Here is a 1,153,433-nt window from a genome sequence, read left to right on the forward strand (position 1 = left end):
CTCTCAGAGCATAATTATTCTTCATATTGAAGTTAAGTCAGTAACTATGGACCATGACATTTTTTCACAGACATAACCTTAGAACAGGTATTTTACTACAGCTGCCCATGTATAATTATACTTCTGTATAGTAATTAATTTTATCTACAATTTATTATAAAGGGCCTGATTTACTTTAGAATGTTAATTTTGTTAGGTATTTATCTTTGGGATTATTTAATCAGTTTGAAATTTCTGGAAGTGTATTTGAAGATTTCCATGAAGCTGCCTAATTTCAGAAATTAAACCGATTCACAATTCATAATGCTGCAAAAAAAAAAAAAAAAAAAAAGTCTTAATTAATAGAATTCCATTTTTCTTAAGTATTTTATATGATATAGAAATAATAAAACAAAAAGTAATTATTATTAAAAGTACTTTTTTAAAAAAAATGGTTTTCTTTTATGGAAAAAAAAGGTTTTTAGTAAGTGGTTCTCAATCTTTTTAATACTTGTACCAATAACTGTTATTAAAGTATGTACAATACAACTATAAAATACTGTATTGAAGTAGTGATTTAACTGTAATCAGTAACAAATAAATGTAATAAATCAGGAAAACCTGAACAAATATTTAACAAAAATAGATTTAACAAATGTGACATTTGAGCTTGTTTGACAGTAATTAATTTTTTTTTATTTTACTTAATTTCAAATGTAAATTTCGCTCCAAAGTGATCTTGTTCTACATTTGTTTTTTAAATACAGCATAAAAGAAAAGTCTATTTCACATAAATATGTCTAACAAAATGGTATTAAACATTTTATTCCTCTTTCTAAAATTTCTTTAAAATCGTTCTTATGCTTAATCCAAATCAACATTTGGATTAAGCATAAGAAAGATTTTAAAAAAAATTTAGAACATAATTATTCTGGAATATAATCTGAAGAAAATGGATTCTTGATCCAGTTTTCTTTTTTATAATCTTCTGGTAAATACTATTTGAAATTATGTATTAATGGAAACAATGACTTATATTTGATACCAGTTCATGCCTTAATTTTAAATTATTTTCTCCAAAAAATAGTAGAATCTCAAAACTTTTTTATCCAAGTCCTTTGTTTACTCAAGTTCTTTTATTGTTGTATTTACTTAGTCACTATCAGTGAAAGTGTCGCATTTGGTCCTTGTAAAGTTAAATTCAGATCATTGAGTCTTCTAAAAATATCAGCTAAATATGCTAATCTAGCCAACCATAATTCATCCAAGAAATAATCTTTTAATTCACATTTTGAATTGCAAAAGATAACTCACTCGCACTTCCAAACGAAGTTCAAGAAGTTGATAAATGTTGCCTCTTGACAACCATCTAACTTTGCTATGCAGTAGTAGCAAATTTAGATAGTATTCGTGATCACTACCTATCTTTTGGCATAAAATTTTTAATATTTGTAAATTTAATGCACAGAATTTAATAAAATTAACAATCTCAACCAACTGATCTAAAACAGTTTTCAGTTCTTTGGGTATTGCTTTTGCAACCAAGGCTTCACAATGAATACTGCAGTGAGTGAACTTGGCTTCAGGAGCAAATTTCTTGATTGTAGCTATAACACCTATGCTTTCATTTTAAAGCCTGAGCTCCATTAGTGCACAAGCCAATTCAGTTCTTCCAAAGCATATTGTATTCTGTCATAAGATTGTACAATTTTTAAACTATTTCATTTGTAGTTTTGCCAGAAAGAGGTTCACAGAATGGAAATTCTTCATTAGGTGTAACTTTTGATTCATATTGAATATATACCAGTAATTGAGGAAAGCTTATGTCTATACTTTCATCTAATTATAGTGAAAAATAATAACTTCTTTTACTTTGAATTCACTTCAACCTTTATCTCACAGATATAATGTTTCTGCACTGACTATTCCATGGTCACTTTCTGTTGCACCTGTTAATACAAGAGCAACAGCTGTCCAGCATCCTTTTACTGTGCAACTGCAAACACACCAAACCTGCTTCTCCTCTTCCTCTTTTATTCTGTCCTCTGGAACAGCTTTCCTTATGAAGTATTCCAAAGCAACTACAATTACCTGCAGCTCTTCAAAAAAAAAAAAAAAAAAAACCATCAGCATACTTCTATCTCAGTTTTCATCTGCACCCATCACACATGGCACTGATGTGCTTATAGGTCTCTCATATGGAATCAGTCTGCCATTTCATGAACATGTCTGTGTGCATTGTCATTTGACGATGGAATAGAATCAAGTTTGGCAATGCTTTCTCATCATATAGTGATAAAAGAATATCTTTAGCTACTGGTAATATAAGATTTTCTCCAATAGTGTGTAGCTTACCAGTTTTAGCAATTCTTACAAGATGATCTTTCAAAATGTTTTCAAGAACTGCTATTTTTCAGTTTAGTTAATTTCTGTATAAAGTAATCAATCGATTTTTTTTTAAAAGTTCATGCTTTAATTGAAGATACTTTTAAGAAGAGAAGGCTTTGTGCAGTGGTTGAATTAAAATTCAGAACAAATTAGGCATTGAGGTTTAGGTTCACGTTCATCTCCATATCATAGGTGAATTGCTACTAGTACTATGTACTTGTGCCTCCCTTTGTGATTCATTTTCCTGTGTGAGGAATGCTTATGTCTATACTTTCATCTAATTTAATCTAATATAGTGAAAAATACTACCTTCTTTTACTTTTTTAATTCACTTCTGTCAGTTTTGTGCTTAAAAGAAATATTTATTCCTATGATAACCCATGCCTAGAATAACACAGATAATTGGGATAGCAGAAATAACAATTTTATCATCTCTGATTCTGGGAATGTTTTTTGCAACAAAATGACTAAATTTTCACCAGAAAACATAATTGCGGTATTATAGCAACAGAAATTTGAAGGAGCCAAATGAAATGAAATGAAATGTTGATGTGACATATGTAAGCAAATGTGAAGATGCAGATTACATCAATTGACCCAGATCTTTACTAAATCCTGAATGCTTACTAAAGCAGCAGTATATGCTGACATCAGTACTGCCATGTAAGAAAGTTTTTCTGGGAGATTAGAACAGGTTGAACAGACAAAATATTTGAAAGTCAACTCCTGCTAGATCATTATAAAGATAGGTTAAAAAACAACAACAACATAATTACCGTATTTTTTGCCTAGTAAGATGTGCTTTTTTTGTACCTAAAATTTATCTGAAAATTAGGATGCATCCTATAAGCCAAATACATCTTGTATGCTGATGTGTTTATGTATGTGCAGTTATGGTGCATCGTTGCTTGTCGGTAATACGTCATTAATTTGAATAGTTGCACAGTTGTTAACAGCCATCATTTGAACTAGTAATCAATACGTTATTATATTTAAATTTTTTATAACTCGTAGATCTCTATAAAGGACAAACATAGCTATACGATTATGTTTAAGCATACTGTGATTGAATACACAAAAAATAATGGCAGCAGAGTGGTACTTTTGGGCCTCCATCTACAGAAAAAATAGTATGAACTTGGAGGAAATGAACAGCAATTAATAGAAGCAAATTCTAAAAAACACAATCTCTGCAGAAAACCAGCAAAATGGCCAGAAATTGAAAATGAATTAAAAACTTGGATGATGGATCAAAGAAGATTGGGTTGCTGCATATCTATAAAAGTGATTATTCAATGAGCAAAATTATTGATAACAGAAAGAAATATCGATTTTATAGGGTTGCCATAATGGTGCTTTCAATTTATGAAGAGACATGATTTAATCATGCAAAAACGAAAATATCACAAAAAATTCCAGACTAATTTGAAAATAAAATTATTCAGTTTTATAGATTCATCATCAATGCTAAAAAACAAGACAAATTGAAACTTTCACAGATAGCTCATGTGGATGAAGTGCCTCTGACGTTTGATGTGCCCTTGAACAAGACTATTGACTCCAAAGGTAAAAAAAAAATGTTATCGTTAAAACTTCATGCATCTTATACTACAAAGATTTTTTTTTTTTTAGATTCAACATGAGAAATGCAACGGTGCATCTTATAAGGTGAAAAAAACAGTAATTATTTTTTAGAGGAGGGAATTTTTGATTTTCTAGTTTTCATAATTTCATAAATGTAAAAAATTCAGCCATCTATCATTCATATAATCATTGGTTAAGAAACTGCTAGCTCATAGTATTTTCTGTGGACCAAAAATAATCCATATTTGATGTTGCAATATTGGAATAAATGCAACTTTGGTATTGGTTTGATAAGTCTTTGGATTACAAAATGTGCATTTGACAAAAGAAGAAATTAAATTTCTGTTATATAGATCAGAAATTTTGATCAATTTGCCTGTTTTGAGGAATAAAAAATAAATTAGTTTCTGGGAGAAACACCCTCCACCTCCATATGAGACAAGCTAGAAAACTGCATAGGATGTGCTATGTATAGTTTCAAAATACTTATGTAATCTTCTTTCTACATTTACTGGAAATTCTTCTTCCTTCATAAAAAATTCAATAGATTTTAAGAATAAAATTTCAGGATTATCTTTACAACTCACAGATCTTCTAGTAATTTTTGATGTACTCTCACTCTTTACAAATATTCCTTTGACAGATATGATTGAATTGCTTTATAATGACTTTCCTCCTGATATCATAAAAGTATATGATTTTGTCATTAATGCAGGATACTTTAGATGTCAGAACAAACTGTATAAACAGATAGGGGGGGAATAGCTATATCTCCTCCCAACTCTAGCTAATTACTTTATGGAACATTTCAAACAACATATTCTGGACATTTTTTTTATTCAAATCATTAGTTTGGTACAGATTGTTGATGATGTGTTTGCAGTATGGAACTCCTCCTTGTCTGATCTTCATGACTTTCTTGAAAATATTAATTCAATAAACTCCAAAAAACAACAATTGTCTTTCTTTTCTGAATGTTCTCATTCTACATCAACCAAATGGTAGTTTACAGTTCTCAGTATATAGAAAACCAACTCATACTGGTAAATACATTGATTCTAACTCTCATCTTGTCAGAAATATGGTGTAATCAAATCCTTGTTGGCAGAACTCAACCTTGTTCTAATTCTCTTCTAAACAAAGAACTGTTTATTATCAGAACTACCTTTATCACTAATGGATATAATGAAAAAAAACTATCAAAAAAATAATAATTGTGGCTGTCATCCTAACCCTCCTCATGAAGAAATTACCAGAATTTGTATTCTATATGTTAAGGGACTTTCAGAAAAAATAGCAATATTACTTGGACAGATTAATGTACAAGTCGCTTTCCATCCAGTTTACAAACTTAATACATTTTTTTTCTCACCAAAAGACAAATATCCTCCTCTTATATCTTATTCTGGAGTTCACAGAATTCCCTGCCTTGCTTATATTATTATTGACAAATTAGTTGATCTGCACAAGTTCATCTTGAAGAACATCAAGAATACATTTCTTTAAAGAATCCAGCAAATCAGGTTCAGCAAGCCATGCTTTATCTACGAAACACAGAATTCAGTGGAACAAAACCAAAATGTTACACAAAAGTTACTCTCTTCAGGAAATACTCTACAAAGAAAGCTGTGAAGCACACATTCACAACCAGAACCTGAACAAAAGCAGTTGACTAAAACTTTCTCAATTTTGGGAAGTTATATTAACTAATACTCACCATTCATGTGTTCCTTAATTATCATTTATTTCATATATTTCTTAATGTAGATGGAGATATTCTTCTGCAGCCTAGTGCACATAATATCACATGCTTTCAATTAAATTGTTGTTCTTTTTTAGAGTTTTCCCATAACTGCATTGACAATGGCTATGAAACTTAGCGGAAAATTTTACAAATAAAAATATTAAGCATAAGTGATTCTGGTATTAATATTTTATGATGAAAAATATTCATCTTGAATAGTACAGCTTTCTTCTGCCATCTGCTTATACAGTCATCCCTCGACTTAGGTCCATTCGAATTACATCCCATTGAAGATACATCCGTAATCCCATAAGGGAATAAATAACATTTCAACTATACTTTCAAACAAGATGCAAGGGAGCTTAATGTAAAAAAAAAAAAAAAAAAAGGTTTCTATTTAACAACAATGCATCATGTGCAGTGGTAACAGCACATTCAGCAGCAAACTCCCTTGGCACTCAATGCATGCCTTCAACAATTCCTTTGTTGATTCTGTGTTTGAGAAATAGGTTATTTATGTAGTTTATCATTAAATATTTTGTGATATTTTGTGTAACATGGCCCTACACGCCTAATCAAAAAACCTAGTGAAGGATCCATAAAAAGAGGCGAGCGATTGATCTTGAAATGAAGTTGCAAGTTATAGAGCAACATGAAACATGAAGTCGTGTGATCATGCTGATGATCGCACATGACTTCAGGTGATCTTATTCTACAGGAATGATCATTTTGAAAAAGGATAAAATCACAGAGGCTGTTGAAAGGATCTGCTTCCATTAAATCAATGATAGTGAGTAAGCAACTACAAAGTCCTATCGTGATATGGAAAAGCTTCTTGCATCATGGATAAGAGGATCTGAACCAAAAAGTGCATACTCCTTAGCTCTAGGACCATAATCGCTAAGGCATTAAGTCTCTTCAACATGTTGAAGGAGAAAGCAGGGCCTGATTATGACTATGAATTCAACCTTTCTTCCAGTTGGTTCATAGGAGTCAAGCAGTATTTTGTGCTTCATAATGTGAAAATGTATGGTGAATCTGCAAGTGCCAATGAGAAGGCTGCCATGGAGTTTGTGGAGAAATTGGATAAAATTATTACGAAGGAAAATTATTTGCCACAACAAATATTTAACGTGGATGAGACCACCTTGTTTTGGAGAGAAAAAAATGCCTGAGTGGACATTCATCCACAAAAAGCTAAAATCTATGACAGGTTTTGAAGCTCTTAAACACAGTATTACAATTCTGGTAGGGGTTAATGTGGCTGGATATAAACTGAAACCATTTGTGATATGGAACAGTGAGAATCCACGAGCCTTTAAAACATTAGGAAGCATACTCTTCCAATTCATTAGCAGAGATATAAGAAGTCGCGGATGACTCAAAGATTGTTTACGGATGCCTTAATCGACTGTTATGCAAGTGAAATGGAAAGCTATTGTCTGAAAGAAAATGTAGAATTTAAAATTTTATTAATTCCAGATAAAACTCAAAGTCATCTACCTTACATCGGTGATCTTCACCACAAGATCAAGGTCATGTTTTTCCCTCCAAACTCTAATTCATTGATCCAACCGATGGATCAGGGAGTTCTTGCAGTGTTTAAGGCTTATTATCTATGGAGAAGTTTTTTCACAAGCCATTTCTGCCACTGAAGGAAATGATCAGACTTTCATGCAATTCTGGAAAGTATTCAATTTATCATGCTATTAAAAACTATTGTTGTGCCTTGGGACGAAGTGACCTTTCAATGCATGAGTGGCATATGGAAAAAAGACATTAAAAAGATTTGTGCACGATTTTGGAAGTTTTGAAAAAAATGAAGACCTTTGTAAATTAAGTGAAGAAATAGTGGGCCTAGCAAACAATCTGAATCTCAAAGTGAATGATGACGACATAATTCAACTCATAGAAAGTGCTCCTGTAGAGTTGAACAACGAAGAATTGGTCGAATAGGAGGAACAACATGTTGCAGAAGAGGAAGAATGGGAAAAGGTAGTTAAACAATTGACAGTGAAGGGTCTTGCAGAAATTAAATTATATATTGAGTTTAATCCTTTATCCAAGTGTGAGCAAGCAAAGTTTGTCCCTGAAGTATCTTCAGGACTGGGGCAACTCGTGGCAAAGGTGGACTAAGTTCTCATCACTTTCCATAGTATCCCATAATGCAGAGCACATCTCCTTGCAGACATGTATAATGCTATGCATTATGGGAAGGGTCACTACCCTGACGGGTTTCGATCTTTTGAGTTCTCTTCAGTGGGAGTTAGACCCAGAGGTGATACCAAGGTTAAAGAAATGCTTAACTCATATTTCCATATGCCAGTTGCCAAAAGGTGTCACACCTTATTATTCTGGCTCTCACTGAAGAGACCTCAATAAAGGTTGAAACCGGGAAGGGTCACTACCCAGAATGCATAATATTATACATGTCTGCAAGAAAATGTGCTTTGCATTATGGGATACTAAGGAAAGTGATGAGAACTTAGTCCACCTTTGCCATGAGTTGCCCCAGTCCTGAAGATACTTGAGGTGCAAACTTTGTTTGCCTACACTTGGATAAAGGATTAAACTAAATATATAATTTATAGTCTAACCAATTTCTGCAAGATGTAGGGAAAAATCTTCCAACGATCTTTCAGAAATGTTTTCTTGAGTTAGCGATGTTCTCAAAATGGCTGAAGACATGGACCCCCAATGTTGAATGCTATGTATTAGTATAGCAAACATAAATTTGTTTGCTATAAACAAATTTATGGTGAAAAGAAGAGGAATAAGCAAAACACATTGGACATTTTCATCAAAAATACAATGGTTACACCAGAAGTGCTGCAGCCTGGTCCTTCACATAGGGAAGGTAATGAAGATCTGATTGTTGAGGAAGATTTGGGTCATTATTCTCCTGTTTTTTAGTGGAAGTAATATTTAAAAGGTTTTATAAGGTTTAAAAATTAAAGTGACTGTATGATTAAGTCCCTAACCCTTATAACTCTTGATTTAATGTTTCAACTTACATCCTGCTGGATGGAACAGAACCCTGACATAAGGGATGACTGTATTGATAAGTTAGAAATGAGAAACTTTTGCTTGAGTGACCTATTGCTGTTCTTAAATTCTTCACTGAACTGACACAGGTCAGGCTGATAGCAAATTTATGACAAACCATTACTCGATATGTGTATTTGCATTTTGTAGGGCGGGAGAGAGAGAGGGGACATAATCTTTTATTCACTTGTCTAGTATTAGCTTCATGACTGCAGGCCTTATTGTTACTTGTGACTAATCCAAATAACTAGTTTAGTTTTGATATTAGTGGGATTTGTTTCTGTATTTTTTTTTTAGAAAGGAAAGAGCTTGGGTTAATATAAGCCATCACAGTCTTTAAAAAGATTGCATTTCGCAATGCAATGGTATTAAATTTAGGGTTCACACATAGTGAATGGCAGGTATTCTAATCTTAGTTTCTTCTTCATCAGAAGAACCCAAAAATAGTATATTTTTTACATATTATGAATTAAATATTTTGTGTTATTTTAGCCAATTAGCATTCATTGAGCAAAAGAAACGTCTCCAAAATATGACAAATATTGAGACACGATAACCTAATAACAGTGTTAAAGGGAAGGAGGTTGAATTGGTTAATTTTAAAATCTGCACCAGCTTTTCAAATTAAATAGAATCAGCTTCATGGAATAATACTTCCAGAAATAAAGTTGTTTAGCTGCTGAGAGTTCTATAAATTTGTTTTAAAGTTTTTATTCTTAAGAATGGAGCACATAATATATTGCTCAAAATGTTATTTTTCAGTTTTGTGATAATTTTATAACTACTGTAACCTGAAATTCCTAGTGTCATTTCTGTGTTTTAATTTATTGTTGAAATCCAGTAGAGCAGATATATTTATTATGTTATATAATAAATATTACTGTATTATAGTTAGGAGTTTGTTTGTATTTTACTATTTTAAATCAGTTGTCAGTTTCTTTTTATTGCTTATAAACTAGAAATTTTTCTCTAATGTGATAGATCTAATCTTTCTATTAAAAAAATGTGTGGAATTTGATAAATCACGTATGTTGTGTTTTCACTTTACATGATTTATTTTATTTGTTTTGATATTTGTTTTGATTTATTTTGTTTTTTGAAGATCAGAATGCTATCAGAGCAGAAGATTTGTTATATGAATAGCAGCAGTCATATAAGATAAATCCACATCCAATACAAGTATATGACATCCGGGAAAGTGTCATGGTTTGCAAACCAAGCTGTTTTGTTTCCATCAATAGATGCATGCACAAACTTAAATACACAATTCAAATATAAAGTTGACTAGGTTGCACATGAGATTGTTTCTTTTAATATCATAATCACTAATTTTTTAGCATTAATTAAAAATATTTCTCTATATTTTAAAAAAATCCTAAAAATAGGAATTCCAGAAATTTTGATGCATTTAGAATACATTTCCTAACATATAAACAAAATTATTTAAAATAATTAAATTAATTTCCATATGTAAACTTGATATTGTACATAAATTATGCAAATTATGAAATTTTAATTAACATCAGAATGCTAGCAAATGAGCAGTCTGGAAGGAGCAAAAAAAAAAAAAAGGTTCATATACACACAAAAATGTTATATGAATTAGTGCATATGTGTTTGCTTGCATTGGTATATGATACATAGAAGTCAGCAATATACTTAACTGCAACTAAGTGCCTCAGTTATTAATTGAGGCACTCAGCTGTAGTTAAGTGTTTTAATGGTGAGTGATCTTAATGGAATAAGTTAAAGATGAGTTCCCAACAGACAAGATAACAGAATACATTTTGTAAACTGCATTGATTCAAAAAAATAACCTTTTTATTTTCTTAGACTAAATTTTTTTACTACACTTCAAATGACATGGAGCTTTAATTACCTGTATGGACTGTTATATCTATACCCTTTGCTGTATTTGTGTGAAATGCACATATTTCACACAAATTTGCCTGATAAAGGCTTAATACAATTTACCAGACATGAATTGAAGTATAATTCTATTTTATTATTCATTCTATTCGTAAAATTACTCAGTAAGAGATTTCAAGTTTGGTAATACCACATGCAAGTTCTTCCTTTCTTTGCTGCTCTCTGTCACTTCTTTCTACCATTCTGTCTATTCAATAATAATAATAAATTATTGTTCATAAAATAAGAAATTTATTTAGTAATTTCATCTAATTAAATGAACAAGTAAGAAAAATTTCTTTGTGGGGTTTTCAGTAGTTCACTCATAATGAGTGAATTTACTGTAATAGGTTTATTATATAGAGAATTAATTGTGTTGGTTGATTATTTACTTCATTCTCCCTTTCTTCCAAAATCCATTACTGCAGTTTTTAATGTGCTTTTTGTTATATCTTTTATTCCAGCATTTTTACTGATTTTTCAACATGAAAGAAAGGTGAAAATGAATAATTGCTAATCGCTTCTAGTCCCTCAGCTGTTGGGTATGATTTTTATCTGTACTTCACCTCTCTTTCTTATCTAGCACCTCTCTTTCTTATCTAGATGGTAATAGTATTGCAGTGGCATCTTCTCATCCAGAGATGAGAAGAATGCAGGGATACATCCCTCCTGTGGCCTTCTGCTGGAAAGATATCAAAAGAATCTTGAACAATCTGGATATCAAAAAAGGCTTCTAGTCTAGATGCTATCCCACTAATTGTGCTCAAGAGATGTGGTCATATGCATAAACTATAATCTCTATATACTATCAAGATTATATCCAGCTGACATTGACATTACTGCATGGGAGCAAGACCATATACAATCAATTTAAAAAAAGTGATAAGTATCTACCATCAAACTATCAGTCTTTGTAATCTCACCTCAGTTATTGCCTAAAGTAATATCAAAGGTCAACAGTCAACTTCTTCAGCACCTGGAGAAGTCGACTAATCAGTGACCAGTAATATGAATTTCACAATCAAGATCCACAACAGATCTCACTTATGTATTCACCCACTTCTAGACATATGCATGGAAAAGATTTTGTAACCTCTGCTGTTGCACTTAACATTTTTAAGGCATTTGATAGGGTTTGGCATCAAGGGCTTCTCAGCAAAGTGCTATCTTATGACCTGCATTTCTCCCTTTGTAATCGTATTGCCAATTTACTTTCAGGTTGCTCACTGCATGTGATTGTGGAGGATGCTCTCTTCAGATTTTTCCAATTAATGCAGATATTCTCAGTCCTGTGTTATTTCACCTACCCTCTTTCTCATATACATAAACAATCTTTTTGCATCCTTAACATTGATCTCCATACCATTCTTACCTTGGATAATGCTCAACTTAACAATCAAGACCAGATTTCTCTTCTCAGACTGATTCTCCCCTAGATTTCCTAGCATAATCACATTGCTTAAATCAAGCTTGGCTTCCAAAAAAAAAAAAACTTGGTTTTTTTTTTTTTTTTTTGTTCAAACCATCTTTTAATCTGTCCAGCTGCTTTATACAAATCCAAAATCAAATCTCATTTGGAAATACTACTGGGCTATTATCTGGTATGATGTGACATTTGGTATGATTATCTGGTATGAACTGCTTCACAAGTGAGCAGTTCAGTTAATAAACAACCCTTCTCTCAGATTCACTTCAGCCACTGTCTCATTGTGTGTCTTCTACAGATATTTCCAATGATGCTGTTCACAAAACTAGTATCCATCACTTCTTTCATTTCTGTTAAATTATCAAAAACATAAATGACGCTGCCCAACATCCCTTTACAGTTGAACTCACTGACCCTGCTAATCTTTTATAAATTAAAGATGCCAAGAAATTATATTCTTGGTTTAATCATTTATCCAAGTGTAAGCAAACAAAATATACTTCATCTTGATTTTGCCTTGTATACCAATCATGTATGTTCTTTGTATTACTTTTGTGTCACATACTGCATTTCCTTGCATTGTTACTTGCTTTACATTTTTACCCATTCACCACCCTCCAAGTAAAAAAATAGAGTTCTAACACATATGCTAACCACACTCTTATGCAATTTCCATGGGTGACCACTTGTTCTATCCATGCTATGTTACTGAAAAAAAAAGCTTCAGTAGAAATCCTATAAAACTCCTTTAATAACTTATATGCTTCTGTCATATCTCCCCTTTTTTTCTTTTTTTTTTTTTTTTGAAGCCCACAGACCATCGATCTATTCTTGTAGGGAGCATGCCCTCTACACTTCAACCTCCTGTCCACAGTCACTCCCAAGTGCCTGGCCTCATCAGTTTCCTACAGTTTAGTTCTATTGATATAGTACACAGGTTAGGATCTTTTCTTTCCAATGTGCATAATCTTACACTTGGTCCCATTAAACTGGAGCCATTTACCTTTACCTACTGCTAGTTGAGAGAACTGAGACACTTTAATGTCCTAAACCAATTAATTATTTATGACTTGTTGTGACTCTTTTAACAAACCCATGCAAAAAAAGGTTGGAAAAAATACCATTATCAAATCTTCATAGTCATCTGAATCAGTCTCCTAATCGCCATCATTTTCACTTAAACTGATCCCCAAAGGTTCGCAGAATTCTTCGATAATTCCGTCTCTGTCCCAATACATATTTTCCAATGAGGTGACATGAACAATATTTTCCCCAGTTTTGAACTGTAATACTTTCATCGCCTGTTCTGAAAGCTTAAAAAGTTTCGACATGTCAATATCTCCAGTTACGTTGCGATGGCGAATGAAACTTTTCACTTCTGCCCGTACATACTCAATAGCATTAATATCACAATGATATGGTGGTAGTCTCAAAGCTAGAAATCCATGCTCTTTGAGCATCTTGTCGAATTTAAATAGTTTAATTGAGGGTGAGTTTCTTTTGACCAAATTAAGCAATTCAATTTTTCACATATCTGGGGAATGAGAAATGTTATTTGCAGAGAGCCAATCCATAAGAACTTGCTTCTTATTAGACCAATTTGGAACTTTGTTTAATCGAATAGAGTGATATGACGCATTATCAATTATAACAACAGCATTTTTAGGAAGGTTTGGAATCAGTTTTTTTCTGCCACTTTTCGAAGATCGTAGAATTCATTTGCCTAAGGTAATTGGCTTTGTATAGTAAGTTTGAATTCGGTAAAAAACCCATTTCTCCACCTGCACACAAAATTATTATGCGTTACGAGGCATTTCCGGTTTGTAGCACTCCACATTCTTCTTTAGACTGCCAACATTTTCCTTAAGTTAAATTACTATCAATCCAAGTTTCATCTAGATACACAATCGGTCTTTTCTCCTCCCTGAAACGTCCTCTTGCTCTCAAATACTGCGTTCTAGATAAAACAATGTCACTTCGCTCCATGATGAGTTTCCTTTTATTCTGGGACTTTTTAAAACAAAATCCAATTTCATGAAGTATTTTCCTTAAAGTTTCTCTTTTCCAAGGAAAATTAATTTTTTCTTTAAGCACAGGAATCAATTTCGGAACAGTTGGCACTCATTTCTTGACCACGTAAAATTCGTGAATAGTTCTTATAATGTTTACATCAAAATCATTCAAAGCTACGGTTTCGATGGTTTTCTTTACTCTGGCGCTTTTTTTTTTTTAAGAGATTTAAATTTTGGCTTACCTTCACCTTTTGATTCCCTACGAATTCTTTTAACTGTTAACCCCGTTACGCCCGCACTTGCACATTTTATGACTTGAGAAAGGGGAACAAGGAGAAGATTCTTTTTTTGCAGAATGTCAGCATATTATTCAATATTCTTTTGCAAGATGTGCACAAATTCACATGGAGAGAAGAGGCAAGGAATAAGAAAAGTCTCATTGCTATGTTTTCTCCCTGGTGCAGTACACCAGAGTGTACAGAGGATTTGAAATTGGAAGTGATCACTATTTAGTCTTGAGCAGGGTAAAATTGATTTTCATATTGAAAAGAATAACATGTAAGAAAGTTTCAAAGCAAATAAAAGTTGAGCAGCTCTCAGATGTGAACTGTAGACTAAAATACACAAAGATTATTGAAGAAAAAATGAAAGAGTTTGAGAACAGGAATCAAACCTTGGAGATTCAGTGGCAAACTCTGAAGAAAACATTGATTGATTCTGCTAGAGAGGCATGTGGTGAGGTTGTCTGCAAGAATATAAAAATCAGAACTCCCTGGTGGACACAGGAAGTTAAAGAGGCAGTGAAGGAAAAGTAGAATGCATATCAAAAGTTCCTGTCAAATAAGTCAGCTTGTGCTCTTAGGGAATACAGAGACAAATGCAAGAATGCTAAACACTGTGTAAAACTAGTTAAACAAAAGTCATGGGAGGACTTTGGCAAGAATATAGAAAATAAATATCAAGAAGGTGACAAAATATTCTGGAGGTTGTTGAAGAAGCTTAGGAATGGGGGAAAGAGTGCTGTAAAATGAGTTAGAGATGATAAAGGTTACATGAAAACGGGAGGAAAAGATATCCTTGAAGTATGGAGTAATTACTTTGAAAGACTGCTAAATGAAATAAGCAGTAATGACAGCACAGTAGTAAAAAACACTGACCAGGCATGCAGTCAGGAATACTTATCCATACTTGAAGTAGAAAAAGTCAAATGGCTTGAAATGTGGAAAGGCAGCAGGAGTAGATGATATTCGACCAGAAATGCTGAAGTATGGTGGTATAAGAGTCTTACAGTGGCTGCACTGCATAGTTCAGAAAGCCTGGACAGAGGGACAAATTCCCAATGATTGGAGTAGAGCTCTCATAATACCCATATATAAAAAGGGAAATAAAACTGAATGACAAAGAATTACAGAGGTATTTCCCTACTGAGTGTTCCAGGCAAGATCTATGCGAGTATACTTGAGAAATGGTTGAGAAGAATTATGGAAGAAAAGCTTGGTGAAGAACAAGCTGGATTCAGGCCAAATAGAGGCTGTCAGGATCAGATCTTCGCTTTACGACAAATAGTCGAGAAAGCATGGGAATATAACAAAGATCTGTATTTAAGTTTTGTCGATTTGGAAAAGGCATATGACAAGGTGCCAAGAGAGAAGCTATTCAATATGCTAGTTATATGGTGTCAATGGGGCATTATATCAAGCAATACTTTGTCTTTATTTGAGTTGTAAGTCAGTAGTTAGAATTGAAGGAAGTACAGGAAGATGGTCTAATGTTAAATCTGGTGTGAGACAACAATGTACATTATCCCCTCTGTTATTCATTATCTATATGGATCACATTATGAAGGAAAGTGGTATTAAACCTGATATCAAAATTGGAGATATTAATGTCAGCTCTTTGCTTTATGCGGATGATGTTATACTTCTAAATAAATCCACTACAAGTCTGCAAGATTCTCTGACTAAATTGAATAACTGCTGTAATAGATATGGTATGAAGGTCAACAATAAAAAGACAAAGAGAATGAAAATAGGCAGAATCATTGAAAATATCAACTGTGTTGTGAATGGAGAAACTGTGGGGCAAGTAAAATATTTCAGCTACTTAGGCACAATTTTTAGTGAAGATGGTAAATTAAATATAGAAATAGACAACAGAATCAGCAAAGCTGGTATGGTGGGAAGTCAATTGAATAAATTCATATGGAATAAGAGAGAAATTAGTCGGAACACTAAATTAGCTGTGAACAAGACGGTGTTCAAACCAGTTTTAACTTATGGATCTGAGAGCTGGGTTAGAAGTAAAACACTTGAACAAAGACTAGAGACCACAGATATGAGAGTCCTGAGAAAGATTATAGGCGTGAGCAGATGGCATCAATGGCAATATCATATTAAAGACGAGGATATTAGGAAACAACTAGACATTGTCAGCATCCAGGAATACGTTAGCAGAGCTAATCTCAGGTAGTTACTTAAACAGAATGGGCGAGGAAAGATTAGCAAATTAAGTGTTCTCTGCCAGGTTGGCAGGAAAACGACCCGGAGGGAGACCAAGATATAGGTGGATTGATACAGTACAAAGTGGCTTAGACGATAGAAATATAAGATCTGATAATGTTGGAGTCTTGACAAGTAACAGACTGATTTGGAGGAAAATTGTAGATAGGAAGTTAGTAATGATGTAAATTTTCATGTAGTACTATCATATCCTGTACACCCCTTGAGGGTACATGTCAGGAATTTGATGATGATGATGGTGATGAGTTCCATAAAAGAAACATAGATCTTGGCCATGAATAAACCTTGAAGTATAGTAAAACCACTCATGCTACAGGATCCATTCCTGAATGATCTGTGCTTTATTACAACACATTTTGGCTGAATGAACTGTGCATAAGAAGGGATGTATCTGGTTAGTAACAACTTTAAAGTAGATTATAATATTTAAATGTCACTCCATTTGCATTATGAATCTAATATTTGCCACAAAATACCCATAAACCACACCAAATGTATCTATTTTATAAATAAAAAAAAAAGTTTATTAATTGACATATTTCACTGGATTTTGATTCTGCATCTTCAGAGCACGAAGCATGCTATAGTTTGAAATCGAGTGAAATATAAACCATTTAATAAACATCGTTTTTTATAAAATAGTTTGTTTGGCATTGTTAATACCGTGAAAATAAGTTATGAATAACATTCAAAACCTGAGCTTGTCTATTAGATTTCCAGAAAATACTTTCCAACGTCATCTCCACCAACTTGTGATGATGTTAAGTATATGTGTTGGATTTGCTTATTTATGCTGTTACATACCCTTGCCATCAAATGAAATGTTGGAATCGATATTCACCCAACCAAACAACTGTATCCTCTTCTGTGTTCTCATGCATGCCGCACTTTTAGCTGCTTATTTTTAGTTGACAGAAATGAAACTTGATGACATAATCTGCTACTACACACCATCTGCGACTTGGGGTGGTGTGTATCTTTGCAAATCATATTTTATGGTGTTGCCATTTGAATGACTGGCTGTTAAGCTTGCAGTTCTTGTGACTTTTTTTTATCGGCCTTGCACATCCACAAGTTCTCTCCAGCCATAAGACTGCTATTGGATGATAGTTTTCTAATAATTGGACCACCTCTAGTATTCTCCATATGCTGCTGTGTGTTTATGAACACTTAAGCAATTCATAAATTACCATGGTACTTACAACTGTAAATCTGGCATCAGTACCTTATGATTTGATACAGACTAACATCATGGCTACAGTCACTCAGGTTGTGCTGACTTTAGCCATGGTGGCCTGTCTTCTTTCTTTATGACCTGAAATAGATATGCTACATTGTCTCTAATGAAATTGCGGATAATAGGGAGAGAACTTAATAAGTTGGTCATCATTAATGAATGTTTGTGCACACACCTTTTTTAGCCAGCATTTTTATCACCCCTCACTTATTAATATACATTTGTGTTCTGATTTTGAAAGTAGCTTGTTTATATCGGTCTTCTTTACACCTTCCCCTGATTTGTGTGTTTGTGTGAAGCTTTGTCCTTTTTTTTTAAAAAAAAAAAAAAACAGACACAAAATGTTATTCTGTTGAAGACTGCAGTGTCATGCTAATAAATAAGCATAATATATTAACATGTTAGATCCACTGATCTAAGAATATATAAAACATATATTTGAATGTGAAAAATTTAATATAACAGCATTTGTTGTCAGGCAGTAATGCAATTACAAAGCATATATTTGGTCTTTGACATTGCACTGCTTTCTATCATGACTTGAAAGACAGTGTCCTATGGGTACGTACATATAATTTGCCTTTTATTAGTGTTCCAACAGCTTTTCAGCATTGTTCTGAATTTGTGTACAAGCCAACACTGTGTCAAAGATCCTAAACATTGTCATTGCCAAACAGACAATGATTTCTGAGTAAGCATTTCCATTCAAAGTAAAAGCTTTATTATATTCTTAGGCACATCCTTAGATCTAAACTGGAATACAGTATAGTAAATTTATTTATTTGTTAGCCTAAAACAGTATAAACTACATATTTTAAAACATCTTCACAGAGAAAATCCCAATGTTATAAAACTCAATATGAGCTTGGCAACTTCTTGACCTTGATTTCCATCTGAAGACTAAGTTGAACTACTTCATTTGAACAAGTGCAGTCATGTTACTGGAATATGAATTAAGAGTGTAATATGCAGTATCAAATGAATATGCAAATGAACAAATAGACACAGCTTCATATAAAGGTTACATAAGTTTATCAAATTTAATAATATTTACTGCAGTTCTACACACTTCCCAATTACATAGATCCCTGGTTTGACAGGGCATGACAAAGCCTAGGGTTTTATTCCTCAGAAGTGGCTATTTCAGACCACTGAAGGTGATATAAACACAACATTTGAAGTACTGCCTCACTGAATGTTATATGTATTCTTTCGATTACATAAATGATTTGTGGATATTTGGTAAGGATGGAAAGAGGGTGTGTGTGTGCGCGAAGTGTGATCTGAACGAGGAATCGATGAATGCAAACATGAAATTGATGACAGAAAGTGTTAGTAGCGAGAATGTTGCGAGATTCGGAAGTTGAATTGGATTGGATGAGGCAAGTAATGAAATGGATGTGGATTGAAATTAAGAAAATTCGGGTAAAAACTATTAAAATAAATAACGATGGCATGAAAGAGTTAACGAAAGATGAGCGAGTGGCGTTGTATGGCGACTCCATTATAAAGGTGTGCTGGAGGATAGAATGCACAAGGTATGTTTTCCAGGTGCTAAAATGAGTAGTGTGATTGAGGCATTGGATATATGAAGCAGGAGCGAGCAAAAGACTTAATATTTGAGAGAGGACAAAGAGTGTGTCAGAATGGATATCAGGAGGTTGCTTAGAAGGATAAAAGAGAATAGTGTGACAGGAAAGGTAGGTAGCGTGTTGCCTAGGTATGACTGGTGAAATTAGGCAGAGAGCAAGGATTATGAATGATATGCTGGCTGAAATGTGTGAGGAGACGGGAGTACAGTTTGTTAATGTGTGGAATGAGTTTGAGGGATGAAGTGAGCTGTATGGGAGCGATGGACTGCATTTGAGTGGTTATGGTATGATTCGCTTGGAGGGACTGCTGCTCGAAAGTAGAGAAGTGAATAGAGAGAATGAATCAGATTGAGTGGGAAATGATGTGGGAGAGTAAGACGGGAGAGATTGAAGAGGTGGTTAAGAATGGGGAAGTGAGTGGTATGAGTACAGAAAATGAGAGAATGGGTGTGCAAGAGGATCAGGGTGGACAGGGGTACACAGCATGAGAAAGGTGGATGCTCCAAGAGGAGGTGAGCATGTGGAAAGGAATGGGGTGACCAGGGATCAAGAGGAAACAGTTGGAATTGAAAAGGGTTTTAAAATGATGAAGTAGAAAGGGAAATTGCCCCAGTCGAGCATGGAGAGATCACATCGAGTGAGTAGTATCAGTGAAACCTAGCTCTAGATCCAGAAATGAACTGTTGTGTTTGTATACAAATGCTAGACGTATAAGAAACAAGGCAGATGAAATGGTTGCACTAATTGCGTCTGTTCACCCAGATTGTCGGAACGAGTGAGACATGGTTGGAAGAAGATGAATTCCTGACAGGAATAGAGATGGAAGGGTATGATGTGTTTTGTGAGGACAGAAGGGGTAAAAAGGGAGGGGGAGTGCTATTGATGATAGAGAAAGAGTAATATCCATATAAGGTAGAGATGCAAGAGGGAAATAGTCCCAGTGGTTTTGAGGCAGTATGGTGTGAGAGTGAGATAGAGGTGAATGGAATCAAATACTTAGTGGGATGTTCTTATAACCCAGGTAATGTGGATGGTGGTGATAATGAAATGTACAATCAAATTAGCCAAGTAAATAAAAGGGTGATCATTATGGGTGATTTTAATTATGGAAACATAGACTGGTATGATGAGATAGCAGCTGGAAGTAAAGAAAATGAGTTTTTGAGAGATAACTACCTCAGATTATGTGACAGGATGGAGGGTCTTGGATTTGGTCATCTCATTAGAGGATGTAATTATGAGGTGTCAAATCATCCACCAATTGGTGAGAGTGACCATGAGGTGATTACCTGGGTGGTTGCCAGCAGTGTGAGGACCTCTGTTAGAAAAGGGTATATGTGGAATTACAAGGGGGGTGATTATGAAGAGCTCAGGAGACAGCTTACAGGTGTAGCATGGAATGAGGTGTTAGCTGAAAAAGAGATCAATGCAGGTTGGGGGATTTTCAAAAACTGTTTAGTAGATGCAATGTCTAAATGTATTCCAAGGGTGAGAAGGTTAAATAAGGTGGGTGTGAGATGGATGAAGAAAGAGATTAAGCATGCAATACAGAGAAAAAGGGCATTGTGGAGGCAGCATAAGAGAAGTGGAATTAACCAATTACATGAAGTCTACAAGGACCAAGCAAGGAGGGTGACTTGGTTGGTGAGGATAGCTAAAGAGGTATGAACAGCAGTTGGCTAATGAAGCCAAAAGAATCCTAAGGGGTTCTTTTGATATCTAGCTAGCAAAAGAAAGAATAATTATGGAAGGATGACATTGATTGGAGAAAATGGTGTAAAGATAGCTGATGCAGAATGTGTGGTGGAGATACTTAATGAGCAGTTCATAAAGATCTTTCAATCTTGTGAGTGTGACTTCATGGAGGGATTGAGCAGTTGATGATGGGGAGGAGAGACTGACTGTAGGTAAGCAAGAGGTGTATGGGGAGTTGAGTAAACTAGATGTTAATAAGGCTGTGGGACTTGATAATATATCACCATGTATTCTGAAAGAATGTGCCAGGGAGTTCACACCTGCCTTGACATATTTTTTAATGAGTCTTGCACTCGGTCATGTTCCTAAGGAGTGGAAGGAAGGCAAGATGGTGCCACTTCATAAAGGAGGTGATCGAACTCAAGCATCAAACTATAGGCCTATTTGTTTTAGGTGTTGTTACCATTGTTGTTGGAGAAGCTTGTGAGAACTAGGATCCGGAGTTGGGTTGATAGCAATGGTATTATCTTTGATGGACAGCATGGATTTGCTAAAGGAAGGTCATGTTTTAGTAATCTACTTACTTATTACAATAAAGTGACTGCTTCCTTGGACAGAAGAAAAGGATACACAGTAATATACTTGGATTTTGCAATGGCTTTTGATAGAGTACCTCATGATAGGTTGACAGTCAAACTAGAGCAGATGAGGTTGGATATTAGATTGGTGCATTGGATTGGAGACTGGCTATCTGATAGGTATCAACAAGTTGTGTATGGGGGAGCGATATCCAGGAAAAGGAAAGTCACTAGTGGAGTGCCTCAGGGGTCTGTTTTAGGTCCATTACTGTTTAACTTGTATATTAATGATATTGGTGAAGATTTGCATGGAGATATTCAGTTGTTTGCAGATGATGAAAATTTGGGACAAACCATGAAGTGTAGTGAAGATGTTGTGGCCTTACAGGAAGATTTGAATAGATTGAGTGATTGGGCATGGAAATGGGGATGTGAATTCAATATTGCAAAATGTAAGGTTTTAAAATTTGGAAAACAAAGATTGGATGTAGAATTTATGCTTGGTGAGAATATATTATTGGAAGTAGAGGAAATAAGAGATCTGGGAGTGATAATGGATAAGGAAATAAAATTTGGGAAACACATTGCCAAAATTATGAAGACAACACAAAATCTTCTGGGAATGATGCGGAGGACACTGACATGTAGAAGTAGGGAGATTCTTGTTCCGTTGTATAAGACTTTGATTAGGCCACACATGGACTATTGTGCCCAGATTTGGTCACTGGGTTTTCAGAAGGATGAAGAGATGTTGGAAATGGTCCAAAGGAGACTGACTAAGGTAGTTTTGGACCTCAGGAATGTCGAGTATGAGGAAAGATTGAGAAGATGCAATTTGCAGAGTCTGGTGGACAGGAGGAAGAGAGGAGATATGATAGAGACCTACAAGTTATTAAGGGGTTGTTATAGGATCAATGTTGGAGAGGTTCTACAGAAAATAGTTGAAGATCAGGGGAGAACCAGAGGTCATCCTTGGAAACTGTATAAAGAGGAAGTGAGAGAAGTTTTTTGTGCAGAGTTGTGAATGATTGGAATGCCTTGCCTGAGAATATGTCTGCAAAGAGTTTGAATGTGTTTAAAACATGGTATGATGAGCTGTGTGTGTGTGATAAAAGGACCTCCCAGATGAGTCTTTGACTCCATGAGGTTTTGGGATGGTAATAATAATAATAATAATAATAGAATGTTAATGGTATTATATTAATGCTGCAGGGTTTAAAAAAATGTATATAGATAATGAAATATCAGATTAAAATGAATAATGAATTGCAATTTGATGTAGCATGTCTCCTGCAGGCCTCACAAATCCATGAAGCCCTTGTTTTTACATCACAGTGATGAGCTCTTCACTTTAGAACTCCCAATGTTTCATTATTTGTACTTTTATTTTGTATACTGAAATGATTGGCATTTTCTACTATTCATTAAGAATGGAGATATTATTGTTCTGGTGCTTATATTCCCACAATAGTATTATGATGGTGAAAGGAGGTATAAAGTTAAGAAGTAACCTGAATTAAGAACGATCTCCAGGTTTGATATCTCTTTCCTTCATAATGTGGTCCATATAGATGATAAATGAGATGGGAGATAGTATCTCCCTGTCTTATACCTGATTTTACATCAACCCATCTTCCTGTATCTCTTTTAATTCTATAAGCATAGTGTTTTGAAAATCTTGTGTACTTGCAAGCTTTTTCCAGATCCTCAAAACTTAAGTACAGATCCATGTTATATTTCTATGATTTCTCAACCATCTTTCTTAAAGTTCAAAATCTCATCTTGTAATTTCTATTTGGTCTGTAATCATATGTAATCTCAAGGGTTATAATATGATGCAAAACCATCATTATAATATGACGATGGTTTTGCATGATTAACTTTACATTATTAATTGTTTTCTTTCAAATTGATGTTATTTGACAAGATGTCTATGTTGTCTCACCTTACATTTTGTTCTTCATATTTTTAATATGATTCTACCACTGATGTCATTTGTCCACTTCCTTAATTTTCTCCATGTTCACATTTGTAATCTGCAGTCTTTGATCAGGTCTTATATTTCTAATTCGCATCCATAAGTTATGACTGTTTTGCATACTTCTAGTTTAGTGTTTTAGCTATTTTCTGTTTTTATTCCATATAAATTCATCCCACTGACTCTCCCGCTTACCTGCTTTGCTTATTTTGTTATATATTTCCAAATTTAATTTGCCATCTTCATTGAAAATGGTGAAATAGCTGAAATAATTTACACAAGTAAAATATTTCAGCTAAATTTATATGGAAATAAAAAGAATAAGCAAAGCAGGTATGTTCCCAGTTGAGAATGGGGTTGATCTTTTCCTTTTCTGCCTATTTTTGGTGCTGATTTTCATACAAAATTTGTATGAAAATCAGCACCAAATTTGTTTTTCATTCCTGTTCGTTTTATTTACACTTTATTCAAAAAAAAAAAAAAACTTTTTTGGAAAGGCGCCGAACATTAATTGCATACACAAGAAAAATACTAGCCGCCGGCGCTGATTATAGATAATGAGTAATAGTTAAAATGGTATATACCCTTGTCTTGCATTTGATCGTACATTAAACCGTCTTCCTTAACTCCTACAATTCTAACTGCTGATTTACATCTTAGGTATAGTAAATACCCCATTTATATAAACCTATATAATTGTAGTTTTCTAACAATTATGTGCCTTTTCTGAATCTGAAGAATTTAAATATAGATCCATGTTATAAATATATACAGAGAAATACTCATTTGGCTTGAACCCGCCTTGTTTTTTCTTCAAGTTTCTCTTCCACACTTTTTATCAATTTTCAAGTATGCGTGCATAAATGTTACCTGGGATACTCGATATAAATCAATATAAAACTGTAACCACTGTAAAACCTTTCATGCCTGCATCTGATAATTATTAAATATAGGTATCCCTTGCTTAACGCTGCGAAATTAATTGAGGCAAGAGTTTTGATTAACGCGCCTTTAACCCTGCGGAGATCGCAGCTGATCTGACAGATACATGCAAAATGTTTAATATAAATATTCTTACACTATTCAGTGTATAGCTTGGAGGTCATAAGTAGCTGTACATTCATATCTTACGAGTGATATTCCGCACTGTTTTTTGCCGTGAGTTTGGTTTAACACGTTATATAATGATTTTTGATATATGACAGTAAATTCCGCGACCTCCGATGTCGATATAGTATGGTTTAGTTGTTGCTTTCTTTCTTATTCTTTGTTCAGTAATTTTTTTATTGTAACTGAAAATAAATAAACCATCGTGTATTACTGAAATAGAAAGCCAAAGTCTTATTTACATACATATTCTCTAGGAGATGTGCTTTACATTATGGAAAATACTAAGGAAATTGATCTGGAGCTTACTCCACCTTTACTACGAGTTGCCCATAAGGCTGCTTATGCTTGCATTCGTCGAAACGTTTCTTATCCGCCGATAAGAAAAAAACTAAAACTGTTCAAACGATTCTTGATTAAAAAAAAAAAAAAATTGCAGTAAATAATGTAGGTAAAAGTATTTATTAAACATTTTCTTTGCATTCATTTTTTATCCCTCCTAAAAGCTTCCCTTATAAAACGAATTATTAATACAATAATCGATCGTGGACGAATTGCAATTTTTACAATTGATTACTAGATTTGAATAACGCGATTTTGATATACGCGGTAACATCGATGGATTAATTACCCGCGTTAATTGAGGGATACCTGTATTGTGTTCTTTAACCATCTAACATTTCAGATTTTTTTTGATATCTTTTTTCCTACCTCAAGAATTGATATGTACTCCTGATTGTATTTCTCTTGAATATTTTCTACCACCATATTGCTCCCTGCTTTTCTCATTTAACAGTCTTTTAAAGTAATTACTCCAGATATTCAGAATATATTTATCTTCAATTTTTATTTTATGACCTTTATCATCTGATTCCTTTTACAGTAATCCATTTCTAAGATTTTTTTTATAGTCTCCAAAATATCTTGTCACTTTTGTGATATTTATTATTGTTATTTTATTATTTTTTTTTTATGTTGGGCGCGTACATGAGAGGTTGGTTGGTCAATCATCTGTAGTACATTAATATCATGTATGGACAATGTATAATGTTCACATTGGATTTGGAGGGCTGCATTGTGTTCCTTGGAAAACTCATGAGAAGGAAGGCTTTTCCACCACAATACAGTATGAGTGAAGGAAGAAAAGAAACTTGTTCTAAGAGTGTGGAGTTTGAAAGGATGTTGGGTGATAGCTGCATGTGTTTCAATGGATTTAATTTGATTTGAGAGGGGGAAATTATTGAGCATAGTTCTGATGAACATTTACCATGGAAATATAGAAGATGCATGCACTAGATACCAGACACCTGTGCAACAGTGGTCAGAGTGAGTTGGTAAGAGATGAGTCATTAATCACTCTGACTGCTCTTTTCTGTATTGTCGAGTATTCTTAGAACATCTCCCCAGATGTGCGAGCAGGGACAGGTGAATTTGTGATTTGCACAGGATAAATAGCACGTCAAGCATGGTGTAGAGGGACAACAAAAATTATAATGATCTAAAACAAAGAGGGACAACTAATTGAAAGTAAAACAAAAAGAATGGCCAGATGGGAAGTATACTTCAAAGATTTATGTAATAAAAACAGCTCCCAGGATATTACGATTCCAGCCACTGAAATGGAAGAGGAAACAAATATCTTTACCAAAGAAATAATAGCACACAGCATAGAAAAACTGAAATCTAGGAAAGCACCTGGCATTGATGAAATACATGCAGAATTCTTAAAAGCAGGAAAGGAACAACTTTTGGAACCGTTAAAAACATTATTTGAAAGGATCTACAAAAACGAAGCAGTGCGTACTGATTGGACCAAATCAGTCATAACTCCTATATACAAAAAAGGAGATAAAACAGAATGCAATAATTACAGAGGCATTATCCTCCTCAGTATTCCAAGGTAAGATTTTTACGAAAGCACTCCAAAAACAAATTAAGCCATATATAGAACTGGCACTAGGAGAAGAACAAGCAGGTTTCAGACCAGGGCACCTTAAGACAGATAGTAGAAAAGACACTGGAGTACAATCAAAGTTGCGACAAATTTCAGACTTTCGTCATGTTTCGGCATTTTATTCAATCCGTAGAAGAGAACTATAGAAGAATTTGGAATTCACAACAAAACCATAAGAATAATAAAGAATCTGTATGAGAAATCTGAAAGTGCAGTACGAATGGAGGACACCTTAACCAACTGTTTCCACACAGAGAGCAGAGTAAGACACGGATGCAATCTGTCACCAGACTATTCAATCTTACACTGGAAGAAGCAACCAATAAGGCCTTAAACAATGAAGATTCCGGAATCAAAATATATTGGAAAAATGTGACAAATTTAAAATTTGCAGACGACATTGCATTACTTGCAAGCACAGAAGAAAATCTAAAGCGAATTTCTGATAAAATAAAGGAGTGTATAAAATCTGGATTAAACATAGATATAGAGAAAACAAAAATTATGCAAATAGTAAAAAGAAGGACCAATCTGAAAATTGAAATTGATAATAAGAATCTATAGCAGGTAGAAAACGTCACCTATCTTGGAGGAGTTATTTTGAGTACAATGGTGAAATTATAAAAGATATAAACAGACGAATCAGGCAAGCATCCCAAACTTTTGGTCGATTTAATAAAATATGGAAGGCAAAAGACATCAAACAAGTAACAAAAGTAAGAATCTATGAAACAATGGGCCTCCCAATACTCCTCTATGGAAGGGAATGCTGGAATCTCAAAAAGGCTGAAGAGAAAAAATTATTAGTTACTGAAATAGGTTGGCTAAGAAGATTACTTGGAATATCTCTGCTGGATCGACTAAGAAACGAAGACTGTGATGGTTTGGTCATAGGAACAGAAAGACTGTCATCTAAAGCCCTGAATACAACGACGGAAGGTAAAAGATCCAAAGGACGGTCCAGAATTAGATGGATAGACAAAATAAAAGTGTACCTGAAAACCAAATCACAACAAGCGACACCAAACTGGACAGAATTGTTCGGACTTTCCTTGGACAGACGGTAGTGGAAAGAGTTCATTCGGCCTCATTATCATCCACATAGATGATGGAAGAGAGAAGAAGAAGACAGGGTAAATAGTTGTTGGGGTAAAATAATGCCTTCAATGAAAGAGAAATCCTAATTTTTTGAATGATGAGGAGACAGTGGTTGTAATTGGTTTATGCCAAGAAAGTCTTTATGTCAAGGTAATCTCATGGAGAAAGAAAGATCCCATGTTGCCTACAGATTTGAGTGTTGTCAAAGGTAAGGCTGAGATAATATGGTTCTTTTTTGTTGGAAATAAGGTAGAACTGTGTTTTGTAGGCATTGAAATTGACAAGGTTACCAACTCCAACCTCATCAGAATTTAGGCTTGCAGAGGTGGTTTCTCTGTGAGTTGTGGTGGTGTGATGCAAGGTTTTTCATGTGTAAAGCAGGAATGTAGTGTACTGTTGTTGGCAAAACTATATTGGATTGGTGGTCAACTGGAGCAGGTCATTGATGTATAGAAGAAACAGAATAGGTGACAGAACAGAACCTTGTGGGACCCTAGCATTAGTTGCATAGTGAGAAAACTGGCAACCCAGCTGCAGAAGTTATGGCATGGACCAAACGTTGGAAGCTTACTTAATAGGCCCTTGTGTCAGGCCCAGTTGAAAGTCTTGGAGATATCTAATGCAACCACTTTGGGATTTGCCAATTTTTTTGATGGTGCTTATTCAGACGTGTGGAGCGGATCTCCTGTTGAGCATCATTGGTAGACTTCGTACTGGCATTCATTCATTTATTATTTGAGTGCTTTCAAGATAGCATAGAAATTGACTGTCAATGGTTCTCTCCATTACTTGACCAAGGTGAGAGAGAGAGATTGAGCAATAGTTTGATGGCAAGAATCTATCACCTTTCTTGGGAATGGGTTGGACATTGGCTAATTTCCAGGGCGTAGGGTAGATGTATGTGGAGTAAGAACATAGAGGCAACATAGGAATCAACTCTGGTGCATAAATCTTCAGGGCAATAGAAGGAATGACATCAGGGTCATAAGAGTTTTTGAAATCTAATTTCAGTAGAATTTTTCTGATTACTTTCTAGTGAAAAGTCAGAGGAGGCATTTGAGTGTTGGGTGTTTGGGTGGACATTTACCAAAATCATCTGTGCAGGCATTTGAAGAAAAGTATAATGCCAGGAGATTGGTTTTCTCTGTGAGTTATGATGCAATAGACCATTTGAGTGCAGGAGTGGGTGGTGCAGTGTTGGATAAACGTGGCCAACTACTTTGGCTAGAGACTAAAATTTGGGCATGATCAAGTTTCCTGCTTTTGGCTCCTTGGAAATTGGTTTTAGATGCATTGATTTTCTTGAAGCTGTTTTGGTGCAAGTGCTAAGATAAAGCAGAAATCTTGATGATAGCCAGTTGTGGTATACTTAGTTCTTCATTACAGCCCTGGTGCATATTTTGGAGAACCAGGGCTTATTTAGAGAATAAGAATTTAGCGTGGAATGAGACATATGCGCTTTCATTTCAGGGGAGATTATTTCATTGATGTGTTCAGTGCATATGCATTGGTTGGAAGACCGAAAGCAATAATCAGACATTGGAATGAAGCGCAGAAATCTCGGAGGTCATCCTAATTAACATTCTTATAATGCCAGATGACACTTGGTTAAGAATATCTGTGTGAATGTTGCTCAGTGCGGAAGAGATAAGCTCAAGGTTATGGTCTGAATTACCTAAGGGAGATACAACCTTCACAGTGGAGAAATGACTACTCAGGAAGGGGTCCAGAATGGCTGAGATGATCTGGTGCTCTGGAAGCATGTGAGCAAATTATGTAAGATCATTTGCACTGCAAATATCTCTGTTTGCTTGATCTGTGCAGTTGTAGAAGAAAAACCACTTAGTATTGTGTACATTGAAATCCCTGAGGAAGATAATAACCTCACTGCAGAGAATGTTGAATTGAAAAATATTGAGTTTCAAAGGTAGGAAAGAGGTCCAAGTAAGACAGCATAGGAATTTGACAGAGTGGAGTAGAATGCTTTACAGCCAAAGTAAATCGTAATCAGGTGGCTCTCTGCCATAGTATCGTAGAGTAAATGTATGCACAAATACCACCCTTGAGTTGAGTATGTATTTGGTGAAGTTCAGATGAGCAGTGCTTGGAGAGCGAAGTTTGGGTTTCTGTTGGTTAAAGCAAGTTGGGTCTCTTAGACTGGAGGTGGAAGTGGACATTGTTGAGGTTAGAACAGAAAACTTGTATATTTGTGAAGTGGATCTGAAAGTCTCTGTGGGGTTTGTTGTTGATCAAGTGGGTCAGACATTCTTTGTGTAGTACTTGTACTTTGGTTCTCAAATTGGCTATTAACACTGCTCATTTTTCACACTAGAATTCCTCTTTTGTAGTCGATGCACCATGTTTCATTGCCATTTTGTTGTTTTTCTTCCAGTTTGCAAAGTTGTTGACCTTGTTCACAGCTGCCATTAATTCTGATTCACTCACAAGTGTGTCATAGGTTACTTTCGCCTGTTAAAGGAAAGTCATTCCATCCTTTTTTGTTTGTAAGTCCGCTTTCTCTAAAGCCTCAAAAAATTCCTCCACTTCTACCTTAGTAGCACCTTCTGTTTGACTATAGGCACAAATAAGTCTCATTGTCAAGTTCCTCATTCTGTCCACATCACTCTACTGAATATTGCCTGCCATTCAAGATGATCAGCCTCGTATTTATTTTTCAATAATATAGCTACTCCTTCTTTTACTTGATTGTCATTGCATGAATATTACATTTTGTATTTATTACTCAGAAAGATCTCATCAGTTTTTGTCGTTTTTGTTTCAGTAACCCCTATTATGTCGATTTCGTACATATCCAATTCTTAAGATGTCAGTTGCTTTTTCTAAAGCCTCAAAAAACTCCTCCACTTCCTTAGCAGAACCTTCTGTGGGACCATAGGCACAAATAAGTCTCATTGTCCAGTTCCCCATTCTGATATTTGCCCACATCACTCTACTTGAGACTGCCTGAGATTCAAGAAGATTAGCCTCGTATTTTGTGTTAAATACTATGCCTACTCCTTTTCCTTGATTGTCATTGTCTGAATATAACATTTTGTATTACTACACCTATGTAATATTACACCTATCTCCATTTCTCTGCCGTTCAGGCTTCCTACGTCGTTAGTACCGATCGTAAACTCTAGTGATGCTGAGTTGAGGTTAAAAGGGAGAAACCTCTCTTTTGATGAAAAAAGGAAGGTCGAAATCTTTTTGAAAGGTCGAAAGGAAACACGGTGTCTAGAGGCAACAGAACTTTAACAGTACGTTGAGATATTCCTTTAAAATAAGGAGAATAATGTGAGAAATTTCTTTCTGAGACAGAGACTGAAAATGTGAAATGCTTTGTGATGAGGGACTCAATAAATCCATTTTTAAAGACTGATTTAGTGTAATTCATTTCTTTGAGCAATATGTGTTCTGTATTAGCAAGCTACAACCAAGTCTTGATGGTTCTTTTTCGATTCGGATAATGGTATGTGCAGAATGCATATAACGGTCAGTATGGATTTGTTTTTGAAATACGGAGAAATGCAAACTACCGTCACGCTGAAGTTGAATCAATACATTTAGAAAGGACAGTGATTGTTTTTGTCATTTAGACTAAATGGAATTCTATCATTGAATGAATCTCATTTATATTTCAAGAAAAACGTTTTAAATTTGATGGAGTACGTAGCTAGATATTGTCCTGCACGAGCACTGAACATGGAGGGATCTGGCATGAAACAGCTATATCATAAATTTTTCATCGATTTGAATAATACATAGGTTTGGAGAAGTTAAATGAATTAGAAATCTTCTTTCTCCTATACTTGATTACGTTATGCAGCACTTTCAAATTTGGCTCGTCAGCCTGCTAATATGCGATAATTTATTTTGAACACTAAGATAACCAAAACAGATAAAAAATTCAAAACGTTTGGTAGTGTCAACAGCAAAATCTTTTGTAAATAAATTTAAAACTATCTGTCAAAATATTAGTTAAAAGAGTTACTATGTCTAGGCATATGATATCTAATAAATCGTGCTGCTAATGATATCGGATGACTAGAATCCAATTAGAGTTAAGACCTATGATTGTAGTGGTAGTACTACTTCTACTACTAACAATATTTCATGCGGCAGTGAGTTTGAAGCCATCTGGTGTGGGGTGGATTCTAACAAGATCAGTTACTTAGTGGGGTGTTGTTACAGACCTGGTAGATCAGTTGCTAGCGATGAAGAAATGCATCACCAAATAGAAAAGATGAGACGAAAAAGCAATCATAATGGGAGACTTTCAATATCCAAACATTGATTGGGTAGCAGTAGAATCTCATGAGAAGAATGAAAATGCATTTATTGAGATGTTGTGGGACAAGTTGCTCAAGCTGCATGTGACAGAAGGAACTCGAGGTCAAAGAGTGTTAGATTTGATTATAGTGTCAGAGGGCGTTTCAGTTAAAGGTGTAACCCTTCTGCCACCAGCTGGTGACAATATTCATGCGATACTCACTTGGGAAGTTACTAAGTTTATGAATGTTCCATTCAGAAAAAAGTTAGATTCTGAACTACAAAGCAGGAAATAAAGAAAAACTGAAGAGTATACTAAGTTCAGTGGAATGAGTTCGGTTGCTTGATAAAAAGAATATCAACAGTGCATGAGAAACATTTAAAGAATACTTGACTGATGCGATATCAGAATGTGTTCCGAGAGTTCGAATAATAAACAGAGTAGGAGTCAAATGGATGTCTAATCATATTAAGGAAGAGATTCGTAAGAAAAGGATGATGTGGAAGGAATACCGTTTACATAAGGATGAAGTTTGTTATGAACATTATAAGCAGCACGCTAGAATAGTCACAACTGTTGTATTGTACGGAAAGCAAAGTCTGATTTTCGAAAGAAACAGGCTATGCGTGCTAAAGACAACCTACAAGTATTCTATCGATATCCTGCAAGTAAAAGAAAAATGAATATGAAAGACTAACTTTTCTAAATCCAGATGGCATGAGGGGTTACACATACAGAAAAGGTTGTTCAGTTAATGAGTGCCCATTTCATAAAGCGCTATCAACCTGTTGAATGCAACATTCAGCTCACAGTTAGCTCTTGACTAGATAAAGAAACACAGGTGCGCGAGGCCGAGGTATTAGAGCTGTTGCACAAATTGAATAAGAATTCAGCAATAGGGACTGATGGAATATCACACGTGTGCTAAAAGAGTGTTCAGCTGAACTGTCCATTCCTTTGATGAGGATATTTAATATGAGTCTCGGAACAGGGATGATTCCACAGGAATGGAAGAAATGTTTAGTAATTCCATTGCACAAGGGTGGTGCAAAGACCGATGTATCCAACTATCAACCAATTAGTATCTCAGGAGTGGTGGTGAAGATTTTGGAAAAATTGGTTAGTGCTCGCATTCAGAAATGAGTTGACAGTGAACCTCTGCTTTGCAATGAACAACATGGGTTTACTAAGGGAAGGTCATGTTTTAGCAACTTTCTCACATTCTATAACAATGTTACCATTGAACTAGACAAGGGGAACGGATACACCATGATACGTTTGAATTTTGCTAAGGCTGTTGACAGAATACAGCATATCACACTGCTGCATAAATTGGAGAAAATGGGTTTGGGTTATACAATATTAGCATAGATAAGAGGATAAGATAAGAAGATAAGATAAGAGGATGGCTAACTGGCAGATATTAGAAAGTGGAATATGATGTATCTGAGTCTCCAAGGTTTAAGGTAATAAGTGGTGTACCACAAGAATAAGTGCTTAATCCACTGTTATTCAATCTGTACATTAATGATATTGGAAAGGATTTGACAAGCGACATACAGTTATTTGCTGTGATATAAAGATAGGTAGGTTCATCAGGAATATTGCTGATATGCAATCTTTGCAGAATGATTTGAATAGGCTTGAATTGTAGGTATGGGAATATGGGTGTCAGATCAATGTCAGTAAATGTAAAGTCATTCACTTCGGCATGATTAGATATTCAATGTTGTATTATATTGGTGGGATTAGGCTAGAATAAAATGATAAGGCTAGATCTTAGAGTGTTAATAGAGAGGAAGTTGAAGTTCAGGGGCCATGTGGCAAAGATTGAAAATACAACTCGAAAGACAATTGCAATGCTGAAACGAACGTTAAGATGTACAAACCAGGATGTTTTTTTGCCTCTTTACAAGGCCTTGATAAAACCTCACTTTGACTATTGTGCGTAGGTCTGGTCTTCTGGTTTCCGTTGTGATTCTGATATATTGGAGAAAGTACAAAGGACAGTGATAAAATGATATCAGGGTTGTGGAATACTGATTATGAAGACAGATTGAGAATTCTTAGGCTGCAGACACTATCAAACAGGAGAAAGAGGGGTGATATGATTGAGACTTACAAACTTCTGAAGGGGTCATACAGGATTTCAATTGATGTAATTTTTCAATATATGGAGAGTGGGGAAAGGACGAGAGGGTATCTTTGGAAGCTGAGAATAAAGTCTGTCAACAAGGGGGTGACAACTAGATTTTTCTCTCAGAGGTTGGTACATGATTGGAATGGATTTCCTTTGTATGTTTTGAGTACAAGCAGTTTGAATGTATTCAACAGTAAGTATGATAGATGGTGTGTGTGGGTTCCCTCGATGAGTCTCTGCCTCCCTGGAGGCTCTCTTAATAATAATAATAATAATAATAATAATAATAATAATAATAATAATAATAATAATAATAATAATAATAATCTGGTTAGAACGAAAGGTTAACATACTTCGAGCTGATCTAAGCAACTTAAAGAGTTTTAAAGAAGGACGGTTAAAAAATAATAACTCAAAAACAAACTGATTAACACATAATTTGGCTAACAAAATAATTGCGGAAGTTTCTGAAGAGCTAAAACAAAGAATAACAGCGACTGTACATAAAATTAAAAGATATGAAGCAAGAATAAACGTCAGTTCTTCCAGTCTCTCCAGAGAAATACAAATGCAAACCATCATTCACCCGGAAAAGAAGAAACACTCAAATTTTGCATGTCAATCTGGGATAATCCTATTGACCACAATAAAGATGCTTCATGGATTAAGGAAATAGAATCATAAATGAAACAAAAACAAATACAAAATGTCATTATCACTAAAGAAATGGTCAGTTCTCAAGCTAGAAAATTAAAACACTGGAGTGCACCTGGCAAAGACGAACTACATGGATTTTGGTTAAAACATCTAACCAGTCTACATGATCGAATGGCAAAACAATTTAATTATTTGTTGCAGTCTGGCTCAGTGGAAGACTGAATGATATCTGGGCGCACTTTTCTCTTCATGAAAGATAAGGATAAGAATGCAGACCCAAGTAACTATCGTCCAATGATATACCTACCAACTATGCTTAAGCTGTTCACTGCAATCATAGCAAATTCCATATACCGTTACTTATCGGATAATCAGATTTAACTGATTGAACAAAAAGGCAATTTTCAAAAATCTAGAGGAACAAAAGACCAGATCCTTATTAATAAAATGATTCTCAGAAACTCAAAGAGACGAAAAACTAATTTAAACATGGCAAGGATAGATTACAAGCAAGCATTCGGTTCCCTTCCACACTCCTGGATCCTAAAATCACTAAAAATATTTGGAATTAGCAAAAACATATGTTCGTTGTTTCTGGCTACTGCTATGAAATCATGGAAAACAACATTAATAATGAATAATGAATAATGAATAATGATTTGGAGAGATCAGCATGAAACATGAAATTTTCCAAGGTGATTCCTTGTCACCATTGATCTTCAACATTTCTTTGATGCCTTTGTCTATGATTCTGAAGAACACAAAACTTGGATATGAAATTCCTAAATGTAATATTAAACTTTCCCATCTGTTGTATATGGATGACTTGAAGCTATATGGAAAATCGGCCCAGCGAATAGACTCTTTATTGAACATAGTTCATATTTTCAGTCAGGACATCAAAATGGAATTTGGTTTAGATAAATGCGCAATTTTATCTATTAAACGAGGAAAAATTAATGACACTAGCAATTTTAATTTTGATCAAGAGAAATATATAAAAGCAATTTCAGCTAACGAACACTATAAATACCTAGGAATATTAGAAGCCAATGATATTCTCCACTCGAAAGTTAAACAACAGGCAGCATCAGAATACATCAAAAGAGTTAGAAATATTATGAAAACAAAACTAAATGGATTAAACACAATTAGAGCAATGAATTCTTGGGCTATACCAGTGATCCGATACACAGCTGGCATAATAAATTGGACAAAAGAAGACCTGGACAAACTACACCGCAAAACTAGAAAACTAAGGACTATGCATCATGCATTACATCCACGAAGTGATGTTGACCGTTCGTACCTACCGAGGAGAATAGGTGGACGGGGTTTGCTGCAAGTGAGATAGACTGTGGAAGAAGAAGAAATTGGTTTAAGAAATTACATCGACAATAGCTCTCAGCCAATGCTTCAAGCAATTACACAAGAGGGCCTTCTAAAAGCAACAGGAAACAAATCCGATTACAAAAAGGAACAACAAAATGTCCGATATGTGCACTGGAAAAATAACCCCTTGCATGGCCAATTTCTTCCAGATACTGAGGAAAAAATTGACATGAACAAGACATGGCGATGGCTACAACACGGATACATTAAAAAAGAAACAGAAGGATTTATTCGATCAGCTGAAGAACAGGCATTACAAACTAATGCAATCAAAGCAAAAATTTTGAACATCAATAATAACAGCAAATGCAGATTATGCGATCAGAAAGATGAGACTGTAGAACATCTAATCAGTGCCTGCAGCAAAATAGCACAAACTGACTATGAATACCGCCATGATCAAGTGGCCAAAATAGTTCATTGGCATGTATGCGACAAATATGGCTTTCCTACTTCTGATAACTGGTGGCAGCATAAAATTGAGACTGCATTGGAAAACGAAACAGCAAAAGTTCTCTGGGACTTTAGAATACAAACTGATTGGCATTTGGAACACAATAGACCTGACATCACAATTATCGAACATCGACAGTTTTGGATTATCGATATTGCATTACCCAGTGATAACAACATCAACAACAAAGAACTGGGAAAAATTACTAAATATCGAGATCTGGCAATCGAAGTTGGCCGACTGTGGCTTAAACACACCAAAGTCATTCCAATAGTTATCGGTGCACTTGGTGCAACTTCAAAGACTGTCCAACTATTTACAGCAATTAAAAATCAATGAAATGACCCCATATGACCTACGAAAAACAGCATTACTTGGAACAGTCCATATTTTACGATGCTACCTGACGGACTATTCTTAGATTCTTGGGTAGAATCTAAATTGTTCTGAATCACCAGTCAAATTTTTATTTATATGATATCTTGTTTTGACTGTGTATCAATTATGTGAATAAAATAATAATAATAATATCTCAAGAGCCTAACAGAATATTTTATTTTTATACATGGGACATGGGAAACTTTATACATGGGACATTTCTTTAATTCTTCATATCAAATAACTAGTGTTGTTATCACTCAATTTATTTACTTCATTAATTTGGCTAATAGCATAATCCTACGAGAAATGCAGATCACTAGACAAATGTAGAACTATTGAGAAACACTTCCGAAAGTATACTTTCCTATCTTTTATGGCTACTACTTTGCTTTTGTCAAATCTGGTAACCATAGGATTGCTATTCTTTTATGGATATTTAAGCGCTTTCAATTCCGGAAGTGAAAGCTTTTTAGGAGGTAGTTTTTCTTTGAAGAGAATCATGGCACTTTGAAAGAGGTTCTGGAGGAACTGAACGGGCCTCTGTTTATAAGATGAAAAAAAAAAAATCTATAGCAGGCCATTTTCTTACTGTGCATAATCATGAAGTTTAGGTAACACGAAAATTTCACCCTGAGTGAGAGAAGGTCCATATATTAGCAACTAATTTATCAAATTAATTCTACATCAGATGATTCCTACCTGTTGCAGAATGAAAGTTTTCCGGTGACCTAAGGTTCATTTTATCTATATCAGGGCAAGTAAATCTCTATATATCACAACTCAATAAAGCAGAAATCATTGGCCCTTTTAAACATGGAAATTAATTTCCTTAATGACTCAATTATAGAATTCCTAATTATGAACATTTTATAATAACTGAGCATATTTTGCTGCTTACAGTCTCATTTTGCTAATTTGCGGCTTATTTTGTGGATTTATCTTATATTGAATAAGGTAAACTGTAATATTATTCCTCTATAACAATGGCGCTGAAGTAGTATTTTATATTTATTATCTCGAACGATCTGGTACTGGTTTGTGGTTCCATCTGTGTTGAGGGGTGACAGAAGGGATTGGCTGTAGTCTTTTATACAAAAATATTTGGGTAAATTATCAAAATTTTTATTTTGTAAGTTTTCGATAACAATAAAAAAAAATAGTTTAAACTTGAATCCCAGAATTTAGAACTTTCATTTCCCCCTATTTCATGCCTGGTTTGTGTGGCCGTTGTCATCTTAAAGTCTTTTTCAGGGAAGAGAAACTAGCTTGTGGAAAATCATGGCATGTAGAATGTTTTTGCTGTGCCAATAAGAAATGTAATCGTATTCTGGACAGCCTTAATCAGACCGAATATCAAGGAGAAATATATTGTCGCGCTTGTTACAAAAAGCTATTCGGATCAAGTCGAAATCCAAAGGAATTGATTAAGAGCATTCTGAAGGTTGAGTCAGAATATGAAATTCTATCCATTCCAACAGAATCTTCTGGTATGAGGCTTAAGGCTAGCTCTCACTGGAGTGATTTTAAATTAAAACAAGGAATTTCAGCTATCTGCCCTCGTTGTAAAAAAGTAGTATATTTAGCCGAATCTAGACGAGGTGCAGGTTTTTACTGGCACAAAGATAGTTGCTTTATTTGTAGCATTTGTAATAAAAGACTGGATTCGTCAACCATGTGTGAGACAGAAGGAGAACTATTCTGCAAAGCTTGTTATGGAAAACTCTTCGCACTTTTGAGCAAATTTTCTGAGCCATTAAAAAAAAGGGATGAATGATTTTCACACAGGAGGTCTACGAACATGGTAAGTTACTCCAAAAGTATTATTTAAAAATGCTAATACAGTGTCTTTATTGTTTACATGCATCAGTTTTCAAGTATTAGCGCCCATCTGAAACCCCAATCGTTGAAAAAAAAAATATATAGAAATAGGATTTGAGGTATGGGTTTACTTTCAATAATTATATTATTGAAGGTAGCGCCTCAACTAATATTTTACGCAGAAAGTGAAATGCTAATTATTTAATCCATTTCAAATTTTTGTAACTTAGAGAAATCATTGTGCATTTCCTCCAATTAAAAATGTTTGTAGTTTTTGCATATTATTTAGAAATCGCGTTAATGTTATATGTGTATACCGGGTTCTTCAAAATACATTCAGTCCATGACTTACGACGAGGTTCTGTTCTGATGGTCAGTGCCGTGAGTCCAAAAGGTTTTAAGTCGGAAATCATTATATGAACCATAAGGGTACGTTAACAATTAACGTATCGCGTTAGTGTTAACGCGATACGTTAATTGTTAACGTACCCTTATGGGTATAATAACTTAAAACTGATTAGTTATTATTTGTGCTTATGTACAAGCCCCCACTGGGGGCTTGTACATAAGCACTGCGACATTGCAGCACCCCCAAGGAAAAAACGAAAAAAAAAAATATTTGCGTTTATAAATAGCAATGCATTTATATGATGTTGTAAGCATTGTTGAAAACAATGCTTGCAACATCATATAAATGCAATACAACATGTTACAGGTTACAACTTATGTTTCGACATTGATTGCTTCATTAATAATTGGAATTATTCGATTAACGCTTTAGATTACGAAAGAAATGCAGTGCAATCTAACGCAGTGGCAGAATTATCACCTTGGTCACTTGCGGCTAGAATTTGCACTTGTCGCTGCACGTAACAAGTGAATTCGACACTGCTCGTTAAGCAGTGTCGCTACAGATAAGTTGAATGCTTGCCAGCATTATTTCTGTGAGATATGAAACTTTTATTATTGGTGTGTGTTCGTGGTGAGAGTGAAATATTTTTGATAAATCTTATTTTTTTCTGTTAAAATAACATATAATTATTTATATATTATAGATACAAGGCTGAATTATGACGAGTGTCACTGTTGAAAATATGAAAACAAGTATATATTCTCAATTATCATTACATGAAATATTATCGTTGCACGAAACAAATACACTGCGATCTAACGCAGTGTCCGAATTTCGGTGAATTGCAGCTAGACTCGACGATATTCGTTTGCACTTGTCACTGCATGTAATAAGTAAATCGGACACTGCTCGTTGAGCAGTGTCGCTAGATAAATTGCATGCTTGCTCCCGTTATTTCTGTGTACGAAACTTTTTTTACTGGTTTGTGTTCGTAGTGACGGTGAAATAATTTTAACTAAGCAATGTTTAATATTTAAATTTACTTATCAATAAACTGTTTACTGATTAGAAAAAAATGAATTATTTTTCTTATTTTGTATACGCAGCACCCCCACATAAAATTTTCACCTGCCGCCACTGTGCATTACTGTATTATATCGTAATACATAAAAATGAGAATACAGTGCTTCTTTGCACTTAACTAGTAACTAGTAAACTAATCAGCTGGAAATACACGGAGCAAGAGTAGTTCTTCAAACTGCTGCTTTTTTTTACATGTAATTGGAAGAATCGTTGCAGGAGGTTAGATTATCAACAACAGATTTTCTAGGCTTATCTTCAGAAGGTGAGATGAAGTTAAGCCTAGAAAATGAGCAGGAGCGGACATATTTAAATATTTATTCACCTTTCAGTGGTGTGTACAGTCTACCTTTTCTTTTCAGCAATAATTTCTCTGTAGCAAGGAGTTACAGCTTGCATTATTCTGCATAGTTTGCTAAAGCTCTTGATGTTGTACATTTCCTCACAGCTGAATTGCTTTCTCCAACTGTTTCACTATAATTTTTTTTTGGGGATCAACTTCTGCATTTTTTCTCTTTTTCTTCTGTTTTTTTTTTTGTTTGTTTTTTCTGTTTTTTCCTCTTCTTTTTCTTCTTTTGCCACCCTTCATTGTCATTCTCCAAACCCCAACCCTTTGCTAGCAGCATTATTCTTTTCTTTGTTTCTCTGAAGTTTCATTTTCTTCTTTCCTCTGTAATTTGAATAGATTCTTCTGACAAACATTTATAATCTTTCTTTCTTGTTGCTTTACCTAGAATCTTTTCTGCAGCTTTTGTGACTGTACATTTTATATCTTGGCAGAGTTTTTTTTAAATTCTCTTCCTGTGTTCTCCAAACTTTTTAATTTCTTTGACTTCTACTTTTTTTATATGATTTAAATCAAGTCTGATACTGTTTTTTTGTTTCTTCTTTGCACTTAATTTCAATTTAACTTCTGGTATTAATAATTCATGATCTGTTCCACAGTCTACACCAGGTAGGGTGTTTGCTGCTTGGATAGTACTTCTCAACCTTCTGCTGGCAACAATATAATCTATCTGATTTCTGTATTCACCATTATGTGAAATGCGCAGTTCATGTGTACAATCTTCTTTATGTTGTTGAAAGCAAGTGTACATTTTGCATTACAACCCAGTGTCAGATAGAATAATTCTAATCAGAATAAAGGTATATCCAGTGGATGTTACTTTCTTACAGTTGTATGCACCCACGACATATTCAAGTGAAGATGAGGTTGAATAATTTCACAGCAGCATCAAACAAGTAGTATTCAATATTGATAAAAAACAGATTTTCTCTTGACATTAGGTGATTGAATGCAAAAGTCGAAGAAAAAGAAGAACGAGGCATCCCTGAAAATTTGATTTAGGACTGAGGAATGAAGCAGGAGAAAGGACGTTGGAATTTTGCATCAAGAATAGTTGCAATAAAGCAACTATTCTTGATGCAAAATTCCAACGTCCTTTCTCCTGCTTCATTCCTCAGTCCTAAATCAAATTTTCAGGGATGCCTCGTTCTTCTTTTTCTTCGACTTTTGCATTCAATCACCTAATGTCAAGAGAAAATCTGTTTTTTATCAATATTGAATACTACTTGTTTGATGCTGCTGTGAAATTATTCAACCTCATCTTCACTTGAATATGTCGTGGGTGCATACAACTGTAAGAAAGTAACATCCACTGGATATACCTTTATTCTGATTAGAATTATTCTATCTGACACTGGGTTGTAATGCAAAATGTATTTTCTGTATTCGCTTCTAACAACGAATGCTACTTCATTTCTTCGAAGGTTTCCATGTCCAGAATAATACAACATGAAATCATCGGTAAGAAATTAACCAATTCCTATCCATCTCAGTTCCTGATTCCTAAAATCTTAACTAGAGTTTTTCTCATTTCTTTCTTTAGCAGTTCCAGTTTTCAGTGCTGCATGCGTCTTACGTTCCATGTTCCTATTTTATGTAATTCAGTAAAGCGGAGGCGTCTTCTTCTGAGATTAACTCTATCAGAAGTTGAACTTCCAGAATTCCTCTCTGCTCTTCCCTAGTAGACATTTCAACGCCTTTCAATCTGGGTGTTCCATCTACCAGCACTATGTCATAATAACGTAAGCCCCTGTTCATAAGATTTTCTTGGCACAAAATGTATAGAAGAGATTTACCATTGCCTTCTTCTGTGTTCATTTAGCCTACTAGATAAGGCAAATATCTGGGAGAAAGGGAAGACTCCTACTGCAATAGATGAGGAAAATTAAAACAGGAAAGATTGGGAGGAAGGAGCAAGAAGGAGAGAAAGAAAGAAGGGTAGGGACAACTCTACTGATATATAACTGACGTATATTATATGAAATAAGGTATGATGCAGCATCAGGTTCCTCGGGTTCGCCATTCCTGTGCTCACTAAAGTGAGCCTTTGAGGTGGAATTTAAAATATTCCCAATAATATTGGAAGAACCTAGGAAGATCTTGCATGGATAATATATTTTCCTTATGACAAATATCCCAAAAATGGTTGCTAAGAATAAAGAACTCCATTAGATTTTTGCAAATATATAGAAAGCTTGTTATACTGTCCCAAGGAGGGCAACATGAAGGAACAGTAGAAATAGTGCAGAGGATGTACCAGAGATCTAGGTATGCTATAAAGACTGGTAACCTTCAGAGGAATTTATTGCTAGCAAGGGCAAAAGTAGGGATGTTTTATGTCACCAACATTGTTTAAGATCTATTTGGACGTGGCCTTGGAGGATTGGAACTGACAGTACAGGGAATGGGTATCCATAGGAGAACAAGTCCTGCATTTTCTTATTTTCTCTGATGATCAGATGATTCTTTCACAGGACAAGAAGGATGTGGAATACTGGATGGGAAAACCCATTGTATACTTATAAATTGGGGCCAGAAAGTAAATAATTTGAAAACAAAGCACCTAGCAGTTGGAGGTGATAATGCAACAGATCTTGAGTTACAGGTGAAAATAAACTTGGTGAATGCCTTCAAGTATTTGGGCTCTGTCCGAACAATGTGAGGTGGATATGGTATTTTGAACAGGACAGGCACAAGCTATTAGAATGATTATTGATATTTTAAGGAGTCATAAAGTCTCAAAGAAAACTAAGAAGCTACAGCACGAGCAAGTACTGTATCTTCTTAAGTACGGTTGTAAGCGTTGTTCTCTCACTAGCAGCAAAAATAAACAAGTAGCAGTAGTGGAAATGGATTACGTAAGACGAAGTATTACGTAATATTAAGCCACTCCTATTATCATCTAATGAATGCTTATATACGCGCGGAGATGGAAATTGAACAGATTATTATGGAGAGTATGGAGGCACGTACTTTGAAATGGTATGGGCACGTCCAGGAATGAGAGAACGATGGCCAAACTAGCCACCTCCTGGGATGAGAAAAAAGAGAGCCCACTGTGAGAGCGATGGAGAAAAGAGACTTACAAGAGGTAGACTATGAAAATTGTCCAGAATGGAATGAACAGGCAACTGCTGACAAGTGGAAAAGCCTGCAAAACGCAATGCAACAAACAAAGTGACATACATATATACATGCACGGTATCTATCGAAGGCTGGATTTCAAATTCTTATGGCTGCTAAGTTCTAACTTTTAAGAAGCTACCCTGTAGACAAAAAACTGAGAAAATTTTAGGTTATCTATATTGAGGCAGAGGCCGTCCCTTGTAATGTGAAGTGCTAAGCTGTTGTCTGTTTAGCTTATGCGTAAGTCCGGCTCTATATCTATCACTCACTCTGTTGATAGAAAGGCTTAGTAAACAGACATATGTAATGGCGGCAAGGAATCCCCACCCAACTGCTTCTAGGTCCATGAACCAAAACATTTTTTCTTCACATGGACAAATAACTTTCCTGTGTGTGTGTGTGTGTGTGTGTGTGTGTGTGTGTGTGTGTGTGTGTGTGTGTGTGTGTGTGTGTGTGTGTGTGTGTGCGTGCGTGCGCGCATACCAGAGCCTACTCTCTGCATATCTGCACCAGATATAAGTTTTAAAATTTTATTGTGTACCGATATGCACCAGATATGAAACCACATTCAGGACTGGTGAAAGATTTCCTCGGCAGGACAATTTCATCAGACCTAAATTTAAAACGAATTGGTTTACAAAAATAAATTTTAAAAGGTGCTAAATTATTTATTATCATATCTAAAAAAGGAGATATTATTTCTTATTTTGTTATTATTACTTTTTTACAATTTTCTTTATTATTATTTATTTTTTATTATTTATTTTTTCTTTTGTTGCTATTATTATTTATTAATTTTTTCTAGATGCCACATGCATAAGTTAGGGGATGAAAGAAAAAGGAGTGACTGATTTTTATGCAAGGACTGCAACACTATACTTTTTGATTCTATTTTTGTGATTCGTGAATAAATATATCATTATTATCAGCAGTTTTTTTGTCTTTTTAATGAAGTGCCAGTGCTTATTGTCACACCACCTTTTCTGCCTTTGCATTATTTGTCAAGTAAAAAACGCCAAGATACACACTTTATTATTATTATTATTATTATTTTGTTTTAAAATCATCTGGATTAGGCCTTTGCTTTTAACCATACTGATTCTAAATTTGTGTATATCCTCACCTACTCCCTATAAGTGAATAAAAAGCTAGATCTTTTTATTCACTTATAGGGAGTAGGTGAGGCCTCTAAGCTCTATCTAGCTTTCGAAGATTGAGTGGGCGGTTCAATCTCCCCCAGTAGCCAATCAGAGATAGCTGTCCTGTGCTTACCACTAATTCTAGGTAATTATAGGCAGCTACCGATGAAGGAACCGGCAAACAAGTGTTGCCATCTCTTGGTATCTAATCCTAACAGGATATGTTACTGTCTGATATAATGTGAGTTCTACGGTCGATTTTCTTGAGTTTAAGGATGAAAAATCCGAGTTTCTGGGAGAAGAAATCCACTTGCCAATGCCAGAGGTCGACTAACGTGGGAACTGGTTGAAGAAAGGCTTAGAAAAAGTTCCTCCACTCGGTGACTAGATTCGAACTATAAGTCTATCTTCGTGCAGCTTAGCAGAGAGGATGCATGCGCCACTTCCACTGACACGGGCCTCCATACGGGCTCTTTTTCGGTGCGTTCCATTTTTACACTGCAGAAAATGACCAATGCCCTGTAATAGGTATTTCATCAAAATTTAATAAATTAAAACATCTTAGGTCAAGATTTTATGTATCTTCATAAAACTTTGGTCATAAAAATAGTCTGTTGCTGTTCACTATTTTTTACACTACTTACTACTCACATTTATAATTAATATAATTTAAAATATGACTGAATTGCTCACTCAGTGTCCAAAGTTGGGCTACATTAGCCTCGCCTACTCCCTATAAGGAAATAAATGCGTTAGTCGATTTTTTATATGTAAATTTACATTTAATAATAATAATAATAATATTATTATTATTATTATTATTATTTTACATATTTAATATTTACGTTTAAGTATGGTTATTTAATCGAGGATGTTCTTCAAAGTTTTCAGAATTTCATAGTATTCTTGCAGTTTATTCACATACTGGAAAAAACTTGGGAACTGTTATTAAAGTTACCCTATAAATAAGAAATAATAATAAAAAATATTTCATTCTAACACTATTAGCACTGTACATTTGGATCTAAATGTTATGTACTAATTTGTGATATAGAGATTGTGACAGATATATTGTGTTTGCAACTGATTTTTGCCACACCTGATTTTATTACACTTATACTTTGGATAATTAAGATCTGAATCCTGCTTGGATTATCTTGCTAAAGAAAACTGTAAACTAAGCATTTATTTAGTTTGAGTACTATGCCAGAGAGAGACAAGTATATTTGTATATTTCTCCTCACTGCATTAAGACTGGAAATTATTTCAGTTACTTTGCCTTTTCCCACATCCCTTTAAGTGGGAAGTGGGAGAAGGCGATGATTAATAATATCATTATATTATGTATGCAAGCATTTTTGGCATATATTATGGTGTACACGAGATTTTGATGAAGTGCATTTCATGGAGCCTGTTTTACTAAAGAGGAAAATTTGTCCTCTGATTTTCTTAACAGAGTATCAAGTTTTAATATTTACTTTTTTGTACTATTACATACCAAGAATTGGATACGAGATCCAATTACTATTAAAAATTGGGATGGAGACCAGATCGTTCTCGGACTCATCCCATTATATTTTGAATGCAATATGTAGCAGAAATATTGCTAGATGTATAAATATAAGCCGAAAAAGTGCATACTTAAAAATAATACTTATGATACAATACACGTAATCTCATATTATGTATTTTTGCTCTATAATGTTCTCTTATTTTGCTATTTTATTGAACACGAATATTAATATGTTTGCTTTTACTTTTGCATTTTTCATCTTAATAAGCAAATAAATTTTATATTACTATAAACTGCATTTAATGTCTTCTATTTATGAATTAACTTAATTGTTTGGAAATAGTATTCTTTACGGAAAAGCAATAAAAAGGTGTTTTATTGTAATTACTCTCGTGTTATGCAGAGAAGGGACGTATATATGATCACGGAGAGAGGCAGAAAGAGCGAGAATTCGCGAGACGTCCCATCTCTCACATCTTGCTGATACAATATGGCTATCCCAGTACCTTGTACGCGATTTAGTGATAACTATGAATTAAAAGAAGAGCTAGGAAAGTAAGTAATATATGTTTTATAACTAAGCAGTTTTATGAAACAGCCGATATCACTGCGCAAGTGATTCTTTCACGGATGTGAGTATTTTGCTTTTACATTTAGAGATCTGCATCAGATGAGCGCATGATGATGCTCCCACTGCAGTAAACATATCGGTGCTTAGGCTTAAATGCAGTATGGTCGTGCGGTGTTAAAATGCCACAGTAGCATGTTTTATTTTAAATTTATGAGACGATAAATTTGTCCAAGGAATTCAAAGTAAAATTGTAATAATGGAGATGTCAAGGTTTTTATTAATAACATGCGATGTAGGAGACGTTGATGCTTTGCTAAGGAAACCAACATTCGAAAACAGTATTAAAATTATGCTGAAAATGACATTTTTCTTGAAATAAGATGGTAAATGAAATTGAAAACGTCTTTTCAATTTCTTTGAAACGTCTTTGTTAAGATAATAACATGCAATTTAACATAAATTGTATGTTAATGTATGATGTATACTTTTGCATTTTAAATATAATGCAAAAGGGTAATATCACTTTCCGTATAAATGTCTGTTAATAGGAAATATTAATTAAACATCACTGGAACGTTAAAAGACATTTTGAGGGTAAATGATTATATATCAAGACCATTATATAATATACTGGAATGAAGTATTGGGAAGCATTTAATTTATAATTAACAATAATTCAAAAGATGTAATGAGTATGATTCCATCAGAATGCCCTGACAGTTATTATGTCATTTTACCAGTAATGATACTGGATGGTTAAGAGTGAGGTTACTAATTGTGTTCTAAATGGACATTCTTATTTTCTCTCTACAGCCAGCTGTCACTTTCAGTATATAGTTGAATTGACTATCAAGTAAAAACAGGAACTAATGCATTTCATCTTATCCCTTTTCACATAATCCGAGTACCCTAAAAAGAGTGCAAGTTTTGTTTGCTATTCATGTTTTGGACACCCTTAGTGTCAATAGAAAATTATATTATATAGTAAATACTTAAGGTTGAAAAAGCCATGGATAAGTAGAAATAGGGAAGGACAGCAGGTGTAGAATGACATTTCACTTGGAATGCTGAAATCTGACAGTTTAATAGTTCTACGCTGCCTAACTCCTAAGGTTTTGGTCATGAGATTGAGTTCCTATTTGATTGGAATAGTTATAATTGTGTCAATTATTTTCATTATTATGTGACACCTCCAAGGAGTCCAAGGACTCATCTCAGAAGGACACTCTACTTCACTGCACTACACGTATATCCTCTACACTACACCATCTCCCTTACTGTTTAACTCTCCCACTACACACACAACATCAATGCCATCTACCCCTGATCACCACCACTAACAACAACAGTATTTTTTGTCTGTAACATTGTTACATTCCATTTTCTATAGAAAAGGGAAATAAAATTGAATGGGAGAGTTATAAAGGAATTTCTGTGCCTGAGGAAAGCTTTACGTGAGCACACTTTACTGACTGTGTTTAGGCCAAATAGTTTTTTCCAAGGCCAGATTTGACAAATAGTCAAAAAATCATGGGTATACAATATGGATTTCTAACATTTTGTTCAAAGAAGTGGATAATACGATGCCAAAGGGGAGACTGCATAAACTGCTAAATATGTATAGATGTAAAGAGAACCTTATGCAAATCTCCACATAACTTATATTTAAGGTATAAATTAGTAATTAGAATTAAAGTACAATATATAGATAGATAGTTAGATTTAAATTTTTAATATATCATTATTTAAATCATGCAGAGTTATACTATTCCAATGTTATTAATAATCTATACTATTTAGAAAAATGACATTAAACTTAACACATAGGAAATATTCAGCTTTTCTTTACTCTGTGCACTGACAATTTGTGATAAGTGAATAAATCTCTTACAAATCTTTAGTCGAATTAAATAATTGCTGTGATAAATTTGTATAAAAATCAGCAATAAAAAAAAATGAAAATTGCCAGAAAAATGGAAAATCTGCTTCATTCTTGGCATTGACTCTGAACACAATTTTTAGTCTGAATGGCAAATTTATGTTCAGAAGCAGTTGAATAAATATAGACGAATAGTTGAATAAATAAGAGAAAATTCAGTCAAAGACGAAATATACAAGGCAATGTCAAATCAGTATTTATTCATGGGTTGGAAAGTTGTATTCGAAATAACAGTTGATCAAGGATTATAGACCACAGATATCAGAGTTCTGCAGACAAATTAGATGAGTCAAAAGATAGCATTAGTCATCAAACCATATTAAAAATGAAGATAATTAGAAAAAATATTGTATGTTGTGAATATTTCAGAATGAAACTGTTTGCAAGAGGGTGAGGGGTGGTTTCTTTGCATGGAGGGTGGTTGAACCATGGAATGCATTGCCTGATGGAGTGGTGAGAGTGAGAACAAACAATGAGTTTAAGGAGTGGTATGATATACTTTGTGTTTTTCAGGGGGGGGGGACCTCCCCTTGATGAGTCTTGATAGACTTTGTGTTTCTTAGGAAGGACCTCCCACGATGAGTCTTTTGACTCCATGGAGGCCTGAATAATAATAATAATAATAATAATAATAAAATCTGATCTTAGATGATATGGGCACTCAAAACCAAATGAAAAATTATTAGCAAAACAAGTGTTCGAAGTAAAAATGTCAGAAAAAAGACCCATAGGAAGACAAATTAGAGAACTGAAAAATAGTACTTTATTCGATGTGGAATAAAGTCAATGATAGGAAATTAGTTAGGACATATAAAGTGTATTGTATACACCAGAAAATGATGACAACTATATATTAGATATGATTAAAAAGTGAGATATTCTTCGTTTTAAAAAAACTGTTATTTACACACACACACACACACACACACACACATATATACAGGGTGTTCAAAATTCCACATACAAACTTTGAGGGGAGGTAGAGAACACCAAAATCAAGCATATTCAAATAGTAAGCATGACCGGAAACGCCACTCTAAAGTGATAGGTGGCGCTATTCGGCAGCGCTCCATTTGAGCAGTTGGGGCTTCCTCGTTCAAGCTTTCGACATCGTACAAAGAACATGCGTCGTTTTACGAATGCTGAGGTGGCAGACATGCACCTCGTTTACTGATGTGAAACCATATTATGTATCCAACTACTATTGAACTGTTCAGTTATGCCTAATAAAGTTTTTTACATTATTTACGGCCTTGTGTTATTTCTGTATCTTTGTGTCCCTGTTAGTACCTTCCGGTGGCGTTTCCGGTCATGTTTTCCTATGTGAGTATAGTTGATTTTGATGTTCTTTACCTCTCCTCAAAGTTTGTACATGGAATTTTGAACTACCTTGTATATTTATGGACGTGCTAGAGTGTGCAAGTAGAGCATTTGCCTAGTAGATTAAAAAATATTCACAAAAATTTTAACCAAAAAAAAAGAAAAATCATTTACAGTGATTTATTGTGCTGTTTATCTATATTGCAGTGTAATTTATTGTGCTGTGTATTTATATTGCAGTATGATTTATTGTACTATTATCTATTAATATAATATCAGTTAGTAACAAAAAAAAAAAGAAAAAAAAAAGCTAAAATGTTGTTCTTTGGTGTATTTTTCTTTCAGTTGAATTACACCGAAATATGTTCCCACCACTTGATGTTAGAATTAGATCAAAATAAATTAAATGAAGTATAATTCTAGATTCTCTTCTGGCTTTTTGTTTATTTCGGTGAGCTTTCGTGCATTTTTTGTTCATACTGTTGAAGCACAGTAGCGAACAAATTAATCCGAACAAGCCAAATTTTCTTCAAGGTTTTGGTTTGGTTTGGTTTTTGTTTCAGTTCACAATAATTTTTGTCTTGGTTTACTATTTTCATTTTAGTTCACTATTTTAGCTGGGTGCTGCATGTTTTAACTGTCTCTACAATGTTTATCAATAGTGTCGTGCATTTTTAATAGCATAAGCAAGTTGATATTTGTAGTGTTTTATTCATTTTATGTAGCTGTAAAATGGATACTTCTTCAAGAAAGTTTTAAAAAATATGTACTCTTTCTCATCACACATCCATGACATAAAGACAAATTGCCAATGAGTGTGGTGTTGGTTTAGGTACTGTTAATGCAATTTTAAAGAGGTTTAGGGAGACAAGTACCTTTTTCTCCTGAGAGAAAAGGAAAATGTGGGTGAAAAAGGAAAGCTACACTTACTCAAGATTGTTTAGTTAGGGAAAAGCAAAATTAATCCAAGATTGTCTGCTATAGATTTAAATAGAGCCTTGGCTGCTAGTGGAATTATTGTTTCTGACATGACAGTCCATCGAAGACTGTTGGAAGGCAGGGAAGACTGCTTACATACCAAAAAAGAAACAACTATTAATGAAAACTATCTAGAAAAGAGGCTCCTGTGGGCAAAAGTGTACAAAGATTGAACTAATGAGAAGTGGAAGAAGGTCATATTCTCAGATGAGAGCCATTTCTTTGTCCAAGGAGAGTGCCCTATGTTCGCAAATCTGAGAAGACTTCTCCTACCCACCTTCAACAACCTAAACACCTGGCTAAAAGATGTTTTGAGGTTGTTTTACACATGACAGTCCATGATCACTTGTTTCCATTGACAGTATGATGAAAAGTGACCAATACATAAAAATATTGGAGAAAAGAGTGTTCCCACAGATTCAGAAAGACAAAACACATCTTCCAACAGGATCTCACTCCATGCCACACTTCAAAAAAAACGAAAGAGTTCCTCAAAAATCACAATATCCAATTGCTTCAATGGTCCAGGCCTGACATTAATACAATAGAAATTTTGTTGGCTGTAGTCAAAAAGAGACTTAGAAAATTAAATTGCAATACAAAAGATAATTTAATACAATCCATTATAAAAGTATGGTTTTGAGATGCAGAAATAAGAGAAATGTGTTCTACGTTGATAGAGTCCTTGCCTAAACGAATTAATGAATTTATTGGGAACAGAGAAGCACATAGATTATTAGATGAAGTTGGAGTTTAATTTTTCTATTTAATTTCTTGCAAAATTAAAATATTTCTTTAAAATGCGAGTGTTTAGATTAATTTGTTCGCTACTGCAGGTTAAGTTAGTTTACGTTAGGTTAGTAGAGTCAACTTGAAGGTTCAGTATAGCTTGCACTGTTATTTTGATAGAGAGGTATCATGAGAGTAGGCCATCAGATTTACATACTCTCTTATCATGACATGTTTATAAATACATCTAAGGTTGTTATCCAGACCTATGTAATTAGAAGTAGAACCTGCTTTAGTCCTAACAGCTACTTTGCATTGGGGCATGGACTATATAAAAGGCTGAAAAACATTTTGCAGGATTCTGTCCATGCATATTCAGTTGTACATTTATACTACAGGTTTGGCAATGGTGGATCTGTAACAAATAGCTCAATTCATTTCATCCCACAGTTGCTTAATTTGGTGTTGGTCTACTGATTGAGCAGGCTAATGATGGTATAGTATGTCACTATACCATACCATACCATACTATTGAACAAGGGGTACATCTGATTAGCAACATTGTTAAAATAGGCATTCATTTGGTATTCATATATTGCTTCACTGGTATCAGGGAAACATAACATGCTGACACTCCCTTACAGTACCACCACCTTGCAGAATTTATGCCCAGTGATGGATCCATTGATGTTTTGCCAATCAGTTTGGAATAACCGAAACAGAGATTTGATGGGACATGCACCCTTTTCCACTCTTTAAGTATCCAGTTTTAGTGTTCTGTGCTCAGCTTACTTCTAATTGCTTGTTTGCAAGCAGCAATAGTGGAATATCATGAGATCACCAGCTATTATACTCCATCTCTCACAGGGTTTATGATACGCACATTTTGATATGCACTTTCATAGACTGCTTTTTATTGTACTACCAGTTGGCAGATTATTACTCATTTGTTGGATTATATGTATCTTTTGTCTGTTGGCTTCTCACACTGACAAGCTGTCTCTAAGCCAGAACTGTTGTTGACTGGATATTTTCTGGTTGTTGAGCCATTGTTAGTATATTCTAGATAAGTGTTTCCAAACTCTGGAGTGTGTCACTGCATTAGCATAGATAAAAGTAGTATCCAAGTGACAAGAGTTTAATTTTTTAAATAATTTTATTTAGCTGTGAATTTTATTTAATAATTTTATTTAGCTGTTAATTGCTGTATTATATACTAGAATTGACACTAACAATTTCTTAATTTAATACAGTTTTAATAAATAATTTTAATTGAAAAAAAAATCCTTAGCCCACTCATTAGTAAACCTATACTACAAATGTACTATAGGTTTACTAATGACCTTCCGTGGGTGGCAACATAAAAAATTAAAAAAAATAAATAAATAAAAATCTGCATTGTAACTAATAAAGCACTTATTATTTACACACTGATATATTTACACTTTATATTATATATACAGTGTAAATATATCAGTTTATATATCAGTAAATATAGCAGCTTATATAACTTGGCAGTCTCATTACTCACAATCTCGACAACACAGAAGCAGTAAAATACAGATTTAACAAAGGATGGTCTATGAATAAATTAAACAAAATAATGAACAATAACAGCATTTAAAAAAACCTCAAATTAAACTCTATAAAACCATTATTGTACCTTCAGCAACATATGGAGTTGAGACATGGTCTCAATCAGAGAGAAATATAGAAAATCAGAGTATTGGAAAGGAAATGCTTAAGAAAAATAGTCTCACTGGTCAGAATACAATACAAATGAGCAAGTCAAACACAAATTAAAGTACAGAGAAGATATCATAGCTTTAATTCTTAAACAGCAATTAAGATAATTTGGGCACCTCAGGAGAATGTCCTTTCAGATATTATCAAATATAGTCTTGAATGGAATCATTGGAGGAAGACATTCAAGAAGCAGACCAAAAAGAACTTGGCTACAGTCTTTGAAGGAAAGGTCACAATTATTGACTTCAAAGTGATGACAGAAATGGCCAGAGATAGAGCCAGATGTCAAAGATGTGTTCAGAGGGGACTCAACTCATCATCTGACAGATGAGAAAGAAGAAAAAATAATACGTTTCCTCAGTTATACCTTTGCATTGTTTCATATATAACATCATGCAGCTCTTACTGTTTCAAATCAATCCATTGCTTGTATTCTACCATGTAATTAACTATTGCTGCCACTGATAATGGCCTGTAATATTCAGGCTGAAATATATAGCTTTAAATAAATATTATTTATTTTCTTGTGTTTTTTTGTGTGAATTAAAGAAACCTCATGGCACAAATATCTTTTAAAGAACAGTTACAAATTCTTACCATCATCTGCACTCATTAAAATTATCCTTCTGTGGTCATTCTTCCTTTTACTTGCCATGTAACAAAAGAATTCTTTGGAATTTTTTTAGGCTGCTTACCTAGATTCTACTTATAATCTGCTTTCTGTCTTCCTTACCATTGATCATGAGCTTGCTTCCTCTTTGTATATACTCTATAACATTTTATTTTTCTACAACTCCTGTTTCATGATGCTACTCATCCCTCTAACCCCATGATTTATCCTCCCAATCCTGCTGTACAGTATGATACTGCTTCCTTTATTACCCCCCCCCCCCTGCAACCATCTTCAATGCACTGCTTTTCTAGATTCTAGTGCTACAGCAGCAACATTGGTTTAAGTGACCCCCCCCACACACACACAACCTGTCATAATCACCTCCTCTGTAGTTCTACCTATGCTGCTTATTAATTGAAAATTTGACATGTTTAGCAATGTTCAGGGCAAAAAAAAATGCATAATCACTCTCCCCATTCAGATGCATTATGGTTATTGTATTATTACATTATGATTATCGTATTATCAATAACTTTAGTTATTGATAAATTATATAATGCTGTCACCAGAGCTAGCACTCTTAAACCCAGAATTTCCTTCTTGAAATGGTTTCTCAGGTAATTATCCTGTAGCAACTGTATATAAATTCTATCTTCTTCCCTTCATGTGACTGTTCTTCCTTTCATTTCATGTTCCGATAGTTGAAGTCTCCTATAATAATTGCTTACCTTGCATTCATTATGCTAATTTATTATTACTATTATTGTTACCATTTGACCTCCATGGAGTCAGATACTCATTGTAGGAGGTACACACTATTGCACACAATGCCTCATCCAACAGTGCTTTAAACTGATTCAGTGTGTCTACACCAACACAACACGCCCAGGCAATGCATTCCACTCAGCAGCCACTCTCCATGCAAAGAACCTACTCCTCGCTCCTTTGTTCACACCCTCCTTATACAGTTTCCAGCAATGGCCTCTTGTTCTACTCCTCTCCTATTCTATGAAAAATATCTTCCATGTCGACCTGATAACAACCCCTTACTAGCTTTTTTGTGTCAATCATATTGTTCCCCCCCCCCCCCTTCCTCCTATTCACAAGGCTCTGCAACTTACATTCTCTTAATCTGTCCTCATACTTCACATTCCAAAGACCACTGACCAACTTTGTGAATCTCCTCTGGACCCCTTCCATCATATCCTCATCACCACGGAAACCCAGCGACCAAATCTGCACAATAATCCATATGAGGCCTGATCAAGGCCTTATACAGTGGCATCATAACATCTCTATTTCTACATGTTAGGGTCCTCCACATCATTGCCATTATCTGATGTGATGTCTTTTCAACTTGTGCAATGTGGTCCCTGAATTTCAGGTCCTTGTCCACCATCACTCCTAGAACTCTCATCTCTTCTACTTCTGTTAAAGTTTCCTCACCAAGTGTATACTTTGCATCTCTATTGTTGCTTACCAAATTTCAAAACCTTACACTTTGCAACATTGAACTGAAAGTTCCACTTACCTGCCCATTCATGCAATCTATTCAAGTCCTCTTGTAAGGCCATAAACATCTGCTTGATGCTGCATTGCTCTCTCCCCAGTTTTACATCATCTGGAAATAGCTGCATATCACTAGTTAAATCACTAGTTATTACATGTCATCCAACTTCTTCCTTGTATACTCTGGCCTATTGCAGCAACCAGTTATATATTTTATCCTTTTTGGCTGTCTCATACCAGATAGTCTCAAATTTACTGGCTTCCACATCTCTGTCTTCCTACTATTCTTCAGCTTTTCTTCTGCTATTATTAGTATACCCATTTCTTCTATCCTGTTCCTTCTATTCTCCCTGAAAATATTCTGTCCTTATATCATCCTCTGTCAACCAAGTTTCACTAATGCCGATAACTTTTGACCAAGTTGAACCAACCAATGCTGAAAATTCTTTTCCCCTAATTTTGGATGAGTTTTGTCATTGCAGACTCTCACAAATGGCATGGATGCTTGCCATAAGGCAATTGAAATCCATAGCCTGTGGCTGGAGAGTAGAGACAAGATCTACTTATCCAACTACACCAACAGTGCAACAATAATAATAATAAAAAAAAAATGCTTTACTTTACAAAATGCATAATTACTAATTGATAATTGTAAAATTTTAACTGTTTTTTAACAAAAAAGTAGCCCTTTAAAGTAGTAACTCTGTAGTGCAAATTTTTAATTAACTGTGCAAATCTTTTAACATATTTAGTAAAACAATTTATGGTTTATCATGTAAGCTCCAACTCATCATTTAGAAGAAGAAGAAGAATAATAAACCCAAAATCAGAAGAACTGAAGATATGAACCATCAATATAAGGAGTATTAATGGAAAGGAAATCAAACTTGCAGAAGAATACCATATGGACATAATTGGCATTACTGAGACAAAGAAGACAAAATAGATTGCATTATTTTCAAACAATAATGATCAAGGAAAGAAAGCATTCAACACCAAACACAAATATAAATTTCTTGATTATTATTATTATTATTTTTTTTATTATTATTATTCAGACCTCCAAGGAGTCAAAAGACTCATCGAGGGAGATTTATTCTTCCAGTCATTGCTTAAAATTATTGCAAAGAACAGAGTATCTGGTTATACTTTGTCTTGTATTATGAAACCAGTCAGTTTCAAGTAGAGTTATGTGGGCAAACTTCTAAATGAAGAAATGAATCATGAAACTTATTTGCCTATAGCCCCACTGAAAGTTCTTCTAAGAAAGAAGAGGAATTTTTCAGGTCATTAGAACAGGCAGCTGACAAAGAAAAAGTGGTTTTTGTTGGAGATCTGAATAGCAGAGTTGGTTGAAATCAGAGTAGAAAATGAATCCCACCATGTTTATACGAACATTTGGGGAAAATTTGGAGAGAAGGGCAAAGCTAATAATAATAATGGTAAGTATTTACTGGACCTCTGCACAGGACATAAGCTAGTCATTACTAACACCATGTTTCAACATAAAGATGTGACAAGTTCACATGGAGAAGACACAAGAAATAAGACTGTCATTGGTGATAGTGATATCATCATGCAGGTTCAGGATACAAGAGTGTACAGAGGATTTGAAATTAGAAGTGACCATTACTTAGTACTAAGCAGGGTAAACATGGATATCATATTGAAAAGAATGGTATGCAAAAAAGTTTTAAAAAGAATTAAAGTTGAGCAGCTTTTACAGGTAAATTATACAATCAACTATACAAACATTATTGAATTAAAAATGATATAAGTTGAAAACTAGAACCAAACCTTAGAGTCTCAGTGACAAACTCTGAAGAAGATATTGATTGATTCGTTCTTTTAGGGTTACATGGTGATCAGCATTCATTTTAAAAATTTTTTATGGAATTTACAACCGTGTTAAAAAAACTTTTTTATTATCCCGACGTTTCGATCTTCACATCAAGATCATCATCTGGAGTGTACATAGGTATACAGAACAAGCTGAGTTACATCATTAACTATAAGCTAGAGACACAATGATTTGATCACATGTTATTCTAATGGCGTGACCTCTGGTGAAAAAAAAAAAAATAAATAAAATAAAATAAAAAAATAAAAATAAATAAAAAAATTAATAAATAACATAAAAAAATAAAATTAATAAATTTTTACATCAAGCTAAATTCTATTTTTTACAATGACAGGAATAAACATTCTTTTAGATGGTTTTCTTTCAGAAACAACTGGTGTCCTATTTTTAGTATTACAATTCTTATTTTTGATTTATAATACTGGATTTGTCTACAGTCTTGTTTATAGTTGTTCTTGGTGAGGAAGGTCGAATATATACCTTCCATATGTTTGGGATTTTTAAACCATCATTGTTGTTCAGATTGGGGTGGTTGCTGATAATCTCACAGGCTTCCTTGAATTTTCGTTCATACCATGTTCTAGTGTGATGTAGACAGCTGGTGATTTTCCAGTCAATTCTGTGTAAGGTATTCAGGGCATGATCAGAAAAACCAGCTTCACCATAATTATTATATTTAATGTGTCGTTTATGTTCTTTTTGTCTAATAGGAATAGTGCGTCCTGTTTCTCCTATATACGGTATGTTGCAAGTACAATAAATCCGGTATACTCCAGGGTGAGCTAGTGGATGGAGTGGGTCTTTGGATGAGTTGAGTAGGTTTTTTAATTTTGCAGGAGGTTTAAAGGTGGCTTTGAGGTTGTACTTTTATAGTATTCTGTTGTACAAAAGTACAACTGGAGTATACCGGATTGATTGTACTTGCAACATACCATATATAGGAGAAACAGGACGCACTATTCCTATTAGACAAAAAGAACATAAACGACACATTAAATATAATAATTATGGTGAAGCTGGTCTTTCTGATCATGCCCTGAATACCTTACACAGAATTGACTGGAAAACCACCAGCTGTCTACATCATACTAGAACATGGTATGAACGAAAATTCAAGGAAGCCTGTGAGATTATCAGCAACCACCCCAATCTGAACAACAATGATGGTTTAAAAATCCCAAACATATGGAAGGTATATATTCGACCTTCCTCACCAAGAACAACTATAAACAGGACTGTAGAAAAATCCAGTATTATAAATCAAAAATAAGAATTGTAATACTAAAAATAGGACACCAATTGTTTCTGAAAGAAAACCACCTAAAAGAATGTTTATTCCTGTCATTGTAAAAAATAGAATTTAGCTTGATGTAAAAATTTATTAATTTTATTTTTTTATGTTATTTATTAATTTTTTTATTTATTTTTATTTTTTTATTTTATTTTATTTATTTATTTATTTTTTCACCAGAGGTCACGCCATTAGAATAACATGTGATCAAATCATTGTGTCTCTAGCTTATAGTTAATGATGTAACTCAGCTTGTTCTGTATACCTATGTACACTCCAGATGATGATCTTGATGTGAAGATCGAAACGTCGGGATAATAAAAAAGTTTTTTTAACACGGTTGTAAATTCCATAAAAAATTTTTAAAATGAATATTGATTGATTCAGCTAGGGAGGTATGTGGTGAAGTTGTCTGCAAGGATAAAAAAATAACATCATGATGCACAAAAAAAAGTTAAAGAAGCAGTCCTAGAAAAGAAGAAAGCATTCCAAAAGTTTTCCTAGTAAATAAGTTAGCAGATGCCCTAAAAGAATCACAGAAAAAATTATTATTGTTATTATACAGGCACCTCCATGGAGTCTGAAGACATTGCAGGAGACCCAAACTATCTACACAATCTATCATACCTCTCATTGAATCCATTAACAGATAAAGCACTCACAGCTGACTCTGGCAACCCATTTCACTCATTCACAACTCTCCAAGCAAAAAATCTAGTCCTCACACTCCTTCTAACCACATCTTTATTCAACTTCCAGAGATGACCCCTCCAGCCAAGTGCTGAAACATTTCCTCCGCATCAATCCTATAAAACTCTTTAAGCAACTTAAATGTTTCTATCATATCCCGTCTTTTTCTCCTATCAGCCAACTTCTGCAATCCACACACTCTCAATCTATCTTCATCAGGAACATTCTGCAGACCTCTCACTATCTTGGTCACTTCCTCTGAATCTTCTCCACCACTTCCTCATCCCAGTGAAACCCAGGAGACCATGCTTGTGCATAGTAATCCAGATGTGGATGTATCAAGGCCTTATAAAGAGGAATAAAAACTTCCTTATCTCTACTAGTTAATGTGTTCTTCAATAGCCAAGTAATCTTATTGACTACATTAGCAACTTTAGCAATATGTCCTCTAAACTTTAACTCTCTGTCTATCACCACTCCTAAATCTCTAGCGTCATCTATTTCCTGGAGTACAGTGCAATCAATGTGATACACAACTTGTAATCTATTTATCCCAAAATGCATAGCTCTACATTTCTCTACATTGAGCACGCTACCGGCCGGGATGTATATATACATCTAAGTTACCATGGATGCGAAGTGCATATTAAAATTGTAATACCATTGGCATTACATTGTAATATATGATGGATACGAAGCATATGAGGATGCGTATTTGATCCATAATGGCTGGTAAGGTGGTTAAACTGGCATCCATTATCTTTTGCCTACTGACAGCCTAAAATCGTCCTGCAAACTCTCCTCTATTGCCTTAACTATTACTCTACTTAATTCACATCATCAGCAAACAACTAGTATTTCCTTTCAGGTTACTTCCTATGTTATTTATGTACATTAAACAGCAATGGTCCCAACATTAAACCTTGCGGTACACCACTAGTCACCTGTTTTTGCCTAGATTCTGTCCCTCCGTACACTGCTTTTTGATATCTACCCAGCAGCCACCCTCTTATTCGCTTAACCAGCATCATATCCATCCCCATTTGTTCTAATTTGCATAACAGTGTTCCATGTGGTATTCTGTCAAATACCTTTGCAAAATCCAGCAGAATCATCATGTAGCCATGCCCTTTATCCAACCCTGCTGTTACCCTATTATAAAAAGACAATAAATTACTGAGGTATGACCGACCTATTCACAAAGCCATGTTCCCCTCATACAGTATCATATTTTTATCCACCCATTCTTGAATTCTCTTTTTGACCAATTTTTCTAGTACTTTATCCACCACGTCTGAGATTCTGATTGGTCTGTAATTTGCTACTGCAGTCTTAGAACCTCCCTAGTGCAAAGGAATTATTTTGCTCTCTTTCCACTCCCTTGGAACTCTACCAGTGCTGAGACTTAAATTAAGCAGCTTAGTTAAAGGCATTGCCAGTTATCTTGCACATTCTTTCAAAATCCTAGCTGATATCCCATCTAATCCCACAGCTGTATTTACATTGAGATTTTGCAATATCGTAAGGACATCCAATTCATTCACCTCTGTTCTCAGATTAGTGTCTCTCACATAGGTTAAAGCAGTAACCTCACTAGGAACATATATGCTTGCAAAGTGGTCACTCAGTAACTCAACTATTTTATCTGTTTCTGTCTCCTCATGACCATCATCACTGATTAAGGTTACTCTTCCATAGTCATTCTTCCTCTTACTTGCCACATAACAAAAGAACTCTTTGGGATTTCCTTCGGCCTGCTTGATTCTTCTCGTAATCTGATTTTGCCTTCCTTGCCATGCTGTTCATCTTTCTTCAATGAGCATTGTACTGTTTGTGGGTTTGCTTGTTACCTTTCTCTTTATATTACCATCCAAAGCATTTTCTTTTTCTGCAGCTCATGCTTAATGATATTAATTACCCATCTAATGCCTACCTGATTAACCCTCCTTACCTTAGATATACAAATTAATGTTGCTTTCCCTAGATTATCCTTAACTATCTACCATGCACAACTAACATCCTTACCCTGCAGTGTTTTATGCCATTGTACAGATTTAAGCTTCTTCCTAAGTTTATCATAATCACCTGCCTTGTGGTTCCCCATATATCCCTTCTTGTCAATATATTCCTCATGTTGTACAATCTCTCAAATCAAGACCACATATCAATTTCACCAATCAGAGGAAATGTGGTCACCTTGGTTATGGATAGCACTTCTGATCCTCTGATCAGGTCCAATACTCTCACACTCCTAATTCCCTCCATCACATTCTGCCTCAAGTAATTATCACTTAGTAGGCATCTAAATTTCATTTCCTTCCTGCCATGTGATCTTTCTTCTTTTCTTTCAGTCTATATCTAATCACTCGACCTGTACTGATTGTATAATTTGCCGATGTATGTCTTCCAAGTTATCTGTGGAACCTCCTGGCCTTTAGCAACAACCAACTGTATATTTTTTCTTACTGGCCTTAATTTCACACCAGACTTGTTCAAATGAACAACTACCCACTGCCTATCTCCTTTTCTTTTTGTCTGTAATTCATCCACTATCATCAGTAGTAACTCTCCTCCCATCCTACCTTCTCTATCTTCCCTGAAAATAATAAACCCTTCACATTTTATCGCTGTAACTACATCATCAGCTGTTAGCGAAGTCTTACTACTGCCTATAACTTTTATTATTATTATTATTATTATTATTCAGGCCTCCAAGGAGTCAAAAGACTCTTCGAGGGAGGTCCTTCCTAAGACATAAAGTCTGTCAAGACTCATCGAGGGGAGGTCCCCCCCCAAGAAACACAAAGTCTATCATACCACTCTTTAAACTCACTGACCGTTCTCGCTCTCACCACTCCATCAGGCAATGCATTCTACGGCTCAACCACCCTCCACACAAAGAAACCACTCCTTACCCTCTTGCTCACAGTTTCCTTTCATAACTTCCAGGGATGGCCTCTTGTCATCACTCCTTCCCGCTGTTCAACCAAGCGAAAGAACTCCCCAGTGTCAACCCTGTAACCACCTCTCAACAGTTTAAAAGTCTCAATCATATCACCTCTCCTTCTTCTATCCACCAAACTCTGCAGCCCACATTCTCTCAGCCGATCCTCATAACTATCCTTGTAGAGTCCTGAAACTATCTTTGTCATCCATCTTTGTATCCTTTCCACAGTTAATTTATCCCCTTCAAATCCTGGGGACCAAATCTGAGAACAATAGTCCAAGTGTGGTCTGATCAGAGACTTATACAACGGAATGATAACTCTTATCTCTGCAGGTCAGTGTCCTTCTCATAATAGCAGCAATCCTCTGTGTTACCTTCACCACCTTTGCAATATGTCCCCTAAACTTCAGGTTTCTATCAATCATCAACCCCAGATCTCTTGTCTCCCCTTCTTCCTCCAGTATAACTCCTCCCATAGAGTATGCAGCATCCCATCGATGTTTCCCAAACCTCAAGACCTTACATTTTGCTGCATTAAACTGACACCCCCATTCATTTGTCCATCTATCTAGCTTATTTAAATCCTCTTGCAGGGCTACCACATCTGCACTATTACTAATAATCCTTCCCAGCTTCGCATCATCCTCAAACAACTGAATATCTCCCTGCAATCCACTGGGTATGTCATTGATATAAAGGTTAAACAATATAGGTCCTAGTACTGAGCCCTGTGGGACCCCACTTGTAACCCTCTGCCTCCTGGAAACTGCTCCACCATACACAACTCTCTGATACCTATCAGACAGCCAATCCTGAATCCAGTTGACCAATCTGACATCCAGACCCATGTGCTGCAACTTAAATATCAGCTTATCATGTGGCACCCTGTCAAATGCCTTCGCCAAGTCTAAGAAAATTGCAGTATATGCCTTTCCCTCATCTAATGTTCTTGTAACTTTATTATAAAAGGCTAGCATATTGCTAAAACAAGAGCTTCCTTTCACAAATCCATGTTGATTCTCACAAATAACATTACCCTCATCTGCCCAATGCTGTATACGTTCCCTCACTACTTTCTCCAAGATCTTAACAACTACTGATGACACACAGACTGGCCTATAATTAGACACTTCCAGTCTGTTACCACCCTTATGCAATGGCACTATCTTACCTTCCTTCCATTCCCTGGGCACCTTTGCCAAAGCCAGACTTTCATAGAAAAGCCACGTTAAAGGCACTCTCAATTCCCTAGCACATTCTCTCAAAACTCGTGGTGAAATACCATCCAGTCCCACAGCTTTACTGACATCCAGAGTACTCAGTATCTGAAACACACTCTCCTCCTGTACCTCCAGACCTCGAACCTGTCCTATCTCTCTAGCATTAAAACTGACTCCTCTAGGATGAAATAATCCAATACAGTGTTCATTGAACAATTCCACTATGTTCTCTGCATCAGTCACTCTATTCCCATTTTTATCCCACAATATCACTCTTCCACAGTCATTTCTCCTCCTACTGGCCACATAGCTAAAAAATTCCCTAGGATTTTCTTTGGATCTTAGGGCCAATCTCCTCTCATATTCCTGTTTCGCTTTCCTTACCACACTAGTCACTCTTCTGGCCTGTGTCTTATATTCCTCATGCATCTCTTCACCTGTCTCCTTATATCTATTCCTCTTTTTCGCATGCAATTCCTGTTTAATATTGTTTGTCATCCACTTTACTCCAAATTGCGTCCTCTTCTTCACTCGTGGTATACAACTTACCATTGCTGATAACAAATATTCTTTCACAATTTCCCACGCACTAGTGATATCCCGGCCTTCCAATTCCTCCCTCCATGAAACTTCCCGAAGTTGACGTCTAAGACTATTATAATCACCTGCCTTATAATTCCACATAAGTTCCCGTCTCTTTGATACTCCTGCATGTCTATTCATTTTCCAAGTCAACACCATATGGTCACTCTCTCCAACTGGTGGGAGAGACGTCAACTCAGTTATTATCAACTCTTCTGATGCTATAACCAAATCCAAAACTTTTGAACCTCTTGTTCCCTCTGTTACATGTTGCCTAAGACATTTGTCCCTCAAGAATTCTAGAAATTCCATTCCCCTATTGCTACATGCATCTTCCTCTCTCCAATTTATACTACTGAAGTTAAAATCTCCCATAACAATCATTCTTCTTGCACTTGCTAAACTTAGCTGTCTAAACATCTCCTGGTCCCCATCCTCTGTGCTCCTGGGTCTGTAGCAACACCCCACTAAATATCTTGTCTTGCCTACCTCTACCTCACTCCGTACGCTCTCAAAATCATTTGTCTCACTTCCTTCCAAATTCTCGACTCTTAGAGGACATAGGTCATCACTTATCATAAGCAGTACCCCACCACCACGCTTTCCCCTCCTATCCAGACAAAAAATGCTATACCCAACGACTTCTATTCCTGTTGTTATATCCCCTTTTGTCAACCACGTCTCAGTGATCGCAATAATTTTTGGCCAGGCCGATGCTATCCGTGCCACCAATTCCTCTCCCTTATTCCGGATACTCCTGGCATTAGTATAAAGCATATAAATGCCATTGTTTCTATACCCATCATTATCCCTTCTAGACTCCACTGGACTCAGTGTTACCTGACATTGTCTCCCTTCTCCCAAGTATCCATTCCCACAAGAGGCCACCCCTGCTATCATCCTCCCTGGGACACACTGACTCGTTCAGAACAGCAATCTCTCCAGATGCCTACGTCCTTCCTCATTCAAATGTAAACGGTCTCTCGCATACAATTCCTCTCTTTCCTCAAACGCACTCCAAGCATCCACATATACCAGTCCTCTCTTGTCACACATTCTCCCTATTATGCCATTCAATATCACCGCTCTTCTGCTCAGCTCATCATTATCATACCTAGGCAACACGTACGCTATTTTTCCTCTCTCTGTCTTCTTCCGTACAGTCTCAAGCAAAAATCTCATATCTCTCGCTGCCCGACTTACATTACCACTCAAGTCATGCGTTCCTACCATCACAATCATCTCATCCACCCTTTCACCTCTCTTAATTGCCATAGCCACCCTTTCTATTGTTCCTCCTGGCAAACACTCCTCACGCATCCTATCTTGAACACCACGGATCATTGAGTCGCCATACATTATACCTCTTACCATTCCCTCGCTCCTATTGTTTCCATTCTCTCCTCTTCTTTCATTTTCATACCTCTCTCTTCTACTGTTTCCATTCTCTCCTCTTCTAGCACTCCCATACATCTCTGTCATTCCCTCTCTCCCACTGTTTCCATTTTCTCCACTTCTAGCACTTCCATATCCCTCTCTCATTCTGTCTCTCCTACTACTGTTTCCATCCTCTCGTCTTCTAGCATTCCCATACCTCTCTCTCATTCCATCTCTCCTACCGTTTCCATTCTCTCCTCTTCTGGCACTTCCATCTCTCTCTCTCATTCCGTCTCTCCTACTGTTTCCATCCTCTCGTCTGCTAGCATTCCCATACCTCTCTCTCATTTCATCTCTCATACCGTTTCCATTCTCTCCTCTTCTGGCACTTCCATACCTCTCTCTCATTCCGTCTCTCCTACTGTTTCCATCCTCTCGTCTGCTATCATTCCCATACCTCTCTCTCATTCCCTCTCTTCTACCGTTTCCATTCTCTCCTCTTCTAGCACCCCCATACCTCTCACTCATACTCCCTAAATTCTCTCTCTCTCCTACTCTGATTCGCTTTGCATTTATCTCTTCCATTCTCCTAATCTTATCTTTCATACTTCTGCTCTCATTCACAAGACATTCCACCTCCTCTTTCAACTCATCTACTCCCTCTGCAAGTCAGTCACTCTTAATCTAAATTCACTCTCCCAAACAAAACCATCTCCTAAACTTTTGCAGTCACTCACACCTTCCACACTATCAACTATTATTTTCTCATTCTCTCCTATCACACTACTTGTCTTCCTACATTCATTCCCCGTTCCTGGAGCAACAAAGTCGGATATCGATATATCTAATGTACTTATTTCCTCCAACTGCCTGCATTTTGTGCACATACGCTCTCCACTCTCTTTAACAAGCCACATACGTAATTCCCGAGACGCATACATGCCGCAAGTACTGCATGCCACAAAGTCCCTTATGATATTGCTAATAATTGAGTTCTTAAATGCTGGAGGACTTGGCATTACGCCACTTGCGACTGCTGCTGAATCCACCATCCTTCCTTACTGCCGAGTAGCGTAATCTTTAATAATTATTCAATTAATAAATAAGAGGAAAAAAAAGTACAAACATCAGAACATTTAAGTACTAAATATAATTAAATAAAATGAAATATAACTAAATACAGTGACTTAGCTTCGTTTTGTCTTCCACCGTTACGCGTTCGATTCCGACGGTACCAAAATATATTATATCGCGACAGCAACTAACTTCCAAAAAACAACCACTGAAGTACACTCGTATTCAGAGAAACAATTTAGCACTCAAAAACATAGAAAAACGGGGAAAAAAGCAGACTATTCACCAATTAAAAATCACTTTCTTCTGCACAGCTCAAATTCACCGCCAAGTGCCAACATTATAAAATGTTATAAATGTAATTAATGTAATTAAAAAATTTTATAACATTATAAAATGTAAGAGCTGAGCTATGTGTAAAAGTAGCTAAACAAAAGTCATGGAAAAATTTGGTAAGAGTATGAAAAATAAATATCAGGAAGGTGCAAAATGTTCTGGAGGCTATTAATGAAGTAAAAGTGGAGGAAAGAGTACCGTAAAACGAATCAAAGATGATAAAGGTGATATGAAAATGGAAGATAAGGATCCTAGATTTATGGAGTAATTACTTTGAAAGACTGTTAGATGAAGCAAGCAGTGACAGAACTCTACTAAATTTTTTCAAGAGGAATGCAAAGAGGAGTACATATCAATACTCGAGGTAGTAAAAGCCATCAAAAACTTGAAATGTGGAAATGCAACTGAAGTAAATGATATTTGACCAGAAATGCTTACATATAGAGATATAAGTTTTTCAATGGCTACGTTGCATAATTCAGAGGACATTGTCAGAAATTTGAATTCCCAGTGATTGGAGTAGAGCTCTCATAGTACCTTTCTATAAAATAGGGAATAAAGCTGAATGTGAGAATTACAGAGGAATTTCTCTATTAAGTGTCTCTGGCAAGATTTATGCAAGCATACTTGAAAAGAGGTTGAGAAAGATTGTGGAAGAGAAACTTGGAGAACAAGCTGAGTTCATGCCAAATAGAGGTTGTCAGGGTCATATTTTCACTTTAAAATGAATAGTTGAGAAATCATGGAAATATGACAAGGATCTGTACTTAATGTTGAGTTTATTTTTCACTTGGTTAGACTATAATAAGTTTAGTTTAATCCTTTATCCAAGTGTGAGCAAACAAAGTTTGCACCTGAAAGTATCTTCAGGCCTGGGGTAAGATAGTACAACACCAGGCAACTTGTTGCAAAGGTGGAGAAAGGTCCCATCACTCCTAATCTCATCCCAGTATCTCCTATAATGCAAAGCACATCTCCTTGTGGATATGTATAACGCTGTGCATTAAGGCAAGGGCCACTACCCATACCGGTTTCGACCTTTATTGAGGTCTCGTCAGTGGGAGCCAGGCCCAGTAGTGGAGACACTAAGGCAGAAGCAATGAGAGGTCATCCCACCTTATAGGAGTTGCCAAAGGGTGTACAATCTTATTATTAAATTACTCCGGATTCAGAGAAAGATGTTGAGAATTTATTTTTCACTTGGTTAGACTATAATAAGTTTAGTTTAATCCTTTATTCAAGTGTGAGCAAACAAAGTTTGCGCCTGAAAGTATATTCAGGACTGGGGTAAGGTAGTACAACACTGGACAACTCGTTGCAAAATAAAGGTCGAAATCGGTATGGGTAGTGGCCCTTGCCTTAATGCATAGCGTTACACATATCCGCAAGGAGATGTGCTTTGCATTATGGGAGATACTGAGATGAGATTGGAGTGATGAGACTTTCTTCACCTTTGCAACGAGTTGTCCGGTGTTGTACTACCTTACCCCAGTCCTGAAGATACTTTCAGGTGCAAACTTTGTTTTCTCACACTTGGATAAAGGATTAAACTAAACTTATTATGATCTGTACTTAAGTTTTGTAGATCTGAAAAGGCACATGACAAGGCGCCCAGAGAAATGCTTTTCAAAACACTACAATTACATTGGGTGAATGGAATATTATGCAGAGCAATACATGGTCTATATTATTATTATTATTATTATTATTATTATTATTATTATTATTATTCAGGCCTCCAAGGAGTCAAAAGACTCTTCGAGGAAGGTCCTTCCTAAGACATAAAGTCTGTCAAGACTCATCGAGGGGAGGCCCCCCCCCTGAGAAACACAAAGTCTATTATACCACTCTTTAAACTCACTGACCGTTCTCGCTCCCACCACTCCATCAGGCAATGCATTCCACGGCTCAACCAACCCTCCACACAAAGAAACCACTCCTTACCCTCTTGCTCACAGTTTCCTTTCGTAACTTCCAGGGATGGCCTCTTGTCATCACTCCTTCCCGCTGTTCAACCAAGCGAAAGAACTCCCCAGTGTCAACCCTGTAACCACCTCTCAACAGTTTAAAAGTCTCAATCATATCACCTCTCCTTCTTCTATCCACCAAACTCTGCAGTCCACATTCTCTCAGCCGATCCTCATAACTATCCTTGTACAGTCCTGAAACCACCTTTGTCATCCGTCTTTGTATCCTTTCCACAGTTAATTTATCCCCTTCAAATCCTGGGGACCAAATCTGAGAACAGTAGTCCAAGTGTGGTCTGATCAGAGACTTATACATCGGAATGATAACCCTCTTATCTCTGCAGGTCAGTGTCCTTCTCATAATAGCAGCAATCCTCTGTGTTACCTTCACCACATTTGCAATATGTCCCCTAAATTCCAGGTTTCTATCAATCATCAACCCCAGATCTCTTGTCTCCCCTACTTCCTCCAGTATAACTCCTCCCATAGAGTATGCAGCATCCCATCGATGTTTCCCAAACCTCAAGACCTTACATTTTGCTGCATTAAACTGACACCCCCATTCATTTGCCCATCTATCTAGCTTATTTAAATCCTCTTGCAGGGCTACCACATCTGCACTATTACTAATAATCCTTTCCAGCTTCGCATCATCCGCAAACAACTGAATATCCCCCTGCAATCCACTGGCTATGTCATTGATATAAAGGTTAAACAATATAGGTCCTAGTACTGAGCCCTGTGGGACCCCACTTGTAACCCTCTGCCTCCTGGAAACTGCTCCACTATACACAACTCTCTGATACCTATCAGACAGCCAATCCTGAATCCAGTTGACCAATCTGACATCCAGACCCATGTGCTGCAACTTAAATATCAGCTTATCATGTGGCACCCTGTCAAATGCCTTCGCCAAGTCTAAGAAAATTGCAGTATATGCCTTTCCTTCATCTAATGTTCTTGTAACTTTATTATAAAAGGCTAGCATATTGCTAAAAGAAGAGCGTCCTTTCACAAATCCATGTTGATTCTCACAGATAACATTACCCTCATCTGCCCAATGCTGTATACGGTCCCTCACTACTTTCTCCAAGATCTTAACAACTACTGATGACACACAGACTGGCCTATAATTAGACACTTCCAGTCTGTTACCACCCTTATGCAATGGCACTATCTTACCAGTATATTTACGTTATCAGTCAGTAGTTCAAATTGAAGGAAATACAGGAAGATGGTTTGATGTAAAATCAGGGGTTAGTCAAGGATGTACATTATCTTCACTCATATTTATCATCTATAAGGATCATATTATGAAACAAATGCCTGATATTAGAACTGGCGATATCGAACTTAGCTCTTTGCTTTATGTAGATGATGTTGTACTCCTAAACACATCCACTGCACTCTAACTAAATTGAATAATGGCTGTAACAAATTTAATTTGGCATTAAAATCAGCAATAAAAAGAACAAAATTATTAAAATGGAAAAAAATTTGTATAGGCACATACAAAACTTCAATTGCATTCTCAATAGAGAATTTATATAACAAGTAAAATATTTCAGCTAATTAAGTACAGTTTTTAGTGATGATGATGATGCCAAATTAAATGTAGAAATTGACAACAGAACAAGCAAAGCTGGTATGGTAGGCAGCCAGCTGAATAAATTTATATGGAATAAGAGAGAAATTAGCCAAAACAGGAAACTAGCAGTATACAAGACAGTGTTCAAACTAATTTTATGTTTTGGATCTGAGAGTTAGGTTAGAAATAAAGCAATTGATCAATGACTAGAGGCCGCAGATATGAAGGTTCTGAGAAAAATTAAGGGAGTAAACATATGGCATCAATGGCAGAATCATATAAAAATGAAGATATTCATTTTTATATGATTAGCTCTGCTGACATAATTAGCTCTGCTGACACATTTTTAATGTGTCAGCAGAGCTAATTCTAAGGTGGTATGGCCACTTTAATAGAATAGGTGAAGAAAGGTTACCAAAACGGGTGTTTGATTCCCAGATGGCAGGAAAGAAACCCAGAGGAAGACCAAGGTGGATTGATTCAGTCAGAAGTGTCTCAGAAGCACAAAATGTTAGATATGATAATATTGGAGTACACACAAGTAACAGATTGATTTGGAGGAAAATTGTTGATAGGAGATTAATAATAACTAACTAATTTAATCATGTAGCACTCTCATAGAAACCTAAACACCCTTGGAGGTACATATCAGGTAGGTATGGAGATGTTAGTTTAATGCAACTAAATGTAAGGTTTTAAAATTTGTGATCCATAGAAAGGATGCTTCAAATTCACTCGTTGGAGTTGTACTGGAAGAAGTGGTGGAATCAAGGGATCTTGGGGTGATTGTGGATAGAGATTTAAAGTTCTGGGAACATATTACAAAGGTTTTGAAGACATCTCAGAGAATTGCAGCAATGCTGAGGAGTACATTGACCATGAGAGATAAAAGTGTGCTGGTGCCATTGTATCAAGTTTTGATCAGACTACATCTAGATTTCTATGCTCAGATCAGGTCACTGGGATTTGAAGGGAATGCAGTAACTTGGAGATGGTGCAGAGACGGATAACAAAAATGATGTCAGGACTGTACAATGTTGATTATGAGGATAGACTGAGGGCATGCGGACTGCAGAGTGGTGGATAGAAGGCAACGGGGGGATATGATTGAGACCTTTATGCCGTTCAGGTCTTTTTGACAAGCTATTCAGGGTTATTATCATATTAACACTGAGGAGATTTTTTATATGGTAGGACAAAGGAAAGGAACAAGGATAAGAGGTTATCCCCAGAAGTTGCAAAAGGAGAGTGGTAGGAGCACTCTCAGTGTAAGTGGGATGCATTGCCTGAGAAGTGGTGAAAGTGCAGACTGTGGATGATTTTAAGGAGTAGTTTGAGAGTCTTTGTGTTCACTAGTGTTGACCTCCTGCAATGCGTCTTGACTCCATGAGGGGTCAGGAAAATAATAAGAAAGAAATTTCTTACACATGTAAGAAATGAATTAAATATTTTAATCCAGTATTTCACATGTAGTAACTGAAATATTTGCATGGTTATTAATAGCAAAGACAAATAAAACATAATTGAATAATAACAAGAAAGTTCAAGCAAGTAATTCAGATCACCTGTCAGGTGACAAATGGCGAGTACTTTAATATTCAAGAAAATATTAAATTGCTGGAACAAGAAAAAAATATTATTATTCGTGACACCTCCAAGGAATCCAAAGACTCATCACGGGAGGACACCTATTGTACAACTCTTTGTCTCCACCACTATACTGAACCTCTACTACCAATCATCAACATCAGTGCCATCTACTGGCCACTACCACCACCACAGCTAGTATTTTTTTGTCTGTAAATTGCGTGTGTTCTGAAGGGCTAATTTGTCTGTATGTGGGATGAAAAACCTGAGTTTCCAGGAGAAAAAACCCTGTCACCTCTGTATGAGATCGGCTAACTCACCTTCGATTGAAAACCATCCATATAAAGATTCCTCCCATCATGACGAGAATCGAACTTAGGCCTTTTCCAATCGAAGGGCGCAATGTACCGTAGTTCTTCCAATTGCGCTCCGGAGGCGCATATAGCAGATTGTGGTGGTCCACAATGAGGATAGGATTAACTTCTCCCATCATTAGTAAAGTTAGGTTTATTAAAAATGGCAACTTACTTAGCCATGACATACTGTAGGATATGTTATATAAAGGAAGATGGGTTGAGACTTAGCTAAGCAGATAAACAAAAAAATATGAGGATAAATTGTTCACATCTGCAGTGTGGCACAAAAATTGTGTTATATCTTGAAGTATAAAAGATCATTACCATCTCTCTTTCTCTCCCTCAGAAAAACTCAGGAAGCATGTGAAAGAGAGAAGGTAATGTATGTCTCTCTTCTAGCCTTTTGCTGGGAAAGGATATCAGAACTGGGAGGTTTACATTTCCTTCATCTGAAAAAAAAAAAAAAAAAAAAACAGTTTTGCTCAAGATTTATGCTCGAAGTTGGTACTCATTTAGACTGTCATACTTGACTGGTATCAGCATGCTCAGTAGCATTGGAGCTGGCAAATATACAGCCCATCACTGAAAGTGGGAGGGATGTGGAGTTAGCCATCAGGCCTTCATTCCTTTGCTGTTGCCTTGGTCAGTCATCTTGAAGGCAGATGAGAGAATCATTAGTGTCCTACCAGTTGATTGATAGTCAATATGGATTTTGCTATTCTTATTCCAGTGAACCAGCACTGTATAGGTCCTGGTTCACTGGATGGACTACCACTGTTCCTCCACTTTTCTAAACTTGTAAAAACATAAGCAGCTGCTGGTTGGAATCTGTGCATAATTCAGCTTGAGACTTATTTGAATTAACTTTTCATTCTGTATCATTCTACCTCTATTCCTTAGGAAAAATGGTATGACCCCCCCCCCCTCCCCAATCATATTCTGTAAGTGGGACTGTAACCTCTGGCTGTTCACAAAGCACATCAGCTAATTTTTTTTTCTATTTTCTTTTTTTCTGACCATTTATCTGCCTTCATATGGCACCGTTTTGTTATAGTTTTGTAACTTCTTGTGTGTAGGATTGATATTAAAAAAAAAAGTCATAATCTTGCTTCCTCATTGTAATGTTAGGAAATTTATTACATACATACGTATATATATTAATAAACATAAATTAACATTTTTTTTGTGTATATACCCAAATATATATGTGTGTATTGATAAATTTCATTATGTATTTTCTTTTAGGGGTGCATTTTCAATTGTTAGGAGATGTGTTCAGAAAACTACGGGTTTAGAATTTGCAGCAAAAATCATCAATACCAAAAAATTATCAGCAAGAGGTAATGTTAAATAATTATTTAAACTGAAATACTTTTAAATAAATAAAAATGTAAATAATTTAAAATAATGTAACTTTAAATGCCATATCTTAAATAATGAAATAATAATTAAAGGGTACATTGAAAGATACATTAAATTTAATCAGAGACATACTGGTATATGTCACTGAATAAAATATAAAATTAATGTATCAGAAGGAGGAATGAAAATTGAGTTTATACAGCTTACTAAGAGATAATTACCTGAGACAACAAGTGGAGGCAATATGAGGTTTTAGTGCTGGACCTGGTTATATTCCTCTGCTTGAGAAAAGTGATCATGAGTCTTGACCTGGAAGATTGCCAGACATGCAGACTTTTCTATTAAGAAGTATTTGTGTCATTACAAAGCAGGTGATTATGACAAAAGAAAATCCACTTGGAGCAGTATCATGTTATAAGAATCTGGTTGGGAAAACATGTTATCAGTTCATGGGAGATAGTCAAGGGATGTTTGAAGATGTTATACCCAGAGTCAGGAAGATAATCAGCAAGGAGTTAGAGTTATGGAAAAAGTTATGGAGATGATATAAAGAAAAATAGCAATATAAGGCACAGGCAAGAAGAGTAATCTATATGGTAAGGAAGACCAAAGCTAATTATGAGAAACAGCTAGCTAAAGAATAATCTGTATGGTAAGGAAGGACAAAGATAATTATGAGCGACAGTTAGCTTATGAGGGCAAAAAAAATTCCAAAGAGTTCTTTTACTGTTTGGTAAGTAAAAGGAAAAAGCACTGTGTAAGGATAACTTTATCGAGTGTTGGTGGTGGGGGAAGAGGAGGTAACAGAAGTAAATGAAATAGGTGAGTTACTGAGTGATCATTTTTCAAGTGGAGATATTTCAGTGACCAAGTTGTTTAATATGAGCCTCAGTTCTTGAAAGATTCCAATTAAGTGGAAAGAAAACAAAATAGTTCCACTGCATACAGAAAGCTTCGAGCAAGAAGTTGCAAATTAAAGGCTAATTAGTATCTCAGGAGTGGTAGTTAAGGTATTGGAGAAGTTGGTAAAAGCATTTAAGATTGGGTGGACAGGGATATGACACGTTATAGAGGACAACGTGGTTTTGTGATTAAGTTTAAGTCTTCCCTTGGTAATTGCTTACTTTTTATAATAAAAGTGACAGTTCACTTGGATAAAGGAAATGAGTACTTACTGATACTTCCGGAATTTGCAAAAGCATTAGACAGACAGTCACATGGAACTGTGTTGCAGAAATTGGAGCAAATGGGGATTGATATAAAACAAGTGATTTGGATAAGGACTAATTGACAGGTGGGTAATGGGGAAGAAGTGAAGTCTGGGAAACAGTAGGCAGCTGACTGACTAGTGGTGTATTGTAGGGTTCATTAATCTTCTGCTGTTTACTTTGTATACATCAAAGAAGGAAATGATTTATATGGAAATATTCAGTGTTGGCTGATGATGCAAAGCTTAACTTAAATAGACTGGCAGCATGGGCAAAGGTAAATGGCTAGCAGTTTAAAATGCAGCCAACTTGTGATCTTTTTATCCCAAAGCAGCGATCACAAGCTGTGTGTGTACTACATTGATGGAACTGATTGATGAATCAAGAGATTTGGTGATTATTGTGGACAGGGAGTTGATGTTTAAAGGATATTTTGTAAAGTGGCCATAACAGCATATCAGGGATGACTGTATCAATCCTATAAAACCTTTTGGTAACATAGAGAACAAGGGGTGATGCCTGGTAATTGTATAAGAATGTGGTTAGCTTTGTTTAGGACTAAACGTTTAGCTGAATGGTTGGAATGGGTTGCCAGAGGTGGGTTGTGTTTGCTTTCCCTCAGTGAATGAGTTCAAGGAGAGGTTTGGTAGGTACTGTGTGGACAATGGTTAATCTCCCATGATGAGTCTTTGACTCCATGAAGATCCAAAGGAAAGAATAATAATAGCTCTGAATAAAGTCAGTTTTTCACTTTTCATTTCAAATCAGCTTATTAAGTTATGAATATATCAATACATTGTCAGTGGATTGCAGGGGGATATTCAGTTGTTTGCAGATGATGTGAAGCTGAGAAGGGTTATTAGTAATAGTCCAGATGTGGAAGTCATGCAAGAGGATTTGAATAAGCTAGACAGATGGGCAAATGAATGGTGGGGGGTGTTGGTTTAATGCAGCAAAATGTAAGGTCTTGAGGTTTGGGACACATTGATGGGACGCTGCATACTCTAAGGGGAGACAAGAGATCTGGGGTTGATGATTGATAGAAACCTGAAATTCAAGGGACATATTGCAAAAGTAGTGAAGGTAACACAGAGGATTGCTGCAATAATGAAAAGGATGCTGACCTGCAGAGATAAAATAGTTATCATTCCATTGTATAAGACCTTGATCAGACCACACTTAGACTATTGTTCTCAGATTTGGTCCCAGGATTTGAAGGGAATAAATTAACTGTGGAAAGGGTACAGAGGAAGATAACAAAGACAGTTTCAGGACTGTACAATGTTAGTTATGAGGATCGGCTGAGAGAATGTGGACTGCAGAGTTTGGTGAATAGAAGAAGGAGAAGTGATATGATTGAGACTTTAAGCTGTTGAGAGGTGGTTACAGGGTTGACACTGGGGAGTTCTTTCACTTGGTTGAACAGCAAGAAGGAGTGATGACAAGGGGCCATCCCTGGAAGTTACGAAAGGAAACTGTCAGCAAGAGGGTGAGGAGTAGTTTCTTTGCATGGAGGGTGGTTGACCCATGGAATGCATTGCCTGATAGAGTGGCGAGAGCAAGAACGGCCAATGAGTTTAAGGAGTGGTATGATAGACTTTGTGTTTCCTAGGAGGGACCTCCCACAATGAGTCTTGATAGACTTGTGTTTCCTAGGAAGGACCTCCTGCGATGAGTCTTTTGACTCCTTGGAGGCTTAAATAATAACAATAATATTTGCTGAATATTTTCTTTTATTTATTCTAAAGTTTAAAACAAAAAAGATTGGTTCACAGTTGGTTCATATGTGATTGTCTGTGAAAATACTAGTGGTGGTGGTGAGTAGTAGATGGCAATGGTGTAGATGATGCAGTTCACTGTAGTTGGTGGATAAGTGGTGGAGACGGAGAGTTGTAAAGTAAGTGTCCTCCCTTGATGAGTCTTTGGACTCCTTGGATGTGTCACGTAATGATGGTGATGATGATAATAATAATAATAATAATAATAATAATAAAGGGAATTAAAAAAATGTCTGAAGTAGACAACTTTGTGCACTGAATGATATAGACAAGAGGTCAACATCCAGTTTGTACTTTGTACTATTCATTAAAAAATGAATTTTTTAATGAGAGTAGTTCCCATGAAGGAAATCTTTATTAATGGTATAAAATTTTGTGTTTATGGGTCCTGAGAAGTTTTGGAATCTTCTTTAAAGATTAGATATCGCAGTCTTCTTTCAAGCAACTTCATGCTTCCACTCTCCAGTGCAGTTGGCTTGCCCTGTGTAACAAAAATTACTTACCATCTCAAAACTTTCATAGACATCTGGGTTGAGGAATATAGACTGGCATTCTCATCAAGCTGTACAACTGGGGTTGAATGACTAGCAAATATACATTAGACATTTATTAAAGAGAGGCAGGGGAGAGAGAGAACAAGTATATTTATAAATTTATTTATGCACAAATATGCATGTTTTTTAGGTATTATTTTGTAAGGTTTTTTAAATCTCAGAACTAAATATTATTAGACAAAGATGTAACAGTTTAGTAATACAGAAAAAATTTTTTTATTAGATATTAAAATTAAGAAACCTCCAACTTTATTAAGAATTTTAAATGCCTGTGGTTAATTTGTATTTATATTAAATTTTAAACTGAATGCAGAAATACTTATGTCCATCTGTAAGCTAGAAACAATCCTTTTTTTTTTTTGAAAGTTCATCAGTGAGAATCCTTGCTTATAGATGTAATTGCTGCCAAAAACTTTGGTCATTTTTAGGTGCATTTTAAAAATATGCAGACACCTGCCAATTAAATTCATTCTCATGTTGAAATTTGTATTTGGAATCTTTACAGAAATTTGTTTGTGCAGTTTATTTTTGGTTTAGAGGAGACCATTTTAAAATTATATAAAGTAATAACTCTTCTCTGTTGAGTTATCATTTTAATGGAAATCTTTAAAGGTACCTGTGGCATAACTATAAATAATAAATTACATGATAACCACAGTAATTAACTTTAATGAAATAAAACTACAAATATTTTGTACTGAAATTAACAGTGGACAACAAACATTTCAAAAGAATGGAATACAAAGTACAGTCAGTGGATAACCAATTATAATATAAACTGTTGCTGCATGCTAGAAATTAATATTAATAAAGAATATTATTAAAATTATTCTTAAAAACTATTTCTTTGATAGTTACATAAGATAAGAATCTCCCAAACTTTTGGGAGAGAGAAAGACTCCTAACTGTGGTTATTGTGTAATTTATTATTTATTTTAATGGAAAGATTTTAATAAAATTTCCTATTTACAATCTTTTCTAAATATTTCACTGTTGTGAAACATTTAGCAAAGATTTGAACTTGATAATTTGCAGGCACTTAAAGGGACTAAACATTTCAGAATGATATTGAATAATAACTGCAGTCTGACTGGATAGAATTTAGTAAAATTTGATATGTAGATTCTCTGGCAGAATTTGTTGTACTTAACAGTTTTGCTTGAAATCAGATCACTTTTAATGATAAGACTATGTAGAACAGTCAGTTTTTTTGTTTTTATTTGTTACAGATGATAACAAATTATGTTACATGACTACAAATAAACAAAAAATGGCTGAAGGTTCTGTTATTGTGATAAGGATATCACAATACAAGAATGTAAAATATACTTTTTTTTTGCGATTTCTTTGGATCATTTACATGCTGTTTTTTGCATAGGTTTTTAGGGTAATGAGGTTTTCATGGATCACAGCATAAAAAGTCATTTTAGATTTCCTACAGTAAAAGCATGTTTTTGTGTGTCACTGTGTTGTTAGTAGAAAAGGCTGTTAGTGTATTGCTCAGGTATGGCAAGATAAGTTAAAGCAGTCAACAAAAATTCTGAATGGTATACTACCAGAATGAGCCTCCATAGCTCAGTCAATATAGACGAAGCCCTTGGTTCGATTCCCATCAGTGATGTGTGGGACCTTTGTGTGATCTCTTTTGATGAAAGGTGAGTTATCCGGTCTCATACGGAGATAGGGGTTTTTCACTCAGAAACTTGGGTTTTTTACCTCCCCCCCCCCCCAGAACAGGCAAGCTAGAACACGCACAATTAACAAACAAGAATACTTGGAGGCATAGGGTAAGTGCCTTATGCTATTTATGGTTAGGAAATCCAAGGATACCTGGAAGACTATGGGTGCTTAAGTGCCTGTTAAAAGCCGCTGATCATGATGATGATGATACTACCGGAATGAAGCGAGAAAAGTATACAGTTTGTTGATGTACAGCATGCATTCAAATGGCAAAAGGAATTGTATAAAAGAGATTAATTACATTTCAATAGAGTTGTTGTGAATCAACCCGAGAAACTGTTGCTAGGAGGAGGAGTAACAAATGATGTGTACAGGAGATCAGAGGAAGCAAGGGGTGATGTGAAAGAGCAGGAGCCAGTGTGGAACAGGTGAATCTGAAATGTTTGTGAATAGAGAGTATGAGTAGCATGAGAAATGAGAATGGAAGAACAGGAATGAGATAGACAAGGAAACAGGTGGAGTTGGGATGGACAGGGAGACAGAGTCTGATTCTGGAAGCAGTAATGAATATATGCATTGGGATTGTCAACATTGAAATGGAAATGCCTTGGATGAAGGGAGTATGTTGAGTCTTGGGACAAATATGGGATATGGGATTGTGAAGGTGAGTGGGCAGAAGCAGGTGTGAAAAAAAAGTCACAGATGAGGAGTGCCATGGGTAGGATTGGTTATAGACCAAGAAATGAATTGCTATGCTTATTTCCAAATGCTAGGAGGATTAGAAATAAGGTAGATGAAATGGTTGCATTGATTGAGTTTATTTGTCCAAAAATAGTTTGTGAGGATAAGAAGTGCAAGAAGGGAGGAAGTTGGAGGTGGGGCAGGGAGTACTATTAATGACAGTAGAGAATTATACCTGCACAAAGTTGAGATTGTTACAAGGGGGAAAAGTGGCAGTAGTTTTGAGGCAGTATTGTGTGAAGTAGAAATATTTAGTCAGATATGAAGTGAGGACAAAGAAATTTAGAGGCAAATTGGCTTAATGAAGGGTGATCATTATGGGTGATTTTATTGTTATTATTACAACAGTTCTCCAGAAAGTTGGATCACCAAGAGAAGCCAGACATCACTCACACCACATGTCATACCTTCTTTTGAATTCATTCAGTATGCACTCACAACCTCTAAAGATAAGCCATTTTAGCAACAAACTGCTCTACGAGAGAAAAATATAGGTCTCGCTTTTTTTTTTTTTTTTTTTTTCACTGCATTCATTCTCATTTTCCATGGATGCCCTTTTGTCCTCTCCTCACCTCCATAAAAAGTAAAATTTCATTTACTGGGCCTGTATGACTTTCAGAAGTTTGTGGGTCTATCATATCACTCCCTCTTCCTTCTTTTCCCTGTTTGTTAGCGTTTGCAGTTCATAAATTCTCAGTCTTTCTGCATAATTTGCATTCCACAGTCCCAATATCATCTTTAACACTCTCCTTTGCACTATTTCAATTGCATTTGCATCCACTGAAACTAGGAGACTAAATCTGTGCACAATAGTCCAATGAGGTCATGTCAAGACCTTGTAAAGATGCAAAATTACTTTCTTACTGTTACATGTCATGGTTTGTTTCACCATTGCAATTATCCTCTGAGTTTTATTTGCAGTCTTAGATGGATGGCCCTTGAACTTCCACTTCCTGTCTACTAAAACTCCAAGACCCTTAGCCTGATCAGTGTCTTATAGCATAATCCCACTAATATAAAATGACATTAGGTGTCTCATTATATTAGTGCATTACTTTACATTTATGAACAAGGAACTGACATCTGCTTTGACATGCCCACAATTTCATCTTACTGAAATCATTCTGCAGGTACTGCATATCAGTGCATCCTGATTACTCTGCCTATCTTTCAGTACGACATTAGAAAATAACTTTGGGAAGGATTTAACAAGAAATAATGTTACTACTATAACAAGCCAAAAGGCATGTTATAAGCCTTTTGGTTTGTTATAGTAGTAATAACAATATATAAGTACACCAGTTTAGCATTTCGTTAGTAGAGGTATATGTAAGTTCAGTTCACTTAAAAAAGTGTTGAAACCGGTCTGGGTAGTGACCTCTTCTCATAATGTAAAACAGTAATACATCTCCTAGGAGCTGCGTTTTACATTATGAGAGAATATTAAGGACAGTGACAGAACTTGCTCCACCTTTGCTCCGAGTTGCCCTGGTGTTGTACTACCCGAGTGATTACTTGGGTAGTACAACACCAGGGCAACTCGGAGCAAAGGTGGAGCAAGTTCTGTCACTGTCCTTAATATTCTCTCATAGTGATTACTTACACTTGGGCTTTCCGATAGTTTTTTTCGGCATGAAACTCTAGGATTTCGATGGATTTTAATCCAAGTTTCGTACTCGGCTGTAGAATAATACAGGATTTACCTCCCTTAAACTTAAAGAAATAATGTTGTTAATGTAAAGTGTAAATAACAGCAGACCAAGTACTGATCCCTGGGATACACCACTGCTCACCTTAAATCTTGTGGACTCATGTCTCGAATACACTTTTTGATATTTGTCAGTTATCCTTATATCCAAGCTAATTACAATCCCACATCCTGCAACTTATGTAACCTTCCATGCTGTATCCTGTCAAAACTCTTAGCAAAGTCCAAAAGTATATCCATTCCCCTTGTTTAACTCATTATAGAATGTGAGTGTTATTCAAACATGACCTTAGTAAACCCATGCTGTTCATTGCAAAGTAAAGATTCTCTTTCAACTCATTTCTGTATACAAGCTCTTAACAAATTTTCAAAATCTTCACCACTACCACCTAGCCATGCTAATAAGCAGCAATTAGACACATCAGTCTTTGAATTAGCCAGCCTGGTTGGCCGAGTGGTTAGCATATCCACTCTCCAGCCAAAAGGCTGTGGGCATGGATGTTTGTGATTGTCTGTGAAAATAGTGGTGGTGGTCGGCGATAGATGGCGCTGGTGTAGATGATGAAGGTAGTTGCGGTTAGTGGAGTGGTGGAGATGGAGGGTCGAAGTTGCTCTACAACTTCGATGAGTCCTTGGACTCCATGGAAGTGTTATGTAATAATAATAATTGCCCTTGTGCAAAGGAATTAACATATCTTCTTTCTGTCCTCGTGGAATCTTCCCTGTGCTGAGACTCAAATCATACAGCCAGGTCAATGGCACAGCCTGTTCAGCTGAACACTTAAATCATCCATGCTGATATTTTATTGAATCATATTTGTTGAATTCCTGTTCTATTTATGTAACAGCTTTAGTACTTCCTCCTCAAATACCCGAGTTTCATCATTCATTGTTGAGGTAGCATCGATTTCTTTTTTCATACACAAGTTTGATAGTTTTTAGTAAAATGGGTACTTATTAGTCAAAACAGTCTCTTCTATATCTCCCCTCCATGTAGGGCACCTGTTAGTGGTGGAGAGGACCTCCCAGTGATGGTACTGGCCTTTTTCATTCTTCCTCTTTTTCTTTGCTTTTCTTCCTGTATTCATTGCTCTACTCTCCTGAGAGTCTTTTTCACTATCCTTTTTCCAGACCACCATCACTGGGATCCAACGGCGTGTTTGCCGTGTGGTGCGACCTGTGGACATCTGGAAAAAGGGGATCCTGGTAGTCTTGCACTACTTTGGTCCCTGCTTCGGCAAGATGGGCGGTTCCTGGATGGCCCAGCCAGGACCTGCTGCAATGCAGGTATAGCATCCAGGGTAGCCCTGGCATTCCACTCCTGAGCACAGTCTTTGCTTGCCAGGTAGTGGGCGTCCAGTGATGAGCTATGAAAATTTTAACAAAGGGCTTTCATCTTCGAGCAAAAAAAAAAAGAAAAAAAAGCCTAACTTAGCCCTTATAATACTTATATTGCGATTTTGTAGAGCTTCTGACAGATATGATAATTCCTTTTTTAAATAAGGAAATTCTTTTACATAGATCTTTATTTAAACATGAATGTTTATACAAAGAAAGTTCTGAAGCCTTACTACACAGACCAAACCTAAACCGCAACGACGTTCTTACTATTCCTAAAGTATGGGAAATTATCATACAAAACTGTGTTAAATAATTAACGTTTTTTTTTTTTTTTTTTTTTTTTGTACTACTTTAGCATGTTATGCACGTTTTCATGAGATTCTATTGTAATCATGCGCCCTAACTGTATGTTATTCCTAATTTTTGTTTAATTACTGTACTGATGATGTCCTAAGATACTTAGGATGAAATATTTACAATTAAATAATTTTCACTGTGGTTTATATGTGTGTTTCTTCTAATTATGATAATTCCTGTAGGATACCAATCATTAATGCTAGATCTTTTAAAAAATTCCAAATTGAGAAGTCGGTTTAAAATGCCCTTATATTTATTATTCGATGCAAAATGCTTGCATAAAGCTTGGTAATTTCACCACAAAGTAAGAGCTGTTTGTAAACTGCAAGCTTCCCATCGTGGTCCAAACACACGACCGATCTTTAAAATTTCGATACCAAGGTCTTTTGCAATCGTATTTAATTCTCGTTGATATTTTTTGGTGATTGATGATAAATAGCATATAATTTATCCATAAATATTTCAAAATGATTTATTTCTTTAATGTTTTTTATCGAATTATCTAATGCTAAGTTTATCATTATTATTATTATTATTATTATTATTATTATTCAGTCCTCCAAGGAGTCAAAAGACTCATCGAGGGAGGTTCCTTCCTAAGACATAAAGTCTGTCAAGACTCATCGAGGGGAGGTCCCCCACCTGAGAAACACAAAGTCTATCATACCACTCTTTAAACTCACTGACCGTTCTCGCTCCCACCACTCCATCAGGCAATGCATTCCATGGCTCAACCACCCTCCACACAAAGAAACCACTCCTTACCCTCTTGCTCACAGTTTCCTTTCGTAACTTCCAGGGATGGCCTCTTGTCATCACTCCTTCCCGCTGTTCAACCAAGCGAAAGAACTCCCCAGTGTCAACCCTGTAGCCACCTCTCAACAGTTTAAAAGTCTCAATCATATCACCTCTCCTTCTTCTATCCACCAAACTCTGCAGTCCACATTCTCTCAGCCGATCCTCATAACTAACATTGTACAGTCCTGAAACTGTCTTTGTTATCTTCCTCTGTACCCTTTCCACAGTTAATTTATTCCCTTCAAATCCTGGGACCAAATCTGAGAACAATAGTCTAAGTGTGGTCTGATCAGAGACTTATACAACGGAATGATAACCCTCTTATCTCTGCAGGTCAGTGTCCTTCTCATAATAGCAGCAATCCTCTGTGTTACCTTCACCACCTTTGCAATATGTCCCCTAAACTTCAGGTTTCTATCAAACATTAACCCCGGATCTCTTGTCTCCCCTACTTCCTCCAGTATAACTCCTCCCATAGAGTATGCAGCATCCCATCGATGTTTCCCAAACCTCAAGACCTTACATTTTGCTGCATTAAACTGACATCCTCATTCATTTGCCCATCTTTCTAGCTTATTTAAATCCTTTTGCAGGGCTACCACATCTGCACTATTACTAATAATCCTTCCCAGTTTCGCATCATCGCAAACAACTGAATATCCCCCTGCAATCCACTGGCTATGTCATTGATATAAAGGTTAAACAACATAGGTCCTAGTACTGAGCCCTGTGGGACCCCACTTGTAACCCTCTGCCTGCTGGAAACTGCTCCACCATACACAACTCTCTGATACCTATCAGACAGCCAATCCTGAATCCAGTCGACCAATCTGACATCCAGACCCATGTGCTGCAACTTAAATATCAGCTTATCATGTGGCACCCTGTCAAATGCCTTCGCCAAGTCTAAGAAAATTGCAGTATATGCCTTTCCCTCATCTAATGTTCTTGTAACTTTATTATAAAAGGCTAGCATATTGCTAAAACAAGAGCGTCCTTTCACAAATCCATGTTGATTCTCACAAATAACATTACCCTCATCTGCCCAATGCTGTATACGTTCCCTCACTACTTTCTCCAAGATCTTAACAACTACTGATGACACACAGACTGGCCTATAATTAGACACTTCCAGTCTGTTACCACCCTTATGCAATGGCACTATCTTACCTTCCTTCCATTCCCTGGGCACCTTTGCCAAAGCCAGACTTTCATTGAAAAGCCACGTTAAAGGCACTGTCAATTCCCTAGCACATTCTCTCAAAACTCGTGGTGAAATACCATCCAGTCCCACAGCTTTACTGACATCCAGAGTACTCAGTATCTGAAACATACTCTCCTCCTGTACCTCCAAACCTCGAACCAGTCCTATCCCTCTAGCATTAAAACTGACTCCTCTAGGATGAAATACTCCAATAAAGTGTTCATTGAACAATTCCACTATGTCCTCTGCATCAGTCACTTTATTCCCATTTTTATCCCACAATATCATTCTTCCACAGTCATTTCTCCTCCTACTGGCCACATAGCTAAAAACTTCCCTAGGATTTTCTTTGGATCTTAGGGCCAATCTCCTCTCATATTCCTGTTTCGCTTTCCTTACCACACTAGTCACTCTTCTGGCCTGTGTCTTATATTCCTCATGCATCTCTTCACCTGTCTCCTTATATCTATTCCTCTTTTTCGCATGCAATTCCTGTTTAATATTGTTTGTCATCCACTTTACTCCAAATTGCGTCCTCTTCTTCACTCGTGGTATACAACTTACCATTGCTGATAACAAATATTCTTTCACAATTTCCCACGCACCTGTGATATCCCGGCCTTCCAATTCCTCCCTCCATGAAACTTCCCGAAGTTGACGTCTAAGACTATTATAATCACCTGCCTTATAATTCCACATAAGTTCCCGTCTCTTTGATACTCCTGCATGTCTATTCATTTTCCAAGTCAACACCATATGGTCACTCTCTCCAACTGGTGGGAGAGACGTCAACTCAGTTATTATCAACTCTTCTGATGCTATAACCAAATCCAAAACTTTTGAACCTCTTGTTCCCTCTGTTACATGTTGCCTAAGACATTTGTCCTTCAAGAATTCTAGAAATTCCATTCCCCTATTGCTACATGCATCTTCCTCTCTCCAATTTATACTACTGAAGTTAAAATCTCCCATAACAATCATTCTTCTTGCACTTGCCAAACTTAGCTGACTAAACATCTCCTGGTCCTCATCCTCTGTGCTCCTGGGTCTGTAGCAACACCCCACTAAATATCCTGTCTTGCCTACCTCTACCTCACACCATACCCTCTCAAATTCATTTGTCTCACTTCCTTCCAAATTCTCGACTCTTAGAGGACATAGGTCATCACTTATCATAAGCAGTACCCCACCACCACGCTTTCCCCTCCTATCCTGACGAAAAATGTAAACCTAGCGACTTCTATTCCTGTTGTTATATCCCCTTCTGTCAACCACGTCTCAGTGATCCCAATAATTTTTGGCCAGGCTGATGCTATCTGCGCCACCAATTCCTCTCCCTTATTCCGGATACTCCTGGCATTAGTATAAAGCATATAAATGCCACTGTTTCTATACCCAGCATTATCCCTTCTAGACTCCACTGGGCTCAGTGTTACCTGACATCGTCTCCCTTCTCCCAAGTATCCATTCCCAGAAAAGGCCACCCCTGCTATCATCCTCTCTGGGACACACTGACTCTTTCAGAACAGCAATCTCTCCAGATGCCTACGTCCTTCCTCATTCAAATGTAAACGGTCTCTCGCATACAATTCCTCTCTTTCCTCAAATGCACTCCAAGCATCCACATTGTTAAACTGTGAATGAAACTATGTTGTGTATTTTTTTTTTTTTTTTTCATTCACATTTAACATTGCTTATTATATATTAATCATGACTTGTATAAAAGTTATTTATTACTCCTTATTTAAGAATTATTATTTAAGTATTTATTCTGAATTTAATCAACTAATTAAATTACTAAATAATAATATGTATATAATTTATTATAATTTATATATATATTGTAACGTGAATATTATTATAGTTATCTGTGTACGAAATGAAAGAGTTGATTAAGTAGCTCTAATATTCTATTTATTGTGTTTTTATTAAATCAATATAGTGGTATAGCCTTATGTAACATTAACGAAAATGTTTACGTTTATTTGTTGTCATGGAAACGCATGAAATAAACGAGTGCGAGTGGAACAGAGCGTGAGCTTGGAGAGAAGAATAAAAAAAAAAAAAATAAAAGGTAACAATGAGGAGTTGAGACGGAATTTTGAAGTGAAAGGAAGCAAGGGTATAAACTACAGAAGTGGAAGTAAATGAAAGGTTCTCAAGGGCAGAAGTTAGAAGGAATAATATTTATAAGCGAGCAAAGAAGAAGTGAATCTTATAGTTAGCTGAAGGTGAAGTCAGCAGTAATAATAAAAAGAAATTATTGCCGTAATCGGAAATATAAAAAGCTGGACGTTCTGTGAAGAATTCTGAATAAACCCAGTTGCTCTAGAATTGCGACTTATTTCTAATTTGCCCTAAGGAGAACTGCACAGTGTTTAATTGGTTAATGAGTGATAACAAGGATAATTCAAGTATCCTACAGTTGATGTCTAGAGTTCTGAAGTGCGATCAATAGTGTTTTAGTTATAACTGTGGATAAGTCTTATAGATGTGTTCTTAAGTGAAATAAATATATTTTAAAAGTATATTCACAACGTAATTGATGTACTAGGAACTAATTCTGGTAAGGACTATCATATTGAATTATTTTCAATGCATGAAGAATTGAGTGTTAATTACGCTATGTTTAACCTAACTTTAACTGTGGAAATTCTTCGAAATTGAGAATTGAAGATAAGAATTGCTTGAGAGATATTTACAGCTATTAGAGTCTGTGATAATTTTGAGCTTATAGCATGGCTGAGAAATGTGTGGAAACTAATTAGATAGGAAGTTCTATTATGTTTAATTAAGTGTAGGAACTTCGTAACTCAGAAACTGAGAATGTGTATGTGAAGGTTTGGAAGATTGAACTAATGTGATTGACTTGACCTAATGTTTAACTTGATTCTATTGTCTAAAATTAGAAGTGAAATTTATGTATGTGTTATATAACTTATATCAAATGTTTCATTTGTTAATCTACTTATTGTGTTTGCCTGAATTCCTTTTTATTGCACCGTTCACAAAAGTTCGAATCTTGTGGGAATCCCATGTAGAAAACATATACTTCGGCCAGAATGAATGAGGAGACTGCTAACTAACTTTGAATTGATCCTGCTATTTTAGGATAGAGTGGCGCAGTATAATAGAAATTTCTCTACCCTTGGATTGGTGATCAATTTACAATTAGCTGTGTTTTATTTTATGAAAGTGACTTAAACAAGATGGCGGATTCGAACATGAAGAAAACAACGTCACGACAACATATACCAGTCCTCTCTTGTTACACATTCTTGCTATTATGCCATTCAATATCACCGCTCTTCTGCTCAGCTCATCATTATCATACCTAGGCAACACGTATGCTATTTTTCCTCTCTCTGTCTTCTTCCGTACAGTCTCAAGTAAAAATCTCATATCTCTCGCTGCCCGACTTACATTACCACTCAAGTCATGCGTTCCTACCATCACAATCATCTCATCCACCCTTTCACCTCTCTTAATTGCCATAGCCACCCTTTCTATTGTTCCTCCTGGCAAACACTCCTCACGCATCCTATCTTGAACACCACGGATCATTGAGTCGCCATACATTATACCTCTTTCCATTCCCTCGCTCCTATTGTTTCCATTCTCTCCTCTTCTTTCATTCCCATACCTCTCTCTTCTACTGTTTCCATTCTCTCCTCTTCTAGCACTCCCATACATCTCTCTCATTCCCTCTCTCCTTCTGTTTCCATTTTCTCCACTTCTAGCACTTCCATATCCCTCTCTCATTCTGTCTCTCCTACTACTGTTTCCATCCTCTCGTCTTCTAGCATTCCCATACCTCTCTCTCATTCCATCTCTCCTACCGTTTCCATTCTCTCCTCTTCTGGCACTTCCATATCTCTCTCTCATTCCGTCTCTCCTACTGTTTCCATCCTCTCGTCTGCTAGCATTCCCATACCTCTCTCTCATTCCCTCTCTTCTACTGTTTCCATTCTCTCCTCTTCTAGCACCCCCATACCTCTCACTCATACTCCCTAAATTCTCTCTCTCTCCTACTCTGATTCGCCTTGCATTTATCTCTTCCATTCTCCTAATCTTATCTTTCATACTTCTGCTCTCATTCACAAGACATTCCACCTCCTCTTTCAACTCATCTACTCCCTCTGCAAGTCAGTTACTCTTAATCTAAATTCACTCTCCCAAACAAAACCATCTCCTAAACTTTCGCAGTCACTCACACCTTCCACACTATCAACTATTATTTTCTCATTCTCTCCTATCACACTACTTGTCTTCCTACATTCATTCCCCGTTCCTGGAGCAACAAAGTCGGATATCGATATATCTAATGTACTTATTTCCTCCAACTGCCTGCATTTTGTGCACATACGCTCTCCACTCTCTTTAACAAGCCACATACGTAATTCCCGAGACGCATACATGCCGCAAGTACTGCATGCCACAAAGTCCCTTATGATATTGCTAATAATTGAGTTCTTAAATGGCGGAGGACTTGGCGTTACGCCACTTGCGACTGCTGCTGAATCCACCATCCTTCCTTACTGCCGAGTAGCGTAATCTTTAATAATTATTCAATTAATAAATAAGAGGAAAAAAAAGTACAAACATCAGAACATTTAAGTACTAAATATAATTAAATAAAATGAAATATAACTAAATACAGTAACTTAGCTATGTTTTGTCTTCCACCATTACGCGTTCGATTCCGGCGGTTTCGATTATACGATGAGCACAATGCCAAATCACAACGTTGGGAAATTTTTGTAGAAGTTTGATTGCAACACTTGATTTGTTTTCTAACATTACACTAGCTCCATCAGAATAAAATGCAATGAAATGATTTTTTATATAGTTATTAGAAAATCCATATGAATTTAAAGTAGCATGTATATATTCCAGTGGTATTTTCTAGTTCTACAACATTATTAAACAAGAAGGGGCTCGCAAATTTGAGAAAAATTTAACAAAGGACTCGCGCGAGCCCCTTATAGCTTACCACTGTGAGCGTCCATGTGTGGCTCTGCGGTGGGTGTGGAGCTCAGGCACCGAACTAAAAACTCCTTAAATATGAATCCTTTCTCCTCAAATGTTTCAGGGACCCTAACAAAGTCCCATCAAGTACTGATACTATAGATACAACATATGGAAACAGAAGCAAGAAACAAAAGATATCGGATACTAACATAAATGTACCACCCTTTTTAATCATTCATGGAACAGGTGAAAAACCAAATTGGGAAAATGTCACCCTTCTTTATCCAAAAAGATTTAGAAGGACTGGCAGGACCTCTCAAAACTGTCAAGAAATTGCGTTCTGGTGATATCCTCGTGGATACAATGTGTAAACAACATTCCAAGAAACTATTCAGAGCAACGACAATGGGTGGAATACAAATTGCAGTAACACCTCACAGAACACTCGATTCCAGTAGAGAAGTGATATCAAAATGGGATCTCCCTGATGTTTCTGATGAGGAGATATGTTCAGAGCTTAAAGTCTGAGGAGCATCCTGATACATAGGGATGGTCGCATGGTCTCAACCAAGAACATCATCCTTACTTTTGATACACCTAGGCCTCGGACAGCTGTACAAGCAGGGTATCTCAGCTGTCCTGTTAGAATGTACATCCCTAACAAACTGAGATGCTTTAAATGTCAAAGATATGGATATGCTGCAACTGCCTGTCGTGGTTCTACTACCTGTGCCCGATGTGGTAGTAAAGAACATGATAATAAATCTTGCTGTGAAAAAAAAAAGCTAAATGTGTTAACTTTCAGGGAGATCATTCAGCTTACTCTTGTGCATGTCAGAAATGGAAAGGTGAAAAAGAGATATAAAAAATTAAAACAGAACAAAACATAATATATCAGGATGCAAAAAGAAAGCTGGCCACCATTACACCTGTTCTAGGATCCTCTTATGCTGAAAAAGTAACAATTAAAAAAGTGCCAACAGCAACTCAGACATGTATGTCTATTCCACCATCTGATAATTTCACCATACCTGAACTTTATGATTGCATGTGCTTCTCTGTTGAGCGTATTAATCACAAGACCTATGGCCTTACTCCGGAGACAACTTCAAAAATGGTCTCATTCGATGAAAACTCACCTGTCAAAAAAATTATGCCGGAGACATCACTCAAAGATAAACCACCAGATGCTCGCACAGAAAAAAATGGATACCTCGATACCCACTGAAAACAAACTAAACATGCCAACTGATCCTAACACATTTGATGTTTTGAACACTCTACTAGAGAAAGAGATAGCCGTCCATACTTCCCTAAAATAGTGGATAAATATAAATTTGACAAAGGTAAGCCCACAACCTCCCAAAAACCAGACAAGTCAATAAAATGAAGACAATAGAAAAATTTTTAAATGGAACTGTCGTGAGATTCGCAAGAATATTGACGATATCAAGATGTTGTTGCAGAAACACAAACCTTTCTGTTTCTGTCTACAGGAAACGTACTTAAAAACCAGTGAGGACCATACTTTTATGAATTTCACTGTTGTACGTAAGGACAGAACTGGAAGTTATGATAGGTGTTTGACTGATGCCATCAGTCAAACACCTATCAATGAAGCAGTAAAATATATAACAGAATGCATTGTCCAGGCAGCAACAGCCTCCATACCAAAAGCATCATCTCAGTTTCCAATCTATCCAAAGCCTTGGTAGATCCCAGAATGTCAGACAGCCAAAAAAGATCAACACAGAGCTTGGGGCATATTTCGTAGATATCCCACCACATTAAACTTAATAGCTTTCAAGCATGCTCGAGCCAAAGCAGAATATGTAAGATTTGAGTCAAAAACAATTATGCGTCCAATTTATTACATCAATTAATCAAATGACCAGTCCAAAAAGTATGGGATAAAATCCGAAAAATAAAAGGCAGATATAAAACACATTGTTTGTCTACCTTAGACCAATGGAAGTGTTATTGCTGATCCCAAAGCTATTGCAGATACTTTGGGAGAAAATTTTGCCAGAATCTCAACAACAGCTTCATATCCTCCTGAATTTTTAATTCTGAAAGAGGAGTAAGAGAAACAGAGACTAAATTTTTCTACCAATATTCTTATGCCATACAATCAGCCATTTGTTAAGAAAGAACTAAAAAGTGCTCTTCTACAATCTCACCCTAGTGCAGTAGGGCCTGATGACATCCATTATGAAATGATGAAACATCTACCATCATCCTCTATGGATCTTCTTCTCTTATTATACAATAGAATACTTGCAGAGGAAGAGTTTCCAAATTCTTGGCATAAGTCAATTGTCATTACTATCCCAAAACCAGGAAAAGCTCCAACACAAGGAAATAATTATCGACCCATTGCTCTGACCAGCTGTCTTTGTAAGATACTAGAGAAAATGGTTAATACCAGACTTCTCTGGTATTTAGAAAGCAACAATCCTCTCTTCAATACACAATTGGGTTCCGTAGACATCGTTCAACTTTAGACCATTTGGTTCATTTAAAAACATGTATAAAAGATTCTTTTATAGTTTACTATATTCGGCATGAAACTCTCTGATTCCAATCTTTGAGTTTCTTATTCAGTTTTAAAACAATGTGGGATTTAATATCCCCTTAATTTAAATAATGTTTATATCGCCGAAATGAAGCCTTTTGGCTCTTTATATTTAAGTAACTTAATGGTTGGTTGCACCCGTTTGGAAACTCATATAGCAGAGTATATAAGTTCTTTTCGCTATACACTTTGGTGTTAATTTGGTCTAGCTACTCACTGATGAAGCCTCTAAAAAGGCTGAAACCGGTCTGGGTAGTGACTTCCCACCATAATGTAATAACAGCATACATTTCCTAGGAAATGTGTTTTTACATTATGGAAAATACCTAAGAATAGCGATCAGAACTTTACCGCCTTTGCTGTGAGTTCTCCGGTATTGTACTACGTACTAGGGTCACTTGCATTAGCTCACGCTAGTGATCGCCGATACTTTTATAGTTTACTATATTCGGCATGAAACTCTCTGGTTCCAATCTTTGAGTTTCTTATTCGGTTTTAAAACAATGTGGGATTTAATATCCCCTTAATTTAAATAATGTATAAAAGATGCATTTCTGAAGCAAGAATGCCTTGTTTCAATTTTTTTTTTTTTTGACATGGAGAAAGCTTATGACACAGCCTGGAGATTTGGCATATTAAAAGACCTCTATAACTTAGGTTTAAAAGGACACCTTCCTGTATTTATTAAAAACTTTCTGTCCAGGCGAACTTTCCAAGTCAGAGTGGGAAGTATGCTATCTAGACCGAATCATCAAGAACAGGTGTTCCCCAAGGCTCTGTCTTAAGTGTGACACTCTTTGCTATTAAAATTAACTCAATCACTGAACAGCTTCCTCCCATTGTAAACAATGCTCTATATGTTGATAACTTCACAATTTACTGTTACTTATGTAACATGAGGGTAATTGAAAGACAACTTCAGCAAGCAATTGATGATGTTTTTTTGTGAGCTCTTGATAATGGGTTTAGGTTTTCAACAGAAATAAAGTGTCTGCTTACACGTCTGTCAAAAACTCCCTCCTCACTCAGATTCTGAATTAATAATGGGATGCATCGTTATTCCAATAGCTACAGAAACCAAGTTCTTTGGACTCAACTTTGACAGAAAACTTACATTTCTAGCACACATTCATCAACTAAGAGAAAAGTGCAAGAGAGCTTCGAACCTCCTTCGCACTCTATATTCTACTAAGTGGGGTGCTGATCGAGCTTCATTGCTCCATCTTTACCATTCACTTATATGTTCAAAGTTGGATTATGGGTTTCAAGTCTATGGTTCTGCAAGACAGAGTAACCTACGATGGTTGAATATCATCCATCATCAGGGTATACGGATAGCTACTGGTGCCTTTTGCACGTCACCTACTCAAAGTCTTTATGTTGAAGCAAATGAACCAGCTCTATCACTTCGATGGAAACAGTTGTCTCTTAATTATGCACTAAAGATAAAGTCACTCCCAAATCATCCTACATGGACTAGTCTCTTTTCTCTACATCGGGAAGCTCAATATCGCACACTTCCAACTGTCATACGTCCTTTTGGTATACGTGTTAAAGATACTGTGCAAGCTGTTGGTATAAATGTTGACAAATTGCTTACACTAAGCATAACAGCATCCCTCCATGGTAGGTTTGCACACAATCCTGCAACCTCTCACTTTGTCAGCTACAGAAATCTTATACCCCATCATTCATTTACCTGCAATTGTTTAATGCACATAGAGCAACACACACACTGATTTCTTACCCATCTATACTGATGGTTCAAGAACTAATACCTCTGTTGGCTGTGCTGCTGTGTTTCCTGACATTATTATCTCAAATCAGATCCCACCAGACTGCAGTAATTATACAGCAGCGTTACATGCCATTCAGCTTGCACTTGTGCAAGCTGAATGGCATGTAGCTCTGCAGTTGTCCTTTTGCATATAAAAGAAAACTGCTACCAAAAGTGTATAATTTATACAGACTCATAGAGTTCTTTACAGACTATCTCCTCTGTATAATTCATATCCAGTACTTTATGAGGTGCTACACCTGTTTCACAAAATGAAAATCCTTAATTTTGATGTTCAGTTCTGCTGGATTCCCTGCCACATCAGAATTAAAGGAAATGAGTGCTGCAGGTGCAGATGCTAAATCAGCTCATACCTGCTTCACATACTGTTTGACAGTTCCATATACAGACAGCTGACAAGATCAAGCTAATTGCTCGGTTGGAGTCAACAGGAAAAGAAGCATTAACAAACAAATTATATAACATTAAAGCTGAAATTGAACACTGGCATTCTAGTCAATGTACAAAGAGATGGGAGGAGGAGGTTGTTCTTGCTAGGCTCTGCATAGGCCATAGTTCCATTATGCATTCTCATTTGCTGAGAGCTGATGACCCTCCCATATGTGAAAAATGCAACACATATATCACTATTCATCATATTCTGGTAGATTGTCAAAAATTTACACGAGAGGGGAGTGAAATTTTCAGATATCTAACCAAGCCATATACACTCAGGGAAATGCTAGCAGACTCAGGCAAATTGCATGATGTTTTTAATTTTTTAGAAAGGCAAACACAGTTTTTGTACAAACACAGTTGACTATAAATTTGTTTATATGTAAATACTGTTTTGCTTAACTTAACTTTTATAAATATATATTATTCATTAGGTTAAATCTGACCAATTATGTATTACTGTAGGCCTTGATCCTGTATATTTGTATCACCCTGCTGCAATTTTGTTAATATGTAAATACCATAATGCTAAACTTAAATTTATACATATATGCTGTATAATAATTCCTTTCTGACTGTAAGTATTAGTATAATAATGTTTGTTGTAATCTTACTATATGTAGATACTGCTTTCCTTGACTTGTTTTGTATATACATATGTTAACCTGTACTGTTATCTATTTATGTACTGCTGAAACCTCTGCAGTAATTTTGTTTATATGTAGATAACGCATTGGTTAACATAAATTTTGTGTATGCATCTTATTTACTACTTTATTTTTTGAATAATCATGTAGTGCTGTAGGATACCTTGTCTATTTGTGTACCTTCTAGTAATTCTGTTTATATGTATTACTAAATAGTTTATACTACAATGTTAAATTTAATTTTCATCCATGCATATTATATTTGAGTAGTGGTGTAAATAGGACAGCAAGAGATATGAGATTCTTGCTTGAGGTGTTACGAAAGAAGACACAGAGAGGAAAGATAGTGTGTGTGTTGCCTAGGTATGAATGACGAACTGAGCAGAAGAGCGGTAATATTGAATAACATAATAGCTAGAATGTGTGACAAGAGAGGACTGGAATATGTGGATGCTTGGAGTGCGTTTAAGGACAGAGAGGAATTGTATGCAAGAGACCACTTACATTTGAATGAGGAAGGACATAGGCATCTGGAGAGATTGCTGTTCTGAAAAAGTCAGTGTGTCCCAGGGAGGATGGTAGCAGGGGTGGCCTCTTGTGGGAATGGGTACTTGGGAGAAGGGGGACAACATCAGGTAACACTGAGTCCAGTGGAGTCTAGAGGGGATAATGCTGGATATAGAAACAATGGCATTTACAGGGTGTTCGGGATAAATTTGACATATTTATAATTAATTATATTTTTCCGTAAGTTACATGTATTAACACACACTTCTCTTCATTTAAAAGTTTGGACCCTTCTTCATTCATATACAAGATGTCAGAAAGGATGGATAGCTGGAACCCACCTGAATCATGGAAGAGAATAACTTGTATCATGATGATTCGTGCCCGCCATCAAAATAAGGATATTACGACTGCTGCCCAATGCTCCCTGAATACAGTAAAAACAATCAGGCATGAACTAGAGACTTGCAATGGTGACTACGAGGATGTAGCAAGAAGAAAGATCCCTAGCAGACGATCTGATTGCGTTCGTACAGCAGAATTCCTCGCAAATCTGCAGGAACAGATGTTGAAGAACCCTGGCATTGGAATTCGGGCTTTGTTCGTGGAGTTGCTAACTGTAGTCAAGCCCTGGATAACAAGGGTAGCCAATGGTAGGCCGTATGTATGGCAGCAGGATTCGGCCCCTTGCCACACCTCTGGGAAAAGTCAAAAATGGTTGTCTGAAAATTTCTACGACTTCACCAGTCCAAATGTTTGGCCTCCAAACTCCCCAGACCTTAACCCCATGGATTATTTTGTATGGGGCGCAGTTGAAAAAGACACCAATCGCACTTCCAGTAATACAAAAGCCCAGTTAATGGATAAAATTAAAACAGTTTTTGCGGCCCTTCCCAGGGAGACTGTAGCATCAGCTTGTTCGAGGTTCCGAAGCAGAATTGAAGCTGTGATCGATGCTAATGGTGGTTATTTTGAGTAAATCTTGTTGATAGTATTGTAATTAACTCTGCCTGTAATGTTTTTTTGTCAATTCATTAAATTTAATAGATACAAAGAAGATTTTCTTTTTCCTTACGAAACTGTCAAATTTATCCCGAACACCCTGTATATGCTATATATTAATGCCAGGAGTATCCGGAATAAGGGAGAGGAATTGGTGCGCAGATAGCATCAGCCTGGCCAAAAATTATTCGGATCACTGAGACGTGGTTGACAGAAGAGGATATAATAGCAGGAATAGAAGTCGGTGGGTACAGCATTTTTCGGCAAGATAGGAAGGGAAAACGTGGTGGTGGAGTACTGCTTATGATAAGTGATGACCTATGCCCTCTAAGTGTGGAGACTTTGGAAGGCAGTGACACTAATGATTTTGAAAGCATATGGTGTGAGGTAGAGGTGAGCAAGACAGGATATTTAGTGGGATGTTGCTATAGACCCAGGAGTACAGAGGGTGGGGACCAGGAAAAGTTTAGACAGTTGAGTTTGGCAAGTGCAAGAAGAATGATTGTTATGGGAGATTTTAACGACAGTAGTATAAACTGGGGAGAGGAAGATGCATGTAGCAATAAGGAAATGGAATATCTAGAATTCTTGAGGGACAAATGTCTTAGGCAACATGTAATAGAGGGAACAAGACGTTCAAGAGGTTTGGATTTGGTTATAGCATCAGAAGAGTTGATAATAACTGAGATGACATCTCTCCCACCTCGGTTCCTTCTTGATGGGGAGGAGGTGGAGAGGATCCAGAGGCAAGTGACTAAGATGATAATAGGTCTATGGAATGAACCATATGAGAACAGGTTGAAGATTTGTGGGTTGCAGAAACTAGTTGATAGGCGGAGGAGGGGAGATATGATTGAGACATTCAAATTGCTAAAAGGATTCTATAGGATTAATTCTGAGGATATTTTTGAGATCAGGACTGGTGGTGGGAGAACTAGGGGACACCTATGGAAGCTGGGCAAGAGTGTGGTTAGCAGGGGTGTTAGAGCTGGGTTCTTTACTTTTAGAGTGGTAAATGAGTGGAATAAGCTGCCCGAGTCTGTTGTGGGTGCTATGACGGTGACCAAATCTGGGCACAGTAGTCGAGATGAGGTCTTATCAAGGCTCGGTACAGAGGTACAATAACTTGCTTTTCTCTGCTCGTCAAGGTATTTTTCAACAACCAAGTGAGTTGATGAGCTGATTTAGCTACTTTTGCAGTGTGCCCCCTAATCTTCATCTCCCTATCCACCAACACTCCCAAGTCCCTGGCCTCATCAATCTCTTGGAGTACGGTTCCACCAATGTGGTATACTGCTGCTAATCTTTTCACCCCAAAATGCATAACCTTACATTTTGTCACATTAAATTGACATCCATTCTCCTTAGCCCAGAACTCCAATCTATCTAAGTCATCCTGCAAGACTTTGACATCTTCTGCATTCACTATTGCCCTACCCAACTTTGCATCATCAGCGAAGAAATGAATTGTTCCACTTAGATCCTTCCCTATATCATTAATGAACAGATTAAACAGCAGTGGTCCAAGAACAGAACCCTGCGGCACACCACTAGTCACAGGCCGTCTTTTGGACTCTACTCCTGAATAAACTACTCTTTGATATCTCTCCATCAACCAACCACCTATCCACCTCACCAACCCTATATCCATTCCCATATGTTGTAGTTTACGGATTAGTATTCCATGTGGTATCCTGTCAAACGCCTTTGCAGGTCCAGCAATATCACTGTAAACCCATTTCCCTTATCCAGTTCAGCCGTCACCTTGTTATAAAACTTGAGCAAGTTACTGAAGCATGATCTACCCTTCACAAAGCCATGCTGTCCCCTGTACAGTATCTTGTTTTCATCAATCCATTCCTGTATTTTTCCCTTGACTACTTTCTCTAAGACCTTGACAACGACTCCTAATATGTTGATCGGTCGGTAATTTGCAACCATAGTCTTGGATCCTCCTTTGTGCAGTGAAACTATTTTCCCCTCTTTCCACACCTTCGGGACTAAGCCAGACCTGAGACTCAGATTAAACAACATGGTCAAGGGCACTGATAATTCTTTAGCCGCTTCACGCAAGACCCGTGCCGGTATACCATCTAATCCCACAGATGTGTTCACATTAAGGTTCTGTAATAGACTAGTCACCTCCACTTCATTCATCACTATTCCCGTATAAACTAATGGTTCCTTCATTTTTTCAATGTCACCACCTGGATGATATGCTTTTGCAAAGTGCGCGCTCAGTAACTCCACTATATCGACTGATTCAGTGACCTCCTTACCATCGTCATTCCTTAAAATCATTTTACCGTGTACAGTTTTTTTTTTGCTTGCAGCATATTGGAAGAACTGTTTTGGATTCTCTTTTGCTTGCAAAGCTAGTTTCCTTTCATAATCCGCTTTTGCATTTTTTACCACACTCATTACCTTTCTGGCCTGCACTTTATGCCGTTCGTGTGCCTGCAGGTCACCCCTTTCTTTAAATTCCCTCCACAGTTGTTTCTTTTTTTGCAGCTCAAGCTTAATAGTGTTATTCATCCATTTAACCCCTACCTGTTTTACTATTCGGACCCTAGGTATACAATTAGCCATCACCTCCTGTAAATGCTCCTTGACCACTTCCCATGCTCTATCGACGTCCAGCCCTTGCAGTTGTACATGCCATGGCACTGATCCAAGCAATCTCCTAAGCTTGTCATACTTGCCTATTTTTGTACTGCTATAAAAGCATCTATTATAATTTTACATATATGTAGATACTGCGTTCCCTGGCTTAGTGTTTCGTATTTTGTGTATTAACTTATATTGTTAATTATTTTTGCACTACTTTAATAACTTCTGACCTTGTGTGTTGCTGTGCCCTCTGCAGCAGTTCCATTTATCTATAGATGCTGCTTTGTGGAACTAGATTCTTGTACAGATATTGTTTACAATTTTCTGTAAATGCTAATGTTGTAACCTTTAGTATGGCACATTATGACCTTTGTAGTTTTTGTGCCAAATAAACTATAAACCAACCAATAAATCTTTTATATCTGCCATCTGCATGCCATCATCATCATTCAGTGAAGTGTTTCTTCCACATTAATTTTTTGTTTACTTGCAACATAACGATAGAATTCTTTTTTGAATTTTATTTGGTTTGTAGAGCTAGTTTCCTTTCATACTCACTTAGTTTTCTATACAATATTTCTAACTCTTCTTGCCTGTGCCCTATAATTTTTAAAATTGATGTCATCTTTTATGCACACAGTATTCCTCCCACATAATCTTTTTCTTAAGAATCTCTTTTTTAATTAGACTGCCTATCCATTTCACTCCTGCCCCATTTATTATTTGAACTGTAGGAACACATTCCTTTATTACACCATCGATGGCTTTTTAAATACTTTCCATGCATTGTCAATATCCTTCCCATTGAGCTTAGTATTCTCTTCAGTTGGTCACAGTTTCCTGTTTTGTAATTCAGTCACTTTTCTGTCAATACAGCATGATCGCTGTCAATAACTGTAGGCTAAATACTCACATCTTTAACTGAACCTGCCACACTATAATCTGATCTAACACTCCTTGATCTTAAGTTGCTTCTGTCACATGCTGCTTAATAAATTTGGTTCATTCTTTACATGAGATTTCACCTTACCAGTCACCAATTTTCATCAATCACTGTTTGGATAATTAAAATTTAAGTCACCCATGATGATTACTTATTTAATCCATCAGGTTGATTTGTTGATTCATTTCATTTCATCATCAGTGTACTATATCTGTAATAACATCCAAATGTATTTGATCTGATAACTCCACATCATACCATATAGTACATGGTGTGATGTGGAGAATTACTACATGGAAAATTGATACTGATATTACAATCAATTCATTCTACTAATGGACTCAAATCACCCAAATATCATTAGCATCACACCTTTCCTATCTTGTCAATGCTTCCTAAATGTGTTGCACTCTTTACATTTGATATCAGTTAATATATCCACATCTGAGAGAATAATCTTACTAATGCCAACAATCTGAGGCCATAAGACGTACACTAAGGCAAGAAACTCAACCCCTTTGTTTCTGATACTCCTGGCATTTGTGTACTGACATAATAAGCTACCTCCTTTCTTTCTTTCTTTCTTTTTTTTTTTTTTTTGTATACTTGCCTCTGTAGTCTGCATGACACATTTGGACAACTTTCAGATCTCTATTCTTATCTAAAGCTTCATTGGTACAGACATCCTTGCACGTAAGTCTGAACAGGATGAACACACAGTCATCCTTTCATCATAATTGCCTCCATGATTAAGTGTATCTGTAACATTAACACAGTTGTATAACTTGCATAGATTCTTACCATTTAGTACCCAAAAGGATGATATAACATATAACACAATTAGTGAAGGCTCATCGTGATGCTCCTCCGTAGTGCAATTGGAAGAATGACAATACATTGCACCCTTCAATTGGAAAAGGCCTAAGTTCAATTCTCATTGCAACAGGAGAATCTTAATGTAGGTTTTTCAATTGAAGGTGAGTCAACTGATCTCATACAGAGGTAGCAGGATTTTTTTTTCCTGGAAACTCAGGTTTTTCATCCTGCATGCAGACAAATTTGTCTTCAGAACACATGCAATTTACAGACAAAAAATACTAGTGGTGGTGGACAGTAGGTGGCATTGGTGTAGATGACGGTAGTGGCGGTTCAGTGTAGGTGGTGGATTAAGTGTTGGACACAGAGTTGTAGAGTAGGTGCCCTCCCTCAATGAGCCATTGGACTCCTTGGAGGTGTCATGAAATAATAACAATAATGATGAGAAACTTTAAGATAGCTTGGAACTACAACAAGGAAATGAGACTGATGCTGCTTGGGCTCTAATCAAGAGGTATTTAACAGCAGGAGTTTCTGAGTGTATACTGAAAGTGAAAAGGCTAAATAAAGTAGCAGTAAAATGGATGAATGAGGAGATTAAACATGTAGTCCAAAAAAGAAGGCCTTATGGAGTCAACACAAGATAAAATGTAATAACTGGTTGCATGAGAAATACAAAGTGCAGGTGGAAGGTGACTCAGTTGGTAAGGACAGGAAAAGCACAGTATAAGGTAAAAATTGGCCAATCAGGCCAAAAAAATCCTTGAGAGTTCTTTCAATATGTGGCAAGTAGACAAAAGAATGATTATGGAATTATGATGTTAGTAGATGAAAGTGGTAACAGCTGCAGAAGATATAATTTAGGTATATTTAACAGCAGGGTATTTCATTCTCATCAAAGCATAAGGCAGTAGGGCTTGACATCATATCACTACATGTCTTAAAAGAATTCTCTAAAGAGTTAATGGCATTCCTGTTTGACAAGTCGTGGAAAAGGACAAGTTCCGAAGAAATGGAAAAAGTAGAATTGTACCACTTCATAAAGGGGTGATAAGACTTTGGCTACAAATTATAGGTAATATGCGTATCATGAGTTGTGGTTAAGTGTTGAAGCGGTTGGCAAGACCTAGGATTCAGAATTGGGCTGATAATAGCAGTATTTTCTGTGATGGCCAGGATTGATTTGCTTATGGAAGTAATGTTTAGCATTCTGCTTGTGTTTTACAAGAAGTAACAAATTAATTGAGTAAGGGAGATGTGCATAGAGCATGATATATTTAGATTTTTCAAAAGCCCTTGATAAATTGCCACATGACAAGCTGGTAGCATCCTTGGAACTGTCCCAAGCTGATTTCTAAGATTATTATAATCACCTGCCTTATAATTTCACATAAATTCTTTTCTCTTCATACTTTTGCATGTCCATTCATCCTCCAAGTCAAAACCACATGATTACTCTCTCCAACCAGGGACAGAGATGCCATGTCTGTTACAGTCAGATCTTTTGATGCTATGACCAAATCCAAAACTCTTGAATCCATTGTGTTCCTTCTACTACATGTTACCAAAGGCATTTGTTCTTCAAATCCAGAAGTTCCATTCCCTTACTACTACTTTTTCCCAATTTATACTGCTGTAATTAAAATCTCACATGACAGGATCATTGTCCTCTGAATCCTCCACTCTGAGAGGACACAACTCATCACTTATCATAAATGATGAGTTGTGTCCACACGCTTCTTATCCTGCTCAAAATTGCTGTACCCTGCTACTTTTATTCCTGTTAGTATATCATCTTCTGTCAATCATGTTTCACTCATCCCAAAATCTTTGGACAGGCAGAGGCTATCAGTGCCACCAATTCTTCTTTATTTTGGATACTCCTGGCATTAGTATAAAGCATCATCAATGCTATACCTTTTATAGTTTATCATGTTTACTAATATTTAATATTTTCTTTCACACTTCTTAACATATTCCTTATACTTTCTGCTTCTTCTTTCAGTGCATCTCTCTCTCACTCTTTCTCTGTCTGTCTCTCCAAGAACCTATTCTCACTTGACATTCATCCCCATGATCGACATCATCTTTCAAACCTACTACATTCCCAAATTTTATATTCTTATTCTTATGCCTCTAATCTTCCTCACCCTCAAAAAAAAGTACTGCTAGGTATGTTTTGGATTTGAACCTGGGACCTCTTGCACCCAAAGCGAGAATCATACTTCTATATCAGGGCTATATTCCATCCATTAACGTGGAGGAGATTTTTCATAGCATAGAAGGAGAGAAAGGTAGAACAAGAGGCCATCCCTGGAAGCATTTAATGAGAGCACATGAACAAGAGAATGAAGAGCAGGTTCTTTGAATTTGGAATGGTTGATGTATGAATGCATGAACGTCAAGCGAATATAGTGAGTGTAGAAACTGTAAATAGGTTTGAAGCATAGTTTGATGATCTTCTTTGTGTGGGAGTGTTGACTTCTGTGATAGCTTTGACTCCTTGGAGGTTTGATGTTAATATTTTTTATCAATATTTTGTAGTCGAATCATTTCCATTGTTATCTATACTAGAACCTCAGCAGTGAACAACAAAAGACTTTCGGAATAGCTGGATTTCATTTGGTCACTTGTGAAAGGCTGCAAACTTTGACCAGAAGTTGTTTTTAGAAATGGCAAATTTATCTCAATTAGGTCAATACTTAAAAAAAAAGTTATTAGCATCTTTTAAAAATTGTAAAAATAATATTACTGATTGGCTGTATTTTATTGCAGGAAAAACATGCCTCTTCTAGTGAAAATTGATAGCGGCTGCATGTTGCCTTCATGTTATTGGTTGGCAATTGCTGATATATGTTGAGGATGTTGAATTCTGCATTTAATACAAGTGTGTATGTATATATATATACACACTAAGGAAAATAAAAACATAATTCTAATGTGCTGAAAATAAGATAAAAAAAAATAATTGTCAAAAATTCATTCCTCTTTTTATTAGAAATAAAAATTTCTAATATCTTTCAGGTAAAAAAAAATAGTTTGGATAAAGTGAGAAAACTCTGATGCATTGGCAAATGAATTTTTCATCTAAGATATGACATTTTGCTTATTTGAATCCTGAAGTGGCTTAAAAAATTTTCTGATCTCTCTAGAGCAAAGTTCCCAAATTACATTACCCTAGCTCATTTCTATCCACAATACTAAATTTACATTAGGTTTTTCAATCTCTTGTAGATAAGATTCATATTAAAAAAATTCTTTGCAGAAATGACATTATGGAATCAACATTTAGATTACAGTTCCACCTCCATGGTATCAAGACTCATTGTCTTAATATCTCTACTTAGCTTCTACTTAACTTTATAGCAGTAGTAGTAATATGATAGATAATTGCTTTAATATAGGTATGTAAGTTGATGTACTTAGAAAAATTAAAGTTGGAAACTTAAAACTTACATGAAATAAATTTATTAGCTGTAAAATTTTCACCTATTTGTTATAAGCATCCTCATTACATTGATAATGGAATATAGCATAAAATTACAATTAAAGAATCATTTTCAGAAAGCACCACTATAGCATTCAAAGGATGACAGACGGTTATACAGTTCCCAGTTATTTAAAAAAAAATTAATTCAAAATTATTACATCATTTTATTCCTGATTATTATATATATTTTTTAAATAATTGGGAATTTTACTGACCATCTCTTGTCCTATTAACACTATAGTGGTGCTTTTTTGAAAATGATTCTTTAATTGTAATTTTATATTGTATTCCATTAGCAATGTGCTGAAGATGCCTATAATACATAGCCAAAAATTTTACAGCTAATAAATTTATTTCACATAAGTTTGTAAGTTTCTATCTTTCATTTTTCTAAATGATGATGATATCCATCATACTACTGCTATAAATTTATGCCAATCCATATGATTGGTCACCCAGTTTCAGTGCATTCCTCCCACTTATTAGCTTCCATGCGAAAAACATACTCCTTAATCCTGTTCTCACCATGTTTCTTTGCGTGGAGGATGGTTGAACCATGGAATGCATTGCCTGATAGAGTGGTGAGAGCGAGAACAGTCAATGAGTTTAAGGAGTGGTACGATAGACTTTGTATTTCCTAGGAGGGACCTCCCACGATGAGTCTTGATAGACTTGTGTTTCCTAGGAAGGACCTCCCGTGTTGAGTCTTTTGACTCCTTTGAGGCCTAAATAATAATAATAATAATAATGTTCTCTCTCATATAACTTCCAGGGATTGCTCTTGGAAAGTTGTGATGGTTCGAGTGAGAAATTCTTGCTCATTCTTCTGCTTTCTGAAGATCCCAACACTGTCTATCCAATAGCTCTTATCAAGAATATGATTTGCCTTTCTTTGTTACCTATCTTCAAATTCCATTCAGGGTCTCATTTCTGAAATCTTGGTGACCAAGTGTGTTTACATTAGTCAAGATGCAGCCTGACCAATATATTATACAATGGGATTATCACTTCCCATTATTTGTATTGTGTTGTGTTCACTAATTTGCAATGTGTGTATGTGCCCTAAACTTCATTTCCTTATCAAATATTAAGCCAAGATTCTCTGCCTTTTTTACTTCCTGCAGTACAGCCATTCTATTATTGCATTCATCCCTTTTTATCTGAAATCCAAATGCAAGGCTCTGCATTTAAATCTTAAATAGTTATCCACTCATCTGTCCACCTTAGTGGCTTATTCAAACCTTCTTCAAATGCCTTTATGAAAATTCTCATATATTTGCTTCACCACTAATAGCTCTTCCCAACTTTGCACTGTGTGAGAAACAAAAACAAATTGAATCTCTCTCTCTCTCTCTCTCTCTCTTCCATAGTCAGTGGCATATGTTGCATACAGACTGCAATTGGACTCCTTTCCCCCCCAAGTTTAGATCTAGCCTTGTGTTTTGTTGCATATTCTTCTAACTCACTGTTTCTCAACCTGTGGTCCGCGACGATGGGACAGGTGGTCTGCGGGCAGACTTAAATTAATTAAATAAATATATATTTTTTAATTATCTAAACAAATTAAAATTGAGTAAATAAGTAAAAATTATTGAAATCAAATGGAGACTTAAAAAAGCAACAACAAATATCGTAAGAATGTTCAAAGGTGGAAGCAATCAAACTATATTGTTTACTTCACCCTTTTTATTATTCGTCATTCTGCTGCTAAATTTGTACCGGCAGAATGACAATAATAAAAGAGGGGTGAAGTGAACAATAATATAGTTTTATTGCTTCTGCCTTCCCTTACTGTTTTGTCAGATTTGAAGTGATGTGTTATCCACATTTCAACCAATGACTGGTTATTATTATTATTATTATTATTATTATTATTCAGGCCTCCATGGAGTCAAAAGACTCATCGTGGGAGGTCCTTGCTAAGAAACACAAAATCTATCAAGACTCATTGAGGGGAGGTCCCCCCCCCCCTAAGAAACACAAAGTCCATCATACTACTCCTTGAAATCATCAAGCGTTCTCGCTCTCACCACTCCATCAGGCAATGCATTCCATGATTCACCCACCCTCCATGCAAAGAAACCACTCCTCATCCTCTTGCTCACAGTTTCCTTTCGTAATTTTCAGGGATGGCCTCTTGTCATCACTCCTTCCTGCTGTTCAACCAAGCAAAAGAACTCCCCAATGTCAACCCTGTAACCACCTCTCAACAGTTTAAAAGTCTCAATCATATCACCTCTCCTTCTTCTATCCACCAAACTTTGCAGTCCACATTCCCTCAGCCAATCCTCATACTATCATTGTACAGTCCTGAAACCATCTTTGTTATCTGCCTTTGTACCCTTTCCACAGTTAATTTATCCCCTTCAAATCCTGGGGACCAAATCTGAGAACAATAGTCCAAGTGTGGTCTGATCAGGGTCTTATACAACGGAATGATAACTGTTTTATCTCTGCAGGTCAGTGTCCTTTTCATTATTGCAGCAGTCCTCTGTGTTACTTCACCACCTTTGCAATATGCCCGCAAAATTTCAGGTTTCTATGAATCATCAACCCCAGATCTCTTGTCTCCCCTACTTCCTCCAGTATAACTCCTCCCATAGAGTATGCAGTGTCCCATCGATGTTTCCCAAACCTCAAGACCTTAGATCTTGCTGCATTAAAGTGACACCCCCCATTCATTTGCCCATCTATCTTGCTTATTCAAATCCTCTTGCAGGGCTGCCACTTCTGCACTATTACTAATAATTCTTCCCAGCTTTGCATCATCTGCAAACAACTGAATATCCCCTTGCAATCCACTGACAATACCATTGATATAAAGGTTAAACAATATAGGTCCCAGTACTGAGCCCTGTGGGACCCCACTTGTAACCCTCTGGTTCGTTTATTGATTTTTATTATTGAAGGTTTCCCTCCTTCAACCAAGGCTCAGTATATCTTGAGAAGTGCTAAGTGATACTTGTACAAAGTGTGTCCTGAGTTAACCCCAGTATTATATATTTATATATTTTTCAGAAACGTTTTTTAATAATGGAATAGTGGCTTAGAACTAGGACTTTGAAAAGAAGGGCAAACAGGCGATGAACCCTAATTGTGATGCAAGTGTTGTAAGACCGAGTAAATCTGATACTCTTAAAGAAGAAGAAACAAGCAGTTCAAAGAAAAATACAGTAGGAAATATAACAGTTCATATTTGGAATTCAAGTTTACTTGGTGTGGAGATGAAAGTGAACAGAAACCTCAATGTGTTTTATGTTATGAAGTGTTGTCGAACGAGTGCATTAAACCTGTGAAACTCCGATGACATTTAGAAACTAAACATTGTGATGTGAAAAATTAGCCAATTGAATTTTTTCAGCGATGCTCAGGGACATTAAATTATGGGAAAGATATAGTTTCGGCCATGGGTTCCATTAATTGCAAGGCATTGAAAGCATCCTATCTCTTTAAGAGCAGTATGTATCATAAGAGATGACAGAATTTTAACAGATGAATTAGATGTTATCTTGAAAACATTAAGAAACAATGGTTTTTACCCCAAAAAATTAATAAACAGGATTCTTTTCTCTCCCCCCCCTCCCAACAGCAAACCCAAGAAACTCATTACATGACCTCTGTTTCCATTCCTTTTGTTGGCACTGTTTCACAAGGAATTGCCAACCTGCTAAGGCCTCACGACATCAGAGTTGCTTTCAATCCAATAAAGACTGTTCACAATATGTTACGGTCACCAAAAGACAAGATTGGAGTTTACAGCATCCTGTGTTCTTGCAGATTGAATTACATAGAACAAACTTCTACAAGTTTAGGAATAAGAAAAAAGGAACATATTGGAACAGATGGATAAGGAACAGAGAAGACATTTCTGGTTTAGCTTCCATTTTTCCAACACAAACCACAATATTGAATGGGATAAAAGTACTATGCCGTACATAGAAGATGATTACACCTCCCGCTCAATAAAAGGAACTGCAGTAGTGATCTGTTCAAAAGGTAGCCTAAACAGAAACCAAGGGATGATCCTTGGTTTCTGTTGTCCTCTAGTTGGCTGCAAAGTTGCACTCTGACATCTGGAAATCACTCATAAGATCGCTTAGCACATCAGAGTTCAACTTTGCAGCCAACTATAGGATGTACCTGCTAAACAATGACTGACCAACTGCTAATATACACGCTCCATGCGTTCGTGTAATGGTTCATATGAATTTAATATTTTTTATCCTTTGGTTATGTATTAGTTGTAATTTAAGCTGATTTTTTGTTCTTTAAGCTTTTTGTATAGAGTTATCTTACCCAGATGAAGCCACCAGTTAGGTGGCGAAACTAGTAGGCTAACATTCTGTATCAAAATCTACAACCCATTAAACCTAGTTTATATAATGGGTGTCAGTGAAACGTAGAGAAATGTCAAGTTATGCATTTTGTGATAAATCGATTACAAGCTGTGTACCACATTGATAGCATTGTACCACAGGAAGTAGATGAAGCTAGAGATTTAAGGGTGGTGATAGACAGAGAGTTAATTAGAGGACATATTGCTAAAGTTGCTAAGGTAGTTCCTAAGATTACTTGGCTATTAAAGAACACATTAACTAGTAGAGATAAGGAAGTTGTTATTCCTCTTTATATGGCCTTGATACGTCCATATCTGGATTACTAAGCTCAAGTCTCATCTTCTTGATTTCTGATGGAGAAGATTCAAAGGCTAGTGATTCAAAGGTGACTGGTCTGGGGAATGTTCCCTATGAAGGTAGATTGAAGGTATGTGGATTTCTGAAGTTGGTTGATAGGAGAAAAAGGGGGGATATAATAGAAACATTTAAGTTACTTAAAGAAGTTTTATAGGATTGATGCAGGGGAAATGCTTCAGCATTTGACTAGACTATGCAGAACAAGAGGTCATTCCTGAAATTGAGTAAAGGCGGGGTTAGTAGGGATGCGAGGACTAAATTTTTCACTTGGAGAATGGTGATGAATGAAGTGGGCACAGGTGTCTGTTGTGAACGCTTTTTTCTGCTAATAGGTTTAAGGAGAGGTATATTAGATTCTGTGAATAGTTTGGTTTTCTGCAATAAGTCTGCAAACTCCATGGAGATGTCTGTGCAATAAGAATAAAATAATAGAACATAGGCTATGTATTCTCTGCCTCATTTGTTTGTTGTGTGTTACAAAAACTCAAAGTTCTGGTAAAAAAATAAAGTCTCTGAATGTTTAACTCCCCTTTAGTTGAAAAACCCATATATAAATGTTTTCTTGACATCTAAATGGAATTCAAACAATATTTTCAACCAAAGGGTATTGGTGATGCCAGCTTAGTTATGAAAACTGTATTCTCATCTTCTAAATATTAAAATATACTTTAACTCAGAGAATTATTGGTGAATTAAATGTTGCTTCAGTGGACAAGTCTTTTACCATGTTAAATAATTTCCCACAGTAGAAATACAGTACTTGTACTTCTGCTTCTGGGGAAACTGTTTGAGAATTTTTATTTGTAAATAAGTCACAACATTCTTTTATATCATAAATGGCTTGTCATTTAATATAATACCCTTGACAAACCAAAGATTTTATATCATAGTCTTATGGTACACAAGTTAGCTTGTTTTTACTGGAGAAACAGTTCATTCTTCACATTAAATATTGATGAACATTAAAATCTTAGCTATTCTAAGAAAAGAAAAAATCACTTTGCTTTTATGTACTGTTCAGTAAGGTAATATTATCTTATTGAATTAAAAATTAAGCACCTCTTCCAGGTAATTTTTTCACCCTTTTTTTTAACCTTAAAGTTTATTTTATAGCTCCTCTTATTTTGTTATTTCATTTTATAGACTTTCAGAAGTTGGAACGTGAAGCAAGGATTTGTCGTAAATTAAATCATCCTAATATAGGTGAGAAACATGATTTTTATCTCTCTCTCTCTCTCTCTCTGTGTGTGTGTGTGTGTGTGTGTGTGTGCGTGCGTGCGCGTGCGTGCGTGTTCGTTCCTACATGCTCCCATACAATGCATATATTACATGTAGCTTCCAAGTACTGATTAACATTTACATTTCTAATTTTGTATCAATATTCATATTTATATTTCCAATTTTGTATTAATATTTATGTTTTTTACATCTATATGTACATATTCCGACTTTTGCATCCATATTTATATATACATATATTTACACTTATAATTCATGCAATATCAGTAATTTATGTTACTTTACAACGACTAGTAGTTAATCTTATTGGCAAATTTAATTAGTTCTGAGTAATACTGTTCAATTAGTCTCTTTTGATAACTAATAATTAAGGAATTGACAGCGTAGACTAGGAATATAAATTAAATAAACTTTAATATATACTTTCCGATATTTCGGCAAACGTCACGTTGCCATCTTCTTGGGAACTTAATACAAAGACACGTGTACGCAAGTACTACATAACAGCAAATGAGAAAAGAAGCGAGGACGTTACCGTTTTCCTAAAGTCCTGATGGTGCCCCCTGGCAGGCTATATTGGTAGTTCTTGGCCTTTGGGCTGAAGTTCTTCTGATAAATGTTTCCCAAATTTCGGGCAGTCTCATGCATCCAAATTTGTTGAGGTTTGGCATGTTCCTAAGGGCTGAGGTTGATTCCATGAATAGTCTTTCATTCAAATATGAAAGACTATTCATGGAATCAACCTCAGCCCTTAGGAACATGCCAAACCTCAACATATTTGAATTTGCTGCTGTGTATTACTGTGGCTTTCTTCCACCTTATTCTATGGCGAGTATCCAGAGCGTGGTCTGCAAGCCCAGAGTGGCTGTACTGGTGAAATCGGATGTAATCCTTATGTTCTGAGATTCTGATATTTGCTGTCCTGCCTGTTTGGCCAAAGTAGGACAATTGACAGCTGCAAGGGACCTGGTATACACCAGGTAGGTCTAGGGGAAGTGGTTGGTCTTTAGTGGAGTGGATAAGGGATGCCAATTTTCTATGTGGTCGTAACAAGTGGTCAAGTCATGTTTTTTTAAGATTTTGTTGATTTTTTCCGAGGTGCCTCGGATGTAGAAAATGGTGATGGATTTAGAGTAATCTTTTGTGAAGGGGGGAGGGGTGGATAACTGGTTTAAGTATTTTTTGGATTCTTTTGGGGAGGGGGTAGCCATCGGCTGAGAAAGTGTCAAGGATGTGATTTAGTTCAGTGGTTAGGGCTTGATCATTTGAACAGATTATTTTTGTCCTGTTGAATAGTGTCTTAATAACTCCATATTGTTGTGAGGGGGGGGGTGATGGGATTGTTGGTGAATGTATCTGCCTGTATGGGTGGGTTTTCTCTATACTGAGAAAACCAAGGTTCCATCAGATTGGCAGGTGACTAGTGTGTCTAGGAAGGGGAGGTGATTGTTTTTCTCTTTTTCCAGGGTGAACTTCATTCTAGGGTGTTGGTTGTTTAAGTGTGTTAGGAAGGAGAGGAGTGAATCCGGGCCATGTGGCCAAATAGCGAACACATCATCAACGTAGCAAAGCCATATGGTAGGTTTTTGTGGGGCTGAGTTTAAGGCTTTCTCTTCAAAAGTCTCCATAAAGAATTTGGCCAAGGGTGGGGAAAGTGGTGAACCCATGGCTGTCTATCTGTTTGTAGAATTTTTCCTGCCAAACGAAATAGCCTGAGTTCATTGTAAACTGAAATAGGGCTGAGATATCGGGAGGAAATTTAGCTTGGAATAGCTCTCAGGTTTCTTTGAGGGGGACATTCGTGAATAAGGAGGAGACGTCAAAACTGACCATTATGTCATTATGTTGGAGTGTAAGGTTTTCTATACTGGCTTTGAAGTGGGCTGAGTTTTTTATGTGTGATGGTGTGTTGCCAGTATAGTGTGAGAGCGCTTTGGCTAAATGCTTAGCTAGTTTGTAAGTGGGGGAATCAGTGCCATCCACTATGGGACGTAATGGCACATTTTCTTTATGTATTTTTGCGAGCCCATATATGCTGGGGGGGGGTCTAGAGTTATATGGTTTTAGTCTGTTGGTAATCTCCACAGGCCAAGAAGTGACCTTCTTAAGGAGCCTATGAAGTTTTCTAATTTGAGAGTTGGTGGGATTGTATTCAGTAGGGAGGTAACATATCCATTAGTGAATACAAGTCACTACAAGAATTGAAGAAAAAAACAAAGAAATAGTTATCACCAAGCAGATAAGGGGAACGCCACTATGGTACTCAATCTGAACGACTACACAGGTAAGCTTATAGATCGAGCTACTTACCTCCCTATTGAATACAATCCCACCAACTCTCAAATTAGAAAACTCCATAGGCTCCTTAAGAAGGTCACTTCTTGGCCTGTGGAGATTACCAACAGACTAAAACCCTACAACTCTAACCCCCCCCCCCAGCATATATGGGCTCCCAAAAATACATAAAGAAAATGTGCCATTACGTCCCATAGTGGATGGCATTGATTCCCCCACTTACAAACTAGCTAAGCATTTAGCCAAAGCGCTCTCACACTATACTCGCAACACACCATCACACATAAAAAACTCAGCCCACTTCAAAGCCAGTATAGAAAACTTCACACTCCAACATAATGACATAATGGTCAGTTTTGACGTCTCCTCCTTATTCACAAATGTCCCCTCAAAGAAACCTTAGAGCTAATCCAAGCTAAATTTCCTCCCGATATCTCAGCCCTATTTCAGTTTACAATGAACTCAGGCTATTTCGTTTGGCAGGAAAAATTCTACAAACAGATAGACAGCCATGGGTTCACCACTTTCCCCACCCTTGGCCAACTTCTTTATGGAGACTTTTGAAGAGAAAGCCTTAAACTCAGCCCCACAAAAACCTACCATATGGCTCCGCTACGTTGATGATGTGTTCGCTATTTGGCCACATGGCCCGGATTCACTCCTCTCCTTCCTAACACACTTAAACAGCCAACACCTTAGAATCAAGTTCATCCTGGAAAAAGAGAAAAACATTAATTTCCCCTTCCTAGACACACTAGTCACCTGCCAACCTGATGGAACCTTGGTTTTCTCAGTTTACAGAAAACCCACCCATACAGGCAGATACATTCATCAACAATCCCATCGCCCCCCCCCTCCCTCACAACAATATGGAGTTATTAAGACACTATTCAACAGGACAAAAATAATCTGTTCAAATGATCAAGCCCTAACCACTGAACTAAATCACATCCTTGACACTTTCTCAGCCGATGGCTACCCCCTCCCCAAAAGAATCCAAAAAATACTTAAACCAGTTATCCACCCCTCCCCCCTTCACAAAAAAGATTACTCTAAATCCATCACCATTTTCTACATCCGAGGCACCTCGGAAAAAATCAACAAAATCTTAAAAAAACATGACTTGACCACTTGTTACGACCACATAGAAAATTGGCATCCCTTATCCACTCCACTAAAGACCAACCACTTCCCCTAGACCTACCTGGTGTATACCAGGTCCCTTGCAGCTGTCAATTGTCCTACTTTGGCCAAACAGGCAGGACAGCAAATATCAGAATCTCAGAACATAAGGATTACATCCGATTTCACCAGTACAGCCACTCTGGGCTTGCAGACCACGCTCTGGATACTCGCCATAGAATAAGGTGGAAGAAAGCCACAGTAATACACAGCAGCAAATTCAAATATGAAAGACTATTCATGGAATCAACCTCAGCCCTTAGGAACATGCCAAACCTCAACAAATTTGGATGCATGAGACTGCCCGAAATTTGGGAAACATTTATCAGAAGAACTTCAGCCCAAAGTCAAGAACTACCAATATAGCCTGCCAGGGGGCACCATCAGGACTTTAGGAAAACGGTAACGTCCTCGCTTCTTTTCTCATTTGCTGTTATGTAGTACTTGCGTGCACGTGTCTTTGTATTAAGTTCCCAAGAAGATGGCAACGTGACGTTTGCCGAAATATCGGAAAGTATATATTAAAGTTTATTTAATTTATATTCCTAGTCTACGCTGTCAATTCCTTAATTATTAGTTATTATGTCTAACCAGCGTATAAGCCTCTCGACAAGAATTAGTCTCTTTTGATACTGGTCACTTGTCTCCAGAAGTAATGACGTGTTGCATTAGGGGCATCCATATGGGGAGTCCAGTAGCTGACAGTCATAAAGTATGTTGTCAATAGTTTGTTGGAGTTGTGAACTACAAATACATGATGGTGATTCCCGGATATGGAATCTGTGTAAGTAGTGTCTTAGTTTTCCATGCCCAGTGTGGTTAAACTTGAAGAAATAGCATGTTTTTTCAGCTGGAGTCTGCTTCTGATGCTAGGAAAGAATTCTTTTGTTGATGTTCCTTTTATTGATGTTTTCCATTCTTCTTCCCACAAGTCTAGGCTTCTTTCTTCTGCAAGTGTTTTTATAGCAGATTTCGAGTACTTTTGGTAACTTGTTTCTAGCCGTTCGTTTCTAGCCGCTTCTTTAGCCAACTGATCCGCTCTCTGGTTTCCTGCAACCTCTGTATGTGTGTTCACCCAGCAGAACTTGATTTCCCATCCCGATAGAGTGAGATTCCAAACCAGCTTTCTTGTCTGTTCTATTAACGCTATGTGGTTGTTCTGTTTTTTATGCCATCTATAGTGCTTCTACTGTCACTGTAAATTGTTGCTGTCTTTTGATGAGAGGTGTTAACTTCTAATTCCTGGAGATATATAAGTGAATAAACTATAGCAAGTTGTTCTTTTTGGTTGTTGGAACAGAGAGGATGCAATCTAGAGCAGCATTCTTGTATAATGGACTGCCTGTTATATGCAACAAAAGAACAGCCGACATTCCCTCCAGTTTTGCTTCCGTCAGTGTATATATGGAATTCATCACTTTCAGAGCTTTCCTTATCCTTAATATTTGTTTTCATTGCTGGGTGAGGCCACTTACTATAGTGAAGCGGACGTTTGTAGCAATTTGGATCTGTGTTAGAATTCTTGTTATATCTTCTGGAAGTGACTTCATATATTAGACATAATTCTTGTATTTTCAGGCAGATCAGTGTAAAAGCTGCAATAGTGCAAGCTGCCTTGAAAGATATTGTCCTGTATCCTCTAATTGTATACGGATGGCTATAAGGCATTGAACTCTATTTAGCTTTTGTCTATTTTTTTTTTATTTTAGTGAATGTTTCCAGGCAGGTGCAGCATAAGATATTAATGGTAGTATAGCTCCGGTATATATTGTTTTCAGTGCTCATTAGCCTAATCCCCACTTAATCCTTGCCGACTTTGCTAGAAGGTTCACAATTTGTAAGCTTTTTTCAGCAACATGTGACTTGTTGAAGGTAAATCTTTTATCTATTATTACCCCTAGGTATTTTAGCTCAATGGCTGCCTCGAGAACTTCTCCGTTTAGGAAGACTGTTACAGATTGTTTTGATTTTTTACGTGAGATATGAAGCACTTTAGACTTGCTACTATGTATGTAACTTTCTTCTCGCGTGCCCACTCTGCAATTTTAAAGAGTTCTTCATTGGCCGTTACTTCTAGTTGTAAGCCATTGCATCGCCGAATCATTATCATTGCATCATCGGCGAAAGCTATGACTTTTGTTTCAGTAGTGAAAGGAAGTCTTAATAGCGAGTCATACTGGATGTTCCAGAAGCCTGGTCCACAGCAGGAGCCTTAAGGGCAGCCTTGTTTGACTTCTTTCTTTCTTTACCGCTGTGGTTTTTAATAGCATGGTTGCTCTTTTGTCTGTAAAATAATGTTTTGTAAGATTGAGTAAGTTTTTTGGACATTTTAAATCTCCTAATTGATTGATTATGGCTGGCCACCATGCAGCATCAAAAGCTCCTTGTACGTTGAGTAAGATCAGTACTACGTCCTTTTTTGCTGTAGACTGTCTTCTGTGAATTCTTTTACCTCCATAATTGTGTCTACTGTGCTGGATTGAGGTCTAAATGCATATTGATTGCTGCTTAATAGGTTTCTTGAGTAGACATAGTGCATTATTCGGTTCATCAGAAGTTTTTCTATCACCTTACCAGCAACGTTTATGAGACTGATTGGCCTGTATTTGCTAATTTCGTCGGATGTTTCTTTTCCTGGTTTTATTATGGGTATAATTTTAGAACGTTTCCATTTTAAAGGAAATCTCCCTCTTTTTAGGCATTTGTTGTAAACTGTTGTTATGAATTTGGGGAATTTGACAAACGCTCTTAGTAGTATATCGCTGGTTATTCCATCCTCTCCAGGAGTTTTACTTGGATCCATTGAGCTTAATACTGACTCGATTTCTTTAGTTGTAAATAAGTAGTCATTAGGAGTATCTATGTTTGTTTTCATTCTTTGTCTGTAGGTTTTGTGGATTTCTTCGTCTGTTGATTCATCATCAATGGGAATAAATTTGTTGATCATAATAGCTGCAGTTTCTGCTAAGCTTTTAGTGTAGGTACCATCTGTTTTCTTGATGGTTGATAATATAGGTGTTGACTTATTCTTGCTTGCTGCTAATTTATATATGCAATTCCAAGGATTCGATACTGTTGAAACAGTACAGAATTTTTTCCATGATTCTGTTTTCACGTTTGTAATTTTGGACTGATAGCTGTATTTGGCTTTATAGTAGTCAGAGGATGAGGCTCAATAGATCGCAGTATGGTGGTTGCTCTTCTAAGCACGACATCCAGACCAGTACCTAGGTCGTCTGTGGACGATTTGGTGCTCGCACGTCATACCTGAATGGTGCGGCGTAGGAAGCAGCTGCCGCATAGTCTAAACGGCTGCCTTGATGCTTCCATTCTAGTGGCCTCATCACCAGAGCGATCGCACCATGATGGTACGAAAGCAACTCTGGCTAGCGCTGCCTTTTAACGTGCAAGGCACGAACGGTATTGTTGCAGTGGCTAGACGGGATTCTGACTTAGAGGCATTCAGTAATAATCCCACGGATGGTAGCTTCGCACCACTGGTCACTCGACCAAGCACCTGCGGTTCCTCTCGTACTGAGCAGGATTACTATTGCAATGACTAGTCATCAGTAAAGTAAACCTCATCTGTAATCTTTATCATCAGGTTATACTCTTGTACAGTTTGCAATTGCAACCTTGAGGTTCATCACCCACACTACTACTCTCTTATAGTATACAATTGCATCAACGTTGAGTTCCATCACTCACAAGTCCTCTCATATAGTATACAATTGCATCAACCTTGAGGTTCATCACCCAAACTAGTACTCTCTTACAGTATACAATTGCATTAATATTGAGTTTCATTACTCACAGTCCTCTCTTATAGTATACAATTGCATCAACCTTGAGGTTCATCACCCCAACTTCGCCTATTATAAGGCAGTTCAGACTCTCTTGGCATTGCGTCCCTGTCTCGCATTAAGGACCTAAAGGTGTTCAGTCCTTATGGTACATGAACCTAAAGTCGTTCAGTTCGTGCAATTTCCACAGTATGACTAATAGCCATACTTGCCACTATTATTAATTCTACAGACCTGTGTTATTCATGCTCTCACTAACGTCAGTACAAGCACCAGCCTGGGCCAGGCCACTAGAATTTCCTCTGAAAAACTCTGATTAATCCTTCTTTCTCCAATTCATTGCAAGTTCCTTTCCTTAACTTAGCTTACATACTAATTTACATACTAACTTAAATTAGTAACTAAATTCCCCTTATCCCTATCTAGGAACTGATATATTTCATTCAAAATATCACCATCTTCATTCTATATACTTATTTAGAGTCTTTCTATATACTCATTTAGAGTCTTTCTATATATTCATTTAGAGCAGGGGTGGCCAACCTATGCCGCATGTGCCAAAAGTGGCGCATCGCATGATTAGAAGTGGTGCACTGAACCCCAGAGAAAAATTAAAAAAAATTTTCTATACGATTGATATATAAACACACAATTAACCTACCACTGAATTCTAGAGTGCACACTTATTAATACTTGTTTGATCTTGAAGCAACAGGCATCGGCAAATGCTGACATGCATCACCAGTTACTCAGTCAGTTTACAGCTGACTCTCGTGTCATAATGTTTGATGAACTTCTGATTCAATGTGACTGTACAATCCCGTGTTTTCGAATTTATATGTTTTTATTAACAGTTCTTTAAGTTTAAGATAAGATTTCTGTTTTCATGAAGGCTTAATATAGTTCTGTAAATTTAAAAATAATTTTTTTTTCATTTTGAACGCATATGTCAAGTTCTTTCCCCGCTCAACTAATTTGCTGATTACTGAAACCTGCAATTATTCAGTGTATTTGTGTGTGTGTGTGTGTGTGTGTGTGTGTGTGTGTGTGTGTGTGTGTGTGTGTGTGTGTGTGTGTGTGTGTGTGTGTGTGTGTGTGTGTGTTTATGTTTTTTTTTTATACAATATCTTTCCTTTTTATTTATGTATAGTAGGTTTATTCCTAAAATTTAACTGAACATCAGCAAAGCTTTCATAATGAGGATGTTTGGGTTGTGTATGTGTGATTGCCAGCTGATCGACTGTTTTATGGCAGGAAGCGATCTCGTATTTCATTGGACATAATATATTACGAGAGAGAGAGAGATGAAAACTCTCTATGAAAAAAAAATATATATATATGATTTTTAAACTTATAGAACTGTATTTGGCCTTCATGAAAACAGGAATCTTATCTTAAACTTGTAGAACTGTTTTTGCATGTTCATAATGTTAAAAACGATAAAATAATTTAAATAAATTATTTAATAATAAGCTTTACTTTTTGGGATAATTTTTTTTTACAGTCAGTTACCCATTACTTTGCAAAAGAAAATGAGCAGAAGAAAAGCAGAAGGTGATAGCAAGTGCCAGTTTAATGAACTGTGGGGAAATGAGTTCATATTTATTGCAGGTCCTTCAGGAAAACCGTTGTGCATTGTTCGTGAAAGCACTCTCTCAGATAATAGAAGACATGATCTTAACAGACACTATAGAAAACATCAAGCTGAATTAGAAGAAAAACTGAAGTTAGTTCCTATGTCTGAGTTGTGGAAAGAATATGTGGTTAAGAAAAAGGAAGAAATAAAAAAAAAAGAGACAAAATATATTTGTGAAACGAAGTTGTGAAATTGTGGCAATGATGGAGGCGTGTTATGAAATTTCCTTTGTGTTGACTAAAAAGCACAAGCTTTTCTCTGATGGAGAGGAAGTTGTTAAGCCCTGTCTCGAAAAATTTGCAAAATGTCTTGGTGATAAGAATGTTGAAAGAAAAGTAAACCAAATTGCTCTGTCCAAGCAAACAATTACAAGATGCATCGAAGAACTTTCCCATGATGTTAATGAGCAATTGAAAGTCCATGTTCATGCTTGTTCTTTCTTTTCTTTAGCCTTGGACGAATCAGCTGACATATGTGATGTAGCCCAATTAAGCATTTTTATAAGAGGAATTGATGGTAATTTTAACATCTTTGAAGAACTTATCGATCTTGAGTCACTTCATGAAAGAACAAGAGGGTCAGACATATTTGACAAAGTAAAGTCATGTCTAGAAAATCAACAACTAGATTCTAGTAAGCTCATTAATGTTTGCACTGATGGAGCACCGTCAATGGTAGGTAGAGTTTCTGGGACTTTAACTTTACTTGAAAGGTTTTTAGGTCATTCTCTACTAAAGCATCACTGTATTATGCATGAAGAATCTCTGTGTGGGAAAACTCTAAATTTGAAGCATGTTATGATACCAGTTGTAAAGTGTATGAATAAAATTAGAGCAGGAAGGTTAAACAGAAGAGAATTCAGAGAATATTGTGAACTGCTAGATATGGAATATGGTGAACTCATCCTTCATTGTGAGGTGCTCTGGCTTTCTAAAGGACAAGTTCTCAGTAGATTTTGGAAGCTGAAAGAAAGTGTTCGTAATTTTCTGGAAGAGAAGGATGAGCTGCATGAGGAAAAAGCCCTGTTGTGTGATGAGAAATGGCTATTTGATTTAGCATTTTTAGTTGATGTTGCCAGCCATCTCAATGATCTAAATTTGAAACTGCAGGGCAAGAACAAATTGTTTCCTAGCTTAGTAAATGACATCAGTGCATTCAAAATAAAATTAAAGCTGTTCATCTCCCAGTTAGAAAACGGGGATTTAAGTCAATTTCCACATTTAAAAGAACATACTGAATCTGTTGAAGATAATGGCAACTTTACACAATATACTGAGAAACTCAAATTATTGCAAGAGTTCTTTAACAGTCGTTTTAGCGATTTTGCCGAAGAAGAAGACCGCATACTTGCATTTATAAATCCCTTTTCACTTACCGACCAAAAAATTTTGACGATGTCTAGTAACATACAAATGGAACTTATTGATCTCAGAACCAATTCTTTATTGAAAATGAAATTTGATGAACTTCCATCACTCCCAGATGCTTCTGATATAATTAATTTCTGGCGATCGTTGCCCTGTGAACATTTTCCAGACCTGAGAAAATTTGCTCAGAGTTATATCTGTTGTTTTGGAACTACATACAGATGCAAACAAGCATTTTCATCAATGAAAATGATTAAGAACAAACTACGGTCACGACTGACTGATTCAAATTTGAAAAACTGTTTGATGCTTTCTGTAACTGATTTAACTCCAAACACTACAAGCTTAGCAAAAGCAAAGCAATTTCAAAAGTCTCAATAAAATAATTAATGTTTATCTTATCTTTATATGAAATCCGTTTATTTGAAACTGCTAAGAGTATCTATATTACCATATATATAATAAATCATTTATGCAAAGCTGTTAAATATATCCATATTACCATATTTTTAAAGGGCTGAAAAGTGGTATAAGTTTGCATGGTGCATCTTAACTTAAAAATGAAAAAATTGACGCATGAACTATAAAAGGTTGGCTATCCCTGATTTAGAGTATTTCATAATTTGATGTGTCTACTCAGCGAGTTTCACAATCCACAATCCATTGAGAAACCCAATGCCACTGAGGTTGGGATAAAAGACAGATTCCCTATGTTATATGCTCATAGGGGAGCAGCGAGAATCTTTAGGGCACTCTCACCTCTTCCCAACCCAAGACAATGGAAGTCAGATAGCCAAATTCCCTACGAAAAGCTCATGTGCGTAGATGCATGGGTGGGATGGCAATTCCCTACGTTAAGAGCAGCACATAGGGCATACTCCTTCAGGGCCTCTCTGTGAGTCCAGCTGGACCTGATATATCGCGTTAGCATCATCGGGAATTATCAAGTGTGCTGTTTGCACTCCCCAGGCTTCCCCTGGTGATTTCAGCAGCTATCAATGGACTCACCCCAATGACTAGTACTACTGAAAAAGAAAAATCAAGATGATGTTTAGCTTCTTGGTTATTCTGAGTGTTTAGTTGCTGGATTTTTTCAGACCTAATGAAAGCACATAAATAAGGAAGTCTATATCGGCTTGTTCTGATGCCCAGATTGCTAGGTTCTTGTCTAAGCTGAGCTGTTGTTTGTTGATCCCATTAAAGTGATGTTCTGAGAATAGGCATGAAAATTTTGTTTTTAATACTTTAGGTGAAGTACTTGACGTTAATGTGATGGTTTGTGTTGTTTATTCCGTTTATATTTTTGTTACTGATATTAAAACTTAATATGTGATGATCAGAACAGCTTTCCTCTTCTTCTCATTTCCATTCAGAAATCCAGGGTAAAATAGCATTGTTTGCCAGTGTCAGATCAATGAAGCTGATTCCTCTGGTATTTTCAAATTACTATTACTATTACTATTATTACGGGCAACTCCAGGGAGTCATTAGACTCATCGAGGGAGGCCCCAAATCATATTCATCACAACTATTTGACATTCATACAGTACCTATCATACCTCGCCTTAAACTCATTCACTGTCACAGCATCCACCACAGACTCAGGGAGCGCATTCCACTCATTCACTACTCTAAAAGTAAAGAACCCAGCTCTAACACCTTTACTAACCACACTTTTGCCCAGTTTCCATGGATGTCCCCTAGTCCTCCCACAACCAGCCCTGTTCTCAAAAATATCTTCTGAATTAATTTTATAGAAACCCTTTAGTAATTTGAATGTCTCAATCATATCTCCCCTCCTCCGCCTATCAACCAATTTTTGCAACCCACAAATCCTCAACCTGTTCTCATACGGTTCATTCCACAGACCTGCTATCATCTTGGTCACTCGCCTCTGGATCCTCTCCACCTCCTCCCCATCAAGAAGAAACCTAGGTGACCAAATCTGAGCACAGTAGTCTAGATGGGGTCTTATCAAGGCTCGATACAGAGGAACAATAACATGCTTGTCTCTGCTTGTCAACGTATTCTTCAGCAACCAAGTGATTTGATGAGCTGATTTGGCCACTTTTGCAATGTGTCCCCTAAATTTCAATTCCTTATCTACCAACACTCCTAAATCTCGTGCCTCATCAATTTCCTGGAGCACGGTTCCACCAATGCAGTAAACTGCCTCCAATCTTTTCATCCCAAAATGCATAACCTTACATTTTGCCACATTAAACTGACATCCATTCTCCTTAGCCCAGACCTCCAATCTATCCAAATCATCCTGCAAAAATTTGACGTCATCTGTATTCACTATTGCCCTACCCAACTTCGCATCATCCGCAAACAAATGAACTGTTCCTCTCAGATCCTTTCCTATATCATTTATGAACAAATTAAACAGCAGTGGTCCAAGAACAGATCCTTGTGGCACACCACTAGTCACAGGCCGTCTTGTGGACTCTACTCCTGAGTAAACCACTCTCTGATATCTCTCCGTCAACCACCCTCCTATCCATCTCACCAACCCTATGTCCATCCCCATATGCCCCAATTTACTGATTAGAATTCCATGTGGTATCCTGTCAAAGGCCTTGGCAAGGTCCAGTAGAATCACCGTAAACCCATTACCCTTATCCAGTTCAGCCGTCACTGTGTTATAATACGTGAGCAAGTTACTGAGGCATGACCTACCCTTCACAAAACCATGCTGTCCCCGATACAGTATCCCATTTTCTTCTATCCAATCTTGTATTTTCCTCTTGACTATTTTCTCTAAGACCTTGATAATGACTCCTGTTATGCTGATTGGCCGGTAATTTTCAACAGCAGCCTTGGAACCACCTTTGTGCAGTGGAACTATTTTCCCCTCTTTCCACCCCCTTGGGACTGACCCAAATGATGGAGTGTTACTGTCGTCATTTAGTATGTGTAGTGTGTGTGTAAAATAATTATTTGTATTATTTCCAGGTCTTCTGTGCAGCCAGAAAACTCATAGGAGGCCGCACTCTTCAATATATATGAATCAAAAGCTTAGGTGCTGTTGATTATTCATATTAGTGCTTCGCAGTATAAACAATATCAATATCAAGAGATGGAAAAATAAATTAATTTATTTAACTTGCTAATGTTTTATATTTACTAATATCTGGTTTTCTACTTGCCATCATTAGAGCACAATTAATAATGTCACAGTCACTACACAAAAATTATAAACCATTCAGTTTGTAACTGACATAAAACTAATATCCTAACAATGTGCCCTCCATGGGCCGGTTAACTGTAAAGTTAATCTGGAGAAGCCTGGTCATCTGGTCTCAAAATGAGCTGTTTCTCAGATCTTTGGCAGATTAATGCATCCATACCTGTCAAAGTTGGGGTAGTGCTTCATAGCAGATGCTGATTTTAAAAATAGTCATTCGTACCTGTGGTCATTTCTGTGCAAAATCAATTCTTTTTCCATTTAATCCTATGTGAAGGAGTATTCAGAGCATAGTCTGATAGTCACAACTTGTCATAAAGATTGTTAAATCTTTGAATGAAAGGTTTAAATTGTCATAAAACATTTCGTTCGGGATTTAACTAGGATACAAATAAATTTTCCTAAAGAAGTACTTGTATATAGGTATAAATGAAATTGTAAATAACATATTAGTCCTTTGTTTTGTGAATTCTTCTGTTTTGCTATATTGTTAACTGTCTTATGTATAACTGAAAGGAATTTGATTTTGTGAGAATTATATTAGAACAAGAAAGGTTAGATCGAAGTTCACATTGAAGTAATCGGCTTAAAGACATAACCCGAGGCATTCACGAGGTCCGAGGTGCATGTAAGACATCCACGTGGAGAACATATCGAGGAGAAGATAGTACCGAGTGCAGGGGACTTAGGTGCCGAGCAGAATCAGTGACATAGGGAGAGAGCAGAAACGTGGAGATATAAGAAGAATAGCGGTGCGAGCTTGAAGCTCTTTTTTCTCTTCATCTCCCTTTGGCTTTCGGGTACCGGTAGAAGTGGCATGAGCGGTCGGGAAGGATGATGGTCAGCAGCGGCTAAGCAACCAGGTGGCAATCCAGTCCAGGCATATCTACAGTACAGCTAGATCAGTGAGAACCGTAGCTTCATGCCGAATCATGAGGATCTGTCCAGTCAGAGCAGTCTTGCCCACATTGGCAAGAGGGTGATTCTTGAATGTAGTCTCTAGAGGGTCATATCCAAAGACAACAGGCCATAGAATGAGGTAACAAGCCACGTGCTCACAAAGGACTGATCGGGAGAAGATACCAGCACGAACCAGATGGTCAGTAATGTAAAATCTTTCTAGTTCCATTGTATTCTGAACTAAGCTGAAGTGCAGAAAGGTGCTGATATATTATGTGATAGGACTTGATAATTAGTAACAGGACTCTAGTACTTAACCTATTGATAAATTACTGTAACTCTAAAAGTGCATAGTAGTAGAGTTTGACATTGAATTGTTGAGGTATGCCATTGTCTGTCAGCCTTAGATGAATGAGATAATCAGTAGCTTAATTGTGTTCATGAGTAGAAGCAGGACAACCTAAATTTGATATTGTTTCATAATGTGATGTATTAATTGTAGTTCTATTTTGTCTAGTTAATAATTGTTACGTGCAAGTGCAATTCAGTTAGTTAAGTGAACTTGATAAATGTACGAGCTAAAGAATGAATAAACATTCATGTTTTCTTTACCTTATAAAATTGCCTGATCTCTAAAATCAATGCACTACTCACTAAAATCAGAATCTGTACGAATTCAAACGTTGGGAGATTGGCTACGACTGCATGTAGAATAAGTTTGTTAAGGATTTGTAATTGGGATTGCTGTATGCTAGATTCTAGAATCATAAAATAGTCTGTGTATTAACTCCATGACAATGAGATTTCTCTTATATAGGAAATAAGATGGCGCAGCATTATCAAACAAATTTTTCTTAATTCTGAAAAGGAGTTAATTCTGGATTTTGCATTCAAAGAGGCTTGACTCTAACCTGAGACAGATTCTTTGTCTGCTGAGCTTTGTACTCATACCCAAACAAAGGAACGACCACCGAAAGGATAGGATTTAGCTAAAGCCGATTATAGTAGCAGAGAGGTCAAGGACAGATAAATTACTGTGTTTTTAGGTACTTCTAACTATTTTCGAATGGAGTTGAGTAAGGAGAAGGGAGAGGATTTCTAGCATACCATGAAACACTAAAAATTAAGGAAACAAACAATAATAGCGAAAACTAACAAGATGATGAGAGACGTAATTTTTGTGCTCCTCAAGGTGGATTTAATTGATCTACCAGTCTGTCCAAAGTAGGCCAAACTTCAGGCACAAGGAACTTTATATACTCTAGGATGTGCAAGCAGACAAAGTTGATCTTTAGTCATCTTCACATATAATATTTTGAAAACCAAGAAAAAGATGAAGGCATATAGTTTCATGAGGTGGTTTAAAAGTGGCATGGAGATCATAATTGTAGAGACCTTTAGCTGTCTTTACTGTGTCCGTAATATATGGGATTGGAATAGTTTTGCTGCGATCCTGTGTACTGGCTAAAAAGTTGTTACGAAGATCCATCAGCTCAGTTTTATTGTCTGTCTCATTTGAACAAATAGCCCTGACTCAGTGAGTAAGTAGTTTGAGAATGCTATGCTGTTAGGATCTTGTGATTGTTTGTGTAAGTACCTTCCTGTATGTGTGGATTTTCTATAAATTGAAAAGGATAACAAGCCATTAGGAAGTCTTGTTACTAGTGTATTTAGAAAGGTGAGACAATTGTTACTTTCTGTTTCAGTAGTGAAGTTTATTTTCGGATGCTGGCTGTTGAGATAGGGGTACTTAAGGCAAAGCTATATAACTCAGAGGAGACCTCCACATAGCCTTTAAAGGAATGTGGAGAACTGATCAGGGCTTCTGACCTAATGTCCAATCCACACCTTCTTGTGGTGCACCCTGTTAGGTATCCACCTGGTTACTGAACAAACAAGGATGGGCTGGCAATTTGGGATTTAGCCCACCAAATTGTATTCTTATTGGCTTAAACCAAAATAAAAAATGATGGTACAACATAGCAGAATTTAATGCCAGCTGGGGCATCACCTGGTTAAGCATGGCCCCAGTTGTTTTCGCCAGGTCAAACAGCGAAAAGTCAGCTACTGGACCAAATCCTAAAACCTACCCCAACTCAACATCACCAGAGTTCAAGATCAGTAGCCTGAATGGCATAAGAAGCCTGAATGGCAAAGAAATGGAGCTAGCTGAGGAATTTTATAAATACCAGATCAATATAACAGGAGTGACTGAAACAAAAAAGGCAAAAACTGGAGATCTTTCTAAGCAATAAATACAAAAAGTTATATTTGGGCAATAAAAATCAAGGAAAAGAATGAGTAGCCATAGTATTCAACACTAAATACGAGGCTAATCTTCTTGAATGGCAAGCAGTCTCAAGTAGGGTAATGTGGGCAATATGAAAATGGGGGAACTGCAAAATGAGACTTATTTGTGCCTATGGTCCTACAGGAGGTTCTACTAAGGTAGAATTGGAGGAATTTTTTGAGCAAGCAATTTACACAATGAAAAATGAAAAATTGGTCTCCTTGTTGGGGATCTAAATAGCAGAGTAGGAAATGATTGTCAGACATACAAAAATATATTTGGAAAATTTGGAGAAAAGAGCAAAGCTAATCATAATGGCAAATACCTGTTGGATTTCTGTTCAGGACATGGACTGGTTATTACTAACACAATATTCCAACATAAAAATGTGCACAAATTCACATGGAGGAAAGGAATAAGAAAAGTCTCATTGACTATGTTATTGTTGATAGTGATATTTTATCCCTGGTGCAGGACACCAGAATGTACAGAGGATTTGAAATTGGAAGTGATCACCATTTAGTCTTGAGCAGGATAAAATTGAATTTCATTTTGAAAAGAAGAACACGTGAGAAAGTTTTATAGCGAATATATGTCGAGCATCTCTCAGATGTGAACTGTAGACTAAAATACACATGATCGAAGAAAAAATGAAAGAGTTTGAGAACTGGAACCAAACCTTGGAGATTCATTGGCAAGCCTTGAAGAAAACACTGATTGATTCAGTCAGGGAGGCATGTGGTGAGGTTGTCTGCAAGGATAAATCAGAATTCCATGGTGGACACAGGAAGTTAAAGAGGCACTGAAGGAAAAGAAGAAAGCATATCAAAAATTCCTGGCAAATAAGGCAGAATGCGTGAGGAGTGTTTGCCAGGAGGATCGATAGAAAGGGTGGCTTTGGCAGTTAAGAGAGGTGAAAGGGTGGATGAGATAATAGTGATGGTAAGAACATATGACTTGAGTGGTGGTGTAAATAGGGCAGTGTGAGATGTGAGATTCTTGCTTGAGGTGGTACGAAAGAAGCACAGAGAGGAAAGATAGTGTGTGTGTTGCCTAGGTATGATAATGATGAACTGAGGAGAAGAGCGGTAATATTGAATGACATAATAGCTAGAATGTGTGACAAGAGAGGACTGGAATATGTGGATGCTTGGAGTGCGTTTGAGGACAGAGAGGAATTGTATGCAAGAGACCACATTTGAATGAGGAAGGACGTAGGCATCTGGAGAGATTGCTGTTCTGAAAAAGTCAGTGTGTCCCAGGGAGGATGGTAGCAGGGGCAGCCTCTTGTGGGAATGGGTACTTGGGAGAAGGGGGACAACATCAGGTAACACTGAGCCCAGTGGAGTCTAGAGGGGATAATGCTGGGTGTAGAAACAATGGCATTTATATGGTATGTACTAATGCCAGAAGTATCCAGAATAGGGGAGAGGAATTGGTGGTGCAGATAGCATCAGCCTGTCCAAAAAGCTATTGGGATCACTGAGACATGGTTGACAGAAGAGGGTATAATAACAGGAATCGAAGTTGCTGGGTATAGCATTTTACGGCAGGATAGGAAGGGAAAGCGTGGTGGTGGAGTACTGCTTATGATAAGTGACGACCTAAATCCTCTAAGAGTGGAGGCTTTGGAAGGCAGTGACACTAATGATTTTGAAAGCAAATGGTGTGAGGTAGAGGTCAGCAAGAGAGGATATTTAGTGGGGGTGTTGCTACATACCCAGGAGTACAGTGGGTGGGCACCAGGAAATGTTTAGACAGTTGAGTTTGGCAAGTGCAAGAAGAATGATTGTTATGGGAGATTTTAACTACAGTAGTATAAACTGGGGAGAGGAAGATGCATGTAGCAATAAGGGAATGGAATTTCTAGAATTTTGAGCGATAAATGTCTTAAGCAACATGTAATAGAGGGAACATGAGGTTCAAGAGTTTTGGATTTGGTTATAGCATCAGAAGAGTTGATAATAACTGAGATGACATCTCTCCCACCAGTTGGAGAGAGTGACCGTATGGTTTTGATTTGGAAAATGAATAGACATGCAGGAGTATCAAAGAGATGGGAACGTATGTGGAATTATAAGGCAGGTGATTATAATAGTCTAAGACGTCAACTTGGGGAAGTTTCATGGAGTGAGCAATTGGAAGGCCTGGATATCATTAGTGCATGGGAAATTGTGAAAGAATATTTGTTAGCAGCAATGGTAAGTTGTATACAACGAGTGAACAAGAGGACACAATTTGGAGTAAAGTGGATGACAAACAATACTAAACAGGAATTGCATGTGAAAAACAAGCTGTGGAAGAGATATAAGGAGACAGGTGAAGAGAAGATGCATGAAGAGTATAAGACACAGGCCAGAAGAGTGACTAGTATGGTAAGGAAGACGAAACTGGAATATGAAAGGAGATTAGCCCTAAGATCCAAAGAAAATCCTAGGGAATTTTTTAGATATGTGGCCAGTGGGAGGAGAAATAATTGTGAGGGAATGATATTGTCGGATAAAAATGGGAATCGAGTGATTGATGCAGAGGACATAGTAGAATTTTCAATGAACACTTTATTGGAGTATTTCATCCTAGAGGAGTCAGTTTTAATGCTAGAGGGATAGGGAAGGTTCAAGGTTTAGAGGTACTGGAGGAGAGTGTGTTTCAAATACTAAGTACTCTGGATGTCAGTAAAGCTGTAGGACTGGATGGTATTTCACCAGTAGTTTTGCGAGAATGTGCTAGGGAACTGATAGTGCCTCTGACCTGGCTTTTCAGTGAAAGTCTGGCTGCTGGAAAGGTGCCCATGGAATGGTAGGAAGGTAAGATAGTGCCATTTCATAAGGGCTGTAGCAGACTGGAAGTGTCTAATTATAGACAACTTTCTGTGTCATCAGTAGTTGTTAAGATCTTGGAGAAAGTAGTGAGGGACTGTATACAGCATTGGGCAGATGAGGGTAATGTTATATGTGAGAGTCAACATGCATTTGTGAAGGGGCGCTCTTGTTTTAGCAATATGCTAGCCTTTTATGATAAAATTAGAAGAGCATTAGATGAGGGAAAGGCATATACTGCCATTTTCTTAGACTTAGCGAAGGCATTTGATAGGGTGCCACATGATAAGCTGATATTTAAGTTGCAGCACATGGGTCTGGATGTCAGATTGGTCAACTGGATTCAGGATTGGCTGTCCGATAGGTATCAGAGAGTAGTGTATGGTGGGGCAGTTTCAAAGAAGCAGAGAGTTACAAGTGGGGTCCCACAGGGCTCAGTAATGGGACCTATATTGTTTAACCTTTATATCATTGTCAGTGGATTGCTAGGGGATATTCCGTTGTTTGCAGATGATGTGAAGGTGGGAAGGATTATTAGTAATAGTGCAGATGCAGCAGCCCTGCAAGAGGATTTGAATAAGCTAGATAGATGGGCAAATGAATGGGGGTGTCAGTTTAATGCAGCAAGATCTAAGGTTTTGAGGTTTGGGAAACATCTATGGGACACTGCATACTCTATGGGAGGAGTTATACTGGAGGAAGTAGGGGAGACAAGAGATCTGGGGTTGATGATTGATAGAAACCTGAAATTTAGGGGATATATTGCAAAGGTGGTGAAGATAACACAGAATATTGCTGCGATAATGAGAAGGGCACTGACCTGCAGATTCCGTTGTATAAGACCATGATCAGACCACACTTGGACCATTGTTCTCAGATTTGGTCCCCAGGATTTGAAGGGGATAAATTAACTGTGGAAAGGGTACAAAGGTGGATAACAAAGATAGTTTCAGGACTGTACAATGATAGTTATGAGGATCGGCTGAGGGAATGTGAACTGTAGAGTTTGGTAGATAGAAGAAAGAGAGGTGATATGATTGAGACTTTTAAGCTGTTCAGAGATGGTTAGAGGGTTGACACTGGGGAGTTCTTTCGCTTTGTTGAACAGCGGGAAGGAGTGATGATAAGAGGCCATACCTGGAAGTTATGAAAGGAAACTGTGAACAAGAGGGTGAGGAGTGGACTCTTTGCATGGAATATGGTTGAATCATGGAATGCATTGCCTGATGGAGTGGTGAGAACGAGAACGGTCAATGAGTTCAAGGAGCGGTATGATAGACTTTGTGTTTCTTGGGTGGGGGGACCTCCCCTCGATGAGTCTTGATAGACTTTGTGTTTCTTAGGAAGGACCTCCCATGATGAGTCTTTTGACTCCATTGAGCTCTGAATAATAATAATAAGTCATATTGTGCAGAGAATTCAGAGACAAATGTAAGAAAGCTAAACACTGTGTAAAACTAGCTGAACAAAAGACATGGGAAAACTTTGGTAAGAACATAGAAAATAAATAGGATGGTGGCAAAATATTTTGGAGGCCATTGAAAAAAGGTTAGAAATGGAATAAAGAGTGCTGTGAAAGGAATTAGAGATGACAAAGTGATATGAAACTGGAGAAAAGGATATCCTTGAAGTATGGAGTATTTACTTCGAAAAATTGCTAAATGAAACAAGCAGTGATAGCACAGTGATAAAAAAAACACTGACCAGGCATGCAGTCAGGAATATATCCGTACTTGAAGTAGAAAAAGCCATCAAAAGGCTGAAATGCAGAAAGGCAGCAAGAGTAGATGATATTCGTCCGGAAATGTTCAATTATGGAGGTACAAAAGTCTTACAGCTGCACTGCATAGTCCAAAAGGCCTATACAGAGGGACGAATTCCAGATAATTGGAATAAAGCTCTCATAGTACCCATATATAAAAAGGGAAATAAAACTGAATGTGAGAATTACAGAGGTATTTCTCTACTGAGTGTTCCTGGTAAGATATATGCAAGTAAACTTGAGAAACGTTTGAGAAGAATTGTGGAAGAAAAGCTTTGTGAAGAACAAGCTGGATTCAGGCCAAATAGAGGCTATCAGGATCAGATCTTAACTTTACCACAAATAGTTGAGAAGTCATGGAAATATAACAGAGATCTGTATTTAAGTTTTGTCGATCTGGAAAAGGCATATGACAAGTGTCCAAGAGAGAAGTTATTCGAAACACTACAGTTATATGTTGTCAATGGGACATTATATCTAGCAATACTTAGTCTTTATTTGAGTTGTAAGTCAGCAATTAGAATTGAAGGAAGTACAGGAAGATGGTTTAATGTTAAATCTGGTATCAGACAAAGATGGACATTATCCCCTCCGTTATTCATTATCTATATGGATCACATTATGAAGGAAAGTGGTATTAAACCTAATATGAAAATTGGAGATGTTAATGTCAGCTCTTTGCTTTATGCAGATTATGTTATACTTCTAAATAAATCCGCTACAAGTTTTCATGATTCCCTGAGTAAATTGAATAACTGTTGTTATAGATATGATATTGAAGGTCAGTGTTAAAAAGACAGACAATGAAAATAGGAAGAAACATTGAAAAGATCAACTATATCATGAATGGAGAACCTATAGAACGAGTAAAACATTTCAGCTACTTAGGCACGATTTTTAGTGAAGATGGTAAATTAAATACGGAAATAGACAACAGAATCAGCAAAGCTGGTATGGTAGGAAGTCATCTGAATAAATTTATATGAAATAAGAGAGAAATAACCAAAACAGTAAATTATCTGTATACAAGACAGTATTCGTGCAAATTTTGACTTATGGATCTGAGAGCCTGGTCAGAAGTAAAACACTTGACCAAAGACTAGAGAGACCATATATATGAGAGTCATGAGAAAGATTAGGAGCATGAACAGATGGCAATATCATATTAAAAAATGAGGATATTAGGAAAGAGCTTGACATTGTCAGCATCCAGGAATGCATTAGCAGAGCTAATCTCAGGTGGTATGGTCACTTAAACAGAATGGGAGAGGAAAGATTAGCAAAACAAGTGTTCTCTGCCTACTTAGTCACGATTTTTAGTGAAGAGGGTAAATTAAATATGGAAATAGACAACAGAATCAACAAAGCTGGTATGGTTGGAAGTCATCTGAATAAATGTATATGAAATATACATTTATTCATATGACTGCACACGGGGCGCTAGTGTGTCAAGCGCTACGAACGTGTTTTGAACAGCTCCTGATTCAGATAAGTTTTACTAGGAATAATTAAGTATATATGCGTAATTGTTTAAGTAAGAGCGGCTGTAAACGTTGTACGCTACCGATATTATTAGTGTGGGGTTTTTTTCTTGCTTAAACTAAATACGAAAACGTTAATATTAGACCTAGTAACCTGCAGAAAAAAAAAAAAAAAAAAATGGCGGCGGCATTGTCATTCCATGATTTTAATTTGGATTTCAGTCGGTTCGTTAAGTGTGAGGTCTGTTATATGTATTCCTTCGACTACATAAATGATTTGTGGATGTTTAGTGCGGATGGAAGAAGGGTGTGTGCGAAATGTGACCTGAACGAGGAATTGATGAATGCGAATATGAAGTTGATGACAGAAAGTGCTAGTACCGATAGTGTCGCGAGTGCACGTTTGAAAGAGAAGGATGGCGGGAAAGACAGGCCAAAAAATGTTAAAAAATCAGGAAAAAAGAAAAAGAGCGATTTGACAACCGTAACGGATGTTAAAAGGGACGAAAGTAAGGCGGAAAGAAACGAAATTGAGAGAACGAAGGAAAGTAGAAATGGCGTGGTGCAGAAATCGCAAGTAAAAAAAATCGAAAGAATGAATGATAGCGAAAAAAGAATGACTGATGGCGAAAGTTGGATGCATGTTGGAACGAAAGTACTGAACCAAAGAAAGATGAATGACAGTAAAAGTGAGAAGAATGATAGCGAAAGTTGGACGCATGTTAGTCCGAAAGTACGGAAACAAAGAAAGATATGTGAGAGTGAGAAGAATGATAGTGAAAGTTGGACGTATGTTGGACCGAAAGTACGGAAACAAAGAAGGATGAATGAGAGGGAAAGTGAGAAGAGGGGGTCGAGAGTTAGAAAGTTAGAAAGATTTAATGATAGAGTGAATGTGTCGCGAGGTTCAGAAGGTGAATTGGATTGGATGAAGCAAGAAATGAAATGGATGCGGAATGAAATTAAGAGAATTCAGGTCAAAACTATTAAAATAAATCATGATGGCATGAAAGAGATAACAAAAGATGAGCGAGTGGCGTTGTATGGCGACTCCATTATTAAAGGTGTGCTAGAGGATAAAATGCACAAGGTATGTTTTTCAGGCGGTAAAATGAGTAGAGTGATTGAGGCATTGAATATGAGGCGGGAACGAGCAAAAGAGTTAATTGTATTAATTGGTACGAATGATTTGAGAGAGAACAAAGTGCATGTCAAAATGAATGTCAGGAGACTGCTTGGAAAGATAAAGGAGAATAGTGTGACAGGAAGGGTGGTCAGTGTGTTGCCTAGGTATGATTGTGGTGAAATGAGGCGGAGAGCAAGGATTATGAATGATATTCTGGCTGAAATGTGTGAGGAGATGGGAGTACAGTTTGTTAATGTGTGGAATGAGTTTGAGGGACGAAGTGAGCTGTATGGGAGCGATGGACTGCATTTGAGTGGTTATGGTGTGAGTCGCTTGGAGAGACTGCTGCTGGAAGGTAGAGAAGTGAATAGAGAGAATGAATCAGATCGAGAGGGGAGTGATGTGGAAGAGCAGGAGAGTAAGACAGGAGAGATTGAAGGAGTGGAAATGAATGTGGAAGTGAGTGGTATGAGTATAGAAAATGAGAGAATGGGTGTGCAAGAGGAGCAGGGAAACGGCGAGGCTTAGGGTGGACAGGGATACACCACGTGAGAAAGGTGGATGCTCCAAGAGGAGGTGAGAGAATGTGTAGGCAGGAAAGTAATGGGATGATCAGGGATCAAAAGGAAACAGATGGAATTGCAAAGGGTTCTAAAATGAAGAAGCAGAAAGGGAAATGGCCCCAGTCCAGCATGGACAGATCACATCGAGTGAGTGGTATCAGTGGAACTAGCTGTAGATCCAGAAATGAGTTGTTGTGTTTGTATACCAATGCTAGAAGTATAAGAAACAAGGCAGATGAAATGGTTGCACTAATTGCGTCTGTGCACCCAGAGATTGTCGGAATAAGTGAGACATGGTTAGATGAGGATGACATCCTGACAGGAATAGAGATGGAAAGGTATGATGTGTTTCGTGAGGATAGAAGGGGTAAAAAGGGAGGGGGAGTGCTATTGATGATAGAGAAAGAGTTATGTCCATACAAGGTAGAGATGCAAGGGGGAAATGGGGCCAGTGGTTTTGAGGCAGTATGGTGTGAGATAGAGGTGAATAGAATCAAATACTTGGTGGGATGTTGTTATAGACCTGGTAATGTGGATGGTGGTGATAGTGAAATGTATAGTCAAATAAGCCAAGCAAATAAGAAAAGGGTGATCATTATGGGTGATTTTAATTATGGCAATATAGACTGGAATGAAGAGATAGCAACTGGAAGTAAAGAAAATGAGTTTCTTGAGTTTTTGAGGGATAACTACCTCAGACAGTATGTAACAGAGGGCACAAGAGGATTAAGGGTCTTGGATTTGGTCATCTCATCGGAGGATGTAATTATCAATGAGGTATCAAATCATCCACCAATTGGTGAAAGTGACCATGAGGTGATTACTTGGGTGGTTGCCAGCAGTGCAAGGACCCCAGTGAAAAAAGGGTATATGTGGAACTACAAGGGGGGTGATTATGAAGAGCTCAGGAGACAGCTTGCAGGTGTAGCATGGAATGAGGAGTTAGCTGGAAAAGAGATCAATGCAGCTTGGGGGATTTTCAAAAAATATTTAGTGGATGCAATGTCTAAATGTATACCACGGGTGAGAAGGTTAAATAAGTTAGGTGTGAGATGGATGAATAAAGAGATTAAGCATGCAATACAGAGAAAAAGGGCATTGTGGAAGCAGCATAAGAGAAGTGGAAGTAACCAATTTCACGAGTTCTACAAAGACCAGGCAAGGAGAGTGACTTGGTTGGTGAGAGTAGCTAAAGAGAGGTATGAACAGCAGTCAGCTAATGAAGCTAAAAAGAATCCTAGGGAGTTCTTTCGATATGTAGCCAGCAAAAGAAAGAATGATTATGGAAGGATGACATTGATTGGAGGAAATGGTATAAAGACAGCTGTTGCAGAATGTGTGGTGGAGATACTTAATGAGCAGTTCATAAAGATCTTTCAATCTTGTGAATGTGACTTCATGGAGAGATTAAGGGCAGTTGATGATGGGGAGGAGAGACTGACTGTAAGTGAGCAAGAGGGTTTGGGGAGTTGAGTAAACTAGATGTAAATAAGGCTGTGGGACTTGATAATATATCACCGCATATTCTGAAGGAATGTGCCAGAGTGTTGACACCTGCCTTGACATATTTTTTTAATACGAGTCTTGCACTTGGTCAAGTCCCTAAAGAGTGGAAGGAGGGCAAGATTGTGCCACTTCATAAAGGAGGTGATCGAACTCAAGCATCAAACTATAGGCCCATCTGTGTGTCAGGTGTTGTGGTTAAGTTGTTGGAGAAGCTTGTGAGAACTAGGATCCAGAGTTGGGTTGACAACAATGGTATAATCTTTGATGGACAGCATGGATTTGCTAAAGGGAGGTCGTGTTTTAGTAATCTACTTACTTATTACAATAAAGTGACTGCTTCCTTGGACAGAGGAGAAGGATACACAGTAATATACTTGGATTTTGCAAAAGCTTTTGATAGAGTACCTCATGATAAGTTGACAGTCAAACTAGAGCAGATGGGGTTGGATATTAGATTAGTGCATTGGATTGGAGACTGGCTATCTGATAGGTATCAACAAGTTGTGTATGGGGGTGCAATATCCAGGAAAAGGAAAGTCACTAGTGGAGTGCCTCAGGGATCTGTTTTAGGGCCATTACTATTTAACTTGTATATTAATGATATTGGCGAAGATTTGGATGGAGATATTCAGTTGTTTGCAGATGATGCAAAGTTGGGACGAACCATAAAGAGTAGTGAAGATGTTGTGGCCTTGCAAGAAGACTTGAATAAATTGAGTGATTGGGCAAGCAAATGGGGATGCGAGTTCAATGTTGCAAAATGTAAGGTTTTAAAATTTGGAAAACAAAGATGGGATGCAGAATTTATGCTTGGTGAGAATATATTGTTGGAAGTAGAGGAAATAAGAGATCTGGGAGTGATAGTGGATAAGGATCTAAAATTTAGGGGACACATCGCCAAAATTGTGAAGACAACACAAAGACTTCTGGGAATGATGAGGAAGACACTGACGTGTAGAAGTAGGGAGATTCTTGTTCCATTGTATAAGGCTTTGATTAGGCCACACATGGACTATTGTGCCCAGATTTGGTCACCTGGTTTTCAGAAGGATGAAGAGATGTTGGAAAGTGTCCAAAGCCGACTGACTAAGGTAGTTTCTGACCTCTGGAATGTCGAGTATGAGGAAAGATTGAAAAGATGTAATTTGCAGAGTCTAGTGGAGAGAAGGAAGAGGGGAGATATGATAGAGACCTACAAGTTGGTGAGGGGTTGTTATAGGATCAATGGTGGAGAAGTTCTACATAGAATAGTGGGAGATCAGGGGAGAACCAGAGGTCATACCTGGAAACTGTATAAAGAGGGTGTGAGTAGGGGAGTGAGAGGCAGGTTTTTTTTCGTGCAGAGCTGTGAATGATTGGAATGCCTTGCCTGAGAGTGTGGTGTCTGCAAGGAGTTTGAATGTGTTTAAGACCCGCTATGATGAGATGTGTGTGAGATAAAAGGACCTCCTAGATGAGTCTTTGACTCCATGAGGTCTTGTTTTAATAATAATAATAATAATAATAATAATGGAATTTTTTATCACTTGTTCCAAAAGCTCCTCCATATCATTCATATCTGTATCTCTCTCAATTACATAGTTCTATCCAGCTGTTTACTTTGTTCTTTTCACTCATGGATGCTCTAGCATGCACGATATATCAGGTTCTGCTTCAGTCATGAAGTAACGGGAACCGCTGCCATTACACATTATCTTCATGCTGCTTTGCTTGAAAGCAGTAAAAATTCACATTTTCAGTCAGCTAAGTAAGTCTTTTTACTTTTGTATTTTAAACAAAGCTAAACATTAAAGTGTAACACTACTTTTTGGATACAGTAAATTACAAGCAAATCTTGTGACTACATTCACTTCATTAAAATATAAACACTACACATAAACATGATATGTAAATAACGCACAACTATACATACATACATATATACAAATGAGTAATTAATCATACAGTTCTCACAACTTAAATGCACTAACAACTGAAAATGGTAATTTGAAATGGCAAATTTAAGTTAACATAAATTTACATAAATAAATTCTGTAAAACGTCTGTATGGATATACTGATGGTCTACACAAAAATAAAAAGAAAGTATTCTGGAGGATGCATTGAGGAGAAAGGTGACCAGCATGGTAAGAAAGGACTAAATCAGATTATGAGAAGAATTGAGCTGAGCAGGCCAAAGGAAATACTAAAGAATTCTTTTTCTTACGTACCAAGTGAAAGGAAGAATGTCTATGGAAGAATAACTATAACAAGTGCTAACAGTAGTGAGACAACAGAAGCAGACAAATCATCCAAATGAGGTTATTGCTGCGACACACATACACATGTATATATGGTAGTTGAGTTCAGTAATTGGGGACTGTGTTACTGGAACCAGTAACCCTTGCTCTGTGTTTCAAAGTTTTAATGATATGAGGCATCATATAATTATAATTATTATTATTATTTGTCACCTCCAGGGAGTCCAAAGACTTATTGAGGGAGGGCATCCACTGTACAACTCTGCTTCCACCACTCACAATTCACCAACTGACCGCAACTACACCAACGCCATCTACCACCACCACCACTAGTATTTCCACAGACAATCACATATTGTTAAATTGAATGATGTCATGGTTGTTTATGTACAGTATTTTTGGTTTTCTCCAAACAGAAAAAGATTGTGAACCATTTGAAAGACATGTTTTCATGTGTATGGGTAAGACAACTATCAGATTATTTTTTGATAGTGTAGTGTTTTTGGATGATGGCTATTTAAATGCAGTTAAAAAATATGTCAAATGTGTTTTGTGTATGATGGGGACCTCCCACCCAATCAAATATTAAATTGAAATACATGAACATCATCTTCAAATTCCTGAGATATACTTTAATGGGCTCTTCCATGTGAGGCACCTGTTCATGGTGGAGGAGATGTCTCAGTGATGGAAATATCAAACACAGTTACTACCCACAAAACTGAACTGTTCCTAAGTAGTAATATTGGAGGCTGATGTCCTCGAAGTTCCATACGAAATCTGCTTCAAATTGAAGGACAAAGGAGTGACAGCCATAGGGAAAATCCTCATTCATTGGGATGGTCACCTGGTTTCCACCAGGAATATCATCCTTACTTTCAACACACCTAAACCACCAACATCTGTGAAGGTAGGATATCTCAACTGCCTGGTTAGGCTCTACATCCTGAACTCTTTGCACTGCTTCACACGTCAGAAGTATGGCCATTCTCAAATTGCCTGTTGTGGCTATGCATTCTTTACTTCCAGTGTAGGAGTAAAGATAATGCAAACAAAGGCTGTAAGAGCATAACACCAAAATGCCTTAATTGTGAGGGAGATTACTTAGCAAATTCCTCATGCTAAAGGTGGAAGGATGAAAAAGAAAAAGAAATTCAAAAAAGTTAAAAACTGAGCAGAGCATCCCATACCAGAAGGCAAAGAAGCAGTATGAGGGAGTCCTCAAAAATAACCACAATTTGAACTTGCCATGTGAGCATTTTCTAGTTACTGATGATGGCACGAGGCATCATGAGTGTGAAGTTTTCTGTGCCATTTCAGAAAGTGGCATCATCCTGTGTCAACTGGTTCATTGTTCTGGCTGCTTTTTGTTAGTACTTCAAACAAATTTGGCAATTTTGTGATGGCTGACCACAAGGAACAGAGAGTATGCATGAAATTTTGTTTTCTCTTGGATAAAACTGCAACTGAAACTATTGTTATGCTTTGGCAAGCCTTTAAGGATAACACTTTAGGATAACACAGGTCTATGAGTGGTTTTCCTGTTTAAAAAAAATGAGGACATGTCAATTGAAGACCAACCACGATCTGGCTGACCTTCAACAAGAAGAAATGATGAACACATCGAAAAGGTTTGCTAGGCAGTCAATGAAGATCATCAAAAGACCATTGAGCGAGTTTCTGCAGAGACGAATTTGTTATGGAGTTTGTGCCAATGAATTTTAACAGAAGATTTGCAAATGACATGTGTGTTAGCTAAATTTATGCCTCTTTTGCTCACAGAGGATTAAAAAAAAAATCATGCTACAATTTGAGGGAACAAGTTCTTATTGACTAGAACTGTCTTTCAAAAGTTGTGACTGGGGACGAGTCTTGGTGTTTCGGTTATGATCCAGAAACAAAACAAGCAACAACAAGTTTTTCTTGATGAAAAACAACAGGACAGTTGTTCCTCACCCTTCCTCCCTACTTTGCCCAGTCTCTATCTCTCTCTCCATGTGACTTTTTTTTTATTCTCACGGATAAAAAAAACAACCATTTGTCTACATCAACAACAGCAATTTATTGATGTAGACAAAGTGAAAGAAAAGTCACTGGAGGCTATAAACAGTATTCAAGATGAACAGTTACAGAACTGTTTCCAGCAGTGGAAAAAACGTTGGGGCAAGTGCATTGACTCACATGGAGAATACTTTGAAGGAGACTAGAATATGGTATTATGAACTTTAATAAAATTTTTAAAAAAATAATTCAGGTCATTTTTGGGTACCCCCTCATATACCACAAATGTAGCAACATCTAGGGTGAATTTTCTTAGGCTGAGATTGCAACTGTTGATGTAGGGACCTTGACATGTACTAATCCTACCTTCTTACAACTACAATATACCTGAACAGTATGAATTGCTTGCTGTGATTATCAATTTTTGTCTCTGATATGTTCTCTAGAGAAAAATTAATATGGCTTCACTCCTGAGGACATGCCAAAACAGTTCTCTTAAACAAAAATCTATTAATTAAAAAAAAAAATGAAACACGTGGCACAGAGAATCAAAGTCATATCTCCTGATCAATTAATAGATAGGATCTGTTAATCTCTGTTCTCCTCTGAGGAGATAAAGCAGTTAATATACCTTGTGCTCCAGAGTTTGATTTTTGAAAAACAGTTTGATTACATCTTGGATATTTTCTTGATGATGAAGAAGAAATGATGGATACTGGCCATCTGCAATTCTCCAAAAAGAAAACAAAACCCAAGGCCAATGAACATCAGAAGCCAGATAAAAAAAGAAGTCAATAATAGAAACCAACCAACAATAAATAATAGACACATTTCCTTAGTGGAATTGTCATGGATTCCATCAAAACATCGATAACATCAAGGCTCTTGCAGAAATATAAACCAATATGCTTTTGCCTGCAGGAAACATACCTGAAGCCCAGTGATAATGTAGTGTTGGATCTTACTTCTATCAATTTATACTTTGAATCCAGTGTAAAGTTATTATGATGTTCTTAACTAGTTGGTAGGTTGCAAGTTGATTTCTAATTCAAACATAAAGAAAATTTATATTTAAAGACTGCACCACTTTATGTCTGAATTAGTTCAAGAATTGAAGATGAACAAACTCTTAACCACCTTTCCCTTATATGTTGTTATTTTATATACTGGCCGAGTATATTTAACTTACTTAATCTTCCTGCTTTGGTTCGAATATTTTATGAATGGTGCAGTAAAAGAGATTCAGGCAAAATACAACTTTAGATATTAACAAAACAAATATTTAATTTTAGAATCACAAATTTTACACTTAAGTTCAAATCAGTAATTAAGATATCACAAACATTTTAGCCTCTCTGATAAGTTCAATCATACAGACTCAGACAAAGGTAAATCTGTTATCTTTATAATACAGTCTTCTCACAGTTCCTTAAGTTCCAAAATACAATAAAAATTGCAGTAACACCTTTTCACAAACAAACACTTTTAATTTTACACTACAGTTAATTCTCCGCAATAGTTACTGTTAGTATCAGGAAATTCTAGGATGAAACTCACACACTTCTCTGTATAGAATACTAAAGGTTGGAATAATCTTACCGATAATCTTCTATCTTCATCAACTTATACACAAACACTCTTTATAACCGTGAACACTTTTAACAGTAACCGGTACTCATTAAAATAAATCTTCTAAGCATTAACTGAATTAAACATCGGTCACAATACACATAAACAAACGTTGTTGCATAAAGTAATACTGATCACTCATGAAATAAGGCAACACAATAATTCCTTAACTTTGGGTTTTATATGCACAGTTGTTCATTCCTCCGGCATTCAATTAATTCTTTAGGCACTGTAATTCAAACACAGCTAATGGTAAATTTCAACTTTACAGCCTCTACTAATCTCCAGTAACTTCGTGCTTTGTTTCAAGGTTCCGTATGTCCTTGAAAGGTTGGCCCTGAAATTAAATCTCAACTCAAGTATTGCTAGTCTATTTAGTAGTCACTCAGCTGTCTTCCGTAGCTATAATTGTTATTCTACAACTTATTAGCTAACCACCTCTGGACTAGTAGACTTTATTTAGCTGCTGGAGTGACTTGCCGACTCGCTATTATCGCACTGTGATTCCTGAATGCCCGATTCCAACCTGATGCCAATCCTCTCCTTTCTCTCTCTCTTAATCTATCTAATTTCTTAATTAATTCATAATTTCAGCGTTCATCACTTTTTATATCCGTTCTTCCTGCCTAAATTGTTCTCGTGTTCTCTCTAACTGAATTTCTTTCCAGCCCTTCAATACCGATCTACCACGCTCTGTTCTAAATGCGTGCAAGCTATCTAACATACGTTTCTATGACAACAAAAAAAAAATATAATAAATTTGAGCTATTGCATAACGTTAAACTTTCACAAACAGGAACAAAATAAGAATATTTACATTTCAATTAATGCGCAGTTAAATTATCAAATACAAATTCTTATAACATTAACATAGTAATAATTAAAATAGCTTAATAATATTTAATACAGTATTTTCATTATTAGTACATATATCTTTGATTAAATAATTAAATATTAGACAAAATTAAGGTAGTTATATGAATATTAAATTGTAAAATAAGTTGTTTACATTAAATAATATTTACAAGTCTAGTCTTTGTGATGGAAGATCATGTTGGATTCTGAAGCAAATAATAATTACTTTAATCTCTACATAATCAGAATCCAACAGTAGCATTAAGAAATGTAACCATCATCTTAAGGACAGGACAGAAGAGGATGGACCCGCTCACAGAGAAGTTGCCATCCTTTTGGCTACCATAGTCTTTCTAGCAAGCTCCATTTGATCCAGATGTAGAGGCAGTTGCAATCCGAACTTTCAGCAGGATCTCTTATAACAGTATGCTGCATCTACCTACCTGCTGCTGCAGTTATCTCTCAGGATGACCTTGATAATGTCATATTGCAGTTACCATTCTCTTTACTTTTAATGGGGGGATTTAAATGGATACAACACTCTGTGGGGTAGTGCCCAAACGAACATCACAGGAAGAATTGTTGACAACAATAATCTCTCTCCCTCTTTAACACAGAATATGATATATTTTTCTATATGACTACCCATTCACTGCCATGGATGTAACTGGGTAGACAGTGGGAAGAGGAAGGGTAGACGACAACTTATTTGGGAATGATCGTTTCCTCATAATATTCACTTTTTTTTTTTGGATTGGCAATCACATACTACATCAAGGATACCAGGAATGGAAATTGAGCAAGTTGATTGGCCCATCTTATCTTCCTTATCAGAATTTGATTCTGTGACAATCAACTCATCTCGTATCAGTGATGTGAATCACATGATGGAATATATTGCACAGGCTTCCACAACTGCACTTCCAAAAATATCTACTCAGTTTCCACTTTCCCTAAACTGCAATGGAACACTAATTGCATAGCAGCCAAGGAATCATAGAAGAAAGCTTGGAGTATCTTTCACAGATCCTCCACAATAACAAACCTCATTGTTTTCAGATATGCCTAAGCCTGAACATGACACATCCATCATCAGCACCAAGAGGAATTCTTGATCCAATAGACATCTTCTATAACAAAAGCAACCAGCAGTAAAGAAATCTGGGATAAAATCTGGAAAATGAAGGGTAAATATACCATCCACCCACCCACCCACCCACTCTCAATCCTTAACATAATGGGTGTACAGTTGCCAACACCCTTGGAGAGATTTTTGGTAAATCATCAACACTTTCTTAATCCCTCCCCTCCCCTGCCAGGTAAATTCTGCTTACTTCAAGCAGTGTAGAAGAATGAAGAATACAACAGGCCACTCACAAAACAAGAAACAAAAGCTGCTTTGCTTAAATACTTCCAACTGCTGTTGGTCCAGATAACATCCATTATGAGATGATCATTTTTTATCATCTGCCAAGGATCAACTTCTGTACCTGTTCAAACAGAAGAATGGCTTTCCAGGTAACTGGCAAAAGGTGATTATTATTGCCTTTCCTAAGCCAGGGAAGGATCTAAAATCTTCAATTAATTATTGATAATTATTCTGACCAGCTGTTTGTACACAATTCTGAGAAAAATGGTTAACTTTCATCTTTTATGGGTTTTGGAGGGAAACAACTTTTTTTTTCAAGAACATAATCTGGTTTCCAGAAACATCGCTCAACAACTAATCATCTAGTTCAACTGGAAGTATCCATTAAAGATTCTTTCCTAAAACATGAGCATTTGGTATTGGTTTATGAAAATATGGAAAAAGAATATGACAATGCTTGGAGGTTCAGAATATTAAAAGACCTACACAGCTTTGGTGTCAGAGGAGACCTCCTTTTTATCAAGAACATTTTATCCAACTGATTTTTCCAAATTCAAGTGGGAACCACTCTCTCTCTCTCTCAGTTGTATGTATACCCAAGAGGAGGAAATCCCACAAGGTTCAGTTTAAAGTGTCATGCTCTTTGCAGTCAAGGTTAACTCAATAACAGAACAATTTCCTCCAATGGAAGTAATGCCCTATATGTGGATGACTATAATATGAGAGTCACAGAAAGGCAGTTACAGTAAGCTACTGATGATCTTTCAAAATGAGCACTTGAAAGTGGGTTCAGATTTTCAAAGTAGAAAACAGTTGATGTGCATGTTTGTCGCAGATGTGGTCTTTATCCCAATTCAGAACTCACACTAGGACAAACTAATCCCATTTGCACCAGAAGCTAAGTTCTTGGGGCACAAGAAACTTAATTTCCTCCCTCATATATGCCAGTTGAGAGATAAGAACCATAAAGCGATAAAAATTCTTCGCAGCCTATCTCACACCTCTTGGGATGCTGACAGAAGTTCTTTGCTCCAATTGTATCATATGCTAATTAGATCAAAACATGATTATGAATTTCAAGTCTGCACTTCTGCCAGAGATAGAGAGAGAGAGAGAGAGAGAGAGTACCCTGTGATGGTTGGACTCTATTCACCATCAAGCCATAAGAATTGCAGCTGGAGCATATTTCTAACTTTACCTGTCATAGTCAGATGAACCACCCTTGTTGCTTTGGTGTCAACAGCTGTCTTGTATACTCCCAAAATAAAATCCCTGCAATCCACATGGCCAACTATTTTTGCCCAGGGTGGGAGAATCTATACAACACTCATCAGACTGCAACAAGATCCTTTTGTTTGCAAATGACAGCTTACCTATAGATATTGGGGTAGACAACATAGCATAGATGTCATTAAATACACTACTGCCATGACATTCATATATACCACCATTTTGCTTTTCTTTCTGTGGACTATTACCTAAACATTTCTCTCCCTCCTTTCATGTTGGTTAATTACTTAATAAATTACTATTACTATGCTAATAGTAATAGTAATTTATCCAAGAATAATTTATCGATAACTCGAGTGAGGAAGAACATGATGCCTCTGAGATCTTACAAGGTAAAGTGGAAATGGCACTGCAGGAAATGAAGAACGGAAAGGCCCCAGGAGAAGATGGAATTATGGTAGACTTCTTAAAACTGCGGGAAGCCCTGTCATCAAACAGTTGAGTAAACTCTTCAATAAATGCCTAAAACAGAGAAAAATTCCGAAAAATTGGAACAATTCACTTCTAATATTAATTTTTAAAAAGGGCAATAAGGAAGAAATTAAAAACTACAGACCTATAAGCCTACTCCCCACCATATATAAAGTTTTCACAAAAAATATAAATAATAGAATAAAATCTAAACTAGAGGGAATGCAATCCTGTGAACAAGCTGGATTTAGGAAGAATTACAATACTTTGGACCATATTCACACATTAAGACAGCTCATTGAAAAATCAATTGAATACAATAAACCCTTATGTCTGGCCTATATAGACTATGAAAAAGCATTTGATTCAGTTAAAACATCTGCAACACTAAAAGCACTTGAAACCCAGGGAACTGAGAAACCATATATTGAAACACTAAAACATATTTACAATAATGCAACTTCTGTAATTAAATTATATAAAAACAGTGAAAAGTTCCCAATACAAAAAGGCATCCGGAAAGGCGACACCATATTTCCCAAATTATTTACAGCTGCACTAGAGGAAGTCTTTAGAAGCCTTGATTGGGAAACAAAAGGAATAAACATAAATGGAGAAAGGCTGCATCATCTGAAATTTGCAGATGATATTGTACTGATAGCAGATAATCGTGAAGATCTGGAAGAAAGGCTAAATCAGCTAAATGAAGCCTCCAGAGTAATTGGATTAAAAATAAATAGAGAAAAAACAAAAATAATGATGAATAAATACATAAACCATAGAGCTATCAAAGTTGAAAACCATGAAATAGAACAAGTTGCTTCATATGTATATTATTATTATTATTATTACGGGTATCTCCATGGAGTCAGTAGACTCATCGCGGGAGACCCAAACTAGCAAAACAATATCTGTCATATCTCTTCTTGAATTCATTTACAGATGAAGAGCTCACAACAAAGTCAGGCAATGAATTCCACTCATTCACCACCCTCCAGGCAAAAAACCTTGTTCTGACACCTTTGTTAACCACACTCTTCTTTAATTTCCAGAGATGACCTCTTGTTCTTCCATCACTATCACACAGCTGAAACATTTCCCCTGCATCAATCCTGAATATTTGGGCTAATTGTTATCCTTTGAGGAGTGCCAAAGAAAAGAGATTGAACGAAGAATTCACCTTGGATGGATGGCTTATGGGAAAATGAGAGACATATTCAGAAGTGACATTCCTATGAGTAAAAAGGAAAGCTTTTGACCAGTGTATACTTCCTGTCCTAACATATGGAGGAGAAACATGGACTTTAACAGAAGCCCTAAACAAAAAGCTGAGAACAACATAACATCGCATGGAAAGAAGTATGCTAAAAATAACATTAAGAGATAGGAAGACAAACATTTGGATAAGATCTCAAACAAGTGTCATGGATATTGTAAAATACATTAAACAGGCTAAGTGGAGATGGGCTGGCCAGATGCAGTGATAGGAGATGGACTAGAAAAACAACAGAGTGGAGACCAATGGATGGAGCAAGACAAAGAAGAAGACCGAGAAGAAGGTGGAGAGATGAACTGGAACAAATTGCAGGAGTGAGATGGATGGGAGAGGCAGAAAACCGAGTGATCTGGAAAATCATGGGGGAGACCTTCATCCAGCAGTGGACTGAACCAGAAGGTTGAAGAAGAAGAAGAAGACTATGCTAATAAATTACCTACGCCTTGCTCACCAAGGCATACAGCTAAGCACGTGCACACTAGCATACTAGTAGGAAAGCAAACACAGATAGATGGGAAAATAGGCATAGTAATTTATTAACTATATAAATTTAGTTGGTAATTATTATCTCTAGATATGTGTTTGTTCCATTAAACTTCAGCACAAGGAATAATCATTGTCTGAGTATTCAGAACAGATTCCACCTGTTGAAAGAGCTCCTGTTTTCTACCAGCAGCTCTTTCAAGCATGTAGAATGGAAGACTCTCATCCTGTGGCCATCTACAGAGATAGTTCAAAATCAGAGGATCTAGTGAGATCTGTAATCTCTGTCACCCAAGATGGCATAATATCTGCTCAATTCCCACTGGAATATAACAACTTCACTGCTGAGCTGTATGCAATAGAGCTTGCCTTAAAACTAAAAATTTAAACTACATAATACTGCAACACTACCAATGGTGCATTATATATACTGACTCATGAAGCTCTCTACTGCAGCTCTAGGCAATAAAACATTTAGAGCTGCAGAAACATTTCGGACACTGCCTTTTTCACCCAAGTCCTTTCTCAGCTTGGAAGCTACATTTGGACATGCTTATGTTGGATTCCAAGCCACTTTTGGATTAAGGAAAACAAGATGCAAATACTGCAGCTAAGTCAGCTTGTTTCTCAAGCCTTCACCATCTACCTATCCCCTACACTGATTACCAACAGCTCATCAGACAGAAATTTTACCCAGTGGCAGTTATCATGGTATAGAGAGACCATCAAATCAAGCTTGAAATCAGATTGTGGCGGTCTGGTCTACATAAAGAGTAAGTTGTTCTTGCTTGGCTCAACATAGGTCATCTTATACACATTCCTTTCTGTTGAGAGGTGGCGACATGTCTATATATGAGTTGTATGGTACTGGACTAATCATTATTCATATTTTAATCGACTGTCTCTGTGCATTCACTATTTTAATCATATTCATGACCCGTCTGAGCATTCAAGCAGATTTTATCAGCTTCATCAAGTGTTATTTCTGTTTTTAAAATTTTACAGAACATCAATATTTATCACCTTGTATAAATTATGTACATATTGTATATATTAGTTTTATTAGTTCAAGTTAGTGTATTTACTATGCAAGTTTTTATGATTTTTTTTTTACGCACCTTTTTGTTTATATACAATGTTTTATACACCTTCTTACATTTGTCTTTATATACTGATTTTTATACCTGTTTATGCTATTTTTTTATGTATTTTATTGTGTTTACCACTTTTTTGTACTGCTGAGACGTGTTCATGCAGTATGACTTTGGCCATACTTGTGCCATTAAAACCAAACTCTTAACGGGTGTATAGGATACTATGACAGTATTACATGATAAACTTAAATTATTACTAACTTCCAGATTAGTCTGTTATTTGTCAGGAGTCCAATGTTGTCAGATCTTCCTAATGAATCTTCCTAAATCTTGATCTTCCTCTGGATGTTTTTCCTTTCATCCAGGCATCAAATACCTGTTTTGCTAATCTTGTCTCTGCCAAGGTTTTTGTTAAAGTGATGATACTACCTTAAATTAGCTATGCTTATACTTACCTTTCTCGAATGGTAATAATGTTGAGTTCTTTCCTGATATCTTCATTTTTAACGTGATTCAGCCATTGATGCCATCTGTTCACTCCTGTAATTTTTCTCAGAATTCTCATATGTGATCTCGAATCGTTGATCAAACCAATATTATTTCTAACCCAACTTTCCAATCCATAAGTTAAATTTTGTTTGAATGTCTTATATACAGTTAGTTTAGTATTTTGACTTATTACCTCTTTTTTCATACAAATTTATTGAATTGGCTTACTGCTATACCAGTTTTGCTTATTCTGTTGTCTGTTTCCATATTTAATTCACCATTTTCAGTAAAAAATAACATCCAAATAGCTGAAATATTTTAGATGTTCCATAGGTTCTTCATTAAGGATACAGCTGATATTTCCCTTGCCCCTATTTTCATAGTTTTTGTTGTCTTATTATTGATGATTTTCATGTTGAATTTGTTACAGGAGTTATTTAATTTAGTTAAGGAATACCGCAAACCTGTAATGAATTTATTTAGGAGCATGCGATCATCTGCATAATGTGCAGAACTGAATTGAATATCTGCAGTTTTCATACCAGGCTTAATGTCACTTTCCTTGATGTGATCCATATAGATGATGAATATATGAGAGAAGATTGCATTCAACCCTGTCTTTCACTTCGAACTGCTGACTTACAACTTAAATGTTAACTGTGCATTGCCATGTATGGAGCTTTTGTAGCTCAGTCGGTTTTGGTGGAGCACTTTGGTTGGAAAGGCCTAGATTCAAATCCTATCTATAATGTGAGGAATTTTTACGAAGCTTTTCATTTTCAGATACTTTGGTTTTTCGTCCCTCAAACAGGCAAAAATTGGCCCTATGAACACGCATATCTACAGGCATTGGATACTATTGAACAAGGGAAAACAATGGTGAACCACCTCCTTATCATTTTTGTCTTTTCCTTCCTATGATATTGCATATGCCTGGTAGCATAGGTGACCTATTAGCTAGCTGTTGACCATTTTATTTCATTGCATTATCATTTATTGTCTTCTATGAATAATTTATAATGAGTGCTGTGCTGTGATAAAAAAAAAAAAAAGTCCTGCCAGTTGCAAGGTTCATGGTGTGATATGATTTTTGTTGACAGAAAACATAGCACTGCAGAAATTCACTGATGACTGTGTAAGGTTTATGGGCCCAACGCAATGAAAAAAGTCACAGTAAAATTAGGTAATGATGTTCTTTGCTTAAAGAAGGGTGCAACAATGTTTATGATAAAGAAATAGTAGCCGGCCAAGTGTGGTGACAGACAATTTGGTGGAAAGAGTGAATACAAAAATTCATGAGATCATTGTCTCAAATTACAAAATTTTTTTGGAATTTCTGGAAGTTTAATGCTCAGTCATTCATGAAATTGTGACAGAAAAGCTGGGGTATAAGAAATTGTGTGCCAGATGGGTCCCTCAAGATCACACTGCACTTGAACTGATCATCAAATTCAGGAGTTTGGGTAGGAACTTTTCAACTGCCCATCCTACAGCTCTGACATCATGCCTAGTGACTACTACTTGTTTCTGTATATAAAGCAGCGGCTCCAGTACCGTCGACAGGGTGTAGCATAGAGGCAGCCTGCCTAACGCATGGCTTAATAAGGGCGTTCAGCCATATTACACTACACTAGCAATTCCTGCTAGCATAGCGAGTGCGGAAAGAAGTTTTTCCAAGCTTAAACTGATTATAAATTATTTGTGAACAGCAATGACCCAAGAAAGATTGGTTGATCTAGCAACTATATTGATAGAGGCAGACATAGCTTATAATTTAAATTTAGAATAGCTTATAAACAATTTTATTGTCCAATATCCCCGTAGAACAAACATTTAATTAATATTATTATGTAATTGTTTTGCATTAATGTTTCTCTTGTAATAAAAACAAAATAGCAATTGGAGATTTTCTTATATTTTTGTCTTATAATCCATCAGGGGTGATATTTAATTGTGCCTCGGGGTGCGATCTAATCTGGTGATAGCCCTGAGTGGCTCCCATCTCAGCGATTTGAAGGAAGAACAATGACAGTGTGACTCAGTGTTCGAACTCACAAACATTTTTGATGCTGGTATGAAGCTGGTACCAGGATATCAGTTTTTTTTTTTTTTTTTTTTTTTAAATTCTTGACCAGACTTTACTTTCTGGACTCACCTCGTAATTCTCTAGTGCAGTAGCATTGCTATCCTATCAACCATTGGGTTGAGGGAAAAACATATACTTTGTCCTGTATTAATGTCCCATTTACTCCATACGACTCTTAGCATTTAGAACAGCATTTTCGTGGCACCATCTTATTCGCGCCTTTTCCAGATTTCCAAAGCTAAATACTGAACCTTATCATATTGCATGACTATTTTTCTTAAAAGTCAAAATCTGATCCTGATACACTCCTATTTGGTCTGAAATCAGCCTGTTCATCAAGTTTCCCCTTCTACATTTTTTTAGCCACTTTTCTGTATCTATGCCTGTATTAATCTTACTTAGAACACTTAGTAGGGAAATTCGTATATTGTTTTATTTCCTTTTTTAATATATATATTTGGTTGCTATGAGAGCTCTTCTCCAGTCATCAAATTCAATCTTTTGATGTCTTTTTGAATTATGCAGTAAAGTTACTGAGAAACTTTTATACCTCCATATTTTCCATGCGTTTTGACATTTCAGGTTTCTGATGGGTTTTTTCTGCATGAAGTACAGATAATGCTACTCCTGATTGCATTCCTCATGAATATTTTCTACCACTGTTGTATCACTTGCCTCATTTCAGTGTTACGTAGTTGCACAAGTAGTTCCTTCAGTCCAGAATATCATTATCTTCAGTTTTTGTCATATTTATCATCCCAATTCATTTTACAGTTTTCTTCATCCATTTCTTAGCTCTGGTAAGAATATCGAAGATATTCTTACCAAAGTTTTTCCATGTTTTTGTTTTGCTACTTTTTAGCTTTCTTATTTTTTTTTTCTGTATTCTCTCAGGCCACATGCTAACTTCTTACTAAGCTCTTTCAGTGTACTTTCTTCTTTTTCAGCACTGCTTCTCTTTAACTTCTTGAGTCCTACATGAAATCCAGATTTTTCTGTCCTTGCAAGGAACTTCACATGCCTCTTTAAAATTTCTCATGATATATTACTGTGTAACTTATCATGTTCGTTTTTACATGTTTTTCTAAGTGAGATTGCACTTAAATGTCAATTTTTGTCTGTAATAATCTTGTATTTGTAATAATTTAACCATGAGCCTTTGTTAAAATAATGTGGTGTATGACATCATTATGTAATACTATCAACTCATGTCCATATATGGCAATTTCAAAAGACGCACGAAATATGATGTCATCATGGTCAGATTGTCAGTCAACACATGACTATATATGGAAGTTTTGAGACACATGTATGCATACAATGGAAGTCCGGGCCTTTATAAGGTGAAATGGTGAGAAGGACTTTGTCTTAGGTTTCTCAGTCTTCTATTACCTGGGTCCATTGCCACGTGAGGTCCGTTGTCGGTAACTGAAAGAGAAGCGTCGCAAGTCTTATGATTCTCAAGCCTCACTTTGCTGGGTTCACTGCCATGGGAAGTATGGTGTCAATCATCGGGATGTCTCACTAGGAAAGCGCTACACACGTTGCCACCATGTTGTTTATTTTTTTAACGGTATATATTAGAACACAGAAACTAAGTAAATAATTAATTTATTAACTTATTGCTGATATTTCGCTGGTGATATAACCAGCATCTTCAGAGCACAAAAACACAGTTTGTCACAATACACGAGACTATAACAACATGGTGTAATTAAACAAAGTTGTAGCAGCAACACAAAGACTAGAGTCCTGATTTTCACACCCTCTATCTGAAAAAAAAAAAAAAAAAAGGTACTAGTTTTTTCTTAATATGACTGCCTCCCAGATCTTCGGCAAGTTAATACAGCCATATTTGTTGAGATTTGGAGTGTGTTTCAGGGCAGGGCTTCTTTCGCCTCTAAGAACAATCTCTCTGATTTATAAGGGTTTCTGTGTAGTACTTTGTGTTTTTCCAGTTGATCCTGTGTGCAGGGGTATCCAGAGCATGGTCTGCTAGGCCCGACTTGCCATAATGATAATTCCAGACGTATCTTTTGTGTTCGTTGATGCAGATGTTCACAGTTCTTCCTGTTTGACCATAGTAGGCTTGATTACATGAGCAGGGTACTTGGTAGACTCCTGGATGTGATAAAGGGGGAATGCTGTCCTTTGGTGAGCGGATGAGGGTAGCTAGTTTGCTACATGGTCTGAATGTAGTGCATAGTTTATGTTTATTGAGAATTCTTGAGATCTTTTCGGATGTGCCTTTAATGTAAGGGATAGTGACTGTTTTGTTGTAGTTCTCTGTGGTGGATGGTGGGAGGGGTTTCTTAGGAGCGTTTAGTATTTTGTTTATTTTATGTGGATTATAGCCGTTGGCCAAGAAGGTGTGGCGTAAGTGAGCCAGTTCAGCAGCAAGAGCATTGTCATTGGAACAGATTGCTCTCGCTCTATGGGTTAGTGTTTTTAATATGTCATATTGTTAAGAAGGGTTCTTAGAGGCGACAGAAGCCTTGAAATACACTCCAAATCTCAACAAATATGGATGTATTAACTTGCCGAAGATCTGGGAGACAGTCATATTAAGAAAAAACTAGTACCTTTTTTTTTTTTTTTTTTTTTCAGATAGAGGGCGCCAAAAATCAGGACTCAAGTCTTTGTGTTGCTGCTACAACTTTGTTTAATTACACCATGTTGTTATAGTCTCGCGTATTGTGACAAACTGTGTTTTTGTGCTCTGAAGATGCTGGTTATATCACCAGCGAAATATCAGCAATAAGCTAATAAATTAATTATTTACTTAGTTTCTGTGTTCTAATATATACCGTTAAAAAATAAACTGGGATCTGGGAGACAGTCATATTAAGAAAAAACTAGTACCTTTTTTTTTTTTTTTTTTTTTCAGATAGAGGGCGCCAAAAATCAGGACTCAAGTCTTTGTGTTGCTGCTACAACTTTGTTTAATTACACCATGTTGTTATAGTCTCGCGTATTGTGACAAACTGTGTTTTTGTGCTCTGAAGATGCTGGTTATATCACCAGCGAAATATCAGCAATAAGTTAATAAATTAATTATTTACTTAGTTTCTGTGTTCTAATATATACCGTTAAAAAATAAACAACATGTTCGACGTTGCCACCATGTTAAGGATCCCAAAGAGCATAGAATAATTGCTGACTCGGACAAAGAAGAAATTTTACAGGGGAATTAAGAATGAGCTGGCAGAAACAAAGAGAACAAAAGGGGCACTTTCGTGTGCACAAAAGATTTGTGTAAATAACAGTGCTGAATGAGAATTGTAAGTACTTATGTATGTGATATTTCCAAGCAAGAAAGTACATCAAGTGTATCTGTGTATAAATAGAATAAGATTGTGTAAGTAATATCAAAAAAACTCACCCTCGGTGTGTCTTAACCTCAGTTGTGTTAAGACACAACTGAAATAGTTAGGTAATTATTGCAAGAGTAAGAAGAGTACTGTACTAGATAATGTAAATTAATATTGATTTAAGCTTACTCAAGGTACGTATTATTTTCATTTGGGTATATATGACTAGCAGGATATTCCAAATTGCGATTTAACTTTAAGGGAAGAAACATAGAACTAATCCTAAATCAGGAAGAATTGAAATTGATAAAGTGTATGCTAATGTGGATCAGACTGTGTAAATATTCCTTTTTGATTTAATTAAATTTGTGAACAACACATTGGACTGATTCTGTCAATGCTCATCCTGAAAATTTCAAACCTGCATAAGATAAAGAAGTGAATGCTGGTGATCAACAATCAAGCCATGAAGAAGTGAAGGTAAAAATTAACATAAGTGGGGAATGCTAAGAATATCTGCCTTGTCTTTAGTTTAAAATCTTATAATCTCGCACTCAGTATATAGTCTAACTGGCACAATCGTAAAACAAATAAATTTGTTACACTGTAGAGCGTGAGAACATAAGATCTAGTAGAAATAAATAAATGGCTGCAGTCGATAGTTGAGGCAGTCAACCATTCATGACAAATTCACAAAGCTTTAAGTGAAGAAAGAACAAACAAAGACAAAGCAGGGTTGAGAAAAGTATAATTGAAAATATATCAAAAAATTGCTGTTCAGAAGAAGTTTAGGAATGGTAAAGCAACACTCAAAGACTTGTCTAAATTCTGGAAGGATGGATCTATCTCCACAGAAACAAATTGAGGATTTTTGATGTAGCTATTTTTCCAACAGTGACTTAAGGATGTGAAACTTGGAACCTAAAGAAATCTGATAAGAAAAAGGATAGCTGCTTTTGAGATATGGTATTAAGAACACTGTTGATGATATCATATATTGAAAGGTGGACATATGGTGGATGCTAGAAAGGATCAGTAAAACTTTAAGGATTCATAAGAAATGGATGAAGTGGAAGGAATACCGTGTGCCTATGGATGATGTCTGTTATGAAAACTATAAGCATTCAGGCTAGAATAGTCACAATCATTGTATGAAAAGCTAAGTCTGAGTATGAAAAGAAACTGGCTCTGCAACTAAAGACAACCCACAGGAATTCTATTGATATGCTGTAAGTAAAAAAAAGAATGAATATGAGAGAATAATACTTCTGAATGCAGATGCAGAAGAGGTTGTCCAACTATCGAGTGCCCATTTTGCTAAAAGCTATCAGCCTGGTGTATGTAACACTGAGTTCGCTGCTACCTCTTCACTGAAGGAAAAAACTCAGGTGTATAAAGAGGAGGTATTAGAGCTGGTCCACAACCTGAATAACAATTCAGCAATAGGGACTAAATTAGCCAAGCATCTCAAATTTTTGGGTGATGACTAAATAAAATATGGAAGTCAAGAGACATCAGACAAGTAACAAAAGTAAGAATCTATGAGACAATGTTCCTCCCAATATTTCTCTGTGGAAGTGAATGCTGGAATCTTAAAAAAGTAAAGAGAAAAAGTTAACTACTGAAATGGGTTGGCTAAGAAGGTTACTTAGAGTATCTCTGCTGGATAGACTAAGAAACAAAGACATAAGGAAACGACTAAAACATGAAATAACAATAATAGACAAAATCCAAGAAAGAAGGCTGCAATGGTTTAGCCATGTGACCAGAATGGGAACAGAAAGATTACCAGTCTAACAGAAAGATTAACTAAAGCCCTTATACAACGATGGGAGGTAAAAGATTCAAAGGGTGGCCCAGAATTAGATGGATAGACAAAATAAAAGAAGACCTGAAAACCAAATCACAACAAGCAACACCAAACTGAACAGAATTGTTCTGACTCCCCAGAGACAGACAGAAGTGGAAAAAGTTCATTCAGCCTCATCATCATCATCCACATAGATGGTGGAAGAGAAAAGAAGAAGAATAGGGACTAATGGAATATCAGCACAGGTGCTAAAAGAGTGTTCAGCTGAATTGACTATTCCTTTGACCAGGCTATATAATTTCAAGTCTCAAAACAGGAAAGATTCTGCAGGAATGGAAAGAATGTATAGTAATCCCATTGCACGAGGGTGGTGCAAAGACCGATGTATCCAACTATTGACCAATCAGTATCTCAGGAGTAGTGGTTAAAATTTTGGAAAAATTGGTCAGGGCTCACATTCAGAATTGAGTTGACAATGAATGTCTACTTTAAAATGAACAGCATGGGTTTACTAAGGGAAGGCCATATTTTAGCATCTTGCTCACATTCTATAATAATGTTACTGTTGAACTAGACAAGGGAAATGGATACACCATGATGCTTTTTGATTTTGCTAAGGCTTTTGACAGAATACAGCATGGAAAACTGTTGCATAAATTTGAGAATGTGGGTTTGGATTATAAAATATTAGCACGGATAAGAGGATGGCTGACTACAGATATCAAAAAGTGGTACTGGGGATGTGATTCTGCAAGATTTAAGGTAACTAGTGGTGTACCACAAGGATCAGTCTTTGGTCCATTGTTATTCAATCTGTACATCAATGATATTGGGAAGGATTTGATGATGCAAAGATAGGTAGGGTGATCAGGAATGCTGCTGATATGCAATACTTGCAGAATGATTTGAATAGGCTGGAAGTGTGGGCATGGGAAAATGGATGTCAGTTCAAGGTTAGATATCCAATGTTGTATTATTATATTGGTAGGGAATATGCTAGAAGAAACTGATGAGGCAAGGGATCTTGGAGTGTTAGTAGAGAGCAAGTTGAAGTTCAGGGGTGATGTAGCAAAGATTGCAATTACAACTCAAAAGATAATTGCAAATATAACTGCTGAAACGAACTTTAACATGTAAAGATAAGGATGTCATTTTGCCTCTTTACAAGGCCTTGATAAGACCTTGTTTGGACTATTGTGCACAAGTCTGGTCTGGTCTGGCCTTGTAAAGAGGCAAATTTACAAGGCCAGACCTGTGGTTTCCATTGTGATTTTAATGATTGAAACTTACAAACTTCTGAAAGAGTCATACAGGATTTCAATTGATGGAATTTTTCATTTTATGAAAGGTATGGAAAGGACAAGAAGTCATCCTTGCTGAGAATGAAGCCGCTAAGAAGGGGGTGAGAGCTACATTTTTCTCTCATTGAGTGGTACATGATTAGAATGGATTGCCATTGGATTTCGTGTGTGCAAGCAGTGTGAATGGGTTCAAGAAAAAGTATGAAGTAAGCTCCTCCGTAGCGCAATTGGAAGAACGACGGTACATTGTACCCTTCGATTGGAAAAGGCCTAAGGCCTTCTCATCATGACGGGAGGAATCTTTACATGGATGTTTTCAATCGAAGGTGAGTTAGCCAATCTCATATGGAGGTAGCAGGGTTTTTTCTCCCAGAAACTCGGGTTTTTCATCCCGCATGCAGACAAATCGGCCCTTCAGAACACACACAATTTACAGACAAAAAAATACTAGCTGTGGTGGTGTTGGGCAGTAGATGGCGCTGATGTTAATGATTGGTAGTAGAGGTTCGGTGTAATGGTGGATACGGAGAGTTGTAGGTGTCCTTCCACGATGAGTCTTCGGACTTCTTGGAGGTGCCATGAATAATAATGATAGCTGGTGCATGTAGTATGGGCCTCCCTCAATGAGTCCCTGACTCCCTGGAGGTCTCTCTTAATAGTAATATTGACAGAAGAAAGTTGAAATACTTTGGACACGTTGAAATGATGGAAGGAAGACTTCTAAAAAGCCTGGTTGGCCGAGTGTTTAGTGTATCCGCTCTCCAGCCAAAAAGCTGTGGGTTTGAATCCCGCCGTGGGCATGGATGTTTGTGATTGTCTGTGGAAATGCTAGTGGTGGTGGTGATGGGCAATAGATGGCATTAATGTAGTTGCGTTTATTAGTAGTTGGTGTTGACATAGAGCTGTAGAGTAAGTGCCCTCCCTCGATGAATCTTTGGACTCCCTGGATGTGTAATGTAATGTAATAATAACAATAAAATAGTAATAGAAGGTAAAGTTCCTGGATGAGTGAGATGAATGGTGTGTCTGGAGTGAGTGATCTTCAGAGAGTTGAAGCCTCCAGAAAAGCATACAAAAAAGGTCCACATGGCAAGAACTAGTGTGGGACATCACCAAGCATCTGAGTGACCATATGGCATTTGTTGATGTCCAGTGAACAAATGGATGGATGTCAATTTGTGCATATCTTTATGTTGGAACATGGTATTGATTTGTCCATATTATGAACAGAAATCCAACAGGTCTTTTGTTCTTTTCTCAAATTTTTTCAAAACCTTTTTATAGTCCTTATCCGATCTGTTGTTTAGATCTCCAACAAGGACCACTTTTGCTTTTTTTTTTTCAACTGCCTTTTCTGATAACTCAAATTTCTGTTCTTCCTTAATAGACCATTTCTTGGGACTCTGGGCACAAATAAATGTCAATTTTCTGATTTCATATTTGTCTAAATGTTTTTGCGATTTGGTCTCATGGCTGCCAGACACTAGACACTTTCCTTAGCCACCTAAACAAACAACACAAACGTATACAGTTCACAATTGAGATTGAAAAACATAACACACTGCCGTTTCTAGATATACTTGTCACATGTCTTCCCTCGGACAATCTTTCCTTCACTGTTTACCGGAAACCGATACATACTGCCCAATATATACACATAAACTCCTACCACCGCCCAACACAAAAATTAGGTGTCATCAATACCCTAAAAAACAGAGCTCTGAAGATTTGCTCCAGTGAACAGGCACTGAAAAATGAATTTAAAGTGATCAGTAATACTTTTCAAAAGAATGAATACAGCCAAAACACTATTAACAAAATTCTCTGCAACACCTCGATAAAAAACAAAGACAAACCAGACTACAGTAAAACTATAACCATTCCCTACATTAAAGGGACATCAGACAAAATAAACAGAGTGCTACAAAAATACAACCTCAAAGCCACCTTTAAACCTCCTGCAAAATTGAAAAGCATACTCATCTCATCCAAAGACCCACTCCTTCTGCTTACCCACCCAGGAGTATACCGTATTTATTGCACCTGCAACATGCCATACATAGGAGAAACAGGACGCACAATTCCGATCAGACAAAAAGAACATAAATGACACATCAAATATAATAATTATGTTGAAGCTGGCCTTTCTGATTATGCTCTGAACACCCTACATAGAATTGACTGGAAAAATACTAGTTGTCTACATCACACCAAAACATGATATGAATGCAAATTTAAGGAAGCTTGTGAGATCATTATCAACCACCCCAATCTAAACAATAATGATGGTTTAAAAATCCCATACATATTATTATTTATTATTATTACCACTCCAAGACCTCATGGAGTCAAAGACTCATCTGGGAGGTTCTTTTATCACACATACAGCTCATCATACCATGTCTTAAACATACTCAAACTCCTTGCAGACACCACATTCTCAGGCAAGGCATTCCAATCATTCACAATCTGCACGAAAAAAACCTGCCTCTCACTCCCCTACTCACACCCTCTTTATACAATTTCCAGGGATGACCTCTGGTTCTCCACTGATCTCCCACTATTCTCTGTAAAACTTCTCCAGCATTGATTCTATAACAACCCCTTACCAACTTGTAGGTCTCTATCATATCTCCCCTCTTCCTCCTGTCCACCAGATTCTGCAAATTACATCTTCTCAATCTTTCCTCATACTCGACATTCCAGAGGTCAGAAACTACCTTAGTCAGTCTCCTTTGGACCATTTCCAACATCTCTTCATCCTTCTGAAAACCTGGTGACCAAATCTGGGCGCAATAGTCCATGTGTGGCCTAATCAAAGCCTTATACAACGGAACAAGAATCTCCCTACTTCTACACGTCAGTTTCCTCCGCATCATTCCCAGAAGCCTTTGTGTTGTATTCATAATTTTGGCTATGTGTTCCCTAAATTTTAGATCCTTATCCATTATCACCCCAGATCTCTTATTTCCTCTACTTCCAACAATATATTCTCACCAAGCATAAATTCTGCATCCCATCTTTGTTTTCCAAATTTTAAAACCTTACATTTTGCAATATTGAATTCACATCCCCATTTCCATGCCCAATCACTCAATCTATTCAAATCTTCCTGTAAGCCCACAACATCTTCACTACACTTCATGGTTTGTCCCAACTTTGCATCATCTGCAAACAACCGAATATCTCCATCCAAATCTTCACCTATATCATTAATATACAAGTTAAACAGTAATGGACCTAAAACAGACCCCTGAGGCACTCCACTAGTGACTTTCCTTTTCCTGGATATCGCTCCCCCATACACAACTTGTTGATATCTATCAGATAGCCAGTCTCCAATCCAATTCACCAATCTAATATCCAACCCCATCTGCTCTAGTTTGACTGTCAACCTATCATGAGGTACTCTATCAAAAGCCTTTGCGAAATCCAAGTATATTACTGTGTATCTTTTTCCTCTGTCAAAGGAAGCAGTCACTTTATTGTAATAAGTAAGCAGATTACTAAAACATGACCTCCCTTTAGCAAATCCATGCTGTCCATCAAAGATAATACCATTTTTATCAACCCAACTCTGGATCCTAGTTCTCACAAGCTTCTCCAACAACTTAACCACAACACCTGACACACAGATAGGCCTGTAGTTTGATGCTTGAGTTTGATCATCTCCTTTATGAAGTGGCACAATCTTGCCCTTCTTCCACTCCTTAGGAACTTGACCGAGTGCAAGACTCATATTAAAAAAATATGTCAAGGCAGGTGTCAAATCCCTGGCACATTCTTTCGGAATACGTGGTGATATATTATCAAGTCCCACAACCTTATTAACATCTAGTTTACTCAACTCCCCATACACCTCTTGCTCACCTACAGTCAGTCTCTCCTCCCCATCATCAACTGCTCTCAATCCCTCCATGAAGTCACATTCACAAGATTGAAAGATCTTTATGAACTGTTCATTAAGTATCTCCACCACACTTTCGGCATCAGCTGTTTTTATACCATTTTCTCCAATCAATATCATCCTTCCATAATTATTCTTTCTTTTGCTGGCTACATATCGAAAGAATTCCTTCGGATTCTTTTTGGCTTCATTAGCCAACTGCTGTTCATATCTCTCTTTAGCTACCCTCACCAACCAAGTCATCCTCCTTGCTTGGTCTTTGTAGATCTCATGGAATTGGTTATTTCTACTTCTCTTATGCTGCCTCCACAATGCCTTTTTCTTTGTATGACATGCTTAATCTCTTTATTCATCCATCTCACACCCACCTTATTTAACCTTCTCACCCTTGGAATACATTTAGACATTAACATCATAAATCTAAAATAACAACTTTAATACCGAAAAATAGGACATCACTGTTAAGAGAAAAAAAAAAAATCTATAAGAAAGTTTATTCATGTTGTGAGAGCAGAAGTATGAAAGATAAGATTAGGAGAATAGAAGAAATAAATGCAAGGCAAATCAGAATAGGAGAGAGAGAGAATTTAGGGAGTATGAGTGAGAGGTATGGGGGTGCTAGAAGAGGAGAGAATGGAAACAGTAGAAGAGAGGGAATGAGAGAGAGAGGTATGGGAATGCTAGCAGACGAGAGGATGGAAACAGTAGGAGAGACGGAATGAGAGAGAGATATGGAAGTGCTAGAAGAGGAGAGAATGGAAACAGTAGGAGAGAGGGAATAAGAGAGATGTATGGGAATGCTAGAAGAGGAGAGAATGGAAACAGTAGAAGAGAGAGGTATGGGAATGAAAGAAGAGGAGAGAATAGAAACAATAGGAGCGAGGGAATGGTAAGAGGTATAATGTATGGCGACTCAATGATCCGTGGTGTTCAAGATAGGATGCGTGAGGAGTGTTTGCCAGGAGGAACAATAGAAAGGGTGGCTATGGCAATTAAGAGAGGTGAAAGGGTGGATGAGATGATTGTGATGGTAGGAATGAATGACTTGAGTGGTAATGTAAGTCGGGCAGCAAGAGATATATGAGATTTTTGCTTGAGACTGTACGGAAGAAGACAGAGAGAGGAAAAATAGTGTGCGTGTTGCCTAGGTATGATAATGATGAGCTGAGCTGAAGAGCAGTGATATTGAATGGCATAATAGCGAGAATATGTGACAAGAGAGGACTGGTATATGTGGATGCTTGGAGTGCGTTTGAGGAAAGAGAGGAATTGTATGCGAGAGACCGTTTACATTTGATTGAGGAAAGACGTAGGCATCTGGAGAGATTGCTGTTCTGAACGAGTCAGTGTGTTCCAGGGAGGATGATAGCAGGGGTGGCCTCTTGTGGGAATGGATACTTGGGAGAAGGGAGACAATGTCAGGTAACACTGAGTCCAGTGGAGTATAGAAGGGATAATGCTGGGTATAGAAACAATGGCATTTATATGCTTTATACTAATGCCAGGAGTATCTGGAATAAGGGAGAGGAATTGGTGGCACGGATAGCATCGGCCTGGCCAAAAATTATTGCGATCACTGAGACGTGGTTGACAGAAGGGGATATAACAACAGGAATAGAAGTCGCTAGGTTTACATTTTTCGTCAGGATAGGAGGGGAAAGCGTGGTGGTGGGGTACTGCTTATGATAAGTGATGACCTATGTCCTCTAAGAGTCGAGAATTTGGAAGGAAGTGAGACAAATGATTTTGAGAGGGTACGGTGTGAGGTAGAGGTAGGCAAGACAGGATATTCAGTGGGATGTTGCTACAGACCCAGGAGCACAGAGGATGGGGACCAGGAGATGTTTAGTCAGCTAAGTTTGGCAAGTGCAAGAAGAATGATTGTTATGGGAGATTTTAACTTCAGTAGTATAAATTGGAGAGAGGAAGATGCATGTAGCAATAGGGGAATGGAATTTCTAGAATTCTTGAGGGACAAATGTCTTAGGCAACATGTAACAGAGGGAACAAGAGGTTCAAAAGTTTTGGATTTGGTTATAGCATCAGAAGAGTTGATAATAACTGAGTTGACGTCTCTCCCACCAGTTGGAGAGAGTGACCATATGGTGTTGACTTGGAAAATGAATAGACATGCAGGAGTATCAAAGAGACGGGAACTTATGTGGAATTATAAGGCAGGTGATTATAATAGTCTTAGACGTCAACTTTGGGAAGTTTCATGGAGGGAGGAATTGGAAGGCCGGGATATCACTAGTGCGTGGGAAATTGTGAAAGAATATTTGTTATCAGCAATGGTAAGTTGTATACCACGAGTGAACAAGAGGATGCAATTTGGAGTAAAGTGGATGACAAACAATATTAAACAGGAATTGCATGCAAAAAAGAGGCTATGGAAGAGATATAAGGAGACAGGTGAAGAGATGCATGAGGAATATAAGACACAGGCCAGAAGAGTGACTAGTGTGGTAAGGAAAGCGAAACTGGAATATGAGAGGAGATTGGCCCTAAGATCCAAAGAAAATCCTATTTAATTTTTTAGCTATGTGGCCAGTAGGAGGAGAAATGACTGTGGAAGAATGATATTGTGGGATAAAAATGGGAATTGAGTGACTGATGCAGAGGACATAGTGGAATTGTTCAATGAACACTTTATTGGAGTTTTTCATCCTAGAGAAGTCAGTTTTAATGCTAGAGGGATAGGACTGGTTCGAAGTCTGGAGGTACAGGAGGAGAGTGTGTTTCAGATACTGAGTACTCTGGATGTCAGTAAAGCTGTGGGACTGGATGGTATTTCACCACGAGTTTTGAGAGAATGTGCTAGGGAATTGACAGTGTCTCTAACGTGGCTTTTCAATGAAAGACTGGCTTTCGCAAAGGTGCCCAGGGAATGGAAGGAAAGGAAGATAGTGCCATTGCATAAGGGTGGTAACAGACTGGAAGTGTCTAATTATAGGCCAGTCTGTGTGTCATCAGTAGTTGTTGAGATCTTGGAGAAAGTAGTGAGGGACCGTATACAGCATTGGACAGATGAGGGTAATGTTATCTGTGAGAATCAACATGGATTTGTGAAAGGACGCTCTTGTTTTAGCAATATGCTAGCCTTTTATAATAAAGTTACAAGAACATTAGATGAGGGAAAGGCATATACTGCAATTTTCTTAGACTTGGCGAAGGCATTTGACAGGGTGCCACATGATAAGCTGATATTTAAGTTGCAGCACATGGGTCTGGATGTCAGATTGGTCAACTGGATTTAGGATTGGCTGTGTGATAGGTATTAGAGTGTTGTATATGGTGGAGCAGTTTCCAGGAGGCAGAGGGTTACAAGTGGGGTCCCACAGGGCTCAGTACTAGGACCTATATTGTTTAACCTTTATATCAATGACATAGCCAGTGGATTGCAGGGAGATATTCAGTTGTTTGCGGATGATGCGAAGCTGGGAAGGATTATTAGTATTAGTGCAGATGTGGTAGCCCTGCAAGAGGATTTAAATAAGCTAGATAGATGGACAAATGAATGGGGGTGTCAGTTTAATGCAGCAAAATGTAATGTCTTGAGGTTTGGGAAACATCGATGGGATGCTGCATACTCTATGGGAGGAGTTATACTGGAGGAAGTAGGGAAGACAAGAGATCTGGGGTTGATGATTGATAGAAACCTGAAGTTTAGGGGACATATTGCAAAGGTGGTGAAGGTAACACAGAGGATTGCTGCTATTATGAGAAGGACACTGACCTGCAGAGATAAGAGGGTTATCATTCCGTTGTATAAGTCTCTGATCAGACAACACTTGGACTATTGTTCTCAGATTTGGTTCCCAGGATTTGAAGGGGATAAATTAACTGTGGAAAGGATACAAAGACGGATGACAGAGATGGTTTCAGGACTGTACAAGGATAGTTATGAGGATCGGCTGAGAGAATGTGGACTGCAGAGTTTGGTGGATAGAAGAAGGAGAGGTGATATGATTGAGACTTTTAATCTGTTGAGAGGTGGTTACAGGGTTGATACTGGGGAGTTCTTTCGCTTGGTTGAACAGCGGGAAGGAGTGATGACAAGAGGCCATCCCTGGAAGTTACGAAAGGAAACTGTGAGCAAGAGGGTAAGGAGTGGTTTCTTTGTGTCGAGGGTGGTTGAGCCGTGGAATGCATTGCCTGATGGAGTGTGGGAGCGAGAACAGTCAGTGAGTTTAAAGAGTGGTATGATAGACTTTGTGTTTCTCAGGGGGGGGGGACCTCCCCTCGATGAGTCTTGACAGACTTTATGTCTTAGGAAGGACCTCCCTCGATGAGTCTTTGACTCCTTGGAGGCCTGAATAATAATAATAATAATAATTATAATTTTTTTTTTTTTTTTTTTTAAATCAAAAATAACAATTGTAATAATAGAAATAGGACATCACTGTTACTGGAAGGAAAACCATCTGTAAGCAAGAATGTTTATTCATATAATCAAAAATTAAATTAGCTTGATGTTTTTTTTTTTTTTTTTTTTTTTTTTTTTTTTTTTTTTTTTTCACTAGAGGTCATGCCAGTGAGTAGCATGTGATCAAATCATTGTTTCTCTAGCTTATGGTTTGAAATGTAATGCAGCTTGTCTTGTATATTTATGTATGCTCCAGATGATGATCTTGATATTAAGAATCGAAATGTCGGGATAATAAAAAGAGTTATTTTAACACGGTTGTAGAATCCATAAATTCAAAAATGAATGCTGATCACTGTGTAACACTAAAAGAAAGGACTTAAAGATATTCATTTGGAGTTCTTTCTTTCTTTTTTTTTTTTTTTTCCTTTTTAAGTATTCGTATAATTTATATTTTTGTAACTAAGTGAATTTTGGCTAAGTAAATGCACATGTAACATATTTTCTACTTTCAGTTCGGTTGCATGATAGCATACAGGAGGAGGGATACCATTATTTAATATTTGACTTGTGAGTAAGAAATTTATTTTATTAATTATATTATTTCAGTATATGATCCTGTTATTTTCTTGTATTGTGATTAGTTACTCATCTAATCCTAAGTGTGACTGAAACTTAAAGTCAGCTTTTTTTCTTTCTTTCGTAATATCTCTTTTCCCACAACTGAAAAGTCAGAGATTGATCTTCTTACTTACAGGTTGTGAATTAATACCACAAAACTAGCATGAATGACTTCTTCCTCTCCGATTGTGTTTTAGTGAAAACAAGGAAGGTAAAGTGTGCTCTGTATCATATGTAGTGCACTTTACTTTTTTCCCTACAGTCTTTTAGAATCTTTTTTTTTTTTTTTTGCTGCAATACTGTGTTTTTATTTAACAGAATTTTATTAAGTTCATTTCAGGATGAAAATATATAACACTACAGTCTCATTAAAAGCATTATGTCTCATTGTATATAGATAATGCAATCTTATATACAATATTTTGTATATATAAATCCTGTTTTCACAGAAAAGATATTTTACATAGATGAAAATTTTTATCCAATACCTCCAGTTGGTCACCATAGCAGATGTCTAATACCAAAGGAGTAGTTTGATATAATTGAAAGCTTGCTATAGTGAATTTTCTGTCACATAGCATTGATGCTGTAGGACTTTGGCTGGGAATTTTCATTGTTTGTTTACAGTAAGAAGTTTACTATAACAGTGTTTACTATAGTGAGAGTTGACTGTAGTCATGAAAAAAACATTTAGCTGTCTTGTTTATTTCACCTTTAGTTATAATATCAACAGAAAGGTAGAATCATAAAGAGTTAACTGAAATTGCATCAAGTGAATAAGTTTTTTCATATTTGAAGGATACAGTTGATATTTTAGGCAATGAAGTAGTCATCTATAATCAGAGATGTAAAATTTAATAAAGTTAAAATTGAAATACATAAATAGGGAAAATAAAATATTGTGTAATACAATTTTGGCTAAGTGCTGGATTCAGATTTTTATTATGATTATTATGTGAAACTGTCAGGGAATACAGTCTCATCATGGAAGACCTAGACTACCCAGACATCTTTATATATATATATATATGTTAATGTTAAAAATACCAAGCAATTTTAAACCTGGTTTTACTCCATTTCCCAAGTAAGCAAACAGACAAACAAGTCAAGTTTGTGCCTGCAAGTGATGCAAGTCTAGCTGATCCTACAGGTAGTACAAGACCAAGGCAACTCGTGATAAAGGTGGCATAAGCTCTGATCACTAATCTTAATATTTACCCTTAATGCCAAAACACATCTCCAAGAAGGTGATGTATGATGTTTTGTATTAAAGGCAAGGGGCCACTACCCAGACCGGTTTCGACTTTTATTGAGGTCTCATCAGCGGGAGCCAGGCTAGAAATACCGAGATTTAGTAATATAGAGCTTATAAGTATTTTACCAGAACAAGTTACCATAAAAACGAGTTGCCTTGGTATTGCACTACCTGTAGGATCAGCTAGACTTGACTTGTTTGTCTGTTTGCTTACTTGGGAAATGGAGTAAAACCAGGTTTAAAATTGCTTGGTATTTTTAACATTTATTATACCCAAGGTAAAATACTTTCTATATATATATGTCAGGGAATCCAGTCTCATCATGGAAGACCTTGACCCAGACATCTTTATATATATATATAAAGATGTCTGGGTCTATATTGGCTACAACCCATAAAAGGTTTCATTGTAAACCTATAATACATTAGTACTGTGAGTAGGCCAATGATTTTTTTTTCTGTTTCTTTATTAATTTTATTTATTTTTTAAATTTTCACTTTAAAGTTACCCTCACTCTAGAGCAGTGCTTCCCTAACTTATTGATGTAAAGGCCCCTTTGAAAAAATTAAAATATTTCACAGCCCCCATCGAAAAAAAAAATTGTAATATATTTATTGTATTTATATGCTACATGTGCTATCAGCGCAGTCACCCTGCACCCCAAGCGTATTTCTTTCACATGCATCGCCCGCACCTCTGTACACTAGCAATGAAAAATGAATTTAAGTGTGAAAAACTTGGCCCTTTTAAATGAGCTCAAGATTTTGTTTTTGCAAGCGTTTTTTTTTGTTCTTCTTATCAATATCTTTGAAATGAAACTTATATGCATAAGCTTATATTTACTAATATTCATTAAGCGCTGAAATACGCAGGAAGCAAAATTTGTGAACCAACACCAATGTGTGATTTTTTTCCATTAAAATATAAAAATTAAAAAAGAAATAATAAATAACAAATATTAAATACGTTTCTTTTAAGATTAAAAATATCTATTTAGTCTTAAAACATTTTAAATTTATTTTCATTATTTTACAGCTCCCTCAACAAAACTAACTGCCCTCAAAGGGGGGCCACGTCCCACAGTTTGGGAAGCACTGCTCTAGAAACCAAACACAAAACTTTTTCAAGGCTCTTTGGGCCTCTAATTAGCAGAATGATGGTCTCACACTGGATGATGAAATTCATCTCTCACCACAGTCACAAATATCTGTGTCCACAACAGGATTCAAACCTATGGCCTGTTTGTTGGAGAGCAGATACAATAAGCACTTGGCCAAACTTAAACTCATTCACTGATAATCCTATTTCGCTTACTTCTCATCTGTTCTCATACTCTTACTTACTATATTCCACTTTGATTTTTCAAACAGGGATGATCTGTTTGTTCTCTCCCTTTCTATTGTATTAAGAAGGATTGCATTACTTCTGTAAAATCCTTTTACCACCTTGTTTATTATCATATCACCTTTACTGTGGTTAGTACCAAGGTTTGCAGTTACATTCCTCTAATCATATGGCAGCTTATTCCACTCATTCACCACTCTCCAAGTAAAAAACCTAGCTCTAACACATTTGCTAACCACACTCTTGCCCAGCTTCCATGTATGGCCCCTAGTCCTCCCACCACCAGTCCTATTCTCAAAAATATCTTCTGAATTAATCTTATAGAAACCCTTCATTAATTTGAATGTCTCAATCATATCACCGCTTTTCCACCTATCAACCAATTTCTGCAACCCACAGATCTTCGACCTGTTCTCATAAGGTTCATTCCATAGACCTGCTATCATCTTGGTCACTCGTCTCTGGATCCTCTCCACTTCCTCCCCATCAGGAAGAAACCCTGGCACCCAAATCTGGGCACAGTAGTCTAGATGGGGTCTTATCAAGGCTTGATACAGGGGAACAATAACCTGTTTGTCTCTGCTTGTTGAAGTATTTTTCAGCAACCAAGTGATTTGATGAGCTGATTTAGCCACTTTTGCATTGTGCCCCCTAAACTTCAACTCCCTATCCACCAACACTCCCAAATCCCTGGCTTCGTCAATCTCCTGGAGTACAGTTCCACCAATGTGATATACTGCTGCTAATCTTTTCACTCCAAAATACATAACCTTACACTTTGCCACATTAAATTGACATCCATTCTCCTTAACCCAGTCCTCCAAACTATCCAAATCATCTTACAAAATTTTGACATCCTGTGCACTCACTATTGCTCTACCCAACTTTGCATCATCAGCAAACAAATGAACACTTCCTCTCAGATCCTTTCCTATATCGTTAATGAACAAATTGAAAAGTAGTGGTCCAAGAGCAGAACCTTGCGGCACACCACTAGTCACTGGCTGTCTTTTGGACTCTACTCCTGAATAAACCACTCTCTGATATCTCTCTATCAACCACCCTCCTATCCATCTCACCAACCCTATATCCATCCCCATATGCTATTAGAATTCCATGTGGTATCCTGTCAAAGGCCTTAGCAAGGTCCAGTAGAATCAGTCTAAATCCATTACCCTTATCCAGTTCAGCCGTCATTGTGTTATAAAACGTGAGCAAATTACTGAGGCATGATCTACCCTTCACAAAACCATGCTGTCCCCCATACAGTATCCCATTTTAATCTATCCATTGCTGTATTTTACTCTTGACTATTTTCTCCAAGACCTTGACAATGATTCCTGATATGCTGATCGGTCGGTAATTTAAAACATCAGTCTTGGAACCTCCTTTATGCAGTGGAACTATTTCTTCCTCTTTCCACCCCCCCCTCTGGAATAACCCAGACCCGAGACTCAAATTAAACAAAATGGTCAAGGGCACTGACAATTCTTTATCCTCTTCACGTACGACACGAGCTGGTATACCATCCAATCCCACAGATGTATTGACATTGAGGTTTTGTAATAGACTATTCACTCTACTTCATTCACCACAATTCCCATATAAGCTATTGGTTCATTCATTCCTGTAATGTCACCACCTGGATGATATATTCTTGCAAAGTGCTCGCTCAGTAGTTCACCTATATCAACTGATTCGGTTACCTCCCTACCATCGACATTCTTTAAAATCATTCTGCATTATACATTTTTTCTTTTACTTCAACATATTTTAAAAAACTGTTTGGGATTCTCTTTAGCCTGCATGGCTAATGTTCTTTCATAATCCGCTTTTGCTTTTCTTACCACACTTGTTACCCTTCTGGCCTGCTCACCTTTCTCCTTAAATTCCCTCCACAGTTGTTTCTTTTTTTTTTTGCAGCCCAAGCTTAATGGTGTTATTCATCCATTTAACCCCTACTTGATTTTTTATTCGGACTCTAAGTATGCAGTCAGCCATTGCCTCATGCAAACACTTCTTAACCGCCTTTGCAGTTTTACATGCCATGGCACTGAACCAATCAAACTCCTAAGCTTGTCATACTTATCAGCCCGATAATTCCATATGTACCCTGTCTTAATTGTAAATTCTACATCTTTAGCCACCTCCCAAGTCTAGACCCTATGATCACTCTCACTAATTGGTGGCAACGTGGTCATATTCGTTACAGCCAAATTCTCAGATGCAGTTACTAGGTCAAGCACTCTGTGACCCCTAGTATTTTCCATTACATGCTGTCGCAGATAATTATCCCTTAATAACCACATAAAATCCAATTCCTTCCTCCCATGTGTCCTCTCCTCCTTCCAATTAATGTTACCATAGTTGAAATCTCCCATAATAATTACCCTCCTTCCACTCATTTCTTCTATTTGCTTATGCATACTATCTCCACCATCTATTCCATCACCTGGTCTGTAGCAGCACATGACTGTATATTTTGTTCTGCTAGCCTCAATCTCACACCAAATAGCCTCATATGTGCTCTTTTCTTTATCCCGCAGTTCCACTTCTATTCTCCTTGGCTGTAGCTCATCAGCTATCATCAATAACACTTCTCTCCCCATTTTATTCTCCCTGTCACTCCTGAACACACCCCTAACATTTAATCCCACTAGCTATATCACATCTGCCAGCCATGTTTCATTAATGCCAATAACCTGTGGCCTGTAAGTGCCAACCGAGGCCAAAAATTCTTCCTTCTTGTTCCTAATGCTTCTGGCATTAGTATACATGAATTGCAGAAGCCCATTTGTCCAATTCATAGTTTGATGCCTTATACTAACTATCCCATTCTGATTTGTTGTCCTTCGTACTCGCTTGGGCATATTTCACACATTCATACACTCAACTGTCTCCCTAAAGTCTGCATATCTACTCCCCCCCCTTCATAACTCCAGTTTCCCTGATTCTGCACATTCACTTCCACTTCATTCAACAACACCTTTTCAAGTGTCCGTACACCAAATCCATTCAAATGTAAACCATCCATCTTATGTAAATCCTTTCGCCCATCAAACTCACTCCACACATCCACAAATTTCACACCACTCCTCCTGCTCATAAAGTTATTAGCAATTTTGGCCCTCCTTCTATACTCTTCACTCTCATACCGCGGCAACAGACTCATCATCCTAACTCTCTCACTCTTCTCTTTTGCTACCTCAAGTAATTCCTTCAAATCCTCTTTCATCATGAATATGATTCTCTCTCTCTCTTTGTTGTTTCCTCTTGAAAATTCTACTGTTTCCATCTTCTTGGAAATTGTGGAGATCAGATCTGAGCACAGTATCATCAGATGCAGTTGTGTAAGGACACAATGTGTTGAACTAAATATAGCAACATAAGCAGATGACATAATAAAAATTAGCAATGGAATGACACTTACGCGAGTTAAAAAATAATATTTATTACTTGCGGAATTCTCAGCTAGGTTTCCTTCACATTGTCAATGCATACAAATGACAAGAAATAAACAAAATAGCATCTTGCTTGAAATGTAAGCAGATGTGACAATATATGCTATACATTGCAGAAGGATAGCTCTATCTACAACTATTAGAATTCAAAGAATATATAAAGAATAGATAATTATTAATTTTAGAAATACAGGAATGAGGAGTGTTACTTAGGATAACTTCCCAAAATTGTGAAATTTAAGGCAGTCATTCTTGTGAGATTTGGTCTGTGGATATGGGCTTCACAACTTTCTTTGTGTAATGTAATCTTTCAAGTAAAAAGTAACATCTGTGTGTGACTTTAGTTTTATTCCAGTGAATTCTATGCCTAGTAGATAAGATGTGACTTGCTACACCAGACGTATCTGACTTGTGACGTAGAATATAATCTTGATGTGTTTCTATCTGAATCTGAACTGAATGTCTATCCATAGCAACAAAGGCCACACGAGCACAGGATTTTATGAGAGAGAGGAGGATGTTTATCTTTTGGAGACTCTAGGAAGGAATTTAATTTTTCAACTGGACAGAAAGCTACATATAGGTCACTTTGGCCTTTGCTGTCCTCTGTGATACTCTCTTTACATATGGAATGAAAATTCTAGACATTTCTGTTAGAGGAGGATTTAAATGAAGGCCATAATTATTAATAATTTTATTAATTCATTTGGAATTATATCCATTAGAGATGAAAGTAGCTCTGATAAAGGACATTTCTTTAAAAGAGAATTAGTGAAACACAGCTTAGGTGTATGGTGAACTAAATTTTTAATCACACCATATGTCTGACAAGGGTGATGATGTGATGCAGCATTAATATATTTTCCAGTAAGCATTGTTTTTCTGTATACTGGGAACTGGAAACTTCCATTAGCTTATCATAAATGAGAACATCAAGAAAGGGAAGGCAATTGTTTTCTTTTACTTCAGAGGTAAATTTAATTGTTGAGTTTACTGAATTCTCAATAAAGAAAAACCATTTATTTCTTCTTTAACCCCCCCCCCTGCTTTTTATGGTTCCTGATTTTCATCCTCTTGAGTTTGAGGTTGTTTGCAACTGACTTTTCACTGATCTTTCTGGTTATCTGATGACTTAAAACAGTGAGCTCTTGTGTAACCAAACAATTCCCTAGATGACATGATATTTAATCAGGTTGTACTTGTCATATGATTGTCTTTTAAGCCAATAAAGAACATACTTTGATTAGCTGAGTATTAAATTGTGAGTCCATCCTTTTTATTCAGTATCTGGATGGATAACTGATAACGGGGCATACCATGAGAAGAAAGGTGATGATTGCACATTGCATCAGTATCCCTCATTGAGTCTTTACATTCCACAGGCTATGTGGAAGTTTTCTCACATGTATCTATCTTTGTCCTTAAGTGATCCTGTGGGTGTATATATAGTATTGTGAGGTTCTCATATGTCCCTCAGTGACAGTTTGTTTATGTGTTCCATAACCTTTCAGTTCATTACCAAGTAAGAAAGCAATACTTGCACATTAAAACTTCAACTAATGAAATTTATTATTCTTCCTTTTAATTAATGAGGTATATAAGTTGAAGCTTTACATTCTAGGCTCTTTTTGGTTTTTTCCATTCAGTAATTATTTATTCACATACTAATTGAGAGTTGAGAAAATACATAACTTTAATGTGCTACTGTTTAGGTATCTTGATGTCTACATGGTCTCTACTGAGACAAATTCCGATTGATTGAAGTAAAGTGCTCATAGTACCCATCTGTAAAAAAAAAAAAAGAAATTAAATCAAATCCGAGAATTACAAAAGAATTTCCCAACTGTCTTTCTATCTAAAATTTATGCAAGCATACTTGAGAAAAAAACCCAAGAAAAATTGTTCAAGATAAACTTGATGAAGAACAAACTTTGATATATACCAAACTGTGATTATCAGGATCAGAGGTTTTTTACTTTAAGACAATTGAGGACCACTGTAGCTCAGTGTAAGTGTTTTTTTCACTCCTCAGTGCTATATCTTCTGAAGAAAGGGTGTTGTGAGTTCACTTCTAGTTGCCAACTAGAGGAACTATTTCTAAGCCTTTTTGATTTTAATGCCTTGCCTGAGAGGATAGTATATTCAGAGAATTTGAATATGTTTAAGGTGCAGTATGATGATCTGTGTATATGACAGAAGGATTTTTATTATTAATATTTATTGTTATTTATTATTATTATTATTATTATTATTATTATTATCTAAAGACCCAATAGAGTCAAAGACTCATCTAGGAATAATGATAATTAAGAGTCAAGAAACTGTGAGAATGTTCACAACTCCTGCTTGCTCTTTTTTTCCAATTCTATTGACCAAATTGGATGAGAAGCTGAAAGTACTTCTTATGAGTAGCAACCAGAAGCCAATGTTCATTTACCTCTATGCTCACCCAACATTTTAGATCCTTTCTTAACTACTTCTCCTTCCAGGCTTGCTGTTGAGGTCACCTCACTTCACCTTATGGTGACTTAGACCATGATCTAAATAACTTCCTTCAGCCATTCTGTGGGAAGACCTATGGAACTTACTTCTATTTTGTGTAATACAATTTTTGTGAATTTTGTATATTACAGTTGCAGTTACTGAAGGCAAAATGGCACTCAGAATTAGAAAAACCACATAGATAGTGTTAAAATTGAATGCGGTGAATAGTATTAATTTTTGTAAGACAGTTCATTTTTGGAGTGCTGAAGTATCTGTTTTGGGGCCATAATTGGTTAACTTTTATGTTAATGATATTGGGACAAGCTGTTAACTTGTGGTATACTAGATCTGTTTGCAGATGATTCAAAGTTGGGAAGAATTATGAGAGCAGATGTTGTGGCCTTGTAGGAGGATCTCAAGAGACTGTGAAAGTGGACAAGTGAGTAGAGCCAATAGTTTAATGTTACAAAGTGTAATTAAGTCTCGAATGGTAGGCAAGTTTGGGATGCAGAACCTCCACAGCTCAGTCAGTTTTGATGATATCCTTTGGTTTGAAAGACCTAGCCTTGAATCTCATTTAGGACATGAAGAATCTTTATTATTATTATTTTTATTATTATTACCCCAAGACCTCATGGAATCAAAGACTCATCTGGGAGGTCCTTTTATCACACACGCAGCTCATCATACCATGTCTTAAACATACTCAAACTCCTTGCAGACACCACATTCTCAGGCAAGGCATTTCAATCATTCACAACTCTGCACGAAAAAAAAACTGCCTCTCACTCCCCTACTCACACCCTCTTTATACAATTTCCAGGGATGACCTCAGGTTCTCCCCCTATCTCCCACTATTTTCTGTAGAACTTCTCCAGCATTAATCCTATAACAACCCCTTACCAACTTGTAGGTCTCTATCATATCTCCCCTCTTTCTCCTGTCCACCAGACTGTAAATTACATCTCAATCTTTCCCCATACTCGACATTCCAGAGGTCAGAAACTATACCTTAGTCAGTCGCCTTTGGACCCATTCCAACATCTCTTCATCCTTCTGAAAACCAGGTGACCAAATCTGGGCACAATAGTCCATGTGTGGCCTAATCAAAGCCTTATACAATTGAACAAGAATCTCCCTACTTCTACACGTCAGTGTCCTCCGCATCATTCTCAGAAGCCTTTGTGTTGTCTTCACAATTTTGGCTATGTGTCCCCTAAATTTCAGATCCTTATCCACTATCACTCCCAGATCTTTTATTTCCTCCACCTCCAACAATATATCCTCACCAAATATAAATTCTGCATCCCATCTTTGTTTTCCAAATTTTAAAACCTTAATTTTGCAGCATTGAACTCGCATCCTTATTTCCATGCAGAATTACTCAATTTATTCAAGTGTTCCTGTAAGGCCACAACATCTTCACTACTCTTCATGGTTCATCCCAACTTCACATCATCTGCAGACAACTGAATATCTCCAGCCAAATCTTCACCAATATCATTAATATACAAGTTAAACAGTAATGGCCCTAAAACAGATCCACTGAGATACTCCACTAGTGACTTTCCTTTTCCTGGATATCGCTACCTCATACACAACTTGTTGATACCTATCAGATAGCCAGTCTCCAATCCAATGCACTAGTCCAGTGATGGTGAACCTTTTTACCCAGGTGTATCAAACATCTTTTTTTTTAAATATTGACATTGTTGATGTGCCACTTGCATACATGCATTATAAATTTAACTACATAATCATTGATGGTGACTTATATATATCATATTAGGCTATTTATATAAATTTAACTGCATAATCATAGATGGTGATTTATACATATCATATTAGGCTATTTATTTAATAGGACATTGATATAAAATCTATGAATTCATATTATATAATTAATTTAAAAAAGTGAAATTACAAACTTACATTACATTTAATGACATTTCTGTTGCTGAGTACTGGAAGAAAATTTCTTTATAGAAGGGCTATAGTGTGTACATTTTAATGCTACACAGGCAGCGCTCATATCATTGCTCAATCTATTTCTCCATTTTGATTTGATAATTTTAAGGCAGAAAATAGAGTTTCACAAGAGTATGTAGAGGAGAAAATTATTAGAAGAGCTTTAGCTCTAACTACAAAATAAAATAGAAATAGGCTAACTATAAAATATAATTCTTTCAATGAACCGAAACCTACCTTCGCCTTAACTCAGAGCAATCTTACACGATTTATCGCATTTTTTTCATCAGAATACCAATATTTTTCAACATCCAAGGTGTGTCACCTGAAAACCTCAAGTGCGTCAGTGCTGACACGCGTGTCATAGGTCCGCCATCATTGCACTAGTCTAATATCCAACCCCATCTGCTCTAGTTTGATCGTCAACTTATCATGAAGTACTCTATCAAAAGCCTTTGCGAAATCCAGGTATATTACTGTGTATCCTTCTCCTCTATCCAAGGAAGCAGTCACTTTATTGTAATAAGTAAGTAGATTACTAAAACATGACCTCCTTTAGCAAATCCATGCTATTCATCAAAGATAATACCATTGTTGTCAACCCAACTCTGGATCCTAATTCTCACAAGCTCTCACTAGTTCTCCAACAACTTAACCACAACACCTGACACACAGATAGGCCTATAGTTTGATGCTTGAGTTCGATCACCCCCTTTATGAAGTAACACAACTTGCCCTCCTTCCACTCCTTAGGAACTTGACCGAGTGCAAGACTCATATTAAAAAAATATGTCAAGGCAGGTGTCAATTCCCTGTCACATTCCTTCAGACTACGTGGTGATATATTATTAAGTCCTACAGCCTTATTAACATCTAGTTTACTCAACTCCCCATAAACCTCTTGCTCACTTACAGTCAGTCTCTCCTCCCCATCGTCAACTGCTCTCAATCTCTCTATGAAGTCACATTCACAAGATTGAAAAACCTTTATGAACTGTTCATTAAGTATCTCCACCACACTTTCGGCATCAGCTGTCTTTATACCATTTTCTCCAATCAATATCATCCTTCCATAATTATTCTTTCTTTTGCTGGCTACATATCGAAAGAATTCCTTAAGATTCTTTTTGGCTTCATTAGCCAACTGCTGTTCATATCTCTCTTTAGCTACCCTCACCAACCAAGTCTTGCCTGGTCTTTGTAGACTTCGTGGAATTGGCTATTTCCATTTCTCTTATGCTGCTTCCACAATGCCCTTTTTCTCTGTATCACATGCTTAATCTCTTTATTCATCCATCTCACACCTACCTTATTTAACCTTTATCCTTATCTTTATTTTAATCTTTATCTTATCTTTATTTTAAAACCCATTATCAGAGCTTTAAAATTGAAGATGAGTTAGCTAGTCTCATGTGGAGGTGACATGGTTTTTTCACTCAAACTTGGATTTTTCATACCACAAATCAGGCACACCACCCAGGATAGCCAAATACACTATACAGATAGGATTAACAATCATATTGGAACATTAATTATGCACCAAGAAGCCAAGTTACATGGCCATGACAGGTCATTATGCCTAACTTGCTTCAGAATGTTAGATGATGATGATGAGATGAGATGTTGGGATGCAGAATATACAATGGGGGCATTTTGAACGAGGTAGATGAGATGAGAGATCTGGGAATGATTGAGACTTGATGCTTAGTGGTCACATTGCTATAAATAATAAGTACATCACTACATATTATGACAATGATGAAGAGGACTTTGACATGCATAAGCAAAAAGGTTATGGTTCCCTTGTATAAGGCCTTGATCAGGCCACATATGATTTGTTCATCTGGTTTTCAAGCAGATGAGAATATCTTAGAGAGGGTTCACAGAAGGTTCACTAAGTCACTGTCAGGTCTGTGGAGTGTGAAATATAAAGATGATCGCAATTTGCATATCCTTGTGAATATGATTGAGACATATAAGTTGGTGAGAGGATGTTTCATAGAGTAGAGAGAGACAAGGTTCAAATAAGAGGCCATTCCTGGAAGCTGTATAAGGAGAATGTGAACAAGGGATTGAGAAGCAGATTCTTTGCATGGAGAATGGGTTTAAAGCACAGCTTGATGATCTGTTTGAATGAGAGTATGGACCTCCAGCAATGATTTTTTACTTCATGGAGGTGTAATGCTAATATTGAGGTAAAATCAGTTTTGTATCATATAATATTTATGAGAGTTTATTAGTATTTTACTTTCATTTTAAGTTTTTTGGGCAAACTTAAAATGGAACTGAAATAGTTCAGTGTTGTTAAGGCTTCATTACTAGTTTCCATCCACAGTTTTCTCCAGACATATGTATTGTTTGAAGATCTCTGATTTGATGAACTCTCACTTTTCTGTTTCTAAAGTAGTCCTAATACACCATACAAATTTATTTAACAGTATTAATTCACAACACAGAGAAATAAGAAAATAATTAATATTTAACTTATTTGCTGATATTTTATTGGTATTATATCCAGCATCTTTAAAGCACAAAAACAATTTGTCACAGTACATGAACAGCAACAATTTGGTATAACAGTAGGACTAGTTTAAAAAATTGTAACATACAATACAAGGAAAGAAAGTCCTAATTGGCACCATCTGTTGGTGGAGAGAGAGAGAGAGAGAACGTATTACTTTAAACTTAAAATGACTGTCTCCCAGATTTTTGGTAAATTGATGCAACCATATTTGCTGAGGATTGGGAAATGTTTTAAAGCTGCTGCTGATTCCAAAAACAATCTCTCTGACTTATAATTTTTGTTTTCCAGGCGGTAAAATGAGTAGAGTGATTGAGGCATTGAATATGAGGCGGGAACGAGCAAAAGAGTTAATTGTATTAATTGGTACGAATGATTTGAGAGAGAACAAAGAGCATGTCAAAATGAATGTCAGGAGACTGCTTGGAAAGATAAAGGAGAATAATGTGACAGGAAGGGTGGTCAGTGTGTTGCCTAGGTATGATTGTGGTGAAATGAGGCGGAGAGCAAGGATTATGAATGATATTCTGGCTGAAATGTGTGAGGAGATGGGAGTACAGTTTGTTAATGTGTGGAATGAGTTTGAGGGACGAAGTGACCTGTATGGGAGCGATGGACTGCATTTGAGTGGTTATGGTGTGAGTCGCTTGGAGAGACTGCTGCTGGAAGGTAGAGAAGTGAATAGAGAGAATGAATCAGATCGAGAGGGGAGTGATGTGGAAGAGCAGGAGAGTAAGACAGGAGAGATTGAAGGAGTGGAAATGAATGTGGAAGTGAGTGGTATGAGTATAGATAATGAGAGAATGGGTGTGCAAGAGGAGCAGGGAAACGGGGAGGCTCAGAGTGGACAGGGATACACAGCGTGAGAAAGGTGGATGCTCTAAGAGGAGGTGAGAGAAAGTGTGGGCAGGAAAGTAATGGGATGATCAGGGATCAAAAGGAAACAGATGGAATTGCAAAGGGTTCTAAAATGAAGAAGCAGAAAGGGAAATGGCCCCAGTCCAGCATGGAGAGATCACATCGAGTGAGTGGTATCAGTGGAACTAGCTGTAGATCCAGAAATGAGTTGTTGTGTTTGTATACCAATGCTAGAAGTATAAGAAACAAGGCGGATGAAATGGTTGCACTAATTGCGTCTGTGCACCCAGAGATTGTCGGAATAAGTGAGACATGGTTAGATGAGGATGACATCCTGACAGGAATAGAGATGGAAAGGTATGATGTGTTTCGTGAGGATAGAAGGGGTAAAAAGGGAGGGGGAGTGCTATTGATGATAGAGAAAGAGTTATGTCCATACAAGGTAGAGATGCAAGGGGGAAATGGGGCCAGTGGTTTTGAGGCAGTATGGTGTGAGATAGAGGTGAATAGAATCAAATACTTGGTGGGATGTTGTTATAGACCTGGTAATGTGGATGGTGGTGATAGTGAAATGTATGGTCAAATAAGCCAAGCAAATAAGAAAAGGGTGATCATTATGGGTGATTTTAATTATGGCAATATAGACTGGAATGAAGAGATAGCAACTGGAAGTAAAGAAAATGAGTTTCTTGAGTTTTTGAGGGATAACTACCTCAGACAGTATGTAACAGAGGGCACAAGAGGATTAAGGGTCTTGGATTTGGTCATCTCATCGGAGGATGTAATTATCAATGAGGTATCAAATCATCCACCAATTGGTGAAAGTGACCATGAGGTGATTACTTGGGTGGTTGCCAGCAGTGCAAGGACCCCTGTGAAAAAAGGGTATATGTGGAACTACAAGGGGGGTGATTATGAAGAGCTCAGGAGACAGCTTGCAGGTGTAGCATGGAATGAGGAGTTAGCTGGAAAAGAGATCAATGCAGCTTGGGGGATTTTCAAAAAATATTTAGTGGATGCAATGTCTAAATGTATACCACGGGTGAGAAGGTTAAATAAGTTAGGTGTGAGATGGATGAATAAAGAGATTAAGCATGCAATACAGAGAAAAAGGGCATTGTGGAGGCAGCATAAGAGAAGTGGAAGTAACCAATTTCATGAGTTCTACAAAGACCAGGCAAGGAGAGTGACTTGGTTGGTGAGAGTAGCTAAAGAGAAGTATGAACAGCAGTTAGCTAATGAAGCTAAAAAGAATCCTAGGGAGTTTTTTCAATATGTAGCCAGCAAAAGAAAGAATGATTATGGAAGGATGACATTGATTGGAGGAAATGGTATAAAGACAGCTGTTGCAGAATGTGTGGTGGAGATACTTAATGAGCAGTTCATAAAGATCTTTCAATCTTGTGAATGTGACTTCATGGAGAGATTAAGAGCAGTTGATGATGGGGAGGAGAGACTGACTGTAAGTGAGCAAGAGGTGTTTGGGGAGTTGAGTAAACTAGATGTAAATAAGGCTGTGGGACTTGATAATATATCACCGCGTATTCTGAAGGAATGTGCCAGAGAGTTGACACCTGCCTTGACATATTTTTTTAATACGAGTCTTGCACTTGGTCAAGTCCCTAAAGAGTGGAAGGAGGGCAAGATTGTGCCACTTCATAAAGGAGGTGATCGAACTCAAGCATCAAACTATAGGCCTATCTGTGTGTCAGGTGTTGTGGTTAAGTTGTTGGAGAAGCTTGTGAGAACTAGGATCCAGAGTTGGGTTGACAACAATGGTATAATCTTTGATGGACAGCATGGATTTGCTAAAGGGAGGTCGTGTTTTAGTAATCTACTTACTTATTACAATAAAGTGACTGCTTCCCTGGACAGAGGAGAAGGATACACAGTAATATACTTGGATTTCGCAAAAGCTTTTGATAGAGTACCTCATGATAAGTTGACAGTCAAACTAGAGCAGATGGGGTTGGATATTAGATTAGTGCATTGGATTGGAGACTGGCTATCTGATAGGTATCAACAAGTTGTGTATGGGGGTGCAATATCCAGGAAAAGGAAAGTCACTAGTGGAGTGCCTCAGGGATCTGTTTTAGGGCCATTACTATTTAACTTGTATATTAATGATATTGGCGAAGATTTGGATGGAGATATTCAGTTGTTTGCAGATGATGCAAAGTTGGGACGAACCATAAAGAGTAGTGAAGATGTTGTGGCCTTGCAAGAAGACTTGAATAAATTGAGTGATTGGGCAAGCAAATGGGGATGCGAGTTCAATGTTGCAAAATGTAAGGTTTTAAAATTTGGAAAACGAAGATGGGATGCAGAATTTATGCTTGGTGAGAATATATTGTTGGAAGTAGAGGAAATAAGAGATCTGGGAGTGATAGTGGATAAGGATCTAAAATTTAGGGGTCACATCGCCAAAATTGTGAAGACAACACAAAGACTTCTGGGAATGATGAGGAGGACACTGACGTGTAGAAGTAGGGAGATTCTTGTTCCATTGTATAAGGCTTTGATTAGGCCACACATGGACTATTGTGCCCAGATTTGGTCACCTGGTTTTCAGAAGGATGAAGAGATGTTGGAAAGGGTCCAAAGGCGACTGACTAAGGTAGTTTCTGACCTCTGGAATGTCGAGTATGAGGAAAGATTGAAAAGATGTAATTTGCAGAGACTAGTGGAGAGAAGGAAGAGGGGAGATATGATAGAGACCTACAAGTTGGTAAGGGGTTGCTATAGGATCAATGGTGGAGAAGTTCTACAGCGAATAGTGGGAGATCAGGGGAGAACCAGAGGTCATCCCTGGAAACTGTATAAAGAGGGTGTGAGTAGGGGAGTGAGAGGGAGGTTTTTTCGTGCAGAGTTGTGAATGATTGGAATGCCTTGCCTGAGAGTGTGGTGTCTGCAAGGAGTTTGAATGTGTTTAAGACCCGGTATGATGAGATGTGTGTGAGATAAAAGGACCTCCTAGATGAGTCTTTGACTCCATGAGGTCTTGTTTAATAATAATAATAATAATAATAATAATAATAATGACTTCTATGTAGCACTCTTGTTTTCTTTCATTTGATCCTGTATCAAGGTGTTTCCAAGACATGGTCTGCTAGTTTTGATTTGTCATAATGATAGTGCCGAATGAATTTTTTATGTTCTCCAAGGCAGATATCAACAGTTCTTCCTGTCTGCCCATAGTAAGCCAGGTCACAAGTACAGGGTCCTTCATATACTCTTGGATGTAATAAAGGAGAGTTGCCAATTCAACATAAAGTTTAAATGTGGTATTTATTAAGCACTCTAGATATAAACTGGTCTTTTGAGCAAAACTTTAGTTTAGTATAAACTAAAATGAACACTACGTTTAGACCTTTATATCAAGGTCATCATTTGGAGCATACACATATATACAGAGAAACAAACTGCACTACAATCTACATGGTTTGCTAAAGTTACTGACCAACCGTTACAACAATTATTGGCCTGACCTGTGGTGAAAAACAAACAAAGAAACAAACAAAAACCCTAAATATTGATATTCTATTGATTTTTTCTGATAACCCTTTAATGTATGGGATGGCTATGGTTTTACTGTAATCTATATTCTTTTTTGATGAAGTTTTATGAAGAACTTTATAATAGTATTTTTGTTATAGCTATTATTTATAAATGTGTTGCTAATAATCTTTAATTCTTGTTTAAGAGCTTGTTGATTAGAGTAAATTGTTATAGCTCTGTTTTTAAGGGTGTTAATGACTCAAAATTTTTGTGATGGGTGGTGATATGAGTTAGCATGTATATATAGGTCAGTATGCGTCGGTTTGCGGTAAACCGTGAACGATAGACGTCTTGAGGGAAGCCGTGTGACCAGTATATCCAGGAACGGTAGCGAGTTCTGATTTTCAATTTCGATAATAAAATTCTACGTGTTCATGTTGTTTGTTCAGGTAGCTGAGGAATGTGTTTAAAGTTTGTTGATGGTGTGGCCAGATAATTTTTTATGTCATATACATCGTCAACATATCTAAGCTACACTGTAGGTTTTATAGTAAAGGAATCAAGAGCACTTTGCTCAAAAGTTTTCATATAAAAAGTTATGGGGGAGGGGATAGTGGTGAGCTCATGGCCGTACCTTCTCTTTGTAGGTAAAATTAATTTTGCCACCCAAAGTAACTGGAACATAGTGGACAAAGAGGGGCCATAATGGCGTGCAAAAAATTTGTTCTATAGGAGAAGAATTGTGTCACTGATTGGGACATCTGTGAAAAGGGCAGAAACATCAAAACTGACTAATAAATCATCTTTGCCGAGTGTTATGTTTTTAATTTTGTTTATAAAGTGTTGTATGCTCTTTATATAGGAAGGGGAATGATCTACCAACTCCTTGAGTGTTGATGCTAATTTCTTGGCTAGGTGATAATTAGGGCTGTCTATTCCTTCATCTATTGGCTGAAGCAGAATGTTTTTTGTGTGTACTTCAGGAACACCATATATTCTGGGAGTTTGTTGACTGTTTTTTTTCATCAGAGGTCAGGCCAATAATTGTTGTAACAGTTGGTCAGTAACTTTAGCAAACCATGTAGATTGTAGTGCAGCTTGTTTCTCTGTATATATATGTGTATGCTCCAGATGATGACCTTGATATGAAGGTCGAAACGTCGAGTGTTCATTTTGTTCAGTTTATATTAAACTGAAGTTTTGCTCTAACATGGTCGTTGTCTCCATAATTTTCCATAATGTATTCTGATCACCATGGAAGCATGAAAGAAATGATATCTCTATCTCTCTTAATGTTAGGTTTAATATCATTTTCATTAATAATAATATTCATATAGATCATAATAAGAGATTAAAAAAAAAAATTTATTATTGTTGTTATCACCAGCTACCATGTATAATTAGTGATAGTCTTGGGCCAGCTATCTCTAATTGGCTACTGGTGTAGATTGAATTGCTACCCTCAGTCTCCAAAAGTCAGACAGGATTAAAACAGCCTTGCCTACTCCCTATATGCGAATAAAAGGTGTTAGCTGATTTTTTAAACATTTTTTATTGTTATTATTATTATTAATACCAGACCTCTGTGGAGTCAAATGACTCATTGCGAGAGGCACACTTATTACAAACAAAGCCCATCAAACATTGCTTTAAACTCATTCAATGTATCTGCATTTTCACTAGAATGTCAGACAATGTATTCCACTCACCAACTACTCTCCATGCAAAGAACCTGCCCCTTATGCACCTGCTCACACCCTCCTTATACAGCTTCCAGGGATGTTCCTGTGTTCTACCCCCCACCCTCCTCCATTCTATGAAAAGTTTCTTCCACATTAACTCGGTAACAACTCATCAACTTAAATGTCTCAATCACATCCACTCTCTTCATCCTATTCACAAAGTTTTGCAAACTGCATTTCTTCAATTTGTCTTCATGTCCCGCATCCCAAAGACCAGTTACCTTTAACCAGTCTTCTCTGGATCCTTTCCAGTATATCCTTATCACCATGAAAAACAAGGGGACCATATCTGTGTAATCCATACAAGGCCTGATCAAGACCTTATACAGTGGAACCAGAATGTCCTTTATTTCTTCGAGTTAAGGTCCTCTGCATCATTGCCATTATCCGATGTGACATTTTCACAACTTGTGCAATGTGGCCCCTGAATTTCAGGTCCTTGTTCGCCACCAATCCCAGATCGCTCATCTCCTCTGCCTGCTTTAAAGTTTCTCCGCCAAGTGTATACTCTGCATCTGATTGTCATGTTTGCCTTGCGGTGCAGCCCTTGGACATCTGGAAAGGGGGGGATCCTGGTAGCCTTGCACTACTTTGACCCCTGTTTGAGCAAGACGGGGTCCTGGATGGCCCAGCCAGGATCAATCGGCTTGTGGGCTTGCCTGCATGGGTTAAGTGTTGCAGCAAGTCTCTCACCTCATGCTATAGGGATTGGGATCTAAGGCTCCGTGGTGGGTGGGGAGTTTTGGCACCGAACCAAAAACTCCTTGAGCATGAATCCTTCCTCCTCAAATGTTTCAGGAGCCCTAACAAAGTCCTAACCAAATACTGATACCGTAGATACAGCATATGGAAACAGAAGTAAGAAACAAAAGGTATATGATATGTATATGATACTAGTATAAATGTACCAACATTTTTGATCATTAATGCTACAAGTGAAAAACCAATAAGGGAAAATTTCACCCTTCTTTATTCAAAAGAGTTTAGAAGGACTGGCACGATCTCCCAAAAATGTTAAGAAATTGTGTTCTGGAGATGTCCTTGTGGAAGCATTGTGTCAGCAACATTCCGAGAAACTATTGAGAGAGCAACAACAATGGATGGGTGGAATAGAAATTACGGTAACACCTCATAAAGCACTCAATTCCTGTAGAGGAGTGATATCAGAATGGGATCTCCTTGATGTTCCTGATGAGGAGATATATTCAGAAGATCAAGGAGTGATAGGTGTTAGGCACATCCTGATACATAGGGATGGTCGCCTGGTTCCAACCAAGAATCATCCTTACTTTTGATACACCTAAACCTCCAACATCTGTAAAAGCAGGGTATCTCAGCTGTCCTGTTAGAATGTGCATCCCTAACCCACTGAGATGCTTTAAATGTCAGATATATGGACATGCCCAAACTGTCTGTCGTGGTTCTACTACCTGTGCCTGATGTGGTAATAAAGAGCATGATAACAAATCTTGCTGTGCAAAAAAAGCTAAATGTGTCAACTGTCAGGGAGATCATCTGGCTTACTCTTGTGCATATCAGAAATGGAAAGATGAAAAAGAAATACAAAGAATGAAAACAGAGCAAAACATAACATATCAGGATGCAAAAAGAAAGCCAGCCACTATCACACCTACTCTGAGATCCTCTTATGCTGAGAAGGTAACAATTAAGAAAGTGCGAACAGCAACTCAAACTTGTATGTCTGATCCACCGTCCGATAATTTCACCATACCTGCACCTTATGATTGCGAGTGCTTTTCTGTTGAGAACAACAATCACATGACCTTACTCCAGAGACAGCTCCAAAAATGGTCCCACTTGATGAAAACTCACTTGTCAAAAAGTTATGATATCACTTAAAGATAAACCACCAGACACTCCCACAAAAAAAAAAACGGATACATCAGTACCCACTGAAAGTAAACTAAACTTACCAACTGACTTTAGCACATCAGACATATTGAATACTCTACCAGAGGAAGAAGACACTGGCTGTCCATACTTCCCCAAAACAATTGATAAATATAAATATGACAAAGGTAAGCCCTCAACCTCCTGAAAACCAGACAAGTCTATAAAATCAAAACAATAGGAAAATTTTTACAATGGAACTGTTGTGGATTTCGGCAGAATATCAATGATATCAAGATTTTGTTGCAGAAACACAAACCTTTCTGTTTCTGTCTACAAGAAACTTACTTAAGACCCATTGAGGATCCTACCTTTAGGAATTTCACTGTTGTACAGAAGGACAGAACTGTAGGTGGTCTTGCTCATGGAGGAGTAGCTGTCCTAGTCTGGAAGCAGTAGCGATTCACTTCCCCATGGGATTTCTTATTACAGTATGTTTATTTTATTTACCACCAAGTGCTGAGTTAAATGAAATTGATCTTAATAACCTTATCTCACAACTGCCCGAACCCATACTCTTGGTGGGTGACTTTAATGGTCACAATACTTTGTGGGGTAGTGCCTACATTAATAGATGAGATCGAATCATTGAAAGAATCCTTGATAATAACCATTCCTTTTAAATAATAAACTCGGTATTTTCTTTCATATGACTACCCATTCATATTCTGCAATTGATCTTACAGTCTGCTCATCTTCCATTCTTCCACTGCTCACGTGGGATGTTGAAGAGAACGTATATGGAAGTGATCACTTTCCTGTTCTTTGCACAATGTCTTCACAGAAACCATGTTCACCCACATGAATACCTATATGGAAAATGGACTAGGCTGACTAGAACACTTTTTCTCAACTTGCAAAATTTAATGCTGATACCATCAGTCAAACATCTGTCAGTGAAGTGGTAAAGTATATAACAGAGTTCATTGTCTAGGCAGCAACAGTCTCCATCCCGAAAACATCATCTCAGTTTACACTCTATCCAGACAACCAAAAAAGATCAACACAGAGCATGGGATATATTTCGTAGATATCTCACCACATCAAACTTTATAGCTTTCAAACATGCTCGAGCCAAAGCACGATATGTAAGATTTGAGTCAAAAACAATCATGCGTCCAATTTTCTACATCAGTTAATCAAATGACCAGTCCAAAAAGTATGGGATAAAATCTGGAAAATAAAAGGCAGATATAAAACACATTGTTTGTCTACCTTAGACCATAATGGAAGTGTTATTGCTGATCCCAAAGCCATTGAAGACACTTTTGGGAGAAAATTTTGCCAGAATCTCAGCAACAGCTTCATATTCTCCTGAATTTTTAATTCTGAAAGAGCAGCATGAGAAACAGAGACTAAATTTTTCTACCAGTGTTCTTATGCCATACAATCAGCCATTTGTTAAGGAGGAACTAAAAAGACTCTACCACTATCTCACCCTAGTGCAGTACTTCCTGATGACATCCATTACGAAATGATAAAACATCTACCATCAACTTCTATGGATCTCCTTCTCATATTATGCAATAGAATACTTGCAGAGAAAGAGTTTCCAAATTCTTGGCATAACTCAATTGTCATTACTATCCCAAAACCAGGAAAAGCTCCAACACAAGGAAATAATTACCGACCCATTGCTCTGACCAGCTGTCTTTGTAAGATACTAGAAAAAATGGTTAATGCCAGACTTCTTTGGTATTTAGAAAGCAACAATCTTCTCTTCAATACACAATTGGGTCCCGTAGACATCGTTCTTTTTTAGACCATTTAGTTCATTTAGAAACTTATATAAAAGATGCATTTCTGAAGCAAGAATGCCTTGTTTCAATTTTTTTTTTTTTTTTGACATGGAGAAAGCTTATGACACAGCCTGGAGATATGGCATATTAAAAGATCTCTATAACTTAAGTCTCAAAGGACACCTTCCTGTATTTATTAAAAAGTTTCTGTCCAGGCGAACTTTCCAAGTCAGAGTGGGAAGTACACTATCTCAACCAAATCATCAAGAACAGGTGATTCCCAAGGCTCTGTCTTAAGTGTGACACTTTTTGCTATTAAAATTAACTCAATCACTGAACAGCTTCCTCCCACTGTAAACAATGCTCTATATGTTGATAACTTCACAATTTACTGTCACTCACGTAACATGAGGGTAATTGAAAGACAACTTCAGCAAGCAATTGATGATGTTTTTTTGTGGGCTCTTGATGATGGGTTTAGGTTTTCAACAGAAAAAAAGTATCTGCTTACACGTCTGTCAAAAACTCCCTCCTCACTCAGATTCTGAATTAAGAATGGGATGCACCATTATTTCAGTAGCTACAGAAGCCAAGTTCTTTGGACTCAACTTTGACAGAAAACTTACATTTCTTGCACACATTCATTAACTAAGAGAAAAGTGCAAGAGAGCTTTGAACCTCCTTCGCACTCTATATTCTACTAAGTGGGGTGCTGATCAAGCTTCATTGCTCCATCTTTACCGTTCACTTATATGTTCAAAGTTGGATTATGGGTTTCAAGTCTATGGTTCTGCAAGACAGAGTAACCTACGATGGTTGGATTCCATCCATCATCAGTGTATACGGATAGCTACTGGTGCCTTTCGCACATCACCCACTCAAAGTCTTTATGTTGAAGCAAATGAACCAGCTCTATCACTTCGACGGAAACAGTTGTCTCTCCCAAATCATCCTACTTGGACTAGTCTCTTTTCTCTACATTGGGAAGCTCAATATCACATACTTCCAACTGCCATATGTCCTTTTGATATGCATGTTAAAGAGACTGTGCAAGCTGTTGGTATAAATATTGACAACATTGCTTACACTAAGCATAACAGCATCCCTCCATGGCAGGTTTGCATACCATCCTGCAATCTTTCACTTTGTCAGCTACAGAAGTCTTATACCCCATAGTCTGTCTACCGCCAATTGTTTAATACACACAGAGCAGCACACTCTGATTTCTTGCCTATCTATACTGATGGTTCAAGAACTAATACTTGTGTTGGTTGTTCCTACTGTGTTTCCTGACATTACTATCTCCAACCAGATCCCACCTGATTGCAGTAATTATACAACAGAGTTACATGCCATTCAGCTTGCACTTGTGCATATAAAAGAAAACTGCTACCAAAAATGCATAATTTATACAGACATACTGAGCTCTTTACACTCTATCTCTTCTCCTATGTATAATCCACATCCAGTACTTTATGTGGTGTTACACCTGTTTCACAAAATGAAAATCCTTAATTTTGATGTTCAGTTGTTTTGGATTCTCAGCCACATTGGAATTAAGGGAAATGAGGCTGCAGATGCAGCTGCTAAATCAGCTCATATTTTCTGCACATACTGTTTGACAGTACCATATATAGACTACAGACAGATTATAAGATCAAAGCTAATTGCTCAATGGCAGTCATGCAGGAAGCATTAACAAACAAAGTATATGACATTAAACCTGAAATTAAATATTGGCATTCAAGTCAACATATAAAGAGAAGAGAGGAAGTTGTTCTTGCATAGGTCAAAGTCATCTTACACATTCTTATTTACTGAGCTGATGACCCTCCCATGTGTGAAAAATTCAATACACATCTCACTATTTGTCATATTCTGGTGGAGTGCCAGCGCTTTGCATGAGAGAGGACTGAAATTTTTGCCTATCTGGCTAGGCCATATACACTCAGGCAGATTGCATGATGTTTTTAATCTTTTACAAAGAATTAATTTATACAAACACATTTGACTGTAATTTTCTTTATATGTAAATACTGTATTGCTTCACTTAACCTTTGTATGTATATATTACAAAATATGTTATATTTTGTGATTTATTTGTGCAGGGGTTGAGTACTAATGTATATATTATTCATTAGTTTAATTTTTGACCAATCATGTATTTCGGTAGCCTTTGACCTTCTATATTTGTGTAATCTTGTTGTAATTTCATTAATATGTGAATACCACATTATCAAACTTCATTTTTATACGCACATCTTGTATAATAATTTGACTCTCTTTGACTCTTTATGTATTATTGTAATAACATTTGTTGTAATCTTATCTATATGTAGATACTGCATTCCTTGACTTGGTTTTGTACATGCATTTTTGTTTATTAACTTGTATTGTTATCTATTTATGTACTGCCATAAATGCTGGAGTAATTTTGTTTATATGTAGATACCGCACTGTTTAACTTAACTTTTGTTCATATATATTATTTACTAGTTTATTTTTCGATTAATTATATATTGCTGTAGGACACTTTGTATATTGGTGTAACCTTATTGTAATTTTGTTATATGTAGCCACATTGCTAAATTTAATTTTATGCATCCATATTGTATAATAATTCCTGTTTACCTATTTATGTACTGCCGTAAAAACATTTGTTATAAATTTATCTATATGTAGATACTGCATCCCTTGGCTTCGTGTCTTGTACATGCATTTTGTTTATTAACTTGTATGAGGGTTGTTTGAGAAGTTTGGTAAATTTCCAATAGATGGTGACACAGTTCGTTCATTCATACCAGTGTTGGCACGTATAATCTTTTTCATGATCCCTGGCAAAATTTTAGCCACGTGTGACATATAGTTCTTGTTTGGCAAACATTTAAAATGACTGTGTTCGCATTTTTCATAAAAATGGGAAAAACGAGTTTTGCGCAGTGATAAAGCACTTTTATTCGAAGAAGTGGATGGCCGTGCAGATCAAAGCTGAGTTAGATGCAGTTCGTGGGGACTCTGCACCAGCATTAAAGACTATTTATTTCTGGATAAATGAGTTTAAACATGTTCGTAAGTCCATCGAAGATGAAGCATGCTCTGGACGCCCAACTGAGGTCACTATGAAGGAAATTATTGACAAAATCCATGGTATCGTTATGGAGGACTGCTAAGTCGAAAGTGAGATCGCTGAGATTGTAGGTATCTCAGTCTTAGCTGAATGGATGTATAATATCCTGCATGAAAAATTGCACATGAAAAAGCTGTGTGCACAATGGATGCCACGATTGTTGACTGTTCGATCAAAAACGCATGCAAAAACACATTTCAATGCAGCGTTTGGCGATGTTTAATTGCAATTTGCAGGATTTTTTTGGGTCAATTCATGACTGTAGATGAAACTTGGATCCACCACTACACACCTGAGTCCAAGCAGCAATCAAAACAGTGGATGGTGACTGGTAAAAGAGCACTGAAAAAAGCAAAGATGTTTGTCAGCTGGGAAGGTGAGGGCCACTGTTTTTTTGGGATTCTCAAGGAATTGTCATGATAGACTATTTGGAAAAGGGTAAGACAATAACAGGAGTCTGTCATGTGTCATAACCGTTTAAAAAAAGAACTGAAGAGAAAACGGCCAAGATTAGTGCACAAAAAGTGCTCTTTCATCAAGCCAAAGCACCGTCCCACACATCGGCCATCGCAATGGCAAAATTGCACGAATTGAGGATTGAATTGGTTCAACATCCACTGTATTCTCTGGACTTGGCCCCGTGTGACTTCTTCTTGTTCCCAAACTTAAAAATTTTGGTCGGTGGGAAAAAATTTCTTAGAATGAGGATGTCATCAAGGCTGTCAATGACTATTTTGCACAATTTGACAAATCCTACTTTTTAGATGGGATGAAAAAAATTGGAAACTCGCTGGACCAAATGTGTAGACTTCGATAGAGACTATGTTGAGAAATAAAGGTGATTTTTTTCCAAAAAAATGTGTTTAACTTTTTTTTAATGAACTTTTCAAATGACCCTCATATTGTTGACAATTTTTGTATTACTATGACCTTTAACCTTGTGTGTGTGTGTTGCTGTGCCCTCTGCAGCAATTCTGTTTATATGTAGATGCTGTTTTGTGGAACCTAATATTTGTACAGTTATATTGTGTACAATTTTCTTTAACTGCTTATGTATAGTTGTAACCTTAGTATGGCACAGTATGATCTTTGTAGTTTTTGTGCCAAATAAACTATAAACCAAACCAAGCATCTGATTGTTGCCTACCAAATTTCAGAACCTTACACTTTGCAACATTGAAATGACAATTCCATACTGTTTCCCATTCAATCTGTTCAAGTCTTCCTGTAAGGCCATAACATCTGCTTGACTCTGCATTACTCTCCCCAATTTTGCATCGTCTGCAAACAGCTGCATATTACTAGTTAAACCCATCCCAACATCATTAATATACAAATTGAACAACAATGGTCCCAAAACTGACCCCTGTGGCACACCACTAGTGACCTTTCTGTTTTGATATACTTCACCCCCATACACAACTTTCTGATAACTATCTGATAGTTAGCCCACCTATCCAAACCACTAGTCTGTTATCCAATCCCTATCTGCTTCATTTTAACAACCAACTTGTGGTGCAGTGCAGCAATCTGTCAAAATCCTTTGCAAAATCTAAATATACCACTTTATATGCATCTCCCTTGTCCAATACATTCTTCACCTTGTTATAGCACATAAGCAAGTTGGTAAAACATGACCTCCCTTTAACAAAGGCATGCTGACAAGCACAAAGAATGTTGCTGTTATCAACGCACTTTTGTATCCTATCTCTCGCCAACCTCTCCAGTACCTTAACTACAACTCCAGATATACAGATCAGTCTAATAATTTTTTGCATTAGCCTTATCAATGTGGAACAATTTTGCTTTTCTTCCTTTCAGACTTGTGCTGCTGCAGGACTATTGTTAAACAATAGTCCTGCAGCAGCACAAGGCTGGCCAAGGTAGGCCAAGGCTGATGCTAACTCCTTGTAACATTCCCTTAGTTACATGTGGTGATATGTCATCAAGGCCTGTTGCCTTATTTACATTTAGCTTACTCAATTCCTCATATTCCTCTTGCTCACTCACCATTAAATCTTCTTGTATTTCATTCTCTACACTTGAGCTTCTGATTTCACACGGAGGATGAAACACTCCAATGCTCACTGAATACCTCAACTATGTCCTCTTCAGCAGTTACCAATCTCTCACTTTCTTACCATAATCGTTCTGCTTGTCACATATCGAAAAAACTCCCTAGGGTTTTTCTTGGCCTGATTTGCTAATTTTTGCTCATAATGCACTTGTGTTGTCCTAACTGGCCTGAGTCGCTCTCCTCCCTGCTCTTTATACTCTTTATGCAAATGATTATTACCATCATTCATCTGTGCTACCTCCCAAGTGCCTTCTTCTTTCAGATTTCATTCTTAATCCCCTCATTCATCCATTTTACACAATCCTGTTCAGCTTTTTGATCTTCAGAATACATTCGCACTTTGATGCTATTTTATATTATTATTATTATTATTATTATTATTTTTGTCAGTTCCCAAGCAGTATTTATTTCCTTACCACTCAACTCATTCCATGTTATAACTATTTTTCTATACATCTTTAAGCAGTACAGTCAAATTGGATAAATATTCATCCTTCAAATTGATATCAGTGAAACATGGTTGACAGATGATGATATACTGATGGGAATAGAATACTGGATAAATGCATTTTTCTTGAATACAGAAAGGATAAAAGAGGGGAGAGCATATTACGGGTTTCAGAAGAGTTTCCTCCTCTCTTTTGAATACTTCAAGGAAGCAATGATAATGACTTTGCAGCCATTTGATGTAAGGATGAGGTAAGCAGAAATTTTAGATATTTAGTAAGGTGTTGCTATAAATCAGATACAGTGGCAGGAGATGATAATAATGGGTAATTTAACTAAGGAAACAGGACATAATGTGTGAATGAGTTCTTTAGCTGCTTGGGGGATAACTGCCTTCTGCAGTATGTGAAAGCTGTTCAATTTAATATCTCATATGCTGATAATAGATAAAATCATCCTCATGCCACCAGTTGGTGAGAGTGCTCATGCACAGATGCAGACTTCGCTGAAAAAAAGAAATGTGTGGAATTACAGGCAGGATACTATAACTAATTAAGGAAACATATTGGTGATCTTCTGTGGCATCGTCAGTTGAAAGATAAAGAAATTACTAGTGCTTGGGATTTTATTTCAGATTGGCTACTGATAGCAGTGTCAGATTACATTCTTTAAAGTTAGGAGGATAAATAAAGTTGAGGCAAAATGGATTTATAGAATTTTGTTGTAACTGTAAAGAAAGAGGCTGTTATGGAAGATGTATAAAGAAAAGAATGTTCCTCGGTAGCATGGGAGTATGAGGTACAGGTTGCAATGATAATGAGTGTAGTACAGGAGGAAAAAATTGACATATGAGAGGAAACTTTCTGAGCCTGAAAAGCAAAAATCTTCTTCATAAAATAATCAACATAAATATTTATTGTAATATTTCAATTCAATTAAATCGAAGAATTTAACGTAATAAAACATTAAAAAATCACATGTGAAACAAATAAAAAAAGCATACATAAATCTTTAAAATTAAAAGAGGAATAAATATATAGATATTTGAAATGAAAAACAAAAATGCATAGGTATTTCAAATAAAAAATACATAAATATTTAAAGTATTTATGTATAAATTTTATTTTGTGATAATCAGAATAAAAATACTTAATGTGATGGATGGTCTTGACAACATGAACATTTCTCATGCAAATTTCTTTCAAAGCATAGTGTTATTAACATCACTTAAAGTGGGAGCCACATAAAAAAAAATTTATGTGGCCCTCACTAACAAAACGTTTTTGTGAAACTATATTACATTTGTGTTGTGGGTGGGCTAAGAATTTCACACTGTTACACACAAAGCCAATCAAACACTGCTTTAAACTAATTAAATGTGTCTGCATTCACCACAGTGTCATGCATTGCATTCCACTCACCAACTACTCTCCATGCAAAGAACCTGCTCCTTATGCCCCTGCTCAAATCTACCTTATGCAAATTCCAGGAATTTTCCTGTGTTTTATCTCCCTTCCCCCATTCTGTGAAAAATTTCTTCCACATTAACTCAGTAACAATCTTTTACCAACTTGAATGTCTCAATCATATCCTCTCTTCCTCCTATTCACAAGGCTTTGCAAACTACATTCTCTCAATCTGTCTTCATACCCATATTCCAAAGACCATTAAGTACCTTAGACAATCTGCTATGAACACTTTCAAATGTCTTGTCATCACAATAAAAAACCAGGGAACCAAATACGAGACCTGATCAAGGCCTTATGCAATGGAAAACCAGAATCTATTTTATTTCTGCAAGTTAAGGTCCTCTGCAATGGGCCTCTGGAATGGCATATTGTTAATTAATCAAAGCAATTGCAACTAGCAAGAATGGAAGTTAAACAAAAAGACAGAGACAGGATGTGCAAGGTACAGGCAAAATATATATAGTTAGTTACCAGTGTAGATTAGGTAGTACAAAGGAAGATGTAGATATATGCATCAGCAAATTAGTACAATGAGTACAAAACAAGTAATTATTATAATTACTCTAAGACCATATGGAGTCCAGTCAAAGAATCATCTAGGAGGTCCTTTTGTCACACAGCTCATTATACTGCACCTTAAACATGCTCAAATTCTCTGAAGATACCATACTCAGGCAAGGCCTTCCAATCATTCACAACTCTGCATGTAAAAAAAACCTGCTTCTCACTCCCCTGCTCACATCCTCCTTATACAGCTTCAAGGGATGACTTCTGGTTCTCCCCTGATCTTCCACTGTTTTCTGTAAAACCTCTTCAACTTTGATCCTATATAGCAACTCCTTAAAAACTTGTGGATTTGGGAGTGAGACTGAAGTTTAGAGGGCATATTGCAAGTGTTGCAAAGACTACACATTTTAGTGCTGCTATGATAAGAAGTACTCTAACATGTAGGGATAAGGAAGTGGTTATGCCACTGTATAAAGCATTGGTCAGACCACACTTGGACTTTTCGATCAAATTTGATCAGTTTTCAGTGTGATGTGGAAACATTGGAGAAGATTCAGAGACAAGTGACTAAGACAATATCAGGACTTTGGAATGCTGGCTGTGGAGAGAGGTTGTAGAAATGTGGATTGCAGAGTTTGGTGGATAGGAGGCAAAGAGGTGGTGATATGATAGAGACATTTAAGTTCGTGAGACGATTTTATTGGATTAATCCAGAGAAGAGAGGGGGAAAAACCAGAAGTCATCCCTGGAAGTTATGTAAGAATGTGGTTAAGAGGGGGGGGGAGGTGAGGAGTAGATTTTATGCATGGAGAATTGTCACTGAATGGAACGCATTACCAGAATGTGTTGTTAAAAAAAAGAGTGTTAAGGAGTTTAAGATTCGATATGGTAAATTTAGTCAGTTGAATGAACCTCCCACAATGAGTCTGCCAGCTCTATGGAGGATAATAATAATCACATCTTATGCACAATCAGAAAATGGCCTCTTATTATAAATACGTACATACATACTCTGTTCCTTTGTTTTGGGGTTTTTGGGTAGGCTTGGGTTTTGATGATCATACTGCAACTTGCTCTGAAGGTGATTGCCGTGGCATTAAGCAATATATATATGCAATATTAAATATGTTTAATATTGCATATATATATACTGGGGGGGGGGGGCTCTGGCGCCTATGGCACCCAACTCCCCGAGTTCCAGGCTGGTGAGCTGGTAAGACAAAAACGTGACATAAAAACGTTTCAAATTTCATCTTATCTTTTGATATATATCATCATCGGTGCATCAGTCTTGGGACTGGTAGCTCAGCAGCAATTTCCTCCATTCTGCTCTGTCATTGGCTTTCTTCTTTACTGGTAACTCCTCAAACCCGTGCTGTCTTTGACTTGGTCAAGAAAGCTTTTCCTTGGTCTGCCTCTTCTTCTTCCTTTCCCCTCTATTTTGCCTTCCATTATTCTTTTCACAAGTCCATCATGTCGAAGTATATGTCCAAACCACCTATCCCTTCTAATTTTGATAGATTTTATTAGAGTTCTTGTTTCGTTTATCTCTCTCAGGACTTGTTGGTTTGATTTTTTTCTGTCCATTTTATTTTGTTCATGCGACGCCAGCACCACATTTCAAAAGCCTCCAATCTTCTTACATCTTCTCTGCCTAGAATCCAGGTTTCACATCCATACAGTGCAATGCTCCACATCAATGTCTTTACTAATTTTTTTTTCAATTGTAGGTTGAAGTTTCCTGTTAAAATGCTTTTCATCTTAGAGAATTGAGCTTTTGCGTTGTTTATTCTTGATCTTATGTCTTCTCTTGTTCTGCCATCTTCTGTTATTAGGCTTCCTAAATATCTAAAGCTTTTCACTTGTTTTATTTGTTCCCCGCTGATGTCTATATGCTCTGTATTGATAGGGATTTTGCCTGTAACAATGATTTTTAGTCTTATCTGTGTTGATTTTCATTTTATATTTTTCAAGGTTATTATTTAGTAATTCTAGCATTGTTTTCAACGTTCTTCTGTTTTCTGCTACAAGGGCTATGTCATCAGCAAATCTTATACACATGACTTGCTCACCATTTATCTTTTTGCCACTATTTATTTTATCTTTAGTTTCCTGAATGGCCTTTTCAATATATAAATTAAATAAAAGTGGTGAAAGTATACATCCTTGTCTTACTCCACTTCTGATATTTATTATTTTCTCTTTATCATTGATTTTAATCCTTCCATTTTGATTTTTGTAAATTTGATAAATTATTTTCCTATCCATCAAATCTATGCCGATATTAGTTAGACAATTTAGGAGTATTTGCTGGTTTACACTATCAAACGCTTTCTCTAAATCAAGGAAGCAAATGTAAGTATTTTGACTAAGGTCTAATCTTCTCTCTATTATTGTTCTTAAACAGAGTATTGCCTCTCTTGTTCCTTTATTCTTTCTGAATCCAAATTGGTCTTCATCCAGTAGACAATCTATTTTTGAATAAATTCTATTTTGAATAATTTTTAGCAGAATTTTGCTAACATGTGGGATTAAAGCTATTGTTCTAAATTGGCTGCATTTGTTTGCATTATTCTTTTTTGGTATTGGTATTATGGTTGATTTCATAAACTCCTTTGGTATTTCTCCTCTATCATAGATTTGGGCTATTAATTGATAGAGTAAGGTTTTTGTCTCATCACCTAGATTTTGTAGCAGTTCTATAGGAATATTATCTACACCTGGACTTTTTCCATTACTCATTTCGGACAGTGCTTTATCAAATTCTTCTCACATTATTGGGGGTCCTAGATTATCTTCATTTTGATTTTCTATGCTGATATCAACATCAAGTTTGTTGCCATTATAGAGATTTGCAAGATAATTCTTCCATTCCATTAATATATCCTCAGATTCTATTAGTAATTTTCCATTTTCATCTTCGATGGCATTGTTTTTGCTGTTCTTATTAAATTTGAAAGTCAGTTTGTTAATTTCTTTTTAGGTTTTCTCTATGTTTTCTTTTTTAAATAATTCATCTACGTTATTACACTGTTCTTCCAGGTATTCTTTTTTGGCTTGTCTACATTTTCTTGTAATTTGATTTTTAAGATATTTGTATTTGGCCACATCTTCTTTAACAGCATTTTTATATTTTCTTCTTTCATCCATAAGGCCAAGTATTTCATCTGTTATCCAATGTTTTCTTTTTTATTTTTCTGCATTTTTCAATAATTGATTTGATGAATTTGTAATTAACTCTTTAATCATATTCCATTGGTTTTCAATATTATTCTATTTATGTTTTCTGGAATGTTATGATCAGTTTCCTCTTGGTATCCTTTCTATACTCTTTAATTTTTCAAGGTTCCATCTTATTGGTTTGTATCTTTGGATTTGTTTCCTATGTTTCAGTTCTGCTTTCATTAAGACAAGGTTATGGTCACTACTAATGTCGGCATCTGGATAGCTTTTGCAATTTTTTATTTGGTTTCTGTATCTTTTCTTGACTAATATATAATCTATTTGAATCCCCAGGTGCTTTCTAGGTGTATCTTGTTCTTTTTGGAGCTTGAAATAGTGTATTTGCTATAACTAACTGTTTTTGTGTACAAAATTCTATTAATTGCTTTCCTCTTTCATTCCTACGTCCAAGACAAAATCTTCCTGAAACATTATCATTGCTCTCTTCTCTCACTATAGCATTCCAATTCCCCGTTATTATTGTATTGTCTCTGTCTTTAAAGCTGCTCCAGATTTCTTCTATTTGTTCATAGATATATATAGAGTAAATATATATTAAATATGTTTAATTTCTTTGTAGTGTGTGTGTGTGTGTGCGCGTGCGTGCGTGTCATTTCTTCTAGTACGGCAATTTTTATGGTAAATGTAGAGTACTTCCTGAACAGTCTGATCCAAGAGAAACGTATTATTATATGTGTGATCATTAAGACTGTCTTCATGAAAAATAAATAAAATATATGAATATATAATAAATTACTGACCTCCTTGTTATAAGAAAGTTAAAGAAATAGCTTAGGTTGTTATATCTGGGACATCATCAGTAAATAATTTTTGTCTTAAACTCTTTCTTTCAGTTCAGACAAGGCTCTAGTTTCAAACAGTGTTAGTTAAAATGGAACATTAATTATGGTATAGTTAAATTTAAGTTTTGTGTATTGAATTATTGTGAATGCTGGTTTTAGCTTTTGAAAAAAATAAAAATAAATAAAGCTGCCAGCATGAATAAAAAGCCATAGCATATAGCATTATATTTGTTTCAGTTATTCATAAGGCATGGTTAGAAAATAATTCCCATGACTTAGACCTGGTGATCACAGAGTGTATTTATTTTAATTATTTATTTATTAATAGTTTAGGTGTAGTGACTGAATTTGTAAAGAATTATATCATATCCTTTTGTATTGTTACAGGTCTTTAAAAATTATAAGGTGTTACCTAGAAAAAGGAGAAGTATTGTGCTGTGATCATCTTCCTTTATTATTTAAGACATGCAGCTGAATAATTGTTGATTTGTATGTTTTATAATGTTCATCATATGATGTGTAGCTTTACTGGAAACAGTTCACGTGGTTGTTTGAATGACTGATAACCCTCGAATTTTGAAAATAGCGAAGCAGTTGATTTTAAGGATCAGCTGGTTGAGATAATATGTATTCTCATCAGGTTGATTGATTCTGTGTGCATGTGCAGTCAGTTTTTGAACAGAACCAAAATGTCAGTAAATTCAATGGATTGTTTATTTTCTGACACTTTTATAGGAAATTCAAAGTAGAAAACAACTGCTTATTCTTGCAATGAAATGCACATCTTTTCTGTTAACCAGACTTGGCTTTGTCTCTGAGTTCTCCTTTACAGCAGTTAAATCTTAATTTAGAGAAAACATTTTTATGATGATCTCATTAAAAAAAGAAAAAGTCTGTACATAACAAAGGGAGGACTTTTATGATAGGTGTATCCAAAAAGATTGTGTCACTATAGAGAGGTAATAAATATACTAAATTATAATCGGGGTGCTTAAGGGTCAAAGCTGTATAACTGAGAGGAGACCTCCACATAGCCTTTAAAGGAATGCGGAGAACCGACCAGGGCTTCTGACCTAATGTCCAATCCTCACCTTCTCGTGGTGCACCCTGTTGGGTATCTACTTTGATACTGAACGAACGAGGATGGGCTGGCAATTTGGGATTTAGCTGACCAAATTGTATTCTTATTGGTTAAACCAAAATAAAAAATGATGGTTCAACATGACAAAATTTCATGCCGGCTGGGGCGTCGCCCGGTTAAACAAGGCCCCCGTTGTTTTTGCCAGGGAACCAGGGCGAACAGCGAAAAGTCAGCTACTGGAACAAATCTGAAAACAAACCCCAACTCAACATCACCAGAGTTAAAGATCAGTACTATCAACGTAAGAAGCCTGAATGGCAAAGAAATGGAGCTAGCTGAGGAATTACATAAGTACCAGATCGACATGATAGGGGTGACCGAAACAAAAAAAGACCAAAACTGGTGAGATCTTTCTGAGCAATAAATACAAAATGTTATATTCAGGCAATGACAATCAAGGAAAAGAAGGAGTAGCCATAGTATTCAACACAAAATACGAGGCTAATCTTCTTGAATGGCATTCAGTCTCAAGTAGAGTAATGTGGGCAAATATCAGAATGGGGAACTGGACAATGAGACTTATTTGTGCCTATGGTCCCACAGACGGTTCTACTAAGGTAGAAGTGGAGGAATTTTTTGAGGCTTTAGAAAAAGCAACTGACACAATGAAAAAGGAAAAGTTGGTCCTTGTTGGGGATCTAAATAGCAGAGTAGGAAATGATTGTGAGACATACAAAAATATTTTGGGAAAATTTGGAGAAAAGAGCAAAGCTAATAATAATGGCAAATATCTGTTGGATTTCTGCTCAGGACATGGACTGGTTATTACTAATACCATGTTCCAACATAAAAATGTGCACAAATTCACATGGAGAGAAGAGGCTAGGAATAAGAAAAGTCTCATTGACTATGTTATTGTTGATAGTGATGTTTTCTCCCTGGTGCAGGACACCAGAGTGTACAGAGGATTTGAAATTGGAAGTGATCACTATTTAGTCTTGAGCAGGATAAAATTGAATTTCATATTGAAAAGAATCACATGTAAGAAAGTTTTAAAGCGAATAAAAGTTGAGCAGCTCTGAGATGTGAACTGTAGACTAAAATACAGAAAGATTATTGAAAAGAAAATGAAAGAGTTTGAGAACAGGAATCAAACCTTGGAGATTCAGTGGCAAACTCTGAAGAAAACATTGATTGATTCTGCCAGAGAGGCATGTGGTGATGTTGTGTGCAAGGATAAAAAAATCAGAACTCCCTGGTGGACACAGGAAGTTAAAGAGGCAGTGAAGGAAAAGAAGAAAGCATATCAAAAGTTCCTGGCAAATAAGTCAGCTTTTACTCTTACAGAATACAGAGACAAATGTAAGAAAGCTAAACAGTGTGTAAAACTAGCTAAACAAAAGTCATGGGAGGACTTTGGCAAGAATATAGAAAATAAATTTCAAGAAGGTGGCAAAATATTCTGGAGGTTGTTGAAGAAGCTTAGGAATGGAGGAAAGAGTGCTGTAAAAGGAATTAGAGATGATAAAGGTGAAATGAAAACAGGAGAAAAAGATATCCTTGAAGTATGGAGTAATTACTTTAAAAAACTGCTAAATGAAACAAGCAGTGATGACAGCACAGTGATAAAAAACACTGACCAGGCATGCAGTCAGGAATACATATCCATACTTGAAGTAGAAAAAGCCATCAAAGGCTTGAAATGCGGAAAGGCAGCAGGAGTAGATGATATTCGACCAGAAATGCTGAAGTATGATGGTATAAAAGTCTTACAGTGGCTGCACTGCATAGTTCAGAAAGCCTGGACAGAGGGACGAATTCCTGATGATTGGAGTAGAGCTCTCATAGTACCCATATATAAAAGGGGAAATAAAACTGAATGTGAGAATTACAGAGGTATTTCGCTACTGAGTGTTCCTGGCAAGATCTATGCAAGTATTCTTGAGAAACGGTTGAGAAGAATTGTGGAAGAAAAGCTTGGTGAAGAACAAGCTGGATTGAGGCCAAATAGAGGCTGTCAGGATCAGATCTTCACTTTACGACAAATAGTCGAGAAAGCATGGGAATATAACAAAGATCTGTATTTAAGTTTTGTCGATTTGGAAAAGGCATATGACAAGGTGCCAAGAGAGAAGCTATTCAATACGCTGCAGTTATATGGTGTCAATGGGGCATTATATCAAGCAATACTTAGTCTTTATTTGAGTTGTAAGTCAGCAGTTAGAATTGAAGGAAGTACAGGAAGATGGTTTAATGTTAAATCTGGTGTGAGACAAGGATGTACATTATCCCCTCTGTTATTCATTATCTATATGGATCACATTATGAAGGAATGTGGTATTAAACCTGATATCAAAATTGGAGATGTTAATGTCAGCTCTTTGCTTTATGCGGATGATGTTATACTTCTAAATAAATCCGCTACAAGTCTGCAAGATTCTCTGACTAAATTGAATAGCTGTTGTAATAGATATGGTATGAAGGTCAGCATTAAAAGACAAAGACAATGAAAATAGGTAGAATCATTGAAAATGTCAACTGTGTTGTGAATGGAGAACCTGTGGAACAAGTAAAACATTTCAGCTACTTAGGCACGATTTTTACTGAAGATGGTAAATTAAATATAGAAATAGACAAGACAACAGAATCAGCAAAGCTGGTATGGTGGGAAGTCAATTGAATAAATTCATATGGAATAAGAAAGAAATTAGTCGGAACACTAAATTAGCTGTATACAAGACAGTGTTCAAACCAGTTTTAACTTATGGATCTGAGAGCTGGGTCAGAAGTAAAACACTTGACCAAAGACTAGAGACCGCAGATATGAGAGTCCTGAGAAAGATTAGAGGCGTGAACAGATGGCAATATCATATTAAAAAATGAGGATATTAGGAAAGAACTTGACATTGTCAGCATCCAGGAATGCGTTAGCAGAGCTAATCTCAGGTGGTATGGTCACTTAAATAGAATGGGAGAGGAAAGATTAGCAAAACAAGTGTTCTCTGCCAGGTTGGCAGGAAAACGACCCAGAGGAAGACCAAGATATAGGTGGATTGATACGGTACAAAGTACCTTAGATGATAGAAATATAAGATCTGATAATGTTGGAGTCTTGACAAGTAACAGACTGATTTGGAGGAAAATTGTAGATTGGAAGTTAGTAATGATGTAATTTTTTCATGTAGTACTGTCATATCCTGTACACCCCTTGAGGGTACATGGCAGGAATTTGATGATGATCATGATGATGATAAATTATAATCATTCTCTTTGATCACTAGATGTGGGTTGGAGAATTCTATTCTGAATACTTTGTCATGCTTTAATTAGATTTCACTAATTTAACTTGTTTCCAATAAGAACATTTCACAATCTAATTCCATATATACATCTGGGATGGGATGCCTTATAAGGGGCATCCTAGAAACAATTTGCAAACTTCAGGAGGCTGTTTCCTTGAGAGATTATTTTTTAAAAAAATGTCAACATGGGTCCTATCTTTAAACTAGCATGAAGATATGACAATTGTGACAACGACAATAGACTACAGTACCACATTAAGCATTTATTTCTTTTAGAATTAGAAGTTAGAAAATGTTTATCATACTAATATTTACTTTTAATATGGAAAATGAACTATTTTTAAAAATGAACACCAATAAAACTTTTATAATTGCTGCTGAAAATGTCTGCTTTGTTTGGTTATACATTTTTGCACATTACAGTAATGCTTACATTATTCTCCCTTAATTACTATTGTTGGTTGTCATTTTGGATGTAGTTCTGCATGGTCCAAAATTTTCCTTGAAGGACTCATCTTTATACCTATACACTGTTTTTGTGTAACCCTATTCAGTACCCTGAAGGGTTAAGATCATCAAGAGATCTTCAACAACTACATCTATACAGGATGCACAAGCAGGAGAAATTTGTCAAATTTTAGGAGTAAGTTCCTGACATTTTTTGATAATACCCAGAGGTAACTCAAGATTTAGCCATTGATAACTGCAGACTGCCTGACTATGCAGATATTATGGTCTGGTTATACAGCCTGCTTCTCACAATTCTAGGAACATGTGAACATTGTCCCACTGTGTGTTAATCAGTTGATTGTGTTTAACTGTGTGCTTTCACTAAAAAGATGCCATTCAGCTTCCTAATAATGAGTATGTTTACATCTATTTCATTTACAGCTTTTGTATGAGGAATACCAATAGTAATTTTCCAACCATGCAGTCCAAAATTTCACAACCAGTCCAGTCCCTATTTCACAATCAAAGCCTTTGGGAAATTGGTTCATTTGGTGTTGTATCTGAACATGATTAATCACAACATTCAAAATAATATACTTCAAGCATAGTGTAGCACTGGACCAAGTGTTCAGCCAAGTCTACATACTTCGGAGTTCCTAAAATGACTGTTTTGAAATTTAAATAAAGAACACTTACATCCACTTCATTTGCAAAAGAATTATAGTACCTTGAAAAAGCAATTATGAGCCATGATTGAAGTTTTATTATTGAGTGCTCGTAAATTATGATGTGTGCAGTTGCACTACATTCACTGATGAAGTGATGTTTTACTGAATAATACTCCTAATGAAAATTTATTAACTAGTAAAAAGTCGCATGCAACAGTTCAAAATTTATTAAATTTTGAATACTGGTTCCTGGGAAATACATTTACCCAAATCTATTCAGATTTATGAACCATTTCTTTGGTCACGTATATTCACCAATTATCTCTATGGAAGGATACATATCTTAATTCTTTTGCAAAATTAGTTACTAGACTTTTTTTGGAAGATGGTCCTTTATTGATAAGATGGTATGTATTTTCTTTATAATGAAACTGCACGTTTTTTTCCTTCTTTTATTTTAAATAATGAAACAGTTTCAGTTTATATGAAACATCACTATCTCAACCACACTAAATGGACAGAACATTAGGGATGCCTAGCTAATAGCATGTCAGTCTACCTCTAGCATGAATAACAGCCTGTACTCTCTGAGGCATTGACTCCACTAGATGCCACAGGGTTGCTGGAGGTAATTCCAGCCATATCCGTTGCAGCATTCTCCACAACTGCACCTTAGACATCAATCCCAGATACATGGATCTGTTGTCTCACTCTACAGCATCCGAGAGAGATTCAATTGGATTTAAATCTGGGGACCTTGGGGGCCACTGGATGGTCCCAGACTCAGAGGTGTTCTTGAGCCATGCCTAGGTGGTTGCAACCTGGTAGGGCAGTGCATTCTAAATAGACCATCGGCTGCAGGATGCACAAAGGCCATGAAAGTGTGTAGGTGATCAGCCAGCACATTTAAGGACTTCTCCAGACACACTAAGGGACACCTAATTGTCACATGACTCCCCAAACCATCACAGAGCCACCACCTCCTTGAACAGAGCCAACCTGGCATGACAGGGCCATGGCCTCATGCTGTCGACATCACACTTGCACTCTCCTATCAGCTTGGTGCAACTGATAACAGTTCATCAGACCACATGACTCTGGTCCACTCTGTAGAAGTTCAGTTTTGATGGTCCTGACACCAGGCGAGCACAATACATGATGATCTGTCAACAATGGTACATGATTAGGGAGTCAGCTCCCATAGCCTATGGTATGCAGGGTACGTTGTGCCGTTCACTTGCTGATGTTGCTTGGACCTCCAAAATTGAAACTGGATGTGATTTGTGCCACTATTGCTCTGCAGTTGGTCTGTATGAGCCTGGAAAAATGTACATCAATCCCGGTCATCAATAGCATGTGGTTGGCCACCACTTGCTTGTTGGGCGCTGGTACATCCGTTTATGGTATACTTGCAGGTCCCTTGATACGGTTGCCCTTGAGATCCTTAGGGTTCTTACCACTTGGGCAATAGAATGACCCAACTGTCTTGCACCGATTATATGTCCACAATCAAAGTCGCTAAGATCGCCACATTTACCCATGTTCGTCGATTGTGATATACTGCTGGAAAGTTCTGATGTCTGCCTATTTAGGGGATGCCATGTCAACTTCCCATCATCTGTATCTCTAATGTTTTGTCCATTGAGTGTATGCAGCAGTCAATTCCTTAGCATTAGTAAAATGCTGTATTTGTGAAATCAGACATTTGCAATATTTTTGATACCTGTGCTTATCTATCAGTCCTTTCAATGTCTTGGTCTCTTATGACTACCTTTTTATTTTGGCACCTCACCCATCCTGCTGCCACCTCTCTCTCTCTCTCTCTCTCTCTCTCTCTCTTTCCTTCTGTGTGTGTGTGTGCACGCATGCACATGCGCACCACTCTGGCAGATTCATTGCAGCCCTCTTATTTTCCTTTATCCTCCTGGGATCCATGGTGAATTATGCATGATGTCTCTATAAATAGTGTTGACAAAATCTGTAAAATTCAGGCATAAATAGTGGAGGAAGGGTTCTGCACTATATATATATTCTTCTCATTGATTATTTATTGTACTTCCAATGGTTCTAAATCAAACTTGTCGACTTCTCATCATTGCTATCATTATCATCTTATTCCTGAGGTGTACAGGATACTGTGACAGTACTATATGATTAAGTTTACAGTATTACTAAGCTGCTATCAACAATTTTCCTCCAAATAAGTATCAGTTGTCAGCACTAGCTAATGTTGACATTATTGTCCAGTCTTATATTTTTATCTTCTAGGGCACTTCTTGACTACATCAGTCCAGTAACATCTTGGTCTTACTCTATGTCTTTTTTTCCTGCAAATCTTAGCATCAAAACTCCATTTTACTAACTTTTCTTCTCCCATTCTGTTTAAATGACTATATAGTCTCCGATAAGCTCTGCTTGCACATCTTTCTAGAATGCTAACAACATCACAATTCTACCAAATGCCTACATTTTTAATATGATTATGCCACAGATGTCATCTATTCACTTCCCTAATATTTCTCAGAAACTCTCATATCTATGATCTGTAGTCTCTGATTAATTGTTTTATTTCTAACTCAACTCTTGGATCCTATTAATATTGGTTTGAGCACATCTTGTATACTGCAAATTTAGTGTGTTGGCTAATTTCTCTCTTATTCCATACAAATTCATTCACCTAGCTCTCTCACCATACTAGCTTTGTTTATTCTGTTATCTATTTCTATATTTAATATGCCATCTTCAAAAAATGTGCCTTAATAGATGAAATGCTTTACATGTTTCATAAATTCTCCATTCAGGATTCAACTATATTTTTTATGTTTCTGGCCCTGCTTTTGAGTGTTTTCATTTGTCCATTTTCATAGCAGTTATTCAATTTCATTAAAGAATTCTAGAGACTTGTATGGGATTTGTTTAAGACTACATCATCATCATCTGCATAAAACAAAGAGCTGAGTTTGACATCTCTGATTCCAGTATCAGGTTTAATGTCTTTTTCTATCATAATGTGAATAAGAATGAAGATAGGCACACCCCCTTGCCTCACATCCGATTTTACATAAAACTACTTTCATATGCTTCCTTCAGTTCTGACTGCTGAGTTACAGTTTAAATATATACTGTATATTGCTAAGTATTGTAATGTTCCATTTACCCCATATATAATTGTAGTATTCTGAACAGTTTTCTCTGCACCTTGACGTATCCTTTTTTTTATCAGATCTACAAAACTTTAGTACAGATACTTGTTAAATCCCATGATTTCTCAACTATTTCTTGTAAAGTGAAAATCCAATCTTAAACTCACTGAATGGCTTGAATTCAATTATTTTTTCTCCAGGTTTCTTTTCCACAATTTTTCTGAGCCTCATCACAAGTGTGATTGTATAAATAATACCTGGCATACTTAGTAGAGAAATTCGTCTGTAACCCTCACATTCAGTTTCTTTTTCCTTTTTTTAAAAAAAAAATAAATAGGAATAAAGAGGAAATAAATCTTATAGTTTCTTTTAATAAATAGGAACTATAAGAGCACATACTCTAATCATCTGGAATTTGACCTTCTGACCAGGCCTTTTGAAATACACAGTATAGCTGTTGTAAAACTTTTATACTTTCATATTTGAGATTTTTAGCTAAATATCTATGCAAGAGTGAAGAAGATGAAAACAAAATTGGAAAGCCAGGATATCATTAGTGCTTGGGAAATTGTGAAGGAATATTTATTAGCAGCAATAGTAAGCTGTATTCCACAAGTGAAGAAGAGGACACAATTTGGTGTAAAGTGAATGAATGACAAACAATATTAAACAGAAACTGCATGTGAAAAAGAGGCTATGGAAGAGATATAAGGAGACAGGTGAAGAGCAGATGCATGAAGAATATAAGACACAGGTCAGGAGAGTGACTAGTACAGTAAGAAGACAAAACTGGAATATGAGAAGAGATTGGAGATTGTCCCTAAGATCCAAAGAAAATCCTATGGAATTTTTTAGGTATGTGGCCAGTAGGAGGAGAAATGACTGTGGAAGAATGACATTGTGAAATAAAATGGGAATAGAGTGACTGATACAAAGGACATAGTGGAATTGTTCAATGAACATTTTATTGGAGTATTTCATCCTCGAGGAGTCAATTTGAATACTAGAGGAATAGGGCAGGTTTGAGGTTTAGAGGTGCAGGATGAGAGTGTGTTCCACATACTGAGTACTCTGGATGTTAGTAAAGCTGTGTTACTGGATGGTATTTTACCTCGAGTTTTGAGAGAATGTGCTCTCAAAACTCATGGTAAAATAGGTGAAAGGGACTGACAGGGTCTTTGACCTGGCTTTTCAATGAAAGTCTGGCTGTGGGAAAGGTGCCCATGGAATGGAAGGAAGGTAATATAGTGCCACTGCATAAGTGCGGTAGCAGACTGGAGGTATCTAATTATAGGTCAGTTTGTGTGTCATCAGTAGTTAGTAAGATCTTGGAGAAAGTAGTGAGGGACCGTATACAGCATTGGGCAGATTAGTTTAATGTTATAAGTGAGAGTCAACATGGATTTATGAAGGGGCACTCTTGTTTTAGCAATATGCTGGCCTTTTATAATAAAGTTACAAGAGCATTAGATGAGGGAAAGGCATATACTGCCATTTTCCTAGACTTAGCAAAGGCATTTGACAGGGTGCCACAAGCTGATATTTAAGTTGCAGCACATAGGTCTGGATGTCAGATTGGTCAATTGGATTCAGGATTGGCTGTCTGATAGGTATCAGAGAGTTGTGTATGGTGGAATAATATCAAAGAGGCAGAAGGTTACAAGTGGGGTTCCATAGGGCTCAGTACTGGGACCTATGTTGTTTACCCTTTATATCAATAACATTGTCCATGGATTGCAGGCAGATATTCAGTTATTGCAGATTATGTGAAGCTGGGAAGAGTTATTAGTAATAATGCAGATGTAGTAGTCCTGCAAGAGGATTTGAATAAGCTAGACAGATGAGCAAATGAATGGGGTGTCAATTTAATGCAGCAAAATTTAAGGTCTTGAGGTTTGGGACACATCGATGGGATGCTGCATACTCTATGGGAGGAGTTAAACTGGAGGAAGTAGGGGAGACGAGATCTGGGGTTGATGATTGATAGAAACCTGGAATTTAGGGGACATATTGCAAAGGTAGTGAAGGTAACACAGAGGATTGCTGCAATAATGAGAAGGACACTGATCTGCAGAGATACAAGGGTTATCATTCCATTGTATAAGACTCTGATCAGACCACACTTAGACTATTGTTCTCAGATCTGGTTCCCAGGATTTGAAGGGGATAAATTAACTGTGGAAAGAGTACAAAGGCAGATAACAAAGATGGTGTCAGGACTGTATAATGTAAGGTTATGAAGATCAGCTGTGGGAATGTGGACTGCATAGTTTGGTGGATAGAAGAAGGAGAGGTGATGTGATTGAGACTTTTAAACGGTTGAGAGGTGGTTACAGGGTTGACACTGGGGAGTTCTTTCGCTTGGTTGAACAGCGGAAAGAAGTCATGACAAGGGGCCATCCCTGGAAGTTACGAAAGGAAACTGTGAGAGAGAGGGTGAGGAGTGGTTTCTTTGTATGGTGGGTGGTTGAACCATGGAATGCATTGCCTGATAGAGTGGTAAGAGCAAGAACTGTCAATGAGTTTAAGGAGTGGTATGATAGACTTTGTGTTTCTTAGAAAGCACCTCCCATGATGAGTCTTTTGACTCCATGGAGGCCTGAATAATAATTCTAATATGTGTGTGTGTGTGTCCCCGTGCGGTTAGCATAGTGGCTTTGCGCTTCTATACCATATGCCTGGGAAGGAGTGTCCTAGGTTTGATTCTCGTCGGAGACGTGAGGAGCTCAAGAATCTTCCTCAGCCATAGCCAAGTTAGTTGGTCTTTGATGTGGGCAGTAGGGTTTTCCCCCAGTTTAGCTGAGGTTTTTCATCCCGCAAGCAGGTAAACCGGCCCTGTGAACACACACGGACTACAGTCATGAATACCTCCAATAGGGATGCAGCAGAGGAGTGCTGTGCCGGCTGCATTATTTTGCCATGACTCCTCATTAGGAGGAGGTCCAACTCATCTGTAGCAGATGGAATGGAGAGAAATATATATATATATATAAATTTTGGTATGGTGCTGTCACTTTTCTCTTCCAAGGCATTCCCATCCTCCCCTTATACAACTCATTAATTTCTAGCATTCAGTCATTCCTGTATCCAGTCTACCAACTGATTATCCATCTCATCTCCATCATTTTCAACAATGGTGTGCCACATACTGTTCTATCAAATGGCTTTTCAAAATTTTAAAAATAAAAAATCATTGGATAAGCATCTATCTGAAACAAAACTCCCTTAACAAACTTATACTGTTCTCAGGAAATATTTCTGTTCACATCAGTGCATTTGTATTCTGTGTATATATCATAGTTTGACATGGATTTACTTAATAAAGAAGATTTCCAATGGTATATTTTGATGCTATGGAAGTCTGGTAGTAGTATTATAGTAATAATAATACATTCAAGATTAAGTGGATATTGACTACCACATTATTTCTTAGCCTAATAAGAAACTCAAAGGATAGAAAATTTAATCTAAGAGTTTCATGCCGAATATAGAAAACTATATAAAGTTCGGCGAGTCCAAGCATAAGCCGACACCTGGCAGTGCAATTCTAGGGCAACTCGCAGTAAAGGTGGAGCAAGTTCTGATCACTGTTCTTAGTATTTTCTCATAATGTAAAACACAGCTCCTGGGAGATGTATTACTGTTCTTGTACTGATATTGAATACCACATTACGTTGTATTCAATATCCACTTAATTTTGAATAATTTAACTTTGCTGAAATGAAGCCTGTTGGCTCTTATTTTCAGTAATAATAATACACTTCAAGTTTCTCTTTCATCATTTATCCATTGTCACTCTGCCGAAAAAAAGTTATGTTTCAATTGTTGGTGTGATTTGAATCTTGGACTTTTACTGAATTAACTACTCAGAACACTATATTAATATTTAGGAAAGTATTAATATTTCATTAATTTATTGTTTTAGAAGAGCTGTTAATAATCATTACAGAAAAATGCAATGATTATTAATAGCTTTTCTAGAAGTGATCAGTTCTACACTAGTATGAATTTAGAGAATGTAGCAGTCCTACTATGGTTTTATCATCTTAATTAAAAAGGTTTACCTGTTTTATAGTAATTTCTGCAGACTGATTCCAAAAACTGTATTAATTTTTTTTTCATTATTTCACAAAATGTCATTTTTTAATTTTACTGAACGAATAACTGTCATATGTAATATCGATCAAGGAAGATATCCAACAGAAATTCTTCATATTGGTGACTTATATAAATCTATTCCCTTTGCTCATTCAGTTCTCATGAAGTTTACTTACAAATATCTCACCTTTTATTAAGTTAGTGAGGTAAAATTTGAAGAATATAGTTAGAAACTTTGTGGAAATCTAAAAGTTCCTCACAAGTTATTGGGTCAAGAACTCGTTGCAAAAAATTCCAAACTGTTCTGGTCAAATCGATACAACTTGCATAACAGTTTATTTATGCAAGTTGTATAATTTATATGCTTGCTAAATTTGCAGTCTGATATTAGGGCCACCATCATCTTTGTAGTGATAGATTACAATAAGTCAAGTAAACAATTGAGTATGTTTTGATTCAAATATAACAATAATGCACATGATATAATCAGTGTGACATTACAGGTACTGAGCATGCTACATGCTGTTAGACTTCAATATATAATAAAAATATATATTAAAATTAAAAGTAATGTGGAATATTTAATGGAATCACTTTCTGAAATTTAAATTAAAGTACAATGAAGTTTCTAACAAGATTAATAAATTATCCAAAATCATTGGACTAATAAATCTGTTCTGAGGCCATTATTGTTTATTAATATCCGGTCCCAATATCATTAAGTTAATGATATTGGGACTGGCTCAACAGCCCATCTTTGCCGATGATGCAAAGTTGGGAAAAACTATGAGAAGTAGAGCAGATGTGGCCTTGCAGGAGGATCTTCTTAATAGACTATGTGAGTAGGCAAATGAGTAGAACTGTCTGTTTAACGTTGCAAACTGCAAGGTCTTGGAATTTGGTAAGGACAGTTCAGATGCAGAGTATACAATTAATGGGAAAATTTTGAAGGAGGTGGAAGAGAGAGAGATCTGGGAGTGATGGTAGACAGACACTTGAAGTTTAGTTATCACACTGCTGAAAGTGTAAGAACATTACAAAGAATTCATGATGAGGTTTAATGGAATATTATCAGCACTGAGAAAGGATTAAAACTAATTTTAATCCTTCCAATATTTCATCTCAGTCACAGAGACTACAAATAACTTTTTGTAACAACACACACAAATACAATACAACGATAAGTAAAACAAGTGCATGAAACTAAAGTCCTATCTAGGTAGTGTGTCCTCTATGGTCATTTGCAGGTGGCCTAGGTGTAAAGAGGAATCTCTGATAATTAATGTTTCCCAAATTTTGGGAAGTTTTATGCAACTGTATTTGTTTAAATTAGTTTGATTCCTGAATGCAGATGCAGATTCAAAAATCAGTCTTTCTTTTTTGAATTTATATGGTGGAGCATGGTGGTTTTTTTTTTCCAGGAGATCCTGTGGGTTGTATTCAAAACATGGTCTGCAAGGCCATATTGATCATAATCGTGATTTCAGATGTATGACTTGTGTTCTTCTAACCGGTTGGTTGCTGATCTGCCTGTCTGTCCAAAGTAAGCCTGCTTACAGGAACAAGGTACTCTATATACTCCAGGCACTGAGAGAGAGAGAGAGAGGAGGGAGCTGATCTTTGGTGGAACGGATAAGGGTAGTAAGTTTTCGGTGGGGCTTAAAAGCTGTATGGAAGTTGTACTTTTTTAACGACCTTTCTATTTTTTCTGATGTGCCATGGATGTAAGATATGGTGGTAGCATTTCTGAAGTCCTTCTGAAGAGATGGTCAGGGAATGCGGAAGGAATTGATTATTTTTTTAATTCTGTAATCACTGTAGCCATTGGAAAGGAAGGTATTCTGTATGTGTTTGAGTTCGGTTGAAAGGGCGGTTTCACTGAAACAAAGATTGTGGGCTCTATTGGTTAGAGTTTTAATAATACCATATTGTTGAGAGGGATGGTAGTGGGAGAGTTTATGAATGTATCTGCCTATGTGAGTAGGTTTCCTATATACAGAGAAAGAAAGGTTACCATTAGGAAGGCATGTCATTAAGGTGTCTAGGAAGGGTAAACTATTATTTTCCTTTTCCATCATAAACTGGATTCTTGGATGTAGGCTATTGAGGTGACTGAGGAAGGAGTCTAATGTGTCTGGACCATGAGACCAAATAGAGCACACATTATCTATATATCTTATCCAGATAGAAGGCTTTAGAGGGGAAGAGTCGATGGCTCGTTTTTCAAAATTTCCATGTAAAAATTGGTGGTGGTGGTGTGGGGGGGGGGAACCCATGTCAGTTCCCTCTATCTGTTTGTAGATTTTGTTCTTCCAAGAAAAATAACCAGAATTGATGGCAGAGGAAAAGAACTCTAAGATATCAGAAGGAAAAACATTTTTTAACAGGGTTAAGGTGTCATTTAGGGGAATATTGGTAAATAATGAGATGATGTCAAAGGTGACCAATATGTTTGTATTATTTAAGGTAAGATTTTCAATTAAGTTTTTAAAGTGGGTATAGTTTTTTACATAAAATGTGGTAAGACCAGTGAGGGGGGGGGGGGATATAATTATAATTTGGTGTCCTTAGATGGGAGATGAATTTCATCACCCGATTTGAAACCAACCACCACCATGCTTATTGCAGGCTTGAAGTGTCTTGAAAGTTCTGTGTTTGGTCTCTAGAGGTGGGTTAAATATACAGATTATTTAACTCTTAGCCAATGCACTGTAGTAATAATGCATGATGGGTATACAGCCATATATGATTTGTTGGATTTACATTTAAAAAATGACTGTGCATCTTAATGTTTTTTCAAAGTAAGAAAGGCTACATGAGCAGGATGCTGGTAAACTTCAACATAGGACAATGGATCCAACTTCTCCTTGCATTCTGTAGGAGAATGCAGGAAGGAAGAGGGCATGCAAGTTTTCAAGAGTAAAGCTTACTATCTTCCCCAGAACACCTGTTATAAAAAGTTGGTAATACTTTGTTCTAAAGGTTATGCAGTAGGAATGATGTGGAGTTTATAAATGTGTGAAGTGAATTTGATGGATGAAAGGACTTACACAAAGTAGATGGTTTGCACTTGAATGGATTTGTTATGGAAGAATAATTTTGATGAATGCTGATGGTAGGGAGGTAATGGAACAAATAACATAGTTGAATTACTAAGTGATCACTTTGCAATGGTATATCATACAGGTGGAGATATTACAGTAACAAAAATGAGACAAGGGTTGATGTGGAAATAGAGATAAATGAGCTGGAGCTACATAGAATATTACAGAACCCTGATGTGAATACAGCTATGGGATTAAATCATATCAGCTTGAGTATTACAAAAAGGTTCTAGGTAATTGGCAGTGCCTTTGAGCACACTGTTTAATTTAAGTCTCAGATATGAGTTGGACACAAGAGGATGGAAAGAGGAGAAAATAGTTCTATTACATAAAGGAGTCATTATTTATTGCTAATACCTGTTTCCAGAAACACCCACGACAGATTTGGACATCTAACATTGATAGACCAAGGCACCAGACTGATTACATTCTGGCTCCAGTGGTTGAAGACAAGCATCTGTAATATGCATACATATCCTATAGCAGACTATCGTACAGACCATAAGCTAGCAAGAGCCAAAATAAGACTTAGACTCCAAAACCCTCCAAGTCAGGCATGTTCCACTAGACTGGATGTCAGAGTAATTCATACTGGGTTCACAGAAGAAACATCAACTCTGTTGGATGATCTTTTGGAGACTAGTGAGGAGAGCTCACCTGAAATGCTTAGGGAAGGAGTGAAGGTTATAATACTGGATATAGCCAAGAAGTAGATTTGTCCAGATTCAGCATGGGATTTAATCAAAAGAAGGTGATTTGAGAAACAAAGAGATACAGGGACTGAAGAATATAAGAGAGCACATAGAGAAGTCAGAAGAGCCATCAGACTGGACAAGGAAAATTTTTATATTAATAAATACAAAGAGATAGAGTTCCAGATGAGGAGGCAAAATTATAAAAGCATGTTTCATTTAGTTTGTGACTTAAAGCAAAGGTTTAAGCCCAAATTGAATGCCATCAAACACAGGAATGGAGCAGTACTAACAGAAGAACTGGAAATCAAAAACAGATGGAAAGGATACTGTGAGGACCTGTACAGGAGAGGATACAGAAAATTAAAATTTCAATTTGGCACCTTCTCTACTTAGGCATAAGATTGAAAGAGCTGTTAAACAACTTAACAGCAGTAAGGCAACAGGGGATGGAGGGATACAAGTATTTCATAGATTGAAGACAGGAATTAGGATAAGTGGTAGTAGATTAATTGATAATCTGAGGTATGTCAATTATGTAGTACTCCTCTGTAATGACAAGGAAGAAATAGGACAAATTCTTGATGAAGTTAATGAGATCAGTAAGAACAGAGGACTTCAGCTCATTCCTAGCAAGACAAAGCTTATGGTTCTCAAAGGAAATACAGACAAGGAAGCTCCTGAGAAACAAGTGTACCTTAATGGAGAAAGAATTGAGGAATTCACCAAGTTTGAGTACTTGGGATCCATTATTAATGTGAAGAATTGCTCTTCGGAAGATTAGGAATGGCAAAAACAACGGTCAAAGACTTGCCTAAAATCTGGAAGGATGATCTATCTCCACAGGAACAAAGTTGAGGATTATGGATGTGAGATTTGAAACCCAAGGAAGTCTGATAGGAAAAGAATAGCTGTTTTTGAGATGTAGTGTTAAAGAAGGCTGTTGAAGATATTATTATTATTATTATTATTATTATTATTATTATTATTATTATTATTATTATTTTGACACCTCCAGGGAGTCGAAAGACTCATCGAGGGAGAGTGTGCCGACAGCATCGAACGATTGGTCCCCTTCCAACTACTAACCGCGCTCAAACATACTTAACTGAGCCATTAGTAGCAGAGGCTCTACCAATCGACCAACCTTCGCCGGCAATCATATACTGAAAGGCAGACAAACAGACTGGTGCTAGAAAGGATCGATAGAACTTTAAGATCCTTAAGGATATTGACAGAAGAAAGTTTAAATACTTGGGATATATTGAAAGAATGTAAGGAGGTATTTTTAAAACTGCATTAGAAGGTAAAGTTCCTGGGAAAGCAGGAAGGGGGTTGACCGTCAATGAGATAGATTTTTATTTTTTATGTCGTTCCCATCCACAGAAGCTTATTAGTAAACCTTTAACACATTTGTACCATGGATGGGCTATGGATTTTTTTCCTTCCCATTTTTATAAATTTTATATATATTTTTTGTACTTTTTTATTTATTTTTACATAGTCCGTAAACCCTGGTCTAGAGATCAAACATGAAACGTTTTCAAGCCATTTCAGGCCTCCAATAAGTGGGGCAGTGGTCTCACACCAGGCAATGAAATTCATCTCCCACGTAATGCTGGAGTGACTGATCTTCAGAGTTAAAGTCTCCAGAAAATCCTACAACAGGACCACCTGGCGAGGACTGGTGTGGCACATCACCAAGCATCCAAGTGACTATATGGCATCTGATAATGTCCAGCAAATAGATGGATGATGGATGGCATTAAGGAGGCTTCAAGACTGAGGTAGCAAATTATCATCTGATCAGCATCTCAGGATTGGTGGTCTCAGATATTGAAGAAGTCGGGTAAGTGAAAAATTCGGGAAGGGGATATTATATGGGGGGTGGGAGGGAACATCAGTTTTGTAAAGGGTAGATCATTCCTCAGAGTCTTACCTTTTATAATGCATTGACAACAGAGTGAGATAAAAGTAATGGCTATATTGTGATACTGCTGAACTTTGCAAAGGCTTTTGACAGAATACTGCATAAAAGTCTGACTGAAAATAGGGATGGATATGAAGTTCGTAGTGAGGATAAGGGGGGTGGCTTTATGGAGAGATGATATACCTAATTTATTCACGAGTAGAGTCCAGTAGAAGGTAACTAATGGCATGCCACAAGACTCTGTACTTAGGCCACTACTATTTAATTTGTACATTATTGATATAGAAATGATCTGAGAAAACATATTCAGTTGTTTGCTGATTATGCAAAATCAGGTGGAGCAATAGTCAGTAAAGATAATGCTAAAATTTAGCAGAATGATTTAAAGAAACTGGCATTATTGGCTAAGGAGAATGTATGTCATTTTAATGTGGCAAAGTTAATGTGGTAAGGTGGTGCATTTTTGAGTGAAAAGATTACTAATTGTGTACCATATTGAAGGAAACATACTCCAGGAAATTGAAGCCAGGGGTTTGTTGGTAGATGAGCAATTGAGGTTTAGTGGGCTGCAAAAGTGGCTAAAACAGCTTATCAGTTTATTTATTTACAGAACACCCTGATGAGTAGAGATAAGCAGGTTATTATACCTCTTTATAAGGCCTTAATAAGGTCCCATCTTGACTATTGTCACAGATCCTATCACTTGAGTTTCTTGGAGATAAGGTGGAAGTAGAAAAGATCAAGAAGCAAGTGACCAAGATGATGGCATGGAATGCACCTTATAATAGGTTGAAGATTTGTGGGTTACAGAAATTGGTTGACAGGCAGAAAAGTGGTGATATGATTGAGACATGCCAAATCATTGAAATGTTTTTAGAGGACAGATATATAGAGGAAATTTCTTAGAACTGGTCTGGTAGTGGGAGAACTGGGGGTTATCTGTGGAATTAAGCAAGGGTATGAGAGATTTTTTCTTGGAGAGTGGTGAATGAGTGGAATAAGTTATCAGTTGTGGGTACCATGACTATGAATGAGTTCCAAGCAAAGTATGATAGATGTTTGCAAATGTTGGATAGTATATGACATAATGTTTAGGGCCTCCACTGATGAGCCTATGGACTCCATGAAGTTGACTGTGTAGTAATAATAATAATAATAATAAAAACATTTTCATTGAAAAGAAAGCGCAGTTATGATGCATTAAGCTTTTGATAGCAACTGAGTTTTTAATAAGATGATATTACTTGTATTTTCCAGTGTGTTCTTTTTCTGTCTTTTTGTATACCAAGAACTAAATATTATCTCCTAATTGTCTAGTTTAAAAACAAAACACGGTTATTGGTTTTCCTTTCTAATGTAAATAAATCCTTTCACAGATGAAGTTGTGTAGTAATGCTGTAAAAATTTCATACTGCAGAAAAATATTGTTAAGTTAACATATCTATGTAAAAGGTTCAGATGTCATGGAATCAAGGATACGTATTCGCATTTTTTTCACATAACAGTTCTGCAAACTGTTACGTGCAGAACTTCATAGTAAATTCAAGTTTTGTAAGTTTCACAAGTAAATTTAAAAAAAAAATCCCAAGTATTGGGGGGGGGGAGAAACACTATCACAAAAAGAAATAAAAGTACAGCAAGAGGCAGGTAAAGATTTTCTATCTTGTTTGTTGTTTCTGGCATTTTTATTATATGGCATTATTATATGGGCATCTCCATGGAGTCTGAAGATTCATTGCCTGAAGGCCACACTAACCATCATTCACATAATACCTATCATCCCTCTCCTTAAAACTCATTCACTGTTAAGCACTCTCAACTGTGTTCTGGCAATCTATTCCACACATTCACCGTTCTGCTAGCAAAACAACTTAGTCCTTCTAAACTTTTGTTAACCACACACACACACACACACATGCATGCACTCTTCCAAGATTGATCCATTGTGCTCTCGCCTCATCATGTATTATTGAAATATTTTTTCTTCATCAATTCTATAAAACATCTTAACTTAGATGGTTCTGTCTATCAGCCAAATTTTATAAACTACAAACCAGAAATATAACTTTTTTTCTAGTCCTGATGCATATCAATAAAGTATTAATCAAATGTATTAATTTCTTGTGATCAATAGATTCACAAGAGATTAATACATATCCTACAGAATAATGGGTTAAAATGAAAAGAACTACGTATAATTACAAATATATACTGGAATCAAATGGCCTCAATAAGATTTAAAAATACATATTCTGACTACTTTGAAATCAAAAAAGGAGTAAGACATGGATGTGTCTTATCACCCTTACTGTATAATATACAGGGTGTTCGGGATAAATTTGACATATTTATAATTAATTATATTTTTCCGTAAGTTACATGTATTAACACACACTTCTCTTCATTTAAAAGTTTGGACCCTTCTTCATTCATATACAAGATGTCAGAAAGGATGGATAGCTGGAACCCACCTGAATCATGGAAGAGAATAACTTGTATCATGATGATTCGTGCCCGCCATCAAAATAAGGATATTACGACTGCTGCCCAATGCTCCCTGAATACAGTAAAAACAATCAGGCATGAACTAGAGACTTGCAATGGTGACTACGAGGATGTAGCAAGAAGAAAGATCCCTAGCAGACGATCTGATTGCGTTCGTACAGCAGAATTCCTCGCAAATCTGCAGGAACAGGTGTTGAAGAACCCTGGCATTGGAATTCGGGCTTTGTTCGTGGAGTTGCTAACTGTAGTCAAGCCCTAGATAACAAGGGTAGCCAATGGTAGGCCGTATGTATGGCAGCAGGATTCGGCCCCTTGCCACACCTCTGGGAAAAGTCAAAAATGGTTGTCTGAAAATTTCTACGACTTCACCAGTCCAAATGTTTGGCCTCCAAACTCCCCAGACCTTAACCCCATGGATTATTTTGTATGGGGCACAGTTGAAAAAGACACCAATCGCACTTCCAGTAATACAAAAGCCCAGTTAATGGATAAAATTAAAACAGTTTTTGCGGCCCTTCCCAGGGAGACTGTAGCATCAGCTTGTTCGAGGTTCCGAAGCAGAATTGAAGCTGTGATCGATGCTAATGGTGGTTATTTTGAGTAAATCTTGTTGATAGTATTGTAATTAACTCTGCCTGTAATGTTTTTTTGTCAATTCATTAAATTTAATAGATACAAAGAAGATTTTCTTTTTCCTTACGAAACTGTCAAATTTATCCCGAACACCCTGTATATAGTGAGCAAGTTTTTAGAGATATTTCAGAATTGAAGGGTGTAGGAGTCGGGGGTAGGAACTTCAACAACTTCAGGTATGCAGATGGCACAGTCCTTATAGCTGAATCTGAAGATGATCTTATTATTATTATTATTATTGCGGGCGACTCCAGGGAGTCCTTAGACTCATCGAGGGAGGCCCTAAACAACATGTCCACACAACTATTTGGCATTCTCACAGTATCTATCATACCTTGCCTTGAACTCATTCACTGTCATAGCACCCACAACAGACTCTGGCAGCTTATTCCACTCATTTACCACTCTAAAAATAAAGAACCCAGCTCTAACACTCTTGCCCAGCTTCCATAGATGTCCCCTAGTTCTCCCACCACCAGTCCTGTTCTCAAAAATATCCTCTGAATTAATCCTATAGAAACCCTTCAGCAATTTGAATGTCTCAATCATATCTCCCCTCTTCTGCCTATCAACCAATTTCTGCAACCCACAAATCTTCAACCTGTTCTCATAAGGTTCATTCCATAGACCTGCTATCATCTTGGTCACTCTCCTCTGGGTCCTCTCCACCTGCTCTCCATCAAGAAGAAACCTAGGTGACCAAATCTGGGCACAGTAGTCAAGATGAGGTCTTATCAAGGCATGGTACAGAAGAACAATAACTTGCTTGTCTCTGCTCGTCAAAGTATTTTTCAACAACCAAGTGATTTGATGAGCTGATTTAGCCACTTTTGCAATGTGTCCCCTAAACTTCGTCTCCCTATCCACCAACACTCCCAAGTCCCTGGCCTCATCAATCTCCTGGAGTACAGTTCCACCAATGTGGTATACTGCTGCTAATCTTTTGACCCCAAAATGCATAACCTTACATTTTGTCACATTAAATTGACATCCATTCTCCTTAGCCCAGAACTCCATTCTATCCAAATCATCCTGCAAGATTTTGACATCTTCTAGCATTCACTATTGCCCTACCCAAAAGGAACTGGGTTTGGTTATGTTGTCCTGGCTATTTCCTTAACACCTATTCATAGACGAGATCCCACTACTGCACGACGCGGAAGCTTTTGCCTGCTGCATTTCTGCCCTGGGTCGATTTGCTTCGCATTAGACAACCTGGTGGCTCTGAGCTCCCTCGAAGTCACCATATTGATGCCATGCCTAGTGCGGACAACCGATCGACATAGGAACATTGGGAAACCGAACTCCAGCTCTCAAACCATCCACTAGCCTAAGCCTCCTAGCAGCAGGATTACAGGAGACAGCCACGACTCCCGGCATGGCTGTCCTGTATCTTCAAAACTTAGTCACAGAAATTACAATAGAATCTTAGGCATGGGATTAATTATTAACCTAAAGAAAACAAAGTGCATGATTATATCAAAAGAACTAATAAATAAGAAATTAAACATAACTGTTAACAAAAAGAAAAATGAACAGGTTCAGTCTTTTATATATTTCGGACAAATGTTTACAGATGGAGGAAATTCCCTTAAAGAAATAAAAACAAGAATAGAGATAGCAAGAAAAGCCTTTATTGATATGAAAACTATTCTAACATCCAGAGACATTAACATAGACACAAGAAAAAGATTAATAAAATGCTATATCTGATCAAGTCTTCTCTATAACAGTGAAACATGGACTCTTAAATAAAGAAGCAGAGAAAAAATTGGAAGCTTTCGAAATGTGGACTATTGGAAGAATGTTGAAAATATCATGGAAATTAATGAAAATAATTAAAGAACAAAAACTTAAATATTTTGGACATCTAACTAGACAGAAGGCATTCAGAAATTAATATTAAAAGGGAAACCTGGATGGAAAAAGAGAGAGAGGTAGACCCAGGAGAATGTGGTTTGCAGACATTAAGGATTGGACTGGCTTGAATTACCATAAATGTTCCAGAGCAGCAAAAGAAAGAAAGAAGTTCTGTGACATAGTTGCCAACTCTAGGGGATGACACTTGAAGAAGAAGATGTAGGACTACACTGATTACTTCTTTTTCTTTTATTAAATTGTTGTATGAAATGTTTTTTTTATGATAATGAATAATATGACAAAAGTTTTTTTACTCGTTTAGAAAGTAAATTCTAAACAAGTAAAAAAACAAAGTAAATTCTATTTACTTTGTTTGTTTTTTTAAAAACAAAGTAAATTCTTATTATAATTACAGCTATTTTGCCTGCTTCAGTTTAGGAGTACCCCTGTTTAAATGTCATTGGCTATTTACTCATGGATTCTTAGGGCATTATGAGTGTAGATGTACTAAAAAGTATATGTAGCCTAAGGAATAGAAAATTGCACATACCTTTTTCTGGGTGTTGTGGCTTTTCCTCAGTCTGCGATGTCGAAAACTGCAGAGTGTTTGTGTGTGTGGGGGGGGGTAGGCAGTTTAGTAGAATAAGTTAGAAAAACCCGGGTTTTTTTCGTAATATATAGAAACATATACTTTTATATAGGGTGGGGAAAAAGTGAAAGGGTTAATTTTTTTAAAATAGGGAGGGGGAAGGGGAAAGGTGGTTGACGGGTGTGGACCGTTTCGACTATTCGTGGTCGTCATCTGAACACATTGGGAAAGTGGAAGCTATGTCAGGTCGGGTGAGTGCCTCTGCTTTAGAGGTGTTTGTGTTGTCTCCTATTGGTCGGGGTTGTGACCTCAATTTTATGTTGTGAAGCTTCCAAACCTCGGAGATTATGTAGGGCCTGTGTACGTTGATAGAGTTCGCGTCACACTTTATAGCTATTGTTTCCGATATTCTGAGCATTGTTTCATTGTCTTGTCTGTCTATTATGATGGCCTTGTCTATCTGCGGGGTGTGTTTTTGTTCAAGGGCGTGAACAGCTATTTCCGTTTTTCCTGTGTTTTGTATACGATTTTTCTTTTTGATGTTGCGTTTTTTAGTGTTTAAATGTTCTGGAATAGGGATGTTACAGTCACGGAAGTGTTCTTGTAGTCTTGCCCATAAAGACCTGATGGTGGAACCTGTGTAGGTGATGTCACAGTCTTTTTGGCAGGGAAATTTATAGACTACATTGTGCTGTTCAAATATTTCTTTTTGTGTGTGAGGTTTGGTGGATTTTAGGAGGTTTGCCAGTTTTTGGCTTGTGGTGAATACCAGTTTGTAGTCAGTATGTTATTCACCACACTGGTATTCACCACAAGCCAAAAACTGGCAAACCTCCTAAAATCCACCAAACCTCACACACAAATAGAAATATTTGAACAGCACAATGTAGTCTATAAATTTCCCTGCCAAAAAGACTGTGACATCACCTACACAGGTTCCACCATCAGGTCTTTATGGGCAAGACTACAAGAACACTTCCGTGACTGTAACATCCCTATTCCAGAACATTTAAACACTAAAAAACGCAACATCAAAAAGAAAAATCGTATACAAAACACAGGAAAAACGGAAATAGCTGTTCACGCCCTTGAACAAAAACACACCCCGCAGATAGACAAGGCCATCATAATAGACAGACAAGACAATGAAACAATGCTCAGAATATCGGAAACAATAGCTATAAAGTGTGACGCGAACTCTATCAACGTACACAGGCCCTACATAATCTCCGAGGTTTGGAAGCTTCACAACATAAAATTGAGGTCACAACCCCGACCAATAGGAGACAACACAAACACCTCTAAAGCAGAGGCACTCACCCGACCTGACATAGCTTCCACTTTCCCAATGTGTTCAGATGACGACCACGAATAGTCGAAACGGTCCACACCCGTCAACCACCTTTCCCCTTCCCCCTCCCTATTTTAAAAAAATTAACCCTTTCACTTTTTCCCCACCCTATATAAAAGTATATGTTTCTATATATTACGAAAAAAACCCGGGTTTTTCTAACTTATTCTACGAAACTGCCTACCCCCCCCCACACACACTCTGCAGTTTTCGACATCGCAGACTGAGGAAAAGCCACAACACCCAGAAAAAGGTATGTGCAATTTTCTATTCCTTAGGCTACATATACGTTTTAGTACATCTACACTCATAATGCCCTAAGAATCCATGAGTAAATAGCCAATGACATTTAAACAGGGGTACTCCTAAACTGAAGCAGGCAAAATAGCTGTAATTATAATAGTTTATAAAGAGGAGTAACATGGGAGTTTTCCCAGAAATAATATACAAAGTAAATTCTATTGCCAAGGAATTATATTGTTGTGTAATCCTTTATCTAAGTGTAAGCAAGCAAAGTTTGTGCATGAGTTATCTTCATGATGACTTCTGTTTTAATTTAACCTTGGTATCTTCCAAATACTGATGTACCAGAATAAAGGTCGAAACCAGTTAGAGTAGTGACTCTCCCTTGATGCATATTATTATACACTTTAGAAAAATAGTGTGCTTTGTATTATGATATTTAACTACTAAGGCAATTGTTGATGATGTCATCAGCCTCCATATGCTAAGTAGTCTAGTTGTGAAGATACTTCATGTACAAACTTTGTTTACACTTCAATAAAGGATTAAACAAGAATATAATTTCTTTGCAAGTAGAATAATATGGCAAGCATCCATATTTGAGCCATTTCTGATGTCCTTTGGATGATAAAACCGTGCATGTTTTTAGATACTCTAATCACATGTCTGCCCAATGGCATCCTTTCTTTTGCAGTTTACAGAAAACCTACCCACACAAGTAGATAGATAGAATAGATACATACAGGGGTTTTGCTATAAACCAGGGAACACAGAAGGTGGGGACCAGGAGATGTTTAGGCAGTTAAGCTTGGCAAGTGCAAGAAGAATGATTGTTATGGGAGATTTTAACTACGGCAGTATAAGCTGGGAAGAGGGAAATGGAAGTAGTAAGAAGGGGATAGAATTTCTGGAATTCTTGAGGGACAAATGTCTTCGGCAGCATGTGATGGAGGGAACAAGAAGTTCAAGAGTTTTGGATTTAGTCATAGCATCAGAAGAGCTGATAATAAGTGAGATGACATCTCTCCCACCAGTTGGAGAGAGTGACCATGTGGTTTTGACTTGGAAGATGAACAGACATACAGGTGATTAAGAAAAGGAAACGTATTTAGAATTATTATTCGGGTGATTATAGTAGTCTTAGGTATCAATTAGGGACAGTTCCATGGAGGGCAGAATTGGAAGGCCAGGATATCATTAGTGCTTGGGAAATTGTGAAAGAATATTTGTTAGCAGCAATAGTAAGCTGTAATCCACAGGTGAGGAAACAGACACAGTTTGGTGTGAAGTGGATAACAAACGATATCAAAAAGGAACTGCAGTTGAAAAAGAGATTATGGAAGATATACAAGGAGAGGGGTGGAGGACAGATACATGAAGAATATAAGACACAGGCCAGAAGAGTGACCAGAATGGTGAGGAAGGCAAAACTGGAATATGAGAAGAGATTGGCCCTAAGATCCAAAGAAAATCCTAGGGAATTTTTTAACTATGTGGCCAGTAGGCAGAGAAACGATTGTGGAAGAATGACATTGCAGGATAAAAATGGGAATAGAGTGACTGATGCAGAGGACATAGTGGAGTTGTTCAATGAGCACTTTCTTTAGTGAGAGTGTGTTCCAAATACTGAGTACTCTGGATACCAATAAAGCTGTTGGACTGGATGGTATTTCACCACGGGTTTTGAGAGAATGTGCTAAAGAACTGACACTCCGTTGACCTGGGTTTCAATAAAATTCTGGCTGAAGGAAAGGTACCCAGCTAATGAAAGGAAGGTAAGATAGTGCCGCTGCATAAGGGTGGGAGCAGACTGGAGGTGTCTAATTATAGGCCTGTTTGTGTGTCATCAGTAGTTGTTAAAGTCTTGGAGAAATTAGTGACGAACTATATATAGATGAGGGTAATGTTATCTGTGAGAATCAACATGGATTTGTTAAGGGATGCTCTTGCTTTAGTAATATGATTATCTTTTATAATAAAGTGACAAGAGCAGTTGATGAGGGAAAGGCATATACTGCAATTTTTTTGGATTTTGCAAAGGCGTTTGACAGGGTGCCACATGATAAGCTGATATTTAAGTTGCAGCACATGGGTTTAAATGTCGGGTTAGTCAAATGGATTCAGGATTGACTGACTGATAGGTATCAGAGAGTTGTGTATGATGGGGCAATATCAAGGAAGCAGAAGGTTACAAGTGGGATTCCACAGGGCTCAGTACTGGGACCTGTATTGCTCAATCTTTATTTCAATGATATTGTCAATTGATTGCAAGGGGACATTCAGTTGTTTGCAGATGATGTGAAGTTGGGAAGGGTTATCAGTAATAGTGCAGATGTGGCAGCCCTGCAAGTGGATTTGAATAAACTAGGCAGATGGGCAAATAAACGGGTTTGTCGGTTCAATGCAGCAAAATGTAGTCTTGAGGTTTGAGATTCATCGATGGGAGAATGCATACTCGATTAGAGGAGGTATGGGGGACAAGAGATCTGGGGTTGATGATTGATAGAAAACCGAAATTCAGGGAGCATATTGCAAAGGTGGTGAGGGTGACTCAGAGGATTGCTGCAATACTGAGAAAGACGCTGACCTGCAGAGATAAAAGAGTTATCATTCCATTGTATAAAGCCCTGATCAGACCACACTTAGACTGTTGTTTTCAGATTTGGTCCCCAGAATTTGAAGGGGATAAATTGACTGTGGAAAGGGTACAGAGGCAGATAACAAAGATGGTTTCAGGACTGTACAATATGAGTTATGCGGATCAGCCGAGGTAATGTGGACTGCAGAGTTAGGTGGATAGAAGAAGGAGAGATGATATGATCGAGACTTTTAAACTGTTGAGAGGCAGCTACAGGGTAGACGTTGGAGAGTTCTTTCACTTGGTGGAATGGTGGGAAGGAGCGATGACAAGGGGTTATCCCTGGAAGTTACGAAAGGAGGCTGTGCGCAAGGGGGTGAGGAGTGGTTTCTTTGCATGGAGTGTGGTTGAACCTTGGAATGCATTGCCTGAGAGAGTGGTTGGAGTGGGAACGGTTAATGGGTTCAAGGAGTGGTATGATAGACTTTGTATTTCCTAAAAACGACCTCCCACAATTAGTCTTTTGACTCCATGGAGGCCTGGATAATAATAATAACAATAAAGCTCTGGACTCATTCTATGGTAAAGTTTGGAGAAACCTGTGCCATTGCACTTAACATTTCTAAGGCTTTTGATAGGGTCTGGCATCAAGGAGCTTCCCAACAAATTGCCATCATATGGACTGCCCTTCATTCTTGTGTAATTTGATTGCCAGTTTTCTCTCAGATTGATCCATACATGTAATTGTGAATGGTGCTCTTTCTTCAGATTTTCCTGTTAATGGCAGTGCTCCTTGGGGCCCTGTCATTTCATTCACCCTCCTGATTTATATAAATGACCTACTCTCATTGACTACAAATCCTATCTATAGTTTTGCTGATGATAGCACATTTCACTTATCCTACTCATATGATAAACCTTGTAGTGCCTGAACATCTCCAGCTTCAAGATCATTTGTAATAACTGCCCTGAACACTAATTCTCCACAGTATTCTTTATTGTAGTGAAAACAGCATAGTCAACTTTCTTTCAAACACAGTTTTGCTTGTTATTATTATTATTATGTGATCCTTCCAGGGAGTCCAAAGACTCATCGAGGGAGGGTACCTACTATACAACTCTCTGTCTTCACCACAATCCATGAACTACAACAAACCATAACATCATCATCATCTACACCAACACCATATACCGCTCACCACCACCATCATCATTAGTATTTTCACAGACGGTCACAAACCATGCCTACAGCAGGATTCGAACCTGCAGCCTTTTGACTGGAGAGTGGATATACTAACCACTCGGCCAACCAGGCCGGCAAAGAAAATCTCAGATCTTTTTACTTACTCTTGATAATGCTCAACTCGACAGTCAAGACTAAACTTCTCAGACTGACTCTTACTCCCAATCTTTCCTAGCATAATCATATCACTTCTATAGCATCATCAGCTTTTAAAAAATTTGTCATCCTTTTCTACTCGAGATACTTCCCTTCTAACCAGTTATTTACTCTATAAATTCCAAATTCAGCCAACCTTGGAATACTGCACTCATTTTTTGGGTGGTATATACTTAAAATCTCCTTAAAAATTCTTGATGCTATTGAGAAAATTGCATTTCTGTTTACTAATGACACTTCTCATACAGATTCTCTTCAGCCACTTAGTCATAGAAGATGTTTCTGAATTGTCTCTTCAGATATTTCCATTGTCTCTTTTTCAGATATTTCCATTGTCACTTCATTAGAACTAGCATCCATTATACATCAGATTTCTGCCAGATCTACAGGAACTCAAGCTCAACATCCCTTCACAGTCCAACTGCATACTCACTGAACCTGCTTCTTCTAGTCATCTTTTATTCTATCCACCTTAATTCTGTGGAAAAGCCTCCCTTGTGAAAGCATTTCCAAAAAATTTCAACCTTCAGCAGTTTAAGAAGAATATCAACAGTTACTCTTCTCCTGACTTCTGCCCATACATGGCATTTATTTGCTATAGGCCTTTCTACCTCTCTCTTTCTCTCTGGGAATAATATATTAAAAAAATCCAGTGAAACCAACATTCACACAATGATTGAATAGTAATGATGCTAGGACTGAGGTCTGTTTTGTAATTTTTTTCACTAATTTAAGAATTTCACAAAATTCTTAACACCACAGAAGAAATTTAAACTGGTCTATAGTTTGATGCTTCCATTTTACTACCATCCTTATTTAAGTGGCACTATCTTACTTTCCTTCTGCTCCTTGAAGCTTTCATTTAATTCCCAAATCAATGACACTGTCAATTTTTAAAACATTTTCTTAACGCATACATTCCAAAATTTGTGGGTTTAACTCCTGTGTAAGATATGGATGTTCGTAAAAGCCTACTCTAGAGAAGTTCCTCCTTGTATAGTTCCTTGAGTTTTAAGGCTTGTCTCTTTCTCTCTTTCCCATCCTGTTCCACTGCCTTGTTGATATTTGGCCAAAGGAAGTGACTGAAAGCACTCGGAATACATCTGAGTGCTTTCAGTCACTTCCTTTGGCCAAAGGAGTGAAAGTGAAATTGTCCATTGCTAGTGTCTGTTTCATCAGGATGAAATATGAGATCATTGATCATGAGTAACTCTGCAGTATTTTCTGCATTGATTACCTAACCATCTGCTTCATCTAGCAAGCTTACTGATCTCCTCCTACTAATTATTTCTCTTTCTACTGTCCATCTTCTTGGGAATTATCTTGGATCACAGTTGTAGTGTCCACCTCTCTCTCTCCTTATATATCTTTACCATAACAACCTTTATTGCTTGATTTTTCAACTCAAAACTATTTATCTTTCTCACTCAAGGTATACAATTTGCCTTTGCTGTTAATTAACAAATATTTCTTAACTAGCCACATATACTGATATGTTTTTCTATTTCTTTTCCTTCAGGTTCTCCATCCATGGTATGGTATCAAGCTTATTTTCAAGTTGTTTATTTTTGCTTGAATTGCTGCATGGTTACTCATCAACTAGAATGCAGTTAGCATCTCAGTCACAGTCATATCCACACACATTACAACCAAGTCTCGAACTCTTAATCTTTTTGTCTTCATCTCATGCTGTCTACAATAATTGTACCTCAGGAATTCTAGAAATTAAATTCCCTTGTTGCCATGTTGTTTTGTTTGTCCAATCTACAGTATATTACCATAGTTGAAGTCTTTCATAATGGCCATCTACTTTGCACACGTTAAGCTGATTTGCTTAAACATTTGTCTTCTAGCATTTAGTAATACTGTTCTAAATATCCTATCCTATTTTCCTATATCTCATGCATGCTCTGAAATCTCTTGTGCCATTTCCTTCTTGATTCTCTATCCTGAGAGAGTGCATAGCTCTCTGCTGTCATTAATAACACTTCTCTATTCTACTTCTCTTGTGCTCCCTTAAGAAATATTCAGCCACTGTTCCTATCAGACCATCATCTTTTAACAGCCATGCTTCTCTAATGAAGTAATCTTTGGATAGACTGGCCTTTAAGCCTATAGACTCATTCCTCTCATTCTTGATTCTTCTGGCATTTGTACATAAAAAAAAACTAAAAAAAAAACAGTGCATTGGCAGTAATTCCAGTAGCCAGTTCAATATTGATTATTGCTTTTCCTAGTCAGCTGTGAAGTACAATATAATCATCCAAGCCATACGAGGCCATTGCTGCTTCCTTCCCCTTGACAACTCTGGTTTTCATGCCTCAATACTCACAGTTGCTCAGAAAGCAGCTTAGTCTCCTGATGCCTGCATTCTTGTAAATGTGACTCATTGGTTTCAGATGCAACCCGTCTCATATATGTAGTTCTTTTCTGTCATAAAATGCACTCTAAAGTCCAAATATTCCAAACCTCTCTTCCCACATATTCTTGTTATCATTTCATTTCATTCACAATCATTATTGCTCTTCTCCTCAATTCTGTAATATTCTAACCTGGCAACACACTCGCTATCCTCCTCACACTCTTCTGTAAAATAACCAGCATTACTCTCAATTTTTTTTTTCTATTTTTATACATACTCCCTCTCAAGTCATAATTATCTGCCCAACCAACTCTGTCTTTTCATCCACATTTTCACTTGTCTCCATTGTAGCTTTATTCTGCAAACCTAAGCTTGAATCTCTTCACAGTATACCCCTTTTTTATTCCTCTTATGCTGGCATTCTTCATGTCGTTCCACATCCACCTATCATCCTCTTATCTATCTTTTCCTTGCTTACCTCACTTTCTTGTCTTTCTGTTTGCTCTCCCACTTTGTTCCCTTTGGTTTAAAAACTTGGATTCAAATCCTTCTAGAATTCAGAGAACATTTATAAAGGCTTTTTCACCCGAAGGTTAGTTAACCTCTCTTATATGGAAATCACAGGGTTCTTTTCTCCTAGACACCCAAGATTTTCATCCCAAAAGTGTACAAACTAACCTGAAGACATACAATTAATAGACACAATACATTAGCCTCATAGCCTTCATTGCTTCAGTCATCTATCAGGCTTGTTAATCTTTCTATTCATTTCCTTCAACTGGGTCCTCCTATCTTATACTGATGTGTTCATCCCTGTTTCTTTCTCCAAGCAGCCTTCTCTTATACAGTATTCATCAGCAGAATCAAAACTATCACTATTGTAATTTGCACATTTTCATGCACCTAGCACACTACCCATTGTTAACTCCTCCTCTGCAATTTCCTCAACCTCAGTCATGCTACTCATTCTCTCTCTTTTTTCTGCTAGCACACCTCCTTTCCAGCATACTATTCTTACTATCACTAAAACCATAAATACCAATATGAATCTCCTATTTTAGACAAATTATTATTTTACATAATAGTAATTATTATTATTATACTTTTCTGAAATTGATTAGAGGTCAGTAGCACAATAATTAGAATTATTGTGCTCCTGCAAGGAATTTCATCAATGTATGTGAAGCCTATTATCACATTTTAGCAGTTAGCCAGAATGTGATAAGATCAATGCATTTGGAATTCTGTACCTCCAAATGATGAGTCTAAGTTAAACAATGTGAAAATACCACACCATCACATGAATGGGTGAAATCCAGCCTGCTACAATGTCTAGCATTTAGGAAAAATTTTATTTGTAATTGTAAATTTAAAATTTTTTGTTTGTTATTTAATACAAATGGATGCCATCACTTTCATTCTTTCCGTGTATTGTAATCATATATGGAATAAGTGTCTTCTCAGTGGTTTGCTGTTCTTTAATTTTTAACTGATTTATATGGCTTACCAAACTACATGACATTAATAGTAGGCATCATGAACAGGTTTCACTGTCATGCTATCCTATCAGTTGAAGTATTTTTCATAGAATGATCAGCAGTTATTCCTCCTTGTTGACTCCATATGGATGTTGCAAAAAACTGCTGTGTGATTTGGCAATTGACAGACTGGTTGTTCATTAACAGTGATCTACCATTTTTTTTAATTTAATTTTTTTTTTTTATGATTGATAGCATCGTCTTTTGTTTTCCAAACCATCTTATAATGTATTTCCATGGTTGTAAAGTACTTCACTTAAATGCAGTCTGAAAAGACCCACTCATGAAAAATATTATATATATATATATATATATATATATATCCACAACATTGCATCCTACTATAATATTTTTCATGAGTATGTCTTTTCCACAATTTATCTTCTTTCAATCCTATGTTGATATGCAATTTATGTATCTTTGTATTCTTTGTCCTGTTGTCTATAGTGGTAAGGTTTCTACTTTGCTTTGGTTGACATATACCAGTGACATATAGTGTATAATGTTGTTATGAATTTGTTTACAATCATATTTAATTTCTTTTACAAAAAATATAAAAACATCATATTTTTTTGCCCTTATAGACATTCATATAAAGCTTGTAATGGGATCAGTAAGTATAAGTGGCTTCTTTATTATATGACTATGTTTACTTCTGATATGGAGTTGAAGTAAACGTGAGTGAAACGAAGACAAATAATATTGTTTTCTGTACTTGTTAGAAAGAAGGCAGCACTTCTCTAACAGATAATTGCTTAAAAAATAAAAATAATGATTATAGATTAGGCTCATGTTTTGTGACTGAGAACCAAATAGTTGTAAACAGTTAAAAGGCATTACTTCCCCCCCCCCATCCTCCTCCTGTTACATAAGATACTGAGATACACAGTAAAATTATTGTCCCAGAAATGTCCCACAGCTCTAATATTGTTGGACATATAGATACATAGTTTTGTTATTTACTTTTGGTACCATATTTTGGAGAAATTGCTCGAATATGGTCGTATTTTGCACTTTTTAGGGTAAAATCAGCAGGTTTGCCTGTATTGTCGATTCTTCAACAGAGTGAGGATAGGAAGTTCCAAGCAGGGCACTTTCTTGGAGTTTTCTGTGCTTCCTTTGTGAAGTTGGTAAGCATAACACTTTAAAAATAAAAAAGTAAAAAAAAACATTTGGGCAGGGAAGATTAAATTTTTTTTGAGGATATATATATTCAGCTTCACAATTCATAATGGCTAAATCATTAAATCATTATTTTATCACTACTATACCACACCAAATAAATATAGCTTTCCTTAGATTTTTATTTTATCTTGGATTCTGATAACAGGATAGGCAGTATTCTTTGGGGATTTTTAAACACTCCTGTCTTTTGTTGTTTCTCTCTTCTTCATGTTTAATCAGAACTTGTGAGAGATTTTAGTCTATCTTGTGTTATTTCTGTGTATAGTACTATTGACATTTTCTTTCAGTTGGGATCACAATAACGTATTGGTTTAGATTTCTATCTGAAATTGAAAGAAGCAAAAAAAAGCAAACATATTTTTTTAAAATATATAAAATATATTGATCCTAGATGTGAAAGATTGTTCATTCTACAGTGATTCTACATTCTACAGTTCATTCTACAGTATCATGGTTGAGCGGAATACTAGAGAGTAACAAGGAACTTGGTAGCAAATTAGACTTAAATACTTACGTATTTTTATTTTTTTTTATTCGTTTTATTTTATTTTGTTTTTGTTTTTATTTATTTTTTTATTTTATTTTATTTTATTTTATTTTATTTTATTTTTTGAGGCATGAAGGAAGATTATTCCAATAAACAGCATTAGAGGTGTGAATGGAGAGGAAGAAAATCTTCTGGAATTGAACGGTGAAGAAATGGTGACTGGTTGTGTTGTCTTTCCATGTCTGGAAGGGAAAAAAAATGGAAAGCAATTTATGAAAGAGTGCATGGATGAATTCTTGAGTTACTAAATTGTTAATTGCTTTCTTGTGCACAAAATCAAAAATTTTAGCTCTGTATACCTGATGACTCTTAAATGGCAAGCTGGTTAGCCAAGTGGTGTGCATGTCCACTCTCCAACCAACACGCTGCAGGTTCAGAACCTACTGTGATCATTTATAATCCATTATAAATGAATATTTATAATGGTCTTTGCCATTATAAATATTTATAAAAGACCATTATAAATGAATATTTATAATGGTCTTTGCTGTCCTGGCTGGCCAAGTGGTTAGCATACCCACTCTCCAAACCAACATACTATGGGTTGGAATCCCACTGTGGGCATGGATGTTTGTGATTGTCTTTAGGTGGGAGATGAATTTCATCATCTGTTGTGAAATCACCTCCTTGCTTATTGGAAACCTGAAGTAGTTGATAAAGTTCCATGTTTGGCCTCTAGAATGGGGTTTCCAGACTATGTACAAAATTAATTAAAAATGCAAAAAAATATATAAAATTGATTAAAAAATAATCTTAGCCCACCCACAGTACAAAATTCGCTATAGATTTGCAAATAACTTTTAGCAGGTGGGAGCAACATTCAAAAAAAAAAAAAAAAAGAAAGAAAGTGGATGATGAATTTTATCACCCAGTGCAAGATTATGCCACCTGGCTTATTGGACATCTGAAGTGGCTTGATAAAGTTCCATGTTCTGTCTCTAGAGTAGGATTTTTGGAATATGTAAAAAATAAATATAAAAATACCAAAAATATATAAAATGAATAAAAATAAGCAAAAAATCACTAGTTCACCAACATTACTAATGTAGTATAGATTTTTACAATATTTTGTGGGTTGGAGTCACATAGAAAAATGGCATACTGTGTGCAGAATTAAGTTCTTTCTTTCTTTATTTTTTTAAAAAGTAAATCCTGAAGATAAGAGGGGAAAAATTTTATTCTGAGTCACATTAAACCTGATATAATACTGAGGGATATTAAACTCAGTTCTTTATTTATGCAGATGTCATGTGCCATCCAGTTGTTTTTGACTTTTAGAGATCTTGTGAACAAAGGCTGTCCACTTGGCCCCCTTGTCTGTTCTTTTCAGCAATTGTAAATTCAAGTTGGTATGTTCCTTTATGTTGTCCAACCAGCTCTTTTGCATTTTCCTCTCCTCATGCCCCTCAATCTTCCTCAACATATTGCCTTTTCCAATGATTCATCTGCTTGCATAATATGTCCAAAGTACATTAACTTCTATTTAGCGATCATCGACTCCAAGGAGCATTCTGTCTTTATTCTCTCTAAATTCTTTTTTAGTTATTCTTACAGTCAATGGGATTCTTAATAGTCTCCTCTACACTTATAATTCAAATGAATCAATTCACTTGCAGTCTTTCTTCTTAATCCAGCTTTCACATGTATACATCACTACTGGAAATACCATTGTGTTGACAATTCTAACTTTCATGACGTTACTCACACCTCTATGTCTCATAATTTTTGTCAGGTTTATCATAGCTTTTTTTTCCTCTATCCTCCTTGGAATTTCATCTTCACATTTACCATCATTTCTTATTCTGGATCCCAGTAAATCATAACTTTCAGTGATCTCTGTTTTATCTCCCTCTATTATAAACTCATCTAAATTGTTAGAAGCTATTACTTTTGTTTTGCTGATGTTTAAATTAAATCCAACTTTGTTGCTTTCCCACTTAACCGATAGAATGAACCACTCCAGATCTTCCTTAGTTTCTGCTTTAAGGATTGTATCTTCTGCATATCTTAAATTATTTATTTTTCTGGCAGCAGTCTTAATTCCATCTGGGTCTTTGTCTGAGTTAGCCATTTTCATAATGTATTCACTATAAATATTAAAAAGACAGAAAGATAGATAATATTATACTCTTAAATAAATCCATTATAAGACATTTCACCTTCAGAACTCATTAAATTGAATGACTATGTTAGCAAATTTGATTTGAAATCAACAATAAAAGACAGCATATCTTTTTATCACTAATGTGAAAATAGGCAAAACTTGTAACACATCAACTACATTTCCAGTGATAAACATAATATATCAATTAAAGGATTTCATCTATATAGACTAAAGTGTAGATGACAAATTAAATATGGAAGTAGATAACAGAACAGAACTCTGAAGGTTAAAAGGCCTCACCTACTCCCTATAAGAGAATAAAATGTGTTAGCTGATTATTGATTATTGATCTGTGAAGCTGGTATGATAAGGAGCCAGAGAATAATTTTTTTATTGGCCAAACTAGTATTACAAAACAATGTTTAAATCATATTAACTTATGGATCCAAGTCAGGTTTGAAATAAAACAGTCAATTAAAGACTGGAGATCACACATTAAGAAAAATTAGGGAAGTGAACAGATGGCATCAATTAATCATATCAGAAATAAGGATACTAGAAAGGAACTTGCCAATTGGCATTCACTAAACTGTGAGCAGAGTTAATCTAAAGTAGTATGGTCACTTAAACAAAATAGAGGAAGAGAGGTTAGAAAAACACAATAACATGAAAAGACCCAAAGGAAGAAAAAGATATAAGTGGAGTAATGTAATTGGCATCTTAGAAAACTGAAATAAGATCTGAAAGAAGAAAAAAGATGGTTAGATGAAGTGAGAGATATGATCTGCAGAATGCAGTTATTAATGTGAAAAGAGAGAGAAAGAGCTGGACTAGATAAATAGCTTCAAAAAGTGAGATTGGTCATATCTGGAGAAGAGCGTGGTGCCTAAGTATTGTTGATATATGCAAACTTGGTTAACTGAGAATGCCATACAGATGAAAATAGAAATGGAGAAATATGTAGAATCTTCAAGGAGGCTGGAAAGAGAGGGGAAGTAATTATAAGCAGAAGAAGCATCCCCTCTAGACGCCATAGAGCCCATTGGAGTCAACAGGGGATAATGCTGGGTATAGAAACAATGGCATTTATATGCTATATACTAATGCCAGGAGTATCTGGAATAAGGGAGAGGAATTGGTGGTGCAGATAGCATCAGCCTGGCCAAAAATTATTGAGATCACTGAGACGTGGGTGACAGAAGAGGATATAATAACAAGAATAGAAGTCACTGGGTACAGCATTTTTCAGAAGGATAGGAAGGGAAAGCGTGGTGGTGGAGTACTGCTTATGATAAGTGACGACCTATGTCCTCTAAGAGTGGAGACTTTGGAAGGCAGTGACATTAATGATTTTGAAAGCATATGGTGTGAAGTAGAAGTGGGCAAGACAGTATATTTAGTGGGGTGTTGCTACAGACCCAGGAGTACAGAGGGTGGGGACCAGGAAATGTTTAGACAGTTGAGCTTGGCAAGTGCAAGAAGAATGATTGTTATGGGAGATTTTAACTACAGTAGTATAAACTGGGGAGAGGAAGATGCATGTAGCAATAAGGGAATGGAATTTCTAGAATTCTTGAGGGACAAATGTCTTTAGGCAACATGTAATAGAGTGAAGAAGAGGTTCAAGAGTTTTGGATTTGGTTATAGCATCAGAAGAGTTGATAATAACTGAGATGACATCTCTTCCACCAGTTGGAGAGAATGACCATATGGTTTTGACTTGGAAAATGAATAGACATGCAGGAGTATCAAAGAGATGGGAACGTATGTGGAATTATAAGGCAGGTGATTATAATAGTCTAAGAGATCAACTTGGGGAGGTTTCATAGAGAAATTGGAAGGCCGGGATATCATTACTGCGTGGGAAATTGTGAAAGAATATTTGTTAGCAGCAATAGTAAATTGTATACCATGAGTGAACAAGAGAACACAATTTGGAGTAAAGTGGATGACAAACAATATTAAACAGGAATTGTATGCGAAAAAGAGGCTGTGGAAGAGATATAAGGAGACAGGAGAAGATAAGATGCATGAAGAGTATAAGACACAGGCCAGAAGAGTGACTAGTATAGAGAAGACGAAACTGGAATATGAGAGGAGATTAGCCCTAAGATCCAAAGAAAATCCTAGGGAATTTTTTAGATATGTGGCCAGTAGGAGGAGAAATGACTGTGGAAGAATGATATTGTGGGATAAAAATGGTAATAGAGTGACTGATGCAGCGGACATAGTAGAATTGTTCAATGAACACTATCGGAGTATTTCATCCTGCAGGAGTCAGTTTTAATGCTAGAGGGATAGGGCAGGTTCGAGGTTTAGAGGTACAGGAGGAGAGTGTGTTTCAAATACTGAGTACTCTGGATATCAGTAAAGCTGTGGGACTGGATGGTATTTCACCACGAGTTTTGAGAGAATGTGCAACTGACTAGGGAACTGACGGCGCCTTTAAACTTGCTTTTCAATGAAAGTCTGGCTGCTGAAAAGGTGCCCATGGAATGGAAGGAAGGTAAGATAGTGCCATTGTATAAGGGCGGTAGCAGACTGGAAGTGTCTAATTATAGACCAATTTGTGTGTCATCAGTAGTTAGTAAGATCTTGGAGAAAGTAGTGAAGGACCGTATACAGCATTGGACAGATGAGGATAATGTTATCTGTGTGAGTCAACATGGATTTGTGAAGGGTGCTCTTGTTTTAGCAATTATGCTAGCCTTTTATGATAAAGTTAGAAGAGCATTAGATGAGGGAAAGGCATATACTGCCATTTTCTTAGACTTAGCAAAGGCATTTGATGGGGTGCCACATGATAAGCTGATATTTAAGTTGCAGCACATAGGTCTGGATGTCAGATTGGTCAACTGGATTCAGGATTGGCTGTCCGATAAGTATCAGAGAATTATGTAAGGTGGAGCAATATCAAAGAGGCAGAAGGTTACAAGTGGGGTGCCATAGGCTCTGTACTGGGACCTATATTGTTTAACCTTTATATTAGTGATTGCAAGGGGATATTCAGTTGTTTGAAGATGATGTGAAGCTGGGAAGGATTATTAGTAATAGTGCAGATGTGGCAGCCCTGCAAGAGGATTTGAATAAGCTAGATAGACGGGAAAATGAATGGGGTGTCGCTTTAATGCAGCAAAATGTAAGGTCTTGAGGTTTTGGAAACATTGATGGGATGCTGCATACTCTATGGGAGGAGTTATACTGGAGGAAGTAGGGGAGACAAGAGATCTGGAGTTGATAATTGATAGAAACCTGGAATTTAGGGGACATATTGCAAATGTGGTGAAGGTAACACAGAGGATTGCTGCTATTATGAGAAGGACACTGACCTGCAGAGATAAGAGGGTTATCATTCCGATGTATAAGTCTCTGATCAGACCACACTTGGACTATTGTTCTCAGATTTGGTCCCCACGATTTGAAGGGAATAAATTAACTGTGGAAAGGGTACAAAAGCAGATAACAAAGATGGTTTCAGGACTGTACAATGATAGTTATGAGGATCGTCTGAGGGAATGTGGACTGCAGAGTTTGGTGGATAGAAGAAGGAGAGGTGATATGATTGAGACTTTTAAACTGTTGAGAGGTGGTTACAGGGTTGACACTGGGGAGGTCTTTCGCTTAGTTGAACAGCAGGAAGGAGTGATGACAAGAGGCCATCCCTGGAAATTACGAAAGGAAACTGTGAGCAAGAGGGTGAGGAGTGGTTTCTTTGCATTGAGGGTGGTTGAACCATGGAATGCATTGCTCGATGGAGTGGTGAGAGTGAGAACGGTCAGTGAGTTTAAGGAGTGCTATGATAGACTTTGTGTTTCTTAGGTGGGGGGGGGGGATCTCCCCTCGATGAGTCTTGATAGACTTTGTGTTTCTTAGGAAGGACCTCCCACGATGAGTCTTTTGACTCCATGGAGGCCTGAATAATAATGATAATAAAAGAATTGCCTGTCAGCTAGAATATGTATAATAGTTTGCAGGCTATTTGGTGTGAAATTTGAGATATATAGGACAGGTTATCCAATCATATTTTATTATAGGCCTGAGTAAGTAGAGGACAATGGCTGTGAAATGTTTAGACAATTTTAATAGGCAAATAAAAGGAGAATAGTCTCCTAATGAGGGCTTTTAATTAGAAAGAGGGGATAGCATTTGAAATGAGATCTGAGGAACCACACTGAGATTTTTATTTTATTTTTTTTCAGAAAAACATCTTAGTATGTAATGGAAGCAATGTAAATTTTATGCATTGCATGAATAATAGCTCAGAAGATGTATCAGGGAATTTTCACAAGGTTAATGAAATACTGATTTTGAAAGCAGCCAAGCAAGTCTTTTAATTAAAATACATCAATACATACATACATATATATATATATATATATAGTTTGTTTATTTACACCTGAAGAAGAAATCCTTTGCAATTGAGATGAAACATAGCATTACTAAATAAATCAATGGTATCAACTTATTCCTGTGTTCTGCCCTATAAACTTTAATCATATATATATATATATATATATATATATGTATACATACAGTAATCCCTCGATTAATGCTCCCCCGATTAGTGTGTTTTCGATTAGTGTGTCATTTTTTTTTTTGATACCCAAATTCGATTAGTGCACCTATACACATCTTAAAAGTAAATGTTACAGATTTTAAAAAATTTCTATCTGTACATTTTTATGGCTAACTATTTTAAAAAATCACTCACTAGAATGAAATAAATTAGTTACCAATTTAAAACATTTTACAAAGTTATTTTTAATGGCATACTACACTACTTCTATGTACACTATGTATACCATGTTCCAAATTTTTACCGCCAAAATTTATGTCGTCTGCTATAGTATCCCCACAGATTCGAGACCCTTCGACACTTCTGCGCATGTCAAAAAGGAGAATCCATTCCTATAATAGGGTAATCAATCTGTCTTCTGGGATGAGTTGTTTATTATTACACGTCAGAAAATTAACTTCTCTTTTATTATCATTGTAGTTTATAAAGTGGTAATTATTTTGCTTGTATAACAGTTGGTAAATTTTATCTATAAAGCATGTGATTTTGCTTGTTGGCGACCAATTCGTACGTTCTTCGTTTCTTTCTCCCCTTCAATGATAACGTCCAAGAGTTAATTAAATCTCATTCTGAAGAATTGAGTGATTCCGACCTGCTAAATTTAGATGCACAGCGGGAAGATCCCGAAGAATATGAAGAAAATTTAACGACGGATAGTCAGCCAAAAGAGATTTCACCGAAACAATTTGAAAATATTTTTCGTACAATCGAAGTTCTTAAGCAGCAATGCTTAGAGGCTGACCCTGATGAAGAGAGAAGCTGTAAAATTTGCAGAAGAGTAGAAGAGGCAATAGGGCCATACCTCGGTTGTATGAAAAAAAGAAATAAAATGCCTGCCAAACTACATTAGCTCAATTCTTTGTTAAGAAGTAGAATAATAAATTTATATTCTGAATATGTTTTATTGTCTTTCAGCTTTATGGTTTTCCTTTAACTAGACCATGAAACATACCCTAATTCTTTTATAAAAAAAATTAAGCGTCAAAAAGGAAATCTGAGGAATGAATTATACATTTTCCCATAGGTTATTATATTCGATTAGTGTGTTTTCGATTAATGCACCTGTTTTAAAGAATGCATTAGGCGCACTAATTGAGGTATTGCTGTGTACACACACACGCACGCACGCACGCACACAGGGTGTTTCAAAAGGGGTATAAAACTTTGAATGACAATAGAAGGTAAATAGCGATAGATGAACAATTTTTATTACATAAATTGACATATTGACTTTCCAGGGCTTTCCCGAACTTCTTCCACAACAGTGTCGGCATCACACGGCCTTTCCATTGACTTTAGATGACGCAAAGAAAAGCCTGTTTCCACAAAATTCTTGTGCCACTTTTAGATCATGTGGCTACTAGGAGGTTCTTTGCCATATTGTATGCAGAAATTACTCTGAACTTGTGTTGCAGACTTCATTTCCTCAATCCAAAACACACAACGTTCTTGCTCTGCACTATCAAAAGTCACCATTTTCAAATGGTGTGATGTATCATGCCATCATCCAAGTTATTCTCTGTTCTCCTGCAAAGTTGTAAACACCCTGTATATATACCAAGTGATTATGGAAAATTTCAGTCAGCTTTCATCAAAAAACACACAAACAAGTAAAGATAGGAATGTTATTATTCCTGTTTATAAGGCCATGATTCATCCACTCTTAACTGCTGTACACAGATTTGGTTATCTGTTTCTTGGGGCCAGAAAGTGGTATAGAAGATTAGAGGCCATGGAAGTTGTGTAAATGTGTGATTAGTTGGGGTGTGTCAACCAGATTTTGTGAAGAGCAGTCAATGAGTGGAATGGATTGCAGAATTAGTTTTGAGTTCCCTGACAGTGAATAGGTTTAAGGAGAGGTATGATAGGTTTAGTGTGTATAATAGTTAGTTTGGGTCTCCCACAGTGAGTCTCTGGACTCCATGGAGATACTGTATTTAATAATATGAAATGATGATATGTTCAAGATTAAGATGCATAAACATCTGATATGAATTTTTTTTTTCAGTCGTTTCCAACCGTTGGTGACTTTGTAGGCATTGCCCACAAAGTATTCCTGGTGAGATTTTTACAGGGTAGTTTACCATTGCTTTCCCCAACTCCCCTATGTTTTCTGGGCTCTGCATAAACATGCCAAGTATAATAGTATAGCCAGAATCAGGTGGATGAATACATAGAAGGATGGAAGAACAGTGCAATTAGATTCTATGGAAAAAGAAAAGTTGTCAAATACATTAAAATGACTAGTGATGAAATTACAAAATGTCTTTGTAAATATAGTATGGGATTGGATGTGATATAACCTGTGTGTTTTACAAGAAAGTGCAAAAAAAAAAAAAAGAAGAGGCATTGAAATTATTGAAATACAAGGTGATCAGTACACCCATGAGCAGTACAAGGCTCAAGCTAGGAAGGTTACCAGCATAGTAAGAAAAGCTAAATCAGATTATGAGAAGACCTTAGCCAAAGAGATCAAGGGTAATCCCAAAGAGTTCTTCCGGTATGTGGCTAGTAAAAGGAAGAATGACTTCAGAAGGATAACTTTAGTGGGTGCTGATGGTATTGAGGTAACAAAATCAGATGTAATAGTCGAGTTACAGAGTGATCACTTTTCAAAAGTCTATCTCTGTACCTGTAGCAATAACTAATGTGAGAATTGAAGCTAAGAAATTAGAGGTATTTAATATATTGCAAAATTTAAATGCAAACACTGATGTAGGCATAGATGGAATATCAGCTCCGGTGTTGTGTGAATGTGCAAATGAATTGTCAAACCCTCTTACTTGGATATTTAGTTTAAGTTTGAACTCTGGTATGGTCCCTAGGGAGCGGAAGTTAGGCAAAGTAGTTCCTTTGCATAAGGGTGGCTCTAAAACTGCGGTAGTTAATTAACCAATCACCATCGCAGGAGTAGTGGTAAAAGTATTGGAAAAGTTGGTTAAAGACAAAATTCAAGAATGGGTGGATCAGGATATGATACTCTCTAGGGGTCAACATGGTTTTGTTAAAGGTAGATCCTGCCTTAGCAATCTATTAACTTTTCATAATAGAATGACATGTGAGTTGGACAAAGGAACTGGCTACACAGTGGTACTTCTGGATTTTGCTAAGGCTTTTGACAGGATACCCCCCATGGAACACTGTTACGCAAATTGGAGCAGATGGGAATGGATACTAAATTGGTGATATGGATAGGAGAATGGCTCAGGGAGAGATACCAGAGGGTGGTTTATGGAGGAGCAGAGTCCAGGATGAGGCAGGTCACCAGTGGTGTGCCTCAGGGCTCTGTGCTTGGGCCATTATTGTTTAATTTGTATATAAATGATATAGGAAATGGCTTACAGGGAGATATTCAGTTGTTTGCTGATGATGCAAAGTTGGGTAGCGCAATAAAAAATCAAGCTGATGTTGAAAGTTTGCAGGATGATTTATATAATTATTATATTTACGGCTATTTGCCTGCTTCTGTTTAGGAGTGCCCCAGTTTAAATGCCATTGGCTCTTTTCTCACGGATTCTGATACTGATTCTGATTCTGATACACTGATACTGACTACAAACTGGTATTCACCACAAACCAAAAATTGGCAAATCTCCTAAAACCCACTAAATCTCAGACACAAAAAGAAATATTTGAACACCACAACGTAGTCTATAAATTTCCCTGCCAAAAAAGACTGTGATGGTGGAACCTGCACAGGTTCCACCATCAGGTCTTGTGCAAGACTACAAGAACACTTCCGCGAATGTAACATCCCTATTCCAGAACATTTAAATACTAAAAAACACAACATCAAAAAGAAAAATCGAATACCAAGCACAGGAAAAACAGAAATAGCTGTCCACGCTCTCGAACAAAAACATATCCCGCAGATCGACAAGGCCATCATAGTAGACAGACAAGACAATGAAGCAATGCTTAGAATATTGGAAACAATAGCCATAAAGTGTGACGTGAACTCTATCAACATACACACGCCCTACATAATCTCCGAGGTTTGGAAGCTGAACAACATAAAATTGACCCTGACCAATAGGCGATAACACAAACACTTCAAAAGCAGAAGCACCTACCCGACCTGACATAGCATCCACTTCCTCCATGTGTTCAGACGATGACCAAGAATAGTCGAAACGAACCGCACCCCGTCAACCCCCTTCCCCCCCTCTAAAAATCAGTTGCTGTTTTCAACCCCTTTCACCCTTTCCCACCTCATATAAATATAAAAAACGCTCAGCCCATCCTTTATAATATATATGTATGTATATGTTATTCGAAAAACCCAGGTTTTTTCCATTTGTTATTTCAATTCTCCCACTTGCTAACCCCCCCCCACGCACACACACACGCACACACACACACACACATAGTAGTTTGGACAACGCGAAAGAAGAAGAGCCACAACACCCAGAAAAAGGTATGCGCAAATTTCTTATCCTCATAGAGGTATTCAACATATATTTGTTGATAAATATACATCTACAATGCCCTATGAATCCGTGAGAAAAGAGCCAATGGCATTTAACCTGGGGCACTCCTAAACAGAATCAGGCAAATAGCCGTAAATATAATAGTTTGTTAAGAGGAGTAACATGGGAGTTTTCCCAGAAATAATATCCATGATTTATATAAGCTGGTAGAATGGGCAAAAGGTAATGGATGTCAGTTCAATGTGAAAAGTGCAAAGTCATGCATTTTGGGATTAAAATATTACCAGCTGTGTACTACATTGATGGAACAGTACTCCAAGAGATTGATGAGGCTAGGGACTTAGGGGTGTTGGTAGATAAGGAGATGAAGTTCAGAGGACACATTGTTAAGGTGTCCAAGATTGCACATAGGATTACTTGGTTGTTGAGGAACACACTGACATCCAGAGATAAAGAGGTTATTATTCCCCTTTATAAAGCGTTGATACTTCCACATTTGGATTACTGTGCTCAGGTCTGGCCACCTAGATTCCTTGGAGATGAGGAGGCTGTGGAGAGGGTTCAGAGAAGAGTGACTAAGTTGGTGAGTGATGTAAAAAAATGCTACCTACATTGATAGATTGAGAGCTTGTGGATTGCAGAGGTTGGTTGATAGGCAGAGAAGAGGAGATATGATAGAAACATTTAAATTACTGAAAGGTTTTTATAGGATTGATGCAGGGGAAATGTTTCAGCTGTGTGATAGTGATGGAAGAACAAGAGGTCATCCCTGGAAATTAAAGAAGCGTGTGGTTAACAAGGGTGTCAGAACAAAGTTTTTTGCCTGGAGGGCGGTGAATGAGTGGAATTCATTGCCTGACTTAGTTGTGAACTCTTCGTCTGTAAGTGAATTCAAGAAGAGATATGACAGATATTGTTTTGCTAGTTTGGGTCTCCTGCGATGAGTCTACTGACTCAATGGAGATATCAGTAATAATAAAAATTGACCAATGTGTTTGTGCCTCAGTTCTGGCAGGGTCTCAAGGGAATGGAAAGAAGGGAACAAAATAAGCAGTCTTATGACTAGTTTAGCAAATTATAGACTGAACAGTGTCTCAGGAATGGTGGTGATTATTGAAAAAGCTGCTTAGGGTCAGAGTTCAGGAATATGATACTTGGTGGGATGCATGTCTTTGTTGAAGGATAAATCTTGCTTTAGTAATTTACTCACATACTATAGTAAAGTGCAATTTGGTTAGATAATGGAAATGGCACACTATGATACTTCTGGACTTTGCAAAAGCAATTAGCAAGATGGTGCTCATATGTAAATTGGATTACATTTGAAGTTGGTGATATGATGAGAGAGGGCATCAAATGATTTGATCAACCGTTATTCTACTGGCCTCACCAGCAAAAGTGATGTCCTAATTTAATTAGGACACCACTTTTGCTGTAATAAAACTCTCTGTATGAATGTGTTCTCTGATGATGTTATAAATAGAATATAGCATTGATGTAGTTTTCTTTTTTTTTCACTAGACAATGATTTGATCACCAAATAATGGTTGATCAAATCATTGTTTCTTTGGCATACTGTTTTAAATGCAATATAGCTTGTCTATATATATATATATATATATATAGCCGGCCTGGTTGGCCGAGTAGTTAGCATAGCTGCTCTCCAGCCAAGAGGCTGTGGGTTCAAATCTTGCAGTGGTATGGATGTTCGTGATTGTCCATTCTCCCAATATGGACTGGATCACCATGGGAGTAGTAGACCCAAACTTCCTGCAATGGGAGAGGCCTTCACCCTGAAATACAGGCTGTTCATTTTTTTTTCATATATATATATATATATATATATTGTGTGTGTACTCCAGATGATGACCTTAATATTAAGGTCAAAACATCGAGAAATTAAAGTAATTAATTCTCACATGGTTGTAGCCTCCATAATTTGTCTGAAATGAATTACTCAAAGTATGATACAAGATATTGAACCTGATCTCTCACATTATTGGAAGGAAATGCAGTTTTGCCTTTTGCAAGGTAGTAGTGGTTCCATGATGCATTGTGACACATCATCATGAAAGCACTACTGCAGCAGAGGTTCCACTGCTATTACAGTAGGTAATCATGAAGTATATGATCAGCAGCTTCAACTACAAGGTCAGAATGTTGCTCAGGAGAAGGTACATGAGTCAGTTCATTATCTTTGGAAATCGTGTCACAACATCAGTATGAGGTCTGCTGCAGATGCTATGCTGCCAGAACCAATCTGAAGCATCATGTGAAACTGCATGAAAATATTAGATGTGAATCTTCATGTTACCATGTATTGGATCTGGACATGAAAGCAGATTTAATGATGAGGCAAGAGATGAAGTTCATACAAAATGAAATGACAAGAATGATGGATATACATGGAAAAGAGAAAAAGAATGGAAAGAAAGATGGCCATGTGGGTAATGAATGATTCTCAAGTTGCTCTTTATTGAAGATTCCATTATTAAGGGTGTGGTGAATGAGAAGAAGCACAAGGTTCATTTTCCTGGTGGTAGAATATGAGGAATAAGAGAGAGCAGAAGAGTTGGTGATAATAGTAGAACCAAATGATTTGGATGAAAAGAAGAAAATGTTAGATTGATATCAGGAGCTTATTGAAGAGAGTAAAACATAACAGTGTGGTAGGATAGGTAGTGTGTCACCCAGGGTTGAATTGAGGAAGCGAACAGTTATTATGAATGGTATGTTAGTGTAGCTATGCAAGGAGAAAGGAGTGCATTTTGTGAACATCTGGAATGAATATGATGAATGGATGGAACTATATAAAGAAGATGGGCTGCATTTTAATGGTTTTGATGAGTCACCTAGAGAGAGAGAAGGAAGAGTAATGACTGTAGTGAATAGGGGAACTGAAGTAGTGTGAGGTCATATGAAAGAGCAAGAAAGCATTGTAAGAAAGCTTGTGAATGGAGGTGAGCAGCATGAATAAAGGAAATGAGAAAGTGGAAACACAATACAGACAGGGAAATGGGGGAAGTCAAAAAGTTTGGATGCTAAATTCAGAAGTGAGTGTATGAGTTGGCAAAAAAGGATTGGGATGATCCAGCATGTAAGGGAGCGTTTGGGTCTGAGGAGAGTTGTAGAATTGGTGGTAATATAGAAGAAGAGATTGGGAAAGATATTGAGGAGTTACATCTGAGACATGATGTCAATAAGGCCTGTAGAACCAAAAATGATTTATGTTTGTTTATTAATGCAAGAAGTATTAATGAGGATGACATCCTGACAGGAATAGAGGTGGACAGATATTTTTTGTGGACATACTGGGAAGGAAGGGAAGATTATCTTTAATGGTAGCAGAGGATTTATGCCCATCTAAGGTGGATTTGCAAAGTGCAAACAGTGGCAGTGATTTTGAGGTAATATGGTGTGAGGTAGAGGTGAACGTGACAAAATTTTAGTTCGGTGTTGCTGTAGACCTGGTAGGGTAGAGAAAAAGAAATATATAGGCAAATTAGCCTGTTAACAAGAAATGAGTGATCATTATGGGTGACTTTAATTATAGTAATATAGATTGGATTGAAGATATTGCATCTGGGGGAATAGAGAATGAATTTCTGGAGGCATCATCTCATCAGATGATGTTGTTATAAATGGGGTATCAAATTTTCTACAGTTGGTGAAAGTGACAATGAGATGATTACTTGGAGGATGATCAGCCATATGAGAACTTCTGTTAGAACATGCTTTATGTGGGTCTATAATGTTGGTGATTATGAGAAGCTCAGGAGATACTTGCAGCAATAACATGGAATGAGGAACTGTATAAAAAGGATATCAGTGTTGTTTGGGCTCTATTTAACAACTATCTGGAGGTCAAAGCAGAATATATTCCAAGGGTCAAGAAGTTAAATCGAATAGGTGTGAAATGGATGAGGGAAGAGGTGCAGTAAGACAGCAGTCTGAAAGAGAAAGGTATTATGGAAGAAGCACAAGATGAGTAATAACAACCAGTTGCATGAGAAGTACAAAGAGCAGGCGAGGAAGGTTACTCGCTTGATAAGGATAGCAAAAGTGTAGTACAAGCAGCAGTGAGCTAATGAGGTTAAAAAAAAATCCCACGGAGTATTTCGATACCTGGCCAGTAGAAGAAAGAAACATGGTTAATTTTGATTAATGAAAATGATGGAAACGATAACCACTGTAGAGGATGTAGTTAAGGTATTTAATGTGCATTTCATAAAGATATTTCATGCTTGCGATTGTGACATCGTGCAGAACTTAAATGCAGTAAGAAGGGAGGAGGAGGAACTATTAGTAAGTGAGCAGGAAGTATATGAGGAATTGAATAAACTTGATGTTAATAAGCTGCAGGACTTGATGACATTTCACCATGGGTATTGAGGGAATGTTCCAGGGAGAAAGCAACAGATTTGACATCTCTTTTTAACATGAGAGTTACATGGCTGAGTTCCAAAGGAGCAGAAAGAGGTCAAAATTGTTCTGCTTCATAAGGAAGGTGATAAAAAAAAACAACTAAAGGAAACTTTGTAATGGAATCAAAGGATTCAAACTAAAGGTTTGAATTATAGGCCAGCCCAGTGAGTCTGAAGGAGTTGTGGTTAGTGCTACAGATGTTAGTCAGGACCAAGATTCAGAATTGGGTTGACAACAGTAAAATACTCTTTGATGGTCAGCATGAGCTTTCACGGTCCCAAAACCGACAATGGAAAACCTCCATTGTCGGTTTTGGGGACTGTTGTTCAGCTTGTATGTTAATGATATTGGGAGAAGTTTGAATGGCGATATGCAGTTGTTTGCAGAGGATGCAAAGTTGGGGAAGACAATGAGAAGTAGAACATTTACTGTGCCTTTACAAGAGAACTCGAATGCATTGGCAAGTTCATTGTTTTGAAATTGTTTTCATAAAGTTTTGAAATTTGGGAAGCAAACATATAGCGTACACAGTTGGTGGAAATATCTTGGAGGGGGGTAGAGGAGATGAGAGATTTGGAAGTGATTATGGACAAGGACCTAAATTTTCAGGACATATTATTAAAGTTGTGAGGACATTACAGCAAATTATGAGAATAATGCAAAGGGTACTGACTTGTAGAATTAAGGATGTTATGGTTCCATTGTATAACGTTTGATCAGGCCACATATGGATTGCTGTGCACAGATTTGATCACCTGGTTTTCATTGAAAACCAGGGAAAGATTTATTGGAAAGGATCCTAAGACAGTTGATTAAGGTGGTTTCTGGTCTTTGGAATGTTTAGTATGATGATAGATTGAGAAAATGCAATTTGCAGAAATTGGTGGATAGAAGGAGGAGGGGAGGATGTGATTGAGACATACAAGTTGATGAGATATTACTACCAGATTAATTTGGAGGAGGTTTTCTATAGAATTGGTGAAGACAGGTGGAGAACAACAAGTAATCACTGGAAGCTGTATAGGGAGGGTGTAATCAAGGGAGTGAGGAGCAGACTTTTCACATGGTAATTGGCAAGTGATTGGAATGCATTGCCTGAGAGTGTAGTGAGCGCAGAGACAGTGAATATATTTAAAGCACAGTGTATGTGCCTTAAATATGTTCTTATTTGTATGTGCCTTAAACGGAGACAGCGAACATATTTTAGGCACAGTATATTGTGCCTTATAAGTGTTTACTGTCTCCACACTAAACACACTCTTGGGCAATGTATTCCAATCACTTGCCAAGTTCCATGTGAAGAGCCTGCTCCTCACTCTGTTGCTCACATCCTCTTTATACAGCTTCTAGGGATTGCCTCTTGTTCTCCACCTGTCTTCTCCAATTCTATGCAAAACCTCTTCTACATTATAAAAATGATAACCGTGCATGCGTGCGTGCATGTGTGTGTGTGTGTGTGTGTGTATGTGTGAGTGAGTGAGTGAGTGAAACCCTTTGCAACGAGTCTTTTGGCTCCATGAAGGTTTAATAATAATAAATTATAACTACATTCTTATATAAGAGTGTTATAAGGGTTCACAGACAATTCAATTCAGGAAAAATCATCACAGAAAAAATTCGCTAAAAACGTTATTCACTAGAAAACTGAAATGATATTGCATTGATATAGTCTGACCACATAAACAAGAGCTGTTGTTGGCAGACTGCCAAGAAGAGTCAATTCATGTTGAAGGGGAGAAAGAAATAAGGTGATGTACGAATTGGTCACCAACATGCGAAATCACGTTCTTTTTTTATATGTAAAATTTTCTAGCTGTTATACAAGCAAAATATTTACCACTTTAAAACTACAATAATCATAAAACGACGTGTAATAATAAACACTCATCCCACAATACGGATTGATTATCCTATTATCGGAATGGATTCTCCTTCTTTTGACAGGCGCAGAAGTATTGAAGGATCTCGTATCTGTGGGTGTACTATACCAATATATAAAAAGTAAATGAAGTGCAAGATAAATATTGCAAAATATAGTTTTTTTATGTATTTATGTATTATTTGTTTAGATTTTAATTAGATTTTCGTAATATTTTTATTCTTATACAATGAAAGTAATATATTTATTGATCGGTGAGTTTCCTAATTTCAGTTTCATTGTAATTTTTATTCATTTTAATCTGGTTCAGAAATCCTGCTCAAATTCCATGACCAAACATGGAAACCACTCAAGCCACTTCAGGCCTCCAATAAGCAGTGCTGTGGTCTCACATCAGAAGACAAAATTCATCTCTCACCTAAAAACAATTACAAACATTGGAGCCAATTGCGAGTTTCAAATATATAGTCGGTTGTTAACGACATGATATTTCTAATTACAGTTTATTTTTTAACAGTTCACAAGAGAAGTAATTAATTACTTATTTCACTTTGGGAGCATGCATCTATACTTTTTTTTTTTTTCCGTAAAGAAGAATAAATATAAAATTTAAAATTTCTTAGTGTTAAAAATACTAGTATTGGAGGAAAAGGTAAAGACAAATATTGCACCTGCAAATGGCAATTTAGCTTATGCTAATTTACATAATGATGATAGGATTTACGTAATTTTATTAACATTTTCTTTAATATAATTACTCATAAGTAAACCTATGATCTTAAACTAGCTCTGTAAACGATATCAGCGTACAACATGTCTTTTGTATACAGGAGAAGTGAAGTCATTTTCAAAATACACATGTATTCAATAAAGGAAACACATCCCCTTCTGAATTAGTTCAGATAAAAAAATATATCACATCCAGATGGATGTCTAAATGCATACAACATAAAGTAGTGAATGGTTAGAAGAATAAATGAATGATATAATCACGTAATCACAAGAAAGATATTTATTTAACCAAATATTTCGGTCTGGAAATAGCAGACCATCGTCGGTGGTATTACAAGAACAGTTTAAAAAATATACAAGCTAGAATACTAACAATAGATCATTGAAATTAGAACATGCCGCGTGATGTTATATCACTAAGTATGAAACGAAATATTTTGAAGTAGAAACATGATTGAATTTGCTATTAAAAAAAAAAAAAAAAAAAAAAAAAAAAAAAAAAAAAAAAATTAATGAGTAATCTTGATTAGGCTTTCCCAGATTTTTGATATAGATATGCAGTCATTACGATTCAGGTTGGGATGATGGAGCAAGGCCTCCACGCTTTCCTTGAACAAACGTTCGAACCTATAACGGGATCTATGTAAGAGGCGCGTTTTGGACCAAAGGATGCTGTGGTCAGTTTCAATCCCGTGTTGAGCCAAACCAGACTTTTCAGGTTTATTGTGAAGAATGGATGATTGATGTTCTTGGATTCTTTTTTCAAGAGAACGTCCAGTCTGTCCAAAGTAAGAGAGATCACAGTTTCACGTAATCACAGAAATATTTAACCAAATATTTCCAGACCGAAATATTTGGTTAAATAAATATCTTTCTTGTGATTACGTGATTATATCATTCAGTCTTATGTCGCAAGTATCCTTAAAACAACAAATAGAAGAATAAATATTGTGTTCTTTCTCCTTAACTATTCTTAAATATTTTATTCTCCCTAATAACTATTCTAACTATTAATATGGTGCTCTTTCTCCCTAGCCATCCTATCCCAGTTCTGTGACTATTAATATTCAATCTACAGAGCCTGTAGTAAGAAAGATTATTATTATTATTATTATTATATGGGCAATTCCATGGAGTCCAAAGACTCATCGCAGGAGACCCAATCTATCCACACAATCTATCATACCTCTCCTTGAACCCATTAACAGAAAAGCACTCACAACTGACTCTGACAACCCATTCTGCTCATTCACCACTCTCCAAGAAAAAAATCTAGTCCTCACACCCCCCTACTGACCACTCCTATATTCTACTTCCAGAGATGACCCCTTGTTCTGGTTCCTTTAGCCAAATGCTGAAACATTTCTCCTGCATCTATCCTATAAAATCCTTTAAGCAACTTAAATGTTTCTATCATATCCCCTCTTTTTCTCCTATCGACCAACTTCTGCAATCCACACACCTTCAATCTATCCTCATAGGGTACTGACCACTCACCATCTTGGTCACTCGCCTCTGAATCCTCTCCACTGCTTCCTCATCCCCAAGAAACCGAGTGGATCAGAGTTGAGCACAAGTATCAAGGCTTTATAAAGAGGAATTACAACTTCCTTATCTCTATATGTTAATGTGTTCTTCACTAGGCAAGTAATCTTATGGGCTACCTTAGCAATAGGTCCTCTAAACTTTAACTCTCTGTCTGTCACCATCACTAAATTTCTAGCTTTATCTATTTCCTGGAGTACAGTGCCATCAATGAGATAAACTGCTTGTAATGTATTCTTCACTAGCCAAGTAATCTTATGGGCTACCTCAACTGCCTAAGGTGCCATTTTCGCGGTGGTGGTGGCCTACAGGACATCCATAAGGTGATGAGGCCTTGGATTGGCTTTCCAGACTGGACATTGACCTGTAATTTTTCTGTATTCCTTTTGCCATAAGAATAAATAAATAAATTACTGCCTTTACTGCTTGTAATCTATTTATCCCAAAGTGCATAACTTTACATTTCTTGCCATTAAACTGATACCCATTACCTTTTGCCCCTACTGACAGCCTAGTTAAATCATCCTGCAAACTCTCCACATCGCCTTGATTAACTATTACTTTACCTTCTTTTCGCATCATCAGCAAACAACTGAATATGTCCTTTCAGGTTATTTCCTATATCATTTATGTATAAATTAAACAACAATGGTCCCAGCACTGAACCTTGTGACACACCACTAGTTACCTGCTTTCGCCGCAATTCTGCTCTTCCATATACCACTTTTTGATATCTGTCCAGCAACCACCTTCTTATCCACTTAACCAGTGTCATTTCCATCCCTATTTGTTCTAATTTGCATAACAGAGTTGCATGTGGTATTCTGTCAAATACCTTTGCAAAATCCAGCAAAATCATCGTGTAGCCATTTACTTTATCCAACTCACCTATTACTCTATTATAAAAAGTTAGTAAATTACTATGGCATGACTGACCCTTCACAAAGCCATGTTGACCCTCATACGAGAGTGGTCTGAAAAGTTCTCGGCCTACAGTGAAAAAACGAATTTATAATTCTAAATTATTTTTATTTTTCAAGATAATGACCCTTAAGACTAATATATTTATTCCAGCAATTCCCCCAGCTCCATTATCCCGTCCCTGTAGTGGTTCTCAGTAAGACCTTTAAAATATCCCTCTACAGCTGCAATCTTCTCTTGATTCAAAGAAAAACGCTAACCAGCGAGGAAGAGTTTTAGTTTTGGGAAGAGATAATAGTCAGAGGATGCCAAATCTGGGGAATTGGGTGGATGTTCCAACAATTCATAGTGCAGATCCATTAATTTTCCCATTGCCAAAACACTTTTGTGGGCAGGTGCATTGTCCTTATGAAATATTATTTTTTTCTTCTGCAAACAGGGTCTAAAATCGGAATAATATTCCTCGGTTATTGTTTTACCCTTTTCAAGATAATTAATAAACAAAATGCCTTTAGCATCCCAAAACACTGATACCATGGCCTTTCTTGCTGATGGAACTGACTTTGTCTTCTTTGGTGCTGAACAACCTGGCTTCTGTGCACAGTTTTGACTGCTGTTTGGAGTCTGGTGTGTAATGGTGAATCCAAGTCTCATCCATAGTAATAAATCGACACACAAAATCAGTTTTATTCTTGTTAAAACGCTCCAAGCACTGTTCAGAGATTTTCATGCGAGTGCGGTTTTGATCTTTTGGGAGCAAGCACTGCACCCATCTTGCACAAAGCTTTTTCATTTGCAAATTCTTCATGCAAAATATATCCTACGCATTCTTTTGAAATGCCTATAGTCTCAGCAGTTTCATACACTTTGACTTGCTGGTCATCCAATACTATATCGTGCACTTGATCAATGATTTCTGGTGTTATTACACTTTTTGGACGTCCTTCACATGGATCATCTTCAAGGTTGGTACGGCCACTTTTAAACTCGGCAGCCCATTTATTAATTGTTGAAATCGAAGGAAAAGAGTACCCATAAACATTTATGAACTTTGAATGAATTTCTTTTGGCGTTAAACCTTCTTTTACAAAGAATTTTATCACTGCACGATACCCTTGAAACAGATAAAACCAGTTTTATCTGTTTCAAGGGATACAGATGACACTTTCACTTTTGCTTCAGACAGCTGTATAAAACAAACTACTTGATAGAATGACTTGCAATTTCACATGGATGCTTATGACAGATGTATCAACTTAGAAAAAAAAATCTTGTCCATAGTGTTGCCATCTATGGTCGAGGCCAAGAACTTTTCAGAGAACCCTCATACAGTATCATCTTTTTATCTACCCATTCTTCACTTCTCTTTTTTATTAATTTTTTCTAGTACTTTTACCACCACATCTGAGATAATGATTGTCTATAATTTGCTACTGTAGTCTTAGAACCTCCCTTATGGAAAGGAATAATTTTGCCTTCTTTTCACTCTCTGAACTCTACCAGAGCTGAAACTTAAATTAAACAGTCTGGTCAAAGGCATTGCCAGTTTTTTTGCACATTCTCGCAAAACCCTATCTGATATCCCATCTAATCCCACAGCTGAATTTACATTGAGATTTTGCAGTATCTGAAGAACCTTCAATTCGTCCACCTCTGTTCTCATATTAGTGTCTGTCACATAGGTTAAACCAGTAACCTCACTAGGAAAACATATGCTTGCAACGTGGTCACTCAGTAACCCACCAGTTTCTCCGCTTACATCTCCTCGTGACCATCATCACTCATTAAGGTTTATTTTCCATAGTCATTCTTCCTCTTATATTAATAATAAGAAGAATGACCTCAACACTAATAACTCTTTATAGAGAATAAAAATTTTCAGAAAGCTAAATGTAATTGAAATATTAAATAATATATAAAATATTTCTTACATTTTTAAAAATGCAGGTAACCTAACGTGGATGTTAGGTTCCACAGAAATGGCGTGTTTTGCGAGACTCAGATCACATAGAAAAAGTAGGGTTATGTTCGACGTTTTTTTTTAAAATTATATAAACAACAATGACATTGCCAGCAAAAAAATATTTTTGTTTAATTCAGGTAATTCATCTAAGTTAAGAAAACATATAAACTATGAAGCAAATACATTGTATAAACTTATAAAAATACAAATTATATGTAAACTTCATTGCACATAATGCATAAATGTTTTAGGCAAGATAAAATAAAGTGCATATTTTAATCACTATCACTATCTTCAAAACGAACATTTCCTAGATGTCATTTATTTACGAGTGGCCGGACATCATCATCACTTGAAATTTCTTGGACATCATTTGTATAATCATTGCATACTTCGGCTAGTTTAGTTATCAAGAATCAGTAATAAGACCGTGCTTACCACTGGGCTGCATTTTTTTCTTAAGTTCATAATATGGAGCTAAACAAATATCCAATTGTCTCGTGAATTTTCCAGAGCTCTCCATTGAGGGATTATTGTCCATAAAATAACTTCCTAACCTTCTTGCCAAGTCCAATCCGTCTGCTAATTTCTTTAAACTGAAATCTTCAGCAAAACTTTCCCTGCTATTTGATTCTACGTCACCCATTAATTGTACCAGTTCCTCCTATTTAAATCTATTTTCCCATCAATTAATTCACTAATTTCATTTTCAACCATATCTCAAAAGCACTCTAAGTGGCCATTACTATAAAAATAAAATGTTTACAGAAAAAAGCATTACATATTGTATGTTACTCACCAGAAAATAAAGTGCTCAGCTTAAATTAACACACTTATGATTTTTAATGCGCTTTCCTGGCAGAAAACGAAGATAATTTTCAAAAATAAACACTTTATACGGTAAACAATTGATGTACATGCGTGCTAAAGTATATCCCCGAATATCAATTCGCTACTTATAACTACATGTGTGATACAGGCAGACGCAAATTTAATGAAGATAAAATTTGATTTTTAAGTCATGCGGTGAAAAATACATGAAACAATAAAGGATTACTACAATTTGTAGACCGCGTTGTATCGAAACCACGTTGTATAAGTAACACATTATACGAGAGCTACCTGTATTTCTTATATGGGAAATATTTCTTTTTTTTTTTCACATATATCCATGAAGAATTTTCGTGTGATTAATTTTCCTGCAATGAATATTTGTGCGATTCATTTTCCCCATGATTGATTTCCTGCAATGAATCGTCTCCATGATGAATATTCCCCAAGATGAATAGTCTCCACGATGAATCTTCCTGTGATGAATTATTATTATTATTATTATTAAACAAGACCTCATGGAGTCAAAGACTCATCTGGGAGGTCCTTTTATCACACAAACATCTCATCATACCGTGTCTTAAACACACTCAAACAACCTGCAGACATCACACTCTCAGGCAAGGCATTCCAATCTTTCACAACTCTGCACGAAAAAAACCTGCCTGTCACTCCCCTACTCACACCCTCTTTATACAGTTTCCAGGGATGACCTCTGGTTCTCCCCTGATCTCCCACTATTCTCTGTAGAACTTCTCCACCATTGATCTTATAACAACCCCTTACCAACTTGTAGGTCTCTATCATATCTCCCCTCTTCCTTCTCTCCACTAGACTCTGCAAATTACATCTTCTCAATCATTCCTTATACTCAACATTCCAGAGGTCAGAAACTATACCTTAGTCAGTCGCCTTTGAACCCTTTCCAACATCTCTTCATCCTTCTGAAAACCCGGTGACCAAATCTGGGCACAATAGTCCATGTGTGGCCTAATCAAAGCCTTATACAATGGAACAAGAATCTCCCTTCTTCTACATGTCAGTGTCCTCCGCATCATTCCCAGAAGTCTTTGTGTTGTCTTCACAATTTTGGCGATGTGTCCACTAAATTTTAGATCCTTATCCAGTATTACCCCCCCCCCAGATCTCTTATTTCCTCTACTTCCAACAATATATTCTCACCAAGCATAAATTCTGCATCCCATCTTTGTTTTCCAAATTTTAAAACCTTACATTTTGCAACATTTAACTGACATCCCCATTTGCTTGCCCAATCACTCAATTTATTCAAGTCTTCTTGCAAGGCCACAGTATCTTCACTACTCTTTATGGTTCGCCCCAACTTTGCATCATCTGCAAACAACTGAATATCTCCATCCAAATCTTCGCCAATATCATTAATATACAAGTTAAACAGTAATGGCCTTAAAACAGACCCCTGAGGCACTCCACTAGTGACTTTCCTTTTCCTGGATATTGCACCCCCCATACACAACTTGTTGATACCTATCAGATAGCCAGTCTCCAATCCAATGCACTAATCTAATATCCAACCCCATCTGCTCTAGTTTGACTGTCAACTTATCATGAGCTACTCTATCAAAAGCTTTTGCGAAATCCAAGTATATTACTGTGTATCCTTTTCCTCTGTCCAAGGAAGCAGTCACTTTATTGTAATAAGTAAGCAGATTACTAAAACATGACCTTCCTTTAGCAAATCCATGCTGTCCATCAAAGATTATACCATTGTTGTCAACCCTACTCTGGATCCTAGTTCTCACAAGCTTCTCCAACAACATAACCACAACACCTGACACAGAGATAGGCCTATAGTTTGATGCTTGAGTTCGATCACCTCCTTTATCAAGTGGCACAATCTTGCCCTCCTTCCACTCCTTGAGAACTTGACCAAGTGCAAGACTCGTATTAAAAAAATATGTCAAGGCAGGTGTCAACTCTCTGGCACATTCCTTCAGAATACGCGGTGATATATTATTAAGTCCCACAGCCTTATTTATATCTAGTTTACTCAACATTCCAAACACGTCTTGCTCACTTACAGTCAGTCTCTCCTCCTCATCATCAACTGCTCTCAATCTCTCCATGAAGTCACATTCACGAGATTGAAAGATCTTTATGAACTGCTCATTAAGTATCTCCACCACACATTCTGCAAAATCTGTCTTTATACCATTTCCTCCAATCAATGTCATCCTTCCATAATCATTCTTTCTTTCGCTGGCTACATATCGAAAGAACTCCCTAGGATTCTTTTTGGCTTCAATTAGCTAACTGCTGTTCATACCTCTCTTTAGCTACTCTTACCAACCAAGTCACCCTCCTTGCCTGGTCCTTGTAGACCTCATGAAATTAGTTACTTCCACTTCTCTTATGCTGCCTCCACAATGCCCTTTTTCTCTGTATCGCATGCTTAATCTCTTTATTCATCCATGTCACACCTACCTTATTTAACCTTCTCACCCATTGTATACATTTAGACATTGCATCTACTAAATAGTTTTTGAAAATCCCCCAAGCTGCATTGATCTCTTTTCCAGCTAACTCCTCATTCCATGCTACACCTGCAGGCTATCTCCCGAGCTCTTCGTAATCACCCCCCCCCCCTAGTAGTTCCACATATACCAATTTTTCACAGGGGTCCTTGCACTGCTGGCAACCACCCAGGTAATCACCTCATGGTCACTTTCACCAATTGGTGGATGATTTGACACCTCATTTATAATTACATCCTCCGATGAGATGACCAAATCCAAGACCCTTAATCCTCGTGTGCCCTCTGTTACATACTGTCTGAGGTAGTTATCCCTCAAAAACTCAAGAAACTCACTTCCAGTTGCTATCTCTTCATTCCAGTCTATATTGCCATAATTAAAATCACTCATAATGATCACCCTTTTCTTATTCGCTTGGCTTATTTGACTATACATTTCACCATCTCCACCATCCACATTACCAGGTCTATAACAACATCCCACCAAGTATTTGATTCTATTCACCTCTATCTCACACCATACTGCCTCAAAACCACTGGCCCTATTTCCCTCTTGCATCTCTACCTTGTATGGACATAACTTTTTCTCTATCATCAATAGCACTCCCCCTCCCTTTTTACCCCTTCTATCCTCACGAAACACATCATACCTTTCCATCTCTATTCCTGTCAGGATGTCTTCCTCATCTAACCATGTCTCGCTTATTCCAACAATCTTTGGGTGCACAGACGCAATTAGTGCAGTCATTTCATCCACCTTGTTTCTTATACTTCTAGCATTGGTATAGAAACACAACAGCTCATTTCTGGATCTACAGCTAGTTCCACTGATACCACTCACTCGATGTGATCTCTCCATGCTGGACTGGGGCCATTTCCCTTTCTGCTTCTTTATTTTAGAGCCCTTTGCAATTCCATCTGTTTCCTCTTGATCCCTGGTTATCCCATTTCTTTCCTGCCTACACATGCTCTCACCTCCTCTTGGAGTATCCACCTTTCTCACGCTGTGTACCCCTCTCCACCCTGAGCCTCCCCGTTTCCCTGCTCCTCTTGCACACCCATTCTCTCATTTTCTATACTCATACCACTCACTTCTCCATTCATTTCCACTTCTTCAATCTCTTCCGTCTTACTCTCCTGCTCTTCCACATCACTCCCCTCTCGATCTGATTCATTCTCTCTATTCACTTCTCTACCTTCTAGCAGCAGTCTCTCCAAGCGACTCACACCATAACCACTCAAATGCAGTCCATTGCTCCCATAGAGCTCACTTTGTCCCTCAAACTCATTCCACATATTAACAAACTGTACTCCCATCTCCTCACACATTTCAGCCAGAATATCATTCATAATCCTTGCTATCCGCCTCATTTCACCAAAATCATACCTAGGCAACACACTGACTACCCTTCCTGTCACACTATTCTCTTTTATCTCTCCAAGCAGTCTCTTGACATTTATTTTGACATGCTCTTTGTTCTCTCTCAAATCATTTGTACCAATTAATACAATTAACTCTTTTGCTCGCTCCCACCTCATATCCAATGCCTCGATCACTGTACTCATTTTACTGCCTGGAAAACATACCTTGTGCATTTTATCCTCTAGCACACCTTTAATAATGGAGTCGCCATACAACGCCAATCGCTCATCTTTCGTTAACCCTTTCATGCCATCATGATTTATTTTAATAGTTTTGACCTGAATTCTCTTAATTTCATTCCGCATCCATTTCATTTCTTTCCTCATCCAATCCAATTCAACTTCCGAATCTCGCGACACATTCTCTCTATCATTAAATCTTTCTAACTCTCGACCCCCTCTTCTCACTTTCCCCTCTCATTCATCCTTCTAACATGCATCCAACTTTCGCTATCATTCTTCTCACTTTTACTGTCATTCATCTTTCTTTGTTTCAGTACTTTCGATCCAACATGCGTCCAACTTTCGCCATCATTCATTCTTTTTTCGCTATCATTTATTCTTTCGATTTTTTTCACTTGCGATTTCTGCATCACGCCATTTCTACTTTCATTCGTTCTCCCAATTTCGTTTCTTTCCGCCTCACTTTCGTCCCTTTTAACATCCATTATGGTTTTCAAATCGCTCTTTTTCTTTTTTTCCTGATTTTTTAACATTTTTTCGCCTTTCTTTCTCACCATCCTTCTCTTTCAAACGTGCATTTGCGACACAATCGGTACTAACACTTTCTGTCATCAATTTCTTATTTGCATTCATCAGCTCCTCGTTCAGGTTACACTTCGCACACACACTCTTCTTCCATCCGCACTAAACATCCAAAATCAATTATGTAATCGAAGGAATACATATAACAGACCTCACACTTAACGAAACAACTGAAATCTAAATTAAAATCATGGAATGACAATGCCACCGCCATTTTTTTTTTCTGTCTGCAGGTTACTAGGTCTAATAATAACGATTTCATAAATTAGTTTAGGCAAGAAAAATCCCCCACACTAATAATAACGGTAGCGTACAACGTTTACAGCCACTCTTACTCAAACAATTACGCATATATACTTAATTATTCCTAGTAAAACTTATCTGAATCAGGAGCTCTTCAAATCGCGTCCACAGCGTTTGGCTCACTAGCGCACTCCTTGAATTGTCCGGACACAGTATATAAGAGTGTGGCTAGAAAGGGCATGTGGAAGTAGATATTTTACTTGGACAGTGGTGAATGAGTAAAATGGATTTCCAAATGCATTTGTGAGTACTTTGTCAGCCGATAAGTTTAAGGAGAGGTATAATATGTATTGTGTAAATTATAATTAGCATTGTAGTCCTCCTGCAACGAGTCGTCAAACTTTATAGAGATGCTCCTTTAATAATAATATATAAATTGCTGAGTGTGACAGATAAACTGAGGAGTGGCAATAGGATAGTTACATTTTAATTTATGAGAAGATTTTACCATATTAATATGGAAGTGGAGATTTTCATAGTGGAGCACTCGAGGGAGAGAGAAAAGAAGAGTGAGGGGAATTTCTCTGAAACATGTATGAGTATGGCAAGTGAGGTGGATGTAAATTTTTTACATGAAGAGTAATGAGTGAGTGAGAGGAATATTTTGTCAGAAAGCGTTAATTAATGGGAAGAGGAAATGAGTTAAATTGGTATGGCAAATAACTTATTTGTTAAGCAAGACCTCCTGTGAAAGTCTTCTAATTCCTAGAGGTATGTTAATATAAATATATAATAGTTTTCTTTACAGTCTTGTTCACCTTTTCTTTTTACAAGTAAACTTCTTTTATTTATTGGTAGTATATTTAAAAAAAATCTAGTATATTTAAAAAAACAAACAAAAAAAAACGTATATTTACTGATTTTAAAAGAGTGTTTTATGGTATTGGAGATTCCAAAAATTAGAAAAAAGGGGAGAAATTGTTCCATTCTGCAAGAGTAGATTTGTTCAGTACTGCCAGCAATGTAGTTTGTATTTAAAGTGCTATAGTGAAAATTTAGAAAAGTAGATAAGAAAGGGAATGCATGACTCTCCATCTTAATAAAGATTGTGTTTGAAGCTGTTCACATTTTTTTCCCCATTTTAAAAAGCAATGAAGTATCGTGTTGTGTGAAGGATATTAGTGGTGGTGGTCGGCGGTAGATGGCATTTGCATAGTTGCGGTCAGTTAGTGGATCGAGTGGTGGAGACAGAGCTGTAGAGTAGGTGCCCTCCCTTGATGAGTCTTTGGACTCCCTGGAGGTATCAAATAATAATAATAATAATATTATTAAGATATTTTTAGAAATGACTGATTATTGAACAGCTCAGTCATCAATTGGGTGGGATTGAAGCAGATATGAAGTTCTTGAAAGATAAATTTTTGTTCACTATTTAATTTCTTGTTTGTTTTCAAAGATGGTGGGAATAGTAACTCTGTATTCTTTGTTGTTGCCTTCATTTAAGAAAATTACAGTTAAAATTTTTATTATATGCTGGATAGAACTGAGTGGATTACCGGTATAATGCTTTTCAACTATGCTGTGTGCTGTGTTCCCAAGCTCTGTTGCTGGTCCTCTTTCGAGTATTCTTCATACTTCATCATTTATTTATTATTGTTATTTTAAGTATTTGAAGCATATTATGACTGGATTACACGAACAGGTTTAGTTGTTCAGATGATGTAATTCTGGAGAGAGTTGTAGAGTGCTAATGTTGTGGCACTTTAGAAAAACTCAAATTAAGTAAAAAAGGTGGACAAATTAGCTGGGATGCCCCAGGTTAGTATAACTAAGTGCAGGGATTTTATCTTTTGGGAATCACCAATGGAAGGATGTGTATCTGTTGGAAAGAGTACAAAGGAGGATAATAAAGATCATATCTGGACTTCAAAATGTTGACTGTTAGGACATATTGAGGGAATGAAATCTGCAGAGTTGGCAAATAGAAAAGGTGGTAATATTGATTATAATAAAATTTATAATACAATAATAATAAAATTTATAATATAATAATAATAATAATAATAATAATAATATTATTATTATTATTATTATTATCTGAGCTCTCCAGGGAGTCAAGGACTCATCAAGGGAGGCTATAAATCACCCAAACCAGCTATTATACCTTCCCTTACATTCGTTCACACTACATGCACTCACTACCCCTAAAGGCGAACAATTCCACTCACTCACTCACTGCTCTCTGAGAGAAAAACCTAGCTCTTACCACTTTCTTGATTGTGAACAAACTTAACTTCTATGGATTACTAACTATTATAATAACGGAATTAACTCACGTAAATTATTCTTTATTCGTAGAATTTTCACCTGAGTATCACAGGCATCATCAGTACAGGTACAAGGCTAATTAAACAATAACTGTTGTATTCACAAAGCGCCACCTAAGTAGCTAAAGTTAAATTTCCTAAATTTATTTAATTATTATTATTATTATTTATTTATTTATTTTATTTATTTTTAATAATTTAAATTTAATTATTTAGTTATTTAATTATTAAATAATAATTATTTAATTATTCAATTATTCAATTATAACAATTAAAATTAAAAAAAAAATTTTTTTTTATAAATATATATATGTGTGTATACAATTATATGTTAGGAAAGATTTGCTGCTTTATAAAGTACTATTTCCCACAAGGGGGAAAAGACGTAGACCATCGGATCTGTTTAGGTTAGGGGAGTGAAGTAATGTTTCACATGTTTCTTTGTATAGTCCGTATTTTTTATAACAAAATTTCTTTTGTTTGCGACAGATGTTTTTATGACAAACAATCTATAATGAATAAATAAATATCTAAACACAATAATATTGAAATATGTTATATTTCTCTTTCGTTTTCATACTTCAAGTGATAATCAAATCAATGGTACAATCAAGAGGCATTATTTTATAGTCCTATTTATTTATATGCAATTACCAAAAGTGAATTCTTATTTGTAAAATGGTGGTAACAGTAACTATAATATTTTATTTAATAAAATCACTTTGTTAGGTTACTGTATGAGTTTGTCGCTTAATATATTTCAAAAAAAAAATTTTTATTTTATTTTTTTTTTGAAAAAATAAAAAATAAAACAAGAAGATCGAGGGGCTCGCAAATTTGATAAAAATTTAACAAAGGGCTCAGTTGAGCCCCCGCAAGCCCCTTATAGCTCACCACTGAGCATAACCCTGCTAATATAATATGCCACTGGAAATCTCTTCAAGCCAAAGTACATAACTTTACACCTACTTACATTAAAGTGATTTTCATTTGCCCAAATTTCCAGCCTATTTATAAATAATTTTGTAAGTGCTGAATATTAGTAGCATTCCTGATTGTCCTACCTATCTTAGCATCATTGGCAAACAGTTGCACATATGATGTTAGTACCTGCCTGATGTCATTAATGTATAGATTGAACAATAATGACCCAAGGACTGAATCCTGTAGTACACCACTAATCACCTTAAATCTGGCAGATTCACATCCACTGTATACCACTTTTTGATATTTATCTATCAACTATCCCCTGTTCCAGGTCAAGAGTTTATATTCCAATCCCACATTCTCCATTTTATGTAACAGCCTTTTGTGTGATCAAATCAAACGCCTTTGAAAAATCCAACATTATCATAGTGTATCCATTCCCTTTATCCAGCGTGGCTGCAACATTGTTATAAAATATGAGCAAATTGCTAAAACATGACCTTCCTTTAGTAAACCCATGCTGCTCCTTTCAAAGTATAGCTCGTTAGTCTACCCATTTCTGTATGTGAGTTCTTACCAACTTCTCTAAAATCTTCACTACCACACCAGAGATACTGATAGGTCAGTAGTTTGACACATCAATTTTTGCACCACCCTTGTACAATAAAAACAATGAAACCATCATACATTCCTTCCATTCCTGTGGTATCATTCCAGAACTGAGACTCAAGTTATACAAGCATGGAAGGCCTAGCCAATTCAGAAGAAAATCTTTTAGAAAACAGGATGATATTCCATCTGTCCCTATTGATAAATTCTTATCCATGTTATTATTATTATTATTATTATTATTATTATTATTCAGGCTTCCATGGAGTCAAAAGACTCATTGTGGGAGGTCCTTCCTAAGAAACACAAAGTCTATCAAGACTCATCGAGGGGATGTCCCCCCGCCCTAAGAAACACAAAGTCTATCATACCACTCCTTGAACTCATTAACCTTTCTCGCTCTCACCACTCCATCAGGCAATGCATTCCATGGTTCAACCACCCTCCATGCAAAGAAACCACTCCTCACCCTCTTGCTCACAGTTTCCTTTCGTAACTTCCAGGGATGGCCTCTTGTCATCACTCGTTCCCGCTGTTCAACCAAGTGAAAGAACTCCCCAGTGTCAACCCTGTAACCACCTCTCAACAGTTTAAAAGTCTCAATCATAGACCTATCAGTATCTCTGGTGTGGTAGTATCAGTATCATCCATGTTATGCAACAGCTCTTCAACCTCATTTTCATGAACCTCTAACTCTTCATCCAATGTAGCAGTTACACTGTGCACCATGTTACATATACTTGGTTGATATATCTCAGCAAAGTGAGCACTCATGAATTGAACAATCTCATTAGCTTCTGATATTAGAGTACCATCTACATTCAATAAAGTTATTCTTTTGCATTCATTCATTCTATGTGCTTGTGGCATAACAAAAAACTTCTTTTGGGTTGCCTTTTGCTGGCATCCACAATTTTTTTCCTACTCTAATTTAGCTTTCCTCACAATACTCATTACTTTTCTGGCTTGAGCTTTATATATTTCATGACACCTCTCACTCTTATTCTCACAATATTCTTTCTACATCCTCCTCCTTATCCTTATATATTATCTTTATTTCTCCTGTTTATATTTTGTATTTGTTATATTTATATCACAATTATAGTATCTTTCCTTCCATGTTCACTTATTGAAAGGACAATGGAAGGTCTCACCAAGAGTTTAATAAATGTATGATTAACCTCCCTACCAGCTAGGACGTCTATAGACGTCGAGCTAAATCTGGATACGATGCATGCTATCTATTGAAAGAACATGGATAAGAAGTGCAATTCGGTCAGCATGTCCATTAGAAGGTGTGATAATCCCTCATGCTGAAGAGAGCACTTAATCAGATTATCTCAGGCTCATAGCTGTGACGTCTCAGTTACATATAACAAGAAATGCAGTTCCTTGTCCTATGCTGGATAACTGAATTTTAGTTATATAAACATAGAAATTATTTTTATTTTCTCTTTTTATTGTACAATACAATTTTAATGCCTCGACAAAATAAAGATCCTTGCCTAATTTCTTCACTTAAATATTGCGTTACATTCCAGAACCAATTTAATTTTTAATTTTTTTGCTAATTTTTTTCTAATCGTTTACTCCACAAACCATTTTCTTTGTTCTCGAAGAAATTATTATTATTATTATTATTATTCAGGCCTCCAAGGAGTTAAAAGACTCATCGAGGGGAGTTCCCCCCCCCTGAGAAACACAAAGTCTATCATACCACTCCTTAAACTCACTGACCGTTCTCGCTCCCACCACTCCATCAGGCAATGCATTCCATGGCTCAACCACCCTCCACACAAAGAAACCACTCCTTACCCTCTTGCTCACAGTTTCCTTTCGTAACTTCCAGGGTTGGCCTCTTGTCATCACTCCTTCCCGCTGTTCAACCAAGCGAAAGAACTCCCCAGTGTCAACCCTGTAACCACCTCTCAACAGTTTAAAAGTCTCAATCATAGCACCTCTCCTTCTTCTATCCACCAAACTCTGCAGTCCACATTCTCTCAGCCGATCCTCATAACTATCCTTGTAGAGTCCTGAAACCATCTTTGTCATCCGTCGTTGTATCCTTTCCACAGTTAATTTATCCCCTTCAAATCCTGGGAACCAAATCTGAGAAAATAGTCCAAGTGTGGTCTGATCAGAGACTTATACAACGGAATGATAACCCTCTTATCTCTGCAGGTCAGTGTCCTTCTCATAATAGCAGCAATCCTCTGTGTTACCTTCACCACCTTTGCAATATGTCCCCTAAACTTCAGGTTTCTATCAATCATCAACCCCAGATCTCTTGTCTCCGCTACTTCCTCCAGTATAACTCCTCCCATAGAGTATGCAGCATCCCATCGATGTTTCCCAAACCTCAAGACCTTACATTTTGCTGCATTAAACTGACACCCCCATTCATTTGTCCATCTATCTAGCTTATTTAAATCCTCTTGCAGGGCTACCACATCTGCACTATTACTAATAATCCTTCCCAGCTTCGCATCATCCGCAAACAACTGAATATCCTCCTGCAATCCACTGGCTATGTCATTGATATAAAGGTTAAATAATATAGGTCCTAGTAATGAGCCCTGTGGGACCCTACTTGTAACCCTCTGCCTCCTGGAAACTGCTCCACCATACACAACTCTCTGATACCTATCAGACAGCCAATCCTGAATCCAGTTGACCAATCTGACATCCAGACCCATGTGCTGCAACTTAAATATCAGCTTATCATGTGGCACCCTGTCAAATGCCTTCGCCAAGTCTAAGAAAATTGCAGTATATGCCTTTCCTTCATCTAATGTTCTTGTAACTTTATTATAAAAGGCTAGCATATTGCTAAAACAAGAGCGTCCTTTCACAAATCCATGTTGATTCTCACAGATAACATTACCCTCATCTGCCCAATGCTGTATACGGTCCCTCACTACTTTCTCCAAAATCTTAACAACTACTGATGACACACAGACTGGCCTATAATTAGACACTTCCAGTCTGTTACCACCCTTGTGCAATGGCACTATCTTCCCTTCCTTCCATTCCCTGGGCACCTTTGCCAAAGCCAGACTTTCATCGAAAAGCCACGTTAAAGGCACTGTCAATTCCCTAGCACATTCTCTCAAAACTCGTGGTGAAATACCATCCAGTCCCACAGCTTTACTGACATCTAGAGTACTCAGTATCTGAAACACACTCTCCTCCTGTACCTCCAGACCTCGAACCAGTCCTATCCCTCTAGCATTAAAACTGACTCCTCTAGGATGAAATACTCCAATAAAGTGTTCATTGAACAATTCCACTATGTCCTCTGCATCAGTCACTCTATTCCCATTTTTATCCCACAATATCATTCTTCTACAGTCATTTCTCCTCCTACTGGCCACATAGCTAAAAAATTCCCTAGGATTTTCTTTTGATCTTAGGGCCAATCTCCTCTCATATTCCAGTTTCGCTTTCCTTACCACACTAGTTACTCTTCTGGCCTGTGTCTTACATTCCTCATGCATCTCTTCACCTGTCTCCTTATATCTCTTCCATAACCTCTTTTTCGCATGCAATTCCTGTTTAATATTGTTTGTCATCCACTTTACTCCAAATTGTGTCCTCTTCTTCACTCGTGGTATACAACTTACCATTGCTGATAACAAATATTTTTTCACAATTTCCCACGCACTAGTGATATCCCGGCCTTCCAATTCCTCCCTCCGTGAAACTTCCCGAAGTTGACGTCTAAGACTATTATAATCACCTGCCTTATAATTCCACATAAGTTTCCGTCTCTTTGATACTCCTGCATGTCTATTCATTTTCCAAGTCAACACCATATGGTCACTCTCTCCAACTGGTGGGAGAGACGTCAACTCAGTTATTATCAACTCTTCTGATGCTATAACCAAATCCAAAACTTTTGAACCTCTTGTTCCCTCTGTTACATGTTGCCTAAGACATTTGTCCCTCAGGAATTCTAGAAATTCCATTCCTCTATTGCTACATGCATCTTCCCCTCTCCAATTTATACTACTGAAGTTAAAATCTCCCATAACAATCATTCTTCTTGCACTTGCCAAACTTAGCTGTCTAAACATCTCCTGGTCCCCATCCTCTGTGCTTCTGGGTCTGTAGCAACACCCCACTAAATATCCTGTCTTGCCTACCTCTACCTCACACCATACGCTCTCAAAATCATTTGTCTCACTTCCTTCCAAATTCTCCACTCTTAGAGGACATAGGTCATCACTTATCATAAGCAGTACCCCACCACCACCACGCTTTCCCCTCCTATCCCGACGAAAAATGCTATACCCAGCGACTTCTATTCCTGTTGTTATATCCCCTTCTGTCAACCACGTCTCAGTGATCGCAATAATTTTTGGCCAGGCTGATGCTATCTGCGCCACCAATTCCTCTCCCTTATTCCGGATACTCCTCGCATTAGTATAAAGCATACTAATGCCAGGAGTATGCAAATTAATTCACAATAATTATTTGAAATATTATTTAAAAAAACCAGCTACCGACGTTCGAGATTATGTTATATTTTTGTTCAAAATCATGATTCGAAGAATACTTCCCAGATTTCCTGAAGGACATGCTTGAGCGATTTTGCTTTATAAAGAATAATGAAATTCTTTAAACATATCACTAATTTTTTATCTTTATATTGTTATCTTTATAATAATAATAATAATAATAATAATAATAATAATAATAATAATATTGTATTCTACTTTTCTTTGCGCTTTCACCTTCTTTGTTTCCCTGTATAATCGGTCATTACAAAATAAAATTAACGGTTATGATTTAAATTGATGTGTATATATTTTCTGCTAGTTCAGATATTATGCTCCAATTTTATAATAAGCAATACTTTTACTTATATATGTATATATTTAAATTAAAGTTTTATATTAAAAATTTCCACTACAAAAGTTCGACAGTATTAACAATATTATTGTCATATTTCTTTTTCTCGTGGATGGAAACGATAAAATGCTACTTTTGTAATTGTATCAGATGTTATAATGGTAAAAATAGTAAGAAAAAAAATCATTTGTACTTTCTTTTCAAAACAAAAAGAGAGAACATTGTAAATTCACCCAATGAAAAAGAAAATATTCCATATTTTTCTTGTGTTATCTGATTTTTTCTAGTACAAAGAAGAGATCACTGCCCATAAGATGGCAGAATACAAGAGGGCAAAAATCTGTAGATTGATTATATTATAGCTAATAGAGAATTCATGCCAGAAAAATTATTTATGTAAGAGTTCTAACATCAGCAGATATAACGATATTTTCTTCTAGTTTAGATAGGTAGCATTATTGAAGTAGCTAAATCTTTGCTGCTATTTACTCTAAAATGAATGGGCATGTTCCCCAAGTGATTTACTTTCATAACAGTTGTCTTGTGAACGATTTATAAAATAAATTCTCTGAAATATATGCAAATTAAATAAGTCTTCAATATAACCTTCCTGCCCTCCCCAAAAAATAAGATTATGTGAAGTATATGCTCCTTTTCTTTTAAAATAATTCAAGTCCTCTTTTTCAAGATAATTATATGAAATAATTTATAATTTTCCGATAATAAAAATGAAACTGATCATTATAAATTAAGAACTTATTTCAGCATAAATACTGTATCAGCCTATAAAAGAAATGTCTGTATTTTTTTCTATGTTAGGATGTCTACTAATCAACAATTGAAAACAAAACACGACATTCTTGATGTATCTCGGACTATAGCTTGAGGCACTTTAGTGTCCTTTCTAGCTAAGCATTCTCAATTTTCTTCCTCAATAGTACTGAGAGTAATCTAAGCCTTTACCTTTCCCACCAGCTAAGAGGATTACTACAAGTATTTCTAAGACATAGATTACTTCAGAAATAGCAACCAGAAGCATAAGTGGAAGTAAAAATATTTAGATTATTTTAAGAAAAAGAAACTAAAATAATACTACTGAACTTTTTTTTGTGTGGTATGCATATAAACAATTTTATGTGGTGAAAATATAGCATAGTATTTCTAAAATTTCAAATCATTTCAGCAGACAGTAGAACAGCTGGTTTTAGATTACAAAGAAATAGTACAGAATTAGAAGCTTCAGGGTACAATAATCTTATTGCCTTATTTCTTTTGTCGAAACGGTAAAATGATAATAGATTTTGAATACTGTCTGGAAAAGTTTTCTAACCTGTAGAAATTTAGAGTGGTTATGTAATTGAATTCCAGGAGAGGATAAGGATGGGGTGGGGGAGTAAGCATTAGCAAATATTCAAAATGAGCATAGATTTTGAATTATTCTGTATATGATATCCTTCATATTATATTTTCAACATATCTACGGTGGTTACGCACTGGATATTATAGTAATGTGCATCCTACATAAAAAAAAAAAAAAAAGGCTAAAAATCCCTGCTAAAACATCACTGGATATAAATTCTCGATACTAAAAAGATTCACAATCGGAAACAGAGTTATGCAATAAAACATCATTTGTTGTTCATAAAACAAAACAAAAAAAATCGTTTCTAGAACTGAAATGTGATAATCCATATAACGGTATTTTGCTAGGAAAGAAAGCAAAAGGTCATATTTATTTCAATAAATATTATTTAAAAATATAAATACATGACATAATATGTTCAATGCAAATATCTGAAAATTCGCGAAAAAAGTTGTTTCTATATTGGAACAACTAGGGCAACTCTTCCGTTGCAGTGATTTGAAGAATAAATTTATAATACAGCAGAATTTGCTACTACTAAATAGATTCATTGCAAAGGCTGATCGATGGTCATTTCAGGATTGATTATTTTCGCACATGTGAAATTCGTTTCAATTTTTGCGAAAAAACAATAAATCATTTTAGAGGCAAAAAAGTCAAATATTTTAGGACAGTAAAGAAAATTCCAAGTAAAACAGCGTGTGTAAAGACAGGTGACACAAACTGTTAGTCAGGCACTAACAGTTAATCCACGAATGGCTCTAAAATAGCCGTAAAGGGATTAACGGCGGAGGGAGATAAGGGCATGATGAAAGGTACAATGCTGATGAAGTTTTGATCCATGCAGAATGCTATGGTGGGCTGGATATTTCATCCACCTCAGCCGGTAGGGAGGTTAAGTATCATCCTCAAAGTCATGCAAGAGAGTGAGAAGCAAGTTTTTTTACATGGAGATTGCTGGGCTCATGAATATATATATATATATATATTGCATGAGAGGATGAGGAGTACAGACAATGAATGACTTAAGGTATGGTGTGATAGAATTTTTTGGCACCTTGTTAGTCTTTCACAGTGAACCTCTTAACTCCATGGAGGTCCTCAATGATAATGAGTAGTGCAAGACATTCATTAAAGTGGTACCATAGGTTTGGCAATGTATGGAGCAATGACTTTGAAATAACTTAATCTGAACTGCAAGAATCTTATTTATAAATTGTGGTTAATAAAACAATTTAATAATGAGCAGTGTGACTGCATGAAGGATATAGATGAAGATTATATAGAATAGACCAGTTTTAGCTATCCTTTAATAGTCTCATAAAGAGAAGTGAACTGAGAAAAATATAAAAATACAGTGTCATTATTTAATTTTTATGTGGTTAACAGACCACTACCCTGTTTATTAGAGACCTGAAGTGGTTCAAAAACATATCATGTTTGGTCTAGAGCATGGGATAACAGATTATCTCACTTTAGCCACAAATGTACTAAAATATATCATAGGCTAACGATGTTATGTGGATAGGATTCACATTATTTTTTACATGACAAAGGTGTTGCATGTTCAGTGCAACAATTTCTCTGAGTTGTCATTAACAATGACTCATTTCAGTTAAGAGTATGAAATGAAGAATCACTTTTTTGGTACAGTTTTTGCATTAGAAAATAGCTTTAGTCATTTTCAATTGGACTTCTAAGTGAAAGAGAACACATACAGAATTAGTCCCTCTTTGGCCACAGCAAGACAAGCATCATATTTGACCCCAACAAAAGTCAAGTAGATATACTGAAGTATACTTTATCTAAAGGGGAATCTGGAAAGGAAGGCAATTTCTGAAAGAAGCAAAAATGCTACTTTGATGGAACTTTTCATCTTGGCAATACATTCAGCGATACCTTGAATATAATGGTTAGAGATCTAAGAGATTTCTTCCTGCACAGTGGAATGGGATCTACAACTGTTCATAGCATTTATAAAAGAAGATGTTACTCTAACCACTAAATAGGAAGGTAATGCTAATAAATATTTATTCTTGTTATAAAAGAGTATCTGTTGAACTTAAGATATGTGCACAGTTCATATGGTAGTGAATTTCTGACATGTATGATGATGATGTGAAGAAATATATATATATATATATATATATATATATATATATATATATATATATATATATATATATATATATATATATATATATATATATATATATATATATATATATAAAAGAATTTTTTTTTTTCTGTAGTGAGATAACTGTAGACTATTGACATAAAATTAATAGGTCAAAGAATAAAAGATGACAATTAGATTCTATTTACTGGCAAATAGGATTCTGTTCTAGGACTTTTTATCCATTTTTCAGGGCTATTTTCAGTGTGTATTGGCATACTGAAGATGACTTTCAAAAGATAAAAGTACGATAATACAGTATTTATTCAACACTATCTTAGCATCCTAAGATGGAGATTATATAGAATAGACCAGTTTTAGCTATCCTATGTCATATGTAATAAAATTAATTGCTTCTCTTGTGTTATATAAATGAACAGGGATTCAAAGGAAAATAAAATAATTAACCAACTTTAAAATAGTACATTGCTGCTGTTATTATAGTTTAGTATGTATTACACATAAAACTCCAACAATCAAAACTAGTTAAAAATTACTCCCTATAAATGTACCAGTTGAAGAGGGACTATACTTCAATTGATAACAGTAAGTTTTCTACAAATAAATATAAGCTTATAATCGTTAAAATATAGAAAAAAAAATTCCTTTACAATTTAAATTGTTATATTAATATTACTATCAGCACTTTTGTTACACCTTCTGTATACTGTTTTAAATAAGCTTTATTATTTTTGATAAACAGGGTGACAGGTGGAGAGTTATTTGAAGATATTGTCGCAAGAGAATATTATAGTGAAGCTGATGCAAGGTGAGAGCATAATTTTGTTTATTCAGTTTAGTTTATAGAGTAATTTTTTTTTTTTCATGTTAAACTTTTAACAATTTTTAGTAAAAACCACACAACACTTCATAAACATCACACTTGATAAAAGTGATTTATTAGTTAGTGTTAATGTATCTGTTCTTTTATAGAACACATTTCTACCCTCTATCACAGCCCTCTTTACCTATATACTGCATTCTAATTATTTTGTGTGGCAAAATACTTTTTGCCTACAAAGATTGTAAGCCACTGTATAGCTTGCCACTGTATCCTCCTGTTGCTAACTTTTATATGGAAGTTTTTTGGCAATGTGATCTAGATTCCTTTAAAACCTGCATACGCATCTAGCTCCATGGTCACCAAACTTTAGACATCTTCCTCAGCTATCTGAACAAACACCATAAATGCATACAATTTATCACTGAAATTGAAAATCAGAACATACTTCCATTTCTGGATACACTTGTCGGATTTTTTCCTTCTGGCAGTCTTCACCATTTATTGGAAGTCTATATATACCAGCCTGTATATGCATATAAACTCTTACCACCACCACCACCACCCAACACAAAAACTAGGTGTCATTAAGGTGTCACTAACACAATAAAAAACAGTTATAAAGATTTGTTCCAGTGGACGAGCACTTAAGCATGAATTAAAAATTATTAGAAGTACTTTCTTAAAAAATGGCTACAGCAAAAATAGTATGAACAAAATACTAGATTACTATAAAAACTGTAGCCATTCCATACATTAAAGATATATCAGATAAAAATAAACAAAATACTACACAGATACAACCTTAGCCACCTTTAAACCTCTTACAAAATTAAAAAACTTCATTTCCTCCAAGGATCCCTTCCCTTCTTCCTCTGGTACACACTAGAGTGTACCATATTCAGTGCACCTGTAACTTGCCCTATATAGGTGAAACTGGATGCATGATTCCTCTCTGGATAAAGGAACATAAACAACACATTAAATTTAATAACTATGGTAAATCTGGCTTTTCTGATAATATTTTGGATGCTGTACACAGAATTGAGGGAAAGGCTCTTGTTCCTTAATTACACCAAAACCTAAATATGTGCACAATGTTTAAAGAAGCTTGTGAAATTTGAATCAACTACCCTAATCTCAATAATAATGATGATCTTAAAATATCAAGAATATCGATGGCACATATTGGACCCACATAGCCTTTTTGTTCTAACAAGTCATAATATGACGGTGGTTCTGAAAAGTTCTCACCCTCAACCATAGATGGCAACACTATCGGCAAGATTTTTTTTTAAAGTTGGTACATCTATCATAAGCATCCACATGAAATTGCAAGTCATTCTATCAAGTAGTTTGTTTTATACAGCTGTCTGAAGCAAAAGTGTTTTCTGTATCCCTCGAAATGGATAAAATTGAATATCGTGTGGTTATAAAATTCTTTGTAAAGGAAGGTTTAACACCAAAAGAAATTCATTTGAAGTTCATGAAAGTTTATGGGCACTCTTCTCCTTCATTTTCGACAATTAAGAAATGGGCTGGCAAGTTTAAACATGGCCGTACCAGCCTTGAAGAAGATCCTCGTGAAGGATGTCCAAAAAGTGTAACAACACCAGAAATCATTAATCAAGTGCACAATATGGTATTGGATGACTGGAGTCAAAGTGCGTGAAATTGCTGAGATCGGCATTTCAAAAGAATGTGTAGGATATATTTTGCATAAAGAATTGTAAATGAAAAAGCTTTGCTGCAAGATGGGTGCCGCACTTGCTTACGGCAGATCAAAAATGCAGTCTCTTAAAAATCTCTGAACAGTGCTTGGAGCATTTTAACAAGAATAAAACTGATTTTGTGCATCGATTTATTACTATGGATGAGACTTGGATTCTCAATTACACACCAGAATCCAAACAGCAGTCAAAACAGTGGACAAAAGCCAGTTGTTCAGCGCCAAACAAGAAAATCGGTTCTATTCAGCAGGAAAGGTCATGGCATCGGTGTTTTTGGATGCTAAAGGCATTTTGTTTATTAATTATCTTGAAAAGGGTAAAGCAATAACCAGGGAATATTATTCTGATCTTTTAACCAGACTACACAAAAAAATTCATGAGAAAAGACCTGGTTTGCAGAAGAAAATCATCTTACATCAGGACAATGCACCTTTCCTCAAAGGTGTTTTGGCAATGGGAAAATTAAGGGTTCTGCACTACAAATTGTTGGAGCATCCACCCTATTCCCCAGATTTGGCTCCCTCTGACTTTTCTTCCCAAAACTAAACTCTCCTTGCTGGTCAGTGTTTTTCTTTGAATCAAGAGGTGATTGCAGCTGTAGAGGGGTATTTTGCAGATCTTACTGAGAACCACTACATGCACAGGATAATGGTTCTGGAGCATCTGGAATAAATGTATTAGTCTTAAGGGAGATTATGTTGAAAAATAAAAATAATTTAGAATTTATAAATTTGTTTTTTCATTGTTAGGTCAAGACCTTTTTAGACCACCCTCATAAGAATCTTAGCCATAATATGTTAATAACAAACCACAACACCTATTTTAAATACTGATTAGGCCACCACTGTTACTGCAAAAAAAAGCTACATCCTGCTATACATGGCCAGAGAGTACAAATTTGTGTTAACCCTTTAATAAGAATTTTTTTCTGTGACCATGTAAAACAGGGTGTAGCTTTTGTTCACACTAGAGAGCAGGCTAGGCCAGTATAACAATAGTTGACCAAATACTGTTTGAATTGTAATGCAGTTTGTCTCTTTTTGTATATATACACGTGTATATTCCAGATAATGACTTTAATATGAAGGTTGAAACGTCGAGAAATTAAACTTATTATTCTTAACATGGTAGTAGTCTCCATAATTTTATCAAAAATGAATGTTGATTACCATTAAAGATCATTAAAGGATTTTAATGATCTTTAATGCTGAAGAGAAAATAACAGCATATACATGAAAATATGTTTTAATAAATGATGATATTTTAATAATATAATACTCTGTAATCTTTTGCTATTCTGTTTTCAGTTAATTTATTTTAAGAATTACTTTATCAAAATATTCTGTATGAAATCAAATCCTGTTGACATCTCTATTCATTATTTTTATTTAATTATAATCACAGTGATTATTCTTATAATCAGTAACCTGATAGTGAAGATACTTCAAGGGCACACCTTTGTTTGCTTACACTTAAGATTAAATGAAGAATATAATTTCTTGTGTATTATAATTAACTGTGGCACATCATATGTCACTTTCACTTTGTGAAACAGTTCTATCATATATATATATATATAAAACTCTGTGACAGTTATCCCATAGCACTGTTTCTATTCCAAATCATTAATCAAGAATCCAGCATATTTCTAACATTGATAATAACTTTACATAATAAATTATCAGATGTTTTTGCAAAACTCATAAATATCATAGCATATGCATTCCTGCTTCTTATCCAGCATAATTATTACTGTATTATAAAGTTTAATTAAACTGCTCAAACAAAATCTCTTTTTCCCTTTCTTTATAACAAATCTAATACTAGCCTTAATAGAGCATCCTGTAATCTAGTCCTATAATCCTATAATAAAGGATTAAAGCAAGAATATAATTTCTTGGCATCTTTAATTTATAGTATAAAATAACCAACTGAAAAAACTTTCAACTTCTATTTCCCATCTACAAGTAGAATATTTTCCATTCTACTTGTAGATGGGAAATATATGCCTTATTCATTATTTCATCTTGGTATTCCTTCTTGGTCTTGCTCCAACTGATTATTATTATTATTCAGGTTTCCATGGAGTCAAGAGACTCATCATGGGAAGTCCTTCTTAGGAAACACAAAGTCCATCATACCACTCCTTGAACTCAATAACCGTTCTTGTTCTCACCACTCTCTCAGGCAATGCATTCCATGGTTCAACCACCCTCCATGCAAAGAAACCACTCCTCACCCTCTTGCTCACGGTTTCCTTTCATAACTTCCATGGATAGCCCCTTGTCATCGCTCCTTCCTGCTGTTCCACCATGTGAAAAAACTCCCCAATGTCCACCCTGTAATTGCCTCTCAACAGTTTAAAAGTCTCAATCATACCACCTCTCTTTCTTCTGTCCACCAAACTCTGCTTTCAACTTCTATCTCTAATCCAGTGTAATTTAATAATAAGGCGATACACCTTTTCACTACTTGTAGATGGGAAATATACGACTTCTTCATTACTTCAACTTGGTATTCCTTCTTGGTCTTGCTCCAACTGATTATTATTATTATTATTATTATTATTATTATTCAGACCTCCATGGAGTCAAGAGACTCATCGTGGGAGGTCCTTCTTAGGAAACACGAAGTCCATCATACCACTCCTTGAACTCAATAACCGTTCTTCTTCTCACCACTCTCTGAGGCAATGCATTTCATGGTTCAACCACCCTCCACATAAAGAAACCACTCCTCACCCTCTTGCTCACAGCTGATACTGTACAGTCCCACCATATTGCCCCAACATACACAACTCTCTGATACCTATCAGACAGCCAATCCTGAATCCAGTTGACTAACCTGACATATAAACCCATGTACTGCAACTTAAATATCAGCTTATCATGTGGCGCCCTGTCAAATGCCCTTGCAAAATCCAAAAAAATGGCAGTATGTGCCTTTTCCTCATCACTGCTCCCATCACTTTATTATAAAAGGCAGTCATATTACTAAAGCAAGAGCGCCCCCAACAAATCCATGCCAGCTCTCACAGACAACACCACCCTCATCTGCCCAATGCTGTACACAGTCTCTCACCAATTTCTCCAAGAATTTAACAACTACTGATGACACACACAAACACTAGCCCATAATTAGACACTTCCAGTCAGCTACTGCCCTTATGCAATGGCACTATCTTTCCTTCCTTCCATTCCTTGGGTACCTTTCTGCAGCGAGAATTTTATTGAAGAATCAGGTCAATGGGGCTGTTCAGTTCTTTAGCACATTCTCTCAAAACCTTTGGTGAAATACCATCCAGTCCCACAGCTTTACTAACATCCAGATTACTCAGTATTTGGAACACTCTCTTCTTGCACCTGTAAACCCTGAACTTGCCCTATTCCCATTTTTATCCTGCAATGTCATTCCTCCACAATCATCTCTCCTCCCACTGGCCACATAGCTAAAAATTTCTCTAGAATTTTCCCTCGATCTCAGTGCCAATCTCCTCTCACACTCCAGTTTTGCCCCCCCCCCTCTACCACACCAGTCACTCTGCTGGCCTGCATCCCATATTCCTTGTGCATCTACTCTCCACCCTTCTCCATATATCTCTTCCATAATCTCTTTATCTACTGCAGTTCCTGTTTGATATCGTCATCCATTTACACCAAATTGTATCTGCTTCTTCACTTGTGTGGAATACAGCTTACTATTGCTGCTAACAAATATTCTTTCACAATTTCCCAAGCACTAATGATATCCTGGCCTTCCAATTCCCCCTCCATGGAAATTCCCCAAGTTGATATCTAAGACTATTATAACCTGCCTTATAATTCCACATACGTTCCCGTCTCTTTGATATTCCTGCATGTGTATTCATTTCAAAGTCAAAAGCACATGGTCACTCTCTCTCTCTCTTTCCAACTGGTGGGAAAGATGTCATCTTAGTTATTATCAGCTCTTCTGGTGTTATCACCAAATCCAAAACTCTTGAATCTCTTGTTCCCCGTATTACATGTTGCCTAAGACATTTGCATTCTAGAAATTCCATTCCCTTATTACTACATGCATTTTCCTCTTCCCAGCTTATACTGCTGCAGTTAACATCTCCTATAACAATCATTCTTCTTGCATTTGGCCAAATTAACTGCCTAAACATCTCCTTCTCCCCACCTTCTGTGCTCCTTGGTTTGTTGCAACACCCTACTAAATATCTTGGCTTGGCCAATTCTACCTGACACCATATGCTTTCAAAACCATTAGTCGCACTGCCTTCCTAAGCCACCTCTCTTAAAGGACATAAGTCATTACTAATCATAAGCAGTACTCCACCACCACGTTTTTCTTTCCTATCCTGCCAAAAAATGCTGTACCCTGCTGTTTCAATTCCTGTTATTATATCAACTTCCATCAACCACATCTCTGAGATCCCAATAATCTTTGGCCAGGCTGATGCTATCCGCGCTACCAATTCATCTCCTTTATTTCAGATACTTCTAGCATTAGTATAAAGCATAAAAATGTCACTGCTTCTATACCTATCATTATCCCCTCTAGACTCCACTGGACTCTGTGTTACCTGATGTCGTCCTCCTTCCCCCAAGCACCCATTCCCACAAGAGGCCACCCCTGCTACTATCCACCTTGGAAATTCTACTTTCCCTGCATTGACACACCGACTTGTTGAGAAAACAGCAATATCTCCAGATGCCTTTATCCTTCCTCATTCAAATGCAAGTGGTCTCTTGCATACAGTTCGCTTCTGTCCTTAAATGCCCTCCAAGCATCCACATATTCCAATCCTCTCTTCTGACACATTCTGGATATTATGCTATTCAGTATTACTGCTCTTCTGCTCAGCTCATCACTATCATACCTGGGCAACACCCACAATCTTTCCTCTCTGTTTTCTTTTGCAACCTCAAGCAAGAATCTCAGATCTCTCACCACCCGATTTACATTGCCCCTCAAGTCATCCGTGCCCACCATCACAACCATTTCATCCATCCTTTCATCCCTCTTAATTGCCATAGCCACACTCTCTATCATCCCTCCAGGTAAACACTCCTCTAGCATCCTATCTTGCACACCACAAATCATTGAATCTCCATACATCACACCTCTTACCATTCTGTTTCTTGATTGCTCACCTGCATCCCTCACTTTCTCTCCTCTATCCCTTTCTCTCCGTGTTCCCCTACTTACCTGCTGTCCTGGCATCACTCTATCCCTAGTTCCAGCACTCCTTCATATTCTTCTCATTTCCTGTCTCTGACTGTTTCCATTCTCCCCTCTTGTATTATTCCCATAACTATGTCTCATTCCCTCTCTTCTACTGCTCCTATTCTCTCCTCTTGTATCATTATCCATACCTCTCTCTCATTCTGTCTCTTCTACTCTTTCTATTCTCTCCTCTTCTATCATTCCCATAACTCTCTCTCTCACTCCTACTCTGATTCACCTTGCATTCATCTCTTCCATCGCCTAATCTCATCTTTCAAACTTCTCATCTTGTTCCCGAGACATTCCACCTCCTCTTTCAGCTCATCTGTCTCTATCTGCAAGTTACTCATTCTTACTCCCCACTCATTCTCCCAATCAAGACCATCTCCGAAAACTTCACAGTTATTCAAGCCTTCTGCACTCCTGACTCTTATTTTTTCATTTATATTTCGCTCATCATTCTCTGTTATCACACTACTCGTCTCCCAACATTCATTTCCCATCCCTGACGCAACTAGGTCGGTTATTGAAATATCTAATTCATTAAATTCATCCCATTGCCTACATTTTGCACATATATGCACTTCCCCTTCTTTCACCTGCCACATTCCACTCCTGGGATGCATACATGCTGCAAGCACTGCATGCCACGAAACCTTTATTATGTTATGCAAAATAGAGTCCTTAAACGGTGGAGGACTTGGTGACACACCACTTGTAATTGAAGCTGTGGCCACCATCATTCACTTACTGCCCAGGAACTACTAAATTAAACGATAATATATATATATATATATATATATATATATATATATAAATGCTAAATGGTAGGGAGATTCTGTTTGGTTTTTCCTGTCACTGAATGGAACTACTGCTGAGTTTCCTGTCCTGGTGTGATTCAGGTCAGGAGTAATGAGTTTACTCTTTGTTTCGATAATGAAATATTGTGAGTTGCATATTGAAAAGAATTATAACGCCAGAGGATAACTCATGTAAAATACTTTATTAGCATAGATTTTTGCTTAAGTATCATTGGCATCATCAGTAGACGATCACAGAATAGCAATTAAACACTAACAGACAATTTCCAAAAAGTGCCATCTAAGTAGCTAACGTAAGAGAACTATAAAAGGTTAGTAATTTGCTGAATTGTTTTTTAAAAATATTATATATATTTAGATGATATAAAGTTAGTACTTTTTAAATCAGCTGATCTTTCCTATCTCCTACAAAGGGGATAGACACAGACCATCAGATCTGTTTAAGTTAGGACAGTGAAGTAAAGTTTTTCAGGTTTCTTTTAAACTGTTCTATGAGGAAATGACTAATGCCTTGTTCCAATGAACTCGTATGTTTAGTATGTTAATAGCATGCTCTGCAAGTCTAGACTGTTCAGGCTCATGGTATTTAATATAAGACTCGTGTTCTTCTAGCCGAATAAAAACAGATCTTACTGTTTGTCCAAAATAAGATAACCCACACGAGCAAGGAATCTGGTAGATACCTATATACTTTAGAGGTGGAAGCTTGTCCTTAGGAGGAGAGAAAAAGGTGAAGATTTTTCTATTGGGACGAAAGGTAACAAAAATATTCAGTGGTTTTAAAACTTTCGCTATGCATTCATTAATGCCTTTCACATAAGGGATAGGAATGCGAGTTATTTCTCCTGTATTTGAAGAGGTAGAGATATCATAACTGTTAAAAGTTCTTTTGATGAAAGAATCCTTAAAACCACTAGATAAAATAGGAATTAATAGGTTGTAATTCTTTCTGTAACGGTTCGTCTGAAGAAAATAAAGAATGGGCACAATGTACTAATGTTTTAATAGTTCCGGCCTTTTGACTGGGATCGTGATGAGATTCAGCATGGATATAATAGCCTGTATGCATCTTCTTCCAAAAAACTGAAAAATATGGGCTACCATCTGGTTGATGTAGAATTAAAAGATCTTAATAAGTTAACTGCTTATTTACTTCATTTTCTAAGGTGAACTGGATCCTGGGATGAAGTTGCATTTAATTTAGAAAGAAACTGCTGTAACTGAGAGGAAGAGCCATTTCAAATTGCAAAAATATTGTCCACATATATGAACCAGTGAGTAGATCTCAGTGAAATATTATCAGAAATAAGTTGTTCAAAGTGTTCCATGAAGAAGTTGGTGATAACAGGAGAAATAGGATTACCAATGGCCGTTGCTTCGGTATGTTGATATAACTTGTTTTTAAAGGAGAAATAACCAGAATGAAATTACAAAATCAAACAGTTTAATAATATCTGAAGGAAATTTTTGTTGAATTAATTCAATGCTGTCAGATAAGGAAACATCAAGGATATAACATCTAAACTAATCATAATATCTGAAGTGTTCAATTAAGATCAGAAATTTAATTTTAAAAATTCAAATTATTTTTTATCTAAGTAGCAGTTTTTCTAGTTGAAGTATCAAGTAAATTAGATAGAAATTTAGAAATTTCATAAGTGGGACATCCTAAAATATTACCGATAAGATAATTAGGTCTGTTTGATTGACTACAAGTAGGATCAGATGTGAGGGGGGGGTCTGTATGTTGAATAGTCTCAAAAATATATGGCAGTATATTACAGACTGAGATATACTGCCATATATTACAGACTGAGATATACTGCCATATATTACAGACTGAGATATACTGCCATATATTTCAGTCTGTAATTAACAGACTATTGTCACTGGCTTAAAAATAGCTTTTACAAGGTAGAATGCAAACAATTGATTTATTCGAAATAGAATGAGCTGCATGACTTTAAATCATCAATAACATTATGCTTTCACTGAAGAAAAGCTTAATCATAAAAGCATAAAATAAATTGTGTGTGTATATATATACACACACTAGGGGGGGGCTCTGGCATCTACGGTGCCCCCCCTCCTCGAGTTCCGCGCTGGTTAGCCGGTTCTCCATTGTTTTGAAATGTCCAACAAATTGTTGTTTCATGAAGGCAAACACATTGTTGGATGTGAAACGTTTCAAATTTCGGCTTAATCCAGCTCAAAACAATGAAGAGACAAAAAACATGACATAAAACGTTTCAAATTTCAACTTAATGGCTTATCGGTTTAACCTGGCTCAAAACAATGAAGAGACAAAAAACGTGACATAGAAACATTTCAAATTTCGGCTTATCTTTTTATATATATAGAGTGGATATATATATAATTTATAATATCATACTAAACAAATCATCAGATAGATGTAGTATCTAGTTGGTTTCTTAAGACCTTATGTCTTTATAAAATATTATTATTGGTCTTAATTAGTAAAAAAAAAAAAAAAGCTTTAATGATATGTTATTCGAATCAAACTTTCCCATATTTTCGATAAGGATAAGCAGCCATTCCAATTCAAGTTAGGGCAGTTAAGTAAGGCCTCAGCACTCTTCTTAAATAGGTGTTCAAATTTGTACCGACATCTATGTAGAAGGCATGTTTTAAACCAAAGAATGTCATGGTCTGCCTCTATTGTATGTTAAGCTAATCCAGACTTATTGCATTTTTTGTGGAAAATATATGATTAATATTCTTGTATTCTTTTTTCTATTGAACGTCCAGTATGTCCAAAGTAGGAAAGATGGCAGTCACATGGAACTTGGTATACCTAGAAGAGACATAGGTGAGCGTTTATCTTTAGAAGAAGGGAAATGCATTGAGAGTTTATCAATAGGAATATAAGTCGCTACTAAATCATATTTCTTCAGAATTCTTGAAATTGGTTCTGAAATGCTGAAGATGTATGGGATTGGAACCTGATGTATTGATTCCTTGTTGCTTGCATTAGGTTTGTAGGAGTCAAACAGATGTTGTGTAGTCCTTTTGGAGAAGCAGCCATTTAATTTCATTTATTGTTTGATAGTTGAATGTTCTTCCTATAAATGATGGGAAGTTGAACAAATAGTCTTAGCTTGTCGAATGAAACAGTTTGATTCTTGTCTTTTGAGAAGGATGATGTGCAAATTGTTGAAGAATGTAACATCCACTGAATGTGGGTTTTCTATAAACTGATGTTGTTAAATTACCTGATGGTGAGCGGATGAGAAGAATATCTAAAAATGATAATTATTATTATTATTATTATTATTCACGCCTCCATGGAGTCAAAAGACTCATTGTGGGAGGTCCTTCCTAAGAAACACAAAGTCTATCAAGACTCATCAAGGGAGGTCCCTCCTAGGAAACACAAAGTCTGTCATACCACTGAAACTCATTGACCATTCTCGCTCTCACCACTCCATCAGGTAATGCATTCCATGGTCAGCTACCCTCCACGCAAAGAAACCACTCCTCACCCTTTTGCTTACAGTTTCCTTTCGTAACTTCCAGGGTTTGTTGTCTCTTTCGATTTCCATAGTGAATTTGATACGATATTGTATAGAATTATGACACAAGTTTCTCTTAAAACTAGAAATTTTCTTTGGTGTTCTTTTCTATCTTTATATTTACTTTAAAAACAAGTTATATGGAGCAACCATCAGTAATCCTATTTCTCCTGTTATTGCCAACTTCTTCATGGAACACTTTGAATAACTCATTTTTGATAATATTTCATCGTGACCTACTCACTGATTCATATATGTGGATGATATTTTTGCAATTTGGAATGACTCTTTCTCTGAATTACAGCAGTTCTTTCTAAATTAAATGCAACTTCATCCCAGGAACCAGTTCACCTTAGAAGAAGAAGAAGTAAATAACTAGTTAGCCTTTTTAGATCTTTTAATTCTTTGTCAAACATATGGTAGCTTACATTTTTCACTGTTAAGGAAGAAGACTCATGCAGGCTGTTATATCCATGCTGAATCTCATCACCATTCCAGTCAAAAGGCTGGGACTATTAAAACATTATTACATTGTGCCCATTCTTTATGTTCATCAGATGAACATAAAGAATGGGCACAACATTCTTTATGTTCATATCATAAAGAATGTTGTGCCCATTCATAAAATATCATTAATTCCACTTTATTATTATTATTATTATATTATATGACACCTCCAGGGAATCCAAGGACTCATCGCAGGATGGCACCCTACTTCACTAAATGCATCTCATCCTCTCCACTACTACTTAATTCTCCTACAACGGCACTATTATCATCATCACCAACAACAGTATTTTTTGTTGATTCCTTGCTCTTGTGGGTTATCTTATTTTGGGCAAACAGGATCTGCTTTTATTCAGCTAGAAGAACATGAATCTTATATTAATACCATGAGCCTGAACAATCTCGACTTTCGAATATAGAGTTCATTGGAAAAAGATAAGAGTTTTTCATAAAAGTTGTTTCCTCACAGAATGACTTTATAAAGAAACATGTGAAACTTTATTTCACTCCTAACTTAACCACGCTACCGGCCAGGACGTGGTTAAGTTAGGAAATACGTCCACATTTCCATGGATGTGAAGTGCATATTAAAATTGTAATACCATTGATATTACATTGAAATGTATGATGGATACGAAGCTTTTGAGGGTGCGTATCTTTAATGGCCGGTAAGGTGGTTAAAAAGATTCGATGGTGTATGTCTGTCGTCTTTGTGGGAGATAGCACTTTTTGAATCAGCTGATCTTTCCTAACTTTATATCATCTAAATATATATAACATTTTTAACTAAGTTAGGAAATTACTGACCTTTCATATTATTATTATTATGATTATTATTGAGGCATCCATGGAATTACAAGACTCATCATGGGAGGTCTGTTCTAGAAAACACAAAATCTATCACAATACTCCTTGAACTCATTGACCATTCTTGCTCTCACCACTCTATCAGGCAATGCATTTCATTGTTCAACCACCTTCCACACAAAGAAACCATTCCTTACCCTCTTGCTGACAACTTCCTTTAATAACCTCTAAGAACAACTCCTTGTCATCATTCCTTCACTCTGTTAGACTAAATGAAAGAACTCCCCAGTGTCAACCCTTTAACTACCTCTCAACAGTTTAAAAATCTTAATCATATCACCTCACCTTCTTCTATCTACCAAACTCTGCAGTTCACATTCCCTCAGCCTATCTTCATAACTAACATTGTACAGTCCTGATACTATCTTTGTTATCTGCCTTTGCACTCTTTTCATGGTTAATTTATTCCCTTCAAATCCTGGGAACCAAATTTTAGGACAGTAGTCCAGCTGTAGTCTGATCAGGGTTTTATACAATAGAATGACAACTCTTTTAACAATCGTATGGGTTATCTTCACTACCTTTGCAATATGCTCCCTGAATTTCAGGTTTTTATCGATCATTACCCACAGATCCCTTGCCTCCTATCACTTTCTCCAGTACAGTTCCTCGAACAGAGTATGCACCCTCCCATCAATGTATCCCAAAGCTCAGTAATTTACATTTAGCTGTATTAAACTGAAACCCCTCCCCCATTCATTTACCCATCTGTCCAGTTTGTTCAAATCCTCTTGCATTGCTACCATATCTACACTATTACTAATAACTCTTCTCAGCTTCACATCTTCTGCAAACAACTGAATATCCCCCTGCAATCTATTGTCAGTGTCATTGGTATAAAGGTTAAACAATACAGGTCCCAGTACTGAGTCCTATGGGACTCCACTTGTAACCTTCTGCCTACTTGATACTGCTCCCCCCTTACACAACTCTCTGATACTTATTAGATAGCTGATCCTGGATCCAGTTCAGTAACCTGACATCTAAATCTATGTGCTGCAACTTAAATATTAGCTTATAATGTGGCACCCTGTCAAATGTCTTTGTAAAATCCAAAAAAATGGCCTATCGTCATTATCTGCTCTTGCCACTTTATTATAAAAAAGCAATCATATTACTAAAACAAGAGTGTCCCTTAACAAATCCATGCTGTCTCTCACAGATAACATTACCCTCATTTGTCCGACACTGTATTGACACTTCCAGTCGGCACCGCCCTTATGCAATGACACTATTTTACCCTCCATCCAATCCTTGGGTACCTTTCCCGTGGGCAGACTTTCCCTGAAAATCCAGATCAACGGAGCTGTCAGTTCTTTAGCACATTCTATTAAAACCCATGGCCACATCCCATTGCTTTATTGACATCCAGTGTACTCTACTATTTCATTATGAACCTGCTCTGTCCCTCTAGTATTAAAACCTACTTCTCCAGGATGAAATACCCCAATAAAGTGTTCATTGAAACTCCACTATATCCTTTTCATCAGTCACTCTATTCCCATTTTTATCCAACAATGTCGTTCTTCTGCAATCATTTCTCCTCCTACTGGCCACATAAAGAAAAAAATTTTTTAGGATTTTTTTTGGATATCAGGGCTAATCTCTTCTCATATTCCAGTTTTGCATGCCTTACTCATGCATCTGCTCTCCACCTTTCTTCTCATATCTCTTCCATAACCTCTTTTTTACTGCCGTTCCTATTTGATGTTTTTTGTCACCCACTTCATACCAAATTGTGTTCTCTTCTTCACTCACAACTTGCTATTGCTGCTATTAAATATTCCTTCAAAGGTTCCAAAGCAGTAATGATATCTCACCCTTTCAATTTCTCCTTCCATTGAACTACTGCAAGTGGATATCTAAGACTATTATAATCACCTGCCTTATAATTATCAGCTTATCATGATATCATACAGGGGTATCAAATATTTTTGATACTCCTGTATGTCTATTCATCTTCCAAGTCAAAACCATATGGTCACTCTCTCCAACTGGGAACAGCGATGCCATCTCAGTTATAATCAACTCTTCTGATGCTATAACCAAATTTGAAACTCTTGAACCTCATGTTTCTTCTACTACATGTTGCCTAAGACATTTGCTCCTCAAGAATTCCAGAAATTCCACTCCCTTATTACTACATGCACTTCTTCCTAATTTATACTGCTGTAGTTAAAATCTCTCATAACAATAACTCTTCTTGCTCTTGCCAAGCTCAACTGCCTAGACATTTTCTGCTCTTCACCCCTGCTCCTTGGCTTGTAGTAATACCGAACTAAATATCCTGTTCTGCCCACCTCTACCTCATACTATATGCTTTCAAAACCATCAGTGCAATTGCTCTCCAAATCCTCCACTCTGAGAGGACTTAATTCAACACTTATCATAAGCAGTACCCCACCGCCATGTTTTCCCTTCCTAACTAGTAGGGTATGGTATACCTTGCTAGTTCTGTTCCTGTCAGTAGATCATCTTTTGTCAACCATGTCTCAGAAATCTCAATAATCTTCGGACAAGCTGATGCTATCAATGACACCAATTCATCTCCTTTATTCTGGATATTCCTGGCATTAATATAAAGCATAAAAATGTCACTGTTTGTATACCTATCATTATCCCCTCCAGACTCCACTGGACTCGGTGTTACCTGATGTATTCTCCCTTCTCCCAAACACCTATTCCGACAAGTGACCACCACCACCCCTACTATTATCCACCTTGATAATTCTAGTTTCCCTGCATTGACACAGTAACGTGTTCGGAGAACAACATCCTCTCCAAATGCCTATTTCCTTCCTCATTCAATTGCAAGCCATTTCATGCATACAGTTCCTTTCTATCCTCAAATGCCTACAAAGCATCCATGTATTCCAAGTCTCTCTTTCGATCCATTCTGACTATTATACTATTCGTTATTAATGCTCTTCTCTGTAGCTCTACATTATAATACCTGGGCAACACATACACAAGCTTCCTTTTCTCAGTCTTCTTCCATACAGCATCATGCATGAAAGAAGACACAGAGAGGAAAGATAGTGTGTGTGTGTGCTGATTAGGTATGATAGTGAAGAGCTGAGCAGAAGAGCAGTAATATTGAACAACATAATAGCTGGAATGTGTCAGAAGAGAGGATTGCAATATGTGGATGCTTGAAGGGTGTTTGAGGACAGAGAGGAATTGTATGCTATAGAGAGAGATCGCTTGCATTTGAACGAGGATGGACATAGGCATCCGGAGAGATTGCTGTTCTGAACGAGTTGGTGCATCCCAGGATGGATGGTAGCAGGGGTGGCCTCTTGTGGGAATGGGTACTTGGGAGAAGTGGGACGACATCAGGTAACGCTGAGCCCAGTAGAGTCTAGAGGGGATAGTGCTGGGTATAGAAACAATGGCATTTTTATGCTTTACACCAATTCCAGGAGTATCCGGAATAAAGGAGAGGGATTGATGAGGCTGATAGCATCAGCCTGGCCAAAGATTATTGGGATCACTGAGATGTGGTTGACAGAAGAGGATATAGTAACAGGAATAGAAGTAGCAGGGTACAGCATTTTTTGGCAGGATAGGAAGGCAGTGACACTAATGATTTTGAAAGCATATGGTGTGAAGTTGAGGTGGGCAGAACAGGATATTTAGTGGGGGTGTTGCTACAGACCAAGGAGCACAGAGGGTGGGGACCAGGAGATGTTTAGACAATTGGGCTTGGCAAGTGCAAGAAGAATGATTGTTATGGGAGATTTTAACTACAGCAGTATAAATTGGGGAGAGGAAGATGCATGTAGCAATAAGGGAATGGAATTTCCAGAATGCTTGAGGGACCAATGTCTTAGGCAACATGTAATAGAGGGAACAAGAAATTCAAGAGTTTTGGATTTGGTCATAGCATCAGAAGAGTTGATAATAACTGAAATGACATCTCTCCCACCAGTTAGAGAGAGAGACCATGTGGTCTTGACTTGGAAGATGAATAGACTTGCAGGAGTATAAAAGAGACTGGAACATATGTGGAATTATAAGGCAGGTGATTATAATAGTCTAAGACATCAACTTGGGGAAGTTTCATAGAGGGAGGAATTGGAAGGCCAGGATATCATTAGCGCGTGGGAAATTGTGAAAGAATATTTGTTAGCAGCGATAGTAAATTGTATACCTCGAGTGAAAAAGAGGACACAATTTGGAGTAACGTGGATGACAAACAATATTAAACAGTAATTGTGTGCGAAACAGAGGCTATGGAAGAGATATAAGGAGACAGGTGAAGAGCAGATGCATGAAGAATATAAGACACAGGCCAGGAGAGTGACTAGTATGGTAAGGAAGGTGAAACTGGAATATGAGAGGAGATTGGCCCTAAGATCCAAAGAAAATCGTAGGGAATTTTTTAGCTATGTGGCCAGTAGGAGGAGAAATGACTGTGAAAGATTGGCATTGTGGGATAAAAACAGGAATAGAGTGACTGATTCAGCGGACATAGTGGAATTGTTCAATGAACATTTTATTGGAGTATTTCATCCTGGAGGAGTAAATTTTAATACTAGAAGGATAGAGCAGGTTTGAGGTTTAGATGTGTGGGAGGAGAGTGTGTTCCAGATTCTGAGTACTCTGGATGTCAGTAAAGCTGTGGGACTGGATGGTATTTCACCACGAGTTTTGAGAGAATGTGCTAGGAAACTGACAGTGCCTTTAACCTGGCTTTTCAATGAAAGTCTGGCTTTGGCAAAGGTGCCCAGGGAATGGAAGGAAGGGAAGATAGTGCCATTGCATAAGGGTGGTAACAGACTGGAAGTGTCTAATTATAGGCCAGTCTGTGTGTCATCAGTAGTTGTTAAGATCTTGGAGAAAGTAGTGAGGGACTGTATACAGCATTGGGCAGATGAGGGTAATGTTATCTGTGAGAATTAACATGGATTTGTGAAAGGACGCTCTTGTTTTAGCAATATGCTAGCCTTTTATAATAAAGTTACAAGAACATTAGATGAGGGAAAGGCATATACTGCAATTTTCTTAGACTTGGCGAAGACATTTGACAGGGTGCCACATGATAAGCTGATATTTAAGTTGCAGCACATGGGTCTGGATGTCAGATTGGTCGACTGGATTCAGGATTGGCTGTCTGATAGGTATCAGAGAGTTGTGTATGGGGGAGCAGTTTCCAGGAGGCAGAGGGTTACAAGTGGGGTCCCACAGGGCTCATTACTAGGACCTATATTATTTAACCTTTATATCAATGACATAGCCAGTGGATTGCAGGAGGATATTCAGTTGTTTGCGGATGATGCGAAGCTGGGAAGGATTATTAGTAATAGTGCAGATGTGGTAGCCCTGCAAGAGGATTTGAATAAGCTAGATAGATGGGCAAATGAATGGGGGTGTCGGTTTAATGCAGCAAAATCTAAGGTCTTGAGGTTTGGGAAACATCGATGGGACGCTGCATACTCTATGGGAGGAGTTATACTTGAGGAAGTAGGGGAGACAAGAGATCTGGGGTTGATGGCTGATAGAAATCTGAAATTTAGGGGACATATTGCAAAGGTGGTGAAGATAACACTGAGTATTGCTGCAATTATGAGAAGGACGATGACCAGCAGAGATAAAAGAGTTATCATTCTGTTGTATAAGTCTCTGATCAGACCACACTTGGACTATTTTCTCAGATTTGGTCCCCAGGATTTGAAAGGGATAAATTAACTTGGAAATGGTACAAAGGCAGATAACAAAGATGGTTTCGGGACTGTATAATGTTAGTTATGAGGATCGGCTGAGGAAACGTGGAATGCAGAGTTTGATGGATAGTAGAAGGAGAGGTGCTATGATTGAGACTTTTAAACTGTTGAGAGGTGGTTACAGGGTTGACACTGGGGAGTTCTTTCGCTTGGTTGAACAGCGGGAAGGAGTGATGACAAGAGGCCAACCCTGGAAGTTACGAAAGGAAACTGTGAGCAAGAGGGTAAGGAGTGGTTTCTTTGTGTGGAGGGTGGTTGAGCCATGGAATGCATTGCCTGATGGAGTGGTGGGAGCGAGAACGGTCAGTGAGTTTAAGGAGTGGTATGATAGACTTTGTGTTTCTCAGGGGGGGGGGAACTCCCCTCGATGAGTCTTTTAACTCCTTGGAGGCCTGAATAATAATAATAATAATAATAATTTCTTCGAGAACAAAGAAAATGGTTTGTGGAGTAAACGATTAGAAAAAAATTAGCAAAAAAATTAAAAATTAAATTGGTTCTGGAATGTAACGCAATATTTAAGTGAAGAAATTAGGCAAGGATCTTTATTTTGTCGAGGCATTAAAACTGTATTGTACAATAAAAAGAGAAAATAAAAATAATTTCTATGTTTATATAACTAAAATTCAGTTATCCAGCATAGGACAAGGAACTGCATTTCTTGTTATATGTAACTGAGTCACGTCACAGCTATGAGCCTGAGATAATCTGATTAAGTGCTCTCTTCAGCATGAGGAGAGGTGATATGATTGATACTTTTAAGCTGTTGAGAGGTGTTACAGGGTTGACACTGGTTAGTTCTTTGACTTGGTTGAATTTTGTGAAAGAGTGATGACAAGAGGCCATCCCTGGAAGTTAAGAAAGGAAACTGTGTGCAAGATGGTGAGGAGTGGTTTCTTTGCATGGAGGGTGGTTGAACCACGGAATGCATTGCCTGATATAGTGGTGAGAGCAAGAATGGTCAATGAGTTTAAGGAGTGGTATGATACGTGTGTAGAGGCTTAAGTGCTGTGAGGACATCATGTTGGAGGCTTAATGGATTTTTTACAACACTCAAAAAGAATTAAAATGGAATTTAATACTTCCTATATTTCGTCCTGGTCACTAGGACATCTACGGGGATTACAAAAACAATTAATGTAACATATACACAAATAACAAATAATACTAAGCCCAACCACGTGGGTGACACTAAAGTCCTATCTAGGTAGAGCGCCCTCTAAGGGCAGTAGTAGGTGACCTGGAATGTAAGGTGGGACGTCTGGTGATGAGTGTTTCCCAAATCTTCGGAAGCTTAATGCAACCGTATTTATTGAGATTTGGTTGGTTTTTGAGAGCTGCTGCTGCTTCTAAGAAAAGTCTCTCTTTCTTGAATTTGCTGTGGTGGAACATGGTGGTTTTCTTCTATGATACCCTGTAAGGGTATCATGGAAGAAAACCACCATGGGTGGTGTCCAAAACATGGTCAGCCAAGCCTGAATGGCCATAGTTGTGTTTGAAGATGTAAGACTTGTGTTCCTCTAGATGGATGGATGCTGATCTGCCTGTCTGTCCAAAGTACGCCAGCTTACAGGAACAGGGTACTTTGTAAACTCCAGGCAGAGAGAGAGGAGGGAGCTGATCTTTTGTAGAACGGATAAGGGTAGCAAGTTTGCAGTGGGGCTTATATGCTGTGTGTAGGTTGTACTGTTTTAGTATCTTGGCTATTTTTTCGGATGTGCCATGGATGTAGGGTATGGTGATGGCATTTTTAAAATCTTGTTGAAGAGAAGGACGGGGAATGGGGGAGGAGTTGATTATTTTTTTGATACTGTGATCGCTGTAGCCATTGGAGAGGAAAGTGCTGTGTATGTGGTTAAGCTCAGTAGTGAGGGCGGTTCCACTGGAACAAAGATTGTGGGCTCTCTTGGTAAGAGTTTTTTAACCAAGAGATTGCAGATGTAAGAACTGTGTTCTTCTAACCAGATGGATGCTGACCTGCCTGTTTGTCTGAAATAGGCAAGTTTACAGGAACAAGGTACTCTATATACACCAGGGACTGAAAGAGGAGGGAGCTGGTCTTTAGTGGAGCAGATAATGGTAGCTCTGTATTGTATTTATATGTGTGTTGTTACAAAAAGTTTTTGTAATCCCTGAAGATGTCTCTGTGATGGAGACGAAATACTGGAAGTATTAAAATTAGTTTTAATCCTTTCTAAGTGCTGTTAATATTCCATTAAACCTCTAACATGAATTCTCCCTGTCAGTGTTCTCACATTTCTGATGTAATGCTGCCAAGATCCATTATACTCAAGTCTAAATCACAAAATTCTTCCCATTTTCTACATTTTCCTAATATATGCACTTCCTGATTTCTCATCTGCCACATATCTAACTGTTAGCATGCATATATGCTGCAAGCATTGCATACCACAAATTCCTGCAGTATTCTGTGTAAAAATGTAGTCCTTAAATGGGATAGGGGGCTTGGTGATAAGCCATTGGCCAACTGAACTGCAGCTGCCACCATTATTCAAATGATGTACAAAGAACTAATACAAACTACAGCAATCCCTCAATTAATGCTCCTCTGATTAGTGCAGCATTTTTTTCTATACCCAAATTCGATTAGTGCACCTATATATATCTTAGAAATAAATGTTACAGATTTTAAAAATTTTCTATCTATACATTTTTATGGCTGACTATTTAATAAAAATCACTCACAAGGATGAAATGATTTAGTTACTGATTTAAAACATTTTACAAAGTCATTGTTTAATGGCATACTACACTATTTCCATGTATACTCTATTTGAAATTTACTGCCAAAATTTATGTCGTCTGCTAATTACATAGCATTTTTGATGATCTTATCTCGCGCCTCTTTTGCAGTTTTTTTTCCTTATTTTTTTATTTTCAAGTATTTTCCCAACCTTTCATCATGAAGTTGGGAAAATACTTAAGAATTAGTCAGCAAAAAAGTGGAAGTTTGAAAATTATTTGAAAAGTAATCTCATTAGAAGAAAAACTTGAAATAATAAAGAAAAATGAACGAGGCGTGTCCAGAGCAAAGATATAGGACAAGAAAACAAAAATGGGTGAATCAACTATAAGAGCAATTTTAAGCAAAGCTGCTGAATATAAAGAGGAAGGTAAGGCTGTTTCAAGTTCATTATGCATACACTCAAAATCAAAGTATTATAACAATTGAATTAGAGAGACTTCTTTCTACATGGATTGAAGATTGTAACCAAAAACGGATCCTGCTAAGCACTGACCTTATTAAATCAAAAGCATTACGTCTCTTTGCAACCTTGAAAGAAAGGGCTATCAATGATGGAAAAGAAGAAGAATGGTATGCTAGTGCTGGGTGGTTTAAGCGTTTCAAAAAGAGAAATAGCCTAGATAATGTTCTAATCACAAGTGAAGCTGCAACTGCAAATTAGGAGGTGGCCACAAATTATCCAGAGATTTTGAAGAAAATTGTGGAAGAAGGGGGCTATTGTGACCAACAAATATTTAATGTCGATGAAACTGGCTTTTTTTGGAGGCGAATACCTTCCAAGACTTTTCTGGCCAGATCAGAAAAATCTCAGCCTGGTTATAAAGTTGCAAATTTGAATGAAATTACTGCTAGCAATATGCGAGCTGCTTGGAAGCACATTCTTCCCCATCGTTCAAATGATTTTAGAGGCTTTTCAAATGAATCTAAGTTAATTAAATCTCATTCTGAGAAATTGTGTGATTCTGACCTGCTAAATCTAGATGCACAGTGGGAAGATCCTTAAGAATTTGAAGAAAATTTAATCACTGACAAGTCCAAAGAGATTTCACAGAAACAATTTGAAAATATTTTTGATACAATCGAAGTTTTTGAACAGCAATGTTTAGAGGCTGACCTTGATGAAGAGAGAAACAGTAAAATTTGTGGAAGTAGTAGAAGAGGCGATAGGGCCATACCGTCAGTTGTATGAAAAAAAGAAACAGAATGCCTGCCAAACTACGTTAGCTGAATTCTTTGTTAAGAAGTAGAATAATGAGAAGTAGAACTATGAGGGCGCTCGTGAGTCAAGTGCAGTGACATGTATAAGAAGAGCTCCTGATTGGGATTAGTTTTCTAGGAATAATTAAATATATATGCATAATTGTTTGAGTAAGAGAAGCTGTAAACGTTCGGCGCTACCAGTTTTATTAGTGTGGGGGATTTTTTTTGCCAAAACTTAATTACAAAATCATTATTATTAGACTTAGTAGCCTGCAAAAAATGGAGGCGGCGACATTGTCATTCCATGACTTTAATTTAGATTTCAGTCGTTTCGTTAAGTGTGAGGTCTGTTATATGTATTCTTTCGATTACATAAATGATTTGTGGATATTTGGTGTGGATGGAAGGAGAGTGTGTGTGTGCGAAGTGTGACCTGAATGAGGAATTGATGAATGCAAATATGAAATTGATGACAGAAAGTGTTAGTAGCAAGATTGTCACGGGGAAAACGATTGCACGTTTGAAAGAGAAGGATGGTGAGAAAGAGAGGTGAATAAATGTTAAAAATCAGTAAAAAAGAAAAAGAGCGATTTGAAAACCATAACGGATGTTAAAAGGACGAAAGTGAGGTGAGAGTGGTGGAAGGAAACGAAATTGAGAGAACGAAACTAGAAATGGCGTGATGCAGAAATCAAAAGTAAATAACATCTAAAGAATGGATGATAGCAAAAGTTTGACGCATGTTGGACCAAAAGTACGGAAACAAAGAAGGATGAACGAGAGTGAAAGTGAGAAGAGAGGGTCGAGAGTGAAAGTGAGAAGAGAGGGTCGAGAGTTAGAAAGATAGAATGATAGAGAGAATGTGTCGCGAGATTCAGAAGTTGAATTGGATTGGATTGGATGAGGCAAGAAATGAAATTAAGAAAATTCGGGTAAAAACTATTAAAATAAATAACGATGGCATGAAAGAGATAACGAAAGATGAGCAAGTGACGTTGTATGGCGACTCCATTATTAAAGGCATGCTGGAGGATAGAATGCACAAGGTATGTTTTTTAGGTGCTAAAATGAGTAGAGTGATTGAGGCTTAGATATGAGGCAGGAACAAGCAAAAGAGTTAATAGGTACGAATGATTTGAGAGAGGACAAAGAGTGTGTCAGAATGGATATCAGGATGCTGCTTAGAAGGATAAAAGAGAATAGTGTGACAGGAAGGGTAGTTAGTGTGTTCCCTAGGTATGACTGTGGTGAAATGAGGCAGAGAGCAAGGATTATGAATGATATGCTGGCTGAATTTGTGAGTAGACGGGAGTACAGTTTCTTAATGTGTGGAATGAGTTTAAGGGATGAAGTGAGCTGTATGGGAGCGATGGACTGCATTTGAGTGTTATGGTGTGAGTCGCTTGGAGACTCTGCTGCTAGAAGGTAGAGAAGTGAATAGAGAGAATGAATCAGATCGAGTAAGGAAGTGATGTGGAAGAGCGGGAGAGTAAGACAGGAGAGATTGAAGAAGTAGTTATGAATGGGGAAGTGAGTGGTATGAGTATAGAAAATGAGAGAATGGGTGTGTAAGAGGAGCAGGGAAACAGGGAGGCTCAGGGTGGACAGGGGTACACAGCATGAGAAAGGTGAATGCTCCAAGAAGAGGTGAGCATGTGTAGGCAGGAAAGGAATGGGATGACCAGGGATCAAGAGGAAGCAGTTGGAATTGAAACGGGTTTTAAAATGAAGAAGCAGAAAGGGAAATGGCCCCAGTCGAGCATGGAGAGATCACATCAAGTGAGTGGTATAAGTGGAACTATCGATACAAAATTAATAACGGAAAAAACTCACGTACAAAGATTATTTAATAGTATAATTTTCGCCTGTGTGTCACAGGCATCTTCAGTACATTAAGCTCAAAATTAAACACTAACTGACAATTCCAAAAAGCACCACCTAAGTAGCTGGTGTAAGATAGCTAAAAAGGTCAATAACTTTCCTATAAAAAAAAAAAAATTAATACAATAAAAAAGTTAAGAAAGATTAGCTGATTTGTAAAGTACTATCTCCCATAAAGGGGACAGATGTAAGCCATCGGATCTGTTTAAGTTGGAAGAATGAAGTAGAGTTTCACATGTTTCTTTATAAAGGCGTTCCATGAGAAACTGACTTTTGTGAAGACCTCTTGTCTTTCTCCAATGTACTCTGTATCTAGTGAAGATGGCATGTTCAGAAAGTCCAGACTTTTCAGGTTTAAAGTATTCAATATAAGATTGGTGTTCTTCTAGCCAAATAGAGGCAGATCTTCCCGTTTTGTCCGAAATAAGATAATCCACGAGAGCACGGAATCTGGTAGACACCTGGATGATTAAGATGTGGAAGCTTTTCCTTAGGAGAAGTGAGAAAGGTGGAGATTTTTCTAAACGGTCGAAAGGCAACAAAAATATTCAGTGGTTTTAAAACTTTTGCTATACGTTCACTGATGCCTTGTACATAAGGGATAGTAATGCGTGTTATTTCCTCTATGTTTGAAGAGGAAGACATATTAAAACTACTCAAAGTTCTTTTAATGAAGCAATTCTTATAACCATTAGATAGAAAGGAAGAAGTTATATATTGTAGTTCTTTCTGTAAAAGATCGTCTGAAGAACAAAAGGAGTGGGCCCGATGAACCAATGTTTTAATAGTTCCTGCCTTTTGACTGGGATGGTGATGAGATTCCGCATGGATATAATGGCCTGTATGAGTCTTCTTTCTATAAACTGAGAAATGTAGGTTACCATCTGGTTGGCGAAGAATTAGAAGATCTAAAAAGGCTAACTGCTTATTTGATTCTACTTCTAGAGTAAACTTGATCCTAGGATGAAATGCGTTTAACTTAGTGATTAATTGTTGAAGTTCATCAGAAGAGCCATTCCATACAGCAAAAATGTCATCGACATATCTGAACCAATGAGTAGGTCTGGGAGAAATGTTGTCAAAGATACGTTGTTCAAAATGTTCCATAAAGAAATTGGAGATAGCAGGAGAAAGAGGATTACCCATTGCTGTTCCTTCGATTTGTTGATACAACTTATTTTTAAAGGAAAAATAACCAGAATTTATTACAAAATCAAATACGTTTACAATGTCTGAAGGAAATTCCTGTTGTAGTAATTCAACACTTTCCGAAATAGGCACATTTGTAAATAAAGAAACATCTAAACTGATCATGATATCAGAAACATCCAAATGAAGATCTGAATTTTTTTATTTATTTTTTATTTTTTTTATGAAAGTTATTGACCTTTTTAGCTATCTTACACCAGCTACTTAGGTGGCACTTTTTGGAATTGTCAGTTAGTGTTTATTTTGAGCTTAATGTACTGAAGATGCCTGTGACACACAGGCGAAAATTATACTATTAAATATTCTTTGTACGTGAGTTTTTTATTAATTCTTCCGTTATTAATTTTGTATCGATATGTCTACTCACGGTATACCTCTTTTAAAACTTATAAGTGGAACTAGCTGTAGATCCAGAAATGAGCTGATTTGTTTGTATACAAATGCTAGAAGTATAAGAAACAAGGCAGATAAAATGGTTGCATTAATTGCGTCTGTTCCCCTAAAGATTGTTGGAATAAGTGAGACATGGTTGGAAGAGGATGACATCCTGACAGGAATAGAGATGGAAGGGTATGATGTGTTTCGTGAGGACAGAAGGGGTAAAAAGGGAGGAGGAGTGCTATTGATGTTAGAGAAAGAGTTATGTCCATATAACGTAGAGATGCAAGAGTGAAATAGTGCCAGTGGTTTTGAGTATGGTGTGAGATAGAGGTGAATAGAATCATATACTTTGTGGGATTTTGTTATAGACTAGGTAATGTGGATGGTGGTGATAATGAAATTTACAATCAAATTAGCCAAATGAATAAGAAAAGAGTGATCATTATGGGTGATTTTAATTATGACAATATAGACTGGAATGATGAGATAGCAACTGGAAGTAAAGAAAATAAGGTTCTTAAGTTTTTGAGGGATAACTATCTCAGGCAGTATGTAACAGAGGGCACATGAGGATTGAGGGTCTTGGATTTGGTCATCTCATCAGAGGATGTAATTATAAATGAGGTGTCAAATCATCCACCAATTGGTGAGAGTGACCATGAGGTGATTACCTGGGTGGTTGCCAGCAGTGTGAGGACCTCTATGAGAAAATGGTATATTTGGCACTACAAGGGGGGGGGTGATTATGAAGAGCTCAGAGGAGACAGCTTGCAGGTGTAGTGTGGAATGAGGAGTTAGCTGGAAAATAGATCAATGCAGCTTGGGGAATTTTCAAAAACAGTTTATAGATGCAATGTTTAAATGTATTCCAAGGGTGAGAAGGTTAAATAAGATGGGTGTGAGATAGATGAATAAAGATATTAAGCATGCGATACAGAGAAAAAGGTGATGGTTATTTGGAAGTTCTTTGTAGACCTCATGGAAATAACCAATTCCATGAGGTCTACAAAGACCAAGCAAGGAGGGTGAGTTGGTTGGTGAGGGTAGCTAAAGAGAGGTATGAACACAGTTGGCTAATGAAGCCAAAAAGAATCCTAAGGAGTTCTTTCGATATGTAGCCAGCAAAAGAAAGAATAATTATGGAAGGATGATATTGATTGGAGAAAATGGTATAAAGACAGCTGATGCAGAATATGTTTTGGAGATACTTAATGAGCAAGTCATAAAGATCTTTCAATCTTGTTAATGTGACTTCATGGAGGGATTGAGAGCAGTTGATGATGGGGAGGAGAGACTGACTGTAGGTGAGCAAGAGGTGTATGGGGAGTTGAGTAAACTAGATGTTAATAAGGCTGTAGGACTTAATAATATATCACCACGTAGTCTGAAGGAATGTGACAGGGAATTGACACCTGCCTTGACATATTTTTTTAATACGAGTCTTGCACTTGGTCAAGTTTCTAAGGAGTGGAAGGAGGTCAAGATTGGGCCACTTCATAAAGGAGGTGATCGGAACTCAAGCATCAAACTATAGGTCTATCTGTGTGTCAGGTGTTCTGGTTAAGTTGTTGGAGCAGCTTGCAAGAACTAGGATCCAGAGTTGGGTTGATAACAATGGTATTATCTTTGATGGACAGCATGGATTTGCTAAAGGGAGGTCATGTTTTAGTAATCTACTTACTCGCAGTGGTCGCTAGAGGGATTCGTAGTCGTTTGTGTTTGTCATGAGCTCCTGATAAGATAAGTGTTATTTTAAGTTATCATTGATAAATTTACTTGAATTTTACATAGTTTTTGTTTGCCTTGCATATCTTAGTGTGTCTGTTTGTGTGTTTTTGGTGTTTCATTTTATAATTTGTTAAAATACGTTAAGTGAGTATAGCTCCCGTACAAAGGAAAATGGCGACCAGTAATGATGGTTCGCCATCTTTATTCAATAATGGTAATATAAAAGAGATGATTCAGTGTACTATCTGCGAAATGTACGCTTTGCGGAGAGTGGTCGGAATATGGTTAGATGATAATAAAGGAGTGAATGTGTAGAAAATGTAAGGAGAATGAGGAATTAAAGTGTATTTTAGATAGTGAATGTGATATTTTTGTCAAACTTCAGAATGAAGAAAACAGTGATATGACAAGAAATGGCGAGAAATGGCCAGAGAACTGTGAGGGCGTGAATATAGAACGTGTGAATGATGGTATTAATTCAGAGCAAATTAATGGTTTTACAGAGAATAAAAAAGATGAGATAGATGCTATGAGTGAGATCGCTTTATTGAGCGGAGCGATACAAAGGGTAAAGTGGCAGCTAGTGCGTCTGAACAAAAGTTGACTGAGTGTACCAGCCAATAATAAAAAGTATGATAGGAAAAATAAGCGTATGAGTGTGAATGTAAACAAAATGAAGGAGAGAGTGCTGCATGGAGACTCCTTAGTACAAGGTGTGTTAGCGGAGGATTTGACAAAATCGTACCAACCTGGTGCGACCATAAAGGATGTAACTGAGTCTATTAGAGAGCAGAAGGAAGGGGTGAAAGAAATGATTGTTGTGGCAGGTATGAATGATTTGAAAGGAGATAAAATGGAGAAATGATAGTGGACCTGAATGAATTGTTTGAGGTAGCAAAAGAAAAGAGTGAGAGAATTAGGATGATTAGTCTTTTGCCAAGGTATGACAGTGAAATGTTTAAAAGGAGGGCCATAATTGCAAATGACTTTATGCGTGGGTTATGTATGACGAGTGGTGTGGAATTTGTGGACATGTGCAGTGAGTTCGATGGGCAAAAGGATCTATATAAGATGGATGGCTTGCATTTGAATGGATACGGTGTAAGGAGACTTGGAAAAAGTGTTGCTGAATGTAGTGGATGTGCAAAATCAGGAAAACTAGATTTATTAAGTGTGGGGGGGGGGAGTAGATATACAGACCTTAGGGAGGCAGTTGAATGTATGAATGAGTATAATATACCCGAGCGAATAAGGACAACAAATCAGAATGGGATAGTTAATATAAGGCATCAAAGTAGCGATGAGGCTAATGGGGGTCTTAAATTCATGTACACTAATGCTAGGAGTATTAGGAACAAGAAGGAAGAGTTTTTAACCATGGTTGGCACTTTCAGATCACAGGTTATTGGCATTAGTGAATCATAGCTAACTGTAGATGATATAGCTAGTGGGATTGAATGTGATGGGTATAGTGTGTTCAGAAATGACAGGGAGAATAAAATGGGGGAGGAGTATTGTTGATGATAGCTGATGAGCTGCAGCCAAGGAGAATAGAAGTTGAATTGCAGGATTGAGAAAAGAGCACATTTGAGGCCATTTAGTGTGAGATTGTGGCTAACAGAACAAAATATACAATTGGGTGCTGCTATAGACCAGGTGATGGAAAAGATGGTGGAGACAGTATGCACAAGCAAATAGAAGAAATGAGTGGAAGGAGGGTAATTATTATGGGAGATTTCAACTATGGTCGTATCGATTGGAGTGAGGAGAGGACACATGGGAGGACGGAATAGGATTTTATGCGGTTATTAAGGGATAACTATCTGCAACAGCATGTAATGGAAAATACTAGGGGTCAGAGAGTGCTTGACCTAGTAGTTACATCTGAGGATTTGGCAGTAACAAATATGACCACATTGCCACCAATCGGTGGCAATGTGGTCATATTTGTAGTGGCTGGAAAGTATGACAAGCTTAGGAGTTTGATTGGTTCAGTGCCATGGCAAGTACAACTGCAAGGACTAGAAGTTGATAGTGCATGGGAGGCAGTTAAGAAGTGTTTGCATGAAGCAATGGCTGACTGTATAGCTAGAGTCCGAATAATAAATCAAGTAGGGGTTAAATGGATGAATAACACCATTAAGCTTGAGCTGCAAAAAAAAGAAACAACTATGGAGGGAATTTAAGGAGAAAGGTGACCGGCAGGCACATGAACGGTATAAAGCGCAGGCCAGAAGGGTAACGAGTGTGGTAAGAAAAGCAAAAAAGGATTACGAAAGAACATTGGCCATGGAGGCTAAAGAGAATCCATTGAGGCTAAAGAGAAACAGTTTTTTCGATATGTTGCAAGTAAAAGGAAAAATGTATATGGCAGAATGATTTTAAAGAATGCCGATGATAGGAAGGTAACTGAATCAGTTAATATAGTTGAGTTACTGAGTGAGCACTTTGCAAGAATATATCATCCAGGTAGTGACATTGCAGAAATGAATGAACCAATAGATTATACGGGAATTGTGGTGAGTGAAGTGGAGGTGAGTAGTCTATTTCATAACCTCAATGTCAATACATCTGTGGGATTGGATGGTATACCAGCTCGTGTCATACGAGAAGCGGCTAAAGAATTGTCAGTAACCTTGACCATTTTGTTTAATTTGAGTCTCGGGTCTGGGTTAATCCCGAGGGGGTGGAAAGAAGGGAAAATAGTTCCACTGCATAAAGTTGGTTCCAAGACTGCTGTTGTAAATTACCGACCGATTAGCATTTCAGGAAACGTTGTCAAGGTCTTAGAGAAATTAGTCAAGAAAAGAATACAGGATTGGATAGATGAAAATGGGATATTGTATAGGGGACAACATGGTTTTGTGAAGGGTAGATCATACCTAGATCATACCTCAGTAACTTGCTCACGTTTTGTAACACAGTGACGGCTGAACTGGATAAGGGTAATGATTTTACAGTGATTCTACTGGACCTTGCCAAGGCCTTTGACAGGATACCACACGGAACCCTAATCAGTAAACTGGAGCAAATGGGGATGGATATAGGGTTGGTGAGATGGATAGGAGGGTGGTTGATGGAGAGATACCAGAGAGTAGTTTATTCAGAAGTTGAGTCTAAAAGATGGCTTGTGACTAGTGGTGTGCCGCACGGCTCTGTTGTTGGACCACTACTTTTCAATTTGTTCATCAATGATATAGGAAAGGATCTGAGAGGAAGTGTTCACTTGTTTGCTGATGATGCAAATTTGGGTAGAGCAATTGTGAGTGCACAGGATGTCAAAATTTTACAGGATGATTTGGAGAGTTTGGAGGACTGGGCTAGGAAAAATGGATGTCAATTTAATGTGGCAAAGTGTAGGTTATGCATTTTGGGGTGAAAAGAATAGCAGCAGTATATCACATTGGTGGAACCGTACTCCAGGAGATTGATGAGGCCAGGGATTTGGGAGTGTTGGTGGATAGGGAATTGAAGTTTAGGGGGCACATTGCAAAAGTGGCTAAATCAGCTCATCAAATCACTTGGCTTCTGAAAAATACTTTAACATGCAGAGACAAACAAGTTATTGTTCCTCTGTATCGAGCCTTGATAAGACCCCATCTGGACTACTGTGCCCAGTTATGGGCGCCATGGTTTCTTCGTGATGGGAAGGAAGTGGAGAGGATCCAGAGACAAGTGACCAAGATGATAGCAGGTCTGTGGAATGAACCTTATGAGAATAGGTTGAAGATTTGTGGGTTGCAAAAATTGGTTGATAGGCGGAAAAGGGGTGATATGATTGAGACATTCAAATTACTGAAGGGTTACTATAAGATTAATCCAATAGATATTTTGGAAAATAGGATTCTGGTTTGGAGGACTAGGGGCCATACATGGAAGCTGGGCAAGAATGTGGTTAGCAGGGGTTTTAGAGCTAGGTTTTTTACTTGGAGAGTGGTGAATGAGCGGAATAAGCTGCCAGAGTCTGTGGTGGGTGCTACGACCGTGAATGAATTCAAGGCAAGGTATGATAGATACTGTGTAAATGTCGAATAGTTGTTCTTGACATGATGTTAGGGCCTCCCTCGATGAGTCTGTCGTTTCCTTGGAGTTGCTCGGAATAATAATAATAATAATAATTACAATAAAGTGACTGCTTCCTTGGACAGAGAAAAAGGATACACAGAATATACTTAGATTTTGCAGAAGCTTGTGATAGAGTACCTAATGATAGGTTGACAGTCAAACTAGAGCAGATGGGAATGGATATTAGATTGGTGCATTGGATTGGAGACTGGCCATCTGATAGGTATCAACAAGTTGTGTATGGGGGAGCGATATCCAGGAATAGGAAAGTCACTGGTGGAGTGCCTCAGGGGTCTGTTTTAGGTCCAGTGATATAGGTGAAGATTTGGATGGAGATATTCAGTTGTTTGCAAATGATGCAAAGTTGGGATGAACCACGAAGTGTAGTGAAGATGTTATGGCGTTACAGGAATATTTGAATATATTGAGTGATTGGGCATGGAAATGGGGATGTGAGTTCAGTGTTGGAAAATGTAAGGTTTTAAAATTTGGAAAACAAAGATGGGATGGAGAATTTATGCTTGGTGAGAATATATTGTGGAGGTAGAGGAAATAAGAGATATGGGAGTGATAGTGGATAAGGATCTAAAATTTAGGGGACACATCGCCTAAATTGTGAAGACAACACAAAGGCTTCTGGGAATGATGCGGAGAACACTCACGTGTAGAAGTAGGGACGTTCTTGTTCCGTTGTGTAAGGCTTTGATTAGGCCACACATGGACTATTGTGCCCAGGTTTGGTCACCGAGTTTTCAGAAGGATGAAGAGATGTTCGAAAGGGTCCAAAGGAGACTGACTAAGGTAGTTTCTGACCTCTGGAATGTCGAGTATGAGGAAAGATTGAAAAGATGCAATTTGCAGAGTCTAGTGGAGAGAAGGAAGAGGGGAGATATGATAGAGACCTACAAGTTGGTAAGGGGTTGTTATAGGATCAATGGTGGAGAAGTTCTACAGAGAATAGTGGGAGATCAGGGGAGAACCAGAGGTCATCCCTGGAAACTGTATAAAGAGGGTGTGAGTAGGGGAGTGAGAGGCAGGTTTTTTTCGTGCAGAGTTGTGAGTGATTGGAATGCCTTGCCTGAGAATGTCATGTCTGCAAAGAGTTTGAATGTGTTTAAAACATGATATGATGAGCTATGTGTGTGATAAAAGGACATCCGAGATGAGTCTTTGACTCCATGAGGTCTTGGGGTGGTAATAATAATAATAATAAATTTATATTCTGAATATGTTTTATTGTCTTTTAGCTTCATGGTTTTCCTTTAACTTGACCCTGAGACATACCCTAATTCTTTTATTAAAAAAAAAAAAAAAATTAAGGATCAAGAAAGAAATTTGAACTATAAATTATACTTTCTCCCATAGGTTATTATATTCGATTACTGCGTTTTCAATTAATGCGTCTGTTTTAAAGAACACATTAGGTGCATTAATCAATGGATTGCTGTATACTTAAATACTTATAGTTAAGAAAAACATTAGCTACTTAGATGTCACTTTTTATAATTATCTGTTGATGTTTAATTACCATATTGTGATCTTGCAATGACAATGTCTGTGATACTAAGGTAAAAATTCTATGCTTTATTTATTTGTTTATTCTTATAGCAAAAGAATATAGAACAACTACAGGTCAATGTGTTTATGCTAATAAAGCATTTTATGTGAGTTTTCCTCTGATGATATAATTCTTTTCAGTGAGTTTAGTAGTGATCATTTATGGTCACTCAGTGAGATTTAAGGTGATCTTGTAGCATGCAGAGTCTTTGGAGAGGTTTAATATATCTCACTTTAATTTACCTCAAGTAGCCCAGTTGTGAATTTACTTACTTCACATGTAGACTTTGTTTGCTTACATTTGGATAGAGGATTAAGCCAAGAATATAATTTTTTGGCATCTTTAATTTATAATATAACCAAGTGAAAAAACGTTCAACAATAAGGTGTGATGCCTTTTGACTACTTGTATATGGAAATATGACTTCTGCATTACTTTAACCTTGCTACCACTTCTTGATCTTGCTCCCACTGATGAGATCTCACTAAAGGTTGAAACCGGTCTGGGTAGTGGCCCTTCCCATAATGCATAGCCTTTATACATATCTGTAAGGATATGTGCTTTGCATTATGTAATAATAAGGCAATTGATGTGAAGTCATTGGTCTCTATATGCAAGTTGCCTAGTCATGAAGTGACTTCGCATGTAAACTTTGTTTGCTTATGCTTGGATAAAGGATGAAACCAAGAATATAATTTCTTGGCATCTTTAATTTATGGGTACTAATGCATCAGCAAACTGAACTGCAGGGCATCCATTATTCAGCCACTTTGTAAAGACTAACAAACTATGTTAAAATATTATGTTGAAGTATAAATTCAAGAACCACAAATTATCCACAACCTATACATGGTTTCTAGATTAAATTCCTCCATAAATTTAAAGTGCAAAAGACATGCTGTAGCTGCATTTATTATGTCAGAAAATATATTGGTAATATATTTGGAATAATACATGGAAATTTATTTTAATTTTCAGTCGTAATTTATAAACACTAAATATTCTAAAGATAATTAATTGAGGAAATTGGAATTTTTATGACCTTATAACTTTTGTTGTTTTCCAGTCATTGCATTCAGCAGATTCTGGAAAGTGTCCATCACTGCCATCAGAGTAATGTGGTACACCGAGATCTTAAAGTAGGCTTGAGTTTTCACACATAATTTTGAAAAGTGTATTAATTTCTTTGGGCTCTTATAGTTGTTTTCTTTTTAGTTGTTTAGTTGATGATTATTATAGATAATAGAATTATATATACAGTTTGCTATTATAAACAAACTTGCTCACTATAACAGACTATTTCTGTGGTCCCTACAAGTTCTCTATACTGAGTTCACTCTATAGCAAAACATTTGTCTCATTGTTTTTTTATATACACATGGTCCTATCTGGAGCTACTGCAATCAAACTTCTTTACTTCTTCATTCCATGGAAAGTTTAGATGTTTAAATCTAAAAATTTTATCCTATGATTTAGTCTTTGCTGTATTGCAAGCATAAATACAGGTAACTTACATTATATACGCAATTTAATTTCAGTACATAAGGACTATTGCTGTTTCTTATCCAAGGTCAAGAAAACTTCCCTGCATACATCTTGTTAACACTGTGCTAAGTGTCCATTTTGTGTCTATAGTGCCTTATTGGTCTATGCAGTATTGTATAGCATCCCACTCTCCAAACAACAGGTTGTGGATTCAAATCCCACCTTGGGCATGGATGTTTGTCAAAGCCTGTTCTAGATGAGCACAATAGCTCGTTGATTTTATAATCCTTGTTTTGATTATTAAAAAAATAAGTAAATGCAAGAAGACTTGAATAAATTGAGTGATTGGGCAAGCAAATGGGGATGTGAGTTCAATGTGTTACAAAATGTAAGGTTTTAAAATTTGGAAAACAAAGATGGGAATGCAGAATTTATGCTTGGTGAGAATATATTGTTGGAAGTAGAGGAAATAAGAGATCTGGGGGTGATAGTGGATAAGGATCTAAAATTTACGGGACACATAGCCAAAATTGTGAAGACAACACAAAGACTTCTGGGAATGATGCAGAGGACAATGACGTGTAGAAGAAGGGAGATTCTTGTTCTATTGTATAAGGCTTTGATTAGGCCACACATGGACTATTGTGCCCAGATTTGGTCACCGGCTTTTCAGAAGGATGAAGAGATGTTGGAAAGGGTCCAAAGGCGACTGACTAAGGTTGTTTCTGACCTCTAGAATGTTGAGTATGAGGAAAGATTGAGAAGATGTAATTTGCAGAGTTTAGTGGAGAGAAGGAAGTGGGGAGATATGATAGAGACTTACAAGTTGGTAAGGGGTTGTTATAAGATCAATGGTGGAGAAGTTCTACAGAGAATAGTGGGAGATCAGGGGAGAACCAGAAGTCATCCCTGGAAACTGTATAAAGAGGGTGTGAGTAGGGGAGTGAGAGGCAGGTTTTTTTCGTGCAGAGTTGTGAATGATTGGAATGCCTTGCCTGAGAGTGTGGTGTCTGCAAGGAGTTTGAGTGTGTTTAAGACACGATATGATGAGATGTGTGTGTGTGATAAAAGGACCTCTCAGATGAGTCTTTGACTCCATGAGGTCTTGTTTAATAATAATAATAATAAATAAATAAACAAATAAATGAAGATCTGAAAAAAAGATGAGAAACAACCAATGCCTTTTGCTGAAAACTGTGGGTAGCTTGATTGCTATGAGTCACTATGCTTTCCACAGTCTCAACATGACTAGTGAGGCTGCAGCTGATGATCGCATTGCTGCTAAAGAATTTCATGATTTCTTCAAATAAATGATAGCAGAAGGAAGTTACACACAGAAGCAGGTGTTTAACTTAGATGACACTGGACTGTGTGGAAAGTTTATATCCAGTTGTACCTACATATCTGTTAAAGAGAAGATGGTGCCTATGTTTAAAGCCAACAAAGATCTCTGCATTGCATTTGGGAGGCATTTCAGGATTACAGAATAAGTCCTCTCATGGTGTATCACTTAGAAAACCAGTGTGTACTAAGGGGTACTGCTAATGATAGAAGATGAATTGCAGACAAGAAGAACAGGAGATAAGCAAGAGGATGGCTGTTCTTTTGGAGCAGTCTAGTGTGAGATCAAGGCCAGTAAGGCAAAATATACAGTTGATTACTGCTGTAGGCCGGGGGGGGGGGGATTCCATGGATGATCTGGAAGACGTGCATTGGCAAATTAGTACAATGAATGCAGATTGAGTTATGGGGGACTTCAACTATGGAGATATAGACTGGAAGGAAGAAAGATCACATGGCAGGATGGAAATGGAATTTATACACTTACTGAGAGATAATTACTTCGGGCAGCATGTGATCCAAGGTGGCCATATTGCCTCTGATTGGTGAAAGTGACCAATGCCTTTTGCTGAAAACTGTGGGCAGCTTGATTGCTATGAGTCACTATGCTTTCTACAGTCTCAACATGACTAGCAAGGCAGCAGCTGAAGATCACATTGCTGTCTTGACTGGAAATTGTAAAACATAAGGAATACTCTGTCAAGAAGGGGTATATGTGGAACTACAAGGCAAGTGATTATGACAAGCTTAGGAGGAAACTAAAATCTGTACCATAGCATAAAACCTACAAAGGAAGAATGTTAGTTGTTCATGGAAGATAGTTAAGGTAATTTTGAGGAAGCAATATTAAATTGTTTACCTAAGGTAAGGAGATTTAATCAGGTAGGAGTTAGATGGATGAATAATTTCATTAAGCATGAGCTTTAGAAGTAGAAAATGCTGTGGAGAGTATATAAGGAGAAAGGTGACCAGCAAACTCATGAGCATGGGAAAGAAGACAAAATCAGATTATGAGAAGAATTTGGTTGAGCAGGCCAAATTAAATCCCATGTGGCAAGTAAGAAGAAGAATGACTGTGGAAGGCTAACTTTAAAGAGTGCTGATTGTGACGAGATAACAGACACAGATAAAATGGTTGAGTTATGAGCAACCACTTTGCAAGGGTATATCATCCAAATGGGGTGATTGCTGTAACATATGTGACAGATTGATGTGGAAACAGAGGCAGATGAATTGGAAGTTCTTAGGATATTGCAGAATCTCAATGTAAATGCATCTTTGGGATTAGATGGGATATCAGCTTGGGTTTTGCAAGAAAGTGCAAGGGAACTTGAAATGACTAAGTCTCATCTGTAGTAGAGTTCCAAGGGAGTGGAAAGAGGGAAATTCCCTTGCATAAGGGAGGTTCTAAGACTTCAGTAGAAAATTATAGACCAATCAGTATCTCAGTAATGGTAGTAAAAGTACGTGGGGAAATTGCTCAAAAAGAGAATTCAAAAACGGGTGGATAAGAATATGATACTGTATGAGGGGTAACATGGGTTTGTGAAGGGTCGGTCATGCCTTAATAATTTACTAAGTTTTTATTATAACAGCTGAGTTGGATAAAGGAAATGGCTATGTGACATTTCTACTGGATTTTGACAGAATATCACATGGAACTCTGATACACAAATTAGAACAAATGGGGATGGATATGACACTGGTTATGTTGATAAGAAGGTGGCTGCTGGATAGATATCAAAAAGTGATATGATATATGGAGGGGTAGAATCCAGGCAAAAACAGGTGACTAGTGGAGTGCCACAAGGTTCAGTTCTCGGATCACTACTGTTTAATTTTTACATGAATGATATAGGAAATAACCTGAAAGGAACTATTCAGTTGTTTGCTGATGATGCAAAATTAGGTAGAATACTAATGATCAAGGTGATGTGGAGAGCTTGCAAGACAATTTAAATAGGCTGTCAGTATCGGGCAAAAGATAATGGGTCAGTTTAATGTGGATAAATGTAAAGTTATGCATTTTGGGATAAATAGATTACAAGCTGTGTACCACATTAATGGAACTATAGTCCAGGAAATAGATGAAACTAGAGATTTAGGGGCAGATAGATGATTAAAGTTTAGAAGACATATTGTTAAGGTTGCTAAAGTAGCCCATAAAATTACTTGGCTATTGAAGAGCACACTAAGAAGTAGAGATAAGGAAATTGTTATTCCACTTTATAACGCTTTGATACATCCACACTTGGATTACTGTGCTCAGGTCTGGTCTCCTATGTTTCTTGAGTATGAGGGAGCAGTGGAGATGATTCAGTGGTGAGCAACCAAGATGGTGAGTGGTGTGTGGAATGTTCCCTTTGAGGATATATTGACATTGTGTGTGGATTGCATAAGTTGGTTGATAGCAGAAAAAGAGAGGATATGATAGAAACATTTAAGTTACTTAAAGGATTTTATAGGATTGATGCAGGAGAAATGTTGTAGCACTTGACTAGAGGGGCCAGAACAAGAGTTCATCCATGAAAGTTGAATGAAGGTGGTTAGTAGGGGTGTGAGGACTAGATTGTTTGTTTGGAGAGTTGTGAATGAGTGGAATCAGTTGTGAGTGTTTTATCTGTTAATGGATTCAAGGAGAGGTAGGATAGATTGTGTGGATAGTTTGGATCTCTTGTGATGAGTTTTTGGACTCCATGGAGGTGCCCATACAGTAATAATAATAATAAAGAAATGCATAAAGGCAAATTTGCCTATTTTTTTGGATAGCAAAAGTATAGTGCTACTGTAAAGGGCATTGGTCAGACCACACTTGAACTTTTGTGCTCAGATCTAGTCACCTGGTTTTCATTGTGATGTGGAGACATTGAAGAGGGTCTAGAGGCAAGTGACAAAGACAATGTCAGGACTTTGGAATGCTGGAAAGAGGATAAAGAAATATGGATTGCAGAGTTTGGTTGATAGGAGAAAGAGAAGCGATATGTTGTTGTCTTGTCCTTTGAATAGTCTTAGACATTTCCATGTGCTCCTTGAACTGCTTTTTCTATGTTGATAATTCTGTTCATATAGAGCTGTTGTTCAGCTGGAAGTTATGATTCTGTATGTTGTCAGTTGAATAAACCTTCCACAATGAGTCTATTGACTCCATTAAGGGTGTAATAATAAGAAGGAGGGCTGGATGGCATTAATCACTGATTTTCAGTGAATATTTTTCTGGAGAGTTGCATGATATACTAAGCTTAGAAATGTAGAATTACTTTATTTATTAATGAAAAACTAATTTTAAGAACATGCAAAATATGTATGAAAAATAGGTGCATTTTCAATTAAATTAATCTTGAAAGATTAGAATCTTGCTCATTTGAGAATGCTATCTCTATTATTCAAATGTTACAATCCGCCTCTCGTTTTACACAGTGATTCTGAGAATGCAATCCTCACATATAACAAGAGTTACCTGTATATACCTCATTTTACTTTATTTTTTTAATTTTTTTATTAATTTTATTTTTATTTGGAGCAGGAGAGAATGACATGATCAGATTTCAAAATTTGGCTTGCTGTTGTCAAGCTTATTATATTTGTTATTTAATAAAGTAAGGGGATGTGGTAGTTCTCGTTCACTGTAAGTAAAAGCCATAACTGTTCTTGAAAGCAAAGAAGCATGAAAATCTGATCCAGTGAACAGAGACATGAAATTATAATTATTGTTCTTAAAATTAGTTTTGCATGGTTGAGTGACATATTAGTTTATGGTTGGTTTCAAACATAAATTCTGTTCAATATCAATATAACTTCTTTTGTGTGGTGTAAATGAGATTGATCACAAGTTCGGTCTGTGAAACATGAAAATTGAAGTTTCATGTTTCATAGCTTACATCAGAAGAATGGGATAACAAACTGCAAAATAAGTTAATTAGTAATGTGCTGAGATTGATAAAATAAAAGAACATATAAAAAAGATACTGTGTACATTTATGTATCAAGAGTTAAACAAATAAATAAGGTCTTAATGAAATGGATAAACAGTGAAAATAAGCAGTTATAATGGAAAAATAAGTTGCTATAGAGGGCATTCATCATGGTAGAGTGTCGACACTGGATGGAACAAGTGAATCACATTGAGAGTATTCATATATGTGCTCCTAGTAGAGTCACCCTAGGCATGAAGGTTTGCTCCACTTTGTCCAGCTAAATGCTTGCAGGCAAAGACAGGAGAGTAGATGGGTACCACCTGTCCTTAATTACCTGCTAGACAGATATGAAGGAAACCTCATACAATGTCATTCTGGCTTGGTTATTGCCTGGTCAAGCAAGGACCATTTCATCTTTTGAGACACCAGGAAAGATGAAAAATGTGCTACTGGTGACAGTGACCTTTCAATGAATATAAAGATATTTAAGCTTGCATTTCATCTGAGAAACAGGTTTATGATTGGAACACGAAATGTTAAATCATTATATCAATGTGATCATGTCAACATTCTGCAATAAGAACGAGCTTGCCATGAACTAACCCCATCATTGGTGAAGGGGTTGGTTTCTTGATCCAAAAGAATATTCATCACTATCATAGACTTTAAACCTGTGAATAATAGACTTGTAGTAGTAAGATTAAAGGATAAACTACTAAATATATCTACACTGTCTTGCCATAAATACTGTTACGACTTCTGCACACCCATGTGCTGCCCACAGAATCACAAACCTGGTTCTGTTAGTGCAGCTGTGTGCAGCCAACCTTCACCTGTTTATCAGTAAAGAGAGAGGTCTAGCTGTTCAGGTTAACATGCAGTGGGGAGATTACGAAAACATGTAACGTAATAGCACTTCACAAGTTTGGAATGCAGTCCTGTTATTTTCAACATGCTAAAAAACACTCGGGGTTAATAGTCCAATATACAAACATCCTACTGACCCCAAGTGGTTTTTTAGCGTGTTGAAATAACAGGGCTGCCAAACTTGTGAGGTGCTGTTATGAAAAATAGGTGCATTTGATAATGATACAGAAGTTCTGACCACCAAAGAACAGGTCTACGATGCTCTACCTCCACCTCCACCAAAGTGTATCAAGACACTGTGGTATGGACCCTGAATAACATCTTGTTTCACATTAGGCAGTGAACTTTCCAGCAGGACAGTGGTCGGAGGCAAATGTGCCTGACCACATATCACCACCATCTGATTGGCTGCCGGAAAGTCCTTATCTGAATCCATTGGACTTCAAATAGTGGTTGGAGCTTGAGAGAGAGAGAGAGTAGCCTGCAAGAAATGATACCCCCACATCGCCTGCTTGAATGTGGATGTGGAGCGAGAATTGGCAGTATTTCCATTGGACATTGTGCGTGCTACCATCAATATGTGGCCTCACAGACTTCAGGCATATGTGAAGGAAAAACAGAGTAAATTTCGAACATTGAGTGTTGCTATATGCACGTTATACATGTGGTTTGTATGTAAATCTAAATGATTTACTGATAGATTAAAGGTTTATGCGCTGTTCATGTTGTAACAGTATTTATGGCTAGACTAGGTATTATACCAGTATATGCACCAACAGCCTCATATGATGATCAGGAAGTGGATCTCTTTTATGACCAAATCAATAACCTGATCATGTAACATCAGAAAGACTTTCTGTACATGGAGAATTGGAATACAAAAAATCAGAAGACTTATAGGAAGGAAGGAATTCTTTTCCCCTTTGTCAACCCTTCTGGATTAGAAGAAACAAATGACATGGGGTATGAAACCGATAGCATTGCTTTGCAGAATGATCTCACCATAACCAACACACTTTTCCCAAATAAAAGATTACGAAAATGAACCCAAATCTCTTCAAATGGAAGAACTCATAACCTAAGTGATTACATACATATTAAAACTAAATCTGAAATCTGTATAAGCTCAGCAAAAACTAGATCCTTCCCATGTGATGATATTGGAAATGACCATAATTTAGTCATAAGAAAAATAAGATGACAAAAGTTTAACCTTACACAACTCAAATTTTAATCTTACTCAAATTAAATATGACTAAAGAACTGTTTAAAAGAAATTTTTCTTCTCCTATTTATGAAATCCATGCTGACTCTTGATCCTGATGCTTCTTACCAACAGTTTTCAAGGATAGTCATTGAAGTAGCTGAAAATATCCTAGGAAAAGAATGCGGTATCAATAAACCTTGGATACCCAAGAAATGTTGGGTATCCAAGGTTTATGATCAGTAGAGAAGATTACAACCACTTTTGCATATTATTATTATTATTATTATTATTATTATTATTATTATTATTACCACCCCAAGACCTCATGGAGTCAAAGACTCATCTGGGAGGTCCTTTTATCACACACATCATACCGTGTTTTAAACACATTCAAACTCTTTGCAGACACAAATATTGGAAATAATAATCAACAGTATAATTATCTGAATAGACAGATTAAAAAGGAGATGAAGCTTGTAAAAAAATAAGTGAGATATAAAGAAATTGAGGATAATCTTCATAAGTAATACAACAGCATATCAGATAATTAAGAAATTAACACCTTTTGTTAATAAGAGCTGGATAATTGAGGATGAGGATGGATCAAGTATTACGGATCATGAAAAAATATTGCAAATATGGTATGATTATTCAAGTAAACAATTCAAGCATGATGATACCTTGGACCAACAAAATTTAGAGGGAACTGTCTCAATGATTACAGAGATTATCCTATTATTAGGGAAGAAGTAGAAAAAGCAGGAATTGACAATATCTGATCAGAACTATTTAAGAAGGGGTTAGAACCTATTGTTAGTGCACTTCACAAAATTTACATCAGGTATGGAACACTGAGATATGGACAAAATATTGAAATATTGGCAAGATTTCAATTATTCTTATACCCAATCCACACGCACGCACGCACACACGCACACACACACACACACACACACACAGTGTAGTAATTTTAGGACAATTAGCCTCATCAGCCATCCAAGCAAAAATGGAATCCAAAGAACAGGAGTACAAATTACCATATTTTTATAACATATTTCATAACAATGTTACAGCGAGTTGGATAAAGGGAATGGATATGCTATGATATGTTGGATTTTGTTAAAGCATTTGATAGGATATCACACAAAAGACTGTTGCATAAACTAGAGAATATGGAATTGGAATATAAACTCTTGATTTGGATCAATGGATGGTTGACATACAGATGTTAAAAAGTGGTGTACAGTGGGTATTAATATACCAGATTTAAGGTGACCAGAGGTGTACTTCAGAGTTCAGTCCTTGGGCCATTGTTGTTCAATCTATATATTAATGATGTTAGGAAGAGTCTGACAGGAGATGTGCAATTGTTTACCAATGATGTAAAGATAGGTAGGGCAATCAGGCATGCTACTGATATCCAGCACTTACAAGATTTGAATAGGCTGGAAATTGTGCAAACAGAAATAGCTATCAGTTCAATGCAAGTAAGTATAAAGTTATGCACTTTGGTGTGATGAGATTTCCATCAGCATATCATATTAGTGGGCTTACGCTACAAGAAACTGATGAGGCTGGGGATCTTTGTGTAATGATGGATGTTGAAGCGAACCTTGACATGCAAGGATAAAGAAGTCATTTATGCCTTTTCATAAAGCCTTGATTAGACCTCACCTGAATTACTGTGCTCAGATTTGGTCTCCCCAGTTCCAAGGTGATAAAGAGGCAGTGGATTTGGTGCAAAGAAGAGTTACAAAGATTATATCCAGATTATGGGATTTAGATTATGAGGACAGATTGTGCCTTACATGTAGATTACAGACTTTGGTTTGGAGAAAGAGGGGTGATGTGATGAAAGGTCTATAAACTTCTGAATAGGTGTTATAGGATATCATCTGATGAAATTTTTCATTATATGGATGGTGAGGAGAGAACACGGAGCACCCATGGAAGTTAAGTTTGTTCACAGTCAAGAAAGGGGTAAGTGCTAGGTTCTTCTCTCACTGAGCAGTGAGTAAGTGGAATAGCTTGTCTTTAGGGGTAGTGAGGGCATCTAATGTGAATGAATTTAAGGGAAGGTATGACAGCTGGTTTGGATGATTTATAGCCTTCCTCAATGAATCCTTGACTTTCTGGAGATCTCAGATAATAATATATTTATGCTCCATATCATTGGAGAAAAATACTTAGAACATAATAAAGTGATGTGCCATAATTTTATTTGCAGAAATATACTTACATAATTTTATCTGCTAATATACTTACAGAAAGTATTTGATTCTATTTAACATGATGCCCTTTGCAAAATTCTGCAACATTATGGAGTAGATAACAAAATAATACAACTGATTGAATCCCCGTACTTTTCTTCTGAAATGATGGTATAATTCCCCTTAATTTCAACCATCATTTCAGAAGAAAAGTACAGGGATTGTTGTTCAATCCCTGTACTCTTCACTCCATGCTCCTTTCCAATGGAGCATGGAGTGAGACATACGTGTGAATTATCACCAATATTATTTAACTGCTTCTTTGAATATGTTGTAAATGAAGCCCTGGAGAACTGTGATATTGGAGTGATGGCAAGAGGAAGAAGAATAAACCATCTGAAGTTCATCATCAAATTCCTGACATATACCCTCAAAGGGTGTACAGGATATGATAGTACTGCATGAAAAATTACACCATTACTAACTTCCTATCTACAATTTTCCTCCAAACCAATCTGTTACCTGTAAAGACTTCAACATGATCAGATCTTAAATTTCTATCTTCTAAGGCACTTTTTACTGTATCAATCCACCTATATCTTGGTCTTCTTCTGGGTCTTTTTCCTGCCAACCTGGCAGAGAACACTTGTTTTGCTAATCTTTCCTCTCCCATTCTGTTTAAGTGACCATACCAACTGAGGTTAGCTAAGCTAATCTCAGGTTGTATGGATGATATTGATCTAGCAGAAAACAAATCAGATCTTTAGGAAATCACCACAAAGTTAGCTCACACTCTTAAAAAAATATGGCTTAACCATAAGTACCCAGAAATCAAAAACAGTCACAAATATCTGTGCTTCTGACTAACTACTAAGCAAACTACTATTCTGTGATCTGGCTTCCACAACTGGATTACGAGCTGGAGAAGTTTTAGATGACTTCCTCTCCTCATATTCTCCACCATTACAGAATTACCCCAGGGCTCTGTACTTGATCCCACTTTCTTCCTCCTATTTATGAATGATTTGCTCTCACTGACTTTAAATCCTATCCATAGTTTTGCTGATGACAGAAAAAATTCTAGATAAAACTTGTAGAGTCTCTGGAATGTTTGAACAACCCAAACCTTACATATTTCCTCATTTTGATTTTTTACCGTTCTTTGAAACTAGGGAGGCCCAACGTATTTTCAGAGGTACTGTCTTTTAGCCTCTATTCATAGTACCCTTCTTCAACAAATATTTTTTCAAGACAAAACTTGTCTCTGTGATTCTGTTGAATGTTTCATCAAATTTAGATTCTGCAAAATCATAGGCCTTCTCAATTTCATTCCATTCTTATGCAGGATATAAATTTATCTAATTAAAAATAGAAGCTCCATCAAAAGATTCTTCTCTCACACAAGTTAAGATATTTTGGACAGATTGAGGCATTCTGCTGAGATTAGAATCAAGGATTAGAATTAAGAGCTAATTGCAATTACCTTTTTTTTCTTTTGCAATGATGAATAAGTTATATAACTTTGTATTTTAATTACAAGAGCTGACCATTGTTCCCTTTGAACTCTGATAGTGTATTCTTCTTAAAATTAAGAACTTTTATTGCTACAAGACCATAAGATATAATGATAAAATATACAAAGAGCCAACAAGTTTCACTAGCCACTGTCTAGCATTTTCAAGGCTATACTGGTGTGAAAACAAATGCATCAAGTTACATGAAAAACATACACTTTAGTAACTGTTAGGCCGTTACATTTGATAATTCGTGTTTGATGGCGTGCATGCGTTCGAATGCTTCAGTCAGAATCCGGTACATGACCACGTGTTGTGTAGTTTTTCGCATATTGTAGTTCTTTTAAACTGAGAGAAATGATGAGATTTTTCCATATGTCTTTAAGAATAATAGCTTGATTTCTATTTAAATTATTGCCTGTGTGTAGCACCACAGCTGCTTCTTTGAAAGTTCTATGTCTGTAGTCATTCTCGATGTAAGGCATAGAACTGTTTTTCCAATCTATAACGTGATTTGATGTTGAGAAATGATGAGCTAAACCAGATGTGATGATTCTATTGTGATTGACGTCCTCCACATGTTCCTTTTGTCTTATTTCAAAACTTCTAGAAGTCTGACCAATGTAAGAAAGGCCACACGTGCATGGAATTTCATATACTCCAGGAAATTTGAAGAAATGTACCTCATCTTTGGGTGATCTTAAGATTTGTCTGATCATGGTAGTTGGTTTAAAAACCACTCTGATGTTATGATCTTGTAATGATGTAAAGTGTAGTAATAGAGCCTTAGGGTCTATTTCGAAAGAAGCAGATGTACAGAGAGAATTGTCACAAATAGCTAACACTCTATCTCTGAATGGATACCCTTCTAGCATGTTAAACAAATTGCTATTTAAAGACAACCTCCAACAACGTGTTACGGTGTCCCAATATGTATCCACAGCTGTCATTCCATATATTAATTCAGTTTCCACAAAATTGGCGAGAATGTTAAAAGCTCATAACATCAGAGTGGTTTTTAAACCAACTACCATGATCAGACAAATCTTAAGATCACCCAAAGATGAGGTACATTTCTTCAAATTTCCTGGAGTATATGAAATTCCATGCACGTGTGGCCTTTCTTACATTGGTCAGACTTCTAGAAGTTTTGAAATAAGACAAAAGTAACATGTGGGGAACGTCAATCACAATAGAATCATCACATCTGGTTTAGCTCATCATTTCTCAACATCATATCACGCTATAGATTGGAAAAACAGTTCTATGCCTTACATCGAGAATGACTACAGACAAAGAACTTTCAAAGAAGCAGCTATGGTGCTACCCACAGGCAATAAATTAAATAGAAATCAAGCTATTATTCTTAAAGACATATGGAAAAATCTCATCATTTCTCTCAGTTTAACAGAACTACAATATGCGAAAAACTACACAACACATGGTCATGTACCGGATTCTGACTGAAGCATTCGAACGCATGCACGCCATCAAACACGAATTATCAAATGTAACGGCCTAACAGTTACTAAAGTGTATGTTTTTCATGTAACTTGATGCATTTCTTTTCACACCAGTACAGCCTTGAAAATGTTAGACAGTGGTTAGTGAAACTTGTTGGCTCTTTGTATATTTTATCATTATATCTTATGGTCTTGTAGCAATAAAAGTTCTTAATTTTAATACATTAGACCAAATATGTACAATTTAAGTGTATTCTTCTGTTTACTCAGTTGTGACTGAGACACAAGCAAGTAAATGCATGATAGGTTGAAATATTAAGTTAATGTTTCAACCTATCCTCTCCACTCCCTGATGATGTTTTTGTAAAAGGATGAAATATATTGGAATTTATAAGTTCTGTTTTTCTAGACTTGTGCCAACCATTATAAAAAACAGAGTATGTCTACTATGTTCCTTTAAAACATAATTTCTTACCAGTCTGTTTTAGCTATTTGTATAAATGTAAACAAATTACAGCATATTAAGATAGCTCACCAGATTTACTATTTAATATTTTAACATTTTCTGATAGGATCGATTAAGAGTCAAAGACAGATAACTGGGAGGAGACTCCTACATTGCCTTTAAGGAATATGGAGAACCATCTGAGTCTTCTGACCAAATGTCCAGTCTTCACTTTCATGTGGTATACCCCATTAAAAGGTATCCACTAGTTACTGAAAATAAACAAGGATGGACTGAAGGTTTGGGGATTTAGCCAACCAAATTGTAATATCCATTGGCTTAAACCAGAAATACATATGATGTGATTTCATGTTAGCTGGGTCATTGCCTGGTTGAACAAGACCCTTGGTGTTTATATCAGGGAACAAAGACAAACAATGAAAAGGCAGCTATTGGAATAAACTACAACTCAACATCTAGAAAAAGAAGAACAAAGCCAATTTTAGAAGAATTGAAGATAGAATTGAAGAATTGAAAAAATGAACAATCAAAATAATTAAAGTAAATCTAACTTGCAGAAGAACTGGAAAAGTGTCACATGGACATAATTGGCATTATTGAGACAAAGAAGACAAAACTAGGTGAAATCTTGGTAAATAATAAGTATGAATGTTATATTCGGTTAGTAACTATCAAGGAAAAGAAGAGTAGCAATTGCATTCAACACTAAACAGGAAGATAAACTTCTTGATTGCAAGGCAGTTTCTTTATACTAATGCCAGGAGTATCCGGAATAAGGGAGAGGAATTGGTGGCGCAGATAGCATCAGCCTGGCCAAAAATTATTGCGATCACTGAGACGTGGTTGACAGAAGGGGATATAACAACAGGAATAGAAGTCGCTGGGTATAGCATTTTTCGTCGGGATAGGAGGGGAAAGCGTGGTGGTGGTGGGGTACTGCTTATGATAAGTGATGACCTATGTCCTCTAAGAGTGGAGAATTTGGAAGGAAGTGAGACAAATGATTTTGAGAGTGTATGGTATGAGGTAGAGGTAGGCAAGACAGGATATTTAGTGGGGTGTTGCTACAGACCCAGAAGCACAGAGGATGGGGACCAGGAGATGTTTAGACAGTTAAGTTTGGCAAGTGCAAGAAGAATGATTGTTATTGGGAGATTTTAACTACAGTAGTATAAATTGGAGAGAGGAAGATGCATATAGCGATAGGGGAATGGAATTTCTAGAATTCTTGAGAGACAAATGTCTTAGGCAACATGTAACAGAAGGAACAAGAGGTTCAAGAGTTTTGGATTTGGTTATAGCATCGGAAGAGTTGATAATAACTGAGATGACATCTCTCCCACCTGTTGGAGAGAGTGACCATATGGTTTTGACTTGGAAAATGAATAGACATGCAGGAGTATCAAAGAGATGGGAACGTATGTGGAATTATAAGGCAGGTGATTATAATAGTCTAAGACGTCAAGGCAGGTGATTATAATAGTCTAAGACGTCAACTTGGGGAAGTTTCATGGAGGGAGGAATTGGAAGGCCCAGATATCATTAGTGCCTGGGAAATTGTGAAAGAATATTTGTTAGCAGCAATAGTAAGTTGTATACCACGAGTGAAGAGGAGGACACAATTTTAACTAAAGTGAATGACAAACAATATTAAACAGGAATTGCATGCGAAAAAGAGGCTATGGAAGAGATATAAGGAGACAGGTGAAGAGAAGATGCATGAAGAATATAAGACGCAGGCCAGAAGAGTGACTATTGTGGTAAGGAAAGCGAAACTGAAATATGAGAGGAGATTGGCCCTAAGATCCAAAGAAAATCCTAGGGAATTTTTTAGCTATGTGGCCAGTAGGAGGAGAAATGACTGTGGAAGAATGATATTGTGGGATAAAAATGGGAATAGAGTGACTGAAGCAGAGAACATAGTGGAATTGTTCAATGAACACTTTATTGGAGTATTTCATCCTAGAGGAGTCAGTTTTAATGCTAGAGGGATAGGGCAGGTTCGAGGTTTAGAGGTACAGGAGGAGAGTGTGTTTCAGATACTGAGCACTCTGGATGTCAGTAAAGCTTTGGGACTGGATGGTATTTCACCACGAGTTTTGAGAGAATGTGCTAGGGAACTGACAGTGCCTTTAACGTGGCTTTTCGATGAAAGTCTGGCTTTGGCAAAGGTGCCCAGGGAATGGAAGGAAGGGAAGATAGTGCCATTGCATAAGGGTGGTAACAGACTGGAAGTGTCTAATTATAGGCCAGTTTATGTGTCATCAGTAGTTGTTAAGATCTTGGAGAAAGTAGTCAGTGACCGTATATAGCATTGGGCAGATGAGGGTAATGTTATCTGTGAGAGTCAACATGGATTTGTGAAGGGGTGCTCTTGTTTTAGCAATATGCTAGCCTTTTATAATAAAGTTACAAGAACGTTGGATGAGGGAAAGGCATATACTGCAATTTTCTTAGACTTAGCGAAGGCATTTGACAGGGTGCCACATGATAAGCTGATATAGCATGGGTCTGGATGTTAGATTGGTCAACTGGATTCAGGATTGGCTGTCTGATAGGTATCAGAGAGTTGTGTATGGTGGAGCAGTTTTAACCTATATTGTTTAACCTTTATATCAATGACATTGCCAGTGGATTGCAAGGGGACATTCAGTTGTTTGCAGATGATGCAAAGCTGGGAAGGATTATTAGTAATAGTGCAGATATGGTAGCCCTGCAAGAGGATTTGAATAAGCTAGATAGATGGGCAAATGAATGGGGGTGTCGGTTTAATGCAGCAAAATCTAAGGTCTTGAGGTTTGGGAAACATCGATGGGACGCTGCATACTCTATGGGAGGAGTTATACTTGAGGAAGTAGTGGAGACAAGAGATCTGGGGTTGATGGCTGATAGAAATCTGAAATTTAGGGGACATATTGCAAAGGTGGTGAAGATAACACTGAGTATTGCTGCAATTATGAGAAGGACACTGACCTGCAGAGATAAAACGGTTATCATTCCGTTGTATAAGTCTCTGATCAGACCACACTTAGACCATTGTTCTCAGATTTGGTCCCCAGGATTTGAAGGGGATAAATTAACTGTGGAAAGGGTACAAAGACGGATGACAAAGATGGTTTCAGGACTGTATAAGGATAGTTATGAGGATCGGCTGAGGGAATGTGGACTGCAGAGTTTGGTGGATAGAAGAAGGAGAGGTGATATGATTGAGACTTTTAAACTGTTGAGAGGTGGTTACAGGGTTGACACTGGGGAGTTCTTTTGCTTGGTTGAACAGCGGGAAGAAGTGATGACAAGAGGCCATTCCTGGAAGTTACGAAAGGAAACTGTGAGCAGGAGAGCGAGGAGTGGTTTCTCTGCATGGAGGGTGGTTGAACCATGGAATGCATTGCCTGATGGAGTGGTGAGAGCGAGAACGGTCAATGAGTTTAAGGAGTGGTATGATAGACTTTGTGTTTCTTAGGGGGGGGGGAGATCTTCCCTTGATGAGTCTTGATAGACTTTATTCTTAGGAAGGACCTCCTACGATGAGTCTTTTGACTCCATGGAATCCTGAATAATAATAATAATAATAATAAAGTTATGTAAGCAAACTTCAAAATGGAGAAACGAATAATGAAACTGATTTGTGTCTATAGTCCCACAGAAGGTTCTCTTAAGAAAGAAGTGGAGGAATTTTTTTGAGTCATTAGAACAGACAGCTGACATAAAGAAAATCAAACCACTTTCCTTGTTAGAGATCTAAATCAGTAGATTTAGGAAATGAATCCCATTAGCTATATAATTTGGAGTAAAGCACAAGGCTAATAATAATGGTAAGTACCTACTGGATTTGTACTCAGGATTCAGACTAGTTATTAGTCTGGGCTAATAACTAGTCTAAAAACTTGAGGTGCACAATTTTACATGGAGAGAAAACATGAAAAAAGAAAGCCTCATTGACTATGTTATTGTTGATAATGATATTTTCATGCTGGTTCAAGATACAAAAGTGTACAGAAGATTTGAAATTGGAAGTGACCATCACTTAATTTTGAGCAGGATAAAAGTGAATGTTACATTGAATAGAACAGTAAGAAAGTTTTACAAAGGACTAAATATGAGCAGCTTTTACAAGTAAACTGTAGACTCAACTATACAAACATTATTCAAGAAAATCTCACCGTGGGCGTGGATGTTTGTGATTGTCTGTAAAAAATACTAGTGGTGGACGGTAGATGGCGTTGGTGTAGTTGTGGTTCATTGTGGGTAGTGGAGATAGAGAGTTGTAAAGTAGATGTCCTCCCCCGATGAGTCTTTGGACTCCCTGGAGGTGTCAAGTAATAATAATAATAATGAAACAGTTTGAAAACAAGAACCAAACCTTAGAGTGTCAGTAGCAAACTCTGAAGAAAACACTGATTGATTCGGCTAGAAAGGCATTAGTGAAGTTGTCTGCAAGCACATAGAAGAAGAAGAAGAACACTATGGTGGACACAAGAAATTAAAGAAGCAGTTCTGGAAAAGAAGAAAGCGTATCTAAAGTTCCTAGGAAATAAGTTGGCAGATGCCCTAAAGGAATACAGAAAAAATATAAGCTAGCTAAGTTATGTGTAAAAGTAGATAAACAAAAGTCGTGGGAATATTTCAGTAAGAAACAGTTGCTGTATGTTCAAGAAAGTGGCAGTATGTTCTAGTAGAGTCTTTTGAAATGCTTAGAAATAGAGGAAAAAGTGCTATAAAAGGAATCATAAAGGTCACATGAAACTGAAGATAAGGATATTCTAGATGTCCTGAGTAATTATTTTGAAAGATTGTTAAATGAAACAAGTAGTGACAGAACAGTAGTAGAAAATTTTCAAGAGGAATGCAAACTGGATTTCAGAGCAATACTGGAGGTAGAAAAAGCCATTAAAAATTTGAAATGTGGAAAGGCAGCTGGAGTAGATGATATTCGACCAGAAATGCTTAAATGGAAATATAAAAGTTTGGTAGTGGCTACACTGCATAGTTCAGAGGGCCTGGTTAGAAGGGTGAATTCAAATGATTGGATTAGAGCTCATAGTCTGAGCTTTCATCTCAGAGTAGAGTTCTCATTTCTCTTAGCAGATAAATGCTGCATAAAGGCATTTCTCTGCTAAGTGTTCCAGTAAGATTTATGCAAGCATACTTGAAAAAGAGGCTGAGAAAAGTTGTGTAAGAGAAACTTGGAGAAGAACAATCTGAGTTCAGGCAAAACAGAGATTGTCAAGATCAGATTTACACTATATCACAAGAAGGCATGAAACAATAACAAGAAGTTCTATAGATCTGGAAAAGGTATATGACAAGGTGTCCAGAATAAAGATTTTCAGAACACAACAATTATATGCTGTAATTGAAACATTATACAGAGCAGTACATACTCTATATTTAGTTGTAAGTCAGCAGTTAGAAAATGAAGGAAATAAAGGAAAATGGTTTGATATAAAATATGGTGTAAGACAAGGAATACATTGAATACATAAGTTTCCGTGGTTTAGCAATTCTTTAGAAAGTTTCATTTATTGAGATCACATGCTTTTAGACAAATAATGAGTTTACTAAAATAAACAAATATAGCCCTACAAGTTTTGTAACAGCATTCAAGAATGTGTTAGCAGAGCTAATTTCAGGTAGTATGGTCACTTAAACAGAATGGGAGAGGAAAGATTAGCAAAACAAGTTTTCTCTGCCAGGTTGGCAGGAAAAAGACCCAGAGGAATAAATTAAAGATACCAAAAAATTACATACTTGGTTTAATCCTTTATCCAAGCCTAAGCAAACAAAGTTTGCCCTGAAGTATTTTCAGGACTGGGGCAACTCGTATATAGAAACTAATGACTTCACATCACTTGCCTTAGTATCCCTTAATGCAAGCACATATCCTTATAGATGTGTATGCTATGCATTATGGGAAGGACCACTACCCAGACCAGTTTGGACCGATATTGAGGTCTCATCAGTGGGAGCCAGACCCAGAGGTGATACTAAGGTATAACGTATAAAACTACTGTCAAGATGGGTGAAGCAAAAATGCTTTTCATATTCCCCCTTGTCTGTAAAGGAAGTTATTTGGGAAAGGAAGTTTTGTGAGCTTTAAGCTTGCCTCTGGGGGCAGTTGTATTAGTTATGATCAGCTGGGAAAAGAATAGCCTTTTGTATTTGTAGTACTCTGTTTCGTTGTAATTGACAGCTTGTATGATCATGGTTTGCATGCGAACTTGACTTGACAAAGAATTTTTCTGCGAAATCACGAAGAAGGGAGAAGATGTATGGAATGCTGGTTTCTTGATGAATATGTGAATTTCTGATAAACCATGGGGCATCTAGAATCATCCTTAGGCACATATTTTGGATTCTTTGTAGTTTTGAAATGTTCGATAGTGAAGTGTGACTCCATGCTAGTGAGGCATAGGTAATAACTGGACGTATAACCATCCAGTAAATTAGTAATTTATTTTGTAAGTTCAGTTTACTGTTGCAGTTGATCATTGGGTAGAATTGGGCTGTTACTTTGGATATCTTGGAGCCAATGAGATTAATATGCTTGTTAAAAAGGAGTTTCTTATCCAGTAGTACTCCAAGATATTTGATCTCTGATTGCCATGGGATCTTTTGACCAGAGAGCAAAATGTCTTCTTAATGCAGACCTTTTTTCTAGAGAATAACATGGCTGAGCTTTTGAGGAGGTTTACTTGAATGTTGGTGAACCATTTTTCCAATGCGTTGATAATTCCTTGGAGTCTATTGATTGCCAGGCGAAGACTGAGAGACCTTGCTAGAATAGCAGTGTCGTCGGCATAAAGGGTCGTAATGGTTGTTCTTGATTTAGAGGGATGTCTGATGCATAAATTGTGAACAGTAGTGGGGCCAGAAGTAACCTTGAGGTACACCAGCTAGAATTTTGCACCTTGATGAAACAATTACGTTAAGCTTTACTTGCATGTATCTTTCACTAAGGTACGAGTTAATAAATTTTACTAGCTTAATTGGGATGTTGTTTTCAATAGGTTTGAAGATAAGGCCTTGATGCCAGACCTTATGAAAGCCCTTGGCAACGTCCAAGAACACAGCAGCAGCACTGTGGAGGTGCCAGTTGAAACCATCATCCATGGTTTCAACTAGCACCTCCACAGTTGAAACCATGGATGATGTTAATCGGTGAATTTCTTGCACTGTGCTGTGAGCTTTGCGAAAACCAAATTGCTCGTTTGGGATTATTTTATGTTTGTCCACTGCTAGTTGTAGCCTTGTTAGGATTGTTACTTTACCGAGGCAGGAAAGAAGACTGATGGGCCTGTAGCTTTGGGGGAGTTGTGGGTTATTACCAGGCCTTTTCAGAGGGATGATGTCAGCAGTTTTCCAAACTGTGGGAAAGTACTGGTGTCTTAATATGGAATTGGTTATATTAACTAGATGAATTATGGCCTTCCTTGGGAGTAATTTTATTATTCTGTTGGTGATGCCGTCAGGACCAGGAGCCTTTTTATTCTTCATTTCGGATATAATGTTGATTATTTCTGTTGGAGTAGTGGGGGTGATGAGATCTGAATTATCCTTAGGCTGTCTTAAGGCTTTTCTGACCTGACGATGAAATTTATAAATGAGATTAATCAGGAATCTGACTGGATGAGTGGAAGACAGTGGTTTGCATGGCTGATGCTATTGCTGTGTTAATTTGTCTTGTTAGGTTGATTACAGCTAAGTCTATGTCTTCTTTTTTGTGAATGACAGGAGGTGGGCCGATGTGCTCTGGGAGAACCTTAGAGAGCTTATCCCATGCTATAAAAGAGTGTTGAGGAGAGAGTTGATCCTGGTTCCCTAGCTTGAGCTGGATGGGATTATGATCTGAAGTAAGCTCTTCTAATGTTTCCAGCTGATATTGATATCTGATGTGTTTGAGGATGACTATGTCTCGTACATCCGAACTTCCTGATGGGCTGTAGTGGGTTGGCTCGGTAGGTCCAACTACTATTGATGAGTTGAGTGATGTGGTTTAATAGAGTATGGCCTTTGGAGTTGATTGACAAACTGAACTAATCTGCTTAAATATAAAGAGCTAATAAGCTTCATTTCGGCGATATAAACAATATTTAAATTAAGGGGATATTAAATCCCACATTGTTTTAAAACCGAATAAGAAACTCAAAGATCGGAATCAGAATCGGAATCGGAATAACAGCATACATTTCCTAGGAAATGTGTTTTTACATTATGGAAAATACCTAAGAATAGCAATCCAAACTTTTGCCACCTTTGCTAAGAGTTGTCCGGTATTGTACTACGTACTAGGGTCACTTGCATTTGCTAATGCTAGTGTCGCTGATACTTTATAGTTTTCTATATCGGCTTGAAACTCTCTGATTTCGATCTTTGAGTTTCTTATTCGGTTTTAAAACAATGTGGGATTTAATATCCCCTTAATTTAAATATTGTTTATATCACCGAAATGAAGCTTATTAGCTCTTTATATTTAAGTAACTTAATGGTTGCACCTGTTTGGAAACTCGTACAGCAAAGTGTATAAGTTCTTTTCGCTATACACTTTGGTATTCGGTCTAGCTACTCACTGATGAAGCCTCAAAAAAGGCTGAAACCGGTCTGGGTAGTGACCTTCCACCATAATGTAATAACAGCATACATTTCCTAGGAAATGTGTTTTTACATTATGGAAAATACCTAAGAATAGCGATCCAAACTTTCGCCACCTTTGCTAAGAGTTGTCCGGTATTGTACTACGTACTAGGGTCACTTGCATTTGCTAATGCTAGTGTCGCTGATACTTTATAGTTTTCTATATCAGCATGAAACTCTCTGATTCCGATCTTTGAGTTTCTTATTCGGTTTTAAAACAATGTGGGATTTAATATCCCCTTAATTTAAATACTGTATGTTTGGAGTTGAGGTCTCCTGCTATAATTATAGAATCCGTGGAGCCGAGGATGGAGTCTAAATCTAATATCAGTAGTGGAATGCTGGGAGGATTGTATGTTGCATAGATTTTACGTCTACCTGCATTGTTGGTGTGCACCTCCACACCTGTCACTTCAAGGTTAAAAGTTTGTGGGTTGGTTAAAACATTGTGGCTTAAATAATTTTTAATAAAAATGGCTGTGCCACCACCATTAGAGTTAAGTCTGTCTGTCCTATATAGTATATATCTTCTTACTTGGGTTATTAGATGGTCTGAGGTGTGATTCACTGATCAAGATTATGTCTGGATTGTATCTGTTTGCGAATTCTTGTAATTCCAGAATTTTATTTGTCAGGCTGTTAGCATTCCATGCTATAATCATGAGGGAGTTTGGTTTGAATTTTTTATACATTGTAAAGAACTGTCAATATGGATTGGGTTTCTAGATAGAATCTCTTTCTGGAGGATGGTGAGGTGCTTGCTTTGCTGAATTCATGCAGCATGGTGGCAAGTGAAGCATTTAAAACTGATATTAAATTGCAGCTTGTTTGCTCTTGAGATGAAGGAATCTGAGTTTGTGCTGCCTCTGCGTATGTTTTGGTCATGGATGAAGGTCAAGTGCCTTCCTGTGCTGCTGAATGTGAGGTATTTCAAACAGGAGGGTGACCTGCTTGGTTGCTTATGGTGTCATTGCATTGGGGAGCAGGGTTCACTCTTGCTGACCCACGATTTTTTGGGGTGGAAAAGGCATTCCTTGTAATTAGTGGGATGTGGTCCTCTACAGTTAGCACAACAGGCAGGTGTAGATCTTGGCTTGGCACAGGTGTTGGTCTGGAGTCCCTCTCCACATTTCAGATATATGTAGGCAGCTCTGCACAACTTTTGGGCATGCCCAAATTTTCGGCATCTATTGCATTGCCCTGCCGATACCTTCTTCCTTAGAGGCTCGGTTGTAATTTTGAGCCTGCAAATATCCGTCACTTCATATATATCCTTTTCTGTGGGTTGTTGATTTTGACCAACACCAGCGGCATTGCCCTTTTGTCAGATCTCAGCATTGCTGATTTTGATTGGGGTCAGTCCTTGACTGATGAGGTCGGCAGTGATCTCATCAGTTGTGATGCCCTCAGCAACCCCTCTAAGCACCACTTTAAGATTTTTCTCACTTGCTAGTGGCGAAGGTATGGAAGGGCAAGAGTTGTCCAGCATCTTCGTCATCTTACGATAATGTGAGACGGTAGCAGGATGAATCTTTACACCCTCATCAGTGTTTCTTGCCCTGGAGAAATTAATCTTTTGTTCTCCTAAGGACCTTGAGACTGAGGTCCACTTCTCTTTGTTTCAGAGGATAACTGGAGAGACCTTTTCTTTTCTGTCTTGGGTATCATGTGTTGCTACACCCTCTTCCATATGATCTTCAGATGTTCTTTGCCTTTTGTTTGATTGTTACTCCTGAGAACAATCATATTGTCGGGGAGTCTTTGGTGGTGAAACAGGTGTGAAGTCCCCTTCAGTGTCCACATCACCTTCTTCCGTGTCATTAACCTGAATGTAGATATTTAGGAAGCTAGGATATTCTGCCTCAAGGTTGAAGTAATGCAGGAGTCATATTTTCATATATGAATAGCCAAAAGGTGTCACAACTTATTATTAAAATACTCTGGATTAGAGATAGTTGTTGGAAGTTTTCCCACTTGGATATACTATAAATTAAAGATACCAAGAAACTATATACTTGATTTAATCCTTTATCCAAGTGTAACCAAACAAAGTTTGTACCTTAAATATTTTCAGAACTGGGGCAACTCCTATATAGAAGCTAATGACTTCACATCACTTGCCTTAGCATTTCATAATGCAGAGCACATATCCTTAATAACTGGTCTGGGTAGTAATCCTTCCCATAATGCATAACATCATACATGTCTGTAAGGATGTGCTTTGCATTATGGAATACTAAGGCAAGCGATGTGAAGTCATTAACTTCTATATACGAGTTGCCCCAGTCCTGAAAATATTTAAGGTACAAACTTTGTTTGGTTACACTTGGATAAAGGATTAAACCAAGTATATAATTTCTTGGTATCTTTAATTTATACTATAACTAAGTGGAAAACTTCCAACAGACCCAGAGGAAGACAAAGATATAGATGGATTGATACAGTAAAAAGTGCCTTAGAAGGCAGTAATATAAGATCTGATAATGTTGTAGTTCTTGGCAGATAACAGATTGATTTGGAGGAAAATTGTTGATAGGAAGTTAGTAATGATATAAGTTTTTCATGTGGTACTATCATACTATCCTGTACACCCTTTGAGGTACATGTCAGGAATTTGATGATGATGGTGAAGTTTTGTAACTTGTCAGACTTACATCATCAGGGATAGTAGCAAAAGTTGTATACAAAAATGACTAGAAATAATTAATTACGTATATTAGATGTTATTCGATTTACCAATTGTGTAGTTGTAATTGGAGGTCTGATAGCTTACAAAACTTGCAGGATTATATTTGTTTATTTTATTACACTTGTTATTTGTCTAAAAACATGTGGTCTCAATATCAGAAAATTTCTAGAAAGGATGTACACTATCTCCACTTTATTCATCATCTACACGGATCACATTATGAAAGAAAGTGGCATTAAATACAATATTAGAATTAAAGATATCCAACTTAGCTCTTCACTTTATGCAGGTGATGTATTCCTAAACACACCCAAGTCTTAGTGCAACACTTGGAGAATCCTAAGACTTGCATTAGCCAAGTGCAAGTCTTAGGATTCTCTAATGAAATTAAATAACAGCTGTAACCAATTTGACATGAAAATCAGCAATAAAAAGACCACAACTATGACACTAGGCAGATATATAGAAAACTTCAGGTGCATTCTCAATGGAGAACAAGTAAAGTATTTCTGCTATTTATAGTCTTTAGTGAAAATGGCAAACTAAATTTGGAAATTGATGGAAGTTTTTTCACTTGGCTATGCTACCAATTATACATTTGGTTTAATCTTTTATTCAAGTGTGAGCAAACAAAGTTTGCACCTGAAGTATTTTCAGGACTGGGGCAACTCATGGCAAAGGTGGTAAAACTTCTCATCACTTCTCATCATTGGCTACAGCATCGCCATCCATTACTCAACCCTAAGGGTTGAGTAATGGATGGCGATGCTGTAGCCAATGAAGTTCTAACTGAGGCTCAGGTGTTGCTGTTACCCAGGTAGAGGGGGTAATGGATGGCAGTGCTGTAGCCCATGAAGTTAACTGAGGCATGGCTGTTGCTGTTACGCCTTAGATGAAAATGAGTGATTCTGCTCGGTGGTGAGGTGAGCCTGCCACTGGGTAGAGCCCAACGCTGAGAGTTTTTCTCAGTGACAGGTTGAGCCAGTTACTAAAGGGACACAACACTAAGTTTTGATCCTTTGGGTCACTCATTGTTGGGTGATCTGGAGGATCTTACGAGTTTTTTGGAGAGGTAACCCTGCACTTAATACAGAGAAACCAGTCTGGGTAGTCTAGATAATAGTAATTATTATTATCATTATCCAGGCCTCCATGAAGTCAAAAGAGTCATCGTGGGAGGTCCTTCCTAAGAAACACAAAGTCCATCAAGACTCATCGAGGGGAGGTCCCACCTAAGAAGAAACACAAAGTCTATCATACCACTCCTTAAGCACATTGACCGTTCTTGCTCTCACCACTCCATCAGGCAATGAATTCCATGGTTCCACCACCCTCCACACAAAGAAACCATTCCTCACCCTCTTGCTCATGGTTTCCTTTCGTATCCTCCATGGATAGCCTCTTGTCATCACTTCTTCCTGCTGTTCAACCAAGCAAAAGAACTCCCCAGTGTCAACCATGTAACTACCTTTCAACAGTTTAAAAGTCTCAATCGTATCACCTCTCCTTCTTCTATCTACCAAACTCTGCAGTCCACATTCTCTCAGCCGATCCTCATAACTAATATTGTACAGTCCTAAAACCATCTTTGTTATCCGCCTTTGTCCCTTTCCATAGTTAATTTATCCCCTTCAAATCCTGGAGACCAAATCTGAGAACAATAGTCTAAGTGTGGTCTGATCAGAGACTTATACAACGGAATGATAACCCTTTTATCTCTGCAGGTCAGTGTCCTTCTCATTGTTGCAGCAATACTCAGTGTTGTCTTCACCACCTTTGCAATATATCCCCTAAATTTCAGGTTTCTATCAATCATCAACCCCAGATCTCTTGTCTCCCCTACTTCCTCAAGTATAACTCCTCCCATAGAGTATGCAGCGTCCCATCGATGTTTCCCAAACCTCAAGACCTTAGATTTTGCTGCATTAAACCGACACCCCCATTCATTTGCCCATCTATCTAACTTATTCAAATCCTCTTGCCCTACATCTGCACTATTACTAATAATCCTTCCCAGCTTCGCATCATCCACAAACAACTGAATATCCTCTTGCAATCCACTGACAATATCACTAATATAAAGGTTAAACAATATAGGTCCTGGTACTGAGTCCTGTGGGATCCCACTTGTAACCCTCTGCCTCCTTGAAACTGCCCCACCATACACAACTCTCTGATACCTATCGGACAGCCAATCCTGAATCCAGTTGACCAATCTGACATCCATGCCCATGTGCTGCAACTTAAATATCAGCTTATCATCTGGCATCCTGTCAAATGCCTTCGCTAAGTCTAAGAAAATAGCAGTATATGCCTTTCCCTCATCTAATGCTCTTGTAACTTTATTATAAAAGGCTAGCATATTGCTGAAATAACAGCACCCCTTCACAAATCCATGTTGACTCTCACAGATAACATTACCCTCATCTGCCCAATGTTGTATACGGTACCTCACTACTTTCTCCAAGATCTTAACAGCTACTAATGACAAACAAACTGGCCTATAATTAGACACTTCCAGTCTGCTACTGCCCTTATGCAATGGCACTATCGTACCCTCCTTCCATTCACTGGGCACCTTTTCAGTAGCCAGACTTTCATTGAAAAGCCAGGTCAAAGACACCGTCAGTTCCCTAGCACATTCTCTCAAAACTCACTCATGGTGAAATACCATCCAGTCCCACAGCTTTACTGATATCCAGAGTACTCAGTATTTGAAACACACTCTCCTCCTGTACCTCTAAATCTCGAACTTGCCCTATCCCTCTAGTATTAAAATTTACTCCTCCAGGATGAAATACTCCAATAAAGTGTTCATTGAACAATTCCACTATGTCCTCTGCATCAGTCACTCTATTCCCATTTTTATCCCACAATATCATTCTTCCACAGTCATTTCTCCTCCTACTGGCCACATAGCTAAAAAATTCCCTAGGATTTTCTTTGGATCTTAGGGCCAATCTCCTCTCATATTCCAGTTTTGCCTTCCTTACCATACTAGTCACTCTTCTGGCCTGTATCTTATATTCTTCATGCATCCTCTCTTCACCTGTCTCCTTATATATTTTCCATAGCCTCTTTTTCACATGCAATTCCTGTTTAATATTGTTTGTCATCCACTTTACTCCAAATTGTGTCCTCTTTTTCACTCGAGGTATACAATTTACTATCGCTGCTAACAAATATTCTTTCACAATTTCCCACGCGCTAATGATATCCTGGCTTTCCAATTCCTTCCTCCATGAAACTACCCCAAGTTGACATCTTAGACCAGGGGTCGCCAAACTTCTTTGACCGTCAACCCTTTCAAGAGTTTCTTGATGTTTTATCGACCGCCCTCTATATTACTATTACGTAATTATAATAGGACAAGTGAAAAAGATGCTTATCTGAATTTTTAGATTGTTTAATTTATAGTTATAGTGTTTATTATACAATAAAGTATGTATAATATAGTATATATTATTATATTACTATTACTGCTACTATTACTATCACCAGTGATATCACTGGTATTACTATAGCCCTGGGCAACTCTTCAAAATAGAGAAGTTTAGTTCGTGAATGAATAACGTTTGAATTATAATATGTATGTTGATGAATTTTAGAACATTAATGCTCACTTGTATGTCGATGCGCAAAAATGAGAACTGGGATCAAATACGTGTAAGTATAAGTAAATAAGCAACCGTGTTGCCATCTCGCTTCCGCCACACGGGCTGCGTGGGAACCACAGACATAATTGGTAGATACGTCATTTTGGCCTACATCATTGGCCTCCGTAACTATTTTCAAGACCTTGCTCCATCTTACAGGTCCTATTCATGTCACTGTTTCCACGATTCACTCTTTATTGTGTTGTCATTCAGGATGGAGGTAATCCAAGTTAACCGAATTAAATATTACCAGTTCAATGATGTCATATTATTCTATCGACCCCTGAGTACGAATTGACCCCTAACAATGTTATATCGATCCCTGGGAGTCGATATCAACCACTTTGGCGACCACTGTCTTAGACTGTTATAATCACCTGCCTTATAATTCCACATACGTTCCCCGTCTCTTTGATACTCCTGCATGTCTATTCATTTTCCAAGTCAAAACCATATGGTCACTCTCTCCAAATGGTGGGAGAGATGTTATCTCAGTTATTATCAACTCTTCCGATGCTATAACCAAATCTAAAACTCTTGAACCTCTTGTTCCCTCTGTTACATGTTGCCTAAGACATTTGTCCCTCAAGAATTCTAGAAATTCTATTCCCTTATTGCTACATGCATCTTTCTCTCCCAATTTATACTACTATAGTTAAAATCTCCCATAACAATCATTCTTCTTGCACTTGCCAAACTCGACTGTCTAAACATCTCCTGGTCCCCCACCCTCTGTGCTCCTGGGTCTATAGCAACACCCCACTAAATATCCTGTCTTGCTCACTTCTACCTCACACCATATGGTTTCAAAATCATTAGTGTGTCACTGCTTTCCAAAGTCTCCTCTCTTAGAGGACATAGGTCGTAACTTATCATAAGCAGTATTCCACCACCACCATGCTTTCCCTTCCTATCCTCCCGAAAAATGCTGTACTCAGCGACTTCTATTCCTGTTATTATAACCTTTTCTGTCAACCATGTCTCAGTGATCCCAATAATTTTTGGCCAGGCTGATGCTATCTGCTCTATCAATTCCTCTCCCTTATTCTGGATACTCCTGGCATTAGTATGAAGCATATAAATGCCGTTATTTCTATACCCAGAATTATCCCCTCTAGACTCCACTGGGCTCAGTGTTACCTGATGTCGTCCCCCCTTCTCCCAAGTAGCTGTTCCCACAAGAGGCCATCCTCCCTGGGACACACTGACTCGTTCAGAACAGCAATCTCTCCAGATGCCTACGTCCTTCCTGATTCAAATGTAAGCGGTCTCTCTCATACAATTCCTCTCTGTCCTCAAATGCACTCCAAGCATCCACATATTCCAGTCCTCTCTTGTCACACATTCTAGCTATTTGTCATTCAATATTACTGCTCTTCTGATCAGCTCTTCATTATCATACCTAGGCAACATGCACACTATCTTTCCTCTCTCTGTCTTCTTCCGTACAGTCTCAAGCAAAAATCTCATATCTATCGCTGCTCGACTTATATTACCACTAAAGTCATTTGTTACTACTATCACAATCATCTCATACACCCTTTCACCTCTCTTAATTGCCATAGCTACACTTTCTATTGTTCCTCCTGGCAAACACTCCTCATGCATCCTATCTTGACCACCACGGATCATTGAGCCCCTCATACATTATGCTTCTACCATTCCCTCTCTCCTGTTGTTTCCATTCTCTCTTCTTCTTTTATTCCCATACGTCTCTCTCATCCTCTTCCTCTACTGCTCCTATTGTCTCTTCTAGCACTACCATATCTCTCTCTCCTACTGTTTCTATTCTCTTCTAGCATTCCCATACCTCTCTCTCATTCCCTCTCTCCTACTGTTTCCATTTTCTCCTCTTCTAGCACTCCCGTACCTCACTCTCATTCCGTCTCTCCTACTGTTTCTTGATGCATAGCATTATACGTGTTCACAAGGAGACGTGCTTTGCATTATGGGATACTAAGGCAAGTGATGAGAAGGTATACCACCTTTGCCACGACTTGCTCCAGTCCTGAAAATACTTCAGGTGCAAACTTTGTTTGCTTACACTTGGATAAAGGATTAAACCAAATATATAATTGGTATATTTGGAAATGGACAACAGAATAGTAAAGCTATTATCGTGGGGAGCCACCTGAATAAATTTTTATATGGAATAAAAGAGAAATTATCAGTATATAAGACAGTGTTTAAACCAATTTTAAGTCATGGATCTGAGTGCTAATTTAGAAATAAACATTTCATCAAAGATTAGAGATCATAGATATGAGAGTTCTGAGAAAAATTTGTGACCTGAATAGATGGTATCAACGATAGAATCATATTAAAATGGAGATATTAGTAAGGATCTGTGAACAGGGCCACTCTAAGGTGGTATGGTTACTTAAATAGAATGGTAGAGGAAAACTTTCCAAAACATGCTTAGATGCTAACATGGTAGTAAAAAGATCCACATTAAGATTAAGATCCAGGTGGATTATTTCAGTCCAAAGTGTCGTATCTAAGAATAAATGTTCTAGATGCGATAATATTGGAGTGTTGACAAGTAATAAGACTAATTTGGAGAAACTGTTGATAAGAGGGAGTAATAACAATGTAAACTTAACCACCATACTATACCATCCGTGACATGTATACACATCAATAATTAGATCAGCATGAAGTGTCCATTGAAATAAATATAACATTGATATGAAGCTTATATTTTTGATATATTTTATCTGTATATCCATTTGTATGGTTAAACACATTGTGCTGTTATGATTAAGTAGAACTTAATCATAGTAGCATGAATACTCTTTGAAGGTACCTATCAGGAATTTGATGATGGCAGTGATGATGAAATTTTCTGATTATGCCTGTAATTATAAATTCCATTTGTTGGTTTATTTACATTTCAGAGTAACATTTAATTAGAAGTTCAAAATATAATTCATTATTGTACTTTATGTATTGCAGTATGCATATGTAATTATCTGTTTTTCTTTTCTTTTTTTGTTTGTTTGTTTTTGTTTTTTTTTTTTGCTAGCCAGAGAATCTTCTTTTAGCAAGTAAAGCAAAAGGTGCTGCTGTTAAGCTTGCAGATTTTGGCTTAGCAATTGAAGTGCAAGGAGAGCAGCAGGCATGGTATGGTATGTGCCTTATACTGAGTAGTTGACAAACTTTTTTTTAACTTTGCTTAGCATTTTTTAAGCAAAGTTTGCTGTTAGATTTTTTATGTGTGATAGTAAAAAAATAGATTTGTCTTCTTTTCTGAAGGCAAGAAAAGCAACAGTAGCAGCAGATGAACTTATACATATTCCTTTTTCTTAAAAATTTCTTGATTCGTACATAATGTTTTAAAATTTTCAATACAGACAGTTTGCCATTATAAGTTACTTCTCTTTACATATTCTGTTGATTATGATCCAGTATTAATGAAGCAGGCCATAAATTCTGTACTCAATTTCTTCTTTATTTGATACAGCTGCATATATTATTATTATTATTATTATTTTCTCACACATCTCCAGCGATGAGTCTTTGGACTCCGTGGAGGCTTGGAAGTAATACTAATATCTCTCTCTCTCTCTCTCTCTCTCTCTACAGAATCAAAGACTCATCACGGGAGGCATATAGTAACCATTGTTCAGAAATATCTCTGGCTCATTCTACCCATTTACCACCCTTCCAGCAGAAAGTCTAGTTCTCTCAATCTTGCTAACCAGTATCGCACAATTTCCAGGGGGGGTGAACTCTTTTTTTTTGCTATCCTGCCATCTGTTGATGAAAATCTTCCATGCTGTGTAGCCTCTTTAATAACTTAAACGTTTCTCTAACATCTCCATGTATCTTTTCTATCAATTTGATTTTGTAGCCCACTGACCTTCACTCTATCTTTATAGGGAACATTCCATAGACCTGTCACAACTTAACACATTCCAAGGAATCAAGGCAACCAGATTTGGATGCAGCGGTGGTCCAGATGCATTATTAAAGCCTTATAAATAAAAAAAAGAAATAATAACCTCCTTATCAGTGCATTCTTCAGCATCCATGCAATTTAATGAGCACTTTCAGCCACCATTGCAATACACCTTCTAAAACTACTTCCTCTTCACAGTTACTGCAAATCGCTCCCTTGGCCTCAACACTTTTCTGCCTTCCATTTCCATGAATGTAGTACACAGATGTATTTGAGCCCTTTTTTGCAATGGAACTGTTTTCCTACTTTTCACCTCTTGGAGCCTAGATTATTATTATTATTATTATTACGGGTATCTCCATGGAGTCAGTAGACTCATCGCGGGAGACCCAAATAGCAAAACAATATCTGTCATATCTCTTCTTGAATTCATTTACAGACGAAGAGCTGACAACTAAGTCAGGCAATGAATTCCACTCATTCACCACCCTCCAGACAAAAAACCTTGTTCTGACATTCTTGTTCTTCCATCACTATCACACAGCTGAAACATTTCCCCTGCATCAATCCTATAAAAACCTTTCAGTAATTTAAATGTTTTTATCATATCCCCTCTTCTCTGCCTATCAACCCCCCTATGCAATCCACGAGCTCTCAATCTATCAATGTAGGGAGCATTTTTTACATCACTCACCAACTTGGTCACTCTTCTCTGAACCTTCTCCACAGCCTCCTCATCTCCAAGGAATCCAGGTGACCAGACCTGAGCACAGTAATCCAAATGTGGAAGTATCAATGTTTTATAAAGGGGAATAATAACTCTTTATCTCTGGATGTCAGTGTGTTCCTCAACAACCAAGTAATCCTATGTGCAATCTTGGACACCTTAGCAATGTGTCATCTGAACTTCATCTCTCTATCTACCAACACCCCTAAGTCCCTAGCCTTATCAATCTCTTGGAGTACTGTTCCATCAATGTAGTACACAGCTGGTAATCTTTTAATCCCAAAATGCATGACTTTACACTTTTCCACATTGAACTGACATCCATTATCTTTTGCCCATTCTACCAGCTTATTTAAATCATCCTGCAAACTTTCAACATCAGCTTGATTTTTTATTGCGCTACCAAACTTTGCATCATCAGCAAACAACTGAATATTTCCTTGTAAGCCATTTCCTATATCATTTATACACAAATCAAACAATAATGGCCCAAGCACAGAGCCCTGAGGCACACTACTGGTCATCTGATTCATTTGCTCATTCTCTTACACATTCTCATAATGCACAGGCTGATATTACATCTAATCCAATGATATTTATGTTAGTTTTGCAATATCTTAAACACCTGAAATTCATATACTTCTATTCTCGCATTATTCATTGTCATATCATGCATTGCAGTATCTTCAATTGATAGTACACCCTTGCAAAAATGATCAATGAGTCAATCAACTATTTCATGTGCTTCTGTTACTTATCTCCCTTCTATCATACTTATTAAAGTTATCCTTCCATTCGTCTTTTTAACATAGCAGAAACTCTTTGAGATTTTCTTTAGCGTTCCTGGCTAACTTCCTCTCATAATCTGCTTTTGCCTTCCTAACCATAAGACCCTTCACACCTGTGCTTTGTACTGCTTATGAGCTTGCTGAAGACTTTTCTCTTTGTATACCATCCACAGCATTTTCATTTTCTACAACACCTGCTTAATGATGTTACTCATTCATCCAACTCCTATATAATTTATCCTCTTTATTCTAGGTATATATCCTAATACTGCTTTCTTCAAATATCCCTGAAGCTTCTCTCCTGCAATACTAACATCTTTCTCCTCCAAATTCTTATACCATGGCACTGCTTCAAGCTACCTCCTAAGCTTCTCATAATTATCTTCTCTGTAGTTCCACATGATATCCCTTCTTAACTGAAAATTTCATGTCTGGGGATCTCCCAGGTCAAGACTGCATGATCACTCTTCCATCAAAGATAATGAGGCTACTTTGGTTATTGACGAGTTATTTGATGTTGTCACGAGATCTAGCACTGTCAAACCTCGAGTCTCCTCCGTTACACTGTCTCAGGTAATTATCTTTTAATTACCTGAGACAGTGTATAAATTCCATTTTCTTTCTTCTCTGAGACTGTTCCTCCTTCTAGTCTTTGTTGTCATGGTTGAAATTCCTATAATAATTTCCCACCCCTGTATTTATGTTAGCTTGCCAGTGCATGTCATACATTCTCTCTTGTATTCCTTGCCTGTAGCAGAAACCAACTCTTCATATGTTATGATATTAGCCTGTAACTCGCATCAGGTAGCTGCAAATGCACTGTACTGCCCTGTCCTATTCTACTCTTACTTTTTTTCTGCTTCAGTTTTTTTTTCATCCATTAGTAAAACCTCGCTCCTTCTGTTCTCTCTGAAAATTGTGTACTCCTTGTTTACTGTACTTGTCATCTAAGTTACACTAATGCCTATAATTTTTGGACAAGTTGAACTAACCACTTCCAAAACTTCCCCTTATTCCATATACTTCTGATATCTTATTATTCCCCTATTCCTCTACTCACTCACATAAAGGATGCCTGCACATGCACTTGCCTATATCCCTCCTAAAAATTCTAATTTCTCTACCTCTGTACATCCAAATTCTCACTGCACAACATTTTATGAAGTACCTAATTCCAGATCTCTTCAAATACAAACCATCAGCTATATACAAGCCCCTTTGCCCTTGAACTCACTCCACACATCTACAAACTCCACACCATTTCTCCTTCTCAATCTGTGCATTGATTGATTTGCATCCTTGGTCCATCTTCTCACCTACTCTGTCATGCTGAAGACATTTGATTCATAATCATCACCGTCTCATTTATATCAGCAACTCTTTCCTGCCTTCTCGCATACTACATTTGTCACCAACCAGATCATTTGTACCTCCCAGTATAATCATCTGTTTCACTTTCCATCTCTGTATCCTTGCTGCATAGCTAAGCACTCAAGCAATTCTCTTATCATGGAGTCTCCTTACCATTTCTCTTTCACTCTTTTATGCTCTTCTTTTTGACTCCTTTTCCCCCCTCTTCCTTCTTTTGCTTCTCTGTTATACCACTTGACAAGTCTTTCTCCAACTGTTGTAACCTTGCATTTTGTTCTGTGAAGGTTTCACATAAGTATCCTCTCTCTCTCTCTCTCTCTCTCTCATTACCATCTCATCATTCTCCTCATCTTCCACCTTTTCTTTCATGCTGTCACTCATACCTTGTTCATCTTGTTTACTTCCACCAATCTAATTTCAACAACAACAACCTCACCAGCAGTCTCATGCACAATTTCCTGCTTTCCATTGCTCATTTCTCCGCTTCTGTTTCTTATTCTGTCTATTCCTCTGACACTTTCAAAATAATTCCTAGACATACACTGGTCTTCCTCTCCATCCATATTCTCATATTCCAGGAATGGGTTGTATTTAAGTAAGAAAGGAAGTATGTGTGTTGAGAGGTTGCTGTTTGTTCAACTGGTGAATATGTTTAATCAGGATAAACAGATAAGATGGATGAGAGAAGTAATGGTCCTGCTTAGGAATTGAAGCCATGAGAAGGAGTCGGATAAAGCTGCACAGAGAATTGAGTGGTAGTAGGTAGATTAATAGGATAGAACTATTTCAAAATATGATAAAGTATTATTTTTATATGAGAAGTATTAAAAACAAGAAGGAATTGTCACTTTTTTTTAATGTTTATTCCCACCCAAAAAAAAACGTTGTGAACCTATATATGTTAATATCATTGGTAAGCCAAGGATTTTTGGAAATTTTAAAATTTTATTTAATTGTTACATAATCCAGAAATCCTGCTCTAGAATGAAACATGGAATGTTTTAAGCCATTTTAGGCCTCAAATAAGTGGCTGATCACACTATTGGAGGCCACTTCCTCCAATAGGTGGAGGAAGCAAGGGATCTGGACATCTTCATAGATAGGAAACTGAAGTTCAGGAGACACATTGCAAAAATTGTAAGGATTACCCAAAAATTATTGCTATAATGTGAAGAATGCTGACATGTAAGGATAAGAAGGTGATAGTTCCACTCTATAAGGTGCAAATTAGACTTGATTTGGATTTCTGTGTGTATGGATCTGATCACCGCTATATTGGTGATAGGGAAATACTGGAGAGAGTGCAGAGGCAAATAACTAAGACTGTCTCAGGACTGGAATATTGAGTATGATGACAGATTGAGGGAATGTGGTCTTCAAAACTTGGCAGATAAGAGCATGAGGGGGGTGATATGATTGAGATGTATAAGCTGGTGAGAGCAGCCTGTCAAATAGACACTGGGGAATTTTTGCATAGAATATCTGGCATAGGGATAATGAAATGATGTAAGAACTAGAGGTCACTCCTGGATGCTGTACAATGGTCATGTGAGGTGAAAAAGAGATTTTTTTTTGTTTGGCAGGTGGCAAACAAGTGGAATGTGTTTACTGGAATGGATGGTGAGTGCTTCAGTATGTTCGAGGTGAGTTGTAATAGTTATTGTGGCCTTCCATGATGAGTCTTTGGGATCAATGGAGGCATGGAAGTAATACTAATACTAAAAAATCTCAAGAAAAAAGTTTGAACTAAAGGACATGAAATTATGGTCAGTTTGGGAGATCTTGTTTAGGGTAGATGATACGAAAACAGGAATTTCTAAAGAAAGAGGTCATAGTTTAGGAGTCAATTTAATTTGAAGGTGGCTTTGGGAGATTGTTCAATAAATATAGGTTATGGATAAATAATAATAAATAGAGATGTATCATCGTTAAATTCCTGATATGTCCAGTGTGTTTAGGAGTGTATGAAAGTACTACACAAGTAAGTTTATGTTATTATTAACCTCCTATCCATAATTTTCCTACAAATTAGTCCAAATTAGGAGTCCAATATTGTAATATCATATATTTTAGTGTTATGTGGTACTTCTAACTACATCAGTCCATTTATATATTAATCTTATAAGGTCTTTTACTTACCATTGTGGCATCATACAACATGTTTTGCTGACTTTCCTCTCCCATTTTGTTTAGATTAGCTCTGTTTACACATACCTGATTGCAAACAATGTCATGTTCCCACACACTGTTTTCATTTTTATTATGATTTTTGTGATTAATGCCATTTGTTCACTCCACCATGTTTTCACAGAGCTCTCATATCTGTGGTGTCTAGGTTGGTTGTTTTACTTATAACCCAGCTCTTGGATCCATTTGTAAATATTAGTTTGAACATTCAGTTGTATTCAACTAGTACATCGCTTTGACTAATTTCTCTTTTATTCCATAAAAATTTATTTGTTGGACTCTCTATTCTGTTGTCTATTTCCATATTTAATTTACCATCTTCAGGAAAAATTGTGCCTAAATAGCTGAAATGTTTTACTTCTACAGAGGGAATAGGACAGGAGGAGGAGGAGAGTTGCTGGTGATAGCTAAAGAAAGTCAACCAAGAAAAATAGAAGTTAAGGACAATATTCAGTCTGAGGGAGGTGGTTCATTTGAAGCTCTCTAGTGCAAGATAGAGAGCAGTAGGACAAAATATATTGTTGGTTCCTGCTATACACCCTCTGTCCAGAAAGAAACTGAACTTTTTGAAAATAGAAGAAACTAGTAGCACCACCTGTTGTATCTTTTTGTTGTCGAAAGCGGAAACCTTCATTAGTGTTGTGTCAACTGTTTATGACATTTGTTTCATTAGAAGCCGAGTTATAGTGCCAAGAGTGACAGTATGCTTTGACGAACGGTCGGAAAATGAGTTTTAAACAGAGAGCAGCGATTGACTTTTGTGTTAAAGTTGGTAAAACTTTTACTGAAATGCATCAAATGCTTCAAAAAGCATACAGTGATGAATGCTTATCCTGTACTCAAGTTTACGAGTGGTTTAAGCGATTTCAAAGTGGTTGTGAGATGCTTGAGAGTGACGAAAAGCCGGGCCATCCAAAAACTGGACTGAACATCCAAAAAGCATGTCATTTCATTAAAGAAAACCTGAAATCGTCTGTGAGATTGATTAAAGATGAATTTGGATTCCAAAATCAACGGTGCACAACATTTTGACTGAGAGTTTGGGCCTTCGTAAATTCAATTCGCGATTTGTTCCCCATAAGTTGACCGATGACCAAAAACTGTATCGAATTGAACACTACAAGGACCTCATTAAAATAGCTCGTAAGGACTCAAACTTCCTTGAAACAATCGTTACTGGTGACGAAATGTGGTGTTTTGAGTATGAGCCCGAAACAAAGTGCTAGAATGCTGAGTGGAGACCACCAGAAGAGGGGTATCCGAAAAAAGTCGCTCGGAGAAGTCAAAAGTAAAGACAATGCTGATTTGTTTCTACGATTCCAAGGGCATTATCCAGAAAGAATTCATTCTGCCTGGACAAACGGTCAATGTTGAGTTTTATCTCAAAGTTTTGAAGCGATTGATAGCGAGAATTCGTTGCATATGGCATGAATATCGTGATGAGGGAAGCTGGTCACTTTTGCACGATAATGCACCATCTCATCTTTCGAACATTGTTAGATAGTTTTTGAGCAAAAACCAAGTTTGTGTGTTGGATCACTCACCATATTCACCTGATTTAGCACCCTGTGACTTCTTTATCTTCCCCCAACTTTTCATTTGCCAATGAAAGGAAAGCGATATGACACCATTGAAAACGTTCAAGCGGCACTAATCAGAACCCTCAACAGTATCCCAAAAACCGATATAAAAAAACTCATTTAATGAATTAATTGACTGTGCCAAATGCTGTATCGAAGCTGAGGGAGAGTATATTGATTGAAATAAATGATTTGAATAATTATAATTGGCCTGTGTTTTATTTTCTATCAAAAGTTCGGTTTCTTTTTGGACAGAGGGTGTAGAACATGGGGTTCACAGGAAGATGTGGATGGCATGCATCAGCTGATTAGCACAGTAGTGTAGGCTGAGCAATTATTATACAGACAAGTTTTTTAATACATATATGGGATACCATCAGGACCAGATGCCTTAATTATTTTCAGGTTATTAAAGATTCTTTATATTTCTTTCTGGCAGAGCCATTCTTGGTGGAGTGGAGTGGAGGGAACTTTGCTTAGATCATCAATGCAGGAATTGAAACAGAAGAGTGAGCCAGTAAGTCAGTCTTGTCTTTAGGTGAGGTAACTACAGTGCTATGAAGATGCGAGAGTGGTGGAAACCTGGGTGGGCAGAAGTTGCACCCAGTAGCTCTGGAAAGAGACAAGAAGTAGCAACAGCCATTTGGGTAGGAGGTGAGTTTGCAGCATTTTGCCCTTTCAGAATGTGATTTGGACTTGGTGATGATTATTTTACAACTGTTACGAGCTGCAGTATAGTCAGAGTGAGCAGCTGGAGTTTTGGTCTTGAGCCATTCGTGGTATGCAGAGGTTTTTTCTTTTACTGTGTTGGCACCCTTTTTTGAGGCTTGGATGGTAGCTGAGAATTTGGAATTCAATAAGCAATGAAAGATTTCATTCCTGTGAGGATAATTGTTGTTATTCAGTCTGAGCAGGTGTTTGGATCAGAATTGAAGCAGTTGTTGGATCATGGAAAGAAGGAATAGAAGTCATGGAGGTCATCCCATTTGGCACCCTTGCAGTGCCTGTGAACTGGTGGGTGAAGGTTATTCTGTAGCAAAGGAGACTTGCATGAGATTGTGATCCAAGTTACCAAGAGAAGAATTGACATCTACAGTATATTTGGAAGGGGAAAATTTGTTAGGAAGAGGTCAATTGGTGGCAAATTGGAGAGGGGTGTCAGGTATTCTGGTAGGGAGATTGATGATCTGTGATAGGTCATTGCTGATGGTAAATACCTCAGCATCCCTGCCTACTTGATTTGTGAAACTAGAGAAGGGAAGCCAATATGAGTTGTGGATGTTGAAGTCCCCCCAATAGGATAAAATATATTGTTGGTTCCTGCTATAGAACATGGGGTTCACTGGTCAGCTGATTAGCACAATTAGTGTAGGCTGAGCAATTATTATAGAGACACGTTTTTAATACAATATGTGGGATACCATCAGGACCAGATGCCTTAATTCACTATTCACTATTAAGTTATTTCGACTTCAGAAAGTCGAGATCAAAGTGGTTAATAGAGTTTGGTGAGCGATAGATGAAAATGGCAGATTGATTTGGGAGTGAAATTTTGAACCATGCAGATCAAATAGTGGGGATTCGAGGTTTTGCAATCTCTAGCATGGTATTTTGGTTCTGATGAATGCTGCCCTTGTTATGGAAAGAACTGTGTAATGTGTAGTTTGGATAATTGAGGTAGACAGTGGTTGTTGAGGTCTGATAGGAATAGTAATTCTGGTTTAGATGACTGTAGACAGTGGTGCTGCACATCGTTTATATTGCTGTTTAGGCCATGGATGTTGATGGAGACTCGGATATGGAACTTTTTTTTTGATAAGAATTAATATTAGTTGTTTGGACTGTATTTTTGTTTTTTATGAAATTTTTAGACTATTTTTTGTGGGAGAATTTTTGCAATCTTCAGTAAAATCTCATTTCTTTGGGTTGTGGTTCATTGGATTTGGTGAGAAAGAAATAAGAAAGGAAGTGGGGCATACAGTGACAGGTGACAGACTTGCAAAACATACTTCTCACATAAAGGGAACTTGATTTCTTGTTCATACTTTCCCCCTCCAGTCATGAACTATTAGAATAAATGGTTGTAGAATTTGACGCTAGCTGATTGGGAAGCCTCCCCATTTGTTGCTAACTGGTTCGTTCCCATATACTAACCAATGACCATCCTGCAGAACTGTTTTACTACTATACCTTCAAATGGGGGTAGGTTTGGAATCCCCTAGAGTGAGATTGGTATGTCATTGAGGGTATCACTCTTACTGCATGTGGGAAGAGTGTGTGTGTGTGGGGGGTACAGAAACCAGAACCCTTGCTGTAGCAACCAAACATAGCTGCAGCCACTTCAGGTCTCTAATAAGCAAGGTAGTGGTGGTGGTGTTTTACTGGGCAATGAAAGATATCTACCACCTAAAGGTATGGTCAGCATTTCCTCCAACTAGTGAAGATATACTTTTGTGACAGCAATGCTCATCAGGTTCACCAGAGCCTTGTTTGTGGAAACAGGCTATACCACAGTAAATGATATAATCACGTAATCACAAGAAAGATATTTATTTAACCAAATATTTCGGTCTGGAAATAGCAGACCATCGTCGGTGGTATTACAAGAACAGTTTAAAAAAAAAAAATATACAAGCTAGAATACTAACAATAGATCGTTGAAATTAGAACATGCCGCGTGATGTTATATCACTAAGTATGAAACGAAATATTTTGAAGTAGAAACATGATTGAATTTGCTATAAAAAAAAAAAAAAAAAAAAAAAAAAAAAAAAATTAATGAGTAATCTTGATTAGGCTTTCCCAGATTTTTGATATAGATATGCAGTCATTACGATTCAGGTTGGGATGATGGAGCAAGGCCTCCACGCTTTCCTTGAACAAACGTTCGAACCTATAACGGGATCTATGTAAGAGGCGAGTTTTGGACCAAAGGATGCTGTGGTCAGTTTCAATCCCGTGTTGAGCCAAACCAGACTTTTCAGGTTTATTGTGAAGAATGGATGATTGATGTTCTTGGATTCTTTTTTCAAGAGAACGTCCAGTCTGTCCAAAGTAAGAGAGATCACAGTTGCAAGGAATTTGATAAACTCCAGGAAGAGATAAAGTTGAGCGTTTGTCTTTAGGAGAAGGAAAATGAGAAGACAATTTGTTAATAGGAGAATACGTAGCTGTTAAATCATATTTCTTCAAAATTCTTGCGATAGGTTCTGAAATACCGGAGATATAAGGAATAGGTACTCGACGTATTGAATCTTTGTTGTTTTGTGGAGGATTATAAGATGTAAGAAGACGTTGAATACTTTTTTCAGAAAAGCCATTGAGTTTCATGTGTTGCTGGATAGTAGAAAGTTCTTTCTGTAGATAATCAAAAGTAGAACAATTAGTTTTGGCTCTTTTGATGAGACATTTTATAATTCCTGTTTTTTGACATGGATGATGGGCTGATTCTTTCAGAATATAACGACCTGTGAATGTTGGTTTCCTGTATACTGTAGTTGTAAGAATATTTGAAGATGATCGGATGAGGAGAACGTCTAAAAAAGATAACTGGTTGTTTTCTTCTAATTCCATAGTAAACTTTATGCGATGATGTAAGGAATTAATACTGTTTAAAAAGGAAGATAAAGTGTTTTTACTGTGAGGCCAAATAGCAAATATGTCATCTATATATCTTACCCAAAAAGATGGTAGAGGGAAACTAGATGTGAAGAGGACTTTTTCTAAATGTTCTAAATAAAAGTTGGCTAAAGCTGGAGAAAGAGGACTTCCCATGGCTGTTCCTTCTACTTGGCTATAAAATTTGTTTTGACATATGAAATAACCAGAATGTATAACGAAATCGAATAGTTTTATAATATCTTGAGGAAAGATGTCAGCAAGTAGTTTTAAAGTTTCCTTAAGAGGTACATTGGTGTATAAAGATTCTATATCAAAACTAACCATAAGATCTGTAGGTTGTAAGGAGACATCTTTTAATTTTTCTAAGAAATCTGAGGAGTTTTTTAAAAAAGAACTCGAGTTGCCAATGTAAGATTTCAGTAATTTAGCTAGATATTTGGCTATACGGTAAGTAGGAGAATCAATGCAATCTACTATTGGACGAAGAGGATAGTCAATCTTATGGATTTTTGGAAGGCCATAAAATCTAGGAGGTCTTGCAAAATGAGTTTTAAGTCTTTCAATTGTGTCTTTATCCAAACTGATGACTTCATCAAGGAGAGAATTTAATTTCTTTAGTTGTCTGTTGGTTGGATTATAATCAATTTCTTGATATGTGGAGCGATCTCGAAGCAAAAGAGAAAGTTTTCTTCTGTAATTTACTGAGTCCATAACTACTGTTGCTTTTCCCTTGTCAGCTTTAGTGATAATGAGGTGATTATTTTTTCTCAAGGACTGTAAAGATTTCATTTCAGAAGGAGATATGTTAGAAGGAGGAAGTTTAGCCTTAAGTAGAGAAGAAGCGACTTCTAGGCGAAGAGCATTAGCTTTATCGCTGGTTAGATGATTAAGATTCCTTTCAATGTTAACTAGGAAATCTAGATATGGTATTTTATTTGGAACAATAGAAAAATCATGTCCTTTTGAAAGGATGAGGGTTTCGCTTTTAGTCAAAGGACGTCCGGATATATTTACAATCCAATTATCTGGAGTTATGAATGGCTTGGATTGTTTAGACGAAAGAGCCTCATATTTACGGTTAAGATGTTGACTTAGTTTATTATAAGCACGTTGAGTAGAACGTTTAGCTACATTTAGAACTATGTGAGAAAGATGTGGATCCAAATTTGTGGATATATAGGTGCGTAAATCAGAAGTCTGATGACTGTGAATAGCAAGATCACGTTTAGCAGCTTTAAGTTGATTACGGATTAGAGATAAACTTGTGTTCCGGTAAATATTATGAGCTCCAGGAGATTTTATTGTTTCTTTAATCTTAGCGAAATTGGGAATAATCTTGTTGTCGCGGCACTTTTTTAAGAAATTAATCTTTGCTCGTAACCTACCTTGTATAACTGAAAGTTTTCCTAATTTACCAGTTATTTTGGTAGCATTTTCCCCGTGAAGGATAAGAATTTGTTGTTTTAAGGATACTTGCGACATAAGACTGAATGATATAATCACGTAATCACAAGAAAGATATTTATTTAACCAAATATTTCGGTCTGGAAATAGCAGACCATCGTCGGTGGTATTACAAGAACAGTTTAAAAAAAAAAAAAAAAAAAAAAAAAAAAAAAATACAAGCTAGAATACTAACAATAGATCGTTGAAATTAGAACATGCCGCGTGATGTTATATCACTAAGTATGAAACGAAATATTTTGAAGTAGAAACATGATTGAATTTGCTATAAAAAAAAAAAAAAAAAAAAAAAAAAAAAAAAAAATTAATGAGTAATCTTGATTAGGCTTTCCCAGATTTTTGATATAGATATGCAGTCATTACGATTCAGGTTGGGATGATGGAGCAAGGCCTCCACGCTTTCCTTGAACAAACGTTCGAACCTATAACGGGATCTATGTAAGAGGCGAGTTTTGGACCAAAGGATGCTGTGGTCAGTTTCAATCCCGTGTTGAGCCAAACCAGACTTTTCAGGTTTATTGTGAAGAATGGATGATTGATGTTCTTGGATTCTTTTTTCAAGAGAACGTCCAGTCTGTCCAAAGTAAGAGAGATCACAGTTGCAAGGAATTTGATAAACTCCAGGAAGAGATAAAGTTGAGCGTTTGTCTTTAGGAGAAGGAAAATGAGAAGACAATTTGTTAATAGGAGAATACGTAGCTGTTAAATCATATTTCTTCAAAATTCTTGCGATAGGTTCTGAAATACCGGAGATATAAGGAATAGGTACTCGACGTATTGAATCTTTGTTGTTTTGTGGAGGATTATAAGATGTAAGAAGACGTTGAATACTTTTTTCAGAAAAGCCATTGAGTTTCATGTGTTGCTGGATAGTAGAAAGTTCTTTCTGTAGATAATCAAAAGTAGAACAATTAGTTTTGGCTCTTTTGATGAGACATTTTATAATTCCTGTTTTTTGACATGGATGATGGGCTGATTCTTTCAGAATATAACGACCTGTGAATGTTGGTTTCCTGTATACTGTAGTTGTAAGAATATTTGAAGATGATCGGATGAGGAGAACGTCTAAAAAAGATAACTGGTTGTTTTCTTCTAATTCCATAGTAAACTTTATGCGATGATGTAAGGAATTAATACTGTTTAAAAAGGAAGATAAAGTGTTTTTACTGTGAGGCCAAATAGCAAATATGTCATCTATATATCTTACCCAAAAAGATGGTAGAGGGAAACTAGATGTGAAGAGGACTTTTTCTAAATGTTCTAAATAAAAGTTGGCTAAAGCTGGAGAAAGAGGACTTCCCATGGCTGTTCCTTCTACTTGGCTATAAAATTTGTTTTGACATATGAAATAACCAGAATGTATAACGAAATCGAATAGTTTTATAATATCTTGAGGAAAGATGTCAGCAAGTAGTTTTAAAGTTTCCTTAAGAGGTACATTGGTGTATAAAGATTCTATATCAAAACTAACCATAAGATCTGTAGGTTGTAAGGAGACATCTTTTAATTTTTCTAAGAAATCTGAGGAGTTTTTTAAAAAAGAACTCGAGTTGCCAATGTAAGATTTCAGTAATTTAGCTAGATATTTGGCTATACGGTAAGTAGGAGAATCAATGCAATCTACTATTGGACGAAGAGGATAGTCAATCTTATGGATTTTTGGAAGGCCATAAAATCTAGGAGGTCTTGCAAAATGAGTTTTAAGTCTTTCAATTGTGTCTTTATCCAAACTGATGACTTCATCAAGGAGAGAATTTAATTTCTTTAGTTGTCTGTTGGTTGGATTATAATCAATTTCTTGATATGTGGAGCGATCTCGAAGCAAAAGAGAAAGTTTTCTTCTGTAATTTACTGAGTCCATAACTACTGTTGCTTTTCCCTTGTCAGCTTTAGTGATAATGAGGTGATTATTTTTTCTCAAGGACTGTAAAGATTTCATTTCAGAAGGAGATATGTTAGAAGGAGGAAGTTTAGCCTTAAGTAGAGAAGAAGCGACTTCTAGGCGAAGAGCATTAGCTTTATCGCTGGTTAGATGATTAAGATTCCTTTCAATGTTAACTAGGAAATCTAGATATGGTATTTTATTTGGAACAATAGAAAAATCATGTCCTTTTGAAAGGATGAGGGTTTCGCTTTTAGTCAAAGGACGTCCGGATATATTTACAATCCAATTATCTGGAGTTATGAATGGCTTGGATTGTTTAGACGAAAGAGCCTCATATTTACGGTTAAGATGTTGACTTAGTTTATTATAAGCACGTTGAGTAGAACGTTTAGCTACATTTAGAACTATGTGAGAAAGATGTGGATCCAAATTTGTGGATATATAGGTGCGTAAATCAGAAGTCTGATGACTGTGAATAGCAAGATCACGTTTAGCAGCTTTAAGTTGATTACGGATTAGAGATAAACTTGTGTTCCGGTAAATATTATGAGCTCCAGGAGATTTTATTGTTTCTTTAATCTTAGCGAAATTGGGAATAATCTTGTTGTCGCGGCACTTTTTTAAGAAATTAATCTTTGCTCGTAACCTACCTTGTATAACTGAAAGTTTTCCTAATTTACCAGTTATTTTGGTAGCATTTTCCCCGTGAAGGATAAGAATTTGTTGTTTTAAGGATACTTGCGACATAAGACTGAATGATATAATCACGTAATCACAACTAATCACAACGTAATCAATTCTAATTTCAACGATCTATTGTTAGTATTCTAGCTTGTATATTTTTTTTTTTTAAACTGTTCTTGTAATACCACCGACGATGGTCTGCTATTTCCAGACCGAAATATTTGGTTAAATAAATATCTTTCTTGTGATTACGTGATTATATCATTCAGTCTTATGTCGCAAGTATCCTTAAAACAACAAATTCATATACCACAGTAAGTTGGGGATGACTTGACTGCAAAAGGCTATATATTTCACATCAAGCCCTTTAGTGGCCACTTTAGTTTAAGGAGAGGTATGATAGTTTCATATAAAGGTATGGGGTCCTGCAATGAAACTTCTGACTCAATGAAGATACTCACATAACAATATAGGTTATGTGGGTATCATTTCTTGTTCAGGATGCCTCTGATGTTTTCAGTTTTTCTGCCTGGTTTCATAATCTTTTTATCTTTATTGCCGATTTTCATGCCAGATTTGTAGGCAGTTATTCAGTTTTGTTAAATAATCCTGCAAATCTGTGGTGATTTATTTAGGTGTATTACATCATCTGCATAAAAAGATGAGATTAATATTTCCAGTTTTGATATCAGGTTTAATGCCACTTTGCTTCATAATGTGATCCATATATGAGGCATGATCATAAAGTACCATGAATGTAGCTGCAGTGCTCAATCTATAAGAGAGAGAGAGCAAAGTTGAGAGAATCATTCATGTGTTCTCATATCTGTCTGTCAGTCACTGATCAGTTTCAAGTTGATTAGTTCTCTGGCTTGGTTATAAATACAATTTTTGTGTACCTGTTTTGCATCATTGTCACAAAAAAATGGAAAGCAGCAATCATGAGCAATGAGTGAACATAAAATTTTGTTGCATACTGGGTCAGAATGCATTAGAAATTCATGAAATGTTAGTAGCATTTTGGAGATGATGCTGTCACATGCAAAACTTTATGAATAATTTGAAATTTTTCATAGCAGTTCTGAATCGATTAATGATGAAGAAAGACTTGGAACCCCTAGATGAAGGCAGATGAAATTGTTTAAAAACAAAAGATTGACCATTTGAAAAATTGCTGATGATCTTCACATCTCATGAGGCTTAGTCCAACACATTTTGATAAAAGTTTTGAACATTTGAAAAGTGAGCAGCATGAAATTTGTTCTGACAGACAATCGAAAGGAGCAGCATTCAGTGATTTTTTGGGGATTACCTGATTGTGTGACTTCAGATCCAAACTTTTTCCAAAATCATAACAGGCGACAAATCTTGAGTATACAGTTATGTGCCTGAAACAAAGATTCAGAGGTTCACAATGGAAAATACTCACCTCACGTCTGCTAAAGAAGATGTGCCAGTTGAAATCCAATCTCAAAGTCTTGTCAGTTGTCTTTTTCAATCTGCATGGGATTGTGTGGGCAGAGTTCGTACACAGAGGCAATATAGTCACCTCTGAATATTATTATTAATCAGTACTAGAACATTGTCTGTGCGATTAGCCTAGTAGCTATGCGCTTCGCAACCATATGCCTGGGGAAGGAGTGTCCTAGGTTCGATTCCCGTCAATGACGTGAGGAGCTTAAGAATCTTCCTCAGCCATAGCCAAGTTAGCTGGTCTTGGGCGTGCACAGCAGTATTCTCTTCCCCCCCCCCCCAGTTTAGCTGGGGTTTTTCATTCCACAAGCAGGCAAACCGGCCCCGTGAACACACACGGACACAGTCATGAATATCGCTCTTAGTGGATGCAGCAGGGGAGTGGCAAACCGGCTACATTAATATGCCAGTAACCCCTCATTAGAAGGGGGACTCAACCCATCATAGATGGATGAAAGGGATAGGATAGGACTAGAACATTTGCAGAATGATGTGTCAAAAAAGATTGCAGAAGTGGGAGATTTTGTGTTGCATCACAACAATGCTTCATGCCACACACATCTCTTTTTATTCTACAGTTCTTCTCAGATAAAAAAAATTACAGTGTGCTTGTATCCATTGTATTTGCCTGATTTAGCACCCAGTAACTTCTGGCTCTTTCCAAAGTTGAAATCAACAATGAAGGGAAAGCATTTGTACCATTACAAGACATTAAAGTGGCCAACACACTTAAAAGAACTAAAGAAAGATGACCTCCAGAACTGTTTCAAAAAGTGGTAAACATTGGAACAAGCCAAGGAAACTACTTTGAAGGAGATTAATTTAGATTTGTATTTAGTAATAAACTTTCTTGAATTGTAACATTTGCCATACTGTTTGATTTCACCTCATAAATGATGAATAATAATGAAGATAGTGTGAACTCTTGTCTAACACCTGATTTCAGATCAGACCTTCTACCTGTACCTCCTTAGTTCTAACAGCTATTTACAACTTCAGTATAGACTGCATATTCATCTGTGTAATGTTCCATTAAATTATGTAATTTTAGGATCTCAAACAGTGTTTCACTTAGCCTTACCATATGTACAAAACTCTAATGGATCCTTGTTATATTCCACTAATATCTCAACTATTTGTCTTAAAGTAAAAATCTCATCCTCACAATACCTATTTAGCCTGATCCCAGTTTCTTTCTCCAAGTTTTTCTTTCATAATTTTTCTTAGCTTCTTCTTAAGTATACTTGCATAAATTCTACCTGGATTACTCTGTAGGAAAATCCCCTTTTGTTGTTAAATGTTATGTCCCATTTTTTAAAAAATATAGAGATGCCATAGATACTCTGACACCTCTATTTCATTCATCTGGAATCTGACAGTCTACTATGTCTTCTGAATAATGTAGTGGTGTAGGCCATAGTAACAGTTTTATACCTCGATATTTTTAGTATTACAGGTTTTTATCATCTGCACTCCTGCAGATGATAAAAACCAGTGAAGGCTGGTTTTTATACAATTAAAGTTTTTGAGGACATTTTCTACCTCAAGTATTATCCTCTTGAATATGATAGCCAATGAACTGATGATAGTTGATGAACTGCAACCAAAGAGAGTAGTGGTTTAACTGCAGACCAGTGAAATTAGCACATTTAAGGTCATCTGGTGTGAAAGATAGTGGCCAGTAGAACAAAGTATACAGCTGGTTGCTTCCATACACCAGGAGATGTAAAGGGTGATGGGGAATAGTATGAATTGGTAAATAAGCTCAATGAGTGAGGGGCAGGTAAATATTATTATTATTATTATTAATATTATTATTACGGGCAATTACAATGAGTCCTCAGATTCATCGAGGGAGGCCCAACATCATGTCAAGAACAACTATTCAACATTCACACAGTATCTATCATACTTCACCTGGAACTCATTTACAGTCATGGCACCCACAGCAGACTCTGGCAGCTTATTCCACTCATTTACCACTCTCCAAGTAAAAAACCTAGCTCTAACACCCTTGCTAACCACACTCTTACCAAGCTTCCATGGATGGCCCCTAGTCCTCCAACTATCAGTCCTATTCTCAAAAATATCTTCTAAATTAATCTTATAGAAACCCTTCAGTAATTTGAATGTCTCAATCATATCACCCCTTTTCTGCCTATCAACCAATTTCTGCAGCCCAAAAATCTTCAACCTGTTCTCATAAGGTTCATTCCATAGTCCTGCTATTATCTTGTCACTCATCTCTGGATCCTCTCCACCTCCTCCCCATCAAGAAGAAATCCTGGCGGCCATATCTGGGCACAGTAGTCTAGATGGGGTCTTATCAAGGCTCGATACAGAGGAACAATAACTTGTTTGTCTCTGCTCGTTAAAGTATTTTTCAGCAACCAAGTGATTTGATGAGCTGATTTTGCCACTTTTGCGATGTGTCCCCTAAACTTCAACTCCCTATCCACCAACACTCCCAAATTCCTGGCCTTGTCAATCTCCTGTAGTACAGTTCCACCAATGTGATATACTGCTGATAATCTTTTCACCCCAAAATGCAAAACCTTACATTTTTCCACATTAAATTGACATCCATTCTCCTTAGCCCAGTCCTCCAAACTATCCAAGTAATCCTGCAAAATTTTGACATCCTAAGCATTCACTATTGCTCTACCCAACTTTGCATCAGATGCACAGTTCCTCTCAGATCCTCTCCTATATCGTTAATGAACAAATTGAAATGTAGTGGTCCAAGAACAGAGCCCTGCAGCACACCACTAGTCACAAGCCATCTTTTAGACTCAACTCCTGAATAAACCAATCTCTGTTATCTCTCCATCAACCACCCTCCTATCCATATCGCCAACCCTATATCCATTCTCATATGCTGCAGTTTACTGATTAGAATTCCATGTGGTATCCTATCAAAGGCTTTAGCAAGGTCCAGTAGAATCACTGTAAATCCATTACCCTTATCCAGTTCAGCCGTCACTGTGTTATAAAACGTGAGCAAGTTACTGAGGCATGATCTGCCCTTCACAAAACCATGCTGTCCCCCATACAGTATCCCATTTTCATCTATCCAATCTTGTATTTTCCTCTTGACTATTTTCTATAAGACCTTGACAACAATTCCTGATATTCTGATTGGCTGGTAATTTTCAACAGCAGTCTTGGAACCTCCTTTATGCAGTGGAACTATTTTCCCCTCTTTCCACCCCCTTGGGACTAACCCAGACCCGAGGCTCAAATTAAAAAAAATGGTCAAAGGTACTGACAATTCTTTAGCTGCTTCTCGTATTATGGGGACTTCAACTGTGGGAATATAGATTGGAAGGAGGAAAAGATACATGAGAGTAAGGAAATGAAATTTATTCAGTTACTAAGGAATAATTACCTGAGGCAGGATGTCATTGCATATACTACTGGTTTGAGAGGGATAGATCTAGTAATTGTATCAGAGAATTTGTGATCATATGGTCTTGACCTGGGATGTGACTAAATGTGTGGAGTTTGCAGTTAAGAAGGGAGTAGATGTGGAATTACAGGGCTGGTAAGTGTGACAAGATTAGAAGATTGCTTGGATCAGTGTGACGACACGTGAAACTGCAAGAGCTGGATGTTCATAGTGCATGGGAAGTGGTAAAGTAGTGTTTGAGGGAAGCAGTAGCAGACTGTATACCCAGAGTCAGGAGAATAAATCAAGTGTGAATTAAATGGATGAATACCAACATTAAAATGGACCTACAAAAAAGAAAAATTTATAGAGGGAATTCAAGGAAAAAGGTGACTAGCAGGCACATGAGCAGCAGTACAAAGCTTGGGTCAGAAGGTTAAATAGTGTGGTAAGAAAGACAAAAGCAGAGTATGAAAGGACATTAACAGTACAGGCTAGAGATAATCCCAAAGAGTTTCAGTATGTTGCAAGTAAAAGGAAGAATATTTATTGCAGAGTGATTTTAATGAATGCCAATGGTCAGGAGGTAAATGAGTCAGGCAAAATAGTAGAATTACTAAGTGAACGTTTTGCAAGCATACATCATCCAGCTGGAGATATTTGAGTAAGAAGAAAGGCAAAGGCTTATATGGAAACTGAGATAAATTAACCGGAAGTGCATAGCATATGACAGAACCTTGGGAGAGCATATTGCAGAAGTGGCTAAAGCAACTCATAGGATTACTTGTTATTGAAGAATATCCTGATGAGCAGAAACAATCCGATTATTATACCTCTTTATAAAGCCTTTTAAGACCCCCATTTTGAAAATACCGTGCATTAATTTGGTCATCTGAGTTTTTTGGCAGAGCTGGAGAGTATCTGGAGGTTTACCAAAATGGTCTATTGAAGGAACCTAGGAACCTTAAGAGGACAGGTTGGACATTTGTGGGTTGCAGAAATTGATCGAGAGTGAAAGAGGTGATATGATTGAGACATACAAATTATTTGAAGGGTTTTTACAAGATTAATACAGAGGAAATTTTTCAGAACTGGTCTGGTGGTGAGAGAACTACGGGCCATCCCTAAAAAATGAGCAAGAGTGTAGTTAGTGTAGTTAGCAGGGGGTGTCAGGACTAGAGTTTTTGCTTTGAGAGTGGAATAGTTTGCCATAGTGCGTTGTGGGTGCCATTGCTTTGAATGAGTTCCAAGTATGATAGTTTCTGCATAAATGTTGGATAGTGCTTGGCATGATGTTTAGGGGTGTTGATGATTCCAAGGACTCCATGGGGTAGCCCATAATAATAATAATAATATTTTATACCATTGTTCTGTCATTTGTTCTTGTTTCATTTAACAACATTTGAAAGTTTTTTTTTTTTTATATCAGTCCCACACAAGAGACCACATGGCCTGTGGGAAATAAATACCGTTTGTGGGGTCTGTGTTGAGGATATTTGGAAAACATTAATCATCAGAGATCCCACCTATAACTGCCCATACAGAGCGCAACACCTAGATAGAACTTTAGAGTCACCCACGTGGTTGGCTTAGTATTGTGTGGTATTTGTGTATATGTTATTATTATTATTATTATTATTATCATCATCATCCAGGCTCCATGGAGTCAAAAGACTCATCGTGGGAGGTCCTTCCTAAGAAACACAAAGTCTATCAAGACTCATCGAGGGGATCTCCCCCCCCCCCTAAGAAACACAAAGTCTATGATACCACTCCTTAAACTCATTGACCATTCTCACTCTCACCACTCCATCAGACAGTGCATTCCATGGTTCAACCACCCTCCATGCAAAGAAACCGCTCCTCACCCTCTTGCTCACAGTTTCCTTTCGTAACTTCCAGGGATGGCCTCTTGTCATCACTCCTTCCTGCTGTTCAACCAAACGAAAGAACTCCCCAGTGTCAACCCTGTAACCACCTCTCAATAGTTTAAAAGTCTCAATCATATCACCTCTCCTTCTTCTATTCACCAAACTCAGCAGTCCACATTCCCTCAGCCGATCCTTATAACTATCATACTACTATCATACAAAGGCAGATAACAAAGATGGTTTCAGGACTACAGTCCTGAAACTATCTTTGTTATCTGCCTTTGTACCCTTTCCATAGTTAATTTATCTCCTTCAAATCCTGGAGACCAAATCTGAGAACAATAGTCTAAGTGTGGTCTGATCAGAGACTTATACAACGGAATGATAACTGTTTTATCTCTGCAGGTCAGTGTCCTTCTCATTATTGCAGCAATCCTCTGTGTTACCTTCACCACCTTTGTAATATGTCCCCTAAATTTCAGGTTTCTATCAATCATCAACCCCAGATCTCTTGTCTCCCCTACTTTCTCCAGTATAACTCCTCCCATAGAGTATGCAGCATCTCATCAATGTTTCCCAAAAAAATTAGAACATTTTAATTTTAAATTAGAACAAAAAACATTTTTCCCAAATGTTACATTAGGTTTTTTGTAATCCCTGAAAATATTTCAGTGACAGAGATGAAATATAGGAACTATTAAATTCTGTTTTAATCCTTTCTGAGTGCTCTATACAATCCATTAAGCCTCCAACATGACTGTTTGTGGGGGTTAAAATACTCCAGACATTTAGAATATCTTCATCTTCAATTTTCATGTCATCTTTATGATAATCAAAGATCACTTGTATAATGCAAAATTTTTGCTCTGTTTCAACTTTATCAAAACCCTTCCTAACTATATTTTTCATCTTGGTCTCTATTTCACACCAGATAGCTTCAATTGAACGGTAGCATCCCTACCTTCCTCGTGTACTACTTTTTTTTTTTTTTTTTTTGGCTTCAGTTCTGCTATTATTACCAGAATCTCTCTTCTCTTTGTTCCTCTGTCCTCTTTGAAAATTTTCTATCCTTGCATTTTTATCCTCGTGAGCATATAGTCTTCCATCAACTGAGTCTCACTGATACCTATAGGACAAGAAGAATTAATTGATGCCCAAAACTCCCCCTTATTCTGAATATATCTGGTATCAGTATATATAAAATGCTGCACCCACTTTATCTTACAGCCTCCCATACAACTTGTGTTGATTATTCCACTCAGTCTCACATTTTGGGTAGCTACTTTCAGTGTATTATTTTCTCTCATATTTTCTCGTGATTATTCTCTCATCGACATTCATCTGCACTCCCCTCCCCTCCACACTCACACACACACACCACAAGTCTTCTAATTTCCTTGGCTGTATGCTTCAAACTCTTACTCAACTACTTTCTCCACTCTGTTCCACACAAACTCCATGCTATTTCTCCTGCAGAATCTATACATCGAGTCATTCAAATCATGACCCTTCTTCTCAGCTCGCCTCTATCATACCATGGCAGTAAACTCACAGTCTTTACTCTCTCACTCTTCTTATTTGTTTGTACTAACAACTCTTTCTTGTTTTTTACATACAGCATGTATCACCAGCCTGATCATTTGTATCTGCTGAAATATATATATATTTTTTTTTTTGCTTTCTCTCCGTTTTTCCTTACAGCATTGCTAATATCCTTAAACTTTGTCCCAGGAAACATGATTTTTTCCTGCTGTCCTCAAGCGCTCCTGTTATCATGAAATCTCCATATTAAACTTCTTGTTTTCCCTCTTTTGCTCTTTTCTCTGCTTCCTCTTCCCTCCCACCTCTCTGCCATACCAGGTGTTTCTCTAATTTCTATCTTTTTGTTGTATTCCATGAAGGGCTCCTTGTAAAAATGTGATCGTGCTCTCTCTCATTACTATCTGGCCATTCTCTAGTATGTTTCTTTCACAGGAAAACACAAAGAAATAAGAAATTAATATTTATTTAAAAGCTGTATATTTCAGTTTGAATTATCAGTGGGAGCATTAGTTAATTACAAGGTAGAACATGGACAATGGATTGATTCGAAACAGTGAGAGCCGTGTGATGTTAAATATAAAACAATATTAATAAGTCTAATTGCTCTCCTCTGTATTGAGTCAAGCATTTTGAGAGAGCTTTTAGGGGGCCCCACCCCATATGTGGTAGCAGTATTCAATAGATGGGTTGATTTGTGATTTGTATAATATTAACAGCTGTTCAGGGGGTGAAGTAACGTCTTGAGTGAAAGAGAAATCCTAGTTTTTTAGATGCTGAGGATGCAATGGTTGTGATGAGGGTAATTCCAAGAAGAGAGATCTCAAACTGTCTGGAAATTTGGGTATCGTCAGAAAGGATACTGGGAAAAAAATGGTTCTTTTTTATGGGAAATAGGACAGACCAGGGTTTTATTAGCATTAAACTGATGACATTATCTGAACCACATTATAGGATTGCTTGGAGATTGGAATTGAGGGTGGTAGTGGTTGATGTTCTGTAGGTTGAGGTGAGTTGTGTAGGGTGAGATTTATCAAATGAAAGCGAGGAGTGTAGTGTGCTGTCATCTGCAAACTGTGTATTGGGTTGGAGGTCAACTGAAGTAGGTCGTTGATATATAGCAGGAAGAGGGTTGGTGAGAGGACAGAACCCAGCATTAATTGAATGGTGAGAGGATAATGAACCATCCACCATCACATACAATGTGCATCCAGACAGAAAGCGGGCAATCCAGCTACAAAAGTCCTAAGTCAGACCGAATGATGGTAGTTTGCTTAGTAAGCCTTTGTGCCAGACCCGGTCAAAGACTTTGGAGATATCAAGTGCAACCACTTGAGATTTGCCAAACTTCTCCATGGCATTTGTCCAGAGATGGGTGACATATGTGAGCAGATCTCCTGTTGATTGGCAACAACGGAATCCATACTGGCGGTCGTTTATTAGGTGGATCTTCAATGTAGTGTAGGAGTTGGGAATTGATGATTTTTTCCATTACTTTTGACAGAACTGAGGTAAGCGAGATGGGGCAGTAGATGACCAGCAGGGACTTGTCACCCTTCTTGGGAATGGACTGAACATAGGCCAATTTCCAGTTCATGGGATAGATAGATTCCAGTGGAGTAAGAGAGTATATAGGGGACATAGGATAGGTGTCAGTTCTGGTGCTCCAACTTTCAGGACTATTGGGGGAATGCCATCAGGGCTAATAAATTTTTTTGTCTAATTTGAACAGTATATTTCTAATCTCATCCTGGCAAAAGGATATAGGGGCATTGTATGTTGGGTGTCTGGAATGGTTGGGGGACATTCCATTGTCAGTTATGCATGCATTGGAAGCAAAGTGTGAAGCTAGGAGATTGGCTTTTTCTGTAGGTGATGATGCAATAGAGCCATTTGAGTATGATAAGAGTGGGAATAGTGCTGGGCAGAAGTTACAGCTAATTGCTTTGGCGAGAGACCAAAAGGCTCAGCTGCCATTTGGACAGGCTGCTAGTTTCCTGCTTTTTGCTCTTTCGAACTCTGTTTTTGAAGCATTGATTGTTTTTTTGCATCTATTTCAGGTTTCGGTATAAGCTCTAAAGGAGGATGGGGTTCTTGATTTCAGCCAGTTACAGTATGTCTGGTTTTTCATTTATACAGCCTTGGCACATATTTTGTAGAACCAATGTTTAGTTAGGGAATGGCAGTTCAGAGTACTGTTTGGAATGTGTGTTTCCATGCTGGTGAGGATTACTTTGGTAATAAGTTGGGTGCATATGTTTGGGTTGGAAGCAATAATCCAACCATGGGAATGTGGCATAGAGGTTGTGGAAGCTGTACCACTTGTCACTGTTATAATGCCAGACTACCCTTGTATGGGAGTGTCTGTGTAAGCATTGTTGCATGAGGGAGGAGATGAGCACTAGATTGTGGTTCAGAATTACCCAGGGGGCTCACTACTTTCACTGTGTATTTGGAGGGGTCATTGGTGAGGAAGAGATCTAGGGTGATCCCTACAAGATCTAGGATCTTGTAGTGATAGTGGATAATGATCTGAAATTTAGGGGACACATTGCCAAAATTGTGAGGACAACACAAAGACTTATGGGAATGATGTGGAGGACACTGACTTATAGAAGGGGAGATTTTTGTTCCATTGTATAAGGCTTTGATTAGGTCACACATGGACTACTGTGCACAGATTTGGTTACCTGGTTTTCAAAGGGGATTTTGGAAAGGGGTCAGATGCGACTGACTAAGAGTAGTCTGACCTCTGGAATTCGAATATGAGGAAATGTGAAGATGCAATTTACAGAATCTAGTGGATAGGTGGAAGAAGGGAGATATGATAGAGACCTACAAGTTAGTAAGGGGTTGTTATAGGATCAATGTTGAAGAGATTTTACAGCAAATGATGGGAGATCAGGGGAGAACCAGAGGTCACCCTGGAAGCTGTATAAGGAGGGTGTGAGGAGCAGGTTTTTTGCATGCAGAGGTGTGAATGATTGGAATGCCTTGCCTGAGAGTGTGGTGTCTTCAGAGAGTTTGAGTGTTTAAGGCACAGTATGATGAGCTGTGTTTATGACAAAAGGACCACTAGGTGGTCTTTTTGTCATAATAATAATAATAATAATAAAAATAATAACAACACAGGAAGGCAATGTTTCAAAAAATCAAAGCCATTGACAGCTATTTCATGGGTGAGGAGGGGAACCTTTAGAGCAAATTGTTTCTGAATTTCTGAGCTATTGATAATATATTTGCCAGCCTGGTTGGCCGAGTGGTTAGCGTATCATCTCTCCAGTCAAAAGACTGCTGTGGGCATGGGTGTTTGTGATTGTCTGTGAAAATACTAGTGGTGGTGGTGGTGGTGGTCGGTGGTAGATGGCATTGGTGTAGATGCAATTTGTTGTAGTTAGTGGATTGAGTGGTGGAGACCGAGAGTTGTAGAGCAAGTGCCCTCCCTCGATGAGTCCATGGACTCCCTGGAGGTGTCACCTAATAATAATAATAATAATATCAAGATCTGATAATGTTGGAGTCTTGATAAGTAACAGACTGATTTGGAGGAAAATTGTAGATAGGAAGTTAGTAATGATATAATTTTTTCATGTAGTACTATCATATCCTGTACACCCCTTGTGGGTACATGGCAGGAATTTGATGATGATGATGATAATATCAATAAAGAGCAATCACAGAATCAAGTGTTATTTAAGAATGCATAACAAGGTCATGCTGTAAGCTTCCTAAGGTTGAAATAGATGATTGGGTTATTTCATGACTTTTATATCATTCGAAGCACGGTTGTGGGCAGATCAGATTTAATCTCATCTGCGTTGAATGAACTAGTATAAAGTTGACACAATTTTATATCAAAAATTTACAATTTTGGTTGTATTCAAATTTATAATTCATGTTCAGTATCCCAACTGGTAGAAATCATTTGTACACTTTTCATATCAATTTTGAGAAGCATATTATTGAACCAGCTGAGGATGGTGCTAGCATCAAAATTAACTGTGGTCATGAATTGCCAGTTTTGCATCATTTATGCCTTAGCAATACAATATACTTAGCTGTTTATGATGGTCTTTATCAGAATAAAAACAACTTCTGATGAAAAGGATAATAAAGGTTTTGAGAATAGTTTTTGTTTTCTTGGACAATGATGTGAAAGAAGAATTTGAAATTTGAATTGCTCATCATTTAAATTAAAATCTTCAAAATGTTTGCTATGTAGTTTGTATTTTAAGACATCACTGTGCATAGTAATCTTTTGCAGCAAAAGAGAGTAATTTGGGGCATGAGGTGCAATTAATTAGGAATATTAAAACATCTTAGAACATGTTTCTTGTTATGGTTTCAAGTTTATTGAAGGTTCCTAAACATATTGGTATTGCAAATTTAATCAAATACCTCAACATTCATATGTTTTGCTATTTGAATAACTCACTAAAACTGATAAATTGACTGTCAAAGCACACAGCAGACAATGTGCAACTCATTGTTCAGTATTATTATTATTATTATTGTTCCGGGAAACTCCAAGGAGTCGACAGACTCATCGAGGGAGGCCCTAACATCATGTCTGGAACAACTATTCTACATTCACACAGTATCTATCATATCTTGCCTTGAACTCATTCACGGTCGTAGCACCCACAACAGACTCTTGAAGCTTATTCCACTCATTCACCACTCTCCAAGTAAAAAACCTAGCTCTAACACCCTTGTCAACCATGCTCTTGCCCAGCTTCCATGCATGGCCCCTAGTCCTCCCACCACCAGTCATATTTTCAAAAATATCTTCTGGATCAATCTTATAAAAACCCTTCAGTAATTTGAATGTCTCAATCATATCACCCCTCCTTCGCCTATCGTCCAATTTCTGCAACCCACAAATCCTCAACCTATTCTCATAAGGTTCATTCCACAGACCTGCTATCATCTTGGTCACTCGTCTCTGGACCCTCTCCACTTCCTCCCCATCACGAAGAAACCCTGGTGCCCATAACTGGGCACAGAAGTCCAGATGGGGTCTTATCAAGACTCGATACAGAGGAACAACAACTTGCTTCTCTCTGCATGTTAAAGTATTTTTCATAAGCCAAGTGATTTGGTGAGCTGTTTTAGTTACTTTTGCAATGTGCCTCCTAAACTTCAACTCCCTATCCACCAACACTCCCAAATCCCTGGCCTCATCAATCTCCTGGAGTACGGTTCCACCTATGCGATATACTGCTGCTATTCTTTTCACCCCAAAGTGCATAACCTTACACTTTGCCACATTAAACTGACATCCATTTTTCCTAGCCCAGTCCTCCAAACTATCCAAATCATCCTGTAAAATTTTGACATCCTGTGCACTCACAATTGCTCTACCCAACTTTGCATCATCAGCAAACAAGTGAACACTTCCTCTCAAATCCTTTCCAATATCATTGATGAACAAATTGAAAAGCAGTGGTCCAAGAACAGAGCCCTGCGGCACTCCACTAGTCACAAGACGTCTTTTTGACTCCACTCCTGAATAAACCACTCTCTGGTATCTCTCCTTCAACCACCCTCCTATCCATCTTACCAACCCTATATCTATCCCCATCTGCTCCAGTTTACTGATTAGGGTTCCATGTGGTATCCTGTCAAAGGCCTTGGCAAGGTCCAGTAGTATGACTGTAAACCCATTACCCCTATCCAGTTCAGCTGTCACTGTGTTATAAAACGTGAGCAAGTTACTGAGGCATGATGTACCCTTCACAAAACCATGTTGTCCCCCCATGTCGTATATTTGACAGATAACTTCATCTTAACAAACCCATGACTCAAGTTAATAATTATTTCTTAAAATGGAAACTCATATAAAAGAATGCAGAAATATTGACTTAGGAGATCTTTTTGGAGCTCCTACAAATACTTATGTACTACCAGAATGGATCTTTGATTTTGCAACAGAAACTGAGTTTTTTGGTGAAAGTACTGAATTTAATGAAAATAGTGTTGAGGTTAATGAAAAAAAATGTTAATGATAGAAGAAAAAATTAAGCAATTTTTAGAAGATGCAAAAAAAATTCTTTAGTGTTGCCACTCTCAGTAGTAGATAAATTTTGAAAGTTGAAATAAGAATTTGTTGTATTTAAAAATACAAAGAAAACAGAAAACTTGAAAAATTTATATCAGGCTTTGTTAATATTTCAACCAACATTAATAAATTCTGAAAAGACATTCATTTGCAACAAATTTTTTTGCAAAAGTTCAAAATAGTCAGACACATTTTTGAATGCATTGGTTTTTCTTAAATTTAATTTTTTGATTAAAACTAAAATATGCTTATTTATAAACAGAAGTAAAAATGAAATTAAAATGATTGACTCTATTTCCCCCCCCCCTCAGTGAAATCTAAAAACACATTCTGCTTTGCCCATTTAAATTCCAAGGAATATATCAATACAGATATAGGTAATCTAGATATCTGTATAATTATCAATGAACACAGTGTGATTAAGTAAAATAGAATATAGCTAAATAAGATAGAGTGCAAACTGAATTTTCACAAAATTTATTTACAAATGCAAATGATTTATAATCAAATTATTTTGACAAAAGAAACCTTTTACTTTTTTTAAATAAAATAATTTTTGGAAATTTTTTACACTCAGATTTGATATTTATCTACACTAGACTTGGCCACAGACTTATGAAGTCTCAGAAAACTGAGTCTTTCCATACCCTTCTCTGTAATAGACAGAGAACTGGTCACTTGACCTTACCCATTTCTTGGATTTCAGGTGTGATTTGAGTGTTCTTTGTGAAAACAATTATTCTGATGTCAGTAGTGATCTGTTACCTTTTGTTCAATTTAATGTTGTAAGTTTATTTTTCACTTGGTTAGAAGATACTTTCAGGCGCAAACTTTGTTTGCTCACACTTGGATAAAGGATTAAACTAAATTTATTATGTTCAATTTAAGTAGCCTATGATCTGGCTATAACTGTGTTTTAATGTTGCATCAAGTTTGGAAGGGTGACATTTAGTGAGAACCATGATCCAGAACTGGGTTGACAACAATGGTATTCTCTTTGATGGAAAGCACAGATTTGCTAAAGGAAGATGATGTTTTAGTTCTACTTTACTTATTACAATAAGGTAGGTACAGTGGTGAGCTATATGGAGATCGCGGGGGCTCGCGTGAGCCCTTTGTTAAATTTTTCTCAAATTTGCGAGCCCCTTGTTCTTCTTGTTTAATATTTTTCAAAAAAAAAATTTTTTTTTTTTGAAACATATTAAGCTACAAACTCATATGGTAACCTACCAAAAATTAGTCTATTCGGCAGTGTATAGATTATTTAGAATTATTGTTTCAACTCTTCTATAAAGAATGTGCCCAAGTTTGAAAATAAAATAAGTACATGCGTTATTTTTATCCTTCTCCCTTTTTTTTTTTTTTTTTTTGCTCGACGATACAAGCCCTTTGTTAAAATTTCCATAGCTCACCACTGGGTAGGTGTATTGGACAAAGGAGCTGGATATGCAGTACTATACTTACATTTTGTAAAAGCTTTTGATAGATTGCCATATGATAAGATGATAGTGAAATTAGAACTGATGGAGATGGACATTATAGTGCATTAGATTGAATATTGGCTTGCTGATATCTGATAGGTATCAGCAAGTTGTGTGTGTGATGGCAATATCCCAGAAGTGGAAAGTCATTAGTGGTGTGCCTCTAGGATCTGTTTTAAGGGGCCATTGCTGTTTAACCTGTATGTTAATATAGCCTGTATAACCTGTGTTAATAATCTGTATGATAATGTTAATGATACTGGGAAAAATTAAATGGGATATTCAGTTTTTTTTGCAGATGATGTAAAGTTAGGAAGAACTATGAGAAGTAGATGAGGCTTTATCAGAGGACTTGAATAGACTGAGTTGAAAGGGCACGAGAGTAGAGTTGCTAATTCAGTGTTGCAAAGTGTAAGGTTTTAAAATTTAAAAAAAAAAAAGATAGGGATGTATTGTTGGAGTTGGAGGAAGTAAGAGATCTTGAAATGTGAGTGATGAGAGGTGGGGAAGGATCTAAAATTTAGAGGGCACATTGCCAAAATTGTGAGGACATTGCAACAAATTCTAGCAATGGTGCAGAGGATGCTGACTTGTGAGCACATATGGACTATTGTTCACAGATTTGTTTCTAAGATGATTTGTGGTCTCTGGAATGTTGAGTATGAAGAAAGGTTGAGGAGATGCAGTTTATAGAGTCCAGTGGATAGGAGAAAGGGGGATGATAGAGATGTATAAGCTGCTAAGGGATTCTTATAAGATTAACATTGAAGAGGATTTTCATAGAATGGTAGTAGATTGGGGAGAACAAGAGGTCTTCCTGAAAGCTGTTTAAGGAATGTTTGAGCAAAGAAGTGAGATACAAATTGTGTGCACAGAGAGTGGTGAATGATTGGAATACATTGCTTGAGAATGCTGTGTCTGCAGAGAATTTGAATATATTTAAGGCATGGTATGGTGAGCTGTTTGTATAACAGGGAGGGGGGGAATTTCTCATGATGGGTCTTTGACTTCAATGAGATCTGAGAATAATAATAATAAATTTGTCCATAATTGGCATATGTGTTTTTGCAGCTGTAAAACATAGGAACCTTCTCAAATTTAAAAGTTAAACATTATGTTATTGACAAAATAATAACAATAATCACACCATGTAATTTCATCATCATCATCAAATTTCTGATATGTAACCTTCAAGGGTGCACAGGATATGATAGTACTGCATGAAAAATTACGCTATTACTAACTTCCTATCTACAATTTTGCTCCAAACCAATCTGTTACCGGTCAAGACCTCAACATGATCAGATCTTATATTTCTATCTTCTAAGGCACTTTTTACTGTATCAAATCACCTATATCTTGGTCTTCTTCTTCTGGGTCTTTTTCCTGCCAACCTAGCAAAAAACACTTGTTTTGCTAATCTTTCCTCTCCCATTCTGTTTAAGTGACCATATCACCTGAGATTAGCTCTACTAACACATTCCTGGATGCTAACAATATGAAGTTCTTTCCTAATATTTTCGTTTATAATATGACATTGCTACTAATCCCATCTGTTCACCTCTCTAATCTTTCTCAGGACTCATATCTGTGGTCTCTAGTCTTTGGTCAAGCATTTTATTTCTAACTCAATTCTCAGATCCATAAGTTCAAATTGGTTTGAACACTGTCTTGTATATAGCTAATATAATGTTTTGCAGTGCCGCACTCAGGATTTAATCTTAGAGGGGGCCGAGCGCTCAGGATTTAACCCTGGGGGGGGGGTCATGTTGAGTAGACGTTTTGTGAATACACACTACACATCGCATATGACCTATAACTGAGCATCTGCAGTGATCGCTAATTCATAAGTAGCACACAACATAAATAAAAAAAAATGAATTTGAATTAGGAAAAGATTTTTGGAAATTTTTCTACTGTTTTTTCCTTTTCTTTGGGGGTGCCCGAGCCCCTTGGCCCGGGAACCCCCAAAACATCAGTGGTCAAAACATCAGTGGCGCACCTCTGGGTGCGCCACTGATGTTTTGACTAATTTCTCTTATTCCATATAAATTTATTCAGTTTTCAAACTGGTATGGGAGGAAGCCTGATTGACTTCCTCCCATACCAGCTTTGTTGATTCTGTTGTCTATTTCCATATTTAATTTACCATCTTCACAAAAAATCTTGCCTAAGTAGCTATAATGTTTTACTTGTTCTATTGGATCTCCATTGAAAATGCAGTTGAAAAATTTCAGTGCTTCTGCCTATTTTCATTGTCTTTGTCTTGTTATTACTGACCTTCATACCAAATCTGTTACAAGAGTTATTCAATTTAGTCAGGGAATCTTGCAGATTTGTTTCAGATTTATTTAGACGTATAACATCATCTGCATAGAGTAAAGAGCTGAAATTAGCATCTCCAATTTTGATATCAGATTTAATACCACTTTCCTTCATAATGTGATCCATATAGATAATAAATAACAGAGGGCATAATGTACATCCTTGTCTGACACCATATTTAACAGAAAATTGTATTTTCTGTACTTGCTTCAATTCTAACTGCTCACTTAAATAAAGACTAAGCATTGCTTGATATAATGCTCTATTGACACCATACAACTGTAGCACTTTGAATAGCTTCTCTCTTGGCACCCTATCATATGTCTTTTCCAGACCTACAAAACTTAAATACAGATCTTTGTTATATTACCACGATTTCTCAACTATTTGTCGTAATGTGAAAATTTGATCATCACAGCCTCTATTTAGTCTGAATCCAGCTTATTCTTCATCATGCTTCCCTTCCACAATCCTTCTCAGCCGTTTCTCAAGTATACTTGAATAAATCTTACCAGGAACACTCAGTAGGGAAATAATTGTATTTCTCACATTGTTTTATTTCCCTTTATATATATAGGTACTATGAGAGCTCTACTCCAATCATCTGGAATTCGTCCCCCTGTCCAGGTCTTCTGAACTATGCAGTGCAGTGCAGCCACTATAAGATTTATACCCCCATACTTGAACATTTCTGTTTGAATATCATCTACTTCAGCTGCCTTTCCACATTTCAGGCTTTTGATGGATTTTTTTTAAATTAAAGTATGGATATGTATTCCTGATTGCATGTCTGTTGAGTGTTTTTTACTACTGTGCTGTCATCTATGCTTGTTTCGTTTAGTAATTTTTCGAAGTAATTACTCCATACATCAAGGATATCTTTTTCCCCAGTTTTCATGTTGCCTTTATCATCTCTAATTCCTTTTACAGCACTCTTTCCTTCATTTCTGAGTATTTTCAACAGCCTCCAGAATATTTTACCACCTTGATATTTCTTTTCTATGTTCTTACCAAAGTTTTCCCATGACTTTTGTTTAGCTAGTTTTACAGTGTTTAGCTTTCTTAGATTTGTATCTGTATTCTCTAAGAGCACAATCTGCCAGAAACTTATTTATTACTTATTTGCTTTATTCTTTACTTACTTACTTATTTGCCAGGAACTTTTGATATGCTTTCTTCTTTTCCTTCACTGCCTCTGCCTCTTTAACTTCCTGTGTCCACCATGGGGTACTGATTTTTCTGTCCTTGCAGACAACCTCACCACATGCCTCTCTAGCTGAATCAATCAATGTTTTCTTCAGGATTTGCGACTGACTCTTCTCCAAGATTTGGTTCCTGTTCTCAAACTGTTTCATTTTTTCTTGAATAATGTTTATGTATTTTAGTCTATAGTTTACATCTGGGAGCTGCTCAACTCTTGTTCATTTTAAAACTTTCTTACATGTTCTTCTTTTCAGTATGAAATTCAATTTATTCAGTCTGAAATTCAAAACATCACTATCAACAATAACATAGTTAATGAGACTTTTCTTATTCCTTGCCTCTTCTCTCCATGTGAATTTGTGCACATTTTTATGTTGGAGCATTGTGTTAGTAATAACCAATCCATGTCCTGAGCAGAAATCCAATAGGTATTTGCCATTATTATTAGCTTTGCTCTTTTCTCCAAATTTTCCCCAAATATATTTGTATGTCTGACAATCATTTTTTACTTTGCTATTTAGATCTCCAACAGGGATCAACTTTTCCTTTTTCATTGTCAGTTGCTTTCTCCAAAGCCTCAAAAAAGCTCCTCCACTTCCTTAGCAGAGCCTTCTGTGGGACCATAGGCACAAATAAGTCTCATTGTCTAATTCCCCATTCTGATATTTGTCCACATCACTGTACTTGATATTGTTTGCCATTCAAGAAGATTAGCCTCGTATTTTGTGTTCAATACTATAGCTACACCTTCTTTTCCCTGATTGTCATTGCTTGAATATAACATTTTGTATTTATTGCTCAGAAAGATCTCACCAGATTTTGTCTTTTTTGTTTCACTCCACCCTATTATGTCTATCTGGTACTTATCTAATTTCTCAGCTAGTACCATCTCTTTGCCAATCAGGCTTCTTATGTTGATAGTACCAATCTTGAACTCTGGTGATGAGTTGGGGTGTCATTTACGGTTTGTTCCAGTAGCTGACTTTTTGCTGTTCGCCCTGGTTCCCTGGCGAAAACAACGGGATCCTTGTTTAACCAGGCGACAATCCAGCCGGCATGAAATTCAGTCATGTTGTACCATTATTTTTATATTTTGGTTTAAGCCAATAAGAATACAATTTGTTTGGCTAAATCCCAAATTACCAGCCCATCCTCGTTCGTTCAGTATCCAGGTAGATACCTAGCAGGGTGCACCACGAGAAGGTGTGAGATTGGGCATTAGGTCAGAAGCCCTAATCGATTCTCTACATTCCTTTAAAGGCAATGTGGAGGTCTTCTCTCTCTCTGTTATACAGCTTTGACCCTTAAGCATCATGTAATTTTTATTGAAATATTGTCTATATAAGTTACTGAGTAAGTAAAATAAATTATACAGAATTATGCAATTACTGTGGCCAGTTGCTAAGAATATTATTATTATTATTATTATTATTATTATTATTGGCTATTTAATGACTCCTTAGACTCATCAAGAGGCCCTAAACATCACACCACAGGATATTACTGTTATTACCTAGCTATGGCGGTAGAGTGTGCAAGAACCTTGAGAGCCTTCTTAAGGCGATACCATTCAAGTTCGATTCCTGCTGGTGATGATTTAATATCAGACATTAGAAAATACTCAGATTATTGGTGCGGACTGAAGCAGGATTTTGTTGCCAGCCTGGTTGGCCGAGTGGTTAGTGTATCTGCTCTCCAGCCAAAAGACTGCTAGTTCGAATCCTGCCTTGGGCATGGATGTTTGTGATTTGCTGTGAAAATACTAGTGGTGGTAATCAGCAGTAGATGGCTTTGATGTAGATGATGAAGGTAGTCATGATTAGTGGAGTGGTAGAGACGGAGAGTTGTAGAGTAGTTGCCCTACCTCGATAAGTCTTTGGACTCCCTGGAGGTGTTACATAATAATATTGTTATCTACTCCATGGAGTCCTTAAACTTCCTTACTCACGAAGGAAGGTGCTAAACATCACACCAAACATTATCCAACATTTGCACAGTATCTATCATACTTGAATTCATTTGTTCAGGATAAGAAAAAATCTTGTCCTGACACCCCTGCTAACTACTCTTGCTCAGTTTCTAGGAATGGAATGGCCCATAGTTCTCTCACCACCAGACTAGTTCTGAAAAATTAATCTGTATTAGTCTTGTAAAAACCCTTCAGTAATTTGTATGTCTCAATCATATCACTCCTTTTCCACATGTCATCTAATTTCTGTAACCCACAAATCTTCAACTTGTCCTCATAAGGTTCATTCCATAGACTTTCTACCATATTGGTCACTTGCCTCTGGATCCCTCTCTACCTCCTCCTCACCCCCCCCCCCCCAGCTTACCAAATCTGTGCACAGTATTCAAAATAGGGATCTTAATAAAAGGATGTATAAAGAGGTATGATAGCAAAGGTTGGTCGATTGGTAGAGCCTCTGCTACTAATAGCTTAAGCAAGTTTGAGCGTGGTTAGTAGTTGGATGGAGATCAATCGTTCAATGCTGTTGGTACACTCTCCTTCGATGAGTCTTAGGACTCCCTGGAAGTGTCACATAATAATAATAATAATAATAATAATAATAACTTGTTTCTGCTCATTAGGATATTCTTCAGTAACCAAGTAATCCTATGAGCTGCTTTAGACACTTTTGCAATATGCACCGTAAACTTAATCTCCCTATCCACTAACACTCCCAAATGTCTAGCTTCATCAATTTCCTAAACTATAGTTCCATTAATGTGGTACACAGCTGGTAATCTTTTTACCACAAAGTGCATAACCTTACACTTTGCCACATTAAACTAACATCCATTCTCCTTTGCCAGACTGCTGGTGTATCCTAATCATCCTGCAAAATTTTAACATCATCTTTTTTAGCTATTGCTCTATCTCATTTTGCATCATCAGCAAACAACTGAGCGGGTCCTCCCAGATTCTTTCCTATATCATTAATGTACAAATTAAATAGTAGCGGTCCAAGAACAAAGCCCTTTGGTATATCACTAGTAACAGGCGTTCTACTGGACTAGTGAATCAACTACTCTCTGATATATCTCCATCAACCACTCTTATCCATTTCACTAATTTGATATCCATCCCCATGTGCAGCAATTTATTGATTAGAATTCCATGTGGTATCCTATCAAAAACTTTTGCAAAGTCCAGTAGCATCACTGTAAACCCATTACCTATATCTAACTCAGCTGATACTGTATTAAGTTTTAAAAGAGGTAAACCGTGAGTAGACATAACTATACATAATAAATAACGGAAAAACTCACGTAGAAATATTATTTAATAGTATAATTTTCGCCTGTGTGTCACAGGCATCTTCAGTACAATTAGGCACAAAAATTAAACATTAACTGACAATTCCAAAAAGCGCCACCTAAGTAGCTGGTGTAAGATAACTAAAAAGGTCAATAACTTTCCTAAAAAAAAAAAAATAAAAAAAAAATTTAATACAATAAAAAGTTAGGAAAGATTAGCTGATTTGTAAAGTACTATCTCCCATAAAGGGGATAGACGTAAGCCGTCGGATCTGTTTAAGTTAGGAGAATGAAGTAGAGTTTCACATGCTTCTTTATAAAGGCGTTCCATGAGAAACTGACTTTTGTGAAGAACTCTTGTCTTTCTCCAATGAACTGTGTGTCTAGTGAAGATGGCATGTTCTGCAAGTCCAGACTTTTCAGGTTTAAAGTATTCAATATAAGATTGGTGTTCTTCTAGCCGAATGGAGGCAGATCTTCCCGTTTGTCCGAAATAACATAATCCACAAGAGCACGGAATCTGGTAGACACCTGGATGATTAAGATGTGGAAGCTTGTCCTTTGGAGAAGCGAGAAAGGTGGAGATTTTTCTAAACGGTCGAAAGGCAACAAAAATATTCAGTGGTTTTAAAATTTTTGCTATACGTTCACTGATGCCTTGTATATAAGGGATGGTAATGCGCGTTATTTCCTCTGTGTTTGAAGAGGGAGACATATTAAATCTACTCAAAGTTCTTTTAATGAAGCAATTCTTATAGCCATTAGATAGAAAGGAAGAAGTTATATATCGTATTTCTTTCTGTAAAAGATGGTCTGTAGAACAAAAGGAGTGGGCCCGATGAACCAGTGTTTTAATAGTTCCTGCCTTTTGACTGGGATGGTGATGAGATTCCGCATGGATATAATGGCCTGTATGAGTCTTCTTTCTATAAACTGAGAAATGTAGGTTACCATCTGGTTGGCGAAGAATTAGAAGATCTAAAAAGGCTAACTGCTTATTTGATTCTACTTCTAGAGTAAACTTGATCCTAGGATGAAATGCGTTGGAGAAAGACAAGAGTTCTTCACAAAAGTCAGTTTCTCGTGGAACGCCTTTATAAAGAAGCATGTGAAACTCTACTTCATTCTCCTAACTTAAACAGATCCGACGGCTTACGTCTATCCCCTTTATGGGAGATAGTACTTTACAAATCAGCTAATCTTTCCTAACTTTTTATTGTATTAAATTTTTTTTTTTTTTTTTTTTTTTTTTTTTTTTTTTTTTTTTTTAGGAAAGTTATTGACCTTTTTAGTTATCTTACACCAGCTACTTAGGTGGCGCTTTTTGGAATTGTCAGTTAATGTTTAATTTTTGTGCCTAATTGTACTGAAGATGCCTGTGACACACAGGCGAAAATTATACTATTAAATAATATTTCTACGTGAGTTTTTCCGTTATTTATTATGTATAGTGATACTGTATTATAAAACATCCACAGTATCAGCTGAGCAAGTTACCGAAGCATCACCTACTCTTCACAAAACCATATTGCCTTGCATATAGTATCCCATTTCTTTCTATCCATTCCTGTATTTTGCTCTTGGCTAATTTCTCCATTACCTTGACTTCTGATATGCCGATCTGTCAGTAAATTGCTGCATCAGTCTTGGAGCCTCCTTTATGCAGTGGAAGTATTCCCCTCCCCCCTTTCCACTCCCTTGAGATTAACCTAGTGCTGAGACTTAGATTAAACAACATGGTCAAAGCACTGCCAGTTCCCTAGCACCTTGCCATAAAACTCAAGCTGGTATACCATCTAATTCCATAGCTGTATTCACATCAGGGTTCTGTAATGTTATTATTATTATTATACAGGCACCTCCATGGAGTCCAAAGACTCATCGCAGAAGGCCCAAAATTATCCATACAATCTATCATATCTCTCCTTGAACCCATTAACAGTTAAAAGCACTTACAACTGAATCTGGCAATCCATTTCACTCATTCAAACTCTCCAAGCAAAAATCTAGTCCCCACACCTTTATTTATCCACAGGTGATCCATGCCCCTCCAGCCTAGTGCTGAAGCATTTCCCCTGCATCAATCCTATAAAACCCTTTAATCAACTTAAATGATTCTATCATATCCCCTCTTTTTCTCCTATCAACCAACTTCTGCAATCTCCATATTCAACACCCTCAATCTATCTTCATAGGGAACATTCCACAGACCACTCACTATCTTGGTCACTCTCCTCCAAGTCTTCTTCACAACATACTCATCCCCAAGAAACCCAGCAGACCAGACTTGAGCACAGTAATCCAGATTTGGACCTATCAAGGCTTATAAAGAGGAACTTCCTTATCTCTACTTGTTAATGTGTTCTTCAATAGCCAAGTAATCTTATGGGCTACCTTAGCAATCTTAACAATATATCCTCTAAACTTTAATTCTCTCTGTACCCCCCCCCCCTCCAAATCTCTAGCTTCATCTATTTATCCAAAAATGCATTACTTTACATTTATCCACATTAAACTGGTACCCATTATCTATAGCAAATACTGACAGCTATTTAAATCGTCCTACAAGCTCTCCACATTGTCTTAATCAATTAGTACTCTACCTAATTTTGCATCATCAGCAAACACCAGATATTTCTTTTCAGGCTATTTCCTATATCGTTTATGTACATATTGTACATATTAAACAGCAATGGTCCAGTACCAAACCTTGCAGCACACCACTAGTCACTCTTTTTCACCTTGATTTTGCCCCTGCATATACCACTTTTTTATATCTGTCCAGCAGCCACCATCTTATCCACTTAACAAGTGTCATTTCCATCCCCATTTCTTCTAATTTTGATAACAGAGTTCCCTGGGGTAGTCTGTCAAACGCCTTTGCAAAATCCATTGGAATCATCATGTAGCCATTTCCTTTATCCAACTATGCTTTTACTATGGTATAAAAAGATAGTAAATTACTAAGGTATGGCCATCCTTCGCAATGCCATGTTGTCCCTCATAAAGAATCATATTTATATTCAACCATTCTTGAATTCTGTCTTTGACCAGTTTTTCCAGTACTTTTACCACCATGCCTGACATACTGATTGGTCTAAAATTTGCTATTGCAGTCTTAGAACCTCCCTTATGCAAGGGAATTTGGTCCTCCTTCCACTACCTTGGAACTCTACTAGAGCGGAGATTTAAATTAACGAGCCTAGTCAGAGGTATTGCCATTTCCTTTTCATATTCCTTCAAAACCTGAGCTGATATATCATTTACTCCCACAGCTATATTTACATTGAGATTCTGCATTATCCTAAGAACCTCCAATTCATCCACCTCTGTTTCTCCATTAGTGTCTGTCACATATGTTAATGCACTAGCCTCACTAGGATGATATACCCTTGCAATCTCCCATTTTTCTCTTTTGTCACTTAGTAACTCAACTATTTTATCTGCTTCTGCCCAAGTATCCATCATCACTTATTAAGTTTAATCTTCCATAGTCATTCTTCCTCTTACTTGCCACATAACGAAATAACTCTTTGGGATTTTCTTTGGCTTGTTTGTCTAGACTCTTCTCATAATCTCATTTTGCCTTCTTTGCCATGCTGGTCACCTTTTTCTTTATATACCTTCCACAGCATTTTCTTCGTTTGCAGCTTGTGCTTAATGATATTACTCATCCATCTAACTCCTACCTGATTAACCCTCCTTACCTTAGGTATACAATTTAATATTGCTTCCTCTAGATGACCCTTAACTATCTTGCATGCACTACTAATAGCCTTACCCTGCAGTGTTTTATATCTTGGCACAGATTAAAGCTTCTTCCTAAGCTTTTCATAATCACCTGCCTTGTAGTTCCACATATACCCCTTCTTGACAGAATATTCCTCATGTTCTACAATCTCCCAAGTCAAGACCGCATGGCCATTTTCACCTATTAGAGGCAATGTGGTCACCTTGATTATGGATAGCTCTTCTGATTCTGTGGCCAGGTCCAGTTTCCCCCTACCACCCCTAGTCCCCCTCCATCACATGCTGCCTTAAGTAATTATCTCTTAGTAGGTGTGTGTAAATTCTATTTCCTTCCTGCTATGTGCTCTTTCTTCCTTCCAGTCTGTATCTCCATAGTTGAGGTCCACCATAATAATCACTTGACCTGTACTCATTGTACTAATTTGGTGATGCATGTCTTCTAGATCAGTGCTTCCCAAACTTCAGGATGTCAGGGCCCCCTTTGCAAAAATTAAAATATTTCACGGCCCCCCCCCTCGAAAAAAAATCGTAATAGAGAGATATATTATTATAATATTTATTGTATTTATATTCAATACAAAACATACACAGCGAATATTGCAAAAATCAAATGCATATATTACATTTTTTGCTTCTTACCGTTTGGTTCTGAAGACGATGCGGGCTGTTCTGTAACATATGAAATACTGTCCTTTTTTTGAGTCTGCTTCTGCTTCTTCTGATTGTTCGTGGGGATTTTTTTTATATTTTTTATCAGCCACTTATCCATCTCAGGATTAAATTTTTTAACGTAGAATAGATCAAATAATATCACCACTTACCGATACTTGCGCACCACAGACTGATAACATGAAATTAGTGAATATTACCTGAATAAGGGATCCCCGGACCAGAAACATTTTTCTCTTTTGTGACTTTTCTCCCTTTACGGTAATTAAGCCTAACGCAAAACAGACAGCAAAGGCAGGTTATTAAAACTGCATGTGATTGGTGCGGTATTAACAAACGATCGCGCAACCGAAAGATAAAAGCATAGCTGACAATTGAGTTGAAATGCTAACCTCTCTTCAACCGAATTCCATATGTGAAACTGCCATAACATTTAATATATATATATATATTACTTAGTTTTAACACTTTTACGAATTTTAACACGTTCGGTTGAATTTTATTGCTGCCTTGGGAAATCGAACTCACACACATCTAATTAATAACAATAGTTTTTAGTAATACTGTGTTTGCCCATGCAACATATGGTTTTGTTTCAGTCTATACAGCATAGTTTCTGTATGAAGGGACATGTGATTCATTAATTAGTGTGTTTTTATCCCAGTTGTCTCTAATTGCACTATTTGTTGAGAAATATATTACACAGCCTCCTCATACCTTATTCACTGGCATAATAAAAGTACTTGTTTTTATTGCCTCTGCAGTATATGGCTGTTAGGGAGGGTGTTGTTTACCACTGCAAGTGAGTTACTATCTCCCCACATGAACTTATTTAAGCATTTTTTCATGTGTGAAGTATATGTGAAACTTTTATTGGTAACAGAAAACTAGCTCAGATGAGAGTGATAATATAAAACGAGTTTTGATATGTATATAAAGTCAATATCAACAGTCCCTGATTACGAATGCGTGATGAAAGGGACAGGAAGATTTGGAGCTTCCCTGGAGAGCATTCGAAGTAAATACAATTAACCACTGCTTTGAAATGAAACATATGAATAAGCAATATTTACTAATATTCATTAAGCGCCGAAATACCCAGGAAGCAAAGTTTGTGAACCAACACCAATGTGTGAATTTTTCCATTAAAATATAAAAAATAACAAAAAAGAAATAATAAAAGTTAAATACGTTTCTTTTAAAATTAAAAAAAAATCAACTTAGTCTTAAAACATTTTAAATTTGTTTTCATTATTTCACGGCCCCCCTCAACAAAACCTACGGCCCCAAGGGGGCCGCGGCCCACAGTTTGGGAAGCACTGTTCTAGATCATCTGTGGAACTTCCTGGCCTTGTATAGCAACAGCCAACTGTATATTTTGTCCTACTGGCTTTAATCTGACACCAGACTGTTTCAGATGAAGAGGCAACCTCCTACCTATCTCCTATTCTTTTTGGCTGCAATTCATCCACTATCATCAGTAGTACCCCTTCCCATCCTATCTTTTCTATCTTCACTGAAAAAACTAAACCCTTCACATTCTATGCATGTGACTACATCATCTGCTGTTAGCCAATATAATAAATTTAGTTTAATCCTTTATCCAAGTGTGAGCAAACAAAGTTTGCACCTGAAAGTATTTTCAGGACTGGGGTAAGGTGGTACAACACCAGGACAACTCCTTGCAAAGGTGGAGCAAGATACCAACACTCCTATCTCAGTATCTCTCATAATGCAAAACACATCTCCTTGCAGATATGTCTAATGTTATGCATTAAGGGAAGGGCCACTACCCAGACTAGTTTCGACCTTTATTGAGGTCTCTTCAGTGGGAGCCAGGCCCAAGTGGAGATACCAGCCAGAAGCATTAGCAGGTCATTGAACACCCTAACACCTAAGCCATTTAGATGCAGTCCATCAGCGCTGTACAAATCCTTCTCATCAAACACAAACCATAGATCTACAAATCCTACATCACTCCTTCTGCACAACCTATGTATCATTAGCTAGTAATGCCCTCCTCCTCAGTTTGCCTTCTCTCTGATATGCTGATTCCCTTTCATACTCTGCTTTTGCCTTTCTTACCACACTGTTTAACCTTTTAATCTGTGCTTTATACTGCTTATGTGCCTGCTGGTCATGTTTCTTCTTGAATTTCCTCCACCGATGTTTCTTTTTTTTTGTAGCTCCAACTTAATGATGGTATTCATACATTTAACTCCTATTTGATTTATTCTCCTGACTCTAGGTATGCAGTCTGCTATTACTTCTCTCAAACACTCCTTTACTACTTCCCATGGACTATCAACATGCAACCCTTGAGCTTTCACATGCCATGGCAATCTCCTAAGTTTTTTCATACTTATCAGCCCTGTAATTCCACATATATATTCACTCTCTTAACTGAAAATGTAGCATCTGTACTTTCCAGGTGCCATGCTCATGATTTGAGTTTCACTTTTTCATCGATGTTAGTGTATATTTTTAGGTTGTGGTAGATCAATTCCATTGCTGTCTGGAGCTGCTTTATAAAAGTACCATGCTTGTTCTCTAGAGTAGGGTTCCAAGATTATGTAACTCTTGCTTCACCCACAGTTATAATGTATGATAGGTTTATTCCCTTTCATGAGGGAGATATATATAAGAAAAGAAGTAATTATTATAGAAAAATGACTGGCTGACAGAGTTGGGAATTAGTTGATTACTACATAATTTAATTAATTAAAAATATAATTTATAGTGACACCGAATTTATTTTTCATCCAGGTGCCAGAAAGTTTAGTAACTATTCACTGGAAAATCCTTGTACTGTTCAGTAGGCCTGTTGGTCAAGTAGTTAGCATACTCACTCTCTGACTAACAGGCATCTGTTTCAAAGCGCATCATGGACATAGATGTTTGCGATTGCCTTTAGGTGGGAGATGAATTTTACCAACTGGTATGAGACCACCACCACCCTAGTCATTGGAGGCCTGAAGTGGTTTGAAAAAGTTCCATATTTGGTCTGTAGAGTAGGGTTTCTGGGCTGTGTAAAAATACAATACATACATACATATATATATGTATATATATATAGGTAGTCCCCGACTTACGACAGCCAAAATTATTATTCAAAATTCCCTAATTTAACTTTGCCGCCAGCATATACAGTACATACATATATCACATTACTTTTGCATATACGCATCGAAGCGTTGCTATTAGACGACAAGCAAAGCCTATAACCAATACACAGTGGCCACTGCTATGATTCACCCACTTCTAACTTCACAGCCTTTGGCACGTTAGTTGTTAATCAGCAGTCGAAGTGTTCGGTTCTCTCATTGCAATTTTTGTATCTCGTCGTAACCCTATCATGTCCGGTAAAATAAGTAATACTATTGTTGAAAATTCCAACATAAAAAAGAAGGCGAGGAAAGCTTGAAGTTTAGATGTTAAAATGAAGGTCATTAAAGCATATGACAAAGGAAAGAAAATCAGTGAAATAGAATGAGAAGAAAAACTATCGCATTCAACTGTTTCAACAATCATAAAATATGAATCAAGAATAATGGAGGCAGCTAAAGGGGCAGTTAATATGAAATGTACAATTTTAATGAAAAAAAGAGAAAGGCCAATTCATGAAATGGAGAAGCTTTTAATGATATGGATAGATGATTTCATTCACAGAGAAACTACATCGACGCCTGGTTTTAAGGCATTTAAATATAGGATTACGCTTCTTCTTCTTGGAGGAAATGATGAGGTTTTAAATTAAAACCATTTCTTGTTTACCGTTCACAAACCCCAGAGTTTTGAAAAACATTGACAAGAATAAGTTGCCGGTTTATCACAGGAGTATTCCTGAGGCTTGGATGATAATTGTTTTATTCGAAGACTGGTTCTTAAATTGTTTTATTCCAGAAGTACGTGCCTACTGTCTTGAAAAAAACATTCCTTTTAAAATTCTACTGTTGCTTGATCTCACTGATCAAGACTTGATCTTCCAAAACAAAAGAGTTGTAGAAGAAGAAAGGAATAATGAAGAAGAGAAATCGTTAAAAAATTTACTATAAAAGGATTAGCTGAAGTATTTTCTAAACTAAATCAAGGACTTCAGCTACTCGAAAATATGGATCAAGACACTGATCGCTTTGCCAAAGTCGAAAAGCAAATTCGAGAAGCAGTCAGATGTTATTGCGAAATATATGAAGAAAAAAAGGAAAAAAAAACAGACATTAACCAATTTTCTGATTAAAAAAGCCACTCCCGATTGTGAGAAATAAGCATATCTTCCAAATGAGTGACAGTTACTCACCTAATTAATTAAAGACACCGTTAATAATGTATGTTTATGTTAACTAATATTTAAAGGAATTTCAAGTAAAAGTAAGCGCACCATTTTTGATATGTGGTTATGTATTTTTTTCTTAAAATTTTCTTTCTTAATTTTGTATTTATGTATTTATATGTATATGTGCTAATAAATAATTTATAAAAGTTTATGTAAGTTTATACATTTTTAACCGTTTTAAGTTAAATAGAAACCTAATTTATGAAAATATTATAACAAAAATCAAACAAATCAAGAATTTAAAAAAAAGTCCTCGACTTACGTCAGAATCGACTTACGACGGAGATGTTGGAACGGAACCAGTTCATAAGTCGAGGACTACCTGTATATATCACGGGTGAATATTTTGGGTGTGCTAGATGTGTGGTGCACACTTATGGAATAGCAACATCACCAACATTATATTTTTGCATTCATTCCTGTTAAACACTCCCCTAATTGTTTCCTGGTTTCTCGTGATTCCTAAAATTAAACACAATATATTAATGCTTCATGGAAAAGACACATTCACATTAATAGCCAGGTGTGCAGTCACATTTACTGACACTTTTGAGCACTTTAAACAGACATGCAGATTTTGCATTATGTCAAATTCTTAGTGCTCCAGTGATTTTAAACAGCCCAGAAGGTGAGGCAAGGTGTGCACTGAGACAATAGCACCCAGAAGTCATTAGTGGCTGTGATTGGTTATTATGTGAAGCAATACAATTGAACATTGTCATTTGTCATGAGTTGCTGTTTTGGTTTTTTTAAGTTTCATCTGTTTTGTGTGCGTGAAGTGTAAACTGACCTGGTTATGATACCAATATAGACAAGTTTTTAATATATATTTATAATTTCTATAAATAATTTATAACTTTTTGCCCATATTTACAATGGGAAACAGTGTTGATAATATACTGAATATCCCATTTTCTGTCATAGCTTTCGTGGTTTGTATGATTATAGTCGAATGAGGTTGGAACTTGTATAATGAGTAAATAAAATGAGTTATTTCAGCCCTTCTTTGGTTCATTCTGGAAAAATAATAATTTCCCAAGTGATTACTTTTTCCAGTTTCCATGTGCATTATCGTATCAAATTCAAATTATCTGTGTCTCACTCTAGTATTTGCCAATGATAATCTAATCTCACCACGAAGCATAAATCCTTTGTATGTGCTTCTCACATAAACGGGGCACGGCACGTGAAGCATAGCTGTTGTTCATTTGACCTTTATGCTTTCCATATTTAAAATCATATTAATTGATAAATTAAATTATTCAAAGCTATCGTACAATTAATTGCATTGGACCAATTAAGATCAATGCTGATGCACCATAGACGTTTAAAACTTTCATATATCAACAAAAATGCAATCATACAGTCAAATTGATGTGAATTTTGTAGCGCTGGTTGCATAAGCCACACGACAGTACATCCAACCTAAATGGGCACTTGATGCCACTGATATATATATATATGTGTGTGTGTGTATGTGTAAAATCAGTTTAAAAAAATCCTTAGTACACCCATGGTACAACTGTACTGTAGATTTAAAATCTTTCTTGGCATGGCAAAAAGGAGTTAAAATGAATTTAGCTCCTTTTTGCCATACTAAGTGCATATTTCTTTGATTTTTATAAGATTTTAATTAATATAATAAATTTCCTTTTTTCTTAACAATGCAGGTTTTTTGTGACTGATTCTACATTCCATACATTGTAGTTTCTAAATTCGGCTTTGAAATAATGCTGGATCTTATATCCACTTGATTTTTATAATAATATGCCTTATTTTATATATACCTTTCATGGTGTTTGTTATGTTTTTAATTTTATGTTGCATGTTTTCTAGATTTTTCTAACATTTACTGACAGTGCTTTAACTCTGAAATGTTCCTTGGAATTGAAACATTGTTTGTGCATCAAAATACAGTTTCATAAATTTTGAGTTTGATAATAATAATAATAACTATTGTCATCATCAGACCTTCATAAAATCAAAAGGCTCATCATGGAAAGTCCTTACTTTCAAACCCACTTGTCATACTCTAAGAAAGCTCTCATCCCTCTTTAACCAAAAAACCTGCTCCCCACTTCTTTCTCACACCCTTCTTACACAGAATAATAGTGCAATCTCACCGAAAGTTGTAGGCATTAGTGAAACTTGGCTGTCAGCAGAAGATGTGGTCACTGGAATTGAATGTCATGGGTACAGTATTTTCAGGGAGGATACAGAAGATAGAACAGGGGGAGGAGTGCTGTTGATGATAGCTGACGTGTTGCAGCCAAAGAAAGTAGTATATCAAGATGATAGACATGTGAATGAGAGTTCATTTGAGGCGGTCTGGTGTGAAATAGTGACCAACGCAACCAAATATACAGTTGGATGCTGCTATAGGCCAGGGGGTACAGGGGGAGATATTGAATTCATGCATCAGTAAATTAGTGCAATGAGTGCAGGTTTAGTGATTATTATGGGGGATTTTAATTATGGTGATATCAATTGGAAGGAGGAAATATCACGTAGCAAAAAGGAAATGGAGTTCATACATCTTCTACGAGATAATTACTTGAAACAACACATAACTGAAGAGACATATGGTGTGAGAGTGTTGGACTTGGTTATTGGTTCAGAGGATATATGCATAAGTAAGGTGTCCTCGTTACCTCCAATTGGTGAAAGCGATCATGTGGTATTGACTTGGGAGGTTGCAAAATCTGTGGATTTTTCTGTTAAGAAGGGTATACGGAACTACAGGTTAGGCAATTATAACAAGCTTTGGAGTGAGCTTGCAGCCATCCTATGGCAGAACATATTGCAGGGGAAAGATGTTAGCAGTGCATGGGATAAAATCAGCGGGTATCTGAGGAAAGCAATATCAGATTATGTCCCCATTTTCAGGAAGACAAACAAGGTAGGCGTTAGATGGGTGAGCAGTGGTATCAAGCTTGATCTGCAAAAAAAAAAAGAAAATGTTCTGGACTGCGCCGATGCCTAGTCTTTTTCTTGTGTGTGCAATTAATGTTCGGCGTCTTTCAAAAAAAGATTTTTTTGAATAAAGTGTGAATAAAACGAACAGGAAATGAAAAACAAATGAAAACCTCTTTACAGTATAACGTTACCTATGGATTAGCCCTAAGTATACAAATTTCTTTTACACAGAACTCAACAATTAATCATAAGTTGATTTATGATACAAAAAATAAAGAAGAACTAATTTAGGTATATTTTCGTAAATTTTAATAAAAAATTACAGTGATATAATTGGGTCCAGGATACAATTTCAGAATTTATTTGTTCGTTTCCAGGAAGATATGAAGTTGCCTGAACGGAAGACAACGTACATTCATAATTATATGTACCATTCATTGTTTATTTAAACTATTATCTCATATTTTTTGACATCTTTTAGGTGCCTTTTCTTCTGCAGTACCTGTGTATATTGCACTTTACACACGCCACCAGCAGAGCTTGGTTATGGAGAATGTACAAGGAGAAATGCGATCAGTACACCCACGAGCAGTACAAGTCTCAAGCTAGGAAGGTTACCAGCATAGTAAGAAAAGTTAAATCAGATTATGAGAAGATCTTAGCCAATAAGATCAAGGGTAATCCCAAAGAGTTCTTCCTCTATGTGGCAAGTAAAAGGAAGAATGACTTCAGAAGGATAACTTTAGTGGGTGCTGATGGTATTAAGGTGGCAAATCAGATGTAATAGTCAAGTTACTGGGTGATCACTTTTCAAAAGTCTATCATCGAAGTATCTCTGTACCTGTAGCAATAACCAATGTGAAAATTGAAGTTAAGAAATAAGAGGTATTTAACATATTGCAAAATTTAAATGCAAACACTGCTGTAGGTTTAGATGGAATATCAGCTTGGGTGTTGCATGAATGTGCAAAGGAATCGTCAGCCCCTCTTACTTGGATATTTAACTTAAGTTTGAACTCTGGTATGGTCCCTGGTCCCTAGGGAGTGGAAGTTAGGCAAAGTGGTTCCTTTGCATAAAGATGGCTCTAAAACTGCGGTAGTTAATTACAGACCAGGGTAGATCCTGTCTTAGCAATCTATTAACTTTTTATAATAGAATGACATCTGAGTTGGACAAAGGAACTGGCTACACAGTGGTACTTCTGGATTTTGCTAAGGCCTTTGACAGGATACCCCATGGAACACTGTTACGCAAATTGGAGCAGAGATGGGAATGGATACTAAATTGGTGATATGGATAGGAGAATGGCTCAGGGAGAGATACCAGAAGGTGGTGTATGGAGGAGCAGAGTCCAGGATGAGGCAGGTGACCAGTGGTGTGCCCTAGGGCTCTGTGCTTGGGCCGTTATTGTTTAATTTATATATAAATGCTATAGGAAATGGCTTAAAGGGAGATATTTAGTTGTTTGCTGATGATGGAAAGTTGGGTAGCGCAATAAAAAATCAAGCTGCTGTTGAAAGTTTGCAGGATGATTTAAATAAGCTGGTAGAATGGGCAAAAGGTAATGGATGTCAGTTCAATGTGGAAAAGTGTAAAGTTATGCATTTTGGGATTAAAAGATTACCAGCTGTGTACTACATTGATGGAACAGTACTCCAAGAGATTGATGAGGCTAGGGACTTAGGGGTGTTGGTAGGTAGGGAGATGAAGTTCAGGGGACACATTGCTAAGGTGTCCAAGATTGCACATAGGATTACTTGGTTGTTGAGGAACACACCGACATCCAGAGATAAAGATGTTATTATTCACCTTTATAAAGCATTGATACTTCCACATTTGGATTACTGTGCTCAGGTCTGGTCACCTGGATTCCTTGGAGATGAGGAGGCTGTGGAGAAGGTTCAGAGAAGAGTGACTAAGTTGGTGAGTGATGTAAAAAATGCTCCCTACATTGTTAGATTGAGAGCTTGTGGATTGCATAGGGTGGTTGATAGGCGGAGAAGAGGGGATATGATAGAAACATTTAAATTACTGAAAGGTTTTTATAGGATTGATGCAGGGAAATGTTTCAGCTGTGTGATAGTGATGGAAGAACAAGAGGTCATTCCTAAATTAAAGAAGAGTGTGGTTAACAAGTGTGTGAGAACAAGGTTTTTTGCGTGAATGAGTGGAATTCATTGCCTTACTTAGTTGTGAGTTCTTCGTCTGTAAATGAATTCAAGAAGAGATATGACAAATATTGTTTTGCTAGTTTGGATCTCCAGCGATGAGTCTGCTGACTCCATGGAGATACCCATAATAATAATAATAATAATAATAATAATAATAAAACTTAAACTTTATATAACTTTTTGGTAAAAAAAGAATTTTGATAGAGACTTGCGGAATTTGTTGTGGCAGGTAAAGGATAAGAGGATTATTATTATTATTATTACGGGTATCTCCATGGAGTCAGTAGACTCATCGCGGGAGACCCAAACTAGCAAAACAATATCTGTCATATCTCTTCTTGAATTCATTTACAGATGAAGAGCTCACAACAAAGTCAGGCAATGAATTCCACTCATTCACCACCCTCCAGGCAAAAAACCTTGTTCTGACACCTTTGTTAACCACACTCTTCTTTAATTTCCAGAGATGACCTCTTGTTCTTCCATCACTATCACACAGCTGAAACATTTCCCCTGCATCAATCCTATAAAAACCTTTTAGTAATTTGAATGTTTCTATCATATCCCCTCTTCTTCGCCTATCAACCAATCTCTGCAATCCACAAGCTCTCAATCTATCAATGTAGGGAGCATTTTTTATATCACTCACCAACTTGGTCACTCTTCTCTGAACCCTCTCCACAGCCTCCTCATCTCCAAGGAATCCAGGTGACCAGACCTGAGCACAGTAATCCAAATGTGGAAGTATCAATGCTTTATAAAGGGGAATAATAACCTCTTTATCTCTGGATGTCAGTGTGTTCCTCAACAACCAAGTAATCCTATGTGCAATCTTGGACACCTTAGCAATGTGTCCTCTGAACTTCATCTCCTTATCTACCAATACCCCTAAGTCCCTAGCCTCATCAATCTCTTGGAGTACCTTTCCATCGATGTAGTACACAGCTGGTAATCTTTTAATCCCAAAATGCAAGACTTTACACTTTTCCACATTGAACTGACATCCATTTTCTTTTGCCCATTTTACCAGCTTATTTAAATCCTCCTGCAAACTTTCAACATCAGCTTGATTTTTTATTGCACTACACAACTTTGCATCATCAGCAAACAACTGAATATCTCCCTTTAAGCCGTTTCCTATATCATTTATATACAAATTAAACAACATTGGCCCAAGCACAGAGCCCTGAGGCACACCACTGGTCACCTGCCTCATTCTGGACTCGGCTCCTCCATACACCACCTTATGGTATCTCTCCCTGAGCCATTCTCCTATCCATATCACCAATTTAATATCCATTCCCATCTGCTCCAATTTGAGTAACAGTGTTCTATGGGGTATCCTGTCAAAAGCCTTAGCAAAATCCAGAAGTACCACTGTGTAGCCAGTTCCTTTGTCCAACTCTGATGTTATTCTATTATGGATAGTTAATAGATTGCTAAGGCAGGATCTACCTTTAACAAAACCATGTTGGCCTCTATAGAGTATCATATCCTGATCCACCCATTCTTGAATTTTGTCTTTAACCAACTTTTCCAATACTTTTACCACTACTCCTGAGATGGTGATTGGTCTGTAATTCAATACTGCAGTTTTAGAGCCACCCTTATGCAAAGGAACCACTTTGCCTAACTTCCACTCCCTAGGGACCATACCAGAGTTCAAACTTAAATTAAATATCCAGGTAAGAGGGGTTGACAATTCATTTGCACATTCACGCAACACCCGAGCTGATATTCCATCTAAGCCTACCGCAGTGTTTGCATTTAAGTTTCGCAATATATTTAATACCTCTGATTCTTTAGCTTCAATTCTCACATTAGGTATTGCTATAGGTATAGAGATATCCTCACTTGGGTGATAGACTTTTGAGAAGTGATCACTCAGTAACTCGACTATTACATCTGATTTTGTCACCTCAATACCATCAGCACCCACTAAGGTTATCCTTCCGAAGTCATTCTTCCTCTTACTTGCCACATAGCGGAAGAACTCTTTGGGATTACCCTTGATCTCTTTGGCTAAGGTCTTCTCATAATCTGATTTAGCTTTTCTTACTATGCTGGTAACCTTCCTAGCTTGAGCCTTGTACTGCTCATGGGTGTCCTGATCGCCCTTCTCCTTGTAAATTCTCCATAACATTTTCTTTTTTTGTAGTTCAAGCTTGATACTACTGCTCATCCATCTAATGCCTGCCTTGTTTGACCTCCTGACCATGGGGACACAATCTGATATTGCTTTCCTCAGATACCCGCTGATTTTATCCCAAGCACTGCTAACATCTTTCCCTTGCAATATGTTCTGCCATGGGATGGCTGCAAGCTCACTCCGAAGCTTGTTATAATTGCCTAACCTGTAGTTTCGTACATACCCCTTCTTAATAGAAAAATCCACAGATTTTGCAACCTCCCAAGTCAATACCACATGATCGCTTTCACCAACTGGAGGTAACGAGGTCACCTTACTTAAGCATATAACCTCTGAACCAATAACCAGGTCCAACACTCTCACACCACGTGTCCCTTCAGTTACGTGCTGTTTCAAGTAATTATCTCGTAGCAGATGTATGAACTCCATTTCCTTTTTGCTACGTGATATTTCCTCCTTCCAATTGATATCACCATAATTAAAATCCCCCATAATAATCACTAAGCCTTCACTCATTGCACTAAGTTGCTGATGCATGAATTCAATATCTCCCCCTGTACTCCCTGGCCTATAGCAGCATCCAACTGTATATTTGGTTGCGTTGGTCACTATTTCGCACCAGACTGCCTCAAATGAACTCTCATTCACATGTCTATCATCAAGATATACTACTTTCTTTGGCTGCAACACATCAGCTATCATCAACAGTACTCCTCCTCCTGTTCTATCTTCTCTATCCTCCCTGAAAATACTGTACCCATCACATTCAATTCCAGTGACCACATCTTCTGCTGACAGCCAAGTTTCACTAATGCCTACAACTTTTCTTGAGATTTCACTGACTAATGCCAAAAATTCTTCTCTCTTATTTCTAATGCTTCTAGCATTGGTATACAAAAATTGCAGATTCCCTCTAGATCTTGTACCGGCTTTAGAACTGATATATAAGTCACTAACTACCGTAGTCCTATGCCGATTTTTTTCCCCTCTCTTCTGCAATTTATTCTGCCTATAAGGATCAATAAATACACAATCAGTGCTAAAGTTTCTCTCTCTTACACTCAACCTTTTCAATATTAGTTTCCCTGCCCAATAACTTCAACCTGTTCAGAAAACAATAAATTCTTCAATCTCTTATGTCCTTCCATGTTAAGATGCAGTCCATCTCTAGCATACAACTGCCTTTTTCCTTCAAACACACTCCAAACATCAACAAACTCCAGACCTCTTTTTCTGCACATTCTTGCAATCATATCATTCATTATCATTGCTCGTCTACTTAACTCGTAATTGTCAAAACGAGGCAGCACACACACTATTCTCCCATTGACACTTTTCCTCTTCACAATATCTAATAATGTTCTTAAATCTTTTCCTACCCGATTTATACTACCTCTCAGGTCATTCGTACCCACCATAACTATCATCTTGTCTGTTTCATGCCCTCTCTTTATTGCTAAAGCCACTCTTTCTATTGTACCATCAGCCAAGCACTCCTCATGCATACCACTCTCCATACCCTTAATCATAGAATCACCATATATTTTACCACTATTAACTTCATTCAAGTTCACACTCATGGACTCATTCTCTACACTATTCAGCATGACTCTCCCAGCTTCATTACTCAACTCTCTATTACTTACCCCCCCACTCTCACTACATCTCATTTCTTCTTGGCTACTTGTGGTTTTATTATGTTGACTCCCAATCACTCCCATACTATTTATTACTGAATCATTCACCAAAGACTCACCCATATGTAATCCTGTTCTAGTTACTTCAGCTAAAGTAATCTCTATAGTCCTAATTTCTCTGTTTAACACATTAAACTCAGCTTTAACTTCCAGTATCTCCTTACCGATCACTTCCACTTCCTCATGAAGAAGATGAAGGTCATTTTTCATTTTCATAAACTCCCGCCGAAGTTCTTCCGCTACGGTCCCGATGTCAGCTTCCATTCCTAAACGCTCCAGCCTATCCCGACACTTCTCACATACGTCGACATTTTCTTTCTTTTCATTTTGCCAGACCGACCACAGATCCTTCACATTTTTCGGTGCATACATATAGCAGTTTCCGCAACGCATCCATTGCGAAAAATCTAACGCTGAGCCAGCCTTTCGTGTAGTAGTAGAAGTCCTGCGCGCCGCTGACGTACGTTTCTTGTTGGACGCCATCTTTACACGTTGATATAGTGATACAAACGGCAGTGAAAACACAATATATACACCACAGTTCTAAACAATAATACCACTGAAGGACACTTGTTTCTAACCGATGCACAATTTTAGCACAATTTGTGACAAAAAGCCACACTATATTTAACTTTAAAAACACGTTTTCTAGACTAGCTAAACTCGACCGCCACATTTACCAAGGACACTAGCGCCACCTTCCACGGATTGTTGGAAAAGTCATTAGTGTGTTGCCCAGATATGACAGTAGTGAAGTAAGGAAGTAATGGCAAGGAAATAATGAATAGTAAGATGGCTGAGTTGTGTGAGTTAAAGGGAATTGAGTTTGTAAATCTATGGAGTGAATTTGAAGGAAAGTTGGAATGGTTTAAAGTCCATGGATTGCATTTGAATGGGTTTGGTGGTGGGCATTTAGAATGGTTGTTGTTTTCTGAGAAGGCACAGAGTCAAGAAGTTAATGTAGCAAATGATCAGAGTCCACTTGTGAAGCTGGATAGCACAACTAAACAGATTGTGTGACAGGAGGTGGAAGATGTGGTTGTAGCAGCACAAGGTGATCTTAATGCATAAAGTTGAGGATGAGACAGGTAGGAATGGAAATCAGAGTCAGGGTCAGAGAAATGGGAGTTGTCAGACTGAAGAGGGAGATGTGGTATGGCTGCTAGAATAGAGAAAGCTGGTGCTGGTAGAATGGCCTCAAAGACACAGGGGTTGTTATATTTGTACGCAAATGTAAATAGTAATCAAAACAGGAGAGATGAGTTTGTTGCATTGTTTAAGTTTAGTATGCCCAAGGGTAATTGGAATAAATGAAACTTGGTTGTCTGAGGAGGATGTGATGTCAGGAATAGAAATGCATAGGAATATGAAAAGAGGAGTGTGAGTGCTGTTAATGATTGCTGAGGAATTGTGCCCACAAAGTGGCAAAGTTGATAGTACAAACAAAGATGTCGAATCTCTATGGGGTGCAAAGTTACTTACTTACTTTCTGAGTCCGGAACACCAATCATATCCTCTCCTCCAAAAAACAGTGGCTTGTATCGCCTTGTCATTGAATATCAGAAATCATCCATGGAGCACACATCGATAAGATTTAGGCAACATAAAAGACGTTTGTCAGTTTGTGCGTCTCTGCAGTCACAGCTGTCATCATAACCCCATTTCATCAGATTACTTCTGCATTTGGACACTCCCACTCTAAGATGGTTCAAGGTCTTCCAGGTACTGTAGGGTAGATGACATCCCTTGGTTAACTCTTCCTTAATTATGGGGACTTCTTGAAGTTGAACCTATTCCCTCCATAGAACAAGGCATCACTCCTCAGGTTTATGAATCAGTGGTTTAGTTCTTTGCATAAAACTATGTCTCGATTTGAGTCGAGAAGCCGAGATGGTATGGCCATACATTGGATGTCTTTCATCCGTCATCTGCTTTTTTCTCTCCATCTCATCGGCCACTTGACGTCTTATGCCTGGTGGCAGCATGCCTGTTAAGGGATACAACTTGTTGACTGGGGTTGGTCTTAGACGTCCGGTTATGATCCTAATGATATCATTTAAAGCCACATCCATGTGTTTTGCATGGGCGGATGCTTCCCACACTGGGGCAGCGTACTCCCCAGCAGCAAAACACAATGCCAAAGCCGTCAAATGAAGTACCTCTGGTTGAGCTCCGCCACGTCGTGCCAGTCATTTTTCTTATGATGTTGTTTCTTGCATAGATTTTTCCTTTTAATTCCTGGCAATGCATCTTATACGACAGGGTATGATCCAGCTTAACTCCAAGATATTTGGGATTGCTGCAGTGTTCGAGGCGTTTTCCTCTCTAGACAATGTTTAACTGGCATTTGCTTCCTTATTGCACAGATGGAAAGCACAAACCTGAGATTTGTTTGGATTAGGCTTCAGGCAATTTGTCTCATAGTAAGTGGAGAGTGTTTCTAAGGCTTCTGTCAGCCTCTTCTCAACTTCTTCAAAACTCCTTGCTTGACTGCATATAGCAATGTCATCAGCATAGTTAAACCTCCTCACTTGGCTGATCGTTAGTATAAATATTGTAGAGTATCGGGGCTGATACTCTACAATATTTATACTAACACCTTGAGGTAAACCATTCTTCTGATTTCTTCATCTACTCTTCTTTCCTTGCAAAGTTACGTAGAATCGTCGATTCTGGAGCATGGTTTTAACTACATTCGTGAGGTGAAAATCTTTCATTATTTGGTACAGCTCGACCAGCAGTTTCTTGGGATTAACAGTGTCATATGCCGCTCAAAGATCGATGAAAGCTGCTCCAGTCGCAAGCTTCTTGTCGTAACCATCCATGATGTGCTGCGTGAGATTCAGAATTTGGCCACAGCAGGACTTTCCAGGATGGAAACCAGCTTGCTCAGGTATAAATTTCATCAATGTTTGCTACTATTCTTTCCAAATTCATTCACTCAAAAACTTTATACAAGTGGCTGAGGAGAGAGACAAGGTGAAAATTCTTCGACTCTGTAGGTTCTTTTCCTGGTTTAAGTTCTTAGGAAAATTATGGAGGAAAGCTCAAGTTACTACTTGAGCTTTCCTCCATAATTTGGACAACTGTAGAGATTCTATGCACTTATTCATCAATTTCACCAGACATTGGATGGTCACTGGACCGAAGTGCTTTATCTGTGCTGTCCACATGTCATTCGGACCAGCAGCTCTATTCTCTCTCAGATGACGTATAGCTTTTTTTAGTTCTTCTTCGGAGAACAGAGAGGCTAATGAATTAGTCTCCGCTTCTTTAATACGCGTAAGATTAGTTTTTGGTATCTTCCTGTCTGTCCTGCCATTCAATAATAGCTGGTGAGCAATCTGATTTGGCATGACCTCTGTTACATAAACTGGAGTTTTAGTTGGGTCGTTGCTTAAATTCTTCACCAGTTTCCATGCTCGTCTGCTGTTCTGTTTCATATCCAAATCCTGAAATAGCTTAGTCCATCTTTTCTTTCTACCATCCGTGAGTTTGTCCATCAGTTTTTTGCCTGCCTCAATTGTGTCTGCAGCGAAGGGATCCTCATCATATCTGATTTTGTATTCATTTAGTTGTTCCGTTAAGCCCAGCGATGTATTGAGTTCTACACCCTTGTGGTATGTGCCACCGAGATACTATTTTGATGGTATTCATGAACTCTTCATAGTTACTTGGGTCCGCTTCACGTGCCTTCGCAAATCCGTCCCATCTCGCTTTTTTAAAATTAAACCGTCGCTTAAAAGGCACTATTTCTGGATTGATAACGGCTCTGACTTCACAAGTAACAGGTCTGTGCTGAGTTCTTGGTATCGGTTCTTCTACTATCTTCGTCGCTTGCACGGCTACTTGTTCACTGATAAAGATGTTATCTGGATTATAGTCTCTTCTTCACCTTCCACTATTAAATAATGGTCTTAACTTGGGGTCGTGGATCAGCTTCAATCCTTCTCTCTCAGTCCAATTTCCAGCTCATCACCATTCCTGTCAGTCAATTTTTAACCCATGTTAAACTTTGACAGTTAAAGTCTCCGAGTACTATTTTAACTTCTAAGCGTTAAAGTTGGCAGGTTCTTCAAAGATGAACTCTTCATTAGGTGGCTTATATATCAATGTAATTGTGCAGGACTTGATCTCGATAGTTAATATCTTTATGTTATTATTAGATGTCATATGTATAGATTTGATATCCAAGTCTGGTTTAACAAATATAACGCTACCATATTGCTCGTGTGGTCTCTCAGCTACTAATTTCATACCGTGAATTTTTGGTCTTCTGCCATTTACTCCTCGATGTGTTTCCTGGATGACTAAAACATCACATTTGCATGTATCACACATGTCTGTTAATAAAACTTTCTTTTTGGATGAAAGTCCTTCAATATTTATTGAAGTTATCTTAAAAAGTGCAAAGTTGAAATTAACAGGCTAATATAGGATGCTGTTATAGCAAGGGAATGTAGGAATACTGATTGTCAAATGTTTAGGAAAATTGGTTGGGCATGTAAAAAGAAGATGATCCTAATGTGAGACTTTAATTAGAGGAATATAGAATGGAAGGAGGAGATAGTGTATGGGAATAAGGAGAGTAAGTTTGTTCAGTTTCTGAGAGGTAAATATCTTAAGCAGTATGTGACTGAAGAAACTAGAGGCGTTAATGTTTTGGATTTGGTAATAACCTCACAAGGTGTAGTTGTTAATGAGGTATTGACACCGTTGATAGTTGGTGAGAGTGATTATGAGGTATTTGTTTGAGAAGTGGTGAAACAAGAAAATTACTGCCAACATTGGGTATATGTGCAGAAGGTTAAAGCAGGTAATTATGGGAAGCTCTGTAGTCAGTTATCATCAATACATTGGTAGATGAGCTGTGCAGAAAAGATGTTGACAAGGCATGGAAATTCATAAGGCCATATCTGACACAAGCAATGTAAAAATACATACCAAGGGTTAAGCGAATAAATAGAGTAGGAGTGAAATGGATGAACAGTGAAATCAAGCAAGCTGTGTTGGAAAACAAAATGCTATGGAGGAGGTATACAAGACAGTTGGTGATAATTGGATCCATGAAGAGTATAAAGTGCAGGCTAGAAAGCTGACAAGCAAGATAAAGAAATAAAAGGTGCAGTATGAGAGGAGACTGGCTGGTTAGGCCAAGGTTAACTCAAGGGAATTTTTCTTCTATCTGGCAAGCAAGCTAAAGAATAATTTTGGCAGGTTGCACTGATTGATAATCATTATTATTATTATTATTCAGGCCTCCATGGAGTCAAGAGACTCATCGTGGGAGGTCCTTCTTAGGAAACACAAAGTTTATCATACCACTCCTTGAACTCATTGACTGTTCTTTCTCTCATCACTGCATCAGGCAATGAATTCCACAGTTCAACCACCCTCCACGCAAAGAAACCACTCCTCACCCTCTTGCTCACAGCTTCCTTCTGTAACTTCAAGGAAGGGCCCCTTGACATTGCTCCTTCTCTCTGTTCAACTAAGCGAAAGAACTCCAGTCGAAATTTTTCCTGATATTGTCCATCCTATAACTGCTTCTTAACAGTTTAAAAGTCTCAATCATATCACTTCTCCTCCTATCCACCAAACTCTGCAATCCACATTCCCTCAGCCGATACTCATAACTAATTGTACAGTCCTGAAACCATTTTCTCGTAGACAGACTTATACGTTGGTTATGCATTATTAAAACACTTAAGGAATAGAACAACGTAGTTAGGGATATAAATTAAGTTAAACTTTAATGAATATTTTCCGATATTTCAGCAACGTCACATTGCCATTTTCTAAAGGAACTTACAAAAAAGTTACGTGCACGTAGGCACTACAACACAGAAACTGGGAATGAAGAGATGAAGCTATTGTTCTCCTAACAGTCCTGATGGTGCCCTCTAGCGGGCTAAGTAGGTGTTCTTGGCTGTTGAGCTGAAGGTCTGCAGATGTAGGCCTCCCAAATTTGGGGCAGTCGCATACAACCAAATTTGTTGAGGTTTGGAGAAATCAGCCTCAGAAATTCTAAGAAATTCTCCAAAAAACCCTAAGAAATTCTCCAAACCTCAACAAATTTGGTTGTATGCGACTGCCCCAAATTTGGGAGGCCTACATCTGCAGACCTTCAGCCCAATGCCCAAGAACACCTACTTAGCCCACTAGAGGGCACCATCAGGACTGTTAGGAGAACAATAGCTTCATCTCTTCATTCCCAGTTTCTGTGTTGTAGTGCCTACATGCACGTAACTTTTTTGTAAGTTCCTTTAGAAAATGGCAATGTGACGTTGCCGAAATATCGGAAAATATTTATTAAAGTTTAACTTAATTTATATCCCTAACTACGTTGTTCTATTCCTTAAGTGTTTTAATAATGAAACCATTTTGTTATTCACCTCTGTATTTTTCCACAGTTAATTTTTCCCCTTCAAATCGTGAGGACCAAATTTAATAACAATAGTCTAAATGTGGTCTGATCAGGGTCTTATACAATGGAATGACAACTCTTTTATCTCTGTAGGTCAGCGTCCTTCTCAGTATTGCAGTAATTTTCTGTGTTACCTTCACCACCTTTGCAATATGTTCCCCGAAGTTCAATTTTCTATCGATTATCACCATAGATCTCTTGTCTCCCCTATTTTTCTCTAGTACAGCTCCTCCAATCAAGTATGCAGCCACCCATCGATGTATTCCAAACTTCAAGACTACATTTTGCTGCATTAAACCGAAATCCCCCATTCATTCACCCATCTGTCAAATTTATTCAAATCCTCTTGCAGGGCTACTACATCTGCACTATTACTGATAACCCTTCTCAGCTTCACATCATCTCCAAACAACTGATTATCCCCTTGCAATCCATTGACAGTGTCATTGATATAAAGGTTGAACAATACAGGTCTCAGTACTCTGCCCTGGGGGAACCTCACTTGTAATTTTCTGCTTCCCTGATATTGCCTCCCACCATACACAACTCTCTGATACTTATTAGATAGCTGATCCTGGATCCATTTCACTAACCTGACATCTAAACCCATGTGCTGCAACTTAAATATCAGTTTATCATGTGTCACCCTATCCAATGCATTTGCAAAATCCAAAAAAATGGCAGAAAAATACCTTTTTCTCATCATCTACTCTTGTCACTTTATTATAAAAGGCAATCATATTACTAAAGAAAGAGCACCCCTTAACAAATCCATGTTGATTCTCACAGATAACATTACCCTCATCTGCCCGATGCTGTATATACTCCCTCACTAATTTCTCCAAGACCTCAACAACTACTGATGACACACAAACTGGCCAATAATTAGATGCTTCAAGTCTGCTACCGCAGCCAGAATTTCATTAAACAGCCAGGTCAACGGAGCTGTCAGTTCTTTAGCAGCACATTCTCTAAAAAGCCTGCTGAAATACCATCAAATCCCACAGCTTTACTGACATCCAGAGTACTCGGTATTTGGAACAGACTCTCCTCTTGCACCTCTAAACCTTGAACCTGCCCTATCCACCTAGTATTAAAACCTTCTCCAGGATGAAATATTCCAATAAAGTGTTCATTGAGCAACTCCACTATATCCTCTGCATCGGTCACTCTATTCCCACTTTTATCCTGCAATGCCATTCTTTCACAATCATTTCTCCTCCTCTTACTGGCCAGATGACTAAAAAATTCCCTAGGATTTTCTTTGGATCTTAGTGCCAATCTCTTCTCATATTCCAGTTTTGCCTTCCTCACTATACTAGTCACTCACCTGGTCTTATATTCTTCATGCATCTGCTCTCCACCACTCTCCTTATATCTCTTCCATAATCTCTTTTTCACCTGCAGTTCTGTTTGATATTGTTTGTCATCCACTTTACATCAAATTGTGTTCTTTTCTTCACTTGTGGAATATAGCTTACTATTGCTGCTAACAAATATTCCTTCACAATTTCCCACAACTTCACTAATGATATCTCATCCTTCCAATTCCTCCCTCCATGGAACTGTCCCAAGTTGATATCTAAGACTATTATAATCACCCACCTTATAATTCCACATGCGTTCCCTTTTCTTTGATATTCCTGCATGTCTATTCATCTTTGAAGTCAAAACCACATAGTCACTCTCTCTCCAAATGGGGAAAGATGTCATCTCAGTTATTATCAGCTCTTCTGCTGCTATGACTAAATCCAAAACTCTTGCACCTCTTGTTCCCTCTATTACATGCTGCCTAAGACATTTGTCCCTCAAGAATTATAGAAATTCCATTCCTTTATTTCTACATGCATTTTCCTCTCTTCCCAGCTTATATTGGTGTAGTCAAAATCTCCCATAACAATCATTCTTTTTGCACTTGCCAAGCTTAACTGCCTAAACATCTCCTGCTTCCTACCCTTTGTGCTCCTTGACTTATAGCAACACCCCACTAAATATCCTGTCTTGCCACCCTCTACCTTACACCATATGCTTTCAAGACTATTAATGTCACTACCTTCCAGAGCCACCACTTGTAGAGAACATAGGTCGTCACTTATCATAAACAGTACTCCGCCACCACGCTTTCCCTTCCTATCCTCCCGATAAATGCTGTACCCTGCTACTTCAATTCTATTTTTATATCATCTTCTGTCAACCATGTCTCAGAGATCCCAATAATCTTTGGCCAGACTGATGCTATCAGTGCCACCAATTCATCTCCTTTATTTCGGATATACCTAGCATTGGTATAAAGCATAAAAATGTCACTGCTTCTATACCTCTCATTATCCCCTCCAGACCCCACTGGACTCAGTGTTACCTAATGTCGTCCCCATTTCCACAAGAGGCCACCCCTGCTATCATCCACTCTGGGAATTCTAGTTTCCCTGCATTGACACACCCACTCATTCAGAAAAAAGTAATCTCTCCTGATGCCTACATCCTTCTTCATTCAAATGCAAGCGTTCTCTCGCACACAGCTACCTTCTGTCTTCAAATGGCCTCTTAGCATCCAGATATTCCAATCCTCTCTTCCGACACATTCTGGCTATTATGCTATTCATTATTACTGCTCTTCTGCTCAGCTCATCACTATCATATCTGGGCAACACACACATGTGCACAATCATTCCTCTCTGCATTTTCTTTTGCACAATCTCAAGCAAGTATCTCAGATCTCTCGCTGCTCGATTTACATTGTCCCTCAAGTCATTCGTGCCCACCATCAAAATCATTTTATCCATCCTTTCACCCCTCTGAATTGCCATAGCCACACTTTCTATTGTCTCTCCAGGCAAACACTCTTCTGGCATCCTATCTTGTACACCACGAATCACCGACCATACATCACACCTGTTACCACTCTGTTCCTTTATTGCTCACCTGCATTCCCCTCTCTCTCTCTCTGTATGTTCTACTTACCTGTTCTGGCATCTCTCTATCTCCGGTTCCAGCACTCCTTCGCATTGTTCTCATTTCCTCCCTCTCTGTGTCTGTTTCCATTCTCTCCTCTTCTATCATTCCCATACCTCTGTCTCTCATTCCTTCTCTTCTACTGCTCCCATTCTCTACTCTTCTATCATTCCCTCTCTCCTACCGTTTCCATAACTCTCTCTCACTCCTACTCTGATTCGCCTAATCTCATCTTTCATACTTTTCATCTCATTACTTAGATATTCCGCCTCCTCTTTCAGGTCATCTATCTCTGTCTGCAAGTTAATCACTGTTACTTGCCATTCATCCTCCCAGTGAAGATCATCTCCGAAAACTTCACAATCATTCAAGCTTTCCACACTCCCCACTCATATTTTTTCATTCACATTTCCTCATCATTCTCACCTATCACACTACTCGTCTCTCAAGATTCTCTCGTCTCTGATGCAACAAGGTTAGTTATCGCAATATCTAACTCATTAAGTTCCTCCCATTGCCTACATTTTGTGCATACATGCACTCCCCCTTCTCTCGCCCGCCACATATCCAGCTGCTGGGATGCATACATCCTGCAAGCACCGCATACCACAAAATACTTTATTATGTTATGCAAAATAGACTCCTTAAATGGTTGAATACTATATAAACACTAAATATTAAATACTACTACAACTGAACGCTAAATATTATGTTATGCGCTCTACTGTAAGCTAATTTACTTATGCAATATACTACGAGTATAAATTATATTAACTATACTAAATCACGAAAACTTATCTTCTCTTCCACCACAGATGCGTCTGACTCTGACCTCACCTTCTCTGTAACCCTAAAAGAACACAATATAACAACGAAACTCCAAAAGTAGCACCACTAAAGAAAACTTGTGTTACTGAGAAAAAAAATAGCACAATTCGCGACAGAAGTCACACTGTACACCCTTTAAAAAAAAAACACTTTTTTTTACCACAGCTCAAATCCATCACCACATCATGGCAGCAGAATAATAGTTGCAAAGGATATAGCAGAATTATTGAATGAGCACTTTATCAGCATATATCATACTGGTCTAAATGATACAGTGCAATATATAGAAGGGAAGCAAGTATTAGGAGAATTCGAAGTGAAAGAATCAGAGGTGTATCAGATTTTTGTTTGGTTAGATGTTAATAAGGTGGGAATGGATGACATATCGCTACGTATTCCTAAGGAATGTGCACAATAATTAGCTATGCCCTTGACGTGGTTATATACTGAAAGTCTTGCAGTGGGTAGGGTTGCTAAGGGGCAGAAAGAAGGCAAAATAGGCACTCCACAAGCATGGTTCTAGGACAGAAGTTTCCAATTATAGGCATTATTATTATTATTACCTGACCCTTCCAAAGACTCATTGAGGGAGGGCACCCATCCCACTACTCTCCATCTCAAACTCTCTTAATCCACCTATTACAGTAAACTGCCTTACAAAAATATAGTATTTTTGTCTGTAAATTGCATGTGTTCTCAAGGCCAATTTGTCTATGTGCATTGGATGTTGGAAGTTTTTTCCCACTTGGTTAGACTATAATAAATTTAGTTTAATCCTTTATCCAAGTGTAAACAAACAAAGTTTGCGCTTGAAGTATCTTCAGGACTGGGGCAACTCGTGGTAAAGGTGGACTAAGCTGTCATCACTCCTTGTCTTGGTATTTTCCATAATGCAAAGCACATCTCCTTGTGGACATGTATAATGCTATGCATTAAGGGAAGGGCCACTACCCCAGACTGGTTTCAGACCACTTCTGGGTCTGGCTCCCACTGATGAGACCTCTATAATGCATTCCCTTAATGCATAGCATTATATATGTCTGCAAGGAGATGTGCTTTATACTAAGACAAGGAGTGATGAGAGCTTGGTCCACCTTTATCACAAGTTGCCCCAGTCCTGAAGATACTTAAAGCACAAACTTTGTTTGCTTACACTTGGATAAAGGATTAAACTAAATTTATTATTGTCTATGTCAGTGTTTCTCAACGTTTTTTGGATCATTCCCCACCTCAACGTCTCAAAGATTTTGATGTCCCCCCTCTAGCACAATAGTCAGCCAAGTTCTGAAAAAGTATAATATAAATATATATAAATATGTACATATACATTTTCTAATTGCCCCCCCCTGTGTGACGTACTCCCCACATTGAGAAACACTGGTCTATGTGCAGGATGAAAAACCTGAGTTTCCAGGAGAAAAACCCTGCTACTTCTATATGAGATCGTAGTGCAGCTATGATAAGAGGTACTCTCACATGTGGGGTTAAGGAAGTGGTTGTTCCACTGTATAAAGCACTGGTCAGACCACACATTTGGACTGTTGTGCTCAAATTTTGTCACCTGGTTTTCAATGTGATGTGGAAACATTGGAGAGGGTCCCGAGACGAGTGACTAAGACAATATCAGAACTTTCGAATGCTGGCTATGGATAAAGATTGAAGAAATGTGGATTGCAGAGTTTGGCGGATAGCAGTAAAAGAGATGATATGGTAGAGACATTTAAGTTCGTGAGAGGATTTTATTGGATTAATACAGATAGGATTATAAAAAGAGTAGAAGACAAGATGGGGATAAACCAGAGGCCATCCCTGGAAGTTATGCAAGTATGTGGTGAAGAGGGGTGTGAGGAGTCGATTTTCTACATGGAGAATTGTCAGTGAATGGAGCACATTACTAGAATGTGTTGTTAATGCTGGGAGTGTTAAAGAATTTAAGAATCGATATGATAAATATTTGTCAATTGAATTAGCATCCTATGATGAGTCTGCCGCCTTCATGTGGATGCAATAATAATAATTTTAAACAATAAATTATATAAAAATTAGTGAAATGGCATGAATTTTTATAACAACAGATAACTCTTATTATTCATTAATAATAAATATAATGTTATAAATAAATTAGCAAAATTAGTTCTATTAGCAAAATTAAATTCCAAACATTAAAAGGTAATAAGAATAATACATATGTTAATGATAATATCTAAATGGTTTTAAAAGTATTCTCAGATATGTGTATTTTTGATATTCATTTAAGGATTTGCTGGTACTCCTGGATATTTGTCTCCAGAAGTTCTTAAAAAAGATCCCTATGGTAAACCTGTAGATATTTGGGCTTGTGGTAAGTTTATAATAGTTATTAATGCTATTCAAGTTTGTATTTACTATTAGTTTCTAAAACTGCAGATACAGGTGTGGTGTGTGATAGAGAGGTGTAGTATAGCAACTAACATCTCTGTCACAAACATTGAAGTGATCGTGTTGGTGTTGATGAGATGGTCATAAAGATGGGGGATAGTTATTCTTGTATGTAAATGTAAGGAATATTTGAAATAAGGGAGATGAGGTTGTTTCTTTGATTGAGTCAGTATGCTCAAAGATAATTGGTGCAAGTGAAACTATAATATTTAAATAATAAATTAATATTTTTGCTTTATACATAAATTGTTAATAAATGTTTGGAAAATGATTGGACTGTTTATTTATTTATATTTTAATATAATCGTATCTGTCTTTTGTTTAATTTAGAATTTTAGAAATGCTACATGTATAGATCAGGATACAAAAGATTTTATATAGTCAGTTCACTCCAAGGGAAGTTTATATTACGTTATATTTTATCAGAGCAGAATGTTAAAACATCATATTTCTAAATTATGATTTGAAGAAAAATGCTGACCAGCAAGGAAGAGACCAGAGGGAGCCAAATCTGGGGAATAGGGTGGATGTTCCAACAATTCATAGTGCAGATTCCTTAATTTTCCCATTGCCAAAACAACTTTATGGGTAGATGCATTGTCCTGATGAAAGGTGATTTTTTTCTTCTGCAAACTGGGTCTTTTCTCATCATTTTTTTTTGTCTAGTCTGGTTAAAAGATCGGAATAATATTCCCTGGTTATTGTTTTACCTTTTTCAAGATAATTAATAAACAAAATACTTTAGCATCCCAAAACACCAATGCCACGACCTTTCCTGCTGATGGAACTGACTTTGTCTTCTTTGGTGCTGAACAACCAGCTTCTGTGCACTGTTTTGACTGCTGTTTGGATTATGGTGTGTAATGGTTGTAATGTGTAATACTTATACATCTTATATGTATAAGTAATAAATTGACACACAAAATCAGTTTTTATTCTTGTTAAAACGCACCAAGCACTGTTCAGAGATTTTCATGCAAGTGCATTTTTGATCTGCTGTGAGCAAGCATGGCACCCATCTTGCACAAAGCTCTTTCATTGCAATTCTTCATGCAAAATATATCCTACATGTTCTTTTGAAGTGCCTATAGTCTCAGCAATTTCACACACTTTGACACGCCGGTCATCCAATACCATATCGTACACTGATCAATGATTTCTGGTGTTGTTACACTTTTTGGACGTCCTTCATGTAGATCATTTTCAAGACTGGTATGGCCATGTTTAAACTTGGCAGCCCATTTCTTAATTGTCGAAAATGAAAGAGAAGAGTGCCCATAAATTTTTATGAACTTTGAATGAATTTCTATTGACGTTAAACCTTCTTTTACAAAGAATTTTATAACCACATGATACTCAATTTTATCCATTTCAAGAGATACAGACAGCTGTATATAAAATATTATTATTATCTGAGACCTCCAGGGAGTCAAGGACTTATCGAGGGAGGCTGTAAATTACCCAACCCAGCTATCATACTTTCCTTTGAATTCATTTACACTAGATGTACTCACTACCCATAAGGGTAAATTATTCCACTCACTCACTGCTCTCTGAGAGAAAAACACGTAGCTCTTAACCCTTTCTTGACTGAGAACAACCTTAACTTCCATGGATGCCCCCCGTGTTCTCTCCCCGCCTTCCATATGACAAAAAATTTCATCATTTGAAATGCTATAACACCCATTCAAAAGTTTATAGACCTCTATCATATCACCCCTCTTTCTCTTGTTAACCAGAGTCTGTAATCCACATACTCACAATCTGTCCTCATAATCTAAATCCCATAATCCAGATATAATTTTTGTAACTCTTTCTGTATATAAACAGAAAAGCTATATAAAACAAACTATTTGGTTGCAATTTCACATGGATGCTTATGAGAGATGTACCAACTTAGAAAAAAAAAAATCTTGCTCATAGTGTTGCCATCTATGGTCGAGGCTGAGAACTTTTCAGAGCACTCTTGTATTTAGATATGTGGCAACTAGAAGGAAGAATGATCGTGGTAAGATGATGTTAATGGATGAAAATGGTAGAATGGTGAATGCTACAGAAGACATTGTTGAGGTATTCAGTGATCAATTTATAAGGGTGGTTCATCGTGATCATGGTGGAATTACAAGGAACTTAAGTCTGGAGGATATAGGAGAGGATGGCATAATTGTGAGTGAGCAGGAGGTATTTGAGGAAATAAATAACCTTGATGTCAATAAGGCGATAGGATTTGATAACATATCACCATGCATCTTAAGGGAATGTTCCAGGAAATTGGTAGTAGGATTGGCATTCCTGTTTAATAAGATTCTTGCAAGGGTACAGGTTCCAAGGGAGTGGAAGAAGGGTAAAAGTGTTCCACTGCATTGAAGTGATGATAAGTCTTAGCTTCAAATTATTGACCAATCTGTATATCTGGAGTTGTGGTGAAGGTACTAGAAAGATTGGTGAGAAGTAGGATACAGAAATGAGATGATAACAGTAGTATTCTCTGTGGTTATCAGCATGGGGTTATCATTTAAGGGGAGGTAATGTTTCATTAACTTATGTGCTATAACAAGGTGACAAATACCTTGGTGCACTTTTATTTTTACAAAAGCTTTTGATAGACTGCCACATGACAAGCTGGTAAATAAATTGAAACAGATAGGACTGGATAATAGACTTCTGAGTTAGATCAATGACTGGTTTTCAGATAGGTATTAGAAAGTTGTATATGGGTTTCCGTATCCCGAAAGAGGAAGGTCACTAGTGGTGTACTGTAGCGGTCAGTTTGGAGACCATTGTTGTTCAGTTTGTACATTATTGATATTGGGAGTGGTATAACTAGTGATATGCAGCTGTTTTCAGCATGATTGCAAAACTGGGGGAGAGCAGTGCATAGTGAAGCAGAAGTTATGACCTTACAAGAGGACTTGAATAGATTGCATGAATGTGCAGGTAAGTGGAACTATGAGGTCAATGTTGCAAAGTGTAAGGTTTTGAGATTTGGTAAGCCACGACTGGATGCAAAGTATACACTTGGTGGGTAAACTTGAAAGGAAGTTGAGGAGGTGACAGATCTAGAAGTGTTGGTGGACAAGGACCTGAAATTCAGGGGCCACGTTGCACAAGTTGTAAAGATGTCACATCGGATAATGGCAATGATGTGAAGGATCCTGACATGCAGAAATAGAGAGGTTATGGTGCTGTTGTATAAAGCCTTGATCATTCCTCATATGGATAATTGTGCACGGATTATGTTGCCAGGTTTTCATGGTGACGAGGATGTGTTGGAAAGGGTTTGGTTTGAAGAAGATTTACAAGGGTGGTCAAGGGCTTTGTGTTTGAGGACAGATTTAGAGAACGTAAATTGCAAAGTCTAGTGAATAGGAAGGAGGTGATATGATTGAGACATATAAGCTGGTCAGGTTGTCATTGAAGAGATTTTTCATAGAATGAGAGAGGGGCAGGTTAGAACAAGAGGCCATTGCTGGAAACTGTATAAGAAGAGTGTGTGAGCAGAGGAGTGAGGAGAAGGTTCTTTGTATGGAGAGTGCTTGTTGAGTGGAATGTATTGCCTGAATGGTGAATGTAGACACATTGAATCAGTTTATTAAGGCACAGTTGGATGAGCATTATGTACAATAGTGTGTGTCCCACAATGAGTCTCTGACTTCATGGAGGTGAGATGTTAATAATAAAAATATTATTAATAATAATAACAAAATCTTTGACTTGTAATGAGTCCAATTCAAGCCTCATCAAAAGGCTAATCGACTAATCGATATTATCTAGTAATCGACTAGATAATATCTTAAAATGTGAGATGCCCACAAAAGTTTCATTTTCTGGAGTTGAAATAGTGTTATAACTGGGTGATTCCGCTTTTACAGATGTTTCATAAATGTTCTTGGTATTGCTCCTAGCCCTACTACTGTGATAGCTGGAACTGCTAATGCTATCTTGTTCCAAAGGCCTTGAATTTCAATCTGTAGATCCCTTATACTTGGTCTATTTCTCATGAACCTTGTCTTCTGCTGTACTATCTGCTATTATTGTTATTATTATTACCCCAAGACCTCATGGAGTCAAAGACTCATCCAGGAGGTCCTTTTATCACACACACACACACACACACACAACTCATCATACCGTGCCTTGAACACATTCAAACTCATTGCAGACACCACACTCTCAGGCAAGGCATTCCAATCCTTTACAACTCTGCACAAAAAAAATCTGTCTCTCACTCCCCTACTCATACCCTCTTTATACAGTTTCTGGGGATGACCTCTAGTTCTCCCCCGATCTCCCACTATTTTCTGTAGAACTTCTCCAGCATCGATCCTATAATAACCCCTTACCAACTTGTAGGTCTCTATCATATCTCCTGTCTTCCTCCTGTCCACCAGACTCTGCAACTTACATCTTCTCAATCTTTCCTCATACTCGACATTCCAGAGGTCAGAAACTACCGTACTCAGTGGCCTTTGGAACCTTTCCAACATTTCTTCATCCTGCTGAAAACCAGGTGACCAAATCTGGGCACAATAGTCCATGTGTGGCCTAATCAAAGCCTTATACAATGGAACAAGAATCTCCCTACTTCTACACGTCAGTATCCTCTGCATCATTCCCAGAAGCCTTTGTGTTGTCTTCACAATTTTGGCTATGTGTCCCCTAAATTTCAGATCCTTATCCACTATCACCCCCAGATCTCTTATTTCCTCCACTTCCAACAATATATTCTCACCAAGCATAAATTCTGCATCCCATCTTTGTTTTCCAAATTTTAAAACCTTACATTTTGCAACATTAAACTCACATCTCCATTTCCATGCTGTGCCCAATCACTCAATTTATTCAAGCTTCTTGTAAGGCCACAGTATCTTCACTACTCTTCATGGTTCATACCCAACTTTGCATCATCTGTAAACAGCTGAATATCTCCATCCAAATCTTCACCAATATCATTAATATACAAGTTAAACAGTAATGGCCCTAAAACAGACCCCTGATGTACTCCACTAGTGACTTTCCTTTTCCTGGATATCGCTCTCCCATACACATCTTGTTGATATCTATCAGATAGCCAGTCTCCAATCCAGTGCACTAATCAAATATCCAACCCCATCTGCTCTAGTTTGACTAACGATTTATCATGAGGTAATCTATCAAAGCCTTTGAAAATATGTATATTACTGTGTATCCTTTTCCTCTGTCCAAGGAAGTAGTCACTTTATTGTAATAAGTAAGTAGATTACTAAAACATGACCTCCCTTTAGCAAATCCATGCTGTCCATCAAAGATAATACCATTGTTATCAACCCAACTCTGGATCCTAGTTCTCACAAGCTTCTCCAACAACTTAACCACAACATCTGACACACAGATAGGCCTATAGTTTGATGCTTTAGTTCGATCACCTCCTTTATGAAGTGGCACAATCTTGCCCTCCTTCCACTCCTTAGGAACTTGACCAAGTGCAAGACTCATATTAAAAAAATATGTCAAGGCAGATGTCAACTCCCTGGCACATTCCTTCAGAATACGTGGTGATTATCAAGTCCCACAGCCTTATTAACATCTAGTTTACTCAACTCCCCATACACTTCTTGCTCACTTATAGTCAGTCTCTCCTCTCCTATCATGAACTGCTCTCAATCTTTCCATGAAGATACATTCACAAGATTGAAAGATCTTTACGAACTGCTCATTAAGTATCTCCACCACAACAGCCATCTTTATACCATTTTTTCCTATTAATGTCATCCTTCCATAATCATTCTTTCTTTTACTGGCTAGATATCGAAAGAGCTCCTTAGGATTCTTTTTGGCTTCATTATCTAACTGCTGTTCATATCTCTCTTTAGCTACTCTCACCAACCAAGTCACCTTCCTTGCCTGGTCTTTGTAGACCTCATGGAATTGGTTATTTCCATTTCTCTTATGCTGCCTCCACAATGCCCTTTTTCTCTGCATCGCATGCTTAATCTCTTTATTCATCCATCTCACGCCTACCTTACTTAACCTTCTCACCCTTGGAATATATTTAGACATTGCATCTACTAGATAGGTTTTGAAAATCTCCCAAGCTGCATTGATCTCTATCCAGCTAACTCCTCATTCCGTACAAAACCGCAAGCTGTCTGCTGAGCTCTTCATAATCCCCCCCCCCCCTTGTAGTTCCACATGTCCTTTATCCTTTTCTTACAGAGGTCTTCACACTGCTGTGCTGGCAACCACCCAGGTAAAATTACCTCATGGTCACTCTCACCAATTGGTGGATGATTTGACACCTCATTTATAATTACATCCTCTGATGAGATGACCAAATCCAAGACCCTCAATCCTCGTGTGCCCTCTGTTACATGCTGTCTGAGGCAGTTTTCCCTCAAAAACTCAAGAAACTCATTTTCTTTACTTCCAGTTGCTATCTCATCATTCCAGTCTATATTGCCATAATTAAAATCGCCCATAATGATCACCCTTTTCTTATTTGCTTGGCTAATTTGATTATACATTTCATTTATCACTACCATCCACATTACCTGGTCTATAACAACATCCAACCAAGTATTTGATTTCATTCACCTCTATCTCACACCATACTGCCTCAAAACCACTAGCACTCTTTCCCTCTTGCATCTCTACTTTGTATGGACATAACTCTTTCTCTATCATCAATATTACTCTCCCTCCCTTTTTACCCCTTCTATCCTCATGAAACACATCATACCCTTCCATCTCTATCCTTGTCAGGATGTCGTTCTCTTCCAACCATGTCTCACTTATTCCGACAATCTTTGGATGAACAGATGCAATTAGTGCAACCATTTCATCTGCCTTGTTTCTTATACTTCTAGCATTTGTATACAAACAGAATAGCTCATTTCTGGATCTACAGCTAGTTCCACTGATACCACTCACTCGATGTGATCTCTTCATGCTCTTACCACCTTGTGCATCCTATCATCCAGCACACCTTTAATAATGGAGTTGTCATACAACAGCACTCGCTCATCTTTCGTTAACTCTTTTGTGCCATCATGATTTGTTTTAATAGTTTTTACCTGAATTTTCTTAATTTCATTCTGCATCCATTTCATGTCTTTCCTCATCCAATTCAATTCAACTTCCGAATCTCATGTCACATTCTCTCTATCATTCAATCTTTCTAATTTTCTAACTCCTGACCCCTTTTCTCACTTTCACTGTCATTCATTCTTTTGATTCCTGCGTCACGCCATTTCCAGTTTCATTCGTTCTCTCAATTTTGTTTCCTTCCACCACTCTCGCCACACTTTCATCCTTTTTAACATCCGTTATGGTTTTTAAATCACTTGTTTTCTTTTTTTTTTTTTTTTTTAACATTCTTTCGCCTCTCTTTCACACCATTCTTCTCTTTCGAGCGTGCACTCATTTTCCCTGTGACATTCTCGCTACTAACACTTTCTGTTATCAAGTTCATATTAGCATTCATCAATTCTTCGTTCAGATCACACTTTGCACACACCCTCCTTCCATTTGCCCTAAACATCCACAAATCATTCATGTAATCGAAAGAATACATATAGCACACCTTACGCTTAATGAAACGACTGAAGTCTAAATTAAAGTCATGGAATGACAAAGCTGCCGCCATGTTTCCTTTGCCAGTTACTACTCTAAAGTCTAATAATAACAAATTTGTAATTAAGTTTAGGCAAAAGAAAATCCCTCATACTAATAATACTGATTGCGCACAACTTTTACAGCAGCTCCTACTCAAACAAATACTCATATATACTTAATTATTCCAAGAATAACTTATCTCAATCCGGAGCTCTTCTTATACACATCCACCACGCTTGACTCACGAGCGCCCTCTCTGCAAAATGAATAAACACACATTGTTGTTCGACTGTAGTGATGTCTCAAATGTTCATATTTATTTTATTTAACAGTTTTAATTCATAACACAAAAATAATAAGAAAATAATTAGTATTTATTTAACTTATTTGCTGATATTTTGCTGGTGTTATACCCAGCATCTTTCAGAGTACGAAAAACAGTTTGTCATAGTATGTGGCAACAATTAGTTAACAGTGAGACCAGTTTAAAAATTGTAACAGACAACACAAGAAACTAAAGTCCTGATTGGCATCATCTATTGCTGGATAAAGAGAGTGTAAGCAAATGTTAATTTGTTTTCATTTCGGTAAATTATGGAGACTACAGCCCTGATAGGAATCTGATCATCATGTAACATTAAAGGGGAAAAAAATATTAAGGTTGTTAAAATGACTGTATCCCAGATTTTTGGTAAATTGATACAGATATACTTGTTGAGGTTTGGGGAATGTTTTAAAGTTGATGCTGATTCCAGAAACATTCTCTCTCACTTATAATGACTTCTGTGTAGCACTTTTTTTTTTTCATATGATCCTGTGTGAATGGGTATCCAATGCATGGTATGCTACTCCTACCTTACCGTAACAATGTACCAAATGTATTTTTTATATTCTCCAAGGCAGATGTCAACAGTTCTTCCTGTCTGTCTGTAGTAAGCCAGATCACAAGTACAGGGCACTTCATGCATTCCTGGATGTGATAAAGAAGAGAAGTGCCAATTCGATATATGGTTTAAATGTGGTGAGGAGCTGATATTTATTAAGCACTCTGGATATCTTTTCTGATGTGCCTGAATGTATGAGATGGTAACAGTTTTGCTGTGGTCTCATGTATTAGGCAATTTCAGGGAGGGCATGCCGACCATCCTTGGATACTCCTTCACACAGGATGAAATGAAAAAACAAAAAAGTACTACACAGAAGTCATTATAACAGAGAGACTGTTTTTGGAATCAGCTGCAGCTTTAAAACATTCCCCAAACCTCAACAGGTATGGCTGTATCAGTTTACTAAAAATCTGGGAGATTGTCATTTTAAGATCAAATTAATACTTGTTTGCTCTCTCTTTATTCAACAAATAGAGAGTGCCAATTAGGCACTCTCTATTGTTGAATAGAGAGTGTTTTTAAACTGATCCCACTTTTAACTTATTGTTGCTGTTTGCATACTGTGACAATAGATTGTTTTTTGTTCTCTGAAGATGCTGGCTATAACACTGGTGAAATATCAGTAGACAGGTTTCAAAAATATTAATTATTTTCTTATTCTTCTTATATTGTGAATTAAAATGATTAAATAAACTAAACATGAACTGCATACACATAAGCATTTCTACCCATTTCAGAATTCTTCACAGAGCTATTATCGTATGCAAAGCATGGTAATTCGGTAAGTGGAGGTTGAAATCAGCATGGCAGCTAAACATGTTAGCTTTCTTAAAAAAGTGCTGAGACACTAATACTCTGTATCAAAATTTAAAGCAAGTTTCATTCAGCCAAGGCCCAGCATATTAAACAGGCTATAAATGCACTGTTTGAACAATGTGGAGTGATGAACTGTGTGCAATCCTTTTCAACATCTCCAAAACTTCAGCAGATAAGGAATTTGAAAAAGTCAATGCTGGCACTAGAAGAAATTTGAAATCCTCCAACATTATAGATTGATTGATTGATTGAATGAATGAATGATTGCAATTACAACAGGATCATGTCATTGTAAATTTATCATCAGTAGTGCTAATGAAGGAAACTGTCAGTGTATTAAGTCAAAGCTATTATGTCTATTGAACTTGAAATATACAACCTGCCTCTAGTTATAGCTAGTAACATTCGTTTGGATGTAGCTGATATCTTAACCAAATCCAAACCTCCCAAAAGCAATGTGCTGCAAAAATGAAATCAATGACTTAAAAGAAATATACCATAATACCAATAGTATGATAACAAAAGTAGACAAAGATAATGCTACTGTGATAACAAATCAAACAGAATATGAAAACAAAATGCAAATTATTTTAAGATCATTCTACATACCATATCATAGATCTTGATTCCACTAACTCACAAAAGAATAAATGAAGCAAATCACTTCTTGGCTTAATGAAACTGTGAACAAACTCAAGCATTTTCATGTAAAGCCATCCAGAATATATAGAGCACAAAAAATTCACAAACAAGATACATCTCTATGCCCAATTGTGGATAGTATAAACAATCCTACATGCAAACTTGCTAAACATTTGAGTAAATAACTAGCCCTCCTCTCACAGGTAAATCTTTCTCATTTGTTAAAAATTCTGTTCCCATAAAAAGTATATTATTATTATTATTATTATTACCCCAAAACCTCATGGAGTCAAAGACTCATCTGGGAAAGTATATTAAAAGACCATATTTTAAAAAGGTTCACGCATAATGATCTGTTTCGATGTTACTTCACTGTTCACCAGTGTACCATTAACTGAGACATTTGATTTGTTAAAGTCACATATTCCTCCAGCTGGTACATGCTGGTTGTGTCATATGCAAAGGGAAATAAAACAGCTAGATGGGACGAGTCATTGGTTCCCCTCTTCCACTATCTGTGTAGAACACTTAGAAAACCATGCAATCAGTACAACCACTCTCTCAAAACAGTGTTTTGGCTGCACTATGTTGATAATGTGTTTGCTCTTTAGCTGGTCCAAATATGTTAGATACACGTTTAGTGCATTTAAATAGCCAATACCTTAAAATCCACAAAATATACAGCTGATTTAAAAAAAAAAAAATCTCTACCCCCTCCATCTTCCATTATCTTTTTTTATTACTATTTTTTATGTTGCTTTCACTAATGAAAGGTTATTAGCAAACCTATGGTATATTTTGTACCATGGGGGGGGGTAGAGATTGTTTTTTTGAATCAGCTTTGTATTTTTAATATATTCTTTACATACCCATGCAATAAGGCTTAAGTGCTGGGAGGACATCATGTTGGAGGTTTAATAGACTATTGACAGCACTAGGAAAGGATTAAAAACTAATTTTAATGCTTCCAATATTTCATATCAGTCACTAGAGACATCTTCAGGGAGTACCAATAACATTTGTGATACACACGCCAAGACAACACAATACTTAATGAAACAGGTGGGTGACTCTAAAGTCCTATTTAGGCATGCCCTCTATGGGCATTTGTAAACAGCCTAGGATGTAAACTGAGACCTCTGACAATTATTGTTTCCCACATTTTGGGAAGTTTTATGCATCCGTATTTGTTTAAATTAGGTTGATTTCGGAATGGCACTGCAGATTCCAAAAACAGTCTTTCCTTTTTTAAATTTACTATGATGGAGCATGGTTGTTTTCTTCCAGAAGATCTTGTGAGTTGTATCCAATACATGGTCTGCAAGGTCAGATGGACCATAGTTCTTGCAGATTTGTGTTCATTTAAAAGGATAGGGGCCGTTCCTTTACCTGTCGGCTAAAGTATGCTAACTTGTAGGAACAGGGTACTTTATATACTCCAGGCATTGAGAGAGGACGGAGTTGATCTTTGGTAGAATGGATAAGGGTAGCAAGTTTCCAGTGGGGCTAAAAAGCTGTGTAGAGGTTGTACTTTTTTAAAGACCTGGCTATTTTTTCCAATGTGCCACAGATGCAGGGGATGATGATGGCATTTCTGAAATCCTTCTGAAGCTATGGAGGAGGAACTGATTATTTTTTTAAATTCTGTAATCACTGTAGCCATTGGAAAGGAAGGTGTTGTGTACATGGTTGAGTTCAGTTGAAACAGAGGTTCCACTGGAACAAAGATTATAGGTTCTATTGGTTAGGGTTTTAATGATGCCATATTGTGAAAAGGAGTGGTGGTGAACTTTGTGAATGTATCTACCTGTGTAAGTGGGTTTTCTATATACAGAGAAGGAGAAATGTAAACATTGAATGATTATATCAGGGAAAGCACAGAAAAGATACTATAGTCTGAAGAAATAAGTAAAGAAATAAGATGATTCACGAATTGTTTACCAATACCTGAAATCACTTGCTTTATATGTAAAATTTTCCGACTGTTATACAAGCAAAATAGTTACCACTTTAAAAACTACAATGATCATAAAAGAGAAGTTAATTTTCCAACGTGCAATAATAAACACTCATCCCACAATACAGATTGATTACCCTATTATTGGAATGGATTCTCCTTCTTTTGATATGCTTGATGCATAATGATTGTCAATTTAATGTTCAAATTGTAAGGTTATGCACTTTCAGATTGAAAAGATTGCATATGGTGTTTCATATTGGTGGTATTTGTTTGCAGGAAATTGATGAGGCTAAGGACTTGGGATAACGGTGGACAAAGAGTTGAAGTTCAGAGGGCATATTGCAAAAGTTGGTAAAATAGCTTAAAAGATTACTTCAATGTTGAAAAATACACTGACGAGCAAAGATAAGAAAGTTATTATCCCTCTTTATAAGGCTATGATTCAGACACATCTTGACTACTGTGCACAGATATTTCATCTAGGTTTCTTGGGGGATCCGGATGTGGTAGAGAAGATTCAGAGATGAGTGACCAAGATGGTAACAGGTCTGTGGAATACTCCCTATGAGGATAGATTGAAGGTTTTTGGGTTACAAAGTTTAGTTGATAGACGGAAAAGAGGTAACATGATACAAACTTTTAAGATTTTAAAGGGGTCTTATAAAATTGATGCAAGTGAAATTTTTCAATGTATGACAAATAGTCAGAGAACTATGGGATCATTCTTAGAAGTTGTGTAAGAGTGTCGTTGGTAGGGGTGTGCAGATGAGATTTTTTTCATGGAGAGTGGTGAGTGAATGAGTGAGTCGAATGGATTGCTAGAATTGGTTGTAAGTCCCCTGATGATGAATGGATTCAAGGAGATGTATGAGAAGATTTGTGTGTATGATGGTTGCTTTGATTGTCCCTCAATGAGTCTCTGGACTCGATGGAGATGTCATAAAATAATAATAATAATAATAATAACCTGTTGGAAGTTTTTTCCCCATCTGGTTAGACTATAATAAATTTAGTTTAATCCTTTATCCAAGTGTAAGCAAACAAAGTTTGCACCCAGAGCATCTTCAGGACTGAGGCAACTCATGGTAAAGGTGGACCAAGATCTCATCAGTCTTTGACTTAGTATTGTGCAGACATGCATAATGCTATGCATTAACTGGCCACGATGTCTATAGACATTCAGCTAAATCTGGATACGAAGCTCTAACACCCATTGAATAACATGGATAAGAAGTGCAATTTGGTGTCACTATTTCATCCACATCAGTGGGTAGGGAGGTTAAGAGAAGGGCCACTACCCAGACCGGTTTTGTCCTTTATTGAGGTCTCATCAGTGGGAACCAGACCCAGAGGTGGTGATACTAAGGTGGAAGCAATGGATAAGTCATATTTACTATGCGAGTTGCCAAAAGGTGTCTCACCTTATTATTAAATTACTCTGGATTTAGAGAAAGATGTTGGAAGTTTTATGGGAGATACCAAGACAAGGAGTGATGAGAGCTTGTTTCACCTTTACCACGAGTTGCCTCAGTCCTGAAGATACTTCAGGCGCAAATTTTGTTTGCTTACACTTGGATAAAAGTGAATTCCATCAAGACACTTGGTCTTGATGGAATTGGTAGATTATGGACAATTGCAGAGGTTAGTGATCTTGAGAAGTTTTTTTAATGACTCCATAGTGCAATTGGAAGAACGAACAGTACGTTGCGCCATTCGATTAGAAAACGCCTAAGTTCGATTCTCGTCATGACGGGAGGAATCTTTATATGGACTTTTTCAATTGAAGGTGAGTTAGCCGATCTCATACGGAGGTAGCAGGGTTTTTTCTCCCAGAAACTCAGGTTTTTCATCCCGCATACAGACAAATCGGCCCTTTAGAACACACGCAATTTACAGACAAAAAATACCAGCTGTGGTGGTGGTGATGGGTAGTAGATGGCACTGATGTAAATGATTGGTAGTAGAGGATCGGTGGAGACGGAGAGTTGTACAATAGGTGTCCTCCCACAATGAGTCTTCGGACTCCTTGGTGGTGTCACTAATAATAATAATAATAATAATAAAGGATTTAACTAAATTTATTATAGTCTAACCAAGTGGGGAAAAAACTTCCAACATCTTTCTCTAAATCCAGAGTAATTTAATAATAAGGTGAGACACCTTTTGGCAACTCGTGTAGGTAAATATGACTTCTCCATTGCTTCCACCTTAGTATCACCACCTCTGTGTCTTGCTCTCACTGACGAGACTTCAATAAAGATCAAAACCGGTCTGGGTAGTGGCCCTTCCCTCAATGCATAGCATTATACATGTCTGCAAAATGTGCTTCGCATTATGGAAGATACTAAGACAAGAAGTGATGAGAGCTTGGTCCACCTTTTCACGAGTTGCCTCAGTCCTGAAGATACTTCAAACACAAACTTTGTTTGCTTATACTTGGATAAAGGATTAAACTAAATTTTATTATAATATAATAATAATAACCATTTGAGCAGTTACAATGTCCAGTGTTTACTGACCTTTACAAAACTCCAAATCTTTCAGTTCTTCATCTTTCTCTCACATTTATATTTGTTTCTGACTATATGCTCTTCATTAGCATAATGCTTTCTGATTATCTCACCATTTTTGGGTATAGACGGAAAGTTAGACATAGCCATCCTATCAGGACACTGGATTTTAAGATACTTTTACCAGTCCATCTGGCTCCCATTGTTATCCTTGCGTAAGGTTGCTCAAATCATTTTGACTTGACTGACCTTATGCAGGGTGACTTCTGAAGGCAATCTGTCATCTATTTGTAGTCATACTTTTCACATGTCATTAGTGGATTATATTTTACTATTATTTATTTATTTATTTTTTACGTGACATCTCCATGTGTCCAAGGGCTCATTGTATGAGTGCAATCTTGCACACAACATATTGTATACATGATGAGTTGTGTGGTATAATTTTGGAATATTTAGCATCTACTTTCCTCTGTTTAGTGTTGGAATATTTCTGGTAATTTGGCCAGTGATCTGTAATTTTTTATTGCATTAGTTAAGTTGTTATAAGTCAGTTCTGCTGTGTGTATTTCATTAATTTTCTATATTAACATGTATATAATGTTTCAGAATTAATTCATTTTTTTCCCCTTTGCAGGTGTGATATTATATATTCTTTTAGTTGGATACCCTCCCTTTTGGGATGAAGATCAACATAGGTTATATGCACAAATAAAGGCTGGAGCATATGACGTAAGAAAGTTTGTGTGCAGCATAATGTTATCTTTATATGTGACATTATGTAGTACAATTTCAGTTGTACTACATAATGGCAAAATTATGTTATGCAGAATAAAATTGTTTATGGTATATATACCATAATAATTCTAGGTTCAAGTATTATGAAAATGAATGTTGTCTCTAGATAAGAATGATATTATGAAATGTACCTTTTTATGATTATCTGCAATAATCATCTTACTTGCTTTTATTATGCTCTTATATGCTGAGTAATACCAGAGCATTTCCTTTACTTCCCACACCCAAACCCAAAACATTGAAGCCAGAAGTTTGGAACTTATCAAGTTACAAATTTTGCTAGTGATTATGTGTGCCAGATTTCATTAAATTTCATCAAGCTAAGCAGGAATTATTTGTATCATTTCGATTTTTTTTCAATAAAAATGACTTAATTGTAGCAAAATAATTCATATATCAATATTATCTCTTTAGAAATATCTGACAAAATATCTCTTCTTGTCAACCTCCACCTCCAACCATACTGCATCAAAACCACTGTCACTATTACTCTTTCCAATTGACAAACATAATTTCCCAGCCATCACCAACTGTTCTTCCTTTCCTTTCTTGTCCCTTCCTGTCCTCACAAAAAAACATCAAACCACTCCATTTCTGTTCTCATGATGATATTGTCCTCATTCAAACCATGTTTTACTTATTCCAACAATACAAGTGCAGTTGAAGCCATCTTGTGTGGGATTGAGGTCAACAGAAAAATGTATATTTAGTTTAATCCTTTGTCCAAGTGTAAGCAAACAAGTTTGCGGCTGAAGTATCTTCAGGACTTGGGCAACTTATGGCAAAGGTGGACTGAGTTCTCATCACTTTCCTTAGTATCCCATAATGCAAACCACATCTCCTTGCAGACATGTATAATGCTATGCATTATGGGAAGGATCACTTCCAGACTGGCTACGACCTTTATTGAGGTCTCTTCAGTGGGAGCCAGACCCAGAGGTGACATCAAGGTTGAAGCAATCAATGCAGAAATCAGTTGCTGCAATATCAGGAGAATAAATCAAATGGGAGTTAAATGGATGAATATCACCATTCACCTGAAGCTGCAAAAAAAAAATATATTATTATTATTTTTACCCAAGACCCCATGGAGTCAAAGATTCATCTAGGAGGTCCTTTTATCAATCACACAGCTCATCATACCGTGCTTTAAACATACTCAAATTCTCTGCAGACACCACACTCTCAGGCACTCACAACCATTTCCAATCATTTGCAACTATGCATGAATAAAACCTGCTTCTCACCTCCCTTACTCACACCCTCCTGATACAGCTTCCAGGGATGACCTTTGGTTCTCCCGTGATCACCCACTATTTTCTGTAGAACCTCTCCAGCATTGATCCTATAACAACCCCTCAACAACTTGTAGATCTCTATCATCTGTTCACCAGACTCTGCAAGTTCCATCTTCTCAATCTTTCCTCATACTTGACATCCCAGAGGTTAGAAACTACCTTAGTCAGTTGCCTCTGCACCCATTCCAACATATCTTCATCCTTCTGAAAACCAAGTGACCAAATCTGGGTACATTAGTCTGTGTGTGTGGCCTAATCAAAGTCTTATACAATAGAACAAGAATCTCCCTACCTCTACAAGTCAGTGTCCTCCACATCATTCCCAGGAGCCTTTGTGTTGTCCCCAATTTTAGCTGTGTCCCCTAAATTTTAGATCCTTATCCACTATCACCCTCAAATCTCTTATTTCCTCCATCTCCGACAATATATTCTCACCAAGCATAAATTCTGTATTCCATTTTTGTTTTCCAAATTTTTAAACCTTACATTTTGCAACCTCCAACTCAACATCACCAGAGTTAAAGATCGATACTATCAACATAAGAAGCCTGAATGGCAAAGAAATGGAGCTAACTGAGGAATTAGATAAGTACCAGATCGACATAATATGGGTGACTGAAACAAAAAAGACAAAAACTGGTGAGATCTTTCTGAGCAATAAATAGAAAATGATATATTCAGGCAATGACAATCAAGGAAATGGAGGAGTAGCCATAGTATTCAACACAAAATACGAGGCTAATCTTCTTGAATAGCAGTCAGTCTCAAGTAGAGTAATGTGGGCAAATATGAGAATGGGGAACTGGACAATGAGACTTATTTGTGCCTATGGTCCCACAGAAGGTTCTACTGAGGTAGAAGTGGAAGAATTATTTGAGGCTTTAGAAAAAGCAACTGACACAATGAAAAAGGAAAAGTTGGTCGTTGTTGGGGATCTGAATAGCAGAGTAGGAAATGATTGTGAGACATACAAAAATATTTTGGGAAAATTTGGAGAAAAGAGCAAAGCTAATAATAATGGCAAATATCTGTTGATTTCTGCTCAGGACATGGACTGGTTATTACTAACACCATGTTCCAACATAAAAATGTGCACAAATTCACATGGAGAGAAGAGGCAAGGAATAAGAAAAGTCTCATTGACTATGTTATTGTTGATAGTGATGTTTTCTCGCTGGTGCAGGACACCAGAGTGTACAGAGGATTTGAAATTGGAAGTGATCAGTATTTAGTCTTGAGAAGGATAAAATTGAATTTCATATTGAAAAGAATAACATGTAAGAAAGTTTTAAAGCGAATAAAAGTTGAGCAGCTCTCACATGTGAACTGTAGACTAAAATACACAAAGATTATTGAAGAAAAAATGAAAGTTTGAGAACAGGAATCAAACCTTGGATATTCAGTGACAAACTCTGAAGAAAACATTGATTGATTCTGCCAGAGAGGCATGTGGTGAGGCTGTCTGCAAGGATAAAAAAATCACAACTCCCTGGTGGACACAGGAAGTTAAAGAGGCAGTGAAGGAAAAGAAGAAAGCATATCAAAAGTTCCTGTCAAATAAGTCAGCTTGTGTTCTTAGAGAATACAGAGACAAATGCAAGAATGCTAAACACCATGTAAAACTAGCTAAACAAAAGTCATGGGAGGACTTTGGCAAGAATATAGAAAATAAATATCAAGAAGGTGGGAAAATATTCTGGAGGTTGTTCAAGACGCTTAGGAATGGAGGAAAGAGCGCTGTAAAAGGAGTTTGAGATGATAAAGGTGACATGAAAATGGGAGAAAAAGATATCCTTGATGTATGGAGTAATTACTTTGAAAGACTGCTAAATGAAACAAGCAGTGATCACAGCACAGTGATAAAAAACACTGACCAGGCATGCAGTCAGGAATACATATCCATACTTCAAGTAGAAAAAGCCATCAAAGGCTTGAAATGTGGAAAGGCAGCAGGAGTAGATGATATTCGACCAGAAATGCTGAAGTATGGTGCTATAAGAGTCTTACAGTGGCTGCACTGCATAGTTCAGAAAGCCTGGACAGAGGGACGAATTCCCTATGATTGGAGTAGAGCTCTCATAGTACCCATATATAAAATGGGAAATAAAACTGAAGGTGAGAATTACAGAGGTATTTCCCTACTGAGTGTTCCGGGCAAGATCTATGCAAGTATACTTGAGAAATGGTTGAGAAGAATTGTGGAAGAAAAGCTTGGTGAAGAACAAGCTGGATTCAGGCCAAATAGAGGCTGTCAGGATCAGATCTTCACTTTATGACAAATAGTCAAGAAAGCATGGGAACATAACAGAGATCTGTATTTAAGTTTTGTCGATTTGGAAAAGGCATATGACAAGGTGCCAAGAGAGAAGCTATTCAATATGCTACAGTTATATGGTGTCAATCGGGCATTATATCAAGCAATACTTAGTCTTTATTTGAGTTGTAAGTCAGCAGGTAGAATTGAAGGAAGTACAGGAAGATGGTTTAATGTTAAATCTGGTATGAGTCAACGATGTACATTATCCCTTCTGTTATTCATTATCTATATGGATCACATTATGAAGGAAAGTGGTATTAACACGTTCGCTGCCACGCTACTTCGGCATGGTCTGTTCCCCTACGCCGAGCAATTTCACTTCTTCAAGGTCAGTACGATAATCTCGTTACCGGAGGTAAGCGTCCTACGAGTATACTCGTAGTTGACTTGTACAGAGCATATACGGTCTATGAGAATACACAGTTTTGATGCTAGCCCCACAAGCCAAGCATTTTCACTTCTTCAAGGTCACTACAATAATCTCGTTCCCGGCGGTAAGCATCATACGAGTATACTCATAGCTGGCTTGTGAAGCAGGTTTACCCACTACGAGTATACTCGTAGTTGGCAGCGAACGTGTTAAACATGATATCAAAATTAGAGATGTTAATGTCAGCTCTTTGCTTTATGTGGATAATATTATACTTCTAAATATATCTGCTACAAGTCTGCAAGATTCTCTGACTAAATTGAATAGCTGTTGTAATAGATATGGTATGAAGGTCAGCAATAAAAAGATAAAGACAATGAAAATAGGCAGAATCATTGAAAATGTCAACTGTGTTGTGAATGGAGAACCTGTGGAACAAGTAAAACATTTCAGCTACTTAGGCATGATTTTTACTGAAGATGGCAAATTAAATATAGAAATAGACAACAGAATCAGCAAAGCTGGTATGGTGGGAAGTCAATTGAATAAATTCATATGGAATAAGAGAGAAATTAGTCAGAACACTAAATTAGCTGTATACAAGACAGTGTTGAAACCAGTTTTAACTTATGGATTTGAGAGCTGGGTCAGAAGTAAAACACTTGACCAAAGTCTAGAGACCGCAGATATGATGATCCTGAGAAAGATTATAGGCGTGAACAGATGGCATCAATGGCAAGATCATATTAAAAACGAGGATATTAGGAAAGAACTTGACATTGTCAGCATCCAGGAATGCGTTAGCAGAGCTAATCTTTGGTGGTATGGTCACTTAAACAGAATGGGTAAGTAAAGATTAGCAAAACAAGTGTTCTCTGCCAGGTTGGCAACAAAACGACCCAGAGGAAGACCAAGATATAGGTATTGATACGGTACAAAGTGCCTTAGATGATAGAAATATAAGATCTGATAATGTTGGAGTCTTGACAAGTAACAGGCTGATTTGGAGGAAAATTGTAGATAGGAAGTTAGTAATGATGTAATTTTTTTCATGTAGTACTATCATATCCTGTACACCCCTTGAGGGTAGATGGCAGGAATTTGATGATGATGATACATTTTGCAACATGGAACTCATATCCCCATTCCCGTGCCAAATCACTCAATTTATTGAAGTCTTGTAAGGTCACAACATCTTCTCTACTCTTAATGGTTCATCCCAACTTTACATCATATGCAAACAACTGAATATCTCCATCCAAATCTTCACCAATATGATTAATATACAAGTTAAACAGTAATGGCCCTAAAACAGACCTCTGAAGCACACCACTAGTAACTTTCCTTTTCCTGGATATCGCTCCCCCATACAACTTGTTGATACCTACCAGATAGCCAGTCTCCAATCCAATGGACCAATCTAATATCCAACCCCATCCACTCCAATTTGACTATCAACTTATCATGAGGTAATCTATCAAAAGCCTTTGCAAAATCTAAGTATATTAATGTGTATCCTTCTCCTCTGTCCATGAAAGCAGTCACCTTATTGTAATAAATAAGTAGATTACTAAAACATGACCTCCCTTTAGCAAATCCATGCTGTCCATCAAAGATAATACCATTGTTGTCAACCCAATTCTGGATCCTAGTTCTCACAAGGCTTCTCCAACAACTTAACTACAACACCTGAGACATAGATAGGCCTAAAGTTTGATGCTTGAGTTCTATCACCTCCTTTATGAAGTGGCACAATCTTGCCCTCGTTCCACTCCTTAGGAACTTGACCGAGTGCAAGACGTGTAGTAAAAAAATATGTGAAGGCCAGCATCAACTCCCTGGCACATTCTTTCAGAATATGTGGTGATATATTATCAAGTCCCACAGTCTTATTTACATTTAGTTTGCTCAACTCCTCATACACCTCTTGCTCACTTACAGTCAGTTTCTCTTCCCTGTCAACTGCTCTCAATCTCTGCGTCAAGTCACATTTACATGATTGAATGACCTTTATGAACTGCTCATTAAGTATCTCCACTACACCTTCTGCAACAGCTGTCTTTATACCAATTTCTCCAATCAATGTCATCCTTCCGTAATCATTCTTTCTTTTGCTGGCTACATATCGAAAGAACTCCTTAGGATTCTTTTTGGCTTCATTAGCTAACTGCTGTTCATACCTCTCTTTAGCTACCCTTACCAACCAAGTCAGCCGCCTTGCCTAACCAATTCCATGAGGACTACAATCTTTGTAGTCCTCATGGAATTGGTTATTTCCACTTCGCTTTTGCTGCCCTTTTTCTCTGTATCATATGCTTAATCTCCTTATTCATCTATTTCACACCTACCTTAGTTAACCTTCGCACCTTTGGAATACATTTCGACATTGCATCTACTAAGTAGTTTTTGAAAATTTCCAAGCTGCATTGAATTCTTTTCCAGCTAACTCCTCTTTTCATGCTACACCTGCAAGCTGTCTCCTGAGCTCTTCATAATCACTCACCTTGTAGTTCCACATATACCCTTTTCTTACAGAGGTCCTCATACTGCTGGCAACCATCCATGTAATCACCTTATGGTCACTCTCACCAATTGGTGCGTGATTTGACACTTCATTATGATTACATCCTCTGATGAGATGACCAAATCCAAGACCCTCAATCCTCGTGTGCCCTCTGTCACATGCTGTCTGAGGCAGTTTTCCCTCAAAAACTCAAGAAACTGATTTTCTTTATTTCCAGTTGCTATCTCATCATTCCATTCTATATTGCCATAATGAAAATCGCCCATAATGATCATCCTTTTCTTATTTGCTTGGCTAATTTAATTATACATTTCATACTCACTACCATCCACATTTCCTGGTCTATAACAACATTCAACAAAGTTATTTAGGGAATTTAAGGAGCAAAGGGGACCAGCAGGCACAAGAGCAGTACAAAGCACCAGAAGAATAATCAGTTTGGTAAGAAAGGCAAAAGCAGAGTATGAAAGGAAATTAGCATTGCATGCCAAAGATAATCCCAAACAGTTCTATTATAGATATGCTGCAAATAAAAGAAAGAATGTTTATGACAGAATGATTGGAATGAATATCGATAGTAGGGAGGTAGCTGAATCAGTTAACATAGTGGAATAACTGATTCAGCTATACTTTGAATACTTTGCAAGAGCATATCATCCAGGTGGATATAGGAAACCGATCTAATCCCATAGCTGTGAATACAGCTACATGATTAGATGGGTACCCAGCTCGAGTTTAATGCAAATGGTATCCCAGCTTGAGTTTTACGTGATAGTATACCAGCTTGAGTTTTACATGATAGTGCTAGGGAAATGCCAGTGCCCTTGACCACATTGTTTAATTTAAGTCTCAGCTCTGGGTTAATCCAAAGGGGGTAGAAAGAGTGGAAAATAGTTCCACTGCAGAATGATGTAGCAAATTGCCATCTGATCAGCATGTTAGGAGTACCATTTCGAGGTACTGGAGAAGTTTATAAGTCATGGTCAAGAGGAAAATATGAGAATGGATAGATGGAAATGGGATACTGTATGGCAACATGGTTTTGTGAAGATTAGATCATGCCTTCAGTGACTTGCTCATGTTTTATAATGCAGTGACAGCTGAGTTGTAATCAGACATCAAATTTTAATCAGTAAACTGCAGCACATGGGGATGGATATAGGGTTGGTGAAACTGATAGGAGGGTGGTTGATGGAGTGATATCAGAGCATAGTTTATTCAGGGGTAGAGTCCAAAAAAGGGCCTGTGACTGCTGATGTACTGCAGGGTTGTGTTCTTGTACTGCTATTGTTTAATTTGTACATTAGCAATATAGGAAAGGATCTGAGAGGAACTGTTCAATTATTTGCCGATGATGCAAAGTTGGGTAGAGCAATAGTTAATATAGATGATGTCAAAATTTTGCAGGATGTCTAAATAGTTGGCAAACTGAACAAAGGAGAATGGATGTCAATTTAATGTGGCAAAATATAAGGTTATGCATTTTGGGGAGAAAAGATTACCAGCTGTATAGCACATTGGTGGAACTGTAACTCCAGGAAATTAATGAAGCCAGAGACTTGGTTGTGTTAGTGGATAGGGAGTTAACGTTTAGGGGTCACATAGCAAAAGTGGCTAAAGCAGTTCATCAGATTATTTAGTTACTGAAGAATACTTTGATGAGCAGAGACAAGCATTATTCCTCTTTATCAAGCTTTGATATGATCCCATCTTGATTACTGTGCACAGATCTGGTCACCATGTTTTCTTGGCGATGAGGAAGAGATGCAGAGGCATGTGACAAGATTGTAGCAAGTCTATGGAATGAACGTTACGAGAACAGGTTGAAGATTTGTGGGTTACAGAAACAGGTTGACAGGCAGAAAATAGGTGATATGATTGAGACATCAAATTACTGAAGGGTTTTTACAAGATTAATTCAGTGGGAATTTTTCAGAACAGGTCTGGTAGTGGGAGAACTACGGCCATTCTTGGAAACTGAGCAAGAACGTAGTTAAAAAGGGTGTTAGAACTAGGTTTTTTGCTTAGAGAGTGGTGAATGAGTGGAATAGGTCGCTAGTGTCTATTGTGGGTGCGATGACTGTGACTAAGTTCAAAGCAAAGTATGATAGCCACTGCACAAATGTTGGATGGTGCTTGCCATGATGTTTAGGCTCTCGGTATGAGTCTAAGGACTCCATGGAGTAGCCTGTGATAATAATAATGATCATATATTGAGAGATGCAGTGTAATGGATGGTATGCATTGGCAAATAAGCTGAAAAAACTGGAAAATAAGTCATTATTATGGGGACTTCAAATATGACAACATTGCTTTCCTTCTTTCAATCTATGTTCTCATATTTGAAGTCCCCATAATAATATTAGGATGTTGTTTTCAAGGTACTGGATAGAAGAATATAGAATTTATGCAGCTAATGAATGGGAATTTTCTGTTGTTTATTCTACACCGAAGATAACTATGATACAAAAACTGAAATATTTGCATATTAACAGTTTAGCGACATCGATTAAAATCAATGTTGCTAAACATTCATTATAGAGGTGGATGAATTGCTTAGAATATGTCTGTTCTGGGAAGGTGCCAAGGAAGTGGAAAGAAGGCCAGATGGTTTTGGTTGCATAAAAGAACAGATAAAGTATCTTGGGAGTGTTAGTTAAACTCTTGGAGAACTTAGTAAGAGGCAAAATTCAGGAATTTGTATACAGAATGTGATACTCTATGGGCCTAGCATGTGTTTGTAAAAGGTAGGTCTTGTATAAGTAACTTGCTCACCTTTTTATAACAAAGTAACAATTGAGTTGAATAAAGGAAATGACTACACAGTGATATCATTGTACTTTGCAAAGGGATTTGATAGGATACCAAATGGAACTCGGTTACATAAATTGGATCAAATCAGGTCATAAAAGCTGGCAATATGTATAAGAGAGTGACTGATGGACAGACATCAAAGATTATATGGAGGAATTGAATCTTGGAGAATGTCAGCAATATTTATACTTGAAGTATGGATATGCTGATACACACACACAGCAGTAATCTGCTTATAGGTCTTGTGATCTTTCATGTGTATATATATATACACATACATACAGTAAAACCTCTTTTTTACACTTTCCAGTGGACTGATGGAAAAAAGTGTAAATAACAGGAAATGTAAAAAACATTTAAAAAAAGGCTAAAATATGACTTACTGCTAGTATGTGACTCTACATAATAGATTACATAATTTAATAACTGAAAATAAATGAATTTGCAATTACATTTATCTATTTAAAAAAATCTTTAATTGTTGATTGATTTTGCTTTTTCTGTGCTCTTATAAGTTCCACCTGCCTCTCCACAGTGTATAAGGCATTAAATGCCCCATCATCTCCTGATGCACTTGCAATATACCGCCTCAAAACAGAGATAGCTTCATTGCTTCTTTACTAGTAGGGATGGTAGGTACTTGATCACAGTCTTCTTCAACCACTTATTCTTTACCAGGGTGGTTGGAAAGGATGTCTTCTACACGTGGTACCATTGATGTGATCACACCAGCATCAACATCAAGATAGTCTTGAAATGAGGAAGACTTATCCATCACATACCAGTTGTTGGGCTCTACATATCTTCTTGTTGTTCCTTCTCTTTCACAAACATAACTCCTGCCTTCCGGAAACAGTTGGATATGTGGAAAGTTTATTTTTCACTTGGTTAGACTGTAATAAATTTAGTTTAATCCTTTATCCAAGTGTGAGCAAACAAAGTTTGCACCTGAAAGTATGTTCAAGACTGGGGTCAGGAGTACAACACCAAGCAACTTGTAGCAAAGGTGGACCAAGCCAACATCACTCCTATCTCGGTATCTCCCATAATGCAAAACACATCTCCTTGCGGATATGTATAATGTTATGCATTAAGGGAAGGGCCACTACCCAGACTAGTTTCGACCTTTATTGAGGTCTCTTCAGTGGGAGCTAGGCCCAGAGGTGGAGATACCAGGCAGATGCAATGGCGAGGTCATCCTGACCCCAGTCCTGAAGATACTTTCAGGTGCAAACTTTGATTGCTCACACTTGGATAAAGGATTAAACTAAATTTATCACAGTTGGATATAGTTTCAGGAGTAACATGCAACCATGCTTTGGCCACATAATGCATGGTATCAAGGATTGATATGGTCATTTGTTTTGGGTCCATACCATTATCATGCATAAACACAGCTTTTTCAACATGCATTTTTCTATATTTCCATTTAAATGCACGGATGATGCCCAGATCTAATGGCTGAAGCTCCCTTGTACAATTAGTGGGAAAGAACACTAATCTAATGTTTCTGAGCTGCAGATATTCAGGGTGTGCATATAATACTACTAAATGCTAGAGTAGTATTATATGCATAATACTTCTCTAGCATTTACTACTACTACTATTTGTCTAGCAGTAGTAGTAAAATACTACTATTGCTAGACAAATTTACTGCAGGACATTTGTCTAGCAGTAGTAGTATTTTGTGGTGATTTGTCCCCATTTTAGCATCCAGAGCATGCATGGTGGATGTGAAGATGCTGCTGGTCATCCATTCTGTGCTGTTGCATCATACTTAGTAGGTAGCTTTTTCACATCCTTAGAACACCTTGGCTTTTTTAATTTACCAATTACCAGTGGAGGTAATTTTTCTGATCCATCAACATTGACCATGAGTAAAACAAGTACTCTCTGCTTACTGAGTTTTCCACCGTGACACTTCGCTCCTTTAAAACAATGTTTTACTTCACAGAATGTTATAAAAGATTCCAGTTTGATCAACATTGAAAAATATTTTTTGGTTCGTAGTCCTGAATAATAGTCTTTAGTTCATGTTTTCACTGGTGTACAGTTTCCCCTGCAACACTATTACTTTCTCCACACACTTGATTATACACAATATTGTGACCAGTCTTGAAATGATTGATCCATCCATTTGATGCAGTAAAACCATCAAACCCCAACCTCACAGCACATTCAAGGGCTTCTGCTCGGAGTATAGTACCATTGACTGGAATACCCGACACTCGTAGAAACAAACCACTCCGCCACAAGTTTATCCAGTTCATCATATGTCGATATCCGGATATATTTTTGTTTTTTTGACATAGCGACAGATTGCTTTGTATTGAGTTCAGTGCTTGACTTGCTTTTTACTATCGTGTTCAAAGTGGACATGGAGAATCCAAGATCTTTTGCTAATTGCACATGTATTCCACATGCCAATCTACACATTGCAGAATTGGCATCTTTTCTTCTACCGAAACACATTTTCTGTCTTTTTTCTCCATGTTACTAACATGGATCATCCACCACAGCAACTTGAAAGCAACTATCACACGCTAAATTACATAGCAGAAATTCTGCAATATCAATTCGTACTGTGATTTTTCAATCACAGTATCGCTCATCACTATATCACTGCTGCAAGTGTGCAAGTCACCGTGATGGCGGGAGTGAAACTACAGCTGAAAGCAGCACCATCTGGGAACAGAAATGCACAGATTTCTGCAAAAATCAATTCGAAAACGAGTGTTGCCACCTGAGAAAAATCAGAAAATCATGGGAAATAACATCCACATCAAGTTGTTAATGGTGGAAACAATATATCGTAAGAATAGGCCTTCAGACAGGACCAACAGAAAATGACATAAATTGTGGAAACGTGAAAACGGGGTTTTGCTGTGTATGTATGTATATATATATATATTATCAGAATGCTGGCTTACTCGGTTTGTTATCATATTGTTAAATATTTAATGACTGAATGCCGAGGATTTTAAAATCAAAACTTTAATAGATCACATGACCAGTTTTGTCAGAAATATATATATACAGGGTGTTCGGGATAAATTTGACAGTTTCGTAAGGAAAAAGAAAATCTTCTTTGTATCTATTAAATTTAATGAATTGACAAAAAAACATTACAGGCAGAGTTAATTACAATACTATCAACAAGATTTACTCAAAATAACCACCATTAGCATCGATCACAGCTTCAATTCTGCTTCGGAACCTCGAACAAGCTGATGCTACAGTCTCCCTGGGAAGGGCCGCAAAAACTGTTTTAATTTTATCCATTAACTGGGCTTTTGTATTACTGGAAGTGCGATTGGTGTCTTTTTCAACTGTGCCCCATACAAAATAATCCATGGGGTTAAGGTCTGGGGAGTTTGGAGGCCAAACATTTGGACTGGTGAAGTCGTAGAAATTTTCAGACAACCATTTTTGACTTTTCCCAGAGGTGTGGCAAGGGGCCGAATCCTGCTGCCATACATACGGCCTACCATTGGCTACCCTTGTTATCCAGGGCTTGACTACAGTTAGCAACTCCACGAACAAAGCCCGAATTCCAATGCCAGGGTTCTTCAACACCTGTTCCTGCAGATTTGCGAGGAATTCTGCTGTACGAACGCAATCAGATCGTCTGCTAGGGATCTTTCTTCTTGCTACATCCTCGTAGTCACCATTGCAAGTCTCTAGTTCATGCCTGATTGTTTTTACTGTATTCAGGGAGCATTGGGCAGCAGTCGTAATATCCTTATTTTGATGGCGGGCACGAATCATCATGATACAAGTTATTCTCTTCCATGATTCAGGTGGGTTCCAGCTATCCATCCTTTCTGACATCTTGTATATGAATGAAGAAGGGTCCAAACTTTTAAATGAAGAGAAGTGTGTGTTAATACATGTAACTTACGGAAAAATATAATTAATTATAAATATGTCAAATTTATCCCGAACACCCTGTATATATATATATATATATATATATATATATATATATATATATTTAATCTACGTTTTTCTACGTTTTAAATATATATATATTTAAAACGTAGAAAAAGCCATCAAAAACCTGAAATGTGGAAAGGAAGTGGAGTTGATGATATTCGACCAGAAATGCTCAAATGTGGAGGTACGTTTTACAGTAGCTGCACTGCATGATTCAGAAAGCCTGGTTGGAGCAATGAATTCAGATGATTGGAGTAGAGCTTTCAAGTGTACCCGCCTCTAAAAAGGAAAACGAAACTTAGTAGTGTGCAAAAGTGTTCCTGGTAAGATTTACGCAAGAATACTCGAAAAAGAATGCTAAAAAAAATTGTGGAAGGGAAGCTTGGAGAAGAACAAGCTGGATTCAGATCACATAGAGGTTGTTAGGATCAGATTTTCACCTTTAAGATGAGTAGTTGAGAAATTTTGGGAATATAACAAGCATTTGTATTTAAGTTTCATAATAGATCTGAAAAATGCATATGACAAGGTCCCAAGAGGAAAGCTCTTCAAAACAGTACAGTTATATGATGCAGTGCAGCTACTAATTTTCTCTTAATTAAACCCTTAATTAAGGGTTTAATTAAGAGAAAATAGTGAGTGAAAAAAAAATACTTAAGTTATCAATTTTTATGATATCAATCTTGAAAAACATAGAAATATTTAAAGTACGAGATATGAAACATGCATGAAAATGAAACTCAATGAAAAATTATTATCACCTAAAAACAAAGTAAGATAGTTTATGCATCACAATATGTGTGTCTCCCTGATTAATGTGCCTTTTGTGATTGTTTTCCCTTAACCAAATTGTCTAGATCCACTTTATAACCTGAGGTGCAAATTCGAATCGAAGCATGCAAATATTCATCAGTCAGTCGAGAAGAAAATTTATTTTTTCTAAAACTCATGGCAGAAAATGCTTGTTTGCAATTGTATGTGATTCCAAATGCGACTATCATCTTCTTTGCAAAACTGATTAATCCTTCAAATTTTTTTGGTAAGCATCAATTAAATTTTTGGACATTTTCTAATGAAAATGCATTCTTTAATGTTTCATTGTGATTCCAAAGCTTTCATCTGGAAGAACGACAGTACGTTGCACCCTTCAATTGGAAAAGGCCTAAGTTCAAGTCTCGTCATGATGGGAGGAATCTTTATATGGACTTTTTCAATTGAAGGTGAGTTAGCCGACCTCATATGGAGGTAGCAGGGTTTTTCATCCCGCATACAGACTAATTGGCCATTCAGAACACACACAATTTACAGACAAAAAATACTAGCTGTGGTGGTGAGCAGTAGATGGCGCTGATATAGATGATTGGTATTAGAGGTTCAGTGTAGTTGTGGAGACGGAGAGTCGTACAGTGGGTGTCCTCTCGTGATGAATCTTCGGACTTCTTGGAGGTGCCACGAATAATAATCATCATAATAATAATCTGTAGTTGGTTTGGTATGTCATCAATGTCAATATTAAAAGGGTTCAGAAATAAGCATTTCGATGCTATTTTTATGAAAATCCACAAATCTTGTTGAAAATTCCGTTTGTAAATCTTCAATAGTACGAACAAAAAAATTTCCTTTTTTGTTTGCCATTCAACTGTAGATGCAAATTTGCAACAAATACCAGGTGGTATCAAAAATTTTTGAGACTAGCTCTGTTTACGAGAAGTTACTTTATTTATCTACATTTACACACTATCACCCTCAAAATAGTCCCCTTGCATATCAATACAGTGCTCCAGCGTTCTTGCCACTTCTGGAATGTGTCCTGGAAGTCTTCTTTTCGAAGCATGTCAAGCACCTTCTGTGATTTGCGCTGGATCTCCGCATTGGTGTCAAAACGGTGACCTTTCAGCTGGATCTTCATCTTCGGGAAGAGGGCGAAGTCTGCAGGAGCCAAATCTAGCGAGTAGGGTGGGTGTGGAAGTGAGATCATGTTGTTTCTGGCGAGAAACTCACATGTGAGGAGAGCTCGGTGACAAGGTGCATTGTCGTCGTGGAGCATCCAGTTTTTCGCACGTCACAGATCTGGTCGCTTTTGTCGAATGTCCTCCCTCAGATGCCTTAAAACCTGGCAATAGAACTCGCTATTGACGGGCTTGCCCCTGAGGATGAATTCTTGATGCACAATGCCGCGAATGTCGAAAAAGACGATGAGTATGCACTTGGTCGAGCTGCGGACCTGCCTCGCCTTTTTCAGTCGTGGAGATGATGGGCTCTTCCACTGTGAAGACTGTTGCTTCATCTCAGGGTCGTACCCGTACACCCAAGTTTCATCACCTTAATGATCCTCGAATTTCACGTTTGCTCTTTGTTCTAACTTGCTGTCCATGATGAAATCGCAGATGTGGTAACTCAGGTGGTCAGAATAGCATCGGTCACACAGCTCCCGATGTACACAAGACGATGTCTTTTAGCACACTGACTTATCAAGGTAGGTGCTCCCTGTGACTCTGCGTGCAGCCTTGTGCTGCCATCCGTTGGCGTGTTACAAATCTAGTCTCGAAAACCTTTGATATCACTTCGTATACTGATGTAGATTTTCTTCCATCATATGTTTCTTCAACAGACATGGTTTGCCTTCAAAAGCTTTTCTCTCAGAAAACAGTTCTGCTAGTAATTTACCTTGGCCCTGCAGGTTCAAATTAAGTTCATTAAGGTACATTGTAATATCTACCATAAATGCAAGAGACATAATCCATTTTTTATTCGATAGTTGTGGGACGGTATTTTCGTGTTCTGTCATGAAAATATCTATTTCTTCACATAAATTAAAAAAAATCTTTTTAGCACAGCACCTCTGTTTAACTATCTAACAGCTGAGGAGTAGATAACATTCTCATACTCCAATTCTATTTCTATCAAGAATTCTTAAAATTGGCAGTGTTTCAGACCGTTGTGTCAGATGTAATTTACAGTTGATATCACAATGTCTATAATGTCTTTCATTGATGATAAAATTTTACTACAAAGTGCTTCCTGATTAATGATGCAGTGGAACACCATTGGATTATCATAACCTAAATTCTTTAATTCCACACAAATTCGACCTACTGGTGTTAGAGCCACAAATATTTCTTCCATCATCGGTTGTCACACTATATAATTTTTTTCCAGTCCAATTCTAAAGAACCAATAGTTTCTTTTACCTTTATGAAGAAGTCATTGCGGGTTGTAGTACCTTTTAAACCACACAAACTGGCTGATTCTTCATGAACATCAATGTCACTATTGATGCCCCGAATAAATATCATTAACTGCGCCGTGTCTGTTACTTCAGTAATTTCATCCATTGCCTGATAACACTCAAATGATTTTGCTTTAAATTTAAGCTGCTTAAATAAATTGATACCAATTTCTTCTACTCTTCTTGTACAAGTCCTGGCAGATAACTAATATTTTGAAATAACGTCTTCTTTTCTGGACATATTTGTTCATTTTCAGCTAATAAACATCGTGTAATAAATTCTGAATCTGTATAACACCTTCCATCTTTCACAACAACTTCCCCTATGACATAACTAGTATGAACAATCGATTCATTATGAATACTTCGCTTCTTAAATATGTTTTGCTGAGCAGCCAAAGAATTTGTAATTTATTAATTTGATTTTTTCCAAGTTCAAGGTTCGAATCCATGTATTAGCTTTCATGTTCATTCTCGTAATGATGCAATGGAATACCATCTGATATTATATTCTTTCATAACAGCAACACTTTCATGATAAGTAAGACAAAGGGGCTTACTCCCATTTTCATTAAAGAAGTACTTGCTGTTCCATTCAACATTAAACCTTCTTCCTTCATCTGCAATTTTACGTGTTCTTGAACCCATTTTTGAAATTATTTTTAACAAATATACGTCCTCTGAAAATAATATTGACGTGATTGAATTATTAAATTATATTAAAAGATGGACCAAGGAACACGACTGAAAAGTGCACCAAAATCTCGGTTGTCGTCGGATGAAGTCGCCTTTGTTATCCCCACTCCTGATGACTCACATGGTTGACTCGTGCCAAGTTGCATGACGATATCACAAAGTATAGGTATAAAATTGTTTTTAATTTATTATTCATATTATAAAATGTATTATTTAAATAATTCAACATACGAGCCACATGCCATGTAAGTATGGTCAACCTTTTATGGGCTGCCAAAACTGCACGTTTGGGCTGCATGCATGCCACCGGTTGCCGACCCCTGATCTACACCAATGCCATCTATCACCCACCACCACCTAGTATTTGCCATTGTGAATATTCAGGAATGTGTTAGCATAGCCAATGTCAAAGAATGGGAAAGAAAAGATTAGCAAAACAAGTGTTATTTTCTAGGTAGAAGGAAAAAGATCCAGAGGACAAACAAGATGTAGGCAGATTGATATAGTAAAAAGTATCTTAGAAGACAGAAAATATAAGATCTGATAATGTTATAGAGTCTTCACAGATAAGAGATTAATTTCGAAGAACATTGAAAAAGATGCATCATTACTAAATGATGTAACTTTTTCATAATATCCTGTACCCCCCCCCCTGTGGGTACATATGAGGAATTTCATTATTTCATTTATTTTCCTGACCTCCATGGAGTCATAAAATTCATTGTGGAAGGTCAACACAAAGTCTATCATATCACTCTTTAAACTCATGTTCATCACTATCTCAGGCAATGCATTCCGTGATCCTACCATTCTCCATGCAAAAAAATTCTTACACCCTTTTACTCACCACCTTCTGCAACTTTCAGAAATCACCCTTGTCCTTGCTCCTTTCCTTCATTCTACCATATGAAAAATCTCCTCATTGCTAATATGGTAATAATCGTTCAACAGCTTAAATGCCTCGATCATATCCCCCTGTCCATCTGTCCATCAGACTCTGCTGTCTGTATGCCTTAGTCTGTCGTCATAATCAAGATTTGATTATGACAACAGACTGATATCATTTTCGTTATCTATCTCTGCACCCTCTCCAAGGTTACTTCATTTCCTTCAAATCCCGGTGACTGATCTGAGCACAGAAATCCAGATGTGGTCTGATCAAGGCTTTATACAATACGGTCAGCACACTTTTATCTCTCGTGGTCAATGTTCTCTTCAATGTTACTGCAATTCTCTGAGTTGTTTTCACAGCCTTTGCAATATACCCTTGGATCTTCAAATCTTTATCCACAATCACTCTAAGAACCCTTTCTTCTTCTAGTTTAACTCCGTCAAGTGAGTACAAAGCATCCCATATGTGGATCCCAAAATTTAAAACCTTACATTAGTAAACTGGCATCCCCATTCATTTGCACACCTTTCCAGCTTATCCAAATCTCTTTGAACACTTACAGTATGCCATCTACACTTCAGTCTATGTCAATCATCACTTACAAATCTCGAATCTCATCCATTTCCTGCAGTATGGCACCTTCAATATAGTACACAGACTTATATTTCTGCACTCAAAAATGCAATACCTTGCACTTATTATATTAAAACTGCAACCCTGCTTCTTTGTTCAAGTCAAAAGTCTATTCAAATCTTCCTGAAGGGAAGTGACATATGCAGTGCTACTTATAATTCTCCCCAACTTTGCATCATACATTATACTCTTCATGGATCTGATCACCACCAACTGTCTTGTACCTCCTTCATAGCATTTTCTTTTCCAACACAGCTTACTTGATTTCACTGTTCATCTATTTTGCTCCTTATTCTATTTACGTGCTTCACCCTTGGTATGCAGTTATACATTGCTTGTTTCAGATACTGCCCTGTGAATTTCCATGCACTGTCAACATCTTTTCTGCTTAGCGCATCTATCAAATGTACTGATGCTAACTGACTACAGAGCTTACTATAGTCACCTGCTTTATAGTTCCATATATATTCATTTTTGGAAGTAACCTTTTCTTCTCTCACCACTTTCCATATAAGTACCTTTCCTTTCAATCTCCAGGAACCTGCCCCATTGCAAGAGCTGCATTAAACAGCCAAGTTAATGGCACAGTCAGTTCCATAGCACATTCCCTTAAAATATATATTGAAATTTCATCTAGACATTTAGTATGTTCAGTATTCAGAATACATCCTCTTCATTCACTTCTAAGACTTCACCAGTCATATTCCTTCTAGGAATAAAGCCTGTAGTACCAGTTTAGGAACACTAATAAAGTGATCATTAACACGTTCGCTGCCAACTACGAGTATACTCGTAGTGGGTAAACCTGCTTCACAAGCCAGCTACGAGTATACTCGTATGACGCTTACCGCCGGGAACGAGATTATTGTAGTGACCTTGAAGAAGTGAAAATGCTTGGCTTGTGGGGCTAGCATCAAAACTGTGTATTCTCATAGATCGTATATGCTCTGTACAAGCCAACTACGAGTATACTCGTAGGACGTTTACCTCCGGTAACGAGATTATCGTACTGACCTTGAAGAAGTAAAACTGCTCGGCGTAGGGGAACAGACCATGCCAAAGTAGCGTGGCAGCGAACGTGTTAAATAGCTTAACCATGTGATCTTCTTTGGTCACCTGATTCCCATCTCCACCTACCATGGTAATCCATTCGCTATAATTTTTACAGTCTAAGGAGAATCCCAACTCCTTGGGGTTCTCCATAATCTCTTTTTCTTCTGCAGTTCCCCTTTTATTCTTTTTGTCATCCATTTGATTTCAAATTGCTTCATATTTTTTTTTAACTTGAGGTATACAATTTGCCATTGCTGTCAGAAATTCTCTAATGCTAATAACCCCTCTTCCTTCAAATTCTTTCATCCATTGTACTGTTACAAGCTGGTTTCTAAGTCTATGATAGACACTTTCCTTATAATTCATGTAGTCCAAGTCAGGTCTACATGGTCACACTCACAACAAGAGGCAAGTATATCATCTCAGTCACAATCAGATCCTCTCATGTTATGACCAAATCCAAATCTCTTGATCCTCATGTTCCCTTCACCACATGCTGCCTAAAACAGTTGTCCCTCAAGAAATCCAAAAATTCAATCCCCTTATTACTGCATGCTGTCTCCTCTACCTAGTTTATATCGCTATAGTTGAAGTCTCCATAATTATTGCTCGCTTTGCACTTAACAAATTAATTTCCTGAACATATCCTGCTCATCACCATCTATATTCTCTGGCCTGTAGCAACATCCCACTAAATATCTTGTCTTATAAACGTCTATCTCACACCATATGATCTCAAAGCCTATTGGTGTTATTTCCACCGAGATTCTCCACCCAGAGAGCACACAGTTCATCTCTTATCATGAGTGTCACTCCACTACGTTTACCTTCCCTATCCTGCCGAAATATGCTGTATTCTTCGATTTAAATTTATATTCCTGTTAGAACATGCTTCTCAGTTAACCAGCTTTCACTGATACCAGCAACTTTTGGAGAGGATGAATCACTCAATGTAACAAACCCATTCCATTTATTCCTAATGCTCCTAGCATTTGTATACAGAAAACCCAGTGCATTGCCAGTATTCTTATAGCCATTATTACTTCTCTTATGCCTCACCTGACTGTAATATAGTGTACACCCCTCATTTCTCAAGCCGCCATCACCACATGAGGCCATCTCTACAACATTTCACTTGTGCAATTCTAGTTTCCTTATCCCAACACACACACACACACACACACACACACGCGCGCGCGCGCGCACGCCTGCCCAGAAAATGAGTCTCTCCAAATGCCTCACCCTCATGCATTCAGATGTAATCCATTTCTTGCATACAGTTCTCTTCTGTCCTCAAGTGTATTCTGAACTTATTTTCCTGCACATTCTTGCTATCATTTCATTCTTCATCACTTCTTTTCTCCTCCACTCTGCATTATCATAAAATGGCAACATGCTCACTATCCTTCTTCAGACACATTTCTGCTGCACTATCTCTAACATCAACCTCAAATCTTGTATGCACAATTTATGCTAATTCTCAGGTCATTTGTACTAACCATTATTATCATCTGCTCTACACTTTCACCCCTCTTCACTCCAAGGCAAGCACTCCTCTGGCACTCTACTCTGCACACTCTGAATCATTACATCTAAATATATGACATGCAAAACAGATACATTCATCCTTTTCTCACTTGCATCCCTGACTCTTACTGCTTCCACTTTCTCTCTCTCTCTCATTTCTCTCTCTCTCATCTCTCTCTCTCTCTCTCTCTCTCTCTCTCTCTATCCCTTACTTCCATACTCTCTTGGCTTTCTGCAGTTTCCTCTCTTCCACTGTCTCTCCTATTCTCTCGCCTTCCTCTTTCCTTGGCTCTCTGATGCCATTCTCTTACATCTACTCTCATTCCTCTCACACTAGCCAACCTCTCTATTCTTCAAAGATCTTCATTCACCCTCCTGAACTCATTCCTTCCATCTCCTTTCTCAAAAGTTCTATTTCTCTCTTCACACATTCTGCTTTCAATTTATATTCACACACACACACACACACACACACACACACACACACACACACACACACACACACACACACACACACACACACACACACACACACACACACACACACACACACACACACATAATCATGTCCATCAGACAAATCATCTCTATTTTCTAAACTGCCAAAGGTTAAATCCACATATTTGTCTTTAACATTCTTTCCATCTCTCCAACACACTATTAGCATCAACGAACTTAAAATCACCTGTTTCGAAGTACTATGTCTGCTTCCGCTAAATCCTGATGTCAAGACACTTATGTCTCCTACTGCCTACATTTCATGCACACAATGTCAGTGATTGGTAATGTACAACAAGATGTGCATTTAGGCCACTGCTGTTTAATTTGTACATCAGTGTACAAATGATGGCCATGTAAATTGAAAGCAGAATGTGAGAAGATAGAAATAGAATTGCTGAGAAAGGAGATGGAAGGAATAATGATTTATGAGAAAATATCCAGTTGTTAGCCATTGATCGAAAACTGGGAAGAGCAATAGTCAATGAAGACAATAGAGAGGAATCCTGCAGTATTATTTTAATATACTGGCAATATGGACAAAGGATAATAGCTGTCAGTTTAATGTGACAAATATTTTACATACTTTTGGATGATGAGATTTCCAGCTGTGTATTAAACTGATGGAACTGAACTAGAAACTAGAAAATTCATGAGACCAGAGATTTGGGAGCAATTTTTGGAGGTGTAGTTTGGTGGGCATATCGCAAAGGTGGCAAAAATAGCTCATCGGATTATTTGGATGTTAAAGAACCCTGATATGTATAGATAGGGAAGTTATTATTCCTCCCGTATTATTATTATTATTAGTAGTAGTATTAGTATTATTATTCCTGGATTACTGCACACAGATCTGCTGGTCTAGATTCTTTGGGGGTGAGAAAGTTGTGAAGAGGATTGAGAGGCAAGTGAACAAGATTTTAACATATATGGAATACTCTCTAAGAAGATGGATTGAATGTCTTTGAGTTACAAAAGATTAGTTTTTAAGTGAAAATGCGGGAAAAGATAGAATCATATACATTTAATTAAAGAATTTTATAGGATTGAGAAAATAAGGAATCATCTCTGTTTTCTTTGGAGTTTGGTGAATGGATTGCTTTAGGCATTTGTGAGTGCCACACAATATCTGATTTACTAGATATTGTGTAAACACATAATATGTCTTTGACTTCATGAAGTTTCCCAAGAAAATAATAATTATAATAAGCTTATTATAATTATTATTTTCTTGATTAAAGATATTTTAATCTTTAGTGTCATTATGTGCATGGATAGGCTTATGTGTTCGTCAGACATTTTTGTAATAGATTTCACGGTTCGATATGAACACAGATGATTAAGAAAATAACTATTTATTAACTTAAAAAAAAAAGTGTCATTATGTGTATTTTCATATGTAAAAAGTTCCCATACTAGATATTATGCAGCATACAAACAATATATACAGATTCCTGTCTTCTTGAATAGCTAATGTTTGATTAAAGTTACATTTTAAATTCTGCCAAAATGGCCAATTCTGTCAGAGGCAAATTTCATTTGCAAATATGTCACTGAAGTTTAGCAAACCTGAGCCTAGTTAGTATTTGAGAGGATGACCTCCTGGGAAACCTCAGTGCTGCTGGCATTAATTTGAAAATAGTACTAATAATTAACTTGGCTGTTTAATGCAAGTCTTGCAGTGGGCAAGTTCCTAGAGAGTAGAACAAAGGTAAGATAATAGCATTGCATAAGGATGGTGGTATCAAACTATAGGCCTGTTTGTATTTCTTCTATAGTTGTAAATCTTCTATAAGATTTTAAAGAAATTGGTAATGTTAAATTTCTCTTTTTTTACTTTATTTTATTTTACCTTAAATTCTTACCTTGTGTCTGTTTGTTGCGTTTATAATTTGTTATTGTTAAAACTTACGATTATTATCTTTAGTGAATATCCCTATTGATAAAATTTCTCGTGCTTGCTTTCGCCCTTTCCACTCTGTGGCCACTACTTAAATTGCTCACGAGTGCAAAACTTGGTAGACAGAGAAATTGCCCACGGCTAGAGCCAAATATCTTTGATACAAATCTGGAATTAACTCAGTGTCGGAATATGGAAAAATTTGTTTGTTAAAGCTGCACCATCCAAATTCTTAGACAGGAGAATCTTCCGTGTCAGGGAGTTAACACTCAGAATGACATACTATTTGATAATCAAGCAATTAAAATTCCCAGTTACAAAAAAAACTTCGTATATCTTTACTCTTACTGCAGTCGTAGCTATCCCCACAATTTAACTCGCGCTAGTTCTATTTTTTATGAGTGGTGCATTGAGTTCACAGATCAGGCAATTTGTTAGATAAGAAAAAGAAAGGTTTATTCATTACTCTAATACGATGTACAAATATTAAGATCACTTAACGAAACTGAATCTCTCCTACAAAATTTAAGGTGATTAACCAGACATAACCTTAATACTCCTAGTCATAAACAATATGAGACAATATCTACTACCAGTTAAATTTCTGACTTGATCCTATTCAACTAACATTCTTGTACAAGCATTTATCTTAATCTAGATTCAAGAACTATCAGGATATAACACAGTTTAGCAATTCAATACCACACTGTACATGAATTCTTACTCAGAGCTAAGACAATCTACCAGTTGATTAGATACTAAAGTCCTGGTTCAGTTTTGTAAGTCCAATCACTGAGCATATCTGCACATATTTGTACACTAACTGTTTCTTGCATACAAAGGAATCAAAAAGTTTCTACATTACCGAGCATCAGGATCTCTCTTGCCTTTTCCCTCGATCTCCCAAAAAATTCACACGGCTTGTTACCCTCTCTTTCGGTTAGTTGGCTTCAGGTAGGACAAACTAGTGATTCACGAATCACCCTTTCTGATATGGGCGAAGCTTCCCTGCCGGGTTTGGTCCATGTGGTTCTGCATGTTGATCAGTTTGTGCTGGCATTCCCGCTGTACCGATGATTATGCCGCACTGGATCGCTATCTGGCCGCATGGCTGCCACTGGACATCATTCTCATGCAACTTCTCTGGGAACAACTGGAATAGGAATCCCAAACAAAAAAAAGAGCCTCGAATTGACGTCGCGAAGCTCTATATATCCTTGCTGAGCTGTTCTCCCTCTTACGTCACTCTTTTCCGACCAGCACCTAAAATTCTTGCACTCGGTACCATTCTCTCCTCTTTGCGTTCTCCGCGTGCATAACTTGGACCTCGTGTATGTGACTGCCTGAGGTCATTTCTTTAAGCCGATTATCTTGTTGTATACTTAGATCTAACTTTCTCATGTTAACATAACTTTCACAAAATTTCAACCTTTATCGGTTTTACAAGGACACTTAACAATATAATACATAGGAGAATTTACAATTAAATGATTATTTCATTCCTTCTGTCAACAATTTCACTTATATCTATATACAAGCATTCTCTCTGGGAATTTTTTTTTTGTACTTGTTAAATCTGAATGAAGTATTTTACAATATAATAAACCTTTCATTCAAAATTTAACAGTAAGAATTTGTATACAGAATTCGAACAGATGGGGGATATATTATTATTATTATTATTATATGGGCACCTCCATGGAGTCCGAAGACTTATCACGGGAGACCCAATCTATCCACATAATCTATCATACCTCTCCTTGAACCCATTAACAGACAAAGCACTCGCAACTGACTCTGGCAGTCCATTCCACTCATTCACAACTCTCCAAGCAACAGATCTAGTCCTCACACTCCTACCCTCGTTCTGGCTCCTCCAGCCAAGTGTGGCAACATTTCCCCTGCATCAATCTTATAAAACCCTTTAAGTAACTTAAATGTTTCTATCATATCTCCTCTTTTTCTCCTATCAACCAACTTCTGTAATCGACACACCCTCAATCTGTCTTCATAGGGAACATTCCACAGACTACTCGCTATCTTGGTCACTTGCCTCTGAATCTTCTCCACTGCTTCCTCATCCCCAAGAGACCCAGGAGACCAGACTTGAGCACATTAATCCAGATTTGGACTTATCAAGGCCTTATAAAGAGGAATAACAACTTCCTTATCTCTACTTCTTAGTGTGTTCTTTAATAGCTAAGTAATCTTATGGGCTACCTTAGCAATCTTAGTAATATGTCCTCTAAACTTTAACTCTCTGTCTACCACCATCTCTAAATCTTTAGCTTCATTTATTTCCTGGAATTCAGTACAGTGCCATCACTGTGATACACAACTTGTAATCTATTTATCCCAAAATGCATAACTTTACATTTCTCCAAAACTGACATCCATTATCTTTTGCCCATACTGACAACCTATTTAAATCGTCCTGCAAGCTTCTCCACATCGCCTTGATTAATTATTTGATGTTGTTATATACCATCCAGTCATTTTCGACTCTTGGTGATCATGTGAACAAAGGCTCTCCATCCTACTCTGCCTCTTATCCTTTCTTTCAATAATTGTAAGTTCAAGTCTGTAAGTTCTTTTATGTCCATCCAACTCTTTTGTGGTCTTCGTCTTCTTCTCATTCCCTCAATCTTCCCGCATGTAACTACCTTTTCCAAACATTCATCAGCTCACATAATATGTCCAAAGTCCATCAATTTCTTAAATAAGATAACTGAAAATTTGGTTTTAATTGGTCAGAAATTTGATACAACTAGTAACGCAATCAAATTTCCGACCAATTAAAACCCAATTTTCAGTTATCTTATTTAAATATTTAGTGGTAAAAAAAACATTGATCATACATCAACTTCTGTTTAACGATCATCGCCTTCAAGAAGCATTCTGTCTTTATTATTATTATTATTATTATTATTATTATTAAACAAGACCTCATGGAGTCAAAGACTCATCTGGGAGGTCCTTTTATCACACACACACATCTCATCATACCGTATCTTAAACACACTCAAACTCCATGTAGACACCACACTCTCAGGCAAGGCATTCCAATCATTCGCAACTCTGCACAAAAAAAACCTGCCTCTCACTCCTCTACTCACACCCTCTTTATACAGTTTCCAGGGATGACCTCTGGTTCTCCCCTGATCTACCACTGTTCTCTGTAGAACTTCTCCACCATTGATCTTATAACAACCCCTTACCAACTTGTAGGTCTCTATCATATCTCCCCTCTTCCTTCTCTCCACTAGACTCTGCAAATTACATCTTCTCAATCTTTCCTCATACTCAACATTCCAGAGGTCAGAAACAACCTTAGTCAGTCGCCTTTGGACCCTTTCCAACATCTCTTCATCCTTCTGAAAATCCGGTGACCAAATCTGGGCACAATAGTCCATGTGTGGCTTAATCAAAGCCTTATACAATGGAACAAGAATCTCCCTACTTCTACATGTCATTGTCCTCTGCATCATTCCCAGAAGTCTTTGTGTTGTCTTCACAATTTTGGCTATGTGTCCCGTAAATTTTAGATCCTCATCCACTATCACCCCCAGATCTCTTATTTCCTCTACTTCCAACAATATATTCTCACCAAGCATAAATTCTGCATTCCCATCTTTGTTTTCCAAATTTTAAAACCTTACATTTTGTAACACATTGAACTCACATCCCCATTTGCTTGCCCAATCACTCAATTTATTCAAGTCTTCTTGCAAGGCCACAACATCTTCACTACTCTTTATGGTTCGTCCCAACTTTGCATCATTTGCAAACAACTGAATATCTCCATCCAAATCTTTGCCAATATCATTAATATACAAGTTAAATAGTAATTGCCCTAAAACAGACCCCTGAGGCACTCTACTAGTGACTTTCCTTTTCCTGGATATCGCACCCCCATACACAACTTGTTGATACCTATCAGATAGCCAGTCTCCAATCCAATGCACTAATCTAATATCCAACCCCATCTGCTCTAATTTGACTGTCAACTTATGAGGTACTTTATCAAAAATCTACCAAAACTTTCTTATTGGTCATTATTGCAGTTCATGAGATTCTTAATAATCTCCTCCACACATAATTCAAATACTGGACTGAATAATTCAAATATCAAAGATAGAAAGTGAATCAGTTCACTTTCATCTTAATAATCCAGTTCAATCTTCGTGGCCTTACTCACATCTCTATCTTTCATAATTTTTGTGTTAACATCACTGTTTTTTCCCATGACTATCCTTCTTTTAATTTCATCTTCACATTTACCATCATTTCTGATTCTGGATCTCAGTAAATCATAACTTTCAACGATTTCTATTTTATCTCCCTTTATTAAAGATTCATTTAAATTGCCAGAAGCCATCACTTTTGTTTTGCTGATGTTTAAATTAAGCCCAGCTTTGTTACTTTCTGTCTTAACCAATAAGAATCAACCGCTCCAGATCTTCCTTAGTTTCTGCTATGAGGTTTGTATCATCTGCATATCTTAAATTATGTATTTTCCTGCCACCAATCTTAATTCCAGCTGAATCTTTGTCTAAATCAGCCATTCTCATAACATATTCACTATAAATATTAAAAAGGTGGGCAACAGTATACAACCTTGCCACACTCCTTTTTCCACTCAAACACTGTTTCTCCAAATACTGTTTTTACTGAAGCTTCTTGGTTGTCATTCAGCTGTCTTATCAAGAAAATTAGATGTTCAGGTATTCCCACTGATCTCATTACAATCCACAGTTGTGATCCACTCAATCAAAAGCTTTCTTATAATCAATAAAACAAATGACTACTTCCTTATAAAATTCTCCTGTTTTTTCCATAATCCAGCTCATGTTTGCTATTTAGTCTCTGTTCTTGTTGCATTTCTCTATTCACATATGGCTCCAGCCTTTGTTGGATCACTTGCAGCATAACTTTACTTGTATGTGAAATTAAAGTGATGGTTATATAATTACCACAATATCTGGCATTTGATTTTTTTGGGATTGGGATGAATACTGATATTTTACAATCTCTAGGCCAGTATATTTTCTTCCAAACCTGTTGACAAATTTTAGTCAGTATATTCGCTACTTAATCTCCAGCTGCTCTGAATAATTCCACCGATACACCATCAGCTCCAGGAGTTTTTCCTTTTGGCATCTATTACTCCACCTAATTTCACATCATCAGCAAACAACTGAATATTTTCTTTCAGTTATTTTCCTATATCATTCATGTACAAATTAAACAGCACAGAACCTTGTGGTAGCTACTAGTCAGCTGTTTTTGCTTTGATTCTGCCCCTGCATATACTATTTTTTAATATCTGTCCAGCAGCCACCCTCTTATCCACTTAACCAGTGTTGTATCCATCCCCATTTGTTCTAATTTGTGTAACAGAGTCCCATGTGGTATTCTGCCAAATTTGCAAAATTATCATGTAGCCATTTCTTTTATTCAACTCAGCTGTTACTCTATTATAAAAAGTTAGTAAATTACAAAGGCATGATGATTGACTTCACAAAGCCATATTGATCCTCATACAGTATCATATTTTTATCTACCCATTCTTGAATTCTCTTTTTACCAATTTTTCTAGTACTTTTACCACCATGTTCAAGATACCGATTGGTCTATAATTTGGTACTGCAGTCTTAGAACCTCCCGTATGCAAGGGAATTATTATTTGGTCCTCTTTCCACTACCTTGGAACTCTACCAGAGCTGAGACTTGAATTAAAAAGTCTAGTCAAAGGCATTGGCATCTAATCCCACAGCTGTATTTACTTTGAGATTTTGCAAAATCCTAAGAACCTCCAATTCATCCACCCCTTAGGTTTAAGCAGTAACCTCACTATGATGATATACCCTTGCAAAGTGGTCACTCAGTAACTGATCTATTTCATCCATTCTATATTCTCGTGACCATCATCACTCATTAATTTTAATCTTCAATAGTAAATACTTGCCACATAACGAAAGAACTCTTTGGGATTTCTTTTGGCCTGCTTGGCTAGATTCTTCTCATTCCTTGTCATTGCTGGTCATCTTTCCTGAGCTTTGTAGTCTTCATGAGTTTGTTGGTCATCTTTCTTTATATATATCCTCCACAGCATTTTCTTTTTCTACAGCTCATGCTTAATGATATTATTTGTCCATCTAACTCCTACCTGATTAGCCCTCATTATCCTCGGTATACAATTTAATACTGCTTCCTCTAGATAACCCTTAACTATATCCCGTTCTTTAGAGGTACCTGTGGCACAGTATATTTAATAATAAAACATGTAAAAACCACAGTAATAACTTTTAATTAATAAAGGTACAAATATTTTGTACTGAAATTAACAGTACATCTTCAGTGTCATACAAACAGTTAAAAGAATGGAATACAAAGTAAAGAACAGTTGGTGGATTACCAATTAACACTGTTGCCGCATGCTAGGAAATTAATTACTAATTATTATTAAATAATCCTTTAAAGATAATTCATTTTTATTGATGGTTGCATAAAATAAAAATCTCCCAGATTTTTGAGAGAGTGAGACAGTCATTTTGATTTAGATTCAGCCAATGTAAAATGGCTTCACAACTTTCTTTAAAGAGCCATTGATATTTGAACCTGCATCTATGGAGGAGAAGAGCTTTATCCCACTGGATATTATGAGTAGTGTCAATGCTGTGTTGTGCTAGACCAGACTTATGAGGTTTCATGTATTCAATATAATATTGATGTTCCTTAATTCTTTTTTCCACAGAACGGCCTGTTTGTCCAAAATAAGATACATTGCATTCACATGATATTTGGTAAACACCTGCCAAAGATAGAGGTGACAGTTTATCTTTTGTAGAAGGCAATAAATAAGAAATTTTGTTGATAGGTATCAGATGATACTTCTTCAAAATTCTGCCTCTCAATTCTGAGATGCCTGGAATGTAAGGGATTGGAACTCTGCGGTCTGTTGAAGAAACCTGAGGTATTGGATCATAGGACTCAATTATCTGCTGGATTTTATTGGAGTTGTAACCATTTGATTCTATTAGCTTTTTTATAGAGGAAAGTTCTTATTAAGATTACTGGGAGGAGCACACTTTATGTGCTCTATTAACTAAGAATTTGATGATGCCAACTTTTTGAGATGTGTGATGAGCAAACTTTTGATGAATGTATCACAGTGAATGTAGGTTTTCTATAGACATTTGTAGAGAAAGTACCAGAAGATGTACGTGTAAGGAGGATATCCATGAATGGTAAACTACCAGAATTTTCTTTTTCTATGGTGAATTGAATACGTGGGTGAATATACTGCAATTTTCTTAGACTTGGCGAAGGCATTTGACAGGGTGCCACATGATAAGCTGATATTTAAGTTGCAGCACATGGGTCTGGATGTCAGATTGGTCAACTGGATTCAGGATTGGCTGTCTGATAGGTATCAGAGAGTTGTGTATGGGGGAGCAGTTTCCAGGAGGCAGAGGGTTACAAGTGGGGTCCCACAGGGCTCAGTACTAGGACCTATATTGTTTAACCTTTATATCAATGACATAGCCTGTGGATTGCAGGGGGATATTCAGTTGTTTGCGGATGATGCGAAACTGGGAAGGATTATTAGTGATAGTGCAGATGTGGTAGCCCTGCAAGAGGATTTAAATAAGCTAGATAGATGGGCAAATGAATGGGGGTGTCAGTTTAATGCAGCAAAATGTAAGGTCTTGAGGTTTGGGAAACATCGATGGGATGCTGCATACTCTATGGGAGGAGTTATACTGGAGGAAGTAGGGGAGACAAGAGATCTGGGGTTGATGATTGATAGAAACCTGAAGTTTAGGGGACATATTGCAAAGGTGGTGAAGGTAACACAGAGGATTGCTGCTATTATGAGAAGGACACTGACCTGCAGAGATAAGAGGGTTATCATTCCGTTGTATAAGTCTCTGATCAGACCACACTTGGACTATTGTTCTCAGATTTGGTCCCCAGGATTTGAAGGGGATAAATTAACTGTGGAAAGGATACAAGGACGGATGACAAAGATGGTTTCAGGACTGTACAAGGATAGTTATGAGGATCGGCTGAGAGAATGTGGACTGCAGAGTTTGGTGGATAGAAGAAGGAGAGGTGCTATGATTGAGACTTTTAAACTGTTGAGAGGTGGTTACAGGGTTGACACTGGGGAGTTCTTTCGCTTGGTTGATCAGCGGGAAGGAGTGATGACAAGAGGCCATCCCTGGAAGTTACGAAAGGAAACTGTGAGCAAGAGGGTAAGGAGTGGTTTCTTTGTGTGGAGGGTGGTTGAGCCGTGGAATGCATTGCCTGATGGAGTGGTGGGAGCGAGAACGGTCAGTGAGTTTAAAGAGCGGCATGATAGACTTTGTGTTTCTCAGGGGGGGACCTCCCCTCAGTGAGTCTTGACAGACTTTATGTCTTAGGAAGGACCTCCCTCGATGAGTCTTTTGACTCCTTGGAGGCCTGAATAATAATAATAATAATAATATTATGCAAAAATCAAGATACGGAATGCGTTTAGCTATAACTGCAAAATCAAGTCTTTCAGTTAAAGCATTAGTTTCAGCGTCAGATAACGGGCGTCCAGAAATATTAACAATCCATTTATTCGTAGAAGTGTTGTCAGAGGTAACATTTTTCTTTTGCTTATGATATAAAGAATTATATTTTTGCATAAGTTTGTGAAAATATCTTTCATAGGAACAGGATAGAGATTGTTTTGACAATCAAAGAACAATATCAATTCCATTCTTTTAACTGTTTGTATGACACTGAAGATGTACTGTTAATTTCAGTATGAAATATTTGTACCTTTATTAATTAAAAGTTATTACTGTGGTTTTTACGTGTTTTATTATTAACTATATCCCATGCACCTCTAACGTCCTTACCCTGCAGTACAGTGGCACCTCGACTTACGAACTTAATTCGTTCCTGACCGTGGTTCATATCTCGAAAAGTATGTATCTCGAAACCCAATTTTCCATTATATCTTATGGGAAATCAGTTAATCTGTTACGAGATTCAAAAATTTTTAAAAATTCAAAAAAAAAAAACTATTCTCAACTAAATGAAGAAAATGCAAAGAAATGGAGAAGCATTTTTACACTATAAATATGCATTTTGTATACCATTACATATGAATTTTTATTTATGAAATCTTTGGTTTTACATGATTAGTGTGAAAATCATCTTCCATTAAATTGTAAAAAAAAATCAATTTTCTTTGGCTGGTTTTTGTGGTTTAGGAGTTTTCGATTTGTTGTCATCAGTTGCTTCTTTTTGTCTCTTAGGTGAGGGAGGTTTAAAAAACCTATCCAACATTGCCTGAATCTGTCGTTTCCTTAACACCCTTCTAAAGTGATTAATGACATTGTCATTGAAGATATGTGGCTCTAGAAACAACACCTTGATTTGGATGCCACTTGTTAACCAATTCTTGCAATTCATCCCAGTGCTGCAAGATTTTTTTATGTCACTTGTTGGAATTGCTCCCATTTTGTTACTTTCTTCTTCATCCTCTGAAGACATTTGCTTTTCCTGCTCTCTTCTTAACTCCTGTAACTCTTCAGTGGTCAGCTTAACGTTGTGCTCCTCTACCAGTCCCTCTATTTCTGCTTCATCAACTTCCAAATGCATGGTCTTGCCCAGGGAGACAACTGTATCTACATTGTCAATTTTGCTTTCAGGTCTTTCCAATGCATTTCCTCAGACACAGTCGGGCCATAACTTTTTCAGGGCTGATTTTAGAGTTCTCACAGAAACATCTTCCCATGCCTGACTAATATGATGCAAACAATGAAGAATATTATTATTATTATTATTATTATTTGACACCTCCAGAGAGTCCAAAGACTCATCGAGGGAGAGTGTGCCAACAGCATCGAATGATTGAATATTGAATTGATTCTTCCAGAATTCCCTGAGGGTTAATTCTGTGTTGGCGATAACTTCGAAACATCTTTGAAAAAGAGCTTTGGCATAAAGTTTTTTGAAGTTGGAAACAACATTTTGATCCATTGGTTGTAGGACTGGTGTGGTATTAGGAGGCAAGAACTTAATTTTGGTGAAATTAAACTCTTCATCCAAATCGTCTTCCAACTGTGTTGGATGTGCTGGAGCATTGTTCATTATAAGAAGAACTTTCTTAGGCAGACCCTTTTGTTGTAGATTACTGTTTCATTATTTAAGCAAAGATCTCTGTCATCCACTCACAGAAGAATTGCCTGGTTACCTAGGCTCTACTGTTACCTCTCCATGTAATGCGGAATTTGTGCCTATTAACTTTCTGCTTTTTAAAGACTTTAGGATTTTCAGAGTGGTAAACCAACAGAGGTTTTATCTTCAGGTCACCACTGGCATTGACACAAAAAAGCAAAGTTAGTCTGTCTTTGATTGGCTTGCGTCCTGGCAATGCCATTTCCTCCTTAGTGATGAATGTTCTCTTAAGCATTTTCTTCCAGAAAAGCCCAGTTTCATCGCAGTTGAAAACTTGTTCTGGTCTGTAACCTTCTGACTCCATCTGTTTCTGAAATTTCTTCATGAACCTTTCAGTGGCTTCTTTGTCAGCACTAGCACCTTCTCCATGTCTCACAACACTATGGATACTGGTTTTATTCTTGCATTTTCCAAACTATCCTTTGCTAGCTTTAAACTCTTTGCCGATGTCTTTGCTACTGCTAGTGGATGGCAAGTTCTGTGAAAGATCTTTGTAAATAGTTTGAGCTTGTAAACAGATCATGTTTTGAGATACACTATCTCCTTTCAGTTGCATGTCATTAATCCAGACGAGTAGTAAAGTTTCCATTTCTTCCATAACTTTATTTCTTCAAGATGACACAATAGATACTCCTTTGGCCACATCCAGTTCCTTATAAAAATCTGCTTCTTGACAATTGTAACTATTGTGGATTTAGACAAGTCATACTGCTTGCACAGATCACTTTGCTTGACTCCTTTCTCATATTTTTCCACAATCTCTTTCTTAATTTCTATTGTGATTTTCTTCTTCTCTTCTTTCTTAGTTTCTTTGGCCCCGTGTTGAAAATAATACGCTGATCAGTGAAATAACGCTTATCTGGTAGATTATTATTATTATTATTATTATTATTATTATTATTATTATTATTAAACAAGACCTCATGGAGTCAAAGACTCATCTAGGAGGTCCTTTTATCTCACACACATCTCATCATACCGCGTCTTAAACACATTCAAACTCCTTGCAGACACCACACTCTCAGGCAAGGCATTCCAATCACTCACAACTCTGCACGAAAAAAACCTGCCTCTCACTCCCCTACTCACACCCTCTTTATACAGTTTCCAGGGATGACCTCTGGTTCTCCCCTGATCTCCCACTATTCTCTGTAGAACTTCTCCATCATTGATCCTATAACAACCCCTTACCAACTTGTAGGTCTCTATCATATCTCCCCTCTTCCTTCTCTCCACTAGACTCTGCAAATTGCATCTTTTCAATCTTTCCTCATACTCGACATTCCAGAGGTCAGAAACTACCTTAGTCAGTCGCCTTTGGACCCTTTCCAACATCTCTTCATTCTTCTGAAAACCAGGTGACCAAATCTGGGCACAATAGTCCATGTGTGGCCTAATCAAAGCCTTATACAATGGAACAAGAATCTCCCTACTTCTACACGTGAGTGTCCTCCGCATCATTCCCAGAAGTCTTTGTGTTGTCTTCACAATTTTGGCGATGTGTCCCCTAAATTTTAGATCCTTATCCACTATCACCCCCAGATCTCTTATTTCCTCTACTTCCAACAATATATTCTCACCAAGCATAAATTCTGCATCCCATCTTTGTTTTCCAAATTTTAAAACCTTACATTTTGTAACACATTGAACTCACATCCCCATTTGCTTGCCCAATCACTCAATTTATTCAAGTCTTCTTGCAAGGCCACAACATCTTCACTACTCTTTATGGTTCGTCCCAACTTTGCATCATCTACAAACAACTGAATATCTCCATCCAAATCTTTGCCAATATCATTAATATACAAGTTAAATAGTAATGGCCCTAAAACAGATCCCTGAGGCACTCCACTAGTGACTTTCCTTTTCCTGGATATTGCACCCCCATACACAACTTGTTGATACCTATCAGATAGCCAGTCTCCAATCCAATGCACTAATCTAATATCCAACCCCATCTGCTCTAGTTTGACTGTCAACTTATCATGAGGTACTCTATCAAAAGCCTTTCCGAAATCCAAGTATATTACTGTGTATCCTTCTCCTCTGTCCAGGGAAGCAGTCACTTTATTGTAATAAGTAAGTAGATTACTAAAACATGACCTCCCTTTAGCAAATCCATGCTGTCCATCAAAGATTATACCATTGTTGTCAACCCAACTCTGGATCCTAGTTCTCACAAGCTTCTCCAAGAACTTAACCACAACACCTGACACACAGATAGGCCTATAGTTTGATGCTTGAGTTCGATCACTTCCTTTATGAAGTGGCACAATTCAGAAAATAAACGTGAAGCTACAATAAAACACTTCACTTATAAAAAGAAATACAGTAAACATAATAAATACAAACCTAAAAAAAATTTTCACGAAGTGTATTGTTTGTTTACACAAATACCAAAATAGATACACAAAAAAGCAAATACGTGCAGTGTCCATCATATTTCAGATAAATAAGACATAGTAACAACAATCTTTACACTAGAGACAGTTCAGTGCTTTAGTTCATTTGAAAAGAAAAAGCATTATGGTTCATATCTAGAGGTCAAAATGGGATATGAAAAAAGTTCATATGTCGAGCGATTCATTAATCAAGGTACCACTGTATTTTATTCCATGAAACCTGTTTAAGCTTCTTCCTAAACTTATCATAATCACCTGCCTTGTACTTCCATATACCTCTTCATGACAGAATATTCCTCATGTTTTACATTCTCCCAAGACCGCATGGTCACTTTCACCAACCTGATGAAGTGTGGTTACCTTGGTTATAAATATCTCTTCTGATCCTATGACCAGGTCCAATATTCTCCCATCCATCACAAGCTGCGTTCAATAATTATCTCTTAGTAGATGTATAAATTCTGTTTCCTTCCTGCCATGTGATCTTTCTTCCTTCTAGTCTATATCTCCATAGTTGAAGTCCCCCATATTAATCATTCAACCTGTACTTACTCATTGTACTAATTTGTCGATGCATGTCTTCCAGATCATCTGTGGAACTCCCTGCCTATATCAATAACCAACTGTATATTTTTTCTTACTGGTCTCAATCTCACACCAGATTGCTTCAAATGAACAGTCACTCTCCTGCCTGTCTCCTATTCTTTTTGGTTGCAATTCATCTGCTATCATCAGCAGTACTCCTCCTCCTCCCCATCCTGTCTTCTCTATCTTCCCTGAAAATATTAAACCCTTCACATTCAATCCCAGTGACTACATCGTCTGCTGTTAGCCAAGTCTCACTAATGTCTATAAGTTTTGGCAAGGTTGCACTAACCAATGCCAAAAACTCCTTCCACTTGTTCTTGATACTTCTGGCATTAGTATGTAGAAACTGCAGCATCCCTTTAGGCCCCAAGCCACCTTTACTTCCTGAATTTGATTATCCTACTCAATATTTTTGTTTGAGAGACTAGATTCCGCACTTGGTCATTCTCACACTAACTCATCTCATGGGTGCCTTCAAACCAACTCAGTTGCTTCCATCCTAATTGCATAAGATTTCCTGATTTGTGCTTCATCATTCTCAGTGAACAAAGCTCTCCCTCTCCCAGACACCTAACACCAAAACTATTTAAATATAGTCCATCAGCATTGTTCAAATCATTCTTTCTGTCAAACACAGATCACAGATCAACAAATCCTACATAATGCCTTCTGCACAATCTATGTATAGACTCATTGGCTACCATCGCCCTCCTCCTCAGTTTGCCTCTATCATAGCATGGTAGGAGACTTATAATCTTCACCTTCTCACTGTTCAATTTTTCCCTCTTCTAACAACTCCTAATCATAGAACACTTCTCACCTCTCAAATCATTTGTACCGACCAAGACAGTCATTTCCTTCAACTTACCTTTTTTGCATCCAGATTGTGTGCCTAATATTGTGAATTTTTGCACCAATGAAATGTGATTTTGTTCCACTTTTGTTAAATAATCCCTTGATCATTGAGTTTCCATGCATAATTTTCACCATTACTTGTTTTTCTTGTTTGCTTGGTCAGTTTTCATTATCCTTCAGACCACCTGCTTCATTCTCTTTTTAGTCCTGTTAATCTCTTGCTGCTTCTGCAGTCTTTCAATTTTGCGCTTTGTTCTGTGAAGGATGACATTTAACACCCTATTTCTTTATTAATTTTTTATTAAATCTTTATTTAATAATTAAAAAAATTTAAATTTAATAATTTACATTGAATTTAAAAATTTAAATCTTAATTAATTACTTTATTACTTACTCGACTGTAAAAGTCGAGTATGAAGAGCAGTGGATCTGAGTAAGGCATTTTGATTTTTCCAAGGCATTGATAAGGTGCCACATGATGGGTTTTTTATCTAGCATCAGTGGGTTTGGATATCAGGTTAGTGGATCAGATTGGTGATTGGCTCTCTCATAGATATCAGAGAGTTGTATATGGGGGAGCAGTATCAGGAAGTAGGAAGGTTGTGAAGTTATACTGGAAGAAGTAGAGGAGTTAAGGGATCTTGGGGTGATTGTGGATAAAGATTTGAAGTTCTGAGGACATATTGTTATCAAGACATATAGGGGTTTTGAAGACATTTGGGAGAATTGTGGCAAGTTTGAGAACATTGACCACGAGAGATAAATGTGTGTTGGTCCCATTGTATAAAGCTTTGATCAAAAGTAACCTTGGAGAGAGTGCAGAGACAGATAACAAAAATGATATCAGGACTGTACAGTGTTGATTACAAGGATAGACCGAGGGCATGCTGACCACAGAGTTTGATGGATAGAAAGCAAAGGGGGATATTCAGATCAAGACATTTAAGCTGCTGAAGGGTTATTATCATATTAACAGAGGAGATTTTTCATGTGATAGAAAGAAGGAAAGGAGCAAGGCAATTGGCCATCTCTGGAAGTTGCAAAAGGAATGCATTACCTGAGAGGGTGGTGAAAATGCACACTGTGCGTGATTTTAAGGCATGGAATGATAGATTTTGTGCTGACCTCCCACGATGAGTTTTGTGGGTTCATGGAGGTCACCTAAATAATAATGAAACATTCAAGAATGTACTTCCACAGGAAATACATTCTTGAATGTTTATGGAAGTTTTTTCACTTGGCTATGCTACTAATTATATATTGGATTTTATCCTTTATCCAAGTGTTAGCAAACAAAGTTTGCACTTGAAGTCCTTTCACGACTGGGACAACTCGTGGTAAAGGTGGTATAAGTTCTCATCACTTGCTTTGATATCTCCCATAATGCAAAGCACATCTCCTTGTGGACATGTATAATGCTATGCATTAAGACCTCAATAAAGGTTGAACAGATGTGCTTTGCATTATGGGAGATACTAGGGCAAGTGATGAGAACTTATATCACCCTTTACCACGAGTTGTCCCAGTCCTGAAAGTACTTCAGGTGCAAACTTTGTTTGCTAACACTTGGATAAAGGATAAAATGCAATATATAATTAGTAGCACAGCCAAGTGAAAAAACTTCCATAAACTTATCTCTAATCCAGAGAATTTTAATAATAGGGTGTGACCCTTTGGCAACTTGTATAGGTAAATATGACTTCTCCATTACTTCCGCCTTAGTATTACCACCTCTTGGTCTGGCTCCCACTGATGAGACTTGAATAAAGGTCGAAACAGTGGCCCTTAAATGCGTAGCATTATACATGTCCACAAGAAGATGGGCTTTGCATTATGGGAGATACTAAGGCAAGTGTTGAGAATTTATACCACCTTTACCACGAGTTGCCCTAGTCCTGAAAGGACTTCAGGTGCAAACTTTGTTTGCTAACACTTGGATAAAGGATAAAACCCAATATATAATTATTAACATTGTTGAATGAGTAAACAAGTATAAATTCACTCGTATGCCACAGTAATTAACTTTTTAATAATATGTATTTTGTCTTAAGGCAAAATATTTACATATTATTAAAAAGTTAATTACTGTGACATACGTGTGAATTTATAGTTATGAAAACTCCTCAGGTTTCACTATATAAGAAAATAAGTAAACGGGTGTTTTCTTAAACTTTTCAGCTGTGACATCCATTTATGTGCTCTCACAACTGGACCATTTACGTTAAGGCAAGTGATGAGAACTTATACCACCTTTACCACGAGTTGCGTTAGTCCTGAAAGTATTTCAGGTGCAAACTTTGTTTGCTAACACTTGGATAAAGGATAAAACACAATATGTAATTAGTAGCATAGCCAAATGAAAAAACTTCCATTTCTATGGATTATGTCATGAACTATGGCAATGAATGTTTAATCAACTTTTCTCCTTTTTAACTAATATATCTAATATGATATATCTATAAGATATATAAGATATATCTAATATCTAATTTAACTAATATGAGGATCGGCTGAGGGAATGTGGACTGCAGAGTTTGGTGGATAGAAGAAAGAGAGGTGATATGATTGAGACTTTTAAACTGTTGAAAGGTAGTTACAGGGTTGACACTGGGGAGTTCTTTCGCTTGGTTGAACAGAGGGAAGGAGTGATGACAAGAGGCCATCCCTGGAAGTTACGAAAGAAAACCATGAGCAAGAGTGTAAACAGTGGTTTCTTTGCATGGAGGGTGGTTGAACCATGGAATCCATTGCCTGATGGAGTAGTGAGAGTGAGAACAGTCAATGAATTTAAGTGGTATGGTAAACTTTGTGTTTCTTGGGGGGGGGGGGGGACCTCCCCTCGATGAGTCTTGATAGACTTTGTGTTTCTTAGGAAGGACCTCCCACGATGAGTCTTTTGACTCCATGGAGGCCTGGATAATGATAATGATAATATCCAGGCCTATGTTTTTGGTCTTTCACTATGCTATATATTTGAAAATTAAGATTGTTTTCAAGCTTTTAAATTTATTAGACTATAATGTCTTTCCAGCATTTTATTATCAATGTATGTGGGGGGGTAGGTGTGTGAATTCAATATAAAAAAATATTGAAACTTTATAAAATATTTACCTTTTTATTTACTCTCTCTCTTCACACACACACACACACACACACACACACACACACACACACACACACACACACACACACACACACACACACACACACACACACACACACACACACACACACACACACACACACACACACACAAACATTCAAAGCTTAAAATGTATGAGTCAGGTCTTTTTTTTTTTAACATTAGTTATAAAATATTCACAGATAAATACAGTCACTGTTAAAGCAGGAACTTAATATCTTAGCAATTTATTTCACAAGTTTTAACCATCTAGCAGTGAAAACAAGAATACTATTTTGGCTAGATAAAAGTTAACTTACCCATAGGAAGTCTCAGTAATAATGAAAACACATGAAACCATTATTCTTTCCTGGTGTTTAATTTTTCTTCTTATGGAAAGTAATCTATAATCTACTTTGAACTCATAATAAAGCACTTAACAATCCCATATACATTCAAGGGACATATTGCAAAGGTGGTGAAGGTAACACAGAGGATTGCTGCAATAATGAGAAGGACGCTGACCTGCAGAGATAAAAGAGTTATCATTCCGTTGTATAAGACCCTGATCAGACCATACTAGACTATTATTCTCAGATTTGGTCCCCAGGATTTGAAGGGAATAAATTAACTGTGGAAAGGGAACAAAGGCGGATAACAAAGATGGTTTCGGGAGTGTACAATGTTAGTTATGATGATCGGCTGAGGGAATGTGAACTGCAGAGTTTGGTGGATAGAAGAAGGAGAGGTGATATGATTGAGACTTTTAAACTGTTGAGAGGTGGTTACAGGATTGACACTGGGGAGTTCTTTCGCTTGGTTGAACAGCAGGAAGAAGTGATGACAAGGAGCCATTCCTGGAAGTTAGGAAAAGAAACTGTGAGCAAGAGGGTGAGGAGTGGTTTCTTTGCATGGAGGGTGGTTGAACCGTGGAATGCATTGCCTCAATGAGTCTTTTGACTCCTTGGAGGTCTAAATAATAATAATAATAATACAGTAAACTCTCGATTTAACAGACTGGTAGGGTCTAAGAATTTAACAGACTAATAGGGTCTAAGGGGTGTCAAAAGTCTGTGAAATCACGAATTTTTTAAAAAAAAAAAAATCTGTAAAATTAGAACTGCGATTTTATCAATATTAGCACTGTAATAACAAAAAAATTGTTTTACACACAATTTTCACACTTTTAGATAAGTTAATGTGAAGTTAATGTTCGATGTTGAGGCGCTTGGTTTTTATTATTATTATTATTATTATTCGTGCCTCCAAGGAGTCCGAAGACTCATCGCGGGAGGACACCTACAACTGTCGCAATCACTACACCGAACCTCTACTACGAATCATCTCCATCAACGCCATCTACCGCCCACCTCCACCACTACCACAAGTAGTATTTTTTTTTTGTCTGTAAATTGCGTGTGTTCTGAAGGTAATCCTGCTTTGAAAAAACTGTCAAGTTTGTTTTGAACTTTTGAATTCTGTTGTTTTTTTATAATTAACTCCCTAAAATTACGAAAATGTGTGTAATAAAACTGCTGCATAAAGTCACGCCACGCGACAAAAGAACCAATTACAGTGCGATTGGTGTGATCACATCCTAATCATTTGCCAACATGTTTTATGAACGGTGACTCATTTATGTCAGCTAAATTACTACAGTGTTTTTCCAACATATGATGGCCAATTTGCCAAAATTTGTTAAAATTAACATGAAATTAATAACAAAAAATAACCTGTTAATTTAATTATAAGCAAATCTTGGATAAAAGCATTTTAAAATTAACAGGGTGTTAATTTTCACATGTGACATACCGACCGGAAATTTTGTCCGTTAAATCGAGGGTTTACTTTATCAAGTTGCTATAATATACTTTCCCTACAACAAACTTTTATTAACCACAGAAATGGTGTTATATAGGATAGTTTACTATAGTGAATTTCCTTCAAAATACTATTATGGCTGTGATACTTTGGTCATATGACTTTTCATTAGTTTGTTGTAGTGAGAATACACTTGTACTCTACTATCATTTTTACTTAAGTTGTAGTAAAGTAGTGTGTGCGTGCGTGTGTGTGTGTGTGTGCGTGCGCGCGCGCGCGCGCGTGTGTGTTGTGTGTGTGTGTGTGCGCGCACGTGCGTGCGTGCTTGCATGCACTAAAGAATTATTTCGTATAATATTTTGTAAACAAACAAAGCTAAAATCACAGAGTAATCATACAAAAAACTCTCAAAATTTTTGAGGCTTTCAGTGACATATCCACATGCACTCCTTGTAATCCAATCACTATCATGATGGTAGTTGATATATAATGTAAAGAATTATATTTCACATGCTGAATATATGAGGTGCTTGATGCATTTAAAAAAAGAAAAAAAATGGATAAAATCTGGTAATATAACTTAGACTATGTAATGGAACTACTCACCCAGTCCATCCTTCTGGAAACTGCTCATTTATTAAGGCTTTCACTGGGTTGCATAATGCAGACTCTGTCAAGATGGATAAGGTGAAACTTTATATACAGTGAACTCTCACTACAAACAACTCATAGGGACCACAGAAACTGTCTGTTATAATGAATTTTCTTTAGAATATTATTGTACCTCTGAAGGTTGTGGGGTGTCTAGATAATTTATTATAATGAGCAAGAGAGCTGACTGTACTTTGTGCTCAATGCAATGTTTCTGCTACTGTAGCTTCTGAAAAGAAAAATAGCTTAATTGTGGAATAAAAATCATGACACGCCATATGACCAGTTTATGATTGTCATGCTCTTGTTCAAGCGCTGCTCTCTTAGAGCAGCGCTTCCCAAACTGTGGCCTGTGGCTCCCTTGGGGGCCTTTAGCTTTGTTGAGGGGGACTGCGAAATAATGAAAACAAATTTAAAATGTTTTAAGACTAAGTAGATATTTTTTTATCTTAAAAGAAACGTATTTAATTTTTATTATTTCTTTTTTGTTATTTTTTATATTTTAATGGAAAAATTCACACATTTCACAAATTTTGTGAAAAGTTCACAAATTTTGCTTCTTGCGCGCTTAATGAATATTAGTAAATATATGCTTATTCATATAAGTTTAATTTCAAAGGTATTGATAAGAAGCACAAAAAAAAGCTTACAAACAAAATCTTGCGCTCATTTAAAATGGCCAAGTTTTTCACGCTTTAAATTAATGTTTCATTGCTAACGTACACAGGTGCGGCAGTGCATGGGAAAGAAATACGCTTGGTGCGTATGTTTTGTATTGAATATAAATACAGTGTCTGCATGGTTAGCCTAGTGGCTGCGCACTTCGTAACCATATGCCTGGGGAAGGAGTGTCCTAGGTTCGATTCCCATCGGAGACACGAGGAGTTAAGGATCTTCCCCAACCATAACCAAGTTAGCCTGTCTTGGGCGTGTACAGCAGGGTTTTTCTCCCCAGTTTATCTGGGGGTTTTCATTCCGCAAGCAGGCAAACCCTCCCCGTGAACACGCGAGATACAGCCATAGGACCTACCACGGCAAGGAAGCCAAAGGGAAACCACCTTGCTCATAATCATTTCCCTAGTATGGTAGCACAGTGCCCCTACAATCCGTAAGGATGAAAAGGAAATTGTTCCATTCCATAAATACAATAAATATTATAATAATATATCTCTGTATTAGGATTTTTTTCCCGATGGGGGGGCTGTGAAATCTTTTAATTTTTCCAAAGGGGGCCTTCACATCAATAAGTTTGGGAAGCAATGCATTAGAGTATGTAGTTTTTCTTACCAAAATTTGAAGTTGTCACTGTACCTTATCTCATATGCTTTCATTTAGAGAAGGCAACATGGTCATAGTTATCAACAAGTTGTGTATGGGGGGAATGATATCCAGGAAAAGGAAAGTTACTAATGGTGTGCTTCAGGGGTCTGTTTTAGGGCCATTACTGTTTAACTTGTATATTAATGATATTGGTGAAGATTTGGATGGAGATATTCAGTTATTTGCAGATGATGCAAAGTTGGGACGAAAGATGAAGAGTAGAGAAGATGTTGTGGCCTTACAAGAGGACTTGAATAAATTGAGTGATTGGGCACAGGAATGGGGATATGAGTTCAATGTTGCAAAATATAAGGTTTTAAAATTTGGAAAACAAAAAATGGGATGCAGAATTTATGCTTGGCGAGGATATATTGTCAGAGGTGGAGGAAATAAGAGATCTGGGGCTGATAGTGGATAAGGATCCGAAATTTAGAGGACACATAGCCAAAATTGTGAAGACAACACAAAGGCTTCTGGGAATGATGCGGAGGACACTGACTTGTAGAAGTAGGGAGATTCTTGTTCCTTTGTATAAGACATTGATTAGGCCACACATGGACTATTGTGCCCAGATTTGGTCACCTGGTTTTCAGAAGAATTGAAGAGATGTTGGACAGGGTCCAGAGGTGACTGACTAAGGTAGTTTCTGTCCTCCGGAATGATGAGGGGAAAGATTGAGAAGATGTAAGTTGCAGAGTCTGGTGGACAGGAGGAGGAGGGGAGATATGATAGAGACCTACAAGTTATTAAGGGTTTGTTATAGGATAAATGCTGGAGAGGTCCTACAGCAAATAGTGGGACATCAGGGGAGAACCAGAGGTCATCCCTGGAAGCTGTATAAGGAGGGTGTGAGTAGGGGGGTGAGAAGCAGGTTTTTTTTCATGCAGAGTTGTGAATGATTGGAATGCCTTGCCTGAGAGTGTGGTGTCTGCAGAGAATTTGAGTATATTTAAAACATGTTATGATGAGCTGTGTGTGTGTGTTTGATAAAAGGACCTCCTAGATGAGTCTTTGACTCCATGGGGTCTTGGGTAATAATAACAATAAAAATAATAATAATAATTTTTTGTTGGGATTATGACATTATCAGATATTATAATTCAGTCATCTAAGAGACTTCTTATTGTATCATTCCACCTAGATCTTGGTGTTCCTCTGACTCTTTTTCCTTCCATTCTATCAAAAATAACTTTTTTTCTCCCATTCTGTTTCCATGCCCATCCACCTGAGATTAGCTCTGTTCACATATTCCTGAATACTGAAAATTACTATAATAATTTTAATGATTCAACTATCGGATGCCATCTTTTCACTCTAATTTTTCTCAATACTCTCCTGTCTGTAGTCTCTAATTTTTGATCAACTGTTTTACTTATAGTCCATCTCTCAAATACATAAGTCTTGAACATTATCTTGTGCACTTCTAGTTTAGTATTTTTGCTGTTTTTTCTCTTATTTCATAAAAATGTATTCAACTGGCATCCCACTATCTCAGATTTGCTATTTCTGTCATCTCTTTCCATATTTTAGCTCAAATATTTGACCTGTTCTGTAGGTTCTCCATTGAGAATGCAGCTGAGTTTTCCAAGTTCCTGCCAATTTTCATAGTTTTGGCCTTTTTTTTGCTGATTTTCATGCCAGATTTGTTACACTGTTATTCAGTTTAGTTAAAAAAAACCATAGAGAATTGCAGTGGATATAAATTAAGGATGCCAAGAAATTATCTTATTGGTTTAATCCTTTATCCAAGTGTGAGCAAACAGAGTTTCCGGCTGAAGTATTTTCAGGACTGGGAAACTCGTATATAGAAGGTAATGACTTCACATCGCATTTCGATGTGAAGTCATTACCGGTCATTTCATTGTTTCGACTTAGGTCGAAACTGGTTTGGGTAGTGACCCTTCCCATAATGCATAGCATTATACATGTCTGTAAGGATATGGGATAAGGCAAGTGATGTGAAGTCATTAGCTTCTATATACGAGTTGCCCAGTCCTGAAAATACTTCAGACTCAAACTTTGTTTGCTTACACTTGGATAAAGGATTAAACCAAGAATATAATTTCTAGGTATCTCTGATTTATAGTATAACCAAGTGGAAAAACTTCCAACAATTGCAGATGACGTTGTGTTTAGAATTGCAGCGTCATCTGCATAAAGCAAAGAGATAAGGTTAACATCGCCAACATGCATACAGTAACGAATTCACCATTTGTATTCTGGTTTATCAGTTATATATAACAATTGTGAAGTTATCAAAAGCATCCATGTAATTAATTGCTAATAGACTTTTGTTGTGTAAAACTTTTATGTACTATCCTTGATGATGTAAGTCTTACGAAACTTGTCAGGTTTTAATTGCTTATTTTATTATTATTTATTAAACTCTTTATTTACATCATGATGCGGTCTCAATACCGAAAACTTCCCACAGAACTGCTTAAACCACAGAAACTTATGTTTGCATGGTCAAGACCTGTTTGTTTTTAATTCAACATTGAATTTAATTTGAGGATAAGGATTGCTTCATACTCACTTGGTAGAGTTATACTGGAAAAAGTAGAGGAAGCAATGGATCTTGGGGTAATTCTAAATATAAGTTTGAAGTTCAGAGGACATATTGCAAAGGTTGTGAAGACATCTCAGAAAAAATTTGTAATATTGAAGAGGACATTGACCACAAGAGATAAAAGGGTAGTAGTCCCATTGCATACAGTTTGATCAGACCACATCTGAATTTCTGTGCTCAGATCTAGTCTGTAAGATTTGAAAGGGATGATGTAACCTGGAAGAGGACACAGAGACATATCACAGAAATTGCAAAAGACTTCTGAGAATGATGCAGAGGACACTGACTTGTAGAAATAGGGAGATTCTTGTTCCATTGTATAAGGCTTTAATTAGGCCACACATGACCTACTGTGCACAGATTTGGTCACCTGGTTTTCAAGAGGACGAAGAGAAGTTGGAAAGGGTCCAGAGTTGACTAAGGTAGTTTCTGACCTCTGGAATGTCGAATATAAGGAAAGGTTGAGAAGATGCAATTTACAGAGTCTAGTGGATAGTAGGAAGATGGGAGATATGATAGAGACCTACAGGTTAGTAAGGGGTTGTTATAGGATCAATGTTGGAGAGGTTCTACAGAAAACAGTCATCCCTGGAAGCTGTATAAGGAGGGTGTGAGCAGGGGGAGTGAGGAGCAGGTTTTTTGCATGCAGAGTCATGAATAATTGGAATGCCTTGCCTGAGAGTGAGGTGTCTGCAGAGAATTTGAGTGTTTAAGGCATGGTATGATGAACTGTATGTATGATAAAAGGACCTCCTAGATGAGTCTTTGACTCCATGGGGTCTTGGGGTAATAATAAATGATAAAAATATATCAGGACTGTACACAGTTGATTTTGAGGATAGACTGAGGGCATGCAGACTTCATCGTTTGGTAAATTCAAGAAAAAGGTGGATGGGGGAGGTGTGATTGAGACATCTAAGATGTTGAAAGGTTATTGTCAGATTAACACTGGAGATTTTTCATGTGGCAGAATGAGGGGAATAACAAGAACAAGGGGCCATCCTTGGTGGATGTAAAAGGAGATAGTGAGTAAAAGGGTGAGAAGTAAATTTTTTGCATTGAACAATAGATTTTGTTCTTGATTTGTTCTTAGCATTGACCTCTCACAATGAGTTTTGTGACTCAGTGGAAGTCAAGAAAATAATAATAATAATTTATTTTATTCATACAGAGTTCCCCTGGTTCCTCCACTGTCCCTTAGAACTGGTCGAACCCACCTATTGAGGGATTAAGTATGTATTTTATGACTGTAGGTCTGTGTTCACGGGCCAGTTGGCGATGAAAAACCCTCTACTTTCGTATGAGACCAGCTAACTTACCTTTAGTCGAAAGAGACCCGATAAAGGTTCCTCACGTCATGGATGGGAATCGAACCCAGGTCTTTCTGACCAAAGGGCTTTGTCTATACTGACTGAGCTACAGAGGCTTTTAATAATAATAATGAAAACTGAAGGTAAAGATATTCTGGATGTCAGGAGGTATCTTTTTTTGAAAGATTATTAAATTAGATAATTAGTGACAGAACTATGGTTAGTAATATTTACAAGGAATACACTCAGAAGTATATCATTTCGTAAGGGAAAAAAAGCTCATTACCAACCTGAAATATGGAAGGGAAGCTGGAGTAGATGATATTATTGCGGTTATTACTAATACTATTCATGACTTCCATGAAGTCACAAGACTCATTATGTGAATCCCATCTTAAACAATACAGAGTCTGTTATACCCCTCCTTCAATCTGTTGATTGTCTGCACATTCACCACCCATGGTCTAACCACCTCTATGCAAAAAAGCCACTTCTCATCCTTCCACTCAACACCATCTTTCAGAACTTCCAAAGAGGTCCCCCATTTTCCTTCCTTGTTTCTTCCTCTTGCTCTGCTATATGAGTAATCTCTATGTCAGTCCTGTAAATAAAGTTGGCGTGTTACAAACTTAGTCTCAAAACGTTTTGATACCGGTGGTATCAAAATGTTTTGAGACTAAGTTTGTAACATGCCAACAGATGGCAGCACAAGGCTGCAGTCACAGGGAGCACCTACCTTCATAAATCAGTGTGCCAAAAGACATCATCCTGTGTACATCGGGAGCTGTGCAACTGATGCTATTCTAACCACCTGCATTACCACATCTGCGATTTCATCATGGACAGCAAGTTAGAACAAAGGGCAAACGTGAAATTCGAGGATCATTACCAGTGACAAAACTTGGGTGTATGGGTATGACCCTGAGACGAAGCAACAGTCTTCACAGTGGAAGAGCCCATCATCTCCATGACTGAAAAAGGCAAGGCAGGTCCGCAGCTCGACCAAGTGCATGCTCATCGTCTTTTCGACATTCACAGCATTGTGCATCGAAAATTCATCCTCAGGGGACCAGACCATCAATAGCTAGTTCTACTGCCAGATTTTAAGGCATCTGAGGGAGGACATTCAGCAAAAGCGACCAAATCTGTGGCGCTCGAAAAACTGAATGCTCCACGACGACAATGCACCCTGTCACCGAGCTGTCCTCACACGTGAGTTTCTCACCAGAAACATCATGATCTCACTTCCGCACCTACCCTACTCGCAAGATTTGGCTCCTGCAGAGTTCGTCCTCTTCCCGAAGATGAAGATCCAGCTGAAAGGTTTTGACATCGTTTTGACACCATTGCGGAGATCCAGCGCGATTTGCAGAAGGTGCTTGACATGCTTCGAAAAGAAGACTTCCAGGACACATTCCAGAAGTGGCAAGAACGCTGGGAGCGCTGTATTGATATGCAAGGGGACTATGTACTCACTGGTGATATTGGTTGCAAAACAAAATAATTGCTCTTCAGGTGCTGAGGGAGTTATATTTTTTTGAATTTTCAAAAACATTTCATGATAACCGGGGAATCCTTCAGGCTAATATTAATATCTTCCAAGATTTAGGAGTTCCTCCCATGAAATGTTGTAAATCCTGAGTGGACTAAAGGTTAGATAATCTAGATAAAACCAAACATTCCATGTTTGCTTCTCCGGAGAAATGAAATAGCTAGACAACCAAATATGTTTTCACCTCTTCAGTAATCAAGGTGGTAGTCTCACACACACACACACATGTACACCAGGAAATGAAATTTATCTTCCAGATAAGTACTTGAACTAGGTTACATTTTTATTTTCATTAATTTTTATTGTGTGTGTGTGTTTAAGAATATCTTATTAAATTTTTGAACAGTTTGCTCAGTGGTTTGTTGATATGTTTAAAATGCCTCCAGAGATCCTAACTCCTTTTTCAGTATCCTTCACCAGAATGGGATACAGTAACACCAGAAGCAAAGAATCTTATAAATAGCATGCTAACTGTGAACCCTGCCAAAAGAATAACTGCTTCTGAAGCATTAAAACACCCATGGATCTGTGTAAGTCTGGATGAATCATTTTATCTTCATGCATTAAGTAAAATCAATGGTATTCAGTAATTTCTTTAATATTTGAAAATTTGTAACCAGTCTGTGTTTTAAAATTGTTTTAATGAAATAGTTTACTCATAAAACTTAAATAGGTTTCAGGGAATAAAAAACAACCTGTAAACATATTGTTCTTCACCAAGACAAGTGCCACTTTCCTGATAACGCTAAATTGGTGTATCCATTTATAATAAACACTTCCGTAGTGCATTATGTAGCATCTTTGGCTTTTGATTGGAAAAAATCCATTCATTTTTGTTTAATGAGAATTGAATGTTTTTTTTTTTAAAAAACTTATATAGGAACATTTATAACTTTTATCCCATAAAATACCCATCTCTTATAAAGCTTAATTGCTTTTTAATTAAAACACCCAACTAAGCAATTATTTTTTTACCCCTTGACTTTGGTAAAATGGCTTCAATAACCCAAATATTTTACAGTATTGTAGAAATTTTCTATATTTTATAAAATTTCTACAAAATCTTCCAAGATATTGTAAAAATTTGTCTTGGTTGGACAAAATAATGGAAATACTTGTTGTATAAACACTTACTTATATAAGCTCACTGAGCAAGAAAAAAGTATCACCAATGAAATAAAACATAAAAAAAAACATAGATGGAAATGGATTGGGCACATACTGAGAATGGACAGCAAAAAGATTACAAGAGTAGTTTTGACATGATTCCCAGAAGGAAAGAGGAAAAGAGGTAAGGCCAACGTTAACTTAGCAGAGAATGACAGAAAATGAAAGATGGCTGACTGGGATAACTGGAAGGAAGCTGAATTTGACTCAAGATAGTGGTATCTGGAAGAAACACATCCTTGTGTGCCATGAGGAACGAAGTTTATAAGTAGGTGGTATGTTTGGGGTATGGAAAGTCCGTATTTTTTTGATCAAGCTAGTTTGTAGCCATTGGCTAAGATGCTGTTGTCTATGCGGTTAAGTTCAGTGATGGTTGGCCGAGTGGTTAGTGTATCCTCTCCCCAGCCAAAAGGCTGCAGGTTCGAATCCCACTGTGGGCATGGATGTTTGTGATTGTCTATGGAAATACTAGTGGTGATGGTGGACGGTAGGTAGCGTTGGTTGTGGTTGTGGTTAAAATGAGTTGTAGAGTAGATGTTCTCCCTCGATGAGTTTTTGGACTCCCTGGAGGTGTCATATAATAATAATAATGATGGCATCATCATCAGAACAAACTAATTTTGTCCTGTTAGCCAATGTTTTTATATGCCAGGGTAGGTGGTGTGAATATTGGTGGATGTCTCTCTGTGTGGGGATTTTGTAAACACTGAATACTAGTGATCCATCAGATTAATGTGTGATAATAGTATCTAAGAAGGGTATATTATTTTTGCTTTCTATTTTCTAAAGTGAATTGGATTCAAGTTGTTGGCTATTCAAATATGTTAGAAAAGTGTTTGATGTGCCCAGACCAGAGTGTGCAGCCCACACCATTTGTTTTTTTCACGTACATGTCAGACTGAAAGGATTTTTATATAATAGAAATGGATAAGAGGATTTTTCAGATTGCTAAAATAGCTTGAATTTTCCAATATAGCAAAGAGCACTCATTGGCATGAATGGCACAGTGGATAGTGTCCCTTCTCTCCAACCAAGTCTGAATCCTAATATGAGGTGGAGTGGACTTCATTGCCCACTAAAACCAAAATTTTGCTTACTGGGGCTCAAAGCGGCTTGAAAATCTAGAGCCATTTGTAAATTATTTAAACCTTAAATGGTCATTGAAAACTTATTCCAACTGCAATTTGTAAATTTCATAATTGTTTCAATGGATTGCAAACAACTATTATGAGATGAGAGGGATGCATGAAATTATTATTATTATGTGACACCTCTAAGGAGTCCTTTAAAGATTCATCGTGGGAGGGCACTCTACTCTATAAATGTATGTGGTCAGGAAGAATGCATATAACTTTGGGAGCTTATAACAGAGGTCTTTTTTTGAATGAAATCTTCGTATTAATGTAGATCTAATTCTGAACAGTTGCATAGCAAGACTAATTTTGGAAAAATAGCTGTGAAATTTTCTGTGGTAAAAAATAAGATTAAGCATATGCTTATGTTGTGAAGTGTTTATTCAAGAATTTGCAAATATACAATTCTCGTTTACAACAGATTCTCAAAAATGCTCTCATCAACCTCAGTATACAATACATGTGTGTGTTGTTTATTATGTGTATATCTCATTATTATTATTATGATTATGATTATTCAGGTCCTCCATAAGCTTAAACTAAGCATTGCTTACATGCTCAGCAAACCATTGTGGTAATGTGCATCTGATGTTTTAATGCTGAATTCGGTATGTTCTCCATGTTTACGGTGCAGGTTTTTAGATTTTATGTGGAACTAGTATTACTTCTGCCGAATGCTTACAACTTTTTCCAAGTTATGGCATTGAATTCACAATCATTATGCTTAGCAGTTTTCTAGAAATTGCAAGAGAGAGTGAAACACCTCTTGGCATGCATATTTCATCTAGTATGCAGGTGAATAGATGTGGCTGAACAAAAGTAAACATTATTTCAGCAATCAATGGAGTTCTCATGTCCATATATAAAAAAAAAATTCATTCATCCTGGTGTTCTGCAAATGAGTGTATGTAAATTGTTACATGATGATTTCTGAAACATACATACTTCTGATTACACAATGTCATATGTTCTTCCCACACAGCAGAGCTCTTTACTTCTCTCTATGCAGTAAACACACATCATAGCAATTTCTCATAGCCGTGGGATCAGTTGGGTCCATAAATTGGCACTCCATGTCCTATCCTTCTGAATTTTTGTGTATGGAGATGGATGAAAGAGCTGGTGTAGTAAATCAAAGTGGAAACAAAACATGCACATTGCTTCCTTGATTGTATTTTAGATGCCACAACCCTTATAACAGAGTCCTAATGCACATATGCCATCCTGGTTGGCAAAGTGGTTAATGTATCTGCTCTACAACAAACAAGCTGCAGATTTGATCCCACCAGTGGTATGGATGGATGTGACTGTCTTTATGTGAGAGATGAATTTCACCACCTAGTGTGAGACAACTGTCCTGCTTATTGGAGGCCTGCAGCAACTTGATAAAGTTCTGTGTTTGGTCTCTAGAGCAGGGTTTCCAGATTATCTAAAAAATTAAATAAAAAATACAAAATATATATAATATTAAGGAAAGGAAAGTAAAACTAGTGATCATGTATGTTGCAGGTGTTTTAAGAGCAAATGCCAGAAGTGGGGGAGAGTACGATGATAGCAGCAGGTTGAATGACAAAAGATGAGAAAATACAACTAAAGTGTTGGAAGAAAGCTAGCAAAGGTGCATGCAGCATAACTGATAGCAAAAATAAAGATAATGATGATGATCATGTTTTGTTCTGTGGAGTTCTCCACACAGCAAAACTTGAGAAAGAATGATTAGAGAAATGCCTGACATGTGGCATTCCATTCTTATGCCCTGAAACGTAAGAATGGAAGACATGTAAGGAATGAAAAAGGCAGATTATGAAAGAGTGAAAGAGAGAAAATAAGTATCAAATTTTTATTGATGCAAGAAGTGAGCTGGAGGAAAGCACAATGAAATCATGTTTCCCTGGGTTCAAGATGAAGTATGTTAGCAATACTGTAAGGATGTATATCGGGAAAGTGAAAAAGATCAGTATCTTGGCTGGTACTAATGATTAGTACCAGCAGGTACAACTGTACAATGTACTAGCAGGTCACAAGTGCAATATGTGAGAAGATATAAAAGAGTTGCTGTTACAAGTGAATAAGAAGAGTGTGAAAGTAAAAACTCTGAGTCTGCTGTCACGGTATGATAGAGGTGACCAAGGTAAATATTTTTATGATTATGAATGAGTAGTGCACAGGTTGCCCAGGAGGAATGGTGTAGAGTTTGAGTGCTTGGAGTGAGTTCGATGGACAGAAGTACTTATATAAGGCAGATAGTTTGCATGTGGGTAAAATCGGAGTTAGGTGTCTAGAGGGAATATATTGTTTAGTAAAAGTGCAGAGTATGGGAAACTAGAATGTTTAGTTAGGGGAGTGTGCAGGTGAGTAAGTGGGAGAGTGATCACATGATGTCCTCCAGGTTTTTAATGTTACTTGGATTATCAACACAGGTATACAGGAGGTTGCGAGATGAAGCAGAATTGAGTTTATGTATACTAATGGCAGAAGTATTCAGAATATGGGTAAAATTTTGGCATTAGTTAGTTTCACTTAGCCAAAAATTATAAGCATTAGTGAGACTTGGTTGATAGTGGATAATACAATCATAGGGATAGAGTTCAATGGATGTAGTTTTTTCAGAGGATAGAGGGAACAGAATAGGAGGAGGGATTTTGTAATGACAGCAGGGGAATTGAAGAAAAGAATGGAAGTACATCAGGAGAACAGTGATGCAGAGGGCAACTCATTTGTGGTTAGCTGGTGTGAGATAGGTCTAAAATGATGAAATATTTAGTTAGTTGCTGCTATAGGCCAGAGGATATAAGAGAGAGTATGGATAGCATGCATTGGCAAATTAGCATGATGAGTGCAGGTTGAGTTATTATGGAGGAACTTCATCTATGGGGACATAGATTGAAACGAAGACTGGTCATGCAAGGGAAAAATAGGATGTACACAGCTGCTAAGAGATAATTGCCTAAAACAATATGTAATGGAGGAGATGCAAGGTTTGAGACTGCTGTATCTGATCATAGCATCAGAGAACTCAGCATCATCACTTCCCCACTTGGAGAAAGTGATGATGTGATATTGACCTGGGAAATTGCCAGACATGCAGAGTTTTCAGTTAAGAAAGAGTATATGTGGATTACAAAGCAAATGATTATAGCCAACTAAGCATCAACTTAAATCAATGCCATGACTTAAGAATTTGGAGGAGAATGGTATTAGAAATGCATGGGAGGTAGTCAAGGAGTGTTTGAAGAAAGCAGTATCAAATTATATATCCAGAGTCAGGTGGATAAATCAGATAGGAGTTAGATGGATGAATAGCATCATTAAGCAGGAGTTGCAGAAACAGAAAATGTGAAGGGAATATAAAGGAAAAAAAAGGTGATCAGCAAGCCTATGAGCAATACAAGGCACAGGCAAGTCAGTGACCAGTATGGTAAGGAAGGACCAAAGGTAATTATGCTAGGAAGGTAACTGATGAAGCCAAAAGAAAATCTAGAGTTCTTTCGCTACACGTGGCAAGTAAAAGGAAGAATGACCATGGAAGGATGACTTTAATGAATGCTGACAGTAGAAAGGTGGCAGAACCAAATGAAATTGGTTCTGAGTGATCATTTTGCAAGTGTGTATCATCTAGGTGGAAGTATTCCATGCCAGATGGGAACTGACTGATGGAAGAGTAGAGGTAGATGAAATGGAGGAACTTATGATAGTGCAGAACTTTCATCAAATTAGTAATAATAATAATAATAATAAATAAATAAAATATGTAGACAGGTTGCTTTATATAAATTCATGAAAGGTAATATTTATGCAAACCTGTCATAAACAATGAATTGTTAATTCTTAAATAAACACTGTGTGTGTGTGTGTGTGCGCGTGCGTGCGTGCGTGTGTTCATCTACAAAAGAAGCTGTTCTCCTATATAGTGGATGCCTGAAGTGACTTTGTCGGCACCTAAAGCCTTGCACAAACATCATACCCAAGAGTGGAAATTCGAAAGGACAGCTTGTTTGTCGGAGAGCAATAATGATATTCACTTGGTTAACAGGCTAATCTGGTCCATGTCTGCTTTTTCTTATTTTTTTCTCATTGAAAATTCTATATCTATTTTGAAAAAATTCAGAAAGCTGCAACAACATAAATTTTTGTTATCAGACTCATGCTCATGTAAATACTGTTTAGAGTGGGCCGTCCATGTTGGACCATGGATAGCATACACACTCTAGATAGTAATGGTCCAGCAAATAGAAAGCATTCAGAATCTTAGATGGTCCTGTTGCCAAAAATAGCTTGTTAGTGAAAGACTGATGGAGAATTACTAGAGTCATGCATTTTAACTGAGATTACAGTCGATTAAATGGCAGTGCCTCAATTTGAAATGAGCATATCAGATGGAGTATAACAGTAATCAGTTTTCTTGTCACCTAAAAGCATGCAGTTACAGGTGACATAACACTGGACACTTGAATTGCAGACAAAAGAACATTATTAGGTCTGAAAAATCCTGATTCCAGTTATTTCATCCTAACACAGAAGAAATCATTATAATGCATGATAATGAGGATATGACACTGTCCTTCACATTGACATTGGTTACAAATTGCTTTCTGGCCAAGTGTCTTTTCAGTGGTTCAGTATGATGAAGATCACTAAATGATAGTCACTGGATTACTGGGATGAGGTCTGTGTGGCAAGTAGTTCAGAATCACTCACTCTGTGTGGCACAGCACCACAATAATTACCCAAAATCCAAAACTATTTCCATTACATTACATTCTCCATGTACTTCTACCAACTAATAGAATGAATTCTTGCCATTACCAGTGTGTGTTATCCTTAATATGCAGAAATCTGATCACACTGTGCACTTTTACTTACAATCACATGGAAAAACACTATACACTTTTCTCTTCTGAGACATTAATTCAATACAAATTAATTTATTTACATAACCTAATGGGACCACCTCATTTAATGTCTATCTCATTAAATATAGAGCCTTGGCATTTAATTTGGAAATCATCTAATCAAATAATGTGAATTCATATTGCTTATGTATTTTACAACCATGGAAAGTGTTTTTGATTAAAAAAAAAACTGGAATTTTTAATTAGTCACATAATTATATTGGAGATGGCACTAGAGGCTAGAGTATGAAAGAGGAGAGTAGGCGAATGGAAGAGATGAGAGTGAGAATAACGAGCGAAATATGAATGAAAAATAAGAGTGGGGAGTGTGGAAGGCTTGAATGATTGTGAAGTTTTTGGAGATGGTAATGATAGGGAAGATGAATGGTGAGTAAGAGTGGCTAACTTGCAGTGAGAGAGAGAGAGAGAGAGATGAGCTGAAAGAGATGGTGGAATGTCTCAAGTATGAGATGAGAAGTATGAAAGATGAGATTAGGCGAATGGAAGAAATGAATGCAAGGTGAATCAGAGTAGGAGTGAGAGAGAGAGAGATGGGAATGATAGAAGAGGAGAGAATAGAAACAGTAGAAGAGAGGGAATGAGAGAGAGAGAGGTATGGGAATGATAGAAGAGTGGAGAATAGGAGCAGTAGAAGAAAGGGAATGAGAGAGAGGTATGGGGAATGATAGAAGAGGAGAGAATAGAAACAATAGAAGAGAGGAAATGAGAGAGAGGTATGGGAATGATAGAAGAGTAGAGAATAGGAGCAGTAGAAGAGAGGAAACTAGAGAGAGTTATGGAAATGATGGAAGCAGTCAGAAAGAGAGAATGAGAAGAATGCGAGGGAGTGCTCTAACCAGGGATAGAGAGATACCAGGAGGGCAGATAAGTAGGGGAACATTGAGTGAAAGAGTTAGAGGAGAGAGAGAGAGAGAGGGATGCAGGTGAGCAATCAAGGAACAGAGTGGTAAGAGCTGTGATGTATGGAGACCTGATGGTGTGGTACAAGATAGGATATCAGAGAAGTGTTTTGCCTGGAGGAACGATGGAGAGTGTGATTATGGCAATTAAGCAGGGTGAAAGGGTGGATGAGATGATTGTGATGGTGGGCACAAATGACTTGAAAGGCAGTGTAAATCGGGTGGCGAGAGATCTGAGATTCTTGCTGGAGGTTGTACAAAAGAAAATGCAGAGAGGAAAGATTGTATGTATTGCTCAGATATGATAGTGACGAGCTGAGCAGAAGAGCAGTAATAATGAATTGTATAATAGCCAGAATGTGTCAGAAGAGAGGATTGGAATATATAGATACTTGGAGTTCATTTGAGGACAGAAAGAAGCTGTATGCAAGAGACTGCTTGCATTTGAATGAGGAAGCATGTAGGCATCTGGAGAGATTGCTGTTTTCTAAACAAGTCAGTGTGTCAATGCAGGGAAACTAGAATTCCAAGGGTGGATGGTAGCAGGGGTAACCTCAAGTGGAAATGGGTGCTTGGAGGAAGGGGGACGACATCAGGTAACACTGAGTCCAGTTGGCTTTGGAGGGGATAAAGTTAGGTATAGAAGCAGTGACATTTTTATGCTTTATACTAATGCCAGGAGTATCTGGAATAAAGGAGATGAATTCGTGGCGCTGATAGCATCAGCCTGGTCAAAGATTATTGGGATCTCTGAGATGTGGTTGATGGAGGATGATATAATAATAGGAATAGAAGTAGCAGGGTACAGCATTTTTCGGTAGGATAGCAAAGCAAAATGCCATGGTGGAGTACTGCTTATGATAAGTGATAAGTCTTGAAAGCATATGGTGCGAGGTAGAGGTGGGCAAGACAGGATATTTAGACAGGTGTTGCTACAAGCCAAGGAGCACAAAGGATGGGGAGCAGGAGATGTTTAGGCAGTTGAGCTTGACAAGGTTATGGGAGATTTTAACTACAACAGTATAAGCTGGGAAGAGGAAAATGTGTGTAGTAATAAGGGAATGGAATTTCTAGAATTCTTGAGGGACAAATGTCTTAGGTAATATGTAATAGAGGGAACAAGAGATTCAAGTGTTTTATATTTGGTCATAGCATCAAAAGAGCTGATAATAACTGAGATGAAATCTCTTCCCCCATTTTGGAGAGATTTACCATGTGGTTTTGACTTGGAAGATGAATAGAAATGCAGGAATATCAAAGAATAGGGAACGTATGTAGAATTATAAGGTGGGTGATTATAATAGTCTTAGATATCAACTTGAGACAGTTCCATGGAGGGAGGAATTGGAAGGATGAGATATCATTAGTGCTTGGGAAATTGTGAAGGAATATTTGTTAGCAGCAATAGTAAGCTGTATTCCACAAGTGAAGAAGAGAACACAATTTGATGTAAAGTGGATGACAAATAATGTCAAACAGAACTGCAGGTGAAAGGCAAAACTGGATATGAGAAGAGATTGGCATTTAGATCCAAAGAAAATCCTACGGAATTTTTTAGCAAGTAGGAGGAGAAATGATGTGAAAAAATGGCATTGTGGAATAAAAATATGAATAGAATGACTGATGCAGAGAACATAGTGGAGTTGTTCAATGAACACTTTATTGGAGTATTTCATCCTGGAGAAATAGCTTTTAATACTAGAGGGATAGAGCAGGTTTCAGGTTTAGAGGTTCAAGAGGAGAGTATGTTCCAAATAATACTGAGTACTCTAGATGTCAGTAAATCTGTGGGATTGGATGCTATTTCACCAGGCTTTTGAGAGAATGTGCTGAAGAACTGACAGTTCCGTTGACCTGGCTCTTCGATGAAAGTCTGGCTGCGGGAAAGGTACCCAGGGAATGGAAGGAAAGTAAATTAGTGCCATTGCATAAGGGCAGTAGCAGACTGGAAGTGGCTAATTATAAAGCAGTTTGTGTGTCATCAGTAGTTGTTAAGGTCTTAGAGAAATTGGTGAGGGACCATATATAAAGCGTTGTGCAGATGTCAGTAATGTTATCTGTGAGAATCAACATGGATTTGTTAAGAGGTGCTCTTGCTTTAGTAATATGATTGCTGTTTATGATAAAGTGACAAGAGCAGTTGATGAGGGAAAGGCATATACTGCCATTTTTGGGGGGGGGGGATTTTGCAAAGGCATTTGACAGGGTGCCACATGATAAGCTGATACTTAAGTTGCAGCACATTGGTTTAGATGTCGTTTAGATTGGTTTAGTCAACTAGATTAAGGATCGACTGTCTGATAGGTATCAAGAAGGCCGAAGGTTAAAAGTGGGATTCCACAGGGCTCAGTACTGGGACCTGTATTGTTTAACCTTTATATCAATGACATTGTCATTGGATTGCAAGGGGATATTCAGTTTGCAGATGATGTGAAACTAGGAAGGGTTATTAGTAATAGTGCAGATTTGGAAGCCCTTCAAGAGGATTTGAATAAACTAGACAGCTGGAATCATTTAAGTTATGATTGATAGAAACCTGAAATTCAGGAAACATATTACAAAGATGATGAAGGTAAACCAGAGGATTGCTGGAATACTGAGAAGGATGCTGACCTGCAGAGATAAATGAGTTATCACTGTATTGTATAAGACCCTGATCTGACCACACTTAGACTATTGTTCTCAAATTTGATCGCCAGGGTTTGAGTGGGATAAATTAACTGTGGAAAAGGTGCAGAGGGAATAACAAAGATGGTTTCAGGACATACAATGTTAGTTATGAGATTGGTTGAGGGAATGTGAACTGCAGGGTTTGGTGGATAGAAGAAGAAGGGAGAGGTGATATGACCAAGACTTTTAAACTGTTGAGAGGCAGTTACAGGGTTGACACTGGTGAGTTCTTTCACTTGGTGGAACTGTGGGAAGGAGCAATGATGACAAGGGGCCATCCCTGGGAGTTACAAAAGGAAGCTGTGAGCAATAGGGTGAGAAGTGGTTTCTTTGTGTGGAGAGTGGTTGAACCGTGGAATTTTTGCCGGATAGAGTGGTGAGAGCAAGAATGGTCAATGAGTTCAAGGAGTGGTATGATAGACTTTGTGTTTCCTAGGAAGGACCTCCCACGATGAGTCTCTTGACTCCATGGTGGCCTGAATAATAATAATAATTACATTAGTATATGTTATATTAAACTAACTAATTTTGCAAAAAACAAATAATTGATTGCTTTTCTGGGCACGCACACGCACACGCGCACGCACACACACACACACACACACACACACACACACACACACACACACACACACACACACACACACACACACACACACAAAGAGAACAAATATAAATAACTCAAAACTCAGATTAACCATTAACAGTCCCCGAGACATGCACAGAGCATGTGTCATCTATTTTCGTTTACATTTTGTAGATGGTCAAGTTGAAGTCTAAAGTTAAGAGATTGTATTAAAGACTTTTGGTTGTCAAAGATGCATCTTTACTCGTATTGAAGGAGCAGTGGAACCTTCAGAATATACCTGTAGAACATGGATGACTTCAGTGGTTCTTTTATTTGTTGTACTATGAAATTTTCCTCAAAATAAGGCATAGTTGCTTTATCCTATTCCATGTTGTAGTTAGTAGCTGATACACATGTGACGAGGCTTAATTTTTCTTGTCTTATATAGACAACGTTGCTAAGGTGTTCTTTTTCATGGATTTTTAAACTTCCATTAGTCTGTTCTGTATCCCTGAGAACAACGAATTCTCTACTCTTCTGCATATTTTTGTAAAGATTTTCCATCTTTCAGCAATCTCAGGAGATTCTGGGTAGTTTGCATTGGTTTGTAGGCTCTCATATGTTATGTATTATAAGTAACAAAGCAATCTGAAGAGTGTCTTTCAGTATATAGTCATCCAGTAATGAAATAGATGTGGAGTCTCTGTATGGGATATTAACAGTTTAGCAAGATGGTGTTTCTATGAATAGTATATGCTAAAATATGTGTGTTTTTGATGGTGTTTCCATGAATAGTATATTATTATTATTATTATTATTATTATTAGACACCTTCAGGGAGTTCAAAGACTCATCGAGGGAGGGCATCTGCTCTACAGCTCTGTTTCCATCACTCAATCTACAACTGACCATAACTACACCAACACGCCATCTACTGCCGACCACCACCACTAGTTTTTCTACAGGAAACTGTAGAAAAACTAGTGGTTTTTCTACAGTTAATACACTAAATACACAGAAAGTACACTAACTGTGGATCACAAACATCCATGCCCATGGCAGGGAACCTCCAGCCTTTGACTGGAGAGCAAATTCACTAACCACTCGGCCAGCCAAGCTGGCAATATGCTTTTTTGCCATTTAAAATGAAGTGAAAGTTGGAGTTTTTTAGTTGTATGTTTTCATCTTTTATGATGGAGAATGCTCAGACCCTTTTCTAGCATTCACCATCCTTTATGAGTAACCTGGTATGGATACTTAAATGTTGATTATCACTGAATGTTTGAAGTTTAATGGAGAAAACACATATCTAGAGATAATAATTACTAACTAAATTTATTTAGCTAATAAATTACTGTGCCAATATTTCACCTCGGTCACCAAGGCATCTTCATATACAAAAAAAGAATATACCTAAGCACAGGCACAATAGGAGGAAGGAAAACACTGACAGAATATGAATGGCAGGGTTGTGCAGTTCTAACTGGTCCTCTCTATGGTTACTATGATAGAGACTTGATGAAGGTCTCAAAATAATGGTCGCCCTTATTTTAGGTAAACTGAGGCAGCCGAATTTGTTCAGATTTGGTGAATTCTTTAATGTTGTGGCAGATTCTAGGAATGTAATCTTTCTGATTTATACCTGTTCCTGTATAAAAGGGAGATTTTCTCCCATTGGATCTGGTGAATCACATTCATGGCAGTGTCTGCTACTCCAGAGCAGCTGTAAGTGTAACAACATCCAAATAGATGTTGGCATTTCTTCTTGTTTGTCCAAAATAAAAAAGCATGTAGGAGCAAGGGGTGCTGTGGGACTAAGGATGGTCTAGATAAGCAGATCTTTCAGTTAGCAGACAGGAGTTCATGCTACAGTGAGATTAAAACCTGTCACCTACTGGGAAAGTGAACTGACTATCGACTCACCCATCTAGATCAGCACTAGCACTACTGTAGCAGGGAAGGTAGAACGGAATACTTTCAATGCAAAATGTGAAGAATGTTTACAAAGGTTATTTTAAATTGCAGTTTTTGGTTGTTGTTTTTTTTAGTATTTTCTATAGTACTGATTGGCAATTATGAGAGTCAACTTGTCAGATACTTTCTTTTGTAAAAGCCTAAAAGCATCATAAGACATCATAAAAAACAGCAGAGCTTACTAAGTAATGAAGCTATCCCATATCTTTAATTAAAATTTTAGTCTTTATAATATTATATGTTGTACCATCATTTTTTATTTTGGTTTTTTTTTTTTTTTTTTCATGTAGTACTTTTTTTCTTACTTTTTTTCTTACTTAGTACTTTCATGTAGTAAATTTTTTTCATGTAGTACTATCATATCCTGTACACCCTTTGTGGGTACATGGCAGGAATTTGATGATGATGATGATAATATTATATTAGTCTTTTAACTTATCCTCTGGTTAGAGATATGGGGTAGCTCCATTACCTACCAAGCTCTGCTATTTTGGTATTATCTGACATTAGGAGCAATATGAAAGTTTAGTTTCAGCAGTATATGTGGCCTAAAGCATTTTACTAAATGATAAATAAAGCTAGTAATTACTATTCTTTGTTTATCAGGTGAAATCATGGAAAAATTAATTCTACGAACTTCACATTTTTCTTTTTCAAATAAAAGAAAAGCTTTAATTAGAGACATCCTGTTTTTATTGCATTGATAAATAGCTGAATTTTGAAATAAATGCAGTATATAGCTTTAGTATAATGGATACAACATCAGTGCTGATGTTATGTTGTATAAATGATATTATGCTGTTAGAGTGAACTACTCAAATGGTGACATCTGAGTAGTTCCTTAATCCAAATTTTGGCAGATGATAAATTTGATGATGAGATAGATAAATCATTTATCTATCTCATCATTTACATTTTTCAACTTCAGATGGTCAAATTTAAATCAAAATTGAGATAACAAATTTTAGCAAAAATCCAAAATGGCAAATTTCATTAAAATTCATCTGCTCAGAGCAGAGTTATATTCATATTAAAGTACACTAAATGAAAGTAATAGATACATGTGCATTATTGAAAATTGTAAAACAGTGACTTTATTAAGACTATAATCATTCTATTGCTTGGAATGATCATGTAGGTTTTTAATATTTGTTTTAGTAGAGAAAAAGCTACTATAATGGACATGAATGAAATAGAGAGCTTGAGATATCTTGCTAGCTGTTATCATTAACTAGATTATAGACATTTGTATAAAACAAAATCTGAAATTATAAAATTATGATAAAAATATTTCAAGAATGGAGAACATCTTTTTATTTAATTGTAGCAGCGAGAACGTGTTGCATCAACACTTCATCGCCAGGAAACAGTTGATTGCTTAAAGAAGTTTAATGCCAGAAGAAAACTAAAGGTAATATTTTTAGATTTATGTGACATGTATATATATATATATATATATATATATTTATCCTTTTGCTTTATTACACTTATTTTCTGTAAATGAATATGTCTGCCTGTTAATATTTTACCACATTTTAAGCTGTTATTATTATTATTGTTAGATTTTCATGTAATCAATAGAAATCTGTCACTCAACTAGTAACTTATCTATCATATTACACATTAAATCTGTTTGTACTCTTAACATTTACATTGCATTCCACTACCCATCCACTCTCCATGTAAAAAATGTGCTTATTACTTTCTTTCTCACTACATTCTTATACACCTTCCAAAAACAGAGTCTTGCATTTTCCAGCTCTCTCTCTGTATTCTCTTTATTTATATAAATTCAGAATAGCCATATAGGAAGGGTTTGAAGTTAAGTTGGTAAAAGTTTTTCACTAACTTAAATCTTTCCTATTGCCTAATTTCTCTCTATCACTAAGCTGTGCAATGTACATTTCCTCAACCTCTTTTCATAACCAACATTTAAGTCATGTTTACTCCTTTCTGGGGCCATTTACAGAGCTTCTTAATCACATTGGAAACCAGTGGACTAGATTATTTTTGCTGTTATCTAAATGGGTCTAACAAACTGCTCATAGTGATACAATATTTCTGCTGGTCACTCTTCTCCTTATGATACAGAAATAGTAACTGTGTAGTTTTTCACAACTCTTAAAAGGTGTTAACTCCATTCACAAGTCCCAAACATCCATGTCCTGGAGCAAAGTTCCACCAACACAGTACAGTACAAAGCCTGGTACTTTGGAATGCAAAATGTTGTACAACCCTTCTCATCTAACCAAATAAAAATCTTAAATTTTAATCTTCCCAAAATGACTGTCCCAGATTTGTATCATCAGCAAACAAATGAATATTTTCTGTCATACTACCTGAAAGATCATAATATCATTAACATATACATTCAACAGTAGCTGACCAAGTTAACTTACTAGTTACTTTTCTTTCTGGAATATTATCCTCAACTCTGTAGACAAGTTGCTGGTGTCTTTTAGAACACTCAACCTTCTATCCATCACACTAATCTGTTATCAGTCTCAACCTCCCTAAACTTATATATATATATATATACAGGGTGGCCATAAAATAACTTTCCCTCTTTGTAGCTAAAATAGGCATCTGTAGCTAAAACCAATAAACGGAATGAGACCGTATTTTATATTGTGACTTTTTGAAGGCATGGGGAGATGATTTCTGTGAAAAAAAAAGATTTAGTACCAGAAGTCGCCGATAGGGGGAATTTTGATGCTGGTGGAGCCGAAAACAAGCGGATAATTACATTAAAGGCAGATAAAATGGAATAATCACATTTTGACGGTGTAAGCGACAGCCACGTCACTTACTCCAGCTGGATATGTGGCGCGTTACAATGATAATAAGTGAACTAAAACATCAACTTGCGAGAGAGACAGAAATTAATGTAGTGATTGAACTCCCAGAAAATAATGCTTTATTCATCAGAATCAGGGGTCCCCTGGACCACATACACGATTTTCAATGTGCTGACCTTTCTTGTGTACAACAAATTGCATCCGGTGTGCGACATGCTCTATAGCTGAGCGTAAGGAGTCGGATTGCATGTTCATAACAGCCCATTTTATGTTCTCTTTCAAGACATGCAAGTTGGGAATGCCACCAACATACACAATGGATTTTCAAATACCCCCCACAGCCAAAAGTCACATGGAGTGATGTCTGGGGATCAAAGCGGCCATGTCGTCGGAAAGAACTGACTGATAACCCTCTCATTACTGAAATGCTGGCATAAAAGGCGCTGTACTGAACGTTCAATGTGTGCCTGTGCTCCATCCTGCATAAAAAGTATGGAGCCCAAACATTGTCTTTGCAGGAATGACAAAATTTTCCAGCATTCGTCGATAAATCTCTCCAGTAATGGAGAAAGTTACAGGACCTGTAGGGGTAATACGCTCAAAAAAAGTATGGTCCTATTATGAAATTGCAGTAGTACTTTCTGGATTGCTTAGGGATGTTCAGATGCCCAAATTCTGCAGTTGTGAATGTTGACCGACCCATTCAGATAAAAATGAGCCTCATCACCCCACAGTATTCTCCAAGGCCAGTCATTGTTGACCTCCATTCAGACAAGAAACGTTAGCGCAAAGGTCATGCGCTTATCATAATCTGCGGTAGTTAGTGCTTGCACACGACTGAACTTATACGGATAGAAGTGAAGCATTTTCCGTAAGATTTTCTAGACTGTACCATAAGCCATATCAAGTTTGCAAGCTATGGCACGAGCGCTTGGACCAGTACTGGTCCCTGTGTCGTCGAACACCTCAGTAGCAACATCTGTTACTGTCTCTTCTTGCACTGCTTTCCGTCCTCTGCCAGGTCTAACTCCTAGTGATCCAGTTTCTTCATAACTCTCAGTGCTACAGCTGACATAGGACCTGTACGCAGGTTATGGAGTCTTCTAAATTCCCGAAGGGCCGCTATGGCATTGCACTGTTTAAGGTAAAACAACTTAACAAGTGAAGCATGCTGAGGCAAGGTAGGATGCATCTGCCTGAACGTTCCCAATCCCTTTTTAAGTCGAATTGTTGGGTCACGTACGCACAGTAAAATTTACATAATCCTTTTTACCTGCATTTACTGCAAATATTTGACTGCTTTCGGCTCCACCAGTGCCAAATTTCCCTTATCGGCGACTTTCGGTACTAAATCTTTTTTTTTGTGGTATTCATCTCCCCATGCCTTCGAAAATCTCAATATAAAATGTGCTCTCATTCCATGTATTACATGGAATTACAGGTATCTGTAACTAAAATACATGTTACAGATACCTCTTTAGAGGTATCTGTAACATGTATTTTAGTTACAGATACCTCTAAAGAGGGAAAGTTAATTTATGTCCACCCTGTATATACTAAAAAAATTGCCATGTAGCAGTCCATTAGATGCATTCCAAAGGCAGCTAGGTTACTACAGAATGACCACCCCTTTATAAGTCGATGCTGACCATCATAAAGAATCATGCCTGTCAACCCAATCCTGTATGTTAGTCTTACAGTCTCTTCAGTACCTTAATTACAACTACAAAATGTATGGACCATTTTATATTTGTAAACCTCTGTCTTATCACTGCTCTTGTGAAGTGGCTCAATTTTATATTCCTTCTACTTTGAAATACTCTCTGTCACAGAACTCATTAAACAAACCATGTGAAGGATAGAGAAAACTTCTTTGCTCACTTATTCCACAGAAACTTGTTTTCTTTATTTTCATATGCTACTCCTCTTTTCTATCTATATTCCATAATTAAACTTTTCCATTAAGATCACCAATCACAAATTGGTTCAGGAAGTTTTTACTTACTCAGTCAGTGTGCTAAATATACCATAATTATTGTCCCTCTGCATCACACCAAATAGTTTCAAACCTTTGTGCCTTTTTCACCTCCACACCTAGTGGTGAAAGATTGTAAAACATTCTTTTGATGATGCTATATCCTTCCATTTCTGTTTCCACATATACATCATCATCCACAAGTAACTGAGTTTCACATAGTTGTTTCTAAACAGATAACTCACTCAGTGTCCTAGACTCATCACTCTTATCACCAATAAAATTCATAAATCATCCTTGTTTCACTTTTCCAACTCTACTTTTTAATAGTTTATTTCTGTACTTCCTCAGATATGATTGATTCCAATCTATTTAAGTTATTATTCACTACCTGCCCTATCTCTCTTTCTCTTTTCATTTTAGTTGCTACACTCTGTTGATTTTCACACCATTTTAACAACTCACAATTCTCTATCCCTTTCATTCATCCCTTCCCTCATGCCTTCATCTTTCACTTTTTCTATATCATAAATTATGAAGGGAGGAACGGTGTAAATGTGAGTGTAAGAGCGACAGTGTTATGTAACTGTGTTAATGACAGGAATGGGCTTTGTCATTGATGAGGAGAGAACGATTTTGGCTTTGTGTTTGTACAGTTTGGACCCATTAAACGTGTGCAAAGATGTCTACATCTATAAGGCATTAGAGAAGAATAGAGATCTGCAAGTTATCCAGCTGTGTCAGGCAGACTGCAGACAAGACTATACAAAAGAACAAACAGGTAGATTTTTATGTCTGTATACGAATGCTAGGAGCATCAGAAACAAAGGTGTAGAATTTGTTGCCTTATTAGTCAATATGTTGCGTCCTCGGATTGTAGATATTATTGAGACCTGGCTATCAGAATCCAACCTACTAACTGGTATCGAGTGACAAAGATACAGTATTTTTAGGAAAGATAGAGAGGATATGAGAGGAGGGGTGTGTTGCTAATGATATCAGATGACTTGAATCCAGTTAGAGTTGAGACCTATGATTGTAGTACTACTAACAATATTTCACGTGGCAGTGAGTTTGAAGCCATCTGGTGTGAGGTGGAATCTAACAAGATCAATTACATAGTGGGGTGTTGTTACCGACCTGGTAGATCGGTTGCGAGCGATGTAGAAATGCATCACCAAATAGAAAAGATGAGTACAAAAAGAGTAATCATAATTGGAAACTTTAAATAGCCAAATGTTGATTGGGTAGCAGTAGAATCTCATTGAGAAGAATGAAAATGCATTATTGAGCTGTTGCTGGACAACTTCCTCAAGCAGGATGTGACAGAAGGAACTCAAAGTCAAAGAGTTTAGATTTGATTATAGTGTCAGAGGGCATTTCAGTTAAAAACGTAACTATTCTGCCTCCGGTTGGTGACAGTGATCATGCAATACTCACTTGGGAATTGACTAAGTTTATGAATGTTCCACTCAGAAAAGGTTAAATGCTGAACTACAAAGAAGGAAACAATGACCAGCTGAGGAGTATACTGAGTTCAGTGGAATGGGATTGGTTGCTGGATGGAAAGATTATTGACAGTGCACGGGAAATATTTAAACAATACTTAAATGATGCCATACCAGAATGTGTTCCGAGAGTTGGAAGAATAAATAGGGTAGGAGTCAAATGGATGTGTAATTGTATTAAGCAAGAGATTCGAAAGAAAAGGACAATGTGGAAAGAATACCGTGTGCATAAGGATGACGTCCGTTATGAATGTTATAAGCAGCAGGCTAGAATAGTCACAACTGTTGTACAGAAAGCAAAGTCTGAGTATGAAAGGAAACTGGCTCTGTGTGCTAAAAACAACTCACAAGAATTCTATTGATATGCTGCAAGTAAAAGAAAGAATGAATATAAAAGAATAACTCTTCTAAATCCATGTAGCATGAGGGTTACAGATGCAGAAGAGGTTGTTCAGCAAATTAGTGCCCATTTTGTTAAAAGCTATCAACCTGGTGTACGCAAAATTGAGTTCACTGCTCACTTGGTGAAGAAACTCAGGTGTATGAGGAGGAGGTATTAGAGCTGTTGCACAAATTGAATAAGAATTCAGCAATAGAGACTGATGGGATAACAGGAGGTGTGCTAAAAGAATGTTCAGCTGAACTGGCTATTTCTTTGATCAAGTTGTTTAATATGAGTCTCAGAACACTGAAGATTCTGCAGGAGTGGAAGGAATGTATGGTAATTCCATTGCACAACGGTGGTGCAAAGCCCGATATATCCAACTATCAACCAATTAGTATCTCAGGAGTGGTGGTGGTGAAGATTTTGGAAATATTGGTTAGGGCTTGCATTCAGAAATGGGTTGACAGTGAATCTCTACTTTGCAATGAACAACATGGGTTTACTAAGGGAAGGTCATGTTTTAGCAACTTGCTCACATTCTATAACAATTTTACCATTGAACTAGACAAGGGGAATGGATACAACATGATAGTTTTGGAAAATACGACGCCATTGTTCAAAAACTGTAGTGTGAGAGAGTTTGTCCGGTGTGATGTGTGTGGAATGTATGCATTCCCGAATGAGTCTGGAGTATGGGTTGAAAGTGATAGTGGTGGGAGAATGTGTAGAAAGTGTATGCAAAGTGAGGAGTCGAAGTATGTGTCAGGTTGTGAGACAGTTATGGTTGAAGAAAGCCAGAATGCGAGTGAAAATAGTGGCTCGATAGGGAATTGCGGTGTACAAGATGGCAATGTGAGCGGTGATCTAAGAAAGAGTGAGAGCAATTATACAGAAAGAGAAAATGGTTTGAATGATAAAAAAAATGAGGAATTATTTGTAGGAAGTGAGATCGCTAGGCTGCGCGCAGTGATACAAGATGCGCAGCGGCAATTAGAGCACCTGCAAAACTCTTTCCAGAGTGATTCGGCTAACGGAAATAAACAGCGTGGGCGAGTTTCCGAAATGAAGGAGAGAGTATTGTATGGTGACTCGTTATTAAGAGAAGTAATAGATGGGAGTGTAACTAAATCGTACTTGCCGGGTGCGAAATTTAAGGATGTAAGTGAGAGCATTAGAGTGCGAAAACAGAGGGTGAAAGAAATAACAATTGTGGCTGGTACGAATGAATTGAAAGGTGATAAATTTTTTATGAGAGAGGACTTGAAAGTATTGTTAAAGGTAGCAAAAGAAAAGAGTGACAGAGTTAGAATGGTGAGTCTGTTACCGCGGTATGACAGAGAGGAGTTTAGAAGGAGGGCCATAATCGCAAATGATATTATGCGCAGGTTATGCGGACGGTGTGGTGTGGAATTTGTGGACGTATGGAATGAGTTTGATGGGCGAAAGGACTTATACAAGATGGATGGACTGCATTTGAATGGACTTGGTGTGCGGAGACTGGAAAAAGTGTTGCTGAATGAAGTGAAAATGGATGTGCAGAACCAGGGAAACTAGAACTACCAAGGAGGGGGGGAAGTGGATATCCAGACATCAGTGAGACAGTTGAGTGTAAAAATGTATATAATGTACCTGAGCCAGCAATAAGGACAAAAAATGGGAATGGGATATTTAGAATAACGCATCAAGATAGGGGTGGGACAAAGGGAACACTGCAATTCATGTATACTAATGCCAGGAGTATTAGGAACAAGAAGGAAGAATTTTTGGCCTCGGTTGGCACTTACAGGCCACAGGTTATTGGCATTAGTGAAACATGGCTGACGGAAGATGATATAGTTAGTGGGATAGAATGTGTAGGTTATAGTATGTTTAGGAGGGACAGAGAGAATAAAATTGGGGGAGGGGTGTTGTTGATGATAGCTGATGAACTGCAGCCAAGGAGAATTGAAGTATTGCAGGATAGTGAAAGGAGCTCATTTGAGGCTATTTGGTGTGAGATTGATACTGGCAGAATAAAATATACAGTTGGGTGCTGCTATAGACCAGGTGATGGAACAGATGGTGGAGATGGTATGCATAAACAAATTGATGAAATGAGTGGAAGGAGGGTAATTATTATGGGGGATTTCAACTATGGTAACATTGATTGGAAGGAGGAGAGGACACATGTGAGGAAGGAAATGGATTTTATTCAATTATTAAGGGATAACTATCTGAAACAGCATGTAATTGAAAATACTAGGGGTGTGAGAGTGCTTGACCTGGTAATAGTATCTGAGAATTTGACTGTAATGAATATGACCATGTTGCCACCTATTGGTGAGAGTGATCATAAGGTCTTGACCTGGGAGGTGGCTAAAGGTGTGAAATTTGTGATTAAGACAGGGTATATGTGGAATTACCGTGCTGGCAAGTATGACAAGCTTAGGAGATTGCTTGGATCAGTGCCATGGCATGTACAACTGCAAGGGCTGGACGTCGATAGAGCATGGGAAGTGATCAAAGAGCATTTACAGGAGGTTATGGCTGATTGTATACCTAAGGTCCGAATAGTGAAACAAGGAGTGGTTAAATGGATGAATAACACCATTAAGCTTGAGCTGCAAAAAAAGAAACAACTATGGAGGGAATTTAAAGAAAGGGGTGACCTGCAGGCACACGAACAGTATAAAGTACAGGCTAGAAGGGTAACGAGTGTGGTAAAAACAGCAAAAGCCGATTATGAAAGGAAACTAGCTATGCAAGCAAAAGAGAATCCCAAACAGTTCTTTCAATATGCTGCAAGCAAGAAAAAAACTGTACATGGCAAAATGATTTTAAGGAATGACGATGGTAAAGAGTTCACTGAACCAGTCGATATAGTGGAGTTACTGAGCGCGCACTTTGCAAAAGTATATCATCCAGGTGGTGACGTTGAAAAAATGAAGGAACCATTAGTTTATATGGGAATTGTGATGAATGAAGTGGAGGTGAATAGTCTATTACAGAACCTTAATGTGAATACATCTGTGGGATTGGATGGTATACCGGCACGGGTCTTGCATGAAGCGGCTAATGAATTATCAGTGCCCTTGACCATGTTGTTTAATCTGAGTCTCAGGTCTGGCTTAGTCCCGAAGGCGTGGAAAGAGGGGAAAATAGTTCCACTGCATAAAGGAGGATCCAAGACTATGGTTGCAAATTACCGACCGATCAGCATATCAGGAGTCGTTGTCAAGGTCTTGGAGAAAGTAGTCAAGGGAAAAATACAGGAATGGATTGATGAAAATGAGATACTGTACAGAGGACAGCATGGCTTTGTGAAGGGTAGATCATGCCTCAGTAACTTGCTCAAGTTTTATAACAAGGTGACGGCTGAACTGGATAAGGGAAATGGGTTTACAGTGATACTGCTGGACCTGGCAAAGGCGTTTGACAGGATACCACATGGAATTCTAATCTGTAAACTACAACATATGGGAATGGATATAGGGTTGGTGAGATGGATAGCTGGGTGGTTGATGGAGAGATATCAAAGAGTAGTTTATTCAGGAGTAGAGTCCAAAAAACGGCCTGTGACTAGTGGTGTGCCACAGGGTTCTGTTCTTGGACCACTGCTGTTTAATCTGTTCATTAACGATATAGGGAATGGTCTAAGTGGGACAGTTCATTTGTTCGCTGATGATGCAAAGTTGGGTAGGGCGATAGTGAATGCAGAAGATGTCAAAGTCTTGCAAGATGACTTAGATAGATTGGAGTTCTGGACTAAGGAGAATGGATGTCAATTTAATGTGACAAAATGTAAGGTTATGCATTTCGGAGTGAAAAGATTAGCAGCAGTATACCACATTGGTGGAACTGTACTCCAAGAGATTGATGAGGCCAGGGACTTGGGAGTGTTGGTGGATAGGGAGATGAAGTTTAGGGGGCACATTGCGAAAGTAGCTAAATCAGCTCATCAACTCACTTGGTTGTTGAAAAATACCTTGACGAGCAGAGAAAAACAAGTTATTGTACCTCTGTACCGAGCCCTGATAAGACCTCATCTCGACTACTGTGCCCAGATTTGGTCACCTCGGTTCCTTCTTGATGGGGAGGAGGTTGAGAGGATCCAGAGGCGAGTGACTAAGATGATAGCAGGTCTATGGAATGAACCATATGAGAACAGGTTGAAGATTTGTGGGTTGCAGAAACTAGTTGATAGGCGAAAAAGGGGAGATATGATTGAGACATTCAAATTGCTAAAAGGATTCTATAGGATTAATTCAGATGATATTTTTGAGATCAGGACTGGTGGTGGGAGAACTAGGGGACACCCATGGAAGCTGGGCAAGAGTGTGGTTAGCAGGGGTGTTAGAGCTGGGTTCTTTACTTTTAGAGTGGTAAATGAGTGGAATAAGCTGCCAGAGTCTGTTGTGGGTGCTATGACAGTGAGCGAGTTCAAGGCAAGGTATGATAGATACTGTGAGAATGTTGAACAGCTGTGTGAACATGATGTTTAGGGCCTCCCTCGATGAGTCTAAGGACTCCTGGAGTAGCCCGTGGTAATAATAATAATAATAATAATTTTGCTAACGCTTTTGACAGAATACAGCATGGTAGACTGTCATAAATTAGAGAAAATAGGTTTGGGTTATAGAATATTAGCATGGATAAGAGGATGGCTGACTGACAGATATCAAAAAGTGGTATATGGGGGATGTGAGTCTGCAAGATTTAAGGTAACAAATGGTGTACCACAAGGATCAGTGCTTGGTCCACTGTTATTCAATCTGTACATTAATGATATTGGGAAGGATTTGACAAGTGACATACAACTATTTGCTGATAATGCAAAGATAGGTAGGGCAATCAGGAATGCTGCTGATATGCAGTACTCGTAGAATGATTTGAATAGGTTGGAATTACGGGCATGGGAAAATCGATGTCAGTTCAATGTCAGCAAATGTAAAGTCATTCACTTCGGTGTGATTAGATATCCAATGTCAGTGGGGGCCAAGGAGCCCTGGCCCCCTCAAAGAAAAAGGAAAAAAACACTATAAAAATTTCCAAAAATCTTTTCCTAATTGATAAAATTGATTTTTTTTATTTATGTTGTGTCTGGTCTTCTATTTCTATGCTACTTTTGAATTAGCGATCATTGCAGATGCTCAGTCATAGGTTGTATGCAATGCTTAGTGTGTATTCTCAAATTGTCTACTCAACTTGCCCCCCCCAAGATTAAACCTACTGTCCAGTGTCATATTATATTTGTGGGATTATGCTAAAAGAAACTGATGAGGCTAGGGATCTCAGAGTGTTAGCAGATAGGAAGCTGAAGTTCAGGAGCTGTGTGGCAAAGATTGCAAATACAACTCAAAAGATAATTGCAATGCTGAACTAACGTTCACATGTAAAGATAAGGATATCATTTTGCCTCTTTACAAGGCCTTGATAAGATCTCACTTGGACTATTGTGCGCATGTCTGGTTTCCGTTGTGATTCTAATATATTGGAGAGAGCACAAAGGAGAGTGTTAAAAATGATATCAGGATTGTGGAATACTGATTATGAAGGCAGATTGAGAATTTGTAGACTGCAGACACTAGCAAACAGGAGAAAGAGGGGTGATATAAATGAGCTTTACGAATTTCTGAAAGGGTCATACAGGATTTCAGTTGATAGAATTTTTCAATTTATGGAGTGTGGTTGGGGAAAGGACAAGAGGGCATCCTTGGAAGCTGAGAACAAAGGTTGCTACTAAGGGGATGAAAGCTAGATTTTTCTCTCAGAGGGTGGTGCGTGATTGGAATGGATTGCCATTGGATGTTGTGAGTGCAAGCAGCGTAAATGAATTCACGAATAAGTATGATAGCTGGTGTATGTAGTATGTGGCCTCCCTCAATGAGTCTCTTACTCCCTGGAGGTCTCTCTTAATAATAATAATAATCACTTTCTCATCTTTTATGTCCACCTCTTCCTCCTCTCCCTCAACAACCTGCTCCTTTTTCTCTCTCTCTCATGCACACACAACATATGCTTAAAATGTTCAATACTAAACCCATTGAAATCTGTTTTTATGGATGGTACTATAACAGATTCCAGTCATCAAGAATTTGACCTTCCACCCACATTTTCAGCATTATGCAGTGCAGTTACTGTACAACTTTTATGCCTCCATATTTCAGCATTTCTGGTTGAATATCACTACTCCAGCTGCCTTTCCAAATTTCAGATTTCTGATCACTTTTTCTCTTGACTATTTTCTATCACTGTTCTGCCAGAACCTGTTTCATTTATCTATCTTTCAAAGTGATTACTGCAAGACATCTTAAGTATCTTTATCTTCAATTTTCTGGTCATCTTTGATTCCTTGTACATTATTCTTTCCTCTATTTCTAAGCTTTTTCTATATCTCCAGAACATTTTGTCACCTTTCTGATATTCATCTTCTATATTCTTACCAAAGTATTCCTTTTAGTTTTGTTTACCTACTTACACATACTACTTTGCTTTCTGCCATTATTTTCTATATTCTCTTGAAGCACATACTGACCTATTTGCCAAAAGTTTTCATGGTTGAATGAAATGTCAGGTGTTCTTTTTCAGAAAGGTCTCTAACTTTTTTAGTTATCTATGGATTTCTGATTTTTATTTCCTTCAGACTTCACGTCATTTCCTCTCTGGCTGAATCAATTCACGTTTTCTTCAGGATCTGCTACTGCATCTCCAAGTTTGTTTTTATTTTCAGACTCTCATTTTTTATTGAATAATATTTGTATAAAATCGAGTCCACAGTTCACCTCTGAAAGCTGCTTGACATTTATTCTTATTTAAACTTTCTTACACACTTTTCTTTTCACTATGATATTCACTTTAATCCTGCTCAAAACTAAATAGTGGTTATATCTTGTTTCATTTCCCTATTATACTATTGTATCTTGAACCATAATGAAGATAATACTATCAGTAATATAGTCAACAATCTTGTACACATCTTTGTATTGGAACGTACTTCTTGGATTTGGTCATCTCATCAGAGGATGTAATTATAAATGAGGTGTCAAATCATCCACCAATTGGTGAGAGTGACCATGAGGTGATTCCCTGGGTGGTTGCCAGCAGTCCGAGGACCCCTGTGAGAAAAGGGTATATGTGGAACTACAAGGGGGGGGGGGTGATTATGAAGAGCTCAGGAGACAGCCTGTGGGTGTAGCATGGAATGAGGAGTTATCTGGAAAATAGATCAATGCAGCTTTTGGGATTTTCAAACACTATCTAGTAGATACATACATACATCTTCAAGGCCCACCTTTCCTAATTGGGTTGTGGGGGCAACAGCTGCAAGAGGAACTTCCAATGGTCACGATCCTCTGCCACCAAGCTCAGGTGTTCTGGTGGGATTCTCAAACATGTCCACCCAAGGTTTTGGATATAATCTATCCAGCGAGTCCTTGGCCTTCCACGTGGCCTCCCACCCTCTGGCTTGACAAAGAGGGCCTGCTGAGGGAGCCTCTCTTGTGGCATTCTGACCAGGTGCCCGTACCAACGTAACTGTGATCTCTCAACACGGAGAAGCAGCGGTTGAGTATTGAGGGTTTCCCAAATTGCAGAGCTTCTGACTCTGCCGAGTCTTGTCAGTCCCACAACCCCTCGAAGGAACCTCATTTCAGCCACTTGGATTCGTGTTCGCATTCTTTCGGTCATTACCCAACTCTCGTGACCATAGGTGAGGATGGGGACATAGACTGTATTGAAGACAGCCAGTTTTGCCTTCTGGCTTAACTCCCACTTTAATACTACCGAACAGCCAAGCTCCCGCAATATTGAGCTTGCTAAGCCAATTCGAGTATCTAGCTCTATGTCCCATTTTCCATCATTCGTGAATATGGACCCAAGGTATTTAAACTTCTCCACCTGCCTCATTGGGACTCCACTTACATGTAGAGTGCACTGGGACGGTTGTCTTGAGACCACAAATGTTTCAGTTTTGACCACACTGATCTTCATTCTGGTGTCTGCACAAACAGTTACAAACCTATCCAGAGTTCGCTGGAGGTCATCTGTGGAAGAGCTAAGCAGAACTAGGTCATCTGCAAAAAGCAGACGTCCAATGCTACATCTTCCAATTCTGACACACTCACTGCCTCTGCTGTGACTATCAATCCAGTCCATAAATATTATGAAAAGGAAGGGTGACAGAACACACCCTTGGCGGAGGCCAACGGAGACTGTGAAAGGTTCAGACTTTGTGCTGTTTACACTGACACAAAACTCTGGGCATTCATACAGGGACTTGATGGCAGCTAATAGTTGCCCATCCACTCCATACTCCTGTACTACTTGCCAAAGCTTATCCCGAAGAACCCGGTCATATGCCTTCTCCAAGTCCACAAAACATGTGTAGACATTCTTGGCATGTTCCCAAGATTTCTCAAAGACTTGCCTTAAAGTGAAGATTTGGTCAGTTGTGCTTCTACCAGGACGAAAGCCACATTGTTCTTCCTGGAACTTTGACTCAACTATGCTCCTGCACCGTCTTTCCAAGCACTTAGCATACAATTTCCCAGGCAGGCTGAGCAGAGAGATGCCACCATAGTTACTGCAATCCTTCTGGTCTCCCTTCTTGAAGACTGGTATTATTATGCCTGTCTACCATTGCTTTGCTGCTCGCCCAGATATCCAAGCAGCCTGACACACTCGAGTCAGCCAGAGAACACTGTCTCGATTTAAGGCTAGCATTTCGGACCGAATTTCATCATCACCAGCAACCTTGCCCGATTTTAGCGATTTTATTGCTAAATGGACCTTTTCTGCTGTGAGACTAGTCATTGCCCCGATCTGCACCTTTTGGATGTCCGCAACTGCTGTGCCACCTGGGTCAAGAAGGCTCTCAAAGTATTCCCTCTATCTGTGGAGGATATCCTTCTCAGTTGTTAAAAGTGCACCATCAGAGGCCTTGATTGTCTTTGCTGTGCACGATTTCCTCCCAGCGAAGGCGGCAGATGGTCTGCCAGAATACTTTGTTTGCATTGGCATAGGATGAGTCTAATCTTTCTCCAAAGGATTCCCAAGCCTTCTGTCAGCAGCAGCTTTTCGTGCCTCAGCATACCGCAAACACATCTCAAGTGACCTGACCCTAAGCCATGTTAGGTAGGACTCCTTTTTTGGCCTGGACAGTTTTTTGGACTTCTTGGTTCCACCAAGGTGTCCTTTTCTCACTGCCCGTCGCCAAGCCGAGCCGCTTTCTGCCACAGCATGAGAGTGCAGAGGCAGTGACAGCTTTTCTGAACAGCTTCCACTCCTCCTCAACATCTGCAGTATGCTTGGGAATCTCTTTGAACCTGGAGGAAATGTCATCTGCAAAATTCTTCCTAACAGCATAATTTTCCAATGTCTCCCATTTCATGCGGTATAGCTTCTTAGGCCTACCAGCATTAATGGTAGCATCTGGTTTCTGAAGCTGTAGAGTGCACACAACAAGGTGGTTGACAGTTCTTCTCCTATTTTCTCACACAAAACTCCAACACTGAGGAAAATAAGTCTGCTGAGACTATAAAGAAGTCAATCGGACACCTTTCTTCTAGTGTATCCCTGTACCAGGTATACTTATGGACTTCTCGGTGCTGGAAGAAGGTATTCATTATGGACAAGCTGTTAGTACAGCAGAAGTCCAATAATTTCAACCCATTCGCATTAAGGTCAGGGGCACCATTCCTCCCAAGGGTGAGAAGGTTAAATAAGGTAGGTGTGAGATGGATGAATAAAGAGATTAAGAATGCATACAGAGAAAATGGACATTGTGGGGGCAGCATAAGAGAAGTGGAAATAATCAATTTCATGAAGTCTACATAGACCAGGCAAGGAGGGTGACTTGGTGAGAGTAGCTAAAGAGAGGTATGAACAGCAGTTAGCTAATGAAGACAAAAAGAATCCTAGGGAGTTCTTTCGATATGTAGCCAGCAAAAGAAAGAATGATTATGGAAGGATGACATTGATTGGAGAAAATGGTATAAAGACATCTGTTGCAGAATGTGTGGTGGAGATACTTAATGAGCAGTTCATAAAGATCTTTCAATCTTGTGAATGTGACCTCATGGAGAGATTGAGAGCAGTTGATGATGTGGAGGAGAGACTGACTGTAAGTGAGCAAGAGGTGTTTGGGGAGTTGAGTAAACTAGATGTAAATAAGACTGTGGGACTTGATAATATATCACCGCGTATTCTGAAGGAATGTGCCAGGGAGTTGACACCTGCCTTGAGATATTTTTTTAATATGAGTCTTGCACTTGGTCAAGTTCCTAAAGAGTGGAAGGAGGGCAAGATTGTGCCACTTCATAAAGGAGGTGATCGAACTCAAGCATCAAACTATAGGCCTATCTCTGTGTCAGGTGTTGTGTTAAGTTGTTGGAGAAGCTTGTGAGAACTAGGATCCAGAGTTGGGTTGACAACAGTGGTATAATCTTTGATGGACAGCATGGATTTGCTAAAGGGAGGTCATGTTTTAGTAATCTACTTACTTATTACAGTAAAGTGACTGCTTCCTTGGACAGAGGAGAAGGATACACAGTAATATACTTGGATTTCGGAAAGGCTTTTGATAGAGTACCTCATGATAAGTTGACAGTCAAACTAGAGCAGATGGGGTTGGATATTAGATTAGTTCATTCGATTGGAGACTGGCTATCTGATAGGTATCAACAAGTTGTGTATGGGGGTGAGATATCCAGAAAAAGAAAAGTCACTAGTGGAGTGCCTCAGGGGTCTGTTTTAAGGCCATTACTGTTTAACTTGTATATTACTGATATTGGCGAAGATTTGGATGGAGATATTCAGTTGTTTGCAGATGATGCAAAGTTGGGACGAACCATAAAGAGTAGTGAAGATGTTGTGGCCTTGCAAGAAGACTTGAATAAATTGAGTGATTGGGTAAGCAAGGGGATGTGAGTTCAATGTTGCAAAATGTAAGGTTTTTTTTTTTTTATTATTATTATTATTCCTGATACCTCCAAGGAGTCCGAAGACTCATCGCGGGAGGACATCTTCAACTGTCTCTACACCTTACCTCTACTACGAATCAACGCCATCTACCGCCCACCTCCAACACCACCACAACTAGTAATTTTTGTCTGTAAATTGCGTGTGTTCTAAAATTTAAAATTTGTAAAACAAAGATGGGATGCAGAATTTATGTTTGGTGAGAATATATTGTTGGAAGTAGAGGAAATAAGAGATCTGGGAGTGATAGTGGATAAGGATCTAAAATTTAGGGGACACATCGCCAAAATTGTGAAGACAACACAAAGACTTCTGGGAATGATGAGGAAGAGTTTGGTGGACATGAGGAAGAGGGGAGATATGATAGAGACCTACAAGTTGGTAAGGGGTTGTTACAGAATCAGTGGTGGAGAAGTTCTTCAGAGAATAGTGGGAGATCAGGGGAGAACCAGAGTTCATTCCTGGAAACTGTATAAAGAGGGTGTGAGTAGGGGAGTGAGAGGCAGGTTTTTTTCGAACAGAGTTGTGAATGATTTGAATGCCTTGTCTGAGAGTGTGGTGTCTGCAAGGAGTTTGAATGTGTTTAAGACCCGGTATGATGAGATGTGTGTGAGATAAAAGGACCTCCTAGATGAGTCTTTGACTCCATGAGGTCTTGTTTTAATAATAATAATAATAATAATAATAATAATAGTGTAATTTTAATTACACTAAATTACAGCTAATTTAGTGTTCCGACTAATTTCTCTCTTATTCGATATGAATTTATTCAATTGACTTCCTACCATAGCAGCATTGTTGAGTCTGTTGTCTATTTTCATATTTAATTTAGCATCTTCACTAAAAATAGTGCCTAAGTAGCTGAAATGTTTTACTTGTTCCACAGGTTCTCCGTTCACAATGCAGTTGACATTTTCATTGTCTATTTTCGATTCTGCCTATTTTCATTGTCTTTGTCTTTTTATTGCTGACCTTCATACCATATCTATTACAACAGTTATTCAATTTAATCAGGGAATCTTGCAGATTTGTAGCGGATTTATTTAGAAGTATAACATCATCCGCATAAAGCAAAGAGCTGACATTAACATCTCCAATTTTGATATCAGGTTTAATACCACATTCCTTCATAATGTGATCCATATAGATAATGAATAACAGAGGGGATAATGTACATCCTTGTCTGACACCAGATTTAACATTAAACCATCTTCCTGTACTTCCTTCAATTCTAACTGCTGACTTACAACTCAAATAAAGACTAAGTATTGCTTGATATAATGCCCCATTGACACCATATAACTGCAGCATATTAAATAGCTTCTCTCTTGGCACCTTGTCATATGCCTTTTCCAGATCGACAAAACTTAAATACAGATCTTTGTTATATTCCAATCATTTTTCAACTATTTGTCGTAAAGTGAATATCTGATTCTATTTGGCCTCAATTCAGCTTGTTCTTCACCAAGCTTTTCTTCCACAATTCTTCTCAACCGTTTTTCTCAAGTATATTTGCATAAATCTTACCAAGAACTCTCAGTAGGGAAATACCTCTGTAATTCTCATATTCAGTTTTATTTCCCTTTTTATATATAGGTACTATGAGATCTCTACTCCAGTCATCAGGAATTCGTCCCTCTGTCCAGCACTTCTGAATTATGCACTGCAGCCACTGTAAGACTTTTATACCACCACACTTCAGCATTTCTGGTCGAATATCATCTACTCCTGCTGCCTTTCCACATTTCAAGGCTTTGATAGCTTTTTCTACTTCAAGTATGGATATGTATTCCTGACTGTATGCCTGTTGAGTGTTTTTTACCACTGTGCCATCACTGCTTGTTTCATTTAGCAATTTTTCAATGTAATTACTCCATACTTCAAGGATATCTCTGTATCCTGTTTTGATGTCACTTTTATCATCTCTAATTCCTTTTACAACATCTTTCCTTCATTTCTGAGCTTCTTCAACAATCTCCAGAATATTTTGCCACCTTCTTGATATTTCTTTTCAAAGTCCTCCCATGACTTTTGTTTAGACAGTTTTACACAGTTCTGACTTTTCTATCGTTCAATAATTATTATTATTATTCCGGGCAACTCCAAGGAGTCGACAGACTCATCGAGGGAGGCCCTAACATCATGTCAAGAACAACTATTCGACATTCACACAGTATCTATCATACCTTGCCTTGAATTCATTAACAGTCGTAGCACCCACTACAGACTCTGGCAGCTTATTCCACTCATTCACCACTCTCCAAGTAAAAAACCTAGCTCTAACACCCTTGTCAACCACACTCTTGCCCAGCTTCCGTGCATGGCCCCTAGTCCTCCCGCCACCAGTCCTATTTTCAAAAATATCTTCTGGATTAATCTTATAGAAACCCTTCAGTAATTTGCATGTCTCAATCATATCACCCCTCCTTCACCTATCGACCAATTTCTGCAACCCACAAATCTTCAACCTATTCTCATAAGGTTCATTCCACAGACCTACTATCATCTTGGTCACTCGTCTCTGGATCCTCTCCACTTCCTCCCCATCACAAAGAAACCCTGGTGTCCATAACTGGTCACAGTAGTCCAGATGGGGTCTTATCAAGGCTCGATACAGAGGAACAATAACTTGTTTGTCTCTGCATGTTAAAGTATTTTTCAGAAGCCAAGTGATTTGATCAGCTGATTTAGCCACTTTTGCAATGTGCCCCCTAAACTTCAATTCCCTATCCACCAACACTCCCAAATCCCTGGCCTCATCAATCTCCTGGACTACGGTTCCACCAATGTGATATACTGCTGCTATTCTTTTCACCCCAAAGTGGTGAAAAGAATAGCAGCAGTATATCACATTGGTGGAACCGTAACCTTACACTTTGCCACATTAAATTGACATCCATTTTTCCTAGCCCAGTCCTCCAAACTACCCAAATCATCCTGTAAAATTTTGACATCCTGTGCACTTACAATTGCTCTACCCAACTTTGAATCATCAGCAAACAAGTGAACACTTCCTCTCAGATCCTTTCCTATATCATTGATGAACAAATTGAAAAGCAGTGGTCCAAGAACAGAGCCCTGTGGCACTCCACTAGTCACAAGACGTCTTTTAGACTCCACTCCTGAATAAACCACTCTTTGATATCTCTCCTTCAACCACCCTCTTATCCATCTCACCAACCCTATATCTATCCCCATCTGCTCCAGTTTACTGATTAGGGTTCCATGTGGTATCCTATCAAAGGCCTTGGCAAGGTCCAGTAGTATCACTGTAAACCCATTACCCCTATCCAGTTCAGCCGTCACTGTGTTATAAAACGTGAGCAAGTTACTGAGGCATTATCTACCCTTCACAAAACCATGTTGTCCCCCATACAATATCCCATTTTCATCTATCCAATCCTGTATTCTTTTCTTGACTAATTTCTCTAAGACCTTGACAATGATTCGTGATATGCTAATCGGTCGGTAATTTACAACAGCAGTCTTGGAACCACCTTTATGCAGTGGAACTATTTTCCCCTCTTTCCACCCCCTCGGGACTAACCCAGACCCGAGACTCAAATTAAACAAAATGGTCAAGGGTACTGACAATTCTTTAGCTGCTTCTCGTATGACATGAGCTGGTATACCATCCAATCCCACAGATGTATTGACATTGAGGTTATGCAATAGCCTACTCACCTCCACTTCATTCACCACAATTTCCATATAATCTACTGGTTCATTCGTTTCTGCAATGTCACTACCTGGATGATATATTCTTGCAAAGTGCTCACTCAGTAACTCAACTATATCAACTGATTCAGTTACCTCCCTACCATCGGCATTCTTTAAAATCATTCTGCCATATACATTTTTCCTTTTACTTTCAACATATCTAAAAAACTGTTTAGGATTCTCTTTAGCCTGCATGGCCAATGTTCTTTCGTAATCCTTTTTTGCTTTTCTTACCACACTCGTTACCCTTCTGGCCTGCGCTTTATTCCGTTCATGTGCCTGCCGGTCACCTTTCTCCTTAAATTCCCTCCATAGTTGTTTCTTTTTTTGCAGCTCAAGCTTAATGGTGTTATTCATCCATTTAACCCCTACTTGATTTATTGTTCGGACTCTAGGTATACAATCAACCATTGCTTCATGCAAACACTTCTTAACTGCCTCCCATGCATATCAACTTCCATAATAATTACCCTCCTTTCACTCATTTCTTCTATTTGCTTATGCATACTATCTCCAACATCTATTCCATCCCGTGGTCTATAGCAGCACCCAACTGTATATTTTGTTCTGTTAGTTTCAATCTCACCCCAAATGGCCTCAAACGTGCTCTTTTCTCTATCCTGCAATTCAACCTCTATTTTCCTTGGCTGCAGCTCATCAGCTGTCATCAACAATACTCCCCCCCCCCCATTTTATTCTCCCTATCATTCCTGAACACACTATACCCATCACTTTCAATCCCACTAGCTATATCATCTACAGTCAGCCATGCTTCTCTAATACCAATAACCTGTGGTCTGGAAGTGCCAACTATGGCCAAAATCTCTTCCTTCTTGTTCCTAATACTCCTAGCATTAGTGTACATGAATTTAAGATCCCCATTAGCCCCAACCCTACCTATTCCTTATATTTAATAATCCCATTCTGATTTGCTGTCCTTATTCACTCGAGCATATTATATTCATTCATACATTCAACTGCCTCTCTAAGGACTGTATATCTACTCCCCCCCCCTTATTAAATCTAGTTTCCCTGAATTTCCACTACATTCAGCAACACTTTCTCAAGTCTCCTTACACCGTTACCATTCAAATACAAGCCATCCATCTTATATAGATCCTTTCGCCCATCGAACTCACTCCACACGTCCACAAATTCCACACCACTCATCATACATAACCCACGCATAAAGTCATTTGCAGTTATGGCCCTCTTTTTAAACATTTCACTCTCATACCGTGGCAAAAGACTAATCATTCTAACTCTCTTACTCTTTTCTTTTGCTACCTCAAACAATTCATTCAGATCCTCTATCATTTCCATTTTATCTCCTTACAAATCATTTGTACCTGCCACAACAATCATTTCTTTCACCCTTTCCTTTTGCTCTCTAATAGACTCATTTACATCCTTTATGGTCGCACCAGGTTGGTACAATTTTGTCAAATCCTCTACTAACACACCTCGTACTAACGAGTCTCCATACAGCACTCTATCTTTCATTTTGTTCATGTTCACACTCATACGCCTGTTTTTCCTGTCATACTTTTTATTATTGGCTGATTCATTCAGACGACTTTTGCTCATACGCTCTAGCTGCTGCTTATAATCTTATAATCTACTGGTATATAAGCTTATAATCTACTGGTTCATTCGTTTCTGCAGTGTCACCACCTGGGTGATATATTCTTGCAAAGTGCTCACTCAGTAACTCAACTATATCAACTGATTCAGTTACCTCCCTACCATCGGCATTCTTTAAAATCATTCTGCCATATACATTTTTCCTTTTACTTTCAACATATCTAAAAAACTGTTTAGGATTCTCTTTAGCCTGCATGGCCAATGTTCTTTCGTAATCCTTTTTTGCTTTTCTTACCACACTCGTTACCCTTCTGGCCTGCGCTTTATACCGTTCATGTGCCTGCCGGTCACCTTTCTCCTTAAATTCCCTCCATAGTTGTTTCTTTTTTTATAGCTCAAGCTTAATGGTGTTATTCATCCATTTAACCCCTACTTGATTTATTATTCAGACTCTAGGTATACAATCAACCATTGCTTCATGCAAACACTTCTTAACTGCCTCCCATGCACTGTCAACTTCTAGTCCTTGCAGTTGTACATGCCATGGCACTGAACCAATCTAACTCCTAAGCTTGTCATACTTTCCAGCAATAATTCCACATGTACCCTGTCTTAATTGAAAATTCCACACCTTTAGCCACCTCCCAAGTCAAAACCCTGTGATCACTCCCACCAGTTGGTGGAAATACAGCCATATCCTCAGATGTAATTACTAGGTCTAGCACTCTCTGACCCCTAGTATTTTCCATTACATGCTGTCGCAGATAGTTATCCCTTAATAACTGCATAAAATCCAATTCCTTCCTCCCGTGTGTTCTCTCCTCACTCCACCCCTCGGGTGGAGTAATCTTTGTGAATTTTAGTCTACAGTTCACATCTGAGAGCTGCTCAACTTTTATTCGCTTTAAAACTTTCTTGCATGTTATTCTTTTTAATATGAAATTCAATTTTATCCTGCTCAAGACTAAATGGCGATCACTTCCAATTTCAAATCCTCTGTGCACTCTGGTGTCCTGCACCAGGGAGAAAACATCGCTATCAAGAATAACATAGTCAATGAGACTTTTCTTATTCCTTGCCTCTTCTCTCCATGTGAATTTGTGCACATTTTTATGTTGGAACAAGGTGTTAGTAATAACCAGTCCATGTCCCAAACAGAAATCCAACAAGATTGTTGGCATTATTATTAGCCTTGCTCTTTTCTTCAAATATTCCCAAAATATTTTTGCATGTCTGACAGTCATTTCCTACTCTGATATTTAGATCCCCAACAAGGAAAAGAAAACAAACATCACAGTCAGACAAGAACTATTGTATAAAAAGACAATAATAGAAAAAATTAGAAAACAACAACTGAGATGGTTTGGACACACTGTACACGTGGATGCAGACAGACTTCCTAATGTCCTAATCAATACTTTTCCAACTGAAAAAAAAAAAGACCTGGAAGACCAAGAATTACCTGGCTGAAATTAATAAAGAACATCTCGGGATGCAGAACATATAAGGAACTTTTTCGAACAGCAAGGAATAGAGAAGACTGGAAGATCCTGCTCAAGAGAAGACTCAACCCATCTTAGACGGAAGAGAAGAAGAAGAAGAACAACAACAACAAGGACCAACTTTTTCTTTTTCATTGTGTCAGTTGCTTTCTCTAAAGCCTCATAAAATTCCTCCACTTCTACCTTAGTAGAACCTTCTGTGGGACCATAGGCACAAATAAGTCTCATTGTCCAGTTCCCCATTCTGATATTTGCTCACTTCACTCTACTTGAGACTGCCTGCCATTCAAGAAGATTAGCCTCGTATCTAGTGTTGAATACTATGGCTACTCTTTCTTTTCCTTGATTGTCATTGCCTAAATATAAGATTTTGTATTTATTGCTCATTAAGATCTCACCAGTGTTTTTGTCTTTTTTGTTTCAGTCACGTTTTTATGTTGACTGAAACAAAATTTTCCTAAGATTTTGTTTCAGTCAACATAAAAATTCAACCCTATTATGTCGATCTGGTACTTATCTAATTCCTCATCTAGCTCCATTTCTTTGCCATTCAGGCTTCTTGTGTTGATATCGATTTTTAACTCTGGTGATGTTGAGTTGGGGTGTGTTTTCAGATTTGTTCCAGTAGCTGACTTTTCGCTGTTTGCCCTGGTTCCCTTGTGAAAACAATGGGGACACCAGGCAACACCTTAGCCGGCATGAAATTTTGTCATGTTGTACCATCATTTTGTATTTTGGTTTAAGCCAGTAAGAATACAATTTGGTCGGCTAAATCCAAAATTGCCAGCCCATTCTCATCTGTTCAGTATCCAGGTAGATACCCAACAGGGTGCACGACGAGAAGGTGAGGATTGGATATTAGGTCAGAAGCCCTGGTCGGTTCTTCGCATTCCTTCAAAGGCTATGTGGAGGTCTCCTTTCAGTTATAGAGCTTTGACCCTTAAGCACGCCCGTTTGGTACCCATAAAACTAAATTGACGATGCATTTCTTCATCCCCTGCAACTGAGCCGCCAGGTCTGTAGTAACACCACACCATATATTTCATTTTGTTAGCCTCAACTTCACACCAGATTGACTCAAACTCACTGCTACATGGGACATTGTTACCATCATTGTTTTCTTGAGTTTTCACCCTTACTGGACTTAAGTCAGCTGATATCATTAGTAGTACTCCTCTTCTCCTATCTCTTCTGTCATTCCTAAAAATAGTATATCTATTACACTTGATCCCAGTTACCATATTTGATTCTAGTAGCCAAGTTTTTCACTAATGCCAACAATCTTAGACCGCATCATATTCTACAAAGCAGTGAACTCAACCCCTTTGTTTCTGATGCTCCTGCCATTTGTGTATAGACATAATAAGTTACCACCTAGCCCATTCTTATAATTAGATAAGCAATCTATTTGTCCTTTTTGTAGAACTTTCTCTTTTCTCTTCCCAGGCATACTTAAAAGGTCTGAACCTGAGCATATTTTTCCATCCCTCGCCACATGCATAACCACATTCGAAGACATTCACATCTTTATCACATTTGTATACCATAGCTGAACATTTACACACATTTTTTCCATTCCTCTCTTGATGATTTAGTTTCCCTGACTCTCTGCATTAGGTTTCATACCAAGAAGTAATTTTTCCAGACTCCTGATGACAAATGAATTCAAGTTCAGGCCATCCCTCTTATACAAGGCCATCCCTCTTTTCTACCATCAAACTCACTCCACACATCTAAAAACTCACATCCATTTCTTCTACACAGCCACGCGTGGCTGTACCCAGATGTTATGTGGTTCATTCATTTTCCTGAAAGTGGAGTGGAGAATATTGACAGATGTTAGGAAAATGTAAATGGTGGAAATATTGTTAGAAAAATGCATCGATGGATGGTTAGGAGAACAAAGAGTACATCATGAAAGAAATAGCATGTTTATATGGAATCCTTCACAGGATAAAATGTGAGATTGAAAATTTTCACATCAGGTGATTGGCAGCAAAAAGAAGAGAAAGAAACTATAGGTGTGTGATAAGAATTAGCAACGTAAATGTATGACTTAGCGAGAGACTAAGAGTGAGGAAAAAATTTTATGGTGATTCTGTGATAAGAAGGGCACTTTATGAGAGTACAATTAATTCTTGTTTTTCTTGGTGCAAAAATCAATAATATTAGTGAAACATTCAAAGAAAAGAAAGTTGTAAGATTCTTGCCTTGATAACTTAAAAGGTGAAAAATTTTGTATGAAGGAAGATATGAAAGAGTTATTGGAAGAAGCAGAAAGAAGACGGAGAGAAAGAGAAAGAATTTAGTCTACTGTAAGGTATGATAGAGGTGGGTTAAGGAGGAGGAGGAGGACAATGATTGCAAATGAATCAATGCCTAGGTTGTGCAGAATGAACAGTATGCATTGTATACACCTGTTGATTCAGTGTGACAAACAGAAGTACTTATACTGATTGATTGCACTTAAATAGATTTGGAGTTGGGTTTCTCTAGAAAGAATTGTTCATTGAGAGTGTGGAAAAGTAGAGCCTAGACAAAACAAAGGCAGGAAAACTAATGTTTAGACCAAGCAAAGGTAACAAAACTAGAGCTTAGAGTAGATTGCAGATTGTGTGTGCGTGCGTGCGCACGCGCGCCCATGAAGCAAATGAGTGTAAGAATGACCAAAACATGTAGAACTAGGCTCTTAAGTGGAATGGGCTTAGTAGTCAGCATAAAGCATAACGATTAGTTAGGGGATGCCGATTATATATACATGTTAGAAGTATCTGGAATATGAGGAAGGAGTTTTTGTCATTGGTTGGTACAACTTCACCAAAAGTTATAGAGAGAACTGGACATGTGGGTCTATACTACTGATAATAGCTGATAAACAAAAATTTTCACACAAGTATGTAAATTAATATATTTTAATTAAAACCACATTTAATTTTATCTTTATTAGCCTTTTCACAAAAGGGACTGCTCCATTTCCAAAATAACTAGCTTTTTTTTTCTAACTTCAAAAACAATTTTAGGAGCATCACGATTTTTTCAAGTGAACAATTGAATCCAAAAATGAAAAGAAGAATGAAAAATCATATAGAAAGAATGCAGGGTAACAAACAGATAGGCAAAGAAAGTCAAGAACTTGATATAGAAGGGGAGGGGGGGGGATAGAGAATCAGAAGAACACTAAGCCAAAGATAGTGGGGGTAGTCTTGGAAATAATAGCACTATAAACAGCTAGGATTAATAATGAAAGAAGAATCATGCAAACTGTGTTTACTTTACATGGCTATAAAATAACAGTTGATATATATTATCCCTTCCTCTCATACAGTATGCTGTTTTTCTACTAGAAGAATAACAGTTGAATTAGTAAGAATTTGAATAATTATTATTATTTGGTAACCTCCATGGAGTCAACAGACTCATTGTGGGAAGCACACTCAACCAGCAACATGTCTACTTTAATGAGCTTTAAAGTTATTTACACTACCTGCACCCACAATGCATTAGGCAATGCATTCCACTCAATAACAACTCTACACATAAAAAAATCTACTCCTCACACTCTTCTTCACCACATCTTTATACAACTTCCAGGGATGACCTCTCGTTCTTCCTTCTTAACTTCCACTCTTTTTATAATTTTTCTGTATTAATCTGATAGAATTCCTTAACTAACTTGAAGGTCTTTATCATATCTCTTCTTTTCCTCCTATCCACCAACCTCTGTAATCCACATTCTTTCAAATGCTCTTCATAACCAACACTCCAGAGTCTTGATATCATTTTAGTTATTTGTCCATGGACCCTCTCTAGTGTTTCCACATCAACAATAAAAACTAGATGAGAAAATCTGATCACAATACTCCATATGTGGAGTATTTTTTACTCCACATGTGGAGTTAACTTTTTTCTGTTAATGGGTTCAAGGAGAGGTATGATAGATTGGGTCTCTTGCGATGAGTCTTTGCACTCCATGGAGGTATTATAATAATTGTGTTATATGTATACCTATTTGTCTTATACATATTATAATAATAATAATAATAATAATAAAAGCATGCAGTTTGAAGTAATCAAACTCTTTGCTATGTCATGTTATGCAGGGAAATCTTACCACTCTTCCAAAATGCAGCCTTAACTGTACTCCCTGTATACCAGTCCTTCGGTCTACTTGGACTTACACATTTTCTCAGTCTGACTTAATATGTGCTATTCTATAGACCACTTATCAGTTACCAGAACCTCCATAGCTCAGTCAGTATAGACAAAACCCTCTAGTTTGAAAGAAATGGGTTCAAATCCCTTCTAAGATGTGAAGAACCTTTATCAGAGCATTACAACTGAGAGTGGGATAGCTAGTCTCATATGATTATGACAGGGTTTTCCTCCCAGAAACTTATGTTTCGAGCCCCATGGCCAAGCAAACTAGCCAGTAGAACACTTACAGACAAACATACATTACAACCAGTAGTAATATATTGGTTTCATAAGATGGTGCTGTAAGTGGTCCAGGAAGCTTGGTACCTTTGGACGCCTTGTTTGAGACATTAGCTTCTTGTGATTGATCTCTGGAGCTTCTTTTGTCTGAAGCACCAGCAATGTACCACAGGGTAACACTACTGGCAGGGTGGGGGGGGGGGGAGCATGAGGAGTGGATGGTATCCTCCCCCGGTTTCTAAAACATCTCGGTCAGCAAGGCCAAACATGGCTGGCCCCCTTTTCTCAAAAATTATAATGACTGGAAAACTACCAAATCTTTGGCAGGAAGCCAAAATAATTGCCGTACCCAGACCAGGGAAAGATCCAAATGTTGTCAAAAATTTACGACCTGTCTTCTTGCTTTGCTCCGCCTTTAAGCTCTCTGAAAGAATTCTCCTTAAAAGAATTTCACCACTCATCGAAAGAGCATTCCCAATTGAACAAGCTGGCTTCTGGCTGGGAAGAAGTTGCTGTGACCAGGTCCTGGCCCTGATTGAAGCAGGCTTCCAGAAGAAACTTAAATCCAGAGCCACTTTCATTGACCTAACATCAGCTTATAACACAGTCTGGATCAGAGTTCTCCTCCTAAAGCTAGGAAATATTATAAGATGCAAAAAAACTTTCCAGTTTTTTGAGTCCATTCTCTCCAACAGAAAGATCTTGGTCCATATTGGCAGCAAAAAGAACATGCCCAGATTCCTTCACAATGGTCTCACACAGGGCTCTGTGTTATCCTCTTTACTCTTTAACATTTATGTGTACAACCTGCCACATACCAGCTCAAGTGGGTATATGTACACTAATGACCTAGCGATCCTACATCAGTCTACCTCCTTTGCCAACCTGGAATCAACCTTGAACTGACCTGAACATTATGGAAGAGTACTTCAAGCAGTGGTACTTGAAGCCAAATCCAACAAAATCTGTGTTCACAGTATTTAACCTGAACAATGCAGAGGCGAATCAACACTTCATCTTTTCTTTCTGTGGAAAAATGGTAGAACACAAGCCTTACCCGAAATTATTATTATTATTATTATTATTTAGGCCTCCAAGGAGTCAAAAGACCATTGCGGGACCATTGAGTCTTGATAGACACACAAGTCTATCAAGACTCAACGTGGAAGGTCCATCCTAGGAAACACAAAGTCTATCATACCATCCCTTAAACTCATTGACCGATCTCACTCTCACCATTCTATCAGGCAATGCATCCCACAGTTCAACCACCCTCCATGCAAAAAAACCACTCCTCACCCTCATGCTCACAGTTTCCTTTCGTAATTTCCAGGGATGGCCCCTTGTCATCACTCCATCCTGCTGTTCAACCAAGCGAAAGAACTCCCCAGTGTCAATCCCAGATTTCTTGTCTTGCCTACTTCTTCCAGTATATCTCCTCCAATAGAGTATGCAGCGTTCCATCGATGTGTCCCAAACCTCAAGACCCTACATTGCGCTGCATTAAACCGATATCCCCATTCATTTGCCCATCTGTCTAGCTTATTCAAATCCTCTTGAATGACTACCACATCTGTACTATTACTAATAACTCTTCCCAGCTTCACATCATCCACAAAGAACTGAACATTCCCCTGCAATCCACTGACAATCTCATTGATATAAAGGTTAAGCATTATAGGTCCCAGTACTGAGCCCTGTGGGGCTGCACTTGTAACCCTCTACTTCCTTGAAACTGCCCCACCATACACAACTCTCTAATACCTATCGGACAGCCAATCCTGAATCCAGTTGACTAACCTGACATCTAAACCAACGTGCTGCAACTTAAGTATCAGCTTATCATGTGGCACCCTGTCAAATGCCTTTTCTAAATCCAAGAAAATGGCAGTATATGCCTTTCCCTCATCTACTACTCTTGTAACTTTATTATAAAAGGCTAGCATATTACTAAAACAAGAGCACCCTTTCACAAATCCATGTTGACCCTCACAGATAACATTACCCTCATCTGATCAATGTTCTATACGGTCCCTAACTAATTTCTCCAAAATCTTAACAACTACTGATGACACAAAAACTGGCCTATAAATAGACACTTCCAGTCTGCTACCACCCTTATGCAATGACACTATCTTACCTTCCTTCCATTCCCTGGGCACCTTTCCTATGGGAAAGGTTCCCAGGGAATGGAAGGAAGGTAAGATTCCTGATTTTCATTGAAAAGCCAGGTCAAAGGAGCTGTCAGTTCTTGAGCACATTCTATCAAAACTCATGGTGAAATACCATCCAGTCCCACAGCTTTACTGATATCCAGAGTACTCAGTATTTGGAACACACTCTCCTCCTACACCTCTAACCCTCGAACTTGCCCTATCCCTCTAGTATTAAAACTGACTCCTCTAGGATGAAATACTCCAATAAAGTGTTCATTGAACAATTCCACAATGTCCTTTGCATCAGTCACTCTATTCCCATTTTTATCCCACAATGTCATTCTTCCGAAATCATTTCTCCTGCTACTGGCCACATAGCTAAAAAATTCGCTACGATTTTCTTTGGATCTTAGAGCCAATCTCTTCTCATATTCCAGTTTCACCTTCCTTACCATACTAGTCACTCTCCTGGCCTGTGTCTTATATTCTTCATGCATCTTCTCTTCACCTGTCTCCTTATATCTCTTCCATAGCCTCTTTATCGCATGCAGTTCCTGTTTAATATTATTTGTCATCCACTTTACTCCAAATTGTGCCCTCTTCTTCACTCATGGAGTACAGCTTACTATTGCTGCTAACAAATATTCCTTCACAATTTCCCAAGTAACTAATGATATCCCAGCCTTCTAATTCCTCCCTCCATGAAACTTCCCCAAGTTGATGTCTAAGACTATTGTAATCACCTGCCTTATAATTCCACAATGATAAATTTAGTTTAATCCTTTATCCAAGTGTGAGCAAACAAAGTTTGCGCCTGAAAGTATCTTCAGGACTGGGATAAGGTGGTACAACACCGGGAAACTCGGTTGCAAAGGTGGAGCAAGTTCACAACACTCCTATCTCAGTATCTTCCACAATGCAAAACACATCTCCTTGCAGATATGTATAATGTTATGCATTAAGGGGGAGGGCTACTACCCAGACTAGGTTTGACCTTTATTGATGTCTCTTCTGCGGGAGCCAGGTCCGAGTGGATCCGAGAGACCCATATGCAATCCACTCGAACCTGGCTCCCACCGAAGAGACCTCAATAAAGGTCGAAACTAGTCTGGATAGTGGCCCTCCCCTTAGTGCATAACATTATACATATCCGCAAGGAAATGTGTTTTGCATTATGGGAGATACTGAGATAGGAGTGTTATGAACTTGCTCCACCTTTGCAACGAGTTGTCCGGTGTTGTACCACCTTATCCCAGTCCTGAAGATACTTTCAGGCACAAACTTTGTTTGCTCACACTTGGATAAAGGATTAAACTAAATTTATTATAGTCTAACCAAGTGAAAAATAAACTTTCAACACGTTATAATTCCACATATATTTCCGTCTCTTTGATACTCCTGCATGTCTATTCATCTTCCAAGTCAAAACCACATGGTCACTCTCTCCAACTGGTGGGAGAGATGTCATCTCAGTTATTATCAACTCTTCTATGACAAAATCCAAAACTCTTGAACCTCTTGTTGCCTCTATTGCATGTTGCTTAAGAGATCTGTCCCTCAAGAATCCTAGAAATTCCATTCCCTTATTGCTACATGCATCTTCCTCTCCCCAATTTATACTGCTATTGTTAAAATCTCCCATAACATTCATTCTTCTTGCACTTGCCAAGCTCAGCTGTCTAAACATCTCCTGGTCCCTACCCTCTGTGCTCCTTGGTTTGTAGCAACACCGACTAAATATCCCATCTGGCCTATCTCTACCTCATCCCATATGCTTTCAAAATCATTAGTGCTTTTAAAATCATTACTGCCTTCCAAAGCCTCCACTCTTAGAGGCCATAAGTCATCACTTATCATAAGCAGTACTCCACCACCACGCTTTCCTTTCTGTCCCGCCAGAAAATGCTGTATCCAGCTACTTCTATTCCTGTTATTATATCCTCTTCTGTCAACCATATCTCAGTGATCCCAATAATCTTTGGCCAGGCTGATGCTATCAGCGCCACCTTTTCCTCTCCTTTATTCCAGATAACCCTGGAATTAGTATAAAGCATAAAAATGCCACTATTTCTATACCCAGCATTATCCCCTCTAAACTCCATTGGGCTCAGTGTTACCTGATGTTGTCCCCCTTCTCCCAAGTACCCTTTCCCACAAGAGGCCACCTCTGCTACCATCCACCTTGATCATTCTAGTTTCCCTGCATGGACACACTGACTCGTTCAGAACAGCAATCTCTCCAGATGCCAATTCCTTCCTCATTCAAATGCAAGCGGTCTCTCACATACAATCCCTCTCTGTCCTCAAATGCTGTCCATGCATCCACATATTCCAATCCTCTCTTCTGACACATTCTGGCTATTATGTTATTCAATATGACTGCTTTTCTGCTCAGCTCATCACAATCATACCTAGGCAACACGCACACTATCTTTCCTCTCTGCGTCTTCTTTTGTACTACTTCAAGCAAGAATCTCATATCTCTCACTGCACAATTTACATTACCTCTTAAGTCATTTGTTCCTTCCATCACAATCATCTCATCCACCCTTTCACCCCTCTTAATTGCCATCTTGAAGTGACCCTGGATAGAAGCCTAACCTATAAAAGGCACATCACCAGCCTATCCAGCAGAATTAAAGCAAGAAACAATATCACTTCAAGGATTGCTGGAACAACCTGGGGTTGTGGTGCAGAAATCCTAAGGTCATCTGCACTAGCCCTCACATTCTCTGCAGCAAAATATTGTGCCTCTGTCTGGGAAAGAAGTGCACACACTAACATTATAGACACCCAGCTAAACTCTACCATGCGCACAATTAGTGGGACAGTGAGAAGTACCCCCCCTCTCTCCTGGCTGCCTCTCCTATCTAACATCGCTCCACCAAACATACTTGATTAAAGAATTTAATAAAGCAATGAGCAACCCACTCCTGCCCCTGCACCAGACTCTCATAAATCCACCTAGTCTTTGCCTAAAATCTAGAAAGCCTTTCTGGTTCATTGACGAACTCTCTTCAGCTGCCCTGCCATCAACACCTGACATGTGGAGAGAATACTGGTCCAACAATCTCCCAACAAACGGCTTTTTGGTAGAAGATCCCTGTGCTCTGCAGCCTGATTTTGCTCTTCCTAGGAAAATTTGGTTATCAATCAACAGGATCAGAACTAACCAGGGAAGATGTGGCTACCTACTACATAAATGGAGGCTGTTAGACCACCCTTATTGTGATTGTGCTCCCGTGGCTCAGACAATTACTCATATTGTGAATGGCTGTCCAAGGCACCAATATCATGGTGGTGGCCTACAGGACATCCACAAGGTGATGGAGGAGGCCTTGGATTGGCTTTCCAGACTGAACATTGATCTGTAGCTGTTCTGTATTCCTTTTGCCATAAGGATAAATAAATAAGATGGTGCTGAATTTACCTGGTGAGTATCCTGGCCTTTGTGTCATCATACAATAAAATAAATAAATAAATCATGGTTACCCACCACTGGATCTTTCTAGCTGTTCATAGTAATTCAGATTGTTGTCCTATCAAAGCCTTATAAAGTGAGATAATAGCCTTTTTTTTTCTTTTTTTTTTTCTTTTCACAAATTAGTATTCTCTTCACCAGTACAGTTATCCACTGTGATGACTTAAACACCTCTAACGTTCTGTTTATTAGCAATCACTAATGTCCTCTGTCCAAAATGCATAACCTAACTTGGCATCAAATGATATTCATCATCATCATTTGTCCATGTAAGCAATCTGTTCAAGTCGACTTTCAGAGATTCTGTGTCAGTATGTTCCTTATCGTTCTCCTCATTGATTTTCGTTAATTATTTTGTTAACAGAATGGCCTGTCTGCCCAAAGTATGTCAAATTACATTTACAAGGGATCTTGTACCATCTTTCTTAGATGGGAAATTTTTTTGATAGGGACAAATATGTGGATTAAAATGATACCGCTTCACAATTCTACTAATAGGTTCAGAGATACCAGAAATATAAGGGATCGAAACCTTGTGGTCATTCAAAGAATCTTTAGGTGTTGGAACATGGCAGTCAATTATCTGTAGAATTTGATGAGGGTTGTAACCATTTAATTCCATTAAAGTTTTGATAGTGAGAAATTCTTGCTGTAAGCTTGAGGGAGAGGAGCACACATTATGCATTCTATTAATTAATGGCTTGTTTTTTGGAATGTGTGGTAAGCAAACTTTTGCTGAATATGTCTGCAAGTAAGGGTAGGTTCCTGATAAACACTGGTTGACAAAGTACTAAAGGCTGTGCAAGTAAGAACATTGTTCAGGAATGGTAAACTACTGGCATTTTCTTTTTGCATGGTGAATTGAATGCATGGATGAAGGCAGTTAGATCTCTTTTTCCAGCTGAAATATCCTGATTTTAATAACAAATTCAAATATCTTCACATCATCAAGAGGAAATCATATAGTAAACTAATGTTGTCAAAATACCAGAATGTTGGTAAATAGAGAAACAATGTTGGATGCTGCTGTAGACCTAGCAATCTAGAGGGTAGTAACTAGGAAATGTATAAGCAAATTAGCCAAGCATATGGGAAAGGGTGATCATTATGGATGATTTTAATTATGGCAATATAGGTTGGGATGACAAGATAGCAACCAGAAGTATAGAAAATGAGTTTCTTGAGTTTGCCCTCTGTTCTTACATACTTCCTGAGGTATGAGGATTGAGGGTCTTGGATTTAATCATCTCATCAGAGAATGTTATTATAAATGAGGTGGCAAATTTCCCTCCATTTGGTGAGAGTGACCATGAAGTAATTACTTGAGTGGTTTCTGACCATGTGAGGACTTCTGTGAAAAAAAGGTATATGTGGAACTACAAGGCTGGTGATTATGAAAAGCTGAGGAGACAGCTTTTCATAATCTCATTTCATAACCTCCTCATTCATGCTACAGGCGGTAGCATGAATGATGAGTTGGGTAGAAAGGAGATCAATGCTGCTTGGGTGATATTCAAGAACTATCTGGTAGAAGCAATGTCTAAATGTATAATATACCTTATTTAGCCTTATGTCCAAAAGTAAGAAGGTTTAATAAGGTAGGTGTGAAACGGATGAGTGAAGAGATTGAGCATGCAGTACAGTACAGAGAAAAATGGCATTATGAAGGCAACATAAAAGGAGTGATAATAATCAGTTCATTGAGAAATACAAAGAACAGGCAAGGAGGGTAGACTCGGTTGGTAAGGGTAGCAAAAGTGCAGTATGAGCAGTAGTTAGCTAAGGGAGCAAAAAAAAAAAAAAATCCTAGGAGGTTCTTTTGATATGTAGTCATCAAAAAATAAGAATGATTATGGTAAGATGGTATTGATTGGAGAAAATGGTATAAGGACAACTGCTGTAAAGGATATATTTAAGATATTTAGGTATTTTAGATATTTAAGAAGCAGTTCATGAAGGTCTTTCATTCTTGTGAATGTGACATCATGGAGAGTTAGAGCATTGGATGAGGAGGAGAGATTGACTATGAGTGAGGAACAGCTATATGGGGAATTAAGCACACTTGATATTAATAAGGTTTTGGGACTTAATGATATATCACTGCATATTTTGAAGGAATGTGGCAGGGCGTTGACATCTGCTTTAGCATATTTGCTTAATATGAGTCTTACATTGGGTCAAGTTCCAAAGGAGTGGAAGGAACACAATATTGTACTGCTTCATAAAGGAGGTAATAGAATTCAAGTATCAAAAGCTCCAAAAGCTAGATAGTGTTTAAAGGCCTCACCTACTCCCTATAAGGGAATAAAAGGCATTAGCTTATTATTATTATTATTATTATTATTATAGGCCAATCTGTGTATCAGGTGTGATGTTTAAAGTGTTTGAGAGGCTGGTGAAAATCAGAATTATTATTATTATTAACATCTGACCTGCATGGAGTCAGAGACTCATCGTGGGAGGTACATGCAATTGCACACACTGCTCATCCAACCATGCTTTAAACTGATTCAATGTGTCTGCATTTACAACATGCTCAGGCAGTGTATTCCACTCACCAACCACTCTCCATGCAAAGAACCTACTCCTCGCACCTCTGTTCACGCCCTCCTTATACAGTTTCCAGAGATGACTTCTTGTTCCCCCCCCCCCCCCCTTCCATGTTGGCCTGAAAACAACCCCTGACTAGCTTATATGTCTCAATCACATCACACCCCCCCCTTCCTCCTATTCACGAGTCTCCGCAACTTACATTCTCTCCATCTGTCCTCGAACTCCACATTCCAAAGATCACTGACCACCTTTGTAAATCTTCTCTGGACCCTTTCCAACATATCCTCACACCATGAAAACCCAGCATATATCCTTTACTCACCAAAGTCTGCATATGACTTGCCACAACACAGGTGATTACTTCATGATCACTTTCACCAAGTGGAGGAAAGTGTGAACCCCTCTCACAAATGATCAGATCTAGAACTCTCGATACCCACATTCTCTCCTTTACATGCTGCCTGAGATAGTTATCTCTCAAGAACCCATTAAATTCATTTTCCTTTTTCCCAAATTCTATCTCTTCATTCTGATCTATATCTCCATAATTAAAATCACCAATAATAATTTCCCTTCCTTTGTTCACTAATTCAAGTTGTTTATACATTTCTTCATCACCATCTTCCACATTCCCAGGCTTATAGCAACATCCGACTAAATATGTCATTCTCTCAACTTCCACGTTACACCACACTGCCTCATAACCATTGCCACTATTTCCCCCTTTCATATCTACCTTATTATTATTATTATTACTATTATTATTACCACCCCAAGACCTCATGGAGTTAAAGACTCATCTGGGAGGTCTCCTTTTATCACACACACACACACAGCTCATCATACCGTGTTTTAAACACATTCAAACTCTTTGCAGACACCACATTCTCAAGCAAGGCATTCCAATCAGTCACAATTCTGCACGAAAAAAACCTGCCTCTCACTCCCCTTCTCACACCCTCTTTATACAGTTTTCAGGGATGACCCCTGGTTCTGCCGTCATCGCCCACTATTCTCTGTAAAACTTCTCCAGTTGATCCTATAACAACCCCTTACCAATTTGTAGGTCTCTATCATATCTCCCCCTCTTCCTCCTGTTTACCAGACTCTGCACATCTTCTCAATCTTTCCTCATTCTCGACATTCCAGAGGTCAAAAACTACCTTAGTCAGTCTCCTTTGACCCTTTCCAACATCTCTTCATCCTTCTGAAAACCCAGTGACCAAATCTGGGCACAATAGTCCATGTGTGGCCTATCAAATCCTTATACAACGGAACAAGAATCTCTCTACTTCTACACGTCAGTGTCCTCCACATCATTCCCAGAAGCCTTTGTGTTGTCTTCACAATTTTGGCGATGTGTCTTCTGAATTTTAGATCCTTATCCACTATCACCCTCAGATCTCTTATTTCCTCTATTTCCAACAATATATTGTCACCAAGCATAAATTCTGCATCCCATCTTTGTTTTCCAAATTTTAAAACCTTACATTTTGCAACATTGAATTCATATCCCCATTTCCGTGCCCAATCACTCAATCTATTCAAGTCTTCCTGTAAGGCCTACTTTGCATCATCTGCAAACAACTGAATATCTCCATCCAAATTGAAAAAAAAAAAAAATTGATGGCAGCATTGTCATTCCATGATTTTAATTTAGATTTCAGTCGTTTCGTTAAGTGTGAGGTCTGTTATAGGTATTCCTTCGATTACATAAATGATTTGTGGATGTTTAGTGCGGATGGAAGAAGGGTGTATGCAAAGTGTGACCTGAACGAGGAACTGATGAATGCAAATATGAAATTGATGACAGAAAGTGTTAGTACCGATTGTGTTGCGAGTGCATGTTTGAAAGAGTAGGATGGTGAGCAAGATAGGAAAAAAAATGTTCAAAAATCAAGAAAAAAAAAGCGATTTGAATATTGTAACGGATGTTAAAAGGGACGAAAGTGAGACGGAAAGAAGCGAAATTGAGAGAAGGAATGAAAGTAGAACTGGCGTGATGCAGAAATCGCAAGTGAAAAAAATCGAAAGAATAAATGATAGCGAAAAAAGAATGAATGATGGCGAAAGTTGGATGCCTGTTGGACTGAAAGTACTGAAACAAAGAAAGATGAATGAGAGTAAAAGTGAAAAGAATGATAGCGAAAGTTAGACGCATGTTAGTCCGAAAGTACGGAAACAAAGAAAGATAAATGAGAATGAAAGTGAGAAGAATGATAGTGAAAGTTGGACGTATGTTGGACCGAAAGTATGGAAACAAAGAAGGATGAATGAGAGGGAAAGTGAGAAAAGGGGGACGAGAGTTAGAAAGTTAGAAAGATTTAATGATAGAGAGAATGTGTCGCGAGATTCGGAAAGTGAATTGGATTGGATGAGGCAAGAAATGAAATCAATGCGGAATGAAATTAAGAGAATTCAGGTCAAAACTATTAAAATAAATCATGATGGCATGAAAGAGTTAACGAAAGATGAGCGAGTGGCATTGTATGGCGACTCCGTTATTAAAGGTGTGCTAGAGGATAAAATGCACAATGTATGTTTTCCAGGCGGTAAAATGAATAGAGTGATTGAGGCATTGGATATGAGGCGGGAGCGAGCAAAAGAGTTAATAGTATTAATCGTTACAAATGATTTGAGAGAGAACAAAGAGCATGTCAAAATGAATATTAGGAGGCTGCTTGGAAAGATAAAAGAAAATAGTGTGACAGGAAGGGTAGTCAATGTGTTGCCTAGGTATGATTGTGGTGAAATGAGGCGGAGAGCAAGGATTATGAATGATATTCTGGCTGAAATGTGTGAGGAGATGGGAGTACAGTTTGTTAATGTGTGGAATGAGTTTGAGGGATGAAGTGAGCTGTATGGGAGCGATGGACTGCATTTGAGTGGTTATGGTGTGAGTCGCTTGGAGAGACTGCTGCTGGGAGGTAGAGAAGTGAATAGAGAGAATGAATCAGATCGAGAGGGGAGTGATGTGGAAGAGCAGGAGGGTAAGACAGGAAAGATTGAAGAAGTGGATATGAATGGGGAAGTGAGTGATATGAGTATAGAAAATGAGAGAATGGGTGTGAAAGAGGAGCAGGGAAATGGGGAGGCTCAGGGACGACAGGGGTACGCAGCGTGAGAAAGCTGGATGCTCCAAGAGGAGGTGAGAGCATGTGTAGGCAGGAAACAAATGGGATGACCAGGGATCAAGAGGAAACAGATGGAATTACAAAGGGTTCTAAAATGAAGAAGTAGAAAGGGAAATGGCCCCAGTCCAGCATGGAGAGATCACATCGAGTGAGTGGTATCAGTAGAACTAGCTGTAGATCCAGAAATGAGCTGTTGTGTTTGTATACCAATGCTAGAAAGGCAGATGAAATGGTTGCACTAATTGCATCTGTTCCCCCAAAGACTGTCGGAATAAGTGAGACATGGTTAGATGAGGACTACATCCTGACAGGAATAGAGATGGAAAGGTATGATGAGTTTCGTGAGGATAGAAGGGGTAAAAAGGGAGGAAGAGCGCTATTGATGATAGAGAAAGAGTTATGTCCATACAAGGTAGAGATGCAAGAGGGAAATAGGATCAGTGGTTTTGAGGCAGTATGGTGTGAGATAGAGGTGAATGAAATCAAATACTCGGTGGGATGTTGTTATAGACCTGGTAATGTGGATGATGGTGATAGTGAAATGTATAGTCAAATAAGCCAAGCAAATAAAAAAGGGTTATCATTATGGGTGATTTTAATTATGGCAATATATAGACTGCAATGAAGAGATAGCAACTGGAAGTAAAGAAAATGAGTTTCTTGAGTTTTTGAGGGATAACTACCTCAGACAGTATGTGACATATGGCACACGAGGATTAAGGGTCTTGGATTTGGTCATCTCATCAGAGGATGTAATTATAAATGAGGTGTCAAATCATCCACCAATTGGTGAGAGTGACCATGAGGTGATTACCTGGGGTAGTTGCCAGCAGTGCAAGGACCCTGTGAAAAAAAGGTATATGTGGAACTACAGGGTGGGTGATTATGAAGAACTCAGGAGACAGCTTGCAGGTGTAGCATGGAATGAGGAGTTAGCTGGAAAAGAGATCAATGCAGCTTGGGGGATTTTCAAAAACTATTTAGTAGATGCAATGTCTAAATGTATACCACGGGTGAGAAGGTTAAATAAGGTAGGTGTGAGATGGATGAATAAAGAGATTAAGCATGCGATACAGAGAAAAAGGGCATTGTGGAGGCAGCATAAGAGAAGTTGGAAAGAACCAATTTCATGAGGTCTGCAAAGACTAGGCAATGAGAGTGACTTAGTTGGTGAGAGTAGCTAAAGAGAAGTATGAACAGCAGTTAGCTAATGAAGCCAAAAAGAATCCTAGAGAGTTCTTTTGATATGTAGCCAGCAAAATAAAGAATGATTATGGAAGGATGACATTGATTGGAGGAAATGGTGTGTTGCAGAATGTGTGGTGGAGATACTTAATGAGCAGTTCATAAAGATCTTTCAATCTTGTGAATGTGACTTCATGGAGAGATTGAGAACAGTTTATGATGGGGAGGAGAGACTGACTGTAAGTGAGCAAGAGGTGTTTGGGGAGTCGAGTAAACTAGATATAAATAAGGCTGTGGGACTTGATAATATATCACTGCATATTCTGAAGGAATGTGCCAGAGAGTTGACACCTGCCTTGACATATTTTTTTAATATGAGTCTTGCACTTGGTCAAGTTCCTAAAGAGTGGAAGGAGGGCAAGATTGTGCCACTTCATAAAGGAGGTGATCAAACTCAAGCATCAAACTATAGGCCTATCTCTGTGTCAGGTGTTGTGGTTAAGTTGTTGGAGAAGCTTGTGAGAACTAGGATCCAAAGTTGGGTTGACAACAATGGTATAATCTTTGATGGACAGCATGGATTTGCTAAAGGGAGGTCATGTTTTAGTAATCTACTTACTTATTACAATAAAGTGATTGCTTCCTTGGACAGAGGAAAAGGACACAGTAATATACTTGGATTTTGCAAAAGCTTTTGATAGAGTACCTCATGATAAGTTGACAGTCAAACTAGAGCAGATGGGGTTGGATATTAGATTAGTGCATTGGATTGGAGACTGGCTATCTGATAGGTATCAACAAGATGTGTATGGGAGAGCGATATCCAGGAAAAGGAAAGTCACTAGTGGAGTGCCTCAGGGGTCTGTTTTAGGGCCATTACTATTTAACTTGTATATTAATGATATTTGCAAAGATTTGGATGGAGATATTCAGTTGTTTGCAGATGATGCAAAGTTGGGATGAACCATAAAGAGTAGTGAAGATGTGGCCTTGCAAGAAGACTTGAATAAATTGAGTGATTGGGTAAGCAAGGGGATGTGAGTTCAATGTTGCAAAATGTAAGGTTTTAAAATTTGGAAAACAAAGATGGGATGCAGAATTTATGCTTGGTGACAATATATTGTTGGAAGTAGAGGAAATAAGAGATCTGGGGGTGATAGTGGATAAGGATCTAATATATAGGGGACATATCGCCAAAATTGTGAAGACAACACAGAGACTTCTGGGAATGATGCAGAGGACACTGACGTGTAGAAGTAGAGAGATTCTTGTTCCATTGTATAAGGCTTTGATTAGGCCACACATGGACTATTGTGCCCAGATTTGGTCACCGGGTTTTCAGAAGGATGAAGAGATGTTGGAAAGGGTCCAAAGGCGACTGACTACGGTTGTTTCTGACCTCTGCCATGTTGATGAGGAAAGATTGAGAAGATGTAATTTGCAGAGTCTGGTGGACAGGAGGATGAGGGGAGATATGATAGAGACCTACAAGTTGGTAAGGGGTTGTTATAGAATCAATGGTGGTGAAGTTCTTCAGAGAATAGTGGGAGATCAGGGGAGAACCAAAGGTCATCCCTGGAAACTGTATAAAGAGGGTGTGAGTAGGGGAGTGAGAGGCAGGTTTTTTTCGTGCAGAGTTGTGAATGATTAGAATGCCTTGCCTGAGAGTGTGGTGTCTGCAAGGAATTTGAATGTGTTTAAGACACGGTATGATGAGATATGTGTGTGATTAAAGGACCTCCCAGATGAGTCTTTGTATATAATAATAATAATAAAATCTTTACCTATATCATTAATATACAATATGTTGGAGGTTTAATGGAGTTTTTACAACACAGCCCTCACAGAAAATTTAACCTTGAACAATACAGACATATTGGTAAGCTTTAATATCTCCTCTTTGTTTACCAATATTCCCTTAACTGACACTTTATCTCTCTTAGAAAACGTTTTTTCCTCTGACATCTTAGATCTCTTTTCCTTTGCCATTAACTCTGGGTATTTCTCTTGGAATAACAAAATCTACAAGCAGATAGAAGTAACCGCTATGGGTTCCCCCCTCTCACCCCCCTTGCCAATTTCTATATGGAAGATTTCGAAAAACGAGCCATAGACTCAGCCCCACTCAAACCTTCTATCTGGCTAAGATATGTAGATGATGTGTTCTCCATTTGGCCTCATGGCCCAGACATGTTAGACTCCTTCCTCTGTCATCTCAATAGCCTACATCCAAGAATCCAGTTTACTATGGAAAAGGAAAAGAACAATTTTTTACCCTTCCTAGACACCTTAGTCACGCGCCTGCCCAATGATACACTTGCCTTCACTGTATACAGAAAACCCACACACACAGGCAGATACATTCACAAACTCTCCCACCACCACCCCTCACAACAATATGGCATCATTAAAACCCTTACCAAGAGATCCCACAATCTTTGTTCCAGTGGAACCGCCCTCACTACTGAGCTTAACCACATACACAGAACTTTCCTCTCCAATTGCTACAGTGAACACAGTATCAAAAAAATAATCAATTCCTCCCCCATTCCCCGTCCCTCTCGAAAACAAGAATTTAAAAATGCCATCACCATACCCTACATCCGAGGGACTTCGGAAAAAATAGCTAAGATACTAAAAAAGTATAACCTACACACAGCATATAAGCCCTACCGCAAACTTGCTACCCTTATCCGTTCTACGAAAGATCAGCTCCCCCCTCTCTCTCTGCCTGGAGTTTACAAAGTACCCTGTTCCTGTAAGCTTGCGTACTTTGGACAGACAGGCAGATCAGCATCCATCCGCCTGGAGGAACACAAGTCGTACATCGTTAAACACAACTATGGCCATTCAGGCTTGGCTGACCTTGTTTTGGACACCACCCACAGAGTATCATGGAAGAAAACCACCATGCTCCACCACAGCAAATTCAAGAAAGAGAGACTTTTCTTAGAAGCAGCAGCAGCTCTCAGAAACCAACCAAATCTTAACAAATACGGTTGCATTAAGCTTCCGAAGATTTGGGAAACACTCATCACCAGAGGTCCCACCTTACATTCCAGGCCACCTACTACCGCCCATAGAGGGCACTCCATCTAGATAGGACTTTAGTGTCACCCACGTGGTTGGGCTTAGTATTGTAAGTTTTTGTGTGCATGTTACATTAATTGTTTTTGTAATCCCCGTAGATGTCCTAGTGACTAGGATGAAATATAGGAGTATTAAATTCTAATTTAATTCTTTCTGAGTGTTGTAAAAAATCCATTAAACCTCCAACATAATGTCCTCACAGCACTTAAGCCTCTACACAAGAACATTAATATACAAGTTAAACAGTAATGGACCTAAAACAGGTGCCTGAGGCACTCCACTAGTGACTTTCCTTTTCCTGGATATCGCTCCCCCATACACAACTTGTTGATACCTGTGGACATAATTCCCCTGCTATCATCAGCAGTACTCCCCCTCCCTTCTTGCCCTATCTATCCTCATGAAAAATACTATATTCTTTCAATTAGGTTGACAGCAATAGTATTATCTTTTACGGACAGCACGAATTTACTAAAGGGGGTTCATGTGTTAGTAAACTACTAACTTGTTACAATAAGGTGATAGCAGCATTAAATGTGGGAGATGGATACACAGTAGTATACTTAGACTTTGCAAAGGCTTTTGATAGATTACTGTGATGAGTTGATAGTCAAACTAGAGCAGACTGGGTTGGATAATCTAGTGCATTGAACTGGGAATTGGCTGTTTGATCAATGAGTTATTTATGGGTGAGCACTATCCCAGAAGAGGAAAGTCACTAGTAATGTGCTTCAGGGGTCTGTTTTAGGGCCATTGCTGTGTAACCTGTATGTTAATGATATTGGGATAGATTCAGTTGTTTACAGGTGATGTAAAGTTGGGACGAACTGTGAGGAGTAGAGCAGATGCTCTGTCCTTACAATAAGACTTGAATTGATTGAATGAGTAGGCGTGAGATTGGGGATGACAGTTCATTGTTGCGTAATGTTATATTATTATTATTATTATTATTATTATTATTATTAAACAAGACCTCATGGAGTCAAAGACTCATCTAGGAGGTCCTTTTATCTTACACACACATCTCATCATACCGTGTCTTAAACACATTCAAACTACTTGCAGACACCACGCTCTCAGGCAAGGCATTCCAATCACTCACAACTCTGCACGAAAATAACCTGCCTCTCACTCCCTTACTCACACCCTCCTTATACAGTTTCCAGGGATGACCTCTGGTTCTCCCCTGATCTCCCACTATTCTCTGTAGAACTTCTCCACCATTGATCCTATAACAACCCCTTACCAACTTGTAGGTCTCTATCATATCTCCCCTCTTCCTTCTGTCCACGAGACTCTGCAAATTACATCTTTTCAATCTTTCCTCTTACTCAACATTCCAGAGGTCAGAAACTACCTTAGTCAGTCGCCTTTGGACCCTTTCCAACATCTCTTCATCCTTCTGAAAACCCGGTGACCAAATCTGGGCACAATAGTCCAAGTGTGGCCTAATCAAAGCCTTATACATTGGAACAAGTATCTCCCTACTTCTACATGTCAGTGCCCTCCGCATCATTCCCAGAAGTCTTTGTGTTGTCTTCACAATTTTGGCGATGTGTCCCCTAAATTTTAGATCCTTATCCACTATCACCCCCAGATCTCTTATTTCCTCTACTTCCAACAATATATTCTCACCAAGCATAAATTCTGCATCCCATCTTTGTTTTCCAAATTTTAAAACTTTATATTTTGCAACATTGAACTCACATCCCCATTTGCTTGCCCAATCACTCAATTTATTCAAGTCTTCTTGCAAGGCCACAACATCTTCACTACTCTTTATGGTTCGTCCCAACTTTGCATCATCTGCAAACAACTGAATATCTCCATCCAAATCTTCACCAATATCATTAATATATAAGTTAAATAGTAATGGCCCTAAAACAGACCCCTGAGGCACTCCACTAGTGACTTTCCTTTTCCTGGATATTGCACCCCCATACACAACTTGTTGATACCTATCAGATAGCCAGTCTCCAATCCAATTCACTAATCTAATATCCAACCCCATCTGCTCTAGTTTGACTGTCAACTTATCATGAGGTACTCTATCAAAAGCCTTTGCGAAATCCAAGTATATTACTGTGCATCCTTCTCCTCTGTCCAAGGAAGCAGTCACTTTATTGTAATAAGTAAGTAGATTACTAAAACATGACCTCCCTTTAGCAAATCCATGCTGTCCATCAAAGATTATACCATTGTTGTCAACCCAACTCTGGATCCTAGTTCTCACAAGCTTCTCCAACAACTTAACCACAACACCTGACACACAGATAGGCCTATAATTTGATGCTTGAGTTCGATGACCTCCTTTATGAAGTGGCACAATCTTGCCCTCCTTCCACTCTTTAGGAACTTGACCAAGTGCAAGACTCGTATTAAAAAAATATGTCAAGGCAGGTGTCAACTCTCTGGCGCACTCCTTCAGAATACGTGGTGATATATTATCAAGTCCCACAGCCTTATTTACATCTAGTTTACTCAACTCCCCAAACACCTCTTGCTCACTTACAGTCAGTCTCTCCTCCCCAACATCAACTGCTCTTAATCTCTCCATGAAGTCACATTCACAAGATTGAAAGATCTTTATGAATTGCTCATTAAGTATCTCCACAACACATTCTGCAACAGCTGTCTTTATACCATTTCCTCCAATCATTGTCATCCTTCCATAATCATTCTTTCTTTTGCTGGCTACATATCGAAAGAACTCCCTAGGATTCTTTTTGGCTTCATTAGCTAACTGCTGTTCATACCTCTCTTTAGCTACTCTCACCAACCAAGTCACCCTCCTTGCCTGGTCTTTGTAGACCTCATGAAATTGGTTACTTCCACTTCTCTTATGCTGTCTCCACAATGCCCTTTTTCTCTGTATCGCATGCTTAATCTCTTTATTCATCCATCTCACACCTACCTTATTTAACCTTCTCACCCGTGGTATACATTTAGACATTGCATCTACTAAATAGTTTTTGAAAATCCCCCAAGCTGCATTGATCTCTTTTCCAGCTAACTCCTCATTCCATGCTACATCTGCAAGCTGTCTCCTGAGCTCTTCATAATCACCCCCCTTGTAGTTCCACATATACCCTTTTTTCACAGGGGTCCTTGCACTGCTGGCAACCACCCAGCTAATCACCTCATGGTCACTTTCACCAATTGGTGGATGATTTGACACCTCATTTATAATTACATCCTCCGATGAGATGACCAAATCCAAGACCCTTAATTCTCGTGTGCCCTCTGTTACATACTGTCTGAGGTAGTTATCCCTCAAAAACTCAAGAAACTCATTTTCTTTACTTCCAGTCGCTATCTCTTCAATCGAGTCGATATTGCCATAATTAAAATCACCCATAATGATCACCCTTTTCTTATTTGCTTGGCTTATTTGACTATACATTTCACTATCACCACCATCCACATTACCAGGTCTATAACAACATCCCACCAAGTATTTGATTCTATTCACCTCTATCTCACACCATACTGCCTCAAAACCACTGGCCCTATTTCCCTCTTGCATCTCTACCTTGTATGGACATAACCCTTTCTCTATCATCAATAGCACTCCCCCTCCCTTTTTATCCCTTTTATCGTCACGAAACACATCATACCTTTCCATCTCTATTCCTGTCAGGATGTCGTCCTCATCTAACCATGTCTCACTTATTCCAACAATCTCTGGGTACACAGACACAATTAGTGCAACCATTTCATCCGCCTTGTTTCTTATGCTTCTAGCATTGGTATACAAACACAACAACTCATTTCTGGATCTACAGCTAGTTCCACTGATACCATTCACTCGATGTGCTCTCTCCATGCTGGACTGTGGCCATTTCTCTTTCTGCTTCTTCATTTTAGAACCCTTTGCAACAACATCTGTTTCCTCTTGATCCCTGGTCATCCCATTACTTTCCTGCCTACACATGCTCTCACCTCCTCTTGGAGCATCCACCTTTCTCACGCTGTGTATCCCTGTCCACCCTGGGCCTCCCCGTTTCCCTGCTCCTCTTGCACACCCATTCTCTCATTTTCTATACTCATACCACTCACCTCTCCATTCATTTCCACTTCTTCAATCTCTCCTGTCTTACTCTCCTGCTCTTCCACATCACTCCCCTCTCGATCTGATTCATTTTCTCTATTCACTTCTCTACCTTCCAGCAGCAGTCTCTCCAAGCGACTCACACCATAACCACTCAAATGCAGTCCATCACTCCCATACAGCTCACTTCGTCCCTCAAACTCATTCCACACATTAACAAACTGTACACCCATCTCCTCACACATTTCATCCAGAATACCATTCATAATCCTTGCTCTCCGCCTCATTTCACCACAATCATACCTAGGCAACACACTGACCACCCTTCCTGTCACACTATTCTCTTTTATCTTTCCAAGCAGTCTCTTGACATTCATTTTGACATGCTCTTTGTTCTCTCTCAAATCATTTGTACCAATTAATACAATTAACTCTTTTGCTCGCTCCCGCCTCATATCCAATGCCTCAATCACTCTACTTATTTTACCGCCTGGAAAACATACCTTGTGCATTTTATCCTCTAGCACACCTTTAATAATGGAGTCGCCATACAACGCCACTCGCTCATCTTTCGTTAACTCTTTCATGCCATCATGATTTATTTTAATAGTTTTGACCTGAATTCTCTTAATTTCATTCCGCATCCATTTCATTTCTTGCCTCATCCAATCTAATTCACTCTCCGAACCTCGCGACACATTCTCTCTATCATTAAATCTTTCTAACTTTCTAACTCTCGACCCCCCTTCTCACATTCCCTCTCATTCATCCTTCTTTGTTTCCGTACTTTCGGTCCAACATACGTCCAACTTTCACTATCATTCTTCTCACTTTCACTCTCATTTATCTTTCTTTGTTTCCGTACTTTCGGACTAACATGCGTCCAACTTTCGCTATCATTCTTCTCACTTTTACTGTCATTCATCTTTCTTTGTTTCAGTACTTTCGGTCCAACATGCGTCGAACTTTCGCCATCATTTATTCTTTCGATTTTTTTTACTTGCGATTTCTGCATTACGCAAGTTCTACTTTCATTCGTTCTCTCAATTTCATTTCTTTCCACCTCACTTTTGTCCCTTTTAACATCCGTTACGGTTGTCAAATCGCTCTTTTTCTTTTTTCCTGATTTTTTAACATTTTTTCGCTTCTCTTGCTCACCATCCATTTCTTTCAAACGTGCAATCGCGACACAATCAGTACTAGCACTTTCTGTCATCAATTTCATATTCGCATTCATTAGTTCTTCGTTCAGGTCACACTTCGCACACACCCTTCTTCCATCCGCACTAAACATCCACAAATCATTTATGTAATCGAAGGAATACATATAACAGACCTCACACTTAACGAAACGACTGAAATCTACATTCAAATCATGGAATGACAATGCCGCGCCATTTTTTTTTTTTTTTTTTTCATCAGAGATCATCCCTGTTAAGTTTTAAAATTTAGTAAACAAAGATGGGATGTATAATTTAATGCTTGGTGGCGATATATTGTTGGAGGTGGAGGAAATAAGAGATCTTGGGGTGATGGTGGATAATCGTCTAAAATTATGGGAATGATGCAGAGGACACTGACTTGTAAAAGCATGGCGATTCATGTTCCATTGTATATGCTCTGATTAGGCCATATATGGACTACTGTGTACAGATTTGGTCACCTGTTTTTCAAAAGGATGAAGAGATGTTGGTAGGGTAAAGACGTGATTTATTGAAATAATTTCTGATCTCTGGAATGTTGAATGTGAAGAAAGGTTGAAAAGAGGGGTGATGTGATAGAGACGCACAAGTTAGTAATGAGTTGTTATAGGATTAAAGTTAAAGAGGTTTTTCATAAAATGGTAGGAGATTGGGGTGAACAAGAGATCATCCCTGTTTGCTGTATAATGAGGGTGTGAGTAAAGTAGTGAGAAGCAGGTTTTTGCATGGAGTGTTGTGATGATTGGAATGCATTGCCTGAGAGTGTGGTGTCTGCAGAGAATTTAAATGTGTTTAAGGCCCAGTATGGTGAGCTGTGTGTATGACAAAAGGGACCTCCTAGAAGAGTCTGTAACTCCATGGTGTTTTGGGATAATAATAATAATAATGTCAAAGTGACTAACATATCTGACATTTGTATTTGAATTCCACACAATTCCTTGATTTTTTCAAGGAATTGTGCGGAATTTTTGATGAATAATCTGGATTTTCCAGTATGGGCAGTTTATGAATATGAAAGGAACTTAGCAATTCTGTATGTGGGAGAGCTAATACAATTCACAATGGATCTTACTGGACAACCTTTTTTTATGAATTTTTGGTATCCCCTATAAACAAGGAGTCCTTCCATGCATGTGTAACCTATACAAAGTATTTTGATTCCGGCTAACAACTTCATGAAGGAGTTTTATTTAATTGGTTAATTTTTTTTTGTAGAATTATAACTAATTTTTTGATAGATGGAATTATCCTGTAAAAAGGTAGTCCATCTTCTCATTGTCATCTTTATCCATTACTAGTACAGCTTTTTTTGTTATCCACTTTTGAAATAGTTATATGGTTCTTTTACTTTAACGAAAGCATTGCACAGAATTCAATAGCAGATAAATTACACAGAGGTTTGTTTCTAAAGAGTAAACAGCAACTTCAAAAGCACAGTTTGTTAGCATCTTTGCTTGAAAGTCTTGACAAATTGCATTCAGTATTATGCAAGACATAAAGGTGCAGAATGAATTTAGCTACAACAGCAAAATCATGAAATTTTGCTAACATGCTAGTTTCAGCATCCAACAACAGGCATCTAGAAATGTTAATAACCCATTTATTAGTAGGAATGTTGTTAACAGTAAATTTTTGCTTATAATACAATGATTCATATTTCTGCCTCAGTCTGTGTGAATGTCTTTTCATAACAGCGGGTTAATGATTATTTTGAACCACATGCAGAACAAATTAGCCAATGGAATGTTAAAATACTTCTTCTTCTCTTCTTTGGTGCATCAATCCAAAAATTGGTAAATATAGCAGCACATCACAACATCCTGTCTTGTGACTTCCTTTTTATCTCTTCATAACTCTTAGCACCAGTTAGCATCATTATGTTATTTATATATGAAATTCTTGGTCTGCCTCGTGGCCTCTTTCCTTCTATAGTCCACTCCATTATTTCTGTAATCAGTCTCCCATGCCTCAAATGGTGTCCAATTAGGCTTTTTCTTCTTTTATTGATGTGTTTCATTAATGACCGCTCTTCATGAGCTATGTTCAGAACTTCTTCATTACTTTTCCTTTCTATCCAACAAATTTTCATCATCTTTCTCCAGCACCAAATTTCAAATGCCTCCAACTTGTAGGATTATAACTAATTTTCATGTCTTGTTTTGTTAGAGTCCAGGCCTCACAAACACTATCAAACAGAAAAACTAACATAACTAAGAAATGAGATGGAAAATCCATTAATGCATCATCCAGAGTATCTGAAATCCTTTTTTCAAGATCTGAAATAGACTGAATATTAGATGCTAGCAGCTTGAAGATGGTTTTGTATTGAGGAAAGACTTGTACAAGTATAAATTACATGAGCTATAGGCAACCAAATGGTCTCTTTAAATCTAACAAATGTAGGAATAACTTGCGTATTGCAACACTTTTTGAGAAAGACAGTCTGTGCATGAAGCTCACCTTGATATTTGGTTTATGAGTAGACTTTCTGGAATGATTATTGTTCCTTTTTGTTGTTGTTGTCATTCTGTGTGTATGTTAATATAACTCCTGTCAAAAGCTGTAAGACTGTACTGTGTAAGTGGGTAAAGAGGTAGATAATATGGATTCTGTGCTTTAAATTCTGTGTAATTTAAAGCTTTAGATTCTGTGTAACAAAGATGGTACTTTTTCAGCCACTTCAGGCCTCTATTAAGAAGAATAGTGGTAGTTGGTCTTACATTTGGTGAAAATTGGGAGTCTAACCTACAGCCTGTTAGTTTGAGAGCAGGTTTGCTATCCACTCAGCTGGTTATTTAACTTTATTTTTTGTTTTTGAAGTACCTCTTTTCTTTCAAATAATATATGTGAATAAAACTACATATTTCAAAGAATTTAATTAAGTTCATGCATTTCTCCTTTCAGGGTGCTATTTTAACTACCATGTTAGCTACTAGGAACTTTTCATGTAAGTATGCATTAGAATTAGTATAACATAACTGGTTGTTAGATTCAGTTTTTTTTTTAATTGGTTAATATTATTATTATTACAAGATACCTCCAGGAGTTAGGAATTCGTCAACTCAGCATAACTTTACATTCACTCATATTACATGTCATATGTTCTGTCGAATTCATTCATACTATCTAAACTCATAACTACCAAAGGCAAGTATTCCAGTTAGTTGCTGCTCCATGAGAGAAAAATCTAGCTCTCACTCCTTTCTTAACTGCATTCATTCTAAACTTCCATGGATGCCTCTCATCCTCTCTCTCTCTCTCTCTCTTTCCACTCTCTATAAAATAAAAAATTCCATCTACTGGTATCTTGTATGATTTTTTAAAAGTTTGTAGGTCTCTGTCATATCTCTCTTTTTCTTGTATGCTAGCACCTGCAGGTGATAAATTCTGAATTTCTCCTCATAATAAAGAGACCAAATAGCATCCTTATTGTTACTTGTCAATGTTTGTTTTAGCATTCAATTATCCTACGAATTGCATTCATGATTTATTTATTTATTTATTTATTTATTTATTTTTGCTATGTGATGATCCTTGAACTTCAACTTCCTGTCTGCTAAAACTCCAATATCCTTAGTATGGCCAGTTTCTTCTAGCATAATCCTACCAAGATAATATGCCATTGGTTATCTCATTACACCAAAGTTGCATAACTTTATATTTACTATTGAACTGATAGCCATTTTCATATGCCCACAGCTCCAGCTTATTCAAATCATTCTGCAAGTACTGTACGTGCATGTCAGCTGCATTCCTGATTTCGCTAGGTCTTTGCATCATCATCAAATAGCTGTATGTCACCAATTAAATCTTTCCCATTATCATTCATGTAAAGACTGAATAACAGTGGACCATGGACTGAGCCCTAGTCACAACTGGTCACTTTAAATCTTTTAGATCTCCACCCTCCATACACTACTTTTTGATATCTGTTAGTCAGCCAAACTAGTAATTTATAATCCAATCCCATATCGCGGCCTGGTTGGCTGAGTAGTTAGCGTATCTGCTCTCCATCCAAAAGGCTGCAGGTTCGAATCCCGCTGTGGGCATGGATGTTTGTGATTGTCGGTGAAAATCTAGTGGTGGTGGCGGGCGGTAGATGGTGATGGTAGTTACGGTTGGTGAAGCAGAGAATTGTAGAGTAGGTGCCCTCCCTCGATGAGTCTTTGGACTCCCTGGAGGTGTCATGTAATAATAATAATAATAATAATCCTCCAACTTATATAACAGCCTCTATTCTGAATCCTGTCAAATCTTTAGCAAAGTCCAGAAGTATCATACTCTGTTAACCAATTTTTGTATGCAATCCCTTACTAACTTTTCCAAAATCCTTACCACTAATCAATAGATACTAATTGGTTAACAGTTAGACACATATGCACACACACAGCCTTTCCACTACCCCTGTGCAATACAATTATCATACATTCTTTCCTGTGCTGAGACTCAAATTATGCAGACCCAGATCATAACAGCCAGTTCAACTGAACTCGCTGTTCTGATATCCCATCAGTTCCTATTGCCAAATTCATATTCAGTTATTGCAACAGCTGTAATACCTCCTCCTCATACACTTCAGTTTCTATCTCCAATCTAGCAGGAGCATTGAGCTCAATGATGCATACACTAGGTCGATAGCTTTTAGCAAAATGGGCACTCATTAGTTTAACAATCCCTTTGCATACCATCTACATTGAAGAAAGTTATTTTTACACATTCCTTCTTTCATTTACACGTAACATGATTGAATTCTTTTAGGTTGTCCTTAGCTTGCAGAGCCAGTTTCTTTTTATGCTCACACTTAGCTTTCTGTACAATAGTTGTAACTTCTGGTCTGCACCTTATAATTTTCATAACTAACATCATTCTCATGCACACAGTATTTATATTCCTACCTACTCAAATTGCATCACAGATTTAAAAAATACATCAAATCGTTGATGTATTTTTTAAATCTGGGGTGATACTCAATAGGGATCTAAAATTTAGTGGACACATTTCTAAAATTATGAGGACAGCACAACAAATTCCAGCAATGATGTGGACTTGTAGAAGTAAAGAGATTCTGGGTCCATTATATAACACCTTAATTAGGTTACATATGCATGACTGTGCACAGATTTCGTCACCTGATTTTCAAAAGGATGAAGAGATACTGGAAAAGGTTCAGAGGTGATTGACTAAGGAGGTTCTTGGTCTGTAGAATGTTGAGTATGAAGAAAGGTTGAGAAGATGAAATTTACAGATGTAATGGATAGGAAGAAAAGGCATGATATGATAGAGACATACAAGTTGATAAGAGGTTCTTATAAGATTAACATTAAAGAGGTTTTTTTATACAATAAAGTGACAAGAAGCAGTGGTGTATTTGAATGGTGCAGTGTTACGAAAAGTGTTTTTTTTTTCCCCTAAATTATATTGTGTAGATTTGTATACTAATGGTTTTATGTGATTGCCAGACTGGATATAATCATTATACTGTGGTATTGTGGTTCTAAAAGTGTTCGCTTCAAGTTTTATCTTGATTAATGTGGAAGTGCTCGTTAACATTACAAAAATGGTGGCAGTGGCAGCAAAGAAGCATACTCCAGCAGCGCAGAGAATCTCAAATTGGAGATCAAGTTTTACCCTGGATTTTTGCAGTGGACAAGATGTGACAATGCTTTCATGTATGTGTCCAAAAAAGTTAAGGATTTATGGAGTGTTAGATGGAATGATAAAAAGGAATATATTATAGTATGTGAGGAGTACAATGAAAGGTTAGGACATTCCAAAAATGAAAACGGTGTTACCGGGAATAATCAGGAAATAGATGGGAGTGTTTGCACGATAATAATAATAGAAGTGATGTGGAAGAGCTTAGGCAAGAGGTAATGAGAATGAAAAGTCAAGTTAAATGTATAGAGGAGGAAATTGAACATTTAAAGAAGAGCATAACTGGTATGAAAAGGAAGTTAATAATAAGAAAAAGCAAATATCTAAGGTTTTTGGGGAACCTGTATCTTCTAGAGAGTGCATCCCTTAGGTGGTGGATAGGGGAGCCCACCAGATATGGTGGGATGGTCCAAATATATTGAATGACTTGTGGACCAACAGGACCATAAGGGGCAATCATTTTGATTGTAAGGAAATGGCACTCCCATGGTCCCCCAGCTGGATCTATCCTCTTTTTTCTCTACTTTGAGGAAGATCCACTCACTTTTATCTTTTTTATAAGGCCTTATCAGCTAACTCTTCTTATTTTTGACCCTTATGCTTTTAGAGTACTCTAGAACTACAGGGTCTTTCCATTTCTGGCCAATATTTATGTCCCCTCTAAAATCTACTCTTTCCCTTTCAATATACCCTATTCCTCCTAAAGGTTTAAATTTCGAAGAAGGCAAGTTTAGAAGCCTTAAAGTAGCATCCCTACCACTGGACTATCCATTGCCAGGCTAGTAACCTAATATGGAGTAAACTAATTTACTTCTAAGCTAATAGAGAAAGGTATTCGAAATGAATCTATGGAAAAGGTAAAATGAAAATGGAAATTACAAAATATAATACATATAACAAACTGGAATGTAAGAGGAATAGCATATAAAGAAATAGAATTAGATCAAATATTAAATGAAAGAAATTTTCAAATAGCAGTAATTACAGAAATTAAAAGAAACCATGAGAACTGAAAATTTTAATGTAATATATAGTGGAGTCGAGTGACCAAAGAGCACAAGTAGGTGTTATGATTTTGATTCATAATTCCCTTTCAAAAAAGTTAAAATATTATCAATTAAATTATAAATATAAATATAAACAATTAAAATATAAATAAAATAAATTAAAAAATGAATGAATAATAGAAGCTAGAATAAAAATAAATAGAGGCTATGTAACAAAAATTGTTTTATATGCCCAAGACGAAGGAAGCTAAGATGATAATATTGAATTTTATAATCATTTACAAAATATTATTATTACAGGCAACTCCAAGGAGTCTTTAGATTCATTGAGGGAGGCTCTAAACATCATGTCAAAAACTATCCAACATTTGCTCAGTATCTATCATACTTTGCTTTGAACGTATTCACAGTCATGGCAACCACAATAGACTCTGGCAACCTATTCCGCTTGTTGACTACTCCAAGCATTAAACCTAGTTCTAACACATTTGCTAACTACACTCTTACTCAGTTTCCATGGATGGCCTCCAGTTCTCCCACCACCACCAGACTTGTTCTGAAAATTTTCCTCTGAATTAATCTTGTAAAAGCCTTTGTATGTCTCAATCATATCACTTCTTTCCACCTATCAACCAGTTTCTTAAACCCACAGATCTTCAACCTGTTCTCATAAGGTTCTTTCATTAAACCTGCTACCATCTTGATCACTCGCCTCTGAATCCTCTTCATCTCTTCCTCATCACTAAGGAACCCTGGCACCAGATCTGCTTGCAGTAGTCAAGATGGGGTATTATCAAGGTTCAATAAAGAGGAACAATAATCTGCTTGTCTCTGCTCATCAAAAGTATTCTTCAGTAACTAAGAGATCTGATGAGCTGCTCTAACCACTTTTGCTGTGTATCCCCTAAACTTTAATTTCCTATCCACTAGCACTCCCAAGTCTCTGGCTTCATCCATTTCCAGGAGTACAGTTCCAAATCATCCTGCAAAATTTTGACATCATCTGTATTAACTATTGCTCTACTCAACTTTGCACCATCAGCAAATAACTGAACAATTCCTCCCAGATTCTTTCCTATATATCATTAATCAACAAATTAAACAGTAGTAGTCCAAGAACAGAATCCTGCCTTCTTTAGGACTCTACTCCTGAATAAACTACTCTCTGATATCTCCATTAACCACCCTCTTATCCATCTCACTAACCCATATCCATTCCCATGTGTTGCAGTTTACTGATTAGAATTCCATGTGAATCCTGTCAAAGGCCTTTGCAGAGTCCAGCAGTATCACTGCAAACCCATTATCTTTATCCAACTCAGCTGTCACTGTATTATAAAACGTGAACAAGTTACTAAGACATGACCTACCCTTAACAAAACCATGCTTCCCCCAAAAAAAGTATCCCATTTCCATCTATCCATTCCTGTATTTTGCTCTTGACCAACTTCTCCAATACTTTGACAATAACTCCTGATATTCTGATCGGTCGGTAATTTGCTTCATCAGTCTTGGAGCCTCCATTAGGCAAGGGAACCATTTTCTCCTCTTTCCACCCTCTCAGGACTAACCTAGAGCTGAAACTTAGATTAAACAATATGGTCAAGGGCACTGATAATTATCTCACTGCTTCATGTAAAACTTGAGCTGGTATTCACATTAAGGTTCTGTAATATGATATGCAACTCCATGTCATTTACCTCAATTCATATATAAGCCTTTGGTTCTGTTATTCCTGCAATATCATTACCTGGATGGTATACTCTTGCAAAGTGTTCGATTAGTAATTCTACTATTTTGACTGATTCAGTTACATCCCTACCATTGGCATTCCTTAAAATCATTCTGCCATATACGTTCTTTCTTTTACTTGCAGCATATCGAAAGAACTGTTTGGGATTTTCTTTAGCCTGAATTGCCAACTTCCTTTCATAATCTGGTTTTGCTTTTCTTACCACACTAGTTACCCTTCTGACATGCGCCTTGTATGGTTAATGTGCCTGCAGGTCACCTTTCTCCTTAAATTCCTTCCACAGTTGTTTCTTTTTTTGTAGCTCCAGCTTGATGATGATATCGCCGGCCTGGTTGGCTGAGTGGTTAGTGTATCCGCTCTCCAGCTAAAATGCTGCGGGTTCGAATCCCACCGTGGGCATGGATGTTTGTGATTGTCTGTGAAAATACTAGTGGTGTTAGTGAGCGGTAGATTGCATTGGTGTAGATGGTTGTGGTAGATGATGGTAGTTGGTGGAGACAGAGAGTGATAGAGTAGGTGCCCTGCCTCGATGAGTCTTTGGACTCCCTGAAGGTGTCACGTAATAATAATAATAATATTCATCCATTTAACTCCCAATTGATTTACTCTCCTGATTCTAGGTATGCAGCCAGCCATTACCTCCCTCAGACACTCTTTTACCACTTCCCATCCCTATCAACATCCAGCCCTTGCAGTTTTACATGCCATGGCACTGATCCAAGCAATCTCCTAAGTTTGTCATACATACCAGCCTTGTAATTCCACATATACCCTGTCTTAACTGAAAATTTCACACGTTTGGCCACCTCCCAGGTCAAGACTGTGTAATCCTCTCACCAATTGGTGGCAACATGGTCATTTTCGTTATAGACAAAATATTAGATGCAATTACTAGATCGAGCACTCTCAAACCCCTAGTATATTCCTTTACATGTAGTCTCAGGTAGTTATCCCTTAGTAACTGCATAAATTCCATTTCCTTCTTACCATGTGTCCTCTCCTCCTTCCAATCTATGTTCCCATAGTTGAAATCCCCCATAACAATTGCCTGTCCTCCACTCATTGAGTCTATTTGTTGATGCATGCTATTTCCATCATCTTTTCCACCCCCTTGTCTATTGCAGCATCCAACTGTATATTTTGTTCTGATGACTGTTCTACAGTTTCAATCAAAATTTTGGTTGCAGTTCATCAGCCATAATCAATAACATTCCCTCCCCCCCCCATTCTTTTCTCTCTATCCTCCCTGAACACACTAACTTTTTATAACCAATAACCTCTGGCCAGGATGAGCCAATACCAAAAATTCCTCCTGCTTTTTCTGAATGCTGCTGGCATTAGTGTACAAAAGTCCCTTAGGCCCACTGCTATCCTGACGCTTTATACTAACTATCTCATTCTGGTTTGTTACCAAGGTTCTAACATATTATACTTGTTCTTACAGTCAGCTGCCTCACTGATGTCTGCATATCCACTCAACAGCTTATCCCTCCCCCACTGAAATTTCTAGTTTCCCTGATTCTGCACATCCACTTTCACTTCATTCAACAACACTTTTTTCAGTCTCTCAAAATCCATTCAGATGAAAACCATCTTTCTTGTATAAGTCCTTTCACCCATCAAACTCACTCCACTCCACGAGAGAGGACATGTAAGAATTACTGGAAGTAGCAAAAGAAAAGAGTAAGAGTTATGACAGTGAGTCTGTTGCCACAGCATGACAGAGTAGGCCTGAGAAGGAGGGCAAAAATAGTGAATGACTCGATGTGTAGGTTATGCAGGACTACTCTGTCGTGCTGTGGCAACAGACTCACTGTCTTAATTCCTTACTGTTTTCTTTAATTTTCTCCTTTAAATCATTCCGGCCACTATGATCATTTCTTTCACCTATATATATATATATACAGGAAGGTCATGTTTTAGTAATCCGCTCATATTTTATAACAATATTACAGCTGAGTTGGATAAAGTGAATGGATACACTATGATAATGTTGGATTTTTCTAAGGTATTTGATAGGATACCACATGAAAGGCTGTTGCATAAACTGGAGAGTATGAGATTGAATTATAATCTCTTGACTGGTTGACAGACAGATATTAAAAAATGGTATACAGTGGGTGTGAATCTGCCAAATTTAAGGTAACCAGTGATGCACCTAAGGATTCAGTACTTGGGCCATTATTGTTCAATCTATACATTAACGACATCAGGGTCTATCATCAGATGTGCAATTGTTTACCAATGATGCGAAGATAGGCAGGGCAATCAGGGATGCAATTGATATTCAGCAATTACAAAATGATTTGAATAGACTGGAAATTTGGGTGAACGAAAATGGCTGTCAATTTAATGTTAGTAAGCGTAAAGTTATGCACTTTGGCATGATTAGAGTTCCACTGGCATATTATATTAGCGGGGTTATGCTAAAAGAAACTGAAGAGGCAAGAGATCTTGGTGTATTGGCAGATAAGAATTTAAAGTTCAAAGGTCACATAGCAAATACAATTCATAGGATAATTGCTATGTTGAAGTGAACCTTGACATAAGGATAAGGAAGTCATTTTGCCTCTTTATAAGGCTTTGATAAGAACACACCTGGATTATTGTGCGCAGATTTGGTCTCTACAATATATTAAAAATGCCAGTCGATTAATCAAACCTGAAACATACATCTTTAACTTACCGTATTGATTGCATCGCTTGTGGGTCGAATTTCCATGAATTATCAGAATCCTTTCTTTTAGTGATCAGCGTTGATCAGATTACATCAGATTACACGGTGATCAGCATTCATTTTAGAAATTATGGACTTTACAACCATGTTATAAATAACTATTTTAATTTCTTGAAGTTTCGACCTTCATATTAAGGTCATCATCTGGAGAATACACAAATATACTAGGACAAGTTGAGTTACATTTCACAAGTATGCTGAAGAAACAATGATCCTATCAACGGTTATTTTACTGTCATGACCTCTAGTAAAAATATAATATAAAAAAAAATTAAATAAAAAATACAAATAAAATTTAAAAATCAATTAGAAACTACATCAAAGCTATATTCTATTTAAGATAACATCTGAGAAACACTCTTTCATATAGATAGTTTTCTTACAGTAACAATGATGTCCTAATTTAGCATAACAATTGTTATATTCGATTTAAGATTCTGGATTATCTACAGTCCTGGTTATAGTTAACTCTTAGGGAGAAAGGTTCCTTAGGTGGAATATGTGCCTTCCATATGCTTGGGATTTTTAGACCATCATTATTGTTAAGATTAGGGTTGTTGATAAGAATCTCACAGGCCCCCTTAAATTTACATTCATACCGTGTTTTATTATATTATATTTTATATAATATGAAAAAAATTTAATTAAAAAATACAAATGAAATTAAAAAATTAATTAATCAATAAGCACCAAAAAAACTACAGATCTAATTAACTCCTTTGGAACTACATGTCTCAGATCTTGGATATACCTGGATGGACCGCATCACTATCTCTACTTTGCTAAATCTGGCTAAGCAAGAACCACTTGTCAGTATAGTCAAAAAACTACAACTCAGATGGCTTGGGCATCAACTCAGACATCCTGAAGTCTCACACTTTTTGGAATCCCTCATCTTGTACAAACCACAAGATAGCAAATGCAGTAGAGGAAGACCATGCAAACAATTTTGGCAATACATATGTGAAACCATCAGTAGGCTGAACTGCAAAACTCCATCTGATATCTACGTTTAGCTCAAGATAGAGAGACGTGGAAGACCATATTTTGCAATACAGTCATACCACGACTTATGCTACCCTGACTTACGCGAATCCGGAGTTACACATGAATTACAGTTAGACGGGAATATGTACGTATTCCCGTCTCGCTTCACGCCTCACCACTAGTCGTATCTTTCAGGCGCCGGCCACATTTGCCAGTGTCGCACATGCTGTGAACAAGCACTGACGTGTTTCGCACGGTCTCCATTCATACATGATTTTTATAGTCTACAAACCTTGCGATTGTTTAATGTTATGTTCTTGATAAAAATTTTATCACATAAAAAATAATAATGTCATCCAAAAGAAGCAAGTCCGATTCTTCTACAGATAGAAAGAAAAGAAAAACATTGACTTTGGAAACAAAACTCAACATTATTAAGGATTTTGAAGGCTGAATGAAAATTTGTGAGCTAGCAAAGAAGTTTGATCTACAGGAATCTACAGTAAGACCAATCATAAAAGAAAGGTTTACAGATTTTGGAGGACATACATTCTAACGAGGAACGAACTGCAGCCACAAGGTAAGGAATAAAAAAATCATTAGCTTGCTATGAAGAAATTTTGCGTGACAAGAAAAAGACATTATGCTATCAGACAAATCTATTAGATTTTATGAAACCATTGATATCGAAATAACTTTCTTTTATTTTATGTACGAAAACTACAATTATGATTATATTTCTTAAAAAATATAAGTGTTTTTGTAAACCTTTGGTCCCAATTGTATGTTTGTATATATAAATTACATGCAAAATTATTCCCCGAGTTACGCGAATTTGACTTGCGCTTTTTGTTGGTCCCACCTACCATGTAACTTCGGTGTTTTACTGTATTTAATTTTTAATATAAATCTCTTTTCCATTTTCACATTGTATCATATTGTGAATGAATTATGTATGTATGTATCATGTTTTGGTGTGATGTAAACATCTGGTGCTCTTCCAGTCAATTCTATTTAAAGTGTTCAGGGCGTGATCCAAAAGACCAGCTTCACCATAGTTATTATATTTAATGTGTCGTTTATGTTATTTTTGCCTGATAGGAATTGTGCATCCTATTTCCCCTATATATGGTAGATTACAGGTGCAATAAATACGGTATACTCCAGGGTGGGCCAGCAGAGGGAGTGGGTCTTTGGATGAGTTGAAAGCTTTTTTAATTTTGCATGAGGTTTAAAGTGGCTTTAAGGTTGTATTTCTGTAGTATTCTGTTTATTTTATCTGATGTCCCTTTAATGTATGGAATGGTTATAGTTTTATTGTAGTTTAGTTTATCTTTGTTTTTTAGTGAGGTCTTGTAGAAAATTTGGTTGATAGCTGAAAGTTTGTTTTTCACTTGGTTAGACTATAATAAATTTAGTTTAATCCTTTATCCAAGTGTGAGCAAACAAAGTTTGCGTCTGAAAGTATCTTCAGGACTGGGGCAAGGTGGTACAACACTGGGAAACTCGTTGCAAAGGTGGAGCAAGCCAACATCACTCCTATCTCAGTATCTCCCATAATGCAAAACACATCTCTTTACAGATATGTATAATGTTATGCATTAAGGGCAGGGCCACTACCCAGAACTAGTTTCGACCTTTATTGAGGTCTCTTCAGTGGGAGCAGAGTAATTTAGTAATTAAATCCAGAGTAATTTAATAAAAAAGTGACACACTGTTGCAACTCCTATAGGTAGAGATGACCTTGCTAATGCTTCTGCCTGGTATCTCCACTCAGACCTGGCTCCCACTGAAGAAACCTCAATAAAGGTCGAAACTAGTCTGGGTAGTGGCCCTTCCCTTAATGCATAACATTATACATATCCGCAAGGAGATGTGTTTTGCATTATGGGAGATACTGAGATAGGAGTGATGTTAGCTTGCTCCACCTTGCAACGCTTTTCCCGGTGTTGTACCACCTTACCCCAGTCCTGAAGATACTTTCAGGCGCAAACTTTGTTTGCTCACACTTGGATAAAGGATTAAACTAAATTTATTATATTCTAACCAAGTGAAAAATAAACTTTCAACGTCTTTCTCTAAATCCAGAGTAATTTAATAAATAGGTGGCACATCATTGCAACTCCTATAGGTTGAGAGATGACCTCGCTAATGCTTATGCCTGGTATCTCCACTCGGCCTGGCTCCCACTGAAGAGACCTCAATAAAGGTTGAAACTAGTCTGAATAGTGGCCCTTCCCTTAATGCATAACATTATACATATCCACAAGGAGTGATGTTATCTTGCTCCACCTTTGCAATGAGTTACCCGGTGTTGTACCACCTTACCCCAGTCCTGAAGATATTTTCAGGTGCAAACTTTGTTTGCTCACACTTGGATAAAGGATTAAATTAAATTTATTATAGTCTAACCAAGTGAAAAATAAACTTTCAACATCTTTCTCTAAATCCAGAGTAATTTAATAAAAAGGTGGCACACCATTGCAACTCCTATAGGTTGAGAGATGACCTTGCTAATGCTTCTGCCTGGTATCTCCACTCGGCCTGGCTCCCACTGAAGAGACCTCAATAAAGGTTGAAACTAGTCTGGGTAGTGACCCTTCCCTTAATGCATAACATTATACATATCTGCAAGGAGATGTGTTTTGTATTATGGGAGATACTGAGATAGGAGTGATGTTAGCTTGCTCCACCTTTGCAACAAGTTGCCCGGTGTTGTACTACCACCTTACCCCAGTCCTGAAGATACTTTCAGGCACAAACTTTGTTTGCTCACACTTGGATAAAGGATTAAACTAAATTTGTTTGTTGATAGTGTTTTGGCTGTAACCATTTTTAAAGAAAGTATTATTGATAACTTTAAATTTGTCTTTAAGCGCTTGTTCATTGGAGCATATCTTCAAAGCCCTGTTTTTTAGAGTATTAATGACACCTAGTTTTTATATTGGGTGGTGGTAGGAATTAATGTGTATATATTGGCCAGTATGTGTCAGTTTCTGGTAAAAAAAGAAGGAAAGACTGCCAGAATGAAGATGTGTGATGATGTATTAGAGAAGAAAGTGTGTTCTGACTTTCAATCTCAATTGTGAATTGTATGTGTTTGTGTTGTTTGTTTAGGTGGCTGAGGAAAGTGTCTAATGTCTGGCAGCCATGGGGCCAGATAGCAAAAACATCATCAACATTATCTAAGCCAGACTTTGGGTTTTAAAGGAGAGGGATCTAGAGCCTGTTGCTCAAAATATTCCATATAAAAGTTAGCAATGGGGAAGGGGGGGGGATAATGGCAAGCCCATGGTGCCTTCTTTTTGTAGGTAGAAAGCGTTTTGTCACACATAATACATGCACAGAGAGCACCATGATATCTGGAGGAATTTGTCCTGTAAAAGAAGGATTGTGTCATTGATTGGGACATTCGTAAAGATGGCAGAGACGTCAAAAGTGACTAATAAATCATCTTTTTCTAATTTAATGTTTTTGATTATGTTTATAAAGTGTTGTGAGTTTCTGATATAGGAGGGAAAAGACCTACCAACTCCTTGAGTGTTGATGCTAATTTCTTGGCTAGAAGAGAATTCATGCTGTCTATGCCTTCGACTATCGGCCAGAGTGGTGTGTTTTGTTCATGTGTCTTTGGTAGACTGTAAATTCTCAGAGAACAACTTTAGTGTGGAAGTAATATTTTGACTATATCTTCGGGCCATGTAGTAACTGATTTAACTAGCTTTTCTGTTTTATTTTTATTCTATTGGTTGGGTCATAGTTAGCAAATTGATATGTACTGTTGTCTGAGATGAGCTGATTCATTTTTTCTAAATATGTGGTTCGATTTAGAATAACAGTGGCACTGCCTTTATCGGCTCTAGTTATTAAGATGTCCTGATTTGATTTTAGTGATTTCACCACTGTTAATCCATGTTTCATTAAGTTGCTTGTTATTGTTGCTTGCTGGTGGTTTCTAAACGTATTTTATCTGCTGTGGTAGGTGGGATGAATCTTATGCCTCTTATATTAGCCAATATATACACATAAACTCCTACCACCACCCAACACAAAAACTAGGTGTCGTTAATACTCTAAAAAACAGGGCTTTGAAGATATGCTCCAATGAACAAATGATTAAAGACGAATTTAAAGTTATCAGTAATACTTTTCTAAAAAATGATACTGAGATAGTATCATTTTTTAGAAAATTCTCTACAAGACCTCACTAAAAAACAAAGATAAACTAGACTACAATAAAACTATAACCATTCCATACATTAAAAGGACATCAGATGGAATAAACCGAATACTACAGAAATACAACCTTAGCGCCACCTTTAAATCTCCTGCAAAATTAAAAAGCTTGCTCATCTCATCCAAAGACCCACTCCCTCCGCTGGCCCACCCTGGAGTCTACTGTATTTATTGCACCTATAACCAACCATATATAGGGAAAATAGGATGCACAATTCCTATCAGACAAAAGGAACATAAACGACACATTAAATATAATAACTATGGTGAAGCTGGCCTTTCTGATCATGCCCTGAACACTTTGCATGGAATTGACTCACCAGCTGTTTACATCACACTAAACATGGTATGAATGTAAATTTAAGAAAGCCTGTGAGATTCTTATCAACCACCCTAATCTTAACAATAATGATGATCTAAAAATCCCAAGCATATGGAAGGCACATATTCCACCCAAGGAATCTTTCTCCCTAAGAGTTAACTATAACCAGGACTGTAGATAATCCAGAATCGTAAATCTAATATAATAATTGTCATGTTAAATTAGGACATCATTTCTTACAGTAACATCATTGTTACTGTAAGAAAACTATCTATATGAAAGAATGTTTCTCTGATTGTTATCTTAAATAGAATTTAGTATAGCTTTGATGTAGTTTCTAATTAATTTTTTAATTTTATTTGTATTTCTTATTTATTTTTTTTTTATATTATATTTTCACTAGAGGTCATGCCAGTAGAATAACCGTTGATCAAATCATTGTATCTTTAGCATACTGTGTGAAATGTAACTCAGCTTGTCTTTGTATATTTGTGTATACTCCAGATGATGACCTTAATATGAAGGTCGAAACGTCGGGAAATTAAAATAGCTATTTATAACACAGTTGTAAAGTCCATAATTTCTAAAATGAAGGGAGATTATGAGGACAAATTGTGAGTATGTGGATTGCATACTCTGGTTAACAGGAGAAAGAGGGGTGATATGATAGAGGTCCATAAACTTTTGAATGGATGTTATAGGATTTCAACTGATGAAATTTTTTGTTATATAGAGGTTGGGAAAGAACACGTGGGCATCCATGGAAGTTAAGTTTGTTCACAAGCCAGGATTTTCTCCCAGAGAGCAGTGAATGAGTGGAATAATTTCCCTTAGGGGTAGTAAGTGCATCTAGTGTGAATGAATTTAAGGGAAAGTATCATAGCTGATTTGGGTGATTTATAGCCTCGCTCAATGAGTCCTTGACTTCCTGGAGTTCTTAGATATTAATAATAATAATAATAATAATATATAATAAAATAAATAAAAATGATTATGTATATTAGCAGGAAACATAAATGTGAGAATTGGAAGCACAAAATTTAATAATACTATGGGAATATATAGAGAACATACTGTAATCAGGAATGATAAAAAATCGATTAACTTTGTAGTTTAGAACCTTAAAATAATGAATCCTTTCTATAAACATAAAGACATGCATAAATATACTTGGCAGCAAGAGGATGGAAATCAATATTAGATTACTTTATCTTAAATGAAAAGGCATCAAAGTTTTCTTTAGATTAGTTAGAGTCCACAGAGGATATGAAATAAGTACTGACCACTTCCTCGTTAAAATAAAATTAAGATTACCATAAATGGCTACAAATAACAAGAACAGAATGAAAAATTAAAACATTTGTTTATAAAACTAGATTATTAAATAACACAAATATATAATGACTATATGAACAAAGAGTTAACCAATATTTAGATAAAGTTAAACGAAATGAAGAAATAGAAATAGAATGGCTTAACATAAAAAATAATAAATACAGCAGCAAATGAAAGCTTAAGAAAAACGAAATATTCAAAAAAAAAAAAAAAAACTGAAGATATGGAACAATACAATCAAAGAAATAATCAAAATGAAAAAAGAAGCATATCATAAATGGTTAAGCAGTAAAAGATTAGAAGATGAAATAGAATATAAAAGAATAAGAGCCATAGCTTAAAGAGAAGTGAGGGGAAAAAAAACAGAGAATCATGGAACAAATTTGTTTCTAATTTATAACATGATTTATATAAAATAAGACCCAGTGTATATAAGATTTCAAAACATTTAAGTACCGATACTAAAGAATGCTTAAAAATAAACACCGAATTTAAATTAGAGGAATTTCTAATTCCTCTAATTTAAAATAATCCTCTAATTCGTCTTATTTCAGATAAATATTTTAATAAAGACAAAGTTGAGTAACTGTTCTCATGTCATGAGAAGTAGTGTGTAAAGAGGGCTTCCATTTGAGATAAGTTTTTTGAAATAATTAATAGTATATAAGTGTGTGTGTATGAGTAAGAGTTGATATAAAAGTTGTGTGCTCGCAGTGTTATTAGTATGTGGGATTTTTTGTTTAAGTTTATTTACAAATTCTTTGAAATTGGAGCTCTGTATAGTAACTGGTGAAGGAAAGATGCCGGTGGCTTTGTCCATGCAGGAATTCAATTTTGATTTCAGTCATTTCGTGAAATGCAGGGTGTGCTATATGTACTAATTTGATTATATAGATAAATTGTAGATATTTAAGGTGGATGGAAGGAGGGTGTGTGCTAAGCATGAACTGAAGGAGGATTTAATGAGTGCTAATATGTTGATAACTGAAAGTGTTAGTAGCAAGAATGCCACGAGGAGGATGAGTGCTCATCTGATAGAAAAAGACGGTGTAAAAGAACAGTGAAAAAATGTTAAAAGAGTTTTGAAAAAGAGAACAAGTGATCTGAGAAACTTAATAATCAATGGTAAGGAAGACGAAAGTGATGCAAATGTGGCGGAAGTTACAAAACAAAGTACAGTTAAAGATAAGGTAGTGAGTGGTGTTGACTGTGAACAAGCGTGTATGACGCAAGATTTGAAATTCAAAAGGATGAATGAGAGTGAAAGTGTGAAGCAAGGTTCGAAAATTCAAAAGAATGAATGAGAGCATAAGTGTGATGCAAGGTTCAAAAGTTCAAAAATTTGGAAGAATCAATGAGAGTGATGGGATGCAAGGTTTGAAAATTCGAAAGAATGAATGACAGCAAAAATGTGACACAAGATTCGAAAGATTAGTTGGTTAAGATGAGGCAAGAGATGAAATGGATGCGGAATAAAGTTAAGAGAATTTGAGATATGTATGGAAGAGTGAAAATTATGAAAAAAAATAATGTTGGTATAAAAGAGGTAACGAAAGACCCACGAGTGTCTTTGTATGGTGATTTAATTATTAAAGGTATGCTAGACGAGAGGATGCATAAAGTATATTTTACTGAGGGTAGAATGAATAGAGTGATTGAGTTATTAGATATGAGAAGTAAGCAAGCAAAAGAGTTGGTAGTTGTAATAGGTACAAATAAATTGACTGCAAACAAAGAACATGTCAGATTGGATATCAGAAGGTTGTTGAGAGGGATAAAAAAAAAGAATAGTGATAGGAAAAGTAGTAAGTGTGTTGCCCAGGTATGACAGCGGTGAGATGAGGCAGAGAGCAAGGATTGTGAATGATATTTAGTAGAAATGTGCGAGGAGAAAGGAGTGCAGTTTGTTAATGTGTCGAATGAGTTTGAAGGATGAAGTGAACTGTATAGGAGTGATGGACCGCATTTGAGTGGTTTTGGTGTGAATCACTGGAGAGACTGTTGCTGGAAGGTAGAGAAGTGAGGGCAGAGTATGAATCTGATCAAGCGGTAAGTGATGTGGAAGAACAGGAGAGATTGAAGAGGTGGTTGTGAATGAAGAAGCTAGTAGCATGAGCATAGAGAATAAAAGAAGAGGTGCACAAGACAGACAGGGAAATGGTGAGGCTCAGGGTGGACAGAGGAACACATTGTGAGAAAGGTAGATGCTCCAAGAGGATATGAATGCATTTGTAGTCAAAAAGGGAAAGGAATATATAAGGAGAAAAAGAAATGGCTCGAGTTAAGCATGGAGAAGTCACATCAGATAAGTGGTGTCAGTGGCACTAGCTATAGATCCAGGAATAAGCTGCTGTGTGTAAATACAAATGCTAGAAGTGTAAGAAACAAGGCAAATCAAATGGTTGCATTAATTGAGTATGTTCACCCAAAAATTGTTGGAATAAGTGAGACATGGTTGGATGAGGACAACATCCTGACAGGAATAGAGATTATTATTATTATTATTATTATGTGACACCTCCAGGGAGTCAAAAGACTCTTCAAGGGAGAGTGTGCCAACAGCATCGAACGATTCACTTCCAACTACTAACCACGCTCAAAGTTGCTTAACTTTTTGCGAGCCATTAGTAAAAGAGGCTCTACCAATCGACCAACCTTTGCTGGCATTTTGTGAGGAAAGAAAGGGTAAAAAGGGAGGGGGGGAGAGGAATGCTATTCATGATAGAGAAACAGTTATGTCCATTCAAAGTATAGATGCAAGAGGGAAATAGTGCCAGTGGTGTGGAGGCAGTATGGTGTGAGATAGAGGTGAATAGAATGAAATACTTAGTTGGATGTTGTCATAGACCTGGTAATGTGGATTTTAGTGACTATAAAATGTACAATCAAATTAGCCAAGCAAATAAGAACAGGGTGATTATTATGATTATTATTTTAGCTATGGCAATATAAACGGGGATGATGAGATAGCAACTGGAAGTAAAGATAATGAGTTTCTTGAGGGACAACAACCTCAGACAGTATGTAACAGAGGGCACACGAGGATTGAGGGTCTTGGATTTGATCATCTCATCAGAGGATGTAATTATAAATGAGGTATCAAATCACCCTCTAGTTAGTGAGAGTGACCATGAAGTGATTATCTGGGTGGTTGCCATCAGTGTGAGGACCTCTTTGAGAAAATGGTATATATGGAACTACAAGGCTGGTGATTGTGAAGAGCTCAGGAGGCAACTTGCAGGTGTAGCATGGAATGAGGAGTTAGTTGGAAAAGAGATCAACACAGCTTGGGGGATATTCAAGAACTATCTAGTAGAAGCAATGTCTAAATGTATTCCAAGGATAAGAAGGTTAAGTAAGGTAGGTGTGAGATAGATGAATAAAGAGATTAAGCATGCAATACACAGAAAAAAGGCATTATGGAGGCAACATAAGAGAAGTGGTAATAACCAATTCTATGAAGATTACAAAGACCAGGCAAGGATCGTGACTTGGTTGGTAAAGGTAGCAAAAGTGAAGTATGAGCAGCAGTTAGGTAATGAAGCCGAAAAGAATCCTAGGGAGTTCTTTCGATATGTAGCTAGCAAAAAAAAAAAAAAAATGATTATGGAAAGATGATATTCATTGGAGAAAATGGTATAAGGACAACTACTGCAGAAGATACAGTGGAAATACTCAATGAACAGTTCATAAAGGTCATTCATTCTTATTAATGTGCCATCATGGAGAGATTGAGAACAGTTGATAATTGGGAGGAGAGACTGACTGTAAGTGAGCAACAGGTGTATGGGGGAATTGAGCAAACTTGATGTTAAAATAAGGCTTTGGGACTTGATAATATATCACCACATATTCTGAAGAAATGTGCCAGGGAGTTGACATCTGCCTTGACATATTTTTTTAATATTAGTCTTGCACTGGGTTGAGTTCCAAAGGAATGGAAGGAGGACAAGATTGCGGCATTTCATAAGGGAGGTGATAGAACTCAAACATCAAACTATAGGCCTATCTGTGTGCCAAGTGTTATAGTTAAGTTGTTGGAGAAGCTTGTGAGAATTAGCATCCAGAATTGGGTTGACAACAATGGTATTATCTTTAATGGACATAACGTATTTGCTAAAGGGAGGTCATGTTTTAGTAATCTACTTACTTATTACAATAAGGCGACTGTAATGGACAGTCACCTTATTGTAATAAGTAATGGACAGAGGAGAAGGTTACACAGTAATATACAAGAAGACTTGAATAAATTGAGTGAATGGGCATGGAAATTTGGATGCGAGTTAAATGTTGCAAAATGTAAGGTTTTAAAATTTAGGAAATAAAGATGGGATGTAGAAATTAAGCTTGGTGGTGATATATTTTTGGAATTGGAGGAAATAAGAGATCTTGGGATGATATTAGATAAGGATCTGAAATTTAGGGGACACATTGCCAAAATTGTGAGGACAACACAAAGAATTCTGGGAATGATGCAGAGGACACTGACTTGTAGAAGTAAGGAGATTCTTGTTGCATTGTATAAGGCTTTCATTAGGCCACATATTGACTTCTGTGCACAGATTTGGTCACCTGCTTTTCAAAAGGATGAAGAGATGTTGGAAAGGGTCCAGAGATGACTTACTAAGGTAGTTTCTGATCTCTGGAATGTCAAATATGAGAAAAGGTTAAGAAGATGCAATTTACAGAGTCTAGTGGATAGGATGAAGAGGGGAGTGATATGATAGAGACCTACAAGTGTTAGTAAAGGGTTATTATAGGATCAGTGTTGGAGAGGTTTAACAGTAGGTTTCATATGCGTCCCGTATTTTACGGGATTGTCCCTTATTATGAGTTTGTGTCCTGGCGTCCCGCTAAAACTCTTCAGGATGCAGAATTGTCCCGTAATTTGTGGATTTGTGTTTAACATTCGCATTCTTAAACATAAACCATGTAATTGTCAAGAAATCAATATTAGTTATTGATCATAAAATTATCTTATCAATTAACAATACTGACATGTTGCGAGAATAGTGCAACTAGCGGACGTTGTAATAACTAAGCACAGCTTATTTGATATGACACAGATCTGTTATGAAACGTGATTAGTTTTATTATTTTATATGCCTTTAAAATGCCGAAGAGAAAGTGTGTTCTCACAGAAAAGCAAAGGACTGAATACCCTTTTATTATACCATGTAACTGTGATGTCAAAGTCAACGAGAAAGTGAAATGTACTAAGGGAATAACATTTCTAGAATTCTTGAGGGACCAATGTCTTAGGCAACATGTAATAGAGGGAACAAGAGGTTCAAGAGTTTTGGATTTGGTTATAGCATCAGAGGAGTTGATAATAACTGAGATGACATCTCTCCCACCAGTTGAAGAGAGTGACCATATGGTTTTGACTTGGAAAATGAATAGACATACAGGAGTATCAAAGAGATGGGAACGTATGTGGAATTATAAGGCAGGTGATTATAATAGTCTAAGACGTCAACTTGGGGAAGTTTCATGGAAGGAGGAATTGGAAGGCCGGGATATCATTAGTGCGTGGGAAATTATTAAAGAATATTTGTTGGCAGCAATGGTAAGTTATATACCATGAGTGAACAAGAGAACACAATTTGGAGTAAAGTGGATGACAAACAATATTAAACAGGAATTGCATGCAAAAAAGAGACTGTGGAAGAGATATAAGTGGACAGGTGAAGAAACGATGCATGAAGAGTATAAGACACAAGCCAGGAGAGTGACTAGTATGGTAAGGAAGATGAAACTGGAATATGAAAGGAGATTAGCCCTAAGATCCAAAGAAAATCCTTGGGAATTTTTTTAGGTATGTGGCCAGTAGGAGGAGAAATGACTGTGGAAGAATGATATTGTGGGATAAAAATGTGAATAGAGTGACTGATGCAGAGGACATAGTAGAATTGCTCAATGAACACTTTATTGGAGTATTTCATCCTGGAGGAGTCAGTTTTAATGCTAGATTGATAGGGCAGGTTCGAGGTTTAGAGGTACAGGAGGAGAGAGTGCGTTTTAAATACTGAGTACTCTGGATGTCAGCAAAGCTGTGGGACTGGATGATATATCACCATGAGTTTTGAGAGAATGTGCTAGGGAACTGACAGTGCCTTTAACCTGGCTTTTCAATGAAAGTATGGCTGCGGGAAAGGTGCCCATTGAATGGAAGGAAGGTAAGATCGTGCCATTGCATAAGAGCAATATCAGACTGGAAGTGTCTAATTATAGGCCAGTTTGCATGTCATCATAGTTAGTAAAATCTTGGAGAAAGTAGTGAAGGACCGTATACGGCATTGAGCACATGAGGGTAATTTTATCTGTGAGATTCAACATGGATTTGTGAAGGGGCACTCTTGTTTTAGCAATATGCTAGCCTTTTATAATAAAGTTACAAGAGCAGTAGATGAGTAAAAGGCATATACTGCCATTTTTTTCTTGGATTTAGCGAAGGCATTTGACAGGGTGCCACATAATAAGCTGATATTTAAGAGTTGCAGCACATGGGTCTGGATGTCAGATTGATCAACTGGATTCAGGATTGGCTGTCTGATAGGTATCAGAGAGTTGTGTATGGTGGGGCAGTTTCAAGGAAGCAGAGGGTTACAAATGGGGGTCCCACAGGGCTTTGTACAGGGACCTATATTGTTTAACCTTTATATCAATGACATTGTCAGTGGATTGCAAGGGGATATTCAGTTGTTTGTAGATAATGCAAAGCTGGGAAGGATTATTAGTAATAGTGCAGATGCAGCAGCCCTGCAAGAGCATTTGAATAAGCTGGATAGATGGGCAAATGAATGGTGGTGTCGGTTTAATGCAGAAAAATATAAGGTCTTGAGGTTTGGAAAACATCGATGATACACTGCATACTCTATGGGAGAAGTTATACTGGAGGAAGTTGGGGAGACGAGATCTGCGGTTGATGATTAATAGAAACCTGAAATTTAGGGGGCATATTGCAAAGGTGGTGAAGGTAGCACAGAGGATTGCTGCAATAATGAGAAGGACACTGACCTGCAGAGATAAAACAGTTATCATTCCGTTGTATAAGACCCTGATCAGACCACACTTGGACTATTGTTCTCAGATTTGGTCCCCAGGATTTGAATGAGATAAATTAATTGTGGAAAGGGTACAAAGGCAGATAACAAAGATGGTTTCATGACTGTACAATGATAGTTATAAGGATTGGCTAAGGGAATGTGGACTGCAGAGTTTGGTGGATAGAAGAAGGAGAGGTGATATGATTGAGACTTTTAAACTATTGAGAGGTGGTTACACGGTTGACACTGGGGAGTTCTTTCGTTTGGTTGAACAGCAGGAAGGAGTGATGACAAGCCATCCCTGGAGGTTACGAAAGGAAACTGTGAGCAAGAGGGTGAGGAGCGGTTTCTTTGCATGGAGGGTGGTTGAACCATGGAATGCATTGCCTGATGGAGTGGTGAGAGTGAGAACGGTTGATGAGTTCAAGGAGTGGTATGGACTTTGTGTGTTTCTTAGGGGGGACCTCCCCTCAATGAGTCTTGATAGACTTTGTGTTTCTTAGGAAGGACCTCACACGAAGAGTCTTTTGAATCCTTGGAGGCCTGAATAATAATAATAATATTGAAAAGAAGAATATGTAAGAAAGTTTTAAAGCGAATAAAAGTTGACTAGCTCTCAGATGTGAACTGTAGATTAAAATACACAAACGTTATTGAAGAAAAAAAGGAAAAAGTTTGAGAACTTGAACCAAATCTTGGAGATTCAGTAACAATCCCTGAAGAAAACACTGATTGACTCAGCCAGAGAGGCAGGTGGTGAGGTTGTCTGTAAGGGTAAAAAAATCAGAACTCAATGGTGGACACAGGAAGTTAAAGAGGCAGTGAAAGAAAAGAAGAAAGCATATTGAAAGTTTCTGGCAAATAACCCAGCTTGTGCTCTTAGAGAATACAGAGAAAAATATAAGAAAGCTAAACACTGTGTAAAACTACCTGAACAAAAGTGATAGGAGGATTTTGGTAAGAACATAGAAAAGAAATATCAAGAAGGTGGCAAGATACTCTGGAGGAAGAAGTAGTTGTTGAAGAAGCTCAGAAATGGAGGAAAGAGTGCTGTAAAAGGAATTAGAGATGATAAAGGTGACATGAAATCAGAAGAAAAAGATATCGTTGAAGTATGGAGTAATCACTTCAAAAAATTGTTAAATGAAACAAGCAGTGATGACAGCACATTGGTAAAAAACACTGACCAGACATGCATTCAAGAATATATACATACTTGAAGTAGAAAAAGCCATAAAAAGCCTGAAATGTGGAAAGGCAGCAAGAGTAGATGATATTCATCCAGAAATGCTCAAGTATGGAGGTATAAAAGTCTACAGTGACTGTGCTGCATAGTTCAGATGGCCTGGACAAAGGGATGAATACCAGATGATTGGAGTAGAGCTCTCATAGTACCCATATATAAAAAGGAAAATAAAACTGCATGTGAGAATTACAGAGGTATTTCTCTACTGAGTGTTCCTGTTAATATATATGCACGTATACTTGAGAGACGTTGAGAAGGATTGAGGATTGTTGAAGAGAAGCTTGGTGAAGAACAAGAGGATTCAGGACAAATAGAGGCTGTCAGTATCAGATTTTCACTTTACTACAGATAGTTGAGAAATCGTAGGAATATAACAAAGATCTGTATTTAAGTTTTGTAGATCTGGAAAAGGCATATGACAAGGTGCCAAGAGAGAGAAGCTATTCAAAATGCTACAGTTATATGGTGTCAATGGGGCATTATATTAAGTAATATTTAGTCTTTGTTTGAGTTGTAAGTCAGCAGTTAGAACTGAAGGACGTACAGGAAGATGGTTTAACATTTAATCTGTTATCAGACAAGGATGTACTTTATCCCCTCTGTTATCCATTATTTATATGGATTACATTATGAAGGAAAGTAGTATTAAACCTAATATAAAAATTGGAGATGTTAATCTCAGCTCTTTGCTTTATGCAGATGATGTTATACTTCTAAATAAATCTGCTACAAGTCTGCAAATTTCCCTGACTAAATTGAATGACTTTTGTAATAGATATGGTATGAAGGTCAGCATTAAAAAGACAAGGACAATGAAAATAGGCAGAAACATTGAAAATATCAACTGCATTGTGAATGGAGAACCTATAGAAAAAGTAAGTTCATTGGCATACTCCTTGGCATATGACAAGTAGTGCGAAAGGTGGAATAGATTTTTCTATGAAAGAGTAAGTCACTAAGGAGACACAAGATGGAGTAAGAAGTTAGATAGAATAGAGAATAAATAAGATAGCACCAAATTAAAGTGTAAAGCATTAAGGTAAAGATTAAAGACTAAAGATCAAAGATTATTTATAAAGTTTACAATGGTGCAACAGCCAACAGAGTTTACAATAGGCAAAATAGAGTAACATTTTACAGTTGCACATCCATTTCACTCCCAACCTATTTATTCTTCGAACAGTTGGGATACTGTCTGATTCAAACACTTTTTCAAAGATTCCCCTGCATTGCTGTCATTTTTTCCATTCAGCAACTGATAACATGGGACCAAAGATAGTATTCTCCTAAGTTGATCATAATTTCCAGCTTTGTAGTTCATTATGTTTAATGTTGAATTCATCTGGCCTGATACATAATATGCAGACAGCTACAGAAGTTTCAAACTAAGTTTTCCATTTTCTGAAAGTGTTATTTGTCATAAGTGTCTGGATTTTCTTATTTTGCATTCTGTATAGCTCATATACTTCAGAACAAATTGTGACCTGATACTTTTCATACTATATATTAAAACTTATAAAGTCTTATAAACTTATTAAAACTTATATAGTCTCCTCATTTACTGATGCCAGATTTGATGACCAACTCAACACATAACTTCAGACTCTTGCTCTCTAATTTCTTTGTTCTCGTTGGCTAATCACAGTTGATAGGATTTTAATTTCGAAACCTTCAGCTCCCAATAACCAGAATACCCAATACAGAGACTCCATCACACTACCATATATTGGAAGTTTATCAATTGAAATGAAATCTCTTTTCAAAGATCACAATATCAGAGTAACTTTTAAACCAATTTAAATTGTTCATACCCCCCCCCCCCCGACATCTCCTAAAGAAGATGGCACACCTTTCAACCAATACCCAGAAGTATATAGAATTTCCTGCACATGTGGTTTGGCATACATAGGACAGACAAGGGATTTGAGGTGAGGAAGAAAGAACATGTTGCAGATGTTGACCACAAAAGAAAAGACAGGTGTAGTTTAGCCAGCCAGACCAACCATACAGTTGATTAGAACTCTTCAACTATGCATTATTTAGAAGAGAACTATTTTTCCAGACTTCTGTTGTACTCATCCATTTCCAAGGATTACTTAATAAAAAACAAGGACCGTCACTAAATGATATGTGGAAATCTCTCGCTAAATCTTTCAACTCAGCCAATGGTCACCTTCTATCACTAACCGCAGACAGCTAATGCATGCATGTGTTTTTTATAGTCTAGCATGAACTTGCATATTTGCATTGTAAGTTTTTCAGCATTTAATCAACTTCATGACCTTTGTATTTATTTTGGTTTTGATGTGTCTAGCTCTGAAGAAGCTACTAGTTCTTGTTTATGTAGTGAAACTAGTCAGTGTAATTTATTTAGGTAATGACTAATAAATTCCTGTGTTCTATGTAAATATGTCAACAGTCAAAAACTTGAAGGAGGTTAATCAATAGCTGTAAATTTCAAGTGATGTTACCTAAGTTCATCTTTAACTGTAAAGTTTATTGCTGACAGATTTTTAAATTTAAATTACTGTTGTATATATTGATTGTGTCTATAACATAGTCTGACTGTCTTAGCATTTTAATTTATACCCTTTTATATATATATATATATATATATATATCAGGTCGGAGCATTGTTGCTAAGAAAGGCGATGGTTCCCAAGTGAAAGAATCAACAGATAGCAGCACTACTCTTGAAGATGATGATGTAAAAGGTGAGAGAAAACGTAATATCTATACTATATTATTTTTATATCACCTTAATCAGAGCTGTAAGTTTTCTATTTCCGTCTCTCTGACAAAATACTGTCAAACATAGAATTCAGCATTCAGAGAACTTTGGGAAGTTTGAACTGTGATTAGTTTGATGTTAATCTGTACACAGTTTTTCCTTCATCTGTTATTGTCATTATTATTATCATTGACATACAGGCTTCTTCATGCAGTACATCATGAGTAGTCCACACTAACCACTGCCTATCATACTTCTCCTTAAACTCATTTACTGACAAAGCACTCATGACTACCTCTGGAACCCATTCTACATTCACTCAAAAATAAAAAATAAAAATCTAGTTTTTACAGTCTCACTAACCATATGCATTACACAAACTCCAGGAGTAAGTAATCCCTTGTTTTCTATTCATGTATTGAAAAATTTCTTTATCTGTAAAAAAAAAAAAAAAAAAAAAAAAAAAAACTTTTAGTAACTTAAATGTGGCTAACAGATTCCCTCTTTTCTATCCTGTCAGCTAAATTCTGCAATGCCTACACCTTCAATCTATCCTCATATGAAGCACTCCACAAATCAGTCATCATTTTTGGGCCTCCCAGGTGACCAAATCTGTACATGATGGTCATATTAAAGCCTTATATAATAAGACAGAAATAAGGAACAATAACTTTCTTATGTCTTCTTGTCAAAACGAACTTCAATAATGACGTAATCCTATCAGTTACTTTGACTACATTTTGTAATATACCCTCTAAACATCAACTCCCTATCCACTGACACTCCTAAATCTGTAGCTTAATGAATTTCCTGGAGTCCAATTCAATCAAGTTAGTACACAGTTTGTATTTCACACCATAACCTTACATTTTTTTTCCACATTAAACTGGTATCCATTATCATACTCTGCAAGATCTCTACATCACCATGATTAACTGCAACTCTACATAGTTTTAAACCATCAATGAACAACTGAATATTTCCCTTTAATCATTTCCTTTATTATTGATGAACAAATTAAATAACAGGGGAGTACAAACCCCTATGTGGTACTCCACTAGCCACTTGCCTTTTCCTGGATTCTACTCCTCCGCATGCTACTCTTGAGTATATGTCCATTGGTTACCCTTGTATTCATATTAACAGCTTTATATCCATCTCATTTGTTCCAATTTGAACAGCAGAGTTCATATACTATTTTATTGAATAAATTTGCAAAACCTAGCATCATCATGTAGCCATTTCATTTATGAAAGATTAATTAACACTAGATTGTGATCTACCCTTCACATACCATGCTGTCCCCATGCAGGGTGTCATATTCTACCTACTTATTCCTTGTCTTTAACCAACATTGCCATTACTTTGACCACACTCCTGAGATACTAAATGCTGTATAATTTTCTGTCTCTCTCTCTCTCTCTCTCTTTTTCAGAGCCTCTTCTTTGTAATGGAAGTATTTTACCCTCTTTGCACTCCCTTGGGTATTGGGTATTGCAACAGCTAACAGTCTGACCAGAGGCACATTTCCCTTGCACATTCTTGTGATACATGGGCTGATGTCTCATATATTACTATAGTCATATCCATATTAAGATTCTGCAATAACCACAAGGCACTTCTAATTTGTCCACCTGTATTTTCATATTACAGTTACATCTGTCACTGAAATATCTTCACCTGAAGGATTGACCCTTGCAAAGTGGTCACTCAGTAACTGAACTATCCCATTTGCTTCTGTTATCTCCATATCAGCATTAATTAACGTTATCTTTCCGTAATAATTTTTTCTTTACTCTCCACATAGTGAAAGAATTCTTTGGGATTTTTTTTTTCAGTAGATTTCTAATCATAAATATGATTTTATGTTTTTTACCATGCTGGTAACCCTTCTTGCCTATGTTTTGTACTCCTAATGAGCTTGCAGACTACTTTATTTCTTCTATACCCTCCACAATATTTTCTTTTCTTGCAACTCCTACTACTCATTCATTTAACTACTACCTGGTTTATCCCCTTCCTCTTGAATACCCAGTCTGCTATTGCTTCCTTCAGACATCCTTCCATTGCAGATTCTTATGCTATGGCATTTCTTTAAGCTGCTTCCTAAGCTTCTTGTAATCACCTGCCAAGTGGTTCTTCAAATAAATTAAAGATTCCAAGAAATTATATTCTTGATTTAATCCTTTATCCAAGTCTAAGTAAACAATGTTTGCATGTGAAATATCTTCATGAATGGGCTACTTGTATATAGAGGTTAATGACCACTTCGGTTGCCTTAGTATCCCAATGCAAAACACATGCACCCTTTCAGATTGTATAATGCAATGCATTATGGGAAGAGCTACTACCCAGATTGGTTTTGACCTTTATTGAGATATGTTAAAGTGCAGGGATACCTCTCCAAAACCTCTAATAATAGTCACTCTAAATTTCACTGAATGATCTTAAAGGATTACTATTAAACTCATTACTCCTGATCTGAATCACTCCAGAACAGGGAACTTGGAAGTGGCACCACTCAGTGACAGACAAAAACCTGCCACCAAGCAGAGCCTCTCTACTTCCCAGGAAGCAAGCCCAAAGATGAACATTATTAAATGTCATCAGTGGAAGCCAGACCCAGAAGGGATACCAAGGTTCCTTATCCTTATAGTCCTTATAAGGACTGGCTTTAAGGGGCGAAGCAAGAATGCTTTTCATCTTCCCCGTTATCTGTAGAGGACAGTGTAGGGATAAGGTGTTATTGAGCTATTAAAGCTCTGATCATGCAGTAGGGTAACAGCAATATCCGAGCCTCAGTTAGAACTTCATTGGTCACAGCATTGCCATCCATTACCCTCCAAGGGTATTAATCACTGCATCTCATGGTCGATGAATTCCATCTTTTGTTTCCTATTGCTGGATACCAAGGTTGAAGTAACACAGAAATCATATATTACCCATATACAAGTAGTCATAAGGTGTCACATCTTATTTTTAGAATACACTGGATTAAAGATAGACATTGAAAGTTTTTTAGCTTGGTTATACTATAAATTAATAGATGCCAAGAAATTATATTCTTCAACCTATTTTTAATATAAAATTCCAAATGTTTGTCATCCTCCCAGTCTAAACTGCATAGTCAGCCTGCTGGCTTGGAGGAAATATGGACAAATCCTCTAATGCTATCATCATGTCTAACACACTCACACCCTAAGTACTATCTCTTGTCCGAGTGACATTTGTATGACATAGTAACACATGCTGGATATAGATATGGACAAGTAACACATGCTGTTTTAAGTAATTATTATTATTATTATGCCATAAAAAAATTCATCTTGATGAGCAAACTATTTTTGAGGAAGAATAAAATATCCATTTCTGACCTAATGAGCAAACTAATATTGGTGCAAATATGAAGTTTCTGAAAGTAATAGCATTGCAGTAACAAATGGAGTTTATTTCACTATTTAGAGTTTGCTATGATATTGTAATGGTTAAAGAATAAACAAAGGCCATCTTTTTCTTTTATTATACATGTGATTATGTCAGTACCAAGGCAAATCATAACAAAGGTAAGGCAAGCCTTTTGTGCTTTATAATATTGTATCTTTCAACAATTTTCATCCTAAGAACAGAAACAGATTTCTATTCTTAGTCAGTACTATTCATGTACAGGATGATCAAAATTAAAGTATTCCTGTTTAAGGCCTTGTGCAGTGATCTTAATGCTGCAAAACTTTGCTGGAATACATTGTGCATCATGCAGAAGCGATATCTGAGGGAAAAAAAAAAGTAGTTCCAAAATTCCCCACCAGGGTACACTGTATGATGTACCAAATGTAGATTATTATTATTATTATTATTATTATTATTATTACGGGCAACTCCAGGGAGTCCTTAGACTCATCGCACACAAATATACGACATTCTCACAGTATCTATCATACCTTGCCTTGAACTCACTCACCGTCATAGCACCCCCAACAGACTCTGGCAGCTTATTCCACTCATTTACCACTCTAAAAGTAAAGAATCCAGCTCTAACACCCTTGCTAACCACATTCTTGCCCAGCTTCCATAGGTGACCTGACCCCTAGTTCTCCCACCACCAGTCCTGATCTCAAAAATATCCTCTGAATTAATCCTATAGAAACCCTTTAGCAATTTGAATGTCTCAATCATATCTCCCCTTTTTTGCCTATCAACTAATTTCTGCAACCCACAAATCTATGATATTGTAATGGTTAAAGAATAAACAGAGGCATCTTTTTCTTTTATTATACATGTGATTATGTCAGTACCAAGGCAAATCATAGCAAAGGTGAGGCAAGCCTTTTGTGCTTTATAATATTGTATCTTTCAACAATTTTCTTCCTAAGAACAGAAACAGATTTCTATTCTTAGTCAGTACTATTCATGTACAGGATGATCAAAAAATAGATATAATAATTCTTTTATGTGTGTAAGAAGGAGAAAAGTGACACAAGCATAAATAACACATTTTTATTCACTTTTATTATGCATTCATTTGCTGTACTGTTCATTGTACTGTCCTTCCCAGTATGTGACAAACTGGATCCTTTGCAAGTGTGTTCAACTGCTGAACGCAGCTGGTCTGGACTGATATTGCATGCATGCTGTGTTATGAAATTCCCAAGGCCAGAAGAAACTGGGAGATAGATCAGGTAAAACAAGATGACTCTGCAGTGGGAAACGCACAGCTGATTATTCTAGCTTCTGCGAAACATTCTTGAAAAACCTCCTGTATGAATCAACTGATGTATGGAAGTGGGACATCCTGCATGAAAATGACTGAATCCATGCACAGGTGCTGCTGCTGTAGCTTTAGCACAACAAAATTGTTTATCATATTGCGATACTTCTTGGAAATAACGAAGCAGGTCACAGGACATAGCTAGCAAGTATCCTCAAAGAAGAATTGCCCAATGATAAACAAAGCTATAAACCCACACTAGTCAGTAACTTTGGGTTGTAAAGGAATTTATTAGATTGCATGAGTTTTTGCATAGCCCATACCCAGCAATTGTGGGTATTCAGGTGAAAGTGAGCCTCATCTTCCCATAAAATCATCCACAGCCAAGCAGCATCCAACTTTACTCAAGCAAGGAATATTAAAGTGAATGTCAGTCAACTTTCAAAGTCCTATGGGTGCAACTCATGTGTCAAGGCTATCTTCATTTGGTAGAAATGCAGAATCTTCCATAGAATATTCCAGACAGTTGTGTAAAGCACATCCTTGTGTTTTGATACAGCACATGCACTGTAAGAACCAACACTGTTATTCTTTGTCGTCTCCACAATGGCAGTAGCAACTCCATTCATTGTGAACTGATTGGTTTGCAACTTCTGCCAGATCGAACTCCCAATGATCCCATTTCTTCAAAACAGCTAATTATTCGTCGCAGAGCACATGGAGATAGCGGACCTCATTGATTCAGGCAACAAAATTCGCAGTTGTTTAGGTAGTGCAGCTTCACAAGAAAAGCATGTTGGGCAAGGTTAGCACCATCACTGTGGATGTTCTTATTATTATTAACATCCAACCTCCATGGAGTCAGAGACTCATTGTGGAAGGTACATACTGTTACACCAATGCTCATCCAACCATGTCTTAAAATGATTCATTATGTCTACATTCACAACACACTCAGGCAATACCTTCCACTCACCAACCACTTTCCATGCAAAGAACCTACTCCTCAATCCTCTACTCACACCCCTCTTTATACAGTTTCCAGCGATGGCTTCTTGTTCTACCTCTCTCATTCTATGAAAAATCTCTTCTATGTCAACCTGATAACAACCCCCTAACTAGCTTATGTCTCAGTCATATCCCTCCTCCTATTGACGAGGCTTTGCAATTTACATTTTCTCAATCTTTCCTCATACTCCACATTAAATTGACCACTGACCACCTTTATGAATCTTCTATGTACCCTTTCCAACATATCCTCATCACCATGAAAACCCGGTGCCCAGATCTATTCACAATAATCCATATGAGGCCTGATCAAGGCCTAATCTCTTATCGGATAATGGCAATGATGAAATCTGAATCATTTCCATTATCCGATGTGATGTCTTCACAACTTGTGCAATGTGGCCCCTGAATTTCAGGTTCTTGTCCACCACCACTCCCAGATCTCTCATTTCTTCTACCTCCTTGAAAGTTTCCTCACTTTATATCCCTCACTTTGCATCCCATCATGGCTTACCAAATTTCAAAATCTTACACTTTGCAACATTGAACTGAGAATGAAGGGAAAAAATCCATCTTTTGAAATCCTTCTGGTACCTGCCTAGTTGTATTATATGCAAATTCCATGCATTTGATGTTTACAATGCCCCTGGTTGTGAATTTTGGAACTTTTCTCCCTCCCGAGATACATTATTATTATTATTATTATTTTGTGACACCTACAAGGAGTCCAAAGACTCATCGAGGAGGGCACCTACTCTACTACTCTCCATCCCCATCATCTACACCAATGCTATCTACTGCTCACCACCACCACCACTAGCATTTTTTGTCTGTAAATTGCATGACCCAAAGGCTGATTTGTCTATATGCAGGACAAAAACCTGAATTTCTGGGAGAAAAAAACCTACTATATCCATATGAAATCAGCTAACTCACCTTCAATTGAAAAAACTCATATACAGATTCGCTTTTGCATGATGCACAATGTATTCCTGCAAAGTTTTGGTTTGAATTGCTGAATGGTGCTCCACAAGGATTTAAACAGGGATAGTTTAATTTTGATCACCCTGTAGTTTGATAAAGGATATTCAGTTGTTTGTCAATGATACAGAATTACAAGAAGTGATACTCATGCTAAGTTTCTTTGAGATACCAGTCCTTTAACCACCCAGGTCATCACATGGATGAAATTATCAAATAATTTATGCTTCATATCCATGTTACTTCAATAGTATCCAAAAGTTATTTCACTTTTAATGGACACTGCACATCCTTATTTTTATTAATGTCTAAGCACATTAAACTAGTCTTCTTCTTCTCTTCAAGGATTAGGCATTTGCCTGTTCTGGCTTCACTGGTCTTTCCATCTTGCAGCTGGTCTTCCTCTCTCTCATTCTCTCTCTCTCTCTCTTTCCCTTTGGTCTGCATCTATTCACCTCTTTTGGTAACTGATATCTTTCCATCCTAAATAGATGTTCTTTCCATTTCTCTCTATATTCCTTGATATTTTCATTTCCATCATAAATATCTAATTCTTTTCTGATGTCTTCATTTCTTATTATTATTATTACCCCAAGACCTCATGGAGTCAAAGACTCATCTGGGAGGTCCTTTTATCACACACACACACATATCTCATCATACCGTGTCTTAAAAACACTCAAACTCCTTGCAGACACTCTCAGGCAAGGCATTCCAATCATTCACAACTCTGCACGAAAAAAACCTGCCTCTCACTCCCCCTACTCACACCCTCTTTATACAGTTTCCAGGGATGAACTCTGGTTCTCCCCTGATCTCCCACTATTCTCTGTAGAACTTCTCCACCATTGATCTTATAACAATCCCTTACCAACTTGTAGGTCTCTATCATATCTCCCCTCTTCCTCCTGTCCCCCAGACTCCGCAAATTACATCTTCTCAATCTTTCCTCATACTCAACATTCCAGAGGTCAGAAACTACCTTAGTCAGTCACCTTTGGACCCTTTCCAACATCTCTTCATCCATCTGAAAACCCAGTAACCAGATCTGGGCACAATTGTCCATGTGTGGCCTAATCAAAGCCTTATACAATGGAACAAGAATCTCCCTACTTCTATACTTCAGTGTCCTCCGCATCATTCCCAGAAGCCTTTGTGTTGTCTTCACAATTTTGACGATGTGTCCCCTATATATTAGATCCTTATCCACTATCACCACCAGATCTCTTATTTCCTCTACTTCGATGGCTCCACTAGTGACTCCTTTTCCTGGATATCGCACCCCCATACACAACTTGATGATACCTATCAGATAGCCAGTTTCCAATGCAATGCACTAATCTAATATCCAACCCCATCTGCTCTAGTTTGACTGTCAACTTATCACGAGGTACTCTATCAAAAGCTTTTGTGAAATCCAAGTATATTACTGTGTATCGTTCTCCTCTGTCCAAGGAAGCAGTCACTTTATTGTAATAAGTGAGTAGATTACTAAAACATGATCTCCCTTTAGCAAATCCATGCTATCCATCAAAGATAATACCATTGTTGTCAACCCAACTCTGGATCCTAGTTCTCACAAGCTTCTCCAACAACTTAACCACAACATCTGACACACAGATAGGCCTATAGTTTGATGCTTTAGTTCGATCACCTTCTTTATGAAGTGGCACAATCTTGCCCTCCTTCCACTCCTTAGGAACTTGACCAAGTGCAAGACTCGTATTAAAAAAATATGTCAAGGCAGGTGTCAACTCTCTGGCGCACTCCTTCAGAATACGTGGTGATATATTATCAAGTCCCACAGCCTTATTTACATCTAGTTTACTCAACTCCCCATATACCTCTTGCTCACTTACAGTCAGTCTCTCCTCCCCATCATCAACTGCTCTCAATCTCTCCATGAAGTCACATTCACAGGATTGAAAGATCTTTATGAACTGCTCATTAAGTATCTCCACCACACATTCTGCAACAGCTGTCTTTATACCAAATTTCCAATCAGCATCATCCTTCCATAATCATTCTTTCTTTTGCTGGCTACATATCGAAAGACTCCCTAGGATTCTTTTTGTCTTCATTAGCTAACTGCTGTTCATACCTCTCTTTAGCTACTCTCACCAACCAAGTCACCCTCATTGCCTAGTCTTTGTAGACTTCATGAAATTGGTTCTTTCCACTTCTCTTATGCTGCCTCCACAATGCCCTTTTTCTCTGTATCGCATGCTTAATCTCTTTATTCATCCATCTCACACATACATGGTTATATGGTCCAATTTTGTGCATCTTTTAATTGCTCTTAAAAATCTCATCTCTGCAGCTTGTATTTTACTTGTACTTGTATCAAATTAGTCAAATAAGACTGGTATCTCAAAAACATACAAGTGTGGTTGTTTTATGTTGCTACATACATGTTTTCAGTTTCAAATAGGTATCGTATTGATGGACTACATTCGAAGAAGGATTTTATGTCAAAGATTTTTTCTTCAATGAAAATGAAAATTGTAAACCTTTATATGATTGTGAATGGACTGAGATAATCCAAAACTTTGCTCTATACATCTTTACATCTTAACATGAAACTTTTTTAAGCTACCTCTGGTCTCCAGTAAGCAGGTAGGACTCTCATATTGGGCAGTGAAATTCAACTGCTACCTATAAAGATTTTCACAAATAAAGATCACAAACATGCAAGTGTACAGTGGGATTTTAACCTGTGATCTTTTAGTTAAAGTGGATCAGCCTGGTAGGCTAGCCCTCCTAGCTACCATACCATAGGTTTACAACCTTTTGATGGGTGAGAGTGACACTAAAAAAAAAAAAAAAAAAAAAGTTGACGACTCTAGATCTGAGAATGATAATTCTCAGATCTAGAGTCGTCAACTAGATCTGAGATAACACATTTTTGCTATGAGGACACTGACAAAGAGAGAGAAAAAAAAACATGACCATGATCAGACTGAACCTGCACTGTTGTGTACACATTTTATTTCCTGGCTTGTGTAGTGACCTGGAATTGTAGTTATGAGGAGAAGTTAAGAGAATATAATTTTAAAACATTTAACATATCTTCAGTTCAAAGAAAATAATGAAGTAAAAATTGTAACAAAGTAGTTCAGAAATCAGAAAAGTATTAGGCTATGTTAATTAATTTAAGAGAATCTGATACTTACTTTTATTCTTCATCACTGCTGTCAAAATTGCAATAATTCAGCAAGAGTAAAATTTACTCATGAAATATTAACAATAAGATTGGATAGGATACTTTATGTTCCCAAAACATGAAGTACAAACTGTATTTTCAGCAGAAGAAATCAATATAATTATTCATAGTGTATAAACAATGAAACACAAGCCACTCATGAGATATACAAAATGGAAAGGCTATGTTACCTATTAGTAATTGCAACTTTCTTTTTAAGTTATGTTATTTTATGGAACTTGACCAATATTTTCTATCATTTTTATCTGAAAGGAAAAAAAAATTATTATTACATTACATGTATTATGTACAAAAGGCACTCAAACCAACCTTGGCCCAATATGTTAAATAGAATTATAAGATTATTATTAGTAGTACTCAATTTACCACTTCAGAAATAGAAAATTCTTATGTAGATGTATCCCATTTTTTGGATCATCATTTTAGGGCAGAGGAAAAAAAAAAAAAAAAAATATAGTGTAAAAAAACTATTAGTCTCGCCATGATTATTTGATCTGCTAGGATCAGAATCCCTTTTACTAAATTTAACTTCTTTTTTTTTGTTTGCTAGTTTATTTACATTTGCTGTTTACCAATATAATTATAATTTTTTTATTTTTTTATGTGGTGGAAGAAGGAAACTTTATATATTTCTTGAATGACTGGAGGTTGCAGTTCTTGGGAAATGCAGTATAAGAAATACTATTTCAAAGAATAGAGAGGTAAATGGAATGAAAGAGGAAGATGAGAAATTGGTTCGTTTTGAAGCTGGACAGAAGATGGATGTTGACTAGCACCTGCTTTTGTGTTTTTACCTTTTTAGTGGAAAGTGGAGGAATTATGTTGATCAGTGTAGCAGCACTCACAAAAATATCTATAGAAAAGACAAGACAAAATAATAAAATCTTTGAGAAAATAACTTGAGTGCATCTGAGGAGAAGGTGGGGGGAGATATCCATTAACCAGATCACCGACTTCTGCATAACATCAAGCATGTCATTTGATTTTTCCTTTTACAAGCATTAACCACCATGTGAAAATAGTCTTATAAGGATGAATGGGTTTTGAGATATATTATGAGATATAATGCTAACATTATATACATCTGAAAATGTCAGTACAGGTGAGAAATAGTATCGTGAATGGAAATGGACACTGGTTTTGGAGACTGAGGAAGTGATGGATGTGATGTGTTTTTACAGGAAAGGTTAGAAGTGTGAGTCATCTTAGGAACACAAATCTGATCTACTCTGGAAATGTATTATCAAGGATATGGGAGGATGAAGTGAGACCTTCTTGTAAAAAATAAGATGAGACTTTGTTTTGATAGTCTCAAAGATCACAAAGTTGTCCTTGCCCTAGTGAAGAATGGCAAAGAGATCAGTATTTAAGACATTGGTCATAGAAGATCTTAAAGCTTGAAATGATTGAACACTACAAGATTTGTGAAATGAAGAAGAGAAATGGAACGTATTGTCAAAACTATGTATAGGATTTGAGAATAGTGAGAGGTAGTAATTTATGTATAGGAAGAAGAGAATAGGTCAAGGTTTAAATATTTGGGATATTTCAGCATAGTTAGATAAATATGAAGAAAGAAAGCCATCCACACATGATACATAGTGAATGACCAGAGAGGAAACCTAGTTGCAAAAGATAGAAAGTAGATCAATAAGAATGTAGTTTAGTGAGAAGATCTTGTCAAACAGGACATTATATGTTCTTTTTTGACATGGTGTAGTATAGAGATGTAGTACAAGTTCTAGGGCATGTCCACTAACCTCTGGACATGCCCTAGAGCTTATGTCCAGAGGTCAGTGAAGCTCTGCTATAGATCAAGAATAGTGGCAATATCCATATTTGTAGTCAAAAAGTAGTTACTGGATCTCTAGGTATTATAGAATGGACCTGCTGATAACCTCCATTATTGCAGTGGGATAATAGTTCTTGTTGATTTTTATCTCTGTATTTGGGAGGCTGGTATAGCCTGCTTTCATACTGTAGGATAGATACTAAACAAATATGAATTCTTGTAAAGATGATATATAGATTGAGTGTTAATTCTGGAACACAAACTTTGTCTACTGTTTAGAGTGATATCATGATCAGAAGACGTATCATACTAAGATATTTAGTATTTTTATGATTTCTTACTGATGAAATACCAGAGGAGGCATACAGTGAGCTTTATTTAGTATATGTGGAGAAAATGTTGCCTTGGTCATCTATGATGCAGCCGTTGAATGAACTTTGCTGCACATTTCCTGTTCCTTCAGCAGCTCTCAGAATTTTTACTATTACATTTTTGTAATAGCAAATTTTTTTAGTTACAAGAAAGATCATGATTTCAAATGCTTATTGAAACTATTAAGGAGTTCAAAAAATTGGTTTTAAAATGAGTTTGAAGGTTTGTTTGTTGCATTTTCATTTAGAATATTTTCTTGATATGCAAATACGGTGGAAGATCAGCACAATAGCAGATTACATTGGTATTAACAATTGGCATATCATGTATGACAAAACCAATCATTTAAAAATAAGTGAATAGGAATTTCTTCAAACAACAGTAGGCATTTGGCATAAAATTCCCTTTTATCTCAATATTCTTTCATTCTATTCAAAAATAAATCTTATTCAGCATTTCAGTTAAAAAATACATTAATGATTTGAGCAAATAACAAATACCTGTTAGATATAGATATTTTCCTGATTTGTGAAAAGACTTCATCACTTAATCAAAAAAAAAAAAAAAAAAACTTTCGATTTTATGAAATCAGCATATTAAATCTCAATATACTGTATTATTCAAATACACATTCTATATCAATAAAATTTGATTTGTAAATTGTGGTTATTAGAGCAGAATGTTTTAATAAATACCAGAGGGGGGTGGACATACATCTCATTGTATGCCTTCTGGTATTTTGTCAGAAAGAAATCATAACAATCAAAAATTATATACCCAAGTACTTGGGATATATATATATATATATTTTGCACATATCCAATTGTTATTATGGAATATAAAATTTATTTCAACTCCTAATAGAACTTTACATCGAGAGTAGTTGTTTTAAGCAGCAGAACAAAAGTTCCTCAACTGATGTTAATTTTAGCTACAATATTAAATTAAAACTGTCACTTTGTTTCCTATATGTGGCCAAACACAGCTCTCTTGATTGAGTTGTTTAATTATATAGAATCAGCTTCAACTTATCCTTGTTTTATTATGTTTATTTATGCATGTTATTTAATTTGGTATATTGTTTATGTTAACATACATTTTGCTATTTTAGATTTTTTTTTTAATTTCATTTAATATAATAAGTGAAGAAGTGCTTTAAAGATTGATTTTAATTTTACAATTATTTATGTTATTTATTGTGATCTTAGAATAGTTTTTTTCATTGCTTGTTAGTTTTCTTTTGTACCTGCCGAATAATTGGATATTTCCTTAATGTAAATTTTTTTTATAATGCACTCTAAACACAAATTTCCTTCCTGCCAGCATCACTCACAACCCTTCCTCTCTTCTGCTTCATCTATTTCTATTCCTCTTCCCTTCTCATCTTCAGACAGTAGTTACTCAGGACCAGAGAGGAGCAAAACTGTTATTCAAGTAGAACAAGGTAGGGAATTTCTGTTTAATTATAATGGTTCCTTGTGTTAGTGGTTTTTGCATATATAATGTGCTTCCTTGCATGTTTATTTGTGCTTAAAAACTACTATTTAAGGAAGTCTCTGTTTGCATGTGCTGTGTTTACAAAATGTACAGAAAAATGTATTAAAAAATATCAGCTGGTGAGCATAATCTTCCAGTAAAATAATCTTGTATGCATTTATTTGCTATGTGAACCAGTATGTCTTTAATATTTAAGATGTATAAATATATATATATATATATATATATATATATATATACTAGTTGGTGTGATGTGTATAATTTCAATCAAGCAATCTACTATACTGTCCTGTTCCTTTTAAGAACCAATGCATGCTTAACATTTATAGTGAAGTGGCATAGTTTGTAACTTAAAAATAATTTCCTTAATTGCTGATTATTATTGACGTAGGAAAATAAATATGGTTTTCAGCACTTTATGTTGAAAAGCTGGGCGGTTTTTCAGTATAAAATACCAAAAATAGCTGCAGGATGATATAAAGTTTACAAAAGACTATCATTACTTAGTCAACAGTTGACTATAGCTTGTTTTCCACTGTGTGTGTGTTTCTAATGATGACCTTAATGATAAAAAAACATTCAGTAGTTATTTTATTTTAGTTTAAAATAAAGTTATTACTGTAACGCAGTAGACATCTCCATAATTTTTACACTTGTTATAATACAAAAGTATGGTGGGGGGGGTCAAATAAGAAATGGTCACAGTTTAGTTTTGAGCAGGATAAAAATGAATAACATATTGAAAAGAAAAAGATTTAAGGATTCTAAGTTACTTATTACAATAAAGTGACTGCTTCCTTGGACAGAGGAGAAGGATACACAGTAATATACTTGGATTTCGCAAAAGCTTTTGATAGAGTGCCTCATGATAAGTTGACAGTCAAACTAGAGCAGATGGGGTTGGATATTAGATTAGTGCATTGGATTGGAGACTGGCTATCTGATAGGTATCAACAAGTTGTGTATGGGGGTGCAATATCCAGGAAAAGGAAAGTCACTAGTGGAGTGCCTCAGGGATCTGTTTTAGGGCCATTACTATTTAACTTGTATATTAATGATATTGGCGAAGATTTGGATGGAGATATTCAGTTGTTTGCAGATGATGCAAAGTTGGGAAGAACCATAAAGAGTAGTGAAGATGTTGTGGCCTTGCAAGAAGACTTGAATAAATTGAGTGATTGGGCAAGCAAATGGGGGTGTGAGTTCAATGTTGCAAAATGTAAGGTTTTAAAATTTGGAAAACAAAGATGGGATGCAGAATTTATGCTTGGTAAGAATATATTGTTGGAAGTAGAGGAAATAAGAGATCTGGGAGTGATAGTGGATAAGGATCTAAAATTTAGGGGTCACATCGCCAAAATTGTGAAGACAACACAAAGACTTCTGGGAATGATGAGGAGGACACTGACGTGTAGAAGTAGGGAGATTCTTGTTCCATTGTATAAGGCTTTGATTAGGCCACACATGGACTATTGTGCCCAGATTTGGTCACCTGGTTTTCAGAAGGATGAGGAGATGTTGGAAAGGGTCCAAAGGCGACTGACTAAGGTAGTTTCTGACCTCTGGAATGTCGAGTATGAGGAAAGATTGAAAAGATGTAATTTGCAGAGACTAGTGGAGAGAAGGAAGAGGGGAGATATGATAGAGACCTACAAGTTGGTAAGGGGTTGCTATAGGATCAATGGTGGAGAAGTTCTACAGCGAATAGTGGGAGATCAGGGGAGAACCAGAGGTCATCCCTGGAAACTGTATAAAGAGGGTGTGAGTAGGGGAGTGAGAGGCAGGTTTTTTTCGTGCAGAGTTGTGAATGATTGGAATGCCTTGCCTGAGAGTGTGGTGTCTGCAAGGAGTTTGAATGTGTTTAAGACCCAGTATGATGAGATGTGTGTGAGATAAAAGGACCTCCTAGATGAGTCTTTGACTCCATGAGGTCTTGTTTAATAATAATAATAATAATAATAATAATAATAATAAGTTCTAAGTTTAATAGTTTTCAGAAATACACTATAGACTCAAATATACAAACATTAGTGGAGAAAAAATGCAACAATTTGAAAACAATGAACAAACTTTTAAGACATAGTATACTCAGAAGAAAAATGATTGATTCAGCCAGAGAAGCATTACAGAATTCTCTCAAGGATTGATAAAAATGAGAACTCCGTGGTGAACTTAAGTAGTTAAAGAGGCAGGCAGTCACATAAAAGAAGAATGCATGGCATGCTGAAAGTTCCCAGCAAATAAGTTAAATGTATTCTGGGGAAATACTAAGAAAAATGTAAAAAAGTGAAGCATTGCGCAAAATTAGGTAAAAAAAAAGTCATTATTACTATTACAAGGGTATCTCCATGGAGTCAAAAGATTCATTGAGGGAAACCCACACTAACCTTTATATACACAATACCTGTCATACCTCTCTTTCACTGTCAGGACACTCACCACTAATTTTGGCAGTCCATTCCACTCAGTCACTCACTCATCCATTTCAGACAAATTATAAAGACTATAACTGTGTTAGAAATAATTACTTGAATTTCCTGACATTTCGATCTTCATATTAGGGCATCATCTGGTACGCATACATATACAGAGACAAGCAGTGGCGGCTCGTGGCTTGAAATCGTGGAGGTGCTGCAACTTTCAAAATATACATACACACTATAAGTACAGTATATACGTGTTTGGATAAAATATCAAAGCCGACTGCGCCATTGTAAAAGGGGGAGGGGACTGTTTATTGTTTTTTGTTTGTCTATTTCGCCATCTTTGCTGTTTCTGGATCTCTATTATTAACCCCTTTCTCTTTCTTGTGTCCTGTCGACGCTGCGACATTGTAAATATATCGTCACTTAATTTTATACATTCCCTTTTTATACTCTAGATTCCTACCTTCTGTATTCTATACTCCTACCTGAGAGCAATGGAAATATTTATTTAAATTTATGACTGCACCATCCATGCCTCGATATGGTGCAAGAAATATAGTACTTCCAGTAGGTTATTAAATCTTTCGCAACAAAATCTCTTTATCATCCCCAAGTTATCAGTTTGCTTTGCAGTCCTGGCCCTTTTCTCACTTACTATTTATATGAACATTTCCTGCTTAGGTTCAATTTTTATTTTTGAATCATTGCATTGCAAAAGACAAGAAAATGAGACCAAACCATTATGTACTAATATATAAACAAAATTTAATTAATGATCTAATAGTTACTATACAATACATGAATTCAAAACTTCATTCATACAAGAAATTCATTAATCTTGAATAATTACTCAAATGTAATACTTAGTGAACTCTCTTATTTTTTTCTCTAATTAAAATCTCAGATAATGCATTCTATATCACAAATACTAAATATTATTCACACAGAACAAGAAATTTCTAGGTACACATTAACAATCGGAATTAGTCATCAACCATGCACTACACACACATATTATGACTCTTAGATTCTCATCATAAGGACTTAATTAATTGACTGATAATCACATTGGCATATTTCATTTGTTTTGATTAGAACAGCTCTGTGATGTGATAATAAGCAATCAAATTAACACACATTACTTAGTGAACTCTCTTATTTTTTCTCTAATTAAAATCTCAGATAATGCATTCTATATCTCAAATACTAAATATCATTCACACAGAACAAGAAATTTCTAGGTGCGCATTAACGATCGTAATTAGTTATCACCCATGCACTACACACACACATTATGACTCTTAGATTCTCATCATAAGGACTTCGTTAATTGACTGATAATCACATTGGCATATTTCATTCCCTTTGATTAAAACAGCTCTATGATGTGATAATAAGCAATTAATTAACATACATTAATCAAAGGAAATCTTAATTAGCCCAATCTTTCTTAGGGAAATTAACTACGCTCACGTTAAATTCAATAATAATTTTTTCACAAATCTATGAGCGTTTCATGTACCTTAAACCACTATTTTTCTATATTAAATAATTCAGCAGTTCCTTGAGGGGAATTCTCTTAAATCACAAACATAAAATATTTAACATTCAGACTCACATGGGTCTCTGACTGTCTTGCATACGCCTTCCCTTCTTGTTTCTTTTCCTTTTCTTTTCCAGGGCTTCAGGGGTTTCTTCTCTGGTCTGTGTTTTCTTCTTTTCCTTGATGGGAGTCACAGGCAGCACTATTGAGGGATCGCATCAGCCATCGGGATACTGGATAGATTTCCTCCAGCGTCTTGAACTGACCGGTGAGGAACTGCGTAGGTTGGCAGGCATGCACGTACTCAGAGTGGCAAGGCTTGAACCAATACGACAAAATTTCCCCTTAGACTGTAACCTCCAGTTTATCCTTTGCTTTGGACTGGAAACTCCCTTCGTGGATGGACTCCCACCTCTCCCCTCCAGAACTAATCGACACCTCGACTTCTTGTGGACAGATCACGCAAGATGAAAACAGGAAGCTCTTCTCAACAAAATTCCAAGCCTTATATTCTCAATACCCCTGCACTTTGGTTTAAGTTTATTGGACCCCAAATGTCCCCATACATGTCTTGCGCATAGTTACGAGAATCCCTTACAACAGCACGTGACTGGCGGTTCTCGAACTTTCGCGGACAAATCCTATTCTTCCCCTTTGATGTCCTTAATCCGGCTACGTGGCCTACGGGACTTTCCGACTGATGGAGGCCGTCCCTTTTCAATACTGACCTTGAAGGACACCTGCTACAGGACTCGTAAATACGTTTCAAAAGGAACTGTCGAATTACAGACACTACCCTTGGTTTCAAACATCCTACTTTTGCTCTGAAACAATGAGCGAGTTAATTCCTTTTGGGCTTATTTTGATCTTTATACAAAGTTTAAACATACAAAACATAGATACATTATATACAAGGTTTTTAAGGTGTGTTCCTACAGTAAAAATCGATGTACTAGAGATTTTATTAATTTTCGTAACATCGTACAGTTCCCAGCAAATAAGTTAAATGTATTCTGGGGAAATACTAAGAAAAATGTAAAAAAGTGAAGCATTGTGCAAAATTAGGTAAAAAAAAGTCATTATTACTATTACACGGGTATCTCCATGGAGTCAAAAGATTCATTGAGGGAAACCCACACTAACCTATACACAATACCTGTCATACCTCTCTTTCACTGTCAGGACACTCACCACTAATTTTGGCAGTCCATTCCACCCAGTCACTCACTCATCCATTTCAGACAAATTATAGAGACCATAACTGTGTTAGAAATAATTACTTGAATTCCCTGACATTTCGATCTTCATATTAAGGTCATCATCTGGTACACATACATATACAGAACAAGCAGTGGCGGCTCGTGGCTTGAAATCGTAGAGGTGCTGCAACTTTCGAAATATACATGCACACTATAAGTACAGCATATACGTGTTTGGATAAAATATCAAAATTATGATAAAAAATTTAAAAAAAATTAAACATGAAAAAATATTGTTTATTATCGATAAAATTATACAGTTTGGTATAATTCAAAATTACTTAAAAATAAAATATATATTCTTCTTGTTTTTGTTTCATGAAAAAATATTGTTTATTATTGATGAAATTATAAAATTTAGTATAATTCAAAATTACTTAAAAATAAAATCCATTCCTTTAATTACAATTAAAGGAATGGATTTACAATTTTTGGAGATTACAATTAAATCCTTTAATTGTAATGTCCAAATATTTAAAGAGACGGAGTAAACATGATAAGCACTACGAACACTCTACTACTGGTGCAAACTGCATATAAACAACAGTGGAACTGTGCGATGAACAGTGCCGCATTACACTAATAGCTCGCATCTCACTATGATGTGCATATGCTTGTGCACGTAGCAATATGACACTGTGGTAAATACAATGCTGCTAGCGTCCTTCGCCCTTCAAAGTGCTACAAGATGGATTTTTATTATTTTTTATACGAAATAAGAGAATTGTATAGGATTGTTGATGATAAAATTAAATATTACAAGTAAATATAAATAAATTAATAAATATATTTATATATCGATAAAAATTGGAGGTGCTGCAGTTTCGCAGTGCCTGTGCACGAGCCACCCCTGGAGACAAGCTATATTATATTTCAAACAGTATGCCAAAGAGATAATGATTTGATCAACTGTTATTCTAATAGCTTGACTTCTAGGGGAAAAAAAATCCTACCTCAAAGCCATATTCTATTTATAACATTATTAGAGAACAAATTCATATAGATAGTTTTATTACAGCAAAAGCGGTGTCCTAATTTAACATGAGAATTGTTCTAATAGAGTTAAGATCCTGAATTACTTACATTCCTATTTATAATTAACTCTTAGATGAAAAGGTTATGTGGGTAGAATGTATACCTTCCATATTCTTAAGATTTTTAGACCATCATTATTGTTAAGATTAGGGTGGTTGATAAGAATTTCACAAGCCTCCTTAAATTTACATTCATACCAAGTTTGGTGTGATGTAAATTTAAGGAGGTGCCTTTCAAGTCAGTTCTATTTATAGTATTCAGGTCATGATCAGAAGGGCCAGATTTACCATAGTTATTAAATTAATGTGCCGTTTATGTTCTTTTTTTTTTTTTTTTTTTTGATAGGAGTAATGCATCCTGTTTCACCTGTATTGGGCAAATTACAGGTGCAGTGAATACTGTATACTCCAGGGTGGGCCAGCAGAGGAAGTGGATCCTTGGATGAGTTGAATAAGTGCTTTAATTTTGCAGGAGGTTTAAAGGTGGCATTAAGGTTGTATTTCGGTAGTATTCTGTTTATTTTATCTAACGGTGAGCCCATAGCTGTGTCTTCTTTTTGTAGGTAGAAAGTGTTTTGCCACACAAAATAGTCAGAACATAGTACATGTGCAAAGAGCACTGTGATATTAGGTGGAAATTTGTCCTGTAAAAGAAGAATTGTGTCATTGATTTGGATACTTGTGAAAAGGGCAAAGACATCAAAACTGACTCATAAATCACTTTTTTTTTTCAGTGTGATGGCTTTAATTTTGTTTAAAAAGTGTTGTGTGTTTTTAATATAGGAGGGGGAAGGACCTACCAACTCCTTGAATGTTGACACTGGTTTCTTGTCTAGATGATAATTGAGGTTGTCTAAACCTTCAACTATCAACCGGAGCAGTACATTCTGCTTTGCAAATCTGCAGTAAACCATACGTTTTTTATCCGATTAGTTGGGTTATAGTTAACAAGTTGATAGGTGTTGTTTTCTGAGACTAATTAATTCATTTTTTCCAAGTATGTTGTTGAGTTTAAAATAACAATGGCACTGCCTCTATCAGCTCTACTGATTACAATGTCCTGATTTCATTTTAAAGACTTCACAGCTGCCAATTCAGATTTGGTTAGGTTGCTAGTTATTGTTTTCATATTATTTAAAATGTTCGAGGTTTCCAATTGTATTTTATCAGCTATGGTGGTTGGGAGAAATCTTAAGCTTCTTTCAATGTGGTATATAAAATCTAATTTGTTAATAGTCCTGAGTGCCACAGCAAAGTTTAAGCCTTTACTAAGCAGTGAGAGTTCACCATTGTTTAGGGTGTAGTTAGAAAGGTTGATTTTATGACTGTTCATTGAAGGCTCCTGTTATCATTTAATTCTGATCCTCTCTACTTAGTAGGTACCTGTTATTGTTATCATTGGCTTGTGGTTTGCTGTTTTCATTCAATGAGGAGAAACTCGAGAGAAAATATGTTGTTATAGACCAGGTAATGTGCATGATAGTGAGTATGAAATGTATAATCAGATTAGCCAAGTAAATAAGAAAAGATTGATCATTATGGACGTTTTAATTATGGCAATATAGAGTGGAATGATGAGATTGCAACTGGAGGTAGAGAAAATGAGTTTCTTGAGTTTTTGAAGGATAATTACCTCAGACAGTATGCAAGAGAGAGCATACGAGGATTGAGCGTCTCTTGGATTTGGTCATCTCATCAGAGGATGTAATTATAAACGAGGTGTCAAATCACCCACCAATTGGTGAGGTCCTCACACTACTGGCAACCACCCAGGTAATCCTGGGTGGTTGCCAGCAGTGTGAGGACCTCTGTAAGAAAAGGATATATGGAACTACTAGGGGAGGGGGTGATTATGAAGAGCTCAGGAGACAGCTTGCAGGTATAGTATGGAATGAGGAGTTAGCTGGAAAAGAGATCAATGCAGCTTGGTCGATTTTCAAAACTATCTAGTAGATGCAATGTCTAAATGTATTCCAAGGGTGAGAAGGTTAAATAAGGTAGGTGTGAATGGATGAATAAAGAGATTAATGCGATACAGAGAAAAAGGACATTATGGAGGCAGCATACCAGAAGTGGAAATAACCAATTCCCTGAGGACTACAAAACCAGACAGGGCAGGTGACTTGGTTGGTGAGGGTAGCTAAAGTGAGGTATGAACAGCAGTTAGCTAATGAAGCCAAAAAAGAATCCTAAGGAGTTCTTTCGATCAGCAAAAAAAAAAAAAGAATGATTATGGAAGGATGACATTGATTGGAGAAAATGGTATAAAGACTGCTGTTGCAGAAGAGTAACTGCAACAGTTGTGGTGGAGATACTTAATGAGCAGTTCATTAAGGACTTTCAATCTTGTGAATGTGACTTCATGAAGAGATTGAGAGCAGTTGATGATAGGGAAGAGAGACTGACTGTAAGTGAGCAAGAGGTGTATGGGGAATTGAGCAAACCAGATGTAAATAAGTCTGTAGGACTTGATAATATATTACCATGTATTCTGAAGGAATGTGCCAGGGAGCTGACGCCGGCCTTGACATATTTTTTAATACGAGTCTTGCACTGAGTCAAGTTCCTAAGGAGTGGAAGGAGGACAAGATTGTGCCATTTCATAAAGGAGGTGATAGAACTCAAGCATTAAACTATAGGCCTATCTGTGTGTCAGGTGTTGTAGTTAAGTTGTTGGATGTGAGATCTAGCATCCAGAATTGGGTTGGCAACAATGGTATGATCTTTGATGGACATCATGGATTTGCTAAAGGAAGGTCATGTTTTAGTAATCTACTTACTTATTACAATAAAGTGACTGCTTCCTTGGACAGAGGAGCGAAAGGATACGGTAATATACTTAGATTTCACAAAGGTTTTTGATAGATTACCTCATGATAAGTTGATAATCAAACTAGAGCGGATGGGATTAGATATTAGATTGGTGCATTGGATTGAAGACTGGCTATCTGATAGGTATCAACAAGTTGTGTATGGGGGAGCGATATCCAGGAAAAGGAAAGTTACTGGTGGTGTGCCTTCAAGCTGAACTTCAACTCCCTTCCACCATTACCTCCAAGTCCCTAGCCTCATCAATTTCCTGTAATCCAGTACCATCCGTGTGATACATAGCGTGCAACCTTTTCAACCCTGAAGTGCATAACCTTACAGTTTGCAACATTCAATTATTAATCATTATTCTTCACCCACAGTGCCAATTTATTAAAATCATCCTGTAGGATGCTACATCACTAGGATACTTATCACATTTATCAGTTATTGCCCTCCCCAGTTTTGCATCATCAGAAAACAATTGAATATTCTACCCCTTAAATCTTTTCCTGTATCATTAATATGAAAATAAAACAATTCTGGATCCTAGTTCTCACAAGCTTCTCCAACAGCTTAATTTCAACACCAGCCTCCAATCCAATCCCTGCTGAGGTACTCCACTTGTGACCCTCATTTTCCTAGATTCCACACACCATATACTGCTCTCTGGTGTATATCTATCACACACACCCCACTCCCCCATCCATGATACCAGCATCCTATCTATTATATTTGCTCCCAGTTTTGTAAGAGTTTTCCATGCAGCATTTTGTCAAATGCTTTTGCAAAGCCTAGCTGTAGCCATTTCCCTTATCTAATTGTTGTCACTCTATTATAAAATTTGAGTAAATTACTAAAACAGAACCTACCTTTTACAAAACTATCTTGCCCAGAAAAGAGTATTGTATTCCTATTCACCCACTGCTGAATTTTAACTTTTCCAATATTCTAACCACATTAGCTTGAACAATTTCATCACTTCTCTTGCACATTCACATAACACACAGGCTGTCATGCCATCCATTTCCACTTCTATATTTACATTGATATTTTTTCAATATGCTCATCACCTCCTGTTCATCTACCTCCCTTTTGACATAAGACTGTTACATCAACAACTGTAACATCTCCACCCATACGATACACCTTTGCAAAGTGATCACTCAGCAACTCAACTATAGTTTTTTTGCTTCTGTCACCTTTCTACCATCACAATTGATTCAAGTCATTCTTTCATAGTCATTCTTCCTCATACTTGCTACATGATGAAAAAAATCGTTTGGATTTACTTTGGCCTGCTTAGCTAATTTTCTCTCATAATTAGATTAGCCTTTCTTGCTTGCTTTTTATACTACTCACAAGAATGCTAATCTCCTTGTTTGTTATATTTTCTCCACAATGTTTTCTTTTTTTGTGGCTTTTACTTTATATTCCTATTCATCCACTTAATCCCTGCTTGGTTTATCCTCCTGACTGTGGGTATTCAATCTGACACTGCTTCTCCAAAACATTCCCTGACCACTTCTCATGCACGAATGGCATTCTTTCTGTGTATCTTCTCAAGCCATGGCTCTGCCCCAAGATACCTCCTAAGTAAGTCATAATTACCAGCTTTATAGTTCAACATAAAACCCCTTCTCCTTGAGAGAAAATTCAACATGTTTAGCAACCTCCCAGAACACGGCTTCATGGTCATGGGAAGAATTTGCTAAGAAATCAGAAGATAAATATCAGAAAGGTAGTAAAATATTCTTGAGGCTGTTGAAAATTCTTAGAAGTTTAGAAAAGAATACTCGGAGATGAAGAAGATGACATAAACTGAAGATAAATATATTCTGGATGTCTGGAGTAACTACTTTGAAAGATTGTTAAATAAACTAAGCAATGACAGCACAGAGGTAGAAAATATTCAAGGGGAATTCATATCAGTACATGAAATAGAAAAAGTCATCAGAAACACGAAATACGAAAAGACATTTTGCATTTCAGATTAGATGATATTCAACCAGAAATAAAATGCTGAAATGCAGGAACCACAGAGGAATTTTCCTAATGATTGTTCCATGTAAGATTTATACAGTCATACTTGGAAAGAGAATAAGAAAAATTGTGGAAGAGAAATTTGAACTAATTCAAGTAAAACTAGGCAATATAGGGGTTTTCTAAATCAGGTTTTTACTTTAAGATTAATAGTTAAGAAATTACACGTATTTAAGTTTTGTTTCTGGAAAAGCCATATGATAAAGTCCCAAGAGAAAAACTGTTCAAAACACTACAATTATAATGTGTAAATGAGACATTATACAGAGAAATACATAATCTATATTTATTTTCTTTTATTTATTTTATATAATCTATATACATTCTTATCTTACACATATCATATGATGTGTAAGACAAGAATGCTCACTATCTCCACTATTATTCTTCATCTATATGGATGGATCACTTTAGAAATAAAGCTGCGTTAAACTTGATATTAAAATTGTAAATAGTAAACTCAGCTCCTTACTTTAAGCAGATTATGATGATGGAGTTTATATTCTCATGGCTTGTAGTTTTCATAATTATTAACTTAATACTGGCAAAAAAAACACTTAAAAAAGTAAGATAATTTATAATGAGTATGTAGATTTTTCAAACAAAAACGAATGTGACAAATGATGAGTAACACTGTGATAGGTCGTGATAATATACGAGGGTGGTCTGAAAAGTTCTAGGCTTAACAATGAAAAAACGGATTTATAATTTCAAATTTTTTTATTTTTCAACATAATCTCCCTTAAGACTAATGCATTTATCCCAACTATGTTCCAGCACCATTATCCCATCTCTGTAGTGGTTCTCAGTAAGATCTGCAAAATACCCCTCTACAGCTGCAATCACCTCTTGATTCGAAGAGAAACGCTGACCAGCGAGGAAAAGTTTTAGTTTTGGAAAGAGATAGAAGTCTGAGGGAGCCAAATCTGGGGAATAGGGTAGATATTCCAACAATTCATAGTGCAGATCTCTTAATTTTCCCATTGCCAAAACACCTTTGTGGGCAGGTTCATTGTCTTGATAATAGGTGATTTTTTTTCTTCTGCAAACCAGGTCTTTTCTCACGAATTTTTCATCTAGTCTGGTTAAAAGATAGGAATAATATTTCCCGGTTATTGTTTTACCCTTTTCAAGATAATTAATAAACAAAATGCCTTTAGCATCCCAAAACACCGATGCCATGACCTTTCCTGCTGATGGAACTGATTGTCTTTGTTCTTTGATGCTGAACAACCAGCTTCTGTCCACTGTTTTGACTGCTGTTTGGATTCTTGTGTGTAACGATGAATCCAAGTCTCATGTATAGTAATAAATCAATGCACAAAATCAGTTTTATTCTTGTTAAAACACTCCAAGCACTGTTCAGAGATTTTCATGCGAGTGCATTTTTGATTTGCTGTGAGCAAGCATGGCACCCATCTTGCGCAAAGCTTTTTCATTTGTAATTCTTCATGCAAAATATATCCTACACGTTCTTTTGAAATGCTTATAGTCTCAGCAATTTCATGCACTTTGACTTGCCAGTCATTCAATACCATATTGTGCACTTGTTCAATGATTTCTGGTGTTGTTACACTTTTTGGATGTCCTTCACGTGGATCATCTTCAAGGCTGGTATGGCGCATTTAAACTCTGTAGCCTATTTCTTAATTGTCAAAAACGAAGGAGAAGAATGCCATAAACTTTTATGAACTTTGAATGAATTTCTTTTGCCGTTAAACCTTCTTTTACAAAGAATTTTATAACCACACAATATACTCAATTTTTTCCATTTCAAGGGATACAGACAACACTTTTGCTTCAGGCAGCTGTATAAAACAAACTACTTGATAGAATGATTTGCAATTTCACATGGATGCTGATGACAGATGTACCAACTTGGAAAAAAAAAATCTTGCTGATAGTGTTGCCATCTATGGTCGAGACCAAGAACTTTTCACACCACCTTCATAGATAGTTAAACCATCCAATTTTGCTGCATATGTTAGTGGCTTCTTCTGGGTTAGCAAGAACAACAAAATACAATAACTGGCAGACATGAACCGTTACATAACTAAACTGAACATGTAGGAACTGTTACACAAAAGTAAAAAAACAGAAACATTTGGAGTGTGGAACATAGCATGGATCAGTCATTGTTCAGTAGGTGTGCATGATAGTTATCAGAAAAGTTAAAGACTGACCTGTGCAAAGCTCTAATGAGTGACTTCCAAACATCATATAAAAATCATTCCCTGGTTTGTATTGAGTGTGCCTTGTGCATGGATAACCATCATAGACTCTTGGATGCTGCGGACACTGTAGTTACCTTTTATGTAAGGCATGGAGCTCTTATCCCATTCAATATCGTGGTGGGTGTGGGAGAAATGTAAAGCTAGTCCTGACCTGTCTTCTCCATTGTCATTAACATCTTCAATATGCTCTTTTTGTCTAATTTCAAAACTTCTAGATCCTTGCCCTGCATAAGGCCACAAAAACATTGAATATTGTAAATTCCCGGATGTTTGTTGAAATTATTGTGGTCTTTAGGTGAGTATAACAGAGCTCGTATGGTCACAATAGACTTGAAAGCTACTCTTATGTTATGAGATTTCAGGAGATTGGCAATTTTTAGAGAAAATGTACCATTATAAGGGATGGAAACCAAGGATCTGTAGTGAATGGCAGGAATTTGTTGTGGACCATGAGTAGAGAATAGTATTCTTTGTACCAATTTCTTATAATATCCATTGCTCACCAATAGGTGAAAAAGAGAATGCAATTCTTCTTTTAGTGTTTCTTCATTTCCTGTAATAGAGATTGCCCTTTTTTTCAGCCTATGTATAATACCTAATTTTAGCAGTATATGGTGCAATGAAGAGAAATGTAGGTAACAACCTGTATAGGTGGGCTTACAGTATACGTTAGGAGAGAGAGAGAGAGGGCTCCTTCTACTTGTTTTGAAATTCAAATATCTAGGAAAGGTACTTTTCCTTCATTTCAAGTTCTAAAGTGAATTTAATTTTATGATGGAAAGAGTTAATAGATGAAAGAAAATCATGTAAACTCAGCCAAACTGTGTTTCCAGATTATAAATATGACATCTACATACCTCCACCAGAGTGACAGTTTTGGATTTATAGATAGCAGGAAATCTTTTTCAAAGGTTTCCATGAATAAGTCAGCACATGGAGAAGATAACACACTTCCCTTTGCAAGGCCAGATAGTTATTTGTAGATTTTTTCCATTTTTGGAAATAATTTGAGTTGAGACAATGTCTAAATAGTTGAGAGATGTCAGGAGGGAACAGATCATCTACAGGAACAGTTGAACAAAGATACATCTAGAATAGATGTATCTTTTCAACCAATCTTTGTTCAATCAATAGTCTAAATAGAATATCTAGCTAGTCTAGATATTCTATCTAGACTAGCTAGAATATCCTTTTGTGAGATAGAAATTTCTCCTAGGTTCTCTACAAAATGTTGCAAGTTTTTGATGGAGTACGTATGACTGATGTGCTCCTTTCAAAGATTGGCTAGTAAGAAGCAAGTATCTAGAAGATTAGCAAGTAAGTGGGCAAGTATCTAGAAGATTAGCAAGTAAGTGGGCAAGCTAATACCATCTACGATCGGGCAAAAGGAATATTAGTTTTGTGTACCTTGGGCATTCCATATATTGCCTTTATCACCCATAAGTATTATAATATCTTTGTTCTTTAAATTCGAAAGAGCTATTTTTTCTGAGAAATTTATGTTATTTTTAGGATGAAAAGAAGAGAAAAGGATCTTGGTCTTCAATCTAATGTCATTTGCAACAGGTCGAAGTAGAAAGTAAAAGGCCTTTTCTCCGCTGCAAATAATATCTATTTTAGGAATGTGCTCTAGCATGACAGCCAAGTTGAACCCTTTCTTTAAAATGCTAGCTACCGCTGATGTCATATTATGATTAGAAATGTTAAATAGTAGTTTTTCATTGGGAAGAGTAACTCTTGGGACGAAATTTTTCTCGTACATATCATCAAATTTTTTTATTTGTCTGTTTTTGGAGGCTAGAAAAATGTTATTGTAAGTAGAGCTGATCATATTTTCTAAACAAGACCATGGGTCGGTATCTCTGCAGTTAAATAGAGTATGGTAGAAGTGAAGATGCAATGAATCAACTTGTTGAAAAGTAAAAACTTTGGAATTATATTATTGCTCCTGCATCTTTTCAAAAATATAAGTTGATTCAAAAGTTTGGCTTTCTTGCATTTTAATTGTTCTAGTTTATGCACCTTTCTTTATACTTCCCTCTCAAGCCTGTTCATGATGAGTACGTAGATTTTTCGACCAAAAACGAAGGTGATAAATCATAACTAATGTTGGATGTAATAGGTCATGATAATTTAGATAGTTATACCACATATATGCTAGTGGCTTCTTATAGATTAGAAAGAACAAAAAAATATCATAAGCAGTAAACATGAACTATTACATAACTAAAACTGAACATGTAGGAACCATTACACAAAAGTAAAAAACAGAAACATGTAGAGAGTGGAAGATGGCACGGGTCAGCCATTGTTCAGTAGATATGCATGATACTGGGCAGAAAATTTAAAGAGTCTAGGATGGTAAGTACACTCAAAGGATAACAGGGAATGATTTTATGTGATTTAATTGGATATAGGATTGGTGAGGAGAGTGACTAAGTTGGTGATTAATATAAAAAATGCTCCCTACATTGATAGATTGAGAGCTTGTGGATTGCAGAGGTTGGTTGATAAGTGGAGAAGAGAGGGTATGATATATAATAAATTTAGTTTAATCCTTTATCCAAGTGTGAGCAAACAAAGTAATAATTACATAAAGGGGGCTCCAAGATTGATGTAGCAAATTACCGATCGATCAGCATATTAGGAGTTGTTGTCAAAGTATTAGAGAAGTTGGTCAAGAGCAAAATACAGGAATGGATAGATGGAAATGAGATACTGTATGGGGGGGGGGACATGATTTTGTAAAAGGTAGATCATGTCTTAGTAACTTGCTCATGTTTTATAATACAATGACAGCTGATGAGTTGGATACAGTGATACTGCTGGACTTTGCAGAAGTCTTTGACAGAATACTACATGGAATTCTAATCAGTAAACTGCAGCACATGGTGATGGATATATAGGGTTAGTGAGATGTATAAGAGGGTCGTTGATGGAGAGATATCAGAGAGTAGTTTATTCGGGAGTAGAGTCCAAAAGAAGGCCTGTGACTAATGGCATTCCAAAGGGTTCTGTTCTTGAACTGCTACTCTAATTTGTACATTAACAATATAGGAAAGGATCTGAGAGGAACAGATACAGAGTTGGGTAGAGCAATAGTTAATACAAATGATGTTAAAATTTTGCAGGATGATTTGGATAGACTGGCAGACTGGGCAAAGGAGAATGGATGTCAGATTAATGCGGCAAAGTTTAAGGTTATGCATTTTGGGATGAAAAGATTACCAGCTATATACCGCATTGGTGGAACTGTACTCCAGGAAATTGATGAAGCCAGAGATTTGGGAGCTTTAGTGGATAAGGAGTTAAAGTTTAGAGGGTATGTTGCCAAAGTGTCTAAAGTAGCTCATAGGATTACTATGAGCTACTTTAGACACTTTTTACTGAAGAATATCTAATGAGCAGAAACAAGCAGGTTATTATGCCTCTTTATAAAGCCTTTTAAAACTCCTATTTTGAATTCTGTGCACAGATTTGGTAGATCATGTCTTTTCCAAGAAACCCAGGTTTCTTGGAAAAGGTGGAGAGGATCCTGAGGCGATTGAGCAAGATGGTAGGTCTATGGAATGAACCTTACAAGAACAGGCTGAAGATCTGTGGGTTACAGAAACTGGTTGATAGGTAGAAAAGGAGTGATATGATTGAGACATAAATATTACTGATGTTTTTACAAGATTAATTCAGAGGAAATTTTTCAGAATAGATCTGGCGGTGGGAGAACTAGGGCCATCCTTGGAAACTGAGTAAGAATGTAGTTAGCAAGGATATTAAAACTAGGTTTCTTTGCTTGGAGAGTAGTGAATGAGTGGAGTAGGTTGCCAGAGTCTGTTGTGGGTGCCATGACTGTGAATGAGTTCAAAGCTAAGTATGATAGATACTGCATAAATGTTGGATAGTGCTTGACATGATGTTTAGGGCCTCCCTCGATGAGTCTAAGGACTCCTTAGAGTAACCCATAATAATAATAATAGGAAACTAAAATGATATCATCTAAATCACCTAGTACTATTCCTATAAATCATGAGGGTACATATCAGGAATTTTATACTCATGAAATATGAATGGCAGAACCATTATTAAAATGAAAATATCATTAAAAAAAACTGGAATTGATATTGAGGAATATGTAAGCAAAGCTATTCTGTGATGTATGATCACTAAATATTGGCATATGTGAGATTAGTAAGACAAATGTCTGAGGTAAAATTAGCAAAAAAATTTTTTTGAGGAGAACCAAAATATTGGGATTAATAATGAAATTAGGAGTGCTTTCAAGATCAAAATATAGACTGAAATAAATAATAGCACAATATGTCACGAACCTATGCTTGACATATTGTGTTAGGATGTACAATATGTGGCATTTCCCATTTAGGTATACACTAGAAGATGATGGAGTATTCCAGCACACTATAAAAGGATAAATGTCACATATTTTCAAGTGCAGCAGTCATTAGTAGGCAACATGGTTTAGCTTTTTTGATGTGTATGCTTGGGAAATTCATGGTATTTTGACTACTCCTTAAGAAGCAAAGTGAATACATTTTGATCAAAGAGATAGTTTATCAGTAATATTTTGATAAGTGTCATCATCATATGGAATTATTGTTTACAAGTGGATAGCATATTCATAAGATAACTGAAGAAATCTTTAAATACTAAGATTGTATATATAAATAAATTAAAAAAAAATAAAACCCATTACCTTGATGGACCTGTGATTTCAGTCAGGATTTCTCCATGACTGCAGGTCATAAAGAGTCCAGCTATTCCTGTCTTGGGCCTTTCTGCTTCATTTTCTTCCAACTTTCTTAATCATTGGGTCTTCCCACCTTAAGGCTGGTCTTCCACGTTTCCTTTTGGTATCTCTCAGATACCAATTTGTTACTCTGACTATCCATCTGTTGTGTCTCATGCTGGCAAGATGTCCTGCCCGTCTACTTTTGCTGTTGTAAATTTCTTTTGTTACCTATTTGAGTCTTCTTCTTCCTAATTTCAATGTATCTTAGGTGGTCTATTTTATTTATATTGCACATTATTCTTTCTATTGCACATTGAGTTGTTATTAAGCTTTGTTCTTCTTTTAAAGTTGTGTTCCATGTTTCACTGTCATAAGTTAATGCTGGTAGGATGTGACTATTGAAAAGGTGAGCTCTTATTTCTATATCTACGTTTTGGTTGGGGATTGTTAATTTTATTTTGTTGATGGCTATCCAAGCAGCTCTTTTTCTCCTTGCTATTTCATTTGCTATGTCGTTATTCATTTGGACTGTCCGAGGTAGATGTAATCTTCAACTTTTTCAATGGTGTGGGATTCTAGAGTGATTGTGTAATCCTTACAGTATTCGTTTTTCATCCATCTTGTTTTGTCTGGATTAATTTCCAATCCAATTTTTTAGCAGTTTCAGCTTATGTCATTCAGCATTGATTCTAATAGTTCAGGAGAGTGAGATATTAATACCACATCGTTGGCAAATAATAGAATATTTAACATTTCACCGTCAATATTTATTCCATCTTTCATGTCAGTTTTTCGCATGATGCTGTCCAGAGTAGATGTGAAGAGATTAGGTGATAAGACATCGCCCTTACGTACTCCTCTACTCTAAATTGAAAAGAGTGATATTTATTCTGCCTTCTTTATAGATATATTTTATGAGCTGGATATATGCTATTTCTACTCCTTGTTCTATTAAAGCTTGGAATACTGCATTATGTTCAACAGTCTCAAATGCCTTTTTAAAAACTATAAAATGAAGAAAAAGTGGAATATGGTATTCTCTGCATCTGTCTGTTAGTTGAGTAATAGTTTGAATGTAGTCTATTGTCAAAAAACCTTTTTTGAAACTGGCCTGTTCTTTGCAACTATTTTCATTGATGGAGGTTTCTATTCTGTTTAGGATGACTCTGGCGAATATTTTATATGCGTGATAATAGATAGATGGGTCTGTAATTACTTATGTCTTCCTTATTACCTTTTTTATGCAGAATTAAGGTCTTTAATGTTTTCCATTCAGTAGGTGCTTTCCTTAATTGTATATATCAAGTAAATCTTTCTGCTAGAGCTTTAAAGAGTACTTGTCCACCCATTTTTAATTCATTGGATTTTATACCATCAATTCCTGGTGATCAGTCATTTTTCTTATGGTGGATAGCCATTTTTACTTCTGCAGGTAGGATAGATGGTATTTCCAAATTTTCATCTGGTACTGGTGCTGTGACTACCTGTTTAGATGAGTAAAGCTTCTCATAAAACGATTTTATTATTTTTTCCATCTCACCTCTGTTTGTGTGTCTGTTTCCTTGATTGTCTATGAAGGCTGATGGTAGTGGTTGCTTTAGACTTATTTCTTTTTCTACTTTTTTTAGGCTACTATGGAGCCTGGCTGCTTCTGCCAATTTTGTCATTCTATATATATTATAGTCGTCTTTGATGTTCTGCCTCAGTTGTTTACAGATAATTTTATATTCTAAACGGTCTTTCCAGGTATTTTTCAGTACTCTTCTTTTCTTCAATAGTTCTATCGTTCTTGCTGTTAGGCATTCCCTGCTCTTAGGAGGAAGTTCATAGGAGGCTCTTTCTTTGCAGTTCAATAAACGATTATTAAAGTTTGTTAAATCTTTGTCGATGTCATTTTTTAATTTCCAGTTGGTTTCTTTCACATTTTTTCTAAATTCTTCTGGATTTATCTGTTTTGAGCATTTTTTTTTTATCGTTGGACTATGCTCGTATGCATTCTTCATTTTTTTATGTATTTTGATGGTGGTTCTTATTGGGCAGTGGTCTGCTTGAATATCACAGTAGGTTTTTCCAATGACTTCAACATTTTTTATTATTCTTTTGCATTTGTTAGAATGTAATCAATTTCATTTCTTGTCTCTCCATTTGGGGATTGCCAAGTCTATCTTTTTCCAGTTCTCTTTTTAAAGAAACTATTCATAATGTAAAGCCTTTCTGCTTCAACAAATTCTGCCAGGAGTTCACCTCATTCATTTCTTTCTTCCACAGTCCAATGTATTTTTCTTCAATAGATTCTTAACCAATCTTTGCATTGAAATCCCCACACACTATAGTGTATGTTGTGTTTTTCTTTAATGTTTCTCATAGGTGTTCATAGAAGTTTTCTATTTCTTCTTTGTCAGCTGTTGAAGTAAGTGCATAGACCACTATTATTTTTATTGTTACTGATTTTCCTATTTTAAATTTTAGTGTTCCTAGTCGTTCAGAATGGATTGCGCAAGAAATAATATTTTTAGTTAGCTTTTCATTTATGATGAAGCCAACTCCTCCAGCCCTTGTAGTGTTATCTACAGTTCCCAGGAAAATTTGGTTGCCATTGTTCCATTTTGCTATTAATTCAGAGCTTCTTTGGGTTTCACAAATAGCAAGGACATCAAACTTTATGTTTTGCATTTCTCGAAATAGGAAATCAATATGGGAGTCAGAAGACAGAGTTCGAGTGTTGAAAGACAATAAATAGCGGTCAATTTCCAGATGGTGGTCTACCTTCCTCTGTGGGGTTCTTAGCAACCCCCCCCCTGCGCTTGCAGATTTCTCACCACCACCACCACCTTTGTGGGATTGCAAACCCCTTATAAAAACTCCTTAACCCACCCAAAGTACTGTAGGTTTACAATCTTTCATAAGTGGGAGTCATATAAAAAATAGTCTTTTGGCAAAGATTTACACATCCTTCTTAAAGAAAAGGATCCAGATCCATCCATTGCAGATGTAAATAGACTTTTTATCTTAGATGAATAGGATTGCTATTCTAATACTGCTCAGATCATCTGTGGAAGATACTTACTCTAATTATAACTAACGATTTTGTTTAATTTATTTGGAATAAGTGAGAAATTATATTGAAAGTTTTTTTCACTTGGTTATACTATAAACTGAAGATTCCAAGAAATTGTATTTTTGATTTCATCCTTCATCCAAGTGTAAGGAAACTTGGTGTAACTTCACGACTGGGATACTTGTATATAGAGGCTGATGACCACATGAATTTCCTTAGTATCCTACATCTCCTTATGGACTTGTATAATGCTATGCATTATGGTAAGTGTCACTACCCACACCGGTTTCAACCTTTATTGAGGTCTCATCAGCGGGAGCCAGACTCAGAAGTGATACCACTTAGATAAATGATGAAACCAAGAATATAATTTCTTGGTATCTTTAATTTATAGTATAACCAAGTGAAAAAAACTTTCAACATCTATCTCTAATCCAGAATATTTTAGTAATAAGATGTGACACCTTGTTTACTACTTGTATATTGAAATATGACTTCATTACTTCAGCCTTGGTATCACTTCTGGGTCTGGCCGATATAGTTACGGGGATGAAATGTAAAAAGTATTATATATTTTCAGGGAAGATAGAGAAAATAGTACAGAGATGGGGTATTGGCAACGATAACTGAAGAATTAGAACCAATAAAATTAGAATTTAAATAGGATTTTAGGTCTGGGAATAATAATAATATCTTCCACATCATCCCTGCACTTCCTAGCCTATAGCAGCAACCAATTTTATATTTTGCCCTATTGGCATCGATCTCACACGAGTGTGACTCAAAAGAATTGTCATCTGTCCAATTGACTCTTAATCTTGTTTCCTGCACTTTATCTGCTATCATGAGCAGTACTCCATCCCCTTCCTACCTACTCTATCCTCCCTGAAATTACTAAATCCATGAAATTATATCCCTGTAACTATGTCATCTGCTGTAGCCAAGTATCATTAATGCCTATAACTATTGGCTAGGCTGCACTAACCAGTGCCAAAAACATTTCCTTCTTATTCCTGATGCTTCCAGCATTTGTATAGATACTGTAGCATCCCCTTAACCCCCCCCCCACCACCACCCTCATTTACATCCTGAATTGACTATCCAATTTGATATTCTTGCCCTAAGAGACTAGATTCTGCATTTTTTGTTCATTCACATGTGCGTTCACTTTATGTATGCCTTCACAAACACTCATCTACATCTGTCCTAATTTCTTTAGATTTCCTGACTTTGTGTTTCCATACTCACAGTAAACAAAGCTGTTTCCATATTCCTAACTCTGAATCCATTTAAAGTGCAGCTCATCAGCATTGTATAAATCTTGCCATCCATCAAATTCTGGTCGTAGATCCACAAACTCTGCATTATGCCTTCTGCAATGGTGGACAGAGAATTTAAGGAATATTGACAGAGAATCAGAGGGAATATTGCAGAAGTTGATAAAATAGCTCAAAGGATTACTTTGATGTTAAAAAGCTTGCTAACAAGTAAAGGGAGGGAAGTTATTATCTCTCTTTATAAGGCTATGATTCAACCGCATCTTGACATTGTGCACATATTTGGTCACCTGGGTTTTTTGGGGAACAGGAGGTGGTAGAGAAGATTCAGAGATGAGTGACTAAGCTGGTGACTGATCTGTGGAATGCTCCCTATGAGAACAGCTTGAAAGTGTGTAGGTTTCAAAGTTTAGTTAATAGGTAGAAAAGAGTGGACATGATGAAAACCGTTAAGATATTAAAAGGGTTTTATAAAATTAATGCAAAGGAAATTTTTCAATATATGAAAATAAAGAACTAAGGATCATCCATAGAAATTTATACATATATAAGAGTGTGGTAGTAGGGATGGGCAGAATAGATTTTTTTATGTGAAGAGTAGTGAATGAGCAGAATGGATTGCCTGCCAGTAAATGAGTTTAAGGAGAAGTATGATAGGTTTTGTGTGTATAATAATTGGTTTTGATCTCCCATAATGAGTCTCTGGACTCCATAGAGATACCAAATAATAATAATTAGAAGAAATCAGTTGGTAGTTTAGATACAAGGATAGTTGAGAGAGCTCCATAAGTGGGGGGATATGCCTCACAGGAGAAAGGTGACAAGGGATAACATGCTGTTCTGGACTGTTGTTTAATATATGTATTGATCAGGGGCATATATTCAGGATGCGCGGTGCACATCCACGGAATAGCAATATCATCGATATTATATTTTTGCATTTAGTCCTATTAAATTCTCCCCTAATTGTTTCCTGGCTTCATGTGATTCCTAAAATTAAACACAGTAGACTAATGCTTCATGAAGAGAACAATTTTCAATGCATAAACACTGCATCACATTCACATTAATAGCCTGGATGTGCAGTAACAAACACAAAAAAATCGTCGAGCCCTTTGAACAACAGATGGCGCATCGGATCAAATTCTTAGCATTCCAGTGGTTTTAAATCACTTGGAAAGCAAGGCAGGATATGCGCTGAGACAGTTGCACAGAAATTAGTGGCTTTGATTGGTTATTGTTTCAACAATTCACTTGAACATTGTCATTTATCATGAGTTGCTGTTTTTGTTTTCTGAGTTTCATCTGTTTTGCATGCAGGAAGTGTGAACTGGCATGTTTAGAATACCAATATAGACAAGTAATTTTCTATAAATAATTTATAACTTTTTTTCCCATATTTACAATGGGAAACATTGTTGATAATCTACTGAATGTCCTGTTTTCTGCCAGAGCTTTCACAGATTGTATGAATATAATTGAAGGAGGTTGGAACTTGTGTATAAATAAATAAAATGAGTTATTTCAGCATTTCTTCAGTTCAATCCAGAAAAATAATAGTTTTCTTTGTAATTACTTTTTTTCTGATTTCTGTAATAAATATGGCTATATTTAAAAATCGTATCAAAATTCAATTTATCCGTATCTCACTCTAGTATTTCCCAATGATAATCTAATCTCACCACAAAGAAGAAACCCTTTCTTCTTCTCACATAAATTGAACAATAAATCTCACATAAATGAGTAATTACTATGCTTCACGGCATGCATGAAGCATAGCAGTTGTTCATTTGACCTTTATGCTTTCCATATTTATTAATATTATTAACATTTGACTTTAATAGAGTCAGAGACTAATCATGGGAGGTACACACTATTGCACACAATGCTCATCCAACGGTGCTTTAAACTGATTCAATGTGTCTACACCAACAACACACTCAGGCAATGCATTCCACTCACCAACCACTCTCGATTCAAAGAGCCTACTGTTCATACCCTACAGTTTCCATCGATGGCTTCTTGTTCTAACCCCCTCTCCCATTCCATGAAAAATCTCTTCCATGTCGCCCTGATAACAACCTCTGACTAGCTTATATGTCTCAATCATATCATCCCCCTCTTCCTCCTATTCACAAGTCTCTGCGACTTACATTCTCACAATCTGTCCTTGTACTCATCATTCCAAAGATCACTGACCACCTTTGTGAATCTTCTCTGGACCCTTTCCAACATATTTTCACAATGAAAACACTGCAACCAAATCTGTGCATAGTAATCCATGTGAGGCCTGATCAAGGCCTTATACAATGGCATCATAACCTCTCTATTTCTGCATTTCAGTGTCTGTTGCATCACTGCCATTATCCGATGTGATGTCTTCACAACTTGTGCAGTGTGGCCCCTGAATTTCAGGTCCTTGTCCACTATCACTCCTAGATCTCTAATTTCCTCTACTTCTGTTAAAGTTTCCCCACAAAGTGTATACTTTTGCATCCCATCATTGCTTACCAAATTTCAAAACCTTGCAATTGGCAAAATTGAACTGACAGTTCCATTACCTGCCCATTCATCAGTACAGTAATGAGGGTACGAAGCGCCTGTGGCAAGTGTCTAACTCAAAAATGACAAAAATTTTGAAAAATGTAAATGTAACAAGTTAAATTTTACTAAATGCAATATGTTAAATACTTACTATTAACCCCATCAAATTGAGTTGCAGTGTGTTGCAGAATTTGTGTGTCTAAAGTGGCGTATTGCTGAAATTTAAAAATACAATATAAAATAGCAGACTTTTATATCTATTTATTTATTTTTATTTTTTACGTTTTGCGCCCCAAACCTAGTTGCGCCTGTGGTGGGTGCCTCTTTCGCCACCCCCCTCGTTACAGCACTGCCATTCATGCAAACTATTCAAGTCCTCTTGTAAGGCATAACATCCAATTGACTCTGCATTGTTCTCCCTAATTTTGCACATCTCTAAACAGCTGCATATCACCAGCCCAATATCATTAGCATACAAATTGAAAAACAATGATCCCAAAACTGACCCCTGCGGCACACCACTGGTGACCTTTCTCTTTTGGGATACCGCCCCCCCCCCCCCATATACAACTATCTGATACCTATCTGACAGCCGGTCACTGATCCAACTCAGAAGTCTGTTATCCACTCCCATCTGTTTCAATTTATTTAAGTGCCTGTCATGTTGCACTCTACCAAAATCCTTTGCAAAATCGAAGTACCCTACTGTATGTGTATTTCCCCGGTCCAAAGTATTTGTCACTTTGTTATAGTACATGAGTAAGTTATGAAACATAATTTCCCCTTAACAAACCCCTGCTGATAACCACAAAGAATAGAATACTGCTGTTATCAACCCATTTCTGTGTTCTACTTCTCACCAAACTCTCCAGTACCTTCACCAGATATGCAGACCAGCTTATAATTTGAAGCTACAGCCTTATCTCACCACCTTTATGCTGTGGAACAATTTTACCCTCCTTCCACTCCCTTGGGACCTGTGCTGTTGTAAGACTTTTATTAACCACACTACCAGCCAAGACATCTATAGACGTCAAGATTATCATGGATGCGAAGTGCATATTAAAATTTTAATAAAATTGATATTACATTGAAATATATGATGGATACGAAGTTAATGAGGATGCGTATTTGATCCATAATGGCCGGTAATGTGGTTAAACAGGCATGCCAATGCTACTGCCAATTCCCTGGAACATTCACTTCAGATGTGTGGTGATATGTCATGAAATCCTATTACCTTACTGACATTGTGGATATCTATTTCCTCAAATACCTCCTGCTCACTCATAATTAAGCCATCCCCCTCCTATGTCTTCTACATTTAATTTCCTCATGATTCCACCCTGATCAAGATGAAATGCAGTTATAAATTCCCCATAAAGTCACTGAATTCCCCAACAATGTCTTCTGTAGCAATTACCATTCTACCACTTTCATCCATTAACTTCATCTTACCGTGATCATTATTCCTTCTACTTGCCACATATCTAAAAACTCTCTAGGATTATTCTTTTTCTGATTTGCCACCAATTTCTGCTACTGCTCTAATTTTGTTTTTCTTACTAACTGAGTCACTCTCCTGGCTTATTCTTTATATTCTTCATGTAACTGATTATTACCATTATTCATCTTGTACTTCCTCCAAAGTACTTTCTTTTTCCAGATTTCATGCTGTAGCTCCTCATTCATCCATTTTACACCTACCTTATTCAGCCTTTTGGCCTTCGGAATACTTTCACACATTGATGCTGTTATGTATTTCTTTGTCAGTTCCCATACAGCATTTATTTTCTTACTGCTCTGACCACAGATGTGAGAGATCTGAGAAAAATTAGGGGTGTGAACAGATGGCATCGATGATAGAATTATATTAAAACTGAGGATATTAGGAAGGAACTTGACAATGTCAGCATTTGGGAATATGCAAGCAGAGTTAATCTAAGGTGGTATGGTATGGTCACGTGCACAGAATGAGAGAGGAAGGTTAGCAAAAGTCTTGCATTTGTTTCAGGTTGGCAGGAAAAAAACTCAGACTTAAACTAAGATACATGCAGATTGGTACAGTAAGAAGTGTCTTAAAAGACTGACTATAACATCTGACAGTATTGCTCCTGACAGATAACATTAATTTGGAAGAAAATTGTTGATGGGAAGTTAGTACCCTAAGTATATTTTACAAATATTTAGGGTACATCCCTAAGTATATGTAAAATAGTAGCTCGATTATGATGATGATATAACTAGATCTAATTGTACAGTAATTGCAATTAGAGTTAGTTCACGACTTAGCAGATGTCATTCTGCATTCCGAGAATTTCTCTTCTTGCAGTAGGGTATTACAGTATGACATGACCTTTTTTCACAGAAAAAATTTTTAAATTGTATTATAGAGAAATGTAGGCATTAATAATAATGATTTATGAGTGTGCAAGTTTTCTGATGCTTTTGTATTAGATTATTATTATTATTATTACCCCAAGACCTCTTGGAGTCAAAGACTCATCTGGGAGGTCCTTTCATCACACACAGCTCATCATACCGTGTCTTAAACACACTCAAACTCCTTGCAGACACCACACTCTCAGGCAAGGCATTCCAATAATTTACAACTCTGCATGAAAAAATCCTGCTTCTCACTTCCTTAATCACACCCTCTTTATACAGTTTCCAGGGATGACCTCTGGTTCTCTCCCTGATCTCCCACTATTTTCTGTAGAACTTCTCCAGCATTGATCCTATAACAACCCCTTACTAAACTGATAGCTCTCTATCATATCTCCCCTCTTCCTCCTGTCCACCAGACTCTGCAAATTACATCGTCTCAATCTTTCCTCATACTCGGCATTCCAGAAATTTGAAACTACCTTAGTCAGTCGCCTGGACCCTTTCCAACATCTCTTCGTCCTTCTGAAAACCAGGTGACCAAATCTGGGCACAATAGTCCATTTGTGGCCTAATCAAAGCCTTATATAACGGAAATAGATAAAAGATAACTGGAGAAACAACAGAAAGTTTTAATGGTAATTATTTTATTCATATTACTATAATTATATTTATTAATTTTCAGTTTTAAAAAATGTTTAAAACAAATTTATTTAAATTTTTATAAGAGTGTCAATTGAAAATGCAAGACATTCCAATCGTCCAGATGGAATGTCTTGTCCAGTCATTTTTTTATTATTATTATTATTATTATTACCCCAAGACCTCATGGAATCAAAGACTCATCCGGGAGGTCCTTTTATCACACATACACACAGCTCATCATACCGTTCCTTGAACATATTCAAACTCATTGCAGACACCACACTCTGAGGTAAGGCATTCCAATCATTCACAACTCTTCTCTCACTCTCCTTCTCACACCCTCTTTATACAGTTTCCAGGGATGACCTCTGGTTCTCCCCTGATCTCCCACCATTCTCTGTAGAACTTCTCCACCATTGATCTTATAACAACCCCTTACCAACTTGTAGGTCTCTATCATATCTCCCCTCTTCCTCCTCTCCACCTACAGTATACCTCCAGATGGCAACAGCCTTCATTTCTGTTATCTACAATAAATAGATATGTGAGAATAGTCATAATTAATTGTTGCTGGCCTGGTTGAGCAAATGATTAACGCATCCGCTCTCCAGCCAAGAGGCTGCAGGTTTGAATCCTGCATAGGGCATGAATGTTTGTGGTTATCTTTCATCTTCATACATTCATCCAGACAAACATGTATACACTCTCCCAAGATGGAGTCGGTCATCATGGGAGAAGACCCAACGGAAATAATAAAAAACAGCAAGTCCTATACCAAGCAGGACATGATGCTAGGAAGAAGAAAAAGAGTCATAATTGTCAAAAATGATGAGAAATATGTGCATAATACATGTCAACCACATCTTGCTACAACAGGTTCTTTTTTCTGTAGTTCTTCACTCTTGTTCTCTTTGTTTCCAATATAATTGCCAAACATCAACTCCCTCTCTATCGATGCTCTAAGAAACTTTATCTCATTCACATTTTACAATCCTACAAATGTGGTATATAGCTTTCTGCCCCTTAAGTTTGAAGTACAAAGCTTTACATTTTCGACATTACATTCATCTTAAGCAGTGATGAGCTGTCTAAAGCACTTCTTGAAGGGACTTATTATTTTTATTATTATTTAGGACTTCCGTAGAGTCACAAGACTCATTGTGGGAGGCCCATCCTAGACTCATAAAGTCTATAATATCACTTCATGAACTCATTCATTATTCATACTCTCACCATTCTATCAGGAAATGCATTCCATGGTTCAACCACCTTCCATGCAAAGAAACCACTACTCATTTTCTTTCTCACAACTTCCTTTCATTAATTCCAGGATGGCCTCTTGTCCTTTCCTTCATCCAGTTCCGCCAAACAAAAGAACTCCCCAGCACCCTGTATTATCTCTCAATAGTTTAAATGCTTCAGTCATATCAACTCTCCTTCTTCTATCTCCCAAACTTTGTGATCCACATTCCCTCAGTCTATCCTCTTAACTAACATTGACCTGATATTATTGTTGTTATATGCTTCTGTACTTTTTCTGAGATTAATTTATCTCCTTCAAATCCTGTGGACCAAATATACAATTAAAAGCAATAGTAAACTGTATTCCACAAGTGAAGATGAGGACATTTGGAGTAAAGTGGATGACAAACAATAATAAATAGGAACTGCATGTGAAGAAGAAGCTATGGAAGAGATATAACAAGACAGGTGAAGAGCAGATGCATGAAGGATATAAGACACAGGCCAGGAGAGTGACCTAGTATGGTAAGGAAGGCAAAACTAGAATATGAGAAGAGATTGGCCCTAAGATCCAAAGAAAATCCTAGGTAATTTTTTAGCTATGTGGCCAGTAAGAGAAATGATTGTGGAAGGATGACATTGTGGGATAAAAATGGGAATAGTGTGACTGATCCAGAGGACATAGTGGGATTGTTCAATGAACACTTTATTGGAGTATTTCATCCTGGAGGAGTAAATTTTAATACTAGAGGGATAGGGCAGGTTCGAGGTTTAGAGGTGCAGGAGGAGAGTGTGTTCCAAATACTGAGTACTCTTGATGTCAGTAAAGTTGTGAGACTGGATGGTATTTCACTACGAGTTTTGAGAGAATGTGTTAAAGAACCTATAGCTCCTTTGGTCTGGGTTTTCAGTGAAAGTCTGGCTACAGGAAAGGTGCCTAGTGAATGGAAGGAAAGTAAGATAGTGCCTTTGCATAAGGGCAGTAGCAGACTGGAAGGGTCTCATTATAGGCCAGTTTGTGTGTCATCAGTAGTTGTTAAAATCGTGGAGAAATTACTTAGGGACTGTGTACAGCATTGGGCAGATGAGGGTAATGTTATCTGTGAGAGTCAACATGTATTTGTTAAGGGGCATTCTTGTTTTAGTAATATACTAACCTTTTATAATAAAGTTAACAAGAGCAGTAGATGAGGGAAAAGCATATACTGCCATTTTCTTGGACTTAGCAAAGGCATTTGACAGGGTGCCACATGATAAACAGATATTTAAGTTGCAGCACATAGGTTTGGATGTCAGGTTGGTTAACCGGATTCAGGATTGGCTGTCCGATAGGTATTAGAGAGTTGTGTATGGTGGGGCAGTTTCAAGGGGGCAGAGGGTTACAAGTGGGGTTCCACAGTACTGGGACCTATATTGTTTAACCTTTATATCAATGACATTGTCAGTGGATTGCAGGGGGATATTATTCAGTTGTTTGCAGATAAGGATTATTAGTAATAGTGCAGATGTGGTAGCCCTGCAAGAGGATTTGAATAAGCTAGACAGATGGGTAAATGAATGGGGCTGTCAGTTTCATGCAGCAAAATGTAAGGTCTTGAGGTTTGGGACACATCGATGGGATGCTGCATACTCTATTGGAGGAACTATGCTGGAGGATGTAGGGGAGACAAGAGATCTGGGGTTTATGATTGATAGAAACCTGAAATTCAGGGGACATATTGCAAAGGTGGTGAAGGTAACACAGAGGATTGCTGCAATAATGAGAAGGACGCTGACTTGCAGAGATAAAGAGTTATCATTCCATTGTATAAAACCGTGATCAAACCACACGTAGGCTATTGTTCTCAGATTTGGTTCCCAGGATTTGAAGGGATAAATTAACTGTGGAAAGGGTACAAAAGTGGATAACAAAGATGGTTTCAGGACTTTACAATGTTAGTTATGAGGATCGGCTGAGGGAACGTGGACTGCAGAGTTTGGTGGATAGAAGGAGAGGTGATATGATTGAGACTTAAATTGTTGAGAGGTGGTCACAGGATTGACACTGGAGAGTTCTTTCGCTTGGTTGAACAGCGGGAAGGAGTGATGACAAGGGACCATCCCTGTAAGTTATTGAAGGAAACTGTGAGCAAGAGGATGAAGAATGGTTTCTTTGCATGGAGGATGGTTGATCCATGGAATGCATTGACTGATATAGTGGTGAGAGCGAGAATGGTCAACGAGTTTAAGAAGTGGTATGATAGACTTTGTGTTTCCTAGGAAGGATCTCTCATGAGAGTCTTTTGACTCCATGGAGGCCTGAATAATGATAATAATAATTATTATTATTGTTATCTGCTTCTAAATTCTTTTTGAGGTTAATTTATCTACTTTAAATCCTGGGGACCAAATCTGAGCACTGTAATCCAGGTGTGGTCTGATCAAGGCTTTATACAATGGAATTACAACTCTTCTATGTGGGTCAGCATCCTTCTCAGTATTGCAGCAATCCTCTGGACTGCTTTCACCATTTTTACATGTCCCCTGAATTTCAAGTTTCTATTAGTCATCACTCCAAGATTCCTTGGCTCCCCTTCTTCCTCCAAAAGTACAGTTCCTCCAAAAGATTCTGTAGCCTCTCATCAGTATATCCCAAACTTTAGCATTTACATTTAGTTGAATTAAACTGATTCTCATTCATTCTCCTGAAGGGCTACCACATTTGCAATATTACTAATTACTATTACTATTATCTTTCCCAACTTCACATATCTGCAAACAACAATGAACAACTCTAGAAAAGACAAGTGTTACTTTGTGTAATAACTGGTGATATTGCATGCGTTTTAGTGTAATATTGTTTATTTTTGATAGCTTAGTGTACCTGTATGATTTTTGGCTTTGTGGATTTGTTACTGACTTTTTTTTTATTGAATTTTTGAATCTTTCCTTGAAAAGAACACAATGGCAGTATGAATGAGATCTGCCTGTTGTGCAGCATAATGATCAAATGCTATTAACAACTTAGACTTTATGAAAATGTTTTGGTATCATAAGTGCAACATGTATGCATGGTGAAATGTGAAAGATGTATTTTTGGAGAGACTGAACAGGAGACAAGAAAAAGTATGGATTTATAGAAAGTGCAATATTTTGTAGGACTATGAGTTATCAGTGAATGTGAAACAGACTGAACAAATGAAAGTACAAACGAAAGAACAAAAAAGTGGAATGAAAACTAGTCAGACTAAGAGAGTTAGACTGCAAGAATGAAGAAACAAAAGTAAGTGATATGGAAGCAACAGGGAGTGAGAATGAGATAATGGCAGAACAAGAGGGAGCGAGATTACTTTAGTGACACAGAGTGAAATTGTTGAAATGCAAGATTTGAACAGAGAGAGAGAGGGAGTTGTTCAAAATGAAAAATAGAATAAGGAATATGCAATGTGATATTAGACATTTAGTAGAAACAAATGAAAAAAAAAAAAAAGACTCGAGAATAACGTGTATAGAGACTCCATTGTTAGAAGATTGGTTAATGAGAGTCTATAAGGTCTGCTATCCAGAAGGGAGAATCTTCTTCTTCTTCTCTTCCGTCTAAGACGAGTTGAGTCTTCCCTTGAGCATGATCTTCCAGTCTTCTCTATTCCTTGCTATTCGAAAAAGTTCCTTACATGTTCTGCATCCCAAAATGTTCTTTATTAATTTCAGCTAGGTAATTCTTGGTCTTCCGGGTCTTCTTTTTTCAGTTGGAAAAGTATTGATTAGGATGTTAGGAAGTCGTCTGTGTCCATGCGTACAGTGTGGCCAAACCATCTCAGTTGTTTTCTAATTTTTTCTATTATTGTCTCTTTATACAATAATTCTTGTCTGACTGTACTGTTTATTTTCTTTTCTATCCAACATGCTTTGTTTATTTTTCTTAAGCATTTCATTTCAAATGCCAGCAGTTTTTTCTCCTCTCTTTTCTTAACTGGCCATGCTTCTGCTCCATAGATGACTGTTGGTATAATTATTGCTTCATATAATTTGATTTTGACTTGCTTAGATATCTTGTTTGTTTTCCAGATTTTCTGTAATTTTTCCATGGTGGTCCATCCTATCGCTATTCTGTGTTTGATTGTTTTGAGTTCATCTATTGTTTCTGTTAGTTTTGATCCAAGATATATGAGGTTGTCTACTTATTCTATTTGTTCTCCATTTAGGGTGGCTGAGATGGTAATTCTGTTCCTCCCTACTTTCATCGCTTTTGCCTTTTGTATATTTATTGTCATGTCATATGTTTTACAGGTTTCATTTCGCTTGTATATAAGCCTTTGTAGTTCTTTGGGGGTTCTTGCAATAACGATGAGATCATCCACATATTTTATATTATTTATAACATTGATTACAGGCTCATTGTCTATTGCCTTCTTTACAACTTCTTGGAAGTTTTTTTTTTTTTTTCACTTGGTTAGACTATAATAAATTTAGTTTAATCCTTTATCCAAGTGTAAGCACACAAAGTTTGCGCCTGAAGTATCTTCAGGACTGAGGCAACTCGTGGTAAGGGTGGACCAAGTTCTCATCACTCCTTGTCTTAGTATCTCCATTATGCATTAAGGGAAGGGCCACTACTCAGACTGGTTTCAACCTTTACTGAATATTTAAGTACAGGTCAAACTCCAAAAACTCAGCATTGTTCCCCTCAGTAACAGGCTCACCCTACCACTGAGAAGAACTCTCAGTGTTGGCTCTACCCCATGGCAGGCTCACCCCACCACCGAGCAGAGCTGCTCATTTGCTCATATGTCATCAGAGGGGTAACAGCAACAGCCATGCCTCAGTTAACTTCATGGGCTACAGCATTGCTATACATCAGCCAAGCTTCCAACCAGTTTCGACCTTTATTGAGGTCTTGTCAGTGAGAGCCAGACCCAGAGATGGTGATACCAAGGTGGAAGCAATGGAGAAGTCATATTTACCTATAAGAGTTGCCAAAAGGTGTCTCATCTTATTATTAAATTACTCTGGATTTAGAGAAAGATATTGGAAGTTTTTTTTTTTTTCTTCACTTGGTTAGACTATAATAAATTTAGTTTAATCCTTTATCCTAGTGTAAACAAACAAAGTTTGCACCTGAAGTATCTTCAGGACTGAGGCAACTCGAGGTAAAGGTGGACCAAGCTCTCATCATTCCTTGTCTTAGGATCTCCCATAATGCAAAGCACATCTCCTTGCAGACATGTATAATGTTATGCATTAAGGGAAGGGCCACTACCCAGACCGGTTTCAGACCACCTCTGGGTCTGGCTCCCACTGACGAGACCTCCATAAAGGTCGAAACTGGTCTGGGTAGTGGCCCTTCCCTTAATGCATAGCATTATACATAGGCTGTTCAATAAGTAATAAGACTATATTTATACAGAAAACAGATTACCTTTAATCGTCATCATTTACATGGTCTTTTTCGAAGTAACTACTGTGAGACACAATGCATTTGTTCCAACATTGCGTCCACGTCTTAAACACATGTGAAAGTCCATTTTTTGAGAGTTCTTTCAAAACCACTTCCACAGCTTTTACACATGCTTTGTTGCTTTCGAAATGGCAGCCTCTTAGCGGTTTCTTGAGCTGAGGAAACAGCCAGAAATCGCACAGTGCAAGATCAGGACTGTATGGAGGGTGTGATAGGATATCTATGTTGTTCTTCTGCAAAACTTCCACTACACAACCAGCAATATGTGACCTTGCATTATCATGGTGCAATAAGAAGCCATTCTTCAGCAATGGATGCTTCCTTTTGACGTGCTGTACCATTGTCCGTAAAATATTCGCATAGTATGAGCCGTTTACAGTATTCCTGGGTTCTACAGCGTGTTGGTAAACAATGCCTTTGTAGTCAAAAAACATTATGGTCATAACTTTACCAGCCGATTTTACAGTTTTTGCTTTCTTGGGGGTGGGCGAAGACAGATGCTTCCATTCACTGCTTTGTTGTTTCATTGTAGGGTCATAGTGATACAACCAAGCTTCATCTGCTGTAATGATGCGTTTTAAGAAGTTGTCGCCTTCTTGTTCCAGTCTTTCTTTCCATTCTGTGCACACATCCACTCGATGCTGCATTTGCTCCGGTGTCAAGAGTTTGGGAATCAATCGGGCGCAAACATGTTTCAGCCCCAAATGTTAAGCCATGATTGAGTGAACACTTCCCACAGAAATTCAGGACAACATGCAGCTGGCGTACTGTAATTCTGCGATCTTCATTGATGATAATCGTAGCTGTGTTGATCATTGTCTCTGTGATGGACGTTGAAGGTCTTCCCTCACATTCAAGATCTTCCACATTTTGCCTTCCTTCCTTAAAAGTTTTATGCCAGCAAAAAACACTTGCCCTCAACATTGCTTCATCGTAGAATGCTTCACATTACATGTTAAAAGTGTCCGATGCCGATTTTTGCAAATGCACACAAAATTTAATTGTATAACGCTGTTCCAAGGACGCTTCCATTTTGATGACTGGTTGCGGCTCGTAGGCGCGGCGAAACAAGCTTGCATTTAGTCACGTGACACTCTGGCACATCAGCCCGTATACGCCATCTATCAACCTCTTTTGTTAATACAGACAGCAACATTTCTTTATTCCACAGAAATTAATATTGTGATGAATGGTTTCGCGACAGTAAAATTATCTTATTACTTATTGAACAGCCCTCGTACATGTCCACAAGGTGATGTGCTTTGCATTATGGGAGATATTAAGACAAGGAGTGATGACAGCTTGATCCACCTTTACTACGAGTTGCCTCAGTCCTGAAGATACTTCAGGCGCAAACTTTGTTTGCTTACACTTGGATAAAGGATTAAACCAAATTTATTATTATATCTTTACAACTTCGTTTAGATATATGTTGAATAGGCATGGGATAATGGGCATCCTTGCATTACTCCTTTTTGGATCTCTGTGGGTTCTGTTGTGAGTGTGTCCTTTTTAATTATTGCATTTGTCTTAGAGTAATATTTTATCAGAAACTGTATTATATATTTGTCTATTGCTTTTTCTGGTAGAACTTTAAGAAGGATTTCTCTATTGATGCTATCGAAAGCTTGTTTAAAGTCCACAGAACAACAATATAGTTCTTTATGGTCTTCCAAGCTGAGCTCTGCTAGTTGGTGCAATGTGAAAATCTGGTCTATTGTTGAATAGTTTCCTCGGAAACCAGCTTGTTCTATGCCTATCAGTTCTTCATAGGTATTTTTAAATCTATTTTGTATAATTCTTATGAATATTTTATAGATGTGAGGGAGTAAATTGATTGGTCTGTAATTTCTGCAGTCTCTTTTGTCACCTTTCTTGTATATTCGGATGATCTTTCCAGTTCTCCAGTCATCTGGGATCTCTCCTGTTTGTAGTATTTTATTGAATAGGGTTGTTAAATATTCTATTGATGTGCTGTCTCCATATGACCACAATTCAGTAGGGATAGTATCAATGCCTGGTGCTTTATTGTTTTTCATCTGTTTTATTGCATATCTAACTTGTAAAATTTTTGGGTGGTCTTTATTTTCTTCTATTGTTGGCATTGTAGGTTTGTTTCCTTGGTGAAAGATAGTCTTAAAATGGTTTGACCAGATTTTTCTTATATCTTCAATATTCCCAGTTTCAGTCATCTTGTTGTTTATCATTGTTAATGCTTTTGCTGAGAATTCCTTTGTAATTTCTCTTATAGTGTCATCGAAGACTTTTAGGTTGTTTTGTTGGATAATCCCAAATTTACAAGAGTGTCCTTGGTGAATGTGGCGGTCGTGTTTAGTTATGCTAGAAAACGTGTTTTTAAATTTAAATACAGTATAGTGTGGCTTTTTGTCTCAAATTGTGCTGCAGTTGTGCATCGGTTAGATACAAGTGGCCTTCAGTGGTGTTATTGTTTGGAACTGTGTTGTATATATTGTGTTTTCGCTGCCGTTTGTTTCACTACTTCAACGTGTAAAGATGGCATCCAACAAGAAACGTACATCAGCAGCGCAGGACTTCTACACAAAAGGCTGCCTCAGCGTTAGATTTTTTGCAATGGATGCATTGCGGAAACTGCTACATGTATGCGCCGAAGAATGTGAAAGATCTGTGGTCGGTCTGGCTAAATGAGAAGAACAAAAATGTCGACATATGTGAGAAGTGTCGGGATAGGCTGGAGTGTTTAGGAATGGAAGCTAACATCGGGACCATAGTGGAAGAACTTTGGCGGGAGTTCATGAAAATGAAAAATGACTTCATCTTCTGCATGAGGAATTGGAAGTGCTCAGTAAGGAGATACTGGAAGTTAAAACTGTTTAATGTGTTAAACAGAGAAATTAGGATTATAGAGATTACTTTAGCTGAAGTAATTAGAACAGGATTACGTATGGGTGAGTCTTTGGTGAATGATGCAGTAATAAATAGTATGGGAGTGATTGGGAGTCAACAAAATAAAACCACAAGAGGTCTAGAAAAAACGAGATGGGGGATTTGATAATGAGTGGGGGGGGGATAAGTAAAAGAGCATTGAGTAATGAAACTGGGAGAGTCATGCTGAATAGCGTAGAAAATGAGTCCATGAGTGACACTTGTGTGGACTTGAATGAAGTTAAGAGTGGTAAGATATATGGTGATTCTGTGATTAAGGGTGTGGAGAGTGGTATGCCTGAGGAGTGCTTGGCTGGTGGGACAATAGAAAGAGTGGCTTTAGTAATAAAGAGAGGGCATGAAGCAGACAAGATGATAGTTATGGTGGGTACAAATGACCTGAGTAGTGGTATAAATTGGGTAGCAAAAGATTTAAGAACATTGTTAGATATTGTGAAGCGGAAACGTGTCAATGGGAGGATAGTGTGTGTGTGCTGCCTCGTTTTGATAATTACGAGTTAAGTAGACGAGCGATGATAATGAATGATATAATTGCAAGAATGTGCAAAAAAAAGCGGTCTGGAATTTGTTGATGTTTGGAGTGTGTTTGAATGAAAAAGATAGTTGTATGCTAGAGATGGGTTGCATCTGAACATGACATGGAAGGACATACGCGATTAAAGAAGTTACTGTTTTCTGAACAAGTTGAAGTAATTGGGCAGAGAAACTAATATTGGAAAGGTTGAGTGTAAGAGAGAGAAACTTTAGCACTGATTGTATATTTATTGATCCTTATTCGCAGAATAAATTGCAGAAGAGAGGGGATAAAAAATCAGCATGGGACTACTGAAATTAGTGACTTATATATCAGTTCTAAGGCCGGTACAAGAACTAGAGGGAATCTGCAATTTTTGTATACCAATGCAAAAAGCATTCGAAATAAGAGAGAAGAATTTTTGGCATTAGTCAGTGCAATCTCACCAAAAGTTGTAGGCATTAGTGAAACTTGGCTGTCAGCAGAAGATGTGGTCACTGGAATTGAATGTGATGGATACAGTATTTTCAGGGAGGATAGAGAAGATAGAACAGGGGGGGAGGAGTACTGTTGATGATTGCTGATGTGTTGCAGCCAAAGAAAGTAGTATATCAAGATGATATACAAGTGAATGAGAGTTCATTTGAGGCAGTCTGGTGTGAAATAGTGATGACCAACGCAACCAAATATACAGTTGGATGCTGCTATAGGCCAGGGGGTACAGGGGGAGATATTGAATTCATGCATCAGCAAATTAGTGCAATGAGTGCAGGTTTAATGATTATTATGGGGGATTTTAATTATGGTGATATCAATTGGAAGGAGGAAATGTCATGTAACAAAAAGGAAATGGAGTTCATACATCTTCTACGAGATAATTACTTGAAACAGCACATAACTGAAGAGACATATGGTGTAAGAGTGTTGGACCTCGTTATTGGTTCAGAGGATATATGCATAAGTAAGGTGTCCTCATTACCTCCAATTGGTGAAAGCGATCATGTGGTATTGACTTGGGAGGTTGCAAAATCTGTGGATTTTTCTGTTAAGAAGGGGTATATATATGGAACTACAGGTTAGGCAATTATAACAAGCTTCGGAGTAAACTTGCAGCCATCCCATGGCAGAACATATTGCAGGGGAAAGATGTTTGCAGTGCATGGGATAAAATCAGCGGGTATCTGAGGAAAGCAATATCAGATTATGTCCCCATTGTCAGGAAGATAAACAAGGTAGGCGTTAGATGGATGAGCAGTAGTATCAAGCTTGATCTGCAAAAAAAAAGAAAATGTCATGGACAGTGCCGGTGCCTAGTCTTTTTCTTGTGTGCGATTAATGTTCGGCGCCTTTCCAAAAAAGATTTTTTTGAATAAAGTGTGAATAAAATGAACAGGAAATGAAAAACAAATGAAAACCTCTTTACAGTATAATGTTACCTACAGATTAGTCCTACTTATACAAATTTCTTTTACACGGAACTCAACCATTAATCATGAGTTGATTTATGATACATCAAAAAATAAAGAACTATTTTAGGTATATTTTCGTAAATTTTAATAAAAAATTACAGTGATATAATTGAGTCCAGGATACAATTTCAGAATTTATTTGATCATTTCCGGGAAGATCTGAAGGGGGCCCGAAGAAATTATAACAAGCTTCAGAATGAGCTTGCAGCCATCCCATGGCAGAACTTATTGCAGGGAAAAGATGTTAGCAGTGCATGGGATAAAATCAGCAGGTATCTGAGGAATGCAATATCAGATTTTGTCCCCATGGTCAGGAAGTCAAACAAGGCAGGCATTAGATGGATGAACAGTAGTATCAAGCTTGATCTGCAAAAAAAGAAAATGTTATGGAGAATTTACAAGGCTCAAACTAGGAAGGTTACCAGCATAGTAAGAAAAGCTAAATCAGATTATGAGAAGACCTTAGCCAAAGAGATCAAGTGTAACCCCAAAGAGTTCTTCTGCTATGTGACAAGTAAAAGGAAGAATGACTTTGGAAGGATAACTTTATTGGGTGCTGATGGTATTGAGGTGACAAAATCAGATTTAATAGTCGAGTTACTGAGTGATCACTTTTCAAAAGTCTATCACCCAAGTGAGGATATCTCTGTACCTGTAGCAATAACTAATGTGAGAATTGAAGCTAAGAAATCAGAGGTATTTAATATATTGCAAAATTTAAAGGCAAACACTGCTGTAGGTTTAGATGGAATATCAGCTTGGGTGTTGCGTAAATGTGCAAATGAATTGTCAACCCCTCTTACTTGGATATTTAATATAAGTTTGAACTCTGGTATGGTCCCTAAGGAGTTGAAGTGGTTCCTTTGCATAAGGGTGGCTCTAAAAGTGCGGTAGTTAATTACAGACCAATCACCATCTCAGGAGCAGTGGTAAAAGTATTGGAAAAGTTGGTTAAAGACAAAAATCAAGAATGGGTGGATTAGAATATGATACTCTATAGGGGCCAACATGGTTTTGTTAAAGGTAGATCCTGCCTTAGCAATCTATTAACTTTTCATAATAGAATGACATCTGAGTTGGACAAAGGAACTGGCTACACAGTGGTACTTCTGGATTTTGCTAAGGCTTTTGACAGGATACCCCATGGAACACTGATATGCAAATTGGAGCAGATGGGAATGGATACTAAATTGGTGATATGAATAGGAGAATGGCTCAGGGAGAGATACCAGAGGGTGGTGTATGGAGGAGCCGAGTCCAGGATGAGGCAGATCACCAGTGGTGTGCCTCAGGGCTCTCTGTTTGGGCCATTTTTGTTTAATTTGTTTATAAATGATATAGGAAATGGCTTAAAGGGAGATATTCAGTTGTTTGCTGATGATGCAAAGTTGGGTAGCACAATAAAAAATCATGCTGATGTTGAAAGTTTGCAGGATGATTTAAATAAGCTGGTAGAATGGGCAAAAGGTAATGGATGTTCAATGTGGAAAAGTGTAAAGTTATGCATTTTGGGATTAAAAGATTACCAGCTGTGTACTACATTGATGGAACAGTACTCCAAGAGATTGTGAGGCTATGGACTTAGGGGTGTTGGTAGATAAGGAGATGAAGTTCAGGGGACACATTGCTAAGGTGTCCAAGATTGCACATAGGATTACTTGGTTGTTGAGGAACACACTGACATCCAGAAATAAAGAGGTTATTATTCCCCTTTATAAAGCATTGATACTTCCACATTTGGATTACTGTGCTCAGGTCTGGTCACCTGGATTCCTTGGAGATGAGAAGGCTGTGGAGAGGGTTCAGAGAAGAGTGACTAAGTTGGTGAGTGATGTAAAAAATGCTCCTTATATTGATAGATTGAGAGCTTGTGGATTGCAGAGGTTGGTTGATAGGCGGAGAAGAGGGGATATGATAGAAACATTTAAATTACTGAAAGGTTTTTATAGGATTGATGCAGGGGAAATGTTTGAGCTGTGTGATAGTGATGGAAGAACAAGAGGTCATCCCTGGGAATTAAAGAAGAGTGTGGTTAACAAAGGTGTCATAACAAGGTTTTTTGCCTGGAGGGTGGTGAATGAGTGGAATTCTTTGTCTGACTTAGTTGTGAGCTGTTCGTCTGTAAATGAATTCAAGAAGAGATATGACAGATATTGTGTTGCTAGTTTGGGTCTCCCACGATGAGTCTGCTGACTTCATGGAGATACCCGTAATTATAATAATGCTTCTTGGTATTTCTTAGCGTTTTCTTCTAACCATTTTACTTTTGCTTTTTTGCACGGGTTTTCAACTTTATTTTTTAGTGATCTGTATTTTTCTCTGTTGTCTTCATTATTTTGTTGGTTTATAAGTATCTTGGCCTCTCTTTTTTCGTCTATTGTAGCTAGGATTTCTTGGGTTATCCACTGTTTGTTTATCTTGGGTTTGGTACCTAGAGTGTCTTTTGCAATTGATAACACTGTTTCTTTTCCTTCTTCCCAGTATTTTCTGCTGTTCCGGAAGATTTTTAATTTCAAGCACTGTTCTAAAAATCGACTTCTGCTTGAGCTATCTTAAATTTGATAGGTTGATATTTTCTTCTTTTCTGATATTTTTTTTCCTGTTGAATTTTATCTTCACTTTGGCAGTTAATATTTTGTGATCAGTGTCGAAATTAAAGCTTCTTAATGTTCATTTCTTTCATTATTTACTGATCTTTTCCATTGTTTGTTTATGATGATATAGTCTGTGCAGTTCTTTATATTACCATCTGGGTATGTCCATGTATATTTAATATTAGGGCATTGATGGAATGTGTTTGCAATCATTAGATCGTTTGCTTTACAGAAGTGAAGTAATTGTTCTCCTCTGTCATTAAGCTCTCCATATCCAAATTTCCCCATCACATCTTTTTTGTCTGCTGTGAACTGTCCTATTTTAGCATTAAAATCTCCCATTACTATCATGAGTTCTGTATTTTCGGAATTATCTATTTCCTGTTGTAGTTCTTCATAGAAATTTTCTGTTTCTTCCTCTGAATGGTTACTATCTGATGTATATATTTGGATTATTTTAATTGTTTGATCTTTTTCTTTTGCTTGAAGTTTGACTGTGATTATTCTAGGAGACACTGGTTTTATTTCAATTAAAAGTTTCTTCTCAATTAGCCCTTTAACTGCTACGGTCGAGTTAATTCGTGAAAGAAAAAAAATGACGACCTTGCTACGATCGAGTTAACTCGATTTGAACTTTCAATGTGTAATACTCATTAATTTAGTTTGTGAGAGCATTTGAATTGAGTGGGCTTATAGTGCCATCTCTTATAATTAGAAGGAACTAATTTTCAAGCTTCTGTCTGCTTTGTGGCGCTATCTTTGTAAAAAATTCTGTGACCATGCACAATGTTATCAGAGCTGTCCTTGACAATAATAGCCAGGCGATCACATGATGCGGTGATTCCAGGATTAGTAATAAATTGCTTTGACAAGCAGACAGCAGCGTTCTCTTTTGACAAGCAGACTGAGGCGGACTCTCATCGGAGAAATTTTTCAAAAGTTTTACATGCCAAGACCAACCACTACATCTGGACGACCATCACAGGGTGACGAACCCCTCAAACTGAGGGAAAGAAAAGAGAGCCAGTATATATGTGCCAAATGTGGCATACCCTTAAGTGTACACCCCTGCTTTCAAAATTACCACACACTACTAAAGTATTGAAGTATTTTTGGGGAGGTGTTTCTCACTTGAAGTTGTGTGTGACATTATTTGACATGGAATAAACAAATAAATTTCAAGATAAATTTTGGACATCCCTAACTTGAAAATAAAATTCCTATATAACAGTTTTGTTCAGTGACTTCAATTTATATAAGAAAACAGTGCAAAAGTGTGTAATACATTATAGTTACTATTCATATTATTCTTGTGGAAAGGCTTAGACGTTGGTTATGCATTTTTTACTAAATAATTTAAGGAAATTACAGTGTAAACTGGGATATACATTAAAATAAATTTTAATATACTTCAATATTTCGGCAACGTCACGTTGCCATTAATAATAATAATAATAGCTTCCTGCTTCTTCCTCACTTACGGTTTGTTGTGCCTGCGTGCATGTGTCTTGTTCTTAAGTTTCTTGAAAATGGCAACGTGACGTTGCCGAAATATTGAAGTATATTAAAATTTATTTTAATGTATATCCTAGTTTACGTTATAATTTCCTTAAATTATTTAGTAAAAAATATTCATATTATTATAAAATATTTTATAATTGTGAAAATAACTCAGCAAGGATGGTCATACTGGTTATTTAGTATCTCAGCAGTTAAAAGGTTAATAATGCAACTTTTCTGTGTATGTAATCTTTTCTTCCTGAGAAGTATAGTCTTCCTTTGGGTAAATTTATGAATCCATCTCTGCACCAACGTGTCTCTAATAAACCTAAAATACTCCATTTCAGTCTTTTTAAATTTTCCTGGACTAATTGTAATTTTCCAGGTTGGTATAATGATCTTATGTTGAGGGTGGCTATGTGTTTCACATCCTTGGCTGACCACATTGCTGATTTCTCACCGACTCTATGTGGTCTTCAAGTAGGCGTGTTGGCTGTCCCATATGCAGTAGCACTATCTTGGTTTGTAGACTTTCTCTGGCTCATGGAAGTTACTGGTGTAATAATGTAGCCAGCTTGCCATGCCTCTGCTACATTCTTTGGTCCATGGCTCTTTATTCTTTATTCAAAGCAACCCATTTGGGTTTCCACCACCTGTGGGGGGGGACGTGCCTGGGAAGAAGAAAGAGAAGGGATAATCAGCAACATAATTCATGCTTTGGTTATAAGGAGGAAATGAGCAAGAGAGTTAGTGGTAGTTGTGGAAATTATTATTATTATTATTATTATTATTATTATTCAGGCCTCCAAGGAGTCAAAAGACTCTTCGAGGGAGGTCCTTCCTAAGACAAAAAGTCTGTCAAGACTCATCGAGGGGAGGTCCCCCCCTGAGAAACACAAAGTCTATCATACCACTCTTTAAACTCACTGACCATTCTCGCTCCCACCACTCCATCAGGCAATGCATTCCACAGCTCAACCACCCTCCACACAAAGAAACCACTCCTTACCCTCTTGCTCACAGTTTCCTTTCGTAACTTCCAGGGATGGCCTCTTGTCATCACTCCTTCCCGCTGTTCAACCAAGCGAAAGAACTCCCCAGTGTCAACCCTGTAATCACCTCTCAACAGTTTAAAAGTCTCAATCATATCACCTCTCCTTCTTCTATCCACCAAACTCTGCAGTCCACATTCTCTCAGCCGATCCTCATAACTATCCTTGTACAGTCCTGAAACCATCTTTGTCATCCGTCTTTGTATCCTTTGCACAGTTCATTTCATCATCATCATCATCATCATCAAATTCCTGCCATGTACCCTCAAGGGGTGTACAGGATATGACAGTACTACATGAAAAAATTACATCATTACTAACTTCCTATCTACAATTTTCCTCCAAATCAGTCTGTTACTTGTCAAGACTCCAACATTATCAGATCTTATATTTCTATCGTCTACGGCACTTTGTACCGTATCAATCCACCTATATCTTGGTCTTCCTCTGGGTCGTTTTCCTGCCAACCTGGCAGAGAACACATGTTTTGCTAATCTTTCCTCTCCCATTCTATTTAAGTGACCATACCATCTGAGATTAGCTCTGCTAACGCATTCCTGGATGCTGACAATGTCAAGTTCTTTCCTAATATCCTCATTTTTAATATGATATTGCCATTGATGCCATCTGTTCACGCCTCTAATCTTTCTCAGGACTCTCATATCTGCGGTTTCTAGTCTTTGGTCAAGTGTTTTACTTCTGACCCAGCTCTCAGATCCATAAGTTAAAATTGGTTTGAACACAGTCTTGTATACACCTAATTTAGTGTTCTGACTAATTTCTTTCTTATTCCATATGAATTTATTCAATTGACTTCCCACGATACCAGCTTTGCTGATTCTGTTGTCTATTTCTATATTTAGTTTACCATCTTCAGTAAAAATCGTGCCTAAGTAGCTGAAATGTTTTACTTGTTCCACAGGTTCTCCATTCACAACACAGTTGACATTTTCAATGATTCTGCCTATTTTCATTGTCTTTGTCTTTTTATTGCTGACCTTCATACCATATCTATTACAACAGCTATTCAATTTAGTCAGAGAATCTTGCAGACTTGTAGCGGATTTATTTAGAAGTATAACATCATCCGCATAAAGCAAAGAGCTGACATTAACATCTCCAATTTTGATATCAGGTTTAATACCACATTCCTTCATAATGTGATCCATATAGATAATGAATAACAGAGGGGATAATGTACATCCTTGTCTCACACCAGATTTAACATTAAACCACCTTCCTGTACTTCCTTCAATTCTAACTGCTGACTCACAACTCAAATAAAGACTAAGTATTGCTTGATATAATGCCCCATTGACACCATATAACTGCAGCGTATTGAATAGCTTCTCTCTTGGCACCTTGTCATATGCCTTTTCCAAATCGACAAAACTTAAATACAGATCTTTGTTATATTCCCATGCTTTCTCGACTATTTGTCGTAAAGTGAAGATCTGAACCTGACAGCCTCTATTTGGCCTGAATCCAGCTTGTTCTTCACCAAGCTTTTCTTCCACAATTCTTCTCAACCGTTTCTCAAGTATACTTGCATAGATCTTGCCAGGAACACTCAGTAGGGAAATACCTCTGTAATTCTCACATTCAGTTTTATTTCCCTTTTTATATATGGGTACTATGAGAGCTCTACTCCAATCATCGGGAATTCGTCCCTCTGTCCAGGCTTTCTGAACTATGCAGTGCAGCCACTGTAAGACTCTTATACCACCATACTTCAGCATTTCTGGTCGAATATCATCTACTCCTGCTGCCTTTCCACATTTCAAGCCTTTGATGGCTTTTTCTACTTCAGTAGAAATTTCTTCAAGTATGGATATATATTACTGACTGCATGCCTGGTCAGTGTTTTTTATCACTGTGCTGTCATCACTGCTTGTTTCATTTATCAGTTTTTCAAAGTAATTACTCCATACTTCAAGGATATCTTTTTCTCCTGTTTTCATTTCACCTTTATCATCTCTAATTCCTTTTACAGCACTCTTTCCTCCATTCCTAAGCTTCTTCAACAACCTCCAGAATATTTTGCCACCTTCTTGATATTTATTTTCTATATTCTTGCCAAAGTCCTCCCATGACTTTTGTTTAGCTAGTTTTACACACTGTTTAGCTTTCTTACATTTGTCTCTGTATTCTGTAAGAGTAAAAGCTGGCTTATTTGCCAGGAACTTTTGATATGCTTTCTTCTTTTCCTTCACTGCCTCTTTAACTTCCTGTGTCCACCAGGGAGTTCTGATTTTTTTTATCTTTGCACACAATCTCACCACATGCCTCTCTGGCAGAATCAATCAATGTTTCCTTCAGAGTTTGCCACTGAATCTCCAAGGTTTGATTCCTGTTCTCAAACTCTTTCATTTTCTTTTCAATAATATTTCTGTATTTTAGTCTACAGTTTACATCTGAGAGCTGCTCAACTTTTATTCGCTTTAAAACTTTCTTACATGTTATTCTTTTCAATATGAAATTCAATTTTATCCTGCTCAAGACTAAATAGTGATCACTTCCAATTTCAAATCCTCTGTACACTCTGGTGTCCTGCACCAGGGAGAAAACATCACTATCAACAATAACATAGTCAATGAGACTTTTCTTATTCCTAGCCTCTTCTCTCCATGTGAATTTGTGCACATTTTTATGTTGGAACATGGTGTTAGTAATAACCAGTCCATGTCCTGAGCAGAAATCCAACAGATATTTGCCATTATTATTAGCTTTGCTCTTTTCTCCAAATTTTCCCAAAATATTTTTGTATGTCTCACAATCATTTCCTACTCTACTATTTAGATCCCCAACAAGGACCAACTTTTCCTTTTTCATTGTGTCAGTTGCTTTTTCTAAAGCCTCAAAAAATTCCTCCACTTCTACCTTAGTAGAACCTTCTGTGGGACCATAGGCACAAATAAGTCTCATTGTCCAGTTCCCCATTCTCATATTTGCCCACATTACTCTACTTGAGACTGACTGCCATTCAAGAAGATTAGCCTCGTATTTTGTGTTGAATACTATGGCTACTCCTTCTTTTCCTTGATTGTTATTGCCTGAATATAACATTTTGTATTTATTGCTCAGAAAGATCTCACCAGTTTTGGTCTTTTTTGTTTCAGTCACCCCTATTATGTCGATCTGGTACTTATCTAATTCCTCAGCTAGCTCCATTTCTTTGCCATTCAGGCTTCTTTTACACAGTTAATTTATCCCCTTCAAATCCTGGGGACCAAATCTGAGAACAATAGTCCAAGTGTGGTCTGATCAGAGACTTATACAACGGAATGATAACCCTCTTATCTCTGCAGGTCAGTGTCCTTCTCATAATAGCAGCAATCCTCTGTGTTACCTTCACCACCTTTGCAATATGTCCCCTAAACTTCAGGTTTCTATCAATCATCAACCCCAGATCTCTTGTCTCCCCTACTTCCTCCAGTATAACTCCTCCTATAGAGTATGCAGCATCCCATCGATGTTTCCCAAACCTCAAGACCTTACATTTTGCTGCATTAAACTGACACCCCCATTAATTTGCCCATCTATCTAGCTTATTTAAATCCTCTTGCAGGGCTACCACATCTGCACTATTACTAATAATCCTTCCAAGCTTCGCATCATCCGCAAACAACTGCATATCCCCCTGCAATCCACTGGCTATGTCATTGATATAAAGGTTAAACAATATAGGTCCTAGTACTGAGCCCTGTGGGACCCCACTTGTAACCCTCTGCCTCCTGGAAACTGCTCCACCATACACAACTCTCTGATACCTATCAGACAGCCAATCCCGAATCCGGTTGACCAATCTGACATCCAGACCCATGTGCTGCAACTTAAATATCAGCTTATCATGTGGCACCCTGTCAAATGCCTTCGCCACGTCTAAGAAAATTGCAGTATATGCCTTTCCCTCATCTAATGTTCTTGTAACTTTATTATAAAAGGCTAGCATATTGCTAAAACAAGAGCGTCCTTTCACAAATCCATGTTGATTCTCACAGATAACATTACCCTCATCTGCCCAATGCTGTATACGGTCCCTCACTACTTTCTCCAAGATCTTAACAACTACTGATGACACACAGACTGGCCTATAATTAGACACTTCCAGTCTGTTACCACCCTTATGTAATGGCACTATCTTACCTTCCTTCCATTCCCTGGTCACCTTTGCCAAAGCCAGACTTTCATTGAAAAGCCACGTTAAAGGCACTGTCAATTCCCTAGCACATTCTCTTAAAACTCGTGGTGAAATACCATCCAGTCCCACCGCTTTACTGACATCCAGAGTACTCAGTATCTGAAACACACTCTCCTCCTGTACCTCCAGACCTCGAACCAGTCCTATCCCTCTAGCATTAAAACTGACTCCTCTAGGATGAAATACTCCAATAAAGTGTTCATTGAACAATTCCACTATGTCCTCTGCATCAGTCACTTTATTCCCATTTTTATCCCACAATATCATTCTTCCACAGTCATTTCTCCTCCTACTGGCCACATAGCTAAAAACTTCCCTAGGATTTTCTTTGGATCTTAGGGGCCAATCTCCTCTCATATTCCAGTTTCGCTTTCCTTACTACACTAGTCACTCTTCTGGCCTGTGTCTTATATTCCTCATGCATCTCTTCACCTGTCTCCTTATATCTCTTCCATAGCCTCTTTTTCGCATGCAATTCCTGTTTAATATTGTTTGTCATCCACTTTACTCCAAATTGCGTCCTCTTCTTCACTCGTGGTATACAACTTACCATTGCTGATAACAAATATTCTTTCACAATTTCCCACGCACTATGAATGATTTAGTCTGATACAAGGAGAATGTAAGAATGAATATCAGGAGTTTATGGAGGATAGTGAAATATAACACCATAATGGGAAAGGTTGTCAGTGTATATGATGATGAGGTGAGATGGAGAGTGAGAATCATGAATAGTATTCTGGCAGAGCTGTGGGAGGCAAAGAGTGCAGTTTGTAGATGTGTGGCATGTATTTGAGGGAAGAATGGAATTGTACAAAAGCGATTGATTACATTTGAATGGTGGTTTTGGAGTGAGTGAACTGAAGAAACTGTTGCTAGATGGAAGTGCAGTGTGTAATGCGAGCAAGAGATCAGAAGTAAGAGTTGAAATGAAAAATCAAAAGAGTGGAATAGAAGAGACTGTAATGCTTGGCAGATGAAATAGTAGTAGTGTGGGAAATGAAGAGAGAACAGGAATTCAAGGGGAACAGGCAAATGGGGTGGGGGAGTCTGGGTGGACAGAGAGACGTGACATAGAGAGAGAGAGAGAGAGTGGATGTTAGAAATAGAAGTGAATGTGTGTATATTGGAATGATCAGCATAGAAATGGAATGTATCAGGATGTGAGTGAGGTAGTTGAGAACTGATAGTTGGTTGTTGAGCATCAGCAAGGGCAGATGTAATGGGAAAATCACAACCAACAAGTGGCTTGAGTAGGACTGGTTATAGACCTAAAAGTGAACTGCTGTGTTTATTTACAAATGCCAGAAGTTTTAGAAATCAGTGAGGTGAAATTATTTCACTGATTAAGTTTATTTACTCAAAAATTGTTGGAATAAGTGTAACATGGCTGAATGAAGATGATATTTTGATGGAATAGAAATGGTAGGGTAGAGTGTTTTTCATGAGGATAGAAAGGACAAGAAGGGTGGTGGCTGGGTGCTGATGATAACAGGCAGATTATGTTCACAAAAGGTATACATCAAATAGAGAAATAGTGGCAATGATTTTGAGGCAGTGTAATGTGAGGTGGAGGCTGACAGGAAAAGATATTTAGTGGGATGTTGCTTTAGGCTAGGGAATATTTGGGGGGGGGATGGTGAAGAAATGTATAAGCAACTTGGATTAGTGAACAAGGGAAAGGTGATTATTATCGATGGTTTTAATTATAGCAATATAGATTGAATGAAGAACTGGGAAAAAGGAAAATTAATTTTTTGAGAGACAGCTATCTCAGGGAGCATGTAAAGGGGGCATGCAAAAGCTTGGGATCTGATCATTTGATCAGAGGATGTCATTGTGAGTGTGGTTTCACACTTCTTGGTGAGAGTAATCATGAAGTGATCACCAGGGTTGTGGCTAACCATATGATGACCTCCATAAGGAAAGGATATAAGTGGAATTACAAGGCTGGTGATTACAAGAAGCTTAGGAGACAGCTTGAGGCTATAGCATGCAATGAGAAGTTGAGCAGTAAGGAAATAAATGCTACTTGGAAACTGACAAAGAAATACTTAACAGCATCAGTGTGTGAATGTATTCCTTTGGAATACATTCACACAAAGGAATGTCTGAAAAGGCTGAATAAGGTAGTTCTCGAATGAATGACGTAATTAAGCATGTAACCTGGAGGCAATACAAGATGAATAATGGTAATAATCAGTTGCACAAAGAGGTATAAAGAGCAGGCCAGGAAAAAACCTTGGGAGTTTTTTCAATATGTGGCAAGTAGAAAGAAGAATGACTATGGGAAGATGATGTTAATGGATGAATGTGAGAGATTGGTAATGGTTGCAGAGGATATAGTTGATGTAGTCAGTGAGCAGTTCATCAGGATGTTTCATCCTTAGTGTGAAATCAGAAGCTCAAGTGTAGAGAATGAAATGAGAGAAAACTTAACAGTGAGTGAGCAAGTGGTATATGAGGAGTTAATTAAGCTAAGATGGCAATTGATTGTGAAGATTTATGGAGACAAATGCACATGCATTGGAGTAATTACTTTACTTACAATTATTATTATTATTATTATTATTATTGTTCCAGGAAACTCCAAGGAGTCGACAGACTCATCGAGGGAGACCCTAACATCATGTCAAGAACAACTATTCAACATTCACACAGTATCTATCATACCTTGCCTTGAACTCATTCACGGTCGTAGCACCCACAACAGACTCTGGAAGCTTATTCCACTCATTTACCACTCTCCAAGTAAAGAACCTAGCTCTAACACCCTTGTCAACCATGCTCTTGCCCAGCTTCCATGCATGGCCCCTAGTCCTCCCACCACCAGTCATATTTTCAAAAATATCTTCTGGATCAATCTTATAAAAACCCTTCAGTAATTTGAATGTCTCAATCATATCACCTCTCCTTCGCCTATCGTCCAATTTCTGCAACCCACAAATCTTCAACCTATTCTCATAAGGTTCATTCCACAGACCTGCTATCATCTTGGTCACTGGTCTCTGGACCCTCTCCACTTCCTCCCCATCACGAAGAAACCCTGGTGCCCATAGCTGGGCACAGAAGTCCAGATGGGGTCTTATCAAGGCTCGATACAGAGGAACAACAACTTGTTCGTTTCTGCATGTTAAAGTATTTTTCAGAAGCCAAGTGATTTGGTGAGTTGTTTTAGTTACTTTTGCAATGTGCCCCCTAAACTTCAATTCCCTATCCACCAACACTCCTAAATCCCTGGCCTCATCAATCTCCTGGAGTATGGTTCCACCAATGCGATATACTGCTGCTATTCTTTTCACCCCAAAGTGCATAACCTTACACTTTGCCACATTAAATTGACATCCATTTTTCCTAGCCCAGTCCTCCAAACTATCCAAATCATCCTGTAAAATTTTGACATCCTGTGCACTCACAATTGCTCTACCCAACTTTGCATCATCAGCAAACAAGTGAACACTTCCTCTCAGATCCTTTCCAATATCATTGATGAACAAATTGAAAAGCAGTGGTCCAAGAACAGAGCCCTGTGGCACTCCACTAGTCACAAGACGTCTTTTAGACTCCACTCCTGAATAAACCACTCTTTGATATCTCTCCTTCAACCACCCTCTTATCCATCTCACCAACCCTATATCTATCCCCATCTGCTCCAGTTTACTGATTAGGGTTCCATGTGGTATCCTATCAAAGGCCTTGGCAAGGTCCAGTAGTATCACTGTAAACCCATTACCCCTATCCAGTTCAGCCGTCACTGTGTTATAAAACGTGAGCAAGTTACTGAGGCATTATCTACCCTTCACAAAACCATGTTGTCCCCCATACAATATCCCATTTTCATCTATCCAATCCTGTATTCTTTTCTTGACTAATTTCTCTAAGACCTTGACAATGATTCCTGATATGCTAATCGGTCGGTAATTTACAACAGCAGTCTTGGAATCACCTTTATGCAGTGGAACTATTTTCCCCTCTTTCCACCCGCTCGGGACTAACCCAGACCCGAGACTCAAATTAAACAAAATGGTCAAGGGTACTGACAATTCTTTAGCTGCTTCTCGTACAACACGAGCTGGTATACCATCCAATCCCACAGATGTATTGACATTGAGGTTATGCAATAGACTACTCACCTCCACTTCATTAACCACAATTCCCATATAATCTACTGGTTTATTCGTTTCTGCAATGTCACCACCTGGATGATATACTTTTGCAAAGTGCTCACTCAGTAACTCAACTATCTCAACTGATTCAGTTACCTCCCTACCATCGGCATTCTTTAAAATCAATCTGCCATGTACATTTTTCCTTTTACTTGCTACATATCTAAAAAACTGTTTAGGATTCTCTTTAGCCTGCATGGCCAGTGTTCTTTCATAATCCTTTTTTGCTTTTCTTACCACACTCGTCACCCTTCTGGCCTGCGCTTTATACCGTTCATGTGCCTGCCGGTCACCTTTCTCCCTAAATTCCCTCCATAGTTGTTTCTTTTTTTGCAACTCAAGCTTAATGGTGTTATTCATCCATTTAACCCCTACTTGATTTATTATTCGGACTCTTGGTATACAGTCAGCCAACACTTGGTGTTTTGACCTCTGTATCAAGGTTATCATCAGGAAGCCATATGTATACACAGGACACAAGCTACATGACACTACACAAAAGTAAGATAAATTAAAATGCTTTGTTAATCGTTTAGTTTATTCTAACTTCTGGTGAAAAAAAAAACAATAATAATAAATAAATAAATTATAACCAGATATATATTAATTTTAAAAAAATACATTTTTTATAATGAAAAAGCATTTGACAAAGTTAAAAGAAACATATTATTTAACATATTAAAAGAAAGACAAATACCAAATAATATCCTAAAAGCTGTCACAAGTATATATGAAAATAATCAAATACAAATAAGATTAAATCATGAGCTATCATATACAAGAGAGATAAACCAAGGGGTCCGACAGGGATGTCCCCTCTCAGCAACTCTTTTTAATATCTACTTAAATGAAATAATAATAAAATGGAGTAAAAATTTACATCAAGGAATTAAACTTTCACCTACAGTTAACTTAAACACTCTCCTCTTTGCAGACGGCCAAATAATAATTACAAATTCTGAAGATAACTTACAGAAAGCTATTTTAAATCTAAATGAGATATCCAAAGATTATGGTATGATAATATCAATGGAAAAATCAAAAACTATGGCCTTTAAAGGACAAGATCCAGCAAGAACTAAAATAGTATTAGATAACAAGATCTTAGAACAGGTGAATTCATTGAACTACCTAGGATGTATGATCACTTATGAAAATGAAAAAGATATAAACATAAAAATTGCAAAATATTTAAAAATAACAGGAGTAATTAACTCTATATTTAAACCAAACCTAGTTCAAAAATAAACCAAGGTAAAAGTATACAATACATTAGCCCTACCGGTCTTAATGTATGGAAGCGAAATCTGGACAATAAAACAAAAAGACAAACAAAGATTAACAACAGCAGAAATGAAGTTTATGAGAAAAACTGCAAAGTATACCCTATTTGATCACAAAAGGAACAAAGATATTATGAAAGAATTAAACCAAGAACCAGTAATTGAAAAAATTAAAAAATATAAACATAGATGGATGGAACACGTTCAAAGAATGAAAAAGAAAGATTACCAAAACAAGCCTTAAAGTACAAGCCATTAGGAAAAAGAAAACCAGGACGTCCTCTTAAACGATTCAACGATGACTTCTAAGGCCGGAACAGGCCATACTAGGCCTAAATCCTTGTTACGTATGATGATGATGACATTTTTTATAAATATAATAAGTACAATAATATACAGATGATAAAAAAAAGTTTTATAGTGGAACTACATTACACATCTCTAGAATCCTCTTATATTAAGCTTTTCTTGTGTTGGGGTTCTGCCATCATGTTCAGGATGCTATATATAGGTTGCACATAGAGCCTCCAGATTCTTGAAATTACTAAACCATAATTCTTGTTTGGATAATGTTCACCATCTCACATGCTTCCTTGAACTTTCTTTCAAACCAAGTTTTGGTGCAGTGTAGGAACTTGATGCCTTTCCAGTTGATTCTGTGACATGTTTGAAGTGCACAGTCTGACAGGCCTGTTTTACCATAGTGGAGGAATTTAATGTGGGGGTTTGTGTTTGTTTTTTCTTATTGGGATGATACACCCTGTTCAGTGGTGTGTTGGTAAATTTTTAACAACTGGCTCGCTTTATGAAAAATTTGATTCTTCACAGAATTCTATTGTATCTTCAGATGTCTTTGTTTCTGCTTCTTCAAATTTTGTCCTTTTAATGTTTAAGAAGTTTCGTTCTATTTCATTTTTTCAAGTAACGGCTATCCGTTTTTTCGACCGCAAAACTTTAACCCTGATTAAAATTATTTTAATTATTAAAAAAAAAAAAGAAAAAACCGAAATAAAAACATATATTAAAGAAAATTTTCCTAAATTACCTACAACTTCCCTATTATCAAATGAAATCCTGAACAAAAAAAAATGTAACACTAATATTGCCATTCGTAGTTGATCAAATGACCAGAGACTGTAGCCGTCGCAATGAATTTTTGTATTTATCGATAGTGCAACAATGTTGCATTTCCATGAACTTAATGTTGCAAGTTCTTGGAAATTCGCCGAAAAATAAGGTATTATTGTTTATTCAAATACCTAGTTTGGGAGTTTTGATAACGTGTTTGTGTTTTAATGAATACAGACATTGTTTAGTAAATAAAATCGCTTCCAAATTCCTGTTCGTAAATTGAGTTTGTGTTTTGTGAATTCTCCTTTATGCATTTATTTTTGATAATAATAATAATATATGTAAGTGTTTATTATACAATTTCAAAATATTTATGAGAAAAAGTATATACCACCATTCATCATCTATCCTTTCATAAAGAATATAATAAAATTAGTTTAATCCTTTATCCAAGTGTGAGCAAACAAAGTTTGCACCTGAAAGTATCTTCAAGACTGGGGTAAGGTGGTACAACTGGGGTAAGGTTGTTGTACCACCTTACCCCAGTCTTGAAGATACTTTCAGTCGCAAACTTTGTTTGCTCACACTTGGATAAAGGATTAAACTAATTTTATTATACTCTAACCAATTGAAAAATAAACTTTCAACACCTTTCATAAAGAATTTTAATAACCAGCTCGCCCGACTTAAAAACATTAACAACCGGCTCGCACGACCCGGTGCGAACCGGTCCCAACACACCACTGACCCTGTTAGTATAAATAAAAAACAACCCATTGTCAGTGTTTCTATAACTATCATTATTCCCTCCAGTCTCTACTGGATTACACCTGTTCCTCCTCCTCCCAGCTGGCTATTCCCCAAGAGGTCACCACTACTACCATTGCCCAGATAATTCTAGTTTCCCTGCACCAACACTCTCACTTGTTCAGAGAACAGCATTCTCTCCAGATGCCTATGTCCTTCCCCATTCAGATGCAAGCCATTTCTTTCATACAGTTCTTTTCTGCCCTCAAATCCAAGCCTCTTTCAACACATTCTGGCTATCATATCCTTCATTATTGATTCTCTTCTCCTCAGCTCTGCATTTTCATACCTTGGTAACACATTCACTATTTTCCCTCTCTCACTCTTCTGCCATAGAACCTCAGACACAAACCTCAGATCTCTCACTGCCTGATTCACACTGCCTTTCAAGTCATTTGCACCTACCATCACAGCTATCTCATCCCTCACTCTTTCATCTTGTTTAATTGCCACGATCACAGTCTATTGTTCTTCTATGCAAACATTCCTCTGGCATTCTATTTTGCACTCCATGGATCATTGAATTTTCATGCATCATCCTTCTTGCCACTCTGTTTCTTACTGGCCTATCTGCATTCCTCATTCTCTCCTTGCTGTCCCACTTACCTGCCTTCCTGTTATTTCTCCATCCCTAGCTCCTGCATTGTCTCGATTACCTCTCATTGCCTTTTCCTCTGGCTCTCCCATTCAATCATTCCCATAACTCTCTCGCTCTTGCTTCTATTCTCATTCACTTCTAATCCATTCTTTTAGGCTTCTAATCTCCTATGTCACACTTCTTAACTCATTCCTCATACATTACACTTCTTCCTTCAGTGCATCTATCTGTCTCTCTCCAAGCAGCCTACTCTCACTTGACATTCACCCTCTCAGTCAACACTGTCTTTCAAACCTACCTACTACATTCCTTAATTTTATATTTTTATTCACATCCTGCTCATCTTCCCCACCCTCAATCACATTACTCTCTCGGTCAGTATTCACTTGTTTCTGATGTAAAGCTGCCGAAGTCTGTTATGCTAATTTCCAGATTACCACACTCGTCCCATTTTCTACATTTTTAAGCAGACATGTACTCTCCAGTCTCTCATCTGCTACATTTCTAACTGCCAGGATGCAAACATGCTGCAAGCACAATATAGTACAGAATGCTGTGTAAAATGTAGTCCTTAAATTGTGGTGTACTGGGTGATAAGGTATCGGCACACTGAATTACAGCAGCTGCCATTGTTGCACAAAGAATACTAACAAACTATGCTAAAATATTATGCTAAAGTACAAATTCAACAAACAGTCTATCCACAGATGGTACATTCTATCAAGATTTGACTCCCGTAAATTTTGCTGCCACCTCGTAACACATCCTACTGTGACTTTGCCACTCATTAATATAAATTTTCTATTGTAAATGTACATAATTTATAACAATCTGACTGACCTAGGTTAACTGATGATTTTGAAATATAAGTCTACATTGCTAGCATGGTTGGGCGAGTGGTTAGCAGATCCGCTCTCCAACCAAGATGCTGCGGGTTTGAATTCCCACCATGGGCATGGATGTTTGTGATTGTCTCTGGAAAGTGGTGGTGACAGGTGGCATTAGTGTAGTTGCGGTTAGTTGTAGTTGGTGGATTGAGTGATGGAGACAGAGAGCTGTGGAGTAGGTGCCCTTCCTCGATGAATCTTTGGACTCCCTGGAGGTGTCAACATAATAAATAAAAAAAATAAAAATTCTTCAATGTTGCAGGTATCATAATTATTTCATTTTTCTGAATTACACACTTCAGGAAACCTGGTTTTATGATGTTTAAAACCTTCAGAATTCTATATTACTTCATAAAAACTTTTGTATTATTTTTTATTACATCTTTGTATTTGTTAACATCCCAAAGGTGATATTTAAAATCATACATAGAAACTGCTCTGATTTATTTTAAAATCTTTTTGATCTTGTTTATTTCTCAAAACATATTTTGCATTCTGCTTAAATTAACAAATATAATTTCTCATTAAGATTTTTCATATGACTAATGAGAAATGTCAGGTTATTTTTGCACGTCAAAATGCTATTTAGTATTATTATTATTAGTAGTAGTAGTATTTCCTGACCTCCATGGAGTCACAGGACTCATCATGGGTGGTCAGCACAAAGTCTATCATACCACTCCTTAAACTCATCCACTATCTGCACATAGAAACTGCTCTGATTCCCTCTCAGGCAATGCATTTCATGCTCCTACCACTCTCCATGCAAAAATCCTACTTCTCACCCCAAACAGGTTTATTCACATTTTTAAAGAAATCTCTGTAATAACATGAAATCTGACACAGTATAATAAAAATTGAAGTCTATTCTTAGCCCACCTGTAGTAGGCTAGTATAAAAGACCTAAGAGACTTAGAACCTTTTTTGATAGAGACATTATATAGATCAGTGATAAATCACATGTATGACATTTGGACATGGTATGTGCTATCTGTTTCATCAACATACGTTTATCTGTTATAAATCATTCTGTTGCTATTTGTTGTCATATTAAAAATATCTTTATTCCTGATGAAGTACACCATACAAGTGTAAGAAACCAGATAAACGATTTTTACATCTCTTTTAATTATGGTTAATACCAGACATAATGCTATGAACATTAAGATTTTATTGTTCTCTTTTAATGTTTTTGTAATCAGAGACCGCCTTAAATATTTCTGTTATCAATATTTATTATTACTTGTTAAGTTCAGTGTATTAAGTTGCACCTTTAAGATTAAACATTTTATTTAATAAATTTAATTTAAATCTGAGATGTTTAATTTTGCTTTAAGTAACTGTTGCTTTTTTAATTAATATTTTTTTAAGTAATTGTATATTTTTAATTAACATGGGTGTTTATTTTGACTGTTTGCTGTGTTTTATGTTATGTAATTTCATAATAATTTTATTTTCTATATTATTTTACTTGCATTTTTTTCTTCTTACTTTAAAGTCAAGTCTCCTACTTCACCAAACCCTGACATCAAACTCACCCAAAAAAGGCCATCAGAACCAAGTACACGTATTATAACAGGTGAGGGACATGGTAAATTGACTTCTGAACTAAATTAACTGATAATTTTGAAATAAAAGGCAACATTACTTCATTGATGAAGGTACAGAATTAGTTCAGTTTCTGAATTGCATCTTTCAGGATGCCTGGTTTTATGATGTTTAAAATATTTAAAATTATGCATTACTTTAGAAAAAATGAACATATTCTGTTCAGTATTTAATTAAATGTCTGTTTATATATCATTTTAAGATATATTTTATATGATTAAATATGCTATTTGAAATATATTTTTTGTAACTCATGTGCCTAATAATAAAAACTCATTTCTGTTAGATCAAAATATAATTAATTATTGAATATTAAAATAACAGTCAGCACTTTTTGATTTTGCATATTAAGAACACTATTCATTAGAGAATAGTGTTCTTAATATGCATTGCAAAGTCAGTTTTTTATATGTTATACGAGGGTTGTTTGAAAAGTTTGGTAAATTTCCAGTAGACAGTGACACAATTCATTCATACCAGTGTCAGCACTCACATCTTTTTCATGACCCCTGGCAAAATTTTAGCCACTTGCGATGCATAGTTCTCGTTTGGCAAACATTTAAAATGACTGTGTTCACATTTTTCATAAAAATGGAGAATAACAGGTTTCATGCAGTGAACCTTTTTTTTATTAAATTATCCAGAGTAATTTAATAAAAAAAAGGTGGCAAACCTTTTGGCAACTCCTATAGGTAAAGATGACCTTGCTACTGCTTCTGCCTAGTATCTCCAACTCTGGGCCTGGCTCCCACTGAAGAGACCTCAATAAAGGTTGAAACTAGTCTGGGTAGTGGCCAATTCCTTAATGCATAACATTATACATATCCACAAGGAGATGTGTTTTGCATTATGGGAGATACTGGGATAGGAGTGTTGGTGGCTTGCTCCACCTTTGCTACGAGTTGCCTGTGTTGTACTACTTACCAAGGTAAGATAGTAAAACACTATATTCAGTCCTGAAGATATTTTCAGGTGCAAACTTTGTTTGCTCTCACTGGGATAAAGGATTAAACTAAATTTATTATATTGCATTCTACGGGATACTACATAGAATCGGAGTGGGGATGAAGCTGGTGAGATGGACCAAGAGTAGCTACTGAGAAGGGAGTAATATACTGGGAGAAATTGAATACAGGAGAATACAGTATTTGACTAGTGGTGTACCACAGGACTCCATATTTGGGTTGTTGCTATTTAATTTGTATATCAGTGATATAGAAAATGGTTTAAAGAGAAATCAGTTGTTCACTGATGATGCAAAACTAAATACAGCAATAGTTTCTGAAGATAATATTATTATTATTATTATTATGGGCCTCCATGAAATCCTTAGAGACTCATCGAGGGAGGCCCCAAACATCATGCCAAGCACTGTCCAACATTCATATTTGGGAATATGGATCTGAAAGGTTCTGTGCAGTTTGCTTTTGACCATATCAGTCCCACTTCCCACATGTTCCTTATGTGTTTGGGATCAGGTTTCCATGCTGGTTATTTATAGAGTTTGATTTTCTCACTAGTAGTCTTTCTTTATAATTGATTGTGCATGTTTTGTCTCCACTTTGACGTTTTTCTTCTGGTTCTTTTCGTAATTGCTGCTTTTTTTTGTGCTGTGCATATGTCAGATCCTGCATGTCAAATATTTCAGATTATCTGGCATAAGTCAGATATTTGCAGGGATATCCCAGGATTTTTGTAATATCCTATATCTCAAACAGTACAATCTAGATGAAGAAGGCATTATGGAGGCAGCATAAGATGTGTAGTAATCAATTTCATGAGAAGTAAAAAGAACAGACAAGAAATGTGACTCAGTTGGAATGGGTAGAAAAAAGTGCAGTATGAGCAGCAGAAGGCATTATGGAGGCAGCATAAGATGTGTAGTAGTAGTAATCAATTTCATGAGAAGTAAAAAGAACAGACAAGAAATGTGACTCAGTTGGAAAGGATAGAAAAAGTGCAATATGAGCAGCAGTTAGCTGGTGAAGTCAAGGGAAAGAAAAAAAAAACCTAGAGAGTTATTTTTGATATGTAGACATCAAAACAAAGAATGATTATGGAAGGATGATACTAGTTCATGAAAATGGTTAAAGGATAACCAGTGTAGTCAGTATAGTTCAGATATTAAATGAGCAGCTCATAAAGGAAAATCATTCTTGTGAATTGACATCATGCACAGTTTGAGCATAGTGAGAATTGTGTGAGAATTTGAGAATTTGAGTGAGAATTGTGCCGAATTGCATATATGAGAGGGGCAAAGACAAAGAGGAAGGTCACTAGGTCAATCTCTGTGTCAGGTGTTCTGGTTAAAGTGTTAGAGCAGTGAGTGAGGACTAAGATTCAGAATTGGATTGACAGCATAGATTCTTTTTGATGTTCAGTGTGGATGATTGAGACATTCAAATTGCTAAAAGGATTCTATAGGATTAATTCAGATGATATTTTTGAGATCAGGACTGGTGGTGGGAGAACTAGGGGACACCCATGGAAGCTGGGCAAGAGCGTGGTTAGCAGGGGTGTTAGAGCTGGGTTCTTTACTTTTAGAGTGGTAAATGAGTGGAATAAGCTGCCAGAGTCTGTTGTGGGTGCTATGACAGTGAGCGAGTTCAAGGCAAGGTATGATAGATACTGTGAGAATGTTGAACAGCTGTGTGAACATGATGTTTAGGGCCTCCCTCGATGAGTCTAAGGACTCCTGGAGTAGCCCGTGGTAATAATAATAATAATAATAATAATAATAATAATAATAATAGTGGAAAGGGAAGTAAAGAGACTGACTGTGAGTGAGTAGGATATGATGGGTTGAGTAAACTTGATGTTAATAAGGCTGTGGTACTTAATGATATATAACCTTATGTTTTGCCAGAGAGGCAACATCTGCCTTAACATACTTGTTTAATATAAATCTTACATTGGGCCAAGTTCCAAAGGAGTGGAAGGAAAGCAAGATTCTACTACTTCATAAAGGATGTGCTAAGAATTGTGCCGAATTGCATATATGGGAGGGGCAAAGACAAAGAGGAAGGTCACTAGGCCAATCTCTGTGTCAGGTGTTCTGGTTAAAGTGTTAGAGCAGTGAGTGAGGACTAAGATTCAGAATTGGATTGACAGCATAGATTCTTTTTGATGTTCAGTGTGGATTTGTTAAAAGAAGATCATGTTTAAGTAATCTCCTTACTTATTACAATAAGGTGCATTAGATAAAGGAGGTGCATACACAGTGATATCCTTAGATTTTGCAAAGGCTTTTGACAGAGTGACATATGAGAAGTTGATAGTTAAATTGGAATAGATTAGTGCATTGGATTGGAAATTGGCTGTCTGATAAGAATCAGCAAATTGTGTATGGGAGGAAACAATATCTTCAAAGAGGAAAATCACTAGGGGTGCCTCAGGGATCTATTTTAGGGCCATTCCCCCAATGATATTCAGGAATGTTTGACTGAGGATGTTCTGCTGTTTGCTGATGATTCAAAGTTGGGAAGAACTATGGGGGTAAAAAAAGGTGTGACTTTACAAGAGGACATGAACAGACATCAATTTTTCCATGAAAAATTGGAAAACAAAGATGGAATGTTAAAGGATAACCTTATTCAATATATTCCCCACACTTGATGGGAATATATTGAATAAGGAGGTAGAGGAAATAAGAGATCTTGGGAGTGAGTGTGGATAGTAACCTAAAATTTAGAGGACACATTGCTAAAATCTTGAGGAGAGTGTGATTTCTGGTAGCAATTCAGAGGATACTGATGTGAAGAAGTAAGATCAGCTTCCTAGAATGGCATCTTGTCACCTCAGGAAGCTGTATAAGAAGGGTGGGAGCAAAGGAATTAGAAGCAGGTTTTTTTACAGAGAGAGAGAGAGAGAGAGAGAGAGTGGTGAATAGTGAATAATTGGAATGCATTGCCTGAGAATGTGGTAACTGCAGAGTATGTGAGTATATTTAAGGCATGATATAATGAGCTGTGTGCATTACATAGGGACCTTCCATGATGATGCTTTGACTCCATAAGGTCTGACGATAATAATAATAAGACAGATCTCATATATATAGATGCAATTGTTTTTCTGTATTCATAAATGATTATCATGCTATGATCTTCTTCTTCTTGACTTTGCTTATTAGGCAATTGTTTGCCTGTAATGTTTTCAAGGATTTAAAAAGTCTTCTGCCCATCTCCTCTGGGTGTCCCTCTTGATCGGTGTCCCTTTGGTTTATACTCCCAGACAATATTGGGCCATCTGTCCTCATTGATTCTTTCTATGTGGTTTTTCCAGTTATTTCTATAGTTTGTGATGGCTTCTTTTATGTTAATTATGAAAAATTGTTTTCTTATTTCTTCATTACTTATCTTGTGTATTCTTTTATAACCTGCGAGTGGTCATAGGAACTTCATTTCTGCATCTTTCACTTGTCTTTTATCTCGTTCTCCCCAAGTCCATGTTTCACTGCCATATTTCAGAATTGGTTTGACTATTATTTTGTATAGTTTTATTTCGGTTGTTCTAGACATCTGTTTATTGAAGTGTCTGTTCAAAGTTCCAATGACTGCTAGGAATTTTTACTTTTTATATGCAATGTCGATTTCTCCATTGGGGCTTATGTAATTTCCTAGATATTTAAATTTGTTCACTTGTTCTATTACTTTGTTGTGAATGACTAGTTTACATCTTTTAATTTCTTTACCTTGAAATGCTATTCATTTCGTTTTATTTATTAAGATTTTCATGTCATACTGTTCTATTGTTTTGTTCAATACGTGTAGATTTTTCTGTAATTGGTCTTCATTTTCAGCAAAAATAACTTGATCGTCAGCATACAAAAGGCTGGTTAATTCTTTATTTCCTATTTTAATTCCTATGATTTTGTTTTTCCTCCACTCACTTGAAATTTTTTCCATATATATATATATATATATATATATATACTCTTCAATGTATATATATACTCTTCAGAGTATATATATACTCTTCAATGTGTATATATATATATATATATATACATTGAAGAGTATTGGTGATAATCCACTTCCTTGAAAGAGAACTCTGTTGGTTTTAATTTTTTCAGTTGTTTCATTATTAATCTTAATTTTAATATAGCTTTCTTCCATTATATTTGCTATTGCTTTGCTTTTTTGGTTTTAGGTGGAGCTTTCAGTTCATACAGTATATTGATTAATTTTGTTCTGTTGATTTGATCATATGCTTTCTTATAATCCAGGAAGACCACATATGTTGGCAGGTTAAATTCTATTCTTTTATAATCCTATTCTTCTATAATTTGTTTGAGTGTAAATGTGGAAACTGTGCAGGATCTTCCTTTCCTAAAGCCTTACTGTTCTTCTCCAATAATTTCCTCGGCCCCATGGTGCTAATTTACTTTTAATTATATCTAGATATATTTTATAGCATGTATTTAATAAGGATATTCCTCTGTAGTTTCTGCAGTTCTTTGTTTCCTTTTTTGAATATTATTATTATTATGTGACACCTCCAGGGAGTCTAAAGACTCATCAAGGGAGAGTGTTCCAACAGCATCAAACAATTGAACCACTTCCAATTACTAACCACACTCAAACTTGCTTAACGTTTTGCATGAGCCATTAGTAGCAGACACTCGACAAACCTTTGCTGGCAGTTTATGACTATTGCTGTCTTCCATTCATGTGGGATGGAATGAAATGGTTTAGAGCTGTATTTGTATAGTTCTGAATTTATTCCATCTTCTCCTGTAGCTTTTCTATTTTTTAGTTTTTCCAATATTTTCTTTAGATCATTTAACTGTATTGGTTCTTCATTTGTTTCCTGACTTATTACTTGTTTTATTTCAATTTGATTATTATTGTTTAGAAGCTGGGTGTAGTGATTGGTCCATTCTTTTGTGGAGGGCCTTCTAATTGTAGGTTATCCTTTGTTTCTTGAGTCATTTTTTTTTTAATGATTAATTAGCTCTTTAGTTGAGGTCCATTTATGGCATGCTCTAATCTTGATACAAATTTTTCTCGGTCTTGTCTTCTGATTTTCCTGGTTTCTCTTCTTGTTATTGCTCTGATTCTTTTATATTCTATTTCATTTCCTATTGTTCTGTTGTTTAACCATTTAAGATACATTTCCTTTTTCTTTCTTATCAAAGATTCTATTTCTGGGTTCCAGGTTCTGAGTCCTTTCCTTTTTCTTTACAGTTTTGTTCCTTTGGCTTCATATGCTGCTTGTTTTACTATTTGTTTAATGTTTTGCCATTCATTCATTTTCTATATCTGTATCTTCATTTATTTTCTTTGTATGATTTGTAAGTCTTTTTTGTTATAGTTCTCTGATACTGTCTTTCAATTTGTAACAGTTCTATGATATAATCAAATTTTGCCCTATTATTTCACTGTGTATAATTTTATGGAAATAACAGTTTATACCTTTAGCTGGCTGTTATGCTAGCTAGGACATTGCTAGTTAAACACTGTCCCTGCTGTTTGCATCAGGGAAAGCAGTGAGAAGTAAGTTGTTAGAACAAACTCAAACACACATTAGGAGAAATGATGTTAGACACCATCAATGTAATCAGTATCACATGGGAAAGAAGTTGAACTGGCAGAAGAATTAGAAAAGTATCAAGTTGAAATAATTGGTGTTACCCAAAAAGAAGACAAAAACAGGTGAGATTCTTCTAAGGAAAGAAGGAATAGCTATAATACTCAACACTAAGCACAAGGATAAACTTCTTGAATAGAAGGGGCATTATCAAATAGTGATGTGGCAAACATTAAAATAAATAGACAATTAGATAAGGTTTAATTTCTGCCTATGACTTCACAAAAAGCTCTACTAAAGAAGAAGTAGGAGGTTTTTTTTTTTTTTTTTTTTCATTTATCAGAAAAGGCATCTAATGTATGGAAAAAATAATGGGTGGTCCTTGTTGGAAATCTAAATAGCAGAATAAGAAATTAATACCAGACTTATAGAAATGTGTCAGGAAATTTTGGAGAAAAGACAAAGCTAATAATATTGGTATCCGCTGGATATCTGTTGAACACATGAAATAGTCATCACTAAAACTATGCTCCAACATAAGAAGTGCAACAAGAAATTCACATGGAGAGAAGATGCAAGAAATAAAAATATTAATGATTATATTATTCTTGATAATGACATTTTCATGCTGGATCAGGACACAAGAGAAAATACAGGAGAAAATAGGAAATAATCACCATTCAATTTGGAGAAGGATAAAAATAAACTTCATATTGAAAAGAAAAGTATATAAGAAAGTTTTATTATTATTATACCAAGATCTCATTGCATCACAGACTCATCTATGAGGTCCCTTTTGTCATACACACAGCTCATCATACCACACCTTAAACACATTCAAATTCTCTGCAGACACCACGTTCTCAAGAAATGCATTCCAGTCATTCACAATCTCCATGCTAAAAAAACCTGATTCTCATTCCCCTGCTCACACCCTCCTTATATAGCATCCAGGGATGACCTCTTGTTCTCCCACAATTTCCCATCATTTTATGAAAAACTACTTCAATATTAATCCTATAACAATCCCTTATTAACTTGTATGTCTCTATCATATCACTCTTCTTACTCCTATCCACTAGACTCTGCAAACAACATCGTCTCAACCTTTCTTCATATTCAACATTCCAGAAATCAGAAACTATTTTGGTCAATCGCCTCTGGACCCTCTCCAACATTTTCATTCTTTTGAAAGCCAGGTGACCAAATCTGTGCACAGTAGTCTTAATCAGAGCCTTATACAATGGAACCAGAAACTTCTTACTTTTAGTAGTCACTGTCTCCACAACATTCTCAGAATTTGGTGTGTTATCTTTACAATTTTGTCAATATATCTTCTAAATTTCAGATCCTTATCCAGCATCACCCCACAATCTCTTATTTCCTCCACCTCCAACAATATATCCCCACTAAGAGTTAATTCTACATCCCATCATTGTTTTCCAAATTCTAAAACCTTACATTTTGCAACATTGAACTGGCATCCCCACTCTCATTCCCATTCACTCAATCTATTCAAGTCTTCTTGTAAGGCCACAACATCTACTCTATTCCTCATAATTAGTCCCAACTTTGCATCATCTGCCCATTCAGATCTTCCCCAACATCATTAATAATGCAGGATGAACAGCAATGGCCTTAAAAAAAAAATAGACCCCTGAGGCACATCACTAGTGGCTTTCCTTTTCAGGAATATTGTCCCCCATACACAACTTGTTGATGCCTATCAAACAGCCAATCTCCAGTGCAATGCACTGGTCTGATATCCAACCTCATTCACTCTAGTTTGACTATCAACCTGTCATGTGGTAATCTATCAAAAGCCTTTGCAAAGTCTAAGTATACTACTGTGTATCCATCTACCTCATCCAATGCTGCTGTCACCTTATTGTAATAAGTAAGTAGATTACTAAAACATGAACTCCCTTTAGCAAATCTGTGCTGTCCATCAAATATAATATTATTGTTGCCAACCAAATTCTGGATCCTGATTCTCATCAGCCTTTCCCACACTTTAACCACAGTTATTGGCCTAAAATTTGACGCTTGACTTCTGTCACCTCCTTTATGAAGTGGTACAGTACAATCTTGCCTTTCTTCCACTCCTTTGGAACTTACCCAATCTAAGACTAATATTAAACAAATATTTCAAGGAAGATGTCAACTCCCTGGCACATTCCTTCAAAATATGCAGTGATATATCATCAAATCCCACAGCCTTATTAATATCAAGTTTGCTTAATTCTCCATATACTTCTTCCTCACTCAGCCAGTCTCTTCTCCTCATCATTCACTGCTCTCAAACTCTACGTGATATCACATTCACAAGATGAACGATCTTTATGAACTGCTCATTTAATATCTCAACTATAACTTCCACAGCAGTTGTCCTTATACCAATTTCTCCAGTCAGTGCCATCCTACCATAATCATTCTTATCTTTTGCTGTTTACATTCCAAAAGAACTTCCTGGGATTTTTTTTTTTTTTTTGCTTCATTAGCTAACTGCTTCTTTCTCATTATTTAAATTAAGGGGATATTAAATCCCACATTGTTTTAAAACCGAATAAGAAACCTTAATTTAAATAATGTTTTTGTTGCCGAAATGAAGCTTATTAGCTCTTTATATTTAAGTAACTTAATCGTTGCACCTGTTTGGAAACTCGTATAGCAGAGTATAAGTTCTTTTCGCTATACACTTTGGTATTAACTTGGTCTAGCTACTCACTGATGAAGCCTCAAAAAAGGCTGAAACTGGTCTGGGTAGTGACCTCCCATAATGTAAGAACAGCATACATTTCCTGGGAAATGTGTTTTTACATTATGGAAAATACCTAAGAATAGCGATCAGAACTTTACTGACTTTGCTGCGAGATTTCCGGTATTGCACTACGTGCTAGGGTCACTTGCATTTAGCAAATGCTAGTGGTCGCCGATACTTTATAGTTCACTATATTCGGCAAGAAACTCTCTGATTCCAATCTTTGAGTTTCTTATTCGGTTTTAAAACAATGTGGGATTTAATATCCCCTTAATTTAAATAATGTTTTTGTTGCCGAAATGAAGCTTATTAGCTCTTTATATTTAAGTAAAATGCTTCTTTCTCATACTGAACTTTTGCTATCCTTACCAACCAAATCATCCGCCTTGCCTGTTCTTTGTATTTTTCATGGAATTGAATATTACCACTCCTCTTATGTTGCCTCCATAAAGCTTTTTTTTTCTTTTTTTTTTCCATATTCCATGCTTAATCTCTTCATTCATCCATTTCACACCTACCTTATTTAACCTTCTGACCCTTGGAATACATTTAGACATTGCTTCTACTAGATAGTTCTTGAATATTCCCCAAGCTGCATTGATCTCTTTTCCAACTAACTCCTCATTTCATGCTACACCTGTAAGTTGTCTCCTGAGCTCTTCACAATCACCAGCCTTGTTGTTCCACACATACCCTTTCCTCACATGGCTGGCAACCACTCAGGTAATCACTTCGTGGTCACTATCACGAACTACAGAAAGATTTGACACCTCATTTATAGTGGGCATGAATGTTTGTGATTGTCTGTGAAAATACTAGTGGTGGTGGTGGGCAGTAGATGCCGTAGATGATTGTTATAGTGGGTAGATTGAGTGGTGGAAATAGAGAATTGTATAAGTGGACTCCCTAGAGGCATCACATAATAATAATATCCTCTGATGAGATGATCAAGTCCAACAACCCCTAATTCTTGTGTGCCTTCTGTTACATACTGCCTAAGGTAGTTATCCCTTAAAAACTCAAGAAACTTGTTTTGTTTAATTGCAGTTGCTATCTCGTCATCCCAGTCTATATTGGCTATATTGATGTCATTTCTGATGAGCATTTTCCATGAAAATATTTGTAGAATATACATATTGCTGAAACCAGACATCTGGCCGAACGTGCGGGGGGAATGAGTTGGGAAGAGATGGGCCATTAATAGGTCTAATTGCTCTCCTCTATATTGAGTCAAGCATTTAGAGGGAGCTTTTAGGGACTCTACCCCATATGTGGGAGCAGTATTCGATAGCTGGGGAGATTTGTGATTTGTATAATGTTAACAGTTGTTCAGGGGTGAATTAATGTCTTGAGCAAAAGAGAAATCCTAGTGTTTTGAAGCTGAGGATGCAATGGTTGTAATGTGTTTATGCCAGGAGAGGTTTGATGTTAAGGTAATTCCAAAAAGAGAAATCTCAAACTGTCTGGAAATTTGGATATCATCAAAAAGAATACTGGGAAAAAATTGTTATTTTTTATAGGAAATAAGACAGAACTGGGTTTTATTAGCATTGAAATTCATGAGGTTATCCGAACCCCATTGGAGGATGGCTTGGAGATCGGAATTGAGAGCGGTGGTGGTTGATTTTCTGTAGGTTGATGTGAGTTGTGTAGGGCAAGGTTTGTCAAATGAAAAGGAGGAGTGTAATGTGCTGTCATCTGCAAAACTGTGTGTATTGAGTTAGAGGTCAACTGAAGTAGGTCATTGATATATAGCAGGAAGAGGGTTGGTGAGAGGACAGAACCTTTGGAACCCCAGCATTAGTTGAATGGTGAGAGGATAATGAACCATCTACCATCACACACAGGGCGCATCCAGACAGAAAGCTGGCAATCCAACTACAGAAGTCCTGGGACAGACCAAATGATGGCAGTTTGCTTAGTAAGCCTCTGTGCCAGACCCAGTCAAAAGCTTTGGAGATATCAAGTGCAACCACTTGAGATTTGCCAAACTTCTCCATTGGATTTGGTCCAGAGATGGGTGACATATGTGAGCAGATCTCCTGTTGATTGGCAGGGACAGAATCCATATCCATACTGGCGGGCCTTCAAGATAGTGTAGGAGTTGGGAATTTATGACTTTTTCCATTACTTTTGACAGGACTGAGGTAAGCGAGATAGGGTGGTAGTTGGACAGCATTGCCCTTCTTGGGAATGGGTTGAATATAGGCCAATTTCCAGGTTGTGGGATAGATTCCAGTGGAGTAAGAGAGTGGGCTACTCCAGGAGGCCTTAGACTCATCGAGGGAGGCCCTAAACATCATGTTCACACAGCTGTTCAACATTCTCACAGTATCTATCATACCTTGCCTTGAACTCGCTCACTGTCATAGCACCCACAACAGACTCTGGCAGCTTATTCCACTCATTTACCACTCTAAAAGTAAAGAACCCAGCTCTAACACCCCTGCTAACCATGCTCTTGCCCAGCTTCCATGGGTGTCCCCTAGTTCTCCCACCACCAGTCCTGATCTCAAAAATATCATCTGAATTAATCCTATAGAATCCTTTTAGCAATTTGAATGTCTCAATCATATCTCCCCTTTTTCGCCTATCAACTAGTTTCTGCAACCCACAAATCTTCAACCTGTTCTCATATGGTTCATTCCATAGACCTGCTATCATCTTAGTCACTCGCCTCTGGATCCTCTCAACCTCCTCCCCATCAAGAAGAAACCGAGGTGACCAAATCTGGGCACAGTAGTCGAGATGAGGTCTTATCAGGGCTCGGTACAGAGGTATAATAACTTGTTTTTCTCTGCTCGTCAAGGTATTTTTCAACAACCAAGTGAGTTGATGAGCTGATTTAGCTACTTTCGCAATGTGCCCCCTAAACTTCATCTCCCTATCCACCAACACTCCCAAGTCCCTGGCCTCATCAATCTCTTGGAGTACAGTTCCACCAATGTGGTATACTGCTGCGAATCTTTTCACTCCGAAATGCATAACCTTACATTTTGTCACATTAAATTGACATCCATTCTCCTTAGTCCAGAACTCCAATCTATCTAAGTCATCTTGCAAGACTTTGACATCTTCTGCATTCACTATCGCCCTACCCAACTTTGCATCATCAGCGAACAAATGAACTGTCCCACTTAGACCATTCCCTATATCGTTAATGAACAGATTAAACAGCAGTGGTCCAAGAACAGAACCCTGTGGCACACCACTAGTCACAGGCCGTTTTTTGGACTCTACTCCTGAATAAACTACTCTTTGATATCTCTCCATCAACCACCCAGCTATCCATCTCACCAACCCTATATCCATTCCCATATGTTGTAGTTTACAGATTAGAATTCCATGTGGTATCCTGTCAAACGCCTTTGCCAGGTCCAGCAGTATCACTGTAAACCCATTTCCCTTATCCAGTTCAGCCGTCACCCTGTTATAAAACTTGAGCAAGTTACTGAGGCATGATCTACCCTTCACAAAGCCATGCTGTCCTCTGTACAGTATCTCATTTTCATCAATCCATTCCTGTATTTTTCCCTTGACTACTTTCTCCAAGACCTTGACAACGACTCCTGATATGCTGATCGGTCGGTAATTTGCAACCATAGTCTTGGATCCTCCTTTATGCAGTGGAACTATTTTCCCCTCTTTCCACGCCTTCGGGACTAAGCCAGACCTGAGACTCAGATTAAACAACATGGTCAAGGGCACTGATAATTCATTAGTCGCTTCATGCAAGACCCGTGCCGGTATACCATCCAATCCCACAGATGTATTCACATTAAGGTTCTGTAATAGACTATTCACCTCCACTTCATTCATCACAATTCCCATATAAACTAATAGTTCCTTCATTTTTTCAATATCACCACCTGGATGATATACTTTTGCAAAGTGCGCGCTCAGTAACTCCACTATATCGACTGGTTCAGTGAACTCTTTACCATCGTCATTCCTTAAAATCATTTTGCCATGTACAGTTTTTTTCTTGCTTGCAGCATATTGAAAGAACTGTTTGGGATTCTCTTTTGCTTGCATAGCTAGTTTCCTTTCATAATCGGCTTTTGCTGTTTTTACCACATTCGTTACCCTTCTAGCCTGTACTTTATACCGTTCGTGTGCCTGCAGGTCACCCCTTTCTTTAAATTCCCTCCATAGTTGTTTCTTTTTTTGCAGCTCAAGCTTAATGGTGTTATTCATCCATTTAACCCCTCCTTGTTTCACTATTCGGACCTTAGGTATACAATCAGCCATAACCTCTTGTAAATGCTCTTTGATCACTTCCCATGCTCTATCGACGTCCAGCCCTTGCAGTTGTACATGCCATGGCACTGATCCAAGCAATCTCCTAAGCTTGTCATACTTGCCAGCACGGTAATTCCACATATACCCTGTCTTAATCACAAATTTCACACCTTTAGCCATCTCCCAGGTCAAGACCTTATGATCACTCTCACCAATAGGTGGCAACATGGTCATATTCATTACAGTCAAATTCTCAGATACTATTACCAGGTCAAGCACTCTCACACCCCTAGTATTTTCAATTACATGCTGTTTCAGATAGTTATCCCTTAATAATTGAATAAAATCCATTTCCTTCCTCACATGTGTCCTCTCCTCCTTCCAATCAATGTTACCATAGTTGAAATCCCCCATAATAATTACCCTCCTTCCACTCATTTCATCAATTTGTTTATGCATACCATCTCCACCATCTATTCCATCACCTGGTCTATAGCAGCACCCAACTGTATATTTTATTCTGCTAGTATCAATCTCACACCAAATAGCCTCAAATGAGCTCCTTTCACTATCCTGCAATACTTCAATTCTCCTTGGCTGCAGTTCATCAGCTATCATCAATAACACCCCTCCCCCAATTTTATTCTCTCTGTCCCTCCTAAACATACTATAACCTACACATTCTATCCCACTAACTATATCATCTTCCGTCAGCCATGTTTCACTAATGCCAATAACCTGTGGCCAGGAAGAGCCAATCAAGGCCAAAAATTCTTCCTTCTTGTTCCTAATACTCCTGGCATTAGTATACATGAATTGCAGTGTTCCCTTTGTCCCACCCCTATCTTGATGCGTTATTCTAAATATCCCATTTCCATTTTTTGTCCTTATTGCTGGCTCAGGTACATTATATACATTTTTACACTCAACTGTCTCACTGATGTCTGGATATCCACTTCCCCCCCTCCTTGGTAGTTCTAGTTTCCCTGGTTCTGCACATCCATTTTCACTTCATTCAGCAACACTTTTTCCAGTCTCCGTACACCAAGTCCATTCAAATGCAGTCCATCCATCTTGTATAAGTCCTTTCGCCCATCAAACTCATTCCACACGTCCACAAATTCCACACCACACCGTCCGCATAACCTGCGCATAATATCATTTGCGATTATGGCCCTCCTTCTAAACTCCTCTCTGTTTTGGAAGCATTGATTGTTTTTTTGCATCTGTTTCGGGCTTCGGTATAAGATCTAAAGAAAGATGGGGGTTCTTGATTTCGGCCACTTACAGTATGTCTGGTTTTTCATCTGTACAGCCTTGGCACATCTTTTGGGGAACCAGGGTTTAGGTGACATAGGATAAGAGTCAGTTCTGGTGCACAGACTTTCAGGACAATTGGAGGAATGCTATTCAGGGCCAGGAGACTTTTTTGTGTCTAATTTGGACAGTATTTTTCTGATCTCATCCTGGCAAAAGGATATAGGGGACATTGTATGTTGGGTGTCTGGAATGGTTGGAGGACATTTACCATTGTCAGTTATGCTTACATTGGAAGCAAAGTGTGAAGCCAGAAGATTGGCTTTTTCTGTGGGTGATGATGCAGTAGAGCCATTTGGGTATGATAAGGGTGGGAATAGTGTGGGCAGAAGTTACAGCTAATTGCTTTGGCAAGAGACCAAAAGGCTCGGCTGCCATTTGGACAGGCTGCTAGTTTTCTTCTTTTTGCTCTTTTGAACTCTGTTTTGGAAGCATAGATTGTTTTTTTGCATCTGTTTCGGGCTTCGGTATAAGATCTAAAGAAAGATGGGGGTTCTTGATTTCGGCCACTTATAGTATGTCTGGTTTTTCATCTGTACAGCCTTGGCACATCTTTTGGGGAACCAGGGTTTAGTTAGGGAATGGCAGTTCAGAGTAGTGTGTGGAATGTATGTTTCCATGCCAGTAAGGAATACTTTTGTGATAAGTTCAGTGCATATGTTTGGGTTGGGTTTCTACTTCACCAGTTGTACAAATTGCCACGAACTGATTTGTCTTGAATTTGCGGTTGTAATCTTCAGAAATAGTGTTCATAATTGGATTTGGCCATTCTTACCAAGTCACCCTTCTTGCTTGCACTTTATATTGCCTCATGAGTAGTATGCTGATCACCTTTTGCTTTATATTTCCTCCACAGTGCTTTCTTTCTTTCTTTTTTTTTCTTTTTCTTTTTTTTTTTATGCAGCTCTTTGCTTTATATCTCTACTCATCCACTTAATTCCTGCTTGGTTTATCCTCCTGACCTTGTGTATGCAGTCTGATACTGCTTCTCTCAAACAATCTCTGACACTTCTCAAGCCATGGTACTTCTCCAAGATAACTGCTAAGTCTGTCATAATTACCAGCTTTATATGAGTAGTTCACCATAAATCCTTTCTTGACAGAGAATTCTACATTTGGCATCTTCCCAGAACAATACTGCATGGTCACTCTCCCCAGTCGGAAGTAGAGTATTTACCTTGATTATGGATATATCATCTGATGCTATTACCAGATCCAGCACTCTCAACCCCCTGGTCTCCTCTGTAACATTATGTTTCAGATAATTATGCCTTAACAAAACTGTATACATTCTACTTCCATCTTGCCATGTCCCCTTTCTTTCCAATAATCCATGTCCCCAAAGTTAAAGTCCCCCATAATAATTGTTCGGCCTACACTCATTGTGCTAATCTGCTGATACATAGCATGCACATCTTCCTGTGAACCCCCCATGGTTTATAGCAGCATCCAACAATGTATTTTGTTCTATTTGCCTCTATCTCACACCAGACAGCCTCAAATGATCTATCCCCCTCAGACCTAAAATCATCTTTAACTTCTAATTTTTTTGGTTGTAATTCTTCAGGTTTCATCAGCAATACCATACCTCCTGTCCTATTCCCTCTATCCTTCTTTAAAATACAATACCTTTTATGTTCTATCCCTGTAACTATATCATTTTTTGTCAACCAGGTCTCACTGACACATATAATTTTTGGCCAAGTTGAGCTGACCAATGCCAAAACTCCTCTCCCTTATTCCATGCATTCATGTACATGCATTTCAACATCCCCTTTTATCCCAAATTACCCTTGTATAATGTCATTACCAACCCATTTGAATCAGAAACCTGTAAAATTGCATCCACTCATTTATCACAGGGGTTGCCAGAATATACACACACACACAAAAGATTATTAGAACTTTGCTATAATATTCATACGAATCATAATATTTGCATTGTTGATTCTGTGGTACTTGTCTATTGTATAATATTTGAATTTTACACTGAAGTCATCCTTGATACTTATGCAAAAAATTTAATTGTACTAAGTTTGTCTCTACCATACCATGTTATTGGATTTTTTGGACTAGAAGATTTCAAACACTTGGACATTTTGCAGTACTGTATAGTATTTATGTTGGTATTGGTATTAGTTTTGATTTTTTATATTGATTAGTTGCAAAATTGTTCACTGCTTTATTCCATTTTTCTTCTGTACAGCTTTGAAAAGCAGCAATGGGAGCATATTGGATCGTAAGTAATGCTAGTCTGTTTTCAGTTTAGATGTTATTTATCCTTTTCTTAAAAGCAAATTAATTTAAATGAAAGTTATTCCAGATTTTGCTTCTGCTATGTTGCTTAATTGTATTATTTTAAAAAATAGTCACTCCTCAACTTATGACATGTGTGTGACTTATGAACCACTTGTACTTACAACAACTACCCACTAACTTGTTTACCAAATACCATCTTACTTCTGAAACCCATGGAACAGAGTGTTATTGCTGCCTTCAAGACATCAATTAAGAGATACTTTTAATATATATACATATACAGGGTGTTCGGGATAAATTTGACAGTTTCGTAAGGAAAAAGAAAATCTTCTTTGTATCTATTAAATTTAATGAATTGACAAAAAAACATTACAGGCAGAGTTAATTACAATACTATCAACAAGATTTACTCAAAATAACCACCATTAGCATCGATCACAGCTTCAATTCTGCTTCGGAACCTCGAACAAGCTGATGCTACAGTCTCCCTGGGAAGGGCCGCAAAAACTGTTTTAATTTTATCCATTAACTGGGCTTTTGTATTACTGGAAGTGCGATTGGTGTCTTTTTCAACTGCGCCCCATACAAAATAATCCATGGGGTTAAGGTCTGGGGAGTTTGGAGGCCAAACATTTGGACTGGTGAAGTCGTAGAAATTTTCAGACAACCATTTTTGACTTTTCCCAGAGGTGTGGCAAGGGGCCGAATCCTGCTGCCATACATACGGCCTACCATTGGCTACCCTTGTTATCCAGGGCTTGACTACAGTTAGCAACTCCACGAACAAAGCCCGAATTCCAATGCCAGGGTTCTTCAACACCTGTTCCTGCAGATTTGCGAGGAATTCTGCTGTACGAACGCAATCAGATCGTCTGCTAGGGATCTTTCTTCTTGCTACATCCTCGTAGTCACCATTGCAAGTCTCTAGTTCATGCCTGATTGTTTTTACTGTATTCATGGAGCATTGGGCAGCAGTCGTAATATCCTTATTTTGGTGGCGGGCACGAATCATCATGATACAAGTTATTCTCTTCCATGATTCAGGTGGGTTCCAGCTATCCATCCTTTCTGACATCTTGTATATGAATGAAGAAGGGTCCAAACTTTTAAATGAAGAGAAGTGTGTGTTAATACATGTAACTTACGGAAAAATATAATTAATTATAAATATGTCAAATTTATCCCGAACACCCTGTATATATATATATATATATATGAAAAGTTCTCGGCCTCAACCATAGATGGCAACACTATCGGAAAGATTTTTTTTTCTAAGTTGTACATCTGTCATAAGCATCAATGTGAAATTGCAAGTCATTCTATCGAGTAGTTTGTTTTATACAGCTGTCTGAAGCAAAAGTGTTGTCTGTATCCCTTGAAATGGATAAAATTGAGTATCATTCAGTTATAAAATTCTTTGCAAAAGAAGGTTTAATGCCAAAGGAAATTCATTCGAAGTTCATAAACGTTTATGGGCTCTCTTCTCCTTCGTTTTCAACAATTAAAAAATGGGCTGTCGAGTTTAAAGGATTTAAACTCGGCAGCCCATTTTTTAGCCTTGAAGATGATACACGTGACGGATGTCCAAAAAGTGTAACAACACTAGAAATTATTGATCAAGTGTACGATATGGTATTGGATGACCGGTGAGTCAAAGTGCATGAAATTACTGACACTATAGGCATTTCAAACGTGTAGGATAAATTTTACATGAAGAATTGCATATGAGAAAGCTTTTTGGAAGATGGGTGACATGCCTACTCACAGCAGATCAAAAATGCACTTGCATGAGGAGAGTTTTAACAAGAATAAAACTGATTTTGTGCATCAATTTATTACTATGGAAGAGACTTGGATTCGCCGTTCCACACCAGAATCCAAACAGCAGTCAAAACAGTAGACAGAAGTCGGTTATTCAGTGCCAAAGAAGACAAAGCCGGTTCCATCATCATGGCATTGGTGTGTTGGGATGCTAAAGGCAAATTAATTTGTTTATTAATTATCTTGAAAAGGGTAAAACAATAACCTGGGAATATTATTCTGCTGTTTTAACCAGACTAGATGAAAAAATTCGTGAGAAAAAGACCCGGTTTGCATAAGAAAAAATTATCTTTCATCAGGACAATGCACCTGCCCACATAGGTGTTTTGGCAATGGGAAAATTAAGGGATCTGCACTATGAATTGTTGGAACATCCATCCTATTCCCCAGATTTGGTTCCCTCAGACTTCTGTCTCTTCTCAAAACTAAAACGTTTCCTTGCTGGTCACCATTTTTCTTCGAATCAAGAGGTGATTGCTGGTGTAGAGGGGTATTTTGCAGATCTTACTGAGAACTACTACAGGGATGGAATAATGGTGCTGGAGCATAGATGAAATAAATGTATTAGTCTTAAGGGAGATTATGTTGAAAAATAAAAATAATTTTAAATTATAAATTCATTTTTTCATTGTTAGGCTGAGAACTTTTCAGACTATCTTCATATAATGAAAAAACAAGGATATCCATTACATTTGGTACAAGGTATACAAAGTTTATATAAAGATACAAAAATACAGTTACAGTTAGGCAATAAATTATATAAATATTATCTATAATAAATTATATACAGGTTGGTTCAAGGATACATTGTGGTTGGTTGGTGAATTTAGCACCGTTGTAAAATTTGTGATTTTTGTCTGTTTTATTGCATCTGTTTTATCCTTAGAAAATTCCTATTTTATAGTTTATTAGCATAGATTTTAGTGTATTTAGCATTTTTATAACATATTTTTTATTAAGATATTTCAATAATAATTATAAGTTTAAAATGCACAAGAAAAGTAATGCTAAAAAGAGCACTGCAGGCAAGTAGAAGAAGGCTAGCCTCGCTAACAAGGTTATTGGAGTTGTGGAGGAGGTTAATGAAAATGAATTAATCTCCAAAATAGCAAAATTAAAGCAGATTGTCAAAGAAACAATGCAGAAATTACAAAAAGTAATGAGGCATGTAAATGAGCATAGGGAGAAAATGAAAATTAAGCAGCAAAATAAGAAACAACAACAAAGCATAGAAACAGGTTATTCAGGAAGTAACGAAAATCAGATAAGTGACGTTGTTTGTAAAAAGGATGTTATTTTGTATGGTGACTCTATAATAAAACGTACTATTGATGAGTGAGTTATAACTTCGAGTTTTCCTGGAACGAAAATTAAGAATATAAAGGAAATAATTGAAAAATAGAAAAGTAAAGTAAACAAAATCGTAATTGTAGTAGGTTCTAACAACTTAACTAGCAATAAGTTCAGTATGAGAGAGGACATAAAAGGATTGTTGGAAGAGATGAGAGTGAAGAGTAAGAAAGTGAAAATCATCAGCATTTTGACTTGATATGATAAAAATGAATTAAGAAGAAGGGTTATGATTATGCGTAAGCTGTGTGTAGAAGGAATGGATGAGAGTTTTTGGAAGTGTGGAGTGAGTTTGAGGGAAGATTGAATTTGTATAAGAGTGACGGCCCACACCTGAATATGTTTAATATCAGGTGTCTAGAAAAACTAATAACTGGTATGAGATCTCTAACAGAGAATCAAGAAAACTAAATTATAAAGGGAGGAATTGTGAGAATGTGAGTGTTGGAGCAACAATGTTATCTAACTGTGTCAATGATGGGAATGGGCTTTATCATGGAAATGTTGACAAGGAGAGAACGATTTCAACTTTGTGTTCGTTCGGTTCAGACACATCAAACATGTGCAAAGATGTCTACATGTATAAGACACTAGAGAAGAATAGAGATCGGTATGTTGTCCAACTGTGTCATGCAGACAAGAGTATACAGAAGAACATGCACATAGATTATTATGTTTGTACACGAATGCTAGGAGTATCAGAAAGAAAGGGGTAGAGTTTGTTGCCTTAGTCAATATGTTGGGACCTAAGATTGTAGGCATTAGTGAGATCTGGCTATCAGAATCAGACATACTAACTGATATCGAGTATAAAAGATACACTATTTTTAGGAAGGATAGGAGAGGAGGGGGCATGCTGCTAATGATATTGGATGACTTGAATCCAGTTAGACTTGAGACCTATGATTGTAATACTACTAATAACATTATTTCATGTGGCAGTGAGTTTGAAGCCATCTGGTGTGAGCTGGAATCTAACAAGATCAATTACATAGTAGGGTGTTGTTACAGACCTGGTGGATCAGTTGCTAGTGATGAAGAAATTCATCACCAAATAGACAAGATGAGCATGAAAAGAGTAATGGGAGACTTTAATTACCGAAGTATTGATTGGGCAGCAGTAGAATCTCATGAGAAGAATGAAATGCATTTATTGAGCTGTTGCACGACAACTTCCTCGAGCAGTATGTGACATAAGGAACTCGAGGTCGAAGAGTGTTAGATTTGATTATAGGGTCAGAGGGTGTTTCAGGTTAGGGCTCACATTCAGAAACGGGTTGACAGTGAATCTGTACTTTGCAATGAACTACATGGGTTTACTAAGGGAAGGTCACATTTTAGCAACTTACTCACATTCTTTAACAATGTTACCTTTGAACTAAACAAGGGGAGTGGATACACCATGATACTTTTGGATTTTGACAGAATACAGCATGGTAAACTGTTGCATAAATTGGAGAATATGGGTTTCGATTATAGAATATTAGCATGGATAAGAGGATGGCTGACTGACAGATATCAGAAAGTGATATATGGGGGATGTGAATCTGCAAGGTTTAATATTTCTTTCCGTCTATGCCATCAAGTGTCATAGATGGAAAACCAGTTACAAAGCCTTACTTCAAGAATTGGCAGCCCATCCGCCACAGGTAGGGACAGGTAATATCTCTGTATCTCCTGTACCTGCCTCTCCATCTTCCAGCCACCATCCTGCTGTTGAAGAAGAGGCTTTGATTCTCAGACTGACATCATCATCTCTAGATGATCCTCATCTTCCAGAATATAACCATCAAATTCTTAAATATCTCATCCAGACTCACCTTCTGGGAATGGATATCACAGATCAGTTGAATGACTACCTCCACGCTGAATTCTCTGAACACTTCATGCCTCGTCAACATCAGCCTACTTCTCATTCTACAATGACTTTGTCAAATAGGAAGCAGAGGAAGAAAGCCTATGCAGCTATGCATGCCCTCTATAAAAAGAATAGAGGGCAATGTGCCAAAACCATCCTTGACGGTGCTTCCCCTCCACCTCTAGTAGACTTACATGATGATTTTGTTAAATTCTGGAGTATAGTCTTTTCTGCTCCACCTCCACACTTTCCTGATTATGATGACCAACCTATGATATTGAAGTCCATTCCTGCCCTTCAAATATACCAGCCTGTCTCCATCCAGAAGATTAAAGCAGCTCTTCCATCCAATTTCTCTGCCTCCAGACCTGATGGCTCTCCTTTGTCTAGGCTTCGGAAGGTGCCGTTGAAGATTCCCCAAGACTTAGTGGACATTCTCTTTTCCAGTAAAGTAATACCACCATACCTACGTGCTTCAAGAACTATCTTCATTCCGAAGAAAGAAACTTCAAGCTGTGCATCAGACTTTAGACTTATTACCATCTCCCCTGTGTTACTTAGACTCTGTCATAAAATATTAGTTAAACGACTTCAGCAACATATACAGCATGATAATAGACAGAGAGCTTTTGTCCCTATGGATGGCTGTGCCGAGAATATATATCTTCTTTCTTCTCTTCTCTCTGATTCCCAATGCCACCTTAAGCCTCTATATATGGCATCGCTAGACCTCCAAAAGGCCTTTGATAGCATCTCCCTTCCTGCTCTCCTTAGAGTACTGTCTATTGCTAGATGTCCAGAACTGTTTCTTTCCTATGTTATGGAGCTATACTTGGGTAGCTCCATCACTATCACTACAGGGTCCCATGCAACTTCTATTCCCGCAGTGCGGGGTGTTTGCCAGGGTGATCCTCTATCTCCCCTTTTCTTTAACTGTGTCATAGATGAGTTTCTTCATTCTCTTCCTAGCCATATAGGCTACTCTCTAAGTGCTTCTTCCTTTAATGCTATGGCCTTTGCAGACGATCTTATTCTTGTAGCCTCTACTAAGATAGGCTTGCAGGAACTCCTTGACCAGGCAGTTGACTTCTCTATTCGAGGCCTTTCTATTAATGTAGAGAAGTCCTACTCTTTAGCTGTTGTCTCCTCTGGTCGTGACAAGAAGCTTAAGGTCGAGACTATAGAGTTTTCGCTGCATGGGAGGCCATTGCATGCTTTGACCATCCTGGAAGAGTGGAGATACCTCAGTATCATGTTCACCCCAAAGGGAAGGTCTTCTGTCTCTTCTATCCTAGAAGCTGGGATTGCTTCTTTGAGGAAAGCTCCTCTCAAGCGCCAGCAAAGACTGTTTCTCCTTTCCTACTATCTCCTACCTCGCTTTTACCACAAGTTGGTGCTTGGTAGGACATATATCTCGGTACTGTCCCGAATGGACAGGGCTATCCATTCAGCCATGAGATCATGGCTCCGACTGCCACCTGACACTCCTACTGCATATTTCCATGCGAGGGTGAAGGATGGTGGGCTTGGGGTTCCATCACTTAGATGGCTGATCCCACGCCTTCAGCTGTCAAGAATCGCACAGTTAGAACTATCTTCTTCTGTGGAGAGGCTTTCTATAGCCCATTAATACAAGAAGACTTTAGGCAGGCTAAAGGCTGGTCCCATTACCAAGGTACTTTAATCGAGTCAGCACCCACAGAACACAAGAGATGGGCATCTCTGTTGCACTGTTCTGTAGATGGTGCTCCTCTGAAAGAGTCATATCTGGTGCCTCCCCAGCATGATTGGGTAAGGGATGGCACCAGACTCCTCCCTGGGTTCGAGTATATTGACCTCATCAGGACAAGGATCAATGCCCTGCCTACTCGAGCCCGCACTGCTCGATGGGGCTCCAACTGTGGGGCTGGCTGCCACCTACAGTGAGACATTGTCTCATATAGCCCAGTGTTGCTTCCACCCCCCATGGGGGTCCACGTGAGGAGGCATGATGATGTGGTCTCCATTCTGAACAACCGCTTTAAGAACAAAGGTTGGGAGACTGCAGTGGTACCACATTATAGGACCTCCACGGTTTGCATAAGCCAGACTTAGTGATTAAAAGAGATGGTTACGTTTGGGTAGTTGATGACTAGGTGTGGGAACAGGGTGCCCACTAGCCTATAGCCATAATAATAAAGTAAATTATTATATAAATAACCAAGATCTAGTTAGTAAGATATGGGAGGAGCATGGGGCAACTCCGAGGTTTACCAGCACCACCATCTCTTTACATGGTGTATGGAGTGAAGATAGTTATAAGGACTTAAAATGCTTGGGCTTACGCAGAAGGATATAAAAGTTCTTTCCTTTTGCCATGTAGATGACAACATGCCAACATGCCATCATGGCAATGACATGCCACCACTGTGCCCTACAGGGCACACTGGTGGCATGGCGTTGCCACCAGAGAATGACTACAATGATAACTAGAACAGGCATAGGGTAAAACACTTGTAAAGGCTTAGATGAAATGTCTGGACATGATGTAAAGGTTGTACTGCTCATAACCAGTACAAAGATTAATTTTTTTTAAAAATAATTAAAAAAATAACCAGTGGTGTACCACAAGGATCAGTGCTTGATCCACTGTTATTCAATCTATACATTAATGATATTGGGAAGGATTTGACAAGCGACACACAGCTATTTGCTAATGATGCAAAGATAGGTAGGGTAATCAGGAACTGCTGATTACCCTACCTATTCAGTGTAAGTAGATATGCAGTACTTGCAGAATGATTTGAATATTCTGGAATTGTGGGAATGGGAAAATGGATGTCAGTTCAATGTCAGTAAATGTAAAGTCATATACTTTGGTATGCTTAGATATCCAGTGTTGTATTATTTTGGTGGGATTATGGTTGAAAAAAACTGATGAGGCTGGGGATTTTTGAGTGTAAGTAGATAGGAAGTTGAAGTTCAGGGACATGCAGCAAAGATAGCAAATACAACTCAAAAGATAATTGCAATTCTGAAATAAATGTTAACTTGTAAAGATAAGGATGTCATTTTACCTCTTTACAAGGCCTCGATAAGACCTCACTTGAACTATTGTGTGCAGCTCTGGTTTTCTGGTTTCCATTGTGATTCTGATATTATTGGCGAGATTGTAAAGTAGAGTGCTAAAAATGATATCAGGATTATGGAATACTGATTATGAAGACAGATTGAGAATTTGTAGACTGCAGACACTAGCAAACAGGAGAAAGATGTGTGATATGATTGAGATTTACAAACTTCTGGAAGGGTCATACAGGATTTCATTTGATGGAATTTTTCAATTTGTGGAAGGGAGTGGGAAACTCCGATACAAATCCTGGTAGTTGGAAACAGCACTACCAGTACTGGCCTGAGGCTGAAGACAATTAATGTTAGAAAGGTTCATAACGAGAAACTTACAAGCCAGACCAATTTATAGGACTATGGGTTGTAACACTGTGATGTGTTACAACCTCTGCCACTAATGGCTCAGTTAAGTAAGTTTGAGCGCGGTTAGTAGTTGGAAGGGGACCAATCGTTCGATGCTGTTGGCACACTCTCCCTCGATGAGTCTTTGGACTCCCTGGAGGTGTCAAATAATAATAATAATAATAATAATGTGCAATGCAAGGGGAAGCTACCACATTAATATCCCTAGAAAAAGCAGCATGGAAACTTGAAACAATCAAAATGAGATCGGCGATGGATCCTCCATGAGAAGAGTCATGTCCAGCAGGAAAAGAAATCTGGCTTCTCAGGTCATAAACCAGCGAAACCCTGATACACACAGAAAGTAGCAGAAAAATTATAGAAACATAGGAATATGGAATGTGAAAACGCTATTAGAAATGGAAAACTTGAAACCATCAAAAAAGAAATGAATAGGCTTAATATAGACATATTGGGAATATGTGAAACAAGATGGCAAGATCAAGGTGATTTCTGGAGCAATGACTACAGGATAATATTCTCAGGAAGAGAGAGAGGAAAAGCAGGGGTAGCAATAATACTCAAGAAACACTTAGGCAAGAAAGTAACCACAACAATCAAACACAGTGACTGAATCGTGACAATTAGCATCCAATCTGAATCAGTAAACCTGAACATTATAATGGTCTATATGCCTACGACCAGACACAAAGACGAAGAAATAGCTGAAATGTATGAGCAAATTGAAGATGTATGCAACATATTCAAACAAAGAGACAATACAACCTATTCCACTAATTCACTAATCTCCAAGCAATAAACCTAGTTCTAATAATTTGCTAAACACTCTTACTCAGTTTCCATGGTTGGCCCCTAGTTTTCCCACCACCAGACCTGTTCTGAAAAATTTCCTCTGAATTAATCTTATAAAAACTCCTCAGTAATTTGTATGTCTCAATCATATCACCCCTTTTCCACCTATCAAACAGTTTCTTTAACCCACAAATCTTCAATTTGTTCTCGTAAGATTAATTCCATAAACTTACTACCATCTTGGTCACTCACCTTTGGATTCACTCAACCTACTCCTCATGACCAAGATACTCTGGTGCCCAGATCTGAATGCAGTAATCAAGATGGGGTCTTATGGAGGCTTGATAAAGAGGAATAATAACCTGCTTGTCTCTGCTCGTCAAAGTATTCTTCAGTAACCAAGTAATCTGATGAGCTGCTTTTGCTATGTGCCTTCTAAACTTTAACTCCCTATCCACTAACACTCCAAAATCTCTGGTTTGTCAATTTCCTGGAGTACAGTTCCACCAATGTGCTATACAGCTGGTAATCTTTATGGCCCAAAATGCATAACCTTACACTTTGCCACATTAAACTGACATCCATTTTCCTTTGCCCAGTCTGCCAGTCTATCCAAATCATCCTGCAGAGTTTTGACATCATCTGTATTAACTATTGCTCTACCCAACTTTGCATCATTGGCAAGCAACTGAACAGTTCCTCTCAGATCCTTTCCTATATTGTTAATGTAAAAATTAAATGGCCCAGTTGGCTGAGTGGTTAGTGTATCTGCTCTCCAGCCAAAAGGCTGCTATTGGTGTTGATGATGATGGTAGTTGCGGATTGTTAGTGGAGACGAAGAGTTGTCGAGTAGGTGCCCTCCCTTGATGAGTCTTTGGACTCCTTGGCGGTGTCATGTAATAATAATAATAATAATAATAAACATTAGCAGTCCAAGAACAGAACCCTGTGGCATGCCTCTAGTAACAGGCCTTCGTTTGGACTCTACTCCTGAATAAACTACTCTCTGATATCTCTCCACCATCCACCCTCCTATCCACTTTACCAAGCCTATATCCATCCCCATGTGCTGCAATTTACTGATTAAAATTCCTTGTGGTATCCTGTTAAAGGCTTTGCAAAGTCCTGCAGTATCGCTTTATTATAAAGTATGAGCAAGTTAATGAATCATAATCTACCCTTAACAAAACCATGTTTCCTCCCATACATTATCCGATTTCCATCTATCCATTCCTGTATTTTGGACAACTTGAACTTTGACCAGAACTCATGATATGCTGATCGGTTGATTAGCTAATCAGTCGATTAGCTAATCAGTCTTGGAGCCTCCTTCATGCAATGGAACTATTTTCCCCTCTTTCCACCCTCTCAGGACTAACCCAAAGCTGAAACTTATGGTCAAGATCCCACAGCTATATTCACATTAAGATTCTGTAATATGCTATGCACCTCCATTTCATTTACCTCAATGCCCATATAAGCTTTTGCATCTCTCGTTACTGCAATATCTCTACCTGGATGGTATACTCTTGCAAGAGTATACCTGGATGGTATACTCTTGCAAAGTCTTCACTTATAATTCTACTGTTTCGACTGATTTGGTTACCTCCCTACTTTTGGCATTTGTTAAAATCATTCTGCAGTAAACATTCTTTCTTTAACTTGCAGCATATTGAAATAAATGTTTGGGGTTATCTTTAACCTGCATTGCATTGCTAATTTCCTTTCATACTCTGCTTTTGCCTTTCTTACCACACTGGTTAAGTGACTCTTCTGGTTTGTGCACATGTGCCTGTTGCTCACCTTTCTCCTTGAATTCCATCCCTTTTTTTTTCTTTTTCTTTTTTTTTTTTTTTTTTGCAGCTCCAGCTTAGTGATGGTATTCATTCATTTAAATCCTACATGATTTACTCTCCTGACTCAAAGTATGCAGTCTGCCATTACTTCCCTCAAATACTCCTTTACCACTTACCATGCACTATCAACATCCAGCCCTTACAGTTTTACATGCCATGGCACCGATCCAAGCAATCTCCTAAGCTTGTCATATTTATCAGCTCTGTAATTCCACACATTTAGCCACCTCCCATGAAATTATATTATTGTTTTTATTCTTTATCTGAGCATGTGCATGTGAAGAAACATCATGATAGGCTACTTGTATATGGAGGCAGATCATTGCCTCCATATACTAGTTAGCTTTTTTTTGCATCATATTCCCCTAATATTTTATAATCTATTGATATTGATCTTACTTCACATGCTCATGTTTGTGTAAAGGACATAAACAAGAATATTATTTCTTATTAAGTATAATTAACTCACCTTTGTTAAAAAAAAAGTCTTTATATAAAAGCTCGTCACATCCATATTTTGCTACCCTGAAGGTATTATAATTATTGACTGAGCTATAGAGGCTGCATCTTATTAGTTGTTGTTGAAATAATATTCTACCTCATTTAAAGTAGCAGCACTTATCCACTCATGAAATATTCCTCTCATCCACTTAGATCATTACCAGGTGTCTGTTTCACTACAGGTCAGTAGAAGAAACTAGATTTGAAATATCCAAAAGTTTAAAAAAATTCCATAGTTTGAATAAATATTGTTTCTTTTGACTTCCAAAATTTTAGAAGACAGTCATCACAAGACATTTAGCCCAGTAGCCAAACTTCACCAGCAGGTTAAACAATATAGGTCCTAATACTGAGCCCTGTGGGACCCCACTTGTAACCCTCTGCCTCCTGGAAACTGCTCCACCATACACAACTCTGATACCTATCAGACAGCCAATCCTGAATCTGGTTGACCAATCTGACATCCAGACCCATGTGCTGCAACTTAAATATCAGCTTATCATGTGGCACCCTGTCAAATGCCTTCGCCACGTCTAAGAAAATTGCAGTATATGCCTTTCCCTCATCTAATGTTCTTGTAACTTTATTATAAAAGGCTAGCATATTGCTAAAACAAGAGCGTCCTTTCACAAATCCATGTTGATTCTCACAGATAACATTACCCTCATCTGCCCAATGCTGTATACGGTCCCTCACTACTTTCTCCAAGATCTTAACAACTACTGATGACACACAGACTGGCCTATAATTAGACACTTCCAGTCTGTTACCACCCTTATGTAATGGCACTATCTTACCTTCCTTCCATTCCCTGGTCACCTTTGCCAAAGCCAGACTTTCATTGAAAAGCCACGTTAAAGGCACTGTCAATTCCCTAGCACATTCTCTTAAAACTCGTGGTGAAATACCATCCAGTCCCACCGCTTTACTGACATCCAGAGTACTCAGTATCTGAAACACACTCTCCTCCTGTACCTCCAGACCTCGAACCAGTCCTATCCCTCTAGCATTAAAACTGACTCCTCTAGGATGAAATACTCCAATAAAGTGTTCACTGAACAATTCCACTATGTCCTCTGCATCAGTCACTTTATTCCCATTTTTATCCCACAATATCATTCTTCCACAGTCATTTCTCCTCCTACTGGCCACATAGCTAAAAAATTCCCTAGGATTTTCTTTGGATCTTAGGGCCAATCTCCTCTCATATTCCGGTTTCGCTTTCCTTACCACACTAGTCACTCTTCTGGCCTGTGTCTTATATTCCTCATGCATCTCTTCACCTGTCTCCTTATATCTCTTCCATAGTCTCTTTTTCGCATGCAATTCCTGTTTAATATTGTTTGTCATCCACTTTACTCCAAATTGCGTCCTCTTCTTCACTCGTGGTATACAACTTACCATTGCTGATAACAAATATTCTTTCACAATTTCCCATGCACTAGTGATATCCCGGCCTTCCAATTCCTCCCTCCATGAAACTTCCCGAAGTTGACGTCTAAGACTATTATAATCACCTGCCTTATAATTCCACATAAGTTCCCGTCTCTTTGATACTCCTGCACGTTTATTCATTTTCCAAGTCAACACCATATGGTCACTCTCTCCAACTGGTGGGAGAGACGTCAACTCGGTTATTATCAACTCTTCTGATGCTATAACCAAATCCAAAACTTTTGAACCTCTTGTTCCCTCTGTTACATGTTGCCCAAGACATTTGTCCCTCAAGAATTCTAGAAATTCCATTCCCCTATTGCTACATGCATCTTCCTCTCTCCAATTTATACTACTGAAGTTAAAATCTCCCATAACAATCATTCTTCTTGCACTTGCCAAACTTAGCTGTCTAAACATCTCCTGGTCCCCATCCTCTGTGCTCCTGGGTCTGTAGCAACACCCCACTAAATATCCTGTCTTGCCTACCTCTACCTCACACCATACGCTCTCAAAATCATTTGTCTCACTTCCTTCCAAATTCTCCACTCTTAGAGGACATAGGTCATCACTTATCATAAGCAGTACCCCACCACCACGCTTTCCCCTCACATCTTGACACATCTAATATTTGAAAAGCATGTGGGTATATAGTGATGTAGAAACACCAAATAAAATTATCAACATCGAGATTATCGATTAGTGATAGAATTAAAATATCTAATATGCATTTGATTCAAATTGTTATTTTATTTTTTTGCTTGTGAAAATCAAAACCCACAGGTGGGCCACACAAAATTGCACTGTGGGCTGCATGCGGCCCACGGGCAGTGCTTTGGACAGCCTTGCCTTAGAAAATCGATATTTTTAATCTGGTGCCTTATTATTTCTACAACCCATTTTAATATTGAAATCAGTGTGTTAAAAGGATAACTATTTGATAATGTTGTTTCGATGAAGCTGAAGAAAATCTAGTAAATCCAGTATTGATTCCTAAAGAAGCTTTCCAAGAGTGAATTAAAAAGCAGAGGAAATAGCAAGGATATGAGTTGTGTATGATATTCAAGCACTGAAAAATATAAACAAAGAATAAAAACAGAGAACTGCAAAATATGCATTATTAGACCAGAAAAAGAATAAAGATATTTTAAAAGAACTAAAAATAAAATCAATAGAAGAAAAACTAAGCAATTACAAACAAAATTGGATAAAACATATAAACCAAATGGCCAATACCTGATATCTGAAACAAATAATAAAATATAAACCAACTGGAAAGAGACGGCTGGGTAGACCTCAGAAGAGGATATTAGATGGATAATGAGACCTGAACAGTCCAATATAGACTATATTCATAATTAGCATTATGATGATCACGAAAAAGATTTTTATAAGAAAAGCCATAAAATTTCTATTTTTTTTTTTTTTGAATAGTTTATGAGGAATCTGCCAGAAGAGGAAATAAGAGATTATAATAATTTAATATTTAATTAGGAGATGTCAATGCAAAAGAAATAATATTAGAGAAAAAAATATTAGAAACCAAAGCCTTCATGAAGAGACAAATACTAATGGAGAAAGATTGATTAATTTGGCTGCATCCTGAAATTTAATAATAAGTAAACTGTGTTTATAAGGAAGAATATACACAATCAAATATAGACATCTTCTGATGGACATACGTTTAGTCGCCATATCATAATTAGTAAAAGACAGGAATTGCACTCAAAACATCCAGAGTGTCAGAGGAGCTGAGTGTGATAGTGACTGTTAAGTCTAAAATAAACGGTAAATATTTTTCAGCATATGCAAATCATCCGAGATACAATATTAAGATACTAGATAAAACAGAAAAGAGAGGAAAATATGAGTGTGAATTAATACAGAAATTGAAAAATATGCAGCTGGAAGAGAATGAAAATATTGAGAATATCCGGAATCATATCAAAGATAGCATAAAAGTATCTGCAGAAATATCAGTTGGAATTCAAAGTAAAATACAGCATAAAAAATGGTTTAATGGAGAATGCAAGTTGGCAATAATGAAAGAGAGAAAAGATGAAGCATTTCACTTAATAACCCAACTGATATTCTTGCTGCTCAGAGATACAAAGAGAGCAACAAGGAAGGCAATAAAATAAGCAGACAACAGAAAAGAAAAATTTTATATGCACAAATTGAAGAATCGAGAAATACAATAAATAATCCATGAAAATTTTTCCATGAAAGTAACAAGAGCAGTTGATGATGGAAAGACATATTCTACCAATTGTTTGGATTTTACAAAGGTATTTAACAGGGTGCTACATGATAAGCTGATATTTAAGTTGTAGCACATGGGTCTGGATGTCAGGTTAGTGAATTAGAAGGGATTGACTGCCTGATAGGTATCAGAGAGTTTTGTATGAGGGGAGCAGTATCAAAGAAGTAGAAGGTTGGAGTACTGAGTCTTGTGGAGCCCCACAAGATTCAGTACCTTTATGTCAGTGACGTTGTTGTTCAGTAGTTTGCAGATGATAATATGAAGCTGGAAAGGGTTATTAGTAACAGTGCAGATGTGGTAGCCCTTCAAGAGAATTTGAATAAACTGGACAGATGGGCAAATAAATGGGTGTATAATTTATTTCAGCTAAATGTAAAGTCTTGAAGTTTGGGATACATCAACGGGAGGCTGCATACTCTGTTAGTGGAACTGCACTGGAGGAAGTGGGGGAGGCAAGGGATCATAGAGTTATGATTAATAGAAACCTGAAATTCAGGGAACATATTACAAAGGTGATGAAGATAACCCAGAGGATTGCTTCAATACTGAGAAGGATGCTGACCAGCAAAGATAAAAGAGTTGTCATTCCATTGTATAAAGCCCTGATCGGATCATACCTGGATTATTGTGTTCGAATTTGGTCCCCAAGATTTGAAGGGGATAATTAACCTTGGAAAGAGTGCAGAAGCAGATAACAAAGATGATATCGGGACTGTAAAATGTTAGTTATGAGTATGGACTGAGGGAATGTGAACTGCAAAATTTGGTAGATTAGAAAAAGTAGAGATGATATATTATTATTATTATTAGACACCTCCAGGGAGTCCAAAGACTCATCGAGGGAGAGTGTGCCATCAGCATCGAATGATTGGTCCCCTTCCAACTACTAACTGTGCTGAAACTTACTTAACTGAGCCATTAGTAGCAGAGGCTCTACCAATCGACCAACCTTTGAGACATTTAAACTGTTGAAAGTTAATACAGGGTGCTGGGGAGTTCTTTTGTTTGGTGTAACAGGGTGAAGGAGCAAGGACAAGGGGCCATCCCAGAAGTGATAAAAGGAAGCTGTGAGTAAGTGGATGAGGAGTGATTTCTTTGCATGGAGAGTGGTTGAATCTCTAATCATTCAGTATATAAAAAAGGGAAACAAAAATTAATATGAAAGTTAATTATAGAGTCATAGCACTCTTGTCAGCAGTCTGCAAAATTTTATTTAATTTTATACTGAAAAGAATTGTACATTATGCTGAAGAAACTATAGGTGAATATCAAGTAGGATTCCAAAGGAAGAAGAACTTAGATAGAGTTCTTCTATTCAGTAAGGTTCAGTAAGCTAAGGAAGAAGAAGAATAGTTTATCAGTAAAAGATTTTTTTTTCCATTATATCTCATGAATACTCTTTCCTTCATATTGCATAATTAAGAGCATATTAAAAATGGAATGTATGACCATTTTCTTATTTAAAAAAAAAAAATCAGTATTTAACTTAATTTGATAGTTATTGTTGTACAACTTGTCTATTATAAACATTTTCTTTAACTATGTACTTTTATAAGACAGATACTTTGTGCATGTTATGTTTTTATCTAATCATAATTTAGAACATATGTATTTCATTTAATTTCTTCTTTATATATAATTATTTTTAACTATAAGCCATAAATACTGATTTTAGAAGTGATTTAATGATAGAATCATTGTTAAGCTCTGGTTACTTTTTATATCTGTACTTCTCATGTGATTCTTCTAATGTCTCTTTATATTAGCCCGAAAACAGGAAATCATTAAGTTGACAGAACAACTAACAGAAGCAATCAGCAATGGAGATTTTGACATGTATTCGTAAGAACATTATGCTGTATTTTTAATTCTGAAAAGAAGTACTAACTTTTCTGAACTTTATCTGCATTTCAAGCTCTTTCATTCTAAATATATAGTTTATTTAGTGATGAGTTGTTACTTTATGAATAAACTAAATATTTTAAAAATGATTTTGAGTAAATATAATGATTAGAACAAAAATACAAATTTAAGATAAAATTAATAACTGTAGTTAAACTTAATGATTAAGTTATGTACTTTGGGATGAGAAAATTACATGTGTGCACACATTGATTGAACTGGATTTAGGGAATCTGTGAGGCTGGGGATTTGGGGGTGATGATGATGGGCAGGAAGCTGAAGTTCAAAGGGCATATTATAAAGGCTACATGTAGGTTCCTTTGTGGAGGCTTTGAAGTCTTCAGAATATTAGCTATATCTAACTAGATATATTGTTGATAGTATGAATAGGGAAGCTATAGACTCATCATTCAATTTTTGACATGCTTTGTAAACTTTTAGTTGTATCAAAGACTGAAGTTGAGGGCACTGATAATTTCTTTTCACTAATAGCTAATTTAATGATATGTTGATTATTTGTTCTGGAGGCAAGTGACACCTGTGTAGCTTTTTGGCTAAATTATTAAATTTTTTGATATGATGGGCCTTCACTTTTTTAAATTCTTTTTGCACCAAGGTGGCATCAGAGACATCAAGAATATCATCCAAAGTTCAGTGTATGAAAGAGTTCATCCTCTGTCGCTTGGACGGTGCATTAATATTGGCAACATTGTCCAAGTGGCACTGAGAGCAAAGCTAAGACTATGATAAATATGGAAAGCTTTGGGAGATTTAAACTTGGACTTGGTTTCAATAGGGCGGGAATAATGCCTGAATCATGACAGCATTTGACGAATGCTAGTATATTCAGAAGTCTCAATAATTTCAGTTTACGTTCATCAAATTGCCATGCTCTGTATGCTAAATCATTTACATATTGACTATCACTCATGTTATTCCTTAGATAAGAAAGCACACACACCTATGGATAATAATTAATTAACTAGTATTATTTAGATGCTTAATTATTAGGCAAAAAAAAAAATTAATAATTTATCCAAAAAGACACAAAAGCCCTCTAGAACAAGTTGTAACAACCTATCATTGCATCAGCCATAAACACATTATCAGTACCCTCAGCCTCAGACACAACTTCAATGGCACCAAAGAAAATACCCAGTTTGTAAATCATGGCAAAAGTCTGAATGAGGCATCTGTAACTGTCTGCTCTTCCTGCTAACAGTATCCAGCTAAACATAGCCAACATTGTGAAGTTTGTAAAGCCTCAAAAAAAGGAACCTACCCACACTGAACTCACTGCACTTAAAAACTATGCCAAACCAAGCATATCATCATTAAAGCAGATATGGACAAAGCTATAATTTTCAGTTGTTATTCTATTTTGGCTCTTTAAATGTATGTACTGAAAATAGTCTAGAAATGAGACTAAAAATTCTGCTCATATTAAATAATTTATTTCCTGTGTGTCACTGATTTCTATATCTAATTGCTTATAGTTATGTCCACTACTTAGGTATCTATATTCTGTGGTATGCTCTCATTTGTTGTCCTTTGCATGTGACTTATGTTGCATTATGCCTTCATTCTGATATGAGATCTTCAAACACCTGGATTTTTAATTGATGGACAGAATGGATTTGTTAAAGGGAGGTCATGTTTTAGTAATCTACTTATTACAATAAGGTGACTGCTTCTATGGACAGAGGATAAGGATGCACAGTAATATACTTAGAAATTACAAAGGCTTTTGATAGATTACTGCATAATAAGTTGATAGTCAAACTGGAGTGGATGGGGTTGGATATTAGATTGGTGCATTGGATTTGGAGACTCCCTATCTGATAGGTATCAACAAGTTGTGTATGGGGGAGCGATATCCACGAAAAGGAAAGTTACTAGTGGTGTGCTTCAGGGGTCTGTTTTAGGGCCATTGCTGTTTAACTTGTATAGTAATGATATTGGTGAAGATTTGGATGGAGATATTCAGTTATTTGCAGATGATGCAAAGTTGGGACGAACCATGAAGAGTAGAGAGGATGTTGTGGCCTTACAAGAAGACTTGAATAAATTGAGAGTGATTGGGCACGGGAATGGGAATGTGAGTTCAATGTTGCAAAATGTAAGGTTTTAAAATTTGGAAAACAAAGATGGAATGCAGAATTTATGCTTGGGGAGGATATATTGTTGGGGGCAGAGGAAATAAGAGATCTGGGGGTGATAGTGGACAAGGATCTGAAATTTAGTGGACACATAGCCAAAATTGTGAAGACTACACAAAGGTTTCTGGGAATGATGCAGAGGACACTGACTTGTAGAAGTAGGGAGATTCTTGTTCAATTGTAGAAGGCTTTGATTAGGCCACACATGGACTATTGTGTCCAGATTTGGTCACCTGGTTTTCAGAAGGATGAAGAGATGTTGGAAAGGGTCCAAAAGCGACTGACTAAGGTAGTTTCTGACCTCTGGAATGTCAAGTATAAGGAAAGATCGAGAAGATGCAACTTGCAGAGTCTGGTGGACAGGAGGAGGAGGGGAGATATGATAGAGACCTACATGTTATTAAGGGGTTGTTATAGGATCATTGCTGGAGAGGTTCTACAGAAAATAGTGGGAGATCAGGGGAGAACCAGAGGTAATCCCTGGAAGGCATTCCAATCTGAATGATTGGAATGCTTTTACCTGAGGGTGTGGTGTCTGCAGGGAGTTTGAGTGTGTTTAAGTCATGGTATGATGAGCTGTGTGTGTGATAAAAGGTCCTCCCTGATGAGTCTTTGACTTCATGAGATTTTGGGGTGATAATAATAATTATCTTCACAATGAGGCTACTTGTATATAGAGGCTAATTACACACATCAATTGTCTTAGTATCTCATAATGCAAAACACACATCCTTTCATATGTTTATAATACTATGCATTATGGAAAGGGCCACTACTCAGACTGGTTTCAACTTTTATTGAGGTCCCATCATTGGGAACCATACCCAGAAGCAAGTAAAAACAACCAAGTAAAAAAAAGAATTTTAATATTAAGGTGATACACACGTTTTTACTACTTGTATATGAAAAATATATGACTTCTGCATTAATAACACCTTAGTATCACTTCTAAGTCTGTCTCCCATTGATGAGACCTCAGTAGTGGCCCTTCCCATAATGCATCTGAGAAGATGTGTGCTTTGCATTACATTATTACTATTACTATTATTACGGGCAACTCCTGGGAGTCATTAGACTCATCGAGGGAAGCCCCAAATCATATTCATCACAACTATTTGACATTCATACAGTATCTATCATACCTCGCCTTAAACTCATTCACTGTCACAGCATCCACCACAGACTCAGGGAGCGCATTCCACTCATTCACTACTCTAAAAGTAAAGAACCCAGCTCTAACACCTTTACTAACCACACTTTTGCCCAGTTTCCATGGATGTCCCCTAGTCCTCCCACAACCAGCCCTGTTCTCAAAAATATCTTCTGAATTAATTTTATAGAGACCCTTCAGTAATTTAAATGTCTCAATCATATCTCCCCTCCTCCGCCTATCAACCAATTTTTGCAACCCACAAATGCTCAACCTGTTCTCATACGGTTCATTCCACAGACCTGCTATCATCTTGGTCACTCGCCTCTGGATCCTCTCCACCTCCTCCCCATCAAGAAGAAACCTAGGTGACCAAATCTGAGCACAGTAGTCTAGATGGGGTCTTATCAAGGCTCGATACAGAGGAACAATAACCTGCTTGTCAACGTATTCTTCAGCAACCAAGTGATTTGATGAGCTGATTTGGCCACTTTTGCAATGTGTCCCCTAAATTTCAATTCCTTATCTACCAACACTCCTAAATCTCGTGCCTCATCAATTTCCTGGAGCACGGTTCCACCAATGCAGTAAACTGCCGCCAATCTTTTCACCCCAAAATGCATAACCTTACATTTTGCCACATTAAACTGACATCCATTCTCCTTAGCCCAGACCTCCAATCTATCCAAATCATCCTGCAAAATTTTGACGTCATCTGCATTCACTATTGCCCTACCCAACTTCGCATCATCCGCAAACAAATGAACTGTTCCTCTCAGATCCTTTCCTATATCATTTATGAACAAATTAAACAGCAGTGGTCCAAGAACAGATCCTTGTGGCACACCACTAGTTACAGGCCGTCTTGTGGACTCTACTCCTGAGTAAACCACTCTCTGATATCTCTCCGTTGGGATACTAAGACAGTTGATGTGAAGTCATTAGCCTCTGTTTACAAGTAGCCTAGTTGTGAAGATAATTTACACACAAACTTTGTTTGCCTACACTTGAATAAAGGATTAAACAAGAATATTATTTCTTAAGTTTAATTCAATGTTGCAAGGCTCTGTGCTTGGTCTACTGCTATTTAATTTATAAATAAATACTATAGTCAGTGATTTGAAGGGAAATATTCAGTTTTGTCCTGATAATGTAAAATTAGGTAGTTTAATTTAATAAAGGGTGAGACATGGCAACTCTGATAGCCTATGATTTACATAGGCTATCAGAGTTGGCATAAGATAACAGGTCTAGTTTAATGTGAAAAATTGTCAAGTTATGCACTTTGGGGTGAAAAGATTACGAGTTGTATACTATATTGTTGGAACTGTACTCCAAGAAATTGATAAAGCTGGTGATTTGGGGATGTTGGTGGAGATAGAGTTGAAATTCATAAGGCATATTGCAAAAGTGGCCAAGGTGACTCATAAGGTTACTTGACTACTGAAGAACACAGTAACAAGCAGAGGTAAGGAAGTTCTCATTCCACTTTATCAGGTTTTGATATGGCTACATCTGGATTATTGTGTACATGTCAACATAAATGGCATTAATCATCACTTACAGACATATAATTTAAATCCAGAGCAAAGCTCCTACTTTAAACAGAAATCCAAATTGTGATTGCATCAAGTACAGTCTACTTCCAACATCCATACTTCATTATTTGTTTTGCCATGAAAGAGGCATCTGTGCCTTTGAGAGATCCAGTATTGCCTGCCACGGAGTGCCTAATTTAGAATCCTCTTCTGATCAAGATTTCCTTGTCTTGTTTAGTAACATTCATCTGTTGTATTTACTGCTCTCCAAATTCTAACAACCCTCTGACCTTTTCACCTTCCTATCCATCTTCTGCAGTCTAGCTATCCAAATACTGAAGTCATCTTTCTAGGTAACTTTTATGTCCCCAGCACTAACTGACTCCCCTTTTCAAGCACCACTGACAAAGTTGGATGTGATGCAGCCATTTCTGCTATAAACAGTGACATGATGCAAATGTTCATCTACCTATCCAAAATCCAGATAATCCTTTCCATTCTTCCAATACCTTTGATCTTTCTTTAATCAATTCTCCTTCCAAATACACTACTAAGATCATCTCTCTACTTGGTAACTCAGATCACAATCTAGTGCAGCAAATTTCTTCTCAAACAGAATGCCCTAACACCCAGCCTTGTGTCCTGTAGCACTACAAAGGTACCAAGTGGGACCACGTCTACTCATTCTTTTCATGGTCTGACTATTACTTCTGATCCAAACACTTTTCTGAGTGAGTAACTGAAATTATCCTAACTGGCATGAAATCCTTCATCCCTATTCTACACAAAATTGCCATCCACTCTCCAAGCCCTGATTCAACAGAAAGTGTATCAGAGCAGTCGAAGGAAAAAATTCAGCATATTGCAGGTGACTCACATCAAGAACTCAGGTTTCATACTTTGCCTATACCCAAGCACTCAACAAATGCAAATCAGTCATCAGCAGATCTAAATCCAGTTTCATGAACAGAAATCTGATTTCCCAAAGAAGAAAGCTTGCTGCCTGTCTTAATGAAAGCTGTGCCTTCTGGTCTCTTGCTAAGACCATTCATTGAACATAACTTCTACTCATCTGCACTCCCACCTCTCTCTCTCTCTCTCTCTTATCCATATGGCACTACTACAGCACCTAAAGTAAGTCAAATCTGACCTCCTGACATCAATATTTTCCTTCAACTCCTGCATAGATGATCAAGTTAAATCACCACATTTACAGTAACTAATCCCAAGTGGCTGAATACATAATTTTAGTAACTAATACTCATTTTTGACTTTAGTAAAAAAGGGGAGAGCACGAACGCAGTTTTATACTGCCAGCAAAGGTTGGTCGATTGATAGAGCCTCTGCTACTAATGGCTCAGTTAAGTAAGTTTGAGCGAGGTTAGTAGTTGGAAGGGGACCAATTGTTCGATGCTGTTGGCACACTCTCCCTCAGTGAGTCTTTGGACTCCCTGGAGGTGTCAAATAATAATAATAATAATACCATCAACCGAGCACCATTTCCTCCTGTGGTTTTTCAGCAAAAAGTCTTGTGTCAATGTCTCTGATGATACATTCATTGGTTATGTACTTGTTTCCATGCACTGGGATAAGTGCCAGCTCTTCATTGTGCTCCAGAGTTAACACCCGTCCTTTATTACCTCTATCTTTATTGCCTCCATCCATCTATTCTTTGGACATTATCAGATGCTATATGGTCACTCAGTTGCTCAGTGATGTGCCACAGCAATCCTCACCAGGTGGTCCTATTGTATGCTTTTCTGGAGGCTTTAACTCTCTGAAGACCAGTCACTCCATACACACTATCCATCCATTGATGGCTCTCTCTCTCTCTTCCTCTTTTTCCAGGAACTTTACCTTCTATTACTGTTTTGGAAAGTTCTTCCTTTTTTTTTAATGCTACAAAGTATTTCAACTTTCTTCTGTTAATATCCTTAAGGAGCCTTAAAGTTCTACTGTTCCTTGCTAGCACCCATCAATTTGTCTGCCTTTCAGTATATGGTGTCCTCAACAGCCTTCTATAAGACTACATCTCAAAATCAGTTATTCTTTTCCTATGAGACTTCTTTAGGTTCCAAGTCTCACATCCATAAATTACTGTTAGAAAAACAGCTACATTCAGAAACCTCAACTTTGTTCCTGTGGATTCCAGATTTTAGATGTCTCTATTTTTAGCCATTCCTAATATTCTGATGTCTTCTGAACAGCAATTCCTCACATTAATAATGGATCCCAAGTACTTGAACTTATTGACTTCCTCAAGTCTTTTTCCATTAAGGTACACTTGTTTCTCAGGAGCTTCCCTGTCTGCATTTCTTTGAGAACCATAATCTTTGTCTTGCTATGATTAAGTTGAAGTTTTCAGTTCTTACTGATCTCATTAACTTTGTCAAGAATTTGTTCTAGTTCTTCTTTGTCACTACAAAGGAGTACTTTATCGTCAGTGTACCTGTGATTAGTGATCAATCTGCCACCTATCCTAATTCCTGTCTTAAGCTCATCCAATCCTCCATACATGATCTCCTCAGCATAGATACTGAACAGGTGAGAAGAAAGTAGGCATCCTTGCCTAGCTCCCTTTCCAATTTGAAGCCAATTAGCTAATCAAATACCTGTTATTACCATTACTTCTTGCTCACTGGGTTATACTGTAAATTAAAGATACCAAGAAATTATATACTTGGCTTAATCCTTTATTCAAGTGTAAGCAAACAAGTTTGCGCCTGAACTATTTTCAGGACTGGAGCAACTTGTATAAAGAAGCTAATGACCTCACATCACTTGTCTTAGTATCCCATAATGCAAAGCACATCTCTTGATGATATATAATGCTGTGCATTATGGGAAGGGTCACTATGCAGACTGGTTTCAACCTTTATTGAGGTCTGGAGAGGGCCTCAAAGACAAAGGTTTTTCTAAATATCCTGTTCACTGAATGATGTACATGGTTGAATAAGGTCGAAACCGGTCTGGGTAGTGACCCTTCCCATAATGCATAGCATTATTCATGTCTGCAAGGAGATGTGCTTTGCATTATGGGATACTAATGCAAGTGATGTGAAGTCATTACCTTCTTTATACGAGTTGCCCCAGTCCTGAAAATAGTTCAGGTGCAAATTTGTTTGCTTACACTTGGATAAGGATTAAACCAGGTATATAGTTTCTTGTTATCTTTAATTTATTTTCTTGCTCACTCTATAACTTAGTTATCAAGATTGTCTCTACAATCCTCTTTATTCAGTTGGCACTTATCCCAGTGCATGGAAGCAAACATATATCCAACCTATACCAGAAAAGAGAGATAAAAATGTCTACAGACCAATTACTTTCACCTCAATTCTCTCCAGAATCACTAATCTAGATCCACAGCTGACCTCTTAGTCTACATCACCCACCTCTTGATATATGATATAGAAAAATTCAGAGAAATGTGCTGTTATTCTAGGTGTTCCAGGACTTTTGATCTTGTTTGGCTTTGAGATCTGCTAAACAAGTTGACTTCCTTTGATCTATTTGCCATCCTCTGTAATTGGATAGCCAGATTTTTCTCTGGTCATTCATCTGCATCATGGTGGATGCCACCCTCTCTGCAAGCACTCTTCAACTGAGGAAAAATTGAGAGAATTCCAGTTGCAGAGCCTTGTGAATAGAAGTAGGAGAATGGATAGGATTGAGACATATAAGTTGGTGAGGGGTTGCTACCAGGTTAATGTGAAGCAGATTTTTCATAGAGTAGAGGGAGACAATAGTAGAACAAAAGGCCATCTCTGGATGCTGTATAAGGAGGGCGTGAGCAGGGGGGAGTGAGAAGCGAATGATTGGTGAGTGGAATGCATTGCCTGTGAGTGTGGTGAGTGCAGAAACTGTGAAAGCACAGTTCAGTTATCTTTTTGCATTAGAGAGTATGGTCCTCCTGCAATGAGTCCTTTGACTCCATGGAGGTCAGATTTTAATAATAATAATAAGAAGAAAAGCTTTGCCACCAATGCAGGAGTGTCTCATGTCTTAGTTCTATTGCCTACTGTCTTTCACCTGTACATAAATGACCTACTCTTAATCCCTACTAATTGTATCCACAGCTTCACTAATGATAATTCACACCATTCATTCTGCTATTTTGACTAATCATGTAGGTTAGTCAAAATAGTAGAATGACATCAACACATCCCAAGCTTCAAAATCACCTACAAGCAATACCTTAAATTCTGATCTCCATACAATCCTTCAGTGAGGTGTGGATAACCTGGTCACCTTCAGTGCCATCAATAGACATTCCTGTAGCCTTAGTAATAGAAATCACCATACAAGATAAGATCCATCTTACTGGCATAACACACCACATCAGTAGCTACCTCCACCTCTAAAAGATAGATATTCTTTTCTTCTCAAGATCCACTTTTTCACTCACCCAGCTTCTTGCACTATACAAATCTCAGATTTGCCCATCCTTAGAATACTGTTAAATGTAAAAAATCTCTCTAAAAATTCTTGTTGCTGTTAAGGAGAGCAGTTCATCATATAGATCAGGCCTGCACAACTTGATTGTCTTTGAGGGCCAAGCCCAACTTGGACCACCTGACCAAGGGCCAGATCACTTGGGACTTTGAATTTTAGACTAGTCCACTGCAGCTAAACTTAAGTAAATTTGTTAGTAGGTCTACAGGAAATACTAATTAATATGTATATTTAAATTTTTTAGAGAGTTACAATTAAAATTATAATCAAAATTATTTACAAACATATATAGCTGGAAAATTTCTCAATAAAAACCACTTAAACATAAACACAAAGTTTACTAATAATTTCACTGAGAATATCACCCTTATTCACAGTGAAATATCAGTGACTGAATGTCACAATGTGACACATTCCATTTCTTTGTTGCCACTATTTTATCAAAGTTTGATGTCATGTTTAAAGTGGCCGTTCTTAATATGGCCTCTAAATTGATATCACTTAAAGATAAGCGCTATTTGGTTTTGTTCAAGTTCATGACTGAAAATGTTTGTTCACAAGTATATGTGCTCCCAAACATACAAAATACCTGGTAGGCAGTATCCAACAAACTTTTAAATTTATCCTGATCCAGAATAGAATAAAACTCTTGTACTCTCCCTATGCTTGACCCGATAATTTCAGAACACTGGAGATCGATAACTTCCATCTGGAGTTCGACAAGTAGATTTCCTGCTTTGACAGAAAATGGGTCCTATGTGGACTTCGTCTTCATTACTCACTGGCATTCTTTTCTGAAACTCCTCACTTAGATGTGATATGTGCTTCTTATATTTTCCACCCACCATTGAATGATATGCTGATGGAATATTCTGTTGACAAGTTAAGAAATGTGACATATTCCCCTTAGTAAGTTGATTTTCAAACAAACTTTAACGCGCTTCAACCAACGTACATCATTGTAGTATGGTAGATCCCTGTACTCGTCATCATTTTCTTCTAGAAACGCTGAAACATTCTATATTTCAAACCCCGAGCTCGAATATAGTTGACCAGAGCAAATACTACTTTAATCCCATGATCAAACTGCAAAACTTTCGAACATAACACCTGCTGATGAATTAGGCAGTGAAATTTTGTCAATGGTTTACCTGCATACTGTGCAATAAATGTTACAGCACCAACATTTTTTCCACACATAGATGGGGCACCATCAGTGCAAACTGCTACTAATTTCTTGAAATTTAAGGATAGTTTTTCGGTTACACACATCTTTACATTTTCTGCGATCTCCTTTCCTGTTGTTCTTCCTTTCATTGAGCACAAATCAGCAAGCTCCTCTGTCACCTCAAAATTCTTATTAATGCCTCTTACATATATTAAAAGCCGTGCAGTATCTTTCATGTCAGTACTTTCATACATAGCAAGCAAATAATAGACAAATTCACTAGCCGATTTTTGCAGATTATATTTAAGATCCTTGGCAATATCAGCCACCCTGTGCTTGAACAGTCATACAGGACAAACTGATATTTTCAAAATTATTTTTCTTATAAGGACACAATTCGGAAACGGCAATCATCTGACACTTTTTTATCAACTCTCCCTCAGTAAATGATTTGCAGCACAAACTATTTCTTGTGATATTTTTAAGCTTACCTTTGTGGCAACTTCATTTACAGATGTCACTTTTTTAAAGGCTTATTGCTCACCACTAAGGACTTTAAATAACTTTGCTGCTTTTATTTGCTTTTCACTTGCATCCAACTTGCCAAGGTTAGGATGTTTTGATTCAAAATGACGTCTCAGATTGTACTCTTTCGGCACAGCAATAGATTCCCAGCAAACAATGCACACTATTTTGCCCTTAAACAATGTAAAAAAAATATTTGTTTGTCCACTCAGGGTTAAATGCTCGATGTTCCGATCTATTTTAAGCTTTTTACTTAAGCTCATTGTGTCATGATTGACAATATTAATTACAAAAAACTAATGATGAAAAACTCACAATAATGCAGGTAATGATAACAGTTATGTAATGTATTGCTCCAGCTACAACCAACCACTACACTGCCAAAGCCAGTCAAGGCATGGCCAACTTTGTGTAATATGATTCGTTCTCGTTCGTAGATATCAAGTTGTTATCACGGAAATGTAACTTTGAATTTCCCCGCAGCGACACTAGCGCTAACAAAACCTCAAAGCGATTGTAATAATTTGTCATTAAATACGACAGTGGGAATAACTCCAAATGCAATTTATTGTGGAGTTGAAAGAAACATGATTGTCACATTAATCGCATGAACGTAAACATGCAGAGTCTTAGTAAAAATTTAATTCAATGCTAGGAAAAAAGCATCTAATTTCATATTCCTCCATATGATTAAATAATTTCAATCAGGCAGATGGGGGAAAATAAATAGCATTGCAGGCCTGGTATTGATAATCCCTTGCTCAGAGACTCACTTCAGCCTATATCTCACAGATGTACTGTTTTCTTTATGTCTCTTCTACAGGTACTCAGGAAGTATCTATAGAAGAGACACAGAAAAAACAGTGTTTGTGTTGCACCCATTAAAACAACAGCAGCAGCTACCCAATATCTTTCTCATTACAGCAAAGGTTGGTCGATTGGTAGAGCCTCTGCTACTAATAGCTTAAGCAAGTTTGAGCGTGGTTAGTAGTTGGACGGGGATCAATCATTCAATGCTGTTGGCACACTCTCCCTCGATGCGTCTTGGGACTCCCTGGAGGTGTCACATAATAATAATAATAATAATAATAACTGCAAACACACCGAACCTGCTTCCTGTCTTCTTCTTTTATTCCATCTCTCTCTCTCTCTCTGTCCTCTGGAGTGGTCTTTCTATGGAGTATTTCCAAATGACTGTAACCTGCAACTCTTCAAAAAAAATATGAATAAATTTCTTCTTTCTCAATCCTCACTTGCATCCCACACTCAGCACTGATGTGCTATAGGTTCTCTACCTCTTGTGTATGGGATAATTAAAAATAAAAGTCTAGTCACCTGGATTTCTTGAGATGAGAAAGTTGTGAAGAGAGAATCAAGAAGTGAGTGACCAAGGTGGAATGCCTCCTGCAGTGATAGATTGAGTGTTTGTGGATAACACACAATTTGGTTGATAGGAAGAAAAGTGATGTTAAGATAGAAAAGATATAGAGAACTACTCAGACCTTTTCACATTCCTCTCCATGAAACTTGACTATCTGCAATCTGTCTATCCAGATAGTGAAGTCATCTTCCTACATAACCTCAATGTCTATAATTCCAATCTGCTCCCCTTTTCCAATATCATTATTTAAGATGGATGAGAGGCAGAAATTTTTGCCATAAGCAATGATCCAGTGCAAATTGTTTATCTACCTACATGAATTCCTCTTCACTCTTACAATATTCTGGATCTCTTTTTAACCAGTTCTGCTTCTGCATACACCACAGAGGTCACCTTCCCCTCTTGGCAACTCTAACCACAATCTTGTGCAGGGCTCCTCAAACCACTCACGTCCTCTGGCACTACAATGGTGCCAAATGGGATGACCTCTGGAACTTCTACTCCTCCTGTACATGATCTCTTTCCCTGTAATTCAGCAGAAAGTGTAGTATCAAAGCAGTTGAAGAAAAAATTCAGCTTCTGCAGACAACTCACATCTCTGGCTTCATACTCTGAATATACCCAGCATGCAGCAAATGCAAAACAGTTATCAGTAGATGTTGGAAGTTTATTTTGCACTTGGTTAGGCTATAATAAATTTAGTTTAATCCTTTATCCAAGTGTTAGGCAAACAAAGTTTGCATCTTCAGGACTGAGGTAAGGTGGTACATCCCTTGGCAACTCGCAGCAAAGGTGGACCAAGCTCTCATCACTCCTTATCTCAGTATCTCCCATAACACCTGTCCTGTTAAATATCAAATCAGCTGCAATTATAGGCAGCTGATAGTTATCCCAGTGTTTAGAAACAATCACACATCTCCTTGCAGACATGTATACTGCTATGCATTAAGGGAAGGGCCACTACCCAGACCGGTTTTGACCTTTATTGAGATCTCGTCAGTGGGAGATAGACCCAGAGTGGTGATACTAAGACAAAAGCAATGGAGAGGTCATATTTACCAATACGAGTTGCCAACTGGTGTACCACTGGTATACATGTCTGCAAGGAGATGTGCTTTGCATTTATGGGAGGTACTGAGACAAGGAGTGATGAGAGCTTTGTCCACCTTTGCTACGAGTTGCCAAGGGATGTACCACCTTACCTCAGTCCTGAAGATATTTTCAGGTGCAAACTTTGTTTGCTTACACTTGGATAAAGGATTAAACTAAATTTGTTATAGTCTAACCAAGTGCAAAATAAACTTCCAACATCTTTCTCTAAATCCAGAGTAATTTAATAATAAGGTGGTACACCGGTTGGCAACTCATATTGGTAAATATGACCTCTCCATTGCTTCTGCCTTAGTATCGCCACTCTGGATCTGCCTCCCACTGACGAGACCTCAATAAAGGTCTAAACCGGTCTGGGTAGTGGCCCTTCCCTTAATGCATAGCAGTATACATGTCTGCAAGGAGATGTGCTGTGCATTATGGGAGATACTGAGACAAGGAGTGATGAGAGCTTGGTCCATCTTTGCTACGTGTTGCCAAGGGATGTACCACCTTACCTCAGTCCTGGGGTAAGGTAATACCTTACTATAACTATAATAATATAATAAACTATAATAAACCTAAATTTATTTATTATAGTTATCAGTAGATCTAAATCTGATTTCACAGCAGAAAGCTTGCCTCCAATCCAAATGGAAGCCATGTCTTGAAACCTTTTGTTAAAGCCATTGGACACAATTTCTGCTCACCTGCACTTCTGCAGTTCTCTCATCCTGATGGCACCATCGTCACTTCACCCAAAGATAAAGCTGACCTCCTAGCTTTGCTATTTTCCTCAAACTCCTGCATTAATAACCAAGGGAAATCACTTCCTGTACTTTTTCAACAAAAAAAAAAGATATTACAAAATTACTAAATAATTTGCCCACTAACAAATCTCCCGGTCCTCATGTTGTCTCTCCAATTGTTCTCAGACATTGCACTCCATAGGTAACACCTGTCCTGTTAAATGTCAAATCAGCTGCAATTATAGGCAGCTGATAGTTATCCCAGTGTTTGGAAACAATCACATATCAAGCTTATTCCAAAAAAGGGAGATAGAAGTCTACCATCAAACTCCTGCTTAATACATTCATAAATATCCATACCACAATGTAATCCAAACCCACAGCTCTATAAATTGGAAAATACAGACCACAATCACTTAGCCAAGTACTATTTCTTGGGTTTCTTTTCAACATGGTGTTCCCAATGCAGTGTTCTACCCCTCACGTGATCTCCAGGACTGTAATCATATTTTAATTTCAAAGATGACTGGCATGACTAACATGTAGCTTATGATGACACCCAAAGTCAGCTTACTCTAAAGCATGTGACACTTCCAGTAATTGTGTGCTTCAGTCATATGAAGTCCTGTTTCTTTATTCTCTAAGAATATGGGTTGTTAGGAAACCAAGGTATTATTCCTTCTTCTGATATTCATAAATGATAAAATAGTATATCTTTAATGTGCTGTTTTGACCTTTCTTTGGACAGTTCTTCTTAACTTAGATAACAGGCTATACAAAAGTCTGTATCTACCTGAATGTTTTAATAGGCTGTATTTCAATTTCAATGAGCAATAAAATATCGCTAATTTGCAAAATGAACTAATACATGCTAATTTGAACAAAATCATGCTGATTAATGGCCCCTTTTTTCTTCGTGCTGTGCTGTAGTTAATTTTCTGAATGAGGTAGTAGGTGATCAGTGTGTGTGTGTGTGTGTGTGTGTGTGTGTGTGAGAGAGAGAGAGAGAGAAGTAATCATATTTTGTAGAGTGCATCTCTTAAAAGCTGTAATTCCTTTTAACAAATTTAAGTTTAGGGAATACATGGCAGCAGCAGCAAAGATTACTCAATGGATTACCACTATATTGTAAAGGACACTGACAAATGAGGACAAGAGGGTAGTTGTGCCTTTGTATAATATTGTTGTTATTAACATCACACCTTCAAGGAGTCAAAAAAGATGTATTGTGGTCCACACTCTCACATATGATCATCATCACACTGTCAGTCAATGCATTTCACTCACTAACCCTTCTCCACACAAAGAACTAACTCCTCACTCCCTTACTCACACCAACCTTATACAGCTTACAGGTATAGTCTCTTGTTCTATTCTTGTCTTCCTCTGTCCTCTGAAAATATCTCCTCCAAATTAATCTGGTAATAACCCCCTCACCAACTTGTACATTTCAGTCATATCCCCTTTCCTTCTTCTATTCACAGGACTATACAAATTTCATTCCTTCAATATGTCTTTCTTCATATCTCACATTTCATAATCCAACACTAACTTACTGAATCTTCTCTGGACCCTCTCTAAGATGTTCTCATTCTCCTTGAAAATCAGGTGAACCAGATCTGTGTGTCCATATACCGTCTGATTAAGACTTATAAAAGGGAAAACCATTACATCTTTGCTTCTGCATGTTAAGGTCTTCCTTTTTGTTGCTATAATCCATTGTGATGTTCTCACAATTTTAGCAGTGACTCCTAAACTTCAACCTGCATTCCATCCTTACTTACCAATTTTAAGTCCTTACACTTTGCATCATTAAACTGATAGCTCCACTCACTTGTCCATTTATCTGCTATCACCAGCAGCACTCACTCTCCATTCTTGTCCTTTCTCCTTTCTATCTTACAAAATAACACCATACCTTTCTTAAATATAAAGAGCCAATAGGCTTCATTTCGGCGATATAAACATTATTTAAATTAAGGGGATATTAAATCCCACATTGTTTTAAAACCGAATAAGAAACTCAGATTCCAGTCTTTGAGTTTCTTATTCGGTTTTAAAACAATGTGGGATTTAATATCCCCTTAATTTAAACCCTTAATGTCAGGATATCCAACCATGTTTTTCTTATTACAGTTATTTTTGCACAAATAAATGCAATAATGCATTGATGAAACAATAGTCAAACTGTTTTGTAGTGATCTAGAGATGAGGAATTCTGGAATAAGATTGTGCTATGATTACTAAGAATAACTACGGTTGTAACATATCCTCATGCCTAAATCTGAATGTTAGGTATGAGGATTCTGATTTTTATGCTCATGTGTTGCTTATTCATATTGGTACTTCAGGAAAGAGATGGCATTCTAGATGATATACTGATTAAAATATTTATAATATTTTGCCACTGTCTCAGGTAATATCAAAGACAGATTGGCATCATCATATAATTCACAGATAAAGACGTGCATTTACGTACTACATCGTTAAATGAGAATGAAGCAGAGAAACAAAGGTAAGTCTAAATTTCTGAATTGTCCTGCTTGATGAACTTGATAAGGTGCCCTTAGCTGTTGGACTGATTGTTGGAGGATGAATTTCCTAGATCTGAGGAGGTTTTATGCATTCAGATTTCTTGAGCTTTGAATAGTTTTTTAAGACCATTTCTGGCAAGTTCCAGCAATAGTCTTTCATATTTATATTTGCTACAGCAAAGTAAGGGTGGATCTTTTCTAGCACATCTTGTGGCAGGTATGGTCTGTGAATCCTTACAGAGATTCTGACATAGGTTCCTTCTGCTTGTTTGGCCATAGTAGAACAGATTACAGCTACAAGGCACTTGGTAAAATCCAGGCAGATCTAGGGACTGTAACTGGTCTTTTGAGAGTGGATAAGGGATATTAGTTTTTTTTGTGATCTGAAGGTAGTCACTGGATTGTTTTTTTTTTTAATAGGATTTTTGCCAATTTTTCTAATGTGTCACAGATATATGAGATGGTGATGGATTTATCTGTATTCTGTGTTTTGGAGGAGAAGAGAGGAGGAGGGGTGTGTAGATTTCAGATGTTAATATTTTTCTGATTTGGTAGGGGTAGTCACTAGCTAAGAAGGATTGTGTATATGTTTAAGTTCAGTAGTGAGGACATTATTATCAGAACAAATCAATTTTGCCCTCTTGAATAAGTTTTTATAATGCCATAGTGTTGAAAGGAGTGCTGCTGTGACTGTTGGTGAATGTATCTACCTGTGCACATGAGTTTCTGCTATACAGAGAAAGCCAAAGATCTGTCAAGTTAACGTGGAATCAAAGTGTTTAGGAAAGACAGACCGCTTCTGTTTTCTTATGGCAATCATGACTTGTAGATCATGCTCTGCTGAACAGAAGTCAACTACAGATCTGAGAAACTATTTTAGAATCACTATCAGCTATGAAGCACTCCCTTAACCTTAGTAAGTATGATTGCCTTAATTTGTCAAAGATCTGGGAAACAGTTATTCTGGTACTACATTTAAACCTGACTTTTCTGAATTAACTTTGGTTTACATGTACCATAGAGGGCACTATGATATGACATTAATTCCTTTTCAGTTACAATTTGAATTATTCCTACAACAACCTGGTTGAGTTCATGTGTAGAGGCTTAAGTGCTGTGAAGACATCATGTTGGAGGCTTAATGGATTTTTTACAACACTCAAAAAGAATTAAAATAGAATTTAATACTTCCTATATTTCGTCCTAGTCACTAGGACATCTACGGGGATTACAAAAACAATTAATGTAAAACATGCACACAAATATCATACAATACTAAGCCCAACCACATGGGTGACACTAAAGTCCTATCTAGGTGGAGCGCCCTCTAAGGGCAGTAGTAGGTGGCCTGTATTGTAAGGTGGGACCTCTGGCGATGAGTGGTTCCCAAATCTTCGGAAGCTTAATCCAACTGTATTTATTAAGATTTGGTTGGTTTCTGAGAGCTGCTGCTGCTTCTAAGAAAAGTCTCTCTTTCTTGAATTTGCTGTGGTGGAGCATGGTAGTTTTCTACCATGATACTCTGTGAGTGGTGTCCAAAACATGGTCAGCCAAGCCTGAATGGCCACAGTTGTGTTTACAGATGTAAGACTTGTGTTCCTCCAGGCAGATGGATGCTGATCTGCCTGTCTGTCCAAATTACGCCAGCTTACAGGAACAGGGTACCTTGTAAACTCCAGGCAGAGAGAGGGGAGGGAGCTGATCTTTCGTAGAACGGATAAGGGTAGCAAGTTTGCGGTGGGGCTTATATGCTGTGTGTAGGTTGTACTTTTTTAGTATCTTGGCTATTTTTTCGAATGTGCCACGGATGTAGGGTATGGCGATGGCATTTTTAAATTCTTGTTGACGAGAAGGACGGGGAATGGGGGAGGAACTGATTATTTTTTTGATACTGTGATCACTGTAGCCATTGGAGAGGAAAGTGCTGTGTATGTGGTTAAGCTCAGTAATGAGGGCGGTTCCACTGGAACAAAGATTGTGGGCTCTCTTGGTAAGAGTTTTAATATTGCCATATTGTTGAGAGGGGTGGTGGTGGGAGAGTTTGTGAATGTATCTGCCTGTGTGTGTGGGTTTTCTGTATACAGTGAAGGCCAGTGTATCATTAGGCAGGTGTGTGACTAAGGTGTCTAGGAAGGGTAAGCAATTGTTCTTTTCCTTTTCCATAGTAAACTGGATTCTTGGATGCAGGCTATTGCGATGACTGAGGAAAGAATCCAACGTGTCTGGGCCATGAGGCCAAATAGAGAACACATCATCTACATATCTTAGCCAGATAGAAGGTTTGAGTGGGGATGAGTCTATGGCTCGTTTTTCGAAATCTTAACTCAAAAGGAATTAAAATAGAATTTAATACAAGATTTCGAAAAACGAGCCATAGACTCAGCCCCACTCATACCTTCTATCTGGCTAAGATATGTAGATGATGTGTTCTCTATTTGGCCTCATGGCCCAGACACGTTAGACTCTTTCCTCAGTCATCTCAATAGCCTGCATCCAAGAATCCAGTTTACTATGGAAAAGGAAAAGAACAATTGTTTACCGTTCCTAGACACCTTAGTCACACGCCTGCCTAATGATACACTGGCGTTCACTGTATACAGAAAACCCACACACACAGGCAGATACATTCACAAACTCTCCCACCACCACCCCTCTCAACAATATGGCATTATTAAACTCTTACCAAGAGAGCCCACAATCTTTGTTCCAGTGGAACCGCCCACATACACAGCACTTTCCTCTCCAATGGCTACAGCGATCACAGTATCAAAAAAATAATCAGTTCCCCCCCCCATTCCCCATCCTTCTCGTCAACAAGAATTTAAAAATGCCATCGCCATACCCTACATCTGTGGCACATCCAAAAAAATAGCCAAGATACTAAAAAAGTACAACCTACACACAGCATATAAGCCCCACCACAAACTTGCTACTCTTATCCATTCTACGAAAGATCAGCTCCCTCCTCTCTCTCTGCCTGGAATTTACAAGGTACCCTGTTCCTGTAAGCTGGCGTACTTTGGACAGACAGGCAGATCAGCATCCATCTGCCTGGAGGAACACAAGTCTTACATCTGTAAACACAACTATGACCATTCAGGCTTGGCTGACCATGTTTTAGAAGAAAACCACCATGTTCCACCACAGCAAATTCAAGAAAGAGAGACTTTTCTTAGAAGCAGCAGCAGCTCTCAGAAACCAACCAAATCTTAATAAATACAGTTGCATTAAGCTTCCGAAGATTTGGGAAACACTCATCGCCAGAGGTCCCACCTTACATTCCAGGCCACCTACTACCGCCCTTAGAGGGCACTCCACCTAGATAGGACTTTAGTGTCACCCACGTGGTTGGGCTTAGTATTGTAGTATATTTGTGTGCATGTTACATTAATTTTTTTGTAATCCCCGTAGATGTTCTAGTGACTAGGACGAAATATAGGAAGTACTAAATTCTATTTTAATTCTTTTTGAGTGTTGTAAAAAATCCATTAAGCCTCCAACATGAAACCTGGTTGAGTGCTAAGTGTTTTACTTCTGTTTGCCTATTGTAACTATGCTTTGAAGATGGTGGTTAGTAATCCAGTAAATATTTGAAACTTAATAGACTATTTATTTATTTTGTTACTCTGGTGTTGTAACAAGGCTTGTAACAGTGTAGATGTAATGACATAGTACTTATCATAGCAGGGGAATTATGCCCACACAAGGTTGACATACAAGGGTGAAAAAAAAAGTGGCAGTGGTTTTGAAGCAGTATGGTGTGAGGTGGAAGTTGATAGAATGAGATATTTGGTTGCGTGTCATTACAGGCTAAGGAATGTGGAGGGTGGAGAAAAAATGATGTATTGGCTTAGTGAGCAACTAAAGGGTGATCGGTGATTTTATTTATGGCAATATTGATAGGAATGAAGAAGTAGCATTAGGGAATTAGGAAAATGAATTTCTTGGGTTCTTATGGGGCAACTATCTTAGGCAATAGATAATGGAGGGCTCATGATGGTTGGTTATATCATCAGAAGATGTGATTGTGAATCGAACATCTAATCTTCTCCCATTTGGCAAGAGTTATCATGAAGTTATTATTATTATTATTATCTGACCTCCATGGAGTCAGAGGCTCATTACGGTAGGTACACACAAAGCTCATCCAACTGTGCCTTAAACTGATTCAATATATCTACATTCACAACACACTCAGACAATGCATTTCACACTCCATGCAAAGAACCTACTCTTCACTTCTCTACTCACACCCTCCTTATACAGTTTCCAGCAATGGCCTCTTGTTCTATTCCCCCACTCTTCCATTCTATGAAAAATATCTTCCATGTCAACCTGATAACAACCCCCGATTAGATTATATGTCTCAATCATATATTCCCCCCCATCCTCTTCACATGGCTTTGCAATTTACATTCTGTCAATCTATCCTCGTACTCCACATTCCAAAGACCACTGACCCCTTTGTGAATCTTCTCTGGATACTTTCTAACATATCCTCATTACAATGAAAACCCAGTGACCAAATCTGTGCACAATAATCCATATAAGACCTGATCAAGGGCTTATACAATTACATCATAACCTCTTTATTTCTACATGTCAGGGGTCCTCTGCATCATTGCACCCTATTTGATGTTACATCTTCAAAACATGTGGAATGTGGCCCTGAATTTCAGGTCCCTGTCTGCCACTTCTGCCAGATCTCTCATCTCCTCTACAAGTTTCTCCATCAAGTGTATACTTTACATCCCATTGTTGCTTACCAAATTTCAAAACCCTAAACAACATTTACAATTCCACTTACCTGTCCATTCATCCAAGTCCTCCTGTAAGGCCCTAACATCTGCAAACCACTTCATATCACTAGTTAAACCTATCCCAATATCGTTAATATACAAATTGAACAACAGTGGTATCAAAACTGATCCCTACAGCACATCACTAGTGACCTTCCTCTTTTGGGATACTGCACCCCCAAATACAACTTTCTGATACCTATCTGACAGCCAGTCACTGATCCAACTAAAAAGGTTGTTATCCAGTCCCATTTGTTTCAATTTATTTAACAGCTTGCCATGTGGCAATCTATCAAAAACATTTGCAAAATCCAAGTTCATTACTGTATATGCATCTCTCCTGTCCAAGGTATTTGTTATCTTGCTATAGTACAAAGTTAGTAAAACATGATGTTCCTTTAACAATCCCATGCTGATAACCACAGAGAAAACTGCTGTTATCAAGTGAGAAGTAGGATACAGAAATGGGTCCTACTTTTCACCAATCTTTCTAGTACCTTCACCACAATTCCAGATATACAGATTGGTTTATTATTTGTAGCCACAGCCTTATCACTACCTTTATGCAGTGAAACAGTTTTATCTTCTTCCACTCCCTTGAAACCTGTGCTGTTGTAAGACTCTTATTAAACAAACATGCCAATGTTATTTCCAATTCCCTGGATCATTTGGTGATGTCATCAAATCATACTGCCTTATTGACATCAAGGTTTTTTTAATTATTTCCTCATATACCTCCTACTCACTCACAGTTAAGCTATCTTCTCCTATGAGGATGACACGTCCTTATAAATTGATCACTGAATACCTCAACAACAACAATGTGTTCTGCAGCAGTTACCATTCTATCATTTTCATTCATTTAGGGGAATGCATTGCTTGAGTGTGTTGTAAATGTAGACACATTGAATCAGTTTAAGACATGGTTGGATGAGCATTATGTGCAATAGTGTGTACCTCCCACGATGAGTCTCTGACTCCATGGAGGTCAGTTATTAATAATAATAATAACATCATCTTACCATAATCATTCTTCCTTCTATTTGCCACATATCTAAAAATCTCTCTAGGATTTTTTTTTGTCTGTTTTGCCAATTTCTGCTCATACTGCACTTTTGTTTTCCTTACTAGCTAACTCTCCTGGCTTGTTCTGTATACTCTTAATTTAACTGATTATTAACCATCATTCATACTGTACTTCCTCCAAATTCCAGATTTCATGCTTAAGCCCATCATTCATTCATTTTACACCTACCTTATTCAGCCTTTTGTCCTTGGGAATATATTCACACATCGATGCTGTTATGTATTTCTTTGTCAGTTCCCAAATGGCATTGATTTCCTTACCCCTCAACTCCTCATTCCATGATATAGCTCCAAAGTGTGTTCTAAGCTTGTCATAATCACCAGCCTCGTACTTCCATGTATATCCTTTCCTCACAGAAGTCTGAATATGGCTAACCACAACCCAGGTGATCACTTAATGATCACTCTCACCAACTGGAGGAAAGTGCAAAACCTCACTCACAATTACATCCTGTGGTGAAATGATGAGATCTAGAACTCTTGATCCTCATATGCCTGCCTTTATGTGCTGCCTGAGATAATTATCTCTCAAGAACTTGAGAATTTCATTGTCCTTATTCCTAAATGCTATCTTTTCATTCCAATCTATACTGCCATGATTAAAGTCATCCATAATAATTACCCTTCCTTTGTTTACTAATCCAAGTTGTTTATACATTTCTTTATCACCCTCCACCACATTCCCTGGCCTATAGCAACATCCAAGTAGATATGTCTTCCTGTCAACCTCCATGTTACACCACACTGCCTCATAACCATTGCCACTATTTTGCTCTTTCTTGCCTACCTTATGTGGACATAATTCCCCTGCTATCATCATCAGGGAAGTGTCAGTAATCACCTCAGTTGTAGCCAGTCACATGAGAACTTCTGTTAAGAAGGAACATATGTGAAACTACAAGGCTAGTAATTAGGAAAACTTAAGGAATGACTGAGAGCTATACCAAGAAAAGTTGAGTGGGAAGGAGACAAACACAGCTTGAGAATTGATCATGAGCTATTTAACAGCAGCAATGTCTGAGTTTGTTCCAAAGATGAAAAGGCTAAATAAGGTAGGAGTAAAATGGATGAATGAAGAGATTAGGTATGAAATCTTGAAGAAGACAGCAATGTGGAGCAAACCAGGACTCAGTTGGTGAAGATAGCAAAAGTGCAGTATAAGCCAATCAAGCATATATTAGCCAGTCAAGCTAAGAAAAATCCCAGTGAGTTCTTTTGCTATGTAGCAGGTAGAGATAAAAATGGCTATCAGAGGATGTTGTTAGTTAATGTCAATAGTAGATTGGTAACTAATGCAGAGGATATTGTCATCATCATTATCATCAAATTCCTGCCATGTACTCTCAAGGGGTGTACAGGTATGATAGTAATACATAAAAATTTACATCATTACTAGCTTCCTATCTAAAATTTTCCTCTAAATCAGTCTGTTACCGGTCAAGACTCCAACATTATCAAATCTTATATTTCTATCTTCTAAGGCACTTTTTACCATATCAATTCACCTATATCTTGGTCTTCCTATGGGTCTTTTTTCCTGCCAACCTGGCAGAGAATATTTATTTTGCTAATCTTTCCTCTAAGTCATTGGTTTCCAACCGGTGGTACGTGCTGGGCTGTTCAGGGGTACATGAAAAATAATCAGTAATGGTGGAAAAACAAGTAAAGTAAATAAAATGCAAAACATTAGTTATGGAATAATAAATGTGTTAAGTTTGAATCACCACTGATGGAGACACTTCAAAACTAGCTCACATTAGTGAATGATCATTGGCAAGAGCATGGCTATGAACCCCTCCTCCAAACCACTCTTCTACCAGTCATTACACACAGTTTATAGATCACTTTTGTCACCCATCCTTACCAGAACAATCGCATGTTACTAAGAAATGACCTTTGCAATAACGAACCTTCCACTAACTTCCATTTGTGACATTTTTAGAACTTCTCCAAAAATATAAATACATCCGTATCCAGATTGTTTGATCAATTCAGTTATTGACTGAGTATAAGTAAATGCATTGTCTTTAATTGTGATTCTTTTCAAGTAGTTTTTATTTAATGTTTAATGTAGTGGTTTGTACTTTTAGTGTAGTAATTTTCCTTTCCCAACTCATTACCTTATTTCCACTATTTTACATTAAGATAGGCACTGAACAAAAGTGTCAGTATTTAAAAACAGCTATTTTAAAACAAGGGGTACAATTTATAGAAATGAGTTTAAAAGGGGTACACAAGTGGAAAAAGGTTGGGAACTGCTCTAAGTGACCATACCACCTGAGATTAGCTCTGCTAACACATTCCTGGATGCTGACAATCAAGTTCTTTCCTAATATCCTCATTTTTTAATATGATATTGCCATTGATACCATCTGTTGATGCCCCTAATCTTTCTCAGAACTCTCATATCTGTGATCTCTAGTCTTTGGTCAAGTGTTTTACTTCTGACCCAGTTCTCGGATCCATAAGTTAAAACTGGTTTCAACACTGTCTTGTATACAGCTAATTTAGTGTTTTGACTAATTTCTCTCTTATTCCATATAAATTTATTCAGTTGACTTCCTACCATACCAGCTTTGTTGATTATGTTGTCTATTTCCATATTTAATTTACCATCTTCTAAAAATCGTGCCTAAGTAGCTGAAATGTTTTACTTGTTCTATAGGCTCGCCATTCACAATGCAGTTGATATTTTCAATATCATCTGAGAAGATATTGTGGAAGTATTAAATGATAAATGTATTAAATTAAGTATTTCATCCTCATGAAGATGACATTATGAGAATCTAGAGTATAAAGGGTATAGTAGATGAGGGACTGATGGCGAACAAGCTAGAAATATATGAAGAATTAAATAAATTTGATGTTAATGAGGCAATTGGACTTGACAATATGTTGCTGTGTCTTCAAGGAATACTCTGTGGAATTAACAGCATTATTGATATACCATTAAATTAACATGAGTCTTGCAACTGGACAAGTCCCAAAGGAGTGAAAAGTAGGAAAAATTATTCCATTTCACAAAGGGGGGGGGGATAAGACTGAGGTTACAAATTATATGCCAATCAGTGTGTCTGGAGTTGTTATTAATGTGTTAGATACCTTGGTGAAGGATAGGATTCAGAATTGGGTTGATAATAGCGGTATTAAATATGATGGTCAGCTGGGTGTGTTGGGGGGGGGGGGGCAGTCATAATTTAGTAATTTGTTTATGTATTGCAAGATGACAAATTCGCTGTATCAGGCAGATGTATATATACTAGTATACTTAGATTTTTCAAAGGCCTTGGATAAATTGCCACATGCAAGCTGGTAGCTAAACTGAAAAAAAAAAAAGTTCATTAGTGAGCTGGATGGATAATTGGCTGTCAGATAGGGATCAGTAGGGTGTGTATGGAAGAGTTATTATTATTATTATTATTATTATTATTATTATTATTACGGGTATCTCCATGGAGTCAGTAGACTCATCGTGGGAGACCCAAACTAGCAAAACAATATCTGTCATATCTCTTCTTGAATTCATTTACAGACGAAGAGCTCACAACTAAGTCAGGCAATGAATTCCACTCATTCACCACCCTCCAGGCAAAAAACCTTGTTCTGACACCTTTGTTAACCACACTCTTCTTTAATTTCCAGAGATGACCTCTTGTTCTTCCATCACTATCACACAGCTGAAACATTTCCCCTGCATCAATCCTATAAAAACCTTTTAGTAATTTGAATGTTTCTATCATATCCCCTCTTCTTCGCCTATCAACCAATCTCTGCAATCCACAAGCTCTCAATCTATCAATGTAGGGAGCATTTTTTATATCACTCACCAACTTGGTCACTCTTCTCTGAACCCTCTCCACAGCCTCCTCATCTCCAAGGAATCCAGGTGACCAGACCTGAGCACAGTAATCCAAATGTGGAAGTATCAATGCTTTATAAAGGGGAATAATAACCTCTTTATCTCTGGATGTCAGTGTGTTCCTCAACAACCAAGTAATCCTATGTGCAATCTTGGAAACCTTAGCAATGTGTCCTCTGAACTTCATCTCCCTATCTACCAATACCCCTAAGTCCCTAGCCTCATCAATCTCTTGGAGTACCTTTCCATCGATGTAGTACACAGCTGGTAATCTTTTAATCCCAAAATGCATGACTTTACACTTTTCCACATTGAACTGACATCCATTTTCTTTTGCCATGTATGCTAATGATATTGAGACTGGTTTAACTGGAGATATGTAGCTGTTATCCAATCATGCAAAGTTTGGAAGAACTGTCAGAAGCAGAGCAGATTATTATAGCCTTGCAAGAGGATTTCAGTTGAGTGGGCAAATGAATAGTGCTATCATTTTAATCTCACAACATGAAATTTGGTAAGCAAGGTTGGGATGCAGAGTATACAGTCAGTGAGGAAAATTTTGAAGGTTGAAAGAGATGGGAGATCTAGACTTGAAGTTTAGTGGTCACATTGCTAAAATTATAAGAGCATCACAAAGAATTGTGGCAATAATGAAGAGGACATTAACATGCAGAAGCAAAGAGGTTATTGTTCCTTTGTTTAAGGGCTAAATGTCTCACCTTCTCTCTTTGGGGAATAAAGGTGATAGCAGATGAATCACCAACAACTAATCCTTTCGTTATGTGTCAGGAGAAATTGAATTATAAAACCTTGAAATATTCTCTGTAACAGTTTCACTCATTGTTTTAACAAACAAAAGCATAGCTTTTGTCTTTTCACTTGTCAGATGTGCATTTTTTGGTATCATTGTTACCGAGAGAAATGCACATGTGTGCATAAGGTGTAAAATTTCCTGGAATTACAAGATACTAGCACCAAGTTTCAGTGACATTCAGAAAACTTTGAGCTTTAATCAGTGACACAGATTTCCAAAACCTAATATGATTATGTCTTATAATGAATCTTATGCAGCATCAGCTATTGTGCAACATAATCAGAGCTTTGTTTAGTGCTTAAGCAGAGGGTAGTGTTCAAGAAGTATATTACAGCCTTCAGTACAGATCAGTGTGACTATGGATGAGGGATACAAAAAACATGAAGTATAAACCTCAGAGGTAAACATTACATAGGCATGTGTAATGTCCTAGGCTTTAAATGAGTTCTGATATTGTCTGTAAAGAGATGGAGATGTACAGAAATAACATCCTGGGAATTACTGAAACCACATGAAATGGAGAAGGAAATTTCAGAAGCAGGATGGTGAGCTAGTTGTTTACTCAAGAGGAGATTCAAAGTGCCATAAGATAGCTGTGGTACTGAGGAAAAGTCAGGCAAAATCCCTCTTGGTTACAAGCCATTAAATTACAGGATGCTTTTTATTAGTTTTTTATATAGTGAAACCTACGGGGTCTCCATAACTATAGAATAACACATATGCCACAGTAAATATTTCATCTTATGTATCATAATTATCATCAGTACAAGTAACGAACAACAATAAAAACAGTAGTGCAAATGCTTAAATTGGAATCCCTCTACATACAGTCTTATGTTCATGGATTAAAAACTACTGGGCTGAAATTAAAATTACTTAAATTAAATATAAATATAGCAGATAAATTATTGAATACAATTGAGGATAACAATTTCCCAAACTTTTGGAATAGTGAAACAGTAATTTCAATTAAGATTAGGTCTATGAAGTAAGGCTTCAACATTTTCTTTATATAACCGTTCATGTTTATATGTGGATCTATGTAGTAACTTGACATTTTGCCATCAGATCCCGTGATTAGAGTTTTTAAATTCAATTCCTATTGTTGTTCATTACTTGTACTGATTACGTCTTATGATACATAAGATGAAATGTTTACATAATAAAAAATTATTTACTGTGGCATACATGTTATTCTATAGTTACTTTTTATTAGATTTAAGGATCTTCCTACCAGTGTCAATCATGATGGTTTATGTACCAACAGATAGGCCTGATGAAGAGAGTGAGGAGTTATGTAAAAACCTACAGACTAATTTGGGCTGGACTATCTGCTGGCAAGAAATGTTCTTTTCATTTTCGAAGACTTCTCTGCAAAAGTGGGAAAGAGTGTGACAGTTTGACCAAGCATGGCAGGTTTTGTCAAGGGAAATGTAATACCTGTAGTCAGCTCCGGTGCCTAGTATTTTTCTTGTGTGTGTGATTAATGTTCGGCACCTTTCCAAAAAAGTTTTTTTTGAATAAAGTGTGAATAAAACGAACAGGAAATGAAAAACAAATGAAAACCGCTTTACGGTATAATGTTACCTATGGATTAGTCCTGCTTATACAAATTTTTTTTTTACACTGAACTCAACAATTAATCATAAGTTGATTAATTTTATGATACATCAAAAAATAAAGTAGAACTATTTTAGGTATATTTTTGTAAATTTTAATCAAAAATTACAGTGATATAATCGGGTCCAGGATACAATTTCAGAATTTATTTGTTTGTTTCTGGGAAGATCTGAAGGGGCCTAAACAGAAGACGACATACATTCATAATTATATGTACCATTCGTTGTTTGTTTAAACTCTTATCTCATATTTTTCGACATCTTTTAAGCACCTTTTCTTCTCCGGCAGCTGTATATTGCACACTTCGCACACGCCACCAGCCGGGCCTGCCTGTAGTGAAAGACTGTTGGAATTTGTCCATACTAAGTGATTATTTTTACCAGTACTTCTTCCAAAAGTGCACATAACATACCTATACCTGGATATCAAAGTCTTAACCTACTGATACCTGGATATCAGTAGGTCAGTGCACAGATTGATTACATCCTGGCACTGCAATAGTGGAAGACAAGTTCTTTAATGTGCACACTTGTCCAGGAGCAGAATGTGTCACAAACTATGAATTAGAAAGAACAAAGTAAGACTAAGACTGCACACATCCCACGACAGTTCTATCCCACCATACCAGACTTCAAAGTTATCCACAGAGCAAAAAAACATTAAAAAGGTTGGATGTTCTTTTGGAAATTAATGAGGAGAATGCATACAAATGGGAAGGAATCAGACACTTAATACAGGATACAGACAAGAAATATTTGGATGCAATTAGAAGACCAAGAGACCATTGATCTCAGAATCAACATCAAACTATTTTTTTTTTTTTAAGGTTTAAAATGTGTTTTATTCTACACCATGTTGTGCATGATTACGTTCACTGCAGCATATGCAAAATGTAAGGTTGTAGAAAGAAAGATTTTTGGAAGGAGAATTAACTGTCCGTATGGTTAGCTCAGTGGCTATGTGCTTTGCAACCATGTCTCCTGGATTCGATTTCCCATTGCTGACATGAGAAGCTTAGGATCTTTCTCAGACATAGCTAAGTTAGCTGGTCTTGGACATGGACTGCAGGTTTTTTTTTTTTTTTTTTCCAAATTTATCTGGGGTTTTTTCATCCCGCAAGCAACCAAACCAGCCTTGAGAATTCAACACCTCTATAGACATAGGATACACTGGGAGGCATAGGGCTAACCACCTTATCTTGTGTACAGTTGCAGTTAAATGAATAGAAAACCCTCAACACCACAAGGTTAATGAGGGAAAAAGGAAGAAGAAGAATGTAACTGTGGAATGTGTATGTCAAAAGTTTTTCATGTGCGAATGTTATAAGTGTGAAGAGTGATAGCAGTGAGTTGAAAGACGAAATGCATGAGAATGCAATTGTCATAGCAGTATGGTTGACTGTACGAATTGCATGGTGGAAAATGAAGAGAATTGCCAGATAGTAAATGAAAAGATGGCATATTTATATGGAATTCTTCACAGAACAAAACATGAGATTGAGTGAAGTTTAAGGGAGATAGTAAATCCCGTATTATTCTATAGCCGGTATGAAACTTGGATCAAAATTATTATTGTTATTATTACGGGCAACTCCGGAGAGTCATTAGAATCATCGAGGGAGGCCCCAAATCATATTCATCACAACTATTCGACATTCATACAGTATCTATCATACCTCGCCTTAAACTCATTCACCGTCACAGCATCCACCACAGACTCTGGCAGCGCATTCCACTCATTCACCACTCTAAAACTAAACACCTATACTAACCATACTTTTGCCCAGTTTCCATGGATGTCCCCTAGCCCTCCCACAACCAGCCCTGTTTTCAAAAATATCTTCTGAATTAATTTTATAGAAACCCTTCAGTAATTTGAATGTCTCAATCATATCTCCCCTCCTCCGCCTATCAACCAATTTTTGCAACCCACAAATCCTCAACCTGTTCTCATAAGATTCATTCCATAGACCTGCTATCATCTTGGACATTCGCCTCTTGATCCTCTCCACCTCCTCCCCATCAAGAAGAAACCTAGGTGACAAATCTGGGCACAGTAGTCGAGATGGGGTCTTATCAGGGCTGGATACAGAGGAACAATAATCTGCTTGTCAACGTATTCTTCAGCAACCAAATGATTTGATGAGCTGATTTGGCCACTTTTGCAATGTGCCCCCTAAACTTCAACTCCTTATCCACCAACACTCCTAAATCTCATGCCTCATCAATTTCCTAGAGTACAGTTCCACCAATGTAGTAAACTGCCGCTAATCTATTCACCCCAAAATGTATAACCTTACATTTTGCCACATTAAATTGACATCCATTCTCCTTAGCCCAGACCTCCAATCTATCCAAATCATCTTGCAAAATTTTGACGTCATCTGCATTCACTATTGCCCTACCCAACTTTGCATCATCCACAAATAAATGAACTGTTCCTCTCAGATCCTTTCCTATATCATTAATGAACAAATTAAACAGCAGTGGTCCAAGAACAGATCCTTGTGGCACACCACTAATCACAGGTCGTCTTGTGGACTCTACTCCTGAATAAACCACTCTCTGATATTTCTCCGTCAATCACCCTCCTATCCGTCTCACCAACTCTATATCCATCCTCATATGCTGCAATTTACTGATTAGAATTCCATGTGGTATCCTGTCAAAGGCCTTATCAAGGTCAGGTAGAATCACTGTAAACCCATTACCCTTATCCAGTTCAGCCGTCACTGTGTTATAATACGTGAGCAAGTTACTGAGGCATGACCTACCCTTCACAAAACCATGCTGTCCCCGATACAGTATCCCATTTTCTTCTATACAGTCTTGTATTTTCCTCTTGACTATTTTCTCCAAGACCTTGATAATGATTCCTGTTATGCTGATCAGCCGGTAATTTTCAACAGCAGCCTTGGAACCACCTTTATGCCACGGAACTATTTTCCCCTCTTTCTACTCCCCTTGGGACTGACCCAGACCCAAGGCTCAAATTAAACGAAATGGTCAAGGGCACTGACAATTCTTTAGCCTCTTCACGTATGACACGAGCTGGTATACCATTCAATCCCACAGATGTATTGACATTGAGGTTCTGTAATAGACTAGTTACCTCTACTTCATTCATCACAATTCCAGTATAAGCTGTTGGGTCTTCCATTCCTGCAATGTCACCACCTGAATGATATACTCTTGCAAAGTGCTAGCTCAGTAATTCCACTATATCGACTGATTTGGTTACCTCCCTACCCTCAGCATTTTTTAAGATCATTCTGCCATGAACATTTTTCCTTTTACTTGCAACATATTGAAAAAACTGTTTGAGATTCTCTTTAGCCTGCATGGCCAATTTTCTTTCGCAATCCACTTTTGCTTTTCTTACCACCATTGTACCATTCTGGCCTGAGCTTTATACTTTTCCTGCACCTGCTGGTCACCTTTCTCCTTAAATTCCCTCCACAATTGTTTCTTTTTTTGCAGCTCAAGCTTAATAGTGTTATTCATCCATTTAACCCCTACTTGATTTATTATTCGAACTCTTGGTATACAGTCAACCATTGCCTCCTGCAAATACTTCTTAACCACCTCCCATGCACTATCAACATCCAGCCCTTGCAGCTTTACATGTCATGGCACTGAACCAAGCACACACCTAAGCTTGTCATACTTACCAGCCTGGTAATTCCACATGTACCCTGTCTTAATTGTAAATTCCACTCCTTTAGCCACCTCCCAAGTCATGACCTTATGGTCACGCTCACCAATTGGTGGCAACATGGTCATGTTCGTTACAGCCACATTCTCAGTTGCAGTTACTATGTCAATCACTCTCTGCCCCCTGGTATTTTCCACTACATGCTGCCGCAGATAGTTGTCCCTTAATAACCGCATAAAATACAATTCCTTCCTCCCATGTGCGCTCTCCTCTTTCCAGTCAATGTTACCATAATTGAAATCACCCATAATAATTACCCTCCTTCCACTCATTTCTTCTATTTGCCTATGCATACTATCCCCACCATCTATTCGATCGCCTGGTCTATAGCAGCACCCAATTGTATATTTTGTTCTGCTAGATTCTATCTCACACCAAACAGCCTCAAATGTGCTCTTTTCTCTATCCTGCAGTTCAACTTCTATACTCCTTGGCTGCAACTCATCAGCTATCATCAATAACACTCCCCCCCCCCCTTTTTATTCACCCTGTCACTCCTGAACACGCTATACCCGTCGCATTCAATCCCACTAGCTTTATCATCTTCTGTCAGCCATGTTTCACTAATACCAACAACCTGTGGCCTGGAAGTGCCAACCAAGGCCAAAAACTCTTCCTTCTTGTTCCTAATACTCCTGACATTAGTGTACATGAATTGCAGAAGCCCATTAGTTCCATCCCTACTTTGATGCCTTATACTAACTATCCCATTCTGATTTGTTGTCCGTACTCGCTCGGGCATATTATACTCATTCATACACTCAACTGCCTCCCTAAAGTCTGCATATCTACTCCCCCCCCCCTTAATAAATCTAGTTTCCCTGAGTCTGTACATCCACTTCCACATCATTCATCAACACTTTTTCAAGCCTCCGTACACCAACTCCATTCAAATATAACTCATCCATCTTATATAAATCCTTTTGCCCATCGAACTCACTCCACACATCCACAAATTCCACACCACTCTCCATGCATAAAGTCATTGGCAATTATGGCCCTCCTTCTAAACACTTCACTGTCATACCACGGTAAAATACTCACCATCCTAACTCTCTCACTCTTCTCTTTTGCTACCTCAAGTAATTTCCTCACATCCTTTATCATTTTTTTTTTGTCTTCTTTCAAATCATTTGTTCCTGCCACAATTATCATCTCATTCACCCTCTGTTTTTGCATTCGAATAGATTTGCTGACGTCCTTTATGTTCGCACCTGGCTGGTACGACTTCGTCAAACTCTCAACTATCACACCTCTTAATAGCGAAACCCCAAACAGCACTCGCTCCTTCATTTTATTGATATATATGAACATTCTATTATTTGTCGTCACAGACTTTCGCCGGTTATTAGTCGGTACATTCAGCACACATTTTTCCATACTCTCCAGTTCCCTTTTTGCTCTGTGTATCGCTCCATTCAAATGCGCAATTTCACTACTTGCATTTATCTCACCATTTTCGTTATCAATCAAATCATCCATTCGTTCTGTAGTTCTACCTTCATTTACACTTTCAACGATGCTCTCACACCTATCTGGCACTACCACTCAATTCTCTATCACACCGCCATTTTCTACATTCTGACTATCGTTAACGATATCACTCTCGCCACTCGAAACACGCTTGAGATCCTCATTTTCCTTACACTTTTTGCACATATTAACTCCACTATCACCATCTAACCAAAATCCTAGAGTTTCATGCTAAAAACTATCGGCGAGCCCAAGTGTAAGTAATCACTTGGGTAGTACAACACCAGGTCAACTCGGAGCAAAGTAGTGGAGCAAGCTCCGTCACTGTCCTTAATATTCTCTCATAATGTAAAATGCAGCTCCTAGGAGATGTATTACTGTTTTACATTATGAGAACATGTCACTACCCAGACCGGTTTCAACCCTTTTTGAGGTCTCATCAGTGAGTAGGTAGACCTGGAATATCAAGGTTTTAAGTGAACCGAACTTACATATACCTCTACTAACGAATTGCTAAACTGGTGTACTTATATATTGTTATTATTACTATTACAAGCCAAAAGGCTATTTTATCGGCGACATAAGTTAAGTTTAAGGGAGATAGTAAATCCCGTATTATTCTATAGCCGGGTACGAAACTCGGATCGAAATCCTAGAGTTTCATGCCGAAAAAGCTATCGATCCGAGTTTCGTACCCGGCTATAGAATAATACAGGATTTACTATCTCCCTTAAACTTAACTTATGTCGCCGGTAAAATAGCCTTTTGGCTTGTAATATGAGATTAAGTGGTTGGAGAAATGCCTGGCAGATGGTATGACACAGAAGTGAAAGCAGAACAGGAATGAGCAAAAGCATGAAAATAAAGATTGGATTTTGTATGGTCATTCACTGATAAGAGGAATCCTTGAGAACACTGTGACAAAATTGTGTTTTCCTGGAACTAAGGTAAAGGATGTCAGTAATGCTTTAAGAATGCAGAGAGTTAAGATGGAAGACATATATATATATTAGATGGTACAAATGATTTAGCAGGTGACAAGCATGGTATGCAAGAAGAAATGAAAGAGTTGCTAGTGCATGTGAAAAGAAGAGTGAGAAAGTAAAAGTTGTGAGTCTGTTCCTGCAGCATATTAGAGGCAAGCTGAGATGGAGAGCTATGATTGCGAATGAATCAGTGCATAGATTGTGTAGGAGGAATGGTGTGGAAGTTGTGGATTTGTGGAGTGAGTTTGATCGATGTAAGGATTTATATAAGATAGATGGCTTGCATCTAAACGGATTTGGTGTCAGGAATCTTGAGAAATTGTTGTTCAGTGAAGGTTCGAAAGTTAGGGAAACTAGAATGTTTAGGGCAGAGAGATGCATGTGAGCATAGGCCAGGTAACCTAGAGATTAGGTAAGTGGGAGAGTGATCACATGATGCAATATGTAGCACCCTAGGTTTATGTATACTAATTTGCAGTTTATGTATACTAATGCCAGAAGTATTCAAAATAAGATGAGGAGTTTTGGGAATTGATCAGCACTTGGCCAAAGTTATAGGCATTAATGACCAAGCTGACCAAGGATGTTATGGTAATAGGAATAGAATGCTGAGGATACAGTTTCTTCAGAGAGGACAGGGGATGAGGGGCTTTTTCCCTCTGTTAATGATAGCACAGGAATGAAAGCCAGAAAGAGGAGAAATACATCAGGGGGGAACAGGGATTCAGCGGGCAGTTTATTCCAAGTATCTGGTGTGAAACAGAGGACAACAAGACTAAATATGTAATTGGCTGCTGCTATAATTTGTGTGTGTGGGGGGGGGGAATACAGGAGAATGTTGATATGCACTCTCAAATTAGCACGATGAGTGCAGGTCGAATAATTATTATGGAGAATTTCAACTATGGGGATATAGATTGGGAGGAGGAATAGTCATAGGCAGGGAAGGAAATAGAATTTATACACCTGCTGAGAGATAATTACCTGAGGCAACATGTAATAGGGGGATACACAAGGTTCAAGAGTGCTTATTACATCAGAGAACTTAAATGAATAAGTTAATTAATTGGTTAGTCTTAACACTAACCAATCTACCTAACGGTATCTTTGCTTTGAGAAAGTGATCATGTAGTCTTGACCTGGGAGATTGACATACATGCAGAATTTTCTATTAAGAAGGAATATATGTAGAACTACAAAACAGAGCATTGCTCTGTTTTGTAATTCTTAATAAGAATTTCAAGGCGAGAGATGTTGTTGATGCATAGGAGGCGGTCAAGGAGTGTTTGAAAAAAGCAGTACCTTAATGTATACCTAGAGACAGAAGGATAAATCAGATAGGAGTTAAATGGATGAATAGCTTCATGAAGCAGGAGTTGCACACAAAGAAAAGGTTGTGGAGGGATTATAATGAAAAAGATGATTAGCATGCCCACGAGCACTATGAAGTGCAGGCAAGAAGGATGACCAGTATGGTAAAAAAGGCCAAACTTAATTATTATTATTATCATCCAGGCCTCCATGGGGTCAAAAGACTCATCATGGCAGGTCGTTTTTAGGAAATACAAAGTCTATCATACCACTCCTTGAACCCATTAACCGTCTCCACTCCAACCACTCTCTCAGGCAATGCATTCCAAGGTTCAACCACCCTCATAAATAATTTACATAATAATTATTATTATTATTATTATTCGTGACACCTCCAAGGAGTCCGAAGACTCATCGCAGGAGGACATTCCAGCATACAACCGTCTCCACCACCACAACTAGTATTTTTTGTCTGTAAATTGCGTGTTTTCTGAAGGGCCGATTTTTCTGTATGTGGGATGAAAAACCCGAGTTTCCAGGAGAAAAAACCCTGCTACCTCTGTATGAGATCAGCTAACTCACCTTCAATTGAAAAAGTCCACATAAAGATTCCTCCTAATTCTAGCTGATTAGGCCAAAAGAAATCCTTAGGAGTTCTTTATCTGTGTGGCAAGTAAAAGGAGGTATGACTATGAAAGGATGACTTTAAAAATTGCTGATGTGGACATGTAACAGAATCGAACGAAATAGCTGAATTATTTATTGAGTATTTTGCAAAAGTGTATGATCTAAGTCAGACGTGACCAACTTCATTCTATACAAGGGCCAATATATGATGAGTGGTAGCATCACGGGCTGCACGCTTTTAGACAGAACTTAAATAAAAATAAACTCTGCATTTTTTCAAGGCAATCATTATATGTATTGAATTACTATATTTGTTAAATCATTTTACTACTGGGAGAACAATATAAAATACTTGATTGATTTAAATATAAGTTGTTAAATAAAATATAATTACATATTTCTGTAACCAGAGCAGAGCAAGTGACTTTCAATGATGCGTTACTCTGGAGCGCATAGAAATTTACCACTCCCACTACTACACCTTGTACAGAGAAGCAGAAGATTTTATAAATTGAGTAATCTTTTAAAGCTATTTTGATTCCGTGTTGAGAATATAAATTTTTTTCGTCATCAGAAATAATGAATATAACTAGTATATCAATCAGAAAATCTGTGGTCGAAATCAATAGCTAAATTAATAATACATATAATTTAATATAGTTTTTATCTTGCCTTGGGCCGCACAATATCACGTTACAGGCCGCATGCGGCCCACGGGCCTGTTGTTGGCCACCTATGATCTACGTGGTCAATTTGCAGTGCCAGATGTGATATTGGCTGAAAGTTGCTTAAAATATTGCAGAAACTCAATATGAATACAGCCATGGTATTAGATGGCATGTTATTATTATTATTAGTTATTTAAAATAAAGCATATTACAAGCAAATTTTATTGCACTAGACAAATCTTAGGTCTCTCTTTTGGGAAACTTAAAAAAAAGGCACACACATTGCCATGGTCAGTGTGAGAGGAAGGCACAAGAAAGAGGCGATTTCCCAAATATTTTGTGAGTACTCGCATTCCAAATGTTGAAGCAGCGTCGTTTTCCCAATTTGCCGTGCACTGTTAATCTTTTTAATGGTATACTTTCAATCTTCAGTGATCATATAACATCAATCTGGATCAGGATTCATTTGCATCGCATTATTATTAGTAGTATTACATGACACCTACAAGGAGTACAAAGGCTCATTGAGAAAGGGCACATATTCTACAACTCTATATATTAAAGATACCAAGAATTTACCGTATATGTCGGCATATAAGACAACTCTCAAATACTACAGAAAATCCCTCAAAATCATGGCTCATGGTGAGTATAAAAAGGCAACACCAACTGCTGTGTACAGACTTTAAAATAAGATCGAAGATAAGAACCTCTGGAAGCCATGGGATGAAGACAATTAAGTGGTTTCGCTTAAAAGAAGAGAGTGTGAGGAATCGTTTTAGGCAGAGGGTGTTAGAGAGGATTTTAGATGGACTGGAAAGTGTACAAGATTGGTGGAAACATAATTCAAAAGTAATCCTGAGAAGATTAGAGAGCAGAAGGAGGGTTGGTGGTGGAATAATAATGTACAAGTGGCAGTGACAGCTAAGAGAAAAGCAAAGCAGAAGTGGGATGAGTCAAGAGTTGAAGAGGACAGAGAGAGAAAGCAAGAAGCCAAGAGAGTTGTGGCACAGATGAAAGCCATGGCATATCAAGATCTGTATGATCAATTAGAAACAAAAGCAGGACAGAGAAAAATTTACCAACTAGCGAAATGTAGAAATAAAGCAGCAAAGGACATCTTGCGTGTGAGGCAGATCAAAGATGCTGAAGGAAGAGTATTATGGAGGGATGTGGACATAAGAAACAGATGGAAAGTATACTTTGAGGGAGTTTTGAATGAGGAAAATGCAAGCACTCACAGAGAAAATGGGCAGCCTTCTGAGGGGATGGTGCAGAACATCAGTAGAGTGGAAGTGACGGAGGCCATGAAGAGGATGAGGAATGGAAAGTCAGTGGGCTCCCCAACAGGATTCCAGTGGAGGCATGGAAGGCACTGGGGGAAGAGGGAATTGACCTGCTGTGGGACTTGATCATGAAAGTTTGCCAACAGGAAAATATACCCGAGGAATGGAGGGAGAGTACTCTTGTCCCCATCTACAAGGGTAAAGGGGATGCACAAGACTCTAAAAATTACAGAGGAATAAAGTTGATGTCCCACAATTATGAAAATCCTAGAAAGGGTTCTTGATGGAAGATTGAGGAAGGAGGTGAAGATTGCAAAGGAACAATTTGGCTTCATGCCTGGTAGATCAACAACAGATGCTATATTTGGGTTACGGCAGATGATGGAAAAGTTTCGAGAGAAACAACAGGAGCTACATCTGGCATTTATTGATCTGGAGAAAGCATATGATAAAATGCCAAGGCAAGAAGTCTGGAGGTGTCTGAGGGAGAAGAAGGTTCCGGAGAAATATGTCAGGTTGGTGCGGGAGATGTACAAAAATGTAAAGACAAGTGTTCGGACCTGTCTGGGACAGAGAGAAAGTTTTCAAGTAACAGTTGGCTTGCATCAAGGGTCAGCATTAAGTCCGTTTCGGTTTAACATTGTGATGGAGGAGGTGAGAGAAGATGTGCCTTGGACAATGTTGAATGCAGATGTTGCTGTGTGCAGATTCAAGAGAAGAAGCAGGAACTAAACTGGAAAGATGGAGAAAAGTACTGGAAGAGAGAAGTATGAGACTGAGCAGAAGTAAGACAGAGTATATGTGTTGCACAGTGGGCAGTGGCCAGGAGACAGATCTGGAGCTGGAAGGAAATGTCATCAGGAAAGTGAGGGACTTTAGATACTTAGGTTCAACAGTGGAAGAAGATGGAGGAGCTGAGAAGGAAGTGGGATGCAGGATACAAGCGGGATTGGAGGAACTGGAGGGAGATGGCTGGAATGTTATGCGATAAGAGGGTGCCGATCAATCTGAAAGACAAAATCTATAGGACAGTAGTGAGGCCAGCTATGACGTATGCTATAGAAACTGTGGCCCTGAGGAAAAATAACATCAGCAGGATGGAAGTAGCAGAGATGAGAATGCTTAGGTGGATGTGCGGTGTGACCAGAAAGGATCGTCTGAGAAATGACTATGTGAGGGGAACAGTGAAAGTTACAAACTTGGAGCGAAGATACAGGAGGCAAGGTTGAGATCGTTTGGTCATGTGATGAGGAGGGAGGACAAATATGTGGGAAGAAGGGTCATGCAGATAGATGTGCAAGGAAGGAGGAAGCATGGGTGGCCAAAGAAGAGATGGAGGGAGCTGGTAGAAGAGGACTTGAGGATGAAGAACTTGTATGTGGTGACAGCCCAAGACAGGAGGATGTGGAGGAGACTCATCATCAACAGTGACCACAACAGTGGGAGAAGCTGCAGAAGAAGAAGAAGGTGAGTATAAAAAAGGGAAGCTTAATTTCTTGGATGAACATTTAGGTGGTTACAATACATTGTTATATAAGAAAATAGGCAGTGTTTATAAACAAATCAGATTAATTTTTTATTACATAAATTTATTTAAAATATTATAATATAAGTCTTAAAAAACAAATAATAATTATTAACCTCAATTTTCATATTAATTTTCTTCATCATCTGTTGAAAATAGTTCTTCAGATTCATTGTTTAAATGATCGTCATATAGATCCCAGTTTGAATCCGATGAACTGATTTCTTTTACATCGTCATCAGTGTCCCACAACAGATCATCTTCCATACCATTCATAAGATTAGAGATACCACATTTTTTAAATGATTTTATTACAGTCTCTACTTTTACTTTATTCCATGCTTTGATCACAAAATTGCACAACATATTAAGTGATGCAGCGCTCATAGATCCACCATTTGTAAGTGATTTTTCACCAGTCAACATCCAATTATTCTACTCTTCTCGCTTGTGATCTTTAATTGGTTTGTTCAAGCAGACGTCTAGTGGTTGTAATATAGAAGTAAACCACCTGGTATAACAACAATTTTTTGTGTTATTTTTATCTACAAGACTTTTAGTATTCTCATTTAAATGAAACATATCCCATACTAATAAGCTGCTTTTCTTCATTATACCGCCTGGTCGCCTGTTCCACACATTATTTATCCATAATTTCACACCATTTTCATCCATCAATCCTTTTTCGTGAAAATGTGCAAAAACACCTGAAGGAAATTAAGTATAGTTTCTGGGAAAATTCCCATGTTACTCCTCTTAAACACTGTTAATATAATTACGGCTATTATAGCCTGTTTTTGTTTAGGAGTGTCCCTTATTTTAATACATTGGCTAACATTACTCAAAAAAGGAGTATATATATTTTTAGGGCATTATGGGTGAGTATAGAAAGCAATATGGCAGAATAAAAGAGGTGGAAAAAATTTTGTACATACCTTGTTTTTGGTTCTATGATGCCTTCCAATTCCAAGATCTTGCTGAAGGTTGTTTATAAACGGGGGGGACATGGGGGTGCGTTTTGACGCGGGGAAATAAGATTGGAAACTTGGGTTACTATTAATAATATATATATAAATATATTATATATATTTATATAAATATATAATATATTTTATAAATATATATATAATATATTTACATATATAAATAATATATATATATATTATTAATAGTAACCCGGGTTTCCAATCTTATTTCCCGCGTCAAAACGCCCCCCCCCCCCCCCCCCCCCCCCCGTTTATAAACAACCTTCAGCAAGATCTTGGAATTGGAAGGCATCTTAGAACCAAAAACAAGGTATGTACAAAATTTTTTCCACCTCTTTTATTCTGCAATATTGCCTTCTATACTCACCCATAATGCCCTAAAAAATATATATATAACCCCTTTTTTGAGTTATGTTAGCCAATGTATTAAAATAAGGGACACTCCTAAACAAAAACAGGCTATAATAGCCATAATTATATTAACCTGAAGGAAATTTTATCTTAGGTTTAGTCTTTGGTTTTATAATTTTATCTTTGGTTTTTAACTTGGTTCCATCAGCCAAACATGAAAACACAGCTGCAAACTTTGTTTTTTCATACCTGTACTTCGAACTAGCATACTCTTACCTTTAGACTCCACTGTTTTATTGCTTATCATATTAAAGCTCATAGGAGTTTCATCCATATTTCCAATACTTGACAATAAAAATTTATGTTCTTGTCTCAACTGAATAATAAATTTATGAAAACTGGTAAGTTTGTGGTCAAGATTTGTTGGTAGTTTTTGAGCAATTTTCGTTTTTTGTTGTATTACCAGATTTTGTCTGTTCATAAAATGATTATACCATCCTGAAGTAGCTTGAAATTCTATACCTTCATCCAGATTCAATCTTGACCATTTTAGTGCATATGCTCTAATCATATGTCTTGTAACAAGATTACCATTCTGCCTTTGTTTGAATACCAGCGTGATTTTCCAGTTGCAGCCATCAGGTGATCCCCGTTCTCATCGCATTTTTTTTCTTTGACAATTTTTTTAAAATATCTTCTTTCTTCCTCCATTCTCTTACCATCTTCTCGGTTTTGTCAAACTTTTTTTGCAGCAGCACAGTTATTAGTTTACTTTGCCATTTCAATTACCCTTATTTTAAATCGAGCGTCATATTTTCTTCGTTTTGTTGCTGGTTCCATGATTTTAAATGATAACAATTTTAACAATCTTAAAATTAAAAAAAAATGCAAAATTAATAATTAATTAAAATTGGGGCTAATCACTTTTAATTAAGGTAATTCGTGTAAATACTAAACCTATGCTATGCAAAAAAATAACAGATATGCATAGATATAAAAATAATGGATATAATGACAATACCTAACGTTGCATTATTACAAGAAAGAAGAAATTGAGGGGTCATCTTATACAACTGACATAAGCTTAAAACCTAAAATTAGCCTAAATTTTAGGTGTTGTCTTATATGCTGGTCGTTCTATATGCCGACATATACGGTATATACTTGGTTTAATCCTTTATCCAAGTGTAAGCAAACAAGTTTGCGCCTGAACTATTTCCAGGACTGGCGCAACTCGTGGTAAAGGTGGTATGACTTCACATCACTTGCCTTAGTACTCTACAACTCTCTCTCCACCAACTACAACGAACTGTAACTATCATCATCCACACTGATGCCATCTACCACCCATCACCACTAGTATTTTCACAGACAATCACAAATATCAATGCCCATGCCGGGATTTGAACCTGCAGCTTTTTGGATAGAGAGCGCATATGCTAACCACTGAGCCAACCAGGCTGGCAACACCTGCCCTTCACAGAACCATGTTGTCCATCATAGAGTATCATATTGCTGTCTACCCAGTCCTGAATTCTGTGTTTAACCAATTTCTCCAATTCCTTAACATAAATATCGGCCCGAGAATGTGGAAAGGAATTATCAACTGCTCTGACCAAGCAGTTTAATTTAAACCTGAGTAGTGATAAGGTGCCATTGGAATGGAAAGAGGGCAAAATTACCCCATTGCATAAAGGAGGCTCCAAGACAGAAGTAACAAATTATAGGCCAATCAGCATCTCAGGAGTAGTGGTTAAGGTATTGGAGAAATTGGTGAACCACAGAATTCAGTACCAGGTGGATAGCAATATGATACTCTATAAGGGACAACATAATTTTGTGAAGGCAGGTCTTGCCTTAGTAATTTCCTTACTTTTTATAATCAGTTGACAATGGAGTTGAATAAAGGAAATGGCTATTAAGTGACTTTGCAAAAGCATTTGACAAGATTCCACATAGAACTTATTGAATAAATTGGATCAAATGGGGGATGGATATAAATCTGGTGATTTGGATTGCAGGGTTGCTGATGGACAGATATCAAAGAGTGGTTTATGGAGCAGTTGAGTCCAAGAGAAGGCGGATGACTAGTGGTGTACCACATGGCTTAGTAATTGGTACTCTGTTGTTTGATTTGTATATCGGTGATATAGAAATTGATTTGACAGGAAATATTTAGTTGTTTGTTAACTATACTAAACTGGGAAGAACAATGGCAAATGAAGGTGATGCAGAGATCCTGCAGAAGACTTAAACTTAAACAGACTACCAGTATGGACAAAGGAAAATGGCTGCCAGTTTAATGTTGCCAAATGTAATGTGAATCATTTTGGAAGAGATCAGAAGCTGTGTACTATATTGATGGAAATGACCTGCAGGAAACTGATGAGGCCATGGACTTGCGTTTGATTGTGGACAGGGAGGTTGTTGAAGACACACTAACAAGCAGGGATAAAGAGGTTATCTTTCATCTGTATAAGGCACACCTGGAGCACTATGCACAAATCTTGATTCTCAGATTCCCTTGGTGATGAAGAAGTTGTGGAGAGGATCCAGAAACGAGTTACAAAAATTGTGGCAGATTTGTGGAATTCTCCCTATGTGAATAGATTGATTGTCTGTAGGTTTGAAAAATTATCTGATAGACAAAAAAGAGTAGATGTGATAGAAATATTTTAATTATTAAAGGGGTTTTATAGGATTGATGCTGAAGATGTTTTTCAATACATGGGAAGAAGAGAGAGAACAAGGAGTGATCAGTGAAAGTTGTATAAGAGTGTGGTTAGCAAGGGTGTTAAGCACTAGGTTTTTTGCTTGGAGGGTGCTGGATGGGTGGAATGGGTTGCCAGAAGTAGTTTTGGATGGTTCATCATTGAATGAGTTTAAGTATGATAGGTATTATGTGAATGATGGCTAGTGGGTGAGTAAATTGATCTCCCACGATGAGTCTTCTGACTTTGTGATCTCGAGTCTTCTCACTCTGTTCAGTATTTGTTCTGAGGAAGTGTATTACATGGATGCTAAAGACAGGAATTATACAAGTGGCAGATAGATAGGTAGGTAAACAATCTGCAATATGTAGATAATACAGTATTCCTCCATAACAACAGAGAGGAGCTAGGATGAATCCTTGACCAAGTTAATGAGATCAGTCAGAGCAGAGGACTTAAACTTGGTCCTAGTAAGATGAAGATTATGCTTCTTGAAGGAAGTATAGATAGAAAAGGTATAGAGAAGTAAGCATATCTTAATGGAGAATAATTGAGGTCAGTAAATTTGAATATTTTAGATCCATTATTAATGGGAAGAACTTCTGTTTAGAAGACATCGGAAGAAGATTTTAGAAATGGCTAGGACAATAGTTTGGGACTTATTTAATCTGCAAAGAGAGGTCTATCACTGTAGCTTGTAGATTCTGGATGCAGCTAGTTTTCTTTCTTCTTCTTTTTTTTTTTTTCAGTATCTATCTATCTATCTATGGATGTGAAACTTGAAACTAACCAAAAGAAGTCAATAGAAACAAGGATAGCTGCTTTGGAGATGTGGTGTTACAGAAGACTGTTAAGAAGACCTACCCATTTGTCTACTTTTCAGTGGACAAATGGATAAGTCCTAGAAAGGATCACTCACTTTAAGACTCCAAAAGATTACTGACAGAAGAAAGCTTGAAATACTTTGGACACATAGAAAGAATGCAAGGGGAAATTCTCAAAACAGTAATAGAGGGTAGATGTCCCAAGAAAAAAGGGAAGTGGTATAGAACCTCATTGAGATAAATGAATAATATGTCAGGGATGACAGGTCTTCAGAGAGTTGAAGCTTCAAGAAAAGCCCACAATAGGACCCTCATGAGAATTTGTGTAGCCATCACCAAGATATTGAGTGACATACAGCATATGCTGATGTCTGATGAAATTATATTTTGCTATTCTATATAAACATGAGCATACTGTAGCATCATTTGAATTTGGATGATTTTTTTGTTTTATTTTGTTTATCAGCCATGCCAACCATATAAGGCTAGCATGTTGAAGCTTAAGAGAAACTGTGTAAAAACTAACTTTCTAATTAACTTTCACTGTGTGGTGCAAAATTTTTAACTTACTATTATTACTTATTGTCAGTTTTCACTTTTTTTTTTTAGTTTTAATATGGTTAATAAATATTCTTTATTTCAGGTGCATTAAGTTGAGTAACATAAACATTACTTCAAGGGCTATGTTGTATATGTTCTGTGCACCACAAATATTTCACTAAAATTAGTAAATGAAATGTAATAGTCTTCTCAGATGTGTAGATAAGTCGGTTTGATAATTCAGTGTATTCATTTTCATTCAATGTATCATGCATTCATCCAGATGTATTCATTTGGTAGAATTGCATTGAAGAAGGTAGAACAAATGAGAGATCTGAGTGTGACAAGGACCTGAACTGTACTAAAACTAGTTTTGTGAAAAGTTAAAAAATAACTGTCACACCTTTGGTACTGCATTGGAATTATGAGGACTGTACAATGGATTATGATAATATTGAAGAGGATAGCATGTAGAAATACACTGTATAAGGTTTTCATCAAGCAATATATATGCTACTACTGTACAGATTTGGTTACATGGTTTTTAAGAAGATGAGAGATTATGGAAAGAATCTAGAGAAGAGTGACTAAAGTAGTTGTTAAATGACAAAAAATTGTGGGAATTCTGTCTGCAAAACTCATTCAATTGAATGAGAGAAAAAATAATATGATTAATAGGTTGGTGAAGAGTTTGTACACTAGAAGAGAGAGACAGAATAAAACAAAAGGTTATTCCTATATAAACACGTACAGAGTGAGAAAGAATAGGTTTTTTTGCTAAAAGTATTTAGTTACCAGAGTGTGTTGCATTAGAGTGTGGTGAATACAGAAGCAGTAAGCATGCATTATAATTCATAATGAGGACCTCCTGTGACTGGATGAGTGTTTGACTAATTGGAGATGTAATAATTTCTTATTTCTTTTTTATGTGCTAATTGATACATGGAAATACATAGAGCAATATAATCTATTTATTCAAGAAGAAAAATAATGTAAAGTATGAGTACTTTATATTGTCTCTGAACTTACAAGTTCATGCTGCTCCTTTTGTAAACTTTGATATAAAGAGATAAGCAAAGCTTTTATGTTATGGAGCACCTTAGAATGAGGACCTCCTGTTATTGGAGTGTTTGACTCCTTAGAGGTGTAATAATTTTTTTTTTCTTTTTTATGCACTAATTGATACATGGAAAGAAATAGAGCGACATAATGCATTCAATAAGAAAAAAAGCATGCTCCATAAAATAGAAGCTTTTCTTATCTCTTTATATCTGTAAATTATCATTATTAAAATAGTAGTCAAGTAACTTAAGCGAAGTTCTTTCCACTCTCCCAATTTCTTTACGAAAGCAAAATATGATAAAAATTACCATGCAATAAAAACAAAGTGCTAACATTCATCATTCAATACAAATTTAGCCATGTAATGCCCATTATTTAATACATAGTTTTCTAATTATTGACACAGTTTTCTTTATATAATTAGAAAAAATAGTTATTAAAATTTTGCAATTAGGTAAGCAATATTAATTTTATATATTTTTTACATTTCTGTACTTTGTAATAGGCAGTACTTGAAATGGGGATGGGAAGAATGGAATCATTGATGGTAAACTATTCTGCTATCAGTTTCAGTGATTTCACACATTCCTTGAAAGAAGAGGGATGAAATCACATTTCATATTGCTCCACTTCATGCACTAGTAATATTAAGGGAGTTAAGATTTTAAATTGTTAACATTGAATCTACAAATATGCCTCACAATTTTTTATATAATTTAATTTTTTAATTGTTTGTTTTATCACTAGGAAATTCTGTGATCCATACATGACTGCTTTTGAACCAGAAGCATTAGGTAATTTGGTGGAAGGCATGGATTTCCATAAGTTTTACTTTGATAATGGTAATAATACAAAAAAAAAAAAAGAAAGAAGAAGTTGATTTATATATATGTTTGTGTATAATAATTTTTATGACTAATTAAGCCAAGAGAACACAAAAAATATAATAAGCTATTTATTGTTAAAAAAAATCATAATCTGAGATGGACAGGGATGACTATTATTTCTATGGATTTTTAGTATATTTGTTTATTCTGTTTGCATCTCTCAGTCACATTATAGCATTGGTATAAGATCTCTGATGTGTCCCATTTTAGTGTCCAGTAGGCTTGTTGTTGTTATGATATACAGAATTTAGTATATGACTGGTCAGAGCTGAGGCACTGACTCTCCATATGCAAATGTCTCTAACATGCTCCTGTATATGCGTGTGTGTGTGTGCACGCGTGTATATATATGTAGAAAGTTTTTTACCTTGGGTATATACTATGTTTAAGATACCAAGCAATTTTATAAGTTAGGTTTTAATCCTTTTTCCAAGTAAGCAAACAGACAAGTAAGTCAAGTTTGCGCCTGCACGTAGTGCCAGTCTGACTTGCACTACGTGCAGGTGCAAACTTGACTTACTTGTCTGTTTGCTTACTTGGAAAAAAGGATTAAAACCTAGTGTGTGTGTGTGTGTGTATATATATATATATATATATACACACACACACACACAGTCATACCTCAGTTAACGTTACCTCTGGTAACGAAGCCTCGATATAACAAAGTCTGCAATTTTAAGATCAATGCCTGGCAGTCATCTGATTGATGAACGACGGTGACTCATCACATACTCCTAAGCTGTGGGTGTGTTTGTTTTAACGGTTTCAAGCATCATCTGCGTAATTTAATTGTTGCTTACACTTTGTAGGGTGTTTCAGTGTGGTGCATTGCAATAAATGACATATGTTCTCTGATAGCATTATTATAGATTTTGTAAATATTAATATTTAGTTAAAATATCAGAATCAAGGAAAATAAGAGCAATTTCTGTAGAAACTAAATTAAATATCGTATGTGTTGAAAAGGGGTGAAAGAAAATCCAATGTTGAAAATCCGAGGCAGAAGTTGTACTAGAAGAAGAAAATAATATTCGAAAGATTAGAAATGAAGTTATCCAGATGGCTTAATCAATAGATTTCGAAAATGTTGACAAAGAAGATGTAAGAAATTTATAAATGCAAAAAATGATGGGTTTTAAGTGGAAGATTTAGAAAAACTTGTTAGCAATGAAGCCAAAGAAAATGACGAAATTAAAGAAGTTCCTACCGAAAAAGTATTAGTAACCAAAGATTTAAAAAGATGCTTGAATGACATTGAAAATTTTTTACATTTTTTCAGTGAAATTGATCCTGATTTAGGAAGAAGTGTTATTGTTAAATGATCAGTGTTAAATGCAATAAATCCGTATTGGCAATTGTTAAATGAAAGAGAAAAAAAAGCATAAACAATCAAATTTAGATTCGTATTTTAAAATGTCATGATTTTATCTTTGTTAGGTATGTAATATTGACTTCTTATTTAATAAAGCTTTTCTTTTTTCAAAAATAGTCTTTCATTTTCTTTATGTACGAACATATCCCTATTATGGCCATAGTATTTTTACCTCTGAGAACGAAGTTTCGCTTAACAAAGTAATTTCATGGAACGCATCCTCTTCGTTAATCAAGATATGACTGTATGTACACACACACACACACACACACACACACACAATAATACAATATCTAATACCAATATATATATATATATATATATTGGTATTTGGTATATAAGGGCATACTTTCCACAAGCATATGATAGCAATCAATGGGAATTTTGGGCCATTCTTCCTGTAAGCATGTAATGAGGTTCTGGACTGTTATGAGGTTGATGTCTCTTAACTCACCTGATGCTCCAGTTCATTCCACAGATATCCAATAGGGTTGAGATCAGGACTCTGTGGAGGCCAGTCAAGTGTGATGACATTTCATGTCCACAAACCACGCAGTTACAGCAACGGCCTTATGACATGGTGCATTGTCTTGCTGAAAGAAAGAATGGCCATTTCCATAGAAATGCCACTAAGTAGGAAGCATTGTATTTTCCAGAATGTTCAGATACCTCTTGCAGTTCAATGTTGGTGACACCACAAACAAATGTCTGAAGCCAGACTAGGAATTATGGTTGTGACCCATTCCATCAAACCGCCACCTCCGAGTTCAGGTTACACACTTTGGTAAGAGATATTCACTGGCCATCTGCCACACCCACACCCTTCCATCTTGTTGCTGGAGGGTGTAGTGTGATTCATTGCTCCAAAACACAGCTTTCCAAGCTTCCATGTCCCACTGTAAACACTCTTTGCACCACTGAAGATGATGCTGCATGTTGGTTTAGGTAATACAGGGCTTGCATGTTGCAGCCCTACCATGAAAACCCATGTTGTGACCATCTCAGTTCTGAATATTTTTTGTGCAAATTCCTGTTCCAGTCGATACCCAGAACTCTATGATTCAAAGAGTTCAACATATCAGCTGACAAATGGAAGTTTTTACATATTATCCTTTGTAGCACCCTACTGTCATATTCAGTGAATGTGATAGGTCATCCACTGCAGGTAGCACTTGCAGTTGATTCCCTGTGCTTCCATCTCAGTATGGTATGTTGACTTGTTGTTCGTTGACTGATTGTTGACTTAGGATGGCCCAATTTGTCAAGAATTTGCTGAACAGATAGGCGTACAACATGGCATCCTATCACAACCCCCTCTTTCAAACTCTGTCAGTTCCCTACTCACAGTCATTTTGCCTGGACACAGTTGCACTGACTTGGGAGCATCAAATTCCTCCAATTTATATGGCTACAAACACAGGCTTTGTTACATGGTGCAATGCACCTTGCCCATGGGAATGTCCATTGAGTTCTTTCCAAGCAGTGTATATATACACACACACACAGAATAAATACAGGATAGTCACGTGTTTAGACTTAAGTACTGGGTAGAATGTGATTATTATTATTATTATTATTATTCAGGCCTCCATGGAGTCGAAAGACTCATCGTGGGAGGTCCTTCCTAAGAACATAGTCTGTCAATACTCATCGAGGGAATGTCCCCCCTAAGAAACACAAAGTCTATTATACCACTCCTTAAACTCATTGACCGTTCTCGCTCTCACCACTCCATCAGGCAATGCATTCCACGGTTCAACTACCCTCCACGCAAAGAAACCACTCCTCACAGTCTTGCTCACAGTTTCCTTTCGTAACTTCCAGGGATGGCCTCTTGTCATCACTCCTTCCTGCTGTTCAACCAAGCGAAAGAACTCCCCAGGGTCAACCCTGTAACCACCTCTCAACAGTTTAAAAGTCTCAATCATATTACCTCTCCTTTTTCTATCCACCAAACTCTGCAGTCCACATTCCCTCAGCCGATCCTCGTAACTATCCTTGTACAGTCCTGAAACCATCTTTGTCATCTGTCTTTGTATCCTTTCCACAGTTAATTTATCCCATTCAAATCCTGGAGACCAAATCTGAGAACAATAGTCCAAGTGTGGTCTGATCAGAGACTTATACAATGGAATGATAACCCTCTTATCTCTTCAGGTCAGTGTCCTTCTCATGATTGCAGCAATCCTCTGTGTTACTTTCACCACTTTTGCAATATGTTCCCCTAAACTTCAGGTTTCTATCAATCATCAACCCCAGATCTCTTGTCTCCCCTACTTCGTCCAGTATAACTCCTCCCATAGAGTATGCAGCATCCCATCGATGTTTCCCAAACCTCAAGACCTTACATTTTGCTGCATTAAACTGACCCCCATTCATTTGCCCATCTATCTAGCTTATTCAAATCCTCTTGCAGGGCTACCACATCTGCACTATTACTAATAATCTTTCCCAGCTTCACATCATCCACAAACAACTGAATATCCTCTTGCAATCCACTGGCAATGTCATTGATATAAAGGTTAAACAATATAGGTCCTAGTACTGAGCCCCGTGGGACCCCACTTGTAACCCTCTGCCTCCTTGAAACTGCTCCACCATACACAACTCTCTGATACCTATCAGAAAGCCAATCCTGAATCCAGTTGACCAATCTGACATCCAGACCCATGTGCTGCAACTTAAATATCAGCTTATCATGTGGCACCCTGTCAAATGCCTTTGCTTTTGTCTAAGAAAATTGCAGTATATGCCTTTTCCTCATCTAATGTTCTTGTAACTTTGTTATAAAAGGCTAGCATATTGCTAAAACAAGAGCGCCCTTTCACAAATCCATGTTGACTCTCAGAGATAACATTACCCTCATCTGCCCAATGTTGTATACAGTCCCTCACTACTTTCTCCAAGATCTTAACAACTACTGATGACACACAGACTGGCCTATAATTAGACACTTCCAGTATGTTACCACCCTTATGCAATGGCACTATCTTACCTTCCTTCCATTCCCTGGGCACCTTTGCCGAAGCCAAACTTTCATTAAAAAGCCAGGTTAAAGGCACTGTCAGTTCCCTGGCACATTCTCTCAAAACTCGTGGTGAAATACCATCCAGTTCCAAAGCTTTACTGACATCCAGAGTACTCAGTATCTGAAACACACTCTCCTCCTGTACGTGATGGAGACATTAAACTACTGTTTAATGCTAGATTATGAATTAATTACATCTAAAATTAATTACTGTGTTTGTTTACAAATGCCAGAAGTATCAGAAATAAGGGGGATGAAGTGGTTTCACTTATTGAGTTTATTAACCCCAAACTGTTTGGGGTTAATAAAAGCTGGGGTTTATTAACCCCCCAAAAGATGATATTTTAACAGGAATAGAAATGGAAGGATACAGTATCTTTTGCAAGAATAGAAAGGACAAGAAGGGAGGGGGAGTGCTGCTGCTGATGATAGCAGGGGAATTATGTCCACATAAAGTAGACATGAAAGAGGGAAATAGTGGCAATGGTTATTTATGAGGTAGTGTGGTGTAACGTGGAAGTTGAGAGGAAGACATATTTAGTTGGCTGTTGCTATAGGCCCGGGAATGCAAAGGGTGGTGATGAATCAATGTATAAGTAACTTGAGTTAGTGAGCAAAGGAAGGGTAATTATTATGTCTGATTTTAATTATGGCAGTGTAGATTGGAATGAAGAGATAGCATTTGGGAATAAGGAAAATACATATTGCACTGATTGTGCAAGAGGAATGGTGTGGAGTTTGTGGATTTTTTGAGTGAGTTTGATGGAAGGATTTATATAAGGCGAATGGCTTGTATCTAAATGGATTTGGTGTCAGGAGTCTCTTAAGTGGGAGAGTAATTACATGATGCAAAATGTTGCACTATAAATTAACTTTAGTGCAAAGTAACATAAGGCATAATGGAGGTGATAATGATGATGATGATTTATGGTTTTAATTGCACAAGGACAGCAAAGGTCATGCTGTGCCATATCAAAGGTTATAGCAGTACACAAGGTAAGACAATCACAAACATCCATGTCCACAGTAAGATTCTATAAGGGAGATTTTGGGATGAAGGGGATATTGTAGTTTATGCATACTAATGCCAGAAGTATTTGAAATAAGGTTGATAAGTTTTTGGCATTGGTTAGCACAACTTGGCTAAATGTTATAGGCATTAGTGAGATATGGTTGACCAAGGATGATATGGTCATAGGAATACAATGCAAAAGATATAAGCATCTTTAGAGAGGTCAAAAGGAACAGGATGGAGGGGGGGGGTGCTAATTATAGCAGAGGAATTAAAGCCAAAAAGAGCAGAATTACATCGGGGGGGGGGGGGATTCAGAGGGCAGTTTTTTTGAAGTTATCTGGTGTATAACAGAGGCAAATAGGATTCAATATGTCATTGGATGCTGCTCTGACCAAGTTGTTCAATCTAAATCTCAGCTCTGGCAAGGTTCCAAGGGAGTTGAACAAGGGTAAGATAGTACTGCTGCATAAAGATGGCTCTAAGACAGAGGTGGCAAACTACACACCAATAAATATATCAAGACTGGTTGTAAAAGTATTGGAGAAGTTGGTGAAAAGTAAAATACAACAGTGGGTGGATAGGGATGCGATACTCTATAGTGGGCAGCATGGCTTTGTAAAGGGTAGGTCCTGTCTTAGTAACTTATTCACATTTTATAATAAAACAACAACAGAATTGGATAAAGGTAATGTCTACACCATGATACTGCTCGACTTTGCCAAGGCATTTGACAGACTACCATATGGAAGACTATTACAGAAGCTAGAGCAAATGGGAATGGATATGAGTCTAGTATTATCCACTCCACCATATAGTACTCTCTGGGAGTAGTATATGGTGGAGTGGAATCTAGAATAACTACTGGAGTACCTCAGGGTTCAGTACTAAGGCCACTACTCTTTATTTTGTATATCAGTGGCATAGGGGAAGATTTAAGAGGGGGGGGATATTCATTTATTTGCTGATGATGCAAAACTGGGGAGAGCAATAGTTGTTAAAGGTGATGTAGATATCCTGCAGGATGATTTAAATAAATTGGAATTGAGGGCAAAGGATAATGATTCTCAATTTAATGTTGCAAAATGTAACATTATGCACTTCTGGGAAAAGATTGCATATGGTGAATAGGTATCATATTGATGGTACTGGATTGCAGGAAATTGATGATGCTAGGGACTTGGGGATAATAATGGACAAAGAGTTGAAGTTCAGAGGGCATATTGCAAAAGTTGGTAATTTAGCTGAAAGATTACTTGAATGTTGACAAGCACACTAACAAGTAAAGGTAGGGAAGTTATTATCCATCTTTAGATTATGATTCAGCCACATCTTGACTACTGTGCACAGATTTGGTCACCTGAGTTTCTTGGGGACGTGAAAGAGAGGATTCAGAGACGAGTGATCGAGATGTTGACAGATCTGTGAAATACTCCCTACGAGGATAGGTTGAAGGTTTGTGGGTTAAAAGTTTAGTTGATAGGCAGAAAAGAGGGGGACATGATAGAAACTTTAAAGATATTAAAGAGATTTTATAAAATTAATGCAAGTGAATTTTTTCAATATATGGAGCAGAGCTACTGCGACCAAGTGGGTCCCCAGGTGGAAAATAGGGGAATGGTCATCAGAAATGGTGGTTAGCTGCAAATACCCAATTAGCAGTCCCGGACCAAAGCGGGTATGTCTGGAGGCCCTAAAATGGCAGCCCCATCACTAGACTAGGTAGCAGATGGTTGGTAACCAGCCCAGCTGACAAATTCTTATACTCACAGATTTCAAGGGAATAAAACCAGACAGCCGAAACAGATAATGAAACAGAATTGGAAAAAAGGACTGTGAACTGGATATGGATCTGAACAGTAAACATAAGAGGCATCAATCACAAGATCGAAGATATACAAAAAGTCCCAACAGAAATGAAAATAGAAATAGAAGTCATTTCAGAAACAAAGAAAAAATCAAAAGGCTCTACAGAACTTTAGGACTACAGTTTAATATACAGTGGAGTACCCAATGAAAAACGAGCTGCTGCAGATATAGCCATCATGATCAGTAATAAAGGAAAAGACAAATTTCAATTATATAACTGGATCTCTGAAAGAATAATAACGGCTAGACTTAAATAAGAAATTTATTACAATCATAGGAACATATGCACCAAAGAAGGGAAAAAAATCTGAAACAGAAGAATTCTATAAAAACCTCCAAAATGTAATTCAGAATACAAATAAATAAGCTTATTTAATCATTGCAGGCAATTTCAGTGTAGAAGTGGATCAAATACATTTAAATATTTAATAGGATCAAGGAGAAAACACCATAAATAACAATGGAAGAGAACTCAGGGAATTTGTGGCCTGTAATAGTTTGAAAATCACCAACAGTTTCTTTAAACACAAACACATAATAAATATACATGGGAAGGCAGAGGATATAAAAGTATCATTGACTATATAATAGTGGGTGAAAAACTAAAGAAGATGGTAAGAAATTGCAGAGTATACAGAGGATGCAATATTGACTCAGACCATTATTTATTAATCAGTACTATTAAGATCCTGAACCAGAGAAATAGAAGCAATACAAGAACACAAAAACAAAAGCAGGAACAATTTAAGATAGAAATGTTACAGCAAGATAATATCAAAGAAAACTTACAAATCATACAAAGAAAATAAATGAAGATATAGAAAATGAATGGCAGAACATTAAACAAATAGTAAAACAAGTAGCATAGGAACAAAACTGCAAAGAAAAAGGAAAGGACTCAGAACCTGGAATCCAGAAATAGAATCCTTAAATGGTTAAATGATAGAACCATAGGAAATGAAATAGAATATAAAAGAATCAGAGCAATAACAGGAAGAGAAACCAGGAAAATCAGAAGACAAGACTTGTAAAAATTTGTATCAAGATTACAGCATGACATAAATGGACCTCAACTAAAGAGCTATAAAATCATTAAAAAAATGACTCAAGAAACAAAGGATAATTTACAATTAGAAGGCCGCTCCACAAAAGAATGGACCAATCATTACACCCAGCTTCTAAACAGTAATAAACAAATTGAAATAAAACAAATAATAAGTCAAGAAACAAATGAAGAACTAATACAGTTAAATGATCTAAAGAAAATATTGGAAAAACTAAAACATACAAAAGCTACAGGAGAAGATAGAATAAATTCAGAACTATATAAATACAGCTCTAAACATTTCAATTACAATTAATTAAATTCCTAAACGCAATGTGGGAAGAAGGAAACATCCCACAAGAATAGAAGACAGCAATAGTCATAAGCATATTCAAAAAAGGAAACAGAAAGGATTACAGAAACTACAGAGGTATATCCCTATTAAATATGTGCTATAAAATATATCTAGATATAATTAAAAGTAAATTAACACCATGGGCCAAGGAAATTATTGCAGAAGAACAATGTGACTTTAAGAAAGGAAGATCTGCACAGATCCCACATTTACCCTCAAACAGATTATAGGAAAAAGAATAGAATTTAACCTGCCAACATACATGGCCTTCCTGGATTATGAGAAAGCATGCGATCAAATCAACAGAACAAAATTAATCAATATACTGTGTGAATTGAAAGCTCCACCTCAACCCACAAAAGCAATAGCAAATATAATGGAAGAAAGCTATATTAAAATTAATAATGAAACAACTGAAAAAATTAAAACCAATAGAGGTCTTATTCAAGGAAATGGATTATCACCAATACTCTTCAATATATATATATATATATATATATATATATGGAAAAAATTTCAAGAGAGTGGAGGAAAAACAAAATCAAAGGAAATAAAGAATTGACCAGCCTTTTGTATGCTGACGATCAAGTTATTTTTGCTGAAAGGGAAGACCAATTACAGAAAAATCTACACGTATTGAATAAAACAATAGAACAGTATGACATGAAAATCTTAATAAATAAAATGAAATGAATAGCATTTCAAGGTAAAGAAATTAAAAGATGTAAACTAGTCATCCACAACAAAGTAATAGAACAAGTGAACAAATTTAAATATCTAGGAAATTACATAAGCCCCATTGGAGAAATCAACATTGCATCTAAAAAAGTAAAAATTCGTAGCAGTCATTGGAACTTTGAACAGACACCTCAATAAACAGATGTCTAGAACAGCCCAAATAAAACTATACAAAATAATAGCCAAAGCAATTCTGAAATATGGAAGTGAAACATAGACTTGGGGAGAACAAGATAAAAGACAAGTGGAAGCTGCAGAAATGAAGTTCCTAAGACCACTCACAGGCAATAAAAGAATAGTCAAAATAAGAAAAACAATTATCCATAATTAACATAACAGAAGACATCATGAACTATAGAAAGAACTGGAAAAACCATGTAGAAAGAATGAATGAGGACAGATGGCTAAATATTGCCTGGAAATATAAACCAAAGGGACAACAATCAACAGAAAGACCCAGGAGGAGATGGGCAGCAGACTTTTTAAACCCTTGAAAATGTTACAGGCAAACAGTTGCCTAATACGCGAAGCCATGAAGAAGAAGAGTCAAATAGTCAGAGAACTGGGAGCCATCTGGAGAAGTTGTCTCATCTCCTTTCTCATCTGGAGAAAGAATTTTTTGCATGGAGAGTAGTGAGTGAGTGGAATGGATTGCCAGAATTGGTGAGTTCCCTGACAGTGCATGGATTCAAGGAGAAGTATAGTAAGATTTGTGTGAATAATGGTTAATTTGAGTCTCCAGACTCCATGGAGATGACATAAAAAATAATAATAATATAATCCAGGGGTGGTGGGGATACAGGAGAATGAAGATAACATGCACTCACAAATTAGCATGATGAGTACAGGTCGAGTAATTATTATGGGAATTTCAATGATGTGAACATAAATTGGGAAGAAGAATGGTCACAGGCAGGGAAGGAAATGAAATTTATACAGCTGCTGAGAGATAATTACATGACACAACATATATTGGAGAGTACACGAGATTTAAGAGCACTAGATCTGATAACTGCATCATCAATTTAACACTCAAGCAATGCTACTTAAGACATGCAGAATTTCTCTTAAGAAGGGATATATGTGGAACTACAAAGCAGGTGATTAAGATAAGCTGATGAGACAGCTTTTTAGCCGAACAACTGAATAAGAATTTCAAGAGTAGGGGTGTTGTTGGTGCATTGGGGGGGGGGGGGTCAAGGGGGCATTTGATGAAATCAATATATTGTGCAGACACACACACACCAAGATTCTGGAGGAATTATAATGAAAAAGGTGACAGTATGCCCATGAGCACTATAAAGTGCAGGCAAGAAGGATGATTTGTTTTTAAAGAAAGCCAAAGCCTAATTATGAGAGAAAGCTGGATGATGATACCAAAAAAACCATTAGGAATTCTTTCTCTGTGTGGCAATATATGAAATTATTGAGTGTATTTTGCAACAGTGTATGATCTAGGTGGTGGCATTGGCTGAAAGGATGAAGAAATGGAAGTGCTTAAAATATTGCAGAAACTCAATATGAATATAGCCATGGTATTAAATGGCATATTGGCCTGAGAATGTAAGAATTTTGAAAGGAATTATCAGCTCCTCTGACCAAGCAATTTAATTTAAGCCTCAGTAGCGGGAAGATGCCATTGGAATGGAAAGAGAGCAAAATAACCCCATTGCATAAAGGAGGCTCCAAGACAGAAGTAGCAAATTGTAGGCCAATCAGCATCTCAGGAGTAGTGGTTAAGATAGTGGAAAAATTGGTGAACCACGAAATTCAGTACTGGGTGGATAGAAATATGATACTCTATAAGGGACAACATGGTTCTGTGAAGGGCAGGTCTTGCCTTAGTAATTTCCTTACTTTTCATAATCAGTTGACAATAGAGTTGAATAAAAGAAATGGCTACTCAGTGATGTTGCTAGACTTTGCAAAAGCATTTGACAAGATTTCACATAGAAACTCTATTGATATAAATTCATATAAATTGGAGCAAATGGAGATGGATATAAATCTGGTGAATTGGATTACAAGGTTGCTGATTGAGAGATACCAAAGAGTGGTTTATGGAGCAGTTGAGTCCAAGTGAGACTTGTGGTGTACCACAGGGCTTAGTAATTGGTACTCTGGTTTAATTTGTATATCAGTGATATAGAAATTGATTTGACAGGATATATTCAGTTGTTTGCTGACGATGCTAAATTGAGAAGAGCAATGATAAATGAAAGTGATGGAAAGATCCTGAAGAAAACTTAGACAAAGATAAATGACTGTCAGTTTAATGTGCCCCAGTATAAAGTGATGCACATTTGGAAGAGATTATTATTATTAAGAGAGACTTCCAGAAAGTCAGTGACTCATCAAGGGAGGCCACATACTTCATGCACCAATATCATACTTATTCTTGAACTCATTCACACTGCTTGCACTCACAACATCCAGTGACAATCCATTCCGATCATGCACCACCCTCTGAGAGAAAAATCTAGCCCTCACCTCCTTCTTTTTGGCATTCATTCTCAGCTTCCAAGAATGCCCTCTTGTCTTCAACCCACCCTCCATAAATTGAAAATTTTCCATCAACTGAAATCCTGTATGATCCTTTCAAGGGTTTGTAAGTTTCAATCATATCACCAATCTTTCTCCTGTTTGCTAGTGTCTGCAGTTTACAAATTCTCGATCTATCTTTGTAATCAGTGTTCAACAATCCTGATGTCATTTTTAACACTCATCTTTGCACTCTTCCACTATATCAGAATCACAACGAAACCCAGGAGACCAAAACCCCCTCACAATAGTCCAAGTGAGGTCTTATCAGGACTTTGTGAAGAGGCAAAATGATATCATTTTCTTTAAATGCGAATGTTCATTTCGTCATTGCAATTATCTTTTGAGTTGTATTTGCAATCTTTGCTACATGGTCCCATTGCTACTAACACTTCAAGATCCCTGGCCTCATCAGTTTCTTCTAGCATAATCCCACCAATATAATATGACATTGGATATCTAATCACGACAAAGTGAATGACTTTACATCTACTGACATCCATTTTCCCATGCCCACAATTCCAGCCTATTCAAATCATTCTGCAAGTGGTGCATATCAGCAGCATTCCTGATTACCCTATCTATCTTTGCATTATCAGCAAATAGCTGTATGTTGCTTGTCAAGCCTTTCCAATATCATTAATGTACAGATTGAATAACAGTGGACCAAGCACTGATCCTTGTGGTACACCACTTGTTACCTTAAATCTTGCAGACTCACATCCCGTGTACCACTTTTCGATATCTGTCAGTCGGCCATCCTCTTATCCATGCTAATATTCTATAACCCAAACCCATTTTCTCCAATTTATGCAACAGTCTACCATGCTATATTCTGTCAAAAGCGTTAGCAAAATCCAAAACTATCATATTGTATCCATTCCTCTTGTCTAGTTCAATGGTAACATTGTTATAGAATGTGAGCAAGTTGCTAAAACATGACCTTTCCTTAGTAAACCCATGTTGTTCATTGCAAAGTAGAGATTCACTGTCAACCCATTTCTGAATGTGAGTCCTAACCAATTTTTCCCAAATCTTCACCACCACTCCTGAGATACAAATTGATCGATAGTTGGATATATTGGCCTTTGCACCACTGTTGTGCAATGGAATTACCATACATTCTTTCCATTAATGTGGAATCTTTCCTCTTCTGAGACTCATATTAAACAGCCTGGTGAAAGGAATAACCAGTTTAGCTGAACACTCTTTTAGCACGTGCTGATATTCTATCAGTCCATATTGCTGAATTCTTATTCAGTTTGTGCAACAACTCTAATACGTCATCCTCATATACCTGAATTTCTTCATCCAATGAAGAGATAGCAGTGAGCTCAATGTTGCATACACCAGGTTGATAGCTTTTAACAAAATGGGCACTCGTTTGTTGAATAATTTCTTTTGCATCTGTTACCTTCATGCCATCTGCCTTTAGAAGTTATTCTTTCATATTTATTTTTTCTTTTACTTGGAGCATAGCAATAGAATTCTTGTGGATTGTCTTTAGCATGCAGAGCCAGTTTCTTTTCATACTCAGACTTTGCTTTCAGTACAAACAGTTGTGACTATTCTAGCCTGCTGCTTATAATTTTCATAACAGTCATCATCCTTATGCACATTGTATTCCTTCCGCATCATCCTTTTCTTACAAATCTCTTGCTTTATAAGATTACACATCCGTTTGACTCCTACCCTATTTATTTTTTGAACTCTCGGGATACATTCTGATATCGCATCATTTAAATATTGTTTAAATGCTTTCCATGCATTGTCGATATTCTTCCCTTCCACCAATCCCATTCCACTGAACTCAGTATACTCCTCAGTTGGTCATAATTTCTTGCTTTGTAGTTTAGCATGTAACCTTTTCTGAATGGAACTTTCATAAACTTAGTCACCTCCCAAGTGAGTACCGCATGATCACTGTCACCAACCAGAGGCAGAATACTTATGTCTTTAACTGAAACGTCCTCTGACACTATAATCAAATCTAACACTCTTTGATCTCGAGTTCCTTCTGTCACATGATGCTGCTGGAGGAAGTTGTTCCGCAACAGCTCAGTATATTCATTTTCATTCTTCTAATGAGATTCTACCACTACCCAATCAATATTTGGATAATTAAAGTCTCCCATTATGATTACTCTTTTCACACTCACCTTTTCTATTTGGTGATGAATTTCTTCATCTAGCAACTGATCTACCAGGTCTGTAACAACACCCTATTATGTAATTTTTCTTGTTAGATTCCACCTCACACCAGATGGCTTCAAACTCACTGCCACATGAAATACTATTATTAGTAGTACTACAATCATAGGTCTCGAGTCTAACTGGATTCAAGTCATCCGATATCATTAGCAGCATGCCCCCTCCTCTCCTATCCTCTCTATCCTTCCTAAAAATAGTGTATCCTTTATACTCGATATCAGTTAGTATGTCTGATTCTGATAGCCAGATCTCACTAATGTCTACTATCTTAGGTCCCAAAATATTGACTAAGGCAACATGCTCTACCCCTTTGTTTCTGATACTCCTGGCATTCCTGTACAGACATAATAATCTACCTGAATGCTGTTTTGTATACTAGTTGTCCAACTGTGTCTGCAGTCTGCATGACACAGTTGGACAACTTCCAGATCTCTCTTTCCTTATACTATACATGTAGATATCTCTGCACACATTTGATGGGTCTAAATCAGAGGAACACAAAATCGAAATCGTTCTCTCCTCGTCAAACATTTCCATGACAAAGCCCATTCTCATCATTAACACAGTTATATAACATTTTCACTCTTAAGCTCATATTCTCACCTTTCCTCCCTTTATAATTTAATTTAATGTGGCAAAATGTAAGGTTATTCATTTTGGGGTGAAAAGATTAGCAGTAATATATCACATTGGTGGAACTGTACTCCATGAGATTAATGAGGCCAGGGACTTGGGTGTGTTGGTGGATAGGGAGTTGAAGTTTAGGGGGCACATCGCAAAAGTGGCTAAATCAGCTCATCAAATCACTTGGATGCTGAAGAATACTTTGATGAGCAGAGATAAGCAAGTTATTGTTCCTCTGTATCGAGCCTTGATAAGACCCCATCTTAATTACTGTGCCCAGATCTGGTCACCTAGGTTTCTTCTTGATGGGGAGGAGGTTGAGAGGATCCAGAGGTGAGTGACCAAGATGATAGCAGGTCTATGGAATGAACCTTATGAAAACAGGTTGAAGAAATTGGTTAATAGGTAATAAAGGGGAGATATGATTGAGACATTCAAATTGCTGAAGGGTTTCTATAGGATTAATTCAGAGGATATTTTTGAGAACAGGTGGGAGGACTAGGGGGGGCATCCATGGAAGCTGGGCAAGAGTGTGGTTAGTAAGGATGTTAGAGCTGGGTTTTTTACTTTTAGAGTAGTAAATGAGTGGAATAAGCTGCCAGAGTCTGCTGTGGGTGCTATGACTGTGAATGAATTCAAGGCATATTATGAATAATTCTGTGTAAATGTCGAATAGTTGTGACGGACATGTTCAGGACCTCCCTCGGTGAGTCTAAGGACTCTTTGGAGTTGCCTGTAGTAATAATAATAATAATAATAAAAATTATGTATACAGTACATATGCTAACAGAGTTCTAGGTTCAGCTGTGGTAATAATGAATGAAGTTACTGTACATGATACTGAGAAATGTACTTTTGAGTGTGTGTGTGTGTGTGTGTGTGTGTGTGTGTGTGTGTGTGTGTATCTCCAATTTCTTTACTTGTTTTATTAGCTGTTGATAGTAGTTTAAGCAATAACAGGAAACTATTTTATATATATATATATACAGCATTCTATAGTTACTGTTGCTTTCTGATGATAAATATTATGCAAGGTTTTCACTACTTACTTTTGCAACTTCCAGGAATTGCACCCTGTCTTTGTTCCTTCCCCTACATTCTACCATATGAAAAATCTCATTAGTGTCAATCTAATAATAACCTATCAACAGCTTAAGGGTGGATGAGATGATTGTGATGGTAAGAACAAATGACTTGACAGGTAATATAAATTGGGCAGCGAGAGATATGAGAGTCTTTTATGAGGTTGTGCGAAACAGAGAGGAAAGATATTGTGTGTTTCCTAGGTATGATAGTGAAGAGCTGAGCAGAGGGGCAGTAATATTGAATAACATAATAGCTAGAATGTGTCAGAAGAGAGGATTGGAATATGTGGATGCTTGGAGGGTGTTTGAGGATATAGAGGAATTGTATGTGAGAGACTGTTTGCATTTGAATGAGGATGGACATAGGCATCTGGAGAGATTGCTGTTCTAAACAAGTCGGCGCGTCCCAGGGCGAATGGTAGCAGGGGTAGCCTCTTGTGGGAATGGGTACTTGGGAGAAGGGGACGACATCAGGTAACACTGAGCCCAGTAGAGTCTAGAGGGGATAATGCTGGGTATAGAAACAATGGCATTTTTATGCTTTGCACCAATGCTAGAAGTATCCAGAATAAAGGAGAGGAATTGATGGCAATGATAGCATCAGCCTGGACAAAGATTATTGGCATCACTGAGACGTGGTTGACAGAAGAAGATATAATAACAGGAATAGAAGTAGCAGGGTACAGCATTTTTTGGCAGGATAGGAAAGGAAAACATGGTGGTGGAGTACTGCTTATGATAAGTGATGACTTATGTCCTCTAAAAGTGGAGACTTCGGAAGGCATTGACATCAAGGATTTTGAAAGCATATGGTGTGAGGCAGAGGTGGGCAGAACAGGGGGTGGGTACCAGGAGATGTTTAGAGAAGAAAATAATCTAAAAAAAAAAAAATAAGTTCAGCTTGGCAAGTGCAAGATGAATGATTGTTATGGGAGATTTTAACTACAGCAGTATAAATTGGGGAGAGGAAGATGCATGTAGCAATAAGGGAATGGAATTTCTAGAATTCTTCAGGGACAAATATCTTAGGCAACATGTAATAGAAGGAACAAGAGGTTCAAGAGTTTTGGATTTGGTCGTAGCATCAGAAGAGTTGATAATAACTGAGATGACATCTCTCCCACCAGTTGGAGAGTGACCATGTCGTTTTGACTTGGAAGATAAATAGACATGCAGGAGTATCAAAGAGACGGGAATGTATGTGGAATTATAGGGCAGGTGATTATAATAGTCTTAGAAGTCAACTTGGGAAAGTTTCATGGAGGGACGGGATATCGTTAGTGTTTGGGAAATTGTAAAGGAATATTTGTTAGCAGCAACAGTAAGCTGTATTCAACGAGTGAAGAAGAGGGCACAATTTAGAGTAAAGTGGATGGCAAACAATATTAAACAGGAACTGCATGCGATAAAGAGGCTATGGAAGAGATATAAGGAGACAGGTGAAGAGAAGATGCATGAAGAATATAAGACACAGGCCAGGAGAGTGACTAGTATGATAAGGAAGGCGAAACTGGAATATGAGAAGCGATGGGCCCTGAGATCCAAAGAAAATCCTACGGAATTTTTTAGCAATGTTGCTAGTAGGAGGAGAAATGACTGTGGAAGATTGACATTGTGGGATAAAAATGGGAATTGAGTGACTCAGGTTTAGAAGTGAATTGAAGTTTAGAAGTGCAGGAGGAGAGTGTGTTTCAGATGCTGACTGCTCTGGATGTCAGTAAAGCTGTGGGATTGGATGGCATTTCACCATGAGTTTTGAGAGAATGTGCTAAAGAACTGACAGCTCCTTTGACCTGGCTTTTCGATGAAAGTCTGGCTACGGAAAAGGTGCCCAGGAAATGGAAGGAAGGCAAGATAGCGCAATTGCATAAGGGTGGTAGCAGACTGGAAGTATCTAATAATAGGCCAGTTTGTGTGTCATCAGTAGTTGTTAAGATCTTGGAGAAATTAATTAGGGACTGTATACAGCATTGGGCAGATGAGGTTATTGTTATCTATGAGAGTCAATATGGATTTGTGAAGGGGCGCTCTTGTTTTAGTAATATGCTAGCCTGTTATAATAAAGTTACAAGAGCAGTAGATGAACGAAAGGCATATACTGCCATTTTTTTCTTGGACTTAGCAAAAGCATTTGACAGGGTGCCACATGATAAGATAACATTTAAGTTGCAGCACAATGGTCTGAATGTCAGGTTGGTCAACTGGATTCAGGACTGGCTGTCCAATAGGTATCAGAGAGTTGTGTATGGTGCAGCAGTTTCAAGGAGGCAGAGGGATACAAGTGGGGTCCCACAGGGCTCAGTACTGGGACCTATACCGTTTAACCTTTATATCAATGACATTGTCAGTGGATTGCAAGGGGATAGTGAGTTGTTTGTGGATGATGTGAAGCTGGGAAGGGTTATTAGTAATAGTGCAGATGTGGTAGCCCTGCAAGAGGATTTGAATAAGCTAGACAGATTGGCAAATGAATGGGGCTATCGGTTTAATGCAGCAAAATGTAAGGTCTTGAGGTTTGGGACACATCGATGGGATGCTGCATACTCTATTGGAGGAGCTATACTGGAGGAAGTAGGGGAGACAAGAGATCTGGGGTTGATGATTGATAGAAACATGAAATTTAGGGGACATATTGCAAAAGTGGTGAAGGTAACACAGAGGATTGCTGCAATAATAATTAGATGGGTACTGACTAGCAGAAATAAAAGAGTTATCATTCCATTGTATAAAACTCTGATCAAACCACACTTAGACTATTGTTCACAGATTTGGTCCCCAGGATTTTAAGGGGATAAATTAACTGTGGAAAGGGTACAAAAGCAGATAACAAAGATGGTTTCAGGACTGTACATTGTTAGTTATAAGGATCAGCTGAGGGAATGTGGACTGAAGAGTTTGGTGGATAGAAGGAGAGGTGTTATGATTTAGACTTTTAAGCTGTTGATAGGTGGTTACAGGGTTGACACTGGGGAGTTCTTTCACTTGGTTGAACACTATGAAGGAGTGATGACAAGTGATGACATCCCTGGAAGTTACGAAAGGAAACTGTGAGCAAGAGGGTGAGTGGTGTTTATTTTGCATGGGGGGGGGTTGAACCATGGAATGCATTGCCTGAATAGAGTGGTGAGAGTGAGAACGGTCAATGAGTTTAAGGAGTGGTATGATAGACTTTGTGTTTCCTAGGAAGGACCTTCCACGATGAGTCTTTTGACTCCATGGAGACCTGAATGATAATAATAATACTCCCCCCCCCACTCCAGCTTCATCTTCTATCCACCAAAGTCTGTAGTTTGCATGCTTTCCATTTTATCCTCATAGCCAACATTGTATAGTCCTGATATCATTTTTGTTATCTGCATCCTCTCAAGATAAATTTCATCCCCTTCAAATCCTGGTGACTAAATCTAAGCAGAAATCCAGATGTGGTCTGACAAAGATTTATAGAATGGAACTATCACAACCCTTTTATCTCTTGTGTTCAATGTCCTCCTCAGTATTGCAACAATAATCTGAACTTCACATTTCTATCTACAATCATTCCAGGATCCCTTGCTTCCTCCACTATAACTTCACCAAGAGTATGAAGCATCTCACCTATAGATCCGAAATTCCAAAACCTTACATTTAGTTGCATTAAACTGATGGCTAATTCATTTGTGTCCTTTCCAGTTTTCTCTTGAAGGGCTAAAACTAGAATTCAACTTCTCTTGAAGGGCTAAAACATCAGCACTACTACTACTAATAATAACCCTCCCGAGCTTCAATCATCTGTAAACAACAGCACTACTACTACTACTAATAACCCTCCCGAGCTTCAATCATATGCAAACAACTACATTCCATCTCTGTAGTCCAGTGACAATATCATAGGCATAAAGAGTTGTATACAGTCCCAATACTGAACCCTAAAGAACTCCACTTCTAACCTTACTACTCTGTATACCGCTCTCTAATATCTATCATAAAGCTGGTTACCAATCTAATCAGCTAACCTGATATCCAAACCAATATGTAAAAAAACAAATGTCATGTAACACTCTGTCAAAAATGCCTTCTTGTCAGATGTCATCTCCTTCCAGGAGGGCACCTACCATGAGCTTCCACCATGTGCAGTTTTCTACTTCCTTTTTATATTCTTCAGAGGACAAAAAGGTCCAGTCCTTAATATTTCCTATCCAATCTGTTCTTTGTTTTCCTCTTCTTTTTCCTTGTATCATTCCTTCTAGAAGTGTTTTTTGTAGGGATTCATGCCTTAGTATGTGACCAAGGTAGGTAGTTTCCTTTTCTTAATGGTTTTCAACATTCTCCAATCATCTTTAATATTTCTAAATTAGTTTTTTGGCAGTCCATGGGACTCTAAGAATTCTTCTGAGGATCTACATCTCAAAGGCTTTTAATTTATTTTCACAATATTTTGATATTGTCCAGGTTTCTGCTCCATATAGCAGTGTTGACCATACATAGCATTTGGACAGCCTAATTCTTGTTTTTGTGTGAATTTCTGTTGAAGTCAGAAGTTTTCATGCTAATGAAGGTTGATTTAGCAATTTCTATTCTTCTTAATATTTCCTTATCACGCTTTCCATTGTCTGTAATTAGTTGACCCAAATATATATAACTCTCTACTTGATCTAAAGTATTTCCTCTGATCTTAATATTTATATTGGGTATTTTCCCTTTTTCCTCTTATTAATTAACAGCATGGTTTTGGTTTTTTTGAAGTTGAAATTAAGTCTATATTTTTCACTTAGTTTCAGCATCTCTTCTAGTAGGTTTTAAAGATCTTTTTTATTTTTAGCTAGCAGTACTTTATCATCTGCATACTTAAGTTGTTTATCCTGCCTCCTTTAAATTCTTCTAATTGCTGGAAGATATTTTCAGTATAGAGGTTAAAAACAATATAGGAGAAAGAACACAGCCTTGTCTGACACCCTTCTTTACTGGGAATTCCATCAAGGTTTCTCCTGATATTTTTATTAAAGCAGTTTGCTCCCAATATAGATTTATCAGTAATCTGGTATATTTACCATCTATTCCTAATTTTCTGATGCATTTGATTACTTGTTCATGTTGCATATTGCCAAAGGCCTTTGTGTATCAATAAAACATAAGCAGACTTCTTTCTGCTTCTCCAGAAAGCAGTCTACAAAAATGCCTTAGGAAAATAATAAAAAAAAAAAAAAAAAAGGCAGTGTGTATACTGTAACCTCATCCACTGCACTTCTTCCTGTATTGTAAAAGGCAAACAGATTATTAAAACAAGAGCACTCTTAACAAATTCAAACTCAGCTGGATGGTCCAGTCAGTTCCACAGCACACTCACTTAAAACACATGACAGTATTTCATCTTCCCCCCCCCCCCCATCTGCCTTACTGACATCAAGTGTACTGAATATTCAAAATAGTTTTCAAAAGTGACCATTAAATAGTTCAACTATTCATCTTCCTTGGTCACTTGAATTCCGATGAAAGCAGAAAAGAAAAGTAAATGATATTGTAATTGTAGTAGGTACTAACGACTTAACTAGCAATAAGTTCAGTATGAGAAAGGATATAGAAGAGTTGTTGGAAGAGGCGAGAATGAAGAATGAGCAAGTGAAAACACAAAAACACACGTGTTGAAAAGATTATTTTAATTAATTATTAATAAAATACCACTTGACGTTTCCACTCCTGTATTAAGGTCATCATCATCAGGATACATGCGTATAGGGAACCAAGCTACATGCTCTAGCCATGTATACCGGTAAACTGAATCTACATTGTTAATTAATCTTTTTCCTAGCCTGACCTCTAGCGATAATTAAATAAAATAACATAAAAAAATAAAATAAATAAATAAATAAATAAAATAAAATAAAAAAATATAAAAATACAATAAACAAAAAAAATTAATAAAAAAAATTATAAAAAATAAAAATAAGTAAATAAATAATAAAATAAAAATAAAATACAACTACAATAAACTGCTTAAGTCCTCATGTTATAATATGATTTCCTTCAGCTGCTGTTGAATTAAAAAAAAAAAAAAAAAAAAAACACTTCACCAAGTTGTCTTCTTGTAGTGGGATTTTTCTTCTGCTTGTTTTGGTTGTTATACAGGCTGTAGATGGGTTCTCCACATTCTTGGAATGGTTAGGCCATCATTTTTGTTTAGATTTGGGTTATGTTTGAGCATTCTACAAGCTTCTTTAAATTTCCTCTCAAACCAGGTTTTGGTGCCGTGTAGGGACTTGGTATTTTTCCAATCAATTCTGTGGTATGTATGTTTGGAGTGCGTGTCAGAAACAAGCCGAACTCCAAACATACTGACTGGAAAAATACCAAGTCCCAACATCACACCAAAACCTGGTTCGAGAGGGATTTTTAAGAAGCTTGTGAAATGCTCAAACATAACCCAAATCTAAACAAAAATGATGGCCTAACTATTCCAAGAATGTGGAGAAACCATCTACAACCTGTAAAAAAAACCAAAACAAGCCGAAGAAAAATCCCACTAAGAAGACTTGGTGAAGTGTTTTTTTGTTTTTTTTTTAAACATTCAACAGCAGCTGAAGGAAATCATATTATAACAATCAGAACTGTACAAATCCAGAAGAATATTAATACATGAGGACTTGAGCAGTTTATTGTACAGTAGTTGTATTTTATTTTTATTTTTTATAATTTTTTTTTAAATTGTATTTTTATAGTTTATTTCATTTTATTTATTTATTTTATTTTTGATGTTATTTTATATAATTATCCCTAGAAGTCAGGCTAGGAAAAAGATTAATTAACAACGTAGATTCAGTTTACTGGTATACAAGGCTAGAGCATGTAGCTTTGTTCGCTATACTCATGTATCCTTCTGATGATGACCTCAATACAGGGGTCGAAATGTCAAGTGGTATTTTATTAATAATTAATAAAATAATCTTTTCAACATCTATTTTTGTGTCCCTAAATCTATAAATATGAATGCTGATCACCGTGTAACATTAAAAGAAAGAATCAGTATATTACCTTGATGTGATAAAAATGAATGAATTAAGAAGAAGGGCCATGATGGCAAACGAGTTTGAGGGAAGATTGGATTTGTATAAGAGAGACAGCCACACCTGAATGGATTTGGTATCAGTAGACTTGAAAAACTAATAAACTTTTATGAGACATAACACAGAGTCAGGAAAACTAAATTATTATTATTATTATTACGGGCAACTCCTTGCTTGTCTCTGCTCGTCAATGTATTCTTCAGCAACCAGGTGATTTGATGAGCTGATTTAGCCACTTTTGCAATGTGCCCCTAAACTTCAACTCCCTATCCACCAACACTCCCAAATCCCTGGCCTCGTCAATCTCCTGGAGTACAGTTCCACTAATGTGGTATACTGCTGTTAATCTTTTCACACCAAAATGCATAACCTTACATTTTGCCACATTAAATTGACATCCATTCTCCTTAGCCCAGTCCTCCAATCTATCCAAATCATCCTGCAAAATTTTGACATCAACTGCATTCACTATTGCCCTAGTCAACTTTGTATCATCAGCAAACAAATGAACCTTTCCTCTCAGATCCTTTCCTATATCGTTAATGAACAAATTAAATAGTAGTGGTCCAAGAACAGAAGCTTCCGGCACACCACTAGTCACAGGCACCGTCTTTTGGACTCTACTCCTGAATAAACTGCTCTCTGATATCCCTCCATCAACCAAATTATATTGGAAGAGGTGTAGAAAACAAGGGATCTTGGGGTGATTGTAGAGAAAAATTTGAAGTTCAGAGGGCATTAGGACCACCACCCTTTGATCTCTGAAAGGATGGTGGTCCCAATATACAAAGTTGATCCCACCTTTTATCTGATTTTGCAATTAAAATCACCTAGTTGAAATAACAATGTTAATAGTGGTTTTTATTATTATTAATATTATTTTCTTGTGACCCATAGAGTCACAAGATTCATTGTAGGAGGTCAATGCTAGTTAACCCAGTCTATCATACCACTCCTTAAACTCATCCACCATTTGCCCTTTCACCATCCTCTTAGGCAATGTATTCCATGTTCCCACCACTCTTCATGCAAAAAATCTTTCGTCTTACATCTTACCCTTTTACTCGGTACTTGCTTTTGCAACTTCCAGGGATAGTCTCTTGTCCTTGTTCCTTGCTCTCGTTCATAAACAACATTGTGCAGTCTTGATATCATTTTTGTTATCCATCTCTATATCCTCTCTACAGTTACTTCATCCTCTTCAAATTTCAGTGACCAACTGAGCACAGACATTCAGATGCGGTGGGATCAACTTTGTATATTGGGACCACCATCCTTTGAGAGATCAAAAGGTGGTGGCTCCAATTTCCACCACCAAAATATGTGTGTGTATATATATATTCTTCTCTACAATCACCCCAAGATCCCTTGTTTCCTACACCTCTTCCAATATAATTCCACCAAGTGAGTATGAAGCATCACATCTGTGAATACAAAATTTCAAAAAACCTTACATTTAGTTGCATTAAACTGAAATTCCCATTCATTTTCCCAGCTTATTTAAATCCTCTTGAACAGTCGAAACATCAGCAATGTTACTAATAACCCTCCCAGGTTTCACATCAACCCTGTAGTCCTATGACAATATTGTCCCAACTGAACATTGTGTGGGAAGGTTATTAGTGTCGCAAGTGAGCTTAGCAGTAGTTTTGAGCTGTAATAAAAAAAAAGTGTTTTTAATTAGTGTATAGTGTGGCTTTTGATCGCAAATTGTGCTGCATTTTTTTTTTAAGTGTGGATACAAGTGTCCTTCAGTGGTGTTGTTGTTGTTGAAATTCTTTTGTTGTTTATATTGTGTTTTGCTACTTGTTTGTTGTACTACCTCAGCTTCTAAAGATGGCATCCATAAAGAAATGTACGTCAGTGGCACGGAAAGCTACTGTACGAAAGTCTGGCTTTTGGCTTGGATTTTCGCAGTGGATGCATTGTGAAAACTGCTATATGTATGCACTGAAAAATGTGAAAGATTTGTGGAATGTTTGGGTAAATGAGAAGGAAAGCATTAACATATTTGAAAAGTGTCTGGATAGATTAGAGCGATTAGAAATGGGAGCAAAATGTCAGGACCTTAGTAGAAGAGCTTCAGCAGGAGTTAATGAAAATAAAAAGGGAAATGAAACTGGAAGAGGATATTAAACAGCTAAAGGGGAGAGAGAGAGAGAGAGAGAGAGATTGGCTGATGATAAGGAGAAGCAGGAAGTTAATGTTATAAAGAAAGAATCAAAGGATAGTCGTATATCAGTGTATGGGGGGGGGATTCAATCATTAGAGGTGTGATCAGTAATAAAGTGTACAAAACATGCTTTCCTGGTGGAACAATAAAGCAAATAGCTGTTGCATTGTTTAAGGAAATACCAGGCATCAGAATTAGTGGTAGTCTTGGGCACAAATGACTTAGTTGGGGAGAAGAAGAATGTTGATAGAAACTTGAGGAAGTTGTTGCAGTAGGTAAAGAAGAATAGTGTTGTTGGGAAAGTCATAGGCATGTTGCCCAGCAGATATGATAACAGTGAAATAGTTATGCCCTTGACCTGGTTATTTAATGAAAGTCTTGCAGTGGGTAGAGTTCCTAAGGAGTGGAAAGAAGGCAAAATAGTACTACTCTGTAAGCATTGTTCTAAGACGGAAGTCTCCAACTATAGGCCAGCCTGTATAACTGCAGTTGTGGTCAAGATGTTGGAAAGATTGGTAAGGAAGAGAATACAGAATTGGGTTGATGGACATAGCATTTTTTATAATGGTCTGCATGGATTTGTAAAGGGTAGGTCCTGTTTCAGTAATTTACTTGCATTTTATGATAAGGTGGAGAGTGTGTTAGATAAGGGAGAATCATATACAGTGATATTCTTAGACTTTGCAAAAGTGTTTGTTAGATTACCACATGACAAGTTGCAGAGGATTGGAATAGACAGTATATTGGTTAGATGGATCAGAGATTGGCTCTCTGAACAGAAGATTGAATATGATGGAGCAGTGTCTCAAAAAAGAAGGGTAACCAGTGATGTTCCCTAGGATTCTGTTCTTAGGCCCCTGCTGTTTAACTTGTTTGTAAATGTAATAAATTTAGTTTAATCCTTTATCCAAGTGTAAGCAAACAAAGTTTGGACCAAGCTCTCATCGCTTGGTCCACCTTTGCTCGGAGTTCCTGGTGTTGCACCACCTTACCTCAGTCCTGAAGATATTTTCAGGTGCAAACTTTGTTTGCTTACACTTGGATAAAAGATTAAACTAAATTTATTATAGTCTAACCAAATGTAAAATAAACTTCCAACACCTTGTTTGTAAATGATATATTATATGGACTAACTGGGGATCTTCAGTTATTTGCTGATTATGCAAAGTTGGGAAGAATTATAAGTAGCACTGCTGATGCTGAATCCCTTCGGGAAGATTTGAATAGGCTTTTTACTTGGACAAAAGAGTGGGGGTTATAGGTTTAATATCAATAAGTGCAAGGTGTTTTATTTTGGAGTGCAGAAATATAAGGCTGTATACTGTATCGATGGTGTCATACTGCAGGAAGTGGATGAGATTAGTGCTGCTATGATAAGAAGTACTCTAACATGCAAGGATAAGGAAGTGGTTGTGCCACTGTATAAGGCACTGGTCAGACCACACTTGGACTATTGTGCTCAGATCTGCTCAGCTGGATTTCAATGTGATGAGGAGACATTGGAGAGAGTCCAGAGACAAGTGACTAAGACAGTATCGGGACTTTGGAATGCTGGCTATGGAGAGAGGTTGAAGAGATGTGGATTAATCTGATATGATAGAAACATTTAAGTTAGTGAGAGGATTTTATCAGATTAAACCACAAGGGATTATAAAAAGAGTAGGTGAGAGGGGAAGAACCAGAGGTCATTCCTGGAAGTTATGTGAAGAAGGGTGTGAGGAGTAGATTTTTTACATGGAGAATTGTCAGTGAATGGAATGCATTGCCAGAATGTGTTGTTAATGCAAGGAGTGTTAAGGACTTTAAGATTCTATATGATAAATACAGGTATCCCTTGCTTAACGCAGGATTTGATTAACATGGCGAAATTAATCATTGCAATCCCTTGATATATGCGGCAAAGTTTTGATTAACGCACCTTTAACCCTTCGGAGCTCGCAGCTGATCTGACAGATACATGCAAAATGTTTAATATAAATATTCTTACACAATTCAGTGTAGAACTTGGAGATCATGAGTAGCTGTGCATTCATATATTACGAGTGATATTCCGCACTGTTTTTTGCTGTCAGTTTGGTTTAACACATGTTATGTAATGGTGTGTGATATTTGACAGTAAATTTTATCTGAGAGATACCACGACCTCCAATGTCAGTATAGTATGATTTAGTTTTTTTTTTTTTTTTAATTCTTTGTTCAATAATTTTTAGATTGTAACTAAAAATAAATAAACCGTCATGTATTACTGGAATAGAGAGCCAAAGGCTTATTTGTCATGCGTGTCCTCTAGGAGATGTGCTTTACATTATGGAAAATAATAAGGAAAGTGATCTGGAGCTTACTCCACCTTTACTAAGACTGTGGTAATTAATTACAGACCAATCACCATCTCGGGAGTAGTGGTAAAAGCATTGGAAAAGTCGGTTACGGACAGAATTCAAGAATGGGTGGATCAGAATATGATACTCTATAGGGGCCAACATGGTTTTGTTAAAAGTCGATCCTGCCTTAGCAATTTTCTATTGTATAAAGTTAATAAATTGCTAAGGCAGGATCGACTTTTAACAAAACCATGTTGGCCCCTATAGAGTATCATATTCTGATCCACCCATTCTTGAATTCTGTCCTTAACCAACTTTTCCAAAGCTTTTACCACCACTCCCGAGATGGTGATTGGTCTGTAATTAACTACTGCAGTCCTAGAGCCACCTTTATGCAAAGGAACCACTTTGCCTTCCTTCCACTTCCTAGGGACTATACCAGAGTTTAAACTTAAGTTAAATAACCAAGTAAGAGGCGTTGACAATTCCTTTGCACATTCATGCAACACCTGAGCTGATATTCCATCTAAACCTACAGAAGTGTTTGCATTTAAATTATTCAATATATTAAGTACCTCTGATTTAGTAACATCAATTCTCACATTAGTTATTGCTACAGGTACAGAGATATCCTCACTTGGGCGATAGACTTTTGAAAAGTGATCACTCAGTAACGCTACTATTGACATCTCAGTTGGACAAGGGGAATGACTACACAGTGATACTTCTGGATTTTGCTAAGGCGTTTGACAGGATACCCCATGGAATACTGTTGTGCAAATTAGAGCAGATTGGGATAGATACTAAACTGGTGATATGGATAAGAGAATGACTCATGGAGAGATACCAGAAAGTAGTGTATGGAGGAGCAGAGTTCAGGATTAGGCAGGTGACCAGTGGTGTGTCTCAGGGCTCTGTGCATGGGTTGTTATTGTTTAATTTGTACATAAATGATATAGGAAATAGCTTGAAGGAAGATATTCAGTTGTTCTGATTAATCAAAGTTGATGGCACAATAAAAAATCAAGCTGATGTTGAGAGTTTTTGCAGGATGATTTATATAAGCTGGCAAAATGGGCAAAAGGTAATGGATGTCAGTTCAACATGGAAAAGTGTAAAGTTATACATTTTGAGATTAAAAGATTACCAGTTGTATGACATTGATAGAACGGTACTCCAAGAGATTGATGAGGCTAGGGACTTGGGGGTGTTGGTGGATAGGGAGATGAAATTCAGAGAGCACATTGCTAAGGTGTCCAAGATTGTACATAGGATTACTTGATCACTGAAGAACACACTAACATGCAGAGATAAAGAGGTTATTATTCCCCTGTATAAGGCATTGATACTTCCACATTTGGATCACTGTGCTCAAGTCTGGTCACCTGGATTCCTTGGAGATGAGGTGGTTGTGGAGAAGGTTCAGAGGAGAGTGACTAAGTTGGTGCCTGATGAAAAAATGCTCCCTACATTGATAGATTGAGAGCTTGTGGATTGCAGAGGTTGGTTGATAGGCAGAGAAGAGGGGATATGATAGAAATATTTAAATTACTAAAAGGTTACTTAAATAAAGAGCCAATAGGCTTCACTTCAGCAATGTAACATTATTTAAATTAAGGGGATATTAAATCCCACATTATTTCAAAGCCAAATAAGAAACTTTAAGATAGGAATCAAAGAGTTTCATGCCGAATATAGCAAACTATAAAAGTTTCGGCAGATTATAGCATAAGTTAAAGCACATAGTTCAACACTAGGGCAACTGGTAGCAAAGGTGGGTAATGTTCTGATCACTATTCTTAGTATTTCCCATAATGTAAAACACATCTCCTAGGACAGTGGTGGGGAACCTTTTTATGTCCGCTTGCCAAACGTTTACAAATCAAGTTATTGACGTGCCGGTGTGTGCCAAAAATTTACAAATTATTTGTATTAATTAAAACATTAATTAATACAAAATTAATTACAGAATTTTATTGAGGCAAGTTCAAAAATTAACATAGAATTTCATAAAAATGAACTCATAATTTCACATACACATTGTCATATACAAATCAATATCAACCTATTTTCAATTTATTAATTTATCAATATCAATTTATTAATGAGATTTTTGCTGTTGTACATTAGATGCCAAATGCTTTATATCAGATTCATATTTTGTCACTTTTAGTAATACACATGTGGAACTAGATTCATCAGTCATTCTATTTCTTAAACTGTCTTTTATAAAATTCATTTCGAAAAATGATGACTCACAAGCATATGTAGAGAAGAAAATTGATAATATAGCCATCTCTAGCTTTTTTAAACAACAAAAGGTTTCAGGAATGTCATTCCAAGTTCTCAATATTTCCTCTTCTGCATTCTTTTTAATTGCGCCCAATAATCAATCATTTTCCATTATTTCTAAGTCATTTCTCAAATCGACAAACTTTTGTTTCCATATAGAACTAGATTGAAAATCAATTAGTTGCATTTCTATATCTTCCAAATTTAGCAACTCAAAAATCTCCAAATTGATGATGATGATCTGTTGATGTTGTGTCCGGATGTAAAATAAATTTTGATGTCTCTGCAAATTGCCTGAACTGCGTAAATCTTGAAGAAAATTCGTTGATTATCGACTGAATAACTATAGAAAACTCTTTTGTCAATTTAACTTGATCTGTTTTTTCATGGGATTCTAGATCTCCAAAAATTTTTTTTGTATTTGGAAAATATCAGGTATTGGAAATAACGTCATGATTAAAAATTGGTAATTTTGCTTCAAATTGTTTGATTAAATCAAACATGATAATAATTGTCTTGTTAACACCTTGCAGTTTAACATTTATTTCATTTAAATGTAAACACAAATCAGTAAAAAACATTAATTTCGAAAGCCATTCGACGTTCATTAATTGATTGTATTTTTCAACGATTTTCTCATTATGTAAAAAAAGTCTGACTTAATCTAAACACTCAACAAATCTTTGAAGAACTTTTCCACAACTTAACAATTGGATGTTGTTGTACATAAGTAAACCATTGTACACCGAGTTTACCTCACTTAATAATTCTATAATTTTTGTTTATTTAAAGTGCATGACGATATAAAATTGACCAATTTTGTTACAATGCTCATAATATCTTCCAGTGGCTTGAAACTAGCCTTTGCACATAAAACCTGCTGACTGATGTATAATACAATGAAAACCGAGAACTGAATGTCCAATTCGTTTGGTAAATAAATTGGCGAACCCATTTTCCTCTCCAGTCATACTGTGAGCACCATCAGTAGTTACTGATACAATTTTGGAGGGATCTATACCTCTTTCAGGAAGTGGATTTACACCTGCGTTGCAAATATCTATTCCTTTTGTTGTTGTTATTAATGATGTTAAACTTGTCAATTTTTCTTTGATGTTATTCCCAACACAATAACGAATAAAAATTGCTAAACGATCTGATCCAGTTATGTCAGTACTCTCATCATAACAAAGAGAAATTAAACCAGAAGATTTTATATCTGTTTTTTTTGCTGATGAGTTATATTTTTAGCCATTTCTATGATTCTATCTTTCACCTTGTTTCTAGCCAAAGGCATATCTTTTATTCTTTGAATATTTTTTCCTTGTTTTCAAAATCTTCAAAGAGAACTGGTACTCACTTTAACCATGCTTCTTTTATATATTCCCCATCACTGAAAGGTTTCCTGTGTTTGGCAATTACATTTGAGGCAAAAAAAATTAGCACCAGTTATATTTGAACGACTGCCGATAAATTTCATTATGGTTGTTGACTGGATATTCCTATTTTTAATTGCCATCATCAATAAATTCTTTCTGTTTGTCCTTGCTTTTCTCAAGGAGCGATTTATGGTTTGTCTCATAATGCTGTTTTACTGACAACTTTATGCACACATCTTCTCCGGAATATAAAACGCATATTGCTTTATTGTCTTTATTAATCATGCCATACTCTTCAGTCCACCAGCTTTGGAACTCTCTGCTGCTTGACTGTGATAATTTTCGTTTTTTATTTTCGCCAGCCATGTTCAGTAGAACTGTAACAAAATAATTCACAACTTAAATCAAATGCATTTTTTATAGTTTAAAAAAAATCAGCATCTTATTATATGCTTAAATTAAATTATCTTTATAATTCCCATTTACAGTAGCAAAAAAAAATAGTGCACATAGGCAACAATAATGCACTTACCGCTGCTTATTTCTGCCTGCTGGCGGATGCGCGGTGCGAAATGCATAATGAACGCACGTGAGGTTAGAAAAGGGAAAAGTCAGGGAATCCTAAGGATCAGTCGTTCTCAATTCTTTTTCTATAAGACTGTATTTTTTTTTATTCTTACTGTATTAGAGGGCTCAGTACCAACAAACTTACTCGTAAATACCGTTCTTATTTTTTTAAAGTTCATACATTAAACTAACATAAGTATTAATATTATATAAATTAAGTGGATATTAAATTCAACATTACTTCAAAGCCGACTACAGTAACTATAGAATTTTCGCGGGAAATTTGACCAGCAAACTTATGGGAATACACTAGCCGCCATACTTTCAGTTGCTCTAGCGCAGTGTTTCTCAAAGTGGGGACGTACGTCCCAAAGGGGGGCAATTTGAATATTTTGGGGGACAATTAGAAAATGTACATGTACATATTTATACATATTTATATTATACTTTTTCAGAACTTGGCTGACTATTATGCTAGAGGGGGCATCAAAATCTTTGAGACGTTGAGGTGGGGCATGATCCAATAAAAGGTTGAGAAACACTGCTCTAGCGGCTAGGGAAACTCATAGTATGGCGGCGAGTGTATTCCCATAAGATCTCTGGTCAAACACAAAACATCTATAGTTTCTGTAGTCGGCTTTGAAATAATGTTGGATTTAATATCCACTTAATTTATATAATTTTTTTATCGCCGATGTGAAGCCTTTTGGATATTTATTTTAGTAAATAAGTATTAATACACAATGTATACGGTGTAGCATGTTGACAAATATAAAAGTACGCATTTAAATTAGTTATCAATCACAGGACTAATGCTACAATATTGTAGTTTCCTCAGGCCAACATTAAATTAACTTCTGGTAAGTTTCATTGATTATTGTATTATTAAATTGAATTTAATGATGTTGGTTTGAAAAAAAAAAAAAAAAAGCAGTGCAGGGGAAGCAGCAGAAGGATGTCGACTTGTCGGCGAGCGCATACCATCGAATATAACTTGCCCTCACATATAACTAGCACCCCTGATTTCACTTTACGAAAAAAGACATCAAAAGGTTTTGCATATATACCTCACACACAAAAAACAACATGCTCTCCCCAACAGTCATTAACTGTAGATGCAAGAAAAAAATTAATTTTATTGTATCCCTGAATAAGGTACAGAGGCTTTTGCAGTCTGTGTAATATATTTCTCAACAAATAGTGCAATTAGAGACAGCTGCAATAAAAACGGCGCTAACTAATGAATCACATGTACCCCTCTCACAGAAACTACCCTGTATAGGCAAGCAAAACCATATTTTGCACCGGAACCACAGTATCTAAAACTTCAAATAAAATTCTACCACGAAATGAAATATAATGCTTATGTGAGTTCCCCTTCCAGCTCAAATGCAAACAAGCAGCAATAAAAATCAACCAAGGGTTGAAACTTTGTGTGAGTTGAGCCCGCCGGTAATGAGAAGTTCTGTCGGAACGATAAATGACACCCAGTCGTGAATATCTTAAAACTAAGAAATATATAGTATATGTTGTTATGACAGTTGCAGATGCTATGGAATTCGGTTGAAGAGAATTAGCATTTCAACTCAAAAATTGTCGGTTCCATTTGTCTTTGGGTAGCGTGATCTTTTGTTAATATACCGCACCAATCAAATTCATCTCTTCATCGCTGCTCTCGCCTGTAAAACAATATTTAACTTGTATGTATTCTAACAATTAAAAAAAAATAAGGTGGAATAATTTATAAAAGGATATCATATGTAAATTGTTGACGTGCCAGCAATATTCTCGGGCATGCCACCTCTGGCATGCATGCAATAGGTTTGCAACCACTGTCCTAGGAGATGTATAATGTTATACATTATGGTGGAAGGTCACTACCCAGACCGGTTTCGACCTTTATTGAGGTCTCATCATTGAGTAGGTAGACCTAGATAATAATGAGGTTATAGTGAAGAGAACTTATATAATTTGCTATATGAGTTGTCAAAAAGGTGCACCCATAAATTACTTAAATAAAGAGCCAATAGGCTTCACTTCGCGATGTAACATTATTTAAATTAAGGGGATATTAAATCCCACATTATTTCAAAGCCGAATAAGAAACTCAAAGATAGGAATCAAAGAGTTTCATGCCGAATATAGCAAATTATAAAAGTTTCGGCAGATTGTAGCATAATCTAAAGCACATTGTTCAACTCGTAGCAAAGGTGGATAAAGTTCGGCATGAAACTCTTTGATTTCTATCTTTGAGTTTCTTATTCGGCTTTGAAATAATGTGGGATTTAATATCCCCTTAATTTAAATAATAATTACTAAAAGGTTTTTATAAGATTGATGCAGGAGAAATATTTCAGCTGTATGATAGTGATGGAAGAACAAGAGGTCATCCTTGGAAATTAAGGAAAAGTGTGGTTAACAAGGGTGTGAGAACTAGATTTTGCTTGGAGGGTGGTGGTGAATGAGTGGAATGCATTGCCTAACTCAGTTGTGAGTTCTTCGTCTGTAAATGAATTCAAGAAGAGGTATGATAGATATTGTTTTGATAGTTTGGATCTCCCACGATGAGTCTACTGACTCCATGGAAATACCCGTAATAATAATAATATATATATTAAATCAATGTAGAAGTCATCATATATTTTCTATATACAAGTAGCAATTCATAAATTGGTGTATCACGATATTATTAAATACTACGGATCAGAGATAGTTGCAAAAAGTTTTACCTTTGGGTCATATAGAAAATATATGACATGACTTCTATTTTCATTAAACCTTGGTATCTTCTTGGGTCTGGCTCCCACTTCAGTGATGAGACTTGAGTCAAGGTCAAAACTGGGGGATGGAGAGGTCTTTCTTATGATGTTTTTGCTTTATAAGATAATGAGAAAATTGATGTGAGGTTAACAGCCTATATTTACAAGTAGACTATTTGTGAGAATACTTTACATGCAAACTTTGCTGATTCATGAGCAAAGAATTAAAACAAGACTAAGACTAACATTTCTCGTTAAGTATAATATTAGTCAGGATTACCAATCAGCTTCTGCGTCATCTGGGAGTCCAAATAGTGCATGCTCTCTGTATAGGCAACATGTCCAAGAGTCAGTCTCTTCTCACTGTATGTCTCTCTACTCTCTAATTAACTATTCACCACAACAATTTAAAGAAAGAATAATTATAGTGTCACTGTGATTAAAAATGTTCCTGAAAAAAATGACACCAAAAATATAAAACATACAAAAAAATCATTTCTGCATCCACTTTGCCAGTATTTGTAACATAAACACAAACATAATTGATCTATGTTGGCACTTTACAGACATCCACACCTGATCTCCTGATTTTGAGTGAACTTCAAATAACAAGTACAACTGTACATCTTGGCTGTATAAATTACATTCTGCATGATTCCTTCCATCACAAGGGTGATATGTGCCTTTGTATGATCTGATATTCCATGCTAGACGATGCCAAATGTAGAATCCTCTTTCTGATCCCTTGTGTGACATAGAGTTTCCTTTCACCTCTCTATAAATTTCACCTGATGTCTTTAGTGCTCTTCAAATTCAAAAATAGCACTCTGCTGTCTTCAACTTATCAACTTATAAGTTGAAGAGAGTTTATCCTATCCTTTAAGCTTTAAGTAGTTAGACAGTAGCAAACTATTTAAATCATGAAGGTCTTTCCAAACGACTTTAATGTCCACTGAAATTCTGAGATATTTGCAGTAATTAAATAAGCAGTGATCAAATGCATAGTGTCCATCTGCCAACCAAGACACCAAATAACTCATTACATTAGAAGCAGAAGTAAGTGATAAGGGAGCAAAAGGGATTATGAATGAGGAAACAGAAGTAAGGTGCAGCAGTAACAAGAGGTAATGAGACTACAGGAGTGACAGAGAGCAAAATTGTAGGAATGCAATATTTGATGAAACAGTTATTAAAAATGAAAATTAAATGAGAAATGTGTGAGTGATATTAAATGTTTAATGGAAACAAATGAAAGCATGCCAAAGAATAGAATCAAGGAAAAATGGGTAAAAGAGGTGACAAAGGATTCAAAAACAGCAGTGTATGGAAATTCCATTATTAAAGGATTTGTTAATGAGAGAGAGTCCATAAGGTCTGCTATCCAGGAGGGAGAATGAGCAAGATAATTCATGATTTGAACATGAGGAGGAAACGAGCAGGAGAATTAGTGGTAATTTTGGGAATAAATGATTTAAGCAGACATAAAGAGAATGTAGGGCGAATATCAGGAGTTATTGAGGAGAGTGAAAGACAATTTAAAGAAAGAATAATTATAGTGTCACTGTGATTAAAAATGTTCCTGAAAAAAATTACACCAAAAATATAAAACATACAAAAAAATCATTTCTGCATCCACTTTGCCAGTATTTGTAACATAAACACAAACATAATTGATCTATGTTGGAACTTTACAGACATCCACACCTGATCTCCTGATTTTGAGTGAAGCGGCTCGTACGTGAAGCGGCTAAAGAATTGTCAGTGCCCTTGACCATTTTGTTTAATTTGAGCCTCGGGTCTGGGTCAGTCCCAAGGGGGTGGAAAGAGGGGAAAATAGTTCTGCTGCACAAAGGTGGTTCCAAGGCTGCTGTTGAAAATTACCGGCCAATCAGCATAACAGCAATCATTATCAAGGTCTTAGAGAAAATAGTCAAGAGGAAAATACAAGATTGGATAGAAGAAAATGGGATACTGTATCGGGGACAGCATGGTTTTGTGAAGGGTAAGTCATGCCTCAGTAACTTGCTCACGTATTATAACACAGTGACGGCTGAACTGGATAAGGGTAATGGGTTTACAGTGATTCTACTGGACCTTGCTAAGGCCTTTGACAGGATACCACATGGACTTCTAATCAGTAAATTGCAGCATATGGGGATGGACATAGGGTTGGTGAGATGGATAGGAGGGTGGTTGACGGAGAGATATCAGAGAGTGGTTTACTCAGGAGTAGAGTCCACAAGATGGCCTGTGACTAGTGGTGTGCCACAAGGATCTGTTCTTGGACCACTGCTGTTTAATTTGTTCATTAATGATATAGGAAAGGATCTGAGAGGAACAGTTCATTTGTTTACGGATGATGCGAAGTTGGGTAGGGCAATAGTGAAAGCAGATGACGTTAAATTTTTGCAGGATGATTTGGATAGTTTGGAGGTCTGGGCTAAGGAGAATGGATGTCAATTTAATGTGGCAAAATGTAATGTTATGCATTTTGGGGTGAAAAGATTGGCATCAGTTTACTGCATTGGTGGAACTGTGCTCCAGGAAATTGATGAGGCACGAGATTTAGGAGTGTTGGTGGATAAGGAATTGAAATTTAGGGGACACATTGCAAAAGTGGCCAAATCAGCTCATCAAATCACTTGGTTGCTGAAGAATACGTTGACAAGCAGAGACAAGCAGGTTATTGTTCCTCTGTATCGAGCCTTGATAAGATCTCATCTCGACTACTGTGCCCAGATTTGGTCACCTAGGTTTCTTCTTGATGGGGAGGAGGTGGAGAGGATCCAGAGGCGAGTGACCAAGATGATAGCAGGTCTGTGGAATGAACCTTATGAGAATAGGTTGAAGATTTGTAGGTTGCAAAAATTGGTTGATAGGCGGAGGAGGGGAGATATGATTGAGACATTCAAATTACTGAAGGGTTTCTATAAAATTAATTCAGAAGATATTTTTGAGAACAGGGCTGGTTGTGGGAGGACTAGGGGACATCCATGGAAACTGGGCAAAAGTGTGGTTAGTAAAGGTGTTAGAGCTGGGTTCTTTACTTTTAGAGTAGTGAATGAGTGGAATGTGCTCCCTGAGTCTGTGGTGGATGCTGTGACAGTGAATGAGTTTAAGGCAAGGTATGATAGATACTGTATGAATGTCGAATAGTTGTGATGAATATGATTTGGGGCTTCCCTCGATGAGTCTAATGACTCCCTGGAGTTGCCCGTAATAATAGTAATAACAGTATAATAGGAAATTATCACTATGTTGCTGAGGTACAACCATGATGAGTTGAGACAGAGAGCCATAATCATGACTGGTATGTTAGCAGAGCAGTGTAAGTGCAGTTTGTGGATGGATTGCATTTAAATGGCTTGCTAGAGGAGTAAGTGAACTAGAGAAACTGTTGCTAGTGGGAGTGGTGTGTGTTGCAAGCAAGAGATCAGAATTAAGAAATGAAGTAAAAGATCAGAAGAGTGGTATTGAAGAGACGGAAGTGCTTGGTAATGGAAACAGTAGTAGTGTATGAGAGAGAACTGGAATGGAAGAGGAACAAGGAAATGGAGGGAGCTTGGGTGGATGGACAGGGCAATTTGGCATTGGGAGAGTGAATGCTAGAAGTAGTAGCAAATGTATGTATGTATGGAGATGATCAGCATAGAAATGGAATACATTGAGATCTGAGTGGGGAAGTTGAGACAGAGCAGATATATGTGGTAAGCAGGTAATAAAGGTGATTGGGAAAGGGCAGGTGTGGTAAGGAAATCACAACCAACAAGTGGTTTGGGTAGGACAGGTAATAGACCTAAAAGTGAACTGCTGTGCTTATTTACAAATGCCAGGAGAATAAGAAATAGGGAAAATGAAATGGAATTATTGAGCTTATTCGCCCCAAAATCATTGGAATGAATGAAACATGGTTATATGAAAATGATATCTAACAGGGATCAAAATGGAAGGGTACAGCTTTCATGAGGATAGAAAGGACAAGAAGGGAAGAGGACAGCTGCTGATGATATCAGGGAAATTACATCCACATAAGGTAAACATGAAAGAGGGAAATAGTGGCAACAGTTATGAGGCAGTGTGATGTGACATGGAGGTTGACAGGAAGATATATCTACTTGGATGTTGCTATAGACCCGGAAATACAGAAGGGGGTTAAGAAGAGATGCATAAACAACTTTGATTAGTGAACAAAGGAAGGATAATTATTATGGGTGATTTTAATTATGGCGTTATAGATTGTAATGAAGAGATAGCATTTGGGAATAAAGAAAATAAATTTCTTGAATTCTTGAGAGATAACTCTCTCAAGCAGCATGTAAAGGGGGGGCATGCGAGTACATAGGAGTGGGCCGCTTAATTGTGAATGATCAGTAGGTATATGAGAAAATAAATAAACTTGATGTCAATAAGGTGATAGGATTTTATGACATATCACCACTCATCTTGAGGTAATGTTCCAGTAAATTAGCAGTAATATTGGCATGCCTGTTTAATAAGTCTTACAACAGCACTGGTTCCAAGAGAATGGAAAGAAGATAAAATTGTTCCACTGCATAAATAATAATAATTATTATTATTCAGGCCTCCATGGAATCAAAAACTCATTGCAGGAGGTATTTCCTAGGAAACACGAAGTCTATCAAGACTCATCTCGGGAAGTCTCTCCTAGGAAACACAAAGTCTATCATACCACTTCTTAAACTCATTCACCATTCTCACTTTCACCACTCTATCAGGCAGTGCATTCCACTGTTCAACCACCCTCTATGCAAAGACCACTCCTCATCCTCTTGCTCACAGCTTCCTTTCATAACTTCCAGGGTTGGCCCCTGTCATCACTCCTTCCCACTGTTCAACCAAGCGAGAGAACTCCCCAGTGTCAACCCTGTAACCACCTCTCAACAGTTTAAAAGTCTCAATCATATCACCTCTCCTTCTTCTATCCACCAAACTCTGCAGTCCACATTCCTCAGCCGATCCTCATAACTAACATTGTACAGTACTGAAACCCTCTTTGTTATCCGCCTTTGTACCCTTTCCACAGTTAATTTATCCCCTTCAAATCCCAGGGTTCCAAATCTGAGAACAATAGTCTAAGTGCGGTCTGATCAAGGTCTTATACAATGGAATAATAACCCTTTTATCTCTGCAGGTCAGCGTTCTTCTCATTATTGCAGCAATCATCTCTGTTACCTTCACCACCTTTGCAATATGTCCACTGAATTTCAGGTTTCTATCAACCATCAAACTCAGATCTCTTGTCTCCCCCTACTTCCTCCAATACAACTTCTCCAATAGAGCATGCAGTGTCCCAAACTTCAAGACCTTACATTTTGCTCCATTAAACCGACACCCCCATTCATGCCCATCTATCTAGCTTATTCAAATCCTCTTGCAGGGCTACCACATCTGCACTATCACTAAAAGCCCTTCCCGGCTTCACATCATCCACAAACAACTGAATATCCCCCTGCAATCCACTAACAATGTCATTGATATAAAAGTTAAACAATATAGGTCCCAGTACTGTGTCCCACAGGGCACAGTACTGGGACCCCACTTGTAACCTTCTACCCCACCATACACAACTCTCTGATACCTATCAGATAGCCAATCCTGAATCCAGTTGACCAACCTGACATTTAAACCCATGTGCTGCAACTTAAGGTGGTGATAAGGCTGTACCTTCAAATTATAGGCCAGTCTGTATATCTGGAGTTTTGGTGAAGGTACGGAAGAGATTGGTGAGAAGTAGGATACAGAAATGGGTTGATAACAGCAGTATTCTCTATGATTATCAGCATGGGTTTGTTAAAGTGAGATTATGTTTTATTAACTTATGTACTATAACAAGGTGACAAATGGCTTGCACAAGGGATATGCATATACAGTAGTATACTTAGATTTTGCAAAAGCTTGTGATAGACTGTCGCATGACAAGCTGTTAAATAAATCGACACTGGTGAGATTGTATAACAGATTTCTGAGCTGGATCAGTGACTAGCTGTTAGATAGGTATCAGAAAGTTGTATATGGGGGTGAAGTATCTCAAAAGAGAAAGGTCACTATTGGTGTACCTCAGGTGTTCAGTTTTGGAAGAACCATTGTTGTTCAGTTTGTATATTAATGATATTGGAATGGGTTTAACTGGTGATATGCAGATGATGCTAAATTGTGGAGAGCAATGAAGAATCAAAAAGATGTTATGGCCTTACAGGAAGACTTCAATTGATTGCATGAATGGGCAGGCAAGTGGAAATATCTGTTCAATGTATCAAAGTAAGGTTTTGAAATTTGGTAAACAATGGTGGTATACAAAGTATACACTTGGTGGCAAAACTTTAAATGAGGTAAATTCAGGGGCCACAGTGCACAAGTTGTGAAGACATCACATCAGATAATGGCAATGATGCAGAAGATCCTAATGTGTAGAAATAAAGAGGTTATGATACCATTGTATAAGGCCTTGATCAGGCGTAATATGGATTATTGTGCACAGATTTGGTCACCAGATTTTCATGGTGACGAGCATATGATAGAAAGGATTGAGGGTTGAGAGAAGATTCACAAAGGTGGTCAGTGATCTTTGGAATGTGGAGTATGAGGAACCAATTGAGAGAATGTAAATTGCAAAGCCTTGTGAATAGGATGCTGAGATGATGACATATAAGTTAGTCAGGGGGAGAGGTTTGTTATCAGGTTAACATGGAAAACATTTTTCATAGAATGGAAGAGCATGGGAACAATTTTTTTTCCGGCTTGGTTGGCCGAATGGTTAGCTTATCTGCTCTCCAGCCAAAACGCTGCGGGTTTGAATCTTGCCATGGGCATGGATGTTTGTGATTGTCTGTGGAAATACCACTGGTGGTCGACAGTAGATGCCGTTGTTGTCATTTCGGTCAGTTGGTGATTGAATGGTGAAGACGGAGTTGGTCACCAGATTGATGACCAACCGATGAGTCCCTCATCATCATCAAATTCCTGCCATGTACCCTCAAGAGGTGTACACAATATGATAGTACTACATGAAAAAAATTACATCATTACTAACTTCCTATCTACAATTTTCCTCCAAATCAGTCTGTTACTTGTCAAGACTCCAACATTATCAGATCTTATATTTCTATCGTCTAAGGCACTTTGTACCGTATCAATCCACCTATATCTTGGTCTTCCTCTGGGTCGTTTTGCTGCCAACCTGGCAGGGAACACTTGTTTTGCTAATCTTTCTTCGCCCATTCTGTTTAAGTGACCATACCACCTGAGATTAGCTCTGCTAACGCATTCCTCGATGCTGACAATGTCAAATTCTTTCCTAATATACTCGTTTTTTATATGATATTGCCATTGATGCCATCTGTCACACCTATAATCTTTCTCAGGACTCTCATATCTGCAGTCTCTAGTCTTTGGTCAAGTGTTTTACTTCTGACCCAGCTCTCAGATCCATAAGTTAAAACTGATTTGAACACTCTCTTGTATACAGCTAATTTAGTGTTCCGATTAATTTCTCTCTTATTCCATCTGAATTTATTCAATTGACTTCCCACCATACCAACTTTACTGATTCTGTTGTCTATTTCTATATTTAATTTACCATCTTCACTAAAAATCGTGCCTAAAGTAGCTGAAATGTTTCACTTGTTCCACAGGTTCTCCATTCACAACATAGTTGACATTTTCAATGATTCTGCTTATTTTCATTGTCTTTGTCTTTTTATTGCTGACCTTCATACCATATCTATTACAACAGCTATTCAATTTAGTCAGAGAATCTTGCAGACTTGTAGCGCATTTATTTAGAAGAATATCATCTATTCTTCTAAAATATTCTTCTAGAATAGCCGCATAAAGCAAAGAGCTGACATTAACATCTCCAATTTTGATATCATGTTTAATACCACTTTCCTTCATAATGTGATCCATATAGATAATGAATAACAGAGGGGATAATGTACATCCTTGTCTCACACCAGATTTAACATTAAACCATCTTCCAGTACATCCTTCAATTCTAACTGCTGACTTACAACTCAAATAAAGATGAAGTATTGCTTGATATAATGCCCCATTGACACCATATAACTGTAGCGTATTGAATAACTTCTCTCTTGGCACCTTGTCATATGCCTTTTCCAAATCAACAAAACTTAAATACAGATCTCTGTTATATTCCCATGCTTTCTCGACTATTTGTCGTAAAGTGAAGATCTGATCCTGACAGCCTCTATTTGGCCTGAATCCAGCTCGTTCTTCACCAACCTATTCTTCCACAATTCTTCTCAACCGTTTCTCAAGTATACTTGCATAAATCTTACCAGGAACACTCAGTAGGGAAATACCTCTGTAATTCTCACATTCAGTTTTATTTCCCTTTTTATATATGGGTAATATGAGAGCCCTACTCCAATCATCGGGAATTCGTCCCTCTGTCCAGGCCTTCTGAACTATGCAGTGCAGCCACTGTAAGACTCTTCTATCACCATACTTCAGCATTTCTGGTCGAATATCATCTATTCCTGCTGCCTTTCCGCATTTCAAGCCTTTGATGACTTCAAGTATGGATATGTATTCCTGACTGCATGCCTGGTCAGTGTTTTTTACCACTGTGCTGTCATCACTGCTTGTTTCATTTAGCAATTTTTCAATGTAATTACTCCATACTTCAAGAATATCTGTTTCTCCCGTTTTCATGTCACCTTTATCATCTCTAACTCCTTTTACAGCACTCTTTCCTCCATTCCTAAGCTTCTTCAACAACCTCCAGAATATTTTGCCACCTTCTTGATATTTATTTTCTATATTCTTGCCAAAGTCCTCCCATGACTTTTGTTTAGCTAGTTTTACACAGTGTTTAGCATTCTTGCATTTGTCTCTGTATACTCTAAGAGCACAAGCTGACTTATTTGAAGGAACTTTTGGTATGCTTTCTTCTTTTCCTTCACTGCCTCTTTAACTTCCTGTGTCCACCAAGGAGTTCTGATTTTTTTATCCTTGCAGACAACCTCACCACATGCCTCTCTGGCAGAATCAATCAATGTTTTCTTCAGGGTTTGCCAGTGAATCTCCAAGGTTTGATTCCTGTTCTCAAACTCTTTCGTTTTTTCTTCCATAAGCTTTGTATATTTTAGCCTGCAGTTCATGTGCGAGAGCTGCTCAACTTTTATTCGCTTTAAAACTTTCTTAAATGTTATTCTTTTCGATACAAAATTCAATTTTATCCTACTCAAGACTAAATAGTGATCACTTCCAATTTCAAATCCTCTGTACGCTCTAGTGTCCTGCACCAGGGAGAAAACATCACTATCAACAATAACATAGTCAATGAGACTTTTCTTATTCCTAGCCTCTTCTCTCCATGTGAATTTGTGCACGTTTTTGTGTTGGAACATAGTGTTAGTAATAACCAGTCCATGTCCTGAGCAGAAATCAACCGATATTTGCCATTATTATTAGCTTTGCTCTTTTCTCCAAATTTTCCCAAAATATTTTTGTATGTCTCACAATCATTTCCTACTCTGCTATTTAGATCCCCAACAAGGACCAACTTTTCCTTTTTCATTGTGTCAGTTGCTTTTTGTAAAGCCTCAAAAAATTCCTCCACTTCTACCTTAGTAGAACCTTCTGTGGGACCATAGGCACAAATAAGTCTCATTGTCCAGTTCCCCATTCTCATATTTGCCCACATTACTCTACTTGAGACTGACTGCCATTCAAGAAGATTAGCCTCGTATTTTGTGTTGAATACTATGGCTACTCCTTCTTTTCCTTGATTGTCATTGCCTGAATATAACATTTTGTATTTATTGATCAGAAAGATCTCACCAGTTTTTGTCTTTTTTTGTTGCAGTCACTCCTATTACGTCGATCTGGTACTTATCTAATTCATCAGCTAACTCCATTTCTTTGCCATTCAGGCTTCTTATGTTGATAGTACCAATCTTTAACTCTGGTGATGTTGAGTTGGGGTTTGTTTTCAGATTTGTTCCAGTAGCTGACTTTTCGCTGTTCACCCTGGTTCCCTGGCGAAAACAACGGGGGCCTTGTTTAACCGGGCGACGCCCCAGCCGGCATGAAATTTTGTCATGTTGTACCATTATTTTTTATTTTGGTTTAACCAATAAGAATACAATTTGGTCGGCTAAATCCCAAATTGCCAGCCCCTCCTCGTTCGTTCAGTATCCAAGAAGATACCTAACAGGGTGCACCACGAGAAGGTGACGATTGGACATTAGGTTAGAAGCCCTGGTCGGTTCTCCGCATTCCTTTAAAGACTATGTGGAGGTCTCCTCTCAGTTATACAGCTTTGACCCTTAAGCATCCTCTCGATGAGTCCCTGGAGGTGTCAAATAATAATAATAATAATTTCTGGAAACTGTATAAGGAGGGTGTGAGCAAGAGAGTGAGGAGCAGGTTCTTTACATGGAGAGTGAGTTAGTGATTTGAATGCATTGTTTGAGTGTGTTGTGAATGTAGACACATTGAATCAGTTTAACGCATTTGGTTGAGGTTTGTGTTTGATAGCGTGTACCTCTCATGATGAGTCTCTTACTTCATGGAGGTAAAATGTTAATAATAATAAATGCTTCTCTTCTTCCTAACGAAGCATAGTTCTTGAGAATATCCTTGCAACCTTCCACCTTTCATGAAGAATATCAGTAGATTCCTTCTTTTCTAACTCCTGGAAATACACAAACAGCTAGAGAGACTGCAACATCTCATGTGTATAATTGGTATTTTCAAAAAAAAAAAAAAAAAAAAAAAATGTTTAGAATAAGTTTATGTTCATTACAAAATTAATCTAGCATATTATGTAACATGCTTAAAATTGGGCTTAATTTCTTTAGTAATTATTTTGAAATATGCACTCTATGTGCTTTTAATATGATATGACTAATGGAGCATTCAAGCAGAAGAAGGTTTTTGATTAGGTGCCTAACAAACTATTCATCAATATTTAAAATAAAGTATTGCTGTATTATTTCAAAATGTATTTTTATGTTGTCCATCTTGAAAGGATGATATTGAAGATTATTCTACACTATATTTTGACTTTCAGACTAAATAAATAAATCCATGTTAAAGAAACCTTTAAATGAACAGTTTTATTATTATTATGTGACACCTCCAAACAGTCCAAAGACTCATAGAGGGAGGACACCTACTCTACAACTCTCCGTCTCCACCACTCAATTCACCAACTACGGTGAATCCCAACTACCATCATCATCATCTACACCAGCACCATCTACTGCTCACCACCACTAGTATTTTCACAGACAATCACAAACATCCATATCCATGGCGGCATTCGAACCTGCAGCCTTTTGGCTGGAGAGCGGATACGCTAACCACTCAGCCAACCAGGCTGGCATTGTGTATTCCATTTGTAGAGTTCATTTAACTATCCAGTTTGACTTCACAAATCCTGAAATAACTTATTATTTTGGATTTTTTGGTAGTTTCAGAAACTGAAAGTGTGTGATATACTATATGTTATCACTGTATTACCACATTCACACTCTGCTGGGTCCTGCACATGTTGCATGACAGGCAGGAACTTATTGATGTTCATCATCTCCCTTCCACATTGAGCTGGCACAGTTTTACAGATTCTCCAATATATATGGCATTTCAGTTTTGGATTTTTTTTTTTTTTTTTTTTTTCAGCGGAATTTTTGTATAAAATTAATTTGTGAACTGTATCAATGGAATAAAAAATTCCAAAAGTAATGTTATTTTATTTCAAATCATTAAAAAATAAAATAAAAGCTATTTTAAAAATGTTAAGCATTATGTAAAAATGGTTTAGTTTCTACACCTATTAATATATGTAGGAATGCCTAACAATATTATGATTTTATGAGTATATCATCATGCATTATCCACAAAAACAATAGAAGAAAACGAAGCAACAGTCATTACAGTCCTTCCCAACCCCTTAACTCCAGTAATACTAGAGCACCATGCATATGAATCACTGTGACCACTTATATTTTCTTCCACTGAAGATGTGTTTTTTTTTAATTAAATAATTTTTAATTTTTATTTTAGTCAGTTTTATTAAAGTTAATCTTAAATTTTAATTAATTAAATAGTTTTTACAAATGCCAAAAATAAGGGAGGGAATGAATCACTGAAATGGTTTCAGTAATTGAGATTCCCCAAAATCATTGGAATAAATGAAACATGGCTGAATAAAGATGATACTGTCAAGGGAATAGAAATGGAAGGATATGGTATTTTTCACAAGGATAGAAAGGACAAGAAGGGAGGGAGGGGGAGTGCTGCTGATGATAGCAGGGGAATTAAGTCCACATAAGGTAGACGTGAAAAAGGGCAATAATGGCAGTGCTTACGAAGCAGTGTGGTGTAACGTTGGAGGGTGAGAGGAAGACATATTTAGTTGGATGTTGCTATAGGCTTGGGAATGTGAAGGGTGGTGATGAAGAAATGTATAAACAACTTGAATTAGTGAACAAAGGAAGGGTTATTATTATGGTTGATTTTAATTATGGCGGTATAGATTGGAATGAAGAGATAGCATTTGGGAATAAGGAAAATGAATTCTCAAGTTCTTGAGAGATAACTATCTCAGGCAGCATGCAAAGGAGGGCACACAAGGATTGAGAGTTCTGGATCTGATCATTTCATCAGAGGATGTAATTGTGAGAAAAGGTTTCACACTTTCCTTCAGTTAGTGAAACTGATCATGAAGGGATCACCTGGGTTGTTGCTAGTCATATGCAGATTGTGAGGAAAGGATATAAGTGGAATTATAAGGCTGGTGATTACAAGCTTAGAAGACAGCTTGGAGCTATAGCATGGAACGAGGAGTTAAGCAGTAAGGAAATAAATGCTGCTTGGGAAATGACAAAGAAATTCATAACAACATTGCTGTGTGAATTTATTCTGAATGCCAAAAGGCTGAATAAAGTGGGTGTAAAATGGATGAATGTGGAGCTTATGCATGAAATCTGGAAGAAAAAGATACTTTGGAGGCAGTACAAGATGAATAATGGTAATAATCAGTTATATGAAGAGTATAAAGAAAAAGCCAGCAGAGTTGACTCGGTTAGTAAGGAAAACAAAAGCTCAGAAATTGGCAGAACAGGTGAAGAAGAGTTTTTTTTTAGATATGTGGCAAGTAGAAGGAGAATGATCATTATTAAGATTATGTTAATGGATGAGAGTGGTAGAACGGTAGCTGCTGCAGAAGACATTGTCGAGGTATTCAATGATCAGTTTATAAGGGTGTTCCATCCTGATCAGGGTGGAATCATGAAGAACTTAAGGATAGAGGACATAGGAGAGGATGGCTTAATTGAGAGGGAGCAGAAGTATTTGAGGAAATAAGTAAACAATGTCATTAAGGTGAGGGAAGTGAAAGGAGGGTAAATTTGTTCCACTGCATAAAGGTGGTGATAAGACTGTAGCTTTAAATTATAGGCCAAACTGTATATCTGGAGTTGTAGTGTGATGGTACTGGAGAGATTGGTGAGAAGTAGGATACAGAAATGGGTTGATAGCAGCAGTGTGATTATCAGGATGGGTTTGTTAAGGGGAGATCAAGATGTTTCATTAATTATGTACTATAACAAGGCGACAAACACCTTGTACAGCGGAGATGCATATACAGTGGTGTACTTGGATTTTGCAAAAGCTTTTGATAGACTGCCACATGACAAGCTGGTGAATAAATTTTAACAGATGGGGTTGAATGACTGACTTCTGAGTTGTATCAGGAACTGACTGTCAGATAGGTATCAGAAAGTTGTATATTGGGATGTGGTATCCTGAAAGAGAAAGGTCACTAGTGGTATACTGCAGGGTTAGTTTTGGGATCACTGTTGTTCAATTTGTATGTTAATGATATTGGGATGTGTCTAACTAGTGATATGCAGCTGTTTGCAGATGATGCAAAACTGGGGAAGGGCAATGCAGGGTCAAGCGGATGTTATGGCCTAACAAAGGGACTTGAATAGATTCCATCAATGGGCAGATAAGTGGAACTGCAGTTCAATGTTGATATGTGTAAGGTTTGAGATTTGGTAAGCAATGATAGAATACAAAGTATACACTTAGTGAGGAAACTTTAAAGGAGGTAGAGGAGATGAGAGTTATAGGAGTGATGGTTGACAAGTACCTGAAATTCAGGGGCCACATTTCACAAGTTGTGAAGACGTCACATTGGATAACGACAATGATGCAGATGACCCTGACATGCAGAAATAGAGAGATTATGATGTTGATGCCATTGTATAAGGCCTTCATATGGTTTATTTTGTACATAGATTTGGTCGCTAGGTTTTCTTGGTGGCAAGGATATGTTGGAAATGGTCAAGAGAAGATGGTCAGTGGTCTCTAATGTAAGTTGCAGAGTCTTGTGAATAGGAGGAACAGGAGGAGATATGATTGAGACATATAAGCTAGTCAAGAGTTGTTATCATGTTGACATGGAAGAGATTTTTCATAGAATGGGAGAGAGGACTAGAACAAGAGGCCATTGCTGGAAACTGTATAAGGAAGGTGTGAGCAGACTAGTGAGGATCAGGTTCTTTGCATGGAGAGTGGTTGGTGAGTGAATTGCTTTGTCTGAGTGTGTTGTCAATGTAGACACATTGGATTAGTTTAAAACACAGTTAGATTTGCATTGTGTGTACCTCCCATTAAGAGTCTCTGACTCCATGGAGGTCAGATGTTAATAATAACAAATTTCATATTGAGAAATAGGTAGGTTGTGGAGTCAATGGATAAAAAAAAAATGAGTGTTTTATTTAATCAATAAATTTATTGAACTTGCAATGACTTTTTGTCATTGCAAGTTCAATATATACCGGTTGTGAGTATTGCACCGGTTGTGCAAAAGTTAAAAAGAGAGGTAGCATTTCTGTTCCTTTCTACCCTACAATCATTATGCAAAAAAAAAAATGCACACCGTTTGTTATTTTTATAAAATAATCATATACTTTCTCTGATATTATTTACAAAGAAAATTATAAATCCTGTAATATATCTTATAAGTAATTCTCTATTAAATAAAGTCATTGACATAACAAGTTTTGATATGCAGATTTTGCATACACTTCACAGTTTCTCATTTCCACCATTTTTTTTTTTCTTTACAAAGGATAAAAGAGAGAGATAGAGAGATTAATGAATTATGAAGCCATTTCTTGGTAATAAACTTCGAAAATTCTTAGAATAAATTTCCCTTATCAGTTATTAGGATGTTGTTTGTACTTTATGTGCAGTGCACCCTCTGTTCAAAAAGAAACCGAACTTTTGATAGAAAATAAAACACTGGCCAATTATAATTATTCAAATCATTTATTTCAATCAATATACTCTCCCTCAGCTTCGATACAGCGTTTGGCACAGTCAATTAATTTGTTAAATGAGTTTTTTTATATCGGTTTTTAGGATACTGTTGAGGGTCGCAGTTACTGCCGCTTGAACATTTTCAATGGTGTTGTATCGCTTTCCTTTCATCAGCAAATGAAGTCGGGGGAAGAGAAAGAAGTCACAGGGTGCTAAATCAGGTGAAAACGGCAAGTGATCTAACACACAAACTTGGTTTTTGCTCAAAAAATGTCTCGCAATGTTCGAACGATGAGATGGTGCATTATCGTGCAAAAGTGATCAGCTGCCTGCATCACGATATTCATGCTGTACGCGACGAATTCTCGCTATCAATCGCTTCAAAACTTGGGAGTAAAATTCACTATTGACCATTTGGCTAGGCAGAATGAATTCTTTGTGGATAATGCCCTTGAAATCGTGGAAACAAAGCAGCATTGTCTTTACTTTTGACTTCTCCAAACGACTTTTTTTCAGATGCCCCTCTTCTGGTGGTCTCCACTCATCACTCTGACGCTTTGTTTTGGGCTCATACTCAAAACACCACGTTTCGTCACCAGTGACGATCGTTTCAAGGAAGTTTGAGGCCTTACGAGCAGTTTTAATGAGGTATTGAATTGCAGTGTTCAATTCGATACTTTTTTGGTTGTCGGTTAACTGGGGAACAAATCATGAATTCAATTTACGAAGGCCCAAACTCTTGGTCAAAATATTGTGCACAGTTGATTTTGGAATCCCCAATTCATCTTCAATCAATCTTACAGATGATTTCGGTTTTTCTTTGATGAAATCATGCAATTTTAGGATGTTAACTTTGCTCAGTCCAGTTTTTGGAAGGCTTGACTTTTCATCGTCCTGAAGTGTCTCATGACCACTTTGAAATCACTTAAACCACTCTTAAACTTGAGTATTGGATAAGCATTCATCACCGTATGTTTTTTTTTTTTAAGCATTTGATGCGTTTCGGTAAAACTTTTACCAAGTTTAACACAAAAGTCAATCGCATCTCTCTGTAACTCATTTTCCGACCGTTTGTCAAAACACACTTTCACTCCTGGCACTATAACTCGGCTTTTAATGAAACAAATGCCATAAACAGTTGACACAACACTAATAATGGTTGCCGCTTTCGACAACAAAAAAGATACAACAGGTGGCGCCACTAGTTTCTTCTATTCTTGAAAAGTTTGGTTTTTTTTTTTGGACAGAGGGTGTAGTAAAACTTCTACTTTTTTTTATTGTGCAAGTGTGTGTGTGGTTGGGGGTGACGTATTGGTGTTGAATGAGTGTTATTTTCTGTCAATATTTTTTTTAGAAAACAAAAATAAAAGGGAAAGATAAATTCAAAAATAAAGAAATAAATATACATGACAAGCACAAGAATTTGTATGATAGATATGCTCAATAAGCATCTGGTCAACACACTCATTTTGTGGTGTGCCCAGATAAATCATGTGGTCATTGTAAGTGCCTCCATAGCGCAATTGGAAGAATGAAGGTACGTCTCACCCTTTGACTGGAAAAGGTCTGAGTTCGATTCTTATCGTGACTGAGGAATCTTTATAAGGAAATTTTTCAATTGAAGTTGAGTTAGCTGATTTCATACAGAGGTAGGAAGGTCTTTTCTCATGGAAACTTGGGTTTTTCATCTGCATACAGACAAATCGGCCTTCAGAACACATGCAATTTACAGACAAAAATTCTATTGGTGGTGTTGGTGTAGATGATAATAATGGTGGTTTAGTGGATGTTAGGGCCGGTTTTATCATTAGGCAAACCTAGGCAATCGCCTAGGGATGCTAAGACTTCAGGGCTCATGTTTGTGTCAGTATGACAAAATATATATAGAGAGAGATAATGTATAGGGGCGACAAAATTTTCTTGCCTAGGGCAGTGGTGGCAAACCTTTTTATGTCTGCATGCCAAAAATTTACAAATCAAGTTGCTGACGTGCCGCGAACGTCAGTAACTAATTAATGCAACACTAATTAATTAACATTAATACAAAATTATTTGCAGAATTTTATTGAGACAAGTTTAAAAATTAACATAGAATTTCATAAAAATGAACTCATAATTTGATATACACATTGTCGTATACAAATCAATATCAACCTTTTATTAATTTATCTTCGCCGGCAAAGATTGGTCGATTGGTAGAGCCTCTGCTACTAATGGCTCACAAAAAGTTAAGAAAGTTTGAGCGTGGTTAGTAGTTGGAAGGAGCCAATTGTTCGATGCTATTGGCACACTCCCTCGATGAGTCTTTGGACTTCCTGCAGGTGTATAATAATAATAATCTATATCAATTTATTAATGAGATTTTTGCTGTTATTCATTAGATGCCAAATGCTTTATATCAGGTTCATATTTTGTCACTTTTAGTAATACACATGCGGAACTAGATTCATGAGTCATTCTATTTCTTAAACTGTCTTTTATAAAATTCATTTCAAAAAATAATGACTCACAAGCATATGTAGAGGAGAAAATTGATAATATAGCCATCTCTAGCTTTTTTAAACACCAAAAGGTTTCAGGAATGTCATTCCAAGTTCTCAATATTTCCTCTTCTGCATTCTTTTTAATTGTGCTCAATAATCGATCATTTTCCATTATTTCTAAGTCATTTCTCAAATCGCTTTTATTTCCATTTAGAACTAGATTGTAATCGATTAGTTGCATTTCTATATCTTCCAAATTCAGCCACTCAAAAATCTCCAAATTGAGTTTATCTGTTGATGTTGTGTCCGGATGTAAAATAAATTTTGATGTCTCTGCAAATTGCCTGAACTGCGTAAATCCTGAAGAAAATTTGTTGATTATCGACTGAATCACTGTAGAAAACTCTTTTGTCAATTTAACTTGATCTGTTTTTTCATGGGATTCTAGATCTGCAAAGAATTGTTTTGTATTTGGAAAATATCGGAAGGTATTGGAAATAACACCACGATTAAAAATTGCTAATTTAGCTTCGAATGCTTTGATTATATCAAACATGACAATAATTGTCTTGTTAACACCTTGCAGTTTAACATTTAATTCATTTAAATGTAAACACAAATCAGTAAAAAACATTAATTTTGAAAGCCATTCGACGTTCATTAATTGATTGTATTTTTCAATGATTTTCTCATTATGTAAAAAAAGTCTGATTTCATCTAAACACTCAACAAATCTTTGAAGAACTTTCCCACGATTTAACCATCGGACGTTGTTGTACATAAGTAAACCATTCTACACAGAGTTTACCTCACTTAATAATTCTATAAATTTTTGTTTATTTAAAGCACGTGCCGATATAAAATTGACCAATTTTGTTATAATACTCATAATGTCTTCCAGTGGCTCGAAATTAGCCTTTGCGCATAAAACCTGCTGATGTTTAATTCAATGAAAACCCAGAACTGAATGTCCAATACATTTAGTAAATAAATTGACTAACCCATTTTCCTCTCCAGTCATACTGTGAGCATCATCAGTAGCTACTGATACAATTTTGGAGGGATCTATACCTCTTTCAGGAAATGAATTTACAACTGCGTTGCAAATATTTATTCCTTTTGTTGTTGTTATTGATGATGTTAAACTTATCAATTTTTCTTTGATGTTATTCCCAACACAATAACGAATAAAAATTGCTAAATGAGCTGATCCAGTTATGTCAGTACTCTCATCATAACAAAGAGAAATTAAACCAGAAGATTTTATATCTGTTTTTTGCTGATGAGTTATACTTTTAGCCATTTCTATGATTCTATCTTTCACCTTGTTTCTAGCCAAAGGCATATCTTTTATTCTTTGAATAATTTTTTCCTTGTTTTCAAAATCTTCAAAGAGAACTGGTGCTCATTTTAATCATGCTTCTTTTATATATTCTCCATCACTGAAAGGTTTCCCATGTTTCGCAATTACATTTGAGGCAAAAAAAAAAAACTAGCAGCAGTTATATTTGAACGACTGCCGATAAATTTCATTAGGGTTGTTGACTGGATATTCCTATTTTTAATTGCCTGAGCAATACATTTTTTTTGTTCGTCCTTGCATGGAGTGATTTATGGTTGGTCTCATAATGCCATTTTACTGACGACGTTCTGCACACACCTGCTCCGGAAGATAAAACACATATTGCTTTATTGACTTTATTAATCATGCCATACTCTTCAGTCCACCAGCTTTGGAACTCTCTGCTGCTGGACTGTGATAATTTTCGTTTTTTATTTTCATCAGCTATGTTCGGTAGAACTGTATAAAAATAATTCACAACTTAATCAAATGCATTTTTTTTAGTTAAAAAAAAATCAACATTTATTATATGCCTAAATTAAATTATCTTTATAATTCCCATTTACAGTAGCAAAAACAAAACAGTGCACATATGCAACAATAATGCACTTGCCGCTGCTTATTTTTGCCTACTGATGCACGGTGCGAAATGCATAATGAGGGAAAGGAAAAGGGAAAGTAAGGGAATCCCTAAGGATCAGTCGTTCTCAATTCTTTTTCTGTACGACTCAATTTATATTTATTCTTACTGTATTAGAGGGCTCAGTCCCAACAAACTTACTTGTAAATACCTTTCCCATTTTTTTAAAGTTCATACATTAAACTAACATAAGTATTAATATTATATAAATTAAGTGGATATTAAATCCAACATTATTTCAAAGTCAACTACAGTAACTATAGAAATTTCGTATGAAATTTGACCAGCGAACACTTATGGGAATACACTCGCTGCCATACTATCATTTGCTCTAGCGGCTAGGGCAACTTGTAGTATGGCGGCGAGTGTATTCCCATAAGATCTCTGGTCAAATTTCGCACAAAACATGTATAGTTTCTGTAGTCGGCTTTGAAATATTATGTTGAATTTAATATCCACTTAATTTATATAATTTTGTATCGCCGATGTGAAGTCTTTTGGCTATTTATTTTAGTAAATAAGTATTAATAATTAATTATGGCATAATCATAAAAAGCATTAATACACGTAATGTATACGGTGTAGCATGTTGACAAATATAAAAGTACGCATTTAAATTAGTTATCAATCACAGGACTAATGCTACAATATAGTAGTTTCCTCAGGCCAACATCATTAAATTAACTTCTGGTAAGTTTTATTGACATATCCCATTCTGATCACCAAAGATTTATAATATTATTCAGCATAAAATTGATTATTGTATTATTAAATTGATTTTAATGATGTTGGTTTGAAAAAAAAAAAAAAAACGGTAGTGAGAAAAATATTTATGCATTGTAACTCACCATATAAGTCAGCAGAGCAGAGGAAGCAGCATAAGGATGTCGACTTATTGGCGAATGCTTACCATCGAATATAACTTGCCCTTGCATATAACTGGCACCCCTGATTTCACTTTACAAGAAAAGACATTAAAAGGTTTTGCATATATACCTCCCACACAAAAAACAACATGCCCTCTCCAACAGCCATTATATACTGTAGATGAAAGAAAAAAAATAGTTTTATTGTATCCCTGAATAAGGTACGTAGGCTTCTGCAGTCTGTGTAATATATTTCTCAACAAATAGTGCAATTAGAGACAGCTGGAATAAAAACAGTGCTAACTAATGAATCACATGTACCACTCTCACAGAAACTACCCTGTATAGGCAAGCAAAACCATATGTTGTACCGAAAACACAGTATCTAACTAAAACTATTGTCCAATTTTTCAATTACATGAAATATGTGTTTGATTGCATTTGAAATTCTCAATGTCATTATGACAGATTACAAGGCTAACTTCAAATAAAATTCTACCACGAATTGAAACATGCCATATAATGCTTGTGAGTTCCCCTTCCAGCTCAAATATAAACAAGCAGCAATAAAAATCAACCAAGGGTTTATCTTTCTGACAGAAATTCTCATTACCCGCCAGTAATGAGAATTTCTGTCGGAAAGATAAATGACATCCCGTTATGAATGTCTTAAAACTAAGAAATATATAGTGAATGTTGTTATGACAGTTGCAGATGTTATGGAATTCGGTTGAAGAGAATTAGCATTTCAACTCAAAAATTGTCGGTTCTATTTGTCTTTGGGTCGCATGATCTTTTATTAATACTGCACTAATCAGATTCATGTCTTCATAGCTGCTCTCTCCTGTAAAACAAAATTTAACTTGTACGTATTGTGACAATTAAAAATAAAGGTGGAATAATTTATAAGCATATAAAAGGATATCATATGTAAATCGTTGACGTTCCAGCAAAATTCTCAGGCATGCCACAGGTTCGTCGTCACTGGCCTAGGGGTATCAAATACTCTCGGACCAGTCCTGCTGGATGTCAATGAGCTTTGGAGGTGTCACAAAATAATAATAATAATATCATATAATTCAATGAATCAATAATAATATCATATAATTCCTACCTATTGTAATTTACTCAGCTAATTACATATACACATGGACAAAGAAATTAGTGCAGCAAGAAGGAAGCATAGGATTCAACTGAAATTTTATTGGTGTAATGATACAGGTGAGTGATGCACATGATGGCAAAAACAGAACTGAAGGACAATTATAAAGGGATCTGTGGTACGCAATCTGGTCATCAATAGCGTGTTGCACCACCTTGTGCGGCGTTACATGCTGCAATACGGTCCGGCATGGTGGCGAACAAACGCCTGATGTTGTCCTGCGGCAGACTGGCTCACATGTGTTGGACGCTGTGCTCCAAATCCCGGATATTGCGGCACGGTGGGTGCTGGCGTTTCAGCTGCTCCCAAGCATGCTCGATAGGGGACAAGTCCGGGGAGCGGGCAGGCCATGGAAGTGTCTGTACACGACGTATGCAGGCCTTGGCAACCCACACGTGTGCGGACGGGCATTATCCTGCTGGTATAGCACTTCTGGTATCTCAGCCAGGAATGGGAGAACGTTGGGCCGTAGGATGTCATCCACATACCGCTGCCCTGTCAATGCGCTACGTACCACTACAAAGGGTGATTCGCTATCATAGGCTATGGCTCCCCAGACCATAATGCCTGCAGTGTGGGAGGTGTGGTGCTCAATAGCGAGGTTGGGATTGTGTCCTTGACCCGGGGTCCTCCACACCCAGACACAATGACATCTGTCCCCAAGACAAAGCAGCAGTCATCGCTGAAGACCACACGTCACCAGTCTGTGGCATTCCACGTCGCTCTCGCCTGGCACCACTGCAAACGGAGTCTGCGATGTTGCGATGTTAATGGGAGCACATGTAAGGGGCGCTGGGATCGTAGATTTCGCCTCTGCGAGGCATCAGGAAATGGTTCGTGGGCACACAGGAGCCCCTACATCTGCCTGTATAGTGGACCCGGTCACCGTGGGATCCCTCCGTGCTTGCTGCATGATCCATCGATCCTCTCTAGCATTGGTCCTCCTGATCCGACTGGTGCTGCTCTGCCGTGTAGCAGTGCCGGAACGTGCCCACAGATCCTATCACAGTCGGACGGTATGGTCAGAACGGTTCATGTGCACGCCGACCACCCTCTGGTTTTCAGGCTGATGATCATGCCTCTGTCAAAGTCCCTAAGTTGCTTAAATCTACGTCTCTGACATCTACCCGGCATTATTGTCACTCTGTACTCTAGCTTGCGTCAGCTGGTGCTTTTCACTTTAATCGGCTATCGACTACACGCCAGCTTTATAAGGCTGCCGGTTCGTGCTTGCAGTGCCACCCCAGGGTGTGTGAGCAAGAGTAATCGCACCAAACTTGAATCATTTGCATACCACCCCACACTGTAGCTATTTGCTTAGTTTCGCCGTTGTACCATGTTTTCTTCCAGGTGCGCTAATTTCTTTGTCCGTGTGTGTATATAAACACTGTTTATTATTGATTAGTTATTTTCACGACAAATCCCCCCCTTTTTTTTTTCCCCAAATCAAGCTGATTATAAATGTGAACAGAGATTACAGGATAACATGTAATTCATTTGGCACTATAGTAATTTACTGCACCACCTAAATACCATAACTGCAAATTATTGGATATTTATTTGTTTATAACAGATCTATTTGTATGCATGCCTGTTCTTTTCCTCCTTGAAGGTGTCACGTATACACATGATTCATGTCTCATAAATATAGAATTTATCTTAATTATCAGTTATATATATATATATAGCCTGAAACCAACAAACTCTTTCTCTTTCTACAGAGATTTGGTTTGTCTGGAAATCACGTGTAATAATTTATCATATATTCACCTGATATACAAGCAGAAAGCACAAAACAATTTGTCATATCCCCCCCCCCACACACACACAATTTTTCCAGTACCCAGCATGAATGTGTTAAACAAATCATTGGAAATTTAATTAGCTTCTGTATTTGACTGTTGAAGTAACATGGTTTAAAATAAATATTCATGTAGCTCTCTTCAGTTTTAGGGAAAAATAATAAATCCTTGAATACAATGATACTTAATCCTACTGTTCATGTTCTTGGTGATGATGCAGCTTGTATTGCATATGTTCGACTAACACAGTACATGGATAAGTAAGTTTTCATTTGCTATTATGCGTAAGACATTTACTTACTTATTGTTTTAAAGTTACTATAATTATATTTGACTGCTTTTCTTTAATCTTCTAGGAATCACTCAGTATATATCTGATACCATTTCCAGCTTGATTTATATCATTGTCTGCCATACTCATAAATTTAATTATTTCAAATGCATTAATGTGAAAATCACATAATTGAAAGAAGATTTATTATGTAGTTTACTATCAGTTCAAAAGGACACTGGTTGTCAGGGACATTCACAGTCACTAAGTGACATCAGTAATTTCAGTTTGAAAATAAAAATAAGTATAAATGCTCAAAAGTGTGGGGGGGGGGGGAGAGAAAATATAGAGAAAAAATAACTTTAAAGTAATAATAACATACCTTTGTTGCTTCTTTGGTTGCTGGTTCAAAGTCCTTTTCTCTCTTTATTACTCACTTTCAAAAAATATTTTTCAGAACAGTGTCTATGGTAATTTTTATTTGCTTGTTCTAGCATTATGTCAATGAAGTTATCTGAATAGGCATTTAAAAAGGAGGAGAGACTACTTGATGTTAGATGAATGTAACATTTGAGAAAGTCAGAAGCGAATATAAAAGAGCAGGCAACCACAAGATGAGACTGAAGGAGTCACTGTTAAGACAAGAAGAAACCAGAAGAAGGATAAGGAAGAGTGATATATGAGAAACACAGCATGCAAAATAGATAGACAATCTGCGGGGGGGGGGGGGATAGCATTAAAACATAAAAAATATAGTGACTGGTGGCAGTAGTAAATGCATCTGAAAATGAAAAATGAAGATGAGGAAATCTGGATTCACACAGGTCAGGTCAGTTAGGTCTAGGAAAGCATAAGTTGTAATGGAAAAGAGAGACCAAAGTTGTGTGAGGAGTCCCACAGGTATGAAGTGACAAATTTAATTAATTATAAACCCAAAGATGAATTGCTACATTTGTTTGCAAGTTACACAAATATCAGGAGAAAAGAATAAAAGCAAGCCTGCTCGACTGATGCAAGTGTTACTCATGTCAGTAGTTTTTATGGATTAAAAGGACACTGGTTATTGGGGACATGAGCTGTCACTAACAGTCACATCACTATCTGTTTAAAAATAATCCCTATCCTATTTCTTCAGCCATACGGGCTAGTGGGGTAGCTACATGCTACTATACTAGGGAGATGATTATGAGCAAGGTGGTTTCCTGTTGTCTCCCTTGCCATAGTATATTTTATGACTGTAGCCGTGTGTGTTCGTGGGACCGGTTTGCCTGTTTTGAGGGATGAAAAACCAATTTTACTGGGGGAAAAACCTTCCACCTCCATATGAGACCGGTTAATTCACCTTTAGTCGAAAGAAACCAGATAAAGGTTCCTCACATCACTGACAGGAATCGAACCCAGGTCTTTCCGATCAAAGTGCTTTGTCTATACTGACTGAGCTACGTAGGCTCCTTTAATAATAATAATAAGTATAAATGCTTCAAATAGGGAAAAAATAGCATAATTGAAATTAGGTTGGATGAGGAGATGTATAGGCTAGAATAGAGATAGAATGGAATGAATGTTATCAAGCTTTGAGTTGAAGGATGGCAATTGATGATAGTGAAAGAATTATGCCGACTTAAAGGTGAACATGAAAGACAGAAATAGTGGAAGCAGATTTGAATCTGTATGGTGAGAGGTGAAGGTAAACAGGGAGGTGAAAAATTAAGACATGAAATGTAGTCAAGGATAAAGACATAAAATGTTTAGACAAATTAGTTTAACAAAGTGGTTAATCACTGTAGATGATTTTAATTATGTAAATTGGAATGAAGAACAACTGGGAGCAAGAAAAATGAATTACTCGATTTTCTGAGCAACAGATACCTTAATAAATTTTTGTTGAAAGTTTATTTTCCACTTGGTTAGACTATAATAAATTTAGTTTAATTCAGGCGCAACTCGCAGCAAAGGTGGTTCAAGCTCTCATCACTCCTTGTCTCAGTATCTCCCATAATATTGCATTATGGGAGATACTGAGACAAGGAGTGATGAGATCTTGGACCACCTTTGCTATGAGTTGCCTCAGTCCTGAACTACTTCAGGCGCAAACTTTGTTTGCCTACACTTGGGTAAAGGATTAAACTAAATTTATAACAAAAGCCAGATTTGATTACACCATTGGAGATTTTTTAACTCCAACTCATGAAAGGTTGTAAACTTATACAGCATGTATCATAGATGGGTTAAAGATTTTTCTCTGTTTTTATTAATTTTATATATTTTACATATTTTTCCAAATTATAGTATTGACATAATTTGGAAACCCTGCTCTAGAGACTAAACATGGAACTTTTTCCAAGCCACTTCAGGCCTGCAAGGAGGGCAGTGGTCTCATAGAGGACAGTGAAATTCATCTTTCACTTAACAACAATAACAGACAACTATGCCCGTGGGGGATTCAAACCTACATCCTATAATAAATTTAGTTTAATTCTTTATCCAAGGGTAAGCAAACAAAGTTTTTGCCTGAAGTATCTTCAGGAGTTGGCAACTTGTGGAAGCTCTCATCACTCCTTGTCTTAGTATCTCCCATAATGCAAAGCACATCTCCTTGCAAACATGTATAATACTATGCATTATGGGAAGGGCCACTACCCAGACCGACTACAAGAACAGCATGCATATAAAGAAGAAGAAGAAGATAAGGAGAACAACAAGAGAATATTACTACTATGGTGCTAATGCAAAAGAACTTGAGCTAGTTTTCAGATTCAGTATGCTAAGGAAATTTTGTTTGATGCTGATCCTGATATGGAACGAAGCTTAAAACTCTGCCAAAATCTTAATAAAACGATCACCAGCTATCGCAAGTTGCATGACAAGGTGAAAAAGTCAAGCATGATTCAAACATCTTTACTTAATTTTTTTTGTAAAAACATAGCTCAATCAAATGTTTAGACATTAAATAAAAATTTAGGCAATTGATTTTTATTACCTTTGATGACTTTATCCTCTAATATAGCTTATACTATAATTTATTTTCCAAATTTATGCTAACTGATGGATGAGTTATAATTATTCCTATTGTTTATTGCATTTGCGATTTCACTTAGCGTGCATTAATTGATAGATTAATTAATCATGGTAAGCGAGGTTTTACTGTATAATGAAATCTTGTTTCCTGGGTGCAAAAATTAAGATATTTAGTGTGGTTGTTAGAATGCAAAGAGAAAAAAGTGAATGAATTAAGTGTTTTGGCAGATATGTATGATTTTGAAGGTGATAGGTAGGATATGAGAGAATATATGAAACAGTCGGAGGAAGGATTGAAAAAAAAAAAAAAGAAGGGTGAGTGAGTCAAGAGTGTAAGTCTGCTTCCACACTATGATAGGAAAAAATTTGAGAAGAGCAATGATTTCAAATGAGTTAATGCATAGATTTTGCAGGAGGAATGGTGTGCAGTTTGTATATGTGTAGAGTGAATTTGTTGGATGAAAGGATATCTGATATGTCTTACAGATTACAGTCTAATGTGTTTGGAGCCAGGTATCTGGAAAGAATATTGTTCAGTGAGAATTTCGAAATATAAAGTCAGGGAAACTAGTGCCATTAGGAAGAGAAGCAGACAAGCATTCTTGAAGTGCAAGTAAAATTATCAAAAATTCTGAATGTAGTTACTCAGATCTCTAATTTGAATAAGTTAGTCAATATGAGATGCAAAAGTAGCTGTGGACTGAGGTGGATACTGCAGTTCCTGTATACTAATCCAGAAGTATCCCAAATAAGAGGGAAAAGTTTTTGGTTTTCCAACCAAGTCTGACTAATGGCATTAGTCAGACTTGGTTGATGTAGGATATATATGGATAAAATATGAATGTCTAACTTCTCACCCTGAGTGGGTAGTTAAACACTCAGTTATAATATTTTCAGGGACAATAGAGAGAACAGAATGGTGGAGAAGATATTGCTGATGATAGCAGAAGAATTGCAGCCAGAAGTGTATGAGTTAAGTATTTATTTAACTCATATTTATAATATATATTTTGTCCAAACAAGACAAACTATATATTAAATTTCTGATAATAAATTGTGCTAATATAACTATGCATGCTAGCCACATCCAGAAGATGTGGATGGATGCATAGGTAAATTAGCACATTGAGTGCAGGGTGGTGAGTAATTATTATTGGGGACTTCTGTGAAAACGTACATAGTCCAGTTAAAATATTCTGACTTCCCCCCCCCCCCCCCCCGTTATTTCACAAATAGCCATTCCACCCCACCAAGTGGCATGTGTATCACAATGAAAGTCAGTATATATATGATACTGGAGCTGTGGCATACTTCATCCAAAGTTTCTGATTGACATTAGCTATTGGCTATTTCTGGTGAACTTCAAAAATGACATGATTATAATGTACTCATTGAAAGATTTCAGTATCTGGGATATGGATACCTCCAGTATTGTACACATACTGGCCACTGAATTAGAAACCTTTATGCAAATGCACATAAACATCACTTAAACAGTGTATGTGCAAAATACTTGGTCATGAGCATCACAACATGTTCTTGGCAACTATTTAAGAATGCTGCTGGTCATCAATCGTCACTAGTGTTGATCACAATGAGAAAAACAAAGGATCTTTTGGAGTTCGATAAAGGGCTTATTGTGGGTGACTGGACCATGATTTTGAAAACAGTAGAGCCTGACTGGTTTTTCAAAAAGTGAGATATTCTGGGTGTTTAATCAATGGAAAAAACAAATCACATTGCTTGTCTGAGGTTGGAACTTAGTCCTAAGACAGTGTCAGGAACAAGATTGCCATTGTCTGGAAAAGCTTGTATGGACAAACAGAACTTCTTATGTGCAGCAGTTGACCGAAACATTTAATGAAGGCTGTTCCCAACCCATATCTTACCAAACTATGTGCAGAAATTTTTGCAATTGTCAAAAAGGAGGTCCAACATGATATTAAATAAAAGTTTCTAATTCAGTTGCTGGTATTGTGATGAATGCAGGTTGTTCTTCCTTGTGCAAGCATATAGACAAAGAAATATGGAACAGCTGACTATGGAATTTTTTAATCAAAAGAACAAATAGCAGTGTTTCCAGAATTGAATATATCCTCCTCCATACAGACTTCAAAAGTAGGCAACCAATCAAGGTATCCTGCTAATGCCTAATTATTGACAACTACATCTACAGTTTGTACATGAAAGAAATCATTGAATCATCATTGATAACTTTCCTTTTTAAGATGAATCTCATTTCCATTTTCATCTGTGCTGTGTGGTGGAAGATAGGCAAAAACCTGGGAAAAGAAGGAATCGCTCTAATACCATGGTTCAGCAGAAACAGGCAGTAGGCAGCAGCATTATGGTATAATTCCTGAGAATCTTTTGAAGCCTTGATAGGACTTCTAAAATAGTGCACTGTGTCATATTGCTGCTCTCATTCAAGAGTAGTTTGCCAGGTGACTTCAAAGGGTTACCATGGCTGCCAAAGTGTTGGATTACATGGATCAAGAGACCCAGCATTTGAATCCTCCATCCCAGCACTTTCAGGTTTTCTAGGAGCAATACAGATTAAGTAGTACAGCATATTTTCTGAAACATTCAAAAGTCATATAAAATCTATGTGATGCTGGGCAGCAGCAGTCATGGCCACAAGAAGGGAGTCTGCAAACTGTTAGGACAGTGGTCATGATGTTTTGACTAGAGTGTATAGATTGGAAGAAAGAAACCACTTGGAGAGAAAGAAATTCAATTTATACATTCTTAGAAGGTAATTGGCTGAAACAGCATGCATGTGGGAGTGCTGGATATGGTGATAGCTTCTTCCAGCTCAATGTTACTACATAACTCTGGTAACCATGAGCTGGGAAGTTACCAGACATGTGGAGTATCATTCCATACATACTCCTTGAGTATATGTAGAACAAGAGATTATGAAAAATTTATGGAGGCAGCATGTCGAAGGATTTCTATGGCATATGAATCTGCAAGGGAAAGATCTTATCAGAGCATGAGAAATGACCAGTAAGTTTTGAAAGAAGCATTATCAGTGTGTACACCCTGTAGATCTGCAAAGAAAGAAAATGTTGTGCAAGATTCTTAAAAGCATCACAGTAGCTTTAGCAAGGTAACAAATGGTCATCTAATTCCTAATTTTAAAAATTAAAAAAAAAAAAAAATTGGAAAAGTTAGTAGATTGAAAAAGTACTATGTTTGACATAATGGAGATAAACATAAACCATTACATCTGAAATGTAGTAACATTTCACAAGATTCCTTATAAAGCTGTTCCTTAAGGAATCTGCTCTTTTATAAGATCCAGAAATAGGTCCACTCCTCAGCTGCTGAAGCATTTTGCTTTGGATCAGTCTGCACACAGATGGTTAAAAGGGAAAGATCCATAGTTAACTCCTGGGTAATTAACTACTACCTCTGGGTGACCATATATACACCAAGTTGAAGACTTGCTCTTTCATTTCCAGAAATACTTCCATTCCTTTCTTCTGGGCATTCTTCACTTTATATGTCTTTGATTGTACACCATTTAGAGAAAACTTTATAGATGACCTCATCAGAAGTTTTTATATATTCTGTTGAGACACTCTCAATTCTTTGTGTGCACCTGACCTCTAGTCGTCATAGGAGTAACTAGTTGGTCTTGCACATAAAGCCAGAAAGTGGTTTGTCTCTTGTTGTAATAGCTTTCACAATAACCTTGTGTTGACCTCCACCAAAGAATGTAAAGTCATATATGCTTGTAACTCCAACTACTATTTCTTTTAGAGTTTTTAAAACATCTTTGATCTCATGTTGCTCACTAATGTCAAACCTAAGGATTTTAATTCAGAGGAGAATGGAACTCATATTTGTTCTGCTCAGTTAAAAAAATAAAATAATAACAAAGGTCCTGTTAGTCTGATAAGAAGGTCTGTGGTTAGACCTAAAATTTCTCACCACTAACAAGTAAAGGCACAGAGACCTTTGAATCCTGCACTACAAGTTGTACTTAAAAAAAAAAAAACTTGTTAAAACAAAAGTCATTCATGCACTGAAATAGGCCTGAAAAGGTGATTCTGCCCTAAAGTATTAGTGCCAAACCAAAAATCCCTCAAGCATGAATTCTTCATCCTCAAATATGTCAGGGGCCCTAACAAGGTCCATCCAAAAGTAATGATACTGTAGATACAGCATCTGGTAACAAAAGATGTGATACCAATAAAAGTGTTAAGACATTACATTCTGGTGATATCCTTGTGGAAACATGTCACTAACATTCTGAGAAACTGCTGAGAATAACGTCAGTGGGTAGAATACCAATCACAGTAATACCTCATTAAACACTCAATTCTTGTAGAGGAGTGATATCAGAATGGGATCTCCTTTATATTCCTGATGAATAGATATGTTCAGAGTTTAAAAATGTAATATATATCAGGATGCACCTCACACCTCTCACAAGGAGTGACAGGTGTGAAGTGCATTCTGATACATAGGGATGGTCACCTGATTCTCATCAGGAGCATCATCCTTACTTTTGATACACCTAAGCCTCCAACATCTGTAAAAGCAGGGTATCTCAACTGTCCTGTTAGACTGTAATTCTCTAATCCACTAAGATACTTTAAATGTCAGAAATATGGGCATGCCCAAACTGCCTATTGTGGCTCTACCACCTGCATCCAATGTGATAGTAAAGAGCATGATAACAAATCTTGCTCTGCAAAGTGAAAGGAAGAGGAAAGATGAAAATGAAATATTTAAACAGAACAAAATAATCACCACTACCTGTTCTGAGATTTTCTTATGCTAAGAAGGTGACAGCAAAGAAAATGTCAACCTTTTGTTTATTACATTTAATAATTTCACCATACTTTGATGGTGAGTTCTTCTTTGTTGAGTACATCAGTCACATGACTTATGGTCTCACTCCAGAGACAACTCCAAAAATAGTTAACTTCAAAAAAAATTATGGCAAAGGATATTGCCATAATGGATAAATAGATACTTTGGTATTCGCTGAAAGTAACTTGAACTTACCCAGTGATGTGTGGATATTGTTCCAGAGAAAGAGATGGTCATCTATACTTCTCAAAATCTAATGAGAAATATAAACCCAATAAGGGCAAGTCCACAACTTCTTGGAAATCAGACAAGTCTACGAATCCTAAACAATAGGAAAATTTTTATAATGGAACTGTTGTGGGTTTCATCAGAATATCGATTATATCAAGATTTTACTGCAAAAACATAAATCTTTTTATTTCTGTCTGCAGGAAACATATTTAAGATCCAATGAAGTCTCTACCTTAAGGAATTTCACTGCTGTATGCAAGACAGAACTGGAGATGGTCCTGCTCATGGAGGAGTAGCTATCCTAATGAGCAGTCATGCTCCTTTCCATCATGTCCAGCTTGCTCTGGAAGCAATAGCGATTCATTTATCTGTGAGATTTCTTATTGCAGTATGTTTAATTTGTTTACCACTGAGTGCTGAGTTAAATGAAATCAATCTTGATAACCTTACCTTACAATTGAATGAACCCATAATTCTTATTGGTAACTTTAATGGATATAACACTCTGTGGGGTGGTATCAAACAGAAGAGGTTATATCATTAAATGAATCCTTAATAATAATGACCTCTCTCTCTTTTGAATAATAGACTCAATACTTTCTTCCATATGCCTATCCACTCGTATTCTGCAATCGATCTTACGGTCTGCTCTGCTGCCATTTTTCCACTGCTCATTTGGGATGTCGAAGACAACATCTACAGAAGTGATCATTTTCCTTCTATTTGCACAATGTCTTCACACGAACCATGTTCTCCTGCACGGATGCCCATGTGGAAAATGGATCAGGCTGGTTGGAATACTTTTTTCCCATCTTGCAAAATTTAATGCTGGTACAGTCAGTCAAACACCTATCAATGAAATGGTAAAGTGTGTAACAGACTGCATTGTCCAGGCAGCAACAGCCTGGCTCAGTTCCAAAAACATCATCTCAATTTCCACTCTATCCAAATCTTTGCTGTCAGTCAAAAAGAACAACACAGAGCGTGGGGTATATTTTTTAGATACCCCACCACATCAAACTTAATAGCTTGTAAGCCAGAGCACGTTATATGATATGTCAGAGTCTAAAACAATCTTGGATCTAATTTACCTCATCACTTAATCCAATAACCAGTGCAAAAATTGTATGGGATAAAATGTGAAAAATGAAAGGTAGCTACAGAACACACTGTTTCTCTACCTTAGACCTTAATGGATGTGTTGTTGTTCTGTTTGATACCAACCTATTGCTGCTGATCTCAAAGCTATTGCAGACACCTTGGGAGAAAATTTTGGGAGGATATGAAGAACAGCTTTATATCCCCCCCCGAATTTTTAATATTGAAAGAGCAACAAGAGAAATAGAAGCTAAACTTGTCTACCAGTGGACTTGACCCATAAAATCAACCATTGAAAGTAACAAGAGAAAGAGAAGCCAAACTTTTCTACCAGTAGACTTGTCCCATAAAATCAGCCATTTGTTAAGGAGAAGGTAAAAAAGGGCTCTTTTGCTGTCTCACCCTAGTGCAGTAGGGCCTGATGACATCCATTATGAATGATGAAGCATCTTTCATCATCTTCTATGGATCTCCTTCTGTTATTATACAACAGAAAGAGTTTCCTTTTCTTGGCATGAGTCAGTTGTCACTACTATCCCAAAACTAGGAAAGGATCCAACAAGCAAATAAGTATCAACCTATTGCTATGACCAGCTGCCTTTGTAAGATATTGGAGAAAATGATTAATGCTGGACTTCTCTAGTATTTAGCTCCAACATGCAGTGTATCTTTCGTAGTCATTTTTTGACTTTGGACCATTTAGAAATTTGTATAAGACACATTCCTGAAGCAAGAAAAATTGGTTTCAGTTTTCTTTGACATGGAAAAAGCTTGTTATTAACAGTCTAGAAATATGTCACATTAAAAGACATTAAAAACCTTGGTCTCAGAGGACACCTTCCTGTATTTATTAAAAACTTTCTGTCTAGGTAATCTTTCCAAGTGGGAGTGAGAAGTATGCTATCTCAACTACATCATCAAAAGCACAAGGTTCCAAAAAAAATGACACTTTTTTTGGATCTAATATCAAAATTAACTCAATCACTGAACAGTTTCCTCCCACTGTAAGCAATGCTCTATATGTTGATGATTTCACAATTTACTGTCATGCTTGTAAAATAAGGGTAATTGAAAGACAATTTCAACAAGCAGTTGATCATGTCTCTCTATGGGCTCTTAGTAATGGGGTTCAGGTTTTCAGTAAAAATGTGTCTGTGTACACTTCTGTCAAAAATGCACTCTTCATCCAGTTCCTTGGAACTCGTCTTTGACAGAACACTTGCATTCCTTGTACACATTCATCAACTAAGAGGAAAATGCAAGTGAGTAATTAATCTCCTTCACACTCTATTCTCTACTGAATGGAGTACAGAGTGATCTTCATGGCTTTGTCTTTATTATGCACTTATATGTTGAAAGCTAGATTATGGGTCTTAGGTCTATAGTTCTGCAAGCCAGGGTATACAAATAGCTACTGGTGCCTTTCGCACATCTCCCACTCAAAGTCTTTATGTTGAAGTAAATGAACTGACTCTATCACTTAGATGGAAACAGTTGTCATTTAATTATGCCCTAAAAATAAAGTCTATTCCAGAGTATCCTACTTAGACTAGTCTCTTTTCTCTATGTTTGGAAGTTCAATATCTCACACACATCAGACTGCCATACGTCCTTTTTGATATGTGTGTTAAAGAAACTATGCAAGCTGTTGGCATGAATGTTGACAATAATGCCTGCACCAAACATAACAGCATCCCTCCATTGCAGGTTTGCACTCCATCCTGCAACTTTTCATTTTGTCAACTACAGAAGTCTCGTACTCCATCATCTGTCTACCTGTCATTAGCTTCTATATATGAGTTTCCCCAGTCCTGAAAATACTTCAGGCACAAACTTTGTTTGCTTACACTTGGATAAAGGATTAAGCAAAGTATATAATTGCTTGGTATCTTTAATTTATAGTATAACCAAGTGGAAAAACTTCCAACTATCTCTAATCCAGAGTATTTTAATAAGCTGTGACACCTTTTGGCTACTCGTATATGAAAACATGACTTCTGCATTACTTCAATCTTAGTATCACCTCTGGGTTTGGCTCCCACTGATGAGGCCTCAATAAAGGTCGAAACCAGTCTTGGGTACTCACCCCCTCCCATAATGCCTAGCATTATACATGTCCACAAGGATATGTGCTTTGCATTAGGATACTAAGGCAAGCAATGTGAAGTCATTAGCCTCTGTATACGAGTTGCCCCAGTCTTAAAAAATACTTCAGGTGCAAACTTTCTTTGCTTACACTTGGATAAAGGATTAAACCAAGTATACAATTTCTTGGTATCTTTATTTTATAACTGACACCTGTGTTGGCTGTAATGCTGTGTTTCCTGACATTACTATCTCCAACCAGATTCCAACTGATTGCAGTAATTATACGGCACAGTTGCATGCCATTTGACTCACACTTATGCATATAAAAGAAAACTGCTTCCAGATATGTGTAATTTATACAGACTCATTGAGTTCTTTACAGGCTATATCCTCTCCTATGTATAATCTACATCCAGTGCCATGTGAAGTGTTACACTTGTTGTACAAAATGATGATCCTTAATTTTGATATTCGGTTATGTTGAATTCCCAGCACCAACAAACAAATTACATCACATTAAGCATTGAAAGTCTAGTTTATGTAGAAAGGAGAGAGAGAGAGAGAGAATGCTGTTTGTTCTAGGTCACAGAACATAGGTCTGTGACCTATGTTCTTTGACTGTGACCGCATAGGTCACAGTCAAAGTCTCACATTCTTATTTACTGCACTTATTTAAAGCACTTCACACAAGAAAGGAATGAAATTTTTACCTATCTAGCCAAGCCATATACACCGAGGAAGATGTTATCAGACTCAGATAAATTGCATGATGATTTTCAATTTTTATAAAATATATACGAACAATTTGATTATAATTTTTATATGTAAATACTGCATTGCTTGACTTAATTTTTGTACATATATTATTTACTAATTTATCCATCACTATTAATACCTTTTGTACTGCTGTAACCTTCACTATAGTGCAGGATGACCTTTGCTGTTGTCGTGCCGATAAACCATAAACCAGCCAACCAACTACTTGAGTGTAAAGCAATAAACTTAATCCTACTAGAATTAGATAGAGAGTAGAGAATTAATGGTGGTAGGATGTTTCCCCTTCCCACCTTTTTTGAAAATGAGTGGAAGTGAAAGTCAGCATGCAGTAACTGGTCAACTATGGCTACAAGGCTGCAGAATACCCAAGTAGCACCCAGTCTGTTACCTCACAACCATGTCATTACAATAAAGTGAAAAGATTTATCAAGTCAGGGAAAGATGTTCTGAGAGAGAGAGAGAGGAAGGAAGGAAGGGGGGGGGGAAACAGATCCAAGTTAAGAATCACAGTAATAGAGATGATTAAAAAGGGAAGGAAGAGTTCACATATCATGGAAGCTATAGCCGTGAAGATACCGAAAACTAAATCAATGCAGAAGTCATATATTTTTCATATACAAGTACTAAAATAGTGTATCACCATATTGTTAAATAACCAAGTATATATTATTAAAATCCTTCCCATAATACATAGCAATATACACTTTTGAAAGGAAATGTACCATGCACCATAGGACACTAATGCAATTGATGCAAAGCCTACATACAAGTAGGCTACTTGTGAAGATACTTCATGAGCAATTGTTTTGTTTTGCTTATGCTTTGGTAAAGGATTATTTAACATTGTACTTATCATACATCTCCTTAAACCTGTTGACTGTTGGAGCACTCACAGCCACCTCTAGCAACCCATTCCACTCATTCACCACTTTTGAAGAAAAGAACCTAGTCCTCACACTCATACTAACCATACTTTTAGACAGCTTCCAAGTGTAATTCCTCCTCATCCCCATGTATTGAAAAATTTCTTCTGTGTCAGTCTTATAGTATCTCTTTAGTAACTTATAAGTCTATTATTTCTCCTCTCCTTGTGTGTTAGCTAAACTCTGCAACCCCCCCCCCACACACACACCCTCAATCTAATTTCCCAGACTTATCACCAGCTTGGTCACCCATCTCTTAATCCTCTCCATAACCTCCCAATTCCAAAGAAATGCAGGTGATCAAATCTATGCTCAGTAGTCAACATCTGGCCAAATCATAGCCTTATAAAGAAGAATAACCTTTCTATCTTTACTTGTCACTCTTCAGTATCCAAGTAATCCTCTTAGCTATTTTGCCAAATCTTGCAATATGTCCTCTGAATTTCAAATCTCTATCCACCATCGCCTCCAGATCCTTATCCTCCTCAGTATCCTGTAAAGTAGTATCATCAGTATGATACAAAGTGTGTAATCTTTTCATCCCACCTTATATTTTACAATATTGAATTGATAACAATTGTCCTTAGTCCTCACTGCCAATTTATTTAAATCGTCTTGTAAGATATCTACATCACCTTTATAAACTGTTGCCCTTGCTAGTTTTGCTTCATCAGCAAACAACTGAATGTCCCCTTCAAATCTTCTACTATATCATTAATATTCAAATTAAAGAGTAGTGGTCCTAGTACAGAGCCCTTGGTTACTCTATAGTCACCTTCATTCACCTTGATTCCACTCTGCCATACACCGCCCTCTGCTCCAACTTATATAATAGTTTTCCATGTAGTATTCTGTCAAATGCCTTTGCAAAGTCCAGCAGTATCGTGGTGTAGCTATTTCCTTTATCCAGTTCTGCTGTCACCTTATAAAATGTGAATAAATTATTGAGACATTACCTACCTTTTACAAAGCCATGCTGCCCCTATAAAGTATCATATTTCTATCCACCCATTCCTGAATTTTACTTTTAACCAATTTTTTTAATTCTTTAACACCACTACAGAGATACTTATTATTCTGTAATTTGCTACTGATGTCTTGGAGCCATCTTTATGTAATGGAACTATCTTACCCCCTTTCCACTCCCTTGGAACCTTGCCAGAGCTGAGACTTAGATTAAACAACACTTTGTCAGAGCCACTGCCACTTCACTTGCACATTCTCGTACCACACAAGCAGACTTACTGTATAGGCTCACTGCAGTTTTCACATTGATAATTTTCAATATACTGAGTTCCTCCAGTTCATCTACCTCATTGCTCGCATCTGTCTCTGTCACCTCAGAAACTGAAAAGTCACCACCTGGATGATATACCCTTACAAGTGATTCATTTAGTAACTGAACTACTCATTCTGCTTCTGTCACTTTCCTGCCATCAGCACTGAGTAAAGTTATCTTTCCATAATCGTTCTTTCTCTTACTTGCTACTTAGTGAAAATAACTTTTGGATTTATCTATTTATCTAGCCTGCTAATCTAATTTTATCTCATAATATGATTTAGCCTTCCTTTCCATACTAGTTACTCTTCTAGTCTGCACTTTGTACTGCTCATGGACATGCTGATCACCTTGTTATTTATATTCCTTCCACAATGCTCTCTTTTTTTTTTTTTTGTAGCTCCAGCTTTATATTTTTATTTATCCACTAGAGCCTCTGTAGCTCGGTCAGTATAGACGAAGAAGCCCTTTGGTCAGAAAGACCTGGGTTCAATTCCCATCCATGACGTGAGGAACTTTTATCTGGTCTCTTTTGACTACAAATGAGTTAGCCTGTCTCATATGGAGATAGTGAGTTTTTTTACCCAGAAACTCAGGGTTTTCATCCCTCAGAACAGGCAAACTGGCCCATGAACATAAACAAATCTACAGTCATAAAATACATACTTAATCCCTCACTAGGAAGGCTCAACCAGTCCTAAGAGGTGGTCTAGGAATGGGGAAACCCCACACGAATAAATTTCCTTTATCAGTCATCCACTTAATCCCTACTCATCATCCTGACCCTGGGTATGCATTCTGATACTGCCTTGCTCAAACAATCTTTGACCACTTCCCATTGACTGATGACATTCATTCCATGTCGTTTCTTATGCCATGGCACTGCTCCAAGTTGCCTCTCAAGTTTGCTATGATTACCAGCTTTGTAGTTCTGCATAAACCCTTTCTTGACTGAAATTTCCACATGTTGAGCAACCTCCCAGGACAAGACTGCATGGTCACTTTTCCCAATTGAAGGTAGAGTTACTACTACAGTTAAGATAAATCTTCTGATGCTATTACCAGATCCAACACTCTGAAACCCCTGGTCTTTTCCATCACATCCTGTTTCAGGTAATTATGCATCAGCATGATTAGCAATCTTGCTAATCTGCTGATGCATGTAGTCCACATTTTCTTCCAGATCCTCAGGACTGTAGTGGCAACAAACAATATATTTTGTCCTATCAGTCTCTATCTCACACCAGACAGTTTTAAATGGTCCATTTCGATCAGATCTTTAGTCCTCATTATCTTCTATTTTTGTTGGTTGAAGTTCTTCAGTAATACTCTTCCTCCTGCATTATTTCTTCTGCCTATTCTGAAAATACATTATCCATTACATTCTATTCCTGTAACTACATTATTCTCTGACAACCAGGTCTCGCTGATGCCAATAATTTTTGTCCAAGTTGAGCTGTCCAATGCTAAAAATGTCTCTCCTTTATTTTTGATACTTTGGGCATTCATGTACATGCATTTCAACATCTGTTTGGGCCCACAGTTACCCTTACATAATATCATTACCTGCCGATTCAGATTTGAAACCTGGGAAACTGCACTCAGCTCTTCATAATCATTCCTGCACTCATACTTATTTATTCTGGGGTGGCTAGACACATTCTTGATTGCTTCCTCCCTAATATCTCTAGTTTCCCTGGTTTTGCACTTCCAAACGGGTCGCCGTAGCACGTGGCGGTGAATTTGAGCTGTGCAGAAGAAAGTGATTTTTATCGGTGAATAGTCCGCTTTTTTCCCCATTTTTCTACGTTTTTAAGTGCTAAATTGTTTCTCTGAATACGAGTGTACTTCAGTGGTTGTTTTTTGGAAGTTAGTTGCTGTCGCGATATAATATATTTTGGTACCGTCGGAATCAAACGCGTAACGGTGGAAGACAAAACGAAGCTAAGTTACTGTATTTAGTTATATTTCATTTTATTTAATTATATTTAGTACTTAAATGTTCTGATGTTTGTACTTTTTTTTCCTTTTATTTATTAATTGAATAATTATTAAAGATTACGCTACTCGGCAGTAAGGAATGATGGTGGATTCAGCAGCAGTCACAAGTGGCGTAACGCCAAGTCCTCCGCCATTTAAGAACTCAATTATTAGCAATATCATAAGGGACTTTGTGGCATGCAGTACTTGCGGCATGTATGCGTCTCGGGAATTACATATGTGGCTTGTTAAAGAGAGTGGAGAGCGTATGCGTGCAAAATGCAGGCAGTTGGAGGAAATAAGTACATTAGATATATCGATATCCGACTTTGTTGCTCCAGGAACGGGGAATGAATGTAGGAAGACAAGTAGTGTGATAGGAGAGAATGAGAAAATAATAGCTGATAGTGTGGAAGGTGTGAGTGACTGTGAAAGTTTAGGAGATGGTTTTGTTTGGGAGAGTGAATTTAGATTAAGAGTGACTGACCTGTAGAGGGAGATAGATGAGTTGAAAGAGGAGGTGGAATGTCTTGTGAATGAGAGCAGAAGTATGAAAGATAAGATTAGGAGAATGGAAGAGATAAATGCAAGGCGAATCAGAGTAGGAGAGAGAGAGAATTTAGGGAGTATGAGTGAGAGGTATGGGGGTGCTAGAAGAGGAGAGAATGGAAACAGTAGAGGAGAGGGAATGAGAGAGAGGTATGGGAATGCTAGCAGACGAGAGGATGGAAACAGTAGGAGAGATGGAATGAGAGAGAGATATGGAAGTGCTAGAAGAGGAGAGAATGGAAACGGTAGGAGAGATGGAATGAGAGAGATGTATGGGAATGCTAGAAGAGGAGAGAATGGAAACAGTAGAAGAGAGAGGTATGGGAATGAAAGAAGAGGAGAGAATGGAAACAATAGGAGCGTGGGAATGGTAAGAGGTATAATGTATGGCGACTCAATGATCCGTGGTGTTCAAGATAGGATGCGTGAGGAGTGTTTGCCAGGAGGAGCAATAGAAAGGGTGGCTATGGCAATTAAGAGAGGTGAAAGGGTGGATGAGATGATTGTGATGGTAGGAACGAATGACTTGAGTGGTAATTTAAGTCGGGCAGCGAGAGATATGAGATTTTTGCTTGAGACTGTACGGAAGAAGACAGAGAGAGGAAAAATAGTGTGCGTGTTGCCTAGGTATGATAATGATGAGCTGAGCAGAAGAGCAGTGATATTGAATGGCATAATAGCGAGAATGTGTGACAAGAGAGGACTGGTATATGTGGATGCTTGGAGTGCGTTTGAGGAAAGAGAGGAATTGTATGCGAGAGACCGTTTACATTTGAATGGGGAAGGACGTACGCATCTGGAGAGATTGCTGTTCTGAACGAGTCAGTGTGTCCCAGGGAGGATGATAGCAGGGGTGGCCTCTTGTGGGAATGGATACTTGGGAGAAGGGAGACAATGTCAGGTAACACTAACCCCAGTGGAGTCTAGAAGGGATAATGCTGGGTATAGAAACAATGGCATTTATATGCTTTATACTAATGCCAAGAGTATCCGGAATAAGGGAGAGGAATTGGTGGCGCAGATAGCATCAGCCTGGCCAAAAATTATTGCGATCACTGAGACGTGGTTGACAGAAGGGGATATAACAACAAAAATAGAAGTTGCTGGGTATAGCATTTTTTGTCAGGATAGGAGGGAAAAGCGTGGTGGTGGGGTACTGCTTATGATAAGTGATGACCTACGTCCTCTAAGAGTGGAGAATTTGGAAGGAAGTGAGACAAATGATTTTGAGAGCGTATGGTGTGAGGTAGAGGTAGGCAAGACAGGATATTTAGTGGGGTGTTGCTACAGACCCAGGAGCACAGAGGACGGGGACCAGGAGATGTTTAGACAGCTAAGTTTGGCAAATGCAAGAAGAATGATTGTTATGGGAGATTTTAACTTCAGTAGTATAAAGTGGAGAGAGGAAGATGCATGTAGCAATAGGGGAATGGAATTTCTAGAATTCTTGAGGGACAAATGTCTTAGGCAACATGTAACAGAGGGAACAAGAGGTTCAAAAGTTTTGGATTTGGTTATAGCATCAGAAGAGTTGATAATAACTGAGTTGACGTCTCTCCCACCAGTTGGAGAGAGTGACCATATGGTGTTGACTTGGAAAATGAATAGACATGCAGGAGTATCAAAGAGACAGGAACTTATGTGGAATTATAAGACAGGTGATTATAATAGTCTTAGACGTCAACTTCGGGAAGTTTCATGGACGGAGGAATTGGAACGCCGGGATATCACTAGTTCGTGGGAAATTGTGAAAGATATTTGTTATCAGCAATGGTGAGTTGTATACCATGAGTGAAGAAGAGGACGCAATGGAGTAAAGTGGATGACAAACAATATTAAACAGGAATTGCATGCGAAAAAGAGGCTATGGAAGAGATATAAGGAGACAGGTGAAGAGATGCATGAGGAATATAAGACACAGGCCAGAAGAGTGACTAGTGTGGTAAGGAAAGCGAAACAGGAATATGAGAGGAGATTGGCCCTAAGATCCAAAGAAAATCCTAGGGAATTTTTTAGCTATGTGGCCAGTAGGAGGAGAAATGACTGTGGAAGAATGATATTGTGGGATAAAAATGGGAATAGAGTGACTGATGCAGAGGACATAGTGGAATTGTTCAATGAACACTTTATTGGAGTATTTCATCCTAGAGGAGTCAGTTTTAATGCTAGAGGGATAGGACTGGTTCGAGGTCTGGAGATACAGGAGGAGAGTGTGTTTCAGATACTGAGTACTCTGGATGTCAGTAAAGCTGTGGGACTGGATGGTATTTCACCACGAGTTTTGAGAGAATGTGCTAGGGAATTGACAGTGCCTTTAACGTGGCTTTTCAATGAAAGTCTGGATTTGGCAAAGGTGCCCAGGGAATGGAAGGAAGGTAAGATAATGCCATTGCATAAGGGTGGTAACAGACTGGAAGTGTCTAATTATAGGCCAGTCTGTGTGTCATCAGTAGTTGTTAAGATCTTGGAGAAAGTAGTGAGGGACCGTATACAGCATTGGGCAGATGAGGGTAATGTTATCTGTGAGAATCAACATGGATTTTTGAAAGGGCGCTCTTGTTTTAGCAATATGCTAGCCTTTTATAATAAAGTTACAAGAACATTAGATGAGGGAAAGGCATATACTGCAATTTTCTTAGACTTGGCGAAGGCATTTGACAGGGTGCCACATGATAAGCTGATATTTAAGTTGCAGCACATGGGTCTGGATGTCAGATTGGTCAACTGGATTCAGGATTGGCTGTCTGATAGGTATCAGAGAGTTGTGTATGGTGGAGCAGTTTCCAGGAGGCAGAGGGTTACAAGTGGGGTCCCACAGGGCTCAGTACTAGGACCTATATTGTTTAACCTTTTTATCAATGACATTGCCAGTGGATTGCAGGAGGATATTCAGTTGTTTGTGGATGATGCGAAGCTGGGAAGGATTATTAGTAATAGTGCAGATGTGGTAGCCCTGGAAGAGGATTTGAATAAGCTAGATAGATGGGCAAATGAATGGGGGTCAGTTTACTGCAGCAAAATGTAAGGTCTTGAGGTTTGGGAAACATCGATGGGATGCTGCATACTCTATGGGAGGAGTTATACTGGAGGAAGTAGGGGAGACAAGAGATCTGGGGTTGATGATTGATAGAAACCTGAAGTTTAGGGGGACATATTGCAAAGGTGGTGAAAGTAACACAGAGGATTGCTGCAATTATGAGAAGGACACTGACCTGCAGAGATAAGAAGGTTATCATTCCATTGTATAAGTCTCTGATCAGACCACACTTGGACTATTGTTCTCAGATTTGGTCCCCAGGATTTGAAGGGGATAAATTAACTGTGGAAAGGATACAAAGACGGATGACAAAGATGGTTTCAGGACTGTACAAGGATAGTTATGAGGATCGGCTGAGAGAATGTGGACTCCAGAGTTTGGTGGATAGAAGAAGGAGAGGTGATATGATTGAGACTTTTAAACTGTTGAGAGGTGGTTACAGGGTTGACACTGGGGAGTTCTTTCGCTTGGTTGAACAGCGGGAAGGAGTGATGACAAGAGGCCATCCCTGGAAGTTACGAAAGGAAACTGTGAGCAAGAGGGTAAGGAGTGGTTTCTTTGTGTGGAGGGTGGTTGAGTCGTGGAATGCATTGCCTGATGGAGTGGTGGGAGCAAGAACGGTCAGTGAGTTTAAAGAGTGGTATGATAGACTTTGTGTTTCTCGGGGGGGGGGGGGGGCCTCCTCTCGATGAGTCTTGACAGACTTTATGTCTTAGGAAGGACCTCCCTCGATGAGTCTTTTGACTCCTTGGAGGCCTGAATAATAATAATAATAATAAAAACTCTCACTGAACAACACTTTCTCCAAGGACCTAACTCCTAAACCTTTTAAGGACAGTCCATCTGCATATACAGGTCCTTATGTCCATCAAATTCACTCCACACATCTATAAACTGCCCACCATTCCTCCTGCACAATCTTCTCATTGACAATCATAGCACCTCTCAGTTCTATCCTATCATACCAAGCCAGACTCACAATCTCTATTTTCTTAATCTTCATTTTTGCTTCTTCTAAGAACCTGTTCATATCTTCTCTCATTGCATTTTTCTGATCTTTCAAATCATTTGTGCCTGCCAAAACAATGAATTTGTTCACTTCTTTCTTCTGCAAACTTAAAGTTTCTCTAACATGCTTTTATCATTTTCTCATTAAGTATACCTCTTATCATCAAATCATCATACAATATTATCCCTTTTCTCCTGGTTTGTTGCATTTTTATGCTTTTCCTATTCACTCTTTCTTTCATTTTCTGTCTTTCTGTACCCCATGGCAATTGTTTCTCTAGTCACATGAGCTCACATTTTGTCCTGTGAAGGAGTCTCTGTAAGCATGCAATTTCTTTCCGCACTAGTATCTTATCATCTACAATATTACTTTCAGCCACTTCCTTCAAACTTTCATGCATTCTTCAACGATATTACTATCATTCACTGCTTTCACTACATTCTCCACAACACTTTGACAATCCTCCCTTACATCCATAATATCAGTCACTTCATTCTTTCACTCCTGACACGACTCACATTTCTTATACTCACAAAACATTTCTGACAAATATTTTTTTCATTCTCGCTTTCATACCACAAACCATTCACTCTTAGTAACGAATACATTAAATATGCGCTACATCATACTAAATCCCACATGTTGATATCAGCCAACATCAATGTCTTGGTCACCATTTTTCTCATATACATTGGTGCCATAATGAAAAACGTTTCTGAAAGTATATCATGTAATAATAGTTGACTACACAAAACCACTTAACAAGACAGTCAAAAATAAACAAAATACCACTAATTATATATAACGATATCACTAATATCTACTAAAAAATAATGACTTATCTGAGCAACACATGTAAAGCAGCCGCTACTAAGGATGATGCTAGCACCCTCCAAGATTAAAAACAAGAATATAATTTACTTTCTAACCAAAGAGAAAAACTTTCTACAACTTGGCAGCCAAGAATATAATGTTCAGTGATTTAAATATGGGGATTTAGTGTAATGTAGCATGCATTTAATACATTCATGGATTTCTGAAAGAGAATAGTTTGTGATAAAAAAAAAGCAAAAATGGAGTGAGTGAGTGCAAGAAATATGAATCATGTCGAAAGCAGGAGAATGACGTAACTATTATTAAGGATTTAATTGATGAGCTCAAGCCAAGGAGAATAGAAGTTGAATTGCAAGATAGAGAAAAGAGCACATTTGAGGCCATTTGGTGTGAGATTGTGGCTAGCAGAACTAAATATACAATTGGGTGCTGCTATAGACCAGGTGATGGAAAAGATGGTGGTGACAGTATGCACAAGCAAATAGAAGAAATGGGTGGAAGGAAGGTGATTATTATGGGAGATTTCAACTATGGTCGCATTGATTGGAGTGAGGAGAGGACACACGGGAGGAAGGAACTGGATTTTATGCGGTTATTAAGGGATAACTATCTGCGACAGCATGTAATGGAAAATACTAGGGGTCAGAGAGTGCTTGACCTAGTAATTACATCTGAGGATTTGGCTGTAACAAATATGACCACATTGCCACCAATCGGTGAGAGTGATCATAGGGTCTTAACTTGGGAGGTGGCTAAAGGTGTAGAATTTTCAATTAAGACAGGGTACATGTGGAATTATCGGGCTGGAAAGTATGACAAGCTTAGGAGTTTGATTGGTTCAATGCCATGGCATGTACAACTGCAAGGACTAGAAGTTGATAGTGCATGGGAGGTAGTTAAGAAGTGCTTGCATGAATCAATGGCTGACTGTATACCTAGAGTCCGAATAATAAATCAGGTAGGGGTTAAATGGATGAATAACACCATTAAGCTTGAGTTGCAAAAAAAGAAACAACTATGGAGGGAATTTAAGGAGAAGGGTGACCGGCAGGCACATGAACGGTATAAAGCGCAGGCCAGAAGGGTGACGAGTGTGGTAAGAAAAGCAAAAAAGGATTACGAAAGAACATTGGCCATGCAGGCTAAAGAGAATCCTAAACAGTTTTTTAGATATGTAGCAAGTAAAAGGAAAAATGTACATGGCAGATTGATTTTAATGAATGCCGATGGTAGGGAGGTAACTGAATCAGTTGAGATAGTTGAGTTACTGAGTGAGCACTTTGCAAAAGTATATCATCCAGGTGGTGACATTGCAGAAACGAATAAACCAGTAGATTATACGGGAATTGTGGTTAATGAAGTGGAGGTGAGTAGTCTATTGCATAACCTCAATGTCAATACATCTGTGGGATTGGATGGTATACCAGCTCGTGTTGTACGAGAAGCAGCTAATGAATTGTCAGTACGCTTGACCATTTTGTTTAATTTGAGTCTCGGGTCTGGGTTAGTCCCGAGCGGGTGGAAAGAGGTGGTTCCAAGACTGCTGTTGTAAATTACCGACCGATTAGCATATCAGGAATCATTGTCAAGGTCTTAGAGAAATTAGTCAAGAAAAGAATATAGGATTGGATAGATGAAAATGGGATATTGTATGGGGGACAACATGGTTTTGTGAAGGGTAGATAATGCCTCAGTAACTTGCTCACGTTTTATAACACAGTGACGGCTGAACTGGATAGGGGTAATGGGTTTACAGTGATACTACTGGACCTTGCCAAGGCCTTTGATAGGATACCACATGGAACCCTAATCAGTAAACTGGAGCAGATGGGTATAGATATAGGGTTGGTGAGATGGATAAGAGGGTGGTTGAAGGAGAGATATCAAAGAGTGGTTTATTCAGGAGTGGAGTCTAAAAGACGTCTTGTGACTAGTGGTGTGCCGCAGGGCTCTGTTCTTGGACCACTGCTTTTCAATTTGTTCATCAATGATATTGGAAAGGATCTGAGAGGAAGTGTTCACTTGTTTGCTGATGATGCAAAGTTGGGTAGAGCAATTGTGAGTGCACAAGATGTCAAAATTTTACAGGATGATTTGGATAGTTTGGAGGACTGGGCTAGGAAAAATGGATGTCAATTTAATGTGGCAAAGTGTAAGGTTATGCACTTTGGGGTGAAAAGAATAGCAGCAGTATATTGCATTGGTGGAATCATACTCCAGGAGATTGATGAGGCCAGGGATTTGGGAGTGTTGGTGGATAAGGAGTTGAAGTTTAGGGGGCACATTGCAAAAGTAACTAAAACAGCTCACCAAATCACTTGGCTTCTGAAAAATACTTTAACATGCAGAGACGAACAAGTTGTTGTTCCTCTGTATCGAGCCTTGATAAGACCCCATCTGGACTTCTGTGCCCAGCTATGGGTACCAGGGTTTCTTCGTGATGGGGAGGAAGTGGAGAGGGTCCAAAGACGAGTGACCAAGATGATAGCAGGTCTGTGGAATGAACCTTATGAGAATAGGTTGAAGATTTGTGGGTTGCAGAAATTGGACGATAGGCGAAGGAGGGGTGATATGGTTGAGGCATTCAAATTACTGAAGGGTTTTTATAAGATTGATCCAGAAGATATTTTTGAAAATATGACTGGTAGTGGGAGGACTAGGGGCCATGCATGGAAGCTGGGCAAGAGCGTGGTTGACAAGGGTGTTAGAGCTAGGTTCTTTACTTGGAGAGTGGTAAATGAGTGGAATAAGCTTCCAGAGTCTGTTGTGGGTGCTACGACCGTGAATGAGTTCAAGGCAAGGTATGATAGATACTGTGTGAATGTTGAATAGTTGTTCTTGACATGATGTTAGGGCCTCCCTCGATGAGTCTGTCGACTCCTTGGAGTTTCTCGGAACAATAATAATAATAATAATAATAATTGAGGATTGTGAAAGTGTTGCAGAGAAAGTAGCTGTGGAAGGAATGAATGACAATGTATGGAATATGAATGAGAGTATGAAGAAATTAATCGAAAGCAATAATTTGGATGATGAGATGACAATGTGGAGAGAAATAGCATGCTTACACAGACTCCTTCACATGAAAATCACAAGCTTTGGAAAATGGAGAAACAATTGGTGTGTGATTCAGCAGGAGGGAGAAAGGAAAAGTAAATGAGAAAAGTATAAAAGTACATGAAACTGAGATTAAGGAGAAAGGACTCTATGGAGATTCAATGATAAGAGGTATACTTAATGAGAAATTGACAAAAGCATGTTTTCCAGGTGCAAAGATGTCAGTTTGAAGAAGGAGGTGAAAGAGTTGATTTTTTTTTGCAGGCACAAATGATTTGAAAGGTAAGAAATATGCAGGAGAGAGAGAGGAATGAGAAAAGTGAAGAGTCAAAACCATTGCAGTGGTTTTGGAGTTTAGATACTAATATTAATATTGTTGTTCAGTGGGAGTCTTGAAATGCCAAATCAGGGAAACTACAGAATTGGGAGAGGGGAGGATGCAATCAAGCATGTGTCTAGCCATCCTTAGGACATATGAGTGTGGGTACATTAATGACTATGCAGAAATAACCACAAACAGCTAGGTGCAGTTTCCCAGGGTTTGAATCTGAATGGACTGGTAATTACATGATGCAAGTGTTCTAACTATGATGTTATAATTATTATTTAATTGTCGATTATTGTTTCGAACTGTCGAACTGATACCTTTGTTACATTCTAAGATTTAATTTTCTTATCTTATTCTCTTTCTTATGTCTACCTTCTACTCATTTAAATCTTTCTGTTAAGTTCTCTTTACCTTTTTCTATTCTTAAGCCGATTAATTTAGTCCCCCCCCTCTTGTAATCCTTTATACTACCTACAAGTGTTAGCGCTGTTAGTGAAAAGACCTCTAGAATAGGCAATTTACAGATCCAATGTTAACTATTTAACACGATAATTCAGAGAAAATTTATTTGTTTTTTCAACTGCACCACCCTGAATTAATGTTATGGCACAGGAAGAATAGTTATTACACTTATAGAATAGATCACTTTCTAAAATAATACCTTAAATAGTCAGCCATGGCAATTTCTTTAAGCACACAGGTTCAGTTATTTTTGTGAGACAATGCATTGGTCAAAAATCAGGCAAAGTTTTTGAACAAATAAAACATGTTTATTTTACTTTAAACACAATACAATATTAAACAAATTCTCTCTAATTCCTGCTTTAAACTTAAAGTCGTAACCTTACAATATAGATCTGCAATTCACAATGCAGATCTATATTGTAAGGTCTATATTGTAAAGAAAAACTTGCTTTACCAACTCTAGACAATTTCTGGCTGTTACAGTGAATATCACTGGCTAACATTCTTCTCAATAAATATATTAGCAAACTTTCAGCCTCAATTACTTCCTATAGCGACTTAACAACTAATATTAACAAAGCTACGTACAGCGGACATACAATTCTTGATCACAGTCTCAGCGTCAACATATTAAAATCTACTCACAAATTCATAGAAACAAATACAGCCCTACCAGTCTGGATGACTTTTGGTGGTTCTGCTGACTGCTTTCCTTGGTCCTATATCCTAGCCTTTGCTGAAAGGCTTTTGGCAGTCATCCTGGTGTAGTCCTCATCCGGGATCTATAGCATAGCTCACCATCGGTTATTGGATCTACTGTCAACACCGCATATCTGGTTGCACGTGGCACATTCTGCTACTGGAAATACATCTCCGTAGAATGACCTTCTTCTCCTGGGCTTTCTACTTCCGCAAGACAAACAAACTCCTCAATCCTAGAACAGCCTCCACCCTAAATTTCCGAACAGCCAACCTTGAACAGCCCCTTTTATATGATTCATAAGCTCCTTGTTTTTAGTGTCGGAGACCCCCCGAACCTTCTGTAAATAACTTACGTCACTGTTGTTTTGACCTTGGGAGTTGGCAGCAACAATCTGCAGGGTGTCCCAAAATTCACGCAAGAAGTAATTTTGATAGAAAACACAGGTTTTTAATTAAAACTTGTAATTTCTTATTGATTCATAAAGTATACAGTATAGGGTTATGCATGGAATAGCATATCGGGTAAATGGCCTCCACAGCTTTGCTGGCACATATGCACTCTTTTGTCAAAATTTTCCATGACCGTTTTGCATAAATGTGGCTGAATTTCGTTGATACAGCGCTCAATTTCCTCCTTCAAGGCGTGGGTGGTCGTGGGCTTGTTGGCATAAACCTTAGACTTCAAAAAACCCCAAAGAAAAAAGTCCAACAGCGTTAAGTCACATGATCTGGGTGACCAATTCTGATCACCAAAACGGGAAATTACACGACCAGGAAATGACTCATGCAGTAATTGAATTGTTTCTCAGGCTGTATGGCATGTGGCACCATCTTGTTGAACCACATGTCGTCCACATCCATATCTTGCAATTAGGCACAAAAAACTGGATTATCATGTCGCGATTGCGAGCACCATTAACTGTTATTGCCTTACCAGCACATTTTCGAAGAAGAATGGACCGATGATGCCTCCAGCCCAAAATCCGCACCAAACAGTGACATGTTGTGGATGCATTTGTTTCTCAACAATCACTCGTGGATTTTCTGAACCCCAAATGTGACAATTTTGTTGATTAACGAAGCCATCAAGATGAAAATGAGCCTCATCACTGAAGATGATTTTGTTCGAAAAATAAGCATCCACTTGTTGTTGTTCCATAATCCATTCAACGAACTCTCTTCGCTGTGTGTGGTCATTTTTAATAACCCTGAACTGTCAGCTGTCACGCTGGCTTTTTTTTCTCGTTGGCAACACTTTACTGCACAAATGGCACTAAATTTAAATCTTGCGTGAATTTTGGGACACCCTGTACACCTGAATGACCTTCAGTAATATTGTTTACTTTTAAGTCGCCAACATAATCCAGACTAATCCCCTTAACTTAAAGAATTACTTCTAACATTCTGTTACACCAAACCAACATTATGCACAATTTTAATCTTTACAATAGTTTTTTATAATTTGTGAACAATTTCCATCATTCCCTTTGATAGTTAGCTCTACAAGTTTACAATCAGCGCTTCTCTAAAATTTAGTAATTCACAATTTTTCTCTTTCCTCATGGTTTGTGACCTCAGTAAAATCGATGCCAAAAAATCGTTATATAAAATTTCCTTGCATCAAATTTTACTCAAGGATAACTGTGGTCCCAAGAGATGTTGAAATGTATGCCCACAAATGCCAGACATATCAGAAATAAAGAAGAGGAGTTTTTAGCATTGTCAGCTTGACTTGGCTAAAAATCATTGGCATCAGTGAAACCTGGTTGACAGAGTATGATGTAGTGTACAAGAGTTTAAAAGTAAGGGATATTGTATTTTCAATATCCCTTACTCTTTAATTTCAACCAACAAAAGTAGAAATTAAAGAGGACTGTAGATCTGATGGAGATGACTTATTTGAGGTTGTCTGGTGTGAGATACAGGCCAACCAATAGGACAAAATATATTGTTAGTTGTTGCTATAGGGATCTAGAGAAAGAAGCGGATGCTATGCATCGGGAATATGCATCAACTAGGAATACAGATTGGAATGAGGGAAGGGCACATGCCAAAATGGAAATGTAATTTATGCAGCTGCAAAGAGATAATTACCTGAAACAGCATGTGGTGGAGGGGTCCATGGGTTTGAGAGTATTGGATCTTTTAAGAGCATCAGAAGATCTATCTATAAATATACAGTAGCAACTTTGCCTCTGAGTTGGGAAAGTGACCATACTGTCTTTCTGGGAGGTTGCTCAATGTGTGAAATTCTCAGAACCACAAATATGGTGTTAATGACAAACTTAGCTGGTGGCTTGGAGCAGTGACATGCCATAAGAAACTACAAGGATTGAATAGTGAAAATCTGGGAAGTGTTCACAGATTGTTTGATAAAGGCAGTATCGGACTGCATACTAAAGGTCAGGAGGATAAACCAAGTATGTATTAAGTGGATAGTAGCAACATAAAGCGCAGGAGCTTGAAAAAAAAAGAAAGCATTGTGGATGGAATATAAACAAAAAAAGTGATCAGCATGCTCATGAACAGTACAATCGCAGACTAGAAGGGTAACTACAAGTTATAAATTTATGGAAAGGAAGGCTAAATCATATTATGAGACAATATTAGCTAAGCAGGCTAAAGTAAATCAAGAAGAGTTTTTCACTATGTAGCAAGTAAGAGAAAGAATGATTATGGAAGATTAACTTTACTCAGTGCTGATGGTAAGAAAGTGTCAAAAGCATAAAAAATAGTTGAGCTACTAAGTGATTACTTTGCATGGGTGTATCATCCAGGTGAAGATTTTGTAGTGTGACAGAGGCTGATACGAGAATTAAGGTAGACAAACTGGAGATACTCAGCATATTAGAAAATATCGATGCGAAACAGCAGTGGGACTGGATGATATGTCAGCCTGTGTGCTATGAGAATGCACCAGAGAACTTGCAGCATCTCAGACGAAATTGTTTGATCTGTCCTGGCTCTAGCAAAATTCCAATAAAGTGGAAAGAGGAGGTAAGATAGTTTCATTCTATTATTATTATTATTGGTAACCTCCATGGAGTCAACAGACTCATCGTGGGAGGCTCACTCAAACAGCAACATGTCTATCATAACGAGCTCTGAAGTTATTTACACTACCTGCACCCATAATGCACTCAGGCAATTCATTCTACTCACTCTCAACTCTCCACATAAAAAAAAATCTACTCCTCACAACCTTCTTCACCACATCTTTATACAACTTTCAGGGATGACCTCTCGTTCTTCCCATCTTAACATCCACTTTTTATAATTTCTTCTGTATTAATCGGATAGAATCCCTTAAATAACTTGAAATCTTCTACCATATCTCTTTTCCTCCTATCCAAAAATCTCTGTAATCCACATTCTTTCAAATGCTTTTCATAGCCAACACTCCACAGTTCTGATATCACTTGGGTTATTTGTCATTGGACCCACTCTAGTGTTTTCACATCTAGTGGCACAACGATCTCCTTATCCCTACATGTGATAAATTTAGTTTAATCCTTTATCCAAGTGTGAGCAAACAAAGTTTGCACCTGAAAGCATCTTCAGGACTGGGGTAAGGTGGTACAACACACCGGGCAACTCGTTGCAAAGGTGGAGCAAGCTCACAACACTCCTATCTCAGTATCTCCCATAATGCAAAACACATCTCCTTGTGATATGTATAATGTTATGCATTAAGGGGAGGGCCACTACCCAGACTAGTTTCGACCTTTATTGAGGTCTCTTCAGTGGGAGCCAGGCCCGCATGGAGATACCAGGCAGAAGCATTAGCAAGGTCATTTCTACCTATAGGAGTTGCCAAACGGTGCCAACTTTTTATTAAATTACTCTGGATTTAGAGAAATATGTTGAAAGTTTATTTTTCACTTGGTTAGACTATAATAAATTTAGTTTAATCCTTTATCCAAGTGTGAGCAAACAAAGTTTGTGCCTGAAAGTATCTTCAGGACTGGGGTAAGGTGGTTCAACACCGGGCAACTCGTTGCAAAGGTGGAGCAAGCTCACCACATTCCTATCTCAGTATTTCCCATAATGCAAAACACATCTCCTTGCGGATATGTATAATGTGGCTCCCACTGAAGAGACCTCAATAAAGGTCGAAACTAGTCTGGGTAGTGGCCCTCCCCTTAATGCATAACATTATATATCTGCAAGGAGATGTGTTTTGCATTATGGGAGATACTGAGATAGGAGTGTTGTGATCTTGCTCCACCTTTGCAACGAGTTGTCCAGTGTTGTACCACCTTACCCCAGTCCTGAAGATACTTTCAGGTGCAAACTTTGTTTGCTCACACTTGGATAAAGGATTAAACTAAATTTATTATAGTCTAACCAAGTGAAAAATAAACTTTCAACATCCCTACATGTGAATGTACTTTTTATCATACCAGCTGTATGATGTGCAGTCATTGCAGCACATGTGATGTGCCCCAGGAAATTCAGTCCACTTTCTACTATCACTCCAAGATCCCAAATCTCATCTACTTCCTGAAGTACCACTCCACCAATACAGTACATAGCCTGAAGTGTAACACCTTGCATTTATTAATATTAAAACTGCAACTCCACTCATTTGTCCAAGCTAAAAGTCTGTTCAAATCTTCCTGTAGAGAATTAACATCAACAACTTACCATATGGTAATGCTGATCATCATAAAGAATCTTATGTCAATTAATCCAATCCTATATTCTATTCCTAACCAGTCTCCCCAACACCTTGACCACAACTGCAGATATAATAGACTGATCTATAATTGGAAACTTCTGTTCTCAAACCATGCTTGTGGAAAGGTATTATTTTGTCTTCTTTCCACTCCTTAGGATCCTTTCCCACTGCTAAACTTTCATTAAATAACCAGGATAATGGCATCACTAACCGTTTTGCACATCCTTTAAAAATATATGGTGATATGTCATCTATTCCCACAGCCTTATTAACATCTAACCTGAGCAACACTTGATACACCTCTGATTCTTTCACCTTTAATTCTACTAATTATTGCCTCCCTTCTACATGTTGCACTGCAACATTCACACCACTATGATGAAGTGTTCATTAAATAATTCCCCTATATCATTTATTGTGCTTACTCTGCTACCATAACTATTCACTAGCATCAACCTGTCATAAATATTTTTCCTCTTGCTTGCCACATAGCAAAAATATTCCTTTGGATTAGCTTTGTCCTGACTAGCCAATCTCCTCCCATATTCTACTTTTTATTTTTTAACCATGCTTGTCACTTTGCTGGCCTGCACTTTATATTCCTCATACTGTTTGTATTAAACTTTTTTTTGCTTGCTTAATGGATGACCTCTAGTTCTCCCAGCACCAGACTGTTCCAAAAAATTTATTCTAAAATTCTAAAAACTCTGAATTAATCTTGTAAAAACCCTTCAGTAATTTGTATGTCTCTATGATATCATCCCTTTTCCACCTATCAACCAGTTTCTGTAACCCACAAATCTTCAACCTGTTCTCGTAAGGTTCGTTCCATACACCTGCTACCATCTTGGTCACTTGCCTGTACTACTATTTTCCACTTCAACTCTTGAAGGACATAATTCCTCTGCTACCATTAACAATACTCATCCTCCTCTCTTCATCTTGCTATCCTTTTGGAAAATTCTATATCCCACCATTTCAAGTCCTGATAGCATATCATCCTCAGTCAACCAAATTTCACTTGTACTAGTTTTCTTTGGGCATACTGATTCAGTCAATGCTGCAAACAAACTCAGCCCCTTTATTTCGGATACTCCATACATTAGAAATATTATGTAATATTTCTAATATTACATAATAAACATAACATATAGAAATGTTATGTTTATTATACAAACATAACATTTCTATAACAATTCTCCACTCTTTGGGACCATCCCTTCAACACAATCGCTCTTTATTCTCTCTGCTATAATGCACTTTTCCCTTCATTATGACTATCCCCGTTCTCTGATCCTGACTCCAATTTTCATTTATATTCTTATCATCCCCACTGTTTTGCACTGCATCACTTTTCTCTGCTATAATCACTTCCTTATCTTTGTATCCATACTCTTCCTGTCCTTCCATAACCTGCTTCTCATCCTCTCTCTGACTCTTAGTGGTACTAATTTCATATGAACCCCTGTGCACTCTTATTAAAGGGCAATCGCTCCAAATGGCCAACACCAAACCCATTCAGATGCATACAATCAGCTTTGAAATATTCTAACTTCCATCAAATTCATTCCATACATTCACAAATTGAACACTCTCTGCCCAACACAATTCAGCCATCTTGTCATTCAGTATCATTGCTCTTCTTCTCAGTTTACTATTATCATATCTGGACAGCAAACTAACCACTTTCCCAATGACACTATTATCCTTCACTTCCTGCAACAATTTCTTCAAATCCCTTTCCACATTCTTTGTATCTGTATTCAAGTCATTTGTGCCCACAACTACCATTAATTCTGATGCCCATTTCTTTCTATGCAAAGCATTTAATATTCGCTTTATTGTACCACCTGTAAAACATGTCTTGTGCACTTTATTTTTTATCACACCTTTAATGATTGAGTCACCAAATAAAGCAACCCTATCATCTTTAGATACTTGCTTCTTCTTAACCTCCTTGTCATATACATCATTTATGCCCTTCTTTAAATGTTCAATTTCCTCCTCCATACATTTAACCTGACTCTTCATTGTTATTAACTCTTGTCTAAGCTCTTCCCCATCACTGCTATGATTACCATCGCAAGCACTTCCATCCATTTTCTGAATATTCTTGGTAACACCGTTCTCATTTTTGGAACATGCTAGCCTTTCGTTACACTTCTCACATACTATAATGTGTTCCTATTTATCATTCAATCTAACACTCCATAAATTTTTAACGTTTTTTGTTGCATACATAAAACAATTGTCTCATCTTATCTACTGTGAAAAGTCCACGGAAAAACTTGATCTCCGAGTTGAGACCTTCCACGCTGCTGGCATAACATTCACATTTTAGTAATTTATTCACACTTTGCTGCTATTGATGCCATTTATGTGATGTTAATGACACTTTCTTATTAATCAAAATAACAACCAAAGCGAACACTTTTAGGACCATGATACCACATTACAATGATTACATTCAGTCTGGCTATCACACAAAAGCACTCTTACACAAATCTACACAATATAATTAAGGAAAAAAGAAAACACTTTTTTGTAACACCATTCAAATATGCTGCTACCTCTTGTCGTGACAATATAAAGGTGGCTCCAGGACAGAAGTAGAAAATTATAGATCAATTAATTTCTCTGGAATGGAGGTTAAAGTATTGGAAAAGTTAGTTAAAACACTTTAACTAACTTTAAAGTTAGTTAAAGTTATCATAAAAATATGATACTTTACAAAGGATAGCATGATTTTGTATAAGTAGGTCACACTTTAGTAATTTATTCACATATTATAATATGTGTTATATTTTATATAACACATATTATAATGCTGTCACTTATAAAATTTTAAAATTCACATTTTAAAATTTTATAAGTGACAGCAGAATTGGATAAAGAAAATGGTTACACCATGATACTGCTGGCCTTTGCAAAGGCATTTGACAGAATAATTGTTTCAATATAGATACATAAGCTGTCACAGCTGTAACAAAATTAAAGATGGAAAATTCGTACATGAAATAAATTTCTTAGATTTACACATTTTTGCCTAAATATGAAAGGCACCTTCAGTGGTGAAAGACAATAGAACACTAAACAAAATATAATAAAAGAATCAATTTTAAAAAGTGCCAGTACAGCATAAGTAAGTAAGTAAGGCAATAGACAGTCAGTAAATTCCCAAATTATTCACAAATTTTTAATTAAATTAATATAAGATAATAATCAAGAATTTACATAAAATACAATAATATTTCCCATCAAGTGGATAACCAAAGACCTCACAACTTTCCTTGTATATCCACTCTACAAGGAATCTTGTTCCTGGCATGTTCTGCCATGCCAGAATGCTTAGGTTCAAGTTGGATATATGATTTATGCTGCTCATAACAGACATATGTAGATCTTCCAGACTGTCCAAAGGAAGACAGAGCACAGGACTAAGGGATATGGTAGACACCTGAAAAGCTGAATGGAGAAAGTTTTTCTTTTGGTGAGGAAAGGAAGGTAGAAATCTTCCTGACAGGAGGAAAGGATACAGAAATATTAAGAGGTCTTTAGAATGTTAGCAGTATGTTCAGAAATTCCTTTAATATATGGGAATGGAATCCGAGAGATATCCTCAGAAGATCTAGAGATTGGTGGCCTAAAGTTGTTAAAGAGTTTCTTGATAAAGGGCTCATTAAAGCTATTTTTCATAAATGCAGATTTTTGATATAATTCAGTTCCTGCTGTAGAAGGTCTTCAGTAGAACATATATTATGAGCAGCACAATGGAACAAGTTCTGTATGGTTCCAACTTTTGGATTGGGATGATGATGGAAGTAGCATGGATATAATGATTAGTATGTGTTTGTTTTCTAAAAACTGAAAATTGTAAACTACAATCTGATTGGCAAAGAATTAATATATCTAGAAAGGCTTGGATACTGAACGAACGAGGATGGGCAGGCAATTTGGAATTTAGCCGACCAAATTGCATTCTTATTGGTTAAGCCAAAATAAAAAATGATGGTACAACATGACAAAATTTCATGCCGGCTGGGGCGTCGCCCGGTTAAACAAGGGCCCCCGTTGTTTTCGCCAGGGAACCAGGGCGAACCCCCCCACCCCCCCCCCCCCCCACCCCCCCCCCCCCCCACCCCCCCCCCCCCCCACCCCCCCCCCCCCCCACCCCCCCCCCCCCCCACCCCCCCCCCCCCCCACCCCCCCCCCCCCCCACCCCCCCCCCCCCCCACCCCCCCCCCCCCCCACCCCCCCCCCCCCCCACCCCCCCCCCCCCCCACCCCCCCCCCCCCCCACCCCCCCCCCCCCCCACCCCCCCCCCCCCCCACCCCCCCCCCCCCCCACCCCCCCCCCCCCCCACCCCCCCCCCCCCCCACCCCCCCCCCCCCCCACCCCCCCCCCCCCCCACCCCCCCCCCCCCCCACCCCCCCCCCCCCCCACCCCCCCCCCCCCCCACCCCCCCCCCCCCCCACCCCCCCCCCCCCCCACCCCCCCCCCCCCCCACCCCCCCCCCCCCCCACCCCCCCCCCCCCCCACCCCCCCCCCCCCCCACCCCCCCCCCCCCCCACCCCCCCCCCCCCCCACCCCCCCCCCCCCAAAATGACGTCACTTATCTACATCTGAAAACAACACACACCCACAACACGAATCCTTATCTATCATCACCCATAATGCCATACGCGAACCAAAACACAAGAACTGAAGCCAGTGACACATATGCCCACAGGGAAATTCCAAACATTCCACACCCATGAAGCCATGCACACAATGACGTCATCAACCAATCACGTCACGATTCCTTATCTTATCTTGATCTTGATCTTGTTCAAACCGCCTCCCATACTACTTGCCTACTAATCTAGTTAAAATAATTCACTCTTACCTCAGAGACAGATATATGCAAGTCAAAATAAATGAAACTGTGTCAACCAGACGCAAGGTTCTGGCGGGAGTGCCGCAGAGCTCACTCTTGGTCCTCTTGCTGTTTTCTGTCTATATTGTTGATATCCCTCAAAACCCAAGCTCAACAATCACTGCATTATATTCAGATGATACTGCATTATTATCAAGATCTCTCAGCCCCAAACTAACTATAAAAAGACTCCAAAACTGTATTCACACACTAGTGAAATGGTTGATGGACTGGAGAATCCAAGCCAACCCACAGAAGAGTTCAGCCATACTGTTCACTAGAAAAAAGCTTCAAATCAAGGAAGATATACATTTACTAAGAGTTAAAATCCCATGAGAGAATACCGTCAAATATCTCGGTGTAATTCTCGATAAAAACTACAATTCACCAATCATATAGGACACATAAGTTCAAAGACATCCAAACTAATAGGACAGCTCTACCCCATGATCAACAGAAAAAGTAAATTCGATACTCAGAACAAACTACTCATACACAAGGATGGTAATACGCCCAGTCAGCGCTTACGCATCTCCTGCATGGAGTCATACTTCGAAAACAAATATTCAAAAGCTGCAGAGAATACAGAACAAATGTCTGAGAATGAGTTTGGATGCCCTGTGGTTTATCAGAAACTCCCAAATTCATAGAGACGTCAACATTCCCTACATCACATCCTTCCTTCACGACCTAGCTGAAAAGTTCTTCATCAAAACAATTAATCATCCGAACCCACTGATCAAGCAAGCTTCAGATTATAATCAAGCAGATTTCTGCAAATACAAGAGACGCAAATCAATTCTATGCTCAGCTGAACATAGTTAATCTCACTGCCCTTTCAGGGCGAGCTTAAAGCTCAATAATTCTCCACCCAAAGAACTTTCCTTTTCAGATGGAGGGGAATATGAAAAGCATTCACGCTTCACCCATCAAGTCAGTATCGTTCTGCGAGTCCCATGATCAGAGCTTTATTATATAGCACAATAACATCTTATCCTTACTCTGTCCTCTACAGATAACGGGGAAGATGAAAAGCATTCTTGCTTCGCCCTTTTAAGCCAGTCCTTATAAGGACTTTAAGGAGGGAATTGCGATTTGCGTAAGATTTTGCATCTAATAAGTTGGCTAGAGGAGCATACCTAGAATGCATTTGTACATTCATGACAAATTATTTTTGATTAGCCAATACGTGGCCAATCAAAATCCGTTGTTGCCGTAATACTCTGAGAGGTGCTCTCATCTTCCCCCCCCCCACAGAATACGCCCTCACCCCGATTCTTATTTTTATTATTATTACGTGACACCTCCAAGGAGGGCAACTACTCTCAGTCTCCACCAACTACAGCGAAGCATATCATCTACACCAACGCTATCCGCTGCCCACCATCACCACTAGTATTTTCATAGACAATCAGAAACATCCATTCCCACGGCGGGATTCGAACCCGCAGCCTTTTGGCTGGAGAGGCGGTGGTGTGTATTGTTTTCGAAATACAGTAAAAGCCCGTTTTTAAGTTCCCGCAATTTACGTTTTCCTGTTATTTTTCGTTGGTCCCGTCTTAAGGCCTATTCTTACGATATATTGTTTTCACGTCATTAACAACTTGATGTGGACGTTATTTCCCGTGATTTGCGGTTTTTTGTCCGGTGGCAACATTGATTTTCGAATAGATTTCCTCTCATTCAAATCGATTTCTGCAGATATCTGCGCATTTCTGTTCCCAGATGGCGTTGCTTCCAGCTCTAACTTCGTTTCCGTCCTCACGGTGACTTGCACGCTTGCAGCAGTGATGTAGCGATGAGCGATACCGTGATTTTTCAAACACAGTACGAATTGACATTGAAGAATTTCTGCTACGTAATTTAGCGTGTGAAAGTTCCTTTCAAGTTGGGTGGTGGATAATCCATGTTAGTAACATGGAGAGAAAAGACAGAAAATGTATTTCGGTAGAAGAAAAGATGCTAATTCTACGACGTGCAGATTGGCATGCTGGAACGCGTGTGCATTTAGCAAACGATTTGGGATTCTTCGTGTCCATTTTGAACACGATAGTAAAAAAACAGGTCAAGAATTGAACTCAATGCAAAGCAATCTGGCGTTATGTCAAAAAAACGAAAATATATCCGAACATGGACACACGATGAATTGGATAAACTTGTGGCGAGTAGTTTGTTTCTACTAGAGCGGCAGTTTTCTAGTCGATGGTACTATACTCGGAGAGAAAGCCCTTGAATTTGCTGCGAGGTTAGGTTAATGGTTTTACTGTGCGTCAAATAGATGGATGATCGTTTCAAGACTCGTCACAATATTGTGTATAATCAAGTGTGTGGAGAAAGTAATAGTGTTGCAGGGGAAACTTCAAACCTCTGGAAACATGAACTAAAGACTATTATTCAGGACTACGAACCGAAAAATATTTTCAATGTTGATGAAACTGGGCTCTCTTATAACATTCTGCCAAGTAAAACATTGTGTTTTAAAGGAGTGAAGTGTCACGGTGGAAAACTCGGCAAGCAGAGGGTAACTGTTTTGCTCATGGTCAATGCTGATGGATTAGAAAAATTACCTCCACTGGTAATTGATAAATTTAAAAAGCCACGGTGTTTTAAGACCATGAAACATCTATCTGCTAAGTATGATGCCAACAGCACAACATGGATGACCAACAGCATCCCCTGAATGCTAAAATGAGGGCAAATCACCACAAAATAATACTACTGCTAGACAGATGTCCTGCACACCCTGAAGCACAGCTCAGAAACATTAGATTAGTGCTCCCCTAATTGTACAAATGAGCTTCAGTTATTAGATTTGGGCATCATCCGTGCATTTAAATGGAAATATAGAAAAATGCTTGTTGAAAAAGCTGTGTTTATGCACGATAGTGGTACGGACCCAAAACAAATGACCATATCAATCCTTGATGCCATGCATTATGTGGCACCAAACCATGGTTGCATGCTTTGGCCACATCCAACTCCTGAATCCACATACTCCTGAAACCATATCCAACTGTTTCCGGAAGGCAGGAGTTACGTTTGTGGAAGAGGAGGAAGAAGAAGATATGTCAGAGCCCAACAATTGGTATGCGATGGATGAGTCTTCCTCATTTCAAGACTGTGCTGATGTTGGTCACATCAATAGTACCAAGTGTAGAAGGCATCCTTTCCAAGCACCTTGGTGAAGAAGAAGAGGAAGAAGTGGTTGAAGAAGACTGTGATCAAGAACTTAACGTCCCTACTAGTAAAGAAGCAATGGAAGCCATCTCTGTTTTGAGGCGGTATATTGCAAGTGCATCAAGAGACAATGGAGCATTTAATACCTTTTACACTGTGGAGTGGCAGGTGGAATTTATAAGAGTGCAAAAAAGTAAAAACAATCAACAATTAAAGATTTGTTTTCAATAGATAAACGTAAATAATTGTAAATTCATTTATTTTCAGTTATTAAATTTTGTAATCTAGTATGTAGAGTCACATACTAGCAGTGAGTCATCTTTTAGCCTTTCTTTAATTTTTTTTTTTTTTACATTTCCTGCTGTTTACACATTTTTCCATCGGTCCCTTGGAAAGTGTAAAAAAGGGGTTTTACTGTATTAATGATGACAACAGTTTCCACATCCTTGGAAGGGGAAAAGCAATTTAAAGAAACTGGAGGTATTTTTGTCTTGGTTAGAAATGCATTTTAATAATGAAATCATTCATAGGATAAAGAATGAATATGACAATCATTGGAAATTTTCCAGTTTCATAAATTGCAGGGATGGAATTTGGTGGTAATGAACTTCATGAGCTGGAGAAACGTGATGCATTTTTGATTATTTCTTTTCTTTTTATTTTTTAATAATTTAGCCATTTAAAATTAGTGCTAAAGAATTAATATATTTTCATTTGAAAACTTTTGATATTTAGATAAAGGCACAGTTTGTAATAATTCTAAATATTTCATGAAATGCAGGTCTAATTACTTGAACTTCCAAGGGTGCATTAAAGAAACAAAATTTGTATGAAAACAGGCTTTAGTGGGCGATTTTAATTTCATATACTTTAAAGTTTTACGTCTTTTCTTTTTTATTATGCTAATAATGATAGCAAACACTAATTCTAAGATACTTATAATATATATAAAAAAATATATATATATAAAAATACATATATAAAAAGTCATCAGATTAAATTTAATTATGAATCAAAGAAAAAAGCCGTCATCAGATTAAATTTAATTATGAATCAAATTTTAACACATTCAATTCCAAAGGTAAGGAATCAAATTATATTTTATTTAAAAAAAACAAAACTGTATTACATTCTTTTAGAAAAAAAAGCAATTATTTAAAAATATATACATATATACTTTAGAATTCTTACTCAAATTATATTTACAAAATAATTTTAAAACAATAAAATTAATTTTTAGAGGTTTATGTGAAAATCAGCTATTCAATTATGAAAATGTATGCATCAGTTTACAAGAATGCTATTTTTGATGATTTTTGTACCGAGTGGAAAAAAACATTTCATTTCAAAACTGTTGCCCACTCACTTTCGCATTTATTTAACAAATTATATTTAAAGGATTTCAACATAATCTCCATGTTCATTTTTCTCTCTGTAAAGAATGGATTTACAGAGAAGTTTCTTTGTTCGTCGAAACATAGCAACTGACAATTGAAATACGTTCAGAGCTCAAACAAAGACAGAAACCAAACGAGTGTTTCACTTCGTTTAATAGCATGGATGAGAAAAAATAAATAAATAAAATAGTATACAGTGATGAACAGTATAAAAGCGCATTCCGTTTCCGTGTAGCATTCCTAATTGCGTGATGTGTATTCATTAGTCCAAATGAAAATTAAAACGTAATGCAGAAGCTAAAACTTGTTTTTGGTTTCTTCATTTAAGCATTTAAATGCAGAAATAATCACAATGAAAGACGGAAAACACTCTGAAATATTCAATATAGAGAATTAAGATGAAAGTTTTCAGTAATTAATTAGAGTAGGTGTCGTCGATTCCTTTGACTTTTCTCGGTATACTCTTACGTATACGACGGATAGAAATGAAGTGTCAACTGTCAGGAAGACTACACTTTGCGAAAGCCAAATGCAAGAAAACAAAAATAAAATGGCTTCCCTAATTTAACAAGTTGCGTTTGCACAAAGTCGCTGTGTTGTTAAAAATACCACATCTTCATATATTCATGCAGAATGTACAGTTTTAGATTTCATGGGGAGGGGAAGAAATGACGATACTTCATCAAGGATTATTTATATAATACGGCAGAATGAAGAGATAAGTAAAGAACTCGAATGTAATTCTATCTTAATTTTTTCCTCAAAGCAAAATGTATTAAATAAACATATCGTGAGCCCTCGTACCTTACACTGTATTGACGATATCTATTGGCTAGAAAGACCTGGGTTAACAATCTTATTCCTTCGGATCCGGTTTTTCGATAACTTGCATTGCAATGTGTGGATCTACTGCGTAAGCGTAAATCAGATAGATTGATAAAATTAGGAGAGAAAAGTGTGTGTGTGTGTGTGTGTGTGTGTGTGTGTGTGTGTGTGTGTGTGTGTGTGTGTGTGTGTGTGTGTGTGTGTGTGTGTGTGTGTGTGTGTGTGTGTTCAGAGGACCGGTTTGCCAATTTTGAGAGACGAAAGACTAGACTTTTTTTTCGGGTAGAAGCTCTAGTTTCTCCCGGTAACTTTTCTAGTTCCCCTGAGACCGGCTAACTCGCTTTCATTTGCAAAGCCATGATCAGTCGAATTCGAACGAGATACTGAGGTTCTCCAGAATACTACATTCACACATTTCCATTTGTATCGTATTTTGGCTTGTCTATCTGCATGTCTTCACTGGATTTCCTTCTGTACAATTGCTCATTCATTATTACATCACTCTTTAGTTGTTGTTTTTTTTTCCTCTCATTGAATTCTATACAAGACATAATGGCCTCTCATCTTCATGTCATAAAAGACTGGTTCTTGTTCACTCTCCCTAATAAAGCTTTTTATGGCAGCGTTTTCAGTGTCCTCTTTAATATGTTGGAGTTTTTCAGAGACGAGTATATACAAGATTATGTACTTATATATTATATACTTATATAAAAGATATATATATATATATATATATATATATATATATATATATATATATATATATATATATATATATATATATATATATATATATATATATATATATATATATATATATATATATATATATATATATATATCTTATGTATGTATATATATATATATATATATATATATATTTAATATTCATCAAAGCTTGATTTGCTTCCTCAGTCTTAAGAAAAGGCTAGTTATATTCCACTAATTCGAGCCCTACCCAAGGGCCTATGAGTTGTGGAAATACATTCTGAAAATGAAAGCTGTGCCAAACAAAGCGGCCTTTTGCAGCAGCCCAATTTTTACTCCATCTAACTCGAGTGCTTTTAGATGTTTTTTTCAATGTTTTAGGGATGGCGCCTAAAGCACCTATTATTATGGGAACAACTTTCATTCTCTTTTGTCAGATTCTTTCAACTTCGATTTGCAAATCGCGATATTTTGTAATTTTTTCATTTTCTTTGTCGTCAATTCGACTATCTCCTAGTACTGATATTTCGATAAACTTAACACCTTTGTTTTCACTTTTTTCAACCACTGTGATATCGGGTGTGTTACATTCCAAGCTTTTGTCAGTCTGGATTTTGAAATCCCAGAGTATTTTAGCTTTTTCATTCTCAACCACTTTCTGGTGAACTTTATGCTTCCAATAGTCTTTAGATACTTGAAACCCATACGTTTTACATAAATGCCAGTGGATTATCTTAGCTACGTTATCATGCCTTTTACGGTACTCGATTTGTGCGATTTTGCTGCATCCACTTATAATGTGGTCTACTGTTTCTTCCTTTTCTTTGCACAATCTACATTTACTGCCTTCTTGAATTTTTTGTATTTTTGCCTTCATAACGTTGGTTTTAATGGTTCTGTTCTTGTGCTCCAAAAATTACCGATTCTGTTTCTTTCTTTAGTACTCCACTTCTCAACCATTGCCAGGTCAAGTTGCTGTCAGCGCTGTCCTCTACGCTGTGAAGGTATTTTCCATGCAAAGCCTTATTTTTTCATCTTTCAGTTCTCACTTTTACTTAGTTGGTTTTGTATTCCAATTTTTTGGTCTCCATGGGTTTAAATAAACCCTCTTCCCTTACCTCAATTAGAAATGTTTCCGTTGTTTGCTGCAGATAATCATTTAAATTTCGTTTTTCTTCTTCAATAACTTGCTTCACTTGTAATAATCCTCTACCTCCTTTTTTGCGTGATAGATATATCCTATCAATGTCACTGCGAGGATTGAGGGCATGGTGTATTGTCATTAATTTTCGAGTTTTTCGATCTAAATCTTCCATCTCTAACTGGGTCCATTCAACAATGCCTGCTGAATATCTCAGAACAGGTATGGCCCAGGTATTAATTGCTTTTATCAAATTTCCAGCATTAAGGAGTTTTCTTAATCGTCTTATGTATTCTGCTCTAGTTCTTTCCTTGATCTTATTGTGCAGAATTTGTGATGCTTCGAAAATTCCCAAATATTTGTAGCTCTCTCCGAATTTTATTGCCTTGATTATTTCACCATTGAGCAGCTTGATTTCGTTCATATCTTCAAACTTTCCTCTTGTTATCCCAGCAATTGCACATTTGTCTAAGCCAAAATCCATTGATATATCTTGACTGAATATGTGCACAGTGTTTATAGCTGATAAAATATACAGCTGATCTGAGTTCATTCTCTGATTTTGCATACAACTTCAGATCGTCCATGTATAAAAGATGAGATATCTTTGCATTCTTTTGCGCAGTTTGATAACCATGCGCAGTTTTATTTAAAATTCTAGTTAAGGGGATCAATGACAATATAAACAATAGAGGAGATAATGAGTCTCCTTGAAAGATGCCCCTGTTTATGTTTACCTCTCCAATTTCTTCTCTATTCAGAACCAACGTTGTTTTCCAGTTTTTGATGCTAGATTGCAAAAACTTTTGCACGTTTTCGCTAATACCGAATAGTTCTGTGCATTTTAAAATCCAACTATGAGGCACGGAATCAAACACTTTTCTATAATCTATCCCAGCCATATGAAGGTTGGTTTTTCTACGTTTGCAATTTTTATGAATCATTTTATCAATCAGCAATTGGTCTTTTGTGCCTCTTGATTTTTTGCTGTTACTTTTCAATTGGGAGAAGAGAATTTGCTTTAAGATAACTGTATATTTTATCAGCTAGTATGCCTATTGAGTACATAAGTTGATTCGTTTGCCCAGTAGTTCCAGTAGAAATATCCCTTGCAGCTTTATTGGCCTCTTGTAGGCGTTCTTTCAGTTTTTGTTGAGGTACTTGTCTCAATACTGGAAGCCTAACTCGTTCCTGGTTGCTGCTCATTTGCTCGATAATTTTTATTGCGAGTTCTTGTTCCTTATCTGATAGCTTCCTTTCAGTTATTTGTATATTTTCAAAATTTTCAGCATTCTGCACGTTGGAATCTGGTTCTGCTCCATTCATATTCTTGGTCACTTCAGGGTCAGTACGGTATCCTTTTACAGCATGAGGTTTCAGAGCTTCCAGCTCAAGTTCACTAAACACCTTGCGTTTGATGATGAAGCTGCGTTGCTGCATCAAACTTTCGAATGAAATTTCAGAATCTCGGTGTCGTTCAAGCCAAAGTTGGAACATTTGTTTCGGAAATTCCCTAACTGATGGGTTTGAACTGTAGAAGCACTGCATGACTTGTCGATTTTCGGCCATGCTCCACTTTTTCCTAGTAATTACTTTCGCGTTCTGTGGATCTTGCTCCAGTAGCCCATTTGCCACTGGATGTCCAGGAAGCCTAACATCCAGTGCGGTCCTTGGTCACCCACGAGACGACCGATGCGGTATAGATAGAGTTCTGATTTGTCTTCACCATTTTTAACTGGGGGTGGGCAGGTGCATGAGATAAAAAAATAGGTAAATAGGACAGAATCACCCCTAGCCCTCGAATACGCTAAAAGCATTGGGAGAAGGAGCAAGATGAAAAGTGATACAGAGGGAAAGAAGAGTAGGGACCAGTCTACAGATAATATAACAGGGGTATATTACATGAAGTAAGGCGCGGTCCAGCTTCAGGTGCCTCGGGTTCGCCATGCCCGTACTCACTAGAGTACGGGCATTGCGAACCCGAGGCATGCCCATACTCTAGTGAGTACGGGCATGGCGAAGATACCAAGAAATTTTATAAACTTGGTTTCAATCCTTTCTTCCCAAGTAAGCAAACAAGCAAGTAAGCCAAGTTCACACCACCTGAAATATTTTCAGGTCTGAGGAAACTCGTGGTGAAGGAGGCATAAGCTCTGATCACTTGCCTAAGTATCCATAATACAAAGCACATATCCTTACGGACATGTATAATGCTATGTATTATGGGAAGGGTCACTGACCAGACAGCATTATACATGTCCGTAAGGATATGTGCTTTGTATTATGGATACTTAGGCAAGTGATCAGAGCTTATGCCACCTTGACTACGGTTGCCTCAGACTTGAAAATACTTCAGGCGCAAACTTGGCTTACTTGCTTGTTTGCTTACTTGGGAAGAAAGGATTGAAACCAAGTTTATAAAATTTCTTGGTATCTCTAACGAATAGAACACCCAAGGTAAAAAAACTTTCTATCTGTGGGTATATATAGTTTCTCCGAATATTTCCTCGTGCTTTTAAAATTATTTAATAAGTGCCCCCATTTTCCCACTAATATTTGTTATTTGTATACATATAAAAAATCCTATAATACAAGTAAAACAATTTGCGATATTTCATCAGAAAGACGAAACATTGCATGTTGTTTCTACCGGTCCTGGTAGAAAATTAGGCTTAGAAAAGTTCAATGGCGTCATTTCTCGTAAAATATCACTAAAATGTTAACCTTTTCACTAATGAAATAAAGAGCCAAAAGGCTTCACTTCGGCGATGTAAAAATTATTTAAATTAAGGGGATATTTAATCCCACATTATTTCAAAGCCGAATAAAAAAAACTCTAATTTGAAATAATGTGGGATTAAATATCCCCTTAATCTAAATAACCTTTTCACTGTTTCCTACTTATAATGTTGGATTAGACTCGTTTTTTTTTTTTTTTTTTTTTTGGCCGTTGGCGGGATTTCTCACAACTTCACCAATCTAGGTGAATGATTTTTTATATATTAATTGATGTATATATTCTCCAACAAAGGACATTTATTGAGCAGTGGCAACATCTATTAAACGAGAGTTAACAACAATACACTTGCATTAATATAACAGTTAAGCAAATCTTTATCAGTTCAGTGCTAAGCAAATCAATGGAGACAAGACTATGAAGCAAAATTTTATTTTTTATGATTTCGGTTGCTAGAATTGTTGGCATTTTAAAGAGCATCGTTGACAAATGCATCTAAACAAAGGAGCTCGTTATAACACTTTGTTTACTGCTATCCACTTGTGTCAGATGATATTAAATTTAACTCTTATTAGCTCCAAGAGATGGCGCTCTATTTTGTATGGCAACACAACTTTAGCGACAAAGTTTGATCTTTTTTAAAGGATTTAGCTCATTATGGTGGTCTCAGAATTTATTTAATGAAATTTTGTTTTTAATATTTGTAAGAATGCATTGTTTTTATTTTTTAGTAAAGCGTATTTATTTATTATTCATATTATAACGAAGAATAAAGATGGACCCACTTTTGGTTTTTCTGCGTCTATCGAGTTTTGACATTGCATTGTGGCGCCAGCTATTGATAGGCGTGTTAAATATAATTGAAATTAACTTCAGTATGTAACATCCTTAGATCAAGTTCTTATGGCCTGTGAACAGTTTTTTGGCGGGAAAAAAATTTGTGCAACTACAAACACTTTCTTAGAGGCTTAAGAATATTATTTCTAAAATCAGCATTTTTAAAGATTTTTCTCTTTATTTTGTAGAAGAGTTACACAAAGTAACACAAAGCCTGAAGCATAATTATTAATTTTAGATTGTATAAAAATAGCTGTGAAACATTCCGTTTTTTGGCCATTTGCTTTTATTTTTATGTGAGCTAGCCTGAAAGTAAAAGTCACTGATGTAGAATGCTAAAGTTTTCTCTTAATTAGGCCAAGACAAGATTAATTTCCAAACGATCTATTGTGCTGGAGAGATCCATCGTCCTCTTTAAAAGTCCCATAACACACGCACACAGAAAAAAAGAAAGATGTTTTCTTTAATTTGCAATGGTAACATTTCAGGAATTTATTATAGAAAAATCTGCCTTCTATGAGATGAATAAATCCTTAGAAGAGACTCCTCTTAAGTTAATTATGCCAACTTTTACTGTAGTAGTGAAGAATGGTCATTTATACGGCTTCATTTATAAGATATATGCGGATAAACATCAAATTTAAAAAAAAAAATTGCCTAGATGATGAAGCAAGAATGCTTTTCATATTCCCCGTTATCTGTATAGGAAAATGTATGGGTGGGGTAATATAGGGCTATAAGCTCGGGTCTCATGGCAGGAGGGTAATAGCAATAGCCGAGCCTCAGTTAAAACTTCATTGGCTACAGCATTGCCATCCATTACCCTCCCTGGGTACCCATTTTAGTCACCTCGTATGACATGCATGGGCTACAGGGGAGCTATTCTTATCACGGCCACCACATTCAAGAAATATGATAAAACATAAAATACTCTTCTTATTCCATTCTTTCGAGGATCAGAATATATTGAACTTGCCTTTGAACCTTAAAATTGAGAAATATTTGTTAGACTTATCAGAATGCAGAACAATAGAAACTTTAAATTTATGTAAATTGCCCATTACAACTAATAGAAAGTCTTTATAAGGACTAGGGTTGAAGGGGCAAAGCAAGAATGCTTTTCATATTTCCCGTTATCTGTAGAGGACAGTGTAAGGATTGAGTATTATTGAGCTATATAAAGCTTTAATCATGGCAGGAGGGTAACAGCAATAGCTGCGCCTCAGTTAAAACTTCATTGGTTACTCTGTTTATGTGGGGATTACCTTTCCAAAAACTCGTGAGATCCACACATCACGCAACAATGAGTGACACCAAGGATCATTTAACTCAGCGGTAGTTCCACTCAGTAACAGGCTCACCCGGTCACCGAGAAGAACTCTCAGCATTGGCTGTACCCAGTGGCAGCCTCACCCCCCCACCACCACCACCGAGCAGAGCCGCTCTTATCTCATCTCGTCTCAGGGGTAAAGTTCATTGGCTACAGCGGTGGTGGCAAACCTTTTTATGGGCGCATGCCAAAAATTTACAAATAGAGTTACTGACGTGCCAGGCAGTTTTTATCAGGGGAAAAATTAATAGAAAATTAACTAACTTAATTTATTTATTTATAATATATACGATATATTTATTTATAATATTTTATAAATAATTATAATTTTATGAAAATTATTTCTAATAATTTTATAAATAATATATTTTATTTATAATATTTTTTATGTACAAATTTATAATATTATTCAGTGTAAAATTGATTATTGTATTATTAAATTGATTTTAATGATGTTGATTTGAAAAAAAAAAAGGTAGTGAGAAAAATATTTATGCATTGAAACTGACCATAGACGTCAGCTGAGCAGGAGAAGTCAGCTGAAGGATGTCAACTTGTCAGAGAAACGCTTACCATATTTACTTGAATGTAACTTGCTCTCGCGTATAACTCTTAACCCTGATTTTACTTTACGAAAAAAGTCATTAAAAAGTTTTGCATATAATTCGCATACGAAAAATGTTTAAACATGTTCACGTTGAGGCGTAGTAGCTCGCTCCCCGCGGGTAACAACACGCCCTCCCCAACAGCCATTATACTCCCACTGCAGATGCAAGAAAAACAAGTAGTTTTATTGTATCCCTGAATAAGGTACAGAGCCCGCCGGAACGATCAACGACACCCCGTTGTGAATGTGTTAAACCTAAGAAATATATAGTGAATGTTGTTATGACAGTTTCAGATGTAATGGAATTCTGTTGAAGAGAATTAGCATTTCAACAATCGTCTTTGGGTCGCTGGATCTTTTGTTAATACTGCACCAATCATATGTATGTCTTCATAGCTGCTCTCTCGTGTAAAACAAAATTTAACTTGAACGTATTGTAACAATTAAAAAAATGTTGAATAATTTATAAGCGTATAAAAGGATATCACCTGTAAATCGTTGACGTGCCATAGGTTCGCCATCTAGCGATAACAGATGGCAATGCCATCTGTTACCGCTAGATGGCAAACAGCTCCAACTGGGGCTCAGCCATTGCAGTCACCCCCAGCCCACCATCTAGTTCTTTGCAATTACCCCCACTCCACCATCTGTTCGCCATCTAGCGGTAACAGATGACAATGCCATCTGTTACCGCTAGATGGCGAACAGATGGTGGAGTGTTACCCTCTGGCATGTCCTCCCTGGATCAAGTATCCAATTTTTTTTTTTTTTGGTTAGATGGGTGAAGCAAGAATGCTTTTCATATTCCCCATTATCTATGGAAGAAAATACATGGATAGAGTGTTATTGAACTATAGGCTCTGATCATTGCGGAGTGGGGTGGGGGTGACTGCAATGGCTGAGCCCCAGTTGGAGCTTCGTTGGCTACAGCGTTTCCATCCATTGCCCTCCCTAGGTGTCTATTTTGGTCGCCTCGTACGACATGCATGGGCTATAGTAGGGCTATTCTTATCCCGGCCAGCACAGGGATTAAAGCTGCTTCTCTTTATAAAATGTTATCTAAGTTATTTTAAGGTATTACTATTAAATGCATTAATTAAGGAAAGTAATTTTAAGAGTTGAATTATAGTGAGGAATTCTAATTTTATAGTATAAATACATGCAAAATGTATATAAAATTTCTTTTAAAATTTAAAATAACAGATTTAATGTTTCAGCGAAAAGTTCTCTTTCTTATTAGGTCCATCTTCGTCCCAAAAGATACGAAATAACACAAAGAAATAAAGCATTTTGGTTGTATAAACGTAATTTGTTAGGAAATTTACCTATAGACATAAAAAAGAAGGCTGTTTAACATGTGTATTATTCCAGGGTTTACCTATGGAACTAACATGATCCAGGAAGATGGGTCGCATGTGGCCCTAAGACCCTTGGAAAGAAGAATGCTTCACATAACAAAAAAGAAATAGAATAAGACATACTAGAATGAGAAAGAGAGATGAGTGGAGCAGGTGATATTTTGTAGCGTTGTAAAGCATGTAAGTGGGAATGGGCTAGTCATATTAGTAGACTCTCAGACAAATTAAGTACTGAGTGGAAACCAAGAGAAGGAAAGGTCATCAAAGAACAAAAGGAGGGATGATCTACACAGGTTTGACATGCGATGGTGGGCATTGGCTAAAAACAGACAGAACTGGAAATTTAAGGGGGAGGCCTATTATTTAGCCGTGGACGGAAAGAAGAACTTAGTTTCTGAGGGAAAACATCTTCACGTAAATACTATACACTAGGATTCAAACTTTTTGTGTGGGGGGGGGTCGGGTATTGATAAATGCATATAATTTATAATTTTTCACCTTCCTAAATCATTTTGTTCGTTTCTTTTCTTGGCGGAGAATCAGCAATCGCCTCCCCCAAGATCTGACACTTATAGAGGAGGGAAACACTTAATTGGTTGATGTCCTAATTCTTCCTGTCCCATTAATCAACTATTAACAAGGAAATTGTATTTTGATAAAAAGTCAATTAACACGTGTTCAATGACTTCGCTTGCAGAATTCAGCTATTCAGTTTATCGTATTCCAAGATTTTTCCAAGGCAACGAAGTATAAAATACTTTATTTAAATTACTTAATTTCATCTCTTCTTTAAGCTGGCTTTGAGAAATAATTAGAAAGGTACAAAATTAATTTTCTCCACTGTTTAAACATCGACGTCAGGTTTTAGTTTGGTCGTAAGCCTTCAAAGAAGAAGCGCAATTTTGGAAAGAAGTATAGTTAAACAGTGTGAGGAAAGTAAACTGTACTCTGTGTTCATATTTCTACAAAACTACCGTTCGGTTCTGAATCTATTCAGGTACAGCTCTTTTCATTATGCAAGATAATATTGAACAAAGAATAAGAGGCTTACAGGTCTTGAAGTTTTAGTTTTCGCCGAAATCAGGAAACCAAATATATTTTAGCTTCACTGGTCACCACAGCGACCTCTAGTTTAATTTGCTTGAAAATGTTCTTCACTAAAATAATATTGTATATAGTTAAAGAATACATAAATGGTAACTTCCGGTATATTGAGAGTTGTCATGGAAACCGACGAAACAAAAAAATGAAAGAAAAATAAACGCAAGCATTTAAAATACTTTTTAATACTAATACTTTAAAGAATATTTTTTTTACAGCTCAAGGAAGTAATTTCACAATTTTTTTTACATAAATCGTGTTCATAAAAATGAACAGCTAAATTATATTTTATTTATAAAAATAGTATGAGTTGTGATTTTTATTTATAATTTCAAGTTATTATAAAATTTCCTTGTTCACTTTACGAGATAATGAGAATAGAAAAACATCATGATAAGAAAGTGTTGACAATAACTAACTCATCTGTGAATATTTTTATTCTACAAACTTAGCAATTTTGCCTAAAATCTATACGACTCTACATTATCAAATAATGTACAATAAGTACCATTACGACAGATGGCACCACCAACGCAACAGCTTTTCCTGAATTATATCAGTTGCGCAGTAAAGATCGATTGTTTGAAAAAGATTTTTTATACAGCTACAGTTCAAACTAAGGTAACGCCCTCTAACGTCCATTTTATTATATTTTTCTTAAATAATGTTATACGGGCCATCTTCCCTATATTCAGTGTTTAAAACCGCACAGATTTTAGAATTGTAAAATAGATGAATGAGTCAGTCGTCTAGAATGATTTTTCTTACTACTACTTTGTTAGCTGAATGCAATTATCTCCTTAATATTAAAACAGTTAACAAAAGATGCGCTTACACAAATATAAAAAAGGATGAACCCTGAAAGATTGGTCATTGGATTACACACACATAATGTCATGGAATGAAAAAATAATTATAAAATAATAAAAAATACAGTGAAATACAAGGAAAATTACTGATCCCTTTGCAAATTTTCGCAGCTAATTTATCATAAACCGCATTAATAAAAGGAATCTATCTTCACCTTTAATTCCCAGAATTTTTTTCTTTCAGAAATCATGTATTAACACAATTTGTTATTTTTTAAAATCCCTACACACTTATAGAGAGTATTCATAAGCGAATGCTAAGACAAATGTGGATGGATCTGCTTATCGCAATAAGCAGGATATAGAAGTGTCTCCATGAAAAGTTATACATCTGATTCTTTTCCCCAAATATAACTTTACCAACATTTGATTAAAATTATTATAAAAGTTTACTAAATACTACAGTAACAGGGTGTTTGGAAAACTGCTTCAAATTTTTCATGGAGCAACATAAATAAAACAAAACAAAATACTCTAAATGGATTCTTGCACTTATTCAGAAAGTTTTAGTATAATTTCACTTAAAGTCGACGCCCAACAAGTCCAGTCACTCATCAACCTTTTCAGACTTCACTCATTAATTTGAAAAGAGAAACGTTTCAGACACTTATTGGATGATATTCTCAAGAGGATTTCTTCGAGGCTGTTGAAATGATATCTCCTTCTTCATAAAGTTTTTCTAACACTTGCTGAAAGCGTTGTCTTGCCACGTTCCTCTTCAATTTCAGCGTTGGCGTTAACAAAGCGTTTTCAAAAGAGAATGGCTCGAGAGTAAGGTGAATGTTTTTAGCCTAAAACAATTAAAAAAGTGAAACACCAACAGCATTAATTAAGATAAAGATAATAATAATAAAATAAAGGTGTGGGAGAGTAATTTAAAAATATAAATAATAAAGCTAATTAATTAATAAAAATTTATATAAAATAAATAAATAGTAAAGTAATAATTTAAAATTTTAGAAATAATAAAAATAAAAAACGAATATGCAGATTAATTTAAAATAAATTAAGATGTCGTATATTAAAGCTATAAAATTTTCTCATTTACAAAACTAGTTAATTGAAGAAAGGTGGAGAGTCATTTTTGGCACACTTGCAAAGACAGAAACTGATGTATATAGGTCTTTAAAAAACAGCTAATGTGTTTTATGAAAAAAATATACCACTATGAGAACAGTTAAAAGTATTTATTAAAAACGTACGGAACACAAAATCTAGTTACAATAACTAATTACAATTACAATAATTATTATTGCGAAAATATTTTTTCAGTAAATTTTAAAGGCAAAATTTATTAAAATTATTATTACTATCTTTTAATGTATGTTCTGATCTACAAGGTGCAGACTAATGGCTGAAGCTCCGATTCCCTTAAAAAATGTGGCATCATTTAAGAATATCTTTGGGTATGATATCGGTAAGAATTTAAAAAGAATCTGTGTTCTACTATGCTGTTTACCGTATTGAACAAAAGAAAGATATCGATGATTCACTTACTTGTTCTAGTGAGTTGAGACCTCGTCTCTTTCCAGTTCTATGAAGTCTTTCCAGAAAATCCACTCGTAATTCCTAAAATAATAATAATAATAATAATTATTATTATTATTATTATTATTATTATTATTATTATTATTATTATTATTATTATTATTATTATTATTATTATTATTGACAAATAAAAAAAATTACACATACTGACTTGAAATTATATTTTAATGCTTTTTTTTTCTCATCCATTATATACTAATACTCTTACAACAAACAGGATTTATAGTAACTGGAATTTTACTAAATATCCTACACTAAATTGGTCATGGTTGACTACCTGTTAGTCATCAAAAATAAAATCTTTCAAATCCTGTTTATCCCAAAATAATTTAAATAAATAATATTCATTAATAATTCCCTATTTCTATTTTATATGAGATAACAGATTCTCTCTCATAAATTAGCGTTTTGAGTGGGAACTACATTAAGAAAGCTTCATAAACAATGCAAGAATCTTATTCAGTTTTTTCGAACAAAAATATGAATAATAGATTTGTGTAAAAGTTTCCTGTTAAAGAAAACAATAATAGTCCGCTGTTTTTGTATTTTTTTTGTCTGTTTCTCTTTGTACTCACCTTATTTGTACATAGTTCTTTTTGATCTGTTTTCTTATAACCTTTCTTTTTGGCCCAGCTAATGAAAGTTTCATTTTCGGGCACTACTATGGTTACAATATAATCCTAAAGAAAACATTTGAAATGACTTTATTTAATAAAATCTAATAATAATAATAATAATACAGAAAAAATAATGTTCCATATTTTTAAGATGAGGAATAATCGCTGTCATAAATAAGGAAACAAAAATCAGAGAATATAACTTACTTTATCAGGGAAGCCATCAACGTACACTTGGGATACAAGCTGACACTGAGAATAAACATTTTCTACTTTTTCTGGGGCTACGTATTCTCCCTGTTAAAACAAATATAATAACGATTTTTATTTTCAATATAATCTCCTTCACTGATTTTTTTGAAATGGAAATACAATTCCAATTTTTCGGATATCAAAACTCTTTTTATTTGTTTGTTTGTTTTTGGTTAATAGCATGGTCAAGCTCAGAAAATAAATACAAAACTGAGTATGTGGTTGCTATATTTAGTTGTCACATTGTTGCTAACTTTATTAACTTTCTACATTATTTTTAAATCCAATTTTTATCATTTTATTAAATAATACTATTCTCACAAGATAAGCGCCCCCTATCCCTCAATATTTGTTTTTGGTAAAGAAAAAAAAAAGGGAAAAAATACTGAAAGAAATTAAAGCCTTAAAATATAGTTCATTCCAAATATTCACTGATACTTATTAATGAAATTCTATATTTCAAATATGTTTATTAATTATAACTGGCACAGAAAGCACATATTCAATAATTATTTATTTACATAATCATGGTGTACATAAATATCAACTTACATGCGACAGCTTGAATAAATGTTTCTTTCTATCTATTATAGCTAGGCAACCGTTCTGAAAAATAAAATAATAATAATAATAATTAAAACAATTAAAATACCATTATTAATAAAATAATTAATTTTAAAATATTTATTTTTTCTTTAGATAGAAAGAATATTTAATAAAACACCAATAATTTAATAATATCATAATATTACATTTCATATGTAATGAAAGTTTCGTTTGTGTAGCGGTTCTTTGATAGCATCTACTATGGATAATCGCAAAAAATATACTGTTATTTAGTATCTCCAACTTAGACAAACCTCTTTTATAAAAGTTCACATTTGTGTAAAAGAGAAGTCTGTGTACATCATAGGTAAATTATCAAATGTCATGCAAATGCATGTCTGTATGCGTTACTGTGCAACAGATAAGCATTACCCAAGTTCACATTATATTTGGCAATATAATGAGGCGATAATGACATTTGGTGCATACAAATACATCTAAAATAATGACTAGCAGGAGCCGACGCTCTTTGAAATCGTTGGTTAACTTATCTCATCGTCACACCCTCGAAATCTATGTTTGAATATACCGGTAGCCATAATCAATCTGTTAATATGGAACCTTACAGTCACAGTTCCATACATACGATTAGACCTCATGCAAAATTGATGTTAAGGACAATCGTACACGTAGCGGCGATTTTATAGCGCCGACCGCAAAGAGAACTTCATATAAAACCGAAAGAACATCTATGGGATGTTTGCCCAAGTATTTGTACTTTTTGTTATGGGACCTTTGAACTAGAATACAGAAAGCTTCAACAGTTTTATTTTTTCGAACATTTAAAAGACACCAAAAATTGGTACGTCTCTACGGTATACTGTTATTAGCCCAAAGGCGGATTTTTTTTCAAGAAAGGCATGTTTATTTTATTATCAATATTATTTATTCAAGACCACTGGGGAGTCAATGACTCATCAAGGGAACTATATGTCATCCAAACCAACTGACATAACCTCCCTTACATTCATTGACATTATATGCACTCCCTACCTCTAAAGGTAAATTATTCTACTCACTCACTGCTCGATGAGAGAACAATCTAGCTTTTATCCCTTTCTTAATCACATACAAACTTAACTTCAATGGTCCTATTTGATCCCCGCCTTCCTTATAACGAAAATTTCATCAGACAATATCTTATAAAATAACACGTATTCGGAAGTTTATAGACCTCTATCATATCTCCCGTCTTTCTCCAGTTAATTCAGAGTCTGTAATCTACATATTCTCAATCTGTCCTCATAATCCATGTCCCATAATCCGGATATAATCTTTGTAACCCTTCTTTGCACCCTTTCGACAGTTTCTTTATCCCTTTGGAAGTCTGGAGATCAAATCTGTGCATAGTAATCCAAGTGTGGTCTTATCAAAGCCTTATAAAGAGGCAAAATTAATTCCTTATCCTTACATGTCAAGGTTCGCTTCAACTTAGCAATTATCCTCTGAGTTGTATTTGCAACTTCTACTATGTGACCTTTGAACTTCAAATTCCTATCCACCATTACTCCAAGATCCCTAGCCTCATCAGTTTCTGCTAATATATACCGTTGGAAATTTCATTACTCCAGAGTGTATAACTTTACTCTTATTAACATTAAACTGAAAGCCATTATTATTTGCCTTTGTCCACGTTTCCAGCCAATTCATATCATTATGTAAGTGGTGAATATCAGTAGCATCCCTGATTGCTGTGCCTTTCTTCGCATCATCAACGAACAATTGAACATCTGTTAGATCTTTTTTGATGTTATTAATATATAGATTGAACAACAATGGCCCAAGGACTGATCCCTGGGGTACACCACTGGTCATTTTAAATCTGGAACAATTCCACCCACCATATACCATTTTTATATGCGTCTATCAACCATCTACTCATCCAAGTCAATTGTTTATATTCCAAACTCATATTCTCCAGTTTATGCAATAGCCTTTCATGTGGTATCCTATCAGATGCCTTAGAAAAATCCAACATATCATAGTGTATTCATTCCCTTTATCTAACTCGACAGTAACATTATTGTTAAAATATGAGCAGATTGCTTATACATGACCTTCCTTTAGTAAATACGTAAGAAACAGTGAACAAATTAACACTTAAAATGTTCTGACAAAACAAAAGAGGAAGTCATTGAAAGACTGAAAAGTACATATCCAAAGGCTCGCCAATACGTGTAAAACCACATGAAAATAAAAACATATGAACAAATTTCTGTCACATGTTCATAGACATTACTCATATCATATTTTCAATTACGTGAAACGAAAAGCCACTAAAACATATCCAAATAATGGATACATATGTCAGAATAATCACCAGATCTCCTTATCCTTATAAGGACTGGCTTAAAGGGGCGAAGCAAGAATGCTTTCCATCTTCCCCGTTATCTGTAGAGGACAGTGTAGGGATAAGGTGTTATTGAGCTATTAAAGCTCTGATCATGGCAAGAGGGTAACAGCAATAGCCGAGCCTCAGTTAGAACTTCATTGGCTACAGCATTGCTATCCATTACCCTCCAAGGGTATTAATCACCAGATCTCACAAAGACAGAAGAAATATCTAGGTTTGTTATGTCTAAAAGAAAAAAAGGAGAATTAATATGATAGATTAAAATATAAAAATTAAGAAAATATATATTATATTTGCAATACTAATATAGAAAATATTATAGATATATCTCTATTTCATAGTCAAATTTAAATAAAACTTAAAAACTAGAATACACTCTTTGACATCAGAGACCTGGACAGTGCAAGCTAAGATAACTTCGATGCAGTACATTCTATTGTCATAATCTCTCGGATAAATTTCGAAACTTTTTTCATTTCCGTTTATGTTTGGCTATAAAATATGGATGCATTTATAATATCCTCCATGATGATATCTTAATTGCTTATGTTGCTCATAATCGAAGTCTATACTATATGTCAGTATACCTGTGCTCACAAACACTGAAACAATAGATTAATTAATCTATTGTTTCAGTGTTTGTGAAACAATAGATTAATCTATTGTTTTAATCTATTGTTACACAAATATTTAACAAATATTGTTAATTAAATATTTAACAAATAAGTCATAGGGCTCTTCTCCCTACCCCTCATCGATCCCCTTTCAACATAATCCTTAATGAGTAAAAATTAAGAATTTATTTATAGACAGAATTGTTACTTACTGGCAACCATTTCCCGATGTCTCCAGTGTGATGCCAGCCGTCACTGTCTAAGCATTCTTGACTAGCCTTCGGGTTATTGTAATATCCCTTAAAAATATTTGGACCTCTTACACAAATCTGTGAGAAAATAATACATTAAACCACGAAAAGCCTGCATTAATTCGTATATGACTACAAAGACATTGCATTTAACATATTACTGAGATATAAGCCTCATATGGAATGAAAATCGAATTCATTGTTTATAATATTCCTAATATAGAGATTCAGCTGATAGAAAATTCAGAATAAATAAGTATTTTTGAAAGCTCACCTCTCCAACATCGTCTTTTGAATAATAGTCCATTTCTGGAACATCTACAAGTTTTACATGATTACAAACTAACGGTGGTCCCACGTGACCTATAGTGCCAATGAATCAAAAGGAGAATCAAAGCATTCTGGTAATAGCATGGAATGATTCCATAGATGTCACTATAATATTTAATTTGATTATTCTCGATTAAAATACCTTTCCTGAAAAGACTTATGTCTTTAATTGTTCAGTTATTTTGTCAGCTAAAATCAGAGCAATTGAAAGAGAATTTTAGGACTACTCTATAGGCGATATTCAAAATACTAAAAACAACAACACCATATTTTTGTAATTTGTACGGATTTCTAAAACCTCATCCTTGACAATGGATACTCATATCAAATTTAATAATGAACAATATTTTTAATTTCAAGCTTACCTCCATCATAATCATTTGGAATTGTCATAGTTGCTCCCAGAACTTCTGTCTGTCCGTACGCTTCAAATATCTAAAAGAAACAAGCATGTAAATGCAAATAGGTGAATGATATATTCCTCCGTGTTTATGTTTCTACAAATGAGGTTCTGACAAATAATAATTATAACTTGGTCAGAATATCTTAAGATGTGCAGACATTCCATTTCGCAATATTTTATTAGTAAATAAAGAAAATATGTATGGACTATAGCGAAACATTAAATTGATTGCCTTAGGTGTTCTAAGTGATTATCCATATCATGTAAGGCATTGATTGCAGTAACTAAGAAGCGATCACTGATCCGAGCGCTTTTTTTCATATTCATGCTTACGATTTTGGATTTTGTCTTGTGTTTCTGATTGCGAATCATATATTAGATCTAACGTACAGTCATTGCTGACATTAGAAATATTTTCTAAATTTGACTTGCTTAGTTTCCAGGGATTTTCCTCCAGAAGGATGTCAACTTGTCGGCGAAACGCTTACCGTATTTACTCGAATATAACTCTCCCTCGCGTATAACTCGCACCCTTGATTTTACTTTACGAATAAAGACATCAAAAATTTTTGCATATACCTCGCACACGAAAAATGTTTAAACATGTTCATATCGAGGCGATAGTAACTCGCTCCCGAGGTTAACAAGAAGTCCTCCCCAATAGCCATTATACTGCACATGCAAGAAAAACAAGTTTTATTGTATCCCTGAATAAGGTACAGAGCCTTTTGCAGCCTGTGTAATATATTTCTCAAAAAGTAGTGCATTTACAGACAGCTGGAATAAAAACGGCGCTAATTAATGAATCACAGAAACTATGCTGTATAGACTCAAGCAAAACCATATGTTGCACCGGAAACACAGTATCTAACTAAAAACTATTGTCCAATTTTTCAATTACATGACCGGCGGGCTCAACTTACACAAAGTTTCAACCAAGAGTTGAAACTTTGTGTGAATTGAGCCTGCCTCTAATGAGAAGTTCCATCTGAACGATAAAGGACACCCCATCGTGAATGTGTTAAGTCTAAATATAGAAATATATTCAGTTTTAATAAAATACAGAAAAAAACTAAATACAGAAATATAGAATTAGCATTTCAACTCAGCAATTGTCAGTTGCCTTTGTCTTTGGGTCCCGCGATCTTTTGTTAATACCGCACCAATCATATGCACGTCTTCATAGCTGCTCTCTCGTGTAAAACAAAATTTAACTTGTACGTATTGTAACAATTAAAAAAAGGTTGAATAATTTATAAGCGTGTAAAAGGATATCACCTGTAAATCGTCGACGTGCCAGCAAAATTCTCGGATGTGTCACCTCTGGCACGCGTGCCATAGGTTTGCCATCTAGGTCCTATCCTATTCTAATTTAAGCTCACTCGTAGACCTGCACATTTTACCGTATATGCACTCGTAGACCTGCACATTTTACCGTATATGAACAGAAATCTTACGGAATACGCCAGGCCTGGTTGGCCGAGTGGTTAGTGTGTCCTTCTCTCCAGCCAAGAGGCAGCGGGTTCGAATCCCGCCGTGGGCATTGATGTATGTGACTGTCTGTGAAAATAGTAGTGGTGGTGGCGGGCGATAGATGGCGTTGGTGTAATTGCGGTTAGTTGTAGTTGATGGATTGAGTGGTGGAGACAGAGCTGTAGAGTACGTGTCCTCTCTCGATGAGTCTTTGGACTCCCTGGAGGCATCAAGTAATAATAATAATAATAATTACCTTATTATTCCTGAAGGTGTCCTATATCTGTAGAAGTGTGTGTTCACGGGGCCGGTTTGCCTGTTCTGAGGGGAAGTGACGAAACCCCCGAATTTCCGGGTGAAAAAACCCTCTACATCCAAAAATGCACCCTTCGTCGAAAGAGACCACATAAAGGTTCCTCACGTCGCTGACGGTAATCGAACCCAGGTCTTTCCGACCAAAGGGCTTCGTCTATACTGACTGAGCTACGGAGGTTCACAGTTTGTTATAAAGTATTTAAAGTAAGTATCACAATTAAAAACACCGTCAGGTGGCGTATCGTGGTAAGTCCGTGTTTGGAGAGCTCCGAAAACAAAGTTGTTTAGTTTTTTTTTTTTAAAAAAATAGCGATATTAGTTAAAAATTATGTTAGAATTAGATCGAATTGTGGTGTTAATTATATTTAAGTTAAACGTTTTATTTTCAATATGGTTAATACAGTGTTTCTGTAAGGTAAGTTGTGCTACGTAGCGTAGCACATGGCGCCGGTGCGAAGGAAACTAATGGAGTTCAGACTATCATTTTCAAGATTTCAACCAAAGTGTACAGTGCAATGTCTGCGAGACGTACGCATTACCAAAGGCAAATGGAATTTGTTTTGAAAGTGGTAGAGGCGGGAAACTGTACCGAAAATGCTATGAAAGCGAGGGTCAAAAGTGCAGGTCAGATCACGAGATTGAAGCGGTGGAACGGAACAGAAAATACTCGTGAAAATGTCTCCGACGGTGTAACGGCAGATTAGGATTGAAGCAGGGGTTAAAAGTCAAACGATTTTGAGAGCAAAAGTGTTGATCGCAAGATTAGTAGTATGAAGAATGTAAAGAATGAAGAGTTGGCTGTAATGAGGGAGATAGCTCGGCTACGCGGAGTGATACACAGGACGAAGCAGGAGGTGCAACGAATGCAGAAAAGTCTGGCAATATCAGACAGGTTCAGCTGATATCAGAAAGAAAGAAGTGCGAGAAAAGAGAAAGGAATGCTTGACTAAGAAAGAAGGAAAAATCATGCCTCAGTAACTTCCTCACGGCTGAGTTGGATAAAAGTAACGGGTTTTCCTTGTACTGCTGAACTTGCAAATGCCTTTCACGGGATACCACATGGAATTCTAATCAATATACTGCAGTGCATGGGTTTGATATAGGGTTGGTGAGGTGGATAAGAGGGTGATTTGATGGAGATATATAGCTTATTCAAGAGTAGCCTTATTCTAGAGTGTCCAGAAGAAGGTCTGTGATACGAATCCTGTGGTATGCCACAGGATTCGTTCTTGGACTGATGCTATTTAATTTTTTCAATAATGATATAGGAAAGGATCTGAGAGGAACTGTTCAGTTATTTGCTGATGATGCAAAGTTGGGTAGAGCAATAGTTAATATACATGATGTCAAAATTTTGCAGGATGATTTGGATCGATTCGCAGACTGGGCTAAGGAGAATGGATGTCAGTTTAATGTCGCAAAGTGTAAGGTTATGCATTTTGGGGTGAAATGATTACTATCTGTATACCACACTGATGGAATTCTACTCCAGGAAATTGACGAAGCCAGAGATTTGGGAGTGTTAGTGGATAGGAAGTTGAAGTTTAGAGGACACACGACAAAAATGACTAAAGCAGCTCATCTGGGTTTCTTAGTGATGTGGAAGAGGTGAAGAGAATCTAGATAGGCGAGTGACCAAGATAGTAACAGGTCTATGGAATGAACCTTAAGAGAATAGGTTGAAGATTTGTGGGTTACAGAAACTGGTTGATAGACGGAAAAGGGGTGATATGATTGAGACATACAAATTACTGAAGAGTTTTTACAAGATTAATTCAGAGGAAATTTTCAGAACAGGTGTGGTGGTGGGAGAACTAGGGGCCATCCATGTAAACTGAGCAAGAGTGTAGTTAGTAAGGATGTTGGAACTGTTTTTTTTTTTCGTTTGGAAAGTAGTGAATGAGTGGAATAAGTTTCCAGAGTCTGTTGTGGGTGCCATGACTGTGAATGAGTTCAAAGCAAAGTATGATAGATACTGCGCAAATGTTGGACAGTTCTTGATGATCTTGATTTAGGACCTCCCTCCATGGGTCTAAAGATTCCTTGGAGTAGTCCGTAATAATAATTTCGTATTCTTGATTTGCAGATTTCGGACAATTAATATTTCCTTGTTACGTAACATCTACCATGCAAGACTCGCTAGCAATAATTTTTTCCGCCTAAAATAAGCGGAAAAAATTATTAACTCGCTAGCCGTTTCACAGATTTACATGCAACTACTATAAAAGTAATAATCACTTTGTAAAGACCGTAAATATTGCCTGGAAAATCCTCTTAAGCTATACCTTGCGGTACTTAACTTAACTGAATGCTAACTGATAGACGCTGCTTAATGGTAATAGCAAGGACTGCTTTACAATATAATCAATCATGTCTATGATATAAAAATGTACACTATCTTTATGATGCTAATAATAATAAACTTCGCGACTTAATGGGATAACCAATCATGTTTTTGACATAAAAATGCTAGAATTTTCTGAAACTATACTATCCTTATTATATATTATTGATACAGTATCCTTATGATGCTTATAATTCATAAACGGCATGTTTGTAAACAAAGATATAATACTCAAACTAGTTAAGGTCTCATAAAATATCTTAGTGTCCATAAAATATATAGTTCCCATGCGACAGCTTTTATATAGGTCTGAAAAAACTCAGTGAGCATTTCTCTGAATAAAACTATACAATGGGACCTCTTTTCCGATATGTTAACTTGGAAATTATCTCTTGGCTCATTTCACTTATCCACCACCGTATCTGCATCTTTACTATGCCAACAATCATCTGCGTGCTGTTCGAAACAGTAACTACTGTCTTGTTAAATGTGTCATTCATTTTCACTGCACACAGCTCTATCTTTTTATTTATTTAACTTGTTTAAAAACGGAACTCTGATTTGTTTTCAATGAGTCGTAGTGGATTTTTTTGAACCTTATGGTTCTTGTAAACATTCGCTATGATGACGATGGTGTGTCAGAATAAACTCAGAAATGTATAACAGTTTTAGTTCAATTGAATTCAAACTATAGCCATCTCGATAACCTGACATCCGGTTGGTACTCGTAATGGCGATATAATCATTTAAAAATAAACGTTTTTAGGGATATCACATACTTACATAGCTTCCCAGAGCGCATCGATAAAATCTCATCACATCCCTTGAGATTGGAGCCGAGGTTGTCAATACAACCTGTACATTTCCACCGAGGGTTTTCTGTAGCTTTGAGAACATCAACTTGTCCCATAAAGTATTTCTAGTTATAATTCCTCTGGAAATAAACAATAAGAACTCTTTAAAAATATTTCGTAACACACACACACACACACACACACACACACACACACACACACACACACACACACACACACACACACACACACACACACACACACACACACACACACACACACACACACACACACACACACACACACACACACACTCCACCATCATCATTAGTCATTGTCAATTCACCGATGGACGATGAAGACCTTTCCAAGATTACTCCAAAGCTCTGTCAGTGGCTTTCCTCCCCCCTCCCCATGTCACTCCTGTAAATCTAATATCATCAATCCACCGTGATCGTTTTCTCTCCCTTAGAATTTAATCCAGTACTTCTTTTGTCCATCGATCGTTGATGTTTTCGATTGCTAGTAAAATTCTATTAAATCTAGCAATTTGGAGTTCATGGAATTGAACTCCAAAATGAACAACTGAAGTAAAGATAACTATGCCATTTGCAAAGCGTAAATCACTGAAATATCTGCCATTTATTTTCAGACCTTTATCTTACCAAACAAGAAGTTTTAATGTTTCTTCTAGGCATTCTGTGAATAGTTTTAGCGATATTGTGTCGCCTCTGTATTTCCACAGTACAGCTTTCCATTGAAATGAATTGCTGCTGTTGCATTGGTGTAAGCTGATTTGATGGTCCTGACGTATGATCCCTCCACTTACTGGTATCGTAATGCTTTAAGTATTGCACAGATTTTTACTGAATCAAAGACTCACATAATCAATAAAACCAAGACATAATGTAGTTAGTATCGATTACAAAGTTTATTAATCTGTTGCACAACGTGAATATGATCCATTGTGCTAAAGTCACTTCGAAAGCCTGCCTGTTCTTTTGATTGTACAAGGTCTAGAGCTACCCAAAGCCCATTCGCCAATAATTTTGTAAACACTTTTTAAACCACCCTTAAAGAAAACAAAATTTGTTGCATGCGTTTAGAATTGAATTTTCTTATTTCTTTCTTGATGTGTTTTCTGATTGTTTTGCACAATTCAGCGTATTCACCACTAAAAACACACGTACTAACCACAGTAATGACTATTTAATTCGTCAATATTTCATCCCAAGTATCTTGGGACATCCTCAGTACAGTAATTCAAACAATACTAGGAATAACATACAGTTAGGGCGCATGATTATAATTAAATAGTCATTACTGTGGTTAATACGTGTGTTTTTAGTGATGAATTCACCACAGGTTTCGCTATTTAAAAATGTCAGTGTAGTCAGTTTTATTCGTTAGGCTATCAACTAATTTCATTTTTCTTCGTTCTGTTTCTGTTCTGTGGTACTTCAAGTGAGCGTTGTAAACGGTTTGGGGTAATAATGTCATGACTTTCTGATGGATCCGCATTATCATCTATTACAAGATTTTTAAATCTATTGTTTAGTTCATGTTGGAATATATCTTTTTTAATGTTGAGTTTGTGTACATCTATGTTTTGCTTTGATCTTCTTTCTTTTTGGTAGTTTATTTGAATCTTATTGCGATTGTCATTTCCAATATTGAAGATGTTCATAACAGAAGGGTCTTGAAAGATGTTTTTCTTGTTGCTGCGGATAAAGTCGATATCATTAGTTTTTCTATTTGGACTTTTCCATGTCCACTTGAAAAAGGAATTCATGATGTACAAATTTTGTTTTTCTGCAAATTCTGTTATTCCAGATCCACTTTACAACCTGAGGTGCAAATTCGAATCGAAGGATGCAAATGTTCATCAGTCAGTCGAGAAGAAAATTTATTTTTTCTAAAACTCATGGCAGAAAATGCTTATTCACAAATGTACGTGTTTCCAAATGCGACTATCATCTTCTTTGCGAAAATGATTAATCCTTCAAATTTTTTTGGTCAGCATCGATAGAATGTTTGGATATTTTCTAACGAAAATGCGTTCTTTAATGCTTCATTGCTCTGTAATTCCAAAACTTCCATCTGGAGTTGGTTGGTACGTCATCAATGTCGACATTAAAAGTGTTCAAAAATAATCGCATTTCGATGCAGTTTTTATGAAATTCAACAAATCTTGTTGAAACTTCTGTTTGTAAATCTTCAATAATACAAACAAAAGTTTCCTTTTGCTTGTATTTCCAAGTTGCGCAGGCGATATCACGAAGCATAGGTATAGAATTATTTTTAATTTATTATTCATATTATAAAATATATTATTTAAATAATTAAACATACGGGCCACATGCCATGTAAGTATAGTCAACTTTTTATGGGCCGCCAAAAATGTTCGTTTGGGCCGCATGCGGTCCGCGGTCCGCCGGTTGCCGACCCCTGCATTAGAGTCTCCATGTGGGTGAACACGCATATTGGTTTTGAGAGAAAACTTCTCTATATCATGCTATAGGCAGGCATTCACATCGCCCGCGCAGGTCCGGCGAGATACGACGGACAGTGTTTTTCGAAAATCACCAGCAAATAAAACAGTTATTTCACCCATTCTTCGATCGTCTGATCTGATATCAGTGTAGATAATATCACAGTATCTAACAATAGAATTTAACAATATCTAAACAAACAAAATGTAACAATATCTGGCCACAAAATAGTGGCCAGATATTGGTAAACTGCAGTAAGGGCAGTGAAGGGAGGTAAACAAAAATTAATCACTGCTCCATAATTTGAAGGTGTACATCGATAAAAATGGACATAAACCATCTTTGGAACATCATCTACCTATTGGTGAAGACATCATCAAAATCGCTCAATTTGTTCTCCACTTATAAGCGAACATTAAAAACCGACTTTGCTTTCTATATATATATATATATATATATATATATATATAAGTATTTATATATATGAAAAAATTATTAATTGATCACCAACATGCCATTAAAACTTCAGGTTACTGAGAGCCTAGGAATGAGCAACACTGTGAAATGAAAATATTCCTAAATTCTTCTACACTCTTTTCGTATTCCGACAACAATCAGGAAAAGGCAGTTTTTTTTCTTTCTTTCGTTTTTTTTTTTTTGCAACTTACCGTAATACAGACGATGATGTATAACAAAAGAAATCATCTTAGTATTATATATTTTTTATGTTTATGCACCATGTAAATGTGGCTCCCATTCACAAAATGTTTAACTGTAAAGCTGTAGCATATTCGTAACTGGGGTAGGCGAAGGATTTTTCTTCTATTTTTATTGATTATTTATTTATGTTTATGTTGCTCCCACCTACGAAAGGTTATTTGCAAATCTCTAGTACATTTTGTACAGTTGGCGGGCTAATGGTTTTTTTTATTCTATTTTTATTAATTTTATGTAGTTTTTATTTTATTTTTGTTGATTTATTTCTTCTATGGTCCAGAAATCCTGCTCTAGAGACCAAACATGGATCTTTTTTCAAGCCATTTCAGGCTTCCAATAAGAGGGGTTTGGTCTCAATACCGGGAGATGAAACGGATCTCCAGGATTTCGGATATTGGAAGAAATAAATTAGCAAAAATAGAAACATATATATAATTGAAAAATAGAAAAACATCCTTGACCCACCAAATAGAAGTGGTGAAGTGGAATCAAGGCAAATGAGGGTGATCAGTGGACTTCCCAGGGATCTGTACTGGGACCACTACTCTTTAATTTGTACATTAATGTATAGCAGAAGCTTTGCTTTGAAGAGGGATCCAGTTGTTTGTCGATGATGAAAAACTAAAGAGAGCAGTAGTTGATAAAAGTGATGAAGATATCGTACAAGATGACAGTGTGGACACTGTCATCTTGTAAGATATCTACATCACTTTTTGTCAAAAGGCTGTCAGTTCAATGTTGTAAGGTCATGCGCTTCGGGATGAATAGATTACACTTCGTATCGTATTAATGGTACTAATTTACAGGAAATTGATGAGGCAAGGAATCTGGGAGCGATGGCGGATAGAGATTTGAAATTCAGAGGACAAATTGCACGAGTTAGCAGAATAGCTCAAAGGATTACTCGGATGCTGGAGAACACACAAGTAAACATAGGGAAGTTATTATCCCTCTTTATAAGGCTATGATTCGGCTACATGACTACTGTGCACAGTAGTCATGTGTGCAGTCAAGTCCTGCATTTCTTGAGGATCAGGAAGTTGTGGAGCGGACTCAGAGACGAGTGACCAAACTGGTGACAAGTCTGGGGAATGTACCTCCCCCTCCCTATGAGGATAGATTGAAGATGGGTGTGGAGTTTGCAGAGTTTAGCTGACAGGTGGAGGAGAGGAGATATGATAGAAACTTATAAGTTACTAAAGGGATTCTATAAGATTGATACAGAAGAAATTTTCCAGTACATACGGAGTAGGAGAGAACTAATGTAAATTATACCACACTTAGAAGTTGCCTAAGAGTGTTGAGACCACTACCTAGCAATAAATAAATAAAACGATAACAATAAAATTCAGGGAAAAAAAGTGAGGCCTACTACATAAGATCTGGCTTATGTATATATAAGCCAGATCTAGGGCCTAGGCAGCACCTAGCCACACTGTTTCAAACATTTAACAGGTAGCTCGATGAGGTTACGAACAGTCTTTAATACGTAATTCAGAATCTGTTAAAACTGCATCTAATAATAAATAGGTTTTTCAAGTTATTGATTAATATTCTTAATCATAATTCGTTACCAATACCTTTTCAGTAATCTTTCTTTACTGTTTAAAGCCTGTGTGAGGAGCCATTTCTTAATGATGCTATGCTTAACTCCGTCCATAACCTGAAAGATATCGTAAATATGTATTAGGAATACATTCCGCTGTTTAAACATTTGTATTTTTCGTTCTTTTTTTTATTATTTTTTTATTTACCTTTGCATAAATCTTATTCATTAGTCTTGGAACAAGAGGTAAAACAGACGGTTTTAGTACTTGAACATCTTCAAATATACGCATAATATCTCCGCTGTAGAATCCAATCCTCCTTCTGTAATACAAACTACCTAGCTATACAGAAAGAAAGAAACTAAAAGGAATAAACAATCAAACACCCTTTTCATACAAGAAATTCTTAACATACAATACACGGAATTCTAAAATAGGAACTGAACGTCTCTCGTCACTAAAAGTCATAAACTATCTAGATTGTTTTAGGAAATGAAGAAGGAAAGATATAAAATAGACGAAATAATAAATAAGCCTTCTTTCACAAAGGCAATAAAAAATCTTAGTATTCTGCTATTTTATTATTATTTTATTTATACACCATATTTCTTTTATTATAGTATATAATACACTAAGTTAATAGGAACAATGCAAGGAAATAATAGGTCCAGGATTGGGAGGATTGATTCATTCAATCCAATATCCTTGGAGGGTAATGGATGGCAATGCTGTAGCTAATGAAGTTCTAACTGAGGCTCGGCTATTGCTGTTACTCTCCTGCCATGATCAGAGCTTTAATTTCTTAATAACACCTTATCCATACACTGTCCTCTACAGATAACGGGGAAGATGAAAAGCATTCTTGCTTCGCCCCTTTAAGCCAGTCCTTATAAGGACTATTAAAATGCAAGGAAATCTACAGAGAAAAATAAAATCCTTTTTAGGACTTCCAGGGTAACAAATGGCAATGCTGTAGCCAATGAAGTTTTAACTGAGGCTCGGCTATTGCCGTTACCCAGCCATGACTAGAGCTTTTAGCTCAATAACACTCCATCCACACAGATTTATTTCATTCAGATGACGGGATAAAGAGTCAAGGACTCAGTCCATCGCCCAGTTCTTATAAGAACTATAAGGAAATCCAGAGGATGGTGGGAGATTTAGAGGGTGGTGGGAGAAAATCATTTTTAGGACTTCCAGGGTAACAAATGGCAATGCTGTAGCCAATGAAGTTTTAACTGAAGCTTGGCTGTTGCCGTTACCCAGCAATGACTAGAGCTTTTAGCTCAATAACACCCCATCCACACAGCTTTCCTTCATTCAGATGACGGGATAAAGAGTCAAGGACTCAGTCCATCGCCCAGTTCTTTAAATTTTGAGGGTGGAGGGAGAAAGTCATTTTTAGGACTTCTAGGGTAACAAATGGTAATGCTGTAGCCAATGAAGTTTTCTTCATTTAGAGATCCTGTGTGGTGGCCGGGGATCTCTGAACTCCACACGTAAAACTAAAATGGGACGGAGAATTTCGAGAGGTTCGCTCTCTTAGGTTTTTTCCCGAATTTTGCTCCCGGTGAGGGGGGGGGGCTTACATTTCGGGGGATTTTCCCTGTGAGAGCATTTTGAGTCTCTGAGGAGGGTGTTCTTCGGCGTGGTCTTGTCGGTGGATGCCTTTCCCTGGAATATGAGCGGTTCTGTTCACTGGTGGGGGGGGGGGCAGTCACTAAGTGGAACCAATGCTGAGTTGGACGGTCTTTCGGCGACTCGTAAGGAGTGGTCAGGAGGATCGCCTTAATTTTTAGAAAGGGCTTTACTTAAAACCCCCCATTGTAGCCCATGCATGTCGTAAGAGGCGACTAAAATGGTATCCAGGGAGGGTAATGGATGGCAATGCTGTAGCCAATGAAGTTTTAACTGATCCATCTAGCCAGAAAAAAAAAAGAAAAAGGGAAGTTCAGATGTAATTGTATGTGATATGCAAACTACACTGAGTGGCAACTGAACTCAGATATACGTAAACGTCACTTACGCACTGTACAGTATATTCAAAATACTTACGTATCACGTGTTCTACGCAACTATTTAAAAATGGTGTTGGTCAGTAAGTGTTGACCACAATGAAAAAAACAAGGATCTTTCGGAGTTCGATGCTTATTATGGATGTCCGTCTGGCTAGAGCCACGATTTTGAAAGCAGAGATGATTGGTTTCTCAAAAGGTGATATCCTGGATGTTTAATCAGTGGAAAAATAACCCACATTGCTTGTCTCAAAAGCGTAAATCTGGTCCTAAGGCAATGTCGAACGAGATCGCCGTCGTCTGAGAAGGCTTGTGCGGAAAAATAGAACTCCCAGTGTGCAGAAATTAATTGAAGCATTTAATAAAGCCGGTTCCCCACTCATATCTCACCGAACTATGCGCAAGGAATTAAAAAGGATCGGTATTGGCAGTAGCATGTCTTTACGGAAAGTACTGATTTCTGAGAGGAACCGGACAGTTCGTCTATGGTGTTCTCAGAAACACCGGAAGATTGGAGATGGGGAGCAGTGGCGACTTCTTTTTCTTTGTGGAGGCCCAGGCTCCCCAAAGAAAAAAAACAGAAACTTTTCCAAATTTTTTTTTTAATTAAAATTAATTTCTTTATTTATGTTGCGTCATCGTGTCTTCTATTTCTATACTACTTATGAATTAGTGATCATTGCAGATGCTCAATTATAGGTCATATGTGATGCGTAGTGTGTATTCTCAAATCGTCTACTCAACTCGGTCCCCCCCTACAAGATTAAATCCTGAGCGCGCTACTGGGGGGTAGGAAGTGATGTAGTCCGACAGACAGATTTATGCGGCAGTCCCCTGAATCAACGAATCCAGCTTGCCTTGTAAACGCGATTCAAGCTTCTGAAGGTGGTGTCATATGTTTTGTTGGTACAGAACGGGTCCCTTGATATGGCTGGGAGGACGGGTGTCCTTCAAGGAATATCTGAACATTGTTGCCGAATTGGTCCATCCTGCAATATTCATTTTTTATCCAGAAAGTGAAGTTCTTTCATGAATGACATGCTACTGTCCATCGCTCAAGAACAAGAATTGTTCAGCAGTGGTTCAGCGAGCATCCTTCACCATCGTCAATGGCTACCACAAAACCCAAATGTATGGGACATGTTAGAAAAAAACATAAGTGGAAGCAAAGTCCTTTTCCTTCAAAATTGAGCCAGTTAAAGGGCTGTCTAGTGAATGCCTGATAAGTTGTAGACGTTGATGCAGTCCAACACCTTGTAGAATCTATGCCAAACCACATATGCGCTATAATTTAGCTAACGGAGGTCCAACACAGTTTTAAAATAAGAGTTTATAATTCAGTGGCCGGTAGGTGTATATTAACATTTCACTGTAAAACAGAAACGTCATAAAAGGTGATATACTACTTACTTACTTACCATGTTCATTATTTCATACATATGAGCTGCCGGTAGGTACGAGATAATAGTTCCTTTCACGGCTGTTGCTGGCTATTTTATATGAAAAAATATTATTATAATTTAGAGAATGTACTAAAATGTTTACAAATTTTAAAATACTTCATTATTCGGCTTCTTAACCAAATATAAAGATATTTAAAAAATATAAAAAAGTTTTAAAATAACACTTTATTGGAAAAAAAATATAAATGAATATGGAAATGCCACATAAGAAATCAAATTATAAAAATAATTTAAGAATATGTAGGATCATTAAATATTATAAAAGTTTTATTATAATTTGCAAATTATTGATTATAATTATTATAATTTTATAATAATTATTATAATTATATTATAATTTTTTACCTTCACATTAGTTTATACACCAAATATTTACTGAAATAGTAAAGAATGAAATATCCTAATAAATATAAATTGAATAAAAATGGAAAAAAAATTTTTTTTTCTTTTCTTACGTAAGCAGTTAAGAGATTTGCAGAAACACTCACCCATAGTGCTAAATCAAGTATTGCTATACAAGCAATAACGTTCTTGTGAGAAACCATAGCTCCTTTTGGATTTCCTTCAAAACACCAAATAAAAAAAGAGGGGAGAAAGAAAGAAAAATATTAATATTATAATATTATAAAATATTAAAGATTTTTTTTATTTCATCAAACTGATAAATTCAAATCTCAGTAGCTTAAACAATTAGGCACTTCACTTTTACAATGCCGAGCATAAAGCATTTCTCGATAGAGACTTAATATTTCTAAATTTTAAAATTGTAAATTGACGGATTTACAATTTTAAATTGTAAATTTGTAAAATGACGGATCTGAAATTATCATAAAGTTAAATCTACTCGGAATGTGGGGGTCGATTCTAGCAGTCTTTCGACTGCTGTCTTGTTTAATAGCACGCAGTTCCAAGAAATGAAATAATCAAAGATTGAATAAATGAAAATAAAATATTTTTAGTTGCATCCATTGGCACAGTTTGTAGACTAGTTTTCCACTGTGCTCATATGCAATACATACATGAGTTGCGATCTAACAAATTTTTACGGAGGAAAATGTACATTCCCGCCCTCTAAATTTTGCTACCTAAAACATGAGTGATTTTTCAGCAATAAAGCATTGATCTTGTGTAAACAAGTTATTGTATGCTGCGCCACCTACCGGACAATAGGCAATGTAGTTTACCGAGAAGCAAAATCATTAGTGATGGTTTTCATTTCATTTTAATTATAACTAAAACTCAAGGATTTGCATTTCTTTGATAAACAGAATTACTATGCTTTATCACCAAGAACCGAGTTAGTCAGTCCAATTCGAGGTAAGAGAATTTCCGTATATAAATTCGCATTTTCGTTCCGAATTTTAAACAAAAGGACCACCGACACCCATATTACAATATCGACTTCTGCTCTGAAGATGGTATCGAAAACGATCTATTCTATCCACAGCTTAATTATTTTATGAACAATATTTGTTAAATGATTCATTCTGCCTAATCAAAGCAAGATTCATTTAAAACGAATTGGTATTCAATTTCTTTATCATTTTTTTTTATTCCTTGGAAAAGGATACATCTACTAAGATTGGTGGGAGAGATTTCTTCGGTTTTGAAAAAACAGCGTAAATGAATTCTAAATCAGTATTAACTAGTCGTAAGGAAGCGAAGGCCAAGAAACTATCATCATGATATTCTTCCTTTCCGTGCTAGGTCCAATGGCCTGTCATGGCCACGTGTAACTTGGCTTCTTAGAAACTTCATTACTGCTTATGATAACGGGGTTAATTCTATCCACATTAACTGTAAATGATACTTTAGTGTGTATAATTATATCAAACTTGGAACTCAGCTCTTGTTGTTCAACATTTCCAGTCTCCAATTTTGTCTTAGGAGTTTCAGTGACGTCGCTTTCAAAAATTGGTTATTTCTATCCAACCACCTATTCTTTTGAACGATGAGATGGACTTCGCTTTTTACGGTTGTTTCTTCACATTTATTACACAACCATATTTACATCTCACACTCTTAGGTGAAAGAGGAATTTTATTATTAGGTGTAGGAGTGTTGCCCTGGTAGGACCAATGTAGACCAAATAGTCTTGTATTTCATTTTTTGAGCAAACTATATTGAGGCGCACAACCGTTTCTTACATAACGAAAAAATGTATTGGCTGCGGCCATTCATTATACTTGTGTAATGAGTATAATGAATGGCTATTCACCTCCAGGTCAGTGATCAAAAAATAACAAACATCGTCGATCATCTCTTTAGGATAAGCACTGTGCTAGCGTTTATCCATTTTGAAACTAGAGGACATCACTGTGCTGGAACACTTATAGACTCCTTAGTCTGAATACTGTTTTGGCTGCCTGACGAAACAGTATTTGTAACACAAAACAGGCACAAATCTGCGAAGCACACATCGGATTAATCTGCATGTTATAAAAATGTTCAGGCTACATACGAAAAGGAAAAAAAAGAGGAAGCTTCTTTCTTTTTTTTTTTTTTTTACTCTTGAGAGACACCTGTGACATTATAATTAGGAATTATAGACACGTTAACACAAGAATATTTTAATGTTTGCCAAAGAATTCAGTCTGAAATTAACAGACTATCCTCAGTGGCTACATAGGAACAGTTTTCTATGTGGTATACCAACAATTCATCATTCAAAGATTAAACGAGCCGCGTGATGTGATGTTGCTAAGCATTAAAGAGAGGTAAATTTCATCAGAGTGACGAATAAATTATAGGTATTAATTCACAATTTCATATAATAATCTTAATTTATAAATTCAATTAAAGAGAACATAAGACTAATGTAAGAATTAAAGGTCTCAATTAAAAAAAAAAGAAATTTAATGTGTTATCCGGATTAAACTTTCCCATATTTTTCATAAGAATATACAGTTATTTCGATTCAAGTTAGGGCGTTCAAGTAAGGCCTCAGCACTCTCTTTGAACAGGCGTTCGAATTTATAGCGACATCTGTGTAGGAGAGTCATGGACCAGAGGATGTTGTGGCCTGTCTCTATCCCGTGCTGCGCCAATCCAGACATCGGATTTGTTGCGAAGAATGTACGATTGATGTTCTTGTATTCTTTTTTCTATAGAGCATCCTGTTTGTTCAAAGTACGACAGATTGCAGTCACACGGAACTTGATATACACCAGGCGGCGACATAGTTGAGCGTTTATCTTGAGAAGAGGAGAAATAGGTGGATATTTTGTTAATAGGGATATAAGTGGCTGTTAGAATTCTTGAAATTGGTTCTGAAATCCCGGAAATATATGTAATTGGAATTCGACGTATTGAATCTTCGTTGTTCTGGATTGGAGTGCAGGAAACGAACAGATGTTGTGTACTTTTTTCGGAGAAGCCATTTAATTTCATGTGATGTTTGATAGTTGAAAGTTCTTTCTGTAATTCATGAAGAGTTGAACAATTAGTTCTAGCTCGTCGGATTAAATCCTGTTTTTTGATAAGAATGATGGGCAGATTGTTTGAAAATATAACGTCCAGTAAAAGAGGGTTTTCTGTACTGTTGTTGTCAGAATACCTGAAGGTGAACGGATGAGGAGGATGTCCACAAAGGATAAAGGTCGACTTTTTCAATCTCCATATTAAACTTAATACGAGGATGTCAGGAAGGGAAGGAATCTCTGTTATGAGGCCACACTGAAAAGATGTCGTCTATATATTTTACCCAAAAGGATGGTTGAGGGAATAGAGATGAAAATAGGACGTTCTAGATGTTCCAAATAAAAGTTGGCTAAAGCAGGTGAAAGTGGACTTCCTTCCACTTGGTTGCAGAATTTGTTTTGACACAAGAAATATCCAGAGTGCATCAAGAAAAAGAATAATTTTACGATATCTTCTGGGAAGATGTCAGCAAATTAAAGTCTCCTTGAGAGTACATTAGTTTATTGAGATTCTACATCGAAGCTCACCATAAGATCAGTAGGTTGTAAGGAGATATTTTTAATTTATTTAGGAAATCCGAAAAGTTCTTCAAAAAAAAAAAAAAAAAAGCGTGAGTTGCCTATGTGTGTGTGTGATTTCAATTATTTCGCTAAATATTGGGCTATGCGATAAGTAGGTGAATCAATACAGTCAACTATAGGACGGAAAGGAATGTCTGTCTTGTGAAATTTAGGTTAACTAACAAGTTTCATGAACTACCTGATTACATACGAATGTATGTGAAATAAGCTTTGCCATCTAAAGTTACATATTTCATTTAAGAACCGATGGGCTTCACCAATCTTTGCTTTAGTGAGAAGTAGAAAGAGGAGTGGGAAAGGAGAGAGGGAAAATATTGTTTGTGTTTCGATTTAAGCAAATAAGGCACATTACCTGTTGTACCGCTAGTGTAGCAAATGACGAAAGTATCGTCTGGCTTTGGTGGCTGCAAATTAAAATATTTTTAGATTATTAAAAGAAAATTATAACATCCCGATAATATCAAATTACATTCACACAGCAATAATAAAATTGCATCCACATAAATAGGGCATTCTTATGATAAAATATAATGCATTGATTCATTCACGATATTATTTTGCAACATTCTTATCATCTGGCGTACACTGTATTGATGTCGTGGAGTTTGTATGTACTAATGATGCTTTCAAGTACAAAACAAAATCAATTTTATTTTCATTATTAAGAGAATTTGATGATTTTAGATATGAAATATAAAAGCTACTAATATATTTAGCAAGAATTGAATTTTTTTAATTTCTTTTCTTATAATTTCTTTTATTTTATTTAACATATAACATATAAACCTATTATGAAATTATATAAAATGCCATAAGAGGAACAATAGAAATTATTAAGTTTTTGCGGAGAGTGGTGGGGAACCAAGACAATCCAATACTCTTGGAGGGTAATGGATGGCAATGCTGTACCAATGAAGTTTTAACTGAGGTTCGGCTGTTGCTGTTACCCTCCTGCCATGATCAGAGCTTCAATTCAATAGCTCATTAACACCTTATTCCTACACTGTCCTCTACAGATAACGGGGAAGATGAAAAGCATTCTTGCTTCGCCCCTTTAAGCGAGTCCTTATATTATATATTAAGTTTTTGCATAAATAAGTCTAACATTAGCTTGTTTAAACTGGATCGGTAGTCAGGAAAATATAGGGATAATGAATGAGATGTTTGTTAAGCAGTAAAAATATTCTCTAAACAGAAAAGGAGTAATTCAAAAGATATGTGGATTGCCGATACAAATATCCTGTTTTGCAAATCGAAAAGGGTGATGACATCAAATGTGTTTATCAAAGCCAGTATAATAAGTTCAACTAGAATCTGGCGCTGATGAGGGATTACGTCATCCAGTAAACTTCAGATGTCGGAGGACATAACAGCAGGGCTATTGCACCTCTGACAAGTTCTTGTCCACCCAAGGAGAAATGGTGTGTTGATTTACCAGAGTATATGCTGGAGGTGTACGTCAGGGTTGTCCGTTAAGTCCACGTCTCCATGACAGAACCCTTAAAGACCTCCAGAATGGTAAGCAAGATTCTTCTTTATACATATTTTAACATAGTTTGCACATTCTTGGATGATTGTTGTAAGCTGCTTTCTTCAGTATTCCCCACCAATTTGGAGATATTAAAGGGCTTTGCCACAAAACACTTCGTAATGAGTTAGCAAAGAGTATGACTCAACCAGCCTTCCCTTAGGACTGGCCCTGCAAGATGACTATTTAAAGATTCTAGGACTTCCTTTCTTGGATGCTCTAAACTACAGTAAGTGAAAATGAATTAACTAGATGAGAGCAAATCGACCTTAAAAGAATAACCTATAGCATTTCTCTGTCTAAATGACCTACATACATCTGTATTATCTATCTTACATATACTGTATATGCTTGTTTCGGTATGACCTCTTTTTTCAATTCACTGGGAACTATCACAAACAGGAAGCTGAACTACATCTTTTTCCTTCCCATATCGCTATTGCTAATTGCCCAAGGAGCCTCCATAGTTCCGTCAGCATAGACGAAGCCCTTTGGTGGGAATGACCTGGTTCGATTCCCGTCAGTGACGTGAGGAACCTTTATCTTTAAAGAGACTAAAGGTGAACTCACCTTTAGTCTCTTTCGACTAAAGGTGAGTTTGCTGGTCTCATACGGACGTAGGGGGTTTTTCACCCGGTTTTTAGTCCCCCAGAACAGGCAAACCGGCTCTGTGAATACACATGGATTACAGTCGTGAATACGTCCCAGCCATGTGCCGGTCCCAAGCCCGGATAAAATTGGGGAGTTGGAGAAAGCAATGGTCAACTACTCTGTAAAGATCTCACCAGGAATACTTTGTGGGCAATGCCTACAAAGTCACCTACCATCGGAAACGACTAAAAGGGAAAACCAGGAAATGCCCAGTGCCATCACAACTTTCAACTTAAATAAAAAAAATAAAAAAAACGACGTTACTATTTAAAATAAGATCTTTCTTGGAGGGTACTAAACGACCAGATTCAAATGGATTAAAAACATTGGATTTAATTCGAATGATACTATCTACTCAGTCTGTGAAAGCATTGAAACTATAAGTCACTTTTTGTTTTTATTCCTGTCCATTAGCCAAAGTGGCATAACTGTGTATCCTTACTGTTTTCCATGTTTACTTAGAAAGAAAAGGCGCATCTTCAGTTGCTCCTGCAGTAACAAAAATCTGGACTTATTATATAAGTTATGCCGTTCATTTCTCATTCGTCCAAGACAGGTTGAGTTCTCTGATTCGATTGAAAAGATCTGATCAAGGTAACTCACATAGTAGACGAGAATCGAACCCGAGTCTTTTAAAGGGCTCGTCTATACCAACAGAGCTACGGACGCTGCACATTCGTTATTACAGAATTGTAATTCCACATATGGAAGGTTCGAGATGATAGTTAGAATCGACTAGCTACGATAAACAACGTTTTTATAGTCCCTTGTGTTGATTCTTATCCTTAGAAAGTTCATCATAATCTGCACACCAGTTATCTTTTGTAATTTACATGATGTAGCATCGACATGTATTTGATACTACATACACGTAGAATCCTTTGCACCAGCAAAATGTATCTTTCAAGAATAGGAAAGTTAATAGTAGAAATGGGAAGTCGTATGCAAGTCCTGGTAATGAAGACCCAACTCGAGACTGCTAACCCTAAGAAGTCTTACACCCTGAGGGACTCTTCTACCCCTTCTATCTTTCAAGTTTAAAAGTTCAAACTAACGAGGAGAAGGCAAGGAATACTAGCAATGTATTTTGGAACAAAAGAAGGTTATTACAGTAGAAGTTGCTGGGCCTATCAGAAGACTTGATACTACATGACTGTGAGTGAAGTTCTACCTTTCATCTGAGCTAGATGTCGAAGTCCGGGAGGGGGGAATGAAGAGAGTCCGAACTTGGTTGCCGTTATGGCATTCTTTATTTCATGCTATTATGTATTAAGTGATTTTTGAGTCTCTATAAGGATTTTATTCAGAAACCAAACGTTCTGTAATTTCTTCCTAGATGAAAAGTCACGAGAAGGCTGATGTACGTTAACTTCCATCTTGTGGATTTCGACGTTCCGATGAACGTAGTTGTATCTGTGTTAGCGAATGGGAGGAAGTTCTCTCGTGATCCTTAATGTTGTCAATAGAGTTCTCTCTTATGAAAATGTTTGTATTGTGTTTCTTTTCATTTCAGTTCATTTTGATTCTGATAAATCTGCTACATTTATGTTGCTTTTCACTTCAAATTCTTCACTGTTTAACCATCAACTTCTAGTGCGGCAATGTTTGTATCATGTGTTTTTTTTAAGTTTTTAGCATTTTCTTTCCAGTGAATTTCTTTAATATCTCCAAAGTCTCTTCTGTCTCAAAAAACATTAATAAGAGGAACATAAAAATCTCTGTAAAAGTACTAAAGAAATCCCTGTTACCATTGTGCTGGTATCTTAACTGGATCTTCCGTCAAATATATAACCTCACTGCACCGAAGGTACCAATCGGTCTCCTGTAGAATTCAAAGAATGTATTGATAGACATCTGATGTGTTTTCGTATCTGTGAAAGATTATAAACATCGTAGGAGAACTAGTGTGCCGTTCCATAATTCTTCACAGTAACAAAAACTTAGTATAATTGCTGCACGTGCCTCAAAATCATTGCTTGGTGCAGTAGTTCTACACTCCAGTAAGAGGAGATAAACCACAGATCATGAGAGAGAGATAGAGAGAGATTTAGGTGAACTTAACAATGCTCTGAATAACTATACGATTACGAAATAACGTTAGGAATTAAAACTTGTCAAAATCTGTGTTACATTGGTTCTGTTCTGTAAACATGAAAAAAATAAATAAAATTCCTACATCCTTCTCAAACGTATCGTACCATTATATGTTCTAAAGGTTATATAATGAATATGTGATATATATACGAGGGGGGGGGGGCGACCTGGAAATTTTGATAAACATCTAGTACAAAATTCAACAATTTTATGTCAGAACTATCCAGACTCCCGCCCCCCTCGTATATATAAATATTTTATCGAATAATAATTTCATTGTGTGTGTGTGTGTGTGTGTGTGTGTGTGTGTGTGTGTGTGTGTGTGTGTGTGTGTGTGTGTGTGTGTGTGTGTGTGTGTGTGTGTGTGTGTGTGTGTGTGTGAATATATTTATAGAAATATCAAGGATTTAGACTTACCAAGGGATCTCTTGGATTAGCTTTTCCCCTTCTCTATATTAAAATAAAAAAAACAACAAATAAATCAACAAATTTAATCCAACCACTGTTAATTAAATACAGAGGACTCTCGCATAAACAGCACCAACTTCATCAAGAAATAGCGCAATTAATCGAAAAGTTAGTTTATAATACATATATATTATATGTCAAAATGTATTAAAATGAAAAAAAAATCAGACGGGAAAATAATTATTTAAATTTAATAATCATAACAAAAACGCAGTAATTAGATAACCCATAAAATTAATAATATTTAATTTTCTACAGTAAATTATGTTTAAGAATTAGACGATTTAGTTTGGTTTAATTTTAGGGGAGATCAATTTAGTGAGTTCATTAATATTTAAATAAGATAGTATGGTAGCAAGTATGATTCACAACCGTATTTATCGTATGATAAAAATCAGCTTTTTAGAAATATGATTATTACTATATATTTTGGGAGTGCTTAGAGGAAGAGAATATTATGGGAAAGTCCTCTTTAAATTTCTAATTAAAAATATATTTTATTAAAAACGTTGAATAAGTTTTAAAAATAAGAATAAATTTTAAATATAGATTTATTAAAAATACAATACACCTTTATTAATATATATATATATTTATTTATTTATTTATTTTATTTAACTTGTTAAAATATACATTAGACGATAGGTAACAAGGACTGTTTACATATTATAAGTATATAAGTATATATATTGCAGAGAAAGAAACATTTTCTTTTTGGGTATACAATAGAGAATGCAATAAATGAATTCGAAATTTACAGTTCAGTTTCAGTCTGAGTTATCTTTCAGATGAAGCGTATTGTCGTCGTCAATCCAGAAGAGGGTACCAGTTGGATTCCACTCCTCTAGGAATTTTGCGACAGTTCTTGTTTCTTTGTAGTATTCAAGTTCCAGTGAAAGCCTGCTTTATAGTTTCCGACGGAGGATATACATGAGGGTTTGTGCAGTTTCAGTGATGGATGGGTGCTGATTATTTCTTGTCTGTTTTAGGTAGAAGCTGTAGATGACGGCCTTAGCGCAGATGAAGAGGAAATTGCATGTTCTGTGTCTGTTTTCTTCTGTGTGGACTAAATTCCAGTAGTCTTCTTGGCTGTGTGCGTAGTTACAGGTGCTCGAGGCAATATTCAGGGCATAGGTGATTATCACTTTGTTTGCGGGACAGGTTAGATATGTGTTCCAAGTTACCTGAAACGTCACAGAACAGACACAGATCCGTTTCTCTTAGCTGAAATTTGTAGAGCTTAGAAGGAGTTGGCAAGATGTTATGCCATAATCTACACTGTATGTCGGAATCTAGTTTGGCACACTTCGATTTATATGGCAGATCCCACTGAAAACTGAGTGGCATATGCAGCCTTGTAGATGAGATGGTTAAGGATGAATATAAGAAGGGCGAGGATGGAGACTCTGACATGAGGAAGTGGTATATTTTCTTGTAGTTGGAGGGAAGAATTGGAAGTGAAGCTTCAGATTGTAGAAGATGAAATATCGACCCCGAACAGTTTCTAGAGGGAATACGGATTTCCTGAGGTGTAGCGATATCTGGATAGGCTTTTATAATGGAGGTTTGCAGCTGTTGATATTGCTTTTCAGTTTTTGGGTTCTTCATTGGTAGGCTTGTGAATGCTTTCCAGTTTAGGGTGTGGGTAGGAGGTCCCCTATGACTCTTATTCCTGCCCAGTTCCATGTAGGGAAAAGAAAGGGCTGGTCAGTTGCCAGACTTGTTATGTTTCTGTTCGAAAATAGTGGTGCTGTAAGTACAGCTGACTCTGTTGATCCTGTAAGTGTGTGATGAAGTCCTGTGTTTTTCCACCGCTGTAGAACATCTTTGTAAAAATGAGGTAGTTTAGGAGGAGATGATGCAGAACTGGCCATTCGAAGGTTTGTGGAAAGTGTAAGTCCTCTGGTGGATGATTTCGTGATGTAATCGAAGGTGGTTATATAAGTGTGATTGCATTGAAGTGTCTTTAGGAGGAGGATTATCCTGAAGGATCTAATGTTTTCAAGGGAAATCAGGCCTTGACCTCCCTTGCTGAGTGGCTTGCAGTGTTGAGGGTATGTTGTCCAGTGAGTTTTGTTCCAGAGGAAACGTCTGATTTCCTTTTGAATGTGGTAGAGAAATTCTTCAGGAGATGTGAGTACTTCGAGGGTATGCCATAAGACACTCGCAGCCATCTGGTTAACTATTAGTACTCTTCCTCTAAGTGAAGACATGGAACGAACGCTGTTCCATTTACCTAGCACCTGTTTAAAACGGTTGTGCAGCGGTGTCCAGTTCAGTGTGTTATATATTTTGGTGTTGCCAAGGTGCACACCTAAGTATCTTTGTCCTTCGCTTGACCAGGTACATTCGATCAGAGAATCATTTCTCGACTTCATTCTGCCGACCCGTGGTTTTTTCAGAATTTAATTTGGCCCCTGAGGCTTGTGCATATGGTCTGTGTGCTTCCTCGGTTACTGTCATTTCTTCTTCATTTCGGACTATTACAGTGACGTCATCGGCATATGCTGATATGGTAATTTTTTGATGTGGCTCTATTATGCTGGTTCGTTTGGAGATGTTGGTGTCATGTACTCTTTTTAAGAAGGGTTCTATGACCAGTGTGTATAACTGACCGGAGAGGGGACATCATTGCTTGATCCCTCGAGAGTATGACAAAGTGCGAGTGAGCCTGTTGTTGATTTTTAAACAGAAGTGTGCATCTCTGTAAAGCAATTGCACTGTTTCAATGATGAGAGGACCATAGCCAAATGCATTTAGGACTTCATAAAGGTACTCGTGCTCAACCCTGTCGAAAGCCTTCTCCTGATCAAGGCTGACGAGTGCTAGGCCTTCATGTTGGCTGTTTGCAATGTGGATGAGATCTCTAATTAAATGGAGGTTATCATGTATTGATCTTCCTGGGACAGAGTACGTTTGATGTTGGCCAATAACTTCAGGCAGTGTTGGCTTTATTCGGTTTACTATAACTTTGGAAATGATTTTGCAATCGGTATTAATTAGGGAGATTGGACGGTAGTTTCGGATATCCGTGTGGTCTCCCTTCTTTGGTATCAATCGTGTTACTGAGGTCGTGACGGATTGTGGGAGGCCATTGATGTAGGCTTCTTGCAGTGTTCTGAGGAGTAGTGGTCCGAGTTGATTCCAGAAGACTTGGAAAAACTCTGACGTGAGACCATCAAGGCCAGGAGCTTTGTTCTTTGGCAAAGATGTGCATGCGGTTTTCAGTTCATCTAGCATGATTTTGTTTTCTAAGTGGTTCCGATCTGTTGCAGAGATTTTTTTGTTTCTTTCAGTATTTCGTGAATGACATGATGGGATGTTCCTGCAGTGCTGGGTGCATTCTTGTAGTTTTGTAGGATTTCAGAGGTGATTTTACTTGGATCTTCTGTGATGCTGTCATCTTGAAGTCTGATAGCAGAGATGGAATTTGCTGCCTGGCATTTTTTTTTTCCAAAGAGAAAAAATATTTTGTGGGGGAGTCTGAAAGATTTATTTGTGTATGCCGCGATCTAAGTAGGGCACCTTTTGCTGATAATTTTGCCTGTCTTTGCATGGTTTGGAAGGAAGAATGATGTTCAGGGCTTACTTCTGGGAGATACTTGAGCTGTTCTTCAAGCTGTCGGATTCTAATGTTCCTCTGTTGACTGTAGATCTGCGTAAAGGATTTTATTCGTTATTTTAAGTGGGGCCACCATGTTTTCATTGGTTCTATATCCACTTTCGAGTGAGTGAGGTTGGTTATTAACTACATAAAAAAAATTGATGAAACAGATATTGCAAATATCTAGATATTTGCAATTTCTGTTTTATCAATTTTTTTTTTTTGAAAAAAAGGTGTATTGTCGATTCGTTAACACGTTATTATTATTATTATTATTATTATTATTATTATTATTATTATTATTATTATTATTATTATTATTATTATTTTAATTCCAGGGTTGATAACGCTCGTTTTTCAGATGATGTTTCATTTACAACTAAATGAAGATCTTTACAATAAGTCCAGGAAGTTTTTACTTACCTCTAGTTCGGCAAAAGTAATTAGTTCTATATTTTTCCTTTTGGTCGCTTCCACTACTTCAGCTGACGGTTCTTCCATAATAACTATTTTTGTAAGATGAGGGTGCTTAGAATGGTCTCGTAGAAGATTATCGATTTGTGGACTATTTTCACATACAATAACGGTTAGTTTAGCTAAAATATAAAACAACTGGATGTTATACTATGAAAAAGAAACAGAAATACAGAGTTTACTTTTTTTATTCTTACTGATAACCATCATAACATGGTGACTATAATTATCCATTTAAATGTTCTTTAGTCAACTTTTTTACAACCAGTTACACTTTTACTAAAAGATATCAACTCTTTTTCATTTAAAATTCATATACGAAATATGTATCTGTTGTAAATGCCGCATAACTGTCCAGTCCCAAATAGGTTTTATTTTTCAATAAAAGAAATAATCCTTCAAATTTCTTATCAAAATGGTTGTAATTTTTTTTTTTAATTATCCATCAGCCCTCTCCTTATCATGATATACTGTTCTTTTTTTTTTTTCTTTCTCTTGCCTTCGGTCATTAGTCAAGCGTACACATGGGTAGCGTCTATGCTAGGCCTTATCGTCGTTGCTGAGTTCCGTTTCTTCTGTTTCAAGGTAGGATGGTCATGATATGATTGGTTAATTTTATATCCTTAAGTCGTGATATTTCTATTTTTCTTTCTTTTATTATCATTTTATATAATTATAATTTCACGTTCATTACTTCAGCCTTACGATTGTACAATTGTTTTCCATACTTGCAAGTCAATTTAAGACAACCGTCAATTCGCAAATCCAAGTTTCTTTACACTAACAGCTCAGCACCTTATTTGCTTAAGTAATCTTCCCTCAAGTCAATATACTAATGTGAAAACTTGAGAGCAATGATTCATTGGCGCACCCAGGGAGGGGGCCAAGGGGCCCTGGCACCCCCCCCCAAAAAAAAAAAAGAAAAAGGATTCGAAAAATTTCCAAAAATCTTTTCCTAATTAAAATTCTTTTTTTTTTTTTTTTTTTTTTTATGTGTGTGGTGTCTTCTATTTCTATACTACTTATGAATTAGTGGTCACATAAGGTGGAAATACCCGCTCGCTCTCGGAAATCAAGGCCGTTGTGAACGCAAGAGGGACAAAGTATTGTTCGGGCAATACTTTGTTTAAATCTTGAGTACTCGGCTCCCTCCAAGATCCTGAGTACTCGGCCCCCTGTGCCACTGCAATGAATTAGCCTTCAGCACTAAGAACACAGATCGCATATTTCACGACTATGTTTTCACTCAGTTGCAGATGTTTCCTGCTATCGTTTTTTCCCCCATAAAACTTCATATATTCTCCCGTTTTCGTAAAAAATCAGAATTTGAACTACATGATAATGTTCTAGTTTAATTTAATTTTAATTAAGTTTAACTATAATTTTAATTTCTTCTTCTTCCTATCATGAATTTGGGGCTACGTGACCTGTTTGGGTCTCATGCCATCGCTCTCTTAGCATTCCAATACTTCTTTTTTCCATTAATTTTATATCCTTTTCTATTTTTCATCTTATTTATTATATTTTTTTTAGTTCTGACGTCGTACTATTGCTGTTATGTCATTCTTTGTTGTATAAAATTTTAATTCTTTATTATCATCACTCCAGAGGTTATGAAAATAATTGACCCATTTTTCTAAATTTATTGTTTGTACTTTTACATTTTATTTCTTCATGTATTTTAATATTTTATAGGTTTTGCTTGTAGGTTAATTATATCCTTTTCTAGTTCTGTTGCAAAATTGTTCAATTTCTCTCTCTTCTCTCTCTCTCTCTCTCTCTCTCTGTTTTTCCCTTACTTCTCGTTTTTCAATTGCACCGTTTCTTTTGTTCTTTATTTTGGCTCTTCTACTGTCTTGGAATTTAGTATTCGTAAGCTGTCGGTTGCTTCTTTTGTTTCAGATTTTCCCATTCCTCTTCTATGTCATTTGATTCATGTATGGTTTCTGTTTATAAATCAGTGCATTTCTGATATTGTTGCCTGGTATGGGCATCATGTAATGAAGAAATTTTGTAACTCGGTTAATATTTATTTTCCAATTTATTTATTTTTAGCCATTTTGGTTTAAATTGAATTTTTGCCAATACCACAAAATGATCCGAGTTTAATTTAAAGCCTCGATATACTCTTACATCTATGATTTACTCGGCTAATTTAAAAGTTGCGATAATGTAGTCGATAACTGACACTTACATCCTCTGATTAACCCTGTATATTTATGTATTTCTTTATGCTTAAATACTGAGTTCATTGTTCTCATATCATTATAAATGAAAAAAAAAAATAATAATAAAAATATTACGTGACAGCTGCAGGGAGTCCAAAGACTCATCGAGGGAGGGCACCCACTCTCCACCACTCCCCGTCTCCACCCACCACAACGAACCGCAACTACCTTCATCATCTACACCAATGCCATCTACCACCACCACTAGTATTTTCACAGACAATCACAAACGTCCATACCCATGGCGGGATTCGAACCCGCAGCCGTTTGGCTGGAGAGTGGATATGCTAACCACTCGGCTAGCCAGGCCGGCAAAAATCGCACAGTTTGTGTCCATTTTGACTACATATATCTTCACCAAATCTCTTCACCCATGTTAGTTTTGTATTTTCTGTCTCCAATTCTGGCATTTAAATCCTGTGCTAGTAGTAAATCATCTGTTTTATTTATTGTATCTATGATTTTCTGCAGTTCTTCGTAAAAGGTTATTAATTTTATGGCTATTTTGCCTATTTTCGTTTAGGAGTGCCCACTTTTTATAATGTCATTGGCTTTCTGCTCAGTTCTAGGGCATTACTGAAGTTTTACATAGATAAATATATGAAGAATATAAGACGGAAAGGACATAACTTTAGGAAGTTGATGTTGCTGGCTGTATTCTTATTCAGCGGCATCTCAAAGGTGGTGACATCTGAAAGGTGGTGACAACATTCATCTGCTGTTTGACGGGAGTATGATTGAAAGGAAGGGGATTTTGGAAAAGGTGGGGGTAGAGCAGTGTGGGAGAGTTATTGGTGTGGCACGGGGTATGTGAATCTTTTTGAAAAACCGTTTTTTTCAAAAAGATTCAGGCCTCCACTTCCCTCACGAGCTTCGAAGACGACGCACTGTCGAAACGGCTCGCACCCCGTTACTCCCACCCGTGAACTTATCCCACCATATCCTTACCCTTCTCCAAAAAATTGCTAATATTTCCCCTCCCCCCCAAAAAAAGTATTCTCTGCCCATCCTTAATAATAATATATATATAAAGCCAGGTTTTTCAAAAAGATTCACATACCCCTTCCCTCACCAATAACTCTCCCACATTGCTCTACCCCACCTTTTCCAAAATCACTTTCGTTTCAATCATACTCCCGTCAAACAGCAAATGAATATTGTCACCTCACGCCAAGCAGCTGAATGACAATACAGCCAGCAACATCCTAAAGGTATATCCCTCTTATTTTCCCTCTTATATTCTTCATATATTTATCTATGTAAAACTTCAGTAATACCCTAGAACTGAATTATTCTTTACCTTCTTTGACAATGTACGAAACTGCTTCGCATCCAAAACTCTCGTAGAGGGTAACAGGAACTATGGAGTGATGCAAACAACCCAACAAAGTTAGCAAAAACTGAAATAAAATAATACAAAATATCAGTATATGGATTAAAATATAACAAGGTTGAAATTTTAATTTCAAGGAAAAAATTAGAAATAATAAACGTAATAGAGGACACACCTCTTGTCTAGATCTGCTGTATATTCCAATCATAGAATCTTGTCCGGGCTTTATACCCAAAGTTAAAAGTCCTGATCCAATATGGACAGTTTTTTCTAATGTCTGCAGAAAAAAATTAAAATAATAAAATGACTTTTCTTACTACAAAATCTTGTTGCAGCTCTTTATTACAACACTAAATAAAGGATCGAATGAAATGATATTATTATTATTATTATTATTATTATTATTATTAATACATAGAAAGGCTGCCACTGTGAAACAAAAGCCTCCTAATTAGCTCAAAAAGAAGCCCACAATAAAAAAAAGAATGTGAACCATCAAGACAGATGCAATAACACAGGATATATCGGCAATTTCACTTTGATCATACCTTTCAGATCATTCATTTGACCTCCCAAACACCTGCCTACTTGCAACACAGCAACCAAATCAATTATATATATATATATATATATATATATATATATATATATATATATATATATATATATATATATATATATATATATATATATATATATAAAACCAGTGTCATCCTCAGATAAGCTAATTACAAAGCTTAGAGGATGCAGCTGAGATATTACATCCCAGTAGTAGTATTTACTTAACATTCTGTAATGAATACTTGTAATAAACAGAAAATGTGATAGTAATACTTTAGTTACATATTTGTAAATAATTTGTGATGAGAATAATAAACTTTGCCCTTGTAAAAAAAAAAAGATATATATATATATTACCTCGTTGTATGAGATCCATTCATACTCTCCCGTGACCTTTGACCTGGTCCCAAGACATTCGGCATCGCCGTCACGTTTTACGTAATGGTGAAGCATTTCGTACATCGTCTGAACACCGCATTCGGGTATTTCGATCAACTGATAGGGATCCTTCGTCATGCGGGAGGCTCGTATCCGTTCAGGCCCCTAAAAGACGGGTTGAACATCAATTATTTTAAAATAATTTTTAGAAAGTTAAATGTATTGCTTAAATATTAATGATAATTTGTATATTGATCTTTTAAATGCTTTTATAATATTATGACAACAATAATTCTCGTTAAAGATGCCAAGCTATTTTAAACCTGGTTTTACTCTATTTCCCAAGTAAGCAAACAGACAAATAAGTCAAGTTTGTTCTTGACTTATTTGTACTTCCCTTCTTCTACAGGAAACGAGTTTCCTGTAGAAGAAGGAAAGTATTTAAAATAAATTAAATACTAATTATTATTGTTAAGAAATATGAGATAACAGTCGAAATGCCACTTAAAAATCTTTAAATCGTTACGAATATTCGTTTACTAGACAATATATATTTTATTTCACAGCCTGCGACGTAAAAATTTGGGGCCTTTAAATCCTTAATTACGATGGCAATCTTTGAATCAGGCAAACTGTTGCGTGCTGCCATCTAGTAGTAGTCACTAGTATATAATGTTTCATGCATTCTCTAAATCTCCATCTGATTAAAAAATCAATTTCTCACCGTCATTATTCAGAAGTGTTTTAATACGATGTATAATTCATAAAAGGAGGACAGAATAAAAAATGGCATTTATTCTGTACGGAAAAAATAAAAAGAAAAAAAATACGTATACAAGGGTGTGCCGTAAAGTTGTAATAATCAACATTAAGTAATCTAGATAGAACCATGTTCTAGGTGTTTATCAGAATTTTTAAGCGCTCTTGTTCTCTCTTCTTTCAAATTACATTTAGAATGTAAAGTGTATACATCAGATTTCAGTTTAGACTAAAAAAAAACAAAGTAGTAACAAAATCTTAAGACTAAATTGGAATAAACATCGTGCAAAAAATTTTAAATTAATATATGATTTTAGTACCTTAACTAAAATTATAAAAACTCAAGATTCGTTCCGATACCACAAGATAAATCCAAATTTAGAGAGCGCTTCTGATGATAAAGCAATTAGCGTAAATAAGCAATTGACTTGAAATTATTTCTTAGAATAACATTGAATTGAACTAATGCTAAAAGAATAGCTAATAACTACACGGGGAAAAAAAATAATGAAGCATCAGATGTAATTCTATATATAAGAATAATATGCAAAAGAATAATTGGTGTATATGTAGTATAAAAAAAGAAAATTATCTGTTTCATAGATTTTGAAAAACCTAAATAAATCTGCACGAATCTTCCAGTTTCAAAGGATTTAATAATAATAATAATAATAATAATAATAATAATAATAATAATAATAATAATAATAATAATATGCTGAAATCAACAACCGCAGTAAGAATAAACAATTCACAATGGATAGATATGAAAAGAGAATTCCAAAGGATTTTTCGGAATGATCTTAGAAATAGTTACACAAGAAATAAAATCACAAAAAGACATCCAACATGTATACACATTTGTATATCTGAAAAGTCTAATAATTTTTCATGGAAAATGTTAAGAAGAAATAAAAAAAGATTACAAATAGTCCAACCAGCCTTTCTTAATAATGGAGCTGATGAGATTTATGTAAGTTCATTTTTAAGTCGTGTATAATTTTTAATACTTAATGTGATCATTTTAAAAAGTATTTTAACAGTTTAAAATTTTTATACATGTAAAATAAATTTTGAGGTAACAATTAAATATTTGAACGTTATATCACTTTGTCCTTGACAGAAGATCGGTTCTGGATAAAAGTTGCCCGGAACATTGAAATACGTTTCCAATATTTAAAGGTTTTTTTTTTTTTTTTTTTAAAATACGCATACAAAGTTTTTTTTTTTTAACAACATTTTATCCTTCCGTAAGCAAATTAACTATCCAAAACTAAACTCCAGCATCGTATGTAACAACGACTTGCTTCAAACGTCTTATTTATTTAGTCTCCTAAAACTCACGCCCACAGACATGACTGTAAAACTGATGAGGAAATTAAAAATACATCAACCAGTTATTTAGAATCGGGATTCAGAATTTCACTTAAGTTTGCGTTTGACATTGGGGAAATACATCCAGAATGACTGACGTGATTGTATTGACTCTTTTATTGTTGAATTTTAATGTTTGAGATATCATTTCGAAGTGCCAATATGGTTGCTTATTTTGTAATGTAAATGATGTTATCAAGAAATTTAAATCTTTTAAATCTCGATACCAAAATCTAAACAACAATATTTTGCTAATTTTAGCGAGTAAAATACAAAAATTGGAAAATAATGTATAAAGGGTCCAACACCATTATATGAAATATATAGATATATATTAATTATTTATCATAAGTAACAATATATTTATTTGCATATGAATGCAAATATGTAGAAACGATTCAGCATTTTTAGACTATTGATTGGACAGATATAAAAATATTACACCGAAAACTTACAAAATCATTTAAATCATATAATAACAAAGGATTAAAGGACAACCTAAGTAAAATAAAAAAAAAATGGGAAATCAGCAGGAGAATATGGGATAAACTCCGAACTGTATGAAACATTTTTCATCTAAGATTAAAAATTGTAAATAAAATATATACAAATGGATAAATACCAATAGAATGGAACTCAAGTATACAACCTATATTTATAAAGGGGAATAAAAGAAAACTTGCTAATTACAGAGGTATTAGTTTATTGAATATATGATACAATATACATATATAGTAGAATACTTAACGAAAATTTTAAAATATACTGTAAAAATATTATTAGAATGTAAAAATGGATTTAGAAAAGGACGCTCTACAATGAACGCAGCTTTTTGTTTAAAAGTATTTATAGAGAAAGGAGAATTTAATTTAGAAACTCATCTTTTGTTTATAGATTATGAAAAAGCGTTTGACAAAGTAAAAAGATATATATAGTTTGATATATTACAAAGAATAAATATACATCATCATCATCATCATAATGTATATTTTAACATGCATTATGATGTTAATTACGGATATAGACCATATTGGTCTGTTCCGGTCTCATTATCCATCTAATATCTTTTTTTTCTTCTTTTTTTTTTTTTTTGACTACCCGGCCTTCTCTTTCCAGATGGTTTATATTTTATTATTTGTTTAGGATATCAAGTATTGGCAATACCTAATATTTTACTACTTGTAATATTGAATATATACAAAGATAATGACATAAAAAGAAAAGAAAATGTCTGAAAAACAATCTATAAACCAAGGAGTACGACAAGGATGCCCTCTGTCTCCAACACTTTTCAATATTTACATTAATGAAATATTAATACAGTGGAACACCTTAAACAATCAAGGTATAGAAATTTCGCGGAATACCAAAATAAACATGCTCTCATTTGCAGATGATCAGGTAATAATATCAGATAAGGAAGACAATTTACAAAGAGCAATATATAATTTAAACGTTATAGTAGAACAGTTTGGAATGAAAATTTTCATAGATAAAACTAACACAGTGGCATTTTGTGGACAAACTCCAGTTAGAAGCAAAATAGTTATTAATAATAAAATAATAGAACAGATAAATACTTTCAGTTATCTTGGATGTGAAATATCGTATGAAGGAGAAAAATGACATAAAATTAAAATTTTCAAAAATTTTGCAGATTATGGGCCTGATAAATAGAACACTCAATCCAAGTACAAAAAGTGAAAATATACAATACTTTAACAGTGCAAACATTATTATATGGCAGCGAAATTTGGGAAATAAACAAAATAAACTTGATTTTATCAAGATAACAAAGAATAAAAACAAGTGAAATCAGAATCATGAGAATTGTAAAATACACATTATTAAACAAAAAAAAAAAGAATGAAGATATTTTAAAAGAACTAAAAAACAAAACTGATAGAAGAAAAACTATACAATTGCAAACAGAATTGTATAGAACATGTAAGCCGAATGGCCAACACCCGATATCCTAAACCAGGGGTCTTCAAGGCATGGCCCGCTGAGCTCTTTGCCGTGGCCCGCCGGCCATTTTGAAAAAAAAAAAAAAAAACAACTTAACATTAAAACACGATTAAATAAAAAATAATTTCAATGAAGCCCGCGGGGTCACTAAGCTATACTGCGTTATTTAGAATTGTAAGATGCTTTCCAGCTTCACAAGGAACGCTGTGCATTTGATACTTTACATAAAATCCTATAAACATAAATATTAAGTAGACATGCTTCAGCCATCTACCAGCGCTAAGCGGTACTTAAGTACTAGTACTAACGTCGCAGGTAGATGGCTGAAGCAGTAGTTCGTTCGAGTGCGCTGTCTAGTACCTTCCAGATACATCTTGAAGGTTTTCGATACTTCGTTATTTTCATATAAATACCAGAGGATCTCATCCACCGTCAGTCAGTCAGTCGTGAACAGTGTGATATTTGTGTATAAGTGCACGCAGGTTCGTCGTGTCAGCCTATTACGGTTTTATATTGCCTGACTTTTTCCATTAGTGTGAGACATATTCAGTGGATAATAACCGTTACACGGCCATTTTGGACCATTTTGTGGGTTCACCTTCCATCACTATGGCGTCTAAGTAAAAAAGCGTAAATCAAGTGATTCTTATTGGATGTTTAATGAAAAGTGGACCAATTTGTACTTTTTTGTGTCGATCGACGATAAGCCAGTGTGTTTAATTTGTCGTGAGTCAGTGTCGGTATCAAAAGAATACAATATAAAATGACATTATGAGACAAAGCATGCGTCCAATTTCGATCACTTTCAAGGGCGGTTTCGTGTGGACAAAGTGAACCGTCTCCAAATTGATTTAAAATGCCAGCAGGGTACGTTTAAAAGGCAGAGGGAAGAGAGCGAAGCGTGCGTCAAAGTAAGTTATGTAATAGCTAAAAAATTGCTAAAAAATCAAAAGCCTTCTTGGATAGCAAGTTTATGAAAGAGTGTCTCATCGCTGCTGGGATATTCTGTGCTCAAATAATAAGGAAGTGTTTAAAAAACCGAGTTTGTCTGGGATAACTGTAGCACAACATGTCGAAGAACTTGCCAATAACATTGAAGGAACTTTAAAAAAAAAGGGTCGTCCGAATTTACGTCATATTCACTTGCTTTAGATGAGAGCAAAAATGTGAAGGATACAGCACAACTGGCCTTGTCCGTGGTACTGATCAACAATTCAATGTGACTGAAGAACTGCTAGCGCTCCTACCTATGAAGGGAACGACGAAAGGCACTGATATTCTTGAAGCCGCCAAGAAACCCTCCAGCGTTTCGACCTCAGCTTAACCAACCTCGAGTGTGTGGTAACTGATGGTGCTCCTGCTATGGTTGGAAAGAACGAAGGGTTTGTTGCGCTGCTACGAAAAGAACCGGAACTAGAAGGAAAAGATTTCGTCCATTAACACTGTTTAATCCACCATGAGAATTTGTACGAGAAAACTATTGGATTTGAGAATGTCATGAAAGTTATTGTGACTGTCGTCAACATTAATAAGGCAAGAGGATTGAATCATCGTCAATTCCAAGAGTTTTTGACACAAGAATACTCTGCTCATAGCGACTTCCAACATCGACAAGCTGGTCAAGGAAAAACATTGCCAAATTGCCCACTGACATTTTAAAAATGAATGTTTTCTTCATTAAATTATCTTTTTTCAAGTATTGATTGTATTTACTTATCATGAACCCGACTCCTACCTACGCTCTTGAAGCTGAGTTTGTTTATTTTTATAGGATTTTATGTAAAGTATCAAATGCATAGCATTCCTTTTGAATCTGGAAAACATCTTACAATTCTAAATACCGCAGTATAGCTTAGTGGCCGGCGGGTTTCATCGAAATTTTTAATGTGGCCCGCGTTGTCTGAAAGGTTGAAGATCCCTGTCCTAAACAAATACTGAAATATAAGCCAATTGGAAACAGAAGGCAGGGTAGAACTCAAAAAAGGATATTGGATGGATAATGAGATTGGAACACATATGGTCTATATCCGTAATTAACGTTATGATGCAGATGATGATGTCCAATCATCATCATCTTGACAGGAATCAGTTGTTGAGCACATCAGAGAGTAGTTTCATTAATGGATATCGTGTATAACCTTTTTGAAGTCACAAAGGAAACAGACCAAGGTGATGGTTATGAATTATGTGATTTCATTGGTTTTTATCAAATCCTTGATATCGTTAACAAAAACTCTTCCCCCACATATTCTTAAAATAATAAATTTCAAATATTAATATTTTTTCCTTGCTGATGATGTGAAATTGAGCAGAATAGTCAACTGTTCGGATGATCTTAAAACATTTTAAGGGTGGATGGGGAAGTGGGAGTTAAACATTGTATGGAAATGCAAAATATATTCGATTCAGTGTACACGGATATAAGCTAAATGGACAGATTTCAGAAAAAGTTGACGAATGCAGAGATTTAAATATTTTGGTTTATAGGGAATTTTAAATTCAGGAATTATATCGTGATTTCTGAACTTAAATGTGAGCTTACTTGAAAGAGGCTTCACTTGTAGGAGTACTAAAGTAATGAGTTATATAAGTCATTAGTTAGGATAATATCGGATTATGGCTCCAATCTTTACTCACCAAAGTTTGTAATGGATGTCAAAAAATTCGAGAGTATTCAGAGAAGATTGATTAAGGGACTGTATCATGATAATTATGAGAATCAGTAGGATAGTGATAGTTTCATGAATTTCGCAAACAGGAAAATGAGAAAAGATTTAATTGTGCTTTATAAGTTAATTCAGGGCATAAATAAGAATAGAAACACAAGAGTTGGCTTTTTTTTTTAATATTGCTGGTTTATTATGTCTTCCAGAACCATGCTCTGGAAGACATAATAAAAAGATAGTGAAGCAAAGCGTTACGACAAATATACAAAGTTCATTTCTTTATGTGTGAGAATAGTAAGTAGGCTACATGGAAATAGCTTTCGTCTAGTGATTGTGAATTTCTGTAACTTAGAAGTGGTGAAAATCTGTAACTTAAACACAGAATTAGATGGTTGTTATAATTAATTAAAATTGAAGAATAATGATTATCTAATTTGGCAATGTTGAACATGCCGGTCTTCGTATAAATATAAATTTTGAAAAAACAAACAAACATTTTTTTAAGTTGCACAAGCGAGAGTCAATTTTGCCACCATTTCAGCACCTGATGTCGATAAAAATATAAATAAATATTTTAAATTTTGTCACCATTTCAGCACCTGATGCAGGGTGACCACCCAGCAAAAATATTTCGTACTACCTTAAGCAGGAAAAGGTACAAGATCTGAAAAAAAAAGCACTACATTTTTATTTGCTTTCGTTTCACTCTATTTAGGGCATTTTACGATATGACTACCTTATTATAATAGATGAACTCAATGTAAAACGGCTAAATTAACACATGTACGACAAGTATGAAAAGAAAAAAGTCAAAACTCAGCTCACTGTCATCATCTATGAGTCCAAGAGCTGCAGTTGTCAATCATCATAACAGTAGTCCCAATTGTAACTCTAGCACTTCACATGCGTATTAATTTACCATATAATTTTTAGTCTCATTTTAGTGTTTAAAATAATGTAACATTAAATTTTCAGTTATTTAATATGCTATTTACATATATACAGGGATTCCCATCCACAAGAAAAACACTGAAAGTATTTATTCATTATTTTTATCAGATTTTGCTATATTAATTAACTCTTCAGAAACAGTAAAAGCTGTATCTGATGATGTTTCAATTTTTCTTTTGTCAAAAGGAGTCCATTCATCAAAGGAGTTTTATTTTTTTTTTTTTTGAGATTTCATTGCGTGAAACTACTGCCAAAGCATTTTTTTAATAAGATAGTTACATTTAGTGCGTCCACACTGTATTTTCTTAGCAATTTCACTATCAGGAACAATTGTTTTCAATAGAGTTGGAAGGGTATCCATAAGCCACAAAAGCAGATTGTGTTCGGCATCCAGGGCCGTTTCGTGGGTTTGCGCCGCCTAAGTGCAAAATTGTTTGTGGTCCCCCCCCCATCCATTAAAAATTAAAGGATCCCGAAGCACAATAACACTTTACGAATCATTTTATTATACTGCACATTAAGAGGAATGTATATTAAAATAAAGAGAAAACACAAAGAGTAAAAACAACAACAACAACTTATTTTTATATAATAAACAAACATACTCCTGTAATGTAACATTAAACACGAGAAGAAAAGAAGAAGAGAACTCTCAGAATAACTCAGCGTGCAATAGAACGCAGGATTTGTAACATCAGCAAAATGGAACATGTTAGAATCACGGAACTAAGAAAGAGATCAGGCATAAAAGATATGGTAACTGCAGTATATGAAAGCAGGTTGAGATGGGCAGGTCACATAGCCAGATTCAGGGATAACAGATGGACATTTATATGTCCATCTGTTATTCCTGAATCTGGAATAACAGATAGACAGAATATTCAACTGGCAACAAGAATAAAGAGAAAACTAGGAAGACCACCTACAAGATGAGAAGATCGACTCATGGAGAAATCCTGAGTGAAACACAGGTCCATCAAGAAGAAAACTCAAAAAATTCTTAGAATGTTTGTTCAGTGTGCTGAGAGCAGCGATTAAAGTAAATTGTGTTGAAGCTCGTACCATTTATTTAACTACCCAGCGACGCAGCCCCTCACTGAAATCTCTCGCATTAGAAGGTGACAAATATGTACAAACAGTTCAGCGTATTATTTATTCCCTATTTTTTATGAACGTGTTCGATTATACAGCCCCTAAATTGTGCCGCCAGGGTTCATTGGACCCCGGTACGGAAGGGATCTGTCTGCATCATATGCACATAATCTTAATTCTACCTCTTTAATTTGTTTTTCGACTGGTATTTGGAACTGGATTTAAACAACGACATTATACCTGGTGAGCTTCGTTTAGATTCCACATTCTGCTAGTGTTTTGGAGTGTTTGCATAACGAATCAATAGACATTTGCTACCATTAATGCTTATATCTCAAAATTTACAATAAGCAGTGTGTCCTAAACTCTTACCTGAACTAATCCAGGATTTCAGAATGGGATCCTCCAACCATTCTTCTTTGAATTTTTGCTTATATGATTTTTTCATCTTTTTAGATGAACCTCGTAAACCTGAATCTGAATCATAACTATTATCACTTTCTCTTTTATCTGAATTACCTTTGTCAGAAATGGTTTCGTGTGAGTGAGAAGGCTGCCATTGAGATCTTCACTTTCAATGACTCGTTTATGTACTTTACTGACTGATGCACCATTTTCCCCTGAGATTTAGAATCAAATTTAAATTTAGAAAGTTTTTCTTGCCACTTGTCTATCTTTAAAAGGAAAATCTAAATAATAATATTTTCTATAAAGAATTAAACAAGTTTTTGTTAATAAAAACACTGGACTTCTTATAACGCGCGAGAAGTGTTTGAACAGGGAAGGATATATTTTTATTCGCTAATGCCAGTCGGATTGTGTGAGTACGAGATCGGGGGGAGGGTGAAGACTAGCCAACAGCGAGAGGAGTAAGAAAAAAAGAGAAATCATATTCTTGTGTCACTGAATTTGACATATGGAGAGGTGGGAGAAGAGAAAAATATTAAACTCATATGTCTAACTTTCATGTTATTATTATTATTATTATTATTATTATTATTATTATTACTCGGAAGTACTAGATCTGTTGGTGAACATTAAAAATTTATAAAAAGTACTAGATCTAGTACGAACGTACTACATGTCATCAACCTGACCTGATGTCGATAAAAATATAAATAAATATTTTATATATATTTTATTTTGTTCTTAAAAGAACTGGGCGATGGACTGAGTCCTTGACTCTTTATCCCGTTATCTGAATGAAGAAAATCTGTGTGGATGGGATGTTATTGAGCTAAAAGCTCTAGTCATGGCTGGGTAACAGCATTAGCCGAGCCTCAGTTAAAACTTCATTGGCTACAGCATTGCCATTTGTTACCTAGAAGTCCTAAAAATGGCTAGGTTTCGGTCCGTGACCTTCACGACTACCGTTTTATTTTGTCCTTATCCTTATAAGGACTGGCTTAAAGGGGCGAAGCAAGAATGCTTTTCATCTTCCCCGTTATCTGTAGAGGACAGTGTAGGGATAAGGTGTCATTGAGCAATTAAAGCTCTGATCATGGCAGGAGGGTAACAGCAATAAACAAACCTCAGTTAGAACTTCATTGGCTGCAAGCATTGCCATCCATTACCCTCCAAGGGTATTGGATCGAGTGAATCAACCACCGCATCTCACGGTCGATTGATTCAATCTCGAACCATCATCATGCTCGTTAAGTAGGATAAGTTCTTATAAGAACTGGGCGATGGACTGAGTCCTTGACTCTTTATCCCGTCATCTGAATGAAGTAAATCTGTGTGGATGGAGTGTTATTGAGCTAAAAAGCTCTAGTCATGGCTGGGTAACGGCAATAGCCGAGCCTCATTGGCTACAGCATTGCCATTTGTTACCCTGCAAGTCCTAAAAAGGACTCTCCCGCCTTAAGTAGGATATTATATCCTTATAAGGACTGGCTTAAAGGGGCGAAGCAAGAATGCTTTTCATCTTCCCCGTTATCTGTAGAGGACAGTGTAGGGATAAGGTGCTATTGAGCAATTAAAGCTCTGATCATGGCAGGAGGGTAACAGCAATAGCCGAGCTTCAGTTAGAACTTCATTGGCTACAGCATTGCCATCCCTTACCCTCCAAGGGTATCGGATTGAATGAATCCTCTGGTAAGTATGATAACTTAACAGATATCCTACTTAACTCTTTATATAAAAATAATTAAATGGTGTATTATATCTTTTTATTTTATTCTGGATTTATGAAATTTTAGAAATATTTTTATGCATTTTTAGGAAGTATATTATATAAGATAATAAATTATATCTATTAACATATTCTTTGGATAATTTTTACTTGTTTCTTATAGCATTTTCCTTGTTTGAATGTGGCAAGATAGCTACGCAAGTATAATAATTTGGATAGGGTAGCAACAATTAAGATTCTCATCAATGTCAAATTAAGTTCATTAATAGAATTTAAGCTTTTATCTGCTGTGGAATAATAATCGGTAATATTAATGAATATTGAGATTGCGAAATAAATCGCTATCAACAATCCTTAAGATATTCTAATAAGAACCTTTTTTTTTTTTGTAAAACTTTTTTTAGCTTTAATTTTCTTAACACTTGAGATATCTCTTATTTTTCTGTAAACGACTATGCAAATCATGTAGATTGTTAATTTCTAATTTATTTTAACTCTTACATTGAACAGTATCAATAATATTTTCAGCAGTTTCCTCTCGGTATCATTTTTGCTAAGATTAAAAATACTTTTTCTAAAATATGCAAAATTTGTCAATAATTTATTTTGTATCTATAATAATATTTTCTATTCCTTATTATTATCTCTGTGCGTCTTCTATTTATATGAATTTAATAGACTACACCATATGATTTATTGCAAAATATACCATGAAATAGTATATTTTAATATATATGCAAATAGAGAATGAATGGAGAATCGACCGTGAGATTATATGCAAATATTTATTGCAAATATTTGTAAATGTATATATATATATATATATATATATATATGCAAATAATACTATAAATAATACTATGTAATACTATATATAATATATATATAGCGAATGAATGAATGGAGAATCGACCGTGAATTATATGCAAATATTTATTGCAAATATTTGTAAATGTATATATCATCATCATCATCATCATACGTATCAAGGATTTAGGCCTAGCATGGCCTGTTCCGGCCTTAGAAATCATCCTTCAGTCGTTTAAGAGGAAGTCCTGGTTTTCTTTTTCCTAATGGCTTGTACTTTAAGACTTGTTTTGGTAATCTTTCTGTTTTCATTCTTTGAACGTGTTCCATCCATCTATGTTTATATTTTTTAATTTTTTCAATTACTGGTTCTTGGTTTAATTCTTTCATAATATCTTCGTTTCTTTTGTGATCAAATAGGGTATACTTTGCAGTTTTTCTCATAAACTTCATTTCTGCTGTTGTTAATCTTTGTTTGTCTTTTTGTTTTATTGTCCAGATTTCACTTCCATACGTTAAGACCGGTAAGGCTAATGTATACTTTTAGCCTGGTTTGTTTTTGAACTAGGTTTGGTTTAAATATAGAGTTAATTACACCTGTTATTTTTAAATATTTTGCAATTTTTATGTTTATATCTTTTTCATTTTCATAAGTGATCATACATCCTAGTTAGTTAAATGAATTCACCTGTTCTAAGATCTTGTTATCTAATACTATTTTAGTTCTTGCTGGATCTTGTCCTTTAAAGGCCATAGTTTTTGATTTTTCCGTTGATATTATCATACCATAATCTTTGGATATCTCATTTAGATTTAAAATAGCTTTCTGTAAGTTATCTTCAGAATTTGTAATTATTATTTGGTCGTCTGCAAAGAGGAGAGTGTTTAAGTTAACTGTAGGTGAAAGTTTAATTCCTTGATGTAAAAGTTTACTCCATTTTATTATTATTTCATTTAAGTAGATATTAAAAAGGGTTGCTGAGAGGGGACATCCCTGTCGGAGACCCCTTGGTTTATCTCTCTTGTATATGATAGCTCATGATTTAATCTTATTTGTATTTGATTATTTTCATATATACTTGTGACAGCTTTTAGGATATTATTTGGTATTTGTCTTTCTTTTAATATGTTAAATAATATGTTTCTTTTAACTTTGTCAAATGCTTTTTCAAAGTCAATAAATGCAATATGTGTTTCTAAATTATATTCTCTTCTTTTCTCTATTATTAATTTTAGGCAGAAGGCTGGGTCTATACATGATCGTCCTTTTCTAAATCCATTTTGTACCTCTAGAATAAAGTTTTCGGAATATTTCATTAGTTTGTTATTTAAGATTCTGCTGTATATTTTGTAACATGAATTTAGTATACTGATACCTCTATAGTTTTTAGGGTCATCTCTATTACCTTTCTTAAAGATAGGAATCACAATTGCTTTTTTCCATTCTATTGGGGGGTTACCAGTTGAGTAAATTTTATTTAAAAATAATAAGAGTCTTTTTTTTGAATCTTGTTCCTGCGTGTTTATATAGTTCTGAACCTAGCTTATCTTCTCCAGGTGATTTTCCGTTTCTTGTTTCTTTCAGGCTGATTTCTCTTCTTCTTCAGTTATTTCCTTTTCATTTTCGTTAATTGTTTGCCAGTTGTCTTTTTTAAAATATTTGTCTGTCCACAGTTCTGTGTAGTAATTTAGAAATTCTTCTAATTTCAATTCAGTGTTTAATTTTATGTTTTCTTTGGTATCTGCATTTAGGTGTTTCAAAATCTTATATACATTGGGTCTTATTTTATATAAATCATGTTCTAAATTAGAAACAAATTTATTCCATGATTCTCTATGTCTTTTTCTGACCTCTCTTTTAGCTATGGTTCTTATTCTTTTATATTCTATTTCATCTTCTAATCTTTTACTGCTTAACAATTTGTGATAGGCTTCTTTTTTCTTTTTGATTATTTCTTTGATTGTATCATCCCAGATCTTCAGTTTTTTTCTTTTATTGAATTTCTTGGTCTTTCCAAAGCTTTCATTTGCTGCTGCATTTAGTATCGTTTTTATATTAAGCCATTCTATTTATATTTCTTCATTTTGTTTTATTTTATCTAGATACTGGTTAATTCTTTGTTCATATAGCCATTGTACATTTGTGTCATTCAATAGTCTAGTTTTATAAACAAATGTTTCAATTTTTCTTTCTGTTCTTGTTACTTGTAGCCATTTAGGTGGTAATCTTAATTTTATTTTAACAAGGAAGTGGTCACTGCTTATTTCATATCCTCTGTGAACTCTAACATCTAGTGAAATTTTTGATGTCTTTTCATTTAATATGAAGTAATCTAATATTGATTTCCATCCTCTTGCTGCTCAAGTATATTTATGTATGTCTTTATGTTTATAGAAGGAATTCATTATTTTTAGGTTATTATAAACTACAAAGTCAATCAATTTTTTACCATTTCTGTTTAGAGTGTGTTCTCCATGTATTCCTATATTATTATTAATTTTCGTGTTTCCAATTCTTGCATTTAAGTCTCCTGCTAAAATTATGTAATCATTTTTATTTATTTTATTATATATGTTTTGTAGCTGATTATAAAAATCAATATTATCCTGTTCTCTTCCTTCTTCTGGGACATATAAACCAATTATTGTTAAATAGCCTCTATCTATTTTTATTCTAGCTTCTATTATTCTTTCATTCCATAATTTATAATGTTTTAACTGTTTTGAAAGGGAGTTATGAATCCAAATCATGACTCCTGCTTGTGCTCTTTGGTCTCTGTCGACTCCACTGTATATCACATTAAAATTTTCAGTTCTCATAGTTCCTTTTAATTTCTTTTTTGTTTCAGTGATGTATATATATATATATATATATATATATATATATATATATATATATATATATATATATATATATATATATATATATATATATATATATATATATATATATATATATATATATATATATATATATATATATGCAAATAATACTATATATATAATATATTATGCAAATAATACTATAAATAATACTATATATAATATAATATTTCTAAATATATATGTATAATATAATATTTGTATATATATATATGCAAATAATACTATAAATAATACTATATATAATATAATATTTCTAAATATATATATGTATAATATAATATTTGTATATATATATATGCAAATAATACTATAAATCATACTATATATATATATATATATATATATATATATATATATATATATATATATATATATATATATATATATATATATATATATATATATATATATATATATATATATATATATATATGTTGATGTAGCCTTTCCATATGCTTTACCCGTGTACATGAACGGGTAAAGCATATGGAAAGGATACATCAACATAGGAACGTCCTCTGCCAGCTCGCCAGATAACATCAAACCGAACTGCTCAAAGAAACAAACACCGCACCGTATGTGAGAAGTCACCAGAAACGGAGTGAGGGAAGTGAAACGAAAAGTGAAAAAACTGAGAATTGTCGCTAGGAATGTAAAAACACTGACAGGAAAAGAAGCATTTATTGAAGAACTTGAAAATCATAGTATTAAAATTTGTGCGGTATCAGAGACGAATAAAAAAAAAGGCAAAGAAACAAATCAATTTGGCAATTGTATATTAATATATAAGGAGTAGAAAAAATGAAAGAACAGCTAAATGGAGGGTTGTAATGATGATACATAGAACAAGAGAACAAGCACAAATATATAATGAATATCTGTAAAATGTAATAGATGAAATAAATAAAAAAGGAATATTTAATAATTCTTGGAGATTTAAATGCAAGAATTCGCTACGTAGTTAGTTAGGTATATGCTAAAGATATAACGAAGAAATAATTAATGAAAAAGGAATAAATCTGTTTCCATTTGTATGACTAATTAATTAAGAATAAATAAAACATTACTCGATCATAAAGTAACATGGCAGAATGCAAGAGGGTAAAATATGTAATTAATTACATTATAATTAATAGATAAATTATATCAAAAAATGTATGGATATAGGAATTATAATATAAGCAAATACAGGAAGCGATCATATGTTGGCACTTGGAAAGATAAAAATAGCAAAGGCATCAAAGAATAAAAAGAAATTATACAGAGAACAAGAATACATGGGAATTACTCTAAGAATGTACCTATAACAGAAACGATTGTTAGATAAACTGGAAACAATAAAAGACCAAAATAAACAAATAGGAGAAGGATAATGTACAATTTCAAAGATATTGTACATAAAAACAGCAAAAAAAAAAAAAAACACCAGGGAGGTTTATTATATATTTATATTTTTATTATTATATATTTATAATTATATTTTGCACCGACTATTTCCCACCAGGGGGGGGAATAGTCGGTGCAAAATATAATCAAAGATATGGACAAATCTGGAAAACTGCATTTCTCGGATATCTATAAGATAAATCAAATACATTAATTTATAAAGAATATAAAAAGTATACAATATAAAGTAAATAACCAGATTAAAAAATAAATAAATAAAAAGGAATACTGGTATAACTACTTCAAAGAATTAGATATGATGAGATTTTTTTTTATTATACTCAAAAAAGAAGAATCTGGACAATAATACAAACTCAAAGAAACTAAAGGAACGTATCAAACTAACAAATATTGGATTGGATAAATGTAAAGATTATTTTCAAAATCTATACACAGAAAACAATAAAGATCATATAATCAAAGATAATGATGTTTACTGGGAAAAAAACCTTGAAGAACAAAAAAAAAAAATAAATAGAAAATCAGATATTATAGATAAGATACGAAATGAACTTGTCAAGAAGGGAAACAATTAACAAAAGAATAAGTGATATTCTAAATTCAGCATCTTCTTTTTTCTTCTACGGTATAGGCCTACTGGTCTGTTCCGGTCTCACACCACCTTTTTAGGGGTTTTCCTCATCTCCGGAGGTCATAAATACAGAGGCCTAGTCTTAAGGCTACAGTCAGCACTCCTGTCATCAGATTTGCTCTGATGACAGGAGTGCTGACTGTAGCCTTAAGACTCTGATATGACTGGCAACCAAATCAGAGGACCAATTTATTACTCGCACAAGTAGAAACCGAACGGACAAATACAGCATTTAAAATACAAAAATACAAACTGGGAAATAATACCCATTTTCATAAACAGAGACAGAACAATTCCAGTGAAATGAAAAGGAATATATTTGCTCTGTTAAAAAAGTATACACAAAAACAGAGATTGAGAAATTGTGCAAAATACCCGCCACGCCCAATGATATTTTTCGATAGGAGTTTCACAAATTGACCGTTGGTGCTGCATCAGTGTTTTTTAAAGTTAAAACGATTTTGTTTTTTGGAAAGTTATTTTTTATTAAGCAAAATCAGATCTATTTTGACCAGTCTGCATCTACTCATCCGGTAGTCGAATATTTGAGACCAACACCAAAATATTTGGAAATATGATGAACAATTTGATTAAAATATCTGATGGAGAACTGGCATTTAGAAAGAACAGATCAACAATAGATATTCATGTCATTATATTCATATATCATATTCATATATTCGATAGATTCATATTAAAGCAAATAAGATAAAAATCATTAGAATGTAACAAATCTCTTTACGTTATCGTTGTATAGATTTAACTAGCTTACGACAGAATGCAGGAAACATCTAGAGAAAAGGAAATTCCATAACTAATAAGAATATATACACAAACATTAACCCTGCGGAGGTCGTGGTGATCTTACAGATACAAAAAAAATTTTTAATATAGTCTTACACATCCAGTGTAAGACTGGATGTGTAAGACTAAATTACTCGAGTCCGATGATGAGAATAATAAAGTCGAATGCGGAAAGTGATATTTGATAGTAAATTGTATCTAAGAGATACCGGGAACTCGAATGTCAGTATAGTATTAGTTTAGTTGTTTTTTCTTTCTTTCTTTGTTCAATAATTTCTAGATTGTAACTGAAAATAAATAAACCATCATGTATTATATTTACAGTGTTATTTTTCTAAGTTTTATTGCATTTTTAGCACATACTAGTAATGAGTGTATCTCTCAGATACACGCGACCTACGCTGCAATTTTTTCGGCCCCGACCTTCTCAGGGTTAAGAAAAATTGAATGTAACAATATTGAACCAAATTTAGGTGCTCGCAAATCAAGGGAAATTTTTTCTCAAAAAAAAAAAAAAAAAAAAACGAAGAAAAGTGAAAAAATAATAGACAATGAAGGACAGCACAGCAGATGGGCAAACAAGGTAAACTGAATACCAGAAAGGGAAAAGAAGTAGCAGAAGAACAAGCAAAGATGGTGGGATGAAAAACTATTATTTGTAAGGAAACCAATAATACGTATTTGATTTATCACTTTGAAAGTTTATTCCGTATTCTTTCATGGTAATAGTTTGATTTGAATCTCTGAGGGCCACAGATAAAGGCAGAATATATAATTGGAGTCACAGGACATTAATAAGTAACTGTTAAGTTCCATAAAAACTTCTTTGATTTTGCAACTCGTGTAAATCAACAGTTGAATAACCAACAAAGCTGAAAATTGTCAGGCATAGTCCTTATAAGGATAAGGACTGGCTTAAAGGGGCGAAGCAAAAATGCTTTTCATCTTCCCCGTTATCTGTAGATGACAGTGTAGGATTAAGGTGTTATTGAGCTATTATATAGCTCTGATCATGGCAGGAGGGTAACAGCAATAGCCAAGCCTCAGTTAGGACTTCATTGGCTACAGCATTGCTATCCGTTACCTCCAAGGGTATTGGATCATTGTCAGGCATAGTCCTTATAAGGACTGGCTTAAAGGGGCGAAGCAAAAATGCTTTTCATCTTCCCCGTTATCTGTAGCGGACAGTGTAGGGATAAGGTTATTGAGTTATTATTATTAAAGCTCTGATCATGGCAGGAGGGTAACAGCAATAGCCGAGCCTCAGTTAGAGCTTCATTAGCTACAGCATTGCTATCCATTATCCTCCAAGGGTATTGGATTGAATTCTATTGTCAGGCATATATAGTCCTTATAAGGACTGGCTTAAAGGGGCGAAGCAAGAATGCTTTTCATATTCCCCGTTATCTGTAGCGGACAGTGTAGGGATAAGGTTATTGAGTTATTATTATTAAAGCTCTGATCATGGCAGGAGGGTAACAGCAATAGCCGAGCCTCAGTTAGAACTTCACTGGCTACAGCATTGCCATCTATTACCCTCCAAGAGTATTGGATTGAATGAATATTTCAGCTTTGATGAAAATAAGTGCAGCTAATCTAAAAAAAAATATGGTATATTAAATTTTATAAATTTAAACAAAGGGGAAAGTAAAAAAAATTTCTTTTAAAAGCGAATTTTTAAATATAATAATTTATACAAATGAATTTCATAATTATTATATAAAATATAGTTTTACATTAATTGATTTATATTTTCCCCCTCTCCTAATGATGAAATGTGTTATCATTGATGCAAATACAATTTGATCAGTATGCATTTTAATGAGGAATCTGAGTTTTGTTTCAATGTATTGGCAACCTCAAGCGTCTTTTAATCGCATTCCCAATTGCGTTTTCTCTTCACCCCCCCCCCCCGCTTTTTTTGCCTATAATTGACAATGTACATTCTGTTTAATTTTTAAGAATATAAATGTGTTATTATGCAATTAGGTAGGATTAGTTCTGGACATTTTTTTCTGATGTTCTATAGTAAATTTACTGTATCTTTCATATCTGATCTATGTTTGACACATTCCTCAGGGCTGCAGCCCAGTGACTTTCGACGTCGATCCTCGAAAACTAACCTGATCTGAGTGAATTTGTTTCATATAATTGCGACATGTGGTCACGTGTTTGCTCTTGGACCACATCCTTCTGAACGACAGAAGGTCACATCATGTGATGAGCAGGAAACAGACAACAGGAAGAAGGACTTTAGAGAAAAATCGTAAGATCCAGATAGTTAAGAATGAGCTACCTTATGGTTCAGTGTTGGGGTCCTAGTTGTTTAATATATCCATAAAGGATTTAGGTTCAGATATTAAGAGTAGAATAATTTTCTTTATGCTGATGATGCTAAATTGGACCAAGTACTCACCTGTTCGATTACTTAAATTTATTTACGGGATGATCTTAAAATTTGGAAAACTAGACAGAGCTGTTGGGTTTAAAATTTTATCTGAATAAATGCAAATATACTGAGTGGCCACACTATTAGGAATACCTCCCCATTTAGGAAAATAAGGTGTTCTTAATCCAGATATAATCCGGTCATACGACACGTTAGGTTCTAAACAATCTTCATATAGCGAATTTCGTGGTATAGTGAATCACAGCTGTTTTTTTTTCTTTCTTTCTTTCACTTGTAGATGCATGTAATGATTTAATAACATTTTTCAAATGTAAAATTAAGAATAATTTTCACAGACGAAAAAGTTATTCCGAACAGATTGGCTTAAGAGAAAACAACAACCAGTTCGGTCATCAATCTACACCATTAAAAGTTCCATTGCAGCAGTGGCTTGGTACGTTTACGGATACTGTACTATTAACGAGTATAATACTTTTCACTTCAATTTTTCATTTATTTTTTAACAACTGCAACAAAGACTGCGAAGTAATGTTTACCCTGCGTCCTATTTCAATATTCGATAATACACTATCTAAATTTAATCATTTTAATCTTAATACGTAATAGATTTTATCTTCTCCTTTTCATTGGAAGCAACACCACCCTTACTTTGAATTTTTATTGAAAGCAACATGTTGGTTTTAGTTGCAAAAATCACACACGAACCATTTGGCTGACAAGGTCTATCTTTTGGATACTGTCAGGTATAAAAAAACTGTTGGATAATAATTTTACCTTCATTCTTTCCACGTACAAACTTCGAGGGGAGGTAGAGAACATCAAAATCGACCCTATTTACTTAGGAAAGCATGACCGGTTACGTCACCCGAAAGTGATAGGTGGCACTTGAGGGCTTCCACATTCAAGCTTTCGACCTCGTACGAAGAACATGAGTCGTTTTACGAACGCTGAGATGGAAGACATGCACCTCGTTTACCATGTTATGTATCCAACTACTATTGAACTGTTCAGTTACGCCTAATAAAGTTTTTTACACTACTTACTGCCTTGTGTTATTTCTGTATCTTTGTGTCCCTGTTAGTACCTTCCGGTGGCATTTCCGGTCATGCTTTCCTATGTGAATATGATTGATTTATTGATTTTGATGTTCTCTACCTCCCCTCAAAGTTTGTACGTTGAACAACCCTGTATATGTATATATATTCATCTTGAAGGTCTACTGTAATATATATATATATATATATGTGTGTGTGTGTGTGTGTGTGTGTGTGTGTGTGTGTGTGCGTGTGTGTAGTTATACAATTTGTAGTTAAAAGTAATAAAATATTATCAGTTTTATTATTCCGTAATCTTTATGGAATAATAAAATTAAATTATTCTGCAAATATTATTAATTTTATTATTCTGTAAATAAAATGTTTGCTTTTATTATTCAGTAAAGAATATGTAATAAACGTTTTCTAGAGCCCCTCTTCTCCTCCCCAGAAAGCTAAGAAACCAGTTTGAGAAGCTGCACTCTTCAAGTAATTGTATGCGGAGTACATGTATTTTCCAGACAAAAACGTGTCTGCACTATTAACACTATATAAAAAGCAAAGAAATCTATACTCACTGATGTAATATATTAGTGAAACTCTAATTTTACAATATATTTAAAATTTTTTAGAGGAAAAGAAATAACAACATGCTTTCTTTCAGACACCCATTAATTATTATATATAAGTTACAAAGATATTCATCTATCTAAGAAAATTACATCCCTCGTCACTAAAAGTCATAAACTATCTAGATTGTTTAGAAATTGAAGATAAAAAATAGGAAATAATATATAACCGTTCTTTCATTAAGGCAATACAAAAATCTTATCTTAGTATTCTGCTAATTACTTATTATCTTATTTACACACCATATTACTTTTACTATATTATCTTAGTATTCTGCTAATTAATTATTATCTTATTTATGGTTGGGACCGTGAGATGCGGTAATTAATACTGTTGGAGGGTAATGGATGGCAATGTTGTAACCAATGAAGTTTTAACTGAGGCTCAGCTATTGCTGTTACCCTCCTGCCATTATCAGAGCTTTAATAGCTCAATAACACCTTATCCTTACACAGTCCTCTACAGATAACGGGGAAGATGAAAAGCATTCTTGCTTTGCCCCTTTAAGCCAGTCCTTATATAAGGATCTTATTTATACATCATATTACTTTTACTATAGTAATACACTAAGTTAATAGGAACAATGCAAAGAAGTTTAAGGAGACGCTTTGTGAAATGACTGAACATCCCAGTCCTTTTTAGTACTTCCAGGGTAGCGGATAGCAATGCTGTAGCCAATGAAGCTTTAACCGAGGCTTGGCTATTGCCGTTACCCAGCCATGACTAGAGCTTTTAGCTCAATAACACCCTATCAACACAGATTTCTTCGTTCAGATGACAGGATAAAGAATCAAGGACTCAGTCCATCGCCCAGTTCTTTTTAGAACTTTTAGAAAGAAGTTTAGCGGTTGGGACTCGAAAATTGGCAATCGACCGTGAGATGCGGTGATTAAAACCCTTGGAGGATAATGGATGGCAATGCTGTAGCCAATGAAGTTCTAACTGAGACTCGGCTATTGCTGTTACCCTCTTGCCATGATCAGAGCTTTAATAGCTCAATAACACCTTATCCCTACACTGTCCTCTACAGATAACGGGGAAGATGAAAAGCATTCTTGCTTCGCCCCTTTAAGCCAGTCCTTATAAGAACTAAAGAAGTTTAGCGGCGGAATACCCTTGGAGAGTAATGGATGGCAATGCTGTTCCAATGAAGTTTAACTGAGGTTCGGCTGTTGCTGTTACTCCCTAAGGCGCAGAGATTCGAGAGTTTGATTTCGCTCTGTTAAGGTTTTTGCCTTAAGGGAACAATTTAAGTCTCCGGGGAAAGTGTTCTCCGACACTGCCCGCTGAGAGGCTTTGTCGGTGAATGCTTTTCTTCGTAATTTGAGCGGTTCTGCTCGGTGGTGATGTGTGGGTGGAATGCCAACGCTGAGATGGACGGTCTTTCGCCCACGATTGAGTTGCCTAGGGATCGTCCGAATTTTTAGAGACGGCTTTACCTCAACATATGGCAATGCTGTAGCCAATGAAGTTGCAACTGAGGCTCGGCTATTGCTGTTACCCTCTTGCCGTGATCAGAGCTTTAATAGCTCAATAGCACTTTATCCCTACACTGTCCTCTACAGATAACGGGGAATATGAAAAGCATTCACAATCACACAAGTGCAAGCCTCAGCGTTGTAATCTGTATGTTCGTTTGCTGAGAAATAAGAAAGGGATATCTTATCTTTTTCGTCCATTTTCTTTTATTCTGTGTTTTACTCGACTTAATTTCAATTCATTATTTGCTTGGAGAAATCTGTCATTGAAAATCTTGTGTTTACTGTTCAACTCGCACGCTTATTTATGCAGAGAATGTCAAATTTCTGTTTCACCTTGCTTTTCATATCTTATCAAATATTATAAATTTTTTTTATTCTGTAAATAAAATGTTTGCTTTTTTATTATTCAGTAATAAAATCAGTTTGGCTACGCCCATCTAGCCAAAAAAAAAAAAAAAGGGAAAAAAAGCTGTATTCACAAATTGTTGCTTTTATTTATTATGTTTTTACTTTATTGGTGGGGTAATTAATATTTGCTCACTTGAGTGTAATTATAATTATAATTATATTCTTAAAGAAAGTTATGTAATTTATGAAATAATTTTTGCTCACATCGAGCTTGCTTTGCTAATAATTTGTCAAATTCTACAGGGAGCATGGAGTCCTTGGTTTGTCTGCTGTAGTTTGTAACAAGAAATGTGTAATAAGTTACAAGCTCACTAAGCTTATAATTATATAAAGTCCTCTCATTTTCATACACATATTATTATTATTATTATTATTATTCCTGATACCTCCAAGGAGTCCGAAGACTCATCGCGGGAGGACATCATCAACTATCTCTACACCTTACCTCTACTACGAATCAACGCCATCTACCGCCCACCTCCAACACCACCACAACTAGTAATTTTTGTCTGTAAATTGCGTGTGTTCTGAAGAATATCAGATAGGATATCAGATAGGATAGGACTGGTAACGAATAGGGTTGTCACAGAGTGACAACCCTATTCGTTACCAGGCTAACTTTAACCTGGCAGCGATAAGTACATTGATATCTGGGGAAAAAAAAGATGTTTTAATTAAATTATTTGTTTATATTTTACTAATAATATTTATCGCAAATAAATATTATTAGAAAAAAAATCTGCTTCTAAACTTAAATTCGAAAAATGTGTGATTATAATAACAAAGATTACACCAGACACTTTGTGCGGATGTTGACTACGAACTTCTCTGTTTTACTTTGTATATTTGCAGCTAGTCAGGTCGTTGACACTGGAATGAGAGACAATAAAAAAATAAATAATACAAGCGAACGTGAGCGCGCGCGCACGCACACAATCACACAAGTGCAAGCCTCAGCGTTGTAATCTGTATGTTCGTTTGCTGAGAAATAAGAAAGGGATATCTTATCTTTCTTCGTCCATTTTCTTTTATTCTGTGTTTTACTCGACTTAATTTCAATTCATTATTTGCTTGGAGAAATCTATCATTGAAAATCTTGTGTTTACTGTTCAACTCGCACGCTTATTTATGCAGAGAATGTCAAATTTCTGTTTCACCTTGCCTGACGAATTACAAGCATACGTATGACGCAGTTAGCTGTTTATTTCTAGGAACGAATCAAATGAGTTCATGAATGAAATTTAAAAGTCCTCAGAAAACATTAATGGAGAAAAAATTAATTTCTCCCTGGGTGAGAAATTAATACAAAAGGAATGAAATTAAAATTACTTTGCGATAATTAATTTTAATATCTTTATAAAATTTAGAAACGAAGAGTTTTTACACTTTCTTTATCGCACTCCTTTGTACACCGAAAATAAATTCTATTTAAGATTTGAACTTACTTGAAAGGATTGAATGTAAGAAATAAACAAAAAAAAAATAATAATAATATTTTAAGCTGAATTGATAAAGAAAATATTAAAATATTTATTCCTGAGAAGAAATAAAATGTTGGCTTTGTAAAACAACGGCTAGTCATTTTCGACCATTTTAATGTGGAAGAACCGTCAAAAATTAAAAATAATCATTAGATTATTATACATGATCGAGCATAAATATATAGCAGCAATTGAATATAAACCATTATCTTAAAATGCAGCTCTGATGACTTCCGTCGTATCGGACAAGAGGTAAATAACAAATCACCTTTCAAGTCAAAAGTCGCATGTTCTAGTCTGGTAACCTATGATCCATCACGCATAGTATAAAGTTCAGAGAATTATTGATGACGTAATGCTATAAACGGATAACGTTATACATTGCATGAGTTTGCGCAGTTGATATTATCATAAACAACCTTTTCTATCCTTTTTTTAATATATTTCTTTGAGAATTTTTTACATGATGTCCGTATACATAATGTACTCTTAATTTTAACGTTCTCTTAATTTTATCACGAAGGATTATAAAGAATAAAGCAGTAATAATTCTAAATTTTATCATACAATTAGATTTTTTTTTGTAATTTTCGATAGTATCTAATTTTACTGTGGGATAAATTTTGCCATAAGATAAATTAGGGAATTTTATGATACATTATAAAATCCATACAAATTTTACACTATAGGAATCTTCACATGGCTGACTGCTCCTGTAGCATACAATTGCAACTATTATTTCTATCCGACATGAATTCGATTTATCTACCATGCATTTATTTCTGTTTTGATATTGTTTAAGATTTGATTTACCGTATTCGTATATTAATTTAAATTTTAATTGTTTTTAATAATTTTGTTTAGTTATTGTTATATTATCATTATATTTTTACTGCACACACGATTTATTAACCCAATGATGAGGGCGGAATCATCTTTTAAGAGGATTACACTCATATATGTATAATCAAGAATTCTTAGGAGAGTTTTAGGTGCAATCATCTCAAAGCGAAACAGTATTCCAATGCTGGGCAGATCTGAGATTAACAAGTTGACAGTTGAGGTGAGGGCAATGGAAAGATACTTTAAGCGGTCACTGTTAGCACCCCCACTTTTTAGGAACAAGATATTAAGATATTTCCATATTTCCACTTATTCCAAGGACCTAAAGGTTCGACTGTCGCGTTTGAGCAAGAGGCTTTTTTTTTTTTTTTCAGATGCTGCACTGTGGTCGGCTAGGTGCAAAATTAGGGTATGAATTTAGTTTTTGATTTTTATTTTGGACTACTCTAGCACATTTGCTGGAGAACCTGAGCTTCAATAATGGCTGAAAATTTCGGAGTAGGCCTTGACAGGGACCCTGCTAACTGCTATGTACACAGACTCCCTCCAAGCACGATCCAGCAGAATTATTCGCCAGTTTGATCGACAGTAGATCACATTATAAGTGGGTGCAGCAAAATCGCGCAAATTGAGTTCCGTAAAAGGCATGATAACGTAGATAAGATAATCCACAGGGTGTCTCTTGATGTGTTACTATTAGATGTGATCTCTTGAACTATCTATTGTGGCTGAATTGTAGTCACTTCGCCGCTGTACCCTCCAATGCAGGAGGCGCTGGCTTCTTTATCTGATATTACTTATTCCCTGAGTTGAAATTATTTATTCATATTTCTTATTTATTTTTCCCTGAGTTGAAACATCCAACACACTAATTTGACAATCTTTGAGAATATTTAATATTACTCATATCAAAAGCAGTCCTTATAGTCCTTATAAGGACTGGCTTAAAGGGCGAAGCAAGAATGCTTTTCATCTTCCCCGTTATCTGTAGAGGACAGTGTAGGGATAAAGTGCTATTGAGCTATTAAAGCTCTGATCACGGCAGGAGGGTAACAGTAATAGCAGAGCCTCAGTTAGAACTTCATTATCTACAGCATTGCCATCCATTACCCTCCAAGGGTATTAATCGCCGCATCTAGGGCGATTCGAAAAGCACTCCCTCTATCAAAAGCAGCTTCTTATAGTCCTTATAAGGACTGGCTTAAAGGGGCGAAGCAAGAATGCTTTTCATCTTCCCCGTTATCTGTAGAGGACTGTGTAGGGATAAGGTGTTATTGAGCTATTAAAGCTCTGATCATGGCAGGAGGGTAACAGCAATAGCCGAGCCTCAGTTAGAACTTCATTGGCTACAGCATCGCAATCCGTTACCCTCCAAGGGTATTGGATTGAATGAATCAATCACCGCATCTCACGGTCGATTGATTCATCCAATTCAATCAAAAGCAGCTGTGATATCTCACCTAATTATATTATTAATAATACTAAAAAATATAAGGTTTATTAATATTATTATTTATTTATTTTATAACTTTATACTTACTTAAAATAACTAAATGTATTTTAAAATTACAATATAAGCACACAAATATTTCTAGGAGAAAAGTAAACAAAACTTGTAATAAAAATTATAATAACATTAAATGTGAGAAAACGATAGTTTTAAGTGCCAAAAGTCACATGTAATAAGAGGTAATGCAGTAATTATTCTGGACTACTCATGACGTAAATCCTCCTTTTGAGAGAGAGGGGAAAATGTGCTAGTTATTAATCACCACGGCTATTAACTCTATAAATTGAATGTAGCATGTACACGAATAAGGATGTACGGTTGAACAAGTGAGCACAATCGACCAAAGGTATTATCAAATAATAGTAATAAATGAATAAATAAAATAAACAAAATTAGAATTAAAAGTAGTAATTGTTAGACATAACAGTAAAATAAAATATATATTTCTTAAATTCGTAATATTTTCAGATTTCGTTTTATTTTTTCTATTAAGTATACAATTTATTCTTATATATATATATAAAGAAACGGTAGACCACATTATAAGTGGGTGCAGCAAAATCGCACGAATCGATTACGATTTGTGCGATTTATGCCTTCGTAATTGGAAAGTTTAATTGGGTATTTATTATGTGATTTGTTATTTTATTATTATTTTTTTATTATTATTAGTTTTTTTATTATTATTAGTTTTTTATTATTATTTTTTATTTGGTGCGGGAGCAAGATTTCTATTTTTTTTTCCAACCCATGCTGAATATAAAACGAGTTATTCGATATTTTGAACTGAGATTACAAGTAAACCCCTTGAAGAGCATAATCGTGCTCTTCTCCTGAAGACCAGTATCTCCTACAGGGGACATCTTCCTGTTTAACACCAAAATTCCTTGGAAAGCAGAAGTCAGATACTTTGGTGTACTGCTGGACAAAAGACTAACCTTCAACCACCACATCAAGGACTCGTGTACAAAGGCATCAAAAGCCACCGCCCAGCTCTATCTCCTAATAAACCTCTGTTAATTAGGAGATAGAGAAAAACAGCAGTGCTTTTTTTCTGGCATAACGCACCGGAATGGCGTTCAGGCACCGATTTTTTTTACAGTTTTTTTCAATTTTTCAAAAGTAATTTTTGAAACAATGTTCGCGAAATATTGATGCTCAGCTAACATTCGAAGAGGCGGAAATTAGAAATTTGTCAATCAGACTGCAACTAAATGAAAGAGAAATGATTCGTGGATTTCGTGAATACATTCTCGATAAGACATACCCAGAAAAACTGTTGCGTTTGGTACATGCTCTGAATACCATTCCCATTTCATCAAGTGAATGTGAACGCGGATATTCGCAGATGAATTTAGTTATCACCCCAACAAGAGCTTCGTTGAAGACTACAACAGTTTCGGCACTTTTATTCATCAAACTCGTTCGACCACCTTTAAGACTTTTCGATCCTTCAAAATATGTCGATCTGGGGTTACTTAGAGGACGACATTCGGCCTTAGATATTAAGAGCAAAGAAAGGAATCGAGACGATTTGTTTTTACATTTGATCATGTCTAAAATAAAAAATACTGAACATAAATTATATTTAATTCGTTTATGCGACTCCGTGACAGCAATAGCTGCTTTATATTTCATTTAAATTAAGATTTGAATAATATTTTCTTTAATAAAAAGCTTAACAAGATGTGAGTTCCGGCACCTTTTTTTTCTAGAAAAAAAAAGCACTGATCATATATATGTATAAGGCTCATCGAAAAGTTAGACGCACACTAAAACAACTTGACAAGAACTCCATCCCGATCACGCCTACTTCACCAGCGGAAATTTTGGGCATCATCAAGCACCTCAATAATAAATAAGTTCCAGGCCCTGATGGCATTACAAACAAAGTTCTCAAACTATTACCCCGCAAAGCTATTGTACATCTTACTAACATTATAAATTCAACCCTCAGAATGTAATGTTTTCCTCCCTCTTGGGAAATTGCTGACATTGTTCCAGTTTACAAACCAGGCAAAGATCTCACCTGACCCAAAAGTATAGCCCTATTAGCTTTCTTTCAAAACAAGGAAAAATTGCTGAAAAATTCATCCTCTCCAGACTCCAAGATTCAGTAGATAAGCTAAAAATCAGTCCACAAGAACAATTTGGCTTTCGTCGAAATCATAGCACTATCCAACAAATTTATAGGCTGATTAAACACGTAACCACAGGAGTCAATTGGAAACAACACACCGGTGCTGTATTTCTTGACATCGCAAAGGGTTCTGCAAACACTTTGGCATTACGGACTGCTGTGTAATCCTATCATCTACAACATACCATTGAAGATGTTACAATTAATCAAATCATATCTCACAAATAGAAAGATGCAAGTCAAGATAAATGACACAGTCTGAACCCAACGTCGAGTTTTGGCTGAAGGGTCCTTGTGGAACTCCAGCCAAAACTCGACGGTGGGCTGAGACTGTCATTTATTTTGACTTGCATCTTTCTATTAGTGAGATATGATTTGATTAATTTGAGTAGTTGGCTCCGATTCTATTCTCTATCTACATGGCTGATATTCCACATAATCCCATGTTGTCCATTATGGCCATTTATGCAGATGACAGGGCAATTTAAGGCGGATGAAGTGATCTGGCTTAAATTGCCGTGTCATCTGCATAAATGGCAATAATGAACAACATGGGATTATGTGGGATATCAAAATATACAAGATAGTATTATAAAAGTAGAATGGTTTTCAGACTGAAGAATACAGTTAACTCTTAGAAAAGCGTAGCTATACTCTTCACTAGAAGATTAGCATATCCCAATGGGGACATCGTTCTGTTTAATACCAAAATTCCTTGGCAAACTGAAGGAAATATCTCGGAATATTACTAGACAAAAGATTATGCTTCAACAGCCATATTAGGAACATACAAGAGTGGTATGAAATGTTCTCGGCCTCGAACATAGATGGTAACACGATCGCAAGATTTTTTTTCTAAGTTGGTACATCCGTCATAAGCATCCCTGTGAAATTGCAAGTCATTCTATCAAGTATTTGTTTCATACAGCTCTCTAAAGTAAAATTGTTGTCCTTATCCCTTGAAATGGATAAAATTGAGTATCGTGCGGTTATAAAATTCTTTGTAAAAGAAGGTTTAACGACAAAATAAATTCATTCGAAGTTCATAAAAGTCTATGGTCACTCTTCTACTTCGTTTTGGACAATTAAGAAATGGGCTGCCGAGTTTAAACGTATCCGTACCAGCCTTGAACATGGACATCCACGTGAAGGATGTCCAAAAAAGTGTAACAACCATAAATCTTTGACGAATTGCACGATATGTATTGGATGACCGGCGAGTCAAAGGGCGTGAAATCTCTGAGACTATAGGCATTTCAAAAGAACGTGTAGGATATATTTTGCAAAAGAATTGCAAATGAAAAAAGCTTTGTGCAAGATGAGTGCCGCGCTTTCTCACAGCAGATCAAAAACGCACTCGCATGAAAATCTCTGAACAGTGCTCGGAGCGTTTTAACAAGAATAAAACCGATTTTGTGGGTCGATTTGTTAATATGGGTGAGACTTGGATTCAACAGTACCCACCAGAATCCAAACAGCAATCAAAACAGTGGAAAGAAGCTGGTTGTTCAGAGCTAAAGAAGACAAAGTCAGTTCCATCAGTAGGAAAAGTCATGGCATCGGTGTTTTGATATGCTAAAGACATTTTGTTTATTAATTATCTTGAAATAACGAGGGAATATTATTCCGATCTTTTAACCAGACTAGATGAAAACTTCGTGAGAAAAGACCAGTTTGCAGAAGAAAAAAATCATCTTCCATCAGGACAATGCACCTGCCCACCAAGATGTTTTGGCAATGGGAAAATTAAGGAATCTGCACTGTGAATTGTTGGAACATCCACCTTATTCCCCAGATTTGGCTCACTCTGACGTCTATCTCTTCCCAAAACTAAAACTCTTCCTCGCTGGTCAGCATTTTTCTTCGAATCAAGAGGTGATTGCGGCTGTAGAGGGTATTTTGAAGATCTTACTGAGGACCGCTACAGGGACGAGATAATGGCGCTGGAGCATCGCTGGAATAAATGTATTAGTCTTAAGGGAGATTATGTTGAAAAATAAAAATAATTTTAAAATTATAAATTCGTTTTCTCATTGTTAAGCCGAGAACTTTTCATACCACCCTTGTATGTACAAAAGTATCTAAAGTTATCGTCCAACTGTACCCCTTGATTAACAGACACAGCAAATTAAACACAAGAAACAAACTGCTTCTCTACCAGACGGTGATTCGTCCTATAATTACCTATGCCTCCCCAGCTTGGAGTCATACTTCTAATGTGAATATACTTAAACTGCAACGAGTACCAAACAAAAGTTTACAAATGATACTAAATGCTCCATGGTTCGTCAGAAACATTAAGATTCATCGGGACACAAATATCCCTTATATCTCCTCATTTTTACGCTTTCTAGCAGTAAAGTTATTTTCAAAGACGACTACACCATCCTAATCAAGTGGTACAGCAAACTACAATGAAAAAGGTCTGGATCACTAGAGCAGGATTCCAGATGATATAAAAAAATTAAATAAATATATGAAAAAACGTTATTAATCTACAATACAAGTTTTCAGGTATAAGAATCACATGAAAATATTTAGAACTGATATATATATATACACGTCACAATCGGTGTGATTGAAAGTCATTATAGAACAATACTCATCACGTGCTACCAGTCTATGAATGCAAATGCATCAATTAAGGAAGACTGATGGTTTATGTATAAAATCTTATATTATGATAAATTAAATTATTTTGTAATAAATCTTAATGTGCTCCTCTCTCTGAAATCTCTAGGGCATGTGTCATTGCAAAAGTATTGGAAATTAGCAAGATGATAAAGGATATTCAGGTGAAAATATGAATGCTTCAAAATGGTCATATCATGGGAGTGATTATTCATATTTAAATAGGAAAGTTTTCATTTTTTTCTTTTAATAAATGTGGAATTGCAAAAGAATCTAATCAGCTGAACATATTAAACTATATCGTGTACTTTAAACATTAAACTTCTGCCCTATGAACAATAAAACGGCGTTCTGCTCCTCATTCTCCTCAATCGCGATAGGGTTTGGAGAAGGAAGTACTAAGATCTCCTCTCTTTCTCCCTGAGTAATTGTGGACTTAGACAATAGATGTCTGTGTGGGGGGAGGGGGGGAAACACCGAAAATTACTACTATCAATATATAAAATTTATCAAGTGTGTAACTCTTCCAGCAATCTTTATGTCAGATTACATTTTAGTGAGCTCCATCTGGCGGGGAAAATTTTTCTTAGAAAACTTCAAGATTTTTTTTTTAATTATAGCAAATAAATAGAAACACACATATCCTTAACAAAAACTATATTATTTCTAAAAATCATTAAAAATGATGTATTTTTTTTTATCTGTGTATAGAGTCAATTGTTAAAAATTTGAAAAAAAAATTTTCCGTTAATCACTTGTAGATCATCAAGTATTCAAACAAAGAATCGGTACAATAACCAACTTTGTCATCAGAGTACAACTGAGTAACCTACATTTTTACACTTAAATTATCATTATCATAAAAAAGGAATATCTAATGAAAATGAACGCAACATTGCACACAAAACCATGTACGAAATAGGACCGGTGTGTACACGTTTTATTTTAATGATTACAATCTGCAATATAACAAATAAATTAAATGACCGGAAAACTTTTATTTTTATGCGATAGCTCTTTCTTTTTTCAGTTAACTAAAATGAAAATGCATCTTAAGGTTGTCAACAACTGATAGGACAACTAAAAATATAAAAAAATAACGATAAGAACCTGTAAATGAATACCGATATTCTCATGGTCGCTTCTCAAAAGGTTTCTATGGTTGCCGATAAAGGATACGATAAAAGGAGTACCTTTCTTGTAGGTTCGTTGCCCTCCCTTTCATTAGTAATCCATTCTTAGTAGATACGGAAGCACATCCATCATCAAGGACAACCGCAATGTGTATCACGTCAGGTGAATTAAACGCGAATAAACGTTGAAACCGTAGCGATGAAAATACGGGTGGGTTTTAGTGAAATACGCATGATTTAAAATTAAGAAAGCCACAGACATTTGGCCTCCTTAATTTATTTTTAATTATTATCAGACAAGTTAAAACAACAGATTTTAGCCAGAATTAAGTACATTCTCCCAGAACAGACAGCTGGAAACTTTAAGAAAGAAACTAGAACTACGTCATGCGTACCACACTAATTGTACATAACCAAATGAATAAAACACTTAACTGACGTTTATTTTTCTTTCCTTCCTGATTTACGCTTAGACCCACACTTCACCGTGTAGGCATTCGAAACTAAATCTGACGGAATAGGATATTAATTCCTTATTTCCAAGGTGTCCTATATATGTATGCTGCTTGTGTTCTTGTGATCTGTTTGTCTGTTTAGCGGGACTAACAACTAGAGTTTCCGATTGGGAAAACTCTTCAACTCCGTACGAGACCCGTTAACTGAACATTTGATTAAAATCACCCAAAATGGTTCCTCACATCTCAGACGTGATTTCAACGGTGATCTTTCCAATCACAGAGCTAATCTAAACCAACGGAGGATCTTATTAAATCCTATCCACAAACGAGAAATTGTAAACCGTACAGCATATGATTTTACAACTTTGATGGGATGAGATTGGGAACATTAGAGAGGATCCAGAGACGAGTGACTAAGGCAACATCAGGGCTCTGGAATGTTGGCTACGGAGAGAGGTTGAAGGAATGAATGTGGAGTGCAGAGTTTGGTGGATTTGACGAAAGAGGTGATAAGCTAGAGATGTTAAAGTTGTGAGGGGACTTTATGGGACCATTCTAGAGGAGATTATAAAAATAGTAGAAAGCGAGGGGAGAAGAACCAGAGGCCATCCTGGGAAGTTGTGTAAGAGTGTGGTGAAGCGGGTTGTGAGAAGCAGATTTTTTAAATGGAAAATTACCACTGAATGGAAAGCATTACCAGAATATGCTTTTAATGCAAGGAGTGTTGAGGATTTCGAGATTCAATACGATAAATGCATTATCAAACTCTCGATGAGTCTACTGACGCCATGGAGGGTTTAATAATATATATATATATATATTTTTATCTTGGATGAGATGTGATTTCTCAGCTTTCATCCTCGAAGCTTATTTGTTGGCTTATCTGAAGATGACACCAGTTAGTTATTATTTATTGGTTTGTCGTGTTGGGAAGTTACGAAATCAAACCTATGTTTAATAGGTTTCGCTTCCACTGAAGCCGTTGATTGTGAAATTCGCACATGGCACGCGCACGCACACACACACACACACACACACACACACACACACACACACACACACACACACACACACACACACGCACGCACGCACGCACGCACGCACACACACACACACACGCACACACACACACACACACACACACACACACACACACACACGCACGCACACACGCACACGATAACTTGGAATGTCTTGATGCGTCACTGAAATGGAAGCTTGAACGAATATATTGTGTTTTATTAAGTTTGTATGGTATTTAAGGTGCGTGTTTCTTGTTCATAGTATTCCTTAGATTAGTAGTGTTCCAAAGAGTTCCTTAGAGCTCTTTTCAGGCTATTGTAAATTGTAAGGTTTCTGTATTCAAAAGGTAATTTCTTGATCATGTCTGGGATGCAGAAGTTTCGTGTGGTCTTTCTGAAGTGATTATTGTATTTATATGTGATATAATTTGAGGTCTTGTTATATGGTATGTATTTCTGACTGTCCTGTAGTTGGCATCGAAATAATGTTTGACATTGCAGTGTATATAAAGTCGTTATTTTCTCTTTGTTCCCAAGAGATCAGTTTTATCATTTTGTACTGTAATGATATTAATCTATTTAGTTTGTAGGGTGCATAGAAAGCATACGTTGTTATAGCGCATCTTAGTATATTTTGGTATAGTGCTTTGCATATTAGTGTTTTTAGGTGTGTGGGAAGTATATCTTTTAACCTGTAGAGTTTGCCAGTCATTGTTCGAAGTTTGTTGTGCAGATAGTTTATGTGGCTATTCCAGTTCATATCTGCATAGAAGTAAATTCCAAGGTATCGTATTGTATCAACCTGAGTGATTGTAGTGGTTTTCTGTGTATTTTTTATGTTGGAGAGTGAATGTTGGATGGTTATATATTTGTTATCAACTGGTCGAGTCAGTGGATTTCTGAATATCATTAATTTTGTGTTATCTGAGTTTAGGTGGATGGAGTTTTTGGTGAGCTAGTCTATGAGCAGATTTATGACAGTTTCATATTTGTTTGAGCTATGCTTACGTTATTATGGATGGATATTATTGCTGTATCGTCTGCGTATTGGAAGATCTTACCTTTGAGAGGTAGCTGATTAATATCGTGCGTGTAAATGTTGAATAGAGTTGTGGAGAGTACAGCTCCATGTGGCACTCCACAGGTTACTGGTAGCTCTCTACTTCGGTTTGACCCGATATGTGTGATATGCTTTCTATTTTGAAGGTAGTTTGTAAACCACCTGTGCGGAGGCCCATCTATTCCAACATGCCTCAGCTTCTCTAACAGGTTTGATGTGTGAGTTTATGAAATGCTTTAGTTAGATCAATAAAGACTACCATTGAAATTTTGTTTTTGTCTAAGGCGGTATTAATTATGTTTGTAAAGTCTTCCAAGAGAGATATTGTTCCCTTATTTTTCTGAAAACCATATTGTGTTTTGGGATAATATGAAAGTTCTTTGTATATGCTGTAAGTTTGTTCAATACGATCTACTCCATAATTTGATTGATAATTGGTAATGTTGCTATGAGTCTGTAATTGCTGATTAAATTTCTTTTTCCATGTTTGTATATGGGTGTGATTATGGCAGTCTTTAGCATACTTGGTATTTGTCCTGTTTTAAATGTTTTGTTTATTAATTTTAGTAGGATAGGAATTCTTTCCATGTTTCTTGATATACTTAGGTCTTATACCGTCAATTCCCGGGCCTTTGTTTGGTTTGATTTGATGTATTACAGAGAGAAGTTCTGCTTCTTTTATGGTTGGGAACCATAATGTCTGTTTTGATTGTGGTCCAAGTGGAGGATCACGTTTTGTGATTGGGGAATATTTCTGTGCAGTTCTTGGATGGAGTCTGCAAAGTATTGGGTAAAGTAATTTGCTAGTTGATGGATAGGTTTTGTGTCTTTCATGAAGCTGTGTTTTATGGTTTCAGAAGCGGTAGTGTTGGGAGCACAACACCACCGCTTCTGGTGGTGTTGGGAGCACAATCTAGCAACTCGTTGATCAGATGCCAGGTTTCTTTCACGTTGTTTTGTGCAGAGGTTAATTTGTCTCTGTAGTAGTTTCTTTTTGCATTATTTATTTGTGTTGTAAGGCGATTCCTTGTTATCTTATATTCAGTTTTTAAAGCTGCGTTATTTAGATATCGTTTTAATTCTTTCCATAAAGCGTCTTTTCTGTGTATTTCTAAGATTAAGTTTTGTGTTATCCAAGGATTTTGGGTTGTAATTGAACGAATTCTGACTTTATTTGCAGCTTTATTATATATTTCCTCCAGTGTGAGTTTAATGTTGTTGTATACGATATCTGCTGAGTCTGATGCCATATGATGACCCCACAGATGAAAAGCAACACAAAGCAATAATAGACGAATAAATAGCTTTATGTTGCTTTTCATCTGTGGGGCATTGCATGGATATTGTCTTAGTGTGCAGGTTTAGAGCCGTGAAGTGATGATCTGCTACTTTGCACTTTATGACTGATGCAGTGTAACTGGTTGGTGGTGCTCGAATGTTTATATGATCTAGGCAGGAAGCAGTGATAGTATTTCCGAATATTTCTTCTCTAGTACATGATGTTATTGTTGCTTTTAGGTTATACGTGGGTAGCGTGTCTAGGTATTGTACAGTTGTTCTGGTTATCGTTTGCAATATTCAGGGCCGACGGAAGCAGGCATGCAGAGCATGAGGTGCATGCGGGCGCCGCTACGAAGGGGGCGCCGCCTCCAGGGCAGTTCATAAGTTCATTTTTAAGAAACAAAATTTTTATCATAAAGACAAAAATTTCTTAGAATGATCAATATTAAAATAAATAAGGCCGGATACACCGAATAAAAATAAAAAAAAATTGTATATTGCCGCCTCTTTAATCAGCCGGCTGTAGTAGACACAACAGAATGTTGTGTCTACTGCAGTCTATCTAAAGTGAAACGGTGAACGGTTTTTATGCGCAGAAACAAATTTTCGTACAAAACATTTGTTGCTAGTTAATTAGTCATATAGTACGCATCTCAGTAAGCTACTGACAGTAGCGCAGTGCGGACTATTATTTCGTCTCTGTGTCGTGTTGTGTAATAATTTCTTGTGGGTATAAAATAGAAATCGAATCAAAAATTTAAAAAAAGTTATCCGGTGCACAAAATCGTAAGCGTCATGCTGCTAAAGAAGCAGATATTAAGAAACAAACTGGGGCTCTTAATAAATTTGTTAAAATATTAAAATATTCTGATACAGATTGTAACCAACTCGATACATCAGAAATCAGAGTTGAAGAACCGTGCACATCATACAATTTGCAAGAAAGTACTATTGCAACTATTGAACAAGATAACAAGACGCATGATTCAAGAAAAACAGTTAGGAGAAGATTTAGTTGTAGTTGACCGCGAAACTAACACATTGTTAGTCTCTGTAAATTTAGAAGATCCAGGTGAATGGGGAAATACTGATGAAAAATTACGAATTGTTTTAATTGAAATGGGACCTGTTCAAAAGAAAAATATAATATATCCCAGAGATACATATGGTCGTAAATTTGGCGACACGTATTATAATAGAAAAATGGAAAACGGGGAGCTTGTGCCAAGAACATGGCTCATTTATTCCGAAACTTTAACTTCTGCTTTTTGCTTTTGTTGCAAACTTTTCGCACCTACTGCTTGTAATTTTGCCATAATGTAATTTTTATGTAATTACAGCTTGTAATTTTTACATAATTCAGCACTAAGTGCTGAAATCACATATTCAGCACTAAGTGCTGAATATGTGATTCATTTTCAACATTGCATTTCAATTGCAATTTTCATAATAATACTTTTTTGCATGTATATTTACAACACGTGTTCTTCTAATATTAACAATGAAGATTACACGGAATTTTTGAAAAATGGATAATAATAATATGATAATGTCTCAGATAAATTACATACCTGTGATTATTACAGACATTTTTTGCATGTTTACACATTATGTATAAAAAACAATTTTTCTGTTTTCATCGTACAGAGTATTTACATATTTACAATTAATGCATATTACACTGGATGCTCTGTACATTATACTGTATGCAGTTTAAGGCACATTATTTCTTTTCAATATTTTTTTTAATATCTGTATTTTCATTATCATTATACACCGTACTGACTGTTTTGTTTTACATAATTTGCAGTCTTTGATTATGAGGATTAGGTGTGGATGAGTGGGACGTTTTTAATCCCACCTACTTCAAAGCTTGGGTTAGCTTTTATGAAGAGAGTGGAATTAGCCTTCACTATTTATGTTGTTGTTAATAATAATAATAATAATAATAATAATAATAATAATAATAATAATAATAATAATAGCGTGCTCTACGTGCAAGACTTTTTAAGGAGAAAAAAAGTTGATGTCTTTCTTGAGCAGTAGGGAACTGTAGTCAGCATTCCAAAGATGGAACGAAAGATGGAAATGAGAAACTGGTTTGCTAAATTTGAAACAGAACTGTACATGGATGTTGACTAGCTACTGTTTTCTCCCCACCTTTTTTTAATATATGCTTAGAGTAACTGAAGTCAAGCGAGTGGTATAGCATCCATGAAAGTACCTCCAGAAATGGTATGTCAGAAATAGAACATGCACTGAGAAAATCACTTGGCATGGGGAATGAAAGATTAGATACAGAGTGGTGAATAGAGTGATGAAATTCATCTCCCACCCCAAAACAATCACAAACATCCATGCCTACGGCGGGATTCGAACTCGCAGCATGTTGGTTGGAGATAAGTTGCCACTCCGGCAAATTATCGAGATTACCCTTTTCTGGATAGTATCAAGCAATTTTAGCGTGGTTTTTGATGCATCATGTGAAATGTGAAAACAATAATATTATGGTATTGGGTAGATTTTGGAAGTGAGAAGTATTTTTTTATGGATATCCACGAAAGATTGGTCAATCTCTATAGTACACTAGCACCATCGATAGGCAATAAGCAGCTTGTTCACATTTGTCTTGAAAAGCTGTGGATTGTATTCCAGAGGGCAGCAATGGCAGAGATGAACGAAAATGAGGAAAAACTTGTTCTGTGCGTTTGAATCGAACTGTGAAAAGGCGTTGATTGGCTTCTTCACCTGAGTGGACGGATTTGACAGAGGGTGGGAGTTTTCTTGATGCCAATTCTGTGGCCATAGCAGTATTTATAGAAGACGTATGCTGAATAAATTGAAAGCCTGTGCGAAAGTGAGTGGAGTGTATTAGTGAGACAGGGGTTGTCAATCCATTTAACTGACTCTTTCTGTATACGATCCAGTATTTTTAGGAAGCGCTTAGGGACACCACTCTGAATGTGTGAGCAGTACTCAATAGTAGTGAAGATTTGTGATTTTTACACAGCTCTTAATCGTACTAAGGAGCTAAAGTTAAAGTATCGGCTCCAAGAGATTTTTTTTATATGCAGAGGAGGAAATATTTGTGATATATTTGTTCCAAGAGAGATTTGAGGTTAGAGTTATTGCAAAAGAAAAATCTCATCTTCAATAGAGATTTGGATATTGTCACGGGTAAGATTTGAAAAACAGGATTCTTTTTTGTGGGAAGTAATGCAAAGATGTGTTTTGCTTGCACTAAAGTTAACAAGGTTATCCAAACCACATTGATGAATGTTTTGAAGATGGAATTTAAGTGGTTAAAGTTCTGCAGGGTGTAGTAATTTGTGCTAGGCAAGGTTATCAGATGAGTGCGTCTTTCATCAGCAAAACTGTGAACTGGATTGGCAGTCAGCTGGAATAGATCGTTTATGTATAGAAGGAAGAAGGCGGGAGAAAGAAAAGAGCCTTGTGTGGGGGGGGCAGCAGTTGTACAGAGAGAGAGAATATAAGGGGCCCTTCGCCATCACTCGAAGTGTCAGGGCGCTGCCGAAATAATGGGATCTTTGTGCCGAACTACAGTCAAAACCTTGGGAGTATCAAGAATAACCACTTGAAATTCGCCAAACCTTTACATTATGTTTCTCCAGAGATGGGTGACATAAGTTAGTAGATCCCCTGTTGATCGGCAGTGACAGTTGGGTCTCCTTGGTTGTTTCCATTGCTGTAGAAAGAATTGAGGTGAGAGAAATTAGACGGTAGTTTGAAGGTAAAGATATGTCACCCTTCTAGGAATTAGGTTGTATATGGACTAATTTTTACACTGTAGGATAGATACCTTTAGAACAATTGGAGGAATGCCATCAGGGCCAGGAGACTTTTGGTATCTAAGTTGAGCAATTTTTTTTCTGGTTTCTTTCTGGCGATAGGTCGAACGAGGCATTGCGTATGGAATGGTTGAGGGCCATTTACCATGAAACAGATATGCTATAATTGGAGGCGTAGGAAGCCAGGAGGTTGACTTTTCTGTAGGTGATGATACAATAGTACTTCTGGCTGTAATAGTGGTGGGAGTAAGGTCTTGAGCAGACAATTTTGACTGTTTTTCTTTCTTTTATTATTATTTTTTTTTTTTTTTTGCTTTTACTTCATTTAGCGTACAAAACATTATTAAAATATTTTGTTATGATTAAAATATGCAACAGATACAGATTGAAAACAAATAAAACGACGAATTTTATCATGAAATCGCACATAATTCACATTAAAATGTATGCTGAAATGTATGTAGAAATATTCTAAATGGATACGGTCATAAATGTTTACATTCAAGCCATATCATAAGACTGTAAATAAGCAGTTAAGTTACTTGTAGTCATAATTTTTCGGTAACAAAAAAATAAATAGATATTAATATGCTTCTGATTACAGTAGAAACTTTCTGTGATTATACAACTAAACTACTGTTGTAGTGAGAACTTAGTACTGTATCTGTCTTAGTCGACAATAAACAAACGAAAACTTTATTATATTAGAAATAAATAATAATAAAAAAAAACTAAACACATATTACTGAGTTTATTTCCTTTTATTTCATTAACTTCGACAAATCTGAAAACAGATGTCATTTGAAAATCCTCCAAACACGTGAACATATCCAGAATATTTATTCTAAGGAGATATGTGAATCTCTTTATTTTATTTTATTTTTTAAGCCAGTAGTAATGCCCTTTAAATGGGAATAGTTTTCTAATGTTTCTTCTTGGCCTAAAGGCAACAATAGTTGCTTCATTACGTTTCTGTGACATCACACTTTGGTCTATCTATTGTAAACTCACTTTTCAGGTCTGGTAACTTTTCAGACGCCAGTAGAAATTGTGCGAGAGGAAGGACTGGTGGGAAAGAAACGTGAATCACTTATCTACAAAGCCTATTTCGACTCTGCAAGACTTTTTAAATGTAACTCATGATTTGCTATTTTCTCTAAAATCCTCATTATCTCCGAGTTCAATTTTATACAAGATCCATTATATAAATAAAAAGGTGTTCGATATTATTTTCCTTTTTTTCTCCTTAAATATTTCTATTTTCTCAAGAATGAATTTATATCGTTTCATTTAATTGGTATTTCAATTCTATTTAGTCTTATCTGCAGTTTATTACATAGTATACGGAAATTATTAAAATATTTTATGGAATATACAGAATAAACTGTTTGGTTTAATTTTTTAAATTAATCATTTAAAGTTATTAGATAATTCTCTGCATATCGTTTTTAAAGGAACTAAAGTAGAAGAAGCTGTTTATTTTCTTGAGAAATATATCTTGGCTTCTACTCACTTTGTCTTAACCCTTGAGATCAGGAGAGCCTCTAAATATTATGAAACCTGATATGGTATAAGATAATTTTATATTTTTTTAAACACATCACTGAATGTCTTGGTTAATATCAATACTTCTACCTCTCGAAATGTGAGAATTATGGAATTGTTGTTTTTTTCGTAAAAAAAGCTTTACTTCTAAAAATAATGACAACATCGGGGTATAATAATTGTTTCTTTACTTAAATTTCAACATCTCTCCCACTTGATTCCTTCAAATGCAGTAGCAGGCCACTTTCTGACCTTGGAACAGTACTAACCTAACATGCCTGCGTATTAGGATCACCCCCCCCCTCTCTGACCACTATCACAAGACACTTATAACTATTTTAAAGATAGAAATTGATGCACAAACTAATACTGATTGTTGAAATCATATGATAAATAAATCCAGAGATGTTTTTCAATCAGAGGTCTGACAGGTTTAATTTTAACCGTGTTCTGATTAAAAAGGGGGAAAAATCGATATGTCTTCATTGTAAGAAATGTAATGTAAGAAATTAAATACCTAGGAAAGAAAAAAAGCCGCAAAACAACCATAAATTAAAAAAAAAAAAAAAATCAGTATTCAGAATAATTTTTCACTTAAGTAAGTTTCATGATGCGATAGGTAGCCATGACGTACTCTCAGACCAGAGGTCTATTTCCGGTTTTTGTAAATTATGATAGGTTACTAGAATGATAAGTTAACAGTAAATGTGCTGGGTAGCAGCATTTGTGGTACTGACCTTACCAAATATCTACAAATAAATACTATTTTATTTTAAAGTAAAGCCTCGAAAATACCTATCATTACAAGCATTGGTATCAAGAACCGGCTTGAGGAGCTTTTGAAAGCTAAAATGAGCTTGAAGTTAATTGAAATCCACATATCACCCACTGCCTTCAGACAAAAAAAAAAAAAAAAACACTGTTACCATAAACACAGGATAAGAAATCCTACTGCCAAGAACCACTATATGCTAACCCTTGATATATCATCTTTTACGTGAACCCGAACTGTAAAACCTCTGCTGGTCTGAGAGTACATGCCATGACTATCAATCTCGTTATTGTTATTATAATTATCATTATTATGACACCTCCAAGGAGTTCTTGGACTCATCGAGGGAGGGCACCTACTCTACAACTCTCTTTCTTCACCACTTAATCCACCAACTACAGCGAATCATCATCATCTACACTAACGCCATCCAGTCCCCACCACCATTAGTAGTTTTTGTCTAAATTGCGTGTGTTCTCAAGGTCGATTTGTCTTTTTGCAGAATGAAAAAAAAAAACCGAGTTTCCTTGAGAAAAAACTCCTGCTACCTCCGTATAAGATTGTGAAGTGAAAATAATGTTTAATACTGTTTTAGTTGAGGAAATTTACGGTTCTCTTTCATTCTTAGGAATTTTTATTTCTTATTAAATTAAGGAATCAATAAAGAAATACCAATATTTTCCCCCTTTATTCAGAATCCACCTGATATTATTTAGACTGCGCTAGTACACCAAAAATAAGAGTAAGAAAATATTCTTTAAATGAGTATTTTAAAATTTGAAGTAATTTTCAATGACAGGATCCAGGATCACACATCGATGAGGACGCACGTCCAAGATACAAATGTCTCAGTCATACAAAAATATTGTAGGTTCCTTATCCTTATAAGGACTGGCTTAAAGGGGCCAAGCAAGAATGCTTTTCATCTTCCCCGTTATCTGTAGAGGACAGTGTAGGGATAAGGTGTTATTGAGCTATTAAAGCTCTGATCATGGCAGGAGGGTAACATCAATAGCCGAGCCTCAGTTAGAACTTCATTGGCTACAGCATTGCCATCCATTACCCTCCAAGGGTATTGGATTGATTGAATCAATCACCGCATCTCACGGTCGATTGATCCAATACTGTACGTCCTTATAAGGACTGGCTTAAAGGGGCGAAGCAAAAATGCTTTTCATCTTCCCCGTTATCTGTAAAGGACAGTGTAGGGATAAGGTGTTATTGAGCTATTAAAGCTCTGATCATGGCAGGAGGGTAACAGCAATAGCCGAGCCTCAGTTAGAGCTTCATTAGCTACAGCATTGCCATCCAAGGGTATTGGATTCATACTGTAGGTTATATAGTCCTTATAAGGACTGGCTTAAAGGGGCGAAGCAAGATTGCTTTTCATATTCCCCGTTGTCTGTAGAGGACAGTGTAAGGATAAGGTGTTATTGAGCTAGAAAGCTCTGATCATGGCAAGAGGGTAACAGCAATTGCCGAGCCTCAGTAAGAATTTCATTGACTACGGCATTGCCATCCATTACCCTCCCTGGGTACCAATTTTAGTCGCCTCGTACGACATGCATTATGCATTAGCCACATTGGTGCTATTCTTAACCCGGCAACCACACGGGGTATACTGTAGGTTCCTTATAGTCCTTATATAATATAATATAATAAGGACTGGCTTAAAGGGGCGAAGCAAGAATGCTTTTCATAGTCCCCGTTATCTGTAGAGGACAGTGTAGGGATAAGGTGTTATTGAGCTATTAAAGCTCTGATCATGGCAGGAGGGTAACAGCAATAGCCGAGCCTCAGTTAGAACTTCATTGGCTACAGCATTGCGATCCATTACCCTCCAAAGGTATTGATCCATCTAAACCATACTGGAGGTTTAATTCAATGTTATTTATTTATATTTAGGCTATTTTTATTTACAATTACTGTATAAATATTAAACTAGATTTTTAAACATATAATTGTTCAAATACCTAATAATTTTAAAATCTATTTTATTTTTATTCGTTCATTTTAGTTTTATGTTTATCTATTATTTTAATAGCAAGTGTATAAAACAAAATAATTTTGTCTATATATAAGCCGAGCTAAATGTAAACAGCTGAGTAACGAATATTTCAACAGCTGCGTAGGATTCATCACGTGATCTAGTTAGGAACCCAGTGAGCTTCACGTGTAGTTCCGTTTAGCGGATTTCCACCCAACAAAACAAACATTACGTTACTCACAATATCTTCAGTTGAATTACTTTAGACGGTTTTTAATTAAAAATCAAAACTCTTTTAAAAAATACATTCAACAAAAGTGACTTACCGGTAATAAAACCGATTGATTTTGTGGATGCACGTAAACAACATGACGAACATTAGCTGTCAATGAAATTCGACAAGAAGATGGCAATAGAAATCCAAGCGAACTCTGCCTTCCCTTCGGACCGCGAAACAAGCCCGTAACAACCAGGCCCAGCCGAGACGTGCACAATTTTACTAACATGAAGCTGTCCGAAGAGAGGGAATCGAGATGGGTAGGAAAGGGGGATACAAGAGGTAATACCAAAACTCAATGGCACACAAAACAGCAGCTACTGGCCACTAGTTGCTCTCGCATTGTAGTAAAACTGTTAGAGTGTGTTTGTGGCGGCGCTCACAGATCAGCTGGTAACTTATCGTAGCCTACTTTTCCCATCGCTCGCTCATAAACAACTTTTTCAAACATGGCGTACCGAAGCTAAGCAGTCAGAGACGTCCTTGACGGGAAGCAGTCATTTGACGCTTTCGTTCAATTGTGTCGTGATAGCTAATATTTGGATATTAATAATTTCTGCCGTGATGAACCTTTGACCTTGGAGAAATCGGAATGCAAGTTTCTCCCTCCTTAAAAAAATGGAAACAATTATACTTTGTGGAAGATACACATACGTCAAACGTAATGTGTGTGTGCGTGCGTGCCTGCTCGTGCGATTCACTAGCCCGGATTGTTTGCGTCTCTTTGAAATTTCAAATGCATTTGGAGTTAAATGTTCACATGGGAACTTTTCCGTAAGTTTCCCATAGGTCGGAAGTTATTTCGGACGGGAAAATGACCTTGTAATACAGTTTCTATTCGAATCTTGTGCTTCCAAAGGGTGAAGGTTCGCTGCAGGAAATGACCAAGGCCTTAGGAAAGCAATGAAAATCACTGCGATAAATTTACTGAAGCGTTTGCAATCGATTGTAACTTGTTGCTGTTAGGTCGCTAAATGGATTGTTGATTACGAATGTAAACTGGGATTCAGAATATTGATCCTAAATTAATATTTATCATTGTTGAAAAGAAAAATTTGGACCCATAATAGGTTAGAAATGACATTCACCAATGAAATCATACTTAAGTAATTCAACGAAACAAACTGAACGTTTTTTTTTTTTTAGTTTTTTTTTTATCTACTTTGGCGTTTGATTAGTTTCATTTAGTAGTACTAGTTCTCAAAAGTCACGATAATATTTTAATTAGAGTCAACGTATTACGTTTGTTTCTTTCTGTTGACTAAAATCCCTTGCTTTTGCTTTTGCTTTGGTGTAATGTTCATTGGAAAAAAAAAAGTTCCTACTAAAATAGAGAGCCAAAAGGCTAAACTTTGGCGATGAAAAATTATTCAAATTAAGTGGATATTGAATCCAACATTATTTCAAAACCGAATATAGAAACTACAAGAGTTTCCTGTTGAATATAGAAACTATAAAAGTTTCGACGGATCCAAGCGTAAGCAAACCTTTCATGACAGGGGCAACTCGTAGTAAAGGTGAGGTAAGCTCTGATCACTATCCTTAGTGTTTCCTATCATGTAAAACACATCTCCTAGGGGATGTATGATGTTATACATTATAGGGGTCACTACCCAGACCGGTTTCGACCTTTGTTGAGGTCTCATCAGTGAGTAGGCAGACTCAAAATGTAAATACTCAGGTTGTAGTGATGCAGAGTTCCACCCAGCCAATATGCGCTAAGCGAAATGTCTTAAAACGGGGATATTTCGTCTCTCTAGGTCTGAATCGTAATATAAATGTGTTGAAAGCACAATAACTCTGATATTAAGATGTTAAAATTCAATCGCAATTTTTCATATATGTAATAATAATAATAATAATGAGTCCTTGAATTTCCTAGAGGTGTCACGTAATAATAATAATAAACAGCAAATTTTAGAACTACATAATTAATTCTTAAAGCAAGATCTGTAAGTTATACCATTGATTGTCAAGCGCATGCGTGGCACGCGCTACTTTTATTATTGTTAATTTATGACTCTCGTTCACAGGTTGCTTTGTGTTGTTGGAATTAGTGGGCGAATAACATTAACAGTTTCATTTAATGAAGACGCACGGTTGCTAAGTGCACCAGAACGCTTAGATCTGAGACAGCAAGGTTCTTTCACTTCTTATTTCCGGCGTTGCGAGATTATCTGTGATGGCCTAGTTATGTGTCACGGCTCGTAAACGTGCCTTATCTCATGGTTATTACGAATTCTGAAGCGCTGTCGTGGATAATGTGAACCGTCGAACCTTTGGTGTAAAGTAAAAGTTACAGTTATCTATTCTCGGAGAAAATGAAATTATTTATTTGTCGTTAATGGCAGGCGACGACGAGAATTTAATTTGAAATTTCTTTATGATGGGTTTCTACGTTGCGATAGGGTCAAGCATAAAACTCTGCTTTATATCAGTGTTGGAAGTAAAATGAATACATTTTATTTCGGTATAAAAATGTTGAATTTAGTAAATTATATTTACAATTCTGTAAAATTGTAAATATAATAATCGAAATGAATTTCGGTTAGAATTGTCCAATTTAAAGAAAATCATCTTAAACTAAAAACGTCGTGCAAATTATTGTGACTTGCATCTCACTATGAAAATTTGTAGCGTCTTCCTTTTCAATTAAATATACTTTTGATGTTAAAGATGGGTAAAACAAACAAAAAATTATTTTAAAAAATTGTAAAACTGAACTGAAATTTACACTGAAGGTTTAAACACCTTTTATTATTTTTAATTGAAAATACAGTAAAATTCAGTTATACGATTAAGATTGTGCTGCCATCTTTCTCCAAATGAATGAATTAAACCAGGAAACAAAACAAACGCAATACAAGTTGATTTTTAGCTAGAGATCTGATAACAATGAACAGTAATGAATACTGAGACCAAAGTTTCGTTTATTAATTCTATTGAAACAAGTGTACTTTGCTTGTAAATTACGCAAAAAAAAAAAAAAAATAGTATCTGTTGCAAGGAAAATTATTCGAAGTAAGAAAATAAGTTTTTTGAAAGAATAATCTGAACTTTAAAATATAAAGTTTATTTAATCAGATTATTGATTAAATATAAAACAATCCACTCCCTTTTTTTAAAAAAAAAAAAGAAAACAAAGAAAAGTCCTTTTTATTTTAAACTGACAAATTCCACTGCTTTAATTCATTCAAAGGGAAAACTTTTATAGCATAAATATAAAAAGTTCACTTAAAAAAGAAAGAAATTATTTTACATCGTAATTCTTATTTCCTACTTTGATTAGCACATTTTAAAACTGGTAATCCTTGCACTATATTAAAACTAAGGAAAGAAAACATTTTTAACAAAATAGTTTATAATAAAATAATTATGAATCAATCAAATAAATTCAAATAGAGGTGATAAGAACAATGGGGTTAAAGATAGTAAAATTTTAATGATGATGATAATTATAATAATAATAAGTTCTTGACTTTTATTACCCAAAGTGAGTAGGCGAGGCTGTTTAGTCCTAATATTTTGAAGATTGGTAAACACTCTTATCCCTTAGCCATCACATTAGAGCAGTGGTTCCCAACCTTTTTCCACTTGTGTACCCCTTTTAAACCCATTTCTATAAATTGTACCCATTGTTTTTAAAATAACTGTTTTTAAATATTGACATTTATTGTTCCATAACTAACGTTTGCATTTTGTTTACTTTACTTGTTTTTCCGCCATTACTGATTATTTTTCGTGTAACCCTGAACAGCCAGCACATATCCCTAGGGGTACGCGTAGCACCGGTTGGGAACTGATGCATTAGAGTAGTGACCAAAGGGGTTAGTGACCAAGAGATGTAAGCAATTGTCTAACATAATCTCCTCCCCGAAGCCTATTAAAAATCATTGATAGCCTTGAGCCCACTGTCTGATGAACAAGAATGAAGACTGGCTGCCCATCCGTTCTGCTTCATTAATGTAACGTACCAAAATGATGACTTACACTACTTTTTTTTGGAAGAATTTTATTTTCATAGGTTTCGGAACAGTGAGATAACTCAGGAACTCTTACTGTTGTGACCAAACATAGCAGTTTTCAAAGTCATGTCATGCTTTCAATAATTTCAATAGAATGTTTCTATTATCACAACTACAAAAAGTCATTAATATTTGTAGGATAGACAATGTGTGAATATGAAGCACTGTATGAAATTGAAGAAAGGTTATTGGGATGATTGTGATTTTTCATCAAACAACTACCACTTATGTAAATTATAAAGAGTTTTGAATTTCTTGAAAGATCTCTCCCGTCAATCTCCATTTAGTACATTATCCATGTAACGGATTCTCTATATCTCGAATGATAAAAAAAAAAAAAAATCGCTAACGCCCTTTTTTCCTCAAAGGCTAGATTGTTTTAGCCTTATCTAACTTTTGAAGACTGAGGAATAAGTTCAGTTTCCACGGTAGCCAATCAGAGATAGATGGCCCAAGACTATCACTATTTATACATGGCATCTGGCGAAGAGAGGTGATTGACAAGTTCTGCCATCTCATGGATCCTAATCCTAACCGTATGAAACCCACACTATTTACTGTCTGAAATAATGTGGGTTCTTCGATCGATTTTCTTGAATTTATGGGAGGACAAAAACGAATTTCCGTGAAGAAAATCATGTCGACTAAGACATTTTTTGTAGCTTTAGTCGACTTCACTCCACTTCCACTTCCACTGAGCTACACAGGTTTCTATCGAATGATACCAACTTGAAACTTGGAGAACTCAGCAGCAGCCTTGTAGGTGGATAAAGCAAAAGAGAATTTTGTATTACAGTGCCATGTCAAATGACTGAAGATTATACACATTTTCCTGGTTAATTTATCCATGGCATCATTTTTCAAGGTTGCATTACTGGGTAATAGTTTCTAAGAATATAATAGCCAAATGTTAAAGGGTAAGCCAGAACAGGGAAGAAGACAAAGTCACCCAAAATATGCCTTTTCGTTTGCAAATACTTTCCTGAAAATATAATTATCGCATTAAAAACCGACTTAAACAAATCCTTAAAATATTTTCCCTTGACAATAGTTTGCAGCAGTCTGGAATAAAATATTTCTCAATACATATAATTTTTTCTTAATTGCCGCAAGAAATATTCAAACTATTGTATATTAAAGACGGAGAATTCATAAATAATCTACAATGGTATGTCACCGGAAACACTGATGATATTATTCTGGATTCAAACTTTGACGCAGGTCAGTCTGTGAACTATTTTACAACAACAACAAAGTATTGACACAGGGAGGAACGAACGAACAATGAACTATTGTTTATATAGTTTTTAGTGTTTTATGTCAATCAGTGAATATTCTTTGTGCTTGCATCCATTTATACAAGATATGAAAACAAGGACACTTCAAGGTCATCAGAGATAAATGAACAACATTCAAATTATTGATAAAATACTAAACTATGGTAGAATATAAACACACATTTGCAGTTAAGTAGATTAGTGTTATCACAGAACTCAACACTGGTCAAAGTTCGATACGGAAATAATGAAATATTCCAAAGATTATATGAGGGAGACAAAGAAACTTGACTCCAGAAACAATTTTTCTTTAAAACTTGTAGAAAAAACTGGGTGTATACCCATGAATGTTTACAACTACTACTTTTCCACTGAATATGGATGTCTCGTGTGGAACCAATCAGCTCGTACGAGGACACCACCCTAAATGGAAGCTAGCGATATACGCTATAACCAAACGTGACCTGGATGAGCCATTGCTAATTGAATACGCCACACACACACACACACACACACACACACACACACACACACACACACACACACACACACACACACACACACACACACACACACACACACACACACACACACACACAAGTTTGTTGAAAAAAAAGTGGAAAATGTAGGTGTTGGGGTTAGTGGGTGGACAGTTTGAGTTCCATGTCAAGTAAAGGAAACACTGTTGATAAGATCAAAGATACAATTATACATTATTTATTATTTCGAAGGAGATAATCTGTTTTAGTACCTACGATCAGGGCTCCAGAAATACAACTCAACTTCATTAGTAAAAAAAAAAAAGCTGATTTCTGGCCAAATCTATGTCCCAGCATTCTCTATCAGAAATGGATGTCTTGTGAAACCTAAATGTTTCCACTTTGAAAGCTCCTCGCACGTCTTGTAGTAATCTAGAGTTACGAGTATTGTAATCATCCCAGGATATTTTTACATACATAACAAAATACAACTTATTTGTAGCTCAACTACCTGTCTTAGAAATCACTTCTCATGTTATAAACAAGCCTTATTCTCTATTGTTTTTAATCCTTTCATTCGCCTTCAGTTTTGTGTCATTTTTTACAAAAATAAAATAATAAAAAAATAAAATAAAATTCAGGAACACAACATGAAAGTATCAGTCGCTCTGCAAACAGGCTCTCTTTTCACGATATTTCATTTACATGATCGATCTCCAACACATCTTTGCAAAAAATAATTATATTTTTAATAATAATATTTAAAATGTTTTTCCACATGTAAAATGTTCAAATATTTAATTGCATAAAGAAAATTTATGTTGTAAATAAATGAAATAAGCGTACACTAATACTATTTTGCAATTTTATAAAAATTAAAAGTTAAAGAGGGCGTAGAAAAACTAATAAAATTGGCGATTTTATAATCACCAATTGTTAAAATTGGTGAAGAGACGGCTAACAAGTGCCGCCATCTCGGTCCTTAATCCTAACACAATATATTTTAATGTCTGAAATTGGCGATTTTTTTAACAGTTCGATGTGAAACAAATGTTATTATAACTGTAAGAACAAAGTGTAATCATCACATCAAATGTTTGAGAATTCTTGATTATTTCTAAATTACATAGCCAGTTTCTGGTAAGGTTAATATCAGATCAGATGGTGAGAGATAAATAGCTCCGCCTGTTGTCATGGATTGGATTTACTTTACCTTCAGCAGCGAAGAGCATATCTTCGTGCAAACTAACTTTTCGAGTCTGTGTGTTGTGGATGGGTGTGTGTGTGTGGGGGGGGGGGGAAACAGTCCACGAAGGAATAAAACTTCTTTGATAACTTGATAGGGAATCGGTGATATTTGTTAAAAAATGAAAAAAAAAACTGTAAACTATGCGAATAAAATAAAGTAATATAATTTAAGTATATTTAATGACATTGAAAACGCATTCGCTACTTGTCTCTAATAGCTTGCCACTGGTGAGCGAGTGAGTGAGGGAATTTCTGGAGCCCTGCCTACAATACTTATTACATTGTAATTAAAATAAAATAAAATAAAGAGCCTGTGTAGCTCAGTGAAAGTGGCATTTTCTCTCCTGAGCGCTAGGCCACCCAAAGAAAGAACGTCGTGAGTTCGATTCTAGTCGCTGACTAAAGAACTCTTTCTAAGCATTTTTATATCGGTTCCAGAGTTAATCGATCTCTGTCAAGCACAAGCAGGTTTTTTCCCGAAATCTCGGGATTTTCATCCCATAAACTCAAGAAAATTGATCGTAGAACCCATTTTATTTCAGACATTAAAATATATTGTGTTAGGATTAAGGACCACGAGTTGGCGGCACTTGTTAGCCGTCTCTTCACCAATTTTAACAATTGGTGATTATAAAATCGCCAATTTTATTAGTTTTTCTTCTCTGTTTATTAGTCTCTTCACTGGATGCTGCTTAAAATTAGTGCTAATCTTGAACCAGCCAATCTCTGATTGGCTAACAAGTGAGATTGAAGTGCTCACTCTGCCTTCAAAAGTTAGATAGAGCTAAAACAGTCTCGCCTACTCCCTGTACGAGAATAAAACGCGTTAGCTAGCTGATATTTTATTTTTTATTTTGATAAAATAAAATCAAATAATATTAATATGATATAATACAATATATAAAATAATAGGTCTCTAGAAAGAACAACTTTTTCATATAATTTTAATATTTCTTTTGTTTTAATATAATCATATAATATAATTAATGTGTAGTAATATATAATAGATATTTGATTATAATAAAATTATTATAATCAAATAATAAATGTGCTATGAAATCTAACACAATCGTAGTGCTGACAACTACTTGCCACAGTTTTTTATTTATTTATTTATTTATTTATTTATTTATTTATTTATTATGGCTATTGACCAGTTGCGGCTCGTGGCTTGAAATCGTGTAGGTGCTGCATCTTTCAAAATATACATACACACTGTAAGTACAGTACAGTGTATACCTGTTTGGATAAAATATCAAAATTATGGTAAAAATTTAAAAAAAAAAAAAATTAAACATGAAAAATATTGTTCATTATCGATAAAATTATACAGTTTAGTATAATTCAAAATTACTTAAAAATAAAATCTATTATCATAACGTCAATAATGTTCTAAAATAAAAATTATAACAAATCTTATGTCTTTAATTGTAATGTCCAAATATTTAAAGAGATTGAGTAAATAAGCACTAAGAACTAAATATTTAAAGAGATGGAGTAAACGATAAACACTAAGAAAAAAGTGAAAAATGTAGGTGTTGGGGTTAGTGGGTGGACAGTTTGAGTTCCATGTCAAGTAAAGAAAACACTATTGATAAGATCAAAGACACAATCATACATTATTTATTATTTCGAAGGAGATAATCTGTTTTAGTACCTACGATCAGGGCTCCAGAAATACAACTCAACTCCATTAGCAAAAAAAAAAAAAAGCTGATTTCTGACCAAATCTATGTCCCAGCATTCTTTATCAGAAATACATTAATTTACCCTACTACTGGCTCAAACTGCATATAAACAGCAGTGAAACTGCGCGACGGACAGTGCCGCATTACGCTAATAGCTCGTATCTCACTATGACGTGCATATGCTTGCGCGCGTAGCAATATGACACTGTGGTAAACACAGTGCTGCTAGCGTCCTTCGTCCTCCTAAGTTTTACAAGAAGGATTATTATTATTATTTTTTTATACAAAATAAGAGAATTGTATAGGATTGTTGATGATAAAATTAAATATTACAAACAAATATAAATAAATTAATAAATATATTTATATATCGAGAAAAATTGGAGATGCTGCAGTTCCTATGTACGTGCCACCCCTGCTATTGACTATAGGTTGTAATTATAGAGTGATTAGTACCACTAATCGGCTGATGATTTTTTCTATTAATTTTTGAAAATAGAACCTTTTCAAGCTACTGTAGGCCTCCAATAAGTGGGACGGTAGTCTCATACCAGGCGATGAATTTCATCTTCCACCTAAAGACAATCAAACATCCATGCGTGCGGCAGGATTTTAACCAACAGCCTGTTGGTTGGAAAGATATAACTCCAACCGCTCGGCATGTTGGACCAGCACATTCAATATCTTTCCCTATTTGCCTTTTCAAGGATAATAAGAGAAATAAAAGAAAAAGTATCCAGAAGGATATGATGACGATGATATCTTTAATTTTTGTCATGAAATTTTTGTTTAATAATAAAATTTATTAAAAAGCGAAAAGTATTTTAATTATTTTGTAAAATAAATGAAATTAAATTTTTCTTTATTAAATATAACTGAATATGAATTAAATATAGAATCCAGGAGATATTTGCACACCTATTTATTATTTATATAACTATAAATGTTAATCATATTATTATATTAGCATAATTCGTTAAGATATTTAAATCTTATTCGTTAAGACTTTTAAATCTTATGTTACCGTCTCTTACCATTTTGAAGTTCTGTGCTGAAACTTGACAATTCCAATGTTCACATTGAAGTTCAAAAAACATTAATCAGTGTCACTGGAAAAATATTTCATCTCCATTTTCTTTCAGGAGCAAACCTGATAAATCTGTGAATTCTGCTAACTACATGACCTTGAAGTAGATAAATGGATCTCATTTTACTTATCTCTGAACGGAAAGGAGTGTGTGTGTGGGGGGAGGTTGTGATTTACAATTCCTAATATCGTTGAAACTACTTAATCAACAGCAACTCTTTGCTGTAATTCGCCCTGTCTCTTTGAAACGAATAGCTGGTTCTATTTATCACCTGCTTCACAGCATCGTAAGATGCAACTCACCAGACGAGACGCAGATGTTTCTTAAGTGGATACAGCGTTTTGTTCTTAGTAGTTTTGGTACGTTACTGTTCCCTTGTGGGCGGTTGAATGCACTTCTGCACCTCAGTCTCCTTAATGCAATCCAAGATGAATCCACCAGAGTAAAGCATTCTCAACGACCTTATTTCATGTATTGAGTAAATTGTAAAAGAACTAATATCCAGTTACTGGTTTTATCTTTACTTATTTAAATCTAAACAGTAGCATTTTAAAATATTTAAACTACTTTATAATTCATCAGATATAGACATCTAAACGTGTTATTAAATAACTGTTCAAAAAAAACTGTACTTCGCTTTTTCTGCCGTCTACAAGAATACAATCTCGACATTGAAATGAGTGACTACCATATTGACTCAGTTTACTATATAATTAGAACAACCGGTATTACATATACACGTAGCATTATAGCTGTCTAATACTATCGAGCTGCACTACGGAATGATATTATATTATGTTAATAGTATACTGATTAGCAAATATATATATATATATAGTTAGAAATTTATCATACTTGTACTTATTAAGTGGTCTCGAACCACAAAATCTAGAAAGCGAAATATTTATTCTAGTATTATATATATATATATATATATATATATATAAAGTTTATTCCAGGAGATATATATATATATATATATATTTATAATACTAGAATAAATATTTCGCTTTCTAGATTTTGTGGTTCGAGACCACTTATATATATATATATATATATATATATATATATATATATATATATATATATATATATATATATATATATATATATATATATACAGTATATATATATCTCCTGGAATAAACTTTATATATATATATAAAGTTTATTCCAGGAGATATATATTTTTGAAAATTCTAGAATATATATATATATATATATATATATATATATATAAAGTTTATTCCAGGAGATATATTCCAGGAGATATATATTTTTGAAAATTCTAGAATATATATATATATATATATATATATATATATATATATCCTGGAATAAACTTTATATATATATCCTGGAATAAACTTTATACATATATATAAATATAAAGTTTATTCCAGGAGATATATATTTTTGAAAATTCTAGAATATAAAAATTTTATTCCAGGAGATAAACATGAGACTTCTAGATTCTAGGTAAAAATTAACGCTTACAGCAGATACACTATTATAAAACGTATATATAAAAAATAACGGTATAAGAAATGCGGTTCAAATAATTAATAGTTTTCTAAAGTAATTTACTTTTTTATTATATAATTCTCAAAACAAAATGTTTTTCAATTTTTTTCTATATAAAATAAATTGCTCAATTCTATTGTATGAATTAAAGATTATGTTACTTTACTTTTTTTACAAGTGTAGTATCTTACTCTTAGTAAATGCTTATATTTGAGTTTTCTTTAAACATCATGAAAATTTATATTAGTACAGAAAAAAGGATTTTCTGTACTAATTTAAAACTCACTGGATTAATAACTGTAACTTCAGATTTCCACAAAAACGTTTTGATTAATTTAGGTTGCAGGCTTCATTGTTTTCTTATAGTAAAAACGATTACAGAGCCCTCTATTTAATCTCTCTCTCATTTAATGAATTATATAATACAGCAGTAATAGTTATTTTCATGTTTCGGCTTCAGTAAAGTTTATTTCAAAAGGAAATTTACTAAGTAGCGACTTCAAATCAAGTCGCTACTAATACGTCAAATCAAACCAAGAAAGGAACCGCAGGCAAGTCTGCGAATATCATTACACACAAAAAGATCCCTTATTTGTATTTCTTCAATTCCCGAGTTTCATGATCAATCTGTTGTAGATAGAGCCATTTCGGTTAGTAAATCCTTTTCCAGAGGTCGTATACATTTTCTGATAGGAAAATTTGTGTTCCGAGTTTTCTTTGCAGTATAGGAATTTATTTTATGGTAACATGCATGCAAACGTTCGTTGTGATTGGAAGAATAAATATTTCTACTCTATCATCTTCCCTCTGTACGTTACATAACTTCCTCTGTACCCATATCGTATATTTTTGAAACTATTTAAATATTCTGTTTATCTAGTTTTTATACTGAAGCTACAGTTTGGACATGTAATATCAGGGAACAAACTTTAATACAGGTTTGAATTATAAAATGCTAAGAAAATTCAGTGCACTAGTAAATTTCGTATATTTTTATTCAGAGAAATAAAAAATGAATTTTATGTGCAGATATTTGCACATAACAGTTATTAGTGAATTATTAAGATATTATATATATATATATATATATATATATATATATATATATATATATATATATATATATATATATATATATATATATATATATATATATATATATATATATATATATATATATATATATATATATAATTTCATCGAAATTATATATAATTAATTTCAACAGATCAAGTGGCACAGCAACACCGACTGCTGTGCACAGACTTTAAAATAAGATCGAAGATAAGAACCTCTGGAAGCCATGGGATGAAGACAATTAAGTGGTTTCACTTAAAAGAAGAGAGTGTGAGGAATCGTTTTAGGGAGATGGTGTTAGAGAGGATTTCGGATGGACTGGAAAGTGTACAGGATTGGTGGAAACATAATTCAAAAGTAATCCTGAGCTGTACAATCGAGGTGCTTGGTGAGACATCTGGAAAGATTAGAGAGCAGAAGGAGGGCTGGTGGTGGAATAATAATGTACAAGTGGTAGTGACAGCTAAGAAGAAGGCAAAGCAGAAGTGGGATGAGTCAAGAGTGGAAGAGGACAGAGAGGTGTACAGAGAGAGAAAGCAAGAAGCCAAGAGAGTTGTGGCACAGGCGAAAGCCATGGCATATCAAGATCTGTATGATCAATTAGAAACAAAAGAAGGACAGAGAAAAATTAGAGAAAACTTAATAAATATTAATGAGTTTCTATTTTTGCTATCCCGGTAAGGATCCTCTCTCCTTACTTGCCAACCACGATTACTTATATGCAATTTTAAAAATAAATTCACTTAGCAAGAAAGTATATGGCAACTCATAGATGGTGTTATAATTTTTATCCGGGTAAAGTACATTTTTGCAACCAAAGAAATATATACTACCGTATTTATTCGATTATAAGTGGCACTTTTTTTTTATCCAAAATTGAAGTTAAAAAATTGTGGTGTGAGATATATTCGGGGATTTTCGGAAACTAAAGTTTTCAGGAAAAAAAACTGAAAATGGATATGACTTACCAAGAATCTCCTATTCGCTATCGCTACTTACTGCCTCGAGAGAGGTTTTCTGCGTGCATCGTCAAAACCATCTACCTAAATAGCATCATCTTCTCTTCTCCCATCCAGGGCATTAGAGATGCTGATTTTTACAAAAAAAAAAAAAAAACTTTTGGCAATTATTTCTGGCGAAATCATTTCCCACACTCTCAAAATCCAGTTCTATTTAACAGTTCTAATGATGGTCTCTATGAAGCCGTGTATGTGATTTTTGCGGTATTAGCAAAAGATCACGCGACTCAACAACAAAGGTAAGCCGACAATTGTTGAGTGGAAATACTGATTCTCCTGAAATGAATTCCAAACTATCTGAAACTGCCATAACCACCTTTGTTTTAACATGTTCATGTTGGGGTGGTGTTTCGACCGTTTATCCTTCTGACGGAACTTCTCATTACCATTTGTGTACCGTTTTGGCATCGCGTGGGCAGACTCAACTGACAAAGTTTCAACTCTTTGGTTGAATTTTATTGCTGCTTGTTTGCGTGCGGCTTCAGCGTCGGGCTGGCTGGGGGACTCACATGCACATTATACGGCAGTTTAGTTTCAATTCTATGGTAGAATTTTATTTGAAGTTAGCCTTTGTGATCTGTCATAATGACATCGAAAATTTCAAATGTAATAAAACAAATTTCATGTAACTGAAAAATTGGACAATAGTTTTAGTTAGATACTGTGTTTCCGGTGCAACACATGGTTTTGTTTGAGTCTATACAGTTTAGTTTCTGTGGGACGGGACATGTTAGTTCATTCAAGTTGTCTCTAATTGCACTATTTGTTGATAAATATATTATACAGACTGCAAATGTCTCTGTACCTTATTCAAGGATACAATAAAACCACTTGTTTTTCTTGTGTCTCTGCAGTATGGCTGTTGGGGCGGGAGTGTTGTTTACCGCGACTAGCGAGTTGCTATCGTCCCGACGTGAACGGGTTAAACTTTTTTTGTGTGGGAGGTACATGCGAAAGTTTTTAATTTCTTTTTTCATAAAGTAAAATCAAGGGTGCGAGTTATACGTGAAGGTTATATTTCCGTAAATACGGTACTACAGAACGAATCGGGGTTCTTTTCAAAAATACGAGGTTATTTTTAAAAATAATATTTTCACTCCTTTTTTATTCTTATAATCGAAAACTAAATTACACAGCATTTCTTCATGATAGAAGACAAGTTGTTCCGTCTGTAAATGAACTAAATGTTCATTTCCTAAGCCTTTCTTTACTATATCTTTGAAAAAGTGTTTGAATGAGTTTGAAAAGTGCTACGGATACATCGAGGTATCTCAATGTATCCCCAGTGTTCGAAGAATAAATAGATTGGGAGTGACATGGATGTGTAGCCTTATTAAGCAAGAGATCCACAAGAAGAAGATGATGTGGAAATAGTATCGTGAGAATAAGAGTGAGAGGAGTTATGAAATATATAAAGCTCATGCCAGAAAAGTAACGAGTATTGTGAGAAAAGCTAAAACGGAGTACGAAAAGAAATTGGCCATGCAAGCTAAAATCAATCCAAAAATGTTTTATCGTTATGCCGCAAGCAAAAGAATGAATGTGGAAGAATAACTTTATTGAATGCAGATGGTACACGAGTGTCGGAAGCTAACGAGATTGTTCAGTTAATGAGTGCTCACTTTGCTAAGATATATCAACCAGGTGTATGTAGTATGGTGCACAGTACTACTGCTACGTTGGACGAAGAGTTAGAAGTTCATGAAAATGAGGTTGAAGAGCTCTTGCATAACCTGGATAAGAATTTGTCAATAGGAACAGATGAAATATCTGCCTGTTTGTTAAAGGAATGTTCAGTTGAATTGGCTAGGTCTTTCACACATTTGTATAACTTGAGTCTTAGCTCAGGAATGATACCGCAGGAATGGAAGGAATGTAATATAGTTCCATTGCACAAGAGTGGTGCAAAAAAACTGATGTGTCTAACTACCGACCTATTAATATCTCTGGTGTGGTAGTGAAGATTTTAGAGAAGTTGGTAAGAACTCGCATACTGAAATAGGTAGACAATCATTCTATACTGTGCAGGGAACAGCATGGGTTTACTAAAGGAAGGTCATGTTTTAGTAATTTGCTCATATTTTATAACAATGTTACGGCCGAGTTGGATAAAGGGAATGGATACACTATGATAATGTTGGATTTTTTTTTAAGGCATTTGATAGGATACCACGCGATAGGCTGTTGCGTAAACTGGAGAATATGGGATTGGAACATAATCTATTGACTTCGATCAGGGGCACGCGGGCAATATGTGCAATGTGGGCGACGCACACAGGCGCCAGGATAGTAAAGGCGCCAAAGATTTCAGGCGAGAAGGAAATACTTAAAAAAATATATTATTCATTAATTATATCAAAATAAATTACATTTTTGTTTAAATTTCAATTATATTTTATAAATTTGTCTTAAAAAAATTATTTATAATCACTTATTTGTTATTATTCCTTAAGATCATATTTTATTCTGATCCTAGTTCTAACAAGTAGATTAGCGTAAACAAGTAAAAAGTTGAACTTGCGTGAGTTCACTGTCTACAGGATGACGCGCGTTTGAATTTATATAATCTTCTTCACACTCGCATTTGCTCTAAATATATATAAGGAAATCTGCTGCAGTTTTTTATTTTTATTCTATATTCTGCTGTTATCAGCAGAACATAGCCAACATCTTGTAATGTACCTGAATCGTCATGAAAAAAATTTAAATCATTTGAACAATTACAAAAAATGGACAGAATTAATTACATCCTTAAAAAATAAACCTTGTATTGATCATTTGCAACAAACAGTTTTAGATAATGAAAGGAAATGTTGGTATGAAGTTATAAAAAGAATAATTTTTGTACTACAGTTTTCTGGCAAACAAAATCTAGCTCTTCGTGGTAAAAGTAATAAACTTTACGATCGCAACAACAGCAATTTTTTAAAATGCATTGAGATCTTAGAAAAGTTTGATCCTTTTATATCGGAACACACGCGACGTGTAGCTAATGATTACTGACTTTAAAAATATGCCCTCCTATTTAGGAGATAAAATTCAAAATGAAATACTCACTTTATTGGCATCAAATATTAAAAATAACGTTTTTATAAAGTGTTTTTTTTATTGGGGGGAGGGGTACAGGGGCGTCAACTAAAGTTTTGCACAAAGGCGCCGGACACTACTGGCGTGCCCCTAAGGGGGATGGTTGACAGACATCAAAAAGTGGTATACAGTGGTCAGTGGGTATGAATCTGCCAGATTTAAGGTAACCAGTGGTGTACCTCAAGGGGTTCAGTTCTTTGGCCAATATTGTTCCATCTATACATTAATGACATCAAACAGGGTCTGTCATCAGATGTGCAATTGTTTGCTGATGATGCGAAGATAGGCAGGACAATCAGGGATGCTACTGATATTCAGCAATTACAAAGTGATTTGAATAGACTGGAAATCTGGGCAAACGAAAATGTCTGTCAGTTTAATGTTAGTAAGTGTAAAGGTATGCACTTTGCCGTGATTAGAGTTCCAGCGGCATATTATATTAGTGGGGTTATGCTACAAGAACCTGATGAGGCAGGGGATCTTGGTGATAGATAAGAATTTAAAGTTCAAAGGTCACATAGCAAAAGTTGCAAATACAACTCAGAGAATAATTGCTATGTTGAAGCGAATCTTGACATGCAAGGATAAGGAAGTAATTTTGACTCTTTATAAGGCTTTGATAAGACCACACTTGGATTACTGTGCGCAGATTTGGTCTCCCGGGTTCCAAAGGGGATAAAGAAGCTGTGGAAAGGGTGCAAAGAAGAGTTACAAAGATTATATCCGGATTATGGGATTTAGATTATTAGGACAGACTGCCAGTATGTGGATTGCAGACTCTGGTTAACAGGAGGAAGAGGGGTGATATGATAGAGGTCTATAAACTTTTGAATGGGTGTTATAGCATTTCGAATGATGAAATTTTTCGTTATATGGAAGGCGGAGAGAGAACACAGGGACATCCATGGAAGTTAAGGTTGTTCACAGTCAAGAAAGGGGTAAGAGCCAGGTTTTTCTCCCAGAGAGCAGTGAGTGAGTGGAATAATTTACACATAGGGGGTAGTGAGTGCATCTAGTAATAATAATAATAATATATTTTTAATAGTAATAGTAATTTATTGATTGCTAAAATATTTACACATACAATAGACATCTTGAGTGACATTGAAACTTATAATTTTACAGAATTCAGCTCTAAGTGCTGCATTTTCTACATTGATTTCAACTAAAATTTTTAATAGTATTTTTTTGCCTCTATATTATGTATTTACAACACATGTTCTTCTAATGTTAACAATGAAGATTATTCAGAATTTTTTGTATAATACTTTTTTTGTTTATATAATTTTTTAATTATAAGAATAATTTATTACATTATTTTTTCATGTTACATAAGAGTATTATATGAATGATATTATCACATAATAATTAGTATCTTCTTCGTTGTTGTATACTTTACTAACTGTTTTATTACATAATCTGCTTCTTTGGTTATAAGGATTACGTATGGTTGAGTGAGGCGAGTTAATCCTACCTACTTCGAAGGTTGGGTTAGCTTTTGTGAAGAGAGTGGGATTTAGGCTTCACTATTTATGTTGTTGTTGCTACTGTTTATGTATAGGATGCAGGCATTGGATGCTAGTGATTTGTGATGCGTATATTTGTGTTAATGGTATCTTAACTTTGTTGGTATATTTTCCAGAGTTCGTTTTTTAATTTTCTGTAGTTATTTATCTACGTGTTTTAAATTTCTTGGTAGGTTGTTGAGTTGCGTGGGTATCTGATGTGATCTCACAAAAGAACCGTATGAATTGTTGAAGGGGGTAGGGATGTAGAGAGTTGTTGTAGGTCGTGTTATACGATATGTGTCTCTGTTGTTTCGATAGGTGATGTTGAAGTAATTCCTTGTTAATGTCATGTAGTGTTTCAGGTTTTTAATGCTCAGAATTCTCTGCATCGCTATGTGCTTGTCCGATATAGGTTGTTGCGTGTAAGGTGTCCAGATCACTGTTGACACGCAACAACCTATATCAGACAAGCACATAGCGATACGCAACTTTCCTGAGTAATGTTCCTAATTTTGTTAGGTGGCTGTTTGATATGTTTGCATAGACTGTTATTCCGTATCTGAGTAGGGATTCGCAGATACCGTGATATAGGAGTTTTTTTTTTTTATGTTGGATGGAATAACAGATGGAATATTAGAGTTTTGCTGCGATGATCCGGAGTTTGGTGTGTAGGTATTCTATGTGTTTTGTCCATTTAAGGTGGGAATCTATATAGAGACCGAGGTATTTTGCATGTGTTACAGGTTTGTAGCACATAATAATAATAATAATAATAATAATAATAATAATAATAATAATAATAATAATAATATATGTAATTATACCGTAAAATTAAGCAAGGTAGTACATTTCCATAATATCACTTATAATGTAAAGAGTATCTTGGAATGGCTTAACATGAATATTATTACAACATAGAAGAGTTGTAATAGCATTCATATTATGTCACAATAGGTAATTATAAAGAAAAAATAATACAACATGGAAATATTACATTAAGCCAGATGCATTTTTAGATGAGCACAAATGAATGTGGGAAGAGAGTTGGGTTGAATTGCTTGCAATTAATTTCAAGACAGGTTTAGGGTTGAGTTAACGTTTCCTGATCAGTGTGGTCGTTTAACAGAAGGTGGTGCATCAAAAGGAGGCTAGAGGCATGTAAGCAACGTCTACTACCTGCATTTGTCAATAAGCAGTAGAAATCGCAAGGAATAAGTTGGTTTCGGGATGTAGTTTTGAGTTTGGTTCCCTCTGAATGCTCATTTTTTTTATTTCAAAAGCAAAAAAAAAAAAAAAAATCGACACCTTATTATTATTATTTGGAATTACGTAGAAGCAACGAGGTTATGAATCCAGTGTATTATGCCAGTAAATTGATCCTGTTTACTGCTGTCCGACCACAGATGCGAGACACTTCAATACTTCTGCGCATGTCAGAAGAAGGCGAATTCATTCGATAATAGGATTAAATGAAAATTCTAGTTTTTAAAGCGGTAACTATTTTGCTTGTACAACAGTTGGAAAATTTAACGTATAAAGCACGTGATTTCGCATGTTGGTGACGAATCCCTACATCGTCTTGTTCCTTTCTCCCCTTCAACATGAACTTACTCTTCTTGGCAATCTCCCAGCTAGGGATCTGACATTTGTGGTCAGACAGTAGCAGGTTCGTCTGTATTAGAAGGATAAAAAGTATGAGTTTCATGTGGAGGGGGGGACACATAAACCTCCGTATGAGACTGGCTAACTCATCTTCAGCTAAAAAAAACCGTTATAAAGGTTGTTACAAATATGGGGATAAAAAGGATTAAAAAAAAAAGCTGCTTATCCAGAACAAATTGATGTCGCCGATATTGTACTAATGTGATTATAAAATACAAAATGACTTGAACTCATTTAAAATGACTCAATTAATAAATTCACTAAATAATTTATAATTAAAATGAATTTAAAATATGTGCTATCATTTTTTATTTTTATTTATTTTTTTACCAAAACAAACATAAACAAGCGAAAAAAGATGATTATAACTTAATGAATAGTTACTCGAGCTAAACTTGATATTAGTTAAGCGTACTGATGGAATAGTAGCACATCAGCACCCCATTAATTTTCATTAGGCACAGCTTAAAAAAAAAAAAAAAAAAAAAAAACTTTCTCGGTGTCTAATTAAAAAAAAAAAAAGTTCCTTCGCACACAAAAAAAACCTAGGTTATCACTTTGTCGGGACATTTAGAAAGAAAAATAAAACCTTGTGAGATTGTTAGAAAGAGGTTTTCCCTTACAGACAGACTACTCCAATCTTTAGCGAAATAAAATCGCTTGTGCCAATGATCCATTCAAGTTTACAATTGCCATTGCAGTGAGATTTCTTCGGTTGAGAGGAGACATCAGATATATTGCAGTTTTTTATTGCGCATGATTAAAGAAAAAAAAAAAAGATTTAAGAAAGATTCCAAACTCAATCAAATTCAATTTTTTTTTTCGCTCGGTGTAGGAGAGAAAATGAGGTAATACAGTTGGAATTAGCCCGACTAGAAGAAAATCCAATTTAGTAAAGAAAATAGTGGATTACAAAGAGAGAGAAAAGAACCCTATCATGCAGACGAAGAATGATTACTACGCCCTCTTTTATTCGAATGTGTATTTCATGTGCTTAATTTCTCAAATGTGATTTTCTTTAGTATGCAGATGGCAGTGTTGTCCTACTTAAATTTCTTTAATTTTCTTTTTCTTTTTAGATAGAAGATTTATTAATCATACCGTGGCAAATACTAAACAAAAACTAAGCCTCGAATTCAGGAAATTGATATTGATTTACTTTTTTTTTCTTTCTTTTTTTTTTCCTTCCCTACTTCGTGAGTAATGCGATTATTTTTAAGTCTTACAGTTCTTTACATCGTAAATTTCTATTTTAAGTAGATTATTTTTCAATTATTTCGGTGAGCAATCAATGTTTCACGCTTGTGAAATAAAAAAAAAAAAAAAAGTGCGACTGCAACGAATCGCTAGTTTCTAGATGGATACTGCTTATCAAAAGAATAATTACAACGCCTTTACTTGAATATTATTTATCAAGTTATAACTTCACGCCCGAATGAGAAAAAGTCACAGAATGGTGACTTTATGACTGACATAACTAATCGAGATTGTTCGACTGACATAGCTAATCAAGAACAAGTAAGATTGTTCGACTGACATAGCTAATCAAGAACAAGTAAGATTGTTCGACTGACATAACTAATCGAGAACAGTTAGGATTGTTTCGACTGACATAACTAATCGAGAACAATTAGGATTGTTCTCGATTAGATATACCTGTCGAACAATCCTACTTGTTCTCGATTACTTATAGTTATAAGTAGGATTGTTCGACTGACATAACTAATCGAGAACTATTCTGTTTGATAAGCAGATGTTTTATCGTACTTTCGAGATGCCATAATTTAATACATTTATAAGAAAAATTAGATTTTTTTTTTAATTTTGAAACTGCAATAAGAACACATCTGAGAAAATAGGAATCTTAAGCACGTCACCCAATCTACAACTGATACGCTGTGCTGGTTGACAATTTATAGGAATGTCCCAAGGTTTAGATTGTCCTGGCAACACATGCAGTATGCCAGGACATTCGCCTCGAATGTTGATGTGATTTTATCTATTTCACCGGGAGGCAGATATCCGTAGGCAATTCTGCAAGCTAACTCCCAGAGAAATGGTTAACCACAGTTATTTTGGATATTCGAAGGGCACTTCTGTGTTGATTCTAAAATCTTGTGTCACAGCCACAAAATCAAATGCTGCTATATTTTTTGGAGATCAATTTTAAGTATCTAAATAACCATCTGATTTTTTGGAGATCAATTTGAAGTATCATCTGATTTAACTTATTTATAATTTTAATTTACATCTGATTTATAACCATCTTATTTTTTGGAGATCAATTTGAAGTCTCTAAATAACCATATCTGTATCTGAATAGAGATGGATCACCTCTACCGAAAGGCTAGAGATGTTGAAATTTCACTGGAATTGTCTTTTATAATAATAATTCATATAAAATTAAAAGGTGTGTTAAATTAAAAGGCATTATGAAAAAGAAAATTTTATATTTATTCTTAATTTTTAGTAAATATAAAATAATACTAAGGTTAACATATTATTATATGTACTATTTTTTATTATTTTTCGAATACATTTAAATGTAGTTGTTCTGTATCTGTTCTTGCACTTTGTCAGTGTCACTGTTCAATGGAAATAAAAAAATTAAAGAAAATAAACTCTATTTTCTTTATAATCCTTGTATGATGGAATTGTGTTAAAGTGTTGAAGTTGTACTTTTAGATGATGTGATTACTTAGATACTCCCATCAGAACGATCACAAAAGTGCATTGTCAGGCAATAGTGAAAAAAAAAAAAAAAAAAATCTAACCTTTCGCTAACTTTGTATTTGTGTGTCTCTTGGGATGTTCATGCAGTTATCCCCCTCTGAAAAGCAATTTCGCCAATAGAGAAATAAAGTCCATGTAGTTGTTTGGCGTGCACTGATTGAGTAAAAGGCAATTCTCTGTTCAACTGAACGAGAAAAAAAAAGTCAAAGGTACCATAAAAGTGTTCAAAAAAAAAAAAAAAAAAAGCTAAGCAGTCAAAGCAAACACTTCGACTTTATTACAGTTACAAACACCCGAATGGGTTGAGAAAAAAAATCGGAAAACTGGAAACTGGGAAAGAAGAGAAAACACTTGATGCAAAGAAAGGATACGTAGAAAAGACGACTATCCCCTTTGATCATATCACCCTATTGAGGACCATCACTCTTCCTAAAAAGAAAAAAAAAAATTCAAGTAGTTTTCTCGCTCAAGACATTCTTAGTCTTACAGGAATGCTAGTGTCCTATTTGTCCCCACGTTTACGGCAGATGGTGTGCGCAAGAGGCCAAATGGTCTCCCGACGATAAGGCGATAAAATTGCACTAAAGAATCGATATTAAACTCAAAAACCTACAAGCGACGGGAGACCGTTTCTACGATGAAGGGTAGTATGGGGGTAAGGCGAAAGTAAAATGAGATTAAAGCAAACACTATATTCGATAGAGAACTTTTCTTTTCTTGGAATTCTGATACACTTTTTTGTACTTAGAATCCCCCCCCCCCCCTCGTTTCTTTCTTTCAAAGGAGCATGTTCGAAACTTGCTATGCGGAGAACCGGGATGGAATCTAAGATCCTTCTTAACATTAAAAATCCGCCGGTTTTTGTGAACTCTAGTAAAAAAAAAAAAAAGGCAATATTTTAAGGCACTTTCTAAAACTCTGAACAAAAAAGGTAGCAACAAACTTCGAAGAAATAAAATGTAGATCACTTTGGAATAAGAAGATATCGAAAGAATGAAGACAGCCGAGAACTTTTATTAAAAATCTTACTTTTTGCGAAAAGAAATTGAGAAACATCTTAAAGAGAATGAAATTACTGTAGGTTCTTGTACTCTCAGCATTTCGTTTATGGATAATTGTTGAAAATGGAATAATTAAACGGTAGACCGACGCTCATCTTTCTTTCGTGTCCATAGAAATGAAAGTATTTGTTTAATCTCTTCTGATGAATGTGGAAAGTAGAACGGGAAAAAAAAAAAAGAAATTAACGTTACTTATTTTCGGTTTTATCTTCTGCATTTGTTTTCATCTGTTAAACCTTTATTTGTATCCGTTTTCGATATTTCAGTACGTGCGTGTGTATGTGTGTGTGGGGGGTGGGGGGGGTTTGCAGCTAAGCAATGAATACTTAAGATTCTGTCTGAAATTTCCAGTAGTTTGGCGTACAGTAGAAAAATCTCTTTTAACCAAGTCCACGAACTAATTAAATACAAAAGACACAAAGTTGTTCTGGGAAAGAACCAATAAACCGATAACTCCCTCATTAGAATTTCAAATTAGAAAACTAAGACCTTCGTGAAAGTCCTATGAACATACAAAATACGATTTGAAATTTAAATTTTCCATTTGAAAATATCACGAAAACGTAATGAAAGGCCTGAAGATTCTAATCGAATTCTACTTAGCACAGAAATGCCTTTACTTGTCGGGCTTCAGCAACAACTCGTACAATGGATTCAAGAGGTTCGGATGAAGGAAAAGTCTGCACATAAAATTCAAATTAAAGATCCGCAAAAAATAATCCATAAAATCGTCTTCACGAACTTCGCCTCCGATGAAAACCAATAGTACTAGCAGTACTTCCATCGCTAGCAGTATTGGTTTTCGTCGGAGTGATGTAATATGGCAATGACTTGCCATGCCGTGTTATTTTAAGATTATTTAAATATTTTAACGATTATTACCGCAGAAAGAGTTGTTAAGAATAGAAGCTATTTATTTATTATTTCATGTGCCATGGTAGTGTTACTATGACAACACGATATTTTATGTAGAGCAATTATATTGTCCAATAACTTTTTCCCTTTTATTTGTCATCGCGAGCTATTTTTCGTTTGCTTTGAACAGTCGTATTAGAAATTTACATTGAATTTAAAAGTATTAAAAATCAGATTAAAATTAGAACTTTAGATCGAATTAAACATTAAATTGCTTGTTGAAGGTATACTCCCATCATATACTTTCATCAGAGGTGAACGCAGAATTAAGATAATCGTGCAGTCTGACATGGCCACTTCGAAAGTGTCCGCGCGGTTAGCCTAGTGGCTATGCGCTTCGCAACCATATACCTGGCGAAGGAGTGTGCTGGTTCGATTCCCGTCGACGACGTGAGGAACTTTCCTGAGCCATAGCCAAGTTAGCAGGTCCTGGGCGTGGACAGCAGGGTTTCTTCTCCAGTTTATCTGAGGTTTTTCATCCTGCAAGCAGGCAAACTGGCCCCGTGAAAACACACGGATACAGTCAGGAATACTTAAGACAATCCATCCAACCATAGGTCTGAATTGTCAGGTATGGCGGTCCCCAGCCCGAATAAAAAAAGGGGGGATTGAGGTGGTGTCATTCTGCACAAACCATCGGATTTTGTCATGAATAGAAACATATTAGTACATGAGCGCACTGAGTTCTACTCCTGTCAACTAAAAACAAGGAGTTGTACGTGGGCGTAGGACATCTACGCTGGACATTGGAAGTTGAAGAAAGGTCGTCGAAGAAATCAAGTTCTGGTTGTTAGTGTTTCTCTGGAAATTTCCTCCCGAGAAATATACTTGGAATCGGAAAAACAACTTTCAACATCTGACCTTTATTGTGTTGCTGTTCTATTACGACTTCTTAATTTGAGACGATATTGTTGACGTCTATTATGTTGCCTAGGAAACAGACATTCCTTATCTGCCATCTCAATGAGGTCACGACCAAAAGCATGCATGTTTCTCTGATCTATTTTCAGCATTGAAGCGATTATGTGATCATACATATTCAAGTTTTGTAGAATGCTGCCTCAACTCCCAACTGAACTTACGAGATAATTGTCATGACCTGTAGGTTTGCTTATCAACATTTCTGAACAATACAGTGATATCAAACAGGGCCTCCGTAACTCGGTCAGTATAGACGAAGCCCTTTGGTCGGAAAGATCTGGGTTTGATTCCCGTCAGTGACGTGAGGAACCTTTATCCGGTCTCTTTCGATTAATGATGAGCTAACCGGTCTCATACGGAGGTAGCAGGTTTTTCATCCGGAAACTCAGGTTTTTCACCTCCCAGAACAGCCAAACCGGCCCCGTAAACACACGCATCTACAGACATAGGACACCTACAGGAATAAGGAGTAACCAACCTATTCCGTAGGATTTCGGTACCGAATGCCTACACGGTAAAATATGTAGGTCTTACCGCTAGCGTAAATTACGAGTGGGATAAGATAGTATGCAAAATGCACGATATGCTTACATATATAGTTAGAATTATACAGGGTGTCTCAAAAAGAATGACCCGATTTCAAATAATTATATTAGTTATATAATAATTATATAATTATAATTATATTAATAATTATATATTTCAAATAATTATATTATAGTGGCATCTAGCGGTCTCTGGGCCAAGGCCGTTCACATGGTACAAGTCGCATTCGTTTGTGGTTCGTGGTTGCAGAGATATACAATTTTCAAATCGGGACATTCTTTTTCAAACACCCTGTATAAGTGTGTGTGTGTGTGTGTGTGTGTGTGTGTGAGAGAGAGAGAGAGAGAGAGAGAGAGAGAGAGAGACCTTGGGATTAGTTTTCGACTTACTTTTAAAGTCCAAAAGTAAGTGACGTTTTGTAAAAGTAAGCTGACCACACCACTCTAATCAGATAAAACTTTATTCTTCTTTCTATTAAAAGGATATTAAAGTAAGTTTCACTCAAACAGTTACAGTTTCTATTGTTATGAAAGTGTTTCTATTGGCTTAATTAAGTGATCTTCTGTTTCTGATTAGAGGTTACGTCTTCTAAATGCATACAAACCGGTCCCATGAATGAACACAGACGGACTAGAGTCAGAAATACTGTCCTTAGGGGATGTAGCAAGTAATGGCGATCCGTTTGCATTAATTAGCTGTAAATCTCCTCAGTAGGGGAGGAGAGACTCAACCCATCCTAGGATAGGATGGACGAGTAGATATGAAGATGATGATGATGACAGTAATATTAAAATACTGCCCAGTCTGGACATTTCACACTACAATGTGACACAACGTATTTCTAACAAGAACTAGAACTACCGGGGGGGGGGTCTGGAAAGTTCTGATAAACACCTAGAACAAAAATTAATATAATGTCTTCTTATATATCCTAAAAGAAAAAGAACAAATGATTACAATTTGATGAAACATGGGAGATTAAAGGATTTATAATATATTCTTTCTTGTGGTTATATAGTTGCTTTAATATCATTTTGTTCTAGGTGTTTATCAGAACTTTCCAGACCCCCCCATGCAGTTTTAATTCTTGTTAGATAGTATAGTTCTAATAGTAAAGTTTTATTTAATAACTCTACATTTTCCCCTCTAATTTCTTAATGAAGGGACGATCTCCTATTCCCATTTCGATACCCGCCCCTCTGTCTAGTAGTAACCAATACTATTAATAGCATTCTTTTGAGAATGAGACGTCGTTATTAGAAAACTTTAGCACTGACTTTACAGAACAAACCACACAATGCCACTATCCAAATTAAGAACTGCGTACAAGAATCCAAGAGAGAGCCACGTTAGTTCTTGGAGCTATTGTTCACTAAATGCACTCAGCGGGTCCACCAGGAGAAAAAAAAAAAAAAAAAAAAGCGAAAAAAAACGAGGTTAAGTGACATTCTCACAAAGCCCATTGAAAGAATTGCTTCTCGAGGGATCGATTGACACGTAGAACACAACAAAAATCGATCAACCAGTAATACTAGTCACACACTAACCTACCGATACCTTTGACATTTGAAAGAAAGGTCTTGAGGATAATGTAATCATTTTCCATATAAAGCACGCACGTGTGAAAGCAAGCGATGGTAGAAGGTTGCTATAGAAGTCACAAGGTGACTTCTATAGCAACCAACCAAACCGAAATAACGAGAGTAGATTTAACTCCTGATAGCACTTCAATAATGATCACGATCAAACGGTTCCTTGTAAGACGTATCTTAAGCAGTTCTATTTTAGCTACTTCCATTGACTGACTTTGTACAAAAGTATGTTTGGATTCTTAACGAAATCTGCGTTATGATGAATCTATAATGTGGCAAGGGAATGTACTAAGACTGGCTATCCATCGCTGCTATTCCAAGAAATTATTAAACGTTCTATTCAAGGTTGAATTACATCGAATGCTCGTGTATAATCTTATCGCCTAACTTACTTCGCCGATTGTCTGTTACTGTTCTAATACGGAAGAAAAAAAGGATTTAATAGTTTTCCTTATCGCTTTAAAATTCTTGGATGTAATAGCTGCATTGCCTATTACGAAATGTAAAATGAATCCTATTGTCTCTTTGTCAATGGTATTTTATGATTCATAAGCTTAGATTGAATAAAATCATAAAGGATTGTTTTGCTGCTACCTTAATGTCTTTAATTACTATGACAGTTCCATTGGGAAGTATAATTTACGAATAAAATGCTTGAGGTCTCCCGATTATATAGATGATAGATATGCTTATGATAAAAATCATATATTGTAATATTAGAATAATCAGCAAATCTGCTCAAGGTGAATGTTTATTTTTTTTACAGAGAAACGTTTATTCATTTATTGTGCTTCTCAGAAAAGATCGGTCCATAGCTTCGATTTTGATCATTTAGTTATTATCCTTGGAGTAAAAGACAACTTTTGAAGACCAATGCACAAATATAGAAAGAAATCCTTGAATTAGATTAATGAAGTTGAATTATCTTTTTTTTTTGTAATCATATTAATTATGTTGGTATCATTAAGGATAGTTCGCGGTCTGTAGACTTCCCTGAAATCTTGGTATATATAATCAATATTCTGGTGTTTCATCGAAATATTAACAAAGAAAATCCACTTCAGTAGTTTTTTATCTCTTAACTAAATTCATTCTCACGTTCCACAGTTCAACCACACAAATCCCACCGCAAAATATATAAACGAGTCGAAATTCATCTTCAGGGGGAACAAATTGCAAGTGTGTTTATCTCCAAGTTATTTTATCTCATCAAAAGCGGTTAATATTCGCTCCAGTTTTTGCAGAGTCGCATCAAGAAACACTTAAGAGAGAAAGTATTGTGTTTGAAAACCGTTAAAAATAACTTAAAACTACATCTCACAATAATTTAGCGTTTTTATGTTCTGATGTACAAATCATTAGTCTTTTCCCCCCAAGTACCCCCGTCAGGAAACGGGAGGCCTTCACCTGTTACATAATGTGTTGCTGCACCATCCACTGTAACGAGATCATAATACTCTCGTTACCAACCTTTTTTTTTCACAAACCCGTCGTGATGTATGTGACTAAATTACCATAAAGCTTTTTTTCACTCCCCTTCTCCTCCTCAACATTATCAAATTCCTAGAAAGGAACAAAACTTTTCTGTTTGAGAACTTCGCAAACTTGATTCAGCTTGAATTTAACCTTTACGATGTATCTTTTCGAGTATGGACTTTTATAATGTCTGTGTGCAACTGCAGACAAGCATCCCAAAGTCTCTGAATGAAAGAGAAGGGTGTATTATCTATACATTTTGGAGTTCGTTTCAGAACATTCCAATGCCCTTGGAGTGTGTGTGTGGGGGGGGGGATGTCATCGACTCATACTGTTTGCACCATGCTTTTGACTCTGTAAACTCCATCCGCGTGAGCATGTGACGTATCATTATCTGAATACTTCCTGCACTTCCCATGTATTACGATCAACTCTTGGGAACGTCATCCACTGCCCACTGGTCAGTATAAGGCGCGTTGTGCTCTGTTTTACCACGAACATCTACTTTTTGTGCTTCTTTACAGTTTCGTAATCAACTTCCAAGGTATACAATGAACCAAACATGAACCACTGTGGGACAAGCGCAACATTCAATATTAACATTCTGGTTTGCACATGTATACTCAACTACAGTATGTATACTTCGCTAGCTTACTGTGCTAAATGCAGCGGGAATTGAGGTGGTAATATTGCATGTATTATTATTATAGAATGGATGAGCAGTCATAATTCAATATTTTGTCTGTGTAAACATTCTTAATTATAATCTGTTCCTAAAATTAAAAATATTACACTAACAGCTCTCCTATTCTAATAATGGATATTACGACTATTTAGCTGTAAAGATTGAGTTCGAATCTCGTCTATGGCATGATGAACTTTTATTAGTTGATTTCAATCAAACGATGAGTTACCCGGTTACATATGGAGTTGGAAGGTTTCTCTTCCGTCTCTCAAAACAGGCAAATCGGTCAGAAGAACACACGCAATAAAAAGACATAACGCTATGGAAATGAGGATTAACCACCCTATTCAATCTAATTGTGGTTTCGAACGCCAGCATTGTAAAATGTGCGTCAACGCTTAAGCTTGAATTAGAAAGGGCTACTTAGTTATCCATACTAATCCTTGCACTGTTCTTTTGAAGTTTCGAAATTAATCATTAGTATACGAAATCCATGTAACCTTTACTACGACTTTGCTTGGTATTGAAGTACTTCAAAGATGCTATCGTCAAAAGTTTCGTGCTTACAATATTTACAATGTATATTTATAATGTAAAATTTATGTAAATACAAACCTGTAACATCAGACGTATTACCATGAAATTTTGATTGGGCCTTCTAATTTATGTCTAGACAAATATTTTTTTACCTTCTGGAGTAGTTTTGACTCTCTCTCTCTCTCTCTCTCGCTCTCAGATGACATGCCGTTGGCATTATCCTCTATAACAATAATGATTAATCGCAGTTCCAAATTCGACCATTATCTAGGAGTTACCATTTTAAGTAAAAGCATACACAAAGATTATGGAACTGTCGAAGTAAACCGCTGCTAAATCTATCATCATTTTCATCCTCATCTTCTTCTTTTTTTAATGTGTTTATATATATATACATGTAGTTTATATGTAATGCCGTAGATCAGTAGATAAAGTTTACACTTAAGATTTGACCGACTGTGGAAGCAACACCACTCCCAAATTTTTAATGCGGTTTCTGAATAATTCCAAGAACTGTCTGATGTGGTATTTTGAGTTTATTTATATTATTTTTTTATCTTTTTTTTGAACTCGTTGGTAAAATTTTTCTTTCTAAAAGTAATGTGAATGAATATTTCAGGACGCAAGACGAAATTATAGGACACTCCGTTCTTTTCAAATTTCAAAATAGCGTATTAATTTAGATGTATTTATTTTTGATGAATTATTAAAACTTAAAAATAAATATACAATGAAATAGAGAAATATAGATTTCTATTTTATTTTATAAAAAACTTAACAATTTCAAATCGTTTCCATAATAACTGAATAAAAATACATTCAAATTGCTGAAAGAAAAAAAGTTCAGGTACCATATGCCGAAATTCTTCTGCACTGTCATCTTTCTGTATTTTTCTTTACTACCTACACCGTTATACTTATCTCCCGTTCTTATTCTGTAGAGATTCTGTACTTGTTTCTAAGAAAAAAAAAAAAAATGATGGCAAAGTTTCTATTTGTCGCATGCAAATGATTTTTAAAATAGTGTTCAGGATTTTGCTGGTTCGTAGCTAAATTTTATTACTTCGCCGCTATCTTTGTATGGCGCTTTTGCACCAGTCATGATGAAGCGATAAAAAGACTGCTTCTTAGTAGAAAAGAATAAAGTTTTTCTTTCTTCTGCAGACCCATTCAGGATGGAAATGCAACTCACTAAATCTAAAATATTCCCGATGAAGCAGAGACTGAATTGAAGAGGAAGACGTTGGGTTTCCGGTAGGATATTGCACTAAAACCATGCATATGAGAAGTGCGTATTTACCGGCATGTCCGCCATTTCCTTCAGAATTCTATGTTTTATTCAAGAGGACTACTTTAGCCTACATCGCTGTATATTTCCCTGTTGACAGAGCCAATGACCAGGGGAAAGTGCTCTCGACATAGCTCCAAAGAAGCTAAAAGTGCGCATGTGCAGAAACCCATCAGTACAATCTAGATTTCTTATCTCTTCTCGTAACCATGGATACGGCAATAAAAAGACGTCACCTAGCCTAGAGATGTGTATTTTAGTTTTGAGAAAAGCTCTCCACCTTCTGACTGTTTCCAGGGGGGGGGGGTAAAGGAAAAACGAACAGAGGGGGTAAGGTTGGGGTTCTGATAGTCTAATAAAATCTTCGAGGAGTTTGTTCTCGCTATAAAGAAATTACTGGAACCAGGCGAAAACTCGATTAGACGCCACTTGATAACACGCACCTTCACGCTCTGTTATAACTCCCAGGGATGGAGCTTTTCATCATTCTCGAGAACCTAGAAATTTGGTAGCTCTATAACTACTTGACTGGTACATGAAGTTATAGCAGGAGAGGAACATGAATGTTTCAGTGAATGTAGGAGACGGCGAGATTGCATTAAAATTGCTTTCCCGGTGCTATAGGCCATTCCACATTTATCGTTTAATATTGCAGTTTCTTGCGTGCACTTGCTTATATCGCATTTATTTAGTAAATCGTTAAACACCATAACTTAGAACATGGCTGAGCATCAAGTGTGGATCAAATGTTCGTGTTTATACACACGAGAACAAAGCAGTAAAGACAGCATAAAACAGCTGGAAATATGAATGAGAGTATGCAGAAAATTTCTATTAACTCCAGAGGAAATATGCAACTATATTAACTTATTCGTCTTTTATTGCATATATTCTGTATTCTCTCTTTTTTCTTTTGAGTATAATACTAACAAGAGATTGGGGGGGGGGGTTCATAATAAAGACGTTACCATGAACGAACCTAACGTATCCAGTTATTCACCTGTTTCCTATGAATAAAATTCTGGCATTACATAAACAAGATGACCACTACATCCTATTTCAGGTGACCTTTCAAAATATAGAAAAATTCCTATGGAAACACCGTACTAACCGTGAAATACATAGAATAGAGGGTTGAGTCTATTTCTGTAAAGATATCGATCTATAGGGTTATTTCAAATTCAAATCCTCCACATATGTTTCACGTTTTGCGATTTATTTGTCTTCAGGGAGTTAGAAATAGTGTAACTCCCTACAAATACATAAACAATGACGTTTTCATCACATGGTACAATTATTCTCTCATTAATTCAGAGGATTGTGATAGCTAGGATCATCTTAGCCATCACATATTCTCGCTATTATGATTCCGTCAAATTTTTTATCTGCGTGTATTGATAGATGTGGCGATTTCCTAGCTGCTGTCGGTACACGATTTTCATCCTCAAAAAAGGGAGAGACCTGAATAGCATGGGTAGCTGGAGGCCCATTTCCTTGACCAACACAGACTACATATTATTCGCAAGAGTGATCTGTAACCGTCTGAAGTTGGGCATTGGGAATGTGTTAACCAGCACCGAAGTATACGGAGTTCCTGCAGGTCGATGGAGCTCAACCTCTTCTTGATAAGGGACCTTATTCGCCTTGCGACGAACAAGGAACTCGCACTCGTGTCAGTAGACTTAGGAAAAGCGTTCGATAGTGCAAAGCACAACTTCCTGCACTATATCCTAGAGAAAGTCGAAGTGGCGGCCTGCGTAAGGAAAGCAATCAAAAGCATGTACGGGAAAACAACAACGCACATTGCGATTAATGGGTTTCTTTCCGAACCCATTCCCATACGCAGAGGGATTCGGCAAGGCTTCCCCCTTCTTTTCTCTCTAGTCCTTGAACCCATCCTAAAAAAATCGAGGAGACGCGTGCAGTAAGAGGAATATCCCTGCCAATAGGCTCCAAACAGAGCAAGACTGTCGTATATGCTGATGATTTTGTCGGAACCCTTCGGGATTCCGATTTCATTCATGTTTCTTCTTCGGCATACTGCGACAGTTTAGCGTGCTCAGTGGTCTTCACACTAACCCTGAAAAAACAAGAATCAAAATTTATGGAAATTTTGCCCTTGCCAGTCTTCCGTATGGTTTGAACCCCACACCCGGCCCCTTAACAATTCTAGGCATTCCCTTCCTCGCAACCCCGGTTCTACAAACACCAAAATTAATTGAATCTTGTTGCGAAAAACTCACCCCTTTCAACCCCAACTACCTTTCATTCGAAGGTAGAGCAACTGTCATTAAGACAATCCTGAAACCAATGCTGCTACACACTATCAACCTAACAAACACACAAGACAACGCCATCTACAGACATATCACAAACTTCTTCTGGAACAACAGAAAACACGAGGTACGTAGGGCCTTTCTCCATCTTCCCCCCCACACACAAGGGGAGGGGTTTCTCCCTGCCAATCCTCTTAACTAACTGCCACTTAACCAACACAGCTCAAACCATACGGAAAACACTCGCATCGAATCACTCTTCTGGCAACCTCATTAGATACTTTATAGGATATTTATTTTCTACCGTACTTTGGGACCATTGGCTACGCCGGACCATGTGCGGAGACGGTGCCGGAGTGGTATTATACAATCAGCAAGCTGTTTAAAAAACTGGCAACGGATGGAGTCCGAATACTTCAGCTTAGCCCAAGCAAGCTGTACTGGAAAATATTCGATACATTTGGCTGGGAAAAGCCAGATCTGGGCACGAACGAAGAGGTGCTCTTTACGAACATAAAAAACAGCTGGGGACAACCCTTTCACCGGGACTTAGCTTGGAGAATTGCCTACGGTAGACTCCCGGTGAAACTTGTGAAATCCGCATACAGCTCGCGACCATGTACTCCCTTCTGCGACGTCTGTGGCGCGGTAGAAACTGTGGGGCACCTCTTCTATCACTGCTCGCCAGTACAGCGTGTTTGGCGTAGACTGGCCGAGGTGCTTGAGATCCCGGTGCTCATACACACTGAAGTAATCCTGCTACAGTTCCCGCCCCCGATAACCAAAAAAAGGAAACACCTAATTTTCCTACTAAATGTGATCAAGCATCACATCTGGAAAATCAGGAAAAAACACCTTCTCACTGAGGAGCACCGCATTTATCTCCGTATTAGGAACTGTCTCTCCGCCCATCTCCGCCGTTTCCTGGAGCAAGAAAGGTACCGGCTGGGCGAAGACAGGTTCCTGAGGAGATGGTGCGGCCCGCCAACGATCTGCAAGATCATACGGGGGGGGGGGGAATACAGGCGTGTGTGCACACTTATAACCATTTCGTGTTGTAGGTGTGGGAGCGCTTTCGTACCCTCCCCCAAACCAACATCCATGTTATAGATTTATATCCAGTTTTCTATTCCCAGTTTAAGGCTTCTGTCCCTAGATCGGGGTTGACCTGAACAAACCCGGACTGCGAAGGCCAACACCGAGGTGGTCCCAAGCCCTTTTCAGGGCGGAGTCTTCCGGGCCAGGTCATTTCCCTTCTTATTCCTGGTTATACAGTTCTGGGTTTGCTCGGCAAACCTATTCCTCTCTAGAAATGTTTTTCGGATAGTCCTAAAATATATTTACTCCAGTTAAATTTGCTTAGTCTCCTTTGTTTTTCCTTTTTAGGATTTTCCTTTTTAAAAGTGAAAAATCAAAGACCGTTTTATAAACACCTTTGGTGGGTTTAACAGCTAAAACAGGTCAGCTGAGGCTTCTTTTACCTACTCTACTACTATGCACTCTATCTTTATTTCCTCTCCTACTATCTGCTGAATCTCAGCCTATCTTACTCTACAGGCCGATGATGAAGATTTGTTGAACTCACAAATTATTATTATAGCAACCAATAAATAACCAATTGGTTTTTATCACAATTTTTATAACAATAAAATAACATAACACACGTAATGGCTTCGGATGTAATTTTATTTTTATTACATGATTGTTTGTCCTTTTTCATGCTAATTTTCATGCAAAATTCAGTTATATGCAACGAAATAAAAATTATATTCTGAGCCCTCGTAAAAGTAATTTTCACTCTATTACAGCAGGTTAACATAATCTCTTCGGCAACAGGGTGATCCAATATATGTTTCTTTATTTATTAACTATTAGAAAACAACAGCATGTACGCTCATATAATACCCAAGAACGATCACAAAAACTATATTAGAAGCTCATGATATATTATGTATTATGAGCTCCTAATATAGCCCCTTTGTGATCGTTCTAGGATGCACGTGAGAGTTAAGAATGTCATCCTTAACTCTCACTAGAGCAAGACATCCAAACTGAGAAGTAACTAAGAATATCTTAATCTGCGTTGTTCTAACATTAGCAATTGTTTTATCAAACCTCTTCAGTATAATCGTATTCGCCTATAAAAATTTTCTCAAGGACAAATGCACGAGATATGGTCAAGAAAAACATCTCAGTTATAAAAATATCTACTTGTATCTCCATAGAACTTTGAACTGTGAATTATAAACATACATGTTTATCTCTTGAGGGTGTGTATTTTTAAATGCAATACTTGCTTCCTGCATTAGAATGAATGATACGAAATTAAATTAAGATTATGCTGGAATATTCTGAATAATCAAAATAGATTTTTTTCCGTTTTGAAATTGTCGTCCAACTCATATTTCGAAAGTAAATTACATAAATCCAGTTGTGTTTTAAATTAAAAAAAAAATAAGAGCCGCACTACCTGAAGTCTTTTAAGATTAAGTACATAGTAAGAACAGGAAACTAAACAAAAAGAAACAATTTTAATAAACATTAAGAAAAATATTTAAAAGCCTTTGCTAAAAGTAAAAATATAATATATGGTTTAAAAACTATTATATACAAATTGAATTTCTCTCTTATTCAACACACCATTTCTTTTAACGGATAAATATCTTATTTATAGAACAAATGGAAGTGTAAAATCCGGAGGGTAATAATAAGAGGGAAGATTCAATCCAATACCCTTGGAGGGTAATGGATAGCAATGCTGTAGCTAATGAAGCTCTAACTGAGGCTTGGCTATTGCTCTTACCCTCCTGCCATGATCAGAGCTTTAATAATAGCTCAAGAACCTTATCCCTACACTGTCCGCTACAGATAACGGGGAATATGAAAAGCATTCTTGCTTCGCCCCTTTAAGCCAGTCCTTATAAGGACTATAATAAAATCCGGAGAGACGAAAAAAGTCCTTTTTATGACTTCAGGGTAACAAATAGCAATGCTGAACCGAGGAAGTAAACTGAGGTTCGGCTGTTGCTGTTATCCTGGGTGATGAGTTTTTGAGTTCGCTCCCTTAGGGTTTTTGCCTTAAGGGAGCACCTTGAGTCTCCGGGGAAGGTGTTCTCCGGCAGGGCCCGCTGAGGGGTTCTTGTCGGTGAATTATTTTCCTCGGAATTTGAGCGGTTCTGCTCAGGAGTCGGGGAGCCCGTTGGGGTGCTTGAACGGGGCGGCCGACACTGAGTGGAACCAACGCTGAGCGGTTCTGCTTAAACGGGGAGCCCGTCAATGAGTGGAACCAACGCTGAGACATGGACGGTCTTTCGCCCACTATGGAGTGGCCTAGAGATCGTCCGATTTTTTGAGATTTTACCCTTTACTTACTAATCAGGGTAACAAATAGCAATGCTGAACCGAGGAAGTAAACTGAGGTTCGGCTGTTGCTGTTATCCTGGGTGTGAGTTTTTGAGTTTGCTCCCTTGGGGTTTTTGCCTTAAGGGAGCACCTTGAGTCTCCGGGGAAAGTGTTCTCCGGCAGGGCCCGCTGAGGGGTTCTTGTCGGTGAATTATTTTCCTCGGAATTTGAGCGGTTCTGCTCAGGAGTCGGGGAGCCCATCGGGGTGCTAGGATGGGGCGGCCGACACTGAGTGGAACCAACGCTGAGCGGTTCTGCTTAAACGGGGAGCCCGTCGGGGTGCTTGGACGGGGCGGCCGTCAATGAGTGGAACCAACGCTGAGACATGGACGGTCTTTCGCCCACTATGGAGTGGCCTAGAGATCGTCCGATTTTTTGAGATTTTACCCTTTACTTACTAATCAGGGTAACAATTAGCAATGCTGAACCAAGGAAGTAAACTGAGGTTCGGCTGTTGCTGTTATCCTGGGTGTGAGTTTTTGAGTCGCTCCCTTAGGGTTTTTGCCTTAAGGGAGCACCTTGAGTCTCCGGGGAAGGTGTTCTCCGGCAGGGCCCGCTGAGGGGTTCTTGTCGGTGAATTATTTTCCTCGGAATTTGAGCGGTTCTGCTCAGGAGTCGGGGAGCCCATCGGGGTGCTAGGATGGGGCGGCCGACACTGAGTGGAGCCAACGCTGAGCGGTTCTGCTTAAACGGGGAGCCCGTAAAATCTCAAAAATCGGACGATCTCTAGCCCACTATGGAGTGGCCTAGAGATCGTCCGATTTTTTGAGATTTTACCCTTTACTTACTAATCAGGGTAACAATTAGCAATGCTGAACCGAGGAAGTAAACTGAGGTTCGGCTGTTGCTGTTATCCTGGGTGTGAGTTTTTGAGTTCGCTCCCTTAGGGTTTCTGCCTTAAGGGAGCACCTTGAGTCTCCGGGGAAGGTGTTCTCCGGCACGGCCCGCTGAGGGGTTCTTGTCGGTGAATTATTTTCCTCGGAATTTGAGCGGTTCTGCTCAGTAGTCGGGGTGCTAGGACAGGGCGGATGTTGCTGTTATCCTGGGTGATAAGTTTTTGAGTTCGCTCCCTTAGGGTTTTTGCCTTAAGGGAGCACTTTGAGTCTCCGGGGAGGGTGTTCTCCGGAACGGCCCGCTGAGGGGTTCATGTCGGTGAATGATTTTCCTCGGAATTTGAGCGGTTCTGCTCAGTGGTCGGGATGCTAGGACGGGGCGACCGTCACTGAGTGGAACCAATTGAGCGGTTCTGGTCAGTCGGGGAGACCATTACTGAGTGGAACCAAAGCTGAGATACGGACGGTCTTTCGCCCACTATGGAGTGGCCTAGAGATCGTCCGATTTTTTGAGATTTTACCCTTTACTTACTAATCAGGGTAACAATTAGCAATGCTGAACCAAGGAAGTTAACTGAGGTTCGGCTGTTGCTGTTATCCTGGGTGATGAGTTTTTGAGTTCGCTCCCTTAAGGTTTTTGCCTTAAGGGAGCACTTTGAGTCTCCGGGGAAAGTGTTCTCCGGCACGGCCCGCTGAGGGGTTCTTGTCGGTGAATGATTTTCCTCGGAATTTGAGCGGTCCTGCTCAGTCGGGTACCCTCACTGAGCGGTATTTTGAGCGGTTCTGCTCAGTCGGGGAGCTAGGATGGGGAGCCCGTCACTGAGTGGAACCGACGCTGAGATATGGACGATCTTTCGCCCACTATGGAGTGGCCTAGAGATCGTCCGATTTTTTGAGATTTTACCCTTTACTTACTAATCAGGGTAACAAATGGCAATGCTGTACCAATGAAGTTTAACTGAGGTTCGGCTGTTGCTGTTACCCTGCCGAGTTTCGAGGTCGGTGGTCGAGTTTCACTGAGTGGAACCAACGTGGAGATTTGGACGGTCTTTCGCCCACGAATGAGTGGCCTAGAGATCATCTGATTTTTTGAGATTTTACCGTTTACTTAAACACAGGGTAATAAATGGCAATGCTGTAGCCAAAGAAGTTTTAACTGAGGCTCGGCTATTGCCGTTACCCAGCCATGATGACTAGAGCTTTTTAGCTCAATAGCATCCCATCTACACAGATTTACTTCATTCAGATGATGGGATCAAGAGTCAAGGACTCGGTTCCATCGCCCAGTTCTTATAAGATAAGAACTAAAATCCGGAGAATAATCGACCGTGAGATGCGGTGATTAATAATACCCTTGGAGGGTAATGGATGGCAATGCTGTAGCCAGTGAAATGCTATCTGAGGCTCGGCTATTGCTTACACTCCTGCCATGATTAGAGCTTTAATAGCTCAATAACACCTTATTCCTACACTGTCCTCTATAGATAACGGGGAATATGAAAAGCATTCTTGCACCTTTAAGCCAGTCCATATAAGGACTATAAGGCTGAAATTTTTATTGATTAAGAGTTAATCGACCGTGAGATGCGGTGAGTCTTCGGGGAAAGTGTTTTCCGGCACGGTCCGCTGAGGGTCTTTGCCGGTGAATGCTTTTCTTCGGAATATGAGCGGTTCTGCTCGGTGGTGGGGGAGCCCGTCACTGAGTGGAACCAACGCTGAGATATGGACTGTCTTTCGGCCACTATGGAGTGGTCTAGAGATCGTCCGAATTTTTAGAGTTCGTCGTTACGTAAACATCTGTGATTAATACCCTTGGAGGGTAATGGATGGCAATGCTGTAGCCAATGAAGTTCTAACTGAGGCTTGGCTATTACGGTTACCCTCCTGTCATGATCAAAGCTTTAATGAAGCTCTGATCATGAATACCTTATGTCCTCTACAAATAACGGGGAAGATGAAAAGCATTCTTGCTTCGCTCCTTTAAGTCATTCCTTATAAGGACTGAAATTTTTGTAAAAACTAAAGCATTAACTCCCAGAGAAAGAAATAACATAACTTAGAAATTTTATTTTTTGTGCTGCTCATGGTATTTGTAGAAAACTAAATCGTTTAAACGACCAGATGTTTTTGTAACACGACCTGTCTACAGCGATCGCTTTACTGTGCGTGTTGAAACTCCCTTACCGAAAACGAGGACAAGCGAATCGTCTGTTAATTATCAATCACTAGCAATGTATATTGAGCCGTCAGTTTGGGATTTCAAACGACTTTTGGAAATTTGCATCTAACAGTGAGTCCAACAATTAAGTTGATGCATATTGTTCCAGAAAAAATAAATAAGTAAAAAACCAATACTTCTGAGAAATCACATACGAAATCGTAGTATACAGTTAACTATTCTTTATATTATCCAAGTCGTACTCCATTTCACATTTGGGCTCAATGAAATTTCTGCGTAATTCTATGAAAGCTATGCAAATATAATTTATATTTTTTGTTTTAACTTTTAATTTGATATGTAAATATAGTTTTAATTTTTATAAATATATGATAAATGTTTAAGATTTCTAAAAATTTAAGTATACCTTTATTTATTTTTAATCAGGATAGTACAATTAAATCAACTAATCCTTCTCGTATGAAAGTGGATTGATTCATTCAATCCAATACCCTTGGGGGGTAAGGGATGGCAATTCTGTAGCCAATGAAGTTCTAACTGAGGCTCGGCTATTGCCGTTACCCTCCTGCCATGATCAGAGCCTTAATTGCTCAATAACACCTTATCCCTACACTGTCCCCTACAGATAACGGGGAATATGAAAAGCATTCTTGCTTCGCCCCTTTAAGCCAGTCCTTATCCTTATAAGGACTATAAGGATTCGTATGAAAGTTTCATACGAGAACGACTTCCATCTAATTCAGGCTAGTTTAAAAGTGGTTCTTGGCACAGGTTGTATATATTGTGTATATATATATATATATATATATATATATATATATATATATATATATATATTATATTATATTATATTATATTATATATTTTATATATATATATATATATATTTATATATAGTATATATATATATATATATATACTATATTATATATATATTATATATAGTACAGTACTATTTCTATCTGTATATGTATGTGGAAAAATGAATTGTGCTATTTCTACGAGAAAAAAATACTCAGTAATATTCAGGCTTACATCCTGAGGCTCAGTTTTCATAGTGCCACTACTTGCATTATTATTTTTATTTTATTTTTTTTATGGTATGATTTATGGTCGTAAGTCGGAAGGTCCGGATCAAAGGGATATGCTTTCTATATGTGATAAAATGGGGCTGCCACAGATGTCTGCAGTTTTTCGGCGGCTTTTAAAGTTGGCTATTTTTCTCTCGCTTTCCGTGTAACAAAACACTCCTATTCTGACCACAAATCATACATCAGACATCCTTTTCAGCAGAAATGCTGTCACTTGATATTTTCAGTGCTGGAATTTCGTTATTTTTATATCGCATGGGGTGAATGGAACACTTCAAAGAATTTTTCTATCCCAGACCTCATCCATGATTTAAGGAATATACCAAAATATTTTATTCACAGAAATCCCTCCATTATGCATTGTAGGACCTTCGTGCAATATCGACCACGTATGCCATCATTGTAAAAGGCTGTATTTATTGTATTCTAGAGCATCGCATTTTGCATTTTTTTTTTCAGTATCACTCATGAAGAGGCTGTCGTAAACGTAGAGCATATCGTAACCAATGAGGAGGGGGGGTCAAGGGTCAGATAAGCTAGAAACAACTTGTTGGAAGACCAAGCGTGGTTCCGAATGCAGTTTCAGACATTCCGTATGCAAAGTGTTGGTTTCACACGGTGATGAATGTTAGTACCATACAGTTTTCTTTATTTGAGATCTGTAATAAATTTGCCAGAAAATATCAAAAACATCTGCGTCACAGTAGATGTCGGTGTTGTCAAAGTGAGGGTGTTGCACATCACACATTGAGCTGCATCCCAGAAAGAGTACAGTGTAAGATTTATGAATTATTATATTGCCTATTGCAGTATACATGATATTTTGTTTTGGTCTGTGGTCTGAATCCACGTTACATAACTGTTGAATATTTAAAAAAAATGTATATGTATACAGTACCATCATTTTAGTATCACAGTAAATAAATAAATAAAATAAATCACTGCCCCCCCCCTTTAATACTAAATTAGAACTCTGCTATTGTCTTAATATTTTCTATTTATTCAAATGACTCAGTGTATTCAACAAAATCCTTCTGCGTTATTTGACACTGCAGACAGATCTACAATATCAAGACCTTATCTTTACGTCAAAAAATATTATTAATGGAATTTATTTAGCAATAAATATAACCATAGAAAATAATTAACATCAAAGATAAAAGATTACTTGGAAAAAAAAGACCATTATAATTAAAATAGTTATAATTCCAAATACATATAAGTTACAAAGTTAATACTTTAATTTTTTGAGTCATCATCCTGATTAGGTGTGCGTCTTCTGCACAATGTTTAAACCTGTATCAGTTTCTTCAGGGAGCAGGTTGTAGAACCACAAACCCTATCTATTTTTCCTTCCCTCTGAATTCAATACCTTCACCCTTTGAGTAGTGACTTAAAAATACATATTTCACCTCCTTCTATGGGGTGTAAGTAGATGAACGTATGCTGCTTTACTGTCCAAATGGGTAACTCAACTATACTCTATTAGTTCTCTATTGGAAACTCTATCAGAGTTTCCAATAAAAAACTCTATTGGACACTTCTTCCGCGCTTATTAACAGGCCCTTAAGCGCCATTACCTTCTAAGGTATCATTGGATTTGGTAACCATGATTCCAGGATAAAGTGGTTAGCCCTATGCTCATATGGTGTATTTTGTATGTCAATTAATTCTGTACTCCTGGCTGGTTTGCCTGTATAATGAATGAAAACGAGCTTCAGGAAGAAAAAACACTACCATTCTCTGTATGAGACCGGTTAACTCAACCTTCATTTGAAAACCCATGATAAATGTTTCTCTATATCCTGGACGGGATTGAATCTCAAGTATTTCCAACTGAAAGGCTTCGTTGAAACTGACTGAGTTATGGAGACTCCTATTTTGATTTTTTATTTCTCTACTTATTCCTTTATTTATTAATTATTGCGGTGTTCTTCCTCTTGATTAGCTTTTTTTTTTTTTTCAGAACACGAAATATGTATTGAAACTCTTTCAATAATTGCAAACAAGCCATAAATTATGTAGCAAAACCTATAAATGAATACTGAAATGATATACTAAATGGATAGTGAAACTACTCATTTTGTATTTGGAATGAATAAATCTGCTACTAATTTTATTTTAATTAAACTTAAAAACTCCATTCCAAAACCTTTTTCTAACATTTTACTAGATTCCTAATGATATTCCAATTTTAGCAACAATCAATGTAAATAAACACGCCAAAGGCCGCTTTTACATCATTAGCATAAGATAGTGTTTCAAAAGTTATTCGTAATGCATTACACAGCTAGCACAAGTTAATAACACGTCTTGCATTATTAAATACCTAGGAAAATGATGCTTTTAAAAAAAATCTTGTTTATCTATTAAAACTATTCCCTCCATCTCGAGAGGATTTACGAAGCCCCCGCTATTAAATAAATGCATGGCTTCAAGTAATTATTTTATGTTTATATATAAAGTAACAAACAAAAAAAACCTAACCCATGCAGAATGACAAGGGATGATACACATCGTTACTAATTTAGTCAAATTACGAGACAAACTGCAATTAAACAAATATTTAATTCACGTACATTGCAATAAGCATTTTAAGTATTTTGGCAATAATTATATTAAAAAAATGAAAGAAGTAATGAAGAACTAAAAACCTATTAAAAACACATTTATAAAACCGTCGATATCTGGCAGCACCAGAAGTAATTTGGACGTTTGCAAAATCAGTTTCATTAGCTTGCTACACGAAAAAAAATATTTTAATAAAGCTCGTCAGATTTAAAAGCCTTTGCTGAAAATAAGAACATCACACAGACTGTAAATAAGTTTCAAATCTTTTTATTGGACATTCCCTTTAGCCTGTACGCAATTGCATTGATAACTCGAGTTCTTTGAACACTATTATTCACGGTTACCTTTCTCAACTGCTCTGCTTTTTGCCACGAACGCGTGTCGTGTGGTATCAGAGACTATTTATCTTGTATAGGGCTCACATTTCTCTTCGATCGCGTGCTTATAGAATAACTGTAGACAAAGATGGAATAAGACTTCTAACTCTAAATGCTTAAAAAAACCAAGATTCTGAGTACGAACCAAAATTTTCTTGTAATAAAGTCATTAGATAAAAAGTATGGTGTTTAAGACTTATTGAAAATTATAGAAAATATTTTAAATTAGATTAAAAATAAGAAATATTTTACAAAGAAAATAAAACATAATATATTTTTATATATATTAAAAAATCACTTAATTATATTTTTGATGAAATAAGCAATTTATTTTCAGAAATAAGAACAAGTTAAGCACATGAGTCTGTTTCTTACTAATAAATATATACCTTTGCGTTTTAATTAAATTGATTAGCTATATTTTTATTCTTTTGAATGAATTGCTGGTCACTGAATTCTGTTTACCAACCCCTATTCTTAAAAGGAGTAATCTATCAAGTGTACTCGGCTGAGAAATTGGTTGTAAGATCGTTCCTTTTGACAGTTCAATCTTACTGGCAGCAGTCCGAGCAAAACAGCTGACCTAAGATGGAAACAGTTCATTGCTACTAGGCCCAAAATTACTTCTGCTCTTCTCGGTTAAGTTTAATAGCTTAAAGTAAAAGAAAACTAAGCAATATTTGTTTAAGTAAAGCAAGTTCTTGCTCTTTTAAAATGGGCTAGGACCCGTTATTTCTGTTTTGATATTCTGTTCTCAAACTTGTTTCGTTCTTCTAACAATTGTTTAAGTATAGTTGGATCTATTAAAACGGTTGTTGTTCCAAAAACAATCGGATCTTATTCTCTTTGGAATAATTGGGTTTTCTTTATATCTGAGGGACGTAAAACGTCTCCTTTTAGGTTCCCAACGATATTTCAGTTCTTTAGACTTCAGTTTATAGAAGTTGTGTCCTACGATTCGGAAAGAAAATTGGTTTTCTGTGAGATAGATATTCCAATAGCCCCAGCTAGTGCATCGTTTCATAAACATTGCATTAGGCTTAATCTCTTGAACCATCAAAGCTCCATTTTAAGTAATTGAAATGCCCGTATGTATTCAGGTATTCGAAATTAACAATGCATTAAGCGAATAATTCAATGGCCATGTCCTTTTTGACCTCTAAATTGTCTTTTTCACTTATTAAATGTTGGCTTATATTTATAGCTGTATTTATTCCTATGAAACACAACTCGAGTAAATCTCTTTTTTGCATTAAATTTCAGATATTGTAAATCTACTTCAGGTATTGTTTTTAATTAACTTTAACCAAACTTCTAAAAGAGTAATTTTTATGATCAGTTGACGCATGGATGCCATTGGAGAAGTTTAGATGAATCTCAGACTCGATGATATTGTGAAATTTATGTTATCATAATTTAAACGCAAAATAATCAGCTAGATCTTGATTAGAATTTTTACAGGTCATAAATATTCTTAGCTACCTTAAAGTATAATATATTTATAACGATGACGTCATACATGACATCAGTTTATGGTTAGCTGAACAAACCAAGGTGCAATCTTAAAGATAGTTCGATGCTCAAATCACCTAAGAGACTAACTGATAAAGAATGTTTTAGTGGTCTGCGAACATAAGCAACATTGCTAATCGTAAGCTTAAGATATGACTTGAGTTACCGTCATCAAACGAAATTAGAGTTTAAGTAAACGAAACGGACCCAAACATGTCAAAGCGTGAAAAATGTTTTTCAAATACTTTGCGATGTTAGCGAAAAATCTATCTAGAAGCTAAGGAGTGCTCTGCACGTCTCTCAAGAGTCGCACATATCTGGAAGGCTCTGCTCAAAGAAAGCAATTAATTGTAAATCCTACTGACAGAAACATCGCGAAAAGTTCTTATCTAACTTCTAATCATTAAGTGAAATGTGCAGAACAACAAAATCGCCCGCGGTGTTCTTGGGAGCGCCACCTAGTAGAAATATAGCAAGAAACTTTGTAAAGACGCCATCTATGCTTCTGGTAATATAAGGAAGACTGAGGCTGCTGTGTTTGTCATGCCAAGATAAAAATTACATCATCTTGTCACCGTTAAAGACCGACTAAAAGTCGGTCTTTATTACTATTCTTTTTTTTTATTTTTTTTTTATTAAACAGTGCATGTGTTGAATTACAATACATTACTCAGAAAAAATTCCTTTTCTCATTTATGTTTCTTAAAGTTTGAAAAGGTGTGTAACATTATTTTAAAGTTTTTTTTAATTTTCAAAAGTTAAAATATTACATAAAATCTTTAAATAAAATAATATTATTATTTCAAATAAAATATTAATATATAAATATAAAGTATGATGATACATTAGTTTTTTTATTAAACAGTTCATGTATTGAATTATAATACATTCATCGTCGTCCGGTAGCATCCTCTAGAAAGAGGGTTTGCAGCAGATGAACAGCTCGTCTCCATTTCTCTCGATCTGTTGCTTCCGTCATTCTTAAACCAGTCCATTCCACGATATCATTGAACCACTCTCTAGTTGGTCTTTCACGTCTTCTCTTCCCCTCAACTTTCCCTTGTAATATAGTTCTTGTCAGGTGTCCCGAAGAACCTCTCAGAAGATGTCTTGCAAATTTGGTCTTTCTTTGTATAATATTCTTGAGCAGTGTTCTTTCCATCCCAATTCTTCTTAAAACTTCTTGATTTGATATTCTCTGTGTATGACTAATCTTTTCCATCTTTCTAAACACCACATTTCCAATGCATTTCAATCTCTCTCTTTCTGAGTGTCCATGACTCACTTCCATAACTTGCAATACTCCAAACTGTTGCTTTAACTATTGCAATTCTCACACCTATTTTAATATTCTTGTTTATTAAAATTCTCTTCATTTCCATAAATGCCGATTTAGCTTTACCTATTCTATTTCTAATGTCCAACTCTGAAGTTCCTTTCTCCGAGATCCCACTACCTAAATATTGAAATCTTTCCACTTCTTTTAAAAATTTTTCCTCCACATCTTATATTTACATTACTCGGAAAAACATCCCTATTTTTTAATATTATTAAAACATCATCTCCAAACACCTGTCCTAAAAAAAAATAAAAAAAATCTTAATTTGACCAATTATAGATAAACCTAAAAAATACTGGAATAACCATGAAGGAGAACTGTGATAACTATTGAAATGGAACCAAATAAACTGAAAAATGGGGGAAGAACCTAGCCAGAGTGATGCAGCTGCACCGCCTCAATGTAAGCCTTCGCAGCTCGGGTTTAATCAGGCCGACCTCCTCCTGTGTGAACTATAAAAAAAGAAAGACAGGCTCTAATTTGTCCCTAATTCTTTTTTGCGAGCTAACCGCGAAACCCATGAACCCCAATATCTCGTTCTCTGCCAGCCTGGCCAAAGTACTACACAGCGCTGCAACCACTTCCTCGTTCAGGTCCAAAAAAACCACTGTAGTTGCTCTGGAGCGGCCTCACTTATATCTTTGATGTTGAGGTTCCCTCATTTGAAACGTATGCTACCGATATCAGAATCGTCCCTACTAGGAAAATGGAACACAGGTTCCCCTAGTTTGTCTATTGCCGTTAGGAGTTTCTCTAAGGTCTGGGGATCCAGTAAAGGACCTTATTATTATACTGTAACCCCACCTTTTATGCCGCGTTTGGTAGGGATACTGTTGTCCTCGGGTAATTCTGTTGGGAATATGTTGACCGATTTTGGGTTTTTGGTATCTCCTCTTTGTTGTAGCACTACTGATTTCCATTTCTTCCTCTGTTCTGTCTTCTCTGGTTGTTTCTGCAGTGAAATGAGCTTCTTTATTTGCGTTGCGATTCTTCTTCTTTGTTTTCCCTAGTGAAATTTTCTTGACGGTGGTTTGATTTTCTGTTGTCGTTGTGACGAAAGGTGGGGGTTGAAAGACTAGGAAATCTTCCTGTTCTGTGCTTTCGGATTTCTCTACTGGTATGGCTATAGCTGGTTTCATAGCGCCTCCCATCCTTTCCGCATGGGCAGGTGTCTACTTTGTGATCCTTGTTTCCACATTTTAGACAGGATGACTGACACTGTTCCAGTGCATGCTCTGCTACCAGGCAGTTTCTGCATTTATTTTTTGTGCAGTCTGCACCCAGATGTTCCAATGATCCGCATCTAAAACATTGTCTTCTAACACTAGGATAATTAATCATTACCCTAGCGGAACCCATGAAAACAAAGTTAGGGACAGATGATCTCATCTCCATCGAGATTTTCACTTCTCCAGACTTCTTGTCTGGGCTGTCGATGTCTTTCGATATTTTTACATCACGGACGACACCCCACTTGGAAAACACATTATGAATAACTTCGTCGCAATTTTCGATGTATTCTAACGGAAACCTGTCGATCTTTAAAGTTCTCAAGATACTCCCTATCATGACGGGATAAATTTTTTCACCTCTGCATTTGAAACCTTCAAGTAGTTTATTTCAGGTATCTACCTCTCCCATAAGGAGTAAATCCATATATACATACATTCCAATCCTACACAGGCTATTGGAGCGACCGAACGTTTTTCCACCTTTGAGTCAATTTCAAACCCAAGAGTTTTGCCTCTGGGCAGAAAAGACGCCATAATTTAGAAAAATAGAACTAGCCACAGAAGGGCACAAGGAAAGAAAAACAAGAACCAGTAAAACTATAAAAGGTAATGATAAACATAAACAATCTTACCAATCGGACTGTAGACGCTCTTGCAGAGATCAGATACTGTTATCCTCCTGCCATGATCAGAGCTTTAATAGCTCAATAACACCTTATCCCTACACTGTGCTCTACAGATACTCAGATACTACATACTACACTTTGATCTCAGCCAAAAGGCCAACAAGCAATAAAGTAATAAGAATATTTTTCTCATCTTTAATCTATCATCTTCATTTTTTAATATTATTTAAATAAAACATAAAAAGGTGTGCTTCATCATCTCAAAGTTTTTTTTACTTTAAAAAAGTTTAAATATTAAATAAATTGTTTTAATAAAATAATATTTTAAATTAAAATATATAAATAATTAAATAAGAGTAAATAACAACAGTAATAAAAATAAAATAATGAACTGTTCCTTTTATATCGGTTAACATTGCAACGTAATATGCAGGTCAAGGAAGGATTTCCGGTTTGTATTTGTAGACTTTTCTTTGTATTTTTAAAAATCATTTAAAATAATGACAAATTGTCTCCATAAGCCAATTATCGGACAAGTGTGGTTCCAAAATGAATGCTGTTTTTCATTTTCTGTACCCCGATTAAAAAGTCCCGTCTCTTGTACAGAATAAATATAAATGATGAAAAGTTCTTGTAGCCGGTAATTGCAAACAGAGAAGACAAATGATGTTAAGAAAAGCAACATAAATCATCTCTAAGACCAAGTTCCTATCTGTTACTAGAAACTTTAAATATAATTAATGGAATGAAAATCGCGGTATTTGGATCCGTTGTATCATCGACGAGATATTTCTTTAGGATGTGCAGAAAGTTGTAATCAGTTTACATCATGGGAACTTTAATCATTCATCTGTTTAAATTGAAACCGCTGCATTTAATAAATTGTCATGTTTGGTCTTGGGAATTTCGCTTGACGTTGATCAGTGACACTCACGGTTAAAAATAGCCAGGAATAGAAATTCTGATATTGTATAAAAGAAGAAAAAAAAACGGATAATTTACAATATTTTATTACAATATAAAAATATTGAATTATTCACATAAACACACAGAAACTTGTCCCAGAAGGGGGTAACACTAAGGGATAGTTTTTCTTCCCCAAAACTTTCCGCGTCAAATAAATAACAGGAAGAACTTCAAGGCGAACAGAACTCGTTAACATGAACCACAGTGAAACCGATTTATTCTACTGCAGGATCAGCGGCATCGGGACTGTCCAGAACGTTAGTACTAGGAGAAACTCCGTCTTCTTTGGACGACCCCTTTTCGTGTCGTTTCAACTCGTCTTTGAATGCCAGCAGACCTAGCTGAGCATGCGACACTTCGCTGAGAGCCCTCGACCTCAGACAGGCCCGATGTTGGTCCACGCTCAAGTTCGCGTCGCACTTCTTTTCGTGCCACATGTGAAAAATACCCGGATCGGTTGCCCTGACAACGGTCAAAGTGCTTTTGACGTACTTCCGGTACAGCATCACATCTTCGCCTCCCCAGCCAACAATTTCTTCATCGAATCCACGAGTCTTCAGGAAGTCGCTGCGGTATTGGCAGGTCATGCCGTATCCGAAGTCCCGCCAGAATCCCGTGTCGCGCGATATGACCAGCTGCTCGGTTTCAGAAGGAATTGGCTTTCCCTGCAAGGAGTACACGATCGAGGGGTTGTAGAGACTGAAGACAATTGGGTAATAGACTTTTTTCCCTGGAGAAGTGTTCAGTCGACACCTTTCTAAGAATTTGGCGGAGAATACAACGTCTACGTCACACAGAAACAGAATGACGTCACCTTTACTCCAATGCTGGGCTCCAACTTGCAGTCCTTTTCCTCTGGAGAATGTCTCGTTGATGGTAAGGAGATTCAGATTCCTGAACTTCGTTTCCCTGGAGATTTTTGTGAGGATCACTTGAACGTCGTGCAGACCTTCCTCTCCGAAGTAGACCACCGTCAGGAACACTCGACGGTCGTGACGTATCCCGACTTTGACGAACTTCTGCATGAAACTGCGGAAAGTGTCTATCCTACCTGATAGCGGCAGGATGATGTTGATCATTTCTTTGGTCGTTTTCACCACCTCGTCGCTGACCACGTGCACCTGAGCGAAAGGACGTATGAGGACCACCTTGTGATACGCGCGTGACACATTTTTCTCTTTAAAGTAGAGTTCGTATTGAGTTCCGGTAGTAGGTTCGTTTCTGAAGATGCCTTCGACGAAATCGTCCACCGTGTAGCGTTGTTTGCCGTGTCGATCTTTATTAACGACTTCCAATGTCCGAACGAATACTTCCAGCAAATCTTTTCTTTTGAATCCAATGGGTTTCTCCACTACTCGTTTGCCCAATCCTAGTTCCACTGGATAAACCCTACTGAAAGTGAATTGGCTGAAAGGAATGACTTCGTATTCGTTGTTCAACTGGACTCCGTGTTTAATTTCGGCCGCGTTGATTTGTTTGGTGATGAATTCCGTGCAGTCTTCAATAATAGGCATGTCCGATTGCACCATTTTAATTGGGATTGGATCAACGTTGTCCTGTTGTGCTTGGAAACCCTGTAATTTCTTCCTTAGTTCGGCAATTTCTTTCTGTAATCTATGAGTTTCTAATTTAAATTCTTCTTCTTTCTGCTTTAGTGTTTCTGTGTAGTAATTCTGTTGTGGAGGGCTAGATTCTGGAGACATCGGTCCAGACACCAAATTGTCTGCAACACGCAGTTCCTCATCTAATTTCAATCCACAACGACCAATAAACACCACAGAAGCCAGAGATATACCAAAAAGTAGAAGAACTACTCGTGTTACAAGTCTCATTGCTTAATAATCATATAGAAACAATATCTGAAAGGGAAAAAATTGATAAAAATAAACTCTTTGAAAAAAATCAAAATATATAATTTGAATATAAATAGAAATAGCACTAAAATATAACATTAAGTCAAGTATTTATAAATAAATTATATTGATATCTTTGAGATGGTTGTTTTAATATATATTGGAATAAGTGAAATTTTAACAAAAAGTCATTTTCAGGACTACCAGGGTAACAAATGGCAATGAAGTTTTAACTGAGGCTCGGCTATTGCCGTTACCCAGCCATGACTAGAGCTTTTTAGCTCAACAACACTCCATCCACACAGATTTTCTTCATTCAGATGACGGGATAAAGAGTCAGGAACTCAGTCCATCGCCCAGTTCTTATAACTATAAGAACTATCTTTGAGATATTGATAACATAAAGTTCTTTTCAGGACTTCCAGGGTAACAAATGGCAATGCAGTAGCCAATAAAGATTTAACTGAAGCTCGGCTATTGCCGTTACCCAGCCATGACTAGAGCTTTTTAGCTCAATAACACCCCATCCACACAGATTTTCTTCATTCAGATGACGGGATAAAGAGTCAAGGACTCAGTCCATCGCCCAGTTCTTTTAAGAACTATCTTTAAGATAACAATGCAGCCCCAATTATATCAATAAATTTTATAAGTAAAATTCACACCCAAGTGCGGAAAATAACTCAAAATGCCTCACTCCAATCCAACAACAAATCAGTTTCACCAACAGAAATATATGAAATTTTAAGAAAATTAAATAACAAAAAGCTCCGTGTCCAGATGGAATAACAAACAAGGTACTCACGTTACTTCCCCGCAAAGGGGTTATGCATCTGGTAGCCATCATTAATGCCATCCTTCGTCTAAATTATTTCCCAGAGCGATGGAAAATTGCCGACGTTTTCCTAATCCCCAAAGCTGGAAAAAATACACAGTTTCCTGAAAATTACACACCACTCAGCCTTCTTTCAGGCATAGGTAAAATAGCCGAACGTGCTATTCTCACACGGGTTCAAGAGGCAACAGACATCAACCATGTCATTCAAGATTAACAATTCGGCTTTAGGAAATATCACTCCATAACGCTACAAATTTACAGAGTTATCGAACACATAATTCAAGGGTATGGCAGCAACACTCTGGCGCAGTATTCCTGGACATCACTCAGGTATTTGATAGAGTGTGGCATCACGGACTAATTTTTAAACTGCACAAAGTTGGTATTCCATTACCACTAGTTCTACTTATCAAATCATATCTAAATAACAGAACATTTAAAATAAAAATCAACGGTATCAGATCCACAGAGAGGAGAATCACAGCCGGAGTCCCTCAAGGTTCCCTGCTATCTCCCCTACTCTTCTCCATATATATGGCAGATCTCCCCAAACTGTCCCCAGCTATCACCGCTCTTTATGCCGATGACACAATCATTATAGCCAGATCCCTCCGTCCACACCTGGCCACAATCAAGCTGCAGAGAGCAGTCAATGAATTGGAGGATTGGTACACCAAGTAGCGTATCGCAATTAGTCCAAACAAAAGCTCTGCAGTACTTTTCACCAGACGTAAAGCAGACCCGAATATAAGCATACAAATGTTTGGTAAAATCATCCCTTGGCGCAATTCTACCAAATATCTGGGAATTCATCTTGATAGACGTCTAAACTTCAGTCATATATGGATAGTGTCGCCACTAAGGCAAGTCAGACCATAGCACAGCAATATCCACTTTTGAATAGGAACAGTTTCCTAAGCATAAGCAACAAAATCCTCCTTTTCAAATCGGTAATCACACCGCAACTAAATTACACCTCTCCAACCTGGGGTCACACGACTAAAAGCAACATCAACAGACTTCAGATAATACAGAATAAATGCCTAAGAATGGCATTTAATGCCCCATGGTTCATCAGAAACATCCAGTTACATCAAGAAGCCAATCTTCCATATATTAAGACCTACATGACAAGCATTGCGGAGAAATTCTTCACAATCACGGATAATCACCCAAATCAGCTAGTTCGACAGGCAGCGGACTAGAAGCCCTCAGATCGTTTCAAACATAAAAAACCGAAATCCGCCATCGCAGGAGAAAGCCGACACAGCCTCAATACTCACAATGAGCGGGTAAATTACCCACAATAATCTCATCACCCACAATCTAAAATCCAGATGAAGGGATAAAGAGTCAAGGACTCAGTCCATCAACGAATTAATTTCAAAGTTCAAATATTTTAAAGATATAATATATAATATAAACACGACCCTGAGATGCGGTGATTAATAATACCTTTGGAGGGATGGCAATGCTGTAGCCAATGAAGTTCTAACTGAGGCTTGGCTATTGCTGTTACCCTCTTGCCATGATCAGAGCTTTAATAGCTCAACAATACCTTATCCTTACACAGTCCTCTGCAGATAACGCGGAAGATGAAAAGCATTCTTGCTTCGCCCCTTTAAGCTAATCCTTATAAGGACTATAAGATATAGAGGATGGGAAGCTGAGTTAATTGACCGTGAGATGCGGTGATTAATACCCTTGGAGGGTAATGGATGGCAATGCTGTAGCTAATGAAGTTTCAACTGAGGCTCGGCTATTGCTGTTACCCTCCTGCCATGATCAGAGCTTTAATTGCTCAATAACACCTTATCCCTACACTGTCCTCTACAGATAACGGGGAAGATGAAAAGCATCGCCCCTTTAAGCCAGTCCTTATAAGGATATAAGATATATCAATGTATATATGATAACATTTCAATGTATATATGATAACATTTGCTGTAAGATATCTATGAATAAATTGTATTGATATTAGATACGTCAAATGGAATCACATATATAATACTGAATCTGTATAAGAGCATTGGAGTTAAATTATATAAAGCACATAATTACAGTTGGCTCTCAGAAGCCACTTAAGAGGGTTAAGAATACTTGGAAAACCTTTCCTAAATTTCGTCCGGAGACAAACGATTGTTTACACGAACCACTTCAGTGCTGCGTGATTTAGATATTGCCTACTTCCTTGGAAAAGCATCTTATGTTAATAATACTTGGGAATGAAACTGTCCAGGCTAACAATAAGATCCTCATACGTGTAACCTGTTATCTACATTGTTTAATACTACACATGTATCGGAAGCATCCTCTTTCTAAGTGGATAAGTTTCCGATCACACAAGTTCTAGATGATTTATGTAGCACGTTCTGAGACCAACTCAGAACATAAGTCTTAAAATGCATTTGGATTCTTTGTAAACACAAATATTGTGTGGGAGTCACTGGGGGAGTTTCGTATCTGCACGGTCAACTGAAAAAAATACAAAAACAAAATGAAAATATTACATTATTTTATGACCATTTCTGTACTTTTCAATATAAATTGAATCAACCAATGGGATCCTTGATGACAAACTATTTCCTCGTCGTTAAAAAGGGAGCGACAAATGGTTGATTGAAAGCTGATACCGCAATGCAGTAATAACGAAGCTATTCCGATGCCAACAATAATTGTAATAAACGACCACGCTTAATAGATACGGAAGGAAGAAATCTTGAACGTACTTTTCTGTTTCTCGTTGTTCCTTCCGAAGACATAAGACGTTTCTCAAGTGCTCAGATAAATCAGCCCAACTTATTTTCAGGAAATGATGACAGAAATTTAGCCGCGCGGAACGAACGAACACCACTCCTCCATCTAGCTTTACTTTCTTAGCATCGGTCACTGAGGACGTACGGGGAGTCCCTTTTATTTAATGTTAGCAGATGCCTTAGTGCACGGGGGGTTAGCAATATGAAAGCTGATTCGTCTGGCGGAACCTCTGATTAGTTTCTCGAAGTTTTCTACAGAAGGAAGAGAATGAATCGCTATTAAGCTCGTGTCTAATAAGCGACAGTAAGAAGGCTTCGTTTTTTCGGTGAGAGAGAGAGAAAGAGGAAGGACTTCTTTAGTTTTCCAATCTCGACATGAATGCTATAGTCTGCTTTTTCCAATCTCATCCGACTAATTCAAATTTAGGTCATCATTCAAATTCTAAACCGGATTTTTAAGTTTTCTATCACAGATTTAAAATCTCATGACCACAGCGCATGCGTGTAGCTCTCTGTCATACTTGTGCGGTTCACAGTACAATTGGAATTACTGCCAAAAAGAAACTAAAGCTGACTACAATCTTATGCATGTTAATTCTGTGTGTTCTCTGGGCAGATTGTCTATTTTGTGGGATGAAAATTCTGGCAACTTCAGTTAAAGAGCTCTTAAGATTTTTGCGTCGTTGTACTTATGGTTACATTAAGGAGGTCCACAGTAAAATAAAAAGTATGTTTTATGTTGAGTTTCAGACTGCAGTTATTACAATGGAAATTCAGCTTATAATCATGAAAGATTCCATCTGAGCCATGAAGCATAAATATTTGTCTCTGCTAAGGGAGAATACAATCAGACAGTGAATGCGAACTGGTTTGAAGCGAAATAGGATTTTCACATAGCCTGAGAAATCTCAGAGATTTCCTCCGTCTTACATTATGCTTATCCAGTTAAAGTTTTCTTGAATGAGAAGTTCCCAGATTTGCTGGAAATGCCGATTCCACCTCATGACCTTTTAGATTTTATTATTATTTTGTAGGGACACATTAAAGAATGTATCCAAAGGATGTGGCATTTCCTGCATCTAATAATAATTGTTAGTTGCGATTCTGGTACAGCGGACATGCTTAAAGATATTTTGCGAGATAAAGAAAGGTCTAATACTGTCTTCATATTCGTCAGGCCACTGTGGATGAGCATATGTAAAGGTGAACTGAAAGACAAAACTGGTTATTTTCTGCATTTGAGTAGAAAAACTACGCGAGACTTATACATGATTTTTTGATTCTACTAGAGCTAGATTTCCATTTAGATTCTGAATGTTGGGAAGCATTCCACATGGAGAGTTATCTACCAACTAATCTTCAAAAGTTAGGACTGAATGATCTCCCATTAGGAAATAAATAAGTCCGATAACACTTTTTAATTTTTCGGAAAACTTCGGTCTAATTTTATACTAAAAGAAGACTAGAAAATAAAGAAGATATATTTCGGGAAACGTAACAATTGAAGATCAGGCCATTAAGTATTATATGTTTTTAAATATTACTATTGTGCATGCATATTAGGCTTTGCAGCTTCGAAAGTCAACGTTGCGACATAAACGTTATAGTCTGCTTTTTCCAATCTCATCCGACTAATTCTAATTCAGGTCAACATTCAAATTCTAAACCGTATTTTTAAGTTTTTTTGTCACAGTTTAAAATCTCATGACCACAGCGCATGCGGGTAGCTCATTTATTGGTCTCAGCAATCATTGACAAGAAAAAAAAAAAATAGTAGATCATAGTCTAATTATGCCCATGAATAAACTACTTTTCTAGAAGTGAAGTACACCAGTCATATTAGTACATCATTTATAACTGTCTAAAACAACGGAAGCTCCATAATTCGCTGGTGGACAAATGAAGAAAAACATTTCTACGTTACACTGTCCGATAACAGAATTCCTCCTAACAATGGTTAAGAAGTACTACCCACATGTAGGGCCGCGCCAACCCGAGGGTGCAAAAGGTGCACCGCACCTGGGAGGCAACATTGATAGGGCGGCAAGAAACAAATATCAAATATTTATTTTATGTAGCTAATATCTAATTTGGATTAAATAATGCAGTATATATTGATGTCAGACGGAAGAAAAAGATTTTATGGAGCAGAATATAGAAAACGAAGAGCACAGAATGACGAAAATGTAAAAAAAAATTACGACTCCTATTTCCAATTATTTTTCATCTACATCTTCATGTAGAGACAAATCTTCAGTTGCTCGAGAAAATTTTGAAGATTCTTCATCTTCTGCCATACATTTAACTGAAGATTCTATAGCTTCTAAAGCACGATGCTTAGAACATTCATCTTTCACTTCTGAAGCTCTCAACAGCTCACTCGGTTCACCTGAAGAAACAGGTGACAAAAGCGTGTGCAATACAAGTATAACAACTGAAAACTCTCTTACGAATTCTATCCTTGAGCATGATTTTGATGATCCAAGAAAGTGGCCTTTAAAAATAACAGATAATCTCAAAATGGTTCTAATAGATGTTGGACCAAAACAAATATATGATACTGATTTTCCAAAAGATTAAAAAAACAGATCATTTTCAGCAGATTATTACTATAAAGGATTAAGTAATAACGAAAAGATACACACAAATTGGTTATTGTATTCTAAATGCAAAAATTCAGTATATTGTTTTCCTTGTAAACTTTTTAACGATAAAATTAATGCGTTCAATGATGCAATTGGTTGTTGTTGCGATTGGCAACATTTATCGAGAACATTAGAGCGCCGTGAAAAAAGTGAAGCACGTATCAAATGTTACAAGTCATAGAACGATTTATAAAAGTCATTTATAAATAATAATAAAATAGATGCGGTAAATGAACAATTAATGAAACTAGAAAAAATCATTGGAAATCGGTAATAGAAAGGATTATTTATACAGTTCAATTTTTAGCAGGACAAAATTTAGCTTTCAGAGGTAACAGTAATAAACATTTTGAAGATAGCAATGGCAATTTTTTAAAATTAATAGAAAATGTAGCAAAATTCGATAATGTAATGGCAGTTCATATAAGTCGAATACAAACAGATAAGAACAAAATGCCACATTATTTAGGCGAAAAAATTCAAAATGAAATAATTTCAATAATAGGAGAAAAAATAAAATCTAATATTGTTAAAATGCTAAAATTAAATAAATATTACGCTATCATTTTAGACACCACTCCAGACGCATCTCACGAAAATCAATTAAGTATTGTTGTAAGATTTGTTTACCTCGATAATGACAACAAGAAAATATAAATCAGAGAACACTTTTTAGGATTTTATTCAATTACTAACTCAACAGGCGAAGGTTTAACAAATTTTGTTGTAGATTTTTTGCAATCAGAAAATATAAATCTTTACGATTTACGTGCTCAAGCATATGATAAAGGGGCAAACATGAAGGGCAAAAATCAGGGTCTCCAAAAGAGAATATTAGATATGAACCCATGGTACGTTATACGTACCATGTGCCGCTCATACGCTTAATCTATTTGTAAATGATGCTGCAAGTGTTCCGCGTGAAATAGCAAATTTTTTTTCATTAATTCAGGAAATATATATATATATATATATATATATATATATATATATATATATATATATATATATATATATATGATGGTCAAGCCGCATAGACGCTGTAAAAGCTTTAAGGTATATTGAAAAGGTTAATTTAGAAAAAATATTTTTACACTTATTTTTTATATTCTTTATACATTTTATATCAAGATAAATCAAAAGATAGCGACACAAGGAACGAAGCTGAATCATTATTATTAAAAATTAAATCTTTCAAATTCATATATTCTCTTGTTATATGGCACCAAATCTTATCGAAAATTAATATCATAAGTAATTCGATGCAAAAACCGGACGTACTTATGTCTACAATAATGAAAATGTTGATAGACCTAAAAATTATTTAAAGGATTGTAGAACAGATGAGGCATTCAAAATATGTTAGGGGAAGCAACCGAAATTGCAAATACAGTGGATTGTGATCCAATTTTTCCTTGTATGCCAATAGTCAGACCTCGGAAAACAAAAAGATTATTCTCGTATGACAGTGAAGATGAAGTTATTGAATGGCAAGAACAAAATTTCAAATCAATTTTTATTTAGTTATAACTGATATAGCTATTTCAAAACTTGAAAGATTTACATTATTGAAAGACCATAATGATGTTTTTGAATTTTTAAGTAACATTTATTTATTAAAACCAATGGAGAAAAAAAAAATTAAAACATTGTAAAGATTTGGAGATAAAATTGACAGATGGTAAAGATTCTGATATAAACTCCTTGGAATTATGCGAGGAAATAGAAAATATTTTAATCTGTCTTAATCCGAATATGAACGCATGTTCGGTACTTGAGTTTATATTATCGAATGATCTTAGTGTTTTCCCCAATTTGTCAATAACACTAAGAATTTATTTAACAATACATGTGACTGTTGCAAATGGCAAAAGATCCTTTTCAAAGCTGAAAATTATAAAATATATCAGCAGTACAATGACACAGGATAGACTCATCAATTTAAGTCTTATTAGCATAGGACATCAAATTGCTACTAATTTAGATATGGAGGATATAATAAATGATTTTACTACAAAAATCACGTCAAGTAAATTTTACATAAAGGCATGTGCAATTAATCTGTGTTTATATTAAGAAACAATTGTTGTTCTTTTTTTGTTTGTTTTTTAAAAAATGTTAAAAATAACTATGCGAAACTATGTATTCTGTGTTTTTAATAAATAAGACATGTAACTTTTGATTAGCATAAATTGTTATTTTATTTATTGTAGTAAATGCTACATACAATTTCTTTTAGTTATTTAGTTTTATTTTTTTTATTTATTTTTTAGTTATTTATTTATTGTAGTAAATGCTACATACAATTTCTTTTAGTTATTTTTTTAAGGGACGGCCGATAAAAGTTTGCACCCGAGCGGCCAATAACCCACATTTTCCCCAAAAGATACCTATAAAACACGAATAAGCACCTACGAAACAGGAACACAAAGCACCTATTCGTATACAGGAATAGAAATGAATAAGTCAAACTATTACTATCCATTCCCACACTGTATTGTAAAGAGTGCCATACTCGCAGCCTCATTAATAGTGGGCAAAAAACGTCATTTCTTAGATTTTTATCATATAAACATTAATTCCTTAAGGCTATGCAATTTAAAATTTTAATTGTATCAAATGCATTTAAAATACAGCAATAATCAATAACTAAATAAAAATACAGCAATAATAAATAACCTAAAGCTCTCTACAGAAGTACAACAATGGACAAAAAGTTTGCATTTTTCAATTGTTATCTGCAACAATGGAAAACATTCTTTGGTGTAGTAAACAGAAAATGTAGACACACAACAATCGACTTACTGTTTTGATTACAAACATTCTCTTTATACACAAACCTTATTTGAAGCAATATTAGAAAACTCAGCAAACTGCTTGAGATACAACATACGCTACTATGATTTCAATCATTCACTGATGCAAAAAGATACTTCAAAGTCAGCACCAACAAAAAAAAAAAAAAAAACCTTCTCGGCGGATGATGTTTTCGTATATTCTACTAATACATTTTTTCCCCTGTTGTTGAAAGAAACTTCGAAATTCTTCTGCATTCCTTCACTTGTCTCTATGGTAACCGTGATTGAAGTCGACATATGACAAATTTCCAGGTCAGTGTATTGAAGCGTTCACCAAATTTGGTCAAAAGGAATGGATATCGGTTAATCCAACCAGGAACACTTGTATCGTCAGCTTTCCTGCTTTTTTTTTTCTTTCTTTCTCGCTTCTCCTCTTGCGATCTCGTCAGTCAAGCAACATAACATTCCACCTTTATTATTATTCTTTTCTTTCGTATTGAAGTGTGCCACTGTGGTAAGATTAGCACGGGTGTTTTTGCTTTTCCATGTTAGCATAGAACATCAGAGGATGGCAGGCAGACCGAAAAAATATTTAGCTGAATAACATATTTATTGTCTCCAGGGGTAGTAACGTCATAGAAGAACATTTCGATTGGTAACCCTCGGAAGACAATGCATACCAACAACTTCTAGTTCGGGATTATTACATTCCAATAGCTTGCTGTACAACTAAAGGAGAAACATATTGGAATATTACATGAATTTTTTTCTTCATTCAGAAGCATTTCCCAAGTTGTTTTTGACTTCAAAAATGTTGCTTTTTTAAATCGAACCCTCCCATTTCTATCTGGCGAAATAGTTTCAACAACTTGCATATAAAATATTTGAGTCATACTTGCACTCGTTCCTAAGAGAAAATGAAAATTATTCATTGAGTTTAAATCTTCGAAGAAATACATCCCGAAGGTTTGTGCTCCACAGATCCCGTATATAATACGCACATATTTTTAATGAATAATATATACTCTTGAGTGACGTCAGATGACGTATGTCATTAACAATAAAACTACATTATTGACATCGCACGAAAATCAACAATGTAACAGTTCTTACCTTTATATTGAGTGGAAATTTTCGTGCCAGTTTCAGTCTTCCATATAAGTCAACAACATGTCCCATCTTCTGTTTATTATTTATTCATTGTCATCTATTGATAAAAAAGAAAAGAATACATATTATTAAATTATATTGCTACAATATTAAAAATCCTACAAGAAGTGCACAAATATTTCTACGGATCCTTCCCCAACCCCCACAACTAAGAAACCTGTTTGTGAAGTAGAGGTCAATAAACTAAAGTCCAAAGAGATGAAATCAATGGGCGTAATTAGTATTACACACACACGACGATATGGAAGATTAAACTTTGAACAATAGGTCAGAGTTTGTAGCAACGATGTTCCCTCATGAGAAAGTAAATAAGTCCAATCTCAAAGCATCTTAGTCGACAGAATTAAATAGGGTGTAATCCTCCTTAATCGTTCTTAAGTTCAACATTGTACTGTAATGGCGAAGAAGTTAAATGTCAAATCCTTGTCAACCTGATGATTTCTACTCGATATTATTACTATCAGCCAATACTGGCAATGTTGATCATAATATATGCACAAGCTCTGACATTTCATTCCCAACAGGGATTAGCAGTACGAGACTGCCATTTGAAACGAGATTGTAGCATTATTACTACTACTATCTAATGCCAAATGGGAGCCAAGAATATCCGAATAAGGACTATGCATTTCGTGTGATTACAATGATCATTTAGTATTTCGAGTATCCTAAAATAGCCTCGGAACATGTATTATTATAGTAAGGATAAGCTAGTTTCGATTCGGATTGGTTAGCTGTTCTCATATGAGGTTAACGGTTTTACGAAAAACTGGAATTTTTCATACCCCCAAAATACATGTAACTGACATTATACACCAAATATAATATAATATAAAATATATTATAGACTGCAGACGCTAGCAAACAGGAGAAAGAGGGGTGATATGATTGAGGCTTAGAAACTTCTGAAACGATCATATAAGATTTCAATTGAAGGAATTTTTCAATTTAATGAGGGTGTGGAAAGAACGAGAGGGCATCCTTGGAAGCTGAGAATGAAGGCCCCAAGAAGGGTGTGAGGGCTAGATTTTTCTCTCATAGGGTGGTGCGTGATTGGAATGGATTGCCACTGGATGTTGCGAGTGCAAGCAGCGTGAATGAATTCAAGAATAAGTATGATAGCTGGTGTCTGTATTATGTGGCCTCCCTCGATGAGTCTGACTCTCTGGAAGTCTCTCTTAATAATAAATTAGATTAAGGGTTAGGTAATCCGAAAGCCCAGCTATGGAGACCAAATATGGCGCTTCTTCAAGCCACTTAGACCCCAATAGTCGAAGAAGATTGTCTACGACCTAATAATTATGTAATATAATTTATATTATTATTACCTGACGCCTCTATGAGCATATCGCGAGGAGCTCGCCACAACTCACCTTACTATTTTGAAACATCTCCAATCTCTACATGACTATATGCACAATACACAATGCCATCTATCGCCACTAATAGTATATTTTGTCTATAAACTGTATGTACTATAGTCTATTTGCATTTACCCTCTCGCAAGCCGGTGATGAAAAACCTCGAGTTTGCTGGAGGGTAAAAGCCTGTTAGCTGCGTTATGAGATCGGTTAAATGAATTCCATCCCAGTTTCTTCTTGAATTTCATTGTTTAATTCTGGCAAGTTAGGAACATATGAGTGAAACGTACAAATATCCCAGTCTATCTCCATTAAAGAAATTAATTGACTGCGGATTCTCAAGTTATGCGACATTTTGAAGAGTAATGCGAAACTTGTATATTTATACAGAATCTGTAACCAAATGAAAATTGGAAGATAAAATAAAAAAATGTGAAACCAAAATAAGCAGACAACACAAAATGGTTCATATCCGTTTTCATTATTTCTTATTATCGTTTTGAGATGCTTTTTTAATTTAAAATAATAAATATATATTATTTATTGATCGATATTGTTTGCAAACATATTTTATTTTTCTTAGAAAGTTGTTTTCAATTTAATATTTTTAAACAAACTTTCTTCAACATTAATTAGTAAAGTAATTTTAATAAATAAATTAATAAAACTTAAAGCAACCGATGAAAAAATTTAAAGATTAAAGTACACCTTTAAGTGTTTCATATCATAATTTTACAATAGATTCATGGAATAAAATAAACATTTGTATTGTACATGAATAAAATGGAATATTTGTATTTGTATTAATGAAAGTAATAATTTGTTTGCAACATGCTCAAGTTTCATAGAGCCTTCAGGAATTTGCTGGCCTTAGTGCCAGAAAAGTTAACATACCCGACCAATCGATCATCATTAGAGGGGGGGGGGGAACATTTGATCGCTTTGTCGGTAGTAACCACCATCATTATTGAAGGCCTGATGTGGAAAAATGCCGTGTTTGATCTCTAGAGAGGGGTTTGGGGACTATGTAAAATATATAAAAAATAATTCCTTCGCCCTAGTACGCTACTGATGTATTATAGGTTTTCAACTGGGTACGTCGAAACGATACCAATAATGATATCACTATTATAGATGTGCATAATATAATATTATGTACAGTTATTCTATAATTAATGATATAATAAAAAGCGAGTTAAAGGGCATGGTATATTTGCATAATCAGTATTTGAATAATGTGTAATATTTTGATAATTTCATAATGGCAGTAGATAAAAAAACTTAATAAGAGCGATGATGTTTTTTTTTTTTTTTTTTTTTTTTTTTTTTTTTGTCCTTCAATGTTGCACTCATTCCAAAGATGTGCCTTCTCAAGAGAAATGACTTCACTTCCGGTTGTGACATTCAGTTGATGACTAGACACTACATTTTTCCACATGTCGACGTTCTTTGTTTCACACACACTCTAGTAAAAGGAGGTCCGCACTCCCACTTGAAATAACGGCTACAATTTTTTTTTTTCAATATTCGCTTGTTCTTACATAACTCGTAATCATTTCTGGAACGACATTTTACAGCATCTGAGACTCATAGGAAAGATTTCCACACACCCACACTGTGTCAGACTGCCAGCGTAGTTGTCGTGTATGCTATTGATTTATTGATGATCGATCGCTAGAAGCGAAACGTGCAGACGTAGATTTCGTAACGTAATGGAGCGAATGATCTGTGTCGAGACTTTCATCTGTCCACTTAAGTACCTCTGAGTCTGGCCGTGCCTTGTGTTGCGTTTCCTCATTCCACAGGTCACAAGTCAGCTCGAATATCCTTATCACTTTACGAAAATGCAGTTCTATAGTCATTCCTTCCGCTCCCTCTCACAGAAAGAATCGACTGCAATTGTCCACGCCGTAAGCTGATATAAAAGTCTTCAATAATGACGCATTTCTTTAGTAAGAGCGACAGAATGCGAGTCTAATTCGCTTTGACTAAATGGTTTATCTTTTGATCTTATAAACCTCGTAATTAGCTTTCATCTTCATATTAATTTAAAACGATTAGCCATAGTTTTAAAACGGGAGTTCCCGGAGGAAAACACCCCACTTAAACTTATTTGTAACATTTCCCTTCTTCCTGTTCTCTTACAGTGTTTTTTTTGAGTATGGAAATAGGTTTTAAGATCCAGTGAGTCAACAGAGTATAGACGTTATGATAAATTAAACTCTGTATAGTTGATATGCATGTGTTGATGCTTGGGTGTTTATTTTTTTATCCTCATCCCATTATTATCCTACTTCTAGTGTTTAATTAATATCACAAACTAAATTTTGCAAACTTCTATCTTTAAACTAAGACGAAAACTTGGCGGCTTGGGTGTTAAAAGTGTGTTTCTCTTCAGATAAATAATTAATTACTGTACCATCTTTCTGAAAGAGAGTTGATTAATTATTTGCCCTATAACACCGAGCCGAGATAAGCGCCCTCTAGTGCACATTACTGTAAATAGTTCAGAGCAAAAATATTTACTAGGGCACTTAGGACGAGTTGATTTTTCATTTATTTTATCGAAAGATTGTGTCGATTATTCATGTGTGAGTCGCATAATTCCTATTATAATAATTGTCAGCCTTGCGGAAAATGAGAAAATTAATTGTAACGAGGAACGTCCTTCCTTATCACAATGCTTTGGTTTCAACTCGATCTCATGGGAAATAAACTGTCTTATCTCGGGTGCAAGGCCCTAATAAGTGACACCAGACTGCATGTGGTAGTAGTTGGATTGTAATTAACTGAAACTGTTGGAGGAAATGAGCATCCCTTTACTATACTACTGTTGGAGGAAATGAGCATCCCTTTACTATACTACTGACAATCAGCTCTTTCTTTTAGAAACGAGCAATTATTTTAACGTATTAGTTTTAAATATACACATTCTGGTGTCATTAAGATCAAAAATAAAGTAAGGAACTCAATCATATGACGCGATGTCAAAATAGCTGAAAGTTCTTTCTGGGTAGAATGGATCGCATTAAAAAGATTCCACGAAAAATATATTGCAAGGACACGGTATTGTCCTTACGTTGTATGTTTACATATACTCTACTTAGATATTGACGCACGCCTCTAAATTAAACATTACACTGTTACTGGCTGAATAATACTGGTACATATCAGTTAAACTAGTCGCTTCGCTTTTGTTGGCACGAAGGCTGTTGACTTGTAAAGACCGAGAGTAAATATTGCATTTATTATCCAAATTTGGTGTTAGTTGGAGTACAGATGAAGGAGGAACATATTGTTTTAAAAGGCAGCTGTTTAGAAATATACCGAACGAATCAGAACAATATTGGAATCTCCTACAAACTTTGCTGTTTTTCCTGGATTTATCAAACATAATATATTGAATAATTGTCTTAATGTTTAGGGCAAACAAATATTTTTAAGTCAGATGAATAAGAAATATGAAAAATTTATCTGTTCAATACCCGTCCAACTATCAACCAATTGTCATCATCTAGATCCTCTCAGAACCACGTTTGATATGTTACCCTACATCACTTACTGCTGGAGGTTCTTAGAAACGTGTGCTGTTGCTCTTGACATTTCCAAGGTTTTCAGTCGTGTTTGACATCGCCTGCTTTGCAGACTTCCTTCCTTCGGTCTTCCTGCCACCCTCTGTAACTAAATGGCTAGCTTTCTCCGGTCGTTCATTGCGTCTCATGGTAGAATGCGCCTTTTCTTCGAGCTTTGTCACCGATGCAGGAGCCCCCCCTCAGGGATCCGTTCTCTCACCTACCCTCTTTCTCTTATACATAAATGATCTACTCTCAATCACTAAAAATCCTATGCATAGCTTTGCCGACGATAGCACTCTCCCCTCATCCTACTCATTTGACAAACCGTGTATTTCCCAGACATTCTTTAGATCAGATCTGCAGCCTGTGTCATATCATCTGTGTGATGATCCAGTCATCTTCAATGTTGCCAAAACGCAGTTCTTCCTTTTCTCTCGCAAAAGGCATCTCAGTTCACCTTCCCTCATCCTCAGTAATACACATCACCAGACAGAATGAACTCTCTCTCTCTCCTTGGACTGACATTTACCTCCAACCTCTCCTGGCACAAACTCGTCACATCAATGACTTACTCAGCTTCTAAAAAATCAGGCATTCTTTTCCGCTCAAGAAACTATCCCACCTCCCAGCTACTAACCCTAAGAAAATCCAAATCTGCCCAACCCTTAGGTCTTTAAAACAAATTAAGCTGCTCTCCAACATCCATTTACAGTACAACTGCGAACTGATCAAACCTGTTTCTCTTCTTCATTTATTCCATCTACTTCTGTACTCTGGAACAGACTTCTCCATAATGTCTTTCTAACAATCACAACCGACAGCTCTTTAAGAAGAATGTCAACAGATTTTTTCTTTCTCAACCCTCATCAACACCTCACACACGGCACTGATGTGCTGTAGGTTCTTGTACCTCTTGTGCGAGATTCAGTGTTTATTAGATTTCAATAAACACTGAATATGGCATGCTTATTGTCATTTTGCAAAAGAAAAGATTTTGGAGGATATTACTGTCTAATAAACAATTCAACAGAATTACTATGATAAATCCACACACGCAGTTATTGTTCGTTTCTTCAAATACTCGAACTATATTTTTCAAAATCATTCTGGCTGAAGTATTTATGTTTTGATTGCGACGGACCAATCAGTTTTTACAAGTTGCAATTTCAATATATAAAGGTGATTTAATCTGCGATATGGACTTTCTAGAAAAAAAATTATTTTGAAATTTTACAACACTAAAATTTGAAGAAAATGTCTATTCTGTTATCTATGATGATTCAATCAACCAAGACTAAACGTTCCCCTCTTTTATTATTATTTGTTTAACCCATCCCTTGGAAACCGAAATTGTATTAAGATTTGTATAAAAGATATACAAAATACTAATGCATATCAATTAATATATTTCATATTTTAAATAATACACCTATAAAACAAATATTTACATTTTATCATTTAAAAAAAAATTATGATATTTATTCTTATGAACTTAACAACCAAATACTTTCATAAATTTTTTAATTTTTTAGATTTTTTAATAAATCTAAAAAAATATTGAAACTATAATATATTTAAGAAAAACTCTTTAAATTTTTTGTATATTTTAAAAATTTGCCCAAATAAAGCATATATCTAATTACACCTATTATTTTATAATATGAACAGATTATTCATAAAATGTCACGAATTTAAGAGATTTCACGAAAACAGTGGAAGAACGGTTACCCTGGAAGGGTAATGGATGGCAATGCTGTAGCCAATGAAGTTCTAACTGAGGCGCTGCTATTGCTATTACCCTCCTGCCATGATCAGATCGTTAATAGCTCAATAACATCCTATCCCTACACTGTCCTCTAAAGATAACGGGGAAGATGAAAAGAATTCTTGCTTCGCCCCTTTAAGCCAGTCCTTATAACGACTATAAAGAAGAAATTCCATTGACCTGCGTCAAGGAATTTAAATACTCTTCTTCCACATTTGTCAGAGATTCGCTGAGGTTACTTAAGATCCCAGTACCAACTTTTCTTGAGGTAGTCTTACTACAGCTTCAATTAAATCAAAGTTCTTAATTTTTCTCGTTAACGTTCTAAAATACTACATATGTAAAATACGAAAGAAACATCTCATCGAGGAAAACAGAATCTACCACTGAATTAGGAACTGTTTCTTCGTCTATCTACCTCGCTTTTTGCATCAGGAAAGATGCCTCTTGGTTGATAAACGGTTCTTAAGGATGGGTGCAAGCTACCAATACTTAGTAACATCATACAAGGAAAAAACTAAAGTTAGCCACCTGTGATATAATAATATCAGTCTAATAATTTTCATTTGAACAAACTCGGGCTCTGAAGGCCAATATTAAAGCGGTCCCAAACCCCATTAGTGGGGGGGTTACCCGAAGCAGGTCTCCCCAATTTGTTTTTCATTGTTTTATTGGTATTTTTATTCTGCATTTCTGATTTTTACACAATTTTAATAAAATGTTCAGATTTATTTTTATTTTGTTTGCATTGTTTTTAGTATTTCCCCCATCCTGGGATTTTCCTTTAAACAGTATAAAGTCAAACGATCGTTTTAGAAGTACCCGGTGGGTCAACAAATTTCTGGTCAACTGAGGCCTTATTTCCTTCCTCTTAAACTATCTTACACCGATTTTTCTTCCTCTTCTGACTTTCATCGCCACTCCGGCTTATGATGAGAGACTTAAACTCACAAATTATAAAATAATCAAATTATATATACAGTTAATTATTGATGTATTATAAAATATGATAAAATGAGTAGAATTTTAAACAACTGAAATAAAAATAAATAATTTTAAATTTATTTTAAAATGATTAAAACAATTACATAGCTGCTGAAAAGTCTAGAGTTCGTATAAAACTCCAAAGAACTCTTAAAATTAAATATATTTTTATTTATTTAAAAGATCATATTGTACGTTAAAAAAAAAGGTGCTGACAGTTACTGATTTTACTGAATATTCACATGGAATATTCAGTAAAAATAGAAATAGAAAAAAGGAGTGCCTTGTCAACAAGATGATACATTTGTGCCCGAATGTTTAAGAAGAATCCACCCATTTTTGAGAAAGATGAGTGAGCGGCACGATATACACCCACTGTCCCTTGTGCATGCTGTAAAATAGGGCATTGGCACAAGTTACATGTACGAAAAGCAATACAGCGGAATGTTTACAGCGTTGCGTATACATTTACTTCAATATATCATTCCAACTTTGTAGTAATAGTTTAAGAAATGATCCGTAGCAAATAGTATCAGAATAATAGAAAAGAACAAATCTTAGAGAAGAGAATTTAATTACGCCTTGAATAAATATGTTGCATGAATTTCAATATCCTTTCATTGCAAGGAATTAAATACGTCTAAAAAATGAAACTACAATAAAAATAACTGAAAAAAAATTATGTTGAATAAAGTTAGTCAATTTCATAAAAAGAATACTCTCGTCCTCATAGTCACTAAACTGGATACTGTTTAATTATGATATCATGGTTCGTTTAGCACAAAATATCATTAAATTTAAATCAAAAGTTTTGACCATTTTATAATTAATGTTAAAAGAGATTGTAGTGAAAACTTACTGGTTTTCGACTATGGTCAGCTGATCGCAAAGCACCGATGTTAAAACTTGGCTTACCGGTTACCATAAGCAACATAAGTGGGAGAACAGTAAGGATGTTATTTTGGAATTTCTTTAAAAAAAAAAAAAAAAAGAAAGAAAAGCAAGTAGAAACTGCAAAAATCTCAGGAAAAACTTCTGATTGAAACTTTTTCCTTGCATTCGTTTACCATCTTGTTTCCTTCACAGAAACCCATCCTCTCCATACTCTCGACCCAACGTAAACATCCATTTCAGTCATTTTTTCCCCAACCTTCCTCACTCGTCCGCGCGCGCGCACATACACACAGAGGTCACGTCATGACAGAACTCGTAGCGCATATTTTCTGTTAGTAAAGTTGCTTACATCGCCTACCGCTCTTCCCGCCAGGGCATCTCAGATTTCACGAGACTCACTGAACGCTTTGTAGAAAATGCCAGATAAAGCGCATGCGCAATGACAATCTGCAAATCAAAGAGAGAGACTGCGACGGAATATCCCACGCACCCTTTTCTAGATGTTCATGTTTTGCTATTGGAGAAGTTAAAATTCTCTTAGACTGGCACTGGGAAAGATGTACCGAGTTAATACATATTTCATTGGCGTATGTTCAACAAGTTTTAATAAAATTATATAAATAATAATATTAAAATACTAATAAAATATTGAGACTTAAATTTTATTAGATTTTTCTAATAGAAACAGAATTAATCAATTAATTGACTTATTTATTCCAACACCCTTTTAAAAATTAATGTAGCTAAATATATAATAAATCTATTTTCACTTATGGTTGTTCGAGTAGTAACTCGGATTTATCGTATTTTTCTTTTGCAATGTTAAACACTTATGTAATGTAATAGTAATTATAGTGGAAGTTTACATTACATTTATTAATTATTTATATAATGCTAATAATAACTAATGTTTTGAGTGATTCTGCAATATTTAAAAACTATAATGACAGAGCTATTAATTACTATTGAAGAATATAGGAGAATCAGCATTTAAGTTCCCAACGTTACGGTTAAATACATAATGGATGGTGTTGAAACAGGAATGCGTTCTTCTAAATATATCAAATGATTCTTGAAAGAAAGAAGCCTTATTGAGTGTCGTAGAGAGGAAGTAATTCTGCGATGAGATAAAGCGAGTCTATTCTCTATAAAAGCCTGTGACATTTCCTCAGAGAGGGAATAAAGGATTCTTGTAGCCGTCTTTAAGAATACTGCCTTCTTGGAATAGGATAAAAAAAAACTGTTCGGACACATGATATTTGAATACAGTAATAGGAGAGTTTAAAATAACAAGAAATGGTTATAGTTCAAAATTAAACATGCTAGCATCATGTTTCCATATGGAAACAAGATGTGGCATGCAAAGATGTTAAATTTAATTGAGACAAAATGTACATTTCCTTGACTGAGCAGGAAGGATATAAATAAAGGATTTATACATTGATTTCAATTAGTCAAAAGAATTTAAATTAACTATTGCAGAACATTTTGTTTCCGTATTTATGAAAAAATAAAAAAAAAACTGTCAGAAAAATTTAAAGTAACCACTGAAATTGCAATAAAAAAAATCAATTCTGTAGCTGAAATAATCTTGTTAATAAAGATATTTATACAAAAATCAATATAAGAACCATGATAAAAAATATAGTCTGATAAACAGCGGTAACAGGTAATTTAAGAGGATTATTCAGCTCCATTAGCTTTAATATGCTTTCAGATGATACACCAAGCAGCCAATAAAAAATAATAGGGGATTTAATAAAGTAGACACATTTTAAGGTCGAAAACGAAATAAGGGAACATAACATAATATTTAATTTCGTAGCAAATGCCAAAATAAAAAAACAAGGGGATGTGATGTTATTAGTGATAATGCTGGTTTTTCTTAACATCCAACGTGGGTACACACACACAGCTAAGCTGTATGATTTTTTTTCTTTTTTTTTTTCAAAATAGCATTTTCCTTTCAAATGTTAACTAACCTAAGCAAGTTCTTAGACTTGTACAGGAAAAAATATAATTCTAAAGTTGAATTTGTTTGCTATTAATTCCATTTTTTTTTTTTTTTTTTTAGAAAGTCTGTTTCATGAGGATTTAGCTGTTTATAGACGAAAGCCTTATTTCAAGTAAACATCGCATTTGCTTCCTTGCTGCGTGTTTCTAAGACCAACATTTCTTGCAGTGTCCCAAGTAAGCCGGAAGTGCGCACCAAACACTGTTGTGGCGGTGACAGGCCGATTGATTACTTTGTACGACATTGGCTTGGCACTCGTAATGAGGGCCAGCTGTTGTTCTGGCCAGCGAATACTGATCGATTAACCAAACATCTGGATCTGTGAACACGAAGAGATGCTGTCCGACCTGGGCAACAATCAATTAGCAAGTGTTGAAGCAAGGGGAGCACAAGTAGGAGGAGGAAAGAGATGGAAAACAGGGTGTGTACAAAATCAGTTCAACTAAGCGGGTACGATGATCTTTGACTAGATAAAAGTTCGGAATAAGGATTCATCCATTAATTACGTGAATCCCTTGGGGAAGGGGGGGGTTCGAAGATTTCTTGTGTGACAATAAGAGACGTTATACGAAACAGAAAAAGTTCTTGTATTATGGACACTCGAATAGGCATAAGAAAAATAAAGTTTATTCTAACAATAGAGACTTTTTGTTTGTTTGTTTATTTGTTTACTAGGATCATGCCAAAGCAACTAAGGCTACCAGTGGCGAATTCTCCATGCTTGCTGCCCAAGCTCATTAATTGAGAAAGAAGTACTATTTATTTGTTAATAAATGCGTGCATTTATAAGCATTCCATTCAGGCTTTTATTTTTGTAGACAGAAGACGTCTTAAGCTTGCGCGGCAATAATTGAGCGTTGTGTATCGAAGGCCGACGCTAGTCAAGCTACTTTCGCTTTCTCGGTTGTGGGAGCATCCAGGTCCTCGCTTCAGCACTGTGATTTTATGCGCGCGCATAGCTATTTCCGCTCCCTCTACGTTATCTCACCCTGTTGCTTAAACACCGGCCATATGCAGTCAAAATAACTCTGGCCAGTGAGCTTCAGCCAGTCTTTACAAGTGTGTGTGTTGCTTGGGAAAATTAAGTTACAACCAAGTTTTTATGACGATGTTATTGGCCAGTTCATAAAGAAGAACCGTAGGGTAGAATTTGTATTCAAGTAGCTAAATTGAAAAAGATAGAATATCATTGTAAAATAAATGTTGTATTTGTATGATTAAATGTACATCAATTTCTAAATTTATAGTTTTAAATTGTCAGTAATTCATTAGTCCGCAAACCAGACTTCAATCACACCTCTCACTCCCTGGATGATAACAAGAGCAAGCGTGAACTTCAAGACCAGCATTCTCCCCTGAAGGCTACAATACCAATGTCTTAAGGCTAATAAGTGACTGTCTTCTCTAACTTATTTGCATCTATAGTAGAAGGCAGTGGTGCACTCAGGATTCAGTCTTGGGGGAGGGGGGCGAGCACTCAAGATTTCATCTTTGGGAGGCCGATTTGAGCAGACGAGTTGAGAATACACACTACGCATTGCATACGACCTATGACTGAGCATCTGCAATGATCGCCAATACATGATACCCGTGATCTCCTCTTGCCCGACTCGGCAAATGAAGTAGAGCTTGGTCCGCCCGAGCACTACTTCGTTCGCCTTGCGTTCACAGCGGCCATGATCCCTGAGAGCTATTAGGTATTCCCACCTTAAGTGACCGCTAATTCATAAGTAGTATAGAAATAGAAGACACGACACAACATAAATAAAAAAATGAATTTTAATTAGGAAAAGATTTTTGAAAATTTTTCTAATTTTTTCCCCTTTTTATTTGGGGGTGCTAGGACCCATTGCGCCCCCCTGGGTGCGCCACTGGTAGAAGAAAACGTTCTTCCACCTCCGTATTGAAAATGGCTTCCTTACCTTCAGAAAATATTAAGAAAAAGGTTCCTTTCAACTTATAAAAGACTCGAACCCTTTATAATTATTTCCTCTTCTTGGTTTGAATGTTTTGTTAGACTCAATGGCCAAGTAATTTGGCTTCTTGGAAACCTACTTAATGCTTCTATATGGCAGTTATTATTCCTATTTGTTGAGGGAATTGTTTCCTGGATCGTTTGCCTGTTTTGAGACGAAAAAAAATTTGAGGGGGAACCCTCTCCGACCTCTGAGACCGGATATTTCACCTTCAGCTCAAAAGTCTGGATAAAAGGGTTTTCGCATGACATAGTCAAACCATCACAGCTACGTAGGCTCGACCTCGCATCTTTCAAAACAAAGGTTACTGCCATTCTAGACTGAATTAATAGCCGTGTTTTAGTTGATAGCAAGTATAAACGCATATAAAGCGTATAGATTTTCTCTTCCTTCCCCCAAAAGGGAAAGAGAAAATGGGTTTTGCTCGCATTGGAAAGTAGTAACTCGTCTTATATGAGACCGCTGAAAGTAAAATTTTACGTATAAAGACAAAGGAATAGAATAGCAGTAAAGTTGAGTAAAGTGTCGTGGAGATGGTCCATAAAATTATATGAAGGGAAAAATTGGTCTCTTTAACCTCATTTTAAGCACTTTAAGCTCATCAATAAAGAATACCAAGTGCAAGAAATAGCATTTAATTCCCTAAAGTTCACCCATAAAATGAGTGATTCAAGAAACTGCCCACTGGACAGAATAAAACCATCAAATTAGACTTGATGCGAACAGTTATAAAGATACGGAGATATAGACATACCCACGCCTATTCTCAACATGCTATGAAGAATCCTGGCATGTATGCTTTGAACACACTAGCTTTAAACTATTGATTACATGCAAGTCTTTTTCGATTACTGATAAACTGGAAGGATTAAGATATTTGAAATATTGGATACGGTTATTTAGTCCATGGCTTATAAAATAAAGTTTTTCTTGGGAAAACAAACTATTTAATAAACGTAGTTGCAATTACTGCCCGAAATTTGTCGGCCATTTTGGTTTTGTTGTCAGTAAATTCAATTTAATATTCGATATCATCAATTCAAAGTTCATTGAACATTTCACAAATTCAATATTTGGTCTGTTAACTTATCCTAAGGACTTTAAAAAAAATCAATTCTCAATTAAACTTTTCTCCCAGTTGCGACTACTTACGAAAGCCTCCGATCTTAATAAAGACATCTTAAGTGGTTGTTGAACACTTGGAACGAAGTTTTCCTTTAGTTACTTAAGAGAGGTGGGTCTTCATTTGTGTGTTCGATATGTCAAGTGGAGTTTTTATCTCAGCTAATTAGTGTTGTCGCAGAGTTTATGACCTCGGACGTATAACACGGTGAAAATAAAATAACAGTGGCTGCTGATTAGCTTCTGATAGAACACACTTGATTGCTTTCAGTGACTTTAGAGGGTTATTGCATTCTGTGTTGAGGATGCAGATATCTGCAACAATAAGTATGTGGCAGTTGTTGTTGCTTTTAAAAGAGAGGGGGAAAGAAATCTGTTCTGCTTGTCACACTTCTGTGCTATTGACACGCAATTCATAATTCATATCGCTAAAAGCTTCCTTTAATATTTAAAAGAAGCTTAATATTCAATTAAGAGTGGATATTAATGATAAAATTCTCAACTTGGAAGCTAATATTTTCCTGTTTTTTTGGTTATACAAGATTTGTTCGATTTATTTTTGCATTACTGTTATTTTCTGATCATGCAAACATGACATTTTTTGTATGAATTATTGATGTTCGATCTATGACCGAATGGGACCAACTAACTCAGTTCTTGGTACAAAAATTCACTAGGAATTTTTCGATGAAAGGAAATCGTCAATATATATCACAAGGAAATGCAAAGTAGTCCCTAAGTTTGCGATTCCTACAGTAACGAAACTTCTGTATCGATGTTTTCTTGTAAAAATGTGGTTACATCCTACAATAATAACTGATCTTTATATTACGTAGTCAAAAGTTTTATGTTTAAAAAAAATAGAACGCTGTATACTATAAAAAAAAAGTTTAAATTTCACATAACAATTAAAATGATAATCTTTGTTAGCACAAAGTTACAATATCGAATAAGCGAACGATGTATCTAAATGAGCTACGTGTGACCACATACTAGGAATAGAAATTATTCCGCCTCACAAAAAGTGGTTTGTTAAAGAATCACAATGCAAAAATAAAAATGAATAATTGGGTGGTAAGGTTATGAACGCACTTCCCCTAATATACACAATGTTTTACGTCATCTACCAAGAAATGATTATAACAAAACAAACAAAATAATACTAACTCCATCTACTGGTAAGGTTTTGAACTACTCCAAGCAGAGGATGAGCACACTGCTCCAAATGTACATTCTATGGATAAAAAAAAAATGGATTTATTGATATAATGAAATTTAAACACAGGTTACGATAAAATTAGTGGAACTTAAATCATAAAATAATATACTTTTTTAATTAAAGATTTATATATTTTTTGAAAGAAAAGAAATTAGCGAAGTAAGCATAAAAATCAAACAACGTGGTTATGTTTCCCCAGGCGGTGAGATCACATCGAACAAACTCCAAGGAATGCAAATATTTTGTAGTCTTCTTTATTAGAAGTTTATGATGGTTTTCAACCGAATACCTTTCTGGCATCATTTATAGTGCAATATTATTCGCGCAAAGAGGTTATCAATTTTTTCACCTACCTGTTGTCGTTCAACTAACTCTTGGATATTTTTCTCCTGAGGGAATAAAAAGGCAAACCCTGCGCGTTCACTCCCCTTTTCGCAGAATTGAGGAACATGGAGGCTCGTGTTACGGCTACGATTAGTACTGTCGCTGCAAGTGCGGTAGTAGATCATCTTCCTATTCCTGCCGTATCTAATGGAAGTGGCAACACCGAGCAACTTACTCTGGAGGGTGGGGGAATAAAAAATAATTCTTACTCTCCTCTTTCTTTGTGTTTGCAGTGTCGCGATGTGCTCGTATTTCTGTTCTCACTATGACGCTTTGTGACACGTTTTTATCCTTTTTTTTTTTTTTTTACTCGAAGCAAGTGAGTTAGACTCATTCCAGTGAATTAAGTCTTAAATAATAATAATGTCTTCTTTCTTTAACCGCTTTGTAATTAAGGAGGTGTTAATGTCAAAATAATATCCTATTTTATTGAGTAGAGGAGTCGTGCACTTGCGTGTGTGAGAGTTAAAGAACGTCCCGTTACCCCCCCCCCCCCAGCGTCATTAATCTCTCAAATTCATATTTTCTTGTCCTACCCACCTAAACTGCCACTGTTTCGCTCGGCCACATTAAATAGATAATTAAATAATTACAAAACAAGTCCTCAGTGCAAGAATAGTTCCATGAAACACCAACTATAAGTAATTTAGTTTGCTAGCACCTGTAGTGCTAGCAAACTAAATACGAGTAACAGTATTTTATGTATCTTCTAGTATTGATTGTACTTCTGTTCATTCTACAATCTATTTTATTTGCACAAAACAATGTGTTAAATGGGTACATTATGTCATTCGATTTGCAGATTAATTTACTGTAATTCTATGTCAACAATGTTCTCTCATATAAAATGCATGCCACGAGACACGTGTTGGGATTTAATTCATTATAAAAAAGATCTTTTTTTATTTTACATTTATTTGTACCTAACGTATTATATTTAGAATAAAATCAATCTACGAAAGGAACTACACCAATAATTTAGAAATAAGTTCATTTATTCCTTATTTAGGGAATTTTACTATCTATAATATCGTATTACAAATGCTAATACTCGGCCGATATTTTTGTTGGAATATTTTTATTCTTCCATTTACCCAACATCGCATTCTCATTAATTAACTGACTTCATCTTTCCTCAGAGAAAATGTTTGGATCACAGGAATAGCATATAAAAAATTCATTTCTATTCGAAATTCTCCCGAATAAAACAGTAATTGGAGGAAAAATTTCTTCGACGGTATATATTTACTTCACCTCATGATAGCCTTTGATCCTTTAGCTAGGGAATAGCTTGCACATTAAAAGTAAATTCCATGCCATGCATCCTAAAAGAGGTTTCGTCTCATGCTAATGGGCTGCACTTGAACACGGATAATTGGAATACACATCACGAACTACCGGAGATCAAATAACCAGCATACGTTCTTCCGTTCCAAGGAACACATGGTTTATTACCTTCCTTTTCAAGAAAACCTTGGCTGAAAAGCAATCTAACTTTCAAAGCGAAAATTCCATTAACGATATGCAAGTGTTGTTAGATGTGGGAAGGGTCCGACTATGGAATAAATTTAATTACTCTTGATAGTTTAAGCTTCTGAGTCTGTGTTCCCTATTTTATCCCCCCCCCCCACCTTTGGATATCATTCACAATTCTGTCTGAACGTCCTACTTAGGCTAGGTTTAGTAAACAAATGCTATTAATCATAATCAGAAAAGTACTTTTGTATATAAAAGTGCTTGTTTCAGGCGCAGTTCTGCATAAGCATCTATACAGGAACTTCAAGTACTCAATTTAAAATTACCTATAAAAGCACTTTCTTGTTTCAAGTACTAAATGTAAAGTATCTGTAAAAGTATTTGATTGTTTCAAACTTCACGTACTAAATGTAAAAGCATCTGTAAATGCACTTGCTTATTTCAAGTACTAAATGCAAAATTACCTATTCAAACTTCGGCCTTGGTATTTTATATTTTATTATTTAAAAACAACATCAACGGTTATGTATTGTTTCTTCGATAATGATTTCGAATCGACAAGTCGCTTACCCGTATCTAGCATTCAAACATGGGGTATTGCAGGCTTGTTAAGTCTCTGCTGAGGACTATTAAGTTTGAAACAGCACTATAAGGTCTGTGCAGTCCTTAATCAGATATATGCTTCCTTGTTGACAATAATATCCTTATTTTCAAAGTACTTAAGAAGTATTAAATAAAAATAAGAAGTAGCAGTTTAAGTACTTAAGCTGAACATTTGAAATTGCCAGTCATTCTGCAACTAATACTTTTATCCATTATTTTAGGCCTAACCCTGAAACAGTACTTTACCATCTAATAATATATCAACTTAATTAATTTCTGCTCTCACTTCGAGACGTTTGCTTGCCCCAAACTGTGAATACAGAGAATAATATTTGGAGAATATAAGTACAATAAACAAAACGGAATTTTGTTTTCTCAAGTTCCATATAATAGAATTTTTAGTCATCCCTTCATCAACCAAATCCATCGAGGGATTAGTTTTGTTGTGACTATATTGGCGGCGCTCAGGAGCCAACTAAAAATAAAACCCCAAAGCTATTGACTAACGTTTAGTAAAAACAGCCAAAGAAAGAAGAGTTTAGACTAATATTATTAAGGGTACATTAATTATTACGAATCACATATACAGAGTGGATTATATTTATTAATAAAATTGCGATTTGCGAAAATCTGCTAACTAATCTGTTGCCGTATTTTCTGACTACCCCATTTCTCTTTTTTTTTTTTTATTAGAAAGGCGCCTAGGCATAGACACTGTATAAACAACTTGCCTTTACCAGACATATTTTATTATTATTTTGAAGAAGAGACCTACGCTTTTACGACCTAATTGAGTCCTGGAAATTGTCGTGAATCGATCTCTGAGTTCAGTGTTATGAATTGGGAATACGTTCCTGAAAATATTTTTAATACCATAATGTAAGGCAATATACTATATATACGAGGATGGTCTTAAACATTCTCGGCCTAACAATGAAAAAACGAATTTATAATTTCAAAATTATTTTTATTTTTCAACATAATCTCCCTTAAGACTAATACATTTATTCCAGAGCCATTATCCCGTCCCTGTAGTGGTTCTCAGTAAGATCTGCAAAATACCCCTCTACAGCTGCAATCACCTCTTGATTCAAAGAAAAAACGTCGACAGCGAGAAAGAGTTTTAGTTTTGGGAAGAGATAGAAGTCAGAGGGAGCTAAATCTGGGGGGAATAGGGTGGATGTTCCAACAATCCATAGTGCAATGCACTTTCATCAAGTGCATTGTCCTGATGAAAGATGATTTTTTAGTTCTGCAAACCGGGTCTTTTCTCACGATGTTTTTCGTCTAGTCTGATTAAAAGATCGGACTAATATTCCCCCGTTATTGTTTTATCCTTTTCAAGATAATTAATAAAGAAACTTTAGCATCTCAAAACATCGATGCCATGACCTTTCCTGCTGATGGAACCAACTTTGTCTTCTTTGGCGCTGAACAACCGGCTTCTGTCCACTGTTTCGACTGTTGTTTGGATTCTGGTGTGTAATGGTGAACCAAGTCTCATCCATAGTTATAAATCGACGTATAAAATTAGTTTTATTCTTATTAAAACGCTCAAAGCACTGTTCAGAGATTTTCATGCAAGTTCGTTTTTGATCTGCTGCGAGCAAGCAGTGCACCCATCTTGCGCAAAGCTTTTTCATTTGCAATTATTCTTCACGCAAGATATATCCTACACGTTCTTTTCAAATTCCTATTGTCTCAGCAATTTCACTCGCCGGTCATCCAATACCATATCGTGCACTTGATCAATGATTTCTGGTGTTGTTACACTTTTTGGACGTCCTTCACGTGGATCATCTTCAAGGCTAGTACAGCCACTTTTCAACTCGGCAGCCCATTTCTTAATTGTCTTTGAAAACGAAGGAGAAAAGTTTTCATAAACGTTTATGAACTTCGAATGAATTTCTTTTGGCGTCAAACCTTCTTTTACAAAGAATTTTATAACCACACGATACTCAGTTTCATCCGTTTCAAGGGATACAGACAACGCTTTTGCTTCAGACAACTGCATAAAACAAACTACTTGATAGAATGACTTGCAATTTCACATGTGTGCTTATGACAGATGTACCAACTTCGAAAAAAAATCTTGCCGATAGTGTTGCCATCTATTTTCTAGGACGAGAACGTTTCTGACAATCCTCGTATATAATAAATAAAGATCGAGGAAAATATAACAGTTTTCTTTAAACCTGACATTCCTTCTCTGCGCCTGTGAAATTACCGGATATAGAGACGAACAGAATATGAACTGATTTAAAAAAAATAAATCCGGGTGATTCTGTTATTAGAAATCATTCGTACTAATTAATTAAAATGACGATTTTCGGTTGTACTCTGCGCTCTTCGTCAGAAGGATATCGATTCCAATCGATCGCCTCGTCTTCTGTTCCAGCATTGCGTACATTCATAATGGAAAATAATGCCCAGTCGTGCAAGCCAAAGGGGGTCTGCTGTAACGTAAGTCGGGGATATTCTATATTCAAAAAAAAAAAAAATAAAAAAAATTAAACTGTTCCTTTATCACCATTCAGAAGGTAAATTCTAAATACGATTCCGTAGCATTTGCACACATACTGTACATTGGATGTGATGACTTTGCACTTCCAAAAATAATAATAATAGAAAAATAACTAGGCATACATATACTGGGAATTACATTAGCAGATTATTCATACACCCACCTGCATTACGTAAGACGTAGTTCTTAAGTATAGTGCGATTCGAACATCAGTATAGATCAAGGTTGGTTGGCTATTTGGAATAAATGAGCAAAGCGACTAGATGTTGACGTTCTAGAAGATAATATTAATTCTTCAACCCATCCGCCCTTAAGAGGGGTAGAGATCGCTGATTAGGAGTAGTGCAGCCGGCTAGTCGCTCCTCTGTTGCATCCACTGGGTAAGTATTTATACTTATACGATCAGTATATTCAGGGGATACGTTTGCCTGTTCTGGGGGGACGAAAAATCTCCTACCTCCGAATGAGACCAACTAATCCATTTGAATAAAAAGACCTGATAAAGATTCGTCAGGTCAGAGACAGAATTCGAATCCTGATCTTTACAATCAAAGGGCTGGCTCTCGTCTATACCAACTGAACTACGGAGGCTCCTAAATTAGACTAAAAGTCATTATTTTATTTTCGTTCTGTCCCTCGCGATTCATAATAGTAAAAGCCATGAGTTATATCCGTTTGAACTTATTCACTCAAGTGGCCAATCCTAGTCGTAACAAAGCCAAATTGTAATTATTTTGGTGTGGTCCCTAGTTTAAAATAAGTTAAACATTATTAAAATTAAATAATATATTTAGTGATTAAACTTTTACGAAAAGGAGACTAGTTATAAATATTATAAAGTATGTAAACTAATCATTTCTTGTTTTCTATTCATCAAAATCTTCCAATATTTCAAATTTCTTTCTTCTGGATACTATTAGGTCTAACCTGCTCAATCGTGTTCAGGCCGGCCCTACCAGTGTTCACTGATAATGAAAACACACCCCACTATTGCAGGGTGTATTCCCCACCCCACAACATACCAACGCACATCAGTACTATCTGAATAGTAAAAAAAAATATGAAAAAAAAAATGACGCATTGCACTCATTGGTTTCAAAAGGCGTTTCTTCTTACGCAATATTCACAAGTGATATTTCAACTTGTTCACTGCAAAGATGAGCGAATGATTTTTCTAGCTGATGGAAGAAAACTGAAAATAGAGCATCTGCTGTTGCTGTGGCCTCCTCAGCAAGGAAGAACTCGGTATCAACTCAGTTTTACTAAAGAAGAATAGGCGTGCTATTTGTGGTATCGTACAAAACTTTATTAATCAATACAGTCTTTCGAAAATAATAACAATAATAAAAACCTACACACACACTTTTTTTCTACATACTTTCTTGTACGTATTGTACATCTACAATAGGTAGATGTACTTCGGGGCCTTGGATTGGAAAGAGTTGGATTTGATCCCGTCTATGACGTCATGAACTTTATGACGAGTTGTTTTCAATCAATGGTGAATTAGCCTGTTTTATTCGTTTTTTTTTTCTCTCGAAAACTCTTGTTTTTCAAACAGGTTAAATGGCCTCAGTTCTACAGATATAAATACTTGCCCTCATGGTATACAGCAAAGTAATGTCAAGCCGGCTGCATTAAGTGCCTTAAATCCCTAATCAGAGGACTCAACCCGTCTTGGAAAGACGAGAATTGGATAGATGGATTGTAATTCACTTCGATGTAAACCAAAATGAGGCGCTTTATAAACAAATATACTGTACAGATTTAATGCCACATTTATATAAATATATGAAGCACCTAATTTTGATTCACTATCGTCATCATCAATTTCCTAAGGGGTGTTCAGGTTACAATGACAACACTACATGATTAAGTTTAGATTATTATTAATCTCCTATCAACAATTTTCCTCCAAGTCACTATTACTGAGTCCAATATTGTCATATTTAACATTTTATTCTTCTAAGGCACTTCTGATTGAATCAATCCACCTAAACCTTGGTCTTCCTCTGGGTCTCTTTCCTGCTATCTTGGCATCAAATACCTGATTTGCTAACTTTTCCCTCTCTCTTCCATTTAATTGGCCATACCACATTATATTAGCTTTGCTGACACATTCTTGAATGCTAATAATGTCAAGTTCCTATCTAATATCTTCATTTTTAATATGATTGCACCATTACTAGTCACGCGAGTAATTGTTCTCAGAACCCTTATATCTGTGGTCAAGTGCTTTATTTCTAACCAAACTCTCAGATGCATAACTTAAAACTGGTTTGAACACTGTCTTGTGTACTCTTAGTTTGGTGTTTTGGTTAATTTCTCTCTTATTCCATATAAATTTATTCAGCTGGCTACCCACCATGCCAGCTTTGCTTATCCTATTTTCTGTATTTTCTATTTCCACATTTAGAAATAACAAAGGAAACAGACGCTTTCTTTTGAAAGCGCTACATTACTACAGTATACAGTATATTTCTTGCATTTTTTTCAATAGGCTATTAAAACTATATTAATAAATAAAAGGTGTATTTAAAAACTCTCAGTAAATAAATTAAAACTTTATCATTTAAAAATATTTATTTTCTTTTTCATATTCTCATTTAATATTTTTTAATATTATATATATTATAATTAATTCAATGCATATAAAAGAGTTTTTTTATTTATAAGACTTGAGTCTAACGATCTTTGAGACAGATGCAAATGAAATGGAAGCAGTAATTCGGTCTTTTCAGAATTCACCCAAAACATGTATTTTAAGCAGTTTAGAAACATTTCTAGTAAACATTGAACAAATAATAATTGAATTCCAACATGAACACTAAAGAAATTGTTTGGTTTCGCGACAAATATAGCAACGGAACCAGCAAAATTAATTCCTTATCGTAACTTTCTTTTAAATTAATTTCAACAACGTTTTTAGGCTAAACTCTTCAACAAAGCTCAGTTCGATAAATAGCAGATGGGACAAAAGATGGATTAACCGAACCCACATAATTCTGAATGATAAATAGTTTAAATTATGATTGATTAGACTGCCTTTTCTTGACATGGTTGATTAAAGTTACATTTTTAATAATCATCTGTACTATTGCAGTGTCACGTGATATTAATGATACCATAGATGTGATACTAAGTACCGCATGAAACTCAACAAGGCTGAACGACATTATTACAATACTTCCTCACAGTGAAGAAGAAATTGTGAACCCAAATGGCATTAAGAAAAGAAATAACTCAAGTGTAATTGATTTCAAATCGATTTAATCTATCTATCAATCTAAATAAAAATGTATCGGGTTGAGTTATAGGGAATATTTTGATAAATTTAAATAAATATGTATATTTAATGGGGGTTTTAATAAATAAATATAATTTAATTTATTTTTAAATAGAAAAAAAACTTATTTTAAATAAACTATTTCGAAACGTGTTCCGCTATGAGCGAAGCCTAACTTGGCCGGAAATACTTCGACTGTACAGAAGGAGAAAAGTTTGTAGCCATCTGTTTTTCGCATGTCGATGCGGAGTTTGAATTATTTACACTCTCCTCCTTTTATCTTCGGATTAAGCGCCTTGTCACGTTCAGTGCATGCGTTTTAAGAAAAGTGGAAGTACTATTGTATAGTTAAAGGCATAAGTTCCCTCTACCCAGTGCATTATTAAACTCGCTCTTGTAACAATGCGAGAGGCCTGCACTCTCTCTGTATACCACGTGACCAATCTTCTTAATGTACGAGGGAGTTTCCCCGTCAGATAGAGGAATCCACTTCAGAAATCAAGCAACATGCTTCTAATCCCCGTCCCCCCCCTTATTTTGATAGTTTCCGAGCGTCCTAATATTTTTAAGATTTAATAGAAGCAATCTGGTGCAGTCTTCCATTTCGTCTACTTGCAGACCTGATTTCAATAATTCATTTGAACTGGCTTTATTATGGATTATCCTTGAATGTTTCATTCCAAGTTCCATTTTATATCTACGTAACAAGAAGACCTTTGCTGTAGTTCAATAACTAAACTACATTTTCGGTGATGTATGCTGCATCAGCAGAAGATACGCGTGACCACCATTACCTTTTCCAGATGACCTTAGCCGAGGACATTCTATTTCGTCGTTAAGGGGATGAATTAAGCATGCAATACAATGACTTAAGTGTGTAGAAATTAAGTAGTACACTGTAATAACTGATTAAAAAATGTGGATCTCTTTATTTATTTTTTATTAGAGATCCGAAGGCATTTATACAATTTTTCAGCTTCTCAAAAAAAAAAAAAAAAAAAAAAAAAGATACGGCTAAAACTGCCTCGCTTAACTACCTATAAGAAAAAAGTGAGGCCGTTTTAGTCCTATATACAGTATATATATATATTTTTTTTTTTTTTTTTAATTTTTTTTTTTTTTTTTTCGAGAAGCTGACATACTTTTGTACTGGGTGACACGCACGTCAAGTGCGAGCACTTAGTACAAATACAAAGTAACTGGAAACTAATTGAATATTACAGTTAATATTTGGTCTTACTACATTTAAGAAAAAATTACAAATCAAATTTTTTTTCTAGGAGATCAAAAGGTGTTTCAATACTTAACACTAGACAGATATTTCACATACCCAAGATATATTTAATTTAAAAAAATATTTAAATTATTTTCGGTCAATTAAAATAATTTTTATATTATTCGATGTTTTACTATTTTTGGATTAATAATAAAAATAGAAAAAAATTAAAGATGCCAAGAAATTATATTCATGATATCTAATTTAGTTTAAAACCAAATGGAAAAATTTCACCAGATATTTAGACAATGAAAAATGAAAGCCAATGAAAGCCATATTTATTACATATAAATATGTGTTGCTGTTTTCTATTGTAATAAGCTCGTGTACTCAATTCCAACTAGAAATGTTTGAAAAATTGCAATCAATAGACACTTGTAAATTAATAAACCGTTGTTAATAAATTAAATTATATTATTACGCAAATAAATTGTCTATCAATTGTTTTTAATTACAAGGAATTTAAAAAACGAGTTTATAATCGTTAAAAGAAGTAATATTTATATCATGCATTATGTATATAATTGTAAAAAAAAATTAAAATATATTTTAAGTTATAAAAAAGGCACTATTTTTATAGAATCCAGTATTTTTCTCACAAAGTTTTGTCTAGAATCTAGACTAGTTTGTTTCTCTTACATGAGGCAATGATGATTTTGCATGTACCAAACAGTTGGCGAAGTTAGTTTATCGATGGTTTCTTGACTGATTTCTTTCTATAACATATGATTTCTTTGCAGTTCTGGCTTTTCTTTTAGCTTTTGATTTTCCTTTCGATTCTATTCTATAGAATTTCTATAGAGTTTTGATATCGGCTGCAGTCAGAAATCATTTATCTTCTTCTTTCGAAGTTGCAAAAGAAAAAAAAAAAAAACGAATCTTTTTATCGGATAGCGTAATGTATTTGCACTGAATAATAATTTTCTTACTCGTTTTCAGGATCTCAGAAATGCAACCTTTCCGATTTGTATATTGATCGCTTTCTATGTTGATAACTGTTGGTTGGTAACGAGCCATCAAAGACTACAAGGCTGTCTATCATTTTTTTTTCACAACAACAAATACTGTATAAACAATTAATAAACATTAATATTTCTTTAATTGGATAGTATTCACATAATTGATGCATAGTCAAAACAAGATATCATATAAACAAAATTTGACTGGTGAAACAGAACAATTCAGATTCTACCCAAGAATCTAAGAAATAGTCCGTCAGGTAGCGTCGTAAAATATCGACAGTTCCAAATATTATTATTATTACTATTATTATTAGTGAAAAAGTGAAGGATAAATGTTTATATTTTTCTCTAATGATGCAACTAAAAACAAAAATAATAATAATATTATTATTATTATTATTCCGGACAACTCCAAGGAGTCTACAGACTCATCGAGGGAGGCCCTAACATCATGTCAATATACATTTGTATCTTGCAATGTGGAGTATCTTGAAACTCCACAATACGTTCGGCATGTAATAATAAATGAAATGAACAATATTTATAATTACGTTGATGTAAAATTTGGCAATTTCGAAAAAAAAAAAAAAAAAAAATATTTATTCTAACGAAACTTCTAAGCAAGAAATATATTTTATTTCATTGTGATTTTTTTATTTGAAATCTGAAGCAGCTGTAATTTCTGTATACCCTTGCCATATATTACCGGCATGTAAATGAGTTAACTTGCTCAATCAACTCCTTAAATAATATGTCCTTTCTAAGACCACTCTTAGTTAAAATATTATCTGCACGGTTGAATTTTTTAAACCAACGTTCTATATGCGGACTGTACGTTATGGGTACAATGACAAACTAAGTTTAATGAATGCGCATTGACATACACACTAAATTGAAGTTGGTAGACACAATGAGAAATGAACATAAGGAAATGAATGAAACATGAAATACATAAATTAAACTAAACGATTCCAGTGCAATTGCCTTCCCGCATAACCTATGCTGCGAATATATTAATTCACTGAAGAGAAAAATCATTTTAAAGCCACTGAGCCTTAATACTAAATAAGTACAATTAAATAAAATTTACAAATGAGATTGGTATATACATGAACACTTATAGAATAGATATATATTATCAAATCTATTTCTATTATTAAACATTAAACATGCTATCGCTTTATCAAACCAAAACTGTTGACTTCTATGGCTGGATGGACATCAATCCCTTGGATTTTTATCCCGTAAACGATACGTTTTAATTATTTAATAAAAAAGAAATTTATGAGCACCTGGCTCGCACTAATTAGGGCTGTGTAGAATTATTTCAATCTGTGATCAGAGCCGGCTTTGGGAGTTTGTGTTTCCATCTTTTTCATTAATCTGATGATTCCCGAATGAGATGGTTGGGATGGGGTGATGCCTGAGCAACGTACTTGGCTGCTATCTGGAAGAGAAACGTAGGTATGTCTGGTAGGTTTCCGTCTTGGTGGAGGAGAGTGTTCCTTACGAACCATGGGGCATCGAAGATCATTCGTAGGCATTTATTTTGGATTACTTGTAATCTTTTGATGTTGTTAAGGGAGGTGTGGCTCCACGTTGGTGATCCGTAAGTTAATGTAGGTCTGACGATTGCTTTGTATATTCTTAGTTTGTTTTCTGGACTGACTTTGCTTCTTCGGTTGCGTAGAGTTGAGCTGTTGCTGAGTTAGCTTTGTTGCAGGCATGAGAGATGTGGGAGTTGAAGTTGAGTCGGTTATCTAGTTTGATTCCCAGGTATTTTACTTCTTTTTGCCATGTGATATCAGTATTGAACATTGTGACTGCTCCATGGTGGTTTGCTTTCTTCCTTGTAAAGCGTATGGCCGTGCTCTTATCTGCATTGACGTCTATTCTCCATTTTTGAAACCATTTTTCAAGATTTGTAGCTGCGTTTTGTAGTCGTTGTGTGGCTAGGTGTGGTCTGAGTGATCTGGCTAGTATCGCCTGTTATCTGCATAAAAAACCATGATGGTTAATGGAGTGTTTGGGACGTCCGAGATGTAAATATTGAAGAGTAGTGGCGATAGAAGGGAGCCTTGCGAGACGCCTGCTGTGATACTTCTTTCAGAGGATCTGAGGCCACGCAGTTTCACTTGAAATTTTCGGTCTTTCAGATTAGAGTCTATGATTTGGATGAGGTTTAGTGAGTATTTTACAGTTATTAGTTTCTGAATGAGGCCTTTGTGCCACACTTTATCGAAGGCTTTCGCCACGTCCAGGAAGATTGCACCTATATATTGTTTCCAATTGAATCCGGTATTATGTATTCTATAAGTCTGTGAAGCTGTTGAGTTGTGTAGTGACCTGAGTGAAAACCAAATTGTTCTTTTGGGATTAGATCTAGATTGTTCGTTTCGTTTTGTAGGCGATTTAGTATTACTTTTTCTGAGACTTTCCCCAGGCCTGACAAGAGGCTGATAGGTCTGTAATTCTGGGGGAACTGAGGTATTTTCCCCGGTTTGTGGATGAAGATTATATCTGCCTGCTTTCAGCGAGTGAGAAAGTAGCTTGGTCTTAGCATCACGTTGAAGATAGCCACTAGATGCATTATTGTTTTGTGAGGGAGTGCTTTTATAATTTTGTATGAAATCTGATCAGGGCCTGGTGCTTTTCTGTTGTTGAGGTTCTTGATAATTTGGTATATTTTCTTTGGCATAGTATAGCTTGCGTTGTCCCGGCTGGTATTATGATGAAGTGCACAGCGTATACTTGCCTGTGGATTTTTTCGATGAACCGCAAGTCCGCATGAGTGTAGTTTGGTTGAAATTGCAGCTTCAGGGCGTCTGCAAAGGCTTCTGCCTTTTCATCGTCTTAATACACTATGCCTCTTTCTCTATGGATTGGATGTATGTTGGGGGAGTCGCTGCGAAGGGCTTTAGTCATTTTCCATAATGAGTTTTCTTCGGTGTTTAAGAAGCTTAGTTTCTTCTCCCATAGCTGGTTCTTATGGTCTTTGATCGCATATCGGAGTAGGTTTATTGCCCTGTTTAGCTCTTGTTTATCCTGGGGTGATAGAGTTGCATGGTAACGACGTCTGATCCTGTTTTTGTTGCGGATAAGCTTTAGAATCTCTTCTGGAAGCAGGTTAGCTTGAGCGAGAGCAGTAACGGTGGAGGCTGTTGCAAGGCCATTTTAGATTGTGCTTTCCAGTTTATTGATCGCCGTGTCTACTTCTTTTGGTAAGGAGATAGTTGGGACAGGGCCTCTGAGGTTGCAGAGAGTTGCGTTGAGCTTTTTAAAATTTGTGCATAACTGGTTGGGGATGATTTCCGTTTCCCCATCTAGACTTAGCAGAACTAGGTTATGGTCGGAGCTGAGATCATTAACAACCTGTAACTGGAATTGGTACGAAGTGTTCCTGAAGATGGCAATATCCAGCACATGAGGTTTGCCCAACGGTCCGTAGTGTGTTGGTTCGGCAGGACCTGCTATGGTGATGTTTCTTGTCATAGCAAACTTGTGGGAGTTTCTACTATTCCACGCTGGATGTTTAGCGTTTAGGTTTCCTTCCAATATTGTTGCTTCACTTGTGTCGAGAAGCTGGGAGGGACCTGCGGCTAGTAGTGGTTTGCTTGGAGGGTTGTAAACAGAATATAGTTTTAGTCTACCTGTATTGTTGTGTGTATCTCAATTCCAGTTTCTTCCAGGTGTGTAGTCGTAGTTTTCTTGATCTCATTGTATCTTATGTTTTTTTTATGAATATAGCTGTGCCTCCCCCTCTGGCGTTGAGCCTATCATTCCTGAGTAGTGTGCAGCATCTTAGTTTGGGGTTATCACATGGCCAGAGGTGAGTCTCATTGATTAAAAGGATGTCCACGTTATAACGCGCAACAAATTCTTCCAATTCTAGGAGATTATTGTTTAATCCATTAGCATTCCAGAATGCGATCTGTGTGAAATTATTCGAAATAGGCGTATTAGTCATTGTTTAATAGTGAGAATATTACTTGAGTGTTTTTAGGAACTTGTTCGTATCACTTTGGTTGGGGTTGGTTTTGCTTAAAAGTCGTTAGCATCTCCCACAGGGTGGCAGCTAGGATAACAGCTGAGTCATGTTTGTTGGGAGTAGATTCTGTTGGTTTGATCTTTGAGGAAACTGCTGCTGCATATGAGCTGTGTGATGTTGTTTGCTGGTGGGTACCTCCTTCCAAGAGTACTGTACGTTTTTGAGATGGTGGAGTGTTTGCTTTTCTGTTTTTTGCCAGGTTATCTGGGTGGTGAGTGCAGTCTTTATAGTTTGCTAGGTGTGGTCCACCACGGTTTGCACATGTGGCTGGAGTAGTGCGTGGGTTGGAGCATGATTGAGAAGGGTGATTGTTCCCGCATTTTACACATTTGTACTCCGCTTTGCACAATTTTTGTGAATGTCTGTATTTCTGGCACCGATGGCATTGCACTGTAATTGCTTTCCGCCTTAGTGGTTCCGTTTTAATCACTAGATTGCATACAGTCTTTAGATCGTGTATTTCTCTTTGGTCCTTGTTTATATCATCTAGCACCAGGGGCATGGAACGCTTGTCCACCCTGGACAAGCGTTCCATGCCCCTGGAGAGACCTTGAGCGGTTCGAGGCCTTGTGTTTTTAGGTCAGAGGCTATTTGTTTTGTTGTCACCGTTTCTATGAGCCCTCTTAATACCACTTTTAAGTTTATTTTCACTTTTCAGCTAAAACGCATGGTACGGGATTTCCAGCTCGTCCATGTGCTTGGTAAGTCGGCGGTAGTCCGATACTCCTTTTGACTGTATTCAAACTCCTTCATCTGAGTTTTTAGCTGAAGTGAAATTAATTTCTGAGTTTTTCATGACCTCCACAACTGTTGACCATTGTTCCTTAGCACGTAGAATCACCGGTGGTATTCGTTCTTTAATCTATGTCCGTTGGTGCTTCATGATCTGCAGTGATAACCACTTTGTCTGTAGGTGCTTGGGGCTCTACTGTTGTAACCACCTTCTTGCGCTTCTTCCTACTGACTACCTGATAGTCGTCAGTGTCCTCTAGTGTGTGAGTATCAGCTGTTGTGATATTTCCTCTGCTGGTGTCTTGTGAGGTGTTGGAAAGAGGGTCAGGGGGATTGGTAATCCTCTGATTCAACCTCAGCTATTTCGTGGATTGCAACCTTTTCCTGGCAATTTTCTTTCAGCAGGCCTCCTACATGCTTTAAGACTGCCAATAGCTACTTGAAGTCGAGCTCATCATATGGAGTGTCCATGATTTGTGATTAGAAAGAGGGAATAGAGGTTGCTCAGGTGTCTCGAGTAGTTTGCAAGTGATCCTGTGGACTTTGAGGGTCCACTAGCTAATCCCGTAGACACGCTTAGCGTAGGTGTCTACCAGCAAAAAGTTAGTTTATTATGGGTGGCTATCTTCTAAAAACAAGGAAAAGGGAGTTTCGGGAACTTACTTGGACACAATGCAGAGACCTACCTCCCTAAAGTACCATTCGTCCACCACTGGTCCTCATTGCGGGTGGGTCCTGCCGGCCGTCAGACCTCGTGCATATTTCATGCAGAGGGGGAGATAGTAGGTTTCGAATTGTGTTAGTTCCAGTGCCATGTGAGCTTCCCGAAAAATCTTATATAAAATTTATAAAATTCAACTATGCAAAGTTTAACGGAATACGTCCAATCCGTCTGATCACTGATCCATATGGAGAGATCACAACCAAAACACTGCAGGATGCTACTTTTATTTTAAATTAAACAATTTCTAATTTGGTGTTTTAATAATTTTGTTAAATAATTAAAATATTTTTTATTTTTTATAATAATATACATTTATTTATAAATTTTATTTACTTAAAATATTTACTTATATGTTTTATAAAAATTAGTTTATGAATTTATTAAGTTAAAATTTACATTACATAAAGCATTACTTATTCTCTCATTGCAAGCCCATAGGATTTTGCAACAGCTTCTGAGTAACTATTGTCGTTATTTCATGCTTTTATATAAATATTAGTTTGGCTTATAAAGGGCAAATAGGAATCATTTCATATATGATTGTTTCTAAACTGGTACTTATGATTTATAATATGAAAATTGTTGGAAATGCGTTTGTAGTATTGGTCGAATTGTCTATGACGTCAAGTGACAGCGATTTCTCATTGAAGACCATTAGCGCCATCTATAAGCATGAGAAAAATATTCTTGTCTTCCTTCTAGCAGCCTTTCAGATACATTGGGTCTAACAACGTTATCATGAAGCTTTGCATCAATATTCCAGTTTCCGTTACAGGACGTTGCTCGAGAAGCGGGGGATGGTAATTCTTCACGTACAAGCCGAAGAAAACGTGTTCGATAAGTTCCTTATTGTAATCTCCAGTGGTTTTACCCTGCTGCTCTTGTAATCATTTAAGTGGGTTGGCAAGTACGCAGCTGCATTATCTTCCCACGCTGTGGCTATCAGTTCTGTGGAACCATTTCCTAAATGAGGTCTTGAAATAAGTGCAGAGTGATCGCTTCTGACTGAAGTGTCATATCTTATATTCGTCGTTCCTGTTTCACCAATTACATAAAATAGGATTTGCTGATGAACCAATTACATAAAGTGATGTCTGCTGAAGGCGCTCCGACCACTTTGGATGCATCTAATGTTTACATTAATTTTCATTATCATCTATTAAACCAAGCAGCCACATATTTCATTCACAATTAGTGTAAGAATCTCCCTTGTGGCTTAACGTCACGCTTTTCTTTTGACTAAGAATCTTAAGTAAACTTGCCGGTCCGATAGGAAGAAAGCAATTACCAATGAACAATGCACAAATCTCATTAGTGTAACCACTTTTCACAAAGGGCTTAATCAGACTAAACAAATATCACAAACAAGAGATCCTACAACGCACTTAGCAACTTCAAATTCCAAATCTCTAGAGAAAGAGTGAGTACAAATACAAGAAAATGCCTGACGCTATTCTTTAGCGATTTATTCAGCAAATACAATTTACTGTTAATTTTATTTAAGGACAATAATGAAGGACATTTTGAAAATAAGTATTATTCCCTTTTTCCCGGTTTTCTCGTATATATTTCTACTTCTCCTTTATGTTGTTCACTGCTGTTGTCTGATGCTAGAATATTTGCAGCAAAAGGAAGAACTATTTCGAATAATTCTCCTCTAATTGCCTCTTTTGGTCCAGTTCTATATCTATATATTTAGATGCACTTCTTACCTTTTTCGAATTCTTTGTACTTGTAAAAACTTCCTTTTAGGTTTTATTGAATAACATTTACTATTTATAGGCACATCAAGCAAAATGTCGCCAATACGACTACATTTTGTAATACGACTACAAAAATATTATATATTTTTTTTGATATCCACATGATATCCACACAAAAGAGAATTAATAAATAGAACATTAAAAAAAAAAGAATGGTTTTGAAAAAAAAATTTAAATAAGAAAAAACCTTATATATTCAATTTAATTTTACATTGAAGTTTTTTTTTTTTTTTAAAACTTACATTAAATCTATAGACATAAGTGTTTAAAAATTTATGAGTTTATGAATGTTATTAATTTCTTACGAATTTTATAGAACTTTTTATTCATTAAAATTTAAATGCTTTCCAAAAAGTCGATGAACTTCTACATTGCTAGTTTAAGAGGGTCTATAAACTCTTGTTAAACTTTGAAATGTTCATACAAGTCTTTTTCAGACGTTCACCGACATTTTAGACTACTTTTAGTAGACAACTAAACTTGTAATAAAATATTTATTACTTTTATTTAAAATTAAATCGAACATATAAGATTTTTTTTTGTTATTCAAAAGTAATTTTTTCCAACACCATTTATTTTTTTAAATCTTTCATTTATTAATTAATTTATTTATTATTCATTGAAGATATGAGAAGGAACAGTCCTTATTAGGACTTCCAGGGTAACAAATGGCAATGCTGTAGCATTGCCATTTCAGACGTTCACCGACATAACTAAACTTGTAATAAATAAATTATTTATTACTTTTATTTAAAATTAAATCGAACATATATAAGATTTTTTTTTGTTATTCAAAAGTAATTTTTTCCAACACCATTTATTTTTTTAAATCTTTCATTTATTAATTAATATTAATTTATTTATTTATTATGTATTGAAGAGATGTGGTTGCCGGGATAAGAATAGCACCAATGTAGCTAATGCATGTCGTACGAGGCGACTAAAATTGGTACACTTGGAGGGTAATGGATGGCAATGCTGTAGCCAATGAAGCTCTAACTGAGGCCTGCTATTGCTGTTACCCTCTTGCCATGATCAGAGCTTTATAGCTCAATAACACCTTATCCTTACACTGTCCTCTACAGACAACGGGGAAGATGAAAAGCATTCTTGCTTCGCCCCTTTAAGCCAGTCCTTATAAGGATAAGTATTGAAGAGATGAGAAGGAATAGTCCTTTTTAGGACTTCCAGGGTAACAAATGGCAATGCTGTAGCCAATGAAGTTTTAACTGAGGCTTGGCTATTGCCGTTACCCAGCCATGACTAGAGCTTTTTAGCTCAACAACACTCCATCCATACAGATTTACTTCATTCAGATGACGGGATAAAGAGTCAAGGACTCAGTCCATCGCCCAGTTCTTTTAAGAACTTATTATGTATTGTTCATTTTATTTATTTTCATGATTTCATGATATGAATGTTTGTCTGCATCAAATGTTATATGAAACACTCTTCCTCTGTAATTCGTACATTCAGTTTTATTTTTCTTCTCATAGATGAGAGAACTCTACTCTAATTATTCGGAATCTGAACAAGGCCTTCTGAATGGTGCAGTTTAGGCACTGTAAACATTTTATACCTCCACATTTGAATATTTTCCTGTACTATGATCTGCTACAGCTGCATTTCTACATTTTAGGTTTTCCATGAATTTTTCTACCTGTAGAATGCTGTAAAAGTTAGCATTTTATTAGATAATCTTCTTCGTATTGTGCTATCTTCTATCGAAGGTCAGCGACCATCTTGGCGAACAAACTGCGGTCTTGTGCTAATCTGAGCAGTTGTGCACTGCTCTTTCCTGTCCACGTCTTGATGTTGTCAAACCGTGATATTCTTTTTCTTCCTCTAGTTCCTTTGCCATCAGTTCTTCCTACCAAAATAGTTTGTAGAGGTTGGTATTTGCTGTTTCTCATGATGTGGCCAAGATATGATGTTTTTCGTTTCTTGATTATTTGTACAAGATGTTTAGCTTTGCCAATGGATTTTAACTGAGTAATTTTTTCTGTCCACGATATCTTTAGCATTCTTCTGTATAGCCACATCTCAAAGGCTTCGATTTTCTTGATGGTTGTCGCCTTCAATGTCCATGTTTCAACTCCATAGAGCAGAATAGACCACACGTAACATTTCAGCATTCGGCATCTGACTTCCATGTTTAGGTCTTTATTGCAGAATAGTGTTCTCATTTTCATGAAGGACTGCCGTGCAACTTCAATCCTTGTCTTTATATCTATTTCTGGATCCCACCGTTCATTAAGCCAACAACCAAGATATTTATATCTTGACACTTGATCAATATTTTTCCCATTGAGTGTCAGTTTCATTGATGAGGCTGGATGTTTGCTGATGATCATGTATTTTGTCTTGTTGATGTTTATATTTATTCCCATTCTTTGGCTTTCTATGTATACTCTGTCAATGAGTTTTTGGAGATCCATAATGTTATCTGCAATTAGCACGGTGTCATCTGCATATCGTAGGTTGTTAACAATCTTTCCATTTATTGTGATTCCCTCTGGACATTCTTCCAATGCTTTTTTAAAGATTATCTCTGCGTATATGTTGAACAGGAGTGGTGAGAGCACACATCCTTGTCTCACTCCTCTTTTGATGTTAATATCACTGGTGGTAATGTTGTCTAATTGAACGGTAGCTGACTGATTCCAATACAGATTTGTTATTAGTCTTATGTCTTGTTCGACTAGCCTTGTTTGTTGAAGGACTTCTATTAAGTTAGTGTGTCTGACTTTGTCGAATGCTTTTTCAAAATCTATGAAACACATAAAGACAGATTTCTGTTTTTCTATGCATTTTTGTATCAATATTTGGGTACAGAAAAGGGCCTCTCTAGTACCAAAACCATTCCGAAAGCCGAATTGTGTTTCACTTAGAGTTTCTTCACTTTTTCTATAAATGCGATTCTGAATTACTTTCAAAAATATTTTTAATGTTTGGCTCATTAGACTAATAAGTCGGAAGTCACCACAGGAATTCGCTTTGGGTTTCTTTGGGATAGTGATAAATATAGATTTGAGCCAATCTGATGGAAATTCATCACTTTCATATATTTCATTAAATAGTTTTTCAAGAAGTTTGATGTTATCTGGTTCTATTAATTTTAAAAATTCTGTTTGCACACCATCTGGTCCACTGGCTTTTCCTGTTTTACTTGTTCGTATAGCATTCTCTATTTCGCATTTCATGATTGCTGGTCCTTGAATGTTATCTTTTATATTTATAGGCTTCTGTCTAGTATCATTGAAAAGTTTTGTTACATATTTTATCCAAATCTGGGCTTTATTCTCTTCTTCTAGAACTATTTTTCCATTTTCGTCTCTTAGAGACACTATTTGCTTTTTCCTCAGTTTTCCGGAAATTTCGTTGATTTTCTTATACAGATTGAAATTATCATGTTTCTTCTGAAGCAGTTCAATTTCAGTACATAAATTTTTCATCCAATTTTCCTTGGCTTCTTTTATTTTTTTCTTGATGATGTTATGTGTTTCTGTATACCTGGCTAGGTCTTTGTTTTTGTACATTCTTCTTGTATCAATAAGAGAAAGAATCTCATCTGTCACCCATTCCTGTTGTTTTATATTATTCACATAATCTACTTCTTCAATACTTGTTGTTACGATGGCATTCTTTAAGCTATTCCAAAGAGATTCCACACTTTTATTTTCTTCTATATTAATCTTTTGTAATCGCAGGTTAAGCTGTGTCTTGGCACTTTTATTTATGTTCGGGTCTTTCAGTTTTTCTACATAAATTTTCTTTTTCTTCTTTTGTGATTTTTTAGCTGATTTTAATCTAAGACGTACTTCTGCAACTATGGGATTGTGGTCTGATGAGATATCTGCTCCAGGATAAGTCTTTGCACTCTTTATACTACTGTGGAATCTTTTATTTATCAGTATATAATCAATTTGATTTCGGACAATGTTATGTTGGTTATCTTGAGGCGATTTCCAAGTGTACAGTCTTCTGGGTGGAAGTTTAAACCAGGTATTTGCTATTGTTAGATCTTCTTCCTGACAGAACTGGACTAGGCGATCTCTTCTGTCATTTCTGGTGCCTAAGCCATGTTCGCCAACAATTTCTCCATCATCCCCTCTTCCTACTTTTGCATTGAAGTCACCCATCACTATGTTTATATCATGTTTCTTTGTTAGGTTTTTTATCTCTTTTAGGTGTTCATAAAACTCTTCAACATCTTCTTCACTTTTGTCAGCTGTGGGTGCATAAGCTTGGATGATATTTATGTTAACGCGGTTTCCCTTAAGTTGTAACAGCATTATCCTTTCAGAAAATGGAATCCAATTTAGTACTGATTTATTGATTTCTTCATCTACTATTACAGCTACACCATGTCGATGTTTGTTCTCATCATTCCCAGAGTAATACATTGTTGTATTATCTTGTTGACACTTTCCAGATCCTGGCCATCTTGTCTCGCAAATTCCCAAAATCCGGATGCCCAGCCTCTTCATTTCTCTTCTGGCATTTCTTAATTTGCCAGCTTCATACAGAGTTCTGACATTCCAAGTTGCAATTTTAAAAGTGGACACCATTTTGAGCCCGGAGATTCTTCGCACCCCTGTCCCATTTAAGGGACGCCGGGAACTTGGGGCCAATTGTAAGGGTTTGCTCGCCATGGTGGTTGTTCTGGAGATAAGGTAGAGCAGTAGTTTCTCCGTTTGCTTTCTGCTCCGCAGTATTACAGACGTACACAATATAATCATATTGCCATCTGCAAATCTCTGATCACAAGCTTTTCCGTCATCATTTGGCTTCAACCTTGTGTCAGTACTGACAATGCTGCTTCCCAATGTCAGGGGCAGTGACCCCAGCAGGTACTTATTTAATGGCGGCACTACTCGCCTTGTCACCGAGTTGTCATTGGGCTTTGTGAGGTTTTAAGTGAGACAGAGTTGCCACTTCTGCTCCCCCACGCCCTGATAGCTCAGTCGCTGTTGGTCCACGGCTGCTTATTCGCCAGATTGCTCTGCTTATATCGCAGCTAGCCTCCATATCTGAAGGCTGTTCCCCGATCCGCCACCTGGGGACGCATCGGGTAGTAGTCAGCTCTGCCCCGGGTATTAGATAATAAAATGCTCTAATATGTTTTTAAAATTATTACAAAACTGACTTTCCCCCAAGGCTATTAGGTTGTCTGGAGAGTTTTACTAAGGTCTATATCTACTGTACGATCTAAGGATGTATGTCATTTGGGTCTAAATTTGCAAATTAACTGTACGTTTATGAAATAAACGCGAATAAAAAGAAAACATAAAATGTTTATTTGTATACTTTTAAAATTACTAGTCTACTTTTTACACGTGTTCATATCAACAAGCAATATGCAATAAGGAATCAAATTCGATTTGAAATCTGCATAACCAAGTTAACATACAAGAAAAGATTTGTTGGAAATAAAAAGAAACATCCCATAGAAGTAATTTAATGTAATTCTTGTAACCTGTTTGATGTACACGTGCATTGAAAAGGGGAACAATAGAAGAACGCCTACAATTGAATTTGGGCCTACCTTTGAATGGACGTGTGGCCAAAATGCAAAAAAAAAAAAAAAAAAAAAGCAAAAGAAGTTTAAAAATATACTTACAAACAAACTTAAATGAACACGCTGTACAATTTGTTATTTATTCTCGAGAGAAAAATATAAGTTAAAGAAATAAATCAAATACGATCTGGAAAATACATTAATAAAGTAAAGAGAAATTTAAATAGATACCAAGTCATGGATAAATGCGAGGAGATCACAGTGGGGATTGGGGGATGAGAGAAAGGAGGCAAGACGATGCTCCTATGCTGGATAATTCATGAAGATGCATGCTTATAACAGAATCACACTTCAAGGAAAAAAATAACTGAGATTTTTACAAAAGCTGTTATTGACAAGTCATACTGAGTAAGAGACATACTATTATCTCTACTAAATGGGCCATAAACAAAAAAAGGGAAAAAATTACGAAAAAAGTTGGCAGTCAGCCAAAAAAAGTAAGGAGATTGGAGGTAATACAGTTACGTAAAAACACCGCAAATTTCTTAATAACTGGACCTATTTATTAAGAAATTATTTTGTAAACTTAGTGAAGTCACAAGGAAAGTTGAGAGTGTTAAGCATTGTCTATTATATTCCTCAAACTTTTTATATGTATTAAAAAGAAATCCTCTAATGTCTTTTATTCCCAAAGGAAATAGGCAGAACATTTTCAGTCCGAACCAGCTTAAACTTTATTTATCTTTGATTTGTGTGCAGGTTATTCCGTTAAACATCTATTTCTGTTAACGAATCAATTGAAAAAAAAAACACTTTAAAAACTATAATATCGAGTTTCATAGGAATGTTAATAAACAAAATAAAACTTATTAAATGTTTCTACGTATAACATTGAAATAAATATGTTCATCTGTAAGCAAACCACAGTTTTAAAAAAATTCAAACGATGCTTTTTCTAAACTGCGGTTTCCTTTCATAGTAATTTTACGATTACCCAATATTTTATTATTTGGTAAATTTAAATTATTTAGAGAATTTAATTCGCAAGAAAAACATGATCAAAAAAGAAGAGCTATAACAAAATATTAGAAATATGAAATGTCATGTCGTTATTTAGTAATATAATAAAAATATCTAATTAAGCGATAAATTTAAACCATAAACTATTGATAAATAAATTTAACAAACATCTTTTGAGTCACAAATAAAACCTTTTGGCCATAGCACTTCAAAATGGAAAACACAGAAAACTCCGAATATATTCCTTAATATTTTAAGAAATATATTTCTATTTAAATTGTATATATTAAGACTAATATAAACATTTAGTTTATTAAAAATAATCTTTAAAAAGTTTAAAATTGTTTAAAAGATAAGAAACACCTTTTATTATTTTTTATGATTTTGTTATATAAAATAGCTGTGGAAAATTTATCATTGTACATTGTAATATTCATAATGTGTTTTTTCATAGGTATTAACTGAGAGGCTAAAATGCATTTTTTTAGAAATAGAAATATTATTATTTGGCTTAACGTGAGATGGAAATCTGCGACTTTCTAACAATTAGGAATATCATCAAAAATCAGCATTTTAAAGTATCATGTGCGGATAATACGTAAGAAATATCCCCACCACCACCACCACCAACAACAACAACAACACCCGAAAAAAACAGAATTTACCATCAAATTAAAAGTTGTTTCTCCACATATCTGCCTCCATTCTTGCAGAAATGGTGTTGGCAATCAACACTTTCCACCATCATACAGGGAAAAATTGGACTTGGAATTCGTCTATAATAGCATTGATTTTTAAATATCAGACACAATTAATTTCATTATTATCTCGCTTATCTTTGAATCATGATTTCATGATTCAAAGATAAGCGAGGATGTTAAGGATGTTAGCCTGAATAAATTCAGGCTGCGGCAGCCAACAGTGGGTCAGTCCCAGATTCCTTTTTACGAGGTTTCTTGTTAGATGGCAACACTATCGCAAGATTTAGTTTTCTACGTTGGTGCATATAAGCATCCATGTGAAATTGCAAGTCAGTCTATCAAGCAATTTGTTTTATACAGCTGTCTGAAGCAAAATTGTTGTCTTTATCCCTTGAAACGGATAAAACTGAGTATCGTGAGGTTATAAAATTCTCTGTAAAAGAAGGTTTAACGCCAAAAGAAATTAATTCGAAGTTCATAAAAGTTTATGGGCACTCTTCTCCTTCGTTTTACACAATTAAGGAATGGGCTGCCGAGTTTAAACGTAGCCATACCAGCCTTGAAGATGATCTACGTGAAGGACGTCCAAAAAGTGTAACAACGCCAGAAATCATTGATCAAGTGCACGATATGGTATTGGATGACCGGAGAGTCAAAGTGCGTGAAATTGCTGAGACCATAGGAATTTCAAAAGAACGTGTAGGATATATTTTGCAAAAGAATTGCAAATGAAAAAAGCTTTGTTCAAGATGGATGCCGCGCTTGCTCACAGCAGATCAAAAACGCACTCGCATGAAAATCTCTGAACAATGCTTGGAGCGTTTTAACAAGAATAAAACCGATTTTGTGGGTCGATTTGTTAATATGGATGAGACTTGGATTCACCATTACACACCAGAATCTAACAGCAGTCAAAACAGTGGACAGAAGCCGGTTGTTTAGCGCCAAAGAAGACAAAGTCGGTTCCATCAGCAAGAAAGGCCATGGCATCGGTGTTTTGGGATGCATTTTGTTTATTAATTATCTTGAAAAGGATAAAATAATAACTGCGGATTATTATTTCGATCTTTTAACCAGACTAGACGAAATCATTCGTGAGGAAAGATCCGGTTTACAGAAGAAGAATGTCCTCTTTCATCAGGACAATGCACCTGCCCACAAAGGTGTTTTTTTGGCAATGGGAAAATTAAGGGATCTGCACTATGAATTGTTGGAACATCCACCCTATCCCCAGATTCGGTTCCCTCTGACTTCTGTCTCTTCCCAAAACTAAAACCTTTCCTCGCTGGTCAGCATTTTTCTTTGAATCAAGAGATGAATTCAGCAGCTGTGGAGGGGTATTTTGCAGATCTTACTGTGAACCACTACAGGGACGGGATAATTTAAAGATGGTGTATATACAAACATCTTTAAATGCACTTAACGATGTTCATTATTCATCTCTCGACTGCTTTCCTTCCAACTGGTCTAATACTACTTTCTATTTTGTTATTTGTATAATTATAATTTCAAATTGGTCTTATGATAATTTTATATATACTTATCTCAGTTACAATATTTACATTTTCTATCTATATGATTCTGTTTAAACATTCAAAAATAATGTCTGCCTTACGTGACACTTTATTTTCCACTCTTTGTTAGTTAATTTGAATTCGCTAGTATTGAAAATTTTAATTTACACCTGATTGGTTATCTATTAGTAACGCGCTTTTTTTTTCCCATTGATTTTTCTTTATGACATTGTCAAACTGGTTGGAAATCAAATATGTAAATTATCTGCTGTTTAGTCCACTAGTAATCGATGCATTATTAAAATAAATTGGTTACACAAGTATTGTCATATAAACAAATTGTAATTTGTAATTCATGCTTATTATGAAGTAGATAAAGATATTTTCTTCTTCTTCAGTAGAAATCAAAGTAATCTAGATTATATTAGCGTAATTAGATCATTCACTTGGACCAAAAAGTTACAGATTTTTGGTAAAACAAGTTGTGGTATGAAGCAGATAGCAGAAGGTAATGAGTAAGCTATTACGAGACTAGAAGCTAATGACTGGAATGTAATACCATATTAATGTTTTTGTTGAGGGGAAAAGACAGTCATAGAATGATTCATGGAATGGCAAAAATTCAGGCAAAGATAGAACAACAAATAACATTCTCTGTGTTTCCCATTTTTATGCAATTTTAAAACTTATATCAGAACCAATCAAAATTGATTAATCCAATATTCAAGCGACAGAATAGTCCCGGAAACGTTATGCAATGCCTCAGCAGCCATTAAACTAGTAATCAAAACAAAAGGTTGCTGCACTCCCTGTGTATACTGTAAATGAACGTAAGGCAAAAAAAAATAATAAATAAAAATTAAATAAATAAAATAATCCAACCTACCAAAGGGCAACCTGTTGCATCCATTTTAGCACTCAAACTTTGAAATAATAATTAAATTAAACAATTTCGGGACTTCTATTTTTAATATCTGATCCACAGCATTTATATATTTGACATCTACGATTTTTATTTTTAAATTTAAAAAACATATTTTTTTAATAGACCATAAACGCTCTGGAAATTTTCCGAAACTTTTCTTAAATTTCTATATTTGGCTATAAACTATGACTGGGTTCATAATATTCTCCATTTTAATATATTTCAAAAAATCAAAAGCATATTTGTAGCATAAGTTGGTCCATAAACGCAAAACATTCTGGAAGTAATAGCAGGCGTCTTACCACTCAGTTAGTAACGTGAAAAACCTTCCGTTGTCATCGAAACATTGTCACATTCATCTGTAGCTCAAAGAAACTCTTTATTAGGATGTATATAGAGAAAAAGCCCGTATATGCAAATGTCGCGGTATTCGTTAGTTTTATTCTATTCACTTAGTTTTGTAAATTACTATAGTTTGAAGCATTTTATTAAATTTTATGACACTTGAAAAAAAAAAAATAAAAGTGACTAAATAAAAGGAAAAATCGAAGTTCTGCATTTTCACATAGAGCAACTCCGAGGCTAATTTTAATGTTATCAATTTAACTATTATTCCAGTACAATTTTGCACAAACAGACATTTTAATAACTGTTGACCGATTGAAAAAGTTTTTTTTATTAAATACCGAACTACACAGACACGTATTGGAAACCACGTTTTCTGCATCTAGACAACAGATAACAACCCTAAAGCAGCCAATGGACAATTTTTGATCGATAGAATATTGATCAGAAAGTTTTCATCTGCTGTATTTCCTTTGTTTGTTATCCAAGTAACAATTGGAAACGCAAACCATTCTTTCACACGAACTAGCAATATGTTTTAACTCTTTTCGACATTTTCAAGAAAATTTGGAATAGTATTAACACCATAATGATTTGAAGGTTAAAGAATCTGACTTTAAAATAAAATATTGGTTTACTTATATCTATATATTTTATTCCTCAGAGCGATTAATTAAACTGTTTTCAACACTTCGATGCACTTATAAATATAACAAAATAATCTTTAAAAAAGACGAAAAAAATATTATATTAAATATTTATTCTACGAGGGTGATCTGAAACGTTCTCGGCCTCGATCATAGATGGAAACATTAATGGCAAGTTTTTTTTTCTAAGTTGGTACAGCTATCATAAGCATCCTTTGAAATTGCAAGTCATTCTATCAAGTAATTTGTTTTATACAGCTGTCTGAAGCAAAAGTGTTGTCTGTATCCTTTGAAACGGATAAAACTGAGTATCGTGAGGTTATAAAATTCTTTGTAAATGAAGGTTTAACGCCAAAAGAATTTCATTCGAAGTTCATAAAAGTTTATGGGCACTCTTCTCCTTCGTTTGCGACAATTAAGAAATGGGCTGCCGAGTTTAAACTTGGCTGTACTAGCCTTGAAGATGATCCACGTGAAGGACGTCCAAAAAGTGTAACAACCAGAGATCATTGATTAAGTGCACGATATGGTATTGGATGACCGGCGAGTCGAAGTGCGTGAAATTGGACGTAGGCATTGCTGAGATATAATTGCAATTGCAAAATGAAGAATTGCAAATAAAATAGCTTTGCTCAAGATGGGTGCCGCGCTTGCTCACAGCAGATCAAAAACTTACTCAGATGAAAATCTCTGAACAGTTCTTGGAGCGTTTTAACACATCAGCAGGAAAGATGATGACATCGGTGTTTTGGGATGCTAAAGGCATTTTGTTTATTAATTATCTTGAAAAGGGTAAAACAATAATCGAGGAATATTATTCCGATTTTTTAACCAGACTAGACGAAAAAATTCGTGAGAAAAAAGTCGGTTTGCAGAAGACAAAAATGATCTTTCATCAGAACAATGCATCTCTCCAGAGAGGTGTTTTGGCAATGGGAAAGGGATCTGCACTATGAATTGTTGGAACATCCACCCTATTCCCCAGATTTGGCTCTCTCTGACTTCTGTCTCTTCCCAAAACTAAAACTCTTCCTCGCTGGTCAGCGCTTTTTTTCGAATCAAGAGATGATTGCAGCTGTAGAGGAGTATTTTTACAGATCTTACTGAGAACCACTACAGGGACGGGATAATGGCGCTGGAGCATCGCTGGAATAAGTCGAGGCATAAGCAATTATGGGACGTATCGCCATCTGATAAAGTAATAGTTTATTTCTTGTATTTAATTTGCTACGACGGTTAATCATGGGGTAAAGTTGAGCGAGTGCTTTGGACACTTTTGTACAGGTGAGATTGAGATTGATGTGATTATTGAATCGTAGTACTTTATCTAATTGTATCCCAAGATATTTAGTTTCTGTTTGTCGTCGGTTTTAGCATTAAACAGTTGGATATCTCCTTTGAGGGATACTAGCCTTCTGGTGAAGACAATGGCTGTGCTTTTTGAGGATTAACTTGAATCCTCCAATCTGAGAACCATTTTTCCAGGATGGCAATACTGTCTTGTATTTTTCTGGTTACCAGGTAAGGACGAAGAGATCCGAGAACAAAAGCGGAGCTAGCAATGAGCCTCGTGGAACAATAGCTAAAATATTAGTTCCACGAGTTGATTTTACGTTGATGAAGTTTCATCAATTCGTGATGAAACATTCATCACGAGTTGATGAATGTTTCAGCAATTTTTCCTCGATTGGATAGTAAGCTGATGGGTCGGTAGTTTTGAGGAAACTGCAGGTCTTTACCAGGTTTGTGTATTGGAATAAGTCGGCAATTTTTGATGTTGCAGGAAAATACTGCAATCTTAGTATTGCGTTGATGATATTGACAAAATGCACTATAAATTTGCATGGGAGTAGTTTGATGATTTTGTTTGAGACACCGTCTGGACGTGGAGCTTTTTTGTTGTTGAGATGTTTGATGATGTTAATTATTTCTAATGGAAAAGTAGGGTTGATAATCTCTGAATTGTTTTTAGATTGTCTTAAAGTGCGTCTGACATGGTGAACCTTGTATACGAGGTTGATATTTATATTTTCATGTGCAAAACTGCACTGCTCTTCCAGATTGCTAACGAGGGCTTCGGCTTTCTCTGTAGCTGTATATATAGTTCGCCCACCATTTCTAGATCCCTTGTTGGATCTGTGCCAAGAATAGTCGATTCATGCTGAAGGGGAGAAAGAAATGAAGGATGTACGAATTGGTCGCCAACATGCGAAATCACGTGCTTTCTTGTCTGTCGCTGTACTAGTACTAGCTTGATTTTTGTTGTTCTCTTTTTGCATTATTTTTTTATTATTAATTTGTATGATGGATCCAGTACAGTCAACAAGTTCTATTGTTACACGTTTCAGTAGCTCTTGCAAAAGAATATTGAATAATGTGCTGACATTCTGCGAAAAAGAATCGTCAGAAGGCCGTCTTCTTGTTCCCCTTTCTCAAGTCATAAAATGCAAGTGCAATTGCGGGCGTATCGGGGTCGACTGTTAAAAGAATTCGTAGGGAATCAAAAGGTGAAGGTAAGCCAAAATTTAAATCTCCTAAAAAAAAAAAAAAAAGCGCCAGAGTAAAACCATCGAAACCGTAGCTTTGAATGGTTTTGATGTAGACGTTATAAGAAGAGCTATTCACGAAATTTACGTGGTCGAGAAAAGAGTGCCAACTGTTCCGAAATTGATTCCTGTGCTTAAAGAAAAAATTAATTTTCCGTGGTAAAGAGAAACTTTAAGGAAAATACTTCATGAAATCGGATTTTGTTTTAAAAAGTCCCAGAATAAAAGGAAACTTATCATGGAGCGAAGTGACATTGTTTTATGTAGAACGTAGTATTTGCACGTATTAACACTCTACGTACATTTTTCCAACTGTTATACAAGCAAAATAGTTACACTTTAAAAACAACAATGTTCGTAAAAGAAAAGCTAAATTTTCCGACCTGTAATAATAAACAAACTCAGTTTGTTTATTATTACCTCCCAGAAGACAGATTGATTACCTTATTATTGGAATGGATTCTCCTTTTTCTGACATGCGCAGTAGTTTCGAGGGACCTCAAATCGGTGGGCGAACTATACCATACTGTGCTCGGCCTGCATATGTGTATGCGAGGGGGAGGGGGGGGGATTTACGTTTTTTACATAGAGTTTTCAAAAATTTCCAAATTGAGTGATCCTCAGGACTAAGAGATGTTAGCTTATTTTCTTAATCTTGATTTTTCTGGTTTCTAAGAGCTTCTCTAACTAGATTGTTCAATTTGTTGAGGAGTTTTCGATCTTGTGGAGCACGTGTGTTGTGATATCTTTTCCTGGCTTTGTTCTTTTCCATAATATCATCCGGGAGACGATTGGGCTTATAAGAAGTTGAAGTCTTAGCCACGGCTAATGCTTTGCTAATTTGATTTGTAAGGTTGGCTATTGCTTCGGCTATCTCATTCTGTTTGGTGAATGCTGGACCAATGTTCGGGAAATACTTTGGATATTTTTTCCCAAGCTATGAAGGAATGAGGGGGGGAGGTTATTCCTTAGTGCCTAATTTAAGTAAGATAGGGTTGTAGTTTGATAACAGCTCATTAGTGGTTTGCAGTTGATACTGATATCTAGACCATCCGGACTGCCAAAATGACCACGATGAGTAGGTTCTGTGGGACTTGCTACTGCAACATAAATGAACTTCATGTAACTGTTCAGTATACAATCGTTTCTATTGGTCGTTTTGTTGTTCCATGCTGAATGCTTTGCTTTTAAATCCTCTGCAATGATGGTGGAATCTATAGTACCTAAGATGACGTCTAAATCCGCTATCAGTAAGTTTTACTCAGTCAGTTGTAAGATTTTAAGTTATCCAGCATTGTTGGTGTAAACGTCAATGCCTGTTTTAACTCTAGATTTTTGGTTTTGAGGTTGGCTATGGCATTATGTTGAAGGTAGTTTTTAATATAGATGGCAGTGCCACCACCTCTGGAATCGAGTCTATTATTTCTATACATCGTGTATCTATCCTCGTAATTTCGGATTGTTTGCTGGCCTAAGATGTGTCTCACTGATTACAATTACATCTAGATTGTGTCTGAGTGCGAATTCTTGCAGTTCAAGTATTTTGTTGATGAAGCCGTTGGAATTCCAAGCGGCGATCAGAAGAGAGTTTGGTAGAATTTTGTTTCTATTCATTACTAAGTGCAGTTAAAATATAATGGGTCTCTTGCAGAAATCAGAATTTTCGATTAAGCCGTCCGAGTTTAAGTTTTCCATAGGAAATTAAATTCTCACCTGTTAATCAGTTACTGCTTTTCACAAAGACAAAAGTAAACATCGAATAGGATCATTGCTATAAACAACAGTATGACATTCACAATCACCTACGAATCGTCCGCGCGGTTAGCCTAGTGGCTGTGCGCTTCGCAACCATATGCCTGGAGAAGGAGTGTCCTAGGTTCGATTCCAGTCGACGACTTGAGGAGCTTAAGGATCTTCCTCAGCTATAGCCAAGTTAGCCGGTCTTGGGCATGGACCTCAGGTTTTCCCCAGTTTATCGGAGGGGTTTTCAACCCCCAAGCAGGCAAACCGACCCTGTGAACATACACGGGTATATACAGTCAGGAATACTTAAGACAATACCTCCAGCCATAGATCTGCATTGTCAACTATACCGGTCCCGAGCCCGGATAAAATAGAGTGAATTGAGCTGGTGCCGTACCTGCCCGTAAAAGGGGTCTCATGGCCGTTAAATCACCAAATGAAACGAACGAACCTTCGAATCAAAAAACTATCGTAAGTCAATGTAAATGACCAATGAAAAATAGTCAAATCAGAATTACTTTCTCGCCAAGTAGGAATTTTGATCCATTTTATCAATTTAATTTTTTACTGTTAATATTATAGTTATTATTTTTTTATTAAAGTTTAATATTAATATTATTAATACTAGTAGAATTAACATTAATAATAATATTATTATAAAATTATATACTATTCAATAAAATATATGGTTAGAAAACAAAAGCTTTTTCGATATTATAGGTAACTATTCAGAAAATGCAATTTATATTTATAACCCTTGATAGATAAAGAGCAACACTCGAAGCTTTAATAAAAAAAAAATGTCTTAAAATTAATTATTCTTTTTTTTCGACAAAGCTTACCATAAGGTCATAATAATTTAAATTTGTATTTTTTTTCTCTCGAAATCTTTTTCATCTGGATTGTATAAAGACTCGCTAAAAACGCGGAATTAAAATATGAACCTTTTTTTTTGGCATCATATTTTAACAGAAATGAGAGTTTTTGACTAGTTTAAAATTAAATGAAGTTCTGACAATAGATGGATAAAAAAAATTCTTTTTTTGGAATGTGCTGAATATGGACGAAATTCCAAGCAATGAAATAAATGCTGGTTCAAGAGTATCTCAATTCGGGAACAAAACGTTTAGGACTAGGTTAAATGTTCTCTGAAATGGGAAGTGCACATTTGCGCAGACGCAGTAAATTAAACGGACATTGCAGCACGTATTTTTGCTTCTCTTTTGAGTTTTAACAATTCTAAGATAGCAGTGGTGATTTAAAAGTGTACTTTTAATGAACGTAATAAAATGTATACTTTCCAATGACTTCTGAAAGGTGAAAAAAAAAAAAAGATTCCACAACAACTTTTTAGACAAATGAATTATGACAACTACACATTAGTCTGCTTAAATTGAACATGCACGCAGGGTTTTAATACCACATGAAGTGCTGTAATGGGATAATTGATGACTGGAGAGGATTCCTTTTTGGCTTGACGAATCTTTATTCACCCTGTGAGCTCGTGGGAGGGTCAAAAATTAAATCAAATTCAGGAAACTTGTTGCGGTGATTTGTGAATCTGGTGTTTAATGAAAGCCATCCTTCACTTTCACGCAGCTATAATCGTGGACAATAAAGAATAATAATCCTACAGCTATGGTTCTTGAACCGAGTGGTGAAGAATGTTGATCAACTTGCTCGCATTTTTTTTCTCGTTTTTTTTGAGGATAACCAAATAAGGCAATATAAAAAATAAATCTCTATACTTTGATAATAAAAAAATGGAGAAATACTGAATACCGAAAATATTTGAAACTACTTTTTAAAAAATCCAAACGGTAAATATTAGACATCTGAGATCATATACGGCTACAGATAATTTTTTTTTTTTTTTGGTCGATTGTGTCCTTGATGATGGAGAGATTCTATTAATATTTGTCACAAATTTATGATTTATCATCCTTACCGCAACGTGCTTCAAAATCTAAAATTGCTTTTATGCGGTAAATATTCCTCAAGGGTTACTTAGGAAACGTTAATTTTGCAATAACACTCTTCACATCTTCATCTACTTTCATAATGGATCAACGATGAATACATCCGTGGCCATATGTGGAATTACTATTCCACATATGGCCATGTGTGGAATTACTATTCCACAAAAAATACGTATTATTTTGTGGAATAGTAATTATGATAGTCCTTATAGTCCTTATAAGGACTGGCTTAAAGGGGCGAAGCAAGAATGCTTTTCATCTTCCCCGTTATCTGTAGAGGACAGTGTAGGGATAAGGTGTTATTCAGCTATTAAAGCTGTGATCATGGCAGGAGAGTAACAGCAATAGCCGAGCCTCAGTTAGAACTTCATTGGCTACAGCATTGCCATCCATTACCCTTCAAGAGTATTGGATTGAATGAATCAATCACCCGTTGAATTATGATAAGGACAAGTAATTGATTTTTAATAAAAATAAAGTATCGTAAATTTAGAAAGGTTTATTCTAAATATATTGAATTTTTAAAAATATTTCAAGAGATAAAATATTTTATTATTAAATTTAAATGTAAATAAAATTTACATTATTATTTCATATAAAAATATAAATTATACATATTAATGCATAAATGTAGCATGCAGGTGTAAATCTGTTGCAACGTATTAAACGTTTTATAGATATACATGAAAATTGGTTTATTTTTATATCTAATGCTCACCACATTCCTGAAAATTCAAAATTATTCACATTCTGAGAATAGAAATAACTTAACGAGATTACTAAATAGTGAAATGTAGCTCTTAACGGCACAATGAATTAATTATAATATCATTCTGGAAACTGGACTGAACATACAGTATACAATGTGTAGTTCGATGTTTTGACACCAGGGGTTTCGGTAACATTGCAGTTAAACTATCTATTAGTATACAGATTTATTCCCGAAATTAATTTTTATGCCATCATCCATTAATGCTATAAAATAAATAAGATCCTGGGTTAATTTTTTGGAAGACATTATTGTGTAGACACACAGAATAAGATCTTATAAATAAGATTATTACAACTTACATTTAGAAATGTGACAAACGTTCTGTACTTCATAAGTCGGATGCCTTTAAAAAAATAAGGAGAACCACGTTCAAAATTAATACTTAATATCTTACTTGCCTAAGAAGGTGAATTCAGTATTTTACTGAAAGACCAATAAATCAAATTTTATTACCTGGAAACGTTTTATGCTGAAATCGCAGTCGGATCACATCAGCTAGTTTCTGTAGATGTATGCTCGATTTCCAATATGCTCAAAGAGTATACGAATTGCCCCTCATCAGCCACATATGTTCGGAGAATAAAACTCTTCCGTTAAATTTATGTCTTATGTGTCTACATTTCTCGATATGCATGCTGCATGAAAGAGGAAATGGTGCGGAAGATCTTAAAATAGCACCAGAACGTCATCTGCTGTACATTAGTCGCTGCTCTTATGGTTAGAAGGACAAAAAAAAAAAAAAAAAAACATTTTTCTAAGTTGCCAGAAACTGTCATTCAGTATACGTCAAACTCGATATTTCTCTGTACGGACTATTATCAGCTAACTTTGGAGTTTTTCGTAGTTCTGTGGATAGAAGTGCTTCAGTTCTTTTTCAAATAAGTGAGCAGGTTATTTTTATTTTTTTTTGGGGGGGGGGGAGCTCCTTAAAAGAAACAACAAAAATCCTTTATTTTTGTTGTTTCTTTTATTCTTAATAACCACCAAGTTATTAAAAATAAAGTTTTTTGTATATTTTAGATATATATATATATATTTCCTAATACATGTCTCGAAGTGTTTAGACAAATTTTGATGAAATTTAGTATGGACGAATACCTACGACCATCTATTAATATACATTTTTTTTAATCCTTTGAATGCAAATATGTGAAATAAAATTACAATGGTAACCGTTCGGCATTGCACTCACCAAATATGTTTCCTTGCATAAGTTGCCTTGATTTGTTCAAATTGCGTATATTCGCCTTATATCAGTACTTTAAGGCTTCAGTGACTAAAAGCTTTGTTTTAAATTCATCGTAAATTTAAAATTAAAGTATGTTATCTTTATAATATTATAGAATATTAAATATAATGAAGAATATTTTAAATTTTTTGATAAAACTTTAATTTTATTGAAATAAATTGAATATTTTAATGATACCTTTTTATAATTTATAACAATAAGATTAATGATTTAGAAGAAATTTTTGTCTAAATTGAGTCTCAGAGATAAGATCTACCTATGAAGCATCTTCAGCGTAGTTCTTTCATCATTTAGTAGAATTTGTTTTTTAGATTCGTATTCCGTAGAATTTGTAATAGTCGTTGTGTTGCGTCTATCCGCTTTCAATACAATGATAGTCTTATACTGCCTAATATAATATATAATATAATATTTTGTATATCAATTCGGTCTATTTCTGTAATGTTTTTATGGAGTGGGTTTGCTTGAAGTAAGTAGTAAGTAAGCTGCTTGAAAATCCGCAGAAAATCTACTACATATTTAGGGACTCTATGAAAGCCTTTCTCTACACTGGCCATGATACCCAATTTTTGAATCTTACCTCGGCGATAACGCAAAATTGAAACATCGTGAGAGATTTCAATTTTGTGTTTGTAATATTCCAGATAAAATAATGTCCCGGAGTTCAGCGAGCGAGGGAACTGGCGTCAACAGGCCGATGCTGCGTTCTACATGATCCAACAAATGTTCGATTGGATTCAGATCACGAGAAACAGACAAACAGCGGAGCACACAGAATGCTCGGATATTCTCTTCGGACCACTCATGCAATCTGCGCTTCTTTTCTTTTCTTTTTTTTTTTTTTTTTGAAATAGGCGTTGTCTTGTTGGAAGAGACGATCATCAGTCCATTGGGCCATTGTAAGCATTACCTGAAGGATTTCTCAGTTCAATAGGGATGAGAGGACCCAGTAATGTCCATGAGAACCGCCTCCATACCAAGATATCTCCATCATTGGCCTGTTTATAGAGCCGACAGTGCAAGACGTGCATTTGCACGGGGCGGCAAAGTTGGCATAAACTATACGAAAAATAAGGGAGAAGGGGCGGCAAAATATGCTACTACACGGGGCGACTATACGAAAAATAAGGGAGTAGGGGTGGCAAAATATGCTACTGCATGGGGCGACAAAAGTCCTAGGGGTGGCCCTACCTGTTTACGGCCAAAAGTTTGGCCGAAAAGAGGCTGGGATGGGGGGGGGAGGATTTAATCTTTTGACTTGTGACTGTATGTCTGACAAGTTCCTCGGTCTTTCTTAAAATACATGTTTAGTTTTCAAATTTTAATTTTAAGAAAGATCGAGGAACTTGTCAGATTTGTTATACATTCATGTTATACACTATTTACTATTATACATTCATGTTCATAGAAACCTTATCACCTTACATAAATAGAGTTTTAGTAGTTAAATGGTCATTTTCATTGGTTTACCATTAGATATATCGTTGTACTGCATCATCTATCATTCCCACCGGTTTCTGTATAACATAATAGTTGCTGTTAATGCGTCAAAATTTTTTATGCTATAAATAGACAGCAAGAGTTAGTTTTCGCATTTTCATTCTGAGATTGCTATGGCTAATTACGTGCAGCTAACACCTCACAGAAAAAGTGTGTGATTCAAGCTTTGAATAGAGAAGGCTATTCCTCTCGTAGCTAAAAGGGTGTCCTGTAGTCAAATCTACTGTGGTAAGGCTGCTGTAGAAAGTGAAGCAAACCGGATCTACTGAAAGGAAGAAGGCTACTCTCTACACCATGCCAAGATCGATTTCTAAAGCGGCTCTGCCTCAAAAATTGCAGTGAGTCGTCCGAAGAACTGAAATGGGACTGGGAAGTCCTATTTCGGTCCCATAAACGGGAGTTGTGGCAGTGGCAAGCTCGTAACTGTCAGGAGAAGACTCGTTCGACAGGGACTGATAGCCAAGCACCCTAAAAAGAAGCCCTTATTAACCAAAAAGAATTAGATTGGCTCGGTTAAATTGGTGCAAAAAGTATTCCAAATGGAGCCCTGATCAGCGGAAAATAGTTTTTTTTTTTTTTTCTGACGAGAAACAGTTTAACCTGCAGGCCGTCGATGGTAGACAGACAATTCGAAGACGATCGGGTAAAAAGTCAACCCTGACTGTCTGGTGTCAACAGTCAAATTCTCAGCCTGTCAGATGATCTGGAGCTGCATGTCATATCATGGAGTTGATCGCTTGTTTCGCAAAAGATTCAGTAAATGCACAAGTGCGCCAGAAAATTTTAGAAGAATTGAGGCCTACTATCAGAGACCACTTTACCGTAACGACCAACTGCATTTTTCAAGATGATTCTGCCTCTTGTCATAGGACAAAAAGTGTAAATGTTGAAATTTTTTATCATAGTTTTTATTATACATTATGACCTCACATCACTTGCCTTAGTATCCCATAATCCAAAGCGCGCGCGCGCACACACACACACACACACACACACACACACACACACACACACACACACACACACACACACACACACACACACACACACACACACACACACACACACACACACATCCTTTCGGACATGTAAAATGCTACGTATAATGGGAAGGGCCACTACCCAGACAGGTTTGACCTTTATTGAGGTAAAAAAGTAAAGGGGTGCTCATCATAGGCCTAGAATAATTAGTGTAGGTGTGCAAGAGAACCTGATAATATTAGGAGATAGAAAATACAGATAGATAGATAGTATGAGAGAGAAAAAAAAAAGCCTGAGCTCTTTTATATCATCATATAGCCAAAGGCTATCAGTTTTCCATTTTCACCAATCTCATATAGAAGAACGACCAAAAGACCAATTGAAATTAAATTCTAACCAGTGGGAGCCAGACCCGGGAGAGAGAGATACCAAGGTTTTTATAAGGACTGGCTTAAAGGGGAGAAACAAGAATGCTTTTCATCTTCCTCGTTATCTGTAGAGGACAGTGTAGGGATAAGGTGTTATTGAGCTATTAAAGCTCTGATCATGGCAGGATGGTAACAGCAATGGCCGAGCCTCAGTTAGAACTTCATTGCGTACAGCATTGCCATCCATTACCCTCCAAGGGAATACCAGATACCAAGGTTGAAGTAATGTAGAAGTCATATATGTCTCATATACAAGTAGCCAAAAGGTGCTAGACCTTATTAATAAAAAATCTCTGGATAAGATAAAGATGTGAAATTTTTTAACTGGGTTCTATTATACATTAAAGATACCAACTATATAATTTCTTGGTATATAAACATGAGTGTACATCTATTTCAAAATAAGTGCTGAATACATTTTGACTTCAATGAATACTAATACAAAATTATACTATTAAAGACTCTTTAATAGTATAATTTTTGCCTGTGTATCACGGGCATCTTCAGTACATTTTAAGCACAAAATTAAATGTCAATAACTGACAATTCCAAAAAGTGCGACCAAAGTAGCTAGTGTAAGATAACTAAAACGGTCAATAAATTTCCTAAGAAAAAAAAAATGTATACAATAAAAAGTTAGGAAAGATTAGCTGATTTACAAAGTACTATCTCCCATAAAGGGGATAGACGTAAGCCGTCGGATAGGTTTAAGTTAGGAGAATGAAGTAAAGTTTCACGTTTCTTTATAAAGGTGTTCCATGAGGAACCGACTTCTGTGAAAGACTCTTGTCTTTCTCCAATGAACTCTATGTCTAGTGAAGATGGCAGGCTCTGCAAGTCCAGACTTTTCAGGTTTAAAGTATTCAATATAAGATTGGTGTTCTTCTAGCCGAATAGAGGCAGATCTTCCTGTTTGTCCGAAATAAGATAATCCACAAGAACACGGAATCTGGTAGATACCTGGATAATTAAGATGTGGAAGCTTGTCCTTAGGAGAAGTGAGAAAGGTGGAGATTTTTCTAAACGGTCGAAAGGCAACAAAAATATTCAGTGGTTTTAAAATTTTTGCTAAACGTTCGCTAATGCCTTGTACATAAGGGATAGAAATGCGCATTATTTCTTCTGTATTTGAAGAGGAAGACATATATAAAAACTACTCAAAGCTCTTTTAATGAAGCAATTCTTATAACCATTAGATAGAAAGGAAGAAGTTATATATTGCTGTTCTTTCTGTAAAAGATCGTCTGAAGAACAAAAGGAGTCGGCCCGATGAACCAGTGTTTTAATAGTTCCTGCCTTTTGACTGGGATGGTGATGAGATTCAGCATGGATATAATGGCCCTGTATGAATCTTCTTTCTATAGACCTGAGAAATGTAAGTTACCATCTGGTTGACAAAGAATTAAAAGATCTAAAAAGGCTAACTGCTTATTTGATTCTACTTCTAGGGTAAACTGGATCCTAGGATAAAGTGCGTTTAACTTAGTGAGAAAAACTGTTGAAGTTCATCAGAAGAGCCATTCCATACAGCAAAAATGTCATCGACATATCTGAACCAATGAGTAGGTCTGGGAGAATGTTGTCAAAGATACGTTGTTCAAAATGTTCCATAAAGAAATTGGAGATAGCAGGAGAAAGAGGATTGCCCATTGCTGCTCCTTCAATTTGTTGATACAACTTATTTTTAAAGGAAAAATAACCAGAATGTATTACTAAATGAAATAATTTTACAATGTCTAAAAGAAATTCCTGTTGCAGTAATTCAATGCTTTCAGAAAGAGGCACATTTTGTATCTATAAGTCTACCCACGGTATGCCTCTTTTAAAACTTATGAATACTAATGATTGCAATATGTGGCAATGATGGGTAAGGAAATTAAGAGAATCGGGTGAACAAGAACTGAAGGCTTTTGATCCAGAATGCTGTCTAGAAAAGGGGTGATCAGGTATCAGATGACCCTATCTGTTTCACTTAAGGACTCACTCCAGCTACTCCCTCATAAATGTCCTGTTTCTGTTTTACACCTTTTCTATAGCTATTTTCATGAAGACTGTTTCTCCGAACTGACCCACACAATTCCTCTAACCATATTTTTTTATAAAACTTTCGCTAAAACCACATCTTCTACTTGTTCTAATATCTCATGAACAATAACCCATTACTTTTTTTAGCGGCATTAAGTCCCACAGCACTAACGTAGCAGTGGTTTTCAATCTCTCGTCTACAGGCTCGATGTGATAAAAAGACTGGAGGAAGTCACGAAAAAGTAAGTTTCATAATAACAACTATTGAACACTCACAATATTCATTCTCACACATTGAATACTTTTGTTATTTTGCATGATTACCAATGAGAATAGTGCATTTCAAATGCCTTAACGCAGTTTAATAGTGATCCTAAATACCAGATTCCAGCCAGGAAAAAATTATTATTATATCTTCGATATGTTTTATCAGTAACATCGCAATTATAGTTGAAAATAAAAGTCCCACAGTGTTTGAACCTGTGACTTTAACAACAAAATTTATCTTAAACATATTATATTAATCAACTGCTTTAATTCTTTGCATGTAATAATATAGTCTGAAAATTTTCAAAGATGGATTTTTCCCATTATCGATATTTTTTTTTCTCTCTCTCTCTCTCTCTCTCTCTATCTATCTATCTATCTATATGTCAAAAGAAAAATCAACAGAAGAACATTAGAATCAGACAACTTGAAGAAGAGCTCAAGTATCTCCCAGAAGAAAGCCCTGAACATCATTCTGCCTTCCAAGCCATACAAAGACAGGCAGAATTATCAGCAAAAGGTGCCCTACTTAGATCGCGGCATACACAAATAAATCTTTCAGACGCCCCCACAAAATATTTTTTCTCTTTGGAAAAAAAATTCCAGGCAGCAAATTCCATCTCTGCTATCAGACTTCAAGATGACAGCATCACAGAAGATCCAAGAAAAATCACCTCTGAAATCCTAAAATACTACAAGAATGCATACAGCACTGCAGGAACATCCCATCATGCCATTCACAAAATACTGAAAGAAACAAAAAAAATCTCTGCAACAGATCGGAACCACTTAGAAAAGAAAATCACGCTACATGAACTGAAAACCGCATGCACATCCTTGCCAAAGAACAAATCTCCTGGCCTTGATGGTCTCACGTCAGAGTTTTTCCAAGTCTTCTGGAATCAACTCGGACCACTTCTCCTCGAAACACTGCAAGAAGCCTATATCAATGGCCTCCCACAATCCGTCACGACCTCAGTAGCACGATTGATACCAAAGAAGGGAGACCACACGGATATCCGAAACTGGCGTCCAATCTCCCTAATTAATACCGATTGCAAAATAATTTCCAAAGTTATAGCAAAACGAATAAAGCCAACACTGCCTGAAGTTATTGGCCAACATCAAACGTACTCTGTCCCAGGAAGATCAATACATGATAACCTCGATTTAATAAGAGACCTCATCCACATCGCAAACAGCCAACATGAAGACCTAGCACTCGTCAGCCTTGATCAGGAGAAGGCTTTCGACAGGGTAGAGCACGAATACCTTTATGAAGTTCTAAAGGCATTTGGCTATGCTCCTCTCATCATTGAAACAGTGCAATTGCTTTACAGAGATGCACACTTCTGTTTAAAATTCAACAACAGGCTCACTCGCACTTTGTCATACTCTCGAGGGATCAAGCAAGGATGTCCCCTCTCTGGTCCATTATACACACTGGCCATAGAACCCTTCTTAAAAAGAATACACGACAACATCATCTCCAAACGAACCAGAATAATAGAACCACATCAAAAAATTACCTTATCAGCATATGCCGATGACATCACTGTAATAGTACGAAATGAAGAAGAAATGACAGTAACCGAGGAAGCACACAGACTATATCACAAGCCTCAGGGGCCAAATTAAATTCTGCCAAAACCACGGGCTTGTGGTCAGGCAGATGGAAGTCTAGAAATGATTCTCCGATCGAATCTACCTGGTCAAGCGAAGGACAAAGATACTTAGGTGTGCACCTTGGCAACACCAAAATATATAACACACTGAACTGGACACAGCTGCACAATCGTTTTAAACAGGTGCTAGGTAAATGGAACAGCGTTCGTACCATGCCTTCACTTAGAGGAAGAGTACTAATAGTTAACCAGATGGCTGCGAGTGTCTTATGGCATACCCTCAATGTACTCACACCTTCTGAAGAATTTCTCTACCACATTCAAAAGGAAATCAAACGTTTCCTCTGGAACAAAACTCACTGGACAACATTCCCTCAACTCTGCAAGCCACTCAGCAAGGGAGGTCAAGGCCTGATTTCCCTTGAAAACAAGATTCGATCCTTCAGGATAATCCTCCTCCTAAAGACACTTCAATCAATCACACTTATGTAACCACCTTCGATTACATCACGAAAGCATCCACCAGAGGACTTACACTTTCCACAATCCTCCGAATGGCCAGTCCTGCACCATCTCCTCTTAAACTACCTCCTTTTTACAAAGATGCTCTACAGCGATGGAAAAACACAGGACTCCATCACACACTCATAGGATCAACAGAGTCAGCTGTACTTACAGAACCACTATTTTCAAACAAAAACATCACAAGTCTCACAACTAACCAGCCTTTTCTTTTCCCTACATGGAACTGGGCAGGAATAAGAGTCATAGGAGACCTCCTAACCCACACCCTAAAGTGGAAAGCATTCACAAGCCTACCAATGAATAACCCAAAAACTGAAAAGCAATATCAGCAGTTGCAATCCTCCATTATAAAAGCCTATCCAGATATCGCTACACCTCAGGAAATCCGTATTCCTTCTAGAAACTGCTCGGGGCCAATATTTCATCTTGTACAATCTGAAGCCTCACTTCCAATTCATCCCTCCAACTACAAGAAAATATACCACTTCCTCATGTCAGGGTCTCCATCCTCGCCCTTCTTACATTCATCCATAACCATCTCATCTACAAGGCTGCATATGCCACTCAGTTTTCAGTGGGATCTGCCATATAAATCAAAATGTGCCAAACCAGATTCCGAAATACAGTGGAGACTATGGCATAACATCTTGCCAACTCCTTCAAAGCTCTACAAATTTAAGCTAAGAGAAACGGATCTGTGTCCATTCTGTGACGTTTCAGGCACCTTGGAACACACATATCTGCCCTGCAAACAAAGTGATAATCACCTATGCCCTGAATACCGCCTCTAGCACCTGTAACTACACACACAGCCAAGAAGACTACTGGAATTTAGTCCACACAGAAGAAAACAGACACAGAACATGCAATTTCATCTTCATCTGCGCTAAGGCCGTCATCTACAGCTTTTACCTAAAACAGACAAGAAGTAACCAGCACCCATCCATCACTGAAACTGCACAAACCCTCATGCACATCCTCCGTCGGAAACTAAAAAGCAGGCTTCTATTGGAACTTGAGCACTTCAAAGAAACAAGAACTGTCGCGAAATTCCTAGAGGAGTGGAATCCAACTGGTACCCTCTTCTGGATTGACGACGACAATGTGCTTCATCTGAATGATAACTCAGACTGAAACTGAACTGTTAATTTTGAATATTCATTTATTGATTTCTCTATTGTACACCCGAAAGGAAAATGTTTTCTTTCCCTGTAAATATATACTTATAATATGTAAATAGACATTGTTGCCTAAAAAAAAAAAAAAAAAAAAAATATCTATCTATCTATCTGTAATGATATTTGTAACAAAGTTGTGTTATTCTTAGAACCCTATCAAGCATTAGTACTTTTCCTAAAAAAATAAATAAATAAACCTATGTGTGTCAAAATCTATAAAACGTTATGAAATATCGACCATTTTCTTTAAGTATACTATACCTATAATTTTATTTTGCATAACTTTGCTCTTACAACTGGTGTGATTGAAACTGCTCGACTAAAAAGTCTTTTACTTTTGATTTTTTAGTAAACAATTAAACCACTTAAATATGCAGAAAGGCCTCGTTTTACTTTTCCTCTGTTTACAAAGATTCAAATCAACGAACATTTCAAAATCAATAGAAAAAAAAACATAAACAAAACAACACAAAAGATTTAAAATATGCATAAATTCAGCATGTAGACAACCTTCGCGTTTGCCTTTGTTTTATACTCTATGGCAATGTGGGGAGAGGTTACAAAAAAAAGTTGATATTTTGGTACACCGTGAACCAAGTTTTAAGGACTGCTAAAAAGCGGAAGATTAACTAATATTAGTATTTAAAAAATAAATTAAAATAAAAAAATGAATAAAAATTAAATGAACATAAAATAAAAATTACAAAATTATTAAGTTGTAAAGGGCAGTTTTCGTAATGAAAGGACCAATCTCACTTAAAAACATTATACTTTTATCTCGATCTACGAACAATTCGCATTATGAACGGTGAACTAGGAATAACCTTTCTATAAAATGAAACTTACCTGAATTCTAATATAAATTTTAAAATTTAAATTTTATTTTATTTGATGAAATTATAATGAAGTTAGCATAATGTTTATTTCCGACACCTTTTAATATCCTTAATAATATCCTTAATATCCTTAATAAACTTTAGTTCAAAATTTATTAACGATATTATTAAGAATATTAAGGATAGGGTTGGTTGGTTGAGATGCGGTGATTAATACCCTTGGAGGATAATGGATGGCAATGCTGTAGCCAATGAAGTTCTAACTGAGGCTCGGCTATTGCTGTTACCCTTCTGCCATGATCAGAGCTTTAATAGCTCAATAACACCTTATCCCTGCACTGTAAATGAAAAGCATTCTTGCTTCTCCCTTTAAGCCAGTCCTTATAAGGACTAAAAGTTTATTAATCGGAAGGTGGTGATTAATACCCTTGGAGGGTAATGGATGGCAATGCTGTAGCCAATGAAGTTCTAACTGAGGCTCGGCTATTGCTGTTACCCTCCTGCCATGATCAGAGCTTTAATAGCTCAATAACACCTTATCCCTGCACTGTCCTCTACAGATAACGGGGACGATGAAAAGCATTCTTGCTTCTCCCTTTAAGTCAGTCCTTATAAGGACTAAAAGTTTATTAATCGGAAGGCGGTGATTAATACCCTTGGAGGGTAATGGATGGCAATGCTGTAGCCAATGAAGTTCTAACTGAGGCTCGGCTATTGCTGTTACCCTCCTGCCATGATCAGAGCTTTAATAGCTCAATAACACCTTATCCCTGCACTGTCCTCTACAGATAACGGGGAAGATGAAAAGCATTCTTGCTTCTCCCTTTAAGTCAGTCCTTATAAGGACTAAAAGTTTATTAATCGGAAGGCGGTGATTAATACCCTTGGAGGGTAATGGATGGCAATGCTGTAGCCAATGAAGTCATAATGAGGCTTGGCTATTGTTGTACCCTCCTGTCATGATCAGAGCTTTAATAGCTCAATAACATCTTATCCCTACACTGTCCTCTACAGATAACGGGGAAGATGAAAAGCATTCTTGCTTCTCCCTTTTAAGCCAGTCCTTATCCTTATAAGGACTAAGTTTATTAATCGATTGATCGATTATGGAGAAAGATGAAACCCTGGGAGGGTAATGGATGGCAATGCTGTAGCCAATGAAGTTCTAACTGAGGCTCGGCTATTGCTGTTACCCTCCTGCCATGATCAGAGCTTTAATAGCTCAATAACACCTTATCCCTACACTGTCTTCTACAGATAACGGGGAAGATGAAAAGCATTCTTGCTTCGCCCATTTAAGCCAGTCCTTATAAGGACTATATAAGGATAAGTTTATTAATCGATTATGGAGAAGGATGAAACCCTGAGAGGGTAATGAATAGCAATGCTGTAGCCAATAAAGTTCTAACTGAGGTTCGGCTATTGTTATTACCCTCCTGTTAAGATCAGAGCTTTAATTGCTCAATAACACCTTATATCTCTACACTGTCCTCTACAGATAACGGGAAAGATGAAAAGCATTCTTGCTTCGCCCCTTTAAGCCAGTCCTTATAAGGAAGTTTATTAACATCAGTCCTTTTTAAGACTTCTAGGGTAACGAATGGCAGTGCTGTATCCAATGAAGTTTTAACTGTTGCTGTTACCCACTGGGACGCCGAGTTTCGTTCTCTTAAGGTTTTTGCCTTCAGGGAGCAAATTTGAGTCGCCGGGGAGGGTGTTCTCTAGGACGGCCGAGGTGAGGGGCTTTGTCAGTGGATGCGTTTCCCTGGAATATCAGCGGTTCTGCTCTGTGGTGGGGGAGCCTGTCACTGAGTGAAGCCAAAGCTGAGTTAGACGGTCTTTCGGCCACTATGGAGTGGTCTAGGGATCGTCCGAATTTTTAGAGTTGCCTTTACTTAAACATCGGCAATGCTGTAGCCAATGAAGTTTTAACTGAGGCTCGGCTATTGCCGTTACCCAGCCATGACTAGAGCGTTTAGTTCAATAACACCCCATCCACTCAGATTTTCTTCATTCAGATGACGGGATAAAGAGTCAAGGACTCAGTCCATCTCGCAGTTCTTTTAAGAAGTTTATTTATATTTATAGATATATAAACACAGATGACCGAAAGCCATCTTAAAGTAAAAACCAAAAAAAAAGCTCACAAAGAGCAGGTGTAATACCCACACAACAAACTCAAGTAAAATAGAGATAAAGAGCCAAGGGCTCATTCCATCTGCCACAGAAGTCAATAAGTTTATTTATTTTATTTTATGCTTTAATTTCTAAATAAGGAGAGATCCAGGGTAACAGATGGCAATGATGTAGCGAATGAAATTTTAACTGAGGCTCAGCTATTGCGGTTATCCAGCAATGACTAGAGCTTTTAGCTCAATAACTCCCCACACATATTCTTCAATCTGATGAAGGGATAAAGAATCAAGGACTCAGTCCATCTCCCCCCCCCCCCAAAAAAAAAGTTTATTTTAACCCTGTGTAGTGGCCGGGATAAGAATAGCTCCATAGTAGCCCATGCATGTCGTAAGATAAAATGTCACGCAGTTTCGCTCTCTTAGGTTTCTTCTGGAATTTTGCTCCCGGTGAGCGAGAGCTTAGATTTTGGAGGGTGTGTCATGACAGAGTATTTTGAGTCTATGGGGAGGGTGTTCTCAGGCGTAGCCCGTGAGAAGCCTTGTCGATGCGGTGGATGCTTTTTCCTGGAATATGAGCGGTTCTGCTCAGTGGTGGGGTGCCCATCACTGAGTGGAACCAACGCTGAGTTAGATGGTCTTTCGGACACTCGTAGGGATTGGTCCAGGGGTTCGTCTTAATTTTTAGAGAGGGCTTTACTTACATACCAGCCCCGCAGTAGCCCATGCATGTCGTAAGAGGACTAAAATGGAACGCAGAGTCTCGCTCTCTTAGATTTCTTCGGGAATTTTGCTCCTGGTGAGGGGGAGGGGGAAGCTTAGATTTCGGGGGGTTTGCCCTGACAGAGAATTTCAGTCACTGGGGAGGGTGTGGATAATCCCGTGAGGGGCCTTGTCGGCCGATGCTTTTCCCTTGAACACGAGCGGTTCTGCTTAGAGGTGGGGGTAGGGGGCCTTCATTGAGTGGAACCAACGCTGAGTTGGACGGTCTTTCGTCCAACTCAGCGTTGGACGAAAGACCGTCCATAGTTATTTTACATATAGCCATGAGATACATTGAATATTGAAGAATTCTCAATTGTGGTGATGGAATAATACTACCTGTTTATAGATTAATTTCTGTCAGTTTAAAGGAACAATTTAGTGAGAATATCGCCACATTAGCCGAAGACAATGACAGATTCACTTTTAGCCAAAATAGCTCGATTTTCTCTACTCCACTCCAATGTTTACAGAGTGATTCCAAATAAAATTTTCTTTTGAAATTCGGTTCTGCGCTGAGTGATTAAATCTATCTGACATTGTTACCATCGCATGTTGGTACCAAAACCTTATTAACTACTACAGAAATCCAACACAAGTGCATTACCATAATGAACGCAAGCACAAACAGTGTTTTTTTTTTTTCTTCATTTCTTTAAATCTTCACGCATAAGTACGTAGGTTGAGAAGGAAATTAAATTTCCTAAACACAATAGAATTTGATGTTAGAAGAGAAACAAATGTTGATCGTAATTTAATAAACTTCTGCTCTAATTGAGCGGCCAAGATACTAGCGCGAGGCGGTGGTAAGCTCAAAACACTAATTATAGGAAATTCTCTTCTTGAAGACTCTTTATTGACAGTAGAGTGGATGGGATCCAGCTGGCACTCTCTAGTGATTGACCTGCAGAATTAGCTGCGTTTGGAAGTTATCTCGGTGACCTCCCTGCTTCATTATTACAGTTGGATTGGAAAGGAAAAACTAGTTCGTGTGCAAATGAAACACTAATGGATCCAAGCAGCTGATGAAGCTATTTATACTTCCGCTGCACTTCCTTCTGGTTATCTGAATTGATTATTGGCACATTTAAAAATGCACGTTTTTCAAAATATTTGCACGTATTATTCCATATAGTCAACGGGGATATTTATAAAATAGAGGAGGTATTTTTAAATTCAGAAATATATTTTATTTCTGAATTTAAAAATACCTCCATATGACTTAGGGATTTATATCACATGCAGAGGAACATGTGATATAAATATAAAAAATATTAGTCCATAAACAATAATTATAAATGATATAGATCTTCTTTGAGCATCCAGTATTAATAGTTATAGTAACGCAATAATTTGCTAAAATAACGGCGACGTATCTAGAAATATCGAGCTACTGGCCTTTATAACATGACCTTTAATCGGATTGGTCCACATTGGCCATCTGCCAAACAGTAATAAATTATAATCACGTGATCGCAGTCAGTTTGTTTTGTTAGCACTTGCTTACTTATGAAGACTTTTTATTGGTGTTTATCGTTCAATGCGTTTGTAGGAATGGAAATGATTAAACAGATTAAGCAGATATGACGATGGTTTTGCAGACTCTTTCATATCACTTACTTTAGTTTATACTGATTTTAAAAAATAAAAAATAATATAAACAATAAAAATCAAAGCATTTTCATTTTTATAATAATAAATAATGCAAATTAACAAAAATAAAACATAATAAATCATCACACCTGATCTATTCATATATCGATTTGCATTATCAGGAGCAATACCGAATAAGTGCCTGAATCGGGAATCAATCGACCGTGAGATGCGGTGATTGATTCATTCAACCCAATACTCTTGGAGGGTAATGGATGGCAATACTGTAGCCAGTGAAGTTCTAACTGAGGTTCGGCTATTGCTGTTACCCTCCTGCCATGATCAGAGCTTTAATAGCTCAATAACACCTTATTCCTACACTGTCCTCTACAGATAACGGGGAATATGAAAAGCATTCTTGCTTCGCCCCTTTAAGCCAGTCCTTATAAGGATAAGTGCCTGAATCAATCGACCGTTAGATGCGGTGATTGATTCATTCAATCACCGCATCTAACGCAGTGCTGTAGCCATTGAAGTTTTAACTGAGGCTCAGCTATTGCTGTTACCCTCCTGCCATGATCAGAGCTTTAATAGCTCAATAACACCTTATCCCTACACTGTCCTCTACAGATAACGGGGAAGATGAAAATAAATGGGGCGAAGCATTCTTGCTTCGCCCCTTTAAGCCAGTCCTTATAAGGACTATAAGGAAGTGCCTGAGGGGTCTAAGTTCTTTTTAGGACTTCCAGGGTAACAAATGGCAATCCTGTAGCCAATGAAGTTTTGACTGAGTCTCGGCTATTGCCGTTACCCAGCCATGACTAGAGCTTTTAGCTCAATAACACTCCATCCACACAGATATTCTTCATTCAGATGACGGGATAAAGAGTCAAGGACTCAGACCATCGCCCAGTTCTTTTAAGAACTTAAGTGCCTGAGGATTCTACGTGGCTGACATTCCTCAGAACCTGAGGACTACCATCACAGCTCTATATGCTGACGGCACAGCCATAATGAATCTCTCCGCCCGCACCTGGCGATCAGTCGTCTCCAGGACACCATCACAAAGCTAGAGAAATGGTTCTCCGACTGGAGGATACAAGTAAACCCCGTCAAAAGCTCAGCTATACTATTCACCAGACGCAAAGCCTTCATCCAAGATGATATTCATCTCCTCGGTAAAAAGATACCATGGCAGACAGAAACCAAATACCTTGGAGTACAGCTAGACAAAAAGCTAAATTTCAATAGCCACATCAAGGTCATAGGCACAAAGACATCCAGAACCATAGCCCAACTCTATCCCCTGATCAATCGCAACAGCAAATTGGATACACGCAACAAGCTGCTACTATATCAGATAGTAATACGACCAGTAATCACATATGCATCCCCGGCATGGAGTCACACATCCAAATCTAACATTCGGAAACTACAGAGGATACAAAACAAATGCCTGCGGATGATCTTGGACGCTCCATGGTTCGTCAGAAACACACAGATCCGCAGAGAAACTGGAACCCCTGACATCCGTTCTCTCCTTCATGACCATGAGGAAAAGTTCTTCAGCAAGGCACACTCTCATCCTAACCCACTAATCAGACAAGCTTCCAGTTATAGTGAACATGACTATCACAAACATAGAAGACCCAAGGCAATCCTGCTTTCAGCAGAACAGAGCTAACTCCATGGTTCACAAAGTGCGAGCATAGGTCTCACAACCTCCCCCATCAAGCTTCTCCACACAGATAAAGGGGAAAATAAAAAGCATTTTATGCTTCACCCAGCAAGCCAGTAACGTTGTTGTTGTAGTGCCTGAGGGAGGTAGTCGGAGTCGGGTTTTTGCTGTCACTGTGAACGGACGTATTCCTTTTTTCCTTTAGACTCTGCCTAGTTGATTTTTATATAGGGTTTTTCGGGAAGCTCGCATTGCACTGGAACTAACACAGTTCGTGATCTACTATCTCCCCCTCTGTATGAAATATGCAGAGGTCTAATGGCCGGCAGGCCCCACCCGCAATGAGGACCAGTGGTGGTTGAATGGTTTTTTTAGGGAGGTAGATCGCTACACTGTGTCCAAGTAAGCTCCTGAAACTCCTTTTTCCTCGATTTTAGGATAGTCTCCTATAACAGACTAACTTTTTGCTGGTAGACACTTATTCTAAGCTGTCTACGGGATTTGCTAGTAGACTCTCAGTCTACAGGAATACCCGGGAAACTGTTAGTTTCTCTCAAGCCAAACTATGGACCCTTCATACGACGAGTTTGATTTCAAACAGCTTTTGGCTGTCTTTAAGCATATTGGAGGCCTTCTACAAAGGAAATGGCCAGGTAAGGTGGCAATCCACCAAGTAGAAGAGGTGGATACAGAGGACTGTCAACCCCCTGACCCTCTCCCCAGCACTTCTCAAGATAACACCAGAGAGATTATGTCACCGGTTAACGACCAGCCTCTAGTGGACTCAGATAACTCTACAGACTATCAGGTTGTCAGCAGAAAAAAGCGTAAGAAGAGTTCACCAGCAGCAGAGCCTGAAATAGTATATCAAATGGACACATCAGTGCTATCTGGTGCAAGAACAGAGACAGATATACTGACACAGCCCAAAGAGAGGATACCACCAGTAACCCTGAGATTTAAGGAAAAATGGTCGTCACTTGCACAAATGATGAAGAACAATAACATCAAGTTCTCATCAGCCAAAATCACAAATGATGGAGTCCGCATACAGCCCGAAGGAACAATGGACTACCGCCAGCTCATCAGGCTTATGGATGAACAAAAATTACCATACCATACTTACCAACTAAAAAGTGAAAAGAACCTTAAGGTAGTGATCAGAGGATTGGTAGAAAACATAACATCAGAAGAGATAGCTACTGACCTCAGATCACAAGGCTTGGAGCCGATCAAGATTTCTCGTATGTATCGAGCAGACTAGCATCCCATGCCTCTGGTCTTAGTGGAGATCAGTAAAGATCAGAGAGAAATCTACGATCTCAGAATAGTCTGCAACTTGGTGATCAGGACTGAGCCACTGAGAAGAAAGGCATCGGCTGGTCAATGCCATCGCTGCCAAAAATATTGGCATGCGCAAATGCTATGCAGAGCGGACTACAAATGCGTAAAGTGCGGTGGCAACCATCCCTCGCACACTTGCATCAAGCCAAAGACCGTACCTGCTAAATGTGCGAACTGCAGCCGCCCACATCCTGCGAATTACAAGGGTTGTTCTCTACATCCATCCAACCTCCAAAAGTTTAAACAAGAGTCAGTCCCATCCATTAAGAAAAGTATCATGAGATCTGCGCCTGAAATCAAAGCGCGGGTAGTTACGCCAGATAAATCTTATGCTTCGGCGGTTTCCTCACGTAACACCGAGGTACTCCCTGCAACTAGCAGTCAAAACTCCTCAGCAATTCTTGCTGCCTCACTAGGGGAGATGTTAACGGGCTTTAGCAAAACAAATCCAAGCCAGGCCGACACCAACAAATTCCTTAGGAATACTCAGGTCATCTCTATGATTAATGACTAATCCGGCCTCAACATCAAATTCTATGCAGATAGTATTCTGGAATGCAAACGGTCTCAACAACAAAATTTTGGAACTACAGCAACTTACAGATCATTTACAAATTGATATTCTCCTCATTAACGAGACTCACCTATGTCCCTGCGATAATCCCAAACTCAGAAACTACTCGTTACTTAGAAATGACAGATGCAATGCTAGAGGTGGAGGCACTGCCATCTTTGTCAGAAGAAACATCCGCTATAATGAGATTAAGAAGACTAATACACCTAACCTCGAGGAGACAGGCATAGAAATTCATACCAACAATGCAGGCAGCTTAAGGATTTATTCTGTATACAACCCCCCTGGCAAACCACTTCTCCCCTCCGATCTCTCTCAGCTACTAGACACCACTGATGCAATAATTGTAGCAGGAGATCTCAATTCCAAGCATCCTTTATGGAACAGCAACAGTTTTAACAACAACGAAATGATCCTCTACAATTTTGCCTTGAAGAGAAATATTGTTATTGCAGGCCCGATCGAGCGAACACATTACGGAGTGATCGGCAGACCTGATGTTTTGGATATTGCTATATTTAACAACATTTCTCATCAATTCCAACTTCAAGTGGTTGACGAACTTAGCTCAGATCACAATCCAGTACTTTTAAGTTTAGGAGGGGAGCCTGAGCTCATTCCGAGCCAATCCCATACTAATTTTGCAAAATTCAAGGCTAAAATGAACACTGTCATAGACTCAGTACCTACTATCTCTTCCCGTGAAGAAATTGACGTGGCAGTCAGCAATCTTGAATGTAAAATACACTCTGGCTTATCCGCAGCTTGTTCTATTTCCACCCCAGCTCAAGTAAACTTACTTCCTGAAGAAATCTTTGCTCTGATTAGGAACAAAAATAGACTCAGACGCCACTATCGCAACACGCTATCTCCGCAAGACCGTCGAGAACGAAATAGAGCGTCCAGCCTAGTCCGTTACGCATTAAACGATCACCGGAACGAGCAATGGGAAAGAAAACTCTGTTCTCTCAATACTGAAGATAATTCTCTGTGGAAGTTGACTAAAGCTCTCCGTACGGATCGCTCTAACATCCAGCCCATTCACGGAGAAAGAGGTCTTGTTTACAGAGATAATGAAAAAGCAGAAGCTTTCGCTGATGCTCTCCAACTTCAGTGCTGTCCTAATTATGCACATGCGGATCTGGTCTTCATAGAGAAAATACACCGTCGAGTACGCACCGCGCTTCGGCAACTTTGTAGCCGTGAAAATATCTGTCCAAACTCACCTAAAGAGGTCTACTCAATCATTAAGAAGCTTAAAAACAAAAAAGCCCCTGGTCCAGATGAAATTACCAACAAAACAATTAAAGCCCTCCCACACAAAGCTGTCATGCATTTAGTAGCCATTATTAATGGAATGCTGAGATTAAATTATTTCCCCTCAAGATGGAAACAAGCTGATATATTCCTTATACTCAAGCCTGGTAAGGCACCTCAAATGCCACAGAACTATAGACCTATCAGTCTTTCATCATGCCCAGGAAAAATCGCAGAAAAAGTCATTCTCAACCGACTTAATGAGGAAGTGAATAAAAATAACATAATTCCTAAATAACAATTTGGTTTTCGTACCGGACATAGCACTACACAGCAAATTCACAGACTGACTGAATTCATCACTACAGGCTTTAACTGGAAACAGCACACAGGAGCTATCTTTTTAGATGTTGCAAAAGCATTTGATAAGGTGTGGCCCAAAGGTCTCATCTATAAATTAATTTCAGCCAATATCCCTCTTTACCTTACTAAAATTATTGACTCCTTTCTACAAGACCGTAAAATCCAGGTCAAGTTGCGTGGAATTCGATCCTCATTGAAAAAAATCACTGCTGGTGTCCCTCAAGGCTCGCTGCTCTCACCGCTGCTTTTTAACATCTTTGTTTCTGATGTTCCTAGCACATCACTAACCACTATAGCTAGTTATGCGGATGATATGGCAATTCTTAGCAGAGATCTCAGGCCACATATAGCTACGCAGCGCTTACAAACTGCAGCAACAAATTTGAAGGACTGGTTCAGAAAATGGAGAATATCTGTAAATGCCGATAAAAGCACCGCCATTCTCTTCACAAGAAGACAAGCATCTCACTTTGGAGAAGTTAAACTTTTTAACATAGCCATCCCATGGAGAACTAGCACCAAATATCTAGGCATCCAACTTGATAATCATTTAAACTTTAACTCCTACATAGTTTATGCATGCAAAAAAGCAAACTCTGCAATTGTGCAACTCTATTCTCTCCTCAATCGAAGAAGTCAAGTCAGCACTGAAAACAAACTACGGATCTATAAAACAATTATCAGACCATCGTTAACTTACGGATCACCTGCATGGGGTCTCACTTCCCCCACCAACATCAAAAAGCTACAAGTTATTCAAAACAAATACCTCCGTATGATTTTTAACGCTCCGTGGTTTGTCAGAAATGCTCTCTTACACCGTGATGCCGATATTCCAGATATTCCCACGTTCCTCCATAACAGTGCTGCTGCTTATTTTGCCAAAGCAGCTGTTCATCCAAATAAATTCATTCAAGAGTCATCTAACTATGACGAACACGACATGTGGAAACATAAGCGCCCGAAAGCGGCTCTGCTTATCGTTCAGGTGCCTCCGTACAGCCCTAAATAGGGTGAGCCAGGTGTTCGCTAATCTTTAATACAAGATTACTTCATAGCGACGAAGGGATCGGAGTCCATGGGACTGATATCCATCATGCCACATCAGTCATCAGTCATCAGTCATCAAGTGCCTGAGGATGATTCTGGATGCCCCTTGGTTTATAAGAAACACCAAGATCCATTAGAGAAGTTAATATCTCTTATATCTCTTCCTTTCTCATAAATCTAGCTGAGAAGTTCTTTACCAAGACAAGTAACCATCCAAACCCGTTAATCAAGGAAGCCTCGGAATATAATGAAGAAGAAATCAACAAATATAAAAGACCAAAATTTATTTTAAGTTCAGCTGAACACAACTAACTTCGCTGCCCTCAATGGGCGAGCATATAGTTCACAAACACTCCATTCAAAGTTCTCCCATTATAAGACAAAGGGGAATATGAAAAGCAATTTTGCTTCATCCATCTAGCCAGAAATGTTAATGTTAATGTTAATGCGGTGATTAATATTAATACCCTTGGAGGGTAATGGATGGCAATGCTGTAGCCAATGAAGTTCTAACTGAGGCTCGGCTGTTGCTCTTATTTCCTGGGGAGCAGAGATTCGAGCATTTGAGTTCGCTCTCTTAAGGTTTTTGCCTTAAGCGAGCAATTTGAGTCTCCGGGGAAAGTGTTCTCCGGCACGGCCCGCTCAGTGGCTTTGTCGGTGAATGCTTTTCTTCGGAATATGAGCAGTTCTGTTCGGTGGAGGTGTGTGGGTGGAAGGCCATCACTGAGTGGAGCCAACGCTGAGATGTACGGTCTTTCGTCCACTATTGAGTGGTCTAGGGATCGTCCTAATTTTTAGAGATTGGCTTTACTTACGTATCACCAATAAATTCTAACTGAGGCTCGGCTATTGCTGTTACCCTCCTGCCATGATCAGAGCTTTAATAGCTCAATAACACCTTATCCCTACACTGTCCTCTACAGATAACGGAGAAGATGAAAAGCATTCTTGCTTCGCCCCTTTAAGCCAGTCCTTATCCTTATAAGGACTATAAGGAAAATTTTATTTTATAGTTGCTGCAATTAGCAACGCTACTTCTTGAGGGGATATTTTAATTTCTGTAATTCTATCGATATCGATAATTATAAATTTTTGCGAAGTATTATAATTATTGGGTATTTTATACATAAATAAATATAAATATTTCTTACTTATGGATAGGGTGTAATGGAGGAGATATTGTATTATTTCAATATAATCGATATTTATTATAAATTTAAACAGATTATACATTTTAGCTTGAAATATATAATCGATATTATATATCGATTATATATTTCATTTGTTTTATAGCAAATTATACATTTTAGCGTAAAATAATTTTAACAAGAATAGCCAAAAACGCTTTTGTTAATTTTTAGTAGGGCGTATGGTCTCCATTAACAGCCAAAACAGCGGTACATCTTGATTGCATGGACCGGATAAGATGATCAAACAGTTCTTTCGTGTTATTTCCCCACTCTTCTGTGAGAGCAATTTCGAGCTCTTGAAGAGATCTTTTCGACAAGTCTTAACATGATTTTGTACGCAGTTGTGTGTTCTAGACTACTGTATATTAAGAATATTTTAAAATAAATGTGCCAGATTTGTAAATTATTTTTATAATTTACAAGAAAACCAAAACATTCGCTAATTGTTTTGAGCAGTGCATATACTATATATTTATTTTATAGTTGCTACAACTAGTAGTGCTATGCCCTTCTATACTCTATACTATACACTATATAGGGAGAATTTAAGTAGTACAATAACCGAGGCAACTGGGATGGCTGTATTGTTATAAGATTTCTGGTTAACTTTTTTTTAAAAAAAATTAAGTTTCATGCACAGTTATTTAGTTTAAATAACGATGAATTTATAATAGCTCTTATTTCTATTATAAACGGTAAAGGTTTATAAGAGAAATTATAATACGATAATCGGAAACCTTCCAATCTCGCTAGGCAATGTTGTTCTTAGGAGGATGTAAGAATTAATCTTTGCGGAATTAATTGAATAATTTTCTTTCCGTATATCAGTATTATTATTATTAATTGACGGCACCTATTCTAACTCTCATCCGTCTCTACCACTCACTCCTCCATCCACCACTTACTGTGAACTGCTTCATCATCATTATAGTATTTCCACCGACAATCACCAACATCCATGCCCACGTCGGGATTCGAACCCGCAGCCTTTTGGATGGAAAGCGGATACGCTAACCACTCGACCAGCCACGCCTGCAATTGCTTTAAATAATTCCTAAACAATACTCTGACATTTTTAAGTTAAACCAGGAAGGATAAAATTGTTGGTCAATTACAAACGACATTTATGACATAATATTATAAGGCAACAATAATTGTTATGTGTGGATATACTTTTAACAATCCTGAAGATGTTGCAGGGAACCGTGCCAAATTTATACAAAAAAAAAACTATACAGATATTTGAAATCAGAATATTTTTGGCAATAACTGTTGATAGTTACATAACTTAAAGTTTGTTTATCTGCTCAAGAGTTTGTGCGCATGCGTATCAATCCTATCCTAATCTAGGTGCCAAGATGACGACAAGTAAACAATAACTTATTGTATGTTACAGTAAGCAAACTTTGAGTTAATAATACATGCGCAATTCCAACGAGCATATCTATGAATCAAATTTGGACGAATAGCCACTTACTGGAAATGAGAGGCACAAACGGTCTCCTGCAGCTTCACTTGCTATAATGTGATATGTCAAACATATCGATGCAAGTCGGTGCCGCACAAATTAAATAAATGATGGATCCTTTATCATGCCCATATTATTAATATGCCATAATTTGTCTCTTCAGAGGAGGCCAATTACTTCTGTCCACGTAGTGTATATTTGTGATTACTTTATACGTTGTGCACATCATTCTTCCTACATTATGAATTATTAGACATTTACACTAGACCAAATTTAATATTTTATATTTTGTATCAGTATAAATACAAAGAAAAAAAGATTAAATTGAATTTTAAGAAATGATGGATAATTCGACTCTACGGGCTGTGATGCATCTATCGCTAACTCAGTTTGATGATTTCCACATTCTTAGAGAAGACACTACATTTTCTTAGTGGCATAGGTGCCAATAGACCTCTTCGTTTATAAAATTAATTTTCTGAGAAAGCTCGTACGTATTTGTGTGGGCAAGATTGATTGCTCAATCAAGACCTTCACTTTCAATTACAATTTCAGCACATTCTGAAGAAAAATTCTCAAGTGCTGTCTTCGTGAATTTTTCTTATGCTTCAGAAAGAGAAAGAAAGAAAGAATAATGGGTAGTTGTCGAAAACAGCGTCCTTCGACGGGAAAAAAAAAAACAGTTTTTACTTCTGTGTCCAATTTGCATGAGTTTTATGTTGATTCTAAATAGAAGCTACAACAACTTCCTTAGAAGAAGTGGTCCTAAATGAGGCTCTGCAAAATCAATAAGAAGCTGGTTATGTGCTTGGGGACTTTATAGGAAATCTATTCGCGCTAGCATCTTCGTGGCTCCCTAATTACACTCAATTTCATGTAAATTTTTCCAGGAAGGAATTGATCACCTATTTTGGTGGCCTCTTAATTGAGTTTGATAACTCTCGAAGATTTGCTAGTGGAGCCAACTAATGACTTGTCCTTGAAGACATCTGCTGTTCTTAAAATAAGAAAATAAAAAGCAAAAGACAGTCGATTTCTGAAGGCGTACATCTAACCAAACATCTTGAGATAGGTACTATACGAGAAATGTTCGAATTAATTTTATAAACAGTGCATAATAATGTCACTGGTACGTGATGCAGAGGTAATGTAAGACTGCAGCAAGTCCCTACATTCTGCCTTCCTTACATACTTTCTGTCCTTTCACTGCCTACGTGTTTTTCTTAAGTACATATGGGCAGAAACGTTTATGATTGGAACGGAATTACAAGTTACTAACCACATATAGTAAAATATAGATGTTAGAGTGAATATTATGGACAATTTAATTGACAAATATCTTATTGTTAACTTATTTAAATGCAAACATTTCATCAATTGAAAGTCTGCGCGGTTAGCCTAGTGGTTTTGCGCTTCGCAACCATATGCCTCGGAAAGGAGTGTCCTAGGTTCGATTCCCGTCGGCGACGAGAGGAGCTTGAGGATCTTCCTCAGCCATAACCAAATCACCGGTCTTGGGCGTGGACAGCAGGGTTTTCCTCCCCAGTTTAGCTGGGGGTTTCATCCCGCAAACAGGCAAACCGGCCCCGTGAACACACACACACGGATACAGTCAGGAATACCTAAGACGATCCCTCCAGCCATAGGTCTGAATTGTCAGTTATGCCGGTCTCGAGCCCGGATAAAAATAGGGGAGATTGAAGTGGTGCCGTACCTCCCCGTAAAAGGGGCTCACGGCCGTTGATTCACCATACGAAATAAATAAAATAAAATCACTTGAAAGTAACAGGCATGAACTTTACCCTGGACCACCAATCAGTGGTGGTCCAGAGTAAAGTTCATGCCTGTTATAAAAAGAATGAATGTTCTCATTCAATTAGTTGTATTTTACTATTGTTGAGAAGTATTTTTACATCGATTGTTGACACGTGCCAAAAGCACGTGGACACTACATCCATAATGGTAGCAACCATCACTCCGGAGCTAAAATATTATGATCAACCAATCTATTTCCAGTCTATTAGACTGTACGGTTCGCTGGAAATAGGTGTGTGTGTGGGTGGGTGGGTGGGGAGAGTGCTCTCATGGACATCACTGGTTCTATCATGCCCACTGAACACACCTTGACCTTACCTGTGGAGTGTTCTGGATCAGCAACATGGTGACAATGCTGTCCAATGGATCCTGATTCTTCCGAATTCATTGGACCACATTGCTACATGATTCGGAAAGCATATCTATGCATTCCGTGCCCTCCCCTGGTCGTCTAATTACCTGATTTGAATACAGTCGATTGTTAGTGGGATCACGGAATGCAATAGTTACCTATCAACTCGAACATCTCGCTCGGATCGCCTACGTGTTTTCTGGCTTAGCCCCCAAATACCTCAGAACACTTTCTGTGGTCCAGTGGAGTCAATTCCATGTTGGGTGAAATCGGATATATCGGCTGAAGGAAGCCTAATATGCTACTAAGCAGATGGTCATAATATTTTGGCTCACGAATGTACCTTTCGGCCCATCAATGTAGATTTTTCATTTCTGAAAAAATCATCGTATTTCATAAAATAATTCTGTTCATAAAAATACTACAAAGAAATCAACAGATATCTCAATCCAATCACGAACTTAGAGAAAGTTTGATCCACAAGAAATACTTTGCCTAACTACAACTAACAGAGAAAGGTTCAATCTTATTGATTTAGTAATTACACTTTAATTGATTCATCCATTTTCTCTTCCACCAGCGATAGTCCAACGTAGAGCCCTTAATTAGCGATAAGAGATAAGGCTGTTTACAAGTGACTACACTTTAATTACATCTTTGGTAGCTGTACAACACTCCTCGCACTGGGTCGGACTACATGGAATAAACCTGATGAAATTACCTAGCAACAGCTACACGACGAACTTCTTATCACTCCAACGCACGTGCATACCCGTTTCTTCATCGCAACAATTAAGTAAATGAGCTAATTATCCCTACTTTTAACGCCACTTCCAGTTAAATGTAACTATCGACCCTTAAACTTCACCTTTAGGCGGTCAATCAATATTTTCGATTATGACAGATATCAACGTCGCAAAATGATCCCAGTAATGAAGAGATCACTTACGTTGATTGCAAAAGAAATTTGTCGTTTAACATAGTAATTAAGGGAAGAACGAAGAAAAAAAAAATAAAAAAAAAACACAAAAAAAAACAGAAATAGCTTATATATTTAATTTACAATATTTTTTGTAGTTTAGAAAAGTACGGATTTCCCTAATGGAATTAAAAGATAAACAGCACGCAGTGCTGGATGAAACCTGCAGTCATTATGAAGCTAGAGGAGATAAGTGCACAGTTCGAAAGCTTATAAAAGTTACACATTAGACAACAACTATAAAATTTATACTCGTTCTTCAGGTGTTATTGTTTACTCCAGATTGATAATGATATTAAAGGGTTCCCCTACTAATCATTCCGGAAAGTAGTATATGATTATAAGATCGTAAAAGGCTCCATTTCGGAGCCTTTTACGATCCATCCTAATTTCAGAGCCAAATTTTCAGAAACTTAAAAACACTCTAAGTTTATAAAAAAGAACAAACAGCTTATGAGAATACAACATTTGGCATCGGAGTTACATTCACTTTTTTCTTTCTTTTTTTTTTTTTTTTTTTTGGCGATTTTAAGTTTCACTGGCCTGATAGCTCTTCTTTAATAATTACAATTACGCACCGACTGAGAGTTCACTTTTGAAAATTACAGGTAAGGAATTGAACAAATGGATTTTGTCCTCTTCAGATCTCTTCCTGTCTCTGATGAGAACCAAAAGTTCGAAACAACTATCAGGCCATTGAAACCAAAAAAAAAAAGCATTAGCAAAAAGCGAATATACAGACTCCTGAGCAGTGTAAATCAAGGCAACCCCGATGCTGAGGGTTATATTCTCATAAGATCTCTTATAGAATTTTCTAAAAGTTTCTATAAATTTAGTTACGAAATAAGGATGAAGTTCTAATATGTATTTTAAATAGATGTTATTTACCATATTTCATTTTTTAAATTCCGATATTAAATAATAACATAAAAAAATATAAATATATAAATGCAAAGAATCTTCTATTAGCTTACCTTCCTTTTGAGTATAATTATTATTTATTTTATATTTTTTAAAAAAAAAATTTTATTTTTATATCATTCCCATACACGAGAAGGCCGCAGAGTTTATAGCAAATAAATGGCATGCTTGGACTCCTTGGAGGTGTCACGCAATAATAATAATAATAATAATAATAATAATAATAATAATAATAATAATAATAATAATAATAATTAAAGCAACGGTTAGAGACGTTGGTCTAATTTGTTTTTGTCTTCTCTGGAAATATAATTTGGCATTCATTTTAGTGACGTAAAGAGACAAAATATATACTTAAAATTTGTTTAAATTTTAAAACATTTAAAAAAATTGGAAATGGTTGAGAATGGTCAAATTCATAGTTATCAAAATCAATGATAATTTTATTATAAGATTTATAATGCAGCATTTTTTGAAGCGCATTTTGTCCATGATATATCTGAAAAATACTGCAATTTATCTATTGTAAGATCCACCTCGATCTTACTGACTGATTGCAACATCTTGGTCATCCAAGTTATATTTAAAATAAACGCATTGTTCATCTACCTAAATGGACTCGCGGAGGAAAAGCACAACCAAAACAGAAAAAGTAGAAAAAAATCACTTGCTCTCCCCCCACACACACACGCACAGTGAGTTTATTAAAGTAGCAGAGTAGAATAAATTTCTGCCTTTAAATTAACTCATTAAATATAATAAAACAATTCGTTTGTGACGTAACAATGTAATGGATGTATTGTTTAAAAATCGGACTAAAACAACGTAGAAAACAGATTCCCAACAAGAAAACGAAGTAAAAGACTTCAAGTCTCTTCACCTTCTTAACTTCCAAGAAACGCCACATCTTAAGCTCAAGAATTAACCCCCCCCCCCCCCCCTTAACGTAGAAAGCTCGGATTGCCATACTTCTATCACGCGGAACAATTGAACGAGCAGCGAATCTAATCCGCGAAATCTTTCCATTCCCGCACATCTGGTAGTGTCAAGCTGGGATCAAGGGAGCTGCAAAAAGTCTGCTTTACGACCACGAGACACTAACGCTTTCCATTTCGTCAGGAATGCCGTACAATAAAACTACTATTGACGGGGTAGGACCAGCATTTTTTTTTTTTTTTTTTTCCTCATTTCTTTTTCCTTAAGTACGTGAGACAGTGCGACCCATCCCTGATCGATATGGCGAACACGGCCGTACCACTGGCGTCTCTGGCAAATTAATATAGTGTTTGCGCGTATGTGTAACATGAGACAGGAAATTTAATTGTCTTGATGAGGCGGAGGTACGGCGTATACATAACGTCAAGGACGGGGAGAAACCAGGCAGCCGTCAATACCGTGAGAGCATCTCCGCTACTATTATTAACACTGACGTGGGAAACTAATCCTCCGTCAACACGCCCTGGCGTCTATATTAAACTGCCTCGAACAACAATCGTTGTGAACAAAGAGTAGTACGTGCATATTGCGTTCAAGCAGGACAAGATATCTTGGCTAAGGCGTTATGTAGTCAGAGTGCGTGTTGCTAGATTGTGTTTGAAGTGAGCCACTCACTGCCTTCGGAGACTGTGGATGAAGTTTCAGATCCTTTAGATCCGTTGAAAGAAAACACGTTCTTCATCTTGATACAGTAAGGCAAAAAAGAAAGATAGTCGATATATACTTGATACTCAAACTAAACCTGAAAAATTGACTAACCTATTAAACATTTAACATAGAAACAGCCATTATGGCTGTTTCTATGAATTCTTGATAATGCATTCCGAATAAATAATTCTTCTAACGAATAAATAAATCTCGTCACTCCCTCAGTCAGGTCATCGCTGATAACTGGCCTAAGGCTGTCAGTGATTTCATAGGTATCCAGGGAGGAGAGTAAGGACAACTGTTGCCATCTCGTGGCTTTAAACGTTTACTAGTGTGAATTGTTGTCCGAAACGGTGTGAGGTCTACGTCGATTTTCTTGAATTGAGGGATTATAATTCGAATTTTCGGAGGGAAATCCTACATGCCTATTCCAGAAACCGAATTATTCATAAAACGGCCGAAGAAAGGCATAAAGAAGTTTTTATTCTTCTAACCAACTAGAATCGAACTCATAACGATTTTTTCGTCCGGCAGTTTAATACTATGGAAACAAACGCCATTTCTACAAGGCTATACAATCACCGGTGTTTCATGAAATATATTTTTAGTTGAAAGAGAAACCTAAAGGAAACTTACTGAACTTACGTATATAGACTTACTTATATAAGCAGTTTATTTTCTTTGTTGTTGATTCAGACTGATGTGACGTAACATTTGCATGGTAACAATAAGTTCCACTTCGATCCACTCATCTTTAGGTGAAATAGACCATGCATCTCTTTATAAATAAATATAACATAAATATAAATAAACGAATTCAATTTCAACTGGGTATTGGTATTATTCTTGAATTGTATCTTAAGCAACTAAGCCGTGATGACATTATATTATTCTGTTAAATGCGCGTGAATGTGGTTTTGCCCGATTTGCCTGTTTTGCATTAAACTGGAAAATATACAGGATCCGATTCTCGTAAAATTTAATTAATTTTGAAATAAAAAACACTAAAAAACTAATGATATTCTAGCACTCCAATACTCTAGTATTTCTTTCTTTATTTTTAGAAGTGTCTCTAGCTAATAGAGGAACAGACATGACCGTAAACGTCTTTATGCTTTACAAAAGTCTAAGAATTGTCCTTAGATTCAAACGGTGATGAGGAATAAATCTAAAATCTTTTTGCTCCTTCATCTAAAAGATCCTAACTTTAGAGACCTTCTGGCATAAAAAAAAAAAAAAAACTTTTATCATGCATAAGAAGTGTGTTGTATACTCCTGAGTAAACGAATTCAACTTCATAAAGTCTAATAATTAAAAAAATAAATAAATAAATAAATAAAAAAAAAATAATAATAATAATAATAATAAATAAATAAAGAGAGAGAGAAAGAGAGTGATGCCCATATTTCCATTAATAAAATATTTTAAAGCATCAAATAGAAAGAAAGCACCTCATATAAATAGAAACTCTACTATGTATTAGTCAAAATATCAGAATAAATCATTACTTCCAAGATCAGTCTTGAAGAATCAGGGAGGAGACTGTATCAGTTGCAATAATGTCTCTTTATTCGTTGATTCTTTCAGTATTTCTCTAACTATTTGTTCTCTTTTATCCAACTATGCATCGTCTCGCAGTGTCATAACGAGGGCGTGGCGAAAGAAGTGCCCGCCACGGGCGCAAACTAGGTTTGGGACGCAAAATGTAACAAATGAAAAAAAATAAAATAAAGAAATAGATAAAAAAAAGTCCGCTATTTATATTGTATTTTTAAATTTCGATAATACGCCGACACACAAAATTCTGCATCACACAACTCATTTTGATGGGGTTAATAGTAAGTATTTAGCATATTGCATTTAGTAAAATTTAACTTGTTACATTTAAATTTTTCAAAATTTTTGTAATTTTTGGGTTGGGGGGGGGGGGCGCAAGTTAGACACTTGCAACAGGCGCTTTATACCATCGTTACTGTACTGTCGTCTCGTATGCCGCTAACTAAAGCTTTTTTTTTAGTAAGTAAAAAACAGTTACTGTTATAATAGGTGTTTTCATCAGCACGAAAGATCTCTATTATGTACTAATTTCTTTTTCTTTCTTTTTTTATACTTGATTTGATAGGAATTTTATTTTATTTTTTTTTATGTTCTCGATTTGATAGGAATGAAGTTTTAATTTTTTTTTTTTCCTACTATGCAAACACAGCTCTTGGCGTTGGCTGAATCCAAACATCATTTTAAAATGCTTTTAAGAAACACGTAAATTATTCATAATTTTATAAAGCGAACGTACATTAACATTTTCCATTAAGAATTAAAAACAGAAAGATATTTACCCGACTCAAAAAAAAAAAAAAAAAAAATCTAATGTTCTTAAGTGCAATGTCACAAACTAGACAGCAGACTAATTCTTTAGCGATATAATCTCCAAAACGTAGAAGCTCTCAACCAATCTCTTTGTAATAATTCACGCGACATCTGATTGTTGACAGCCAACAATTGTTTCATTTGTCGTCTGCTAATGGCACACAAGTTGTTGCCTAAGTATTGAAGACAAAATGCACACAAGACTGGAAATCTATCGTTTTTAACGAATAAACTAGTTTGCTCTCATCGCAGCTACATATGTTAGTATTGAAGCTTTCATAGGTATACAAGTCAACTACTCTAGCATGACTTCCTTATTGGTGTTTAATGAAGCAAACGCCGTAGAACGCTTCGCTACTTCTAATGACTAGAGTAATGGGATAGCAGATGAGCACGTGGAATTCGATAGCCAGGAGAGTTTCTCCATTGCGTTGATGTTCCTGACTTCTACCAATTAAGAGACAATTGAAGCCTACAAATCAATAAGAAGGCACACAAGCGCCACCTATCCCAGATCTTGGAAACAATAATTGAGAATCAACGAGTTGAATGATCAGACTCTACTTAATTATTAGCGTTTATTTTGTATCGTGAGAGGAGTAAAGAGGAAGGTGAGGTGCCTGAGGCTTCTCGAAGAAGTCCATAGACTCAATAGAGAGAAAATTTCAGTATTAAAATTTATTTCATGACTTTATATATGTAAGACAATAGCCCTGATTGGTCTTATATAGATGTAACTCTTCAGCTGATACAATACGTTTAAAGCAACGTTGTAATCACCCAACAATGGTGTTTAAGTATATTATACTTGACAAGAAATTGTGTTCTTGTTTTAATCCTATATCCATGATAAGCTTAAGTCAAAGATTAAAATACCTATACAATTTCTTGTTAAGTATAATATATATTATAATTCACTAAAGAATTGACTAATATTTCTTTATTTTATAGAGTATTTAAAAATAAAATAATACACCTATTTTGTAGTTAAATATTATGTTAATATGAATTTTGCATTAAATTAATTTTATGAAGATTAAATTCTTGGAGGGTAATGGATGGCAATGCTGTACCAATGAAGTTTAACTGAGGTTCGGCTGTTGCTGTTATTCCCCAGGGGCGCTGAGATTCGAGAGTTATGAGTACGCTCTCTTAAGGTTTTTGCCTTAAGGGAGCAATTTGAGTCTCCGGGAAAGTGTTCTCCGGCACGGCCCGCTGAGGGGCTTTGTCGGTGAATGGTTTTCTTCGGAATTTGAGCGGTTCTGCTCGGTGGTGGCGTGTGGGTGGAAGGCCATCACTGAGTGGAGCCAACGCTGAGATGGACGGTCTTTCGCCCACGAATGAGTGGCCTAGGGATCGTCCGAATTTTTAGAGACGGCTTTACCTTTAAATATGTATGGCAACGCTGTTCCATGAAGTTTAACTGAGGCGCGGCTGTTGCTGTTACCCCCTGGGGCGCTGATATTCGAGAGTTATGAGTACGCTCTCTTAAGGTTTTTGCCTTAACGGAGCAATTTGAATCTCCGGAGAAAGTGTTCTCCGGTGAGGAGCTTTGTTGGTGAATGCATTTCTTCGGAATATGAGTGGTTCTGCTCTGGGGCGGCGTGTGGGTGGAAGGCCAACGCTGAGATGGACGGTCTTTCGGCCACTATTGAGTGGTCTAGGGCAGCGCTTCCCAAACTGTGGGCCGTAGGTTTTGTTCAGGGGGGCCATGAAATAATGAAAACAAATTTAAAATGTTTTAAGACTAAGTAGATTTTTTATTTTAAAAGAAACGTATTTAACTTTTATTATTTCTTTTTTGTTATTTTTTATATTTTAATGGAAAAATTCACACATTGGTGTTGGTTCACAAACTTTGCTTCCTGCGTATTTCGGCGCTTAATGAATATTAGTAAATATTGTTTATTCATATGTTTAATTTCAAAGCAGTGGTTAATTGTATTTACTTCGAATGCTCTCCAGGGAAGCTCCACATCTTCCTATCCTTTTCATTACGCGTTCGTAATCAGGGACTGTTGATATTGACTTTATATACATATCAGAACTCGTTTGATATTATCACTGTCATCCTAGCTAGTTTTCTGTTACCAATAAAAGTTTCGCATATACTTCACACATGAAAAAAAGCTTAAAAAAGTTCATGTGGGGAGATAGTAACTCGCTTGCAGTGGTAAACAACACCCCTCCCTAACAACCACTATACTGCAGAGACAATAAAAACAAGTACTTTTATTATGCCAGTGAATAAGGTATGAGGAGTCCGTGTAATATATTTCTCAACAAATAGCGCAATTAGAGACAACTGGGATAAAAACATACTAATTAATGAATCACATGTCCCCTCATACAGAAACTATGCTGTATAGACTGAAACAAAACCATATGTTGCATGGGCAAACACAGTATCTAACTAAAAACTATTGTTATTAATTAGATGTGTATGAGTTCGATTTCTCAAGGCAGCAATAAAATTCAACCGAACGTGTTAAAATTCGTAAAAGTGTTAAACCTAAGTAATCTATATATAATGAATGTTATGGCAGTTTCACATATGGAATTCGGTTGAAGAGAGTTAGCATTTCAACTCAATTGTCGGCTATGCTTTTATCTTTCGGTTGCGCGATCTTTTGTTAATATGCACGTTTTAATAACCTGCCTTTGCTGTCTGTTTCGCGTTAGGATTAATTACCGTAAAGGGAGAAAAGTCACAAAAGAGAAAAATGTAACTGGTCCGGGGATTCCCTTATTTAGGTAATATTCACTAGTTTCATGTTATCAGTCTGTGGTGTGCCAGTATCGGTAAGTGGTGAGATTATATGATCTATTCTACGTTAAAAAATTTAACCCTGAGATGGATAAGTGGCTGATAAAAAATAAAAAAAAATTCCCGCGAACAATCAGAAGAAGCAGAAACAGACTCAAAAAAAGGACAGTATTTCATATTTTACCAGAACAGCCTGCATCGTCTTCAGAACCAAACGGTAAGAGGCAAAAGATGTAATATATGCATTTGATTTTTGCAATATTCGCTGTGCATGTTTTGTATTAAATATAAATACAATAAATATTATAATAATATATCTCTCTATTACGATTTTTTTTCGAGGGGGGGGGCCGTGAAATATTTTAATTTTTGCAAAGGGGGCCCTGACATCCAGAAGTTTGGGGAGCACTGGTCTAGGGATCGTCCGTATTTTTAGAGATTGGCTTTACTTACGTATCACCAATGAAGTTTAACTGAGGCTCGGCTGTTGCTGTTACCCTATGGCCATGATCAGAACTTTAATAGCTCGATAACACCTTATCCCTACACTGCACTTATCTCTACAGATAACGGGGAAGATAAAAAGCATTCTTGTTTCGCCCCTTTAAGCCAGTCCTTATAAGGATAATTTTAGGATAGAATGCAATTCATCGAACAACAGTTATTCGAAAAAGCGATCAGCAGTTAATCGAAAACACAACTCATCGAAACGCAATTGCAATTGATCGAAAAACAAAAATTCTTCGAAAATACAGTTCACCGAAAAAATGAATTAAAGACATGTGGAGTGAAGATGTGCGTGAATTTTTTTTGTTTGTTTTGAGAAATTTTTTCCGGTCGATATAAGCGATTCTTAACTAGCTATACTGTTTGCAGTAAATGATATCCACCAAGACGGATATAGTAGAGATGTTAAATGAACGTTTCTTAAAGGTATTTGATCCTCGTGAAAATAACATCCTGCAGAACTTGAGGTCAGTGGGGAGGGAGGAGGAACACTGATGGTGAGTGAGATATAATGAGGAACTGAGTAAACTCGATATCAATCGGTATCTAGGATTTGTTGATATATCGCCATATGTCTTGAGGTATCCTCATTAATGAACTGCATGGGTTTACAAAAGGAAAATCGTGTTTTAGCAATATAATAATTTATTATAACAGCCAGACAAGTAAATTGGGAAAATGAGACGCACACTGTGGTATATTTAGATTTTGCTAAATCCTATGAAAGATTGCCAAATAATAACATGGCATTTAAAGTCGAACAGATGGAATTGGATAATACATCAGTCCACTCGAGTGGAGATTGGCTGTCTGACACGCATCGGCAAGTTGGTATGGGGGCCGATATCCCAGAATAGGAAGTCACTAGTGGTGTTGCCCAAGGATCAGTTGACCATAACAAGCTGTAGGAGGGGGGGGGGGAACTGAAAAGTTCTGATAAACACCTAGAACAAAAATGATATTAAAGCAACTGATACAAACCAAAAGGAAGTCATATCTTAAAACACTTTAACGCCCATGTTTCTTTAATTCGTAATAATTTATTCTTTTTTCATTTAGGATATGTAAGAAGACATGTTAGAGATTTTGAAGAAATTCGAATGTGCCGGCTATCATATTTTTCGTGCTGCAAGAAAAGTCCTCGACTGAAATTCACTAAACTTTGTGTGAGACTTTAGGGAACTGTGCCCCACTATAACCATTCTGAGACACAGTTGAATTCTGTGTCTCAGAATGCTGGCATCTTGAGACACAGATGTTCCCAGGTCATCACTGAAATTTGGGTTTTTCTTGCCGAAAAATAAGCGAACCGCATAGAAAAACACATGCATTGATTTAAGGCCAGTTGCTTCGGCCTGAATTGAAAACAACTGAACCCAATCCTATTTTCCTTTAGCGCTGTGTTTTTCTAACTGTGGTCCACCATTGGCATCCTTCAGAAGTTCGAATGCGACTTCCAACCGCTGCTCATCTAAATATAATAATAACAACAGATGAGAATACTTCACAAAGCTTTGTAAGTTTTTTTTTTCCGTTTACGATTCTTTATTCATCATTCCCATTTTATTATTTTTCGAGAGAACATTTTAACATTAAAAAAAAAAAAAGTGCTTCGATCACCTCTTCAAAACCCAGAAATGTACCGACCTATATACTCATCAGTATTCTTAGCTTAATTCTCCCTTTATTAACTGCAATTACTTGCCTACGAGGGCCTTTGTGAGATAAGGGCATATGGCACGTGTTGGAATAACAGAAACAAGAGGGAATAAGTGAAATATGACCGTAAAATCTTCAGGAATGATTTCTTTTTAAAGTTTTCCAATATTTTACTATGAATTCCTATATGTTTTATTATTATACTCTGAGAAATCCTTTAATTCAAAGGATTAATTAATATAATATTATTATTAACAACACGTATTATTATTATTATTAGTAGTAGTACTAATAATGATTAATGCTATTCTCCTCATTCCCCTCGACCTAATAATTGGTGCGAAAGCAATGCTACTTTAATAGGGAATACTTATAGAACAATATGGCTTCTTATTTTCTTTCGTGTCCGATAATTGTTTGATGTCCGTATTATGTTTGTGTTCATGGAACGTATTAGGCCTGCTAACTCACCCTCAGTTGAAGAGGACTGATAAAAATTATGCTCGTCGTATATGGGATTCCAACCCAGGTCTTTCCAATTAAAGGGCTTCGTTTGTACCCACTGAACTACCCAAGCCCTATTCGGAGCTACAAAGAAACAGCGTGTCGAAATCATATATTACAAGACACAGCGTCATTCGCAGAAGTCGCCAATACAAGAAGCTGCAAAGAAGTTTCGAAGTCATATTAGTAATTCTGCTCTGGCTGGATGAAATTTCACAGTTAATATATATATGTAAATTTTAATTTCAGTCTAACTAGTGTTATTATGACAAAATTTGATAGAACGAAATTTGTTCCGTACAGATAAATCACTATCTGCACAATGAAACCGTATTCACACTTACATAAAATGTTATAAATAAAATGCAAACAAATAATTAGTACGTTTCATTGACCACTTCCGTATGTTGTCTGTATCTTGAGTAACGTTAGGTATTGTTACCGAACGCTTTTTAAACAGTAGTTTGCAAGAAAAATGACTTTTCGATGAATTATGAAAGAATTCCTCGAAAAATTTTCGATGAATTGTTTATTCGGCGAATTGCTTTTTCGATGAATTGTCGTTCGATTAATTGCATTCGATAAATTGTCTTTCGATGAATTGGTTTTCGGTGAACTTTTATGTAACCCTGCTGAGTATCTTTTTGGAGAAGACCCTTTGCTTATACAGTGGCTTCACTAAAACCGTTATAGCACCACCGTTGCGACACAATTAAAATCACACGATAGAATTATTTACAAGCATTTGATTACATTTTTTGGAGTCACAAGAAGTATGCAGGGCTTTTCTCCATCTGTTTTCTCCCCTTCCAGGCAAGGAGGGTTATATTATACACATAATTTAGTAACACGGTTAGAACCATACATAAAGTATTAGCATCAAATCACCCGTCAGGAATTCGAATTAAATATTTCATTGGGTATTTCCTACCCTGTTTTGGACCCACTAGCCATGCTGGACCGTGTGTGGAGATGATACCGGAGTGGTATTATCCCGTATGCAAAACACTAAAAAATATTTTTAACAGACGGGGTTTCGGGTATTTCAACTAATCCTCAAACAACTATATCGGAAACTTTTTGACTTCTTCGGTTTTCAAATGGCTGATCTGAACACGAGCGAAGACATGCTCTTCACAAATGTCAAAAACACCTGGGAGGAGGGCAGTTTTCACCAGGATTTGGCTTGAAGGATCGCTTACGGCCGACTCTTGGTGAAATAATTAGCGATATCGCTATATTTTCTCCGACTTTGTAATCCCTTTTGTGACGTGTGTCACGCAATTGAAACTGTAGGGCATATCTTCTAAATCAGTGTCCACCTGAGTTTTCTTAAAATTGTCTTAAAATATCACATTTGGAAGTTACAAACATTTCCGCACTGAGGAAAAGAGAATTTATGATCGCATTATGAACTTTTCTGTGTCTACGTCTGTCTCGCTCTATTCTTAGAATAGTCTTAAGTGAAGAACCGTTCCTAAGGAAATGGTGTGAATCACCAACAATTTGTCACATAACACAGGGGGCAATTAAAGTTGACATCTATCTAGAAACACCGTTGGCTTGATAACTTTTTAAGTTCATATTTTAATCTCATTATTTTCATTTTAATTTAGTCTAAACTGCTTTCATTCCGAGGTGTGGTTGGGATTGACCTGAATAAATCCAGCTGCAAAGGTCAACATCAAGGTAGTCCTCAGCCCTTTTTTTTTTTTTTTTTTTTTGAGCGAGATCGGGCCAAGTCTCTTTAAATTTCTGTTCCCTTGTTTTTACCCATTTATTGTATTTTACAGTTTTTTATTATTCGTTTTATTTGTTTTATATATCCCCCCCCCCCCCTCCTTTCATTTTTATTTTATTTGTCAAAAGACCAAAGATGAGAAACTTGAACTTGAAACTTGAACAATATATTTTTACAGATTTTTTTTTTTTACAATCTTTTCGATTCACTTTGTGTGTTTCATATTCATCATGGATCGCTCAGTGTTTTTTTTTTTTTTTTTTTTTTGAAAGATACTCTCTTATTTTATCAGTACCTCAATAAAGGCCAAAACCAGTCTGGGCAATGACTGTTCCCACTTACTACAGTGTTTTGCCAATAGCCTCTACACACAAGTAAAATAGTCGTGAAAGTATTTCACGCTTAAAATTGTGTATATAGGATTAAAACAAGAATACAATTTTTTCCTAAATGGAAAAATTCCACAATGATGTTTGAAGAATGGTTACTATGGCGTTGCATTGTTGTAGTGTACGATGTAGCTAAAACATTCATTGTGATGTCATCAAAACATCATCCCAGCATTTGATTGTGGGAACATTCTTTTAAGTCAACAATCTATTTATTGCACGCATTCATCGGGTATTATGACATAACAAGCCATTGTTGCAACCACACTGTAGCTAGACGCTAACACTGCTGCTAGAACTAAAAATACATATTTATTCCAGTGATGTATTCCAATTGGTTGCGAAGAACAGACTTTACTTTCAGAATTAAATTAAATAGACGAATAACAAGTTTGCATCTTTGTTTATCCTCACCAGAATTAGCATGGAAATTGAGCAAGCGCCTAGGGCTTTATATTTACCATTTACCTGCTGTCTTCGGGCAACAGAGTCATCAGATGTTTTTCCTTAAGAGTAGGATTAGTTGGCAAGATAGCAATGTACGGAGAACAAGTAACTATGGCGACAGCCATGAAGATACCCATAAGATGACGGTAGTGGTACTAATAGGTTGACACTAATTAAAGTGTGGGACGATTACAAGGCACGCGAATGTCAAACATCTTTGACTGCTGCTGCTGGCAGGGAGGCGCTACAAATGTGCTATCGGAAATAAGATCAGAGATAAGGTGTACAGGGCTGAGGATTGCTACAAATGACTTCAATGATTCAACACAGAAAAGCCGCGAGAAGGAAGAACAAAAGGAAAAATAGACATGAGACAGTTTTGGAAAACATTAAGAAAATCAAAAGAACTTGTTCTTTTAAAAGAAAAAAATGCCCTCAGCTATATGATGAACGTTTTATGTTCTGATTCAAAGACTTTTGTATATAGAAGCATCGGAAGAGTGTGTATTATATACAAATAGCATGCTAACTAAAATTAATATAGCACTTAAAACCATTTTTATGAAGTAGAAGGGTCTTTAAAAAAACTTTGTGAAGCACTGTAAATGAACTTATAATTAAGCGGTATATCGCGAGATCTCATTACTGATTAAAAGAATATTACACAGTTTTAAAATTATCGTCGATGAGAAATGTAAACAAACCAGGTTTATTTACATTCTCTATCGCTCCTAATCATCTACTTCTTCACGAGAAAGAATAAGTGAATACACTTTCCCATTCGTTCTTTACTCAAGTCTCCGATCTACGTTACTTAAGTGGATAAGTGAAACTCATTCAGATAAGTGGTTGGAATATTTTTCTTCGCATGACCTCTTTCGGTGCGGTGATGTTCTTTTATCAGTGTACGGTCTTATCGGATGGAATGCAATACTGCCGTTAACGAAAACGGGAAGATTAATATGAGGGATTAATATCATCTGAAGCATCACGATCCTTTTAATCTTTAGGGCTCACAATTATATTTAGAGGCTCAAATACGAAATCCAATTATGGTAGGTAACTGTCCAAATAGATTAAATAAAATCGGATACTATTTTCAAACAGCAGATAGCCAACAATAGTTAAAAACATATAAATATGAACACACCAAACGCACAGGTTCTTATTGTTAGTATTCATGAGTACACTGTCGTTTTTGTATTAAAACTGGCACATCATTGCCAGCTGTATTCTAAACAGAATGTACTATTGTCTATTATATTATAATAAGGGTGAATTGCTACTTGTTGTATTAAAAAAACAGAATGCATTTTTGCCTGATATTTGTCAGTTTTTGCTATTTTAATATTTCGTAAGCACCAAATAGACAAAAATAGTTAAAGCATTCAATAGTAATCTGGTTAGTCGAATGGCTAGCGAATCCGATCTACAATCAACAGGCTACGTGTTCGAATTCTGATATGAGCATGGATGTTTGTTAGTGTCTATAGACGGAATATGAATTTCATCGTCCTGTGTAAGACCACTGTCCCGCTATTTTACAACCAAATCTTTTATCACGCAGGTTTTCGAAACCAGATCCGATTCTTGTTTACGTAGTCTCCTAAGCTAACATATTGCGTGGGTTCTAGCCGGTTGGTTGCCTGCTTTTCAGGATGAAAAACCAGCATTTCCGGGAAAAAAAACCTTCTACCCGCGCACGAGACCGATAAACCCACCTCCAGTTGAAAACGCTGATAAAGGTTCATTATTTTCTACATGAAAATCAGTTGATTGTTCATTGTTGAGCTGCCTCAAACAATTCCAGAGGCTACCGAAAAAAATTAAAAAAAAAAACTGCATCCCACTAGCTTTTCCAAAGTTCTGTTTTTAGGGTATACTTGAGTAAAAATAAGGCTTCCTGTAAGGCAGACACCTTACCGGAAAATATCTCCCATTACAAATTACGGTGCCTTGGAGGGCTACACGGCCAGCAGTCTGAACAGACCAACTTAAAGACACTGAAATAAGATGCCTTCAAAATATTCAAGGCACGTATCCCTCTAGTTGAACGTTTTTCTTAGTTTCTACGCGAGTAATTCGTTCTCCCAAGATGCTTTCCGTAGCCCACGTTTTCGGAAGTTGAAAGTTTACGACACCCGGAGCACGACACAGCTGGCGGGGGTTAAAAAAAGAAAGAAAAAAAAAAGGGATCGCAGGACGCAAAAGGGAAAAATAAAAGCAAAGAAAATAGATCAACGTTTGTGTCGTGACACCGCCAGTGGGCAGGGTGATCAACGATACGGACAGCACGTGTTATTGATCCCTCAAGTGAAATGTCCCCGGGAACAGATGTTTCTTGGGAACTGTCTCAAGTACGGTACACGGCAATGTGGCGTATAATATACGCCTTTCCGTTTCCGTTTCTTTGTAGCGATAGATGCCCTGATCGGCGTTGCAACGCTTCGGCTAACAGAAGCATCGTTTCGCATTGATAGAAACCGTCAGTGAAGGATTTTTATTTTTTAATTTTTTTAAGCAAACAGATAAAATATACTGATGTATTTCGATGTCGATTTCAATTCCTCTGACGGCAGTTTTTCTCGTTTTTTTTTTTTTTTTTTTTTTTTTTTTTTATTCGGTTCCGCTCGCAATTCAAAAAAAGTTAAATATTATACAGCCTACCACTCTCTAACCCTTTCGTGAAATATACTGGCTATGAAACGTTGGGAAAAAAATAAATTATATTTCACCGGAACCGCCTACTTGTGTACAATTCAACTAAGAAATTGTAGCAATCAAAGAATAGCGTTTTAACGACTTCTTCCCACAGGTAGCAAGTGCTTCTTTTCCAGGACTCGTGTCTATTAAAAGAACTTCTGTCTACTGCATGAACTAGAATAAGACCCTGCCCGCTACAAATACTTCCGACAAGACCCAGTTAATTAAGACTACAGCAGGTTAAAAGGAACAACACGGAATACACAAATGCGACTGTACAACGCAACCTCGCGTGAGTCGAGGGCGTTAAAGCCAACTACAGCCCGAACCAACTCTTAATATTTTAAGGCGAATATTGTATTAACGTCGACAGATGTTTTCACTAAAACAGCCTACAATCAGAGTTTGTAACGTGTTTTATTATGAATATTCCAACAGTTAGATAGCTTTGATGTAGTGGAAAGGGTAAAGTCCTAAGTGTGTGTGTGTGGGGGGGGGGTGATGCTTTATGTTTAGTAGTTTTTGCATGATTTGTCTGCAATTTTGCCAGTCATTATGTTTGCCTATTATTACCAAGTGCCGTGTTCTTGCTGAATAGTCGGTACTTTAGAAAATCGTCCTTCATATTAGAAGTCTACGATTTGCATCTTCCGTACTTCAACATCTACAGCTGCTTTTAACTGCCTACACATTCATGATAATGTCAAATATTGTCTGGGCGGTGCCATTGACAATAGTTATACGTGAAGTCATAGAAATTAAGCCTAATGCTATTGGCAAACATCAACACAAATTACTAATTCAATATATATATTTAAATTGTACGAAATAATTTAGTGTTCATGGAAATCCCTATTCAGATAACTTATTTAGATTTTATAATTATAACTTATTCAAGGTTGATTATCTCCCTGAATAAATGGGATTTTAAGAGCTGGTTTTCACCCGAATGAATAATATTTTAATGTTTGATTATCCCAATGAATAAGTGAGATTACAAGGAGTTTACGTGCTGAGTAAGTGATATTTTAAAATAAATATTTGGCTACAAAATATAATTGACGGGGATTCATGATACCAATAAATATATAGTTTAGTCTCAGCTAATGTTGTATCGGAATCAGGGGCGGCTCGTCCATAAGGGCTGCTGCAGTCCCTCCAGTATAAAATGAAAGTTCCTGTTTTATTATCGCCGTTCTTAAATTTTTATATATTTATCTAAAACCCGTTATTTTCTTGTTTGTAATACAATACCGCTCGATAGTATTTTATATAATTCATTTTGTAGCAATATTTGTATTTTGCAATAGTCAATGTGCTGTGTGGGCTAAGGCTAGTATTAGTACTGGCTAATACTCAACACTTGAGCTGCATTCGATGCAGACCGCACCAAACCACCACCTAGTATGGATAATGTAGTGGGGGTACGCGTGATTTACGTGCAGTCTGGGCTGGTAGCATTGTAGCCCGAGATACGTTGCTACTATACGAGCACAAACAACACACATTAACGTCGTTGTCGTAGATAAATGTGCGGTTTTTCTTTTTTCTGTTTAATTCTAGCATTTAATTTATATCTTTGTAGAAATGAACGAAGGGAAGGATTCTGTTAAATGTTATTAAATAGTGTTATATTTTAGTTTTATTAATGATATAATTTTTTCAATCCATATTGGTTTTTTTAAAAACTTTTATTGCTACTGCACCATCACTACAAATTCTTACAAAATAACACCTTGTCGCAAAAGTGAACATAAATGGGCACATTTTCTTACTATTTTCTTTATACATATAAAGAAAGAAAGGAGATTTGCAAACGTTTACTAACTACGTTGAAAACGAACCGTTTATTCAAATCCAATACGACTTTGCCTGCTTGTAACTCGAAGTTGTTTGCATGAAGTTGCGTATGTTTATATTCTGCATTCGCCACAATAACGGCTTTCCTATTACTAACACCGAGTGCCTATACGACCTCTCGTTGTCCGTACATCACTGCCGGGTAGTTTTAGCAAGCAGTCCGATACAGTTCCCTTTTTTAAAAGATGCACACACAAAAGTTCCCTGAAGATATAGAAAAAGTCAATTACTAGAGAAATATCGGATGTTGCCAGGATAGATTTTCGTTTAGCATGAAAAAGAAAAAAAAAAAATCTCCTATCGCTGTTTATAGCGATTAGGTTGAAAATAGGAAGCAAAACCAGAGGCAAACTGTTAACAAGAATGCAAGTAATCAATACATTGATATCGGATTCTGTACGCTGTAGCCCGTGATATTAAAATAAGTGAATATATTGCGTGGGATTATAAGGAAATTCTATACACAGACTTAAGTTTCAATAGTCAGGCTTAAAAGTGTTTTTAGATTAAAACAGATAAACCATTTTTCATCGCTGTGTCATTTTGCGAAGAACAATTTTCGTTTATTCTAAATTCGATCGTGTTGCATCTTGGTAATTGTCAGCATCATTATCTTCACGTTTCCACAAACTGGTATTTTATTTTGGTTAGGGATAGGAAGGGCAAGAGAGTCAATTACGCATCGATAGATTTGCATATTTGCTGAAAATAATAACAAGATACATTAGTCGTTTATATAATAAATTTAGTATGTTAGGAAACAGTTATTTCAATAATTTTTCGATGTGTATAGAGCATAAGTCAAAAACACGGTTTTAGATTTCATTGTTGGGATAATAAACAATGATACTATCCAATAGTGCTAACACAAACCTGTTATGATTAATATATTTAATAAAATAAAAGAAAATATATTTAATAAAAAAATTACCCCAATTATAAACCGTATCTCTGTATACTCTCATTTTAATCATCCCAAAAAACAAACCATTCCAGTGCTTTGTTTGCAACAATTAAAATACCTTACGCACAATCTCAATTGTTACAATACTGAACCGTGAAATGAACATTGTGACAACAATGCACACTAATTACTGGCTTAACAATATGTTACAATAAAGCCAGACTTTGTTCATTGTACCGCTCTCTGGTTTGCAGTTAGTATAAAAAAAACAAGCAAAGGATTAAATTAATATAAATACACTTTTTCATTTAAATTTTTTATAAGTTTTTTTTAAACCTTATGTGACAAGAGTTTGTAAAAATTGCTGTCATTTGAAATTCAAGCTCTGGTAGTCGTTCAACAGGAGTCGCTAATGAAGTTTGCGCCGAAGAACGAAAATAAATAAAAAATAAAATAAACGGAAGGTCTCCGGTTACACATGTCACAAAAGACACTAAGTGTGCCTAAGATAATTCCCAGATCTTCTATTTCCTGATAAAAGCCCACGTATTTACGTTGAAATTAAGCTGAACGAAACCAGACGTTGCTTTGATCCTGGAGAGAATAATGCGTCACAATAAATGTCTCTTTATTCCCCCTATACAACTATTAGCGCACTTTCTTGTCTGATAAAAACTAACTTTTTCCTTTACAAACCCGTAAATGGACAGATCACTAAGGAAACAGGTAAGCCTTAAATCAATCTTCAACTCTTTCTCGTAAATGCAGTAAGGGTGGCTAACTGCTGGTGGATCTAATGCGTTTTTTTTTTTTAAATTTATTTTCTTCCTCCAGCGTAGATGAATCAAACAATATTAGCTGATTCCAAGTGACAGTACAAAACCAGGCACTTAGCAATAAATCGTGTTTTGTTTAACTTTTCTTATTTTATTTATCTCCCCCCCCCCCCCACACACACACATACACACCACCACCACTTTAAGTTGTGTTCGCAAAGTACGCATTTTATAGTTTGGACCTTCGCCAAACACTCAGTTCGAAGAAATACCAGTATTTTAAAGTATCTAAATGACTGTTTAAGTTTTGCCACAATTCAGGGAAAAAGCGTCATTATAAAGTGCTCTCTTTTCGGATAGAAAAGAGGTCACGTGGTTTTTTGAAGGTCTTCCGCCTACTCTACATTTGCCAAGTAATTTAAAGATACGAGAAGAAGAGATTGAAATGGCACATCAGGAAAGTCGCAATGGTGTCGCAACAATATTGACGTAGAGATCGTTTGCAGAGTCAAAAAGACTTCATCAGAGAGAGAGATGTGTGTTGTTTCTCTAAAGAAAAATCAGAAAATTTACTGCATTATTCCATTATTCCATTTAAAACCATGATATAATCATAAAATGAATAACTTGACATACTTTATTTTATACGATCCTTTATGCAGTTATTTGTATCTCCTTTAGCTATGTTATCTTTATTTTAAAATAATCATCAAATAATATTAGTACATTTACTAAACTTCTAATTTAACGATCTTTTAAATATAAAAATATTCTAAATATTTTTCCAACACCTTAATAAAATATCAATACAGGTGATATTTTAAAATTGCTGCAATGACAGCTAAACTTCGTGATCTAATCGACCGTGAGTTGCGGTGATTGATTCATTCAATCCAATACCCTTGGAGGGTAATGGATGGCAATGCTGTAGCCAGTGAAGTTTAACTGAGGTTCGGCTATTGCTTGTTACCCTCCTGCCATGATCAGAGCTTTAATTGCTCAATACCACCTTATCCCTACACTGTCCTCTACAGATAACGGGGAATATGAAAAGCATTCTTGCTTCGCCCCTTTAAGCCAGTCCTTATAAGGAAGGGACCTAAACTTCGTGATCTAACTGAGGCTCGGCTATTGCTGTTACCCTCCTGCCATGATCAGAGCTTTAATTGCTCAATAACACCTTATCCACACAATGTCCTCTACAGATAACGGGGAAGATGAAAAGCATTCTTGCTTCGTCCCTTTAAGCCAGTCCTTATAAGGACTTAAACTTCGTGAAGGATTACGTTTTTGATAAAATGTGTAACATAAATTATATTTTGTATTTTTATTTAATATATTTTATATAAAATATTTAATGTATTTAATATTTTGTATTTTTATTTAATATAAAATATTTTATATTTTATATAAAATTTAATATTTTGTATTTTTATTTAATATAAACTTTTTAATATTTTATATAAAATATTTTGTATTTTTATTTAATATTTTATATTATATTATATATTTTGTATTTTTATTTTATATTAGATATAAAATATATGTTGTATTTTTATTTAATATTTTATATTATATTATATATGTTGTATTTTTATTTAATATTTTATATTATATTATATATTTTGTATTTTTATTTTATATTATATATTTTGTATTTTTATTTGATATTTTATATTACATGTAAAATATAATTGTAAATCATGCGAATTTCAATTCAGGCAGCTTTTGATGTTTCTAATCTAGAGTTCATGACTGGTGACGTCATTTCATCTATTATTTTATTTTATTTTTTTTTTTTACACTTTACAGTATTCTGATCTTAAATCTTTTCAAAAATTAGCGAATGAAATTTATTTCAACGCTTTTATGTGAATTTTCAATTATTATTTTGAATCTATTAAAATATTTATTTAAAAATAATCATGAAATAATATTAGCACATTTATTAAGCTTCTAATTTTATGATTTTTTAAAATAATTTTAAACATTTTCTAAATAATTTTCCAAATCCTTATTAAAATATTGATAAAAATCGTATTTTTGAACATTTTTTTTTTTTTTTTTTCTAGGAATACCCTTGGAGAATTAGATGAATCAATCGACCGTGAGATGCGGTGATTGATTCATTCAATCCAATACCCTTGGAGGGTAATGGATGGCAATGCTGTAGCCAATGAAGTTCTAACTGAGGCTCGGCTATTGCTGTTACCCTCCTGCCATGATCAGAGCTTTAATAGCTCAATAACACCTTATCCATTCACTGTCCTCTACAGATAACGGGGAAGATAAAAAGCAATCTTGCTTCGCCCCTTTAAGCCAGTCCTTATAAGGACTATAAGGAATACCCTTGGAAGGTAATGGATGGCAATGCTGTAGCCAATGAAGTTCTAACTGAGGCTCGGCTATTGCTGTTACTTTCCTGCCATGATCAGAGCTTTAATAGCCAATAACACCTTATCCCTACAGATAACGGGGAAGATGAAAAGCATTCTTGCTTCGCCCCTTTAAGCCAGTCCTTATAAGAATCAGTCGTTTTATATGAAAGTTCAGGAATTTGGGATAAACGAATCTCCGTTTTTCTGAACATTTTCGCAAAAAATCTAGAAAAGGCCAATGGACGATTGTGGCTTACGATATCGAAGGTGCGTTCTCCGTCGTTCGGTTCCTAGAGGACCGAACTGTTAATGCGAAGTATAACTTAGCGTTTCTGAGTGTACAATGTGCATGTGCGATGCGAAGGAAGCGTTTATATTTTACTGTCGATGCTGCATAGCTTGTGCCTATCACGTGATAAGATCGGTGAAAGACCGTCTCATACGATGAAAGCTGGAAACTGTAGTTGACACGAAGCAGACCACACTGGAGCTTACTTATCATTCAACATTCGAAATCATCAATAGAATGCTCACCGTAATTCAGACTAGTAATCTTTCCACATACTTCTGACAAGTTTTATAAGAAACCAACTCCCAATTCTTCACTGAGCTCTCTCAAGTTCTGTCGAAAGTCCGCTAGCAGTACGTTAACATTCAAGCAAGCTATAGTAGACTTGTGACAAGACTGGTCTCACTGAAACCACGCATGGCCTTTCACTATAAAATTTCATGGGCGCAAGAAGTGCAAAACTGTTTCGAATATAGACGTACGTCTGTTCATGGAGATACTAATAAAACGTAATGGACCAGTTCCTATTACCAAGAAAAAGTCAACACCGTCACACTTGGAACAGTGTAATTCTGCTTGTAACTATGATGTTGCAAAATTCGGAGTCTCGAATCCAATGAAACAGGTTTCAGTGTCCTATGGTGCTTAATGACTCTAAACATGTTATCATCATGTTTAGAGTCATTAAGCTCTCTTTTTCTTGCCATTTTAGTCCAAACGATGCGAGATACATCTTCATGGAATCATCCACTCATCCACTGTCTCCATTTGCATGTTCTTTGATTCATGATTCATGCAGGCTTTTAGTGGAGTGTTCCAATACTTTTGCAACATAGTCAAGGAAAATGTTTACGTAATCGTAACATATACTGTAATAATCAAGGGGGGGGGGGATTCACTACTTAACGACGAGATAAACTTCCGACCTTTCAGTGACATTATGTGTAGAACAATACAAAAATTCTTTACTTCAAAAATACCTCGAAATATCAAGTGCATGAGGTAATTTTTAATAGGGGATAAACCCCTGTGTATTTTTCCTTTTCCTGAAAAGAAGAAATTCGGTGATGTGTCTGTTTAAGGGCCTGGATGCAGTTAGCATAGTTGATGTCCTTATTAGCCTCTTTGTTAATTCGCGACAACCCTAAACAATGTGGACTAACAGGTTCAGACTCATGGAATGTAGTTGCATCATAATAGAGAACAATTTACTGATATTTTATGGAACTTAAAACTTTTTAACTAGGCTAATATTCTATAAACCATTTCCCAAGTTATTCTGTCTTTCCATTTTCTCGTTTCGGTTCCTTACGTATATTTCAATTATTATTAGCACTTCCAAATGGTCCAAACTCAGTTGTCCCCCCCCACCCACAGACACACAATGTCTGCATGTTACCATGAAAATTACTTCGCATTCTTATCTAGGAGCAACGATTGTATTCCCTCTTAATGTCCTAAAAGCATTCACATTGCAATACAGAAGCGCCACTCAACTCGTTTCTATGACAGTACTAGCGCGCGCGCACACACGAACACACATAGATGTTTAACATTTTCGCAAACAGCCGAGGCACATGTGGCGTGTCTTAGTTCTAACGGGGTCTAAGACACTGCATTAGTTTCGTAATTTGGTTCTTCCACATCTGCGCTCCGAAAGACGCCAGATAAGCCATCATTAACAACTCTTAAAGTCCCTCATTTAGCACCGGTGAATGGAAAGGAGAGAGAGAGAGAGAGAGAGAGAGAGAGAGAGAGAGAGAGAGATAAAGAATTTCTTTGGACAAGATATTTTCGGTAGACAACTACTTTTTTTTTTATTCATGACCATGTTTATAAGCTTAATTAAATACTTTCTGAGAAATGCTATTTCATTTTCTCGACAAAAGTTAGAATTGGCTTATATAAAAAACTTTATTTTTTTGTAATAGTTTTGTATTTTATACTAGTAATTGGAAATATTAAATATTCATTAATATATACTATAAAATACTAAAAAATTTGAAATTATACAACAAAATTATTTAAAAAGACTTAAATTTAAAGAAAAAATGAAAATTCATTAGAAATATCTAACTACCATTATATTTTTTTGATAATATTTCTATTTACAATCTGCTTATCGAGGTGATAGCAGAAACAATTCAAAAAAAAGAAAAAAAAGGGAAGAGAATCGACCATGAGATGCAGTGATTAATACCTTGGAGGGTAATGGATGGCAATGCTGTAGCCAATGAAGTTCTAACTGACGCTCAGCTATTGCTGTTACCCTCCTGCCATGATCAGAGCTTTAATAGCTCACTAACACCTTATCCCTACACTGTCCTCTAAAGATAACGGGGAAGATGAAAAGCATTCTTGCTTGGCCCCTTTAAGCCAATCCTTATAAGGACTATGATAGCAGAAACAAAATAATACAGTGACATGCTATAATTGAAAAATAAAATGTAAAAAAGCCATTTCTATAAGAAAAAATGCTTAAAAGATTTAACGAAAATTTTGAATTGATACTTTAAAAATGCAAATTTAACATTAATTATATTATATGTAATTTAATATTATTAATTAGATATAAACACACACACACACACACACACAAATATATATATATATATATATATATATATATATATATATATACACAAATGCCAGGAGCATAGAAACAAAGGGGTTGAGTTTGTTGCTTTATTGAATACGATGTGGCCTAAGATTGTTGGCATTAGTGAAACTTGGCTATCAAAATCAGATATATATTCGTTACACTCGATCAGTGGGATAGAGTGTAACGGATATACTATTTTTAGGAATGACAGAAGGGATAGGAGAGGAGGAGGAGTGCTACTAATGATATAAGATGACTTAAGTCCAGTTAGGGTAGAAATACAGGAAAACGATGATGGTAACAATGTCCCATGTAGCGATGAGTTTGAGTATCTTTGGTGTGAAGTGGAGGTTAACAGAATGAAATACATGGTGGGGTGTTGCAACAAACCTGGCAGCTCAGTTTTAGGGGATGAAGAAATGCATCGCCAATTTAGCCTTATGGGTACCAAGCGAATGATCATTATGGGTGACTTTAATTTTCCAAACATTGATTGGGTAGAAGAGAAATCTCATGATAAGAAAGAACAGGAATTTATTGAATTGTTGCGAGACAACTTTCTCAAGCAGCATGTAAAAGAAGGAACTCGAGGTCAAATTTAAAGAGTGTTGGATTTGCTCATAGCATCAGAAGGGATCTCTGTCAAGAACATGGCTATTTTACCACCAATTGGTGACAGTGATCATGCTGTTCTTTCTTGTGAAGTATCTACTTGTATTGAAGCTCCGATTAAATCAGGCTACATGCTGAATTACAAAAATGGAAATTATGATCAGCTTAGAAGAATACCATCTTTGGTCCCAAGGTATTAGTTACTGAATTGAAAAAATGTCAGCCATGCATGGGAATTTTTGAAAAAGTGCTTGAATGAGGCGGTATCTGAATGTATCCCTAGTGTTCGAAGAGTAAATAGGTTGGGTGTGAAATAGATGTGCAGCCTTATTAAGCTAGAGATCCACAAGAAGAAGATGATGTGGAAAGAGTGTCGTTACAATTAGAGTGAGAGGAGTTATGAAATATATAAAGCTCATGCCAGAAAAGTAACGAGTATTGTGAGAAAAGCTAAAACGGAGTATGAAAAGAAATTGGCCATGCAAGTTAAAGGCAATTCAAAAGAATTTTATCGTTATGCCTCAAGCAAAAGAAAGAATGAATGTGAAAGAATAACTTTATTGAATGCAGATGGTACACGAGTGTCGGAAGGTAAGGAGGTTGTTCAGTTAACGAGTGCTCACTTTGCTAAGATATATCAACTAGGTGTATGTAGTATGGTGCACAGTGCTACTCCTACGTTGGATGAAGAGTTAAGAGGTTCATGAAAATGAGGTTGAAGAGCTTTTGCATAACCTGGATAAGAATTTATCAATAGGGACAGATGGAATTTCTGCCCGTCTGCTAAAGGAATGTTCAACGGAATTGGCTAGGCTTTTCACACATTTGTATAACTTGAGTCTCAGCTCAGGAATGATATCACAGGAATGGAAGGAATGTAATATAGTTCCATTGCACAGGGGTGGTGCAAAAACTGATGTGTCTAACTAGCGACCTATTAGTATTTCTGGTGTGGCAGTGAAGATTTTAGAGAAGTTAGTAAGAACTCGCATACAGAAATGGGTAGACAATCATTCTATACTCTGCAGGGAACAGCATGGGTTTACTAAAGGAAGGTTATGTTTCAGCAATTTTCTCATATTTTGATAAGACCGCACTTGGATTACTGTGCGCAGATTTGGTCTCCGGAGTTCCATGTGGATAAGTAAGTTGTGGAAAGGGTGCAAAGAAGAGTTACAAAGATTATATCCGGATTATGGGATTTAGATTATTAGGACAGATTGCAAGTATGTGGATTACAGACTAGGTTAACAGGAGAAAGAGGGATGAAATGATAGAGGTCTATAAACTTTTGAATGGGTGTTATATAGAATTTCAAATGATGAAAAGTTTCGTTATATGAAGGCGGGAAGAGAACACGGGGGCATTCATGAAAGTTAAGGTGGTTCTTAGTCAAGAAAGGGGTAATAGCTAGGTTTTTCTCTCAGAGAGCAGTGAGTGAGTGAAATAATTTGCCCTTAGGAGTAGTGAGTGCATCTAGTGTAAATGAATTTAAGGGAAGGTATGATAGCTGGGTTGGATAATTTACAGCCTCCCTCGATGAGTCCTTGACTCCCTGGAGATCTCAGATAATAATAATAAAAATAATAAATAAATAAATAAATATATATATATATATATATATACTGAAAGTGAAATCTAGACAATAAATCAAAAAGACAAACAGATTAATAACAGCAGAAATGAAGTTTATGAGAAAGACTGCAAAGTATACTCTATTTGATCACAAAAGAAACGAAGAAAATATGAAAGAATTAAACCAAGAATCAGTATTAGAAAAAATTAAAAAATATAAACATAAATGGATGGAACACACTTAGGAAAAAGAAAAACAGGACGTCCTCTTAAACGATTCAACGATGACTTCCAAGGCCGGAACAGGCCACTCTAGGCCTAAATCCATGATAAGAATGATGATGATGATGATGATGATATATATCTATATATGTATATATATATTTACAGCAGAATAGAATAATACAGTGACATGCTATAATTGAAAAATAAAATGTAAAAGCCGTTTCTATAAGAAAAAATAAAAGATTTAATAAAATTTTTGAACCGATACTTTAAATAGCAAATTTAACAATAAATAATTTAACACTTTCTATAATTGAATTTTATATTCAGTTTTGTGTATTTTCCTTCATAGATTGTCTTTATGAAATACGGACTTCAAATATAGCTACCAAATAGTGACAGAAGACAAAACTATCACGAAGATCCAGAATAAGAAATGACAAAAAAGCCATTTGTAAAACGTGTGTCTGTAAATGATAGAAGGAGCACGTATGGCTAGCAAGCACAAAAACAAGTACTAAGTGTATGAAAGAAAACATTGCCGGATCATTTTAGTTATTTATTTGCACACCTTCCATACAAAAAAACGCATTACGGATATTTTTTTTCCTTGGTCACTTTTACGATTTTGTGGCATTAGCGAACTAACTCCATTTCGCTGCTCTGATATTGCAGTGAGTTAAATTTTATGCATGAATGTCGTTTCGCAAATTGCAAAAGACACGTGCTATAAGTCAACACAAGACCAATTCGATGCACTAACGTGCTTACAGTCGTCAATGCTTAAGTTAAAAACAAAGAAAGAAAGAAAGAAAGAAAAAACGAACATTATTAACCTCTCAGTTACAGGAATTGCTTTTGTAATAGCTTCTTTCTGGTGCAAAACGTACCAGAACCAAATGAATGCCATTAATGTAACGGGCGCTGAAAAACTTAACAGAAACATAAGTACTATATTTCTTACAAAACATGCACTTGAAATATAATTAGCATATTCTAATGAAAATACACCTTTGACAACTATTTGAAAACTAATAGTTTTTTAAAGAAGTTAGATTGATGCTAAAAAGAGTAGTATTCACACTAAGAATTTTATGTATTTTGACCAACATTAAAACAAATCTCAGACACAAACTGTACTTTCAATTCAACTTCAGTTGTTCTTAAAGTTCTTAAAAGAACTGGGCGATGGACTGAGTCCTTGACTCTTTATCCCGTCATCTGAATGAAGATAATCTGTGTGGATGGAGTGTTATTGAGCTAAAAAGCTCTAGTCATGGCTGGGTAACGGCAATAGCCGAGCCTCAGTTAAAACTTCATTGGCTACAGCATTGCCATTTGTTACCCTTGAAGCCCTAAAAAGGACTTTTGGCTTCTTCCAACTTCAGTTGTTATTTCAATTTTTTTCTGTTAGTTCATATATTATTATTAAATACAATTGGCTGCTAACTATTTTTATAATTATTTAAAAATATACTAAATATTTGATAATTCTATTTAAAAAAATAAAAAATTTATTTCAGTTGCCATATTATTATAATATATATATATTAAACTTTTTAATATAGTACATGTTAATGCCTAATCTGAACCTCAGCTGAATGGTGTGTAGATGCAGAAAGATTGTGAAATATTTTTTTTTTATAATAATATAAAAATTACTAAAGTTTTATCAATATTATTTCAAAATATAGAAACGGTATTTCAATTGCCATATTATTTTATTTGTAATATTTTAATTTCTATATTATATCTTCTAAAATAGTCAAAATATACTATGTTAACACGTAATCAGATTTCCCAGCTGAATTGTGTGTTGTTGAAGTTGAGAGGCTTCCAGTGGCACCAGTTTTAACAAAACTATTTGAAAGGATATTAAAATAAGGATCTGGGAAGATTTTCTTTATGGAATTAGCATAATAGCAGTATCCTAATATGAATGATTAGAATGTCTTAATAAAAGTGATCACGATTTTTGGGTGGTAGTGAGGCATTGGAAAAAACGCTCTAGCAGCATAGACAGTGCCAGCATTTGGCAACATCAGTGACGTCGAATCTGCTAGCGCTGTTTGTGTCCGAAATCAAGAAGGCGACTGTTAGTGAAAAGTGAAACCAGCAGATGCAGCTTTTATTAAGTCTTATAACTACCTTTAATTCTTAAAAATAACATTAAAAACTAGTCTTTGATGAATGCATAAAAGATCGAAGACTAAATCAAGCACTACATTTTACTGTATACAAATGTTTCGTTTATTAATCATATTTATTAAAAGAATGAAAAATAAAATGTGGATAGTAAACCCCCATGGAAACAACACTAGAAGTTAAGTACATTAAAGAAGTATTGTCATGTCTGTAAAAAAATAACAATAATTTATTGTTTATTTACAAAGCCCTGTGTAGCTCAGTGGAAGTGGCATTTCTTCCTCAGCGCTAGGCCACACAAAGAAAGGCCTAAGTTCAATTCTAGTCGCCGACCACAGGAACTTTTTCTAAGCCTTTCTTCAACCAGTTCCCGAGTTAGCCGATTTCTGGCAGAGGGAAGTGGGTTTTGTTTCTCTCGGATACTCGCGATTTTTGTCCTGTAAACTCAAAACAGACCATAGAACCTACACTATTTCAGACAATAACGTATTGTATTAGGGTTGGATACCGAGAGATGGCAGCACTTGTTTGCCCATCTCGTCATCGGTTACCACCTATAATTAGTGATAGTCATGGGCCAGCTATCACAGATTGGCTACCGGTGACGATTGAACTGTCCATTCATGTCAGTCTCCAAAAGTTGTATAGGATTCAAATGGTCTCATCTATCCCCTATAAGGAAATAAAAGGCATTAGCTGATTTTTGTTAATTGCAACAATTATCTTATTACGCTGATATATTTGTGAGTTCGAGAGTCGAGCGCTTCGATTTCGAATGTGTCTCGCCTTGTTCCTCAGGACCACAGCCGATAATGTGCACATAATAGCACCAAACTGGAGAAAAATTTTCTACAAAAGAGTAAAGCAATACAGAAAGCAAATGGTTCTGCTAAAGCAGTGTTGGTCAAACTTCAGATATCCACGTACCACTTCTTTAATTTTCATTATGACCAAGTACCCATTAATTAATTAATTAAAAAAAAATTCATCGATTAATTAAAAAGAAAGAAATAAATTAATTAAAAATAAATTAATTAATTAATTAAAAATAAATAAATAAATTAATTAAAAATAAATAAATTAATTAATTAAAAATAAATAAATTAATTAATTAAAAATAAATAAATTAATTAATTAAAAATAAATAAATTAATTAATTAAAAATAAATTAATTAATTCATTAATTAAAAATTAATTAATTAATGAATAAATTAATTAAAAATATTAATTAAAATTAAATATCTATTTTATTTGAATTTATATATTCATGTAAACAAAAAATATGATTTATTTTTAAATTTTGGTTTTATAGAGCTGTCAGACGAGACACTCATCAATTTCATTTGATCCAGATGCAACATCAACGTTTTCTTGTTGCTTACAGCTACTTGTATTTGCTATATTGCTCTCTTTTAGGGGTTTTATAAATCCAATTTTTAACCAATGATCCATACGTAAGAATTTGAAAGCTAAAAAAAATACTGTATTTACTCGAATATGCCGGCAGAGGTTGGTGGATTGGTAGAGCATCTGCTACTAATGGCTCAGTTAAGTAAGTTTGTGCGCGGTTAGTAGCTGGAAGGGGACCAATCGCTTGATGCTATTGGCAAACTCTCCCTCGATGAGTCTTTGCACTCCTTGGAGGTGTCAAATAGTAATAATAACTCGAATATGATTTTTTTCCCCAAAAAATTAAACTAAAAAATCGTGTTGCGAGATATGTGCGGGAATTTTCGGAAACTAAAGTTTTCAGAAAAAAACTGAAAATGGTGCGACTTACCAAGAAGCTCCTACTCGCTATCACTACTTTTGGCATCCAGAACAGTTTCTTTGTGTGCATCATCAAAGTCATCTACCCGAATAGCGTCATCTTCTTTCCCATTATTTCAAGCAAAAATTATCAGTAATTTACAAGACTTGAGATACGTAGAGCAGCCAAGAACTGCATATGATTGGTGCGGTATTAACAAAAGATCAAGCGAACCAAAGACAAATTAGCATTTCAACAGTTGAGTTGAAATGCTAATTCCCTTCAACCGAATTCCATAATATATGAAAAATATTCACTATATATTTCTTAGTTTTAACACGTTAACGACGGGGGGGGGGATCAAGCAAAACCATATGTTCAACCGGCAACATATGGTTTTGCTTGGTCTATACAGTTTCTGTTGGAGAGGGAATGTGATTCATTAGTTAGTGCCGTTTTATCCCGGTTGTCTCTAATTGCACTGTTTGTTGAAAAATATAATGACTCCTTTAATTATGCATAGCCGAAAATTGCCGGGTCAAAGTGTGGCATGCGTATTGGGGGTACGCATACCACACTTTGAGAAACACTGTGCTAAATGAAGGGTGCAATACTTGCACTGTTTGACAATGGAACAGTAACACAGTTGACAGCGCAGTACAACATATCCCAGATGACATGTGCTCACTCTGGAACATATGGCAGTTCGACACCTAAAGACACTTGGAAGTTTTTTCCCACTTGGTTAGGCTATAATAAATTTAGTTTAATCCTTTATCCAAATGTAAGCAAACAAAGTTTGCGCCTGAAGTATCTTCAGGAATGAGGCAACTCGTGGTAAAGGTGGACCAAACTCTCATCACTCCTTGTCTTAGTATCTCTCATAATGCAAAGCACATCTCCTTGCGAACATGTATAATGCTATGCATTAAGGGAAGAGCCACTACCCAGACCGGTTTCGACCTTTATTGAGGTCTCATCAGTGGAAGCATGAGACGTGTCTGCAAGGAGATGTGCTTTGCATTTTGGGATACTACATGTGATGAGAGCTTGGTCCACCTTTACCACGAGTTGCTTTACCACTAAAGACACTGTCTCCCTACAGACAGCTGCTATTATGGTGATCGCAGCATGATGATTAGGCACCACAGGAAGGTAAAAAGGTGGATTGGTCCTGGAACTCATGAGGGATATGTAGTTACTGGAACCTCCTTCGTTTAGGGATATGTGGAAGGCTTTACCGATATCACTACTGATCGTTTGGTTAATTTATTATTTGCTTGATATAAATTTAATCAAATGGCTCCGAACCACATAAGCCTGTCTCCTGTTCCAACTTCCATATTTAATTTGCCATTTTGCTCATACAGAAGGCATTTTTGGTGTTTTTACCATTTCTAAAACTGATTTTGATACCAAATTTGTTATATTTTAAAATTAATTTGGACTTGTAGCATCTTTATCTGTTTTGATAATTCACAGTATACTAAACTGATAATTCTTCATCGTTGAAAGTAAGAATAACAGAAAGTATGTGTCCCTTATTCTTCACTATACAGTAAATTACGGTTTCCATCAATTCCACTTAGATATTTTGATTATTTGCCAGTAGATGGTGCGACGGTGCAGTTTTAGTAAATCATAGGCCGTTGAAATATTTCTGTAGAAATGTAATCAAGGCGTAGTTTGCATCATTAAAGATGTTAATTTCTAAGTTTAAGGTTATATTAATAAAAAAAAAAGTAACAGGTAAAATGCATTCTTTAGATTCCTAGTTTGTTGTTCAACTAAACAGTGTAATTTTTCCCCTACTTTTTTTATAGGATACTTCGAATATTTGCTGTTGTCGAGACTTCTGCTACCATTCAGTTTCATAAATGTAGTGCTAACAAACTTCCTCACAACTTCGGGTTAATATTGATTTTGTAATTCTGTTATCTTTAGTGACACTTGAAAACGGGCACAGCTGACGTCTTTCCAGAGCAACACACAGAGCTGCGACACCACACTTTAATGGCCAATTTAAAATGTCTATTGAAGTCCAGACAGAGAAAGGTTCGCCAACATCGGGCAAGCTTATCCAAGATCTCCATAAGGGATAATACGCCTGTTCTATTTTAAATCTCAGAGAACGACTAAGATGACAAATTTCTTTGTTTTCCTAAGGAAAAGCAGTAAATGACCTACAAGAAATATATATTTTTTTGGAATGTGTGTGTGCGCGCGCAGGCACTAGTGTATTAGTCTTAAAACTCCTGCTCATTGCCCAATTGCAACCTTAATTCTCCATTAACATACAGGCCATTAATAAACTTTGTTTTTAAAAGTGGAAGATACATTATTTGCACGGCCTATCCCCATAAAAATAGCAACTTAAAGCACAGATTCTAATGGAACATTCAAATATGGGATGAAACGCATCAATCATACTAATTAATCAGAGTATAAAAAAGTAATCGTGATATTTAATGTGCCCAGGGAAATATTCAAAATATTAATGGAAAATTAGGTAATTAATTATAATCCTGAGCGCACAAAAGAAATTAGAAGCTCTTAAAGGGACTTTTATACTTTAAGGCGTAGGATGGAATTTTTATGTTGTAGCTAATTAGATATGTTTAAATTCTAAACTAGAAGGAAACCAGTGAAATATTGTTAGGTTTATTCCCTCATTGCGCATATCATTTTGAGAAAATTACATGGGAGGTAATCGTGGTTGGAATGTTAATAACATTAAATCTCATCTGTAAAGAATTGTACATTTTCGATACCCTATTAATATTTGCAACCTTTTGCGATTAAAAAAAGAAAAAAAGAAAAAAATCTAAATGACTCATTTTTTACCCTTTTTTTGTTAGAAACCCATAGAAAAAAACAACTCAAGTTTTCGTATTTTAAGTGACTGCCGTATATATTCTTCAGTCTTCTGGGTAATTTCTGAATAGCATTAAATGGAGCCATCATGAGATTTTTTTTGAAGTGTATGTGTGTGAAAATGATCATTCCAAAGATCATCAAAAGACTTCATCTTAATGATTAAGCTATTTCAAGTATTATGAAAGCGTAAGGAGCTTGCTCCACCTTTCCCATGATAGGCTTTGGCATTACGTTGCTGACAAGGCATGATTACAATGAATTTTTAATATTTATGGATGGGTTTTATGTTCTCACTGATATAAAAATACTGTTTTTAACTTTTGGGTTTTGTTAAGTATCACAATAGAGGCACAACTTGTGACAAAGCTGAATCAAGCTGTTTATGCTATTATTATTATTATTTCGTGACACCTCCAAGGAGTCCTAAGACTCATCGAGGGAGAGCACCTATTCTACACCTCTCTGTCTTCCATCCATCACCATCATGTACATCAACGCCATCACTGCCTACCACCACCTATTATAATGCCATTATTTTCAGAAACTGACTTACTGTCCCAAAGATTAATTTGCTAGTGACAAATATTTATCCTTATTCTAAATAAGCAATTTAAATTTTTCATTAAACTTTTAACTGCCGACCTGGTTAGCAGAGTCGCTAGAGTATTCGCTCTCCTACCAGAAGATTTTTCAAGTCCCTCCGTGGGCATGGTTATTTTATGGATATCTTTAGGTGGTGGACGAATTTCCTCACTGAGTACGAGAGTACTATTCCAGTTATTGGAGACTTAGATGATAGGAGAGTTTCATACTTATTCCATAGAACGTGGATTCCGAATTTTGAAGCTATCATGGAACTAATACTAATGTGCAATAGGTTTGCGACTTTTCATAGGTCCTATTCTAATAAAAAAAAATCAGAAAATTAATTAAAATTTAATTTGATGTATAAAATTCAGTTTCGCTCTGCATGCTAATTTGTTACAAATCATATTCAGATAGTTCCGAAAAAAATATTAAAAAATTTAAGATTCTGTGTCAAGAAACGTTGCTTGCTAGCCATGTTTACTATTTATATTTTCATACGATACTTCCTAATATATACAGTCCAGCGGTTTTAGACTCGCCGGAATATTTGTTGGTCCAAGTGATTAGCCCGGCTTATTGTATAATGTATTGTGTATATAAAACTACAATATATTTATATACATATATAATTAACAAAAATTTAAAAAAATTCTTAGCTACGGTAAAAATTATAGTTTTACAGCAACCCTCCTTGGATTGGAGTCACATAAAAAAAAAAAAAAGAGACGAATATCATATGTTCATGTCCGATTTCCTGATAAATATTTAGCATCACTGCAAAAAGCAAGTTGACATTGTAATCACAGGAAGACTGGAATTAGAAAGGTGAAAAAAAATTCACTTAAAAGAGTTCCAACAATAATCTAAGAATTGTACAGAAGATGCGAAGCTGATTACGTCTACCAAAGCAAGAGAAATAAAATGGATGCACAAAATATTTCCTTACAAATCAATTTTTTTAAAATATACTGTAAGTTTATTTAAAAATCTTAAACATTTTTTCCTATCCACATGGATATTAAAACACTCTTTGCGGGAGTGGTAGCAGATTTCCCCTCTGCGAAAGTCATTTCCTGTAGATCCTTTAAGGCGAATTTAATATTAAAAAAGGGCTTATTTTTCATTCAAGCAACATACATATTGGCTTTCTTCTCATCGTGTGCGTACTCCAGACCGTTTTTCTTTACCTACAGGGAAACATTAATCTCCACTTCCACCAGGAAGGTATGCAGACTCTCAGAAATTAATTACCTAGGTTCGCCGGAACATAAGCACTGTCTCTACCCGGAAGTATTACTTAGTAAAACTGTACACCGATGTTTTGCCTTCCAGGGACTGGGTCCTGCTACATGGAAAGTTTAATTAACTTTTTTTTTCTTCTGCTGGTGTTTAGAAAATTAATTATCAATGTTATCCAAATTCCTGTCATTTTAGAGGTTCCATCAACGAGAAAGAAGAGATGACCATGTTGGAAACGTCACTCATTAATTAAGAAGTTAAATAAAAATTATGCATTTCTTTCGTTAAATTCTTTAAGGTCCATTGGAAGGATACTTACATCTAAAAAAAAAAAGAAAAGAAAAAGAAATTCGTATTTGGTTACTGAGTATGAAAAGCTCTACTGTTTGAAGAATCGGTCACCATATTTTTAATATCCTTTTCATAAACTGAACGTTTTTATTCTTTCTGACATTTTTTTTTTTCATTTATTTTCTCTTCGTAAACGTAGGCCAAGAATCACATTCATTTTCCACTCCGATTTCTGCCAATATTAACTTCGTTCAATTGCTTGACACGTCTTTTTTTTTTGAGATATAATGAGAATCATTTTCCAAAGAGTATCATAAAATAATATATACTATTGAAAACAATTGACAATTGACATTTATGTCTTTAGGGGTGAAGCAAGATGCTTTTCATATTCCCCGCTATCTGTCGTGGTTACAGTGAGGGTAAAATTTACGAGCAGTTTGCTCGCCCTGAATGGGCATGGAGATTATGTATCGCTATAGGAGGCTAATATAGTTTTTGGTCTTCTATATTTAAATATGTCCGTTGGCTCGTATGCTGCAGCTTGTTGAACCAAATCGTTGGGATGTGTGGACGTCTTTAGAAAAAATTTGGCAGCTAAGGATTGTAGATAAGAGAGAATATAGGGAATATTTGTGTCTCTGTGGAGTTGGCTGTTTCTAACATACCACGGGGCGTTCAAAATCATTCTCAAGCACTTGTTCTGCACTCGCTGTATCTTAATAATGTTAGTATTAGAGGTGTGGCTCCAGGCTCTATTGAAAACACCTTATAGTCCTTATAAGGACTGGCTTAAAGGGGCGAAGCAAGAATGCTTTTCATCTTCCCCGTTATCTGTAGAGGACAGTGTGTGGATAAGGTGTTATTGAGCAATTAAAGCTCTGATCATGGCAGGAGGGTAACAGCAATACCCGAGCCTCAGTTAGAACTTCATTGGCTATAGCATTGCCATTCATTACCCTCCAAGGTGTATTGGATTGAATGAATCAATCACCACATCTCACGGTCGATTGATCCATTCTCTCATCCCATTCCTATTGAAAACACTTTAATCCGGTTATTTCAAATAGTACTATTATTCAAATAATTTTATAGTATATAAACATATTTTAAATTTTCTTAAAATTTATAAAGGAAACTAATTAAAAATTGTTAAAATTTTATAATATATATCAAATAAATTATTTTGAAATAATTAATTTTATTTTATATTAAGCATAATTATTGTATTAAAAACGAATTAGAATTAGATGATATAATTTTTGGAGTTTGAGTCCTTCACTAACTACCACTACCGCCCCCTAGGGTTTAAGAAACTAATGTGCTGTACTTAGGAAAACAAATCCTATGATAGCATTATCACCTAATTCAACTACATGCTGTCATTCCATCTAACATGCAGTCCGTGTTTATTGAAAATATGGCTAATAAAGGAGTCCTCTCTTTGTCTTAGGAGTTCAATTAAGTTTCAGTGAAATGGCAACAAATTAGTATAGCGTAAAATCCCACAAGAAATTTGGATGTAAAGATCGCCCAAGACGATACATAAATATGGGAGTCAAATGGCAGCCAAGGCCCTCGGTTATCGTGTAGGAAACTAATTATCGCTACAATGGACCCGTTTGTAATCTTACTAATTGCTTCCATCTGCTGCACCCTGGTGACGATTTAAAACGGACAGCTTGTTGTTGAGCACGTGAAGATGTTAACAGCCCTCCCAACTTTTGTTGGTTATATTTCTCTAGAGCAGCGTTTTCCAAACTTTTCCGACGACGGAACACTTCACAAATCCTGAAATTTTCACGGAACACCTTGGTTATTTAGTAATGTAATAATTAATTGTTAATTTAGCTGATTTTTTTATTATCAATTAATAATTGATCATTATTTATTAATTATAATTAATTAAACACAAACGTCATTAAATTAATTTGTGCTGATTTTCATTGACATATCCCATTTGATCACCAAAAATTATAATATTATCATAAGTACTTACGAGTGAATGCAGACTTTTTCTCCTGTGCGCTGGTAGTTCTCTCCAACTTTTGTACATCCTGGAGATCGCTTTGTAGGTTGGAGGTGAATGAATCACTATCTATTGCGTCATAAACACCTTCATAAGAGATTTCTTAATAACAAAATTAAACAAAAAGTCCCTTGTCTCTTATTCATATTAAAATTTAAATCTGCAGGCCTTTTACTTTTTAAAAATCAAGGCACTCGGGTTTCGAAACAAGCACGTATACACTGCAATGCGAACTTGCGAAGAAAGTATTCAGTATTACTAGATTTGAGAACCGGATACAGACTACCTTGATCTTCAATTTCAGTGAAAAAAAATTTTCTTTATACTTCCTTGCTGATTAGTCACTAACATTGGCAACACAGATGTTATTTCGTTCAGTTTTGAGAAAGAACAAAGGATACGCCGTCCATTTGTGTAATCGGCTTGCAGGCACTTTTTATGATCGGTCATAAACAGCAGTATTCTCTTTCCCAAATGTTGAAAATTTCGATGTGTGAAAATTAAGATAATTCATGAATACTTCCACGTTTAAAAATACACAGCTTGGTCACTAACATTTGCTACACAGATGTTATTAGGCCTTATGGGTCGAGCTTTTCAACATTTTCACGAATATTATTCTCCTCAGAATATTTCCACTATAAAATATTTATTCATGAAAATGCTTAGAAAACTAAAATGACAAATTCCAATAGAACTTCTCGCGGAACACTTAATCACCTTCCACGGAACACAGTTTGGGAAACCCTGCTCTTGAGGATTTAAATCCAGCGAGGACATTCCCCAGTTATATAGAAATTGATGCCACTACTAGCAGACATTTTTCGAATGGTTTCGGAGGATATTAAAAAGAGGGGAGAGATTATATTCACCGTTCGTAATCAGTGAACATTTATAGGAAGAAGTGACATACCTATAAGTGAATGACTTGAAATGAGAAAAGTAACGAACTGCTGGATACGCTTTAATATCGTTGAGTGCTTCAATTCTGACTTATTGTTGTATCCGACGGATAGTAACTAGCGTGCAATATTAAACATATTTAAGGTGACTAATTTTTGTAAGAATTAAGAGGTGATAACACTCATCAGTTCATAGTTAGGGAATGAATAGAAATTAAGGATCTCTAAATTCACGAAATATACTTACTTTTCTTTGGCATAAACATGGCCAGAAATCTGGGACGCACTGGATTTGATGCGATACAGGTTTAGATAGCATTAGAAAAAAATAATATAAATCAACTTCTTATCAGTTTACTTTAATATTAATTCCAAAGATAGCGGCTTTAGAATTTATATGGAAGTGATATAGATAGAATTAGGAAGTGTTTCTTCACCTATACATCTCGTTTCTTGGAACAGGAGGGTTACATATTGGGCGAACAGAGATTCTTAATGAAATGAAAGTTAACATCTATCTGTAACTATAAGTGATTATATCTTTAACTGATATTATTCATAATTAGTTTCATTTGATTTTATACAAAGGTAGGACGGGGTTAGGTTGAATAAACCGAGCTGGAAAGGCCAACCGCGAGGTGGTCTACAGTCCTTTTAGGATTGGATCTAAGGTCAGGTCTTCCCAATTTGTTTTCCCGTGTTATATGGTTTTCTATAGGTGTTTATTCTACGTTATACTGGTTTTATATAATGCTTAATAGATATAGCATGTTGGCCTGATTGGCCGAGTGGTTAACGTATCCGCTCTCAAGAACCTGCGGGTTCGAATCCCGCGTAGGCATGGATGTTTGAGATTTTCTTCCATCTTCATACATTCATTCTCCCAAGTATAGATATAGATACTCTTCCAATATGGACTGGGTCACCAGGGGAGTAGGAGCTCCGAAGCCTCCCTCAATGGGAGAGGCCTTCACCCTGCACTGGGTAGAAAAATAGGCTGTTCTTCATCATATATAGTATATTTTTTCCCTTTTTTTTTTTTTGAACTTTTTCTTTAATGAGTGAAACGTTTCAGAAGTGTCGGCGGATTGACAGCTAAAACTGTTCAACTGAAGTCGCTTTCTCTCCTTTTTTACTATCTCGCTCTATCTGTTTTTCTTCCTCTTCTCTCTGCAGAATCTCAGCTCCACTTTTATACTCAAAAGGCCAATCAGTACAAACTTGAAAATTACTGAAGTATTCCCCATAAATATGATTAAAATATTATATATTTCAAATAGCATTGTAATTATAATTATTCCTGAAATTTTCTCTAAATGTTACAGATAACTTTTGAAATTAAGTATAATATTTTTATAATTAAATACACCTTACTAATTTCAGAATACAATAATGTTATGAGCCCATGTTTTATTTGCTACTATGTACGAGAGGATTGGAAGATTCGACCCTTGGAGGGTAATGGATGGCAATGCTGTACCAATGAAGTTTAACTGAGGTTCAGCTGTTGCTGTTACACCCCTGGGGCGCTGAGATTCGATAATTTTGAGTTTGCTCTCCTAAGGTTTTTGCCTTAAGGGAGCAATTTGAGTCTCCGGGGAGAGCTCCAGCACGGTCCGCTGAGGGGCTTTGTCGGTGAATGCTTTTCTTCGGAATTTGAGCGGTTTGCTCGGTGGTGGCGTGTGGGTGGAAGGCCATCACTGAGTGGAGCCAACACTGAGATGGACGGTCTTTCGCCCACAATTGAGTGGCCTAGGGATCGTCCGAATTTTTAGAGACAGCTTTACCTTTACATATGGCAATGCGTACCAATGAAGTTTAACTGAGGGTCAGCTGTTGCTGTTACCCCCTGGGGCGCAGAGATTCGAGAGTTTGAGTTCGCTCTCTTAAGGTTTTTGCCTTAAGTGAGCAATTTGAGTCTCCGGGGAAAGTGTTTTCCAGCACGACCCGCTGAGGGGATTTGTCGGTGAATGCTTTTGTTCGGAATATGAGCGGTTCGGCTGGGTGGTGCGTGTGGGTGGAAGGCCATCACTGAGTGGAGCCAACACTGAGATGGATGGTCTTTCGCACACGATTGAGTGGCCTAGGGATCGTCCGCATTTTTAGAGACGGCTTTACGTTTAGATATGGCAATGCTGTACCAATGAAATTTAACTGAGGCTCGGCTGTTGCTGTTACCCCCTGGGGCGCATAGATTCGAGAGATTGAGTTCGCTCTCTTAAGGTTTTTGCCTTAAGGGAGCAATTTGAGTCTTCTGGGAAAGTGTTCTCCGGAACTGCTCGCTGAGGGACTTTGTCGGTGAATGCTTTTCTTCGGAATATGAGCGGTTCGGCTGGTTTGGTGGCATGTGGGTGGAAGGCCATCACTGAGTGGAGCCAACGCTGAGACGGACGATCTTTAGACCACGACTGAGTGGCCTAGGGATCCGAATTTTTAGAGAAGGCTTTACCTTTACATATGGCAATGAAGTTCTGAGGATCGGCTATTGCTGTTACCCTCCTGCCATGATCAGAGCTTTAATAGCTCAACAACACCTTATCCCTACACTGTCCTCTACAGATAACGGGGAAGATGAAAAGCATTCTTGCTTCGCCCCTTTAAGCAGTCCTTATAAGGGCGCTACTATGTGCGGTTAGAATTCTGGTTAGAATGGTCCACTGCATATTTGGCTACATTAATTCAGCCATGCAATATTTTGAAGATGCCCAAGTGGGAAGAAAAAAAAACAGTTGCTTTTCTTTTTTCATTCAATGAATCTTACTAAGAATTTGAAAGGATAGGATATGTCTTGTTAAATGTTTCTATTGGGAGATCGATAATTTCATTTTAAAACCGAAATAATGCCAGTTTAACGTTTATAAACCTTCCTTAGTTAAATGACCTGATCAAGTACTGTCCCTGTAACAACATCCAAGCATAATCCTGGGAGATTTTAATAATCATCACTCCCTTTGGGACTATAGAAATGATTAATTAAATGGTACCCTACTAGTGAACTGGATGGAAAACCAGAACCTCTATCTGATCTTTGATACCAAAGATAAACTGAGATTTCTCACCTCTAGTTGGGAAAGAGGATATAAACCTGCTTTGTGCTTCTGTACTGCGGCCACATCCCCATCTGTAGGAAAGTATTAGACAATTTTCCAAATACCCAACATCGACCTATAATATATATAAATATATAAAGTAGGCCTAAATAAATATTCCAATCATAAGAATAGTACACAGTATTTAATAGAATATTGCAAGTACATTTCTTCAAGCCAAAATTTTCAACTGGCGTTATTTCGGTTTTAAAATAAAATTATCGATATCCGCCACTTCCATAGAAACATTCAACAATACACATCCTTTCAAATTCTTAGTAAGATTCATTGAATGAAAAAAGAAAAGCTATTTTTTTCTTCCCACGTGGGCATCTTCAAAATATTGCATGGCTGAAACAATGCAACCATAAGTGATTCAAACCATGACGCACATAGTTGCAAATAAAACATGGACTCATAACATGATTGTATTCTGAAATTAGTAAGGTATATTTAATTTTAAAAATACTGTATAATTTTATATTTAAATTATAACTTCAAAATTTAATTTATCTGTAACATTTAGAGAAAATTTCAGGAGTAATTATAATTACAATGCCATTTTAAATATATAATATTTTTTTGATATTAATGGGGAATACTTCAGTAATTTTTAACTTTGTAGGATGATACAGTGTGTTTTGCAACTATGTTAGTGTAAGTGGCTCCCTCTATGTTCATTTCCACCCATCAGTTACTGTAAGGGCATCTCTAATTCTTTTCACAGACCTTTCAAAAGAAACACTAAATGATTTTCGCTTTAAGAATATATATCTATAATTTGAAAGTACCAATTTTTGCAGTCTTAACTCAAAGCACGAATAGGCTTAGTTTGAACCAAAAGCTTTGGTGTTCTAGAACGAAGGAATACCCACATACACGGTAACATAACATGGAAAAAAGTTCAGTTAATTATTCTAGAGACGACAAAAGAGTGACTATTAACATCGTTAACAGTCACTATGCGGCAGACCAACGTCAGATAAGTCGTACTCTTTTTTTTTTTAATGGTTAATTGCAATCCCATTTAAGAATGTTGTAAACGTAGAGTACGTGTTAGTGGATGCTCTACTTTCAATGGCCAGCAATGACGAGTTGAAAGTGCATACTTGACTTATTCGCGTTTATAGACGGGATTCGAACCCAGATTTTTTCTAACCGAAAGATGAATATTGTGTCAATGTCTCAGCTCCGTAATGGAGTCGTCATCAACGAAAACGCACAGTCATGTTTAAAACCAGTTTGGTTTTTTTTTTCGCTTCGATGGGTATCCTTGTCCTACTTAGTCATTAGAACAACTTCTTAACGCATCGTTTAACTACTTTTTTATTTATTTCTTTATTAAGAAAGCAGTGGCGAGAGTTGATTAAGTAGCGCAATCCGCTTCGTTTTCTTTTTTCTTTTTTTTTTGCTAACCAAACTGGCATGAAATGAATACAATCATTAAAAATCCTCATCAAAAACTTTTGTTTTCTTTCAAAAGATAAGTGAAAAGCATTTTATTAGAAATGAAAAAAAAAAAAAAAGATCGGTTTTGTGATAATCGTTTTTATGTATGAGAGATTCCTTTGTTTTTATCAGCTGTAGGAAGCGAGTAAAAATAATGAGCTCAAGAGAATATCGGATTTACGACTTTTAAGCCCCGTGAAGCTGTTTCCATAGTAGAATGTATCGTACTTAAGAGGATACAAGAAATTAAAAAATTGCCTTAATTATATTTCCAACAACCTAATTATATTAAGTCGTTGGAGAATAATGCGCTTCTGGTTTCAATATTAACAACCATTACTTTATATCGATGGTTTCGTATGTCGACTAACTCATAGTTTAGGTTGCTATGGAAACGATGCTGGTGACAAACCGGATTAGGTTTGATTTTTTTTTTCGATTATTTTTTATCTCCTTTGATCTTGTTTCTCTCGTTGGTTATCGGAGTTTTAAACGCCCTCCCTTCAGTGGCATATTTATTCTTCCATCTGTGGTTTTTTCTTTTTAAATTTATTTGACTGTAATCTCTTACTTACTGTTTCTATATTTCTTCGTTGCCTCTGTATGTGTTTAATTACTGTTTTCCCTCTTGTCTATTGTAATTTTACTCTAGTACTCTTAACCGCCCTCACCAACTCCCTTTCTATCTATAACAATAATTCTGTTTTTACTTATGATCAAAGGTTGGTGACCATCTCCAACCGTTAGTTAAAGAGTATACGACCGATTATTGTAAACCAGCATGGTAGGTCAATAGCACTGTTTTAACATAGAAGCTTTAGCTTAAACTAACATGGAGAAAGGTGACAGTCTTGTACTTTCAATCAAAAAAAAATTTATATTATTATTATTATTTGTAAAGCGACATTTTTAGCTTGCTAGAAATGTAACACTGATTACACACGAGCCACGATTCATTAATTACTGATTTTTTTCCCTTCTTCAGCAAACTTACGGGCAGTGTCACACACACACACACACACACACACACACACACACACACACACACACACACACACACACACACACACACACACACACACACACACACACACACACACACGTGAGCAGCAATAGGAGACTACTTTAGTTTTCCAATCCAAATTGTTGATAGTTACCTGACCGAAGACTGTTGCTCACATATTCAAATCGTTTTTGCGCATGTGTAACCCATCCCACTCTTTCACATTAAGGGTGGATCTAATCCACCTTTTGACCAAAAATTTACATGTATTGCTTTCTTTATACTGTGGTTGTTCGGACCTTCGTCTACCAATTACAGTCTGCTAGTTCGAATACTATTGTGGACAGGGATGCTCGTGAAGGTCTTTAGGTGGTAAATAATTTCATCGCCTGGTGTGAGACATCATCCTCTTTATTCATCCACCATCTAAAGAGAAAACATCCATGCCAATGGCGAGATTGGAACCCACAGTGGGTTGGTTGGAGATTCGACATGATGCTTCCCCGAATATTGCAAAACCGATCCTTGTAACCATACAAGCTGATCACATTGACGTCGTGCAACATGGGTGTGTCGGGACACTGTTTTCAATGACGATGCATCTAGGACAGTGTATAGGAAGTTGAAGGCTTACCAAAACATTCACTTTTACTTCATCGAATGTCACTCTTCGGAGGCTGCTAAAAACCAGTTGGACACTAAAGAAATGAGGAAAACGCTATAGTGGTAGTGGTGGCGATTGCAAGTCGATGACTTTCTCAATGCAGAAATTCTGGGATGGTTTGCGTTGGTGTGTGGGTCATAGCTGCAGACCTACACTAACATCATTAGAAATATTGGGCTAATAATTAAAAAAATTAAGTAAAACATTTATAAAACTCAAGTGGATATTAGATCCAGCATTATTTCAAAGCCGAATGTAGAAACTATGAAAGTTTCATAAAAATAATATTCTCGTAAGCTCTCTGGTCAACTTATTATTTTTTCGAAACTTGCATAGTTTCTACATTCGGCTTTGAAATAATGTTGGATCTAATATCCACTTGTTTTTTATAAATTTTGCATAGCCGAACTGCAGCCTTCTGGCTCTTTACTTTAGTAATTAAATAAAACATTTAAAAAAATTAAATGTTTTAAATATTTTAAATAAAATAATTTATATAAACATTTCAAAATTAAAAACAAATAATTATTTTCAACTCTTTTTTTTCCTTCAAAAATTTATAATCTTCAAAGATCTTTTAAAATTTATTAAGAATAAAACGTTCTTAAGGTTAAAAAAAATCAAAATAGGTAATATAAAAGAACGTAGAGTTAAGCATCGGAAACAAAACAAACTAATTGTATGTTAGCACGAGTTGAACAAGTAAAAAAAATAAGAGAAATAATTAAATCATTAAAAAAAGTTTTAGAACAACATTCTTATATAAGTAACGCATTGTTTATTACATATGAACTTGGAGTTGGTTTTGGCGTATGTGCCGTAGACTTGATATTGTTTTGCTTCCTCTTTGCCATTAAAATTCAATGGAAAAGTCTTTTAACAGAGAAACTAAAATTTTATCAAAACAGAAAGGAATTATTAAACGTGGAATGATTTTGCCAATAAAATGTACGATCAGAAACTAAAATTGAGCCCTACAGACATCTTGTATACCTGCTAAATTCCATCCAATCACAATGAAGTTATTTAGTTATGTATAATTTCGATAACCTGACCCTTGTTAGTTCCAAATGAACTATTTTCAAGAAAAAAACTGATCCAGTTGAAACGAAACTTGAGACATGTTGTTACATTTCTTAAGAATTTTATATCACATTCCAAGAAAATCGACAGTCTTGCAATGACGGACGGATAAAACAAAACTAAAGATGCTTGCATATTTCGTGTTGCGTCTAACAGCAATCTGGCAACATCACGAGCTTTTCTATAGCCCTGCTTCATCCGTTTCATTAACTAATACCTGAAGATGTATTAAGTTAAGACCGATCTAACTTAGGTAAATGTGTGCTAAGGAAAATACTTCATAGTGTCGTAATTAAATCGTGAAACACTGCTACATCAAAAAAATGAAAGACTGTCCGTTCATGGCCCACCATTAGCATCTCCTGCCTCGTGCGCTATTCTCTGATGCACGTACGGCTCATAACGTTTTTTGTTGCTTGTTAACGTCCTAACAAATTTCTCATTATTGTCTAAAAGTCTCATTATGGTCACCACTTTTCTCTAATTATCGTTACCATGACAACAAAAAAGAATGTCAGAGATGAACAATCCACTTATGATTTAGATGCTAAATCTTTCTTATTTTTCCAAATCCCATGGTCTCGCTTAGAAAATTAATTGAGCCACTTAGAACCAAGGAATAACATATAACAGCTAGGTTTCTGAATAAAGTAATCAGCGGAGTTTAAATGCGGCTTCCAGTGACCTTTACATAAAACTCGACTTCAAAGAAAAGCTTCACATGTAATGTCAGAGATGTTAAGAGAAGTAATTGCTGACAAATAATTAATACCGATGACAACACATTGCCTAGAAACACGGGTGACCTACCTATATATGCATTTAATGATGTACTTAACGGATAATTAAATAAAGATAAGAGATATGTACAGTACCATCGACAGGGTGTAGCATAGAGGCAGCCTGCCTCACGGCTCGGCTTAATAAGGGCGCTCGTTCAGCCATTGCGTAGCAAGTGCTGAAAGAAGTTTTTTCAAAGCTTAAACTGATTAAAAATTATTTGCGAACAGCAGTGACCCCACCAATGAACAGCAAGAAAGATTGGTTGGTCTAGAACTATATCGATAGAGGCGGACATTGCATATAATTTAAATTTAGAAGAGATTATAAACAGATTTTAAACGATATCTCCGTAGCGCAAACATTTAATTAATGTTATGATGTAATTGTTTTGCATTAGTGTTTCTCTTGTAATAAAAAAAAATAGCAATTGGAGATTTTCTTATTTTTTTGTCTTATAATCCATCAGGAGTGATATTTAATTGTTTGTCTCAGAGCGCTATCTAATATGGCGGCAGCCCTGGATATGTACGAACGTCGTCCTGGTTCCAAGTCTTTTCTTTATATTTTTAAATTGGTTTAAGTATAAATAAATGCAAGCCTAAGAACGGATGAGTTTACAAATAGATTGATATTATGTTTTGGATTTTACATTAATAAATCAATAGTAATAAATGTGTTCTTCCTTTACTTCAATGTTTCAACTTTTTTTCTTTTTTTATTTTCAGGAATTTATTGCTTCGGTATGATTCTGACTATTGCTCGTGCATTTGCAGTATTCTTTCATTTAATGGAGTACATGTAATTTCGGTTGAAATGTTTTACATATACTGCTCTGATATTGTTTTTTTTTTCAGTATATCGTGATTTCAACTGGGAGTAGAACAGGTTATGTGGATTCTTTTTTCCTAGGGAAAAAAGTTGAGAGAGAGAGAGAGAGTTTTGTAAAAGACACTTATCTATGCAAGTAGTCTCCAGACGTGCAGAAGTTACCTCGATGTTATAGAAACAAAGGTTAGTAAAGGACATTAGCACAGAAGTGTTTAACACGATTATAAAAAGAAAATCAAGTGCATACAAAATAGTCTATAGTTTTTATAGGTTGCACAGAAAACAGAGACCTCCAGCACTAGACAAAATTACGACCTAAGCAACTGGGCTCATGAGGTATTGCTGTGTTTGCAGTCTAATACCAGTTAACAGAAAATCTATTATTTAAAAAATACAAGTTCTCTCGTACTAGACTGAATTCTAACTCAAGTTATGGATAAGAATCCATGGTTTCTATTCCTCTAGTACTGTACAATTGTTTGTGGTAACAAAAGATTCTAAGCCAGTTAACAACCAAAAGGAAAACAGATATTCACACAAACACAAATTCCTAATAAAATAATATTAACATTAACATAACATTAACATTTCTGGCTAGATGGATGAAGCAAAATTGCTTTTCATATTCCCCTTTGTCTTGTAATGAAAGAACTTTGAATGGAGTGTTTGTGAGCTATATGCTCGCCCATTGAGGGCAGAGAAGTTAGTTGTGTTCAGTTGAACTTAAGATAGACTTTGGTCTTTTATATTTGTTGATTTCTGCTTCATTATATTCCGAGGCTTCCTTGATTAACGGGTTTGGATGGTTACTTGTCTTGGTAAAGAACTTCTAAGCTAGCTTTATGAGAAAGGAAGAGATATAAGGGATATTAACTTCTCTATGGATCTGGGTGTTTCTTATAAACCAAGGAGCATTCAGAATCATCCTCATGCACTCATTCTGTAATCTCGGAAGTTTTAGAATGTTTGAATTTGCGGTGTGGCCCCATGCTGGGGATGCATAAGTGATAACCGGCCGAATTACCATCTTGTAAATTGTTAATTTTGTTTGCGTGTCCAGTTTACTTTGTCTGTTGATCATAGGGTAGAGCTGTGCTAAGATGCTGGATGTCTTTGAGATAATGTAACTAATATGTTTGCTGAATAGGAGTTTACTATCAAGAATCACTCCAAGATATTTAACTTCAGTCTGCCATGGAATCTTTACTTCCAATAAATAAATATCCTCCATGGTATGGATTTTCTTCCTTGTAAACAGTATGGCTGAGCTCTTCTGGGGGTTAACTTGGATCCTCCAGTCTGCCAGCCACCTTTCTAAAATATGTATACTGGGTTGAAGTCTTCAAGTTTGCCAGTTTTGGGCTCAGAGATCTTGCCATTAATGCATCATCATCTGCATATAATGCAGTGAATGTTGTTCTTAGATTTAGAGGAATGTCTGCTATATAGATTGAAAACCGGAGAGGTGCCAAAAGAGATCCCTGAGGTAGCCTGCCGAGATGCTGCATCTGGTCGAAACCGTTTCGCCGACCCTGACCTGCATATATCTGTCTTTCAGGAAAGAATGTATTATTTTTATTAACTTGACTGGAAAGTTAAATTTTATCAGTTTGTAGAGAAGGCCTTGATGCCATACTTTGTCAAACGCCTTCTCTGCGTCGATGAAGATGGCAGCTGTATTGAGTTTCCAGTTGAGACCTTTAGTAATGATTTCTACCAGCTGGTGCACTTGTTGAGCTGTACTATGGGCCTTACGGACGTCGAACTGTTCATTAGGCAAAATTCCTAATTTATCTGCTTCTGCTTGGAATCTTGAGAGGATCACTTTCTCTGTCACTTTTCAGAGGCTGGACAATAGGCTTATGGGTCCGAAGCTTTCGGGAAGGTGAGCATTTTTTCCTGGCTTCTTCAGTGGTATGATTGTGGCTGTTTTCCATGTAGTAGGGAAATGCTGGAATCTAAAGATGGCATTTGTAATGTTGACGAGATGGACTATAGCCTTTCTTGGAAGTAGTTTTACTATTCTGTTAGTTATGCCATCCGGTCCTGGAGCTTTTTTTATTGTTTAGATGGGAGATGATATTTATCATTTCTGCCGGATGTGTAGGAGTGATATGTTCGGAGTTAACAGTGCTCTGTCTTCAGGTTATCCTAACATGACAATGAATCTTGTACATACGATTGATATTTAGATTTGTATAAGATGGATTGCACTGAGATTCTAGGTTATCTACTAGTGCTTCGGCTTTCTCTTCATCTTTGTGAACTGTCCCTTTCTTGGTTTGTATAGGGGATATGAGTTGCTTTTTGGTGCGGATTGCTCTTAAGAATTTCCATACAGAAATCATCAGTATTGATGTTAGCCAATTTGTTTCCCATTGATGGTTTCTGTGTTTCTGAAGAGCTTCTCGGACCTGCCTGTTTAGATTGTTCAATGTTGTTTTATCTTGTGGGGCTCTGGTATTGTGGTATCTCTTCCTGGCTCTATTTTTTGCTCTGATTAGATCCATGATTTCTTCAGGGATACGGTTGGTTGGGTGGAAGACAGTGGATTGTCTGACTGATTCTATTGCTTTCTGAATTTGTATGGTTAAGTTATTTATTGCTGTGTCAATCTCTTCCTTTTTACTGATATTGGGCACCGGACCAATATGTTCGGGAAGAACTTTGGCTAACTTGTCCCATGGTATGAATATGTGCAGAGGAGAGAATTGATCTGATGAACCTAGATTAAGCACTATGGGACTGTGGTCAGAAGATAATTCGTTGACTGATTCCAATTTGAATCGGTATCTTAAATTTTTAAAGATAATAATGTCCAGCACATCCGAGCCACACGAAGGGCTGAAGTGAGTGGGCTCGGTAGGGCCGGCCAAAACAACAGAGTTGAGCATTACATAGTTGAAAAGTGTGTGGCCTTTGGTGTTAGTTGATGAGCTGTACCAAGCTGTGTGTTTTGAGTTGAAATCTCCTGCTATTGTTATGGAGTCATTTGGACCAAATATGGAGTCTAGATCTATTGTCAGCAGAGGAATGCTTGGAGGGTTATAAGCAGCATAGAAGGTATGTACTTCCACACCGGTCATCTCCAGGTTTACTGTTTTGGGCTTGTCTATTGTATTATGATTCAAATAACTCTTAATATATATGGCTGTGCCACCACCTCTTTTGCCAATTCTGTCGTTTTTGTACATAGTGTATCCACGGATTTTTGGGTTATTAGATGGTCTTAGGTGTGTTTCACCAATCAAGATGATATCAGCACTGAGACGAGTTGAAAATTCTTAAAGTTCCAAAATCTTGTTCATCAATCTATTTGCATTCCATGCAATTATCTTAAGAGCTTTTGGTTTGAATTTATTACTCATGACAGATGGCTGTTATAATGTTTTAATTGCCTTGCAGGAATCTCTTTCTGGAAGATATTGAGGGGCATGTCTTGCTGAATTCCTGCAGCATAGTGGCAAGTGAGGCTGTTAAAACGGATATTATGTTGGATCTTTCTAGCTCGAGAGATGTAGGTGGCTTAGTTCTGGCAGCCTCAGCATATGTTTTGGTCATGGTTGTTCCTTCCTGTGAAGTAGAAGGCAAGGTGTTTCGGACTGGAGGACGATTTGTTTGGTTGCTTAGAACGTTGTTACGTGGAGGAGCAAGATTGACTTTTGTTGATCCTCGATTTTTTGGATTGGAAAGGCATTCCTTAGTTGGCGGGGTGAGGTCCTCTGAAGTTTGCACAGCATGCTGGAGTTGTGCGTGGTTTGGTGCATGTGATGGTCTGGTGTCCCTCGCCGCACTTCAAGCACCTGAAGGCTGCCTTACATAATTTTTGGGCATGTCCAAACCTTTGGCATCTATGACATTGACCTGCAGATGGTCTTTTCCTAAGAGGCTCAGTTGAAATTTTGAGACCGCATACTACAGTCAGTTCATAGATCTGCTTTTGTTTGTTGTTTATTTCCACTAGCACCAAAGGCATTGGTCTTTTATCTGATCTGGGCATTCTGCTCACTTTAACTGGGGACAGGCTCTGTCTGTAATCCGAGACAGTAGCGGGCTGTATTTTAACTCCCTCATCTGAGTTTTTAGCCCATGAGAATGAGATGTTTTGTTCTCTGAGGACTGATGAGACAGGGATCCATTTTTCCCTATCCCTTAATATGACTGGTGATATCTTTTCTTTAGGACCATTGAATGTTTCTATCCCTGTTGTTTTGGGTTCTTCCACATTGGTGGAGATTTTCCTCTTCTTTTTGACTAATTGGAACTCTGTATTTGTTTCCAAGGTATGATAACTGCTGTTTTGGGATGTAGCATCTTCCATACTTGGGGAGTGTGCAAAATCTGATTGCGTCAGAGTTATGGGTTCTTCACTCATGTCATCCATATTGTCCTCTGTTACTGCTGGGGGGAGGGGATGTGTCAAAGAGTTTGACTTTTCCTGGCCAATTATCACTCAGGAGCTTTCCTAGTCTGAGGAATTCCATGTATACTTCCTCGAATTTGGTCCCATTCAGACGTTTTGCCATCACAATAATTTAGAAATGTGTTAAGACACAGATGGAGAAAGAGTAGAGATTGCTCAGGTGTTCCGAGCAGGTAAAGATAATCCTGTGGACTTTTGAGGGTCCACTAGCAAATCCTGTAGACACATTAAGGTGCCTGCCAGCAATAAAATGTCACGATATAAAACAAAGGCGATAATAGCGGCAGTAGGCCTAGCGTATGGCCCTTGTAAATTCAATTGACTTACTTGGATAAACCACTATGGAAAAATCAAGTGTCTGTTTATGGCAGCAAGCAGTTAAGTACTATTACTAATGAATATGCATAAATCGCTAAAAACATATCAATTCAATTCATAATTCACCATCAATAATACACAACACGAAACATTAACACGCGAGCCGCCATCACTTCCATTCACTTTAAAAAATAATATTACCTAGCTTTGGAAGACTTAAATATTTAATATATTCAAGAAAATAAAGGGTATATTTAAATATATATATTTTAGTAAGAAAAGTTTTTAAAAATATTAATAAGTAATTATCCAGCCTTTATTTGCCATGGACAAGTATAACAGAATTGAATTTTTCTTGCAAAAAAATTTAACTTATATAAAAATAACATTTTCTTTTCTCATTACAGAATACTAAGAATTTTAAAATATATTTTTAAAATTCTTTAAAATGGAATTTTAAAATAATTTATCGAAAAGTTTATATAGATATAAATTTATAATAAAATTTATCAGCTGTTTACAATTTTATTAATTATCAACTGTTGATACGGAAATATTAAGTCCGTCCATAACTAAATTTATTCACACCCCTAAGGATAAATGCAAGATAAGAAGTATGCTTAGTTTCCTCTAAATTAAAAATTATAAATATTTGTGCATTTATAAAAAGAGGGGGGGAGAGAATATCGCTATATTTCTACGATTCTAGAGAATCCTGATTTATTAAAAGCTATCCTCTTACAAAAAACAGTGCACCAAGTAATTTCTAATATACGGCATTTTTAAATTGACAAGTTCAAACTAATCACCGGAAATTATGTAACAGTAAAGTAGCAAAAGGGTTCTAGACGAGTTTTTAAATCAACAGTTTATTTCTGCATCTGCATATGGCGTTACAAGAAATAATTCATTAAGATGGAGGAAATTTCAATTAAATAACGACTGATATTCACACCTAGTGGGAAATATGAGAAAGATTTAAATCAGTATGGTACCGCCTGCAGGTGATTTTCCGGTTGTGTTTATCAAGCGGCTTGGAAACCACTTACTTTTGAGATTACAAAATAGTTTTACTTGGTGATAATTTTAAATTCATTTCTGAAATTAGAATCCCAGGATCAAAAATATGTTTATTTATTTTATTTTTTTTAAAAAAAGGATTATTTCTGAAAAAATATATCTTTTTTTTTTCCCCTGTGACCCACGAAAGATTATAAACCTAAAGTATTAATACCGGAAGTGGGCTAGGGATGTTTTATCTGTTTTTATTTATAAATTTATATATTTTTCCTCAATCTATATATTATTATATAATACAAAAACTATACACTTAAAATTAAATAGAAAACTTTTTAAAGTCATTTGAATCCCTCAATAAATGGGGTGGTATTTTCACACCAAGTATTAAAATTTATATCTCTAATATAATAATTTCGGCTACCACAAAAATGCTAGAGTGGGTTGTATTTTAACTTCCTCATCCAGCTTCTATCCCATTTTTAGCCCATGAGAATGAAATGTTTTGTTCTCTGAGGATTTTGCTCGTGGAGTAAAAAATAAAGATCCTTTGAAAAAGTCCTTTTTAGGACTTCCAGGGTAACAAATGGCAATGCTGTAGCCAATGAAGTTTTAACTGAGGCTCGGCTATTGCCATTACCCAGCCATGACTAGAGCTTTTTAGCTCAATAACATCTCATCCACAGATTTTCTTCATTCAGATGACGGGATAAAAAGTCAAGGACTCAGTCCATGGCCCAGTTCTTTTAAGAACTTAATGCTATAATTTTGGCACCAGCACACTGGAACAGACTTCTTCAAAATAGCAATTAGTTTTGGCACCAGCACACTGGAACAGACTTCTTCAAAATAGCAATTAGTTTTGGCACCAGCACACTGGAGCAGTCTTCCTCGAAATAGCAAAAGCTTTTGATAAGATGCTGCACTTCGGATTACTACACAAATTCATCTCAGCAGGCATACCATCAAAAATAGTCCACCTAATTAAATCATACCTCTAGGACAGACACATACAAGTCAAAATAAACGGAACAGTTTCAAGTCAGCGACGGATCTCAGCGGTGTTATCCAAGGCACCGATCTTATTCTCTCTATATATTGCAGACATCCCGCACAACCCAGTGACATCTATCTTAGCACTCTGCGCGGACAACACAACAGTACTATCCAGATCTTTACAGTCACATCTCGTCACCAAAATACTGCAAGAAAATCTTGGAGTTCTAGTTTTAGTACACTAAAACTAGAACAATGGTTCTCCAAATGGAGATTACAAGTGAATCTCCAAAAGAGTATAGCGATACTTTTCACCAGAAGATTGGAAACTCCCAAGGGGGGGGGGGGACCTTTATCTATTCAATACCAAAATCCCCTGGCAAACAGAAACAAAATATCTTGGGATAATACTGGACAAAAAATTAACTTTCAACATCCACACATCAATGGCTTATGCGCGAAAGCATCTAAAACCATCGCACAACTTTACCATCTAATAAACAGAAAAAAGCAAGATAAATACCAGAATCAAAGTACTCCTCTACCTGCTGACGATTAGCCCAATAGTGACATACGCATCGCCAGCCTGGAGCCACACATCCAAGACCAACATCCTCAAGCTACAGAGAGTGCAAAACATGTGTTTGCGCATAATCTTAGAAGCACCATGGTTTGTAAGAAACGTCCAACTGCATAGAGATACAAACATCCCTTACATCTACTCCTTCCTAGAAACTACAGCGGCAAAATTTTTTCTCAAAAGTCTCTACACACCCCAACGATCCAGTGAAACATGCAGCAAGCTACGACGAAACTGACCTCTTCAAACACAAGAGGCCAAAAGCCATCCTAAATACAAAAAAAACGAGTAATCTCCGTGTGCCCTCCCCCAGGGCTTACAGCTCATAAATATTTTCTCTGCAATTCGTCCCTATCAGACAAAGGGGAATAAAAAAGTATCTTGCTTCGCCTTTCTGGCCAGTGATGTTATGGTTATGGTATGCTATAGTTTCTGAGCTAATACAAATTTTAAGCTTTTTTTTTTTTACTTGAATGTCAGCGAAGGAGAAGATTAAACTAAAAATCCCGAAACAGATTTGATTTTAGATCACTGATATGAAGAAAAATTCTCAAGTTACTTTTCAGAGAAGACAAATAATATCCCACGAGAAAATTGATCAAATACAGTTGCATTTCAACAAAAATCACTCCAAGCTTATTTTTTTTTTTAAAAAAAGGTGTCATGGTTTCGACTGTTTACTCACTTTATTGTTATTCGTCCAAACGAGACATCCCATTCCTCTTGACAAGTCCGTAACTCGCTTCTTCTTCTTTTTTTTCCCTGTTCAGGTAACAAGGATGGCAAATACGAACACTTAGACTATGTTTACAGAGAGAATGTTTTAGTTCCGACAAGTTGTGCGAGTTTTTATCTCGTGTGACTGCATCTCCCTAACCTCATTTATCCACGCCGACAACGCTGCTAGCATGGCTTTTCATTGCCTGACTCTTCTTGCTTCTAAATTAATCGTGATGATAAAATTCCTGAAGGATTTCGTAATTAATATTTATTTTTAACTTAATGAATATAACTAAAATTGCGAGTTTAAACAAAGAATAAGGGGAAAAGTAAAGTAGGTAAAGATATTTTTTTAGTCACTTGCCAAAAAAGGGGAATCTACTCTCAGTACAATACCAGTATTTGAATAATGACTGCAAGATGCAGATTACATTTATTAAAAAGCTGGACTTCTCGTCTTGTTTATTTTATTTTATTTTTTTCATCTTTCTCTTTGTCTTTTAGATATGTTATAATTTGTTCTCTTTTTGGAATTCTTTAAATTATACTGTTGGATGGTTTTAATTAATTCATAAACTGATTTCTGAAGGTATTCTTCACTATCTTGTAATATAATTTCAATTTAAAATATTGTATTACAAATATATATATATATATATATAAAACAAAATATATAAAACAAAGAGCCTGATGATATATATATATACACTAGTCCCCCCCCTTATCCGTGGTCAACCTCGGTCCGAAGATATTAACTTACGAAAGGCCAACTTACGAAACTTTCATAGTTTCTACAAACATTCAACTTTGAAATAATGTTGGATCTAATATCAACTTTTCCGATGTAATTTTACATCGCTGAAATGAAGCTGTTTGGCTCTTTCGTTTAGTAATAGACAATTCGGCAGTACCCAGAGATGATCCAATACCAGGAGGAACGCGTTGCAAAGGTGGAGAAAGCTACACGGATCTGAGGTCGCTACGATTCCATTCACATTCAGATAACTTTTATTTTAGTATGCTGTTATAATTGTTCTACTTTATCATTAGTTATATTGTTAATCTCTTACTGTGCCTAATTTATAAATTAAACTTTATCATAAGTATGTATGTATAGGGAAAAAACATACTATATATAGGGTTCGGTACTATCTGCGGGGTGTCTTGGAACTTATCCCCTGCGGATATGGGGAACTATTGTATATATATATATATATATATATATATATATATATATATATATATATATATATATATATATATATATATATATATATATATATATATATATATTAAAGATACCAAGTAATTTTATAACCTTGGTTTTATCCTTTTTTCCCAAGTAAGCAAACAGACAAGTAAGTCAAGTTTGCGCTGAACGTGGTTCAAGATTTATGGTGGTGGTGGTGGTGCAACACTAAGGCAACTCGTGGTAAAGATGGATTAAATTCTGATCACTTTCCTTAGTAGTTTTCATATATGGGAAATACTAAGGAAAGTGATCAGAACTTAATCCATCTTTACGACGAGTTGCGTTGGTGTTGCACCACCACCATAAGTCTTGAACCACGTTTAGGCGCAAACTCGACTTACTTGGAAAAAATGGATTAAAACCAAGGTTATAAAATTACTTGGTATCTTTAACATATATATAATACCCAAGGTAAAAAAAAACTTTTCACACACACACACATATATATATAAACAAAATGGATATTCTGAAAAAACGATTAAGAAATTTCTTCTGGATCCTCCTAGGCAGTGCACTACAGAAACTACTATTTTTAAAGGTAGCATCTCCATCCCATACATTAGTTCCGCCTCCTATAAATTAGCTAAAGTTCTTAAACAATACAACATCAGGACGTTTTTCACTACACTCCCTAAAATCCGTTCTCTTATAAGCCATCCGAAGCCTATTCATCACAACCTAAAATATCCAGGTGTATATAAATTATGGTGCGATTGTAATATTCCTTATTTTGGATAGACTAATAAATCTATTGAACTACGTATAGAGGAACATAAGAGAGACATCTCCTATAAAAGATCACATGCAACTGCGTTATCCAGTGATGTTCTTTTCTCAAACAATCCTCATGACGATCTCCAAAGTCACTCAGTTTGCTGGGATAGATCCGAAAACATTTTTCGCTGCAGTGATGAGATTGAAAGGAAAATTGTGGAATCCAGGGAAATCCTCCTTAATCCTGAACACTTAAACAATAATTTGAGTTACAACATCCCTGACAGCCATACTGCAGTTGTTCAATACTGGCGTTCACGAGCGCCTACAAGCACGCACGCAATAAACAATGGCACGTTGGATATATATATATATATATATATATATGCCGTTTAAAAAGTATTTTTTCTTTATAGTTTTTAACCAAATAGAGAAGGATAATCAATGAAAATAGTATTGGTTATTATATAACTATATCTTTTGAACTAGTTTTCAAAAGCTTACTCGAGAAACGTACTTAACGTTTTTTCGTAATAGTGTTTTTTCGTAATTTTTTCGTAAAATACATATACATTACAATCTGACTCTCACTCATATTATTTTTACCTGGTTCAGAAACCCTACTCTAGAAACTAAATATGTAACGTATATAATGTTTCTAAACCAGCTAATGTACATTTATTAATACAGTCAACAAGCATAAATGATAACTGATAATTCATACAAACCCAAATTCTTAAAATATTATTTTTTATTTTTGGCTAGATGGGCGAAGCAAGAATGCTTTTCATATTCCCCGTTATCTGTAGAGGACAATGTAAGGATAGAGTGTTATTGAGATATGAGCTCTGATCACGGCATATGATCAGAGCTCATATCTCAATAGCCGAGCCTCGGTTAGAACTTCATTGGCTACAGAATTGCCATCCATTACCTGGGTGACCATTTTAGTTGCCTCTTACAACATGCATGAGAGCTGATATGTAAGTAAAGCCCTCTCTAAAAATTAAGACGACCTTTAGGCCACTATTGAGTGGTCTAACTCAGCGTTGGTTCCACCCAGTGACGGGTTCCCCCCCCCACCGAGCAGAACCGCTCATATTCCAGGGAAAAGCATCGACCGACAAGGCCCCTCACTGGCCATGCCGGAGAACACCTTCCCCAGAGACTCAAAATGCTCTCCCAGGGCAAACCCCCGAAATCAAGCCCTCATCGGGAGCTGAATTCCGGAAGAAACCTGAGAGCGAAACTCTCGGAATTCATCCCATTTTTAGTCGCCTCTTACGACATGCATAGGCTAGAGTGAGGCTATTCTTATCCAGGCCACCACACCGGGAAATTCCCCTAAAATATTATCTAGCGTTGGGAAAACTGAAATATTTAATATATTCAAGAAAATAAAGGGTAGGTTTAAATATATATTTTTGTAAGAAAAAAGTTCTCAGGTTTTAAAAATAAAATATTAATAATATTAATTAATAATAATTAAACCTTTACTGCCATGGAAAAGTATAACGGGATTGACTTTTTCTTGCAAAAAAGTTAAATAAAAATTATCTGTTCTCATTACTTGGGATGCCTTGTATTCCCAGTCAAGTGGAAAGAGAGAAAGTTTCTTTATGCCTAAATAAGAAGTACAGAAGTGTTAGCTCTAGAACAATACTGGATGGAGCATTCCCCTCATCTCCAAATGAGATCAACGAGGAGTCTGTCTGGTTTTGAATTGATGTCTTTTCCACTCCACCTATCTGATTTTGTCCTCCCTTCTATTTCAGGACCCATTCCGGAAGCAGAACTTTTCCATTCCACCTTCTTTTGATGAAATGATTCTTCACTTCCAGCTATTTCATCAGTAGATGCTTTATCGCTGCGGAGCCACGTTGGATTTTCTATCTGTCTTGCAAGATTTAACTGATTCACTTCTGTTTAACCAACCAATTCGTATACCATCACATCGTCTGACAGTTCAAGAATAGTGGTCATTCTAAAGAAGAAAGATGTACTCACCGTCCAGTTACAGTTTCTCCTGTTCTCTTACATGTCAGAGATGTACTCTACAAATTCTCTTACTATTACCCTGGGATCCAGATCAACATCCATTCCAATCGTTAGAAGTGTACCAAGGAGACCACTCTCTCCTATTTTTTCCAATTGTGTCGCTGATTAGCTTCTTCGCTCTCTTCCAAGTCATATTGATTACTCTCTTAACAAAACCACTGTTAATGCTATGGCATCCCCTGTCAATCTTATAGCCTCTACTAGAGAAGGCTTGTAGGACAGGCCTAAACATCAAGGCGCAAAATTGTGTACGTGTTCTCTTTTCCCCTAAGATAGAGACAAGCCATTGAAGATTTTGAAGATTGAAAACTTTGAGTTTTCCTGCAGTACTTGTCATTACTTTCTATATCGGTTCCGGAGGAGTGGAGATATCTTGGTATTCTCCTCTCTCCTACAGGAAGTTCCTTTTCCCCAGACACTCTGGTATTTTCTTTCTTTCTTCTCTGAAAAGTCCTGCTTGAATCTCAACATAAGCTCTTCATTCTGAATTACTTTCTTCTTCCTAGACCTATAGGTTAGTCCTAGGTAATGTAGACTCAAGATCGTACAACTAGGAGAAGTGGTGACAGGAACTGCAAACAAAGCTGGCAGAATATAAAAACTTTGACTTATGTTGCTGAATGTGGTTATCACACGCATGGAGTAACAATGCAATAGTGAGGGGTACAGAGAATAGGAGAACAGAAGTAGAACCCCACTATAGGACTAACATTGGATTGAGAAAGCATGACTTGGTGATAAAGAGAGGAGATGAGTTAGTCGTTATTGACCTAGAAGATGTGGGTGCTGGGCTACCACTCACTTCCCTCTATCATGAGAAGACTGTCTACTATACTGAAAATCAAGACTTGTACATCTATTTCAGGAAAAACACTGCATCGTACCAAAATTAATATCTGCAACTGCATCTTTTAAAGGTATATGGTATCAGCACAGTTATATGGATTCACTAAACTTTCGACTCTCTTAGGCTGATTTCAAGATATTCTCTTTGCATGCCATGCAGGGCATACTGGACTTACCGGAGAATGACTTCTCGAATACCCCGGTCTGGAGTTTGCGCAGGATGTTGGGGGCTTAGGCTTCTTCTGTTCCTGCACATGGAACCATAGTATGCAAAACTCTTTTCAGTGCAAAGTTAAAAAAACCTAAACGAAAAATTTCCAGTTTGTTAATTACACTGATGATACCCTAAATCTAATAAATGAACCAAAAATAGGTCCAATTAAATTTATGTGGTAACATACATACATACATAACGCTACTGTCAGTATGGGTAAAGCACATGTGCTTTTCATATTCCCCTTTGTCTGTGCTGGAAATTGTTTGAGAAAGGGAGTTTTGTGAGCAATTAGCTGTTTTAAGGATACTTGTGACATAAGATGTGAATGATATGTGCACGTAAACACAAGAAAGATATTTAATTAACCAAATATTTCAGTCTGGAAATAGCGTTGTTTTTAAAACTGTTTCTTGTAATACCACTGAGGATCGTGTACTATTTCCAGACTGAAATCTTTGGTTAATTAAATATCTTTCTTGTGTTTACGTGCATATATCATTCTGCGAGCAATTAAGCTCGCCCAGGGGGCAGTTGAGTTAGATATGAACAGTTGGGAGTAGAATAGCCTTCGGTATTTTGCATTTGTAGTGGTCTGTTTCATTGTAATTGACTGCTTGTACGATCAGAGGGTTTGAATGCGAACTTGACTTGACGAAGAATTTTTCTGCGAGATCACGAAAAAAGAAGGAGATGTAAGAAATGTCTGTTTCTCGATGAATCTGTGAATTTCTGATGAACTATGGGGAATCCAGAATCATCCTCAGCCATTTATTTTGGTATGTGGCAACATCCTTATAGTCCTTATAAGGACTGGCTTAAAGGGGCGAAGCAATAATGCTTTTTATCTTCCCCGTTATCTGTAGAGGACAGTGTAGGGATAAGGTGTTATTGAGATATTAAATTAAAGCTCTGATCATGGCAGGAGGGTAACAGCAATAGCCAAGCCTCAGTTAGAACTTCATTGGCTACAGCATTGCCAACCATTACCCTCCAAGGGTATTAATCACCGCATATCACGGTCTGTATATTTCCTTTTCATGTGGCAACATATTTTCCATACTTTTATTTATTTATCAATTCTTAAATCTATTAATTGGTGTATTGATGTAAGATAGAAGTTTCAAATAGTTTTCAAAAAAATACTACTAGTGCCACTGCTGTTACTACTAATACTACTACGAATAAAAGATTATTTTATATGTAATTTATAACTTAAATAATATCAATTAATTATAATGATATCTGATTACACGCAGTAATTAGAAGAAAGAACCTTAAGCTATGTAAATTATTCATTTGTTTATTCCATGATCAATTACGAACAGGAAACTGTCCGTTATTTTTCATTTATGTTTAAACTGTGTCTTAAATTCATCCTTTCTGAATTCCCTCCTCCGTGTTTTTTCTTTACAATGCCTGACAGTTATTGAAATACAAAAAAGACTACTTTTACTTTCCACATAACCTTCTCTGTGCTTACAAGGCAACACTACTATTTCCTGTATGCAGTAATTCTGTGGTGTTAAAGTGCCTGTGCAATTTTCAAACTTTTACTTTTTTTCCCCTTCTATTTGAAAACTGTGCTACATGAAACATCCTTCACCTACAGAAACCTTCGTTCGTCAAACTATCTTTCACATCTTATTGGCTCTTAATTCATGACCCTTAGGTTGAGATTTATCTCTTGGTTACTTTATGGTTGTTTATTTATTTATTTATTTATTGCACACATATTTATTTATTCCACACGGTGGAATATCAAGGTGCGCACTTTAGGTAATGGGATCAAAAAAAAAAAAAAAAAACCCGGAAAACTTTATTGGTTGAAACTGGTTTGATTTCATTTCGTTAAGTGAATGAAAGCAATGGGTCCATTTATCAAACATCATTATGCTTGTTTAAAAAAATAACAACAACAACAACAACAACAGATTATTTAATCTGATTCATTTTCTGAAACAAAGGTTGAACTCCCTCTATTGGCAACTATTTTCATGGAGGCCATTAAATACTTAGTGGAGTTGAAAGTACAATGTGTACAAATTCGAAATAAAAAAATTCAGTAGGTGAATAAATATATATGCTTTCATAATAATATTAAATAGAAACATTTTAACTAATAAGATATATTTTAAAATAAGCAGTACGCCATATATTGTTGAACTATTTAGAATATTTGGACTAAAATCTAAGAACACCATTTATTATTTTATATAGAAAAGTAATAATTATTACGACCAAAGTAATCTTAAGAAATGTATGTAGGCATAGTCATCTTACCTTAAGGATTAATCATATCTTTCTGCATGATTTCCAATCTGTCTCTACTTATATTCTGAAGAGAAGTAATTTGACTTGTATCATATGATTAGCACTATACGAACATTTTAACATGATTTCCCGTATAGTATCTTAACCCTGCAGAGGTTGCGGCTGATCTGACAGATACAAATAAATTTTTAATATAAATATTCTTACACATATCCAGTGTATAGCTTTGAGGTCATGAGTAGCTGCGCATGCATATATTATGAGTGGTATTCCACACTGTTTATGCGGTCAGGTTTGGTTTAGCACGTGTTACGTAAAGGTGTGTGATATTTCATAGTAAATTGTATCTGAGAGATACCGCGACCTCTGATGTCCGTATAGTATTGGTTTATTTATTTTTTATATTTATTTACCGTTGAAAATGACTGGAAAAGTATATCGATTGGTAACCCATTAGATGTTGAAGAGATTCAACGATTTTGGTACTCGAATCCGATTATGAGAATGATAGAGTCGAACGTGAAAGTGATATTTGATAGTAAATTGTATCTGAGAGATACCACGAACTCCAATGTCAGTTTAGCATTGGTTTAGTTGTTGTTTTTCTTTGTTCAATAATTTCTAGATTGTAACTGAAAATAAATAAATCATCTTATAAACCAAATTATATTTGCAGTTTTTTTTTTTTAGTTTTTTTTTAAGTTTATCGCATTTTAGCACATACTAGTAATGAATACACGCGACGTACGCTGCATTTTTTTCGCCCTCGGCAGGGTTAACTATACTAAATGTTTTATTTATAAATTGAAAGAAATTGTATATTTATATAGGTAATCATTAACTTAGTTATAAAAAAAGGGATGGTAATCCTACACACTTTCATCTTGGTTCCGTGTTTGAAACCGAGTGCTGATTCTAAGCCCTGCCATATCAATAAATTTAGATTTCCAAACTTACCTACAAGACCGATAGATAATCACGTCGAATTTAAAAATTAAAATCTATTCTAGTTGAATATCTTGTATATTAGTATATTTCATTTTTTTTAATCTTCTGCTCGAAATACTTGTAAGCTTATATTTTATTTTATTGAAATGGCAATCTGTAAAACTAGACTGTTAAAAAGCACAATAAAGCTTGCAAATGTCCTGTTTGAAGAAATTCTAAAACCGTTTTGCAAAAAGCGTTCCTGAGTCCATGGATTATTTGGGTCAATGAAAAGTTTGATGTGATGGGACTTCATGTGATAGATAAACAGATCTTGAAAGGACTGGCTTAAAGGGGCGAAGCAAGAATTCTTTTCATTTACCCCGTTATCTGTAGAGGACAGTGTAAGGATAAGGTGTTATTGAGCTATATAAAGCTCTGATCATGGCAAGAGGGTAACAGCAGTAGCCGAGCCTCAGAACTTCATTAGCTACAGCATTGCCATCCATTACCCTCCCAGGGTACCCATTTTAGTCGTCTCGCACGACATGCATGAGCTACGTTGGGGCTATTCTTATCCCGGCCACCACACGGGAGGCCAGATAAACAGATTTGGTAACACTTAGTAACACTTCAATTCTAATACTATAATAAAGAATTTTTAAAAAAAGGTTTATTAAACTTTTTTAGAATTTTGAAAAGATTTAAAAACATCTTAAAATATAGCATTAAAACTCTAAATAAAATATTTTTCATTAATATTTTATAAAAAGATAAATTCCATATTTAACATGTTCATTGCCAATCACGCGATATCGCGCGGTGCGAGTTCTCACCAAACGGCCGATCACGCGTTATCGCGTTGACGTAACTAAATAAAAATATAAAAAAAAATTGGCCACCACACGAAATTCCAATTTTCAGCTTGACAATGAACGATACGCGTGACGCGAGGCCTCACCAAAAGGCCGATCACGCGTTATCGCGTGGACGTCGCTAACTAAATAGAAAAAATAAAAAAAATTTTGCCACCACACGAAATTCCAATTTTCAGCTTGGCAATGAAAGTGTTAAACTATATAAAATATATATATATATATATGACTTCATAATACCTTGAACTAAGATATCATACATTTATATATACTCTATGTTGCCAAAAGTGTCTGGTCTAATCTGATGATAAGCATAGGCACGAGGACATAAACAGTGTAGAAATTTTTTGCCATGAGGATGAGTGGACGAAAACAGTTGAGTCCATTCGAAAGTGTTATGATATTCGGAGCCCACAAGTTCGGCCCAAGAGATTTCTGCCACGCTTCAAGTGTCTACTGTCAGCGAAGTTATCGTGAAGTGGAAACGTGATGGAACGACCAAACCCCTACCCAGAACTGTTAAGCCCAAGAAACTGACAAATCGGGACCGAGGAACTCTCAGGCGTGTTGTCACAACGTTGTTGTTGTTTTAAATCGTCAGTCAGCCTAGTAATCACCGCAAACGACTTCAACATGAGCTCTGGAACGGATGTCTGAGACAGAATTATTCGCCTGGAGGTTTGCCCTTCGGTTTCATGGTCATGCTGCTGCTTTCATTGGACTGTGAATCAATGATAAAAGATACTATGGAGCTAGAAATCGTGGTATGTGATCTGGCAATCCGACAGACGTGTCTGGACCTGGCAGATGCCTGGTGAACGATACTTACAGGAATGTGTTGTATCGACCGTGAAATTTGGAGGCGGTAGCTTAATGGTCTTGGGCTGTTTCTCCTGGTTTGGACTGGGCAATCGGTTTCTGCGTCCAGATCTTTAAACACCGAAGTCTATCATAACATTTTGAAGAAACTCCTTTCTTCCCACACGGTGGCAACAGTTTAGAATAGGCCCTTTCCTGTATCAGCACGATAACACACCTGCTTACAAAGCAAAGGTCTTAACTCCGTGGTTTGAAGTCATGGAGATGGAAGAAGTAAACTGGCCAACCAAAAGCCTTGACCTCAACCCTACTGATCATCTTTGGGATGAGCTGAAGCGAACTTTACGTGCAAGACCTACTCGGCCAAATAACGCTCGTCAGCTGTTCGCCGTACTACAGAAGGAATGGAAATGAATTCCAGCAGCAATTTACCGGAACCTAGTAGAGAGCTTACCACTAAGTGTAATAGCTGTTAAGCAGTGAAAGGTGGCCCAACCTCGTATTGACAGCAACGCTGTAGCTACGGGAAATACAAACAATTGATGTCCGGACACTTTTGGCAACATAGTGTATATAAAGTTATTCGTGTTAAGAACTTGATGGGTGGAGATGTGGAGATGATAACGTAATGTCAAATATAATATGAAACTAATGCAGCTCATGATATTTTCATAGATTCTTCATCCACTGTTAGTTTTTTCAGCATTTTATTTATTTTTAGTATGTTCTGGTGTTGTTCATAATTTCATTCGCCACCAGTTGAATTCATCTTTACAACTACGTATAAATAATATAAACATTAATCAATGTAGAATCATCATATATCTATTATTTTCATGGCAACACACACACACACACACACACACACACACACACACACACACACACACACACACCCTCTCATCACTTGTACTTGAACTATTCTCCTATCCACAAAGGATGCCCGCTTCTGTTCAACAGCATGACCTTTATACCTACACGTTTATTACTTTCCTTACCAATAGTTTAGCGTGCTTTATTTTAAGAGCCTCACTCATATGCCCCAGAGGAAAATAAACATCATTTATCTTCAATCTCAATGTTTTCTTTCTTAATACGTTGAACACAAGGTGTCTACTCAAACTATAATGCATCTTATTCCAGTACAAACTTACTTTTATTTGCTGAATAACATCATTACTCAGCCAAGTGGAGCTGCCATCCATCACACATTCCATAGTGTTGCTTCAGGCTATGTCAGTCGACACACGAGCGTATAGCGAGTGATAGAATTTCGCAGAATAAGAATATCCATTTTGAAGAGTGATGCTTGGTAATGTGCACCCTTTTTAGTAGAAAGGAGGTTTGCGGTTTTTAAACTCGATGTTTACATTTACTTAAAGGGCTGTTATTATTTCATAAAAAAATTACATTGATGGTTCTTTCTCCGAATATTCAAAATTGGCTTAAAAAAGGCTTTTGGATATCTAGTTGCATAAGTTCGCATTAGATTGACGCTTGGTATTGACTTCAATTATTTAAAAGTAATGAAAATCGGGACTTGTTCAAATATCTTGCGACGGAGCTTAGTTAGTTTAGACGATTCCTTTGGTCTTTACTCGGATTTTTCGTTCTTTGAAACAGGGACACTGACCCTATGAACACATATCTACACACATAGGATACTAACAGCGAGATGGAAGAGATTAGAACCTCACAACCTCCTGGATGGAGATTACACTTGACAGGATAGGAGTCTTACGAAAAATCGTAGTATCAGATGCGCTTTGTTTGTTTTAGATTGACTAAGACGAAGTCACTCAGGCATTCGGTCCAGGTACAGTATGGCGAAAATAAAACAGTACTGAATATTTACAACAATGTATGTTATGGAGTAAACGGGTTTATTAACGAAGAAATATATGTTTACACCTGATGATATGTACATCCACAACTATCGGTGGAATCTTGGTCGACTAAAGCATTAGCGACGGTAGATTACCTGCTCGAAATGGGCACCTTGTCTTTCAAGACAGGTTTCAGAGCGCAGGCGAAGGTTCTCTGTCATCTTGAAGAACAAGAGTTGGGACATCTGCTGGACATATCGTGTAATTTTATCCATTGGTTATTCAAGGTTTGAAGGCGGGTCCTGGTGGAATACCCATTCCTTCAACATGCCCCAAACGAAAGCATCAAGTGATGTGAGATCAGGAGAACGTGAAGGGTCCCGGAATTCTGTGAACCTCGCAACGAGTCTCCCGAGGAAGTGTTCTGATAAATAGGCTCTAGAACCACGTGATTGTGTGAGAGGTTTCTCCGTCCTGTTGGAATACTTGTGCACGAAATGGAATGTTTTTTGTACTGCACATCGTATGCAAATCGTGGATGAACGGAACCAACATATTCTCGATGTAGCGTTCGTTATTCAAAGTCAAGTTACACCACCCTGTTCAATGAAGTAGGACCCAATTATATACCGCGTGATGACCTTCTCGCTGTAAAGAAATTTCTATTGAACAAATTCACGTCTGGAGAAAAACCAAGAAACCTGCAGTTCGTCTGTTTACACGATCTCTTAGATGGAAATGCGCTTGTTACGAGAACTAGACATTACGGAGGAAGGATGGATCTTCATAGATATTGGCCAGCATGCGTGCACAGTATTCCCGCCGCCGTGCAACGTAATCCTTGCTGTTAAATACTGACCAACGTGAATGATGTACGAAAAGGCTCCCAGTTCCTTAAGGAATCTTTGTAGTGACCACCTCAGTATCCCAAGTTTTACCGCTATTCGACGTTGGCTGCATTTCGGAGACTGTAAAACTAACTCCAGAACACGCCCGAGATTCTAATTTCTGTTAACAGTAAAGGAATGCCTTTTACATTGCTGCAGAACAGTCCCTGTACGTCAGAACCTCTCGATTGAGGCAATGATGACGCTATTGATTGGGAAACGACGCTTACGGAAACGACGAACAGACTGTTCACAAACATGTGATAGACTTGGACCGTTTGCTCTAACAACTTCTTATGAACGAAAATAATGCCTCAAGAGTAAACGCCTTTTCTTCCAACGTCAACATGGTTGCTATAATTAAATGTAATGGTGAAGACTCTACATGTGCATGCAGTTGAATGGCAAATCTCATAGCGAGTATACTGAAGTGGGTGTCGAAGTTCACTACTGTTTATTTGCACCATACTGTCTTATCCCTTCAAATTGCGTGTTTTTCTGGCCTATTTTTCTATTTTGTGGGATAAAAAATCGAAGTTTCCAAAAGCAAAACTCTACCACCTCCGTATGAGATCGACTAACTCACCTTTGCGATTCGAACCCAGGTCTTTCCAACCAAATTACATCGCAGATATCTACTGAGATTTAATAGGTACCGAATTAGTTCTTTTCAGTGATTTCATTCAAATACGAAAATCTAGCGGACAGATCCGATGACCTACGGTAGTTCCATCCCTTAGTATCCCATCCCATTCGTGTGCCGTCTCGTATCTCGGAGGTTCACTACCATGATGTGACTCATGGTTAACTACAGGTGTAACGACATGTGGCGAGGAGCCTATCTCTTCCACACATCGTCGTAAGTATTCATGACTGTAATCCGTGTGAGCTGGTTTGCCTGTTCTGGGGAACGAAAAACCGCGTTTACAGGTGAAAAAACCCTCTATCTCCGTATGAGACAGGCTAACTCACCTTTAGTCAAAAGAGACCAGATAAAGGTTCCTCACGTCATGGACGGGAATCGAACTCAGCTCTTTCCGACCAAAGGGCTTCGTCTATACTGACTGAGCTACGGAGGCTCAATTCCTTAGTATACAGTTCACTAAACAGAGTGATGTTTCTAACGAAACGTTAAAGGGAAAACATGACTTCCGTCAATGATCGCAGTACACATTTATTGGTGTTGGCAATTTTATTTAATTAATATTTTTGCAAAAAAAAATAAAAAATCTGCCTAATATCACCCGCAAAATGTGGTGCAACCAAGCCTATGAAAAATGATTGTGGGAATTAATTTTGACTGTTCTGTGTGGATTGACAAAATACACATTAAATGAATTCAACAATACCTATGGATGGATATTGTTGAATCCATCTCGGGTACCAAAACCAGTCGCAGTTCAACCACCTATTCACGTGCTCGAGTTCACGCGTTGAATTCGCTCGCCATGTTGCCGATATCGAGCGAATCCCATTGTGTAATGATTTCTTCAGACTGCCGTGTTGCGGAACACGAAAGAGAACAGAAGTTTAAGTTCCATATTCTGTCGTACCGAAAATTTAGAAGTCCACGACGCATTTGGAAAATAGTGAATTTCTCTCCGCTCTCGGTAAACATTACTAAATACACATCGATTTGGGATTCTTCGACGTAGGAATTATCGCCCGTATTTCCCCAACGACAATAGTTCGGATTTCTATTACAAAATCCTAACCCTATACGAGTATTATTCGTTGTCACATATAAAAGCCTCGTTCTCAGTGGGCTACAAAAAATCTCAATGCGATACGTCTGACTGCATCGTTTGCTACCTGAAGTATTAGAGGTGCGTTGGCTTGCTTAAGAACACGTGTGCGTCTCTTGCATTTCAAATACCCAAATAGCAGTCTGTCTGTGTGGTGTACTGCTCTACTTCACTTGACATCAGAAACGAAAGCTGTAACTGATTACTGTTTTGTCATAGCTTGAAAAAACAAAAACGTACAGGAATGGATGTGGTTCCATTTATTTTCTAAAGCCCGAGAAATTCAGCTATCTCCAACTTTAGAATAACTCAAAAATTAGAAATAAAAATGTAATTTATTAGTATTCTACATTCATTTTTGGAATCGATTCATTAGGAATAAAATGACTGAAGTTACGATGATCGAATAGCAACAGAGTCGAATGACTAGAGCAGGCATGTCAAACTCGTTTACCCTCATGGGCCAACAAATTAAGAATTATACATCAAGACGCAGCAGCAACAGAAAAAAAATCTCGAAATAAAGAGGAAACAAATTTTTTAATATTAACATTACAGTATATAAGTACAAAATACAGCCATGTTATAAAAATACATATAAAATATAAAGTTTACATATTTAAATAAAATTATACATATCATTTTTTGAAGAAACTTGCCAACGTTTTTCATTAACGAAATCTTCACAATTTGGTTGAATTTATTGAGCCGTAGTTATTTTCAATATTGCTTGCACATGCGGGTCTGTTAATCTTGACCTTTCCGCAGTTTTATTATTATTCAAAGTTGAAAATAGTTGTTCGTATAAATATATGCTACCGAACCTAGATAAAATACGCCTAATTGTACATAATACATTGGGGTATTGATCGACTGATAAATCATTATAGAACTTTGGAATTCCAACATTCGTATATTTTTGTTTCAGTTCGGAATCTCGCTGAAATTCGATTAATTCCAACTGTAAATTGTCATCAACAGTTTCAATTCAATCGATAGAGGAGAAGTAAATAAGTGAAACTGATTTTCATATTTCTTAAAATCTAAAAATCTTCTTTCGAATTCATTTTCTAATAAATTAATTTGATTGGCATATTCTGAAAATTTCAATTCCGGCAATTTTTGTGATAATGATTGACAACATTTAAAATGGGATAAATTTTTCTTTTTGAATTTGCTTTTGCCAAAGTAATAATTTCTGTTTGAAAATGTTATATTGTCAAATAACACGGTAACTACTTGATGTTTACCTTGTAGCTTAAGATTAAGTTGACTAAGGCGACTTGTAATGTCTGAAAAAGGCAGGTCCTTTATCCATTGATCATTTTTTAATATTTCACATTCATGATTTTTCGATTCTAAAAAAATGGTAATTTCCTCCAGCAATTCGAGGAATCGCTTTTAAACTTTATGACTGGAAAGCCATCTAATTTCTGTATAATAAGGTTACTAAGATTTTTTTGAAATGACAACTAGAACATTATTTCCTTTAGAAATTGCAGAGTAGTTTAGCAATAATCTTAGGTGGAAATGTTGATTTTTTAAATATGTTTATTTAATTCGGTGTTGTCAAAAGTTAAATAACCATATTGATTACAAAGTTTGGTGGGCCACATTTTACTTGTCGGCGGGCATCATGCGGCTCACGAGTTTGACATGCCTGGACTAGAGGAAGGTACGATTGATGAAGCGGATACAAGCAAGACAGCATGGATAGTTAAAATTTTTAAATGAAATTAGTAATTATTAATATTATTAATATAATAATAACGAAATTGAAATGATAATTGAAATTTCCATGAAATAAAATAAAAAATTTAAATATTAATTTGAGGAAACAATTGTTTTTAAACATTAACTACAACAAATAATAAATATATGTAAAAATGAAAGTAAAGCAGCTTTACATGACTAATTACCCAGTAATTAGTCGTGTAATGGAATAGCGCCACTGAAGCCCATGCATGTCGAAAGAGGCGACTAAAATGGGATAGAGAGTTTCGCTCTCTTAGGTTTCTTCTGCAATTTTTCTCCCGGTGAGGGGGGGGGGCTTATCTGGGGGTTTGCCCTGAGAAAGCATTTTGAGTCTCTGGGAGAGGATATTCTCCCTGGAATATGAGCGGTTCTGCTCGGTGGTGTGTGGGGGCGTCACTGAGTGGAACCAACGCTGAGTTGGACGGTCTTTTGGCCACTCGTAGGGAGTGGTCCTCGGGATCGTCTCAATTTTAGAAAGGGCTTTACTTACATACCAGCCTACTGTAACTCATGCATGTCGTATGAGGCGAATAAAATGGGTACCCAGGGAGGGTAATGGATGGCAATGCTGTAGCCAATAAAGTTCTAACTGAGGCTCGGCTATTGCTGTTACCCTCCTGCCATGATCAGAGCTTATAGCACTATATTATCCTATCCATACATTTTCTTTAGAGATAACAGGAAATATGAAAAGCATTTTTTTCGCCCATCTATCCAAAAAAAAAAAAAAACCCAAAAAACATTATTAATTATTGGTGATAATCTTTCACCAAGAATAAGTAATGAAATTAAATTTCAATTTTTTTAACTATTACTAGAAACTGGAGCATATTATCTTCATCGTAAATATAATAAATTGTATAAAATAAGTTACAGAAATGATCCAAGGATGAACAAAATAGTTCATCTTGTCTGATAATATTTTTCTATTTTCTGACACGGGATAGAAGACAAAAAAAAAAAAAAAACACGAAATGACGAGATAGGTCGACTTTCGCATTGTCTAACTACTGGCTTTTGGATTTGTTTTTGTTATACTGTTTATTGAGAAACTTTTTTCCTGATAACCATACTGGTATTATGATTAATTGTATAGCGTTTCATGGTTAGCGTCAGAGAAGAGTTAATTAAAAGGTGCCTCTCAAAGAACAAAGAAATCTCCTTAACTGAAAGATTTCTTTCTTCTTTAATGGGATTTGAAATTGAATAAAGAGATCCTTTCTTCTCAGACAGAAGAAATTATTCCCTTGCTGGTAACTGACCTTCGTTTGATGACACACTACCTAGTTTAATGGAGACCAGAAATGGTTGATGCCGTATATGAGCTTCACACTACTGATTCTGGATTTTATTTCCTTCCCCCACTTCTTCAAGCACTGAGAGTTTAAGAAAATACCAAAGATATTCTGGAGATCCACAAACATCCAAAATTGAAGAATAGTACAGCAAATAAAGCTATTCTGCATGTCCTCTATAGAATAGATGGGATAGAATATCAATGGCGCATAATTTTAATGTCGTCTATTCTGCCAGATTGTTCCTGGAGGAAATATTAAGGTCACGAGATTATCTAAGAATGTTTCCTCCTTGCTCACCTACGAACTCCTTAACTGCCCTCCAACACGATTATGAAAAAAAATGAATAATTAATCATAGTTTCATTGAAGTTATAAAAATATCGCAAAATTATACCAAAAAAAATGCATAAAACAAAAATTCAACAACCCTGTGTAGAAGAATTGGGGTTGGGGAGTTGAGAAGCAAATGCCAATGTAAATCATGAGTCTCACTACTATTCACCCTCCCATTCCTAACTGAAACTTAGTCGCAGACCGCAATAAAATCACTTTATTACCTCTATTCAAACTACATTTTTCCATTTCATCCACATTCATGAGATTACTTGCAAGAGAATGCCAAAGAAACCTATATATCTCATCTTTTGTGCCTCAAAATTTCTATTCTGTAATTTGTTGTGTGTCGCTCACGAAATTGGAAACTACTACGAATCTTTGAAGCTTCATTTTTTGGCAATTGCCTAAACAGTGAGATCATCTTCCTGGAAACAATAATGCTGTCAGTATCACTCACCAAAGTTGAAGAGATATCAGAGTAACTGCTGTTAGCAGTGATGTAATGCAAATCGTTAGCTTTCCACAGTCAACTCCTGTCCATCACTTTCCTATGGAACAAATTCCTGAGCAACAGCGGACCTCGTGTCTTTTGGCGTTACATTCGCACCAAGAGGGACGACCTCCATAATTTGCGCTTTTTTTTTCTATTTCCGTTTCCTGATGCAAACACTCCCTCAGACAGATTTACTGAAATAATTCTTCCTGAAATTAAAGTCTTCATCCCCATCATTCCAATCGAAATTTCACCCACTGTTCAACACAATTCAACCAAAGCATTTAGCATATCACTGGCTTGAAATAAAACAAAGTCGGAAACTAACAACACTTACTGATAAAAGGATCAACACATCCAGAGAAATCGAAAAGAACCTCATCTGCTCATCAGCTAGCATGAAATTCTTCCAGGCATTGTAATCCAAGGTCAGAAACCATACCAGGAGAAAACAGCTCCATATCATTACGCCAGCATTGGCGCACCCAAGGAGGGGGGGAAAGGGGGTACTGACCCCCCAAAAAAAGGAAAAAAAAACTAGAAAAATTTTCAAAAATTTCTTCCTAATTAAATTTTTTTTTTAAAAAAAAAATTTATGTTGTGTCGTGTCTTCTATTTCTATGCTACTTATGAATTAGCGGTCACTATAAGGTGGAAAAATACCCTATAGCGCTCGGGAATCACAGCCGCTGTGAACGTAAGGTGAACGAAGTAGTGCTCGGGAGCTACTTCGTTTGCCCGAGCCGGGCCAGAGGAGATCACGGATATTATATATTGGCGATTACTGCAGATGCTCAATCATAGCTCGTATGCAATTCGTAGTGTATATTCTCAAATCGTCTACTCAACTCACCCCCCCCCCACAAGATTAAATCTTGGGTGCTCGGCCCCATCCAAGATTAAATCCTGAGCGCCACCGTACGCTAGAGTCACCAAACTTCAATCAAAAAGAAGAGGGCGTTACTCGTGCATTCCAGATAAAACACAAACTAGCGTAATATTCATTGACGTCTAATATTATGGACTGATACTGACCATAGCAATAAATAGTCTGTGTTAATTGCTATAATAGTGCTTAATTTATGTTTGGATTCTCTTTCTTCAAAATGGTTGCTTCTTTAATTCAACGTTGTACAGTCCTTTATGTACTCTTTTACTATTAACTTGAATCTTTGCAGACTGGTTGATTGTGTGTCCATAGCGCTAGAGTTCCCGAAGAAAGACCACTAGAGGAACTTTATTTAAAAGCCTTTTCTTCCACTAATCGACGAATTAGTCGATCTTTGGGCTGAACAAGAAGGATATCTTCGTCTGAAAGCAGGGTTTTTTAAACCCACATGCCTCCTTCTTCTTCCCTAAAATCTTTGTTCATTGATAACCTTGGGCTCGCGAATGCTTGAAGGATGTAGACCCTGCCTTGCTGTATTCTAGACGTGAAAGAAGCTCTACCTACTTCCTTTGGGAAATAAAAAACATCGAGGATTTATTTTTATTTTATTTACTTACATTTTCTAGTCTTACTTCATTTAGAATACTTCTGGTTATTTGTCCTGACATCGAGGACGAATAACCAGAATAAATACGTAACACTGGACATATAATGTGTGATAATCTGTGCTATGCTTCTAAACCTAGCTCATTACACTGCCATATTTTTTGAATACCCCTTTCTTTCTTTATAGTTTGACAATGTAGAGATTTTCAGCTCTGTTTCTGTTGTTTAATTCTTAGGATCTTGATATACGAATTCTCCGATATGAAGAAATTCTCTGAAATAAAAGAGTAGTCGACTTTTTTTGTTGTCCTGCAGATAAACTATGATACTACCAGTATTATTTTCAAAAGATGCACATCTGGATATAATTTTTATCAATACATTTAATTTATCGTAATAATGCAAGCTATCCTTGCCACTCCTTATTGCATTTCCCTCCCACCCAATTTTGAGTGTTTAGAATTTTATGATTGATTGTGTCAACTGTTTTTCGATTAATTTAGTTATTAATTACAATTTATGGTATATCGTTGACATTAAGATAGTCTATTGCATCATCTTGCGATGAGACAGAAATTCAAATAGAAAATTCAGAAAAAAAAAATTCTGTTTAGAACTTTCTCAAATTCTAAAGCACTAATTGATATTTTGATTTGATCAAAGAGTAATTCGTTGTCATTCAAATTGTAATAACAGTGTAATTATAACTGATTCTAGTGCTATTAAATATGTCCAAATCTGTACACAGTTCTTTTTTGGAGATACAAAAGCACTTAAGTCTGAATTTTCTGTGATATTTGTTTGGAACAGAATTATCAATAGAAAATTAGATTACTAACAACAATCTAACTAACCTTATAGTCCTTATAAGAATAAGGACTGGCTTAAAAGGGGAAGCAAGAATGCTTTTCATCTTACCCGTTATCTGTAGAGAGGATAATGTATGGATAAGATATTATTGAGCAATTAACGCTCTGATCATGGCAGGAGGGTAACAGCAATAGCCGAGCGTCAGTTAGAACTTCATTGGCTATAGCATTGCCATCCATTACCCTCCAAGGGTATTAATCTAATCACCGCATCTCACGATCGATTAACTTCATTTCTAACAATTGACAATTGACATTTATGTCTTTAGGGGTGAAGCAAGATGCTTTTCATATTCCCCGCTATCTGTTGTGGTTGCAGTGAAGGTAAAATTTATGAGCAGAATGCTCGCCCTGATTGGGCATGGAGATTATGCATCACTAAAGGAGGCCAATATAGCTTTTGGTCTTCTGTATTTGAATATGTCCGTTGGATCGTATGCTGTAGCTTGTTGAACCAAATCGTTGGGATGTGTGGACGTCTTTAGGAAAAACTTGGTGGCTAAGGATCGTAGAAAAGAGAAGATATAGGGAATATTTGTGTCTCTGTGGAGTTGAGTGTTTCTAACATACCACGGGGCATTCAAAATCATTCTCAGGCACTTGTTCTGCACTCGCTGTATTTTGATGATGTTAGCATTAGAGGTGTGGCTCCAGGCCGGAGAGGCATAGGTGATTATAGGACGAATCGTCAACTGGTATAGCTGCAATTTGATTCTGTTGCTGAGCTTGCTATTTCTATTAATTAGTGGATAGATCTGTGCTATGGCTTTAGATGCCTTTGTGCATGCAGACTTGGTGTGTTGATTGAAAGATAGCTTTTTGTCGAGAATTACACCCAGGTAATTTGTTTCTGACTGCCAGGGAATTTTAATATTGAATAGTAACAAATCTCCTACAGGAGACATTGGCCTTTTTGAGAAAAGAACGGCTGAACTTTTCTGGGGGCTACGCTATTTTTTATATATAACTAATATTATATTTTTATTGGTGTTAATAAAATACTATTAATTTTTGCAAAAATATCTTCAAATTTATAAAACGTTATTTTTTTAAATTTTATTATTTTAATTAATATATGATTTTATAACTATAAAGTTCTATGATTCAAAAGTTACAAATCTGTAATTTACCTAGGTTCGAACTCATATGTGTAGATATCCCTACCAGCTTGCTTACTCCTTCGATAGCTGGCCCAGTATTCCTTCAACACCACCCTCTAAATAGATTTTAACAATTCTGTTTTTAAAGAGGTGCAAATAATACATCATAGAAGGGGAAAAAATCTTGATGGCAATAATAGTTGAATGGTTCAATCATTCTTGTCTCCAGCACGCTTTTGAATTCTTGTAGCGTTTTGTTAAGTGACCAAACACGAGATTTCGTTCAGTAGCTCTAAAAGACATCTGGGGAACTGAATTGACTTACAAAAGGATTGAAAAAAGGGGAAAGAAGACGATAAGGATCATATAATGTCACCATTATTCCTGACAGATTATCCCCCCTAATTCTAGGGAGCGTTACATGCGGATTTCAACTGCCTTTGGTCGATCAAAAGAATAGCAGCAACCGTTACGATGTTCCTATAAATAATTCCTTTCAACACTCATGATCGATTCAGAACATTCGGCTTCCTTCGCCTGCAAACACAACACAGTAAAAGAAATTGATTGTGTAGTCAGACCCTACAAGGCAGTTATGGCTGAAGAAAAGAATTTGGGAGGGGAAATTTCAGATTCTTGAACAGGAAATAAACATAAACAGCAAATTTCATTGCTTTTTACTTTCGTTGTGAAGATTCACAGTTATCACATTATTATAATTATAATGTGATACATAATATATAAAGGTGTATATCATTATTTTAGAATTTTATAAAATATTTTAAATATTTTATAAAAATAAATATTAAATTAAGATTTAAATATAAATTACATTATTATTTCATAGAATAAAATAAATATTTTAAAAAATACTAATGTCATCTAAATGTAATATTATATAAGGATTCATATCGTGTTTGTTGATTTAGTTCAGTAAATCATTGGGTACAATCTTGTAGAAATTATTTATAGAAAATAATTGAACCTTAAATCATGTACCGAATTCTGTCGATTTTATTCGTAAGCACGAAACATAATTACTTATGTATGATAACGCATACATTACGAAAGTGAGTAGCAACAGTGCTACCGATCCATGTCAAGTTCTCAATTGCATTACAATACAAATTAAAAGCTGAAGGTATTATCATACAAGTTCCCAAACATACAGTACTCCCATTTCTACAGATACCGACTAGACCATGAGTAATGAATTAACCTTTCTGACTGTGCAAGATTTGTTACACTCACATCGAAATGAGATTGTTTAGATGATGAATAATGGAGAAAAGTCAACATGAAGAGGACCTTTACACCAATTTGAGGGCATAAAGGCTGCAATTCTATAAACTTGACTAAACTCACAATAATCCGCTTTGTCTGTTAAAGGTGATTGTTGTTCCAGAGTCGAGTCCATTGTTAGATACCATTGTTGAAACAGCTACAACTAGCGACATTGCGGGATATTGATGTTATATTAGGAATATCAATAAAGTCATCCATGCTAAAGTAATTTATTTTCTTTGAGATCTAACTTAGGAAATTAGCGTAGAAATAAGTAAAATATTGGCGTAAAATTAAAATCGAGTTAAAGATTCAGGTTGATTTAAATTGATGAAAATAAACGAAGGTCAAAAAGCCGAGATTGCCGTTAATTTTCATGATACTATAGGTATATACTCAAATAGGTATATCCTTTTTGTAAGGAAAAAATTCTAATTTTATGAAAGCTACCCATGCCATCTCCGTACGAGACGAGTTAAGTCGCCTTCAATGTTTGAAACGCCTAACATTGTAATGGCATATTTCACCTTTGTTTCCAACTCCTAGTCGGGGTTTGAAATGCGAAACAAATGCAATCACGGTTCATAAATCACCGTGTGGAAAAACAGGACGAACAATTCTAGCTATCTCGGTATTCGATAGGATTATTTCTCCTACCTAACACGGCTGATCATTATACATAGCATTATTTTATGAGATATTTAAAATGACTTAAGGGCTGTTTGAAATAATTCAATCATCGATCTCAGTAAGCAATCTCAAAGAAGGATGACAATGAACAGCCGCATTTTTAATTTGAAGGTTGAGTTGGTGCATTTATCAAATACTATTATGTTTACATTCATCCCCACAGGTAATACACGAAAGAAATTCTATCTGCCGCCTAACCATACATATTTCTAAAGAAAATTTACTACAACCCTTCAACTAGATTATCATTATAAAATCTTACCATAGATGCTTAAAGAATACAACAAAAGAAAAGATACAGAGGAGTCGATACAATAGAAAGAGCTAGTGAATTAAGATCGCAAAGATTGACTCGTAGAATACATTCGGGAATGGTGTGTTGACGATAATAGGATGGAGTCGCAGTTGGAGACCGTATTTGTAATAATAGGATTTTTTTAATTAAACGTAGACACTTAATATATACAGGCTGATGTAGAAATATGCGTCAAAGAATTAACTGTATTAAGCAATCGACAAATCATGCGACTGAAATAAACACAACTCTCAACAGCAAGATGACCTCGTGATTTTTAATATTTCATTTGAATTAAAATAAATTATACTTTAACATAAATTATAACACTAGAGTAATTTTGGATCCGAGTTTGCTGTTGTTAATCTCGTTATTCTTGCTTTTAAATCTACCATCTTTATCAGTGTAATTTATTTCGTTTGAACCTAAGGTTTTGCATGAAAGAAAATTAAACTGCATTTATTTATTTATTTAGACGTTTAAAAAAGTTAATTACGATCGAAGCAAACGTGAAATTAAACTCTTCGTTCTATTTTTAAACGTATTTAAATCGCCCCGGAAAGCCAATGGTATTGTATGATTTAACAAACTGGTTTTTTGTAAACTACATAATTCTAGCTGTTTAATGGCTTTTGGGATAACCGAGTGTTATAAATTAACATAGTGACAGCTGAAATTACCTCGTTTAAGTACGGAAGTTAATTGCAAAAAGAAATAAATTACATTTTATACGAATTCCTGTTAATTATAAATGTTTGGTGAAATCTCGAGTGAATTAAAAGATTATAAAAAATAATCTGAAAAAAAAAAAGATTGCTAAAAAGATTATAAAGTAGATTTTAAATTCATATTAAATCGAATATTGTTCACTTAAAGTTGATAAATATTTAAAGAAACTCACAAATGCACTGTCGATTGTAAAGTCAATGTTTGCCAACAGGATTGTACAATAGCCGGAAATGGATTGTTGATACAGTATCCTGGTATGGTGATTGTTTTGATGGACATCGTAGCCTTCTCCCATTCCCATTAAGCATTTTTAAATTCCATTAAGTATTTTCCTTTTCAAATTCCCTGCGCATAGTTCGGTGAGATATGAGTCCGGAACAGCCTTCATAAGGTGTACAGTCGACAGTTTTGTTTGGCTTAATGTTATCATTAAGTAAAATTCAGTAGGAGTAGAGTTATCTTTGCATAATTGTAAAGATAACTCTATATCTTTGTCAATTTTTTCTCTGCGCACGAACTAGGTGCGTAATAATTCCTGAAATGACAGTTCTATATACTTTATATGCTCATATGTACAGACACACAAAACGAAATGTACCTAAAACGGCTCTAGGTTATTGTTCTAACAATGAAAGATATTACTATACTAGAACGATATTAAAAAGCACATCGTACACGATTTTGTTGATTGCAGATAACAATTAACGTTAAGATAACGTTCCCGTTATTCTTTTGTATCAGAAATCCCAACAATGGAAACTGCTGATTCCGAAATTGATTTTTGTTTCACGTGCCTTATTGTTGATAACAGAATGTTCTCAACAATAAAGGAAATTTCTATTAAACAGACGGAGATGAACCAAATGTTCTTTTGTACAGAAAATAATTAATACAAGCTTGTAATATCCTCAAGGGAGATTTATCATTTGATGCACAAAGTGCGGTCACAGCAACATTTATAAAAGTGAAAAATTTATGATAGCATCACAGACTACACCTGACAATTCCTTTGCGGAAGGAGACTTCGATGTGCAATTGTTACATCTCGAGGTACCGATCAAGGTGGATTTTATACGCGCTTAAATATTTCATCAAAGAGTTTTGAGAAGTCTGACACCGGTTCCATCATAAACCCAGTTAAGTATCGAGAGCGCGGTACCTTCAAGATGATTTTTATACTTTTAAATATCTTTCCTGAAGAAGATAAAACATCTCCCTACTTCAACACAAGTCTAGAGATTTTCCCCGTACCTTCTCTGCTGGAAAAGATAAGTCGTCCTTATCTTTCATCTTCCCCGCGAGTTTTATGTCGATAAGGACGCCATTACACTTAATGACCCTCAATGTTAGCTTCAGCTGTAATCCAAGATGATGTATGGTTATTTTTTTATTTGAAAATATCACGATAATGCCTTTTCTTATAGATTAAAACTGTACGTTGGAAGTTTTCACTCAGAAAACTATCGCCTAAAAAGTAGTAGTCCATTACCGATATAAAGGAAGTAATAAAATTGGCTACACAATTCCAGTTAGTCTTCACTGTCCACTGCACTTTAACCTAAAAGTTTTGTCAACACTTCCATGCACGGGAAAAGTGGGATTAATGTGTTATATCCAGCTTGTTCGTTCACGTACCTTAAAACAGATTTTGTTAGGCTGTTTCTCCGGCAGGTGGAGCCTTGAACTTCTCACCCAGCTGTACATGTAATAAATCTTCGCATTATTAACTACGACAATGCCTTTCGCGTTCAACACCCGAACTCTCTCCTGGGACTCAACGCACACTTGACTAATTGGTATGTTTACATAAGCAAACAATAGTGTCAGAGAGCAACTGAAAAATGAGGTTCTTCATGGCTGCACAAAGTACCGATACAGATAGAGGGTGGGAGCGTATTTGGTGTGCATGACTACTGACGGGTTTTGCCCCTCCTCCTCCCGTAGAAAGAATTTTTATTGAAATGATGTATGGGAAGGGTAGATTTTTTTTAAGGATATGGCACAAGAGGCTTAGTTTTCAAAGACAAAACTATCAAGAAATAACGTTCGAGGTGTAATGTTTCTGGGATTAAAAAGTCACAATCACAATAAAATCTATTAACAGATTAACTCGGTCAAAAATCAAATTCAACCTTGTTTATTAAGATAAAATGAACACGATAAACTTATTGAATCATCAGAGATGTGATATTTGCTGGGAACCATCCATTGTTTCCAAACCAATTATTATTTAGTTTTCTTGAAACCCATAGAAAAACGTAAATGACGTATTTGTACAACAAAGCATTTATTTTTTTTTTACATACATGAAATACGTATTAGGAGGAGGAGACAGACTAGAAACTTCCTTCAGCTATATCATTTTGTTGTCTGTTCCATTCTGATTTCAATGATAACAGGAAAATCGTTTTAATATGTTTTAATTTTAAAACGTTTTCTTTTTCATGTCCTATAGAATTAATAGGATATTAATTAATTATAGTTTATTCTTAATTCTTTCATCGTCATTCTTTAAAAATTACAGACAGTGGAGAATTAAACTACTTGTTGTTACTTGCAGTAGAGTACCAAAGTACGTTTTTACTGCTAACCCAAATCTACTATTTCCATTTTTTTATGTTTACTTTTGGATGTATATTATCACACATTCTATTATTTTTAATGCTTCACTCATTAAACTACAGGATTCTAGCCAACGAGTTTGATTAAGCAGGAATGTTGGTATAAATAATACGCTTTTTATTATATTTACCAGTAATGCAGAAGGCTAATTAGTTGTATGATAAGTGAAACAGACTGACTTGTAACAAAACTCCCGAGGTTTACAAAAAAAAAAAAAAAAAAAAAAAAAAAAAATCATTATTCCTAAGACTGAATATCCTCTGGCCATGACTATCGAGTTTTCTTTATTTGTAGGTAACTCCCAAACGTTAAATAAATTTGGTACTAAATGCTTAACTATCGTTTTACATATTTATTTGAATATGTGACTCTCGCAGTCGTACGGTTTCGAGGAACTATTTTGCTGTAAAACGATACCAGAAATGCGTGCTTAATTTCAATACAAATCGTATAAATATTATAAAGGTGTATTTATAAAATTCTTACTTTATCCAATAAAATTTTTATAAATTTATAAATCAAAGATTTTTAAGTTATAACATATGCTTTAGAAATGTTTTTTTATTCTGTATAGAATATTTAATTTTTATGTTTAGATTAAATATTTATTTTATTTCGAATAGATGTGGATGTCATATTATTCCCAGACGTAATGCAGTGCTCCCATCTGGTGCTCAACAAGAAAACGAAATAGTCAGTAATGCAAAAAAAAAAAAATTGACCAATCTTGCATCTTACAAAATGTGAACTCGAACATAAAGAAAAGTATTTCTGCAAGTGGTTAAAACATTGTGAACATGAGCCGTATTGGACTTGATAAGTTACTTGTTAAAACCATTACTGAAATGCCTGCTCAGTGATTTGCTTTCTTTAATCACGCATTAATTATTAAAAATAAAAAAAATTTTAAAAATTTTAGTTTCGTGATTTTAGAAACTAAATACAGTTTGGCTTTAAAATTAAAAAAAAAAGAAACATATTCAAATAAAATAAAAATTAACTTGGAATTTTATGAAGTCACATGCTCCAAATTAAATAGGGTAGTGCCATCCTCAGGGAATGATCATCAACTACGTAAAAACCCCTTGTTAGCAGAAGATAAAACAACCAACTAGTCAACTTTATTGAAACAAGTTTATTACACGAGATAAAAATATTAAACTATATCAAATATCAAACCATTGAAATCATTTGCGAAGAATTTTACGGGAAGGGAAGCGCATGTTTTGCAAAACTCCCCCTTGCTTAAACCGATTCGCTTAATACGACCCTCCAAAATTCTTTCAATTTAGAAACGCTTTCAACTTTCGTTTTCCCTAACAGAGAAGAGCTTTTAATGGCGAATACTCGACAGAATTTTAATTCGTATCTTCGTAGCCTCTGGCGAATTGTTCTCCGACACGTGATGTCGACATACGAACAAAACGATGGGACGCGGGGGGGGGGGGGAAGGTTCTCAAGAAAGCGATACGTAAGAACATCGGGTTTTTGTCGTATGGCGCACTAACCCAGAACGTAGTCGTCCAGCTGCCTCAAAAAGCACCGACAATCCCGGCTTGTCGCATCCTCATAGAACAGACCCGAAAGGAGCAATTACGGCACAATAATACTACTTGACCTTTTTCGGTTGCGCGGAGTCAATAAATTTAATGGCCACAAAGGAGGAAACGGTAGGGGGGGGGAAGGGGAATCGTTACGGAAAGTGTTTTTATGTTCCGCTATGGTCTCTAGACGGATGTGACTTAATTGGCTGTTTGCTGCGAAACACAGGTTTCCATCCTGATCCTTTTTATGCCCGTAAGGTGAAATATATTCATGTACAAATGGAAACGTTAAGTATTTGGCTCAAAGAAACTCTTAAATGATATTAAGTCATCCGAAGGAGAACGTCGGTCCATCAATATTAAATGATTAAATGTCTATAATAATTCTTAGGGATCCGAAAAACTCTACTATTCAGAATTGTTAATCATTTATTCCTACCTTCTCTCGAAAATTAAGATTTTACAGTCTATTTAGAATTATTCATTTGAGGAGAAGCAGCCAATCATTTGCTTTTATTTGAATTATCTTTTGCATGTTAATTAACGAAAACGTTTAGTCATAAATTAAAAAAAAATCAATAGATTGTACAGCATCCTCCCCACGCAGAAAATTCTGCTTACAGTAGCGAACAAATTAATCCGAACAAGCCAAATTTTCGTCAAGTTTTTGGTTTGGGTTTAGTTTTGTTTCAGTTCACAATATTTTTGGTTTTCGGTTTTAGTTCACTATTTTGTTTGAGTGCTGTGTGTTTTAACTGTCTCTGCGATGTTTATTAATAGTGTTGTGTGTTTTTAATAGTGTAAACAAGTGGACGTTCGTAGTGCTTTATTCATTTTGTGTGGCTATAAATGGATACATCTCCAAGAAAGCGTTCATAAATATGTACTTCTTCTCAGCACGCATTCCCGACTCAAAGACAAATTGCTAATGAGTGTGGTGTGGTTTGAGTACTGTTAATGAGATGATAAAGAGGTTTAGGGAGACAGATACCTTTTCTCCTGACAGAAAAGGAAAATGGGGGCGAAAAAGGAAAACCACTTACTCAAGATCGTTTACGTTTAATTTCCAGGGAGTATGAAGTATTCCAGGAGATTGAAGCAAAGCAGAATGAATCCACGATTGTCTGCTAGACTTAAATAGAGACTTAGCAGCTAGTGGCATTAATGGTTTTGACATGACAGTCCGTCGAAGTTTGTTGGAAGCAGGGAGGACTGCCCACAGACAAAAAAAAAAAACTGTTGACGAAGGCTATGCAGAAAAAGAGGCTCCAGTGAACAAAATGTGGTTCTGTAACTGGCTGATATGTCTATAAATACTTTGTTCTATGCGCAGCCGCAAACACATTTATCAAAGGTTCGCGACTGCGCAGAGACTTACATATTTATGTAGATATCAACTGCTATATTTATCATGGATCATCTGTCAAAAACAAGTGCGTTAGTAAAATAGCAATTTTCATTGGATAATTGTATTGCCTCGTTTTTAGATGACCCAATTAAGGAATACGGTTAAACCAATCAAAGCAACCCAAGTAATTTTATCGAGCAAATTTAAAATCTCAGAAGTTAATGAAAGAAGTGGATGTAATATAGGAATTTATAATTGAATATTCATTGGTAAAATAAAACAGTCGAATTTTGCTTCTAAAACTAAACAAATCTTAGCATTTCTTGCCAAATAAATAAACAGAGGTCGACTTACTTGTCAGCCCAAATGATTTCAAAGTGTGAATCGAGATGGAATTACTTCGAGTCCATACAAAGTGAAAATCTGCGAATTATTCGAGACCTTCCGGTGAGTGCAGCTTTCGCCTCCAAAACGACATCACATCGTAGCATCTCAGGAGAATTGTGTCAGCTGCGTCGTGCTACTAAAGGGGAAAAAACATCAATTGACATGAGAAGAACTCTTCAAGCTGTCACAACAAATATTTTTACGTGCACACTGCAATATAAGAGAGAAAGATCTTAATGGAAACTTATCAACGTCTCCAGGAAGTTCTTGGAAAGGTTTCGCATGAAACTATCAACACGAGAAATCCAAACCATCTTCTTGTCAAGAGGTGTTTTGGTTAGCTTCGAGGGGATTGTGTTCTGTTTTACTAGATTATCGTTTGTTTTAGTGGTTATATATTGGTTGTTCGATGAAAACGGTTAGGAAAGTGTAAAAAAAATGAACAAAAACTACCAATGTAATTGATGAAAAATGCTCTAATCGACAATGGGAAAATTATACAACAAACGAGTGCAATTTTAATTGTTTTCGGAGTAAGAATGGTCTGAAAATATCTGAGGGTCACCTCATAAAAGGAAAATTTGAACAAAATGAAAACAAATACACGATGGGTAGCTAGGATAAGGTACTTCCGACTTTATATTTCGGTCTTTGCGACAATATTCGGAGCTGCAACAGTTGCAGTTCAGGTGTGCGCTTCCGTTTTGTTCTTGGTAGCCTCATCTACTTCGATGCATGTATTCATTAGTTTTCCCTCTTCCCTTCTCATCAGTCCCTTGAAACGGATAGAGTTCCCTAATGAGGGGTTTACGATGAATTAATGCAACCGACTCGTCACTTCCTCTGATGCATCCCCCCCTAAGGGAAAGTATTTGTGACTGTAGATCCGTGTGTGCTCCATGGGACTGGTTTTTCTGTTCTGAGGGACGAAAAATCCAAGTTTCTGAGTGAAAAAAACCCTGTACCTCTGGATGAGACCGGCTAACTCACCTTTAGTCTAAAGAGACCAGATAAAGGTTCCTCACATCATTGACGGGAATCGAACTCAGGTCTTTCCAACCGAAGGGCTTCGTCAATATCATTCGTCAGTTTCCATACTTTATAAATACACCAATTCTTTCAATTTATTTATGCCGATTATGGTATCTCTATGGCAGAAGGTAAAGATTCGGAAAAATATCATTTGATTAACTCATTTTTTGTTTATTTTCAGATTTAGTGGAAAGACTAGTGCCCTAAAATCCATTAAAATGAATGTCTCTCAAGTATAACGAATCTTTGTATAACCAATGCAATCGCTGAAATAGGAAAGACGTTTGGTATTACAAAGACATTTAGTAGCTCATACGTATCAAGATTCTCTGGTTCTTTTTCCTGTCATCCCTTACTAATTCCGTTAGTGGCAGCTGGATTCACTCGGCTACTAACACACACACACACACACACACACACACACACACACACACACACACACACACACACACACACACACACACACACACACACACACACACACACACACACACACACACACACACACACACACACACACACACACACAGGTATCCGTAATTCTATTACTTACATCACACAGTGAAATGTTATTATGTTTTGTCCCGCATGAGCTGCCAAGCTGTCACGCAAACAGAAAGCCTTCGCCACATACACTACCTAGGTAACTTTAACTAGAAGTTCATTCGTGCTGGATGAAGTGATTCCTATTAAATTACGTCCACTCTCAAAGAGACAGGAAAGAGAAACGGGATTACTAGCAAACAGAAGGAGGAAAAATCTAACCAAAAAGAAGTTTAATTTTCGTCTAAGAGTCGAAAATGTAACAAGATGTAAGAACAACGAGATGGAATTGTGTAAATGTTTTTATTTTTACATCTAGGTGGGTGTTGATGAATTTTTCTTTCTCTTTTGGTTGTAAGTAATGACGTTTGTTAGAATATAACAAAGGAATGTTGCAGTTGTTGATAACAGCTCACGCTTCGTTAACAACTAATCAGTAATTCAATATTGTAATATCTTATACAGTTCTTCATGAAACAATAAACAGAAACTAAATCAAAGAATTCCATTTCTGGAAATAGAAAAACGAAATAATTCCATTGTTTTCATACAACAATTATAGCAGCCTTTATTGTTAAATAGCAAACAACAAGACTAAATAAACAATAAATCCAACAATCACATTTTGTGAAATAGACAAACTACAAATTTTATTGTTTCTCTTACAACAATCACAAAAGCTTTTTATAAAAGCCGAAGAGTAAACATGATGGCTAAATAAACAATTCATAATGTCATTTTTATTCTCTAACAATTACAGAGGCATATTTATTAATCTTAATTAAATAGTCATATTTTGAATGTTTCTGAAAGAACAATTTTATTTTAATAATTCCTATATAGATGTATTAGGATATGAATTATTTTAAATTGTCATTAATATCTACGAAAATTTACATTTGGCTCAAAACTTCGTTATGCTGAGTTCCGGACTACCTTTAATTGTCTTTATAATTTCAAAAATTCTTTCCTGGCAGAGTAAATGAAGTACATTAAGTTAAATGGGACCGAGTCTGTCATGACCCAAAACATCTGTAGCATAGCAGTGATTCTCATCTGACACTTTTCCGGCCTACACGGAACCACACATGAAAGGAACTCCTAGATGATTATTACAATGAACGCAATCGTGACTAATAGCGAAGGCACAACGTCATTTGCACAGCTCACAAAATTAACCGAACTTCCTTCGCTAGATTAGACCTCCTACTCCCATGAGTAAAGATTTGGAATGACAAGGACCACTTTCCTTGATCTTGTGATTTATCAACAACGGGGATAGCCAAGTAGAGCGCTCGGCTCACGTCATAAACACAAAAGCCATTAAAGTGTGCCGTCAGTACAGATGGTCGAAATAAGTTAGGTATGTGCCGGGACGCAAAGACTGACAGATTTCATTTCTCTTCCGTATGTGCGGTAATCTAGATGGGACCTGAGGGCGAAGAGAATGTTGCGTGCCAGAGGATTAGCTCCTATAAAGCAGCTATAAGAATGCGTGATGAATATTTCAGCTACATCGTGGCTTGCATTCCACTTCATTTAGCAGACGGAGAGGCAATTCATCGCACATTCTACCTAAGCAGTCGTTTTAAATCCATCGTTTGTGGCATACACTCCGTTTTTCTATTATTTCGCGATTTTATTTAGTTTTTGATTTCGTCTTAATTGTAATGTAAAAAAAAACTACTGTTACGTATCAGTAAGTTAACGTACACACGTTGGCATACTAATGGATTAAAATAGTCGTTTTTAACCTTCTGTGAATTAGTTACCTTTCGCAAATGAATATTAGTATACTTACGGAAAAGACATTATCTGAATTTCAGAAAGAATGCAAAAAAACTAAAATGGCATTAATTTTTGCAATTTAACTACATATTTTACATAGAGTTTAAATTGAACTTATAAATTATGTGTAAAATTTTAAAAATATTTTAAAATTAAAAAAAAAATTTCAAATAATATTTTATGTTTTCAAAATACACCTTTTATTTTTATTAATGATGCATAGTTTTTGGTGATGAATACATTGGTAAAATATAATGTGAGAGGATGTTCAATCCAATATCCAATACCCTTGGAGGGTAATGGATAGCAATGCTGTAGCCAATGAAGTAACTGAGGCTCGGCTATTGCTGTTACCCTCCTGCCATGATCAGAGCTTTAATAGCTCAATAACACCTTATCCCTACACTGTCCTCTACAGATAACGGGGAAGATGAAAAGCATTCTTGCTTCGCCCCTTTAAGCCAGTCCTTATAAGGACTATAAAATATGTTTGGAGTGGTTGGGGGATGGAAATGAACCCTGGGAGGATAATGGATGGCAATGCTGTAGCCAGTGAAGTTCTAACTGAGGCTCGGCTATTGCTGTTACCCTCCTGCCATGATCAGAGCTTTAATAGCTCAATAACAACTTATCCCTACACTGTCCTCTACAGATAACGGGGAAGATGAAAAGCATTCTTGCTTCGCCCCTTTAAGCCAATCCTTATAAGGATAAGAAATAATGTTATATACATATATATTTGTTTTTATTTTAAATGTTATTGCCAATGATCTGCATCTATTATGCATAAAAGGCCGCAAGTAGGAAAACTTTAATTGAGAAAGTGTCCTTTTCTTTATATTCTCTATTTTATTACCAGGGGAAAAATTGTCGACATGTTTCAAAATTTACTTATTTCTCTTCCCCCCACCCCCACACACACACAAAAAAAAAGATTTCAAAACCACAAGTCGCTTTGGTCTTTACACAACATTATATTAATCATAATGCTTAAAAATTATACTTTTCGACATGTTTTTCGGCAAATTCTTTCGCTTCGCTTGTCTTCACACATTCCTTTGAAGAACCGTTCACAAAACGTACGTGACATCCGCCGACGATTCGACACATGCTTTTAGCGAATAAATATGTTCGTCTTTAGCGGCAAATGCAATGAGGAGTTCCCCGTTTTTCTGCCTCGTGCGGCTAACGTGACGTGATCATCATTCAATCAAGGTTATAACCAGGTGCACGAGACTCGGGCCATTACTAACGGCCTTGTGAACCGGAACCATTAATGGATCTGCTGTAGAGAAGATGCCAGTTAATGTGTCTACTTTTCGTGCAAAACCAAAGCTTCTTCCTTTCTCTCTCTCTTTCTCTGTGTTTTCTCCATCTGTTACTCGATGTATGAAGAACATCTTTTGGTTGAGGTTAAAGTTGTTTGTGCACACACCACATCACAAGCATGTTACGTGTGTCGGAGACAGGCTAAAGTGTATCCACGTACCCAGACATTCCTAGGATTGATGTGGGCTAGAAGAAAGGAAATGTATATTATGTTTCGCCACACTTCATGGCCCTCCATCTGTGAAAATCCATGAGAATAAATGCATTATAATGCACTTTTCTTAAAGGATTCTTTGGCAAATGGATGACGATGAAAATTTTCACAAACACAAGAGTATACTTCTATCTAAGGATGCGTTATTCTTTAGATAAGGAAATTGAAACAATGAGACGAAAATAGTTTTGGTAGGAGGTTTCGTAACGCTAAAATTAATTTAATTAGCTAGAAAAATGAATTCTTTGACATGACAAAAAATATTTTTAAAAAATCTAAGATATAGAAATAGCAATATCTGCAAACTATGTTCCCGCATTACTCAGCTGTTCTGCGGCGAAGCCACCTTTAGGATTCCATTGTTACTCATCGATTAAAGGAGAAGTTATAATTAGATCAGAAGGCAATTAAAGTCGATCTTTTGTGTAATATTTACACGTAGTGATATATATATATATATATCACTGCTGTAGGAGTGATAAATTTGAGACTTGAACAAGATTAATAAATATTTAATTGTACTGAAAGTTCACAAATAGTATTTTATTACGAAAACACTATTAATCCGATTAGCTCAGATCTTAGTAAAATGGATGAATTTTATTCTTAATTCTCTAAGATTACATAGGTATATCCTTCAAAACTACATTTCTACACATTCTAATTGAGCAGAAATGTATAATTAGCTAGAATTAGCTAAAATTAATTAGCTAGAAAAATGAATTCTTTGACATGACAAAAAATATTTTTAAAAAATCTAAGATATAGAAATAGCAATATCTGCAAACTATGTTCATGCGCAATGCTAAATTCATGCGTAAAGTATCACTGAGTGTTGTTTTCACTACAGCATTTCTATGAAAACACGAAAATGAACATATATGCAGTGCTGACCTCTGGCGTGAAAATACTGATACGAAGTAATCTAACTTAACGTTGTTACTCTTGGTGCAATCTTTGTATTGGCTTCCTGGCGGGCAAATTTGCTAATAATTTCCTATCGATAATTTTATTATTTAAAAATTTTTATTTTATTTTATTTAATTTTATTTTAATTTATTTTTTTAATATATATATACACTTATGTTCTCATATATATACTCATATTCTATATACACGAGAAGTGGGGAGGATATAAGAAACGTGTGATCATATGCATCCATGCATATGATAAGTTGCGATGAATTATATGCTTTACGATATAATATTGAAGACCTATAAAATCGCGTTATGTGAAGAGCAGGTAGGATAAACGACTGCTTGTAAAATATTTGGGAACTATACAAAAGTCAGAAACGTGCTCAACTCCGCAGACTTTTATGTTTGACCATATTTATGACGTATCCACACACTTAACTAACTCGTTCACTGTGGCGTGGAAGAGATATTTCGAAACCATAGCAAACCTTCATGCATCTATCTTAAAGTATGCGGATATTCGTGGCTGATGTTCATATTTTATCATTAGGGTTCTTTTCAGACCTTCTTGCAGAAACGACTAAATGTCATCCATAAAATCCTTCCATTGGAATCAGAAAAATATTCAAATAAACCTTTTAAATTTCATGCCCATAAGACATTTAAAATTTTCTATAGCTTAGCCTACGGTTACAGAAGCATCCTTCCATTGGGATCCCCATCTCGTAAAAACGAAATGGTCTTGCAGTTGAAGGCTATTTCGTTTCCTTCAACAATACTGATCTAAGCAAAACTGAAAATCCCAAATCAAATTCCATGAGCGCTCCCCAATTCTTTTCATTATTAATAAATTATAAATTTTAATTTAACACACAAAAAACTATTTCTTCCGTTAAAAGCTATCACATTCCCATTCCTCACTGTCCGTTTCAACAATATAATTGCGTTTTACACATTAAAACACTAATTGTGTCAACAGTATCATCTGTTCTTTTTTATTCCATTTCGCTTATCAATTATTTATCCGTATATGTGAGCACGAGTGTCAGCTAAAATTTGTAGATTTCAATCATGCAAATTTTCCATAAATATATCTCTAGACGTCTTCAACTCGCGCTCATTAAATATTACAGTTAAGCTAAACTATAAGGTTGCATTTCAAAATATATCTTTCCTAGAATCTGCCAAATTAAATAACATCTGAATTTATACTAACGTCAAATTAAATAACACCCGAAATCTAAGTTTCTTTGGTTCGCTAAAATAAGAGTTAAGAACATCGATTTTTTTTAAATTACTTCCCTTGCCTCCTGTATACAAAATGGATTTGCCTCCACTGCGTATCAATTGACGATGATTTGCGCAAATGATCTTTCTACTTTTTTTTTTCTAGTGAAGCGTACATCTTATGTGGTTTGTTGAGTGCTCTTTCTTTCACTTTTTTTTATTCGGTTTCATCAATGCTAACGGCGTTATATTCGTAGAAATGTTTAAACGTTCTATCATTAATACATTGCAAAAATAAATAAATAAATAAAATAAAATATATTATGGTGATCATAATACTGTTGAGTTTTGTTCCTCTATATGAATCCGTATATATAAATATAAATAAAAGTTATATTTATATATACAAAGGATGGATTATATGAACATTAGGGACTCAAACTAGGGATCTTATTTGATTACTTTCTACCACGTTCGTGTGGGAATGGTTCATGATAAAAGAACTATCAGGAGACACTTCGGTTTCACACACAAGCAGCATACAAACACTCACGATAGTAGCAATAAAATAATATCTTTCTCGCTTCCGTACATAAGCTTAGTTAAAACCAAGTTTGCGAACAATCTCAGTAGTTTTAAAGCCAGGATATATTTATACCTATAATCAAATTACGATGTTTACTTAGATTAACGAAGCTAAGATACTGCTTTCTGAAATGTTCAGGGGTTTATTGCTTTTTGTGTGATTGCCATTTCTTACGTTAGGAACAAATATAAACATTCATAGAAGAATAAGTCTAAGATATCGTCTGTGGGAAGTCTGATTCTTCAATTTTCTTCGTAGATCCGAATGAATACTGTCAACAAGACCCAAAATGGAACACGCAGACATCAGTCACCGATGTTATTATCACAAGATTAAAAGGAAGAAAGATAATGGAATCCACAAAGTCATGCTGAAAACTTGGGTCATTAAAGAAAGACCTAAACATTAGGTCTCTCCCTATCAGACTGTTACTCATCTATGATTCAAATGCATAATGCGAGACCACGTAGACCCGTTTGTGCATGCTTGATTTGCTGCGCAAATCAAGCATGCACAAACGGGTTTGAACAACAATTCTCTCTAAGAGTAATGATAGTTACTCTATTTATAACGTGATGGCTATGTTTTTCTCAATCTTTTCTTTATATATTTTCACCTGATTAATTCCACTGAGAGAAGGACGTTTCGATAAATGAGACTCTTGTAAATTATCCAAATTATCAATGTTCTTAATTAAAATGTTTTACTTGCTAACAGACAATATGGTGATCTATAATAATGTTTCTTTGTAGGGTAAAATTTCATCATTTCTGAAAATGGTGAAATCAAAAATATAATTTTTTCAAGTATTTCGTAAAAATATTCACAGTTTATCAATATACCTTAACCAATGCTAATAAAGATGCAAGCACGACAAAAAAAATGATGAAGCTGGTATATTATAATGCCTGTTTAGCTTTGTGGAAATGGCGTTTGCTTCCATAGCGCTAGACCGCCTGAAGAAAAACCGTTCCAGCTTCGATTATAGTTGCCAACTAGAGGAACGTTTCTTCAGCATATTCACTTATTAGTTGATCTTTGGCACTCAAGTAGCATATTTCTTCCAGAAACTCGAGTTTTGACCCTGTAATTCGAAACGAATGTTCGACCACGCATAAGAGAATCGTCGACACTTCTGCGCATGGCAGAAGGCGATCCATTCCAATAATAGGGTAATCAATCAGTCTCGTGGGATGACTTTGTTTATTATTAAACATTGAGAAATTAGCTTTTCTTTTATGAACATTCTGTTTTTTAAAGTGATAACTATTTTACTTGTATAACATGTTGGAAAATTAGTACAGCGCAAGACAAGAAAGCACATGATTTCGGTGTTGATGACGAATTCGTACATCCTTATTCCTTTCTTCCCTTCAACATGAATTGACTGTTCTTGGCACTCTTCCAGCTACGGTTCTCTCAACTGTGAACAGACAGTACAGGTATTACGGTCTAGGGTCACAAGATGGCAGCAGTTGTCTGATGTAATTTCTCTCTCTCTCTCTCTCTCTCTCTCCTGAAAGTGTTAGGTCATTAATAGCTTGAACTAGAGATCGGTGAACAGAAGGACGAAGCTTACCTGTCTTTAAAAAGTTGGTTAGGACAAAATGAGTTATGGGATTTGTTTTATTATATTCAAAACAAAAACTTAATGCAAATAATTCAAATAAAACAAAACACAATGCAATTTTAAGCAGTAAATTAAATTAATCTGTTCATTAAACTAATTATTTTTATTTAGCGTATGATGTACAGGTCTCAGGATAATACATATAAATTACATAAAACAGCATAAAAACAATTGCAAAAAATCATATTAAAAGGGGTACACTAGGCTGAAATGATTAAACATCAAAATTAAGAATCA

At 36.6% G+C, this 1,153,433-nt stretch overlaps 3 protein-coding genes, 1 long non-coding RNA gene and 1 other non-coding gene across 5 annotated transcripts; 2 read left to right on the forward strand and 3 right to left on the reverse strand.

The window, feature by feature from the left end:
- Positions 1-38,323: 38,323 nt before the first annotated feature.
- Positions 38,324-44,788, forward strand: LOC150096302 (uncharacterized). The gene is made up of 2 exons (XR_016549886.1): positions 38,324-38,942; positions 44,669-44,788. It is a non-coding gene; the product is annotated as an uncharacterized LOC150096302 (long non-coding RNA).
- A 2,185-nt stretch (positions 44,789-46,973) lies between these two features.
- LOC150096303 (calcium/calmodulin-dependent protein kinase type II alpha chain-like) lies at positions 46,974-783,508 on the forward strand. The gene is made up of 20 exons (XM_090409027.1): positions 46,974-47,070; positions 74,042-74,136; positions 111,159-111,218; positions 167,607-167,661; positions 278,712-278,777; positions 313,040-313,112; positions 344,445-344,547; positions 412,380-412,463; positions 427,586-427,680; positions 478,254-478,376; positions 492,498-492,581; positions 543,789-543,831; positions 569,836-569,925; positions 583,414-583,467; positions 642,765-642,845; positions 659,929-659,961; positions 677,094-677,169; positions 724,967-725,013; positions 783,276-783,390; positions 783,487-783,508. The coding sequence occupies exons 1-20, from the start codon at positions 47,006-47,008 to the stop codon at positions 783,506-783,508; spliced, it is 1,464 nt and encodes a 487-aa protein (XP_090265153.1). The 5' UTR covers positions 46,974-47,005.
- Positions 224,831-225,130, reverse strand: LOC150096304 (signal recognition particle RNA). Its single transcript, XR_016549995.1, has one exon.
- Positions 783,509-834,582: 51,074 nt separating the features above from the next.
- LOC150096305 (long-chain-fatty-acid--CoA ligase 5-like) lies at positions 834,583-918,654 on the reverse strand. The gene is made up of 20 exons (XM_090408938.1): positions 918,181-918,654; positions 872,720-872,905; positions 871,977-872,078; positions 871,769-871,868; positions 868,190-868,362; positions 864,112-864,144; positions 859,774-859,825; positions 855,909-855,982; positions 855,376-855,447; positions 852,150-852,284; positions 851,976-852,058; positions 847,176-847,326; positions 842,223-842,292; positions 841,802-841,890; positions 841,489-841,605; positions 838,256-838,309; positions 837,659-837,748; positions 837,410-837,514; positions 836,784-836,855; positions 834,583-836,077 (listed from the first exon to the last, which is right to left on the reverse strand). The coding sequence occupies exons 1-20, from the start codon at positions 918,358-918,360 to the stop codon at positions 835,910-835,912; spliced, it is 2,106 nt and encodes a 701-aa protein (XP_090265064.1). The 5' UTR covers positions 918,361-918,654; the 3' UTR covers positions 834,583-835,909.
- Positions 918,655-968,059: 49,405 nt separating this feature from the next.
- LOC150096306 (chondroitin sulfate N-acetylgalactosaminyltransferase 2-like) lies at positions 968,060-988,946 on the reverse strand. The gene is made up of 3 exons (XM_090409278.1): positions 988,576-988,946; positions 979,975-980,068; positions 968,060-969,830 (listed from the first exon to the last, which is right to left on the reverse strand). Exon 3 carries the CDS (start codon positions 969,801-969,803, stop codon positions 968,187-968,189), a length of 1,617 nt encoding a protein of 538 aa, XP_090265404.1. The 5' UTR covers positions 969,804-969,830; positions 979,975-980,068; positions 988,576-988,946; the 3' UTR covers positions 968,060-968,186.
- Between the last annotated feature and the right edge of the window lie 164,487 nt (positions 988,947-1,153,433).

The sequence above is a fragment of the Typopeltis vanoorti genome, chromosome 19, assembly GCF_054136105.1.
Source record: "Typopeltis vanoorti isolate ZY-2024b chromosome 19, IOZ_Tvanoo_1.0, whole genome shotgun sequence".
Classification (NCBI taxonomy): Eukaryota; Metazoa; Arthropoda; class Arachnida; order Uropygi; family Thelyphonidae; genus Typopeltis; species Typopeltis vanoorti.

Excerpts from the sequence above, each read along its gene's own strand:
- LOC150096303 (XM_090409027.1), top strand. The coding sequence starts at position 47,006 with ATGGCTATCCCAGTACCTTGTACGCGATTTAGTGATAACTATGAATTA. Across the intron at positions 313,113-344,444 it reads TGGTACACCGAGATCTTAAA|CCAGAGAATCTTCTTTTAGC; the intron begins GTAGGCTTGAGT and ends TTTTTTTGCTAG. Across the intron at positions 569,926-583,413 it reads TGAAGATGATGATGTAAAAG|ACAGTAGTTACTCAGGACCA; the intron begins GTGAGAGAAAAC and ends TCTCATCTTCAG.
- LOC150096305 (XM_090408938.1), bottom strand. The coding sequence starts at position 918,360 with ATGTTAGTAAAATTGTGCACGTCTCGGCTGGGCCTGGTTGTTACGGGC. Across the intron at positions 872,079-872,719 it reads AATGGATCTCATACAACGAG|ACATTAGAAAAAACTGTCCA; the intron begins GTAATATATATA and ends TTTTTTCTGCAG. Across the intron at positions 836,078-836,783 it reads GTCTCAACTCACTAGAACAA|GCTAAAAACATTCACCTTAC; the intron begins GTAAGTGAATCA and ends TAATTGTTTTAG.
- LOC150096306 (XM_090409278.1), bottom strand. The coding sequence starts at position 969,803 with ATGAGACTTGTAACACGAGTAGTTCTTCTACTTTTTGGTATATCTCTG.